At 45.8% G+C, this 1,153,433-nt stretch overlaps 26 protein-coding genes, 5 long non-coding RNA genes, 1 other non-coding gene, 4 pseudogenes and 3 gene segments (V, D, J or C); 24 read left to right on the top strand and 15 right to left on the bottom strand.

Moving 5' to 3' along the window:
• The first annotated feature begins 23,097 nt into the window (after positions 1-23,097).
• LOC112907046 (uncharacterized) lies at positions 23,098-23,928 on the top strand (annotated as a pseudogene).
• A 127,423-nt stretch (positions 23,929-151,351) lies between these two features.
• LOC140599773 (T cell receptor beta variable 19-like) lies at positions 151,352-153,631 on the top strand. The segment is given in 3 exon segments: positions 151,352-151,400; positions 151,581-151,767; positions 153,550-153,631. Coding segments are annotated over 3 exon segments (318 nt in total).
• Positions 153,632-197,358: 43,727 nt separating this feature from the next.
• Positions 197,359-220,685, top strand: LOC112907030 (T cell receptor beta constant 1-like). The segment is given in 8 exon segments: positions 197,359-197,392; positions 197,662-197,954; positions 203,705-203,729; positions 214,233-214,268; positions 218,748-219,134; positions 219,825-219,842; positions 219,996-220,102; positions 220,428-220,685. Coding segments are annotated over 8 exon segments (921 nt in total).
• Positions 204,924-208,155, top strand: PRSS2 (serine protease 2). The gene is made up of 5 exons (XM_025982203.2): positions 204,924-204,963; positions 205,845-206,004; positions 206,890-207,143; positions 207,502-207,638; positions 207,941-208,155. Exons 1-5 carry the CDS (start codon positions 204,924-204,926, stop codon positions 208,091-208,093), a joined length of 744 nt encoding a protein of 247 aa, XP_025837988.1. The 3' UTR covers positions 208,094-208,155.
• A 1,632-nt stretch (positions 220,686-222,317) lies between the features above and the next one.
• On the top strand, positions 222,318-229,950 carry LOC112907017 (T cell receptor beta constant 1-like). The segment is given in 6 exon segments: positions 222,318-222,413; positions 223,649-223,829; positions 228,042-228,428; positions 229,141-229,158; positions 229,312-229,418; positions 229,714-229,950. Coding segments are annotated over 6 exon segments (810 nt in total).
• Positions 229,951-243,096: 13,146 nt separating this feature from the next.
• LOC112907025 (uncharacterized) lies at positions 243,097-248,773 on the top strand. Its single transcript, XR_012002369.1, has 3 exons — positions 243,097-243,465; positions 243,785-243,926; positions 248,683-248,773. It is a non-coding gene; the product is annotated as an uncharacterized lncRNA (long non-coding RNA).
• Positions 248,774-270,321: 21,548 nt separating this feature from the next.
• LOC140599480 (uncharacterized) lies at positions 270,322-273,415 on the bottom strand. The gene is made up of 3 exons (XR_012002368.1): positions 272,867-273,415; positions 272,467-272,581; positions 270,322-271,068 (listed from the first exon to the last, which is right to left on the bottom strand). It is a non-coding gene; the product is annotated as an uncharacterized lncRNA (long non-coding RNA).
• Positions 273,416-274,401: 986 nt separating this feature from the next.
• Positions 274,402-291,798, top strand: EPHB6 (EPH receptor B6). Of its 3 annotated transcripts, XM_025982232.2 has the most exons (19): positions 276,358-276,451; positions 277,600-278,356; positions 281,076-281,150; positions 281,451-281,649; positions 281,922-281,986; positions 282,156-282,909; positions 283,636-283,791; positions 284,035-284,391; positions 284,486-284,610; positions 284,762-284,924; positions 286,712-286,826; positions 287,089-287,141; positions 287,326-287,445; positions 287,575-287,822; positions 288,073-288,246; positions 288,460-288,609; positions 288,855-289,048; positions 289,172-289,327; positions 289,436-291,798. In XM_025982232.2, exons 4-19 carry the CDS (start codon positions 281,550-281,552, stop codon positions 289,542-289,544), a joined length of 3,039 nt encoding a protein of 1,012 aa, XP_025838017.2. In that variant the 5' UTR covers positions 276,358-276,451; positions 277,600-278,356; positions 281,076-281,150; positions 281,451-281,549; the 3' UTR covers positions 289,545-291,798. The 3 variants fall into 3 exon arrangements, with proteins under 3 accessions (XP_072618932.1, XP_025838017.2, XP_072618933.1); XM_072762831.1 differs by lacking the exons at positions 276,358-276,451; positions 277,600-278,356 and adding an exon at positions 274,402-274,629; XM_072762832.1 differs by lacking the exon at positions 276,358-276,451 and having other exon boundaries at positions 277,778-277,909.
• Positions 289,873-305,754, bottom strand: LOC112907067 (transient receptor potential cation channel subfamily V member 6). 2 transcript variants are annotated; one of them, XM_072762833.1, is made up of 17 exons: positions 305,695-305,754; positions 305,132-305,210; positions 304,420-304,959; positions 296,284-296,381; positions 296,014-296,136; positions 295,511-295,648; positions 295,177-295,275; positions 294,897-295,072; positions 294,399-294,545; positions 294,107-294,319; positions 293,730-293,816; positions 293,554-293,630; positions 293,146-293,311; positions 292,714-292,780; positions 292,072-292,340; positions 290,936-291,042; positions 289,873-290,646 (listed from the first exon to the last, which is right to left on the bottom strand). In XM_072762833.1, the coding sequence occupies exons 3-17, from the start codon at positions 304,545-304,547 to the stop codon at positions 290,367-290,369; spliced, it is 2,175 nt and encodes a 724-aa protein (XP_072618934.1). In that variant the 5' UTR covers positions 304,548-304,959; positions 305,132-305,210; positions 305,695-305,754; the 3' UTR covers positions 289,873-290,366. The 2 variants fall into 2 exon arrangements, with proteins under 2 accessions (XP_072618934.1, XP_072618935.1); XM_072762834.1 differs by lacking the exons at positions 305,132-305,210; positions 305,695-305,754 and having other exon boundaries at positions 295,511-295,643; positions 304,420-304,934.
• A 267-nt stretch (positions 305,755-306,021) lies between these two features.
• On the top strand, positions 306,022-314,216 carry LOC140599602 (uncharacterized). Its single transcript, XR_012002431.1, has 3 exons — positions 306,022-306,106; positions 313,318-313,386; positions 314,097-314,216. It is a non-coding gene; the product is annotated as an uncharacterized lncRNA (long non-coding RNA).
• Positions 314,217-315,948: 1,732 nt separating this feature from the next.
• Positions 315,949-345,994, bottom strand: TRPV5 (transient receptor potential cation channel subfamily V member 5). 2 transcript variants are annotated; one of them, XM_072762635.1, is made up of 15 exons: positions 345,633-345,994; positions 343,424-343,521; positions 343,136-343,258; positions 342,547-342,684; positions 342,213-342,311; positions 341,933-342,108; positions 341,436-341,582; positions 339,308-339,520; positions 327,330-327,416; positions 327,156-327,232; positions 326,739-326,904; positions 326,474-326,540; positions 324,298-324,566; positions 320,810-320,916; positions 318,498-320,135 (listed from the first exon to the last, which is right to left on the bottom strand). In XM_072762635.1, exons 1-15 carry the CDS (start codon positions 345,758-345,760, stop codon positions 319,832-319,834), a joined length of 2,199 nt encoding a protein of 732 aa, XP_072618736.1. In that variant the 5' UTR covers positions 345,761-345,994; the 3' UTR covers positions 318,498-319,831. The 2 variants fall into 2 exon arrangements, with proteins under 2 accessions (XP_072618737.1, XP_072618736.1); XM_072762636.1 differs by lacking the exon at positions 324,298-324,566 and having other exon boundaries at positions 315,949-320,135.
• A 3,709-nt stretch (positions 345,995-349,703) lies between these two features.
• On the top strand, positions 349,704-350,596 carry LLCFC1 (LLLL and CFNLAS motif containing 1). Its single transcript, XM_025982211.2, has 2 exons — positions 349,704-349,845; positions 350,418-350,596. Exons 1-2 carry the CDS (start codon positions 349,704-349,706, stop codon positions 350,594-350,596), a joined length of 321 nt encoding a protein of 106 aa, XP_025837996.2.
• Positions 350,597-351,193: 597 nt separating this feature from the next.
• Positions 351,194-788,670, bottom strand: KEL (Kell metallo-endopeptidase (Kell blood group)). 10 transcript variants are annotated; one of them, XR_012002430.1, is made up of 33 exons: positions 788,503-788,663; positions 787,645-787,696; positions 776,129-776,250; positions 749,516-749,643; positions 473,737-473,853; positions 453,685-453,790; positions 452,419-452,546; positions 452,139-452,290; positions 441,957-442,014; positions 432,015-432,092; positions 374,442-374,548; positions 373,341-373,378; positions 372,378-372,521; positions 370,365-370,435; positions 369,935-370,022; positions 369,494-369,635; positions 369,031-369,207; positions 367,383-367,507; positions 367,044-367,065; positions 366,919-366,967; positions 364,018-364,096; positions 363,730-363,918; positions 363,340-363,488; positions 362,176-362,305; positions 355,512-355,622; positions 354,257-354,355; positions 353,938-354,015; positions 353,390-353,490; positions 353,097-353,207; positions 352,884-352,955; positions 352,504-352,673; positions 352,145-352,240; positions 351,194-351,472 (listed from the first exon to the last, which is right to left on the bottom strand). XR_012002430.1 is itself a non-coding variant. In XM_072762819.1 (29 exons), the coding sequence occupies exons 12-29, from the start codon at positions 369,974-369,976 to the stop codon at positions 351,311-351,313; spliced, it is 2,160 nt and encodes a 719-aa protein (XP_072618920.1). In that variant the 5' UTR covers positions 369,977-370,022; positions 372,378-372,521; positions 373,341-373,378; positions 374,442-374,548; positions 432,015-432,092; positions 441,957-442,014; positions 452,139-452,290; positions 452,419-452,546; positions 453,685-453,790; positions 749,516-749,643; positions 787,645-787,696; positions 788,503-788,670; the 3' UTR covers positions 351,194-351,310. The 10 variants fall into 10 exon arrangements, 9 of the variants coding, with proteins under 9 accessions (XP_072618920.1, XP_072618924.1, XP_072618922.1 ...); XM_072762819.1 differs by lacking the exons at positions 370,365-370,435; positions 473,737-473,853; positions 776,129-776,250 and having other exon boundaries at positions 352,888-352,955; positions 364,018-364,080; positions 366,919-367,065; positions 788,503-788,670; XM_072762823.1 differs by lacking the exons at positions 372,378-372,521; positions 373,341-373,378; positions 374,442-374,548; ... (8 more) ...; positions 787,645-787,696; positions 788,503-788,663 and having other exon boundaries at positions 352,888-352,955; positions 370,365-370,490.
• On the bottom strand, positions 417,502-418,685 carry OR9A2 (olfactory receptor family 9 subfamily A member 2). Its single transcript, XM_025982210.2, has one exon. It carries the CDS (start codon positions 418,683-418,685, stop codon positions 417,744-417,746), a length of 942 nt encoding a protein of 313 aa, XP_025837995.2. The 3' UTR covers positions 417,502-417,743.
• On the top strand, positions 428,752-429,702 carry LOC112907040 (olfactory receptor 6V1). Its single transcript, XM_025982209.2, has one exon. It carries the CDS (start codon positions 428,752-428,754, stop codon positions 429,691-429,693), a length of 942 nt encoding a protein of 313 aa, XP_025837994.2. The 3' UTR covers positions 429,694-429,702.
• On the bottom strand, positions 437,408-438,873 carry LOC140599601 (olfactory receptor 6V1-like). The gene has a single exon (XM_072762827.1). It carries the CDS (start codon positions 438,474-438,476, stop codon positions 437,529-437,531), a length of 948 nt encoding a protein of 315 aa, XP_072618928.1. The 5' UTR covers positions 438,477-438,873; the 3' UTR covers positions 437,408-437,528.
• LOC112907039 (uncharacterized) lies at positions 503,940-510,533 on the top strand. The gene is made up of 4 exons (XR_012002427.1): positions 503,940-504,049; positions 506,011-506,116; positions 509,974-510,088; positions 510,405-510,533. It is a non-coding gene; the product is annotated as an uncharacterized protein (transcript).
• On the top strand, positions 670,783-683,915 carry PIP (prolactin induced protein). The gene is made up of 4 exons (XM_072764947.1): positions 670,783-670,923; positions 672,904-673,009; positions 683,363-683,477; positions 683,794-683,915. The coding sequence occupies exons 1-4, from the start codon at positions 670,829-670,831 to the stop codon at positions 683,913-683,915; spliced, it is 438 nt and encodes a 145-aa protein (XP_072621048.1). The 5' UTR covers positions 670,783-670,828.
• LOC140599771 (cytochrome c oxidase subunit 1-like) lies at positions 691,991-697,687 on the top strand (annotated as a pseudogene).
• On the bottom strand, positions 711,582-711,992 carry LOC112934810 (small nuclear ribonucleoprotein E-like; annotated as a pseudogene).
• TAS2R39 (taste 2 receptor member 39) lies at positions 714,350-718,192 on the top strand. Its single transcript, XM_072762634.1, has one exon. It carries the CDS (start codon positions 716,922-716,924, stop codon positions 717,885-717,887), a length of 966 nt encoding a protein of 321 aa, XP_072618735.1. The 5' UTR covers positions 714,350-716,921; the 3' UTR covers positions 717,888-718,192.
• TAS2R40 (taste 2 receptor member 40) lies at positions 744,830-745,750 on the top strand. The gene has a single exon (XM_026018317.2). It carries the CDS (start codon positions 744,830-744,832, stop codon positions 745,748-745,750), a length of 921 nt encoding a protein of 306 aa, XP_025874102.1.
• On the top strand, positions 769,195-773,772 carry GSTK1 (glutathione S-transferase kappa 1). The gene is made up of 8 exons (XM_026018319.2): positions 769,195-769,351; positions 769,895-769,976; positions 770,173-770,301; positions 770,613-770,713; positions 770,876-770,911; positions 772,707-772,823; positions 773,192-773,285; positions 773,545-773,772. The coding sequence occupies exons 1-8, from the start codon at positions 769,280-769,282 to the stop codon at positions 773,592-773,594; spliced, it is 681 nt and encodes a 226-aa protein (XP_025874104.1). The 5' UTR covers positions 769,195-769,279; the 3' UTR covers positions 773,595-773,772.
• On the top strand, positions 785,572-787,728 carry TMEM139 (transmembrane protein 139). 3 transcript variants are annotated; one of them, XM_072762829.1, is made up of 4 exons: positions 785,583-785,596; positions 785,714-785,823; positions 786,575-786,824; positions 787,045-787,728. In XM_072762829.1, the coding sequence occupies exons 3-4, from the start codon at positions 786,592-786,594 to the stop codon at positions 787,433-787,435; spliced, it is 624 nt and encodes a 207-aa protein (XP_072618930.1). In that variant the 5' UTR covers positions 785,583-785,596; positions 785,714-785,823; positions 786,575-786,591; the 3' UTR covers positions 787,436-787,728. The 3 variants fall into 3 exon arrangements, with proteins under 3 accessions (XP_025874106.1, XP_072618930.1, XP_072618929.1); XM_026018321.2 differs by lacking the exon at positions 785,714-785,823 and having other exon boundaries at positions 785,572-785,596; XM_072762828.1 differs by lacking the exons at positions 785,583-785,596; positions 785,714-785,823 and adding an exon at positions 786,200-786,327.
• Positions 788,671-788,797: 127 nt separating the features above from the next.
• Positions 788,798-806,690, top strand: CASP2 (caspase 2). 3 transcript variants are annotated; one of them, XM_026018330.2, is made up of 11 exons: positions 788,798-789,005; positions 792,253-792,403; positions 792,895-793,062; positions 793,213-793,294; positions 793,914-794,008; positions 794,269-794,445; positions 799,759-799,887; positions 800,039-800,129; positions 803,636-803,785; positions 803,962-804,071; positions 804,224-806,690. In XM_026018330.2, exons 1-11 carry the CDS (start codon positions 788,932-788,934, stop codon positions 804,353-804,355), a joined length of 1,359 nt encoding a protein of 452 aa, XP_025874115.2. In that variant the 5' UTR covers positions 788,798-788,931; the 3' UTR covers positions 804,356-806,690. The 3 variants fall into 3 exon arrangements, with proteins under 3 accessions (XP_025874115.2, XP_072618916.1, XP_025874117.1); XM_072762815.1 differs by lacking the exon at positions 792,253-792,403 and having other exon boundaries at positions 788,817-789,005; XM_026018332.2 differs by lacking the exons at positions 803,636-803,785; positions 803,962-804,071; positions 804,224-806,690 and adding an exon at positions 800,215-800,276 and having other exon boundaries at positions 788,817-789,005.
• Positions 806,691-811,198: 4,508 nt separating this feature from the next.
• Positions 811,199-841,344, top strand: CLCN1 (chloride voltage-gated channel 1). Its single transcript, XM_026018345.2, has 23 exons — positions 811,199-811,473; positions 814,375-814,495; positions 814,886-815,017; positions 815,575-815,703; positions 815,954-816,087; positions 817,362-817,439; positions 818,439-818,517; positions 823,845-823,970; positions 824,236-824,320; positions 824,509-824,610; positions 824,914-824,998; positions 825,254-825,403; positions 830,067-830,136; positions 830,318-830,428; positions 832,481-832,694; positions 832,931-833,064; positions 834,697-834,923; positions 835,224-835,335; positions 835,666-835,745; positions 835,996-836,034; positions 839,022-839,126; positions 839,216-839,302; positions 839,784-841,344. The coding sequence occupies exons 1-23, from the start codon at positions 811,294-811,296 to the stop codon at positions 840,132-840,134; spliced, it is 2,931 nt and encodes a 976-aa protein (XP_025874130.1). The 5' UTR covers positions 811,199-811,293; the 3' UTR covers positions 840,135-841,344.
• A 2,181-nt stretch (positions 841,345-843,525) lies between these two features.
• On the bottom strand, positions 843,526-850,984 carry FAM131B (family with sequence similarity 131 member B). The gene is made up of 7 exons (XM_072762814.1): positions 850,740-850,984; positions 848,423-848,532; positions 847,588-847,623; positions 847,232-847,325; positions 846,776-846,973; positions 845,142-845,285; positions 843,526-844,939 (listed from the first exon to the last, which is right to left on the bottom strand). Exons 1-7 carry the CDS (start codon positions 850,765-850,767, stop codon positions 844,467-844,469), a joined length of 1,083 nt encoding a protein of 360 aa, XP_072618915.1. The 5' UTR covers positions 850,768-850,984; the 3' UTR covers positions 843,526-844,466.
• A 19,688-nt stretch (positions 850,985-870,672) lies between these two features.
• LOC140599600 (uncharacterized) lies at positions 870,673-873,290 on the bottom strand. The gene is made up of 3 exons (XR_012002429.1): positions 873,261-873,290; positions 872,605-872,663; positions 870,673-870,795 (listed from the first exon to the last, which is right to left on the bottom strand). It is a non-coding gene; the product is annotated as an uncharacterized lncRNA (long non-coding RNA).
• On the top strand, positions 871,551-881,085 carry ZYX (zyxin). 5 transcript variants are annotated; one of them, XM_072762812.1, is made up of 10 exons: positions 871,551-871,890; positions 872,202-872,421; positions 872,981-873,186; positions 873,343-873,435; positions 873,528-874,031; positions 878,214-878,334; positions 878,479-878,648; positions 878,750-878,928; positions 879,808-879,928; positions 880,499-881,085. In XM_072762812.1, exons 2-10 carry the CDS (start codon positions 872,214-872,216, stop codon positions 880,601-880,603), a joined length of 1,707 nt encoding a protein of 568 aa, XP_072618913.1. In that variant the 5' UTR covers positions 871,551-871,890; positions 872,202-872,213; the 3' UTR covers positions 880,604-881,085. The 5 variants fall into 5 exon arrangements, with proteins under 5 accessions (XP_072618913.1, XP_072618912.1, XP_072618911.1 ...); XM_072762810.1 differs by having other exon boundaries at positions 871,700-871,806; XM_072762808.1 differs by having other exon boundaries at positions 871,713-871,801.
• A 79-nt stretch (positions 881,086-881,164) lies between these two features.
• On the bottom strand, positions 881,165-897,273 carry EPHA1 (EPH receptor A1). Its single transcript, XM_072762807.1, has 18 exons — positions 897,023-897,273; positions 896,013-896,080; positions 891,063-891,344; positions 889,204-889,606; positions 888,801-888,956; positions 887,997-888,341; positions 887,728-887,855; positions 887,339-887,489; positions 886,821-886,917; positions 886,541-886,599; positions 885,602-885,727; positions 884,571-884,756; positions 884,347-884,408; positions 884,021-884,227; positions 883,668-883,817; positions 883,181-883,374; positions 881,619-881,774; positions 881,165-881,527 (listed from the first exon to the last, which is right to left on the bottom strand). Exons 1-18 carry the CDS (start codon positions 897,102-897,104, stop codon positions 881,449-881,451), a joined length of 2,931 nt encoding a protein of 976 aa, XP_072618908.1. The 5' UTR covers positions 897,105-897,273; the 3' UTR covers positions 881,165-881,448.
• Positions 897,274-922,471: 25,198 nt separating this feature from the next.
• LOC112934839 (taste receptor type 2 member 143) lies at positions 922,472-923,377 on the top strand. Its single transcript, XM_026018362.1, has one exon. The coding sequence runs from the start codon at positions 922,472-922,474 to the stop codon at positions 923,375-923,377; it is 906 nt and encodes a 301-aa protein (XP_025874147.1).
• Positions 923,378-926,764: 3,387 nt separating this feature from the next.
• Positions 926,765-929,217, top strand: TAS2R60 (taste 2 receptor member 60). Its single transcript, XM_072764945.1, is given in 9 exon segments — positions 926,765-926,780; positions 928,225-928,289; positions 928,291-928,497; positions 928,499-928,579; positions 928,828-928,972; positions 928,975-929,048; positions 929,050-929,086; positions 929,089-929,152; positions 929,154-929,217. Coding segments are annotated over 9 exon segments (753 nt in total).
• Positions 929,218-952,575: 23,358 nt separating this feature from the next.
• On the top strand, positions 952,576-953,502 carry LOC112934828 (taste receptor type 2 member 41). Its single transcript, XM_026018350.2, has one exon. The coding sequence runs from the start codon at positions 952,576-952,578 to the stop codon at positions 953,500-953,502; it is 927 nt and encodes a 308-aa protein (XP_025874135.1).
• Positions 953,503-961,815: 8,313 nt separating this feature from the next.
• LOC112934841 (olfactory receptor 2F1-like) lies at positions 961,816-962,415 on the bottom strand (annotated as a pseudogene).
• Positions 962,416-969,231: 6,816 nt separating this feature from the next.
• On the bottom strand, positions 969,232-970,173 carry LOC112934842 (olfactory receptor-like protein OLF3). Its single transcript, XM_026018365.2, has one exon. The coding sequence runs from the start codon at positions 970,171-970,173 to the stop codon at positions 969,232-969,234; it is 942 nt and encodes a 313-aa protein (XP_025874150.2).
• Positions 970,174-996,247: 26,074 nt separating this feature from the next.
• LOC112934843 (olfactory receptor 10AC1) lies at positions 996,248-997,213 on the bottom strand. Its single transcript, XM_026018366.1, has one exon. It carries the CDS (start codon positions 997,211-997,213, stop codon positions 996,248-996,250), a length of 966 nt encoding a protein of 321 aa, XP_025874151.1.
• Positions 997,214-1,051,791: 54,578 nt separating this feature from the next.
• Positions 1,051,792-1,075,860, bottom strand: TCAF2 (TRPM8 channel associated factor 2). Of its 2 annotated transcripts, none has more exons than XM_026018342.2 (8): positions 1,075,736-1,075,860; positions 1,072,894-1,073,539; positions 1,060,642-1,061,633; positions 1,060,243-1,060,340; positions 1,059,017-1,059,230; positions 1,058,459-1,058,698; positions 1,057,215-1,057,552; positions 1,051,792-1,054,565 (listed from the first exon to the last, which is right to left on the bottom strand). In XM_026018342.2, the coding sequence occupies exons 2-8, from the start codon at positions 1,073,514-1,073,516 to the stop codon at positions 1,054,317-1,054,319; spliced, it is 2,754 nt and encodes a 917-aa protein (XP_025874127.1). In that variant the 5' UTR covers positions 1,073,517-1,073,539; positions 1,075,736-1,075,860; the 3' UTR covers positions 1,051,792-1,054,316. The 2 variants fall into 2 exon arrangements, with proteins under 2 accessions (XP_025874127.1, XP_025874128.2); XM_026018343.2 differs by lacking the exon at positions 1,051,792-1,054,565 and adding an exon at positions 1,056,563-1,057,101 and having other exon boundaries at positions 1,075,736-1,075,809.
• Positions 1,075,861-1,086,706: 10,846 nt separating this feature from the next.
• Positions 1,086,707-1,136,898, bottom strand: LOC112934825 (TRPM8 channel-associated factor 1). 4 transcript variants are annotated; one of them, XM_026018348.2, is made up of 9 exons: positions 1,136,713-1,136,898; positions 1,114,373-1,115,006; positions 1,095,868-1,096,862; positions 1,095,529-1,095,626; positions 1,094,047-1,094,260; positions 1,093,496-1,093,735; positions 1,092,110-1,092,447; positions 1,090,533-1,090,783; positions 1,086,707-1,087,951 (listed from the first exon to the last, which is right to left on the bottom strand). In XM_026018348.2, the coding sequence occupies exons 2-9, from the start codon at positions 1,114,990-1,114,992 to the stop codon at positions 1,087,942-1,087,944; spliced, it is 2,766 nt and encodes a 921-aa protein (XP_025874133.1). In that variant the 5' UTR covers positions 1,114,993-1,115,006; positions 1,136,713-1,136,898; the 3' UTR covers positions 1,086,707-1,087,941. The 4 variants fall into 4 exon arrangements, with proteins under 4 accessions (XP_025874133.1, XP_072618907.1, XP_025874134.1 ...); XM_072762806.1 differs by having other exon boundaries at positions 1,090,507-1,090,783; positions 1,136,713-1,136,888; XM_026018349.2 differs by lacking the exon at positions 1,136,713-1,136,898 and adding an exon at positions 1,123,879-1,124,059 and having other exon boundaries at positions 1,090,507-1,090,783.
• Positions 1,136,899-1,139,279: 2,381 nt separating this feature from the next.
• Positions 1,139,280-1,145,148, top strand: LOC140599599 (uncharacterized). The gene is made up of 4 exons (XR_012002428.1): positions 1,139,280-1,139,567; positions 1,140,279-1,140,391; positions 1,141,822-1,142,079; positions 1,143,688-1,145,148. It is a non-coding gene; the product is annotated as an uncharacterized lncRNA (long non-coding RNA).
• Positions 1,145,149-1,153,433: the final 8,285 nt, after the last annotated feature.

The raw sequence follows: 1,153,433 nt of genomic DNA, 5'->3' as shown, positions 1-1,153,433 counted from the left end.
GCACATAAGGCAGGGGGCTGCCCTTTACTGATTCCTAAAAATCAGGGAAACTGAGGAAAGAACCAGGCCCAGAATGAAGAAGGGAAAGCCTTCCCAACCTGTCCAACTATACTCCATCCTGACTCCTCCCTGATGAGGTGTTAGAAGATGTATGATTCTGTGTCATCCTAGAACTTCTCCTGAGCCTCATCAAAAATCTTAGCCCATACGAAAAACACATCTTAGAGCAAGATTTCCACAATTATTGGCTCATGTGCTGCTGTATGTTTTAGGGAGCTCTCCCTGCTGAATTCTAGGCTTAATCACTTAGACCCCTTCTTCCTGTGAGGGTCACTAGATAAGGAGAATTATCTAGGGTCAATTACAAATTCCCAAATAGACACCTGCAACAAAGGAACATGGACCCCTCTGGAGGAAGTGTGATGATTCTTCAGTCATATAAGGCAGCAGCCTGAGATATGGGGAAAGGTATGGGGAAAATAGCAAGTGATAGTTTCTGGACTTCATTTATTTCCACATAACTCTCCTACATGTTGCATGGAAACCACTGAACACGGTGACTATAATGTAACTGACGCTTTGATATTTAAATTGACTTTTTTCCTGAGCCTCTTCTCAAGCAAAGATTTCTCATTGGCTGGTGAATTTTTACCTAATATGCATTAGAATGAACATATGCTATTTAATAATATAGCTCTTTAAATAACAATGGTCCTTTGTGCGCTATCTGAAATGAGGTTGAAGACTAGTCGTTTTAGTATGTGGTGCCACCAAAGCAAGTTCATATTGAAAACGGCTGGAGATACACATCCCCTAGTATTAGGCAGAGGGCTGGACAAAATGAGTGGGGAACCCTAAGGATTGCTGATGGTGGGGGCTGTGGTGGCTGCTGGGGGTTGAAAGAGCTATGGAGCAGAGTAGATCTGGATACTTTTAAAAGATTTTATGTATTTATTCATGAAAGACACACAGAGAGAAGCAGAGCCATAGGCAGAGGGAGAAGCAGGCTCCCCGCGGGGACCCTGACGTAGGACCCGATCCCAGGACCCCGGAATTACGACCTGAGCCAAAGACAGATGTTCAACCACTGAGTCACCCAGGCATCTGGAGGAGATCTGGGTTTTAAGTAAAAAAGAAACATACACCAAGCGGAAGAGACTAGGAGAACACGTTGAAGAGGCCAGGGGAATATGGGATCAGCATGAGGTGTCTCTGTACGTAAGCATCATGTCCATCATTTAGGTAAAGTGAGTGAACAAACCCGAAGAAGAAAACCCTTGCATGATCATGTGTGAGCTTGGACCTACAAGATACCTTTTACTTATGAGATACTGTGAATCGTTCTGCGAAGTTGGCCCCTGGAGAATGGGGTTGAAATTTCCCACTTCAAGAGGCATACTTTATGTGTGCAAAACTTCTATCCTCAATAACATCGAGGAATTCTTATTTATAATCAACACTGGACAGGCCACAGTGTGTGGGGGAGGGAGGAGGAATTCTCCTTTCTCAATCACATCCGTGAAAAGAGCCACGTACTAGGTGTGGGAATGGCCACATTCCTTTTGCCCAGCAGAATGAGTTGGTACTGATTCTTCCTTTCCTAACCTCAAACACATGGTGGCCCTGAAGCACGTGTCTATATTTAATGAATCTGTATTTGTCACCTCTCTTTCTCATGCACATGGCTTAGTGGCCTTGGAGGACTATTTAAACTTGTTCCTGAACTGGGAGCTGGTTGGGTTCCAGCAAATATATTGACATTTATATTGGCAGAAGCAAGAGTCAACGGCCTCTGAAGGCAATTTTATGATCTTTTCTTTAATGGAATGTGTTTTTCTTTTTCCTTAGCTCCTCCAGCGACTTTCCTGGCTAATACAATACCAGTAACTGAGGCCATTACTGGCTTTTTACCATTCCTACAGGAAGATAAATCTTTAAAGATTTTTTGTTTATTAGATAGAGAGAGAGTGAGAGAGCACATGCAGGGGGAGAGGCAGAGGGAGAGTCAGACTCCCCACTGAATAGGGAGCCTGACATGGGACATGATCCCACGATCCCAAGATCACAACCTGAATGGAAGACAGATGCTTAACCAACTGAGCCACTCAGGCGTCCAGAAGGGAAATTTTTAAAGAAGAACTCCTCTCTCTGAAAAAAGATATAATAAGTCACTGAGATAAGCAATCAGGGCAGTTGGACTACAAAAAGGAACAAGTTACAAAGTATGTGCTTGTATAATAACCCTGATGCTAGCCTGGCAAGTCTATACTAACCTGAATTCCTAATCATTGCCATTAGGCAGGAAATCAGTGTCGACAAATAAAATGTGCTTTCTTGGTAAACTGAACCCTGGAAACAGGTTTCCTTGACGCTGATGAAGGATGGCATTGGCTTGAGGACATTTCTATTCTAGCGTCACATGATTCTCTCCATAAAATTGTGTGCAGGACTCAGCTAGCTTTTTCTGCAAAAGGCCCACGAGTAAATGTTTCAGGCTCTGCAGGCAAAGCAGCCTCTGTCACAACTGCCCTGCTTTTGCAGCATGAAAGCAGCGCATGCATGTGTGGGGGCAGCTAAGTCCCAGGAAACCTTCATTTGCTAAAACAGGCTGTAGGTCAGATTGTCCTTGATCCTGCTTGAGAACATAAGGAAGGACCTATTTAAATGCCCCATATCCACACTTAACATTGTATGGTGGTTCAGTTGCAATGATCAGGTATGGTTTGAAATAAAACTAGTAATCTCAAGAGAACTAGCTTATTATGGCCTTTGCTTCATATAATGTTTTAGAGAGAAAGTAAGTGGGAGTTTGGGGATTTAGGGCTGGGATGTCGGAATGATAGAGAACAAGGTAGAACAAAAAAGAGAATCATAGAGACAGAAACTTGTACCAAAGCATGAGACACAATAAAATTCTGAGAAAGAACATTTCGATCTAGTAACCAGAGTTCTGACCTTCATTCTGTCGCTAGCTTCTATTTTGGGGGGCTTTGCACGTTAATATCCTCATGTATAACATGAACGCCCACAGAAAGCCATGGGCAAATAGGAGAAGTTAACACAATCTTTGATCCACATTAGAAGGGTTTTTGTTAAAGTGTTAATGTAACTAAATCCTGTCTCTTAGAATTCTCTCCACGCTGCTCTGTCCTCCCTTTTCCAGCCAGATCCTGTTTCTATCTCACCAGAGCAGGTGGAGAAGCACACCTCATAAAAGAAGAATTAAGTTGTATCACAGAAGCAGAAGATGTGTATTCCGGCCAAGTCGTGGGTCTTCCTTGAGTCCCTTCATTGCATGGTACAGCCCCCTGTGGCCCTTCCCACTCATTCCCACCTCCTCGCCAACCACACAGTACATTCTAGCCCCAAGGCCTTCAGAAGGCTCGCATCCCCATTCATGTCCTGATATTGCCCTCCCCACTCCCAGTTGGTTTACAATGATTTAGGGTCATCTTTCTCCCTTGTTAGTACACCGTCCGTGCCAAAGTGTCAGTCCAGCCCTTACTAACCCCGACCACAATGTATTTGTCTTTCTCCAGCTGATTTATTTCACTTAGCATAATACCCTCTAGTTCCGTCCACATCTTTGCAAATGGTAAGATAAGGACCATATATATATGGCATATCCACCAATCTTAAGTGCCTCATATGGTATATATATATATACACACACACACCATATATACTATATATATATATATATGGGTTTTCATGTGTGTGTGTATATATATATATATATGCCACATCTTCTTACAAAACAAAACAAAACTTGGCGCAAGACTATGTTGCTTAAAGATTTGGGTTAAACTTCTCTCCTTCAAAATACCTTCTCCAACTATGGCAGTCTCCAAAGGATAAATGTTTTTCTACAAATTCTTCCAGTGCTGATGAATACAGCTTCTATGCTATTATTTTATGATCAGTGAACTATCGTATAGTAATATTGTTAGTGTCATCTCAATATTGGTTCTGTCTCATCATCTAGAATATCCACACACACAAAACCAAAGAGGTATACCCTGTGTTTTTGTTTTTTATTATTTTATTTCCCCTATCAACACAGAACCCATTGCGACCGGGCTCTTCTATAGAGTCATAGTCAATGGCTGTTTGGTGACCAGAGCATAGCAGATGGCCAGCCTTTAAGGAAGCTGAGGCTTCAGGCACTCTTGAAGGCTGAGGGAAAGCATCTGGTTGTGGTTCAGCAGCCTGGGGTCCTGGAGAGATGAATGGGTGGTGATTGGAGCGTGTGCTCACCTACACATGATCAAAGGGCCCTCCCACTTCCCCTTCAAGAGAGGAACTAGAAAGAGAAGCATGCGGTGGGCTTTCAGGTACTCCGATTTTCTCAGGCCAGAGGAATGCACCTTTACCATGTTTTGCAAACACTGGAGGATAAGAAGAGGTTTTCCCGGGAATGAAGAAAAAGAAACTGATTAACAGATATGTACTATCTTGACACGGTAATGGTTATTATGAGTGTTTCCATATCCCTCATTTATCAAATTATACACATTAAATATGTATGGGTCTTTGTCTATCAATTATACCCCAAAGAAGCTGTTAAAAATAAATAAAATTGGGAATCCTTGGGTGGCTCAGAGGCTTGGTGCCTGCCTTTGGCCCAGGGCGCGATCCTGGAGTCCTGGGATCGAGCCCTACGTCAGGCTCCCGGCATGGAGCCTGCTTCTCCCTCCTCCTGTGTCTCTGCCTCTCTCTCTCTCTCTCTCTATGTCTATCATAAATAAATAAATAAATCTTTAAAAAAAAATAAAAATGAATAAAATTATAGAGAACAATATGCAGAAATATTTTAAAAACAAATTTTAGGGATCCCTGGGTGGCGCAGCGGTTCGGCACCTGCCTTTGGCCCAGGGCGCGATCCTGGAGACCCGGGATCGAGTCCCACGTCGGGCTCCCGGTGCATGGAGCCTGCTTCTCCCTCTGCCTGTGTCTCTGCCTCTGTCTCTCTCTCTCTCTCTGTGACTATCATAAATAAAAAAATAATAATAAAATAAAACTACCTTTAAAAAAAAACAAACAAATTTTAAAAAGATACAGTCTGTGGCCTTAAAAAGAGCAAATTCATTAGGAAAACAGGTACACACATGACAATAAAATATTGGTATAGGAGAGAAGAAAAGAAAAGTCTAGGACTTTTAGAACCAAGAAATTGGCATTGCTTCCTGGGGAACAGAGTGAGGGGGGAAAAAAGGTTCAGAAAAGCCCAAGCAAGTTAAGTACATGTGCATTATGTATCCATCACCCTGTCTAGATCTAGACATATATCTAGAGTATATGGGAGACAGACAAGGTCCTGAGGCCTCCCCCTTATCCACCACCAATCTGAAGTGCCTCATAGTATTTTATAAGGCACCCTGTGAAGTGAAATGTCTTTGTTAGCTGAGGACTAAGCTGGCGCATTGCTTTGTATCTACACAGGAAGAGGCCTGATACAAGGTGACAGAGACTCTACCAAGTGAGGAGGGTATTCCCAAGAAAGAGCGCGTTGGCACCCAAGTAGGGTGAGTAGAGTGGCCTGGTATAGGCCGTTGAAGCTCCAGCACATTGAGAAGGTTATCCATACCGGGCAGGGCATGCCCCATGTCAGGTATCAGAAACTGAACTGAGGTGAGGGGATAGCCAACATGGAGAAGACTCTCTGGCCCAGGCTCTCAGATCCCAAGCAGGGTGAGGCAGACACATGCAGGGGGGAGAAGGTTGCCATTGCCATGGGCAATTGGGCACATGCGAAGAGGTGGATCAAATGTGTAAACCTATTAAGGATAACAGGAGCCAAGTTTCTCCGTATTGCAAGGGAATTGCAAATATAGAAAGGGATGACGCCAGAACGCTAGAAGGGGCCTTATCATATGGGAATTGGAACTGGAATTATTCGTGTAAACTCTTGGTTTTTCAATACGCATAGATAGATATAGAATTAAAGATGCGTGTTAATATGTGTGCATTTGTGTGCCTGTCTACATATGTGTATCCCCTAGGATCTGTCCACTGATGACTTGGGAGTGCTAGCACCCCCAAAGCCCAGATCTAGTGCCCATCTCTTGTTTTCTAAATACCATTATCCAGGGCTCTTTGGATAATAAACAGAACCAGGGCTCTATGGAGAAACAGCTGATATCATGATGAAGGCAGGGAAAGAACAAGATAAGCCTAGAATATATTCTTGTGCCGTATTGTAAGGAAATACTCAAATACCCATCACTATGGGGGCCCTGACAACAAGGATGGTTTACGAAGAGAAATGATTTTTCGACTTCTGAATCTCCTTTGGAGGATGCTTGATGCATATTGGAAAATTATTATACCTATCCTTCAAAGTACAAGTTAGTATCAGGACACCTGGGTGGCTCAGTGGTTGAGCATCTGCCTTTGGCTCAGATTGTGATCCCGGAGTCTTGGGATCGAGTCCCGCATCGGGCTCCCTGCATGGAGCCTGCTTCTCCCTCTGCCTGTGTCTCTGCCTCTCTCTCTGTGTCTCTCACGAATAAATAAGTAAAATCTTTAAAATAAAATACAAATTAGTACCAAATGTTCACTTCATGCCAAACAAATTTATTTATCATTCAAATTTCTGCCTTGTGTCCTGACACCAGGCCCTCAATTTCCTTAAGTCACTAGTACGAATACACCAGTGCCAATCATAGCACATTTGGAGTTAATTTTTTTGTTGGTTAGACTCACGTGTGGCCTTTTACTACTTTCCATTGTGTCCATCTATTCCTTCATTCGACAATTATGGGTCAAGTACCTGCAAAGTGTTCCGTATTCTGATAAGGGCGGGGAGCTCTGGAAGGTCCTAGCCCTAGTAAACATCTGGGTGGAAGCTTATCCTGACAGCTCATGCTGTTTCAGAGTTAAACGGGGGATTGGAGATCAGTATTTCAGACTCTCCCTTGATCCAGGTTTCGGGGATGAGGAAAGGAGAAGGCAAGGAGATGAAATGCTTTAGCGGAATAAAAACCAATTATGTTTTAACTTTCTTAAAAAAGACACTAAAGCTCTCCAAACTCCATGTTATCTAAAAACGAGTCCCTTTGTTCTTAGGAGTCTAGAAGAATTTCAAGGACGAGAACATCGCCTTACTCACCAATGCTTGGTGAACAAACTAAGAGAGCCCTTGAACTCCATGCTCCCTTCCACCACCACCACCACCACCCTCCACCCCTCCCAGACAGATGGTGCAGAGGAGATTAATGTGTCCCTCTTTGAACCTAAGGAGGAGCTGTGACTTTACTGAAATCCCTGGAGCTAGTCTGGGAGGAGGGAAGGCAAGGGGAAGCAGGGTGCCTAAGAAGGAAGAGAACACTTTAGCATTGGGTTTGCTCCCGGGTCGGCTTGGGAGATGGTATGTGCACAACCTGGACACTAAAACCCAGTCCACGGTGTACCTCCCCAGCCTCTACAGCATTATGTCTGCAGCCCCCGGGGTTCACATCCCTTAGGATCTTTCATTACTCTCCTGTGCTTCCTCTGTATGTGACCCATCCATGATCAGGCTCTGCACCCCAGGTTAGGGAGATGCTCTCTAGGGGTACAGGTTGCAGCATATTACTTTGTAAACTCATCAATACCCACTGAGGGTGCTTCTTACCAACTTGGCATTAAATTCTTATGTCTTAAAATTAAGCACAGTTGGGACACCGGGGTGGCTTGGTGGTTGGGCATCTGCCTTCGGCTCAGGGTGTGATCCTGGGGTCCTGGGATCCAGTCCCACATCGAGCTTACTGCAAGAAGCCTGCTTCTTCCTCTGTCTGTGTCTCTGCTTCTCTCTCTCTCTGTGTCTCTCATGAATAAATACATAAAATCTTTTTAAAAAATAAAATAAAATGAAGCACAGCTGGAGATAGGGAGAGACTCCACAAACCAAGCAAGGTGGTATCTCTGAGTTAAATCAAGATGAGGCTTGAGTGGGATTGTCCTGGTTCCATGAGACACAGTGTGGGGGGACATCTACCCCAAGGGAAGGAATGCATGTCTGAGCTGAGGAGGTGCGGTCAAGTAGAAAGAGAAAGGAAAGGCTCAGTTGGGGGAGGAAGCTACTAGAAAAAAGGAAAGAAAGAAAGAAAGAAAGAAAGAAAGAAAGAAAGAAAGAAAGAAAGAAAGAAAGAAAAGAAAGAAAGAAAGAAAGAAAGAAAGAAAGAAAGAAAGAAAGAAAGAAGGAAGGAAAGAAAGAAAGAAAGAAAAAAGCAACTGACTGAGAAACCTCCTTGAGGCAGCTGGGCATGGGAAATCCTCCACAGCTGCCCCGGTACATTTGGTCCTGCCACGCCAGACCAAGACCAGCTCTGGTGACGCTGGTACAGGGCATAAGTGAGAGAGGAAATGTGAGCTGTGGAAGTAAACAGGGCACGGACTTCACCAGCAAATCCTCACCAGGTGCCAGTACAGGAATCTGAGCAGAGAGACATCCAGTCCTTCCAGTCAGGTGCTGCCATGGGCTGCAGGCTCCTCTACTGGGTGGTCCTTTGTCTCCTGGGGGCAGGTGAGTCCTGAGAACTCCTGGGACATCTCTGTCCTCAGGCTTCTGGCTTTTTACATGGTACTGCTTCCTAAACACTCTAACTGTGGTTTCTTGCTCCCACAGTCCCCATGGACACTGGAATTACCCAGACCCCCAAACACCTGGTAACAGGGCCTGGGAGGAGAGTGACCCTCAAGTGTGAACAACATCTGGGCCATGATGCTGTGTCCTGGTATCAGCAGAGCGCTCAGAAGCCACCGAAGCTCATGTTTGCCTACAGCTATAAGGAGCTCCTTGAGAATGAGACTGCCCCGGTCGCTTCTCACCTGAGTGCCCAGACAGCTCCAGGCTCTACCTTCACGTGGACGCCCTGGAGCCCGATGACTCTGCCTTGTATCTCTGTGCTAGCAGCAGAGACACAGCCCCACACAGCCAACCTCTCCCCGTGCACAAACATCCTGGGTCTAGCAGGGGGGCCATGGGACAACCGAGACTAGCTCAGCATCTCCTGTAGGGCCCCAGACAGAGATCCCAGAATCCCATGCAGCTTGTGCACTCAGGGGTCACTGCAGTGCTGAGTGCCCAGCGCAGACACACACAGCCTGGGGCCTGGCTCAGCCTTCTTCCAGTCTGTGCCCAGCTGCATGCAAGCCAGAGGGTCCGGCTCCAGTTGCTCCAAGCAGCCTCCAGGAGGCACATGGCCCTGGGGAATGTTTCAGGGGCCACTTTACACTCTGGCCACAGCAGTGCTGCCATGACCCCTGCCCACAGGCACCTTCCTCTGACTATTCCTTCCACCCCAGTGAGACCCTGGACCTCAGCCCCTGTCCCAGCTCCAAACAGGCTGAGCCCTTTTCCAGAACACCTCCTCCCCTCACCACCCAGCTCAGTCAGTTCCTACCTCTGAGGACAATAGTTTCCTCCCCAGATTTGGATCATTCTTTCCAGGTCATTGTCTGCTACATGTCCTGGGACTGAGCTCCCCAAGAGCCTCTCTTCCTCTCAGCTGTGACGCTTTCAGGCCTAATTCTCTTTCCTTCTGTCACTCTCATCCTATTTCTTCAGGTCTTCACATCCTGCCTTATCAGCCACAGAGTCCTCTGCCCCAGGATTGTTGCTCACAACGGGCAATAAGACTGGAAGGCCCCCTGACATTTCAGAGCAGGACTGCATCCTCGGGGCTGTCCTTGCCGAACCCCATGATTTCTGGCATTGCCCCTTGCCATGGTCCTCCATCCTGCACAGGCTAGGAGACAGCATGGGGTGAGCTGACCCCTGTGTCCTGGGGAGTCAGATGCCTGCACTGACACAGAGGCTCCCTCCTCTCTCCTGCAGGGGCGCCCCAGTGGGTGTAGCAGGAATCCCTCCACGGGGTGCAGAGGCCTGAGCTAGGAGAAGACTCATTCCTGCCCTGACTCTGCCATGGATTCCAGGCTCTTGGGAGACTTTTAGTCTTTGGTAAGCAGTTGAAATCTTAGGAATTTCTCATCTTGGACTTACCTGAGGCTCTTCTATACCATTTCCTTATTCAATCTCTGGCTTCTTTATCCTCCTACAGGACACACAGAACCTGAAGTCAAACAGACTCCCAGCCAGCTGGTCACAGATTGGGGGTTGAGAGTAATCCTGACGTGTGACCCCATCTCTGGTCACTTATACCTCCATTGGTAGAGGCAGATGCTGGGGCAGAAAGTGGAGTTTCTTATTTTATTCTACAAGGATACTCTCTTGAGAAGCCTAAACACTCAGAGATCAGTTCTCAGCTGGAAGGTCTGATGGATCATTCTCCACTCTGTAGAGCCAGCCCACAGATGATCTGTGTTTGAATGCTAGATATTCTAAGTGAAAAATGTTAGAGGTAAGATGACGGCTCTGGATGATGTATTATCTTATAGAGATAATTCCTTTTTGCTACACTACGACATCTTGGTGGGGGCAAGTCTTCTGAATCTGGTTGAAAAGTGAGTTGGATTTCAACCAAGCTTCAGGTTTGTGGATGGCTGTTCACCTTTGCGCCTAGTATGTGATCACTTAGGTTCCAAATGAAACGTCTGGAGTATTTTTACTTTACAGAAGTGTAATTTGCATGAAATAATACCCATTTCAAGTGTACAACTCTTGGAGTTTAAATATACTTAGGTACTACTCAACTATCACCACGATCCAGTTTTCTTTGTAAAGGTTCCCTTGTAAGCTGAGAGGGACCTTGAGGTAAGTACTTGGAAACTGCATGCATAAGCCCCACTAATCCAGCAATCATCTCGGGGTCTCCCTGGTTAGCATCATACAATCTAAACTGGAGAGAGACTTGGAAATTTTTTATTTCAGCCCATTGTTTTAGATGAACAAGTGGGAAGTCATATAGGGTAGTTTTTAACTGTGTTACTACTGACTATATCCTCACTTCTATATCTTATATTTAATATGCCTAGAGCAGTCTGTGATATTCTTTTTGTTCCTATCAGAATACAAGCGTCATGAGCATGAGAATATTGCCTTCCCTGTGCTTTGCACTAAATAACTATTCAATGAGAGCAAATAAGTAAAGCGTGCTGGAGTTCCTGGAAGGAGGGTGGTTGTTTCTGTTTGGTTCACTACTGTGTCTCGAGCACCTGTTCTGTGTTCAACTAAGAAAAAAATAAAAAGGAAAGCAAAACACCTGTGTTTGAAGAAGTTGACCAGTACTTGACAGTTAGTGTTGCCAAACAGTGTGTGTGGTGGGCGTGGGTGTGGGTGTGGGTGTGGGTATTAGCATATGTGCCTGCTGTCTCTGTGGCAGTAATAGTGTCTTGTTCTCATGCCTATAGCTCCTCCTGGCTTGGCCTTAGTAAGCCCTGGAGCCTGCCCAGGACACGGGGATCTGGGAAGTGCGCCTTGACGACCACGAGGAGGAGCCATGGCACCACCAGAACCCCTGAAAGAGGTGGTGGCCTGGGGCTACAGGGCTCCAATGAATAAAGGGGACAGTGGTTGTCAACAGGGGCAGTTTGGTGATGGTAGAGACATCTTGTTGTCCCAGCTGGGGTGGGAGAGCTACTGGCAGGTAGTGGATAGAGACCACAAATGCTGCTAAGCAGTGTCCACAACACAGAATTATCCAGAACAATACTGCAATATCTCTGAGGTTGAGATGCCTTAGGCTAAACATTTAGTTGTAAATTTGGTACCAAAAAAGAAGATGACCTGTAGACGGGTCAAGGACAGCAAAGTCATTGAGCCCAGGTTTTCCCCCACTCTCTTGCTGTCATTCACCTCTCCAACTGTTTGCTCCTGTCCCACAGGGACTGCTCATTGCCTAGCTGCCTCCTGCTCACTACATTGATCTGCCCCTCAGACAGAGAAGACCTTCACAGGGAATGGGGTTGCAGTATGGTCCCCCTCAAAGGGACTTATCATCACAGCTTGCTCCTAACATTCCTTCATGCATTTTAGTTGTCTGCAGCTGGTGCCTGTGGGAGACCCCACAGTGGTTCTTTTGTCCACAACTGAAGTAGCCAGGGGGGTGGTGGAGCACACATCAGAGATTCAGTGGAACCAAGATTTGAGAGGGATCTCCCTGCATTACTGTGGAGAAAGACGAGAAGATACAGAAAAGAGAAACTTGCCCAAATCTGAGTGGAGCCGGAACCAGGAGGAGGGTGGAGGTGGCCAGATGTGGGCCAGCCAAAACCCAGGGAGGCAGAGATATATTCCTGAGGCAAGAGATGTCCCATTCAAACTATCCCTAGATATTCCAAATTCCTTTGAAAAAGAGGAGAAATTAGCATGTCTTGAAAGGCTAAGGGCAGGAAATGAAGGAAGAGGAGAGGCCCACCATGGGGAAGTCATTCTGGGCTGTGACATCACAGGCAGCCCGCCTGTCAGGGCAGTGGAGACCTGCGACCTTCTTCTTACCACTGAGGACCAGACAGTGCCTGTCTCCACCATGGGCTCCGGGTTCCTCTGCTGTATGGTCCTCTGCCTCCTGGGAGCAGGTGAGTCCTTGGTCCAGCTGGCGTGATGCTATGATGCGTCCCTAAGCCTGTTCATCATGTGGCCGGCAAGAGCCTGCCATCTGGGACTGGTCTGAATTCTTCTCCTTTCCTTCTCAGCACCCCTGGACACAACAGTTTCCCAGACTCCAAGATACCTCACCGCCCACGTGGGATCTAAGAAGTTACTAAAATGTGAGCAAAATCTGGGCCATAATGCTATGTACTGGTATAAGCAAGACCTCAAGCAACTGCTGAAGATCATGTTTATCTACTTTAATCAGGAACTCAGTCTAAATGAATCAGTTCCAGGTCGTTTCTCACCTGAGACATCTAAAAAAGCTCATTTAAACCTTCATGTCAACTCCCTGGAGACAGGTGACTCTGCTGTGTATTTCTGTGCCAGCAGCCAAGACACAGCCCTGCAAAGTCACTACCTCCCTGTGCACAAACCCTCTGGCCCAGCCAGGAAGCTGTGGGGCTACATGTTCACCGGATCCTGAGGCTCCATTCACCCCCCAGGGGATCCCGTATTGGAATTTCCAGTCTGTAGTACAGGCTGCTCATATGCCTGATTGGACAGTTCTACCATTATTGTCACAGAAGTGTCCAGAATTCCAATTATCAGCTGGAGCAAATAAATTCACTGAAGTACTCAGGATTTCAGAAACAAGAAAGGACTTTGTCCCATGTGCTGAAGATCTTACATGGTGGAAGGAGCCATTCCTTGAATTTCTCTGCTGTACATTTGGGTGCCAATGGTACAAGCATTGTGACCGAATACACGCAATTCACTAAAAATAGTTGATGAGCAAAATCCTAGGGAGGAAATGAGGTAATGATGAAACTATCTAAGAATGTAAGGAAATTCAGATCATCACTGAGTTTGCTGAATAAAATATTCTTGGAGAAGCATGAAAGTTCTGGCAACAGGTGAACTAGAAAGACTGTGTTGGGGATAAGCCCCAGGAGGGGTAGGCTTGTGCTCTGCAGACTTCCTCCTTTCCAGAAGGATGACCAGGGCCACTCTTTCCAATTCAGATCCTGTGGCATCTTGAAGATTCCTGCCGCTCATGCAGTACCCAGGTGATGGAGGATATAATAGACCTTCAAAGGACTCTGGACACGAATCTCAAGGCAGTAGCTAGTCATGGGTCCTACCTGAATCCAGGTAGCATGAGCACGTTGGTTTTTGATACAATGGTGGTACAGTATGGATCAGAAGAGTGAGAGTGTGGGGATGGAATAATCGTTGAGGAGGCGTCTAAAATATTCTTCAGGATAGATGATGAAAGGTTTCTGGGGGGCTTGTGGACAATATACAAGTGACACCTGGAGTCTTTGTTCTTCTTTGAAGAGCATTTGGTTCAATCTCGCAGTTTTATTGTAGGAGTTGCTAGATTCTATTTCAGTGTTTCCCTCTCCGTTAGGGAGCCATGGCATGTGGTCATTATTACTAGTGCATGGCAGTTTTAGGGTCTCAGTGTGGAGTCACAGCACATTCTCTCAACCTACCTGGGTCTGAATGCCAGTGGCTTCTAGCTGCGCATCTTCTGAAATCTCTGCTCAGCTCCTCAGCCTAGTAGAACCTGTCCTCTCTCAGCTTTGGACTCCCAGGCTGTGCGTGAACATCAGGATGTAGCCAAGAAGAAAGAGGATTTCCTTACAAGAGTTCCTTTTCAGGACCCTGTGGCTAAATCCAAGCCTTCTTTGGCACTTTAGGCAACATTTATCATTATTATATACATGCATTGTTTATATCAATTTCCTTACCTGTTTCCCATTGTACCTCTTCGCTGTTTCTTCCTGTGATTCAGGTTGACCTTGCATCATTTTCCTTGCACGGGCACATCCCTAATTCAGGTAACTTAAAACTCACCTTTCAGCCTTCCACCTCTACCCCTTGCCTTGGGAAAGGCTTATGTTCAGTATTATTCTCAGTGCAACTGAGCCTTCACTTCCTCTTCTTGTTCAAGATATCAGTTTATTATATTATATTATATTATATTATATTATATTATATTATATTATATTATATTGCAATTGTTGGAATTTTGCTTTTCGGGAGCCAAACAATACAATAAAATTTTATTTACTCAAGTTTCTGCTCTTTCTTTGTGGAAGGGCCAGAAAGTATCTCTTTGCTACATGGTGTCCTGCATAATAGGCATAATCCTAGCTTTTCCACTAGGATTCCTTTTAGGATCCTGTGTAAGAATTGAATATCTCCAGCTTTAGTGATTTTGGAGTTCATTATATACCTTACGTGGTCAGGAGGAGAAACCAACTGCTTTGTTTAAATTCCAACCAGTGCACCCTCCCTTTTTTTTGTTTCAGGGGCTACATTGAAATCCTGATAAACTTTATTACATTAGAAAAATGAATAGAGACCGATTGTCCTAGATATATGCATGAATGGTAATATTGCTGACTTTTTTTTTGTTGTTGTTGTTAATTTAGATGCTTCTTTCCTATTCGGAGCTGCGCACATCTTGTACTCCTCACGGAGCCACTGACTCCCACCAATCCCCACCTGTCCTTTCCTCTGGTGAATGAGAACAGGCATCCTCTAAATTGCTACCATAGGGCTGCAATCTGGGAAATATGGTGCCTTGGTCACAAGGAGGCGATGTGGCTCCTTTGAAAACTGAGGTGGGGGTGATGGGAGGGAATGGGAGCTAATAGTGGAAGAACTGAGGAGGAAAGCTGGGCATTAGGGGCTCCATCCTTAGGTCAAGTGGGAGCATAGGTTGCAGATTCATCAAATATACTAAAAAAAATCATTTTCATATTGTTTCCGTTTGGTCCCACACAGATGACTTGTATTGCTCCCCTTGAAAATCCTGTTTGGTCCAAGCCCAGCCAAGCACTTTACCCTCAGCACTGGGGTCGAGGTTGGCTGATCCCTTGTCCCCTCAGCCACCCTTCCCAGTGCCTGGCTCCGGGATGGCAGCACACTCAAGTTTTTTGAATTGAGGGCATGGGCCCCAAAAGGAAGCACTCCCTTCCAATTCCCCACTCCACAGATATGGGCAAGATAGCTCCATGGAGCTTAGACCCTGAGGGAAACAACCTTTTAGATAATGACTACACAACTGAGAGGGAAGAAAGGAGGCTGATCAAAGAATAAAGGTCTCTCCCTTGAACAGTGTCCTTTGATGTGGATCTTGGAATGATGGGGAATAGAGACGGGGGCCCTGTAATCAGGACAGCAGCTAATAGCATGAGAGCAACTGGTAGACGGACAGCTCAACACAGTCACTTTGAATTCACCTTCGATCAGAATCTGCAAAAGGTATGGAAGAGGGAAGAAGAAATATCCTCTGGGGCTGGTGAAAATGACAGGGACAGTGACATCACAGGCAAATCACCAACCAAAGCCCAGGAGACCAGAGCCCAGCCCCTTCCCCAGGACACCCTAGCTAGATGATGCCCACAACATCTCTGACTGCACCATGGGCTGCAGGCTGCTGTGCTCTGTGGCTCTCTGTCTACTGGGAGCAGGTGAGTCTCAGTGGCCAGGTGTTGCCCTGGGACCTCAAGCAGTGTCCCTGTGGCCGCAGCAACACTCTTCTTTCTGGGTTTTGTCTAATTTTGTCCCTTTCTTTCAACAGTCCCCATGGACACTGGGATTACCCAGACCCCCAAACACCTGGTAACAGGGCCTGGGAGGAGAGTGACCCTCAAGTGTGAACAACATCTGGGCCATGATGCTGTGTACTGGTATCAGCAGAGCGCTCAGAAGCCACCAAAGCTCATGTTTGCCTACAGCTATAAGGAGCTCCTTGAGAATGAGACTGCCTCGGAGCGCTTCTCACCTGAGTGCCCAGACAGCTCCAGGCTCTACCTTCACGTGGACGCCCTGGAGCCCGATGACTCTGCCTTGTATCTCTGTGCTAGCAGCAGAGACACAGCCCCACACAGCCAACCTCTCCCTGTGCACAAACATCCTGGGTCTAGCAGGGGGGCCCTGGGGCAACCAAAACTAGCTCAACATCTCCTGTAGGGCCCCAGACAGAGATCCCAGAACCCCATGCAGCTTGTGCACTCAGGGGTCGCTGCAGTGCTGAGTGCCCAGCGCAGACACCCACAGCCTGGGGCCTGGCTCAGCCTTCTTCCAGTCTGTGCCCAGCTGCATGCAAGCCAGAGGGTCTGGCTCCAGTTGCTCCAAGCAGCCTCCAGGAGGCACATGGCCCTGGGGAATGTTTCAGGGGCCACTTTACACTCTGGCCACAGCAGTGCTGCCATGACCCCTGCCCACAGGCACCTTCCTCTGACTATTCCTTCCACCCCAGTGAGACCCTGGACCTCAGCCCCTGTCCCAGCTCCAAACAGGCTGAGCCCTTTTCCAGAACACCTCCTCCCCTCACCACCCAGCTCAGTCAGTTCCTACCTCTGAGGACAATAGTTTCCTCCCCAGATTTGGATCATTCTTTCCAGGTCATTGTCTGCTACATGTCCCGGGACTGAGCTCCCCAAGAGCCTCTCTTCCTCTCAGCTGTGACGCTTTCAGGCCTAATTCTCTTTCCTTCTGTCACTCTCATCCTATTTCTTCAGGTCTTCACATCCTGCCTTATCAGCCACAGAGTCCTCTGCCCCAGGATTGTTGCTCACAACGGGCAATAAGACTGGAGGCCCCCTGACATTTCAGAGCAGGACTGCATCCTCGGGGCTGTCCTTGCCGAACCCCATGATTTCTGGCATTGCCCCTTGCCATGGTCCTCCATCCTGCACAGGCTAGGAGACAGCATGGGGTGAGCTGACCCCTGTGTCCTGGGGAGTCAGATGCCTGCACTGACACAGAGGCTCCCTCCTCTCTCCTGCAGGGGCGCCCCAGTGGGTGTAGCAGGAATCCCTCCACGGGGTGCAGAGGCCTGAGCTAGGAGAAGACTCATTCCTGCCCTGACTCTGCCATGGATTCCAGGCTCTTGGGAGATTTTTAGTCTTTGGTAAACAGTTGAAATCTTAGGAATTTCTCATCTTGGACTTACCTGAGGCTCTTCTATACCATTTCCTTATTCAATCTCTGGCTTCTTTATCCTCCTACAGGACACACAGAACCTGAAGTCAAACAGACTCCCAGCCAGCTGGTCACAGATTGGGGGATGAGAGTTATCCTGACGTGTGACCCCATCTCTGGTCACTTATACCTCCATTGGTAGAGGCAGATGCTGGGGCAGAAAGTGGAGTTTCTTATTTTATTCTACAAGGATACTCTCTTGAGAAGCCTAAACACTCAGAGATCAGTTCTCAGCTGGAAGGTCTGATGGATCATTCTCCACTCTGTAGAGCCAGCCCACAGATGATCTGTGTTTGAATGCTAGATATTGTAAGTGAAAAATGTTAGAGGTAAGATGACGGCTCTGGATGATGTATTATCTTATAGAGATAATTCCTTTTTGCTACACTACGACATCTTGGTGGGGGCAAGTCTTCTGAATCTGGTTGAAAAGTGAGTTGGATTTCAACCAAGCTTCAGGTTTGTGGATGGCTGTTCACCTTTGCTCCTAGTATGTGATCACTTAGGTTCCAAATGAAACGTCTGGAGTATTTTTACTTTACGGAAGTGTAATTTGCATGAAATAATACCCATTTCAAGTGTACAACTCTTGGAGTTTAAATATACTTAGGTGCTACTCAACTATCACCACGATCCAGTTTTCTTTGTAAAGGTTCCCTTGTAAGCTGAGAGGGACCTTGAGGTAAGTACTTGGAAACTGCATGCATAAGCCCCACTAATCCAGCAATCATCTCGGGGTCTCCCTGGTTAGCATCATACAATCTAAACATGGAGAGAGACTTGGAAATTTTTTATTTCAGCCCATTGTTTTAGATGAACAAGTGGGAAGTCATATAGGGTAGTTTTTAAACCGTGTTACTACTGACTATATCCTCACTTCTATATCTTATATTTAATATGCCTAGAGCAGTCTGTGATATTCTTTTTGTTCCTATCAGAATACAAGCGTCATGAGCATGAGAATATTGCCTTCCCTGTGCTTTGCACTAAATAACTATTCAATGAGAGCAAATAAGTAAAGCGTGCTGGAGCTCCTGGAAGGAGGGTGGTTGTTTCTGTTTGGTTCACTACTCTGTCTCACGCACCTGTTCTGTGTTCAACTAAGAAAAAAATAAAAAGGAAAGCAAAACACCTGTGTTTGAAGAAGTTGACCAGTACTTGACAGTTAGTGTTGCCAAACAGTGCGTGTGGTGGGCGTGGGTGTGGCTGTGGGTGTGGGTATTAGCATATGTGCCTGCTGTCTCTGTGGCAGTAATAGTGTCTTGTTCTCATGCCTATAGCTCCTCCTGGCTTGGCCTTAGTAAGCCCTGGAGCCTGCCCAGGACACGGGGATCTGGGAAGTGCGCCTTGACGACCACGAGGAGGAGCCATGGCACCACCAGAACCCCTGAAAGAGGTGGTGGCCTGGAGCTACAGGGCTCCAATGAATAAAGGGGACAGTGGTTGTCAACAGGGGCAGTTTGGTGATGGTAGAGACATCTTGTTGTCCCAGCTGGGGTGGGAGAGCTACTGGCAGGTAGTGGATAGAGACCACAAATGCTGCTAAGCAGTGTCCACAACACAGAATTATCCAGAACAATACTGCAATATCTCTGAGGTTGAGATGCCTTAGGCTAAACATTTAGCTGTAAATTTGGTACCAAAAAAGAAGATGACCTGTAGACGGGTCAAGGACAGCAAAGTCATTGAGCCCAGGTTTTCCCCCACTCTCTTGCTGTCATTCACCTCTCCAACTGTTTGCTCCTGTCCCACAGGCACTGCTCATTGCCTAGCTGCCTCCTGCTCACTACATTGATCTGCCCCTCAGACAGAGAGACCTTCACAGGGAATGGGGTTGCAGTATGGTCCCCCTCAAAGGGACTTATCATCACAGCTTGCTCCTAACATTCCTTCATGCATTTTAGTTGTCTGCCTGTGGGAGACCCCACAGTGGTTCTTTTGTCCACAACTGAAGTAGCCAGGGGGGCGGCGGAGCACACATCAGAGATTCAGTGGAACCAAGATTTGAGAGGGATCTCCCTGCATTGCTGTGGAGAAAGACGAGAAGATACAGAAAAGAGAAACTTGCCCAAATCTGAGAGTGGAGCCAGAACCAGGAGGAGGGGGGAGGTGGCCAGATGTGGGCCAGCCAAAACCCAGGGAGGCAGAGATATATTCCTGAGGCAAGAGATGTCCCATTCAAACTATCCCTAGATATTCCAAATTCCTTTGAAAAAGAGGAGAAATTAGCATGTCTTGAAAGGCTAAGGGCAGGAAATGAAGGAAGAGGAGAGGCCCACCATGGGGAAGTCATTCTGGGCTGTGACATCACAGGCAGCGCACCTGTCAGGGCAGTGGAGACCTGCCACCTCCTTCTTACCACTGAGGACCAGACAGTGCCTGTCTCCACCATGGGCTCCGGGTTCCTCTGCTGTATGGTCCTCTGCCTCCTGGGAGCAGGTGAGTCCTTGGTCCAGCTGGCGTGATGCTATGATGCGTCCCTAAGCCTGTTCATCATGTGGCCGGCAAGAGCCTGCCATCTGGGACTGGTCTGAATTCTTCTCCTTTCCTTCTCAGCACCCCTGGACACAACAGTTTCCCAGACTCCAAGATACCTCATCGCCCACGTGGGATCTAAGAAGTTACTAAAATGTCAGCAAAATCTGGGCCATAATACTATGTACTGGTATAAGCAAGACCTCAAGCAACTGCTGAAGATCATGTTTATCTACTTTAATCAGGAACTCAATCTAAATGAATCAGTTCCAGGTCGTTTCTCACCTGAGACATCTAAAAAAGCTCATTTAAACCTTCATGTCGACTCCCTGGAGACAGGTGACTCTGCTGTGTATTTCTGTGCCAGCAGCCAAGACACAGCCCTGCAAAGTCACTACCTCCCTGTGCACAAACCCTCTGGCCCAGCCAGGAAGCTGTGGGGCTACATGTTCACCGGATCCTGAGGCTCCATTCACCCCCCAGGGGATCCCGTATTGGAATTTCCAGTCTGTAGTACAGGCTGCTCATATGCCTGATTGGACAGTTCTACCATTATTGTCACACAAGTGTCCAGAATTCCAATTATCAGCTGGAGCAATAAATTCACTGAAGTACTCAGGATTTCAGATACAAGAAAGGACTTTGTCCCATGTGCTGAAGATCTTACATGGTGGAAGGAGCCATTCCTTGAATTTCTCTGCTGTACATTTGGGTGCCAATGGTACAAACATTGTGACCGAATACACGCAATTCACTAAAAATAGTTGATGAGCAAAATCCTAGGGAGGAAATGAGGTAATGATGAAACTATCTAAGAATGTAAGGAAATTCAGATCATCACTGAGTTTGCTGAATAAAATATTCTTGGAGAAGCATGAAAGTTCTGGCAACAGGTGAACTAGAAAGACTGCGTTGGGGATAAGCCCCAGGAGGGGTAGGCTTGTGCTCTGCAGACTCCCTCCTTTCCAGAAGGATGACCAGGGCCACTCTTTCCAATTCAGATCCTGTGGCATCTTGAAGATTCCTGACGCTCATGCAGTACCCAGGTGATGGAGGATATTATAGACCTTCAAAGGACTCTGGACACGAATCTCAAGGCAGTAGCTAGTCATGGGTCCTACCCGAAGCCAGGTAGCATGAGCACGTTGGTTTTTGATACAATGGTGGTACAGTATGGATCAGAAGAGTGAGAGTGTGGGGATGGAATAATCGATGAGGAGGCGTCTAAAATATTCTTCAGGAGAGATGATAAAAGGTTTCTGGGGAGCTTGTGGACAATATACAAGTGACACCTGGAGTCTTTGTTCTTCTTTGAAGAGCATTTGGTTCAATCTCGCAGTTTTATTGTAGGATTTGCTAGATTCTATTTCAGTGTTTCCCTCTCCGTTAGGGAGCCATGGCATGTGGTCATTATTACTAGTGCATGGCAGTTTTAGGGTCTCAGTGTGGAGTCACAGCACATTCTCTCAACCTCCCTGGGTCTGAATGCCAGTGGCTTCCAGCTGCGCATCTTCTGAAATCTCTGCTCAGCTCCTCAGCCTAGTAGAACCTGTCCTCTCTCAGCTTTGGACTCCCAGGCTGTGCGTGAACATCAGGATGTAGCCAAGAAGAAAGAGGATTTCCATACAAGAGTTCCTTTTCAGGACCCTGTGGCTAAATCCAAGCCTTCTTTGGCACTTTAGGCAACATTTATCATTATTATATACATACATTGTTTATATCAATTTCCTTACCTGTTTCCCATTGTACCTCTTCGCTGTTTCTTCCTGTGATTCAGGTTGACCTTACATCATTTTCCTTGCACGGGCACATCCCTAATTCAGGTAACTCAAAACTCACCTTTCAGCCTTCCACCTCTACCCCTTGCCTTGGGAAAGGCTTATGTTCAGTATTATTCTCAGTGCAACTGAGCCTTCACTTCCTCTTCTTGTTCAAGATATCAGTTTATATTATATTATATTATATTATATTATATTATATTATATTATATTATATTATATATATATATATTGCAATTGTTGGAATTTTGCTTTTCGGGAGCCAAACAATACAATAAAATTTTATTTACTCAAGTTTCTGCTCTTTCTTTGTGGAAGGGCCAGAAAGTGTCTCTTTGCTACATGGTGTCCCGCATAATAGGCATAATCCTAGCTTTTCCACTAGGATTCCTTTTAGGATCCTGTGTAAGAATTGAATATCTCCAGCTTTAGTGATTTTGGGGTTCATTATATACCTTACGTGGTCAGGAGGAGAAACCAACTGCTTTGTTTAAATTCCAACCAGTACACCCTCCCTTTTTTTTGTTTCAGGGGCTACATTGAAATCCTGATAAACTTTATTACATTAGAAAAATGAATAGAGACCGATTGTCCTAGGTATATGCATGAATGGTAATATTGCTGACTTTTTTGTTGTTGTTGTTGTTAATTTAGATGCTTCTTTCCTATTCGGAGCTGCGCACATCTTGTACTCCTCACGGAGCCACTGACCCCCACCAATCCCCACCTGTCCTTTCCTCTGGTGAATGAGAACAGGCATCCTCTAAATTGCTACCATAGGGCTGCAATCTGGGAAATATGGTGCCTTGGTCACAAGGAGGCGATGTGGCTCCTTTGAAAACTGAGGTGGGGGTGATGGGAGGGAATGGGAGCTAATAGTGGAAGAACTGAGGAGGAAAGCTGGGCATTAGGGGCTCCATCCTTAGGTCAAGTGGGAGCATAGGTTGCAGATTCATCAAATATACTAAATAAAAATCATTTTCATATTGTTTCCGTTTGGTCCCACAGATGACTTGTATTGCTCCCCTTGAAAATCCTGTTTGGTCCAAGCCCAGCCAAGCACTTTACCCTCAGCACTGGGGTCGAGGTTGGCTGATCCCTTGTCCCCTCAGCCACCCTTCCCAGTGCCTGGCTCCGGGATGGCAGCACACTCAAGTTTTTTGAATGGAGGGCATGGGCCCCAAAAGGAAGCACTCCCTTCCAATTCCCCACTCCACAGATATGGGCAAGATAGCTCCATGGAGCTTAGACCCTGAGGGAAACAACCTTTTAGATAATGACTACACAACTGAGAGGGAAGAAAGGAGGCTGATCAAAGAATAAAGGTCTCTCCCTTGAACAGTGTCCTTTGATGTGGATCTTGGAATGATGGGGAATGGAGACGGGGGCCCTGTAATCAGGACAGCAGCTAATAGCATGAGAGCAACTGGTAGACGGACAGCTCAACACAGTCACTTTGAATTCACCTTCGATCAGAATCTGCAAAAGGTATGGAAGAGGGAAGAAGAAATATCCTCTGGGGCTGGTGAAAATGACAGGGACAGTGACATCACAGGCAAATCACCAACCAAAGCCCAGGAGACCAGAGCCCAGCCCCTTCCCCAGGACACCCTAGCTAGATGATGCCCACAACCTCTCTGACTGCACCATGGGCTGCAGGCTGCTGTGCTCTGTGGCTCTCTGTCTACTGGGAGCAGGTGAGTCTCAGTTGCCAGGTGTTGCCCTGGGACCTCAAGCAGTGTCCCTGTGGCCGCAGCAACACTCTTCTTTCTGGGTTTTGTCTGATTTTGTCCCTTTCTTTCAACAGTCCCCATGGATACTGGGATTACCCAGACCCCCAAACACCTGGTAACAGGGCCTGGGAGGAGAGTGACCCTCAAGTGTGAACAACATCTGGGCCATGATGCTGTGTCCTGGTATCAGCAGAGCGCTCAGAAGCCACCGAAGCTCATGTTTGCCTACAGTTATAAGGAGCTCCTTGTGAATGAGACTGCCTCGGGTCGCTTCTCACCTGAGTGCCCAGACAGCTCCAGGCTCTACCTTCACGTGGACGCCCTGGAGCCCGATGACTCTGCCTTGTATCTCTGTGCTAGCAGCAGAGACACAGCCCCACACAGCCAACCTCTCCCCGTGCACAAACATCCTGGGTCTAGCAGGGGGGCCCTGGGGCAACCAAAACTAGCTCAACATCTCCTGTAGGGCCCCAGACAGAGATCCCAGAACCCCATGCAGCTTGTGCACTCAGGGGTCGCTGCAGTGCTGAGTGCCCAGCGCAGACACTCACAGCCTGGGGCCTGGCTCAGCCTTCTTCCAGTCTGTGCCCAGCTGCATGCAAGCCAGAGGGTCTGGCTCCAGTTGCTCCAAGCAGCCTCCAGGAGGCACATGGCCCTGGGGAATGTTTCAGGGGCCACTTTACACTCTGGCCACAGCAGTGCTGCCATGACCCCTGCCCACAGGCACCTTCCTCTGACTATTCCTTCCACCCCAGTGAGACCCTGGACCTCAGCCCCTGTCCCAGCTCCAAACAGGCTGAGCCCTTTTCCAGAACACCTCCTCCCCTCACCACCCAGCTCAGTCAGTTCCTACCTCTGAGGACAATAGTTTCCTCCCCAGATTTGGATCATTCTTTCCAGGTCATTGTCTGCTACATGTCCCGGGACTGAGCTCCCCAAGAGCCTCTCTTCCTCTCAGCTGTGACGCTTTCAGGCCTAATTCTCTTTCCTTCTGTCACTCTCATCCTATTTCTTCATGTCTTCACATCCTGCCTTATCAGCCACAGAGTCCTCTGCCCCAGGATTGTTGCTCACAACGGGCAATAAGACTGGAGGCCCCCTGACATTTCAGAGCAGGACTGCATCCTCGGGGCTGTCCTTGCCGAACCCCATGATTTCTGGCATTGCTCCTTGCCGTGGTCCTCCATCCTGCACAGGCTAGCAGACAGCATGGGGTGAGCTGACCCTTGTGTCCTGGGGAGTCAGATGCCTGCACTGACACAGAGGCTCCCTCATCTCTCCTGTAGGGGGCGCCCCAGTGGGTGTAGCAGGAATCCCTCCATGGGGTGCAGAGGCCTGAGCTAGGAGAAGACTCATTCCTGCCCTGACTCTGCCATGGATATCTGGCTCTTGTATTGGGTTATATTTAGTGTCTTGCAAGCAGTTGAAATGTTAGGAATTTCTCATCTTGGACTTACCTGAGTCTCTTCTAAACCATTTCCTTATTCAATCTCTGGCTTCTTTTTCCTCCCACAGGACACACAGGACCTGAAGTCAGACAGACTCCCAGCCACCTTGTCACAGATTGGGGGTTGAGAGTTATCCTGACGTGTGACCCCATCTCTGGTCACTTATACCTCCATTGGTAGAGGCAGATGCTGGGGCAGAAAGTGGAGTTTCTTTTATTCTATAAGGATACTCTCTTGGAGAAGTCCTAAATATTCAAGGACTGATTCTCAGCTGGAAATCCTGATGCACCATTGTCCACTGTGGAGATCCAGCCACAGAGCTGGGAGACTCAGCCATGTACCTCTGGGCCAGCAGTGTAGCCACAGCCTTGCCAAGACAGCTGCAGCCTGCACACAAACCCTCATACTTCTGCCTCTTTCTAGCTCCCAGATCCCTTTCTGACTGGACTTGATTTTTCAGCCATCTCTAAATACACAGAGGTATGAATTTAAATTACCAATGTAGGATATTTCTGGCAGGACTGGCCAGGGCGCATGTTTGGCTGAATCTTTATGGATACTATGGGAAATTACTGTGGGCTCCAAAGATGGGAGAGTTGATAACCAGGAAGTCACCATGACATGATGTAGGTTCTCTCTTTACCTCCTTCTACATCTTGGATTTTGTTTTGTATTGTGTTAGTAGCTTAGAAGTTAGTCATTTTAATTCATAGAATGGAGAAATGATAACCAAGCAAGGCTTTTGGTATTTGCATGACAATATAGAGGATTTCCAATGATAAATCCTCAGAAGGACATGCAAGTCTACACAGAGGCCTGAATTATCAGTGAGTCTTTTCCAAAGTACCTGATGCATTAACTCGTGTAAGAATGAGTTAAGGGAACAGTAATAATAGAGTCCTATATTGGGACACCACTTCAAGGCCAACAGAGGTCTAGACCTGCCAGAAAATCACCAAGTAAAGCTGGGAGGGCAACATCAGAATTCAGCAGCAAGAACCAAACAGAGGAGAAGAGAACAGGAATGAACCTGTCACCCTGAACTTGACATGGGGCAGCCAGATTCACTGTCTCAGTTTTGAATAAGACCCCAGTGTTTTGGATGCATTGGAGCAAGAAAGGTAGAAGGAAGACTTCAAATAAAAGAGTGGATTTCCTCATAATCAGTCAGGATGAGCTAAAGCAATGAAAAGGAAGGCAAAGTGTGTGATCAGATCCTATCAATCACAGACACATGAAATATTCACTTAATTGCATCCATGTCAGATCCACGATCAAGTGTTAGAGAATGACTGTCTTGCTGATTTTAGTTCTTATACAAATAGCAGACTAAAACACACATTTTAGTGCTAAGAAAATGAAATCATGTGTTTCTAACTATGAGGTCCAGTTTCTTTTTGCATACTGCATCTCTCAGAAGCATCTGACCTTAAAGAATGAAACAAGGATCTAGTAAAACTTTGGCTAAGGGGCTGGCTCAGATATAACACCTGTAGACTGGGGACATATCCTCTAGGATGTGCTATGATTTGAACAAACGAGTGAAATATGCCACTATGGAAACAATCCATGATTCCAGAAGCCATAGACTAGCGTTAGGATGGGTACCCTTCTCCTCAAGGCTCCCATTGATCCAGTTGTAAATTCAAACTGCATTTTCCTGTATTTTTAGGGTCCTTAAATAAGAGTTTGTGAGGACAAGGAGGAGGATGGATGGATACTTCCACCACAGGACATGGTAAAGATCCCAGTGAACCAGAACTATGACTGTGCCTGGTAATTTGGGGCTCCTCTTGCTGGGATCCAGTACTTAAGTACAGAGGCATTGATCTTTCTTTTTTAAAGATTTTATTTATTTATTCATGAGACACAGAGAGAGAGAGAGAGAGTGAGAGAGAGAGAGAGATAGGCAGGCAGAGACACAGGCAGAGGGAGAAGCAGGCTCCATGCAGGGAGCCTGACGTGGGACTCTATCCCAGGTCTCCAGGATCAGGCCCTGGACTGAAAGCGGTACTAAACCACTGAGCCTCCTGGGCTGCCCCAAAGGTATTGATCTTGATTTTCATGGGGTGATTATCATGAGTTTCTGCTACACAGTGGAAAAGGGAAAGGTTTACCTGGATATCAGGAAACTAATTCAAGCATCCCTTGGTCCCTAAATCCCAGGTGATAATGACATTTTTGCAGGTGCAAGCATCGTGGCTTGACAAAATAGGAACCTAAGGGGATTGAAACCCTCAGAGATGAATGTCTGAGTCACTCCATCGAGCAAACAGCTAAGACCACTGAAGTGCTAAAAAAAAGTTGGAGAATTCTACAATTGGTGATGAAGGGAGATAATAAGCATCAATTATGGCTTGAGTACAGTACTTGCAGCACACCTGTAGCCCTAAACCTGTGCTTGTAGGGATTGCAGCTGGTGACCACCTGAAGACCTTAGTATTTGGACTTGAAGCAAAGCAAGGGGTGGACTGTATCAAGTGCTTCTTTTGTATCGCTCCTATCATCTTGGCCCCACACTGATTCCACCCACAACTAATTCATGCACCTCCTCCAAGCAGACACTGATCCATTCCATATCGATTGAACCTCCTTCTAAATATGGACTATGTATTTAGCTTCCTTCCTATATACTCTATGGCCTTGGTTAAGACCCTCAAATGGCCTTTTTGAAACTTAGACATGCATAGCCCAGAAATGTCAGGGAAATAATGTTCTGTGGGAGAATCTTCAATCAATTGAGGATGTGAACTGCTGGTTAAAATTTTTGTATACATCTCAGAGTCCCTAGAAAGTTCTAGATTGAGGAGCAAGTATAATGATGGCCCAATTAATATTCATGATTTTCATATTTTCCATTCTTTTTGTTTCTGCACTCAATTTGGCCTGGTTATTTCCATCTGACTTATCATCCAGTTTACCTATTCTTTTCAAATGTATCTGTTCTGCTTTGAAACCCATATAGATTATTCTTACATATGTGTTTTGTGTATTTCAGTTCTACAATCTCCACTTAAATATGTACTATGTTTTCCAGTGGTCTCGTAAATTCTCCATTTTGTCGTGCGCTCCTTTGAATATATTAATAACAGTTATTTCCATGTCAGTTTCTGAAAACTCCATCTGAATCATTTTGAGTCTGTTTTTTCTGTTTCCCTTCTTGGATTGGCCATGTGATCAAGTGTCTTCAAGCAAATGATGATATAAGTTTGAATGCTAGATATCATATATGAAAAATTATAGAGAGAAGATGAAGGAAGTTTCTGCAAAATGTTTTTCTTTAAGAGAGGATTCCTTTTTGTTTACACTGCAGCATCTTGGTGGAGGAAAGGCTTCAGAATCTGGTTGATAAGTGAGGTAGATTTAAGGCAAGCTTTGAGTTCTTGATGGCTGTTCACTTTGCTCCAAGTATGTGATCACTTAGTTTCCAAACAAAATCTCTGAAGTATTTTTACTTTAATGAAGTGTAATTTGCAAAACATAATATTTTCCCATTTCAAGTGTACAACTCAGTGAGCTTAAATATATTCATGCACTTCTCAACCCTCACCACAATTCAGTTCAGAAACACCTCCACCCCCCCAAAAAAAAGTTCCTTTGTGCTCATTTCAGCCAGTCCTGCTCCTTCTCTGAGCCCCAAGTCTCAGGTCTTCACTGGAACTCTCTCCTAGGTGGCAGTCCCTGAACACAAATGATGTTACGCAGACCAGTAAGTCCATGTGAGATCCTCCAAGCTTTTCACCTCAGTTTTCTCTTCCTTCCTAGCTGCTGACAATAAGTTGGCAGTAATTCTCAGGGAAAAGTGGTTTCTCAGATATATCCTTTGTCACTGGAGCATGATCTCTTTATCCCGCCTTACCTTTTTTCTTTCATTGTAGAGCTTCCCATGAGAAGGACATTGAAATAGGTACTTGGGGACTGCGTGCATAAGTCCCATTAACCCAGGAAACATTTAGGGGTGCAGTTGGTTAGCATCATACAATCGAAACCTGGATAGAGTTTTGGAAGTTATTTCAACAAATTGATTTAGCGATGAGGAATTGGGAAGTCATATAAAGGGCGTTTTTGGAGCATGTTACTACTGATTGTATTTCTAACTTCCATATAATGTATGTTTTATATGCCTAGAGTAGTATCTGAATTTCTTTTTGTTCCTATCAGAATACAAGCATCATGATCCTGAGAACACTGCCTTCCCTGCGCTTTAACACCAAACAGGCATTCATTGACTGAAAACAGGTAAAGCATGTTAGAGTTCCAGGAAGGATGTGGGTTGTGTCTGTTTGGCTTACTAATGTGTCCCAAGCACCTGTTTTGTGCTCAATTACGAAAAAAAATAAAAAAAAGAAAAGGAAAGCAACTGTTTTTGAACAAGTTTGATAAGTAGTTGACAGTTAGTGTTGCTAAACTGAGTGTGTGATGGGGTGTGGTGTGGGCATGTGCATGTGTGCCTGCTTCCCCTGTGGAAGTCATAGTTTTTTGCTCTCATGCCTAGCTCCTTCTAACTTGGGCTTAGTAAGTGCTGGACTCTGCCCTGGTGGGCACTGAGATCTGAGAAGCGTACCTTGATGACCACTAGGAGGAGACGTGGTGCTACTAAAACCCCTAAAAGAGGTGGTGGAGTGGGGCAGAGGAATGCTACAATGAATTAAGGGGACAGTGGTTGTCAACAGGGACCATTTGGTGATGGTAGAGACCTCTTATTGTCCTAGCTGGGGGTGGGGATCGCACCTGGCATGTAGTGGATAGAGATCATGGATGCTGCTAAGCAGAGCCCACAACACAGAATTATCCAGAACAATACTGCAATATCTCTGAGGTTGAGATGCCTTAGGCTAAACATTTAGTTGTAAATTTGGTACCAAAAAAGAAGATGACCTGTAGACAGGTCAAGGACAGCAAAGTCATTGAGCCCAGGTTTTCCCCCACTCTCTTGCTGTCATTCACCTCTCCAACTGTTTGCTCCTGTCCCACAGGGACTGCTCATTGCCTAGCTGCCTCCTGCTCACTACATTGAACTGCCCCTCAGACAGAGAAGACCTTCACAGGGAATGGGGTTGCAGTATGGTCCCCCTCAAAGGGACTTATCATCACAGCTTGCTCCTAACATTCCTTCATGCATTTTAGTTGTCTGCAGCTGGTGCCTGTGGGAGACCCCACAGTGGTTCTTTTGTCCACAACTGAAGTAGCCAGGGGGGTGGCAGAGCACACATCAGAGATTCAGTGGAACCAAGATTTGAGAGGGATCTCCCTGCATTACTGTGGAGAAAGACGAGAAGATACAGAAAAGAGAAACGTGCCCAAATCTGAGAGTGGAGCCAGAACGAGGAGGAGGGGGGAGGTGGCCAGATGTGGGCCAGCCAAAACCCAGGGAGGCAGAGATATATTCCTGAGGCAAGAGATGTCCCATTCAAACTATCCCTAGATATTCCAAATTCCTTTGAAAAGAGGAGAAATTAGCATGTCTTGAAAAGCACAAGGGCAGGAAATGAAGGAAGAGGAGAGGCCCACCATGGGGAAGTCATTCTGGGCTGTGACATCACAGGCAGCGCACCTGTCAGGGCAGTAGAGAACTGCCACCTCCTTCTTACCACTGAGGACCAGACTGTGCCTGTCTCCACCATGGGCTCCGGGTTCCTCTGCTGTATGGTCCTCTGCCTCCTGGGAGCAGGTGAGTCCTTGGTCCAGCTGGCGTGATGCTATGATGCGTCCCTAAGCCTGTTCATCATGTGGCCGGCAAGAGCCTGCCATCTGGGACTGGTCTGAATTCTCCTTTCCTTCTCAGCACCCCTGGACACAACAGTTTCCCAGACTCCAAGATACCTCATCGCGCATGTGGGATCTAAGAAGTTACTAAAATGTGAGCAAAATCTGGGCCATAATGCTATGTACTGGTATAAGCAAGACCTCAAGCAACTGCTGAAGATCATGTTTATCTACATCAATCAGGAACTCAATCTAAATGAATCAGTTCCAGGTCGTTTCTCACCTGAGACATCTGACAACACTCATTTAAACCTTCATGTCGACTCCCTGGAGACAGGTGACTCTGCTGTGTATTTCTGTGCCAGCAGCCAAGGCACAGCCCTACACACTCACTACACCCCTGTGCACAAACCCCCTGGCCCAGCCAGGAAGCTGTGGGGATTATATGTTCACATGAACCTAAGCTCCATTCGCCACCCGCCCCCCCCCCCCCCCAGTGCCCTCGTGAGATCTCTGAATGGAGTTTCCAATCTGTAGTACAGGCTGCCAACATCCCTGATGGGGCAGATCTACAGTTAAGCTCTGACAACCCTTACAGAAATCCATTTATCACCTAGAGCAATAAATTCACTGATGTTCTCAGGATTTCCAATAAATTTACTGAAGTACTCAGAATTTCAGAAAAAAGGAAGTACCTTGTCCCATGTGCTGAAGATCTTACATGGTAGAAGGAGCCATTCCTTGAATTTCTCTGCTGTACATTTGGATGCCAATGGTATAAACAGTATAACTGAATACACTATTCACTAAAAATATTCGATGAGCAAAAGCCTAGAGAGGAAAAAGAGATAAAGATAAAATATCTAAGATTGTAAGAATATTCAGATCATCACTGAGTCGCTGGATAGAAATCTCTTTGGAGAAGGATAAAAGTTCTGGCAATAGGTGAACTAGAAAGAATGTGTTGGGGATAAGCCCCAGGAGGGGTAGGTTTGTGCTCTGCAGACTCCCTCCTTTCCAGAAGGATGACCAGGGCCACTCTTTCCAATTCAGATCCAGTGGCATCTTGAAGATTCCTGCCGCTCATGCCATACCCAGGTGATGGAGGATATTATAGACCTTCAAAGGACTCTGGACACGAATCTCAAGGCAGTAGCTAGTCATGGGTCCTACCTGAAGCCAGGTAGCATAAGCACATTGGAATTTGGTACAGCAGCACTGGTACAGTATGGATCAGAAGAGTGAGAGTGTGGGGATGGAATAGTCAATGAGGAGACGTCTAAAAGATTCTTCAGGGAAGATTATAAAGGGTTTCTGTGGGGCATTTTGGACAATATAGGTGGGACACTCTGGGTTCTCTGTGCTCTTCTGAAGAACATTAGGTTTCAATCTGGCAGTTTCACTGTAGGATCTGCTAGATTATATTTCAGTGTTGCCCTCCCTGTTACGGAGCCCTAGCATGTGGTCATTATTCCTAAGGCATAGAATTTGGGGTCTCAGTGCAGAATCACAGCACATTCACCAACGTCTCTCATCCTAACTGGATCTGGATGCTGATGTCTTCTTGCTCGACATCTTCTGAAATCTCTGCTCAGCTCCCCAGCCCAGTAGAATCTGTCCTCTCTCAGCTTTGGACTCCCAGGCTGTGCATGCGCATGAACATCAGAAAGTAGCCAAGAAGAAAGAGGATTTCCTTACACTCATGCTTAGAGTTCCTTTTCGGGACTTTGTGCCCCAAATCCAAGCCTTCTTGGGATCTTCAAGCCACATTTGGCATTATTATATACAGACAGAGTTTATATAAATTTCCTTACCTGTTTCCCATTGTACCTCTTCACTGTTTCTTCCTGTGATTCGGGTCGTCCTTACATCATTTTCTGTCCATAGGCATATCCCTTATCCACATGACTTAAAAGCACTTTTCAGACTTTCACTTCTACCCCTTGAGTGGGAAAAGTTTGTTAACTATTGTTGTTGTCAGGGCAACTGAGCCTTTAATTTCCACTTAGTGGTCAAGATATCAGTTTAAATATATTGTTTTTTTTTTTGTATCATTGGAGCTTTGCTTGGTGGAAGGCAAACAATACAGTAGAATTGTATTTATTCATGTTTTAGCTCTATGCTTGTAGAATGGCCAAGCTGTATCTCTTTGCCACAGTCATGCCCAGCATACTAAATGTAAAAATAACAATGCCAGCCTTTCCTCCAGGATTAATTTTGGGTTCTTGTCTAAGAACGAAATATCTCCACCAGTAATGAATCAGACATCCATTATCTACCTAACTTGTTCAAGAGGAGAATACCAACTCCCTTGCTTGAATTGGAACCCATCTACCCTTACATTTTTGTTTTAGGGGCTACGCTAAAATCCGATAAACTTTATTCCATTAGAAAAATGAGTAGAAAAAAAAAGAAAAATGAGTAGAGACTGAATGTCCTAGATATATGGCCGAACGGCAATATTGCTCTTTTTGTTGCTTCAGAAGCCACTTTCGTCTTCACAGGACGGGGGACCCTATACCCCTCACAGAGCCACTGACTCCTGCCCCCTCCCTCCGTCTTCCTCTCTGGAGGATGAGCTATAGGCATCATCCACCAGCTACCACGGGGCTGGTTAGAAGCCTGCAATCCGGAAATATGTGACCTTGGCCCCAAGGAGGAGATGTGGCTCTTTTGAAAATGCAGAGGTAGGGGGAGGGGAGGGCAGGGAGTGAATAATGGAAGGATTGTGAAGTGAAGCATGGCATTGAGGCTCCAGTTTTAGGTCTAGGGTGGGGGGGAATGGTTGCAGATTCCTCAAAGATACTAGACGAAAATAATTTTCAAATTGATTCCCCTTGGTCCTACACAGCTAACTTGTGTTGTTCTCCTTGAGCACCCTGTTTGCTCTAAGCACAGGCAAGTACTATACCTTCAGTACTGGGGTGGGGGTTGGCTGATCCCTTGTCCCCTCAGCCACCCTTCCCAGTGCCTGGTCCTTGCTGGCAGTACAGTCCTGCCTCTTGAGTGCAGGGCAGTGACCTCAGAAGGAAGTACTGCCCTCCAATTCCCCTCTGCACTGATATGCACAGAGGGATCAAGGGAGCTTAGACCCTGAGGGAAACAACATTTTGGGTGAAGTCTGCAGGACTGAACAGGGAAGTAAGGAGGGCCTTGAGTGAATTAGGCTGTCCCTTAGCAGAGCCCTTTAATCTGCCTGTTGGAATGTTGGGGGGATGGAGAGTCTGTATAATGAGGACAGCAGCTAACAGCATGAGAGCAACTGGTAGAGGAATAGCTCAGCCCAGGCCATTTGAATTCACCTTCTCTCAGAATCTACAAAAAGTGTGAAAGGGGAAGAAGAAATATCCTCTGGGGCTGGTGAAAATGACAGGGACAGTGACATCACAGGCAAATCACCAACCAAAGCCCAGGAGACTAGAGCCCAGCCCCTTCCCCAGGACACCCTAGTTAGATGATGCCCACAACCTCTCTGACATGGGCTGCAGGCTGCTGTGCTCTGTGGCTCTCTGTCTACTGGGAGCAGGTGAGTCTCAGTTGCCAGGTGTTGCCCTGGGACCTCAAGCAGTGTCCCTGTGGCCGCAGCAACACTCTTCTTTCTGGGTTTTGTCTGATTTTGTCCCTTTCTTTCAACAGTCCCCATGGACACTGGGATTACCCAGATCCCCAAACACCTGGTAACAGGGCCTGGGAGGAGAGTGACCCTCAAGTGTGAACAACATCTGGGCCATGATGCTGTGTCCTGGTATCAGCAGAGCGCTCAGAAGCCACCGAAGCTCATGTTTGCCTACAGTTATAAGGAGCTCCTTGTGAATGAGACTGCCTCGGGTCGCTTCTCACCTGAGTGCCCAGACAGCTCCAGGCTCTACCTTCACGTGGACGCCCTGGAGCCCGATGACTCTGCCTTGTATCTCTGTGCTAGCAGCAGAGACACAGCCCCACACAGCCAACCTCTCCCCGTGCACAAACATCCTGGGTCTAGCAGGGGGGCCCTGGGGCAACAAAACTAGCTCAGCATCTCCTGTAGGGCCCCAGACAGAGATCCCAGAACCCCATGCAGCTTGTGCACTCAGGGGTCGCTGCAGTGCTGAGTGCCCAGCGCAGACACGCACAGCCTGCGGCCTGGCTCAGCCTTCTTCCAGTCTGTGCCCAGCTGCATGCAAGCCAGAGGGTCCGGCTCCAGTTGCTCCAAGCAACCTTCAGGAGGCACATGGCCCTGGGGAATGTTTCAGGGGCCACTTTACACTCTGGCCACAGCAGTGCTGCCATGACCCCTGCCCACAGGCACCTTCCTCTGACTATTCCTTCCACCCCAGTGAGACCCTGGACCTCAGCCCCTGTCCCAGCTCCAAACAGGCTGAGCCCTTTTCCAGAACACCTCCTCCCCTCACCACCCAGCTCAGTCAGTTCCTACCTCTGAGGACAATAGTTTCCTCCCCAGATTTGGATCATTCTTTCCAGGTCATTGTCTGCTACATGTCCCGGGACTGAGCTCCCCAAGAGCCTCTCTTCCTCTCAGCTGTGACACTTTCAGGCCAAATTCTCTTTCCATCTGTCACTCTCATCCTATTTCTTCAGGTCTTCACATCCTGCCTTATCAGCCACAGAGTCCTCTGCCCCAGGATTGTTGCTCACAACGGGCAATAAGACTGGAGGCCCCCTGACATTTCAGAGCAGGACTGCATCCTCGGGGCTGTCCTTGCCGAACCCCATGATTTCTGGCATTGCCCCTTGCCATGGTCCTCCATCCTGCACAGGCTAGGAGACAGCATGGGGTGAGCTGACCCCTGTGTCCTGGGGAGTCAGATGCCTGCACTGACACAGAGGCTCCCTCCTCTCTCCTGCAGGGGCGCCCCAGTGGGTGTAGCAGGAATCCCTCCACGGGGTGCAGAGGCCTGAGCTAGGAGAAGACTCATTCCTGCCCTGACTCTGCCATGGATATCTGGCTCTTGTATTGGGTTATATTTAGTGTCTTGCAAGCAGGTGAATCCTTGGGAATTTCTCATCTTGGACTTACCTGAGGCTCTTCTAAACCATTTCCTTATTCAATCTCTGGCTTCTTTTTCCTCCCACAGGACACACAGGACCTGAAGTCAAACAGACTCCCAGCCACCTGGTCACAGAGAGGTGAATGAGAGTAATCCTGACGTGTGACCCCATCTCCGGTCACTTATACCTCCATTGGTAGAGGCAGATGCTGGGGCAGAAAGTGGAGTTTCTTATTTTATTCTACAAGGATACTCTCTTGGAGAAGTCCTAAATATTCAAGAATCGATTCTCAGCTGGAAATCCTGATGCATCACTGACCACTGTGGAGATCCAGCCACAGAGCTGGGAGACTCAGCCACGTAACTCTGGGCCTGCAGTATAGCCACAGCCTTGCCAAGACAGCTGCAGCCTGCACACAAACCCTTATACTTCTGCCTCTTTCTAGCTCCCAGATCCCTTTCTGACTGGACTTGATTTTTCAGCCGTCTCTAAATACACATGTCTGAATTTAAATTACCAAAAGAGGATATCTCTGGCATGACTGACCAGGGCACGTGTTTTGCAGTATCTTTATATATACTATAGGGTTCTCGTGGGCTCCAAAGATGGGAGAATTGCTTCCCAGGAAGCCACCATCAAATGACCTAGGTTCTCTCTTTACCTCCTTCTGTATCTTGGATTTTGTTCTGCGTTGTTTGGGTAGCTTAGAAATAAATCATTTTAATTCATAGAATGGAGAAGTGATTACCAAGGAATGACTTTGATATTTGCATGAAGGTGTAGAGTACTTCCAAGATAAATCTTAAGGAGGATATGCAAGTCAACACAAGGGCCTGAATTGTCAGTGATGTCTTCCCAGTAAGTCCCTTATGCATTACTTGATGTGAGACTGTTAAGGGAACAGCAAAGATGAAGTCCATTATTGGGACCCCACTTCAGGCTAACAGAGGTCTAGACCAGTAAGAGAATCATCAGAATAAGGCTGGGATTTCAGGATCAGAATTTAGCAGCAAAATCCAAACAGCATCTAGAAGGGAGCAGGAATGAATCAGTCCCCCAAACTTGACATGGGGCCATCAGATTCACGGTCTCGATTTGAATAAAACCCCGGTGTTTTTGATGAGTTGGAACAAGAAAGGTAGAGGGAAGTCTTCGAAACAAAAGAATGGATTTCCTTATAATAAGTCAGAATGAGATCAAGCATTGATCGGAGGGGAAAAGTCGTGAGCAGAGCTTATCACACAGACACAGGAAATATCCATTTACTCCATTACATCCACGGCAGCACCACCATCAAGGGATAGAGAATGACTGTCTCACTGATTTGAGGTCTCATAGAAATTTTCAGACTTAAAGGATCCCATTTTAGTGCTAAAGAAATGAAATCATGGGTTTATAACCATGAGGTCCAATTTCTTTACACATATGGATCTCTCAGATGCATCTGTCTTTATGAAAGAAAAAAGAATGTACTATAATTTTGGCTAAGGGGCTGCTCAGAACTAACACCTGTGGAGCTGGGGTCATATGCTCTAGGATGTGCTATGACTGAACAGCTAAAATATGGGACTATGGTCACAATCCATGAGTCCAGAAGCCATTGGTGGGATTAGGATGGGTATCCTCCTCACAGCTCCCAGTGACCCAGTTTTAATTTCAAACATCATTTTCCTGTACTAAAAGTCCCTAGATAAGAGGTTGTGATTCCTCAGTAGAGGGAGGCGCATGGTGGATGCTTCCACCACGGGACATGGTAAAGATCCCAGTGAACCTGAAGTATGAGAATACCTGGTCATTGGGGCTCCTTTTGCTCCGATCCAGTTGTAAGGATGGAGGTATTGATCTTATTATCATGAGGCAATAGAGTTTCTGCTACACGGTGGAAATGGGGAAAGTTCTACCTGGAATTCAGGGAACGAATTCAAGCATCACTTGGTGCCTAAATTCCTGGTGATAATGACAATTTTGCAGTTGCAACCATCCTAGTCTGACAAAAGAGGCACCTAAGGGGACTGAAACCCACAGAGATGAATGTCTAGATCATCTCAACAAGCAAATGACTTAGAACACTAAAGTGCTAAGCAAAGTTGGAGAAATTATATAATTGGTGATGAAGGAGATAATAAATATCAGTTATCGCTTTGAGTATAGCACCCCCACAGCCCTAAACCTGTGCTTGGAGGGATTGCAGCTGGCCACCACCTGAAGACCTTAGTATTTGGACTTGAAGCAAAGCAAGGAGTGGACTGTATCCAGTGCCTCTTTTGTATCGCTCCTATCATCTTGGCCCTACACTGATTCCAGCCACAACTAATTCGTGCACCTCCTCCAAGCAGACAATGACCCATTCAATAAAGATAGAACCTCCTCTTAAATATGGTCCATGTGTTTAGCTTCCTTCCTGTATACTCTGTGGCCATGATTGAGACCCTCAAATAGGCCGCTTGAAACTTAGACATGCACAGCCAGAAACATCAGGAAGTTATTGTTCTATGAGACAATTCTGAATCAGGAGGATGAGACCTGATGGATGAAGCTTTTGTAGTTGTCTCAAAATCTCTTGAAAATTGTAGATTGAGGAGCAACCACTTATCTATAAAAATGTCCCAATTAACATTCTAATTTTTCACATGTTCCACGCTTTTTCTTTCTGTACATGATTTGGCCTAGATATTTCCATCTGACTTATCTTCCACTTACCTACTCATTTCAACTCTATTGGTTCTGCTTTTAAAACCATACAGATTTACCTTAATAGTAGGTGTTTTGTGTGTTTTGGTTCTACAATCTCCACTTAAGTATTTACTATGGTTTTCAGTTGTTTACTAAAATTCTCCATTTTGTTGGCCACTTTGTGGAACATATTAATAACAGTTATTTCCATGTCAGTGTCTGAAAACTCCATCTGAATCATTTTAGGTCTGTTCCTTATGGTTCTCTTTTGTTTTTTGTTGGTTTTTTTTTTTTTTTTTTTTTTTTTTTTTGCAATTAGCAAGAGGGTTTATTGGACGTTTGCGCAAACGGGCTCTCCGCCTCCAAAGAGGAAGAGAGCCCTGATTAGCAATTACAGGTATCTTTTAAAGGCAAAAAAACCGCTTAAAGACAAAAGAACCTCGGGAGTCGCATAGCATTCAGGTTATTGATTTCACAGAGGGTCAACATGAACCTATTCAGGGACATTCCAATCAGGGTGTGGGGGGAAATGGTTTTCTTATTGTAAACAGAATGCTTTTAGTTGCTAAAATTTCAGGAAGACGCCTGGATGGGCTGCCTCTGGATTAGGGCTGGCCCTACTTACAAGGGGGGAGGTTTCTTCATTCCCTCCTCTTGTTTGGGCTGATTTTAATCTTAAAATCTTAGGGAACATTTATTTTTTTCAGTTTGGAGGGCCCAACATTGTTGAGTTAATACCAGAGCTTGGGTAATAGACAATCTTTCTCGGACGAAATGGAGCAGGCGGTTGAGGATGCGGGGGCCGAAAGTTAGCAGCAGGAGCAGGATAACTAGAGGGCCCATAATGGTAGAGATTAGGGTGGTCAACCAGGGAGACTGATTAAACCAGCTTTCAAACCAGCCCTGCTGGGCCTCCCGGTCCCTTTGTCTTTTATTTAGCCTATCCCTGAGTTTGGCCATGGAGTCCCTGATGACTCCAGAATGGCCTGCATAGAAACAGCATTTTTCTCCTAGGGCTGCACACAGTCCTCCCTCTTTCAGGAATAGTAAATCCAAGCCTCTCCTGTTTTGAAGTCCTACTTCTGAAAGTGAGGTGAGGGACTGTTCTAACTTAGAAACGGACTGCTCTAGTGCCCGTAGATCCTCATCTACAGCTGTTTGGAATTCTAAATAATGTCGTGAGCCCTGGATCAGAGCAGCTGCGCCAGTACCCACCCCAGTAGCGACCCCTAGTCCCAACATAACGGCTAGGGTTAGGGAGACAGGTTCGCGCCAAAAACGGGTGGGATGTTCATTATACTGATTTTCTAGAGTTTCAGCAGGGTGATAGAACACCCTGGGTATGATCTGCACCATGACACAGAAGTCGTTTGAGCTATTTAGAACCTTAGCTGACACACAGGGGGTGAGGCCTTTGTTGCATGCCCACCAAGTTCCCGGCTGGGGCTCCAGGTAAGAGTCAGTCCCTAAAATCGGGGTGGTAGTATTGCAGAGTTCCTGGTAACCCCGGGTGAGTATAGTTAGCCTTGACAGTGATGTAATCCCAGGAGGAGGAGGGCCTCCCACCCTGTGTCTCCCGTAGTCTCGCACCCCAAATTTTTACAATAGAAGTGTTCCCCCCCCTCCACAGGGGCTTTCTCGGTTGGGGGCCCTAGAGGTGTCGAAGTATCCCTCTAGGTCCCATGGGCTGGGGGCCCCTAAGGTTAGCTTACATAAGTCAGGATATAGGTTAGGCCACCAGGTTCCCACGGGAGCAGTCTTAGTTATGGACCAGACCTCATCACCCCCAGACGTTAGTACCTGCCAGGTTAACCTTTTGGGGGCATGAGGGTTACCTTTGGCGGGGGTGAAGAGCGCTAGGAGAGGTAGGAATATAACAACTCTCATTGAACAATTTTTGAGAGTCTTATCCTGAGTGGGTTTTGGGTGCGGTGGAGCTTCCATTGGAGTGGCTCGCCCGGTCCGTCCTGGCTGGCGTCAGCGGTGCTCGTTGATGGGGCGCACTTGACGTGTGAGGCGTGGACCCAAGCAGCAATGCCGTCTACCTTTAAGGCGGTTGGGATGGTCAGTAGTACAGTGTATGGGCCCTTCCAGCGGGGCTCAAGCGTCCCGGACTGATGTCTCCTGATGTAGACAGAGTCACCGATCTGGAACGGGTGTGGGTCGGTTGTGTCTCCGGGGTGGTAGACAGCCGCAAGGGGTTTCCAGATCTGGCGCTGGATAATCTGGAGCGCCTTTAGCCTGTCCTGTAAACCGGGAGTGTTAGCAAGAGGGTCAATAGCAGAATCTAGTAAGTCCATTACTGGTGGGGGACCTCCATAGAGAATCTCGTAGGGAGTTAGCCCATGGCACGCGGGAGTGTTCCGGACTCGGAACAGAACCATAGGGAGGAGTTGGACCCAGTCTCTAGTGCCAGTCTCCAATGTCAATTTGGTTAGGGTCTCTTTAATTGTTCTATTTATTCTTTCTACCTGCCCTGAGCTCTGGGGTCTGTATGCACAATGTAATTTTTAATTTATCCCCAGTAATCTGGCCACCAACTGACTTACCTGGGAGACGAAGGTGGGGCCGTTATCCGACCCTATTACCTTGGGCAGTCCAAACCAGGGGAAAATTTCTTCTAGGATTTTCTTGACAACCACCTGGGCAGTTTCTCGTTTGGTGGGGAAGGCTTCTGTCCATCCTCCTGTGGGCCTAGTGCAGCGGCTCGTGCTGCTTCATCGGCCATCCTGTTCCCCTCTGCTACTGGGTAATTGCCTCGCTGATGCCCCGGACAGTGAATTATTTACCACGGCCGCCCCGGCTTTAAGTTCACCATTTCGTAGAAAGCTACTCCCCTCGGTGTACCAGGTTGCTTCAGCATCTGGCAAAGGCTGGTCCGTCAAGTCCCTTCTGGTGCCATGGACCTCGGCTAGGATCTGGTGGCAATCATGCATTAGCAGGGAGGGGGACTCGGTTTCTGGAAGCAAGGTGGCCGGGTTTAGGGATGTAGCCGTTCCGAACCGTATCCGCTCGGAATTCAGTAACATGGCCTGATAATGGGTGACCCGAGCGTTTGAGAGCCATCGATCAGGGGGCTGGCAGATGACTGTCTCTATGGCGTGGGGGGGCCACCACAGTGAGGGGTTGGCTGAAGGCCAACTTATCTGAGTCTTTTACCAGGACTGCCACAGCCACTATTATTCGGAGACATGGGGGCCATCCTGCAGCCACGCTGTCTAATTTTCTTTTGAAAAGTATGCCACGGGCCTTTTCCAGGGTCCCAGTTTCTGAGTTAGGACCCCTTTGGGTATTCCTTGGTGTTCATCAGCATATAGCGCAAATGGCTTGGTTACATCTGGGAGGCTCAGGGCAGGGGCGGTCAATAAGGCCCTTTTTATTTTGTCAAAAGCCAATTGTTGCTCCTTTCCCCAGTGGTAGGGGGTGTTGGATTTCGTGAGAGGATATAGGGGAGCCGCCAGCTCTGCAAACCCGGGTACCCAGAGGCGGCAGAACCCGGCACTGCCGAGGAACTCTCGTAGCCCTCTGGCATCAGTGGGTGCTGGGATCAGGGCTACAGCCTTTTTGCGGCCCTCCGTCAGCCACCTCTGGCCTCCTTCCAGGAGATATCCCAGATAGGTCACTCGTCTCTGGCCTATTTGGGCCTTTTTGGCGGAGGCCCTATACCCCAGTCCTCCCAGTCTCTCGAGCAGGGCCCCCATACCTTTTACATAATCCTGTTCTGTCTTAGCCGCTATGAGCAAATCATCCACGTACTGCAGGAGAACGAGGTCCGGATGGCCAACTCCGAATTCTGCCAAGTCCTGATGCAAGGCTTCGTCGAACAAGGTGGGGGAGTTTTTGAATCCCTGTGGTAGCCTTGTCCAAGTGAGTTGTCCTGAGAATCCCGTCTCAGGATCTTTCCATTCAAAGGCAAAAATAGGCTGGCTTTGAGAGCTTAACTTTAGGCAAAAGAATGCATCTTTAGATGGAGCTCAAGGGTCCTTCTGCCTCAGTTAAAACTGAATGTTGAGTTCCCGTAGCAACCAGGAAGGTCACTGGTTGACCCCCCTACTTTAAGGGTTATCCGAGGCTGGGGGGGGGGGACTCCTGGCCCTGACATCCCTAATCTTCATCCTCTAGGGACAGTACGGGAATGGGCTTCTTCTTAGGTCTCTGCGTTTGGCCCTTCTTTGGACAATCTTTAACCCAATGTCCTTTTTCCTTGCAGTAGGCACACTGGTCTCGTTCAACCCGTGGTTTTCTTTTGTCTCCCAGGTCCTTACTCTGTCCTGACTTACTCTGCCCTGAGCCCTGTAATACGGTGGCCAGTATCCCAGTCAGTTCTTTACTGTGTTTCCTCTCTCTCTCTCTCTAAGTAGACATACGGTAGCCCTCCATTAATCTTTCCAGAAAACCTGCCGGCGTCTCATCTTTTCCCTGCACTATAGCACGTACCTTTGCCAAATTGGTGGGGCATCGCCCTGCCCCTTTGAGACCCGCTAGGAGTACCTGGCGATAGAGACGGAGCCGCTCCCTCCCAGCAGCAGTGTCGTAGTCCCAGGTCGGGCCAACCAAGGGGGAAACATCCTCGATTTCATTAGGCAGCTGGGGCGGCCTCCCATCCGCCCCGGGGACGTTTTTCTGTAGACGCGCTGTCTCTCCTCCGTGGTGAGGAGAGTCTGCAGGAGCTGGTCAGGGTGCCCACTGGGTCCTGGCTGAGAGACGGGGGCCTTCACCTGCAAGATAATATCAATATTAAAAGTTCCATTCCTGGGCCACCCGACGTTGAGAGTCGGCCACTCTGAGGAGCAGAAGGTGACCCATCTTCGTCTTCTGACTTCGACCGAAAGGTTGTGTGCTCGGCCAGCGACTTCTTTCCAGTGATCTAGAGCGAGGCTTAAAGGGGTGGTTACAGTTTGTCCCATGGGTGTAGAAAAGAGGTGAGCGGGGAGGAGGAGGACAGGAAGAAAGACACAGAACGAACAGACGCACACGAATGACAGGACTGGCGCGGCAGATTCAGATGGGAGCGGTCGCCAACAACGACCCTCCCCGAAGAGGAGGGAGTGCCGGGCTCCCTCCCTCTTCCAGACCACTGCGGAGTCTGACTCCGGAGCGGGACCAGAAAGACACAGAACAAACAGACGCACACGAATGACAGGACTGGCGCGGCAGATTCAGATGGGAGCGGTCGCGAACAACGACCGTCCCGAAGAGGAGGGAGTGCCGGGCTCCGTTCCTCTTCCAGACCACTCCGGAGTCCGACTCCGGAGGGGGACCAGGGGTCTCGGGCACGTCTGCCTCCCCCGCTGGTCCAAATACAGAGTACAGCGTCCTGCAGGCACAATACAGACCCGGCACAATACAGACCCGGCCAGTCAGACAAACGGACGAGACAGATATGACATTTAGCGAGCTCGGTCTTACCTCCTACCGGTCTTAGGATTGAGCCTGGGGCGTTTCGGATCCCGGACGAGCTCCCAAATGTTGGACCCTGGCTCACAGGTACCAACGTGTCCCGGCGGACGCCCCAGAGACTCAGACCCCAGACAGGCAGATGCAATTAGCAAGAGGGTTTATTGGACGTTTGCGCAAACGGGCTCTCCGCCTCCGAAGAGGAAGAGAGCCCTTATGGTTCTCTTTTGGTTTTGGCCATGTCATCCTGTCTCCTCAACAACAGATGATATGTGTTTGAATGCTGGATATTTTATATGAAAAATTTTAGAGAGGAGATGAAGATTATGGATCATGTATTCTTTTATAGAGACGATTCCTTTTTGCTTACACTATGATATCTTGGTAGGGGCAAGTGTTCTGAATCTGGTTGGTAAGTGAGTTGAATTTAAACTAAACTTCAGGTTTGGGGATCCCTGGGTGGCGCAGTGGTTTGGCGCCTGCCTTTGGCCCAGGGCGCGATCCTGGAGACCCGGGATCGAATCCCACGTCGGGCTCCCGGTGCATGGAGCCTGCTTCTCCCTCTGCCTGTGTCTCTGCCTCTCTCTCTATCTCTCTGTGACTATCGTAAATAAATAAAAATTAAAAAAAAAAATTTAAACTAAACTTCAGGTTTGTTGATGTCTGTTCAACTTTCCTCCTAGTATGTGATCATTTAGGTACCAAATGAAACTTGCAGAGTATTTTTACTTTACTAAAGTGTGATTTGCATGACATAATACTTACCCGTTTCAAATGTACAACTCAGTGAGTTTAAATATACTTATACACTACTCAACTACCACCACAGTCCAGTTCTGAAACATTTCCATCCCCTCCCCCAAAAAAGTCCTTTTGTGGCATTTTCAGTCAATCCCCGCTCCTACTTGAGCCTCAGTGCTTAGGTCTTACTGGAACTCTCTCCAAGGTGGCAGTCCCTGAACGCAAACGCTATTACCCAGACCAGTCAGTCCCTGTGAGATCCTCCCAGCTTCTTACACCTCAGTCTTCTCTTGCTAACAAATTGGCAGTAACTCTCAGGGAAAAGTTGTTTCTCAGAAATATCCTTTGTCACTAGAGTATAATCTCTTACTTTCCTCCTCACCTTCTTTCTTTGTAAAGCTTCCCATGTAAGCTGAGTGGGACATTGAGGTAGGTACCTGGGAACTGCATGCATAAATCCCACTAATCCGGCAATCATCTAGGGGTCCCCCTGGATAGCATCTTACAATCTAAAGCTGGAAAAAGACTTGGAAATTATTTGTTTCAGCCCATTGTTTTAGAGATGAACAAGTGAGAAGTCATATAAAGAGTAGTTTTTAACTGCGTTACTACTGATTATAGCCTCATTTCTATAAAGTTTATATTTAATATGTCTAGAGTAGTCTGTGAATTTCTTTTTGTTCCTATCAGAATGCAAGCCTCACGAACATGAGAATACTGTCTTACCTGTGCTTTGCACTAAATAGCTATTCAATGACAGCAAATAAGGAAAGCGTGTTAGAGTGGTGGTTGCGTCTGTTTGGTTCGCTACTGTGTCCCAAGCACCTGTTCTGTGTTCAATTAAGAAAAAAATATGAAAAGGAAAGGCAAAGATTTGTGTTTGACGAAGTTGACCAGTAGTTGACAGTTAGTGTTGCCAAGCCATGTGTGTGGTGGATGTGGATGTGAGTGTATGTGTGTGTGCCTGCTGCCTCGGTGGCAGTCATTGTGTCTTGCTCTCATGCCTAGCTCCTCCCTACTTGGGTTTAATAAGCGCTGGACTCTGCCCAGGAGGGAACTGAGATCTGAGAAGTGTGCCTTGGTGACCATTAGGAGGAGCTGTTGCTCTTCCAGAACCCCTGAAAGAGGTGATGGAGTGGGGCTGGGGGTGGCTGGAATGAATAAAGGGGGCAGTCGTTGTCAACAGGAGCAATTTAGTGATGTTGGAGACTTCTTGTTACTCCAGCTGGGGTAGGGTGTGCTACTGGCACGTAATGGATAGACACCAGTGCTGTTGCTAGGCAGTGCCCACAACGCAGACATCCAGTACTGTAATATGGCAATATCTCTGAGGTTGGGAAACCTTAGGCTAAGGATTAAGTTGCAACATTGGGACCACAAAAGAAAGTGACCTATAGACAGGCCAAGGACAGTAAAGTCATTAAGTCCAGGTTTTCCTCCACTTCCATGTTGTCATTCACCTCTCCAGCTGTTTGGTCCTGTCCCAAAGGGGCTTCTCATTGCCTAGCTGCCTCCTGCTCTACATGGCTCTGCCCCTCAGATAGATAACACCTTCACAGGGAATGGGGTTGCAGTATGTTCTTCCTCAAGGAGAATCATGAGCAGAATTTGCTCCTAATATTTCTTCATGCATTTTAATGGTCTACAGCTGATGCCTGTGTGAGACCCCACGGTGGTTTTCTTGTCCACAACTGAAGTAACCAGGGGGTTGCTGAGGATACAGAGATATTCAAAGGAGTGGAGATTTGAATGGGATCACCCTGCATTGCTGTAGAGAAGGAGTGGATCCAGGTAAGAGAAACTTGCCCAACTCTAAGAGTCAAGCCTAAATGGGGAGGAGGTGGCCAGATCTGGGAGAGCCAAAAGCCAGGGAGGAAAAAAAAAAAATCTTTGAGTCAACAGGCTGCCCCATTCAAACTATCCCCAGAAATTCCAAATTCCTTTGAAAAGAGGAGAAATTAGCATGTCTTGAAAGGCACAAGGGCAGGAAATGAAGGAAGAGGAGAGGCCCAGCATGGGGAAGTCATTCTGGGCTGTGACATCACAGGCAGCCCGCCTGTCAGGGCAGTGGAGAACTGCTGCCTCCTTCTTACCACTGAGGACCAGACAGTGCCTGTCTCCACCATGGGCTCCGGGCTCCTCTGCTGTATGGTCCTCTGCCTCCTGGGAGCAGGTGAGTCCTTGGTCCAGCTGGCGTGCTGCAAAATTAAGTCTCTAGGCCTGTTCATCATGTGGCCAGCAAGAGGCTGCCATCTGGGACTGGTCTGAATTCTTCTCCTTTCCTTCTCAGCACCCCTGCACACAACAGTTTCCCAGACTCCAAGATACCTCATCGCGCACGTGGGATCTAAGAAGTTACTAAAATGTGAACAAAATCTGGGCCATAATGCTATGTACTGGTATAAGCAAGACCTCAAGCAACCGCTGAACGTTATGTTTATCTACAACAATAAGGAACTCATTCTAAATGAATCAGTTCCAGGTCGTTTCTCACCTGAGACATCTAAAAAAGCTCATTTAAACCTTCATGTCAACTCCCTGGAGACAGGTGACTCTGCTGTGTATTTCTGTGCCAGCAGCCAAGACACAGCCCTGCAAAGTCACTACACCCCTGTGCACAAACCCCCTGGCTCAGCCAGGCAACTGTACACCAGGGCTACATGTTCACCTGACCCTGAGGCCCCTTTCACTCCCGGTGAGCTCCCTGACTGGAGTTTCTTATCTCTAGTACAGGCTGCCAACATCCTTGATGGGGCAGATCTACAGTTATGCTCTAAGAAGCCTTACATAATTCTACTTATCAGCCTAAAGAGGAAAAAATATCTAGATAAAAATATCTAAGATTGTAAGAATATTCAGATCATCACCGAGTTTGCTGGATAGAAATCTCTTTGGAGAAGCATGAAAGTTCTGGCAACAGGTGAACTGGAAAGAAAATGTTGAGGATAAGCCCCAGGAGGGGTAGGCTTGTGCTCTGCAGACTCCCTCCTTTCCAGAAGGATGACCAGGGCCATTTTTCTCAATTCAGATCCAGTGGCATCTTGAAGATTCCTGCAGATCATGCAGTACCCAGGTGATGGAGGATATTATACACCTTCAAAGGACTTTGGACATGAATCTCAAGGCAGTAGCTAGTCATGGGTCCTACCTGAAGCCAGGTAGCATGAGCACATTGGAATCTGGTACAGCAGCACGGTACAGTATAGATCAGAAGAGTGAGAGTGTGGGGATGGAATAGTCAATGAGGAGACACCTAAAAGATTCTTTAGGGAGCCCTGGCATGTGTCATTATTACTAATGCATGGCCTTTTAGGGTCTCAGTGGGGAACCACAGCACGTTCACCACTGTTTCTCATCCTAGCTGGGTCTGAATGACAGTGGCTTCCAGCTCCACGTCTTCTGAAGTCTCTGCTCTGCTCTCCAGCCTAGTAGAACCTGCCTTCTCTCAGCTTCTGGACTCCCACGCTGTGCATGTCCATCAGGATGTGGCCAAGAAGAGAGGATTTCCTTACACTCACTCTAAGGTTTCCTTTTCAGGACTCTGTGCCCCAAACCCAAGCTTTCTTGGATCTTCAAGCCACATTTGCCATTATTATTATTATTATATACAGACATTGTTTATATCAATTTCCTTACCTGTGTCCCACTGTACCTCTTCAGTGTTCTCCCCTGATTCGGGTTGTCCTTACATCATTTTCCTTCCATGGGCACATCCCTAATTCAGGTCACTTAAACTCACCTTTCAGCCTTTCACCTCTACCCCTTGCTTTGGGAAAGGCTTATGTTAGTTATTGTTCTTAGGGCAACTGAGCCTTTCACTTCCCCTTAGTGTTCCAGATATCGGTTTATATTAAATTGTTTTTTTTTATTTTTTTTATTTTTTTATATTAAATTGTTATTTGCAATCCTTAGAACTCTAATTTTGGAAGCCAAACCATGCAAAAAATTTTTTATTTATTCATATTCTGCTCTTTCCTTGTAGAACAGCCGATCAGTGACTCTTTGCTACAATGGATGTCTAGCATATTAGTAACAATCCTAGCCTTTCCACCACAGTTAATATTGGATTCTTGTCTATGAATGGGATATCTCCAGATTTAGTGAATTGGAGGTCCATTAGATACCTAACTCGTTCAGGAGAAGAATATCAATTCCTTTGCTTAAATTCTAATTTCTATACCTTTACTTTTTTTGTTTTAGTGGCCACCCTGAAAATACTTAAACTTTATTACATTAGAAAAATGAGTAGAAACCTAATGTCCTAGGTAAATGGATGAAAGGCCATGTTGCTGCCTCTTTTTTTGTTTCAGATGCTTCCTTCCTCTTCACACCTGCATACATCTTGTACCCCTCACAAAGCCACTGACCCTCATCCCCTGTCCTCTCTTCTGTTGAATGAGGAATAGGCATCCTCTAAACTGATACCATTGGGCTGGTAAGAAGTCTGCAAACTGGGATAACGCTGCCTTGCCCAAAAGGAGGCGCTGGGGCTCTTTTGAAACTCTAAGGCTGGGGTGAGTGGTGGGAAGAGTGAATAGTAGAAGGATTGTTGAGGGAAGCAGGGCATTGGAGCTCCATCCTTAGGTCCAGTGGGAGCATTGGTTGCAGATTCCTCAAAGATAGTAAATGTAAATCATTTTTAAATTGATTTTCCTAGTTCGTTTCCCAGAGTTAGGAGTCTTTCATGTTCTGTCTCCTTTTCTGATATTTCCTACTTATTTTTTCTCCTTTCCCCTTTACTCCCTTTCACTAGGAACTAGGGGTGGTGGGAGGAAAGGTGGGGGGGGGGGTGGGGGTGAGGGTGACTGGGTGACGGGCACTGAGGTGGGCACTTGACGGGATGAGCACTGGGTGTTATTCTATATGTTGACAAATTGAACACCAATAAAAAAATAAATTTATTAAAAAATTAAATTAAATTAAATAAATTGATTTTCCTTTGTTTTACACGGATGACTTGTGTTGCTCTCCTTGAGCATCCTGTTTGCTCTAAGCCCAGTCATGCATTTTACCCTCAGTACTGGGGTGGAGGTTGGCTGATCTCTTGTCCCCTCAACCACCCTTCCCAGTGCCTGGCTCTTCGCTGGCAGCACAGTCCTGCCTATTTTAATGGAGGGCACTGGCTCCAGATGGAATTACTCTCTTCGAAGTCCCCTTTCCACAGATATGGACAAAAGGGCTCAATGGGGCTTAGATCCTGAAGAAAACGACTTTTTAGGTGATGTCTACACAGCTGAAATGGAAGGAAGGAGTTCCCTTGACACAGATATGGTCTCTCCCTTGAACAGTGCCCTTTGAGCAGGGCCTTAGAAGGAACAGGGATGGAGAGAGAGTCTGGATAAGGAGGAGAGAAACTAATAGCGTGAGAGCAACTGGTAGACGGACAGCTCAACACAGTCACTTTGAATTCACCTTCTATCAGAATCTACAAAAGGTGTGAAAGGGGAAGAAGAAATATCCTCTGGGGCTGGTGAAAATGACAGGGACAGTGACATCACAGGCAAATCACCAACCAAAGCCCAGGAGACCAGAGCCCAGCCCCTTCCCCAGGACACCCTAGCTAGACGATGCCCACAACCTCTCTGACTGCACCATGGGCTGCAGGCTGCTGTGCTCTGTGGCTCTCTGTCTACTGGGAGCAGGTGAGTCTCACGTTCCAGGGGCTGCCCTGGACTAAAGCAGAGTCCTTGTGGCCACAGCAACATTGTTCTTTCTGGACTTTGTCTGATTTTGACCTTTCTTTCAACAGTTCCCATGGACACTGGAATTACCCAGATCCCAAAACACCTGTTAACAGAGATAGGGAGGAGAGTGACCCTCAAGTGTGAACAACATCTGGGACATAATGCTGTGTACTGGTATCAGCAGAGCGCTCAGAAGCCACCGAAGCTCATGTTTGCCTACAGTTACAAGGTACTTGTTGAGAATGAGACTGCCTCGGGTCGCTTCTCACCTGAGTGCCCAGACAGCTCCAGGTTCTATCTTCACGTGGACGCCCTGGAGCCCAATGACTCTGCCTTGTATCTCTGTGCTAGCAAAGAAACACAGCCCCACACAGCCAACCTCTCCCTGTGCACAAACCTCCTGGGTCTAGCCAGGGGGCCCTGGGGACAACGAAGACTAGCTCAACACCTCCTGACTAGCTCTCATCCCCAGGCAGAGATCCCAGAACATTATGTTGCCCACTCAGTGGCTGCAGCAGTGCTGAGTGCCCAGCACAGACACGCACAGCCTGCGGCCTGGCTCAGCCTTCTTCCAGTCTGTGCCCAGCTGCATGCAAGCCAGAGGGTCCGGCTCCAGTTGCTCCAAGCAGCCTCCAGGAGGCACATGGCCCTGGAGAATGTTTCAGGGGCCACTTTACACTCTGGCCACAGCAGTGCTGCCATGACCCTTGCCCACAGGGACTTTCCTCTGATTTTTCCTTCCACCCCAGTGAGACCCTGGATTTCAGCCCTTGTCCCAGCTCCAAACAGGCTCAGTCTTTTTCCAGAACACCTCCTTCCCTCACCCTGTGGCTCCATCAGTTCTGTCCACTGAGGACAACAGTTTCCTCCTCAGATTCATATCACTCTTCTCTGGGTCCGAGTGTTAAATCTTCAGGCTCAAAACTGTAAGTCAGAGAGTCAGTGCCTCTGGGCTGTAGCTCCATGTGGCTGTGAAAGAGATCGGATCCTGCCAGTCTGCTCAGATCATCATCCTTGGCCTCGCTGGCCTGAAGCTCTTCTTCTCCAAGGGTGCTTCTACAGCTGCAGTATTTGCCTTGGGGCCTGCGGGCCTGCCCACTCCAATGCAGGCAATGGGTTGAGCCCTGGGCATCACGTGTGTATGGTGGTACTAAGGCTTCCCACTCAGGCCTGTGGGGGTGCTCTTGAATCTGCGGGTACCTCCCAGGACTGTGACCAGATGCCCCATTGGGAGAGCCCTCCCCTCCCCCTGCCCCTGCCCCTGCCCCGGACAGCAGACTCTTTTCCTGGGAGGTCTTTGGTCTCCTGGGAGCAGATGAGTCCTGAGAGAGTGGGACCTTCCTGTCCTACCCTGTTTGTCTAAAACAAGTTCTGAACTTCCACCTTATTCTCTTTCTGGCCTCCATCTCCTCCCGCAGGACGCATAGAACCTGCAGTCAGCCCAACAGTATAGCCCAACAATATAGCTACCATATCACAGAGATGGGGACAGAGCATGGCTCTGAGGCCTGACCCCATTTCTGGTCACTTGTACTTCTGGTACTACTGACACACCCCAGAAAGGGCAGTGGAATTAGTGATTTCCATCGATAACAACCTTCCCTCAGAGAAGGCTGACTTTTTGGAGAGTCCATTCTCAGCTCAGTTGCCTGACAGACCATACTGTGAGGCCCCAGGCTGCGCCGCTGGGGGACTCAGCAGTACACCCCTGTGCCAACAGCTCAGTCACAGCCTTGCAGAGGAGCTTCTTCCCCTTGCACAAGCTTGAGGATTCTCTGCTCCCAGCCTTTCAGCAGCCCTTCCTGCCCAACGGGGCGGGGCCACAGCACCTTCCCAGAAACTTAGGTCAGAAGTTAACGTTTCTTTTTTTTGAAACAGGCTCCACTCCCAGTATAGAGCTCAATGCAGGACTTGAACTCACCATCCTGAGATCAAGTCCCATGTCAGGCTTCCTGCTCAGCGGGGAGTTGGCTTGCCTGAGATTCTCTCTCTCTCCCTCTCTCTCAAATAAATAAATAAAATCTTTAAAAAAAAAAAAACAAAAAAGACCTGAGCTGAGATCAAGAGTCTAATGCTCAACTGACTGCGCCTCCCAGGTGACCCAGAAGTTAACTTTAATTTTCAGAATAGGAAATGTTGCACAGGGAGAGGTATCTGGGGCTATGGTATTGAGGAAATACTGTTGGGCACCACAGAATATAGTTGTGGCCCCCATGAATGGGACACGTATGGCCAAATGAATGACCAGATGAGGCTACCAAGGAACCTGTAAAGGACTGACTTTCGGGGAGCCAAGGCCCAAGGGTTCTTCAACAATCAGCTGAAGGGATGATGTAGGGAAAGCTTTATGAGGAAGACACTATTTCCTATTAATAAGGCAGGTAGACTTCAATTGTTCAATTAGAAAGATCAATTAGTATTAATGTTTGAGGCTAGTTGAGTATATCATATTGGTTATACATCTACTTATTCATTCATTGACTAACTGACTCACCTATTGTTTGGACAGACAATATTCTACCTCAAGAGATGGAAAGTATGGTTGGTGCACCACAGGGACCCTATGGGTGTCAGAGGAAGAATCAGTTGCAAGGTCATTTAAGAATCAAAGCTCAGCCTGATTCTGAGAACTCTCCTTCATGCCAGAAAGTGGCCAGGTCCTCTAGAGTGTGCTGGGGTGGATAAGACAGAAACACCATGGAGAGAACATGCAAATAATCACAGGGGTGCATGCATCCCTTTGAATTAGTGTTGGTGTTTTGCACCATGAAATAAACAACCAACAAAACTAAAAGGCTATCTACTGAATGAAAGAAGATATTTGCAAATGACATACCTAATGAAGGGTTAGTATCCAAAATATATAAAGAACTTATACAACTCACACTGAGCCACAAATAATCCAGTTAAAACATGGGCAGAAGATCCGACATCTTCTTTGTGGGGGGGGGGGGGGCGGGAGTGGGGGGGTTCGGGAGTAGGGGAGGGAGGCAAGGGATGGCAGGGTTTTTACCATGCAGATGACTTCCCTCATGGGGACCAGGACATTTCAGACTGTAAATGGGCACTTCACTTTAGTTAAGTCTTGGTTTGCTGTCTGGGGATATATGACTCCATTTGGAGTCTTTTTAGCACTAATATGGTTTTCTATAGGAGGTGGGAAGTCCCTAAAAACTGAAAAGAAATGTAGACAGAGAGGGAGTTTGAGCATACTGGATACCCAGCAGAAGCATATGCAGAGGAGTATTACTCTCAAAGAAAGATCAGAGAAGTGAGTCTTAGCCTATTCCCTGGACTCAGTTCCACCAAGCAATACCCTATTGTAGAGAAAATAAAGAAAGGAAAAATGACAGATTTTGAGCCAAATAAGAGGGGATTCTGGGCTTTAAAATCCTGTAGGAAGATTGGCATCCTAGGAAAACCTAGCTATTGGCTGATGAAGAGTCTCAGAGTACCGGCTCTTCCCTAAGAACACCAGAGTACTCCCCTGGGGGATCTCCCTCACTCCCTGATCTGCCATGGCTACCAGGTTTCTCAGTTTAGTGGCCTTTTGTCTCTTGGGAGTGGATGAGTCCAGGAAACAGAAGGAAACTCCTGTTATGGGCTTCTCAATTCCAGATCCTAGCCATTCCTTCATTAAGACAACTGTTGTTTCCCTGTATCTATCTTAGCTTACATTTGCCTCTCTGATGGACCCACCGATGCTCAGATACCAAGATCCTTAACATAAAAATGGAAAAGAAGCTGCTCTTTGAACATTCTTAGAAAATGAGCCATTTTTGCAAAGTACTGGTGTCAATGAGACCATACCCTGAACTCTGAGTCTGATTCATTAGTCAGTTCTGAACTTCTGGCCAAAAAAGATGTGCTTGAAGTGTACATATCTCAAAAACATATAGAGAATTTCCCCCTTGACTTTGAAGTCAACCAGCACCAACCAGTCCTCTCTGTACTTCTGTGCCAGTCTGTGATTCCACAATACCTCACCACCACAGCCACTCAGCTCGGAAAGAACAGGTGGCCTCCCATGCCTGAGGTCCCTGCTCTAACCAGAACAAAGTGCAAGAGTCCTTTCTGGCCCCCTCTCACCCACCAGCTGTGAGTTTTAAACAGGCCTCTTGTTGAAATTCAGTTGGTGCTCTTTACCCCTTGTGGAACCACCCTCCAGGCGAGCCGTGAGGTTGTCAGGGGTTAGTGCACACCCTGTGCTCACTTCATAAAGACTTGCCTCCACGTCATCATCCGATTCACCTGGTCCTTACCACCTCTAGTGATACTGAGGTTAGAATTTTGTTTTCTAATATCCAGTCCATGTGAGGAAGACTGTCTAGTCTTCAAGTACAGCGGTTTCTCAACGAGTAGATTTTACAGATGGTAACTACTTGCCAACATTTTGGAGACCAATGTTGACTTGAGATTTGAGTTTTGAAAAGTAGCACTTTTAAAATAGCAACCACAGTAAAAATAAAAGAGGACCTCACTCTGCCTTCCCATTCACTTCAAACATTCAAGAGTATCATGCCACGTAGCATGGGTAAAACATTGAAGGGGAGAACAAAAGAAGTGTTGATGAGGCAGTGAAGATATGGGACTCTATTTGCACTGCTGAGAGGACCATAAGATAGTACAGCCACTGCGGAAAATAGTATGGGCAGGCAGAAGGGTGGTTCCTGGGCTTGGATGGGGGAGGGGGAAGAAGTAGTGTTTGATGGATATAGAGTTCCGGATGGGGAAGAAGAGAGGGTTCTAGACAGGGATGGTGGTGATGGTGTCACCAGAATGTGAATGTAATTAATGCCCCTGCACCATAGACTTGAAAGTGCTAAGTTTTATGTTATACACGTTGAATCACAATAAAAATAAAAAAACACTGTAAATTAAAACTTAGAAAAGACGATCTTTGAATAAAGATGAGTTCCATTCAAGAAAGAAAGGTTGGTTAGCCATAATTTTAAATGTAGAAAAACTAAGATTTTAGTGTCCTAATAGCTTGCACCCCATTTCTTAGGGAGGAGAATACTGTCGATGGGAATATTCTAAAAAATATTTTTTTTATTTATTTATTTATTTATTTATTTATTTGAGAGAAAGAGAGAGTGAGAGAGCATGAGCAGAGGAGAGGCAGAGGGAGAGGGAGAAGCAGACTCCCCACTGAGCAGGGAGCCCAAGAGCACAGGAGCTCTATCCAAGGACCCTGAGATCACAACCTGAGCTGACCGAGCCACTCAGGCACCCCGTGATGGGATTATTTTAATGTAACTGCTAGAAATAGAAGGAAAACCCCAGGGCATGGTTCTATATAATGAAGGCAGAAGAACCTGAGACCCTGGAAAGTCTTGGAAGGGGCTGTCATGATTAAAGGTGGGAGGGAAATGGTGAAGATCTGCATTCTGTACTGTATGAATCCTCTGCAGCACTTCCTCAAATCTTCAGTGGATTCTACGAAACTTTGTAATTATTGATGTGCATGATTTTCTTAAAGATTTTTTAAAAAATTTATTCATTATAGACATAGAGAGAGACAGAGAGAGAGAGAGAGACAGAGAGAGAGAGAGAGAGGCAGAGACACAGGCAGAGGGAGAAGCAGGCTCCATGCAGGGAGCCTAACATGGGACTCGATCCTGGGTCTCCAGGATCACACCCTGGGCCAAAGGCAAGCACTAAATCTCGCTGAGCCACCCAGGGATCCCCTGATGTGCATGATCTTATTGTAGGAGTAAAAAAAGTCTCTGCTTCATGGCCAGTTGGGGTGGCAGGGTTAGAGAAGGCCAGGAGAAAACAATCGTCCATGGGAGTGATCAGAAGTCTTGGGAAGACTTGGGATTTCCACAATTTTGAAAGCTCTAGGAAATTCCACCTAGTTTTTACAGAAGAGAGAATCTCCCAGGTCTTACAGCTAATAGCTGTAAGTTATTTATTAGCTGAAGTCTTGTTTTTAGGAAAGCAGGAAAAAAAGCCCCTGAGGAGAAGTCATTATTTTAGGAAAGTAATAATTCTTATTAGTTCCTACTGGATGAAAACTCCTAGTGTTTATATGAGGCGTTGGCTTCTCTTAGAGGGTCAGATGACATGAATATTCTTCCCCATAATAAAACAGTTGGAAATGCCAATGTAAAATATGCTAGGTATGTTACTGTTAAGATCTCCAATAAATTGGCCCTATGCATTCTTATGTGCTTGACATCTTTTACTTTCTTGTTTATATTGCAGATCTTCATTATTTGTCACACTTGTTTTAAATTCTTGGTTCATACGGTCCAACAACTCCCATTCTGGGGATGTACATTGGCCAGTTGGATATCTTTCTTTTGGAGTCCAACCCAAAATGGCTCAGTCCTTCCAGGATATTCTCTTAGTTTTTGGTTAATCTCTAGTATTCATATTTGCTTCTTGCCTCATAAGGTTCCTCCAGGGAAAAGACAGGAGATGCTGCTGCTTTGCAATGTTAAAAGTATAGAGGAGTCAATCTTTATAGTACCAGCTGGGGTCCTCTTGTCTGAAATAGGATGGCTATTTATCATAGGTTCTCAGGTACTTCTAAAGCAATCTTACATATTCTGGTTGTATTTATAATTAAGGATTGATTGGCAATCCAGAAATTTTATCTAATTGAATAAAAAAATGCCAGGAATTCCTTAAAGCAAAAAAATTATATTTTCCTAGTGTGACTTATACTGTTTGTATTTCTATGTATTTCTGTAGAAGTTTCTCCTTATCTACCGTCAGAAACTCCGTGAGACACATCAGCTGCTGTTATAAAAGGTTTTAATGAGTTACATATGCACAAAATTCATAAAAACTATTCAGTTAAAGAACATTGCCATCTGGGCTTGAGATAATTTTATCTGGTTTATATCCACGAAGATTCACTCTGAGTAGCATTTTCCTCCTCTGGGTGGCATCTTTAAAAGGGGTCACTGATCATAGCTCATTGGCACCAGAACTGGTGACCGTCAATGTCAGATGCAAATGTACCAGGGCTCTCTTCTCAGTGGTATTTGATGAGATTGTTTGCCTTTGGATTTAGAAAGTCAAGAGATACGTTATATTAGAATATCTATATTCACCCTATAAATAGTGCTATTCGAAATTTAATAGCTCTTAAGTCAAATGTAAATATTTTTAAAAATTTACATTGGAAGTAAACAAAGTCAGAAGTAGCAACTGGGTGGAAGTTAACTGATTTAGGAATTCAAATCTTCAGATTCTGTTTTCCCAAATTCCTCTGTTTATTTATTTATTTTTAAACTTCACATTAATCCAGACTGGCTTCTCCTTCCTAGCATTCTGTACAGAGGGTAAGAATATTTTATTTCCTATGTGGACCATGAAGAAAGCTTAGATCAATTTAATCACATACACACATCTTCTCCTATATGGGGAGTGGGCATTCTATTATCAGTGAATGGAAGCAAAAAGAAGGTTTCTAAAAAGTTAGAAGAGAAAGAAACAAGTTCTCTAGGGGCAACTGGCTGGCTGAGTTGGTGGAGTGAGAGACTCTTGACCTTCAGGGTGTGAGTTCCAGTCTCACATTGGGTGTAGAGACTACTTAAAAATAAAATCTTTAAAAAAAGAAAGAAAGAAAGAAATTCTCTAGCAGTAAGGTAACTATTATTTTCCTTATTTGGAGTGAGCTGATTAGCAGGCACCTTGCAAATAGACCTGTCTGATTGATCTGTCCTGAGCAAACTGTTTGGAGTCATCAGAGCAAAACCAACTTCCGTTAATTAATTATTAGTCATCCAAAGTTCCCTGGGAGTTCATTTGCGATAAGAAAGGCTGCCTCTCCCTGTAATCTCTGTCACGGTCCCTCCTTAAGCAATACCCCCTAACCCAGGCTAAGCTGACTCAGAATTTTTTCCAAAGCACAACCATCCCTCCAGTCACCTTTATTTTTATTTCTATGCAGCTAGGGCTGCCTTTTGTCTTTTTTTTTTAATCTGCTGGGGGTAGAGGAAGAAAGCGAAAATAGTGCAGTAGGCAAAGGGTAAAAGAGTCCCTAATTCAAATACACCCTAAGACTTTTAAGGCAATATCTCGATTACTGCCCAATATGTCACATGGGGGCATTGTGGAACTGCTGAGTTCCAAAAGTTGCTAGGACAGAGCAAAGGGCCAGAGTCAGCCACCGGGGACCTGGAGGGTTAAAGAATAGCCTTGTTTGGTGCTTTTATGCACTCCAAGGCTTAAAGCTGTAAACACTAATTTGCGATGGTGCTGTCCCATTAGGGTGCTAGAACTTCAGGTCTGGGATTAGGGAGTCTTTCAGAGCTTGCAAGGGGAAATGAGGGGTGGTCCTGGGAGGGGGCACACAGCATGCTCCGGGCAGGGACAGGGAGAGGAACACCTAAAAGGAAACGCACAGGAGCTGTGTGCACAGGCATGTGGCCTAAACCTAGGCAGCCTGGACCGTCCATCCAGCCCTGCTCCCTGCAGTTACATAAGAGGTTTTGCAGGACAAAGCAGGGCTCCTGCATCAGGCTAGCCAGGGAGCTGGCAAGGGAGGCCAGGTTCATGGGAACCAGGAAAGACAGTGACAGCAGAGCAGTGACATTTTTGCCTCAACTCCAGAGAAGGGATGCCCAGGTCTTCAGCTCTCACAGGACCAGACCTCTGAGCAGGAAAGAACTTGGCCAGTGCTCCCCTACCTGGGCTACAGTCTCCCCTGCTGTGTGGACCTCTGTCTCCTGGGAGCAAGTATGTCCTTGAAACAGGCGGGGACATCTCTGTTCTAAGCCTGATGGCACCCGAATCCGTGGCACTGTCGGGATCTGTCTCATGTTCTTTCCCCAACCCCTGTGTTCTTCTCTCCCAGGCCCAGTGAAGGCTGGAGTCACCCAAACACCAAGACACCTGATCTAAGCAGGAGGACAGCAAGTGACACCGAGACATTCCCCTATCTCTGGGCAGCCCAGTGTGTCTTGATACCAACAAGCCCTGGGGCAGGGCCCCCAGCTTATTTCCATGAGTTACAGAGAGCAAAAGGCCACTTCCTTGGATTAATCCTCAATGCAGCAGTTCAGTGACTATTACTCTGACCTTCTTGGACACTGGACTCGGCCGTGGTCTCTGTGCCCACAGCCGGGCGCAGCCCTGCAGGGTCACCAGCGCTCTGTGTGCACACCTTCCTGCCCCAGCGTGGAGCAGCCTCAGGGCTGCAGACCTGGGAGGCGGGAAAGAGAAGGGGTTTCGGGTCCTGCCAAGCGCAGCCTCTGGCTCCTCTCCCACTCAAGGTCAACAGGACAGCAGGCTCCCTTCAGAGGCTGCTGCTGCTGCTGCTGCATCCAGAGGCTCACTTCAAAATTACCTTCCTGAAAAAAAAAAAAAAACCTTCCTGGCCTGCCACTCTATACTGCAAGCCTAAAGGAGCAATTTGCAATTTCATAGCTGGCACCCTGTTTTCAGGAGGGAGAATTCATTTGGGGATCAGAATTGCTTGATAAATATGTAGCTAAATGGTAGAGTTCCAGAGATTTGTTTTATAGAATACAGGGAGAAAAAAAAATTTGAGATTTTAGGGAAAGTCTAGATGAGAAAATACGATTATGAATGGTTGAGAATAGAGATAGAGCTACAAAATTATGAAAAACTATGTTACTGGGCAGCCCGGGTGGCTCAGCGGTTTGGCGCCGCCTTCAGCCCAGGGCATGATCCCAGAGACCCGGGATCGAGTCCCGTGTTGGGCTCCCTGCATGGAGCCTGCTTCTCCCTCTGCCTGTGTCTCTCTGTGTCTCTCGTGAATAAATAAATAAAATCTTAAAAAAGAAAAAAAACTATGTTATTCGTCATGTAATCTCTTTTCTCACTCCTCTGAGTCTCCAATACCCGGAAAATACAAAGCGAGGCCTTACAGCAACCACATCACCCTGTGTGGGCCCCAGGCAAGGACAGGCTCGTGGGAACCAGGACGTCCCCTGAGAACCCTGGAGCTGATTCTGACCTGCCTTCTGGACTTCTCATCCCTGGCTTGCCGTCCCCCCCCCCCCCCCCCCCCCCCCCCCCCCCCCCCCCGCAGAGGCGGGCAGGCCTCCCCTGATCACAAACAGGCAAAGGCTCTCCAGTTCCCCCCGAGATCAGTTCTGCTTCCCTGGAATATCTTTCCACACGTCATCGCCCAGCTGCTATTAGCTTCAGAACGTCACTTCTTGGCAGTCTCTGGATGCCTCGTTCTCTGTGACCAAATCGCTCTTTTAAATCCTCTGCATCTGCATTTGCTATTCTCCGGGTCTAGAAGGCCCTTCTCTGCTGCCCAAATATGGCCTGATAGTAGTCATCTTTCAGGGACTGGCTCATACATTGCTTCTCACCCAGACATTCCATGACACTAATAGTCTGCTCAGGCTGCTCTAACAAAATGCCACAGACTGGGAATGCTCAAACAATAGATATGTATTTTCTCACAGTCCTGCAGGTTGGAAGGCCAAGATCAAGGGGCCGTCGGGTTAATCTGGGGGAGTGCTCTGTTATTCCTGGCTTACAGGCAATTGCTTTCTCGCTATGTGCTTGTGTGAGGACAGAGAACGGGTTCTCTGGTATCTCTTCCTCTTCATTAGGACATCAGTCCTCTTGGTCCCACACTCACTACCTCATTTAGCCTAACTGCCTCCCTAAAGACCCTACCTCCAGATACCCTCACATTGCGGGTTATAGTCACATTCAATGTATGAATTTGTGGGGGGAGGCACAATTAAGTTCATAATAGCAATGCTGCTCTCTGTATTTCCATAGGAAAAGCCAAGTGTATACTTGATATTCTTTGACATTGTGAAATGAATGAATGAATGACCACCCACATAGAACCTTGGAATATTATTAATCACGAAATGTTTTCCTTCACAGGGATCTCCTCTTACCTGGGATGTAAGGTAATCTTGGCTCTCCCTCCGACTTCTGCAATATTCTGAGCAGTTTTGTTTTCATAGCCAGGACTGACAACCAGTACTGTAAAGTAGCCTAATTGAATCTACAGCCGAAATATGCTAATGTTGTTTTTGGAACAGAGAAAATGACGTTACAGTCACAGTTACTGGTATCATGATCTGGTAAAGAATTTTCCTTCACCAGCTACCACTACTACATCCTTAGAAACATCTCTTGCCATCATCAAGGGTGCTTCTTGGAAATGAATCTGAGAAAGAGATAAAGAAAAATTGCTGTGCTTGGTAATAAAACCTTGACATCCTTGCCAATTAAAGGGTAATTGTGTGCTTACATGTGTGTGCACGGGTGTATGCATGTGTATGCATGTGAGTGTGTTTTTCTTGTGGAGACACACAAAATAGGAATAGCTTCTCTCTGGATGGAATTTATGAAGAGGCATTGGGTCACAGCATAGGACTCACAGTACGTCTGTGTAACGATTGTGAACGTCAGGCCCAACTGGACCTACAGTGACTATAGCTGACAGGGTTTACTTATGGTTTTGTAAGTTCAAAAGTAAATAGGTAAAATAGAGAAACCCTATTTATAAGATGTGCTATTTAAAATTTGGTAATTATTAATTTATGTACAAAATCTGGAAACACGTGGATCTGGTTAATCAGGGGGACGTATGGAATATAGTGTTTCCAGGCTGGATCCACATGAGATCATCAGAGTGTTTATTTTTATGGCTCATATTATTCTGACTTGCCTCTTTCATTACAGCATACTAATTGCAACGGGGAAGCAATTATTTCCTTCATAATCAAAATGTTGGTTCAGATAATCTTTTGCCTTCGCAGGCTAAGGGTGGATTTGAAGATTACTCCTTAATCAGCCGGGCTGGGGAAGGAGGAGAAAGCATGTGGGAGGGGCGGCGGGTTTGTCCTTGATTTAGATAGAAGGTGTGCATCCGTGAGACTGTGAGCCATCAGTCACATGGAGAAACTGTGCCCCCACATTAGGGCAAGGTGTCCCCACAGAGGGTTTGAGACAGTGGCCCAGGAGAGAACATTGGAAAGGAATTCTTGGCTACCTGCTTGCATCAGGTGGTTTGAGTTCACTGAGTGGGTCCTGGGACACATGGAGCTAACACGGGCTCCTCGCTGGCCAAGAAGAGGACACGCCTTGAACCTCAGAATGCACCAAGGAGATACTCTCTGTGCCTGGAAGGGAAGTGGAGCCCCAAGGGCCAGGTAATTAGAGTCAGGCAGGGGCAGGCAGAGGGAAATATTAGGTGAATATTAGGACATGCTCACCTTGCACTCACCCCTTGTGGAGGCACTGGGCAGGACAAGGAATAGCGCGGAGAGTAGCGGATCCTGAGTCCTAGCAAAGTAGCCTTTGGTACTAGACCAGAAGGTAGTCCGCAGACACAGCGGTGACATCATAGGCAAGTAGTCCTATCAGGGAAATGGGAGGTTCAGCACCTGAGACTGCTCGCCCCAGCAGACCCCAGCCCCGAGCGGGGAGGCTATCAGCTTCCCAGGGCTGCCATGGGCTCCAGGCTTCTCTGCTGTGTGGCCCTTTGTCTCCTGGGAGCCGGTGAGTTGCAGGCGCGGTGAGAAAGCCTGATATGCATTTGCCACCCCTGTGATACAGGCTTTCTGGTGATGGCTGCTGCAGGAGGCTTCCTCCCATGCTCTACCCTCAGCTCCTTTCTCTCTCCTCCCCAGCAGGCCCCGTGGAGTCTGAGGTCATCCAAATTCCAAGACACATGATCAAAGCAAGAGGACAGACAGTGACCCTGGGATGTTCCCTTATCTCTGGACACCTATCTGTGTACTGGTACCAACAGGCCCTGGGCCAGGGCCCCCGGTTTCTCATTCAGTATTACAATAGGGAAGAGAGAAGCAAAGGAGACATCCCGGCAAGATTCTCAGTGCAGCAGTTCAGTAACTACAGCTCCCAGCTGGAGATGAACTCCCTGGAGCCAGGAGACTCAGCCCTATATCTCTGTGCCAGCAGCTTGGCACAGCCCTGCACGATCGGCAGGCTTCTGTACAAAAACCTTCCACCCCTCCAGCTCAGGAAGTGATGGCGAGGGTGACGGTGCCAACCACAGTGGCCCGGGCCCAGGTAAAGCAGACGGGCCTCTCCCAGATGCTCCTCCTGCAGCCTTCGTGTGTGGCACGTCCTAATGCTCACAGAAATCACGCAAGAGAAGTATTATTTTACCTGTTTACATACATGAGGGGAAGCAGCTTTCCCTGGTCTCATATTTCATAACCAGCAGAGCAAGGAACAGTTCTGTCCCACGACACCTGTGCTCCCCACCACCCCCCCACATCGAACTGTCATCCCCTCATCTGGTTTCCCTTCTCCAGTCCAGATTAGCAAGGCAGGAAAGATCACGCACCATATGTGATTATCATAACCTCTTCCCTGACAGCTTCAAGGAATATGACTTCAAGGGGAAGAATAGCCATTGATCCTCCACGGTAACAACAACAACAACAACAACAACAACAACAAAAATAAATAAATGAATAAATAAATAAATAAATAGAAAAGGGCAGTGTTCTTCGAGCTTTGTTCTTCCAGCTGTATGGCAAAGGGAATGGGATGTTTCCAAGGAAAAAATTCTGGGTTCCTGCATATGCTGCAATCTATGGTGAGGGAAAGAACCGTGGATACTCATTATTTCCTAGTCTCTTTTACTCTCTGGTTTTGGGTCCCTTCCTCTGTATACAATACTGTATCGCATAAAATAGAAAATGCAATTCAGTACAGTTCTTGTCTTTGAGAGTTTTAAGATCTGCTGTAGTAAACGTATAATATTTAGCTCACAGAAGAAAATAACACTATCATGTATTGACAACTTACCATAGGCCAAATAAAAGTCCTTTACCTGCAAAATTTCCATTAATTATCAGAAGAAGAAAAAAAAAAAGTCTAAGATACAAATATGGTTTCTGCTCTCATTTTAAAGATGAGGGGATTTGCTCTGAAGTTAGAGAACTTGATCAAATCAAATAGCTGGTCGGATGCAGAAACGGGGTTCAAAGCCGGTCTAACGGACTCTTGAGTGCTGTGTTTACATCTCTATGCTATCGTGCATGTCCATGGAGACGCCCACACTCAAAACCCGAATGTTGCTCCATGTCCTAGCCTGCCTGGCTCTAATGAAATCGTTGCAGAGATCAGTTTACCTGGGAGAAAGTGGTGTGGAGAAAGACTCCCAACTAGGTACTGTGTAGATCTGGCTCTGGCTCCAGTTCCAACACAACCTGTTAGTCAAGACCTGAGATCAGTTACTTGACATGATGGGCTAAGAATTTTCACATATAAAATGAGCTTACGCTCATATCCATCGGTATCGCTTGGAGTACACCGGAGAAGCAAAATAGATTACACACACACACACACACACACACACACATATATAATTTATTTATTTTAAATAAAATCTTAAAACGAAATTTATTTACTCATTTTATTTCACTTATTTTCTCCTGAACCCATTCATTCAAATTATTTTATAATGAAGTTTTGACAAAAAGTCATCATCTCCAAGGAAATTATTTTGTGTTCCGATCAGATGCATACAAAGTTGGGCTTCATGTTCACACACTGTGTGCTGAAGCTGAGCAGACCATAGGCAATGGTGACATCATTGAGCAATCATTCCATGTTGGGAGAAGGGTTCCCTGGACCCAGTGTCAAGCCCTCAGAACATGAGCCTTGAACTGGAAAATCCCCCTTTTGTTCTGACCTCACCTACCACCATTGCCCTGGATGGTATGGTCTTCTGTCTCCTGGACCAGCAAAGTCCGAGGCACAGATGTGAAGCCCACTTCTGGGCCTGCCAGGCCCCAACTCAAGGCTTGACATTGTGGCTATAACATCAGGCTCCCCTTGAGTTCCAGCTTTGGGTTCTGTGTCCTCTCCTGGGCCCCAAAGAAGCTGATTCACAAAGGGCCCAGACATATGGTCGTGCTAAAGGGAAACCAGCACACCTGGAGGTGGCATCAGATACGAAACACAAAATCACGTACCCAGCACCAGCTACATGGTTTACAGAGCCCCTGGTTCAAATGTTATTAAGAATTTGAAGATCACAACAGCAGAGCATGGAAGTCGGTGTGGGCTTCCTTCTAAGCGTGGGACTATGGGCAACAGGATACAGTTTCTGAGCTTCCTTGTCTTTATTACTTAAGGAATGACAGCCACTCTTCACAAGAAGATATTCCCCATGGAATGGATGTCTCAAAAACAAAAACAAACACAAACAGACCACTGTGCACTTACCCTGGAGGCTGCTACCTTTCCACAGTCCCTGACGCATCTGAATGCGTGTCAATGTGTCCTCTCAATGTATCCTCTGCACCGCGGGGCAGACATCATCTTGCCATAGAGAAAGGTCAATCACGGGTGTGAGGTGCTTCTGCTTGCTGCTATCTCACCCCAAACGTGGGAAGCAAGAGCTCTTGTGAGCATGAAGTCGCTCTGGCTGTATTTGGCAGGTATCCTATTAGTGAATTGATAAAAAGCAAAGCAAAACAGGTCCTCAAGAATTGAGCTTGCTCTTGAGGTTTAGAAACCAGATACCAGGAGAACTGTAGCTGGAAAGATTTTAACAGGATGGTGGTTAGTGAAGCAAAATGGAAACAGATACTTGAAGGAATATTTGGGATTTACAAGTCATAAAAGGCATCAGGAAGCCCTAAGGATTTTTTCCCCCAATTCCGAACTATAGAGATACACAAAACCAGTGTGTTGATGAAGAATTATGTCACAGAAATAAAATGTACATAAGGTTACAGATTGTTTTAGGAAAAGGTGAAGATTGACTTGTAAGAGTTGTGTCAATTCAGACAAGTCCTTTCTTCCCATCCTAAGCTGTTCACTTGTGCCTTGATTTTTCTATTGTACCTTCTGGGGAAGGGGTGTGGCCCCTTGCGAGGGTTGGCTCCGGGTCCAGGCAGGAAGAATGACATCTCAGAACAACTTCCTGGAGGGCCGCCTTCCCTGCTCATCAGCACACAGGTCCAGAAGACCCCTCTGTCTGCCCTGCTCCTGTCATGAGTGTCAGTCTCCTGTGCTATGTGGGTTTTTGTCGTCTGCAGGCAGGCAAGTCCTGGGCAGGATCCCTTTCCTAGGTGAAAATCTCAAGGCCCAGGCCTAAGCCTTTCCGTTGTATATGTGATATCAGCTTGATCTCCTTCTCTACAGGGCCGCTGAATGCTGACCCTCAAATTTCAGATCCTGGTGACAGGACAGAGCGTGACCCTGGAATGTGACCAGGATATGAACCACAACATTATGTACTGGTATCGACAAGACCATGGACATGGGCTAAAGCTGATCCATTACTCAGTGAGTGCTGGTACCTCTGCAAAAGGAGACGTCCCCGATGGATAAAGTGTCTCTAGGTCAAATCCAAGGAGCTTCCTTCTCAAGCTGGAGTCTACAACCCGCTCCCAGACATCTGTGTCCTTCTGTGCCGGCAGTGTGGCCACAGCGCTGCACAGCTGCCTCCTCTCCACACAAAAAATGGAAAGGGAGGCCCCACACCCTGGAAGTCAGTGGAGCCCCCTGCACACTCCCAGGTCCAAGAGCCTAGGAGCCCAGGAGCCGTGAGTGGCCCATGCACTCCGTGTGAACCTCTGTGTGTGCTGAGACCTATCTCCAGGGCACTCTCAGCCTGGCCCAGACCTGCCCAGGCATCAGGTAGCTATGTCTCCACCTTTGCTCTGTCTGTGCTCTGCGGCTGTGGTTCTAGCTGGGCGGGTGCCTCTCCAGCTCTGACTGTTCTAGTCAATGGCCTGAGTCTGAGCCTCCAGGATGGAAATTGTTTGTGTTGTATGAACAATGCAATGTATTACTAACAATGTATTGTTATATCAGGTACATCTAGACCCACTGTCTCTCCCTGGGACCTCAGCTGCATCTCCCTCTAATGCCCTGGTAAGGACTCTGCCCCTGCCAGCCTATCCCATGGGGTCAGTCCCCCTACAAGGCCCTGATGGGTCTGTCCTCTCCTCACCTCTGACCCATATTGATAGCTTGCCGGTCCTCTCTGTTCCAGTCAAGATGCTAGGATCTCATCTCCGCCTTCCCATCTCAGGGAAGTCCAAGGCTATTTCCTTGAACTGGGCTTGGATTCTTCCTTTTTGTAATGGCCGATTCCCACTCTCGCTCCTGTTCCAGGTCCCCCTGAGTGGCTGGCCACTTCTGGGTACACCTGTTTCCCAGGTAGGTGGCGGACACAGTTGGCACATCTCTGTTCTAGGTTTTCCAGTCCTGACTGCACACTTTTCTCTCAATCAGTTTTAAAGTACTGACATCAAAAAGACCACCTTCTCTGACAATAATACATTGAAGATGAAAAGAAAAAAAAAAAAAAGGTAGCCTTCATAAAACAACAACAACTCATGTTTACAAATATAAACATGTAATTCTTTTATTTTTATTTTTATTTTTTTGTAAAAATATAATTCTAAATAAATGCTGAGATTTTTACCAGAAATCTAAATAGGAATTTTAAAATGTTTAGAAACAAGAGACATGGAGAATACAAAGGCTATACTTAGAGGGAAATTTATAGATGCAAAGGACTTACAAGTTCAAAAAGTAATAATCTAAATGTCAAGCTGAGGACTTAGGATGAGTATAGAATACTCTTCCTCTAAAGGAAGTAAAATCATAAAGAAGAAAAATGGGTGAAACCAAAAGCAAAATATCTTCATAAGATCCAACAAAGGATCTTGGAAATTTCCACTATTTTGGAAACTAATAAAATAAATACTTTAGGCAGGACTGACGAGGAAAGATGGGTGGTGAAAATAACATTAAACATCAAAAAGAAAGGATAGCTAAAAATAGAACAAAGCCCAAACTGTAAAAGAACACTGTGAAAATTGCCATTAAATTAGAAAGAAAAATAAATAAATAAATAAATAAATAAATAAATAAATAAATAAATAATTAGAAAGAAATGAGGATGTATGAAATATTAGTGTAATCTCATCAATAGCTAACGTCTATTCACCTCCTGAAACATCAGGCACAGGTAGTTTCACAGTTGAATTTTACCAACTGGTCAAATAATCGACAATTTCAGTGTTATATGAATTATTCTAGAGAATCGAGAAAGGAAGCTCTCCAACACATTTTATGAGCTATATATTCCCATTTTCACCTTGAGCAGAGCTCAGTGTCCTAGGACCAGGCCCCAAGTCAAGGAGGTGGGGATGGCCAGTGCTGGCCCAATCCTACTGTGGCTTCCGTAATTTTGTACACACTTATTCTTTTTATCTCAGAAACAATTCCAGGAACATGGAAAGATATTTTATCCCTGAGTCCGCTTTGCTTTGACTATCATTTCCCAGGTAGATTTAGGAATGTCTCCTTCACCTGCAGGCTCCTTGGACAGTCACCCAGACCCCTGACATTCAGTCACAAGAATGAGATGAGCAATTATAGCACTTGGGTGAAAGTGGTGAAGTTGTGAAGCAGGTACTTACTGCGTACCTATGAATGCCTCCCCCCCCCCCCCCCCCGTTAGGAGGGCACTCTGCTGATTTCTTGAGCAAGAAGCAGAGCCACCGAGCCACAAGGATCCTCTTTGACCCCAGCACCTTGCTCCCACTCACCCAGTCCTCTCTGCTCCTGTTCTCTCTCTGATGGAAAGGATCCATGCAACTCCAGTTGACCTACTGATAATAGTGGCCAGACATTGATGGCTATAGAACAATTAGAAGCTCTGCTCGCAGTCAAAGGGAGAAGTAAATGAACTACAACACAACTTCTTAGGTTTCAAGGACAGTTAAGTTTATTATTCCACGTTACACATCACTGTTTTGAAAGTCAGTAAGGTTGAGTCGTCTTCCGTAAATCAGCTAGAAAGAATCTAATTTTTATTATTTTTTTATTTTTTAAAGATTTTATTTATTTATTCATGAGAGACACAGGGAGAAAGCAGAAACATAGGCAGAGGGAGCACCAGGGTCCTCACAGGGAGCCTGATGTGGGACTTGATCCCAGAACTCTGGGATCATGCCCTGAGCGAAAGGCAGACGCTCAAACCACTGAGCCACCCAGGTGTCCCAGGAATCTAATTTTTAATGCCTGGTGACTTATTCTGGCCTGAGGCTTTGCTCTGGGCTGTGGGGACATAATATTGAGGGGACACAGGTCCTTGCCAACTACAGAAGGAAGAGGAGCTGCCAACTCAAATAGTTTCTCAGGGCATCGCTTCATCCCTGCATCCCGCAATATGGCAGTGCACTCGAGACTTCTAGGGCGAAATTGAGCCACCACCCACCCACCCACCCCAGGGCCTACTCTTACCTAAGAAATGGATAATATTGGGTGTGTGCCACTCGGAGAATGGAGGGGATGGTGACAAAATAATTGAGATCCTGACTTGCAGATGAAACAATGAATTCCCCCTTTGATCCCTTGAATTACAGGTGCTGTGGACACATCTCGGTGACAACGCCCAGCAGACCGAGGTGAGGATGGGTGAAGGAGAAGATAAACTTCACACGCTGTGTGAGACCACTGCATCCAGACGGCACTGGAGCTGAAAGGGACAACCTAGGGGTTGAATCTCTTAAGAAAGGAGCTTATAAATATTTAAGTTAGTCCTCCAAATATGTTATAATGTAAATTGTGTTCTTTGAAGTCATGGGGATTGATAGAGGTGGTGACGTCACTATGAGAACCACCTGGTAGGGATGAGGGACCTCCCTCCTCCTCTGCTCATGCTCATGAGAACCTCAACCCGGCAAACCTCCCAGGCCAGCCCTGGCTCCACCATGGGCCCCAGGCTCCTCTGCTGTGTGACCCTCTGTCTCTTGGGGGCAGGTGAGTCCTCAGAACGCCAAGCAGTCTCAGGGAATGCGGGCCTGTGACTGTGAGCCGTGGTTCTGTGCAATGAGTACAATCTGTTTCCTCCTCACTGTGTTCAGCTTCTGTCCCCACAGGTCACGCAGAACCCGGAGTCTCCCAATCCCCCAGGCACAGGGTCACGAAGAGGGGCCAGGATGTATCTTTCACCTGTGATCCCATTTCTGGGCATGCTGCCCTTTACTGGTACCGACAGACCATGGGGCAGGGCCCGGAGTTTCTGGTTTACTTCCAAAACGACGAGGCAGTGGACAAGTCAGGGCTGGACAAGACTCGGTTCTCTGCCAAGAGGCCCGAGGGGACCAGCTCCACTCTGCAGATCCAGCGTGCAGAGCAGAGGGACTCGGCTGTGTACCTCTGTGCCAGCAGTCCCACCACAGTGGGGCACAGTCACCTCCTTCCTCTTCACAAACCTCAGACTCCCCTCTCTTTGCTGTGGCTGGCGCCCCTAAACAGGCTCTCTAGTCCCCAGTGGAAAGAAGTGGGACATCGGCTGTCCTGTGGGTAGAAAGAGATACAAGATAAACTCGCTCAATGAAAATAAATGTCGGTGGATGAAACCCTTCTGGCTCCTTGGGTTCCAGGAGTCCCAGAGCCAGTTCAGGCATATTTTTCCCTCTAGAGCCTCTTCTGTCCTTTCGGCCACGTAGCAGCAAGCCCGTCTTGCTGTTTGAAGTTCAGGCCTTTACTACATTGGTGGTGGTGAGGGGACGAGCTCCCTACCAAAGATAAGACCTCATTTCCTCTGCCCCTTTTGGGTGGCTCATTGTCACTATTTGTTGCCATTTTCCCAGCACCATGGTCCTGGTAGTGAGCCTGCAGCACACTTGAACGGCTTCCCCAGCTTCAGCCTGATGCCCAGAGTGAATCCGATTTCTGGAAACGGTGTGTTTTTCTCTTTGATGCGCTAGCCTCTTGAGTTGAAATCATTTCCTTGAATTGATTCGAGAAGACAGGATATTTTCTTTATAATAATGCCCCTATTCCTTTTTCTTTGTTTTATTTGCTACATTATATATTGTTATATGTTACTTGTCATAAATATAAATAATAATGCAGTAATACCATCTTCCACTCGCCTGTGGGTGAAGCTGTGGTTTGGATCTATGAACCCTAAAGCCATGCTCAGAGCTCACGGGATCTTGGATCACGGGTTTCTGGGTGTCCTGAGAGGCAGCCCAGGGGTCCAAGACTGGGACAGAGTCACGGACTCAGCAACGATGGAGATGCTCTGAGCCTTGCCTAGCTGGTAAGGGGGTTATAGTCATCCCAACTCTAGTTCTCGGAAATTGTGGTGGGCTCAGGGCACCAAATCTCTTTTTTCCCAGAGAATGAGTGTCTTTGGAAGGGAGTTTTCCTGGTCTTATTTTTTTTCTAATTTATTTATTATTTTATTATTTTTTAAAGAGGGAGAGGGGGAAAGAGAATCTTAAGCAGGCTGTACTCCTAGTGAAGAGCCCGATGCGGTGCTCAGTCTCACAACCCTGAGATCATGACCTGAGCCAAAATAAAAAATTGGACACTTAGCCAACTGAGCCATCCAGGTACCCCTGGTCTTACTTTGATTGTGGCATCAGCACAGCACTGCTTGCTCTGCTTCCCTGTTCCTGTGAAAGTGAGAAAGTCTCGGTTACAGTTGGGAGTTCCTTATCCTTGCAATGCCATTCTGGGGACTTCTTTCCTAGACCTTGTTTCCAATTTTGCCTCTTTTCTCCATGTGACCCCGGCAAATCCAGCTTCCTGATAATGCTACCTTCCCTCCCTGCTGCCTAAATGAGCAGATGCACATTGTACAAACTCCATTTAATGTAAACTGTCCCTTGCTCGTCTTAATTCCATCCATCCTTGTTTTTCCTATTAGATATTGCATCTTCCATGATTGCTTATTGTCTTATAAGATGTCCTGTATTTTTCTGGTATTCCAATTTTACTTTTTATTGAGACATCCCGGACCCGACCACATCCTGAAGGTAATCTTATTGTACTCGTCGTCTTCTGTGGATCTGTATTTTGGAGGTACTATTGATTACCCATTGGTGGCAAAAGGGGGCATTTTTGTTTACCTCCAGTAACAGAGATAAAAGAACCTCCTTACACTTCAGTCTTCTGTAATTTTTTTCCCGATTTTTAGACTAAATACTATTTTCCTCCATTCCTCCCATTCTGTCCCTCTCCCTTTCAGGAGATAGATTTAAGGGAGAAGATTCCAATTAGATTTAACTGCCAGATATGTGGTAGAAGGAGAGTGGGGGAGTAAGCATGGGAACTCAAAGGAATAGATTTAGGATTGGGTGTTGGTGTTGGGATTCGGGTTTCAGGAGGTTGAGCATAAAATTTGTAGGATGCTGCTTCTGGAATATTCTCCCTACTGGGTCTGCAGACACTTCTCAGCATCCCTGGGGCCACTGCAGAAGAAACAGTTGTGAAACTGCAGTCATTGGCCACGAGATGGCACTGTGATGCCACTGACATCAAAGGGGCTCCGAGGGAAGTCCGGGAGAGCAACCAAGGGAGGGAAAGGGTTAAGAAAAACAGGCGGGGATCCAGTATCTGGCAGATGTGGAAGAGGTTTTCAGCTATTGCTAGGCTACCTACAGCTATGGAAGAGGTGGGAGGTCCCTCTAAACAGCCATGAGCTCCACAGTTGAAGGATTGGGGCAAGGCAGCCTTGATGCCAGGGGCAGGTGCAGACAGAGGAGCAACTGTCTCAGAGGAATATGGGAAACTAAAAGGGTGGGGTGCACCCTGAACTCAGTGCACTGCAGCCACACCCCATCTCCCCTGAAGGCCTGTTAAGCAATGTCTGAGAGAGGAGTAGCTGACCCTGCCTGAGCAGAGTGGGAAGGGACCCTGGGCCAGGGAGTCTGCAGGGGCGGGAGGCAGAGACCTTCCAGGGAGACTCACCAATCCCTTGGAGAAGGGCTTCCAAACTCCCTCTCTGGGTCCTGTGGATGAAAGCATTTAGCTGGGACAGGCCCCTTCTCGCCTGCTTCTGCCATGAGCCTTAACCTCTTCTGTGTGTCTCTTTGTCTCCTGGGAGCAGGTGAGTGCTGGACTCAGCTGGACACCTGTGCCAAGGTTTTGCAAAGTCACAGCTCCAAGCCTTTTCCGTTCTTTTGCAGATTCAGGTTACTCCTTAAGTCTTGCCTTTACCCTCTGTCTGCCTCTCCAACAGGCCCCATCGATGCTGTGATCACCCAAATGCCAAGACACCGTATTAAACAAAGAGGAACCAAGATGATCCTGGAATGTTCTCAGGATATGAACCATTTTACAATGTTCTGGTATCGACAGGACCCAGGACAGGGGCTGAGGCTGATCCATTATTCAAGTGATGTCAGAAGCATTGCCAAAGGGGATGTCGCAGAAGGGTACAACGTCTCCCGAAATGTGAAGGAGGATTTCCCCTGACCCTAGAGTCAGCCGGCACCAACCAGACCTCGCTGCACCTCTGTGCCAGCAGTTTACCCACAGCGCTGCTCAGCCAGCTGCGCTCTGCACCGAAAGCTCAGCCACAAGCATGAAAGATCTTCGTTCTTAAGCCCCTGCTCAGGAGGGGGAAGAACCTGCTCTTACTGAGGCTTCCACCTGACTTGCTGGCAATGGGTTCTCAGGTTGAAGGGCCTTGTACAGGGTGATCCTCAGTGTGAACCGTGTGCTATCATTGTGCAAAGGGGTGTGAAAGTACACGCAAATAGCACCTAATGTTATTGCACTCACTCTGGGATATTCTGGTAATTGAGTAAAACAGAGGAACAAGTAGCATCTAACATGAAATTTCTATTTCCCTTTCTTTATCTTTATTTTTAAAGATTTTATTAATTTATTTGACAGAGAGCACAAGCAGGCGGAGCAGCAGGCTCCCCGCTCAGCAGGCTCAATCCCAGGACCCTGAGATGAAGGTAGACGTTTAACTGACTGAGCCACCCAGGCACCCTGTATTTCACTTTCTTTTCAATGGAGAGGAACAAAGCAGAAAAGCAGCTAAGCAGCTTTTAACTCCCTGAATGGTCTGGGATTCTTCAGATCTAAAACTATTACATAAAGTTGCCTTGGGGTCAAAACCACTGCACACCCTGCAAAAAATTCTCTGAAGGAAAAACCTTTTAATAACAAGTTATAAAGCACACAAGTAAACAAGCCAGTTAAGGGAAATGTTAGTAGATGCATCAAATAGCAGCATTATAGCCAAAAAGACTACAAACGAAGTCTTTACCAATGGTTGTAGGGCCATGTTTTGAGTCTTCTGAGGATAGGGAGGGTAGATTAAATCAAGCACCAATTTCTTACCATCCCTTTGGCTTGGATTGAAATCTGTGAGCTCCTCAACTTTTTTCTTATAAAAAATTACAAAATGATATTAGGCGATAATTTTAATCGCCCCACAGCCCATTTCCTTCCTTGGCTCCTTATAAATATAAGTCCGAACCCAAAAGCAACATTGCCCAGCTTGGGATCCATTCGCTCCAAGACTGGGCGTCCATAGTTGGGTTTTACAGGATGTGCGAACCCCATGAGCCACACAGCCTATGAGATCATGTGCTGCCCTTGTACACACCTGAGCCTACAAGGGTGCTGCTGGCTCATCCAGGGCCTGCTCACAGAGAGGGGCGCAGACTGCTCGCCTGGCAAAAAAAAAAAAAAAAAAAAAAAAAATCAATTCATGGATTGGCCAATCTGCTGAAAGCCTAATGAGATGCTGAATGGTAAAACTGATAAATGACCATTTTGCCAAACCATGGAGTTTACAGGAGTTCAGGATTCATGTAATGACGTCGAAAGCATTGGAGGATTTTTTAAAAAATCATTTGACCTCCAAAACTCAGCCGTTAATCCTCAGCTGTTTTTTAGTAAACTTGTTAGTTCAGTTTATTTGGGTGCCAAACCTGGATGCTTATGTTTCAGTCTTAGGGACCACCTCACATCCTCAGCATCTCACCTCTGTGAGTGTCCTTGTCTTCTCTTATTTGTTTGTGATTCATTTCCAGATTGGACTGTGTGGAATGCAAACATAAAATTGTGTATGCTTTCCATCTTTTAGGGAATTCACTTATATATGTTTTAGTAGCACCTTATTAAAGTACAGTTAATAGTAAAATAACTCAAATGCATGATACACGTACAGCTTGGTAAACTTTCACAGATGTCTACACTGGTGCAGCCATGACCAAAATCAAGATTAATAACATTTCCATCACCTAAGAAGGTTTCCTTGTGCGCATTTCCAATCAATTTCTTTCCCAGAGCTAACCACTTTTTTTGATTTTTATCACCATAGTTTTGTCTATACTTGAACATGTTGTGAAAGGATTTCAATCTAAAATGGAACCAGGAGGACATAAAATGGAAAATCTCATGCAAGTGCCCTCAGAGAAACAATATGTGAAGACCGAGAGACTGATTTCCCATAAATGCCTGAGTTATAGAAAACTGAGAATGTTGGAATTTTCTTAAATAATAGGGAGTTAGTTGGTCTAGGGTTACCTCAGATCACTCCAGGGAAATTTTTGCTTATGATTTCCAGAGGAATAAACAAGAGATGGCTGAGGTTGTGATGGTCTTGCAAAATAAGCTAAATTAAGCTTCGTTTGTCTGACCAGATGGGTTTTGTCTGGATTTTCAAAGCTGGTCTCCTTTTGTATTCAATTTTCACAGACCTCACCGAGCTCTCCCCTGTCTTCATCCTTGCTACTGTCTGCGTCCTCAAGTGCACTACCCCTACGGTTTCCAAAAACTCTTCTTTTTGACAGTTCTGAGCTCGGCATTCATATAAATGGAACCATATAGTAAATGCTCTTTTTCAATTGACTTCTTTCTCTCAAAAATGAATATTTTTGAAATGTACTCAAGTTGTTGTGTTTATCAGTAGCTTATTCTTTCTGATGACTGCGTGATATTCCACTGCATAAATATATCGGGATTTATTTATCCATTCTCCCACGGGTGGATATTGGGGTTGTACCAGTTTTCAACCATTACGGATAAAGCTGCTCGGAACATTCTTGTACAAGTAATCTCGGGACATTCTTGTACAAGTAATCATGAGTAAAGACATTTATTTCCCTCAGATGTAGGCAGAAAAGTGAAATTGCTGATTCGTAGGGTAGATGCATGTTTGACTTCATTAGAAACAGTTGAACAGTTTTCCAAAGTGGCCAATTTACAATACTGAGAGACGGGGTCCCCCTGGCTCCCCATTCTCACCAACATTTGGTGACCTCCGTCTTACTATTGTTAGCCATTCTGTGGAGACTGCAGTGGGCTCTCCTTTGCATTTCACTATTGCGTGATGGCGACGTTTGTTGTTGGCCATTTCTATCTTCCTGTTTTCTCTTGCAAAAGCCCTGCTTTTAAATCTGTTCATTAAAAAAAAAAAATGGGTTGTCTTTATGCCATTGATTTGTAGGACACATTTTTATGCCTAGGGAGGAGTGTTTGGACCATTAAATATGCAGAGTCTGTCCTCCCTTGGTGGCTTGCCCTTGCGCTTTCCTTATGTGGCCTTTGGATGAGCTAGAGTTGCACATGTTTGCAAAGTCTCATTTATCACTTTATTCTTTTACATCTTGTGCCTTTTGCGTCCTGTCTAAAGCATGTTTGCCTACCCCCAAGACGAGTCTTTCCTTTCTATTTCTTGCTCTGCTCTCCTGTGGCTGCCCCATTCCTTGCTCTTTGGCATTAGCTGAAAATGCCCCACCTCCAAAATCACAAATTAATCATCCTACTATCTCCCCAGATAGTAGGGGCAGGGCAGTTTTTCATCTGCAGGATGAAAAACTAGGATAGTAGTAGGATAGTAGCTTTTTATCCTACTACACCCGTTCCTTGACCTTATCCATTGGTAAGGATCCTTTCTTCCTATTCCCCAGTCCTTCCAAACTGTCATTACCTCACGCTAGGGTAGAGTCAAGGATGTTACATCCTTTTGACACAACTTTACAAACCTTCCTCATTCTTCCACCACGATCTTTGTAGGTTGCCCTTACATCACAGAAACCAAGCCAGACGGAGTGCATGGACGTCTCTTGTTCACGGCAACAGCTGAGCGCCATCCGAATGAGCCATACACCTGCACCAACTGGTATCATGGTAAATCCGTGGTTGCTAACCTCACCTGCCTTTTTTTTTTTTAAAATTTTTATTTATTTGTCACACACACACACAGAGAGAGAGAGAGAGAGAGAGAGGCAGAGACACAGGGAGAGGGAGAAGCAGGCTCCATGCACCGGGAGCCCGATGTGGGATTCAATCCCGGGTCGCCAGGATCGCACCCTGGGCCAAAGGCAGGCGCTAAACCGCTGCGCCACCCAGGGATCCCCTCACCTGCCTTTATATCCCTGCCTTGAGATGTCAGTGCTCCTGCTAGTTTTCCAATACTTACATTCTTTCTAATATTTAAAACTTTGCTCACTCACCTTAACATTTGCCTGCTTCCCTTCTTGCCGCTGAAGTCAAAGGAGATTGTGGCTGCCCGGGCAGTGAGGGACACGGCCACTGGGGAAGTCGGAGTGAGGGTCCCGAGGAAGGATCCGCAGGGAGCATTGTGTGGTCCAGCATGCAGGTGAAAAACTGCCCTGCCTTGAACTTCACTAGGTGACAGGAGGTGAGGAGTACCGTCGTTCTTCCTGTATCTTCTTTGCATTCTCTGTCCCCAAGTCACACTGTTTATTTTCACGTTCATATTTCTCAACACTTCTGCTGACTATCTCAGCAATGCTAATTGCAGACTGTTAGGGCTTTTGTTACTGCTAATTGCAGAATGTTCGAACTTCTGTTACCACTAATTGCAGAATGTTTGGGCTTTTGTTCCTTTTTTTAAGTCAAAATACAGTCCCTGTGCCTCATTTTCCCTTGCTATGTCTATAGCACACAGGTGTGCAGGGTAAGGGAAGCCAGGAAGCCAGGAAAGGAAGAAGCATCCTAGGGCTGGCGTAAGTGAGTGGCTCTTATTCCCTGAGACAACTGGCCTGGGTGGATGAGAAGTGTGGGTCCCTGGGCACTCGGGTGCTGTAGCTACGGGACACTGCTGCCCGTTGGTCCTGTGGCCTTTGGCAGGGAAAAGTAGGGACTATGAAATGTAGCCCCGAGAAGGGAACCGAGGGAATAGATCTTGCAAACCAGAAGAGTTGCTAACCTTGCCTCTTCTCTCCTGTGATTTCTCCTATGAGCTACACTCAACTGCAAGATAGAGGAAAAAGGACCCCAGTTAATATCCCCCAGTGAGGTCAGCCTCTCAGGACAGGGTGGGTCTGGAGGGGTAGACATAAACTCTCCAGAACATTTTACCCGGGCTGGGCTTGAGGACAGGAAACCCTGAGCTGGCCAAGCCTGTGCTGTAGGCCAATAAAGTCCTGGAACAGTTTCTGGGGAATCTGCACCTGTAGTAATTTATAGGCAACCCAGGCCCCTTTGGATCCCATCAGGTGGATTGAATCTTGGTGACTCTACAGCACCAGCCTCTCAGGACGGGGGCTGGGGAATGCTGCTGGGAAAAGGAAAACGTAAAGACAAAATTTGGTGTGAACCTAACATCTGAGAGGGGACTGGAGGACACCCAAGCGGAGGGGGAACAGGGATGCACTGGTGGGTGAGCTCCAGCCCAAGCAGGGGAGGTAAGTGAGCAGCCTGGTTGAGGTGGGTGCAGGTGAAGCAGAGGTGGCTGACCTCAGGGAAACATCAGTGCAGCTGCGTGGGCCTGGACCTCGCCCCAAGCCAGCCCTTCTGACTGCAGACCGGGAGGGGAGTCTGGTGTGCAGGGCGGCGCTGTCTGTGTGGTGATGCCAACAGGGCAGCGCCCCCGCAGAATAATCTTCCAGCCTGGAAAGGGGAACCTGAGAGCTCAGTTCTTACCCAAGAGGACTAGAACCTAGAACCCTGAGTGCAAGAGTCACGGTGCTGCCCACCCCTGCCGTGCCAGGGGCTCCGGGCTCCTCTGCTGGCTGTTGCTTTGTCTCCTGGGAGCAGGTGAGTCCTGTGGGCAAGGACAACATGGATCTTCTGAGCCTGCTGACTCCTGACTCCTTCACTTTACCTTCTGGGTCAGCCTTCAGGCTCTCTCCCACGCTCATTTTATGTCTGCATTCCCCAGGCCCAGTGGAGGCTGGAGTCACCCAAACTCCACAACACCTGATCAAAGCAAGAGGACAACGAGTAACACAGATGTTCCCTGGTCTCTGGGCACCTCAGGGTATCTTGGTATCAACAGGCCCTGGGTCAGGCCCTCTTATGAACATACACAAAGAACAAAAGGAAACATCTCGGATCGATTCTCAGGGCAACAGTTCGGTGACTATGACTCTGAGCTGCGTGTGATCTCCTTGGAGCCGTCGGACTCGGCTGCCTATCTGCGCCAGCAGCTTGGCACAGCCCTGCAGGGCCACCAGCGTTCTGTGCACAAGCCTCCCTGCTTTGCTCTAACAGTGAGAGAGCGGGCAGGCTTCCACGGAGGTTTCTCTCCTGCAAGGGGAGGTTTTCAGTTGTCTCAAAGACATGTCCTGTCCTGCTGAGCTCAGAGCACCACCCGCTAGCAAAAGCCAGGCTCACAGGCACACAGATGTGGGTGTTTCCACATCTGTCCCCACACTGGGTGTTCCCAGGTCTGTGCCTGCATCACCCTGTGCCTGTCAAGTCCTGGGTGACACCAGGAGTGGCAACTGGCCCTCCATGTGTGCTAGATTCTTTGTATATATTGCATGTTTTAATGCTTTGCAACAGTCAGCCGGGTCAAATAGTCCTATATCCTCTTTGTTGATTGAAAGGGCGTAGAGACACCAGGTCATTTCCCCCGTGTCTCGTGGTCTAGAAGAAGCAGACCTGGGAAGCAAATTTGTCTGTGTTTCTCAAGACTGGGCTTCCCCCATGTGCCCTTCACCCACCAGTAGCCTGGGTGTCGGGGTCAGTAGCCCGAGGCCCCGGGCACCACAGGCCCTCCTGCGGTCCAGCTGGGTGGCAGTGGAAAGTTCGTGCACCATCCATGGCAACTGTGAGGAACATATAATTCCACACTGATTCATCGTCATCTGTACACATTCCTCACGTCTCTTCCCAGTCTGTGACTTACGTTTTCATTTTTACGGTGTGCTTTGCCATATGAGGGTTTAATGTAATGCAACTGAAATGATAGTTTTCTTTGTGTCTCAACTAAAAAACTCTCCCTTCGATGAATGCCTAAAAATATTTTCCTGAATTTATCCCAGTAAAATTAAAATTTTCCTTTGCACGAGAAAGAATAAATGTACCTGGAATATCTTTCCATGGGAGGAATGGAGTAGAGATCTAGGAATAAGAAGAAGGGACATATGTTTGGGGCAGAATAAAAAAAGATTCCAAGCAAGGAAAAGAACACGGCACGCACAAGGAAATGAGTGAACGTGCGTGAGTGTGGCTGCGGCAGAGAGAGCCGGGGGAGACTGTGCAGGGTGATGGTGGAGAGACAGGGGGACGGCAAACATTATAGGGCCTTGTAGGGCTATTGCCTCACAGAAAAAAGACAGCCAGGAGCAGACACCATATGAGTGAAGGTCTATGACTGGATTTGGAGCGTAGTCAAGGGTAAGACCTACTTCCCCAACACCCAAGCTGGAGAAGCACTCCCTCTATGTCCTGTTCTGTCCTGACTCTGCATGGCCAGCAGGCTCCTCTGCTGTGCCACCCTTTGTCTCCTGAGGCAGGGGAGCCCTCCAAAGCCCTTTTCTGGGCACACCAAGCCCTATCCTAAGCCTTTACTTCATGTCAACCTTGACGGATTCCCTCTTGGACCCTATCTCCAGCTTTGGCTTCTCTTGATCACAGATGCCATGGATGCTGGAACTCTCCAGATCCCAAGATAATAAGAACAGGACATAAGGGGACACTGAAATGCTCATGACTGCTGTCCATGGCCATATGTATAGGTGTCGATAGGACCCCAAACCCGGCTAAGCTGATGTAATACCTCACACACAAAGGAGAAATCCCTGATGGGCCTGTGACTTTCTGTCACAGCCAAAATGTTGTCCTCTGGTCTGACACTGTGTTCCTGACCTCTGTGTCCTCTGGCTCCAGCCGGTACCCCATAGTCACCTCCCCTGCATAGAGAGGCCCACAGTAGATGCATAGAGAGACCCACAGTAGACACAGGTGGGCTTGTCCCCAGGCAGGAAGGACATTGCCGCAGAGTGGCCTCTCCTGGACTTCCCAGCATGGGGCATGGGGGTCCAACCTTCTCTTCAGGCCCCTCCCATGGCTCTGCCATGGGAGCTATCACAGCTCTGGATTTGCAGAGCAATTCCGCTCACCCGGCTGCTTTCAGAAAGGGAGGACCGTTTGAAAGGAGACACTCTGATCTGACACCACAGGTCTAGATTCCCAGTCCCATTAGCCTTGGATGAGTCCCTCTACCCCAAGCCACCTTTGTCTCAGCCACGAGGCTTTGTCCTGTACTGTCTGCTCCTGGCTGTCCTTCTGCGTTTCTGTGCCCTCATTTCTGCCTCAGCCACACCGGCCTCCACTCCTCTCATTCCCCACGAGTGTCCTCCTCCTCCCCAACAAAACATAGATCTCCCCTTCACCAGCACCCCGTCAGGGAAGCACTGCTTGCAGGGTTACTGGGTCAACCCCCTTACCCCCAAGTGCTCAAATCTCACAGTATTCAGCTGTCATCATGCACAACCCCGTGTGACTCTTTACTAGAAAGCCTCCCAGTCAGTCTCCAGACTGTAAAGCCCAGTCCTGCGGGGGGTGTTGAGTCTTCCATCCCCATCTGCCAACAGCAGAAGGAAGACCACCCAGGTACCTGGTGAGGCCACATCAGGGGCTCCATTTACAGAAAGAGGCCATGTCTTAGTCCTTGAAGGATTGTGAGAGTCTTTCAGGATGGAAATAATCAAACAAACGTATGCCTAGAATGGCCCAAGGACAGATCGAAACCCAAGTTTCGCCTGAATGATTCACATCAATGCTTTAAAGTCTAATGCAGTTTCATCTCCTGAGGCAGTGAAGACCAGAAATAGACTACTTATTTCAAAGAGTCAAACCTTACAAAGACTAGAAGTCAGAACATCTTCCCTAGGGACAGCGGCGCTTCCCACTCATAGGCCAAGAACTTATTGGAGAACAGGCTGTGACCTGTTGACGAACCTTGGGGTAACCTCACAATCGGTGGGGCTGGGGCTGCGTTGTAATCATGCGGCTGCTTGAATGAGAAACAAAAGGCATCTCCAGCCTGTGAAAATTAACTTATTTTTGCTGAGTTTGGAAATACAGGCACTAGAGGTGTTCCTTCCTTTTCAAGTGAGGGGCGGACTCAAAGCACATTCTGTACTGAGGAGTCAGGCAGGAACTCCCCTTGCCCCAAAGTGTCAGGGACAGAAGCCCTGTTAATTCACAGCACCAGCTAAAAGCAACATCAAAGGTGCAGACCTCACTGCTCACCCGCCTCACCAGGGAGAGGTCTGTCAGGTGCACCGGGAGCTTGTGCTCTTTTATGTGACCATTTCCTCTTGGCATACTAAAGAAAAAGGGGGGCATTTATAATTGTTCCTTGACTCGCACCTCTCTGGACATTGCCCATTTAAGATGCCACACATCCTGCAATTTGATCAAGAGTCTGAACCTAAAGCTGTCATGTGGTTAAGCTATGTTTTGTAGTAAAAAAAAAAAAATCAATAATGTATAAAAGAACATGTTAGGATTGGGTGGTTTAATGGGTTGACTGTCTGCCTTGGGCTCAGGTCATGATCCCAGGGTCTTGGGATCGAGCCCCGAGTTGGCTCCCTGCTCAGCGGGCAGTCTGATTCTCCCTCTCCCTCTGTACTCTCTCTCTCTCTCTCTCTCTCAAATAAATAAATAAAATCTTTAAAAAAAAAAAACATGTTAAACATTAATAATCCTCTCCCCTCTCCAAACACACTTCTGTCCATCCCTGTCTCAGGTAGGTTATCAATATTAACACTCTTGTGTATTTTCTACCAGCTCTCTTCCCCGGACTCATGCACACCTGTCCACCCAAATACACCTGCAAAAACTGGGATGCCCTGTGCACATTAACTGCCGCACACATACTTCTCCCACTTAATCTGCTTTGCATTTTATTTGTCCAGGTTGGTAGATGCAGACCTCACTTGCTCCTATTTGATGCTTCATATTGCACAATGTGGTGACAGGTGCGTTGATACTCCATCATCACTATGTTATTCCTTTCCTGACTGGTCTTCCCCAAAATGACTGGACAGCCTCTTTGTGTTCCTACATTCTCCAGACTCCAGCTCCTTGGGGGATGAGTAGGGCGCTTCCATCACTCACAGTCTTGGAGGTCTGGGAGCTCCAGCCATGCCCCTTTACATGACTAGATGGGTAAGAAGGAAGGGATGGGCACTCCCTACACCCACTTAGGACTATGCAATCTCTCAGTTACTCCTCATAGCACATTGTGAAGTATACAATGTACCACTGTACAGGTAAGGAGGCTCAGTTTCAGAAGGGTTGATGGCCTTGTGCATGGACTCAAAACTAATATATGATGGAGCCAGACTATAAATGCCAGTTTGTTCATGTCTGTGTGGAAGGTGCAGGAAGCAGAAGGTCACTGGGAGGAAGAGGTTGTCAGACCAGACGCCAGAGCTAGAAGGGTCTATGTGTGTCCTGTAACCACTGGAGGTAAAGGTAGTATGACACTGGCCATAGAGACATCCTAGAAGGCAGTTGGTTGGTGGCCTGGCCCCAGAGAGCTGACCTTTGAGAAAATCATTTTGACAAGAGGCAGCAGAGACACAGATGTGAATAAACTGAGGAAGGGGAATCTGTGAGAAGCGATTGTTAAAATGAGGGAAGGGGGAAAGGCAAGGAAATGGTCCCTTCAAGCATGTAAGATGTAGAGGAGAACAATGTTAATTAAAATCCAGGCTCATTCTGATCTGTTTGCCTTTTAAGTGGTTGGAAAATGGGAACATTTATATTGAAGGTGAAGTCAACGTCTTCACTATCCTTTTCCTTGTGACGTTTGATGAGGAAGAGAGAAAGAAAGCTGGAGGTGCCGATGAAGGCCACAGTGGATGTTTGGTGGGACACCCTGATGGATCACTCAGCACTCAGGGAGATTCCCAGGGGCCAGCAGCAGGCCAGTTGTCCTGCATCACAGCTCGGGGGCATTTTATCTTGGTTTGGGAGGATTGGAGTATTTTTCCTTATAGGAGGATGTGGCTGATAAGGCTTTGAAAGTTATGCCAGGAATGCAAAGGAGCAGTCTAGTCTCAATGCAGCCTTTTAGGGGCCCCAAGGGTCAGTTCCCACCCCACCTCCATCTCTACTGCACACCTTCCACCAGGATGATAAGGGTGACATGGTCTGACTCCTTCTCAAAGGGAGGTTTGGAGCATTTATTTATTTTAGAAGTCACTTAGAAACACCAGAGGCACCAAGATAAGGAGCCGGGGACAAAAAGCAGTAGGGAGATTAATGAAGTGATAGAAGAAATTCTGTTTTTCAGCCGCAGAATTAATAGAAGATCCCAGCTTAGATCAGTACCCACCAGAGGCACCGTTTCATCCCTTGTAGCTCTGAACTGTGAATTCAAACAGCTTTGGGGACATAAACGTGACTGCCTCACCCCGCACCCCACGGGTCCTGTGCCCAAAGCACAGATGTGACCAGGCAAACGCTGGGCTGAGGTCGAAATAGGAGCACACGGAGGGAGGTGAACGGTCAGCATTCAATCCCTCAGGGTGGAAGGAGCACTTTGCCCAAAGTCCTATCCCTCCCTGTGGCAGCTGGCATCTAATGACTGGCTGGTATCCCCTTTCCTAGAACACTAATCAATGGGATTCAGAATATGTATTCTTTTATTGGAAAAATGTTTGCTTCATGGTTCCCTCATGAACCTGAGTTCATGCACAGAGTGAGCTTGGCACAGGTGGACATCAGGTCACCCAGAGCTGTGCTGCCCTGGTGGATCCTTGTGCCCAAGGTAGACAGTACTTGGCCTGCTTGGGCCACCTGAGGGCGCTTTGGGTCCACCGAGCGGCCGCTGACGAGCATCTGGGCGACAGGGAGGGTGAAGGAGAAGCAGGCTTGCCTTCCTTGGTCCTGGCATGAAGGAGATTGTCGATCAATCAGCGCTGGTCCATGAAGGGCCGATCACAGTCTCACATTAACTGATGCTCAGGTGTGTTTGCCATGAACTCCACCTTTCTTGCTGCAAAGGCCTTTCTTGGAACAGTGTGAGGAGGCTTCAGTGGGGCAGCCTGAAGTGTGAGGAGGCTTCAGCCAGGGGCAGAGAGAGGAACACAGAGGAAAATAGAGAAGCTGTGGGGGACCCTAGCCCAACCCTACCTGGCCCAACGCTACCTGGCCTAGCTGGCATGGCCAGCCACACCTGCCCAGCAGACAGCTGGACAGAACGGAGGACAGCCTGCAGCAGCTGAGCCTATTCAGGGAGTGCAAGGTGCCTGCAAGAGCCTAAAAGGACAGTGATGTCAGAACACTGACATCACAGGCAAGCCCTCCAAACAGAGATAAGAGAGGAGACCAGAGCCCGGAGTAGGAAGATGCCGGGCCCTGTCCTGCCTGAGTCTGCCTGGGGCACCCAGCTGCTCTGCTGTGTGGCCCTCTGTCTCCTGTGGACAGGTGAGTCCTGAGCTCAGGTGGGACATCGCTTGAAATGCTGCTAGAATCTCAAATTCCTCCCTAGACCAGGTCATGAGCTGCTGTCTCCTTCTTCCACAGGTCCAGTGGGTGCTGGAGTCATCCAGACCCCCAGACACCTAATCAAAGGCAGCGGGGGGAAGGCTCTTCTGGAATGCCATCTCGTCTCTGGACACAACACTGTGCGCTGGTACAAGCAGGCCCCGGGACAGGGCCCCCAGTTCCTCTTTGAGTATTATAGACAGGAGCAGAGAGACAAAGGAGATGTCCCCGCACGATTCTCAGCACAGCAGTTCAGTGACGCCAGCTCCCTGCTGGAGATGAACCCCCTGGAGCCGGGAGACTCAGCCCTGTATCTCTGTGCCAGCAGCTTGGCACAGCCCTGCGGTGTGACTGGCTTTCTGTACTCAAACTTTCCTGTCCCAGCAGAGGATATAAGAGGGAGGGGGGGCGGTGTTCTTAGCCAAGTTCCAAGGATGCATCTAGTTTCTTTTCTAACCCTCTGCCTTGCCGAGCTCAGCCAGAGCACCCCTGAACATGTGGGCCCCAGATTCACTGAATATTCTCGAAATCCCTAGCTGATGGCAAGAGCTCCTGTGCTGTGCTAGAGTGTAAGTGTAGCTGTAATGCAAGATAGACATAGCATGTCCATTTTACAGATGAGGAAGCTCTCCGTATGCCATGTTACAGATAAGAAACAGTAGCTCATGGACTTTCCAAATATTTCATATTTAAAGTCTCAGAGGCAGGAGTCGAATCCAAGTCTCCATGCCTCCGAAACCAACATTTCCTTAAAATTGCATGGTGTTTTCTGGGCCTTGGGCCGTAAGATGTAGCAGACCACTGTCTTCCATTTCAGTACTGGCTGTGGTGGGGAGGGCTCACATCATGGTGTGGGGGTTTCTTTTCTTTCCTTTTTTTAAAATTTTATTTATTCATGAGAGACACAGAGAGAGACAGCGACAGACAGAGGGAGAAGCAGGCTCCCAATGGGACTTGGATCCCTGGATTAGGATCATGCCTTGAGCAGAAGGCAAATGCTCACCCCCTGAGCCACCCAGGCACCCCAGTGGAGTTGGGTTTCTATAGCTACTGCCTGCCCACTCCTAGGACTAGCTTCAAGCCAGAGAATGTGTTTGTCCCATCATAGTTCCACTAGGATGGGGCCAGTGTAGCCCCCAATACAGGAGCTAAGTGATTAGGGGGTTTCTAGTCTATCAAAGGATTCAGCCAAGGAAACAGGAGCCCTCCAGGAATCTCAAGCAGAATGGGAGTTAATACAGGGAATCGTGCTTCTAAACCAGAAGAAATTCTAGAGGAGGAAGGGTCCTTGGAGGCTGCAGCTCGCTCACACGTCTAGCACTTTCTATCAGAAAAGCTGCAATTGCTACTTCTTGCCCAGGCCAGTCCCTGCAGAAAACAGCAGAGAGCCACAGCTCATAAATGTGTGGCATAGCCATTTACAGGTGGCAGGTACAAGTCTATTGGCGAACACACACTGTTTTAATCCTATTCCTTTTATTTGAAGTTATAGAAAATTCACTTATTTATTGCTCGTTTTTCTCTGTGGCACGTACTTAAGTGCATTATTTCAGTTAATTTTCTTGAGACCCACATGAGACAGGACAATTTATCCACACTGCAGGTGAAAATACCAGTGGCTAGAGTGTAGGTCATTTGCTGAAGGGGGCCCAGCTCACAGATATTGGACTGGCACTCAAACCTAGGCCACACTGACTTAATTGCTACGCTCCTGCATTTTGGTAGAGGGAGACATCTGCACAACTGAAATACTGACCCAAAAGTGCCTTCCAGAAACACTGGCCCTGATACAGTCATTTGCACAGGGTTGCTACCTACTGAAGAGGACTTCCAAGGTTTCCATCTATTCATATTCTGACCTGCCTTGGACCAGTGACCTGGAAAATATCTGGCTTGGTTTTCCCACTTGTAAACTAAGGCCGATAACATGTGTCTTGCAGAAATATTATGCAAGAAAAATAAAACAAACTGCCTGACACAAAGTATAGGCCCAAGAAGTCTTAGTTCCCCTGTTAACTTTGATAAGTCTCTGGTCTAGCACAATTATTTACTGGGTGCAATTCTGGGATCAAAGGCAGGCACGGATTACTTTTGCCCGACTCGCCTACATTCCCGACACAAAGTCATCTGAAGTGTAATTACAGTCATCTGCTAATTCATTATGTGAAGTTAATTGCAAAGAGTTGCCTCTTAAGGGAAGGTGAAAATGAGGCCTATGGCAGCACTTTCTGTTTGATATTAAGTCTGATATGCAAGAAAGTGGGTGCTTCCAGAACAGTGTGGCTTGGGTGCGATTGGTGATCACACAAAAGATCTGATAAAAGACAGGACAGTTTCATTCATGAGAGTCCATCATGACAGAGTTTCTAGAAAGTGTCTTCTGTCCCACCTCTGATTTCAGCCTCCACTGCTGTGGCCAGTAATGTTCATGCAAGTCCACCGCCGTTCACCTCATGTTGACAGCACCCCTCATATGCAGGCCCACATCCCTGGGCTTTCTGCCCCAGGGCCATCTGTGACATCATAGGAGCCCTATGGCCAGAGCTGCAGGGGTGCTAGTGCTCTCGGCGGAACAGGGGCTAAGACACGAAACCTCCAGTGTCTGCATTCAGGGAGACCATTCAAGGAGGCATTTCATGGGCTTCTCAGAAGATCCCAGTGGAACCCTCTCCTGTTGCCCCAGCACGTCCTCAATATTGCTCCTTTATCCTGGTTTTCTCCTTCCCTGTTTCATCCTCCCTGCTCTCTGACAGTGATGGAATGAAGTGACCATCCGAAGGCGCTTCTCTTTGGAAGACATCACCATTTTTCTTTCATTCGTTTTACCATCCATCCTTTCAAGGTCTTATAATAACATATATGAATGAACCTTTTCCCAGTTCATTTTGATTTATTTTGAATTCCCGACAGACTCATGTGGCTCTCTGTTCCCTTAATGCCCCAAACCTATTTGTAACTGAACAGACTACGGTTATGTTTACAAACGTGGAGTTTGCCTGGACTTTCTTCATTAATTCAACAAACACTTTTTGAAGACATGTGCGGAGCAGATCCAGGGTTTTATGGAGACTAACCCTTATATAATTTTAGGGAGTTTTTTGAAAAAAGTAATAGATAAAAAATTTTTTTTAAGTATTGGAAAAGTCCTGTGCAAATGAGAAAGGCCTGAAGTTATTCTTCATTGACTTTATGGCCAACCCACCCTTCACTGTTCACCACGTGTAGGAAGTGATCTACGTGTTTGGGAAACACAAGTGCAACAAAACAACCAAAAACAGACAAAGCTTCAAGATGAGGTCTATGTTTTTAGGAAATTTTGTGATAAATTTGTGACTCAATAATTAACTTAAAAAAAGAAGTTTAAAAAAGAAACATTCCCAGCAAATGCTTATCTCCCTAAAGAAATTAGGTATCAGTGAGAATACTGATACACTGAGTAGATCATACTTTATTATGAGAACAATCCTCAGATCTATGGGATCCCGTGTACCCTACCCCAAAGAATGTGAGTCCTAGCTAAACCCTCCTCCCCTTTGTTCTTGTACTGACACAGCCATGGGAAGTAGGCTTCTTTGCTCTGTGGTTCTTAGTTTCCTGGGACTGAGTCCTGGGTGTAAGGGGAAAGTCCTTCCTGGGTTTGCCAGGTGCCAGCCACAAACCTTTCTGTGTGGTACTCCTTGTGTCCAATTTCTGATTCCATGTCTTTTCTCACTGTTGTGTGACTGTAGGAATTACCCATGAAGAGTAGAATGCAGCCACAGAAATAGAGAAGCTTCCCACTGATTTATGACCTACATAGGAAATAACAGTATGTACTGATATTGACCAACTGTAAGTTTTATGCTATAGCAAATGTATGATTCAACCAGTATTCACCCATTTGGTGGGTGCAAGACCTTCTGAATGGAGACAAAACATTACCCTGTGACCCTGGAGGCATCAGACATACGTACTCATGGATGAAAATCTCATCCATGTTGCTAATGAGCTTCCTCCTTTTTTTACGGAGAGCAGAGTCAGGGAACTAAAGGGGCCCAGTGCTCCGTGGCCTCATCTGAAACAAAGGACGGAATCTTCCTCATGAGAGCATAAAGGCCTGGACATAGATGGCAGGGTTCCCATAACTGAATGCATTGTGAGACAACATAAAATCATTCTTCAAAGTCCAATGACCCTGACCTCGAGACTTTGAAAACTTTCTGGACATGGTTATTTTAAACAAGAATGACCGTAGGCTGACATCCAATTATCAGGAGTTAAGGCAAAGAGAAGAACTAAAAGGTATTTGAAAGCAAATTTTGAGCAGAGAAGTCACAAAAGTACCAGGAACATCATAACAATATTTCTTAGTCTACAGAAATATTATGAAAAATTGTTAATACTATGCAAACAAAAATCATTATTTATAGAGGAACAAGTTTCCTTACTAAAAAGTAGAGGAGAAGCAATACACCTCTTAGGCTCCTTCAAAAAGCAGACTAACAAATTCTCCCCATTCTGAGACATTCAGTTTTGTATAGATGAAGGATTCATTCCTCTGGGGAGGGGTGTGGCAGGTTAGCTCTGCAGCTCAAGCATTTGTCAAGGACAGTGATGTCACTGAGTGCCTGAGAGCCTAAGTTCTATTTCCTCCAAACAAAACTAGAACACATGACATTCAGCCCATCACCTGAAATGGCCACCGGCGTCGTCTTTGGCATGGCTCTTTGTCTCCTGTGGGCAGGTGGGTACAGGCGGGCTTCCTTCCCTGCAATTCCCAACACCTCAACACAAGCCTTCCTCTTGAGATGACAACACTAGCCTGTGTCACTCTCTATTACAGGATACATGGATGCTGGAATTATCCAGAGCCCAAGATACAAGGTCACGGGGACAGGAAAGAGGGTGACTCTGAGATGTCACCAGACAGACAACTATGACTATATGTACTGGTATCGACATGACCTGGGACATGGGCCGAGGCTGATCTATTATTCAAATGGTATTAACAGCACTGAAAAAGGAGACCTCTCCAATGGGTACGCAGTCTCTAGATCAAACAAGATGGATTTCCCCCTCCTACTGGACTCTGTTACCTCCTCCCAGACATCTGTGTACTTCTGTGCCGACAGTTATTCCACAGCACTGCACAGCTGCCTCCTCTTCATACATAAAGGGTAGGTAGACTGAGCTGCCTTGCACTCACGAGGTCCAGCCTAGCCCCAAGGAGCCCCTGCCTCCAGAGGAGTCACAGAGCTCTTGCCAGCATGGGAGCCTTACAGCAGTGGGCAATGTGACCCTCAGGGTTGACGTCCATCCCCACACCAGTCTCAGCCTGACTGGGCATCACCCCAATATCTTCAGCTCACTAGTTCCCTCATTTGCCAGCCTCTCATCCTGCTCGCAGAAAGGAAAATGCACCTTTAGTTGAGATATCTGAAGATTCCCTTGATAATCTCAAAGCCCCCACATTCTTCTCTCCCGGCTGGATTTCAGTGACTTCTTTATTCCTTTCTGCACCCTCTTCTACCCTTCAACTTACAACTCATAGACCTTCATTCATATGGTCTCTGCTCCTGGCTGCCTTTCTTCTGTGAGGCAATAGCCCTACAAGGTCCTGTAATGTTTGCCCTCCCCCTGTCTCTCCACCATCACCCTGCACAGTCTCCTCTGGCTCTCTCTGCCTCAGCCACACTCACACGTGTTCACTTATTTCCTTATATGTATCATGTTCTTTTCCTCCCTTGGAATCTTTTCTTACAGGCTATTTCTTCACTAAACATATGCCCCTCCCTCTTATTTCTGGATCTCTACTTCATCCCCCATATGAAAATCTATTTCAGGTCTACTTTTAATTGTGAAAAGTAAAACTTAAATTTTACTAGAAGAAATTAAGAAAAATATTTTTAGGTATTTATTTGAGGAAGGATTTTTTTTTCAAAGTAGAGATACAGAAGAACATAAACCACAAAGAAAAGTATATGTTTCAGTTGCATGAAACTCTTCTACATCAAAACACACCATAAAAATGAAAAGGTAAACCACAGACTGGGAAAAGATTTGACAAGTGCAAACAAATGATAAAGAATCAGTGTGACAGACACCATTCCTGCTCTAACAAGTCCCCGTGGCTCCTCCGCAATTCCCAGCCTCACTTGCAGTTACAGGATTTGGGACCTATGGCTGAGTTCTGAACAATGGGATGTGTATAAAAATTATCTAAGTCAGTTCCAAGCCTTGACTTCTAAAACATCCTGTGGCACTGTGTTGGGGGTCCCCAAGTATACACCCATGTTTGGAGATGCATATAGTTGTAGCCAAGGCTAAGAGTTATTAGTGCCACAGTAAATATTCAGTTGCAGATCACAAGGAGGAAAGACACAGGTGGAGTCTGAAGGAATCCACAGACACACTTCCCGATGCTCTCTTCCTCCTTGGAGAGGTCACACAGAGCTCACACTTCCCCCCAACAAGACGAGGCAGCAACATGGGTAGTGTTTCTACCACAGGAACCCCTTAGGGACTTACTAGCCAAGTCTTTATTGGGCTCTTCATACTACGGCCCACCACATACTAAAAATGTAGTTTTCCAGAAGGAAATCTGGGGTTCAGCATGAACTATGTGTTTGCACTCACAGTCTAGACAAAGTGAATCATCCTTCTTAGTTGGGAAAAGTTGGTATGGGCACAGATAACTTTACCAGCCAAGTGCCCAGATGCCAGCCAATGGCCCATCTTGCAAGCAGCCTTTCTGAGCACAGCAGTCTCAGGCTGTGTTAGCTGCTTTCTGCACAGATAACCTTCAACTCTTGCCCATGCTGTGGTGAACTTGGAAAGTACAAGTTATAGATTACCTAAGTATAATAGGGGAGCAACCTGGCTCAGTGGATCATAATTTGGGGGACAACTGCTAAAGAAAGCTGTTCATGCCATAAAACAAGCCCACACTGGGCTCTGTAGTCATGGGAAATTGAACTTCATAGGGTTAAGCCACTGAGTTTTTAAGATCTAGCCTATTTTCTGGTACATAGCTGACCTGGGTCTACTGGAACCTAGAAGGAATAAAGAATTCTCGTTACTTAATGAGAAAGAAAACCTAAAAAATGGCAATACGTAATCTAGGTAATTCACAGAAGAGCAAGCATGAATTACCCCTACACAGGGATAGATTCTCAAACTCATTTAGAATCAAAGTATTGCAAACTGAAATAAGTTATGATCTCAAACTTAGCAGATGGGGAAATTTTCAAAAGAATAACTGCCTTAAATTTAAGAAAAAATATAGAATAGTGGAAACTGTCTTACACTACACTAAGTCCATTTGCAATATTGTGCAGTGGCTAGCACTATCTATTCCCAAAACATTTTTATCACCTCAAACAGAAACTCTGTACTCATTCAGCAATAATTCCCCATTCACCTCTCCCCGTTACTAGGCCCTTGTAATCTGTGGTCCAGTTTCTGCCTTCATGAATTTGCCCCATAAAAATACCATATTCTTCCTTCTGTGTCTGGGTTTTTTAACTGAGCATAATGCTTTCAAGGTTCATCCATGTGGTAGCGTGGATCAGAACATTCCTTTTTACCACCAAATAATATCCTATTGTATGGATAGATCACATTTGTACATGCATTCAGCGGTTGATGGACATCTGGGATGTTTCCACCTTTTGGCCGTGGCAAATAAATCTGTGATGAACATTGGTCTACAATATTTGTTTGAGTTCCTGTTTTCAATTCCCTGGGGCATATGCCCAGAGGTGGAATAGCTGGGTCATATGGTAATTCTATGTTTATCTTTTTGAGGAACTGTCAACCAGTTTTTCTCAGAAGCTGCACCATCTTACATTCTCATCTGCAATGTATAAAGGTTCCAACTTCCCTACATCCTCACCAACACTCATTTTCTCTCCCTCCTCCTCCTCCTTCTCTTTCTCCCTATATAATCATCCTAGTGAGTGTGAAGTAGAATCTCACTGTGGTTTTGATTTGCATTTCCCTAATGGCTAGTGGTGATAAGCATCTTTTCATGCACTTATTGGCCACTTGTAAGTCTTCTTTGGAAGGAATATCTTTTTTTGTCTGGTCACCTTTCAGGGTTTCTCTTTGTCTTTATATTTTAGTAGTGTTACACTGTAATGAGATTGAGGAATGAAGTTCATGTGGGACATTTGTTGCCAATAATGTTTTGAGTATGTGTAGTACTTTTGAAACATTTATAATATACTGTAGAAGAGACAAATGAGTAAATGTACTCATGTCCCTGATATTCTAGAGAACCAGGATTCTTACTAAGAGAAGGGAGATAATAATAATAATAATAATAATAATAATAATAATAATAATAATATAAACAAACAGGGGGTGCCTAGGTGGCTCAGTAATTGCGCATCTGCCTTTGGCTTAGGTCATGATCCTGGGGGTTTTGGGATTGAGTCCCGTAACAGGCTCCCTGTGAGGAACCTGCTTCTCCCTCTGCTTATGTCTCTGCCTCTCTCTGTCTCTCATGAATAAATAAATAAAATTTAAAAAAAAAAAAAAACAAGGAAAGATGAGGAAGAAATCTGTTCTGATTTGGAGATATCAGTATGAACTTATGATTTTAAAGATGATGTAGTTCTTAATTCTATTCATGGAAGGGTTTAGGAAACCATTCAAAAGCCAACTAATTGTTTTATTTTCCTTACAGGTTGTGCTTCAGTACCAATGAGCAAAGCTGTTGCAGAGTATTTGATTTCTAAATGTTATTCCTCAGTAGAAGGAACAGGGCAGAAATTGCCTCTTCCAGATCCAGGGCAGGGAAAGTCCTAGGAGCATCATCTACACATCACCTATAGCGTATACTTGCCAAGATGTTGAACTTGTAGTAGTGTAGGAATTCAGATTGCGAGCTGTTTTACCTGTCAGGGGACCCAGGCTCTTCAAAAAATCAAGATCATGAAAACCGTTAAAGAGATACATTAATGGCAGAGATGCCTATTTTTAAAGTGACTAAAGAGACCTGACAACCAAGTGAAATGCATGACCTTTGATTCTTTCCCGGAGAAAAAGTCAAAATCTGAAAAAGACATGTTTAGGACAGCTGAAGGAAGTTGAAAGTGAAGTATATGTTAGATAATAATATTGTTTTGATTGTAATGCTGGCATTTGTGATTATGTAGGAGAATGCCCTCTTCTATAGAAAAGACCAATTGAATTGTTAAGGATAAAATGTTCCAGAAGTTAAAGGTAAAATGTATACAAAGAGATAAAGCAAATATTATAAAATGTCAGCAATTGGTGTACAGATGTGCCATTTATTATTCTGTTCTTTTTCACTATTCTTTCAGCTTTCTCATGGGTGAAAAGTAGAAAGAAAAATCTTAAAATCCCATAATGTTGGCATTGTTTCAGTGTGATGGTGGTATTTATACGTTTATTTTTAATTTCTCAGATATCCCATAGTTACCATAAAACAAGTGTATATGAAAAGACCTCTTCTTGCCTTATAGTGGATTTTCCCCACAGGAGGCAGGCTAAAATTGAAAAGACAGTTCATAGTTTGAGGACAAAATAGCTCTGTATTTCTGAAGATGAGTACAAAATTTAACCAGCAGTGAATACCAAGAGGTCTTTCAGCAAATAGGACCATTTTCTCTGCGTCAAGAGAGATGGAACGTTTCCCTAAAGATAGTAAAAAACTCACAAAGCGGGAAGCTGAATTGACTGTGAACAGAGGAAAAGAAGTGTCTCCCCAAGTTGTGGTTGAACAGCGTACATCTGCCTAATGAGGAGGGGGCAAGAGGATCAGATGGAGCTGAGAGGATTTACCCCCATGAGTACCATCCTTCATGAACACCGTCCATCATGAGCTCTGTCCAATACTAGCTTGATTCTAATGCATGTGGTGTAGAAGTTCCACTAGCCTCCCTGAGCCACAGATGAAGGGCCTCAGCCCAGTGACCCTGAACCTTTGGCCATCAGAAGGCACACCAAGGGTTGGATGGAGAAGCAGAAACTTTTGAAGTGGGGCTTAATGCTGCTGAGAGGTTGAGAAAGGAAAAATATGGCTTCATCCAACAGCTTGCTGCTTTGCAGATGTGAGTGGCCAGTGGCATGTGAGGTATTAAACAGAGACTTTTCTTCCTTCATTGGTACAAGTGGCTTCTGTTCAGCAATGGACACTGAACCATAGCAAATCACTGAGCCTGCATGCGGTATAGACAGCAAAGAGGCATGAGCCAGCCAGTATACTCAGAGGCCCATGCAAATGGAGAGGAGCTGCTTTGGGAGCGCATCAGAGAAGCTTTAGTTATGCCCTGTACCCAAAATCCAACCCATTCTAGTTGTGTGTCCTAGACATCGCACAGGGTGATGTAAGGGGAATATAGGGAAGGAGGGTAGATAATTCTAGACCTTGTCAAGGCTTGTCTCAAATGGCTGATAGTAACACTGCAAATATCCTTAACAAGGATCAGATTTTCTAGAACTGCAGCACCCACCTCCTTGAGTAGCACGACGCCCCACTGCTGCCCTGACATGGATTTTCTCGTGGTCATGGATTTCATCATTTGGGCTGCCCACAAGGCAGGTGAGGCCTGGAAACACACGGGGAGTGCCTTTCCTGAAACTGGCAGGCCTCAATTCCAGGCAGGCTGTATGCAGTGCAATAGGTTTCTTCTGCAGCTTCTCAGTCTCCATCCACCTGAATGGTGTTGTCACTCGGTACTTTTAACCCTTGGTCATAGGTTGGAATAAGTAGCGACATCTTGATATGAAGAAAATTTCCATATTGGAGTTATTAATTGGTGCCCACATAAATTTAGGTTAGGCCAATTGCTTTTTTACTCAATGAGAGACAAGAGACAATTGATGAGGCACACAGGTGGTTCTGGTAATTCTCATCTCTGGGTCTTTACTGGATAACCCTGATACGTAAGGCCTAAGTTTCTGAGACTCAGCAGGATATATCTGAGCACATGACTATACTGTTTTCACTTCTCTGGACACACGTTTTCTCCTTTGTTCTTTCATACCAACTAGCAGGACTTTCTCCAATCCTTTAGTTCTTCCTAGGCCACCACTCAGACGTGCGAAGGAAGTGTGTTTATACCTAATGTTGCCCCATTTAAAAAAAAAAAAGAAGAAGAAGAAAGCCAAATGTGAACCACTGAATTCAATTGTAAGTTAAACTAGAAGAAGCTTTTTAAGATTCCAGAAGGCTTGTCCTATTTTGTATTTATTGTTATTGTATCCACCCTGGTATTTTCAGGGATAAGAGAGTTCTCCAGCCTTTCCAGTTAAGATTCAAGATATTAACTAAAGTCCTAGAAGTACAGGAAGCCCCATGATGAAGACCTTGGTACATAAAGCAACCATGGAGATTGGGGCAAGCAAGGAAAAAGCTAGTATTTGATCTTCAGATAGAATAAAAGCTCCCAACTTAAATCTGTACCCAGGGATCATTTTATCCCTTTACTTTTGAATGCATCAGTTAGTTCCACGTGCTTCTAGGATAATGCTGTGGCAATTTCCCTGGCCTCCATCTTGTCAGAACTCATGTGACTGGGAGAATGGAGAGCCTGATGAAAGAGAAGTGTTCAAAGAGAAGGACGATTACAGAAAACACAGAGACGTCCTTAGTTTATAGTTCACATTTGAGTTGTCTTTGACACATCCAAGTAGAAACATCCAGAGGAATCAGAAGATGGTGGGAAGCAAAGACGTGGTGGTCAATTGCATCGCTCGCACCCTGGCACAACGAGTGAAGACACTGAGATGAACATACACACAGTCTACAGATATGTTAAATAAACTTCTAGATACGGTTTAGTTTATAACCTTGGTTTCTAAGTCTGTGGGCATTTGCAGAGACAGTGACGTCATGACAGGAACTGCCTGGTGGGGACATGCTCACAAGGACTCCAACCTGAACCTCCCATCCCTCTCCTGAACCTGCCATGGGCACCTGGCTCTTCTGCTTGGGTGGCCTTCTGTCTTCTCGAGGTAGGTGGCTCCTTAGAACACTCAGATCTCTGCATTTTATCTTTCCAGTGATTATTCCTTTTTCCTTTTTTCCACTTTCAAATTCTGTCTTTTCTCCCCACAGAACTCATAGAAGGTGGAATCACCCAGGTTCCCAGATATAGGATCACATAAAAAGAACAGGCCATGGCTCTGTGGTGTCATCTTATTTCTGGCCACAGAACCCTTTGCTGGTATCGACAGACCCAGGACAGGGCCTGGATCTCCCGATTCAGTTTGAGAATGAGGCCACATTAGATGATTCACAATTGCTTAAGAATTGATTTTCTGCAGAGAGGCCCAAAGGAGTAGACTCTACTCTCAAGATCCAGCCTGCTGAGCTGGGGGACTCGGTTGTGGGCTTCTGTGCCAGTAACTTAACCACCGCGTCACAGAGGCACTTCCTTTCCTCACATAAAACATGATTCTCCTCTCTGTTCAGCTCACAGAAGCTCTAACCAGAGGCCTTACTTTCTCCCTCATTATACAAGGGGATAGAAGTGCGTCTGCAGAGATAAGCTATGATTCATATAAAGGGAAGACATGGCGTATTTCTTGAAAATGTTGTTGGAAAATAATTATGACTCAGTGTTTAGAAGCACTTCTTGGTGATAACTCAAGGATCCCAAACCAGAAGAGACTAGTCACACACTCAGGCCCCAGGGGTCAGTGATGGCTGTTCCCCTATAAAAATATGCGATCACAAAACATCTACAATAAACTTTAATATACAGATGGCAGTTCTTCAAGAGCAGCTCACAGCAGGCTATCCCTCTGTGGTTCTTATCACCATCTAAATGATTTGAATTGCTCTCCAGCTTCTCCTCTGCTGGAGGAAGTTTTCTGCATCAATGTCTCCACACAGTATGTGCTTGGGGAACATTTCCCCCCCCCTCCTTCTCCTGATGTTGTTAATGATGATGCTGGTGATCATTTCTGCTGTTTTATTCAGTTCTTTTCCGACTTCAAAGGAATACACACAAATGGGGGCTGGCATCCAGTCCCAAATCTTAGCTCAAAATGAATTCTTTCTGGGGCACCTGGGTGGTTCAGGGGGTTAAGCATCTGCCTTGGGCTCAGGTCATGATCTCAAGGTCCTGGGATTGAGTCCCATGTTGGGCTCCCTGCTCAGCCGGGAGCCTGCTGCTCCTTTTCCCTTTGCCCCTCCCCCTGCTCTACACATGCACTCTCTCCCCCTCACCCTTCTCCCTCTCAAATAAATAAATAAAATTTTAAACAAAACAAAACAAAATGAATTCTTTCTCCAGAGTGGTCTAACTCTTCAAAGTAACCAACACAGTTCAGCATTGTAGCCAGCTCAGAGACTTCGAGGGCATCTCCAGCTGGCTGCCTTAGTAGAGCAAAATAGCTCCCTCTTGCATTAAATATTCCTTAGTAAGAACTTCTGGAACAATCAGTTGCCCCCAATCCACTTACGCCCTCCAATTAACTCTCCGATTAACACCCTTTGTGTTGGGATCCGTATCCTCCACTATAAATTCTGCTGGATTCCGTGAGATAAGAGTGGCTATCCTCCTGAACTATTGGTTAGCAGCTTGCTGAGATTTGCCTGAAAACACTGTCACTGCCTTTCAGCCCCTGTGGCTTTACTTCCTTCTTTATCCAACCAAGAAGCAAGTCATAATTTATGTCCACTTATCTATTGCATAGCTCCTCAACTGCTCTGCCCGTATCTTCATCCAGTTTATTGGATGACATCTCAGTCATTGATGAATCCAACTCTCCACCATCTCTGTGCCAAAATATCTATATAGATACAGATATCTTTCCTAATCTTTTGTTATATAGATATGGGTATAGATCTCCAGTAAAATTAACATACAGGGTCATATTACTTTCCGGTATATAATATAGTGAGTGATTCAAGAATTCTATACATTACTCAGTGCTCATCACCATAAATATGCTCTTGATCCCCATCACCTCTTCCCCCGTCCCCTCACCCACCTCCACTCTGATGACCATTGGTTTTTTTCTCTGTATTTAAGGATCTGTTTTTTTGTTTGTTTGTTTATCTTTTTCTTTGTTCGTTTGCTATACTTTATAGTTACTATTACCCTAACAACATTTTCCAAGATTGTCTTTTGTCTCTTCGTAGATAGGAAATAGAGTTGTTTCAGAGTCTGTCTGAAAATTTTCACATCTGACATCTTTGTGGGGCTATTTTTGTCGATTTTCTTTTTCTGCTGCTTCCCAGTCATGGTGTTTGTATTTTTGTGGCGTTTGCATTTTTCCCTATGAATCTGATTATCTTTGGCTTTGTGCCAGACACTAGGTTTGTAGAAATAAATTTTTGTCTAGGATGGATGGTTCTTCCTCCAGAGAGAATTTCATTTTGCTTCTGCCAAGTGTATGGGGGCATAAACAACCTGGGGCTACCTGCATCAGGATTCAAGGCTTGTGGTGGCCTAGATCACTTAGAGAACAAATTTATCTCTAGCTCATCTTCATATTGAGTCTGTTCATGTTCCACATTTGGTACATTCTGGACTTTGATTTTTGTCCCCCTGGTCGGTGAGTCAGCCTCATGAGTCCTGAGTTACAGTAGACAAATGCCCCCAAAGGCAAAGAGACTGTTACCCTCTCCTCTCCAACTACTCACCTTCTCTGAGATTCCAGCCTTGTGTCTTACACCACATTTTTGGGACATTAATGAACTGAGGTTGTTGATGTTGTTATCGTACTCAACTATTTGGATAACAACAGAAAGATTGATTTGAGTCCTCTTATTTGTAATTACAGGGATTGAGGTCAAGGAATTTTAGTTGGATTTTTTTTTTCAAAGATTTTTATTTAGTTATTTGAAAAAGAGAGTATGAGTGGGGGTGGGAGCAGAGAAAGAAGCAGGCTCTCCATTGAGCAGGGAACCCGACATGCAGCTCCATCCCAGGACCTTGAGGTCATGACCTGAGCCAAAGACAGACACTTAACTGACTGAGCCACCCAAGCCACCCTATTTGGAATTTTAAATCAAAATTTATTAATGGTAGATTCTTAGTCTATACTTTTTTTTTGTATTTAACTTAAATGGCATAGAGATATTATACTTAAACTTTAATTTCAACTGGAGAATTTTTTTTGAATGTAAAGGATATTTATAATAAAATGGAGACATTTGTTGTCATTTTATTATCGGAATATTTATTATTGGAGTATTACTGGAGTATTTTTATGTTCTTTTTTACTTTGATCTCATACCTTCTGGCATGCATTGTACCATACGGCAGGATGGGAAATAAAATATGGAAGGAATATTTATACTTGACCAGAGAGCACAGAATGGACTTGGAATTCATTTAATTGCTGTACTGTCGTGACACATTTGAGCTGTTTTTCATGAGTGCACCCAAGGAGCAGTCGTTGGAATGGAGAGAATCACTGACAAGTGGCTCCGTCTTCCCCATGTAAACCCAGCCTCCTGGGACGACACTTTATTCCACATTCCCCATTTTGGGAGACTTCCCTAGGGTAATACTCCTATTTCAACCTTCCTATTCCTTACGTAATTTTCTCTATGGGAAGGGAAATTTCTCATTTAATTTCTCCACCTTTCTTTAATCTCTTTTCATCTTCGTGCCTTCCTCCAGGTACCTAGAGGAGAGATTGATCCCTTGGTGTTTTCTCAACATGCACTACGATTAGGGGAGAACTTTCTTTTTCATGTGAGGTGGACTGCAGTTTTGAGGAGAGAGAAAATGAGTTAAGTTCTGACTCAGTATAGTGTCAGCCAGCCCATTGGGTTTCACATCTAAGCCCCATTATTTACCAATATCAAAAAGGACATTATCATGTCCTATGGCCTGGCTCCAATGTCTAACTCTCCATTCCATCTTAGGCCACAGTAAGACAACATTAGTTGTTGACCTTCTAATACTAACAAATCACCAACCTGTACCCCCTTGTACTCAATAAAACAAAGCACAACTCCCATTAACGTCCTGACCAGAGCACATAGGCGCTGTTTCTTCCCATTGACCACGAGGGAGCGCTATGGCTTGGCTGTCATCTAGAGTCCAGAGGGGCTGAACAAGCTCCCTGGAAGGAGGGCTTGAGGGTTAGACCATGACACTGGGTTTAGATTCAGGGAGCTGCAGATGCCTTGAATGTTGGCTGAGAAGGAAAGAATTAAGGACCAAGACTTCTTCCTCTGCTTTGTGGAGATGCTTTTGCTCTGAATCGAACTCTGAATGGCAGGTATGCTTGCAGTGGTTGGCTGAAGGTGTGAGGGCTCACGGAGCTGGGGATGGTGAGGCTTGCACGTTCTGGGCTGGGAAAAGCTGAGTGTCAGAGAAGTCTTAGCAAGTCTGACCCAAACCAGTCCCCTGCCAGCCCATCTGCTCTGTGGTTCTACAGAGGGTCAAGAGGAGAGACTTGCAGATGCTACCCTGGACCACATCAGAGGCATCCTGGCCCCACGGAGCTGGCAATCATAGGGACACCAGAGGCAAATCCACTTTCCAAGCAGGGACTGGGGAGACCAGAACAACAGAATTTCTCCCCACCATCTTTTTTTTTTTTTTTTCTTACCAAGAAGATGCCGCAATGTACTTTTTTCATGTTGCCATTTGCTCCAGACTCCCATGTACCCCCAGGAAGCAGATGATGGCTGGGGATAAGAGATAAGAAAGTTTTGCCTGGAGTTCCCTTGGCCTGACTTCAAGTTCTTTCTATGTGATTGCGTATCCGTCTCCCCACTGCCACCTTCTCTTGAGTCCAGCTACTGCCTCTTCTGCCCGAGTCCCATGGATACCGTAATATATTCAGTTCCTATTGCTGCTCTGACAAATTACCACATGTTTTGTGGCTTAAAAGAATATAGATTTGTTATCTCGTGGTTTTGAAAGTCAGAAGCCCAAAATGGATCTAACTGGGTTAAAAATCAAGGTGTCAGCAAGGTTCTAGAGGCTATAGTGACACTCCGTTTTCTTGCCTTTTTCAGCCTCTAGGCCACCACCATTCCTTGGCTCGTAGCCTCCTTCCATCTTTCAAGCAAGCAATGACTGGTTGAGCCTGTTCTGCTGTATCACTCTGACTCTGATTCTTCTTCCTTCCTTCTTCCACATGTTAGGACCCTTGGGATTATACTGGGCCCACCTGAAAATTTCAGTACACACTCCCTATATTAAGGTAAGCTGATCCACAGCCTTAATTGCATTTGGAACTTTCATTCCCCCTTGTTATGTAATATAATAATACATACATTTCCAGGGATGAGAAATGGACATATTTGGGGAGCCATCATTCTGTCTAGCACACCTAAGTACATGGTAACAAGGAGGGAATAAACAATGATCGTTCTGAAAACAGAATAAGGGCCAGAGTTTTACACTCTGGATCCAGTAGAAACCAAAAGACCCCACAAGGAAACAGGTATTTCAGGTAACATAATTCAGTCTGTAAAGTATCTGCTCTTTAAAATTACCATGTGTCAAGGTGCCTGGGTGGTTCAGTCAGTTAAGCATCTGCCTTTGGCTCAGGCTATCATGGCAAGGTCCTGGGATGGAGCCCCGAGTAGGGGGTCCCTGCTTCTCCCTCTACCCCTCCTCCTGCTCATACTCTCTCTTTCTCTTTCTCTGAAATAAATAAATAAAGTCTTAAAAAATAAAATTAGCATTTGGTTCTTAGGTTCAGAGGACTCAGCAGTATGTCTCTATGATAATAACAAAATATGGACTTGAACTGGTCCTTCTTCTTGAATAACAACTTAATTGACCAACCCAAAGTACAGGCTTCTCTCTGTTCTCCATAACCCCTACCATGAGTGGAAGTGGCTTTGTGACATCAGACCCCTAATTTTAGAAAGAAAGGCTCAGGGCTATTGATTTAAAAACAATGAGTTTTTCTAGGAATAAGAATAATATTTAAATCAACTCTAGAGAATTTTATTTGCAAGTCTTTAAGAACAAAAAAATCCCCCACTGGGGATGCCTGGTTGGCTTGGTGGTTAAGTGTCTGCCTTCAGCTCAGAGTGTGGTCCCGGGGTCCCAGGATCAAGTCCCACATCGGGCTCCCTGCATGGAGCCTACTTCTCCCTCTGCCTTGTCTCTCTGCCTCTCTCTCTGTGTCTCTCATGAATAAATAAATAAATAATCTTTAAAAAAAATCCCCCACTTATTTCATGGTGGAGATAGAGAAATGTGGGAGATTTTTATCCTACGGGCTTTGAGGATTTACTAGAACTCACAGATAAATAACCTCAGAAAGGTTTTTCACTGCAAGTAAGAGCTTTCAAGCTGAATCAGTTCTCAGGGCATAAGCTCAGCCCCTGGAGCCCTAACAATACAGTTGGTATTCTTGTTTTTCCTGGAGAGCTCAGAGCCCAATTCCTAACGAATGCATGGTTTTGAGCATGTGTCAATGACCAGGAGCTTGTAGTCACCACTGTGGGGAGTTACCAGAACTTGCAAAGAAGCTGGCTTGAAGGGAGACAATGAAGTTATCTCTAAATACTTGGAGTTTAGGTTTACGTGGAACAGTTAGCAGACTCTGGATAAGAGATTGTATAGAGAAAGCATTATGGATTGATAATATCAAAATAAACTTGAGAGGAAACTCTGGATGTATAAATATGTAACTCAGGTCAACTGTAATTGGGTTCAGTTGTGCCTGATTCATGTCTCAGAGATGCAGCCTCTTCTGAAGGGAGCTCTTGAGTTGGGGGTGGTTGCCCATTTGGTGATGTCACTGAGAATACATCTAATGGAGACAGATTGTCCCCAAACTCACACCTCTGCTCATGCTCACAAGGGCCCTGGTCTCAGCTGCTCTATATCTACCATGGGCACCCCAGCCCTCTGTCTTCCAGGAGTCTTTTGTCTCCTAGGGGTAGATGAGTCCCCGGAATATTTAGCATTCTCATTCTGTGTTTCCCTGTTGTGACTCCAATATTTTTTTTTTTTTTTTTATGTAGTCATACAGAGAGAGAGAGAGAGAGAGAGAGAGGCAGAGACATAGGCAGAGGGAGAAGCAGGCTCCATGCACCGGGAGCCCGACGTGGGATTCGATCCCGGTCTCCAGGATCGCGCCCTGGGCCAAAGGCAGGTGCCAAACCGCTGCGCCACCCAGGGATCCCCGTGACTCCAATATTTTTTAAATTCTGTCCTCAAATTCTGTCCCCCTCCACAGTGTCCATAAATACTGGAGTCATCCAGACACCCAGGAGCAAGGTGACAATGATGGGACAAGAAGTAACTCTGAGATGAGAGCCTACTTCTGGCCATCATACCCTTTTCTGGTACAGACAGACCTCAGGGCAGGAACCAAAGCTGCTGATTTACTTCAGCAATAAAGCTCTTATGGATGACTCGGGGATGCCCAAGGAACGGTTCTCAGCAGAGATGCCTGATGATTCATTCTCCATCCTGGAGATCCAGCCAACAGAACCCGGGGACTCAGCCACGTACCTATGTGCCAGCAGTGTAGACACAGCACTGCAGAACAACCCTTTCCTTGTGCAGAAACCCTGAAGCTTCCCCTTCTCCCTCCAGCCCCCAACTGTCCTGAGTAAAGGTCTTTCCTGCTACTTCACCAAGAGAAATGTGTGGCTCTGGGGGTCTGACAGGACAGAAAATGCTAAGGTCCCAACATAGAAAATCTTATGTAGGAAATGACATAGGAAATGGGTTTCAGGGATTCTTTTTTTTTTTTTTTTTTTTTATTTATTTATGATAGTCGCAGAGAGAGAGAGAGAGAGAGAGAGAGCAGAGACACAGGCAGAGGGAGAAGCAGGCTCCATGCACCGGGAGCCCGATGTGGGATTCGATCCCGGGTCTCCAGGATCGTGCCCTGGGCCAAAGGCAGGCTCCAAACCGCTGCGCCACCCAGGGATCCCCGTTTCAGGGATTCTTGACAAGTTGTGAGCTCAGAACTCAACACACATGTAGAGAAACTTTATTGATCTACCCTGTAGATCTTGCCTTCCTGCATTTGCCATCCCCATCTGAATGGTACGCTCTCCTGATAACGGGTGTCTTCAGAACTCTTCATCCTCTTCCAACACTAGGTGTTAACAGAATTCCCCTGCCCACCACAAATTTTCCTGAATGTAACAGAAGCCTCTTCACTGTGATGGTGGACATTCTTTTCTAACATTAATATAACGTAACATTTATGTGGGGCCTTTTCATTACATCCAAAAAGCATCTCAAATTCAGATGAAGCAGACAGTTTAATTTTTAAATATTGTGTTTATTTATTCATGAGAGACACACAGAGAGAGGCAGAGACACAGGCAGAGGGAGAATCAGGCCCCCCAGGGGAACCCGATGCGGGAGTTGATCCCAGTACCCCGGGATCATGCCCTGGCTCAACCACCGAGCCACCCAGGCATCCCTGAAGCAGGCAGTTTAATACAAGCTCCTGCTCCTGGAATCTTGGGGTTTATTATTAGTCTCTGTCCTGCCCAAGGAGAGCCCTGGTCTCACTGAGGGTAGACAGCTGAGTGCCAGCCGGAGTGCTGATGGGGCCACCTCAGTTGCCTGCTCTTGAACAATAAATACAGACCACACTGAATATCTAGAAGTGTGCAGACCTAGACACACTTATTTTGCCCTCTTTCCTCTTGATCATATGTCCTGAACCTATATTTTCCTATTTTTCATAAATTTTCGATTTATGCTAGGAACTTCCTTTCCATTCTGTAATCCATTCTGAATGTTTATAATGGCTCTCTTCTACAAACTTATATACTGATCCCTTCTCAGTCCTTATTAGGGCATCTCTGGCAACTGGCGCAGAGACACCTCCATGCTGACTGCCCAAGGAAATTCACATTAAATGAGTTGTGCCATACAGCCAAATTCCACTTGTCATCATCCTACCTTTGGCCATTCTGGAGTCCTCACTTTCAAGATGGAAACAGTGAAAGATTGAATTCAGTTTCTATCATGTTTACACTGAGACAGAATCTGCTTTCATGTCTGATTTCAGTGTGTTCTTTGACCTTCTGGCTCTTTCTTGCTGCTTCCAGACCATTTCCGTCACCTGCTCTAAAACCTGGCTCCTTGACACATATGGAGTCAAAATATGACCCTTCAGAGTTGCACTTACTTCTTCCTTCCCATTCACTTCCCCCACCATGCATCCTATCATCAGTCTCAGTGACTTAGTCATCACACAGACAGTTTATACATTTATTAAGTATGTCACTGGGGGCACAATTACTTCATCTCTCATCATTTCAATTTTCTCATCTTTAAGCAGGAATCATCATTAGAAGTGCTTACTCTTTCTTGGTGTTTTTTTTTTTTTTTAAGAGATCAATTAATCCATGAAAAATACATAAAATCTTTCAGTACCTACAGCCGTGTATTTTGACTGTGGTTTTGAATAAAACCTATATGCAAAAAAAAAAAAAAAGTATAAAATCAAAAGAGAGATTCATTGATCCCAAAATAATGGCTATATCACAGAGGGAAAGAAAGAACCAAAGAGGGTGGTAAAGAGAAACTTAACTTTATTTGCCATAATTTATCTCTATTTAAATAGTCTAAAACTAAGTGGCCAAATGTTACACTGTGTTCAATGTCAGTGATCAGAGTTATGCCTCATTAAGAGTTGAACAAATCATGATCTCTGCAGTTCCTGCTTATATTTCAAATCTTATGAACTGTTTCTAGTGTCTCTGAGTCATACCCAACTGTGATCATTGGCTTTCACTGAGACCAATTCACCTATCCTTGGAAATTCTTGCACATGTAATTATAAATTCAACAACAGGGATCCCTGGGTGGCGCAGCGGTTTGGCGCCTTCCTTTGGCCCAGGGCGCGATCCTGGAGACCCGGGATCGAATCCCACGTCGGGCTCCTGGTGCATGGAGCCTGCTTCTCCTCCCTCTGCCTGTGTCTCTGCCTCTCTCTCTCTCTCTGTGACTATCATAAATAAAATAAAATAAAATTCTTTAAAAAAATAATAAATTCAACAACAGTTCTTTCCCAAAAATGTAATATAGAGATCTACTTGGCTTCACATGTAGAAAGGATAAGTCACTTTAATCTGCCATGCAGATTATTTGAATTATTCATTTATAACATCTAACAGATTTATTTAGGTTTAGTAATAGACTTCTTCCCATCTCTACTCCTCAATTCAAGGCCAGAATATATATTTTGGATGACACAGCTGCAGGCTTGGGCTCTCCATTATACAGAAAGCTATAAAATGGTAGCTACTCTTCTCCAGATATTTTCTGAGATCCTGGTTGCTGAAAAACTTTCCATTTACTGTTAAGAGATTAAAAATACAAGGTCAAGTCTAATACCAAGTCTTTCAGACAGCAAGAACATACCTATTGAAATAGTCTAATTACGTGGCTTGTCATGGGAGAATTTATATTTCCAAGACTCTTCTTGAAAGCCAGAGAGTGTGAACTATCAGTATGGGTGAACTCCCTGAACGAAATAATTTTATTGTATGTGATAGCAAGCATGAACTGGCCAGACCCTGTCCCTTGAAGAAAAAGTAATTAGGAAGACTCTCAGGGAGAAAGAAGTTAGATCATGTATACACGAAGACCCAAAATCAATCAACGTAATTATTGCAAAAGCTTAGAGGACAAATAAAAGAGCTCTTGTGGCTGAAACAAAATGTCACAGTGAGTTTCAGGTGCTAAGAGCATGGATGAAACATTACATGTGTCCTTCCTCTTTGCCATCAGGATAGGAACAAAGACTATTTACGGTAGAAAGTTCTTATAGGTTATAGTAAGCTATATGTTCAGCATTCTGCTACAAGCCAAAGCTATCCAACTAGTAGCCCATGCTACAGACAAGGAAATTGAATAAGAAATGTATGTAATTTTCCAAAATCATACAGCTGAGACATGATGGAAAGAGGATTCAAATACAAGAAATTTGGGACCAGATTCTTTTTAACCACTTACAAAATCAAAAATACAGATTGACTCAACTGGAGGAAGAAAGAGATTTCCTTGGAAGAAGTGCTAAAATCTTAGGAGATTTTGTATTCTCATGTGAGAGGACAAGGGGATCCTGAGGGCCAGGAAAGACAGGTTGAAAGGGAAAAGGAAGGGCATTTGGTGTCAGCTGCTCCCAAAGGAGTTATTAGAGAAGAGAGATGTTTTCTTGATACTAAGGCAGTTCCGATAACTGGATCCAAAGAAGCCTAATAGAGGAAATCGTGCAGGATCTCAGAGGACTCATTCCTTTTGGAACACTGCCCCAAAAGATGAGAATAGCCTTCAGAACCACACCTGTAAGAATGGCTACATACGATCTGGACAGTTTTGACAAGGGAATGCCTGGAAAGATCCATGGAAAATACTTAAATTATTCTGAGTGTCAGCTATAGCCTGTGCTGTAAAGGAGTGTGCCTATAACAGCTCCAATATATAAATATATTTATACAATTATGAATCTTAGGAACAGCTTAGGAAAAATGGGGCATATTATAGGGGAAGCAGACAATGAGAATATCTTGTAGATGGGATTACTCAGCAGAAGAAATTGAAGATATATAATGTTTGTTTAATAGCGCTTGTCTTAGAAGACCCAGATGTTGTTCATCTTACATCTCTTGCTAGGGAGGATCACAGAGATAACATCAAGACTGTATTAGAAAGATTAATGACTTGGATCAGGATGCAAACATGAAATTTAAAAATTCAGTTCCTGTCATTATTACAGCTCAGATTCCACCCTCCAGTCCATAGCTTTGTCTTTGTCTGCCTGTGGGGAAGACACTTTCTGTTCTCCTGCCTCAAAATTACAATAAAATTAGTAGGCAGACTCTACTCAGTAGGGAAGTCAGAGGGGTTGGCCATTCAGTTCAGAGGAATGCTAGTGAGCCCACGGAGCTGCACCTTTCAGCAACACCTTTACCAGCACCAAAGCTGCCATTTGGCTTTTAGTTTCTCTGACTTCAATCTTTCTCCCTCAAATGTTTTCAATATTAGAAATAGGGGTTATTATTTTTGAACCCCTGAAGTACCAATAGCTATAACTCCCCTCTGCCCTGGTATCCATGTATAGGGTGCTTTGGGTCCTGACAAGAGAGGCTCATTTCTAGTGACCCTGTCCTGCTGGCCACTAGGAGGCATTGGGATTCCACCTCCATTCAGTGGCTCTGGGGAAGGGCTGGGAGAGTTGGTCTAGCTTAGTGGCTGAATTGTGACCCTGATTTGCAGACACTGAGTGTTAGAGAGAGAAGGGAAGCACCCAAAGACTTCTATTCTTGTGCAAATGGGTTAAGACCAATAGGGAGAATGGAACTGCGGGCAAGCCCAGAATGGTTGCCAGGCAAAGAGGCTGCATATACACAGCACAGTAGCACCATATAGTCCAAACTAAAACAGTTTTGTGTATTTGATTCGTGGGAAAAACGGACACATTGAGAAGGAAACAAACACACATGATTCCCATCCCTTCTGTCCCCCAACCGAAGTGTCATGAACCCACAGAGGTGTGTGTTTAAGTGAGTCAAAGGTAGACTGCAAAGATTGTGGCCAATTTTCTACGGAATGGGGCCCTGCCCCTCACTGGAAGAGGAGGGCAGGGCAGGGCAGGGCAGATTTCTACATAATAATGGAAGCCCCTTCCTGATAGAAGAAGTTGCCTTGATAGAAAACAGGATCTTTTGTTCTCTAAATTAATAGACATCACTGAGCCAGCTTTCTGCTAAGTTACTGAGAAAATTTAGGAAATCAGCCCCCAAGGCCATCTGTTTATGCTCTGTGGGCACTTCTGAGCCAACACAGGATGTGGGGATGAGGGGCTGCTTGGATAAAATTGTGTGTCCTGATAGAAGCAAAACAAAAAGGGGAAAGGAGAAAAAATGAGTGGGAAATATCAGAAAAATGAAAAAAATGTGGGAAATATCAGAAAGGGAGACAGAACATGAAAGACTCCTAACTCTGGGAAACGAACTAGGGGTGGTGGAAGGGGAGGTGGATGGGGGGTGGGGGTGACTGGGTGGTGGGCACTGAGGTGGGCACTTGACGGGATGAGCACTGAGTGTTATTCTATATGTTGGCAAATTGAACACTAATAAAAAATAAATTTATAAAAAAATTAAAAAAATAAAACAAGAATTTATGGCCCTTAAAAAAAAAAAAAAGAAGCAAAACAAAATAGCTACCACGCCAGGACCATCAGAGAAGCTGTTGGAATCCCAACTTGGCCCCATCCTCCTGAGGGGGATGAGGTTGGGCAGGGGGTTAAGGCAGTGTCCTGAGAACAGCCAGACTGTGTTCTAAGTCTGAGCGGCTCTGAATCTTCAGAAGTCCATAAATACATTAACAGCACCAGGGCCTAGAGTGACTTTAAGTCTGACTTTTCTCTCTGCTAAAGATCAGAGCACTAAGGAGTTAGCCCACTCACTTTCTGAACTTGTTACAAGCTCACAGCTTCCCTATTTTATGGCCTTGTATATCCTAGAGGAGATACATCCTTGACAGAGGTAAGGAGATCCCTGCTGGAACGCTATGCCCTGATCTCAGGGTGCCTTCCATGCATTTCTGTTAATATTGGGCCTCTTCAGCCCTGTATGCAGCCCTGTATGCAGCCCTGCCTTCTTTACCCACCGGCTGCAAGATGCTGCCCTGAAACAGGTAAACACAGGACCAGGGAGTGAGCATTGCTGATTCTCTACTGTTAAAGCATTACTATCATCACTTCCAAGTGGCTAATCATACCTTGCTCTGTAACCTTCACGGACTCTCGTTTAGGGAAGTCGGAGGAGCGTAGCTCTGCACCAACTATGGAGACCTGGCACTAATGTGTTCCGTCTTCTCTATGGACAGAAATCTTATTACTATTCATACCCCAAGAATCGGGTTGCTTCCTAGATTCCAAGCCCTGCCTCCAGCAAGAGCCTGTGAGTATGAGTTGCCTTAGTAGAGGAAGCGATTCAGGTGTTGATCATTGGAGAACCTTTTAGAACTTTGCTAGGCTTGAGAAAATTAAGATTAACTGGGGAGCACTTTATTGCGGATCTTCAAGGAGAGCTAAAGCTCTCATTTACCATAAACAACCCATACCAGTGCCTGAAGGATGAATGCCATTTGGAGCTTCACAACAGGGGAGTGAAATGGGACCCCAACGTGTAGAAATGCGGAAGTGCTGTGCTGTGGGCTAGCAGGGGGTCATGCAGCACTAGGGCTTTGGTCTCTCGCCTTTGCTAGGAATAACATCTTCAACAATCCTCTCTTCCCAGGGCTTCCATTCAAGTCCCTTCCCAAAGAGCACCAGTGGCCAAGTCAAATGTTTCTGGGCGGCATCTGAGGCAAAGCCCTAACTAAGCAAGGAATTATTTTGATTTTGTGTCTGGGAGATAGAGATTGCCTGTGAGAGGAATAACAAAAGTCTTGGGATTTTAAAGTAATTTATTGATGTCAGAATTTGTGGTGCTGTGGGCACACCCAAGTGGAAATGTCCAGCAGCCAGTGGATCCGTGATGCATCAGGAGGGCAGAGTGCTGGAGGCCCAGGACTGCGACAGGCACAGCTGAGGAAAGTGTTCTGAATGAGCCAACCACATCCTGGAGTAGTTACGATCTAGTCTAGTCAATCTTCCGTAGAGAATTAATGCTCGCCTTTGGAAGGAGGTCCCATGAGCAGCGACAGAGAGCGCTATCACTGTTGGGTCACTCTCCACCTTTGGAACTGCAAAGGACTAATCACCCCTCCCCTCTGTTCATGCCCAGAAAGGCCTTGTCCGGGTGAAGTCTCCTCCTGGCAGCTCTGCCATGGCCACCAGGCTCCTCTGCTGTGTGACCCTTTGTCTCCTGGGAAGAGGTGAGTCCCCAGAAATAACCAATCTGCATTTTTAGATATTTCCAGTTATGATTCCAGTTATGTTCTTTATTCCATCCTCAAATTCTGTCCCCTTCCACAGAGTTCACAGACGCTGGAGTCATCCAGATACCCATGCACAAGGTGACAACGATGCGACAAGGAGTAACTCTGGGATGCGAGCCTATTGCTGGTCATGCGGTCCTCTTCTGGCACAGACAGACTTCAGGGCAGGGATGGAAGCTGCTGATTTACTTCAACAATCTCCTGTGGATTACTCGGGGATGCCCAAGGAACGGTTCTCAGCAGAGATGCCTGACGAATTATTCTCCATCCTGAAGATCCAGCCAATAGAACTGGATCAGCCACGTACCTGTGTGCAAGCAGTGCAGACACAGTACTGCAGAGACACCCCTTCCCTGTGCAGAAACCCGGAAGCTTCCCCTTCTCCCTCCAGCCCCCAGCTGTCCTCAGCAGTCTTTCATAGCTTTTCCTCCGCCAGCAAAAGGACGTGGGTCTGGTGTTCTCCTTGTCTCTAGGGAAGGCACAAATAGATATTTCTCAAATATCACAGTAGAAAATTTTTGGTAGGAAGACAATAAGGGGATGGTTTCTAGCATTTCTCACATATTCTCACAGAGGGTGATTGAGTCCAAGACTGAAGGTGAATGTCACCCACTGGCCTTTCAGGTAATTAAGGAAACTCAAAACTGCTGTCATGTAGCCTTGGTTCTCTTCCATTAGTGGTCAGTGCTTTCTCTCACCTTCATAAAAATGGTTACCCAGTGGGTGTAATTGTCTCTACAGACCCATTCAGCCCTTCCCATTTCTTCCAACCCTTCTTCTTGTCAGTTTTCTATAATAGTCTTCCTTAATTGTAGCAAAATTATTTTCCACATCTTATTTTTAAAAATTTTCATTTAAAAAAGTCATTATAGGTTCTTAAGAAGTTGCACAGTAGAACAAAGGGGTCTGGTTACCCATTATCCAGTTTCTACCAATAGTTACATCTTACATAATCATACTCAAGTTATCAAGACCAAGACTGTGAAGTTACATTGGCCCTGAGTGGGGAAGCAATTCTAAGTCATTTCTGCCACATGTGTAGGTTCATATGACCACCATCACTGTCAAGATACAGGCCTGTTACACACCACAAAGTCTCCCTTTATGATGTTACACACACACATACACACACACACACACACCCCATACCCCTAGGAACCACTGGTCTATTCTTTATATCTATAATGTTTTCATTTTGAGACTGTTTTATAAATGGAATCATATAGTAGGTGACCTCCTAAGATGAGTTTTTTTCTCCTCAGCATATTGCCTTTGCAATTTATCCAAGATGCTGCATTTATCCATAATTCACTTATTTTATCACCGAGTTGTGTTCTATGGCATGGACATACCAGAGTTTGTTTAGCTATTCATCTATGGCAGGATATTTTAGTTGTTTTTAGTTTTTGACTATGGCAAAGATCCTCCATGTAAATATTTGTGCGCAGGATTCTGGGTGGACGTAAGTTCTTATTCCTCTGGGATACATTTATGCCTAGGAGTGAGACTGCTGGGTTATCTGGTGAGTATGTTCTTACTTTTTACAGATACAGCCAAATTACCTTCCAGAGTGGCTGCACCATTTAACACTCCTATTTATTTATTTATTTATTTATTTATTTATTTATTTATTCATTCATTCATTCATTCATTCGTTTGTTTGAGAGAGAGAGCAAGCAAGCATGAATTGGGGGGAGGGTAAAAGGAGAGGGAGAAGCAGACTCCCCAGTGAGTGGGAAGCCCGACACAAGGCTCCATCCCAAGACCCTGAGATCATGACCTGAGCTGAAGGAAGACACTTGACCAACTGAGACACACAAGTGCCCCAAGATTCATTTTTAATATAAGTAATATCAACTTACAGGCAACATTCCACTTTATTATTTCCACAGCACACATGCAAAGAACCATAAGAGTAGGAAAGCAATATGGTAGATCCACATAATATTTTCTTTGGATGTTTCTGAACCCTTTAGAAATACTTGAGTTTTGTTCTGTCCTCATCCAACTAGGGGCCTGCCTCTTCAGTATACACATCATAGTTACTGCTGTCTGATGCTATGTCAGCTGTTGACAAGCTGTGGATCCACTGCCATCTGCCTGAATCATAAAAACATAGAGTTCCTAAATGATGCCTCCCCTCAAAGTACTTCCCAAATGTACATCCTGGCTTCTCTGGGCATATCCTTCTCGGATTCAGGACCACATACTCTTCTCTGGATTTTGCCTGAAATTCATAGACATTAACTTGCAATTCATTCTGGTTGTGATAGTTCTCAAATTCCATAGTTTTATTTTTCACGCCATTCCAATGGCAGCCCACATGCCTATAAGATTATAATACAGTCAGAAGGCTTCAGTGGCATTTGGCTCTAAGAGGTGTGTTTTAAGTTTCACTGGAAATTCAAGATCACGTGAATACTGCCCTATAACCACAAATCTGTCATAATGCTATATTTTCCATTCCCAGATCTTGACTCCCCAGTGGAAATTAAGTGGTAGGGAATTTAGTTCCTCTTACTGGTATTTTTGGTTTCTGTGAGTGACCTTTATTGCACTCATGTCCCTTTTGCTTTTCATTGTTGGTTCTCAAGCATTTCTTGTCTCTCTTACCTTAAAACTCCTAACATCTTGGATGGCTTGCAACACCTAGATGATACTGGGCTTCTCAGTTTCTCCATTTGTTCACTTCAATGATCATTTCCTCCAATCTCAGATACTCACATCCACTCTTTATATTCTAGACTCGTAATCACAAATAGTTTGAACCACCTCCAGAATCACTCTCTCAAGCATACTATTCTCTTCTACAACCTCCTGTCCTTCATCCCTGGTGCTACCCTACAGCAACTCTTCAACACCATTAGGAACTGTAATACTTTATACTTTACTTTTCTTCTCCTCCTTCTACTGTATTAATACTTTTCATACTTGGGGAAGGGGGTGTGGGAATGATGTCTGCTCTCTGCCTCTTTGAGTGGCACAGAGATTCTAAAAGCTTCCTTACTCTCACCAAGGAACATTACAATTACAGACTGTGTCTTGAGGTCTGTAAAGCATCTGAACATAGGAGGCCTATAAACTTTTCTTTTATTAAAAGAATTGGTGTTTTTTATTGCTTGTTAGTTTCATCCATCAATCATAGTTAAACTTTTTTTTTTTTTTAAGTTAAACTCCACCCTGGGTGTGGAGCCCAATGCAGGGCTTGAACTCATGGCCCTGAGATCAAGACCTGAGCTGAGATCAAGGGCCGGATGCTTAACCAACTGAGCCACACAGGTGCCCCCAACCACAGTTAAGCTTTTGATGATGACTACAAAAGCATCAAAAAAACTTATATGTTCCTAGAATGTATGATCTGATCTCATTTATGTGTATTACGCTTCACTTCACAAGCACAAGGAGGTTAAAAGAAAACCAAACAGGTATATTCATCTTTTATTTTGCAGGGATGATTAAGAAAAACTGTCAAGAGGAACATAATTTACATAATAATGTATAGTATATAAGGTTTTTTTAAGAAAAATTAAATCAGTAGGGGCCCCTGGTCAGTTAAGCGTCTGGCTCTTGATTCTGGCTTAGGTCATGATCTCAGGGTCATGAGATGGTGCCCTGTGTCGGCTCCCCATTCAGCGAGGAGTCTGCTTAGGATTCTCTCTCTCTCTGCCACTTTCCCCACTCATGCTTGCTCTCTCTCAAATAGATAAATAAATCTTTAAAAAAAAAAAAAAAGAAAAATTAAATCAGTAAAAGTCCTTATTTAAGTTTATATACACTTGTACGTGTTTGTACAAGGAAGGAGGAAGTTGTAAAATGTACCCCTGATTATTTGGGATGAAGCTACAGAGGAAGAACAGGAAGAAGGTTGTCTATTTTTTTCTAAATTTGAAATACCCCTCACCTCCTACACAATGTATAGATAATCAAAAAAGAAAAAGAAATTTAGTAGTTAGAATTTTAAAAAGAGCATTTACAGGCAGAGCAAGGAAGAGCCAACGCTATAGGGACCTCCCAGGTTTCAGGCCTGACCTAGGCCTCACAACTGCGGCTGGCTTTTCAGTGCCCATATGATAGAGATGACACAGGACCTATAATGACATCTGCATTCATCCTGGAGCCTCCAAATGGTCACAGACTTTACAGACTAAAAGTTACTACAATACGAAGACCCTGAAATGCAGTCAGAAAATCGGGTGTTTGGTCAGGCCTTTATGTATTAGATAAAAGGGAAAAGTTAACAGAGAGAAATGGAAATTCTGGACTGTGCCTCATATGCTTGTGGAATAAAATGTTAGCCTTCTTGTATGAAATGGAAACCACATGCAAAGAAACTGACCAAAAGGTCTATAACCATTGAAACTCTTAGGGACCCAACAGTAAGAAATTCAATATGGCCCTGGAGTGGACTTATGCTTCCAACCAAGACAGGAACCTGATTTAACTTCCTGCTTGAAACAGCTAAAACAAACAGACATAGTACAGGAAACAACAGTTTTCAAAACATTATGAATCAGGCAACAAACGATGGCAATCTGCAAGAGATTGGAAACAACCAGGCTGAGCATCCACCTTGCTACTTGGAGGTGGGGGGGGGGGCATGATGGGGCCCAGGAAGGAAACCCAGGCAGAGCCTGGTGAGTACCCTGAGTTCCAAAGTCTGAATTGGAAATACAAGGACCGCAGGAAGGATGCTTCTACACATGTTTCTACTGGCCACAAGGAGGCATTGTGGTGTCACTGATAGCTGGAAGTTGTAGACAGTGTCCTTGATCCTCTGAAGTGTGGGTATAAATAGAGGGACTTCAGGCTTGAATTCTGTATTAAGGTGGGGATAGTTTGCAGCCATCATCACTCATCTGTGATGTAGAGAGCAAGACACAAAGACACTATCTTAACAGGTTTGTAAATGTTAGTTTAGCAAAAGCTCTTCCTGTGTTGAGGAACCTCTGACCTGCCATATAGGGTATAAGAAATGAGGAGTGAGATAAAGAGGCCTGGATGAACAGGGGGCAGATATAGGAAGAGAGGCAACATGAGGTGACACCACCTCTGCCGCTCACGTGATCGGCAAAGCCCAGGTTCTGCTGCCAAGCCGGAAGCTGGGGGTAATACCCAACAAAGAATGACCCTTGCCTTGGTGAAGCCAACAGCAGATTGTCATCACAGGCAGATCTACCTATCAGGGACCGGCGACCCTGAGCCCCCATCTCTCCACCCAGAGATCAGCATCTGGAACAGACAGATGCCCCGTTCCTATTGTGGCTCTGCCATGGGTCCCGGGCTCCTCTACTGCGTGGCCTTCTGTCTCCTCGGAGCAGGTGAGTTTTGGTCAGAAAGGAAATCTTTGAGTAAAACGATATTGTCTTCAGTTTTGTACCTTTCTTTTATGGCAGCAATAAGAGGCTCCTTGACTTTGCTTCTAAATTTTCTTTCTCTCTCCACAGGTCACATGGGTGCCATGGTCATCCAGAGCCCACGATACCAGGTTACTAAGGTGGGAAAACCAGTGACTCTGAACTGTTCTCAGACTCTGAATCATGATGCCATGTACTGGTACCAACAGAAGCTGAGACAAGCACCGAAGCTGCTGCTCTACTACTATGATACAGAGCTTACCAAAGAAACAGACACCTCTGATAACTTCCAACCCAGCCGGCTCAACAATTCTCTCTGTTCTCTTAGCATCCGCTCACCAGGCTTGGGGGACTCAGCAGTGTACCTCTGTGCCAGCAGTAAAGACACAGAGCTACAGTGTTATGTCTCCCCTGTGCATAAACTTCTGCATTTCCCAGATCCAAGATCCTTCTCTAGACCATCCCCCAGCTCTGATGTTACCACAGTAGTAGAAACCCAACAATAGAGGGTTTACGGCTGTCATCACATCATTTAGACAGAAGTTGGGCAAAAACCTACAAAAACCGCCAAGAGCGGAAAAGTGGTCACACTCACCTGCCCTTCAGTTTGTGGTATTTTCCCAGGATCGCCTTAGTCACCCATTCTATTCTCTTCAGAACAGAAATAGGAAGTTCCTTTTAGTCGGTTTTTGTTTTAATGTAAGTTAGAGACCTGAAAATATGATAAAGGGCCAGCCCACCCAGACCAGAGGTGGGCCCGCTCTCATGAATCCTTGCTCTAAGGGGAGGAAAGTGCTCTCAGAGGCCTTACTGAGGTTTCACGGTTTTCTTGTCAAGTAGGGAAAATTAGAGCTGCCAAAAATGTGTGCCACATGTGAAGATGAATGAACTGCCTGGCACATGCATTATTCACAGTGTATTTAACTATATTGCATGATATACATTTGCCTGTGAACCATTTAAGTGGCACACAGATAGGGTACATATCCCAAACTAGATGTGGTGCTTTAAAAGATATATTAAAATTACTAGAGTTTGCCCCACATTTTTAATATTAATAAAAAAAATCAAGTACTGCCGCTTGTTTGAAACAAAAAGAGTTTCTGGAATGTATTAGAACAGCTTTCTAAAAGGCAGTTTTTATCTTATGGCCTTTAAGAGACTGAAGTATTTATGATGGCCAATTGAATAAACACAGGTATCATCAGTTCAGGAAAGGACCGGCATCTGCTGGCTGTGGGGTGCCTGCTTCAGAGGATGGAACTGTGTCTTCATTTTAATTCTGAACACGTAGATGTTCCTACTAAGCAGTGGTTCATCACTTCTCCTTGTATAGTGATCAACAACATCACATGAGTCCAACTCTTTAATCAAGAGGCCGAGAAGTACTACCCAAGATCTGATTTGGTAATTAAGTAAAGTTCAGAGAAGCTAAACGCTGTCATCTGGGCCACCCACCATCACTACACTGGTCTGCTCTTTCTATCTTTTGCTCACCACACGCCCATACCCTTTTCCTCACAAATGATGAAAGCAGTGTCTCTATGCTTCCACCTATGTTTCAAAATCTTCTACTGTAAAATGAGATATTGGGGCTAGACGTCTCTGGGGCCCCTCCCCTCCCCTCCTTTCTTGTGGATCATGGAGCCACAACTCCATGACCATGTTTAGGAAATTGATGCACCTTGAGACAAATGGCAAAAGAATTCAACCAGGGGGGCAGATTAGGGCCTTTGTCAGATGATGTAAAACACCCAGCATCCTCTTGAATAAAGGGAGGAGAGAAATTAAGAGCAAAGACTCACTTCATTTCAGGCCCAGAAGAAACATGAGGCCCGGGGCTGAAGATAGAGATGCTCTGCTGATTCATGTGACTGATCTGATCCTCATCCTCAGAGAGGGAGGAAGATGTAGAAGGGAGTGTGATTGGCTGTAGCTACGCAGAGCAGTAGAGAACTGCCTCGTTCTCTAGCAGGTAGGGTCATGCAGAGTGTGAGGACACACCTAGGGAAGGAGGAAATTAAAATCTCAGGAGCATCTGATGGAAAAAGTTGGAAAACAAACAGAAGACCACAGTGTTGGATGCTCTGGGAGTTTGAAGAGAGTTGGGGAGCGAGAGTGAGCAGTGTCTTTGTTTTATTTTATTTTGTTTTACTTTATTGTGGCCAGAACACCTAACATGAGATCTACCCTGTTAAAATTTTGCGTAATATGGTGTACACCTCCACAGGTATGTTATTTAGCCTTGAAAAAGAAGGAAGTCCTGCCACATGTGATGGCATGGATGACCTCAAGGGCATTGTGCTGAGGGACCTGATCCAGTCACAGAAGGAAGGGTGCCACAGGATCCCATTTGTACAGGAAGGAGTGGCTTGTTTCTCATTGCAACTGCAACCTCCTCTGCTCTCTCCCATTTATGCTCGGGGCTTTCACTTCCCAGCAGCCAAATGAAGACATCTTGTAAGAGAAGCACCTCTGTGACAATCCAGGACCATCAAACAGGCTTACAGGCACCAGCTATTTTCTGGAATTGACGGTTCCTTCACTAGAGCTTACTACTGACTGACCCCTACTGAGGCCCCGAACTCACCTAAGGAAGAAACATTATTTCAGGCCCTCCAAGAAGTAGATGCCAAGCTTGGGTCAGTCATGCAGGGCATTTAGCTGAGTCCTCAACCACATCCACAAGGAGTAGAGCTTCCATCTCACTGAGCTTAGAGGTGATGCAAGAGGCAGGGAGACATGACTCAAATGCCCCAGAGCCTTACTGCTCTTACTGAGATTTAGATTTTCTTGAATAAGTGTTTCTTCATTTGCTGTATATTTTGGGGGGCAACTTTCAGAGACTTGAAATGGTTGTTTCTAAATGTCCAGCAGTTAGGTTTTTGCCCCCTCTGATCTCCTTGTGTTGCCATTCCAGAGGGCTTTTCACCCCAGTAAAACTGTACGCAAACAGGTGCCAGCCCTGGGCTGTCATTTACCATCACTTGCTCTAGGGTCATTTTGTCTCATTGACAAAGCCACGGCTACTCTGGGCATGCGGGTGAATCTTTTTTCTGTGGTTTGTCTCTAGTGTACTTTAAAGTTTCATCCCACACAGACACAAATTCCTGTTCAGACAAAACTTCATCATGATCGCTCTGAATATTTCTGGGGTTCTGTGTGTAGGTTCCACCTCCCTGGTGGTCTCCCTCACAGATTCCAGCTTCTGTGTTCCCTCTCACTTATAACCTCTGTCTTCTCAATTAGGAAAACGTGCCAGCCTCTGTGTCTTCCCCTCATCATGTGTGGACATTCTTTTTTTTCTTACTTTAGAATAATCACAGTCCTGCATTGCCTGTTTTCTAATGATTGAGTACAAGTTATTTCATATATTCTAATTTTTTGGTTTTTTACTTGTACAGAGCAGCACACCAAAGACTACTGGGTTTGGGGAAGTGATGACGTCACAGAGTAGCTGGTTACAGGGGGTGAAAAAGCCTCAGAGAAAGCCACCTGACCCTATTCTTTCTGTAATGCTGCCATGTGCCCAGTGTTCATCTGCATCTTGGTCCTCTGGCTCCTGAGTACAGGTAAGCTCCCATTCTGGAATTGTCAGCTCCCAACTCTGAGCCTCTTGTCCCTGTCACCAGACTCCTTCAGGGGCTAAACCTCTAACTTCTGTCTGCTTTCTCCCCAGGCACCCTCAATGCAAAAGTCACGCAGACTCCAGGACATCTGGTCAAAGGGAAAGGACAAAAAGCAAAAATGGAATGTGTCCCAATAAAAGGACATAGTTATGTTTTCTGGTATCAGCAGATCCCAGCAAAAGAGTTCAAGTTCTTGATTTCTTTCCAGAATGACGCTGTCTTTGATAAAACAGGGATGCCCACGCAGAGATTTTTAGCCATGTGTCCAAAAAACTCACCCTGTAGCCTAGAGATCGAGCGTACAGAGCTGCAGGATTCAGCCGTGTATTTTTGTGCCAGCAGTGAATCCACAGTGTTAAATATTAGTAAATCTTAATACACAAACATCCTGGGCCTGGCTCAGGAAGCAGCTGGCATACTAGGTGGGAAGGAAATAACAGAAACTAACTAGAGTTAGCTTAAGCCAAATGGGAATATATTGCAAGGCTCAGTGTATGTCCCATAGAACCCCAAAACCAGAAGGCAGGAATTTCTCAGGAACAAAGTGGAATGTCCTGGAACCGTGACATGACTGATTTGACAGCTCTTATGTCTCTTTCCACCTTGTAGGCTTCAGTGTTCTTCCCATTACTATAAATTGTATTTTCCAGTTTTTGGATCTCATAGCAAGCCAAAGATTATACATTCAAATGTTGGGCCTCCAGCCATGTTGCGAAGGGCCAACTTGACATTTTCTCGTGTAAGATCACAAATCCAGAAAATGGGAAACAATGCAATCCTATTTTATTCAAGCACATACTCTTGGCAAATTCAACTTTAGCCAAGGGCATCAGGTTATTTCAAACAGCATGGCAACTGGATGCCTGTCACTTTGACCTTACAGATCACGGATTTCAGACAGGAATTCTCTAGTTAGGGGGCCAGGACACCCAATAGTATCTCTCAGAGGGGAGGAGTACCAGATACAGAAAACATAGGAAAAAGGAAGGAATTAAAAAGGGGATCGAGATCCTTAGTTTTCAGAACAATGTCAGACCAAATGAAGACTCTGGGTAATTTCTTTTCAAGGAGTTAAATCCAGGTAATACGGAAAGCATGTTAATTTCCAGTGTGACAACTTCACACTCCACTAAGTCACTAATTAGTTTCTATGGAGCTGAGGGAGGAGACAGATTAATGTGTCCTCGGTGGAAAAATACTTGATATGTAGACGGTTGAAAACTGATGTGCAGACAATTGAAAAATCCTCTGGTATGTGATCCAAATTATAATGGGGGACAATGCATTCAACATCAGCAGAGGTAAAGGAGGTATTGCTGCATTAGCTCTACCCAGGGAGGTCACCACAATCACATAGAACAGATACAGAATTCAAAATACCTTGGTTAAAATGTGATGATCCATCCTGTTTATAAAACTGCTTATTTTGGGGCACCTGAGTGGCTCAGTCGGTTGAGTGCCTGATTCTTGATTTTCAGCTTGGGTCATGATCTCTGGGTCGTGAGATCAAGCCCCATGTCAGGCTTGTGCTCACCAGGATTATCTCTCTCTCCCCCTTCCCTCTGTCCATCCCCCTTCTCTCTCTCTGAGATGAATAAATAAATCTTAAAAAAAAATACTTTAAAAGAACCCTGTTCAATTCTACACCACCCACCATTCAGCTTTAGAGAAGTTCATATATTCTCTTAAGTCACTTCTGCTCTTATTTCAAAATAAGCTGAACCTGGTTGTCTTACCCCCAGAAATCCAAATTTACTTCATTTCTCAGGCAAAATTTCATTGTCACCACTTGAAACAGAGGCTCTCACATTCCTGGTCTACCCAATGTTATGGCTTCTTATTTCAGGTTCCGTTTCCGGCATTCAAAAGTGAGACCCTCCTTAGTGTCCATTTCTGTTCCACTACGAGTAATAAAGCACAATTAGTGGCCCACACTTTCATTTTCATCACAGAGGAATTATTCCTTTGGGTGCCATCTTCAGCTTTTTTCATGGAATATTTCCATTCTTATGAAACTATTCTCCTAAATCTTAAGATTATGAACTTGGTGGGCCAAAGGCTGTTCTTTTCTCTGCTTCCTTGATCTCTTCAAAGCATTTGACAATATTGACTATACCCCAAACGCTGGAACTTCTCTTCCCTGGGCTTCACTCACCTCATTTTCAATTAGGTTTCTTATTTCCCATCTATTCTTTTTTGTAAATGTAGTTTCCAGAACTTAAATCTATCTACTAGTTATTCCCATTCCTAGGGACATTCTTCGTGTTCCTTAAATTTTAATGTTCTAATGTATTGCACTCAATGGTCTTCTTTTTTGTTAGTTTGGCCTCTTAAAGATCTCCACTTGGAAGAGATTTAAACTGTTGTCTGAAATAACTTCCTTCCTCAGTATCACCTGAGGGACAGGATAAAAAGATATATTCTAGGACAGGATCAGAATTTCAGAGTTAGAATTTCTGGAAATGGGTTACCGGAATATACCTAACCTTGTCATGCTAAAGTTTGAGAACTTCTGCCAATTTCTCTAAGATTGGTAAAATAGCACTCTAGTACAGTGCCTCACCATCTTCTTGCTCCTGTTATCCTCACTCTTTTCCCTTTTTCCACATCCTCTTGTGTTTTCCTTAAACTTCACATTTCCTAAGAATGCTCAGTGGGTTTGGAGCCCTTTTACACCATCTATATGACAAGATGAACATGAGGTCATGCGTTTGGACCAAGGATCCCCCATTCCTGTGGAAGGTATCCTGAGGCTTTGGGTATTCCCAGAGACTGTGGCCTCACACTCTTAGATGAAAGGCCTAATGGAATATATTCTACTCTAAGACCCATCCTGCAGAGCTGGGAGACTCAGTTGTGAGCTCCATACTGGTGGCATTGGCACAATGCAACTGAGCCAGTTTCTTCCGGTGTGCAAACTCACTGGCTCCTCTCCTCTCTCCTGAGCTCTAGGGAGACATTTGAAAAGGCCACTTCCCAGTCTTCTGCCTCAGAAGAAAGAGAGAAGTGGATTGATAATTGTGGCTCCAGCTGCAAGCAGGAGAGGGCAAGACTATAAATTAGCTCTTAAATTATAGGGTGGGTGTGCTTTGGGACATGGGCTTCTGAGACTCCTAAAAGATGGAGTAGAATTGGGTAGTCTATGGACTCCAAGTTTAGAAAGAAAGCACCCGCCCCCGCCCCGGATTTTCTGACTACAGAGATTTGATATTGATATTATCTTACCAAAACTGTAAGAAATTCCTATTGATTTTATCCCAAACAAGACCCTTCTGTGGACTCTTTCCCTCCACAGAGGCCAATGACTTCCATGTTTGTGAAACAACGGGATGTTGACCAATACAGGTTTATTATAGTCCTTTTATCACAGATCTGCCACCTTCACAAGACTGACCATCTCTCAAGAGCAGTGATTCAATGGGAATAACTGTGAGGGAACAGCAACCACAACTGTCTCAAGGGGAAAGAAGCAGGAGAAACACTGAGTAGTATTCCCCATTCAGAAACTTTCAGGAAATTCAAGTCTCAAATCCAGGGCAGCATGGAGTTTGACTCTATGATTTCATAAACTCCATGGTTCTCTTCTCTCTCTTGAGATGTAAGACCCATAAATAGTGGAATTGGAGTCAAGACACCTGCTTCCTAATCCAAACTCTGGCTTTTTTTTCTTTTTTTTTTAGCTGTAGGATGTTGGCAAGTGCCCTCACCCTCTATGACTCAATATTCTCCTCTTTAAAATTAGAAATTTGCACAATTTGTTCTCTAAGATTTGACATGAGGATGACTCAGGATACATCTCCATTTTTCCCACACGTGTGACCACCAGAGATTGCAATGGAAGACACGTCGCTACCATCTGGCAATAATTGAGCAAACTGTAAATGTAGATAACACAGATCCAGGGAAGATCTGGTTGGCAGGGACATTCTAGATCATTCCTGTGTGCCTTAGCATTGGCGCAGACTTGAAATGCGGTCATGTCAAAAAAAAAGGTATATATTTCCTGCAATCTCCCCCAGTGCTGCCAGATGGCAGTAATTAAAGGAGTGCATCAGAGTTAACCACATAGAGCAGTCAAATGCTCTTTTTACCGTGGCAGCCCTGGTTTAGGACTGTTGTCCTGGGAAAATTATTAATAGCACACTCTTTCATACATTAAAGGGTCCCGGTTCAGACAATAAACTAAGAAAGCCATTGTAGATTATGACATAAACCATAGCATCTCTCTGTTCAAAGTAAATTGTTTATTACTATTGTAGTGAATTTTGTCAAAGAAAATCTTATTCAGACACTTGTTAAGGCGGACTTCACCCAGGGGAACTGCAGCAGTGGAGTACTCCCCGGTAGGGAGACAGATTGGGCTCAACTCCAACTCTAAACAGGAAAAGTGGGAGTTCATAGCCAAGAAGCAGAGAGGTGGAAGTGGATGGATAATTACCAAGAGGAGACAGCAGGGTGAAGGGTGATTCTGGCTACACTGACCTAGCAAGACTCTTGCTGAAGGCACGCCAGGATGATCAGACCTCGCCCCAGCAGGAGAGCTGTCAGAGACAGGGATGTGGTCCTTTATTAAGAATATTCAGATATTGAGGGTAGGAAATTCTGGCTAAGTATCTCAGCAGGATTCTTACCAACATTGGACTCTTGACGACTGCCCAAGAATGGGATCTAACTGGACTCCTGAGATAGAAAACGGACAGAATTTTAACACTTATCTCTTGTGAGTGGTGAGGGAGGTGAAAGCCATGAAGATACCCTTGGATTTCAAGAATACCAAGATGGCCAACATATCCAGGGATGGAAGAGGAAAGAGAATCTTCAACAAAAGGTCATTTTGAAATTGAGGAACCCTTGAGGCATCCACATGGATATTCTTATAACTAAAAGAAACTCCTTTCTCCTCTTTCCATGGCCAGTGGCCTCACTCCCTGCCACCCCACACTCCAAGGCGCGCTCACACACACACACACACACACACACACACACACACACACGCCTATGCAAATGCATGCGCACACCTACTAAGACATCCATGTGAGGCACACATCAGCTTTTTCCTCCCCAGGAGAGGGCACTATCAGATTTAAAAACCAGTCTAATCTACTTTATTTTAACTAACAGTTTTGCCTTACTAACTGCCCCTGCTTACCTAAATCTTGTTATGTATAGCAAGAATACTGTCCTGGAGGAGTAAAAGCTAATCTGTATTTCCACTTTTACTATGAAGGGGCATATAATGCCAATTAGAGTTTCTCAAGGAGACAATGCATCAAAATAATAAAATATCTAGGCATAAATTTAACAAAAGAAATGAAAAAGTTGTACACTGAAAAGTGCAAAACATGGCTTGAAAGAAATTAAAGACCTAAATAAATGGAAAGATATCCTATGATCATGGATTGAAAGACTTAATACTTCTGAGTTGGCAAAACTCCCCAAATTGATCCACAGATTCAACTAAATTCCTATCAAATTCTAAAATTCCAGCTATCTTTCCTCCCTCAGAAATTAACAAGTCAATGCTAAAATTCATATGAAAGTCTAGGTCACCAAAATTAGCCAAAACATTTTTAAAAGGAAGAAAAATATTAGACAAATCATACTTTCCCATTTCGAAACTTACTATGAAACTAAGAAATGGAGACAGTTTTGTACTGGAAGAGAATACACAAATAGATCAATGGAACAAAGTTGAGAGTCCTCAGATAAACCCATACCTTTATGGGGAACTGATTTTAGATAAGAGTGCCAGAACCATTAAATTGCGAAAGAACAGACTTTTTAACCAATGGTGCTGAGAAAACTGGATACTCATGTGCAGAAGAATGAATTTGCAGGCCTTCTCATACCATATACAAAAATTAACTCAACATTGATTAAAGACCTAAATGTAAGAGCTAAAAGTATAAAATTCTTGGAAGAAAACACAGGTGTAAATCTTTACGACCACGGAAGATAGTCAATGATTTCTTAAATATTACATCAAAACATGGGCAACAAAGATCAACTGGACTTCTCCAAACTTAAAAAGTATTTGAGCTTCAAAGGACACTCTCAAGAAAGGTAAAGTCACTCCCCAAAATAATATAAATGTTTGCAAGTCATATACCTCACAAGGGACTTGCGTCCAGAATATATTTATAGAAAAACTTGAAAATTCTCCAAATATTCTCAATACAAGTCCCTTATTTGGATGTTATTCATAATAGCCAAAAAAAAAGGAAAGAATTAAAATGTTCATCAACTGGTGAATTAACAAGGTGTAGTGTATTCATACAATGGAATATTATTCAGTCATAAAAGGGAATGAAATTCTGATACATGCTATAAAATAGAAGAAGCTTGAGAAAAATATGCTAAGCAAAAGAAGCCAGGCACAAAAAGTCACATAGTATATGATTCCATTTATATAAAAATCCAGAAGAGGCAAACATCAGGGATAAAACATAGAGTAATGGTTGCCAAGGGCTGCAGAAGGAGTGAATGCAGAGTGACTTCTAACTGGTACAGACTTTCTTTTGGGATGATGACAATGCTCTAGAACTATATGGTATTTTTTTTTGCACCTGTTTATAAATACTAAAACCCACTGAAATGTACACTTTGAAATGGCGAATTTTATGTACATAAATTATTATCTCAATTTTAAAAAGGGATCTGGAAGCTTAACTTAAAAAGATTCAAATATTGTAGCTTGAATTTCAGAAAAATTGAGCCTATTTTCTTTGTAATATTCGTATTTATTCATGTGACGCAGAGAGAGACAGAGAGAGAGAGAGAGCATGAGCAGAGGGAGAGGCAGAGAGAAAGGGAGAAGCAGAGTCCCCGCTGAGCCAGGAGCGCTATGTGGGGCTCCATCCCAGAAGCCTGGGATCATGACCTGAGCAGAAGGCAGAGAGGCTTAACCATCTGAGTCACCCAGGAGCCCCCAGCCTATTTTCAAGAGATACCCTTGTGAATAGAGGAATGGGTCGTATAATTTGTATTGTGTATCAATTTTATTGACGAACTTGTCAATCATCTAAAAATATAAAACATTTTATAAACTTCTCAGGAAAATACACTCCTTAAGTGGCCTAAGAAGTTAACTTAATGTTGATGTGCATTATAACATAACAAGCCTCAAAATAATTACAGTAATGGAAATAAGCCAGGCACAAACAAATGCATACAAATTTATTCTATTTATAGGAAAATCTAGAAAATGCAAGCTGATCTATTTTGACAGAAAGAAAATCAGTGGTTGCCTAGGGGTGGGATAGGTGTGGAAAGTGTTGGGAGGGAAGGCTTTACAACGTGACAGAAAGAAACTTTATGGGTGATGGATGTGTTCGCTATCTTGACTGTGGGGATGGTTCCCTACCTGCATACACACATCAAAACTCTTTAAATGTATGCAGTCTATTTTTATGTCAATTAAACCTCAATAAAACTGTTTTTATTTTTTTATTTTAAGATTTTATTTATTTATTTATGAGAGACACATAGAGAGGGGCAGAGACACAGGCAGAGGGAGAAGCAGGCTCCCTGCAGGGAGCCAGATGTGGGACTCCATCCCAGGACTCTAGGATCAGGCCCTGAGCCAAAGGCAGGAGCCAAACCACTGAGCCACCTAGGGATCCCCTCAATAAAACAGGTTTTAAATTGGGATATAATTGACATATAACATTACATAAGCTTAAGATGTACATTGTGTTGATTTGATACATTCGTATATCACAATATGGTTACTGCTATTGTATTATTTAATACTTCTGTCACATCACGTAATTATTATTTCTTTCTGTGGGGTGAAAACATTTAATATCTAGTGTCTTAGCCACTCTGAAGTTTATAACGCTAATAACAGTAGAAATGGAAATCCAAAAGTGTTTGACATAGTGTCTAAGCCAATAATTTACTTGCTTGGAGACAGAGAAGTGAAACTAAATATTTTCTATTCTGCTTATCTCCTAAATTTACTCAATATTTCTCAAATTAAATTGTGTTATTGATCTGACTGTAGTTTAGCCAATTTTTACCCTGTTGAGAAGTGTTCTTTCAGTTGAAGGGTGGGCACACATTATGAGGGCTTTAATTTAGAGGGAATGAGGGGAAGGTAAGGCTATATCCTAAGGCTTGAGCCATTGGGATGAATCTTTAGCCTTTGCATGCTCCAAATGCAGGGAAGATACATACCTCTAGTTTTGTCAGAAGAGCTAGTTTGAATGTCTGAAAGTGGAAACTTGACCGGGTAAGTTCCAGGTAGCAAAGGCAGTTATGTACATTGTAGGAATCGTCCCACAGCCTTTTGAGCAGCCGAGTTGGGATGTTAGCACTGTCAGCGTAGACCATCAGCCTTCAGGATGCCAGGATCACTACATTTTAACTCCTCCCATTCAAACACACAATTCTTTGCTTCCACCTATTGACATTCGTCATGCTGATTTTTTTTTGTATATTTTTTTAATGGAGTTCGATTTGCCAACACCTAGTATAACACCCAATGACATCCCGTCAAGTGCCCCTCTCCATGCCCGTCACCCAGTCACCCTGATTAATCGGCAGTTAAGACCAGAGGGAAGAGGTTTGATTTGGAACATGTAGTAATGAACAGGAGAGAACAAAAGGAACAGTAAGGTCCCTACCCTGTATCTAACCCCTTCTATTGGGTTTGAGCCCAGAGAGAGAGGGAAGACTGGTGATCTGAGCTGATGGAACCATTCACAAATTCCTTGGTGAGATTCTGCACATAAGGAGAAGTTGTTTTGGGCGCTAAGTAACAAGGACACCTCAGTGATGAGGAGGAGACAACTCATTCCCCACATCTGTGTAAACTCCAGCACTGCCCTAGTGGATTCGTGTGTCTAACAGCATCTGGGAAGAGTCCATTCTGGCCAGGCCTGAGTGCTCCGTGATGGGCATCTTCATCCCTAACATTGGTGAACAACTAGAGTATCTCTAGGAGAAATAACTGAGATGATTCTAAATGGTAATGGCAGCTGCATTTTGATTAAAATGTACACTCCGGGAGCCTGCTAAATACCTCCCAAAATAATAGAGACTCTTTCAGACAGGCCTTAGGATCCTGCTATGAATAAGAGAAGGCCATGAGCCACTGTTATTTGGATAATAAAAATTAACATGATCTTAGTTATTACTCAAAGCCTGAAGTATCCTAGGTATTTAGATTATATCTCCCAGGGAACCTATAATTTCTAGTAGAGTGGGACCATGCCTTAGTCTTCCTTGTATCTTCCTTTCGCTATAACTAGAACAAAGGAGGCTCTCACATAATTTTTATTCAATGCTATAGGTTAGGAAAGAAAGAAGAGTGGAAGGAAGATCTCTCAAATATAGGTACCCCACCCATGATTAAAGAGAAGAGTGTAGGATGGCTCAGATAAATATTCTGCCTCTTGATATCAGCTCAGGTCATGATCTCGGGTCATGAGATCAAGCCCTACACTGAGCATGGAGCCTGCTTGAGATTCTCTCTTTCCCTCTCCTTCTGCCCCTCCCCACTCAAGTATGCATGCTCTTTCAACCTCTAAAAATATATGAGAAAACAAATAGACTAATGCAGACAGACAAATAAAATTGTGGACACAAGGTGAGAGGGAGAGTTTGCAGTTTTTCTAATGGCTCTTCTTTGAATTATTATTCAAAGAATAATAATAATTACTAAGAGATAATATTATTATCTCTTCTTTGAATTACTCACAACCAAAATTCATGTATAATAACAAAAGATGAGACAAGTGAGTTATAAAGCACAAAGTAAGTTTCCCTCAAGAAGCTTGAAATCATTGCTTAGCTGAGGAGGAGGAAGAAACAAGGAAACAGAATCGAATCATATCCTGTCTCTAATTTTTTCACCAGCAACCCTGGTTCCGACTTCCCCGTTTCTCGGTGTGTATACCTAGACCTTACACCTTGTCACTGCCTCTACTCAACAAGAGAAAATGGGAAGATGATATGAACCAATAAAAATAAAATAAAATAAAAAAAAAAAAACAAAGAGTAGAGAGGGGAGTGGAAAAAACAAATGTCTCAGAAAGCTAGGACCAATCGTGAAGGTACTTGTCACTCTACATACCTGCACGACACTGTTCGTGTAGTAACACATAGGAGCCAGAGTGTGTTTACAGGAAAGAAAAAGAGATGCGTCATTCAACTGATGTATAAGAAGAACCTAGAGACAACAGAAGCCCCTGAAATGTTGACCTCACAGGAAGACCCGCCTCAGAGGAGGTGGCTTTGAGGTCTAGTGAGCACCTCTCTTGGGCTCTACCTATGGGTCCTCTTCATGTCATCTCTGCCATGGGCACCAGTCTCCTCTGCTGGGTGGTCATCTGGATCCTGGGGACAGGTGAGTTCCCGGCTAACAGATCAGCATCACCAGGCTTTGTCTGTGGCCCTGGACCTTCATGTTGCCCAAAGATTTTCCAAAAGGTACTGTCATTTAAATGAAAACAAATGATCACATCATGGAGTGAAGGGCAACATTCATGTGAATTTTTACACGAACACAGGAGACTTGAAAGATATTTGAGCTCACCTTGGGTTGCTACACTATGACTCTATCTCATGTAATCTCTTCTCCTCTGAGGTTCCACAAATGCTGGCGTCACCCAGAATCCGAGACACCTGGTGAGAAGGACAGGACAAGAGGCAATACTGACATGCAGCCCCGAGAAAGGACACAATTATTTTTATTGGTATCAGCAGTTCCTGGGGGAAGGTCCGAAATTCATGATTTACCTCCAGAAAGAAACTATCTTAGACCAGTCAGGAATGCCAAAGGAACGCTTTTCTACTGAATTTTCCAAAGACGGATTTAGCATCTTAAAGATCCAGCCGGCAGAGTTGGGAGACTCTGCAGTGTACTTCTGTGCCAGCTCCTAACCCACATCAATGCAGAGTCCCATCCTGTCAATGCACAAACGTCCTCCATGCCCCACCTCAGAAACAGCCGTGGGCTGGGAAAGGGAGGGGGGCACATCGTTTGATTAGGGAGCAAATTAAGCTAGAAAGAATTTGGCAGGGTGAGCATGGAAATAGGGGAGGGCTGTGCAAATATATCAAGGAGTATCCCAACCCAGCCTCAGTAACTAACACTGTCAGCAGAAAAAGGTAAATTTTTTTTTTTTTTTGTAAAAAACTGGACATAATTTGGGGCACCTGGGTGGCTCAGTTGTTGAGCATCTGCCTTTGGCTGAGGTCATGATCCCAGGGTCCGGGGATCGTGTCCCACATCAGGCTCCCTTCAGAGAGCCTACTTCTCCCTCTGCCTGTGTCTCTGCCTCTCTCTGTGTGTCTCTCATGAATAAGTAAATAAAATCTTTTAAAATAAATTAGATACAATTTGTCAGGTAAAATATTTATTGAGGAAAGGTCCTCTTCACTTCATACTCTATTTCAAGTTTTCTATGGCATGCTTTAAAGATTTATTTTTTTTATTTATTTATGAAAGACACAGAGAGAGAGAGAGAGGGGCAGAGACATAGGCAGAGGGAGAAGCAGGCTCCTAGCAGGGAGCTCTCTGGCATGCTTTAAATGTAGAGTTTCATTTAATCATCGAAGACAATCAAGCAAAGGAAATATTTTCTTCATTTTCAATGTGAGCAAAAGCAAATACGGTTCTGGAAATTCATTTTCTTTTCTCAGACTCAAAGAAAGAGAGAGAAAGAGAATGAGAGGAAGAGTACAAACCCAGGTGTGTCTGGCTCATATAGTTGTGCTTTTTATACCACCCTGTGCTGCCTCTTATTCTTTCTGGAACAATCCTGGCTTTGTGTCTCGCTTAGTGCTTGTACAGGCATGTATGGATGCCAGGATTAAGAACTCCTGCTACAAGATCCCCAGAGGTGGTGGAAATAAAGTTGGATAGATTTGTCTGGAATTTAGGAGAAAGATGTGGTCCCCAAGCATTTTTAATTGGAAACATATCACCTGGGGGTGTCTGGGTGGCTCAGTTGGTTAAGCATCAGACTCTTGATCTCAGCTCAGGTCTTGATCTCAAGGCCCTGAGTTCAAGCCCTGCATTGTGCTCCAGGCTGGGCATGAAGCCTACTAGAGAGAAAGAAAAAGAAAGAAAGAAAAAGAAAAGAAAGAAAGAAAGAAAGAAAGAAAGCTCAACTTTTTGTTATCTCAGTGATTTTTTTAAAATTCTCATCAGTCAACAAACATTGGCAACTTACAGAAAAGTGTTTATTATCACTTGCTTTGATGGGACAATTTCAGAAAATCAAAAGGCAAGTGAAGGCAAAGTCACTTCAAATGTATATGTGCCAAGGAAGTCAGCCCTCACCAGGATGGGATAGAAATCATGTCACTTTACTATGTTTTCTGTTTCTGCCTTTTGATATTTTGAAATTATTTCACATGTTCTGGCCCTCCCCTCCCTGCTAGGATGGAGGAGAGCAGTGGCTGGGTGCCAGTTGAGAGGTAGGGAGACACCCTTAGAAGAATATCCCCGAGCAGGACTTCAGGAAGCTTCCACAGCACACTCCATGTGAAGGACCAGCAATGTAGTCTTCCAAGAATATAACTTCTGAGGGAGGAAAAAAAAAAAGAAAGGAAAAAGGGTCGTTTTGCAATTTGGTACTGAAGGGGAAAAAGAAGAAAAAGTGTCTAAGAGAACCTGCAGTTTTTCCCCAAAACAAGAGAGTCACAAACTAAGGGGACCTACCCCACCCCCATCATGAATGCCAACCAACCAGACCACCAAACCAACCAAACCAACCAAACCAACCTGGGCTTTGCCAGAACAGTGAAAACAGATGCCATTAAGCTGGGCATAGTGTAAAATACCCCAGCATCCTGAAAATGAGTAAGAAGAAAGTAAAATCTGTAGAATAGAGAAAACTACACACACACACACACACACACACACATTTTTCACACTCTCCCCCAAAATGATCATGAGTCAGGAGAAAATGTGAGTCTACACTCCAAAAAGAACTCAATACTCTCAAGCAAGCAGCTTAAGATAGGATAACCTACCTGTAACCAGAAGTTTGGAGACAAATGAAAGAAAAAGTTTATTAAACTCAGAGAATAAATGAAAGAAAAGGACAAAATTATCTAAGAACTAGAGAATATGTGAAAAGATACCCAAGTTAGAAAAACTCAAATGGTAAATGAGTGTGGGAATTGAAGAAAGGCATGGGGACATGCAAGCAAACGAAAATGACAGACAGAAGTCTAACCAGCCAGGGAAAAGGGGTCCAATGAAAGCCAGAGCTTGCCATGCATGCAGGATGGATGAGAGTGGGGTGCTATGTGCCCCAGCTGTGGGATGAAGAATGAATTCTAGGTTCTTGTCTGACCAGTGTCTACAGATCTCCCAGAGTAATGGAAACATACAGTAACTGGGATGGTAAAAGCAGGGGCCAATCAGAGAGATACTGTGGCCTGCAGCCCTGGGGCCACCTGCCCACTCAGCCCAGGTGGAGGCAGTTTGGGGAGGGAGGCCCACGGAGGTGCAGGTGCTTCAGCTCCCCTGTCCGTCTCTTTCTCTGCAAAGTGAGGGAGCCTGTCTGGAATATCTCTGGGGTCCTTTCCAACTATCCATTCCAGCCTTCTGACAAATTCTGCATATTAAGCCAGGGGATCCCCAGAGCTAATTTTCTTTCCTTATTTATCTTCCAGGAGGTGCTTAGAGCTGCAAGGAACCCACCCTTCCCATTATGGGTAACCAGGTGATCTGCTGTGTGGCCCTTTGTCTCCTCGGAGCAGGTGAGTCCTGGGGTCATGGAACAAATTCCTGTCCCAAGGGTGTGAAGCTCCAAACCTAAGCTTTTTCTCCCATGACAGCAGCAGTAAGCACCTTCCCAGGCTGTGTTTCTAGAGCCTCTCTTTCTTCCATAGGAACAGCAAGTGGTGGAATCACTCAGACCCCCAAATATTTGTTCAGAGAGGAAGGACGAGGCGTGACTCTGGAATGTGAACAGGATTTTAATCATGACTCTATGTACTGGTACCGACAAGATCCAGGGCAAGGGCTGAGACTGATCTACTACTCGCTGGTAGAAAATGATGCTCAGAAAGGAGACATACCTGAAGGCTACAGTGCCTCTCGGATGACGAAGGCATTCTTCTCTCTCACCATGACATCGGTGCAAAAGAACCAGGCAGCTCTATATCTCTGTGCCAGTGGTAGAGACACAGTGAAGCCCAGCCACCTCCTCTCTATGCAGAAATGGGTCTCAAGCCCTGAGTTCCCACCAGGTGGCAGGACTTTTCCTCTACCTCAACCAGACACCCAAAGCAGCCGCTACCATCAATGTGCTTTGTGGAATGGCATTACACCTTGGCAATCCACTAAGTTAGTTTTAAGAATTACATCTATATCTACATCAGAGAGAGATAGAGACAGAAAGAGGAGAAGAGGAAGGGGGAGGAGGAGGAAAGGGTAGAGGAGGAAGCAGGAGGAGGTGGGGAGTGAATGAAGCAGAAGGAGGGGTGAAGGAGGAGGAGAGAATGGCGGAAGAGGAGAGGGTAGAGGAGGAGGAGGAGGAGAGGGTGGAGGAGGAGGAGGAGGAGGAGGAAAAAGAATAGACAAAAGAAAAAAATATTAATTTTACATCCTAGCTCTTCTTACCAAATACTGGAAAACTAAAATGAACAGAAAATGGTCCCTTCCTTCAGAATACTAAAAGCCAAGCAGGGACAAAAATGTGTAGGAGACAAATATTGTGATGAAGTTTCATATAATATATGCTTAATCGGAGTCATCAGTGGGCTTTAGGAGATAACATGGCTGGTTTTGTCTGGTGACATCAGGAAGGGCTTCAAAAGAAGGCAAAACCACACAATGAAACTCAAATGATGAATCAGATTTCACCAAGAGGACAAGAACCCACAGCGATACAGCCTTAAGGAGGGAGTGATGAAATAAAATTATGAATGAAGATGGTCACCTCCACCCCCAGAATATGGCAACAGAAGATGATTTAGAAAAATGAGTAGAGTGAGGGTATTGAACACAACTGAGTTTCCAGTTCTAGGGAAACTTCCTTGGATACTTGCATTGAAATACCTAGTGGGGTGGGGGGCACCTGGCTGGCTCAGTCAGTTGGAAGAACATGAGACTCTTGATCTTGGGGTGTAAATTCAAGCCCTATATTTGGTATAGAGATTACTAAAAAATAACTAAAAACTGGGAAAACAAAAAAGAAAAATAAATACCCAGTAGGCTGGCTTGGTGCTTAGGAGGGAGAGTTGGGCTTGAGAGAAACATTTGCATGATTAATCAGCAGAGGATCAGCATTATTTTACAAATGCTTATTTTTCTGTGTGGTTTCTCCCTTTGTGGTCTGACACCTATCTATCAAATTAAGGCAAGTGATGTTAATTCTTGGGACTTCATTTGTTTAAAAATATTTATTTGGTCACATAATTCTGCTTGCAGAAATGAATGACAGTCTATATTATTCAGATTATCCCTCCCATTGCATACAACAAAAATGCTGGATTAAATATATTTTTTAAATATTCTTGGAAACATTTAAGAACCTCAGCCTGTTCTCCTGCATGGCTCTGTGTCTTCCAGGACAAATAATTTCTGGGAAAACACGAGGAGTCCCTGACCATTACATATAAGTCTGGGCTTTGTGCATTTTATTTGGATTCTTTTCTGAATTGTTAGCTTTGGATTTCTTCTCCCATATATTCTATGGAAGCTTGACTCACACAGAGACCAAAGTACTGAAAAACAGAAATAGGAAAGAGACACTAGCTTATGAATAGGAATTACAACGCTTAAATGTAGTATGATGAGCACTAGACCTCATTGCAATTAATGTCCTCTGATATAGTAAAGAAACCATCAGAAATGGGATGGATCTAAGATGCTTTACTTTGTCCAGAGCATGTTCATTGATACCTCCAGATCAATCATTTCCTGAGCCAGCTGCTGCAGTCATGGACCAGTGGGAAACACAGTCCCTAGAGTTCTCTGCTACCTGGTACAAGCCATATTCCAGAGGTTATGGGATGGGGTGAGGCTCTCTGTCCAGTGAGAGAGAAGAAATGAAGGAGAGCACGGTAGGAGACAGACAATTTCATTTTTATTATCTTAGACATAACTTAAAGGGTACAGACTTCCTCCTGTTGGTTGATGAACTTATGAAACAAAGAATATAGACTTTACATGATTTTTAAGCCTCTGTTCTAAAACGATTGAACCATTTACTTTCCTTTTCAGAGTGGTCCTGATTCTAGAAAGAACCTTTTAGCTGTGGTTTCTTTTTTTTTTTTTAAGACTTTATTTATTAATGAGAGACACAGAAAGAGAGAGACAGAGAGAGAGAATGAGAGAGAGAGAGAGAGACCTAGGCAGAGGGAGAAGCAGGCTCCATACAAGGAGCCTGATGTGGGACTCAATACTGGATCCCGGGATCACATCCTGAGCCAAAGGCAGACGCTCAACCACTGAGCCACCCAGGTGTCCCAGCTGTCAAGTTTCATAATAACCCCCATTCCAGTGACCAAGTTGTTAAGAGTCATTGTATGAAATGAAAATCCAAAAAGTCAAAATATCACTAAATTGTTCCTTAGCAAGCTTTGAGGAGTCATTGTATCTATTAATGAAGAAGAATAATTTATAGAAAAATATAGTCAAAGAGCTATCTATCATATTTCTTAGCTACAGTAAAAATAATTTCTGAATTTAAGATTACACTGGAAGCAATCAGTAGTAAATTAGACAAACCAGAAAACCAATTTGCTAGTTGTATGCAAACTCAGGGGATATTTCAGGATTCTAAGGAAATAGGAAAAGATATGTGAGAAAAATAATATCACAACAACTTTATTCATGATGACCCCAAATGGAAAAACACTCAAATGCCCATCAACAATACAATAGACAAATAGTGTTACATTTGTAGAGTAGAATAAAATATAGCAAAAAAAAATCAAATATTATTTGCAAAATCATGGGTGAACCTCATAGACATGATGTTGAACAAAGAAGCCAGACACAAAGGTACATACTGTATGAAGTTAGAGCAGTGGATGCATGTGGAGGTATTTTTAATTTACTGGGAGAGAAGCATGAGGGAGGAGTCTGGGGTTCTGAAAATGTCCTCTATCTTGATCTAGGCGCATTAATTTCTGAAAATTCACTAAACTTTACACTTAAGATTTGTGCAGTCTATTATATGTATTTTAAGTCTCCCTTTAAAACCTTAGAAACACCATCATCCCTAATGGCTAACAATAAAAAAATTTATTCTCTGCCATGGTTCTGTGGTTTGAATGGGCTCTGTTAGGCAGTTTCCACTTGGGGTCTCTCATGAAGTGACAAACAGAGAGTCACCAAGGCTGAAGATACCTGAAGGCTCCCCTGGGCTGGATATCCAAGATGGCTTCTTTATACACATATCTGATACCTCACCTGGGGTGACCAGGACAGGTCTAGACCAGGCCTGCATATCTCTCTTTCTCCACATAGCCCTTCAACACAGTTAGGTGGGTTTCCTGACAACATGGTGGCCTCAGGGTAGTTCAAATTATTGCATACTGGCTGGCTTCCCCAAGAGTAAGCGTCCAAGAGACCCAGGTGGAATCTATAAGAGTATGTATGAAAATCATACAGTGCCCCTTCCATCACATGCAAGTCAGCCCTGATCCTTAGAGGAATGTGAATGCTGGTAAGTATGGTGGTTCATCTGAGTGCCATCTTTGAGGAGTAGCTACCATAATATAATAAAATGGTACTACTGATCTCATTCCTCACTATCTTAGACCGATGATGACTTTGGAGCATGGCAACAGCTGCTTCATTTGCAAATATTTTTCTTGAGGTCAACTCTAATCAAGAGCTATACCACAAAGAAAGTTCTAGGAAATGTATTTCTTCCTTAGTTGACTCTGAATTTAAAACACCATAGACATATGTATACTAGATGGCTAATGGTCCTCAAAGGAGTAGAAAGATTTTCTTTTGCTCCAGGGGCTTCCAGAGACTTCATCCCATATATGTGTCATAATGTTGTGGAGAAATAATACATTGCAGGTACATTCACCTACTCTTTGCAGGGAAAATGTACAGTTATGGTGGGAAGTGACCCACCAGGATGTGGTCTTTCTCCATCATGAAAAAAATACAGCCACAGAAGCATATCAGATGCCTTTTAATACATGTATCCATATAATACGTATAGTAATATTTACTACACAATATTATATTTGTTATGATAAAAATCTACATCAATACAGTACAACAGAATTTGATGGATCAAGTCCTAGTCCACCTTGCTGAGTTATTCACTCCAGATATAAAGAACTAAATACTAACGAAGCACAACTGAGAGGTTGTTATAAAAGTGAAAGTATAATGCTTTGGAGAAAAATCTTTAGCCTTTGAAATTACTATACTTTTCTGAGCATGAGCCATTTAAATAAAAATTCCAGCATGTTCAAAGCAGAGATAATTCCCTAAATCTCCTAGAACCTACTGCCACTGGCCAATACTTAGCATATGACCTATATCATGGTGAAAGAGCTGTAAACAAATTATCCTCCTCGCCTCCACAGTAATGTACACTGAGACTTACAGACTATGATCAATAGCCATGTGTGGTATTAGGTCTGTCAACATGAGGGAGACCGGCATGAGACAGTTGTGAAATAAATACTTCATTTATTTTTTTTAAAGGTTTTATTTATTTATTCATGATAGACAGAGAGAGAGAGAGAGAGGCAGAGACACAGGCAGAGGGAGAAGCAGGCTCCATGCCCGGGAGCCCGATGTGGGATTCGATCCCAGGTCTCCAGGCCAAAGGCAGGCGCTAAACCGCTGCGCCACCCAGGGATCCCAAATACTTCATTTAGAAGATGAGAACGTGTCCTTGTTATCAGTATGAGAAACATTGAGCTTAAAGTCCAGGATTTCTGAGGCTCACTCACAGTCCTAGTGATTAACAATCATGAGTTGTTTCCATTACTTTGAGGATACGTTACAGACATAAAGGACTGACTGTTATTCCATTTGCTACGCAAACATATAGTCTTTTTTCTTGAATAAAGCCAAGGAACTTGTTTAAGTCATTTCAGTGATCTGGGTCTTAGTGCTTTATAAAGTTAGGAGTAGAATTAGAACATCTGAGGCCCCTTTCAACCACGTCTGTGTGGCTCTTTCATAGAGCACAGATCCTGTACCTGGGGCAAAAAAAAAAAAAAAAAAAAAAAAAGTCACCACCAGGGGGTGGACTGAGGCATCTTCAGGATTATGTAAACCGTGGTCCATCCTTCTAGGGGTGGAGAAAGGGAGAAGGAAGAGCGTGGTCATATCTATCTTGAGAGAGGTATGGTATGAGGCCATCACCTGAAGATGCTGATGCTTCTGCTGCTCCTGGGGCCCAGTGAGAACCTTATTATCTGAGTCGTTTGGCAAGTGTGTGTGTGTGTATTGGCATGAGTGAAGTGGATTTTTTTTTTTTTTTTATGCAGAGCAAAACGAGAGGGGACATCCCCACTCTCTGGAGGGATGAAGGGTCAGGTGAGAAGTCACCAGGCAGGGGAGATGGGTGATCATGGTCCTAGGGCGTCTAGCAGGAAGATTTCACCGAAAGGCAGGAATCTCTGAGAGCTGGGAGAAGGAAGAGGGAGTGTGGCTGTGAGTTTCATGCTGTGGTCTCATGTGACAGTTCTCTTGGCCTCTGTCACCTCTTTGACCTCTGTTTGGACAGGCTCTGGACTCGGTGCCCTCGTCTTCCAGTCGCCCAGCACAATGATCTGTAAGAGCGGAGCCACCGTGCAGATCCAGTGCCAAACAGTGGACCTTCAAGCCACAACCATGTTTTGGTATCGCCAGTTCCCGAAGCAGGGCCTTACCCTTATGGTGACCTCTAACGTGGGCAGCAGTACCACACATGAGCAGGGGTTCCCTGCAGCCAAGTTCCCTGTTAGCCACCCAAACCTCAAGTTTTCCTCCCTGATGGTGACGAGCTCAGGTCCTGGAGACAGCGGCCTCTACTTCTGTGGTGCTAGTCACACAGCCTGGAGCAGAGATGAGAGACCCAGACAAGAACCCCAGTCCCAGCCCCTTGGTTCCCACCACCCTGAACCCGAACCCTGGAGGCGCTGGGGAGTGAGGCTGGGGAGAGGAAACCACAGCTTCCCTGTTTGATACATCTGTGTGTGTCAGAGACAGAGAGAGAGGGTTGGAGAGAGGGAGTGAGAAAGGGAGGGAGGTAGAGAGGGAGGGAAGGAGAGAGAGAAAACATCTGAGCACAGAGTGTGGAGAAGGTTGGGTGTTTGAGAACTACACCCAGTGGTCTTGAGCACCTTCCTGTATAACTGTTGTCTATTTACATGTCTTCTTTCCATGAAGAAAGCTCATGTGGGAATGAGCTGGGTCCTAAAAAGTGGCCCACTGCCATGGAAATACCCCTGAGCTAAAAATTGTAAGACCTAGGTTTTTTCCTGACCGCCCAACACACATCAAGGGAGGAATTCCACAGGTTTCTAGGAAGTCAGGGTCCTAATTTATGTCTCTCTTATCCTTGGATACTCCTATTCTGTGTGTCTACTTTTTACCTCACACATGAGAGATCTGCAAGGTTGTGAGTCAGCTGGCACTGCAATGCAACATGTCACAAAAAGAATTTCCAGGAGTAGTTTATGGGAGTCCCATTCCGGCTGCTCCAGTATATACCCTAACTCAGGCATCCACAGTAAGCATTTGATGGGCTCTATCGCAACCTCCTACCCCTTTGGCTGTTTTTTCCATTCTGGAATATGGAAAGCCCTCTGACTACTTCTGACTGACCAACAGTCAATTAAAAATACTCTCTAGGGGCAGCTGGTTGAGCGTCTCAGTGGTTGAGCGTCTATCTGCCTTTGGCTCGGGTCGGGATCCCGGGGTACTGGGATCAAATCTCTTATCAGGTTTCCCACAGGGCGCCTGCTTCTCCCTCTGCCTATGTCTCTGCCTCTCTGTGTGTCTCTCATGAATAAATAAACACAATCCTTTTTAAAAACAACACTTCAAATAACTAATGAAATTATGATTAGTTGATGTCTTTATCATTTTTTCCTTGCTCCCAAAATGTTCATGAAAACAATCAAAATAACATCCACCTTTTAAAAATTTACTTGATTGTGAGTAAACCCTCTGGGTTCACTGTCCCCAAAGGGGTGGGGGTAGGGATGGCTCAGACCTTTGAAATACTCCCCCTTACAAGCAGAGGGCTGAAACCAGGAGAGGCAACAAGGGAATGTTACCATGTCTTGGATAGAAACTGAAAGGCCAGTAGAAAATCTTAGTTTTAAGTTTCTCAGTGGTATAAAACCTCCAATTCACTGTTTAAAAGGAAAACAAACATTTTATTCTAATGTTTCCCCCTTGTCTATTTTTGCTTTTGTTGTCAGTGTTTTTAGGGTGATAAAAAAATCATAGCCAGGACCATCACAGACAAGTGTTTCTCCTGTGTTTTCTTTTTAGAAGTTTTATAGTTTCAGGTCTTATGTTTAAATCTTTGATTAATTTTGAGTTTATTTTTATGCATGGTACAAGATAGGGATCCATTTTCAATCATTTGCACATGGATATCCAGTTTTCCTGACACCATTTATTGAAGAGACTGTCCTTTCCCATTATGGCACCAGTTGGCCAGTTGACCATGTATGAGTGGGTTTATTGCTGGCCTCTCTATTCTGTTACACTAGTCTACGTATCTGTCTTTATGCCAGTACCTTACTCTTTAATTATTGTATGGAATTGGAGAAAATGATTGTGAACCACATATCTGATAAGATGTTAATATCTAAAAATATATAAGAAACTCCTACGACTCAGTAGCAAATAAAAAAATAATAACATGATTTAAAAATTGCCAAAGGACTTGAATAAACATTTCATGGAAAGAAGACATGTAAATTGACAAGTTATATAGAAAGGTGCTCAAGACCACTCATCATCAGGGAAATGCAAATCAAAACCAAAATGAGCTATAATTTCACATGATTATTATTAAAGAACAAAAGATAAATATTGATGAGGATGCGAAGAAATTGGAACCCTTGTACATAACTGGTGGTATAGCTGCTATGGAAAGCAATATGGAGGCTCCACAAAAATTAAAAAAAAACATAGAACTACCAGCAATCCCACTTCTGGATATATACCTAAAATAATTGAAGGCAGGACCTTAAGAGGTGTCTGGACTCCCATGTTCGTTACATTATTCACAACAGCCAAAATATGGAAGCAACTCAAATGTCCATCAGTAGATAAATGGATAAAGAAAATGTGATATATACATATAATAGAACATTTTTGAGCCTTAAGAAAGAAGAAAATTCTGCCATTTGCAACAACATGGATGAAGCTGGAGAATGTGCTAGGTGAAATAAGCCAGTCACAGAGACATGAATAAAGTATGATTCCACTTAGATGAAGTAGCCAAAAGAGTCAAAGTCATAGAAGTAGAAAGTAGAATGGTGATTGCCAAGATCTATGGGAAGGAAATGGGATTTGTTGGATTGGTAAAAAAATTCAGTTATGCAAGATGAAGACTTGCTTGAGATCTGCTCTACAACATAGCGGTACACCGTAGTGCCTACAGTTAACAATACTGTGTTGTGCTCTTCAAATTTGGTCAAGAGGATAAGTCTCATGTTAAGTGCTCTTGCCACAAAAACATAACAAGGGACACAAGGAAACTTTTGGAGGTGACAGATATGTCTGTTGGTTTGTGGGAATGATTTCATGGAGGCACACCTATCTCTAAATTCACCGAACTCTATTCACCAAATATGTGCAGTTTTTCTGCACATATTCTGCAATTTTATCTCAATAAAGCTGTTAAAAATAAGTAAGAGGAAAGTAAATCTGATACTGGGGGAAAGGGCCTCTAAAACACTAACTTACATATTAAAGGGAATTGGTTGCCTGGATGCCAGATGAGCTCAGAGGGATGAGAAAAGAGACAATTGACCACAGTTTAATGAGAACAGAAACTCTAGCCCTGTGTTCCTAAGCAACAGGAGCTCATACATATTCTTTCTGAAAGAAAGGCATAAAAAGCCTCAGAAACCACTACCTTCTGTCTCTAGGTCTCTTAAAGTTTCAAAGTCATGGGAAAAAAATATTTGTTTTTTTTTTTTTTTTGAAAAAAATATTTGTTGAGGTCTGGTGTCTCTGCCCTTGTATCAGTCAGGCGGAGGAGCATATTGTGTGGACCGAGCTGCCTCTGCCTATGACACAAGAAGACCTAATAAGGTGCCAGAGCAATTTCCTAGAGGAAGTCATGTTTAAGATGACATCCTAAAGATGACCTGGAGTTAATTAAGTGGGACTGAGGATAATGAACTGACTGGCATGGCTGGAAGATCCAGTGCAACATTTTTCAGGCAGGAAAGAAATTGGTGTGTTCAGTGAAAGGTGTCGGTAGTAAGGTGGCATGAGCAAAGAGGAAAGAAGGGGGTGAGTACAAGGTGAGATTGGAGAGAGCTGAAAATTCAGGACATTCAACAAGAAGAATGAAAAAGCATGATCCCTTGATGATGGAATATACGAAGAGAATTGTAGAGAACCTAGGGCAGAAATTTAAGGAGCATGCTCACCTTGAATGGTGGCTAGAAATGGTTGAGAAGGAAATTATACTACTAATAACGCGTCTATGTAGTATGGAGGCACATACCACAGGAGGGCTGCTTGTTTCCTAGTCGGGCTCTGATACTTGAGGTTCCTGGCTGCTCCATCGCAACATGGAACTGGCAACCCTCTCACTCACCTCAGGGCAGATGGCGGCAGTATCAGAGGGCATCTGGTGAATTTGCTCCCTTTGACCACTAAGAGGTGATGCGGATCTTTCTGTAAAATACCTCTGGCACATAAAGAGCAAGCACAGATCTTCCATGTTCTGAGTTGTTGGATACTTTGGGTTCCTCAGGTGAAATATTTTAGGTGCTGGTTGGGAGAATGAATTGCAGCATTTTTGGAGCATTTCTTGGGATGCTCATAGATCCTTGAAATAGTGGAACCCAACAGCATTTACCACATATTTGGTTTCTATAGTTGTCCAATGCATACACAATTGGTAAATAAGCAAATAAATGCCATCATCGTTTCTAGGCAATATTATGCTGAATCTCCAGCCAGTGGAACAAGAAAAATTGGATGATAATGAGAAAGGAAGAGGAAAATGTGATATCCACAGATGATCAGTTTAAAAGAAGAGCGAGGGGTCCCTGGGTGGCTCAGTGGGTTAAGCATCCAACTCTTGATTTCAGTTCATGTCATGATCTCTGGGAGGCGAGATCAGCCCCTTGTCAGGCTCCATGCTGGGCACATGGGGTCTGCTTAAGATTCTCTCTCTCTCTCTAAAAGATAGATACATACATATAAACCCAAAGGAATCTAAAGAATCATTGTATTGTTAATCACAAAATCTAGTAAATTTTAAGTTTTCTGAATTCAAAATTAACATAAAAAGTCAGTTTTTTCCATAAACTAGTGAGTTAAAAGCTATATTTTTTAAAGAGAGAGACCATTTATAAATAGTAACATAAAATATAAAACAGTTAAGAACAAATCTATTAAAATACAAGCAACACCTTGATACAAAACATTATTAAAATTTAAGAAATAGACAATTTCTTAAAAATCTGATAAGTGTAAAAGCATGCCATGAAAATGAATAAGTAAACCCAAAAGTACAAATATTCCAGTTTGTGCAATTTCCTCTGTATTCAATGCAGCACTAATTAAAATCACAAAAGAGCACCCTACCAATCGTGCAATTATTTTATAACTTAGGATAATTGGGAAAAGGCATAAGCAAAGAGACAAATGGAAAATAATGCTAAGGTTAAAAATAGTGCCTTGCATCTAAGGCATCTAATATATGACAACCATCACTGGATGTATAAGGGAATGATGTAATACACAGTAGTTCAGTAAGTTATTCTGCTGTATGTGGTTGTCCATAGAAGGCAAGGCAAATTGAAACCTTCCTCAAAGAATAAGTAAAAATAAATTCTAAATGGATTAAATCTTTGGGGCACGTGGGTGGCTCAGTCAGTTAAGTGTCTGCCTTCAGCTCAGGTCAGGATCCAGGGGTTGGGGATCGAGCTTTACATCAGGCTCCCTGCTCAGTGGAGAGTCTGCTTCTCCCTCTCCCTTCCCCCTTCTCATGCTCCCTTGGACATCTTATTTATAAATAAATAAAATCTTAAGTAAAGGCATTAAACACTTAAATGAAAAATTCTAAATATTCAATAACATGGAAGTATATCTTTATGAGCTTAAGCTATGGGAGCATTTTCTATTAAAAAAAATTAAAAATGCACACCCAAAATAAAAGAATGATGAACTCCACTAAGTTAAGAAATTCAACAACAAAAAGAAATCACAAAAAGAATAAAAACATAAGCCACAGATTGGAGAGATATTAACAACACATATAAAATAAATAAATAAATAAAAAAAACAACACATATAGCTGACAAAGGTTTGGTTTCTGGAATATACAAAGAACTGTTACAAATAAATAATAATTAGCCACGCTAAAAGAAATACGGGCAAAGGGCCATTTACAGAAAACACTGTTAGCCTCTAAATGTGAAAAATACATTTACCCTCCTTAGCAATTGGGAAAATGCAAACTGAAACTACAGTGAGACACATTTTAACCTGACAAAATTAAAAGGATATGAACGATTTTTTAGGTCTTAGATGTGGAGCATTTGAAAACACAAACTTGTTGATGGGACAATTTATTTGGCTGAACTAATCCAGAAAGCATCTGGCCACATTATGTACAGTTGACATGAAACACCCTCCCGCTCAATCTCCACACTCCCAGGTATAGAGGAAACCTTGCACTTAGATATGCAGAAAAATGTACAAGAAGGCAGTACTGCTTGTAGTGGCATAAGAACCTAGAGAAAAAACACTAATTCGAGAATGGATAATAAATTAGAGTGAGTACATAGAATGCTACATGTTAGTGAAAATGAATTCTCTAAAATCATGTGCATTGACATGAATTAATATCACAGACGTAACACTGAATGGAAAAAGAGCACGTTTCACAGAAAATAAATATGAACAAAACGATCCCCTTTAGATAAATTGCGAAGATGTACAACATTAAATAATCTATAACGTATAGATCTTACGTAAATACTACAAATATAATGAAAAGCAGGAGAATAAAAATATAAACCTCAGGGCGATGGATACCTGGATGTGGTAAAGAACAATGGTACTGGAAAGAATAACACGGAGGCTTAAATCCCCAGTCATAACCCATCTCCTAAGCTGATTGCTTCCAGCAGAATGGTCATTCTACTGTTTCCCTAGATGCATTGTGCATTTGTCACAGATACTGTTTTGAATAGCTCAACATTTTTTTTTAACATAAAATAACTGCTTTCTGATTTCATAAGTGCGGTAAAACTATGGATTGATAAACTCCAGGCTATATGATTCATGGCCTGAGAGGAAAGGGAGAGGGGGAGAAGGCAAATTGACAAGTTAAAGAAGACAAGAAATGAATAATGTGTAAGTGACTTCATAAAAAATAGCACAAGAGCAGAGTCTGGGAAAAAGAAAATAAGAGCGTGTTGAAACGCACCCTGGTGGCCTTCACCAGCTCTCCCTGCCCACCCCCACTCCCCTGGCTCCCACATGCTATGAAACCTTCTCTTACACCCACAGTGACTGTGAAGGCAATGGCAAGCGATCACATCACACGGAGGTGGCTGATGGGGACAGGGGAGCCTTACAGGCAAGGCCACTTGCCACTTCTTTTCCCCCCAAGCCAACCGTGTGCTTCAGACTTCTCTGCCTTGTGGCCCTTTTTTTCTGGGGAGCAGGAAAGCTCCTGCTGTGAACGTGGTGGGTTCTAGTTTCAGAACTTGGTCCTGTGGCCGCAATCTCAGGCTGCCTCCTAGGCTTTTCTGCAGTCTCTGTGTCTTCCCCCCCACACACATGGGCCCAATCAATTCAGTCTTCACATCTCTCAACTGATGTCTCAGGGTGAGTGCATCACGTGGAACTACCCTCACCCACAGACAGCCTTCTCCAGCAAGTGCCTGTGAGCTCACGATGTCGACCTCACCTCCTAGTGAACCAGCCAAGGTCAGTCCTGCTCTGCTCTCGGTGAAAATACACTAAACCGAACATATTGGTAAAAGCTGTGAAAATGCTGCAGAGGTCCCTGGGAGACCAGGTACTTTTTGCTGATGGGAATAAGCAAGGAGTGAAGTGTTTGACCCACAGCACGTGCCTTGGAGTGCGGGTTGGGGCAGGGAGCTTTTTCTTGCTCCTCCCCTGGGCCATTTTGTGGGGTCCTTGGTCCTGCAACACAGAGTTACCTTTCTCCTCATCCTCCTGCCTAATTGATTTAGTGTTCTTAGCTTTCGGTATCCAGAGCAGCCATCTCTTCCTTTTGAGTGGATTGCTTAGACTGCTTACTTTTAATGTAATTAAAATAATTAAATAGCTCATTACACTTAAATAATATTATTTAATATAATATATAATATGCTATTATATATAATTAAATAATAGTTATAATTTAATAATTTTATTTCATATATAATATATAAAATATGATAATAGTTAATATAATTAAAATAAGTAATATAAATAAATAATATTTAGGCAAAAATGCCACATCTTTTCTTGTTCCCTATTTCTTTGCTTTACCCTATTTCCTCTTTCCCTTTCTAGGTAAACATTTTTGTTATTTTCTTGGTTTATACTTTTAGTGCCTGTTTTGAAAATATGGAGGGAGCACCTGGGTGGCTCAGCTGTTGAGCGTTTGCCTTTGGCTCAGGTTGTGATCTCAGGGTCCTGGGATAGAGTCCTGCATCCGGCTCCCTGCAGGGAGCCTGATTCTCCCTCTGCCCATGTCTCTGCCTCTCTCTCTCTCTCTCTCTCTCTCTCTCTCTGTGTCTCTCATGAATAAATAAAATCTTAAAAAAAAATATGTAAGCATCCCAGATGAAGCATTACCTCATTAGAGGCATGGAATGGGAACAGACTGTGGAATATTTCCCAATATGGGAAAAGATGTTTAACAATATAAACTTTCTCATTGCTGACTCCTTAGAGCTACCTTTGAAACAAGACACTGCATAACAAGGCATGCACCAAGTATCTCGAGCCCACTAGAATGATCTAAATTCCGTCTACAAGAAGAGAATACATATTATCATTCATATCATTCACTAGGATCTCTGAATTCATAACCCTTGCTATTGTAAGAGGTTATTTAAAAGTATATACTGTGGAGATCTTTCTGCTCTTCCATTTTGGAGATCTTATTTCTGGTTGCAAAATTCCTGAGCATTAAGCCTCAAGTTTTTCATGCAAGAAAGGATATCTCTATCATGCTGTGTCCCTGTCATTTTCTATTCCACTAATGCCTTTCAAGAACCACGTATACATGGGAATGTCTGGTGGCTCCATTGGTTAAGCGTGGACTCATGATCTCAGCTCAGGTCTTGATCTCAGGGTCATGAGTTCAAGCCCCGTGTTGGGCTCCATGCTGGGTGTGGAGCCTATTAAAAAAGAAGAAGAAAAAGAAAGAAGGAGAAGAAGAAGAAGAAGAAGAAGAAGAGGAAGAAGAAGAAGAAGGAAACATAAAAATGAAGAGGAAGAGAAAGAGGATCAACGTAACCGATATTGAAGATATCTTATAGAAAGATAGATTATAGAAACTGTATCATGTTCCCAGGACTAGAATGCAATCATAGTTAAGTATCTGTTATCGTCAAACTTAGATCTGCAAATCAGTCTAAAGAAGGGGTTCACATTTTTTTCTGTTTTTTTTTTTTTTTTTTTTTTTTTTTAATGAGAACACTTCTGACAAATCCAAGATTGCACATGTAGGCCAACTATTTCTGGGAATATGTGAACGTCATACCATTTCCTTCCATGTACTGCGGTATGAAGCATATCTCTTCTAAAGCAGCAAAACAGGTCCTAAACCACCCCATTCCAACCACAAGTTTCATCATAAAAAATTGTCTTTTATTACAGATGACCTCAGAACATAAAAATAAAGCAAACATTTATCTACCAAAATAACATTTGTTAAATAGCTAACCTATAATTATTTATTTTTAAAACTCTCAAGAAGAAACTATATTATGCAACAGATTTAAAATTCACTGTATAAATTTCAACTCAGTGCTGGAAAATGACATGTTAGTAAGCCAACACAATTCTGTGTCAGCAAACGTCTGATTTTCTTTGACATAGTATTACCTCCACAAATCCCATGGATTAGAATACCGGGTCTAGAAAATAATAATTCAGAAAACACACATATGGTACTTCTTCTGTATGGAGAACGGTTCTAAATTCCTTATTTATATAAAGTTAACAACTTTTGAAGTAGATATTCATTATACCCATTTTACCTATGAGAAAATAAAGTCAAAGGGAAGTTAAGAGAATTGTCCATGTTTATGCCGCTGCTACATGGCAGGACCAGGACTCAAGGCCAGGCTCTAATCCATGGCACTAGGAAAGGGTGGGCTTAGAACCCTTTGCTGTTGCCAAAATCACTCGAGAAGCCTATGCCCAATCTCTACTGTATCAACTACAATAAATTCAGAAGACGGAGAGAACTGACTCTATTTTATAACAACAAAACTTTTGGACATGTTCCTGTATTTGGAGCAGTATTGGTGGGAACAGAGCAGTTGATGGATATGCAATAGATTCTGCAAATTGTAGGCATTTCTCTTCCTCTCTCTTATCATGCTGAGTGCACAGACACACGGCATACTGTGACTCTGACCAGGAGATGGAGAATCTGGTCTCCTCACCATGTGGGGGCTTGTCCATTTGGAAGGGATACAAAGAGCAGAAGAGAAGACACAGGTGACTTGATCTCTCTGAGCCTGAGTATCCCCATCTGCAAAACGAGCTGCAACAGTCATCTTATAACAGTGGCAACTTCTACAGACTGAGGCGGGGGAGCCCTACATCCTACTCCCCTCCCTTGGCCTCTCTCAGAATCTGTGTCTAGACCTTCAGAAAAGCTCTGACCCCGCCATGGGCAGCTGGGCCCTCTGCTATGTGGCCTTTTGTCTCCTGGGAACAGGTGAGTTCAACACATAGTGAGCAAATTACTGACTCAGGTGTGCAGACCCCCCCGTGATAACTTCTTACAACAGCAGTGGGCTCCCCTCTGGACGTGATCCCAGCCTTTGTATCCTTACCATCACCCCCAGGACCCACATATGCTGAAATCTGCCAGAGGCCAGCATTCCTGCTCACTAAGGCTGGACAGGAGTCCCTGGAGTGCAAACAGAACTTGAAATACCTGCCACGTACTGGTACCGGCAGGACCCAGGACAGGGTCTGCGGCTGATTTACCTCTCAACTTTTGGAAAAGATGTTCAGAGAGGACATAGAACTGAAGGCTACAATGCTTCCCGAGAGGAGGGGCTGTTTCCTCTCACTGTGAGGTTGGTGCACACCAACCAGACAGGTGCCTACCTCTGTTCTGTAGCGCTCCACAGCGGAGCGTGGCCACTGGCCACCTGCACACAAACTTGCTCCAGCCCTGCAGCCTTCACTACAACTTCTGTTTTAATTTTTTTTAAGGCCCCTCTGCTAAATATCCTTCCCTGCACTCTCTGGATTCTTGATAAAGCACTCAGGAAGACAGACCCAGGGGATGCACTTTACTTCTTGGACTTCCATTCTTTTAATCCTTTTACATTTATCTGTATCTTTTCTTGAGATGTTACTGTGTCCTGCCACCTTTCCAAATGCAAAAGATACAAAATTGGAGAGAAACAGAACCTTTCTCCAAGAAGCTAATGGTCTAGTAAGGGAGTAATTAGATTAGATAGAATAGAGGGATCATGAGATCTGGAGAAAAAAAACAAGAGATTTCAAAGACTCTGGCAATATTTTATTTCCTGAGTTGGACTATTTGTTCAAGTGCTCATTTTATCGGTGTTTTATCTAATTATATAATCAGTATCGGTGTCATTTAACTTCATTGAAGAACTGAAGGAAGAAAGAGAAACTTATGGAAAGATACACACTGAGCTGTTAACATGACTTCCCTGGAATGGGGTGGGAGGAAGGAAGAAGAAAGTAAGCTAAAAATAGATAATGAAAAAGAACCACTTAAAATATGAGTTGATAGAAAAATCAGAGAAGAAAATGAGAGATTACCTCATGATAAATGAACTAGCTAAATTATATCAGAAATATCAAGAAGGTGAAATATTCTGCAAAGCAGTAACTAGTCTCAGAATCAAAAAACAACCATGACAAAAGGGACCTGTTGTTATATGAAAAGATAATTAGATAATGAATCATCAAAAGCAATGCCCAGTCCCGAGTTAGAAATTGAGTTTGAATCCATATTAAAGGATCTTTCTCAAAAAGCTGTTAAACGTTGAATAAAAACTGGGTAGTAGTAGATAAAATGAAAAATACATTGATAGGAGCACCTGGTTGGCTCAGTCAGCTAAGCGTCTGCCTTCAGCTCAGGTCATGATCTCAGGGTCCTGGGATCGAGGCCCACATCGGGCTCCTGCTCAGTGGAGAGCCTGCTTTTCCCTCTCCCTCTGCTCATGCTCTCTCACTCACACATACACTCTCTCTCTCATAAATGAATAAAATCTTAAAAAAAGAAAAATACATTGATAGGGAAAGATGATGATTATGAAAATTATATTAAGTCAATACAGCTCAGCTCTTTCTAAACCTGGGGTTAAATCCAAAGGAAACAATAGCCTGTTCACGATCCAGCCATGAAGTTTTTCCTGGAACATTCAACCCTTACCATGTATATATGCATGTATGTATTTCAAATCATACAAATCTTACTTTATTATGCATACAATCCTGCCTTCCAAATTTTCCCACTTAGCTCAAGTCAGTGAAATGCTTCCTTTTTCTGTACATGCATGTGGTCGGTCATTTCTAAGTGATGCACAATGCTCCATGCCCACTTCTCCAGGAATATACCGAATTTTCCTCCCATTTCATTACAACTTTGAGTATGCTTGCACATATCCCTTCCTGGACCTGTATAATCATTTTATCAGATTACATGCCCAGAATCATGACTCCTGAGACATGGAGTACCATTTGTATATGCTATTTTATGCATCTAGATACCACCAGAGGGCCCCTCAGAATTGCTGTATGAGTCTCAAATAATCACTTAAAAGGGCATAAAGCTTCCTATATCCCCTTACCCTCATATGATGTTATCCATTTTCCAGATGTTGCAAGTCTGGAAGTGGAAAGAGAATTCCAGTCTCTTCCACCCCGTTTCTCTTAGAAGACCATCAGTGTTTACCCTAACAATGCAGATGATAATTTAAGAAAAATTAATAAAAGCAATAACTTAAAAGAAAGAGACAAAGAGGTTACTTTACACTCCTATACTATCAATTGGCAACGATCTAGAAAGCTGGAAGATGATCTCTCCTTCCCTCTCTCATTTGCATTTTTTTTTTTTTTTTCTGATCGCTAACTAGTTTGACTACCTCTTCATTAGATATTGACCTTCGATTTCTGTTCTCAAAATAGTCTACTGGTATTCTTAAGCCACTTCTCTAGTGAAAGTTCTGTATTTTCCTCAATGTTTATAGGAGCTCCTTGCTAGATATCAGTCCTTTTTACATTTTAGAATAAAGTTGAAGTCCCTATACAGTGTATCCCCATCCCAAACGTCAAAGAAACAGTAGATGTGAAGAGAAACAGTTGGTCTCTCTTCTGAGCAGGTGCCTGTTATGTCCATGACATGAATGACATCTCCATTCTCCCAATTCCAGCTCCCTAGGCATCCAGAGTGTTGTCTTCCTCATTATCACTCATATCCTTGTGTAGTGAAGAAATGTTTCCAACCACCACTGTACCCCAGACTACTTACCACCCATTAATAACCTTCTTTCATCCAGAAATACTGAGAAAATTCTTCACTCCATTCAACTATGTTTTTTGGTCCCTGGAGTAAACCAAATTAATTTTCCTTCTTCTTTTTTTCTAACTGGATTCTGCTGACTGATTATAGCAAGGAACAGTAAAAATTCACACGTTTTTCTTCAAGACTTATCATTTGTCCTCATATTATCTATTTTAGGGCCAAATGCCATCCCAGACAATCACCAATTTCATTGAGCTCTTTTTTTTTTTAGTTTCTTTTTTTTTAATAAATATTTTATTTATTTATTCATGAGAGACACAGAAAAAGAGAGACAGAGACAGAGACACAGGCAGGGGGAGGAGCAGGCTCGCTGTGGGGATCCCGATGTGGAACTCGATCCCAGGACCTGAACCAAAAGAAGATGCCCAACCACTGAGCCACCCAGATGTCCCTTCATTGAGCTCTTGATATGACAGCTGATTCATATTAATTCTAACATTTTAATTCATTAAAGGATTGGGACAGACATAAAAGGATTGGGAAATTTTTCATTGCATTACATGGAATTTTAGTCTCTGGGGAAAGAGAAGAGTGAAAAAGAGAGCCATGAAAATTATATTCCAAGAGTGTGTATAGTTATGGCAAATAGATTGTATTTTTGCAAAAAAAAATATGAGAATGTTATATGCTCGGTAGGGAGAGATATTTCACTAGACAAATTAAAACAAATTCCTGGGGAATAATTTAGGGAAACAAATTTCAATAATACCCAGAAAACCAATAAGCATTTGCCATAAAGATGGAGAGACTAACTTAAGAAGAGAATCAAACCAACAATTTAACAGAGAATGAGAAATTATGAGTAGGAAAAATTTCATGTAAATTTATAAAGAAATAATACTTGTGAAAAGGTGTTTAAGAACAGTTAAAAAACAAATTATGTTATCCAATTTGATCAAAAGCCCTGTCAGAAGGTTACTCTTATAAATTACTTCCAATTGTGTCAGCTTGACAATGAAGATCAGAACCTTAAAAGTGCAATAAACATCATCATAATTATATAATTATAATAAGAATAACAGGAATTTGGCTTCAAGTCATAATGGATAGTTGTTATTATACTTGCCTACATCGATAAGCTCCTATAAATCTGGATGGAAGTTTTTAAGGCGACAGTTCCAACATTAGACAGCAGGCAATAGAGGGTTGCCATCACAGAGAAGAGGGAAGAGGAAAGGGGGGTTTGTCCCAGGTCTCTGCCTTGGAACGGCTTCTACACTGTAGCATAAGAGCATGGAGCCCACCCAAACAGAGCAAGTGGTCTCAATGCGGTGGGGAGGCAGAGAGCAGAGTTCAGGGCTGTGGAAGTGGTTGATGTTTGTAGGACGGAGCCACTGTAGAAAAGGATGCTTTGCAGAAAAATTGCTCCCAATATTGCACGGGGGTCAAACACTGAACAGCAGATACATATAGAGCCTCCATGAAGCCTGACAGAGAGCAGGAATGGAGGTCCTTGCAGCCACAAAGTCTTGGGGGGACATATGAATCCTGACCAACCAGAGTTGGGACACCTTCCTAAGCCCCCTGGAAATACACTTGGCACCCCAAGGGGGGAGGGGTCACACCTAAAGTACTAGATGCAGAGAGAATGGGAAAATATCACCCAACATGTAGCAAAGAAGTGGGCAATGGAATCCTTGAAGTAACATAGATGCTGGAAATTTCAGACAAGGAACTTTTGAAGATTTATTTATTTATTCATGAGAGACAGAGACTGAGAAAGAGAGGCAGAGACACAAGCAGAGGGAGAAGCAGCTCTTCGAAGTGAGCCCGATGAGGGACTGGATCCCGGAATTCCGGGATCACGACCTGAGGCAGGTGCCCAACCGCTGAGCCACCCGGGCATCCCAAAACAAGGAATTTTAAGTGATTATTAAAAATATTAGAGGAAAACGTGTTTATAATTTGATCAATTAACAGAAGTGATTAACTCACTGCAGTCAAGACAAAAGGGTTCCCCCTTTTGCACAAATTATCATATCAATGATGAAAAAGAGAATATCTCTATAAATACAATAGACATTAAAATAATACAATATCATCAATAAGTACAAGCCAATAAATTCTACAAGCAGATGAAATTATTTGAAAAATACAAACTTACCAAACTGGTTCAAGATGAAATTAGAAATGCGAAGAAATTGAATCACTTATCAAAAACATTCCCTCCAAAAAAACTCTAGACCCAGATTCCTTTCCTGGTGAACTCTGTCAAACATCTAAGGAGAAAAAAAAATAGTGCCAACTTTACAGAAACTTTTTTAGAAAATAAGAGGGACTCATTTTCTAAACTCAACTCATTATGTGAAGCTAGCAAAAATCTGACACCAAATTCTGACAAAGAATGACAAAACAATATTTTTATGACCATAGATGGAAAAACTCCTTTTCAAAATATTAACAAATCAAATCCAGATATATCTGCATAGCTATGTGTGTGTGTGTGTGTGTGTGTGTGTATCCATGTGTAGTGGTAACGCATTATGACCAAGTAGGTTTCTCACAGGAGAATTATTAGCAGAATAATGAAGAATAATCATTTGACCATATAAATAGATGCTGAGAAAATTTTTGACAAAATCCACTACTTGTTCAAAATGAGTCTTCCTTTTATCAAACTGATAAGAGGAGAGGCTTCTCAACCTGCTGGAGGCTATCAACAAAGAATGCAACAAACATCATGTTTAATGGTTAATACTGAACACTTTCCTCCTAAGGTTGAGAATAAGGCAATAATAATGTTTTCTGTCACCACTTTCCTTCAGCATTGGATTGGAGGTCTCAACCAGTGTGAGACAAGCCAAAAAAAGAAAAGAAAAAGAAAAAGAGAAAAATCCTAAATATTGTAAAGGAAGACATAAAATTATGACTATTTTCAGATGACATGGTTGTTTATATTAAAAACATTAAGGAATCAAAGAACAACAACTAGAACTAATTAGTGAAGTTAGTAAGACGATATGCATGGTCAATATAAAACAAACCAAGGGGTACTTGGGTCGCTCAGTCCGTGAATTGTCTGTCTGCCTTTGGCCCAGGTCATGATTCCAGGGTTCTGGGGTCAAGCCCTATGATGGGCTCTCAGCTCAGCAGGGAACCTGCTTCTCTCTCTCCCTCTGTCCCTGCCCCCCTGCTCATGCTCTCTCTCTTGCTCTTAAGCAAATAAATAAAGTATTTTTATTTTTTAAAACCAAGTGTTTTCATCCTAGTTGCAAACAATGGAAAAATAAACTTCAGGAAACAGTATCATATACAATACTATCGATAACAGGAATAGATTCAGCAAAAGATGGTCAGTGAAGAACTACAAAACATCACAAAGGGAAATTAAAGAAAATACTGAAAATGGAAAGATTAATAATCATGTTTATGGGTTGGAAATTTCAATGCATCAAGATAGCTGTTTTCTCAACAAATAATGTTGGAACAACTGGATGATCATGTAAAAAGAAACTTTACTTTACTAATACCTCATACCAGAAACAAAGGTCAATTTGAGATGGGTCATAGACCTAAGTATAAAAGCTATAATTAGAAATCTTCTAGAGGAAAACATAAAAACATCTTTGTGAGATTTTTCTTATGACCCAGAAAGCACTAACCAGCAATAAACATCTTTTGTGCCTGAGGATATGTGTCATACATTTAAGTAATTCACAAATGAGAAGAGAGCTTTCGATATCCCTAGGATCACACCCACGAACACACAATACATGGTAAAAAGCAGGATTGGGGGGCGGGGTGGAGACTGGGCAGTCCGTGCTCTGCCTGTGGTGGGGGATGGGTCAAAGAAGTGGGTTGTAAATAAGATTTGGGAAAAATAAAATAAGATAAAATCAGAGACAAACCATAAGAGACCCTTAACTCTAGGAAATAAACTGAGGTTTCTGGAGGAGAAATGGAGGGGGGATAAAGTAACTGGGTGATGGGCATTAAGGAGGTCATGTGATGGAAATGCGCACTGGGTGTTATATGCAACTGATGAATCACTAAATTCTACCTCTGAAACTAATAATACACTATATGTTAATCAATTGAATTTAAACAAAATAAAAATTTGAGAGCCATATGAGTCATCCTGGAGGAGGAGTACTGGTTCATGCCATCAAGGTCTTTCTGGGTTGTCCAGAAATGGGAGCATCTTTTTCAATTCTATGCCCATCCAATTATGTGTCTCCTCCGTTCCTTCCTCTGATAATGGTCGCTCACTCCTCCTTGGGCATAGATTCTGCTCCTAGGACAAGGTATGCTTCTCCTGTCCTTGCCAGGCATCTACAGACTTATACTGTAGGCCTCCACCAGACCTCAACAGACAGACCCTGATAATAGTTGATACCTCCCAAATCTCTCTTCCACTCCAGTGACTTCCTACAGCAGGGGGCAGCAAAACAGCATGTTTTCTTTAAGAACTGCAAAGTAGGGCGATGTTTTTCCAATTAAGGGCAAACTCAGAGATGACAATATTTCTTAAAATTATCCTGTTTGTATTAATCAAGCCCCTGGATAAGCAATTTAAATCCAAGTCTCTACTGGTAGGACTAATGAACAATTCTGTCCAGAAAGAGAAAAAAGGGAGGGAACACTGGAATGTCATATAGAAGGTGTACACTGGCTATAATAATGAGCGTGCAAAATAAGAGGAGAGAGAGAAAATAGTGAGAAACGAACAAGAGAAGCCATGAGTTGGTAATTACTGAAGCCAGGTTATGTAGGGACATGGAAGCTCATTATATTATTATATATCTTCTTTATATATGCTGGAAATTTCCCCAATCGAAAGAGAATTTTTTTTTAAATTAATTTTTATTGGTGTTCAATTTACCAACATACAGAAAAACACCCAGTGCTCATCCCGTCAAGTGTCCGCCTCAGTGCCCGTCACCCATTCCCCTCCAACACCCGCCCTCCTCCCCTTCCACCACCCCTAGATCGTTTCCCAGAGTTAGGAGTCTTTATGTTCTGTCTCCCTTCCTGATATTTCCCAACATTTCTTTTCCCTTCCTTTATATTCCCTTTCACTATTATTTATATTCCCCAAATGAATGAGAACATACACTGTTTGTCCTTCTCCGATTGACTTAGAAATTATTAAGAAGAAGACTTTCCCAATGAGATATATGGCCAGATTGATTAGTGTAGGAGGCTATGGAATATTCATGGATGAGGAAAAGTCAGGAAAAGCACAGACCTGGAGGGCAAAGAAGACTGACTTATGACACCAATGTTTCTCACTGTCTTTGCTGTTGTGCTGTATTTATACTTTGTTGCATTGAAATACTGAAGATTTTCCTCCTAAAGTCAGCAACAATTTGTGTTATGCTAAAATCACCTCTTTTATGAACTATTTTCAGTTCATTCAAAATAAAAGAGAAGATATTAAGTATTTCTTTGAAATACACGCCCGCATTAAGAGAATACCTTCCTACAATTAGCCCATATTTTCAGTAAAGGTACGTGCCCAGGAAACATTGACCAGAAAAGCAGCATCCATCAAAGAACAGTGGAAATTTGGAACAAAGGTAGCCGTGCTGGTCCCCAGGAAAAGACAAAACAAAACAAAACTTTCAAACTTTATGGTGAATATATTCAAATAGCGTAGCTTACCTAAACCCGGATTAGACAAAAATGAATAAATGCAGGAAAAAAAAGAAAGAAATGTTACAGTCACAACATGCCACTGGGACTAGCTTCCCTTTCTTTGAGATGATTCTGAATTTACTCCCTAGCTTATTCATCTGGGGTGGGGGTGTGCCCTGGAGCACCTGTAATAGGTGAGGCGTGGGAAGGGGAAGAGAGACTACCACCCAGTGGGTGGCAGAGAAGAACCAGGAAGAGAAGAGGAGCAAGTTAAAGAGTTTCTGCCCATTTGGTAGGACGCATAGTAAACCAAGGCACCACCTTCCTGAGTAATAAGTGAGTGAAGGTTAGGCTCTGGGGGGACAGAGGTGTGGGTGTATCTTTCTCAGAGGCCAAGAAAGCTGTGAGGGACATCGCTGACTGAATTTTTCCCATTTCCTATATCCATGCCCTGTTTCCCCAACACTCAGAGTTGGAAACGCCTCCATCCTGCCTCTCCCTACCATGGGCTTCTTGCTCCTCTGCTGTGTGGCCTTTTGTCTCTTGGGAACAGGTGAGTTTGGGAAGTGTGGGGAAACCCTGCCTTACATTTTCCAGCTCTTGGCTGAAGCTTCTCCCCTCAGCCTGTAGCTGGAGGACCCTTCCTGGGCTCTATCTCCAGTTTCTGTCTTGTTTCCCCCACAGGTTCCATGGATGCTGGCATTACCCAGACCCCACGGAATGGGATTATAAAGAAAGGAAAGAACATTTCACTGGAGTGTTCTCAGACTAAGGGTCATAACTATATGTACTGGTATCGACAAGACCCGGGAATGGGGCTACGGCTGATCTCCTACTCCTTTGGTGTCAATTATATTAATGAAGGAGAGGTCTCCAATGGGTACAGCGCCTCTCGAACGGACCTGGGGAAATTCTCCCTGTCTGTAGGGACTGCCATTCCCAACCAGACAGCTCTCTACTTCTGTGCCAGCAGTGATTCACACAGTGCTTATTGGTCACCGGCTCCCCATACAAAAAGCAGGTACATTTGCTCGGACCACACAGAAGGCTTCCTCCATGTGGGACATGGGGACCTAGAGGGGTCTGAGTAGTTCTACACCGTGTGAGCCTCAATCTGAGCTGTGGCCATGTTGGGTCAATGTCCCCAGGCCATACAGTGATGGAAACCACAGGCTGGACTGAACCTATCTCCCCTGCCGACTGACCCTCCTTCTCTATTCTAGTGGGGCTAGCTCAGTAGTGTCCTTCTAGGAGAATGAACCTGACATTTGCCAAGACCACCATGGTCTTCAGTAAGAGCATTTCTTATGAGCTCCAACAGGATGTGGCTTGTCATCGTTCTTTTGCCTCTTCTTTGCCCACTTTGCAACATGTTCCACTCCATTCTGTTCCTTCTGATGGACCCTTTATCCTGCTGCTCCCTTCTCAGTCCTGGTTCCTCCAAGCACTGGGCAATGTTCAACTCTGTATTTGGGTGCTTTTATACCAGGCACAAACTGACCACCTTGTTTTCTAAAACTCCACGCTAAGTAAATTTAATTACTATTTAAATCTGACTCAGAAAGTGAAGTGTGTCAAGTACTAGAGACTGTGATCTATAAAAGATATCTTTCATCTACTGCCCCACACTCGGATCTCTGCTGAGAATAATCTTAACCTGTGGGAGCAGAGAGACTATGTCATTATCTAGATGTACTGGATTCCAAAAAAAAATTGCCTGCTCCCCAGCATGGAGCCAAAGCTCAGAGCTTGGAGATTCCTTTTCTCTCAAGGTATTGGAATAAGCCCCCTGCTCCCCTGCAGAGGGGACCCTCCTGGGAGCCAGTGAACTCCAGGCACAAAAATACTTAATCAAGGGCTGCTATAGCCTGATGTAAAACCTGCCTAAGAAATAAATTGAAGACTTTCTGATGTGCTTTGTCTTCATACCCCATGAGCCTCAATTATTTCAACAAAAGAATCCCTGACTCGGTGACAGTTCACCCAGAGAATGCAACTTATTTCATTTTCTACCTGTTCTGATCTGAAAAGAATGTCACGCTTTTTTTTTAAATCTCCTGTATGAGTTCTATCTCATCTGCTTTCCCTTTAAAAAGTCAGTTTTCAAAATTAAAAAAAAAAAATTAAAAAAATTAAAAGTCAGTTTTCTAGAATTTTGTTCCCTGCTTTCTATATGCACTTCACCAAAATCTCATCTATAATAATAATTCTCTCATACGCTATTAACTATTCCCTTTAATTATTTTCTAGCCATTTCCAGTAGATTTTCGTAGGACTTTCCTTCTGCTTTCTTTTTTCCCTTAGTATAAATATTCTTCCTTAATCTTCCCATTTGCGATCATGACAATTTCTATCATAAGCTCCAAACTAGTGAACTTACCAGTCTCCTGGACACCTCCAGCTGGATGCTCCACAGTTCAAACTCAAGTAGTTTATTGCTGGATTTCTCATCCCCTAACATTGTAGGCACCCATTCCGGCTTCATACACTACATTGCTTCTCAGTGACTGGAACCATCATTCTATATTCCTCTTTCCATAAGCCCTCACATTAAGTCCATTTACAAATCTGTGATTTCTATAATCCATATTATCATGGTTTTGGTTTTCTAGAAAGCAGACTTTGCAGGGGAGGTTAATGTTCAGTGGGCCATTAGAAAGTGTTATTGTGGAAAGAAAGAAGGAGGATAGGCTGAGGATAAAGCTGGGCTGTCCTGCAGCCTTGACAAAAGTCTTAGCTGAGCCACAAGGAGCCTTGAAGCCTTGATGGCCATTAGAAACTCCTGAAGTTGAGGCGAGGGGGCCAGGTCTTGTACCCACTTTCCCTGCAACAGTGTCAGTGTGCATGGGTCGTCCTAAGAAAGGGCATGCCTTTAGGTGGTGGGGAGGGCAGGGAGGTGTCTCTCTGGCCAAGGCAATCCACAAAGAGGGCTGTTAGTCAGCAGCACTCGTAGCAGAAAGAAACTGTCCTTCAGGGCTGAAGGGAGATAGGACACATCACAGGGCACACATAGCTAATACATGTGTTCATCTGATTCAGCTACTGCTTTCCTTCCTTGTTGCTTCTACTTCAGCACAAGACCCTCAGCATCCATTCTCTAGACAAAAATGCAATCCCTTCTCACTGGCCTACTAGCCTCTTACTTCATTGGCTTTACTCGGTCTTCAACATCATCACTAGCCGGAATGCTTCTGGCTTTCTTCACATGGCATGCAAGGCCCTTCATGAACGAATCTCTATCTAAAAATACAGCCAAGTTTCCATGTTCCCTTCAGCCCTTTAGACTCTAGCTCAGCTGAACGCTTTATATTTCCCTGAAGAGGCCAAGCCAAGTTTTACGACTATACCTCTAGTTGTCATATATAAAATACATAAAGGTGATCCTTAAGTGCAAGTGTTCTTTCTCATTCTAAATGGGCACTTACTTCTTCACTACCCAGCTTACTCTTGCACAGACTTTAATTCTTAGCTAAGAGATTAGCTTATCTACAAAGGGTTTTGTGGGGTGCCTCGGTCGCTGAGTCAGTTAAACATCTGCCTTTGGCTCAGGCTGTGAACCTGGAGTCCTGGAATCAGAGAGTCTGCTCCTCCCTATACCCTTCCCCTTTCCCTCCTCACCTCTCATGCTCTCTCTTGCTCTTTCAAATAAATAGAGTCTAAAAATAAATAAATAAAATTAATAAAGGCTCTTCTGACTCCCACAGACAGAAGACTCAGTTCTTATTCATTCCAAAGACTATAGTTATTGTATTCTTTTCTGACTCTTCTTGAGACTATATGTTCCTTAGTTTAAGAGTGATGCCCTCCAATTTTACATCCCTGGAACTAAGTATAACATCTGACTTAGTAAAGGAAAGATGGAAGAAAGGAAGGAGGGAGGAAAGGAAAAATATGTCTTTCGAGTACTTCCTCAGGATTTTCTTCCAAGTAACATGTTTTCTGAGTTCTGGTGCATGTTTATTTAAGTCCTCCACAGCCCCCACCTACAAATCCTTTTAAAAGAAATAAAATATGTTCGGTGAAGCATGATTCTATAAGAAGACTAAGAACATTGGAAAATGAGAGACGATGTTTTACTGGATCAAAAGTGTGGAGACACATGTAACAATTATTTTTGATAATTGCTGTGTCCTTCATTGTTGACACTGAGAAATCCTCAGCAGCTGCTCCAAACACTTCCCTAGCTATATTAGAAAGGTAGGTAGGTAGAAATGAGTCATGTAGGTAGGTAGGTAGCATGAGTCATTCCTGCCCTGGCAACGAGGGCTGGAGAGCCACTCCTGCCTTCAAGGACCCCTTTGTCCAAGTGGGACCTGAGCCTCTCATACCTCCTCCCAACCCAAGATCCACCCCTTGGGTTCTTCTCTCTTTCTTTAATCACTTCTACCATAGGAATCAGATTATACACCCAGTTACTGCTGAGGACTTTCATCAGCTCATCCATGATCCTTGAATATTCTCACACCTACAACAATTGGGGCCTCTCCCCTTCCTATTTCTTTAAACTTCAACAGAAAAACCCTTCCCAAATGTCTGTCTAGTCATCCTTTTCACAATTTTTTTTCAGCAGGGGGCAGTAAAATTTCATTATTTTTTTTTTCTTCCTGGATGCTACCTATTAAGGTAAGACCAGCTTTCAAAGTTAGAGCAAGGAATGAATGTCATTCAATTTTCTTGATTTGCCTTGTCTTAAGTCTTTAACGAGAGGAGAATATTTCAGGGTAATGGTAAGTCAAAATTGTTATATTCTTTTGGAACATATAAGAGAGCAAGAGTGAGCCGCAGCCTCTAGTTGTCATATATAAAATACATAATGGTGATCTTTAAATAGTGAAGCCAAAATAGTCAAATCCAAACCCCCAGGTCAGCAGTGGCTCAGCAAGAATTTGACCGAATGTCAACCGTGGATCCCACTGAACTAGGGCAAAGGGAGCTGATGGAGGGGGAAGGGATCTCAGGATTTATCTTTGTAACTCGTGACTAAAGCTAAAGACTTTTCTGTTGAGGAGAAGAGAGGAGAGAGGATGGTGCTTGGCTTGGAGGTTATTTACTGTAGCATCACCCAAAATATTTTAGTCAACGTTACCAAAGCATGTATTGGAAAAAATTATAGGTCTGAATTTTCTATTATGTCGTGATACATGGTGCAGTTAAGAGAAAATGAACTTAATATAAAGGAGCCTCAATTCATAAGATTAGTGAAATCCGAACCCTGAGTGGATGAGAAATCAGACTGAGAAAGTGGTGTAATTATACAATTAGAACAATAAATTTCTGAGAACTCAGCAAATGTCAGTTACTGCCCTAAGCCCTTCACAAGTGTTACCTAAATGGGTTCCTTCTTTGTAAACCTCCCAATGTGGTCTCTTGTGCCTATCTGATTGAGCCACCCTGTTCACTGGGACCTCCTTTCTGAGCTCTTCTTTTGCAGTTTTGCAGAGGAATTAATTCTGATTCATCCTTCAGAACATCACATCCAACATCACTTCCATTCCTGACTTTCCCAAGTAGGTCAAACTTCCTATTACAGCCTTTCAAACCTCTGCAGCCATCACTTTCATAGCTTGTAAAACAGCTGCAATTTAATGTTTTGCAAAAATGTTAGAGACTTGAGTTAAGACAAATAAGCAAAGCATGTAGCCTACTTTGGATGAGAGAAGTAAACAAAAATATTAGTCCTTTGATGGGTAGAGGGATCTAGATGACACTGCTCTATACTAGGATGGCTGTGGGGCCCAGATAGTTTGCAGGGACTGTGTTGTCACACAATGACTACATCAAGAGCCCAGCCCACTTCCCCAGAACTGGGAGATACCTTTCTGACTCAGCTGTGCCATGGCTTTCAGACTCTTCTACTATGTTTCCCTTTTCCTTCTGGAGACAGGTAAGTCATAGACATTGATTTCTCTAAAATTAAAAAGGAATATTTTCCCTTGTTCTGGTTTTGTACCTGGTTCCAGCATCAAGGTCTCTGTTGCTAACTTTTGTCTCCTTTTCTCAGGCCTCATGGATGGTAGTGTCTCCCAGACCCCAAGACACTGTATTTCAGGGACAGGAAAGAAGATTACCCTGGAATGTTCTCAAACTATGGGCTATGACAACATGTACTGGTATCGACAAGACCCAGGAAAGGCACTACAGCTGCTCCATTATTCATATGGTGTTAATACCACAGAGAAAGGAGAGCTCTCCTCTGGATCAACTGTCTCCAGATTAAGGAAAGAGCTTTTCTCCCTAACCCTAGAGTCTACCAGCCTCTCACAGACATCTCTGTACCTCTGTGCCAGCAGTGAATACACAGTGCTACACAGGCACCTACAGCCTGCATAAAAAGGATAGTCACAAAGGTGAGGAAGCCCCACCCAATGTCATCTGAAACTACAAAAGCCACTGCAAATCTTCCCAGACTCCTCAGCCCTGAGAAGGCAGTGTGATCTGCCCAACCATCTGGGTGGAGAGTTGACCCTGGGTCAGTCTCTACCAAGCTGGGAAATGGCCCAGTCCACAATCAGAAACTGACTTCTCTCCTGCATCTTTGTTGAGTCTAACTAGGGGTTCATCAATTCTGTGGATTGTTTCAAGTAACCAACTTTTAGTTCCATGGATTTTCTCATTGTTTTTCTGTTTTCTATTTGGTTGACTCCAAATTTGATCTTTATGATTCCTTCTTTCTTCTTTTTTTGTTTACTTTCAGCTTCTCTTTACAGTTTCTTAAGGTAGAAATGTAGATTATAACGCAGGCCTTTGTTTTTTTCTCTAAAGTAGTCATTTAAAGCTATAAGTATCCCTGTAGTTCCTACTGCATTCCATGATTTAATATATTTCAGCCTTCATTCAATTAAAAATATAACTATCCTTGAGATTTCTTCAGTAATCTATGTAATCCATGATTCATTTAAGAGTATGTTGTCAAATTTGCAAGTATTTGGGCATTTCCCAAATTTCTTTCTGTTGTTTATTTCTAAATAGTTTGATCAGAACTGTTTTCTCAATACTTCTATATATGCTGAGATAGTTTTATGGCATAATATGTGGTCTATACTAGAAAATATTCTATATATTCTTGAAAGCAATGCATATTTTGTGGTTTTGAGTATTCTAAAACCATCAGTTAGGTCAACTTGGTTGATACTGTTTTTTTTTTTTTTTAAGTCTCTTTACCCTCATTTGTCCTCTGTATAGTTGGCATGATCAATTTTTGAAGGTGAGGTATTGGAACCACCAACCAAAGTTTTGATATGCTCATTTATTCTGTCATTTCTGTTGGTTTTTACTTCATGTATTTTGGAACTGTATTGATATATATGTCAGGAGATCCATGCACGGTGCAGCCCAGGCAAATGCTCTCTACACAAAAATGAACTGAATCTAGAGATTTGTGGGATACCACTAGGTTTACCAATTTATGAAAAATAGGAGGCTTGGGAAGAGAGGAGCAAGAGAGAGAGGAAGGACAAATCATAGCCCAAAAATTATCCAATCAATTATGTAAAACATTAATCAATAGAACCTACAAGCTTAATGACTCCCAGGTACAATAAACACAGAGATCCTTATCTAGATGGTATAGTCAAACCTTGGAAAGCCAAAATACACAGAGAAAATGTTTAAATCAACAAGAAAATGAGAAGAATGACTCCTCATGTGCAGGATACTGGCAATATGGCTGACTCCTGACATTTCAGAAGAAATAATGGAGGTCAGAAGATAGTGTGAGTTATAGCAACAAACAAAAGGCACCAAGATTTCTATACCCAACAAAGCTAGCCTTAGAGAATAAAGGTGAAATAAAGACATTCCCTGATAAGCAAAAAATAAGATTTCAGTTAGCAGACTTGCCTTACAGAAAAATATTAAAGTCATCTAGCTGAAAGAATATGACATTGACAGTATCTCAAATCCACAGGAAGAAATAAAAAGCACTTGAAAGAGTAAATATAAAAGAATGATAGATAGATGATAGATAGATAAATAAATAGATAAACATAAAAGCAGAAGTAAATGAGGTAGCAAATTTTGAAACAATAGAACTAAGAAATAAATAAGCTAATTTCTTGGGAAAAATAGAAAATTTCTTGCCAACTAGAAGACAGAAAGAACAAATATACCAAATAAAAAAAGACAAAGGGAAATTATCACAACAGAGTACATATTTTAAAACAGTATTTTGTACATTTCTTTATAAATGACTCCAAAGCTTAAATGGATCATATTTTAGGAAAATACAGTTTCACAAAACTGACTCTAATGCAGATAGAAAGTCTAAGCAGAACAATAGCTCATGGCTATAAGAGAAAGTCATGTACTGTCACCATCCCAGCAACAAAGCAGCAACGATGAAAATGAAAGATGGGAGGAGAGTTTATGGTGCATTTAGTAGTATGTGCATTCCCAGAATCACATTCCTTGAAATTATCTCCTCTATTGGAAGCAAACTGGTAGCCAAAGGAGCAGAAACAGCTAGAACAAAAATACCTTCGGTTGGATGAAATATTTACTACAAACAGAAATATTTATAGGAAGACAAGATTCTTCAGAATTCTCTCCTAATTCTTATAATAAGAGACCAACCTGGTTACAAGGATGATTCCGTGTGATAAAAAAGTGTTTGGAATCACTTAAGACTTGCTAAATGCTAAAGGAAACTTGTTCAGAAGTAAGTAATAGGACAGCTAAAGGGCAGAACCCAGAAATGGCCAGCAATGGACTGTTAGAAAAGAAATCTACCAAGAACTGAGAATTCAGAAAAAAAAAAAAAAAAAAAAGAACTTGAATCAGCTACCTGACAAAAACATGCTCAAGGTTTTCTTTTTTTCTTTTTTCTTTTTTTTTACACTGTTTCAGTGTGTTTTTATTAGTTATCAATATCAGTAATCAGTTTAACAACTTGTTTTTATTACTCATCAATATTATGAGTATTTCCCACATACATAGACTTATACACCATTTCGGTAACTACACAGTGTCCCCTTCTACAGCAGCATCATAATTCAGTTAATAACTCTCTTCGTACTAAACATTTAGATTATTTTATATATTTTGGAAGGTAAACAATACTACACCAGTGGCACTGGCCTCCTTTCCATTCCAGAACCCTGTTCCTTCCTTCTTTTGCCACAGGGCCTTTTCATGTGTTATTTCTTCTGTCTAGAACACTCTTAGAATCCACTTCCATCTGATTAACGCTCCTCATCTAAATACCCCTCCTTAGGGAAGCCTTCCCTGGCTTTCATACTTGGTCAACTCTCCCCTACACACACCCACTACTACTCCTTTGGCACATTTTCCACATTTCCACAATGACCTTATGTATATGATTATTTAATTCATGTCCATCTCCCCCTTCGACTGTGCATGCCAAGATGACAAGCAGGAGGATGGGCGCCGAGCATGGGCAGCAGCTGCAGTCTGGAGGCCTCAGAGACCGTGGTTCTGGTGATAAAGTCCAAAAAGCATAGCCGGCGCAAGGAAACCTACTCAATGTATCTACAAGGTGCTACAGCAGGTGCACCCTGACATCGGCATCTTTTCCAAGGCCATGAGCATCATGAACTCGTTTGTGAACGATGTGTTTGAACGGCTGGCTGGCGAGGCTGCCCGGCTGGCCCGGTACTCGGGCTGGACCACACTGACATCCTTAGAGGTCCAGACGGTGGTGCGTCGGTTGCTGCCTGGGGAGCTGGCCAAGCATGCCATATCTGAGGGCACCAAGGCCGTCACCACATACACCAGCTCCAAGTGACCCAGGGCCTTCCATCAATAAAGAGTGAGCTGCTCCCAAAACAAACAAACAACAACAACAACAACAAAAACTATCTTGTTCATCTCAGCCTTCCTCATTCCTGAAATCACAGGCATTCAAAAATATTTGTGGCATAAATGAGTAAATGTATATGTCTGAAATATCTCTTAAGTCTCTATTTTTTTCTTTTCTTTTTTTTTTTTTTTTTGGTTAATAGAATTTTGTTTTGTTTTGTTTTGCATTTTCTTCTTGTTCTTTTTTATTTATTTTTATTTTTTTATTGGAGTTCAATTTGCCAACATATAGCATAACACCCAGTGCTCATCCCATCAAGTGCCCCCCTCAGTGCCCGTCACCCAGTTACCCCCACCCCCTGCCCACCTCCCCTTCCACCACCCCTTGTTCGTTTCCCAGAGTTAGGAGTCTCTCATGTTCTTTCTCCCTCTCTGATATTTCCCACTCATTTTCTCTCCCTTCCCCTTTATTCCCTTTCACTATTTTTTACATTCCCCAAATGAATGAGACCATATAATGTTTGTCCTTCTCTGATTGACTTATTATGCTGAGTGAAGTGCTCAAGGTTTTCAACAAGAAAAGACAGAGCTAGCCTAGGACCCCTGAGAGTAAAGGATATTTTGCATTTCAGGCAGATAGGGGATGGTATACCACATGTGGTTTTAGATTCAGAAGTCAGGGTAAATTGAAAAATAACTCCTGCAGGAATGAGGCTTTTATTTTTTTTAAAAGAGAAAGGAAGAGAAATAGAGAATCTTTGAGAAATCCATTACTAATTGTTGAAAATACTACCAGTTTTGGGATTAGACTTATCTGGTCACTCTCTAGTGTTGCCACATTACCGAATCTCTCTAAAGATAGTTTCCTAGTCTCTAAAATGCAATCAGTAATATCTGGCTCCCAGAGGTTTTATTTGGTCCAGAAAATGTATGTGGATTGCCTAACAAGATCCCCAGCATAGAAATTTGACTCAAAAAAAAAAAAAATTTGACTCAATAGTCAATAATGACGTTAGTAGCAGTACTATTAGTTAACTATTTTGAGAGCTAAATCTTAATGAGTGGTTACTATATACGAGCCATTGTTATACCACTTAACACTTTAACTCACTCGCTCTTCACAACTCTGTCAGATACACACTTTTATTGGCACAAATCAGTGATAGTACAATCAAGGCATGAGACAGTCCACTTACTTGCCTAAGATAATAGTTAAAAGAGGCAGAACCAGTGTTCAGATCCTAGAAGGTTCCCTCTAGAAGTTTCCAGATTAACTGCTAACCTAGTGGCAATAGTGGTTATTAAAGAATGTTGTAGATGAAAAACTAAGCCTGATTCAGAAAAAATGCAAAGGAATAGCATGTATAGACCCAAAAGAACAATTGTTTCTGAATTGCCCAGGAAAGTTGAGCTTAGCTGAGTAATGCTCTGTGAGGGGGAAGAAAGACTCCATCTCTGCGGGACTCAGGACTATGGGTGTGGGCAGACACAGTGACATCAGAGGCAAACCACCCACAGGCTGACGAGAGCTAGAAGAAGACATGCTCCTCCTACCCTGCCCTGAGGATCAGGCTCCTCTGGGCACTAAGCTTTTTGTTTCCTGGCAGCAGATAAGATCATGGCACATTAGGAATAATCATAAACTGGGATTTCTAGGCTGTAGCACAGGCTTTTTTTTTTTTCATGGCCAAAATTTTGGCCTTCCTGGTGGACACTGCTTATAACTTGTGTATCCTTCTCCCACTAGTCACTTGGATATTAGAGTGATCTAGAATCTAGATATAAAACAGAATGCAGTGGGGGTGGAATGTCTTTAGGACTTTGTTCATAACAGAATGTCCCGGTATGACCAAGTCCCAACGTTGGGGTGACAGCTGATCCACTGCTCACTTGTTGCTGGCAACATTGAAGATGATCCCCTGATGCACACAGTGTCTCCTGGAAGAAGAAGGAGGGTTTCTTCAGGCTCTAGAGACATCTTCATGCTTCTTTGCTAGCAGCTTATCTACAGAAATCTACAGCCACACCCTCAGGGGGCCTAGAATTTGAGGGGGAAAAATCTTCCTAGAAAGAATGTTAAATAGCAAAAAGCCACATCTACGACATTTGAACTTCAGTTCATCTGTGGCGACTCACAACTCACAATCTCCCAAGAATGCTCCCTCCCCCCAACCAAGCAAGTGGTGTTGAGAGCAGTTACTAGACCACTCATAGGGATCAGTAGCTACAAGGGGGTGCATACTGTATGTCTGCACCCAGTTCTGCCTGGAGGAAGCTCCAGTTAAGAGGAGATCGTACACCAGATCCGAATCACCTCAGAGCGAGTTCTAGGCACCCACCAGATGTCCTGTGTGTATACACTTAGTTGCCCCATTCCCCCCACCATACCGCTCACTCCCTTATGAGGCAGCCCACAGAGAGAGAAAGGGCACAGGCATTATATGAAAACCAAGCCGAGATTAATGAGCAGAAACTCATGGAAATGAATAACATAAGGCTGGCTGAAGATTAGAGGGCTTTTATGGTAAAATCTCAAGTTGGGTCGAAGGATGAAATGGGAAAGAGTTTCCAGAGAAGTGTTTGGAGGGAAGCCTCAAGGGTCCATGCAACAATCCTCAACGTACCATAAGAGTCTAGCAAAAATTCAAAAGACACAAACCCACCACATTACTAAGGATATATCATATAAAGGAGATTAGAGTTCATAGGGGTAAAAAGTGCTCATTCCTTAAAAGAACATCATAAACAATCATGTGACCGAGACAAATGAAACCAGCCACATTCTGTTCAGTCTAAGAGACTTTTGATTCTTTTCTGAAGCAGTGAGGAAGGAGGGTGTGGTCTCTGGCCAGGAAGCAAACGAAGAGCGTTGGCCTCAGAGACTAAATTCATCACAGCGCTGGACAGCATTCTTCATCTGACGCTGCCATGAGCAACAGGTTGCTCTGCTGTGTTGTCATTTGTCTTGTCAAAGTAGGTGAGTCCCCGGCACCTGCCACTAGGCTTCCAGGGCTCCAACTAGAGGAGTTTCTTCAGGATGGTAGCATCAGACCCCTCTCCCAGGGCTCTGTCTTTATTTGACCACTTTTTTTTTTTTTTTTAATGCCACAGATCTCAAGGATGCTCTGGTCAATCAGTTCCCAAGACATAGGATCTTGGGGACAGGAGAGAAGTTAACCCTACAGTGTTTGCAGGATATGAATCATGTTTCAATGTTCTGGTATCGCCAAGACCCAGGATTTGGGCTACAGCTGATCTACTACTCAACTGGTACCAACAACTTTGAAAAAGGAGATGCCCCTGAGGGGTATGATGTCTCTCGAAATGAGCTGAAATCTTTTCCCCTGACCCTGGTCTCTGCCAGCACCAACCAGACATCTGTGTACCTCTGTGCCAGCAGTTAGCCACAGCGCTGCACAGCCACATCCTCTCTGCACAAGAAAGGAGCCAACCAAGGAGTGAAGGAACACTGCCCTCAAGATTCCTGACCCAAATTAGGAGTTTTCTCACAAAAACTGAACCGAAGCCCTGTCTTGACTATAATATTCCTTACTTATTTTTTCCCCTCCAAGACATCTTTCCTGTTGTAATCCAAGTCTTTACCCCTGGCTGATGATATTGTGCTAGACTAGAAAGCATTAACCTAAAGTGTCCTATTTCCTATGGTAAACTTCAATTTTCAGATACAGATGCAGGGAAAATTTTGATAAAACTGAATTCTGATCAAGTAAAGAACAAAATCCTCAGATTAACAAAGATCCTTCAAAGATTCTACGATGGTGTCTCTCGATGACTGATGGAGTCATACAGGAAATTCAGTAGGACAGAGGGGCCTCCTCAGATGTGGAATCCCGAGCGTGAGTAACAGAGGGTCCAGACAAGTTTTCAGACAACCCATGGGCTCAGGATTACGGAGAAGGAGGGAAAAGTTAATGGAGGGGAGGTGGGTTGATAATAAGACAAAAGAAATGTGTTTTTTCACAGGGATTATTAGGGAGCAGAACCTCACCTGGGTAGATGCAAGTGTAATTTTTAAAATCAAAACCTATGGTGCTGAGTAGACAGAGATGCAACAGGGTCACTGTGCAGGTCCCCAAAGGAAAATGTTGGGTGATAACCAGCTGTATTTATGTTCTGTTGCTGCATAACAAATGGTGCAAATTAGGCAGGTTACAACAACACTGATTTATCATCCCACAGTGCTGCATGTCGGAAGACCAGGGTGGTGGGTCTCTATTTAAGGTCTGCTGAGACCACGGTGTCATCAGGCTGCAATTTCTTCTGGAGCCCGCTCCTCTCCCCATTCATTCTTATTATCAGCCGAATTCAGTTACTTGTGGTGGTAGGAGTGAGTATGACGATCACCTGTTTCCTTGCCTGTGGTCACTAGGGGTTGCCCACAGTTCCTTGCAGTCTCCCTTGTTCTCTCCACCTTCAGAGACAGAAATGCACATCAGATCCTGCTGATGGTCTGAAAGCTTTGTGACCTCCCCTTCTGCTACCAGCTGGAGAAAATTGTGCCTTGAACATTCATGTGATTAGGTTCGGATAGGCTCATGTGGATAATATCCCTTTTGCCAAACAATGTAACTCAATCACAGGAGCGAGGTTTTATTATATTTACTGGTACCTCCTACACTCAAAGGGGGAGGGGATTACCCACAGGCAAGGGGCACTGCAGGTTGTTCTTAGAATCTTGTCTACCACACCAAAGGAGAACAAATGCCAAGATTATCAGGACAAGAAATGCAGAGAATTAGATGCAATCAAATACATTGAATTAGAATTCAAAACTACTTGAGAGAGATTTCTGAGTCCTGGACACAATAGATCAAGTTTTCTCCCACTGTTTTATCAAGGACACAGAATAAAAGTAGAGTGGCCTGGAGTTTGGTAAAGGGAGCAAAGGGAAATTATACAAAGGAAAGATAAAGAGGAAAGATCTAGCTCCTACTGCAAGGACACCAAAGCCTCAGGGTAAGAAACCAAATTGTTTTACTCCATGGGTTGAGAAAAAGGATGAGAAATGAGACCAGAACAGCTGCCAAGGAAAGGGATAGAATGAAGGTTGAGAGAATTTTTTAGAAGAGAATAAAATTGTTTGGCAAAGGGAATGAAATCTACAACGAGCTTTGTTCCTATGAATTTTGAGGTAACATAGACGTAACTTTTCAGTTGATTGATTATTTGGGGAGCACAATCCTTTGAAATTCCAATGAGTCAGAAGACTAGCAACCTCAAGGCAAGACCTTAGGGAAAACAACAAATATCAGGATCCAATTAACAAGACAATATCTAGTGTGATTTTAGTTTTTTTTATCAGCCAATTTGTGAAAGTTTCCTGGAAAAATTGGGGATCATCTGAATACTCATCAGTGTCTTGGGTGGCAAGCTGTCTTTCTCATGAATTGACCTACCCCTTCCATGATTAGACAATAGAACTCTCTTTGAGGTAGCCTAAGTATTAATGAGTTAAGCAGGACTGAATTGCCACGTGCTGCCATAGTTGGAGAGACTGATAACTAGAAGAGGAAAGAAAAGTTAATTTCTTAGAGGGAAAAGGTACTTTCTGAGATGACATCAGTCTCCTGTCTTTCTCTACAAGCTGGCTGCTGTCTGCCATCCCAAGATTGGGGTTGGGAGCACAAGAACCTTACTTCATAATAAATGAATCCTAGATCCATCCTCTTCACCCTGATTCCTAATTTGAACTTAAGTCCATTTAGGAGACCAACTGAACACCTCCCCCTGGAGTTTGGATATATGTCATCTTGGCCCTGCAAGCTATTCTCTGGTTTCCTGGTTTGGTGAATTGAAGTATGAGTCATTTACTTGCATGAGATTGAAGCTGTGCTACATTTCTCTTCCTCCTTTACCCCGGACACCCACTCTTTCTCCAAGAGCTTTGATTTCTAACTCCCACATAACTTTTCTTTTCATCCATTCTCTCAGTGCAACACTGTCACATTTATGCTCTTATCAGCTCCACAGGTAAGTTCAGTAGCCTCTTTATCCATGTCTCAGGCTCCAGCCTCACCCAACTATGAAGCATCAGCATCCCAGTACCAAGTGCAACCTTCCTGATTGCAAAATTCTGGCCATGTCACTCCCTTCCCCTTTGTCTTTCCGTGGCCCTCTGTGGCCTAACAGATATAAAATCTAAACTGATTATCATGCAAAGAAACATATGATGATTCCTTTAGTATTTGGAAAGGAAAGAAATTAAATCCCTTGCCAAAAAGACATCTTTGTATTAGAATGTCAAGTTCTCATGAGAGTCTGGGATAAAGAGCTCTTTATTTTCCTTCTTGAGTTACAGATCCCTTTCCCCATTAAGTCCATCACAGTCGGGCACTGGGGAGGACGGACCCGTGAGCTGGATGTAGCTGGAATGGGCCAGTGCTTCAGACTCTTCAGGCCTTCTCAGAGGAGGAGGAAACCAAATGACCTGACCAGATCTAGCCTCCGACACACAAAGTAATTGCCCCTCTGTCTCCAAATGCTTACCAGCATTTAAAGCATGTGTATACTCTGCTCCCAAGCTTGATACAGGCCAGCAGGGCCCTGCGGATGGTGGTGAGTTTGGGAAGAGACATAAGTAAACTATCCAGGACAGAGGTGTCTGGTGGTGGACAAACTTCCTGCATATATAGGGTAAAATGACAACCCTACTAGAAAATCCCACCATGCCTTCTAGCACTCACGTTCTCGCATGCTCTACTCTAGCAACACTGAACTCTAGCACATAATATTTCCCTTGAATGGCCCATCTGACAAAATCATTTTGTTCTTCAAAATATTACTTGAAATAGCACTATCTAAAATGTGCTCTGTTTTCCCAAGATCGTGGGCTCCTTCCTCTGTACTCCCACTACACCTTCCACAATTCTTCCTTTCTGCAGATGCCAAATTAAAGTGATTACAAAATCTTTATGGTAAGAAGATATGTGTTTCCAGCATTCCTTTCCCAGAATCTTCCTTCGTGCGTGGCACACAAGTTCAATGATCAATATGAAAAATCATCAGCGTCTTGGAGACAGGCACGTCATCTTTTTTGTTCGTGTATTTCCATAGTCTAAAACAGCACCTGCCACATAATTAATATTCATTATATGTCCATTAAAGGAAACAATAGAATGGCTCAGCAATGTCTAAGAGGACTGGGCCCTGGGCTTGCCTCCTCTCCTTCCCCTAAAAATCATATTTCTTACATTTCAACAGTTCCCAGTCTTACCTTCCTTTTCTAGCTAAGGGTTCCTAATAAGCCAAGTAATGCCCCACCCCAAATATTCATTTGCTAATCCTCAGAATCTGTGAATATATTGCCTTACAACATGGTAAAAGAGAATCAAGTTTGTAGATACAGTTAAGTTTGCTAATCAGTTGACGTTGAGACAGACGGGGAGATTGTTCTGGATTATCCGGGTGGGCCCAATTAAACACATGGGTCCTTACAGAGTGATGTGGGAAGAATGCCACCTGCTGTGGCTCTCTTCAAAGATGGAAGAAGGGGCCCCAGACAGACCGGAGGTGGCCTCCAGGACTTGGAAAAGGCAAAGAAACAGATTCTCCCCAGAGCCTCCAGAAGAGCACATGGCCCTGCCACACCTTGATTTCAACCCAATGAGACTCGTGTCAAACCTCTAACCTACAGCAAGATAATAAATTTATGTTCTTTTAAGCCACTAGGTTTGCAATCCTGTGTTACAGCAGCAGTAGAAAACTAACATGGGGCCCTACTTCTGAGCCCCTGAAAGAAGGCTGCTGCTGAAGAAAGCCACTCTGGGAGAAGCTGAAGAAGAAAAGGGATATTAAGGACAGGAGTTTGAATCAGATGATGCCGTTTTTAAAGGCGGATGCTACCAGTTTCTGCTCTTGGCATGCTCCATTTCTGCAAATGCCTCCTCTGCACAGGCTTTGGATCAGAATGTTCCAGCAGGTGTTACTGCCAGCCTCTGAGGGCCTATTCTCTTGGGAAGAATTTTGCCTTTGGTGGGGCCATCCGTGGCTGGCTCAGTGCACCCTGTGGCCTCTGCTAAGTGGCGCAGAACCAGCGAGGTGCGGTGGCTGAGGCCGGCAGGGAGGATGTCACTTTCCAAATGGCAGGAAAATAGAATTTGTTGTCTTTGTGCATATCCACAGAAGCCCATACATTTTGCAGCTTCCATCCCCCTGCAAGATGACCACACAAACGCACTCAAGCATGCAGAAGGAAAAAGAGGGAGGGAGAGAGAGAGAAAGAAGAATGGTCTCCCCTCGACCCTTGAACAGTCCAGCAGGAACCTGATACCTGAGTCCCTCTGCACCAGCGGTTTATCGGTGCAGCCACATCCTCTGCACATAGATGGCGAACCCAAGAGGCACACAGCCTCTGCCTGCATGGCCTGACCCCCACCCACAAGACGGCCCGGATGCTCATCACCACCCAGTTATTAGCCTTTCCTTCGCTTTTCCCCATCTGAATCGCTTTTTTTAAAAGATTTTATTTATTTATTTATTCATAGAGACACACAGAGAGAGAGAGAGGCAGAGACACAGGTAGAGGAAGAAGCAGGCTCCACGCAGGGAGCCTGACGTGGGACTCGATCCCAGGTCTCCAGGATCACAAACCCAGCCGATGGTGGCGCTAAACTGCTAGGCCACCGGGGCTGCCCCTGAATCTCTTTCTTACCACATCTCGCTATGAATTTATAGTCTCGGTGATTGCACGCTAGAACAAGTTAACACATACTCAATGGCTTGAAATAACACAAATTTATTATCTTACAGTTCTGGAGATCAGAAGTCCAATACCGGTCTCATTCAGCTAAAATCAATGTTTTGTCAGGGCTCTATGTTTCTTTCTGAAAGCTCTAGAAAAGAATCAAATGCCCTTGCCTTATGACCTGCTACCTCTACCTTCACAACCAGCGATGTTCCATTTCCCAGACCCTGTTCCATACCCAGGTCTCCCTCCAAACACAGCTGGGAAAGGTTCCCTTCTTTTAAAGACCCATGTGATTAGACTGGGCTTCCCTAGATCAAGGCCAGCTGATTAGTAACCTTAATTGTATCCACCACCTTGGTTCCCTTTTTAATTGAATCCAAACACTCACAGTTTGTGGAGATTAAAATGTAAACGGCAGGGGCACCTGGGTGGCTCAGCAGTTGAGTGTCTGCCTTCAGCCCAGGGCGTGATCCCGGGGTTGGGGATGAATCCCACATCAGACTCCCTGCAGGGAGCCTGTTTCTCCCTCTGTCTATGTCTCTGCCTCTCTCTGTGTGTCTCTCATGAATAAATAAAATCTTTAAAATACAATGTGAACATCTTCAGGGCATCTGGGTGGCTCAGTGGGTTAAGTAACTAACTCTTGATTTTGGGTCAGGTCATGATCTCAGTGACCTGGGATTGAGCTCCCTGCTGAGTGGCGAGTCTGCTTCTCCCTCTTCTCTTTGTGATCTCTCTCATTCTTGCTCTCTTGCTCTCTCAAATAAATAAATAAATAAATAAATAAATAAATAAATAAATAAATAAATAATCTTTTAAAAAATAATGAAACGTGAACCATTTAAGACCCTTTTTTTCTACTGATTTCAGTAAAATTCCACTAGAGGGCACTAACGCATTCTTTATTATGAATGTTTCACTTCAGATCTTGATAAAGGGGAACATTTGATAAAATTGAACACCGTGTCACCAATTAAAAGAGAACTCACTGGGGATCCCTGGGTGGCGCAGCAGTTTAGCGCCTGCCTTTGGCCCAGGGCACGATCCTAGAGACCCAGGATCGAATCCCACATCGGGCTCCCTGCATGGAGCCTGCTTCTCCCTCTGCCTGTGTCTCTGCCTCTCTCTCTCTCTCTCTGTGACTATCATAAATAAATAAAATTAAAAAAAAAAAAGAGAACTCACTACATAAAAGTCTCTCATGAGATATTTCAAAGGTCAATCATATAACATGAAGATATAGAGGGCAGAGCAACTTCCTCACAACTCCAAGGGCCTGAGCATAAGTACAATAGGATTTGAGGTGTAGTGAACATTCTAGAGTCTATAACTGGGCTCTGGATCAGCCATAGGATACATTTTGCTGTGCACTTAAAGGGCACTTAATGTTCTCCTAAAGGGGTTTTTCAGAAATGGCTCCTTAGTGGAGTAGAGGCAGGCATAGATATTGTTGTCCAGAGACTGTTAGCCCAGTAGGACGGCTGGGAGACGCAACAGATTTGCTAAGTAGTGCCTCCGAGGAGGGAGGCCGAGAGCAGACACCGAAGAAGCCCTGGGAGAGACATGGACAGATGGACAGCACACAATGAACACATTACATTAAAGTACAAAAGACGGAGGGAGATATTTCAGGGCCCCTGGCCATCTCCAGGATTCCCAGACTTAGATGCCTGCCCCACATTGGGGAAAAGTTTCCAAAGTCTTGAAGGTGGTGGCCTGAAGAAGGAGAGATCAGAAGGAAGGTTCTAGGACGGAAGAGTGGGAAGGTACAGCCATTGGCTCACGATCTAAGGCTATTAGGGACTCAGGTCAACAACATCCCTTTTGATGTAGAGAAAGAAAGGAGAGACCAGAGCAGCCTCCCTGTCAATGGGATGCAGAGGAGGGAAGCAGCCTGTTGAGGAGAGTGAATTTGCTGCTGGGTTGGGGGGAGTTTGGGAATATAAAATCAGGTGCCTCCTGACTCTTGGGTTAATCTAATATGGAGAATGCTTGGGATGAACTATAAATCTTTGAGCTGTAATTATCCACTTCTATGGTGTTGGAAGCACCATAGAACCTGGGAAAATCCACTGGACGCGTAAATAGAGTCGGGTTTAGCTTTGTAGATGCAGGTCAACTGTGAAAGATTTCTAAAGACGAAATTCGGGATGCCAAGCTTTACTAAGTAATAAGGAAATTGTTGGCTTGAAGAGGGTTCTTGACAATGAAAGCTGCTTGCTTTCCCACAGAGAACACCTGCCCCACAGCTAGAATGTGGAAAACTCCCAGGACAACAGAAAAACACCAAGAGCTGACGTGAAGCCAAGCCTGTTCCCTGCCATGCTTTTCCTGAAAGGAACCACACCGGTAGCAACGTAGGAAAAGAAAACACGCCTCTGTAGGGCAGAGTTGCTGTCCTGAGAGCAGATGCGCCTCACTGGCCGGGAATGGGGAAGGTCAGAGATGCGCCCCCAGCATGAAGGGGATTGCAAGCAGGAAAGCCATCTCTGAGGTGTGAGTGCTGCCCCCAAACTGGGGACCCACCTCTTGCCTGGAGATGACAATGATTTGGCAAAATAGAAAAGGACTCGTGAAGCCCTGGCTGTGGTTGGAAGCAATTGGGGGGGGGGCAGTCTCTGCTCTCTCCTCCTCCTCCATCCCCCACTCCCACCCCAACCAAGAATATTCTGGCTCCAACAAAGCACAAAATAAACTTGAAGGTATCCAAGAGGGAAAACACTGTGCAATCCCCACAAACATCACCCCAACGCAGGAAGGACACAGTGACCCAGAAAAGGGAGCAGTATGTTGCAGCTGGACTGCAGAAGAGACGCCCTGATGCCCCCCAGCCATGGCCGGGATTCCCCCAGGACTCTCAGCACCCGGGGGCACAAGCCGGGCTGCTGCGTGGAGCAGCAGGTGGAGACCAGAAAGCCAGAAAGAGGTTGCATGCCCGCAGCCGACGAAGAAACCACGTTGGCTGGTAAAAATGTGAGGTGACTGAAGTTAGCAGCTGTCATCCCTGCCTGCTTCAGAGAAAAGAGGAGAAAGAAGAAAGATATAGCAAACCCCAACCTTGAGGAAAGCAGCCACCAGCTCCCGCAACTACGGGGTGTGTAGTCGGCTAACGAGGATAGAGCCCTGCGCCGAACAGTGTGAACTGGGTACAGACCCGTGAACTAATCCACGCTGGGGGCCTGACCGAGGTTTTACAGATGAGCCTCTTGGAAAAGGTAGCGGCTAAAACCCCATGCCGGTGGAGAAGCAAGGGTAGGAATATGCTTGGACGTGCCTCTGCAGGGTGGACATGAGGCATCTAAAATACCAAAGTGCAATTGTGACGGCAGTGGAAGTTTCATGCTCTCGCAGTTCTAAGTGATAAATGTGCTTTATCAGTTTTCATCATAAAGATTCAGAATACACAGATACCCTCCAAGTTTGACAAGTGTCCTGCTAGAGCACTGTCCAGGGCACCGCACCGAGCAGCCTCAAAGGAGAGGGAGGCTAATAAATGTTGGTGACCACAAGCCTCGCCAGCCCACAGCGGCCACCACCAGTAGCTTGTGTTTCCCTTCAGCCCCATGAGAAAGGGAAGTGGCTTCACTCCCGAAAATGAGGGCCAAGTAACTGCAAAGATGCCACAGAAGTCGACTGGAGCCCCCGGGGCTGGAGGACACCCATGGCTTTCGAGCTGCTGGGCTGGGTGGTGCTGTGTCTCCTGGGAGCAGGTGAGTTTCAGGACACCTGGGCAAGGTGGCTGCACCTTGCAGGTCTCATCTCGAGACTTTCTCTAGAGGCTGTGCCCTTCTCGGCTGACTCTAGCTCTGTTTCCTTCCCTCACAGGCCCCATGGAAGCCGGAGTGACCCAGACCCTGAGACACCTCATCACAGGGACCGGGAGGCAGTTGACACTGCTTTGTTCTTAGGATATGAACCGCGACGCTATGGACTGGTACCGACAAGACCCAGGGCTGGGTCTAAATCTGATCTACTCTTCAAGGAACGTTCAGTTTACTGAAAAGGGAGATATCCCTGATGGGTACTGGGTCTTTCGGAAAGAGAAGAGTAATTTCCCCCGGCCCCGACCCTGGAGTCGGCAGGCACCAACCACACCTCGCTGTACCTCTGCGCCAGCAGTTTATCCACAGCGCCGCTCAGCCAGGTGCTCGCTGCACAGAAAGGGCACCTGGAGAACAAGGAGGCGCCTTCCTGGGCAGCCCCACCCCAACCACGAGGAGAACTCCCTCCACCATCCGCCCCATAGTTGTCCTTCCCCGGCTCCCCAGCTCCGCAGACGCTGTCAGGGCAGCTCCCCTGCAGGGTGCTGCTCTCCTGGGGCCTCTCACCACTGAGGTGCTTGTCCAAGTCGAGGTAGGACACGCTGGCCGCGGTAGGTCTACTGCCAGGGGCAAGGGACTCTCTTCCTAGAACAGGATAGAACAGGATTGCACACTGTGATCCTGTCTCCCTACTACTACTACTACTACTATCACCCCCAGTACTCCTGGCTGGGCTTCACTATTGCCCAAACCAAACGCCGCATTTTCAGTCCAATCACTCCACAAAACCTTGTCCCATATTCCACGTCCTATTCCCGGTTGCTTGCCCCGGGGGGAAGAGCACGCTCTGAGTTATTCACAAAATCTGACGTCCCTCTTTCTTCCTCATCTCAGCAAATGGTCCCGCCCTCTGGCCAAATGTCCAAGCTGGGAACGGAGGGGTCATCCTCGCCATCTCTCAGAGACACCTAGTCCCGCGTCTCCTACCCTGCGTACGTGCAGATGTTACATCCCTTGCAATTTTTACTAATGTTTCTAACCTCAATGACAACGCTGTGGCCCAGCCAACGTCTCTCACCTGGATTCCTTAACCGCCTTCCACGCAGTCGCCCCCACTGCCAGTATAAAGTATAAGCTCAAGACTTTACAAGCTCCTCCTTGACGAGGTCTTTGTGTACCTACCTGCCTTCTTGACGTGAATGTCCTCTTTCCCTCAGTGACCACAACTACCACGTATGCCCTCTGCTGACTCACTGCTGGGTGTTCACCACCAAGGTTCACTCTCCCTAGAGCGCCCTTCCTCTCCCTACCTACCCGGTCACCTGACTGATGGCTCCTCTGGATGCTAATTCGGAAGTCACATCCTCCTCCAGAAAGATTTCCTTGAATCCCTGGCTGGGTCAGTTCCTCTGCTCTGCCCTCTTATGACAGCCTGAACTTCTAGCCTGATGGCAGTCAACACACTCAACTGTTTATTGTTTAACATTTACAGTCATAAATATCCAGGTTAAAGAGAAGAAGGATCATGCCTCTATTGCTTACTTATGTCCGTACTTACCAGAGTCCCTGAAGGCAGTAGTAGTGTTAAATGAATGAGTGAATCAGTCTTGTCTCGAGATCCTCTTCCCAACACCCCTCTGACTAGTCCAGTATCTAGGTGCCCCACGAAGTCCTCTCCTACACATAGTCTGGGGAGATTCCAGGGTTTTTCATACGTGTATCCAAGCAAGTCAGATCGTGTGCTCTAATAGAGATCTATTCTTCTACTCCAGCCCCTGAGTTCTATGTCCTCCTGATGACGATGTTGCCTCTCTGGGTACCACTGTTCCCATGGGATCTTTTTCTTTTTCGGGTGGGCCCTAAAATACCTGCCAGCCACTGCTGATGCTTCGGCTCTGTACCATTTCATTTGCCATGCAGTACAATACAGCAGACTTCATTGTTGCTGACCACAGGCTCCAACATCCCTCCCAGGTAGAGCCTCCTGCAGAATGGCACCTCTATTAATGAAGCACAAGAAGAAAAATTTGCTCAAGCTTTTCCTTTTCCTTCTTTGTGTTGGAAGGGCAAAACTACAGCTCCGCATCTTGATCCCAAATATCTTATCCAGACTTTGGCATGAAGGCTCGCTCAATTACATACATTCCTCACCAACCACCAAAATAGTAGTTATATCCTGGGATAAGGAAATGCAGAGAGCCTCATCCAGGATGCAAAATCCAGCAGAAAACCCAGCTGAACTCCAAATCCACTCATCCCTCCAAGAACTGGCTGTATTACTAGGTCTTCCACCCCGTCGGCCCCTTGCCCTAATCTCAGGATGAGCTCCCTCTAGGAGGCACCTTATGTTGTTACACACAGGGGCTTCCAGTGGACATATCTCTCCTTTTTGAAAGATTGGCTCAGATATTTCTGAACTACAAAAATTGTTGCTTCTCACGTCTACGTTGAGTTTCCATTACTACTTTTATCACATCCTCAATATAAATAGAATTATACTAATTAAATCAGAGATGGAAGTGGAGATTATAAAATCAAAGATTGTTCCTCCTGGAATGGGGATCTACCATCTAATGACTTAGTCTTATTTCCTGGAAGTCATCTTGGGTGACCCTGTATCCCATGGGAGCCCATGGGACCATGATGTAGACAGACGCCTTCCTACTTCTGTAGAATCCCACACACCTAGAGCCCTCTGTCACAGGACCTAGAGATGATAGCTACGATGCCCTGATTCTTAACATGGACCTGCTTTAGACACCAGGTTACCCTGCTCGTTACTCTTATTTCCCAGGACCAGCAGGGCTCAGGTTCACAGAGTTCCGAAGAGGCATGTATCCTCAGCTACTTTATGGGATCTACTCTTGATTACTCATACCTCAACCAAACTCACTCATGCTAAAGAAATACCTACAAGATTTAGTGAATTTTCAGATTTGGACACTAGTCACAGTTTTTTTTTTAAGTATTAATTTTTGGTTCACCCATTGTCAATGTCCTTGGTACCCTACTCTTTCCATATATACTCTTCCCTTACAAGTGGGCTCACGAGGTATTGTTTCACTAACACCAGAGCTAATGCAGACACCCCACCATGAACTCACCTGCTGTGACATCCTCCTTGGGATAGGTAGTTCATGGGCACAGGTCTATGTCCTTGAACTTGGTTTCTTGACTGCTGCATTAAGGCTTTGTCTGGTGGTTTATACACTGGCATCCCTCTGAAGCTCTTTCCCTTGACTTACCATCTCACTTTATCCACAAGTGTCCGTGGATGCTAGTGTCACTGAAATCTCAGTGTCAGAAAAAAGGGTGACTGTGTTGTGGCCAAAACATGCACCATGACCAGTATGTGCTGATTCAGACAAGAGCCAAGAATGAGGCTACAGTTACTGTTTTACTCAATGCCAAGAACCCCAACAGATGAGAAGTCCCTAAGAGATATGGTGTGTTTTTAAATAAGCCTAAGCATTCCTCCCAGCCTTCAGACGTCCAGCCCTTTTCAGACACTTCTGCCAGCAGTGAACCCACAGCGCTGCACGGCCACTTCCTCTCTGCACTGACAGGGTTGTCACGGGGGAAGGTGCCACCCACAGGAGACAGTGGTAGGGACAGCACCTATGAATGAGATGCCAGAGTCCTCACTTCCCTTCGGGACTTGCATGGGGCTTGCGCAGCCCAGGCCACCTAAGAGAACTCACCTGTCACCAGTTCAGCTTCCCTGGCACCACCTGCAAGAGGGAGCGTCGTTCCACCCAGATGCACTGGTCTTAGGGGACTGTCCCCAGGGCCGTGGGCCACCAGCCCTGGGCAGTGCCCTGTTCCCCATCACCCACGTTCCATCTAACACTTGCACTCCACCTCTAGACAAATCGCCTTTCTAATTTCAGGTGTTGGCTTCTGGATTTCATTACTCTGGGGCTCAACTTCTTATTCAGCATTATTTTCATGTCGGCTGTCACTGGCTCTGATCATGCTGTCATTTGCTCTGCCAAGCCCACCCAGCAAACTCATTCTTACTCTCCCGATCTCATGATTGCTTCACATGTTCCCCAGAATGTCTCTGGTCATTTCCCGATCACACACCCTTTCTATACATCTCAGTTCAGTTCTGCAACAGCTTCACTGTGTCGTTGTTATTGTTTGCTATAAATCTCCCTTTGAGGCCATCTGTTCTTTGATTTAGGGTAATGTGTCCTCCCATGTTTGCATCACCAAACCATCATTATGCCTGGTCCACTGGCTCCGGAATGGAATGGACGCTCTGCGAGGCATGGAGCCTGTGTCCATGGTCTGTGACTGTGTTCCTGGTGACCAGCACATAACAAGTGTTCAAGAAATATCAATGCAAGGATTCTAAGATGCCTTCAAGAATTTTAATCAGGATTTGTCTTCCTTATCTCTCTTTTCTAGCTATGAGCCCTTTTAATAAGCAGCTTAAATAACAAAGCTTATGAATAAATTCTCTAAGAGACAAGCTTTTCACTTGGATAATGCTATTATTGAACACAGAGGCTACCAATTTCTGCTCTAGACATGCCCCATTTCTGTTACACGCTCACCATCACAGCTGCAGGGACAAACTTTTCCAGACACAGACTAAAATCAGCTCCAGGCCCAGAGAGGAGCTGTGGTGACTGGGGATGAGGGAGGTGAGTTCTCCTGGGGAGAGGCCCCTCATGTGAACTGCCCACGTCACAGAGCTCAGAGCAGGCAAGCGGGCCCTCTGCCACCAGATTGCTCTTCGGAGGACAAGAAGAAGACTGTGACCAAGGGATCCTGTAGAAGTAAGCTTCAAAAAAAAAATAAAATAAAATAAAATAAAAAGAAGTAAGCTTCACCCGAGTATCTGTTAGTTTGGAATTCCTCTTCATCATAACAAATAACAGAAAGGGCCATAATCCTCTGCCTCCTACCCATGGCGTATCATGCCTACCTGGCTGCCAGAACAAATAATATTTTAGCATCCCCTCCTGTATGCAACTATATTATTTTCATTAATAGTCATGTACGTAATTACAAATCTCCATGTGCACCAAAATCACCCACTGAGGGTTTGTTTTGGGCTTTTTTTTTTTTTTGCTGTTTTTTTTAAAGATTTATTTATTTATTCATGATAGACATAGAGAGAGAGAGAGAGAGGCAGAGACACAGGCAGAGGAAGAAGCAGGCTCCATGCCGGGAGCCTGACGTGGGACTCGATCCTGGGACTCGATCCTGGGACTCGATCCTGGGACTCCAGGATCGCTCCCTGGGCCAAAGGCAGGCGCTAAACCGCTGAGCCACCCAGGGATCCCCTTTTTTGCTGTTTTTAAAAATTGTGTGTGTGCACATGTGTGACAAGGACGCTTCGCATGAGGTCCCTTTTAACAAGTGTTTAAATGTACACTCCAGCTTCCTTAACTTTAGACACAATGTTGTTCAGATGTCATCATCTTGCAAGACTGGAACTTGGTGTCTCTTGACCAGCTACTCCCATTTCCCCTTCCCCAGCCCCTGGCAACTGCCATTCTCTCTGCTTCCAGGTATTTGTCCCTGTGCTAAGTGAACAAAGGCAGTCCCAGAAGGGCAGATATTACACAGAAGGAAGGAGTCTTTCATCACCAAAATTGTTTAGGATTTCTGGCACATGGTGATAACACAAACAGAATAACTTTTAATCAGATTTTATTATTATATTTTTATATCAGTATCTATTACTTTTTTCATATTTGGCAATTGTCCAAATAGTGTCCTTTGTAACAAAAAAGGAAAACAGATTCTGTTCTATAATCCAATCCAGAATTACATTTTACATTTAGTTGTTATTTCTCTTTACTCTGGAATGCCCCTCCGTCTGTCCTTTGTAATTCAATACTTTTGAAGAGTATAAACCAGTTGCTTTGTAGAGTCTCGTACTTAATGTAATACTATGGAAAAGCATGTTGAAGGTGAAGCATTAGATGAAAATAATTCGTACTTTCCATGTTCCTCTTGATATAACATTTTCAAGCATTTTATTAAGAAAATTGTCAATCATGAAAGCAGAGAGAGTAATACAACGAGCCCTATCGCCCGGATTCAATAATTAACACCTGCCACACTTTCATCTTCCATTCCTCCAGCATTTTTGGTTGATATCTTTTGAGGCAATTTCCCAGACATCATAATATTTTATTCCAGATTTTAGTAAGCTATAAAAATAATATTTTTATACAGTCATATTGCCAACCTAACAAAATTATTTGCAATTCCTTCATATTATGCATAGCCAGAATCATATTTAAACTTCTCCTATTACCTTGAAAATGCCCTTTTAAATCTTTGCTTTTGCATTTGATTGTGATGTCTCATCTTCTCCCCTCCCTCCTGCTCCCCTCCCCTTCTTCTTTCTCTTCCTCTTCCTTCTTCTCCTCCTCCTCCTCCTCTTCCTCTTCCTCTTCCTCTTCCTCTTCCTCTTCTTCTTCTTCTCTTCTTCTCTTCTTCTTCTTCTTCTTCCTCTTCGCAGACATTGCACCTCTAGTGACTGCACCCCATCATTGGTACCCCCACTGTCTCCACTACATCACCAGGGGGAGCCTGCATATGTGGGCACCATCATGTCTCCATTATGTCTCCATTGTGTCTCCACCACCAACACAATGGACAGAAAAGGCAAGTGTTTTATAAAAGGAATGAGTCTTTTGCTTATGGGAAGACTCACACCTCGATGTACCTATATCTATGAAAGCAAATCAGTAACAATTAGAACAGAAATATCTACAACTAAATACTTTCAGCACACTAAATGTGTACTTTAGGACAGACAGATAAGAAATGTGGACTGAGGAATTGCTAAATTTTTGCAATATGAGATGCCACCTGGATATGAGGATGTGCTCGGGATGGCACTTAGTATAGGGGCTACTAAGGCATCTGATAAAAATCCCCTAAATGCTAAAGCTAATCATTTCAAAAGCAGAGAATAGCAAAACATGAAGATAGAATTTGAGCCAGAACCCAGAGTTAGGCATATTTCTTCTGGTCACTTCTGGTTATGAACTTCACCAGGAATTCAGAGAAAATAAATTGATGGCTAAGTCAGAATTATGTTGGGCTTTGTAGCTTTTCCTTCCTAGTGAGTGAGTAGGATCCGATGCTGTCTGAGTGAGGTCACTACCCTATTACACAAGTACCATGAAGCTTAGAGACAGTAGGAAAGCTGTAGGACACTTGGTAACGAGCCACAGTTTAATATCCATGGTGGCCTAAAAGGGCATAGCAAGTGTGCTTTCAGTTTTGTTGTTTTGAATTCATTGAAAAACAATTCCTGCAGAAACATTTTGGAAGGCAAAAGATTTGGGGGGCCTGGCTTCCTCAGTCAGCCGAATGTCTGACTCTTGGTTTCAGCTCAGGTCATGATCTCAGGGTCATGGGATTGAGCTCTGCATGGGGCTCTGTGCTCAGTGGGGAGTCTGCCTGGGGATTCTCTCTCCCTCTCCCTCTGTCCCTCCCCCTCACTCATCTGCATGCTCTCTCTCTCAAATAAATCTTTTAAAAAATGTAAGAAAAATAAAAAGATGAAGATTTACCCCAAAACGGTAACATAAGGATGAATACAAGAAATCATATCAGTGGAGAATTTTAACACACTGTCTGACACAAAATTAGTATTCAGTAAATGACAGTAGCAGTAGTAAGACTTCATGGGTTTAAAGGCTGGATTTATTGAGGTCTGCGATGATATAACCAGTTCATATGTACCAATCTGTTGCGTTCTTACAGTGGTTGGTACTTTTATTAATAGTTGATAATTTTATTAGTCCAATTTTCCATATAAGAGCACTGAGACCCAGAATTTGCCTCTGGTCACGGCCAATTAACAACAGAATTGAATTTCAAACCCAGACAGCGTAGCTCCAAAGCCTGCCTTGTAACCAACACATTACTTGTGATAATTCTTGTTCTTTAATAAGATTGTATGAAAAACTAAAAATGCTGTGAAGGAAAAATATATGGAGAGGGAGGGAGGGAAGGAGGGAGGGAGAGAAATAGAGACAGAGGACAGTAATGCTTTCCTAATCGGAATTGATCAGGAAAAAAAAAAACCTTGCTGGTGGAGATTCACTTCCTGAGACTCACTAGAAGGACTTTAGAGGACCAGCATTTCAGGCCATGTGGTTAAGACTTACTACCCAGACCTCGCTAGGATACACAGGCAGATTGGAAGGGAAAGAAACCAGCCAGAGTTTGGATGAATCCATGGAGATTTCCTTATGTTCTTGCCCTCCCCGGAGGATGCACTCCTTCCCCAGCAAGGAATATGCAGGCTCAGCATCCTAGACACTTTTGGAAGCCAGAGTTATGGGCTGAAGTATGTCCCCTCAAAATTCCTATATTGAAGTCCTAACACCCAGTACTTCAGAATGTGACTGTATGTGTAGATAAGTTCTTTAAAGGGGTAGCTAATGTTAAATGAGGTCGTGGGGGTGGCCCTTTCCCAATATGACCAGTGTCCTTATAAGGAGAGGTAATTAGGACACAGACACAGAGAGAGGCAACACTGTGTGAAGGCAGAGGGACGAGGCCAGCTGCAAGCTGAGAAGCAAGGTCGCTGGGAAACCAGTCCTGCCAACACCTTGATCTTGGACTTCTAGCCTCCAGAACAGTGAGAAAAGCAGTTTCCATTGGATTAGTCACCCGGTTCGTAGTACATCGGGGCAGCCCTGGAAAAGTAACACAGCTGATCACACAGGCACTCTCTGCCTAACACACACCCAAATTGCAGACTTGAAGAGACAAAGTGGGTGTTTGGCATACACTACATTGTTTGTGCAAGCAGTCCGGGCAAAATGAACAACACTTACCAGTTACTCAATGGTAGGAACACTCCTGAAATCCAAGTTCCCAGACACCAGCCTGGGGCCTACATTGCAAGAGCCGGTCCTTCTAAGGGGAGACTCTTCAGGCCTACTGTGTTAGCTGTTTTCTGCACACACACATACACACACAGACACAAAGGCACGCGCACACACGCACACACGCACCCACACTGCCACGTGAGACAGAGATGGCTTTCACTTTGGCAACTCTAAACTCTCTTAAATCTAGAAGATGACTAAGGGACGGTGAGTGTGGGCAGGGACAGTGACATCACAGACAACCAGCCTCCAGCCTGAGCCTGAGAGGAGCCAGTCCTGCCTCAAGTCTGCCATGGGGATCGGGCTCCTCTGTGGTGTGGCCTTTTGTTTCGTGGGAGTAGGTGAGTGTGGGATGTTAGGGGAAAACCCCTGTGCTGTTATTTCCAGGCCCTGGTATGAGCCTTTTCTTTCCTTAGGCTTCCTGGCCTCTGGAGTCACATCCTCTGCTCTTCTCTCATAGGCCTTTTGAACGCACAAGTGACTCAAACCCCGAGACATCTCATCAAAAAAGTGGGAGCGAAAGTTTTGTTGAAATGTTCACAGAATATGGACCATGAAAGAATGTTCTGGTATCGACAAGACCCAGGTCTGGGGTTGCGGCTGCTCCACTGGTCATATAATACTGACGGTATTGAGACAGGAGACATCCCTTACGGGTACAGTGTCTCTAGGAAGAAGAAGGATGCCTTCCCCCTGATTCTGGAGTCTGCTGGCATCAACCAGACATCTGTGTACTTCTGCGCCAGCAGTTAGCCACAGTGCTCCACAGCCACATCCTCTCTGCACAAGAAGCTCGGAGATCATGGGGCAGTGACCCTAACTCAGGGCTGAGCTGCGTTAGCTCCTATGGCACATTTGTGCCGATTAGAAGAAAGGCAGCCTCTAAAGAGGAACCCAGGCCACAGGCGCACACCTGGGCCAGGGGAGCAATGTTTCTCAGGCCTCATTGACCAGCCCTTTAAAACTCAGGGGGCCGGGGATCCCTGGATGGCGCAGCGGTTTAGCGCCTGCGTTTGGCCCAGGGCGCGATCCTGGAGACCTGGGACTGAGTCCCACATCGGGCTCCCGGTGCATGGAGCCTGCTTCTCCCTCTGCCTGTGTCTCTGCCTCTCTCTCTCTCTCTGTGACTATCATAAATAATAATAATAAAAAAAAACCTCAGGGGGCCTTCCAAACCCAACCAACCCAACCTTATGTGTCATCCCCAGCCTAAAACCATGAGACCCCACCCCAGCTAGAGGAGTCGTATCTCACATATTCACACCAGAGAGGCCCTGCTCTATGACTGTTCATCGGTCTTTCCTCCCCTTCCTATCCTGCTCCCTACTCTGCTACTTTGCCCCATGTCTTTGCTCTTGACTGATATTTCGCTAGAGGTCATTCACACATTCTAAGCCCTTTCTTTAGATAAATTTTAGTATCTGTGTGCTGATTCAAGAGAAAGTTGGTGGAGCTTGGATTCTGTTCATTCAATTGAAAAAGAGAAAAATACTGATAAAAAATAAATCTTTCTGAGGTTCCCTAAATGGCCAATACTGTTGTGTTGGAAACTTCTGATCAGAGGAGTACCCTGTGACACAGAAGGTGGTAAGAATGAGTCAGGCCATACCCGTAATCACAATCATCAGGAGAAAGTATCCGTTTGTTTAGTTTAGGAATGAGACATACACGATCCTGCCAGGAAATATTAATCGAGCCTATTCTGCTTTGGGAATGCAAAACAAATATAAAGGGTGTTGGAAATCCCAAATGTTGGGGAATTTACCAAAGTATTAATGAGACAAAACAGACATATAAGAAGTTTTGATTCAGTGCTAATTCTTTATGTTGTAGAATTCAGAGAAAAGAAAAAATCAGTGTGTATTACACTATTCAGGATCAAGTTCACATGAGTGATAGGACTTGAGCTGATTTTAGATCAAAATAAAGGCAAAAGGAACTATCAAAAGAAAGAAATATCCTGCAATGTTTTTGTGAGAGATCCTGCCAGAATGAAAAAGTGAATTTTTTTCTCTGAGAAAAGGCAGGGATCAGAGGTCTCCCAACAGAGGCCAATGCCTAGAACAGAGAAAACACACCTTCACAGAATATTGTTAAATGACAAGACACATCTACAAACATTTATTTTCAGGGGGCTTTCAGGGTGTCTGGGAGTCCTGGGATGTCCAATAAATTATTTCTTTCCCACCAGAAGCATTGTACTGACTCAGAAGATCAACCTTGAGAGAGGGGAACAGTTACAGGTACTGTGGTTTCACTCCCAGTGCTTTCGGGGACCATCCTCACCGCAACTGAGACCCTTATAGGAAGAGCACCACCCCAGGCCCAGCTGCTGTCTCAGCAAGGTGCCACCTGTTTCTTCTTATGTATCTCATCTCACTAAGGAACTGTCGCCCAAGCAGAGATGTAGAATACATGAATTAAGTGCAGAGACTGAATATCATACATCTCATGAATCACACAAGATGTCTCAAGAGGTTGAAAGGATTATAGATTGGGGTAGGAGGCTTGAGTTTCGAGATAAATCGAAGTGTTCTAAGGAGAACTCACAAAATACACTCTCAAAAGCACATAAAATGTTAACTAATGTTTACCATAAGAATACAAGGAAGAATTCAGAAAATGTAAACCATGATTTTAGATAAAGAGTCGTCACATTAACATCCTGAAAAATTCGTAGAAAGAAAAATGCTATTTTCCTTCTATGAATCAAAGGTTTAAAATTCTGTGACATGGGTAAATGTAACAAATTATTCTGTATTAAATGAAAATAAAAGCAGGGTTTACTAGGACATGATGGGGAAGAGGAGATGGCTTCTTAAGAAACAGGGGCAATGAAAGGGAAGGAAAAAATGTTTCCTTTTTTCTAGAAAAGAACTGAAATATCAAACAAGGGTGATGCTACAGAAGAAAGCACTTCTCCTTCTTTCTAGACAAGAGTGAGATATCCCAACTAGTTTATCTGAACATACACTTGTGACATACAAGGACTATTTTCTACTCATTACAAATGAAGAACCTAAATTTAAATAATTTGCCCAAAGCCACACAACTGGTAAACTCAAGCTGAGGTAAACTCAAGTCCAAGGTGGGTAAATATCCTTGCTTCAGCCAAATGGGTCTCGAATCCAACCATTAATGCAAAGATATGATTCACACAGCCAAAGAACTGGACCCCCTATCTCTATACCAGCAGCATAGCCAGCACCAAAGACACTTTTCATGATCTAGCGTAAACTTCCAACACTTCCATCTTGAAATGGAATGATGAAGTGTTAAGGGAAGAAATGGTATCATCCTAGTGATGGAGAAGTGGAGACAGCCATAAAAAAAAAAAAAAAAAAAAAGCCAGGTGTGTTTGATGAATATAAAGCAACTGAAACTAAGGCATATCTTCAATCAATTTCAGAATGAGGCGGATAAAATGATCTTAAAGTGATGCAAGACAAGGAAAAGTGTTAAAAACCAAAACAATGTATAAATGAAGGAACGAGAAACACAATGGTTCACATTTCTCAGCAGCAACACTGAATGCTAGAAAACAACGGTGTAAAAAATAACTATGAAATTCCGATAGAAAATAATTTTCAGCCTGCATTTCTCAAATAACCCAAGCTATCCATAAAAATGTGATTTTTGTTTCTGCCAGGATCTCAAACCTAAATAAATTCTTATTTTATTCTTCCTTAGAAACTTCTTGGATAATGTGTATCAGCAATCTGTGGGAGAAAATCAAAAAGAGAAGAAATCATAGGATTCAGGAACTAGAGAATCCAACTCAGAATAACAACAAAGAAAAGCCCTAGGATAGGAATTGTGCAGTAGAACTGGTTAGCAACCCATCCAGACAGAAGCAGGGAGACTCCAGGGTACATTTTCAAATATTGCCAAAACATAGACTGTGATACACGAAATGAGAAACTCATCCATAACATAATCTAGCATGAGTTAACATGTGCAGAAACCCAGATCCAGTCTGGAGAAGATGACTCCACTAAAAAGAATCTAGATTATTCAGAGGTTTCAGATATAGGTGGCAACTAAACCACAAAGTCTGCTGATTACTAGATAGCCATTTATTTATTTATTTCAAAAGATTTTATTTATTTACTCATGAGAGACACACAAAGAGAGAGAGAGAGGCAGAGACACAGGCAGATGGAGAAGCAGGCTCTATGCGGGGAGCCCCGATGTGGGACCCGACCCCAGGACCCCAGGATCATTCCCCGAGCTGAAGGCAGATTCTCAACCACTGAGCCACCCAGGTGTCCCACTAGATACCCATTTAAAAGAATGAGGTAGGTCTTCTGATGATATGGGAACTCCTGTAAGACTCATCCTCAAATAGCAAATATACTCTCCAGACAAAAAATTTTAAAAGCCTCCCTTAACACTGGAAAGCAATAAAAAGAAGGCAATATTTACAGGGAAGTCAACACTTGGATGAAAAGTCAGTTTTTGAGGCACCTGGGTGGCTCAGTTGGTTAAGCATCTGCCTTCAGTTCAGGTCATGATCCCTACATCCTGGGATCAAGCCCTACATGGGGCTCCGGCTCATTGAGGATCTGCTTCTCCCTCTCCCTATGCCCCTCCCTTCTGCTCACGTTCTCTCTCTCTCAACTAAATAAAATCTTAAAAAAAGAAACTTCAATTTTGAGGGGCACCTAGGTGGCTCAGTTGGTTAAGCATTTGAGTTCGTTTCGGCTCAGGTCCTGATCTCAGTATCATGAGATGGAGCTCTGTGCTGGGCTCCACGCTGGGTGGGGAGCCTACTCAAGTTCTCTCTCCTCTCCCTCTGCCCCTCTGCCACACACTCACCTGCACACACACTCTCTCTTTTTTCTTTCCTTTCTTTCTTTTTCTCTTTCTTTCTTTCTGTCTGTCTTTCTTTCTTTCTTTCTTAAATAAATAAATAAATAAATAAATAAATAAATAAATAAATCTTTAGAAAAAAAAGAAACTTCGATTTTGAGGTGGAAATGAAGAGCGCAGGAAATGATGAAATGTGGATAGATATTAAAGATTTTTCTTAAATTCTTTGTAATATGTACAATTAGTGAAAGCAAACATTTCAGCATTGTCTTGTGAGACATGTAGTGGATACACACGGTAAAAATGACAATAATAATGTAAAAGATGAGGATGAAGAAAACATGCACATTTAGTTGCAAAGTTCTATATTTTAAGTGAATCTTTACCATATTAATTGTAAGTAAGCTGTAAAAAGTTTAAAATGAGTATGATAATTATTAGAGCAATCATTAAAAAAATTAAAGAAGTATACCTAAAATGCCAGTAGTTAACAAATTAAAATAGCATTAAATTTTTTTTTCAAATAATTAAATAGGGTCTGTCTATCCTAAGAATATGTTTGCTCTGACATTCAAAATCAGTCATTGTAATTTACCTTATTAATACATGTATAAAGACTACACAGTTATTATTACAGATAGAAAAAACACTTAGCAAAATTCTATACCCATTGATGATGGCAACACTCAGAATTGGGAGCAGAATAGAACTTCATCAATTTAATGAAGGACATCTACAAGAAGCCCACAACTAAGAGCATACTTGATGGTAGAAATATTCAACATTTTAGCTCTAAGCTAATAAACAAGTCAATAATTTCACTAACACCACTTGTACTCCACATTACTAAAGGTGCTAGGCAGCACGTTAAGACAAGAAAAAAGATGAAAGGGCTGAAGAGTAAATGATAAAGTAGAACCTTTTAAGAGATGAAATCACCATTTACATTTAAATATCAAAAGAAACCTATAAAGTTATAAAATTAATAAGTGAATTTCTTAAGGGCATGTGTTACAATATTAACATGCAAAAATCAATTGCATTTCATATACTATGGCAAACAATTGGATAGTTAAATTTTATTTATTTTTAAAGATTTTGTTTATTTACTCATAAGAGACACAGAGAGAGAGGCAGAGATATAGGCAAAGGGAGAAGCAGACTCCCTGTGGGGAGCACAATGTGGGACTCAATCCCAGAACCCTGGGATCACACCCTAAGCCAAAGAAAGGCAGATGCACAACCAGTAAGCCATCCAGGCATCCCAGGATAATTAAATTTTAAAACTTGCATTTAAAAGAATGTAAAAACAACCCAAATATTTAAGACCCGAAGGGTGGCACACCGTGGTACTCGGTGATGGATGGGGAGGGGTGGATACACGGTGGACACCTGACAGTGGCTCACTTGTGATTCCTTGTGAATGAAGATCCATCCAAAGTGAAGAGCCACATAGCTCCACTGGGGGGCAAACAAAGCTTCTGCAGAAGCTCACCCTCCTACTATAAGAGAGGAACAGAAATGCAGTAGGGAAGGAAGAACCCACTGGGGAAGAAAGAGGCCCTAGAGTTTGCCTTTTTTCAGGGACGGTGAGAGGCTAGCACCTAAAGATGCTGACTTGCCTGCTACTTCTCCTGGGACAAGGTATGAGGCTAATCCCATGGGGAAGTTTGGGGTTAATGTTGATGCCGAGTAGAGGTACAGAGGGCCTGAGGCCACCCTTTGGAGGATGAGGGAAATGGGTTAGGTGATTAGTGGATTCTGACCCAATAACAGTTGGAAGAACAAAACGGAGGCAGTGCCAAGGGTTCTTTGAGATCCAAAGTGACACTGAAGCTAATGGTAAAAAGACCTTCCTGCCTGGGGACAGGCCTGTCAGCTCTCTCTCACTCTCTCACTCTCTCTGAAACTAGGCTCTGTGTTCGGAGCTCTTGTCTCTCAAAAGCCACACAGGGACATCTGTCAACGCGGGACCTCCATGACCATCAACTGTGAGGTCGATACCCAAGTCACCTTAATGTTCTGGTACCGTCAGCTCCCAGGACAGAGCTTGACACTGATCGCAACCGCAAACCAGGGTGCAGAGGCCACCTACGAAAGTGGATTTACCAGGGAGAAGTTTCCCATCAGCCGCCGAACCCTAAAGTTCTCCACTCTGACTGTGAGCAACCTGAGCCTCGAAGACAGCAGCTCTTACTTCTGCAGCGCTGGAGACACAGCGCCCAGGACAGATCAAAGATCTGAACAAGAACCTCAGATGGCTCCCTCCCACCCAGCTTCCAGCCTGATGAACTCAAGGCCCCAGTCAAGGCAGATGGGAGGGGAAGACCACAGCTTGAGCTGCTCATTGTGTGCTTGTTGGTGGATCTGGGTGTGAATAGGCCAACTAGCCACAGGGACACAATCTGCAGGACGAACTGCAGGATGAAATACAGGGAAGGTGGCTACCAAGAGGCTGAGGATAAAATTCCTTCCACGACAGTGTTAAGAAGTACTTAGTAGAGACCATCGGATAGTTTGCCTTCCAGGGGCAGGGTCAGAATGAACCTTTAACTATTTTATCTCAAAGCTCTATGTAGCTTGTTTTCCATCAATACAGTCCAGAAGGCTCTTAGTCACCTTGATATCATACAGGTCCATTAGACCAATGGCATCATTCAGGATGTTCTCAGTGAGTAGGAATTAGAAAGCGCTCGCGATGCCTCAGCATGACATATGCACGCCAGACCAATGTAAGATCCGCAGAAGTTCAGAGACCTGCCACATTGATGAGCTCACTGTAACATATGAAATTTTACCAGTAGCCACTCCTTCTTCAAGGCTAGGTATCATCTTCTCTGGGAAAATTTCATTTATGATTACCATCATTTCTCTTTCTTTTAGCTATTTGCATTGCAAAATCAATGCACATTATTGTAAACATTGAAATTGCTCATTTCTTTCTTTTTTTTTTTCAAGTCCACAATTCATTGTTTATTGTTTGCTGAAAACAATTCCACAGATTGTCTTCACCAAATTACATCATGATGGATAATGGGCATTTGGGGCTTACAAATCCTTTAAGAATGTACCTGGAGATCACAGTATAACCCAATCCTTAATACAAATAATCTAAGGGCTGTTGTAAGATGATAGGAAAAGCCTGTGAAGTTAATAGAGGTTTGCCATTACAAGCCATGATTTCTTTTCAGAATTTTATTTACTTGAGAGAGGAGAGACAGGGAGACAGAGAACAAGCAGGGTGAAGGCAGAGAGAGAATCAGACTCCCTGCTGAACGGGGAGCCCGACGCAGGGCTTGATCCCAGGGCCCTGAGATCATGACTCGAGCCAAAGGCAGATGCTTAACCGACTGAGCCACCCGCACACCCCTGAAGTCACTCATTTAAATAAAGTTAGATCATATGATACATACTGTTTTACCATTTATTCTCTCAACCCAAGAATATTTCATAAATACCCTTTCATGTCAAAAAATGTACCCTGCGTTGGCTTTTATAAGACTATTTCAATATATTGATGACTGTCCTTTATATATCGATTTTTACAATCAAAACCAATGGCAAGGTAAATATCATATGCTAGATGACAAGGTTTAATTTAAAAGCAACGGCGTGTGTACTGATTTATTTCTATTGCAGTCTCGGCAGGGAATAATGGAAGCTCTCCCTGTTCCACCTTTCTACAACTGGCCCTTCTTAGTTAGGTCTCAGCTCAAATACCACCCCCTCCCCCAAAGAGATTTTTCCTGACCACCTTAGCTAACAGAGCATTTGCCAACCTGGCATTCACTCACGCCTATTACCACTTTATCCTATTTTAACAATACCTAACCACCATAGTCCGGTATAAATATATATACTCTATATACACGACATATATACATCACTTATTGTCTGTTTCCTGTCACTATACCTTCTCACAGATGTGTGAACACATACACACACAAATACACATAACTGCTGTGAAAGCAAGGACACTTCTATCTTCAGTGCTATTTCCTTTCATCTTAAGAAAACTGCAGGAATGCTACAGAAATTCAGCCAGTATTTACTGAGAGTTGCAGACTGAATTTGACTCCTCCAAAATTCACACGATTACAGCCCTGAGCCCCACTATTTTAGAATGTGACTGTATTTGGAGATTTGGCCCTTACAGATCTGGCCTTTAAAGAGGCTATTAGAGTGACCCTAATCCAAACTGGCCAGTATCCTTATGAGAAGAGATGAGGACATCCTAGGAGAGACACCAGGGTTGTACCCACAGAAGAAAGGCCACATGAGGACACATTGCCAGCCAAGGAGAGAGGCCTCAGGAAAAATCAACTCTGCTGACACCTAGATCTGAGACCTCTAGCTCTCAGAACTAGGAGAAAGAAGATTTCTGTTGTTTAAGACGCCTATGTCTATGCTCTTTTGTTATGGTAGCCCCAGCAAACTAACACATTGACTAAATAAATATGATTCAAAAAAAAAAGAGGAAAATTTGACAAGCAGTGTGGATTTCCCTGGAGAAAAAGTCTACAAAAGTATTTGAGTTTAGACAAGGTAAGCCCACAAGCAAATGAATTGTTCTAATGGGGACAGAACAGATGTTTCAGCTTATGTTTGAATAGAAAGGTGGCCCAACTATCGCCAGCTCCCTCTGCTGCATTCCCACGGCTGGGAAAGGGAGTAGATGTTATGGGTTCTAGAGACCAAAGCCCAGAACGTGCTCAAACCCAGTGGCCCTGAAGTAGATGGTCCTCAAATTGGAACTGTCTTGGTGCCTATGTGGACTAAGCACTCAATGCTGAGCCTTGGAAGCCATTTGGAGATCTTTCTGGACAGTTTGGTCAATAGGAATTGGAGTCACCAGCAGCTGCCTTCCAAATGGACAACACATTCTAGAGTTTTTATAAGCCAAATGAGTGGAGAGAGCCCAATTGACTGATTGGACTTATTATTGAACTTGACTTGTGGAGCTCAATCTGGACCTAACACGATTTAGAAAAATAAAAACACATGTTATTTATTAAACTTTGAGTATCATGGAATAATTCACGGCTGCTACAATAATAACAGCCCACATGGATATTCTTCTTGGACTCTCTCCTGCCTTTCTTCTGCTACTACCTTCCAGAAGATGCTGGAGCGACTTAAGAAGATCTAATAGGCCCAGGAGGGATGGAAATGTGAATAGAATGACCATTACATTACGGGAAACGGTCTTTCGTTAGTGTTAAAACCTCAATTGCTGGACACTGCCCACTTACCCCTCAAGCCTGAGCAATAGATAAAATATGCAAATGGAACTTTGCTCTGGGCCTGAAACTCACTTGTCTTCTTTGGCTTCGAGGTGGGGAGCAGGATGAAGGGGAGAGAAAGGATGGATACCCCCATTTAGCCAACTAGCATGGCCCGTCTACACATCCACACCTCTGTCTCAATGTTTCTGTTTCTCGGGACCACACAAAACGCCCCCTTCACTATTCAGAGTCAGCAACTCCCAGGCTCCAATATTCAAGAAAGCAGTTCTTACTGGACAAGAAGAAATTGTGCCATGGAGAAAATATGTAGTTTAGAAAAAAATAATGCAGGAAAGGAGCTGGAAGGTTGGAGAGAAGACAGCTCAGAATTTGACAACATGGTTGAAGAGCGGTGAAGGATATGGGGCCCAAGGCGGAGTTGACTATGAGTGGAGGAAAAATACCTGAGTCAGGGGGAAGGGCTTAGGAAGAAAGTGTTAAAAAAAAAAAGGCTGGAATTTGGAATCTGACCAAAATCTACTTTTCAGACCACTGAGAGGTCCAACAGCTCCCAGTGTGTAGCAACACAATGGGAAATGAACTACCCCAAGTAGGGGAAGGCCCGGGTGTCAACTCCATATTGATCGTCCAGGTGACCCAGCAGAAGTCACTTAGCTTCTGAGCTTTTGGTTGCTTGTTTCACGTTTTTATTTATATTCTAGTTAGTTAACATATAGGGTAATATTGGTTTCAGGAGTAGAATTTAGTGATTCATCACTTCCATATAACTCCTAGTATTCATTATAAGTGCCCGAGAAAGTGGTGTCTGCTGCTTCCCTCATGGGGCTGCCCTCAGGATCAGACAAGAAGACAGGAAGCTGAATGGTCTCTGGTAGAGTGGGCAGGCTCTAGAGTCAACTATCATGCTAAAATCCCATCTCTACAAGCTACTGGCTGTGTGACCTTAAGCAAGCTACTCCATCTCTATAAGGCTTGTTTTGTCATCTATGAAATGGGTAACCTCATAGTTGGTTGTTATAATAAAGTGAAAAAAGGTCCATAAAAGACTTAGACAATGTCTGATATAGTCAGCACGAAGAAACTATTCACTATTATAATTAAAAACCAGGAATGGGGCACCTGGGTGGTTCAGTGATTTAAGCGACTGACTCTTGATTTTGGCTCAGGTCATGATCTGAGTCCTGGGATCAAGCCCTGCATCTGGCTCTGTGCTCAGTGGGGAGTCTGCTCCCTCTCCCTCTGCCCCTTCATACAGTCTCTCTCTTTCTCTCAAATAAATAAATAAATCTTTAAAAAAAAAAAACTCAGTGATTTGATAGGCTAATGATTAACTATGAACTATGAGAATGCCTTAGAGAAATAGTTCAGAAGGAAGATTATAAGAGTTGCATAGACTTAACCAAACCAAAGTTGGGCAAAGCTGGACCTGAATCCACCCTACCTGTCTGAGCCTAAAGCATGAGGTCATAGTCTCACTTAGAGCTATTTTCTATGCCTATAAAGTGATTCCTTCTACATTCAACAAAAACTGACTTCATACTATGTTGTGGGTATAATAGTTTATTCTGAGGAGGAGCACAAAATATCAGGAAAAAGCTAGTCTTAAGGCTTTAGACACAGAAATTCCTTGAGCTCTTGGGTGTTCCCTTTTAGACAGAGTCAAGGCCACAAACATTTTCTCCCTATTCCTCAATTTCCTGTCTTCTCCCAAGGGGCACCTCCTGGTAGGATACCTGTCCAGGAACACTGGTATGTGTTCTTCTCCTTCTCTGCTACAGCAGGACTTCCTAGAAAGACCCCACGACAAAGGGACAAAACTAAATAGCATATTTGGTGACATTATAGGGAAAGCCTCTGTTATAAAGCTCTACAGCCTGGTTCAGCTACCCATGAGCACAGAGACATGTCATCCGTGTCTTAAATGTGGTTTAGAGTAGACCAGGGCCATGGCAAGGTAATGCTCTGAGACCAGGTGCGAGGTGGAATATTCATTCAATCCCTATTTCTGCCAGGGAGCCAAGCACCAGGAAGGAGCTGAAGGTACATTTTGTCCTCTAGGAACCTCTGGCTTGATCCCAAATAAACCTTCTCATGTGGCACCTGCCCCAATTCCCAAACTTCCAGTGCTGTCCACGTCTTCTGGTAGCCTTGAAGCCAGCTCTGCTATTTTTAGATCTGTATTTGTGGGTAATACAGAACCGTGCTGTTCTCAGTCTCTTCTTCTACAAATGGAAATAATTTTATTTTGTATGTTTCACAATTAAAATACTTGTGAAAAGACAAGTTCAAAACTCAATGCCAATGAAGACCGGCATATTGCTGTTGTTGGGGTATGTGAAGCCTTATAGAAGGCTGTCCGACACTGTACAAATATAGCACCTTCCCACAGAGGTGTGAGCCCATCAGGATGAGAGGGGGTGCTATCAGAGAGGCCAGAGCTCTGAGGGCCGTGCTCCCGTCATGGGGAGGCCAGCCTCCAGCCATGCCAGGCAATGGACTGGAAGACTTCCTATGGGCCCCTCCCAGCTCTGTGAACCCACAAAGGCCAACTTCTGCTAGTTTCCATTGACTCCATTCCCCCAGCCCACTTCCTGTTTTATTGCCGGATGTCTGAGCCTTTTTCACTTTGTCCCAGAACATTTACTCATTTCCACTTTTCAAAAAGTTCAAAAGTGAACTGTGTCCAGCTCTGCCCTTCATCACCTCAGAGCTCAGAGGAGCTGGGAAGGAGAACTGTCTTTGCAAGAGGGTTCCTTCACCTGGCCCATGGAATTACACTCAACACACTCTCTCCACCTCCATTCCCCTCTGGCCAGGTTGTGCCTCAATAAATTACGGGGTTGTGTTTTGGTCTCATGGAAGGTCCCAAACTGAGGCCATTTCTGGGAAGATTACCTCTGTGCTGAGTCCAGCACAATAATCTCACTGCATCTACAATAGAAAATTCTAGAATTTCCCCCGTTCCACTGTAGTGAATGATCACCAAATACTCCACCCCTTCACTATGTGCTACCTACTGCTGATTCTCTGATTGGAACCTACATTTACCATCACCCAGAGCCTGTCTAATGTCTGATCTGGAGCATACAATCAGAGCTCAGGCTGTCCGCCCCTAGCAGGTGGGAGCAATTTTCATCACCACTGGTGCCGATTCTCAGGGCAACCAGGAGACTACATAAAGTGAACCCATGGCAGTGTGAGTGATGAGAAAGACCAATGTCCTAATGGTGAGAAAGAGGAAGGATATGATCTTGAGCTTCCATCCTCCAAACATATCAGGTAAATGCCCACTGAACTTCTCCTTCCAAGTGCTCCTGTCCACAAGCCTTGATGGGAAGGAAAGCCAGCTGAAAGCCCAGACTCCCATCTCCCGTCTCCCTTCTCATCCATCGCCTCTTGACATTGGGATCCTGGTTCCCTAAAACCTTGGATGTGACCTTCCTGCCCAGTGGTTTAAACTTGGGAGAAGGGTCTTCATGCTTACAGATGCAAGACTTTACTCCCCTCGTAGGGGCTCCAGGTCACTAGCAGCCAGATTTCCTTCCAGTATTAGGCTTTGCTCAGAGCAACTTAAATGAACCTCCATGTCAGAGGGCCCAGGCCATTCTTCCTCCTCTTCTCATCTCAGCTTCAGAAGGTCCAGCTGTGACATATGGGGACTTGGCTTCTTTCTCACACCCCAGAATCCTCCCAGGAGTCAGTTGTGTCTTCCTCTCTACTCTCACAAGGTAGGTTTTCTTATCACCTGAGGGTCACAAATCCCCAGACAGCCAAACACAGCAGAGGTGATACAAGGCCAAGGGAAGGGAAAGCTACAGGTGTGTTTGTCCTGGGAGGAGTGGTGACCCTCATCCCTGGCGTACACCCCCTCCCTCACCTTGGGAGGTATAAAGGCTCTCCACCACCCATTCAGTTATACTTCTGCCATCATGAATCCACTCCTGATCCTTGCTTTTCTTGGAGCTGCTGGTGAGTTCCATACATGGCTTTGGACCCCACTCGCCTCCTTCCTGGCAGGAATCCTGCTCCACTCTTGCTGCTCTTCTGTATTTGCCTGGGCTCTGAGAGTCTATCTCCCCTGCCCGGCAGCCCTCTTTCTCATTCCTGGGCTCTCTGTAAGCCCCACCTCTCCCACCTTGCACTGACCCCACTCCAGCCCCTGTCATTCATCCATTTTGGGACTTTGTTGGGAGAGCCTGGAAAGGGAGATCAGGTGCAGGTAGGCCATGAAATGAACCAGGGGGCTTGAGGCTTAGTTCCATCAGCTCTGGGATAGCTCCCCTGGAGCTGTTCTCAATCCCAGATATGCCTAGGAAAGCTGAAAGAACATTCATGTCAGAGTCCTAGCCTTAGAAATTCTGATTCAGTTGGCCTGGGGCCTCCTCTCCGGGGCCTCATGGTGCAGATTTTTTAGCTATGGGAAAAGCTAGGTACAGACAGGGCTACTTAGCCAGATTCTCCTAGCTAGGCCAACCCATCCTGACAATCTGGGGCTCAAACAGCCATGAGGCGTAGACCAATGATGAGGAAGAGAAGCATTCAGTGGATGAGAAAACCACATTCGGACCCGTGTTACATTGCGTGCACTGTGTCCTCGCCCTGGCACCCCCAGAAGAGGTCTGGGCCGGAGCCCCAGCAGGCACCTGGCCATGTGCCCTGTAGACACGCTAAGAGTCTCAGCAGAGCTTCGCACTATGATACCTATCAGGGATGTAATGCTCCCCACTGGCCCATCTATCATCTTTGTGCTTGCTGAGGGCTTCTAATCAGCATGATCCAGCCACACGGGCTCTGGGCTCCACCCGCCTACATCTACTGAATTGGCTTCTCTGTTCCTGTCTCCATTCAAGTTGCTACCCCCACAGACGACGATGACAAGATCGTCGGGGGCTACACCTGTGAGGAGAATTCCGTCCCCTACCAGGTGTCCCTGAACTCAGGCTACCACTTCTGCGGGGGCTCCCTCATCAGTGACCAGTGGGTGGTGTCTGCAGCTCACTGCTACAAGTCGTAAGTGCTCTGTCTCCCACCTTGTTCTCCATGCCCAGAACCCTCGTGGAGAGCTGGGGTCAGCCCAGGAGTGTGGAGGTTAAGGAAGAGGGGCGGGTGGGGACAAGAAATTGTCCCCAGCTGCCCCACCCACTCACCTAAGCTATGTTCAAACAATACTGATGTGCAGCTCCTATCCCAGGGCACTTAACTCAGAATTTTCAGGAAGACGAGTCTGAATGTTGGTGATTTTTTAATGCTTTCTACCTCTAGTGACTCTATTCTGCAGCAGAGCTGAAGGTCACTGCCTAGACCAAAGGTTCTCAAACCTGAGTGAGCATCAGAATGACTTACAAGGCTTCTTGCAAAAATATGGACCACTGGGTCCCACTCCAGAGCTTCTAATTCAGCGGGTCTGGGGTGGGAACCAAGACCTCGTGCTGCTAACAAGTTCCCAGGGGATGCTGAGGCTGCACATCCCAGGGCAACACTGAGAACCACTGGAGTAGATCATACAGGATGATGGCACGGACCAGCCCTAGAAGGGAGGGAGTAGAAGTCACTGCCTGTAGTCAGCAAATTACAGAGGATAAGGAATACATGGGGAACTTCAAGTCAGTCATGTAGGCCTATGGCTCCAGGTGCCAGGGAAGGGGTGGGGTGGGGAAGGCAGCTGGAAAAGCAGGCTGAGGAGCAGTCCCCACTGGATCCCTTTATGTCACCCCACTCTATGACCACCTACCTCTCGGGGAGAAAGTTCTTGGTCTCACATCTGCACGGACCCACCACCCCTCTCCTGCCAGGTGATATTGCCACACTCCCACTCATGAGCAGAGAGCTCGAGAACCCTGGAGAAAAGCGAACATAATGGAGAAAAGGGTTTCCCTGTGCTTGTCTCCCCAACAGCCGCATCCAAGTGAGACTTGGAGAGTACAACATCGATGTCCTGGAGGGGAATGAGCAGTTCATCAACTCCGCCAAGGTCATCCGCCATCCCGACTATAACAGCTGGCTCCTGGACAATGACATCATGCTCATCAAGCTCTCCTCACCTGCGGTCCTCAATGCCCGGGTGGCCACCATATCTCTGCCCAAGGCCTGCGCAGCCCCTGGCACCCAGTGCCTCATCTCCGGCTGGGGCAACACTCTGAGCTCTGGCAGTGAGTGGGACCTTCACTACTTCATCCTCCAATGTCCCCAATTTCCCGAACCAGCCATGCCCTGGAGCTTGAGTACCACTACACACAGGACTTTGTCCTGATCCTAGAAAGAGGCAAAGCTTTAAGGAGTTGACCCCCTAGAATCAAAATATAGGACAAATAGAGCACCTACTATTGTCCCATCAAGGGAGGGCCTTGGCAGGGTTCAGCCTGGAAACCAAAACCCATTGTTCCTCCGCGGGGCTTACATTCTTGGCATTCTCTGTGGGCTGCCCTCAGTGTTCAGCACTGGATCCCTGACCCCATGCTGGCCTGACTCACCTTTCTCCTTGCCTTGATCTCTCCCTTCTCCTCAAAGCCAACTACCCCGAGCTGCTGCAGTGCCTGGACGCCCCAATCCTGACTCAGGCCCAGTGCGAAACCTCCTACCCTGGCCAGATCACGGAGAACATGATTTGCGCCGGCTTCCTCGAGGGAGGCAAGGACTCCTGCCAGGTGACCTGACCCTTCCCATGCCAAGACCCTTGCCCATCCACCTGCTCTATCGGGGAGCAGGACTGAACACACAGGACTGTGGAGCTGGGGCAGGAGGGCTCCGTGCAGAAGGGAGGACTTCTACAGGGCGAGGCAGGCCAGGCTGTATGACAGTCACCGCCTTAGTCAGGACAGAGAAGGGACCACCATGGGAGACATGCAGAGCCACAGAACTGACCAGAATGCAATCTTTAAAGGTTCCGATTATATAGGTGCCCTTTCCACCTTCTCGATAAAACCTGTCCCACCTTCTTCCTCCCCAGGGTGACTCTGGTGGCCCTGTGGTCTGCAATGGAGAGCTCCAGGGAATCGTCTCCTGGGGCTACGGCTGTGCCCAGAAGAACAAACCTGGAGTCTACACCAAGGTGTGCAACTTCGTAGACTGGATTCATTCGACCATAGCTGCCAACAGCTAAAGCCCCACCCCCACCTCCATCCCTCTACCATCACCATGCTAATAAAGTGTAACTGTCTGTCAGCTGTCTGTGTCTGTGCCCCCTCCTTCTCCGGCCGCATCGGTCCGACAGGGCTCCCCCTTAAAGATGAACAGAGTGCCCCATTTCCCAAAATGCGTTCCTTGGAATATCGGTGGAGCACGTAAAGAGAAAGAATCCAAAAACTAATAAGCAGGAGATCATGGGGGGCTATTTTCTAAAGAAAAAGACATCTCAGAAGGCTGCATTAAGGAAGTTCCTGGTTATCTTACCAGCCTCCTCGGCCAATACACAGGAAACCTGGGGTTTGGCTCCCTGCTAGCCTGGCCCCATAGCGCGAGTTCTCTCTGCCCACCTGCTGCAGCCGTGGTCTGAGATGCTGCTCGGCCTTCAGCTCTGCTCCTCCAAGGCTCTCTCTCCTCCAGGCCTCTCTCTGCCTCCCTGCACTTCATCGGGGCTCTGGCCCCTGGCCACCTCCCAGCACTGAGCTCCGATTCTGCATGTTACACTGATTTCTGATTAAAACCCCTCCTGACCCAAGCTCCTTATCCTGCAGAGGGAAGGTCCTTCCTTCTCTGCCACTGCCTACATTTCCAATCTCTTGTCTCTCCCCTCCTCCCCTCCCTGACTCTGCTCCAGTGCTCAGAAATCCAGGTGGCTCCTCCAACAAGCCACGGATCTGGTACCTCTGGCTCTGGGCATTACTGGTCCATCTGGCTTGACACCCTTCCCACTTGCCCCTTCACCCTCTTTAGAAAAGTTCTTTCTGACTCCTTTGGATCTGGGATTCCCCCCCACCCCCACCCCTGTGCTGGCTGTTGGCCTAGTGGGCCCAGCGAGGGGTCCTCCTGCTGTGGATGTTTACTGCTGTCACAATCCTGCTCCTGCTGCCTAGTAACTCTGGATGCATCTACCTGGCATTCAACTGTGAGCTCCTTAGGCAAGAAATCTCATCTTGCTCATCCTGGCATATCTAGTGATTAAACAATACCTACCGGGGCGCCTGAGTGGCCCAGTTGGTTAAGCGTCTGCCTTTGGCTCAGGTCATGATCTCAGGGTCCTAGGATCCAGCCTCAAGTTGGGCTTCCTGCTCAGAGGGGAGCCTGCTTCTCCCTCTCCCTCTGCCACTCCCTGCCCCTCACTTTGCTCTCTCTCTCTCTCTCTGTCAAATAAATAAAACCTTTATTAACTAAAAATAAAAAATAAACAATGCCTACAATATAATAAGTTGAATAATTGAATGACAAAAGTATGAGCTGGGACCAGAGGGAAATATATGGAAGGAAAAAATTGCCTTCCAGAACACTGGTTCTCCAATGAGGACTCTGGCCCGGTGGCACCAGAATCACCTGGGAATTTAGGAGAAGTGCCAGTTCCAGGGCCCCTCCCAGACCTACTGATTCAGAAAGTCGAGGTGGAGCCCAGCCACTTGCATTTTACAAGACTTCTACTTCATTCTGATGCATGCTGAAGCTTGAAAGCCAATGCGGTCCAGGTGTTCCTAGGCCGGTGGTCCCTGCGAAAGCAGCAGCCACTCACATTTTCACTATTTTCAGGCACCACAGTGAGGCTTGGTGTGCACTATCTGACTTAGATCTCTCAGTAACTCCATAAGGTAGGTGGTTTTATTGTTAAAGGGGCTTAGCAGCACCCCCCAGGCCTCACCCATCGGCCAGGAGGGCCAGGCAGCCTGGCTGAGGGAAGCGCAGTGGCCCTTCCTTCCTCAGTGGCCCCACTGGGGCCTCAGAACTTAAATATGAATCCCGAGCATTGGTTCCAGCCAACGCATGACATCATCAGGCATGACTGCAGCAACTCACTTAGCCTCTTTGGGCTTCAGTGTCATCTGAGGAAATTCGGAGACAAATTGGCTTTTTTTTTTTTTTAAGATTTTATTTATTTATTCATGAGAGACACAGAGAGAGGCAGAGACAGAGAAATAGGCTCAGTGAGGGGAGCCCAATGCAGGACTAGATCCCCAGACCGGGATCACACCCTGAGCCAAAGGCAGAAGCTCAACGGCTCAGCCACCCAGGCATCCCAAATTTGGGATTTAAATGAATCTATGAACATGCTCCAAAAGTTTCAAGAAGGGGCACCTGAGTGGCTCAGTTGGTTAAGCCTCTGATTCTCAGTTTCTTTGGCTCAGGTCATGCATGATCTCAGGGTCCGGAGCTGGAGCCCCACAGTGCAGGTGTGTGGGGGGGGCACGCTCAGAGGAGAGTCTGCTTCCCCTCTGACCCTCCACCCCCATGCATATTTTCACTCTCATTCTAAAATAAATAAATAAACCTTAAAAAAAAAAAAGTTTCCAGAATTTCACATGTGAGAGATGCAATTTGTGTTTCTCCTTCCCACATCTCAGCCTTGGGAAAGGCAGGCACGTAACCCAGTTTCCCCCTGCGGGGTGTGGGGTGATAGTGGTGGTGGAGAGGGGGGGGTCCCCTCCAGCACCAAACACATTCTTTTCACGCCCTCAAGTGGTCACCCTGAGCGGGCAAGGATTTGGGTCTAAAATAAATAAGGAAAGGCTGCCCCCTTCTGCCCAAGATGTTGAATGAGCTCCCTGGACTCGCCTAAACTTCTAAACTCAGGTCACAGGGGGTAAAAAAGAAAAACTGCATGCGCTGCTTGGGCATTGCACCAGTGTGACTGAGTAGCAAAATGGGACAAACTCCATCGGGACTGAAAGCAGCTGCGACACCAAGACAGAGTGGCAGTCTTTGTAAGGCCAGTTGGGTTGAGGGTCCCCAGCCAGATGGTCAAAAGGAAATTTACTTAGAGAGTAAATTACTGATAAACAAAAGGGGTAAATAGGACAGGAAGTTCCACTTGGTGAAAGCAGTCGAGGACCTTTTATCCGGACAAAGGCAGAGTGCTGTGAGATCCATCACTATTCCTGAATAAAATGCACAGATTGTCTCTCTTTTTCTCTTTTCCCTAAATTCTAAGAGGCACCACCAGATAGCACTCTGGCATTCACCACAGCTGACACCTGCTCAGGGGGCAGGCACTGGGTCCCAAGCCCCATGCTGAAATGGAAATATCTAGGATAATTTTGTGCCTGATTGTTTATTTAAATATAACAATAAACCCACTCCCGGAGATCTTTAACACTAAAGATCCTGAGGACTCCTCAGAAATACGCATTTTTCACAAGCTTCCTGAGTGATTAGAGACCCATAAGCAAAGTCAGGACCATAACACATCTTCTTACGTAAATTGATCTTTGGAAAAATAATGACTTTGTAAATTAAACAAGTAGGGTTTTTTTTTTAAGTGGCACATTTCAAAATGTTACTTAATGCAATAATTTGCTGGTATTTTCCTGAAAATTTTTACTAAGTTTGATTTTAAATAGATAATATAGCCATATGGCTCAAAAACTGAAACAATAAAGTTGAGATTTAAAAATCTCGAGTAATTTCAAGTAAAACGCAAGTAAACTTTGCGTTTACTTCCACCTTGTTTCTGTCTCCTCCACTCATTTTTTTTTTAATATTTTATTTATTTATTCACGAGAGACACAGAAAGTGAGGCAGAAACATAAGCAGGATCCCTGCTGGGAGCCTGATGCAGGACTCGATCCCAGGACCCCAGGATCATGACCTGAGCCAAAGACAGATGCTCAACCACTGAGCCCCCCAGACACCCCCTCCTCTACTCATTCTTAGTAAGCAATGCTTTTGATGAGTATCTTTTGTGACTTTCCAGTGTGCCTCTGTGGAGGACCCCGGGCAAACAAATATTTTTAATTCGTATATTTCCCCTTTGCTGGACAAAAAGTGGTGTACAGAAATGCTGATCTGCAGCTTTCTTCCTTTTTTTCCCCCAGTTAACAGTTTATCTTAGCTTTCCACAGCAGTGAAACATTTGTATTCTTTTTTAACATTGAATAGTATTCTGTTTTGTGGATGTATCCCACGTTATTTGTCCAGTCCCTTCCTGAGGGGCACTTGAGCTTTCCTGATCTTTTTGCTACCCCAGATAATGCAAATATTTTACACACATTTTTATTTGTATGCAAGAATAATTATAGGATAAACACCCAGATGAGGGAGTTCCAGGTAAAAAGGTAAGCGCATTTGTAATTTTCATAGATATTTCCAAACCGGTGTCCACCTAGGTGGTATCATTTTATGTGAAGTGTATGTTCCATGACACACCAGCTAACAGAACGGTCTTCCCTAGTTCAATGTCAATCACATTGGTGAACAGAGATATTTTGATGCAGTTTTTTTTTTTTTGCAAGATCCCTCCCCCCCCCCCCCCCCCTCGTGGTGAAGCACCATTTGCATTTCTTTTTCTCTGAACCATCTGTTCTTTGCCACTTTCCTTGTGCTGCTGGATTATTTCCTTACTGATTTCTAGGAGTTCATCATATACTGGGAGATCGGCCCTTGCAATGAGGATTGCAGATGTTCTTTCCATATTGTCATTTCACTTTTGATTCTGTGTATATTTTTCTGTGAAAGTGTGTCATCATTATGTAGTGAAGTTTGTCTTTCTTCTTCTTTTTCTTCTTCTTTTTCTTCTTCTTCTTCTTCTTCTTCTTCTTCTTCTTCTTCTTCTTCTTCTTCTTCTTCCTCTTCTTCTTTCTTCTAGATTTTAAGTAATAGTTTGAAAGGCAATAAAAGGACGTACCGTCGAGTGAAATGAGACCTAGGCCACTCAACTGGAGGTTACATTTCAGGGTCATCTGACGCAGGAAAATAAAACACCTACCAGCAACTTAAATGGGTCTGTCCCTCAGGGGAAAAGGGACATTGATTACATTTGAGTGTTCCTATGACTTTATGGATGCAGCTCTCCATATCCACTTCCCCAACTCCCTTTTCCTAACCCTGAAGTCTGAAATCCACGGAGAAGGGAGGCGGGCTAACAACACACGCAGTCCTCCCACACCAGCACCCTTTTGGAAATACTCGAGCTCTCGGCTGTTGTTTTGTCTCTACACAGGGAGCCCTACCGCTGAGCAGCTCATGTCAGTTCCCTTCCAGATCACCCTAGAGATTCAGAGTTAGGCCAAATGGATGGTCTGAGCATTGAAAGATCCTATTCCCAGATGAAAGGTGTGGCTTCTGAGTGACACAGTCCCAGGGGCAGGCCCTGGGTAGAAAGGGGGGGTGCTGCTTCTTGGGGGATAGCTTCCCACGAAGAATGACGATGAATGACGACAGTCTGCAGAGGGGCGGATACCAGTGAAAAGCAGCTCCTGGGACAGATGCCCTGCAAAGACACCCAGCTCTGGGGAGCCAAGAGTGTCCTGAAGAATGGGCATGGGGGTGAGGAGGGCCCCCCTGCCTGGCTTCGTCTGTTCCTGGCCACAACCTTGCAACATGGGGAGTGATGTCACCGGCCTGCCCTCCAATGCCCTGGAAGAAGCAGCTGCTCTGGTGGTTTCTTCCAGGCTCTGATGGGCAGAACCATGGGAGGGGTCGTTTTTTGTACAAAGCTATAACATTGTGGGTACAGGGGGCCACGGTGATTCAACTCAATGGGAAAGCTTTACAAAAACCTTTCTGCCTGTCCCAAACCACAGTTTCTCCACTTTTGTCCTGGGTCATGGACCCGAGGGCAGTGTGATTCAGGATGCCTTCACCTCACCCCTGTTCACCTGTCAAGCCAAAGACCATGGATAAGAACGGGCTTGGATCGGGACGGAAGCTTGCAGAGAGTCCAGATGTAAGAAGAATGCCTCAGTGGCCCTCAGGTGAAGGACTCAGGGAGACCCCTTCATCCTAAGCCCCGCAGAACCCAGGGCAAGGTCAGTGTAAAGGTGAATGGGAGGGGACCCATTCTGTAGAGGAAGGAGCCAGAAATAGCCCCACTCTCCATGGACATGGTCAGTAGCTCCAGGGCCCTGCCCTCCTCTCCAGACCATTTTTTTTTTTGATGAACCTTCAGAAAGAATCAAGAAAGTAGTGTAGGCCCTCTGGATAGACTCTGGCCGTGCTCTGTGGCCCCAAGAGTTAAAAGTTGAAAACGTTGTTCCATGCAGTATCTCTAATCCACAGAAGGGGATCCACAGAGTCCTCCAGACACCAACCAGGGACCCCTCTTCTTTCCAGGCCTCAAATTGTTTGCCTCCTTGCCCCATGTCACTGTGTGAACACTGAAGTGTTCTTCGGAAAAGGTACCAGGCTCACAGTTATAGGTAAGACGTACTCTGGGTCTTCCCAGAGCCCTTGTAGGCGAAAGCAGATCCCAAGTGTCCATTTTAGACTGGCCATATTCTGATGTGTTATGATCTTAACTTTGGCCCAGGGACCAAGCTGACAGTCGTAGGTAAGGCGGAGGGGGGTCTCCGGCAGGGTCCTAAGGGGAGGATTCTAACCTGGGAAATGCGGGAGGAGGGGATCACCCAGGTCTTGGGTCCTGGTTAAGGAGAGGTCGTCCCTAATTCTGGGACTGTAGGAAGGTCCTGGTCAGGGCAAATCCGTTCAGCTATGGGTGGGGGGGAGGGTCCTCTGTAAACTCAGAGCTGAACCTCGGTGTGTAAGGCAGAGGAGGGAAAGGAGATGGTGCTGCCCCTCTGAGTAGTTATCTGACAGAGGGAAGCCTCGAGAAAGCCTGGAAGGCAACTCATGAGCCCGACGCTGGTCCATCTTCCTCACTGACTCGGGCTCTGGGCAGGGGCTTCATATCTTTCCTTGCCCTGGATTTCACAGGAGGCCACACTGCAGCTCCTTTTTTATGACTGTCCAGGGGCCTGACTGAGCTCTGGAAGGGAGTGGGGGAATATGTGAAGCAGGGCTGGGAGCTCTGTGAGGGGAGACATCTGTCCCTGAATCCCAGCTGAGCTCAGCAGACAGGGGGAGGTTCTGAAGTGGATCTGGGAGGCTGTGCTTTTGAAACACCTTGCACTTTGGGGACGGGAGCCGGCTCACTGTTGTAGGTAAGTACATCAGGGATGGAGGGCTGGGAACCCCCACCCAGGTTGGGGCAGGGGTCCAGGTGGAACCTCTGTCTTGAGGGCTTGGGTTAAAGCACATTTTTATAAAAAGATCTGGATTCTTGTCTTGATGAGGACAGGCGGGGATGGCCTTCCATCTCCATGATTTCATGGACGGGCGATGCTAAGTCTGGGTTCCTCTATTGGGAGGCAGTGTAGTCTCCTCTTGGGGTCACCTTGTCCATCTCCTGTCTCCTTGGAGGGCACCCCATCATGGCCATGTAGATGAGAAGCCTCTGGCCTCAGAGCTGCCTTAACCCCTGCTCAGAAAGGAGAGGGACACGGGAGAAAGGGGTGGAGGCCACATGGCCAAATCGGTCCTCTGACCACGGCACTTCACACGGCACACTTGTCCCCCCCCTCCCCCCGCCCCCGCTCCCACGTTCTGGTGACAAAATTCTGCTAAGGAAAGGGAGAGAGGGCAGGAACACTTGGGAGGACAGGAATAGGATGCAGTCAGGACAGTTTTCCTACCAGCCTGCAGGGTTGTGTAACAATGAAAAATTGTATTTTGCAAGTGGAACCAAGCTCTCTGTCTTGGGTAAGTAAGGGGCTTCCCTGGGGGTAGTGTGTTGGGAGAGTGCGGTCCCAGGATGACTCCTTGGACACAGCAGGGGAAAGGCTCAGAGAGTGCTGGTAAGCAGAGGAGGTGCCCGAGTCCCTGGACATTGGGTGGAAGGAAGCTTCTGGAAACAAAGGCCCCAGAGAGCACCTCTGGGGTTTGTCACACTCTTGCTGTGCTGTGGAACAACCAGGCACAGCACTTTGGGGATGGGACTCGACTCTCTGTCCTGGATAAGGAGCAGGACCGGGGTGGTACAGGGCCACGGTCTCTTGGACTCAGAGGGTCCCCGTCTCTCCTCCCAGCCCTGGCTGTCGGGGGTCAAGTAAGCTCTCTCATCCCTGGGGAGCTTCCAAGGAGCTGGGGCTGCCATTCCTCGTGGTGTGGCTTGGTGGGTCCTCTATTTCTCTTCCCTGAGTCTTCAGCCCTTCATATTTCCTCCTTACTCTTTCCTTGGTTCATCCTTCTCCTGTGTTCCCCCGCTTAAGCCAGCATATTATGGGGACCTTGCTCCTAATGGGACCCCCCTGGTCCAGAGCCAGGCATCCAGGCAGGGAGGGTGGCTGAGCCCTGTCCCGGAGTGAGGACTCGCCCTCTGGCAGGAGACCTCTACGGGTTTTACCACGGCTGCCTGCAGCTGTGTTTCTATAACTCGCCCCTCTACTTTGGAACAGGCACGAGGCTCACCGTGACAGGTATGGGGCTGCCCTCCTGGCTGGGGTGCCTGTGCATGACCGATCAGCCCGGGCTGGGGTCAGGGGTGTAAGGATGGGGGTCAGAGCTGTCCTCTCCCTCCTGGGGCTTCTGGGGTTGCTCTGCCGTGCTTGTCGTGGATCCTCGGGTAGGGGGCTCCGGTTTAGTCTTCAGACTTGGTATTTCCTTGCTCTGCTTCTCATTGTTCTCTGGGACTCCTCTCATCTCTTCTTTTTTAGGGCTGTGTTGTTTTACTTTCCCTTTTCTTCTTTCCTGATTCGGATCTCCTCCACTTTGCCTCCTATTCCACCTCCAATCGTTCACCGTTGACTCCATTTTGGTGAATGGGTCTGGCTTCTATGTTGAAGACCTTCTAGAATCTACCCCGCACTCAGAACTCTGTGCTTGCCTTCATTGTCCTCCTTCTCTGTCTCAACTAACTTCCAACGATCCCTGCGTGCCTTCCTGAAGTGATCTAGGGCTCAGAAGGTAGTTGTGGGGTGGGGGGCAGACTGATGAGACTGGGCTGGTTTGAGGGTGTTTCTGAGCCCCAAGGGCAGAAGTACATGTCACAGTATGGGTGTCTGAGGGACACCCTGCTTGGCAGGATCAGAGGAGATACAACAAGGAAAATTGTGCCATCTTAGTAAGACATAGGTTGTAAAGAAGAGAAAATAGACAGGAGGCCCCATTTTCCCAAACCTCGGGATCTTTGCTGGGCTGATAGGATAAGGAGCCCATCAAGAAACACAAACACACCATTAGCATGCTTGGGAGGAAGGGGCAGGTGGAGGACAGGCCGTGGAGGGATGGGTCTGTGCTGGGCCATAGAGACAAGGCCCGAGGAATGTGACACTTGGGCCTACCAGACTGGTTGGCTGGAGCAGACTTTGTCCAACAGATGGGTGCCTATGCCAGCAAGTGGATTAAGACTTAGAAAGTACAATTACTGGGTTCCAAATACTTGGGCTCACCGGAGAGGATGGGGTTGCTAGAACAACTGAAAAGTGGAAATCTCAGAATCTCGGAGATGTATAAAATGGGGATGATAGCGCCAGCCTCTTGGGGTATTAAATTATCAGGGACTAACTTATATTGAAATCCTTGTAAGAGGCTCTCCTTCCTGTGGCCACCCTTTCCATTCCTGTTGTGCATCATCACTGTGTCACAGACTTTGGCCTTTTTCCCAAACTGCATCTCAAATGTGGATAAAGTGGAGACATTTGGGTTGCCCACATTTCTGCTCCCCCAAACCACTCCTCTAGTCAGTATAGAGCCAAGCAGAGGGCATAGCCCATTCCAGCAAAAAGATGGGAATGTGGGGGCATGGATATGTCTTCTCTCATCCCTCTGTGTCTGCACATGAGGCCCTGCCTTCCAACAACTCCAGAAATTCTCTATGCGTCAGGCACGAAAAAAAGGCCCAGGACTTTGCAACATGAACACTCTGATGACATGGCCCTTGGACTTTGGAATTTGCTCATACCCATCAAGATTGGCCGTGAACTGGTATTTCCAAAGCTGGCAGGGAGGCTTGCTGGGTGCTGGAAAGAAAACAGATTCAACCCAGGAGTAGTATCTTTCCTAGGATTACAGCCATCCCGGGCAAGCTACCACATACCCAGTGCGCCCCAGTGCAAATGAAGTAAATGTGGAATGTCTGATAACATGATAGCCAGAGGATTCTTGGCTCCTCAAAGTAGATTACACATTTAACAGACACACACACACACACACACACACACACACACACACACAAGAAAAGGGGGGGAAAGTGACTTAGGAAAAGCATTTAGAAAAAAGTAGAGTCAGATGCAAGAGGACAGGGTCTCCTCCAGGCAACGAAGGCTAACTCTCACATGTGCTATCACCCACACAGACCGCCACATGAGAATGATCATTAGAAAGAGTTGACTTGGTTCCCGGGATCATGTGAGAACCCTCAGCCTCAAATCCTGGGCCCATTCAATTCTATCATAGCTGCTTCTAAGTTTGAGGGACTAGATAGTCATGCACCGAAGAGGGCTTTGAATGAGGAAGAAAAAAACAGATAGACTCTTGATAGATATGGGCCAAGGCCTTGAGAAAGAGACTGTCAAGCAAGCCAAGGAAATCAGGACACCCTGCTGCCTTAGGGAGATGGAAGAGGTAGTTGGCAGTATGCACCCATGGGGTAAGCGAGAAAAGTGGCAAAGCTGAGGGAGACTAGAACACGACAGAGACCCCCAAACACACAGGACCTACTGCTGCATAATTTTGTTTTATGATGACTCCATTTCCAGCTCTCTCTCTCTTTCTGTCTCCCTATTAGTCTCTGTTCTCTCTCTCTCTCTCTCTCTCTCTCTCTCTCTCTCACACACACACACACACAGCAAACCCAGACAGCTGTCAGCCCAGCCCTGGTCCCAACCTCTCTTCCCTTGCAGAGGATCTGCAGAAGGTCACCCCTCCCACGGTCACAGTGTTTGAACCATCAGAAGCAGAGATCTCGCGGACCCAGAAGGCCACACTCGTGTGCCTGGCCACGGGCTTCTACCCTGACCACGTGGAGCTGAGCTGGTGGGTGAACGGGAAGGAGGTCACAAGTGGGTTCAGCACCGACCCGCAGCCCTACAAGGAGAGGCCCAGCGAGAGTGACTCCAGCTACTGTCTGAGCAGCCGGCTGAGGGTCTCTGCCTCCTTCTGGCACAACCCGCGCAACCACTTCCGCTGCCAAGTCCAGTTCTATGGGCTCGGGGACGACGATGAGTGGGAACACGATAGAGTCAAACCTGTCACCCAGAACATCAGTGCTGAGGCCTGGGGCAGAGCAGGTGACGGGGGGCCCGGGGGGATGGGCGGGGAGTGAGTCAGAGCCCAGCAAGGGGGCGCGGGGGAGGGGAGTTCCAGGCAGAAGACCAGGCAGGCCACATGCAGAGGTAGAGTTCAGAGATTCATCATCAGTCTTATACGTTCATTAATCCAACTTAAACTGCAAAAAAAGAATAAGCACCCCAAGCCTTTCGTGGAAGGCAGCGAGATAGAAATAAAACATTCCCCATAAAAAAAACAGGAAGAAAGAAAAACCACGTGCAGAGAACCCAGGACAGAGCAAGGGACTAAAGGCCAGCATGAGGGGGTTGGGGCGCCTCGGGCTCATTCCTCCCCCAGATCCTCAGCCCAGCAGAGCCTTGCAGCAGGGGCCCTCACTGTCCTAGCCTGTAGGGCTCTGCACCGAGGGGTGCCCCCAGCCCCACCACGCTCCACGGGGTTCCAGGGTGGTGTGGCTCCATCAACACAGGCCCAGAAAGACAGTCCAGGAGCCTGCGAGAAGGCCAGTCCGGCCTGGGGTCCCTGCTCCCCAGAAGGCTCACTTCCTGTGTTCATGTTTGTTTTGTTCTTGATTGAAGCCCAGCTGACAAGTCATATTGCGTTAGCTTCAGGTGCACCTACCTGGGCAGCTCCCCGCCTGCTTTAGAAGATGGGGTGTCTCATCCGTTCCCTCCCCCTTTTTTCTCTTTCAGACTGTGGCTTCACCTCGGGTAAGTGCCCCTGTCTGCTGCTCACTCTCTGCCTCCCGTGGCTTTGCCCTGGACCCAGAGCACGGGGAACCCATGGGCCCTGGGGTGGGGGTGGAGAGGCCAGAGCCACCTGCTGTTCACGGGTCCCCGTGTGCCCTCCCTTCCCGCCCGCAGTGTCCTACCATCAGGGCGTCCTGTCTGCCACCATCCTCTATGAGATCCTACTGGGGAAGGCCACGCTGTATGCTGTGCTGGTCAGCGCCCTGGTGCTGATGGCCAAGGTAGGGGGGGCGGACGGGGCACTGGGGGGGGGGGTCACACTTGAAACACAACAACTCAGAGCAGTGAGTAGCAAGGGACCCTGCTAGAGCCAGCGGTGGCAGTAGAGGAACACGGAGGTACACCCGTGTGCCTCAGAAGACACATTGTGCCTCTGGGATCACAGTGGGGAGAGCCATGCAAGGAAGGAGAGGCTGGGGCCACCTGAAAACCCAACAGACATTGTAAAGAGCCCTACTGTTCACCTTGTCGGTGGACCCTCCTACTTCCTCTCAATTCCTACCACTCCTGACTCCCAGTAACTCCCTGAAACCTTCTCTTCTTCAGGTCAAGAGAAAGGGTTCCTGAAACTAGTTCGGAGGCAGAGCCAGCAGCTTCCAGCCTGCTATTGCCCCAGGACGGATTCTCCTCTTTCCACTTCTAGCCAGTGCTTCTCAAGAGCTGTCTTCATCTCTCTGCTCACCCCCAACACCTACCCCCTATGTTTGTGCACACCTGAATGCTCATGACCCAAATCTCCCTAACCCCGGGGGGACCCTAGTGTGACCACATTGACCGAATCAATAAAAATGGCCTGACCTGGTTTGACTGCCTTGTGAGTATCTGGGTACATCTTCTCAGACCTCCAGTGTGACTCCAGACAGGACAGAAACAGGAGGGATCAAGGAAAGGGCAGGCCCTTCCGGTACCAGGGCTGAGGGACCCCGCCTGTGGCTGGCACTGCCCCTCCCGTCAGGGGAACCTGAGTAACTGGTAATGGGAGATGATGGGATTGAAGAGACTTACTTAGGAACAGCCCAGAAAAAATGGTGCCATTTCCTATAAGAACTTTGCGTCCTACCTGAACGAAGGTGCTCTGAGGAAGAGTCCGCCTACACAGGTGTGTCTCACAGGTCATACGTGCTTGGCTAACAAAGCTTGCTTTCATACCCCTCACCCACATTCCCTTCAGCTGTGTCCCTGGGGCCACTGTGCTCCATTTTTCACCAAGTGGGCTTCCCGGCCAAGAAGACAAGGTGCTGACTTCTCAAGTAGCACGTGTGTCTTCCAGTTTAAGTCACAAGTCTGTTTATGAATTTCTCTCTAGTGAATTAAATGGGTGTGAAAATGTGCCCTGACCACTGCTGGAGGGATAGGAAATAAGGGTCCCCCAAATCCAGAATCAGCTGTGGTGCTATTTCTAGAAATCCTCTGAGGGCTCTTCAATGTCCCATTGCCACGGAGGGGATGCAGTGCACAGTTCTGAGGATGGCATCTAGGACATGGCAGTGGTCCTCTGCTCCCTTGCTCCGTACATACCCCGCTCCTCTCACCCTGTGTCCCCAGGCCACCTGCTCTCAGACTGTTTTGCACTCCTTTACCTGGAGGGACATCGTACTCCAACCCCTACTTATGCTTGAATTTCAGCTCCAACATCCTCCTGCCCCCCCAAGAAACCTTCTCAGGCATTTCTTTGCCCCCTACTCCCCTGCAGTTGGCTTGGATGCACCCTATACTTTGCTGTCACAGTGCCCCGTGCACACCTCCGTCAGAACCCATGCCACACTTGATGGGAACAATCTCTTCACTTGTCTGACACCCCATTTGGCAGGCAGTCCTTGATGACAGGGATACGTTTTATTATAGTCTCCCTGGGACACAGCAGAGGACCTTGGTTCCGTGAACGTGCATAATCAATTATCTTTGAGTAAGTGAATGGAGAAATGAGTGAATCCAGTGTGACCCAGTGCAAGAGCAGATATCGCCACCAGGCCTGCCTGAACCAGCCATCTACTCCCTCACTCGCGTGACTGTAGCACGTGGCCTCCTCTCTCCATCGCCACACACGAGGCATTCAGATGTGTGTGCTCACTTGTACAACACACACACACGTGTGTGTATATACGTATTTATATACTTGCACATGGGCACTACCACACTCATCAAGCACACACCATTGCAGTGCTCTGCCATTAACCTTCAAGAAAATAAAGACATCCAAGTCATAGTCCCCAAGGAGCCTGCCCGTTCACGAGGGGGTCGTTCATGAATAGAAATTTTGAAACACAAATAGAAATTCAATAGAAAGTTGAAATGCAAAGTGGCCCTTTCACATAGCACTGCCAGCTGTCAACTCCAATGCAGTCAGAGGCTAGCACTCGATTTCCAACTGGGATCCTCCGGGAAGAGTCTGAGAAGTTGGCAAACTCTTCAAAGCAAGAGTTGGTACAATTATCCATGGGAGAGGGTGGTGCTGACAGTCAGAGGCGTGAGCCAGAGCCGAACAACAGGGTCGGGTACTCCTGGGTGCTTAGCCGGGGCCACGGCTCAGAGGTAGGAGGCTTGAGGCATTGGGCAGAGCTGGTACATGCTCCTCCGAAGGTGGACTCCCCGGCAGGAGGCCTGGCGCACAGCAGATGTTCATGGAGCTTGTGGAATACACGAAGGGGAAGGAGCTTGGACTCTGTTTAGGGAGCAATGGGGAATTAGAGGGGTTTCCCACCCGCTTGTCCCCATGCCACAAACTGCCATCACCTGCTCTGTGGGTTGCACCCCTTGCTCCTCCCACCCTGCCTCACTATAAATGCCAGTCTGTGCAGGGGGGCACAGTGAGTCCCAGAGGGGAGACCTGGTGACATAGAAGGTCCCCTCAGAGTGGTACGTGTTCCACAAAAGGGCCTCTCTGCCCGCCCCCACGAGCTCCAAGACCTTCCTCAACCCCTCCCCACTTTCAATGTACTGGGAGTTTGCTCATAGCCCCAAGTCAATACAACCTCTGTCACCTGCACTTCCTGTCTCTGCGCAAGGGTTGGGGGAGGAGACCAGAGAGAAAGAAACATTTTTATATCCTGCTGTAACATTGTGGGAACTGGGGGACTCACCATGATTCAGGTGGAGGGGGTCCTTTTACAAAAAGCTCTGCCTCTGGAAATCTCTCCAGCCAGCCTAGGGGGAACACAGGTCCTGGATGGGGAGTGGCTGGGAGGTGTCTCTCTAGCTGGTCCCTAAAGTGCTGGACTCAGGGAATACCTCTGCGTCTCTGGGCTCCAGACAGCCTCCCAGGAACACAAAAGGCAATGCATCGAAGTGGGATTGTCCTCCAGCACTTTTCAGAACACTTGCCCTTGACAAAAGTACTTACACAGGAGCTATTTCTTGAGAACTCATGACACTGTGTGAAAGATACCACCCCATTCTTGGGATGAAAGAGCTGAGAGGCCAGAGAGGTTGCAGGTCCTATAGGGAGTAAGAGACAGTGTCCCCCGGAACACTTCCCAACTCCAGCCCAAAGCACCATCACCAGTCCTCGTTCACTTTCCACCTCCACTGTACTGTCCCCAAACCAAGTTGATTCTTCCCTGCAAATTGGAAGTGACCTCATGTAGCTTCCAGATTGCTATGTCCAGCTAGCTCTGGAGGTGGGGAGGGAGAGGCCCAGGAGGGGGAGGAGAGCGCCCCTCAGCTTGTGCCAAGGGAAGTAGGGAGGAGAGAAATTCTTGGCAGCCCCTGCCCACTGTGCTAATACGGGGAGCAGCACTTTGGGCCAGGGACCCGGCTCACCGTCCTAGGTAAGAAAGGCGCTCCTGGGTGCGACCGCGGAAGGGGTTGCCCAGCCCGCAGCATCCCAGGACCCTGGCCCGCAAGGAGCGGGCGCCTGGTCGGGGAAGGCGGGTTTGCGCCTGGGCCCCCTGAGCTGTGCCAACACGGGGCAGCTGTACTTCGGGGCCGGTTCCAAGCTGACCGTGCTGGGTAAGGAGTGCATGGAGCGGGGTGCCGGGCGCTCGCGGGGTGGCACGAGGCCGGCGGGCAAGTGCCCAGCTCCGTCTGGGGCTGCGCTCAGAGGCGGGGCTCCCTGGGCCCGGCGGGACTCGGGGTTCGGGATGGGGTGCGCCAGGGAGCGCGGCTGGCCGCAGCGGACAGCGCAGGATTTTTTTTGTGCTGGGGCTCCCGGCTGTGAGCGCAGAAACTCAGTATTTCGGCAGAGGCACCCGGCTGACCGTGCTCGGTAAGGGGGGGTGCGGGAGGAGGGCTGGGGGGGGGCGCTGGGGAGCGCGGGGGGGGGGGGGCAGGGGACGGGGCAGTTCCTGTGCTGCGCGGGGGGGCTGTGAGCCTGGACACCCAGTACTTCGGGGCGGGCACCCGGCTGACCGTGCTCGGTAATCAGGGGTGCAGGGGGTGCGGGGGGCGCCGGGGAGCGCGAGGGGCAGGGGACGGGCTGTTTCTGTGCTGCGCCTGGGGGCTGTGAGCCAAAATACCCAGTACTTCGGGGCGGGCACCCGGCTGACCGTGCTAGGTAAGCGGGGGTGCCCCGGGGGGGGGGGGGGACGGCGGGCCTGTTTCTGTGCTGCGCCTGGGGGGGGGGGGGCTGTGAGCCTGGACGCCCAGTGCTTGGGGCAGGCACCCAGCTGCCCGTGCCAGGTGAGGGGGGATGCCCCGGGAGCGCCGGGGAGCGCAGGGGGGCAGGGGACGGCGGGCCTGTTTCTGTGCTGCGCCGGGGGGGGGGGGGGGGGGGGGGGGCTGTGAGCCTGGACGCCCAGTACTTCTGGGGGGCGGCACCCGCTGACCGTGCCAGTGCCGGGTGAGCGCGGCCCCCCGGGGGGGGGGGTCTTGGCTGGGGGCCCAGGGCCGTGCTCTGCAGCCGCGCCCTGACGGTCGTGGGTGAGCGGGCAGCGCCGCGGGGTGGGCGACCCCAGGGCCACCCCCGCCCCGGGTGGGCTCCCGCGCTGGGGGCTGGGGCGCGGCGGGGGCGCGTTGGGGTTTGCGCGCGGGGCTGGGCCTCTGTGCGCTACGAGCAGTATTTTGGCGCCGGCACCAGGCTCACGGTCCTCGGTGAGATGCGGGCGTCACCCCCCACCGCGCCCAGCCCCTGGGACCCGGAGAACGCGCGGGTGGGGGCCGGGCCGGGGCTCGTGGGGCGCTAACCGTCCGGGGAGGGGCGGGGGCCAGTCCTTCCTCGCAGGCCGGGGACCAGGGCGGAGGGCCAGGGCGCTGTGGGGCTCTTTTCCCGCGTCTGGGGCATTTAGGGGCGAGTGGGGGACGAGAGCGTTGATGAGGACTCGGAGCCGCTGGATTGGGGCACGGGGCTGAGGAGGGAAAACTGGGGCTGGGGTAGCATAGCAGGGGTGTAGCTGCTACAGAGAGGGGCACCGAGCCTGAGGGGCAGGAAAAAGCAGCGCCGAGCTCGGGATGGGTGGGGGGCACCCAGCCCTGCCGGCTCCTGGGACAGGTAGATGCAAGGGAGGCCGCTGACCAGAGGAGAAAAGGAATGAGAGACAAGGGAGGCCAGAGAGAAAGGCAGATCAATGTTGAGTCAGGGGAGAAAAGACTCAAAACAAGCAAGGTGAGTTGATTTAGTCTTTAGCATGTAAAATTAGAGTTAAAACCCCTGCCCTTCTCTCCTAAGCCCGAGCCCCCTGAGGTGTGTCCACAGCACCCGTTGCAGCCCAGGGCAGCACTGGAACCTTGGCCACTGGGGTGCATTCACCCCTCCCCCTCCCGTTGTCTCCCTCTGCCCCCCAGCCTGCAATCTTGGGCCTCACACTAAGTATCCCAGTTTCAACAGACCAGGTGGTGCAGGAGGGTCACTCAGGATACTGGTACGTTAACCTGGGTTGTTTGATAACAACAGGCTCCAGTTATAGTTAGACAGGCATTAAGCTGGAGCCAATGGGGCTCAGCTAAGCTTTGTCCAGAGGAAATGCCAGAGTCCTGTGATCAGCCGGGGTGGGGAAAGACCAGACTTTAGAGCCAGATAGACCTAGGTCCCAATCCCTGGCTGGCTAAGGATTGGGTGGTCTTGGGCAAATGAATCTATGTGAAGCTTCATCCCCTCTACGGTATAGGGTCATCATCAATACCTACCCCTTACCATTGCTGTGAGGGTGTAGACTGTGCAGGGAAGGTGGATTGTTATAATTCAGTGCTTCTCCTCTCCACCCTTCCCCTAGGTGGTCAGTGGGGAGTGAGGGGAGAGGGTGAGCCCAGTACCTGAGGAGGGACCCAGTTTGGCATATGGATAATAGAGGGGAGGGCTGGGTGGGCGTGAGCCATGGGTGGGAACAGGAAAAGATAAACTTCACAATTCTGCCTAAAGCCAGTCCAAGCCACAAACAGAGCATATACAAACAGACTCTCACTAGTACACACACCCACGTAGGCACGCTCACCCACACCCCGCAGGGACTCACAAACACGGAAGGATAAACTGACCCTGCCCTCATCCAGAGCTGTGTAGACATGGCATCCTGTTTGTCCTGCCCGTTGCATCAATAAGCATTGTGCAGAGAGCATCGCACATTGTGCAGAGCATCACACATCATTAATTCTGGGGGAAGGACAGAGTGTTTACCGGAGAGGGAGGGTCAGAGAAGTACATTCGGTAGTGCGCCAGGAGGGCTGGTACAACTTCAGAGCCAGGTCTTTGAGAGGAGAGTGAAGACACCAAGTTGAGCAGAGACATTGATGGAACCGGGCAGTGGAGATAGGCTGTTACCCCTTCTGGTGGGTCAGCCAGTAAAGACCTAGAGACATAGTTTCGCAGTTAGCAAACAGGAGTTGCAGGGAGGGGAAGCTGATAGGAAAGGAGGCCTGATCAGCTCAAAATGAAAATGCCAGGTTCTCATTAAAAATAATTTAGAATTTCAAGATGGCGACAGCAGCCATTAAGCCAAGGGATGGGGGTGGACTTTGTAAGGGTGGGGTCCCATACACCCTTGAAGCTGGCCCTGGAGGTTAGGTCACATCCGTAGGAATGTGAAGTGTCAGTTAGAAGGACATTTTCTTCATCTTCCGGGCTAAACTGGATTCTTCTTATAAGAAGATTTTTCATTTTAATGGAATTGCTAAGAAATGAATAAAAAAAAAATCAGTGAAAAGCAAAGGAGTAGGATACAATGAATGGAGAGCAGACCCAGAAGAAGTGAGCCAGCCAAATCAGAGGGTGGTCGGGGCCTTCACCCAAGACTCTGCAAAGGAGAGACTTTGGACAAAAATTGTATCAAAACTAGCAAGAAGCTGCCCTGATGGTCTCAGATGCTTATTTCGGAAGCTGATGGGTAGAAAAAAGTATAAGACTGAGAAAGGAGTGAAGAAGGTCGATGAGCCCCTGAACTTGACATAAGGAGCGATTGTTCTCTATGTGAGCTAGGAAGCTCAGGGGGCACCTGAAGGCAGAGCAATGGCTAGGGTGGCCTCGTGAACCGCCAGAAAGTCCAAAACTCCCACATTCTCAGGAGCACAACATAACACCAAAGGGTACCCTCCCCTGAGTGCACAAAAATATGCCCTCTGTAGACTATCATCTGAAGAAGACCCCCAGCTCCCAAATGACCCCCTAACCTCCAGTTCCTCTTTACTCCTTGGCCACTTCGATTTAGAAGTAACGCACGGGCTGAGGACAGGGCCTTTCTGAATACTAACGTCACTTAGCCTCCATAGCCACTCTGGAAAGTCGGTGTCATGATTTTCCCTTCACGAGCAGGGAAAATGATGCCTAGAATTTAAGATGTTGTCCCGACGTCACACTGGTGGCCAAAGTCAGCTTTAAGATCTGGATCCTATTATTCTGATTCCCATCGTGTGCTCGATCCCCTCAAATAACTACCACCTGATATGGAGAAATGTAGACAGATAAGGTTTCACTGCTGGAGAAGAAATCAAATAACATCGGTGAGGGGACATTACTCAGAATGCCTACAGGGTGACTACAAAGGACACGCAGGGCAGGAGAACAAATACAGACGAACATGATGGAGACCCCAAACACACAGGACCTGCTACTACATAATTTTGCTTTATGATGACTCCATTTCCAGCTCATTCTCTCTCTGTCTCCCTATTTCTCTCTGTTTCTGTCTCTGTTCTCTCTCTCTCTCTCTCTCACACACACACACACACACACACACAGAGCAAACCCAGACAGCTGTCAGCCCAGCCCTGGTCCCAACCTCTCTTCCCTTGCAGAGGATCTGCAGAAGGTCACCCCTCCCACGGTCACAGTGTTTGAACCATCAGAAGCAGAGATCTCGCGGACCCAGAAGGCCACACTCGTGTGCCTGGCCACGGGCTTCTACCCTGACCACGTGGAGCTGAGCTGGTGGGTGAACGGGAAGGAGGTCACGAGTGGGTTCAGCACCGACCCACAGCCCTACAAGGAGAGGCCCAGCGAGAATGACTCCAGCTACTGTCTGAGCAGCCGGCTGAGGGTCTCTGCCTCCTTCTGGCACAACCCGCGCAACCACTTCCGCTGCCAAGTCCAGTTCTATGGGCTCGGGGACGACGATGAGTGGGAACACGATAGAGTCAAACCCGTCACCCAGAACATCAGTGCTGAGGCCTGGGGCAGAGCAGGTGAGGGGGCCCGGGGGGATGGGCGGGGAGTGAGTCAGAGCCCAGCAAGGGGGCGCGGGGCGGGGGGGGGGGGGGGGGGGGGGGGGGGGTTCCAGGCAGAAGACCAGGCAGGCCACATGCAGAGGTAGAGTTCAGAGATTCATCATCAGTCTTATACGTTCATTAATCCAACTTAAACTGCAAAAAAAGAATAAGCACCCCAAGCCTTTTGTGGAAGGCAGCGAGATAGAAATAAAACATTCCCCATGAAAAAAAAAACAGGAAGAAAGAAAAACCACGTGCAGAGAACCCAGGACAGAGCAAGGGACTAAAGGCCAGCATGAGGGAGATGGGGCGCCTCGGGCTCATTCCTCCCCCAGATCCTCAGCCCAGCAGAGCCTTGCAGCGGGGGCCCTCACTGTCCTAGCCTGTAGGGCTCCGCACCGAGGGGTGCCCCCAGCCCCACCACACTCCACGGGGTTCCAGGGTGGTGTGGCTCCATCGACACAGGCCCAGAAAGACAGTCCAGGAGCCTGCGAGAAGGCCGGTCCGGCCTGGGGTCCCTGCTCCCCAGAAGGCTCACTTCCTGTGTTCATGTTTGTTTTGTTCTTGATTGAAGCCCAGCTGACAAGTCATATTGCGTTAGCTTCAGGTGCACCTACCTGGGCAGCTCCCCGCCTGCTTTAGAAGATGGGGTGTCTCATCCGTTCCCTCCCCCTTTTTTCTCTTTCAGACTGTGGCTTCACCTCGGGTAAGTGCCCCTGTCTGCTGCTCACTCTCTGCCTCCCGTGGCTTTGCCCTGGACCCAGAGCATGGGGAACCCATGGGCCCTGGGATGGGGGTGGAGAGGCCAGAGCCACCTGCTGCTCACGGGTCCCCGTGTGCCCTCCCTTCCCACCCGCAGTGTCCTACCATCAGGGCGTCCTGTCTGCCACCATCCTCTATGAGATCCTACTGGGGAAGGCCACGCTGTATGCTGTGCTGGTCAGCGCCCTGGTGCTGATGGCCAAGGTAGGGGGGGCGGACGGGGCGGGCAGCCTGGAGGGAAAGGATAGAATAGAACATCAGGCGTGGAACACGAGGGGATCTCAGAGCCTGACTCAGCCCTGATATATCCTCTGTCTCAAGGAAATTATAATGGGACTGTCAGACTGGGGAGAAAGTATGGGGATCGTTACAGGATGTCGCATCCGAGGATGGGGAGAGTCAACCAGCCATACCCAAAATCAGGCCCAGCGTCAGGCTCCCCAGCCCCCTCCTATTGTTCATGGCTCCTGGGACCTTGACCATACTCTCTCTCCTTCAGGTCAAGAGAAAAGGTTCCTGAGACCAGCTCCAAAAGTGCATCCTGAGATGATCATGAGCCTCACCCTCGATTCTCCTTCGCACGCTTCCAGTCTGCGTTTCTAAAAGAGTTATTCTCTCTCTACCTCTTATCACCTTCCTGCTGGGATATCTGTCCCCTCTCTCTGCTTCCCTGCAGACTGAGCTCCTCAGGCCTGATACTGAAATAGACTAAAACAATAAAAGTGTCCTGCCAGGCCGTGTGGTGTCTCGGGAGTATCTATGAAGTTCTGTCCTTTGAAGATTCAGGAAGGCACCATCCATGACTGACCCTTCTTTCTGAGCAAGGCTGCTTTCTCCTGTCCATCCTGCTGGAGGATGGCCTCCGTGGTCCATACCCAGGTGTTCCGGGTTCCTTGGGTGTAGGGTTGGCCCAAAGGGCACAGAGCGGGGAAAACCTGCATAAGGATGAGCAGAGATGAGCCCTAAGCTCACCTCACATGGGACCCAGGACAGGGTAGCCTATGGTCTGGAATGCTTGGTCAGCTCTCAATTCCAGACTCAGGCTTCATTTATTATCCATTTAGGTCTTCTCTGGATCTGTTCTTAATGCCTCCATCTCATCTTGTTTTGAGATTTCGGCAGAAGATCTAACTCTCTTCTGCATGTCTGGGTTAGAATCCTAAAGGAGGCACAGAGTTGCAACTACTGATGAATGAAGCCCAGAGATTTCACGGAAACCGGGCGCGAGGGGATCATGCTCCAGGGGTGGGGGGTGGTGAGATGTTACACATGAGGAGCCCCTCACTTGATGCGGTAGACAGCCGGCCACCCCAGGCGCAGCGTGTCAAGCACATCCACTCGGGCAGAGACAGTTACTTATCTTACTGGGGGAAATCCTCCAAGGAAGTCACAGTCGCTGTGGTGGAACACACAGCAGGGGAGGGAAGGGACACAAACAGGGGAAAGAAGGACACAGACCCCCAGACCACTGAGAGAGGAGATGTGAGCTCCTTTAGGCAGAGGTGAGCAGGGAGTCCGAAAGTCAAGAAAGGATGGGGAAGGTGGAGTCCCTTGCTGGCAGCCTGCTTGTTCCAGGCTTGGGGCTGGGCGCTGGCACAGGTGTCCCGGCTCATCCCCATCGCGCCCCTGGAAGCAGGTGTTACTCTCCCTCGGCCACGGATGAGGAAGCCACAGTTCATGGGTCACATGGACCGGTAAGCTGTGAAACCGTGGCACGTTCTCATGAAGATGGAAATTCAGGAAGCCTGTTCTGAATGGTTCTTGATGGTTTAAAGCAGTAGACGTTTATTCTCTCCCAGTTCTGGAGGCCAGAAGTCCAAAATCAGGTGCGAGCAAGGTCACACCCCCTTGAAAAGCTCTAGGGGAGAATCTTTTCCGCTTCTCCCTACCTCTGGCACACTTGGTGGTCCTTGGCTTGTGGCAACATCGCTCCGACCTTTTGCCTGTCTCCACATCACCTTCCCCCTGTGTCCCTATGCCTGAATTTCTCCCTTATTTTTCTTACCAAGACCGGAGTCATTGAATTTAAGACATACCCTGAAGTCAGAAGGATTTTGTCCTGAGATCCTTAACATGTACCTCTGCAAAGACCTCATTTACAAATTAGGCCACTTTTTGTTCTGAGGTTCAGGGTGGGCATGAAGTTTGAGGTGATGCTATTTACCCCACTGCACTGTGTGTCCAGGAATGGGAGGTGAGGGGTTCCCCAGACACAGCTGACACAGGCCAGGAAGGGACAGGACAGAACAGGGAAAGGAGAAGCTTAAGGGACTACTAAGCTTTTCAGAGAGAAGAGGGCATTGTGGGGACCAGAGGGGCTTCCCTGGGACAGGGTGTGGAGGACGGGTGTTTGTGGGCACAGAGCAGTGGCGGGGGTGGAGAATGCTGAGCAGAAGCAGGACAGAGATGGAGGGGCAGGTGGAGAGAGGGTAACCCCACACAGAAGGGAAACGGGGCTCGCTGAGCAGGGCACGAGCAGCTGGGGAGGATGTGGGCAGAGGAGCCCGTGGGCACCTGGGGTTTGCTAATGTGAGGACTGAAGGAATGTCCTCCGGAGAACAAACCACCCTCCACCCTTCCACTCCGGGAGACATAATAGAGCTGGAGAGAATTACAAACATCACCTAGTCCCCACACCCACACCGCACCCTGCTCGACCCAATTCTTACAGCTGTTTCCTTGCCCCCTCAGACAACACCCCCCCTACCTCCTCAATATTCGACTCACAGCACTAGGAAGTTAACCTCTTCTGCCTCGGCCTCTCTCTGTAGAATCCAAGTAGGTCCTTCTGGACCAGTTCTGGGCATCCCATCCATCCTTCCTCAGGTGAAACTGAGCAAAGACAGGTTAGATGCCAGGTGACCATGTGATTTATTTATTGCATGATCGGGGACCCTGCCGAGGGTGAGAGGTAAGATTCTGGGACAAGAGAAGTGAATCAAGGGGCACCTGGGTGGCTCCATCGGTTGAGCATCTGCCTTCAGCTCAGGTCATGATCCTGGGGTCCTGGGATAGAGCCCCACATCTAATGCTCTGCTCAGCCAGGAGTCTGCTTCTCTCTCTTCCTCTGCCTTACCCCTACTTGTGCTCTCTCTCTCTCAAATAAAATAATAAAGTCTTCAAAAGAAGGAAATCAAGATTGTCCCTGCAAACTAGGATACATGGCCATTCCAATTAAAAGGGCTCCCAAAGAGTTTCTGAGCCCAGAGAATGAATGGGAAGCCCTGAAGCAATTCCTCAGGGGCCTGGGCCTATCAGCCTATTCCAATCTCAGGGCTCATCTAAACAGCATCCTGTTGAAGAGACCTGAGGGCAGAAGGTAGTCCAGGGGCAAACTCCAGAAGTGAGCCCAATACGGGGCAAACAAAGCGTGCTTATTGATTGAAAAGACTTAGAAGCCAAGCATCTCTAAGGGAATGCCTGGGGTCCCCAGGTTCTCACCTTTCCCCAGGGCACAGCTGGACTCACGTTGGGAGAGTGAACCAGGAGAGCAACCTCAACCCTGTGATCTGTAGAGATTTATTTAGAAATTAGGAGGGAAATGGGAGCATCCAACTGGTCATGGAATCATGAGAACATCCTGGTGGGGGGGGTAGGTTCCTGTAGGGAAGGGCTGCTCAAGCCCCTGTCACTTGCCCAGAAAAATGTTCCTGTCAGCACTAGTATCCATGAAAGATCCGCATGCCCTCCTACCGCAGGGCTCATGGCCCGGATACCCAGGCTGGGTGGTGTGGATGGGAGCCGAGGGTGCTGGGACCTTCCAAGAGACAAAGACTTCTTCTCTCTTAAGTAAGTGGTAGGGGAAGAGGGAGGGAGAAAAGAGAGAAAAAAAAGATTTTAGAACAAGAGAGGCTGGAAAAGGAGCAATGGATCCTGATAGATATCAATATCTCCATTTCCTGCCCTGAAACATTTCCCTATTTTTCTTCTTCCATAGGGACCCAGGGAAGGGCAGCCTGGCTGATCCCAGCCCCTTACAGTCAGAGAGACACACAGCCCTAAATGTCCCTGTGTAGGAGGAGTTTCATGAGGTCACTGCTTAGGGATGGATGTGGGAATGGGGGGTTGGTACTTGAGACCAAAGACACACTCATGCCTACATGTATTTTCATCTAGGGTGCCAGGAACTGCTGATGGAGATCAGGAATGGCTAAAACCCCACATCAATTCTTAGCACTACTACTGACCTATGGGTGAATTGCTCTTCTGCTCGCCCATTGACTTCCTCTCTTTCATGACCAAGTTCACTTTTACCCTGTCCATGGAAATTACCCTATGCCCATATAAGAAGAATCAGAGTATGGAAGGCCACCAAGCCTGGACAACAATGATGACAGTTCACTCCCATTGTCTGTGGCAGACTCCTGTAGTCCCCAGAATAGTGATTTCTGAGGCTTGGTACCCCATAATCTGAGATGTTATCCACCCCATCTGGGCCCCAAACACAAAAAGAATTTTCTGCCTCAGTCTTGGGCAAGATATCTCCTTTCCCCTCTTGGAAACTTTCTGCTCTCAAGCTGTGTTTATGGATCTGAGGTCTCTGGGTTCCTTAACACACCACACCTCTCCATCATTCCTTAGGACTTACTGTGACAGCACTTGGCCATATCCTGAATCATGTCCCTCCAAAGGAGGACCTAGTCTCTGCTCAGCACACACCCACAGTCCCCACTACATGGTGTTCCTCTTCCATTTCTACCCATTGCCTTTACTTTTGCTGCACTTGGACTCCTAACAGGCTCCCCTCCTTGGGAAGGATGGAGTCCTGGTGATAAGGGAGTGGATCTGTAGGTCAGATCTGTAGGTCCACCAGAGCCCACAGCTCTATCTCCCCCAGGAGAGTCATCAGCCAGCTGGAAGTATCTCAGCTGTCCTCTGGGAGTCTGAGGGGTGGTCCTCACAGGAGACTGCACTCTAGGGCTTCCTGTGGGCCCAGCGCCCTACTGCTTCCTGATCAAACTCACTAATGTAAGAAGTGGTTTTTTAAAATAGCGACTTGAGGGTGGTCCTGCTGGGATGAGCCTTCCTGCCCAAGTCCTGGGCCACTCCAGCAATCACAGCTGAGTCCTCTGCACCCTCACTCCCACGGTGAGACTTTAACTGGACCGGGTCTGGGAACTATACATGCCCTCACTGATAAGGGTTCTTGTATCCCCCCATTTATGCTTGACCTGTCCTGGGAACAGCGAGCTCTCCATCCACCTGAGCAGCCATTTCATCCCCTGATGGCTCTTGTGAAGAATTCTCTCCTATTTCCATATCCATCAAACTCATTGTCATACCCTCATTGACCACTGAGATAGTCCCATGAGAGCCAGCAAGCCCACCCCAGTCGAGACCACAAATCTAAGAGAGATAGAATAAGCACAACTTTTAAAAGCTTGAGTTTGAGTTTGCAGAGGAGGAAAAGGACTCAGCAGAGAGAGAACATTATGATGACAAAGATATGGACTTCTAATCCAAAGAGGCCTAGACCGAAGCCTTAGGTCTCACCACCTTAGGACCACCTCTGAGACTCAGCCTCCCTTCCTATAAAATGGGCTGAATTACAATCCCGACTCCATGAGGTGGTTTCATCTTATTAATGCACACAACAGGCAAAGCTGCTATCACAGCCTCAATAAATTTTAGCCACCATCATAAAAATTGTTAGGAGCCTAAAGTCTATTTTCTGGCTAGACATTTCCAGTTCTCTCAATGTCTTTCGCATACGGCCCAGTTTTGAGCACTTCCAACTCCCCACAGCCCAGCCACCCTCTTCTGAAAACATTTTTGTGTGTTTTTGCCCTTCAGTTTTCTAGAAGCGTGGTGTTCGGAACGGAAGACCGTGCCAGGTGGGTTCTGACCTATATCAGGGAGACAGAGCGCTTACCCCCTGAGTCTCGATATTGCCTATACTGGGTCTGTTAGGGCAATTTTCAACATCCTGTACCCACTCACAGAATTCACTTTTGACTCAGACCCTGAGTCTTTTTCACAGGTCCTGCTATGAGACTTGCTATTTGCCGACAGTTGCTTTTCTCTTTTCAGGGGAAGATGAGGGGAGATGGGGGGGATTTGTTGAATTGTATCACATTTCTTCAGCTCATCTCTTCAACCTGTCTGATTTCTGAGGAATCTAATTTTGTGGGTCATTGTATGGACCCCTCCATCCTCATGCCACTCAGGCCTGATGGTTGCACCTTATGTGTTTCTACAGAAGTGGCTCATAAAACCCACAGCAAGATCATAGTTCAATACAGAGTCCACGTTCCTCTAAGCTTTGTCTGAGATCCTGGAGCTGCTCAAACATAGATAATTAGCTTCTGATCCTCCTCTGTCCACAGCTGCATGGCTCTGGATAACTCATTTTGCTTTGTGGGGCTTCTGACACCTCGTCTGTGAAGTGAGGAGATTAGGTAAAGTGATGTCTAAAGAATCTTCAAACTCTGCTCTTTAGATTCAGTGATTCACAGTCTGCAGGCCCCAAGTCACCATGAGGAAGAGAGCTTTGGGGATCTAATTCTCCCCAGATGCAAATCATTCACACAGTGACATGGCCTCAGCAGCTGTCTCTGGTGGGGAGGCGGGGTGCCAACCCTGGAAGCCCGCAGTTAACAAGAGGCACCTGGCACCCTGACACCTGTTCGCTGGCTCTCCTCCAGAAGGAGACCTGGTTAGGTGGTGAATGAGGAGAAGAACATAGAGTTTAAAGGAGAGTGGCCTTGAATCAAAGGCAGGAAGTAAAGAGATGCAGATTGGGGTCTTTTAGGAGACAACTGGGGGAGGTTTGGGGATGTCTGAGCCCAGGGCTGGCTGCTGAGCTGTTTATCTCTGAGCAACATCACAACAGCCACCCACCTGCCCCTAGCTCATCTCAGGGACTCACAACAGGATGTGGTTTGACATTTACCAGGTCCTGCATCTGGGGGCCTGTGAAAGCCCCCCCCTTCTGAGCATCATGAGAACCACACTCCCCACATCCTGCCCCAACCCCTTCCCTGCCACTCTTTCTACTGGGCCTCTGGTGAGCACCCTGGCAGTGGAAATAGAACTACAGCAGGGAGAAGAAAGGCCCTCTAGAGGGGGATCTGGGCACCTCAGCTCCCCGTGCAGACCACCCCACCCCCAACACAACCTCTACACCTGCTGGAGGTGACCCCTGAGATCAGAGAGCAGATAGTGAAGACTAAAAACAGCTGCAAACCGCTCTGACCCAGTTGGGGTCCCTCCTGGCCCCACATCACTCCGGCAACTCCCTCCTCCCACCTGTTCCCTTCATGCACTCCCCCCCTCCTTTGCAACCTCCCGCTTCCTTCCATTCATCTAATGAGAGTTGCTAATGAGTCACAGGAAAAGAGCCCCAGATAATCAACAGACAGAACATGGGCAGTCCCTGGATATCTGAGCTGGTGTCTGTGTGCTGGACTCACCAGGCCTCTCTAAAGCCTCATCCCCTCCTGCTGAGGCCTGTGAGGTCTGTGTGATGGACAGTTTCTATCTCAGCTGGGTAAGAGGAGGAGGAGAAGGTAATGCAGAGAGAACAGAGGACCAGACAGAGAGAAGCCTCCGGAGGAGGGAGTGGGTAAATGATAGGCTGTGTCACAGGCCACGCGTGCTTGTGGCAGCTCACGGGGCTATAACATTCTCAACGCAAAGTATATGATCCTGGACAAAAATACGAAGCAGCCTGATTTCAGTATCACCAGCTCTCCCACCCTGGGCCTTCCCTGCCTTCCTCAGCTGCTGAGAGGCCCCCAGCTCACTCCATATCAATCCCATGAGTGCCAGACATCCAGGCAAAACAACTTGAGAGGAGTTTCTTTGGCCAACAGCATGTGGCTCGGTGCCCCCCACGTGCCAGTGGCCCAGGAATGACATGCCTGGGAATTGCCATCCTGGCACGCCTACAAAGTCAGCCAAGGAAGGGGTCCTGGAAGCTCTCCTAGAAAGGAGGCAGCCTCATCTGCCCCAGGCACAAGTGAGATTGATGAATTCCTGGCAGGGGAGAGTGTATCTGAGCAGCATCTGCCATCCTGAGCTGGTTTGCTTTGTCCCCCAGAAACTAAGGTAATTGTAGATTCCTGAGTCCTTAGACTTAGGGAAACCATTAGGGACGAGGAGTCTTACTCATGAATAGGGCAGGTAACATGGAGGATATTAATTTGTTTTGATGAACTTTGGAAGGTTTTCAAGCCTCTCCCTCACCAGCCTCCCCTTTCCTAGTAACGTCCTCCTGTCTCTGTCACTCTGTGCAAGGATCAGTGTTGTTCACTCACCGCTTTTCTAGAGATCACAGTATTCACTGGGACTTCCACATTTCTATTCAAACAGACTCTCCTGCTGAGAATGTCATTTTGCTTATCTAAATCCGAGCCTCCTAAAAACCTAACCTTCACTAAATGTCTATCTCCTTTGTGAAATTTTGCAGAACTTCTGAATATCTTACAAAAATGAAAATCTGGGGGCACCGGGGTGGCTCAACAGTTGAGCGACTGCCTTTGGCTCAGGGCGTGATCCCAGGGTCCTGGGATCTAGTCCCACATCAGGCTCCCCAAGGGAGCCTGCTTCTCCCTCTGCCTGTGTCTCTGCCTCTCTCTCTCTCTCTCTGTGTGTGTCTCATGAATAAATAAAATCTTTTAAAAAAAATTGAAAATCCATCTTCACTCTCCCATCACTTGCCTAGTAGTAGGGATTACCTGGACCAGCTCTGTGTTAGGAAGGATTCTGAGGCTGCATAAAACCCCACCAGAAACCACCTGTATCTGAATGGGTACCACACAGGGGACAAGTTTCACTGGCTTGCCATCTGAGTATATTTGGCATTTTAAAATATTTATTACATAGCCTAACATTTAATATTTTATTTTAAGTAAGTCTTTCTTTCGGGTAAGTCGGGATCAAAATATCTTGTAAACTAAAAGAGGAAAATCATATCTATTGAAAATCGGACCCTGTGATGAGGCTTTAGAACATCTCATTCACTACACTGAGTCCAATGAGGGAAGTTTGATAGGTGAGGAAAAAGAGAGATGAGATCACGAGCCCAACTTAAAGCAATTGGTAAATTTTGACTGAAAAACCGAGGCGCCTTACAAATACAGAGACTGGGACAAGATCAGGGAACGAGGAGAGAAGTCAGTGGGTGAAGCACAGGAGCTCTGGGCTAGTAAAACTGCCTGCAGGACCCTTTGTCAAAAGCCATAGACAGGTACCACATAAAAAATAACAAATGTGCCAGATATTAATAACGGGAAACCAGGGGAGTAGAGGGACAAATACTAGAATTCACTCAATTATCTGCTAGTGTTGGGACACCTGGGTGGCTCAGCGGTTTAGTGCCTGCCTTTGGCCCAGGGCGTGATCCTGGAGTCCAGGGATCGGGTCCCACACTGGGCTCCCTGCATGGAGCCTGCTTCTCCCTCTGCCTCTCTCTCTCTCTCTCTCTCTCATGAATAAATAAATAAAATCTTAAAAAAAAATTATCTGCTAGTGTTTATGTTTCTCTAAGCCCGTTCCAAATCCTGAAGTCTAGTAACTGAAAGTAATCTGGCAGGACCGGGAGAGATCCAATTCTAAATAACCAGCTAACAAGCAAGCAATAGCTTGAAATGTTGTTTACTTTTAGGTGTGAACCAAATTTGAGTTGTAAACCCGCCTTTACTTTTACTGTCGTGGCACTACCCCTTGCCTTAGTAACTGAGTATTTCCATAAAGGTGGGGGGGGGGGGGAAGTAAACCAAGTGCCTTGATTAAGCCATGCTGTGACTCCACCCAGCACCATCCTGAGTGCACTTCGTTTTTTTTTCTGTTCCCTCTGATGGCTCAGAGTTCCCAGCACGGGAGAGCTGCTTAATGCAGAAGCAGGCGGTGAGAGTCCCCAGGAATTCCTAAATACTGTCTGGATCACCATGCGTGGCTGTCTCAGATTTTCCTCTGCAGATTCAATGGCGCTGAAAAGAAACAAACATCTGAACTGTCCTAGACAAAGTGATGCCAGGAACAGAGTATTTTAAGATTCGTGTGCCCCCTCGTGGAGCACAAGGGACAGTAGAAAAGAAAAGCTTGTTAAGAATAAGGAGGACGAGGGAGGGATGAGGGACCCAGGGATGAGGAAGGAAGCTCGGTTGCCAAGGCAACCGTAGCATCTCTTCCCAGCCACCCCCAGAAGCCTTTTCCTCTCCTTCATTCTCATCCAAATAATTTCTCTTTTTTAGGGTATTACCATAATATACGCGTGTCCTCAGCTTTTCCCTCATCTCTGGTGTGTCTTTGGTCACCATACGCTTCTCTGCTCCCTTTTGCTACAAGGGAAGGGATGAGACACAGTAGGATACGAATTAAAAAGCCTAAAATCCAAAACAATAATCAAAGTCCCTGAGTGTGGTTTCTGATACTAACAGGAGCACACTGCCAGCCCGCCAGAGGACAGTCTCCAGAACGCCTCGCCCCTTCCCCGCCACAGAGCCTCATCAAAGCTTCCCCCAAGACGTCTACTCTCTGCAGAAAGGACAACAGAAGGAGACTCTCCAGGTGATGAGAATTAACCACTGAAGTCACCCGAGTGGGCCTCCTCTCACTCGGCCACCTGCCTGCCACCACGCTGCAACCCGCTACTGGTGCTTCCCACCTGCTTCCCTCCCCAGTGTGGACAGACAGGAATGGGGGGAGAGGAGAGCGTGAGGCAAGGCCCAGCTCACTCTGAGGGCTGGAGGTTAACAGCCTGGGATGCCGCATCCGTGCCCCGTGAGCTCGAGGACATGCGTGCAATCCACAGGCCCTACACGCAAATACATTTTGTTCTCCCTGAGAACTCAGTCAACTTCTTTGGGAGAATCAGACTTGATTCCGTTGTTCTCATAGTGCCTGACAATCAGAAACCCAGATATCCTCCACCCAGCCCCAGAGGGAGGGCTCTGGGGGAGGGTGGGGTTTTTGCACAGATGTCTCCCCCCACCCACTCAGTGTGAGACTCCAGGCGCAGAGGTAGAAGCCAGAGTCACTGAGAAGGAGCTTCTTAGAACTCAGGATGAACAGGCCGTCCTGGGGCCTGGAGGCTGTGAAGTTGTGCGGTGTCTCAGGGACTACCTGGGTAACACTTACTGAGGAGAAGAGTAGCTGGGGGGCGCCTCCCAGGGACTGCCGGTACCAGTAGAGATAAGGGCTCGATGCCCCCTGCACGGTACATTCCAGGGAGAACAGGCTGCCCACAAGCTGCACCCTGGCAAGCGGCCTTTGGTGGATGGTCTGAGCTCTGACGCCTGAGGGAAGTGTAAAAGGCCATTTAGAGTGAAGAACCTCAACTGAACTTGCCTTCCTCCTTGACCCAGGGGTGGCTCAAGTCCTCCCATGACCCAGGCATATGGGATCCACCGCAGGGAGTAGACTGGGAAGGCCAAGGGTGTAGAAGGGCCCTGGTCAAAGAGAGACAAACAGAGCAAACTCCTTCCCAGAGGATAGAGAAAACCAAGACTCAGCATACCAACCACTAGGATTAAAGCCCAGTAGCCATTCGAGAAAACGGAAGGAATGTACTAAAGGGAGTCAATCCAACAGCTGAGACTCTAGATTCATAGGGTTAGCGTTGAGGGTGAGGACTTGAGAGGACGCCTGCCAGAGAGAACAGCACCCACCTAAGAAAGTGCCCAGGAGAAGGGCAAGGAGATAGCAGGGCATAGTTCAAGCCAGCTTCAGCTCAGCTAGGACGGTTGACACCTCATCTGGGCCAGAGTGGTGACAGGGCTCCTCCCTCTTACAGATCTGCTGCCACAGAACTGAGTGATCATTTCCCCTCAAGCTGGGGAGGAAATGAGGCTGGTCCTTTCTTAAGTACGTGATGAATCACCCCATCCTCCCTGGGAACCAGCTTTACCCTGTACGTTATCTTTACTGAAATCCTGCTGAAGTTCTAGTATGTAAATATATTTAAAGGGTTATTATTTACCTGTAAACAAGAGATGACTCTCTGGCTCCCCTAAGAGACCATTGAGTCTTTAATAACCATCAGAGAAAATGTGACATTGGCAGGATGATGAAAAGGGATTTCAGTCTCTGAAGCTAGAAACCTGTTAGAGGACATGTCACCTGGGTAGCTGAAAAGAAAGGAGATAAAAGTGGATCAGAGCTCAGGAGATTTAGGTCTCCAGGATATTCAAAGCAAAAGAAGCTCAGCTCTGAGGAAAGGAACCCTTCTGACAGCCAGCCAAGGGATCTGTATCCTCTTCATCCCCGCACATGGGATCTGAGACCTGGACAGGCGGAGTCAACTACTGAACTGATCAAAGCTGGATTCTATGTTCCATGTGCCGCTAATGACCTCACTAGATCTCATTTACGCTCCAAATGCAACATGAAGTAGAGGAAACATCAGGGAGCCTTGGAATCAAATAGATCTGGGTTCAAATCGCAGCTCTGCACTGTGCTGGTTTAGGAACCCTTAGAAAATTCTCATCTTCAATTTCCTCACCTATAGAAATAAAAGAAGGATTAGAATATTTCCAAATGGTTGAAAGATCCATGTTGCCTGCTGTGGGCAACTCTTACAAGTATTGGCTGGCTGTTTTTTGGACTTGAGGGAAAACCTGTGCCTGCAGCAGACTGGGAGATTTCCAGTGGGATGGGCTGGAAGGTGGGGACTGAGAGAATGACACCCAAGAATCCTTGCCAGGCCATGGATCCATAATAGATAAGGATGAGAATGGGCTAGGCAGCTGGTGGAACCCCATTTGATTGAAATGAGACATAAGACCCCAAAATGCCTGGAGGACAGCCAGTGTGTCCCAGCCAACCTCCTCTTCCCTTTTCCTTTGCTTTGCGAGGTCCTCTGAAGGATTCATTTTCAAACTGATTATTCACTTTGGGTTGGATGTGATGGGGTGCTTTAAGGTGAGTACCTAGGAAAGGAAACGGTAGAAGTGGTCTAACAGGGAGAAGGAGCCTGAAGCAAATCAGTCATTCATGACCCATCATCATTTCATCAGGGCCCTAGTGATGTATTATCTTTGTTTTTATTGCCGATGCCACAGTAACACAACAAAAGTTAGTGTTAGGGTTCTCACTCCTAACAGGGTGTCAGCGGCAGCACTATATTTGTGGGAGAGTATTTTGGGTTTTTGTTTCTTATCCTTTCTTCATCTAATGTATTCTTTAATAATATCCAGATAATGGTAAAAATCAAGTGGTAAGCAGAGTGTGCTTTCTGTGAGCATTTGGAACATGCAGAAAATTGCTATCGCTAATGAGTTGTTCAATTTTCTTTTTTAGAAGTCCATTGATAGAAAAAAAAAAAAAGAAGTCCATTGATAGGATTCAATATAATATGTATGCATGTCGGGGACACCTGGGTGGCTCAGCGGTTTAGTGCCTGCCTTTGGCCCAGGGCGTGATCCTGGAGTCCCGGGATCGAGTCCCACGTCGGGCTCCCTGCATGGAGCCTGCTTCTCCCTCTGCCTGTGTCTCTGCCTCTCTCTCTCTCTCTCTCTCTCTGTGTGTGTCTATCATGAATAAATAAATAAATAAATAAATAAATAAATAAATAAATCTTAAAAAAACATGTATGCATGTCGGGATCAGAGAGAGTGAGCCCAGGATGGACCCGTGCCCATAGGCACACATGCAGCGTCTTTTCTCCTTTTCTTTCCCTTCTGTCCTTCATGTCTGCTCCTGGAATTCTTATTGAGCCAGTGAAGGGAGGGAGACAGAGGGTGGCTGCAGATACAGGGAGAAGGGACCGTTCCTGCTCTTGATGAGACCACGTCATCCCTCCATTTAGCTGGCAGGCTTTCACACCAGCTAAGGCTGTGTGGGTCCTGCACAGCCCATGACAGCTGACGTAACCGGTCGCCTGCATTGGCTCAGTGTCATCATTACGCATAGAGAGCAATGTGGTCTTCCTCCCTAGAGATGGCACAACAGACTGGAGGGTGAAGAGACATGTCAGCCAGATCAGGGGAGCCAGCTGGCTCCTGACTCTCTGATGATTGTCACAACTCAGTAGCTTGGAGCAACTTCCATATGGCTCATGCCTTAGAAAAATTTCTCCTCACTCTCCATCCCCATCTGTAATATCACTTATTCATTCAAGTCATTCAAGTCATTCATACATTGAAATGTGGTTGAGAATATGATTCCTCTGCTCTGTTACAGCTGATCTCCAAGAGAGGAACTAGCCATATCTCATCCCAGATGAGGAGGTGTTGACCAGACAGGCTGAAATGAAGGCTAGATTGAACTATGCTCTGCTGTCTCCTTGCCCTTCTGGGCACTTTCTCAGGTGAGTGCCGCCTCTCTGGCAAGCCTTCTCTCAAATTCTTTTGTTACCGTGTTGGGTTTCTCTCTCCATGCTAGGTTCTTAATGAATCGCTACTGACAGGATAAAGCTCTGTACGTGAAGAGAATGATAAATTTAACTCTTCTTTTTTTAATTTAAAAACTGAAATCTATCCCTAAATGATGGATTTGGAAGATACTTGCAGGGTCTATTTGTTCTTCTATGAAAAAGCTAAAATTACTTTGGCTAAAGGAAAGGGAGGAGAGTCAGCCAAAGAGGGATTCCTGCATTTCCCTAATCTCTCTCTTTCTCTGTGTCCCAGCCTCCACATTCTGATCTGGAAAACAAAAGAGAGACAGGTATAGAATCAGGAGCTCAAAATTTCTTGCAGAGGAGAGTTATGCCAATTTCCAGGGTGAGAAGAACCAGGCCCTGGGTTCCTACGTATCACCCACACCAGACTGGTAAGTAGAGTGGCAAGCAGAGTAATGCCCCTGCCAAGTTGTCAACATCCTAATTCCCAGAACCTGTGGGTATGTTGGGTTACATAAGAAAGGAGAATTAGAGTTAAAGATTGGATTAAGGTTTCTAATCAGCTTTGTTTAAAATAGGGACAATATCTTGGATTATCTAGGTGTGCTCAACATAAGCACAAGAATCTGTAAACATAGAAGGGGAAAATATAAGAGAGAGAGAGAGAGAGATGTGGTAATAGAAACAGTCAGAGAGCTGTTATATCTCTAGCTTTGAAGGTAGAAGGGGTGCAGATGATCTCTAGAAGCTGCAAAAGGAGAGATGGATTCTCTCCCAGGACCTCCAGAAGGGAACACAGCCCAGCTGACACCTTGACTTAGCTTAGCAAAACTTATGTCAAACATCTGAATTATAGAACTATAAGCTATTAATTGTAAGTTGTTTTACACCACTAAAGTTGCAGTAATTTATTATAGCAGCAATGGAGAGCAAATGCATGGCTCTGTGATGCTTCTTGACAGAGAGACCCAAAATAGTCTCGAAGGACCCCCAAGGCACTCAGGATAGATTAGGAATAGCCATGCTCTCATTCGCATGAAAACAGATGAAGTGAGAGAAGCCATTGAGCCCAGAAAGATCTCCTGCTTGAAATGTGGAAGACATAGAGCATCTTGCATGGATCAACGGGGACTGAAGGACAGACACACCAGTGAGGCAGCAGATATAATTGGGAAAAGATGCTGAAAACCAGGATGAATGAGAATTCTGAAGAAAACATAATCAGTGACCAAAGACCAAGTACCCTCCCTGACAATGCCTTGACACTTTGTAAACTCCCCAGAACTTAGCTTCCACCAGGAAGAAAGATAAGGAGAAAAGCATGATCTGACTGAGAAACCCCTTAATAAATACATGTACCCCAATGGGATGGGAACTTAAAATGATATTCATTTTAGAAAATAAAATTATTTTGCCTACCCAATATTTGAAGCCACAAATTTCATATCTACCTTATGCATGTTAAATTCAATGGTAAATAGGTGGTATGGAAAACACAAAAAATAAATAAGATGTGATACTTGCCTCCCAATAATTTATTATCCATCTAGGAAGGTGGGAAAGTCATTCAGATAACAAATGCTAAAGGAGTTTGGGGACTTCTGCTTCCCGCCATGATGAAGAAACTGGTATCCAATGAGTCCTCCATATTCATTTCCTTGAGCTGCTGTAATGAAGTACCACACTCTGTGTGGCTTAAAACAACAGAAATTCATTGTCTCACAGTTCTAGATTGTAAAAGTCCAAAATCAAGATGATGGCAGGGCCATGCATCCTCTGAAATCTGGAGGGGAATCTTTTCTTTCCTGTTTGTTGACTTGCTGGCAATGTTTGGCACTCCTTGATTTGTAGCTATGGAACTGCAGCTCTGCTTCTTCTTCTTCTTCTTCTTCTTCTTCTTCTTTTTTAAGATTTATTTATTTATTCATGAGAGACACACACAGAGAGAGAGAGGCAGAGACACAGGCAGAGGGAGAAGCAAGCTCCATGCAGGAAGCCCAATGTGGGACTCCATCCCGGGTCTCCAGGACCATGAAGGTGGCCCTAAGCCTCTGAGCCACCCAGGGATCCCCAGCTCTGCTTCTATTGTTATGTGATGCTCTCTCCATGTGTGTCTCTCTTCACTGGCTGTCTTCTTACAAGAATACCAATTGTATTAGATTAGGAGCCCACAATACTCCAATAGGACCTCATCCTAACCCAACAAATTACATCTGCAATGACTCTACATCCAGTGAAAAGGTCTTTCAAAAAAACCCTGCAAAAGCTATAATAATTCATCACCAGGAGACATACACTAGAAGAAATGTTAAGGATACATTTCAGGCAAAATTTTAAAAAAGAAAAGGTCCAGATAGATTGGTAAGGTAGCTGTTGGGGAGAGGTGGGGAGCTATAATATAAAAGGAGAAGAAATGCTTGGATATATAGCACTGACCAATATCATGAATAAAAATCTTTTTTCCATTTCCTTCATGATAGCCAATTCAAGCTATCAACAGTTTAGCAACTAGGTCATGATAGTTCTGAATATCTAACAGTTCTCATGAGAGGCTAGAAGCCAGTTACAGAATATTACTGATGGAATATCAATAATACACATATGTGATAAATATTAAAACATTTTAATTTTCTTTAAGGATTTTATTTATTCATTTGAGAGAGAGAGATAGAACACAAGCAGGGTGAGAGGCAGAGGGAGAGGGAGAAGTAGCCCCCCTGCTGGTCAGAGAGCCCATCGTGGGGCTTGATTCCAGGACCTGGAGCTCATGACCTGAGCTGAAGGCAGACACTTAACCATCTGAGCCATCCAGGTACCCCAACATTTTTTATTTTTTAAAATACTTTTGTAAATAGCTGATTTTCTACTTCGAGCCAAGATGAAGTATGGAACAAAATATCTAAAACAATAGTTGTTAAGATGTTAGACATCAAGCAAGACAAGGCCGGAAAAGTCAGGTGAGTTTTATAATTGCCCGAGCTGCTCATTTGAGAGAATTTCCAAGCTGTGGCACACAGAGGGGAAACCCAGGTGGAGACCAGCAAACCCCTTGAGCTGAGAGAGGAGCCAGCTGCCCAAAAAAGAGAATTTTAGAAATCTTTAGATCTTTAGTATTTAGCAGAGTGCTGATCAGAGCACGGATGTGAGGAAACTATCTGAGACTGGAAAAACCATCACCCAAAAGGATTAAAGAGAACACTGGATTTCACACAGGGCCAGAAATAGTGCATATTCTCACCAGCCAGACTAGAAAACCTTAAAATTCACAGAGTATTGTGTAGAGTACTCAGAAGTGCTTTGCCTCAGGGGTAGAGCATAATTATCCCTAGCCTAAATGCTGGTCTAGTCCTACCTAACAAATATTTAAAGCCAGACACAAAAGGATCAGATTGTTTCCAAGGAAGTTAACTGTTCTAAAATAGAGACCTGAGAATATTTATAGGAATATAAAAATCCCAACACAAAAGTAAAGCTCAATATGTGGCATGCCATAAAAAAATTACCCAGCTTGCAAAGAAGCTGAAAAATATAATTCATAATGTGGAGAAAAATGAATCCATCAAAAGTAACGCAGAACTGACATAGATACGAGAATTACAAGACAAAGACCTTAGCAAGTTATTTATTATGTGTATCCCATATGTTGAAGAGAATAGAGGAAAGATGTTAAATACAGACATAGAAGATATTTTTTAAAAGCCCCAAATCGAACTTTTAGAGGGGAAGATTACAATGTCTGGGAAAAAAATACTGGATTAGATCAGAACTGCAGAAAAAAAAAAAAAAACTATTCATGAACTCAAAAAGCATGGTATTAAAAATAAACCAGAATAAAATCCACAAGGAAAAGGAATTTTTGAAAAATAAACAGACTAGGACGACTTCAAGTCACCTAATATAAATGGAATCGCAAAAGAGAAGGAGGGGGATGGAAAGAAGGGGAAAAAAATTCGAAGAAAGCATGACTGGAAAAATGTTCAATTTGATAAAACTCTAAACCTACAGATCCAAGAAGCCTGACAAAACCCAAGCACAACACTTACACACACACACACATACACGCACACACTCCAAAGAATACCACAATCAAATTGCTCAAGACTATTGTTAGAGACATCTTAAAAGCAGAGGGAGAATAAAGACATGCTTTGCACAGCAGAACAAGATAAGGAAGCAGAAGTTTTCTTGATGAACACAAAGCAAGAGGAAAGATAGAAGAGTAACAATCAAAAAATGGTGCCAATCTATAATTCCATACCAGGCGAAAAGCTTTATAAAATCTTTCTTCAACGCGCTTATTCTTTAGCCAAACTTCCATTCAGCATGCCAACTACCTTTCTCTTCCTCTTTCCACAGCGGCTCCCATCCTCATTACTGTCCCAGACAGTTCAGCTCTTGAAAAGCATAGCTAGCAAAACCAAAGTGGACCAGTGGGTCAGCCCCACTGGCAAAGCAGTTCCAACATGACTTTGTTTTACGTAAGCTTCATTGTTTCTGATATCTCCCCACCACCTTCACTGAAAGTGATTCATCAAAGTATTTCATAGACAAAGTAAGTTTCTATCTATGGAGAACTCTGCTAGTTAGAAAATAAGATTTTTCCCTCTGTTGTTTACCACAAAAATTGGTAAAAGTACATGGATTGTTGAGGTGGGGGGGGGTGATAAGTGTAATTTAGGGCTCAGATCTTGTAGTTACTGTGTCCCAATTCAGTGGGGGGGGGCGGGGGGAAGTCCAAGTAAAAGACTGGAGCTTTAATGAGATATCAGTCCTGATGTGGGAGTCCTTGGCAGAAATAATAGTTGAAATGTTTGGAATGGGTGAGATCTCCAAAGTGAAGGAAAAGAACAAAAGTCCAAAAGCAAGAATCCCTGAAAATCCACACATTTGTTGGTAAAGGAAGGAAAGAAACCTTGAGATAGAAAGAAAGTAGTCCTAGATGTAATAAGAGAAGTGGGATGGCCCCTAGCAGCTCAGAGGAGAGGGTAACCAAAAAGAGAGGAGGAGAATATTTAAAGGCCATAAAAAGGTCAATAAAATCTGGAGTGAAATCACTGGGATTATTGATGAGAGGCGGTAAGAGCAGCAGATGAGGAGCACTCCTGTGACAAAGGGCAGGTGGGTGGAGAGACTAGAGGGGAGATAAAGGGGACAGTGGCATTAATGTAAGTCTTTTTTTTTTCCCAGGGAAATTGCAATCTAGTTGTGTTCGTAAGATAGAGGAGGAAATCTGCAAAGACCGAAGGACCGGAAAAATGAAAGATGCCAAAGAGAGAAGGTAATTGAGAAACAAGGAAAGCAGGAAGAAATTAATTCTTGGGCACTAAGAGAGGGACAGTGCTTCCTCTGATATAGGAGAAAAGAAATTTTTAAAAGAATGTCTGAAAGATAGACTTGCAACAAGGACAGCCACTAGACATATTGAAAGATGCCAAATCTAACTCATTATCGGTGAAAGGTAAATTTAAAAAAACAAACAAATAAACACCATTTCACTCAGCAGTTTGGCAAAATTAAGAGAATTAATAATATCTGACGTTGGTGAGCATACCAACGTCAGATATTATTCCCCAGTGTATGGGAAAATACGTACTCAGTTTACACAGCTAGATTGGAAACGGCAATAATCTTTGTCGAGGGCGGTTGGCAATGTTTATTAAAAATGTGCATAGTATTTACTGAACAATTCATTTCAAAGAAACAATTCCATAAAAATACATGTACATGCAGGCAGTTTTGCTAAAATTTATGCTATAGCATTTTTTATAAATGGCAACATGTAGGAAACACATTTACCCATCAGTAAATGGATGGAAAGTAACTATCCATAACATGCCATACTAGGCAGCGGTATTGTTGAATGAAATAAGGCAGTTTGTGGTACCATGGAAAGATTCCCAAGATACGCTGTTAAGTAGAAAAAAACAAGTTGCCAAATAATATGTATAAAGCAATATGATTTATATCAAAGCACATTCACAAAAACACACGCAAAGCAGTTTCTATGTATACCTATGTGTGCCTGTGCACACTCATTCACTCAACCAGTAGTCACTGAGCGCCTGCTATACATTCCCCACGTGGCTTATTTTAGTAAGGGATGCAAATAAAGAGAAAGAAAGGGCTGGAAAAATGCACACCAGACTGGCCCTAATAGTTATTTCTGAAAAACAAAGCAACAAAAATTGTCAAGAGAGCCTTTGTTTGATTTGCAGTGTTTTTATTTTTGGAGCTAGATGTATTTCTGTAACACTGTTGAGTACCATCGACTGAGCCCGAGTCACTCCCCTTATTTTGAGCAGGTAACTAAAGGAATTAAGGGCATTAGGCTCGAACTCCATTTACTATTTCTCAATAGTAAATATTTTATTGAGAAAAGCATCTAAAAAAAGGTGCCAGAAGAGTTCAGACCCACAGGAAGTCGGGAGGTCTATCTGCTGCTGTATCAGTGAAAGGAACAAGGAACGCACAAGCCAATGGTCCAAGACTGGGAGAAAGAATGTGTGGACTGCAAAAGCTGAAAGAAAAGATGCTGAGAACCACCTGTCTTGTAAGGTAAAGGCATATTCAGTGCGTGGCCCAAGCGGTGTGAGATTGAAGATCTGGAGGGGTTCTACGGATTGAGAGAGGAAGCTCCTACCTGGATGTGGGGCCAGAAAAAAAGAACATAGATCTGCTCCTGAATCTTTCTGGCATGTGAAATGGGTCAGTAGAGATCCGTTTCAAGAGGAGTGTGGACTTGAAATAACGCGGCCTAGAGGGAGGGTGGGAGAAGTACCCCAGTGCACTTGCTCCAGCCACCCCCTCCCAGGCCCTCCCGCGGGGCCCACCTTGGAGAGCTCTCCGGGAGGAGAGAAAAGTCAGAGGAGCAGTAGCAGAAGAGGACAACTAGACAAAAGGAAAAATATGCACAGCAGAGCAGACACTAGCTGCATAAAGTCAACAGCAACGGGGATGAGCCCGGGTGCTACCAAGAGGATGGAGGGTGGGGACCCAGTTGCAGAGGCGGGAGAAGCAGGCGCCTCGAGCTCTGGGTGTGGCTTCCTGGGATCACGGAAACCTTGGCAGGAGGCAAAAAGGACAGCCATTCAGGGGAAAGTCAGGAGAACCAGGGCGTCCGGTTGTTGTCACTCCCAGAGCAAGGTGTCCCAAAGACCAACCATCAGACTCAGGCTGGGAGAGGCCAGTGCACATGCGCACACCCTTGCACCCCTTCTCTCCTACGCACACCCTAAGATCCCAAAGCAAGCCTTGTGATGAGTCACGTCAATAGCAACAATTGTTTGACCTGGCAGGGGTGTTTACTCATGACTGCATTACTAAGAGCACAGTGAGGATGTGACCAAGCCTCACAGCTCCGCTCAGAAACTTACAGAGCTCTGTTGGAAAGTGGGCGCTCCGTGATAATGGAGTTTCTCTTACTGGAGCAAGTTGAGACAGAGCAGGTTGGGAAATTTTCAGGAAAGTAGAAGAGTTACTAAAGAAAGCACCTCAAGGGAAAAAAAAATGATAAGCTGCATATGCAAATTGAAAAGAAATGACAAAGCAAATCCCAAAACGAGTTTTAAAATTAGTGGATTAATGAGGTTGAAGGCATGGGCAATTTCTTTTTTCTAACAGAGAACACAGGATGGGCCCTTGCTGTGTTCAGGTGCAATCGAGTTGTCTCCTTCTTCATCGCCCTTCAAGCTGCATCATCCTGTTCCATGCAACTGACAAGGGCATTGAGGCTTGGAGAGACGAAATCACTTGCCCAAGGTCACACAACACCGGCATCATCTGGGTTCTGTCTAATGCTGACCGACTACAAAGCACCTGTGTTTAAGCTGCTACACTTCATTATTGGTCACCAGAGAGTGGGAACAGCAGAGCTTCACACTGATGCTGCACAGAGGCTTGCTCTTCACCCCGACCATCTATTCATGTTGGTGCTTCCTTGGGTCCTGTCCTTCCTATGGAAATGTTTAACAACTCTATCCTGATAAAGACCCTGGTTCCAAGGGCTTTTATTATCAACAGCACTCCACAGATAAGAAAGATGAGGCACAGATTAGTTACATAATCCTGCCCACAGTCGCAAGATTAGTGGGTGGTTGAGCCAAGAGGTCAACCCAAGGTAGTCTGACTCCAAATCTCCAATGATGGTGGTGGTGTGCCCCGTTATCAGGGTAAATGCTCACTTTTGCTTCCCCGGGGGGACACAGAAACAAGAAAAAGCTCAGATGGGAGGCAAGAGATGAATTAATTTTCCTCTTCATAGGAGGAAAACAGGCAAAAGGCAAAACAACAAGATTGAGTTTTCTGTTAGCAAATACATTTGCAGTGTTAGGAATTTCAGATATTTGAAAGGCAAGGGGGATTTCACAAAAATCGGGAATTTCAGGAAATGGGTCTCGAAGTGAATCCAAATATGCTCAAAGGAAGAGTGTTGTGAAGAGGTCAGGGAATATGAGAAAGAAAAAAAAAATCCAAAGTGAGTCGAATCAGACTACAAAAATACTACTACGACTACTGCTGTAAACATTTATTGAATACTTACTATGTAGCAGCCACGGTTATAGACAGCACGTTCCCTGGGTTAGAATGATCAGCAAACACACTCAGAACCTCCTCAAGAACATGGAGTCAACAAGCAATGGATAGATTTGATTACATGAGCAATAATATCTTTTTAATTGAAATTCATTTTAAAATATTAAGTCAATAAGGCCTAGTCTTTGAATGATTCTAGATTCTATGATTCCAGATGCAAAATAAGATTCTAAGGATATAGCCACAGAGACAACCTGCTTGAAGAGTTGATTATAGTAAAACAAAACAAGCAAACACCCCCCCCTCCCCAAGCTAGAAGATGACTTAAACCCATGACAGGTTTATGTAAAATGTAGGAGCTAGGAAGAAGCATACTATGAGGATTACGCGAAGGTGAGAAAACAAGACTTCTAGGAATATTGTCCAAGGAACACCACTGATTTAGGTGTAGCTAGGTGTAGCTAGAAGTCAGTAATATATAGATATACTCAGAGCTCAGGTAGGCCTAGGGATATGCACTTTGACAAAGAACCTTCCTCTACCTTTTTCTCGTAAGCTGGAAGTCTCCTAAAGACACCATAATTTCATTTGATCACAGTAGTAAAAAACAACGAACATAGTCGCTAAGTATGTCTACAGAGCCTTACTCATTAACATAACATATTTGCTTAAATTTCAAATAGCTCTCTACCCATAAGGATACAAATATTACATTTAATATGACCCATGACTGATGGAAGCAAGATGAACAATGAATAACCTAGGAGCTCCTGCATGGTGAGGGTGTGGTGTTTGGAAGTTTAATATTCCTTCCCTAAGGAATTGAAAGGTACAGAGAGTCAAGGTGAAGTGAGGACCCCTAATGGGTGTATAAGGTCATTGTTAGGGATGAGCTGTCCCTCCTCCAGCGCTCCTCTGCACCACCCCTCAGGTCCTTGGTGAAGTAGTTGAAGCAAGCTCTGCCACTCTGTGGGACACACACACACACACACACACACACACACACGCACACACACACCACACACACACACACACCCTGGGAGAGAGCGAGCTGGCTTCTGCACATTTCATAAGAGCCTTAGGTGTGGCCATTACCTTTAAGCCTAATGAAGCTATAATTAAGGAAGAGTGAAACATGAAGCAGAAGAAGCCCCTATTGTGGTATTTTCACTAAGAGCGGAGGCTCCTCTAGGTCAAGTGAACTCCCATATTTCTTCTAAAAGACATCTCCATGTCCAGGGAGAGTAAAGGAAAAGAAGACAAAGATAAAAAAAAAAAAAGAAAGAAAGAAAAGAAAGAAGAAGCTGGTATGAGAACAACTGGCCTAGCTAGACTTCAAAGATTTCACTGGAAGGAAAAACCAAGCAGGAAGGAATTGCAAGGTATTTGTAATGCGCAGGTGCTGTACTACTTCTAAATGGCACATATCTAACATTTCTGTATGTGTCATATCCAGTGTTATGAGAGCATTAGAATCTGTTAGAGAGACCAGAAGGCAAATAAAGAAGGTAAAGAAAGTGAATGTAGAGGTAAGGAGCTTGTGAGATGTTGGCAGTATTCTGAAGATGTGCTCAATATAGATAAATAAGTTAGTGACTTCTGACATACATATGACTAGATAAAATGTGGCCTGAGTGTGTCAAATACAGATAGAAAGGGATGGAGGGGAATGGGAAGGTGGGCAGGAAGGCAGGAAGGAAGAAAGGGAAGGAAGGAAGGAAGGAAGGAAGGAAGGAAGGAAGGAAGGAAGGAAGGAAGGAAGGAAGGAAGGAAGGGAGGGAGGGAGGAAGGGATAGGGTGAGGAGAGAAAGGAAGCAAGAAAGTAGCTGGTGCAAGACTGACCACGCCAGCAGAGGGCAGAGGGCCAGGCCTTTTTAGGAGCAGTTTCCAGGTAAGGCAGGACAGCAAACACAGGTGAAGGTCTGGGGAATGTGAGTGATTATAAGGATCTCATTAAAGGAGTGGCACTGGTCAACAGGGCTTTTAAGAGGGGGGACACTTGGCTCCTAACTTGGGAAATTATCGCATAGTATTAACCATTGTCTCTAAGATAAATAAACAAAACAATTATTGTCACTTTGAACCCTTGAATTATATAAATATAATTATAAGTAAAAATATTAAATGATTATACTTTAAAAGTATTTTTAAAAAATTAAATCATAAATTTAAAATTCATATGTAAAAATAAAATAATAAAATCATCTCTTTAGTTGATTATATTGGGAACTGTCAGTTCTAGGGAAGCCCACCTATGAGCCTACAGATTCATTAATTCTAACAATGAGAGGGCCTCCTAGCTTACCAAGGCGAGTCCATTATATTTATGGATGAAAATAAGGAGTCCTAAAGTTGTTAAGTAATTTGCATCATTTGACACCCATAGCTTGGTAGTGGTGGAGCTAGGACTTGAACCCAAGCATTCACGGACTGAGAAACTAGGACCTGAGAATCTAAGATAAGGCATAGTTGGGACAGGAGTGGATGTTTGCAAGGAAAGAAAAATATTCTTTCCTGAAATGAAGCTTTGGCTACAAAGAGGAATATGAAAGGACTCACAAAATGTCCAAGTACAGAGAGGAAGATCAGTTGGTCAATGGTAGAAGACAACTTTAAAGAAACCAGCTTTGCCCAGTTTTAGGAGAGTGAAGGTTTAACTCCTTAAAAAAAAAAAAAAAAAAAAAAAACAAACCACTGCCTAGATAATGAGAAGGAAGTAACAGAGGGATGACGTCTCCAGGACCTCTGCCTTGTTGGCCACCAAATGATTTCTCTGTGGCATCGTACCCCTCATGGAAGTCATCAAGGCCCAAGCTGCAATCCCAAGCTTTCTAAGCTCGTAAATTTGTACCAGCTCAGAAAAGGTGGATGAATCTATCATGGTCTACCCACATTCAAAGGTTGCTTGATAAACTAGAATGCCAGTTTACAAATTTAAAATTCGATAATGAAGAATCATCACAGGTTCTGGAGACATGCTCTTGAGCCATCTACTTGAACGAGAGGAATTCTGAATTCAGAACCACTCATTTGTTCCTTCATCCATTCATCCAGCATATAACTTTTATATCATCCACTCAGATCACAGTGACATCCTCTTGTCTACTCCAGAGTCCATAGAAGGGTTCCGCTGCGGTCATATCAACCAATTGATATCATCATTTGGGAAGGAGGACCTAACTAGGGTGTGATGGTATTATCTTCACAGATGAATATTTAGTTTGCTTATCCCTTCTCTTCACCAAGCCAATACTCCCACATATTATTATTTATATAAATTCTCTATTGATTACTTTTGTACCTCCAAAACATGTTCACAATCGACACATCCTTACATCTTTATTTCTTTTATCCTGTAAAAATCCATACTCTCTGTTGACTCCTTACTTCATAATGTGATGTCATTGGTGTCCTAAATTTCATCTGTTTCTTTAACCTTCCTTCCATGCACCAAATTTGTCATCTGTAATTTTACTTATACATTAATCGAGGTTGACACAATTTACATTCTATTCTGTAGCACAGCTGAGTATTATGTGCTTCTTCTATAAAGTCAACTCTAAAAGCTGAAAAGTTAAAACAGTGTTTATGTTATCATGACCTCAGAAGTAATTATTTTCTGCAAAGTCATACAGGTATCAGTACAGTTACTCTCTTGTATCACCTTATTGGTTTTACTGGAATTAGAATTCTGGGTATTTTTTAAATAAGTTGATAAATTATCATATTTTCAGTTTATTTTTCCATGCTGTCTTCCAAGTAAATTATGTGACTACTAGTTGGCCCCCAATATCTGTTCTCCATTCTTCTACTCTAAGAAACCCAAATTAAATTTAGTTGGGCATATGGGGGTGCCTGAGTGGCTCAGTCGGTTAAGCAACCAACCCATAACCTCAGCTCAGGTCTTGATCTCAGGGTTGTGAGTTCAAGCCCTGCATTGGGCTCCACACTGGGCATGGAACCTACTTTAAAAAAAAGTTAGGTGAGCATATGGAGATTTGGAATTAAAGAAGCAGATTTTCCAGATTTGCTTATAGCGAGGCATAGCCATGGGACTAGGGATGTAAGCTCCAGTGTGGTCTGCAACTGTCACTAAAAGTCCTAAAAGGAAGTGGATACATTCATTCTGGCTGCCTTCCCCTATCCTGCTCCTTTGTGCCTGAGTGGGACGCCCTCACTCATGTTTGGACCGTTAGTGCTCTGGGGTGTGCAAAGCAGAAAATTATTCTAGGTCCTAGTCACCGTGTAGCTTCTACAGCTTCTACAGCTGCCTTGAACTACTGACATTCAGACTTTTATGCAAAAGAGAAGAAACATTGATCTCGCCCAAACCACTCTGCAGTCAAACCACTTACTAGCTCTCTGCTGCCTCACTCTGGGCATCTTTTATGTAAATGAAAGCAACACTGTTTTGTTTGTTTAAATCATGTTTACTTCGCATCTCTTACCTGCAGAAGAATGCATAACCTAATTGATATAAACTCAGAAAGGACGCTTTTGTTTTCCACGCTTGCCTGGCTCCTTTACTTCACAAGGCAACAACGTAGAAGGTGCCAGTTGATTTCAGGGCACACACATAGGAAACAAAGCAGGACACAATGACCATGTCAATGGGTTTGGTGACATTTATTCCTAATCAAACGTATTTTATTTGAACTGTCGATGTAAAACAATGGCTTTACGTAACTGACTAGGGTTTACCTCCAGGACAGGAAAAGCAGAGGGAAAAGGAAGAAAAGAGGAAGAAGAAAATAAGGCTTTTAACCCAAAATGTTCCGTGTAGCCAAGACCCGGAATTTACAGAAAAGTTCAAGGCAGAAGCACACCTGGTCAACCGTTCTTCTGTTCCACCCAAATTCTCTTTGTTCTATCATTTCTGGACCTAACTTTCTAACAATTTTATATTCATCTTTCCATACCCAAGTAGTCCCTTTCAATACCCAGTTTATTTGGCTGGTTCTCTCCTCTTTATTCTTTTCAAAACTCTGTCCTTCCCTTCCTGCCAACTGTTATCAAGACCCCCAGTGTTCTGGAGTGAACCGGAAATGTGTCCTCTCCCCATCCCTGGGTCATGTTCATAGAAAGACTCAGTGGGAGTGGGGGAGAGCAGAAAATCACTTAGCCACAGGGATGGAGCAGAGGGAGGAGACAATGGCAGTCTGGTGGATAAATTGCTCACACACAGATGCTCAGATAAATCTGTAATCAAAAGGAAATCTGAATGCTTAGCCAAGGGGAAGTAAATTGCCTGAAGTCGATCCTTTGTTGGTGTCTTTGATCTTCTTCAGTGATGGGTCGGTCCTGCCACCCACCCCCAAGCTCAGATGCTATCCACATGATTTGCTTGCTTTTCTGTGCCTGAACTAGGGCTTTGGGATTTCAATTACTGTCACATTCAAGAAGCCTGGATTAGAAGGACAGGGAACTTAGCACTTGCATACTACATATATGCCCCTTCTATGTATTTTCACACATATTATCTCACTTAATCCTCATAATGACCCTGAAAGACAGCCAGCTGGTTCGCTGGTTCTTTTTTTTAATAATTCATCATTTTTGTTTTTTCATTTTTTAAAAGATTTTTATTTACCTATTCATGAGAGACAGAGAAGGAGGTAGAGACCTAGGCAGAGGGTGAAGCAGGATCCCTGCAGGGAGCCCAATGCAGGACTCCATCCCAGGACCCCCTGGGAACACGACCTGAGCCAAAGGCAGACACTCAACCACTGAGCCACCCAGGAGCTCCCAATAATTTATCATTTTTAAAACAAAATGTATCATATATTCAGTGTGTGGTGGGCATGCCTGAGGTGCACGTTTAATCTTTACAAGATTCCCAATACCTAGACCATATTTTACAGTTGAGGAAACCAATATGCCCAATAGTAACTGCTATTAGTATAAATACATTGATATATATTTTTAAATGATAATATGAACAGCTGATGAGCTTATACAACAGTATGCTATTTCTGGAGGGCAATTCGTTATATATATATAAAGTCCTAAAAAAGCAAATACCCTTGAGTCAGCAATTCCACTTCAAGGAATGTGATCTAAGAAAATCTTCAGATATTTCACATCCCAAGTGCAAGAATGTCCATTGCAAAACTGTTTTTTTAAAAGATTTTATTATTTATTCATGAGAGACACAGAGGCAGAGACATAGGCAGAGGGAGAAGCAGGCTCCCTGCAGGGAGCCCGATGAGGGATTCGATCCCAGGACCCCAGGATCATGACCTGAGCCAAAGGCAGACGCCCAACCACTGAGCCGCCCCGGCGCCCTTGCAGAGCTGTTTATAATTGTCAGTAGCAATACCGAAATAAGCTAAATATTCAACCAGAGGAAGTCAGAAGACACATTATGGCCCACAAAATGGACTAATTTTCATAATTCAAAACTTGTCTTAGGAGATCATTTAGTGTTACAGAAAATAATTGTATTCACATGGAAAACCATTTATTGCTATGTGAAAAACATATAGCTTTTAATTTAAGACAACAGATTGAAAAAAATCATTGACCTCTCCTTATTAAAAAAAAAAAGCCACGAACTATCAAAGTATAGGTTTTGGTAAAGATGCACAAAAGAAAAGAAATTAATATTATTGCTGAATGCTTAAAAGGAAATAACAAAACAAGACTTTATGCCTTTCTGAGAGATCAAAACCAGCTATGGCCAACGTGATACAGAAATCAGAGCCGAAACGCAGCTTAGACAGGTAGCAGAGAAAGCAGAGAGTGAGGGCCATTTTCAGGGTTCCCTCAATCCACGGGGACATGATCAGGGCATGAGAGAGAACTTAGCCCAGTTGGTTGAAGAACTGTGTGTTCAAGGGCTGCTGGGTCAGAGTCTCCTTCTGACGTCCATATGTGTATGACTAGGTGTAGACAACATGTCTAAAACGTGAAGCCAGAAAACACAGCTTCCAAAGAATTCAACTGTGAACCTAAGAGGGGCAGTGGCTTTCAGAGAAAGGGTTGCCAGCTTGCTTATCTGAGAGCAAAGGCTGCCAGTCCACCCACCACACCCAAAAACAGAGAACATGCGGTCGTCTTCTCATGCAGGGAACTGGCCAGCACTTCGCAGAAAACGTGAGTCAGTGATAGGTAATAATCAACTTTTTTTTTTTTTCATAAACGTGGTTGGATAACAGTATCAGCAGACATTTGGTTTTAAAAAGAAAACAGCTGTGGTAAGGAGAATGTTATGGATTTAACAAACCATTTAATTATCCTCTTGGGATTCTGGAAAAATGGTATTTCCCAATTCCCTAGGGTCTCAAGGAGACCAGATGACTAGTTCTGAAGAGTGGAATGTGAGCAGAAGTGTATGACGCTTGCAGGTTTGGCCCCAAACTCCTAATTTCCAACATATGATCCTCCTCTCTTCTCACCTTTTGTGTCAGCCTTGGGGAGCCTTGGGCACTGACCTCCTGGATCTGAGTCACCTCTGTAGGAGAGCTGCCCCAGTGAGCTTCCTGACCAGGAAGATATGCAATGGCCTTCATGTGAACAGAAAACAAAACAAAATGATTTCTACTGGATTGAGGTATTAAAAACTGGAGGATTGGTTCATTAACTACTCTTACTTATGTGGTAACATTAAAGGGAAAGACCAAGGTAATCGAACGAAATACAGATTTCAGGGAACAGAGATAAATCCCAGACAAGGACATTTATTTAATTCCAAGTGTCTTTTTTCTTTTCAGAAAAATCTGAGGACATTGCGCTCATTGATTAGAGAAAGGATGAAGTAAAAACAAACAAACATCAAAGAAGAAGAAAGAGTTCATGTACATTAAAAAGTATTGCTTACATGAAAATTTCCAGAGAAAAACTGGAAAAATATAGACCCCAAACAAGCAAACACCCCTAAACAGGTGCGTAACATGAGGGGGAACGGTAAGCAATAGTGGGTAAATGCTTTTGACATATTTTCATCATTATCTCAGTGGTCGTGATCTCAGTTTCAGTGAATGATCCCCATGACCCAAGGGAAATTTGGTGGCTACTGCATAATAGTGACAAGCTGGACAAAGCCCAGAACGCAGAGAATTCCCTAGGATATGTTCCTCTGTCCAGTATTTCTAGGTAACAAAAACTGCAGCAACCCAATGAAGCTGGGGCCCCATAGACTCAGCCCTCTGCCTCTGGGAATGAAGACGTGATGCATCCCAAGAGAGAACTCAGCCGTGCTGAGGTGCCAGTAGAGGGTAGAGGGAAAGTGGACTGGCAGGTGAAAGAAGGTCACGATGACTATGATTTTAACCTTGTGACCAGCTACAGAAGCCAGGACCGAGGTAGATGTGTTTTGCGTTCTCTAACGCTTTCTTTACCTTCCTTCTCTGAAACATAGACGTTACAGGAGGAGCCCCGCGACAGTGGATGACATTGGAGGTTTTGAGTGTCTCCAATTCAAATTTCTGTTCAATCTCCTGGCCTCTTAATACAACCTAGATAAGTGCTTTCTCTGATCCTATGACTTCAGCACCCACAAGCACGATCTGTTTTCTCCGTGTACCAGCACAGGACATTAGGGACACATTAGCTGTTGTCACAAGCAAAACTCCAAACTTCACGGTGGCACAGGCATGGTAGAAATTTATTTCTTGCTTATGTAAAGTCCTCACTGGTTGTTTCTGGGTGACGGTTACCTCTCCACTACTCCAAGGAGTAATTCAAAGACTCAAGAGTGGCTGTTTTTTCCCATCTGCCTTTTTAAAAACATAACTTCCAAGATCCTTCTACTCATCTATATCAAATTGGTAAAAAGTAAAGAGAGAGATAAGCCTACCTGTCTACTGAGCTTCTTGACCTGGAGGTGACCACAGGTTATCTGCAGGTGGAGACACACTCACATGGCTTGCCTTGGGATCTCCCTCTATCTGTCTCTGTCCCTGTCTCCCTCCACCCTCCCACTCCTCACATGGTCCAGCTTCACTGTGTCTTTTCTATTTCCGGGTCCTCTTCCTTCTAGCTGAGATTCCACGTGAAAATCTCCACACCTCTCCAGGCAAAGGTATATGGTGATTTTTTACATTTTTGGGAAAAGGAACAGAGCCCTTAATGAAGAGATGACAATCATTATCTACAGAAAAGTAACTCAGGGTCACTGCATCCTTTTCCTAAAAATCCTACTGATACTTTCTTTGGGAACCTTGTTTGCTTACACATCTGCTTCAGTTAGCAGGTTAGAAAGAAAGTCACTCTTTAATATCTCAAAAAGACAGAAATCGTTGTTCATGGATTTTCCCACAATACACTTGGAAAGTACACATAAGGTCCTGCCCTGGGCAGAGTAATAATTATGACCATGATACACTTTCTCTTCTGTGGTAGCTTTAAAGCCTTTGGAGGACCCAACCTCAGATGGCCACCGATGGGCCACCGGTGCCTTTGTGTTGTCACCCACCAGTCACTGAGGAAGCCCAGCACTGAACTAGTGGAGCTGACAACTGCATCTCCTTCCACCAGTACATTTAATTCAGAAGAAAGGAAGTTCGAGCCCCTTGACCACCCTTTTTTCATTGGTGTTCTGAAATCTCCATCCAATTGCTGTTTGAAAAAGAATTAAACACAAACCCCTAAACACTCATCCCTTTATTGTGTAAAGCAGCTCAGCCCTGCTCCCACCCCTATATCCAAGTTTACATATGCATACAATATTCAGCTAAAAAAAATTGAGGGAAATGGTGCTGGGAAAATTGGACATCCACATGCAGAAGAATGAAACTAGACCAATCTCTTGCACCATACACAAAGATAAACTCAAAATGGATGAAAGATCTAAATGTGAGTCAAGATTCCATCAAAATCCTAGAGGAGAACACAGGCAACACCCTTCTTGAACTTGGCCACAGCAACTTTTTGCAAGATACATCCACGAAGGCAAGAGAAACAAAAGCAAAAATGAACTATTGGGACTTCATCAAGATAAGAAGCTTTTGCACAGCAAAAGAAACAGTCAACAAAACTAAAAGACAACCTACAGAATGGGAGAAGATATTTGCAAATGACATATCAGATAAAGGGCTAGTTTCCAAAATCTATAAAGAACTTATTAAACTCAACACCAAAGAAACAAACAATCCAATCATGAAATGGGCAAAAGACATGAAGAGAAATCTCACAGAGGAAGACATGGACATGGCCAACATGCACATGAGAAAATGCTCTGCATCACTTGCCATCAGGGAAATACAAATTAAAACCACAATGAGATACCACCTCACACTGGTGAGAATGGGGAAAATTAACAAGGCAGGAAACCACAAATGTTGGAGAGGATGCGGAGAAAAGGGAAGCCTCTTACACTGTTGGTGGGAATGTGAACTGGTGCAGCCACTCTGGAAAACTGTGTGGAGGTTCCTCAAAGAGTTAAAAATAGACCTGCCCTATGACCCAGCAATTGCACTGTTGGGGATTTACCCGAAAGATTCAGATGCAATGAAATGCCGGGACACCTGCACCCCGATGTTTCTAGCAGCAATGTCCACAATAGCCAAACTGTGGAAGGAGCCTCGGTGTCCATCGAAAGATGAATGGATAAAGAAGATGTGGTCTATGTACAGAATGGAATATTTTCAGCCATTAGAAACGACAAATACCAACCATTTGCTTCAATGTGGATGGAACTGGAGGGTATTCTGCTGAGTGAAATAAGTCAATTGGGGAAGGACAAACATTTTATGGTCTCATTCATTTGGGGAATATAAAAAATAGTGAAAAGGAATAAAGGGGAAAGGAGAAAAAAATGAGTGGGAAATATCAGAAAGGGAGGCAGAACATGAGAGACTCCTAACTCAGGGAAACGAACTAGGGGTGGTAGAAGGGGAGGTGGGTGGGGGGTGGGGGTGACTGGGTGACGGGCACTGAGGGGGGCACTTGACGGGATGAGCACTGGGTGTTATTCTATATGTTGGCAAATTGAACACCAATAAAAATAAATTTATTTAAAAAATTGAGGGTATGACAGTCAACCTGACGAGCGGCAGGTGGAAGCATCCTACGGTACCCGAGTACACGCTAACCCCCCAGAGCTAACCAACAACACATTTCCTCCAAACAAAACAAAACAACTTTCCTCAAGGAGAGTATTCAAGCAGCTGCTCAGAGGAAAAAACCAAAAACACTCTCTATCTTATGACACTAACTGCTATTGCTTGAATGTTGTCTCTCTGCCAACCAGTTTCTTAGCAGTCTTTTTTTAAAAAATTATTCAATGGCATTTAGCAGATGGAAAAACCATAGATCATAGAGAAAGGCACACATCATAATCATACACAAACTTACCAGTCTCAACAAAAACAGTCTTAAAGGCCTTAATCATTTATTTACAAAGACATGAAAATGTTTTCCTTTGGAAAAATAGACTAAGTGATGTAAGTGAAGAATACGCTTATCAGTAACAAAGCAGATCACATAGGAACGGACACACAGTAAAATAATGTCAATATAATTAATGTAAACTAGAGTAATTCCCCATTTTAAGTAGCATTGAATCTACCATCCTTTCTACTATCACTACTAAAAAAAAAAAAAAGAAGAAGAAAAAGAAGAAAAGAAAAAGAAAGGGAAAAAAAGAAAAAGTAGAAGGAGAGTTGCTTTGTAAATACGCTGATAGGATAAACTTTTGTCACTCTTCTCCTGGGTGTTCTCAGAAGTCAGTCTTCTTCAGGGTATTTCAGAATCTAAGGCATTCACCAAAGAAGTTATCCTAAAATCTTAAATTTTTGAGTCAAACAAGAAAAGAAAAAGAAAAAGAAGAGCAAATCTCACTCTTTTTTGTTATCATTCAACTCTTAAACTATTAGCAATTGTGTGAAAAGCTATTGCAGGCTATTGGGTATAGAATTCTATAATACGTCCTGCTCTGCTAGTTTATTTGAAATCCATCACAAGGCACATAGATTCTCATAGGAAACTTCATGTGCCATGATTATTCGTCTTCAGAATGAATTACCAAAAATCAGAATGTGTTGCTGTGCCTTTTGCTAGTTAGCTACCTCACTCAGTTCCTACTAAATTCGAGTGAAAGAAAATGATGGCTTTTGGACACCATTAGGAATAATTATCCCTTCTACAATCTATAATTTGATCATGGATAATTACGTGATGTAACAATAGAATAATTAGACTTGTTGCCCTGTGTTTGTGTGTGGCCTCGTCACGCCACGTTTGCTAAATGATACTTTTATATGACCTATTAAACTTAGTCAACTTTACAAATGTCATGGCTAAGAAAGATTTAGATAATTGCAATGTGTGTGATACTCAAGATTGTAGTGTAGTGTCCTCTAATACTAGGAGCATTCATCCAATACAAGCTTTTATACCAAATTATTTCAATGGGCTAGACACTGTCCGGAGATAAGTAACTAAGCCTGAGATGGAAATCATTATGGAGCCCATGGTCTCGGGAAGAGAAAGACATTCTCAAAAATGACACAAATAAATACATATTTACCCACAAGAGTAAATATGATGAAAGAAAAAAACACAGACCCTGTGAGTGTAATAGGATTTCAGAAGGTTTTCCTGAAATAGCAATCTGTGAGCTGAGGTGGGTTTTTTAATTGTAGTAAAAATATATGTAACTCAATATTCATCATTTTAATCACAATTCAGTGGCATTAAATACATTCACAATGCTATGTGATTAGCACCACTATGTGTATCCAAACATTTTTTCATCTTCCCCAACAAAAACTCTGTCCTATTAAACAATAACCCCTCCCCATCCCAACCCCTGGTAGCCTCTATTCTATTTTTCTGTCTCTATGAATTTGTCTATTCTAGACACCCTATAAAGCTAGAATTATACAGTATGTGTCCTGGATCTGGTTTATTTCACTACACATAATATTTTCAAGGTCCATCTTTGTAGCATACCTCAAAATATGGTTCCTATTTCTGGTTGAATAATATTCCATCATGTGTTTATACCAATTTTTGTTTATCCATTCATCAGCAGATGCTTAGATTGTTCCCACCTTTTGGCTATTGTGAAGAACGCTGTTATGAACATGGGCATACAAACATCTATTCTAGTGCCTGCTTCGGACTCTTGGATCTATACCTAGGAGTGAAGTCGCTGGCTCATGTGGTAGTTCCACGTTAGCTTTTTAGAAAACTGACTGATTGTTTTCCACGGGTGCTGCATTATTTAGCAATCCCATCAGTGATACATGAGGGTTCCAATTTTTCCACATCCTCAGTATTGACTGGTAATAGTCCAGTTTTTAAATTCTAGCCATCCTAGTAAGGGTGAAGTGATATCGTATTACGGTTTTGATTTGCATTTCCCTGACTGATGAACGAGGTTGAGCATCTTCTCTATGTGCCTATTGGTAATCTGCATGTGTTCTTTGGAGAACAAAAGTTCTTAATTTTGATGAAGTCCAATTCCTCTGCTTTTTGTTTTGATGCCTCTGCTCTTGGTATCATGTCTATGGAATCATTGCCAGATCCAATGGCATGAAGATTTTCCCAATTGTTTTCTTCCAAGACTTTTATAGTCTTAGCTCTTAAGTGTAGGTCTTTGCTGCATTTTGAGTTAATTTTTGTATCTGCTATAATATAAAGGTCCAACTTCAGTCTTTTGCATGTATACATCCAGTTGACCATGTTTGTGAGGATTTATTTCTGGTCTGTGAGCTGAGATTTTTAAGAATAAACAGGAGGTAACTAGCTGACCAAAGAGAGAAAGTCTCCCTAGGTAGAACCATTAGTTTGAGCAAAAGTATGATTTTCTTTTTAAGAAATGCATGCATGAATGTATTATTTTTCTATTCCTCTTTCATATACTACACTAAATTAATCTGGCATTTAAAAATCTCCTTTGGGGGGAATCCTGAATTATTTACCCTACTCTGGGGCCTCTAAGAGAACAATAAAGAAGGTGATACTAAATCCATTTTTCCTTCTTCATCTTATAACCAACATGAATCATTACTATGCCACTTTTTTTTTCTTCTAGTATCCAACAGGTAGCAGTGATTCAGAAAAGCGCAACTCACAAGGCCAAACATTAATTCTCATAGATAGTACAGAACAAAATTATAAGGAGGAAAAACCTAATTATCTAACAATTAGTGAAGCCCACCTTGCCTGTAATAAAATGAGTAATTACACTATTATGAAGAGCAGTGTTAGCAAAGCTGCTTCTGGGCAATAAGACTGCGGGAGAGAGGAAGAGCGAAGTTGCTATTGTCAGTAGAGATTTAATGAGAGTTAATATGGGAAATTTCTGTAATTTTTATTAGTTTTATTTAACATTTTACACGTCAAATGTCTTTATTTCATTAATTTACTTTCAATGGAATGAACGAATATAATCCAGTTAAGGAGTGAACTCTATCTTCCAATACAGAAATAATTCCATGTTTTAATTTAAAGTGATTAAAGTTTGGGGCATCTACCTGGGTGGTTCAGTCAGTTAAGCACCTGCCTTTGGCTCAGGTCCTGATCCCAGAGTCCTGGGATCGAGCCCCGTGGACATCAAGGTCCCTGCTTCTCCCTCTCCCTCTGCCTGCCACTCTGCCTACTTGCGCGTTCTCTCTCTCTGTCAAATAAATAAAATCTTAAAAAAAATAAAGTGATTAAAGTCTTTAAGCCTATATTTTGTTTGAATTTGAATGTGACTATACTACGATTTAAAAAAAAATCATTTCTCACCTTCACACTGCATCCTCTTGGGTATATTATAATAAAAAGGAAGCTCATTTCTAAGTTTTATCTCTTTTCATGATTGCTACTTTAGCTACACAAAGACTGGAATGAGCTTGGAAGTTATTGCTTATAAGAACCTAATCAGTGGCACCTGGGTGGCTCAGTGGGTTAAGCATCTGTCTTCAGCTAAGGTCATGATCTCCAGGTCCTGAGATCAAGCCCTGCAGCTGGTGCTCTTCTCAGCAGGAAGTCTACTTGTCCCTCTGTTCCTCACCTCACTTGTGAGCTCTCTCTCTTTCAAATAAATACGTAAAATCCTAAAAACAAAACAAAACAAAACAAAAAAAACATCAATTCTGTAGACAAGTCAACATCATCTTCCCATCTCTCTTTGGGTTATGAGGGTGCAAGGATGAAATCAGAGGGAGGGTGGGAAACAGAAAAATGGCAATTTTCTCCTTCCTGGTGTGTGTGTGTGTGTGTGTGTGTGTGTGTGTGTGTGTATTTTAATTCCTTGGTTTAAATATTTCAAAATTATATATTTAATTTTAACAGTATTATTTTGTACTATCACCAATAGTTCCACTTTCATCTGAGAAAAAAGGGTCAAGTTTCTCCAAATACTGTCTCATTTATATAAATATTTTTAGGCATGCAAGAGACAATAGTTCATTTCAGTGTATTATAAAATGTGGAAGAGACTCTGTTACTTGCTGCATGAGGAAATTTCACAGCGTACTTATTCCACTGACTTACCATAGAAATTGTTCTAGAATATTATGCTTATTAGGACATTGTACTAGGCTTGACATCTGTCACTTTAATTATCCTTTCTATGTTTTAATGCTTCCTTGTGATTTTTTATCTGTTTTTCCTTGGATGAATGAAATATATCCATTTGTTTTTAGCTTTTATCTCTGATTTGTAAGGTTAACACTCTTTTTAAAAGATAATCTTATGTGATTATCTTAAAACATTAAAGTTCTTTTTGCCTAATTATGTCAACAATAACTACTGACTTCCTTTGATGGGCATCAAGGAAATTAACACCGATGATATCCTCATCTTTGCTATCTCCCTTTCATATTTTGCAGGCTGCTAAATTGGAGTTAAAATCTCGTTTAAGAAAAAAAGACTTTCTTTTTATGTTTACATTGAGTATTTTACTCCGGTTGCCATAATTACCCTCAATTACTGAATTTTCCTGTTGTTATTAGTGTTTTGCAAGTTTATATTTTGTTTTGTATTTTACTTATCCTACAATTTCATCCTACAATTTTAGATAGTTTCAGTGATTATAGCCACTTTTTCTCAATCACAACCTCCCTAATGAAGAATGCAATTGCTTATTCATCTCTTAATTATTCAGAGTACATTTGTTGTGTGTCTTGCTGGAAAACAGTCTTGAGTGGTAAATCTTCCAAAAATTTACAGATCTGAGAATGACCCCAGCTTGATGTTCAAAAAGAATAAGCTGGGGATGTAATGTTTGAGTCTAACCCAATACAGCTGTATGAAGCTACAGGTAAAAAAAAAAAATATATCCCACAATTACAGATGTTTATTTTTTCTCACGTAACATAAAAAGTATATGTCGTTGCTGGCTTTGGCTCAGGTGCCAATATAGACACTGACGCTCCAGCATCATGTCTGTGGTTGGCAGAATGATGGGGGGATCCCCCAAAATATCCATATCCTAATCCCTGGAATTAGGACGTTATGCTGGTTTACATAGTGATGGGGAATTAAGTTTGCAGATAGAATTAGGGCTGCTTATCACCTGATTTTGTGGTAGAGGGATTATCCTGGGTTGTCTGGGTGGACTCACTATTACTAGAAGTGGGAGAAGGAGGCAGGAGAGAGTCAGCAAAATGATTCAGCCCAACGTTACTGGCTTTTGAGCTTAGAGAACATCAGCTAAGGAATGCAGTAGACCCTAGAAGTCACACTAGAAAAGGCAAGAAAACAGATTATCCCTAGAGCCTGGACAAGGAACACAGCCCTACTACACCTTGATTTTTTTTTAAAACAGATTTTATTTATTTGACAGAGAGAGAGAAAGGAGGGGGGTGGGGAGAAGGAGAGGGAGAAGCAGACTCCTTGCTAAGCAGGGAGCCCCGTATGGGGCTTGACCCAGGACCCTGAGATCATGACCTGAGCCCAAGACAGACGCCTAACAGACTGGGTCACCCAGGTGCCCCTCACCTTGATTTTTTTAAGCCCAATTTAGACACATTTTGAACTTCTGACCCAACTCCAGAACTGTAAGGTAATATTTGTGTTGTTTTCAGCCACTAAGTTTTTTATGGCATCAATATCCCTATACAATGTCCAAGGGAGGGTTTCAAAGTGAGGCGGAGGCAAAAGAGCCACATCGGTCAAATCTCCAGCTCTTTATAGAAATCCAAAGGCTTTCTCAGAAGTGCTGTCAGCAGAATTCTGTTTTCTTCTCAAGAACCAGGGTCAGGCTTGGTATCCACCCCTAACTAAGAAAGGCCGGGAGGGCAGATATTTAGCCCCTCACCTCAATCCTGTGGGGAGCTAAGAAGAGCTGAGAATGGCTTTTGAGAAATGGACCAATAGTGTTATACTTTCCTTCTAAAACCTCTGGAGGTATTATTGACTACCTTCTCATTAATCAATGCTCCAGAGAAGAAACAGGAAGGCATCTTGATTTTCACTATTGTTAAATATAAATACTGTGTGTGTGTGTGGATAAACATAAGGTATTCACTGGAAAACTTTCCCCAGAATGTTTGTTGGCATTGATTTTTGCTTTTCAGTTTTGCATAAAAATGGCAAAATCTCTACATTTTCAGTCTCATTATTTTTTTTTACTTAATTCAACTATTTAATAAATACTTGTTAAGTTCTTAATATGTGCCAGATGCTAAAATAAATTTTGTTAATTTTTTTCTTTTTTTTTTTTTCCTTTTTGTGTATTTGATCTCTCCCATTCTGGAATTATTGTTATTTTAAGGTTAGAATTCCCTACTGTATTTTACAAACCTTTTACCTTCTCTGTTATTTAAAAACTAATCAACTGATGTCTCATTTCTTGAGCCTTCCAGGTTCATGTAATGTAACATGGTTTGTTCAGAGTTTTGTCATTTTTTTCTTTCTGCATGACTAAGATTTTATTTTGGCTATTGTGCTTTTCTCTTTTTTTTTTTCCCACTCCTTTTTTATTCCAACCTTTTAAAATAGTTTTTTGAGTCTGCTTTTAACTCAGCAAGAATATAAGGTGAAAACATGTTCTTTAAACTCTTACACCATTACTCCTTTTCTAATTTTCCTCAGATTTCTTAAAAGGCTCAAGTTTTGTTGGGGGTGTTGTTTACTCATTCTTGATATTGACTTGTTCCTTTGTTGGTGCTTCAAGGTCCGATGTGAGAGATTCCAGAATCCTGTATAAATATATAGAGAACTACCATCTAAGACAGGGAACGCCCGCACAGCCCAACAACCAGAAGATGTTCCAGCCACATCTAGGGCTGGAGGCAAATCTTGCAGTCACACAGATCACCTTTCCCATTTAGGGGGATGCAGGTGTTTTTAGAGAACACTATCCAGGACCAGAGTGAGAGGACGAGACTGCATGTGGTGAGAAAAGCAGACAAGGGCATCATCTGCTCCATGTTGTGGATCATCACATCTCCTGTCTGGATCTGAAGAAGGAAGATACAGCAAACAAAGGAAGTGGCATGCAGCGCTTATCAACCCTGTCCTGCCCATGGGGACTGCCCCGGTTCCCATTAAAATGTAGAATGTTAAAAAAAAAATGTAGAATATTTCCAACTCTGAGTGTTTATAAGAGTAATTGCGGGGGATTTGTTATTTTTCTTTTGAGATGATGTCATAGTTATTTTAGTGATGGGAAGCTCTTAGCATTTCCATTCACTACAGTAACTTCCTAGGAATCACCTTCGAGCATTAAAAAGATGCATTAAATATGATGGTCCGGGAGAAAAATAACCAGCAAAGCTGCCCTACAAAAAGCTGCTGTTTTTCTAGATTGCAGGCAAAGATACACATAACTGTGATCATCTTTGCTCATTTGTGACAGAGCCTGCTGGCCGCCTGTCCAATATTCTGTCTCCTCTCTCACAAACAGAACTTGAATTTTATTTGGTGCAGCATGCATTTCCCTGTCCCTTTCAGGCAGGGGTGGTCAAGCAGCAGGGTCCTGGCCAATCAATACAAGGAGAGGGCAGGGGTGTGGGGATTCCAGAAAGGTCCTTTAAAGGGTGCTAGCTCAGCCAAAGCTCTGCTCTTGGTTTTGTGTCCATCTTCTTTTTCTGAGCTGAAGCTAACAGGCATTACAGCTGGAGCTCTGCTCACATGTAGAGAACCGGAGAACCAGGCGTCCTGGAAGACGGAATTAGAAGAACCTAAGTCTTGTTGACCTGGGGACTTGCATAGCATTCCTGGATCACTCGATTTGTTTAAACCATGGCTGTCCAACTTTTTGCATTTGTTCTGTACAGCTCTGCTCCTGTCTCAAGCAGCTGAAGCCAATCTCTCAGTGAGAAAACATTCTGTTATGAGACAAGAGCCCTCCTTTTTCTTTCTGTGCACTAATGCTTCTGAATGCCTTTTGATTACTGCTTGGTTAAGGTTGGTTAAGGTTATGGTTAAGGTTACACTCAAAAGTGTAAGGCTCGCATCGGGGAACTTTAAGGATCACTCACTTTCAGTGAGCATCCAGGATATCAATCACCATTGGTCTAAAAATCACTTGCAGGGCAGCCCGGGTGGCTCAGCGGTTTAGCACCACCTTCAGCCCAGGGTGTGATCCTGGAGCCCCTGGATCGAGTCCCACATCAGGCTCCTGCATGGAGCCTGCTTCTCCCTCTGCCTGTGTCTCTGCCTCTCATTAATAAATAAATAAATAAATCTTTAAAAAAACAAAAAAATAAAAAATAAAAATAAAATAAAAATGACTTGCAGACTAGGTTTGTCCTTCAAACAAACCTGTCCTGTAGGAAAACCCTAGAATGCACTAGAAGTTTCTGGACGGGGTGGGGGGGGGAAAGTTTGAATTGGATAAATGGGCACTTGACATTTTTATTGGGCAAAATATTTGGAGATCAGACACCAGCTTTTGGGAAATAAAACCGTACTTAGAGGCCACAGGACCTCGAGACAGTTCGCGGAGGTGCCTGGGTCCCTGTGAGGTTGTGTATATGGAGCCAAAACTAATGTCTCGGGATAAGAGATCTGGGGGTTTTGCAAATTCCTTTACTGATTTTTACTAGAATGCTAATCATGGAAATTACTTATAAAGCTCTTTGTTTATAATAACATCGGCTTGCATTAGTCGTTCTACAGGGAAATAAGGAAGAAGGAAGAAATTGAGCATCCTTGGGGATTTAAAAGATGCGGAAATGGAAAAGCCTGAGAAGGAGCAAAAACAGACAAGGCAAAGAGGCAGAATCAAAGGCCCATCCCAAGCCACCTGGCGTTGCGCTCTCTGGAGCTTCTTTTGGCTCCAAATTCACATTGTCGATGGTTGTGTCTCAGGATAATGAATTCTGTGAGCCACAGACTTTATTAGGTCCTGCCCCTCAGCACAGAACAAGTTTAAATACTATTATTTTTTATTCACTTATTCTAAAACACTTCTAAGTACCCGATGCGTGCCAGGCTCTGAACAAATTATAGCAAAGATTTATGTTCAACTTTAAAAAGGGATTCATTACTTTGCTTTTTAATAGCTGCAGATGGCAGCATAACTTAACAATGCATTCTGTGCTACCCACCTACCTTTAAAACTTGGTTTAACACATAGGAGATGATGATACGGGGCCAATTGTAATCACATATTTAAACCTCTTTGCTTCCTGAGTACAATGGAGCTTTCTTTGAAGACTGGATGCCTCTCCAATGTTATCAACAAAAGAAAAATACTCATTACATAAGCCTGGAACAACAAGAACTTAATTTCATATTATAGGTACTTTACGGGCAGTGTAAACAATGAGCTCTATCAGACAAGGGAAAAGGAATAAATACTTTCACTATAATGTCAATAGATGATGCATTGCAAATTACCACCGAAATTTCTGGGGTTTATAAAGTAACTGCTGTTTTTGTTTTGCTGATACTTTTTAAACATAATTTCATCAGATGCTTTAAAAAAAAAAAAAAAACGTTTGCAATTTACCCAAAGCTTTCTGGCAGTCCTGTTGTTACTGTAACTAGGATGAGTTATATAATATCGCAGACAATGTAAATTCAGGTTTCTTCGCAGAACTGTTTCAAGGCCTCGGAGAGAACTGGTTTGGAAATGAAAGGAGGAAGGCAGCTCTCCATCAGTGAATTTCAGGGCAAGGGGAAGAAACAAAGATACAGCTAGACTCCCCAGTGCAACTGGATTTATTAAAGGTGCCCAAATGTGGAATCATTGAACATCATTAGGCTTATTAGTTGACTGCAGATCTCCAGAGTGAACAATCCCTCTGCCAAGCGGGGACCAGCTCAGCCGCCGGTTTCCATCACTCATTCAGCCAATTCATTAAAGCCTGTTTGTTTCTCCCAGGTGCCTCCTAATGAGTTGCATTGTTTTGCTTATTGTGCTTGTTGGCTCACGGATCTCTTTCACAATTTTCCTTGGTTTCTGAGTGCTCCTTAAGTACCAGTTTTGATCAGCCCGTTTGCAGGGAGTGCTTTACCTCGCCTTGGACAAACGAAGTAAGTGGGAGAGTAAGATGCAGCCGGGAGGTATGGGGGGGGGGGGGGGGGGGGAGGCCGGAGGGAGCTCCAGCAGCGGCCTGTGCTCCTGGAAAGAACCAGCAGGTGGTAGCAGCACATCGTGGGAAGGCCCCAGCCCAGCGCCGCAGGACCCGAACAATAGACCCCAGATCCCGTCCTCGGAGGGAGGAGAGGTTAGGGGCGGGCGCAAACCTTTGTCCCGGCGGCGCCCCTCGGCTCCTCAAGCCCTCCAGGCACCTGCTGAGCACTTCCCAGGGCCTCAGGTGCCTCCTCCCTCATCCCGGGGAGCGGGGCAGGGGGAGGAGGCGCCCGGAGGTGCACGACTTGCCCGGGCAATGCACAGCCAGGCAGGCGCCCCGCATCTGGCCTTCCCCGTTGAGCCCCAGGCTTCCCGGCCCTTTGGGGAGGGTGAGCCCAAGCCCCCACGTTGACCAGATCCGGGGGCACCCACCGGGAGGCGGACGAGTGTAGGGCTACACCAGGGCCACTTTCATAACCCAGATGCCCCCCCCCCCCCCCACACACACAGTCCCAGCCGCTTCCTCTTCCCCACCCCACCCCCGGAACCCTCCGAGATCTCTCAGTTTGTCTTTCCCTCCACCCCCTTCTTTTCCTTCTTTCTCTTCTTCCCAGCTCACGCCCACCTCAGTGCAAACCTGAGCAGGAGCTGACACAGTGGGTTTAGTTCCCAGAGTTGAAGCAGAGAAGCAGGGGTGGGGAGAGGGCGCGGGTGCTGGGCCCGAGCTGGCCGCCCCGCCCGCCCCGCCCCGCCCCGGGCGCCTCGCTGCTGGGACCGCAGCCCGCGCGCGACCCGGGGCTCGAACCCGCCGCCCCGCAGCCCGGCAGCGCGTCCTCCCGGGCCCCCGAGGGCGAGCCCCGCGCCGCGCAGCGCCGCCCAGGCCGGGAGGGCGGGCTCGGCTCCCCGGAAGGGGGAGGCGGGGGGGCGCAGGGGCCGGGCTGGGAGGGGCGCGGAGGGGCGGGCCGGGCTGCGCTCGCCCCTGCCCGCGCCGGAGCCGAGCTGCGGGCGGCGGGCCCCGCGCCATCCCCGGGCGCCCCGCCTCCAGAGCAGAGCATCCCCGCCCCCGGCCGGCCCCGAGCCCCGAGACGCGCGGCGGCGGCGCACCGGGCGGCGGGGAGCGGGGAGCGGGGAGCGGGGTCCCCGCAGCGGGAGGAGACGCGGGGGGCGCAGACCCGCGGAGCCTGCGGCGGCGGAAGGTGAGCCCGGGGGGCCGGGGGCGGGGGCGGGGGGCCGGGGGCGGCGCGCCCGGGGACGGAACACCAAGGCTCGCAAAAGTAGAGGGGCCCCGGGACTGGGCCTCTGCGGATGCCCGGGGGCCTCCCGGGGCGGTGGGTCCTGGCGGGTGCCTGGCTCGTGCCCGGCGCCCCGACCCCCGTTACCCGGGCCGCTGCGACCCCCACCGCGTCTCCGCCCGCCGCGCGCTCGGCTCGGGGGTCCCGATGTCGGGGTCCCTCGCCAAGGCCGGACTCCCCGCGTTCCGAGAAGGATCGCCCACCCTAATGACTCCGGTGGCATCTCTCCAATCCCCGCGGAGCTGGGAGGAGCAAGGAGGTTGATCCCACACCGCGCCCCCCCCCCCCGCACCCCAACCCCCATTATCACGCACAAGCCTTGGAGTGGAGAGAAGGCTTGGTTCATGCTCCCCGGCCGTAACCCCCAAGTTGCAACCAAAGTCGGCTGCGCTGCTGCCCCAGCTCCACCCGCCTGCTCTTTGCATCTGGGTGCTTGGCCCTACCTGCCCTACACCCCCATCCACCAATCTTGGCTGTCTGGCATCCTCCCTCCTCCCATCCCTGGGGGAGCTGGCTCGGGGCCAGCATAGCCGATGTTGTAATGTCCCTGGCAGTGCCCATGGAGAGAAGCGGCTGGGCCTGTTCCCAATAAGTTAACCAGGGCCAGGCCCTCCGCCCCGCCAGGAGAACTTGACTCAGGTTCTAGAAGGGGAGACGCTGGTTGGGTGGGAAGGAGCTCTGGCGTTGGTGGCGATGCAGGGGAACGTCCAGGTACTGGGCATTGCAGGATTGAGAGTCGTCGCTCGTGGAGGGTGGTGCTAGCAGAGGGGACATTTGGTTCTCGCAGGGCAGTGGACCTTTCTCCTTGCGGGGAGATTAGGGCAGGGGCTTCTGTGTACCTACCTAGGGGCCAAGGGAGGAGGACTCGTTTGGAGTCTGTTGGTTCACTCAGGGTGCAGTGACCACTGTGTCACCGGAGTGCCTAGGAGCAACAGGCAGCAGTGGTCTGAGCATGGAAAGGGCAAGAACATTCCTCCTCGGGACCAGCTGCTTTCCCAGCTCATCACCATTTCCTGAGCTGGGCCCTGAGTCCTGTGTCCCCCTACTGGCCTGCCCACTAGGGGGAAGGGGGATGGGGGGGTTTGGGGGGCAGGAAGCCTCAGGTTCCTCTTTCTCTGCTCCCCTGGTCAGCTCCCTCTCCCAGCCCAGATGTTTCTACAGCAGCAATGCCTGGGGCTGACTCAGGGTAGGGCAGGGACAGACCCAGGGTGAGAAGGGCTCATGGGCATCTGTCTCCAGTATGGGGAGCACTCTGGCTCTGCTCTGATGTACATGCTCTCTCTCTCTCTCCTCTCTCTCTCTCTCTCTCTCTCTCTTACACACACACACACACACACATCTCTCCCAGCATGTGTGCTGCTCCATATCCATCTCACCTCACACACACTTCCTTACACACTCTCACACCTGCTCCTGCAGGCACTGGTCACGGCTCCTGGGGGCTTCTGCGGTCTTCCATTTGCTCATCTCTCACAGACACGTACTGACTGTCCCAACACCCTCCCTTGTGCCCTTTTCCAAAGCCACGCATGTCCCCGGTCAGTGCACAGCCAGAGTGGCTCATTCTAAGTGGCTGTCTGCCACTCCCAGACACTGCCTGCATCTTAAAAGCCTCCCCCAGCTCCACAGCCTGGGAGTGGGAGGCACATTCATCTGCATCTGCGTGCTCTGGGGGACATTCTTGGAGGCTGGAGGCCTCGGGGGACACAGGACTCTCCTCTGCTAGGTAATCCACAAATTGGCTTCTCGAACCAGGGCAGCAGGGGCTAGAAGCACGGGAGGGCAGCCACCTCCTCACTGTCTGCTCTGGATGCCTCTGTAAGGGCTGATGGGATCCCTTTCAAGGCAGGCGGATGGAGCTCTGAGACTGAGACCATATCCAAGGTGGAGATTAAAGGGTAGCAGCATTAAGCTGAGCAAGGATTATACTGGAATTTCCTGGGCGTTTAACAGCTGCAGAACAGGACAGAGGACAGGACCTATGGTGCTGACCCCTCCCACGCTGACCCTGTGGCTAACAGGTGTGAGGACCAGCTCAGCAGCCACACCGCACATTAACCACTGGCCCCTTTGCCCTTGGGACCTTCCTTGCCACCCCCCCCACCCCCCGTGTCCCCCCTCGGGCCCTGCAGCCTGCTTCGCCTCTCTGACTGTCCCTGCCTGGGCTCACTTTGCAGCGAGGCCCTTGTCATGTGTCCCCGGTGTACAGCCCTGGTCCCTTTAAAGCCACAGTCCTTCACTTAACACAGAGCAAGAGAAGCCTGATATTATCAGTGGGGGCAATTTGAACTTCTTTGGAGAGCAGCCTAAGGAAAATCCAGAGATAAAAGTTATTTTGCTCATTCATTCCCAACTCCTACTGCCTCTTTATCTCTGCTTTCTCCTTATACGTGGAAATTTCTACATTGTTTTGAAACCTAGAGAGAAATGGGAGGGGACGATAAAATGTAAACATATGCTATGCTAGTCTAGGTTTTAAAAATCTTTTCCTTCTTTTTTGTTTAGATGATAATTATGAGATTTTGTTTTAATTGGAAAAATAAGATATGCTCATTGTAACACGAAAACCCGTTCAAATATACATAAGACAAAATTAATACCCCCCCCCCCCACCATCCTTCATTTCTCCCTCCTGCAGTAACCAATTTTAATGTCCGGTACATTTTCTGCCATCCTTTCTTCCAAGTTTATTTGGCTTATATTACTTAATTTTTTTTAAAAAACTCATTTTGTGGACTGAGGTGCATAAACTATTTTTAACCATCTCTGTTGATAAAATTATCACATTTAACATTTCAATTTGAGGATAGTTAATTTTTGAAATTCCTACAGATCTACTCATTTAATTTATTTTTAAATCTTTCATTTTTATAGATAACAGAACTCAGAAGCTACAATTTATAAGCTAAGAGTCTACACATCTTTAATCTTTGCCAGTTTCTGGAAACAAAACACAATTTTGATGCCTACGGACTGTCATATTTTTATAAACCAAAGAAATGTAGCAGGCTTGCGGATGCAGTGTCTCTACTGGAGCAAAAAGATGTAAAGTGATATATGTAGAGAAGAAGCTGAGAAAAAAAAAATGTGAAGTCATAGAATGCAATTTTTGTCATCTGAAATTTTGTGAAATGAGTCTTATTTTCTGAGCTACCATTTTCCATCCACGTTGCTGCTGCTTCTGGTGTGTTATATTTTTAAAACCATGTACACATCTGAGACTTGAATGTTTTCCTGATTGAGAGAAGCCTTCTGCTCTTTCACGGGGTAGAGGATTTCTAAGCACTGACCGATGCCTTTCAGGAGCTGGAGAGTAGAGGGGGATCCGAAGCAGGCCTGCCCCCCTCTGTGTTGCAGAAGGGACGCACTCAGCAGCTTCCAGGATGCGCCCCTAGACTAAGCGCACGCAGATGTCCTAGGCCTCAACCACTGAAGGCACCTTTGAAAACCAAGTTCTAAGTCCCCTTGTTCAGTATTCCAGGCATGTGGATGGAGCTGCGTGTTCTTGTCACTTATATTTCTGCCTTTGAAACTTGTTTCAAAAGAATCTGCAGCGGTAGGAATTAGCTGACAGCAGTTTCATCCGTATCTTAAAGTTTCGTCCTTCCTTGTTTTTATTCCTGCCCTAGAGGTACACCCAGGTTCTTTTTATATATTAAAAAATAAAAGATTTGCATTTATGTTTTGTTTGATAAGCAGGGATTGACCTCGCTTCCCAGTCTCACTCGACCACAGTTTTTGGGTTTTTTTTTTGTTTTGTTTTTTTTTTTATTGTTGTTGTTGTTGTTCCTGAAGAAACTTGTTTATAACCTTCAGTCTTCTGGATTCAGATCTAAAAGAGGTCCCTTCAAACAGCAAGGAGCACTTCTGGGCACTTGAGAATCCTCCACCATTTTTTTTTTTAATGAACATCTTTGTTCTTGGTAAAAAATTTTGAACGATTATGAAAGCGGCAGTCCACACACCATGTCTCCATTTAATTCTTTTCTTTCTGATGCCTCTTGAGGACAGTTGCTGAGTGGCTTTAACATGTTCCCTAATTGCTTTTGCTCTTTTCTGGATCCTCTGGAGAGAGGCCAGCTTCATGTTGTCATTAAGATGCATGCTGAGGCTATGCATACACGCCCTGCTGCAGCCACAAGCGACTGTGTTGCTTGTGTTGTGGGTCATCAAAGCAAATACTTTGCCATTCCTCATCCTCTAGAATGTTCCATAGTGCACAGCTGATAGGATCTGCAGTACATCTCTTCCCTCTTGTTTTGCTGTCTCTCTCTCTCTCTCAAAAAAAAAAAAAAAATAATTCATTGAGATGCATCCAAAGTGTTTATTACGCCTTCTCCATGATTATTTGTCTTGTTATAAGTTTAGGAAGACACAGTGCTTACAGTTTTCTTTTTGTACAGAATCCAGGATCCATCCATCTTCTGACTGAAAGAGGCTATTTTAGAGAGTATCTGCTGAGCAAATGATATAATAGCTTTTATTGTTTAAAGACATTTTGCTGGCATTTTCAGTTCTTGATAAGAGCATTCCTAAAGACCCTTTGGCTCTGGACAGTCTGGTCTGCCCTGGTGTGTCAAGTGTGTCTCCAAATTAAGCCACTGAGCGTTTGGAGGATGTGCCTACAGCATACGTTACCTCAGGATATTTATTAAACAGCACTGGTGATGGGGCCGTGTTTTTTTTTTTACTTCACAGTCTCCTTGTTCTTCTTTGAAACATTTCATCTGTGAATGATGCTAGCATCATTCGGGAGTGTATTTGCAAAGAACCTCTGTTTCTTAGGAATAATTTGCCATAGGGAAATGCTTCCCTTTTTTCTGGCTTTATTGAGGCACAACTGATGTATAAGATATAAGACAGTGTAGGTTTAAGGTATACAACCTGGTGATCCGGAAATGCTTCTTGCTTGCCTCCACATGCTCTAAGTTAAACTCCGCCTCGCGAGCAGGGTTCTAGGGGCACGGAAGGTGAACTGCAGTGGCTGGTGGGCGAGTGCCCATCATGTGATCAGCCCACCGAGCTCTAAAAGCAGCGCCTTTTTGTGATGACCATGCGGAGGGACACCGAAGGCTTTGGCTTGCACCAGAGCCAGTGTTACTGGGAAAAATTAGATTAGCAGGAACCAAATTAGGATTTTCTGATTTATCGAAGTTAAATGGTTTAATGGTTTGGCTTGGACTGCATCGTGAAACATGCAACTTTCAGGATGGCTGTGGGTCGCCTGGCCGCACCTGTCATGGAGGAAATAGGCTCCATTTCTCAACTCCTGACTTTGTTCTCCCTCTCAGCATCATGTCTTTGAACAACCTGCCTCTTATTTTCTCCTCAACAGAAATAAATGGAATGGACTTGCTCTTGTTCATGCAACTCACGGACTTTTGAGACTCAGTCCCAAGGGGACAGATGGGTCACCGCTAACCTCTAGACCAATGAACAGAGGAAGGCCTGAACCCATTTGGGTCCTCACTGTGCCCCCTATCCCCCAGTCATGCTCTTGTGAGCTGGAGGAGGCGGGTGCTTGTATATGGATGGCCTTCTTACCTTAACCAGTGGGGATCATACTTTACACTGTTCTGCACGGACTGCTTTCCCTTGGAAAGTATGTTCATAATCAGTGCAAAAAAACACCTGCCCTTGCCCGTTCGTAAGGTTGTACCATGCTTTATTGGATATCTTCCTATTGATGGACAGCTACTTTACAGTCTTTTCCCTTACAAACACTTCGGCCACACCCATCCTTGTTTGAACATCCAGGCAAACAGATCCAAGGATGCGGCACCTGAAGGGCAAGCTCTCGGAAGGGCAGCTGCTAGGTAGACATCACCACCTGTCCTTCCCACAAGACACACCAGTTTGAACTCGTAAGCACCGTGGATATAGAGAGCCTATCCCACATACCTTCTTGAACCCGGTGCATTATTAATCCCATAGGACAAGGTGGCCTGCCACTGCTGCTGTCCTCTAGTTGTGAGCAAACCAGGAGCGTTTTTTCCAGATACAGATAGAAGGCACACTTTTATCTTTCTGTAAGCTGTAGAAGAAATGTGCCCTTGTGGAGGGAGGACCATTGTTCACAAAATGTAGTTATGCCAGACCCAGGCGGCTCTACTCTATGCTGGCTTACTCATCAGTTGGGGTGGCAGGGACCTACACCTAGGTCCCTCTTGCTCCTGTTTTCCTATCTTCCCTTCCGTCACACCCCACAGCTCTCGTCTGTGGCTCCTCTCAGTGTCCAGATCTGATGTGAGGGAGGAGGTGATGGGGAGAGGGAATCGTGTGTCCCAAGGGAAGGCGTAGCTTCTACTCTGCTTGTTTTAATGAGAAGAGTCTTCTGACTTCCGATACAGGGTGGCTCAAGGAGGAAGAGGACGGGAGAGTTAATGAAAAGAAAGAACTGAAATAGCTCCTTCCAGAAGAAAAGGGTAAGATTGGCCTAGAACTATATCCTATGCTCTAAGAGGGAGGGCTGTAAGGGATGCCCAGAGATGGGTCATCTGCAGGATGTAGGAACAGACTCACCTACTACATGGCCCTCTAAGGTGGTGGACTTGGCACAGGTCAGGAGAGAGTCTGCTTCCGACAGGCCCTTACCCTGTAGTTGGTGCTGGGGTGGTTTGAGAGCCATAGGACGAGACAGAGAGTCAGGTTTGGGAGTCTGGGCCATCCACGTAGCAATGTACTTACCTGCCACCTGCCTCTTCTGGTCCTGTGTGCCTCCCTAGGAAGCCAGCTTGGCTGCAGACCCCAGGCTTACAAAGCAGCAGCCCTGCCTGCGAGCAGGGTGGTGGCCAGGGCAATGGTGGGAGCCCCGAAGATGCCCCATGGCTGCTGAGGGGGCTGCCCGGGCAGGGAGCAGAGCGGCGGGCATGCTGTGCAGTCTCTGGGTCCTGGTGCTGGTGTCCTCAGTTCTGGCTCTGGAAGGTAAGAGGGAAGGGGAGACTGGAGAACCCCCACCTGCCAGCACAGGTGGGGATGGGAAAGGTTCCGAAAAGGCTGAGAAGCCTGAAGACATCAAGCAGGGGAAAGGAATGGGGAAGCTTCCAGAGAAAGGCTCCTGACAGACAGCTGTGCCCCTGCTGGTGAATGAAAAGGACAAGGGAGGTATCTTTCTGGTTTCCCCAAGGGATGGGGTGACGATGAGCAGTGCTAGCGGGGGGCTTGGCCGCTGAGCGCCCCTTCTTGTCTCCGGGCAGAGGTCCTGCTGGACACCACTGGAGAGACATCTGAGATTGGCTGGCTCACCTACCCCCCAGGTGGGGTGAGTGTCACTCTTTCATCCCCCCCCCCCCCCCCGTGCTCCTCCCCACCCTGCTTCCTGGGTTGGGGGCGCCCTGGGGAAGGAAGCCCTGGGTGGAGACTAGCGGAATAAGGCTCCTGCCCCCCCAGAGGCCCGGACCTCGCCCTCTCCTTACCCCGCCTCCCTGCAGTGGGATGAAGTGAGCGTCCTGGACGACCAGCGCCGCCTGACCCGGACCTTCGAGGCATGCCACGTGGCAGGGGCCCCCGCGGGCACCGGGCAGGACAACTGGCTGCAGACACACTTCGTGGAGCGGCGCGGGGCGCAGAGAGCCCACATCCGCCTGCACTTCTCCGTGCGCGCCTGTGCCAGTCTGGGCGCGGCCGGGGGCACCTGCCGGGAGACCTTCACCCTTTACTACCGCCAGGCGGAGGAGCCCGACGGCCCCGACAGCGTCCCCGCCTGGCACCTCAAGCGCTGGACCAAGGTGGACACCATCGCGGCCGACGAGAGCTTCCCCGGCTCCTCGGCCTGGGCGGTGGGGCCCCGGGGCGCCGGGCAGCGGGCCGGGCTGCAGCTCAACGTCAAGGAGAGGAGCTTCGGGCCGCTCACGCAGCGCGGCTTCTACGTGGCCTTCCAGGACACCGGGGCCTGCCTGGCCCTCGTGGCCGTCAAGCTCTTCTCCTACACCTGCCCCTCCGTGCTCCGCGCCTTCGCCTCCTTCCCTGAGACGCAGGCCAGCGGGGCCGGGGGCGCTTCCCTGGTGGCAGCCGTGGGCACCTGTGTGGCCCACGCGGAGCCGGAGGAGGATGGAGGCGGGGGCCAGGCAGGGGGGAGCCCCCCCAGGCTGCACTGCAACGGGGAAGGCAAGTGGATGGTAGCCGTCGGGGGCTGCCGCTGCCAGCCGGGCCACCAGCCGGCCCGCGGAGACAAGGCCTGCCAAGGTGAGGCTCCGCTCCAGACCTGCCCACCTGGCCCCCAACCTGGGCACGCCTCTCCTGAACGCTCCAGACTCCTTTTGTCCCCCCAGAAGGTCAGGAATAAGCTATTTAGGAAAGGACCCTTGTTATCTCCAGATTTACTTTTTAAAGCATAAACGTTTGGTGTCATGCGCTCATCTCCAATTTCTAGAGCCTTCTGGAGACTTCCACAGCCGTTGCTGAGCATCCAAGGGCTGCAGGCCCGAGAAGTGATAGAGGTCAAAGGGAGTTAAACTCCTGGGTTATCTTGCGATGGGTCCTTTGTCCCCATTTGCCGTCTAGTTAGGAAGGGGTCATCACCGGGCCAGGTGACCAGGATGCGGGTAGGAGAAGGCGGTGGAGACCAGCTAAGGGGAATCCTTCGGCTTGCAGGGCGGAGGCTGAGGAAGGCCTCTGCACAGGGAGGTCACAAAATCAAGCCAGACACCTCTAGGGGTGCTTGGCCTGCTCATAGCCCTCACTGCACCTCACTTTTTCCATCAGTGGAAATGCGGGCCATGGAAGTAATCTCTGCCTGAGGGAGGCAAAGAGGGAAGGGGAGGGGTAGGGGTGGCAGATAGGTCTCAGGGGGACAGAAGAAATTGCCCTGGAGAATGGAAGGCTGGAGGCATGTCTGGGGGATGGCTGTGGTGGGGCTCAGGAGGTGGAGGGTGGGGTGAGCCTAATGTCTCTGCCCCATTCTGCCCCCAGCCTGCCCTGAGGGGTCCTACAAGGCCGTGGCTGGGAACACCCCCTGCTTACCGTGCCCTGCCCGCAGCCACGCCCCCGATCCTGCAGCCCCCATCTGCCCTTGCCTGGAGGGCTTCTACAGGGCCAGTTCAGACCCCCCAGAGGCCCCGTGCACTGGTGAGTCCCCCACCAGCCCCAGGGGTGGAAACAGGACTAGGGGTGGGCAGAGAAGGGGAGCCAGAGGGCACTACAGTGGGGCTGGTTTGCATTCGCAGTGACTTTTCTCCTTTTCGTTTTCTCCCTCCACTCACCTCCTTCTCACCGGACCCCATCCACGCTGGCCTGCCTCCCGCCTCCCCCCATCACCCCACCACTCCTACGTCTCCTGGCCTGACCCACTGTTCCCACCGGCCTCCCCAGGGCCTCCATCGGCTCCCCGGGAGCTTTGGTTCGAAGTGCAGGGCTCAGTGCTCATGCTGCACTGGCGCCTGCCTCAGGAGCTGGGGGGGCGAGGGGACCTGCTCTTCAACGTGGTGTGCAAGGAGTGTGGAGGCCACCAGGAGCCGGTCCCGGGCAGCGGGGGCGCTTGTCGCCGCTGCAGGGACGAGGTGCACTTCGACCCCCGCCAGAGGGGCCTGACGGAGAGCCGAGTGTTGGTTGGGGGGCTCCGGGCACATGTGCCCTACATCTTGGAGGTGCAGGCTGTGAATGGGGTGTCAGAGCTCAGCCCCGACCCTCCCCAGGCTGCCGCCATCAATGTCAGCACCAGCCACGCAGGTGAGCCTTTTGCTCTGCCTCCTTGGGAGCCCTCCCCTCCTCCGGCCACCCACAGGGCCCCTGGGAACCCTCGCACTAACCTCCCCCACCCCAGTTCCCTCCGCAGTCCCGGCGTTGCACCAGGTGAGCCGGGCATCCAACAGCATCACGGTGTCCTGGCCGCAGCCCGACCAGACCAATGGGAACATCCTGGACTATCAGCTCCGCTACTACGACCAGGTGGGGGAGTGGGGGTGCCCAGCAGGGCTGGTCGGGGAGATGGGAGGTGGGCCAGGGCCAGGACAGAGAGGTGCCAGACGCTGGAGGGTGGGAGCAGGGGTCGGTGGCTGGGACTGAGCAACAGGACTGAGTGAGTGGCTGTCACCCCCAGGCAGAAGATGAATCCCACTCCTTCACCCTGACCAGCGAGACCAACACGGCCACCGTGACACAGCTGAGCCCTGGCCACATCTATGGCTTCCAGGTGCGGGCGCGCACAGCGGCAGGCCACGGCCCCTATGGGGGCAAGGTCTATTTCCAGACGCTGCCTCAAGGTGAGAGGAGGCCTGGATGGGGCAGAGGCAGCACCGGGGGTGGGGGGGCTCGTGAGGAGAGGCCCAGGGGCCCTCAGGCCTTGAACCCTCATCTAGCACCCTCCAGACCAGAGGCCATGTGGGGCAGGCGGCTGTAGGGAATACTCTCATGCGAAACAGCTGGCCTCTGGGTCTGTGGGTGTGAGTGGGTGCATGGGGGGTGTAGGTGGGTGTGACTAGGCGCATGGGGGTTGTAGGTGGGCGTGAGTGGGTGCATAGGGGGGTAGGTGGGCATGAGTAGGTGCATGGGGGGTGTAGGTGGGTGTGAGTGGGTGCATGGGGGTGTAGGTGGGCATGAGTAGGTGCATGGGGGGTGTAGGTGGGCATTAGTGGGTGCATGGGGGGTGTAGGGCGTGAGTGGGTGCATGGGGGTATAGGTGAATGCGACTGGGTGCATGGGAGGTGTACGTGGGCATAAGTGGGTGCATGGTGGGTGTAGGTGGGTATGAGTACATGCATGGGGGGTACTGGTGGGCATGAGTGGGTGCATGGGGGTGTAGGTGGGCATGAGTGGGTGCATGGGGGTAGGTGAGTGAGTGGGTGCATGGGGGTGTAGGTGGGTGCGAGTATGTGCATAGGGGTGTAGTTGGACGTGAGTGGGTGCATGGGGGGTGTAGGTGGGCATTAGTGGGTGCATGGGGGGTGTAGGGCGTGAGTAGGTGCATGGGGGGTGTAGGTGGGTGTGATTGGGTGCATAAGAGGGTGTAGGTGGGTATGAGTACGTGCATGGGGGGTGTAGGTGGGTGTGAGTAGGTGCATGGGGCGTGTAGGTGGGTGCGAGTACATGTATGGGGGGTACTGGTGGGCGTGAGTGGGTGCATGGGGGTGTAGGTGGGTGTGAGTAGGTGCATGGGGGTGTAGGTGGGCATGAGTGGGTGCATGGGGGTGTAGGTGGGTATGAGTGGGTGCATGGGGGGTGTAGGTGGGCGTGAGTGGGTGCATGGGGGGTGTAGGTGGGTGCGAGTACATGTATGGGGAGTACTGGTGGGCGTGAGTGGGTGCATGGGGGTGTAGGTGGGCGTGAGTGGGTGCATGGGGGTGTAGGTGGGCGTGAGTGGGTGCATGGGGGATGTAGGTGGGCATGAGTGGGTGCATGGGGGGTGTAGGTGGGCATGAGTGGGTGCATGGGGGGTGTAGGTGGGCATGAGTGGGTGCATGGGGGGTGTAGGTGGGCGTGAGTGGGTGCATGGGGGGTGTAGGTGGGCGTGAGTGGGTGCATGGGGAGTGTAGGTGGGCATGAGTTGGTGCATGGGGGTGTAGGTGGATGTGACTAGGTGCATGGGGGGTGTAGGTGAGTGTGAGTGGGTGCATGGGGGTGTAGGTGGGTGTGACTAGGTGCATGGGGGGTGTAGGTGGGTGTGAGTAGGTGCATGTGGGGTATAGGTGGGTGCGAGTGGGTGCATGGGAGATGTAGGTGGGCATGAGTGAGTGCATGGGGGTGTAGGTGGGTGTGAGTAGGTGCATGGGGGGTGGGGGAGTGTAGGTGGGGGTGATTGGGTGCATAAGGGGGTGTAGGTGGGTGTGGGTACGTGCATGGGGGGTGTAGGTGGGCGTGAGTAGGTGCATGGGGGTGTAGGTGGGCATGAGTGGGTGCATGGGGGGTGTAGGTGGGTGTGCATGGGTGCATTGGGGTGCAGGTGGGTGTGAGTGGGTGCATGGGGGGTGTAAGTGGGTGTGAGTGGGTACATGGAGGGGTGTAGGCTTGTGAAGCCTTGCCCACGTGTGATCCTGGGTGGCTGGTTCCTCAGGTGAGCTGTCCACCCAGCTTCCGGAGAGACTCTCCTTGGTAATTGGGTCCATCTTGGGGGCCTTGGCCTTCCTCCTGCTGGCAGCCATTACCGTGCTGGCCGTGGTCTTCCAGAGGTGAGCCCCTCCCAGCCGTGTCCCCACGCCACTCACCCCGCAGCACAACCCCACATCGTGGCAGCCCCGAAGCCCACTGCAGAAACCCCGGCCCCCCAGAGCCCACTTCCCATCACCAGGCCCTTGCCCCTGGGCCGGTGCGAGGCGGGAAGGAGGGATCCAGCAGCCCTCACCCCACAAATGCCTGGCTGGAGAGTGGTGCACATGGGGGCCGAAAGGGGGAAAGTGGGAATGTCACTCCAGGACTCTGGTTTGTCCTCAGGAAGCGGCGTGGGACAGGCTACACAGAGCAACTGCAGCAGTACAGCAGCCCAGGTGTGGGATCGGGATCGGGAAGGGGGTGCTCTCGGATGGGGCTGAGCACAGCGGGCAAGGCTGGGTTCCCCTGAGGTCGAGAGGAACTCCTCGGCCCTGCCTTTGTAAGTGGGCGGGCATGCTGGGGTGTATGGGCAGCCTGGCCTTGTACCACCCACGCATAAGGCACCCCATTTGCCTACAGGGCTTGGGGTGAAGTATTACATCGATCCCTCCACATACGAGGACCCCTGCCAGGCCATCCGAGAATTTACCCGGGAGGTGGATCCTGCATATATCAAGATCGAGGAGGTCATTGGGGCAGGTGTGCAGGGGCAGAGGAAGGGCACGGGAGGGACCGGAGCCCCGCGTTTAGGATCGCTCCTAAACATGGCAGGACACCGAGAGCCCATGTCCTTCCTCAATACCCCCTGACCTCCACCTGTCCTCCCAGGCTCCTTTGGAGAAGTCCGCAGGGGCCGCCTGCAGCCCCGGGGACGGCGGGAGCAGGCTGTGGCCATCCAGGCCCTGTGGGCTGGAGGCGCCGAGAGCCTCCAGATGACCTTTCTAGGCCAGGCTGCAGTGCTGGGCCAGTTCCAGCACCCCAACATCCTGCGGCTGGAGGGCGTGGTCACCAAGAGCCGGCCCCTCATGGTGCTGACGGAGCTCATGGAGCTGGGCCCCCTGGACAGCTTCCTCAGGGTCGGTCTGGCCTGGGGGCAGCGGGCGGGCGGGCGGGGGCCTTGGGTCCGGGGAGCTTTGCCGTTCAGCCGTCCCAGAGACAGGGGACAGGGCCCTCTGTCTTTGCTGCCACCTCCCCTGGTCTCCTTCACTCCCAGGCCATCTTCTAATTCCCCACGCCCCTGCCCTTCCGTGCTGAGGTCTGCATGCGGTAGCTGGGGGTCCCCCCTCCCTGGCTGCTGCTGGCTGACCTCTGCCCCCGGCCCCTCAGCAGCGGGAGGGCCAGTTCAGCAGCCTGCAGCTGGTGGCCATGCAGCGGGGAGTGGCCGCGGCCATGCAGTACCTGTCCAGCTTCGCCTTCGTGCACCGCGCGCTCTCTGCCCACAGCGTGCTGGTGAACAGCCACCTGGTGTGCAAAGTGGCCCGTCTCGGCCGCAGTCCTCAGGTGAGAGCACAGCCCCGCAGGCTCAGGCTTTTCCAGAGGGCACTGGGGGCCGGGGTGCCCACCGCCGCTGGCGTGTCGTGGCATCTGACGGAGTGGAACCCGCCTGTGCGCCATCCAGGAGGGCACCCTGGGCAGACATCCCGGCTCGACACGTGTGACCGCGGCCGCAGTGATTGCTATCGTTGCTTCTCACCCTCCCCCCCACGCCCCCAGGGCCCAGGTTGTATGCTTCGCTGGGCGGCCCCAGAGGTCATTGCACACGGAAAACATACGACTTCCAGCGACGTCTGGAGCTTTGGGATAGTGATGTGGGAAGTGATGAGTTACGGAGAGCGGCCCTACTGGGACATGAGTGACCAGGAGGTGAGCTCTTGACGCAGACATTGCTGGCTCCCCACCCCATCCTCCCAACCCACCAGCCTCACAGGCTTGTCCATGCTCAGCTTCTTAGTTTAGTTCTCTAATCCGCTCAGATTCTAAATTCTCTGGCTTCCTTCCCCCCCTCCAACCGCATGCTCCACCCAATCCCAGCCCACCCACTGACCTAACGAATGCTCCTTTCCGCCACCAATCTCTTCCCATCACCATGTTCTTCTACTAACCCCCAGGTGCTAAATGCAATAGAGCAGGAATTCCGGCTTCCCCCACCTCCAGGCTGTCCTCCTGGACTACATCTGCTCATGCTAGACACTTGGCAGAAGGACCGTACCCAGAGGCCTCATTTTGACCAGCTGGTGGCGGCGTTTGACAAGATGATCCGAAAGCCAGACACTCTGCAGGCTGACGGGGGCCCTGGGGACAGGTCTGGAGATTGGGGCTGGAGCCCGGGACAACCAGGGAGGGTAGATGCAAACCGGAAAGCGAACTGAGGAGAGGGGGCTAAGACGAAGGGGAGATTTTGACACCCCCCCCTTCCCCCACTTAGACCTTCCCAGGCCCTCCTGAACCCTGTGGCCCTGGACTTTCCTTCTCTGGACTCACCCCAGGCCTGGCTTTTGGCTATCGGACTAGAGTGCTACCAAGACAACTTCTCCAAGTTTGGTCTCTGTACCTTCAGTGATGTGGCTCAGCTCAGCTCGGAGTAAGCAGGGAGGGCCGGGGTGGGGGTCCCTCTGGGCCCTAGGCTAAGGGGTCCCACCTGGGATCTCAGAGGAGCTGGCCCAGACCTGACCCACTCCTTCCCCACCAGAGACCTGCCCGCCCTGGGCATCACGCTGGCTGGCCACCAGAAGAAGCTGTTGCACAACGTCCAGCTCCTGCGGCAGCACTTGAGGGAGCTGGGCTCAGTGGAGGTCTGAGGCCTGGGCGGGCAGCTGTGAGCTCGGGAGGCCTTTGTCCCTGCCCTGGCACTCGGGTCCAGGAGCGACACCTGGAACGCCAGAGACCATCTCTGTCTTGGCCTCAGTGAGAGAGGCACGCCTGCCACACAACACCCAACCCTCTGGACGCTTCACTCCCTAGTCCTCCGCCCTCCTCCGCCCTCCCCCGCATTAAAGGGAAAGAAGAAACTTTGCAAATCGGAGGTGTAGTGAGACCTCAGTCTGCAAGGAAGGGCTGGGAAGGAGGCCACGGAAGGAGCGCGGGGCCACTGCCAGAGGCGACACTACCCAGCCGAATGCACGGGGCGCAGAGCAGGGAGTGACTTTATTGGAAGGTAGAAGGTGGCAAGACTCCACCGGCTTCACCCCACCCCCAAAGCGGTACCTGCGCCCCCTCACTCGTGTCCGCAAGCCTCCCTCCCAGCTGTCTGGAGCACCCTGGGAAGGGGTCTCCCCTTCCCACCGTAACACTGGGGTAGAGACGGCAAGCCTGTCCTTAAAGTGCTTTGCTCTGACAGTGCAGAGTGCTTGGGTGGCCCCCGGCCCCGTGCTCGGGGCAAGGCCAGGGCCACCGCCCTCCGTGGTTTCCCATCGCCCCAGAGCTGGGGGAGCAGCAGAACCCAGCAGTGGATCCCGGGGCAGTTATTGCCACCGGCGTGCCTGGGCGTTCATTCTGCTTCCCACCCACCCCCAGACCCGGGAGGGAGATTGGACCTCTGGGTGTCTTGGTTCTGCGCCCTGATGGCCCCAGGGAGCCGAGAGCAGCTGCAGGGGCCCGATGGCCCAGTGGAGTGCGAGCGCTCAGATCTGGTACTCCCAGCCTTCGCAGTCCTCCAGAGCCCTGTTGGCCAGGCCCCGCACCTCCCTCCGCAGGGTGCCCTGTCGGAGCCTCTCCCAGTTGGTGCTGCTGCGGGAGGTACTTCGGGACACTGAGGGGGTCGGGAGGGCCAGGTGGAGGCCCAAGGGGTGGCCCAGCTGCCCTTTTTCTGAGGCTTTGTCCAGGTCGTCGGCGCCCTGGCTGTGGAAGGCCTGTGCGTAGCGCCGCGCGCGCTGTCGGTTGAGATCCTGTCTGTCCTCCACCCTGTGCAGAAGGAGGACGTGAGAGGCAACCGAGGGTGGACGGGCTGGTCCTGGGGACCCTGCCTCTGTCCTATGCGCACCCCCTCCCACCGGTACTGGCCTTGTTGCTCCTGTGCAGCTACCTGGTGTGGGCACAGGGAAGGGCCGGGTTCCAGCCCCAAGCACCTGGCAAGGGGGGGGGCTCCCTTAGCAGCGGGGATCCAGTGTGGGGACTTCAGGTCAACACAGGTCACTGGGCACACCCCCCCCAACTGGAGGCTGTCTGAGCAGAGGGGCGCAAGGTCACTCACCGCAGGAACCAGCGGTCCCCCAGCCCGTACTCGCGCCCGCAGATCCCCGAGCGAGGCCACAGGCAGCGAGGCAACTTCCGTTCCAGCATCACCGTGGTGGCCACCACCTGCGCGTGGGGACAGGAGGGGCCGTCAGGGGTCGGGTGCAGATGGAGGGAAGGATGGGGAGAGGAGAAGGTGCGGGGCAGAGGAAGGACAGCGTAGCAATAGGTCGGAAACGCAGGGGCTCGGGGTCTCCAAGAAGGGACCAACAACACCCTGAGCGAGCGCGAGGGTGGTGGTGTCCTCTTGGCTGACCCTCTTCTGCGGGAGACAGTCAGTGGGACCCAAGTCCTGCAATTCTTTGCTCCATGACTTGACATCCACGCCGTTGCTGCAGGAGGTTGAGAGACCTCGCTCCAAGGAGACAGGAAGGAGGGCAAAGCAAACAGAAAGGGATCCTCGGGGCCACAGGATATTTTGACCCCACAGACATAAAGGCCATTTATAAATGCTAACATCCTCCTGAGAAATCTAATATCAATACATTTGCATGGAAAACATATTTTCCCGAGCAAATCCCCTTTAGCCAATTTAGGGCCTTTTAACTCTGTTTTCTACACAGCACAGTTAAGTGCCATTCAATTTGGGGGGTTTTCATTTTTAATTCTGTTGAGAGAAATTATTTTCTAAGTATATTTTCAAACGATTTGATTCATCGAACGGCCTTCTGTCTCCATCGTGACGATCTGACTGAGGATGACTGCTGCTACTCTGGGAAGTTTTTGTAGCATTTTTTTTTTTTTAACCTGTCCGATTTTTCTGGGTCACGTTTTTTTTACAGACTAATTTACTAAATGCACTTTTAGCCACCGTTGGCTTTATTTCTTGTCGGTTGCTTTCTTGTTGACTCTCCTAGAAAAGCCTGAGGTTTTCATTTTTGAGAAAACTGGGAGGAATTCTTTCCAGGCACTCAAGTCCTGCTCTGTTGGATTGCCAATCCCGTGCTTCTGTACACCCCGCGTTACCCGGTGTACCGTGCAGTGACCATGTCAACATATGTCGGGTCAAAATATCCTGTTTCTGTGTGAGCTCAGCCGGGTCCCTGGCTGGGAGGGAATACCCGGCATGAACCCACCCAGCCGCCAGGGGCTCACCTGGGCCCTCCAGAGCTCATCCCGCTCATGGGCCACCCGCCAGTGAGTGTCACCCATCATGGCGATGAGGAGGTTGAGCATGAGCAGGGTGGCGATGATGGCGAAGGCAGCGTAGGTGATGCTGTACATGAAAGGCAGGTCCACGTCGTAGTTGGCAGGCCCGTCGATGACGGTGAGGAACAGCTCGAAGGTGCTGAACAGTGCCATGGGGTAGTCGTAGAAGTGGCCCAGCTCGTCGGGGTCCTCTGTCTGGAAGATGATATAGAAGGCTGCTCCACCCAAGGGGGGGAGAGTTACCATGGCAACCATATACATGGCTGGACCACGGCCAGCCCTTCGCTGCCCAATTCAGGCCCGCCCCCCGTGGCTCCATACTTTGGGTTCTGATATTCCCTTCTTTTCTTTCTTTTTTTTTTGATATTCCCTTATTTTCAGTGTGGCTTATCCCGATCCCCAGAGCCACGTCTCCACAACACTCCCCGTTTTGTCTCACCTGCGAGGGACGTTCCATCCTTAGACCCTACAGCCCTGTGTCTTGGCCCTCGCTCCCACCTTCCCCCGGGTTTCTCTACAGCCATTCTGGACTCCCCGGGCTCCTCCAACCTCTCCCCACCAGGGCCCCATCCCAGACCCGTGATTTACCGGAGGCAAAGCCCAGGATGACCACCGCCATCAGCCAGCAGAACCGCATCAGGTCGCCAAAGATCATCTAAAGGGAGGAGGGAAGGAAGATACTTCTTCAGGGGTCCCCTGAGCGGCTGCCCCTTGCAGCCTCTCCTGCGTCGAACCCTGTCAAGTCCAGCAGCTCCTCCCTCCCGGGGTTAGAAACTACGGTGCACACCGAGTCTACTTGGCCTGTTCGAGTACAGTCCTTACAGAACTAAGAGTGGCTTTTACATTTTTAAAGGCTTGAGGAAACCAAAGGAAGGAGGAGGAAAGGAAAAAAAATATGCAGTAGAGACTACATGTGGTCTTGCAAAGCCTGCGAATCTGTCATCTGGCCCTTTACAGAAATGTCTGCAGCAGCCCCTGCTCTAGCACCTTGCTCTAGAAAGCTTGGGGGGAGGCACAGACCTTCTGGATCATGATGGTGAAAGGGCCCAACATCTGGAATCCTCGGGCGAAGTACATGACATTGCACCAGCCCAACACCAGGGCGAAGGACATGGGCACAACCTCCCCATTGGTGTTCGTGAGCCGCATCACCATGGTCACCAGCACCATGCAGGCATAGGTGATGCTGGGGGTGGGGAGCAGACGGGGATGTGAGAGGAGACGGGGATTATCCTGGGCACGCAAGAGCAGGAGTGACTGGGGGACGCAACACCCACACACTCAGATTTGGCCTTCGCACGTTCAGTACACGAGGCCACACACGCCACTGGAGAAGGACCTCGAGTTAGTTTTCTCCAGGGATTGTCCAGGGGTCAGGAATCCAGGGAGTTGAGGGAAAGGATTGGGGGGGAGAGAAAGGAGACTCACATGAGGACGTGAAACGGCCCCCCGAGGATGGTCTGTCCGAAGAAGCGAGTGACCCCCACCCTGAAGATGTCTGGAATCTGTGCAGGGCCAGGAAGACACAAAGGCACTTGTAGCCTGGGGCTCTGGCGGGATCCCTGGGGCAGGCAGCCTCGTCCCCCACCCTGCCCCCCTCTCACCTCTGCAAGCAGAATGATCACAGCTCCAATGACGGTCACCAGCTCCCCCACCAGGCGAATGTCATCCTCGGGGGTCACATAGGCCTCCTGAGGGGGAAACATGGTCAGAGGCTGCAGGCCGTCCGTGCACCTGCCCCCTCCCGTGGGCACCCGTCAGCGTCCCGCGCATAGGGCATCTGTGTTAGGTCTGGCCAGCCCAGGCTCTGCTCTTGGAGCCCACGTGTGTTTCCGTGTGACTGTTTGTTGGGTTCATGCCTGGGTATTCGGGAGCTGGGTGAGGGGAGAAACACGGGCCGTAGAACAGGACCACGGTGCGGGCCTGTGGAAGGGCAGGGAGCCGAGCCGGCCCCGAAGCTCTGCGGCTCCTCGGGCTTCACCTGGAGGAGCTTCTGCTGTAGGAGGGTGTTGTCCCGGGGACCAGTGTGGTTGTTGGTCCTGGGCTTGAGGGGGCGGTAGACGCAGCACATGGTGAAGCAGATGATGTACAGCAGGTACAGGGCCCCCAGCACGCAGAAGTACGGCCGCCCGTACCTCTTCCACTTGAGGCTCACCAGCTCTTTCACTGGGGTCTGGTCCAGGATCTGGCGAGCCTGCGGGACGAAGGAACTGGATTCCGGCTCCGGACCAGGCCCGCACTCCCCGGCTGCTTTCTGACCTGACCGCCCCTACCTCCCGCTTCTTGGTGGTGACGATCAGTTCCAGCAGAGACTGCTCGTCCCCCGAGGAGTCGATCTCCGTGAGGTCGTAGAGAGTGGAGGTCAGCGGCCCGTACGTCCACTGGATGTGCTTCCGCTTCTGCATCAGGTGCTGGAACATCTGAGGGGACACGGTGCGAGCCTGGGGTCAGGGTGAGGAGCGGCCGCGGGAGCCACTCCACTGGGAGGGCTGCTGCCCCCCACCCCTGGCCCCAACGACCCCGGGCCCCACCTCCGTTGCCCGAGCCCCCCTGTCTCTGCTCACCCGTCTTCCCCACCAACCCTACAAAGATCTGAAGGACGAGGACAAGGACAGGCAGAGGGACCAGAACTTGGGTGACCAGAGCCGACACCCCGGGGGGACCTTCTCAGAGCCTCCCGGCCAGGGATGCCCAAGGCTGAGGCTGCGCGGGGCGCCCTCGGGGGAGCCGGGGAGAAGCAGGACCCCCGGGGCCCGCCGAGTGTCCCTCACCACGGTGTTGCCCTCCACGCCGGCCAGCTTGAAGGGGGTGAGGCCCTGGTGGTTGGGCACGAGGTCCAGGGACTGCAGGTGGTCCCTGCGCCCATCATAGGACAGCAGCAGGTTGTACATCTGGCAGGCGAAGGTCTTGTTGGGCTGGAGGATGAGGATGTGCAGCACGGTGTTTCCTGGGGGAGGACGCGGGGTCACAGGGCCGCCGCACCCCGGGCCCTGCCGTTGCCCTGCCCCTCCGGCCCCCAGCACCCCGGCTCCCCCCGAGCCTGGCTCTCACCCAGGGAGTCCTGGGCCCGGATGTCAGCTCCGTGCTCGATGAGCAGCCTCACGATCTCCTCACTGCCCACGCAGGCGGCGAAGGACAGGGGGTGCTCCCCTGTGGACACACGGGGCTCCTTGGCACAGGTGCCCAGTGGGAGGGACACCGGCCGCATCTCAGCTCTGGGCTTGGTGACACTCATCAGCGCCACCAGGGGCAGGGATGGAGCGAGCGCCCTGGGGAGGACTGGCTCTGGGCCACTGTTTCCCCAGGCCTGGAGCCCTCCTCAGCCCACCCTCCCCTGCTCTGGGCCCTCCCCACGCCCCTCCTCCCAGCCCGGGCCTGCTCCCACCAAAGTAGATGAGGTTGCGGGGGCTGCGGCGGAAAGCGGTGCCCGTGGCTCTGGCAGAGACGCTGGCCCCGCGGGCAAGCAGGGCGCGCACCAGGTTCACGTTCTGGTTCACGATGGCTATGTGCAGTGCGGTCTGACCTGGCCCGGAGAGAGCCCTCAGTCACGGGGCCTGTCCCCAGGATCCTGCCAGGGTCCCACCCCTATCCACACCCCGTCCTCCTCCCCGGGGGCAGCCTGAGCCCGGGGGTTGGGGGGGAGGACCCCCCTGGCCTGCAGGTCCCCAGGGAGGCCAGCTGCTGCCTTCTCTCCCTATCCTAGACCCCTTGCATCGCAGGGGCCTGGTGCTCTAACCGGGCGCAGTGAGGGGGCCAGGAGGCAAGGGAGATAGAGAAGCATGAGAAGCAGGAGTCTCAGACTCCCTCCCCAAATCATCCACCCCAGACTGACTGGAAATATGCAGCGGGGCGCCCCTTCCCTCCGTCCTGAGCCCCGTGGTCCCTCACCCTCATACAGCTCGGATGTCATGGGCTCAAAGACCAGCTCCGGGGCGGCCTCCATCAGCACCATGGCGGCCTCCAGGTTGTCGTAGAGGGCTGCTATGTGCAGGGCCGTCTCCCCCATGCCTCCTGGCATTGACAGAAAGCCCAGTTATATGGCTTCTCTGGGGCCGGGCTGGTGACAATAGGGACTTAGGGGCCAAAGCAGAAGGGCCTGGGCTGGGCTGGGAGCTGTGGGGGCGGGGGTCTGACGGGTGTGAGGGCTCTGCCTCTTACCTCTCTCGTGCACCTCACAGGCCTCGTACTTGAGTAGCTTGCTGAGAGCCTGGACATTGTTCTCCTTGGCAGCCAGAAGGAGAGGAGACTCCCAGATCCTACAAGGGAATGGGATCAGAAAGGGGGCGATGCTGAGCATGCCCCATTGTGCAGCAAGGGGGTGATGGCAGGGCCCCCCCCACATGCAAACAGGAGCACTTCCAGTTAGTTAACCCAAGCCAACTTCCCCCCCTTTCTGTGTGTGTAGGGGAGAACCAGGACCGGCTTCCCCTCCCCTGGGGGCTGGGGCCAGAATGTGTGTGAAGGTGTTATCTGTGCACATGGGGCATGGAGGGGAGGAGTTTCACTTAAGTACTCATTCACCTCCTGACCTGCTGACCTCTGGAGCAACCCTGCTTAGCTTCACTAAGTGCCCTGTGATTACCCCCCAAGATAAGCCTTGTTTTCATGGACTAAGGGTACAAGGAATTCCTCCCTCATATTTGTGAAGCAAGTCAACACGTGGAGGCCAGCAGGTGTCCTCCGGTGGAGCGATGCTCTCCTTTCTAGACCTTCTCAGCAAAGCCCATTGATCCTGGCACTCTCCTCCCGACAACAGCATCCTCGGAGCTCAATCGGAAAGCAACAGCAGATCCTTTTGTTCTGACCCTAAGTCAGAGTATATACTCTCTTCCTACTTCCTGTCTGCTTCTCACTTGTTTTGGGGGGGGGGGGAGTCGTCCTCTGTGACTCACCAGATCCCTTCTTGAATTTTATTCCTACAATGAACTAAAAACCTAAATTATAATCAAAATTTAGCCCAACTAAGACGTATGGGTCTAAGACCTATGGGGCCCCCTTTATTCCATTTCTCTCTTGGCCCCAAGCCATCGTCTTTTTATGGGAGCTAAATGAACTAAGACCATTTAGCCATAGACGGCCAGCTAGGAACTATGTGAATGGGACTCGCGCACTGAAGTGCTGGTGGTGGCAGGAAACCAACTCCAGGAGCTGAGATGGGAGGGCGATCAGGAGAGGAGGAATGAGCACCAGACTCACACCTCCCCAAACATTGGCCCCAGCTCCCCAACCCCCATGCCACATGGGCGGCCACCAGGCCCTGCCAATTCAACGTTGAGTGTTCTTCCCCCACCCCCCGTCCCTACCGCCTCGTCCCTCCTGACCCTCCTCAGTCCAGCTCTTCATTCTCTGTTCTGCCCCTCATTACCGAAATACTCCGACTAGTTTCCCTACGTGCTCCTTACCCCCAGTCCATCCTTCTGCATGCCGCCAAAGTGCCCCCTCTAAATGGCAATACCATCCTGGCTCAGAGAAGTCGGCCCTTAAATGCCCACATAAAAGGAACACGGAAGTCCTTTCAAGCCTCTGTGCACCTGCCTTTCCACTCTCTCCTCCTCCCATTCACTCCTCATGCCTGATGCTCCGGCCTCAGCACCCCCAGAACACCTCATTCTCCCCAAGCCTGCACCGAACGCTCCTCCCACCTGGAACCCAGCACCTCCTCCTCGCCCTGGTCATTGTCCATTCCGTGATCCCAGTGCCTAGGGTTGTGCCCCGCGTGGGGCAGACACTCTCCCACTATCTGCAGAATGAATGAGTTTGTAGCAGTGCCAGAAGGTAGTTTGGCTTTACTGCCCCTCCTTATTATCTCCATCGGCCACCCCCTAAGCCAACCTCAGGCAAACATAATCTAAGGAAAAAACAGTGTGCTTGATACACAAACGCAGCTGCAAAGCAAATTTTCTACACCCCCTTCACCACCACCACCGCCCTTTCTGACAATATGCCCAAACCCTTCCTCTATAAATATTCTAGAGCCCACTCTGTTCCCCAACACACACACACACACACACACACACACACACACACACACACACACATACACACCTTCCCCAGGCAGTTTCCCACACTATCCTCTGGTCCTTTATTTTTGCGTCTGTCACTGCGTGTTGTGATTATACTGTCTCTTCCTCTGCATTAGGGGTACTTAGAGCAGGGGTCAGTCACTTTCTCATCTTTATATCCTTTCTCTGCCCTCCTTCAATGAGCTTTATGCCCTATTTTGACTAAAGTTTTGTGGTTTTTTAATTTTTTTTTTTTTTAGATTTTATTTATTTGTTCATGAGAGACACACAGAGAGAGGCAGAGACATAGGAAGAGGGAGAAGCAAGCTTGCCATCAGGACTCAACCCAGGACCCCGGATCATGACCCGAGCTAAAAGGCAGACGCCCAACCACTGAGCCACCCAGGTGCCCTATTTTGACTAAAGTTAATGGCAAAGTTAGAACTGGATCCAAGGAGGCTTCTAACCCACGTGCAGAGTTCTGCCCCCTGCTTCCTAAGATGAGTGGGGAGGCTAGCTGGTGGCCGGCCTGCAGACGCCCCTTTTGGTCCCCACACATCTCTGAAGCCCACAAATGTCCCCCACAAGCCTCCATTCCTATGTGTTCTTTTTCTTGCCTTGCCGACTGCCCTTGTGGCCTGGGAAGGATGGAGTTACTGTCCGTCTGGGCTTGCCAAATAAAAATACAGGATGCTCCGTTAGATTTTAATTTTAGACGTACAGCCAATAGTTTTTAATATAACTATGGCCCACATGATATTTGGGACAGACTCCTGCTAAGAGCTTATTCATCACGTATATGAAAGTCAAATGTAACTCCATGTCCTGTACTTTGTCTGGCAACCCCAGTCAGACTACACTCTGGGTGAAGAATCAGCTCATGACCCAGCCCAGCGAAGTATGTGGAGAACTGGTCCCTTCTGGGTGGCAAACTCCAGAATCCAGCCAAAAAGAGGGCAGGGTAGATGAATAGGTTCCGAGGGGAGCAGAGCCATTACGTGCAATGGCATCTTAGGGCCACAAGGGAGCAGCAGAGGAAGCCCTCAGTCAACTTCTTGGCTGTTGGGTTGACCCCCCAAAACCTGACTACTCGTGGGACCCATAAAAAAGGCACAAGATTATGCTGAGTGAAATAAGTCAATCGGAGAAGGACAAACATTATATGGTCTCATTCATTTGGGGAATATAAAAAATAGTGAAAAGGAATAGAGGGGAAAGGAGAAAAATGATGGGAAATATCAGAAAGGGAGATAGAACATGAAAGACTTGTAATTCTGGGAAAGGAACTAGGGGTGGTGGAAGGGGAGGTGGGTGGGGGGTGGGGGTGACTGGGTGACGGGCACTGAGGGGGACACTTGACGGGATGAGCACTGGGTGTCATTCTGTATGTTGGCAAATTGAACACCAATAAAAAATAAATTTATTAAAAGAAAAAAAAAGGCACAAGAGCTGACTCGTCCACAGACTCATGCCCGAGATACAAGCAGGCCCTCCCATAGCACCCCAGCCCAGAAGTTTAGATCTGGAGCAAAATCTACGCATCGTCACCAGGTCTCAGCCAGACACCTCCTTCGTCCAGGAAGAAGAGATACTGATAAAAATATGTCCTGGTTTGAACGGTTAAATATTACTCGTTCCCTTCCAGGGGAAAATTTTACTTTGTTTAGTAGAATACTTAATATTTTGGCCGGAATCTCTAATTCATAAATGGTGGCTCTCAACCAGGGGGGAGTCCCTTCCCCCTCCCCAGGGGACTTGGCAATGTCTGGACACATGTTTGGTTGTCGCAACTGGGGGTGGGGGGCGGAGGGGTGCTACTGGCATCCGGAGGGGAGAGGGTAGGGATGCTCTTAAGATGCATCTTAGGGATCCCTGGGTGGCTCAGCGGTTGGGTGTCTGCCTTCGGCCCAGGGCGTGATCCTGGAGACCCGGGATCGAGTCCTGCGTTGGGCTCCCTGCATGGAGCCTGCTTCTCCCTCTGCCTGTGTCTCTGCCTCTCTCTCTCTCTGTGTCTATCATGAATAAATAAATAAAATCTTAGAAAAAAAAAAGAAGCATTTTTGGGACCCCTGGGTGGCTCAGGGGTTTAGTGCCACCTTCAGCCCAGGGCATGATCCCGGAGACCCAGGATCGAGTCCCATGTTGGGCTCCCTGCATGGAGCCTGCTGTGTCTCTGTCCCTCTCTTTGTGTCTCTCGTGAATAAATAAATAATCAAAAAAATTAAAGAAAAAGCATCTTAGGCAGGGCAGCCTCCTGTAACGAAGAATTATTCCATCCTGCCAAGGTGGGGAAACTGACCTACAGGTAGAATTATTCACCAACCATCTTTTTAAAGAAAAGATTCTTCACATTAAAAACAATGAGAAGTCCCCTCTCTGTGTTTGCTCACACATCATTAAATATTTAAGAGGAAAACGAAAAAGTAAAGCCTTTTAAACACTCACGGATCGAGACGCAAAAAGAAATTACAGAGAAAAGCTGAAACTCTAGCGGGGTGGAAGCTGTTTTCGGGATTCAGAATGTTTTATTTCGCCGGACAATTAATTATAAACTTGCATGATTTAGTGCAATGTAAGACTGGTCAAAACTGTACTTGCAAACCCTAGCCCATTTTTTTTTTTTTATAGGGTAAACAAGTCCCTGGCCTGATCTTCCCCCTGCAGTTCCCCCTGGGCCACCACACCAGGTTGTCTCACTTCCTTCTGCCGGTTCCCTACACTCCGTCCTCCCCTCTCCTCCTCCTCCTCCTTACGGATGTGCACACGGATGTGCACATGTCTGTGTGCGCACGGGCAGAGTGTTCTATTTGGTTGCTGGAAACAAGACGGACTCCAGAGTGCCTTGGAGGAGAATTCAAATCAGAATTTTAGAGCCGGAAAGTTCCTAGAAATCTGGTCTATCTGTTCTTGTTACAGATGGAGAAAGAGGCCCAGAGTCCCGAGGCGACCTGGCCAAACAAGTCAGACTCAGAGCTGGCACCAGGACCCCCTCGGCCGTTTCTCTGTCCCAGTTCTCTGTGTTGATCAGGCTTTGGAGAGGGCTTAGAGACACGGGGGGCTGTGTCCACGGGCATGGGTGCCACTGGTTTCTCCACACAAGCACCCCCACAGACAAGCGGGCCATTTGGGAAGGGGAGGGCTCACACCATGTACAGGTTCCCCGGTGCGAATGGCTCTGCCAGGAGGAGATGCCCAGTCCCTTGACCTCCCGCCAACATCGGGCATAGCCTTTTGACCACCGTGGCTGTTTTCATCACAGTAATCCCATTTGTTAAATGTGCTTTTCAGCTTCCAAAGCAGCATCTCCCTTACGATCCCTTTTGCTCCTTACAACCCTGTGACACAGACCAAAGGATCCTTTCATTTTTCAGAAAAGGAAACTGAGGCAGCACAACCGAATCGCTGGGAGGAGATCCTGCAGTTACAAGCAGAAGGCTTGGCCAGGAACGTAGCCTCAGGCTCCTACCACTCAGTTATGTGGTTCTTCTAGTTTTATGGCTCTTTCCAGTCTTTCTCAGGGGGAGCCCAGAAGACTGATCACAGATGAAGGAAAGAGCAGTCATGTGTGGGGAGGAGGCATGCACTGGCCACGCGTGGGCCACTTCCCGCCAGCTCAGGTTCTTGGCAACCAGAGGAGGAAGCCAGAGCTGGGGGATGGGGGGGGCGGGGTGGGGGGTAGTGGTTGTTTGCAGACTTGGAGTCAGGCTGCCTTCTCTGCTGCAGCTCCAGCACATGTGCCTGCAAGTAGGCCTGTCTGACTGTACTTACTGAGGCCAGGGGTCCCAGTATACCGGAGAGCCCCAGAGCGTACTTTTCCAGACACATCACTTCCCATGTACTTATACAGGTATCTATCCTCCAAACCTCCAGTGATCACTGCCCTCCCAGCATCTGGTGGGAGGGAGAAGGTGGCAGCAACAGGGTCGGGTGTGGGCCTCTGGGAGCTGGACCTCACACCCCACACCAGGCAGAAGCAGATACCACAGCATCCTCCTCTGTGCTCTCACGACACTCGCTTATACCCTTCTTGGTGAGGACACTCCCCAAGCTCACTTGTCACCCAAGTAGGTGCACATTGGTACATTATGTCCATGAGCACCGTGAGCTGCTTGAGAGCAGGGATGTCACGTTCATTTTCTGCAAATCTAGCAGAGCGCTCTATGCTCGGTGAGTAGTTGATACATTGGATCTCAGGAAATAAGACAATTCAAGGTCCAGGGAGAGCGGAAGAAGAAATAGGAGAAAGGTAGTGGTTCAGTTTGGGTCTGACAATGTGGATTTAAGCATAGAGAGGCGAAGACCCAAGACTCATCTGCTAGAGAGAGAGAGAGAGAGAGAGAGAGAGATGCTGGGTTCCTGACCATCTTGGCAAACCTATAAAGTCTTCCACTCTCACTGGACCATTCTCTACCCTCATGGAATCCCCCAACTCCACCCAGATGCCCTCTCTGAGCTGTTGGCTGAATCCTGACTTCAGCACTTGCTTATTCCGGGCCTGCCTTGTTTTCGGGGGGATAGCAGGCCCTGACTCCCATAGGTTTGGGGTTACAGAAGATAAGGTAGGTGCTCCTTACATTGTTCACGGCTTTCCACCATCAGCCCGCCTCCTCACCCATCACTACTGTCCTCACTTGCATGGTTCCCTATTTACCTACTTGCCTACAAGTCTTCCCTAAGGTTCACCGCGCAGCCTGGGACACTTCCGCTCCGGCCATCTCAGTGTCCTTCCTGGGAGTGCCCACTCAGAGGCAGATCAATACTCCAGGCTCTGGGTGGGAAGGAGGGGGGCCGAGAAACTGTGGACACAGGCAGGGAGATCAGGATGGGAGGAGAATCCCTCAATGTGGCAACATCGGGCCTTCAGGACCGAGGCTGCAAGAGGAGGCCCACTCGATGGTCTTGAGAAAACTAGGGGCAGAAAGGACAGTGGAAGCAGCCAGGCTACGGTCCTTCACTCTGCCTTGGCCTCGTTGGCACACAGGGCAGCTCTGCTGCCCCTTCCAAGCCCCGAGCCTTTCTGTGCTCTGTGTCTGGCTCCCCCAGCCCCGGGGTCCTGAGTGGGAAGGGAGAGGTGGAACCAGGGATGGCCTCTTCTCCAACAACAGCGCCATTCTGTGCCTTAAGATGTCATCAGCCAAACATGCGCTCAGCCCCTGCTCTCCCAGGCCTGGGGGAGAGAAGTGGGTGGCTGGTGTGAGAGTCGGGGAAGCCAGTGCTGAATCCTGGGGCAAAGGGAGAAGAAACACAGGCACTCCCAGTCAGGCTCGGGCGGGCCCCTGCTCTCGGAGATGGAGAAAGACCCTCAGATACAAAAACCCTGCGCTTTCCTCTATGAATCAACATGGATTATCTGCCTTTAGTTAGGGACCCTGGGGGGCCTTCCTGCCAGCGTGCCAGCATCTGGTGGGGAGACCCAGAGAGTCTTTGGAGAGGGCATCGTACCCAGGGATGGCCTCAAGCTTTCCCTCTCCTCTCCTTTCCCTCCTGGGGTGGGACATTTTCAGGGGCTGGAAGCAACAAGTGCAATCTCCTTGGGGCTCAAACTTTAGAGCCTCTCAAATTCCTCAGCTCCAATGAGAGAGTGGGTGAGCACTTCTGGTGTTGCGCCCGGGCACTCACCATGCCCCCCTCCCCAGTAGAGTGTCCTGAGCCCCAGGGCTGGGTCCCAGCTTTGTTGGGCTCCATAACACCCCCTGCCCCGCATGTGCCTGGCACCCAGCAGGGCCCTGGGCAATGGCTGGTGATGGTGATCGTGCACAGGAATGACAACCATGGTCACATTTTTGTCTTCTGTGGTTACTGGCATCTGCGGCCCCTTCCTGCCTCATTCATTCACTCCCACAGGTCTACATGCGTACATGTATGTGTTACATGTTTCTGCAGGAAACACTGCTCTAGGGGTAGGGAGTAGATATCAGGCTTTGTCCGGACCCACCAGCACCTCTGGGGTGGTGGTTTCATGATGCCATGATCTTTCCAAGGCCCAGAGGGAAGTACAAGAGGCTTGCATAATTGAATAGGATCTTAAAGATAGTGAGCACCTGTGCCCCCCTGCCAGCCTCCTCCCCTCTACCCCTGACATCCTGGGGTGCTAACCCCACAGGGCCAGCACCTTTGAGACAAAATGATCCCAAGGAGCCAGGCCTAGAAACACAATCCATTCAGATAGAGATGCCAGACAAAGACTGGAATGGGGTGGGAGGAGGGGAGGAGGGGGAAGGGGGAGAAAGGAGGAGCTAGGAGGGGGTGAGGGACACGCTGGGGGGTGCAGAGGGAGCAGATTGAGGCTTACCTCTTCTGCTGCTGCAGGTTCTGCTCATCTCGGCTCTGAGCCCATGACTCCTGTCTCTGGAACCATCTACAGAATTTTCTCCACAGGCAGAGAATGAGCCCCTTCTCCTTGGGCAGCGGCAACCCCATAGAGCGCAGGGCCGGCTCCTTGGGGGGCTGAGGCCGAGGCCAGACCCCAAACGGACTCAGCCTAGGGGCCACATCAGCCCCCTCAAGGGCCGGCCTGCCCTCGCCCTGTAGAGGTCCCGTCTCCTGCCTTCCGGGTCCCCCGCCGAGTCTCCGTGCGGCGCCAGGGCAGGGCTTGCAGAGGGCTCCGGAGTTTCTTACCCTCCGCAGAGCTGGGGCTCCCTCCTCTGGCTCCTCCTCGGGAGCTCCTCCTGGGAGTGAGCAGGAGCCCGCAGACACTCCCTCCCTCCTCCCAAATTACCTGAGATTTAAAGAGACAGGCCAGCTGACCTGCCCTGCATCTGCGGCCTGGCTTCAACTCCTTCCACACCTGGGTCTCTCTCCCTGCCCCCAGGCCAGTCCAGGAAGGGGAGGCCTTCAAAGAGGGGAGAGGCCTCCCTTGGACTTTGGGACACCTGGTGACCTTTTATAGAAAGGCCTGGGACAGGTCAGACTAGCCTGAGGGCCTGGGGTGAGGGAGGAGGGGAGCAGGGGAGGAGAGGAGGAGTCAGGCCGGCCTAGGGGATAGAGGAGTGAGTGGAGCTCACCTCTCTCCCTGGGGTCTTCTCTGTGCCTGGCCCTCCTGGAGATTGAGCTTCCCTTCACCCTTGCGGTTTAGTCTCTAGCCTGGCCCAGAATAGGTGGTATAAACAAAGAAAACCCAGGGTGCCCCGCAAACCTTTTCCGTAAAGGGCCAGATAGGACGCGAAGATATGTTAAGTTTAGCAAACCACCTACAGGCATATGGTCTCTGACACACAGGCTTTATTTTGTTTTGTTTTGTTAGCCCTTCAGAGATGTATAAGCCATTCTTAGCTCAGGGGCCAGGGCATAAAGCGGAGCCATGGGCAGGATTTAGCCCCCTGGACTTCATAGACCCCCCCCCGACCCCCGAGTTCTAGAACACTCCCCCAACATGCCATATATGTATTGGGTTACCAAATAAAATACAGGACGTCCCATTCCATTTGAATTTCAGATAAACAATGAAGAATTTTTTTTTAGTATAAATATGCCCCCAGTATGGCAAGTATGTTCTCTGGCAACCTCCCCCAGGGGTTCACCCCCTCCAGCCTGCTGGGCCCAGCTAAATGCTCCCCTGTAAACTCACACTGAGCTTGCAAGGCGGGCATTATTGTCCACATCTTACAGGTTAAAAAACAAAACAAAACAAAAACAAAGTCCAAAGTGGTAAAGTAAATCATCCAAGGTCACATAGCCAATTTAGCGGCAGCGGCCAGATTCATACCCATTCCCACATCCCCAGTGGGTGGGTAGATGGAGGCCCAGGGAGGTGAGGTGGCTTGCACAGACTCTGGGACGAATGATAACAGAAAGCACAGCCCGTCCTGGTCCCACCGCACGGAATTCGGACAGGAACAGCTTGGGAGCCATCCTGGTCACTTGGTTTGGCCTGGCCTTCCGGTTGGAGGGAGACCAAAGCCTTGGATTATGCAAAGTCCCATGGCAAAGCAGGGACCTGATGGCCTGGGGCATGGGTGTCTGGGCATCTCGAGTCACTGGTATGTGTGGGTCACTCCCTAGCTTCAGAGTCTGTTTTTTTTTCTACTTGTCTCTGATTCAGAGAGCTGGAGGACACAGTGAGGAGTGTGTGTGTGTATGTGTGTGTGTGTGTGCACACGGGTGTGGATGTGTAGGAGAGAGGGGGAAGCTTGGGTGCAGGGTGAGGTATCTCTGTGGGCAGGGTATAGAAGGGCCGCCCTCAAATCTAAGGGAAAGCCACTCTCCCATCCCTGCTCTTGGGCCCAAGGCCAGGCCATAGAGCCCTGAGCAAACACTGCAGTTCAATTAGCTTCTCCCCACCCACTCAGGGGTCAGTGGGTTCAGGTTGGGGCGGGGGGAGGCGCTGGGACCCAAACCTTCAACTGGGAACTTTGTGCCCATTAAACCAGCGTGTGTCACCCGCTGACCCCCAACCTTCTCCAACTGCTCAGCCCCAGGCAAAGACCCCAGGTCAGTCCCAGGTGGCAAAGGGAATAAGGCAACGAGGCATCTGTCCTGTGGAGGAGGGAGGCTGCCGAGGACAGTCATTCCTTCCTCCACTTCTTCCACCTGCTGCTGCCTTTGCGTGGGATGCCACGACTTCCTTCTGGGAAATTGAGAACAGGTTCAAAAAGGGCATGGAGGGGGCGCCTGGGTGGCTCAGGGGTTGAGCATCTGCCTTTGGCTCAGGGCATGATCCCGGGGTCCTGGGATCGAGTCCTGCATCAGGCTCCTTGAGGGAAGACTGCTTCTCCCTCTGCCTGTGTCTCTGCCTCTCTCTGTGTCTCTTATGAATAAATAAATAAAATCTTTTTAAAAAAATGGGCATAGAGGGCTGGGAGGAGCGGGGGCAGGTTGCTGGATTCAGACTTCTGTCACTAGCGCCCTCGCAGTTCTTGGACCTGACATCATGTCCTTAGATGGTGGGGAAGTGGGCCTAGGGTTGGGTGACCCTGCCTGCACAGGTCCTCTCACATCTGAAAGCCCCATCCCCTGTTCCCCCAGGGGTTGCTGGCTCTGAGGGGCAGGGAGGATGCCCTGAAGCTCCTTTGTCTTTCGGAGCCTCGCAGGGTTCCCCAGCCCACTCCGCACTGGCAAGGCTGGAGGGGGCTGGGGAGATGACATGTGTATCAGTGCATGCAGGACAGGAGCACAGCCGGCTGGGGCTCCGGGCTGCCTGTGGCTGACTGCTGCCCTGGGCACCACTGCTATTTTGAAACAAATCATTCTTTAGTGTGCGTCCATCCCACACACTGCAGGATGTTTAGCTGCCACTCACTGGGTGACAGGAGGATCCCCTTTCCTTCAGACATTGCCAGATGTTCCTTGGGGGGCAAAATCACTCTCCATTGAGAACCACTGATTTCGGGCAAACGCATGTATCTATTTCTCTTTTTCTGGTTTTTGTCCCTTTTTGTTTATTCTATGTCTCTCTGTTTCTGTTTTTCCTTTCTCGTTGGCTCTCTTTGCAATTGTATCTCCTACCTTGGTCTGAGTGTGTAGTAGCACATGTGGGGTCTGTGTGCATGTGTATGTTGGGTGTGCAGGTGTGCAGGTGTGCATGCAAGTGTGTGCTGTGGTATATGATGTGGTGCGTGTGCATGTGGTAAGTGTGGGGTTGTAGCGTATGATATGCTTTGTGTGTGTGTGTGCATGTGTGTGTGGTATGTGAATGGTGGCCTATGATGTGGCGTGTGTGGTCTGTGTGTGGTTGTAGAGTATGATGTGAAGCAGGTGTGTATGTGGTGTGTGAGCAGCAGTCTATGATGTGGGTTGTGTGCATGTGCAGTCTATGTATGAGTGTGTGTGTGCATGTGTGTGGTTGTGGTGTATGATGGGTATGGGGGTGTGCATGTGTGTGTGAGCGGTGGTCTATGACACGGGCTGTGTGTGTCCACGACTCTGAGTGGCCTCTCTGGATCCCCTGGTTCTTTTTCCTCTTTCATCTCTGCTCCCTGTGTCCTCGTCCAGCTGGCCACATCACGCCACGCCTGCTGCCCATACCTTCCAGGAGGGTGTCTCCTTCGCTGTGAGGGTGTGCGGTGCATGCCGGCCTGGCTACAAAGGAAAAGCAGGCGAGAGGCTGCGAGGATGGAGGCGGCACAGGGCAGCGAGGTCAAAGCCGCTGCTCACTCAGCCTGGAGTTTGTTCCAGTCACTGGGTTCACAGCCCTGTGTGCCAGCTCATGAAGGCTGCACGGGAGCGGGCGGCAGGTCAGCAGGTGAACAAGTGCGCACACACGCCCTTTCCCCACCCCTGCCCCCCCCACGCAGGCAGGCGCCCAGAGCCGCCCAGGGACTCTGCAGATGGTGGTCTGCTGAGCAGCCGGACTGGGAGCCAGATGCACTGGGCTCTAGCACTGGATCGGGGGTCCCCGGGGGGCAGTTTGTGCTAGAAGCCCTCTAAGCTTCTCCTCAACTCAAACATCCTGCGATTCTTTTTTTTTTTTTTTTAAGATTGTATTTATTTATTTATTCATGAGAGACACAGAGAGAGGCAGAGACACAGGCAGAGGGAGAAGCAGGCCCCGTGCAGGGAGCCCGATGCAGGACTCGATCCCAGGACCCTGGGAATATGTCCTGAGCCGAAGGCAGGCGCTCAACCGCTGAGCTGCCCTGGTGCCCCTCATCCTGCGATTCTAACCAAAGAGGAGTTACCTGAGTTCCTTCAGCTTTCGTAGGTCAGGAGGTCTATGTTGTTGCCGACTGTCACATACTTTTGGCCAAAATGCAGCCTTCGTCCCCAGCCCCCTCTGTCCCGTTGCTGACTGTGGCTTCATCCCTTTGCGCTCGTGCCCTGCACGTCCAGCCTGGGCCGGCCTAAGCGCCCCCGCCATGGGGCATGCTGTGCAGGAGCTCCAGCCTCTGCTGGCTTGAAGACATCTGGTCAGGGCCCAGGAGAACACGGTCGGGGAGCAGAGCTGGTGGCAGAAACGGGGCCAGGAAAAAGGGGAGATGCTGCGACCAACAGCAGCTTGCTGCTAACTCCACCTCCTCAGTTAGGCATGCACATGGCACCTGGCATGTATTTATGCAAGGAATCCTGGTGTCAAATGAAGCAGTAGGTCATAGCAAGAGTTTATTTTATTTTTTTTAATATATAGAGAGAATCAGGGGAGAGGGGCAGAGGGAGAGAGAAATTTTTTTTTTTTTAAGATTTCATTTATTTACTCATGAAAGACACACAGAGAGAGAGGCAGAGACACAGGCAGAGGGAGAAGCAGGCTCCATGTAGGGAGCCCGATGTGGGACTCGATCCCGGGACTCCAGGATCATGCCTTGGGCCGAAGGCAGGCGCTAAACCGCTGAGCCACCCAGGGATCCCTGCATAGCAAGATTTTAGAGCGGTTGTGGTGTGTGTGTACATGTGCATCTGTGTTCCGGTGTCTGGTGTAGGAGCCATTGGTTCTCCTGGACCATGACCCCCTTTCAGAATGTGCTCAAAGGTGGGCATATGGACTATGGGATGTAGGGGAAGGAACATCCTTCTTGACCCATGCCCATGTCCCTCCACTGTCAGATTCTCCCCTCCCTCCACTCCACCTCGAATGAAAGATTTTCTGAGCCAGCCTTGCGGGGTTTCCCTGGGTTGGTAGCCCCTCCATCACCTTCTCAGAGCATCTTGTCTCCTAAACCCTCTATCTGGAAGGTGAAGCTTTAGAAGGAGCCTGAGCTGCCTCTGATTCTCCCCTGAGGCCTCTAGAGACTGGAGTCCTATGGCCCAAGGCCTGGGCCAGCCCCTCTGGAGATAGGGCAGTGTGCAAGAGCGTGTCAAAGTCCACAGCCCTCCTGCTGGCCACATAGTCCCAGACTCCTGCACTTCCTCCCCTCCCCCAGACCCTGAGGTCTCTTCCTCCCAAACCCAGACCCCTCTGCTCAGCCACCTGCCCTACCCTCTCTCGTCCCACCATACCTGGAACAGAGAGGTTCCTCTCCAGCAGGTGCTGCAGCCAACTGCGAAAGAGGCTGAGGGTGTGCAGCCCCCAAAGACCTTCCCAAATATGCCAAATGTGCCATGAGGCTGGTTTCTGGAAGAGGTGAAAGAGAGCAAGATGTGTAACCAAAACAGCAGCATTCCAATCCCAGTTGGACCAGAAATCACTGTGGGACCTTGGCCAAGTCACTTACCTTTGAGTTTCCTGATCTGCAAATATAAGGACTCTTCAGTTCTCAAGTTTTCCTGTTCCCTTCCACACTCCGCTTCCCCAGGGAGCCCCTCTCACCTCCTAAGTGTGGACAGGATGGAGCTCAGAGCAACCTCCTCTCTCTCGGGGGGTGGGGGGGGGATTGTGTGTTCTTTGTCTCTGTATCACTGGGGCAGATGCTCTTCCAAGCAGAGAAGAGAAAGAGAAGGTCAGCAGGCAGGACTTGGGGCCACATGGCTCTGATCACCCTGTAGCTTTACAAATGGCAAGATCCCGTGACCCCCCAAATTGTAAGTGGAGAGAGGGTAAATCTCCCCCCCACCCCACAATTCCCAGAGCGCTGACACCCAGAGACGAGGCTGCGGCCATCCGCCAGGGTGGGAAGGGGCTGGCTCTCCACTCCACTCTGTTTCACTCTGGGCAGCGTTCCCCATGCTGGGCTCAGGGTGTGCGAGGAAGGAGCCGTGGGGCCGCTGGGCCTTGAGTAAACAGCCTTGGTTTGGGGCTCAGGAGAAAGGGTCTACATAGCCATTATCCCAAATCGGATCACTGTTATTAAAAACCCCCAATCAAAAGCATGTGCTCAAACTGGGGGCCACAGCCTTCTCCGCAGCAGCCCTCAGTGGCAGCCCTTTATCAGCGATCTTCCCCCAGATTTGACCCCACCTGCACTTCTTACTCTTTCTCTGTCCCCACCCGAACAAACTCAGTGAAAGGGCAATGGGCCGTGATAAGAACTCTTTCAAATTCTATTTATTTAGCTCAAGCACTCACGCAGACACCCCAGAAACTTCGTCATAAAAACCAAGCAAAATGCCAGACTTGTTCTCAAAGCAGGGCCATTGCTGAATGCGTACACACGGGCACGTGCAGACCGGGAAGGGAAGGTGAGGGCAAACGGTCTGCCTCCTCCCGAGGGCTGGTCTGGGAGCCCAGGGTGAGGACTCAAGGAGCGGCTGGGTACAGAGCTGAACGGGGAGGGCAGAAACGGGCTGGGCTTCGAGCCCAGGACCCTGAGAGGCAGATCTGGGCAGGAGCTGGGACTCCTCTTCCCAAAGCTGGGCTTGGATGGACCCCAGCAAGAAGGGGAGGCCTCCCCACGTGGCCAAGCAGACTGTGGGGCAGATACCTGAGCAGGGCGTGGTGGGAGGCTGAGAGCAAGGTGGAGAGGCAGGGGCCAGGGGGCCAGCAGGTACAAGGGAGGGACTGAGGAGCATTCTCCAGAAGGCTGTTGGGCAATTCTGGACCTTCCTAGGCCCCAAGAGCCTGAGGTCGTTAGGAGACACTTGGAAATAAAAAGCTCTTCGCTGTCGGGCACCTCCCCAGCCACCTGAGCCCACAACGCATAGGCTTCCCCCAACACGGCGCCCTCCGTGTGGAGGACCTGGTGCACATGGGGCGTGTGGCTGGTACTGGTACCTGCAGGGGGGCACGCGGTGGAATTTCCTGTTAGGGATCTGGTCACAGGCCCCAGGGAACCAGCGCTGCCATCCACACGCTGTGCCCCTGGGACAGTTCTCAGGCCCCTGGCTGCCCTCCCCGGTCCCTCCCCCTTCTCCTGGCCTTGCTGAGGCTCCCAGCTCCAAGAGCTGACTTTGATGTGTCCAGGAGGCTACAGGGAAGTCCAGGAACCATGACGCAGTCAGGGCTGGGCCTAAAAGCCTTACACACAGACCAGAGTACAGGAGACGTCAGAGCACACGGCTGCCTACCGGAGCCTATGTGGAAGGTGCTAGTATGTGACTCAAGTTAAAATGCACGCTGTCCAGGGGTGGGAGGGGCCATGGATGTAGGGTCATAGGTATGCAAGTGCCGTGAGCTAGCATCACGCCTGGGGGCCTCTGAGTTCCATCCTCTGCAGGCCGGGTGTAGAGGCTGGCGGCCCTCCCACCTGGGTCTGGATTTGCCCATCTGTCCACACCAGATATCGAGGGAGCTATTGTGGTGACAGGTCTCTCCAGGGGCCCGGAAGCCCGGATTATCGTCCTGCCCTGTATTGGAGAGATCAGCAACCTCGATCACACAATCTCTCCAAGAATTGGCTTCCTTATCTGTAAAGTGAGGATAGAAATCTTGCCCTATTTACTCTAAAGGGTGGTTCTTTGGCTTAGAGAGGATAATGGACTCAGAAGACGCTATGTACAGTGTCGCATGAATACAAGTCATTTGCTTTATCGTTGTTGCTTGGGTGGGAGTCTTTGAAATTGAAACAGCCAGGAAATCACTTTCTGGTAGAAATGTTAGACTCTCTTGCTTCAGGGACCCCGAATCTTGTAGGGGAAGGAGCACGTGCCTCGAGACCAAATGCATTTGGGTTTGAAGTCAGACGCTGCTGGTTACTAGTTGAGCTCAGGCAAAGGAGGCCACCGCTCGGGCTTCAGCTTCCTGCCCACCAAATGAGCAGAGTCATACTCATGTGACCTCAGGCAAGGAGCTCCCCTTCCCTCGTGAGGAGGTGACCCGCGTGAGGCTCCTGGCCCACAGCAAATCCACAGTCAGAGCCTCTGTTTCTAGTCCTTTGTCCCTCTCTTCTGCTGCTGCTTTTGTGTCTTGGAGCCCTTTCAGTAACCAGCTTACCCTCCCATGGGCCAGTCCCACCCCTCGTGGGACCAGAGCAGATCTGACCTGTTGCCGCCTGCACAGGATGGGTTTCCATACGGTTCATCCCATTGACCTCACCCACCCCTTGTCCCTTCCAAAGAGGCAGTTTCATCAAACTGAACTGCCTGGCTCACCACTGAACTGAGTAGGGAAGAAATAGGGTCTGTGGCATTTTCCTCCCACCAGGCCCCGTGACCACGACAATCCTGCCCCAGTTCAGGAGAGGCCTCAGATTATCTGGCTCACAGGCTCCAGTTCATCCCTTGAAGCGGAAGTCAAAATCCCATTGTCTCTTGTCTTCCCCCTGTACCGCCGTCACTCTGTGGGGCCTGGTCCCGCCTCTTCTGTGCCTGATCTCCCTTCTTCGTGCCCTTGTGCGAAGCAAGAGTACGGCATTAACATTGTCCCCTTACCTGCCTATCTCCCCACTGGCGGAGCCTCACAGGAAGAGGTCAAAGCACAGTGTGTCTTCTTTGTCCCCATCAGAGCACCTGGTGTAGAGTGCATGTTGAATTGTGTTTTATGGAGAATGGTCTGCGCCGAGGAAACTGCAAGGTATTTAGTGGGTACATTTTCTTTCCTAGGCCCCAAAGGGAAAGGTGGGTCGGTGTGCAGGAGAGCGGCCCAGAAGGTGACAGGGGAACAACGGGAGGAGGCAGGGGACCCTGCACGTGTATGTGTGTGTGTGTGTGTGTGTATGTGTGTGTGTGTCCCCTTGGAGGAAAGGGGGTATTTGTCAATCCCCAGCGCACACCACAGAGAGAATGACCTTGGAAGCACCTTGGAAGGTGAAGTGAGCAGCTTCGGGGCGGGGGGTGTACACTGAAGCACCTAGGGCTGTCCCCGCTCCCTCCAGCCCACCCTCCTATCCTGAGGACCCCTTCCTGGCTGGCCCAGGACCCCGGGGGAGGCAGTGACCCCTGACCTAAGACCCAGAGGGTCTGGGACAGAGGCCACGGGGCCTGGGAGCTGTCTTCTTGTCCACCAGGTTCACACGAGGAGGGGCAGGGAAGGTGAAGAGGCAGACAGTTCCTCATGTCTGGGCAAAGGAGGAACAATTTGCCACTGTCCTCTCTGGGCCTGGTTTACGTGGTGAGAAGGGCTGGAGTCTGGGAGTCCTTGGGAGGAGGGACTAGCCCTCATCCATCTGGGAGTGATGCTCTCTGACCCTGGGTGGAGTCTCTGAGGACTTGGTCAGAGGTCAGTCACCTAATGGAGCCACAGTCACCAATTTCTCTCTCTCCCTTACCTTCTTGTCTCTGAAGCAGGAGGAGGCGCTCGGTGAGGGTTGAGGAACAGCAGAGGGAGTGAGAGCATGAGAGAAGTGAACTCGCACAAGGCAGAGACAACTGCCATGCCAACTTGTAACATCAGTAAGACCTCGGTGGCCCACGTGCTTTCAGGCGTGTGCCGCTACTATTGTCACAACCGCGGCAGGTGGATGACGCAGAAGGCCTCAGCTAATACTGCAGCAGAGTGCGGGAACTGAAATTGGGTTTTACCTGCACCTGTCATCCCTAAAGGGCTCCACAGCCCGGGCAGGAGGCTGTTCTGGAAGCACATCCAGCAGCAGGATGGGAAGGGGCCGAAGCCCTGCGGGGCCGCAACCATCACCCATCGCTGGGCACGAGCGCAGGCTCAGATCCCCCCTCACAGGAGCCCTGCAGCCTGGGAGAGCTGGGGACCCACGCTCCGTCCCTCCAGCTGCAGCCAGGCCTTGCACAAGCCTCCCTCCCTCGGGCCCCGTGGCCATAACCGCCGCCTCCTCAGTGCCAGGGTTAACAGAGAAGTGGCACAAACAAAGGCAGGTGTGTCCGGTCCTGCCCCAGGTGGCTTTAACCTGGCCGCACCCCCCTCTCCCTAGCGGAGACAGGGGGCCAGCCTCTCCTGTTGGGGTGACACGGGTTCAAGTATTCCTTTCCTTGCACATTTCTCATTTTCGCCTTCGTTAGGCTTCTTGACACCCCGTGGAGGCATTTTCTCAGCTACCCACTGAATGATCTTGGGGGGGGGGGGGCCAGGGTCCAGAGGATGCCGCAGTCCGCCCCTCCTCCGGTGCCCCTTCTTCGCCCACCTGGAGCATCCGCCCTCCAGGACCCCTGGGCCAGCGCTTACTTTCCTCATCTGTGCTTGGGCTCTCCCCGCCCCGTCTGTGTCCCAGCGCCCCACCTTATCTTGCAGTCCTCCAGCCCAGCAGGCGGGAGGGAACCGACCTCTGCCCTTCCTTCCAAGGCTGCAGGCGGCCCATTCCTCAAGGGCTACCCAGCCATTCCTACCAGAACCCAGAAACCTGTCAATAAAATGCTTTGCAAACAAGCTAGAAGACCTTTTGTAAAGTCCAGTGATGCCTTCTTCGGCAGCAAAACCTCCTGTGCCTTCCTGCCCCTCCTCTCCAAGGTGCCCAGGAGCTAGAGTTTTCCGCATCCGGGGAGGGAGGAGACGGGAAGGAGAATGCGAACTGTTTGGGGGTACCCAAAGAATTCCTGAGACAGGAACATGAGCATCTCTTTTGCCCTGTTCCCCATTTCCTATCCCAGGAGCCTGTAAATGAACCTGGCATCTGCTTGGCAGCACAAAACACCTGCCGACTATTTTAACACGCACACAGTTCGCTTGCTGCGTCTGCTGTGCAGTACATCGATGTCTGTGCACGCTGCTTCCCCCTTCTCACCTGGGCTCCAGAGGCAGGTGCAGAATCTTGTCTATTGCCTTGAATGCTTTTTTCAGAGGGTGCCACATACCAGAGGTTCAGTAAGATCTGTTCCAGGGCTTTGCTGTTGGGGTTCTTCCCTCCTTTCCCTCTTCCTTATGATATTCCACATCCCTTCCTCAGCCTCCTCCTCCTTCCCACTCTCTTTCTCTCTCTCTCTCTCTCTCTCACACACACACACACACACAGAAGTATATTTAACCTGAAAATTTCCCCAGTAATCACATTTGCATTGTTTTTTTATCTTTTTCAAAGTGTTTCTAACCATATTATGTACTTACCTTGATTATTACAGCCCCACTCAAAAGGCAGGTATTTTTTTTTTTTACCACCTTTGACAGATGGGAAAAAACTCAAGCATGGCCAGTGAGAGAGCTTAGAATAAAAACCGGTCAATCATTCATAGATCTAGTTAATGAATATTTATTGCACACTACATTGTACTAGGAATTATGCCAGACTTTGGGAACACAGTGATGAATAAGATAGACACCATCTTTGTCTTTGTGGAGCTTACAGTCTACTAAAGAAAACAGACATTGAAACAAATAAGTACAGATAAGACACAGGATGCATATACAAAAGAAAATGTGGGTAGCCTGGAAACGTAAAGTAGATGGACTCTAACTAGCCTACGGGCCAGCACCCCCACACAAGCACACACAACCGATGTACGACCATGAGGCTGAGACCAACAAGATGACTGGAAGTCAGCAAGATGGAAGGGAGAATGGTGCAGGGAGGTAGAAAGGTCCAGAGGATTGTGAAGGCCAAGAAGAAGAAGAACATGGCACTATCCAGGAACTAACAGAAATCCAGGGCAGTGAAATAAAAGCTTGAGAGAAGAGAGGTGTGGGGAGGCTGGAGGGTTGCCCAGGGTCGGCTTATGGAGGGTTTCCAGAAGACCACACTTGGGACAGGAATCACCTCTTACAAAAAACCCTCCTGGCGTAGTGTGGACAATGGATTAAAGAAAACTGAGACTGCAGGCAAAGAGAGCAGTTAGAAACCTACTCTTGGAACACAGAAGGGTTCTGAGAGGCAGAGAGACAAATGGAAGATTTTTATATTGGTATGGAACAGTCTTCAAAATGTATTAAGTAAAAAAAGAGCAAAAATTGGTTTTCTAATAAACTGTACCATTATATGCATTTTTAAGGGGGATACCTACATACATGTGCTTGGGTATACACAGAGTCTTTTTAGAAGGATAAACTTTGATTGATGAATGTCCCTGGAGATAATACCAGAGGGGCCAAGACAGAGGTAGGAAAGCCTTTTTTGCCTATATATCTTACGTGCTCTTTGAATTCTGTGCTATGTCCTGTATTATCTAATCAAAATGAATTCTTTTCAAGGTCGATGTTTTAGGGAACAGAATCCACAAGATTTGAGATTTACTGGATCTGAGAGTTGAAAGAAATGTGTTGAAGATGACGCCCGGATTCTGGCTTAGGCAACTTTGCCTACCATTTGGTCGGGAACTCTGGTGGAGGAGCAGGTTTGGTGAGGAAAAAAAGCTGTTCAGTTTGGGACATGTTGAGTTTGAGGTGCTTGTAAAATATCCAGGTTCAGCTGTCTAATAGATAGGCATCCAAGCTGTTCATGCCTGGAGCTTAGGAGACAGATCTGAACCAAAGATAGGGAGTGGGGAGTCATGAACATGTGCATGTTAATACAACCTGCAGAAGCAAATGAGACTGCCCAGGTGGTGAGAAAAACAGAGAGCCTTGTGGACCAAAAATATTTAAGGGATTTTGGAAGAGAAGCAGCCAGCGTGGTAGGAGTGTGTGGCACTAAGGTGGTGAGATCACGGTGGTGAGTGGCCGACTACAGTCTGAAGGCTACTGAGAGTTCAGGCAAGATTGAAACTGTTTGGCGAGCTTAGCCAGAGGTAGATAACATGAGAGATGTCAGCAGCATGGAGAGGCAAGGTCAAATCACAATGGGTTGAGGACTCAGTGTGAGGTCAGTAGACAATGGAGGCTTCTCTAAGAAGCTTGGCCCTGAAGAGGGAGTAGAAAGATAGGGCAATAGCTGGCTGGAAGGAGGGAGAAGGGTTGAGGGAGGGTGTTTGCCTTTCCTCTGAAGATGGGAAAGAATAGAGCATGGTTATTTGCTGACCCCCAGGGCTAGCAGAGAGGGAGGGAGTGCGATACACAAATGAGAAGATACACAAAAGAGGATGGCGATGGACATGGCCGTCTGAAGAGAGAGAAAGAAAACTGAATGTGGAACTCAGATGGAAATTTAGCTTTACACAAGAGAGGAAGCGCTTCTATTGTAAGGAAAATAAGAGGAGTCGTGATGACTGAGCACTTTTAGAAACCCTGCCTGTGGTCCAGCGTGTAGAACCGTGTGCCTGTGCATTCCTGTGATCCCTCATTGTTCCACACTCATCTGTGCTTTGTAGGAGCACCTAGATGATCCTGGCAGTTTCACAAATCCCACTTACCTCTTGGCTATTCCAGACCACGGTCTTCCTAAAAGATATTATGGCTTTTGCGTGAGGGTGTTGATAGGGCTGGGGTGAGATGCAAAGGACTGGAGACAAGAGGGAGGCTGCCATAAGCCCGGTACTGGGTGCCCTGGACACTGGCTCCCAGTTTCCACCCTGGAGAGGGATGGCCCACCCTGCATTGTTGCTGCGACCCCACAATTCAGCACAGGGGCAGAGGGAGCCAATTCAGGTTGGCTGCTGCAGGAGACGTAGCCAGGAGCCTGCTAACTCCATGCACAAGGATGATGAGCTGCTAATGAGCCACCTGAGGGACATACCCAGGACAGTCCCATAAAAGAAATGATTGAGCTGTTCAAGCACAGAAAGGCATAATTTACCACACTTATTTAAACATACACCTGAACACACATGAGATACAAACACTTTAGACTGTGAACCTCAACAAGCAAGGATAAGACAACTCAAAAACAACAAAAAACACGATTCAAACATAGCTGAGGCACTCGAATAGCTATTTCTCCAAAAATAAATATACAAAGGGCCAACGAATGTATGAAAAGATGTTCATTGTCACTCGTCATTGGGAAAATACAAATCAAAACCACAATGAGATACTACTCCGTATCCATTCGGATGGCTATTATCGAAAGAAGAAGAAGAAAGAGGAGGAGGGTAGGGAGGAGGAGAAGAAGACGGAGAAAGAAAAGAAAAACAAAAAACAGTGTGGCAATTCCTCAAAAAATTAAATAGTAATTGTCATAAGATCCAGCAATTCCACATCTAGGGATATACCCAAAGGAACTGCAAGCAAGGACTTGAAGAGAATTATACACCGATGTTCATAGCAGTATTACTCACAATAGCCAGAAGGTGGAAACAACCCGACATCAGGGGATGAATGGATAAATAAAATACGGCCTATCCATACGGTGAAATATTATTTGGCCTTTAAAAGGAATAAAATTCCAATACCTGCTGCAACATGGATGGATTTTGAAAATATTATGCTAAGCAAAATAAAACAGACACACTAGGACTAGTAATGCATGATTCCACTTCCCTGAGGCACCTAGAGGAGGCAAATTCATAGACACAAAGTAGCATATTGGTTCTCAGGGGCTGTGCGGAGAAGATAGTGGGGAGTTCATGTTTAAGGAGTACAAGAGTTCCGGTTCCAGATGATGAACTCGTCCTGAAGATGAAGAGTAGTGATGGTGATGCAACAATATAAGTGGACTTAATGTCACTGAATTGTATCCCTGGAAGTGGTTAAAATAGTAAATTTTATGTTATCTGTATTTTCCCATAATAGAATTATTTTAAAAATAAGACAAGGGTAAAGAACATTTCTTCTTGAAGTTTTCTAGTTGGGGTTTGGTTGCTAGGTAAGGAGAGAGTCCTACAGGGGTATAAGGCAAAGGGAAGGTCCACGGACCTCAGTGCCACACCTGGCTCTTCCCACGGTAAGCCTTGTGGGACCAGGCAGGCTTCACAGCTTACTACGTTCTAGTGCCTGTGTGAGGCAGAGAGAGAGAGATGATTCACATGACAGTCTAATACCCCTACCTCTTGTCTTTGATGGCCAAGTCCAACTTTGCTTGAAGAGATACCTTCTTTTCTCAAGATGTGGGACTTCCAGGAACCAGGGAGATATGTGGGGCAACAGATGCCCACTGCCCATCTCCAGAAATGCTGATGTGGAGGGTGAGACATGGCCTTTAAGAATTATTCTGTTGAGCCCCTCCCCATGATTAAGAGGCATGAACATTGGATACTGCCCCCCATCTAGGCCCACCTGTTTGCCAGGCCAACAGTAACACGGGTCCTCATCATAAATGATAGATATTGTCCTCTCCATCCCCCTCGCCAAGGTCCAGCCCGAGATTCACATGTCCCAGGGTGTTGCGACGAAGGATCTCCCAGCCCCGGTGGCTGCTGCTGTGAGATGTGGTCCGGGACAGGGAAGGGGTGGGGGGGGCCAGAGAGGCTCTGGCTAGGGTCCCACTTTCAGTCACAGAAACAGAGGGCTGTTTATCAGAAAGCTGCTCTTGTCCATCCTCCTTGTCTGAACCCTTGAAAGCTTCCACGTAGCGAAGCACTCGCAAAGGATTTTGATCATGGTGGTTCTCGACTCTGAGGAGGGCAAAGAGGAAGGGACTCAGTTGAGGTGAAGAGAAAGGACTGTGATGGGAAGGAGAGGTGGAAAGAATGCATGAAAGAAACATAATCAAGAGGACAGGGGAAGGAAGGGACCAGAGTCCCAGGATCAAATGGAGGGAAATTCAGTAGAATGGAGGGTAACGTGGGATAGAGACCAAAGAGGTAAGCAGTCAGGATTTGGAGGGTAGTGGGGCATGTGTGTGTGTGTGATAGTGAACACGAAAGAGAAAATGGAGAGAGGGGGGAGAGCCAGGTCAGGAGCTGAAGGTAGAGTATGGAGAAGGTTAGCTTCAAGGCAACAATATACTAGAAACGAGGGTCAGGTAGTAAGAAACCTAGAGCAAGTTGGGTTGCCCATGCCCACATCTGAGCACGGACACATATATGGCCTCCCAGATGTTACTGCCCTGATGTACCCAGAGCCTGGCATCAGCTATCAGGGGTCTTGTCATCCTTGTCATCCTCCTTGTTGGCTCTACCCACCTTTCCTAACAGGTTAATGCAGTCTCACTTTATAGAGTGATGTCTTCTTTGAGTCCAACTGGGGATCTTAGGAATGAAAAGGTGTGTAATAGATGTGGAACTGGTCACCCTACTCCCATGACCTCACACTTGTTGGCAGTTCACACGTACACACAGTCACTCACCGCAGGAACCAGCGGTCCCCCAGCCCATACTGGCACCCGCAGATCCCAGAGCGAGGCCACAGGCAGCGAGGCAGCTTCCGCTCCAGCATCACCGTGGTGGCCACCACCTGGGAGGAGTGAGAGGTAGAGGAGACTCAGAAAGTCATGAGGTTTCAGGGAACACTGGAGGCTGCCGACATAGGGAACAAAGAAAAACCTGTCAGATAAGGACACCAGAGACTGGGAAGATGACAGTCCTTTAGCCATGCCCTAGCCCATGCCAGGCATCCTGCTACGTGCTTTACTCATCATTCATCGTAAAAGGAGAGAGAATATCTTATGAGTGTTTTCAATAAAACTGTGACCCCTACATTACTATTCACATTCATAGAAAATGAGTCACTCCAAACTAATTTCATTTGCTTTTTTAAAGTCAAGCCATAGACTAGCTATCTTGATTTAAATAAAATGATTAAACAGAACCTCTATGATCATGGGGAATGAAGCGATGCTACCAGTGTTCAGGGAATTTGCAGCAAATTAAATACCCATATCCTACAAAGAAAAAGAGTAGGTTAATGACTGTAAACTTGGCAGGGAAAGTTCCAGGGGCACGTCACATGTTCTGTCCTTTGACCAGCCCTCATTAATTACTTAGATGAAACATAGAAGACAAGCTTATCAAATATGCCTGTGACACAAAAGGGGAGGGATATACAAAATGTGAGACGACAGAAGCAATATAAAAATGATCTCACTAGACTGGAATGCTGGTCAAAAACCAATAATGTGAAATTTAAGAGAACCAAATGTGAGGTCCTCTGTTTATGTTTAAACCCAAAGTACCTGTGTAAGTACAGGAAAACAGCAAAGGGGCTTCACGAATGAAGTTGCATAACAAAGATGCAGGGGTTCTAGTTGATCATGACCTTGGTAAGGGTGTATGGTATGTCTGCTAAGACACCTGACTCAATTTGAGGTACCATTTATGGTACCCAAATTATATTTTTTGGACACTGTAGTGTCCAAAGCAAGGAAAGGTATGATTTATACTGGATTCCTCAATCCTATTAAGACCATTCTAGTTTTGAAAGGACTATATACGGTCTTGGTTAGTTAGAGGCATTAGTAATGCTTAAAGTAGCCCCATTCCCCATGTCATATTCTTCTTCTCAATTTCTTAGTTGCACCAAGTTCCTGCCAATGTTAGAGCGCTCAATCATTTGTTCCCTTTCCCTATATAGCTCTTCTCCTTCTTTATCTTGAAGAGGACATTTAAGGGGCTCCTGGGTGGCTCAGTAGGTTAAGTGTCTGCCTCCAGCTCAGGATGCAGATCCAGGGTCCTGGGATCGAGCCCCCCATCAGGCTCCCTGCTCAACAGACAGCCTGCTTCTCCCTCTCCTTCTGCTACTCCCTCAGCTTATGTGCTCTCTGTCAAATAAATAAATAAAATATTTTTTTGGAAAGGACATTTATGTGTCCTGTTATGCCATCAGTCAGCCCCTCCACCTTGTTCTGGTAACAGAACCTCTTCCACTTAGAGCATAACCCCTTTACCACCCTGTCCATCAGTCAGGGAAGACTGGACTGCACGCAGGCCTGGCTAATTAGCCTAATCTCCCCTAAACTCCACCACCATCATCACCCCTCTCCAGTCCTTGGCCTTAACCTCAAATTCAGGGATGCACTTATGGCTCAAACCTGTTGCAGTGAGATGGAACTTAGACTGGATTCTCAGAAGAAAGATGCTCTCTGAGGGGGTACATATGGCGCAGCATTAGGAGGCATGCAGAATACAACAGGAAAGGGGCCCTTGGAATTGTGCAGTGCAGTACATTTGCTCCTTCCTTTGGGAATTCGGAGCTTCTAGAAGGCATCTCACCAACATGATGGGAGAGACTGACTTAGGAGAATCTGGATAGGAGAGCAGGACAGAGAAACTGATGTCACGTGGGAAATGGAGCTACAGACTCTGGCCAGATATGCCTAGAGCTAGTTTAGTTCTTTAAACTTTCCAGTTATGGGAACCAACATATCCTCCACCCAGTGCCTTTCTTTCAAGTCTGTCTGAGTTTGGTTTTCTGTCCCTGTAACCAGGAGTCTTGATTGATACAACCTCTAACCTTCATCTCTTTCTCTGATTCTTCTTTCCTGGTTAATTCTTACCAATGTTGAGGGACTCATCTTAAATGTCACTCCATCAGGAAAGCATTTTTCCTGGGATGCCTGGGTGGCCCAACGGTTGAGCATCTGCCTTCAGCTCAGGTCGTGATCCTGGGGTCCTGGGAATCAAGTCCCACATCGGGCTCCCTGCAGGGAGCCTGCTTTTCCCTCTGCCTATGTTTCTGCCTCTCTGTGTATGTCTCTAATGAATAAATAAATAAAATCTTAAAAAAAAAAGGAAAGCATTTTCTGACTTTCCTATCATGTTCCTCTGTTGTTTCCTATTCTTAGCATCTTCTACTTCTCTGTAATACTTTTACTACTGTCACTGTACAGGCTTCCGGGAAGTCCACTGTTTAATGGCAGAGTTCCCAAACAGACTGTAGGCTCCATGATGACACAGATGCCATCTGTTGTGTTCATCCCAGCGTTCCCAGCTCCTAGACATTTTCCGACACATTACAGCCTCTAAGTAATCATTTTTAAGTGAATGGAAAGTCTGAGGGGATAAATGATGGCTGTGTCCAAAAGTCTGAATGGTGTTCATACAGAAGAGTGTTTTCTGTGTTATATGAGAAGAAAAGACTGGGGCTAAAGGATGGAATTGTAGAAAGATGGCTTTCAGCTCAAAGCAACATGGACATTTGTAGCAACAAAAACTTTTGGAATATGAAAAATCTCTCCTCCTCCCAGCCACTCTCCAAATCCATATAATAACATCCTAATGAGCATTAAAGTAGATATTAAATGACCCTTTGACTAATGAACAATTGATCGCTGGGTAGGAGCTCAATTAGAGGACCACTAAAGGTACTTCCAACTCTAAAATTGTATTATCCTCAATGATATAAAGAAAAAAATCATAGAGAAACAGGGAAAAGCAAATAGAAGATAAGGTCTGCATTGAAAAGTAGAATATGCAGGAGCACCTGGCAGGCTTAATCGGTAAAGCATGAGACTCTTAATCTCAGGGTTGTGAGTTCAAGTCCCATGTTGGGTGTAGAGATTACTTAAAAATAACAAATCTTTTTAAAAATAAATAAATTTAAAAAATAAAAACTAGAATATATAAGATTAAGACAGTTTCTAGTTCTCACTGGACCCAAGGTTGACTGTCAGTCAGATCTACTTTGCCCCTGTCATCAATACCTCCCCTTGAATCTACCCCTCTCATACCATTTTACCCTCCTTTTGTCTCTTCCTCTACCCAAATGTTCCTTTGTTGAGGTGACAACCCTACTGGATTATTCTGTGACTCTTCTAAGAGTCGTCTACCATAACATATTCCATTGTGATTTTTCTCTTCATATTCTTCCCCTTAGTAAAACTAACACTAATAAACTCACCTGGGCCCTCCAGAGCTCGTCCCGCTCATGGGCCACCCGCCAGTGTGTGTCACCCATCATGGCGATGAATAGGTTGAGCATAAGCAGTGTGGCGATGATGGTGAAGGCAAAGTAGACAATGCCAAACATGAAGGGCAAGTTCACTTCGTAGTTGGCAGGCCCATCAATGACGGTGAGGAAAAGCTCAAAGGTGCTGAACAGTGCCATAGGATAGTCATAGAATTGCCCCAGATTGGCTGGGTCCTCTGTCTGGAAAATGACATAGAACGCTGCTCCGCCCAAGAGTGGGCATGGAGTTGGGGAAACAGGGAGTTATCACAATAAGCATGGGCCTAGTCATAGCTCCATATACTTACACACTTGCAGACACACATATACGCCCATCAATGTACATATGTACATATGTGACTGTATACATGTAAGTCCCATTCTACATTTGGACCTGGCTAACCCTGAGATGTCAAATGACCAAGTTCATCACTCTGGACAGTGGTAATACTCAGCCATTTAGCAAAATGTGTATATAAAGTGTGTGTGTGTATGTATATTATATATATATATACATAAATATATATATATGATTTTTACATATGTATGCAAAAAATAAGTGACCTAACTGCTTTTACAATTTAGAAAATAGAATATTTAAAAGACAATTTGTTACAAGAATGCATAGAATCTTCAACAATTTCAAAGAACCAATATATGAAATGGCTAAAAGAAAAGCACCTTTAAAAAAAAAATCTCAGTGGCCTCTAGATAACCACCCATCACTCTGAGATTCCCTGGGTGAACTCGGACCATTATGGAGAAGGTTTTCCTGCTCAGTGTGGAGCCTACTAGACAATACTTTAGTACAGAATTAGAACCTTTAAAAGACTCCTGTCTGTATGGGGAACTGAAATACAAAGTAATCTCAAGAATGGAAATAGGGTCTCTGACAAAGCATTGCTTTTTTATTTACTGAAGCAAAAAGCAAGTGCAACAACCAAGAAGAGATGGTTTAAGAGATTCTGGGTATAGGACATATACAGAAGGCTACTCTGTCACCATGATCTAATTTTGTAATCGGTAAGTCACAATACCATATACTATATACTATACATATACCATATGCAACATATGCATACTATATGACTACACACACACTATGAGCAGTAATTTATGATGTGTGCAGATGGGGGGAGGGAGGGAGAAAGAATATATAAGGAATCTCCCAAATTAGTGGATTACCACAGTTTTACCCATCCATAGCTCAGATCTTGGGACTTTTTTAGTCTACTGTTTGGTAGGAATCCCTATTAAATGGAAATTCCTCAGATAAGAATAGTGTCCTCTGTACTAAAAGCCATGGTCTTTTAGAGTTGAGGGATCTTCAAATACTGACTAGGACATCCCCCTGTCTTTTGGATGTTTGGTTGCAGACATTAAAGGCTGGACTCAAGTTGCCAAATCTTACTGCTCTTCCATCCCCTAGCACTTTTCCCTAAGAACTTTCTCCTACTCATTCACTGCCCTCACCCTCCATCTCTCTCTGGTTGTTATTTTCTGACTGTGCTCCCCTCTCTACCCTGATGCTCCCCTCACCCCACCAGTGGCTTAGGCTGAGACTGAGCCCGGGCTCCCTCTTTCCTCAATCTCTCTTTATATCTCTATTTTTCTTCTGTTTTCCTCTCTCATTCTCAAACTCTCCAAAATTTTTTTAGTACCTCCTCTTTGAATTCTTTCCTTTTCTCCCAACTTCAATCACACGTAGAAACAAAAGTGTGTTCCATGTTATTGAATCTCTATGTTTCTTTTTCTGAAGTGTAAACACAGTAATTTGCACTGTCTCTGTTTGTTCACATAGTTTTCTGAGATCCGCAACTGGCCAGTCTTTCCTGTTTAATGGCTCTCCCTCTTGAAAGCTCTTCTTCTATCTCTTCTTTAAAGATCTTGCAGAGTGATTGGATTAGTCAACATGAATGTTATTGGCCCATAAATTCAGAGCACATGGTCTAAGCCAACCTGAGTGACCCTGATCCTATGGATATGAGTGTGCTTTTTGACTCAATTTCCACAGAGGTCCCGGGGCTAGGGAGCAAAACAGAGTACAAATGAGAACTGAGCAAGACTGAGCGAACTTTGAGGAGAACTGGACCCTATGACCTAGTAGAAGAGGGGACAGTGCTCTTACCTGAGGCAAATCCCAGAATAACCACAGCCATCAGCCAGCAAAAACGCATGAGGTCTCCAAAAATCATCTACAGGAAAAGGAAAGGGAGGCAGGGTGGAGTGACCCTTCTCCACCTGCCTCTGTGCAGCCAGCCTGCTAGATTGGAGGTCCCCTAGTTCCCCAGGATTCACTCAGAGCAGCGTTTTCCTGTTTGCTTCAATTTCCTTGCTCCGTCTAGAAAGATCCTACAGCTGAAGCCAGAGGAAGATGTGGGGAAAGCACTGACCTTCTGGATCATGATGCTGAAAGGACCAAGCATCTGGAATCCTCGAGCGAAGTACATAACACTGCACCAGCCCAGCACCAGGGCAATGGACATGGGCACCATCTCCCCGTTCATGTTGGAGAGCCGCATCACCATGGTCACTAGCACCATGCAGGCATAGATGATGCTGCAGGCATGGTGGGGAGGCAGGGAACAAGGAGTGAGAGAGGTAATATTCTTGGTCCCCTCAAGGATGGTGAAAACTTGGGTGGCATCCACTCAGTCTTACTTCTTACACTGAAAGCATGCATATGAACCCACTGGGGAGAAATCCCTGGAGGTGAGAGTCAACTGAGGTCCAAGTCCTGGAGACTAAATGGGAGATCTGGAGTAGTTCTGGCAAGGGAAGGCAGGGGACTGAAGGGAAGAGACACTCACATGATGACATGGAATGGCCCCCCGAGGATAGTCTGTCCAAAATAGCGAGAAGCACCAACCCTAAAGATGTCTGGGATCTGGGAAGAGACCAGTAAAACAAAAAGATGATGTGGACTACAGTTCATCCTGGGAACCCAGTATATGACCTCAGCTTGGACCCTGATTGTACCTCACCTCTAGGAGCAGGATGATCACAGCCCCGGTGATGGTTACCAATTCCCCCACTAGACGGATTTTATCCTGCTGAGTCACATAGGCTTCCTGTAGGGATAAATTCAGGGTAGGAAGTAGTTTTTTGTTGGATTGAGAGTCAAATCTTTTTGGGGGCAAGTGGTCTAAAGCAACTGAAGTCCATCCCAGATAAAGAAAACCTCTCATTATCACCACCATCACACCCCCACCCCCACCATTGTATTTATTATTGTAGCTAACTCAGTGATCAGGGTATTAGTCTATGTATCCATGGCTTAATATATGTTGTACATGCTAATAACATGAGCCACGCCTCCTAGCATGTCACTATTATATTGTGAGCAGTAATTTATGATGTGTGTACCAAGGGGCTGAGATCACATTTCAGAGCATCAACTTAGAAGGCTAAACCAACAGGAAGAGATATTAGTGGTTTGGGATGGTTTCAACTATGCTGAAAGTCCAGCTTTTCCAATCTTATTGTGGTCCTTGGAAGGTAGACTAGACCATAAACATATCACAGAATTCAGATTCCAGAATGGACCCAGAACCAACTAGCTTTAGCAAGACCTTGAATAAGCCACTAAACCTCTTTGGGACTGAGCTCTCTCATCTGTAAAATGGAGACTATAATGCTTTACTTTCCAGTGTTACTATGGAGATTATACTAGATGATGTATCTGGATGTAGTTTATAAACCAGAAAGCACTGTAGATGTATTTTTTCGTTGTGATTTTATTATGATTTGGCAACATAGAAAAGGTCAGGACAAAAGGTTAGAGACACTGAATGGATTTTAGTTTTGGACGGGTCCAAAGCTTAAATTTAGTTAAGGAAGTTCCCTGCCTTATCCTCAGCAGTGGATATAGAAGGTATAGCCCTAAGGTCAAGATAAAAGAAGACCATCCTCCTTGTGTACATGTGATTTTACAGAGAAAGTCTTACAACATTACACGTGTAGTGATAGAATTCTACAATAATGATTCTTAACATTTGGGGGGTTATGAGTGCATTGAAGAGTATCACTGAGACTGTAGATCCTCTTACCAGAAAACTATGTTCAGATATATATAATCCCCACATGAAATCATACAAATAATTTCAACACATTCAAGTACACTTTAGATTTTGTGGAACTCTCTTCTCTAAGATTACCTTTCTGAGTACTGCACCCAAGAAAAGAATTGAGAGTCCCTAGGGCCAGCGAGAAAGTTGATGATCTAAGCTAGGAGGGATGTCATCCCTCATTAGGCATAAGGAATGCTAATCATCTCTGTTCTGCTGATATATTGGAACCTCTAAGCATCCCTCAGCAGGCTACTTCAAGTGTGTAGTCACTGGTCCAGTGCGAGGCATAGCTTTGAAATAGGAAGAGATGCTATGTGGTAGGAGATGATCGATGAGATAAAGAAGGTACCACCAGCAGGACCCCCAATGGTTGCTGGGAAACTGATAGCTCAGAAAAAGTCAAGGATATAGCCTTTTTCAAAGAGTAGAACCAGACTTACCAACAGAGGGTAGAAATATTTCAAGTAATTCCTATGGGACCAGGAAAGATCAGAAAAAGAGCTGGTATCTATGTGGCTGGTAAACTATGTGATCTAACAATCTGTGGCTAGACTTCAGTGACTTCGTTGTTGTTTGTTGTTTAAAGAATTGATACTCTTTTGACAAACTGGTCAATTTTATTTTATCATCTAATGGGCAGTTTCCCTTTTGCCTTGCTTCCAAGGCGGCTCACAGGTTGTTTGTTTATTTTGGTTTGGTTCGGTTTGTTTTTTTTTTTTTTTTTTTTTTTATCTCAGCGCTAACTGAATCCCCCCACCTCTGTCTTGAAGTTCAGTTCATGGGCCTCGTTCTTCTTCTTTGCCCTCATGTTCCTATAGCATCTCTAATTGTAAAACGTTCCAACTCCTTTTGAGAGTCAGGTAGTGAGTAAGTAGTAGTATAAATAATAAGTACGTTAACTATGGAAACAAAATAACATTAAATGCAGAAATAAAATAACTGCATCTGTGATATATATATATAATTGTACAAAAATTTTGAATTCTTTTTAGAAGTTTGTATCTTGGTTAAGTATGTCTGGAAAACTGCCACCAACCTTTCTTTCATTGGCTCAACTAAGTAAAAGGAACACCACCCTTCGGCCCAGGGTTGTGGGGATCACGGGGCCCCTAGAGGACAGTGGGAGAGTGGCATCAGCTATTCCCTCAGGAAATGAAAGGGTGAAACCCCAACTGATGGAGATAGTTGGGGACAGTTTTGGTCACCACCCTCTCCTGGGGAATCCCCTCACCACCACCCCTCTGATTGTTTAACACATTCCTTTACAAGTTGGAGTTCTGGGGTGCCTGGGTGGCCCAGTCAGTTAAGTGGCTAACTCTTGATTTTAGCTCAGGTCATGATCTCAGGGTGGCGTGATCAAACCCCACACTGGGTTCTGCACTCAGTGGGGAGTTTGCTTGAGATTCTCTCTTTCCCTCTCCCTCTGCTTCCCCCGCCCCAGGCTTGTACTCTGTCTGTCAAATAAAACAAAAATAAACCAAGTAGGAATTCTGGACAAGTTCACCGGTGAGTAACAGACGTGTCCCAAGCTTTGTCACAGTTTCACTGGGATCTGACTGCCGTAAAGTAGATGCCTCCACAACTCTGTTCTCAAAAGTCCTCTCCCCTAAACCAAGCCACACAATGCCATAGTCTCCTGAGGGCCCCCTTCCTTGCTGCTGTCCAAGACTACCATACAAGACCCTCATGTAGAGGTTTTATCTTTAATTGCTCTCTCTAGAAAATAAAAGGTAATATATATGTGTAAAAGTTACAATAAAATAATGGCAATTTATACAACTCAATAGTGAAAAATAACAAATGATCTAATTAAAAACTTGTCAGAGGAACTGAATAAGTATTTTTCCAAAGAAGACATATAAAAGTGATCGACATCACCAATCACTAGGGAAATGCTAATCAAAACCAAAGTGATATATCACCTCACACCTGAGAGAATGAATATCATCAAAAAAAAAAAAAAAAACAGGGTATAACAATATTGGTGAAGATGTAGAGAAAGGGAACTCTTATGTGCTGTAGGAATGCAAATTGGTGCAGCCACTGTGGAAGACAGTATGGAGGTTCCTCACAAAATTAAAAATATAGCTGCCATATGATCCAGCAACCCCACTTCTGGGCATATATCCAGAAGAAATAAAGACAGGATCTTGAAGAGATGTCTGCACTCCCATATTCGTTGTAGCACTACTCATACTAGTCAAGATATGGAAACAGCCTAAGTGTTCATCAATGGATGAATGGATACAGAAGATATGGTGTATATAGACAATAAAATATTATTCAGCCACAAGAAAGCAGGAAATGTTGCCATTTGTGACAACATGGATGGACCTTAAGAGCATTATGCTAAGTAAAATAAGCTCAACAGAGAAAGACAAATACTGTATGGTGTCACTTATATGTGGAATCAAAAAAAAAAAAAAAAGACAAAATCCTAGAAACAGAGTAGAAAAATGGTTGCCAGGGCCTATTGGATGGAAGAAATAGGGAGAAGTTGGTAAAAAGGTATAAACTTTTAAAGCTTTAAGATGAGTAAGACCTAAGAACCTAATGTAAAATGGTTACATTTTAATGACTATAGTTTATTATATAAATGAAATTTGCTAAGAGAGGGGCACGGGGTGGTTCAGTCAGTTAAGTGCCCAACTCTTAGTTTCTACTCAGGTCGTGATCTCAGAGTCATAAGATCAAGCCCTGCATGGGGCTCTGCATTTAGTGGGGAGCCTGAATGAGATTCTCTCTCTCTCTCTCTCTCTCTCTCTCTCTGCCCCTGCCACTTGTACTCTCTTTCTAAAATAAATACATAAATCTTAAGAAAAAAAAATTTGCTAAGGGAGTGGAATTTAATTGCTCTCACCAAAAACTAACAAAGAAGATAAATATGTGAGGTAATGAGTGTATTAATGAACTAGATGGTGGGAACCCTTCCACCCTCCATACATACTCCAAATCATTGCAATGTACACTTTAGATACCTTGCAATTTTCTTTGTCAATTATACCTCAATAAAGATGAAAAAGTAATGGAACTATTGGGCTTCTAAACCACTTTGTTTTTCTTTTGGTTTTAAGGAGAAATCTAATGTTTCACACCAATGTATTTAAGGTTGCCTTTCGGTTTAGAATAAATAACTCTTTTCAAAGTTAAGACAGATTTTCACACTTTAAAAATGGATAAGAGTGGGATGCCTGGTGGCTCAGTGGTTGAGAGTCTGCCTTCGGCTCAGGGCGTGATCCTGGAGTCCCAGGATTGAGTCCCACATCAGGCTCCCCGCAGGGAGCCTGCTTCTCCCTCTCCCTGTGTCTCTGCCTCTCTCTGTCTCTGTGTCTTTCATGAATAAATGAATAACAAAATTTTTTTTAATTTTAAAAAATTAAAATGGATAGGAGCATTGAATTTTGATGAATGACTTATTTATATCTATTGAACTGATAATAAGAAATCCCCCTTGGGCACTGGACGGGATGAGCACCGGGCGTTACACTATATGTTGGCAAATGTAACTCCAATAAAAAAAAAATACAAAAAAAAAAAGAACACCACCTTCATTAATCATCTCTGTGAATTAAATCTTAAACTCAAGCAGGGAATGAACTTTCCCTTGAATTTTTGAGAATTTTATTGTCTGAAGACTGCATTCAAGATTTTCTGTCTCTATTAAAAGGTTTTTGGGATTTGTGGTCTTTGTGAAAGGGCTTTGGGACCAAGATTGTGTTTGGCACAGTAAAATAGAAGACACACTCATACTCAAGGTCCTGTTCATTCAGTCTCCCAGTTCTCTCTCAAACACAATCCTTTCCCTCAATCCACAGCGCTACTTCCTTAATGCAAACCCATGGTCCCTGTTGTCCAGTTTACCATGAAGCCAATTTCTCCTCATTTGACCCACTCCCCTCCATGGTTCTGGACTGGTCTTTCTAAATGCAAATGTCATCACAGGGCTTCTCTGTTCACTACCTTTCCTGGCTCCCTGAAGTCTTCAGAATAGAAGTGAAAGGAAATGGGGTGTATGGATGGTTCATCAGTTAAGTGTCTGACTCTGAGTTTCAGCTCAGTCAGGATCTCAGGGTCAGGATCGCAGACTCCCTACTGGCTCTGTGCTCAGTAGGGAGTCTGCGGGAGATTCTCTCTCCCTCTGCCCCTCCCCTCGCCTGCATTCTCTCTCTCTCTCTCTCTCTCAGATAAATAAGTAAATAATAAAATCTTAAAAAAATAGAAAAGAGGGGAAGATGGGCATGGAGGGTGCTCTCTAGGTCTTTATTGTAGCAGAAATTCCATTGATAATGTCTAAATTTAATTAATGAATAAAGATATGGAAGCATATTTTTCAGTAGTGTGGAGATAACAATAGGAATGAAAAGTTTAGGGGTGCCTGAGTGGCTCAGTCAGTTAAGTGTCTGCCTTTGGCTCAAGTCATGATCCCAGGGTCCTGGGATCGAGCCCCACATCAGGCTCCTTGCTCTGCGGGGAGCCTGCTTTTTCCTTCTCCCTCTGCCTTCTGCTCCCCCTGCTTGTGCACTCTCTTTCTCCCTCTCTGTCATATCAATCCAAAAAAAAAAAAGGAATGAAAAGCTTAAAGAGGTAAAACCTGGTTGCCTTCACAGAATAAGACCTATGTCGGGAGGGGCTGGCCCCAACACTGGTGCTCTTCATTATGCTTGCTCTTTAATTTTTAAATCATGTGCATGTATTCTTTTAATTAGAAGTGCCACTGGGAGATGCGAATTTAAATAAATAAATAAATAAATAAATAAATAAATAAATAAATAAGGCCTGAACTACCAAACATGATGTACAGAACCCTTGCTGGTCCTGCTCTTTCTTTGTGTCCTCACGTTCTATGTGACACTCCAGCCACATTGAATCACTGGGGTTCTTGAGTGTTATATCAGGCCTTTGTGTGGACTGTGCCCTTTTCTTAAAATGCCCTCCTCCATCCTGGTTCCTGGCTGACCTTTACTTAAGCCTGAAGACTCAAGTAACAGCATTTTCCTTCTGGGTCTCCGTACCTGTCCCTCCACACCTACCTCAGGGGCTCTCTCAGAGTCACATGGCACCACTCTGCTTATAGACCTACCCAGCACACTGTAATCATCAGGTATTCCATGCCTCACCAGTAATCTCAGAGCTCCCTGAGAGCAGGAGCATCTTACTCCTTTTGACCCACAATGCACAGTGTAGTGGATGCTCCATTGATTTGAAAGAAGGAAGGAGAGAACGGAGTAGGTAAGCAGCCAGGTGCACACCAAGGATGATAGGAGAGTTACAGAAGGGAGATAAAGAAGGAATTAGGAAGCTGGGCTGGGGAAACCCACCTGGAGGTGAATGGGGAAATGGTTACAAAGAAGTGGGCTTTTCCGGGATTTTGAGATTTGTAGCTCAAGGTCACCTAAGTGGGCCTGGCTAATAATATACTGAGAAAATACTCTAGCCTGCTCCTCTAAAAATAGATGTCTTTCAGTAATGACTGGAATTCTTTACATCATCATAAGGCTTGGAATTTCAGGAGTTGTCAACAGCCAAATCCCCCGAGGAGGCTGATCATTCATACTTCATTGAAGTGAGTCTAATGACCTTGCTCTCATTTACCAGCTGGCTGAGCTCATCGCCTCCCCTCGAAGGAAATGCCCAGAGGGGGTGGGCATAGCAGAGTCAGAGTCACCTGTACCAGGGCGGAGATGGGCAGGGAGCACAAGCAACCCAGAGGAAGTGGGAAGACAGCAGAAACAGTGCTCAAATTCTAGTCCTAGACCTTCTTCTCCTCCTCGAAACCCTAGATGGCAAAGGAATGAAGTTTCCAGAACGTCCTGCGGGCTCCTAATGAGGAATTACTCTTACCCTCTAGAGTACACAGGGGTTCCTAACCAGGGCTGCTCCTCAAGTTTGGTGTCCCTCATCCTGAGATTAGGAATAGCTGGACAAAGTTGAGAGTGTGGCAGGTGCTGGGGGCTCCTCAAAACCAGAGCCATGAGTTTCTCAAGCAATGGGACCTCTAAGAAAGAAGACTGGGTTCCAGCATATCACTCTGGAGAGACAAATGGCCTAACTTGGTAGTTAAAGGTAAAGCAGATCAAAACCTGATACCAGTGCTGCCCTTAGGGGCTGCTGAGTGTCTTTGCCAAAGTACTTAACCTCTCCTGGCCTCAGGTTCATTGTCTTTAAAATGGTGATACTTTTCCTTAATAATTAGGGTATCTATGTGGATTAAGTGATAAAATGCATTGTCATCCAAAATGTGGTCCACAGAATCACAACATCAGCATCCCCCCAGCAGCTAGTTAGAGATCCCAGGTCTATCAGAATCTGCATTTTAACCAGCTCCTCCAAGCACTGATGAATACATGTAGCAAGCCCTCAGCACGAGTTATTTTTTACCTCCTGGCCTTCCTACTTCTGTTTATCTCTTTTCCTCCCTAATTTGCTGTGCTGGTCCCACAAAAAGGTGGCTAGGGTCCCTGAACAACAGTGTGTAGAGTTGGATGACAATTGGATTTTCAAATAGCTGTGGTGCTTTGGGTTGTTCAGACCTAGTGAGGAATAATGATCTGTAGACAAATCACTCCCACTGATCATGACAGGTAAAGGACAATTATTATTATTATTTTTTTGCACAAAGCAAATTTTTAATAAACGATTCCTGAATTATTCAATCTGTTTGCTGATTTCTTAGTTATTCTTAGGACAGTGTTATTTCTCTTCTTCTTTTGTTAAATTTTAATTCCACTATAGTTAATATACAGTGTTAAATTAGTTTCAGTGATTCAACAATTTCATACATCACCCAGTGTTCATTGAGATAAGTAAGTGGACTCTTAACCCTCTTCACCTATTTCACCCATCCCCTCTGATAACTATCTGTTCTCCATAGGTAAATGTGGGGTTGTTTTTTTTTTTTTTTTTTGGTTTGTCTCTTTTTTTTTCCCCTTTGCTTTGTTTCTTAAATTCCACATATGAGTAAAATCATATGGTATTTGTTTTTCTCTGACTGACTTATTTCACTTAGCATTATATTCTCATTCATGCCATCGCAAATGGCAAGATTTCATTCTTTTATAAATGAATGGAAACCTATGAGTCATTCCTGCCATAGTCTGCTCCGTTCTCCTCTACATCTAATCCATGGTGCAATAGTCATGTCAACCCCCCAGCACATCTCTAGGCCATCCCACCATTATCTCTGGCTTGCTGAACTGTAACAGCCTCTTAACTGGTCTGCCCACATCCACCCTGGTGCTCTCAAACCTGTTCTCCACCTTACAAACAGACATTTTGCTAAATCAAAAGTCTCATCAAGCCCCTCCTCCATTTAAAATCCTTCTGAGCTTCCCATAGAAAGCCCTTCTGACCTTTGGCATGGAAAGCAAAATCTTCAAGACGGCCTCCAAGGCCCTTCATGGTTTGAGAAGGGTCTGCCTGGACAACCTCATCTGGCAACTCCCCTGAGCTCCTGTGCTCTAGCACTAGCTCTTCTTTTAGTCCCCAGATGTTGGCAAAGTTCTTCCTGCCACAGGGTTATTGTGTGTGCATGCTTACAGCCTAGGACTAACTTTCCACCTCCAATTGGTATCCAGCTTTCTGCTTAGGTATATTCCTCAGGGACGCCTTCTCTGGCTTTTCAGCACGCCTGCGACCCTGTTACAAGCTCTAGTAGTATCCTCTCCTTTTTCTTGTCATCTGAAACAATAATGTGAATTGTAACGATCACAGGTTGTGATGACATGTTGATTCATTGACTTAGTGTAAATCAGTCTATAGACTCCAAAAGGGCAGAGATCATGTGTGTCTTGCTCAGATCATTTGAATTCCTAATGCCTACAACAATGTCCAGGCTCCATAGGCTCTCTATGGTTATTTCCTTAATGAAGAAATTAATGAAATTTTTTTTTGGGAAAAGGGTAAGGGAGAGATTGAGGAAATCTTCAGGAGACAGAGGAATTTCAGCAAGAGAGTGATGCCTTCTTGCTGAACAGCCCATGAGGAATCCAAAGGATCAGAGTGATTGACTTAAGATTGGAAAGTTGTAGACAAATAGACATCAGAAATGGAAGCCAGTAGTTTTCAGCCCTGGCTGAATATTATGATGGCTCAAAGAGTTCTCAAAAATACCACTGATGGGGTGGGGGCGGGGAGTGCGGTGGTGTGGGGCTCAGCTTCGGATATTCTGATTTATTAGGTGTGGTGTAACTTAGAAACCAGTATCGTCACCAGCTTCCCATCTTGGTTAAAAGCCACTGATCTAGTAAGAGGTAGGATCTGTGCAAGGTCAAACAAATATTTGGTTTCAGAGTTAGAACTAAAACCCAAGCCACCCAGACTCCCACACATTGAGCTTTCTGCTCACCTGGAAATCCCAGAGAACTAACACTGCACCACATGTCGTTCTGCCCAAACCAAGGAGACATTGAATGGGGGTAGGAAATCAACTCAGTTCATTAATAGAGTTCTTAGAAAACTCTGGAAAAGCACAACTTTTATGGCTAAACAATGAGGAGTCAGAGAGAAGTCACCCCTCATATATCTCCAGAGCTTGGAGACACACTGCATTCCATCCTCAGATCTATCTGTCTGCTTTTGTGTCATTTGTGCCACACATATAAGTAGCTGAGTTTTCCCTCTCGTTTCAACTGTCCTGAGAAGGTAACTCTGGGCTGCTCTCATGGGGCCCAGTGACTTCTCTGGATCCCGTGAGATCCACATAGGAAATCCTTCAGTGACAGAGAGAGCCCTCTGCATCTAGATTTATTAGTCTAATTGGAGAATAAAGTACTCATTTGTCTAAGATAAAGCTCCGTGGGCTAACCAACATGTCAATGGTTATATTGATCAAGTTGAGACACTACCGGTGCATTTTCATTTTTCCAAAACTCTCGAGTAATAAAAAGCAGAAAAAAAAAGAGATAATTTCCTATTATTTAAGAAGTCTAGTATATCATGAAAGCAGGATCTATCAGGTCATGGTGATAAGTTTAGGAGCCTCTGATGTTATCCAGATGGACTTACTACTGAGTGAGAGGACACAGAGATTCCAGAAGCTCAGAACAAAGTTCAAGGAGTAACTCCAAACCGTAGGGACCTTCCTCTGGTGGTCTTCGCTACCTGAACCCCTTACAAAAGCATTCTCAATCTCTTAGCCCTACCAAGAAAAGAACATTGGAAAGTTATGAGTCTTCTATTTGGGCTAAAGTATTTATCATCTAGGTGGAAGACAAAAGGGTCAAAATGGTAAGGGTGGGGGAGGAAAGAAAAAAAGAAGGAAGGGGAGGTGCTCTCAGATGTGATTCTGTTCCACCTGGTCCTGAGGCAAGGGAGTGGGGATCTGCTAAATAGAGACCATCCAGATCAAAGGAACATGTTAGCCCCGTGCCAAACAGCAATGGGCACGGAGAGAGGAGACTCAGAATAATGGATTATTCAGCATCACCCAACTCTGAGGCCAGAATGCTATCTACATTCTAAGTCCAGAAAATCCCCCAGGTAAGCTTGAGACAAAGGAAGACTTTTCAGGCAACACATCTGAGAAACAGGGCCTGGAATGTTGCAAAAGCCCAGCTGCCCTCAACTCATTCATGTGTAGGCATTTCCCCCATTTTCAGTCTCTCGCCCACCCCATGGGCCATCTCCTCAACATCCTGTGTGGCTTCCGTGCCAGGGCCAACCTCCATGCCCGGTTTGAGATGCATGGAACAGAGCCTCCCCGCCAGCTCACTGGTGCTCACTCTAACCAGGCAGCCGCATCACACTCTGAATTGTCCTCTCCAGGCAGCAAACCTGACTTTGCCAGACACCAGCTCTGGATCCATGAGCACACTGAGTAGATACCGAGAGGCAGCTGCAGAAGCAAGAGAGATGGAGTATCCTAACCCACTCTGGAGTCCAGTGAAGCTCTACTCTATTGCCTCTCTGGGTATTCCACTGACTTGACTCAGGGTTTTTGCTCCTTGACTGGGCAAGCAGCTTAGCTTTTCTTTCAGACCCAGATTCTCTCTCTTCCTAGCCGAGGCTGCATCATACCTGCGGCTGGCCCATCCTGCAGAGAACATGGATCCCCAGTAACCTCACTCTTACTTGCCTGGCAAAATTCTTCTTCCTCTGTCTTTTGCTTTCTGCCCACATACCTGCACCCACTCTTGACTGTTTCAGGTCACCAGGACGACAACTTCGGTTACCCACGAACAGTAAACCAACCGAATGCAGCCATACTTGATCATATATGTTCAGGAACATTCATTAGAGTCTACTTGTCTTGTCCCCTACAAAGGAGAGAATTTGCTCCCTTTGACAGCAGACTCTCAGAGCTACTCTCTACCTCTACTGAGCCATCCTCACCACCCTGGGCCTCTGAAGGACACTGTAGAATAGCAAGCCTGCAGGCATCAAAGGAACCTCAAAAATCATTTACATCAACCTGCTACTTAATCTGGGCATCCTTCTGCAGCAGACCTCACGGGTGGTCAGACACCTGACACATTATCACCAATGCCCTCATGTATTGACAGTCCACAGAAGAGATTGCAGACCAGGAGGGATGTCTGTGTTGCCCTCACAGAACAGAAATGGACTTAGAAATGGACTTGGAATGCAATTTTCCTCCCTTTTGAACAAGAGGCCTTGCAAATTGTAAGGAGGTTTACAAATGTATGATGTTTATAATACTAAGCGTTCTTTCAGGGTTAGTGAGGAAACCCACAGCTCCTGGGGCAAGTGCGCTTTTACTCATTGGGTCGCCTTTTTTGGTCTCCTATCTCATGGTGAATGTGTGTCTGGGTGATCAGGAGCCTGCAGCTGCTGGAGCTCAGTGAGTAGTGCCTTTGCTGGGTAGTAACCCTCTGCTCTCCTGCACCAGCACCCCACGATACCACTCCCCTCCGGCCCTTTCCAAGAAGTGTCACCTGCAGTAGTTTCTGCTGGAGGACGGTGTTATCCCGGGGGTCTGTGCGGTTGCCCATGCGGAACTTGAGGGGGCGGTAGATGCAGCAGGTGGTGAAGCAGATCATATAGAGCGTGTACAAGGCACCCAGAATGTAGAAGTACCGCTGCCCATATTTCCTCCACTTGAAGCTAACCAGTTGCTTCACTGGGGTCTGTTCCAGGATCTGGCGAGCCTGTCACGGAAGGAGAGCATTGATGGGGTGACTGACATAGTGGGGCGTGCAGGATTTCCCACCAGGTCCCAGAGGGCAGGGAGCTAACAGCGCCATCATCTTTCCTCCAGTTAGACAGCCATTTCATTCACAGACAACTAGTCAATGTTGGGCCTCCTGTTAGTGCTGCGGATGATCTATTATAGAGGCAAACACAAGGCCCTATAGCACCAATGAGGGATGAGCGGTTATTAGTGGAGCGAGGCGGGGGCAGTTAGAGGAGATCTCTCCATGAAATAGCGGCAGTTACCAAGGCAGGGTGGTGAGAGAGGTCATCTCCAAATGAAGTGTGTCTGGAGACATGAGAGGACCCATGGGGAGGGCAGGCAGGAGTTATAACGGGTGACATAGATAAGAAGCTGACCATTGCACATTGCAGATGCCACAGGAGGGAGCTTGAATGGTCTTTCCAAAGGCAATGGGGAGCATTGGGGGGTTCAAGCCAGGAAGCAGTCACATTTGCTTTGGAAAGAGAGGAGCAATAGAGGCCCAGGGGGTCAGATGTGGCCATAATCTCAACCCCCAGGGTGGGCTGGGGCTCTGATATGAGTACACATTGAAGGGGTTAAGCATACATCAGACCGTGGTGGGATGGACGGGATGATGCATTTGAGAAAGTGAGAAAATTCAAATTCAAAGCACAGCTGGAGGAACTAACCATTAGCCAAAACAGTATCTTTTCCACTGAACCCCCAGGGAAGGGATGGCGGTGGGCAGTTGCTGATGTGTTTGGCAGGTCGGGGCAGACGTGGAAGGAGCTCCGGCCAGAGAGCCTCTGTTTGTGCCATAACTGTGTGGGAGTCTGGGCTTCTGATGGAACTAAGCAGGAGATCTGTGAAGGATGTAAGAAGGACTAGGAATTTTGCTAGGAATTTTGAGGGAACGTTAAAGTAGCGGGAGCAAGGCGAGAATAAAGCCTGTGGGAGAACACTGAGAGGTCGCAGGGACCCGAGACCCAGGATTTGTGTTGGCACAATTCGCACAGAGAGACTGGGGTTCTGATTCCTAAGAAATCCTGCTTGAAGTTTATCTGGTTCCAGGAATATTCTCTGAGCAAGATCACACGAACTGGCCTTGCAAGCTTTCGTCTGTCAGCACTAACCAGTGTTCAAGCTTTTCGGTCCTAGAAGGGTTCCTAGGACTGTCATGTTGCAGATAAACAACGGAAATTATATCTTGCCACTATTTTGGAGGTTCCTGCTCGAAGCATTTTCTCCTCTCTGCTAGAGTCTTCAACGAAGTCTCCTTTGACCACGACACTCCATTCAGTGCTATCTGAATGGCATGAGTGGTCCCCCCACCGCCTGGAAAGCTCTTTCTGTTCATCTTCTTGGTAATTACCAAATCTCCCTTGAAGACCCAGCTCAAGCCCTTCCTCTGAGATGTCTTCTTATCCAGGACAAGTCTCTTGACCTCAGTTTTGCTGTCACTGTGCATAGCAAGACCCCTCCCATGGCATATGTCATACTCCATTGTGATTACGAAGGACAGGGACTGGAATGTGGGGAGGCAGACTGACAGGAACTGGGATTTATTTATTTCTGTATTCAGTTCCTTGGACAGCAGCTGGGACTCAGAAGGTGTTCAAGGTGGAATGAATGAATGAATGAATGAATGAATGAATAAAATATAGGAAATGACTTCCATTAGGAGAGTCCCTCAGCTGAAATGTTCCTATGACAATGGCAAGCACAGGGGCCAGAGCAGGGCAGAAGAAAAAATGCAGTCAGACTGGACTTTTCTCCCAAAGGCCCCATGGTGCTGTTCTCATCTCCAACTATGAAAAGGCAGGGAAGTGTCTGGAAACCAGGGTCTGAGCAAATAGACCATCTTTGCTCAGATATTCGACACCCCAGGTCCGCTGTGGCACCTGTACCTCTCGTTTCTTGGAGGAAACCACGAGCTCTAGAAAGGACACATCCTCTCCCCAGGAGTCGATCTCCGTGAGGTCGTAGAGAGTGGAGGTCAGCGGCCCGTACGTCCACTGGATGTGCTTCCGCTTCTGCATCAGGTGCTGGAACATCTGAGGGGACACGGTGTGAGCCCGGGGTCAGGGTGAGGAGCGGCCGCGGGAGCCACTCCGCTGGGAGGGCTGCTGCCCCCCACCCCTGGCCCCAACGACCCCGGGTCCCAACTTCATTGCCCGAGCCCCCTGTCTCTGCTCACCCGTCTTCCCCACCAACCCTACAAAGATCTGAAGGACGAGGACAAGGACAGGCAGAGGGACCAGAACTTGGGTGACCAGAGCCGACACCCCGGGGGGACCTTCTCAGAGCCTCCCGGCCAGGGATGCCCAAGGCTGAGGCTGCGCGGGGCGCCCTCAGGGGAGCCAGGGAGAAGCAGGACCCCCGGGGCCCGCCGAGTGTCCCTCACCACGGTGTTGCCCTCCACGCCGGCCAGCTTGAAGGGGGTGAGGCCCTGGTGGTTGGGCACAAGGTCCAGGGACTGCAGGTGGTCCCTGCGCCCATCATAGGACAGCAGCAGGTTGTACATCTGGCAGGCGAAGGTCTTGTTGGGCTGGAGGATGAGGATGTGCAGCACGGTGTTTCCTGGGGGAGGACGCGGGGTCACAGGGCCGCCGCACCCCGGGCCCTGCCGTTGCCCTGCCCCTCCGGCCCCCAGCACCCCGGCTCCCCCCGAGCCTGGCTCTCACCCAGGGAGTCCTGGGCCCGGATGTCAGCTCCGTGCTCGATGAGCAGCCTCACGATCTCCTCACTGCCCACGCAGGCGGCGAAGGACAGGGGGTGCTCCCCTGTGGACACACGGGGCTCCTTGGCACAGGTGCCCGGTGGGAGGGACACCGGCCGCATCTCAGCTCTGGGCTTGGTGACACTCATCAGCGCCACCAGGGGCAGGGATGGAGCGAGCGCCCTGGGGAGGACTGGCTCTGGGCCACTGTTTCCCCAGGCCTGGAGCCCTCCTCAGCCCACCCTCCCCTGCTCTGGGCCCTCCCCACGCCCCTCCTCCCAGCCCGGGCCTGCTCCCACCAAAGTAGATGAGGTTGCGGGGGCTGCGGCGGAAAGCGGTGCCCGTGGCTCTGGCAGAGACGCTGGCCCCCCGGGCAAGCAGGGCGCGCACCAGGTTCACGTTCTGGTTCACGATGGCTATGTGCAGTGCGGTCTGACCTGGCCCGGAGAGAGCCCTCAGTCACGGGGCCTGTCCTCAGTTCTCTCTGGGACAAACATCCCACAGGTAGACAAGAGGTCCATGACTGGCCCTGGCATTGATCTGTGCCCTTGGCTCAGCACGGAGGCATGGGACTGAGGGCTGGCTCTACCTCACTGTCCCCTCCTCTTAACTATTGTCTGTAGGGTGTACATGTCATCACTCTGCTGTTGCTATGAAAGAAGAGTTTTGTCCTTTAGGGAACATGAGGGGAGTTGAAAGGAGATAAGGAACAGGTAAAGACCATCATGGATGCCTAAGGCCAAGGCCTGGACATCTGCATTCCTTTCAGCTCTAGGCCTGAAGCCTCTGTCCTGCTTCCCAGGCCACACTTCCGAGGCCCATGTTAAGAGGTGACCTCAGATCCTCCCATACCTGTCTCCACCTTGGACTACTGCACAGGCTCCTCACCTACAAAAGGCTCACACAGGGTGGGCTCCTTGACCAGCTCCGGGGCGGCCTCCATCAGCACCATGGCGGCCTCCAGGTTGTCATAGAGGGCCGCTATATGCAGCGCTGTCTCCCCCAAAGCTCCTGGAGCGAGACAGGGGGTGGTCACACACTTCCCAGAGCCTCTCGAGGAAGGGGCTGCAGCCCAGGGCACTCCCCACCACCCCCCGCAGAAATCCTCAACCTCTGGGGACCAGGTGGGGCAGGCGCTCATGGCCCTTCTCCCATCACACTCAACCCTCATCCCACCTCTCTGTCGGAAGTCACAGTTCCGGTCCAGCAGAAGCTTCTTCAGGACACACAGGTCATTTTCCTTGGCTGCCTGAAGCAGCGGAGACTCTTGGATCCTGGGAGAAGACGAACACGAGTCAGCTAGAGGACGAATCACAGACAGGCCAATGGCAGAGAGAGCGGGTCAGAGACGTTCTCTACGTAGAATGGACACGAGTCACACAACGTGCGCAGCGACGCAAAGAGTTGTCTGCTGGACTCTAGCAGAGGCTCCCCTGTGGTTGCATCATTGTCAAGCTCTTCTCCAGTTGGGGGTGATGGGGGGGTGGGACTTGGGACTCGAATCTCAGGTGGGTGGGGACTCTGTGGGAGGCAGAAGGTCTGGCCCTGCGACCCTGACAGGAGGCCACCAGGCCAGGCTGTATCCTCTAAGCTGAGTAAATGTTTTCACCCCTGCTCCCAGGGCTGCTGAACCGGCTCTCCTTAGGCGAAGGGATCTTTGAGAGACTAGAGGGGCAGAGGCACAGACGGGCCAGCTGTTGGGAGATTGACAAGCTGCCCAAATTCCAAATACCCCTCAGGGCTGCTCAGATACATGTCCCCACCGTGGCCGAGTGGGACAGTTCTGGAGTGGGGTGCGGAGGATCTTGTCCCTCTGTGCTTTAGCCTGCTCCTGACCGAGGAGGACCATGGCCTCGGGCTTCTCTGAGAGCAGAGCAGCTGGGAGCCGGAGAAGCTCTGTGGAGACAGCCAACCTAAGGCGCCTCCTTCCAATTAATGTCTCTCCCCTGCCTCGATGAGCCAACCAGGAGATAAAGCTGAAGCCCGTGCTCCCAAGGTGAACACAAGGCAGGTGAGGGCTGTGAGGGAGAAATGAAAGGCAAACAAGTTGACCCGTGCAGTCCCCAAGCCCCCAGACCCTCTCTCCCAATTGCCCTGTGAGCCAGGGGGAAGAACTTTTTTATTTAATAAGAAAGCTTTCTATCTCAAGGTGGAGCTTGAGTCTGTCCATTAGAAAAGCGCTCTCTGGAGGCCCCAGCAGAGCAAGGGCCAGCCCCTTCCCCATCTCACCTCCTAGGAGTACACCTAGCTCAGGGCGACCAGAGCTAAGACTCACACCCTATGGGGGGGCGGTACACACAGTCTCAGCACCCAGGCCTCTTAGCCCACTGCCCTCGGCGGAGGGGGAGGTCCAGAACCCAGCTCTCTCTGGAAGACTGCCTTACTCTCATCCCGAAGTTCGGAGGGAAGTGGAGAGGCCAAAGGTTCCCTCACGGGGCCTGGGATTGGGGGTAGGTAAGCAAGCAGAGAGCCTTTCCCAAATGAGGGCTCAGATTGTACCCAAGGTCGGCAGCACAATCTGTGAGGAAAAGTGCAAAATGAAAATGCAGGACTCCTTGTTCAAAAATTAAGCATTTCAAGCCAACGACAGCAGCACATTAAACTAAGTGCAGGGCTTTGCCGAAGGCCACCTGCCTGCAAATCTGGCCTGGCTGGACCCCGGACCTGCTGAAGTCTGCTCACTCAATCCCTAGGCAGCTCTGATGGGTGACAAGCTCCCCAAATGCTCTGAGGCAGAGGCCCACCTGCAGGATGGGCCCCTGAGGTGGCCATTTTTCCATGAAATGACCCGTCCCCGGGGGTACCAGCCCCACCTGACCTGAAGGTGTCCCAGGGGGCAGGCAGGGGCCTCCTTCAATCTCCGTATCCTTGGGATAAGGCCTATACACATTAGTGTCTCAATAAAAGGTTTAGATAAACCGAGTCTCCCTTATCAGCCGGTCTGCTCCAGGTGGCCTACAAAACAGCTCTCCTCCCCTTTTGCGCACAGTCAACTTTCATTCATACTAATGGGAATTCCTCACTCTTTCTCCAGGCATCAAGTCTTCAAAAACCTACGGGATCTCATGCCTTCCCCCAGTCACTTGTTGCCCATCAGCCTGCACCTGCCTATCTCCCCGCTTCCATTCTGTCCCCCACACCCCTCCACCACCAGGCAGGCAGGTGAGGGTCACGGTGTCATTTTGTCCCTGGCTCTGAATCTATGTGGAGTCCCCTCCGGCCCACACAAAAGGCAGCTGGGGTCTGTAACAGGTGGGCTGGGTACACCCAAGTGCCTGGCCTTGAATGCTGGGTGGCTCCAAGGGGGAGATCCACCCTGGGTGGATCCGATCGAGGGCTAGGAGCTCGGTGAGGGGTGGGATGCAGCATGACTGGGGCAGCCTACCTCTTCTGTTGCAGCATGTGGGCCTCATCCACGTGCTGGTCCCAGTCTTGCTCTCTGACCAGCCAGGAGGCCAGAAGTTTCTGGAGTTGGACCCAGGGTCCTTCTGCCTTAGGTAGAGGAGCCCCCATATCTTCTCCTTTCAGGTGCTGGCAGGTTAGGGAATGTGGTAAAAGGAGCCTGTCTGGGACTCCTCAATCCAGGAGGAGGCGGAGTCTGTGTGGAGTTGGGAGTGAGAGTGAGTCTATCTGCCCTGTGACTTGTGTATGCAGCGTGCAGCTCGTGGGATGTGTGTGTGTGTGTGTGTGTGTGTGTGTGTGTGTGTGTGTGCAAGTATGCACACGCCTGCAGGCACTGAGGGGAGTAGGGGCCCTGCCAGGAGAAAGCAGCTTTACCTAGAGGAGGAGGAGCTCTTTCCAGAGAGCCCCTGGGGCTCAGAACCTGCCCTAGAGCTGGGAGGGGCCGGGGGAGGGAACTTCATTCCTGGCAGTGGGCTGGGGCCACAGCTGAGGCAGGGGAAGGTGCAGGAGAGTGAGGCACCAGAATATAGAGGGGGAGCAAGGATGGAGCCCAGAAGGTGGGCCCCACAAGCAAAGTGAGCACTTACTGGGATACCGGACAGTAGTAAAGTGAAGCCCGTCAGCTCAGCAATCCGACAGGTTCTGCTTTGAGTTCTGGCTCTCGGCCCTTACAGATAAGTTAAGTGAGCTTTCTGGGCCTCAGTCTTCCAATCTGTAGAATGGGGCCAATAGTTGTACTGTCTCCTGGAAGTGTCCTTAAAAGCACGGCCCTAAGAGCTGAGCTTGGGTCTCCTTCCACAGAAAAGCCCCAAGCCCTGAAGGGCCAGCTGCTTCGCTGTGTTGTGGTTGTCTCGGTCCTCAACCCTACAGCCGGCCTCCCGGGGGCTTCCAGTCCACCCGCTGCTGAGAGACTCGTCTTCCCTCCCAGCTTTGTGGATCCCTGGTCAGGGAAGGCCCCAGAGGGGGAACAATAGGAGCTGAGCCAAGGTGGTGGACAGAGAAACCTTGGGACTCTCTCCAGGAATGAGTAGGCAGGACAACTGAGGACAGATGACCTCATTGTCGTGTTTTCTGATAGGATGGGTTCTAGTTCTCTTCTGATAAATACGTGTTCTTGAATTGGAGTCATTTAGGAGGCCAACGAGGTACACAGGAATAGGCTGGGGGCTCTCTTTATATTTTAATGAGGAGACAGAGCATAGAGACGGAGGGTGATGTCCTGTGGCTTCTAGCAAAACTAGAACTGGATCAAAGTTGGAAATTTAGCTCCAAATCACCTGCCACCACTTGTTTCTCGGGAACCTTCTGCCTATACAAATGTGAGAGACTTGGGAGGACTCAGGCTAGGGACCTTCCCCCTTGGGGGGTCTTCAGGAGCAGAAGACTCCCCCTTCTTTTAATGTAAGGTTGAAGGATGGACAAAACGACCTTTAAAGAAAGAGAATTGGAAAGAAGACAAATAAGGAAAGGAGGAGATGCCAGAGACAAGGGGGAAGCATGCTCTCACCCAGGGAATGGGGCGGTGCCAGCCAGGAACGGGGAGGCGGTCACCTTGTAGAGCAGTTTTCTGCTTTGCTGGGGGTTGGGGCAGTGTGGGGTGGTAATGGCCTCTGAAGCCTTGGGACTTCCAGTCTAAGGAGATGGACGAAGCGATAAGCTTGAGGTGGGGGTTGTAGATGCGCTGATAAGCGGGGGCTGGCAGAGGAAGGAGCACCTGCCTGCCGAGGCAATACTCAACCCATAAAGCTAATCCTGGAGGCAACGGGGGCAGGGAGGGGCTCGCCCGGTCAGAGCCGCACAGAGCAGGTGTGCAGGGGCTCTCCACCACGGGCTCTGTCCTTGGGTCCAGGGTGGGGGGAGAGAGGGGGGCCCAGGAACAGGTCCCCACCTCTGGGTCTCCACCCGCTCACCTGCCCAGGCCCACTGCACAGGCTGCTTCTATGGGGATAGTTTTTGATGAATATGGTGCAGTACCGTAAACATATTTTCTCTTCCATATGATTTTCTTAAAATTTTTCTCTAGCGTACTTTACTATAAAAATACAATATATAATGCAGAGAGCACACAAAATCTGTGTTATTTGACAGTTTATGTTATTGGTAAGGCTTGTGGTCAACAGTAGGCTATTAGTAGTTACGTTTGGGGGAGTCAAAAGTTTCACTGGGAGTTTTGACTGTGTTGGGAGTGAGGGGGGTCAGTTCTCCGAACCCCATGTCACTTAAGGGTCAACTCTAGGGCCTAATCTTTAAGGAATTTCCTGCTTTCTTGTGGCTTCTTCCCCTCACTCCTCCTCCCTTGGCATATCCTTCACATAACCCTATTTCTCCCTCCTCCTTTTTCATGCCCTCTCAGCCTTCCGCAGACACAAACACCTAGGACCACTCTCCCTCAGGTAGCAGCATCCATGTAGTGATCATGGCCCCGGGGGCCCAGGAGCACCTCACTACACTGTCAAGTCCCCTTGATGCCAAAGCATGACCTATTATGATCTTATTTTTTAGGAAATACTCTCCCACTCCACAGCCATGTCGGGAAAGGGTTTGAATACTACACTTTAAAACATTAATAATGATTTTCACTGAATGGTAGAAATATTATCCCTTTTTGCTTTTTATACTTTTTAAATACTTTTGTAATAAAAAAAAAATGAAATGCAAGGAATGGTGGTCAGTACAACCCAGTTCTTTCCACATCAGCCTGCCCCATCCCCAGGTGCCCTCCCCACCCATATGCACAGAGCCTGAGATGGCTTCTCTTTTGCTAGGAACCAAGAGGCTCCTCCCCCAAAGTAACCAGATTAGTGATTTTTTTTTTCCACCCAAGCATTGTTTCCTGGACCTGAAGGTCAATGAGTGCAAGGTAGGGGTGAGCAGGGTCACTTGCTTACTTGAATCTTTCTTCCCCCACCATCAAGTGACCTCCTGTACCACTCTCCCGTCACCTGGACTGGACCAGCAGGAAGTTTACAAGAGGTAGTATGACTGTCGGAGGGGAGCCTCCAGGTGTGCACATCTGCTAGCAGGGCTCCATCTGTGGGAAAGAGTCTCCACTTGCACTTCCATGTCTGCAATTCTCTCTTCCAGAAAGGGTCCATGGTCCTGCCCCTGCATTTGGTAGTTCACTCAGGCATGGGATGCATGAGCTCCAGGAATGGTGTGAGCTGGTTGTGATAGCTCAGGTGTACCCACAATCTCCTCCCACCTTCCCCAGATCCCCTCCTGTGTCTCATGGTATACGCTGATTTCTGGTTGTCTAGGCAGGTCTTCATCCCACCCCCACCCCACCTCATGTCATCCCATCCCAACCATCTCTGCTCCAGGAAGTAGATAATTAGCCACAGCCTATTACTGCCAACAGGTCTGTGCTCATCAGGTTCATGGGCATCGTGGGCCTTGGGACACTGAAGCAGGTTTCTCGAGATCTGTTATTTGGGCTCCTCATCCCTCTGCAACACTGGTTCTTCTCTAAAGAGAAGAATATCTGCTCTGGGTCTCATCCTATACAAGCCACTTTTTCTTTAGAGAAAGGCCGCATGGAAGAGAAGAAGATGTGATGTCTAGAATCAAAAAAGTTGGTCAAGGGTCCTGCTCTGCCCTTTATTGTCTGGGTGATGTTAAGGACAAGAATTGTGTCTTTTATGAAGCTCAGTTTCCTCATCTATATAATAGGTATGATGATCCTACAACTTTGAGTCCCTGTTACTGTGTGGATCTCATGACATAATCAATGTGAAAGGACTTTGGAAACTCTTCAGTCATTTGGTTGCCCTCCACAGGATGATCCACTATGATCATTCTAGAAGCTTCTGCTATCCACTGTTGGCTAATCACCACTTTCTTGCCTGGCAATGGAACTCTCTAATGACCTGAACGAGGAGCAGGCCCATGGTTATGATGTCACAAAGCACATGAAGTCAGAGGTCCCATGGAAGGCAAGGGAAGAAAATGGTGCTGGGAAGTGGTAAGGGTTGGGACAGGGACAGGGGAGGAAGGTGGGGGAGCCAGCTGGGCACTGGGGACTTGGGGGGGCCAAAGACAGCAGATGGGCAGGCCCATGACTTCCCTGGGCTCCCAGCTCTGCAGGGCAGCATTCCTGGCAGCCATCCTGCTGCTGCTGCGGGTCAAGGTGGTGAAGCCTCAGAAAGGCAGCCTGGACTCCAACGAGAAGAGTCAGACTGAGGAGATACCCTCTACAGGTAGGTAGAGAAGAGAAGATAGCATCTGAAATGAGGGGTCAGATCTCTGGAGTCAGCCCCCCACCACTTATCAGGCCCTTGTGAAACCTGAGATAGGTTTCGGTCGTTGGAGAGAAGCCCAGTCCCCTATTAACGTAGTGTGAATGAGTCAGGTGAAGGGTTTAGGGCAAGGTTCTTAGCCAGGGCCATATTCAGGGGCACACCACAGGCTAGCTGAAAGTGCACATGTCCTTTGTGTATGGGCACAGGTGCATTTGTCTGGGAAGAGACTCTGGTTTCCATCCTTCTCGAAGCCGGTCCCTCCATCCCCAAATGGTGTAGTGCTTTGGAGGAGGCAGTTTGAGGTGGAAATGGTGGGGAACAGGTGTGCTGTGATTGAATACACATAAGAAGAGACTCTAAGGGAGTAACAGGACAGGGTAGGTGCAAGTGGACTAAAAGCCCCAGGCCGTAACTTCTTCCCAGATTCTCCAACTCTGTCCTCCTCCTGATACAGGTGCGGATTGGTGGGGGGGAGGGGGGAGCACGTTAGGATCAACCTTCTCAGAACCTTCCCCTCTCCCCTGTTCCAGACCAGGACGAAGATCACCTTGAAGAGCACTTTGTGGCCTCCTCAGTGGGTGAGATGTGGCAGGTTGTGGACATGGCCCAGCAAGAGGATGACAAGACGTCAGACACAGCAGCTCTTCGTGACCACCTATTTGACCTTGCCTTCTGCTTCAATCTGGCCAGCATCATGGTTTTTTTATGAGGGACATTGAGGCTGAGGTGGTGGCCTGGTTTCTAGATGAGGACCTGGATATCTACCTCCGCTTCATGATAGCTTACTGACCCTCTCTCCCCACTAGACTCCACGCCACTACTCCCAAGAGTGGTATATATATATGGCTTCCTGCCTCTGACCAGTAGCTCTTCACCTCAGGATGCAGCAAAGGGAGAGACCCTTTCAGCTGCCCATTGCCACAGCCTGACTGCCTCCCCACCCTCTGAGTGCCATCTCCCAGGGCTGGAGATACCAGACCCCACACCCTTCTCTCTCCCTAGCCTCTCCTGGCTCTGCTCCAGACAGCATGTTAGGGGAAGAGGGCAGCAACAATAAGAGTAACAGCAATAAAATCCTGAAAACACTTGGGGCAGCTTTCTGAGACCTAACCAAAGCCCTTTCGTCTCTTAACTGGTCCCTGTGACCGCCAGACCTGTGGCCCACTGACCTTTAGACCCACTAGTTCACCAGTCATCAGTCCTTTCCTCTTCCTGTGTCTCTAGAACTCTCTTGGCCTTTTCTTTTATGTTTTCTGACTTCAAGGCATTGAACATGTCAGGAAAGAGTCATTAATGGACAGACCTATGCCATGTGCCAGCTTTTATTTTTGGAAGGGACGGGGAAAGGAGATTATCGCCTGATTCCATGGATGGAGCAGGGAGATGTTGCGACATCCGAAGTGAAGTCTCTATGGTAGCCAGATTACCAGAGTTGGCAGCGGCTGGAGGGGTTCATGAGGGCACCGCGTGGACAGTGGAAATGTCTGGCAAAGGCAGGGGTGTTGCTGAGGGGCCCGTGGACTCGAAGGGTGGGAGGGCTGTGAGGATCATGAGGCTCCTGGGTGCCCGGCTCCCTACACATCACCTGTGGAGGAAGAGAGGTACACACAGGGTAAGGAGAAGAGCAGAGTCGTAGGGTAGATCGGGGTCAGTGCCTTGGCACAAGGCAGATCTGGTGTCAAGACGGTGACTAGAGACAGCAGGCAGAGGTGAGAGCAGGGGTAGGACAACACATTTGTAGGTCACTTATTCTGGCAGGAGGTGTGCAAGGAAGGGCCGGGGTTGTGCGATCGGACCATTTGTAAGTGACTGAGAGGTGGGGTTTGTTGAACAAACTCTGTAAGGGGACCTTTGAGCATCCTGAGGAAGTGGGGGCAATGTCTGTTGAGGGAGCACATGGTACTTAGGGCACTATGTCAGGTGGGGACGACAACTGAGGCGAGGTCTCCGACAAGGAATGTGGTCTATGGACAGTCTGGTGAAGGCTCACTTGAGCTGGGCTCATCCCAGAGAGGGATTTGGCAGTGGAGTTTTATTTGAAGAGGGTGTCGAATTTGGTCGAAGAATGTATAGTAATATGAAAAGATGGTCCCAAGTGGCATGTATGAAAAGATGACAATGGGGACTTCTGTGGCAGAGGGTTGGGACCCTTTGGGGGAAGGCGTTTCCGGGAGTAGCCGTTCTTTAAGCATGATCAGTAGGGTGCTTATCTGACGTGAAGCAGGCCGCAGGCCGGGGAGAGGTGGCGGCTGCCTACCTGAGCGTAGCTTCGGAAGAAGAGTTGCTGAGGGCTGAGGTCCAGGTTGGGCAGGACGGTTTCCCCGCGGTGCCACAACAGCCTCTTGCTGTATGCCTGGACATGGGGGCAGGATGGCGAGGGGCCCTCAGATTCCAGATGCACCGCCGTTTGGAAGTCTGATGCCCCCCCACGCAATACCCAAAACCTGTTCGTGTCCCTTTTGCCCAAGTTCTGCACAGACACACTGGGCTAAGCCAGGGAAAGATATACTTGTGAGATTTATGGATATCCTAGAAAAGAGGGATCTGTGGGGGAGAAAAGACCCCCAACTGTTTGCATACGGAATGGCAGACCCTGGCCCCTGGGATGGGAGTCACCTGCAGTGCAATGGCCAGCCCCCCAGCGTCCGCTGCATTCTCCAGGAACGTCTGAGATTCATTGAAGGAGGTTCCACTGGGTAAGGGAATGGCCGCATAGTGGCGTTTCAGGCACAGCAGTGCCCCCTGTAGGGCACGGGTGTCACAGGCTGGGCAGCCCCGAGGGAGTACTGTTGAAAACAGAGTCAGGTAAAGAAACAGCCAGAGTCCTGGTGTAGGGATGAGGACAAGGGGCGACCACAGGCCGCACTGCCCCCGGAAGCATTGCAAAGGATTCAGAACCTTCCCACCCGGAGCCCTCCCTTTCGCCTCCTCTTGGCCTCTTTTGGGGCCTTCCCCTGGGTTCCCAATGGCCCCACCTCCCAATGGCCCATTGTTACCCACAGAGCTGGTGGAAGATGTGCAACAGCTCGTGGGCCATGATGCTGCCTGCAGCTCCAAAGTTCACGGCTCTAGGGAGACAAACGTTTGTCTTACTCCCAGAGTCCTTCAACGTTTTTGACCCCAATTCTCCAACCACAAGTCCCATCCATCATAACATCTGCTCATACACTTGGGAAATCCCCTGCCCCCCGTCAGGGAATGGCCCCTACCTGGGGTAGCCAGGGTGGAAGAATGGAGGTTGGAGGAGTCCAGCTGGGAAGACCACCACATGGTCAGATATTGAATAGTAAGCATTGACCCCCCAGGGGGACACCTGCCACCTATGGGAAGAGCACATATGAATACCAGCTCCATCATTTATGGTCCCGGCCACCAGAGATATGAAGTCCCTCTCAACTACTGTCACTGTTCCTGCTTCCCCAAGCCTCCAGCTTTCTCCCCGGCTAATCTTGAACGGATGGACATCTCTGAGATGCAGTCTGTGTCTCCCTTGCTCTTATACCTGTGGTAGAGGAAAGACGGCAAGAAGCTCTGGACAATTCTGGCTCGGAGGGATCGGACACAGCTCAGGAAGGACTGCAGGTAGTTGGGTCCAAGCTGTATCTGCGAGAAGGCAGGAGGTGACTCGGACACACAGAGACAAATACAGATGCACACTGACATACCCTGCTGGGTACATCTGAACACCGACGGATAAGCCCGACATACAGGCGCCCATAGTAAAGTGGAAAGCAGCACAATGACACCACCATATGTCGGTGTAGACAGGCTTCACACGAATCAGCGCACAGATAAACACACTCAGGCAAGTCACAAGAATGCATGTGTACACACACACACACACACACTCATTGTGACCTGAAAGGTTCTGTTCTTCTGCTGGTAAGACCCACAGTGTGGATATTCACCCATAAAACCCAGCCAACACCAAGGCAAGGAAGGGGTCAGTTAGAATCACCCAAGGTAAACAGATTGTCTGCCACTCAGGCTGGTCAGGGGGCTGAGAAGGAGCTGAGGACTAATGAGGAGCTGGCAAGGGCAGGGACCCACATCCTTGTATTCCTGTCTGGCCAGTGATGGCTCCAGGACCCATTCTGGGGCCCCCATCTTCACCTGCAGTTGGGTTACCTGGGGAGAGACACAAAAGGTAGAAGAAACCTAGCTACCCCAAGTCTATCAGAGGAAATCTCTCATGTTCACTGCCCTGGTCCCACCTTTTATATCCTCACCAGGGTATGTGTGTGGCATATGGGTGCTTACACTTGCCATGTGTCCTTGGGCCTCTGCACTCTCCTCCCACCAGTGTGATCTCTGGATCCAATACCCAGTTCCACCCCTGCTTACTCCTGTCTCTCACTCCGGTACTTACCCTGTTCTGGGCCTCTTTCCGGGTCTTCTCATCCATCCAGGGAATCCTTCTGAGGCGACTGATGAGGGCATCCTTGATTGCAGTGAATAGTTCCATGGACTGTGAAGGGGCCAGGAGAGAGGAACAGGATCAGGGTCAGCCTTGGTCTGGGGTCCTGCCTGCTGGGCCACTAGGAAGGGCCTTGGCCCCAAGAAGTTACCAGAGAAGAGGAAAGATCTCTGAGAAAGAGAGTAGAAAGTAATGTTTACTAGGAGACCAGAAACCCAGAGCACAGAGATCTGCAGAGACCAAGCAAGAGGTGCCAAGCACAGAAAGGGAAGGTGGAGCTGGTCACTCCTGAGAGTCAACAGGGGAGGCCATTCCTTTCTGCAGGGAGATGTCAGCCTTCTGGGGGAGGGAGATGCCATCCTTACCCTTGGCCAGCCAATCCACTCAAAAAGCAGAAAGAGGAAGAGGACCATCATTCCCTTCTCTGCCCTTAAGGGCTCTTGTCCTCACACTCTCTTTATCAAGGCCTGCATCTCCTCTCTCCATCTTCCTGGGCATTTCAGCTTTCCAACAAGCTGAAGTCTTCCCAGCTTCATAACGGACTGTGTAGTTACTACTTCCCCAGCCATCTACCATCTTGTTTGTGTCCATTCTCGATAGAGGTAAATGGATGATGTTATCAGAAGCCTGAACTCAAATCCTGACTCTACTGTTTCATAGCTGTGTGACCTTGGGCAAATTACTTAACCTCTCTATGCTTCGGTTCTGTCTTCTCTAAAATTAGGATAATACTAGGCATTAAGGTACTTCATGCAAAGTGTTTACAAGGGTATCAGCCACATGGTAGGCACTCAAAGACTACTCAGTACTCATTTACTTGCACTTTTTAAGATTATATCATTCCATTTTCATGTTGTTTCCCGCGCTGTTAAAAAAAAGTCATAGATAAACAGGGAGTAGCCTTAGAGGCCATGGAGTGCAATTTTCTCATTTTATGGTTGGAGAAACACAAGGGCAGGAAAGTTAGGTAACTTGTCCAAATTCCCTGCATATTATGCACAACTTGTGTCCCGCAATGAAGCAATGCAAACCCTAGGGATGCAGCATGGCCTCCTTTGGCTTCTCTCTCACAGTGCTCTCTCCCTCTCTGACTGCCTGACTCCTTGACCATCCAGACCATCGAGAAAGGCACAGTTAATAGAATTAGAGAGAATGACCGAGTGGGAAGGGGTGGAGGGACATGGGCTGGGGAAGAGCCCTCACATACAGCACTTCGGGTGCTTGGGCTGAAGGCCTCACGGACAAACAAGGCAGCCAGGGTAGGCTCGAAGAAGGCTCCTGTCTCCTCCACGCACTTCATCCATCGAGGGCGGGCCGGCTACGGAGACAAAGCTGGAATGAATGGCCCCCGTCAAGAGTTATTCCTCATCCAGCTCCCCAGGCCTGTCTAGACCTTTACCCCCAGAGGAGGCTCTCTTTCCCAGTCTTTCTGGGTTTGTCTCATCTCTACCATCCTCTTCAATGATAAACATGGAGCTATTGCTACTTGGTAATAAAAGGGGCTTATGTCCTCCAGGATTATCTTGTGAGCTTGGATTAGGCAAATCATCCTTATTTATTGACTGAATTTGAAAGCAAGTCATCTCAGGGGCACCCCTCTGGGGAACAGAGAGGCTCCTGGATAGGAGAGGACTACACACCAAACCTTTCACCTCAGCAGGTCTGTTGGCCACCCAGTCCCCACCCACCACATGCACCATGCTGGTAGCCCAGTAACGGCTGCCACCCTCCCGTGTTTCTTTGCTCTAATGGAAATTGGAGAAGGTAATTCCTCTCTTCTTTCTGCTGCCCTTCCCCATTCTCCCAAAGATTATCGTGGATCATAGTAGGACTTTGTCTTATAAAAAAGAAGATGATCAGACTGAAAATGGGTTTTAGACACCATATTGTTTGGTAGGAGAAGTGGACAAAAGAAACGACTAAACATGAATTCAGAGAGCTAAAAAAAACTTTTGGCCAAAACAGGGAAAATAGGATGAGATGAGGGACATATCGTCAACTTCAAAGGTGGACAGATGGTTAGACAAAAACTCAGTAGGGCCTTGGCAACTGGGGTGTTCTTAGCATGGGGACAGAAAAAAATAAGCAACATAAGAGAGAGATGCTGAGGAGGTGTTTGCGGTGGGCACGGATGGCTCTGAGGGGCGGCCATGAAGTCGGCCCAGGGATGACACAAGGCCAGCTGGGAAATACATTCAAGGTGCCAATGGTGAGAGAGCTGGCCTAGGGGATGGCCAAGCTAGGATTTTGAGAAAATAGCTAATACGCTAATTTGGGGTAAGTGGGATGAATCCTCAAGACTTCATTCCTATAGATCCTACAGATCTCCTCACAGGGAAAGTAGTTAGGCTGCCACTGTGCTTTCTGGTGCCAAGATTGGAGAGAGAGATTAAGGGGCTTCCCACAAGAGAGGAAACAGACTAGGAAGGCCAGTATTGTTATCATTGAAGAAGACACTCCCGGGTCTGCCTGTTCGGACATTCACCATTTTGGACATTGCTCCAAACCCAGTTGCCCACATCTGTGTGTTCTTGTCCCCTCTTGTGAGGATAAGGATTCAGCCACTTTCTATAATGTATTAGTTGCAGCTCTAAAACACAAAGGCGCCAGTAAAGATGAAAGGGAACCTGGTTCTGACAGCCATAACTGGGTCAAGGGCAGGCTCTGCTGGCCACTTACAGTGTCTGTCTGTCTTCCACAGGCCTCCTGATGACGGGCCTGAATCTGAGACTGCCTTGGGGAATTGTTGGTGGAGGGGAGGTAGGGGCCACCCCCTGGGTAGCAGCAAACACATCAGCCTTGAGCTTGGTACTGTGATCTGCCTGCCTTTTCCACACACCTCCTGATTCTTGAGTTGTTTCCTGATCTCTTTTGGTAATATCTGCCTATTTTTCCAACAGCTTTTGTTTCCTCCATGACTGTCTCTATAGCCTGAGCCCCGGCAGGCTCTGACCTGGTTCCTGGAGAGCATAGAGGCCACTTCAGACTACCCATTGCTAAACGCTTGTGAAACTCTGGGATTCTTTTGGTCATGGTTGGGCTGGGACACATCTTCCATGAGCAGGAAAATAATTTCCAGAACCTATAAATAAATGTAGGTCTTGGAGTGGGAGCTAACAGGTTATATATTCATCTACTGGGGGTTCTAAGTATCTGAACTATCTCTCGAGACATGGAATAATAGAGCATACCATATATATTACAAATAAAGAAAAAGAGGGGCATCTTGGTGGCTTAGTCAGTTAAGTGTCTGATTCTTGATTTCAATTCAGGTCATGATCTCAGGTTCATGAGATCGAACCCCACAATGGGATCTGCACTAGACATGGAGCCTACTTAAGATTCTCTCTCTTCCTATCCCTCTGCTGCTGCCCGTCCTCCCCTCCCCCGCCCCGTGTGCTCTCCCTCTCTCTCTAAAAAGAGAGAGAAGGAGAGTGAAATATAGAGGAAAAAAATCATTGCCAAAATATAAAAGATGAAAGAAATACTTTAAACTCAAGACAATAAAGCTCAGTAGGTTAATTTTAGGGAACAGAAGATAAGTTGCGGATATAACCTTAGAACCACAAATAATAATATTGAAGAAATAATAGAAATCAGGAAAAAAAAATTCTAGGAGTCTGGAGGGAAGCAAAAATTTTCTTGATTTGCCATAGAGGGAAGTAAATTTTAGAGATTACAGGCCAGCCAGGAATCCTTAACGTTAATTTCTACACAAAATTCTAAATGAGTCATTAAACCCATCCTTCTTGAACACTTGAGAAACAGCATGTAACTACTAAGGGATTCTTGAGGATCACTGAGGGCAAATAATGTCAAAATAATAACAATTTTTCCGGCTAAAAGCTTCACCAAACTAGAATAACCAGAGACCAAGAGTCACGAACTCAGATAGGGCCCACATGGTGGCATAAGTGAGAAGCAGCTGGCATCAGACCCAAGGGACATGGAGGGACAAGGGTCAATGGGTAGAGAGAGCACACCCTGGCTGAGGAAAACTATCACTCAGCCCCTGTCACTTGTGACTCTTGAAGAACGCTAGCCCGGCGCTGCTTAAGCTTCACATTTATCACACAAGCACACAGAAATGCTGGAAGTGTCACTATCGGCATGCCATCTCCTAACTTTTGACTGTTGGTGATGAACTGAAAATTTGTCAAAAGCTTTAAGACTAAGAAAACAGAGGCTCCCTGGGTGGCTCAGAGGTTTAGCGCCTGCCTTTGGCCCAGGGTGTGATCCTGGGGACCCGGGATCAAGTCCCACGTCGGGCTCCCTGCATGGAGCCTGCTTCTCCCTTTGCCTGTGTCTCTGCCTCTCTCTCTCTCTCTCTCTCTCTCTCTCTCTCTCAATAAATAAATAAATAAATAAATAAATAAATAAATATTTTTTAGAAAGACTAAGAAAACACATCTATTGGCCAGATTCATCCTCAAGGAACCACCAGAATTCTCTGAACAGAGAATTCAGCATTTACTACATGTGGATTATCAACTTACTCCCTATATTTCGGTTACACGAGCGGTCCACAGGAGAGTGACACCTGTCTTGCCTCCCTCGCTGTGTCGCTTGGGAGACCATGTGAAAGAACGCATTGAAAGCACTTTGCAAATCTTAATATACTCCTTTACTGTGTTGCCATTGGTTTTGTGCAGGCATTTGGTAAAACCACAAATTAAGTCCGTGTGAATGAGATGCAGAAATCTGTGTTGGAAGATAATGTCATTTGTGTGGCCTTTTAGCTGGCTGAGTCATAACGAAACATCAGTGACCAATGATTCCAAGTCCACATAAGCTTCCCTGACCATCCTCCCAAAAACTGCGACACCCTACCCACCGAGCACACCATCTTTCCCTTTCCTGGTTTCTTTCTCTGTAACACTAATCACCACCGAACATATTTTATTTACTTAGTTTATTGTCTTCCTTTATCAGAATCTAAGTGTCTGAGGGCAGGGGCTTTTGTCTTTTGTTCCTGTGGTATTCCAAGTGCTGAGAGAAGTGTCTGGTGCATAGTAGGTGCTCAGTAAAATCTGTTGCATAACTAAACAGATGACTTTATAGCTAGGTCTTCAATGACCTGACCTGCTGTTCTTCCTTCTTTGGGATTTTAATAATAGTCCAGATGGAAGATACTCTAAATAAAACTGCAAATGACCAACAGTGGGGAGGGAAAGGTAATAGAGCAGAGGACTGGAACAAGGCTAAAATTATCTGAACGAAGCAGGATGTTGGGCTGAATAGAAAGGGTTCACTCAACAGGTACGAATATGACATGGTGATTTTACTTCCCCAAATTCAGTTTTTCAAGTTTAATAAGAGAAAGACCTGGTTTAACACCCATTTCATTGACTACGTATTCAAAACTATTCAACAAAATATGGCCAGATAATGAGACCTAGTTTTTCTGGATTAGGACACTATAAATTAGAATTCATTCCAAAGAATATGGTTAGAAATCTGCAATTAATGACCATTGGGCAATACCACAAATTTCGGTCACATCAAGGCTGGTGCCTCGGGGGTATCTGAGTCCCCTCTCTTTCTCACAGCACACATCCATCAGAGTGCCTGTTACTTCCCTTCAAAATACATTCTTTTGAAACATAAAACAGATCAGTGTTTCTGTAGGCCTCCATATCATACTGAGAAAGCCCAAGTCCCACTCTCTATGGCCTACTGGGCCTTGGGGGCCCCCTCCAATCCTCTCTGATTTCCTCCCTTCAGCCTCTCTGTGCCACCTTCCACATATGCCTCATCATCTCTTCCTAGCCAGAGCTACTGTGGGGGACCCCCATATGGCCCCCAAAGTTTAGCCAGCCTGCTCTGTGCCTTGTCCCAATGAAATGATGTCCCTTTCTTTGCCAGAAAACCCCTTCAACTCTCTAGACAACTGCCCCCGTCCTACTACCTGAACAGAGATCCCACTGCCATTCAAACACTCCCTCATACCTCCCTCTTGGGAACTCTGAGTGTTTGTTGTATGAGCCAGAGTCCTTCTGGAACGCAGCTACACCCTTTCATTGACTCCATGTGCAGCTGCTTTTGTGCTACAAGGACAGAGCTGGACAGTTGCAACACAGACTGTATAGGCCACAAAACCAAAAGTATTTACTATCTTGACCTTTGTAGAAAGAATTTTCCAACCCATTTTCTGTTTTCCTACCCACTTATTTCTCAAATCCTGTGTAGTATATAATTTAAAACAGCCTCATGAGGCAGCTCTGTTTTGGAGTCTGTTTCTTCCCTTAATGAGCTGTGTAGTCTGGGGAAAGTTACTTGCCCTTTCTGAGGACCTTGGAGTGTTTCTGGATGGTTAAATAAAAGCATCAGTTTTTTTACTGCTAAGTATTCCAAGCAGTGCCTGACGTACAATAACATTCACTGTTCATTAGTTATTACTCTTTTTCTGTTGGTTGGTAGAACCTGACTCATCTTTCAAGCCCAAGGACAACTATAATCCTAATGGATATATGAGGATGGACATAATGGATATAAAGGATGTATATAAGTATATAAAGGATGGCAACTTTAGCAATTTGTAAGTCTTCTAGGTTCTTTAAAGTGTGATTTCAATATTGGCACACTTACATCCTTCAAGAAGTGCCATCAGACCATGGTTCTGGGATTGACAGGAAGCAGTTTGTTGCCAAGGATTTTGTAGCAATGCCAACTAAGAGGTGGAGCTCTGTCTGCTTCATCTGTGTCAAGAGAAAGGCTGGGAAGAAGCTTCTTGGGGACTTCCCACCTGAGTGAAAGTCCCAAAAAGGAGTGTTTTTGTTGTCATTTGTTTTTGTTTATTTGTTTGTTTCTTACCACAATGATTAAGCCTGGAGCCAGACTATCAGAGTTCAAATCCTAGCTCTTACCAACTTACTAGCTATAATACCTTGAGCAAGTTATATAGCCTTTGTGCCTCAATTTCCCCATGATAAAACAACAAGATGATGTGCCTACCTCATGAAATCCGTCCAAGGATTAAATCAACTCATATATAGCTAAAGAGGTTTAGAAAAAATATCTTACTCTCAGTACTCTATAACTACTTCCCAGTCCCTGTCCATACATTTCCCCTCTTGAATTCCACAGAGATTTCAGGTTGCCAAAGCAGTGAGTTTCTCCAAGACACAGAAACAGTCCAGAAATTACTAAGAAAAAAAGAAAACCAGTGATTTTCAAGACTACACTGAGGCCTTTACTGAGGTTGAAGCATATCCAATATTCTAGATACTTTCACTTGTATTTGGATGTGTCTGACCTAGCGTTTCAAAGGTCTTGGTAAAGGAGTTTCTCCACATCTTATGTGACATAGTAGACTTTGGTTAGTGGGTCTGCTACACAGCTGCTATCTCAGATAAATCAAGATCTGGACCATGAAGCCCATGCTGTGGCCCAGCAGATCACACTGGATGTCAAAGATGAACTCTTTGTGAAAGACGTTTGAACGTCAGACACTGGAATCATCTATACAGAGGAAAGACCACTGCTTGCTACTCGTGTCTTGCATCCCAGTGAATCCTAAGCCTTAGGTCCACATCCTTAAATCACAGAGCTCTGGATAACTAGGCAAATAGTTTAAAGGTCGTGACAAAGGAAAAGCAATTGCTGGTAATTTTAGTCTTATATTTATACCCTAATACTCAGAAAAAGGCCATAAAAATAGGCAGATGTGTGCCTAAATGTCTGGTACCTGGCATCTCAGTCCTCAATGTACGTACCATATGCCCAACCTGTCTGCTTCCATGGGAAACCCAGACATTGAAGGGCACTGCCTTCATGCCTTCTCCCTGAGAGAGATACACCAACATTTATCCCTCAAAATGGCAAATTCTCTGTTAGCCCCCAATCCGGGAAAATTCATCTCCTCTACTCACCATGGCTGGTCGTTCTGTCAGCTCCCCCAGTTTCTGGATCAGCGATCTGTGTGCCTCCTGGAATTTACTGTCTAGGGCTGGAGAAAGGGTCCTTACCAGGCCCAAGATCATGTGGCTCTGCAAAAAGTCTCTGTGGAGGGAAAGAGATGGACACATATACCCAGGGCTCTGGGGATGCCGTAGGAACAGTCTCCCTTTGTATAGTCACCTCGATACTCCGAGGGGAGGGCCCTTCTCTTCTGTATCTATAGAGAATAAGAGCTTGACCTTGGAATAGGTCAAAAAGAGCTCTTCTTGGTGTGAGCTGGAAAGTACTAGTAGAAGGAACTAGATACAGAGGTGACTTCTCAAGTTTCAGGGAGTTAAGGGTGTGGGCTAGAGGAAGACTGGACTTAAAGAATTTAACCAACAGATTCATCTATTTCTATGAGCAAGATATCTCAGTTCAACTTATGCCTATTCTGTAGCCTTACATAAACCCGCTCACATCCACAAGAACGGCTCTTGGCTTCTTTCACAAAGAATTTCTAGATGTTGCTGCCACTGAGTTACTATGAAGAAGGGCCTTGAGACCAAGGCCCTGGGAAGAAGCTACTGTCTTTAGATAGTGGCAGCACAGGCACTGGGGATGGCAGCTCAACACAGAGCCTCACTGACAAGGGCCTCAGAATCCTCCCACAGCTGAGAAATGGCCTCTCCCCCAGCTCTTCCTGCAGAGAACTCCCAGCTTTCACTTCGTCCTTCCACTGGCCTCATGTGCCTCCACCTCCTGCCCATACCTTCCAGCTGCTGACAAGACACATAGGCCTTCACTGTCCCTTGTGACTGGCCTTCTAGCATCTCCTATAGCTTTGAGGCTCTTCATGGGCTGAGTTCTACTCCCAGCAAACACTGTATCTTGCTGGGCACCTATATTCCTCGTTTCATGTGTATCTTCCCTTCCCTGTGCCTCCCAAGCCTCTCATATTTCCTGTTCCCTCCATTCCCTTTTGAACCATGCACCCCAGCCCTTCTCTGCCCTTGTGTGTCTGAGGATCCCCTCCATCTTCCTGGGAGGACCTTACCAACATGCATTTTTTCATAATCTCCTTTGTCCCTGAGGCCTCCAGGCCCTGAGACCCTTTCCATTGCCCTCATACTTCCCCAATCCCACCTGAGGCGAACCTGTGTTTTGACAGCTGCTCCTCCACCAGTTGAGACATGTTTTTCAAATACTCTAGGTCATGGACCATGAGGAGCTGGGAGGGGCTCAAGGACATTGGTGTGAATGTCGCTTGCAAGCAGGACAACCAGTCGATGGCAGGGGCCATTTCCTTAGAGGAGGGACACAAAGGCTGAGGGGGATGGGATTGAGGAAAGGAGGCAGAAGAAGGGGTTTCCCCCTCCCTCAGGGTTTGACAAGGAATGGGGAAGGGGATGGTTAGGGGAAAGGATAGAGCCAGGAATGTTAGGGATGGAAAGGAATTAGGGGATGAGGAGAAAGGAAATCAGATCAAGAAAGTTTGGGAGAGAAGCCCTCATGCCCATCCTCCTCCAGTCCCTGGTTCAAGGCACCTGCAGTTGATCAATAGTGACCATGTGGAAGAGCTTTCCCTGTGCCCGTCGCTGCTCCAGCGGCTTCACAAAATGAAACAGCTGCGAGGTAATGGAGATGGACAGGAAGGCATGTTCTTGCACCTTGGTTGGGTCTCCTCCCAGCAAGGTTCCCAGCTGGTACAGATAAGCCAGGTATTCCCGAACAATCTGGGGGAGGGGCAACCTCAGTCACAGCCACCAGAGGCCCCTGCCTTTCTCTGAGCATCAGAGGTCAGGACCTGACCTTTGTCCACAGAGCCATCTTACCTGAGCATAGATCTTCTGTTCCTGCTCTTGCTTGAGGGGAACATCAAACTCTGGCTGGTCTATCTGGACACAAGAGATACTGGAGAGAAGTGGGGAGCATGGAGGAAGGAGAGGACAGGTGTGGGGAGAAGGGGAATGTACCACAAAAGATGGCCTCAAAGAGAAGGAGCAGGAAGGACAAAGAAAGGAAGGGATTGGGGCCAGGGGGCAGGGGGAAAAAGAGTCTAGATATGGAAATATGAAGACATGGTAGGTATGTCAACCAGTTTGGGGTGCTCAGCAAGAGAGGAGTGTACTAATCCATGTCCTGAAGGGAGCCATCCCCTATGCTAAGGCCAGGTCTAGAGTTAAGGGAATGAGAAACTATCTCAGGTGCAAGATAAATATTCTAATTGGTATTTTAAGAATAAAAATCAATGCTAAAATCCACACTGACTAAAATAACAAAACTTTGTACATCCTGGATTTTTTTTTCTGAAAATCAAAAGTATACTTTGTATCCATTTTTGAAGAAAAATTAAAGATTTTTTTTTAAAGTCTACAGTAAAATTTTGGCCCGTTTTGGGGACAAAGGTCTCTTTTCAAAAAAATCCACAATGAACAAAAATTTAATATTTTGTTTATCATGAATTTTTGCATTGGCTTTGATTTTTAAAAAATATTATTAGAATATTTATTTTGATTACTGTTTTGGATATGTTCTTTGATTTTGCACACAGGTAAGTGAGCCACTTACCTCACCTGCCCCACCTTAGTCCTGACATGTCCTTGATTCTGTTCTGAAGAGTTTGCCTTTTTCTGCACTGACTTCAATATTCCATCCCCACCTTGAGCTGTATACTTCCCCCTACCTTGAAAAATCTTTCGCTTGGCTCCTTAGAAATGTGGATTCTATGTTCACATTTTGAAGAACTAAAAATCACCTGTGTGCCTGCTTCAACTTTGTTGCCTTCATCTTAAACTCTGTATAATCTATTTCCAAAACCATTTTGATACTCCCTTCTAGAAGCTTCCTAATGGTGTCTTCCCATTCCTTATTCTCTGAGCTCAGAAATCTCTGGAATCCATGACAACCCTCCCCTTCCTAAGATGCTCCTCCCTTGTCCACTGTGTCTCAACCATGCTAGTCTGACGCCCCCTCCCTGCCCCCAGGCCCCTGTGGAAGTACTCCCTTTGCAGTCCATTTTGTCCACCTATTTTCCCCCTCAGAGTCCATCCAGTATCCAGTTGATGGTGACCACCCTCCTCCAATTCACAGCACATCAAGACTGTGGGTCATTTCCCAACTTCTCCATTTGCTGCATTCAATCAGCCAGTGAGTCCTCTAGAATCACCATGGACCATCACCACAGGGATAAAGTTGCCTAAATCTTCATGCCTGGCTTTCATTTTCAATTTCTACCCCAATCATCTTAGTTCAGAACCTCCAAAATGCTCATCTAGACTCTTCAACACCTCCAGACTGACCTCCAAAATTGCTGCCTCTGCTAAGGGCAGTGCATAGCCATCATATTTGAAGGGACCCAATAGTTCTTTTTTTTCTATTGAGTCCAGGTGATCACCTCCATTTGTCTTCTTAGGCCAGGAATAATCAGGCCCAACCTGACCTCTTCAGCCTTGCTCCTATCTATCTCCCACTGCACCCAAATCCTCTGTTCAACAAACCAGACTTCTCACTGACCCCACAGAGGAGTCACACTGTTCCAACCTCTTGCCTTAGCTCAGGACTTTCCCAAAGCCCTCCCCATGCCCTCAGCTTCACCTTCAGCTGTATGATTCAACCATGTTTCAAGGCTCAGCTCAAATTCTCCCTTCTCTGAACCATTTCTTAACCATTTCAGATATTTAACTACTCCCTAAAGTAGTTAAGCCACACCAGTTAAGCTCCTGAGAATACTCTTTAGAACTGAATTTTAGAATGCCTCATACTGCTTAACAACAGCTTTTCTGGTATATTCATCCTCGTATAATTTTGTGGAAGTTTCAAGAGCAGGGGCCAAGTAGATGGCACTGCATTGCCTACTACAATACCGATCTCCTTCAAAATTTTATTTATTTACTTGTTCAGCAAACACCTGCTGTGGGCCTCAAGATGCCTGGCCCTGTACTAGGTCTTGAGCAAGAGGTGAATAAGGTGTGGTCCTGTTCTTTAGGTCTTTAACATGGTGTTTAATGATGAGAACTTGGAAAGTGGGAGGACAGAAGGATATACCTAACTCATAGCTATGATGTCAGTGATGCTTTCCTGGAAGAGATAATAATAAACCCTAAATTTGAAAAATATGTAAGCATTTTCCAGGCTGAGCTTGGGAGGTTGTGGTGTCATAGGCAAAGGGAGTAATATATGCAAAGAATTGAGGGATATTCTTGAAGCTGTAAGTCAGGGAGTGTGGCTTGAGGTTTAAAGGGGACAAGGAATGGGACAGAAGATAAGGTTGGAAAAGTGTGTAAGGGTCAGATCACAAAAGGACTTGCAAGGCTTTGCTAAGGATTAAGAACTAGATCACGATGACCTGGTAAGGCATTGGAGGCATTTAAACAGAGACAATAGCATAATTAGCTCTTGGTTTAGAAAGGTCCCTCTAGCAAAAATGAAGAGTAGATAAGAGGAGAGCAATACTGGAGATAAGGGGGCTAATTAAGAGGGTATAGGGGTAATCCAGATAAGCAGTATGGAAGATAGGAACTACTTCTATCTTCTCTGGACTGGCTCTACTGCTCCTTTCCCTAATTTCGCCTAGTGCCCCTGAATACCGCATCAGTTTTCCCTCAAGATAGGAATCTTTTCTACATTGCACATTTGTCCTCTCTCTCCAGCCCACAACCTTCCACTAGAAGACGCTAGGCTAGAATTCAAGGCAGACCCAGGTCTTACTGCATTTTTGCCAGTGCATCCCTCACCTGGATGATTGGCGTGTACGGAGGGGTGGGACGAGGTTGCAGATAGGCTCTGAAGAATGGAAAATAACCATACTGACTCATCAGAAGGCTCAGAGTTCGGTTAAAGTCTAAGGAAGTCCAATTACCGGAGATTCGCCAGCCTCCGAGCTGGGAAGCAGAGAGACAGGGCTCAGCACAGGAGGATGGCCTGGGAGACCTGTCCCCCCCTTCCTCAGACAGTTGCTACTTCCTGACCTCTACTCTGAGGGCTTGGAGCCCTCGAGGCTCCACCTCTGTCCTTTCTCTACCACACCCAGGGTCCTCATGCTTCCAAAGGGTGCTGCCATTTCCATCTCCCTCCTGGAACTTGGAGATCCCTAGGAAAGAGATACCCCCTCCCTTTCTAGAAAAAAAGGAGGGCAGCCCTGAGCATACATTGGCCCTTTGTGTTGTGTATCTAGAAACGTTAGTGGCCAGGGTCTCACCTCCTCAATGACGTGTTTCAGGGGGGCAGCCCCAGCAGCTTCGATGGCACCCGTGTCCATGCAGGATTTGTAGAACTGGAAGGCTTTCTCTTCCCCAGAGCTCAGGTTCCAAGAATCTGGGGTTTCTAGAAAGGAATCATGAGAGAATTAGAGGAGAATAGAGCTGAGGAGGGAGGTGGGACAAGGAAGACTCCCGGGAAATGGAAAGAAGGGGAGGAACACAGGGATGCAGGGGTGGGGAAGACAGGAGGGCTGGATCAGCTTGATGGGAGAACAAGTGCAGGGAGAGGGAGTGTGGGAAAGATTGAGAAAAATAAAGGAGACATGGAAGAGAATCAGGGAGGAAAAGACACGGGAGAGGAGGGAGATGGGAACATCTAGGAGCACCTGTGGGTACAGGAGAAAGGGTGCAATGGAAGGTAGAGGGAAGGTGAGTGAAGAGATTAGAAACATTTGGAAAACCGGGGGACTTTGAGGGACTGGAGGGAGGAAAACTCATCCAGAAAGGCTTAGCAAGGAGAAGAAACAGGGTCCAGACCCTCGCTTGAGACCCCAGGAAATGCGCGCGCACGCGCACACACACACACACACACACACACACACACACAGGGCAATAACCTAAAGGCATATCATTTGGAATCAGTCCCCCTGTAATACCTTCCACCTGTCCCTTAGCCCCCGAAACCCTTCCCTCTCTCGTGGGGAACAGCATTCATTCTCAGCATACATTTTCTTTCTATCCCTGGGCCTTGACTGGAAGCATTGCCCTTTACCAAGGGAATGTCTGCCTCTACTCTTTCTTCATAAAAAGGAGGACAGTGGGGGGGCGGGCGGGCGGAGGTGTGTGGGGGAATACATTAATTTGTCCCAAATTCCAGTGGATAAGGCCATGCACTCTCTGGGTTCCCTTATGCTGGAAATACATGCCGGTAGTACCCCCGTCTCATTCCCCATCTTCACCACCATCCTCCAACTTCCTGGGACCCACTTCCAACCTCCCAGATGGTGGCAGCTCCTTCCTCAGATTTTCCTCTCAGTTCTTTTGTTTTCTCCACACATAGCCACCCTGTACAGGCCTCTTCTGTACCCCAGGGCTTCAGGTGGGCCCTCTCCTCTTCCATCACACCCTCTGTGCCTGTCTGGATCTATTCCCTGGCACACAGCCAGATAACCCCTGTCTCCCCAATTTCTCACCCCACTGGCCACATCGCCCCAGCCAACCAGCCTGAAGTATCCCATTTCTTCCAGTGGAGCTTGCACACCAAGATCCAAGGTTTCCATGGAGAACAGAAGATAATGCTGAGAGGAGTGGAGAAGTGTCCAGAGGGAGAGGGTGACACTGACAGGGGCTCTGGGAGACAAGCAGGGTGGGGGGCTGGCGGCTGAGAGTAATGGATACATGAACTTACCTGCAGCAGGTGTGAGGGGACACAGTGGGAGCCATAACAAAGAGGGAGAGCTTGAAGAGAACACAGTAGTCATGGGTAAGCAGGCAAGGAGAGGTGATGAGAGGGACCAGAAGAGGGGAGGTACTGAGGTGCAAGCCATAGTGACAAGAGAAGCAAACCAGGGGTCTCACAACCACACAGGTTTGGGACAGCAAGACGGTTCTAGGCTCAGGGTCACCCACTTGCCCAGAATGCCTCACCCAGTATTTTCCGAAGTCGATCCTTGTTCTCCTTTGCAAGGGCCTGGAAAGAATAATCGGTCCCTTTGGCCTTTCCACAGGCAAAGCTGAAGAAATCGGTGCAGGGGGCCACACTGGTGTTCCCAGAGGCCAAGTAACGAGCCAGGAGGTCCCAACATGCTGGCGTCCTACAGGGGCCTGTGGGGAAAAGCTCAGAACTGGGAGAGGGAGAGAGGGAGAGAGAAAGGGACAGGGCTCCCCCAAGGGGCTCGGCAAAGGACTGCCTGGTGAGGAAAAGGCAGAGGGACCCTATGAGAAGGACAGGACTTAACACTGCCCCGATCAGGACTGGGAGGAAGAAGTCCAGAGTGGGGAAGGAAAGAGAGGGTCAGACAGGACCAGGGGTGAGTACGTCAGGGAACATGAAGCCTCCGGCTGAGGAGGAAGGGCTGACTGGGTTGGAGGATTCCAGGATCTTGCTTACTAGGGCCACAGCTCCGAAAAACGTAGACCAAAAGCACAGAGAAGCCAAAGAGCACACCGAAAAGCAGGCCAGCGATCAGCACCCCCCTGACTGTGGACCACCGTCCGCCCGGTTCAGTGGGCAGCCTTCCTTCTGGGGATCTCTGTGCAGGGAACCAGGAAGTGAAACCACAAGAGGGAGGGGATTGGGACAGAGGGGTGAGGAAGAGAAGGGGAGAGGAGAGAGAAGGAAGAAGTTAGTGCCAGGGGCCCTTTGTGGGGAGAAAATTCCCCTTCTCCCTAAACCCAGCCCTATTCGGACCACCCGGAGGGATGTGCAAACAAGAAAGCCACCTGTTCTGGGTAGGGACCAAGCAGACTATGAGGGGTGAGAGTTTGTGGGATGCTAGGGCTGGAAGGGATGTCATACGTCGGCCCCACAAGGGTCAAGGACGGCACTTACCTCCTGGTTCCAGGGAGGTCCCATTCCACTTGGCTGGCTCATTCCCCCAGCCTGGGTTCTTCCCCACTCTGGTCTCCACCCTCCTGAACTGAGGAGGAGGGAGGGGAGAGAAGCTGGTTCAGGAAGGGGGTGCATTAAAGAGAGTTATATCAGGTCGTTTTGACACTTCCCGTCACACAGGCGCTATCATCCAGGGCAGTGTTCCCAGAAGGGCTTCAGAAGGGGCCCCTCCCCTGGATGCACCCCTACTTTCCTCCCTCTCCGGATACCTTCCTCTTCTCTCCCATTTCTGCTCTCCAACCCTCACATTCCCTCCTCTCTAGTGGGGGGCAGGGCACTAGCGCAAGGGACCATTCATCCCCTCCCCCACCCTAGGCATCTGACCGCAGAAGGGAAGGGTTTTCTCCAGGGGACTTGCCAGGGGACTTGCCAGGGGACTTGCCGTCTCTCACTTCCCTCTGGCTCCCGGAAGCCTTGCTGGTTCCACCCTAAGTGCTGAGTCTGGAAACAGGGGTTCAGGAAATGGCCTCCCTCCTACCCCCACCCCAGTTCATTTGTCCTGGAGAAGGGGCACTTCTGCCACTTGACCCTCCTGTCCCCATACCCATGCTATTGGCCTCTGGGTGGAGTCTGTTTATCAGTGCAGAGACACTCAGGCCTCTCCTCCTCCTTTATCTCAGCTTCTCAGGGGAGGCAAAGGGAGGGAGTCTTCACTCCCCAAGCCATCTTGCCCTTGGGTGGCTCCTCTTGTCCTGCTCTGTGCCCTTGCTCATGGAGTTTCTTTATTTCTGGAATATTCTTTCTTCACTCCTTTCTCCTATGATTGAAATCTCCCGGATCCTTCAATTTGCAGGTAAATGCCACCTTAGCCAAGAGCTCTCACAGCTCCTGGGAATGCTTGATGGCTCTCAGAGTATGTCATAACTTCACTGTCTGCAGGCAGAGGACTGCACAGCCAGGAGACCCTGATCTGCTAAATTATTAGTCCTGTGACAATAAACAAGCCACTTAAATTCTCAAGCAGGTAAGAAAGCTTTATCCTCTAGAAAATGAGTCTAATATTTGCCTTGCCCACTTCACGGGGTCTCGTACCTTCTACAAAAGAAGGAGGCATTACTGACTCTTTGATTCTGTGTTCTCTTCCACAGGTGGCTTGAGTCTTCATCTCCCTAGTGATTGCAAATCTTTAGTGGCAGGGATGGTGTCCCTTTTTCCTTCGTATCTTCCCATGATGCTTTATAAATATGTGTAGGAATGAACTGCATTCCAGGTCAGAAACTGTCTTTCCCACATCCTACTGAGATCTCACTGTGGTCACAGTGAGCATATTTCTGAGAGAAGGTATTTCACTTCTGTCCCTTGTTTTCCCATCCCAGGCAAAATAGGATAGTCCCTCTCATGGTACCTCAGCAGTATTTCCTGCCTACATCAGCACTGGGCGATGGTGTGTGTGTTGGGATGGAGGTAAGCACCCCCCCCCCCCCCCCCCCCCCCCCCGGGCATGGTTAGTGAAGTGGAACACAGCTAACATGCCTATGGAGGCCATATTATGGAGTATCATGAAAGTCATGAAGAAAAGTCAGGACTTTGGGCATTACAAAAGGAGAGATTCAAGTCTTCTGAGGAAGAATTTAACATGATGAAAATTGCAGCTGTGGAAAGCTGGTATGGTACTGGGGATCTGGACTGATTAAGATGAGAGATGAGAAATACATTGGTATACTTGGGTGGTACAGGAATTAGGAAGTGACAGCTTGGCCCTGGGCGACCGTGCAGGGGATGTAAATACATGGACAGAAAAACTTTATGGGAGGAAATAAAGTCACAGAAGCTGATGGAGTTGGGGAGGAGGGAGCTAGTGTAACAGACACAGATGGCCATCATAGCTTGTTTCTGGATGACCAGGAGAATGGTGATGCCTGTGGTAGAAAGGGGGATCATGGTTAAGGGCTGCTATAGGAATCACCTTGAGACTGAAATGATGACTCGGGATTTTAGAAGTTTTCTGTCTGTTTGGATATAAATCAATTGTACCTTCTCTTTTATCTCCCCTTTCCCAGATGATCAACCTTGCACTTCTAGCTCCCTCGCACCTATTCCCCTCCACGTTTCTTTCCTCTGGGCTGATGCTTCTCTAGGAAAATGGTAGGAGGGACGATTCAGATTAGGTGAGAGCTGTTACATGAGCTCTGTGAATAGCCACTGTGGCCTGGGCTTCGTGTCTCTCTCTCTCTCTCTCTCTCTCCTAGAGAGGCTGAGCCAACCATGGAGATACAGCAACACGGTTGCCAGTCTGCCCCTCCCCACCCTGGTGTCTCCTGGAGGCAAAGTTGCTTCTGTTCTGGAACCTGTCTCAGGAAAATAACCCCCTTATCTCCCACGTCCTACTGTGCAGTGAGTCATCACCAGCACCGCCACCACCAGGCCCCAGCACCCCACACACCTCCAGTAGAGCCGTCACAATTGGCTGTAGGCATCCAGAGAGACTGGCAAGCAACCACAGGAGCAGGCACGTCTTCATCTTGGCAGATACTGCTTCCTGGTTGCTTTTAGCGTTCTGTGCAGTCTATTTGAATTCCAGGATCTTCTGTTTGATACCATAATAATATCAAATAATAATAATTACAATAGTATCTACTTTTTGCTGAGCACTGCTTATATGACAGGGACTCCAATAAACGCTTTGCTCATGCATATTTTTTCTATTCAGTCTTCTATGAGAGAGATGAGAGCTATTTTCCACATTCTACAGATGAGAAGACTGAGATACATGGAAGTACAGTACACTTGCTCGAAGTTATAAAATCAACAATCATCAAAGCCTAGACTGAAGCAAACTCTGAACTATTGAGACCCTCAGTCATTAAGTTTCTATTTTTGGAAGGCTCTTCTTCATCAGAATCTTCTTCTGTCTAAACTCTTTCACCTATTCTTCATGGCTTGACCTTGTTATGACTGCCTTGGAAGCTATTATTCTTCAGACTCTCAAACATTCGTTTCACCTTTTGAAGGTCATGTCTTTCAGGAAACAACAAATGTTGGGGAGGATGTGGAGAAAAGGGAACCCTTCTGCACACTTCATGGGAATGCAAGCTGATATAGACACTCTGGAAAACAGTATGGAGGTTCCTCAAGAAGTTAAAAATAGAGCTACTCTACAACCCTGCTAACTGCACCACTAGGTATTTACTCCAAAGATACAAATGCAGAGATCTGCAGGGGCAGCTGCACCCCAATGTTCATAACAGCAGTGTGCACAATAGCTAAACTGTAGAAAGAGTCAAGATGTCCATCAACAGATGAATGGATAAAGAAGATGCCGTGTTTGTGTGTGTGTGTGTGTGTGTGTGTGTGTGTATACACATAATGGAATACTACTCAGTCATCAGAAAGGATGAATACTTACCATTTGCATTGACTCAGATGGAACTGGAGGGCATTATGCTGAGTGAAATAAATCAATCAGAGAAAGACAATTATCATATGGTTTCATTCATATGTAAAATATAGGAAACAGTGCAGAGGATCATAGGAAAAGGGAGGGAAAACTATTTGGGAAGTCATCAGAGAGGGAGACAAGCCATGAGAGACTCTTAACTCTAGGAAACAAACTGAAGGTTGATGGAGCAGAAGTGGGTGGAGGGATAGAGTAATTGGGGGATAGGCATTAAGGAGGGCACATGATATGATGAGCACTGGGTGTTATACGCAACTGATGAATTGTTGAACACTACATCTGAGATTAATGATATACTATATGTTGGCTAATTGGATTTAAATGTTTTTTTAAAAGGGAAAAAAAGATCATATCTTTATTGTTGACCATAACCAGCTCACAATGACAGGGCTAAAAGCATCAAAATTAAGGATGGAACATTTATCTACATATCATAGCACTCTCAGGTATGTCTATCAGTGACAATTTACCTCTCAGATCACTTGATTTTAGTGATAACAATTAAGAAGCTTCCTCCTAAGGAGCAATAAATCCTGTCATGAGTGAACCCGAGTAAGCCTTGATGTCATAGGCAATACTGCGTAGGCTGACCAGAGGAGGAAGAAATAGATCACTGGGTCAAGGTTGGAGACATTCTAATTGCTTTTTCAAAGGGAGCCATATTGAGAGTTAGGGATCATCTCTGGGAAAGAAAAAGGTATGATTTTTGAAACAATTTAGGGACAAGTCTACATGGACTGCTTTTAATATTTTAATCTCTATATATACTTTCTCTTTTATAGGTACAAGACTAGAATACATAAGCTTATTTAATTAAGTTAGCAAATTAATTAAAAAATATATTTAAAATATAATAATTGGGTTGGTATTAAATATGGCAAAAACTTGAAGGTAGTGTAATGCCCCAAAGACTGAAGTTTGAAATATGTACATGTCCATAATGTCTCAAAAGGAAGATCTTTGTCCTTTGTTTTTTAGTATTTTTCTACGCCACCACTCACTTCTTTATATATGTGTAGCAAGTCATCACATTGTATACCTTAAACTCACCCAATGTTGTATGCCAGTTGTATCTCAATGAAGCTTGTGGGGGAGGAGGGAAGTTGGGGAGGTCACCCTTACCACGGTGAGTGGACATCATCCAATCTGCCACATGCCTGAATAGAACAAAAAGAGGAAGGACAAATTTGCTGCCTTTGCTTGAGCTGAGATATCCATCTTCTCCTACCCTTGGACATTGGTGCTCCTGGTTCTCAGGCCTTTGGACCAAAAGCACGGTCATTAGAAGGAAGAGTTAACAAATTGGACTTCATCAAAATTAAAATTTTTTACTGTGCACCAAACCATGTCAAGGGGATAAAAATACAGACTATAGACTGAGGAAAAAAAATATTTGCAAGCTACATATCCAACAAAGGACTAGTATCTAAGACATACATTTTTAAAAAACCTCTCAAAACTCCACAACAAAAAGACAAAGAATCCAATTAGAATATGGGCAGTAGACATTAAGAGGCATTTCTCCAAAATGGATGTAAAAGTGGCAAATAAGCACATTGAAAAATGTTCAATATCATTAGCCATTAGAGAAATGCAAATTAAAACTTTAATGAAATATCACTACCATGTATCAGAATGTGTAAAATAAATATTGGCAACCAAGTGCTAGGGAGGATGCAGAGAAACTGGATTACTCACACATTGTTTGTGGGAATGTAAAATGGCACAACCATTCTGGAAAACAATTTGGCAGTTTCTTAAAAACTAAGAGAGGTACTACGATATTATTGGCCAACTATACTCCTGAGCAAGTATCCCAAAGAAATAAAGAGTTATGTTCACCTAAAAGCTGTACACAAATATCTGTAGCAGCCTTATTTGTAATGAACAAACTGGAAACAACTCAGATGCCCTTTAGTGGGTGGATAGTTAAGCCATGGTAACCCATACCATGGAATATTACTCAGCAATAAAAAGGAACAAAGTAACAATACATGGGACAACTTGGATGAATCATATGCTGCGTGGTTACCCCAAAGATTACATACTTAATGATTCCATTTATATAACAAAGTTTACATGCCAAAATTATGGATATGGACAGCAAATTAGTGTTTGCCAGGGGATAAGGAGGGGTAGAGATAGGATGGAAGTAGGTATGGCTATAAAAGGGGAACATGAAGGATTCTTGTGGTGGCAATGTTCTGGATGTTAACCGTATCAATGTCAATATCCTGGTTGTGGGGCACCTGCCTGGCTCCTGTGACTCTTGATCTTGGGGTCATGAGTTCAAGCCCTATGTTGAGTATAGAGATCACTTAAATAAATAAATATTACAAAAAAATCCTGGTTGTGAAATTGTACTACAGTTCTGCATGATGTTACCATTGGAGGAAACTGAGTAAAGGGTACACAGGGTCTCTCCTATTAAGTTGCAAAACAGATTCTATTATTGTCTCATAGAATGATCTGAATAATGGATAATTACCTGATAAGTCTAATTCTTTATTGCAAGCAACAGAACTTATTCTGGATAATTTCCTCAGTAAGGGAATCTGTTCAATGATATTTGGAATTTCACAAATTCCACTGGGATGGGCAGAGAGACAGAATCAAAGGCTATGCAGCAAAAAACCCAGAACCACACCCTGTTCTGGCCAACATATCTCTCCTGCAGCCACTGCTGCCCAGATCCTGTGGCTCCCATTAGTGATGCTGGGGAACAGACAACAGAAGCTCTGGCACTACACTTGCCCCAGGATTGTCCACACTATTTCTCCGATTTTTTACTTTGCAACTGATGTCTGGTGCAGGTATCTCTGATTGGTAAAACCTGTGGTATTATTATTATTACCTGATTGGTAATAGCCTGTGCCTAATTACAGGAGAATCTGAGAGAGCGCTGCCTGACTTCTGGTCCTAGAGAAGTAGGATTTATAAAATGGGAAATTCCCCAATTCTAGAAAAGTGTTCAAAGATATTTGTTATCCACAAACATGATGAATATCCACCATAAGTATAATGGCATGTTTTGCAAACAAGAGACCATTTACTTTTTGAAAATTTAAAGAAACATTTCTTTCTTTTTTTCGAGGGGGGTGGAGAAGCAGAGGGAGAGCGAGAATCCCACACAGGCTAGGCTCATGATGAACACGGAGCCCAGGCAGTACTCAGTCTCATGACCCTGAGACCATGACCTGAGACAAAATCAAGAGTTGGATGCCTAATGGACTGAGCCACCCAGGTGCCCGAAGTTCATAGTTAAGCTTCTGACTCTTGGTTTCCACTGGGGTCATGATCTCAAGATCATGAGATCAAGCCCTACACAGGTTCCATGCTCATCACAAGCCTGCTTGGGATTATATCTCTCCCTATACCCCTACCCTCACTCCACTTGCATGTGCACACACACACACACACACACACACACACACACTCTCTCTCTCTCTCTCTCTCTCTCTCTCCCTCTCTAAAATAAATAGATAAAATCTTTATAAAAAAAAAACACTTCAAAAAATATGCAAAAAAAAACCCACTTCAAATTCTGATGAATAGGGCAGGTACAGAAAGGAAGCATGCCTCTATGATAACTTGCCCATTTTCCCCCTCCATTCTTATAATTTTCTATTTCTTGATCCAATGTTGATATATTATATTTTTATTAAAAATTCATAAAGTTATCTTTTTATTGTATTAACTGTGCCTAACATTTTAAAATTAGCTTTAACATTTTTCACTACTGTATATTATTTTTGTTTCTAATTGTATTTTATTTTGCATTCTATTTTCTTTTTTATTACAAAAAAACATATTCCTTATAGCAAATTTGAAAATCAAAACAAGAAACAAACAAAAATGCAAAAAAGTGTCTCCTCAATAAATGGTGCTGGGAAAATTGGACAGCCATGTGCAGAAGAATGAAGCTAGAAAATTCACATACAGCATACACAAAGATAAACTCAAAATAGAGTTAAATGTGAGACAAGAGTCCATCAAAATCCTAGAGGAGAACACAGGCAGCACCCTTTTTGAACTTGGCCACAGCAACTTCTTGCAAGATATATCCATGAAGGCAAGAGAAACAAAGGCAAAAATGAATTATTGGGACTTCATCAAGATAAAAAGCTTCTGCACAGCAAAAGCAACAGTCAACAAAGCTAAAAGACAACCTCCAGAATGGGAGAAGATATTTGCAAATGACATATAAGATAAAGGGCTAGTATCCAAGATCTATAAAGAACTTATTAACCTCAACAGTAAAGAAACAAACAATCCAATCATGAAATGGGCAAAAGACATGAACAGAAATTTCACCAAAGACGACACAGACATGGCCACCAAGCACATAAGAAAATGCTCCACATCACTGGCCATCAGGAAAATACAAATACAAATACAAATCAAAACAACAATGAGATACCACCTCACACATTCTCACACAGTGAGAATGGGGAAAATTAACAAGGCAGGAAACCACAAATGTTGGAGAGGATGTGGAGAAAGGGGAACCCTCCTGCACTGTTGGTGGGAATGTGAACTGGTGCAGCCACTCTGGAAAACTGTGTGGACGTTCCTCAAAGAGTTAAAAATAGACCTGCCCCACTACCCAGCAATTGCACTGCTGGGTATTTACCCCAAAGATACAGATGCAATGAAACGCCGGGACACCTGCACCCCAATGTTTATATCAGCAATGCCCACAGCAGCCAAACTCTGGAAGGGGCCTCGGTGTCCATCAAAAGATGAATGGATAAAGAAGATGTGGTTTATGTATACAATGGAATATTCCTCAGCCATTAGAAACAACAAATACCCACAATTTGCTTCGACGTGGATGGACCTGGAGGGTATTATGCTGAGTGAAAGAAGGCAATCGGAGAAGGACAAACATTATATGGTCTCATTCATTTGAGGAATATAAAAAATAGTGAAAGGTAATAAATGGGAAGGGAGAGAAAATGAGTGGGAAATATCATAAGGGAGAGAGAACATGAGAGACTCCTAACTCTGGGAAACGAACAAGGGGTAGTGGAAGGAGAGATGGGCGGGGGGTTGGGGTGACTGGGTGACGGGCACTGAGGGGGACACTTGACGGGATGAGCACTGGGTGTTATGCTCTATGTTGGCAAATCGAACTCCAATAAAAAATATACAAAAAAATGCAAAAAAGAAAACAAAAATCATTTGAAATCCAGGACTTAGTAATAACTCCAATGAACTCTCTAACGGCCATTTCCACTCATATCCCATTGGATATGCAGTTTAGGTGTATTGATTCCACTACCATACTTGGGGCAGGTCCCATTTGACCTAAGCCAGTCAGAGTCCTTTCTCACACACACACACGCACACGCACACCACACACCCACTGCCTCACCAATGCAATTACCTCCGTTATAATCAATCAGTGCCTGGTATCCTCCTGGCTACAGTGATTGATTCAAGAGTGGTCACGTGCCCTACATCGGTCTGGGTTAAAATAGGTCCAAGATTCCTGTCTGTTAGGAGAAGCTCCCAAGCCCACCCTAATCCAGGTTTGACAAGTGTAAAGGAGAAAGATTCATCCCCGCAGCTGCTAGAAGCCTGTGTAAAAGTAGAGCTTATATTCAGGAGATGGAACTAACAATGGAGAAAGAGAAATTGTGTCCTATCCCATCATTTGGTTCCTAAAATCAGATTCTCCTATGTCTAGTCTCCAGGTGTTATCTCTTCTTAATTGAAGAAGATGAAATTTCTAGATTTAAGAAAACGTATATTTTCCCTCTATCCCTGCTCTAGATCTACTTGTGTGGCTGTCTTGATAAGGGGTCTCCAGGACAATTTTCTTTTGGAGCCTGGGGTTTCCCAAGAAAATCCTATTTTGAAATGAAATTTTTTTAACTGTGCTTTCCAGATTGTCTTGTACATTTTCTTTTCTTTTTTTTTTCTTGTACATTTTCTAAAACCTGGTCCATAAATATAGAACTGGCGAATGCCACTTGATTTTAGTACAGCAGTTTGAGTTTGGGTGCCAATGCTATGTTTGAAATGTAAGGATGTTATTAGATTTGTACTATCTATGATTAAAAGACTGGTAGGTTAACTGAGGCTGCAATGCCTAAGCACTCCTGGGAAGGGTCAGAATCACACTTTGTGGTTCTCTAAAAGAGATGATCCAGAGGCTGTCTGACTGTGAATGTCTGTAACCACACGACATGAACCCCTGTCCAGGCTGTTCCTCCCGAGCTTACTGAAATTCACTTAAAGTGCTGTTCCTCCCCCGACTAAACCTGGGGGCAGCCAATTTCCTGGAAGGCTTGTAGGCTGTCAAGAGATCCCCCAACTTCTCTTGCAGCACTTCCATGCTCACAGTACCTGGGGTGGTGAGAAGCCATAAGATAATTCTTTAATTCTTTCTTTGTTTTAAGATTCTCCCCTGAGAGGTGGATGAAAGCCAGCATGCTTTGTTTATATATTGAGACTCACCTGAAAAATAAAGAATTCATCCTGGCACCACCCTGGAATTAGAAAGATAGTCTGGGTGAAGCACACTTCAACTCTCATTCTCCTATTTATACTTGGCAGGTAGTACTTCCAGGGCTTGTCTGTATTTCTAGCAGGCATTTATCAGTATAGCTGTTCTCTACTGAGGTCATAGCATCTTCATTTTGTGTGAAAGCTCTAATTCCTAGCATGTATTCAAACTACTGTGTTCACTGTACCTGCCTCTGATCATGCATGATACATAGGACCTTCCACAGCCTCAGAGAATGCACCACCTTCTCCAGATTCCATCTACTTCAACTTGTTGTGTAGATATCTTTTTTTAAAGATTTTATTTATTTATTTATTCGTGAGAGAGAGAGAGAGAGAGAGAGAGAGAGAGGCAGAGACACAGGCAGAGGGAGAAGCAGGCTTCATTCAGGGAGCCTGACGTGGGACTCGATCCCGGGCCTCCAGGATCAGACCCTGGGCTGTAGGCGGTGCTAAACTGCTGAGCCACCCGGACTGCCCTTGTGTAGATATTCTTGCTGTTTCTGAGTAGATTTAAAAAAAAGTAATAAAGGTAGGGACAGGACAAAGGTATATGAATTGATCTGGTATCCAGAAGGAGACATAGACATACAAACACATATACAAAAGAATACTGCAATTTTAGGTGGTGAGAAAAAATAAAGCAGAAACGGAGGTGGAGAGAAGTGGAGGGTAGTGGTAATGTAGCATCATTTTTAATAATGTGATCTGACATTTGTGCCAAAGGAGTGAAGGAGTCAACCAAGAGATGTGAGAGGAGACTTTGAACTTTCCTTTATGTCTGATGGGAAGTCACTGGACATATTTTTAAAGTATTAGCCAGTCCCCTGGGGAGGTGGTGCTGAAAAGCATAAAGGGTGGTAAGGAGCCTATTGGAATTACTGCAAAATCCAGCCAAGAGATGATCATATGAATTAAAGCAATTGCAATGGAGGTGGAAAAAAGCAACTGAATTCTAGGTATATTCAAAAATAGTAACAATAGAATTACTCAATGGATTCCACGTGAGATGAGATGAGATGAGATGAGAGAGATGTAGCAAGCATAATGCCTAGATTTGATACCTGAGGAGCTCTGTGAATTCTGGTGCCATTTCCTAAGGGAAAGAAAATTGAGAGTAGGTGCATTTAGAGAGTTATGCTTTAAGTGTTTAAATTGAAGGATGCTTTTAAAACACTGAATTAGAGGTGTTGAATAAGAAATTAAATATAAACATCTAGAGATCATCAGAAAGAACAAGGTAGACATAGCAAATTGGACGTTTGAATTTAAGTAGATTACCTTCAAAGCCAAAGGACCAGAGGAGATCATGTAGGGATGAATCTAACAGATTAGAACATAGGCCTTTCCAACATTTGATAACCAGAAAGAGAAGAATCCAGGAAAAAGATTAATTTGGGGAATGTAAAGGATTTTGTGTATGTGTATGTACTTTAATGTTTTTTTTCATTGATAAATGCTGCAGATATCCAAGGGACATATGTAAGATGCATGAGTATCCATCCATTCAGATCTCCTTATGCACTAGAATTATTCTACATCTATTAAACTATATTTATCAGATTTATCAATTTTCTTCTCTTCAAATAACCAGCTCTTAATTTTATGTATGATTTATACTACTTATTTTCCATGTTATTAATTCATGCTTTTATATTATCTTCCTATTTTGCTTTGGATTAGTACTATGTTCTATTCTGGAATTTTACACTATATTAGTTTTTTCATTAATATGTCTTTCTTATTTCTTTTTATTAAAGACCTTTAAATGAGTCCAATTTCTTCTAAACACTGTTTTGGCCACATCTCAACACATTTTGCTGTGCAGACTTGTGATTATTATTATTTTAAAATAGATTTTTATTGCATCCTAAATTTTTTTCTAAGCTAATTTTTACTTTAAAAAGTATTTTTAATAAAATAAAATAAAATAAACATAAAAATAAAAATTATTTTTTTAATTGTATTTATTTATTTGAGAGTGAGACACAGAGCAAGCACGAGTTGGGGGAAGGGGCAGAGGGTGGAGCAAACCCCACTGAGCAGGGAGCCTGACACAAGGCTTGATCCCAGGACCCCATGATTATGAACTGAGCTGAAGGCAAATATTTAACCAACTGAGTCACTCAAGCACCCCTAAATAAGTATTTTGATATCCCAAGAAATTAAGCAATTTATTAATACTTCCATAATTTACTTCTTTTTTAAATGTGTTATGATTAGAGAATGTGTTGAGCAGAATTCTATTATGTTAGTGGTTGGTACTTTAAAAATGTCTTTATGGCCTGTTTATGATTTTTTATTTTTTGGTGACAGATATACAAATGTATGATTTTTATCTCTTTCATTAAATTTCCCAACAATCTATTAAAATTGCCTGAATAAAGCTCAAGGTAGGCCCAGACTGACCAACTAACACCATAAGGACCAACAGTGGCAAAGAAAGCCACTGCAGATGAGTGAACTGAATTAAAAAGTGGCTCAGCACATGTCAACGCCTGGAGACACCTCTGAAGCATAAGGTTCCGGGGAACAGAAGACATTACACTGCCAGGAACTACAGGACCTCTTCTACATAAGGCCACTACATTCAAGAGCAGGAGTTGCAACTGCTTTTCCTAACAAAGAGGAACAGACACCGAGAGTTAGAAAAAATGAGGAGACAGAAGAATATTTCCAAGATGAAAGAACAGGACGAAATCACAGCAAGAGATGGAAGTGAAATGGAGATAAGTAATATGCCTGAATTTAAAGTAATGATTAGAAAGATATTCACTGGTCTTGAGAAAAGAGTGTAGAACACCAGTGAGACTCTCAACAAAGAGAAAAAAAATCAGAGATGAAGAATATAATAAGTGAAATTAAGTATACTCTAAATGGAATAAAGAGTAGATTAGAGGAAGCAGAAGAACAGGGATAGGGTAATGTAACTTGGAGGACAGGGTAATGGAAAGTAATGAAGCTGAGGAGGTGAAAGAAAAAATTGTGCAAAATGAGAAGAGACAGGGAACTCGGCAACACCATCTAGCACAATAACATTCACATTATAGGGATCTCAGAAAGAGAAGAAAGAGAACAGGGGTCAGAAAATTCATTTGAAGAGGTAATAGCTGAAAATTTCCCTAATGTGGGAAGGGGAATAGAAATTCAGCTCCAGGAGGCATAGAAAGCCCCCAAAAAAATCAACCTAAGGAGGTCCACACCAAGACACACAGTAATTAATATGGTAAAAAGTAGTGAAGAAAGAGGATTTTAAAGAAGCAAAAGAAAAGAAAACAGTCACATACAAGGGAAACCTCATGAGTCTATCTACTGATTTCTCAGCAGAAGCTTTGCAGGCCCGAAGCAAGTGGCGTGTATTCTCAAAATACTAAAAAGAAAAAGAATCTACAGGCAAGAATAGTCTATCCAGCAAGACTATAATTCATAACAGAAGCAGAGATAAAAGAGTTTCCCAGACAAACAAAAGTTAAAAGAATTCAGGACCACTAAACCAGCCCCACAGAAATGTTAAAGAGGACTCTTTGAGTGGAAAGAAAGACCAAAAGTAAAAGTAAGAAAAGTAGGAAACATACACACGCAAAAAATTATATCTATAAAAATCAGTCAAGAGACTCACAAAATAAAAGGATGAAAATATGACATCATATACTTAAAATATTGGGGGAGAGGAGTAGAATGGGTTCAAACTTAAGTGACCACCAAATTAATATAGACTCTTATATGAAGAAGGTGTTATATACAAACCTAATGGTAACCACAAATCAAAAACCAGTAAATGCAAAAAACAAGGAGAAAGTAATCCAAGTATATCCTGAAAGAAAGTCAACTAATCTTGAGAGAATAAAAGCAAGGGAAGAAAGGAACAGAGATGAACTACAAAAACAACCAAAAACAAGCAACAAAATGACAATAAGTACATACTCATCAGTAATTACTTTGAACATAAATGTACTATATGCTCCAATCAAAAGATATATGGCTACATAAAAGACTCACGTCAGACCTAAAGACACAAGCACATTGAAAGTAAAGGAATGGAGAATAATTTAGCCAGCAAATGGAAGTGAAAAGAAAGCTGGTAGCAATACTTACATCAGACAAAACAGACTTTGAAATAAAGACTGTAAAGAGAGATAAAGAAGGACACTATATAATCATAAACAGAAAAATCCAACAAGAAGATGTAACAAATGTAAATTTTATGCTTCTACCATGGGAGCATCCAAATATATAAAACAATTAATAACAAACATAAAGGAAGTAATCAATAATAATACAATAAGTAGGAGACATTAAAACTCCACTTACATGGGGCTCCTGGGTGGCTCAGTGGTTGAGCATATGCTTTTGGCTCAGATCATTATCCCAAGGTCCTGGATAGAGCCCTGCATCAGACACCCCACAGGGAGCCTGCTTTTCCATCTGCCTACGTCTCTGCTTCTCTGTGTGCGTCTTTCATGAATAAATAAATAAAATCTTAACACACTTAACACAGTTAACCCATTTACATCAGTGGGTAGATCATCCAGACAGAAATAGTGGCTTTGAATGACACATTGGACCAGGTATATCTAACACATATTCAGAAAATTCTGTCCTAAAACAACAGAATATATATTATTTTCTAGTGCAATGGAACGTTCTCCACAATATATCAACTGTTATGCCACCCAAAGAAGTCTCAACAAGTTTACCAAGTCATACCCTGAATCTTTTTCAACCACAATGCTATGAAACTAGAAATCAGCCACAAGAAAAACAAGTCTGGAAAGACCACAAATAAATTGGAGATTAAATAACATGCTACTCAAGAATGAATGGATCAACCAAGAAATCAAAGAGGAAATACAAAAATATATGGAGACGAATGAAAATAAAAGCACAACAGTCCAAAATCTTTGGGATGCAGCAAAGCTGTTCTAAGAGGGAAGATTTTTAACAATACAGGCCTACCTCGAGAAACAAGAAAAATCTCAAATAAGCAACTTAACCTTACACCTAAAGGAGGTAGGAAAAGAACAACCACAAAACAAAACAAAACAAACAAACAAACAAAAAACCCAATAGAAGGATTAGAGCAGAAATAAATGAAATAGAAACTAAAGACAACCAAAACCAAAACAACAGCAATAGAACATATCAATGAAATCCGGAGCTGGGATCCCTGGGTGGCGCAGCGGTTGGGCGGTTTGGCGCCTGCCTTTGGCCCAGGGCGCGATCCTGGAGACCCGGGGTCGAGTCCCACGTCGGGCTCCCGGTGCATGGAGCCTGCTTCTCCTCTGCCTATGTCTCTGCCTCTCTCTCTTTCTCTCTTGACTATCATAAATAAATAAAAAAAATGAAATCAGGAGCTGATTCTTTAAAAAGATCAATAAAATGACAAATTTTTAGCCAAACTCATCAAAATGGAGAAAGAGAATAAACAAAATCAGAAATGAAAGAGAAGAAATGACAACCAACACTGCAGAAATACAAAGGATTGTAAGAGAATATTATGAAAAATTATATGCCAACAAACTGGAAGAAATGAATGAATTCCTAGAAGCACATAATTTCCCAAAACTGAATCAGGAGGAAATAGATAATTTGAACAGACCAACCACCAGCAATGAAATTGAATAAGTAGTCAAAAAAACTCCCATCAAACCAAAGTCCAGAACCAGAAGGCTTCACAGCGGAATTTTACCAAACATTTAAAGAATTGTTAATATCTACTCCTCTGAAACTATTCCAAAAAGAAAAAGGAAAACTTCCAAATTCATTCTATGAGGACAGCTTTACCCTGATACCAAAATCAAATAAAGACATTACCCAAACCAGAGAACTACAGGCCAATATCTCTGTGGCAAAAGCCTCCAAAAATATTAGCAAACTGAATCCAACAATACAGTAAAAAAACTATTCACTGGGGATCCCTGGGTGGCTCAGCGGTTTCGCGCCTGCCTTTGGCCCAGGGCATGATCCTGGAGACCCGGGATCGAGTCCCTTTTCGGCTCCCGGCATGGAGCCTGCTTCTCCCTCTGCCTGTGTCTCTGCCTCTCTCTCTCTCTCTCTCTCTGTGTATCATAAATAAATAAAAATAAATCTTAAAAAAAAACCTACTCACTACAATCAAGTGAGATTTATTCCCAGGATGCAAGATGATTGTTAATATTTGCAAATCAATCAATGTCATACATCAATAAGAGAAAGGATAAAAACCATATGATCATTTCAATAGATGCAGAAAAAGTGTTTGACAAAGTGCAACATCCATTCATGACAAAAACCCTCAACAAAGTAGGTTTAGAGGGAACATACCTCAATATAATAATGGCCATATATGAAAACTCAAAGCTAATATCATACTCAATGGAAAAAAAAAAAAAACTAAGAGCTTTTCCCCTGTTATAAGGAACAAGACAGGGATGTCCACTCTCACCACTTTTATTCAACTTGCATTTACTGCAAGGTCTAGCTACAGCAGTCAAAGAAGAAAAAGGATTAAAAAGCATCCGGATTGGTAAAGATGATGTAAAAACTTCACTATTTGCAGATAATATGATACTATATATAGAAAGCCATGAAGACTCCACCAAAAAACTACTGGAATCAATAAGTGAATTCAGCAAGGTTGCAGGATACAAAATCAATGTATAGAAAATCATTGCATTTCCATACACTAATAATGAAACAGTAGAAAGAGAAATTAAGAAAACAATCTCATTTTCAATTGCAAAAGAATAAAATATGTGGGAATAAACTTAACCAAGGAGGTGAAAGACCTATACTCTCAAAGCTATACAGCACTGATGAAAGAAATCCAAGACTACACAAATAAACGGAAGGATATTCCATGCTCATGAATTGGGAGGAAAAATATTGTTAAAATATCCATTCTACCCAAAGCAATCTACAGATTTAATGCAATCCCTATGGAAATATAAACAGCATTTTTCTCAGAACTAGAACAAACAATTCTAAAATTTGTATGGAATCGCAAAAAACTCCTGATAGCCAAAGGAATCTTGAAAAAGAAAAACAAAGCTACAGGTATCACAATTCCAGATTTCAAATTATACTACAAAGCTGTAGTAATCAAAATGGTAATCACAAATAGACACATAGATCAATAGAATAGAACAGAAAGCACAGAAATAAACCCATGATTATATGGTCAATTAATCTTCAACAAAGGAAGCAAGAATATGCAATAAGGAAAAGACAGTCTCTTCAACAAATGATGTTGGGAGCACTAGACAACTACACGCAAAAGAGTGGCACTGAACCATTTTCTTGGACCATACGCAAAAATAAGCTCAAAATGGAGTAAGATCTAAATGTGAGACCTGAAACCATAATAATCCTAGAAGAGAAGACAGGCAGTAATTTCTCTGACAAGGACCATACAATATTTTTCTAGATGAGTCTCTTGAGGCAAGGGCAACAAAAGCAAAAATAAACTATTTGGGCTACCTCGAAATAAAGGAAAAGAAACAAACTACAAAACAAAAAGGCAACCTACTGAATGGGAGAAAATATCTGCAAATAACATGTTTGGCAAGGGGTTAGTATTTAAAATATGTAAAGAACTTCTACAACTCCATACCAAAAAACGCCCAAGTAATCCAATTAAAATTGACAGAAGATATGAAGAGATATTTCTCCAAAGAAGACATACAGACGGCCAAGGGATACATGAATATCAGTATCACTCATTATCAGGGAAATGTAAATCAAAACCACAATGTGATATAATCTTACACCTGTCAGAATGGCTATAATAAAAAACACTAATTCGAAAGGATGTATGCATCCCTATGTTAATTGAAGCATTATCGACAGTAGTCACATTATGGAAGCAGCTCAAGTGTCCGTGGATAGATGACTGGATAAAAAAAAAGATCTGGTATATACGCATGCAATATTATTGAGCATAAAAAATGAAATCTTGCCTATTGCAACAACATGGGTAGATCTAGAGAGTATAATGCTAAGCAAAATAAGCCAGGCAGAGAAAGATGGATACCATATGATTTCACTCAATATGGTAAAAGAGACAAACCAAAAAAAAAGGGAGATCAACAAAAAGACTCTTGAGAACAAACTGGTGGTTATCACAAGGGATGGGAGAAAAACGTCTCCCAGTGTTGAATTACTATATTGTGTACGTGAAACTAATTTAACACTGTATTTTAAATATACTGGAATTAAAATTTTTAATGGCCTGAATAATTGGATAATTCTTATTAATTCATTTTATCCTTTCCCACCCCTAAGAATCACTACTCTGTTGGAGGAAATCCAGACCAAGCAGAATTACATTGAGGGTCTTGGTGCTACAAGTATGAGGAGTTTGTTTCCCACACAGTATGAGGTGCTATTGTCCCTAACATTATTTGCGGTGGCTGGAAGGTGGGGCCACTCTTAGGTCCCAAGGGGGAAATACATCGCAATACAAGCATCCATCCAAAAACTGGAAAGAACTCAAATACAAAAGCCAACCTTGCACCTAAAGGAGCTGGAGAAGGAACAGCAAATAGATCCTACACCCAGCAGGAGAAGAGAGTTAATAATGATACGAGCAGAACTCAATGAAATAGAGACAGAAGAACTGTGGAACAGATTAACAAAACTAGGAGTTGGTTCTTTGAAAGAATTAATAAGATTGATAAACCATGAGCCAACCTTATTAAAAACAAAAGAGAAAAGACTCAAATTAATAAAATCATGAATGAGAAGGAGACATCACCATCAATACCAAGGAAATACAAATGATCTTAAAAACTTATTATGAGCAGCAATACGTCAATAAATTAGGCAATCTAGAAGAAATGGACGCATCTCTGGAAAACCACAAACTACCAAAACTGGACCAGGAACAAATACAAAACCTGAACAGGCCGATAACCAGGGAGGAAATTGAAGCAGTCATCAAAAACCTCCCAAGACACAAAGTCCAGGGCCAGATGGCTTCCCAGGGGAATTCTATCAAACGTTTAAAGAAGAAACCATACCTATTCTACTAAAGCTGTTCAGAAAGATAGAAAGATGATGGAATACTTCCAAACTCGTTCTGAGGCCAGCTTCACCTTAATTCCAAAACCAGACAAAGACCCCCCCAAAAAGGAGAATTATAGACCAATATCCCTGATGAACATGGATACAAAATACTAGCCAATAGGATCCAAGAGCACATTAAGAAGATTATTCACCATGACTAAGTGGGATTTTTCCCCGGGATGCAAGGCTGGTTCAACACTCGTAAAGCAAGTCCAGCCTGGAGTTGGAAGAGCAAGGGAGAGAACATGGGTGGAAGCACTTTAGACTGTCATGTAGTCTAAGGATGCTTGGAAAATCATTGAGGAGTCTCCGAGCTGGAGTTTCAATCAGAGGAATCCCTTGTCTCCAAGAATGGGTGTGCCTGCGGGAGCAGCCCGTGGGTGCCAGAGCCTCCCACAGTGATGGATTCCACAGCCCAGTAGCTGGAGCTCTCCTCACTGTACTGGGAGGTCTGCAAGGAGAGTTCTGATGACTGCCACACTCTCCTTCATTTCAAAGTTTTCATTAAAATGTTTTAGTGCTACATTGTTTGATTGAATGTAAAATTGCTAAAGTGTTCTTTTCAATTGTACCTTTTCATTATCTTATCTAGTGACTATTATGATTAATAACTTATGAATTGTCTTCTATTATGTTGAATATCATTTATACTTCCCCTATAATTTAGTAGTGTCTTAGCTCTTCTTTTATTTTTAAACTATAAGTTGGTTTTGCTTTTAAACATAGAATGAGGGATGCCTGGATGGCTCAGTGGTTAAGCATCTGCCTTTGGTTCAGGGCATGATCCCAGAGTCCCAGGATCTAGTCCCATATCAGGCTCCTTGCATTGAGCCTGCTTCTCCTCCCTCTGCCTGTGTCTCTGCCTCTCTCTCTCTCTCTCAATCTCTCTCTCTGTCTCTCATGAATAAATAAATAAAATCTTTAAAAAAATAAACATAGAATGAGACCTTTTCTTTGAGAGGTGAATTTTATCTTTTTAAGAATGTCTGAAATCTGGATCCCTGGATGGCGCAGTGGTTTAGCACCTGCCTTTGCCCCAGGGTGCGATCCTGGAGAGCTGGGATTGAATCCCACATCGGGCTCCCTGCATGGGGCCTGCTTCTCTCTCTGCCTATGTCTCTGCCTCTCTCTCTCTCTCTATCATAAATAAATAAAAATTTAAAAAAAATACAAAAAAAGAACGTCTGAAATCCACTCTACTGAATTTTCTCCTTCCTATACTTGTTATTCTATTTTGCTTTAACAATTATGCCTTTTTATACATAGACTACATTTACATATACCATTTTTCTAAAATGGGTTAGATATCTTAACTCAATTCTACAAGGTTAACTAACATTTTCATCTTTATTTATATTAAACGTCCAAAATAGAAACTTTGGACTTCTTGTTCCCACACAAAGTTTCGCACTAATTGTTCATGTCTGAATGTATATTTTATTCATTCTGTTTCTTGACTTCACATATGGTTTTGAGTCCAGCATTATATTGACCATGACATCCACCCCAGAGTAGCTGTCAGAGTTTTCAATTAAATCTTTTCAATATGAGTTTCCCACGCAGTAAGCTGCTAAAAATAACTTTTAAATGATTCTTAGAGATAAAATATGTGGTAAAAAAAAATCTGTCTCTGGCCTTTGGACCTCTAAAATATCATTCTACTCTTTTTTCCCTCAAGTGATTGATCAATCAGTTATTTTTACAAAATAGTCTTTGGGGGAATAGATATTTCTAAGAGCTGACAAATACTTCCCTACTCCAGGATTTTATAATTTAGGTTCTAAAAGTTGTAGGCATCCTAATTTATAATCTTTTGAATATTGTCAGCTCCTTTTTAGATTCATGTATCATCATTATACTGCCATCGAAATGAAAGGTGGGAGCAAATAAATAGTCCCTTTTTTTTCTGTTATTAGCCAGTATGTTTTTGGTTGTGAAGAACAGAAACCCAACCTGAACTAATTTAGTCAGAAAAGGAGACTGCAAGAAAGGAAGCAGGACAGAAGTATAACTGTGATCATGTTCTCTCCATCTCTCATCACAGCTTCTTTCTAATATTGTCTTCATGTTCTTCTGCCAACTGGCCTCCTCCACATAGGTGGTGACGGCTCTAGGGATGCATGTTCCTTAATTCCCACCGTCAAAGAAGTAATGACTCTCCTTCTCCTCATGTTCAGTATGAAAAATGCCAAGAAAGGCCTGTGATTGGGTCAGGGAGATATCTACATCACCAGTTACAATTGGGGTAAGTTGGTGGTCTTTAAGTGATTGGCTTAGCTTGGGGTAGGTGCTTCCTTTACGACCATCATTTGTGATCAGGAGCATAGAGTTGAAAAGAAAATTGCATATTTTTTAAGCCAAATGTTTGCAAAAAGGAAAGAAGCCTTTCCCAAGAGAAGAGGGGGGCTGCCCCAGGGAAGGGAGGAAGGAGTTTTAGGCAAACAAAACAGTCCCTATTCATTATATAACTTTTGTTGATTTGAAATCACCTATTCAGGGATTCTCTTTAAACCCAAGGCAGATTGGGATCCCTGGGTGGCGCAGCGGTTTGGCGCCTGCCTTTGGCCCAGGGCGTGATCCTGGAGACCCGGGATCCCACTTCGGGCTCCCGGTGTATGGAGCCTGCTTCTCCCTCCGCCTGTGTCTCTGCCTCTCTCTCTCTCTCTGTGACTATCATAAAAAAAAAAAAACAAAAAACAAAAAACACCCAAGGCAGATTATTATACACCATTCTCAAGTCCAGTCAGTTTTATTACTTAATTTTAGTCCAATTATACTTTGACTACATAGGGCTTCATTTACTAATATATCCCTCAATTGGGATTTTCAAGGTTAACAATATTTTTCTTTTTAAGCATTAACAAATAATTCTTAAAACATCAAATAAGATAGCTAATGTGAAGTAAAATGTGAATTTCTGGCCTTTGCCCATTTCCCCAGATTCAAAATACATAATGAGGTGGGGGACAGGGTGGTGAAATAGATGATGGAGATTACACTTGTCCTAATGAGAACTAGGTATTGTATGGACATGTCAAATCACTGTATTGTATACCTGAAATGCCTATTACACTGTATGTTAACTCACTGGAATTTAAATTAAAACTTAAAATAATAAAAAAATACATAATGATGTTTTGCAACTTTCTTTTTCTTCTTTATTTATTTTAAAGTACTCAGTTTTACACATCAGTATACAAAGCATTCCCTTCTATTTAATGGACGCATAATATTCCATTGTGTGGATATACATAATTTGTTTAATCAGTCCCTTTTTAGTAGGCATCAAAGTGTCTTCTAGCTTTGTTATTCCAAAACAAATGATACGTATGTGTACATTTCCCGCAGGGGTACACATATTCTTGTGAATATATCTCTGTACCCTTGTGTGAGTATAACTAGAAAAATGATTCCTAGAAATGGATAGCTGGGTCAAAGAGTATGCCAACAATATTCTTAATTACTCTATTATGGTTAATCATTAAGTTACTGTCTTTTTCATTCTAACCTGTCCTAACTGCTACAATTCCTCTCTTTTTTTTTTTTTGCTAATAGATATTTTCTATTCTTTACATTTTGATCGTGGTTTTTGAAGTCATTCCATTACAGAGAAATTAGAAATTTTTTCTAGACGTCTATGAAATTATCTTATTGTGCTAGAATATTTTTCTTGCCTCATTTTTTCATATCTACTGTCAGTTTTAGATATTGATGCTTTTACCCATTGAGGCTTTGTGTGGGGATTTTACTGCGTTCATTAGATAAAGGAATCTGTGACCAGTAATTCTGCAATTTTTGATGATGTCTCCAGTTAAGTGTTTTTAAAAATATACTCTAAAACACCATCTAACTGAAATACATCATTGTACTTTCCAGAGAGCCTGTTTTAAACTCTATCATCAAAAGATTTCCTATTTCATTTAAAGGTTAGGATAAAACCCAATCTCAACAGATCCTACCTAGCATACCTGAATGTGAATCTGGTTCCTCAAGACCACTGTTAGGACATCACAGTCATAGGGATACAATCTCTGAGAAGGTATGTGTCTGGACTAATGAATCCGTATCCTGCTGTCTTTGGTCCTTGTGTTGGTTCTGTGTGCTTCTTCTCCCCAACATGCTTCTTAGATTGTGAACTAGCACTGTTGAGTGCTTTTAGTAGGGCTTCCCTGTCTACTTTCTATGAGTTGCCACTTTATCCAGCTTAATAAAATTGCCTCCAATAAATAAATAGATTAAAGGAAGTCTAATGGACTTCCGCTGAGTAAAATGCCTAGGTTTTATTTTGTACATGGACTTTGGGACATTTATGTTGCCTGCTTGATGGCTTCTTTTGCTATTTCCTGATCCTAGCCAGATTCTGGAAAGGTGAAGTGATTCTCTAGTTGAATTTTGGACGAACAAGATCTTACTGTGGTAAGATATATATATGTGTGTGTGTGTGTGTATATATATATATATATATAAAACAAGATCTTACCACATATATATATATGTGTGTGTGTGATATATATATATATATATCACACATAAAGAATTTGGATTATAGAGTATCCTAAACACAAAGTTTTTTTAAGTGCCGGAATATCAAAGAAAAAACAAAACAATACTCAAATATTAAAGCATGAAAACATAATATACTCACATGGCTTAAAATTTTAAAAATACTTTAAAACATTTTTCTCCCCATCTGTTCCCCAGCCACCTGACTTCCCCTCCCCAACAGGTAACCAATGTTATCAATGTTCTAGCATAGTTTATAGAGATATTTTAAGCATATATGTGCAAATTCTCACAAACGCATTTTTCTCTTTTGTACAAATGGCTGTGTATTAAACACATGTCCTACACCTGGCAAAATATCTTGCCCATCATTATATATATATATACACACACATCATTTTATATATATACATAAGGGATCACTCTTTTTGCTTTTCCTTTTTCAGTTGGTCTAGATTATTCTACCGTATGGATGTGCCATTGTTTATTTTACTGTTTCCTCACTCATCAATATTTAAGTTGTTTTCAATCTGTTGCTTTTACAACCAATGGTGCATTTTAATAACCAAATACATACACATATCCCTGTGGCAGAATATGTGAATGACAATTCCTAGAGGAAGAATTGCTAAGATAAAAGGGTACAAAAGCACTTGTAACTTTGATAGATATTACAAAACTGGCCTTTACACAGGTTATTTCATTGTATACTACTTGTTTTCCCATGGTGTGTTTTGATATTTGTCAATTTAATAAGTGGGAATGGTATTTTAATGTCATTTTAAATTGCATCGATCTCCTTATAAGCAAAGAGGATGATATTCTGATATGTTCTTATCTTTTGCCCATCTTTTCCTTTTTATTGATTTGTAGAAGCTCTGTATACACTAGGCAAATCAACCTTTCATCCCAGATATATTTCTCAGTTTGTGATTTGTCTATTTACTTTGTTTTGGGTGGTATTAACCACACTGGTTTTCAAAAAGTTCTTCATAAAGTCAGACTTGTCAATCTTTTTTTTTTTTTTACTTCTATGCTTATGTTATACTTAGAAAGGTCTTATCCATTCCTTTATATGTTATTTTATTTCCTATTTCAATTTAAGGTTTAATTTTTACAATTAAACCTCTGCCCAACTTAAAATTTATCCTGATGTGATATAGGCAGAAATGGATGCAAGTTAATTTTTTCCCTAGATGGTCACCTAATTGTCTCTCCACTATGTTAAATAATCCACTTTTCCCAAATGGCAATACTTCAGTGTTTTGATTATAGCTACATACTCTGTTTCACAGGGTTAGTGCCTCCTCACCCTTCTCTTTCAGATGGTTTTTAGCTATTTTTTCTTGCTTATTTTCTATATACAAACTTTAATCAGCTTGTCTAGCTAAAAAAGGAATACAACTGATTTTTTAAATTTTTATAAATTTATTTATGATAGTCACACACACACACACAGAGAGGGGCAGAGACACAGGCGGAGGGAGAAGCAGGCTCCATGCACCGGGAGCCCGATGTGGGATTCGATCCCGGGTCTCCAGGATCGCGCCCTGGGCCAAAGGCAGGCGCCAAACCGCTGCGCCACCCAGGGATCCCTACAACTGATTTTTTAATTGTAACTATATATTCTTATGGATAATGTTAGGAGAGAATTGATATCCTTGTTTGTTGATTCCACCTTTCTATTTGTTTACATTTCTTTTATGTTTCTTAGGAATATTTTGAAGTTTTCTTTATGTAAATCTTGACCTTCTCAGCTTTATTCCTAGTAATGTATTATATTTCTTTGCTGTTGAAGCTTTTGTAAATGGGGTCCTTCTCATCCATCACTTCTTTTAATTGGAACCTTTGGTATGTGTGAAGATTTTGATATCTGAGTATAAATTTCATAACCAGCCATGTTACTGAGTTACCTTACTGTTTCTTAGTTTATCTTCTTGACTTTTCCAAATATACAATCAAGTTATTTGAAATTAAGGTTAATTTTTTCATATCTTCATTTCTAATATTTTACACCTGCATTTTTGGCTCTTGTCTAATTGCATTGGCTAACATGCCAGAAGTTTTAATTCATTTACTCAGACTTGGAGAAGTATATACATTTAAATTGAAGGTATGCCATTTCATGAAACATGTAATCTGTGATCCATCTCTTCACCAGGAGCACAGAGAAGGTGAAACTCTAAAAAGAGGGTCTGAGCAAAAGGAAAATCTGGACCAAGGAAGTCCTGTATAAACTCTGAGCCCACAGGCAACAATCCCTTCCCAATTAATCACATTGCCTCTAGGAAGTGCAAAAACCGATACTAATGTCTTTGCTGACCTCTTCTGGCTAATATGAAATCAGTCAGAAGATGGCAGATTTGATAATTTTTCCTAAGAGTTTTCCTGGACTGTCTGTCTGAAAAGATTTTCCAATATCCCAAAAGTAAATTTTTTTAAAAGATTTTATTTATTTAATTGAGAGAGAATGCCAGAGACAGATCATGAGCAGGGGGAGAAGAGAAGAGGGAGAAGCAGACTCCCCGCTGAGCAGAGAGCCTAACATGGGGCTCTGACCTGAGCCAAAGGAAGAAGTTTAACTGACTGAGCCACCTAGGCACACTCAGAAGTTATTTTTAAATTCCATACTTTTCCTTAATTTCCCTGTCTCTTTCTTTTCTTGTCTTTTTAATAAAACTTCCAAATCTTTAGCTCCCCCTTTCCTCCTTCAGATTTTTGGCTGTTTCCACATCCCTGTATCCACAAATATTATCCCTGACTATTTCTGTACTCCAAACTCATTCAATCCTTGGAATAGGGCAATTGGGAAGTCCATGCTCACCTTGGTTGGAGCAGTTTCACTGGACAATGGGGAGGAGAATCCATCTTGCTGTGGGTGAATAAGTGAATAGAAAGTATGGAAGTAATAACAATGGGTGTGTAATTCTATTTCAGGAAACTTGGCTGCAGAGGAAAGATAAGATTGAATGGTAATTTAATGGTTAAGAAAGAAGAAAAAAGCATATTCATTCATTCATTCATTCATTCATTCATTGTCTAGAGTGTGAAGTAGCCATGCAAATGCACCTCTAGTATCTCTAATAGCAGGGTGTGTAACTGATGAACAGCCCCAGCTGCTGTGCTCTGAAAAGCTTTTCATGCTGCGTTGTAGCATCACATAGCTACTCCCCACTGATGATTGTGGATGGCAGGGTACTAAAGCAGGTCCGTTCCTGGGACGTTTAGGACAGCTCAAATGGGTGAGTTAGGTTCAAGAATAACCCAACGCTTTGTTGAACTTCGTTAGGATGGTGCTACTGTGTCAGACTTTGTCACCCAACCTTCTCACCTGCCCTCTCTCCTTCACAATGCTCATACTTGCATGACGATCTAATGGCTCTCCCTAACTTCCCAGCCCCAGGATTCCTCTCTTTTCTTCCTCATAGACATTTTCCCTAAGAAATTTCTTGGACTTCGGATACTGCTTTGTGTCTACTTCTAGGAGGACCCAGTCCAACACAGTGGAATGACATTGAGCGGGTTTGAAGAATAAGAACAAGGATGGAAGAAGAAAACTTGATTTCCCTTTATTTTTTCTGCAGATTCTGCTCCAGACTTTCTAGTTTTTGTGTATCTGCCAGCCATATGTCCAGCTACCTTATCACAGCTCTACTACATTCTCTCTATGGGATCCCTGACCTTGTCCCAACTCTGAACTTTCCATCTAGCTTTCAACCTAAGAAAACCAAAGTCACCTAAGTAAAATTGGTGCACTCCAAGGTGGGCAACATCATACCTTCCCATGGTTTTGCTTCTGTTGGAGAAATGTTGCTCATTTTCATAACATATTGAAAGGGTCCTTTTTCTTGTCCTAGAACTTCAAAGGCCAAAACTCAGGAAATAGGTATTAATGTACCACAAAATTGAAAGGAGAAATACCAGACACCATTCTGCAAGACTTACTAAAAATGGAATGACCTAGAGTGCCTAGGTGGTTTAGTTGGATAAGGGTCCAACTCCTGGTTTTGGCTCAAGTCATGGTCTCAGGGTCATGGGATCGAGCCCCACAGCAGGCTCCACACTCAGCAGGGAGTCTGCTTCTCTCCCTCTCTCTTTCTCTCCCTCTGCCCCTCCTCCTGCTCATTCTCTCTCTTTAAAATAAATAAATGAAATCCATTTTTTAAAAAATGGAACGACCTTCATTATACCACCAAGCCAGGCTATAAAAACAAAAGACAAGTAGTTTCTAGTGGGAAGACATTCAAAGGGGTAGAGTTTGGTAGTCCTTGCTCTGCCCACCCCAACAAACCCTAGGTAGGTAAAGGTACTCTCCAAGGTGACACCACCATAGAGATAAGAAATGAAGGAGTAGTGTGTTATTTATTCCATTCCTTGATTGGATGCAAAACCCCACAGACCCACCCTGGTGCCACTAGAGGAGCAGCATGGTGATAAAATTCTAGGAAGAAATGAACACCTCTCCTCAGAGTTTGAGAGAACAGAGAGAGCTTTGCCTCATCACAGGTGGGGATGATAACAAGCCTGCATTCCTATCATTGATACGGCAAAAGGGGCATATAGATACAGAAGGTATGAGCCACCTTGAAGATTCCTGGTCAAAGAGGGCTACCTCCTTGCCTGAGGACACTCTGACACTGAGAGGCTCTAAGTTGAACAAGCAGAGGAGGAATTGGAGGGAGAGTCACTAAGCAATGTGAAATATATAAGAATATATAAGAATGTACCCAATGAGAACCCCTGCCCCACAAAGGGCATCAGTAGGTACAGAAAAGGATGATCAGCTCCAGGCAAGATATAAGGACTGCAGTCCCTTTCCCTAACCTCTTCTTCCCTATCCTGACACCAGAAGACTCAGGGCAGAGATGGAGAATTGGAGGAGACCAGCAAGAAGGGGTGAGAGAGCAAACCATTCCTGTCTCCACCTGCAGGTCTCTGAGGTTCAGGTCAGACATGACCAGGGGAGAAGAAAAACTTTAAATGAGATGAAACATTGAAGTTCTAATATAGACTAGGATGCATGGTTTAGCACCTAATAATAGGTTTTCATGAACAATATGAAGCTGTTTTTGTAAGAAAGGTGACTGGAAAATTGTAGGATCTACCCTAAATGTCACACAGAAGAAGGGAAGAGAGATCTGATGGAGCATGTCAGAAGCAAAGGTTGAGAGAAAAATAAAGCCATTTCTTATTTCTATCCTATTAAATTTAGCTCCTTTAAAAATTTGGCTACACGCATGTTGAGATGTCTTTATACAAAAAGGCAGGGATTAAAAGGACCAGCTTAACCAAGTTAATCAAAGTGTAGTTGGGCCCTTTCAAGGGAGCCCTATGTATATTATTCGTAACTCATGACATTCTTTAGGGAGAAGGATCTTCTAGTACTAGGAATTCCTCTAATTTTGTGGGCAGTCTAACTGTGTGGCCCTCATGGGTCACTGTAATTTCTAAAGCCATAGGGCTCAGACAAGGGAATAGTCAGATTCCCTCTTCTTTCAATCTCCAGAAGCATTCTTTGTGACTTGTTTCTGGTACCGCAAAACCAACCATATTCATTCTGATTTGGCCAAAGCTGTATATATTTAGGAACATGAAAAGCATACTGTTCTACTTAATTATCATGTATAATTTTAAATATTAGCTAGTTATGATAAATTAATGGTTGCTTGGCAACCATTTTGAAAGGAAGAACTCCATTACTCTTCAAATCAGAACAGCAAGATTTGCGGAAACATCCTGAGTTCTGTTGAATTCTTTATGATGGAACCAAACCCTGGGACAGACAAAGGGGGAAAACAAGGGAACACTCACATTTTACAGCTTAGTTAATTTTAGGAGAGTAGAGAGGAAGTAAATTGCATCTCATCTCCTAGCTTGGGTTAGAACTGCCCAATTTGAGAACAAGTACTAATTAGCTGAAAGTAAAGCTCAGCTGTGACTTGGCTAAAAATGGGATCTCTTGCAAAAATGCACTGTAAAACTGAGTGCGGTGAATCTGATTCACTTTGCATGTGAAAACTGGACTCATACTGACAAAACAACATGTGGGGAAAGAGTTTTAGAGCATTTTCAAAAACTTTAAGGCATTTGGTTGGAGAAATGACCAGCTAGCTTTCCCATAATACATCCAGAAATAAAATCCAGACTGGCATTTTTGGCTCAGACTCTTTTGATGAGGGTATCTCCAGCTAACATTAACCTGACTGGCTAAGAGTCAATCTAATAACCAAGAAAAGGATCTGGGAATAAGAACAACATTTTTTTTTAATAAAAGAAAGAGATGGAAAACAGACTCTGGATAATTTGGAAGCTTTTCAAGTCGGTTTTGGGAATCCATACAAACTCTGGAGAAAATTTAAGCATTCATTCTAAAGCTTACATTAGCAGTCACTCAAAACTATTCAAATGACTGAATGGTGAATTAACAGACGTTTTATTTTGAAAATCCTCTATACTTAACTTTTGACTGAATTGCAAATTCTATTGGAGCAAGCAAGGTAGTTGTGATTAAGATGTTTAAATTAGCCTTTTGTGACTTTCTGCATTAGCCATACAATTACAATTTCCTATAATGTTGGAGGCGTAATAAGTTGATGTTAACATTTGGTCATCATGCACATGGATAATATACCCTGAAAAGATATAGAAGATGCTGGCAAGAGAGGCATGCCTTAAGGCAGAGGAACTGGATGGCTGGGAAGGGAGGGAGATTGCTTTCAACTTGCTCTTTTTGTTTTGATTTGATTTTTACTTGCTCTTACAATTCTGTACTTTTTGAACTTTATACCATGTGAATTTATTAATAATTCAACAAAGAAATACAATTTAAAATAAACATTAAAATTAAATTTTAAATGCATGTAGTTCAAAGAAAAGCAATATGAATATGTAGTGGAAAGAACAGGATCTAGAATTACAGTCCTGGATTTGAATCCCGTCTTATCTTTTGGGTACTTAGGACAGCATGGGCAAGTTCTTCAGCATCTCTGCTTCTCCTTTTTCCTTAGCCTTAACCTGGGGCACAACACTTCATTTACGTGGTAGTGATGAAGATGGAGGCAGCAAAGTCCCCATGACACACCTGCTCCATGGTGTGGACTTCACAGGCTGTGGTTACATAATTAATAGCACTCATTATATCCATAAAAACAGATTAAATTCTACCACCCATAATCCCCACAGAGACCATAAACCTGGTTAAATATGTATCTGAGAACTTGGTTTTCTCAGGCATAACAATCTGGGTTTTATAGTTCTAACTATGACCCCAGTATTTGTCCCTAGGTCCTCAGGTCTTCTGGAGGGAATCAATATAACATTGAATCCTCTTCATTTATTCTAATTTCTTCAGGCCATAATTCAATCTAGCTTTTTTTTTATCTTTATTTTTCAAAGATTTTATTTATTTATTCATGACAGACAGAGAGACAGAGAGAGGCAGAGACACAAGTCGACTCCAGGCAAGGAGCCGGATGAGGGACTCAATCCCTGACCCGGGATCACGCCCTGAGATGAAGGTGGACGCCCAACCACTGAGCCACCCAGGCGTCCCTCAATCTAGCTTTTAACAATTAGTTCAGTTCTGTTTTCCTATTCATGGAAATACACACTGTTATCATTCTCAGGTAGTGAGTCTCTCTGTCGACCTCCCTCAATTTTTGAAAATCTGTGCTTCAGAAATGTCTATTTTCAAGTTTTCAAAAAAAAAAAAATCCCCCCCATTTTCTTTTCCTTTTCTTTTTTCTCTTATTTTCTATCTTATCTCCCTCTCTCCCTCCATTCTTTCATTCTTTCTTCCTTCCCTACTCCAGAAAATGAACATACTCTCTGGTTCTCACTTTTTCTTAGGATCCCTGACAGCTCCCAGGTATCACCGCTGAATCATTCAGAGCCGCCACTAGGTGGAGGTGTAGACACATTACTGAGAAGGTGCACACCTGTGAGGCTTGGTTAATCGCGGTCTCTGAAGGTTCTGGTTCTGGATTTGAAAAGGTGGGTGGTAACAGTAGTTATTTATTAATATTAATTTACTTGAAAAAATGAGATAAATAGGGATCCCTGGGTGGCGCAGCGGTTTAGCGCCTGCCTTTGGCCCAGGGCGTGATCCTGGAGACCCAGGATCGAATCCCACGTCCGGCTCCCTGCATGGAGCCTGCTTCTCCCTCTGCCTATGTCTCTGCCTCTCTCTCTCTCTCTCTCTCTGTCTGTGTGACTATCATGAATAAATTTTAAAAAATGAGATAAATAGAATGAAGATACCTATAATCAAGCAGAAACTATCTCAACCAAAAGGCTTCTCATATCACCTCTGATCTCTCTAGTCAAGAGCATTCAGATTTTAGTTAATAAGGACCCGAATCTCAGCACATTTGCCTTTCCGTTTCAGTCATCCCATAATGTGCTCCTCTGTGCACCTCATATTCACACGTCTCTATAAAGTGCACGGTGCCTTTTTGCACACTGTGAAGGACTTCAAGGTGCATACTTTGTGTGCGTTATTGGTCTACAGGTCACATACAACATAAACCAATGTGACCAGCTCGAGAGAGGCAGCACGCAGGACTTCAGTTGCAGGACTCTTAAATGGTAACAAATTATGAAAACCCTCTACCTGACACTAAAAGTTATAAAATGGATTGTTTTAAAATCCCTCAGTTGAGAAAATTCATACCAAACTGCCAAATCAGCAATGTTTCTCAACGGGTGAGCATTTCCTTTATCAGAGCAGCAACTGCATACATTTAAACTTAGCCCTATGTTATGCTATATGTTGGCAAATCGAACTCCAATAAAAAATAAACAAAAATTTAAAAAAATAAATTTAGCTCTATTATTGCTGCAGTGTGTTGGTGACGGTTGGTGTGCACGCATGTTTGCAAGCACCCTGCAATAACACTGGTCGGGAAGGAAGCACCAGGGTGGTGCTTTGGCACCAGATAGGCTCAAGTTCAAATACAACCTCTGTCCCTTTCAAGATGTGTTTCTTAACCTACGTGGGCCTCCTACTCTTCATCTGTAAAGTGAAGATAATAACTTTTTCTTAGCAAGGCTGTTGTGAGGATGACAAACAATGTATTCAGAGTCATCAGCATGAGATCTGGTGCTGTGTTCTCAGCAACAGTGGTATTTGTTACCAAACAGTAAATTTCACTCTTAATGCAATTTTGCTCTATCTGTGATATTTAAAGACATTTTTTATCCTTTCCTATCAGACCCCAGGTTTTCTGTCCTATTTGTCAGCCAACTGAATTAGTTGTCTCAGGATTTTGCCTGCATTTACTCTTCCCAGCTGGACCAGCCCAGCCTCTGTTCCAGGCCCTGCCTCCATGAATCTTCCCTTGGCTTCTACATGGAGTCATCTTTTTGAACATCAAGTACGTTCCTTTGTACACAGTCAAATCCCCTGGTACCTCTTTTCCTTTACATGTTTCATGATCTTAAGTCATCTTGATATTTATTCACCATCTATCCTCCATCTCCTTCATCTCTCCAATTTCCTATTCAGAATTACACTTTTAACTCAAGAGGAAAGAACCATCATTATAACCCGCAAGTAAGTAAGAGATTGGCCAATTTATCATATCACTAAATGTGGTCAATCTTTTCCTAATTCTTTTTTGTTTTTCAGTCTCCCTAAACTTCTAACACCATACTTGTGCACACCAATTTTTTTCAATGAGTTCACTTGGATAATTCACCCCATAGTTCAGTGAGGTCTACCAGACAGCTTACATGATGTCTCCACACATAATATTCTAGAAGCACTGCTTCATCAGCACCACCTTCCTCTCTTAAGAGGCCCCAAATCACCACCACAACATTTTTGGTCTCCTTTTTTCTTAATGTGGCCTGGCCCTCAAGTGTCTTACTTATAAAGAAAAAGCTCATACACTTACAAAGAACAGAACAGCAGTCACTAAGCTTGTCAGGTAGATGTCATCTCTGTACCGTGGCCCCCAGCCTCCTGTGCCCATCACATCTGGCCTGCTCTCTGAGAAATGGTTCATCCTAACCTGAGTCTGTACTCCTGCCTATAGATCATTCAACAGACCCCTTCATCTACCGTCATCTGTTTTTCTTTCTTTTGTATTTTAGCTATACTTCTGCTCCCTGGAGAATTCTTTCTAAGATTTGACCATGAATCTTTCCTGATTTCCACTGATTTCTAAGCAATCTAAAGAATTTTCAGTGAATATTACCAGAAACCTATACTTTGCCTCAGTCCACTTTCTGCCTTATAATTTGTCAGACCCAAGTTTAATTTCTGGCATGAAGACTGACTATCTATGAAAGGCATAGAAAATCGCAGTTCCATCTTTGGCATGGATTGAGGATTTGGTATGTACCTGTTCCTTTAAATATCATATTTTTAATTTTCTCCAGTCTCCTCAGAGGTCAGTCAACCCTGTAATAATCAGAGAGGCTGGATATCTGACCTGGGGTCACACAACTCAGAAATGGTAGAGCAGAGACTTGAGCCTAATAATGGTCATAAATTTCATGTTTCTCCATTAATCATCTTCCAAAGCAAGAGAGGAATCAGGAAAAGAATCTAGGCTCCTGGGAAAGCTTTTCTTCTGCATTTATAGCTTCTCTAACTGGAGCAATTTTCAGCTCACATCTTGGAGTGCTCCAAAAAGCTCTAGGAAAATAGAAATAGAAAATAGAAATAATATAATCTGGCAGAAGCCAGTTATTTTCTAGAATCCAAACTCCTAAGGCGGAAGTATCGGCTTACAAGATGGCCTTTTGAACCACCTCACAGTTGATTGAACACCAAGTGGATCTACTCTGAAACGTCTATTAACATAACTAGGAATACATGCCGGGAGATTAACCTTGAAGGTAGTCAGGCCCAATTGAAAAAGAGTATAAAAACAAAGGGGAGAGAAAAATAAAACAAGACAAAATTAGAGAGAAAGAGAGAGACAAACCATAAGAGACTCCTAAGCATCGGGAACAGAGGGTTGCTGGAAGGGAGGGGGTGGAGGGGGATGGGGCAACTAAGAGATAGACATGAAGGAGGGTATGGATGTAATGAGCACTGGGTGTTATGTAAGACTGATGAATCCCTGAACTCTACCTCTGAAGCTAATAATTAACATATGGTGATATGTTAATTAAATATAAATTTTAAAAATAAATAAAAATTAAAATCAATCATGGATTAAAAAAGGGATTTCCCATTTTCTGCCTGATAATGCTCACTTTTCTTTTCAAACATGAAATCAAATATGATTGATTCTGAGAATCATTCCTTTATTTTACTTCCTCCTGACTGAGTTGGAGGTTCTCTATGCTGACACACACCCCTGTGCATGACTCTGTGAAGGACCCTATCACAATGTGCTGCTCCGTGACTCAACCCTTCCCTCCTTATACTGTGAACTCTTTGATGGAAGATCCTGGACCTCATCTCTGAATTCTCAGTGCCTAGCATATGGCCTGATGTAGAATGAGTGTTCATTTGCAATTTGTGTGTGTGAAAGATGGAGAGAGGGAGGGAGAGATGGAGGAGCAGAGAGAGTTTGGAAATTGGAAGGATGGAAGAGGACAGGAAAGGATAAGGGAGAAAGAGAAAAATGGAGAAACAAACAGAGGAGCAAAAACTAAAAATAGATGAATCCAGTGAAACTGCTGTGAGATATTTGGATCCAAACTCCATTAATTACCTTCCTCTCACATGTTTCCCTAATAAGAGAGCATTGATAGTGCTTTACATCCCTTAGTATAAGCTTCAATTCATACTATATTCTACAGCTCTTATCTGAGTCCACTTTCTCTAGGGATGGTTACCCAAGTAAATGACTGTAGGCTTTAGGGGCAAGTCTGGGGAAAGCATATTTAATATACTTGCTGTGGTATCACAGGGTCCTACTTCTGGTGCTTCACACTCTTTTATTTGATGATACTGGAGCTGAGAGCTGGTTCAAATCTGGAGATGGGGCAAAGGGATCATGACTCCACTAGAGTAGCTGATCTGAGCCTTCTCCTTCATTCTTGATTTCTCTCAATTACATACACAAAGCAATACTCTTAATGGTTGCCTATATATCCTACCCCGTGAACACCGTGTTCTATTTTCCATATCCAAAGGTGCAGTTCAAAGTCCTGTTTGCCATTTTGACCTTGCTATTTAATAGAGGAAGTATGTGCACTTTGCATCAGTTAAATGCTGTCATACAACCTCTCCTATTCTGGTTCCCCTCTCCTATTCTGGTTACCATTAGGAAGTCCAGTTCTGTAATGGCATCTCCTATCAACAGCCTCAGCTGATGTCCTCCCTAACCATATTATTTTTATCATCTTGCTGAGCAGAGTATCCTCCAGGCCTGCCTCCCAAGCAGTATGGCCAACTGGTAGGTTTCTCAGTCTAATTTAGTGGCCCCATTACACATTTCTACATTTCCAAGCCTTTTAATCACTACCTTCTGAGTCTTTGAAGGTAATTTTTAGCATTTCTACTTAATTTAATAAAGGCTATCACTTTTTTCAAAATTCTGTGGATCAGAAAACAATATATATTAGACCTTTTCCCCAGGACTCTTGCCAAGGTTTTAATTCTGCATGATGGGGCAGTGGCTCCATATGAACAAACACTCTTTTCATCAGATTTGAGTTCCAACCACCCTTTTGATCCATCACCCTCTAGACTCACTCCTGGACAGGCTCTTCCAGTGCCTGCTAGTGCCTGCTAGTCAGTTCTTGCAGAAAATTTGATAGGTATCACTCTTCTGTTAACAGTTTAAGCTCTTCCCTAGTTATGTGAATATTAAACCTAATTTATGAATCTGATGGAAGGAGAAAAGATAGATGCAGATCCTGAGGAAGATAGCATTGTCTTATAAGGCCTTTGCCTTATCTGAGAGCTCTGACAGTCCTAAAGAAAGGGAGGAAGCATATCTTCCAAAAGGGGAGTGTCATTTCTGCAGATCAAGAGAGGTCAGAGGAATCTGGGTGTTCAAAGTTTTCAACTGTGTCTACCCAGAAATCATCATACTGAGACTGAGGGTCCCACTCATTCCCCATCAGGGCCCTGGCTTTGGAGTAGGAGAGCTGCAAGCTTTCTTTGAAATTACATTACTTTTATAATTAAATTCTGTATCTGTTCTTCACTCTGTCAGTCCTCTGACTACAGAGAGTGAGTGTATCTTTAATGTTGCCAACAAGGGCCCTGGGAGTCTCACACTTAGCTTTAAATAGAGCTGAGCCTGCCATTTTCTGTCCTCAACTATGGCACTTCACAAATTCTATAGTCCTTACAGCTACTATTTTCCATGAACCTCTCAGATACTTAGTCTACCAGCCTGAAAAATCTTAACAATTGTGTTTGATATATCATTGTAATCATTCTAGGGTCTATCTAAACAGCCAGTGACTGACATCTGACCAAAAAGTGATCCACCTCCAGACTCCCCTCATTTGTGTCTACTTTCAAGACCACTTCCAATACCAACTGCTTTAGACTGGATTCCTTAGAAATGACAGAGAAAAGCCCAGTGGCTCAGCAGTTTAGCGCTGTCTGCAGCCCAGGGCCTGATCCTAGAAACCCAGGATCGAGTCCCACATCAGGCTCCCTGCATGGAACCTGCTTCTCTCTCTCTCTTTCTCTGCCTCTCGTTCTCTCTCTCTCTCTCTGTCTCATTAATAAATAAATAAATAAAATCTTTGGGAAAAAAAGAAATGACCTAAGACAAGGATTTCTGAGAAAATGATTTATGGTGGGAGTGCTCTCTGAAAGGAAAAATGAGGGAAGCAGAGCAGTACAAGGAAAGAAGGCTAATCAAAGATGTGGTCTCAACCGGGGACTAGTTCAGCCTGGTCCCATAGGACTTTTGACAAAAGAATTGCTCTATAGGGATTCAGGAGTTGGCTCAGGAGTTGAACGTCTGCCTTCGGCTCAGGGCATGATCCCAGGATCCGGGATCGAGTCCCACGTTGGGGTCCCCGCGAGGAGCCTGCTTCTCCCTTTCCCTCTGCCTATGTCTCTGTCTGTCTCTGTGTGGGTCTCTCACGAATAATAAACAAATCTTGTAAAAGAAAAAAGAATTGCTCTATACAGTTGGTCTTGTATTGAGACTAATTGAATGGCTTTTTGTATCTCTGTGTCAGTCAGTCTTTCTCTGAGAAGGGTAGCTATAAAACTCCTGCATGAGGGGACTCCTGTCCAGCCATGGGCAATTTTCTAAAGGAGCAGTTGGCTGCACTCAGCTTTCATGGTAGCAAGGGGGTGGCTGTAGTCAGCTGGTAGAGGAGATGCTGAGTAGGGCTCCAACACTCCCACTTCCACAACTTCCAAAAAGTCACTTAAGAGAAGACATACTTTTTTTATATCTAGTGAGAGAGAGATCTCATATACAAATGGAATTGTCCTAAGTAACTAGAGAGAAGATTCCAACAATAAGCAAATTTCAAGGGAGCTATAAATAAATTATTTAACTGCTTCTGTGTATAGGGTTAAAACCAGATTAATCTTTATAAAATTAGAACAGTTTTTGTTGTCTTCAGCACAGTTGTTAACATCCTATTCTCAAAAAATGAAGGTAAAAGTTTTTTTTTTAAGTTTAATCCTACTCTCTTAATTCTAGAAAAGAGAAGCCTCTATTTAGTGGTAAAGAAGAGAAAACAGGGGAACCCTGGGTGGCGCAGCGGTTTAGCGCCTGCCTTTGGCCCAGGGCGCGATCCTGGAGACCCGGTATCGAATCCCACGTCGGGCTCCCGGTGCATGGGGCCTGCTTCTCCCTCTGCCTATGTCTCTGCCTCTCTCTCTCTCTGTGTGACTATCATAAATAAATAAAAATATTTAAAAAAAAAAAAAGAAGAGAAAACAGATTAAAAAACTGGTAAATTTTCAAAAAAATGGTATTTAGTGCTAAGCATATGGAAAAAAAATGCCTGGAAGTCTAGAGAAATAAAGAGAACATTGGTATCCATGGGTGATTTTGTGGAAATGTGTTTTAAACTGCACTTTCATAGCCTTGAGATTATAGAAAATAAATTTAGGAGAGAAGGTAGTGAAAAAATGTCTCACCAAGACTGGACTGTCTCATCATGCTAAGAACAATGGCCAGGAGATAGGGGATTATCCCTCATACAAATATATGGTATGGTATGGCTAGAAGACCAAAGGTCAGCAATGTAAAAAACAGTTGTAATAGCACTGTGAAGATTTTAAAACACTTCAAAAATATAAAGGATCAAGGTGATTATTGTTTTCTGTTAAATCCAATAATGTATATATCTAGTGTAGACACTCTAAGATCAAGATACAACAGCCTACCACTAAAGGAATTGAAAACATCTGGTTCATGAAAGGCAACAAAATACCCCCAACCCAGCTCAACTTCCTCATCATATTAACTGAACCCCCTCAAACTTACAACTGGACCAAAGAAGGAGTTTGCCTATTGCCAAGCATAAAGAGTATTTACCTCAGACTCAAGTGTTCTACATACAGTGTACGGCATGTGTATCACACACACACACACACACACACACACACACACACACGAAAAACAACCCATTTTTAAGAGAATAAGTAAAGTAAGTAAACTCAGAACAGATCCAGATGTTGGAACTATCAGTGAGAGACTTTAAAAACAATTATGATTGACAGGGGAACTCTGCAAACTGACTGGCTAGTTAAACAAGCATAATTTGTGGGAATTATAATTTTAAAGGCCATTTAAAGCCCCTGGAATTTGTTCTAAAGGCATATAGCAAATGAAGAAATGTTTATTCAAGAGAATCTGGCAAGAATAGCAAGAATCTGTGACACTTGAACTATGACCCAACATCTTCCTTCCCCTTCCCAATTCAATATGATAGAAACCCCACTGCAGACAGGTACAACCAAGAAGAGTGGGCTCCCTTACCCCCAGCTCCAAGTGAAGGGCTACAGTATTTTCCCAAAAGGAGCAGAGGTCTGTATTTCTCCCTCTTCCTCCCCCACAACTACATGTTGCAGAAGCTAATTTCCAGGACAGCAGAGGAAGTGGGTTTAGGATTCCCTGCTTCTACTCCATTTATAGAGCAGAGGCTCTACCTCAGGAGCAGCACACTGAAAATATGAGGGCCCAAATCACACTTCCTCAAACTCACTCATAGGGCAGAAGTTTCAAAACAGGATAGGCAAGTCCAGAAGTTAAAAAACTATTGCTATTGTCCAGCACCCTGCAACTAAAGCAGGGGTATCACTTAGAAAGGATTGCACCACTGTCCCTAATCCCAATTACAAAGTCATGGCTCAGATATTTTTCCTAAATATAGAGCCAGGTCTGAAGGAACTGACTATTTGAAAGAGGATGAGGAGGTTCTAGCCTAAGGGCACTTTCAAAAACAATAAAGGTTTTGATAGTGAACAAAGGAGGAGTCTGGTAACTTCATAAGGGATAGAAAGAAAAGTATAGGGCAACTAGTTTAACAGAGGGAAACAAAGAAAGAGCTAAGAAATGAATTCCTAGGGTCAGAATAAATGTCAAACTCTGACCTCAAAAATCACCTCTGTAAAAGAATCCGAAATTAATTGGATCAGACTATGGAGCAATTTATGCCCCAGGACATTGTTAAAGATAATAAAAGAATTAGCCAGCAATCAGTAGAGCCTAATAACTGTAATAATAATAATCAGGGAAACAGTCAGACAAAGAATCCTGTTAAAATCAGTGTTACATCAGGGAGAATGTATATATGCTTAAAACTGTGGCCTCAAAGGAGTGACACTAGAGGGTACACCTTGCCAGGGAAATGGACCTCACTAAAATAGTCCAGCCAGGACACTAAATAAATCAGCAAGCAAACAAACTATAGCACCAAGCCCCTGAGATGGGGTATCAGTATCCGTAGTGTTACCATATAATATCTAAAATGTCAGTTTTCAATGAAAAATTTTAAGACATGGAAAGAAACGAGAAAGTTTGGCATACACAATAGGAACAACACACAACAGAAACTGCTTGTAGAGGGGCCAGATATCACTTTTAATGGTCATAGACTTCAAAGTAGTGATATAAATATGTTCAGAAAACCAAATGAAAAAATGCTTAAAGAAGTAAAAGCAGATATGTTGGCAAAGGTTCTTCACATAAAGAAGATAAACAAAGAGATCAAAAAAATTTTTAAAAACATCAGATGGAAAGGCAAGAGTTGAAAAGTGAAATTAAAAATTGAGTAGAAGAGCTCAACAGTAGAATTTTTTATAGAAAAATGAATTAGTAAACCTGAAGACAGATCAATAGGAATTATGCAACACAAAAAATAGAGAGAAAAAAAGTGAAGAAAAATGAACAAGGCTTCAGAGAAATATGGGACTCCATTAAGTTCACCAGCATATATGTAAGGAGAGCACTAGAAGCATAGAAGAGATACAAAGAATAGTAAAAAAATACTTGAAGAAATGACTGCTAAATATTTTCTAAACTTTAATACTATAATATACACATCCAAAAAGGTGAATGAAATCCAAGTAAAGTAAATTTAAAGAAATCCACAAACTAAGGTACTAAATGTACTTCAATGGTACATTTTCTAAAAACCAAAGAAAAAAATTCAAAGCAGCAAGAGAAAAACTTTTCATGCATAAGAGAACCCCAATAAGGTCAACTGCTGACTTCTCATTGAAACATTTAATACCAGAAGGCAATGGGATTATATATTCAGAGTGCAGAAAGAAAAAAAAAACATGGTCAATAACTATATTGTACACCGGAAATTAATATAGCATTGTGTGTAAACTATACTTAAATAAATAAATAAATACATACATACATACATACATACACACATAGTAAATCAAGAATCTTATATCCATAAAACTATCTTTAAAAACTGAAAGCAAAAGAGACATTTCCAGATAAACTAAAACAGAGATTTTATGGCTATTACTCTCCTCTTAAAAGAAATACTAAAGAGGGGAACCTTGGTGGCTCAATCGGTTGAGTGTCCAAATCGTGATTTTTGGCTCAGGTTGTGATCTTGGGGCCTTGGGATCAAACCCCAAGTTGGGTTCCATATTCAGCAGAAAGTCTGCTTGGGACTCTTTCTCCCCTTCTCCCTTTGCCCCTCCTCCCTATATTCTCTCTCTTTTTCTCTAAAATAAATAAAATAAAACTTTTTTAAAAAGAAGTACTGAAGAAATCTCTTCCAATTAAAATCAAATGATTCCAGACAGTAATTAGAATTCATATATATGCAAAGAAATAGCACTGGTAAAGGTAATTCTATAATGATAAAAGATAGTACAAATGCATATTTCTTCCCCTGTCATCTTTAACTGATTTAAAAAGCAACTATATAAAATAATAAGTCCATATTGTTGAGTGGATAACATAAAGAAATGTAATATATTTGCCGGTAATAGCATGAAGGAGATGAGTAGAGGCAGAGTTGTTTTGGAGAAAGAAAATGACATCAAATGGCAACTTGAATCTGAGGCAACTTGAATCTCCCAGTTTCTTTAAAATATAAATAAAGTAAAAAAATTAAAAAAATAAAAATATGTAAAGTAATAACTGTAACAATGTATTGCTAACTTTGTAACTATATAGACACATATAATAACAGTAAGAAAAGGAGAAAGTGGAGGTAGGTTGGTGCACTGGGTAAATGGGTAATGAGCACTAAGGAGGGAAAATGATATGATGAGCACTGGATATTATATGCAACTAATGAATTATTGAAAACTACATGTGAAACTAATGATGTACTATGTGATGGCAAATTGAATTTAAAGAAAGAAAAAAGAAAAGGAGGACAGGGACAGGCTACATAAGAGTAATGTTTCCCTAGCTAACTGGCATTGTTAGTATAAATCTAAAGTCAGTTCTAAGTTAAGATATACATGGTGAGCCATGGAGCATCACCTAAAAAAGAATTTTACAAAGTTGGATACTTTAAAAAAAACAATAGATAAAGATATCAAAATAAAAAGCTTTTACAAAGTGAAGAAAACCATCAAAAAAATTGTAAAGGCAACCTACTGAATGGGAGAAGATAGTTTCAAATGATTATCTGACAGGAGGTTAATATCTGAAATATATGAAAAAGATAATACAACTCAGCATAAAAAAACCCAAATAATCCAATTTGAAAATGAGCAAAGGACCTGAATAGACATTTTCCCAAAGAAGCCATTTAGATGGCCAACAGACACATGAAAAGATGCTCCACATCACGAAACATTAGGGAAATGCAAATCAAAATACAATGATGTATCACTTCACACATCTCAGAATGGCTAAAATTTAGAAATAAGTGTTGGGGTACTTGAGTGGCTCAGTCAGTTAAGCGTCCTTTTTGAGCTTGATCCCAGGGTCCCACATTGGGCTCCCTGCTCAAAGAGGAGTCTGTTTCTCTTTCTCCCTCTGCTGCTCTCCCTGCTTGTGTTCTCTTGCTCTCTCTCTCTCTGAAATAAATAAGTAAAATCTTTGAAAAAAATAAAGAAAGAAAAAGAAAGAAAGAAAGAAAGAAAGAAAGAAAGAAAGAAAGAAAGAAAAAAGAAAGAAAAAAGAAAGAAGAAAGAAAGAAAAAGTGTTGACAAGGATGTCAAAAAAAAGGAATGCTTGTGCACAACTGGTGAGAATATAAATTGGTACAGCCACTGTAGAAAACAGTATGGAGGTTCCTCAAAAAATTAAAAATAGAAATACCATATGATCCAGTAATTCTACTACTGGCTAATTACCAAAGAAAATAAAAACACCAACTAGAAAAGATATATGCATCCTTATGTTTATTGCATCATTATTTACAATAGCCAAGATATGAAAGCAACCCAATAAAAATATACTAAATATACTATATATTGATATATACTATATATATCAATAAATGAATGGATAAAGATGTGGTGTGTATATATATATATATATAATGGAATATTACTCAGTCATAAAAAATGAGCTCTTCCCATTTGAGACAAAATTGATGGACTTAGAGAAAAAGTGAAGTCAGTCAGACAAAGACAAATACCATAGGATATCACTTAAATGTGGAGTCTAAAAAATAAAACAAATGAAAAAACAAACAAAACAATTCATTACTACAGAACAAACTGGTGTTTGCCAGAGGAGAGGTGGGTGGAGAGATGGGTGAAATATATAAACTGAATTAAAAAGTACAAACTTCCAGTTATGAAAAAAATAAGTCACAGAGGTGAAAAGCACAGGACAGAGAATACAGTCAGTAATATTGTAATAACATTTATGGTGACTATATTTATTGTGGTGAGCACTGCATAATGTATAGAGTTGTTAAACCAAAATGCTGTACATCTGAAATTAATATATTATTTGTATGTTAATTATACTTCAATTTAAAAATAAAACATTATAATCCAAATAAATAAATAAAATGTCATACCAGTAAATATTCATTTAATGTAAAAATAATATAACTATGATTAATATGTGAAATGATGTAGTGGAAAAGATGACCAACATGCATAAACAAGGAGGAATTTCAGCAGAGAAATAAAAACTATAAGAAAGAATCAAATGAAGATATTATATATTTTTAAAAAACATTGCAAGAGGGTAAAGGAATTCCTTTCATAAGCTCATCGGAAGACTCAACAAAGCTGAAGAAAGAAATCAACAGACTTGAGAATAAGCCATCTCATATATACACAACATAGTTTCCTAAGTTTGCCACCACCTAATTACTTTGACCATAGTATTTTATATTCCCACCAAAAACATATAAAAGTTCCTATCCTCAAGCATTAATGTCAATACTTAGTATTTCTAGAGTTTTACTTTCTTGCAATCAGATGGAAGTGATGGGTTGATGGCTGAGTAAATTTTGGCAAGTAACTTAACCTCCTCAGGCCTTCATTTTCTCATCTGTTAAGTGAACATAATACTCCTAACCTCACAGGTTATGGCCAGGATTGAATAAAAATATGCAGAAATTACAAGGTATTTAGTATGCAATCAATACTTCATTCTTTCAATATATATGATTCCAGGGCATTCAGCAAAATTCTTATACAGTACATGGTCAATATAGAAAAATCAGCCAAATGATATAGGAGTTATATTCTGTATCTATATTAAAAGAATTCCTCATGTTCATTGACAAAATAACAAAGAAGTTAAGAGCAAATGTGTCAAGTTGCATTTCTGTTCTTTTTTGAAAATTCTTTATCAATATTAATAAAACACTGGAGATATTCCAATTTGGAAAAAAAGAAATTATTCTGGTGGCTATGCAAAATAAATAGATATTTTAATTACAAACAACTCCCTTATTTTTCCTTATCTCCTAGTAAGCATAAGTATAAAATAAATTTCATATTTTAATTTACATAATATAAGCAATTATTTATGCATCATTAATGTTGAACATAGGGAGATACTCATAAGACATAAAATAGAAAAGCTGAAAGTCTTCTCAGAGATATATAATGGATACTAAGTGGATAAATATTTTATTGTCACCAAGGAAATTTTTCAGAAGAGAGACTATTACAAACTTTCTTGGTTGAAAGTAGCATCATCTCTAATTTTGTTTTGTTTTCACTATGAACATATAACTAACAACACAAAGCATATGTTATGAGGCCAAAGTGTAAATCAAATAAAAAACTGCAATACATTACATATGACATATATCAAAGTATACATAAGACTTACTTTGAGTATGGTAACTCAATGTACACAAGAAGTTCACAAATGAATGTCTATAATTAATATTTCTTTTTGAACACCTATACTGATTACATATATATACACATATATACACAAATATATATATATATATATATATATATATATATATATATATACTCAGATGTAAGGAGTAGAGACAAAAATATAAATAGAGCAAGAGGCTATTGAGGTTTTATAGTATAAACAGCAGAAGGGGAAGTGTGAGTCATCTAAATTTATATTGTGTAGGTCATACCTGCAGCTTGGGAAATTAGAGTCTCTAGTATGAATATGGAGTAGATATCCAGCTTGAAAATAAGCTTGGCTTGCAGGGCAGGTGCACAATGACACAATAGACTGAAGGTCTGTGTCCTCATAAACTCAAACCCAGACACCCACTGCAGCTGATTTGGGGGAAGGGGCTTCTTAGGGCGTAAATAATTTGAAATGAAGTAATTAGGCAGGGCTTTGATTACATGAGATTATGTTCCCAAAAGAAAACAAACAAACAAACAAAATTTTTTAAAAACATGAGTCTGTTTTTGGGTGCAAAACATGAGTGCAATTGCTTTCTCTTCCCAATCATATAACAAGGAAATACTAATTAAGAACATAAAAAGAAGGTGGCCATCTACAGGTCAGGAAGAGAATACTCACCAGACACTGAATTAGTATGAACCTTGAATGTGGACTTTCCTGTCTCCAGGACTAGGAGAAAGAAATTTCTCTTGTTTAAACCACAAAATGTACAGGGTTTTGTTACAGTAACCCAAAAAGGCTAACACAGATAGTAACTCCTTCATTCAAAAATCAGAGAACAAACGGAAGATCATTGTCTTCAGTACAAGAGATCTTTAATGCCCCATCACTAGTTCCTCAACCTGGGACTCTCCTTTTCTCAAAGCCAAGGGCATTCAGAGAGGCAGTCTAGAATACTACATATCTGAGATACAGAAGAGGAATGGAAATGTTGGTGGAGCAGAAGGGAAAGGATAGGAATGCATTACCAGTGGGTGGTCAGAGCTTGATTTGAGGGGAAAGAGAAATGAGGTAAAGGGAAAGAAGGAGAAAGAGAGAACAGAAGAACTCAAGGGGAAAGGGAGAGAAGAGAGAAGATAGTTGGTAGGTGAACAAAGGGTGATCTGGACAGGGTGCAAGAGGCATGGGGGATGACAGGTTGAAAAACCAAAGAAACCATACAGGAGGACAGTGAGGCTCTCTCCTGTCCTCCTAATTTGCCTCTACCAGCCCAGAGACAACATAGGCTGTGCAAAGCCTTGTGTAAATGAGAAAAGGCATCCTCTCTGGAGTACTGAAGGAGAAAAAGTGGTATTGTTCTAGAGACAGCAGACCTCAGGAAATGAGCCTGGGGTGGGAGATATCTTTATGTCAGTCTTCAACCCTTTCTCCAGTGCTGTCCCATCACAACCCGTTGGTTGGCCGGGAGAGGATGAACTGGATTAAGGCCCCACTCTCAACATCTCATCTGGTGCCATATGCAGGGAAATCAACTAGATCACACTTACTGGTCTTCCCTGTCCTCACCAAAAGGAATCCTCACACAGTACAATCCCATGGAACGCCATCACCCGCTGCTGGCTGACTCAGTATCTCCACCCAATTCTGAGCTGGCAGGTGCTGTTGAGTGTTACCATTTAATCAACACCTTCCTTCAAACCCCTTCCTCAAACATTATGAACTTCCTACAACTGCATTGCCAAAAAAAAAAAAATGCCCTGGAATTCCTAAAGAACTACCAGTTAGGAGAGTAGCTTTTCATTCTTCTGATGCTCCCCACAGGGAAGATCTAAGGAAAACTACTGACACATTTGGATTCGGGAAGACATAGAACCAAAGGCAACATGAAGCCTGAAGCCTGGGTCTGGGAGCAGTCTCAACAGACATAGTTGGTTTAAGCAGGTATAAAACACAGGATGCTCTCTCTAGAATTAAGTCCTTTAATTCTTATTTGTCTCAATCCCCATATATGCCAAAATATTTCATATCTTGACATCACCGAGACTTACTAAAAGGAAAGTATTCCAATCCCTTAATCACCACTCTAGATCAGTTCTGTGGCAAAATGTATATAACATTATAATTTGAGGTAGCAATGGTGCCAAGATAACATGATAAGCAACATGGGAAAAGGAGAACCATAGAATAAAGTGCATACAGTGGTAACACAAAGAAATTATATAAAAATATATGAAAAACCCAACAATAGTTGATAAAGTAACAAAGTGAGCATCTCTCCCTTGGTACTCTGATTATGCCAGATGCCTCCCCTCACCTTCTTCCCACTTCCTTCCCTCCTAGGAAATATATCTTCAGCAATGGATTATAGAGAAATTAATTGAGCTATGGAAAGCTACAAAAATATATGTATTTCCTTTCTCTAATCCTCACATTTCCCAAGGATGGGCTTTCATAGTTAAATATTGGAATCATCAGAAACTGAGAATTGAGATTCTAACGGTCAGAGAATGGATTTCATTTTTCTCTTCTTTTCTTCCATACCTCCTTGGGAATTGTACACTATTAACCTTTGAAACATGATGATGATAAGATTGGAATTATGGTTTTCTGGGTTCCTAAACAATCTATAGTGTGGATATTACCACCTAAAACTGAGGTAGAGAATTCAACCTTTGAAGAGTTGATTACAGCGTTTCATAAGATCCCAAAGGGCCTCTTTGACTTTGTCGTTCCTGAGGGTGAAGATGAAAGGATTCAGGAAAGGGGTTAACACAGAAATCAACAGGGAAACTATTTTATTATACTCCCCTGCCTGCGTTAGCTTAGGTTTCACATGGATAAACAAGCAGCTGCCATACATAATAACAACAACAGTGAAATGAGAAGCACATGTAGAGAAGGCTTTCCTCTGGCCTGAGGCTGTGGGCATCCTGAGGATGGTGCAGATGATGTAGGTGTAGGAGATAACTGTTGGGGCCAGAGAACCAATGATAATGACAACAGCCATTAAGAAAAGAACAAACTCTGTGAAAAGAGTGTCATCACAGGATAGTTTGAACAGTTGCCCTCGGTCACAGAAAAAATGGTCTAACAGATTAGACTTGCAGAAGGTAAACTGAAATGTGGCATAGACAGGCCATATTTCAGAAAGAAACCCAAATGTCCAGGACACAATGACCACCCAGATGCAGGTGCGGCTGTTCATAATGACATTGTACCTCAAAGGGTTACAGACAGCCACGTAACGGTCCACAGCCATCGCTCCCAGTAATACAAACTCTGTAGTCGCCACAGCAAGGTACAGGAAGAGCTGGGTGGCACATGCAGCCAAAGATATCGTCTGCATCCCAGGGAGCAGCAACCCCCAAAGCATCATAGGAACGATAATAGTTGTAATCAAGATCTCCGAAGCAGAGAGGTGACCAAGGAAGAAATACATGGGGGACTGCAGACGTTTATCAACACACACAATCACAATGATGACTGTGTTTCCCACTAATGTCACTGAGTAGGAGAAAAAGAATATAGCAAAAAGAATGTGGTGTAGTTCTTGGGACCCGGGGAAGCCTAGAAGGTAGAACTCAGTGGCACTAGACAAGTTGTTCATTGTTTAGTCCTTGTTTCTACTCCTTGTACCACCTAGGATCAAAGACACAACAGCTCCACATGGTCCTGCTCTCAAAAGAGAAGGAAGAGAGGTTAGGTTGACAAACTATTTCCAACCTGAAGATCAGGTGACATGTCTCTACTGGTCACACTCTGCACAAGGCCACACCTGAATGTGGGCACATCTCATCCAGCTCAAGGCTACCTGTCTGGACTGGGGGAAGATTTCTTCCTCTCTACTGGGGATAAGAAAACATACCCTGTCTTTCTATGCCACTGGAGGTGCCTTCTCTCAGGGCACAGAGGATAAGACTGTTTAACTGGCCAGTTCTGAATATGAGTTGATCAGCCTCTCCAGTCCTGGGATCGTCCACTTCTTATGTTCGCTGTAGCAGATGATGTAATGGTGGTCCAGGTGATGTTCAAAACATGGAACGTTGAACCCTGTGCCTCATCCCTACTGGTACTGTCTAGATCCATCTTGGGGCAGTAGAAAGGTGGCATGGGATCTACGACCAACACCTCTGCCTTCTCCAGATGGTAAACCTCCACAGTACAGAGCAGCAACATCTACAAATGAGAACTCAGCAGCTTGAGATAATTTCCCGTGGCAGAAGCATTCTTCTCTAATTCCACATGCCCTGCAAAGTGTTGGGAGGGAGGAAAAGTGGTACCTGGCACTGACAATGATAGATCTGAGGCCAGTAGCCACTTAGGATGTCTGGATCGCTCTCACTTTATCCATCCCATTACTCACATGTCGTCTCCTCAGAGGACTCTTGCCAGTTACCCCATCCCAATTAGGAATGATTTCCTCATTTTTGGATTTTTGGACGTTAGCATTTCTTCATAGCACTTATTATTACCTGATAGGATATGTGTACCTATTTCTTTCCTTCATGTAACATGAAGCAAACAAAAATCAAAAACAAAAACAAAAATCCCTGCCCCGTTGAGCTTATATTCAAGGGGAGGGGGGATGTTAGACCATACACAAGAAAAGTAACTAAAATTACGGTGTTAGTTTATTGATCATGCCAGAATAACTATAAAGCAAGGAAGATGGACAGGAAATTTAATTTTATTTATTCATGTTCCTCTATGACACTAGAATATAAACTCTATGAGGGCAGGGACATGTTTATGTATATTATATTGTTGAGCTGTAAAGTAGTGCTAGTAAATTGTTGGTATATGGTGGATGTATGGATGTGTGATATATGATTCAATAGTATTTGTTCCTCACCTGAATAGCCTGGCCACACCCCGAGAGCCTACTCTTCTTGGTTTCCCTTCATGGCTCATGTTATCATTTTCCCCTCCTCACTTCCCTTACTCATACAACCTCCTCTAAGGCTCTGTGGGCTATTTAATGATGGAGAAACAGGTCAAGGACAGAATTGTTGGGACAGCTCAGAGATTTTATATTTCTACAATGTCTGCATAATGAGCACTAGGTGACAAACAATAGAAGAATCTTGTTGTTCTCAAGCAGTGATGTCTGTTCTTAGTATTGGGACAGAGAAGAACTGAATCTGCTCTCAGTTGTGTATGGAAACATCAGAAAAGAACTTGTCCACCCTGCTGCTCCCCTTGTCAACCCTTAAGACTCTATGCCTCCTTGTTGTCGGTCCCAGCCAAGCCCAGAACTCCCACCTTGGTCTTCTTTGACTCTTTTCTTCTTAGTGGAAAACCATGAGAAGACACTCACCTCCATGGAGGGGACTCTCCACCACTTCTCAGGCTCCCCTGAGCTCAGCCAAGGCTAACTCCTGTCTGCCTACTGCTTAGCCATGCACAGGGGCCAGAACAACTTGCTCAGGAGGAGCTTAGGAAAAAGTCCAGAAGTAACAGTGTTGTGGGGAACGTTTCTCTTTCCCACTACCCTCCATCCCAAGGGGGACTTAGTCACTGAGGTGTCTGTTCTTAATTAGCCCAGGTTCAGGGTATCTCTAAGCAATCAGTTTAGGGAGAATAGAACAAAATTTTAGTTATTCCCATTTTGACCAATTAAGTGTCAGAACTTTCCAAAGTTTTCGCTTAATGGGGATACTGGAAATATCACTAATCAGAGGCTTTTCAACAACAAGACTGTCTTCTCAAAGGCCCAAGTCTAAGTTTCAAAAAGACATCTCAGGCACTAAGCAGATCAGCCCTTCTGCTCTATATCCTAGACTCTTCCCTGATTCTCTTAGCTACTCAGAGAAAACATCCTCCCCCACCCCTCAATAAGACACATGACAATTGACCTCTAAAATATGTACCAATAGCCAAAAAAGCAGGCATATTGGTCTCAGTGAAAGCCTTACCTTTACCAGAAATCTCGACAAAGCCCATTTCCTCCTTCACTAATTTTACAGAAAGGCTCCTGCTCCTCACCCTATGTACTCGGCATCAGAAGGGGAGAGTTTCTGCCTCCAAATCTCCATTCTCTGCTATTGTCTCGGGTTTCCACTCTTCTGAACACATGTGCATCTGTATGCATTCAAGCAAGATTCCGCCAGCCATTTATTTCTATGTTGTGCCAGCTGGGCATTTCAAAGTGGCGACAGCATAAGGACAGCTAATGTAGGCAGTTATATTTACAACCTAGACAACTGACAAATGTAAATTGTAAGTCTGCTTTATGCTAGAGTGAGACAGAAAAAGTGACAGTTACAAAACATTTATCTGGATTTGGGATTTCACTTGAAATATACCTGTTAAATCTGAGAATGTCAATAGGTACAGAATGGTATAAATTGGGAATAATCGTCCTTCCCTTTCCTCACATTGCCATGCTCAACCAGAGTGCCATATAATTTAGAAATTTCCTAAGAAAGTATTTGCACATTCTTTATAGAAAATGGTGTGGGAATGTGTTTTATGACATTTTCTCTCTCACTTAACAATATACAAATGATATTCTCAAAATAATCCATGGTTATACAGTAAATCAATGACAAAGGTGGCAAGAATATATTACGGAATAAGATGTCTCTTCAATAAATGATGCTGGGAAAACTGGACAGCTCCTCTGAAAGAATGAAACAGAACTACTTTCTTACACTATACACACACAAAAAATAAATTTAAAATGTATTTAACACAAAATATGAGACCCAAAACCATAAAATTCCTAGAAGAAAATATAGCCAGTAATCTCTCTGACATCAGCCTTAGCAACTTTTTTCCAGATATGTTTCCTCAGGAAAGGGAAACAAAAGCAAAAATAACTATTAGGACTACACCAAAATAAAAAGCTTTTGTATGGCGAAGGAAACCATCTACCAAATGATAAGGTATTCTACTCAATGGAAGAAGATATTTGCAAATGATATATCTGATAAAGGATTAATATCAAAATATGTAAAGTACTTATACAAGTCAATACCAAAGCTCCCAAATAATACATTTTCAAAATGAGCAGAAGACCTGAATAGGAGACATTCAAAGAAGAAGACATATAAATTGTCAAAAGACAAATGAAAAGATGCTCAGCATCACTAGCTGTCAGGAAATACAAATCAAAACCACAATGAGATGACATCTCACACCTGTCAGAGTGGCTAGTATAAAAAGAAGAGAAAGAGATAAGTTCTGGAAAGCATGGGGAGAAAATAGAACCCAGAGTACTGTAGATGGGAATGTAAATTGGTATGGCCATTGTGAAAAACAATGTGGATGTTCCTCAAAAAATTAGAAATAGAAATACCAGGGATGCCTGGGTGGCTCAGTGATTGAGCGTCTGCCTTTGGCTCATGGCGTGATCCCAGTTCAGGGACTGAGTCCCACATCAGGCTCCCTGTGAGGAGCCTGCTTCTCCCTCTGCCTATGTTTCTGCCTCTCTGTGTGTCTCAAAAAAAATAGAAACACCATATGATCCAGTGATCCCATCGTAGGTATCCAAACAAAGAAAACAAAAACACTAATTCAAAAAATATATATATGATCCACCCCATGTTTATTGCAGCATTTCAGCAATAGCACACACACACACACTCACACACACACACACAGAGGAGTATTAGCCATAAAAAAGAATGAGATCTGCCATTTATGATAACATGGATGGATCCAGAGGTTATTAGGCTAAGTGACGTAAGTCAGGCAGAGAAAGACAAATTCCATATTATTTCACTGTTATGTGGAATTAAAAAACAAAACACATAAACAGAAAAGTACAAACAAATAAATACACAGACAAATACAGAGAATAACCAGTGGTTGTCAGAGGGGAGAAGGATGGAAAATGGACAAAATGGGTGATGGGGAGTGGGAGGTACAGGCTTTCAGTTATAGACTAAGTTGTGGGGATGAAAGGTACAACATAGGGAACATAGTCAATGGTATTGTAATAGTGTTGCATGATGAGAGATGGTAGCTACACTTGTGGTAGCATAACATAGAGTTGAAATCCAATGTTGTACCCCTGAAACTTCTGTAATATTGTGTATCAATTTTATCTCAATAAAACAAAACAAAAATATACAATTAAACAAAAATTTTTAAAAGATAAATTCTCATATCAATACATTTTGCCATCTTTTTTTTTGTATAGTATTTGTTTATATGAATGCCTCATTCTTTATTAGCTAGACCTCTTGATCAATTTTTCCTGTTTACACTTTTACTATGAAAAAAATGTTATAAGAGTCCATACATAGTATTATTTCTGGTACAAATCCTTAGAACTAGAATTTCCAAGTCAAAAGGTAGATATTTTTACCTATTATTGTTATTGAAACCAAGCTATCCTTCAAAGGTTTTGGATTGATTTGCACAACTTCTAAGACTGCATGATGAGAGCACTCGATTTCCTCATCCACTACCATCCAAATTTATAATCAAAAGTTTATTTAACTTTCAAATTGAAGAGGACAAAATTAAGATATCTTAAGAGAGAAATCAATTGGAAAACTGAGGAAATGGAAAATCTTTGGAAGATAAAAATGACCAAAACTGACTCAAAAAGACATTTAACAACTGAAAATTCCTAAATACATTCAATAAATTAAACGCATAATTAAAAATCTTCCCACCCAGAAAACTATAGGTTCAGATTACTTTGCTAGTGCACACTATCAAATATTTAAGTAAGGGGGATGCCTGGGTGGCTCAGCGGTTGAGCATCTGCCTTCAGCTTAGGGCATGATGCCCGAGTCCTGGGATCGAGTCTTGCATCGGGCTCCCCACACATTCCTGCTTCTCCCTCTGCCTGTGTCTCTGCCTCTCTCTCCCTGTCTCTCATGAATGATTAAACAAAACCTTTAAAAATATATATTTAAGGAAATAATAATACCAATTCTACACAAAATCTTCTAGAAAATTAGAGAGAACACTGCCCAATTCATCTTTTTAGGCCAGAATTATCTTAATACCAAAGACTTCACAAGAAAATAAATCTATAAAACAATATTCTCAGTGAACATAGATGCAAAAATCCTTAATAAAATATTAGAAAATCAAACCCAGCAATATGTAAAAATAATAGTATAGTATAACAAAGTCATGACTTTTCTCCAGAAATGAAAATATTGTTTAGCATTTTAGGATTAATCAATATAATTTCCCGTGTTAATGGAAGTAAAGAGAAAACCACATGATCATTTCAATAGGAGCATAGAAAGTATTTGATGAAAATTAACATTCATTAATTTAAAAACCTGAAAAAGTGGAAACAAAAGAAATTCTTCCTCAAACTATAAATAGCATATCACATAAAACCTAGCACTAACAATAAAATTTAATAATGAAAGGCTCAATACTTTCCCTTTAGGGAAGATGGAGAGGAAGGCAAGGATATCTATTCTCACTTCAGTTCAATATTTTACTGGAAGTTTTAGCTAATGCAATAAAGCAAGATAATGAAATTAAAAGCATGTTGTTAGAAAATAAAGAAATAAATTGTGTATTTACATATTACATAATCCTATCTGTAAAAAAATCCTAAGAAGTCCACAAAGAGGGGGAGCCTGAGTGGCTCAGTGGTTGACTATCTGCCTTTGGCTCAGGTCATGATCCTGGGGTCCTGGGATGGAGTCTTGCATTGGGCTCCCCATGGGGAGCCTGCTTCTCCCTCTAACACTGCCTCCCCTCCTGTGTCTCTCATGAATAAATAAATAAAATATTTTTTTAAAGATTTTATTTATTTATTCATGATAGTCACAGAGAGAAAGAGAGAGAGAGACAGGCAGAGACACAGGCTCCATGCAGGGAGCCCGAAATGGGATTCGATCCCGGGTCTCCAGGATCGCGCCCTGGGCCAAAGGCAGGCGCCAAACCACTGCGCCACCCAGGGATCCCAATAAAATCTTAAAAGAAAAAAAAGAAGTCCACAAAAAAGTACTAGAACTAGTAAGTGATTATCAAGGTCACAGGACAAAAGCTAAACATACAAAAATCTGTTATACTGAAAAACTAAGGGATATATTTTACAAACTATGTGCAAGAATTAAAGCCATATAGCATTACTGAGAGAAATTAAAGAAGACCTAAATAAATGAAAAAATTTTCTGTTTTCATGAATCAGAAGGCCCAATTTTGTTAGAAAGCCAATTCTTTCTTAGTCTAAAGATTCAACAAAATTTCAAAATCATAGGAGCCTCTTTTTTTAACATTGAAAAACTGACTCTAAGATTTATATGCAAATATAAAGGATTAGAATAGACAAATGATTTTTTAGAAAGAACAAAGCTTGGAGCCTCACAAACCTTATTCAAAGACTTACTATAAAGCTACAATAATTGAGAGTGTGTTATTGACATAATATCATGTAGATCAGTGGACATATACACCAATGAAATGGAACAGAGAATTCAGGCAGACTCAAACATGTATCTTCAATTGATTTTATTTTATTTTATTTTTAATTTTAATTTATTTATTTATGATAGTCACACACAGATAGAGAGAGAGAGAGGCAGAGACATAGGCAGAGGGAGAAGCAGGCTCCATGCAGGGAGCCCGACGTGGGATTCGATCCCAGGTCTCCAGGATCGTGCCCTGGGCCAAAGGCAGGCGCTAAACCGCTGTGCCACCCAGGGATCCCTGATTTTAATAGTATATACTAGTGTTGAAGGAGGAACAAAATGCTCCTTTCTATCATCATATCCTATTTCTGTCCAGAATAACCTAAAATTTTCTTTGCAATCAAAGCTCTGTCCTGAAAACTCAGTTGCAGACTCAGGTCCTACAGAAAGATTGTCAGGCCAACTCTGTCCAGCCCTTTGGGTCTTAAACATTTGGGACCCATTTGCATCATCTTCATGGGAAGATTTTTGCTTCATGTCTCTTTGTTACTACTTGTCTGTGGGTGGGGCTAAGTGACATCCACAAAGCCTGAACTTCTCTGAGGCAAAGGATTGTCACTCAGAGTTAACTGGGGAGCTTGATCATCTATCATATTGCATTCACCTTCATACCTAAGGTGTACATCTTCTCATAAAAGCTAGAGACAGGCCCTTCAGGCTTCCCAGTTCCCAACATGTTTCTATCAGGGCCTCTGTCTCCAAGAGGAAGGTATCTCTTCTTAATCTTACTGTGTTGATTCTCCAACTTCTGCAAATGACACTAGAGAATTCCAACAAGAGGGCCATGTGATCTAGTGTTTACATTTCCTACTTCGCCTGATTTCAAAATCCTGGATCTGCGAGGGAGAGAAAAATCTCCAAATGAAAAATCTGTCTAACCCTGACTGCCTTCCCAGTCTGCCATAATTCCAGTCCAGGAAGGGTCAGAGAGCAGGCACCGCCATGGAATCAATTTAAGCCATCAGCTGCTTAGGTGTATCTAGGTCTCTATCTCTTTCTTCATCAGATCTTTATCTCAAATGTTACTTCCTTAAAACACAAGACTTCTCATTATTCTAAGGAATAACACCAGTGGCTTATAATCCCCAGAGGACTTTTTGTTTTCTTATCATTCCCCTGAAGAACACCCTGCTGGAGTCTGTTTCCCAGCCAGTATAAGCTCACCTCTAAATCACATCAAGAATCCAGGAACTTGGAGACATGATGGGTAGAGAGAACCAAGAACACTCATCCTTGAGAGAAAAGGGGCAAAGACAGCACCTTTCCCCTCTGGTCTCCAGAAGAACTTCCTTTCCATGTTCCTGCCTTTCACCAATGTTGCTGCTGTGGGCTTTGTGGTGACACAGGGTAAGCCTTTAATTTAGGAAATTAGCATAGGGTTGGAGATATTGTAGCTTGTAGAGCCACTCACCTAGCAGTGCCATTCCAACTGTACAGAAGTCCCTTTCCACTCCTGCCAACTGTAAAACAGTACCCAAGAGCAGCGAGCCACATATCTCGGTGAACCAGTTAGGTGGAGTGACCTGATTAGACAGCAATCCTAGACATGAATTTCTTAATGTGAGCAGCTCAGTAAGACACTTAGAGGCTAAAGTGAGTGGCTTGCATATGTGCTCCTGTGCAGCACAGGCATAAGATAGCGTCTGAATTTATCAGTGCTGGATATACATTGTAGACCTACTGTTAGGCTTTATCGGTAGAATGGATGGAAGCTAACGGAGGGACAAAGCCTCTTCTTTAAATTGGAATGTCATTGCTAGTGGCCAAGTCACAGCATCAGGCGAAACTTTGGTAGGGCCAGAGTATAACTATATACAGCTTTGCTCGTTCCACTTCTGACAGTTTGCATATAGTGTTTATTAAATAAACTTAATCAGAAGTTTTTTAAAGCATCCTTTTAGCGAACTTGAACTTAAATTCCAAGGGAGCCTAAAGTTGTGGAAATATGTACATACACATAAACACACACATTTACACACTCCACATGTTGGCCCTAAAGAAGTGTGGAGAGATGATGGGCCAGAAAAATGTGAGGTCATACAATAACAATAACAATGACAACGGTGGTTTGTGGAGCACTTGGTATGTGCCAGTCACTTACTAGGTAGTTGACCCATTTAATCTTTGCAATAGCCCTCGAAGCCAGTACTATCATTGGTCTTCATTTTATAGCTGAGTAAAATGAAGTTCAGAGAACATGTTATAAAGAGCAGGTTTATGTTCCACACATAAGTTTCAGCTCAGAATTCAAACACAAGTTCATAGCTTGTGCCCCAAACCACCATGTAAGAATGATGGAGTCAGGAGGGGAGGGGAGATGCTGCAGGAGCAAAGCGACACCATGAGGTAGGATGCTAATGATTTTCTTTTTTTAAAAAGATTTTATTTTTATTTATTCATGAGAAACACAGAGAGGAGAGAGAGAGAGGCAGAAACAGGCAGAGGGAGAAGCAGGCTCCACGCAGGGAGTCTGACGTGGGACTCGATCCCAGGTCTCCAGGATCACGCCCCCGGCTGAAGGCGGCGCTAAACCACTGAGCCACCTGGGCTGCCCAAGATGCCAATGATTTTCTAGCCACTGGTAAGATAGTCACCTGGTTCTGAGGCTTATCTCCATGACCCTGTTGTATCTTTTCAACTCTTCATCTTGGCAAGCACATACTAGAGCCCTCCCCCCAAGAAAGCTAATTTATTAATTCAAAACTCTGACTTTCCACTAATTTCATGATCATAGCTAGAGAAATGTGAATGAATGAGGCTCTTCAATAGAGAGACGGCCCAGAAAGACTTGAGGAGACCCTCCAAAAGGAATCTTGGTGCATAGTCTCTGAGTCATGACACAGACACCTCCAGCACCAACCTATGCTCCAGGGTTTCAGGGTGACTTACAAGAATTCTCTCTTTCCATGTTTCCTCCCCTCCTTATCTTTTTCTGTTTCTCCTTCTCACACATTTGGTCTTCCTCTTTTAATTCTGTGTTCCTCTTTTGTTTCCTTCTTTCCTTCTCCTAAAATGTTGATGTCCACCACTTTATTGTCTTCCTTAATCCACTCCTCTCTCTCTCTCTCCTTATTAATGGCTTTCCATGTTTTAAGACCCCCTAAGTCTCTGATTCTCTCATGTTTCCATGTAGCCATCTCTCTTTCTATTACTAACCACTGACTTTGTCTTGCTCTCCCTGTTCTCTCTCTGTTTTATGGTCAATGACACCTTTCTCTCTGTCTTACTATCTCTGTCTCTTGTTTCCTTTCTATGCAGCTACCCAGCTCCTGGATCATGGCGAATCTGAGCCACCCTTCTGAATTTGTCCTCTTGGGCTTCTCCTCCTTTGGCAAGCTTCAGGTTCTGCTGTATGGACCCTTACTCATGCTTTATCTTCTTGCCTTCGTGGGAAACACAGTCATCATAGTCATGGTCATAGCAAACACCCACCTACATACGCCCATGTACTTCTTTCTGGGTAACTTTTCACTGCTGGAGATCTTGGTAACCATGACAGCAGTGCCTAAGATGCTCTCAGACCTGCTGACCTCCCACAAAGTCATTTCCTTCAATGGCTGCATGGTCCAGTTCTACTTCTACTTTTCCCTGGGTTCCACCTCCTTCCTCATCCTGTCAGACATGGCCCTTGACCGCTTTATGGCCATCTGCCACCCACTGCGCTATGGCACTTTGATGAGCTGGGCTGTGTGTGTCCGGCTGGCAGGGGTTGCCTGGGCAGCTCCTTTCCTGGCCATGGTGCCCACTGTCCTCTCCCGGGCTTATCTCAATTATTGCCATAACAACATCATTAACCACTTCTTCTGTGACAATGCACCTCTGCTGCAGCTGTCCTGCTCAGACACCAGGCTGCTGGAATTCTGGGACTTTGTGATGGCCTTGGCCTTTGTCCTCAGTTCCTTCCTCGTGACCCTCATCTCCTATGGTTATATTGTGACCACTGTGCTGAGGATCCCGTCTGCTAGTGGCCGCCATAAGGCTTTCTCTATGTGTGGGTCACATCTCACCCTTGTCTTCATTGGCTACAGCAGCACCATCTTCCTTTATGTCAGGCCTGGCAAAGCACATTCTGTGGAAGTCAACAAGACTGTAGCCTTGGTGACATCGGTCCTCACTCCCTTTCTCAATCCCTTTATCCTTACCTTCCGCAATGAGACAGTCAAGGCAGTGCTACAGGGGCAGATGCAGAGGCTTAAAGGCCTCCACAAGGGACTATGATGAGCCTGAGGAAACTGGTCAACTTCTGTCCAGCAGGTCTATGAGGATAGGAGGGAAAACACGAGGCTGGGTGGGAAGACCACTGCTGAATCTCTTCAGGTTGTTTCCTCTGTGCTTCTGTGTGATAACTACAGGGAATCTTCAGTGCTCAGTGTCTGGCTCTCACAGGCCACCATGGAAGTGCTCCCCACACCCAATGGCAGCTATAAGAACTCTAAAAATAGCCCAGATCCTGGGGATCCAGAAGTAAGACTTTCAGTACCAGAAAATACATGAGTTTTCCATTGAAGAACAGCAGGAAGTATTCCCTGATCAAGACATATTATCCAGCCCAGGGGGGAGAGAGAGAGAGAGAGAGAGAGAGAGTGTGTGTGTGTGTTAAATTCCTGAAAGCTTTGGGATGAAACCTCAGCTCCACTGCCCTTCGTTCCTAACTATAATCTGCAATTTTAAAAGCCCTCCAGTTGGGGCACCTGGGTATCTCAGTCAGTTGAGCAGCTGACTTTAGGTTTTAGTTTAGGTCACAATCTCATGGTTCATGAGATTGAGCCCTACCTTGGGCTCCACACTTAGCAGGGAGTCTGCTTCAAGGTTCTTTCTGTCCCTCCCCACTGACATATTTCTCTCTATCTCTCTCTCTTCCCCTCCCTCAAACAAATCTAAAAAAAAAAAAAAAAAAAAAGCCCTCTTTGTTACTTTGACCCCAGACTCATGGCTTTGTTTGCTAAGATTTTATTTATTTATTCATGAGAGACAGAGAGAGAGAGGCAGAGACACAGGCAGAGGGAGAAGCAGGCTCCATGCAGGGAGCCGGACGTGGGACTCCATCCCAGATCTCCAGGATCACACCCTGGGCTGAATGAGGTGCTAAACCCCTGAGCCACCCGGGCTGCCCAACTCATGGTTTTTTTCTTAGCTTTTGCCTATCCTGGATTTTCTAAAACAGCCCCAAATTAAAATATTCTGACAGGGGGCACCTGTGTGGCTCAGGCTGTTAAGTGTCTGACTCTTAATCTCAGCTCAACGCCGGGACACCTGCACCCCGGTGTTTATAGCAGCAATGTCCACAATAGCCAAACTGTGGAAAGAGCCTCGGTGTCCATCGAAAGATGAATGGATAAAGAAGATGTGGTTTATGTATACAATGGAATGTTTCTCAGCCATTAGAAACGACAAATACCCACCATTTGCTTCGACGTGGATGGAACTGGAGGGTATTATGCTGAGTGAAGTAAGTCAATCGAAGAAGGACAAACATTCTATGGTCTCATTCATTGGGGGAATATAAAAAATAGTGAAAGAGAATAAAGGGGAAAGGAGAAAAAATGAGTGGGAAATATCAGAAAGGGAGACAGAACATGAAAGACTCCTAACTCTGGGAAACGAACTAGGGGTGGTAGAAGGGGAGGTGGGCGGGGGGTTGGGGTGACTGGGTGACGGGCACTGAGGTGGGCACTTGACGGGATGAGCGCTGGGTGTTATTCTGTATGTTGACAAATTGAACACCAATAAAAATAAATTTATTATTAAAAAAAATGGGACCCCAACAGTGCTGAATTTCTGTTGAATGGGCTCTGACCTTACTCCAAATGTCTGGTTTCTCATATTATGTGCTTCAATTCTTCTAAATAGAGTTCTGTTCAAAAATTAAAAAAAAAAAAATCTCAGCTCAGATCTGGATCTTGGAGTTGTGAGTCCAAGCCCCATGTTAGGCTCCATTCTGGGCGTGGAGCCTACTTAAAAAATATATTTTATATTTTTATATTAAAAAATATATATTCTGCCAAATTGTCTCTGCAAATACACTTTAATTTACCAAACTACATTTCCCAGAAAACTACGATGAGAGTACTCCTAGCTCCACTTATTTTAAGAGAAAAACTATAATTTACCAAAAATGTCAAGATTTTTACAAGTCTACTATGTGGAAATAAACAAGGCAGGGAATTGTGGGCTCATGTGGTGGATACAGAGTGTCTAGCTCTGGAGCCATGGCTCCCGTAGTTGGTTCTTATTGTGTATTTTCGGTATCATCTCAGGCTAATGTCTTTCCCCTAAAAAAGGTGTCCCTTCCTCTGACTTGCTGCTGCTGTTGCTCTGATTAATTTATTTTCTCTAATTATCCTCTGCTCACCACCCCCAAAGAGAAAATATTTGCAGAATAAATGGAAGGAGGATGAAAAAAGTAAAAATAATTTTACTGATAATAATTTACTCTTATATATACATATACATATTATTCACAACCACTTTATATGTGTTTTCTACTTGATTTTACCCTCATCATAATTCAGTTAAATAAAGATTCACTGATCACTCACCATGAACAATATATTCTGCTTACCACTGGCCATTAAAGATCAAAGAAATGTGAATTCTAACTTCAAAGATTTCTCCATCTGTGAGACAGAAGAAAAACCATAATGAATTTTAACATATTTTGATAAAGGATTCTTTTACTTTTAACAAGTGCCATGAGAGCCCAGAGGGGTTCATAATTCTTGGGCTGCAGCTCGGTAGTTCTGAGTCACTAAGGAATAGGGGAAATCTAGTTGAGGAAAAAAAGAATTGATCAAAATCATGGCAGAACTAACAGTAGTAGAATCTGGTTCTTCAAACTTTTCCATCTCTCCATCTTCAGAAATTCTTCCAGTCTGATAAAAGTTGGATTAACTAAAAGTTGGAATCTCCAGGATCTGAAGCCATTCCATGTAGACTCCTCTAGCCTCTTATTCACTGTAAATCCATCCAGTTCCCATCCAATGTATACACTTGTAATTGCAGTAATTTTAGTAACTGCTTCAGAACAATAGTTGTTTAATATCCTTCACTTGAAAGAAACATAGTGGGCAGCCCCAGTGACCCAGCAGTTTGGCGCCTGCCTTCGGCCCAGGGTGTGATCCTGGAGACCCGGGATCGAGTCCCGCATCAGGCTTCCTGTATGCAGCCTCTCCCTCTCCTTCTGCCTGTGTCTCTGCCTCTCTCTCTCTCTGTGTGTGTCTGTCATGAATGGATAAATAAAATCTTTAAAAAGAAAAAAGGAAACATACTGTCAGAAAGCAACTATAGCTTCAGTGTCACTTTTAAAGATTTGTGTTTCATTTATCGTAATAGTATCACAAACATTTGAAAGATACCAAATCATGCTTGTACATGCAAGAAATATTTTTATTCAGTCCATACATAATGTTAATTGCCTGGCAGATTCACACTTCCTTTGCTACATAGGTTCTCCCCACCCCCACTTGCTTGCTATCCAAATGTAGAGCATTCCTATGAAAACTTTCTTAAGTTTAACTGGCATAAAGCAAAGAAACAATTACCATTAATTTGTATGGAAAATGTTTTAAGCATTCCCAGATGCAAAAAATAATCTTTTAGGCTTTTCTGATATCTTAGGACACATCTTGCTAACAGATGCACAAAATAAATTGAGATAAAGCACAGATGCTCACTCAGTTCAAATCTTTGGCAGCTTGATGCTGAGCTGCCAAGTGTGGTTCCTGGCGAGGAGCTTGGTGGTGCCACGCTCATTGCTTGGGGTGTGCACTACCCCTGCAGCAGCTTGCTGCAAAACAAATGCTGAACACTAGTTTCACGTTTTACCTTTTCTCATAGAAGTGAAAATCCTCTTACGGTTTCTTTAGGTTAGTGAAAACAGGCACTAATGTAGGTCTTTTGTTAAGGCGAAGTGGTGCAATGCAAACTTTCAAAAAGCAGGGGGACACTTTTAATACCATGTTACTCAGGAGATGGGAAACATTGATTTCGTTGTTTGTCTACATAATTCCAGTAAATTCATTTGATAGAAGGCAGCAGCCTTCCCACTCCACAGGATTAGCTTTCAATGGGACATAATTGCAGGGGGGGTAGGAGGACAAGATTGTTTGTAACACCTAGAACTGATTTAAATATAGGTAGAAACAGTGGCAAGATTCCATGACAATGCCTGCCCTACCCCAAGGAACCCTCCATTTGTCTGACATTTCAGCCCCAGAGATATTGTGTTTTAGTAAGCAACTATTAGAAATAGCGGGTTCCGAATGGCTAACATAAGAAGCAGTTGCCATAAATATAAATTCCAGTGGAAGCCAAAATGCACATTTATTTCTTCCACTTGGCAGGACAAGGAGCAAGAAATTAAGAGTATGGAAGTTTTGATGAGGGAAGATAAGGGAATTAAATCACTTTTCAAATAAAAGTCAGGCTTGGGTCCTGCAGGGGTCAGTAGGTAGTGTGAAGCCCCTGCATACATAGAATTTTGGAAGTTTGGTAAGTTGTAAAACCCTGTAAGGCCAAGTCAGAAAAATTTCGATGTTGTCTATAGAGAACCATGTTCACATCAATCTAGTTCACCAATTCATTAAGCTTTCAATTTCTTTTTTTTTTTTTTTTTTTTTTTTTAGCTTTCAATTTCTTAATGTAAAATCTGTTCCTTGCAACAATGCCTCATTGATACTGAAGAAAAGAGGTAATGGTCCAGTGGTCCGCTGGTAGACGTTTAACCCCATCTCTACTTGGAGACTCTACTGTTGTCCAGCACTGGCCTATTGCCCTGGTGTCACTTTCACCCCCACCTAATCCAGTTTCAAAGTACTAACATGACACAAACAACTTCAGTAGCATAGATAATAAAAGAAAAATATAATGAAATAATTAGGAGTTTTGAATTTTTATTCTTTTTTTAACATAATCTGTTTGATTATAAGTTTCTACCATTTAATTTTTCATAATGTTATGTTACATTCCTGGAAACTTAACAGTCAGTTCTCAAGAGGGCTCCAGAGCATCACTGTAGCGTTCCGCCTCTGGGTGTTCCCTTCGATCCTGTTTTCCATTCAACCAGCATCTCTTGTCATTCTCCTTCCCTTGAGTCAGATACGTGCCAAGTCCTATGAAAGCAAATGTCATGGAATTATCCTTTAACAGAACTTTTCCTAAGCTCTTTTTTTTCTAAGCTCTTTTTGAACTTACTTAGTTCGTGTTCAAAACTACAAGCAATAAAATTCCAGACCACCGCAGCAAAGAAAGGGGCCACCTCACAGCTGGGAGTGCACCATCCCTAGACTTGTTTCCCAGCAGGCCTCCCTGCTGACCTGAGAAGTGTGCTACAGAGGGGATGCCTGCATCCAGAGGAGGTGTGCCTGGGTGGCCTGTGCACTCCCTTGCATTTCCAAAAGCCAATGATTTCATCACATCATGACTCTAAACCTGGGGAGACTTAACTACATCCACTTTGACTTAGAACTGGTGTCCTCGGATTCCTTCCAGGAAGATGGAAAGGCTTACCATCAGTATTTTCTGGATTATGTCTTATTCAGGAGTATCATTTGACATTGTGCACACCGAGGGTCCCTGTCACATTAAGACAAATGTATGGAACCAAAACATCTCCAGGTTATGTCCACACAGGATTCTAACAGAAAAGCAGAGACTGGACCATTGGCCTAAGTCTCTCCAGAAGTTGAAAGTCATACAAGGATGAAAATCTTGGGGCCTAAATCCTGGTTACTATCTCCAAAAAATAGGCCCTGGGGTGAAAGTCCTCAAGGAAGGGTGGCTCATCAAGTGGTCTTCACAGTGTAGACCAAGGGCTTTTTTATACAATTTCCTGCTGAAATGTCCACCAACAGACCATCAGTGCTCCTCAAATATCAATGTGAATGTGAATCACCCAGGTGTTCTGTTAAAATGCAAATTCTGATGCAGCAGGTCCAGGGTGGGGCCCGAGATCCTACATTCTGTACTCCTGGAAATGTCAAAGCTATGCCAAGGATCACACTTGGAGGAGCTGGGGACCACAGGCAAGTTTATGGAGAATGTCATGCCTGTGGGATGCCGTGGGATGGGGTGATTACCGTGAGGCCTGAGCTAACTATGTCTTCCCAATCTGACCAGAGATCTCATTGCTAAGACAACGCTATGAAAAAGAGGCAATAGACGGCTGCAGACGGCTGATTATTTTTAATTTTTTAAGAGAATGTGCAGAAATGAGAGTAGCAGCAGGAAGGAGATTCTCAGGAGGAAAATCTGAGTGGATTTATGTGCTGATTATTTTAGAAGGAGAAGCTGAAGGAAAGTGTTTGCATATCAGAAGGAGATAATTGCTTCCCATTTAGTTCTTTAGTTTCTCACAAAGTTTGTGAGGAGAGTAAGTAATTAGTCCCTTGAGAGGTGGAGGAGAGAAAGTTCTCAGGATGAAAACTGTTTTCCCTGCCGGCCTTTTGGCAGAATTAAAAGTATCTGCCCCTTTGTGGAAAGGCCCACAGATGAGAATGTGTCCAATGGTAGCTTGAAAAAAAAAAAAGGCATAATTGGAGGTCAAACTCCCTGGTCATAACCAGATCTCATGGGTGGTGCACCCTGGATGTTTCCCTCTCCCCATTCCTTTCTTCACAGCTGTGGCTCTATAGGGTGGCCTATCCACACTGCACATAAGGACCAGGACCTCTCCTCTAGATGTCCTGTGGGCAGAGCTAGCTTCAGAAGTAAGAAGTTTGCATTTACTCTTTGTCCTGTTCTGCAAATCCCAGCCCAGTCCAAATTCAAGCTGGTACAAGAAATCAGATACTAGAGCTACTCCCACTCCCACCATCTCCCCCTGACTTCCTAACCATTCCTAGATTGCCAGGGAAAGCCTTCCCTCCACAACTCCAGTCTCTGTTTCTTCCTTATTAGCTGGCTTCTACTGTCTTTGCTTTACCACCAGGGCCCCTGGTAACCTCCTGTCTAGGCTGCTTCCAGGAAAGCCAACCTCAGAGGGCCCTTCCTCTGGGAAATGGATCCTTTAAGATTCTATAGGAGAAGAGTGGTAGTAGTGCTTGTGAAGGGGAAGGCAGCCAGTCTGGGAACAATGATCTAGCTTTCCCTTCTTTCTTGAATGCATGAGGAGAGTCTAGGCCTCGGGCTTTCATCGCCTCTCTGTGTAAGGGGCTGCTGAGAAAGTGGCCCCCAGGAGTCATTTCTGTTTAAAGGCAAGAAATTTTGAGGGGCTGGACAGGAGAAGTGGGCAGCTTGTGTGTAAGTAGTGCTTCTACTTCAGGAGCAATCCCAGAGAAAGAGTCCCAATGCGAGGCCCAAAATTTCTTCTATATGAGGGATCCCAGCCCTTTTGGCTCTTCTCAAAGAACCTCCCACTTTCATAACCCTATTGTAGATTCTGAAGCCAGCATGAGAAAGAAATACATCTCCAAAAAAGTTACAGACAAAGAACATAAACAAAGGGGCACCTGGGTGGCTCAGCGGTTTAGCGCCGCCTTCAGCCCAGAGTGTGATCCTGGAGACCCAGGATCAAGTCCCACATCGGGCTCCCTGCATGGAGCCTGCTTCTCCCTCTGCCTGTGTCTCTGCCTCTCTCTCTCTCTCTCTCTCTCTGTCTCTCTCTCTATCTCTCATGAATAAATAAATAAAATCTTAAAAAAAAAAAAGAACATAAACAAAACTAAACAGCCAGACTGGGAAGGAGAGATTTTAATAGCACATTTTTACAATAATGGAAACATTTACTGAGTTTTTACTGTGTACCAGGCCCTGGACTGAGTTTTATTTGGATGATCTCTTTAGTTGATATTACCATACTGTTTTCACTCCATAGCTCCTTCAAAATCATCTATTCCTTGTCTAAGGTTGACAGATACTTGCCTTTCTCAGGCTCACAGAATCTTGCCTTTGAAACATTCAGATGATGTGAGCTCATTAGCTCTTTGTAGTGAGTGAGCAGACTTCTGTGGGGGTGAAAGAACAGGGAGAAACTGAGGCACTCCAGTGTGGGCATCTGGATGCCCACCTGCAGTGGAGGGTCCTTACTCCTGTGACTTGACTGGTCCTGGGTCTTCTCATCTGTGAGCTGCTGCATCTCTGAAGCGGAGTCTTTTGGTCATATCTTCAATGACCTCCTTGAACTTCTCATTCCGGAAGGTGAAGATGAAGGGATTGAGGAAAGGGGTCACCACTGCAGTCATCAGAGCCACCACCTTGTTGAGGTGTGTGGAGTGGCCCTTGCCTGGCCTCACATAGATGAAGATGGTGCTGCCATAGCCCAGAACCACCACAGTGAGGTGGGAGGCACAGGTGGAGAAGGCCTTCTGGCGCCCAGAGAAGGAGGGGATTCGCAGCACTGCAGCCACAATGAGGACATAGGACACTATGATCAGCATCATGGTGGCCAGCACAAAGAGAAAAGACAAGAAGAAATCCATGCGTTCAATGTGGTGGGTATCAGAGCAGGAAAGCTTGAGAAGTGGGGCAGAGTCGCAAAAGTAATGGTCGATGATATTAGGGCCGCAGAACCAGAGTTGTGTTTTCTGCAGGGTGGGGGAGATGATGGAGACGAAGCCAACCACCCAGCAGACTGCCACCAGCTTCACACACACTGGACCATTCATGATGGTTGGGTAGTGCAGAGGGCGGCAGATAGCCACGTAGCGATCGAAGGCCATGACTGTAAGAATCAAGAAGTTGGTGGAACCCAAAGAGAAGTAAAAGAAAGACTGGGTCAGGCACTTGGCCAGGGAAATGGTCTTATGAGTAGATAGTAGGTCTGCCAGCATCCTAGGAACCACAGTGGAGGTGACCAGCATCTCCATGAGGGAGAAGTTGCAGAGGAAGAAGTACATGGGTGAGTGGAGGCGGGTGTCAAGGCATGTGAGGGTGATAATGGCCAGGTTCCCCAGCACAGTCAGCACATATATCAATAGGATGAATGCAAAGAGGAGGATCTGGAACTCATGGAGATGTGAAAATCCCAACAGCACAAATTCCCTGACGATACTGAAGTTACTCATTACACTCGATGCCAGTTCTCTATTCTACCTGTGAGAAGCCAGGAAATCTTAGTGGGAATATTCCATCAATCCCTGTCTTGACTATGCTCCCTGATGGCTGGCCTGGCTCCCCAAGAGTACTAACTGGTATATTCCCAAAGGGCAAGAACTGACAGGTTCTGATTGACAGGTCTAAGAGTTGGACACTTCCACGTTATCAACACTTCTAATTCATTCTCTGTTGTATTCCATTGCTCATCATTCTATTCAGTGCATTTGTTAAGCTCCAACTCTGTATAAGATATTTGGTGGGTCTGGTAAACATTTTCTTGCTCCCATGTTTAATGATCATTCCATCGTTAATAATACTTGCTGTTAGCTGAGTTCTTTCCAGGAGCCCAGAATTGTGCTAGGTACCTCATCCATTACTTCTCTTCATCTTTTGTGTTCAGTCTCATCTTCTTTGCGGTCTCTGTGACATTTTAGGCTACAAATAACCCATTTACAAATAACCGGCCAGTCCAAGTTCTCCAACAGTTCTGACTTTTCCTTGTCTGGCTCCTGGTCTTTTTTCTTCTTCTTTTATCTATTCTCTCCTCCAGAAAGCTCGCTTCTTCCCTAACTAGAGCAATCTTGAAAATGTAAATAAATCTCTAATCTGCATTCTTGTTCTCAACCCACGTCTCTGATTGCCTGCTGACCACCACAATGTACTCACCGCGTGTAAAAATATACATGTAATCCTCCCCTCTCCCAAAGCCAACATCATGGTCGTTGGTTCCCCAATCCCCAGTCATCCAGGCTTGTCATCTGGAAGGGATCTCTGGGTTTTTCCCTCCTTCTTCTAAAACACTTGAACCACCATCCTTAGAAATATTTTTAACCCAGCCCTCTTTCTTTTTTTCCATAGCCCCCAAGTTCAAGAATTTGTTTTCTCTTAATCATTGTAACCACATTCTTTTTTAGGGAGGAGGTACAGAGGGAGAGAGACAATCTTAAGCAAGCTCCACACTCAACACAGGGCCTGATGTGGAGCTTGATCTCACAACCCTGAGATCATGACCTAGCCTGAAATCAAGGGTCAGAAGCTTAACCTACTGACCCACTCAGGCACCCCTGCAACAGCATTCTTAATGACTTTCTTATTTGTAGTTTTCTCTATATTTAACCTATACATACACTACTGTTATGTTTATGTTTCTAAAATATTATGTCCACAGGCTCTTTTTTCAATAATCTGAGACAAAGTGATTTCATTTATACATTACTCTCAAAATCGATTAATCAAACTAGCTAGCCATCTACCTCCATACAGAAAAAGGCTAGAAGGATGTATTTTAAATTATTAACAGTGTCTATCTTGGGTTATAGCCAGTTCAATGTATATCTATATCTTTATCTTGTTTTCCGAATTCTTTTCCTTTAAATGTATATTTCTTCAGTGATGAGAAAAAAAAACAATTTTAAAAACCAACAGCAACATCTATTCCTTCTCTTGTCTGCTAAATCAAGCACATACTCCCACTAGCAATGACAGTCTTGCACAGCTTTACCCACCTACCCCTCCAGCCTTACCCTCACCTCTTTCATACCACACACTTTGGGCAATCACCAGGCTGGACCACTTCCATTCTCCAAATGTTAATTCCACCATGTTTTCATAAACTTTTCCTTATTGTTCTCTATGCATAGAATACCTTGTCCTGCCTTCTTTGCCTGACAAATTCTTACCTACCTCCTCAGGGACTGTCTCAAATGTCTCTCCTTTAGGAAGCTTCATTCCCCATTCAGATGTGAACTCATTTTTCCTGGAATTCCCAACTGGGAAAGTTATATATCTGCCTTGCATTATAGTTATTCTTATGCCAGCCTTATTTCAAACATTTATTTTTTAGTGGCAGGGCTCTCTTTCCATCTTTATAGCCCTCACAATACCTAGCAACATCCTACACAATGTAAGTACTTAGTAAATGTTAAACAAATGAATAAGTATATCTATTAAGTTTTCATTCCTAGTCCTGAGAAGAAAAGTTTGCCAAATGGAAACACGTGTTCTTTAAATGATTATTTGTCTGTGTGCCTTATGGGCTTTAACAAAGTAATGAGGCAATCATGACCTGAAAATTTCTTATCAGAAAGGGAAGATGAAACCAGGTGTGTTTCAGAATCCAATCCCAGAGGGCCTGGGCAGTACCATCTAATCAAATACAGTACTATTTCTGCAGCAAATTACATGAATATTTACATTTAATGGAACAGATAGAGGCTATAAATAGCCTCACATTAGTAAGTTCAGATCAGGTTTAGCTGTCTAATTAGTTCAACACAAAATTAGAAAAGAAATTTCAGTTGTCGGGCAGCGCCGGTGGTGCAGCGGTTTGGTACCGCCTGCAGCCCGGGGTGTGATCATGGAGACCCTGGATCGAGTCCTGCATCGGGCTCCCTGCATGGAGCCTGCTTCTCCCTCTGCCTGTCTCTCTCTCTCTCTCTCTGTGTCTCTCATGAATAAATAAATAAAATCTTAAAAAAAAAAAGAAATTTCAGTTGTCAAAACAGTTTTGATACAGCCTTGTGGTTATGGAGTGGTGAATGGGGAGACCTCATGCACTGAGTGCCACCACGCACTGGTTTCTGTGCTGAAACAAAGCTGTGAGACAGTGACTGCCTCCACATCACAGGTAATAAAAACTGAGGCTCAGGATGTTTAAAGATCTCAATCCCGAGTCATACCATTCATAAATGTACATGTGGATTTGAACCCAAGATTTTCTAATTCCAATACCTATTTGTTTAGAGTGACTGCAATGCCAAATATACGGAATCTTCAAAATTCTCAAACACCATATCAATTTCTGGACACAGGATCCAAAGCCTATTGTGTAGGTCTGCAAATAGAGAAAGTATTGAGTAAATGGCAAATTAAGAAATGTATTAAAGAGTAAATTTCCATGATCTGCTGTTGATTACCAGCCATGAGAAAGAAGCAGGGAGGGTGTCCCTTTTCTTGCAGAAAGGATCTAATCTGGGTCTCTAACACTGCAGGACCAGTTAGAGGTTCAGCCCTCAATCCTCCTTCTCTTTTATTTATTTATTTTTTTAAAGATTTTATTTATTTATTCATGATAGTCACAGAGAGAGAGAGAGAGAGAGAGAGAGGCAGAGGGAGAAGCAGGCTCCATGCAGGGAGCCTGACGCGGGATTCGATCCTGGGTCTCCAGGATCGCGCCCTGGGCCAAAGGCAGGCGCTAAACCGCTGCGCCACCCAGGGATCCCAATCCTCCTTGTCTTTTAAGGGAAGGGGGAAGCGGGGAGGTCAGGTCCCTAGGAGGCTGCTGCTCCTCCACTACCACTTCCCTGATTGTGATCTCTCCCTATGTGGCCCCATCTTGACATGTATCACATTCTGTGGGTGTCATAAATGCCTGAAAAAGAATAATAAATTCAACCCATGGGCCTATTCTGGTTTATTCACCATCACCTGAAGAGCAGTATATTTCTTACCTGACAGACATCTGTGACATAGCATCCGGATGTTCCACAGTCTAAAACACTTGAAGTCCTAGAATCAGATGTGAAAGACTTGATTCAGGGATGACTTTGTGGTCAGGAATATTCCATTCAGTGCAGCAGGCTTTACTCTACCCCATGCTAGCTGACATTCTTTGCAAATGGACTTCCAGCACAGCCCCCATTATTACACACTCCACTGAACCCATTTTGCCTTCCTCTTCCAAACTCTCTCCAGGCTATTAGACATTTCACCTTAGACTTTTATCTTCCTATTCAAGATCTTGCCTCCCTCCTCAGCTTGCATGTCTGGTGCCCTCCTATATGTCTATCATGTACTTTCATCCCCTTCATGTTGTTTCTACACTCTGGGTTACCACTTGAATTCCAACTCAGTGATCTGGCCCACAGCTCAGAACAGGCCCACAGGAGTATGTTTTAGAACCTGATGTACTTATTGAATAATTTTACATCCCAGGTTTTGATTTATCAAAACTGATTGGTTAATACAAGCAAAAATTAACAGGTAAAGTTCAACATGAATGTGCAACCAGCTTTCCACTGTATCTGGGTCTTCCACAGAGCAGATTTTCCTCAGGGCAGCCTCCATAGTACTCCTTGGAGCATTCTGCTTCCTCCCTTGCCTCAGACAACCTCTCTAAGGTCCAGGGGTCCTGTGTCCCACTGGTGGAGAAAAACTCATCTCCTCCTATCAGGAGACGATGCAGTGCCCCATCAAAACAGACCAAGGGCAGCCTTAGCTATCACAAGTAGACTGGCCAAGGCAAGTCCAAATCCTTTGTGCTCTAGGTTCTATTGTTCAGATCACCGTACAGTGTCAACTAGCAGAGAGCTCACCTGTCTCTGTATAATAGCCCTCTAGAGACTTGGAACTCATTTGAAAGTCCCCTTGTTATGCATCTTATTGTCTAACCACATCAACCCTCTCAATTCTTCTGACTGTATTATCCTTACACTTTTTGACTTTTGAAACAACTTTCCCATCCTGGAATAGCTCTCGTTTTTAATTATTGGGAATTCATTGGAGTTAGCAGTATCATCACCATGACTGTTTGTAGCAGTGTTTGGTCACCAGTGTTCTGAGATATGCCTAGCTTCTCAAGTGAATGAAGGAGGAGAGGTGAGGAATGGGACAGAAAGGCAAGCAGAGAAAGTAACTGAGTATCCCCTTATCCACAGGCTTTTGTAAGGGCAGATGACAGAGTGAACAGCACAGTGGGGCAAGCAGAGCAGTGAGCAACAAGAATTAAAGGCTCAAAAAGAAGACAGAGATGCATCAAGACGAAATCCAGACAGAAATTTCCTTGAACCTAGGTCTCTTAGGGAAGGGCAGAAGGAGTAAAGTGGGACAGAAGACCCCTAGGTCTTTCCCAAGAGAGATAACACAATAGACCAATACGGGGAGTGGAGTCCTGTCAAGAGATTCATTGCTGTACCTAAATCAGCAATAGCATAGTGAGCAATAGGACACAGGCAACTCAAATCATTTATCCATCACTCATTCATTCAGAAAAATATGATTAACAGTGCCATATACCATGGGTGTTCAAAGAATACAGTAGTGAACAAAACAGTTCATGCCTTACAGACAAGTTGGAAAAACAGACAGTAAATAAGTATAAAATGAAAAACCATGACAAATGCTATGAAGGCATGAAAGAAACTACCAGTGATAGATCCCATCCCACCACCCAGGTTTAGATGCAGGACTCAGGATGAGTGGGTGGTACCCAGTAGACAACAAGGCAAGAGTAATGTGCTGATGGAACCAAGAAGTCTCTCTCAAACTCCCTGCAGGCACAGTTTCCAAACCTGGGATCTTTGAGGCAGTCCACAGTAAACAAAGACAACACAATGCAGGATGGAAACACCCTATCCAACCTAGGTCCCTCTTTATATCCCCTTCCTCCTGCTCTTTAGGTACTGGTGGAAGACCTGAAACCAATAGCCTTCAGTTCTTCTCAGTACTGATGATGTGCTGCAGCAGGGTTGACTAGGAGCATGATAGTGGCTCCCAAGGGGCAACTGTCTCCACTGGGGACTTGGACACATCCCAGCACCATAATCAAGTTCAGGAAGAGTTAGCTCCAAGGATGAGTCAGATCAGCCACAGGGGCTTCCTGGGGGACCCTGACTGCTCTCTCTTACTCTCTCCTCCCTCTGCACAAAGCTCAGTGTGCCCCAGCAGCCCTGGGATCTGGGCTCTGGGGTGAGGAGAAGAACAAGTGAGGGCAAGGAGTTGGGCATCAGTTGCTTTAGACACAGGCAGTGCTGAACCAAAAACAGCTAAGCGTTCTCCTTATCTCTGGTCACCTTGGAGGGAAAAACAAGTCCCAAACAGAGAGAGGCTGACATAGTAAAAACGATTCTTTTATAAAATAGAACTCTCCAGGACCTGAGTATCAGTGTGGAGGCCGAGAAAATTAAGGCCATTCCACTTTAAGTTCAGCGTTAGCACAGGGACAGGCATCCCAAGCCCCTGTGAATAAGAGCTAAAATTTAAACATTACTTCAGTTACAGGAATAAAACAGCTTACAGCTTAACATCCTAGAAAGCCCCATATTAGGATAAGAACAGAGGCCAAGCGAAGACCAGGAAGTCCCTATTAGAATGAGAACAGAGCTCAATGCCCTTGAAAGCCCCATATCAGAATGTAAACAGAACTTGAAAAATTCCTCCCCACCTTCTGGAGGTCCCCTAGACCAGCCCTTAAAACTAAGCTGAAACCCACCTCCTCGGGGTCCAAGTCTCTGCTCTGCTCTGTCGGGTATACTTGGACCCAAGCTCGAGCTTGTAAATAAACCCTCGTGTGCTTGCATCGGTGTCAGCTCCTTGGTGGTTTCTCGGATTCACAATCTTGGGCACAACATCAGTATATAGGGGTTCATTCTCCCACCTAAGAATGATCTTCAGAGCATCTTCTCTCAGGGCCTTAGTCTGCCCATGGATAGCAGGAGACTCAAAATCTAAATGTACGGTCCTGAGTTGGTTATGGGAGAAGAGGAAATCATTGAAGAAGGAATCCTGGCCATGATTACTAGAGAAAGATAGTAACTGAAACCAAAATGATAAATCAAGGACCTGTTTACAATTATGAAATGGTAATTATACATATGCATACACTCATACTATTTGTATTTTTGCATATTACAAAAATTTTATGAAAAAATATGGCAAAGAAACACTTTATTAAAGTGTTATGATCCCATTGTTGTGAATACCAAAGCCAAAGGGATTGTGTACCTCTTTATCAGCAAGACCAGCTTCCCTGACTTCTTCACCAAACCAAGGACATGGATCACCTCCAGTGCCTAAGGACTCAGGAAATTACATAGTCCTCTTCCCTTGTCCCTTGCTCTTTCTCTCATAGCAATAACATCTTTATCATATGCATCTCACAGGCACTGTATCATTTGATTTTTTCAACAACTCTGGGAGTAGCTGTTATTGGGGTCTTCATTTCTCTGCTGATGGTACAGAGGAAGCCCTTACTCTAGGAAATACACCTTGTTAGTGGTAGCTGGGTTTGAATTCCAAATTACAGAGAACAGGTGATCTGTGATTTGTGTACTTTAGACTTTTGTAGCACCGGAACTTGTGCACGTTCTACGCTGACATACATAATTGTGAAACTTTCACAGTGCCAAATTCATATATCTGCTCATCTATGAAGATTTCAAGTATCACAGAACATCCCTTGCCATCTAACAATTCAGTTTTGTCTGCGCTATCTTTAAGGTGTTTTAATGAAAAATAATAAAAAGCAAAAATGGAAAACTGGAAAGTAATGATATCTGTGTTTTTCTTAGAGATAAGTCTCATAAATGTAATCAAAATAAAGTTGGTTATCATTAGGCATAGGAAGAATGAGGCATCTTTTAGCCTCAATTCATAGTTCAGTGATCACAAGGTAGTTGATTGTATGTTCAAATATAATAGAAAAGAACAACATTAAATAATATTTTTGATATCCTGACATGCATTATCTAAACTGGGATAGATCAGTTAGAAATAGTTTGAGAGCAGAGAGTATCTTTTTCAGGTGAATTCGTCATAGAAAGGAGAAAAGGAAGAAGACATCGCACAAAAGATGTGCTGAGATGAACACAAGAAAAGCCAAAAACATGTTTTATTGGAGATATATACTGTGTGTGCATGTGTATTTTTTAAAATCTGAAATCAAAGGACATATTAATCAAAAAATAAGAAAAGATTCTCCAAAACCATAGTAAAGGGCAACCAGATGCATTTTTTTTTTCATTTAACAAAGAGTTATCAAACCTTGGCCATTACGAAGTACTATTTTGGGTACCCGACATAGAGCAGTGAACAAGACAAATTCCTCCCAGCATGGAGGTAGCAATCTAATGAAGTCACAGATAATAAGTAACCAAATATATAACTTAATTTAAGGTAGTGATAAGAAATGAAAGGAAAATAAAATCAAGTAAGGGGAAAGAGAATGACATAGATTGTCAGGGAGAAGATGACTCAGAGAGAGTTGAAAGAGGAAGAGCCTCAGTCTTGGAAAGTTGGGAGAGACTGACTGGAATCACAAAAGGCTTAACCCCTGAACTCTGAGGCAAGTCTAATTGGATTCAGGCTAAACTAAGCTTACTCTTTTTCCCTAGATTTCCTCACATTCAGCTAAAGTTATTCTGTTTTCCAGTTTACTGACTTCTATTGTTTGGTTAATTACTATGTAGATGGAGCCCAACAAGAAGAAACATGTGACCAGGGTTGCAGCTTTTGAAAAGAATGCCCCACCCACTCCTTACCTTCCCATGTGTTAGAAATCAGAAGCATAACCAAAGATTAAGCAGGAGAGTACACTTTCTCAAGCCTATGCAATGAAAGGGAAGTGTAATAACATTTTTAAGGAGGAAATGTATAGACATGACAGCTATTAAGACCACGATGACAAGAAGACATATGGTACAGAGTGAAGTTGAGATTATGAGAAGGCTTCTCTATGCTTGCTACTTCCCAATCAGACTATAGGGGATCTCAGCTCTACCCTGAGAATTGGGGATAGCCACTGAGAAGTCATTTATGGATGTCTTACTCCATTTCATCACAAGAATAGGTTTTTTTTTTAATGTAAACTTTATACCCAATATGGGTATAGCCACTAAGAAGTCATTTATGGATGTCCCACTCCATTTCATCACAAGAACAGGTTTTTTTTTTTTTTTTTTAAGTAAACTCTATACTCAACATGGGGCTCAAACTCATGATCCTGAGATCAAGATGTGCATGCTCTATCCACTGAACCAGCGTAATTGTTCAATCCTGGTATTTAGCTTCTACTGGACTTCAACATTTTCTCTTTCTCCAACTTTCCTTAAATTCTTCCCTGTAGATATAATTCTTCTGTTATTCCAGGACTCCTTGAACTTTCTTGTCAGAATCAAGTGGAATCTCATTTTTTCCATTATTAAGTTTTACATATATCCAGAAGATACAGTGTGGTTGCACCTGGATATCACATCCTGTGCACATACATTGACATAGTGTTGATTGCAGGTAATAACAACCTTGCTGATTTTTCACTAGGAATCCTACTTTTGAGCCCTGTTGATAATCAGAATTCCCTGCCAGGCTTTCTATGCTCCTTGACTTTTCTTGTTCATTCTCCATCCTCTATTCAAAACTCTTCTGCTTTCCATTTGGTTTCCCTACTCTTGGTGCCCTCATCATCCTTTTTGCTCTTTTAACTTCCCATCACCTGATATAGATTAGACCTTCCCGTCAATGGATGCCTGGATGACTCACTTGGTTAAGCTCTCAACTCTTGGTTTCAGCTCAGGTCATGATCTCAGGGTCATGAGATTAAGCCCTACACTGGACTCTGCAGCACAGAGTCTACTTAAGATTCTCTCTCTTCCTCTCCCTCTGCCCCTCCTCTTGCTCATGCTCTCTCTCTTTCAAGCGAATAAATAAATAAATCTTTAAAAAAGTAGATCTTCCCATCCAAAGATCTGCCTTATAGAGTATGTTCCCTATAAACTGTAAGGCAAATATCTCAAGCTTGGTGAACTTCTATTTGCATAATTAATTTACATAAGAGTTTTTGGGGAAAAAATACAGTACATCAATCTCAAAGACTGATCCCAGGATAGAGTTCCATGAACACGTGTCTATTCTCTAAAAAAAAAGGATATGAAGGTGGAATTTAAAAGAGATATGACAGTCATATTGCTGTGAGATATATGTCACTCTCTTTTTCTGGACTTCTCATCCTTTTCCTTTGTCTATGGGAAAAATGTTTTTTGTGTGTGATGGGGCTGCAAATATCTGGTTAAGTTCATGTTAAATATGGTGACAGTCTCAACTAATGTCACTTTAATAATTCAAATTATGAAGTGTAACAAAAATGGAGAGGGGTTTTGAACCTCCAAATCATTTGTAAGCAGTTTTGTAAGATATTTTACTTGCATTTAGAAGCTGTGAGTGAGCCATCTGAAACTAAAGAAATGGCAGTAGAGACATTGAGGGTAACAGTGAAATTGGGGGCATGGGGACTAATTTATGAAACTGGATTTACAAAGTCATCACAAAGAACTGAGAGAAGAGCTGAGGGAAGCAGAGGTCCTGTGCTAATCATCCTGTAAGAAAAACATCAAAGAAAGGATGGGAGAAGAAATGGAGAAAAACCAGCAGAGAGATTCTAGTGTGTGGTGACTAAGATAGGGTGTTTGGCAAACAGAACATAAATAACTGCTCAGAGTGCTCAGAATCTGATGAGACACCGCTCTAAAGTCTGAGGGAAAATCTGAGGGCAGAGCCTATGGATGGATTTTCAGCTCTGGCAGGAAACACATATTTTTCTCATAGATTTCAGAGGAGTAGCTGGTCAGGAAAAGAGAGTGAAAGCAATAGAGAGAAACTACATGAGCAGATAAAGGAGCTCTTCCTGAGTGTGAGGGTGAGATGTCCTAACTAGAAAAAATAATGACCCCAATGCTGCTAAAGGGAAAATGAACTCAGGAAGTCCTCCAGTGATTGTCTACCTCAGCAAGCTTGTACTTAGTAAGGAGAGGCACCTGTAATTTATCTCAACTGTATGTAAACTCTGGCTACATTTTCCTTATGCTGTTTTGCCTGAGAGCAGATTCTGAGCTTGTCGTCCTTCCTGGGGGTTGGTCAATGGTTGGATAAACTATAGATAAGAGAAACAGAATTGAAGGACCTTGTTTCATGAAAAGAAAATCACCTTTCTTTTTCTTAAAGATTCATTTATTTATTTATTCATGATAGTCACAGAGAGAGGAGAGAGTCAGAGACGGGGGCGGGGGGGCGGAGCAGGCTCTACGCTGGGAGCAACCTCAATCCCTGGGCCAAAGGCAGGGGCTAAACCGCTGAGCCACCCAGGGATCCCTGAAAATCACCCTTCTGATGTCTTCCCCTTTTGTATTGTATAGGCAATAGAAAATATCCCAAAGTCAATGGGGTGAAAACTCTGCCTGGGAGAGAATCTTGGATTAGGGTCTGCTTAGAATGGTTTGGTCAATTTCTGGCCTCCTTGAAGGGGAATACTTAGTTGGTAGGGGAATGTCATTGCAATGTTACCTTGGGAATTTCAGAGAGCTGGGGCTGGTGGAGATGGGCTCATGAATGGGTGCAGTTTTTATTTTTTTTATTATTTTTTAAATCATTTTTTAAAGATTTATTTATTTATTTATGATAGACATAGAGAGAGAGAGAGAGAGAGAGGCAGAGACACAGGAGGGAGAAGCAGGCTCCATGCCAGAACTCCAATGTGGGACTCGATCCCGGGACTCCAGGATCACGCCCCGGGCCAAAGGCAGGTGCTAAACCGCTGAGCCACCCAGGGATCCCCGGGTGCAGTTTTTATGCTCTGATTCTCATGGTGCTAATTACTCTATATTCTTGAGAACTTAGAACCTAAAGAAATAGCTAGAAGAACTGATCTTCTCTGAGATGGAATGTACCTTCACATAGTCTCTCCTTCTGAAATAATAGTCCTCCCACTCAATGACCTCTCTTCCATCTGTGCACACACACACACACACACACACACGATACCACTTTCTCCCTAGGACTGTGGATCTTTCACCTACAATGGCTGGTTTGAGCCCAAGACTGAGATATCAGATATTCTTCCTCCACTGTCATCTAGGTAACCTCAAGTACATGGCAGCATCACCATCTCAAAACTGACTTGAGTTCCTTATTAGTCCTCAATCAAATTCACAAACCTCACAGTAGCACAAGCTCTGCTATATCTGCCCCCGGAACACCCCCTGATTCAACAACATCCTTTACCTCTGTTCCCATTCCACACACCAACAGAATCTCATTTATTATTCAAGCAAATCAGTTACCTTCCTTTTCATAACAGCTTCGCTCTCCTGGCATCAGCTGCTTAGTCATTTGCTTCCCCCAGGAATACTGTACCTCATCCTCCTGCACCTCACATCCTACTACACATAAAACAACTCACCAGTCTCTCTCTCCATTCCTATAAAATCCTAATTGCCAGTGTCATTTCATTTTGACCTTCCATTTAGCACTTAGGACTTAGATTCCCAAGATTCAAACCCACTTTAATATCTTATAGAGATTAGGAGGAAAGAAGAAAATGCAATTAGCAGGAAATTACAAATTGATAAGAATTAATAAAGGAGTTGGTATGCTGTTCTTAGATATTACTCTGTAATGAGAATAAAGTGCTTATTAAGAATTTCCTCATCCCAAGCAATCCACAGGACTCTTAAAGAGGTGTGCCTCCGCATTTCCTCATTGAGCTCTCAGTTATCAGCCCCTGGTACAATTTCCAAAGGAGCGAAACATCATTATCACTGTATATTACAGCTGTACAGGGAAATTGCTGTGGAGGAGCTCTGCTCTCCCAAAAGGGTGCTAAACACTTATCACAGCAAAATTATGTGTGTTTGACTGTAGCTTCCTGGCAAATAATTGAACATTATGTAGGAAATACACTTAAAAATAAATGGAAAGTTCAGAAATTTAAGGCAATTGAGCGTTTTTAGTTCAAGAAATTTTGGCTCAAACAATGAAAGTACAAGTTATAGGATAAGAAGACTGTGACCGTGAGCAAAATTCATAAATGTCTTATAAACCTAAAGGGCCTGTGGATTTTGTCCCTCCCTAATACATCACCCTCATCATGTAAGAGCTGAAATCAAAGATTATCTGATAGTTACCTTTCTAGCCACCTATTTTTCCTCCTTCCACAGAGGAGCAAAATGTAAATCACTGCCTCCCAACTTACTACTTTCTCTCTTACCTCTTATAGTCGTTAGGCATTTTTTGTCACACTCACATCTAGGCCTTTTGCCCCAAACTTCCAAACTCTGATAGCACTACTTTTCTCTACTCCCTTGTTATTTGTCTAAAACTGCCCAAATCAAGACCAAGATATCTCAAACTAGTAGTAATTAATGTGTTAACAAAAAAAAAAATTAATGTGTTAACAAGAAAAAAGAAAATTTCTTTTTAGAAACCACTTGTGTTTTTCTGATTACTAGAAGATAGAAATAACCATTACCTGTTATCCATACGCCCAAAGAAAATGACAATTACCATTTTGGAAAATCATAGGCTTTGATTCAAATTGGAAATGACAAAGAATCTGAGGACTCATCCCCTAGCCCCTTGGAATTGCGCAGAAGATCCCTGCAGAGAAATTTCTCAGGAAATTTCCCATCTCTGTCTTCATTCTTTATTAATCTACTTCTTCCGAAGCATCAACTTTCAACATAGGAAGCTTTTTCCTAGATTCAATTATTATTCTTCGGTTTTGTTAGAAAATTTTTTCCTAGATTCAATTTATTATTCTTCAGTTTTGTTTAATTATAAATGTTGTATTAAAAATAGAACATGCTTTAAGTTCAGTTTTAGGTTTACCTAGCAGCGAGACAGTTTTGGAAACTTCATCTCATTCCTCTCTCAGGAGATGTGGTCTAAATTTAAAAACAAATGAGCACTTTTCAGCAAATGTTTTCCTTTCATATGATTTGTACCACCTGTTTATTATTCCTCAATCCTTGATAATGTATTTCACATTTTTTTGCCATTTTACCTAGCCAGAGAAAAAACCATTTGAAGTTGGACTAGGTAAGCAACTCGGAAGGCATTTGCATAAAGAAGTAGAATTGAAACTCTACCATAGCCCCTACAGTTCACAGACTAAATTCCTCATCAATTCCCTCATCTTTCTTGCTGCTGTCTCTAAATAAAAGTAAGCATCTGCAAGGGCCACATCCTCAAGCTTCAGTCTTTCTCATCAACCTCTGCTGTCCTTCTGCTCCACGGGCGCCTGTTGAGAATAATAAGTTGGCAGTTAATAAAAGATAGAAGAGGACATAATCTGAATGCCCCAGCTAATCAGTCACAGGACTAGAATTTTAAGTTCTATAGACTTGAAACTATAGGTTGAATACTCACCTTACTGAATACTTAATGACAACAAAGGAAGCTAATCCTTGGAGTGGAGTTTAGGTAGAAGTAAATGGAGTTGAGATCAAGAGAGGCCAAGGTGCTTAATGGATTATCCACACAAACATAGAAGTTATCTGGAATGATAACATAAGCTATGGTGAAAAAAGATCATTCTTGGCTAGATGCCAAATTCTCCAAAGAGTGTAGGGGATTGTTCAGGAAAGCAATTGGTTACAGGGAGAAGGAGTGGTAGAGCAAGATACAATCAACGATACTAGCCCCAAAGTAGCAGAGATCATTGATGTCTAAAAGATTTAGTTCAGACACCATCTTTTCCAAGAAGCCTGCCTTGACTCTTCCTCCAATAGTAACTAAATGAATCCTGGAATGTTTCTCTGGCCACTGTGCAAATTTCTATGGTATCATATAACAAGTGGTATCTATTAGTTTATATTTCTTTTAGACTGTGATCTTCCCTGGTGCCTGGTGCATAGAGAAGCCAACTAAAAATTTGTTCAACTGAACTCTTAGATTCTATTGCCTCCACCCAATGTGATTTATTTTGATTATTTTCTCATCACCCTAAACTATGCCAAATGTTCAAACAAGTCAGAATTAATAGAGATGCTGGATTTAGTATTATACACTTCTTATCACTGTATATGTTAAAAAGAACCATGAATGTTGAAGTCAGAGAGCCTTAAGTTCAAGTTCTGACTTTATAATTTATTCAAACTCTTTGAGCCTCCACTCCTATAAAATTCAAGATAATAAACACCTTACAAAATATGTTTTATAAATTAAAAGTAATATCCACTATAATATATATACAATTGCCAAACAAGGTCCATATTAGAATTCCCTCTCTCTCTCTCTCTCTCTCTCTATCTCTCTATCTCACACACACACACACACACACACACACACACACTCACCTTCTTTCTCTCTCACATGCACATACATGGACACTCTCTTCTCTCACCCTTGAATTTGGACATGGTCGTATGACTAGTTTTGACCAGCCACATATGAATGTCATGAGTCAATTATAATGGAAGTATTTAAAAGACTCCATCTTCTACTCTTCCACCACATTGACTAAGGAGGCATGTAACTGAATGGAGATGCGCGTGAAAGGGGCCTAAACTGTTGAGCCATTGCGAGGTAGATGATAGCTGCCCTGGGCTTACAGTGGACTTTGCATAGATGAGAAACTTTTGGTATATTTATAGACTCATATTTTTTTATGTTTGTTACTATAGCATCACCTACCTTATATACCTTGTATATCTTCATACTTTGCATTCTGATAAAGAAGACATATCCTTCTGGGCAGATAATTCTGTGTTACTGCTTCAGGATGAATACTAGAAGAGAGCTATCAGAAGGGTCTTCTGTTGATGGATATAGTGTCAACTACATCTCCAAGTATAATATTATTTTTTCAAAAATCTCCAGAGATGCTAATGGAAACAGGACAGTATTATAGAATACAGTTCTATTAACAAACTAGATTTAGTTTCCATTTTCTATAAGGAAGAACAAGAACTTGTGCTAGCTCCTTGACAAAAACAAACAAACAAACAAAAAAACTAGAAAACACTGGACATTTTAGAAATAAAAAATAAACTAATTTTATCTCCAAATAAAATGCTATTTCAGTTTATTATTTTTAATTAACAATATTGCTTAATTAATTTAGTAATATTATAGGTATATTAATTTCATTAAAATTAATATTTTATTTAAGCAATTAATTTTTATTTATTTAACAAATAGTTTTTTAGAAATAATAAAGGTAATGAAACCAAAATAAAAACCTCAGCAGATGAGATTATTGTAAGAATGGAGGAGACAGAGGAAAGGAGCAGTGAGCTGAAGATAGAACAATAAAAAAAAATTGACAGGGAAAAAATAAACAGATATAAGACAAAGCTAAAGCAGTGTTGAGAGGAAATTTTATATACATTAGGTAAGAGGAAAAGTCTTAAATCAATATTCTAAGTTCCCATCTCAAGAACCCAGAAAAGAAAAAGGTAAAATAAATTCAAAGAAAATAATAAATTAAAAGCAGAAATTGATAAAATTAAAAACAGAAAAGTAATATAAAAATAAACCAATGAAACAAACATCTGTTTTCTTTTAAAACATCAGCAAATTGGCAAAGTTCTAACAGTGTGAATGAGAGAGAGAGAGACATGATTTACCAACTTTAGGAATGAGAGAAGAGATACTACTATAGACATGAACATGTAAAAAGATAATAAGAAAATAGTAGGAACTATATAGAGTTCTACACATAAATTTGACAACTTAAAAAAAAAGCCTACTTCCTCAAAAGACACAAACCAGCACAACTCACCCAATCTTAAATAGGTAATTTGAATACCCCTTTACTATGAAGAAAGGTGAAATCATGATCTTAAAACTCTGAAAATAACTCTTCAGGCCCAGGTAGTTTAACTGGATAATTCTACCAAATATTTAGAGAAGAATTAATGTCAAATAGATGAAAAAGGGATTTGTTTCAATTCATTCTATGAAGCTAATATTACTAAGGCTTATAGTAGACTTTGCATAGGTGAGAAAATATGATTGGATAAACATACCAAAACATACCACAACATGATAAAGGCAGTGCAAAACAGAAAACTATAAATCAATGTCTTTGAATATAACACAGAAATCCTTAACAAGATTTAACAAACAGAATTTAGCAATATGTAAAAAGAATTATCACCATCATTAGGTGGGGATTATTCCAGCAATACCAAGCTGATTCAATATTCAAAAATCAATTAGTGTAAACCATCACATTAGCAAGTGAAAGAAGAAAAATCACATGATCATACCAATCAGTGCAGAAAAAGATTTTGACAAATTTAGCATTCATTTATAATAAAAACTCTTAGAAAATTAGAAATAGAGGACAACTGCTTCAACTTGATAAGTAGCTTCAAAAAAAAAAAAAAAATCCTACAAGAGTGCCTGGGTGACTCAGTTAAGTGTCTGCCTTCGGCTCAGGTCGTGATCTCAGGGTCCTGTAATCAAGTCCAGTCTGTGGCTTCCTGTTCAGTGGGGAGCCTGTTTCTCCCTCTCTCTCTGCTGCTCCCCTTGCCTGTGGGCTCCTTCTCTCTCTGGCAGATAAATAAATAAAATCTTTTTTAAAAATCCTACAGCTAATGTATTTACTGATGAAAGATTGAATGCTTTGCCCCTAGGACCAGGAACAAGGCAAGCATATCTGCTCTCATCACGTATTCAACATAGCACTAGAAGTTATAAACCAATACAAAAAGGCAATAAAAGACATATATAGCAGGAAAGAGTTGATGAAAAAGTATTCATGCACAATTTCTTTAAACAGTAAAATTTGTAAGTGTAAACCTAACAAAATATATATAGGACTTGTATGTTGAAAACTACACAACACTGATGAAAAGAATAAAAAATGGCAGCCCGGATGGCTCAAAAAAAGGCTCAGCAGTTTTGCGCCGCTTTTGGGCCAGGGTGTGACCCTGGAGACCCAGGATCGAGTCCTATGTCAGGCTCCCTGCATGGAGCCTGGTTCTCCTTCTGCCTGTGTCTCTGCCTCTCTCTGTGTCTCTCACGAATAAATAAATAAAGTCTTTTAAAAAAAAAGAAAGAAAAGAATCAAAAAGATCTTAAAAAATAGAAAGACATGACATGTTCATGGGTAGGAAGTTTCACATAACAAAGATGTCAATTCTTTCTAAATTGATAAACAGATTTAATACAACTCCTACCAAATTTTCAACATCTTTTATAGATACCAGCAATATTATACTGAATTTTACACTAAAAAGCAAAGGAATTAGAATAGCTCAAACAATTTTGGAAAAGAAGAATAAAGTGAGAGAAATAGAACTACCCAACTTCAAGACTCATTATATAGTTAGTGTAATCAAGACTATGTGTACAGGATCCCTGGGTGGCTCAGTGGCTTAGTGCCCCCCTTCAGCCCCAGGTATCATCCTGGAGTCCCAGGATTGAGTCCTGCATCGGGCTCCCTTCATGAAGCCTGCTTCTCCCTCTGCCTGTGTCTCCGCCTCTCTCTCTCTGTGTGTGTGTGTGTGTCTCTCATGAATAAGTAAATAAAATCTTTAAAAAAAAATCAAGTCTATGTAGTATTGGCATTGAGGTAGACACACAGATCAGTGAAACAGAAAAGAGAACCCAGAAATAGATCCACACAAATATGGCCACCTGATATTTTACAAAAATGCAAAGGCAATTTAATGAAGGAAAGAACTTTTTCAACTATTTGGTGTGGAAGCAATTGGATAAAAGTTATAAACGAATTTGACCTAAATCTCACATCTTATACAAAAATTCACTCAAAATGGACCATAGATTTAAATGTAAAACATAGAACTATGAAGTGTATAGAAAAACAAGTAAGAGAAAATCTTTAAGAACTAGGACTAGGCAAACTTGACACTAAATCAAAATCCATAAAAAGAAAAATGATAAATTTGATTCATCAAAATGCAAAACACTTTGCAGAACTGTTAAGAGGATGAAAAGTCAAGACACAGACAAGGAGAAAATATTTTCAAACTACATATTTGAAAAGACTATTGTCTAAAATATATTTTTTTAATTTATTTTTTATTTATTTATGATAGTCACAGAGAGAGAGAGAGAGAGAGAGAGAGGCAGAGACACAGGCAGAGGAGAAGCAGGCTCCATGCCCCGGGAGCCGGACGTGGGATTCGATCCCGGGTCTCCAGGATCGCACCCTGGGCCAAGGGCAGGCGCTAAACCGCTGCGCCACCCAGGGATCCCTCGTCTAAAATATTTAAACATTATTTAAACTCAACATTAAAAGCACAAACAGTACTGTTAGAAAATGGGCAAAAGACATAACAAGGTTGCTTAATCAAAGAGGCCATACAAAGGGCAAAAGAAAAAAACACAAAAGATTTTCAACAAAATTAGCTAATGGGAAAATAAAATCACAATGTAATATAGCCTATCATAGATTTACCTATCAGATTGCCAAAAGTTCAAATAGAAACAGCACCAAGGGCACCTGGATGGCTCAGTTGGTTAATTATCCAATTCCTTGATTTTGGCTCAGGTTATGAGATCTCGGGGTCATGAGATTGAGCCCCGCACCAGGCTCTGCCCTCAGCTCGGAGTCTGCTTGATATTCTCTCTCTTCCTCTCCCTCTCCGTCTGCCACTACCCTTGCTCACTTGTGTTCTCTCTTTCTTTCTCTCTCTCATAAGTAATTAAAGAAATAAAATCTTTTAAAAAAAATAGTAACATCAAATGCTTGGGAGGATGTGGAGAAAATGTATCACTCATACAATGTTGGTGGGAATGTAAAATGGTGTAGTTACTTGGAAATCAGTTTAGCAGCTTCTTTAAAAAACAAAACATGCAATCACTATGTGACTGAGCAGTTACACTCCTAAGTATTTATCCTAGAGAAAGAAACTCTTATGTTCACACAAAAGCCTGTACATAGGGGCACCTGGGTGGCTCAGTTGGTCAATCATCTGCCTTCAGTTCAGGTCATGATCCCAGTGTCCTGGGATCTAGCCCCGCGTCGGGCTCCCTGTTCAGTGAGGAGTCTGCTTCTCCTTTTCCCTCTGCTTCTGTCCCCTACTTGTGCTCACTCTCTCTCCCTCTGTTAAATAAACAAAGTCTTTTTAAAAAGGCTTGTACACAAATGTTTACAGTAACTGTATTTAAACTAGCTAAAAGAAACCAGATGATGTTCTTCAGAATAAATTGTTGAATAAATAGTGATACATCAATACTATGGAAGACTACTCAGCAATTAAAAAAAGAAATGATCTTTGGGGTAAATCCCAGCAGTGCAATTGAACTCCAATAAAATAAATAAGTAAATAAGCAAGTAAGTAAATAAATAAACAGGTAAATATAAAAATAAACAAGTAAGTATGCCTTGAAATAAATAAATAAATAAATAAATAAATAAATAAATATCTACTAAACACAGAATCTGCATGAATCTCCAGAGAATGATGCTAAATTGAAAAAAAAAAAAAAAGCTAATCCCCAAAGGCTATATGCTGCATAAGTCCACTTTTATAACATTTTTGAAATGACAAAATTACAGAAATGGAGAACACATTGGGGCTTGCCAGGGGTTAAAAGAAGGGGAGGGAGAGGATGGAAGTAGGTATGACTGAACAAAAGCAACATGAGGGATCCTTGTGGTGATAGAAATGTTCTGTATCTTAACTATCTAAATCAAGATCCTGGTTGAACTTTAATGTGATCATCAATTTGAATTTCCTATAATGCCCATGGAGTTGCAAATATAGTCATAAGAAAGTCATGATTGACTAGGTAGATATGCAAAGTGTAGTTCCATTTTTACTTCAGTGTCATGTGTTTATATAGCTTATACATTATACAGCATTATATAATGGAAATGTTCTGTATCTTAATTATGAATATTCTGGTTGTGATTTGTACTACAGTTTTTTAAGATGTTATCATTGGGGGAAACTGGATTAAGGGTATATAGGATTGTTCTGTACTATTTCCTACAAATTCATGTAAATCTACTATTATCTCAAAATAAAAATTTTAAAAGAAAAAAATAAAGGATCTGCATACAAAACATCATTATGGGATTATAAGGGAAAGGAGGGGAATCCATGAGAGACTCCTAACTCTGGGAAACAAACAAAGGGTTGCAGAAGGGAGGTTAGTGGGGGAATGGGGTAACTGGGTGATGGGAACTTGATGGGATGAGCACTGGGTGTTATACTATATATTGGCAAATTGAATTTAAATTTAAAAATGTAAAAATAAAACCCAGTGTACATTAATTTAAAAATACTTTGTTAAAAACCACTAAAAACAAAAATAATTTAAAAACCCCCACATCATTATGTGTTTTCCAAGTACACATATAGAAAATAGACACTGAGTAGATCAAAATGACTGCTTGCTGGTAGGGAAGGTGAGGATGGGATTGGGGAATGGAGATAACTTATTTTGCTCATAGCACAAAAAGTTCAAAATAAGTTTTTTAATGCTTTCATTTCAGTTGGTGCGTACTTATCTCATTACTGACCATCTAATCAGCCAGTAACGGGTTGTAGCACAGAATGCATTACTTCCTATTGAGTGCATCCAAAAATCATAGATCAAGGGTCACAGACCAAGAAATAATTCTATAATATGAGGTGTATAGGATGTCCACAGAACTCCAGATATAGTCACAAGCAACACATAATTGGCTCAGGAAGGGATGCACAATATAGCTCCATTTTGATTCCAGGTGTTGAATAACTACACAACAGCTGATGCAAGTCAAGTGATTGTAACCTTAACAAGAGTTAACTCTGAATTTTAAAATCCAATTTTGGGAGCAGATATGCTAATTGGCTTATTGTAATTGGATAATTAATTTGAAATAACATATTGCCATTAAATAATAAAATAGGTTCAGTTTAATCAACTAATCTTTTTCTTTTTTTCTTCTAAGTTTTTCTTTAAATTCAAGTTAGTTAACATATACTGTAGTATTGTTTTTAGAAGTAGAAATCAGTGATTCATCACTTACATACAACAGCCAGTGCTCATCAATCACAAGTGTACCCCTTAATGTCCATCACCCATTTAGACCATCACCCATGCAAATCCCCTCCAGCAACCCTCCATTTGTTCTTTATTGTTAAAAGTGTTTTATGGTTTGCCTCTCTCTGTGTGTTTTTATCTTATTTTACTTTTCCTTCCCTTGTCCTATGTTCATCTGTTTTGTTTCTTAAATTCCACAGATGAGTGAAATCATACGGTATTTGTCTTTCTCTGACTGACTTATTTCACTTAGCATAATATACTCTAGTTTCATCTATGTTGTTGCAAATAGCAAGATTCCATTATTATTAATGGCTGAGTAATATCCCTTTGTGTATATATACCACATCTTCTTTATCCATTCATCAATTGATGGACAATTGGGTTCTTTCTATAGTTTAGCTATTGTCGATAATGCTGCTATAAACATTGTGCATGTACCCCTTCAAGTCTGTATTTTTGTATCCTTCCGTTAAATACCTTATAGTGCAATTGATGGGTCAGAGGGTAGTTCTATTTTTAACTTTTTGAGGAACCTCCAGACTATTTTTGTAGTGACTGCACCAGTTTGCATTCCCACCACCAGTGCATGACGGTTCCCCTTTCTCCACATCCTCACCAACATCTGTTATATCCTGTATTGTTAATTTTAGCCATTCTGACAGGTGTGAGGTGGTATCTCATCTGGTTTTGATTTATATTTTCCTGATGCTGAAGGATGTTGAGCATCTTTTCATATGTTGGTTAGCTGTCTAGATGTCTTCTTTGGAAAAATATCTGTTAATGTCTCCTCCCATTTCTTAACTTGTTTTTGAGGTGTTGAATTTGATAGATTCATTATAGATTTTGGATACTAATCCTTTATCAGATTATGTCATTTGCAAAATATCTTCTCCCTTTCTATAGGCTGCCTTTTAGTTTGCTGACTGCTTCCTTCACTATGCAGAACTTTCTAGCTTGATGAAATTCCAATAATTCATTTTTGTTTTTGTTTCTCTTGCCTCTGGTGACGTATCTAGCAAGAATTTGTTATGGCTGATGTCAAAGAGGTTACTGCCTGTGTTGTCCTCTAGTATTTTGATGGTTTCCTGTCTCACATTTAGGTCTTTCATCCATTTTGAGTTTCTTTTTTTGTATGGTATAAGAAAATGGTCCAGGTTCATTCTTTTGCATGTGGCTGTCCAGTTTTTCCAACATCCTTTGTGGAAGAAACTGTCTCTTTTCCATTGGATATTGTTTTTTGCTTTGTCAAATATTAGTTGACCATAGAGTTAAGGGTCCACTTCTGGGTTCTCTATTCTGTTCCATTGATCTATGTGTCTGTTTTTATGCTAGTACCACACTGTCTTGATGACTGCAGCTTTGTAGTACAGCTTGAAGTCTGAAATTGTGATGCCTCTCACTTTGTTTTTCTTTTTCAACAGTACTTTGGCTATTCAGGGTCTTTCTTGGTTCCATATTAATTTTAGGATTGCTTGTTCCAGCTCTGTGAAAAATGCTGATGGTATTTTGATAGGGACTGCATTGAATGTATAGATTGCTCTATGTAGCTACATATGTCTATGTAGCATAAACATCTTAACAATATTTGTTCTTCCAATCCATGAGCATGGAATTTTTCCATTTCTTTGTGTCTTCTTCAATTTTTTTCATAAATGTCCTATAGTTTTTGGCGTACAGATCTTTTATGTCTTTGGTTATGTATCTTATGGTTTTTTTTGTGAATTATAAATGGGGTAGATTCCTCAAATTATATTGCTTCTGATTCATTATTGTTGTATACCAATGCAACAGATTTCTATATGTTTCTTTTATATTCTGTGACTCTGCTGAATTCATGTAACAGATCTAGCAATTATTTTTGGTGGAGTCTTGCAGGTTTTCTACAGAGAATATCATGTTATCTGCAAAGAGTGAAAGTTTGACTTCTTCCTTGCTGATCCGAATGCCTTTTGTTTCCTTTTGTTTTCTGATTGCTGAGGCTAGGATGTCCAGTACTGTGTTCAACAACAGTGGTGAGAGTGGACATCCCTGTTATGTTCCTGACCTTAGGGGAAAAGCTCACAGTTTTTCCCTGTTGAGGATGATATTAGCTGTGAGTCTTTCATATATGGCCTTATGACATTGAGGTAAGTTCCTTATATCCCTACTTTCTTGAGGGTTGTTATCAAGAAAGGATGCTATATTTTGTCAAATGCTTTTTCTGCATCTACTGGGAGGACCATATGGTTCTTATCCTTTCTTTATTAATGTGGTGTATCACGATGATTGACTTGTGGATATTGAGTCATCATTGCAGCCCAGGAATAAATCTCACTTGGTCATGGTGAATGGAACAGTTCAGAAGAACAGGTATTAACTCTAAATGTTTGGCAGAATTCTACTGGGAGTCCATCTGGCCCTGGATTCTTGTTTGTTGGGAGATTTTTGATTACTGATTCAATTTCTTTGCTGGTTATTGGGTCTGTTCAAATTTTCTATTTCTTCCTGTTTCGGTTTTGATAGTTTATAGGTTTCTAGGCATTAATCTATTTCTTCTAGATTGCCCAATTTGTTGGCATGTAATTGCTTATAATATTCTCTTACAATTGTTTGTATTTCTGTGGTGGTGTTATGATCTCGCCTCTTTCATTCACAATTTTATTTATTTGGATCCTTTTTCCTTTCTTTTTGATAAGTCTGGCTAGGAGTTTATGAATTTTGTTAATTTTTTCAAAGAACCAGCTCCTAGTTTCATTGACCTGTTCTGTTTTTTTTTTTAATTTCTACATCATTTATTTCTGCTCTAATCTATTATTTCCCTTCTTTTGCTAGGTTTAGGCTTTATTTGCCCTTCTTTTTCCAGCTCCTTTATGTAATGTTAGGTTGTATATTCGAGACTTTTCTTGCTTCTCGAGGTAGGCCTGTATTACTATATACTTCCCTCTTAGGACCACATCTGCTGCATCCCAAAGGTTTTGGACTGTCATGTTTTCTTTTTCTTTTTCTTTTTTTTTTTTTTTTGCTTCTATGTATTTTTAAAAATCTCTCCTTTAATTATCTGGCTAACTCATTCATTATTTAGCAGGATGTTCTTTAACCTTCATGTGTTTGTGGTCTTTCCAAATTTTTTCTTGTGGTTAATGTCCAGTTTCATAGCATTGTGGTCAAAAAATATACATGGTATGATTTCAATCATTTTGTACTGCTTGAGGGCTGATTTATAACCCAGTATGTGATCTGTTCTGGAGACTGTTCCATGTGCACTCAAAAAGAACATGTATTCTGCTCCTTTAAGATGAAGTGCTCTGAATTTATCTGTGAATTTATCTGAAATTATCAGTTTCCTTCTTTTTATTTTTATTTTTATTTTTTTTTCATTGTTTCCTTCTTGATCTTGATCTTCTGCTCAGGTAATATGTCCATTGCTGTAGCTGGGGTGTTAAAGTCCCCTACTATCATTGTATTATTATTATTATTTTAAAGTTTGTTATTAATTGATTTATATATTTGGTTGCTCCCAAGATAGGGGCATAAATAACTACAATTATTAAATCTTCTTATTGGATAGACCCTTTTATTATGATATAGTGCTCTGCTTCATCTCTTATTGTAGTCTTTGGCTTAACATCTAGTTTGTCTGATATAAATATGGCTACTCCAGCTTCCTTTTGATGTCCATTAGCATTATTCGCCATACCCTCACTTTCAATCTGGAGGTGACTTTGAGTCTAAAATGAGTCTCTTGGAAGTAACATATTGATGGGTCTTGTTTTTCTTTCTTTTCAAAAATACATTCTGACAGTCCATTTAAATTCAAATTATAGATAGATATTATTTAACACTATTATATTACCTATAAAGTTGGTATTCCTGTAGATTGTCTCTGCTCCTTTCTAGTCTTTGCTGCTTTTGGTCTCTCTTTCCTGCTCAGAATCCCCTTTCGTATTTCTTGCAGAGCTAGCTTAGTGTTCATGAGCTCCTTTAGTTTTTGCTTGTCTTAGAAACTCTATCTTTCCTTCAATTCTAAATGACAGAGTTTCTGGGTAAAGTATTCATGGCTGCATATTTTTCCCATTTAGCACATACATATATCACTCCACTTTCTTCTGGATTGCTAAGTTTCTGTGGACAGATCTGCTTCTAATCTTATGTGTCTACCCTTGTAGGTTAAAGACCTTTGTCCCTAGCTGCTTTCAGAACTCTCTCTTTATCTTTGTATTTTCCAATTTCACTATATGTCTTGGAGTTGACCTGTTTTTGTTGATTTTGAGGGGAATTCTCTGTGCCTCTTGGACTTGAATGCCTATTTCCTTCCCCAGATTAGGGCTTTTCTCAGCTATAATTTTTTTTTTCAAATAAACATGCTCCTTCTTTCTGCTCTTCCTCTTCTGGGACTCCTATGGTACAGATATTATTTCACTTTATAGAATCATGGAGTTCCCTAAGTGTATATTCATGATCTAATAGTTTTCTTTCCCTCTTCTTTTCAGCTTCATTATTTTCCATTTTATCTTCTTTTTTTTTTAAGATTTTATTTATTTATTCATGACAGAGAGAGAAAGAGAGAGAGAGACAGGCAGAGGGAGAAGCAGACTCCATGCAGGTATTCCAACATGGGACTCGATCCCAGGTCTCCAGGATCACACCCTGAGCTGAAGGTGGCGCTAAACCACTGGGCCACTGGGGCTGCCCTACATTTTATCTTCTACATCACTTATTCCTTTCTTTGCTTCTTTCATCCTCATTGTGATTATGTCCAGTCAGTTTTGCATCTTGGATATAGCATTTTTAAAATTTTGGCCTAACTAGTTTTTAGGCCTTTTATCTCTACAGCAAGGGTTTCCACAGTGTCTTCTATTCTTTTTTTCAAGCCCAGCTACTATTCTTTTTTTTTTTTTTAATTTTTTTATTTATTTATGATAGTCACACACAGAGAGAGAGAGAGGCAGAGACACAGTCAGAGGGAGAAACAGGCTCCATGCACCGGGAGCCCAATGTGGGATTCGATCCCGGGTCTCCAGGATCGTGCCCTGGGCCAAAGGCAGGCGCCAAACCGCTGCGCCACCCAGGGATCCCCCAGCTACTATTCTTATGACTATTGTTCTAAATTCTTGTTCAGATATATTGCTTATATCTATTTCTAGTAAATTCCTGGCTGTGGTTTCTTCTTGATTTTTCTTCTGGGAAGAATTCCATTTTATCATTTTGTCTAGGTTTCTGTCTTCTGAGCGTTATGAAAACTTGTTGTCTCCTGTTCCTGAGAGTAATGTTATATTAAGAAGGGGTCACGTACCGTTGTGTGCTGTCGGCACTCTGCTCTTGTGTTTTGGCTGATCTTTCCCACAAGTCAGCCCTCTGTAGAGTTCCTCTTTGCTTGCAGTAGGGAGTGCTTAGGCCTTTAACTAGGTATGCTTTGATTTGTTTGCTAAAATAAGCTGGGGGAAGAGAAGGAGCCTGATCAAAAATGGGAGGGGGACAAATAAAAAAAAAAACAAGCAAGCAAAAAAACCCCTATAAGCCCAATTCCAAAGGCAGGAGAGCCTGTGCTCATCTTCTGGGAGAGAGGCCCTGTGTGCCAGCTCACAGTTAGACCTGACCTACTAAAGATGCCCCTGCAGGATGCAAGGGGGTAGGGCTTAGTGTGAGTGGCTCTAGTCTCCACTGGGGATGCTGTGTTGTACACTGAAGTCTAAGTGTGCTGGTGTGTGTGGAGAAGATAGTGTCACCTCCCTCTTCTTACTGGCAGGGAGGGGAGCTCACACCCATTGCTGTTCAGAAAGCCCTCACAGAAAAGTAAATAATCTCCTCTCTTGTCCCAGGCTTCCTTCATATCCCTGCCCTCAACCCGTCTGTTTCTGGGCCATTGGCACACCCACTATTACCTTTCTCCTATGTTTTATCTCTGGCATACAGCTGGGATTCAAGCATTGCATGGACTTCTAAAAACTCAGAATTTGAGCTCCACTGTTTGATTTTTTTTAGATTTTTATTTATTTATTTAGTTTTTCATGAGAGACATAGAGAGAATGAGAGGCAGAGACAGGCAGAGGGAGAAGCAGGCTCCATGCAGGGAGCCTGACATAGGACTTGATCCTGGGTCTCTAGGATCATACCCTGGGTTGAAGGCGACGCTAAGCCGCTTAGCCACTGGGCTACCTAGAACTCCACTCTTTGTGAAAACTTGCAATAGTCAGTTCTTCTTGATTCCCCAGTCAATGGTTTGGGGGGAATGTTTTTCTTCACAAAACTGAGGTGCTGCTCTCTCTCCCCCTCTTTCTTTCTCTCTCTGCTCTCTATCTGTGGAAAGTGCTCCCTCTCCTCCACAGTCTGTGGCTTCTTTCTCCCAAGTTGGTGTCTCTGCACATGATACCTGCCATGTTCTCTCTCTGTAATTATGTAATTGTGTAGATTGTTCTCTTAATCCTCAGGCCCATTTCTTAGCTGTTCAACATAATTTTATGTTGCTCTAGCTGTATTTGAGGCATGAGGCAAACCCAGGGTCTTCCTACCATTCTGCCATCTTTGCAGTTTGTCTCTAATCTTATTATTATTATTTTTTATTAAAGGCTTTTTTTTTCTTACTTTCCGTCTTCTTTTTTTTTTTAAGATTTTATTTATTTATTCATTAGAGAGAGAGAGAGAGGCAGAGACACAGGCAGAGGGAGAAGCAGGCTCCACAGGGAGCCCGATGTGGGACTCGATTCCAGGTCCCCAGGATCATGCCCTGGGCCAAAGGCGGTGCTAAACCACTGAGCCACCTGGGCTGCCCCTCTAATCTTATTATTCTTATGTCTTAGTTCTCTTTTAACTTTTCTGTGAATGCACAATGTTTAAAGACAAAGAGGATAATTTCCTGCAAAAGGTTTTTAGTAGATATTTTAAACACAACATTACTGGGAAAACTGCTTGGAAGCTTCCAATCTGGAATCCAAGAAAGATTTTTATGTTTATCAGCCCTTTTCTGAGTGTCTGAGGAAATAGGAAGTTCCACAAACTCAGGCCATCTGATCTTTAAGAATGTATTCAATTAACAAGCTTCTCCTCACAACTGCTATGTGCCAAAAACTGCAGTAGACACTGGTGGAAAATATAAGTCAGACACAATCTCTATCCTCAAAGAGCTCAAAATTTAGTAGAGGAGACAAGTAAACAGAAAATTATAACTCAACATGGAAAGAAAGAAATAAAGATATGAGCAAAATCCTGTGTGAGTAAAGTGAGAAAATGTGGGTTGTAGCTTGTTCTGGGGGACCATGTAGGAGAGGCATTTGCACTGTTCTTTAAAAAGGGTAGGTGTTTGAGTGACAGAGAGAAAAAGGAAGTGCATTCAAGACAGATAGGTACATGCCAGACTTGATGACAGGAGAGGAAACAGCAACTTTCCCATTTAAGATTCTAAATCAGAGTTCTAGTTAGGGTTCTTCTGGTTGCAGTGCAATCTAGGAAAATGTCTCCACAAGGTAAAGGGAATAAGGCATCAGTAAGGACTGGCCATCTTCCCCTGTCTGTGACCACCAGGTCATCCTTTTGCTTCTCCAGCTGCTCTTTCATGCTTTTCCCTCTCCTGACCAACTTCGCTCTGAGTCTCTAGTACCTGAGAAATCTGTGACAATAATGACCCCATGCTCCCACTTACCCAGAACTTCCAGGTTGGGCATTCACACCGCTTTTGTGTCCCCCTTCAAATTCCTGAGAGTATCTAAACAGCCCAGCTCAGTTTTCATTCATGTCTACTGAACATCATAAAAGTGTCACCTGGTGAGCAGTTAACCAGCATCTCATATTGACAAAGAAAACAATCTGTCCTTTGATTTCTCTTTCTAATTAAATTTAAAAAATTAATTTAAGAAAGAGACAAAGAGAGAACAAGCAGGATTGGGGAGGGTGGAGAGAGGGAGAAACAGGGTCCCTGCTCAGCAAGGAGCCCAATGTGGGGTTTGATCCCGGGACCCTGATATCATGACTTGAGCCAAAGGCAGATGCTTAACCAACTGAGCCATCCAGGCACCCCTCAATTCCTCTTTTAATGTTAGGTGCCTGGCTCAATATTCTGGATTCATGTTTTCAAACTGAAGAGTTCTATAATTTAGCTACTCTGCAACCTTAGCTGCATATTAAAACTACCTCTAAGACATAGTTTAAAATTCTGATGCCAAGACACCATCTTCAGAAATTCTGATATAATTGATTGGACTGGGATGAGGCTCTGCATGTGATTTCATTGTGCACACATATCAAGAACCATGAACACCTGCTTTTAGTGCATTGTGGGAGAACTGATACATGGTTCCCTCAATCAGTGACTAATGGCATCTTTTCAGTTTTGGTCATCAGCCTCAGCCACGTACACGGATGCTCTCTGACAACACTCAGCTAATCCTCCATATTGTAGGTATATATTGCCAAAAACAGATGGAATTGCCTCAAAGGAAGGAAGTAGTAGCTTATTCTCACATACCTATATCTCTCCCTTCAGAAATGTAGGATTCCATATAACAGAATAGGGAATAAGCTAATGGAGAAAAGCAGGAAAATTTATAATAAGCTAAATTCTCACTGGGATTCCCAGATTCTATTAACTGATGATAACAATAGCTATATGGTTTATGCAGTGATCCTGAGGCAGCTGACTTTGACAAATAGCAAATAGCAAATTCTCCACACCACCTCACCTCCACGTGTATTTCTCCCCATTTGGTCAGAGTCAGTTCCTCCAATATACAGTGAGGGCCATCTCCTTATCTCACTTTGTTCCGACCTCTAACAGGGTTATAGGATTATAGAGACACTCATATCTCCACCTAAATCATATGCCTGGTTGGAAAAATTCTAGATGGGGTATGTTTCCTGGGATGTGTCCCTCAAGAGTTTAGAAAAATAGTTTCTTCTTCAGTAGCTAATGGGGTGATTCAGTCCTGCTCAGGTTATTCCTGACCTGCAGCCACAAGGTTAATTTTCTGTCTCTAAGATTCATGTTTCCTGAATCATCCAAAAGCAACACTGCAGGACTAATGTCAAGTGATTTAGCCAAAGGTTTCCTGGCATGGGCTAGCAGTTAGATATTTATCCTGGGCTTGGACTGCCAACGGTATCATATGAAAATGAGGCAAAGCAGTGGACACACAGTTCTGGGGAAGCACCTGTTTGGCACCTATATTTTGGAACTCAGAGACCCCCAGAAAGACACTGAATCATTTAAGAAATACCAAATACATTATAAATACCAGGACACATGTGCAAGCACATCAGACTGTGATCATCAGCTCTTGGCTAACATGTGAGGTTACAGGTATATGTAATTTAAACATCATTCCCAATGCAATGTCCATGATTCATTATTAATAATTGCACAAATTTAGGTCCAAGGAGAATATGGTTAGCAGCTAAACTATCTACTTCTCCTTTCACACCTCCTTAGATATCACCCTATACATCCAGGGAGATGGTGATTGTGCCTGTGGAGAAGGAAGCCTATACTTCCTTTAGGAGATGAGCTAGTCAATTGCACTGCTCTTCTCCCTACCTAGTGGAAGAGGGGAAGTTCCTCTCCTGACATAGGAGAAGCCTGAAGGTAAGCCCACACAGTGAAGGCAGGAAGTATGGCTCAGACATTCTGATGATAAGAAAGTTTTTTCTCAGATTCTCATCTCTGATGCCACAGAAACACTGGTCACCATGAGGGCTGAGAATACCAGTACAACACACCTCTCTCCCTTTCACCCTTCTCTACTTATTCTACTTGCCCAAAGTCATCTCATTCAGCCCACTGCTTCCAAAAACTGGTATTTGCTGCAGTGATGACAGGCATGCTATGTCCTCTCCTTTTACCCCTCTCCAAGGTCTCCCAGAGATCAAGGAAGTTTACCTGAGCAGGCATCAGTCACATGTCCATGCCTGTATGCTACAGTTGGGACATAGCCAAGATAATTCCAGGATTTGGACTTGGACAATATCCTAAGATAACCTTTCTTTTTCCCCAGAGCCTAGGTAAGTTGTATAGTTAGAAACAGGCTGCCTGAAGTTTGAACCCACTTTGTGTCTTCTTTTTCCACCTTTTACAACTGGTTGCCTATAGTTTACCTGAGGTCCAAACTGGAGGGAGAGAAAATCATGTCTTAGAATTCAGCACAACTCTTCACACTTGGCCCAACAAGTCTTAAGTATAAGAAGTTGTGTCTTCCATGATTCAGGTCTCAAAGTTTTCAATGTTAGAGCTCCTTTTGTTATCTCATATCCTCTGCTCATATTCATCTATTTCATAAAGAATTTTGAGTTGTGTTCTGTGCCAGAAAGAGGAGATAGAAAGGAAAATATAGCACAGAACTTGACCTCAAGGATCTCAAAGAATAATGTGACACTCTCGACTCATATTGTAACAAATGTGGTTAGGATTATTTTTCATTATAAGTATTCATTTTCCTTAATTATATTAATCTCATCAACTACTTTTCATTAATATAAAAAATTGTTCTTGTAGTTAATCATACACATCAATTTATTCACTATTTGGATAGAGTAGCCAGTTCAGAGTGAAGAAAAAAGACGCAGGACTTTAGGATGGAGCCTCCAGAAAAAAACGTTTCCATGTACAATATGATATGATACCTAATATGTAAATATGTGAAAGGAATTTAAAATAGGTATATAGAAGTTTGTGCAAATATAAAAACATTGCTTTTATTTTGTAAAATACAAAATCAGAAAAAAGAATGAAATCATACTTAACTCCATAATGAATGAAGTTTTTGTAATAATAATATAGTCACTGATCACTGATTTAATTAAAATAGTACTAATTCAGGGGAGGATGAGAAAGAGAAGTGGGATCTAAAAGAGTTAAATCAATGTCCATCATAACAAAAAGTGAAAAAAAATCTAAAACTGATAAGTCAATCACTAGCAGTATAAGCTTATCATTCAAAGGTGTGAAAAGAATTACTAGAAAAGTTTAAAGTGGTTTTCTCCATAAAATAGGATAAAAAGAGCAGTGGCCTACAGTTTTTGAGTATGAGCCTTTTAATATCATTTGCTTTTGTAAAACATGTGTGTGTTTTACTTTGATTTAGAAAATGGGTTGTTTTTTTATTGTTGTTACCTTACCTTTCAGGAGACTATTCTAACTATGCTTAACTCTAACATGCTACTAAATGCAGGGTACTTATAAGCATCAAAAACTGAGCAATAGTATTGATCTCAAGCATCTTAGCCAATCATTAGTTCCTGACTGAAGAATCCAAGATCAAGGAAAAGACAGATAATTCTATACTATTCCTGCAAGTGACAGAACAAAAAACAATGATTCACAGTAGAATAATGACATCCACAGATGTCCCTGTTCCTCACTCAATATATCAAAAACCCAGTTTGGGCTAATTCAAAGAAGAATCTGACATATGTACAGCAGCACATCACAGTAGATTTCTGCACTCTGGGTGACTGATGTGAACCCAAATCAACCTGTTATGATCTTGCTCCAGTTTACCTTTTAACATTTGCTCCCAGTTTTTTCATTCAGAAATCTTGTGCTCTATCCACATTGGTCTTCTTACTATATTCAAGGTATGTCATTTTTTTCTGCCCCACAGTCCTTGATTACATCTTTAACTATCCCATGACCTAGATCTATGCCATTTTCTCCACCTCTCTGAATGCTACCCATCTTTCAATACTCAGTAGTTTGACTTCTTATTACAAACATGTGATATGCAAAGAACCACTAGTAACTGCAGAAGTTAGTCCCCTAAGAGCTCTATGTTTCATTAGAACATGAATGCAAGAAGGCAGGTAGCTATAATATAAGGTAAAGTTAAGTAGATTCCATAAGAAAGATATACTCAAAATACTGAGTGTTTAAACTGTGTGTCATGACATCAATTTAGAAGAATTAGAATATATTTCATATAGCAGAGAGTTATTGAAACACACCTCAAGGAATGCAGGTGACATGCAAATGGAAATGTGAACTTTGCAAAGGCACAGTGGAGGGTTGGAAGGATAAGCAAAGTTCAATTAGCAGAGCATGTTAAGGGATCAATGAAACGCCCACTTCAGCTAAGAAGTATGGATCTATGTTGGAGAGTAGCAGGAAGTGAATCTATAAATGCAAGTTGGTGACATGGTAGAAGGCCTCAAATGTCAGGTTGTAGAATTTTTACTTACTCCAGTAGGTAAGATAACTGTAGATTTTGAGAGATGAAGTGGCCCGATCAGAGTGCTCCTTCATAAAGATTAACTTAGGGGCACTTGGGTGGCTCAGTGGTTGAGCGCCTGCCTTCAGCTCAGGTCGTGATCCCAGGGTCCTGGGATAGAGTCACACATAAGGCTTCCCACGGGGAACCTGCTTCTTCCTCTGCCTATATCTCTACCCCCCCCATGAATAAACAAAATCTTAAAAAAATAACTTTTCAGTAGTTTTTAAGATAATTTAAATTGGAGGAAATAGAATATAGAGACAGCAGTTAGAAGCAATTCTAGTAATCGCAGTAAAAATTTTTGAGGATATGAACTACTGTCATCAAGAAGGAAATAAAGAAGGATGGGTTGAAATGGGGTAGAAGAAGACCTCCAAGTCACTTGATGGCTGGTTGGTCCATCTTGCTATCTATCTTGCTCCATACAAAGAAGACTCTACTTTTTGTACCTGACAGACTAAGAAAATGGTGGTAGCAATGGAAGGGATTTGATTATTATGTTTTGGATACACTGAGTCGAAGTTTTAGTAGCATGTCCAGGTGGAAGTGAATAACAGAACACTGGAATGAGGGTAAGGAATGGGACATTCAGATATTTCAGCACCAAAATGATACCTGAAGCAGGGGGGAGGTATAAACAGAAAATATCTCTACAAATAATAACTTTTAAAAGTCTTTGGTTATGGGGGTGGGAGAAAGAGACTGAAAAGAGAAGAAGCATCTTATAACAAAGTGATCCCTCTCTTTTAGCTATTGTATTTTTTTGTTGTTGTTTGTTTTTGTTTCACTAATTTATTTCGCAGAAGAAAGCAAACGTGGGTCAATTTTGCCATCTTGAGCTGAAAACTCATAATAGCAAAGATTCTAATGGAGATTTAAAGGATTGTATCTGAAAGGAAGGGGGTAATTCTGGAGTGGATTACTTAAATATTTGGTTGGCACTGCCCTATTCCCAGCCCAGTTAAGGCCCCTGGAAATTATCCTGAGACCTGAAGGACATGATGAACTGGAAGAAGGGGAAAGTGGGTAGTTACCATCTGATTTGCCAAGAACTGAGAAGTTTCCCAGTACACAAGACTTTCAGTGCTAAAATGGAAAGTTCTAGGCAAAACAGGGTAAGCTGGTCCCACCCAAAGGGATGGAATGAAGAAAGTGGGCAGAAATGCCATAGGTCTCAACTTGTTTATTTCACTAAGTTCTCTCAAAATGTGTCCAGGGCTAGGAAGCAACATTTATATTTAAAGTGAGTACAACTCAGATGGATGAAGCTCCTAGTTCACTGGGCGGGGGTGGGTAGGTGTGGGAGGTGTTTCTATCAGCAATCATTCACCATAGAACCAGAGCCTCAAGACCTAACCAGGTAAAGTGTCTGGGGTCCAATCTCTGCAGAAATCACAAGGCAAAATAGAGGATAAGAGAGGGCAGGACTCTGATTAGGGTAGTGCTAGGCTGGCAAATGGAAAGTCAGCAACAATTATTTCACATAATTGAAGTGGTTGATATGGCAAGCAAGTGAATACAGGTGGATTAAGTTGACCTCTGGTACAAGGACATTACTTACGCTATAAACCAGGAAGAACAGCCCATCTCCTGTTCTGGCAATGTATTCATGACAATGTGCCATTGTGCAGATCCTGTTGACTTCTCCTGAAGAAGCAGAAACTGTCTAAAAGGATACCTGAAAAGGTTAAGAGGATGTGTTGGAAGCCCTGTCAAGTGGCCTATAGAGACTCATAAACACACCCTTCTTCCTTTCCATCCCTTCAGAAATCCCAGAGAGCAATGCTTCTTCATCCTCCTATCCTTGGCTTCATCCTCCTATCCTATTAGATATTAGTCCTAAATTCTAGGAGCAGAGGTTGACCACAAAGATTAAACTGCAATGTTAAATTCCAAGGAGCAGCACAATAGAATGAGAAGGGGATGGCTTTGGCAAGTAGAGAAACCTCGACATTGATGTAGTCTGACCACTTATTATTTGCATCATCCTAGCAAATTAACTTGTAACATTGGTTTCATAGAGAGCATCACACAAGGGGTTTTGTGAGACAGGGACATAATCAGATGAAAATGCCATTTGAGGGGCACCTGGGTGGCTCAGTTGGTTAAGCATTTGCCTTCAGCTCAGGTCATAATCCCAGGGTCCTCGGATTGAGCCCTGCATCATGCTCCTTGCTCAGCACAGAGACTGCTTCTCCTTCTCCCTCTATCTACAGCCCTGCTTGTGCTCTCTCTCTCTCTGAGAGATAATAAATAAAATCTCAAAAAACAGTAAAATGCCACTTGGCATTTGCCAATACATGAGAAAGGGAACCTCTCTTCTACCCTCACAGAGAGGAATCCAACTCCGTGTGTGTGTGTCTGTGTGTGTGTGTGAATGTATTTGTGTGACTGTGTATGTGACTCTGTGTGTGTATGTGTGTGTGTGACTGCATGTGTAATTTTGTAAATATGTGTGTGTGTGTGCGTGAATGTGTATCTTCAGGTGACCCTCCTTTTTTTTTTGTATAATTCTTATTAAAAGTTCGATTTGTCAACATATATTATAACACCCAGCTCTCATCCCATCAAGTGCCCCCCTCAGTGCCCATCACCCAGTCACTCCATACCCCCGCCCACCTCCCCTTCCACTACCCCTTGTTCATTTCCTAGAGTTGTCTCTCATGTTCTGTCACCCTCTCTGATATTCCCCACTCCTTTTCTTTCCTTTCCCTTTTAATCCCTTTCACTATTTTTTATATTCCCTCTATGAGTGAAACCATATGTTTGTCCTTCTCCGATTGACTTATTTCACTCAGCATAATACCCTCCAGTTCCATCCATGTTGAAGCAAATGGTGGGTGTTTGTCGTTTCTAATGGCTGAGGAATATTCCATTGTATACATAGACCACATCTTTATCCATTCATCTGTTGATGGACACCGAGGCCCCTACCAAAGTTTGGCTACTGTGGACATTGCTGCTATAAACATCGGGGTGCAGGTGTACCAGTGTTTCACTGCATCTGTATCTTTGGGGTAAATCCCAGCAGTGCAATTGCTGGGTCGTAGGGCAGGTCTATTTTTAACTCTTTGAGGAACCTCCACACAGTTTTCCAGAGTGGCTGCACCAGTTCACATTCCCACCAACAGTGCAAGAGGGCTCCCCTTTCCCCACATCCTCTCCATTTGTTGTTTCCTGTCTTCTTAATGTTCCCCATTCTCACTGGTGTGAGGTGGTATCTCATTGTGGTTTTGAGTTGTATTTCCTTGATGGCAAGTGATGCAGAGCATTTTCTCATGTGCATGTTGGCCATGTCTATGTCTTCCTCTGTGAGATTTCTCTTCATGTCTTTTGCCCATTTCATGATTGGATTGTTTGTTTCTTTGCTGTTGAGTTTAATAAGTTCTTTATAGATCTTGGATACTAGCCCTTTATCTGATATGTCATTTGCAAATATCTTCTCCCATTCTGTAGGTTGTCTTTTAGTTTTGTTGACTGTATCCTTTGCTGTGCAAAAGCTTCTCATCTTGATGAAGTCCCAATAGTTCATTTTTGCTTTTGTTTCTTTTGCCTTCGTGGATGTATCTTGCAAGAAGTTACTGTGGCCGAGTTCAAAAAGGGTGTTGCCTGTGTTCTCCTCTAGGATTTTGATGGATTCTTCTCTCACTTTTAGATTTTTCAACCATTTTGAGTTTATCTTTGTGTATGGTGTAAAAGAGTGATTTAGTTTCATTCTTCTGCACGTGGCTGTCCAATTTTCCCAGCACCATTTATTGAAGAGATTGTCCTTTTTCCAGTTGATAGTCTTTCTTGCTTTGTCAAATATTACTAGTTGACCATAGAATTGAGGGCCCATTTCTGGTTCTCTATTCTGTTCCATGGATCTATGTGTCTGTTTTTGTGCCAGTACCACACTGTCTTGATGACCACAGCTTTGTAGTACAATCTGAAATCTGGCAGCGTGATGCCCTGGCTATGGTTTTCTTTTTCAATATTCCCCTGGCTATTCAGGATCTTTTCTGATTCCACACAAAACTTAAGATGATTTGTTCCAACTCTCTGAAGAAAGTCCATGGTATTTTGATAGGAATTGCATTAAATGTGTACATTGCCCTGGGTAGCTTTGACATTTTCACAATATTAATTCTTCCAATCCATGAGCATGGAACATTTTTCCATCTCTTTGTGTCTTCCTCAATTTCTTCCAGAAGTGTTCGGTAGTTTTTAGGGTATAGATCCTTTACCTCTTTGGTTAGGTTTATTCCTAGGTGTCTTATTCTCTGGGTGCAATTGTAAATGGGATTGACTCCTTAATTTCTCTTTCTTCAGTCTCATTGTTAGTGTGTAGAAATGCCACTGGTTTCTGGGCATTGCTTTTGTATCCTGCCACACTGCTGAAGTGCTGTAGGAGTTCTAGCAATCTTGGGGTGGAGGCTTTCGGGTTTTCTAGGTACAGTATCATGTCATCTGCGAAGAGGGAGAGTTTGACTTCTTCTTTGCCAATTTGAGTGCTTTTATTTCTTTTTGTTGCCTGATTGCTGAGGCTAGGACTTCTAGTACTATGTTGAATAGCAGTGGTGAGAATGGACATCCCTGTCTTGTTCCTGATCTTAGGGGAAAGGCTCCCAGTGTTTCCCCATTGACAATGATATTTGCTGTGGGCTTTTCATAGACGGCTTTTAAGATGTTGAGGAATGTTCCCTCTATCCGCTACACTCTGAAGAGTTTTGATCAGGAATGGATGCTGTATTTTGTGAATACTTTCTCTGCATCTATTGAGAGGATCATATGGTTCTTGTTTTTTCCCTTGCTGATATGATCTATCACATTGATTGCTTTATGAGTGTTGAACCAGCCTTGCATCCTGGGGATAAATTCCACTTGGTCACGGTGAATAATCTTCTTAATGAACTGTTGGATCCTATTGGCTAGTATCTTGTTGAGAATTTCTGCATCTGTGTTAATCAGGGAGGTTGGTCTATAATTCTCCTTTTTGGTGTGGTCTTTGGTTTTGGAATTAAGGTGATGCTGGCCTCATAGAACGAGTTTGGAAGTATTCTATCTCTTTCTTTCTGAACAGCTTTAGTAAAATAGGTATGGTTTCTTCTTTAAACGTTTGATGGAATTCCCCTGTGAAGCCATCTGGCCCTGGACTTTTGTGTCTTGGGAGGTTTTTGATGACTGCTTCAATTTACTCTGGTTATTTGCCCTGTTCAGGTTTTCTACTTCTTCCTTTTCCAGTTTTGGTAGTTTGTGGTTTTCCAGAAATGCGTCCATTTCTTCTAGACTGCCTAATTTATTGGTGTATAGCTGCTCATAATTTGTTTTTTTTAAATCGTTTGTATTTCCTTGGTCTAGGTTGTGATCTCTCCTTTTTCATTCATTGAGTTCTGCTCGAATATTTATTAGCTCTCTTCTTCTGCTTGGTTTAGGTTTTATTTGCTGTTCTTTCTCCAGTTCCTTTAGGTGTGAGGTTAGCTTGTCTATTGGAATTTTTTCCAATTTTTTGATGGATGCTTGTATTGCAATGTATTTCCCTCTTAGGACTGCTTTTGCTATATCTCAAAGATTTTGAACAGTTGTATTTTCATTCTCATTAGTTTCCATGAATCTTTTTAATTCTTCTCTAACTTCCTAGTTGACCCTTTCATCTTTTAGCAGGATGTTCTTTTACCTCCACATGTTTGAGTTTCTTCCAAATTTCTTCTTCTGCTTGAGTTCTAGTTTCGAAGCATTTTGGTCTGAAAATATGCAGGGGACAATCCCAATTTTTTGGTATTAGTTGAGACCTGATTTGTGACCCAGTATGTGGTCTATTCTGGAGAAAGTCCCATGTGCACTTGAGAAGAATGTGTATTCAGTGGTGTTCAGATGCAAAGTTCTGTATACATCTCTGAGATCCATCTGGGCCAGTATATCATTTAAAGCTCTTGTTTCCTTGGAGATGTTGTACTTAGAAGATCTATCGATTTTAGATAGCGCTAGATTGAAGTCACCAAGTATAAGCGTATTATTATCTAAGTATGTCTTTACTTTGGTTATTAATTGATTGATATACTTGGCAGCTCCCACATTTGGGGCATAAATATTCATGACTGTTAGGTCCTCTTGTTGGATAGACCTTTTAAGTGTGATATAATGTCCTCTTCATCTCTTACTACAGTCTTTGGGATAAACTTTAATTTACCTGATGTGAGGATTGCTATCCCAGCTTTCTTTTGAGGACAATTTGAATGGTAAATGGTTCTCCAACGTTTTATTTTCAGGCTGTAGGTGTCCTCATGTCTAAAATGAGTCTCTTGTAGACAGCAAATAGATGGGTCTTGTTTTTTTATCCAGTCTGAAACCCTGCATCATTTGATGGGATCATTTAGCCCATTCACATTCAGAGTTACTATTGAAAGATATGAATTTAGTGTCATCATGATACCTATTCAGTCCGTTTTTTGTGGATTATTTCTTTGGGTATCCTCTTTCTTTTACAGAGTCCCCCTTAATATTTCTTGGAAAGCTGGGTTGGTGGTCACATATTCTTTCAGTTTATGCTTAGCTTGGAAACTCTTTCTCTCTCCTTCTATTCTGAATGAGAGCCTTGCTGAATAAAGTATTCTTGGCTGCATGTTCTTCTCATTTAGGACCCTGAATATATCCTGCCAGCCCTTTCTGGCCTGCCAGGTCTCTGTGGAGAAGTCTGCTGTTAACCTAATATTTCTCCCCATATAAGTTAGGGCTCTCCTATCTCTTGCTGCTTTAAGGATCTTCTCTTTATCTTTGGAATTTGCAAGTTTCACTATTAAATGTCGAGGTGTTGAATGGTTTTTATTGATTTTAGGTGGGGACTTCTCTATCTCCTGGATCTGAATGCCTGTTTCGCTCCCCAGATTAGGGAAGGTCTCAGCTACGATTTGTTCAAATACACTTTCTGGTCCTCTGTCCCTTTTGGCGCCCTCTGGAACCCCATTTATACTTAGATTTTTCCTTCTGAGGCTGTCATTTATTTCTCTTAATTTTTCCTATGGTCTTTTAATTGTTTTTCTCTTTTTTCCTCAGCTTTCTTCCTTGCCATCAACTTGTCTTCTATGTCACTCACTTGTTCTTCTACCTCATTAACCCTCATTGTTAGGACCTCCAGTTTGGATTGCATCTCATTTAATTGATTTTTAATTTTGGCCTGATTAGATCTAAATTCTGCATTCATGAAGTTTCTTGATTCTTTTATGCTTTTTTTCCGGAGCCACCAATATTTATAATTGTGCTTCTGAATTGGCTTTCTGACATCAAATTGTAATCCAAATTCTGTAACTCTGTGGCAGCGAATACTGTTTCTGCTTCTTTCTTTTGCGATGACTTCTTCTTTCTAGTCATTTTGCTCAGTGCAGAATGGCTGTATGAGAGAGCTGAGTCAAGAATATCAAGCACAACCTAAGTAAATTTCAACCTAGATGATTCTGCCGAGGTCATAGATCAGAAATTGAAAACAAATATCAGAAAACAAAAGGACCACTAAAGTGAAAAACAAATTTTAAACAAAGTAATAAAAAATAAAAGGCCACGAATCTCAAAGAAGGAGAAGAAGAAAACGGGGGGCGATTGGGAGATGGTGGAGGGAGAATGTAGTCTACCTGAGGGGTTCTAGAAGGCGATCCTCTTGGTTCTGAGTATATTAAGTTCTGTATGTTAGAAGATGCTCAGTCCCAAATTTATATAAACCAGAAATACTAGTAGAAGGCCCTAACATTGACCACCAAAACATAAATGACATGAAAGAGGCAGAATGGGAATGAGGAATCTCAGAGAACGAACCAGCATGGCATACCACTTGGTTCTGGGTGCATGCTGGTCATGTTTTAGAAGGTATTAACTTCTGCCATTGTAGAACAAAATGAGTCAGAGAAAACCAAAGACACAATACAGAAAAAATATATATCTCCTAAAATCAAGTTGAGTATGTTGAAGGGAATCTGGAAGTGGAAAATATATCTAGAACCTGTAATTGTAGAAATATGAAAGTCGACAAGAAAAACAAAATAAATAAATAAAATAAAAATAAAAATAAAGAAATATGAACGTCAAAAGGAAGAATCTTAAAAATGAAGAGGTGGTAAGATGTTGTAGTTAAGATGGAAAAAGAGAAAAAAATGGAAATTTACAGTCTGATATAAAAACAAATTGTACTGGAAAAAGGAAGAAAAAAAATAGGAGGGGTCCCCTCTGTTTCTCTACATTGTGAATCCCACGCCTTCCCCTGACGCTTCCCAGAGCTGCTCGGTCCAGAACTTGCTCTTCCGCTGTCGGTCTAGCTGGTCTTCTGGGGGAGGAGCCTGCTGTGCGGATTCTCAGGTGTGTGCGCACCTGGGGGCGCTGCCTGGGGGAGCTGTTTACCGCATGAGGCCCCTGTTCCCTTGCGGTCCTGCCCCTCCTGGGCACCAGGTGACACCAGCAGGAACAACAACAGTGGCAGCGGCCAGGTCCCCAGCCCTGGAGTCAGCTCCCGCAGTAACTACCGCAGCTCCCTGTCCGCAGGGCCTGGATGCTCCTGGCGCGGGGCACTGACCTGCCCAGCTCTGGGGCATCCGGGGGCAGGAGTGTCCTCGCTGTCCTAGACCCTTCCGGCCTCCACCTGTCCCGAGGGGAGTGCAGGATTCTGAGTTGTGTCCCCGCACCCTGGGCTCCAGGGCCCTGTGCCTGGAATTGCGCTCCCGGGGCCACGCAGCCCCCTCCACCCGGAGCCCCTGCCTGACCGACCGGCTTCTCCCGAGACCCCGTGGGGTGCGCTCCAGCCCTTTACCCAGCTCGGCCCACAGTCTGGCCCGCTCTCCCCCCCCGGCTCCCCTCCTCCTATAGTGAATCCCGGGAACCTGGAGGCTCCAGTGCCCCTCCTGCGGTTCTGCCCGAGTTTTCTGTTAAGTGCCTTTCCATCTGGGAAGAATCCGGGGTGGATTTTTTTAAGTTCCTGCTCCTCTGGGGCTGTGCTTTCCTGTCCAGTGGCTCTAGCCGCCTGGCTTTAGTCTGGCTTCTTCATTCCCCACTTCATTCTTTTTTATTTTTTCTGTCCTCCTACCTTGTTAGAAACGAAAACCCTTCTCTCTGTAGCATTCCAGCTGTTCTCTCTTTAAATCTCAGGTCGAATTCATAGGTTTTCAGGATGGTTTGAGAGAAATCTAGCTAAGTTGGTGGGGACAGGTGAGTTGGGGACCCTACTCCTCCACCATCTTCGCCAACCTCCTCAGGTGACCCTCTGGCTTAGAATATTACCCAGGAATAGAAGCCCTCTCTTCTTCCTCATCCTTCCTCAGGAGTCATATTTTAACTAAATGTTGCAGCTCTGATTCCAAAACTAGACAGGCTTGTCTTCTTTTGCTCACAGAGCTCAAAAACACATCAGTGGCTCCCATCTCATTGCAAAAAGAGGGCTGGAGCTTGTTTCTTTTTCTAATTCTGGAGGAACATTAGGTATCTCTACCTCTGAGATATTCTGCTCCAAAGTCCTATATATGCCAGGATTGGATAACTGAGTCAGAAATGATCCCCTCCCCTAATCCCAGAGACACAGTTCCTGTAACAAAAATGAGCCATGGTCCCTCCTTCCTCCAGTTGCTTCCAGCTAACTCTCAAGCCTCACATCTATCCTCTATTTTTCACTTTGTTCCATACACAGTAAGTTTATAGGAACATGGAAGACCCCAGGGAAAGACACCCACAGTAGAGGACCAGCATGTTTCTGGAAATGCTCGAAGAAATCTTTTAAAAATGTAAGCTTACAGCATAAATCTATGAAAGGTAAGGAATTCTCAGGCCTCCCAAAATGGAGAAGTCTAGAATTAGAGAACTTCATTTCTCCATTTCCTCTCATTTCTCCTGGTCCTCTGGACTCTTTGTAGCTAAGGAAGGGGAAATGGATAAGATCTGATACAAAACCGTCTGCTTTGTTGGTTTCTAGAGTTAAACCTTTGTTCCAAAGTTCCTGGCCCAAGATGCCTGAAAAGAGCCAGTCTCTAGAAGGGAACTGGGATGAAGGGGTAGTCATAAAATAAATAAGGCCTCTGTCAAAAGTGACAAGCCATCCCCTTGAAAAAGATTAATGAAAGGTTCTGTTCTCTGGGGATGGACTGTCTGGAAAGGAAGGAAATTTAAGTTAAGACTTTCCTGAGTATTCCACATTTGCACTGGACAATCTCCCTTAGGCCTCAATTCCTTCTCACTGCTGTCCTCCTTTAGCATGAATACACGTAGGGAAGACTGCTTCCCAGCAAAGAAGGATCTGAGCTGCAGAGTGTCCAAAGTTTTCAGCAAACACTGCCAGGAGATGCCCAAAGTCACTAGGTTACACTGAAATTTTAAAATTTATCCATTCTTTCTACCAAACTGAGAAAATTATTTCCAAGTTTTCAAGCATTTAATTTTGAAAAGAGTTTATTCAGTCATTTTTTCTCTTAACAAATATTTTTTGATCACCTACTATTTGAGAGTTACTGTATTGGAATTCTTTGCCCCTTGAAACTTATGTCTTATAAGTTTCAAGGCAAATCATAGAAAAATATATGGCAAAATGCTGGGTTATAAGTGCTAGGGAGAAAAATGAAGCAAAGTAAGGGGATGAAAAGAGTCTAAGGGTGATCATTTAGACAAGTTTATGATGGAAGAGCTCCCTGAAAAGGAAATAGTAGAGCAGAGTGAACCTGCCACTTGTGTATGTACAATAGAGGTTGCCAAGCAGAGGGAAGTGCAAGTATAACTCCTGAGGCAAGAGTTTGCTTTGATATGTTTAAAGAAGAGCAAGAATGCCAAGGCAAATGAAGTAGAATAGAGAGAAAAACAATAATAGAAACTTAAGTTGGAAAAATCTGTAGTGACCAGACCTACTAGAGCCTTCTAGACCATGACTGGGGAGGGGCAATGAATTTATTCTACATACCATGGAAAGCCATTAGGAAGGGTTTTGTTTTGTTTTTGGAGGGGGCAGTACAAAATATGCTTTATTTTTTTTTAAAGGATCACTCTCTGGCTACTATCTGTAAAATAGATTATAAAAAGGCACAAGCAGAATCAAGAACAGTTAGGAAATGTTGCTGGTGACAGGTGCTTGGGGTTTTACTAAGGGGGTGGAAGTGAGGATGCACAATGAGAAGGCATTATAGATACTTTTGCAGTAAGACCACAGGATTTTCTGGGATATTAGATGGGGATTGCAAGAGAAAGAACATTATCATTGATGACTCCGGAGTCATGATTGATTATCTGGGTACTTGGAGAGGCCATTTACTAAAATGTGTGGAATGCTGTGGAAGGAGCAGTTTGAGAATGTGGAGAATCAAATTTTTGACCTGGATGTGTTAAATCTGTGATGCTTTATAAAATCCAATGAAGCTGGTATGTAGGCTGTTAAATGAATGCACCTGGAATTGAGGGGAAAAGTCAGGGCTGGAGATACAATTTAGGAGTCATTATCATATAAAAACCACTATGACAGATGATCCTAGAGAGTGAGGGTCATCCAACAGTTAGAGGTTAAGGACAGGAGGACCTTTCAAAGGGGACATGATTATTACACTCAAACAAGGAATAAAAGACAGAACACAATTCACGGTATAATATAATGGGAAAAAAGATGTTGTTCGAGTTAATCACTCTTAATGTTGATAAGAATATAGGGTAACTGGCAATGCTACACACTGCTTGAAAAGGTATCATTTGGGAAAAAGCAGTTTAGAACCAGAACTTCTTAACTTAGTAATTCCATTTCCAGAAATAGTGATTTACTTATTCTTTAATTCATTTACTATTTATTGAGACTTTACTTATAGTGATTTACTTATTCTTTTATTCATTTACTATTTATTGAGACTTTACTCCAAGCTCTGTTCTAGTCACTGAGAATATAGTAGTGAAATAAATACACACACACACACACACACACACACACACATACATCCTCACCTGTGCTTATATTCAAGTGAGGATCTTATTACAGTATTCTTTGAGTTAAAATTGAAGATAACTAAATATTTAAGGAAGGGTTTGGTTAAATAAATAATTTCTGTTCACATAATATATGTTAAGTAGCCCTTAAAATATGAGAAGAAATCTAATTATGCCAAATATTTATAAGCTACTGTGTAATAAATAATGATATTATGAACAAGATACACTGTATAGATTCATTTATAAATCATATTTTGATATGTGTGCACACATATATAAGCATACTTGTGCCAGGAAAATTCGCTGAACTACTGGCTTTTGAGTTTTTGTTGTTACTGTTGCTGCTATAGGAATAAGTGGGAAATATTATTCCTCCCCATCTTAATATGTGTTGGTGTGTTGAGTTTGAGCTCTACAATTTACATTATCTCTTGGGATTTGACAGATCAATGCATAAGAGTGAGTGTACAGGCCCAAAGGAGGCTGGTGTAAGGGTAGGAGCTACCTAATAGGAATCTAAGTTCATGACCAAAATGGAAGATTTCCAAGTCCAGTAGATAGGGCTGTTCCAGATGTATTTGATTTTGACAAATACAAAAAATTCTCTCAGATCTATATGAAAATTATAAATATATAAGTCTTATAAATTTATAGTTTACATAATTATACATTTATAATTATATTTTGGTCAATAAAGAATAAAGAAATAGAAATGGTTGAAAGCTATACTAGAATAACAGTGGTAAAATTATGATTTATCTTTATTTTCTTTGGTTACATTTTTTCCTACAGTGAGCATTTATAATTTTGCAATGTATTTCAAGTACAGTGAAACCTCAGAAGAAAGAGGTATCGCTTTGGCTAAGATACTCAGGGAAGACGCTTTGGAGAAGATGGGATTTGAGTATCAGAGTTCTAGGGGTAGAAATAGGGATGGGTGAATAATACAGGGGCAGGCAACACATTCACAGATGCAGTAGATCACAGGGACATGTTCAGGAACTTACAGAACTTTGGTTTGTTGGAACATACATTCTCTATGTGGCACAGGCACATACTGTTTCTAACATCCAAGGTTGTTGCCTGAGGGTGGGGTCTATGTGCAGGATAGTAGGGAAAAAGCATGTAAAAATGCTTCCCTCATTACCCTCCCTACATCTCTCAGAGTCTTCTTTCTATATGGTTTCCTTCCTTCAAAATCATGCAATAGTAATGTTCAACTATTTCCTTAATAAATAATATATTATTTGAAATATAAGTAAAATCATTTAAATTTTAAAATGCCAAACCCTGCATACCCAGAGATGCTGTTTCTAAGATGGGTCCATTGTTTCTGTTTTTGCTTTTGTCTGCTCAAGCAATTCTTTACAGGGGGATTTGAGAACCCGTGATCTACTAAATTCTAAAACTCCAACCTCATTAGAGCTTCAGTTTAAATTCATAACTAAAAACTCTTTAAAACTCACTTCAGGGGCACCTGGGTGGCTCAGTGTTTGAGCATCTGCCTTTGGCTCGAGTCATGATCCCAGGGTCCTGGGATGGAGTCCCACATCAGGTTTCCTGTGGGGAGCCTGCTTCTCCCTCTGCCTAAGTCTCTGACTCTCTGTGTCTCTGATGAATAAATAAATAAAATCTTAAAAAAAAAAAGCACCTCACTTCAGTGCAGTGTTACAATACCTTTAGGCTCATTTTAGAGCATGTTGTGAACTGTCCATCTTCCTGGCTGTCTTTTTAGCCTTTGGGTTTCACTCAAACTGCTATTCCTCAAGAATGTGGCCTTTAGCCCTAATCTATATACATTAGGATCTCTATATCATTGATGGAATCTCAGCATTTCCTACAGGACTTTATAAAAATACCAAATTCCTACATCATTTTATCAAAATCTTTTAGTATGGAGCCCAATAATCTATTCTATTTTCAAAGCTACACCAGAGATTTGGATGCAGCTAGCCCAGCACTTCCCTACTGGCCCTAGATTCACCAGCTTCTCCTTTGGTCTACAAAGAATCTGACAGACTTAGTTTCTTCTCAGCCTGAACTATTCAGACTTCTTTCCTACTATGACCTATTTATACCTTAACCTTCTGCTCCAGGCTCACCCATCTAGGTACTCTCCAGGTTCCCATCCCCATGGATAATGTAGCTCTGAAGTTCATTCATGAAGGAATGAACAAGATACCTTTGTATAACTTGAAGTGAGGAATATAGCTTTCTCAACTTGGGCACTAAAATCTCTGCTAACTGGCTGATTAAAAATGTTGTTATAGAACATCTTTAGGGGCATCCCGGGTGGCTCAGTGGTTTAGCACTGCCTTCGGCCCAGGGCGTGATCCTGGAGACCCGGGATCGAGTCCCACATCGGGCTCCCTGCATGGAGCCTGCTTCTCCCTCTGCCTGTGTCTCTGCCTCTCTCTCTGTATCTCTCTGTGTCTCTCATGGATAAATAAATAAAATCTTAAAAAAAAGAACATCTTTAGTAACACTAACTTTGAAGTACCATATGTCTTGAAGATGGTAAAAAAACAAACAAACAATAATATGAGAGGAATTTGAACATTGCCAATGATATATTTAAGTATAATGGCCCAGAGAGTGGGAAATGTTAGCTAGCCAAAAAAAATATGGCATCTCTGGCAAGGAGCAGCACAGAGCTTATGTTAATCCTTCTGACTCTAGCATCATTAATCCAACAACAATAGTACATGAATGGGAGCTATCATTACTCCAAGGGCAAGTCAAGATTTAAAATTATCCTGAACTGAAATGCAACATGTGGCAGTTTAAATTCCTTCTTGATAATTCAAGAAGGAACAGGTAACATATTCAAACCATGAAGTAAGACAACAGTACCTTATTCTCACACAGTACCAGAAATGGAATCCTGAAAGGTAAATGTCATAATCAGGAAAATACAAATCCTTGAAGCAAACCAGTGCCTGGACTTAGTTAATAACCAGGTGGAATGTATCAGTCTGTGAGGGTCAGGTGCATTGAGAATGACAGCTTACTGTTTTGTAGATACTTGTAAAATATTCATAGGAGCACAAATTTCTACTGACAAGTAAATACTTCTGATTTTGTTACCAAGGGACATTAATACTGCATTATTTAGCCCTAAAAACTCTTTCCCAGTTGGGATTTTGTAACATCAACCCCTATTAAATATTTGAGCAAACACCCAAATTTGAGAAAGGCTCCAAAAAACCTTTTGCCGTAATAACTATTCTGGTTCCAACTTTACTTTGATATATTTCTCCATGAAAGTTAAGGCACATCCATATTGATGAAACTACATTTTGCAATCAAAAATAATACTAAGTGTCATTTTTGAAAAGAAATTAGTACAGAATCACACTGCTAGTAAGGCAGATCTAGAGTTTAAACTCAAGTCTATCTGATTTTAAGACCTGTATTCTTGACTACTCTGCTACTTTGCCTACTTCCAAATGAGTAAGAATTTATAATCATGGAAAAGACTTATTTAGGTATTTCACATTGGGTGTATATAAATGGGAAATAAGTTTATGATAATGACCTCATTATCATTAGTCCTTAGGTATATACAAATAAAAACTATAATGAGATTCAATTACACACATTTCAGACTAACTAACAACAACAAAACTCACAAAAAACAGTGTTGGTGAGGATGTGGAGCAACTGGACTTCACACACATTGCTGGTGAAATGAATAGTGGAAATATTTTTTGGCAATAGCTGAAGTTGAACAACTTGATACCCTATAAATGCTGAATACCTCATGACTAGTCAGTGCCATTCCCAGATACAGTCAATTCTGCAGTAACACTTGTTTTGTAAACTTGAATTTGTTTCAGTTTGATTGATTTATTAGGAAAACAATTAGAGCATAATAAGAATTTCAGTTATCCTTACAGATAGTTTTACAAGATAGAAATACAAGATGAAGTAGAAACTATACCCAGCTGAACCAATCCATGAAGGAATACACAAAACACACTCACCTACCTAAAACATCTACCAGCTACCTCAGTTCACTGGGTGTGTTATACTACAAGGTTGTATTTTATTACCCCTCTGTAATTACAAACTTTTCTATATAAGCAAACACACACTGAATATCCCAAACATATCTGAGTGTGCTGGTTCAAACTGCCAAGCACTAAATCCAAAAAAGGACAATACTATTTATATTGAGAGAGTACCTTGAACAAATCCTGAAGAAGTGGCTTTTTAGTGCTATTAGTTGCTGGTTTAGTGATTTCAAGCATCACTATAATTTCCAAAGCCTTCAGCGCTCCAGTGAAACCACAAGTGCAGATGAGAAAGCTACAAAAGGATCTCTCTAGCAGTGATCTTAAACTTAATTGAAGAGGAGGGTATCATTGACAATATTTTTTAGTGTTCTGCCCTTATTCCCATTTTTCTCATAATTTTATGGGTTTTATTGTGACATTTTCCTTGGATTTTTTGGAACACATACATTATAACAGAACTGTATATACCCAAAATAAATGAGTGGGCATTTGTACTTAAAACATGTGCAAAAAACAAATAAACAAACATAACAGTTTTCCTAATGTTCATTACAGTAGAATGGAGAAAAAAGGTATATTTAGATAATATTTTTTAAGTGATGGAGAAGATTTAATTACTGCTAAGCTCAACAAACTAGATAAATCCCACAGAAATTATGTTGAGAAGGCAGTCAGATCCCAACTAGTATAGGTGTGTGTGTGTGTGTGTGTGTGTTAAAATCATATGTAAATTATTTTATTGTATGAAGTTCAGGAATAGAAAAAAATAGTCTTTGGTGATAGAAATAGAAATTTTGGCCTAACATTGGAGGTAATTGACTTGAAAGAGGGCACAAGTTTTTGGTGTACAAGAAATAATCTGCATCTTAATTAGGGGGATGGTTTCAGAAGGGTATTGTAAAAATCCATCAAGCTTTACTTAAAATCTGGTCATTTTATGTATATTAAACCTCAAATTTTTTACAAAAAAAAATTATTTTAAAATATGTGAAAAATATATAGAGAGAATTAAAATACACAGTAACAATGACATACAAAGTTGGAGGTAAGAGTAAAGGAATTAAATGATTTAAGGCTTGGTATTGTCCAGAAATGATGTAATTAATATTAGATTCTCTCATATTATATATGTATATTAAAATTTCTAGCCTAACCACAAAAAATACTAATAGATTGCATAATGTAAAAGCTAATATAGAAGAGAAATTGAATAATAAGTGTTACTGATTCTAAAGCAGTAAAAAAGAATAGAAAAAGGAACAATGGAGGTAGGAAAAATATAAATTATATACTTTGATAGTAATTAAAATTCAAATATATCAATTAATATGTCAATGATAATTAAATGTCTAGACTAAAACACTTATATTTTCAGACTATATAAAAATTCCAAAACTCAGTTATATGCTGTTTATTTTTTTAAATATTTTATTTATTTTTTCATAAGAGACACAGAAAGAGAGAGGCAGAGACATAGAGGAGAAGCAGGCTCCATGCAGGACTCCAGGATCACGCCCTGAGCCGAAGGCAGACGCTCAACCACTGAGCCTCCCAGGTGTCCCTGCTGTTTATTTTTTATGCTGCTTATTAAAGATGGTTTGCAAAGTTAAGAGTATGAAACGACTGAAAATAAAAAATGCAAAAGGATTTACCAGATAACTAACTAAATGTAGCTGATGTCATTATATTAATATTAGAATAGATTTTACGACCAAAAAATTAGTAGGGCAAAGGGACAAAGTTTATATTGACAAAAGTTCATTTCATGAGGAAATATAAAAATCTTGAATTTATATATACCAATAACCTAGGCTCAAAATTTATAAAGCAAACTTTTATAGAATAAGAATAAGTGAAATTATAGAGCAGCCCCTGTGGCGCAGCAGTTTGGCGCCGCCTGCAGCCCAGGGTGTGATGCTGGATACCCCGATTGAGTCCCACGTCGGGCTCCCTGCATGGAGCCTGTTTCTCCCTCTGTCTGTGTCTCTGCCTCTCTCTCTGTGTCTATGAATATATAAATAAAATATTTTTTTAAAAAGAGAGAAATTATAAATATTTAATTGTATGGGGCCCCTGGGTGGTTCAGTGGATTAAACATCTTCCCTCAACTCAGGTTATTCCCAGGGCTGGGATTGAGCCCTGCATCAGGCCCAGAGCCTACTTTTCCTTCTCCCTCTGCTGCTCCACCTGCTTGTGCTCTCTCGCTCTCTCTCTGTCAAATAAATCAATAAAATCTTTAAAAATTTTTTAAATTGTTAAAGGATTTCAGCACATCACTCAATAATTTATAGGAAACACTAACATAAATTTAGTAAGAATATAAACTATTTAAACACAATTTTTAAAAACTTAACCGATTAGATACATTAAAACCATGATATTCAAAAAAAGATATATGCAAAACCACATGGATAAAATGATGGAAATTATACAGCATATATTAGTTTCCAATTGCTACTGCTAAAATTACCATAAATGTAGTGGATTAAAATAACACAAACATATTGTCTTACAGGTCCAAAGCTCATAGGTCCTAAATCAAGGTATCAGCAGGTCTAAGTTCCTTTTGATGGCCCTAGAGGAGAATCTGTTTTCTTTTTCAGATTCTAGCTTTGAAATAAATTTATAGCTTTAAATATATATATTACAGAAAAAGAAAATGAAAACCAATCAAGCAGACATCCAAAGAAATTAGAAAAAATAGCAAATTAGACATAAAGTAGTAAGAAATAGATGAAATAGATAGAAACATAAACTAAAAATAATCTATAGTGTGAAGAGTTTTTTAAAGACTAATAAAGCTGATAAATACCTGTAAAGACTAATTTTTTCAAGATTTATTTATTTTATTTTAAGGAGAGAGAGCGCAAGCACAGAGGGGAGGGGCAGAAGGAGAGAGAGAGAGAAATGTCAGCAGGCTTCACAGTGAGCACAGAGCCTGACAAGGTGCTTGTTCCCACAACCCTGAGATCACAACCTGAGCAGAAACCAAGAGTCAGTCGCTTAACCCACTGCCACTCAGGTGCCCAAAGACTAACTTCTAAAAAGGGTAAAAAATGTGTAGGTGGAGGATGCAATTACCGATCCTGCTGATATTAACAATATAACTAGAATATTATGTACAAGTTTATGCCAATAAATTTGAAAAACTATAAAACATAGACAAATTTCTCTTTGTCAATATTGCTTAATAAAACATAGCTTTAAAAAGTAAAGAAAAAACAGCCTGAATAATCCAATAATTAATTATTAAAGACATTGAAATTATATCTTAAATTTCTCCCACAATGAGAACACCTAGCCCTATTATCTTCACCAATCACTTCTGCCAAATATTTAAAAAATAAATAACAACAATTACATACAATTATTCAGGAGAATAGAGAAGAGCACTTCTCAACTCAACTTATGAGTCCAGCTTAACCCTGATAACAAATTTTTATAAATATATTATGAGGAAGTAAAATTACAGGTCAATATCACTCATGGAGAGATAATCAAAGATACTAAGAAAATTCTATCAAACTAAATCCACCTCCTTATTTACCTATCTACATATCTATATATTCACCTACGTACATCTATGTATGTATGTGTGTTAATACATATGTGTGTGGGTGTATATAAATACATATGTATATACATTTAATACCATTATAACCACTGGGTTTATTCCTGTAGTGAAAGGTTGGTTTGATATTCAAAAAACAGGGGCTACTAAAAAAATAAATAAATAAAATAGCCAACCATCAAACAAAAAAACAGGGGTACCTAGGTGGCTCAGTCAGTTAAACATTTGCTTTCAGTTCAGGTCATGATCCCAGGGTCCTAGGATTGAGCCTTAATTTGGGCTCCCTGCTCCATGGGGAGCCCGTTCCTCTCTTTCTCTTTGCCTGGTGCTCCCTCTGCTTGTTCTCTCTCTCTCTCTGTGTGTGTGTCTCTCTCTCTGTCAAATAAATAAGTATTTTTTAAAAATTCAACAATGAAATTCTCCATGTTAACAAAATAAAAGAGAGAACCATGTAATCATATCAATTGGACCGAAAAACTTTTTGATAAAATTCATTCTTGGGGTGCAAGCATGCAGCCCGTTAAGAGTTTGACTCTTGGTCTCAGTTCAGGTCATGACCTCAGGTTTTTTGGATTGAGACCCACGTTGCTCCATGCTCAGCCGGGAGTCTGCTTAGGATTCTCTCTCCCTCTCCCTCTGCCCCCCTTGTGCTTGTGTGCTCTTACTCTCTCTCTCTCTCCAAAATTTAAAAAAAAAAATCATTATCTACCTATGATTTCTTAAAACTTATCAAACCAGTGAATTAGTATTCTATTGCTGCCATAAAAATTGTGACAAACTTAGTGTCTTAACCAACACAAATTTATTATCTTGGAGTACTATAGATTAGAAGCTCAATACAAGTCTCACTGGACTACAAAATCAAGGTGTCCATGGGCTATGTTCTTTTCTGGAGGCTTAGAAGGAAAATCCATTTCCTTGCCTTTTCCAAGTAAGTCTGTCCTAATTCTTGGGCTCATAGCCTCCTTTCTCCATCTTCAAAGCCAGTAATGTTGCATCTCTCTGACTCTTCTTTCATCTTCACATCTTTTTAACTGAGCAAAGCGGAAAATGTTTCTCTGATTTTAAGGATTCATGTGACTAAGTTAGGCCTGCTTGGAAAATCTGGATAATTTTCCTACCTCAAGATCTTCAACATTAATCACATCTGCAATGTCCTGTTTGCCATTCAAGGTAAACATATTTGTAGGTTCAGTAGATGAAGACTTGCACTTCTTTGCAGGGTGGGGGAGACATTTTCTGCCTACCACAACTAGTAATAAAAGGGAACTTCTGTAATCTAATAAATAATACCTACAAACATCCACACCTAGGATTAAATTTAATATTGCACTATTAACAGCTTTCACTCTGCAACCAGAAATGCCACAGCATATCTTCAATGATCACTTCTGTTGAACACTGTACTGGAGATTCTAAGTGGTTTAGTAAGTCAAGGAAATATATAAAACTATAAGGGAATGAAAAACGTGCTATAATAATAAGTGATATATTTGAAGATCCAAAAGAATCAATGAGAAATGATAAGGATTATCATTTGTTTACAAGATTTCTGGATACCAGATCAATTTACAAAAATAATTGTATTTCTATATACCAGTAACAATTAGAATATGAAAAATTTTTAAGATTTTTAAAATTTATTTATTCATGAGAGAGAGAGAGGCAGAGACACAGAGGGAGAAACAGGCTCCATGCAGGGAGCCTGATGCAGGACTCAATCCTGGGACTCCAGGATCATGCCCCAGGCTGAAGGCAGGCACTAAACCACTGAGCCACCCAGGGATAAGTGAAAGGACATGCTATCTTTATGGATTTTTTTGTAGACTTTTACAATACTCATGAAATCCACAAGCTAATTTTTAAATACACATGAAATGCAAAGAGTCAAGAATAAGGGCAAGGTAAGAAAATCTTGAAGAAGAACCAACTGGAAAGAATTATCATACTGGATGTCATGAGTAATTCTTTTTTGTTTGTTTGTTTTGGGTTTTTTTAACACTATTTTTTAAGTAGTCTCCATGCCCAACATGGGGCTTGAACTCACAACCCTGAGATCAAGAGTCATATACTCTACTAACTGAGACAGCCAGAGTAATTTTTTTTTAACATTGTAATCATTAAAAGAGTGTAAAATTGGCATGATGAAAACAAATAGAACAATGATAAAATATGAATACTTGGGTGCCTGGGTGGCTGAGCATCTATCTCACTCTTGATTTTTGCTCCAGTCATAATCTCAGGGTTGTGGGCTCTGCACTGGGAATATAGTATGCTTAGGATTCTCTCTCCCATTCTCTCTATCCCTCCACCCAAAATATGCATATCTAATTTGCAATGAAGTTGCAAAACTATGAGAAAAATATGTTTTTCAACAACAACATAGAGATCATTGAATATCCACATGGAAAAAAAATAATCTTAGTTTCCTTCTCACATCAAACACAAAAAGCCATCTATAAGAGGATAGTGGATCTAAATGTCTAATGAAACAAAAAAATAACCCTCTAGAAGATAAAATTAGTATTTTCATGAACTTGGAACAGAGAAAAAAATTAACCATAATTTAATCATAAAGGAAAAAAAGGATACATGTAAACATTAAAATTAAGAGCATCTATTCATCAAAAGACATCATTAAAAGAATGAAAAGAAGTATATACAGATCCTAGAATCAATGAGACAAGCAACTCAGTTGAAAAATGGCTGAGACCCTTGAATAGGCACTTACAAAAAGGAATTTATGATATCCAGAAAATATGTGGTAATCAAAAAAAAAAAATCTAAGTAGTAAAATCACAATAAGCTCCACTGCATATCCATTAGAACAGTTCCTACTCCTGAGGTCTTGTACAGTGGGAGGGAGGGTCAGATGTCAAAAGTACTCAGTGTATAAGAGGTATTGAGAATGGGAGAAACAGAGGGAGGAGGGGCAGGAAGGCGGAGGAGTAGGGTCCCCAAGTCACCTGTCTCCACCAAAGTACCTAGATAACCTTCAAATCATCCTGAAAATCTATGAATTCGGCCTGAGATTTAAAGAGAGACCAGCTGGAACGCTACAGGGAGAAGAGTTCGCGCTTCTATCAAGGTAGGAAGACGGGGAAAAAGAAATAAAGACACGAAAGGCCTCCAAGGGGGAGGGGCCCGCGAACAGCCGGGCCGAGGCTGGGGCGAGTGTCCCCAGGACAGGAGAGCCCCGTCCCGGAGGAGCAGGAGCTGCACCGACCTTCCCGGGCGGAAAGGGGCCTGCAGGGAGTTGGAGCAGGACCCGGGAGGGCGGGGATGCCCTCGGGCTCCCTGGGACACTAACAGGCACCTGCGCCCCGGGAGATGCACCGAGCTCCCTAAGGGCTGCAGCGCGCACGGCGGGACCCGGAGCAGCTCGGAGGGGCTCGGGCGGCGGCTCCGCGGAGGGGGCTGCGGGGCGGGAGCGCGAACCCAACAGCACAGGCCCCGGAGCACAGGGCCCGGGACACAGCCCAGGATCCGGCCTCCCCCAGGGACAGGCAGAGGCCGGGAGGGCCCAGGACAGGGAGGACGCTCCTGCCCCGAGCTGAGCAGATCAGCGGCCCCGCCCCGGAGCCTCCAGGCCCTGCGGACGGAGAGCCCCGGAGCTACTGCGGGGGCTGACTCCAGGGCTGCAGAGCTGCCCCCGCCACTGGGGTTGTTCCTCCTGGGGCCCCACGGGGTAAACACCCCCCACTGAGCCCTGCACCAGGCAGGGGCAGAGCAGCTCCCCCAAGTGCTAACACCTGAAAATCAGCACAGCAGGCCCCTCCCCCAGAAGACCAGCTGGACGGACCAGTTCCAGGGGAAGTCAAGGGACTTAAAGTACACAGAATCAGAAGATACTCCCCCGTGTTTTTTGTTTTTTTGTTTTTTCTTTTTGATTTCTGATTGCTTCCCCCACCCCTTTTTTTCACCTTTCTTTTTCTTTCTCTTTTTCTTCTCTTTTTCCCTTTTTTTCTTCTTTCTCTTTTTTCTTTTTCTCTTTTCTTTCCTTCTCTCTCTCTCTTTTTCTCCTTTTCCCAATACAACTTGTTTTTGGCCAATCTGCACTGAGCGAAATGACTAGAAGGAAAACCTCACCTCAAAAGAAAGAATCAGAAACAGTCCTCTCTCCCACAGAGTTACAAAATCTGGATTACAATTCAATGTCAGAAAGCCAATTCAGAAGCACTATTATACAGCTGCTGGTGGCTCTAGAAAAAAGCATAAAGGACTCAAGAGACTTCATGACTACAGAATTTAGATCCAATCAGGCAGAAATTAAAAATCAATTGAATGAGATGCAATCCAAACTAGAAGTCCTAACGACAAGGCTTAATGAGGTGGAAGAACGAGTGAGTGACATAGAAGACAAGTTGATGGCAAAGAGGGAAACTGAGGAAAAAGAGACAGACAAAAGACCATGAAGACAGATTAACGGAAATAAACGTCAGCCTGAGGAAGAAAAACCTACGTTTAATTGGGGTTCCCAAGGGTGCTGAAAGGGACAGAGGGCCAGAATATGTATTCGAACAAATCCTAGCTTAAAACTTTCCTAATCTGGGAAGGGAAACAGGCATTCAGATCCAGGAAATAGAGAGATCCCCCCCTAAAATCAATAAAAACCGTTCAACACCTCGACATTTAATAGTGAAGCTTGCAAATTCCAAAGATAAAGAGAAGATCCTTAAAGCAGCAAGAGACAAGAAATCCCTGACTTTTATGAGGAGGAGTATTAGGGTAACAGCAGACCTCTCCACAGAGACCTGGCAGGCCAGAAAGGGCTGGCACGATATATTCAGGGTCCTAAATGAGAAGAACATGCAACCACGAATACTTTATCCAGCAAGGCTCTCATTCAAAATGGAAGGAGAGATAAAAAGCTTCCAAGACAGGCAGGAACTGAAAAAATATGTGACCTCCAAGCCAGCTTTGCAAGAAATTTTAAGGGGGACTCTTAAAACTCCCCTTTAAGAAGAAGTTCAGTGGAACAATCCACAAAAACAAGGACTGAACAGATATCATGATGACACTAAACTCATATCTGTCAATAGTAACTCTGAACATGAACGGGCTTAATGACTCCATCAAAAGGCGCGGGGTTTCAGACTGGATAAAAAATCAGGACCCATCTATTTGCTGTCTACAAGAGACTCATTTTAGACAGAAGGACACCTACAGCCTGAAAATAAAAGGTTGGAGAACCATTTACCATTCAAATGGTCCGCAAAAGAAAGCAGGGGTAGCCATCCTTATATCAGATAAACTAAAATTTACCCTGAAGACTGTAGTGAGAGATGAAGAGGGACACTATCTCATACTTAAAGGATCTATCCAACAAGAGGACTTAACAATCCTCAATATATATGCCCCAAATGTGGGAGCTGCCAAATATTTAAACCAATTAATAACCAAAGTGAAGAAATACTTAGATAATAATACACTTATGCTTGGTGACTTCAATCTAGCTCTTTCCACCCTCGATAGGTCTTCTAAGCACAACATCTCCAAAGAAACGAGAGCTTTAAATGATACACTGGACCAGATGGATTTCACAGATATTTACAGAACTTTACATCCAAACTCAACTGAATATACATTCTTCTCAAGTGCACATGGAACTTTCTCCAGAATAGACCACATACTGGGTCACAAATCCAGTCTGAACCGATACCAAAAGATTGGGATCGTCCCCTGCATATTCTCAGACCATAATGCCTTGAAATTAGAACTTAATCACAACAAGAAGTTTGGAAGGACCTCAAACACGTGGAGGTTAAGGACCATCCTGCTAAAAGATGAAAGGGTCAACCAGGAAATTAAGGAAGAATTAAAAAGATTCATAGAAACTAATGAGAATGAAGATACAACCATTCAAAATCTTTGGGATGCAGCAAAAGCAGTCCTGAGGGGAAAATACATCGCAATACAAGCATCCATCCAAAAACTGGAAAGAACTCAAATACAAAAGCTCACCTTACACATAAAGGACCTGGAGAAAAAACAGCAGATGGACCCTACGCCCAGCAGAAGAAGAGAATTAATTAATTTCGAGCAGAACTCAACGAAATCAACCCCAGAAGAACTGTGGAACAGATCAACAGAACCAGGAGTTGGTTCTTTGAAAGAATTAATAAGATAGATAAACCATTAGCCAGCCTTAGTAAAAAGAGGAGAGAGAAGACTCAAATTAATAAAATCATGAATGAGAAAGGAGACATCACTACCAACACCAAGGAAATACAAACGATTTTAAAAACATATTATGAACAGCTATACACCAATAAATTAGGCAATCTAGAAGAAATGGACGCATTCCTGGAAAGCCACAAACTACCAAAACTGGAACAGGAAGAAATAGAAAACCTGAACAGGCCAATAACCAGGGAGTAAATCGAAGCAGTCATCAAAAACCTCCCAAGACACAAGAGTCCAGGGCCAGATGGCTTCCCAGGGGAATTCTATCAAACGTTTAAAGAAGAAGCCATACCTATTCTACTAAAGCTGTTTGGAAAGATAGAAAGAGATGGAGTACTTCCAAATTCGTTCTATGAGGCCAGCATCACCTTAATTCCGAAACCAGACAAAGACCCCACCAAAAAGGAGAATTACAGACCAATATCCCTGATGAACACGGATGCAAAAATTCTCAACAAGATACTAGCCAATAGGATCCAACAACACATTAAGAAAATTATTCACCATGACCACGTAGGATTTATCCCCGGGACACAAGGCTGGTTCAACACTCATAAAACAATCAATGTGATTCATCATATCAGCAAGAGAAAAACCAAGAACCATATGATCCTCTCATTAGATGCAGAGAAAGCATTTGACAAAATACAGCATCCATTCCTGATCAAAACTCTTCAGAGTGCAGGGATAGAGGGAACTTTCTTCGACATCTTAAAAGCCATCTACGAAAAGTCCACAGCAAATATCATTCTCAATGGGGAAGCACTGGGAGCCTTTCCCCTAAGATCAGGAACAAGACAGGGATGTCCACTCTCACCACTGCTATTCAACATAGTTCTGGAAGTCCTCGCCTCAGCAATCAGATAGCAAAAAGACAATAAAGGCTTTCAAATTGGCAAAGAAGAAGTCAAACTCTCCCTCTTCGCCGATGACATGATACTCTACATAGAAAACCCAAAAGCCTCCACCCCAAGATTGCTAGAACTCATACAGCAATTCGGCAGTGTGGCAGGATACAAAATCAATGCCCAGAAGTCAGTGGCATTTCTACACACTAACAGTGAGACTGAAGAAAGAGAAATTAAGGAGTCATCCCATTTACAATTGCACCCAAAAGCATAAGATACCTAAGAATAAACCTAACCAAAGAGGTAAAGGATCTATACCCTAAAAACTATAGAACACTTCTGAAAGAAATTGAGGAAGACACAAAGAGATGGAAAAATATTCCATGCTCCTGGATTGGCAGAATTAATATTGTGAAAATGTCAATGTTACCCAGGGCAATTTACACGTTTAATGCAATCCCTATCAAAATACCATGGACTTTCTTCAGAGAGTTAGAACAAATTATTTAAGATTTGTGTGGAATCAGAAAAGACCCCGAATAGCCAGGGGAATTTTAAAAAAGAAAACCATAGCTGGGGGCATCAGAATGCCAGATTTCAGGTTGTACTACAAAGCTGTGGTCATCAAGACAGTGTGGTACTGGCACAAAAACAGACACATAGATCAATGGAACAGAATAGAGAACCCAGAAGTGCACCCTGAACTTTATGGTCAACTAATATTCGATAAAGGAGGAAAGACTATCCATTGGAAGAAAGACAGTCTCTTCAATAAATGGTGCTGGGGAAATTGGACATCCACATGCAGAAGAATGAAACTAGACCTCTCTCTTGCACCATACACAAAGATCAACTCAAAATGGATGAGAGATCTAAATGTGAGACAAGAGTCCATCAAAATCCTAGAGGAGAACACAGGCAACACCCTTTTTGAACTTGGCCACAGTAACTTCTTGCAAGATTCATCCACGAAGGCAAAAGAAACAAAAACAAAAATGAACTATTGGGACTTCATCAAGATAAGAAGCTTTTGCACAGCAAAGGATACAGTCAACAAAACTAAAAGACAACCTACAGAATGGGAGAAGATATTTGCAAATGACATATCAGATAAAGGGCTAGTTTCCAAAATATATAAAGAACTTATTAAACTCAACAGCAAAGAAACAAACAATCCAATCATGAAATGGGCAAAGGACATGAAGAGAAATCTCACAGAGGAAGACATAGACATGGCCAACATGCACATGAGAAAATGCTCTGCATCACTTGCCATCAGGGAAATACAAATCAAAACCACAATGAGATACCACCTCACACTGGTGAGAATGGGGAAAATTAACAAGGCAGGAAACAACAAATGTTGGAGAGGATGCGGAGAAAAGGGAACCCTCTTACACTGTTGGTGGGAATGTGAACTGGTGCAGCCACTCTGGAAAACTGTGTGGAGGTTCCTCAAAGAGTTAAAAATAGACCTTCCCTATGACCCAGCAATTGCACTGTTGGGGATTTACCCCAAAGATTCAGATGCAATGAAACGTCGGGACACCTGCACCCCGATGTTTCTAGCAGCAATGTCCACAATAGCCAAACTGTGGAAGGAGCCTCGGTGTCCATCGAAAGATGAATGGATAAAGAAGATGTGGTTTATGTATACAATGGAATATTACTCAGCCATTAGAAACGACAAACACCCACCATTTGCTTCAACATGGATGGAACTGGAGGGTATTATGCTGAGTGAAATAAGTCAATCGGAGAAGGACAAACATTATATGGTCTCATTCATTTGGGGAATATAAATAATAGTGAAAGGGAGTATAAGGGAAGGGAGAAGAAATGTGTGGGAAATAGCAGAAAGGAAGACAGAACATAAAGACTCCTCACTCTGGGAAACGAACTAGGGGTGGTGGAAGGGGAGGAGAGTAGGGGGTGGGGGTGAATGGGTGATGGGCACTGAGGGGGACACTTGACAGGTTGAGCACTGGGTGTTATTTTGTATGTTGGTAAATTGAACACCAATAAAAAATTAATTTATTAAAAAAAAAGAGATAATGGGAGAAACACCATGGTGGAGGATATAGCACACTGACAAGAGACACAGAACTCTCTAGCAGCTACCTTTAAGAGGAAAATGTGCAGATTGAGAAAGACATTAAGAAAGATGTCTGTGGAATGTAATGTGTAAAACTTCTCCATATCTCCGAAAGTATAACGATAGTAAAGAACTTTGGTATTATTTAAAACTTCTGAATCAAATTGTTATTTTATCATTTTTAGGTATGTTTGCTTGGATGCTTTGTAAAATCTATGGATGGACAAAAGCAGGTCGTACACTTGGCCACTCCATTTAGGTTAAACCTGTAAAATGCTTAATAGTCCTCATTAAACAGAAACTAATATTACAATTCTTATCACATCCTATTAAATTTGTTATTTTGACTGCCTCACCCATTATTTTCTATCTTATTCATTTCTGTATGCCCATCACCTTAAACCTCTCTGTAATGTTAGGTGCTCAATCAATATTTGTAGGATAGATTATCTGAAAAAAACTAGGTAGATGATGGGTAGAAAGATTATTTCATAAAAAAAAAGGATGGATGCTAAGATTGTTCACATCAATTTTATGGGGAAACACCTTATGGTCAGCCTGGAAGATAAATGTTTGCTTATAGTAGGCCTTGTATTTTCCTTCTTTGGGACTCTATTAGTGTTTGGGCCTCCTCACGGGGGCCTTGTCCTCAATGGCAGGCAGTGGAGTAGCCTGCATTCAAATTCTCGTTCACCCAAAGATGTATCCACCATAAAGTTAGTGATGTGAAGTCTCAGGGCACCTTACAACCTCTCCCAAAGTCCTGTATTTGTATTTTATGTTTGAAAATTTGCATTCTATTTCTGAAAGAGATTCCCAATATTGTAAAACAAAATTTTTGGATTCCACTAAACGTGGATCCAAACTTGGCTCCACCAATTACTGGCTATGTGACTTGGATTCAGCATATTTATCTATGTGCCTCCATTTCTCCATTTGTAAAATGGAATAAAGCTGTCAATCTATTCCATAGCATTGTCTTGATTTGAATAAATACATGTAAAATGTTTATAGCACACTGTCATACACATAGTATGCGTGTTCACTGTGCATTGGCTTCTTTAACTCCCTTTGTTGGTCATTTCTTATCTTCATTTTTTGTGACTTCTGTCAGGTTTAGGATCACCTTTCTCTTTGCAAATTTAGCCTATGGCAAGATTCTCTTTAAACCTTAATCCCTTCCCCTTGAACCTGCACATTCTCTTCCATGAGCCTCTTCAGTTGTTTACAATCTGATTTTATCAACTTCTATTTGTTTTTTGAAACCTACCAGACCTGTTCATTACTTAAAGGACATGAAAATTTTGGTTTAATTTTCTCCCCCAGGAGGCATCTAAAGATTAGTTTTCTAAATAATAGCAAGGAGAAAAAAATAGCAAGGAAAAGAAGATGATATTATCCTCAAACTTTTGTCATAAATAGCATTCTGAAAACTTTCCAACTATAGAACTGCACCACTTGCTGAGATTCAATCTTCCCTCTGAAATTTTGATCTTTTCAGATATATTCAACCCCTTGAATAGTGATGCCTTTGAGTCAACTGTGGAACAGACTCAGCACACATGGATTTTTGCTGGTGGACTTGTGTAGTTCCTAAAACCAAACTAAAACCAAGGCTTGCCTGATACTGTTCATCTCCATTCAGATCTTCAATGCAGTGTGGGTAGCAGTTGAAATTATGTTGCAGTGATTTATTGGCTATTGGCCTTCAAATGATATCAGTTGCTAGCATAAATAGTTATTGCTGATTTAGTCAAAATTGTTTAACAAATATCTGCAAACATTTACATCAAACTAAAATACTGGGAAGTCCTATAATCAAAAATACATGATGGAATAAAAGATAAAAAACAGCCTGTAAGCATCTTCACCATATTCCATTATTCTTTGGTATCAATTTCCATGATACCCTTGACCAATATGTGACCATCATTTTAAAAATACTGATTTTGGGGGGTCTGGGTGACTCAGCTGGTTAAGTGTCTGCCTTTGGCTCAGGGGTCCTCGGATTGAGCCCCATATCTGGCTCCATGCTCAGTGAGGAAGACTGCCTCTTCTTCGCCCTCTCCCTCTCCCCTTCTTCATGCTCTCACTCTGTCTCTCTCAAATAAATAAATAGAATCTTTTTAAAATACAATGATTTTTAAACTAAAATATACATAAATATCATCATGCAGTGCTTCTCAAAATTATGTTCCATAGACAATAATCTGTCTTATATCCCAGGAATTTATCATCTACTGAAGCTTCTTGAAGCCCAGCAAAAATGACATCAAAAATCCAGTACCACATGCCCAGCTGCCTTATCTTCTCTACTCTCCATCTGCCCTTCCCATCTGGAATGCCTACTATATTGTGAGTTTAGAACCTGATTTCACCCCAAAGATTCAAGTACACTTCCAACCAATATTTGTTGCAACCCTTTCAACATTTATTATCCCTTCTCAAACACCAGCTGTATTAGGATTCTCAAATAGAACCAATAAAATGTGTGTCTGTGTGTGTGTATGTTACAGCCCCTAATGTTAAGGACTCAACAATCATGACATATTCGTGTCACCCAGTTCTATGATCTTAATTCCCCATCATCTAGAGCAGCTCACCTTTAGTTTTCTCCCCTTTCATGATTGGTGGTGGCCCCTAGGAGAATCCTGATCACCTTAGGAGCCCTATAAAAATTTTTTGAAGAACATTTCCTCTTGAACTTATTACAAGGGGATTAAGCAAAGATGTCCTATAGCTGTGATCTGAAATCTGCTACCACAGGTTGGGTTTTCTGCCTCAGAGACTAGGAGAGCACACTGTTTTTAAGGCTACATACAGCAGGCCGGGAAAAGAAAATAGTTCTGTAACCTAGAAAAGAGCTTCTCTGTCTTTTGAGGTCCTGCACATTCTGAGAAATTCTGGATGCTAAGTAAATAAGGAAGGATAATCTAACTCCTCTCCCAATCTGTAACAATAGCTGAATGTTGACTTTTTCCATAGAAAAACAAACTTTAGCTCAACAAGGAAAGAGCATGGGTGGGAAGGATAATTGGGTAACTGACCACATGGAACCTCTTGGCAACTCTCCCACTTCCTCAATCTGCATATAAGGAGTATGCTGGGCACTGGGGCCAGTACTTCTCTAGGTCATCACATCCTGTCTCCTCCAACATGCACCTTCTCCAGCTCCTGTTCAGAGCCAGCCCTGCCATTCTGCTCCTGGTTTTCTGTCTGCAGTTCAGGACCAACAAAGCTGAGGAAGACACGTGAGCCAAGCCTTTCTCTCCCTCACAAAAATCCCTTCAGGGAGGGCTCCTAACCTAGCCTGGAAATCTGTTTATCCCTTCCTGATATCCCTGAAACTTAGTCCTAGGGAATCTCATAAATCCCATGTCAAGTCCCACTTCTCTCCTCTTAGGAAGCTCTAGTAACTTCCCTCCTATATTCACTTGGTGCTTTTAGGTTGTCCAGGGAAACATGGCTCCCAGCATGTATAAAGCCTGTAGTTAACAATCAGTCTTGCTCTATGGCTCTGGTCCACATCCTGTCCATAGTCTTTACCTTTATTAGATTTCTGCTCAGTGAACTTTACATTCTCATACCTTGCCTCCTAGAACAGAAGGTTTAGCAGGTCTATGAGTTCCAATGATAGCTTTGAGCAGTTTTGGCAGGACTCACTAAAGGATCAGAGGCCCTGATCACTGAGCCTTGATACCATAGTCCAAGGTTGAGCTAGCCCAGCAGCTTAGACATTCTGTCCTATTCTGAAGCCCAGAGACAAAAGAAAGTACACACTCACCCCACTACCCACACTAGGACCCAGGAGCACAATGTTAGAAGCCAAATCATTGAAGATACATATTTGAAGCAACCAGGAAAACTAGGCAAAATGAAGTAGGAAATGGAGCCAGGGTCTGGGGGAAGTAAGGACACTTAGAAATTCTAGAGGGTTTTCTCTATAGGAGTATGGTCTTAAATGCTGGGTTTTTGGATTGTGATTCTGATGGTACCCACTGTGACACAACTAGATACCCTGTCCTGGAGTAAACCATTTAGAGTTTTTGACAGGTCAGTGTAGTGCAGGCCAGCGTCCTAAAAAACCTTGAGTAGGGACAGGTTCAGAGATAGATGTCACCCCGTGTAGCCCTGAGGGGGCAGCAAGTTGTCGAAATAACCTGTGCTAATTAGGGTGATCAGCCATCCCTGTTTGCCCAGGAATTTCTTGGTGTTAGCACTGAAAGGCCCTCATTTCAGGAAGCTTCTCATTCCTGGGCAAGCTGATCCAATCACTCATTCTAGCTAAGTGGATCATCTTATCAATCCTAAATTCATTTACAAATGAGAGGAATTTTAAAGACATTTAAGTCTTCACACCCCTTTCCTGTGCACTGAGCCCTAGAGCAATTGGCACAAGCAATGAAGTATCTCCAGAATCAGAGATGTTTTATTCTAGGAAAATGAGACCATAAGGCATTGCAGCCAAAAACCTGAATTCCCTCTTGTCCCACCCAACACCAAAGGAGCTCAGCCAGGAGTTTCCGGGAGACAGAAAGTAACTTTCCTGGTCCTGAAACCAGTTCTCCGTGACAGAAGAATCTTTGACTTCTCTCTGCCTCCATTTCCTTTTCCCATCAGATTGTGTTATGTGCCTTGAAAGTAGGGTGGCATCTAAAGCTCCCAAATACGGTCATGTGTCCAAATTCACTGCAGACATAAAGAAATACAAATTCTTAGGCCCCACTAGGAACCAAAGAAGGAAGAGCTCAAGGATGACTCAAAATTCCTCCAGTGCATTAAGATGTTTATAGTTTAATAGGATTCTGTTGTTACGGAATATTCTTCTAATGATGACTTGAACCCTCCCACTTAGTGGACAATCAATAGAACCTGCAGGATTTTATTTGGAAAAAATGACGATGCTCAATGAGCACTAAAGAGGGCATATGAGATGAGCACTGGGCGTTATATGTTGGCAAGTTGAATTTAAATATAAATAAATAAATAAAGCATCAAAGTTGCTTGATTAAACAAAACAAAGTCTATAGAAAACAATCGAACCAAACAAGAATCAAAGATTCCCAGGGGTTATGATGCTCAGCAAATGATTCAGATCTCATCATTCCCTTCCCCTTGCACCTTCCCTGTTCCCTCTGCTCTGCTCATTGTGCCCCGATCTCTTGTGGGCAGACCTTTGATCTCTGTCCTGCTTCTTTCTTCCCATAACCAGCCGAAAAGTGTTATCAATGGAAGTGCAGATGCCCAGAAAAACAGCACCAAATGAAGAAATCTCTGTGACAGTTAAAGTTCAAACAGAATTGAGAGAATGTATGGTGGTAAGTAGAGGCCTGGGGAAGTGAACTCAAGAAAAATCTGACTCCTTAATTATGAATACAATTAGACTAATCTCTCAGTTTAATGTTGCATATTATACTTAATAATAGGATGAATAACAATCCTTATGCTCCCAATTCTCACACATGTTATGCTACTCGAGCCTCAGAACAATCATCAGACCTTGGGGCAGATTACTAGTCTTGTTTTACAGACGAGAACCTGGTCCAGAGAGGTATAGGAAGGATGAGAAGGAAAGAAGGAATGAGTAGTGAGAAAAGTCCAGCTAAGAGGGAGAAGAGAGGAAAAGGCATAAGGGCTGCGGGAGGAGAGGTAAGAATTCCTCCAAGTCCTGGGCATGATTGTTTGAGATGAAGGGTGTTTTTTCTGACAAAAAAACCTGCACCCTCATCCAGTGGATTGAGGCAGGTGGGCAGAAGAGGTATGGTGCCGAGAACACCTGGGATACGACTGCCTCCTCTAGAGTAAGCTCTGAGCAGAGGCTGTGTTTATCACCCCTCTCTTTGCTCTTCTGCTCTATCATCACAGGTTCATTCTTGTTCCAGCCTCCTCTGCTCAACAAGGAGCCCACACTCTCCTCACCACTTTCTCTAATTCAGCAGTTGTGGGAGGGAGGTCCAATCCTTTTACTAGATCAGAGGTTCTCAAATGGAAATGTGTGTTGAGACTCGCCTGTGCACTATCGCTCCTGTCTGGCTGTCTGGGCCATGAGGAGAAGGGACCTGTGCCGGTTTAGTCCACGGAGACTCTTCCCCAGGGAAGACTGTGTCCTTCTCCCCCCTGCCAGCAGCCTTCTCATGTGCTGTCACACACACACACACACACACACACACACACACACACACACACACACAATTTGCCCCTTGTTAGCTGGCACTGTTCTAGGGCCAAGACCCAGATGTCTCCCCTTGCCTCTTTCTAGAATAGCACTCTCTCAGGCAGCACAAGTGTTTCGCTACAGGAGTTTCCTAACTCAAATTAGATTTAAGTACGATGATTAAATCAAAAACAAAACTGGGAGTATGAGGATTGCTATTCATTAGAATATGTCCTAGACATGGCCCCATACCTGTAAGAGAAAGACTCTGGTCACTGAGTAAAGAATAGCATAGCTGCTTTGTCAGATTTGTCTGTTTACTCCTCAAGAATTTGCACCTCGTATGTTGATTGGAGGTGGAAGGGAGCCACATCATAATCTTTCAATTTTGTTTATTTATCATAACCACGGGTGACAAAAGGAATGAGAATGTGTGCATAAAAGTCCTGTGGTCATGGTAGTTTCTGGTGATGATAATAAAAGTCTGTTTCTACCTCTGAGAAAGTGATGAGTATAAAAAAAAAATGTGTTTAATCAACAACATCCCACATAAAATAATTTTGTGCTACTGTGGCTAATAGGACTATATTTTAAGAACAATGCTAATTACAATAAAAAGGCAATCTTTAAAACTTACCCAGGTACAAGGAATCTCATAAAATAAATGATACCGCAAATTAGAATTTATGGGAAATTTTGTTAGTCTGGTCAACCAATTTTTTAGACTTTTTAAAAAAAGATTTTATCCATTTATCTGAAAGAAAGAGAGCAAGTGAAAGGAGGAGGGTGGCAGGGAGAAACAGACTCCTGGCTGAGGAGGCAGCCAGTGGGGCTCTTATGACCTGAGCCAAAGGCAGCCACTTAACTAAGTGAGCCATCCAGGTGTGCTTGTGATTAACCAATATTTATTTGTAGCTTCCAATATAAAAAAATCTGCCTATAAAAACATCTTCATATTTTTAAATGTTAAGAAAACATAATTCTTCTTTGTGTGAAGATTCTAGTACCGAACCCTCATTTTTTAAACAATTGTGTTTTTACAAGCAAATTTTTGATAAAGTGAGGTATTAGGATCACAAATTTAAAATAGATTATACTCTCAATCGTGTAATGGATTATAAAGATTGTATAATCTTTTTTAAAGATTTTTTATTTATTCATTAATGAGAGGCACAGAGAGAGAGAGAGGCAGAGACACAGGCAGAGGGAGAAGCAGGCTTCACGCAGGGAGCCCGACGTGGGACTCGATCCCAGGTCTCCAGGATCATGCCCTGGGCAGAAAGCGGCGCTAAACTGCTGAGCCATCCGGGCTGCCCACATTGTATAATCTTTTAAGGTTGAAGAGAATTTATGGCAAACCACAGCACTTAAACATTTGTGGTGTAAAGCATTTTGCTGGTCTCGTGAAGTCTAGGGAACACATCAGAAAATTGCCTTTAAATGTGTGCCTGAAATGCATTGGATTATACAGGGAAACTACTATCATAAAACACAGTGATCGGATTATTAAAAACAAACTTTTGAGGGGTGTCTTGGTTGTTCATTTGACTAAGTGTCTAACTCTTGATCTCACCTAAAGTCTTGATATCAGGGTCCTGAGTTTAAGCCCTGTGTTGGAGCTCACTTATAAATAAACAAAAAAACAAACAAATAACTTTTAAGCGGGTACTATTTACATTCTTTATCAGTACATTAGCTAAAAAGGCAATATATTTAAAATGTAAACAAGTTAAATTTTATTTTATAAAGATTGTCTATGTAATGGCTCCTGTTGCTCTTGCTGCTCACCTTGAATAAGTAGCTTCTACTGTGTATTGGGTTTTGACAAGTGGATTCCAATGGATTTGGATTTTTTTGTTTTGAGTATTTAAGTGCTGAAAATTCTAATCCATTGGGATAAACTGTTGTAAATGCCAATAAAAAGGGAAACCAGCCAATGGTAGGTTTCTTGAAAGAAACGCCAGGATCTCCAAAGTAAAATCCTAACAGTGAGAATGCTTGAATTCACCGTTTGTAGCTGACAGGCTATTCGGTGCACGGTTCCCAGTTAGCTGGGCAAGCTTCAGGAGATGGGCAGACGGCCCTGGCCATGACCATGCACCCTCATGATAATGTCCCTGGGTTCAAGGTAGCGATCAGAACAGGCAATATTCTGAGATATATAAACCTATAAGTGATGCAAACATATCTACGTTTCTCTCCATGATAAAATCACGCATACTGCTAATGCCACTGAGGATTGTTGATGACGTAACAGAACACTTAATTTTGGTGATGGGTTAATAAAGATACAATTTCTTTCCATCCGAGTTCACAGACTCAGTGAATTCTATCTACAGACCCCTGAGGGTCTATACACCCCAGGATAACACCCCCTTGCTGGACACTAATCAGACAAAAGCTTCCTGATGCTGCTGAAGCTTACATATCTCAAATTGTAAAGCCCTCTCAAAGTGAAAAAGGAAAAAGAAAATTTACCTTCGAGATTTTGCTTGTTAATCTAACCAACAGTTTGGTAGGTAACTGTTTCCCTCTCACAGCTGAGGAAAGAGAGACTGAGAGCTGTCACTTCAGTCATCAAAGCACGATTCTGGCAACAAGTCCTGGTTTTGGCCTCCCTACGCAAAAGCCAAGCTGTGGTCACAGACAGGTTCCTGAAAGCCCTAGCCAGGGAACCAAAGTAAATATGCTCCCCAGATGAAGGCTGCCCCAGAATGTGGTCTCCTTGTCTTGTCAGTTCACTAACTCTTCCCATCAGAGCCAAGCCCCATGGTGGCGCTAAAACAGGAATTTGAAGACATGTTGACAGGAAATCTCACATAGACTTTAGTTCCCAAAATGATACTACAAAATTGGACTCCACGGTGCCTCTGGTCTATATCTGTACCTGTTCTTTGTGCACGAAGGATGTTGTCCTCCTCCTCCTCCTCCTCCTCGTTCTTCAGATTCCCTTATCTTTCTCTCCCTTTACAACTCCCCAGACTAACACAAGGTCCTCTCTTCCCACCTCCTCCTCCTCAGATTCAATGTTCCCTCCTAAGTCGCAATCCAATGGAAGGGCCTTTTAACTATGTTTACACTGCCTGTCTCTGTGACAGTAATCCAAGAACTTTCTACTGGGACTTTGAAGTCAATAGTAAGTACAGGGGTCATTCAAGGGAGGAACGATCCACTAGGGTGGGGGAAAACATAAAGAAAAATGTGACTCCAGTTGTGGAGCAGAGTGTTGGGGCAGAAGGGTAGAGACAAAGGAGGGAAGAGGGGAGAGTAGATGGGGACTATGCCCAGGTGTGAAAGGTGAGAGGTTGTGTGAGAAAAGCTAATAAGGGAGATACATTTGCAAATGATTTGGGAAAACTGGGCCCTAGTGGGGAGGTGCCTGAAGCTAGGAGAAAAGCCAAGAAATGGGGTTAGACTGTTATCAGAGAACATCTTTGTCCTGTCTCTTTCAGAAACTATGTCAATAATAGCATTGACCCACATTATTGATAAAGAAGATATCTGCCCTTACAAAGCAGTGGTGCCCAATGGACCAAAATATTTTTATATGGTGAAGAACATAACAGTATCTTGATCTTGGTGGAAGCTCTTGTCTAACTGCTCCCCAGGGTGGTTCCACAAAGAAAACTTGGCTGCAGTTATCTGTTGTGGTCTGTGAAATAAACTTCCCACAAACTTCTCTGTGTTCAGTTGTGTCTTCTCTTCCAAATCTACTCCAAAGGAGCCTCAGAGCCCCCAGAATTTCTAGAACTTTGTTCTCTCAAAGAACTGTTACTGAGGAGAGTTTCTCATTGCCCACTGGTATGCAGAGTGAGAAATGAAGAGATAAAGAAGACTCACGGAAATTCTCTGGGCTCCTACATATGATGCCCTTTCCCTATACCCATGACCTGTGTTTCCCTACTACAGGGGAAAACGCAGAAAGCTAGGTAATGCCAGGTGTTAGTGGAAAATGAGGGGCTCTGGGAGCAATTAAGCACTGCTGATGGCCTTTTGGAGAAAACCATCTGATATTACTTAACCAAATCAATTCTACACCTACCATATGACCCAGCACCTGCACAACTAGAAGCTACAGTAAGAGACCCTGGGCTCGTAGGCCAGTATGTTCTAGCTATGGAAAACAAAGCACCACTGAATAGCCAATGTTCTAAAATATATTCCCCATCTTGAAGGACATCCCTAAAACCCTAAACAGTGTGATCTCCAAGCTATCTCCTTTGCTGCTCATTTACGAGTTTTTTCCAGCATGCTCTAGGCAGCCAGTAGTTTCCTGATGATGCCATTAAGGGCAAACTGGTAGATTCCTTGATCACTTACCCATTGTGGCAACACTTTCATTAAAAAATTATATATATATTCCCTTGAAATGAAGAGATATTAGATGAGATTCCATGTCTATGGCCAACAAGCACATGAGAAAATGCTCCGTATCCCTGGTCATCAGGGAAATACAGGTCAAAACCACAATGAGATCCCACCTCACACCAGTGAGAATGGGGAACATTAACAAGGCAGGAAACCATAAATGTTGGAGAGGATGTGGAGAACGGGGAACCCTCCTGCACTGTTGGTGGGAATGTGAACTGGTGCAGCCACTCTGGTAAACTATGTGGACGTTCCTCAAAGAGTTAAAAATAGATCTGACCTACGATCCAGCAGTTGCACTATTGGGGATTTACCCCAAAGATGCAGATGTAGTGTAACGCCGGGACACCTGCACCCCAATGTTTATAGCATTAATGTCCACAGTAGCCAAACAGTGAAAGAGCCTCAGTGTCCATCGAAAGATGAATGGATAAAGAAGATGTGGTCTATGTATACAATGGAATATTACTCAGGCATTAGAAACGACAAATACCCACCATTTGCTTCGACATGGTTGGTACTGGAGGGTATTATGCTGAATGAAAGAAGTCAATCGGAGAAGGACAAACATTATATGGTCTCATTCATTGGGGGAATATAAAAGATAGTGAAAGGGAATAAAGGGGAAAAGAGAAAAAATGAGTGGAAAATATCATAAAGGGAGACAGAACATGAGAGACTCCTAACTCTGGGAAACCAACAAGGGGTAGTGGAAGTAGAGGTGGGTGGGGGTGGGGGTGACTGGGTGATGTGCACTGAGGGGGACACTTGATGGGATGAGCACTGGGTGTTATGCTCTATGTTGGCAAATAGAACTCCAATAAAAAACATACAAAAAATGCAAAAGAGAAAACAAAAATCATTTGAAATCCAGGCCTTAGGAATAACTCCAATGAACTCTCTGACAGCCATTTCCACTCATATCCCATTGGAAATGCAGTTTAGGTGGATTGATTCCACCACCATACTTGGGGCAGGTCCCATTTGACCTAAGGCAATCAGAGTCATTTCACTCACACACACACACACACACACACGCACACGCACACGCACACCACACACCCACTGCCTCACCAATGCAATTACCTCCATTATAATCAATCAGTGCCTGGTATCCTCCTGGCCACAGTGATTGATTCAAGAGTGGTCACGTGCCCTACATCGGTCTGGGTTAAAGTAAGTCCAAGATTCCTGTCTGTTAGGAGAAGCTCCCAAGCCCACCCTAATCCAGGTTTGACAAATGTAAAGGAGAAAGATTCATCCCTGCAGCTGCTAGAAGCCTGTGTAAAAGTAGAGCTTATATTCAGGAGATGGAATTAACAATGGAGAAAGAGAAATTGTGTCCTCATCTCATCATTTGGTTCCTAAATCAGATTCTCCTATGTCTAGTCCCCAGGTGTTGTCTCTTCTTAATTGAAGAAGATGAAATTTCTAGATTTAAGAAAATGTACATTTTCCCTCTATCCCTGCTCTAGATCTAATTGTGTGGCTGTCTTGATAAGGGGTCTCCAGGACAATTCTCTTTTGGAGCCTGGGGTTTCCCAACAAAATCCTATTTTGAAAGAAATTTTTTAACCGTGCTTCCAGATTGTCTTGTACATTTTCGAAAACCTGGTCCATAAATATAGAACTGGCAAATGCCACTTGATTTTAGTACAGCAGTTTGAGTTTGGGTGCCAATGCTAGGTTTGAAATGTAAGGATGCTATTGGATTTGTACTATCTATGTTTAAAAGACTGGTAGGTTAACTGAGGCTGCAATGCCTAAGCACTCCTGGAAAGGGTCGGAATCACACCTTGTGGTTTTCTAAAAGAGATGATCCAGAGGCTGTCTGACTGTGAATGTCTGTAACCACACGGCATGAACCCCTGTCCAGGCTATTCCTCCCGAGCTTACTGAAATTCACTTAAAGTGCTGTTCCTCCCCCAACTAAACCTGGGGGCAGCCAATTTCCTGGAAGGCTTGTAGGCTGTCAAGAGATCCCCCAAGTTCTCTTGCAGCACTTCCATGCTCACAGTACCTGGGGTAGTGAGAAGCCATAAGATAATTCTTTAATTCTTTCTTTGTTTTAAGATTCTCCCCTGAGAGGTTGATGAAAGCCAGCATGCTTTGTTTATATATTGAGACTCACCTGAAAAATAAAGAATTCATTCTGGCACCACCTGGAATTGGAAAGATAGTCTGGGTGAAGCAAACTTCAACTCTCATTCTCCTATTTATACTTGGCAGGTAGTACTTCCAGGGCTTGTCTGTATTTCTAGCAGGCATTTATCAGTATAGCTGTTCACTACTGAGGTCATTGCATCTTCATTTTGTGTGAAAGCTCTAATTCCTAGCATGTATTCAAACTACTGTGTTCACTGTACGTGCCTCTGATCATGCATGGTACATAGGACCTTCCACAGCCTCAGAGAATGCGCCACCTTCTCCAGATTTCCATCCACTTCACCTTCTTGTGTAGATACTCTTTTTTTTTAAAGATTTTATTTATTTATTCGAGAGAGAGAGAGAGAGAGAGAAGCAGAGACACAGGCAGAGGGAGAAGCAGGCTTCATTCAGGGAGCCTGACGTGGGACTCGATCCCGGGCCTCCAGAATCAGACCCTGGGCTGTAGGCGGTGCTAAACCGCTGAGCCATCCGGACTGCCCTTGTGTAGATATACTTGCTGTTTCTGAGTAAATTTTTTTAAAAAGTAATAAAGGTGGGGACAGGACAAAGATATATGAATTGATATGGTATCCAGAAGGAGACATAGACAGACAAACACATATACAAAAGAATACTGCATTTTAGGTGGTGAGAAAAAATGAAGCAGAAATAGAAGTGGGGAGAAGTGGAGGGTAGTGGTAATGTAGCAACATTTTTCATAATGTGATCTGACATTTGTGCCAAAGGAGTGAAGGAGTCAACCAAGAGATGTGAGGGGAGACTTTGAACTTTCCTTTATGTCTGATGGGAAGTCACTAGACATATTTTTAAAGTATAAGCCAGTCCCTTGGGGAGGTGGTGCTGAAAAGCAGAAAGGTTGGTTAGGAGCCTTTTGGAATTACTGCAAAATCCAGCCAAGAGATGATCATATGAATTAAAGCAATTGCAATGGAGGTGGTAAAAAAGCAACTGAATTCTAGATATATGCAAAAATAGTAACAATAGAATTACTAGATGGATTCCAATGAGATGAGATGAGATGAGATGAGAGAGTGTAGCAAGCATAATGCCTAGATTTGATACCTGAGGAACTCTGTGAATTTTGGTGCCATTTCCTAAGGGAAAGAAAATTGAGAGTAGGTGCATGTAGAGAGTTATGCTTTAAGTCTTTAAATTGAAGGATGCTTTTAAAACACTGAATTAGAGGTGTTGAGTAAGAAATTAAATACAAACATCTAGTGATCATCAGAAAGATCAAAGGTAGACATAGCAAATTGGATGTTTGAATTTAAGTAGATTATCTTTAAAGCCAAAGGACCAGAGGAGATCATGTAGGGATGAATCTAAGAGATCAGAACATAGGCCTTTCCAACATTTGATAGCCAGAAAGAGAAGAAGCCAGGAAAGAGATTAATTTGGGGAATGTTAGGATTTTGTGTATGTGTGTGTACTTTAATGTTTTTTTCATTGATAAATGCTGCACATATACAAGAGATATATGGAAGATGTATGAGTATCCATCCATTCAGATCTCCTTATGCACTAGAATTATTCTACAGTTATTAAACTATATTTTTCAGATGTATCCATTTTCTTCTCTTCAAATAACCAGCTCTTAATTTTATGTATGATTTATACCAGTTATTTTCCATGTAATTAATTCATGCTTTTATATTATCTTCCTATTTTCCTTTGGATTAGTGCTTTGTTCTATTCTGGAATTTTACACTATATTGGTTTTTGGATTAATATCTCTTTCTTTTTTCTTCTTATTTTGAGACCTTTCAATGACTCCATTTTCTTCTAAACACTGTTTTGGCCACATCTCAACACATTTTGCTATGCAGACTTGTGATTATTATTATTTTAAAATAGATTTTTATTGCATTCTAAATTTTTTTCTAGGCTAATTTTTACTTAACAAGTATATATTTTTTAAATTGTATCTATTTATTTGAGAGTGAGAGACAGAGCAAGCACAAGCTGGGGGAAGGGGCAGAGGGTGGAGCAAACACCACAGAGCAGGGAGGCTGACACAAGGCTTGATCCCAGGACCCCAGGATTATGAACTGAGCTGAAGGCAAATATTTAACCAACTGAGTCGCCCAAGCACCCCTAAATAAGTATTTTGATATCCCAAGAAATTAAGCAATTTATTAATATTCTCATCATTTACTTCCTTTTTAAATATGTTATGATTAGAGAATGTGTTGAGCAGAATTCTTTCTATTATGTTAGTTGTTGGTACTTTAAAAATGTCTTTATGGCCTGTTTATGATTTTTTTTTATGACAGCTATACACAGGTATGTTTTTTGTCTCTTTCATTAAATTTTCCAACAATCCATTAAAATTGCCTGAATAAAGCTCAAGGTAGGCCCAGACTGACCAACTAACACCATAAGGACCAAACAGGGGCAAAGAAAGCCACTGCAGATGACTGAACTGAATTAAAAAGTGGCTCAGCACATGTCAACACCTGGAGACACCTCTGAAGCATTAGGTTCCAGGGAACAGAAGACGTCACACTGCCAGGAACTACAGGACCTCTTCTACATAAGACCACTACATTCAAGAGCAGGAGTTGCAACTGCTTTTCCCAACAAAGTGGAACACACACCAAGAGTTAGAAAAAATGAGGAGATAGAAGAATATGTCCGAGATGAAAGAACAGGACAAAATCACAGCAAGAGATGGAAGTGAAATGGAAATAAGTAATATCCCTGAATTTAAAGTAATGATTAGAAAGATATTCACTAGACTTGAGAAAAGAGTGTAGAACATCAGTGAGACCCTCGACAAAGAGAAAAAAATCAGACAGAAAGAATATAATAAGTGAAATTAAGTATACTCTAAAAGGAATAAAGAGTAGATTAGAGGAAGCACAACAGGGACAGGGTAATGTAACCTGGAGGACAACGTAATGGAAAGTAATGAAGCTGAGGAGGTGAAAGAAAAAAAATTGTGCAAAATGAGAAGAGACAGGGAACTCGGCAACACCGTCTAGCACAGTAACATTATAGGGATCTCAGAAAGAGAAGAAAGAGAAAAGGGGTCAGAAAATTTATTTGAAGAAGTAATAGCTGAAATTTTCCCAAATGTGGGAAGGGGAATAGAAATTCAGCTCCAGGAGGTATAGAAAGCCCCTAACAAAATCAACCTAAGGAGGTCCACACCAAGACACACAGTAATTAATATGGTAAAAAGTAGTGAAGAAAGAGGATTTTAAAGAAGCAAAAGAAAAGAAAACAGTCACATACAAGGGAAACCTCATGAGTCTATCAACTGATTTCTCAGCAGAAGCTTTGCAGGTCCGAAGAGAGTGGCACGATATATTCTCATAAGTACTAAAAAGGAAAAGAATCTACAGGCAAGAATAGTCTATCCAGCAAGGCTATACTTCATAATGGAAGCAGAGATAAAGGAGTTTCCCAGACAAACAAAAGTTAAAAGAATTCATGACCACTAAACCAACCCCACAGAAATGTTAAAGAGGACTCTTTGAGTGGGAAGAAAGACCAAAAGTAAAAGTAAGAAAAGTAGGAAACATATACACGCAAAAAATTATATCTGTTAAAATCAGTCAAGAGACTCACAAAATAAAAGGATGAATATATGACATCATATACCTAAAATACTGGGGGAGAGGAGTAGAATGGGTTCAAACTTAAGTGACCACCAAATTAATATAGACTCTTATATGAAGAAGGTGTTATATACAAACCTAATGGTAACCACAAATCAAAAACCAGTAAATGCAAAAAATAAAGAGAAAGTAATCCAACTATATCCTGAAAGAAAGTCAACTAATCTTGAGAGAATAAAAGCAAGGGAAGAAAGGAACAGAGACGAACTACAAAAACAACCAAAAACAAGCAACAAAATGACAATAAGTACATACTCATCAGTAATTACTTTGAACATAAATGTACTACATGCTCCAATCAAAAGATGTATGGCTACATAAAAGGCTCACTTCAGACCTAAAGACACAAGCACATTGAAAGTAAAGGAATGGAGAATAATTTAGCCCACAAATGGAAGTGAAAAGAAAGCTGGTAGCAATACTTACATCAGACAAAACAGACTTTGAAATAAAGACTGTAAAGAGAGATAAAGAAGGACACTATATAATCATAAACAGAACAATCCAACAAGAAGATGTAACAATTGTAAATTTTTACGCTTCTACCATGGGAGCATCCAAATACATAAAACAATTAATAACAAACATAAAGGAAGTAATCAATAATAATACAATAATAGTAGGAGACATGAAAACCCCACTTGCATGGGGCTCCTGGGTGGCTCAGTGATTGAGCATATGCCTCAGATCATTATCCCAAGGTCCTGGATAGAGCACTGCATCAGACTCCCCACAGGGAGCCTGCTTTTCCATCTGCCTACGTCTCTGCTTCTATGTGTCTTTCATAAACAAATAAATAAAATCTTAACACACACACAGAAACCCATTTACATCACTGGGAAGATCATCCAGACAGAAATAGTGGCTTTGAATGACACATTGGACCAGGTATATCTAACGCATATTCAGAAAATTCTTTCCTAAAACAACAGAATATATATTATTTTCTAGTGCACATGGAACGTTCTCCAGAATATATCAACTGTTATGCCACCCAAACAAGTCTCAACAAGTTTTAAAAGACCAAGTCATACCTGAACCACAATTTTCAACCACAATGCTATGAAACTAGAAATCAGCCACAAGAAAAACAAGTCTGGAAAGACCACAAATAAATTGGAGGTTAAATAACATGCTACTCAAGGATTAATGGATCAACCAGGAAATCAAAGAGGAAATACAAAGATATATGGAGATGAATGAAAATAAAAGCACAACAGTCCAAAATCTTTGGGATGCAGCAAAGCTGTTCTAAGAGGGAAGATTTTTAACAATACAGGCCTACCTGGAGAAACAAGAAAAATCTCAAATAAGCAACATAACTTTACACCTAAAGGAGGCAGGAAAAGAACAACCACAAAAAAAAAAAACCCCAAACCAATAGAAGGAAGGAAATAATAAAGATTAGAGCAGAAATAAATGAAATAGAAACTAAAGACAACCAAAACCAAAACAACAGCAACAGAACATATCAATGACATCAGGAGCGAATTCTTTAAAAAGATCAATAAAATGACAAATTTTTAGCCAACTCATCAAAATGGAAAGAGAGAGAGAATAAAAAAATAAAAATAAGAGAGAATAAAAAAATCAGAAATGAAAGAGAAGAAATGACAACCAACACTGCAGAAATACAAAGGGTTATAAGAGAATATTATGAAAAAGTATATGCCATCAAACTCAAAGAAATGAATGATTTCCTAGAAGCACATAATTTCCGAAAACTGAATCAGGAGGAAATAGATAATTTGAACAGACCTACTACCAGCAATGAAATTGAATAAGTAATCAAAAAAACTCCCGAAAAACCAAACTCCAGAACTAAAAGTCTTCACAGTGGAATTCTACCAAACATTTAAAGAATTGTTAATACCTATTCCTCTGAAACTATTCTAAAAAGAAGGAAAACTTCCAAATTCATTCTATGAGGCCAGCTTTACCCTGATACCAAAATCAAATAAAGACATTACCCAAACCAGAGAACTACAGGCCAATATCTCTGAGGCAAAAGCCTCAAAAAATATTAGCAAACTGAATCCAACAATACAGTAAAAAAAAACTATTCACTATAATTGAGTGAGATTTATTCCCAGGATGCAAGAGAGTTGTTCAATATTTGCAAATCAATCAATGTCATACATCAATAAGAGAAAGGATAAAAACCATATGATCATTTCAATAGATGCAGAAAAAGTGTTTGACAAAGTGCAACATCCATTCATGACAAAAACCCTCAACAAAGTAGGTTTAGAGGGACCATACCTCAATATAATAATGGTCATATATGAAAACTGAAAGCTAATATCATACTCAATGGTAAAGGAAAAAAAAGAAAAGGAAAAAAAAAACTAAGACCTTTTCCCCTGTTATAAGGAACAAGACAGGGATGTCCACTCTCACCACTTTTATTCAACTTGCATTTACTGCAAGGTCTAGCTACAGCAGTCAAAGAAGAAAAAGGATTAAAAAGCATCCGGATTGGTAAAGATGATGTAAAAACTTCACTATTTGCAGATAATATGATACTATATATAGAAAGCCATGAAGACTCCACCAAAAAACTACTGGAATCAATAAGTGAATTCAGCAAGGTTGCAGGATACAAAATCAATGATAAGAAAATCATTGCATTTCCATACACTAATAATGAAACAGTAGAAAGAGAAATTAAGAAAACAATCTCATTTTCAATTGCAAAAGAATAAAATATGTGGGAATAAACTTAACCAAGGAGGTGAAAGACCTATACTCTCAAAGCTATACAGCACTGATGAAAGAAATCCAAGACTACACAAATAAATGGAAGGATATTCCATGCTCATGAATTGGGAGGAAAAATATTGTTAAAATATCCATTCTACCCAAAGCAATCTACAGATTTAATGCAATCCCTATGGAAATATAAACAGCATTTTTCTCAGAACTAGAACAAACAATTCTAAAATTTGTATGGAACCGCAAAAAACTCCTGATAGCCAAAGGAATCTTGAAAAAGAAAAACAAAGCTACAGGTATCACAATTCCAGATTTCAAATTATACTACAAAGCTGTAGTAATCAAAATGCTAATCACAAATAGACACATAGATCAATAGAATAGAACAGAAAGCACAGAAATAAACCCATGATTATATGGTCAATTAATCTTCAACAAAGGAAGCAAGAATATGCAATAAGGAAAAGACAGTCTCTTCAACAAATGGTGTTGGGAGCACTAGACAACTACACGCAAAAGAGTGGCACTGAACCATTTTCTTGGACCATATGCAAAAATAAGCTCAAAATGGAGTAAGATCTAAATGTGAGACCTGAAATCATAATAATCCTAGAAGAGAAGACAGGCAGTAATTTCTCTGACAAGGACCATACAATATTTTTCTAGATGAGTCTCTTGAGGCAAGGGCAACAAAAGCAAAAATAAACTATTTGGGCTACCTCGAAATAAAGGAAAAGAAACAAACTACAAAACAAAAAGGCAACCTACTGAATGGGAGAAAATATCTGCAAATAACATGTTTGGCAAGGGGTTAGTATTTAAAATATTTAAAGAACTTCTACAACTCCACAGCAAGAAACCCCCAAATAATCCAATTAAAATTGACAGAAGATATGAAGAGATATTTCTCCAAAGAAGACATACAGATGGCCAAGGGATACAAGAATATCAGTATCACTCATTATCAGGGAAATGTAAATCAAAACCACAATGTGATATAATCTTACACCTGTCAGAATGGCTATAATAAAAGACACTAATTCAAAAGGATGTATGCATCCCTATGTTAACTGAAGCACTATCGACAGTAGTCACATTATGGAAGCAGCTCAAGTGTCCGTGGATAGATGACTGGATAAAAAAAAAAAAGATCTGGTATATACACATGAAATATTATTGAGCATAAAAAATGAAATCTTGCCTATTGCAACAACATGGGTAGATCTAGAGAGTATAATGCTAAGCAAAATAAGCCAGGCAGAGAAAGATGGATACCATATGATTTCACTCAATATGGTAAAAGAGACAAACCAAAAAAAAGGGAGATCAACAAAAAGACTCTTGAGAACAAACTGGTGGTTATCACAAGGGATGGGAGAAAAAGTCTCCCAGTGTTGAATTAATATATTGTATACGTGAAACTAATTTAACACTGTATTTTAAATATACTGGAATCAAAATTTTTAATGGCCTGAATAATTGGATAATTCTTGTTAATTCATTTTATCCTTTCCCACCCCTAAGAATCACTACTCTATTGGAGGAAATCCAGACCAAGCAGAATTACATTGAGGGTCTTGGTGCTACAAGTATGAGGAGTTTGTTCCCACACAGTATGAGGTGCTATTGCCCCTAACATTATTTGCGGTGGCTGGAAGGCGGGGCCACTCTTAGGTCCTGTGGGGGAAATACATCGCAATACAAGCATCCATCCAAAAACTGGAAAGAACTCAAATACAAAAGCCAATCTTGCACCTAAAGGAGCTGGAGAAGAAAGAGCAAATACATCCTACACCCAGCAGGAGAAGAGGTAATAAAGATTCGAGAGGAACTCAACAAAATCGAGACCAGAAGAACTGTGGAACAGATTAACAAAACCAGGAGTTGGTTCTTTGAAAGAATTAATAAGATAGATAAGCCATTAGCCAGCCTTAGTAAAAAGAAGAGACAAAAGACTCAAATTAATAAAATCATGAATGAGAAAGGAGACATCACCATCAATATCAAGGAGATACAAATATTCTTAAAAACTTACTATGAGCAGCAATATGCCAATAAATTAGGCAATGTAGAAGAAATGGACGCATCTCTGGAAAACCATAAACTACCAAACCTGGAAAAGGAAGAAATAGAAAACCTGAAGAGGGCAAAAAAACAGAGGAAATTGAAGCAGTCATCAAAAACCTCCCAAGACACAAAGTCCAGGGCCAGATGGCTTCCCAGGGGACTTCCATCAAACGTTTAAAGAAGAAACCATACCTATTCTACTAAAGCTGTTCAGAAAGATAGAAAGCGATGGAATACTTCCAAACTCGTTCTGAGGCCAGCATCACCTTAATTCCAAAACCAGACCAAGACCCCACCAAAAAGGAGAATTATAGCCCAATATCCCTGTTGAACACAGATGCAAAAATTCTCAACAAGACACTAGCCAATAGGATTCAACAGTACATTAAGAAGATTATTCACCATGACCAAGTGGGATTTAACCCCGGGATGCAAGGCTGGTTCAACACTTGTAAAGCAATCAATGTGATAAATCATATCAGCAAGAGACAAAAATAAGAACCATATGATCCTCTCAATAGATGCAGAGAAAGCACTTGACAAAATACAGCATCCATTCTTGATCAAAGCTCTTCCGAGTGAACATTCCTCAGCATCTTAAAAGCCATCTATGAAAAGCCCACAGCAAATATCATTCTCAATGTGGAAACACTGGGAGCCTTTCCCCTAAGATCAGGAACAGGACAGGGATGTCCACTCTCACCACTGCTATTCAACATAGTATTGGAAGTCCTAGCCTCAGCAATCAGGCAACAGAAAGAAATAAAAGTCATTCAAATGGGCAAAGAAGAAGTCAAACTCTCCCTCTTCGCAGATGACAAGATACTGTACCTGGAAACCCTAAAAGACTCCACCCCAAGATTGCTAGAACTCATACAGCAATTCGGCAGTGTGGCAGGATACAAAATCAATGCCCAGAAGTCAGTGGCCTCTCTATACACTAACAATGAGACTGAAGAAAGAGAAATTAAGGAGTCAATCCCATTTACAATTGCACACAAAAGCATAAGATACCTAGGAATATACCTAACCAAAGAGGTAAAGGATCTATGCCCGAAAACCTACAGAACACTTCTGAAAGAAATTGAGGAAGACACAAAGAGATGGAAAAATATCCCATGCTCATGGACTGGAAGAATTTATATTGTGAAAATGTCTATACTACCCAGGGCAATTGACACGTTCAATGCAATCCCTATAAAAATACCATGGAGTTTCTTCAGAGAGTTGCAACAAATCATCTTAAGATTTGTGTGGAATCAGAAAAGACCCCAAATACCCAGGGGAATATTAAAAAACAAAGCCATAGCTGGGGGCATCACAATGTCAGATTTTAGGTTGTACTACAAAGCTGTGGTCATCAAGACAGTGTGGTACTGGCACCAAAACAGACACATAGATCAATGGAACAGAACAGAGAATCCAGAAGTGGACCCTCAACTCTACGGTCAACTAATATTGGACAAAGCAGGAAAGACCCTCCACTGGAATAAAGACAGTCTCTTCGATAAGTGGTGCTGGGAACATTGGACAGCCACTTGCAGAAGAATGAAACTAGACCATTCTCTTACACCAGACACAAAGATAAAGTCAAAATGGGTGAAAGATCTAAACGTGAGTCAAGATTCCATCAAAATCCTAGAGGAGAACACAGGCAACACCCTTTTTGAACTTGGCCACAGCAACTTCTTGCAAGATACATCCAGGAAGGCAAGAGAAACAAAAGCAAAAATGAATTATTGGGACTTGATCAAGATGAGAAGCTTCTGCACAGCAAAAAAAAAAAAAAAGAAGAAAGAAAGAGAAACAGTCAACGAAACAAAAAGACAACCTAGAGAATGGGAGAGGATATTTGCAAATGACGCATCAGATAAAGGGCTAGTATCCAAGATAAGTTCTAAAGAACTTATCGAACTCAATAGCAAAGAAACAAACCATCCAAACATGAAATGGGCAAAAGACATGAAGAGAAATCTCACAGAGGAAGACACAGACATGGCCAACAAGCACATGAGAAAATGCTCCGCATCACTGGCCATCAGGGAAATACAACTCAAAACCACAATGAGATCCCACCTCACACCAGTGAGAATGGGGAACATTAACAAGACGGGAAACCACAAGGAGGGCATGTGAGGGGATGAGCACTAGGTGTTACATGCAACTGATGAATCACTACATTCTACCCCTGAAACTAATACTACAGTACATGTTAACTAACTTGGATTTAAATAAAATCTAAAAAAAAAAGAAAGAAATCACACATTCTCGTGTACACTGAAGAACGAACTCTGCATCCAATTCAAAAAGCAGTAATGGGGCACTCGCTATGTGCATCATCAGTTACCAAGAACTTGCTCACTACCGTCTTTAAGATACTAACAAATCACAATTTCTAAGCTTTTAATTAAATCGGGGACTTCCACTTCCTGAGAAGATTTATACAGGGTGCAAGCCACAGCCTCCATCCCAACAACCAGAAAATGCTGATTACGCACAAATGTGCTCCCGGCGATAGTAAGGAAGCTGTCAGGTGACCAGAGCTAGGTAACGGCTCTGTGCAGAGGACAGAGAGCCCTTCACTGGGGAGGCTGATGACGGAGCACCATTTTGTCCCCAGGCCACTTGCCAATTCCAGCTCAGGACATCAGCTGCACTGGGATAGGAGGACACCAGCATCAATCGTGACCACCATACAGTGACACACTGGAAACTCAAGGAGGCCCAGATGCAAGGCTGACGGGGGAGGGAGTGGGCATTGACAGCCCAGACGGGAGGCATTCCAGCAGGTTCCAGTCTGAGGAAGAGCCCAGGTCAGGGCGACCCACTGGGTGCACCACTGTCCACAGCTCACCCAGTGGAAACGAGGGAAGGGCCCATAACACACGACAGGCAGGGTTTCAGGATAAGGACGGCCTCAAACCTTTTGGCCAAGACTCTAACACCTACTATAGGGTTTGCCTTGGATTCAGGAGCCTAGGATCGTGGGAAGCTATGGCCCATCCCTGCCCCGGTGGGACTGTCATCTTCGGGCCTTCAGAATGACACAGGACCTTGTGGGCCTGGACACATGTACACACAAAGGAAGAACATGTGGTGGGAGGTATTTCCTGCATGTGACACCCACCTCCAATGTCATAAATATGATGCCATAGTAGCCTGGGGACGTCTGGAGGAAGCACCTGCTAGGATAATCGCTGTCCCACAGGCAAGATGCAGACCATCCCTGATGGGCACAATGGCCTCTCCAGGGTCAAAACTAGGGAAGAATGGAAAGTTGTGTCTGAACCCAGGTGTGTTTCCAGGCTGGGGCCCTGGCTGCACACAGCCCTTCCCTGGGGCCTGTGGAGAGGGGTGCGGTTGTGTCACTGTGTGCACACAGGCCATTGCCTGCAGGGAGGGGGGAGCCGTCGGCAGCCCCGAGCGCTGCTCCAGGAGTGGACTCAGGGAGGGGGTCCCAGGCAGTGAGGTCACTTCTTTCACAACAGAGGTCAACAGAACTTGGAACCCTGCACCCAGGCCCCCACATTCTAGTGCAGCCCCACCTCAGGCTCACTTGGCTGGAGACATCTGCTACTGAAAGATGTTCTCTTGCTGCTTGCCCAGTTCCAAGGACCCCCAGGAAAACCAGCAACCCCACAGATGCCGCTGGTTCTAATGCTGGAGACTTTGGTGCCACCATCAAAACCAACGCCTCAGGGCATTTTTCAGGAGGCGCCTTAGGGTAATACGGAGCAGGCCAGGCCAGGCCAGGCCACCTGTGCCAGCCATCCTGGGCAGCCCCATCCCCTCCTCTTCAGTTTCAGGGAACCAGGGATGTATGGGCAGGTCGCATCCAGGCTGGAAGACCTTGCAGGGCAGCAGGTTCCCCGGTGATCCCTTAGGGTCACCCTGAGGTCACGGTGGGCAGGGTAGAAACAGGATTCCTGAGGTGCCTCTTTCCTGACCCGGAGTTAACCCAAAGCCCTGCAGCCACATCCCTTTGCTCTCCTTGGGGGAGGTGTGTGCCGACTGTGCTGTGGTGTGTCTGCAATGGAGTCAGCTGGGTGTGCGGCCCAGCCGAGGTGGCCAGACCGGGCACTGAGGCCTCCTGCCTGGCTGCCACACACTGTCTGTACAGAGATCGATCAGGAAGGAGCCCAGCACAGCTACCAGAGACCTGCAAGTGCTCAAAGTGAGTGCAGGGCCCGGGGCCCCCAGACACCCAGGGCCTTGATGCAGCAGGAAGGGCCCCAGGTCCCAGAAGCCAGCCTGCTTCTCCCCTGAGCTCCCCGCTGGACTCCTGCTGCCTCAGGGTCTGGATTCCCCTCCTCCCCAAACTTGCCCCCATGGCCCTGCCCCTGCCTGGGCCAGATGCAGAACCGCTGTGCACAGATTTGTAGGAATATCAGAATAGAACCTTCAGGGGATGCCTGGTCGCCCAGTGGTTTAGCATCTGCCTTCTGCCCAGGCTCTGATCCTGGAGACCTGGGATGTAGTCCCGCCTCGGGCTCTCTGCATGGGGACTGCTTCTACCTCTGTCTGTGTGTCTGCCTCTCTCTCTCTCTTTCTCTCTCTCTGTGTGGGTGTGTGTCATGAATAAATAATAACAACTTTTTTATAATTACCTCTTTTTAAAGATTTTATGTATTTATTCACGAGAGACAGAGAGAGAGAGGCAGAGACATAAACAGAGGGAGAAGCAGGCTCCATGCAGGGAGCCTGATGTGGGACTGGATCCTGGGTCCCCAGGATCATGCCCTGGGCTAAAGGCAGTGCTAAACCCTGAGCCACCCGGGCTGCCCATAAAAACTTTTGAAAAAGAGACACACCATGTCTCATCGCACGCGGTCTCCAGTAGTTTGCACTGTGCTATGCTTTCTCCTAACTGGTGCTCCCAGGAGGCCCCATTGGCCTGACGTCCTTCCCCACCTTCTCCAAGGCTTGAGCATGGTCCTGGTGAGTTGGGAGACTTTTCTCCAAGGGACACGGGGCGCACTGTACTATGTCTATCGCTCTGCAGTTAGGTTTTGAAGGAGCACATCCCTGCCCCCCCCCTCCCGGGGTCAGGCACAGGGTCCTCGCGTGCTGCACAACATGTCAGAAGGCCAGTTGGTTCCCACAGCCACTGAGCCCTTCACTGATGCAGGACTTCGATGCGATTCCTTCTATTGCCAAATCACAGGGCAGCGCTGAACATCCTGCAGCCCTCAGGCCCTGGGCCCTCCCACCCAAGGAAAGGTCGCCGTGTGGGCACCTCAAGACAGGGACGTGTGGTCAAATTCAAGGGGTGAAGCCGTTAATGCAGGGAGGTGCTGTCAAAACTCAGCTGACAAGCGGCCCTGGGATAGTGACCCCTCCCACTTGAGATCCTTGTATTGATCCAATTTTTTTTGAAAATTTATTCTCTAATATTATTTCCTTATTGGATAGTTTGTTTGTTTAAGAGACAGACAGAGAGCAGGGAGCAGGAGAGGGAGACACAGGCTCCCCAAGCACACTCTGCCCCAAGCACAGAGCCTGCCAGGGGGCGATCCCAGGATGCTGAGGCCATGACCTGAGCCACAACCGAGAGTCAGATGCTAAGTGACTGAGCCGCAGTCGTCAAGCCCCATGTTCCTGCTGTGGACACTCCTGCCACCCCCTGCCCACCCCCCCCCAACCCCCCCCCCCCGGCAGCCACTGAGAGCTCAGGCTTTGGTCTGGGCTCCAACTCCCAGGCCTCCTGGCGGCTACAGTGCAGGCTGCACATCCCCTCTGTCCCACCTCAGGCTCAAAGGGCCTCAGCCCTGAGAAGGAATCGGATCTGCCCGACCACCCCCAGCCGGAGGGAGCTGCTGGAGCAGCAGGTAGAAGAACTGGTGCTAGAGGGCCTGAGCTTGTGCTCATCAGTCATCGTTCTCTCCCCATGACGAAGCCTGTGCCGCCTCTCCCACAGTCACCAGGGTCTTGAGCTGCCCTGTTTTGCCATTGAAAGTGAGGGTTGAGTTCATCTGGGGTCTGTGTCCTAGGGCATACGGAGTATGGGTCCCGGGGACACCTGGGCACCCAGGCCCACTCGGATGTTGGCCATGGGCCTGGCCGGAGCCCTTTCATTCCTCAAGCATTCAGGAAGCCCCAGCAGGTGCAGGCGCTTCTCCAGGAGCTGCCCGTGGCCCCACGCACAGAGCTGACGGGCCCCCCAGGGCTCCGGACTAGTCAGGGCTCAGAGGGTGACAGCAGCTATGATGAGAGGTTGAGTCCACAGGACGATTCATGTGATGTCCCCCGCCCTCCTCTAGATATTGATGCATCGTCACTCCTGCACGAACGAAGGAATCCTGGACCAGCGGGAAATGTGAGTGAGCTCTGGCTCATGCAGGAGGGCCTTCCCTCTCCAGGAGGGCAGAGAGGGGGCTGTGGGTCGGAGGGGCTGCTGGACCCCTCACCCCACACGTCTGCAATTCCTATGACAGGGTAAAGGTCTAAGGCCCCTTCAGGAAAAGAGCAAAGGAGAGCCATGCGTGGGGTGTAGGCTTTGTGGGAGAGCACTGGGACCCCAAAGGGAGACCTCCTCCATGCCCGTGCCCTCCAACCCCCTGTCTGCCCCACACCTGGGACACAGAGCAGAGGGTGTGGGGAGCATCTCACTCACCAATCTGGTCGCACCTGGACCCGGGTGCACTGCAGGTGCTCTGGAGGGCCAGTGAGGGCTCACGGACCAGATGGCCCCTGCCCCCTGGGAGATTAGAATCAGTGGAAGGACACCCCCTGGGGGTCCCTCGTGTGTGAGGCAGCCCAGAGCCATGAGAGGGAAGGTGGTGGTACCGGATGGCTCCTGGCAAGGCCTGGCAAGACACAGAGCCCGTTTGCTCCCTCCTCACTTGGACATTCCCAGAGTGACAGTGTTTGCAAGGAGGGCAATGACAGGCCAATGCCCTCCCCACCAGATCACCTGCACTTGGACTCAAGGGGCATTTGGGCAGGGAGCCAGGATGAGGAGGGAGTCCCTCTTCCCAGGAAAGACAGTGATGGTCACACTGCTGGTCATGGGCTCCCATACACAGAGGCTTTGTGGCAGCCCCTCCTCAGTGAGCAGGCCTGAGGCAGGCAGGACCGCCAGGTGGCAGGTGGTCAAGGAACAGCACTGGCCTCCGACAGCCCCAAGCAGGAGGTCAGGGGCGCTGGTTCCTGTAGGACTTCCCTGGGATACCTCTGTGTGAGGGAGCCCTGTCTTCTGCACCTCTGCCCACCTGCCCCTCCCCAGTGCCATCTCCTGCTTCCTGGCCATCTGGCTGAAGTACTATCGGGAGGATTTTCATGAACCCCCAGAATTTCCCTCCCCGATGATGCTAGTGGCATTTACGGGGTAGTATTTGCCAGGCTCAGTGCTGGAAAGCCATGCCCAGCGTTACCTAGAACGTTTCAGAAACCTCCATCAAGTGGACTCAGAGGCTGGGGGTGAGGAGGACTGCGGGTGGCCGAGCTGGGGACAGGGTGGGCCACACAGATCCAGCCTCCATGCAGCTGGGTCAGGAGCAGTGGGTAGGCTCACACCCCATCCCCACGGGCTGCAGTCTGGGGAGACGTCCGAGGGCTCTTGCACTCACACACATTGAGCAGTGGGAAGAGTGTCCTTGATTTGGGAGGGACATGGAAAGTCCGTCCTGGGGATGATACTTTGTCTCCTCGGAGCTACAGCTTCGATCCCCGATCAACACCCTGAACGACCTCAGAGCCTGCCCCAGCTCCGACTGTGGGGCCTGTTACACCTTCAGGGTCTGAATGGATGGAGCTGGTCCCAGCTGTTGGAGCTGAGGGCCTGGACCAAGCCACCAAGCCAAGGGCAGGGTTCAAGACAAGGAACATGGTGGTCAGAACTGAAACACAGGCCCGACCTAGAGGAGCCACCTGTACCCTTGGGAGCACTTAGGCAGAACAGGAACAAACACCAGCTATTGAGCTCATCCATGTGCTGCAGCAGCCACCTCACTCAGTGGAGCAACCGGCTTCAGACCCCGAGCACTGAACCACCTCAAGCGCCCTCCCAGGCTCCGAGTGTGGGGACTGCCACATCTTCAGAGTCTGAGGTGATGGAGCAGGTCCCAGCTGCTGGAGCTGAGGGCTTGGCCTGAGCAGTGATGCCAGCTGCTGAGTCCAAGACAGGATATATGTTGGTCAGACCTCTGAATCACTGTCCCGACCTGGAAGAGCCACCTGCACCATTGGCCACCTCGTAGGAAGAGCACGCCCAGGCGTCTGCTATCAAGGTCACTGAAGTGCCGGAGCAGCCGCCTGTCTCAGTGCACCAACTGGCCGCGGGCCCCAAGGAACATGCTGATCCACCTCAAGCGCCCACCGGAGGGCCACCTATGGGGCCTACTGCACCTTCATGGCCTAAGGTGATTGAGCTGGTCCGGCTACAGAAGCTGAGGGGTTAGCCTGAGCCGTGATGCCAACTGCTGAGTCCAAGACAGGGTGCATGGTGGTCACACATCTGAATCACTGTCCCAACCTGGAAGATCCACCTGCACCCTTGGGAGTCCTAGAGGCCGAACAGTCCCCACCACCGGTATCGAGCTCATCGATGTGCTGGAGCAGCCAACGCAGTAAGCAACCGCCTTTGGACCCCGGCACTGAACCACCTCAAGCCCCCGCCTGATCTCCGACTGTGGGGCCTGCTGCACCTTCAGGGTCTGAGGGGATCGAGCCAGTCCCGGCTGCTGGAGCTGAGGGCTTGGCCTGAGCGATGATGCCATCTGCTGAGTCCTAGACAGGGTACATGGTGGTCAGACCTCTGAATCACTGTCCGGACCTGGAAGAGCCACCTGCACTATGGCCAACTGGCAGGAAGAGAACGCCAAGGCGACTGCAATCAAGGTCACTGAAGTTCTGGAGCAGCCACCTGTCTCAGTGCACCAAATGGCCTCGGGCCCCGAGTACCACCCTGAACCACCTCACGCGCCAACCGGAGCACCAACTGTGGAGCCTGCGGCACCTTCATTTTCTGAGGTGACGGAGATGGTCCTGGCGGCTGTAGCTGAGGGCTTCACATGAGCAGTGATGCCAGCTGCTGTGTCCAAGACAAGGTACATGGTGGTCAGACCTCCGAATTACTGTCCCACCTGGAGGAGCAACCTGCACCATTGGGAGCCCTGTGGGTGAAGAGGCCCCACCACTGGCTGTAGAGCTCATCGATGTGCCGGAGCAGCCACCTCACTAATCGGATCAACCGACATCAGACCCAGAGCAATGAACTACATCAAGAGCCTGCCCGAACTCCACCTGTGGGTCTGCTGCACCTTCAGGGTCTAAGGTGATGGAGCTGGTCCCGGCTGATAAGGCTGATGGTTTGGCCTGAGCGGTGATGCCAGCTGCTGAGTCCAAGACAAGGTACATGGCGGTCAGACCTCTGAATCACTGTCCCGACCTGGAAGGGCCACCTGTACCCTCGTCCACTCCAGAGGAAGAGCAAGCCCAGGCATCTGTTATCAAGGTCACTGAAGTGCCGGAGCAGCCACCTGTCTCAGTGCAGCAACCCGCCTTGGCCCTCGAGTAACATCCTGAACAACCTCAGGAGACCTCTCAAGCTCCAATGTGGGGCCTGCTGCACCTTCAGTGTCTGAGGTGATGGAGCCGGTCTCGGCTGCTGGAGCTGAGGTCTTGGCCTGTGCAGTGATACCAGCTGTAGTGTCCAAGACAAGGTACATGGTGGTCAGACACCGGAATCACTGTCCCGACTTGGAAGAGCCACCTGCACCATCCGCAACCCCACAGGAAGAGCACGCCCAGGCTTCTGCTATCAAGGTCACTGAAATTCCGGACCAGCCACCTATCTCAGTGCAGCAACCAGCTTAGACTCCAAGAAATATTCTGAACCACTTCAGGAGCCTTCCGCAGCTCCGACTGTGGGACATGCTGCAACTCAGGGCCTATGGTGATTGAGTTGGTCCGGCGGCTGAGGCTGAGGGGTGGCCTGACCGTGATGCCACCTGCTGAGACCAAAACAGGGTGCATGGTGGCCAGAACTCTGAATCACTGTCCCGACATGGAAGAGCCACCTGCACCCTTGGAACCCTGGAGGCCGTACAGGCCCCAAACCCGGTTATTGAGTTAATCGATGTACTGGCGCAGCTATCAAACACAGTGGAGTAACCGATTCGGACCTGAGCACTGAAAGACCTTAAGTGCGTGCCCAAGCTCCGACTGTGGTGCCTGCTGCACCTTCAGGGCCTGAGGTGATGGAGTCGGTTCCAGCTGCTGAGCTGAGGGCTAGAACTGAGCAGAAATGCTGGCTGCTCAGATCAAGCCAAGGTTCCTGGGAGTCAAGCCAAGGTACGTGGTGTTCAGACCTCTGAAACTCTGTCCCGACCTGGAAGAGCCACCTGCAACCCTGGGAGCCTTGGAGGCTGAACAGAACCTACCACCGCCTGTAGAGCTCATCAATGTACTGTAGCAGCCACCTCTCTGTGGACCAGCCGGCTTCGGACCCTGAGCACTGAACCAACTCAGGGGCCCACCCGAGCTCTGACTGTGGGGCCTGCTGCACGTTCAGGGTCTGAGGAGATGAAGCCGGTCCTGGCTGCTGGAAGTGAGGGCTTGGCCAGAGCGGTGATGCCAGCTGCTGAGTCAAAGACAGGGTACATGGCGGTCAACCTCTGAATCACTGTCCCGACCTGGAAAGCCACCTGTACTCTTGGGATGCAGGGAGGCCAAATAGGCCCCACCACCTGCTATTGAGCTGATCGAAGTGCTGGAGCAGGCACCTCAGTCAGTGGAGCCACTGGCTTCTGACCCTGAGCACTGAAACTCCTCAAGCACCCTCCTGAGCTCAGACTGTGGGGCCTGCTTCACCTTCATGGTCTGGGGTGATGGAGCCTGTCCCGGCGTCTAAGCTGAGGCCTACGCCCCAGCCGAGGTGCCGGCTCCTGAGTTCAAGCCAAGGTACATGGTGGTCAGACCTCTGATTCACTGTCCTTACCTGGAGGAGCCACCTGCACCCTTGGGAGACTGGGAGGCCAATCAGGCCACACCAATGCCTTTCACACTCATCGATGTGCTGGAGCAGCCACCTCTCTAAGTGGAGCAACTGGCTTCGGACCCCGAGCACTGAAACACCTCAAGTATCTGCCTGATCTCCTTTTGTTGCGCCTTCTGCAACTTCAGAATCTGAGGTGATGCAGCCGGTACCCAGTGCTGGAGGAGAGGGCTTGGCCTGAGCCGTGATGCGGCTGCTGCGTCTAGACAAGGTATGTGGTGGTCAGACATCCTAATCACTATCCCGACATCCCGACCTGGAAGATCCACCTGCACTCTCGGCCACCAACCAGGAAGAGCACGCCCAGGCGTCTGGTATCAAGGTCACTGAAGTGCAGAGCAGCCAAATGTCTCAGTGCAGCAACCGGCTTCCGCCCCGAGTAACATCCTTAACCACCTCTGGAGTTTGCACCAGCTCCGACTGTGGGGCCTGATGCACCCTCAGAGCCTGAGGTGATGCAGCCGATCCTGACTGATGGAGCTGAGCACTAGACCTGAGCTGAGATGCCGCCTGCTGAGTTCAAGCCAAAGTACGTGGTGGTCAGAAATCTGAATCACTGTCCCGACCTGTAGGAGCCTCCTTCAACCTTGGAATCCCCCGATTCTGAACAGGTCCCACCACCGGCTATCGAGCTCATTGATGTGCTGGAGCAGCCACCTCATTCAGTGCAGCAACCGGCTTCGGACCTCGAGCACTGAACCACCTCAAGTGCCCGTGTGAGCTCCTACTTTGGAGCCTTCTGCACCTTCAGGGTCTGAGTGATGGAGCCGGTCCCGGCTGATGGAGCTGAGCGCTAGACCTGAATCAGATGCCGGCTGCTGAGTTCACCAAAGTACGTGGTGGTCAGAAATCTGAATCACTGTGCCGATATGGAGAGACTCCTGAAACCTTTGTAGCCCTGGAGGCCGAACAGGCCACAAAATCGGCAATCGAGCTCATCGATGTGCTGGAGTAGCCATCTTATTCAGTAGAGCAACAGGCTTCAGACCTCGAGCACTGAACCACCTCAAGTGCCCAGGTGAGCTCCTACTTTGGAGCCTTCTGCACCTTCAGGGTCTGAGTGATGGAGCCGGTCCCGGCTGCTGGAGCTGACGGCTTGGCCTGAGTGGTGATGCCAGCTGCTGAGTCCAACAAGGTACATGGTGGTCAGACCTCTGAATCACTGTCCCGACCTGCAAGAGCCACCTGCACCCTCGGCCACCCCGCAGGAAGGGCACGCCCAGGCATCTGCTATCAAGGTCACTGAACTGCCGGAGCAGCCACCTGTCTAAGTGCAGCAACCAGCTTCAGACCCGGAGTAACATCCTGAACCACCTCAGGAAGCCCGCCCCAGCTCCCACTGTGGAGCCTGCTGCACCTTCAGGGCCTAGGTGATGGAGCCGGTCCCGGTTGTTGGAGCTGAGAATTTGGCCTTAGCCGTGATGCCGGCTGCTGAGTCCAGACAAGGTACGTGGTGGTCAAACCTCTGATTCACTGTCCCAACCTGGAGGAGCCACCTGCACCCTTGAGCGCCCTGGAGGCTGACCAGGCCCCACCACCGGCTATCAAGCTCATTGAAGTCCTGGAGCAGCCACCTCACTCAGTGGAGCAACCGGCGTCGACCAGAGCACTGAAACACCTCAAATATCTGCACGAGGTTCGACTGTGGCGCCTGCTGCACGATCAGGATCCAATGTGATGGAGCCAGTCCTGGCTCCTAGAGCAGAGGGCTTGGCCTGAGCAGTGATGCCACCTGCTGAATCCAAGATGAGCTACATGGTGGTCAGACCTCTGAATACTCTCGACCTGGAGAAGCCACCTGCACCCTCGGCCACCCCGCATGAAGAGCTGCCCAGGCATCTGCTCTCAAGGTCACTGAAGTGCCGGAACAGCCACCCTTTAGTGTAGCAACTGGCCTCAGCCCCCGAGTAACATCCTGAACCATCTCAGATGCCCGCCCCTGCTCGACTGTGGGACCTGGAGCAACTTCAGGGCCTGAGGTGATGGAGACGCTCCAGGCTGCTGGACCTGAGGGCATGGCCTGAGCCGTGATGTGGCTGCTGAGTCCAGACAAGGTACCTGATGAGACCTCTGAATCACTGTCCCGACCTGGAAGGGCCACCTGCACCCTCGTTCACTCCAGAGGAAGAGCACGCCCAGGCGTCTGCTACCAAGGTCACTGAAGTGCCGGAAAAGCCACCTATGTCAGTGCAGCAACCAGCTAAGTCCCCCCAGAAACATCCTGAACCACCTCAGGAGCCCGCCCCAGCTCCGACTGTGGGGTACTGCACCTTCAGGGCCTGACGTGATGGAACTGGTCTGGCGGCTTATGCTGAATCCTGGCTGAGGCTGTGATGCCAGCTGCTGAGGCGAAAACAGGGTACATTGTGGTCAGACCTCTGACCTCTGACCTCAATCACTGTTCCGATCTGGAGGAGCCACTGCACCTTGGGAACCGTGAGGGCAAACAGGCCCCACCACCCGCTGTAGAGCTCATCGATGTGCTGGATCAGCCACCTCACTCAGTGGAGCAACCGGCATCAGACCCCAAGCAATGAACTACCTCAAAAGCCTCCTGAACTCCAACGGTGGTGCCTGTTGCACCTTCAGGGTCTGAGGTGATGGAGCCGGTCCCGGCTGCTGGAGCTGATGGTTTGGCCTGAGCAGTGTTGTCAGCTGCTGAGTCCAAGACAAGATACATGGTGGTCAGACCTCTGAATCACTGTCCCGACCTGGAAGGACCACCTGCACCCTGGTCCACTCCAGAGGAATAGCACGCCCAGGCGTCTGCTATCAAGGTCACTGAGCTGCTGGAGCAGCCACCTGTCTCAGTGCAGCAACCTGCTTCGGCCCGAGTAACATCCTGAACCACCTCAGGAGATGGCCCCAGCTCCGATTGTGGGGCAAACTGCACCTTCAGGGTCTGAGGTGATGGAGCTCGTCCCGGCTGTAGGAACTGAGGTCTTGGCCTGAGCTGTTATACTGGCTGCTGAGTCGAGACAAGGTACGTTCTGGACAGACTTCTGATTTAGTGTCTCGACCTGGAGGAGCCACTTGCACCCTTGGGAGCCATGGAGGACGAACAGGCCCTGTCACTGGCTGTAGAGCTCATCGATGTGCTGGAGCAGCCACCTCACTCAGAGGAGGATCCGGCATCGACCCGGAGCACTGAACCACCTGAAGCGCCCGCCCGAGCTCCGACTGTGGAGCCTGCTCCTTCTTCAGGGCCTGAGGTGATGGAGCTGTCCTGGCTGCTGGAGCTGAGGGTTTGGCCTGAGCGGTGATGCCAGCTCCTGAGTCCAAGACAGGATACATGGTGTTCAGACCTCTGAATCGCTGTCCCGACCTGGAAGAGCCACCGGCACGTTCGGCTTCCACGCAGGAAGAGCAAGCCCAGGCGTCTGCTATCAAGGTCACTGAATTGCCGGTGCAGCCACCTGTCTCAGTGCAGCAACCGTCATTGGCCCCCGAGTAATAACCTGAATCACCTCAAGAGCCCGCTCCCGCTCCGACAGTGGGGCCTGATGCACCTTCAGGGCCTGACCTGTTGGAGCCTGTTCCGGCTGCTTAGCTGAGGGCTAGACCTGAACAGAGATGCCGGCTGCTTAGTTGAAGCCAAGGTACGTGGTGTTCAGACCTCTGAATCACTTTCCCAACCTAGAGGAGCCACCTGCACCCTTTGGAGTCCTGGAGGACGAACAGGCCCCACCATAGGCTATGGAGCTCATCAATGTCCTGGAGCAGCCACCTCACTCAGTGGAGCATCCGGCGTCAGACCCCAAGCACTGAACCACCTCAAGCGCCCTCTTGAACTCCGACTGTGGGGAATGCTGCACCTTCAGGGTCTGAGGTGATGGAGCCGGTCCCAGCTGCTGGAGCTGAGGGCTAGACCTAAGCCAAGATGCCGGTTGCTGAGTCCAAGACAGGCTACATGGTTTTAATACCTCTGAATCACTGTCTGACCTGGAGGAGCCACCTGCACTGAGGTGCCCTGGAGGCCCTGGAGGCCTATCAGCCCCCACCACCTGCTATCAAACTCATCAATGTGCTGGAGCAGTCACCTCACTCAGTGGAGCATCTGGAGTCAAACCCGGAACACTGAACCAACTCCAACGCCCGCCGGACCTCCTTCTGTGGGGCCTTCTGCACCTTCAGGGTCTGAGTTGATTGAGCCGGTCCCGGCTGCTGGAGCTGAGGGCTAGACCTGAGCAGAGATGCCGGCTTCTGTGTTCAAGCCAAGGTACATGGTGATCAAAACTCTGAATCACTGTCCCACCTAGTGGATCCACCTGCACCCTTGGGAGCCCTGGAGGCCGAACAGACCCCACCACTGGCGATCGAGATCATCGATGTGCTGGACCAGGCACCTCACTCAGTGGAGCCACTGGCATCTGACCCCGAGCAGTGAATCACCTCAAGCCCCCTCTTGAACTCCAACTGTGGGGCCTGCTGCACCTTCAGGGTCTCAGGTGATGGAGCCAGGCCCGGCTGCTGCAGCTGAAGGGTTGGCCAGAGTGGTGATGCCAGCTGCTGAGTCCAAGACAGGGTACCTGGTGGTCAGACCTCTGAATCACTGTCCCAACCTGGAGGAACCACCAGCACACTCGGACACCCTGCAGGAAGAGCACGCACAGGTGTCAGCTATCAAGGTCAAGGAAGTGCTGGAGCGGCCACCTGTCTCAGTGCAGCACCAGCTTCAGCCCCCAGGTAACATCCTAAACCATCTCAGGAACCCGCCCCAGCTCCGACATTGGGGCCTTCAGCAACTTCAGGGCCTGAGGTGATGGAGCCGAGCCCAGCTGCTGGAGCTGAGGGGTTGGCCTGAGCCGAATGCCACCTGATAAGTCCAAGCCAGGATGCATCATGGTCAGACCTCTGAATCACTGTCCCAACCTGGAAGAGCCACCTGCACCCTTGGCCACCGCCCAGGAAGAGCACGCCCAGGCTTCTGCTATCAGATCACTGAAGTGCCAGTGATCTGTCTCAGTGAAGCAACCATCATTGGCCCCCGAGTAACAACCTGAACCACCTCAGGAGCCTGCTCCAGCTCCAACATTGGGGCCTGATGCACCTTCAGGGCCTGAGGTGATGGGGCTGGTCCTGGCTGCTGGAGCTGAGGGCTAGACCTGAGCAGAGATGCCGGCTGCTGAGTTCAAGCCAAAGTACGTTGTAGACATAACCCTGAATCACTGTCCCAACCTGGAGAAGCCACCTCCACCCTTGGCAGCCCTGGAGGCTGAACAAGCCCCACCACCGGCTCGAGCTCATCGATGTGCTGGAGCAGCAATCTCACTAGTGGAGACAATGGCTTCTGACACGGAGCACTGAAGAACCTCTAGCGCCCTCTTGAACTCCAACTGTGGGGCCTGCTGCACCTTCAGGGTCTGTGGTAATGGAGCCGGTCCCAATTGCTAGTACTGAGGGGCTGGCTGTGCGATGATGCCAGCTGCTGAGTCCAAGACAGGGTACATGGTGGTCAGACCTCTGAATCACTGTCCCGACCTGGAAGAGCTACCTGCACCCTTGGGAACCCTGTAGGACGAACAAGCCATCACCCGGCTATCGAGGTGATCGATGTACTGGAGGAGCCACCAACCACAGTGGAGTAACCACCTTTGGACCCGAGCACTGAACGAACACAAGCGCCTGCCCGAGCTCCCACTCTGGAGCCTGCTGCTCCTTCATGGCCTGCGGTGATGGAGCCGGTCCTGACTGCTGGCACTGAAGGCTTGGCCTGAGGCGTGATGCCACCTGCTGAGTCCCAGACAGGGTGCATGGTGGTCAGACCTCTGAATCAATGTCCCGAACTGGAAGAACCACCTGCACCATCGGCCATACCGCAGGAAGAGAACACCCAGGCGTCTGCTATCAAGGTCACTGAAGTCCCGAACAGCCACCTGTCTCAGTGCACGAACTGGTTCGGCCGGCATTAACATCCTGAACCACCTAAGAAGCCCGCCCCTGCTCTGACTATGGGACCTGCTGCACATTCAAGCCTGAGTTGTTGGAGCCGGTTCCGGCTGTTGGAGCTGTGGGCTTGGCCTGAGACGTGATGTGGCTGCTGAGTCCAGACAACATACCTGATGAGACCTCTGAATCACTGTCCCAACCTGGAAGGGCCACCTGCACCTTCATCCACTCCAGAGGAAGAGCACGCCCAGGCATATGCTATCAAGGTCACTGAAGTTCCGCAGCAGCCAATGTCTCAGTGCAGCAACCAGCTTCGGCCCCCGAGTAACATCCTGAGCCACCTCAAGCGCCCACCGGAGCGCCAACTGAGGAGCCTGTGGCACCTTCATTGTCTGAGATGATGGAGCAGGTCCCAGTTGCTGGAGCTGAGAGCTTCGCCTGAATGGTGATGCCAGCTGCTGTGTCCATACATCGTACATGGTGGTCAGACCACTGAATCACTGTCCCTACCTGAATGGGACACCTGCACCCTCATCCACACCAGAGGAAGAGCACGCCCAGGCGTCTGCTATCAAGGTCACTGAAGTGCCGGAGCAGCCACCTGTCTCAGTGCAGCAACCAGCTTACACCCCAAAGTAACCTCCTGAACCACCACAGGAGCCAGACCCAGCTCCGAATGTGGGGCCGACTGCACCTTCAGGGTCTGAGGTGACGGAGCCAGTCCCAGCTGCTGGACTTGAGGGCTTGTCCTGAGCGATGATGCAAGCTGATGAGTCCAAACAAAGGTACATGGTGATCAGACATCTGAATCACTATCTCGACCTGGAGGAGCCACCTGTACCCTTTGGAGCCCTGGAGGCCGAAAAGACCCCACCATGGGCTATCGATCTCATCGATGTGCTGGAGCAGCCACCTCACTCAGTGGAGCATCCGGCGTCAGACGCCAAACACTGAACCACCTGAAGCGCCCGCCCGAGCTCCAACTGTGGGTCCTGCTCTTCCTTCAGGGCATGAGGTGATGGAGCCGTGCGGGCTGCTGGCGCTGAGGGTTTGGCCTGAGCGTTGGATGCCAGCTGCTGAGTCCAAGACAGGGTACATGGTGGTCACCTCTGAATCCCTGTCCTGACCTGGAAGATCCAACTGCACCCTCGGACACCCCACGGGAAGCGCACGACCATGCGTCTGCTATCAAGTTCAGGGAAGTGCTGGAGCACTACCTTTCTCAGTGCAGTAACCAGCTTCGGCCCACGAGTAACATCCTGAACTACCTCAGGAGCCCGCCCCAGCTCCGACATGGGGCCAGCTGCACCTTCAGGGCCTGAGGTGATCGAGCCAGTCCCGGTTGTTGGAGCTGAGTGCTAGACCTGATCCGAGATACTGGCTGCTGAGTTCAAGCCAAGGTACGTGGTGGTCAGACCTCTCATCACTGTCCCGACCTGGAAGATCCAACTGCACCCTCAGACACCCCGCAGAAAGAGCACGCCCAGGCATCTGCTATCAAGGTCACTGAAGTGTGGGAGCAGCCACCTGTCTCAGTGCACCAACCTGCTTCGGCCCCCGAGTAACATCGTTAACCACCTAAGAAGCCCGCCCCAAATCCGGCCAGGGGACCTGTTACACTAATAGAGCCTGAGATTTTGGAGCCGGTCTTGGTTACTGGAGCTGTGGGATTGGCCTGAGCCGTGAGGTGGCTGCTGAGTCCAGACAAGGAACCTGATGAGATCTCTGTATCACTGTCCCTACGTGGAAGAGCCACCTGTACCCTTTGGAGTCCTGGAGGGCGAACCTGCCCCACCATGGGATATCGAGCTCATCAATGTGCTGGAGCAGCCACCTCACTCAGTGGAGCATCTGGCGTCAGATCCCGAGCACTGAACCACCTCAAGCGCCCTCTTCAACACCGACTGTGGGGCATGCTGCACCTTCAGTGTCTGAGGTGATGGAGCCATTCCCCGCAGCTGGAGCTGAGGGCTTTGCATGAGGGGTGATGCAAGGTGCTGAGTCCAAGACATGGTGGTCAGACCTCTGAATCACTGTCCCGACCTGGATGAGCCACTTGCACCCTTGGCCAGCACACTGAAGAGCACAACCAGTCTTCTGATATCAAGGTCACTGAAGTTCTGGAGCAGCCACCTGTCTCAGTGAAGCATCCGGCATCAGACCCTGAACACTGAACCACCTGAAGCGGCCACCCGAGATCCGACTGTGCGGCCTGCTGCACCTTCAGGGCCTGAGGTGATGGAGCCGATTCCAGCTTCTGAGCTGAGAGCTAGACCTCAGCAGAGATGCCGGCTGCTGACTTCAAGCCAAGGTCCGTGGTAGTCAGAAATCTGAATCACTGTCCCAAACTGGAAGGGGCACCTGCACCCTCGTCCACTCCAGAGGAAGAGCACACCCAGGCGTCTGCTATCAAGGTCACTGAAGTGCTAGAGAAGCCACCTATCTCACTGCAGCAAGCAGCTTAGACCCCAAGTAATATCCTGAACCACTTCAGGAGCCCTCCACAGCTCCAACTGTGGGGCCTGCTGCACTTTCAGGACCTAAGGTTATTGAGCTGGTCCGGCTGCTGAAGCTGAGGGGTTGCCTGAGCCGTGATGACACCTGGTGAGTCCAAGACAGGGAGCATGGTGGTCAGACCTCTGAATCACTGTCCCGACCTGGAGGAACAACCTGCACCCTTGGGAGCCATCAAGGCAGAACAGGCCCGACCACCGGCTCTAGATCTCATGGATGTGCTGGAGCAGCCACCTCACTCAGTGAAGCATCCGACATTGGACCCCGAGCACTGAACATCCTGACACGCTGGCCTGTGCTCCGACTGTGGGGCCTGCTAATCCTTCAGGGCCTGAGGTGATGGAGCCGTCCCGGCTGCTCGAGGTGAGTGTTTGGCCTGTGCGGTGATGTACCTACTGATTCCAAGACAGGATACATGGTGGTCAGACCTCTGAATCACTGTCCCGAACTGGAAGTTCCAACGGCACCCTCGGACACCCCGCAGGAAGAGCACACCCAGGCGTCAGCCATCAAGGTCACTGAAGTGCCAGAGCAGCCACCTGTCTCAGTGAAGCAACAGGCTTTAGCTCCGTGTAGCATCCTGAACCACCTCAGGAGCCGGGCGAGCTCCGACTGTGGGGCCTGCTGCACCTTCAGGGTATGAGGTGACGGAGCCGGTCCCGGCTGTTTGAGCTGACAGCTTGGCCTGTGCAGTGATGCCAGCTGCTGAGTCCAAGACAGGGTACATGGTGGTCAGACCTCTGAATCACTGTCCCGAACTGGAAGATCCAACTGCACCATCGAACACCCCACAGGAAGAGCACGCCCAGGGGTCTGCCACCACAGTCACTGAAGTGCCGAAGCAGCCACCTGTCTCAGTGCAGCAACCAGCTGAGGACCCCTAGTAACATCCTGAACCACCTCAGGAGTCAGCCCCAGCTCCGAAAGCGGGGCCTGCTGCACCTTCACGGCCTGAGGTATTGGAGCCGGGAACAGCTGATGATCTGAGGCCTTGGCACCAGCCAAGATGCCAGGCGCTGAGTTCAAGCCATGGTAGATGGTAGTCAGACCTCTGAATCACTGTCCTGACCTGGAGGAGCCACCTGCACCCTCGGCAACCCCACAGGTAATGCACGCCCAGGTATCTGCAATCAAGGTCACTGAAGTACGGGAGCAGCCACCTGTTTCAGTGTAGCAACCACTTCAGACACCGAGTAACATCCTGAACCACCTCTGGAGCTTGCACCAGGTATGACTGTACGGCCTGTTGCACATTCCAGGCCTGAGGTGATGGAGCTGGTCCCTACTGATGGACCTGAGGGTTAGACCTGAGCCCAGATGCTGGCTGCTGGGTTCAAGCCAAGGTACCAGGTGGTCAGACCTCTGAATCTCTGTCCCCACCTGGAGGAGCCACCTCTACCCATGGGAGCCATGAAGCCCGAACAGGCCCCACCATAGGCTATCGAGCTCACGATGTGCTGGAGCAGCCACCTCACTCAGTGGAGCATCCGGCATCAGACCCCAAACACTGAACCACCTCAAGTGCCCGCCTGAGCTCCTTCTATGGGGCCTTCTGCACCTTCAGGGTCTGAGGTGATGGAGCTGGTCCCAGCTGCTGGATCTGAGGGCTTGGCCTGAGTGGTGAAGCCAGCTTCTGAGTCCAAGACAGGGTACATGGTGGTCAGAACCCTGAATCACTGTCCCGACCTGGAAGAGCCACCTGCACCCTCGGCCACCCCACAGGAAGAGCACGCACAGGCATCTCCTATCAAGGTCACTGAAATGCCGGAGAGCCACCTGTCTCAGTGCAGCATCCGGCATCAGCCCCAAGTAACATCCTGAAACACCGTGGAGACCACCCCAGATCTGATTTTGGGACCTGCTAAACCTTCAGAGCCTGAGGTGATGGAGCCGGTCCCGACTGCTGGATCTGAGGGCTTGGCCTGAGCAGTGATGCAGGCTACTGAGTTCAAGCCAAGGTACGTGGTGGTCAGAACTCTGAATCACTCTCCCAACCTGGAGGAGCCACCTGCACCCTTGCGAGCCCTGGAGGCAGAACAGGCCCCACCATGGGCTATCGATCTCATTGATGTGCTGGAGGAGCCACCTCACTCAGTGGACCAACCGGCTTCTGACCCTGAGCACTGAACCACCTCAAGCCCTCTCTTGAACTCCAACTGTGGGGCCTGCTGCACCTTCAGCGTCTGAGGTGATGGAGCTGATCCCGGCTGCTGGAGCGGAGGGCGAGACCTGAGTTCAAGCCACGGTACATGGTGGTCAGTCCTCAGAATCACTGTACCGACCTGGAAGTGCCACCGGCACCCTCAGCCTCGCCGCAGGAAGAGCAAGCCCAGGCGTCTGCTATCAAGGTCACTGAAGTGCCGGAGCATCCACCTGCCTCAGTGCAGCAACCGGCATTGGCCCCCGAGTAACATGAACCACCTAAGGAGCCCGCTCAAACTCCGACTCTGGGACCTGATGCACCTTCCGGGCCTGAGGTGATGGAGCCAGATCCAGCTGCTGAGCTGAGGGCTAGACCTGAGCAGAGATGCTGGCTGCTGAGTTCAACCTAAGGAACGTGGTAGTCACTCCTCTGAATCACTGTCCCGACCTGGAGGAGCCACCTGCACCCTTTAGAGCCCTGGAGGCTGAACAGGCCCCACCATAGGCTATCGAGCTCATCGATGTGCTGGAGCAGCCACCTCACTCAATGGAGCATCAAGTGTCAGACCCCGAACACTGAACCACCTCAAGCACCTGCCTTAGCTCCTTCTGTGAGGCCTGCTGCACGTCCAGGGTCAGAGGTGATAGAGCCAGTCCTGGCTGCTGGAGCTGAGGGCGAGACCTGGGAAGAGATGCCAGCTGCTGTGTTCAAGCCAAGGTGCGTGGTGGTCAGACCTCTGAATCACTGTCCCGACCTAGAAGAGCCACCTCAACCGTTGCCACCCAGTAGGAAAACCACGCCCTGGCGTCTGCAATCAAGGTCACTGAAGTGCGGGAATAGTCACCTGTCCCAGTGCAGCAACCAGCTAAGGCCCCCGAGCAACATCATGAACCACCTCAGGAGTCCGACTGAGTTATGACTGTGGGGTCTGCTGCACCTTCAGGGCCTGAAGTGATGGAGCTAGTCTGGCTGTTGGAGCTGAGGGCATGGCCTGAGCCGTGATGCCTGCTGCTGAGTCGAAAACAGGGTACATTGTGGTCAGACTTCGGGATCACTGTCCCGACCTGGAGGAGCCACGTGTACCCTTGGGAGCCCTGGAGCCCGAACAGGCCCCACCAACAGCTATCACGCTCATCGATGTGCTTGAGCAGCCACCTTAATCAGTGGAGCAACCGGCTTCGGACCCCCAGCACTGAACCATCTGAAGTGCCATCCCGAGCACTGAATGTGGGGCCTGCTGCACCTTGCGGGTCTGAGGTGTTGGATCCAGTCCCGGCTGCTGGAGATGAGGGCTTGGCCTGAGGTGTGACGCCGGCTGCTGAGTTCAAGCCACGGTACATTGTGGTCAGACCTCTGAATTACTGTCCCGATCTGGAGGAGCCACTGCACCTTGGGAACTGTGAGGGCGAACAGGCTCTACCACTGGCTGTAGAGCTCATTGATGTGCTGGATCAGCCACCTCACTCAGTGGAGCAACCGGCATCAGACCCCGAACAGTGAACTACCTAAAAGCCTGCCGGAACTCCAAAGGTGGGGCCTGTTGCACCTTCAGGGTCTGAGGTGATGGAGCCGGTCCCGGCTGCTGGAGCTGACGGTTTGGCCTAAGCAGTGTTGTCAGCTGCTCAGTCCAAGACAAGATACATGGTGGTCAGACCTCTGAATCACTGTCCGGAACTGGAGGAAGAACCTGCACCCTTGTGAGCCATCGAGGCCGAACAGGCCCGACCACAGGCTATCGAGTCATCGATGTGCTGGAGCAGCCACCTCACTCAGTGGAGCATCTGACGTCGGACCCTGAGCACTGAACCACCTGAAGCGCCCGCCCGAGCTCCGACTGTGGGTCCTGCTTTTCCTTCAGGGCATGAGGTGATGGAGCCGTGCGGGCTGCTGGCGCTGAGGGTTTGGCCTGAGCGTTGGATGCCAACTACTGAGTCCAAGACAGGGTACATGGTGGTCAGACCTCTGAATCACTGTCCCGACCTGGAAGAGCCATCTGCACCCTTGGGTACCCTGCAGGCCTAACAGGCCCCACACCAGGCTATCCAGGTAATAGATGTACTGGAGCAGCCACCAAACTCAGTGGAGTAACGGCTTCGGACCGCAGCACTGAACAACCTCAAGCGCCTGCCCCAGCTCCAACTGTGGGGCATGCTGCACCATGAGGTCCTGTGGTGATTGAGCCGGTCCCGACTGCTGGAGCTGAGGTCTTGGCCTGTGCGATGATGCCAGATGCTGAGTCCATGACATGGTACATGGTGGTCAGACCTCTGAATCACTGTCCCGACCTGGAAGAGCAACTTGCACCCTTGGCCACTGCGCAAGAAGAGCACACCCAGGAGACTGCTATCAAGGTCACTGAAGTTCTGTAGCAGCCACCTGTCTCAGTGCACCAACCGGCCTCGGCCCTCGAGTCCCATCCTGAACCACCTCAAGCGCCCACCGGAGCACCACCTGTGGAGCCTGCGGCACCTTCAATGTCTGAGATGATGGAGCCGGTCCTGGCTGCTGCAGCTGAGGGCTTCGCCAGAGTGGTGATGCCAGCTGCTTTTCCAAAACAACGTACATGGTGGTCAGACCTCTGAATCACTGTCCCGACCTGGAAGGGCCACCTGCACCCTCGTCCACCCCAGAGGAAGAGCACACCCAGGCGTCTGCTGTCAAGGTCACTGAAGTGCCGGAGCAGCCACCTGTCTCAGTGCAACAACCAGCTTACGACCCCATGTAACATCCTGAACCACCACAGAAGCCAGACCCAGCTCCGAATGTGGGGCCGACTGCACCTTCAGGGTCTGAGGTGATGGAGCCTTTCCTGGCTGCTGAACCTGAGGGCTTGGCCTGAGCGATGATACCAGCTACTGAGTCCAAGACAAGGTACATGGTGGTCAGACCTCTGAATCACTGTCCCGACCTGGAAGGGACACCTGCACCCTCGGCCACCTCGTAGGAAGAGCACGCCCAGGCATCTGCTCTCAAGGTCACAGAAGTGCCGGAGCAGCCACCTGTCTCAGGGAGGCAACTGGATTTTAGCCCCCGAGTAACATCCTGAACCACCTCAGGAGCCCACCCGATCTCCGAATGTGGGGCCTGCTGCCCCTTCAGGGTCTGGGGTGGTGGAGCTGGTCCCGGCTCCAGGACCTGAGTGCTTGGCCTGAGTGATGATGCCAGCTGCTGAGTTCAAGACAGGGTACATGGTGGTCAGACCTCTGAATCACTGTCCCAACTTGGAAGAGCCACATGCACCCTTGGGAACCCTGCAGGCCGAACAGGCCCCATACCTGGCTATCCAGGAAATCGATGTACTGGAGCAGCCACCAAACTCAGTGGAGTAACCGGCTTCAGACCGGAGCACTGAAGGACCTCAAGCGCCATGCTCCAACTGTGGGGCATGCTGCACCTTCAAGGCCTGTGGTGATTGAGCCTGTCCTGACTGCTGGAGCTGAGGGCTTGGCCTGTGCGATGATGCCAGCTGCTGAGTCCAATATAGGGTACATGGTGGTCAGACCTCTGAATCACTGTCCCGACCTGGAAGAGCCACCTGCACCGTGGCCACCTGGCAGGAAAAGCACACCCAGGCATCTGCAATCAACATCACTTAAGTGCGGGAGCAGCCACCTGTCTCAGGGTAGCAACCAGCTAAGGCCCCGAGCAACATCCTGAATCACCTCAGGAGCCCGCCCGAGCTATGATTGTGGGGTCTGTTGCACCTTCATGGCCTGACGTGATGGAGACGGTTCCGGCCGATGGAGCTGAGGGCTAGACCTTAGCCGAGACACTGGCTGCCTAGTTCAAGCCAAGGTACGTGGTGGTCAGACCTCTGAATCACTGTCCCAACCTGGAAGGGCCACCTGCACCCTCGTCCACTCCAGAGGAAGAGCACGCCCAGGCGTCTGCTACCAAGGTCACTGAATTGCCAGAACAGCCACCTGTCTCAGTGCAGCAACCGGCTTCAGCCCCCGAGTAACATCCTGAACCACCTCAGGAGCCCGCCGGAGATCCGAATGTGGGGCCTGCTGCACCTTCAGGCCCTGAGGTGATGGAGCCATTCCCGGCTGCTGAGCTGAGGGCTAGACCTGTGCAGAGATGCCGACTGCTGAGTTCAAGCCAAGGTACGTGGTGGTGAGACCTCTGAATCTCTCTCCCGACCTGGAGGAGCCACCTGCACCCTTTGGAGCCCTGCAGGCCGAACAGGCCCCACCATGGGCAATCGAGGTAATCGATGTGCTGGAGTAGCCACCTCACTCAGTGGAGCATCCGGCATCGGACCCTAGCACTGAACCACCTCAAGTATCTCCCGGAGCCCCGAATGTGGGGCCTGCTGCACGTTCAGGGTCTGAGGTGATGGAGCCGGTCCCGGCTGCTGGAGCTGACGGTTTGGCCTGATCAGTGATGGCAGCTGCTGAGTCCAAAACAAGGTTCTTGGTGAACAGACCTCTGAATCACTGTCCCAACGTGGAAGGGCCACCTGCACCCTCATCCACTCCAGAGGAAGGGCACACCCAGGCGTCTGCACTCAAGGTCACTGAAGTACTGGAGCAACCACCTGTCTCAGTGCAGCAACCCGCATCGGCCCCCGAGTAACATCCTGAACCACATCAGGAGACCGCCCCAGCTCCAACGTGGGGCCTGCTTAACCTTCAGGGTCTGATGTGATGGAGCTGGCCCCGGCTGGAGGATCTGACGGCTCGGACTGAGCGGTGATGCCAGCTGCTGAGTCCAAGACAAGGTACATGGTGTTCAGAATTCTGAATCACGGTCCCCACCTGGAAGAGCCACCTACACCCTCAGACACCACGCAGTAGAGCACGCCCAGGCTTCTGCCATCAAGGTTACTGATGTGCCAGAGCAGACACCTGTCTCAGTGCAGCAACCGGCTTTGCCCTGGAGTAACATCTTGAACCACCTCAGGAGCCCGCCCGAGCTCCGACTGTGGGACCTGTTGCACCTTCAGGGCCTGAGGTGATGGAGCCGGACCTGGCTGCTGGAGCTGAGGGCTTGGCCTGAGTCGTGATGCCGGCTGCTGAGTTCACGCCAAGGTACCTGGAGGTCAGACCTCTGAATCACTCTCCCGGCCTGGAAGAGCCAGCGGCACCCTCAGCCTCCCCGAAGGAAAAGCAAGGACAGGCATCTGCTACCAAGGTAACTGAAGTGCCGGTGCAGCCACCTGTCTCAGTGCAGCAACCGGCATTGGCCCCCGAGTAACAACCTGATCCACCCAAGGAGCCCGCTCCAGCTCTGCCTGTGGGGCCTGATGCACCATCATGGCCTGAGGTGATGGAGCTGGTTCTGGCTGCTGACGTGAGGGCTAGACCTGAGCAGAGATGCCGGCTGCTAAGTTCAAGCCAAGGTACGTGGTGGTCAGACCTCTGAATCACTCTCCCGACCTGGAGGAGCCACCTGCACCCTTTGGAGCCCTGGAGGCCGAACAGGCCCCACCATGGGCTATCAAGCTCATCGATGTGGTGGAGCCGCCACCTGACTCAGTGGAGCATCCGGAGTCAGACCCTGAACACTGAACCCCCTGAAGCGGCCACCCGAGATCCAACTGTGCGGCCTGCTGTTCCTTCAGGGCCTGAGGTGATGGAGCTGTCACGGCTGCTGGAGCTGAGGGCTTACCTGATTGGTGATGTCCGCTACTGAGTACAAGACAAGTTACATGGTAGTCAGACCTCTGAATCACTGTCCCGACATGGAAGATCCAACGGCACCCTCGGACACCCCACGGGAAGAGCACGCCCAGGCGTCTGCTATCAAGGTCACTGAAGTGCGGGAGAGGCCACCTGTTTCAGTGCACCAACCCGCTTCGGCCCCCAGTAACATCCTTAACCACCTAAGAAGCCCACCACAGCCTCGACCAGGGGACCTGCTGCACTTTCAGAGCCTGAGGTGTTGGAGCCGGTTCTTGGCTGCTGGAGCTGTGGGCTTGGCCTGAGCCGTGATATGCCTGCGGAGTCCAGACAATGTACCTGATGAGACCTCTGTATCACTGTCCCTACGTGGAAGAGCCATCTGTACCCTTTGGAGTCCTGGAGGCCGATCAGGCCCCAACATGGGCTATCGAGCTCATCGATGTGCTGGAGCAGCCACTTCACTCAGTGGAGGATCCGGCTTCAGACCCCAAGCACTGAACCACCTCAAGCACCCTCTTCAACTCCGACTGTGGGCCCTGCTCTACCTTCAGCGTCTGAGGTGATGGAGCTATTCTCGGCAGCTGGAGCTGAGGGCTTTGCATGAGCGGTGATGCAAGGTGCTCAGTTCAAGACAAGGTACATGGTGGTCAGACCTCAGAATCACTGTTCCGAACTGGATAAGCCACCTGCACATTTGGCCTGCGTGCTGAAGAGCACGCCCAGGTGTCTGATATCAAGGTCACTGAAGTTCTGGAGCAGCCACCTGTCTCAGTGCACCAACCGGCCTCGGCCCCGAGTACAATTCTGAACCACCTCAGGAGCCCGCCCGAGCTCCGAATAGGGGTCCTGCAGCACCTTCAGGGCCTGAGGTGGTGGAGCCTATCCCAGCTTCTGGAGCTGAGGTCTTGGCCTGAGCCGTGATGCGGCTGCTGAGTCCCCACAAGGTACATGGTGGTCAGACGTCTGACAATATCCCGACTTGGAGGAGTCACCCACACCTTTGGAATCCCTGGAGGCCGAAGAGACCCCACCACAGCTCTCGAGCGCATCGATGTGCTGGAGCAGCCACCTCAAACAGTGGAGCAACCGGCTTCGGACGCTGAGCACTGAACAACCTCAAGGGTGCCCGAGCTCCGACAGTGGAGCCTGCTGCACCTTCAGGGTCTGAGGTGATGGAGCCAGTCCCGGATACTGGAGCTGAGGGCGTTGCCTGAGCACTGACGCCAGCTGCATTGTCCAAGACAAGGTACATGGAGGTCAGACACCTGAATCACTGTCCAGACCTGGAAGAGCCACCTGCACCCTTCACAACCCCACAGGAAGTGCACGGCCAGGCGTCTGCTATCAAGGTCACTGAAGTGCCGGAGCAGCCACCTGTCTCAGTTCAGCATCCAGCTTAGACCCCAAGTAACATCCTGAACCACCTCAGGAGTCAGCACCAGCTCCGACTGTGGGGCCTGCTACACCTTCATGGTCGGAGGTAATGGAGTTGGTCCTCGCTGCTGGATCTGATGGCTTGGCCTGAGCGGTGTTGCCACGTGCTGAGTCCAAGACAGGGTACATGGTGGTCAGACCTCTGAATCACTGTCCCGACCTGGATGAGAAACCTGCACCCTTGTGAGCCCTGAGGGCGAACAGGCCCTACCACCGGCTGTAGAGATCATCTATGTGCTGGAGCAGCCACCTCACTCAGTGGAGCAACCGGCATCTGTACCGGAGCACTGAACTACCTCAAAAGCCTATCTGAACTCCACCTGTGGGGCCTGCTGCACCTTCAGGGTCTGAGGTGATGGAGCCGGTTCCGGCTGCGGGAGCTGAGGGCTTGGCCTGAGCGGTGATGCCAGGTGCTGTGTCCTAGACAGAGTACATGGTGGTCAGATCTCTGAATCACTGTCCCTCCGTGGAAGACCCACGTGCATCCTTGGGATCCCTGGAGGCTAAACAGGCCTCACCACGGATATTGAGCTCATCGATGTGCTGGTGCAGCCACTCCACTCAGTGTAGCAACCGGCTTTGGACCCAAGCACTGAACAACCTCAAGTGCCCACCCGAGCCCCGACTGTGGGGCCTGTTGCCCCTTCATTGTCGGAGGTGATGGAGCCGGTCTCGGCTGCTGGATCTGATGGCTTAGTCTGAGCGGTGTTGTCACATGCTGAGTCCAAGACAGGGTATATGGTGGTCAGACCTCTGAATCACTGTCCCGACCTGGAAGAGCCACCTGCACCCTCGGCCACCCCGGAAGAAGAGCAGGCCCAAGCGTCTGCTATCAAGGTCACTGAAGTGCCAGAGCAGCCACTAGTCTCAGTGCAGGAACCGGCATCGGCCCCAAGTAACATCCTGAACCACCTAGGAGCCCCCCAGTTCCGTCTTTGGTGCCTGCTAAACCTTCAGCTTCTGAGGTGATGGAGCTGGTCCCGGCTACTGGAGCTGAGGGCAAGACCTGAGCAGAGATGCCGGCTACTGTGTTCAAGCCAAGGTACGTGGTGGTCAGACCTCTGAATCACTGTCCTGACCTGGACGAGCCACCTGCACCATGGCCACCCATGCAGGAAAACCACGCCCTGGCGTCTGCAATCAAGGTCACTGAAGTGGGGGAACAGTCACCTGTCTCAGTGCAGCAACCAGCTAAGGCCCCCGAGCAACATCCTGAACCACCTCAGGAGCCCGCCCAAGCTATGACTGTGGGGTCTGCTGCACCTTCATGTCCTGAGGTGATGGAGCTACTCCGGCTATTGGAGCTGAGGGCATGGCCTGAGCCGTGATGCCTGCTGCTGAGTCGAAAACAGGGTACATTGTGGTCAGACATCAGGATAACTGTCCCGACCTGGAGGAGCCACGTGTACCCTTGGGAGCCCTGGAGCTTGAACAGGCCCCACCACCGGCTATCACGCTCATCGATGTGCTTGAGCAGCCACCTCAATCAGTGGAGCAACCGGCTGCGGACCCCGAGCAGTGAACCATCTGAAGTGCCCGCCCGAGCTCTGAAAGTGGGGCCTGCTGCACCTTCCGGGTCTGAGGTGTTGGATCCGGTCCCGATTGCAGGAGCTGAGGGCTTGGCCTGAGCGGTGATGCCAGCTGCTGAGTCCAAGACAAGGTACATGGCCGTCAGACCTCTGAATCACTGTCCCAACCTGGAAGGGCCACCTGCACCCTCGTCCACTCCAGAGGAAGAGCACGCCCAGGCGTCTGCTATCAAGGTCACTGAAGTGCCGGAGCCACCTGTCTCAGTGCAGCAACCCGCTTCGGCCCTCGAGTAACATCCTGAACCACCTCAGGAGACCTCCCAAGCTCCAAAGTGGGCCTGCTGCACCTTCAGTGTCTGAGGTGATGGAGCCGGTCTCGGCTGCTGGAGCTGAGGGCTTGGCCTGTGCAGTGATACCAGCTGAAGTGTCCAAAACAAGGTACATGGTGGTCAGATACCGGAATCACTGTCCCGACCTGGAAGAGCCACCTGCACCGTCCGCAACCCCGCAGGAAGTGCACCTCCAGGCTTCTGCTATCAAGGTCACTGAAGTTCCGGACCAGCCACCTATCTCAGTGCAGCAACCAGCTTAGACCCCAAGAAATATCCTGAACCACTTCAGGAGCCCTCCGAAGCTCTGACTGTGGGACATGCTGCAACTTCAGGGCCTATGGTGATTGAGCTGGTCCAGCTGCTGAAGCTGAGGGGTTGGCCTGAGCCGTGATGCCACCTGCTGAGACCAAAACAGGGTGCATGGTGGCCAGAACTCTGAATCACTGTCCCGACATGGAAGAGCCACCTGCACCCTTGGAACCCTGGAGGCCGACCAGGCCCCACACCCGACTATTGAGTTAATCGATGTACTGGCTCAGCTATCAAACAAGGTGGAGTAATAGATTCGGACCTGAGCACTGAAAGACCTTAAGTGCGTGCCCAAGCTCTGATTGTGGGCCCTGCTGCACCTTCAGGGCCTGAGGTGATGGAGCCGGTTCCAGCTGCTGAGCTGAGCGCTAGAACTGAGCAGAGATGCCGGCTGCTCAGATCAAGTCAAGGTCCTGGGAGTCAGAATTCTGAATCACTGTCCCTCCGTGGAAGAGCCACCTGCATCCTTTGGAGCACTGGAGGCCGAACATGCCCCACCATGGGCTATCGAGCTCATGGATGTGCTTGAGCAGTCACCTCACTCAATGGAGCATCCGGCGTCAGGCCCCGAACACTGAACCACCTTAGCGCCCCTCTGAGCTCATTCTGTGAGCCTTCTGCACTTTCAGGGTCTGAGGCGATGGAGCCGGTCCCGGCTGCTGGACCTGAAGGCTTGGCCTCTGCAGTGATGCCAGCTGCTGAGTCCAAGACAGGGGACATCATGGTCAGACCTCTGAATCACTGTCCTGACCTGGAAGAGCCACCTGCACCCCTCTGAGCTCATTCTGTGAGCCTTCTGCACTTTCAGGGTCTGAGGCGATGGAGCCGGTCCCGGCTGCTGGACCTGAAGGCTTGGCCTCTGCAGTGATGCCAGCTGCTGAGTCCAAGACAGGGGACATCATGGTCAGACCTCTGAATCACTGTCCTGACCTGGAAGAGCCACCTGCACCCTCGGCCACCCAGCAGGAGGAGCACGCCCAGGCATCTGCTATCAAGGTCACTGAAGGGCCAGACAGCTACCTGTCCCAATGCATCAACTGGCTTCGGCCCCCAGTAACACCCTGAACCACCTAGGAGCCTGCCCGAGCTATGTGGGGCCTGCTGCACCTTCAGGGTCTGAGTTGATGGAGCTGCTCCCGGCTGATGGAGCTGACGGTTTGGCCTGAGCAGTGATGCCAGCTGCTGAGTCCAAGACCAGGTACATGGTAGTCAGACCTCTGAATCACTGTCCCGAACTGGAAGGGCCACCTGCACCCTCGTCCACTCCAGAGGAAGAGCACCGCCCAGGCATCTGCTAGCAGGGTCACTGAAGTGCCAGAGCAATCACCTGTCTCACTGCAGCAACCAGCTTAGAACCCAAGTAATATCCTCTACCACTTCAGGACCCCTCCACAGCTCCGACTATGGGGCCTGCTGCACCTTCAGGGCCTAAGGTGATTGAGCTGGTCCGGCTGCTGAACTGAGGGGTTGCCTGAGCCGTGATGACACCTGCTGAGTCCAAGACAGGGCGCATGGTGGTCAGACCTCTGAATCACTGTTCCGACCTGGAAGAGCCACCTGCACCCTCGGACACCCCACAGGAAGAGCACGCCCAGGGGTCTGCCATCAAGGTCACTGAAGTGCTGGAGGAGCCACCTGTCTCAGTGCAGCAACCGGCTCGGCCCCCAAGTAATATCCTGAACCATGTCAGGAGCCCGTCGCAGCTCCAACTGTGGGGCCTGCTGCACCTTCAGGGCCTGAGTTGATGTAGATGGTCCCGGCTGCTGGACCTGAGGTCTTGGCCTGAGCCGTGATGTGGCTGCTGAGTCCAGACAAGGTATGTGGTGGTCAGACGTCTGAAACTATCCTGACTTGGAAGAGCCAACTGCACCCTCCGCCACCCAGCAGGAAGAGCATGCATAGGCGTCTGCTATCAAGGTCAATGAAGTGCCCCAGCAGCCACCTGTCAGTGCAACAACCAGCTACAGCCCCCGAGTAACATCCTGAACCAACTCTGGAGCTTGCACCGGCTCTGAATGTGGACCGTGATGCACCTTCTGGGCCTGAGGGGATGCAGTGGTCCCGGCTAATGGAGCTGAGGGCTAGACCTGAGCCAAGATGCCAGCTGCTGAGTCCAGACAAGGTACGTGGTGGTCACACCTCTGAATAACTCTCACGACCTGGAGGAGCCACCCGAACCCTTGGGAGCCATGACGGCGAACAGGCCGCACCACCGGCTATTGAACTCATCGATGTGCTGGAGCAGCCAACTCAGTAAGCAACCGTCTCGGACCCCAAGCACTGACCACCTCAAGCCCCCGCCTGATCTCCGTCTATGGGGCCAGCTGCACCTTCAGGGCCTGAGCTGATGGAGCTGGTCCCGCCTGCTGGAGCAGAGGGTTTGGCCTGAGCCGTGATGCCAGCTGCTGAGTCCAAGACAGGGTACATGGTGGTCAGATCTCTGAATCACTGTCCCGACTTGGAAGAGCCACATGCACCCTCATCTACCCTGCAGGAAGAGCACCCCCAGGTGTCTACAATCAAGGTCACTGATGTGCTGGGTCAGCCACCTGTCTCAGTGCAGCAACCAGCTTCTGCCCCCAAGTAACATCATGAACCACCTCAGGAGCCAGCCCCAGCTCCGATGATGGGGTCTGCTATACCTTCAGGGCCTGAGCTGAGGGTGCCGGTCCCGGCTGCTGGAGCAGAGGGCTTGTCCTGAGCTGTGATGCCAACTGATGAGTCCAAGACAGGGAACATTGTGGTCAGACTTCTGAATCAGTGTCTCGACTTGGAAGAGCCACATGCAACGTTGGGAGCCCTGGAGGCCGAACCGGCCCCACCACCGGCTATCGAGCTCATCTATTTGCTGGAGCTGCCACCTCACTCAGTGGAGCAACCGGCTTCGGAACCCGAGCACTGAACTACGTCAATGGCCCGCCTGAGCTCTAACTGTCGGTCTGCTGCAACTTCAGGGCCTGAGGTGATGGAGCCACTCCCGGCTGCTGGAGGAGATGCCTAGCGTGAGCCCAGATGCCGGTTGCTGAGTTCAAGCCAAGGTACCTGGTGGTCAGACCTTTATTCACTATCCTGACCTGGAGGAGCCACCTGCACCCTTGGTAGCCCTAGAGACCGAACAGGAGACACCACTGGCTTTCGAGATCATTGATGTGCTGGAGCAGCCACCTCACTCAGTGGAGCAACCGGGTTCGGACCTCGAGCAAAGAACCAGGTCAAGCCCCTGCCCGAGCTCCTATGGTGGGGATTTCTGCACCTTCAGGGTCTGAGGTGATGGAACTGGTCCCGGCTGCTGAAGCAGAGGGCTTGCCCTGAGCCATGATGCCACCTGCTGAGTCCAAGACAGGGCGCATGGTGGTAAGGCCTCTGAATCACTGTTCCGACCTGGAAGAGCCACCTGCACCCTCGGCCACCCCGCAGGAAGAGCACACCCAAGCGTCTGCTATCAAGGTCAATGAAGTGCCGGTTTTCCACCTGTCTCAGTGCAGCAACCGGTTCGGCCCCCGAGTAACATCGTGAACCAACTCAGGAGCCCTCCCCAGATCTGACTGTGGGGCCGGATGTGCCTTCAGGGCCTGAGTTGATGGAGCCGGTCCCGGCTGCTGGAATGGAGGGCTAGACCGAAGCCGATATGCCGGCTGCTGAGTTCAAGCAAAGGAACCTGGTGGTCTGGCGTCTGATTCACTGTACCGACCTGAAAGAGCCACCTGCACCCTTGGGTTCCGGGGAGGCCGAATAGGCCACACCACCTGCTATTCAGTGCATCGAAGTGCTGGAACAGCCACCTCACTCAGTGGAGCCACTGACTTCTGAACCCCATCACTGAACCTCCTCAAGCACCCTCCTGAGCTCAGACTGTGGGACCTGCTGCACCTTCAGGGCATGAGGTGATGGAGCCTGTCCCGGCTTCTGGAGCTGAGGCCTAAGCCCCAGCCGAGATGCCAGCTGCTGAGTTCCATTCAAGGTACATGGGGGTCAGACCTCTGAATCACTCTCCCTCCCTGGAGGAGCCACTTGCAGCCTTCGGAGCCCGGGAGGCCGAACAGACTCCACCACCGCCTATCACGCTCATCAATGTTCTGGACCAGTCACCTCACACAGAAGAGCAACTGGCTTCGGAATCCGAGCGCTGAACCACTTAATCGTCCGTCCGAGCTCCGACTGTGAAGCCTGTGGCACCTTAAGGGCCTGAGGTGACGGAGCCGGTCCCAGATGCAGGAGCTGAGGGTTTGGCCTGAGCCGTAATGCAGGCTGCTGAGTACAGACATGGTACGTAGTTGTCAGATCTCTGAATCACTGTCCCGTCCTTGAGAACCACAGCACCCTCAGCCCCCCGGCAGCGCACTCCCAGGCATCTGCTATCAAGGTCACTGAATTGCGGGAGCAGCCACCTGGTCAGTGGAGCAACTGGCCTCGGCCCCAAGTAACATCCTGAACCACCTTGGAGCCACCCCCCCCCCCAGTTCCGACGTTGCGGCCTGCTAAACCTTCAGGGCCTGAGGTGATTGAGCCGGGCCCGGCTGCTGGAGCAGAAGGCTTGGCCTGAGCCATGATGCCGGCAGCTGAGTTCAAGCCAAGGTACCTGGTGGTCAGACCTCTGAATCACTGTCCCTTCCTGGAAGAGCCACCAGACCCTCGGCCTCCCAGCAGGAAGAGCAAGCCCAGGCGTCTGCTATCAGTCACTGAAGTGCTGGAGCAGGCACCTGTCTCAGTGCAGCAACTGGCATCGGCCCCAAGTAACATCCTGAACCACCTTGGAGCCCCACCCAGTTCTGTCTTTGGGGCCTGCTAAACCTTCAGGGCCTGAGGTGATGGAGCTGGTTCCGGCTGTTGAGCTCAGGGCTAGACCTGAGCATAGATGCCGGATGCTGAGTTCAAGCCAAGGAACGTGGTAGTCAGAACTCTGAATTGCTGTCCCGACCTGGAGGAGCCACCTGCACCCTTTGGAGCGCTGGAGGCCTAACAGGCCCCACCATGGGTTATCGAGCTCATCGATGTGCTGGAGCAGCCAGCTCAATCAGTGGAGCATCCGGCGTCAGTCCCCGAACACTGAACCACCTAATTGCCCACCTGAACTCCTTCTGTGGGGCCCTCTGCACCTTCAGGGTCTGAGGTGATGGAGCCAGTCCTGGTTGCTGGAGCTCAGGGCTAGACCTGAGCATAGATGCCGGATGCTGAGTTCAAGCCAAGGAACGTGGTAGTCAGAACTCTGAATCGCTGTCCCGACCTGGAGCAGCCACCTGCACCTTTTAGAGCGCTGGAGGCCGAACAGGACCCACCATGGGTTATCAAGCTCATCGATGTGCTGGAGTAGCCACTTCACTCAGTGGAGCATCCGGCGTCAGTGCCCGAGCACTGAACCACCTCAAACGCCCGCCCGAGCTCTGAGTGTGGGGCCTGCTGCACCTTCAGGGCCTGAGGTGATGCATCCGGTCCCAGCTGCTGGAGCAGAGGGCTTGGCCTGAGCCATGATGCCGGCTGCTGAGTTCAAGCTAAGGTACATGGTGGTGAGACCTCTGAGTCACTGTCCCGACCTGGAGAAGCCAACTGCACCCTCATCCACCCCCCAGGAAGAGCACGCCCAGGTGTCTGCTATCAAGGTCTCTGAAGTGCCGGAGCTGCCCCCTGTGTCAGTGCAGTAACCGGCTTTAGCCCCCGAGTAACATCCTGAACAGCTTGCAGGATGTTATCCTCAGGAGCTTGCAGTAGCTCTGATATGGGGCCTGTTGCACCTTAAGGGTCTGAGGTGATGGAGCCGGTCCCGGCTGCTGGAGCTGAAGGCTTGGCCCGAGGCGTGATGCCGGCTGCTTATTCCAAGAAGAGGTACATGGTGGTCAGACCTCTGAATCACTGTCCCGAACTAGAGGAACCACCTGCTCCAGTGGGAGCACTGGAGGACGAACAGGCCACAGCACCAGCTATCGAGCTCACCGAAGTGCTGGAGCAGCCACCTCACTCAGTGGAGCAACTGGCTTCGGCCCCCGAGTAACATTGTGAACCAACTCAGGAGCCCGCCCCAGATCCGACTGTGGCAGCCAATGCACCTTCATGGCTTGAAGTGATGGAGCCGGTCCCAGCTGCCAGAATGGAGGGCCAGACCGGAGCCGATATGCCAGTTGCTGAGTTCAAGCCAAGGTACCTAGTGGTCCGATATCTGATTCACTGTGCCGACCTGGAAGAGCCACCTGCATCCTTGGGAACCCTGGAGGCCAAACAGAACCCACCACTGGCGATGGAGCTCATGGATGTGCTGGAGCAGCCACGTCACTCAGGGGAGCAACTGAGGTCGGACCCCAGCACAGAAACTCGTGAGCGCCCGACTGAGCTCCTACGGTGGGGCCTTCTGCACCCTCAGGGTCTGAGGTGATGGAGCGGTCCTGGCTGCTGGAGCTGATGACGTGGCCTGAGCGGTGATGCCAGCTGCTGAGTCCAAGACAGGGTACATGGTTGTCAGACCTCTGAATCACTGTCCCGACTGGGAACAGCCACCGCAACCTTGAGAGCCCTGGAGGCCGAGCAGTCCCCACCACCGGCATCGAGCTCATTGATGTGCTGGAGCAGCCACTCACTTAGTAAGCATCCGGCTTCGGACCTCGAGCACTGAACTACCTCTAACGCCCGCCCAAGCTGCGACTGTGGGGCCTGCTGCACCTTCAGGTCCTGAGGTGATGTAGACGGTCCTGGCTGCTTGAGCTGAGGGCTAGGCATGAGCCAAGATGCGGGCTGCTGAGTTCAAGCCAAGGTACGTGGTGTTCAGACCTCTTAAACACTGTCCCGACCTGTAAGAGTCACCTGCACCCCTGGGAGCCCTGGAGGCTACACAGGCCCCGCCACCACCTGTAGAGCTCATCATTGTGCTCGAGCAGCCACCTCACTTCAGTGCAGCAACCGGCTTCAGACCTTGAGCACTGAACCACCTCAGGGGCCGGCCCGAGCTCCAACTGTGGGGCCTGCTGCACGTTCAGGGTCTGAGGAGATGGAGACGGTCCCGGCTGCTGGAGGTGAGGGCTTGGCCTGAGGGCTGATGCCAGGTGCTGAGTCCAAGACAAGATACATGGTGGACAGACCCCTGATTCACGGTCCCAACCTGGAGGAGCCACCTGCACCCTTGAGAGCCTGGAGGCCGATAGGCCCCACCACCGGCAATCGAGCTCATTGGTGTGCTGGACCAGCCACCTCACTCAGTGGATCAACTGGCTTCAGACCCCCAGCACTGAACTTCCTCAAGCACTCTCCTGAGCTCTGACTGTGAGAACTGCTGCACCTTCAGGGCCTAAGGTGATGGAGCCTATCCCAGCTTCTGGAGCTGAGGCCCTAGCCCCAGCCGAGATGCCAGCTGCTCAGTTCCATTCAAGGTACATGTTGGTCAGACCTCTGAATCGCTCTCCCTACTTGGAGGAGCCACCTGCACCGGTGGGAGCCCGGGAGGCCGAACAGGCCCAACCACCACCTATCACGCTCATCGATGTTCTGGAGGAGTCAGCTAACACAGAAGAGCAACTGGATTCGGACCCCAAGCACTGAACCACCTCAATCGCCTGCCCGAGCTACACCTGTGGGGCCTGTTGCACCTTCAGGGCCTGAGGTGATGGAGCCGGTCCCAGATGCTGGAGCTGAGGGTTTGGCCTGAGCCGTAATGCTGGCTGCTGAGTACAGACATGGTACGTTGTGTCTGAGCTCTGAATCACTGCCCCGTCCTGGAAAACCACCTGCACCCTCGCCCCCCTGCAGAAAGCGCACTCCCAGGCGTGTGCAATCAAGGTCACTGAAATGACGGAGCAGCCACCTGTCTCAGTGAAGCAACTGGCATCGGCCTCAAGTAACATCCTGAACCACCTTGGAGCCCCCCAACCCAGTTCCAACTTTGGGGCCTGCTAAACCTTCAGGGCCGGAGGTGATGGAGCCGGTTCCAGCTGCTGACCTCAGGGCTAGACCTGAGCAGAGATGCCGGCTACTGAGTTCAATCCAAGGAACATGGTAGTCAGAACTTTGAATCACTGTCCCGCCCTGGAGGAGCCACCTGCACCCTTGGGAGCCCTGGAGCCCGAACAGGCCCCACCATCGGCTACAGAGCTCATCGATACGCTGGAGCAGCAATGTCATCAGTGGAGCCACTGGCTTCTGACCCTGAGCACTGAACCACCTCAACCGTCGCCCGAGCTCCAAGTGTGGAGCCTGCTGCACCTTCAGGGCCTGAGGTGATGCATCTGGTCCTGGCTGCTGGGGCTGAGGGCTTGGTCTGAGCCGTGATGCTGCCTGGTGTGTCCAAGGTAAGGTACATCATAGTCAGACATCTGAGTCACTATCCCGACCTGGAGGAGACAACTGCACCCTCGTCCACCCCGCAGGAAGAGCACACCCAGGCGTCTGCTATCAAGGTCTCTGAAGTGCTGGAGCAGCCGCCTGTGTCAGTGCAGTAACTGGCTTCGGCCCGCGAGTAACATCCTGAACCACCTCTGAGCTTGCACCAGCTCTGCCTGTGAGGCCTGATGCACCTCAGGGCCTGAGGCTATCGAGCCGGTCCCAGCTGCTGGAGCTGAGGGCTAGGCATGAGCTGAGATGCCGGGTGATGAGTTCAAGCCAAGGTACGTGGTGTTCAGACCTCTGAAACTCTGTCCTGACCTGGAAGAGCCACCTGCAACCCTGTGAGCCTTGGAGGCTGAACAGGCCCACCACCGCCTATAGAGCTCATCAATGTACTGTAGCAGCCACCTCTCTGTGGACCAGCCGGCTTCGGACCCTGAGCACTGAACCAACTCAGGGGCCCACCCGAGCTCTGACTGTGGGGCCTGCTGCACGTTCAGGGTCTGAGGAGATGAAGCCGGTCCTGGCTGCTGGAAGTGAGGGCTTGGCCAGAGCGGTGATGCCAGCTGCTGAGTCAAAGACAGGGTACATGGCGGTCAACCTCTGAATCACTGTCCCGACCTGGAAAGCCACCTGTACTCTTGGGATGCAGGGAGGCCAAATAGGCCCCACCACCTGCTATTGAGCTGATCGAAGTGCTGGAGCAGGCACCTCAGTCAGTGGAGCCACTGGCTTCTGACCCTGAGCACTGAAACTCCTCAAGCACCCTCCTGAGCTCAGACTGTGGGGCCTGCTTCACCTTCATGGTCTGGGGTGATGGAGCCTGTCCCGGCGTCTAAGCTGAGGCCTACGCCCCAGCCGAGGTGCCGGCTCCTGAGTTCAAGCCAAGGTACATGGTGGTCAGACCTCTGATTCACTGTCCTTACCTGGAGGAACCACCTGCACCCTTGGGAGACTGGGAGGCCAATCAGGCCACACCAACGCCTTTCACACTCATCGGTGTGCTGGAGCAGCCACCTCTCTAAGTGGAGCAACTGGCTTTGGACCCCGAGCACTGAAACACCTCAAGTATCTGCCTGAGCTCCGGCTGTGGGGCCTGCTGCAACTTCAGGGACTGAGGTGATGGAGACAGTCTGGGCTGCTGTCCTGAGGCTTTGGCCTGAGCCGTGATGGGGCAGCTGAGTCCAGACAAGGTACATGGTGGTCAGACCTCTGAATCAATGTCCCGACCTGGAAGAGCCACCTGCACTGTTGGGAGCCCTGGAGGCCGAACAGGCACCACCAGCGGCTGTCAAGCTCATCAACGTGCTGGACCTGCACCTCACTAGTGGAACAACCAGCTTCAGACCCCGAGCAGTGAACCAACTCAAGTGCCCGCCGGAGCTCTGACTGTGGGGCCTACTACACATCAGTGTCTGAGGTGATGGTGCTGGTCCCGGCATCTGGAGGTGAAGGCTGGGCCTGAGCGGTGATGCCAGCTGCTGAGATCAAGACAGGGTACATGGCGGTCAGACCTCTGAATCAGTGTCCTGACGTGAAAGAGTAACCTGCACCCTCAGCCACCCCGCAGGAAGAGCCCACCCAGGCGTCTGCTATCATGGAGCTTGCACCACCTCCGACTTTAAGGCCTGAAGCACCTTCAGAGCCTGAGGTGATGGAGATGGTCCTGGCTGCTGGAGCTGAGGGTTTGGCCTGAGCCGTCATGCCGGCTGCTGAGTCCAGACAATGTAAGTGGTGGTCAGACCTCTGCTTCACTGTCCCGACCTGGAGGAACCACCTGCACCCTTGGGAACCCTGGAGGCTGAACAGGCCACACCATTGGCTATTGAGCTCATCTATTTGCTGGAGCAGCCACCTCACTCAGTGGAGCAACCAGCTTCGGACTGCGAGCACTCAACAACCTCAAGTGTCTGCCTGATCTCCTTTTGTTGCGCCTTCTGCACCTTCTGAATCTGAGGTGATGGAGCCGGTACCTGGTGCTGGAGGAGAGGGCTTGGCCTGAGCCGTGATGCGGCTGCTGCGTCTAGACAAGGTACGTGGTGGTCAGACATCCTAATCACTATCCCGACCTGGAAGATCCACCTCACCCTCGGCCACCAACCAGGAAGAGCACGCCCAGGCGTCTGGTATGAAGGTCACTGAAGTGCGGAGCAGCCAAATGTCTCAGTGCAGCAACCGGCTTCCGCCCTGAGTAACATCCTTAACCACCTCTGGAGTTTGCACCAGCTCCGACTGTGGGGCCTGATGCACCCTCAGAGCCTGAGGTGATGCAGCCGATCCTGACTGATGGAGCTGAGCACTAGACCTGAGCTGAGATGCCGCCTGCTGAGTTCAAGCCAAAGTACGTGGTGGTCAGAAATCTGAATCACTGTCCCGACCTGTAGGAGCCTCCTTCAACCTTGGGAGTCCCAGATTCCGAAGAGGTCCCACCACCGGCTATCGAGCTCATTGATGTGCTGGAGCAGCCACCTCATTCAGTGCAGCAACCGGCTTCGGACCTCGAGCACTGAAGCACCTCAAGTGCCCGCGTGAGCTCCTACTTTGGAGCCTTCTGCACCTTCAGGGTCTGAGTGATGGAGCCGGTCCCGGCTGCTGGAGCTGACGGCTTGGCCTGAGTGGTGATGCCAGCTGCTGAGTCCCAGACAAGGTACATGGTGGTCAGACCTCTGAATCACTGTCCCGACCTGCAAGAGCCACCTGCACCCTCGGCCACCCCGCAGGAAGGGTATGCCCAGGCGCCTGCTATCAAGGTCACTGAAGTGCCGGAGCAACCACCTGTCTCAGTGCAGCAACCGGCTTCCGCCCCCGAGTAACATCCTGAACCACCTCAGGAGCCTGCCCCAGTTCCGACTCTGGGGTCTGCTGCACAGTCAGGGCCTAAGGTGATGGTGCCGGTCCTGGCTGCTGGAGCTGAGGGCTTGGCCTGAGCTGTGATGTGGCTGCTGAGTCCAGAGAAGGTACGTGGTGAGACCTATGCGTCACTCTCCTTGCCTGGAAGAGCCACATGCACCCTTGGGAGCACTGAATGCCGAAAAGTCCCCACCACCGTCTATGGAGCTCATCGAAATGCTGGAGAAGCAACCTCAATCAGTGAAGCAACTGGCTCGGACCCCGAGCACTGAACCACATCAAGAGCCCACTGGGGCTCTTACTGTGGGGCCTGCTGCACTTTCAGGGTCTGAGGTGGTGGAGACAGTCCTGGCTGATGGAGCTGTGGGCTTAGCCTGAGTAGAGATGCCAGCTGCTGAGGTCAAGACAAGGTAATTGTTGGTCATTCCTCTGAATCACTCTCCCGACCGAGAAGAGGAACATGCACCCTCAGACACCCCGCAGGAAGAGCACGCCCAGGCATCTGCTATCAAGCTCACTGAAGTACCAGGGCAGCCACCTGTCCTAGTGCAGCAACTGGCATCGGCACCCGAGTAACATCCACAACCATCCAAGGAGCACCCTTCAGCTCTGACTGAGGGTCCTGATGCACCTACAGGGCCAATGGTGATGCAGCCAGTCCCGGCTGCTGGAGCTGAGGGCTAACCTGAGCCGGGATGCCGGCTGCTGAGTTCAAGCCAAGGTACCTGGTGCTCCGACATCTGATTCACTGTGCCGACCTGGAAGAGCCACCTGTACCCTTGGGAGCCCTGGAGACCAAACAAGCCCCACCATCGGCTATGGAGTTCATCGAAGTGCTGGAGTAGCCACCTCACTCAGTGGAGCAACCGGCTTCAGACCCCGAGCACTGAACCACCTGAAGCGCCCGCCCAAGCTCCGACTGTGGGCCCTGCTGCACCATGAGGATCTGAGGTGATGGAGCCGGTCATGGCTGCTGGAGCTCAGGGCTTGGCCCGAGCCATGATGACGGTTGCTTAGTCCAAGAAGAGGTATGTGGTGGTCACACATCTGAATCACTGTACTGATCTGGAGGAACCACCTGCTCCCATGGAAGCCCTGGAGCCTGAACAGGCCCCACCACCAGCTATGGAGCTCATCGATCTGCTGGAGCAGCCACCTCACTCTGGAGCAACCAGCTTCAGACCCCAAGCACTGAACCACCTCCAGCACCAGCCCGAGCTCCAACCCTGGGCCTGCTACAACTTGAGGGCCTGAGGCGATGGAGCCAGTCCCGGCTGCTGGACTTGAGGGCTTGGCCTGAGCTGAGATGAAGCTGCTGAGTCCAGACAATGTACCTGGTGGTCAGAACTCTGAATCACTGTCCCAATCTGGAAGATCCATCTGCACCCTTGGGAGCCCTGGAGGCCGAACAGGCCCTACCACCGTCTATCGAACTCATCGATGTGTTGGAGCAGCCACGTCACTAGATGAGCAACTGGCGTCAGACCCGGAGCACTGAACCACTTCAAGCGCCCACCAGAATTCAGACTGTGGGGGTTGCTGCACCATCAGGATCTGAGGTGATGGAGCGGGTCCCGGCTGCAGAGGCTGAGGGCTTGGCCTGAGCGGCGATGACAGCTACTGTGTCCAAGACAAGGTACATGGGGGTCAGGCCTCTGAATCACTGTCCCGACCTGGAGGAGCTACCAGCACCCTTGGGAGCTCTGGAGGCCGAACAGCAACTACCACCGGCTATCAAGCTCATCGACGTGCTGGAGCAGCAACCTCACTAGGTGGAGCCACTGGCTTCTGACCCCAACCACTGAACCACCTCAAAATTCTGCCCAAGCTCTGAATGTAGGACCTGCTGCACGTTCAGAGTCTGAGGTGATGGAGTCGACCCGGCTGCTGTTGCTGAGGGTTTGGCCTGAGCAGAGATGCCAGCTCCTGAGTGCAGATATCGTATGTGGTGGTCAGACCTCTGATTCACCCTTCACCTGGAAGGCCCTCCTGCACCCTTGGCCAACCGGCAGGAAGAGCATGCCCAGGCATCTGCTATCAAGGTCACTGAACTGCCGGAGCAGCCACCTGTCTCAGGGCAGCAAGCAGCTTCAGACCCGGAGTAACATCCTGAACCAATTCAGGAAGCTTGCCCCAGCTCCCACTGTAGAGCCTGCTGCACCTTCAGGGCCTGAGGTGATGGAGCCGGTCCCGGCTGCTGGAGCTGAGGATTTGGCCTTAGCCATGATGCCGGCGGCTGAGTCCAGACAAGGTACGTGGTGGTCAGACCTCTGATTCACTGTCCCGACCTGGAGGAGCCACCTGCACCCTTGAGCGCCCTGGAGGCTGACCAGGCCCCACCACCAGCTATCGAGCTCATTGAAGTCCTGGAGCAGCCACCTCACTCAGTGGAGCAACAGGCGTTGACCAGAGCACTGAAACACCTCAAATATCTGCCCGAGGTTCGACTGTGGTGCCTGCTGCACGATCAGGATCCGAGCTGATGGAGCCAGTCCCGGCTGCTGGAGCAAGGGCTTGGCCTGAGCGCTGATGCCACCTGCTGAATCCAAGATGAGCTACATGGTGGTCAGACCTCTAAATCACTCTCGCGACCTGGAGGAGCCACCTGCACCCTCGGTCACCCCGCAGGAAGAGCTGCCCAGGCATCTGCTCTCAAGGTCACTGAAGTGCCGGAACAGCCACCTTTTCAGTGTAGCAACCGGCCTTGGCCCCCGAGTAACATCCTGAACCATCTCAGATGCCCGTCCCTGCTCAACTGTGGGACCTGGAGCAACTTCAGGGCCTGAGTTGATGGAGACAATCCCAGCTACTGGACCTGAGGGCATGGCCTGAGCCGTGATGTGGCTGCTGAGTCCAGACAAGGTACCTGATGAGACCTCTGAATCACTGTCCCAACCTGGAAGGGCCACCTGCACCCTGGTCCACTCCAGAGGAAGAGCACGCCCAGGCGTCTGCTATCAAGGTCACTGAGCTGCCGGAGCAGCCACCTGTCTCAGTGCAGCAACCTGCTTCGGCCCAAGAGTAACATCCTGAACCACCTCAGGAGACGGCCCCAGCTCCGATTGTGGGGCAAACTGCACTTTCAGGGTCTGAGGTGATAGAGCCCGTCCCGGCTGTAGGAACTGAGGTCTTGGCCTGAGCTGTTATACTGGCTGCTGAGTCCAGACAAGGTACGTGGTGGTCAGACTTCTGATTTAGTGTCTCGACCTGGAGGAGCCACCTGCACCCTTGGGAGCAATGGAGGACGAACAGGCCCTACCACCGGCTGTAGAGCTCATCGATGTGCTGGAGCAGCCACCTCACTCAGAGGAGGATCCAGCATCGACCCGGAGCACTGAACCACCTGAAGTGCCCGCCCAAGCTCCGACTGTGGGGCCTGCTCCATCTTCAGGGCCTGAGGTGATGGAGCTGTCCCGGCTGCTGGAGCTGAGGGTTTGGCCTGAGCGGTGATGCCAGCTCCTGAGTCCAAGACAGGATACATGGTGTTCAGACCTCTGAATCACTGTCCCGACCTGGAGGAGCCACCGGCACCCTCGGCTTCCACGCAGGAAGAGCAAGCCCAGGCGTCTGCTATCAAGGTCACTGAATTGCCGGTGCAGCCACCTGTCTCAGTGCAGCAACAGGCGTCATCCTCCGAGTAACTTCCTGAACCACTTCTGGACGTTGCACCAGCCCCGACTGTGGAGCCTGATGCACCTTCAAGGCCTGAGGTGATGGAGCCGGTCCCAGCTACTAGAACTGAGGGCTAGACCTGAGCCAAGATGCCGGTTGCTGAGTCCAAGACAGGGTACATGGTTTTAAGACCTCTGAATCACTGACCCAACCTGGAGGAGCCACCAGCACCCTTGAGAGCCCTGGAGGCCTATCAGCCCCCACCACCTGCTATCAAGCTCATCGATGTGCTGGAGCAGTCACCTCACGCAGTGGAGCATCTGGAGTCAGACCCAGAACACTGAACCACCTCCAGGGCCTGCCTGAGCTCCTTGTGTGGGGCCTTCTGCACCTTCAGGGTCTGAGTGATTGAGCTGGTCCCGGCTGCTGGAGCTGAGGGCTAGACTGAGCAGAGATGCCGGCTTCTGTGTTCAAGCCAAGGTACGTGGTAGTCAAAACTCTGAATCACTGTCCCACCTATTGGATCCACCTGCACCCTTGGGAGCCCTGGAGGCCGAACAGACCCCACCACTGGCGATCGAGATCATCGATGTTCTAGAGCAGGCACCTCACTCAGTGGAGCCACTGGCTTCTGACCGCAAGCAGTGAACCACCTCAAGCTCCCTCTTAAACTCCATCTGTGGGGCCTGCTGCACCTTCAGGGTCGCAGGTGATGGAGCCAGGCCCGGCTGCTGGAGCTGAAGGGTTGGCCTGAGTGGAGATGCCAGCTGCTGAGTCCAAGACAGGGTACCTGGTGGTCAGACCTTTGAATCACTGTCCCGACCTGGATGAGCCACCAGCACACTCGGACACCCCGCAGGAAGAGCACGCACAGGTGTCAGCTATCAAGGTCACTGAAGTGCTGGAGCGGCCACCTGTCTCAGTGCAGCACCGGCTTCAGCCCCCAGGTAACATCCTGAACCATCTCAGGAATCTGCCCCAGCTCTGGCTTTGGGGCCTGCAGCAACTTCAGGGCCTGAGGTGATGGAGCCGAGCCCAGCTGCTGGAGCTGAGGGGTTGGCCTGAGCCGTGAAGCCACCTGCTGAGTCCAAGACAGGATGCATCGTGGTCAGACCTCTGAATCACTGTCCCAACCTGGAAGACCCACCTGCACCCTTGGCCACCACCCAGGAAGAGCACGCCCAGGCTTCTGCTATCAGATCACTGAAGTGCCAGAGCAGCCTTCTGTCTCAGTGAAGCAACCATTATTGGCCCCCGAGTAACAACCTGAACCACCTCAGGAGCCCGCTCCAGCTCCGACATTGGGGCCTGAGGCACCTTCAGGGCCTGAGGTGATGGGGCCGGTCCCGGCTGCTGGAGCTGAGGGCTAGACCTGAGCAGAGATGCCGGCTGCTGAGTTCAAGCCAAGGTACGTTGTAGACATAACCCTGAATCACTGTCCCAACCTGGAGAATCCACCTCCACCCTTGGGAGCCCTGGAGGGCAAACAGCCCCCACCATCGGCTATCGAGCTCATGGATGTGCTAGAGCAGCAATCTCACTAGTGGAGACAATGGCTTCTGACACGGAGCACTGAACCACCTCAAGCGCCCTCTTGAACTCCGACTGTGGGTCCTGCTGCACCTTCAGGGTCTGTGGTAATGGTGCCAGTCCCGATTGCTAGAACTGAGGGCCTGGCCTGTGCGATGATGCCAGCTGCTGAGTCCAAGACAGGGTACATGGTGGTCAGACCTCTGAATCACTGTCCTGAACTGGATGAGACACCTGCACCCTTGGCCACCGCCCAGGAAGAGCATGCCCAGGCTTCTGCTATCACTGTCACTGAAATTCTGGAGCAGTCACCTGTCTCAGTGCACCAACCAGACTCGGGTCCCCGAGTAACATCATGAACTACCTCAAGCGCCCACCGGAGCACAAACTGTAGAGCCTGGTGCACCATCATGATCTGAGGTGATGGAGCCGGTCCCGGCTGCTGGAGCTGAGGATTTGGCCTTAGCCATGATGCCGGCTGCTGAGTCCAGACAAGGAACGTGGTGGTCAGACCTCTGATTCACTGTCCCAACCTGGAGGAGCCACCTGCACCCTTGGGAGCACTGGAGGCTGAATAGGCCCCACCACCGGCTATCGAGCTCATTGAAGTCCTGGAGCAGCCACCTCACTCAGTGGAGCAACCAGCGACGACCAGAGCACTGAAACACCTCAAATATCTGCCCGAGGTCCGACTGTGGGGCCTGCTGCACGATCAGGATCCAAGGTGATGGAGCCAGTCCGGGTCCTGGAGCAGAGGGCTTGGCCTGAGCAGTGATGCCACCTGCTGAATCCAAGACAAGCTACATGGTGGTCAGACCTCTGAATAGTCTCGTGACCTGGAGGAGCCACCTGCACCCTCGGCCACCCCGCATGAAGAGCTGCCCAGGCATCTGCTCTCAAGGTCACTGAAGTGCCGGAACAGCCACCTTTTCAGTGTAGCAACCAGCCTCGGCCTCCGAGTAACATCCTGAACCACCTCAGATGCCTGCCCCTGCTTGACTGTGGGACCTGGAGCAACTTCAGGGCCTGAGGTGATGGAGACGCTCCAGGCTGCTGGACCTGAGGGCATGGCCTGAGCCGTGATGTGGCTGCTGAGTCCAGACAAGGTACCTGATGAGACCTCTGAATCACTGTCCCGACCTGGAAGGGCCACCTGCACCCTCGTCCACTCCAGAGGAAGAGATCGCCGAGGCATCTGCTACCAAGTTCACTGACGTGCCGGAACAGCCACCTGTGTCAGTGCAGCAACCAGCCAAGTCCCCCGAGAAACATCCTGAACCCCCTCAGGAGCCCACCCCAGCTCCGACTGTGGGGTACTGCACCTTCAGGTCCTGACGTGATGGAGCTGGTCCGGCTGCTTATGCTGAATCCTGGCCGAGGCTGTGATGCCGGCTGCTGAGGCGAAAACAGGGTATATTGTGGTCAGACCTCTGACCTCAATCACTGTTCCGATCTGGAGGAGCCACTGCACCTTGGGAACCGTGAGGGCGAACAGGCCCCACCACCCGCTGTAGAGCTCATCCCTGTGCTGGATCAGCCGCCTCACTCAGTGGAGCAACCGGCATCAGACCCCGAACAGTGAATTACCTCAAAAGCCTCCTGAACTCCAACGGTGGTGCCTGTTGCACCTTCAGGGTCTGAGGTGATGGAGCCGGTCCCGGCTGCTGGAGCTGATGGTTTGGCCTGAGCAGTGTTGTCAGCTGCTGAGTCCAAGACAAGATACATGGTGGTCAGACCTCTGAATCACTGTCCCGACCTGAAAGGGCCACCTGCACCCTGGTCCACTCCAGAGGAATAGCACGCCCAGGCGTCTGCTATCAAGGTCACTGAACTGCTGGAGCAGCCACCTGTCTCAGTGCAGCAACCTGCTTCGGCCCGAGTAACATCCTGAACCACCTCAGGAGACGGCCCCAGCTCCGATTGTGGGGCAAACTGCACCTTCATGGTCTGAGGTGATGGAGCCCTTCCCGGCTGCTGGAGCTGAGGACTTTGCCTGAGCTGTGATGCTGTCTGCTGAGTCCAGACAAGGTACGTGGTGGTCAGACTTCTGATTTAGTGTCTCGACCTGGAGGAGCCACCTGCACCCTTGGGAGCCATGGAGGACGAACAGGCCCTACCATCGGCTGTAGAGCTCATCGATGTGCTGGAGCAGCCACCTCACTCAGAGGAGGATCCGGCGTCGACCCGGAGCACTGAACCACCTGAAGCTCCCGCCCGAGTTCCCACTGTGGGGCCTGCTGCTTCTTCAGGGCCTGAGGTGATAGAGCCATCCCGGCTGCAGGAGCGGAGGGCTAGACCTGAGCAGAGATGCCAGCTGCTTAGTTGAAGCCAAGGTACGTGGTGGTCAGACCTCTGAATCACGTTCCCAACCTGGAGGAGCCACCTGCACCCTTTAGAGTCCTGGAGGATGAACAGACACCACCATGGGCTATGGAAATCATCGATGTGCTGGAGCTCCCAACTCACTCAGTGGAGCATTAGTCGTCCCCGACTCCGAGCACCGAACCACCTCAAATGCCCTCTTGAACTTCTACTGTGGGGAATGCTGCACCTTCAGGGTCTGAGGTGATGGAGCCGGTCACGCCTGCTGCAGCTGAGGGCTTCGCCAGAGCGGTGATGCCAACTGCTTTTCCAAAACAACGTACATGGTGGTCAAACCTCTGAATCACTGTCCCGACCTGGAAGGGCCACCTGCACCCTTGGCCACCACGCTGAAGAGCATGCCCAGGCGTCTGATATCAAGGTCACTGAAGTGCCGGAGCAGCCACCTGTCTCAGTGCAGCAACCAGCTTACGACCCCACGTAACATCCTGAACCACCACAGAAGCCAGACCCAGCTCCGAATGTGGCGCCTACTGCACCTTCAGGTTCTGAGGTGATGGAGCCTTTCCTGGCTGCTGGACCTGAGGGCTTGGCCTGAGCGATGATACCAGCTGCTGAGTCCAAGACAAGGTACATGGTGGTCAGACCTCTGAATCACTGTCCCGACCTGGAAGAGACACCTGCACCCTCGGCCACCTCGTAGGAAGAGCACGCCCAGGCATCTGCAATCAAAGTCACTGAAGTGCGAGAGCAGCCACCTGTCTCAGTGCAGCAACCAGCTAAGGCCCCCGAGCAACATCCTGAACCACCTCAGGAGCCTGCCCGAGCTATGATGGTGGGGTCTGTTGCACCTCCAGGGCCTGACGTGATGGAGACGGTTCTGGCTGATGGAGCTGAGAGCTAGACCTGAGCCGAGACGCTGGCTGCTGAGTTCAAGCCACGGTCCGTGGTGGTCAGACCTCTGAATCACTGTACCGGATTGGAAGGGCCACCTGCACCCTCGTCCACACCAGTGGAAGAGCACGCCCAGGCGTCTGCAATCAAGGTCACTGAAGTGTGGGAGCAGACACCTATCTCAGTGCACCAACCAGCTCCTGCCCCCAAGTAACATCCTGAACCACCTTAGGAGCCAGCCCCAGCTCCGAATGTGGGGCCTGCTGCACCTTCAGGGCCTGTGGTGATGGAGCCTGTCCCGGCTTCTGGAGCTGAGGCCTTATCCAGAGCCGAGACGTCAGCTGCTGAGTCCAAGCGAGGGTACATGGTGGACAGACCTATGAATCACAGTCCCGACCTGGAAAGCTACCTACACACTCGGACACCCCGCAGGAAGAGCACGCACAGGCGTCAGCTCTCAAGGTCACTGAAGTGCCGGAGCAGCCACAGGTCTCAGTGCAGCAACCAGCCTCAGCCGAGTAAAATCCTGAATCACCTCAGTAGCCCACCCCAGCTCCGACTGTGGGGCAAACTGCACCTTTAGGTCCTGAGGTGATGGAGCCGGTCCCGTCTTCTGGAGCTGAGGGGTTGGCCTGAGCCGTGATGCCACCTGCTGAGTCCAAGACAGGATGCATGGTGGTCAGGCCTCTGAATCACTGTCCCGACCTGGAAGAGCCACCTGCATCCTTGGGATCCCTGGAGGCCGAGCACGCCCCACCAGCGTATATCGAGCTCATCGATGCTGGAGCAGCCACCTCACTCAGGGGAGCATCTGGCGTCGGACCCCGAGCTCTGAACCACCTGAAGCGCCTGCCTGAGATCCGAATGTGGGGACTGCTGCTCCTTCAGGGCCTGAGCTGATGGAGACGTCCCAGCTGCTGGAGCTGAGGGCTTGGCGTGAGCCGTGATGCCAGCTACTGAGTCCAAGACAGGAGCCACCTGCACTCCCTGCCACCCCGCAGGAAGAGCTGCCGAGGCATCTGCTCTCAAGGTCACTGAAGTGCCGGAACAGTCTCGTTTTCAGTGTAGCAACCGGCCTGGGCCCCCGATTAACATCCTGAACCACATCAGATGCCGCCCCTGCTCCGACTGTGGGACCTGGAGCAACTTCAGGGCCTGAGGTGATGGAGACGCTCCCGGCTGCTGGACCTGGGGGCATGACCTGAGCCATGTTTTGGCTGCTGAATCCAGACAAGGTACGTGGTGTTCAGACCTCTGATTCACTGTCCGACCTAGAGGAGCCACCTGCAACCTTGAGAGCCCTGGAGGCTTAACAGGCCAACCACCAGGTATCGAACTCATCGTTGTGCTGGAGCAGCCACCTCACTCAGTGGAGCAACCAGCATCAGACCCCGATCACTGAACCACCTCAAGAATCTGCCCGAGCTCTGACTGTGGGGCCTGCTGCACGTTCAGGTTCTGAGATGATGGATCCTTTCCCGGCTGATGGAGCTGTGGGCTAGACCTGAGCCGAGATGCCGGCTGCTGAGTTCAAGCCAATGTATATGGTAGTAAGTCCTCTGAATCACTGTCCCGACCTGGAGGAGCCACCCACACCCTTGGCCACCCCACAGAAGAGCATGCCCAGGCGTCAGCACTCGAGTCATCAAGGGCCGCAGCTGCCACCTGCCCCAGTGGAGCCACCAGCCTCAGCCACCAAGCAGTAGCTCGTGAGGGCTGCAGCCCAACGGAAGATTTCCCCTCCCCTCTCATTGCGCTGTTTCTGTATTCTTTGTTTTTTGTAAACCTCTATATTTGCTTCATGAATTTTATTTGTAATAAAGGATAAGCTAACTTCGTACAAAATTTCCTCTGATGCTTTTAAATTATACGTCGTGGTCCTTTCGTCCATTCAAAGTGTCACACAGACGAGACCAGAAGGTTCCTAGGCCACATTTTCACCACAGAGACAGCCGACTACTGACCATCGTGCCCACGCCCGTCCTGCCATCCCTGCAGCCACTGCCTTTCTCCCTGTCTCTCTGGCCTTTCCTCCTCTGGGACGTGCGTGTGCCTGGCATCCGGGCTGTGGCCTCCTGTCCCTGCCGCAGACACGAGAGCGACTCACCATCTTCCTAGTAGTTAAGAAACATGTCATTTTTACTTCAAAGCCATATTGCTGAGTGAACAAAGATCATGTGAAGCCCCCAGATGATGTATTTTCATTGTCCAGGATAGGTTCCCCCTGTGTAATGTGTCAGGTTCCTTAAGGTTTCAGACAGATAATATTTACTTCCTAAAATAAGGATTCCAACAGGAAGAAAAGAGGACATTAACCTTCTTCCAAGAAGCAATCTCCCGGGGCACACGGTTGGCTCCTCCAGGGCTCTCCGTCTGCGTGCAGCAGGGGGTGCGGGCATGGGGGTGTGTGCTCGAGTGTGATGGGTGGGGAGGGCCCTCGACCAGGTCCTGGTCCTCCCGGAGGGCACTGGGTGCTCAAGCATGTGACAGGATGGACAGACCCTCAATCCTGGGCCACTGGATCCTAGGCCTATCCCCACCAGGACCCTCGGGCTCCCCCAGCAGTGACCTCCTTCCCAGCTGGCCCCAACCTTGGTAGCCCTCAAGTTTCAGTTCTGTGCGAGGGGCAGCTGTGATTCCTGCTCATGACACCGAGGGAGGAGAAGTGGGGATCCCTCTCCTCCCACAACGTCGGGTTCAGGGGAGTCCACGTGATGTGAAGCTGTAGGAGAGCCCCGGGTCAGTAATCTGTGTCTTCTCTGCCACAAGGTGCAGCTCCACAGGTAGAGGAGACAGAGTCTCAGAGAGAGGAAGTTTGGGGCTCCCCCTGCGGCAGAGAGAGAAGCACCATGGAACAGGGGGCTGGTGGTGAGGACAGCTCTGAGCACCAGGGGAAGGGCTGCCAGGGACCAGGGCACTGCCCTCTTGCTCAGGGGGATGGGCTCTGTGTGGGTGGGGAGCAAGCGGCCAGGCTTCATCCTACAGAGGTTTCCATGAATAATCAAGTCAAGAGGCAGGGCGAGATGGCAGAAGAGAAGGGTCCCCAGGTCACCTGTCCCCTCCAACTTAGCTAGGTAACTTTCAAATCATCCTGAAAACCTATGAATTCGGCCTGAGATTTAAAGAGAGAACAGCTGGAATGCTGCAGTGAGAAGAGTTCGTGCTTCTATCAAGGTAGGAAGATGGAAAAAAACATAAAGAAATAAAAAGCCTCCAAGGGGGAGGGGCCCCCCGCGAGGAGCCAGGCTAAGGCCTGGGCGAGAGCCCTCAGGACAGGAGAGCCGAGGCCTGGAGGAGCAGGAGCTTCACCAATCTTCCTGGATGGAAAGGCACTTGCAGGGAGATCGGGCAGGTCCCCAGAAAGGGCAGGGACGCCCCCAGGCTCCCAGGGACACTAATAGAGGACCTGCACCCCAGGGAGAGATCCCCACACCCCGCAGCCAAGCTCCCTAAAGGGCTGCAGCGTGCGCCCCGCGAGCCCCGGAAGGGGCTGGGCAGCGGATGCATGGAAGGGGCTGCGCAGCCCGGGAGCACGATTCCAGCGGTGCAGACCCTGGAGCCCAGGGCGCCCGGGGACACAGTCCAGGATCTAGCGCTTCCCTTGGGAAGGGCGGAGGCCGGGAGGACACAGGACAGTGAGGACACTCCTGCCTCCGGGGCCCCAAGGTACGCAGGTCAGCGCCCCCACCCCCAGGGCATCCAGGCCCCTGCGAACTGGGAGCTGCGATAGTTACTGCGGGAGCTGATTCTAGGGCTGGACAGCTGGCGGCCGCCAGTGAGGTTGTCCCTCCTGGTGTCACCCTGTAGCTGGTACTCAACAGGGGCCTCAGAGGATGAACAGCTCCTACTGAGCCGTGCACCTGGGAGGGGCAGCTCCCCCAGGTGCACACACCTGACAATCAGCACAGCAGGCCCCTCCCCCAGAAGACGAGCTAGAAGGACAGGGGAAAAGCAAGTTATTGACCAAGCAGCACTGGAAAGTTCCAGGGGAAGTCGAGGAATCTACAGTATATACAATCAGAGGATACCCCCCTGCCTTGTTTTTTGTTTTCTGTTTCTTCACCCCACCCCTTTCTTTTGCTTTTTCTTTCTCTTTCTCCTTTTTCCAGTACAACTTGTTTTGGCCACTCTGTACTGAGCAATGACTAGAAGTAAAAACTCAACTCAAAAGAAAGAATCAGAAACGGTACTGTCTCTCACAGAGGTACAAAATTTGCATTACAATTCAGTGTCAGAAAGCCAATTCAGAAGCACAATTATAAAGCTACTGGTGGCTCTAGAAAAAAGCGTTAAGGATTCAAGAGACTTCATGTCTGCAGAATTTAGATCTCATCAGGCCAAAATTAAAAATCAATTAAATGAGATGCAATCCAAACTGGAGTTCCTAACGACGAGAGTTAATGAGGTAGAAGAATGAGTGAGTGACATAGAAGACAAATTGATGGCAAGGAGGGAAACTGAGGAAAAAAGAAAAACAAAAGATAGGATAAGGGAAATAAATGACAGCCTCAGAAGAAAAAAATCTATCTACGTTGAATTGGGGATCCTGAGGGCGCCTAAAGGGACGAGGTCCAGAAAGTGTATTTGAACAAATCATAGCTGAGAACTTCCCTAACCTGGGAAGGGAAATAGGCATTCAGATCCAGCAGATAGAGAGATTCCGCCTCCCGCCCCCAAATCAATAAAAACCGCTCAACACCTCGACATTTAATACTGAAACTTGCAAATTCCAAAGATAAAGAGAAAATCCTTAAAGCAGCAAGAGACAAGAGATCACCAACTTTTATGGGGAGGAGCATTAGGACAACAACAGACCTCTCCACAGAGACCTGGCAGGCCAAAAAGGGCCGGCAGGATATAATCAGGGTCCTAAATGAGAAGAACCTGTAGCCAAGAATACTTTATCCAGCAAGGCTCTCATTCAGAATAGAAGGAGAGATAAAGAGCTTCCAAGATAGGCAGAAACTGAAAGAATATGTGACCACCAAACCAGCTCTGCAAGAAATATTAAGGGCGACTCTGTAAGACAAAGAGGATGCCCAAGGAAATAATCCACAAAAATAGGGACTGAATCGGCATCATGATGGCACTAAATTCATATCTTTCAATAGTAACTCTGAACGTGAATGGGCTAAATGATCCCATCAAAACGCATAGGGTTTCAGACTGGGTAAAAAAGCAAGACCCATCCATTTGCTGTCTACAGGAGACTCATTTTAGACATAAGGACACCCACAGCCTGAAAATAAAACGTTGGGGAACCATTTACCATTCAAATAGTCCTCAAAAGAAAGCAGGGGTAGCCATCTTTATATCAGATAAAGTAAAGTTTATCCCAAAGACTGTAGAAAGAGATGAAGAGGGACACTATATCACACTTAAAGGGTCTATCCAACAAGAGGACCTAACAATCATGAATATTTGTGCCCCGAATGTGGGAGCTGCCAAGTATATCAATCAATGAATAACCAACGTTAAGACACACTTAGATAATAATACGCTTATACTTGGTGACTTGAACATAGAGCTTTCTAAAATTGATAGATCTTCTAAGTACAACATCCCCAAAGAAACTAGAGCTTTAAATGATACACTGGACCAAGATGGATTTCACAGATATTTACAGAACTTTACCTCCAAACACAACTGAGTACACATTCTTCTCAAGTGCACATGGGACTTTCTCCAGAAGAGGCCACATACTGGGTCATAAAACAGGTCTTAATTAATACCAAAAGATTGGGCTCGTCCCCTGCATATTTTCAGACCATAACGATTTGAAATTAGAACTAAATCACAAAAAGAAGTTTGGAAGGATTTCAAACACGTGGAGGTTAAGGACCATCCTGCTAAAAGATGAAAGGGTCAAACAGGAAATTAGGGAAGAATTAAAAAGATTCATGGAAACTAAGGAGAATGAAGATACAACCGTTCAAATTCATTGGGATACAGCAAAAGTTGTCCCCTGAGGGGGAACTACATCACAATACAAGCATCCTTCCAAAAACTGGAAAGAACTCAAATACAAAGCTAACTTTGCACCTAAAGGAGCTGGAGATAAAACAGCAAATAGATCCTACACTCAACAGAAGAAGAGGGTTAATAAAGATTTGAGCAGAACTCATTGAAATAGAGACCAGAAGAACTGTGGAACAGATTAACAAAACCAGGAGTTGGTTCTTTGAAAGAATTAATAAGATAGATAAACGATTAGCCAGCCTTAGGAAAAAGAAGAGACAAAAGACTCAAATTAATAAAATCATGAATGAGAAAGGAGACATCACCACCAATACCAAGGAAATACAAATGATCTTAAAAACATGTAAGAGCAGCTATATGCCAATAAATTAGGTAATGTAGAAGAAATGGACACATCTCTGTAAAACCACAAACTACCCAAACTGGAACAGGAAGAACTAGATTACCAGACCAGGCCAATAACGAGGGAGGAAATTGAAGCGATCATCAAAAACCTCCCAAGACACAAAAGTCCAGGGCCAGATGGCTTCCCAGGGGAATTCCATCAAACGTTTAAAGAAGAAACCTTACCTATTCTACTAAAGCTGTTCAGAAAGATAGAAAGAGATGGAATACTTCCAAACTCGTTCTGAGGCCAGCATCACCTTAATTCCAAAACCAGACAAAGACCCCACCAAAAAGGAGAATTGGAGACCACTATCCCTGATGAACACAGATGCAGAAATTCTCAACAAGACACTAGCCAATAGGATCCAACAGTACATTAAGAAGATTATTCACCATGACCAAGTGGGATTTAACCCGGGGATGAAAGGCTGGTTCAACACTCGTAAAGGAATTAATGTGATAGATCCTATCAGCAGGAGAAAAAAATAAGAACCATATGATCCTCTCAATAGATGCAGAGAAAGCACTTGACAAAATACAGCATCCATTCTTGATCAAAGCTCTTCCGAGTGAACATTCCTCAGCATCTTAAAAGCCATCTATGAAAAGCCCACAGCAAATATCAGTCTCAATGTGGAAACACTGGGAGCCTTTCCCCTAAGATCAGGAACAGGACAGGGATGTCCACTCTCACCACTGCTATTCAACATAGTCCTAGAAGTCCTAGCCTCAGCAATCAGGCAACAGAAAGAAATAAAAGTCATTCAAATGGGCAAAGAAGAAGTCAAACTCTCCCTCTTCGCAGATGACAAGATACTGTACCTGGAAACCCTAAAAGACTCCATCCCAAGATTGCTAGAACTCATACAGCAATTCGGCAGTGTGGCAGGATACAAAATCAATGCCCAGAAGTCAGTGGCATTTCTACACACTAAGAGTGAGACTGAAGAAAGAGAAATTAAGGAGTCAATCCCATTTACAATTGTACCCAAAAGCGTGAGATACCTAGGAACAAACCTAACCAAAGAGGTAAAGGATCTATGCCCGAAAACCTACAGAACACTTCTGAAGGAAATTGAGGAAGACACAAAGAGATGGAAAAATATCCCATGCTCATGGATTGGAAGAATTTATATTGTGAAAATGTCTGTACTACCCAGGGCAATTTACACGTTCAATGCAATCCCTTACAAAATACCATGGAGTTTCTTCAGAGAGTTGCAACAAATCATCTTAAGATTTGTGTGGAATCAGAAAAGACCCTAAATAGTCAGGGGAATATTAAAAAATAAAGCCATAGCTGGGGGCATCACAATGCCAGATTTCAGGTTGTACTACAAAGCTGTGGTCATCAAGACAGTGTGGTACTGGCATCAAAACAGACACATAGATCAATGGAACAGAACAGAGAATCCAGAAGTGGACCCTCAACTCTACGGTCAACTAATATTGGACAAAGCAGGAAAGACCATCCACTGGAATAAAGACAGTCTCTTTGATAAATGGTGCTGGGAACATTGGACAGCCACTTGCAGAAGAATGAAACTAGACCACTATCTTTCACCACACACAAAGATAAACTCAAAATGGGTGAAAGATCTAAACGGGAGTCAAGATTCCATCAAAATCCTAGAGGAGAACACAGGCAACACCCTTTTTGAACTTGGCCACAGCAACTTCTTGCAAGATACATCCACGAAGGCAAGAGAAACAAAAGCAAAAATGAATTATTGGGACTTGATCAAGATGAGAAGCTTCTGCACAGCAAAAAAAAAAAAAAGAAAAAAGAAAAAAAAAACAACCAGTCAACGAAACAAAAAGACAACCTAGAGAATGGGAGAGGATATTTGCAAATGAGGTATCAGATAAAGGGCTAGTATCCAAGATTTCTAAAGAACTTATTGAACTCAATAGCAAAGAAACTAACCATCCAATCATGAAAAGGGCAAAAGACACGAACAGAAATCTCACAGAGGAAGACACAGACATGGCCAACAAGCACATGAGAAAATGCTCCGCATCACTGGCCATCAGGGAAATACAACTCAAAACCACAATGAGATCCCACCTCACACCAGTGAGAATGGGGAACATTAACAAGACGGGAAACCACAAGGAGGGCATGTGAGGGGATGAGCACTAGGTGTTACATGCAACTGATGAATCACTACATTCTACCCCTGAAACTAATACTACAGTACATGTTAACTAACTTGGATGTAAATAAAATCTAAAAAAAAAAAATTAAAGAAATCACACATTCTCGTGTACGCTGAAGAACGAACTCTGCATCCAATTCAAAAAGCAGTAATGGGGCACTCGCTATGTGCATCATCAGTTACCAAGAACTTGCTCACTACCGTCTTTAAGATACTAACAAATCACAATTTCTAAGCTTTTTATTAAATCGGGGACTTCCACTTCCTGAGAAGATTTATACAGGGTGCAAGCCACAGCCTCCATCCCAACAAACAGAAAAGGCTGATTACGCACAAATGTGCTCCCGGCGATAGTAAGGAAGCTGTCAGGTGACCAGAGCTAGGTAACGGCTCTGTGCAGAGGACAGAGAGCCCTTCACTGGGGAGGCTGATGACGGAGCACCATTTTGTCCCCAGGCCACTTGCCAATTCCAGCTCAGGACATCAGCTGCACTGGGATAGGAGGACACCAGCATCAATCGTGACCACCATACAGTGACACACTGGAAACTCAAGGAGGCCCAGATGCAAGGCTGACGGGGGAGGGAGTGGGCATTGACAGCCCAGACGGGAGGCATTCCAGCAGGTTCCAGTCTGAGGAAGAGCCCAGGTCAGGGCGACCCACTGGGTGCACCACTGTCCACAGCTCACCCAGTGGAAACGAGGGAAGGGCCCATAACACAGGACAGGCAGGGTTTCAGGATAAGGACGGCCTCAAACCTTTTGGCCAAGACTCTAACACCTACTATAGGGTTTGCCTTGGATTCAGGAGCCTAGGATCGTGGGAAGCTATGGCCCATCCCTGCCCCGGTGGGACTGTCATCTTCGGGCCTTCAGAATGACACAGGACCTTGTGGGCCTGGACACATGTACACACAAAGGAAGAACATGTGGTGGGAGGTATTTCCTGCATGTGACAGCCACCTCCAATGTCATAAATATGATGCCATAGTAGCCTGGGGACGTCTGGAGGAAGCACCTGCTAGGATAATCCCTGTCCCACAGGCAAGATGCAGACCATCCCTGATGGGCACAATGGCCTCTCCAGGGTCAAAACTAGGGAAGAATGGAAAGTTGTGTCTGAACCCAGGTGTGTTTCCAGGCTGGGGCCCTGGCTGCACACAGCCCTTCCCTGGGGCCTGTGGAGAGGGGTGCGGTTGTGTCACTGTGTGCACACAGGCCATTGCCTGCAGGGAGGGGGGAGCCGTCGGCAGCCCCGAGCGCTGCTCCAGGAGTGGACTCAGGGAGGGGGTCCCAGGCAGTGAGGTCACTTCTTTCACAACAGAGGTCAACAGAACTTGGAACCCCTGCACCCGGGCCCCCACATTCTAGTGCAGCCCCACCTCAGGCTCACTTGGCTGGAGACATCTGCTACTGAAAGATGTTCTCTTGCTGCTTGCCCAGTTCCAAGGACCCCCAGGAAAACCAGCAACCCCACAGATGCCGCTGGTTCTAATGCTGGAGACTTTGGTGCCACCATCAAAACCAACGCCTCAGGGCATTTTTCAGGAGGCGCCTTAGGGTAATACGGAGCAGGCCAGGCCAGGCCAGGCCACCTGTGCCAGCCATCCTGGGCAGCCCCATCCCCTCCTCTTCAGTTTCAGGGAACCAGGGATGTGTGGGCAGGTCGCATCCAGGCTGGAAGACCTTGCAGGGCAGCAGGTTCCCCGGTGATCCCTTAGGGTCACCCTGAGGTCACGGTGGGCAGGGTAGAAACAGGATTCCTGAGGTGCCTCTTTCCTGACCCGGAGTTAACCCAAAGCCCTGCAGCCGCATCCCTTTGCTCTCCTTGGGGGAGGTGTGTGCCGGCTGTGCTGTGGTGTGTCTGCAATGGAGTCAGCTGGGTGTGCGGCCCAGCCGAGGTGGCCAGACCGGGCACTGAGGCCTCCTGCTTGGCTGCCACACACTGTCTGTACAGAGATCGGTCAGGAAGGAGCCCAGCACAGCTACCAGAGACCTGCAAGTGCTCAAAGTGAGTGCAGGGCCCGGGGCCCCCAGACACCCAGGGCCCTGATGCAGCAGGAAGGGCCCCGGGTCCCAGAAGCCAGCCTGCTTCTCCCCTGAGCTCCCCGCTGGACTCCTGCTGCCTCAGGGTCTGGATTCCCCTCCTCCCCAAACTTGCCCCCATGGCCCTGCCCCTGCCTGGGCCAGATGCAGAACCGCTGTGCACAGATTTGTAGGAATATCAGAATACAACCTTCAGGGGATGCCTGGTCGCCCAGTGGTTTAGCATCTGCCTTCTGCCCAGGCTCTGATCCTGGAGACCTGGGATGTAGTCCCGCCTCGGGCTCTCTGCATGGGGACTGCTTCTACCTCTGTCTGTGTGTCTGCCTCTCTCTCTCTCTTTCTCTCTCTCTGTGTGGGTGTGTGTCATGAATAAATAATAACAACTTTTTTATAATTACCTCTTTTTAAAGATTTTATGTATTTATTCACGAGAGACAGAGAGAGAGAGGCAGAGACATAAACAGAGGGAGAAGCAGGCTCCATGCAGGGAGCCTGATGTGGGACTGGATCCTGGGTCCCCAGGATCATGCCCTGGGCTAAAGGCAGTGCTAAACCCTGAGCCACCCGGGCTGCCCATAAAAACTTTTGAAAAAGAGACACACCATGTCTCATCGCACGCGGTCTCCAGTAGTTTGCACTGTGCTATGCTTTCTCCTAACTGGTGCTCCCAGGAGGCCCCATTGGCCTGACGTCCTTCCCCACCTTCTCCAAGGCTTGAGCATGGTCCTGGTGAGTTGGGAGACTTTTCTCCAAGGGACACGGGGCGCACTGTACTATGTCTATCGCTCTGCAGTTAGGTTTTGAAGGAGCACATCCCTGCCCCCCCCCTCCCGGGGTCAGGCACAGGGTCCTCGCGTGCTGCACAACATGTCAGAAGGCCAGTTGGTTCCCACAGCCACTGAGCCCTTCACTGATGCAGGACTTCGATGCGATTCCTTCTATTGCCAAATCACAGGGCAGCGCTGAACATCCTGCAGCCCTCAGGCCCTGGGCCCTCCCACCCAAGGAAAGGTCGCCGTGTGGGCACCTCGAGACAGGGACGTGTGGTCAAATTCAAGGGGTGAAGCCGTTAATGCAGGGAGGTGCTGTCAAAACTCAGCTGACAAGCGGCCCTGGGATAGTGACCCCTCCCACTTGAGATCCTTGTATTGATCCAATTTTTTTTGAAAATTTATTCTCTAATATTATTTCCTTATTGGATAGTTTGTTTGTTTAAGAGACAGACAGAGAGCAGGGAGCAGGAGAGGGAGACACAGGCTCCCCAAGCACACTCTGCCCCAAGCACAGAGCCTGCCAGGGGGCGATCCCAGGATGCTGAGGCCATGACCTGAGCCACAACCGAGAGTCAGATGCTAAGTGACTGAGCCGCAGTCGTCAAGCCCCATGTTCCTGCTGTGGACACTCCTGCCACCCCCTGCCCACCCCCCCCACCCCCCCCACCCCCCGGCAGCCACTGAGAGCTCAGGCTTTGGTCTGGGCTCCAACTCCCAGGCCTCCTGGCGGCTACAGTGCAGGCTGCACATCCCCTCTGTCCCACCTCAGGCTCAAAGGGCCTCAGCCCTGAGAAGGAATCGGATCTGCCCGACCACCCCCAGCCGGAGAGAGCTGCTGGAGCAGCAGGTATAAGAACTGGTGCTAGAGGGCCTGAGCTTGTGCTCATCAGTCGTCGTTCTCTCCCCATGACGAAGCCTGTGCCGCCTCTCCCACAGTCACCAGGGTCTTGAGCTGCCCTGTTTTGCCATTGAAAGTGAGGGTTGAGTTCATCTGGGGTCTGTGTCCTAGGGCATACGGAGTATGGGTCCCGGGGACACCTGGGCACCCAGGCCCACTCGGATGTTGGCCGTGGTCCTGGCCGGAGCCCTTTCATTCCTCAAGCATTCAGGAAGCCCCAGCAGGTGCAGGCGCTTCTCCAGGAGCTGCCCGTGGCCCCACGCACAGAGCTGACGGGCCCCCCAGGGCTCCGGACTAGTCAGGGCTCAGAGGGTGACAGCAGCTATGATGAGAGGTTGAGTCCACAGGACGATTCATGTGATGTCCCCCGCCCTCCTCTAGATATTGATGCATCGTCACTCCTGCACGAACGAAGGAATCCTGGACCAGCGGGAAATGTGAGTGAGCTCTGGCTCATGCAGGAGGGCCTTCCCTCTCCAGGAGGGCAGAGAGGGGGCTGTGGGTCGGAGGGGCTGCTGGACCCCTCACCCCACACGTCTGCAATTCCTATGACAGGGTAAAGGTCTAAGGCCCCTTCAGGAAAAGAACAAAGGAGAGCCATGGGTGGGGTGTAGGCTTTGTGGGAGAGCACTGGGACCCCAAAGGGAGACCTCCTCCATGCCCGTGCCCTCCAACCCCCTGTCTGCCCCACACCTGGGACACAGAGCAGAGGGTGTGGGGAGCATCTCACTCACCAATCTGGTGGCACCTGGACCCGGGTGCACTGCAGGTGCTCTGGAGGGCCAGTGAGGGCTCACGGACCAGATGGCCCCTGCCCCCTGGGAGATTAGAATCAGTGGAAGGACACCCCCTGGGGGTCCCTCGTGAGTGAGGCAGCCCAGAGCCATGAGAGGGAAGGTGGTGGTACCGGGTGGCTCCTGGCAAGGCCTGGCAAGACACAGAGCCCGTTTGCTCCCTCCTCGCTTGGACATTCCCAGAGTGACAGTGTTTGCAAGGAGGGCAATGACAGGCCGATGCCCTCCCCACCAGATCACCTGCACTTGGACTCAAGGGGCATTTGGGCAGGGAGCCAGGCTGAGGAGGGAGTCCCTCTTCCCAGGAAAGACAGTGATGGTCACACTGCTGGTCATGGGCTCCCATACACAGAGGCTTTGTGGCAGCCCCTCCTCAGTGAGCAGGCCTGAGGCAGGCAGGACCGCCAGGTGGCAGGTGGTCAAGGAACAGCACTGGCCTCCGACAGCCCCGAGCAGGAGGTCAGGGGCGCTGGTTCCTGTAGGACTTCCCTGGGACACCTCTGTGTGAGGGAGCCCTGTCTTCTGCACCTCTGCCCACCTGCCCCTCCCCAGTGCCATCTCCTGCTTCCTGGCCATCTGGCTGAAGTACTATCGGGAGGATTTTCATGAACCCCCAGAATTTCCCTCCCCGATGATGCTAGTGGCATTTACGGGGTAGTATTTGCCAGGCTCAGTGCTGGAAAGCCATGCCCAGCGTTACCTAGAACGTTTCAGAAACCTCCATCAAGTGGACTCAGAGGCTGGGGGTGAGGAGGACTGCGGGTGGCCGAGCTGGGGACAGGGTGGGCCACACAGATCCAGCCTCCATGCAGCTGGGTCAGGAGCAGTGGGTAGGCTCACACCCCATCCCCACGGGCTGCAGTCTGGGGAGACGTCCGAGGGCTCTTGCACTCACACACATTGAGCAGTGGGAAGAGTGTCCTTGATTTGGGAGGGACATGGAAAGTCCGTCCTGGGGATGATACTTTGTCTCCTTGGAGCTACAGCTTCGATCCCCGATCAACACCCTGAACGACCTCAGAGCCTGCCCCAGCTCCGACTGTGGGGCCTGTTACACCTTCAGGGTCTGAATGGATGGAGCTGGTCCCAGCTGTTGGAGCTGAGGGCCTGGCCCAAGCCACCAAGCCAAGGGCAGGGTTCAAGACAAGGAACATGGTGGTCAGAACTGAAACACAGGCCCGACCTAGAGGAGCCACCTGTACCCTTGGGAGCACTTAGGCAGAACAGGAACAAACACCAGCTATTGAGCTCATCCATGTGCTGCAGCAGCCACCTCACTCAGTGGAGCAACCGGCTTCAGACCCCGAGCACTGAACCACCTCAAGCGCCCTCCCAGGCTCCGAGTGTGGGGACTGCCACATCTTCAGAGTCTGAGGTGATGGAGCAGGTCCCAGCTGCTGGAGCTGAGGGCTTGGCCTGAGCAGTGATGCCAGCTGCTGAGTCCAAGACAGGATATATGTTGGTCAGACCTCTGAATCACTGTCCCGACCTGGAAGAGCCACCTGCACCATTGGCCACCTCGTAGGAAGAGCACGCCCAGGCGTCTGCTATCAAGGTCACTGAAGTGCCGGAGCAGCCGCCTGTCTCAGTGCACCAACTGGCCGCGGGCCCCAAGGAACATGCTGATCCACCTCAAGCGCCCACCGGAGGGCCACCTATGGGGCCTACTGCACCTTCATGGCCTAAGGTGATTGAGCTGGTCCGGCTACAGAAGCTGAGGGGTTAGCCTGAGCCGTGATGCCAACTGCTGAGTCCAAGACAGGGTGCATGGTGGTCACACATCTGAATCACTGTCCCAACCTGGAAGATCCACCTGCACCCTTGGGAGTCCTAGAGGCCGAACAGTCCCCACCACTGGTATCGAGCTCATCGATGTGCTGGAGCAGCCAACGCAGTAAGCAACCGCCTTTGGACCCCGGCACTGAACCACCTCAAGCCCCCGCCTGATCTCCGACTGTGGGGCCTGCTGCACCTTCAGGGTCTGAGGGGATCGAGCCAGTCCCGGCTGCTGGAGCTGAGGGCTTGGCCTGAGCGATGATGCCATCTGCTGAGTCCTAGACAGGGTACATGGTGGTCAGACCTCTGAATCACTGTCCGGACCTGGAAGAGCCACCTGCACCATGGCCAACTGGCAGGAAGAGAACGCCAAGGCGACTGCAATCAAGGTCACTGAAGTTCTGGAGCAGCCACCTGTCTCAGTGCACCAAATGGCCTCGGGCCCCGAGTACCACCCTGAACCACCTCACGCACCAACCGGAGCACCAACTGTGGAGCCTGCGGCACCTTCATTTTCTGAGGTGACGGAGATGGTCCTGGCGGCTGTAGCTGAGGGCTTCACATGAGCAGTGATGCCAGCTGCTGTGTCCAAGACAAGGTACATGGTGGTCAGACCTCCGAATTACTGTCCCACCTGGAGGAGCAACCTGCACCATTGGGAGCCCTGTGGGTGAAGAGGCCCCACCACTGGCTGTAGAGCTCATCGATGTGCCGGAGCAGCCACCTCACTAATCGGATCAACCGACATCAGACCCGGAGCAATGAACTACATCAAGAGCCTGCCCGAACTCCACCTGTGGGTCTGCTGCACCTTCAGGGTCTAAGGTGATGGAGCTGGTCCCGGCTGATAAGGCTGATGGTTTGGCCTGAGCGGTGATGCCAGCTGCTGAGTCCAAGACAAGGTACATGGCGGTCAGACCTCTGAATCACTGTCCCGACCTGGAAGGGCCACCTGTACCCTCGTCCACTCCAGAGGAAGAGCAAGCCCAGGCATCTGTTATCAAGGTCACTGAAGTGCCGGAGCAGCCACCTGTCTCAGTGCAGCAACCCGCCTTGGCCCTCGAGTAACATCCTGAACAACCTCAGGAGACCTCTCAAGCTCCAATGTGGGGCCTGCTGCACCTTCAGTGTCTGAGGTGATGGAGCCGGTCTCGGCTGCTGGAGCTGAGGTCTTGGCCTGTGCAGTGATACCAGCTGTAGTGTCCAAGACAAGGTACATGGTGGTCAGACACCGGAATCACTGTCCCGACTTGGAAGAGCCACCTGCACCATCCGCAACCCCACAGGAAGAGCACGCCCAGGCTTCTGCTATCAAGGTCACTGAAATTCCGGACCAGCCACCTATCTCAGTGCAGCAACCAGCTTAGACTCCAAGAAATATTCTGAACCACTTCAGGAGCCTTCCGCAGCTCCGACTGTGGGACATGCTGCAACTCAGGGCCTATGGTGATTGAGTTGGTCCGGCGGCTGAGGCTGAGGGGTGGCCTGAGCCGTGATGCCACCTGCTGAGACCAAAACAGGGTGCATGGTGGCCAGAACTCTGAATCACTGTCCCGACATGGAAGAGCCACCTGCACCCTTGGAACCCTGGAGGCCGTACAGGCCCCAAACCCGGTTATTGAGTTAATCGATGTACTGGCGCAGCTATCAAACACAGTGGAGTAACCGATTCGGACCTGAGCACTGAAAGACCTTAAGTGCGTGCCCAAGCTCCGACTGTGGTGCCTGCTGCACCTTCAGGGCCTGAGGTGATGGAGCCGGTTGCAGCTGCTGAGCTGAGGGCTAGAACTGAGCAGAAATGCTGGCTGCTCAGATCAAGCCAAGGTTCCTGGGAGTCAAGCCAAGGTACGTGGTGTTCAGACCTCTGAAACTCTGTCCCGACCTGGAAGAGCCACCTGCAACCCTGGGAGCCTTGGAGGCTGAACAGAACCTACCACCGCCTGTAGAGCTCATCAATGTACTGTAGCAGCCACCTCTCTGTGGACCAGCCGGCTTCGGACCCTGAGCACTGAACCAACTCAGGGGCCCACCCGAGCTCTGACTGTGGGGCCTGCTGCACGTTCAGGGTCTGAGGAGATGAAGCCGGTCCTGGCTGCTGGAAGTGAGGGCTTGGCCAGAGCGGTGATGCCAGCTGCTGAGTCAAAGACAGGGTACATGGCGGTCAACCTCTGAATCACTGTCCCGACCTGGAAAGCCACCTGTACTCTTGGGATGCAGGGAGGCCAAATAGGCCCCACCACCTGCTATTGAGCTGATCGAAGTGCTGGAGCAGGCACCTCAGTCAGTGGAGCCACTGGCTTCTGACCCTGAGCACTGAAACTCCTCAAGCACCCTCCTGAGCTCAGACTGTGGGGCCTGCTTCACCTTCATGGTCTGGGGTGATGGAGCCTGTCCCGGCGTCTAAGCTGAGGCCTACGCCCCAGCCGAGGTGCCGGCTCCTGAGTTCAAGCCAAGGTACATGGTGGTCAGACCTCTGATTCACTGTCCTTACCTGGAGGAACCACCTGCACCCTTGGGAGACTGGGAGGCCAATCAGGCCACACCAACGCCTTTCACACTCATCGGTGTGCTGGAGCAGCCACCTCTCTAAGTGGAGCAACTGGCTTCGGACCCCGAGCACTGAAACACCTCAAGTATCTGCCCGAGCTCCGACTGTGGGGCCTGCTGCAACTTCAGGGACTGAGGTGATGGAGACAGTCCGGGCTGCTGGTCCTGAGGCTTTGGCGTGAGCCATGATGGGGCAGCTGAGTCCAGACAAGGTACGTGGTGGTCAGACCTCTGAATCAATGTCCCGACCTGGAAGAGCCACCTGCACTGTTGGGAGCCCTGGAGGCCGAACAGGCACCACCAGCGGCTATCAAGCTCATCAACGTGCTGGAGCTGCACCTCACTCACTGGAACAACCGGCTTCAGACCCCGAGCAGTGAACCAACTCAAGCGCCCGCCAGAGCTCTGACTGTGGGGCTTACTACACATCAGTCGCTGAGGTGATGGTGCTGGTCCCGGCTGCTGGAGGTGAAGGCTGGGCCTGAGCGGTGATGCCAGCTGCTGAGATCAAGACAGGGTACATGGCGGTCAGACCTCTGAATCAGTGTCCTGACGTGAAAGAGTAACCTGCATCCTTAGCCACCCCGCAGGAAGAGCCCGCCCAGGCGTCTGCTATCATGGAGCTTGCACCACCTCCGACTTTAAGGCCTGAAGCACCTTCAGAGCCTGAGGTGATGGAGATGGTCCTGGCTGCTGGAGCTGAGGGTTTGGCCTGAGCTGTCATGCCGGCTGCTGAGTCCAGACAATGTAAGTGGTGGTCAGACCTCTGCTTCACTGTCCCAACCTGGAGGAGCTACCTGTACCCTTGGGAACCCTAGAGGCCGAACAGGCCACACCATCGGCTATTGAGCTCATCTATTTGCTGGAGCAGCCACCTCACTCAGTGGAGCAACCAGCTTCGGAATGCGAGCACTCAACAACCTCAAGTGTCTGCCTGATCTCCTTTTGTTGCGCCTTCTGCAACTTCAGAATCTGAGGTGATGCAGCCGGTACCCAGTGCTGGAGGAGAGGGCTTGGCCTGAGCCGTGATGCGGCTGCTGCGTCTAGACAAGGTATGTGGTGGTCAGACATCCTAATCACTATCCCGACATCCCGACCTGGAAGATCCACCTGCACTCTCGGCCACCAACCAGGAAGAGCACGCCCAGGCGTCTGGTATGAAGGTCACTGAAGTGCGGAGCAGCCAAATGTCTCAGTGCAGCAACCGGCTTCCGCCCTGAGTAACATCCTTAACCACCTCTGGAGTTTGCACCAGCTCCGACTGTGGGGCCTGATGCACCCTCAGAGCCTGAGGTGATGCAGCCGATCCTGACTGATGGAGCTGAGCACTAGACCTGAGCTGAGATGCCGCCTGCTGAGTTCAAGCCAAAGTACGTGGTGGTCAGAAATCTGAATCACTGTCCCGACCTGTAGGAGCCTCCTTCAACCTTGGAATCCCCAGATTCTGAACAGGTCCCACCACCGGCTATCGAGCTCATTGATGTGCTGGAGCAGCCACCTCATTCAGTGCAGCAACCGGCTTCGGACCTCGAGCACTGAACCACCTCAAGTGCCCGTGTGAGCTCCTACTTTGGAGCCTTCTGCACCTTCAGGGTCTGAGTGATGGAGCCGGTCCCGGCTGATGGAGCTGAGCGCTAGACCTGAATCAGATGCCGGCTGCTGAGTTCACCAAAGTACGTGGTGGTCAGAAATCTGAATCACTGTGCCGATATGGAGAGACTCCTGAAACCTTTGTAGCCCTGGAGGCCGAACAGGCCACAAAATCGGCAATCGAGCTCATCGATGTGCTGGAGTAGCCATCTTATTCAGTAGAGCAACAGGCTTCAGACCTCGAGCACTGAACCACCTCAAGTGCCCAGGTGAGCTCCTACTTTGGAGCCTTCTGCACCTTCAGGGTCTGAGTGATGGAGCCGGTCCCGGCTGCTGGAGCTGACGGCTTGGCCTGAGTGGTGATGCCAGCTGCTGAGTCCAACAAGGTACATGGTGGTCAGACCTCTGAATCACTGTCCCGACCTGCAAGAGCCACCTGCACCCTCGGCCACCCCGCAGGAAGGGCACGCCCAGGCATCTGCTATCAAGGTCACTGAACTGCCGGAGCAGCCACCTGTCTAAGTGCAGCAACCAGCTTCAGACCCGGAATAACATCCTGAACCACCTCAGGAAGCCCGCCCCAGCTCCCACTGTGGAGCCTGCTGCACCTTCAGGGCCTAGGTGATGGAGCCGGTCCCGGTTGTTGGAGCTGAGAATTTGGCCTTAGCCGTGATGCCGGCTGCTGAGTCCAGACAAGGTACGTGGTGGTCAAACCTCTGATTCACTGTCCCGACCTGGAGGAGCCACCTGCACCCTTGAGCGCCCTGGAGGCTGACCAGGCCCCACCACCGGCTATCAAGCTCATTGAAGTCCTGGAGCAGCCACCTCACTCAGTGGAGCAACCGGCGTCGACCAGAGCACTGAAACACCTCAAATATCTGCACGAGGTTCGACTGTGGCGCCTGCTGCACGATCAGGATCCAATGTGATGGAGCCAGTCCTGGCTCCTAGAGCAGAGGGCTTGGCCTGAGCAGTGATGACACCTGCTGAATCCAAGATGAGCTACATGGTGGTCAGACCTCTGAATACTCTCGACCTGGAGAAGCCACCTGCACCCTCGGCCACCCCGCATGAAGAGCTGCCCAGGCATCTGCTCTCAAGGTCACTGAAGTGCCGGAACAGCCACCTTTTAGTGTAGCAACTGGCCTCAGCCCCCGAGTAACATCCTGAACCATCTCAGATGCCCGCCCCTGCTCGACTGTGGGACCTGGAGCAACTTCAGGGCCTGAGGTGATGGAGACGCTCCAGGCTGCTGGACCTGAGGGCATGGCCTGAGCCGTGATGTGGCTGCTGAGTCCAGACAAGGTACCTGATGAGACCTCTGAATCACTGTCCCGACCTGGAAGGGCCACCTGCACCCTCGTTCACTCCAGAGGAAGAGCACGCCCAGGCGTCTGCTACCAAGGTCACTGAAGTGCCGGAAAAGCCACCTATGTCAGTGCAGCAACCAGCTAAGTCCCCCCAGAAACATCCTGAACCACCTCAGGAGCCCGCCCCAGCTCCGACTGTGGGGTACGGCACCTTCAGGGCCTGACGTGATGGAACTGGTCTGGCGGCTTATGCTGAATCCTGGCTGAGGCTGTGATGCCAGCTGCTGAGGCGAAAACAGGGTACATTGTGGTCAGACCTCTGACCTCAATCACTGTTCCGATCTGGAGGAGCCACTGCACCTTGGGAACCGTGAGGGCAAACAGGCCCCACCACCCGCTGTAGAGCTCATCGATGTGCTGGATCAGCCACCTCACTCAGTGGAGCAACCGGCATCAGACCCCAAGCAATGAACTACCTCAAAAGCCTCCTGAACTCCAACGGTGGTGCCTGTTGCACCTTCAGGGTCTGAGGTGATGGAGCCAGTCCCGGCTGCTGGAGCTGATGGTTTGGCCTGAGCAGTGTTGTCAGCTGCTGAGTCCAAGACAAGATACATGGTGGTCAGACCTCTGAATCACTGTCCCGACCTGGAAGGACCACCTGCACCCTGGTCCACTCCAGAGGAATAGCACGCCCAGGCGTCTGCTATCAAGGTCACTGAGCTGCTGGAGCAGCCACCTGTCTCAGTGCAGCAACCTGCTTCGGCCCGAGTAACATCCTGAACCACCTCAGGAGATGGCCCCAGCTCCGATTGTGGGGCAAACTGCACCTTCATGGTCTGAGGTGATGGAGCTCGTCCCGGCTGTAGGAACTGAGGTCTTGGCCTGAGCTGTTATACTGGCTGCTGAGTCGAGACAAGGTACGTTCTGGACAGACTTCTGATTTAGTGTCTCGACCTGGAGGAGTCACTTGCACCCTTGGGAGCCATGGAGGACGAACAGGCCCTGTCACTGGCTGTAGAGCTCATCGATGTGCTGGAGCAGCCACCTCACTCAGAGGAGGATCCGGCATCGACCCGGAGCACTGAACCACCTGAAGCGCCCGCCCGAGCTCCGACTGTGGAGCCTGCTCCTTCTTCAGGGCCTGAGGTGATGGAGCTGTCCTGGCTGCTGGAGCTGAGGGTTTGGCCTGAGCGGTGATGCCAGCTCCTGAGTCCAAGACAGGATACATGGTGTTCAGACCTCTGAATCGCTGTCCCGACCTGGAAGAGCCACCGGCACGTTCGGCTTCCACGCAGGAAGAGCAAGCCCAGGCGTCTGCTATCAAGGTCACTGAATTGCCGGGGCAGCCACCTGTCTCAGTGCAGCAACTGGCATTAGCCCCTGAGTAACATCCAGAACCATCCTAGGAGCCCGCTCCAGCTCTGACTGAGGGTCCTGACGCACCTACAGGGCCTAAGGTGATGGAGCCGGTCCCGGCAGCAGGAGCTGAGGGCTAACCTGAGCCGAGATGACGGCTGCTAAGTTCAAGCCAAGGTACGTGGTGGTCCGACATCTGATTCACTCTTCCGACTTGGAAGAGCCACCTGCACCCATGGGAGCACTGAAGGCCAAACAGGCCCCACAACCTTCTATCGAGCTCATCAATGTGCTGGAGCAGCCTCCTCACTCAGTGGAGCAACCGGATTCGGACCTCGAACACTGAACAACCTCAAGTCCCCGCCTGACCTCCGACTGTGAGGCCTGCTGCACCTTCAGGGCCTGAGGTGATTGAGCCTGTCCCGGCTTCTGGAGGTGAGGCCTAAGCCCCAGCCGAGATGCCGTCTGCTGAGTTCAAGCCAAGGTACAGGGGGGTCAGACCTCTAAATCACTGTCCTGACCTGGAAGGACCACCTGCACCCTTGGCCACCCCGCAGGAAGAGCACGCCTAGGCGTCTGCTATCAAGGTCACTGAAGTCCCGGAGCAGCCACCTGTCTCAGTGCAGCAACCGGCATCCGCCCCTGAGTAACATACGGAACCAACTCTGGAGCACGCCCTAGCTCAGATTGTGGGGCCTGCTCACCTTCAGGGTTTGAGATGATGCAGCCGGTCCCGGCTGCTGGAGGTGAGGGCATGACCTGAGCAGTGATGCCAGTTACTGACTCAAAGACAGGGTACATGGTGGTCAGCCCTCTGAATCACTGTCCCGATCTGGAAGAGTAACCTGTACCGTCCACCAAGCCACAGGAAGAGTACACCCAGGCATCTGCTATCAAGGTAACTGAAGTGCTGAGGCAGCCACCTATCTCAGTACAGCAACCAGCTTCGGCCCCCGAATAACATCCTGAACCAACTCAGGATCCCGCCTCAGATGCGACTGTGGGGCCTGATGCACCTACAGGGCCTGAGACAATGGAGCCGGTCCCGGCTGTTGGAATGTAGTGCTAGACTGGAGCCGATATGCCGGGTGCTGAGTTCAAGCCAAGGTACCTGGTGGTCCGACATCTGATTCACTGTGCCGACCTGGAAGAGCCACCTGCACACTTGGGAGCCCTGGAGGCCAAACAGGCCCCACAAACAGCTATCGAGCTCATCGAAGTGCTGGAGAAGCCACCTCATGCAGTGGATCAATCGGCGTCGGACCCCGAGCACTGAACCACCTCAAGCGCCCACCCGAACTCTGACTGTGGGGCCGGCTGCACCTACAAGGCCTTGGGTTGATGGAGTCAGTTCCAGTTGCTGGAGCAGAGGGATTGGCCTGAGCCGTGATGCCAGCTGCTGAGTCCAAGACAGGGTACATGGTGGCGAGATCTCTGAATCACTGTCCGACCTGGAAAAGCCACCTGGACCATTCAGAGCCCTGGAGGCCAGAGAGGCCCCAACACTCACTTGGAGCTCGTAGAAGTGCTGGAGCAGGCACCACACTCAGTGGAGCAACCGGCTTCGGACCCCGCCACTGAAACACCTCAAGTGCCTGCCCGAGCTCCGACTGTGGGGCCTGATTCAACTCCAGGGCCTGAATTGAAGGAGCCAGTCCCGGCTACTGGAGATGAGAGCTTGGTCTGAGCCGTGATGTGCCTGCTGAGTACAGACAACGTACGTGTGGATAACTATAAGTCACTGTCCCGACCTGGAGGAGCCACCTGCACCTTTGAGAGCCATGGAGGGGGAAAAGGACCTACCACCGGCTATCGAGCTCATCGATGTGCTGGAGCAGCCACCTGTCTCAGTGCAGCAACCGACGTCGCCCCCGAGTAAGTTCCTGAATGACTTCTGGAGGTCGCACCAGCTCCGACTGTGGGGCCTGATGCACCTTCAAGGCCTGAGGTGATGGAGCCGGTCCCAGCTGCCTGAGCTGTGGGCTTGACCTGAGCCAAGATGCCGGCTGCTGAGTCCAGACAAGGTACTGGTGGTCAGACCTCTGAATCACTATCCCGACCCGGAGGAGCCACCTGCACCTTTGGAAGCCACGGAGCGAGAAAAAGACCTACCACTGGCTATCGAGCTCATCGATGTGCTGGAGCAGCCACCTCACTCTAGAAACCAGAGTCGGACCCCGAGCACTGAACCACCTCAAGAGCCCACCCGAGCTCCAACTGTGGGGCCTGCTGCACCTTCAGGGTCTGAAGTGATGGAGCCGGTCCCGGCTGCTAGAGCTGAAAGCTTGGCCTGAGCGTTGATGCCAGCTGCTGAGTCCAACAGGAAACATTGTGGTTATACCTCTGAATCACTGTCCCGACCTAGACGAGCCACCTGCACCTTTGGGAGCCATGGAGCGGGAAAACAACCTACCACCGGCTATCGAGCTCATCAATATGTTGATCTGCCACCTCACTCATTGGAGCGACTGGCTTCAGACTCCGAGCACTGATCCACCTCATCGGCTGCCCCAGCTCTAATGGTGTGGCCTGCTGCACCTTCAGGCCCTGAGGGATGGAGCCGGTCCCGGTCGCAGGAGCTTTGGGCTTGGCCTGAGTGGAGATTCCAGTTGCTGAGTCCAAGACAAGGTACATGGTGGTCAGATCTCTGAATCACTGTCCCGACCTAGAAGAGTCACCTGCACCCTCGGCCACCCCGCATGAAGAGCTGCCCAGGCATCTGCTCTCAAGGTCACTGAAGTGCCGGAAGAGCCACCTTTTCAGTGTAGCAACCGTCCTCGGGCCCCGAGTAACATCCTAAACCACCTCAGATGCCCGCCCCTGCTCCGACTCAGGACCTGGAGCAACTTCAGGGCCTGGGATGATGGAGACGCTCCCAGCTGCTGGACCTGAGGGCGTGGCCTGAGCCATGATTTAGCTGCTGAGTCCAGACAAGGTACGTGGTGGTCAGTCCTCTGATTCACTGTCCAACCTGGAGGAGCCACCTGCACCCTTGAGAGCCCTGGAGGCCGAACAGGCCCCACCAACGACTATCGAGCTCATCGTTGTGCTGGAGCAGCCACCTCACTCAGTGGAGCAACCAGCATCAGACCCCAAACACTGAACGACCTCAAGTATCTGCCCGAGCTCCGACTGTGGGGCCTGCTGCAAGTTCAGGGTCCGATGTGATGAAGCCGGTCCCGGCTGCAGGAGCTGAGGGCTTGGATTGAGCAGTGATGCAGGCTGCTGAGTCCAAGATAGGTTACATGGTGGTCAGACCTCTGAATCACTGTCGCAACCTGGAAGAGCCACCTGCACCCTCGGCCACCGCGCAGAAAGAGCTGCCCAGGCATTTGCTATCAAGGTCACTGAAGTGCCAGAACAGCCTCCTGTCTCAGTGCAGCAACCGGCTTCGGCCCCCATGTAACATCCTGAACCACCTCAGAAGCCCGCCTCTGCTCTACCTGCGGGGCCTGCTGAAATCTCAGGGCCTGAGGTGATGGAGACGGTCCCGCCTGCTGGACCTGAGATCTTGGCGTGAGCCGTGATGCAGATGCTGTGTCCACACAAGGTACGTGGTGGTCAGACCTCTGAATCACTGTCCCAACCAAGAGGAGCCACCTGCACCCTTGGGAGCACTGGAGGCCGAACAGGCCGCAGCACCAGCTATCACGCTCATCGATGTGGTGGAGCAGCCACCTCACTCAGTGGAGCATCCGGCTTCGGACCCCGATCACTGAACCGCCTCAAGTATCTGCCCAAGCTCCAACTGTGGGGCCTTCTGCACCTTCAGGTTCTGAGGTGATGGAGCCGGTGCAGCTGCTGGAGCTGAGGTTTTGGCCTGAGCCTTGAGACCGGTTGCTGAGTCCAGACAAGGTACGTGGTAGTCAAACCTGAATCACTGTCCCAACCTGGAAGAGCCACCTGTACCCTGGGCCACCCCGCAGGAAGAGCACGCCCAAGTGTCTGCTATCAAGGTCACTGAAGTGCCAGAGTAGCCACCTGTCTCAGTGCAGCAATCGGCTCCAGCCCCCGCGTAACATCCTGAACCACCTCAGGAGCCCACCCGAACTCCGACTGTGGAGCCTGCTGCACCTTCAAGGCCTGATGTGATGGAGCCGGTCCCGGATGCTGGAGCTTAGGATTTGGCCTTAGCCGTGATGCCGGCTCTTGAGTCCAGACAAGGTACGTAGTGCTCAGACTTCTGATTCACTGTCCCGACCTGGCGGAGCCACCTGCACCCTCGTCTTCCCCGCAGGACGAGCAGAACCACGGGTCTGCTATCAAGGTCACTTAAGTGCCGGAACAGCCGCCTCTTTCAGTGCAAAAACTGTCTTCGGCCCCCGAGTAACAATCTGACCACCTCAGAAGCCCGCCCCAGTTCCGACTGTGGGGCCTGCTCTACCTTCAGGGCCTGAGGTGATGGAGCCGGTCCTGGCTGCTGGAGTAGAGGGCTTGGCTTGAGCCGTGATGCGGCTGCTGCGTCTAGACAAGGTACGTGGTGGTCAGACATCCTAATCACTATCCCGACCTGGAAGATCCACCTCACCCTCGGCCACCAACCAGGAAGAGCACGCCCAGGCGTCTGGTATGAAGGTCACTGAAGTGCGGAGCAGCCAAATGTCTCAGTGCAGCAACCGGCTTCCGCCCTGAGTAACATCCTTAACCACCTCTGGAGTTTGCACCAGCTCCGACTGTGGGGCCTGATGCACCCTCAGAGCCTGAGGTGATGCAGCCGATCCTGACTGATGGAGCTGAGCACTAGACCTGAGCTGAGATGCCGCCTGCTGAGTTCAAGCCAAGTATGTGGTGGTCAGAAATCTGAATCACTGTCCCGACCTGTAGGAGCCTCCTTCAACCTTGGAATCCCCAGATGCTGAACAGGTCCCACCACCAGCTATCGAGCTCATTGATGTGCTGGAGCAGCCACCTCATTCAGTGCAGCAACCGGCTTCGGACCTCGAGCACTGAACCACCTCAAGTGCCCGTGTGAGCTCCTACTTTGGAGCCTTCTGCACCTTCAGGGTCTGAGTGATGGAGCCGGTCCCGGCTGATGGAGCTGAGCGCTAGACCTGAATCAGATGCCGGCTGCTGAGTTCACCAAAGTACGTGGTGGTCAGACTTCATAATCACTGTCCTGACTTGGAGAGACTCCTGAAACCTTTGTAGCCCTGGAGGCCAAACAGGCCCCACCACCGGCTCGAGCTCATGGATGTGCTGGAGCAGCAATCTCACTAGTGGAGATAATGGCTTCTGACACGGAGCACTGAAGATCCTCTAGCGCCCTCTTGAACTCCAACTGTGGGGCATACTGCACCTTCAGGGTCTGTGGTAATGGAGCCGGTCCCGATTGCTAGTACTGAGGGGCTGGCTGTGCGATGATGCCAGCTGCTGAGTCCAAGACAGGGTACATGGTGGTCAGACCTCTGATTCACTGTCCCGATCTGGATGCGCCACTTGCACCCTTGGCCAGCGCGCTGAAGAGCAAGCCCAGGTGTCTGCTATCAAGGTCAATGAAGTGCCAGAGCAGCCACCTGTCTCAGTGCAACAACCAGCTTCGACCCCAAGTAATATCCTGAACCACTTCAGGAGCCTTCCGCAGCTCCGACATTGGGGCCTGCAGGAACTTCACGGCCTGAGGTGATGGATCCAGCCCCGGCTGCTGGAGCTGAGGGGTTGGCCTGAGCCGTGATGCCAACTGCTGAGTCCCAGACAGGGTACTTGGTGGTCAGACCTCTGAATCACTGTCCCGAACTGGAAGATCCAACTGCACCATCGAACACCCCGCAGGAAGAGCACGCACAAGCGTCTGCCACCACGGTCACTGAAGTGCCAAAGCAGCCACCCGTCTCAGTGCAGCAACCAGCTGAGGACCCCTAGTAACATCCTGAACCACCTCAGGAGTCAGCCCCAGCTCCGAAATTGGGGCCTGCTGCACCTTCACGGCCTGAGGTATTGGAGCCAGGAACAGCTGATGATCTGAGGCCTTGGCACCAGCCAAGATGCCAGGCACTGAGTTCAAGCCATGGTAGATGGTAGTCAGACCTCTGAATCACTGTCCTGACCTGGAGGAGCCACCTGCACCCTCGGCAACCCCACAGGTAATGCACGCCCAGGTATCTGCAATCAAGGTCACTGAAGTACGGGAGCAGCCACCTGTTTCAGTGTAGCAACCACTTCAGACACCGAGTAACATCCTGAACCACCTCTGGAGCTTGCACCAGGTATGACTGTATGGCCTGTTGCACATTCCAGGCCTGAGGTGATGGAGCTGGTCACTACTGATGGACCTGAGGGTTAGACCTGAGCCCAGATGCTGGCTGCTGGGTTCAAGCCAAGGTACCAGGTGGTCAGACCTCTGAATCTCTGTCCCCACCTGGAGGAGCCACCTCTACCCATGGGAGCCATGAAGCCCGAACAGGCCCCACCATAGGCTATCGAGCTCACGATGTGCTGGAGCAGCCACCTCACTCAGTGGTGCATCCGGCATCAGACCCCAAACACTGAACCACCTCAAGCGCCCGCCTGAGCTCCTTCAATGGGGCCTTCTGCACGTTCAGGGTCTGAGGTGATGGAGCTGGTCCCGGCTGCTGGATCTGAGGGCTTGGCCTGAGTGGTGAAGCCAGCTTCTGAGTCCAAGACAGGGAACATGGTGGTCAGAACCCTGAATCACTGTCCCGACCTGGAAGAGCCACCTGCACCCTCGGCCACCCCACAGGAAGAGCACGCACAGGCGTCTCCTATCAAGGTCACTGAAATGCCGGAGAGCCACCTGTCTCAGTGCAGCAACTGGCATCAGCCCCAAGTAACATCCTGAAACACCGTGGAGACCCCCACAGATCTGATTTTGGGACCTGCTAAACCTTCAGGGCCTGAGGTGATGGAGCCGGTCCCGACTGCTGGATCTGAGGGCTTGGCCTGAGCAGTGATGCAGGCTGCTGAGTTCAAGCCAAGTACGTGGTGGTCAGAACTCTGTATCACTCTCCCGACCTGGAGGAGCCACCTGCACCCTTGCGAGCCCTGGAGGCAGAACAGGCCCCACCATAGGCTATCGAGCTCATCGATGTGCTGGAGCAGCCACCTCACTCAATGGAGCATCCAGTGTCAGACCCCGAACACTGAACCACCTCAAGCACCAGCCTTAGCTCCTTCTGTGAGGCCTGCTGCACGTCCAGGGTCAGAGGTGATGGAGCCGGTCCCGGGGGCTGGAGCTGAGGGCGAGACCTGATCAGAGATGCCGGCTGCTGTGTTCAAGCCAAGGTATGTGGTGGTCAGACCTCTGAATCACTGTCCCGACCTGGAAGAGTCACCTCAACCATTGCCACCCGGTAGGAAAACCACGCCCTGGCGTCTGCAATCAAGGTCACTGAAGTGCGGGAATAGTCACTTGTCCCAGTGCAGCAACCAGCTAAGGCCCCCGAGCAACATCCTGAACCACCTCAGGAGCCTGACCGAGCTATGACTGTGGGGTCTGCTGCACCTTGAGGGCCTGAAGTGATGGAGCTAGTCTGGCTGTTGGAGCTGAGTGCATGGCCTGAGCCGTGATGCCTGCTGCTGAGTCGAAAACAGGGTACATTTGTGGTCAGACTTCGGGATCACTGTCCCGACCTGGAGGATCCACGTGTAACCTTGGGAGCCCTGGAGCCCGAACAGGCCCCACCACCGGCTATCACACTCATCGATGTGCTTCAGCAGACACCTCAATCAGTGGAGCAACTGGCTTCGGACCCTGAGCACTCAACCATCTGAAGCACCCGCCCCAGCTCCGAATGTGGGGCCTGCTGCACCTTCTGGGTCTGAGGTGTTGGATCCGGTACCGGCTGCTGGAGCTGAGTACTTGGCCTGAGCGGTGATGCAAGCTGCTGAATCCAAGACAGGGTACATGGGGTTAGATCTCAGAATCACTGTCCCGACCTGGAAGAGCCACCTGCACCCTTGGCCACCCCGCAGGTAGAGCATGCCCAAGCGTCTGCTATCAAGGTCACTGAAGTCACGGAGCAGAACCAGTCTCAGTGCAACAACCAGCATCGGCCCCAGGTAACATCCTGAACCACCTAGGAGCCCCCACCCCAAGTTCCTACTTTGCGGCCTGCTAAACCTTCAGGGCCTGAGGTGATTTAGCCGGGCCCAGCTGCTGGAGCTGAGGGCTTGGCGTGAGCTGTGATGCCAGCTGCTGAGTTCAAGCCACAGTACCTGGTGGTCAAATCACTGTACCAACCTTGAAGAGCCACTGGCACCCTTTAGGCCCCGGGAGGCCGAACAGGCCCCACCATAGGCTATCGAGCTCATCGATGTGCTGGAGCAGCCACCTCACTCAATGGAGCATCCGGTGCAAGACCCTGAACGCTGAACCATCTCAAGCGCCCGCCTGAGCTCCTTCTGTGAGGCCTGCTGCACATTCAGGGTCTGAGGTGATGGAGCTGGTCCCGGCTGCTGGAGCTAAGGGTGAGACCTGAGCAGAGATGCCGGCTGCTGTGTTCAAGCCAAGGCACGTGGTGGTCAGACCTCTGAATCACTGTCCCGACCTGGAAGAGCCACCTGCACCGTGGCCACCCAGCAGGAAAAGCACTCCCTGGCATCTGCAATCAAGGTCACTGAAGTGCGGGAGCAGTCACCTGGCTCAGTGCAGCAACCAGCTAAGGCCCCCGAGCAACATCCGGAACCACCTCAGGAGCCCACCTGAGCTATGACTGTGGGGTCAGCTACACCTTCAGGGCCTGAGGTGATGCAGCTAGACCGCTGTTGGAGCTGAGGGCATGGCCTGAGCCGTGATGCCGGCTGCTAATCGACAACAGGGTACATTGTGGTCAGACTTCGGGATCACTGTCCCGACCTGGAGGAGAAACCTGCACCCTTGGGACACCTGGAGGCTGTACAGGCCCCACCACCGGCTATCGAGCTCATCGATGTGCTGGAGAACCCACCTCACTCAGTGGAGCAACTGGCTTCGGATACCGAGCACAGAACCATGACAAGCGCCACCCCAGCTCCACTGAGGGCCCTGCTGCGCCATCAGGATCTGAGGTGATGGTGCCAGTCCCAGAAGCTGGAGCTGAGGGCTTGGCCTGAGCTATGTTGTTAGCCGCTTAGTCTAAGACAAGGTACAGGGTGGTCAGGCCTCTAATTCACTGTCCCGCCCTGGATGAGCCACCTGCACCCTTGGGAGCCCCGGAGGATGAACAGGCCACTCCCCCGGCTATCGAGGTTATCTATTTGCTGAAGCATCCACCTCACTCCGTGGAGCAACCGGCTTCAGACCCCAAGCACTGAACCACCTCAAGCGCCAGCCCAAGCTCCGACTGTGGGGCCTGATTCCTTTCAGGGCCAGACGTGATGGAGCCGGTCCCGGCTACTGGAATGGAGGGCTAGACCAGAGCCGGGACAGGTACATGGTTGTCAGACCCCTTATTCACGGTCCCAACCTGGAGAGCCACCTGCACCCTTGGGAGCCTGGAGGCCAAAAGGCCCCACCACCGGCTATCGAGCTCATCGATGTGCTGGAGCAGCCACCTCACTCAGTGGAGCAACCAGCGTCGGTCCCTGAGTAACATCCTGAACCACCTAAGGCCCAGCCCCAACTACGACTGTGGGGCGTGATGCACCTTATGGGCCTGAGTTGATGGAGCCGGGCCTGGCATCTGGAGGTTAGGGCTTGGCCTGAACCGTGATGTGCCTGCTGAGTACAGACAAGGTACGTGGTGAGAACTATGAGTCACTGTCCCGACCTGGAAGAGCCACATGCACCCTTGGGAGCCCCGGAGGCCGAATAGGCGACACCACCGGCTATCGAGCTCTTCGATGTGCCGTAGCAGCGACCTCACTAAGTGGAGCAATCAGCTTTGGACCCCGAGCACTGAACCACCTCAAGCGCCCTCCGGAGCTCCGACTGTGGGACCTGCTGCACCATCAGGATCTGAGGTGATGGAGAGGGTCCCAGCTGCTGGAGAAGAGGGCCTGTCCTGAGCCGTGATGCCAGCTGCTGAGTCCAAGACAGGGTACATGGCAGTCAGAATTCTGAATCACTGTCCAACCTGGAAGAGCCACCTGCACCCTGGGCCACTCCACAGGAAGAGCACGCCCAGGAGTCTGCTATCAAGGTCACTGAAGTGCCAGAGCAGCCACCTGTCTCAGTGCAGCAACCGACGTCGTCCCCGAGTAAGTTCCTGAACAACTTCTGAATGTCGCACCAGCTCTGACTGTGGGGCCTGATACATCTTCAAGGCCTGAGGTGATGGAGCCAGTCCTAGCTGCTTGAGCTGTGGGCTAGACCTGAGCCAAGATGCCGGCTGCGGAGTCCAGACAAGGTACGTGGTGGTCAGACCTTTGAATCACTATCCCGACCTGGAGGAGCCACCTGCACCCTTGGGAGCCCTGGAGGCTGAATAGGCCCCACCACCGGCTATCAAGCTCATCGATGTGCTGGAGCAGCCACCTCACTCAGTGGATCAACCGGCATCGACCAGAGCACTGAAACACCTCAAATATCTGCCCGATGTCCAACTGTGGGGCCTGCTGCACGATCAGGATCCAAGGTGATGGAGCCAGTCCGGGTCCTGGAGCAGAGGGTTTGGCCTGAGCAGTGATGCCACCTGCTGAATCCAAGACAAGCTACATGCTGGTCAGACCTCTGAATACTCTCGCGACCTGGAGGAGCCACCTGCACCGTCGGTCACCCCGCATGAAGAGCTGCCCAGGCATCTGCTCTCAAGGTCACTGAAGTGCTGGAACAGCCACCTTTTTGGTGTAGCAACCGGCGTCGGCCTCCGAGTAACATCCTGAACCACCTCAGATGCCCGCCCCTGCTTGACTGTGGGACCTGGAGCAACTTCAGGGCCTGAGGTGATGGAGACGCTCCCGGCTGCTGGACCTGAGGGCATGGCCTGAGCCGTGATGTGGCTGCTGAGTCCAGATAATGTACCTGATGGGACCTCTGAATCACTGTCCCTCCGTGGAAGAGCGACCTGCATCCATTGGAGCGCTGGAGCCCAAACAAGCCCCACCATGGGCTATCGAGCTCATCGATGTGCTGGAGCAGCCACCTGACTCAGTGGAGCAGCCGGATTCAGACCCCGAACACTGAACCACCTCAAGAGCCCTCTTGAACCACATCTGTGGGGCCTGCTGCACCTTCAGGGTCTGAAGTGATGAGGCCGGTCCGGCTGCTGGAGCTGACAGTTTGGTCTGAGCAGTGATACCAGCTGCTGAGTCCAAGACAAGGTATATGGTAGTCAGACATCAGAATCACTGTCCCGAACTGGAAGTGCCACCTGCACCCTCGTCTACTCCAGAGGAAGAGCCCACCCAGGCGTCTGCTATCAAGGTCACTGAAGTGCCGGAGAAGCCACCTGTCTCACTGCAACCAGTTTAGACCCCAAGTAATATCCTGAACCACTTTAGGAGCCCTCCACAGCCCAACTGTGGGGCCTCCTGCACCTTCAGGGCCTAAGGTGATTGAGCTGGTCCGGCTGCTGGACCTGAGGGTGTGGCCTGAGCCGTGATGCGGCTGCTGAATCCAGACAAGGTACAAGGTGGTCAGACCTCTAAATCACCGTCCCGACAAAGAAGAGCAACCTACACCCTCGGCCACCCCGCAGGAAGAGCACGCCCAAGCGACTTCTATCAAGGTCACTGAAGTGATGAAGCAAACACCTGTCTCAGTGCAGCAAGCGGCTTCGGCCACGGAGTAACATCCTGAACCACCTCAGGAGCCCGTCCCAGCTCCAACTGTGGTGCCTGCTGCCCCTTCATTTTCGGAGGTGATGGAGCCGGTCCCGGCTGCTGAATCTGATGGCTTGGCATGAGCGGTGTTGCCACATGCTGAGTCCAAGACAGGGTGCATGGTGGTCAGACCTCGGAATCTCTGTTCCAACCTGGAGGAGCCACGTGTACCCTTGGGAGCCCTGGAGCCCGAACAGGCCCCACCACCGGCTATCACGCTCATCGATGTGCTTCAGCAGACACCTCAATCAGTGGAGCAACCGGCTTCGGACCCCGAGCACTCAACCATCTGACGTGCCCGCCTAAGCTCCGAATGTGGGGCCTGCTGCAACTTCCGGGTCTGAGGTGTTGGATCCGGTCCTGGCTGCTGGAGATGAGTGCTTGGCCTGAGCGGTGATGCAAGCTGCTGAGTCCAAGACAGGGCACATGGTGGTCAGACCTCTGAATCACTGTCCCGACCTGGAAGAGCCACCTGCACCCTCGGCCACCCCGCAAGAAGAGCACGCCCAAGCGTCTGCTATCAAGGTCACTGAAGTGCCGGAGCAGCCACCAGTCTCAGTGCAGCAACTGGCATCGGCCCCAGGTAACATCCTGAACCACCTAGGAGCCCCCCACCCCAGTTCCATCTTTGGGGCCTGCTAAACCTTCAGGGTCTGAGGTGATGGGGACGGTCTCGGCTGCTGGAACTGAGGGCGAGACCTGATCAGAGATGCCGGCTGCTGTGTTCAAGCCAAGGTACGTGGTGGTCAGACCTCTGAATCACTGTCCCGACCTGGAAGAGCCACCTGCACCCTTGGCCACTGCGCTGAAGAGCATGCCCAGGCGTCTGATATCAAGGTCACTGAAGTGCCACAACAGCCACTTGTGTCAGTGCAGCAAGCAGCTAAGTCCCCCAAGAAACATCCTGAACCACCTCAGGAGCCCGCCCCAGCTCCGACTGTGGGGTACGGCACCTTCAGGGCCTGACGTGATGGAGCTGGTCTGGCTGCTTAAGCTGAATCCTGGCCGAGGCTGTGATGCCGGCTGCTGAGGCGAAAACAGGGTACATTGTGGTCAGACCTCTGAATTACTGTCCCGATCTGGAGGAGCCACTGCACCTTGGGAACTGTGAGGGCGAACAGGCTCCACCACTGGCTGTAGAGCTCATCGATGTGCTGGATCAGCCACCTCACTCAGTGGAGCAACCGGCATCAGACCCCGAACAGTGAACTACCTAAAAGCCTGCCGGAACTCCAAAGGTGGGGCCTGTTGCACCTTCAGGGTCTGAGGTGATGGAGCCGGTCCCGGCTGCTGGAGCTGACGGTTTGGCCTGAGCAGTGTTGTCAGCTGCTCAGTCCAAGACAAGATACATGGTGGTCAGACCTCTGAATCACTGTACCGACCTGTAAGGGCCTCCTGCACCCTGGTCCACTCAAGAGGAAAAGCACGCCCAGGCGTCTGCTATCAAGGTCACTGAACTGCTGGAGCAGCCACCTGTCTCAGTGCAGCAACCTGCTTCGGCCCGAGTAACATCCTGAACCACCTAAGGAGACGGCCCCAGCTCCGATTGTGGGGCAAACTGCACCTTCATGGTCTGAGGTGATGGAGCCCTTCCTGGCTGCTGGAACTGAGGTCTTGGCCTGAGCTGTTATGCTGGTTGCTGAGTCCAGACAAGGTACGTGGCGGTCAGACTTCTGATTTAGTGTCTCGACCTGGAGGAGCCACCTGCACCCTTGGGAGCCATGGAGGACGAACAGGCCCTACCACCGGCTGTAGAGCTCATCGATGTGCTGGAGCAGCCACCTCACTCAGAAGAGGATCTGGCGTCGACCCGGAGCACTGAACCACCTGAAGCGCCCGCCCGAGCTCCTACTGTGGGGCCTGCTGCTTCTTCAGGGCCTGAGGTGATAGAGCCATCCCGGCTGCAGGAGCGGAGGGCTAGACCTGAGCAGGGTTGCCGGCTGCTTAGTTGAAGCCAAGGTACGTGGTGGTCAGACCTCTGAATCACGTTCCCAACCTGGAGGAGCCACCTGCACCCTTTGGAGTCCTGGAGGACGAACAGACACCACCATGGGCTATGGAGCTCATCGATGTGCTGGAGCAGCCACCTCACGCAATGGAGCATCCGGCATCAGACCCTGAGCACTGAATCACCAGAAGGGCTCGCCCGAGATCAGACTGTGGGGCCAGCTTCTCCTTCGGAGTCTGAGGTGATGGAGCCAGTCCCGGCGCTGGAGCTGAAGGATTGGCCTGAGCGGTGATGCCAGCTGCAGTTTCCAAGACAGGGGATATGGTGGTCAGACCTCTGAATCACTGACCCGACCTGGAAGAGGCACCTGCACCCTCGGCCACCCCGCAGGAGGAGCAAGCCCAGGCGTCTGCTATCAAGGTCACTGAAGTGTGGGAGCAGCCACCTGTCTCACTGCAGCAACCCACGTCGTCCCCCGAGAAACATCCTGAATCACCTAAGAAGCCAGACCCAGCTCCGACAGGGGGACCTCCTGCACTTTTAGCGCCTGAGGTGTTGGAGCCGGTTCCGGCTGCTGGAGCTATGGGCTTGGCCTGAGCAGTAATGTTGCTGCTGAGTCCAGACAAGATACCTGATGATACCTCTGAATCACTGTCCCGATCTGTAAGGGCCACCTGCACCCTCGTCCACTCTGGAGGAAGAGCACGCCCAGGCATCTGCTACCAAGGTCACTGAAGTGCCAGAACAGCCAGCTGTCTCAGTGCAGCAACCGGCTTTGCCCCCGAGTAACATCCTGAACCACCTCTGGAGCCCGCCAAAGCACCGAATGTGTGGCCTGATGCACCTTCAGGGCCTGTGGTGATTGAGCTGGTTCCGACTGCTGGAGCTGAGGGCTTGGCCTGTGCGATGATGCAAGCTCCTGAGTCCAAGACAAGTAACATGGTGGTCAGACCTCTGAATCACTGTCCCAAACTGGATGAGCCACCTGCACCCTTTGACACCACGCAGGAAGAGCATGCCCAGGCATCTGCTATCAGGGTCACTGAAGTGGGGGAGCAGCCACCTGTCTCAGTGCACCAACCGGCTACGGCCCCCGAGTAACATCCTGACCACCTCAAGTGCCCACCAGAGCGCCAACAGTGGAGCCTGTTGCACCTTCATTTTCTGAGGTGATGGAGCTGGTCCCGGCTGCTGGAGCTGAGGGATTGGCCTGAGCGGTGAGGCCAGCTGCTGTGTCCAAACAGCGTACATGGTGGTCAGACCTCTGAATCACTTCCCAACTTGGAAGGGCCACCTGCACCCTCGTCCACAGCAGAGGAAGAGCACGCCCTGGCGTCAGCTATCAAGGTCACTGAAGTGTCGGAGCAGCCACCTGTCTCAGTGCAGCAACCAGCTTCGAACCCAAGTAATATCCTGATGCACTTCAGGTGCCCTCTGCAGCTCCGATTGAGGGGCCTGCTGTACCATCAAGGCCTAAGGTGATTTAGCTGGTCCGGCTGCTGAAGCTGAGGGTTTGGCCTGAATCGTGATGCCACCTGCTGAGTCCACCTCAGGATGCATGTTGGTCAGACATCTGTATCACTGTACTGACAAGGAAAAGCCACCTGCACCCTTGGGAACCCTGGAGCCCAACAAGGCCCCACACCCGGCTATAGAGGTAATCGATGTACTGAAGCATCCACCAAACTCAGTGTAGTAACTGGCTTCGGACCCGACACTGAAAGACCTGAAGTGCCTGCCCAAGCTTCAACTGTGCTGCCTGCTGCACCTTCAGGGCCTGTGGTGATGGAGCCGGTCCTGACATCAGGAGCCGAGGGCTTTGCCTGTGCGATGATGACAGCTGCTGAGTCCAAGACAAGGTACATGGTGGTCAGACGTCTGAATCACTGTCTCGACCTGCAAGGGCCACCTGCACGCTCGTCCACTCCAGAGGAAGAACACGCCCAGGCTCTGCTCTCAAGGTAACTGACGTGCCGGAGCAGACAACTGTCTCAGTGCAGCAACCCGCTTCGGCCCCCGAATAACATCCTGAACCACCTCAGGAGACCGCCCCACTCAAACGTGGGGCCTGCTGCAGCTTCAGGGCCTGAGGTGATGGAGCCTGTCCCGGCTTCTGGAGCTGAGGCCTAAGCCAGAGCAGAGATGCTGGCTGCTGAGTTCAAGCCAAGGTACGTGGTGGTCAGACCCCTGAATCACTCTACCGAGCTGGAGGAGCCACCGGCACCCTTTGGAGCCCTGGAGGCCGAACAGGCCCCACCATGGGCTATCGAGCTCATCGATGTGCTGGAGCAGCCACCTCACTCAGTGGAGCAACTGGCATCGGGCCGTGAGCACTGAACCACCTCAAGTATCTCCCCAAGCTCCAAATGTGGGGCCTGCTGCACGTTCAGGGTCTGTGGTGATGGAGCCGGTCCCGCCTGCTGGAGCTGACGGTTTGGCCTGAGCAGTGATGCCAGCTGCTGAGTCCAAGACAAGGTACATGGTGGTCAGACCTCTGAATCACTGTCCCGACGTGGAAGGGCCACCTGCGCCCTCGTCCACTCCAGAGGAAGCACACACCCAGGTGTCTACTATCAAGATCACTAAACTGCCGGAGCAGCCAACTGTCTCAGTGCAACAACCGGCATCCGCCACCGAGTAACTTCCTGAACCACTTCTGGACCTTGCACCAGCTCCGACTGTGGGCCCTGATGCACCTTCAAGGCCTGAGGTGATGGAGCCGGTCCTAGCTGCTGGAGCTGAGGGCTAGACCTGAGCCAAGCTGCTGGCTGCTGAGTCCAGAAAAGGTACGTGGTGGTCAGACCCCTGATTCACTGTCTCGACCTGGAGGAGCCACCTAAACCCTTGGGAGCCATGGAGGCTGAAAAGGACCTACCACCGGCTATCGAGCTCATTGATGTGCTGGAGCAGCTACCTCACTCAGAGGAGCCACCAGAGTCGGACCCCGAGCACTGAACCACCTCAATAGCCCACACCAGTTCCGACTGGGGGCCTGCTGCACCTTCAGGGTCTGAGGTGATGGAGCCATTCCCGGCTGCTGGAGCTGATGGCTTGGCCTGAACGGTGATGCCAGCTTCCGAGTCCAAGACAGGGTACATGGTTGTCAGACCTCTGAATCACTTTCCGACCTGGAGGAGCCACCGGCACCCTTTGGAGGTCTGATGGCCGAACAGGCCCCACCTTGGGCTATCGAGCTCATCGATGTGCTGGAGCAGCCACCTCACTCAGTGGAGCATCCGGCGTCAGACCCCGAACACGGAACCACATCAAGCGCCCGCCTGAGCTCCTTCTGTGGCGCCTTCTGCCCTTTCAGGGTCTGAGGTGATGTACCGGGCCCAGCTGCTGGAGTTGAGGCCTAGACCTGAGCAGAGATGCCGGCCCCAGAGTTCAAGCAAAGTTACGTGGTAGTCAGAATTCTGAATCACTGTCCCGAGTTGGAAGAGTCACCTGCACATTTGGCCACCCGCAGGAGGAGCACGCCCAGGCGTCTGCTATCAAGATCCCTGAAGGACCGGAACATCCACTTGTCCTAATGCAGCAACTGGCTTCGGCCCCCAAGTAACACCCTGAACCACCTCAGGAGCCTGCCCGAGCTCCGACTATGGGTCCTGCTCTTCCTTCAGGGCCTGAGGAGATGGAGCCGTGCGGGCTGCTGGAGCTGAGGGTTTGGCCTGAACGTTGGATGCCAACTACTGAGTCCAAGACAGGGTACATGGTGGTCAGACCTCTGAATCACTGTCCCGACCTGGAAGAGCCATCTGCACCCTTGGGTACCCTGCGGGCCGAACAGGCCCCACACCAGGCTATACAGGTAATAGATGTACTGGAGCAGCCACCAAACTCAGTGGAGTAACGGCTTCGGACCGCAGCACTGAACAACCTCAAGCACCTGCCCCAGCTCCAACTGTGGGGCATGCTGCACCATGAGGTCCTGTGGTGATTGAGCCGGTCCCGACTGCTGGAGCTGAGGTCTTGGCCTGTGCGATGATGCCAGATGCTGAGTCCATGACATGGTACATGGTGGTCAGACCTCTGAATCACTGTCCCGACCTGGAAGAGCAACTTGCACCCTTGGCCACTGCGCAAGAAGAGCACACCCAGGAGACAGCTATCAAGGTCACTGAAGTTCTGTAGCAGCCACCTGTCTCAGTGCACCAACCAGCCTCGGCCCTCGAGTCCCATCCTGAACCACCTCAAGCGCCCACCGGAGCACCACCTGTGGAGCCTGCGGCACCTTCATTGTCTGAGATGATGGAGCCGGTCCTGGCTGCTGCAGCTGAGGGCTTCGCCAGAGCGGTGATGCCAGCTGCTTTTCCAAAACAACGTACATGGTGGTCAGACCTCTGAATCACTGTCCCGACCTGGAAGGGCCACCTGCACCCTCGTCCACCCCAGAGGAAGAGCACACCCAGGCGTCTGCTGTCAAGGTCACTGAAGTGCCGGAGCAGCCACCTGTCTCAGTGCAACAACCAGCTAACGACCCCATGTAACATCCTGAACCACCACAGAAGCCAGACCCAGCTCCGAATGTGGGGCCTACTGCACCTTCAGGGTCTGAGGTGATGGAGCCTTTCCTGGCTGCTGAACCTGAGGGCTTGGCCTGAGCGATGATACCAGCTGCTGATTCCAAGACAAGGTGCATGGTGGTCAGACCTCTGAATCACTGTCCCGACCTGGAAGGGACACCTGCACCCTCAGCCACCTCGTAGGAAGAGCACGCCCAGGCATCTGCTCTCAAGGTTACAGAAGTGCCGGAGCAGCCACCTGTCTCAGGGAGGCAACTGGATTTTAGCCCCCGAGTAACATCCTGAACCACCTCAGGAGCCCACCCGATCTCCGAATGTGGGGCCTGCTGCCCCTTCAGGGTCTGGGGTGGTGGAGCTGGTCCCGGCTCCAGGACCTGAGTGCTTGGCCTGAGTGATGATGCCAGCTGCTGAGTTCAAGACAGGGTACATGGTGGTCAGAACTCTGAATCAGTGCCCTGACCTGGAAGAGCCATTTGCACCGTGGCCCCCCAGCAGGAAAAGCACGCCCAGGCATCTGCAATCAAAGTCACTGAAGTGCGGGAGCAGCCACCTGTCTCAGTGCAGCAACCAGCTAAGGCCCCCGAGCAACATCCTGAACCACCTCAGGAGCCTGCCCGAGCTATGACGGTGGGGTCTGTTGCACCTTCAGGGCCTGACGTGATGGAGACGGTTCTGGCTGATGGAGCTGAGGGCTAGACCTGAGCCGAGACGCCGGCTGCTGAGTTCAAGCCATGGTCCGTGGTGGTCAGACCTCTGAATCACTGTACCGGCCTGGGAGGGCCACCTGCACCCTCGTCCACACCAGTGGAAGAGCACGCCCAGGCATCTGCAATCAAGGTCACTGAAGTGTGGGAGCAGACACCTGTCTCAGTGCACCAACCAGCTCCTGCCCCCAAGTAACATCCTGAACCACCTTAGGAGCCAGCCCCAGCTCCAAATGTGGGGCCTGCTGCACCTTCAGGGCCTGTGGTGATGGAGCCTGTCCCGGCTTCTGGAGCTGAGGCCTAAACCAGAGCCAAGACGTCAGCTGCTGAGTCCAAGAGAGAGTACATGGTGGTCAGACCAATGAATCACAGTCCCGACCTGGAAAGCTACCTACACACTCGGACACCCCGCAGGAAGAGCACGCACAGGCGTCAGCTCTCAAGGTCACTGAAGTGCCGGAGCAGCCACAGGTCTCAGTGCAGCAACCGGCTTCAGCCCATGAGTAAAATCTGGAATCACCTCAGGAGCCCACCCCAGCTCCGACTGTGGGGCAAACTGCACCTTTAGGTCCTGAGGTGATGGAGCCGGTCCTGTCTTCTGGAGCTGAGGGGTTGCCTGAGCCGTGATGCCACCTGTTGAGTCCAAGACAGGATGCATGGTGGTCAGGCCTCTGAATCACTGTCCCGACCTGGAAGAGCCACCTGCATCCTTGGGATCCCTGGAGGCCGAGCACGCCCCACCAGCGTATATCGAGCTCATCGATGCTGGAGCAGCCACCTCACTCAGTGGAGCATCTGGCGTCGGACCCCGAGCTCTGAACCACCTGAAGCGCCCGCCCGAGATCCGACTGTGGGGACTGCTGTTCCTTCAGGGCCTGAGATGTTGGAGACATCCCGGCTGCTGGAGCTGAGGGCTTGGCGTGAGCCGTGATGCCAGCTACTGAGTCCAAGACAGGGTACATGGTGGTCAGACCTCTGAATCACGGTCCCTAACTGGAAGAGCCATCTGCACCCTCGGACACCCCGCAGGAAGAGCACGCCCAGGTGTCTGCTACCAAGGTCACTGAATTTCCGGAACAGCCAACTGTCTCAGTGCAGCAACCCGCTTCGACCCCCAAGTAACATCCTGAACCACCCCAGGAGCCTGCCCAGCTCCGAATGTAGGGCAAACTGCACCATTAGGGTCTGAGGTGATGGAGCCGGTCCCCTCTGCTGGAGCTGAGGGCTTGGCCTGAGCCATGATGTTGGCTGCTGAGAATAGACAAGGTACATGGTGGTCAGACCTCTGAATCACTGTCCCTACATGGAAGAGCCACCTGCATCCATGGGATCCCTGGAGCCTGAACAGGCCCCACCTCCAGCTCTTGAGCTCATCGCTGTGCTGGAGCATCCACCTCACTCAGTGTAGCAGCCGGATTCGGAGCCAAGCACTGAACCACCTCAAGTGCCCACCCGAGCGCTGACTGTGGGGCCTGCTGCACCTTCGTTGTTGGAGGTGATGGAGCCGGTCCCGGCTGCGGGAGCTGAGGACTTGGCCTGAGCTATGATGCTGGCTGCTGAGTCCAGACAAGGGACGTGGTGGTCAGACTTCTGATTTAGTGTCTCGACCTGGAGGAGCCATCTGCACCCTTGGGAGCCCTAGAGGCCGAACAGGCCCTACCACTGACTATAGAGCTCATTGATGTGTGGGAGCAGCCACCTCTCTCAGTGGAGTATCCGGCATCGGACACCGAGCTCTCAATCGCCTAAGCGGCCACCCAAGCTCCAACTGTGGGTCCTGCTGTTCCTTCAGGGCCTGTGGTGATGGAGCCATCCCCGCTGCTGGAGCTGAGGGCTTTACCTGAGTGGTGATGCCTGCTACTGAGTCCAAGACAGGGTACATGGTGGTCAGACCTCTGATCACTGTCCCGACCTGGAAGATCCTACTGCACCCTCGGACACCCCGCAGGAAGAGCACGCCCAGGCATCTGCTATCAAGGTCACTGAGGTGCCCTAGCAGCCACCTTTCTGAGTACAGCAACTGGCTTCAGCCCCCGAGTAACATACTGAACCACCTCAGAGGCCGCCCCAGCTCCGACTGTGGGGCATGCTGCACCTTCAGGGCCAGATGAGATGGAGCCAGTACCGGTTGTTGGAGCTGAGCGCTAGACCGGAGACGAGATGCGGGCTGCTGAGTTCAAGCCAAGGTATGTGGTGCTCAGACCTCTCTGATCACTGTCGCGCCCTGGAAGATCCAACTGCACCCTCCGCCACCCCGCAGGAAGAGCACGCCCAGGCGTCTGCTATCAAGGTCACTGAAGTGCCGGAGTAGCCACCTGTCTCAGTGCAGCAACTGGCATTGGCCCCTGAGTTACAACCTGAGCCACCTCAGGAGCCGGCTCCCGCTCCGACAATGAGGCCTGATGCACCTTCAGGGTATGAGGTGATGGAGCCAATCCCGGCTGCTGGAGCTGAGTGGTTGGCCTGAGCGCTGATGCCAGCTGCTAAGTGCACACAGGGTTCATGGTGGTCAGACCTCTGAATCACTGTCCCGAACTGGAGAAGCCACCTGCACCCTTGGGAGCCCTGGAGGCTACACAGGCCCCACCACCGGCTATTGAGCTCATCGAAATGCTGGAGCAGCCACCTCACTCACTGGAGCAACCGGCATTGACCCGAGCACTGAAACACCTCAAATATCTGCCCAAGGTCCGACTGTGGGGCCTGCTGCACGATCAGGGTCCAAGGTGATGAAGCCAGTCCAGGCTCCTAGAACAGAGGGCTTTACCTGAGCGGTGATGCCACTGCTGAATCCAAGATAAGGTATGTGGTGGTCAGACCTCTGATTCACTGTCTGACCTGGAGGAGCCACATGCACTCTCTGCCACCCCGCAGGAAGAGCTGCCCAGGCATCTGCTCTCAAGATCACTGAAGTGCCGAAACAGCCTTGTTTTCACTGTAGCAACTGGCCTCGGCCCCCGACTAACATCCTGAACCACATCAGATGCCCGCCCCTGCTCCGACCTTGGGACCTGGAGCAACTTCAGGGCCTGAGGTGATGGAGACGCTCCCGGCTGCTGGACCGGGGGCATGGCCTGAGCCGTATTTGGCTGCTGAATCCAGACAAGGTACGTGGTGGTCAGACCTCTGATTCACTGTCCGACCTGGAGGAGCCACCCGCAACCTTGAGAGCCCTGGAGGCCGAACAGGCCGACCACCAGCTCTCGAACTCATCGTTGTGCTGGAGCAGCCACCTCACTCAGTGGAGCAACCAGCATCAGACACCGATCTGAACCACCTCAAGAATCTGCCCTAGCTCTGACTGTGGGGCCTGCTGCACGTTCAGGTTCTGAGGTGATGGAGCCGGTCCCGGCTGATGGAGCTGTGGGCTAGACCTAAGCCGAGATGCCGGCTGCTGAGTTGAAGCCAAGGTACGTGGTAGTAAGACCTCTGAATCACTGTCCCGACCTAGAGGAGCCACCTGCACCCTTGGCCACCCCGCAGAAGAGCGTGCCCAGGCGTCTGCACTCGAGTCATCAGAGGGTCGTAGCTGCCACCTGCCTCAGTGGAGCCACCAGCCTCAGCCCCTGAGCAGTAGCTCGTGATGGCAGCAGCCCAACGGAAGGCTTCCCCTCCCCTCTCATTGCGCGGTTTCTGTATTCTTTGTTTTTCGTAAACCTCTATAATTGCTTCATGAATTTTATTTGTAATAAAGGATAAGTTAACTTCGTACAAAATTTCCGCTGATGCTTTTAAATTATATGTTGTGGTCCTTTCGTCCATTCACAGTGTCACACAGACGAGACCAGAAGGTTCATAGGCCACATTTCCACCACAGAGACAGCCGACTACTGACCATCGTGCCCACGCCCGTCCTGCCATCCCTGCAGCCACTGCCTTTCTCCCTGTCTCTCTGGCCTTTCCTCCTCTGGGACGTGCGTGTGCCTGGCATCCTGGCTGTGGCCTCCTGTCTCTGCCGCAGACACGAGAGCGACTCATCATCTTCCCAGTAGTTAAGAAACATGTCATTTTTACTTCAAAGCCATATTGCTGAGTGAACAAAGATCATGTGAAGCCCCCAGATGATGTACTTTCATTGTCCAGGATAGGTTCCCCCTGTGTAATGTGTCAGGTTCCTTAAGGTTTCAGACAGATAATATTTACTTCCTAAAATAAGGATTCCCACAGGAAGAAAAGAGGACATTAACCTTCTTCCAAGAAGCAATCTCCCGGGGCACAGGTTGGCTCCTCCAGGGCTCTCCATCTCCGTGCAGCAGGGGGTGCGGGCATGGGGGTGTGTGCTCGGGTGTGATGGGTGGGGAAGGCCCTCGACCGGGTCCTGGTCCTCCCGGAGGGCACTGGGTGCTCAAGCATGTGACAGGATGGACAGACCCTCAATCCTGGGCCACTGGATCCTAGGCCTATGCCCACCAGGACCCTCGGGCTCCCCCAGCAGTGACCTCCTTCCCAGCTGGCCCCAACCTTGGTAGCCCTCAAGTTTCAGTTCTGTGCGAGGGGCAGCTGTGATTCCTGCTCATGACACCGAGGGAGGAGAAGCGGGGATCCCTCTCCTCCCACAACATCGGGTTCAGGGGAGTCCACGTGATGTGAAGCTGCAGGAGAGCCCCGGGTCAGTAATTGTGTCTTCTCTGCCACGAGGTGCAGCTCCCCAGGTAGAGGAGACAGAGCCTCAGAGAGAGGAAGTTTGGAGCTCTCCCTGCGGCAGAGAGAGAAGCACCATGGAACAGGGAGCTGGTGGTGAGGACAGCTCTGAGCACCAGGGGAAGGGCTGCCAGGGACCAGGGCACTGCCCTCTTGCTCAGAGGGACGGGCTCCGTGTGGGTGGGGAGCAAGCAGCCAGGCTTCATCCTACAGAGGTTTCCATCAAAAATCGAGTCAAGAGGCGGGGCAAGATGGCAGAAGAGTAGGGTCCCCAGGTCACCTGTTCCCACCAACTTAGCTAGGTAACATTCAAATCATCCTGAAAACCTATGAATTCAGCCTGAGATTTAAAGAGAGAACAGCTGGAATGCTGCAGTGAGAAGAGTTCGTGCTTCTATCAAGGTAGAAAGATGGAAAAAAACATAAAGAAATAAAAAGCCTCCAAGGGGGAGGGGCCCCCCGCGAGGAGCCAGGCTAAGGCCTGGGCGAGAGCCCCCAGGACAGGAGAGCCGAGGCCTGGAGGAGCAGGAGCTTCACCAATCTTCCTGGATGGAAAGGCACTTGCAGGGAGATCAGGCAGGTCCCCAAAAAGGGCGGGGACGTCCCCATGCTCCCAGGGACACTAACAGAGGACCTGCACCCAGGGAGAGATCCCCACACCCCACAGCCAAGCTCCCTAAAGGGCTGCAGGGTGCTCCCCGTGAGCCCTGGAAGTGGCTGGGCAGCGGATGCGTGGAAGGGGCTGCGCAGCCCGGGCGCATGATCCCAGCGGTGCAGGCCCCGGAGCCCAGGGCGCCAGGGGACACAGTCCAGGATCCAGCGCTTCCCTTGGGACAGGTGGAGGCCGGGAAGACACAGGACAGCGAGGACACTCCTGCTTCCGGGGGCCCCAAGGTATGCAGGTCAGCGCCCCCACCCCCAGAGCATCCAGGCCCCTGCGAACTGGGAGGTGCGGTAGTTACTGTGGGAGCTGACTCTAGGGCCTGACAACTGGCGGCTGTCAGTGTGGTTGTCCCTCCTGGTGTCACCCTGTAGCTGGTACTCAGCAGGGGCCTCACAGGATGAACAGCTCCTACTGAACCGTGCACCTGGGGGGGAGCAGCTCCCCCAGGTGCACACACCTGACAATCAGCACAGCAGGCCCCTCCCCCAGAAGACGAGCTAGAAGGACAGGGGAAAAGCAAGTTATTGACCAAGCAGCACTGGAAAGTTCCAGGGGAAGTCGAGGAATCTACAGTATATACAATCAGGGGATACCCCCCTGCCTTGTTTTTTGTTTTCTGTTTCTTCCCCCCACCCCTTTCTTTTTCTTTTTCTTTCACCTTTTTCCAGTACAACTTGTTTTGGCCACTCTGTACTGAGCAAAATGACTAGAATTACAAACTCAACTCAAAAGAAAGAATCAGAAATGGTACTGTCTCTCACAGAGGTACAAAATTTGCATTACAATTCAGTGTCAGAAAGCCAATTCAGAAGCACAATTATAAAGCTACTGGTGGCTCTAGAAAAAAGTGTTAAGGATTCAAGAGACTTCATGTCTGCAGAATTTAGATCTCATCAGGCCAAAATTAAAAATCAATTAAATGAGATGCAATCCAAACTGGAGTTCCTAACGACAAGAGTTAATGAGGTAGAAGAATGAGTGAGTGACATAGAAGACAAATTGATGGCAAGGAGGGAAACTGAGGAAAAAAGAAAAACAAAAGATCATGAGGATAGGATAAGGGAAATAAACGACAGCCTCAGAAGAAAAAAATCTACCTTGAATTGGGGTTCCCGAGGGCGCCAAAAGGGACAGAGGTCCAGAAAGTGTATTTGAACAAATCATAGCTGAGAACTTCCCTAACCTGGGAAGGGAAATAGGCATTCAGATCCAGCAGATAGAGAGATTCCGCCCCCCACCCCCAAATCAATAAAAACCGCTCAACACCTCGACATTTAATACTGAAACTTGCAAATTCCAAAGATAAAGAGAAAATCCTTAAAGCAGCAAGAGACAAGAGATCACCAACTTTTATGGGGAGGAGAATTAGGACAACAACAGACCTCTCCACAGAGACCTGGCAGGCCAAAAAGGGCCGGCAGGATATAATCAGGGTCCTAAATCAGAAGACATCCTGGCTGCAGCCAAGAATACTTTATCCAGCAAGGCTCTCATTCAGAATAGAAGGAGAGATAAGGAGCTTCCAAGATAGGCAGAAACTGAAAGAATATGTGTCCACCAAACCAGCTCTGCAAGAAATATTAAGGGTGACTCTGTAAGACAAAGAGGATGCCCAAGGAAATAATCCACAAAAATAGGGACTGAATCGGCATCATGATGGCACTAAATTCATATCTTTCAATAGTAACTCTGAACGTGAATGGGCTAAATGATCCCATCAAAACGCATAGGGTTTCAGACTGGGTAAAAAAGCAAGACCCATCCATTTACTGTCTACAGGAGACTCATTTTAGACATAAGGACACCCACAGCCTGAAAATAAAACGTTGGGGAACCATTTACCATTCAAATGGTCCTCAAAAGAAAGCAGGGGTAGCCATCTTTATATCAGATAAAGTAAAGTTTATCCCAAAGACTGTAGTAAGAGATGAAGAGGGACACTATATCACACTTAAAGGGTCTATCCAACAAGAGGACCTAACAATCATGAATATTTGTGCCCCGAATGTGGGAGCTGCCAAGTATATCAATCAATGAATAACCAAAGCTAAGACACACTTAGATAATAATACACTTTTACTTGGTGACTTGACCATAGAGCTTTCTAAAATTGATAGATCTTCTAAGTACAACATCCCCAAAGAAACAAGAGCTTAAATGATACACTGGACCAAGATGGATTTCACAGATATTTACAGAACTTTACCTCCAAACACAACTGAGTACACATTCTTCTCAAGTGCACATGGGACTTTCTCCAGAAGAGGCCACATACTGGGTCATAAAACATGTCTTAATTAATACCAAAAGATTGGGCTCGTCCCCTGCATATTTTCAGACCATAACGATTTGAAATTAGAACTAAATCACAAGAAGAAGTTTGGAAGGATTTCAAACACGTGGAGGTTAAGGACCATCCTGCTAAAAGATGAAAGGGTCAAACAGGAAATTAGGGAAGAATTAAAAAGATTCATGGAAACTAAGGAGAATGAAGATACAACCGTTCAAATTCTTTGGGATACAGCAAAAGATTTCCCCTGAGGGGGAACTACATCACAATACAAGCATCCATCCAAAAACTGGAAAGAACTCAAATACAAAGCTAACTTTGCACCTAAAGGAGCTGGAGATAAAACAGCAAATAGATCCTACACCCCGCAGAAGAAGAGGGTTAATAAAGATTTGAGGAGAACTCATTGAAATAGAGACAAGAAGAACTGTGGAACAGATTAACAAAACCAGGAGTTGGTGTTTTGAAAGAATTAGATAAACCATTAGCCAGCCTTAGTAAAGAGAAGAGACAAAAGACTCAAATTAATAAAATCATGAATGAGAAAGGAGACATCACCACCAATACCAAGGAAATACAAATGATCTTAAAAACATGTAAGAGCAGCTATATGCCAATAAATTAGGCAATGTAGAAGAAATGGACACATCTCTGGAAAACCACAAACTACCAAAACTGGAACAGCAAGAACTAGATAACCTGACCTGGCTGATAACTAGGGAGGAAATTGAAGCGATCATCAAAAACCTCCCAAGACACAAAAGTCCAGGGCCAGATGGCTTCCCAGGGGAATTCCATCAAACGTTTAAAGAAGAAACCTTACCTATTCTACTAAAGCTGTTCAGAAAGATAGAAAGAGATGGAATACTTCCAAACTCGTTCTGAGGCCAGCATCACCTTAATTCCAAAACCAGACAAAGACCCCACCAAAAAGGAGAATTGGAGACCACTATCCCTGATGAACACAGATGCAGAAATTCTCAACAAGACACTAGGATCCAACCGTACATTAAGATTATTCACCAAGACCAAGTGGGATTTAACCCCGGGATGCAACGCTGGTTCAAAACTTGCAAAGCAATCAATGTGATAGATCATAACAGCAAGAGACAAAAATAAGAACCATATGATCCTCTCAATAGATGCAGAGAAACCACTTGACAAAATACAGCATCCATTCTTGATCAAAGCTCTTCCGAGTGAACATTCCTCAGCATCTTAAAAGCCATCTATGGAAAGCCCACAGCAAATATCAGTCTCAATGTGGAAACACTGGGAGCCTTTCCCCTAAGATCAGGAACAAGACAGGGATGTCTACTCTCACCACTGCTATTCAACATAGTACTAGAAGTCCTAGCCTCAGCAATCAGGCAACAGAAAGAAATAAAAGTCATTCAAATGGGCAAAGAAGAAGTCAAACTCTCTCTCTTCCAGATGACAAGATACTGTACCTGGAAACCCTAAAAGACTCCACCCCAAGATTGCTAGAACTCATACAGCAATTCGGCAGTGTGGCAGGATACAAAATCAATGCCCAGAAGTCAGTGGCCTCTCTATACACTAACAATGAGACTGAAGAAAGAGAAATTAAGGAGTCAATCCCATTTACAATTGCACCCAAAAGCATAAGATACCTAGGAATATACCTAACCAAAGAGGTAAAGGATCTATGCCCGAAAACCTACAGAACACTTCTGAAGGAAATTGAGGAAGACACAAAGAGATGGAAAAATATCCCATGCTCATGGATTGGAAGAATTTATATTGTGAAAATGTCTATACTACCCAGGGCAATTGACACGTTCAATGCAATCCCTTACAAAATACCATGGAGTTTCTTCAGAGAGTTGCAACAAATCATCTTAAGATTTGTGTGGAATCAGAAAAGACCCTAAATAGTCAGGGGAATATTAAAAAATAAAGCCATAGCTGGGGGCATCACAATGCCAGATTTCAGGTTGTACTACAAAGCTGTGATCATCAAGACAGTGTGGTACTGGCATCAAAACAGACACATAGATCAATGGAACAGAATAGAGAATCCAGAAGTGGACCCTCAACTCTACGGTCAACTAATATTGGACAAAGCAGGAAAGACTATCCACTGGAATAAAGACAGTCTCTTCGATAAATGGTGCTGGGAACATTGGACAGCCACATGCAGAAGAATGAAACTAAATCATTTTCTTACACCAAACACCAAGATAAACTCCAAATGGATGAAAGATCTAAACGTGAGTCAAGATTCCATCAAAATCCTAGAGGAGAACACAGGCAACACCCTTTTTGATCGTGGCCACAGTAACTTCTTGTAAGATACATCCATGAAGGCAAGGAAACAAAAGCAAAAATGAATTATTGGGACTTGATCAAGATAGAAGATTCTGCACAGCAAGAGCAACAGTCAACAAAACTAAAAGACAACCTACAGGATGGGAGAAGATATTTGCAAATGACGTATCAGATAAAGTACTAGTTTCCAAGATCTATAAAGAACTTATTAAACTCAACAGCAAAGAAACAAACCATCCAATGATGAAATGGGTAAAAGACATGAACAGAGATTCACAGAGGAAGACATAGACATGGCCAACAAGCAATGAGAAAATGCTCTGAATCCCTGGACATCAGGGAAATAAAAATCAACACTACAATGAGATACCACCTCACACCAGTGAGAATGGGGATAATTAACAAGGCAGGAAACCACAAATGTTGGAGAGGATGTGGAGAAAGGGGAACCCTCCGGCACTGTTGGTGGGAATGTGAACTGGTGCAGCCAGTCTGGAAAACTGTGTGGAGGTTCCTGAAAGACTTAAAAATAGATCTGCCCTATGACCCAGCAGTTGCACTACTGGGGATTTACCCCAAAGATACAGATGAAGTGTAATGCCGGGACACCTGCACCCTGATGTATATAGCATTAATGTCCACAGTAGCCAAACTGTGAAAGAGCCTCGGTGTCCATCGAAAGATGAATGGATAAAGATGTGGTCTCTGTATACAATGGAATATTACTCAGGCAGTAGAAACAACAAATACCCACGATTTGCTTCGACGCGGATGGAACTGGAGGGTATTATGCTGAATGAAAGAAGTCAATCGGAGAAGGACAAATATTATATGGTCTCATTCATTGGGGGAATATAAAAGATAGTGAAAGGGAATAAAGGGGAAAAGAGAAAAAATGAGTGGGAAATATCATAAAGGGAGACAGAACATGAGAGACTCCTAACTCTGGGAAATGAACAAGGGGTAGTGTAAGGAGAGGTGGGTGGGGGGTTGGGGTGACTGGGTGATGGGCACAGAGGGGGACACTTGATGGGATGAGCACTGGGTGTTATGCTCTATGTTGGCAAATAGAACTCCAATAAAAATATACAAAAAATTCCAAAAAGAAAACAAAAATCATTTGAAATCCAGGACTTAGGAATAACTCCAATGAACTCTCTGACAGCCATTTCCACTCATATCCCATTGGAAATGCAGTTTAGGTGGATTGATTCCACCACCATACTTGGGGCAGGTCCCATTTGACCTAAGGCAATCAGAGTCATTTCACTCTCTCACACACACACACACACACACACACACACACACACACACACCACACACCCACTGCCTCACCAATGCAATTACCTCCATTATAATCAATCAGTGCCTGGTATCCTCCTGGCCACAGTGATTGATTCAAGAGTGGTCACGTGCCCTACATCGGTCTGGGTTAAAGTAAGTCCAAGATTCCTGTCTGTTAGGAGAAGCTCCCAAGCCCACCCTAATCCAGGTTTGACAAATGTAAAGGAGAAAGATTCATCCCCGCAGCTGCTAGAAGCCTGTGTAAAAGTAGAGCTTATATTCAGGAGATGGAATTAACAATGGAGAAAGAGAAATTGTGTCCTATCCCATCATTTGGTTCCTAAAATCAGATTCTCCTATGTCTAGTCCCCAGGTGTTGTCTCTTCTTAATTGAAAAAGATGAAATTTCTAGATTTAAGAAAATGTACATTTTCCCTCTATCCCTGCTCTAGATCTACTTGTGTGGCTGTCTTGATAAGGGGTCTCCAGGACAATACTCTTTTGGAGCCTGGGGTTTCCCAAGAAAATCCTATTTTGAAATGAAATTTTTTAACCGTGCTTCCAGATTGTCTTGTACATTTTCAAAAACCTGGTCCATAAATATAGAACTGGCAAATGCCACTTGATTTTAGTACAGCAGTTTGAGTTTGGGTGCCAATGCTAGGTTTGAAATGTAAGGATGTTATTAGATTTGTACTATCTATGTTTAAAAGACTGGTAGATTAACTGAGGCTGCAATGCCTAAGCACTCCTGGAAAGGGTCGGAATCACACCTTGTGGTTCTCTAAAAGAGATGATCCAGAGGCTGTCTGACTGTGAATGTCTGTAACCACACGACATGAACCCCTGTCCAGGCTGTTCCTCCCGAGCTTACTGAAATTCACTTAACGTGCTGTTCCTCCCCCGACTAAACCTGGGGGCAGTCAATTTCCTGGAAGGCTTGTAGGCTGTCAAGAGATCCCCCAACTTCTCTTGCAGCAATTCCATGCTCACAGTACCTGGGGTGGTGAGAAGCCATAAGATAATTCTTTAATTCTTTCTTTGTTTTAAGATTCTCCCCTGAGAGGTGGATGAAAGCCAGCATGCTTTGTTTATATATTGAGACTCACCTGAAAAATAAAGAATTCATCCTGGCACCACCTGGAATTAGAAAGATAGTCTGGGTGAAGCACACTTCAACTCTCATTCTCCTATTTATACTTGGCAGGTAGTACTTCCAGGGCTTGTCTGTATTTCTAGCAGGCATTTATCAGAATAGCTGTCCTCTACTGAGGTCATAGCATCTTCATTTTGTGTGAAAGCTCTAATTCCTAGCATGTATTCAAACTACTGTGTTCACTGTACCTGCCTCTGATCATGCATGATACATAGGACCTTCCACAGCATCAGAGAATGCACCACCTTCTCCAGATTTCCATCCACTTCACCTTCTTGTTTAGATACTCTTTTTTTAAAAGATTTTATTTATTTATTTGACAGAGAGAGAGAGAGAGAAGCAGAGACACAGGCAGAGGGAGAAGCAGGCTTCATTCAGGGAGCCTGACGTGGGACTCGATCCCGGGCCTCCAGAATCAGACCCTGGGCTATAGGCGGTGCTGAACCACTGAACCACCCAGACTGCCCTTGTGTAGATATACTTGCTGTTTCTGAGTAATTTTTTAAAAAAAGTAATAAAGGTGGGGACAGGACAAAGGTATATGAATTGATATGGTATCCAGAAGGAGACATAGACAGACAAACACATATACAAAAGAATACTGCAATTTTAGGTGGTGAGAAAAAATGAAGCAGAAATAGAAGTGGGGAGAAGTGGAGGGTAGTGGTAATGTAGCAACATTTTTCATAATGTGATCTGACATTTGTGCCAAAGGAGTGAAGGAGTCAACCAAGAGATGTGAGAGGAGACTTTGAACTTTCCTTTATGTCTGATGGGAAGTCACTGGACATATTTTTGAAGTATAAGCCAGTCCCCTGGGGAGATGGTGTTGAAAAGCAGAAAGGTTGGTTAGGAGCCTTTTGGAATTACTGCAAAATCCAGCCAAGAGATGATCATATGAATTAAAGCAATTGTAAAGGAGGTGGTAAAAAGCAACTGAATTCTAGGTATATTCAAAAATAGTAACAATAGAATTACTCGATGGATTCCACGCGAGATGAGATGAGATGAGAGAGATGTAGCAAGCATAATGCCTAGATTTGATACCTGAGGAACTCTGTGAAATCTGGTGCCATTTCCTAAGGGAAAGAAAATTGAGAATAGGTGCACGTAGAGAGTTATGCTTTAAGTCTTTAAATTGAAGGATGCTTTTAAAACACTGAGTTAGAGGTGTTGAGTAAGAAATTAAATATAAATATCTAGTGATCATCAGAAAGATCAAAGGTAGACATAGCAAATTGGACATTTGAATTTAAGTAGATTATCTTTAAAGCCAAAGGACCAGAGGAGATCATGTAGGGATGAATCTAAGAGATCAGAACATAGGCCTTTCCAACATTTGATAGCCAAAAAGAGAAGAAGCCAGGAAAGAGATTAATTTGGGGAATGTTAGGATTTTGTGTATGTGTGTGTACTTTAATGTTTTTTTCATTGATAAATGCTGCACATATACAAGAGATATATGGAAGATGTATGAGTATCCATCCATTCAGATCTCCTTATGCACTAGAATTATTCTACAGTTATTAAACTATATTTTTCAGATTTATCAATTTTCTTCTCTTCAAATAACCAGCTCTTAATTTTATGTATGATTTATACCAGTTATTTTCCATGTAATTACTTCATGCTTTTATATTATCTTCCTATTTTCCTTTGGATTAGTGCTTTGTTCTATTCTGGAATTTTACACTATATTGGTTTTTTCATTAATATCTCTTTCTTTTTTCTTCTTATTTTAAGACCTTTAAATGACTCCATTTTCTTCTAAACACTGTTTTGGCCACATCTCAACACATTTTGCTATGCACACTTGTGATTATTCTTATTTTAAAATAGATTTTTATTGCATTCTAAATTTTTTTCTAGGCTAATTTTCACTTAAAAAGTGTATGTTTTTTAAATTGTATTTATTTATTTGAGAGTGAGAGACAGAGCAAGCACAAGCTGGGGGAAGGGGCAGAGGGTGGAGCAAACACCACAGAGCAGGGAGCCTGACACAAGGCTTGATCCCAGGACCCCAGGATTATGAACTGAGCTGAAGGCAAATATTTAACCAACTGAGTTGCCCAAGCACCCCTAAATAAGTATTTTGATATCCCAAGAAATTCAGCAATTTATTAATATTTTCATCTTTTACTTCTTTTTTAAATGTGCTATGATTAGAGAATGTGTTGAGCAGAATTCTTTCTATTATGTTAGTTGTTGGTACCTTAAAAATGTCTTTATGGCCTCTTTATGATTTTTTTTTTTTTGGTGACAGCTATACACAGGTATGTTTTTTGTCTCTTTCATTAAATTTTCCAACAATCCATTAAAATTGCCTGAATAAAGCTCAAGGTAGGCCCAGACTGACCAACTAACACCATAAGGACCAAACATGGGCAAAAAAAGCCACTGTAGATGACTGAACTGAATTAAAAAATGGCTCAGCACATGTCAAAACCTGGAGACACCTCTGAAGCATTAGGTTCCTGGGAACAGAAGACATCAAACTGCCAGGACTACAGGACCTCTTCTACATAAGGCCACTACATTCAAGAGCAGGAGTTGGAACTGTTTTTCCCAACAAAGAGGAACAGACACCAATAGTTAGAAAAAATGAAGAGACAGAAGAATATGTCTGAGATGAAATAACAGGACAAAATCACAGCAAGAGATGGAAGTGAAATGGAGATAAGTAATATGCCTGAATTTAAAGTAATTATTAGAAAGGTATTCACTGGACCTGAGAAAAGAGTGTAGAACATCAGTGAGACCCTCGACCAAGAGAAAAAAATCAGACAGAAAGAATATAATAAGTGAAATTAAGTATACTCTAAAAGGAATAAAGAGTAGATTAGAGGAAGTAGAAGAACAGGGACAGGGTAATGCATCCTGGAGGACAGGGTAATGGAAAGTAATGAAGCTGAGGAGGTGAAAGAAAAAAATTGTGCAAAGTGAGAAGAGACAGGGAACTCGGCAACACCATGTAGCACAATAATATTCACATTATAGGGATCTCAGAAAGAGAAGAAAGAGAACAGGGGTCAGAAAATTTATTTGAAGAAGTAATAGCTGAAATGTTCCCAAATGTGGGAAGGGGAATAGAAATTCAGCTCCAGGAGGCATAGAAAGCCCCCAACAAAATCAACCTAAGGAGGTCCACACCAAGACACACAGTAATTAATATGGTAAAGTAGTGAAGAAAGAGGATTTTAAAGAAGCAAAAGAAAAGAAAACAGTCACATACAAGGGAAACCTCATGAGTCTATCAACTGATTTCTCAGCAGAAGCTTTGCAGGTCCGAAGAGAGTGGCACGATATGTTCTCAATATACTAAAAAGGAAAAGAATCTACAGGCAAGAATAGTCTATCCAGGAAGGCTATACTTCATAACGGAAGCAGAGATAAAAGAGTTTCCCAGACAAACAAAAGTTAAAAGAATTCATGACCACTAAACCAGCTCCACAGAAATGTTAAAGAGGACTCTTTGAGTGGAAAGAAAGACCAAAAGTAAAAGTAAGAAAAGTAGGAAACATATACACGCAAAAAATTATATCTGTAAAAATCAGTCAAGAGACTCACAAAATAAAAGGATGAAAATATGACATCATATACCTAAAATATTGGGGGAGAGGAGTAGAATGGGTTCAAACTTAAGTGACCACCAAATTAATATAGACTCTTATATAAAGAACAAACCTAATGGTAACCACAAATCAATAACCAGTAAATGCAAAAAATAAAGAGAAAGTAATCCAAGTATATCCTGAAAGAAAGTCAACTAATCTTGAGAGAATAAAAGCAAGGGAAGAAAGGAACAGAGATGAACTACAAAAACAACCAAAAACAAGCAACAAAATGACAATAAGTACATACTCATTAGTAATTACTTTGAACATAAATGTACTATATGCTCCAATCAAAAGATATATGGCTACATAAAAGACTCACGTCAGACCTAAAGACACAAGCACATTGAAAGTAAAGGAATGGAGAATCATTTAGCCAGCAAATGGAAGTGAAAAGAAAGCTGGTAGCAATACTTACATCAGACAAAACAGACTTTGAAATAAAGACTGTAAAGAGCGATAAAGAAGGACACTATATAATCATAAACAGAACAATCCAACAAGAAGATGTAACAATTGTAAATTTTTATGCTTCTACCATGGGAGCATCCAAATACATAAAACAATTAATAACAAACATAAAGGAAGTAATCAATAATAATACAATAATATTAGGAGACATTAAAACCCCACTTACATGGGGCTCCTGGGTGGCTCAGTGGTTGAGCATATGCCTCACATCATTATCCCAAGGTCCTGGATAGAGCACTGCATCAGACTCCCCACAGGGAGCCTGCTTTTCCATCTGCCTACATCTCTGCATCTATGTGTCTTTCATAAACAAATAAATAAAATCTTAACACACACACAGAAACCCATTTACATCAGTGGGTAGATCATCCAGACAGAAATAGTGGCTTTGAATGACACATTGGACCAGGTATATCTAACGCATATTCAGAAAATTCTGTCCTAAAACAACAGAATATATATTATTTTCTAGTGCACATGGAACGTTCTACAGAATATATCAACTGTTATGCCACCCACACAAGTCTCAACAAGTTTAAAAAGACCAAGCCATACCCTGAATCTTCTTCAACCACAATGCTATGAAACTAGAAATCAGCCACAAGAAAAACAAGTCTGGAAAGACCACAAATAAATTGGAGGTTAAATAACATGCTACTCAAGGATGAATGGATCAACCAGGAAATCAAAGAGGAAATATAAAGATATATGGAGACTAATGAAAATAAAAGCACAACAGTCCAAAATCTTTGGGATGCAGCAAAGCTGTTCTAAGAGGGAAGATTTTTAACAATACAGGCCTACCTCGAGAAAGAAGAAAAATCTCAAATAAGCAACATAACTTTACACCTAAAGGAGGTAGGAAAAGAAAAACCACAAAAAAAACCTCCAAACCAATAGAAGGAAGGAAATAATAAAGATTAGAGCAGAAATAAATGAAATAGAAACTAAAGACAACCAAAACCAAAACAACAGCAACAGAACATATCAATGACATCAGGAGCTGATTCTTTTAAAAGATCAATAAAATGATAAATTTTTAGCCAAACTCATCAAAATGGAAAGAGAGAGAGAATAAACAAAATCAGAAATGAAAGAGAGGAAATGACAACCAACACTGCAGAAATACAAAGGATTATAAGAGAATATTATGAAAAAATATATGCCATCAAACTTGAAGAAATGAATGAATACCTAGAAGCACATAATTTCCCAAAACTGAATCAGGAGGAAATAGATAATTTGAACAGACCAACTACCAGCAATGAAATTGAATAAGTAATAAAAAAAAAAACTCCCAACAAACCAAAGTCCAGAACTAGAAGGCTTCACAGTGGAATTCTACCAAACATTTAAAGAATTGTTAATACCTATTCCTCCGAAACTATTCTAAAAAGAAGGAAAACTTCCAAATTCATTCTATGAGGCCAGCTTTACCCTGATACCAAAATCAAATAAAGACATTACCCAAACCAGAGAACTACAGGCCAATATCTCTGTGGCAAAAGCCTCAAAAAATATTAGCAAACTGAAACCAACAATACAGTAAAAAAAACTATTCACTACAATCGAGTGAGATTTATTCCCAGGATGCAAGAGTTGTTCAATATTTGCAAATCAATCAATGTGATACATCTATAAGAGAAATGATAAAAACCATATGATCATTTCAATAGATGCAGAAAAAGTGTTTGACAAAGTGCAACATCCATTCATGACAAAAACCCTCAACAAAGTAGGTTTAGAGGGAACATACCTCAATATAATAATGGCCATATATGAAAACCCAAAGCTAATATCACACTCAATGGTAAAAAAAAAAAAACAACTAAGAGCTTTTCCCCTGTTATAAGGAACAAGACAGGGATGTCCACTCTCACCACTTTTATTCAACTTGCATTTACTGCAAGGTCTAGCTGCAGCAATCAAAGAAGAAAAAGGATTAAAAAGCATCTGGATTGGTAAAGATGATGTAAAAACTTCACTATTTGCAGATAATATGATACTATATATAGAAAGCCATGAAGACTCCACCAAAAAACTACTGGAATCAATAAGTGAATTCAGCAAGGTTGCAGGATACAAAATCAATGTATAGAAAATCATTGCATTTCCATACACTAATAATGAAACAGTACAAAGAGAAATTAAGAAAACAATCTCATTTTCAATTGCAAAAGAATAAAATATGTGGGAATAAACTTAACCAAGGCGGTGAAAGACCTATACTCTCAAAGCTATACAGCACTGATGACAGAAATCCAAGACTACACAAATAAATGGAAGGATATTCCATGCTCATGAATTGGGAGGCAAAATATTGTTAAAATATCCATTCTACCCAAAGCAATCTACAGATTTAATGCAATCCCTATGGAAATATAAACAGCATTTTTCTCAGAACTAGAACAAACAGTTCTAAAATTTGCATGGAACCTAAAAAACTCCTAATAGCCAAAGGAATCTTGAAAAAGAAAAACAAAGCTATCACAATTCCAGATTTCAAATTATACTACAAAGCTGTAGTAATCAAAATGGTAATCACAAATAGACACATAGATCAATAGAATAGAACAGAAAGCACAGAAATAAACCCATGATTATATGGTCAATTAATCTTCAACAAAGGAAGCAAGAATATGCAATAAGGAAAAGACAGTCTCTTCAACAAATGGTGTTGGGAGCACTAGACAACTACATGCAAAAGAGTGGCACTGAACCATTTTCTTGGACCATACGCAAAAATAAGCTCAAAATGGAGTAAGATCTAAATGTGAGACCTGAAACCATAATAATCCTAGAAGAGAAGACAGGCAGTAATTTCTCTGACAAGGACCATACAATATTTTTCTAGATGAGTCTCTTGAGGCAAGGGCAACAAAAGCAAAAATAAACTATTTGGGCTACCTCGAAATAAAGGAAAAGAAACAAACTACAAAACAAAAAGGCAACCTACTGAATGGGAGAAAATATCTGCAAATAACATGTTTGGCAAGGGGTTAGTATTTAAAATATGTAAAGAACTTCTACAACTCCACACCAAGAAACCCCCAAATAAGCCAATTAAAATTGACAGAAGATATGAAGAGATATTTCTCCAAAGAAGACATACAGACGGCCAAGGGATACATGAATATCAGTATCACTCATGATCAGGGAAATGTAAATCAAAACCACAATGTGATATAATCTTACACCTGTCAGAATGGCTATAATAAAAGACACTAATTCAAAAGGATGTATGCATCCCTATGTTAATTGAAGCATTATCGACAGTAGTCAAATTATGGAAGCAGCTCAAGTGTCCATTGATAGATGACTGGATAAAAAAAAAGATGTGGTATATACACATGAAATATTATTGAGCATAAAAAATGAAATCTTGCCTATTGCAACAACATGGGTAGATCTAGAGAGTATAATGCTAAGCAAAATAAGCCAGGCAGAGAAAGATGGATACCATATGATTTCACTCAATATGGTAAAAGAGACAAACCAAAAAAAGGGAGATCAACAAAAAGACTCTTGAGAACAAACTGGTGGTTATCACAAGGGATGGGAGAAAAACGTCTCCCAATGTTGAATTACTATATTGTATACGTGAAACTAATTTAACACTGTATTTTAAATATACTGGAATTAAAATTTTTAATGGCCTGAATAATTGGATAATTCTTGTTAATTCATTTTATCCTTTCCCACCCCTAAGAATCACTACTCTGTTGGAGGAAATCCAGACCAAGCAGAATTACATTGAGGGTCTTGGTGCTACAAGTATGAGGAGTTTGTTTCCCACACAGTATGAGGTGCTATTGCCCCTAACATTATTTGCGGTGGCTGGAAGGCGGGGCCACTCTTAGGTCCTGAGGGGGAAATACATCGCAATACAAGCATCCATCCAAAAACTGGAAAGAACTCAAATACAAAAGCCAATCTTGCACCTAAAGGAGCTGGAGAAGGAAGAGCAAATACATCCTACACCCAGCAGGAGAAGAGGTAATAAAGATTCGAGAGGAACTCAACAAAATCGAGACCAGAAGAACTGTGGAACAGATTAACAAAACCAGGAGTTGGTTCTTTGAAAGAATTAATAAGATAGATAAGCCATTAGCCAGCCTTAGTAAAAAGAAGAGACAAAAGACTCAAATTAATAAAATCATGAATGAGAAAGGAGACATCACCATCAATATCAAGGAGATACAAATATTCTTAAAAACTTACTATGAGCAGCAATATGCCAATAAATTAGGCAATGTAGAAGAAATGGACGCATCTCTGGAAAACCATAAACTACCAAACCTAGAAAAGGAAGAAATAGAAAACCTGAAGAGGGCAAAAAAACAGAGGAAATTGAAGCAGTCATCAAAAACCTCCCAAGACACAAAGTCCAGGGCCAGATGGCTTCCCAGGGGACTTCCATCAAACGTTTAAAGAAGAAACCATACCTATTCTACTAAAGCTGTTCGGAAAGATAGAAAGCGATGGAATACTTCCAAACTCGTTCTGAGGCCAGCATCACCTTAATTCCAAACCAGACAAAGACCCCACCAAAAAGGAGAATTATAGACCAATATCACTGATGAACACAGATGCAGAAATTCTCAACAAGATACTAGCCAATAGGATCCAACAATACATTAAAAAGATTATTCACCATGACCAAGTGGGATTTAACCCCGGGATGCAAGGCTGGTTCAACACTCGTAAAGCAATCAACGTGATAGATCATATCAGCAAGAGACAAAAATAAGAACCATATGATCCTCTCAATAGATGCAGAGAAAGCACTTGACAAAATACAGCATCCATTCTTGATCAAAGCTCTTCCGAGTGAACATTCCTCAGCATCTTAAAAGCCATCTATGAAAAGCCCACAGCAAATATCAGTCTCAATGTGGAAACACTGGGAGCCTTTCCCCTAAGATCAGGAACAGGACAGGGATGTCCACTCTCACCACTGCTATTCAACATAGTCCTAGAAGTCCTAGCCTCAGCAATCAGGCAACAGAAAGAAATAAAAGTCATTCAAATGGGCAAAGAAGAAGTCAAACTCTCCCTCTTCGCAGATGACAAGATACTGTACCTGGAAACCCTAAAAGACTCCATCCCAAGATTGCTAGAACTCATACAGCAATTCGGCAGTGTGGCAGGATACAAAATCAATGCCCAGAAGTCAGTGGCCTCTCTATACACTAACAATGAGACTGAAGAAAGAGAAATTAAGGAGTCAATCCCATTTACAATTGCACCCAAAAGCATAAGATACCTAGGAATATACCTAACCAAAGAGGTAAAGGATCTATGCCCGAAAACCTACAGAACACTTCTGAAAGAAATTGAGGAAGACACAAAGAGATGGAAAAATATCCCATGCTCATGGATTGGAAGAATTTATATTGTGAAAATGTCTATACTACCCAGGGCAATTGACACGTTCAATGCAATCCCTTACAAAATACCATGGAGTTTCTTCAGAGAGTTGCAACAAATCATCTTAACATTTGTGTGGAATCAGAAAAGACCCCAAATACCCAGGGGAATATTAAAAAATAAAGCCATAGCTGGGGGCATCACGTTGCCAGATTTCAGGTTGTACTACAAAGCTGTGGTCATCAAGACAGTGTGGTACTGGCAAAAAAACAGACACATGGATCAATGGAACAGAATAGAGAATCCAAGTAGACCCTCAACTCTACGGTCAACTAATATTGGACAAAGCAGGAAAGACTATCGACTGGGAAAAAGACAGTCTCTTTGATAAATGGTGCTGGGAACATTGGACAGCCACTTGCAGAAGAATGAAACTAGACCATTCTCTTACACCAAACACCAAGATAAACTCAAAATGGATGAAAGATCTAAACGGGAGTCAAGATTCCATCAAAATCCTAGAGGAGAACACAGGCAACACCCTTTTTGAACTTGGCCACAGCAACTTCTTGCAAGATACATCCAGGAAGGCAAGAGAAACAAAAGCAAAAATGAATTATTGGGACTTGATCAAGATGAGAAGCTTCTGCACAGCAAAAAAAAAAAAAAAAAAAAGAAAGAAAGAGAAACAGTCAACGAAACAAAAAGACAACCTAGAGAATGGGAGAGGATATTTGCAAATGAGGTATCAGATAAAGGGCTAGTATCCAAGATAAGTTCTAAAGAACTTATCGAACTCAATAGCAAAGAAACAAACCATCCAATCATGAAATGGGCAATAGACACGAACAGAAATCTCACAGAGGAAGACACAGACATGGCCAACAAGCACATGAGAAAATGCTCCGCATCACTGGCCATCAGGGAAATACAACTCAAAACCACAATGAGATCCCACCTCACACCAGTGAGAATGGGGAACATTAACAAGACGGGAAACCACAAGGAGGGCATGTGAGGGGATGAGCACTAGGTGTTACATGCAACTGATGAATCACTACATTCTACCCCTGAAACTAATACTACAGTACATGTTAACTAACTTGGATTTAAATAAAATCTAAAAAAAAAATGAAAGAAATCACACATTCTAGTGTACACTGAAGAACGAACTCTGCATCCAATTCAAAAAGCAGTAACGGGGCACTCGCTATGTGCATCATCAGTTACCAAGAACTTGCTCACTACCGTCTTTAAGATACTAACAAATCACAATTTCTAAGCTTTTTATTAAATCGGGGACTTCCACTTCCTGAGAAGATTTATACAGGGTGCAAGCCACAGCCTCCATCCCAACAACCAGAAAATGCTGATTACGCACAAATGTGCTCCCGGCGATAGTAAGGAAGCTGTCAGGTGACCAGAGCTAGGTAACGGCTCTGTGCAGAGGACAGAGAGCCCTTCACTGGGGAGGCTGATGACGGAGCACCATTTTGTCCCCAGGCCACTTGCCAATTCCAGCTCAGGACATCAGCTGCACTGGGATAGGAGGACACCAGCATCAATCGTGACCACCATACAGTGACACACTGGAAACTCAAGGAGGCCCAGATGCAAGGCTGACGGGGGAGGGAGTGGTCATTGACAGCCCAGACGGGAGGCATTCCAGCAGGTTCCAGTCTGAGGAAGAGCCCAGGTCAGAGTGACCCACTGGGTGCACCACTGTCCACAGCTCACCCAGTGGAAACGAGGGAAGGGCCCATAACACACGACAGGCAGGGTTTCAGGATAAGGACGGCCTCAAACCTTTTGGCCAAGACTCCGACACCTATTATAGGGTTTGCCTTGGATTCAGGAGCCTAGGATCGTGGGAAGCTATGGCCCATCCCTGCCCCGGTGGGACTGTCATCTTCGGGCCTTCAGAATGACACAGGACCTTGTGGGCCTGGACACATGTACACACCAAGTAAGAACATGTGGTGGGAGGTATTTCCTGCATGTGACACCCGCCTCCAATGTCATAGATATGATGCCACAGTGGCCTGGGGACGTCTGGAGGAAGCACCTGCTAGGATAATCCCTGTCCCACAGGCAAGATGCAGACCATCCCTGATGGGCACAATGGCCTCTCCAGGGTCAAAACTAGGGAAGAATGGAAAGTTGTGTCTGAACCCAGGTGTGTTTCCAGGCTGGGGCCCTGGCTGCACACAGCCCTTCCCTGGGGCCTGTGGAGAGGGGTGCGGTTGTGTCACTGTGTGCACACAGGCCATTGCCTGCAGGGAGGGGGGAGCCGTCGGCAGCCCCGAGCGCTGCTCCAGGAGTGGACTCAGGGAGGGGGTCCCAGGCAGTGAGGTCACTTCTTTCACAACAGAGGTCAAAGAACTTGGAACCCTGCACCCAGGCCCCCACATTCTAGTGCAGCCCCACCTCAGGCTCACTTGGCTGGAGACATCTGCTACTGAAAGATGTTCTCTTGCTGCTTGCCCAGTTCCAAGGACCCCCAGGAAAACCAGCAACCCCACAGATGCCGCTGGTTCTAATGCTGGAGACTTTGGTGCCACCATCAAAACCAACGCCTCAGGGCGTTTTTCAGGAGGCGCCTTAGGGTAATACGGAGCAGGCCAGGCCAGGCCAGGCCACCTGTGCCAGCCATCCTGGGCAGCCCCATCCCCTCCTCTTCAGTTTCAGGGAACCAGGGATGTGTGGGCAGGTCGCATCCAGGCTGGAGGACCTTGCAGGGCAGCAGGTTCCCCGGTGATCCCTTAGGGTCACCCTGAGGTCACGGTGGGCAGGGTAGAAACAGGATTCCTGAGGTGCCTCTTTCCCGACCCAGAGTTACCCCTAGGGCCCTGCAGCCGCATCCCTTTGCTCTCCTTGGGGGAGGTGTGTGCCGACTGTGCTGTGGTGTGTCTGCAATGGAGTCAGCTGGGTGTGCGGCCCAGCCGAGGTGGCCAGACCAGGCGCTGAGGCCTCCTGCCTTGCTGCCACACACTGTCTTTACAGAGATCGATCAGGAAGGAGCCCAGCACAGCTACCAGAGACCTGCAAGTGCTCAAAGTGAGTGCAGGGCCCGGGGCCGCCAGACACCCAGGGCCCCGATGCAGCAGGAAGGGCCCCAGGTCCCAGAAGCCAGCCTGCTTCTCCCCTGAGCTCCCCGCTGGACTCCTGCTGCCTCAGGGTCTGGATTCCCCTCCTCCCCAAACTTGCCCCCATGGCCCTGCCCCTGCCTGGGCCAGATGCAGAACCGCTGTGCACAGATTTGTAGGAATATCAGAATACAACCTTCAGGGGATGCCTGGTCGCCCAGTGGTTTAGCGCCTGCCTTCTGCCCAGGCTCTGATCCTGGAGACCTGGGATGTAGTCCCGCCTCGGGCTCTCTGCATGGGGACTGCTTCTACCTCTGTCTGTGTGTCTGCCTCTCTCTCTCTCTTTCTCTCTCTCTGTGTGGGTGTGTGTGTCATGAATGAATAATAACTTTTTTATAATTACCTCTTTTTAAAGATTTTATGTATTTATTCACGAGAGACAGAGAGAGAGAGGCAGAGACATAAACAGAGGGAGAAGCAGGCTCCATGCAGGGAGCCTGATGTGGGACTGGATCCTGGGTCCCCAGGATCATGCCCTGGGCTGAAGGCAGTGCTAAACCCTGAGCCACCCGGGCTGCCCATAAAAACTTTTGAAAAAGAGACACACCATGTCTCATAGCACGCGGTCTCCAGTAGTTTGCACTGTGCTATGCTTTCTCCTAACTGGTGCTCCCCGGAGGCCCCATTGGCCTGACGTCCTTCCCCACCTTCTCCAAGGCTTGAGCATGGTCCTGGTGAGTTGGGAGACTTTTCCCCAAAGGGACATGGGGCTCACTGTACTATGTCTATCGCTCTGCAGTTAGGTTTTGAAGGAGCGCATCCCTGTCCCCCCCCTCCCGGGGTCAGGCACAGGGTCCTCGCGTGCTGCACAACATGTCAGAAGGCCAGTTGGTTCCCACAGCCACTGAGCCCTTCACTGATGCAGGACTTCGATGCGATTCCCTTCTGTTGCCAAATCACAGGGCAGCGCTGAACATCCTGCAGCCCTCACGCCCTGGGCCCTCCCACCCAAGGAAAGGTCTCCGTGTGGGCACCTCGAGACAGGGACTGGTGGTCAAATTCAAGGAGTGAAGCCGCTAATGCAGGGAGGTGCTGTCAAAACTCAGCTGACAAGCGGCCCTGGGATACTAACCCCTCCCACTTGAGATCCTTGTATTGATCCAATTTTTTTTGAAAATTTATTCTCTAATATTATTTCCTTATTGGATAGTTTGTCTGTTTGTTTAAGAGACAGACAGAGAGCAGGGAGCAGGAGAGGGAGACACAGGCTCCCCAAGCACACTCTGCCCCAAGCACAGAGCCTGCCAGGGGCGCGATCCCAGGATGCTGAGGCCATAACCTGAGTCACAACCGAGAGTCAGATGCTAAGTGACTGAGCCGCAGTCGTCAAGCCCCGTGTTCCTGCTGTGGACACTCCTGCCACCCCCTGCCCACCCCCCACCCTCCCCCGGCAGCCACTGAGAGCTCAGGCTTTGGTCTGGGCTCCAACTCCCAGGCCTCCTGGAGGCTACAGTGCAGGCTGCACATCCCCTCTGTCCCACCTCAGGCTCAAAGGGCCTCAGCCCTGAGAAGGAATCGGATCTGCCTGACCACCCCCAGCCGGAGGGAGCTGCTGGAGCAGCAGGTAGAAGAACTGGTGCTAGAGGGCCTGAGCTTGTGCTCATCAGTCATCGTTCTCTCCCCATGACGAAGCCTGTGCCGCCTCTCCCACAGTCACCAGGGTCTTGATCTGCCCTGTTTTGCCATTGAAAGGGAGGTTTGAGTCCATCTGGGGTCTGTGTCCTGGGGCATTCGGAGTAGGGGTCCCGGGGACACCTGGGCGCCCAGGCCCACTCGGATGTTGGCCGTGGTCCTGGCCGGAGCCCTTTCATTCCTCAAGCATTCAGGAAGCACCAGCAGGTGCAGGCGCTTCTCCAGGAGCTGCCCGTGGCCCCACGCACAGAGCTGACGGGCCCCCCAGGGCTCCGGACTAGTCAGGGGTCAGAGGGTGACAGCAGCTATGATGAGAGGTCGAGTCCACAGGACGATTCATGTGATGTCCCCCGCCCTCCTCTAGATATTGATGCATCGTCACTCCTGCAAGAACGAAGGAATCCTGGACCAGCGGGAAATGTGAGTGAGCTCTGGCTCATGCAGGAGGGCCTTCCCTCTCCGGGAGGGCAGCGAGGGGGCTGAGGGTCGGAGGGGCTGCTGGACCCCTCACCCCACATGTCTGCAATTCCTATGACAGGGTAAAGGTCTAAGGCCCCTTCAGGAAAAGAGCAAAGGAGAGCCATGGGTGGGGTGTGGGCTTTGTGGGAGAGCACTGGGACCCCAAAGGGTGACCTCCTCCATGCCCGAGCCCCCCAACCCCCTGTCTGCCCCACACCTGGGACCCAGAGCAGAGGGTGTGGGGAGCATCTCACTCACCAATCTGGTGGCACCTGGACCCGGGTGCACTGCAGGTGCTCTGGAGGGCCAGTGAGGGCTCACGGACCAGATGGCCCCTGCCCCCTGGGAGATTAGAGTCAGTGGAAGGACACCCCCTGGGGGCCCCTCGTGAGTGAGGCAGCCCAGAGCCACGAGAGGGAAGGTGGTGGTACCGGGTGCAGTCTGGGGAGACGTCTGAGGGCTCTTGCACTCACACACATTGAGAGGTGGGAAGAGTGTCCTTGATTTGGGAGGGACGTGGAAAGTCCATCCTGGGGATGATACTTTGTCTCCTTGGAGCTACAGCTTCGATCCCCGATCAACACCCTGATCGACCTCAAGAGCCTGCCCCAACTCCGACTGTGGGGCCTGTTACACCTTCAGGGTCTGAATGGATGGAGCTGGTCCCAGCTGTTGGAGCTGAGGGCCTGGCCGAAGCCACCAAGCCAAGGGCAGGGTTCAAGACAAGGAACGTGGTGGTCAGAACTCTGAAACACAGGCCCGACCTAGAGGAGCCACCTGTACCCTTGGGAGCCGTGTAGGCAGAACAGGAACAAACACCAGCTATTGAGCTCATCCATGTGCTGCAGCAGCCACCTCACTCAGTGGAGCAACTGGCTTCGGACCCCGAGCACTGAACCACCTCAAGGGCCCTCCCAAGCTCCGAGTGTGGGGACTGCCACATCTTCAGAGTCTGAGGTGATGGAGCAGGTCCCAGCTGCTGGAGCTGAGGGCTTGGCCAGAGCCGTGATGTGGCTGCTGAGTCCTGACTAGGTAAGAGGTGCTCAGACCTCTGAATCACTGTCCCGGCCTGAAAGAGCCACCTGCACCCTCGTCCACCCCGCAGGAAGAGCACGCCGAGGCGTCTGCTATCAAGGTCACTGAAGTGCCAGAGCAGGCACGTGTCTCTGTGCAGCAAGTGGCATCAGCCCCCAGGTCACATCCTGAACCACCTTAGGACCCGCCCAGGTTGGGACTGTGGGGCCTGCCGCACCTTCAGGGCTTGAAGTGATGGAGACGTTCCTGGCTGCTGGAGCTCAGGGCTTGGCCTGAGCCATGATGCCTGCTGCTGAGTACAGACAAGGTACCTGGTGAAACCTATGAGTCACTCTCCTGACTAGAAGAGCCACATGTACCCTTGGGAGCCCTGGAGGCGGACAGGCCCGACCTCGGCTATCGAGTTCATCGATGTGTTGGAGTAGCCACCTCATTCACAGGAGCAACCGGCTTCAGACCCCAAGCACTGAACCACATCAAGTACCCACCCGAGCTCCGGGCTCGGCACCTGTGGTGCTGCTGCACCTTCAGGGCTTGAGGTGATGGAGCCAGTCCCGGCTGCTGGAGCTGAGGGCTTTGCCTGAGCGGTGATGCCAGCTGCTGAGTCCAAGACAGGGTACATGGTGTTCAGACCTCTGAATCAATGTCCCGACCTAGAAGAGCCACCTGGACCCTCGTACACCCTGAGGAAGTGCGCTCCCAGGAGTCTGCTATCAAGGTCACTGAAGTGCCAGAGCAGCCACCTCACTCAGTGGAGCAACCGGCTTCGGACCCTGAGCACTGGACCACCTCAAGCACCAGCCCAAGCTTTGACTGTGGGGCCTGCAGCACCTTCAGGGCCTAAGGAGACGGAATCGATCCTGGACACTGGAGCTGAGGGTTGGGCTTGAGCCGTAATGCGGGCTGCTGAGTACAGACATGGTACGTGGAGGTCAGACATTTGAATCACTGTCCCGACCTGGAGAAGCCACCTGCACCCTTGGGAGCCATGGAGGCCGAACAGGCCCCACCACCGGCTATGGAGCTCATCGATGTGCTGGATCAGCAGCCTTACTCTGGAGCAACAGCATCGGACCCCAAGCACTGAACCACTTCAAGCACCTGCCCGAGCTCACCTCCTGCACCTTGAGGGCCTGAAGTGATGGAGAAGGTCCCGGCTGCTGGACTTGAGGGCTTCGCCTGAGCCGTGATGCCCTCCTTTAAGTCCAGACAAGGTACACATTGGTCAAACCTCTGAATCATTGTCCCGACCTGGAAGAGCCACCCGCACCGTTGGGAGCCCCAGAGGCCGAACAGGACCCACCACCGACTCTGGAGGTCATAGAAGTGCTGGAGAAGCCACCTCACTTAGTAAGCAACCGGCTTCAGACCCCGAGCACTGAACCACCTCAATCACCCGCCCGAGATCCGACTGTGGGGCCTGCTGCACCTTCAGGGCCTGAGGTGATGAGGCCGCTCCCGGCTGCTGCAGGATAGCGCTTGGCCTGAGCCCAGATGCCGGCTGATGAGTTCAAGCCAACGTACCTGGTGGTCAGATCTTTGATTCACTAGCCCGACCTGGAGGAGCCACCTGCAACCCGGGAACCCTGGAGGCCGAACAGGCCCCATCACTGCCTGTAGAGCTCATCGAAGTGCTGAAACAGCCACCTCACTCCATGGAGCAGCCGGTTTCGGACCCTGAGCACTGAAACACCTCAAGCGCCAGCATGAGCTCCGACTGTGGGACCTGATTCCCCTCAGGGCCAGAGGTGATGGCGCCAGGCCTGGCTGCTGGAATGTAGTGCTAGACCGGAGCCGAGATGCTGGCTGCTGAGTTCAAGCCAAGGTACCTAGTGGTCCGACATCTGATTCACTGTGCCGACCTGGAAGTGCCACCTGCACCCTTGGGAGCCCTGGAGACCGAACAGGCCACACCACAGGGCTGTGGACCTCTTCGAAGTTCTGGAGTAGCCACCTCACTCAGTGGAGCAACTGGCTTCGGACCTCAAGCACTGAACCAACTCAAGCGCCCGCCCAAGCTAAGACTGTGGGGCCTGCTTCAACTTCAGGGCCTGAGGTGAGGGAGCCGGGCCCAGCTGCTGGAGCTATGGGCTAGACCTGAGCCAAGATGCCGGCTGCTGAGCGCAGGCAAGGAACGTGCTGGTCAGACATCTGATTCACTCTCCCGACCTGGAGGAGCCACGTGCAACTTTGGGAGCCATGGAGGATGAAAAAGACCTACCACAGGCTATCGAGTCATCGATGTGCTGGAGCAGCCACCTCACTAAGTGGAGCAATCGGCTTTGGACCCAGAGCACTGAACCACCTCAAGTGCCCTCCCGAGCTCCGACTGTGGGCCTTGCTGCACCATCAGGATCTGGGATGATGGAGACGGTCCCGGCTGCTGGAGATGAGGGTTTGGCCTGAGCCGTGATGCCAGCTGCTGAGTCAAAACAGGGTACATGTTGTTTAGATCTCTGAATCACTGTCCCGACCTGGAAGAGCCACCTGCCTCCATCGGAGCTGGGGAGGCCGAAGAGGCCCCACCACCGGCTTGGAGCTCATCGAACTGCTGGAGCAGCCACCTCACTCAGTGGAGCAACCGGCTTCTGACCCCGAGTAGTGAAAAACCTCAAGTACCCGACCGATCTACGACTGTGGGGCTTGCTGAACCTTCAGGGTCTGAGGTGATGGAGCCGTCCAGGCTGCTGGAACCGAGGGCTTGGCCTTAGCCGTGATGCCAGCTGGTGAGTCCAAGACAAGGTACGTGGTGATCAGACCTCTGAATCACTGTCCCGACCTGGATGAGCCACCTGGACCCTCGGCAACCCTGCAGGGAAAGCTCGCCCAGGCGTCTGCTCTCAAGGTCACTGATGTGCCAGAGCAGCCACCTGTCTCAGTGCAGCAACCATCTTCGACCCCCGAGTAACATCCTGAACAACATCAGGAGCCCGCCCAAGTTCCGACAGTGGGGCCTGATGCTCCTTCAGGGTCTGAGGTGATGCAGCCGGTCCCGGCCTCTGGAGGTGAGGGCGTGGCCTGAGCAGTGCTGCCAGTTGCTGACTCAAAGACAGGGTATATGGTGGTCAGCCCTCTGAATCACTGTCCCGATCTGGAAGAGTAACTGGTACCCTCCACCAAGCCACAGGAAGAGTACGCCCAGGTGTCTGCTATCAAGGTAACTGAAGTGCCGAGGCAGCCACCTGTCTTAATGCAGCAACCCGCTTTGGCCCCCGAGTAACATCCTGAACCACCTCTGGAGAGTGCACCAGCTCCGACTGTGGGGCCTGATGCACCTTCAGGGCCTGAGGTGATGGAGTCTGTCCCGGCTGCTGGAGCTGAGGGTTTGGCCTGAGCCATGATGCCAGCTGCTGAGTACAGACAAGGTATGTGGTGGTCCGACACCTGATTCACTGTGCCGACATGGAAGAGCCACCTGCACCCTTGGGAGCCCTGGAGGCTGAACAGACCCCACCAGTGGCTATTGAGCTCAAGGATGTCCTGGAGAAGCAACCTCACTCAGTGGAGCAAACGGGTTCAGACACCGAGCAAAGAACCACGTCAAGCGCCAGCCCAAGCTCCAACTGTGAGTGTGGTGCACCATCAGGATCTGAGGTGATGGAGCCGGTCCCAGCTGAAGGAGCTGAGGTCTTGGACTGAGCGGGGATGCCAGGTGCTGTGTCCAAGACAAGGTACATGGTCATGGTCAGGCATCTGAATCACTGTCCCGAACTGGAAGAGCCACCTACACCCTCAGCCACCCCGCAGGAAGAGCACGCCCAGGAATCTGTATCAAGGTCACTGAAGTGTTAGAGAAGCCACCTGTGTCAGTGCAGCAAACGGCGTCGGCCCCGAGCAACATCCTGAACCAACTCAGGAGCAGGCCCCAGCACCAACTGTGGGGCCTGCTGCACCTTCAGGGCCTGAGGTGATGGAGCCGGTCCGGGCTGCTGGAGCTGAGGGCTTACCCTGAGCCATGATGCCGGCTGCTGAGTCCACATAAGGTACGTGGTGGTCAGACCTCTGATTCACTGTCCCGACCTGGAGGAGCCACCTGCAACCTTGGGAGCCCTGGAGGCCGAACTGGCCACATTACCAGCTATCGAGCTCATCTATTTCCTGGAGCAGCCAATCACTCAGTGGAGCAACCAGCTTCGGACCCCGAGCACTGAACCACCTCAAGTGCCCGCCTGAGCTCCTATTGTGGGGCCTTCTGCACCTTCAGGGTCTGAGGTGATGGAGCGGTCCTGGCTGCTGGAGCTGACGGCTTCGCCTGAGCCAAGATGTGCCTGCTGAGCACACACAAGATATGTGGTTAGACCTTTTAATCACTGTCCCGACCTGATAGAGCCACATGCACCCTTGGGAGCCCTGGAGGCCACAGAACAGGCCCCACCACGGGCTATCGAGGTCATCGATGTGCTGGAGAACCACCTCACTCAGTGGAGCAACCGAGGTCGGACCCCAGCACTGAAACACGTGAAGCGCCCTCCTGAGCTCCTACTGTGGGGCTTGCTGAATCTTCAGGGTCTGAGGTGATGGAGCCGTCCAGGCTGCTGGAGCTGAGGGCTTGGCCTTAGCCGTGATGCCAGCTGCTGAGTCCAAGACAGGGTACATGGTGGTCAGACTTCTGAATCACTGTCCCGACATGGAAAAGCCACATGCAGCCTTGAGAGCCCTGAAGACCAAACAGGCCCCAACACCGCCTATCGGGCTCATGGATGTCCAGGGGCAGCCACCTCACTCAGTGCAGCAGCCGGCTTCAGACGCCGAGCATGAACGACCTCAAGGGACAGCCCGAGCTCCAACTGTGGGTCTCCTGCACATTCAGGGTCTGAGGTGATGGAGCAGGTCACGGCTGCTGGGGCTGAGGGCTTGCCCTGAGCAGTGATGCCAACTACTGAGTCCAAGCCATGGTACCTGGTGGTCTGACATCTGATTCACTGTGTCGACCTGGAAGAGCCACCTGCACCCTTGGGAGCCCTGGAGGCTGAACAGACCCACCAGTGGCTATTGAGCTCAAGGAAGTGCTGGAGAAGCCACCTAACTCAGTGTAGCAAACAGGTTCGGACATCCAGGAAAGAACCACGTCAAGTGCCAGCCCGAGCTACAACTGTGGGTCCTGCTGTACCATCAGGATCTGAGAGGATGGAGCCGGTCCCAGCTGAAGGAGCTGAGGCCTTGGCCTGAGCGCAGATGCCAGGTGCTGTGTCCAAGACAAGGCACATGGTGGTCAGGCCTCTGAATCACTGTCCCGACTTGGAAGAGCCGCCTGCACCCTTGGCAACCCCACAGGAAGAGGACGCCCAGGCATCTGTATCAAGGTCATTGAATTGCTGGAGAATCCACCTGTCTCAGTGCAGCAAAGGGCTTCGGCCCCGAGTAACCTCCTGAACCAACTCAGGAGCGGGCCCCAGGTCCAACTGTGGGGTCTGCTGCACTTTCAGGGCCTGATGTGATGGAGCGTGTACGGGCTGCTGGAGTTGAGGGCTTACCCTGAGCCGTGATGCCGGCTGCGGAGTACAGACAAGGAACGAGGTGGTCAGACTTCTGACTTAGTGCCCCGACCTGGAGGAGCCACCTGCACCCGTGGGAGCCCTGGAGGCCGAACAGGCCCCACCACGGCAATTGAACTCATCGATGTGCTGGAGCAGCCACCTCACTCGGTGGAGCAACTGGCTTCGGACCACAAACACTGATCCACCTCATCGGCCGCCCCAGCTCCGATGGTGTGTCCTGGTGACCTTTAGGCCCTGAGGTGATGGAGCCCGTCCCGGTGGCAGGAGCTTCAGGATTGGCCTGAACGGTAATTCCACCTGCTCATTCCAAGACAAGGTACATCATGATCAGACCTCTGAATCAGTGTCCCGACCTGGAAGAGCCACCTGCACCGTCGGCCACCCGGCAGGAAGAACACACCCCGGCGTTTGCTATCAAGGTCACTGAAGTGCCAGAGCAGCTACCTGTCTCCATGCAGCAACCGGCTTCGGCCCCCGAGTAACATCCTGAACCACCTCAGGAGCTTGTACCAACTCCGACTGTGGGGCCTGAGTCACCTACAGGGCCTGAGTTGATGGAGATGGTCCCGCTGCTGGAGCTGAAGGTTTTGCCTCAGCTGCTGGCAGCTGAGTCCACACAAGGTACGTGGTGGTCAGACCTATGATTCACTGTTCCGACCTGGAGGAGCCACCTCCACCCTTGGGCGCCCTGGAGGCTGAACAGGCCACAACACTGGCTATCGAGCTCATCTATTTCCTGGAGCAGCCACGTCACTGAGTGGAGCAACCGGTCAGACCCCGAGCACTGAACCACCTCAAGTGCCCGCCTGAGCTCCTATTGTGGGGCCTTCTGTACCTTCAGGGTCTGAGGTGATGGAGCGGTCCCGGCTGCTGGAGCTGTCGGCTTGGCCTGAGCTGAGATGTGCCTGCTGAGTACACACAAGGTACGTGGTGGACTTTTAGGCACTGTCCCGACCTGGAGGAGCCACCTGCACCCTTGGGAGACCTGGAGGCCGAATAGGTCCCACCAACGCCCATCGAGCTCATATATGTGCTGGAGCAGCCACCTCACTCAGTGGAGCATCCAGCGTCGGACCACGAGCACTGAACCACCTCAAGAGCCTACCCGAGTCCGATGTGGGTCCTGCTGCTCCTTCAAGGCCTGAGGTGATGGAGCTGGTCCCGGCTGCTGTAGCTGAGGGCTCAGCCTGAGCAGTGATGCCAGCTGCTGAGTCCAGACAGCGTACATGGTAGTCAGACCTCTGAATCACATCCTGACCTGAAAGAGCCACCTGCACCCTCGGCCACCCCGGTGGAAGAGATCGCCGAGGCATCTGCTCTCAAGGTCACTGAAGTGCCGGAGCAGCCACCTGTCTCAGTGCAGAAACTGGCTTCGGCCACCGAGTAACTTCCTGACCACCTCAGGATCCCGCCACACCTTCGACTTTTCGGGCCTGATAAACGTTCAGGGACTGAGGTGATGGAGATGGTCCGGGCTGCTGGACCGGAAGGCTTGGACTCAGCTTGATGCGGCTGCTGAGTCCAGACAAGATATGTGGTGGTCAGACCTCTGATTCACTGTCCCGATATGGAGGAGTCACCTGCACCCTTGGGAGCCCTGGAGGCCGAACAGGGCCCACCACCGGCTATGGAGCTCATTGAAGTGCTGGAGCAGCCACCTTACTCAGTGGAGCAACCAGCTTCGGACCTCGAACACTGAACCACCTCAAGCTCCAGCCTGAGCTCCTACTGTGCGGCCTTATGCACCTTCAGGGTCTGAGGTGATGGAGCCGGTCCCGGCTGCTGGAGCGGACAGCTTGGCCTGAGCCGAGATGCAGGCAGCTGAGTTCCAGCTAAGGTACTTGGTGGTCAGATCTTGTATCACTGTCCCGTCCTGGAAGATCCACCTGCACCCTCATCTACACCATAGGAAGAGCAGGCCCAGGCGTCTGCTATCAAGGTCACTGAAGTGCCCGAGCAGCCTCCTGTCTCAATGCAGCAACTGGCATTAGCCCCTGAGTAACATCCAGAACCATCCTAGGAGCCCGCTCCAGCTCTGACTGAGGGTCCTGACGCACCTACAGGGCCTAAGGTGATGGAGCCGGTCCCGGCAGCAGGAGCTGAGGGCTAACCTGAGCCGAGATGACGGCTGCTAAGTTCAAGCCAAGGTACGTGGTGGTCCGACATCTGATTCACTCTTCCGACTTGGAAGAGCCACCTGCACACATGGGAGCACTGAAGGCCAAACAGGCCCCACAACCTTCTATCGAGCTCATCAATGTGCTGGAGCAGCCTCCTCACTCAGTGGAGCAACCAGATTCCGACCCCGAGCACTGAACAATCTCAAGTCCCCGCCCGACCTCCGACTGTGAGGCCTGCTGCACCTTCAGGGCCTGAGGTGATTGAGCCTGTCCCGGCTTCGGGAGGTGAGGCCTAAGCCCCAGCCGAGATGCCGTCTGCTGAGTTCAAGGCAAGGTACAGGGGGGTCAGACCTGTAAATCACTGTCCTGACCTGGAAGGGCCACCTGCACCCTCAGGCACCCTGCAGAAAGAGCACGCCCAGGCGTCTGCTATCAAGGTCACTGAAGTCCCGGAGCAGCCATCTGTCTCAGTGCAGCAACCGGCATCCGCCCCTGAGTAACATACGGAACCAACTCCGGAGCACGCCCTAGCTCAGATTGTGGGGCCTGCTCACCTTCAGGGCCTGAGGTGATGGAGCCGGTCACGGAAACTGGAACTGAGGCCTAAGCCACGGCCGAGATGCCAGGTGCTGAGTCCAACAAAAGGTACATGGTGGTCAGACATCTGAATCACTGTCAAGACCTGGAAGAGCCACCTGCACCCTTGGGATCCCGGGAGTCACAATAGGCCACACCACCTGCTATTGAGCTCATCGAAGTGCTAGAGCAGCCACCTCACTCAGTGGAGCCACAGGCTCTGACCCCGAGCACTGAACCTCCTCAAGCACCCTCCTGAGCTCCGACTGTGGGGCCTGCTGCACCTTCAGGGCCTGAGGTGATGGAGTCTGTCCCGGCATTTAGAGCTGAGGCCTAAGCCCCAGCCGAGATGCTGGCTGCTGAGTTCAAGCCAAGGTACATGGGGGTCAGACCTCTGAATCACTGTGCCTATCTGGAGGAGCCACCGGCAAACTTGGGTGCCCTGCAGGCCGAACAGGCCACACCACCGGTTATTGAGCTATTCGATGAGCCTGAGAAGCCACCTCACTCAGTAGAGTAACCGGCTTTGGACCACAAGCACTGAACCAACTCATGCGCTTGCCCAAGCTCCGACTGTGGGGCCTACTGCACCTTCAGGGTCTGAGGTGATGCAGCCGGTCCCAGCCTCTGGCGGTGAGGGTTTGGCCTGAGCGGTGCTGCCAGCTGCTGAGTATAGACAAGGTATGTGGTGGTCCCACATCTGATTCACTGTACCAACTTGGAGGATCCACCTGCACCCTTGGGAGCCCGGGAGCCCAAACAGGCCACACCACCGGCTATCGAGCTCATGTATTTGCTGGAGCAGCCACCTCATTCAGTGGAGCAACCGGCTTCGGAACATCAGCACTGAACAACCTCACGTGCCTGCCTGAGCTCCTAATGTGGGGCCTTCTGCATCTTAAGGGTCTGAGGTGATGGAGCCATTCCTAGCTGCTGGAGCAGAGGATATGGCCTGAGCCATGATGCCAGCTGCATAGTCAAAGACAGGATACATGGTTGTCAGACCTCTGAATCACTGTCCCGACCTGGAAGAGCCACCCCTGCCCTTGGGAGCCCTGGAGGCCGAACAGTCCACACCACCAGCTATCGAGCTCATCGATGTGCTGGAGGAGCCTCCTCACTTAGTAAGCAACCGGCTTTGGACCCGAGCAGTGAACCACCTCAAACACCCAGCCGAGCTCCGTCTGTGGGGCTGCTGCACCTTCAGGGCCTAAGGTGATGGAGCCGGTCCCTTCTGCTGGAGGAGAGGGCTTGGCCTGAGCCCCGATGCCTGCTGCTGAGTTCAAGCCAAGGTACCTGGTGGTCAGACATTTGATTCACTATCCCGACCTGGAGAAGCCACCTGCATCTTGGTAGCCATAGTGGCCGAACAGGACCCACCACCGGCTTTCGAGCTCATCAATGTGCTGGAGCAGCCACCTCACTCAGTGGAGCAACCAGCTTCGGACCCCGAATACTGAACAACCTCAAGTCCCCGCCCAATCCCCGACTGTGGGGCTTGCTGAACCTTCAGGGTCTGCGGTGATGGAGCTATCCAGGCCGCTGGAGCTTAGGGCTTGACCTTAGCCGTGATGCCAGCTGCTGAGTCCAAGACAAGGTACATGGTGATCAGACCTCTGAATCACTGTCTCGACCTGGATGAGCCACCTGGACCCTCGGCAACCCTGCAGGGAAAGCTCGCCCAGGTGTCTGCTCTCAAGGTCAGTGACGTGCGGGAGCAGCCACTTGTCTCAGTGCAACAACCGACTTCGACCCCCGAGTAACATTCTGAACCATGTCAGGAGCCCCCCCCCCCCGCTCTGAGAGTGGGGCCTGATGCTCCTTCAGGGCCTGAGGTGAGGGAGCCGGTCCCGGCTGCTGGAGCTGAGGGCTTGCCCTGAGCAGTGATGCCAACTACTGAGTCCAAGCCAAGGTACCTGGTGGTCCGACATCTGATTCACTGTGTCAAACTGGAAGAGCCACCTGTACCCTTGGGAGCAATGGAGGCTGACAGACACACCAGCGGCTATTGAGCTCAAGGAAGTGCTGGAGAAGCCACCTCACTCAGTGTAGCAAACGGGTTCGGACATCCAGGAAAGAACCACGTCAAGTGCCAGCCCGAGCTCCAACTGTGGGTCCTGCTGCACCATCAGGATCTGAGAGGAGGGAGCCGGTCCCAGCTGAAGGAGCTGAGGTCTTGGCCTGAGCGGGGATGCCAGGTGCTGTGTCCAAGACAAGGTACATGGTGGTCAGGCATCTGAATCACCCTCCCAACCTGGAAGAGCCACCTGCACCCTCGGCCACCCCGCAGGAAGAACACACCCCGGCGTCTGCTATCAAGGTCACTGAAGTGCCGGAGCAGCCACCAGTCAGTGCAGCAACTGGCATCGTCCCCCAAATAACATCCTGAACCAACTCAGGAGATTGCACCAGCTCCGACTGTGGGGCGTGATGCACCTCCAGGGCCTGCGGTGATGAAGATGGTCCCGGCTGATGGAGCTGAGGGTTTGACCTGAGCCGTGATGCTGGCTGCTGGGTCCACACAAGGTACATGGTGGTCAGTCCTCTGATTCACTGTCCCGACTTGGAGGAGCCACCTGCACCCTTGGGAGCCCTGGAGGCCAAACTGGCCACATTACCGGCTCATCTATTTCCTGGAGCAGCCAATCACTCAGTGGAGCAACCAGCTTCGGACCCCGAGCACTGAACCACCTCAAGTGCCCGCCTGAGCTCCTATTGTGGGGCCTTCTGCACCTTCAGGGTCTGAGGTGATGGAGCGGTCCGGGCTGCTGGAGCTGACGGCTTCGCCTGAGCCGAGATGTGCCTGCTGAGCACACACAAGATATGTGGTGAGACCTTTTAATCACTGTCCCGACCTGAAAGAGCCACATGCACCCTTGGGAGCCCTGGAGGCCGCAGAACAGGCCCCACCACGGGCTATCGAGGTCATCGATGTGCTGGAGAACCACCTTGCACAGTGGAGCAACCGAGGTCGGACCCCAGCACTGACGTGAAGCGCCCGCCTGAGCTCCTACTGTGGGGCTTGCTGAACCTTCAGGGTCTGAGGTGATGGAGCCATCCAGGCTGCTGGAGCTGAGGGCTTGGCCTTAGCCGTGATGCCAGCTGCTGAGTCCAAGACAGGGTACATGGTGGTCAGACTTCTGAATCACTGTCCCGACATGGAAAAGCCACCTGCAGCCTTGAGAGCCCTGAAGACCAAACAGGCCCCAACACCGCCTATCGGGCTCATGGATGTCCAGGGGCAGCCACCTCACTCAGTGCAGCAGCCGGCTTCAGACCCTGAGCATGAACAACCTCAAGGGACAGCCCGAGCTCCAACTGTGGGTCTCCTGCACATTCAGGGCCTGAGGTGATGGAGCTGGTCCCAGCTGCTGGAGCTGAGGACTTGGCCTGAGCCGTGATGCCAGCTGCTGAGTCCAAGACAGGGTACATGGTGGTCAGACCTCTGAATCACTGTCCCGACCTGGAAGAGCCACACGCACCCGTGGGATCCCTGGAGGCTGAACAGACCCCACCACCGGCTATTGCACTCAAGGATGTGCTGGAGAAGCCACCTCACTCAGTGGAGCAACTGGCTTCGGACCCTGAGAACTGATCCACCTCATCGGCTGCCCCAGCTCCGACGGTGTGGCCTGCTGCACCTTCAGGCCCTGAGGTGATGGAGCCGGTCCCAGCGGCAGGAGATTCGGGGTTGGCCTGAGCGGTGATTCCAGCTGCTGAGTCCAAGACAAAGTACATGGTTGGCAGACCTCTGAATCACTGTCCCGACCTGGATGAGCCAACGGGACCCTCGGCAACCCCGCAGGAAAAGCACGCCCAGGCGTCTGCTCTCAAGGTCACTGATGTGCCAGAGCAGCCACCTGTCTCAGTGCAGCAACCGGCTTTGGCCCTTGAGTAACATCCTAAACCACCTCAGGAGCTTGCACCAGCTCCAACTGTGGCTCTCCTGCACCTTCAGGGTCTGAGGTGATGGAGCAGGTCACGGCTGCTGGGGCTGAGGGCTTGCCCTGAGCAGTGATGCCAACTACTGAGTCCAAGCCATGGTACCTGGTGGTCTGACATCTGATTCACTGTGTCGACCTGGAAGAGCCACCTGCACCCTTGGGAGCCCTGGAGGCTGAACAGACCCACCAGTGGCTATTGAGCTCAAGGAAGTGCTGGAGAAGCCACCTAACTCAGTGTAGCAAACGGGTTCGGACATCCAGGAAAGAACCATGTCAAGCGCCAGCCCGAGCTACAACTGTGGGTCCTGCTGCACCATCAGGATCTGAGAGGATGGAGCCGGTCCCAGCTGAAGGAGCTGAGGCCTTGGCCTGAGCGCAGATGCCAGGTGCTGTGTCCAAGACAAGGCACATGGTGGTCAGGCCTCTGAATCACTGACTTGGAAGAGCCGCCTGCACCCTTGGCAACCCCGCAGGAAGAGGACGCCCAGGCATCTGTATCAAGGTCATTGAATTGCTGGAGAATCCACCTGTCTCAGTGCAGCAAAGGGCTTCGGCCCCGAGTAACATCCTGAACCAATTCAGGAGCGGGCCCCAGCTCCAACTGTGGGGACTGCTGCACTTTCAGGGCCTGAGGTGATGGAGCCTGTACAGGCTGCTGGAGTTGAGGGCTTACCCTGAGCCGTGATGCCGGCTGCAGAGTACAGACAAGGGACGAGGTGGTCAGACTTCTGACTTAGTGCCCCGACCTGGAGGAGCCACCTGCACCCATGGGAGAGCTGGAGGCCGAACAGGCCCCACCACCGGCAATCGAGCTCATCGATGTGCTGGAGCAGCCACCTCACTCAGTGGAGCAACTGGCTTCGGACCACAAACACTGATCCACCTCATCGGCCGCCCCAGCTCCGATGGTGTGTCCTGGTGACCTTTAGGCCCTGAGGCGATGGAGCCCGTCCCGGTGGCAGGAGCTTCGGGCTTGGCCTGAACGGTAATTCCACCTGCTCATTCCAAGACAAGGTACATCATGATCAGACCTCTGAATCAGTGTCCCGACCTGGAAGAGCCACCTGCACCCTCGGCCACCCCTCAGGAAGAACACACCCCGGCGTTTGCTATCAAGGTCACTGAAGTGCCAGAGCAGCCACCTGTCTCCATGCAGCAACTGGCTTCGGCCCCCGAATAACATCCTGAACCACCTCAGGAGCTTGTACCAACTCCGACTGTGGGGCCTGAATCACCTACAGGGCCTGAGTTGATGGAGATGGTCCCGCTGCTGGAGCTGAGGGTTTTGCCTGAGCTGTGATGCCGGCTGCTGAGTCCACACAAGGTACGTGGTGGTCAGACCTATGATTCACTGTTCCGACCTGGAGGAGCCACCTCCACCCTTGGGCGCCCTGGAGGCTGAACAGGCCACAACACTGGCTATCGAGCTCATCTATTTCCTGGAGCAGCCACGTCACTGAGTGGAGCAACCGGTCAGACCCCGAGCACTGAACCACCTCAAGTGCCCGCCTGAGCTCCTATTGTGGGGCCTTCTGTACCTTCAGGGTCTGAGGTGATGGAGCGGTCCCGGCTGCTGGAGCTGTCGGCTTGGCCTGAGCTGAGATGTGCCTGCTGAGTACACACAAGGTACGTGGTGAGACTTTTAGGCACTGTCCCGACCTGGAGGAGCCACCTGCACCCTTGGGAGACCTGGAGGCCGAATAGGTCCCACCAACGCCCATCGAGCTCATATATGTGCTGGAGCAGCCACCTCACTCAGTGGAGCATCCGGCGTCGGACCACGAGCACTGAACCACCTCAAGAGCCTACCCGAGTCCGATGTGGGTCCTGCTGCTCCTTCAAGGCCTGAGGTGATGGAGCCGGTCCCGGCTGCTGTAGCTGAGGGCTCAGCCTGAGCAGTGATGCCAGCTGCTGAGTCCAGACAGGGTACATGGTGGTCAGACCTCTGAATCACATCCTGACCTGGAAGAGCCACCTGCACCCTCGGCCACCCCGGTGGAAGAGATCGCCCAGGCATCTGCTCTCAAGGTCACTGAAGTGCCGGAGCAGCCACCTGTCTCAGTGCAGAAACTGGCTTCGGCCACCGAGTAACTTCCTGACCACCCCAGGATCCCACCACACCTTTGACTTTGGGGCCTGATAATCGTTCAGGGACTGAGGTGATGGAGACGGTCCGGGCTGCTGGACTGGAAGGCTTGGACTCAGCTTGATGCGGCTGCTGAGTCCAGACAAGGTACGTGGTGGTCAGACCTCTGATTCACTGTCCCGACATGGAGGAGCCACCTGCATCCTTGGGAGCCCTGGAGGCCGAACAGGGCCCACCACCGGCTATGGAGCTCATCGAAGTGCTGGAGCAGCCACCTCACTCAGTGGAGCAACCGGCTTCGGACCTCGAACACTGAACCACCTCAAGCTCCAGCCTGAGCTCCTACTGTGCGGCCTTATGCACCTTCAGGGTCTGAGGTGATGGAGCCGGTCCCGGCTGCTGGAGCGGACAGCTTGGCCTGAGCCGAGATGCAGGCAGCTGAGTTCCAGCTAAGGTACTTGGTGGTCAGATCTTGTATCACTGTCCCGTCCTGGAAGATCCACCTGCACCCTCATCTACACCATAGGAAGAGCAGGCCCAGGCGTCTGCTATCAAGGTCACTGAAGTGCCCGAGCAGCCTCCTGTCTCAATGCAGCAACTGGCATCAGCCCCTGAGTAACATCCAGAACCATCCTAGGAGCCCGCTCCAGCTCTGACTGAGGGTCCTGACGCACCTACAGGGCCTAAGGTGATGGAGCCGGTTCCGGCTGCAGGAGCTGAGGGCTAACTTGAGCCGAGATGACGGCTGCTGAGTTCAAGCCAAGGTACGTGGTGGTCCGACATCTGATTCACTCTTCCAACTTGGAAGAGCCACCTGCACCCATGGGAGCACTGAAGGCCAAACAGGCCCCACAACCTTCTATCGAGCTCATCAATGTGCTGGAGCAGCCTCCTCACTCAGTGGAGCAACCGGATTCGGACCTCGAACACTGAACAACCTCAAGTCCCCGCCTGACCTCCGACTGTGAGGCCTGCTGCACCTTCAGGGCCTGAGGTGATTGAGCCTGTCCCGGCTTCTGGAGGTGAGGCCTAAGCCCCAGCCGAGATGCCGTCTGCTGAGTTCAAGGCAAGGTACAGGGGGGTTAGACCTCTAAATCACTGTCCTGACCTGGAAGGACCACCTGCACCCTTGGCCACCCCGCAGGAAGAGCACGCCTAGGCGTCTGCTATCAAGGTCACTGAAGTGCCGGAGCAGCCACCTGTCTCAGTGCAGCAACCCGCTTTGGCCCCGAGTAACATCCTGAACCAACTCAGGAGCGGACCCCAGCTCCAACTGTGGGGCCTGCTCACCTTCAGGGCCTGAGGTGATGGAGCCGGTCCGGGCTGCTGGAGCTGAGGGCTTACCCTGAGCCGTGATGGAGGCTGCTGAGTACAGACAAGGTACGAGGTGGTCAGACTTCTGACTTAGTGCCCTGACCTGGAGGAGCCACCTGCACCCGTGGGAGCCCTGGAGGCCGACCAGGCCCCACCACGGTAACTGAACTCATCGATGTGCTGGAGCACCCACCTCACTCGGTGGAGCTACTGGCTTCAGACCACAAACACTGATCCACCTCATCGGCCGCCCCAGCTCCGATGGTGTGTCCTGATGTACCTTCAGGCCCTCAGGCGATGGAGCCCGTCCCGGTGGCAGGAGCTTTGGGCTTTCCCTGAGCGGTAATTCCACCTGCTGAGTCCAAGACAAGGTACATCATGGTCAGACCTCTGAATCAGTGTCCTGACCTAGAAGAGCCACCTGCACCCTCAGCCACCCCGCAGGAAGTACACGCCCCGGCGTCTGCTATCAAGGTCACTGAAGTGCCAGAGCAGCCACCTGTCTCCGTGCAGCAACCGGCTTCGGCCCCCGAGTAACATCCTGAACGATCTCAGGAGCTTGTACCAACTCCGACTGTGGGGCCTGAGGCACCTTCAGGGCCTGAGTTGATGGAGATGGTCCCGGCTGCTGGAGCTGAGGGTTTCGCCTGAGCTGTGATGCCGGCAGCTGAGTCCACACAAGGTACGTGGTTCTCAGACGTATGATTCACTGTTCCGACCTGGTGGAGCCACCTCCACCCTTGGGAGCTCTGGAGGCCGAACAGACCCCACCAGTGGCTATTGAGCACAAGGATGTCCTGGAGAAGCAACCTCACTCAGTGGAGCAAATGGGTTCAGACACTGAGCAAAGAACCACGTCAAGTGCCCGCCCGAGCCCCAACTGTGGGCCCTACTGCCCCATCAGGATCTGAGGTGATGGAGCCGGTCCCAGCTGAAGGAGCTGAGGGCTTGGCCTGGGCGGGGATGCCCGCTGCTGTATCCAAGATAAGGTACATGGTAGTCAGGCCTCTGAATCACTGTCCCGAACTGGAAGACCCACCTGCACCCTCGGCCACCCTGAAGGAAGAGCACGCCCAGGAATGTGTATCAAGGTCACTGAAGTGCCAGAGAAGCACCTGTGTCAGTGCAGCAAACAGCGTCGGCCCCAAGGAACATCCTGAACCAACTCAGGAGCAGGCCACAGCACCAACTGTGGGGTCTGCTGCACCTTCAGGGCCTGAGGTGATGGAGCCAGTCCCGGCTGCTGGAGCTGAGGGCTTACCCTGAGCCGTGATGGAGGCTGCTGAGTACAGACAAGGTTCGAGGTGGTCAGACTTCTGACTTAGTGCACTGACCTGGAGGAGCCACCTGCATCCTTGCGAGCCCTGGAGGCCGAACAGGCCCCACCACCGGCTATCGAGCTCATCGATGTGGTGCAGCAGCCAGCTCACTCAGTAGGGCAAACGGCTTCTGACACCGAGCACTGAACCTCCTCAAGCACCTTCCTGAGCTCCGACTGTGCGGCCTGCTGCACCTTCAGGGCCTGAGGTGATGGAGCCTGTCCTGGCATCTGGAGATGTGGCCTAAGCCCCAGCCGAGATGCCGGCTACTGAGTTCAAGCCAAGGTACATGGGGGTGAGACCTCTGAATCACTGTGCCTACCTGGAGGAGACACCGGCAAACCTGGGTGCCCTGCAGGCCGAACAGGCCCCACCACCGGTTATTGAGCTCATCAATATGCTGCAGAAGCCACCTCACTCAGTGGAGTAACCGGCTTCGGACCACAAGCACTGAACCAACTCAAGCGCCCGCCTGAGCTCCAACTGTGGGGCCTGCTGCACCTTCAGGGTTTGAGGTGATGCAGCCGGTCCCGGCTGCTGGAGGTGAGGGCATGACCTGAGCAGTGATGCCAGTTACTGACTCAAAGACAGGGTACATGGTGGTCAGCCCTCTGAATCACTGTCCCGATCTGGAAGAGTAACCTGTACCGTCCACCAAGCCACAGGAAGAGTACACCCAGGCGTCTGCTATCAAGGTAACTGAAGTGCTGAGGCAGCCACCTGTCTCAGTGCAGCAACCAGCTTCGGCCTCCGAATAACATCCTGAACCAACTCAGGATCCTGCCTCAGATGCGACTGTGGGGCCTGATGCACCTACAGGGCCTGAGACAATGGAGCCGGTCCCGGCTGTTGGAATGTAGTGCTAGACTGGAGCCGATATGCCGGGTGCTGAGTTCAAGCCAAGGTACCTGGTGGTCCAACATCTGATTCACTGTGCCGACCTGGAAGAGCCACCTGCATACTTGGGAGCCCTAGAGGCCAAACAGGCCCCACAAACAGCTATCGAGCTCATCGAAGTGCTGGAGAAGCCACCTCACGCAGTGGATCCATCGGCGTCGGACCCCGAGCACTGAACCACCTCAAGCGCCCACCCGAACTCTGACTGTGGGGCGGCTGCACCTACAAGGCCTGGGGTTGATGGAGCCAGTTCCAGCTGCTGGAGCAGAGGGCTTGGCCTGAGCCGTGATGCCAGCTGCTGAGTCCAAGACAGGGTACATGGTGGCGAGATCTCTGAATCACTGTCCCGACCTGGAAAAGCCACCTGGACCATTCAGAGCCCTGGAGGCCTGAGAGGCCCCACCACTCACTTGGAGCTCATAGAAGTGCTGGAGCAGGCACCACACTCAGTGGAGCAACCGGCTTCGGACCCCGCCACTGAACCACCTCAAGTGCCTGCCCGAGCTCCGATTGTGGGGCCTGATTCAACTCCAGGGCCTGAATTGAAGGAGCCAATCCCGGCTACTCGAGATGAGAGCTTGGTCTGAGCCGTGATGTGCCTGCTGAGTACAGACAACGTACGTGTGGATAACTATAAGTCACTGTCCCGACCTGGAGGAGCCACCTACACCTTTGAGAGCCATGGAGGGGGAAAAGGACCTACCACCGGCTATCGAGCTCATCGATGTGCTGGAGCAGCCACTGTCTCAGTGCAGCAACTGACGTCGCCCCCGAGTAGTTCCTGAACGACTTCTGGAGGTCGCACCAGCTCCGACTGTGGGGCCTGATGCACCTTCAAGGCCTGAGGTGATGGAACCGGTCCCGGCTGCTAGAGCTGAAAGCTTGGCCTGGGCGTTGATGCCAGCTGCTGCGTCCAACAGGAAACATTGTGGTTATACCTCTGAATCACTGTCCCGACCTAGAAGAGCCACCTGCACCTTTGGGAGCCATGGAGCGGGAAAACAACCTACCACCGGCTATCGAGCTCATCAATATGTTGATCTGCCACCTCACTCATTGGAGTGACCGGCTTCAGACTCCGAGCACTGATCCATCTCATCGGCTGCCCCAGCTCTAATGGTGTGGCCTGCTGCACCTTCAGGCCCTGGGGGATGAAGCCGGTCCCGGTCGCAGGAGCTTCGGGCTTGGCCTGAGTGGTGATTCCAGCTGCTGAGTCCAAGACAAAGTACATGGTGGTCAGATCTCTGAATCACTGTCCCGACCTGGAAGAGCCACCTGCACCCTCGGCCACCTGGCAGGAAGAGCACGCACAGGTGTCTGCAATCAAGGTCTCTGAAATGCAGGAGCAGCCACCTGTCTCAGTGCACCAACCCGCTTCGGCCCCCGTGTAACATCCTGAACCACCTCAGGAGACCACCCCAGCTCCGATTGTGCGGCAAACCGCACCTTCAGGGTCTGAGGTGATGGACCCGGTCCTGGAAGTTGGACCTGAGGGCTTGGCCTGAGCTGTGTGGCCAGCTGCTTAAACCAAGACAAGTTACGTGGTGGTCAAACCTCTCAATCACTGTCCCAAATAGAGGAGCCAACTGCACCCCGGGGAGCCCTGGAGGCAGAACAGACCCCACCACCGGCAATCGAGCTCATCGATGTGCTGGAGAAGCCACCTCACTCAGTGGAGCAACTGGCGTCGGAACCCAAGCACAGAACCACGACAAGCGCCCGCCCGAACTCCAACTATGGGCCCTGTTGCACCATCAGGATCTGAGGTGATGGACTGGTTCCGGCTGAAGGAGCTGAGGGCTTGGTCTGAGCGGTGATTCCAGCTGCTGGGTCAAAGACAAGGTACATGGTGTTCAGGCCTCCGAATCACTGTCCTGACCTGGACAAGCCACCTGCACCCTTTGGAGCCCCACGGCCGAACAGGCCACACCACTGGCTATCGAGCTCATCTATTTTCTGTAGCAGCCACCTCACTCAGTAGAGCAACCGGCTTTGGACCCTGAGCACTGAACCACCTCAAGCGCCAGCCTGAGCTCCGACTGTGGGGCCTGATTCCCCTCAGGGCCAAAGGTGATGGAGCCGGTCCCGGCTGCTGGAACGGAGGGCTAGACCGGAGCCGAGAAGCTGGCTGCTGAGTTCAAGCCAAGATACCTGGTGCTCCGACATCTGATTCACTGTGCCGACCTGGAAGAGCCACCTGCTCCCTTGGGAGCCCTGGAGACCGAACAGGCCCAACCACCGGCCATGAAGCTCATCGATATTCTCTAGTAGCCACCTCACTCAGTGGAGCAACCGGCTTCGAACCCCGAGCACTGAACCACCTTAAGCGCCCGTCCGAGCTTTAACTTCAGGGCCAGAGCTGATGTAGCCAGTCCAAGCGACTGGAGCTGAGGATTGGGCTGAGCTGTGATGTGCCTGATGAGTACAGACAAGGTATGTGGTGAGACCTATGAGTCACTGCCCCAACCTGGAGGAGCCACATGCATCCTTGGGAGACTAGGCGGCCGAACAAGCCACACCGCCAGCTATCGAGCTCATTGATGTGTTGGAGTAGCCACCTCACTCAGTGGAGCAATTGGTATCAGACCCGAGCACTGAAACACGTCAAATATCTGTTTGAGGTCCGACTGTGCGGCCGGCTGCACCTTCAGGCCTTGAGGGATGGAGCCGGACCCAGCCGCAGGAGCTTCGGGCTTGGCCTGAGCGGTGATTCCAGTTGCTGAGTCCAAGACAAGGTACATGGTGGTCAGATCTCTGAATCACTGTCCCGACCTAGAAGAGTCACCTGCACCCTTGGGAGCCCCGCATGAAGAGCTGCCCAGGCATCTGCTCTCAAGGTCACTGAAGTGCCGGAAGAGCCACCTTTTCAGTGTAGCAACCGTCCTCGGGCCCCGAGTAACATCCTAAACCACCTCAGATGCCCGCCCCTGCTCCGACTCAGGACCTGGAGCAACTTCAGGGCCTGGGATGATGGAGACGCTCCCAGCTGCTGGACCTGAGGGCGTGGCCTGAGCCATGATTTAGCTGCTGAGTCCAGACAAGGTACGTGGTGGTCAGTCCTCTGATTCACTGTCCAACCTGGAGGAGCCACCTGCACCCTTGAGAGCCCTGGAGGCCGAACAGGCCCCACCAACGACTATCGAGCTCATCGTTGTGCTGGAGCAGCCACCTCACTCAGTGGAGCAACCAGCATCAGACCCCAAACACTGAACGACCTCAAGTATCTGCCCGAGCTCCGACTGTGGGGCCTGCTGCAAGTTCAGGGTCCGATGTGATGGAGCCGGTCCTGGCTGCTGGAGTTGAGGGCTTGGCTTGAGCCGTGATGCCGGCTGCTGAGTCCAGACAAGGTACGTGGTGGTCAGACCTGAATCACTGTCCCGACCTGGAAGAGCCACCTGCACCCTTGAGAGTTCTGGGGGCCGACCAGGCCGCACCACCCGGTATGGAGTTCATCGATGTGTTAGAGCAGCCACCTCACTCAGTGGAGCAACCGGCTTCGGACCCTGGGCACTGATCCACCTTAAGCGCCCTCTGAGCTCCTTCTGTGGGGCCTTCTACACTTTCAGGGTCTGAGGTGATGGAGTCGGTCCCGGCTGCTGGAGCTGACAGCTTGGCCTGAGCAGTGATTCAGCTGCTGAGTCCAAGACAGGGTACATGGTGGTCAGACCTCTGAATCACTGTCCCGACCTGGAACAACCACGGGCACCCTCAGCCACCTCGCAGTATGTTCACGCCAGGCATCTGCTATCAAGGTCACTGAAGTCCCGGAGCAGCCACCTGTCTCTGAGCAGCAACCAGCTTCGGCCCCATGTAACATCCTGAACCAGCTCAGGAGCCCGCCCCAGGTCGGAATGTGGGGACTGCTGCACCTTGAGATACTGAGGTGATGGAGCCGATCCCGGCTACTGGAGCTGAGGGCTTGGCTTGAGCGGAGATGTCAGCTGCTGAGTTCAAGACAACGTACGTAGTGGTCACACCTCTGAAGCACTGTACCGACCTGGAAAAGCCACCTGCACCCTCCGCCACCCCGCAGGAAGAGCACGCTCAGGCATCTGCTAACAAGGTTACTGAAGTGCCAGAGCAGCCACCTGTCTCAGTGCAGCAACCAGCTTGAGCCCCAGAGTAACATCCTGAACCACCTCAGGAGCCCGCCCCAGCTCCGACTGTGGGGCCTGCTGCAACTTCAGGGCCTGATGTGATGGAGACGGTCCCGGGTGCTGGACCTGAGCGCTTGGCTTGAGCCGAGATGCCGGCTGCTGAGTTGAAGACAAGGTACGTGGTGGTCACACCTCTGAATTACTGTTACTACCTGGAGATGCCACCTGCACTCTTGGGAGCCCTGGAGGCTGAACAGGCCCCACCACCGGCTTTCACGCTCATCGATGTGCTGGAGCAGCCACCTCAAACAGTGGCGGAACTGGTTTTGGACCCCGAGCACTGAACCACCTCAAGTATCTGCCCAAGCTCCGACTGTGGGGCCTGCTGCACGTTCAGGTTCTGAGGTGATGGAGCTGGTCCCGGCTGATGGAGCTGTGGGCTAGACCTGAGCCAAGATGCCGGCTGCTGAGTTCACCAAGGTACGTGGTAGTAAGACCTCTGAATCACTGTCCCGAACTGGAGGAGCCACCTGCACCCTTGGCCACCCCGCAGAATAGCATGCCCAGGCGTCTGCACTCGAGTCATCGAAGGGCCGCAGCTGCCACCTGCCTCATTGGAGCCACCAGCCTCAGCCCCCGAACAGTATCTCGTGATGGCTGCAGCCCAACGGAAGGCTTCCCCTCCCGTCTCATTGCGCTGTTTCTGTATTCTTTGTTTTTCATAAACCTCTATAATTGCTTCATGAATTTTATTTGTAATAAAGGATAATTTAACTTTCAACAAAATTTCCTCTGATGCTTTTAAATTATACGTCGTGGTCCTTTCGTCGATTCACAGTGTCACACAGACGGGACCAGAAGGTTCCTGGGCCACATTTCCACCACAGAGACAGCCGACTACTGACCATCATGCCCACGCCCTTCCTGCCATCCCTGAAGCCACTGCCTTTCTCCCTGTCTCTCTGGCCTTTCCTCCTCTGGGACGTGCGTGTGCCTGGCATCCTGGCTGTGGCCTCCTGTCTCTGCCGCAGACACGAGAGAAGGCTTCTCCTCCCCTCTCATTGCGCCGTTTCTGTATTCTTTGTTTTCCGTAAACCTCTATAATTGCTTCATGAATTTTATTTGTAATAAAGGATAAGTTAACTTCGTACAAAATTTCCTCTGATGCTTTTAAATTATATGTCGTGGTCCTTTCGTCCATTCACAGTGTCACACAGACGAGACCAGAAGGTTCATAGGCCACATTTCCACCACAGAGACAGCCGACTACTGACCATCGTGCCCACGCCCGTCCTTCCATCCCTGCAGCCACTGCCTTTCTCCCTGTCTCTCTGGCCTTTCCTCCTCTGGGACGTGCATGTGCCTGGCATCCTGGCTGTGGCCTCCTGTCTCTGCCGCAGACACGAGAGCGACTCATCATCTTCCCAGTAGTTAAGAAACATGTCATTTTTACTTCGAAGCCATATTGCTGAGTGAACAAAGATCATGTGAAGCCCCCAGATGATGTATTTTCATTGTCCAGGATAGGTTCCCCCTGTGTAATGTGTCAGGTTCCTTAAGGTTTCAGACAGATAATATTTACTTCCTAAAATAAGGATTCCAACAGGAAGAAAAGAGGACATTAACCTTCTTCCAAGAAGCAATCTCCCGGGGCACACGGTTGGCTCCTCTAGGGCTCTCCGTCTGTGTGCAGCGGGGGGTGCGGGCATGGGGGTGTGTGCTCGGGTGTGATGGGTGGGGAGGGCCCTCGACCGGGTCCTGGTCCTCCCGGAGGGCACTGGGTGCTCAAGCATGTGACAGGATGGACAGACCCTCAATCCTGGGCCACTGGATCCTAGGCCTATGCCCACCAGGACCCTCGGGCTCCCCCAGCAGTGACCTCCTTCCCAGCTGGCCCCAACCTTGGTAGCCCACAAGTTTCGGTTGTGTGCGAGGGGCAGCTGTGATTCCTGCTCATGACACCGAGGGAGGAGAAGCGGGGATCCCTCTCCTCCCACAACATCGGGTTCAGGGGAGTCCACGTGATGTGAAGCTGCAGGAGAGCCCCGGGTCAGTAATCTGTGTCTTCTTTGCCATGAGGTGCAGCTCCCCAGGTAGAGGAGACAGAGCCTCAGAGAGAGGAAGTTTGGGGCTCCCCCTGCGGCAGAGAGAGAAGCACCATGGAACAGGGGGCTGGTGGTGAGGACAGCTCTGAGCACCAGGGGAAGGGCTGCCAGGGACCGGGGCACTGCCCTCTTGCTCAAGGGGACGGGCTCTGTGTGGGTGGGGAGCAAGTGGCCAGGCTTCATCCTACAGAAGTTTCCATCAAAAATCAAGTCAAGAGGCGGGGCAAGATGGCAGAAGAGTAGGATCCCCAGGACACCAGTTCCCACCAAGTTAGCTAGGTAACATTCAAATCATCCTGAAAACCTATGAATTCGGCCTGAGATTTAAAGAGAGAACAGCTGGAATGCTGCAGTGAGAAGAGTTCGTGCTTCTATCAAGGTAGGAAGATGGAAAAAAACATAAAGAAATAAAAAGCCTCCAAGGGGGAGGGGCCCCCCGCGAGGAGCCAGGCTAAGGCTTGGGCGAGAGCCCCCAGGACAGGAGAGCCGAGGCCTGGAGGAGCAGGAGCTTCACCAATCTTCCTGGATGGAAAGGCACTTGCAGGGTAGATCAGGCAGGTCCCCAGAAAGGGCGAGGACGCCCCCATGCTCCCAGGGACACTAAAAGAGGACCTGCACTCCAGGGAGAGATCCCCACACCCCACAGCCGAGCTCCCTAAAGGGCTGCAGCGTGCGCCCCACGAGCCCCAGAAGCGGCTGGGCAGCGGATGTGTGGAAGGGGCTGAGCAGCCCGGGAGCATGATCCCAGCGGTGCAGGCCCCGGAGCCCAGGGCGCCAGGGGACACAGTCCAGGATCCAGCGCTTCCCTTGGGACAGGCGGAGGCCGGGAGGACACAGGACAGCGAGGACACTCCTGCCTCCGGGGGCCCCGAGGTATGTAGGTCAGCGAGCCCGCCCCCAGAGCATCCAGCCCCTGCGAACTGGGAGGTGCGGTAGTTACTGTGGGAGCTGACTCTAGGGCTGGACAGCTGGCAGCTGCCAGTGTCGTTGTCCCTCCTGGTGTCACCCTGTAGCTGGTACTCAGCAGGGGCCTCACAGGATGAACAGCTCCTACTGAGCCGTGTACCTGGGGGGGGGCAGCTCCCCCAGGTGCACACACCTGACAATCAGCACAGCAGGCCCCTCCCCCAGAAGACGAGCTAGAAGGACAGGGGAAAAGCAAGTTATTGACCAAGCAGCACTGGAAAGTTCCAGGGGAAGTCGAGGAATCTACAGTATATACAATCAGAGGATACCCCCTGCCTTGTTTTTGGTTTTCTGTTTCTTCACCCCACCCCTTTCTTTTTCTTTTTCTTTCTCTTTCTCCTTTTTCCAGTACAACTTGTTTTGGCCACTCTGTACTGAGCAAAATGACTAGAAGTAAAAAATCAAAAGAAAGAATCAAAAACGGTACTGTCTCTCACAGAGGTACAAAATTTGCATTACAATTCAGTGTCAGAAAGCCAATTCAGAAGCACAATTATAAAGCTACTGGTGGCTCTAGAAAAAAGTGTTAAGGATTCAAGAGACTTCATGTCTGCAGAATTTAGATCTCATCAGGCCAAAATTAAAAATCAATTAAATGAGATGCAATCCAAACTGGAGTTCCTAACGACGAGAGTTAATGAGGTAGAAGAATGAGTGAGTGACATAGAAGACAAATTGATGGCAAGGAGGGAAACTGAGGAAAAAAGAAAAACAAAAGATCACGAGGATAGGATAAGGGAAATAAAAGACAGCCTCAGAAGAAAAAAATCTACCTTGAATTGGGGATCCCGAGGGCGCCAAAAGGGACAGAGGTCCAGAAAGTGTATTTGAACAAATCATAGCTGAGAACTTCCCTAACCTGGGAAGGGAAATAGGCATTCAGATCCAGCAGATAGAGAGATTCCGCCCCCCACCCCCAAATCAATAAAAACCGCTCAACACCTCGACATTTAATACTGAAACTTGCAAATTCCAAAGATAAAGAGAAAATCCTTAAAGCAGCAAGAGACAAGAGATCACCAACTTTTATGAGGAGAAGCATTAGGACAACAACAGACCTCTCCATAGAGACCTGGCAGGCCAAAAAGGGCCGGCAGGATATAATCAGGGTCCTAAATGAGAAGAACCTGCAGCCCATAATACTTTATCCAGCAAGGCTCTCATTCAGAATAGAAGGAGAGATAAAGAGCTTCCAAGATAGGCAGAAACTGAAAGAATATGTGTCCACCAAACCAGCTCTGCAAGAAATATTAAGGGCGACTCTGTAAGACAAAGAGGATGCCCAAGGAAATAATCCACAAAAACAGGGACTGAATCGGCATCATGATGGCACTAAATTCATATCTTTCAATAGTAACTCTGAACGTGAATGGGCTAAATGATCCCATCAAAACGCATAGGGTTTCAGACTGGGTAAAAAAGCAAGACCCATCCATTTACTGTCTACAGGAGACTCATTTTAGACATAAGGACACCCACAGCCTGAAAATAAAACGTTGGGGAACCATTTACCATTCAAATGGTCCTCAAAAGAAAGCAGGGGTAGCCATCTTTATATCAGATAAAGTAAAGTTAATCCCAAAGACTGTAGTAAGAGATGAAGAGGGACACTATATCACACTTAAAGGGTCTATCCAACAAGAGGACCTAACAATCATGAATATTTGTGCCCCGAATGTGGGAGCTGCCAAGTATATCAATCAATGAATAACCAAAGTTAAGACACACTTAGATAATAATACACTTGTACTTGGTGACTTGACCATAGAGCTTTCTAAAATTGATAGATCTTCTAAGTACAACATCCCCAAAGAAACAAGAGCTTTAAATGATACACTGGACCAAGATGGATTTCACAGATATTTACAGAACTTTACCTCCAAACACAACTGAGTACACATTCTTCTCAAGTGTACATGGGACTTTCTCCAGAAGAGGGCACATACTGGGTCATAAAACAGGTCTTAATTAATACCAAAAGATTGGGCATCGTCCCCTGCATATTTTTAGACCATAGCGATTTGAAATTAGAACTAAATCACAAGAAGAAGTTTGGAAGGATTTCAAACTCGTGGAGGTTAAGGACCATCCTGCTAAAAGATGAAAGGGTCAAACAGGAAATTAGGGAAGAATAAAAAAGATTCATGGAAACTAAGGAGAATGAAGATACAACCGTTCAAATTCTTTGGGATACAGAAAAAGATTTCCCCTGAGGGGGAAATACATCACAATAGAAGCATCCATCTAAAAACTGGAAAGAACTCAAATACAAAAGCTAACTTTGCACCTAAAGGAGCTGGAGATAAAACAGCAAATAGATCCTACACCCAGCAGAAGAAGAGGGTTAATAAAGATTTGAGCAGAACTCAATGAAATAGAGACCAGAAGAACTGTGGAACAGATTAACAAAACCAGGAGTTGGTTCTTTGAAAGAATTAATAAGATAGATAAACCATTAGCCAACCTTAGTAAAAAGAAGAGACAAAAGACTCAAATTAATAAAATCATGAATGAGAAAGGAGACATCACCACCAATACCAAGAAAATACCAATGATCTTAAAAACATGTAAGAGCAGCTATATGCCAATAAATTAGGCAATGTAGAAGAAATGAACACATCTCTGTAAAACCACAAACTACCAAAACTGGAACAGGAAGAACTAGAAAACCTGACCAGGCTGATAACCAGGGAGGAAATTGAAGCGATCATCAAAAAGCTCCCAAGACACAAAAGTCCAGGGCCAAATGGCTTCCCAGGGGAATTCCATCAAACGTTTAAAGAAGAAACCATACCTATTCTACTAAAGCTGTTCAGAAAGATAGAAAGAGATGGAATACTTCCAAACTCGTTCTGAGGCCAGCATCACCTTAATTCCAAAACCAGACAAAGACCCCACCAAAAAGGAGAATTATAGACCAATATCCCTGATGAACACAGATGCAGAAATTCTCAACAAGATACTAGCCAATAGGATCCAACAGTACATTAAGAAGATTATTCACCATGACCAAGTGGGATTTAACCCCGGGATGCAAGGCTGGTTCAACACTCGTAAAGCAATAAATGTGATAGATCATATCAGCAAGAGAAAAACATAGAACCATATGATCCTCTCAATAGATGCAGAGAAAGCATTTGACAAAATACAGCATCCATTCCTGATCAAAACTCTTGAGAGTGTAGGATAGAGGGAACATTCCTCAGCATCTTAAAAGCCATCTATGAAAAGCCCACAGCCAATATCATTGTCAATGGGGAAACACTGGGAGCCTTTCCCCTAAGATCAGGAACAAGACAGGGATGTCTACTCTCACCACTGCTATTCAACATAGTACTAGAAGTCCTAGCCTCAGCAATCAGGCAACAGAAAGAAACAAAAGGCATTCAAATTAGCAAAGAAGTCAAACTCTCCCTCTTCGCTGATGACATGATACTCTACATAGAAAACCCAAAAGACTCCACCCCACGATTGCTAGAACTCATAAAGCACTTCAGCAGTATGGCAGGATACAAAATCAATGCCCAGAAGTCAGTGGCATTTCTACACACTAACAATGAGACTGAAGAAAGAGAATTTAAGGATTCAATCCCATTTACAAATGCACCCAAAAGCATAAGATACCTAGGAATAAACCTAACCAAAGAGGTAAAGGATCTATACCCTAAAAACTACAGAACACTTCTGAAAGAAATTGAGGAAGACGCAGAGACAGAAAAATACTCAATGTTCATGGATTGGAAAAATTTATATTGGGAAAATGTCAATGCTACCCAGGGCACTGTACACATTTAATGCAATCACTATCAAATACCATGGACTTTCTTCAGAGAGTTCAAACAAATCATCCTAATTTGTGTGGAATCAGAAAAGACCCTGAATAGCCAGGGGAATATTGAAAAAGAAAAACAGAGCTGGGGGCATCACAATGCCAGATTTTAGGTTGTACTACAAAGCTGTGGTCATCAAGACAGTGTGGTACTGGCAAAAAAACAGACACATGGATCGATGGAACAGAATAGAGAATCCAGAAGTAGACCCTCAACTCTAGGGTCAACTAATACTCGACAAAGCAGGAAAGACCATCCACTGGAAAAAAGACAGTCTCTTCGATAAATGGTGCTGGGAACATTGGACAGCCACATGCAGAAGAATGAAACTAAATCATTTTCTTACACCAAACACCAAGATAAACTCAAAATGGATGAAAGATCTAAATGTGAGACAAGATTCCATCAAAATCCTAGAGGAGAACACAGGCAACACCCTTTTTGAACTTGGCCACAGTAACTTCTTGCAAGATACATTCACAAAGGCAAAAGAAACAAAAGCAAAAATGAATTATTGGGACTTGATCAAGATAGAAGATTCTGCACAGCAAGAGCAACAGTCAACAAAACTAAAAGACAACCTACAGAATGGGAGAAGATATTTGCAAATGACGCATCAGATAAAGGGCTAGTATCCAAGATCTATAAAGAACTTATTAAACTCAACAGCAAAGAAACACACCATCCAATGATGAAATGGGCAAAAGACATGAATAGAAATCTCACAGAGGAAGACATAGACATGGCCAACAAGCAAATGAGAAAATGCTCCGCATCCCTGGTCATCAGGGAAATACAGATCAAAACCACAATGAGATCCCACCTCACACCAGTGAGAATGGGGAACATTAACAAGGCAGGAAACCACAAATGTTGGAGAGGATGCTGAGAAAAGGGAACCCTCTTACACTGTTGTGGGAATGTGAACTGGTGCAGCCACTCTGGAAAACTGTGTGGAGGTTCCTCAAAGAGTTAAAAATAGACCTGCCCTACGACCCAGCAATTGCACTGCTGGGGATTTACCCCAAAGATACAGATACAGTGAAATGCCCGAACACCTGGACCCCAATATTTATACCAGCAATGTCCTCATATATACTAAGTATACTAAGTAAATAGGAAGGAGGGATACTCTAACTCCTCTCCCAATATGTAACAATAGCTGAATGTTGACTTTTTCCATAGAAAAACAAACTTTAGCTCAACAAGGAAAGAGCATGGGTGGGAAGGATAATTGGGTAACTGACCACATGGAACCTCTTGGCAACTCTCCCACTTCCTCAATCTACATATAAGGAGTATGCTGGGCACTGGGGCCAGTACTTCTCTAGGACATCACATCCTGTCTCCTCCAACATGCACCTTCTCCAGCTCCTGTTCAGAGCCGGCCCTGCCATTCTGCTCCTGGTTTTCTGTCTGCAGCTCAGGACCAACAAAGCTGAGGAAGACACGTGAGCCAAGCCTTTCTCTCCCTCACAAAAATCCCTTCAGGGAGGGCTCCTAACCTAGCCTCGAAATCTGTTTATCCCTTCCTGAAAACTTTTCAACTTCCTGATGTTCCTGAAACTTAGTCCTAGGGAATCTCATAAATCCCATGTCAAGTCCCACTTCTCTCCTCTTAGGAAGCTCTAGTAACTTCCCTCCTATATTCACTTGGTGCTTTTAGGTTGTCCAGGGAAACATGGCTCCCAGCGTGTATAAAGCCTGTAGTTAACAATCAGTCTTGCTCTATGGCTCTGGTCCACATCCTGTCCATAGTCTTTACCTTTATTAGATTTCTGCTCAGTGAACTTTACATTCTCATACCTTGCCTCCTAGAACAGAAGGTTTAGCAGGTCTATGAGTTCCAATGATAGCTTTGAGCAGTTTTGGCAGGACTCACTAAAGGATCAGAGGCCCTGATCACTGAGCCTTGATACCATAGTCCAAGGTTGAGCTAGCCCAGCAGCTTAGACATTCTGTCCTATTCTGAAGCCCAGAGACAAAAGAAAGTACACACTCACCCCACTATCCATACTAGGACCCAGGAGCACAATGTCAGAAGCCAAATCATTGAAGGTACATATTTGAAGCAAGCAGGAAAACTAGGCAAAATGAAGTAGGAAATGGAGCCAGGGTCTGGGGGAAGTAAGGACACTTAGAAATTCTAGAGGGTTTTCTCTATAGGAGTATGGTCTTAAATGCTGGGTTTTCGGATTGTGATTCTGATGGTACCCACTGTGACACAACTAGATACCCTGTCCTGGAGTAAACCATTCAGAGTTTTTGACAGGTCAGTGTAGTGCAGGCCAGCGTCCTAAAAAACCTTGAGTAGGGACAGATTCAGAGATAGATGTCACCCCGTGTAGCCCTGAGGGGGCAGCAAGTTGTCGAAATAAGCTGTGCTAATTAGGGTGATCAGCCATCCCTGTTTGCCCAGGAATTTCTTGGTGTTAGCACTGAAAGGCCCTCATTTCAGGAAGCTTCTCATTCCTGGGCAAGCTGATCCAATCACTCATTCTAGCTAAGTGGATCATCTTATCAATCCTAAATTCATTTACAAATGAGAGGAATTTTAAAGACATTTAAGTCTTCACACCCCTTTCCTGTGCACTGAGCCCTAGAGCAATTGGCACAAGCAATGAAGTATCTCCAGAATCAGAGATGTTTTATTCTAGGAAAATGAGACCATAAGGCATTGCAGCCAAAAACCTGAATTCCCTCTTGTCCCACCCAACACCAAAGGAGCTCAGCCAGGAGTTTCCAGGAGACAGAAAGTAACTTTCCTGGTCCTGAAACCAGTTCTCTGTGACAGAAGAATCTTTGACTTCTCTCTGCCTCCATTTCCTTTTCCCATCAGATTGTGTTATGTGCCTTGAAAGCAGGGTGGCATCTAAAGCTCCCAAATACGGTCATGTGTCCAAATTCACTGCAGACATAAAGAAATACAAATTCTTAGGCCCCACTAGGAACCAAAGAAGGAAGAGCTCAAGGATGACTCAAAATTCCTCCAGTGCATTAAGATGTTTATAGTTTAATAGGATTCTGTTGTTACGGAATATTCTTCTAATGATGACTTGAACCCTCCCACTTAGTGGACAATCAATAGAACCTGCAGGATTTTATTTGGAAAAAATGACGATGCTCAATGAGCACTAAAGAGGGCATATGAGATGAGCACTGGGCGTTATATGTTGGCAAGTTGAATTTAAATATAAATAAATAAATAAAGCATCAAAGTTGCTTGATTAAACAAAACAAAGTCTATAGAAAACAATCGAACCAAACAAGAATCAAAGATTCCCAGGGGTTATGATGCTCAGCAAATGATTCAGATCTCATCATTCCCTTCCCCTTGCACCTTCCCTGTTCCCTCTGCTCTGCTCATTGTGCCCCGATCTCTTGTGGGCAGACCTTTGATCTCTGTCCTGCTTCTTTCTTCCCATAACCAGCCGAAAAGTGTTATCAATGGAAGTGCAGATGCCCAGAAAAACAGCACCAAATGAAGAAATCTCTGTGACAGTTATAGTCCAAACAGAATTGAGAGAATGTATGGTGGTAAGTAGAGGCCTGGGGAAGTGAACTCAAGTAAAATCTGACTCCTTAGTTATGAATACAATTAGACTAATCTCTCAGTTTAATGTTGCATATTATACTTAATAATAGGATGAATAACAATCCTTATGCTCCCAATTCTCACACATGTTATGCTACTCGAGCCTCAGAACAATCATCAGACCTTGGGGCAGATTACTAGTCTTGTTTTACAGACGAGAACCTGGTCCAGAGAGGTATAGGAAGGATGAGAAGGAAAGAAGGAATGAGTAGTGAGAAAAGTCCAGCTAAGAGGGAGAAGAGAGGAAAAGGCATAAGGGCTGGGGGAGGAGAGGTAAGAATTCCTCCAAGTCCTGGGCATGATTGTTTGAGATGAAGGGTGTTTTTTCTGACAAAAAAACCTGCACCCTCATCCAGTGGATTGAGGCAGGTGGGCAGAAGAGGTATGGTGCCGAGAACACCTGGGATACGACTGCCTCCTCTAGAGTAAGCTCTGAGCAGAGGCTGTGTTTATCACCCCTCTCTTTGCTCTTCTGCTCTATCATCACAGGTTCATTCTTGTTCCAGCCTCCTCTGCTCAACAAGGAGCCCACACTCTCCTCACCACTTTCTCTAATTCAGCAGTTGTGGGAGGGAGGTCCAATCCTTTTACTAGATCAGAGGTTCTCAAATGGAAATGTGTGTTGAGACTCGCCTGTGCACTATCGCTCCTGTCTGGCTGTCTGGGCCATGAGGAGAAGGGACCTGTGCCGGTTTAGTCCACGGAGACTCTTCCCCAGGGAAGACTGTGTCCTTCTCCCCCCTGCCAGCAGCCTTCTCATGTGCTGTCACACACACACACACACACACACACACACACACACACACAATTTGCCCCTTGTTAGCTGGCACTGTTCTAGGGCCAAGACCCAGATGTCTCCCCTTGCCTCTTTCTAGAATAGCACTCTCTCAGGCAGCACAAGTGTTTCGCTACAGGAGTTTCCTAACTCAAATTAGGTTTAAGTACGATGATTAAATCAAAAACAAAATTGGGAGTATGAGGATTGCTATTCATTAGAATATGTCCTAGACATGGCCCCATACCTGTAAGAGAAAGACTCTGGTCACTGAGTAAAGAATAGCATAGCTGCTTTGTCAGATTTGTCTGTTTACTCCTCAAGAATTTGCACCTCGTATGTTGATTGGAGGTGGAAGGGAGCCACATCATAATCTTTCAATTTTGTTTATTTATCATAACCACGGGTGACAAAAGGAATGAGAATGTGTGCATAAAAGTCCTGTGGTCATGGTAGTTTCTGGTGATGATAATAAAAGTCTGTTTCTACCTCTGAGAAAGTGATGAGTATAAAAAAAAAAATGTGTTTAATCAACAACATCCCACATAAAATAATTTTGTGCTACTGTGGCTAATAGGACTATATTTTAAGAACAATGCTAATTACAATAAAAAGGCAATCTTTAAAAACTTACCCAGGTACAAGGAATCTCATAAAATAAATGATACCGCAAATTAGAATTTATGGGAAATTTTGTTAGTCTGGTCAACCAATTTTTTAGACTTTTTAAAAAAAGATTTTATCCATTTATCTGAAAGAAAGAGAGCAAGTGAAAGGAGGAGGGTGGCAGGGAGAAACAGACTCCTGGCTGAGGAGGCAGCCAGTGGGGCTCTTATGACCTGAGCCAAAGGCAGCCACTTAACTAAGTGAGCCATCCAGGTGTGCTTGTGATTAACCAATATTTATTTGTAGCTTCCAATATAAAAAAATCTGCCTATAAAAACATCTTCATATTTTTAAATGTTAAGAAAACATAATTCTTCTTTGTGTGAAGATTCTAGTACCGAACCCTCATTTTTTAAACAATTGTGTTTTTACAAGCAAATTTTTGATAAAGTGAGGTATTAGGATCACAAATTTAAAATAGATTATACTCTCAATCGTGTATTGGATTATAAAGATTGTATAATCTTTTTTAAAGATTTTTTATTTATTCATTAATGAGAGGCACAGAGAGAGAGAGAGGCAGAGACACAGGCAGAGGGAGAAGCAGGCTTCACGCAGGGAGCCCGACGTGGGACTCGATCCCAGGTCTCCAGGATCATGCCCTGGGCAGAAAGCGGCGCTAAACTGCTGAGCCATCCGGGCTGCCCACATTGTATAATCTTTTAAGGTTGAAGAGAATTTATGGCAAACCACAGCACTTAAACATTTGTGGTGTAAAGCATTTTGCTGGTCTCGTGAAGTCTAGGGAACACATCAGAAAATTGCCTTTAAATGTGTGCCTGAAATGCATTGGATTATACAGGGAAACTACTATCATAAAACACAGTGATCGGATTATTAAAAACAAACTTTTGAGGGGTGTCTTGGTTGTTCATTTGACTAAGTGTCTAACTCTTGATCTCACCTAAAGTCTTGATATCAGGGTCCTGAGTTTAAGCCCTGTGTTGGAGCTCACTTATAAATAAACAAAAAAACAAACAAATAACTTTTAAGCGGGTACTATTTACATTCTTTATCAGTACATTAGCTAAAAAGGCAATATATTTAAAATGTAAACAAGTTAAATTTTATTTTATAAAGATTGTCTATGTAATGGCTCCTGTTGCTCTTGCTGCTCACCTTGAATAAGTAGCTTCTACTGTGTATTGGGTTTTGACAAGTGGATTCCAACGGATTTGGATTTTTTTGTTTTGAGTATTTAAGTGCTGAAAATTCTAATCCATTGGGATAAACTGTTGTAAATGCCAATAAAAAGGGAAACCAGCCAATGGTAGGTTTCTTGAAAGAAACGCCAGGATCTCCAAAGTAAAATCCTAACAGTGAGAATGCTTGAATTCACCGTTTGTAGCTGACAGGCTATTCGGTGTACGGTTCCCACTTAGCTGGGCAAGCTTCAGGAGATGGGTAGACGGCCCTGGCCATGACCATGCAACCTCATGATAATGTCCCTGGGTTCAAGGTAGCGATCAGAACAGGCAATATTGGAGGAGGGGCAGGAAGGCGGAGGAGTAGGGTCCCCAAGTCACCTGTCCCCACCAAATTACCTAGATAACCTTCAAATCATCCTGAAAATCTACGAATTAGGCCTGAGATTTAAAGAGAGACCAGCTGGAACGCTACAGTGAGAAGAGTTCGCGCTTCTATCAAGGTAGGAAGACGGGGGAAAAGAAATAAAGACACAAAAGGCCTCCAAGGCGGAGGGGCCCCGCGAGGAGCCGGGCTGAGGCCGGGGCGAGTGTCCCCAGGACAGGAGAGCCCCGTCCCGGAGGAGCAGGAGCTGCACCGACCTTCCCGGGCGGAAAGGGGCCTCGCAGGGAGTTAGAGCAGGACCCGGGAGGGCGGGGATGCCCTCGGGCTCCCTGGGACACTAACAGGCACCTGCGCCCCGGGAGAGTGCGCCGAGCTCCCTAAGGGCTGCAGCGCTCGGCGGGACCCGGAGCAGCTCGGAGGGGCTCGGGCGGCGGCTCCGCGGAGGGGGCTGCGGGGCGGGAGCGAATCCAACAGCGCAGGCCCCGGAGCACAGGGCGCCGGGACACAGCCCAGGATCCGGCCTCCCCCCGGGACAGGCAGAGGCTGGGAGGGCCCAGGACAGCAAGGACGCTCCGGCCCCGAGCTGAGCAGATCAGCGGCCCCGCCCGGGAGCCCCCAGGCCCTGCAGATGGAGAGCCCCAGAGCTACTGCGGGGGCTGACTCCAGGGCTGCAGAGCTGCCCCCGCCACTGTGGCTTCCTCCCGGGGCCTCACGGGGTGAACAACCCCCCACTGAGCCCTGCACCAGGCAGGGGCAGAGCAGCTCCCCCAAGTGCTAACACCTGAGAGTCAGCACAGCAGGCCCCTCCCCCAGAAGACCAGCGACACGGACCAGTTCCAGGGGAAGTCAAGGGACTTAAACTATACAGAATCAGAGGATACGCCCCCGTGTTTTTTATTTTTTGTTTTTGTTTTCTTTTGTGTTTTTTTTCTTTCTTTCTTTTTGATTTCCGATTCAAAGATATCAGAAGATACTCCCACGTGTTTTTTGTTTGTTTTCTTTGTTTTGTTTTTTGTTTTGTTTTGTTTTCTTTCTTTTTCATTTCTGATTGCTTCTTTTGATTTCTTTTCAATGTATTTCTGAATGCTTCTTTTGATTTCTTTTCAAAGTATTTCTGATTGCTTCTTTTGATTTCTTTTCAAAGTATACAGAATCAGAAGATACTCCCACGTGTTTTTTGTTTTTTTTTTTTTTGTTTTGTGTTTTTTTTTCTCTTTCTTTTTGATTTCTGATTGCTTCTTTTGATTTCTGATTGAATTCCCCCCTTTTTTTCACCTTTCTTTCTTTTTCTTTCTCTTTTTCTTCTTTTTCCCTTTTTTTCTTCTTTCTCTTTTTTCTTTTTCTCTTTTCTTTCCTTCTCTCTCTTTTCCTCCTTTTCCCGATACAACTTGTTTTTGGCCACTCTGCACTGAGCAAAATGACTAGAAGGAAAACCTCACCTCAAAAAAAAGAATCAGAAACAGTTCTCTCTCCCACAGAGTTACAAAATCTGGATTACAATTCAATGTCAGAAAGCCAATTCAGAAGCACTACTATACAGCTACTGGTGGCTCTAGAAAAAACCATAAAGGACTCAAGAGACTTCATGACTGCAGAATTTAGATCCAATCAGGCAGAAATTAAAAATCAATTAAATGAGATGCAATCCAAGTTAGAAGTCCTAATGACGAGGCTTAACGAGGTGGAAGAACGAGTGAATGACATAGAAGACAAGTTGATGGCAAAGAGGGAAACTGAGGAAAAAAGAGACATACAATTAAGAGACCATGAAGACAGATTAAGGGAAATTAACGACAGCCTGAGGAAGAAAAACCTACGTTTAATTGGGATTCCCGAGAGCGCCGAAAGGGACAGAGGGCCAGAATATGTATTTGAACAAATCCTAGCTTAAAACTTTCCTAATCTGGGAAGGGAAACAGGCATTCAGATCCAGGAAATAGAGAGATCCCCCCCTAAAATCAATAAAAACCATTGAACACCTCAACATTTAATTGTGAAGCTTGCAAATTCCAAAGATAAAGAGAAGATCCTTAAAGCAGCAAGAGAAAAAAAGTCCCCGACTTTTATGGGGAGGAATATTAGGGTAACAGCAGACCTCTCCACAGAGACCTGACAGGCCAGAAAGGGCTGGCAGGATATATTCAGGGTCCTAAATGAGAAGAACATGCAACCAAGAATACTTTATCCAGCAAGGCTCTCATTCAAAATGGAAGGAGAGATAAAGAGCTTCCAAGACAAGCAGGAACTGAAAGAATATGTGACCTCCAAACCAGCTCTGCAAGAAATTTTAAGGGGGACTCTTAAAATTCCCCTTTAAGAAGAAGTTCAGTGGAACAATCCACAAAAACAAGGACTGAACAGATATCATGGTGACACTAAACTCATATCTGTCAATAGTAACTCTGAATGTGAACGGGCTTAATGACCCCATCAAAAGGCGCAGGGTTTCAGACTGGATAAAAAAGCAGACCCATCTATTTGCTGTCTACAAGAGACTCATTTTAGACAGAAGGACACCTACAACCTGAAAATAAAAGGTTGGAGAACCATTTACCATTCAAATGGTCCTCAAAAGAAAGCAGGGGTAGCCATCCTCATATCAGATAAATTAAAATTTACCCCGAAGACTATAGTGAGAGATGAAGAGGGACACTATCTCATACTCAAAGGATCTATCCAACAAGAGGACTTAACAATCCTCAATATATATGCCCCGAATGTGGGAGCTGCCAAATATTTAAACCAATTAATAACCAAACTGAAGAAATACTTTGATAATAATACACTTATACTTGGTGACTTCAATCTAGCTCTTTCTACCCTCGATAGGTCTTCTAAGCACAACATCTCCAAAGAAACGAGAGCTTTAAACGATACACTGGACCAGATGGATTTCACAGATATCTACAGAACTTTACATCCAAACTCAACTGAATACACATTCTTCTCAAGTGCACATGGAACTTTCTTCAGAATAGACCACATACTGGGTCACAAATCAGGTCTGAACCGATACCAAAAGATCAGGAGTGTCCCCTGCATATTCTCAGACCATAATGCCTTGAAATTAGAACTTAATCACAACAAGAAGTTTGGAAGGACCACAAACACGTGGAGGTTAAGGACCATCCTGCTAAAAGATGAAAAGGTCAACCAGGAAATTAAGGAAGAATTGAAAAGATTCATGGAAACTAATGAGAATGAAGATACAACCGTTCAAAATCTTTGGGATGCAGCAAAAGCAGTCCTGAGGGGGAAATACATCGCAATACAAGCATCCATTCAAAAACTGGAAAGAACTAAAATATAAAAGCTCACCTTACACATAAAGGAGCTAGAGAAAAAGCAGCAAATGGACCCCACCCTCAGCAGAAGAAGAGAGTTAATTAAAATTCGAGCAGAACTAAATGAAATCGAGACCAAAAGAACTGTGGAACAGATCAACAGAACCAGGAGTTGGTTCTTTGAAAGAATTAATAAGATAGATAAACCATTAGCCAACCTTATTAAAAAGAAGAGAGAGAAGACTCAAATTAATAAAATCACGAATGAGAAAGGAGAGATTGAGATCACTACCAACACCAAGGAAATACAAACGATCTTAAAAACATATTATGAACAGCTATACGCCAATAAATTAGGCAATCTAGAAGAAATGGACGCCTTCCTGGAAAACCACAAACTACCAAAACTGGAGCAGGAAGCAATAGAAAACCTGAACAGGCCAATAACCAGGGAGGAAATTGAAGCAGTCATCAAAAACCTCCCAAGACACAAGAGTCCAGGGCCAGATGGCTTCCCAGGGGAATTCTATCAAACGTTTAAAGAAGAAATTATACCTATTCTACTAAAGCTGTTTGGAAAGATAGAAAGAGATGCAGTACTTCCAAATTCGTTCTATGAGGCCACCATCACCTTAATTCCGAAACCAAAGACCCCACCAAAAAGGAGAATTACAGACCAATATCCCTGATGAACACGGATGCAAAAATTCTCAACAAGATACTAGCCAATAGGATCCAACAACACATTAGGAAAATTATTCACCATGACCAAGTAGGATTTATCCCCGGGACAGAAGGATGGTTCAACACTCATAAAACAATCAATGTGATAGATCATATCAGCAAGAGAAAAACCAAGAACCATATGATCCTCTCATTAGATGCAGAGAAAGCATTTGACAAAATACAGCATCCATTCCTGATCAAAACCCTTCAGAGTGTTGGGATAGAGGGAACTTTCCTCAACATCTTAAAAGCCATCTACAAAAAGCCCACAGCAAATATCATTCTCAATGGGGAAGTACTGGGAGCCTTTCCCCTAAGATCAGGAACAAGACAGGGATGTCCACTCTCACCACTGCTATTCAACATAGTTCTGGAAGTCCTAGCCTCAGCAATCAGACAACAAAAAGACATTAAAGGCATTCAAATTGGCAAAGAAGAAGTCAAACTCTCCCTCTTCGCTGATGACACGATACTCTACATAGAAAACCCAAAAGCCTCCACCCCAAGATTGCTAGAACTCATACAGCAATTTGGTAGCGTGGCAGGATACAAAATCAATGCCCAGAAATCAATGGCATTTCTATACACTAACAATGAGACTGAAGAAAGAGAAATTAAGGAGTCAATCCCATTTACAATTGCACCCAAAAGCATAAGATACCTAGGAATAAACCTAACCAAAGAGGTAAAGGATCTATACCCTAAAAACTATAGAATACTTCTGAAAGAAATTGAGGAAAACAATTTCTGAGATGGAAAAATATTCCATGCTCATGGATTGGCAGAATTAATATTGTAAAAATGTCAATGTTACCCAGGGCAATTTACACGTTTAATGCAATCCCTATCAAAATACCATGGACTTTCTTCAGAGAGTTAGAACAAATTATTTTAAGATTTGTGTGGAATCATAAAAGACCCCGAATAGCCAGAGGAATTTTAAAAAAGAAAACCATAGCTAGGGGCATCACAATGCCAGATTTCATGTTGTACTACAAAGCTGTGGTCATCAAGACAGTGTGGTACTGGCACAAAAACAGACACATAGATCAATGGAACAGAATAGAGAATCCAGAAGTGGACCCTGAACTGTACGGTCAACTAATATTCGATAAAGGAGGAAAGACCATCCACTGGAAAAAAGACAGTCTCTTCAATAAATGGTGTTGGGAAAATTGGACATCCACATGCAGAAGAATGAAACTAAACCACTCTCTTGCACCATACACAAAGATAAACTCAAAATGGATGAGAGATCTAAATGTGAGACAAGATTCCATCAAAATCCTAGAGGAGAACACAGGCAACACCCTTTTTGAACTTGGCCACAGTAACTTCTTGCAAGATACATCCACAAAGGCAAAAGAAACAAAATCAAAAATGAACTATTGGGACTTCATCAAGATAAGAAGCTTTTGCACAGCAAAGGATACAGTCAACAAAACTAAAAGACAACCTACAGAATGGGAGAAGATCTTTGCAAATGACATATCAGATAAAGGGCTAGTTTCCAAAATCTATAAAGAACTTATTAAACTCAACACCAAAGAAACAAACAATCCAATCATGAAATGGGCAAAAGACATGAAGAGAAATCTCACAGAGGAAGACATGGACATGGCCAACATTCACATGAGAAAATGCTCTGCATCACTTGCCATCAGGGAAATACAAATCAAAACCACAATGAGATACCACCTCACACCAGTGAGAATGGGGAAAATTAACAAGGCAGGAAACAACAAATGTTGGAGAGGATGCGGAGAAAAGGGAACCCTCTTACACTGTTGGTGGGAATGTGAACTGGTGTAGCCACTCTGGAAAACTGTGTGGAGGTTCCTCAAAGAGTTAAAAATAGACCTGCCCTACGACCCAGCAATTGCACTGTTGGGGATTTACCCCAAAGATTCAGATGCAATGAAACGTCAGGACACCTGCACCCCGATGTTTCTAGCAGCAATGTCCACAATAGCCAAACTGTGGAAGGAGCCTCGGTGTCCATCGAAAGATGAATGGATAAAGAAGATGTGGTTTATGTATACAATGGAATATTACTCAGCAATTAGAAACGACAAATACCCACCATTTGCTTCAACGTGGATGGAACTGGAGGGTATTATGCTGAGTGAAGTAAGTCAATCGGAGAAGGACAAACTGTATGTTCTCACTCATTTGGGGAATATAAATAATAGTGAAAGGGAATATAAGGGAAGGGAGAAGAAATGTGTCGGAAATATCAGGAAGGGAGACAGAACATAAAGACTCCTAACTCTGGGAAACGAACTAGGGGTGGTGGAAGGGAGGAGAGCGGGGGGTGGGGGGGAATGGGTGACGGGCACTGAGGGGGACACTTGACGGGATGAGCAATGGGTGTTTTTCTGTATGTTGGTAAATTGAACACCAATAAAAATTAATTTATTAAAAAAAAGAACAGGCAATATTCTGAGATATATAAACCTATAAGTGATGCAAACATCTACATTTCTCTCCATGATAAAATCACGCATACTGCTAATGCCACTGAGGATTGTTGATGACGTAACAGAACACTTAATTTTAGTGACGGGTTAATAAAGATACAATTTCTTTCCATCCGAGTTCACAGACTCAGTGAATTCTACATACAGACCCCTGAGGGTCTATACACCCCAGGATAACACCCCCTTGCTGGACACTAATCAGACAAACGCTTCCTGATGCTGCTGAAGCTTACATATCTCAAATTGTAAAGCCCTCTCAAAATAAAAAAAGGAAAAAGAAAATTTACCTTCGAGATTTTGTTTGTATATCTAACCAACAACTTTGGTAGGTAACTGTTTCCCTCTCACAGCTGAGGAAAGAGAGACTGAGAGCTGTCACTTCAGTCATCAAAGCATGATTCTGGCAACAAGTCCTGGTTTTGGCCTCCCTACACAAAAGCCAAGCTGTGGTCACAGACAGGTTCCTGAAAGCCCTAGCCAGGGAACCAAAGTAAATATGCTCCCCAGATGAAGGCTGCCCCAGAATGTGGTCTCCTTGTCTTGTCAATTCACTGACTCTTCCCATCAGAGCCAAGCCCCATGGTGGCGCTAAAGCAGGAATTTGAAGACATGTTGACAGGAAATCTCACATAGACTTTAGTTCCCAAAATGATACTACAAAATTGGACTCCACGGTGCCTCTGGTCTATATCTGTACCTGTTCTTTGTGCACGAAGGATGTTGTCCTCCTCCTCCTCCTCCTCCTCCTCGTTCTTCAGATTCCCTTATCTTTCTCTCCCTTTACAACTCCCCAGACTAACACAAGGTCCTCTCTTCCCACCTCCTCCTCCTCAGATTCAATGTTCCCTCCTAAGTCGCAATCCAATGGAAGGGCCTTTTAACTATGTTTACACTGCCTGTCTCTGTGACAGTAATCCAAGAACTTTCTACTGGGACTTTGAAGTCAATAGTAAGTACAGGGGTCATTCAAGGGAGGAACGATCCACTAGGGTGGGGGAAAACATAAAGAAAAATGTGACTCCAGTTGTGGAGCAGAGTGTTGGGGCAGAAGGGTAGAGACAAAGGAGGGAAGAGGGGAGAGTAGATGGGGACTATGCCCAGGTGTGAAAGGTGAGAGGTTGTGTGAGAAAAGCTAATAAGGGAGATACATTTGCAAATGATTTGGGAAAACTGGGCCCTAGTGGGGAGGTGCCTGAAGCTAGGAGAAAAGCCAAGAAATGGGGTTAGACTGTTATCAGAGAACATCTTTGTCCTGTCTCTTTCAGAAACTATGTCAATAATAGCATTGACCCACATTTTTGATAAAGAAGATATCTGCCCTTACAAAGCAGTGGTGCCCAATGGACCAAAATATTTTTATATGGCGAAGAACATAACAGTATCTTGATCTTGGTGGAAGCTCTTGTCTAACTGCTCCCCAGGGTGGTTCCACAAAGAAAACTTGGCTGCAGTTATCTGTTGTGGTCTGTGAAATAAACTTCCCACAAACTTCTCTGTGTTCAGTTGTGTCTTCTCTTCCAAATCTACTCCAAAGGAGCCTCAGAGCCCCCAGAATTTCTAGAACTTTGTTCTCTCAAAGAACTGTTACTGAGGAGAGTTTCTCATTGCCCACTGGTATGCAGAGTGAGAAATGAAGAGATAAAGAAGACTCACGGAAATTCTCTGGGCTCCTACATATGATGCCCTTTCCCTATACCCATGACCTGTGTTTCCCTACTACAGGGGAAAACGCAGAAAGCTAGGTAATGCCAGGTGTTAGTGGAAAATGAGGGGCTCTGGGAGCAATTAAGCACTGCTGATGGCCTTTTGGAGAAAACCATCTGATATTACTTAACCAAATCAATTCTACACCTACCATATGACCCAGCACCTGCACAACTAGAAGCTACAGTAAGATATCCTGGGCTCATAGGCCAGTATGTTCTAGCTATGGAAAACAAAGCACCACTGAATAGCCAATGTTCTAAAATATATTCCCCATCTTGAAGGACATCCTTACAACCCTAAACAGTGTGATCTCCAAGCTATCTCCTTTGCTGCTCATTTATGAGTTTTTTCCAGCATGCTCTAGGCAGCCAGTAGTTTCCTGATGATGCCATTAAGGGCAAACTGGTAGATTCCTTGATCACATGCCCATTGTGGCAACACTTTCATTAAAAAATTATATATATATTCCCTTGAAATGAAGAGATGTTAGATGAGATTCCATGCCTATGGCCAACAAGCAAATGAGAAAATGCTCCGCATCCCTGGTCATCAGGGAAATACAGATCAAAACCACAATGAGATCCCACCTCCACCAGTGAGAATGGGGAACATTAACAAGGCAGGAAACCACAAATGTTGGAGAGGATGCGGAGAAAAGGGAACCCTCTTACACTGTTGTGGGAATGTGAACTGGTGCAGCCACTCTGGAAAACTGTGTGGAGGTTCCTCAAAGAGTTAAAAATAGATCTGCCCTACGACCCAGCAATTGCACTGCTGGGGATTTACCCCAAAGATACAGATGCAGTGAAACTGACTGAGGTAATATATTTTACAAATACATGCTGTGATGTTGCAGCTTACTTCCTCAAGGGGACCCGGTCTCTCTTTGAATCAATAGGCTCTGAGAGCCAACTCTGATCTGGAAACTAGATGAAGTACTATGATTTGCCATTATGTTAGCCAATATCAGCCTTCCACTTACTCAGTCTTGAACTTTTAAGTTAAGCAATCCTCCACTGTCTTTCATTCTTCTCCTAAGAACACCATGATCTATTCGCCATCACCAAATAATACCTGTTGGCCAAAGTTCCCATTATAATTTTAACCTTGCTGCCAGTTACTTTAATTATGATTCCCTTGTCTCCAATACTGAAGTGCTAATTCCAGGCCTCTGCTAGTCCAGAATCTTATAAACCCCACTGACACAAGGGAACCTAGATCTATAGCAGCAGTTTCTATTCCACCTCAAACTAAAGAGGACAGTCACCAATGAACTTGACAATTACAGTGTTCCACCCCCTCCACTAGCACATTCTTTACTGTTTTTATTTTTTTTTAATTTAAATTCAATTTAATTATCCAAAGCTGGAGGCATTACAATTGTGGACATCAAGATGTATTACAAAGCCGAAACAATCAAGACAGCATGGTACTGGCACAAAAAACAGACACATGGATCAGTGGAACAGAACAAGGAACCCAGAAATGGACTCTCAACTGCATGGTCAATTAATCCTTACTGTATCTCCAAAGCATATGTCTTCTGGGATAACTCAAGTAGCAAAGTCATCTAATTGATTCTCTGACCTTGTATAATATATCCAGTCTGGCACCTCTCCCCCCTAAATCTTTTGAAACCTTCCTAAGTACTTTGACCAGACAGTTTGAGCATATCCACATCATTTTCTTTAGGTCACCACATTTCAAACTTTAAGGGACCACCCCAGCAGAATTTCAAAATGGTTCCAGGTATTCTTTGCCGGGAACTCAAATTAGTTAAATCAAATTTAAACTTAAATACTGAGTCACAGGAGAGTGCCTCTCTGTAAGCACCTTCCAAAATCCCAATGATCCTTACCCTGTGACATTCATGCCTTTGTATAATTCCCTTCCCTTGAAAGCATGCAGGAGCAATGACTTCCTCCTAACCAGTGGAATATAACAAAGGTGATGAGATGTTACTTATCTACTTAGGTTATGTAAGATAGTGATTTGAACCTTATTAATAGACTCTTTCCAATGCTGGCTTTGATGAAACAAGGTGCCATTCTGGAAAGGACTACATGGCAAGCAACTGAGGATGACCTCTGGCCAACAAGCTGCAAGGAACTGAGGCCCTCAATCCAACAATTCACAAGGAGGTGAATCTTGCCAACAATCACATATGCTTGGAAACAGATTCTTCCATAACTGAGCCTTCAGATGAAAACTTAACCCTGGCTAACACCTTGATTGCAGCCTATGAAACATCCTGGAGAAGAGCTGTGCTGTGTCTAGAACTTTTAACTACAGAAACTATGAAATCATAAATGTGTATGTTTTCAAAAGCCACTATATATATTATAATTCATTACTCAGCAATAGATAACACAGGCTCAGTCTCAATAAATGCTTTTTGAGTAATATTATATTTTGTCTTTTTATGGTAAAAGACAGTCAAAATCGATTCCCAGACATGATCTCCTCATTCCTGTTGATAAATACTGTCAACACCATGGGGGGTGAGAGGGCAGGAATCTTTGGGAAAGTTCTCCAAGGGGTGGGGGGATGCTGGCATGCACCATTTTCCTTCAGCCTAGACACATGGATACCCGTGGAAACCAGCACAGTGCCAATACTCTCCACCTAACTTGTTAATAGTGGATCCCACCCCTGTAGTCTTCTGTGGATCTGCCCCCTCCAAGCCCAGCCTAGGCAGGAGTCCACCCAAAGCAGCATCACAAGCATGGCAGTGAGAAAGCAGCCCTGATAGGGGTCAGCAACACCCCAAAATGATTCTTGCCTTGGGTAGAGGGGCACATACCAGTTCAACTATAGCCCCAAAAGTGGGGTGGAAGCAAACATTTGGTCTAACTGCAGGCCCTGGCAATCAACAAAAGCTTAACAGGGGACAAAACAGGGAGAGCGACCTGCACTTTGGTGCTACTTAAGCTCTGGAAAACACCTGACTTAACACAACTCAAGCCCCAGGCAGTCCCAGACTGGCCCACTAACAACAAAGGGACCAAACTACCCAAACAGGCAAAGAAAGCCATTGCAGACAACTGGACTAAGGGCAAAGGTGGTTTATGCACAACAGTACACAGAGGAGACAACCTGAAGTACCAGTTTCTGGTGAATAGGGGACATTGCACCATGGGGCACTACAGGACCTCTTCTTCATAAAGCCACTACTTTTCAGAGCAGAAGACATAGCTGACTTTATTAATACATATAAACACACACACAGAGTTAGACAAGATGAGACAGAGGAGTATGTCCCAAATGAAAAAATAGGACAAAATCACAACAAGAGAGCACAATAAAATGGATATAAGTAATATGCCTGATAGAGAATTTAAAGTAATGGTCATAGGAGTGCCTTGGTGGCATAGTCAGTTAAGCATCTGACTCTTGGTTTCTGTTCAGGTTGTGATCTCAGGGTCATGAGACTGAGCCCCTCGTTGGGCTCCACACTAAGCATGGAGTCTGCTTAAGACTCCTTCCTTCTGCCCCTCACCCTCTCTCAAATAAATAAATAAATAAACAAACAAATCTAAAAAAAAAAAAAAGAATGGTCGTGAACATACTCACTGGACTCAAGAAAAGGGTGGAAGACCTCAGTTAGACCCTCAACAAAGAGATAGAAAACATTAAAAAGAAGCAATCAGAAACAAGAAACACAATAACTAAAATTAAAAATACACCAGATGGAATAAATAGACTAAAGGAAGCAGAAGAACAAAGCAGCAATATGGAGGACAGAGTAATGGAAAGCAATCAAGCTTAACAGCAGAAAGAAAAAAGAGTAATGAAAAAACCCGAAAGTATATTAAGGGAGCTCAACAACACCATCAAGCATAGGATTCCTGGAAGGAAAAGAAAGAGAAAGGGGGTAGAAAATTTATTTGAAGAAACAATAGCTGAAAACTTCCTGGATCTGGATAAGGGAACAAAAATCCAGATCCAGGAGGCACAAAGAGTCTCCAGAAAAATCAACCTAATTAAGTCCACACCGAAACACACACTAATTAAAATGACAGAAAATAGTGGTAAACCGAGAGGTTTAAAAGCAGCAAGAGAAAATAAAACAGTTATATACAAGGGAAAACCCATAAGTCTATCAGCTTGAGTTTTCAGCAGACACTTTGCAGGCCAGAAGGAAGTGGCATGATATATTCAAAGTGCTAAAAGGAAAAAATCTGCAGCCAAGAATAATCTAACCAGCAAGGCTATCTTTCAGAATAGAAGGAGAGATAAGGGTTTCCCAGAGAAACAAAATCTGAGGGAATTCATGACCACTAAACCAGCCCTATAAGAAATGTTAAAGGGGACTCTTAAGTGGAAAAGAAAAGACCATCAGGAGTAAGAAAAATAGAAAGAAAAAAAATTAAGTATATCTATAAAAATCAGTCAAGGGAATCACAAAAAAAGGATGTAAAGTATGATACCATATACCTAAAATATGAAGGGGGGTAGTGAGGAGTGAAATTTTAGTGGGTTTTATTTAAGATTCTATCCATTTAGGGGCACCTGGGTGGCTCAGTTCATTGAGCATCTGCCTTTGGCTCAAGTCATGATTCCAAGGTCCCGGAATCCAGTCCTGTGTCAGGTTCCCTGCTCATCACCTTGCTTGTGCACACACACTCTCTCTCTTTCTCTCTCTCTCTTATATAAATGGATTAAAAAGATTCTATCCATCCATTTGAGAGAGAGAGAGCTCCCTCAGAGAGCACAGAGGGAGACTGAAAAACACCTAAGCAGAGAGCCTGATGCAGGCTTCATCTTGACCTTGAGATCATGACCTGAGTCATGACCAACTGAGTAACCCAGAAATTGTAGTGCTTCTAGAATGGGTTCAAACCTAAGTGGACATTAACTTAATATAGACTGTGATATGCATAATACGTTACATATAAATCTAAGGTAACCACAAGTCAAAAACTGGTAATAGATATGCAAAAAATAGAGAGAAAGGAATCTAAGTATACCATTAAAGAAAGCAAGCAAACGATGAAAGAAGACAACAAGAAAAGAACAGAGTAGGACTACAAAAACAACCATAAAACAAGCAATAAAATGGCAATAAATACATGCCTATCAATAATTACTTTGAATGTAAATGGACTAAACACCCCAATCAAAAGAAACAGGGAGATGCAATTGATAAAAAACAAGACACTTCTATGTGCTACTTACAAAAGATTTATTTCAGACCTAAAGACACATGCATGTTGAAAGTGAAGAGATGGAAAAGAATTTAGCATGCAAGTGGAAGTAAAAGGAGAGCTGGGGTATCAACAGTTATATCAGACAAAAATAAACCTTGAAAGAAATACTGGAATAAGAGTCAAAGAAGAACACTCCATAATCATAAACAGAATAATCCAACAATAAGATATAACAGTTGTAAATATTTATGCACCCAACATAGGAATATCCAAATACATAAAGCAGGTAATAACATAAAGGAAGTAATAAATAGTAATACAATACTAATAGGGGACTTTAACACTTCACTTACATCATCCAAACAAAAAGAAACAAGGAAACAGTGGCTGTGAATGACATTGGGCCACATGAATTTAACAGATTTATTCAGAACATTCCATCCTAAAGAAGCAGAATGCACATTCTTTTCAAGTACTCATAGAATATTCTCCAGAATAAATCACAAAACAAGTCTTAACAAATTCAAAAAGATCAAGGTCATACCATGCATCTTTTCTGACCACAAAACTATGAAACGACAGACCAACCACAAGGAAACATCTGGAAAGAACACAAATACATGGGGGTTAAATAATATACTACTAAACAAGGAACAAGTCAACAAGAAGTCAGAGGAAACACAAAAATACACAGAGACAAATTAAAATGAAAACACAACAGTCTAAAATCTTTGAGATGCAGCAAAAGCTGCACTAAGAGGGAAGTTTTTAGCAATATAGGCTTACCTCAAGAAACAAGAAAAATCTCAAACAACTTAACCTTACACCTAAAGGAGGTAGAGAGAAGAATGAACAAAACCCAAAACTACTAGAAGGAAGGAAATAATAAAAATGAGAGCAGAAATAAGTGAAACAGAAACTAAAAAGAATAATAAAACAGGTCAGTGAAATTAGAATATAAACTTCAGGGTGCCTGAAAAATCAGAATAAGTGTTGGTATAGAATGGGGTCTCCCCCTCAAGCAGGATCGAAAAATGTTGTGTTTAGATTTCGGTCTGTCAGAAGTATTGTAATTCCAGCAGCTAATACAGGCAATGATAATAGCAATAGGACTGCTGTAATTAGTATGGACCATACAAACAAGGGAGTTTGGTATTGGGACATGGCTGGGGGTTTTATATTAATAATAGTAGTGATAAAATTAATTGCCCCAAGAATGGAGGAGACCCCTGCTAAATGCAAGGAAAAATTTGTTAGGTCTACTGATGCCCCTGCGTGGGCCAGGTTGCTGGCTAGTGGGGGGTAATACAGTTCACCCAGTTCCTGCGCCTGCTTCTACCATAGAAGATGCTAGTTGGAGGAGGAAAGATGGGGGGAGCAACCAGAAACTTATGTTATTTATTCGAGGGAATGCCATGTCTGGGGCGCCTATTATTAGTGGAACTAGTCAGTTTCCGAAGCCCCCAATTATAATAGGTATAACTATAAGGAAAATTATTACGAATGCATGGGCAGTTACAATTACATTGTAGATCTGGTCATCTCCTAATAGGGTACCAGGTTGACCTGGTTCAGCTCGAATTAGAAGACTTAAAGCAGTGCCTACTGTACCGGCTCATGCTCCAAACAGTAAATATAAAGTACCAATGTCTTTGTGGTTAGTGGAAAATAATCATCGGTTAATGAACATAGGTAAAATGGCTGATAAAAGCATTAGAATGTAAATCTAAAGATAGGGGTTTAAGTCTTCTTTTTGCCAAGTCCTCTGGTGAATTATTCATATTTGAATTGCAAATTCAAAGAAGCAGCCTAGACGCTGCCAGGGCTTCTCCTGCCTTTTTTTTTTCTACGTGGCGGGAGAAGGTAGATTGAAGCCAGTTGTTAGGGTATTTAGCTGTTAACTAAAATTTCGTGGGGTGGAAGCCCACCAATCTGGTAAGGATTTAGCTTAATTAAAGTATTTGATTTGCATTCAATTGATGTTGGATAGATTCTTGCAGTCCTTAGTGTTGTTTTTCAGGGGTTAAGTAAATAATACTTGCTTAGAGCTTTGAAGGCTCTTGGTCTGATTTAACCTAAACCTCTAGTCCAAGATAGATAGTATAGGTGTTAGTGGGAGTAGTATAGTGGAGATAATGATTAGTGGAGGAAGAAGATTATCTTTTTTTGTACTTTCAAATTGTCATTTTATTTTTATGTTGTTTGTGGATGGGAATATGGTAAGTGCTGTGCATGCTGTGCATATTCCCATGTGGGAATATGGTATGTGAGTCGCATGTAGAAGTATAGGTTGAGTAAGGTGGTGATGGCTATTAGTGTTGGGAGAATAATTATGTCATTTTTTGTTAGTTCTTGAATAATTATTCATTTAGGGATAAAACCAGAGAGTGGAGGAAGTCCTCCTAAAGATAGCATTAGGATTAGGATTATGGAGGTGATTAGGGGGAGTTTGTTTCATGTGTGAGACAGGGATAGCGTTGTGGTAGATGAGTTAAGTGTGAATAGTATGAATGTTGAGAGAGTCATTAGGATGTAGAGGGCTAGATTTAGAATTATTATTGTGGGGTTGTAGATAATAATTGTGGCTATTCATCCTATGTGGGCGATGGAAGAGTATGCCATGATTTTTCGTAGTTGGGTTTGGTTTAGTCCGCTTCATCCTCCTACTAATACGGACATAGGGGCTATTAGTATTAAGAGGTCAGTGTTAATGGATCATGAAATTTGATAGAGAATGGACAGGGCTGCAATTTTTTGTCATGTTAACAGAATTATGCCTGATGTGAATGAGATTCCTTGTGTTACTTCGGGAACTCAGGAGTGGAATGGAGATAGGCCTAGTTTTATTGTTAGAGCAGTCGTTATTATGATGGATGCGGCAGGGTTTGAGATTTTTGAAAGTATTCATTGGCCGGAGTATAGGTTAAGAGTGACACCTATTATTAAGAGCATGGAGGCGGTGGCTTGTGTGAGGAAGTACTTTGTGGATGCTTCTATGGCTCGTGGGTTAAATTTTTTTATGAGAATGGGGATAACGGCTAGTATGTTTATTTCAAATCCAATTCAGATTAATAATCAGTGTGAGCTTCGTATGACAATTATAGTCCCGGTTATAACGGCTGTTAGGAGAGCAATGAGAATGGGTTTTTTTTTATTAGTACGGGAAGGATATGATCCAACATTTTCGGGGTATGGGCTCGATAGCTTAATTTAGCTGACCTTACTGTAGAATATGGTGTAAGTTTGGTAGCACTAAGATCTTTGAATTCTTAGGATTAGGTTCAAAACCTATTATTCTAGAAATAAGAGGGCTTGAACCTCTATTATTTACTCTATCAAAGTAACTCTTTTGTCAGACATATTTCTTATATTTGGGGTGGAATGCTAGCAGTGATAATAGGCAGGGCGACATGTCATATGCACAGGGCTAGAGTTAAGGGTAGGAAATTTTTTCATAAAAGATGTATTAGTTGATCATAGTGGAATCGAGGGTATGATGCTCGAATTCATAGGAAAGAAATGGTCAGGAGGAGTGTTTTGGTAGTGAAATTAATGGAGTAGAGCTCTGGTATGAGTGGGTTGTGGAATGCACCGAAAAATAGAATTGTTGTAAGAATATTTATTATAATAATATTTGCATATTATGCTAGGAAGAATAGGGCAAATGGGCCTGCTGCATACTCTAACGTTAAATCCTGAGACTAGTTCAGATTCTCCTTCGGTTAGGTCGAAGGGGCCTCGGTTAGTTTCTGCTAGGGTAGAGATAAATCATATTATGGCTAAGGGTCAGGCGGGGAAGATTAGTCATATATGTTCTTGAGTAATAATAAGCGTGGATAGTGTAAAAGATCTGTTTATTAGTAGTACAGAGAAGATAATTGCTAGTGTGACTTCATATGAGATTGAGCAACAGCTCGGAGGGCTCCAATTAGAGCGTATTTGGAGTTTGAAGCGTCAGATTGAACTGCAAAAGAGCAAACATTTTTGTCTAGAGACCACGCCCCTGAAATGGGTTTTTGTTTTGTCTTGAAATCTGCCCCTACATCTTCTCTTTATTGATTTTAGCCAGTAACCAGAGTCAAGTATCACCTTAGTGCAAGCACTGAAGACTGTCCTTGCTATGGGAAGGAAAAGATTACTCATCAAGATACTGGCAATTTTTTTTTAAGAGGGTGAAGTATCTCTTTTTTTTAAAGTAATTATGACATAATTAGTATACAATGTTCTATTAGTTTCAGGTGTACGGTATAGTGATTCAAAAATTTAATACATTACTCAGTGCTCATCATGATAATAATACTCTTAATCTCTATCACCTGTTTTATCTATCGTCCCATCCACCTCCCCTCTGGTAACCACCACATTGTTCTCTATAGTTAAGAGTCTGGGCTTTTGGTCTGTTTTTATCTTTGTTCATTTATTTTATTTCTTACATTACACATATGAGTGAAATCATATAGTATCTGTCTTTCTCTGACTTATTTCCCTTAGTATTATACTCTCTAGATCTATCCATGTTGTTGCAAATGGCAAGATTTCATTTTTTTCTATGCTTAATATTCCATATAGTGACATTGCATTGCATACATTGCATACATCTTTTTGAATTAGCATTTTCACATTTGGATAAATACCTAGTAGCAGAATTACCAGATCATATGGTAATTCTATCTTTAATTTTTTGAGGACCCTCCATACTATTTCCACAGTGGCTGCACCAGCTTGCATTCCCACCAACAATGCCCAAGGATTTCTTTTTCTCCACTTCTTGTCAACACTTGTTTCTTGTGTTGTTTATTTTAGCCATTCTGACAAGTGTGAGGTGATATCTCATTTGATTTGCATTTCCTTGATGATAAATGATACTGACCATCTTTTAATGTATCCGTTGGCCATCTGTATGTCTTCCTTGGAGAAATGTCTGTTCATGTCTTCTTTCCATTTTTAAATTGGATTTTTATTTATTTTTGGTGTCCAGTTTTATAAGTTCTTTATATATTTTAGATACAAACCCCTTATCAAATATGTCATTTGCAAATGTTGTCTGCCATTCAGAAGGTTGCTTTTTCGTTTTGTCAATAGTTTCCTTTGCTGTGCAGAAGTATTTTATTTTGATGTAGAACCAGTAGTTTATTTTTATTTTGTTTCTCTTGCCTCAGGAGACATATCTAAAAAAATGTCGCTACAGCTGATGTTGGAGAAATTACTGTCTGTGCTCTCTTCTAGGATTATTATAGTTTCAGGTCTCACATTTAGGTTTTAATCCATTCTGAGTTTATTTTATATATAGTGTAAGAGAGTGGTCCAGTGTCATTCTTTTGCATGTGACCGTCCAGTTTTCCAGACACCATTTGTTGAAAAGACTTTTTTTTTCCCATTAAATATTCTTGCCTCCTTTATCAAAGAGTAATTGACCATTTAATCATGGGATTTTTTTCTGGTCTCTTTAGTCTGTTTTATTGATCTATGTATCTGTTTTTATGCCAATGCCATACTGTTTTGATTACAACTTCATAGTATATCTCGAAATCTGAAATTGTGATACTTCTAGTTTTATTTTTCTTTTTCTTTTTTTTTTATCTTTCTTTTTTTTTTTTAATTAATTTTTATTGGTGTTCAATTTACCAACATACAGAAAAACACCCAGTGCTCATCCCGTCAAGTGTCCACCTCAGTGCCCGTCACCCATTCCCCTCCAACACCCGCCCTCCTCCCCCCTTCCACCACCCCTAGTTCGTTTTCTTTTTCATGATTGCCTTGGCTACTCAAGGGCTTTTGTGGTTCCATACAAATTTTAGAATTATTTGTCCTCGTTCTGTTAAAATGCTGTTGGTATTTCAATAAAGATTGCATTAAATCTGTAGATTGCTTTGGGTAGTATGGACATTTTAACAATATTGGTTTTCCTAGTCCATGAGCATGGAATACTTTCTATTTGTTTGTGTCATCTTCAATTTCTTTCATCAAGGCTTTATAATTTTCAGAGTACAAGTCTTTTACCTCCTTGGTCAAGTTTATTCCTAGGTATTTTATTATTTTTAGTGCACTCGTAAATGGGATTGTTAATTTCTCTTTCTGTTACTTCATTATTAATATATAAATACAATAGATTTCTGCATATTGATTTTGTATCCTGGGACCTTATTGAATTCATTTTTCAACATTACTAGTTTTTTGGTGGAGTTTTTAGGGTATTCTATTTGTGGTGTCATGTCATCTGCCAATAGTGAAAGTTTTTACTTCTTTCTTCCCAATTTGGATGAACTTTGTTTCTTCTCTGATTGTTATGTCTACAAATTCCAGTACTGTGTTGAATAAAACGCTCTCAGTTTTTCACCATGGAGTGTGATATTAGCTGTGGGCTTTTCATATTATGTTGAAACATGTTTCATTATATTGAAGCATGTTCCCTCTAAACGTTCTTTGTTGAAGAGTTTTTATCATGAACCAACGTTGTAATTTGTCAAATGCTTTTTCTACATCTATTGAAATGATCATATGGTTTTTACTCTTTCATTTGTTGATGTGCTGTATCACATTGGTTGGTTGAACCACCCCTACATTCTGGGAATAAATCCTACTTGATTGTGGTGAATGATTTTTTTTTCATGTATTGTTGGATTCAATTTGCTAATAATATTTTGTTGAGGATTTTTGCATCTATGCTCATCAGAGATAATTTGGCTTGTAGTTTTTTCTCTCTCTTTTTGTAGTGTCCGTATCTGGTTTTGGTGTCAGGGTAATGCTCCTCATAGAATGTATTTGGAAGTTTTCCTTCCTCTTTTACTTTTTGGAATAGTTTGAGAGGCATAGGTATTAGCTTTCCTTCAAATGTTTGGTAGAATTCACCTGTGAAGCCATCTGGTCCTGGACTTTTGTTTGTTGGGAGTTTTTTTTTTTTAAGATTTTATTTATTTCAGAGAGAGAGAGAAAAAAAAAAACACACAGTGGGGAGGGGCAGAGAGAGAAAGAGAGAGAGTGAGGGAGAGAGAGTGAGAGAGAAGCAGACTCCCCACTGAGCAGGAAACCCGATGTGGGGCTTGATTCCAGAACTAGAGATCATGACCCAGGCTGAAGGCAGATGCTTAACTGACTGAGCCACTCAGGTGCCCCTGTTGGGAGTTTTTTGATTACAGATTCAATTTCATTGCTGGTAGTTAATCTATTCAAATTTTCTATTTCTTTCTGATTCAGTTTTGGAAAGTTATATGCTTCCAGAAATTTATCCATTTCTTCTAAGTTGTCCAATTTGTTGGAATGTTATTTTTCATAATATTCTGTTACAATCCTCTGTATTTCTGTGGTGTTGGTTGTTATTTCTATTTCTGATTTTATTTGAGTTCTCTCTTTCTCTATCTCTCTTTTTTTTTGATGAGTAAGGCTAAAGGTTTACTAATTATGTTGATCTTTCTAAGAACCAGCTCCGATCTGGATTTGGAATAATTTCCCATATCGTTATGTATTATTCAGGGAAAAAAGAGCCCCTTGGTTACATGGGTATGGTCTGAGCAATGATATCCATTGGGTTTCTAGGCTTTATTGTCTGAACACATCATCTATTTACTGTGGGAATAGATGTAGACACACAAGCATATTTTACATCTGCTACTATAATTATTGCCATCCCAACAGGGGTTAAAGTACTTAGCTGATTAGCAACACTTCATGGAGGAAATATCAAATGATCTCCTGCCATACTATGGACTCTAGGATTTATCTTCCTGTTCACAGTAGGTGGGTTAACAGGTATTGTTCTAGCCAACTCATCCCTAGACATTGTACTTCATGACACATATTATGTAGTAGCCCACTTCCACTAAGTACTCTCAAAAGGAGCAGTATTTGCTATTATGGGCGGATTTGCTCACTGATTCCCCCTATTTTCAGGATATACTCTTAATGACACTTGAGCAAAAATCCACTTTACAACTATATTTGTAGGGGTTAATATAACCTTTTTTCCTCAACACTTCCTTGGACTATCTGGAATACCTCATCGTTACTCCGATTATCCAGATGCTTACATTACTTGAAACACTGTGTCCTCCATAGTCTCATTCATCTCACTCACAGCAGTAATACTAATAATCTTCATGATTTGAGAGGCTTTTGCATCTAAGTGAGAAGAGTTGCAATAGTAGAACTTCCCACAACTAATATCGAGTGATTACATGGATGTCCCCCTCCATATCATACATTTGAAGAACCCACATATGTTATCCAAAAAGAAGAAAGGAAGGAATCGAACCCCCTAAAACTGGTTTCAAGCCAATGTCATAACCATTATGTCTTTCTCAATTAGGAGATGTTAGTAAAACATTACATGACTTTGTCAAAGTCAAATTATAGGTGAAATCCCTATATATCTCTATGGCGTACCCTTTTCAACTCGGACTTCAGGACGCAACGTCCCCTATTATAGGGGAGTTACTTCATTTCCATGACCACACATTAATAATTGTATTTCTAATCAGCTCTCTAGTTCTCTACATTATTTCACTAATACTACTAAATTAACTCACACAAGCACAATAAATGCACAAGAAGTGGAAACAGTGTGATCCATTCTACCAGACATTATCTTAATCTTAATCGCATTACCCTCTCTACGAATTCTCTATATAATAGACGAAATTAACAACCCATCCCTAACTGTAAAAACGATAGGCCACCAATGATACTGAAGCTATGAATATACTGACTATGAAGACTATTAAACTTTGATTCCTACATGATCCCTACGCAAGAACTAAAACCAGGAGAACTACAATTATTAGAAGTCGACAACCGAGTTGTTCTCCCAATAGAAATAACTATCCGAATACTTATCTCATCAGAAGACGTATTACACTCATGAGCTGTGCCATCACGAGGCCTAAAAACTGATGCTATCCCAGGACAACTAAACCAAACTACCCTAATAGCCATATGACCAGGGCTATACTATGGCCAATGCTCCAAAATCTGCGGATCCAACCATAGCTTCATACTTATTGTTCTTGAAATAGTCCCACTATCATACTTCGAAACCCAATCTGCACTAATAGTATAATATAAACCAGTCTAAATCATTAAGAAGCTATAAAGCATTAACCTTTTAAGTTAAAGACTGAGTTTAAATCTCTCCTTAATGAAATGCCACAACTAGACACATCTACCTGATTTATTACAATTCTCTCCATAATTTTAACTCTATTCATTATATTCCAATTAAAAATTTCAAAACACTATTACCCAGAAAATCCAGGATGAAAAACAATAAAGCCAACTAACCAACTCACTCCTTGAGAAAATAGATGAACAAAAATCTATTTGCCTCTTTCATTACCCCCTCAATAATAGGACTCCCTATCATAATACTAATTGTTATATTCCCATGTATCTTATTTCCCTCACCTAACCACCTAGTTAACAATCGCCTAATTTCCAACCAGCAATGATTAATTCAGTTAACATCCAAACAAATATTATCTATTCACAGCCAAAAAGGATGAACCTGAGCTCTCATACTGATCTCACTCATCCTATTTATTGGCTCAACTAATTTACTTGGACTATTAATTACCTCATTCATTCACACCTACAACACAACTATCTATAAATCTAGGAATAGCAATCCCCTTATGAGCAGGAACAGTAATTACTGGCTTCTGGTACAAAACCAAAGCATCTCTAGCACATTTCCTACCTCAAGGAACACCCCTTCCCCTTATCCCAATACTAGTAATCACTGAAACTATTAGCCTATTCATTCTACCTATGGCCCTAGCCATATGACTAACAGCTAACATTACTGCAGGCCACTTGTTAATTCATCTAATTGGAGGAGCTACTCTTGCCTTAATAAATATTAGCATCGCCACAGCTCTTATTACTTCTATTATTTTAGTCTTACCATTCTTGAATTTGCTGTTGCTCTAATTCAAGCTTATGTATTTACCCTACTAGTGAGTCTATATTTACATGACAACACCTAATGACCCACCAAACCCACGCTTACCATATAGTTAAGCCAAGCCCATGACCACTAACAGGAGCTCTCTCTGCCCTCCTCATAACTTCAGGCCTCATTATGTGATTCCACTATAACTCAATATCCCTACTACATTAGGACTTACAACCAACATATTAACTATGTACCAATGATGACGAGATGTCATCCGAGAAAGTACATTCCAAGGGCATCACACGCCCATTGTTCAAAAAGGATTACACTACGGAATAATCCTATTTATTGTATCAGAAGTATTCTTCGCAGGGTTCTTCTGAGCTTTCTATCACTCCAGTCTAGCCCCAACCCCCGAACTCGGGGGTTGCTGGCCATCCACAGGTATTATCCCCCTAAATCCACTAGAAGTCCCATTACTCAATACCTCCGTTCTCCTGGCCTCTGGAGTCTCCATTAGCTGAGCTCATCACAGCTTTACAGAAGGGAATCGCAAACACATGTTCCAAGCTCTATTTATTACAATCTCCCTAGGTGTATACTTTACACTCCTTCAAGCTTCTGAATACTATGAGACATCCTTTACAATTTCTGACGGAGTCTATGGCTCCACTTTCTTTATAGCAACTGGGTTCCACGGACTGCATATAATCCTTGGCTCTACATTTCTTATTGTCTGCTTTCTCCGACAATTATATTATCACTTCACATCAAATCATCACTTCAGATTTGAAGCCGCCGCATGATACTGACACTTTGTCGACGTAGTCTGATTATTCCTGTATGTCTCTATTTACTGATGAGGATCTTACTTCTTTAGTATAATCAATACAATTGACTTCCAATCAGTTAGTTTCAGATAACCCTGAAAAGAAGTAAAAAATATAATAACTCTAATAATCAATGTATCCTTAGCATCCCTACTTGTAATAATTGCATTCTGTCTCTCTCAACTAAATATCTATGCAGACAAGGCAACTCCCTATGAATGCGGCTTTGACCCTATGAGATCCGCACACCTACCCTTTTCCATAAAATTTTTCCTAGTGGCCATGACATTCTTACTTTTCGACCTAGAAATTGCACTGCTCCTCCCGCTTCCCTGAGCATCACAAACCAACAAACTAACAACAATACTCATCATGGCACTTCTACTGATCTCTTTACTAGCTGCAAGCCTAGCTTACGAATGAACCGAAAAAGGACTGGAATGAACTGAATATGATAATTAGTTTAAACTAAAACAAATGATTTTGACTCATTAAATTATGATTTAACTCATAATTATCATATGTCCATAGTATACATTAACATCTTCCTGGCATTTATTCTCTCCGTACTAGGCATACTCATTTATCAATCCCATCTAATATCATCCCTACTATGCTTAGAGGGCATGATACTACCACTATTCGTAATAATATCAGTAACCATCCTAAATAATCACCTCACATCAGTCGGTATGATACCAATTGTATTATTAGCATTCACTGCCTGCAAAGCAGCGTTAGGATTATCTTTACTAGTTATAGTATCTAATACCTATGGCACTGATTATGTACAAAATCTGAACCTTCTACAATGCTAAAAGTTATCATCCCTACCACAATACTTATTCCATGACTTATACTTATATTCCAATACTTATAGCATGAATATCAAAACCTAATATAATCTGAATTAACACAATATAATCTATTAATCAGTTTAATCAGCCTGTCCTATCTAAATCAACCTAATGATAATACCCTTAATTCCTCATTACTACTTTTCTCTGACTCCCTATCAGCACCCCTACTAGCACTCACAACAAGACTCTTACCTTTCATACTAATAGCAAGCCAATTTCATCTGTCAAAATAACCCTTAACCCGAAAAAAACTATACATCTAGATACTAATTACACTTCAATTATTCCTAGTCATAACATTCACTGCTACAGAACTAATCCTCTTTTACATCCTGTTTGAAGCCACACTAATTCCAACCCTTATTATTATTACCTGATGGGGAAATCAGACCAAACGACTAAACGCAGGACTATACTTCCTATTTTATACTTTAATAGTATCCTTACCCCTCTTAGTAGCACTACTCTACATCCAAAACACCATAGGCTCCCTAAACTTCCTCATGATCCAATACTGAATTCAACCTCTACCAAACTCTTGATCTAACATCTTTTTATGATTATCATGCATAATAGCTTTTATGGTAAAAATACCTTTATACGGACTCCACTTATGATTACCAAAAGCACACATAGAGGCCCCCACCACCGGCTCCATAGTACTTGCAGCCGTACTTCTAAAATTAGGTGGGTATGGTATAATACGAGTCACAACTTTACTAAATCCTCTAACCAACTTTATAGCGTACCCTTTTATACTATTACCATTATGAGGCATAATCATAACAAGCTCTATTTGCCTATGCCAAACAGACCTAAAATCCCTAATTGCATACTCCTCAGTCAGCCATATAGCACTTGAAGTTACATAGGAGCAACAGCCTTAATAATTGCTCACAGCCTAACATCGTCCATACTATTTTGCTTGGCCAACTCAAACTATGAATGAATCCATAGCCGAACTATAATTCTCACACGAGGACTTCAAACTCTCCTTCCTCTAATAGCAGTGTGATGACTATTAGCAAGCCTCACAAATCTAGCTCTACCCCCTACGATTAAACAGAGAGCTATTTGTAGTAATAGCCTCATTTTCATGGTCCAACCTTACTATTATCCTAATAGGAGTAAATATCACCATCACTGCCCTATATTCCCTCTACATACTAATTACCACACAATGCGGCAAGTACACTCACCATATCAAAAATATCAAACCATCCTTCACATAAGAAAACGCCCTGATCTCACAGAGGAAGACATGGACATGGCCAACATGCACATGAGAAAATGCTCTGCATCACTTGCCATCAGGGAAATACAAATCAAAACCACAATGAGATACCACCTCACACCAGTGAGAATGGGGAAAATTAACAAGGCAGGAAACAACAAATGTTGGAGAGGATGCGGAGAAAAGGGAACCCTCTTACACTGTTGGTGGGAATGTGAACTGGTGCAGCCACTCTGGAAAACTGTGTGGAGGTTCCTCAAAGAGTTAAAAATAGACCTGCCCTACGACCCAGCAATTGCACTGCTGGGGATTTACCCCAAAGATTCAGATGCAACGAAACGTCGGGACACCTGCACCCCGATGTTTCTAGCAGCAATGGCCACAATAGCCAAACTGTGGAAGGAGCCTCGGTGTCCATCGAAAGATGAATGGATAAAGATGTGGTCTATGTACACAATGGAATATTACTCAGCGATTAGAAACGACAAATACCCACCATTTGCTTCAACGTGGATGGAACTGGAGGGTATTATGCTGAGTGAAATAAGTCAATCGGAGAAGGACAAGCAGTGTATGTTCTCATTCATTTGGGGAATATAAATAATAGTGAAAGGGAATATAAAGGAAGGGAGAAGAAATGTTGGGAAATATCAGGAAGGGAGACAGAACATAAAGACTCCTAACTCGGGGAAACGAACTAGGGGTGGTGGAAGGGGGGAGGAGGGCGGGTGTTGGAGGGGAATGGGTGACGGGCACTGAGGTGGACGCTTGACGGGATGAGCACTGGGTGTTTTTCTGTATGTTGGTAAATTGAACACCAATAAAAATTAATTAAAAAAAAAAAAAAAAGAAAAGAAAACGCCCTGATAACCCTGCACCTACTACCATTACTACTCCTATCCCTTAATCCTAAAGTCATTTTAGGGCCCATATACTATAGACATAGTTTAATAAAAATATTAGACTGTGAATCTAATAATAAAAGCTCAAGCCTTTTTTGTCTACTGAAAAAGTATTGCAAGAACTGCTAACTCATGCCCCCATGCATAAAAGCATGGCTTTTTCAACTTTCATAGGATAGAAGTAATCCGTTGGTCTTAGGAACCAAAAAATTGGTGCAACTCTAAATAAAAGCAATAAATACATTTGCTTCCTGCATAATTACACCTTTAATCATACTTACGCTACCAGTCTTCCTAACCACTACTAAATTTTACAAGAATAAACTTTATCCATACTACGTAAAAAAAATTACCTCCTATGCATTCATAATCAGCATGATCCCTACAATAATATTCATTCACTCAGGACAAGAGATAATTATCTCAAACTGACACTGAATAACTATCCAAACCATAAAACTATCCCTAAGCTTTATTTTTTTTAAATAATAAATTTATTTTTATTGGTGTTCAATTTGCCAACATACAAGTGCCCCCCTCAGTGCCCATCACCCATTCACCCCCACCCCCTGCCCTCCTCCCCTTCCACCACCCCTAGTTCGTTTCCCAGAGTTAGGAGTCTTCATGTTCTGTCTCCCTTTCTGATATTTCCTACCCATTTCTTCTCCCTTCCCCTCTATTCCCTTTCACTATTATTTATGTTCCCCAAATGAATGAGACCTAAGCTTTAAATTAGACTACTTCTCAATAATTTTCATACCTGTAGCACTCTTCATCACATGATACATCATAGAATTCTCTATATGATACACACACTCAGACCCTACATCAACCGATTTTTTTAAATACCTCCTTATATTTCTTATCACCATAATAATTCTAGTTACCGCAAACAATATATTCCAACTATTTACTGGCTGAGAAGGAGTCGGTATTATATCTTTTCTACTCATTGGATGATGATATGGCCGAACAGATGCAAATACAGCCGCCCTACAAGCAATCCTCTATAATCACATTGGAGACGTAGGGTTCATTATAGCAATAGCATGATTCCTACTAAACCTAAACACATGGGACTTCCAGCAAATCTTCATAACAACTGACAATAACCTCAACTACCACTATTTGGCCTGCTATTAGCAGCCACCAGTAAATCCACCCAATTTGGCTTACATCCATGACTCCCCTCAGCCACAGAAGGTCCAACCCCCGTATCAGCCCTACTCCACTCCAGCACAATAGTTGTAGCAGGGGTATTTCTACTCATCTGCTTTCACCCCCTGATAGAACACAATCAAACTATCCAAACACTTACCCTATGCTTAGGAGCTATTACAACACTATTCACCGCAATCTGCGCCCTTACACAAAACGACATCAAAAAAATCGTAGCCTTCTCCACTTCAAGCCAACTAGGGTTAATAATTGTAACAACTGGTATTAATCAACCCTATTCGGCATTTCTACATATCTGTACCCACGCATTCTTTAAAGCCATATTATTTATATGTTCAGGATCAATTATTCACAGCCTAAATGACAAACAAGACATTCGAAAATAGGAGGACTATTCAAGGGATCCCTGGGTGGCGCAGCGGTTTGGCGCCTGCCTTTGGCCCAGGGCGAGATCCTGGAGACCCGGGATCGAATCCCACGTCGGGCTCCTGGTGCATGGAGCCTGCTTCTCCCTCTGCCTGTGTCTCTGCCTCTCTCTCTATCTCTCTGTGACTATCATAAATAAATAAAAATTTAAAAAAAAAAAAGGAGGACTATTCAAAATTCTTCCATTTACCACAACTTCCCTTATTATTGGGAGCCTTGCACTTACAGGTATACCCTTCCTTACAGGATTTTACTCCAAAGACATAACCATCGAGACCACCAACATGTCGAATACCAACGCCTGAGCCCCCTTAATAACTCTCGTTGCCACATCCCTAACAGCCGCCTACAGCACTCCAATTTTATTCTTTGCACTACTGGCCAACCCTGCTTTAATCCCTTAATTCTTATCAACGAGAACAATCCACTCCTAATCAACTCTATTAAACATCTCCTTCTTGGAAGTGTATTTGCAGGATATATTATTTCCCACAGCATTACACCTACCACCATCCCATCCCACAGATAACTATGCCTCACTATCTAAAATTATCTGCCCTTGCAGTGACCATTTTAAGTTTCATCCTGGCACTAGAACTAAACCTCACAATACAAGGACTTAAGTTTAACTGCCCATCACATATCTTCAAGTTTTCCAATCTTCTTGGCTATTATCCAGTCATTATACATTGCCTTACACCTAAGATAAATCTATCTCTAAGTCAAAAATCAGCATCAATACTCTTAGACTCCATTTGACTAGAAAACATTCTACCTAAATCAATCTCATACTTTCAAATAAAATATTCCACCTCAGTTTCTAACCAAAAAGGCCTAATTAAATTATATTTCCTCTCCTTTATAATTACCATAGCCCTCAGCCTACTAATCCTTAATTACTACGGGTAACCTCCATAATTACTAATACACCAGTTAACAATGACCAACCAGTCACAATTACTAATCAAGTCCCATCACTATATAACGCCGCAATCCCCATAGCTTCCTCACTAAAGAACCCTGAATACCCGGTATCATAAATAACTCAATCCCCCATCCCATTAAATTTCAACACCACCTCAACCCCATCATCCTTTAAGATATAGCAAGCAGTTAATAACTAAGACAGTAAGCCAGTAATGAAAGCGGCCAATATGGCCTTATTAGAAACTCAGACCTCAGGGTACTGTTCAGTAGCCATAGCAGTCGTATAACCAAAAACTACAAGCATACCTCCCAAATAAATTAAAAAGACTATCAGCCCTAAAAAAGATCCCCCAAAATTCAACACAATTGCACAACCAATCCCACCACTAATAATACAAGCCCACCATAAATAGGAGAGGGCTTTGTAGTAAAACCTACAAAACTCATTACAAAAACAATACTTAAAATAAATACAATGTGTTATCATTATTCCTACATGGAATTTAACCATTACCAATGACATGAAAAATCATCGTTGTATTTCAACTATAAGAAGATTAATGACCAACATTCGAAAAACTCACCCACTAGCTAAAATTGTGAACAACTCATTCGTTGATCTTCCCGCACCATCAAACATCTCAGCTTGATGAAACTTCGGATCCCTGCTAGGAGTGTGTCTCATTCTACGGATTCTAACAGGTTTATTTTTAGCCATACACTACACATCAGATACATCAACAACAGCCTTTTCATCAGTCAGTCACATCTGTCGAGACGTCAATTATGGCTGAATTATCCGTTATATACATGCAAACGGAGCCTCCATGTTCTTTATCTGCCTAATTATACACGTAGAATGAGGATTATACTACGGCTCCTACATATTCATAGAAACATGAAATATTGGAATTATTCTTTTCTTTTAAAGATTTATTTATTTATTTATGATAGACAGAGAGAGGCAAAGACACAGGAGGAGGGAGAAGCAGGCTCCATGCCGGGAGCCTGATGTGGGACTCGATCCCAGGACTCCAGGATCGCGCCCTGGGCCAAAGGCAGCCGCCAAACTGCTGAGCCACCCAGGGATCCCCTGGAATTATTCTCTTATTTGCAACCATAGCCACAGCATTCATAGGTTACATCCTACCATGAGGACAGATATCTTTTTGAGGGGCAACAGTCATCACAAACCTACTCTCAGCAATCCCCTACATCGGGACCAACCTGGTCGAACGAATCTGGGGTGGTTTCTCGGTTGACAAAGCAACCCTAACATGATTCTTCGCATTCCACTTCATCCTCCCATTCATTATCGCAGCCCTAGCAATAGTCCATCTCCTGTTCCTGCATGAAACTGGATCCAACAACCCCTCAGGAATCATATCTGACTCAGACAAAATACCATTCCACCCTTACTATACAATTAAAGACATCCTAGGGGCCTTACTCCTAGCTCTAGGACTAATGACACTAGTTTTATTTTCACCAGACCTACTAGGAGACCCAGACAACTATATCCCTGCAAATCCCAACACTCCCCCACACATTAAACCTGAATGGTATTTCCTATTTGCCTATGTCCTCCTACAATCTATCCCTAATAAGCTAGGAGGGGTGCTTGCCTTAGTGTTCTCTATCCTAATTCTAGCAATTATACCCTCACTCCACACATCCAAACGGTGCGGAATAATATTCCAACCTCTCAGTCAGTGCCTATTTTGATTACTAACAGCTGATCTACTCACACTAACATAGATCGGAGGGCAACCAGTAGAATACCCCTTCATTATTATCGGCCAAATCGCCTCCATTCTATACTTTGCTATCCTCCTAGTCCCGCTACCAGCTATCAGTATTATCGAAAACAATCTCCTAAAATGAAGATTCTTTGTAGTATATTAATTACCTTGGTCTTGTAAACCAAAAATGGAGACTAATTATCCTCCCTAAGACTCAAGGAAGAAGCACCAGCTCCACCATCAGCACCCAAAGCTGAAATTCTTCTTAAGCTATTCCCTGATAAAAAGCCTCCTCTATTCATATATTACAACAACTCTACTGTGCTATGTCAGTATGTCCAAAAATTTTCTTTCCTCCCCCCATGTACATCGTGCATTACTGGTTTTCCCCATGCATATAAGCATGTACATATTATTATATACTTACATGTAGACATAAATTGTTTATTCTACTTAACTTTTATTTACTATCGGGAAATACTTGATTGCACGTCACCTAGTCCAATAAGGGCTTAATCACCATGTCTCAAGAAACCATCAACCCTTGCACGAAGTGTCCCTCTTCTCACTCCGGGCCCATACTCATGTGGGGGTTTCTATATTGAAACTATACCTGGCATCTGGTTCTTACTTCAGGACCATACTTTTCTAACTCTAATCCTACTAATCTTCAGAGGTTCAGAGTTATCTTGAGGTCAATGTTTTTACTTACATCTATACAAATCTCTCTATCCCAAGTCTCAGCATCTGTTTATTCCTTGTGCGGGTCCTGACTTTACAAGAAGAATCTTGCTAGGGTTGTGAATCCAGTCTTTTTTAAATCTGCTACCATTACAATGAAATCTCAGGCCTGATTCTTAGTACAATCGATTTTCATTAAGTGTACTGAAAATTGCAAGAGAAGAGGATATCTAAACTGCACTGAAGACGTTCTGATGTTGACACCAATCTCGAGTTGATCATTGACCTGCCTGACCTTGTCATTTCTTCTGGGTTTGTTTCTACAGCCAATAGCTATGTGGCATTGGATAATGCCACAACCCTTATAATTACTCTTATCCACATATTATTCGAACACTACCTATACACCATCTCAACTTATCAAACATTAAAGTCTAAATATTTTGATGCTACAGTATGCCATGTGTTATCCCCACTTCACTTAATACCTGTAGTGGAGTCTTTGTTGCTCTATAGCATGTTGATTGATTCAAATTTGGAATCACACTTTCAGTGAGGAAATGACACAAGAGAAAGAAGAAAGTACAGGGTGAGCTAATGACAGGTTTCCACTGTGGATAATTAGAATCCAAGTATTCTGGAATCTCTGAAGTTATCCCTCTTGAAGGACAAAGAGTTGGGCTATTCTTCCATTGGCTCCCCTACATTATTACTTGATAGCTGTTTTCCCAGAGCATTAATTCCCAGCCATTTCAAGAGATCCTCCAAGGATGGAGTTGCAGGCATCTGCAGCAAGAAGCCTTAGATTTACTGTCAGTTTCTTGTCCTTATCCCTCAAACCCTACTATATCTGTGTGCTCTGAATCCCACCTGACCTTATCTGTGTGTTGGAAAACCTCAGTTTTTCACCTATATATGGAAAAACCCAGATTTTCCCTACTATGGTTTCACTCCTGTGTGTCTTCTTTACTTTTACACTACTGCCAAATGCGTGTGTGTGTGTGTGTGCGTGTGTGCGTGTGTGTGTGTTGGTGGCTGAGGGGGTTTCCCACACCAAGAAATTTTCTGTAACACTAGCTGGATGCCCTACAATTCAACTTAGTTCTGACACTATCTACCCAGAAATAGTATCAGATCCCACAGGTTAAGGTGACAGTCCCAAGGCTGTCCACCCCATTTCAGATGCCAATTACAAATTCAGGTTGTCACCTATACTTCCAACCAATTGGCTATAAGTCAGAGATTCCCATGACCCCCTTCTCAGGTTCAATTAATTTGCGAGATCATCTTACAGAACTCAGGAAAACACTTTGTTTATATTTTCCAGTATATTTAAAAAAGCACACAATAAAGCATGCAGATGAACATCCAGACAAAAGAGATGTGGAAGGCAAGGTATGTGAGAAGAGGCACAGAGCTTCCATACCCTCTCCAGGAATGCCTCTTTCCTAGCACCTCTACATGTTCACCAACCTGGAAGATCTCTGAACTCTGTCCTTGTGGGGTTTTATGGAGGCTTCATACATAAGCATGGTTCATTAAATCACTGGCCATTAATGGGCATCTGGCTGGCTCAGTGGTTGAGGGTCTGCTTTTGGCTCAGGTTGTGATCCTAGAGTCTGCTTCTCCCTCTGCTTAAGTCTCTGCTTCTCTCTGTGTGTATCTCTCATGAATAAAAAAAAATCACTGGCCTTTAGTGACTGATTCAACTTCCAGTCTCTTACCCCTCCCTAGAGATGTTAGGGAAGAGGAAAACTAAAAGCTCCAACCTCCTAACCACAAAGTTTCAGTTCTGGCAATCAGTCCCCATCTTTAGTTGGATTTCCCTAAAGTCACCTCATTAACCTAGTAAAAGACACCTTTATAACTCTCATCACAAGAAATTCTAATGGTTTTGGAACTGTGAGCCAGAAAATATGGATGGACGAAGACCAAATATACATTAGAAATGTATTTTGGTCATCGAAATGAGCAAATGTATGTTTCTTATAAATTATAATGTCATAATCTGTATCTCTGTACTGGTGGGCTTCTTTAAAAATATATGGAAGACCACTCTGTCTACACACATAGCAGGTTGGAAGGGCTCGGTGAGGATGGGAACGCCACAACCCTAGGGAGCAACCCTCAATCAATGACAGGGAAATTGGCATGGATATACCTGAGCTCTTATGTCTCTGGAGTGTAATACTCATGAGTCACATGTTTTAACAATCTGCCAGAGATTCCCCTCAGGATTAAGCTTTTCTTCCACCTGACAACTGGCTTAATAATGTACCCTTTATTTATTACATTCCTCTGTGTATATCAATACACACACTCCCCTGCATTCCCCAAACTTTCCAAAAAAGCTAACAAACACCTTCATTCAAATCTTTGTCTGAAAGTCAGCCCCTGGAGGAACATAAACTAAGATGAAGTTTCCAGGATGTTTAAGAATCGTGATTGCTGAGGACATGTGCCCAGAGTACCAACAGCAACTCTCACAGAAAGGACAGGAAGAAAAAGAATACTATTGATCCTATCAGATAGCAGGGGCATAAAATAGATCCAAAACATTGTGATGTGTCTCTTTTGGTATAGCCATTTTTGCTAAGGTCATATTTTAACAAGCTCTAACAACAAAATCAAAAGAAAGTATTGAAATTTTAGTCATGTGATAGGGCCAGAAATGGGGTGAAATTTAATTCCTTTTGTAGGAAAACTGCATAAAACAAAGAGCTAAATAGTTACCCAAAATCTACGCATTGGAAAAGGTCATACATGACCTTTGGCACCAATGTACCCCCAATACCAACAACATCAGCACTGGACAGGAATTCTAGTTCTGGATTGGGAAGCCAGAGGACCAGGAAAAGGTGACTGACATACTGTAGAATAGCTAGACAGGGAGGGGTGACCATGGAAAGAGGACAGAATCCTTGGTCCAAGGTGAAACTCCAAAGCCAAATTGTAAGAAGGCAGATTAGAAACTAATGATTAGGCACAATGTTTCAGGTAAGCAAGATGAATAAGCTCCAGAGTGCTGTGGTTCAACCTGAACCTATGGTCAACAACAATATTGCACTGTGGATATTAAAAGCTATTAAGAGTCTGGTCTCATGGTAAGTGTTCTTGCCACAAGAAAAAGAATTTTTAAAAGAAATATAATGCCAATCTAATATTAAACTAATAGAACAGTCTTTAAAAGAGGCAAAATTTTTTAGCGGCAGGAATGAAACGATGAAAAATAAATAGGAAAAGTAACCAATTAGGAGACTTGCAAAAGAAAAATATGCTTGCTGAAGTTTTTTAAGATGCAAAGATAAAAATGAATAGTCTATTTAAAAAAAAGATGCAAAGAAAATTAGCAAACTGTGAAAGGGACCCAATAAAATATTTGTAAATTAAAAGGTAATAGAGCCAGAGAAGAGCTCTATGAGCCTATTAGTTTGTGCCTTTGCTCCAGCACCCTGTACAATTTATCATTTGTCCCATACTTAAGTTTTTAAAATAAAAGCAATCCCACAGCATTTATTGTCTTCTGGTAATAACATAAAAGCAATCAAAACAATACGAACAAATGTTTTAGAACTACACTCCCAACAAAGGACATCTGAAAAAACAAACTACATGGCCTTCTCAAGAATTCCTCACTTTATTGATCATTTCTAGTTGGAGACACTTTGGAGTAGGGTAATGGAGTATCTCCTTTTAGCATGATCTGACCCAGTTGTTTTCTTGACTTTGTTTTAAAATGAATCTCTTCAGCGTCATCTAATAGGTTCATGTACTCATCAAAACCAATGATATAGCCCTCTATCTGCATGTTCACTTGCTCATTAAGCCATACTTGAATCTGAGATCTATTTTGCAAGTATCTCTAGCTGCGGTTGATGGACTGAAAAATCACCTTCTGCACTTTTTGGCCCTGGCCACAGCATACCATAGTGGAATCTGAAAAAGACCATATACTACCTTAGAAAGCAACTTCTGGCACATCCCATATTTAAAATTTTTAATTAGTTGCATTAAAACATACCAGGATGAAAAAAAATAAATAAATAAAACATACCAGGATGGGTTTGGTACTTTCACTTTGTACTTCAACTTCTGCCCAGGTCTTCTCTAATTGTATGAGATGCTGCACTAAAACCCAACTGGCTTTACCCTACATTTCTCAGAAATAACAGGACTAATAACCTCTTTTGAAGGACAGTATCCAGGGAACTTACTGCAAAAACAAAGTGCCCTCATTAGTGAGTGGTTTGGGACATCTAGCCTTAGATGGTAGTAAAAAAGCAAAAATACTGCTGTTCTTGCCAGCTGTACCCATTAGCAGTGCACAGCTCATGAGATATTCATGAAGCCTGTACACTGCCAGTTGGTGAAAACAATGAAGAAAGCGAGAAATTATAGCTTAGGTGAAACGTGTATAAAAAACAGAGACTGAGCAGCCCTGCCATAGAGCATGTAAAGAGTGGTCTGAATGTTCCTGATGATAATTTGTCGCTATTTGTATGTGGTGTAAATCTACAACTACTTATTTGTTTTATTTTTTGACTTTTTCATGATAAACCTTTTGTCATAGATGAGTTAAAAAAAATAAGTGTTTGGCAATAAAAAATTAAGTACTAAATTTTCATTTAAGAAAATTGATGATCGGGGGTCCCTGGGTGGTTCAGCGGTTTAGCGCCTACCTTTGGCCCAGGGCATGATCCTGCAATCCCGGGATCCAGACCCACATCAGGCTCCCTGCATGGAGTCTGCTTCTCCCTTTGTCTGTGCCTATGCCTCTCTCTTTCTCTCTGTGCCTCGAATGAATGAATGAATGAATGAATAAAATATTTTTAAAAAGGAAATTGATGATGAATATGCTTGTTGTCATTTACCATCTATTATGCAGGCTATGATAATATCACTCCACATGAAAACCCTCGACCTAAATCTGCTATAGGAGCAGCAGCATCTACTTCAAAAGTTACTTGTTACTTTAAAAGATTAGACCTAAAGATGACATTAATGTACATCTGTAGAAGGTGCATTTCATTTTTATCTCTCAGTAGAGCATGTCCTTTAATTTTGGTCAAATACCTTTAGCTAGATTAAGAAAAAAGAGAGAAGATCCAATAAAATCAGAAATAAATGAGGAAATATTGCAACTCTTACCACAGAAATAAAAAGAATCCTAAGAGACTATCATAAACAAGTATGTGCCAACAAAATGAATAAACTGGAAGAAAATGGATAAATTCCTAGAACCATATAATCTATCAAGACTGGATCATAAAGAAATATAAAATCTGAACAATATTAATAACATGTAAGGAGACTGGATAAGTAATCAAAAACCTCCCAACAAAGTCCAGGACCTGATGGTTTCACCGCTAAATTCTAAAGAAGAACTGATGCTAAATCCTTCTCAAACTCTTCAAAAAACTGAAGAGGAGGGTACACTTCTAAACTCATTTTATGGGGCTAGCATTAGTCTAGGAAAGCCAGACAAAGACACTATAAGAAAAGAAAACTATAGGCCAGTATTTCTGATAAACATAGATACAAAAATCCTCAACAAAATACTAGCAAACCAAATTCAACACCATATTAAAAGAATCATTCACTGTAAACAAATGGACTTATCCCTGGGATGCAAAGATAATTCAACATAAACAAATCAATCACTGTGATATACCATATTAACAGAATGAAGGGTAAAAATAATGTGATCATCAAATAGAGAAAAGCAATTAACCAAGTACGATGCTTTTTAATGATAGAAACAAACTATATATAAATGGAATGTATCTCTGCGTAACAAAGGCCATAAATGACAAACCACAGCTAACATCATACTTAGCAGTAAAAAATAGAACGTTTTTCCTCTAAGATCAGGAATAATACAAAGATTCTCCACTCTCACCACTTCTGTTCAGCAAAGTACTAGAAGTCCTAGCCATAGGAATCAGGCAATAAACAATAGGCATCCAAATCAGAAAGGAAGAAGTAAAATGCTAACATTTACATTTTCAAGGTTTTTGTACATATACCAAAAAGGAATTGAAAGCATTCATGTTGGGCCCCTTAGCAGAAGAAAATTCCCAGTAATATGACCTTAGATTTATGTCATATTTATCAGCCTTTCAAATAGAAAAATCAGTTAATCCAAATATTAGATTGTGTTCCCACAATTCATGAATTATAAGCAAAGCTTTTGGAAGTTCTTTCTGTTTGAAGATGAAGTAGCTGACATTATGATGTATACTACTGAAACTTATTTTAAAAGGTTAACATTGAGAATAAAAATTGGTAGTTCATAATATGAACACAAATTTTAGTGGACTACCATGTTGCATTAAAAACAAATATTCTTGAGGCACCTGGGTGGCTCAGTCAGTTGGGGTATCAACTCTTGATTTAGGCTCAGGTCATGATCTCAGGGTCTGGGATCAAGCCCCACATCAGGCTTCTTGGCCAGCAGGGAATCTGCTTGGGATTCTCTCTCTCTCTTTCTCTCTCTCTGCCCCTCCCCCACCTTACTCTCTTTCTCTTTTTTTTCCTCTCTCTGTCTCTCAAATAAATAAATCTTTTAAAAATATATTCTCATTAAAATAAGAAATCTGAAAAAAATAAGAAATCTGTGAAACAGAAAGAGAATTGGAATTGTGGTACAAGTCATAATTCAAATAGCATTCAAACAAGTGGAGCTACTTTACCAATCAAAATAGAAGCTGTAGGTGACAAGATTTGCAAATATTTTTATATAAGCAGAGTAATTGGCCTACAAAATTTGTATGATGAACCTCATACTGGATACCAAAAAATACTTCAGCATGGCAATATACACTATCTCCCATTGTTTCTTCTCATTAGTCATACTTTAGATATGTTTGAATCTTTAAAGAACTGTTTAGGGCAGCCCCAGTGGCGCAGCGGTTTGGCACCGCCTGCAGCCTAGGGCATGATCCTGGAGACCCGGATCGAGTCCCACATCAGGCTCCCTGCATAGAGCCTGCTTCTCCCTCTGCCTGTGTCTATGCCTCTCTCTCTCTCTCTCTCTCTCTCTCTCTCTCTGTCGATCATGAATAAATAAATACAACCTTAAAAAAAAAGAACTGTTTACTAAATGAATTTAAATATACTTACTACTTACAGCCCATTGACAAGTCCTTGAAACAGGCAGAGTGACCTTCCTCTAGGGACTCAAGTGCCTTGACGTTGACACTTTGCTAAGGGCAAAAGTTAATCTTAGCCCTACCCCCAGGACCTTGTAAGTCTATTTTAACATATAAAAATTCCTTTGGAAAATTCCTTTATCTCTACCCCTCAAGATATGTGTTGGCAATCATCCCCCAATCATATCACTCACCGATATACGTCTGAAGAGTCTCATAACTAAGGTTTTGACAGTTATAAATGACCTTTTCCTTAAAACGGCTAGCCCCCTCAAGATCCTGGAAACCTTGTTTCCAAAATTCCTTAGAGACTTAGGCTATCCCCAACCTCCTCCCAACTTGAAAGTATATAATAGACCACTCCTCATAACCCTAGTGAACTCTTTCTGCCCACAGATCCTGTTCCTGTGCTTTAGTAAAACCACCTTTTGCATCAAAGATGTCTCAAGAATTCTTCCTTGGCCATTGGCTTAGAAACCTAGCATCTTTCCTATATCAGGATTGATCCCTTAATCCATGGGATCCGATATTATCTCCAGGTAGTTAAGGTCTGAATTGAGTTAGAATGTAGGACACCCAGCTGGTGTCACAGAATGGCTTGGTGTGGAAAAATACAATAAAGAACCCACACGTGTGGTGACCAGAAGTGTCAGAAGTGAAGTGTTCTGTGTAATAGTAAAGAAAATCTCACAGAGAGCTGGGTTCTTTTTTTTTTTACTCAATTCTTCCTTTAAATAGCAAAGACATCATAACAGATTATCAGGGAAAAAAAATGTTACAGTCAAGTCAACCCTGAATTTAGTCTTTGGCACACACTAAAATATCCACAGGTCCAGGAAGTATAAACAGTGGGGAAGAACATGGACTCTGGGACCAGGTGACTTGGGTTAGAATCTCAACTCTGTCTCTCTCTAGGTGTATGACTTTGGCCTTAGTTGTCTCATTTACAAAATGTAGATAATAAAAGTACAGTCTTTTTTAAAAATTTTATTTATTAATTCATGAGAGACACAGGGAGAGAGGCAGAGACATAAGCTGAGGGAGAAGTTGGCTCCCTGTGAGGAGCCTGAAACAGGGCTCTGTCCCAGAACCCCAGGACCATGACCTGAGCCAAAGGTAGACACTGAACTGCTGAGCGACCTCAATGCCCCAATAAAAGTAATCTCAAAAAAAAAAGTATACTCTTCATTGGGTTGCTGTGAAGCTTAAATGTGTTAATATATAGAGAGTGTTTGAAAAGTGCCTAGCACATAATCAGAACTATATATCTCTATCTCTAGAATTTTTATTATTGCTACTACTATTATTATTTTTTATTATTTTCAATCAGTTCTCTGCGGTCACAAGTGAAACTAAGTTAAATGGTGATTTGGTGGGTAGATGTTCAACTTAACTGGTGCATAAAGGCCACAGTTCTCAAGGCCATATTAGTGGTTTATAAAGGAGCATCTACTCAAGTCCTCCCCTGGGACCCATAACTAAACTAATACCAACAAATCCAAATGGACATGGAAGAGAATTAGAAAGCAAATTCTTCCATCATTTGCATCTCCAGATTTAGAGCTAAGAATTCTGAGATAAACAAATGGAGTAAATTTGGAAATGATGCATCAAAAACTTCCTCCTATGACATGAAGAGTGGGAGCTATCAAGGATCTGCCTAACAAATGCTAGAGAGACATCTCCCTCCAGACACCAAAGAGGGGTAACAACTCAGGATGATGGAAACCTGCAATCCCCCAGAAAATGAATTGTCACCATTTGGCATCCTCTCGATTTTAACAATTATAGGCACTGAATGCATCGTTGGTATCATTGCAAATGGGTTCATCATGGCTATAAATGTGGCTGAATGGATTAAAAATAAGACAGTTTCCACAAGTGGCAGAGTCCTGTTTTTCTTGAGTGCATCCAGAATAGCTCTCCAAAGCTTCACGATGCTAGAAATTACCTTCAGCTCAACATCCCCACGTTTTTATAATGAAGATGTTATGTATGACACATTCAAAGTAAGTTTCATGTTCTTAAATCATTGTAGCCTCTGGTTTGCTGCTTGGCTCAGTTTCTTCTACTTCGTGAAGATTGCTGATTTCTCCCACCCCCTTTTTCTCAAGCTGAAGTGGAGAATTTCCAGATTGATGCCCTGGCTTCTGTGGTTTTCAGTGTTTATTTCCTTGGGCTACAGTATGCTATTCTCCAATGACATCTACACTGTGTATTGTAACAATTCTTCTATCCCCTCTTCCAACTCCACTAAGAAAAAATACTTGACTAAGACCAATGTGGTCAACCTGGTTCTTCTCTATAACCTGGGAATCTTCATTCCTCTGATCACGTTCATCCTTTCGGCCACCCTGCTGATCATCTCTCTCAAGAGACACACACTACACATGGAAAGCAATGCCACTGGCTGCAGGGACCCCAGCATGGAGGCTCACATAGGGGCCATCAGAGCGACCAGCTACTTTCTCATTCTCTATATTTTCAATTCAGTTGCTCTATTTCTCTATATGTCCAACATCTTTGATATCAACAGCTCCTGGAATATTTTGTGCAAATTCATCATGGCTGCCTACCCTGCTGGTCACTCCATTCTGCTGATTCAGGACAACCCTGGGTTGAGAAGAGCCTGGAAGCGGCTTCAGCCTCAAGTTCATTTTTACCTAAAAGAGCAGACTCCATGACCGACATCCACAGAATACCAGAATAGCCCAACCAGAATAGCCCAACCTTTTTCTCACCTAGACCCCTCTCCTCCCACCTCCTTTCTTCCCCAAGCCTGATCTGATCCTTTTACCTGATAATTTTTTTATATATACAGAAGCCTGATCTTTGTCTCTCTCTTTTGCTTCATGGGTACAATCAGAGGGATGTTTGACATAATATTTATTGAGCCTTCTATTTCTACTTCCCCTTGCTCCATCTAAAGCAGTGATTCTACATATTGGGATCTCTGGGAGAGATTTTTGAGAATACCAATGTCCAAGTCTGACCCTAGATCAATTAAGTCAGAATTTTCAGCGTTGGAACTTAGACAATTCTTTTAAGTTCTCAAGGTGATTGTTTTCTAAAACCTAAAACAAAAATTTTTAAGATGCTCATACTGGCTTATAACAAGAGGAAAATTAAGAGTATTTTGAGATATAATTTTTTACCTATCAGATTAGCAAAGATCAAAAAGTTTGGTAACACTGTGTGTGATTATGAGGACCAGGTAATCTCATGAACTGATGGAAATATTAATTGCTGCTTCCTCAAGTACAGTTTAGTAATGTTTATGAAGTATATACTTTCATTTAGCAATTTTACTTGGGGCGATTTATCTTATACTTGAGTACAAGAAAATAGATACGTACCAGTTACATTTTGCAATATTTTGCATCTAAGATGACCATATTCATTATTAAATGGAGCAACATTGGGGGTAGCAACTAATGTTGAACCACCAATCTCCAGAAGCTAATCAATGATAAATTCACCAAATAAAAGTTATCCTACTTTCTCTTCCTATCTGCAAAGAATTAGATTAAATTCCCCCTGAAATAGAGGCACTGTTTCTTTTTTAAGATGCAGAGACTCTTCTTAAAAGTTCTCATTTTCTGAACTTTAATGTCCATGGACTTCTAAGACAAGATAAATAAAGGCAAAAGAGCAAAATTCAAAAAAAGCCCTTGAAATTTTGAAATGCTTAATCCCAGAAAGAGGTGCTACAGATCACTTGAGTCTATTCAGGGCGGGTCCTGGACTTCATACTGCATGTATGTAGTGCAAAGGGCCACCATCCTGAGAGAAGAAAGGGTGAACTACCCTCCTTGGTTTCATAACCAGTCTATAGGACAATCTGTAAACCTAGACACTTCAGGGGAGTCCTAACTGGGCCAAAGACATAACCGTGCTGGCCAGTAGTCCTCATATGTGTCATCCTTAAAATCTACCAGCAAGTAAATATGACTTGCTGTTGAAACCATGAAAGTCTTCCAGAAAGGAATAGGACTATTCCAGGTGTGAGACATACATCACTGTCTGTCATTTGATCTCTATCAAGGATTTTGTTGTTTAAAAAAAAAAAAGTATTTGGTATTCAAAATGATGGCATGTTTCCTTGTACCTTAACAATGGATTCTGAATAATATACTGGATGCTAAGAAAACTGGTAAACCTGTTTTGTAAACATTCTCAGGGGCTGAAGACATTAAGCCAGCAATTATCAAAACATAGTCATGGGCAGCTGAATAAAGAGCATCAAAGCCATCACCTATGAGAAAATATTGATGGAAATGATTGCTCACTGAGCAGCTCCCCCAAAACCGAGTAATGGATCATTGAGGAAGTACATGTCACACAGCACAATTGTTTTGTCACTATTTCCTGGTAATGTAGAGGTTTATTTTCTTGTAAAATAGCCCAATTTCTACAAAGCTGTCTATGCCAAGCATCTTAACTCAATTCTCACATGGGGCTTTTTAAAAATGAGATTGTCAGGGTCCCTGGGTGGCTCAGTGGTTGAGCATCTGCCTTTGGCTGAGGTTAGGATCTTGGATCCTGGGATGGAGCCCCACATCTGGCTTCATGCTCAGGAGGGCATTCCTCTCCCTCTCCCCCTCCCTGCTGCTTGTGCTTTCTCTCTCTCTCTCAAATAAATAAAATCTTTAAAAAAAAAAAAAAAGAAAAATGAGATTGCCATTACTTACAAAAGAAATAATATTTACTACTTATTTCTAAATCTCCACCCAAAGATTACAGAAGTGAAACTAGAGTTGTTTCAAGTTTATTTTTATTTTATTATTATTATTATTATTATCAAAATAATACCAGCTTTTGGCCAAGAAACAAACAAATGTTGAAAAAGTCTTTTGTGAAAATAAGTCTCCTGCCTCACCCTTATTTCCACCTCTCACAAGCAACAATTCTATTCATTTATGGCTTTAGTTTTTGTGGTGTCTACCTTCAAAGCTCTGAATGCATGCACACACATGCATTGTTTTATCCCAAATTTTGAGAATTGCATTAATTTTAGCTTACTTTCATTGCTTTTATTTATTTTTTATTTATTAATGAGAGACAGACAGAGAGAGAGAGAGAGAGAGAGCAGCAGAGACACAGGCAGAGGGAGAAGCAGGCTCCCTGCAGGGAACCCGACATGGGACTCTATCCCAGGTCTCCAGGACCAGGCCCTGGGCTGAAGGTGGCACTAAACCGCTGAGCCACCCGGGCTGCCCCCTCTCATTGCTGTTAAATTACTGAATGATCATTCTACATTTCAATGTCTTGTTCTCCATCTACAGTCAATGCCTATCAACTCTGCATTATATAAAAAGAATATGTTGGTGCTCCTTATCCTTCCACTACTCCCTTTTCCTCCTTCCTTCCTTCCTTCCTTCCTTCCTTCCTTCCTTCCTTCCTTCCTTCTTCCTTCCTTCCTTCTTCCTTCCTTCCTTCTTCCTTCCTCCTTTCTTTCCTCCTTTCTTTCTTTCCTCCTTTCTTTCTTTGCTTTCTTTCTTTCCTTCTTTCTTTCTTTCTGACTTTTATTTATTTATTTATTCATGAGAGACACACAGAGAGAGGCAGAGACATAGGCAGAGAAAGAAGCAGGCTCCCTGGAGGAGCCGGACGTGGGACTCGATCCTTTGACTCCAGGATTATGACCTGAGCCAAAGGCAGATGCTCAAGCACTGAGCCAGCCAGGAGTCCCTCCCTTTTCCACCTTCTAACTTTCTTAAAGCAACATGCTCCTTTTATACTGCCATATGCTATTCTGTAGCTATAGTTCAGTCTTCTGTGCTTTAGCTATGAATTTATTTTAAATGTAGAAAATCAATAAATAGCATTTCTCATGTTATTAAAATTATTATTGGATTCAGGACCAAAAAGTGCTTTCCATTAAGTTCAATGACACCGTCCATAGACTCAGGTAAAAGGAGACTGTTTCCAGTATAAAACTCAAAAGCAGGGCAGCCCCGGTGGTGCAGCGGTTTAGTGCCGCCTGCAGCCGGGGGTGTGATCCTGGAGACCCCGGATTGAGTCCCACGTTGGGCTCCCTGCTTGGAGCCTGCTTCTCCATCTGCCTGTGTCTCTGCCTCTCTCTCTCTCTCTCTCTCTCTCTCTCTCTGTGTGTGTCTCTATGAATAAATAAAATCTTAAAAAACTCAAAAGCATTTTATTTTCTTACACTCCATCATTTACTCAACAACATGTAAGAGTTTAATTTGGATTTATGATAATCCTGCTCAGTTGTGTTCCTTTATGTTGTTTTGACCCTCCACACCTCCCAGAGAAATAAGTATATTCCTTACCACCTACTCAAAGAATTCGGTATCTTAATCATGGTACGCTCAGTTGGATGTAATCCACTTTTTTTTTTCAGCAACTTGCGCAACACCCTTCATCTCCTTGTTCCTTTCTTAACCAATGGCTCCTAACCCTAACTCATATTTGTCATCCACTGGAATGTCTGGGTTAAATCTATCAACCATTTCCTAGATCACACATCTTATTCTTCCTTTTATTATTTCCCCCCTTACTTACTGGAACACATCCTTAAGTAAATTCCTCAGCAAGGTCCTTTAGAAATGGAAAATGTTTTTATTTTGCCCTAACTCTTAATTGGTAGTTGATTGAATATATAATTCTAGGTCTAAAATAATTCACCTTAAGTAATTAGAAGAAACTTCATTATCTTTTCACACTTGTTATTACCAATTGGAAGTGTGAAAGCAACCTGTGCCTTTTTCCTTTGAAGTTTGTCTTCTTTCTTCAGACATTTTTAAAATCTTCTTTTCATCCTTAGTGATTCACCAGGAATGCACTAAAACTGCATATAACAGAAACCTGACTAAAGTGACCATATAATGCTATTTTTTAATATAACATGAATTCTAGAGGCTAAAAAGAAATGCTCCAGGGAGTCACTAATGACCCAGAATCCTTCTAGCTTCCTGTCAGGCCACGTCTTATTGCTGAGGTTCTTGTTCATTGTCATAGGATGGCTGCTACACACTGAGGCATCATCTCTACATTCTAGGCAGAACTGAGTCATATGAACACCCCCATCAGGAAATTTGTAAAAATAATATTTTTAATTTTTAATTATGCTCACTTCCTTCTTCCTGAGGAACAGGGAAAAATTATCATGGCTTAGGCAACTAGTATCAAAAACTCCATTAGGTGAAAATTAAATAAAGCCAATTAAGGGCTTATCAATCAAAAGACCATGTCTTTCTTCAGCACTTGTACAGTTTTCTTCTTTTTTAAAAAAAATAATTTCTTCCTGTTTATTTTCTCTAAATTTGACCCCTAAAATTCCTTTTGGTCAAATTTTAAGTCTTCTGAATTAAACATCTCTCTTATCTTTTATCTTTTTCATCACTGATTTATGCTCAGCATTCAGGATATTATCTTGAATTCATCTTAATTTTACTGAAATAATATATTAATTGAATGTAATTTTATTTTTTTTTAAGATTTTTATATTTGAGAGAGAGAGAGAGAAAGAGTATAAGCTGGGGAAGGGGTAGGAGAGAAGGAGAAGCAGACTCTCCACTAAGCAGGGAGCCCAATTCGGAGCTCAATTCCAGGATCCTGGAATCATGACCTGAGCCAAAGGCAGATGTTTCACTAACTGAGTCACCCAGGCAATCCCTGAATATAATTTTAAACAATATATTTAATTCCTAAAAGTTACTTCTTGAGGTTCCTGGGTGCCTCAGTTGGTTAAGTGTTCGACTCTTAGTTTCAACTCAGGTCATGATCTAAGGTCTTGGAATCTACTTTATCTGGGAGTCTGTTTGTCTCCTTCTCTCTGCCTCTCGCCCCACTCAAACACGCACATACTCTCTCTCTAAAATAAACAAATCTTTAAAAAATAAAAGTTTATTCTTGTTTCATCTCTTTTTAATAGCATCTTTTTCTTATTTTATGGATGCAGTATCTTCTCTGCCTTCTCTGAGGATCTAAGTTCAAATTGTAAGTGTTCTTATTTTGAATGTTTATCTTGGTCTTTCTCTTTCAGACTGTGAATTTTGCTCCTATTTCTGATAATCCTTGACTACTAATTCATGAAGGAAAATGAAAGGCTGTTTTGCATAAGTAAGAATTCTTTCCCAGTAGGAAGTTCTTTTGAATGGAAAGGCTGATTGTGACTTCTGTTTTGTAACCAGGCCATCCAGTTCATCAGGATTAGCTTCTGAGGACTTTCTTTTTAAGGTATGTGGGTAAAAAATCAAACATTAACCCAGAAACCTAAAATGTCTTAATAAGAAAGAATTTAATCCTCATGCAAACAACTGCACTGGAAGCTCTAGTTCTTTCTTGGAAAGGTGTTAAATTTCTCTAAAAAAGAATTATCAATATAGGGATGCCAATGGTTCTGTGTGCAGTGGTGGGAAAGAGTTGGAAGGAATCACTGAAGCAGTTACACAACAGAATTACAGCAATGGTTTTGTACCCTGCCTCACTCCTATCAGCCAAAGCTAGGAAACATACATCAAGGGACCACAAGGCTTTCAGCAAGCTGATCAGCTACTACATTCCCAGAGGTCCACCATGTACATGTTCTGAGCATCCTCTACGTCACTATATTCACAAAATGCTTTTGTTGATGGTCCATATCCAAAAGATGGGATGAAATCTCTGGTCTGTCATTGGCCATCTCCACTTCTCTCTCTTACTGTGTTATTACTTTTTTTTTTTCCTCAATAGAGTCTCAGAAGAATGGGGAATTAAGTGCATTTGTTTGGCCTAATATTTAAAATCAGAAAACTTGGGATCCCTGGGTGGCTCAGTGGTTTAGCGCCTGCCTTTGGCCTAGACCATGATCCTGAAGTCCTGGGCTCCCTGCATGGGGCCTGCTTTTACCTCTGCCTGTGTCTCTGCCTCTCTCTGTGTGTGTCTCTCATGAATAAATAAATAAAATCTTAAAAAATAAAATAAAATCAGAGAACTTATACATAATATTTTTTCTTATTACACAAGAAACTCTATTTCAGAAGTTCCATCTTTGGCCCACAGTGTTTTATCATGGACAATCCTGAATTGCCCAAATCTTAATTTGGGGTCATAAAAATCCCCCAAACTGGTTTTCTTTTGGAAATTTCTAAGGAAATTTCTGAACTGGAACATTAACTCTATTGATAAAAGGCTTACCTTGTTTTTGTTTAATGCTAGTGTTTTTCTCACCTGTTAACAAACCTGCTAATTTTATTATGTGACTTACCCCTTGGAAAAGTTTATCAATCCTTCCAATTGGTTAAACAGTGTCAATACCAAATTTCCTTTTATCATTGGTTTTATGGGAAATTTCCAGAAAGCTTAAACTGGTGAAAACTGATTATTGGGTTAGAAATGGGAGATTTTCATCAATACACTAAGTAGTCAGAATACTTAAAGGAAAACATCTATATGGACCTCTCTGCATGCACTCCACACAGCTGTGTGCATGTCCTCACCATCATCTTGGGAATTTTTTCAAAAGAATATAAGAAGAAATACAGAAAAGATAGAAGCAGGGTTTAGTCCAACCCAGCCAACTCTAACTAACTTGCCTGCCAAGTAGATAAAAAGACATGGTGGTCGATTCCCTAGGGAGACTTGTGCCTATATCACCATGGAGACACTGCTCTGACCATGAAGAAATGGGACTCTGTACAACAAACATAGTTGCGCACATAGATGGAGCTGCTAGCACCAGGAGACTGAGCAAGAGAAGAGGCAGGCTAAGGGAGAAGAAAAGGCACCATGCTGAGCATAGGTGTCACAGTGAGAAGAAAGAGAATTACACGCAGTTACTCTATATAGGAAAGACATGGCTGGTGACTGGACATTTGGCTTGGAGATCAACCCAAACCACCTCCCTTCCGCCTTTAAGGAGCAGCCAGGCTCAAAGCAGGAGAGAAAATCTTGAGTGGGCTGAGTGTAACACGAAATGAGTGAGTTTACCCAGAATTCTGTTTTCACCCACCAGGTGGATTGGGGGAAGGGAGGGCTTTGCAGATACTAAACCAATTACTTTTAAATGCAAGTTGCTCTTCATACCCTCCATTTGAAAGTTTAAAATTCATTCCCACTTTATGTGGGAGCTCACCTGGGATTCTGAAATATCCACACGGAGCATGTATCTGCGCATAAACCAATTCTAACCCTGGACTGGAATTTGGAGTAAAATCATCTCCACACTAGGCTCAGCACCATCAAGAAACAAGAGACTAAGCTGTGGTGCGAATAGAGGAGATGGATTCTCAGATGCCACCACTGTCAGAAACAGAGATAAATTCTAGTGAGACTGACTTTGAGAGAGAAGAGCAGAATGCTTAAGATGCCCAGGGAGGTCCGAGATGTATTTTTCTCCCTCTCTCTGCATACTCTCCCTGAACAAGCCCCTCCATTCTCATTGCTCAAGTCTGCAAAAAGCCAGGGTCTTCCAAATTTGTGCCTAGCCCCTGTCTCACTCCTGAACCCCAAGCCCTCTCTATCTCCAGAGGCCCCTCCTTATCCCCTTTTTGGTCCAGATTTTTGCTGAACTAATGACTATATCTAACTATCCTCTGCCTTGCTAATGAAAGCTTGTTCGGTTTTAAGAACTATTATGGACTGGCATTTATAGCTGAGATTAAAAATAACCCCCACCAGACTGCCTGTAAGATGTGATTTCCTGGGAACCTGCAGGCCTTGGGAACGCAAATCAGAAAAGGATCCAACTGCCACCAACACTTACCAGAGAAAATTGCCATTTGCATCTGCACTCCAGATCCCGGATAGCTACAAATAAATCAGTGGCTCATTCAAACCAGAACCAGGCACAGATTGAAAGCCTGGGTGGAGGTGGATATGGAAGGAAGAGTGAAGAGGACACAGCTCTGGAAATTGGGACTGAGGAGTCCATGTCACTGCCAAAATAGAAGGCTCGACGGTGTGTTCCCAGATATCTAACCATAGCTGACCTGGAATATTATGGACAGCATTCCTTCAGCTCAGTGAATGTGGTTTCCAACTGCCAGCCCTCCTGCCCCACCCGAAGATACACTCCTATACTTTTGTTAACTATACTATGACCTTGCTAAGGTCATCCTTGCCAATGGTCTGGATACATTTTCAGGCCTGGAGCAAAACAGAAGGGATTTAACTGGACACATGGTGACATTGTATGAGAGTAATACCCAGTGTGGGCACAAAGTAGAAACAAGAGTCCAGTTTTATCTTGCTTAGAAAACAGATTTTTCTGAAATCACTTCTCTCCACATGCCTGCATATGGTAATTCCCTTTCCATCAACCTTTATCTGACTCCCTAAATATCATGTCATCTCATTTAATAAAATATCAATTAAAGAATCAAAACCCCTGGGCAGCCCAGGTGGCTCAGTGGTTTAGCACCACCTTCTGCCCAGGGCGTGATCCTGGAGACCCCGGATCGAGTCCCATGTCGGGCTCCCTGTATGGACCCTGCTTCTCCCTCTGTCTGTGTCTCTGCCTCTCTCTCTTTCTCACTCTCTCTGTCTCCCTCTCTGTGTCTCTCATGGATAAATAAATAAAACCTTAAAAAAAAAATCAAAACCCCCGATTCCCTTAAGATTATAATCTCTCCAAGATTCCATCAAAGTCCTAGAGGAGAACACAGGCAACACCCTTTTTGAACCACGGTAACTTCTTGCAAGATACATCATGAAGGCAAGAGAAACAAAAGCAAAAATGAACTACTGGGACTTCATCAAGATAAGAAGCTTTTGCACAGCAAAAGAAACGGTCAACAAAACTAAAAGACAACCTACAGAATGGGAGAAGATATGTGCAAATGACATATCAGATAAAGGGCTAGTTTCCAAGATCTCTAAAGAAATTATTAAACTCAACAGCAAAGAAACAATCCAATCATGAAATGGGCAAAGGACAAGAACAGAGATCTCACAGAGGAAGACATAGACGTGGCCAACAAGCAAATGAGAAAATGCTCCGCATCACTTGCCATCAGGGAAATACAACTCAAAACCACAATGAGATCCCACCTCACACCACTGAGAATGGGGAAAATTAACAAGGCAGGAAACCACAAATGTTGGAGAGGATGCGGAGAAAAGGGAACCCTCTTACACTGTTGTGGGAATGTGAACTGGTGCAGCCACTCTGGAAAACTGTGTGGAGGTTCCTCAAAGAGTTAAAAATAGACCTGCCCTACGACCCAGCAATTGCATTGCTGGGGATTTACCCCAAAGATACAGATGCAGTGAAACGCCGGGACACCTGCACCCCGATGTTTCTAGCAGCAATGTCCACAATAGCCAAAATGTGGAAGGAGCCTCGGTGTCCGTCGAAAGATGAATGGATAAAGAAGATGTGGTCTCTGTATACAATGGAATATTCCTCAGCCATTAGAAACGACAAATACCCACCATTTCCTTCGATGTGGATGGAACTGGAGGGTATTCTGCTGAGTGAAGTAAGTCAACTGGAGAAGGACAAACATTATATGGTCTCATTCATTTGGGGAATATAAAAGATAGTGAAAGGGAATAGAGGGGAAAGGAGAAAAAATGAGTGGGAAATATCAGAAAGGGAGACAGACCATGAGAGACTCCTAACTCTGGGAAACAAACTAGGGGTGGTGGAAGGGGAGGGGGGAGGGGGGTGGGGGTGACTGGGTGACGGGCACTGAGGGGGGCACTTGATGGGATGAGCACTGGGTGTTATGCTATTTGTTGGCAAATTGAACACCAATAAAAAAAAAAGATTATAATCTCTCAAATTCTGAGCTGGTTTCCTTCTAAGTGACCTCTGTTCTACTGCTTCAACTTCTTGTCTCTATTTAACTTTCCCCGCTCAGCAATGCCACAAAAGTTCTCTGTATTGGTCTAGAGTAAGCTATGCTATTGCTGCAGAATGCAAGGACCCTAATGTTTTGTTTTTAGGGAACACACTGAAGTATTTAGGGATAAAGGAGCATCATATCTGCAGCTTCCTCTCAAACAGTTCAGGAAAGAAGTAACATATATGTATATATATTTAGAGAGAGAAAAAAGAAACAGGCAATGCAATGAAATGGAATATTTGGGCAATCTGGGTGGAGGATATGCAGGAATCCTTTGTGCTCTTCTTGCAACTTTTCTGGAAGCCTAAATTAAGTCAAAAGAAAGAAAAGTTACCTTAGGTGCATGGTGAGCTTTAAAGGAAATAAAATCTAGGAAAATATGCTCTATAAAGTGCTGTGTAAATGTTTTAAAACTAAAAGTTATACTATTTAAGGTATCCAGTTAAATTTATTTTCCTTTAAAAAAATTTTTTTTAGTTTCAATGGCTTAAGAAAACACATTTATTCCTTGCACATTCCTCTGCAGGCCCAAGCATGCCAAGGGTAGCTATTCTCCACACAGCATCTAAGGGATCCAGGCTGCTTGGAGCTAATGAGCCACCATCTCAAATGAGGCCCCAGGGGCTACCTCAGCAGAAGGTAATGGGAACTTGTGGAGTTGTCCCACTTGCTCCTCTGTGTGGCAGGGAGGATGTCACACATCCCCTTTTACTCACAGCCTACTGGCCAGAGCTAACCATACAGCCCCCAGCTGTATGTAGGGGGGCGGGAAATGCAGAGAATGTCAAGCCAGGCTTGTGGAGTGTTCTTGTCCTGGCTCCAGAATCTCCTTGAGTTCCCATTTTCTGCTGAACTAAAAACAGTTTCTCAAAGTATGCAAAGGATGGAGCTCAGAGTGTGAAGAAGGAAAGGGGGAAGAAAGGTACATACCTTTCTTTATTGTCTCCTTTCTCTTCATATCAGCCTCCCAGTGATCCAACTTAGACTCCCTACCAAACCACCAGTCACACAGGGGAGGTGGCTCTGCATTCTTTAGGGATCACCCAGAAGATGCCACCCTTCCTCAGAAATGTAGTGGCTTACTCTTTTCAGTATAAAAAACATTCCCCTTGGTCACGGGGATCAAAGGCTTGGGGTCTTGATGGGAGAACAAATGAAGACAGCATTAAGGACAAAGAAAGGCCAAAAGTAAAGAAGAAGCATTTAACCGTTTTCAAGATCGACAAATATTGATCAACACCCACTTTGCACCTAGATTCTTTGCATTTAATATTTGCCACATCTCTTGTTTACACCTGTCCCAAGTTCTGGCCACATTAGAACAGACACATTTCAAAATCACACTATGGGACCAAAGGTATTTGTGAAATGAGAGCAAAACAAACTTTTCTGGGGATCACAGGATATAGACAACCACCCTCTCAAAAAAAAAAAAAAAAAAAACACAAAACAAAACAAACAAACAAAAAAAAAAAAAAAAAAAAACAAGTGCCAAGCGCAAGGCTAACGCCCAGCATACCAACAGGGAAAAGCAAGCGTCCAGGGGGAGGATAAAGAAAGTGACCTTAAGGCAAGGGAAAAAATGAAGAAGGCACAGGCTCCTTGGGTTTTACTGTATTTATGCCCCCAGAGATAGGTGATTTGGCAACTCTGGGAGAAGATCTGCATCATCAGGATCCAAGAGCTCACAGGTCACAGCAGCATTTCTCAGCCTCATTCCCAGAATAAGGATAGCTCCATTTCTCCCACCACACACTTTAAAGACCTGGCACCAAAGTAGCCTCCCAGCTTTTTCTGTTACAACCCAAAGCCTTGGAGTTCCCTTCCCAGGGCTAACCTTCTCCATAATCTCCTCTGCTGCTTCTGGAAGCAAATCCATGTGACAAGGCACACAAGCACACACACAGAAAGGCAAGTTTTCATTTCCCCGCTCCTTCTGTTCTTCCACCTATCCCTCCCTCCTTCTTCCCATCTCTACCTTCCTCTCTCCCTCCCTCTCTCCTTTCCTATTTCTTTCCTTCCCTCCTTCCTTCTTTCCCTCCCTGTTTTCCTTCTTCCTTCCTCCCTTCCTTCCAATATTCCTTCCTTCTACCTTTCCACCTTCCTTCCCTCAACAAATCACTTATGGAGAGCCTCATATGTGGCCAAGTACAATCTCTTTAATTTAGAAAATGAGACTTTACTACATTCAACTTAAAAGTAAAAGCACTTGTTCTCAGGTAGGTGGCGACAAATGCATGGGGAGAGACAGACTCCAGCTTCAGTTGGGTATTTCTGCCCAGGTAGAAGAGTTAAAAAAAAAAAAAAAAAAAAAGATCCAGGGTCTCTTTGTTGCCAGACAATCCTGGGGTAAGACTTTGGGCATGAAGACAGCATGAGGTAAGCACATAAACAACATCCTACTTCCAAAATGTGCTGTGCACCTGCAGTAGAGTTTTAAAAGTTCATTCAGGAAGGGAGACAGAACATAAAGACTCCTAACTCGGGGAAACGAACTAGGGGTGGTGGAAGGGGAGGAGGGCGGGTGTTGGAGGGGAATGGGTGACGGGCACGGAGGTGGACACTTGACGGGATGAGCACTGGGTGTTTTTCTGTATGTTGGTAAATTGAACACCAATAAAAATTAATTAAAAAAAATAAAATAAAATAAAATCAAAAAAAACAAAAATAAAATAAAATAAAATAAAAAAATAAAAGTTCATTCCTATTTAGAATCTAGAGAAAAGTGAATTCTGCTTACGGCCCTTCCCCTACCCATATCTCCCCATGTCAGCCATGAGTAGGGTTCCTCTCTCTGGACCTGAAGCTCTGTTTAGGGGTGGGCCCTCTTCTCCTGCCCCCCCCCCTTTTTAAGATATTTATTTATTTATTTATTTATTTATTTATTTATTTATTTATGTTTTTTAAATTTCCAAAGAGAGAGGGATAAGCAGGGGGAGGGGCAGAGAGAGAAGCAGGCTCCCCACTGAGTAGGGAGCTTGATGGGGGACTTGATCCCAGGACCCCAAAATCATGACGTGAGCTGAAGACAGAGGCCCAACCAAATGACCTATCCAGGCGCCCCCTCTTCTCCTACTTTATAACTTTCCGAGGTCCAGTACTGATGTGGAAAACACAAAGTTTTCTTTGCTTTATTGCTTTACTGCATTACCTTCATTACCTGCTCCACTTTCCTTGACAAGTCCACTCCACTCAGACACTTCAATGACTCTTTTCCTGCACAAAACACACATGAAGGGGCACCTGGGTGGCTCAGCCAATCATTCCACTCTTGGTTTCAGCTCAGGTCATGATCTCAGGGTCTTGAGATGGAGACATGCTTTGGGCTCCATGCTGAGTGTACAGCCTGCTTGAAATGCATTCCCTCTCCCTCTGCTCCTCCCCTCACTAGCATGTGCACACTCATGCTCTCTCTCTCTCTCTCTTTCTAAAATAAATAAATAAATAAATAAATAAATAAATAAATAAATAAATAAATAAATCTTTTTAGAAAAACCACACATCCATTTTTGGTGCTTCATAATTTGGTGCCCCCAAAAATTATTTTTCACCCCCTTGATAGAGTATATTTCTCATTGTTGTATTCTTTAAATGGTCATTATAATTATATATGAATATACCACAATAATAAAAACTAGAGATAATTTTGGTATTAGCCTGATTGCCACTCGCAGTTTTGTTTTTTTTAAAGATTTTATTTACTTATTCATGAGAGACAGAGAGAGAGAGAGAGGTAGAGGGAGAAGCAGGCTCCATGCAGGTAGCCCAACATGGGACTCAATCCTGGGTCTCCAGGATCACGCCCTGGGCTGAAGGCGGCGCTAAACCACTGAGCCACCAGGCCACCCCCACTTGGAGTTTTAAATCTTTGTGTGTAGCCTGTTCTTCTGTGTTTCTGGTCCCAGAAGAGAAGGAAGCAGGCTCATCTAGCCATGAGGGGTAAGACTTGGTTTTGGATATCTAATTGGTGTCCTCAAGAAGCCCATGAAAGTTTTCCAGTTAGAGTTTTAGGGTTCAGGTAGGCCCTACACTGACACGTTGGGAAGCACTTTGAAGTCTGACTCAGAGCCATGGAGCTGCAAGCTGCATCTCTCTCCATGCAGGGGCCATATGCCCCAGCTTCGCCTGCCAGCACAGATTTGAAACACTGTCTGCTTGCTTTTACCCACATGAATGTTGGTAGTTATCAGCCCAGGTCTATCTACCTTTTTCCCATTCTTTTCTCTCCTTCCTCTACCTCTCTCCCCAAATTTCCAGGCAAGAGCAAGATCATCTGATGTTCCTGGGAGAATCATGGGCTTTCTGAGGTCGCCACATCTCTTGGCCTCTGGATGCAGACACACTCAACGCTGCCATCTCTCTCTTCTTAGAGAGAGAGAGAGCCTTCCTTCCTAGTCATGGGGTGATGTGATAGAATTCTGAAATCCTCTCTCCTCTAAAACCTGCTTGTACCAGGTTTATTCAATAAGCTGGGGTCTATGAGGGACCACGAGCAGTAACTTTTTCTCTCCCCATCACTGCCTTCAGTTTTACTGATTAACAGCCTCTCTTCTAGCCATGAGTAACCTTCCAGCTAGAGCCTGTGGCATACCAGACAAGTGGGGAATTAAAATAGCATTAAAAGAAAAAAAAAGTCCCGTCCCACTGTAATCAAAACCATTATCTTCCAAATGATTTCAAGGTCTCTTCCAGCTAGGCCTGAGCACACCTCCACATTTGGTTCCAGCAATGGGGAGGGGTAGGGTGAGATTTCTTTTTCTCACCTTCTTTTCTCACTTGTTCAGTGCTTCCAGATCCTGGGAAGAGGCAGGAGGAGAAGCAAGTAGAAAGCACAGGATCTTACTTAACTAGTGCTGGTACATCCATCTACTTAGTGTCCTCTGGTTGGCATGAGCCCAAAGACTGACTGTGGTACAGAGAATGCCCTCCCCAAAGATGTCCATATACTAATCTGTGAAACCTGTGAATACGTTATCTTCCATGATAAAAGGGACCTGACAGGTGTGATGAAGTTTAGAACTTCCAGATGGGAAGATGACCCTGGACTATCCAGGTGGGCCAATGTAATCATAAGGATCTTTATCAGAGGGAGGCAGGAGGGTCAGAGTCAGAGAAGGTATGATGTCACTGCTGGCCGGGAATAGGGAGCCAGGAACGAAGGCGGCATTGAAAAGCTGGCAAGGAAAGGAATTCTCTACCAGAACTCCAAGAAAGAATCCAGACCTGCTGACACCCTAATATTAGCCCAGTGAGAGTGAGGTTGGACTTCTGACCTCCAGAACTGTGAGACCAAAAAAATGTGTTGTTTTAAGCCACTACGTTTTTGGTAATCTATTACAACAGCAATAGGACACTAATATGCTGATTTGGGGGACTCTTTATGGGATTACTTCTCAACCAGGGTCAATTTTTGATACCCCCTCTGGGGGACATTTGATAATGTCTGGAGATATTTTAGATGTCACGACTGGGAGGAATGCCAATGGCATCTAGCAGGTGGATAGAAGACAGCAGAATTTAAGCTTCCCTGGGACTTGCTTTACACGCTGACAAAATCATTCTTTTCTCTCTCTGTTAAATATTCATGGCTCTCAGATTTTTAGATACAAAGGTACATTTTGTTTTAAAATGTGCTGATCCAAGACATACTGGTTTGCATTGATTTCCTCCTCTTTGCATTTCTATTGCATTGGAAATAAAGAGGTCCTCATTCACTTCTTCTGAAAAAAAAAAAAAAGGTAGGATGCCAACTATCCTACAATGCACAGGACAGGCTCCTACAACAAAGAAGTATCAAGCCCAAAGCGTCAGTAGTGTCAAGGTTGAAAACCCTGATCTAAAGCTGGCAATGAACTCTTTGTCATCTCTCTCCTGTCCAATGGGCAGCACAGCCCCCACCTCCAGGAGGGTCCTTTTAAAATAGCTTGAGCCTGATTCACTTCCACAGCATGTGCCTAAGGGGAAAGCATCACCCTTTTTTTGTGCCACCAAACACTGGCAGCCAGGAAGCACCTACACTGCCCAACAGTTCTCTGTGCTCTGCCATTAACCCCAATGGTAGGCAGCCTCTTCCCTTCCAGCTTCACCAGGCAGGAGTCAAGCATCAATCTCTAGACTGCTTCTGCCTTCTAAAACTGAGGCAGGGGTTCTCAACCAGGGGTAGTTTTGCCTCTTAGGGAACATTTAGCCCTACCTGGAGATATTTTAGGTTACCACAAATGTGGGAGGTGGGGAGACGCTACTAGCATCTAGTGGGAGGAGGCCAGGAATGGTGCTGAGCATCCTGCAATACGCAGAATAGCCTTTCACAGTAAAGATTTATCCACCCAACAGATCAGTAGCACTGAGGTTGAGAAATTCAGCTCCAGGAGATCCAGGTGAGGCTCTTTAAGAATGTTCTTGCCATCTGCTCTGATAGCAACAAGGGCAGGTGGATGAGTAAGATGCTAGTCTCCCTTTCTTCCAAGTGTCTTGATTCTACCCGTAATGCTCTAGAACCTCCCAACCTCCTTTGTCTTTGTTGGGGAAGGGGAGGACAGTATTCTAGAGAGACATACAGGAAAGAAGCATGATCTCCTCTTACAAAATTCCCTTTGAAGGATCCTCTCTAATGTTGGTTGGAGACAGAAGATGAATTAGGGATTCTGTCTCTAGATTATGTGGTCACTTACCACTAAGTGTATTCCACTCGGAGGGCTTAGCCAACACTTTAAGACCTTCACTTAACATCCTGTTAAGCACCTTCTGAAAGATGTTTATGGCATTATTAGGGCTTTGAGGTTTCCCTGGTAACTCTGCAGGGAAGCATTGTACGTAAGCATTCTCATTAAGCCTGCTTAATGAAATAATGACTTTCATATTCTGAATGTATCCGTTACAACAAATTTATAGCACTAGAGTAGAGATACCTTAATATCATATGAATCCGAGCAAGGATATACTCAAACAAAAGAAGAGCGAACAGGGAGCTGAGTGGGGTTTGTGTGCTTCATCCATTCATTCATTGATTCAAATATTCTGCTCAAATGTTGATTTTTCTATTGAAAGCTTCTCTCATCACAGTGTTTAAATAACCCACCACCACCCCTGCCCACTTTCTCTAATTACCCTACTTTATTTTTATTGCGAGGTAATCCCATGCTATAAAATTCATCCTTTTAAGTGTATAACTCAGTGGGTTTTAGTATATTTACAAGAGTTATGAAGCCATCACCACTGTCTAATTCTGGAACACTTTCATCACCCCAAAAGGAAATCCTGTTTCTTTCATGTTTCTTCCCAATTTCTCCCTTCCTAGTCCCCGTCAACCACAAACCTATTTTCTATCTCTGATTTGGCCTATTCTGGACATTTCATATAAGTGGAATCATGTACTATGTGGCCCTTTGTGTGCATCTGGCTTCTTTCACTTAGCATAAATATTTTCAACGTTTATCCTAGATATAGAATATATGAGTACTTCATTCCTTTTTCATGGCTAAATAATATTCCATTAAAAGGATATACCACATTTTTAATCCACTCATCAGATATTTGGGTGTTTCTCCTTTTCAGCTATCATGAATAATGTTGCTATAAACATTCATGTTTAAGTTTTTTCATGGATCTATGCTATCAATTGTCTTATCTCACTTAGTAGTAGAATTGATAAATCATATAGTACCTCTGTTTAGCTTTTTGAGGAACTGCTGAACTGTTTTTTACAGTAGCTACAACATTTTCATTTTATCCTCATCCTTTTCAACACTTATAATTGCTTTTAGCTTTGCCATCCTAGTAGGTATGATGTGGTATCTCATTGTACTTTAATCTTCATTTCCCTAATGACTAATGGTTCTGAATGCTTTTTCATGAGTTTATTGACCATTTGTATAGTCTTTGGAAAACTGTCTATTCAAATCCTTTGCCTACTTTTTAAATTGGGCTGTCTCTTTATTGTTGAGTTGTAACTGTTCTTTCTGGATACTACACTCTTATCAGATATAGAGTTTGCAAATATTTTTCTACTGTTATGTGATGTATCTGTTCACTTTCTTGATAATACCTGTTGAATCACAAAAGTTTCTAATTTTGGTGAAGTCCAATTTCTCCATTGTTTCATTGCTTATGCTTTAACTGTCACATTTGGGAAGCTACTGCATAGTCCAAGGGCACAATGATTTAAACTTCTAGTTTCTTCTAAGACTTTAATAGCTTCATTTCTCACATTTCAGTCTTGATCCATTTTGAGTTCATTTTTGTATGTGGTATGAAGTCTCACTTCACTCTTGGCATGGAGATATTCAGTTGTAGGTGTTCGGTTTTGAACGGACTATTTTCCCCCCACCCCCATTAAATAGTCTTGGCACCCTTGCTGAAAATCAATTCTTTACTTTTTTATGGTAGTTATCATCTGAGATTATATCATTTTTTTATTTTTTATTTATTTATGATAGTCACACACAGAGAGAGAGAGAGAGAGAGAGAGAGAGAGAGAGAGAGAGAGGCAGAGACATAGGCAGAGGGAGAAGCAGGCTCCATGCACCGGGAGCCTGACGTGGGATTCGATCCCGGATCTCCAGGATCGCGCCCTGGGCCAAAGGCAGGCGCTAAACCGCTGCGCCACCCAGGGATCCCTGAGATTATATCATTTACTAGTTTACTCTCTGCTCTTCTCAAACTCTCACTCCCCTCCTCCTCTCCTCCTTCCCCTCCCCACACCACCCAATCCCCTGCCCAGCAAAACTAAAGGGTAAAATTCAAGAAGACAGGAATTTGTCTGTTTACTATTTATCTCCAGTGTCATGGACATGATAGATACTTATGTATTTGTTGAAAGAATGAGATTCCAGTTTTGTTTAGAAACAATGGTCATTGTGTGGATGGATACCTCCTAAATGCAGGAACTCATTTAGGGAGGAAAAAAAATAAAAGGTTGGTGAGCACTGTGCCTAAGCTTTCATCACCATTTTCTGGATTGGATAAAAAGAACCTAATTAGGTAAGTAACTACCCATTAGAACAGAGAGAGCCTCCAGAGAAGTTAATAGAAATCCAAAGGCAAGTGTAAAGGGACCACCCAAGATGCATTACCTGATATTCCAGTAATGAGCTCAACAGGTAAGTGGCCCTAGATAATCCTCTTCCCTGCTTAAAGCCTCCATTCTCTCATCCCCAACACCAGCTCTCGGGTCACTTGAGGTACTGGTAGTCTAGTATTCTGATGTTCTGGCATCCTTAGAAACAGGTTCTGTAGTCAACTAAAATTTGTCTATTTAAGGGATATGGTTTTTATTTGCAGTTTACCTTTTAAAAATAATAAATAATAGTGAAAGGGAATAGAGGGGGAGGGAGAAGAAATGGGTAGGAAATATCAGAAAGGGAGACAGAACATGAAGACTCCTAACTCTGGGAAACGAACTAGGGGTGGTGGAAGGGGAGGAGGGCGGGGGGGGGGGGGGGGGGGGGGTGTGACTGCGTGGCGGACACTGAGGGGGGCACTTGACGGGATGAGCACTGGGTGTTATTCTGTATGTTGGCAAATTGAACACCAATAAAAAATAAATTTATTATTAAAAAAATTAAAAAATAAAAAATAAATATTAACAAAAACAGAGGCTTTATTAAGAGATAATATGGGTTTCCTCATGAAAACTGTCCATGACTATAACTCTGACCCTGAGTATAAAGATTCAGAGGTCTCCCTAAAAGTGGGTAGGTAAAACTCTTAGCCAACTGCCTAAAATAGAAAAGGTTGTCAAAGGTTTTCCAGAAGCTCTTACTTAGAAAGAAAGTGCATGCCCGCCCACTAGTGGACAAATTCAGTAATTGCCCTATTTTCCAAGGATTCCCAGGCTCCTAACCTTAGGTGAAACCTGTCCGCTAAACTTTAGAGCCCCCACATTAACTGCCCACACAAGACACGCATTAAAGAGGTCACTGAAAACTCCAGGCTCTAAAGAAGCCAGGGACAGAAAAGTCTATGGGTGATCATGGAAGAGGTAAGAAAAACAAAAACCAAGTGCCAGGAGCATAATCAAACTTTATTTTTCTGAACTATGATGACAACCATACCACGTAACACATGCTCGTATGATATTGACAATTGTAACTTAGATTCAAAATTGAGGGGAGGACAGATAAAATAGAAATATTTTACTCTGACCATTTTACCATTTTATTTCACAACTTGTTGACTCTGTTTTGGAACAAGAAATCAGTGATTTTTTTTTTCTTTAGCCTGTCACTGCTAAATCTTGTACCAAGTTCAACAAGAACACAGAATTCAGCCTTGACTGGTAGCCTTGACTAGGAAGTGATACTTAGTTTTCCTTTAATAATTGAGAAGAGGTGTTTACAAATGTAGGCATTTTCAAAGATTTTTAACAATCATTGCACAATTGTTCTGACAGTTGCAGGAGTTTGGGTGCCACCATGCTCAATATTCAGCCTTGTATCACACTGAAGATTACCTTCCACACTGTAGGTATGAAGACATGAAGGGGCACTGGGCAGGGGGAGGTCACCTTCACAGAGCTGGAATCAATAAGCCACTTGGTAAAGTCAGCATTTGGCCTAACAGAATTTCCACCAGGGGCTCAGACCATCAGTTAGAGTTCTAGAACTAATTCTAGCACAGAAAAGATGACCAAATAACACTAGGCCAGATATCTTTCTCCATAGTGTTTTATAGCTAAGGTGAATGCCTTTGCAGGGCATTCAAAGTGTTTGCCAACCCAAAAGGCCAATTATGTGATAACAATCTTTGCTGCTTAGCATAAGCAGAGATTTTCTTTCCCAAGTGATGAGGCATGAACTCATTTCAACAGCTGTACACCTCTCCTTAGCTTCAGCGCTGGCTGAGCCTCCCCACCTACGCGCAGTGAGCAAACTGCTGTGCTTTGTGTCCCACTCATCCAATGGTGCCTGCCACGCTCCGTGGCCCAAGCCCCAGGGGAGATGCAGCTAACAGGTGGTAAGCTGTGTCCATGATGGGTCCATTTATAACTTCCAGAAGAAAGCAGTTCCTGCTGAAAAGTGCAAATGAGTAGAGGTGAAGTTGTGTCCTTGCATGACTTGCCAAAGGGAACTTAAATTTTACTGCAAGTCCAATATTAGCACCCCATCTATCCCAGGAACATCATCCACATGAAATTGTTTGAAAGTTTCCTCTGTTACAAAAATGAATTTCTTAATTACTTCCTTGTGTTGTGCCTGTCATGGGCACACTGTCTAAAATATTTTCAGTCGTATAAAAATTCTCAAACCCACAGCGAATAAATAGAGCTAATTATTACATCTAAGTATTACTAAATATGTACCCTCATCAGCTGCAAAAGCAAATGTCACAATGTTTAAGACTTCCTTCACACAATTTTCCTTTTAATTTCCTTGCCACATTTCTAGTGCATTGAGCAACAGTGTCTCTGGTTACACTTATATTTGCACGTGCTTCTATCTTGTTTCAGGACCCACATTTCCACCACATTCAATAGACACTTTTTTACAACTTGCAATATGTGAAGAATGTCATGTCCTGGGTGGATTTTTCACTTTAATACAGAACTGCTTATTCTATTAACAATCCAAACAAATCTTGTTGACTTTTCTGTTCTCTTTGCAGTTCATTAGGATTTGGTCACATGTCTCCCACATCCCTGGTCTTTGTTCTTATGGTGATTGGTTTCTGTTTTTTCTCTCTTTTTTTTTTTTCTTATTGAAGTTTGATTTGCCAACATAAAACACCCAGTGCTCATCCCATCAAGTGCCCTCCTCACTGCCCGTCACCCAGTCATCCCATCCCCTTGCCTGCCTCCCCTTCCACTACCCTTTGTTTGTTTCCCAGAGTTAGAAGTCTCTCATGTTTAGTCATCCTAATTTTTCCCACTCATTTTCCCTCTGTTCCCTTATAATCCTTTTCACTATTTTTATATTCCCCATATGAGTTAAACCATATGATGATTGTCCATCTCCAATTGACTTACTTCACTCAGCATAATACCCTCCAGTTCCATCTGCATCGAAATGGTGGGTATTTGTCCTTTCTGATGGCTGAGGAATATTCCATTGTATACATAGACCACATCTTCTTCATCCATTCATTTGTCGAAGGACACCGAGGCTCCTTCCACAGTTTGGCTATTGTGGACATTGCTGCTAGAAACACTGGGGTGCAGGTGTCCCAACGTTTCACTGTATCTGTATCTTTGGGGTAAATCCCAGCAGTGCAATTGCTGGGTCCTAGGGCAGGTCTATTTTTAACTCTTTGAGGAGCCTCCACACAGTTTTCCAGAGTGGCTGCACCAGTTCACATTCCCACCAACAGTGCAGGAGGGTTCCCCTTTCTCCACATCCTCTCCAACATTTGTGGTTTCCTGTCTTGTTAGTGTTCACCATTCTCACTGGTGTGAGGTGGGATCTCATTGTGGTTTTGAGTTGTATTTCCCTGATGGCCAGTGATGCGGAGCATTTCCTCATGTGCTTGTTGGCCATGTCTATGTCTTCTTTGGTGAAATTTCTGGTTGGTTTCATAACGGCTGTTTTCATACATTACATCCTTTGCCAAATAAGCACATAGGAGAGGTCTAGTTTATAAACTGGAAACCTATGACTCTCTACATCTATGTTCCTTTTCCTCCTTGTCATAGAGATGTGAGAAATATTTGCTTTTCTAACACCATCCAGTAGAAGTGACTTTCACAAGGCAAAAACTCAGTTTTGTAAAACATTATAACTGTTCCCTGTAATTCAGCCCCTGGATCTGACCCCCTCCACCTGGTGGAAGAACATGTCCTCAGTCTTGTCCAGGAAGTCATTCAGTCACTTCCAATGAGGACATTGAGTGGCAGGGTTCCTATTGTCCCAGAATTGGCCCTGGAGCCCATACCATAAACCAGGTGGGTAAGCACCCCTTGCCCTGCTGCCACTGCAATTGCAATGGGGAGCTTTGGACATGCCATTGCTTAGCTTTTCTCCAGAACAATACTGGGGCTCTTTGAGGAAGGGACGTGGGTACAGATGTTTTTTAAAGCCCTGCAATGTGAATGCAGGCAATTCTGGTATATGCACCAGGTTGAGAAGGATAGATCTAAAGCAAGCAGCCAACAACAAGGGCTAAATACTGACTCGCCAACCTTACCAAGAAGTGACGATGCCAGCTCTACTGTAACTAGTGGCAGCCCGCCATCTATGCCTAGACTCAACAAAACAGGAGGGAAGGGTGACTGGAACTTGTAAGAACTGACTCCAGTACTGCTGCAGAGCCCTCTAGAGCTCCCATGTGCTCCTCAGGAGACAGCCAGTACTTGATGCCTGGCCTCCAGAGCCACATATGGCCCGAAGGTGTCAGGGCAGCAGCAGCAACCACAAGAGGACACATTTACTGCAGCAGCCAGTAAAATAAAGAGATTTTAAAAAAAAATCTGTTGCTTCTCCCACAGCAGCACCCTGGAAGAAGAGATAGGTGTCCCAGACCCATCAGGTCCCCCTCCGACCCAAGCAGATAGGGTCTCAACTCAAACTGTGCTTGGGGAAAAGGAAGATGGTAAAGGTTTAACCCACACATGAAACCAAACTGGATTAAATATTAGTAACCAAAAAAGACTAGAAAAGATGAAATCTGCCCAAGATGTCACTTCAGGATGGGAAAGGAGTGTCAGCAGTACAGAGCTGGAAACTATGATTTAAGGAAAGAATCTTGGTTGTGTTTATCCTGCTCAGTGAGTTCACACCACTTTATAAACCAATCATACTTCAGTGTTTTCTCAGTCATACTAGGTTTAAACACTCTGATTACAAGATTTTCTCAGGATTTCTCCTTCCTGTCTTCCAGGAGGTGACATCTATGTTCTGTGGGCATCAAATAGACTTCGTGAGAGGTGAGGGGTGGGGAGCCTCTTCCATGGCCATTCCTCTTGCATCGGCTTCATCCAAACCCAAGCTTGCAAAGCCTCCTGGCTAACCACTACACCCCTTTGGAATTCACTAACCCTACCCCCTCAACAAATTTCTAAACCCTTTGTGTGAACCCAAGGAAGGCTTAGCGGCTGTCTCAAGTGTACTTTGGGAGACTCAGGAGCAATCCTGCAGCCCCTCTGCCTCTGCTACCCCATGCAGCCCTGTGGTATGCCCTATGCAAGGCAGGATATGGGATCCCTTTCACAGAGATACTCACCTTCTCCAACTCTTCCCTGCACTTCTCATCCCTCCCCAACTAGGAAACCTTCCTAGTCTACATGGCAGTGCTTGAGAGAGAAGTGAGAGGAAATGGTTCCCCTTATCACATATTCTTCCAAAACGGACCTATCCAACACCTGTACCAAACCTTTTGAACCCAACAGCCAAATATATGAAACCTTTGGTCTTTGGTTCTCCCATGAGAGTTTCCCTAAAATAAAGGAGATTCCATTCTAGCTCTCCAAATGAGAAATGATTTACAGACTAAAAAATGAATTGGCCCCACATCCCTATTAATATGGCACCTGTTCACCAGCCCCCACTGCTCTGTCCTATTAAGATCAGAGAAAAACGTGAACGAAATCCAATAGAAGAAGGTACCAGAACAGCAGAAATCAATTATGTGCAAGGAATTTAGGGAGATATTTATCACGAACTTATGTAAATTGAAACAAAACACACAAATAGATGAGTTTGGTGCACTGGAATTAGTGAAAACTGAGGATAAACACTACACTCTATTATTTTTTTAAGATTTATTTCTTTATTATATAGAGAGAGAACAAGAGCTAGGGTAGGGGCAGAAGAAGAGAGAAGGAGAGAATCCCAAGCAGACTCCCCACTGAGCACAGAGGCCAATGCTGGGCTTGATCTCACAACCCTGAGATTATGACTTGAGCTGAAATCAATAGTCCAACGCTTAGCCAAATGAACCACTCTGGCATCCCAATATCACTCTTTATTTGTAGAAGTAACTGAAATTGGTTCTCGCCGGATGTGTAGAACATGTCAAGTAATCTTATTGTTTCTTGTTTCTGGCCATTGTGAGTAAAGCTGCTATGAACACTCTTGTACAAGTCTTTGTGTTGACATGAGCTTTAATTTCTCTAAACAATGTTTTCATAATTTTTCAATATATTGCCTTTTCTGGTGCTATTTTTGCACCAATATGATTTAATAATAGAAGGCAATTTTATAATAAAAATAAATCTCTGACTTTAATTTGATTAAAATTAATTTGGGAGTGGGTAAATGCATTTTCATCATCTCTGCACTTCTAATATAAAGGTTATAACAAGGCAGGGGTGCTGGGGTGGCTTGGTCAGTGAAGTGTCTGACTCTTGATTTCCACTCAGATCCTCATCCTCAGGGTCGTGAGATTGAGCCCTGCTTTGGGCTCTGCACTCAGAGGGGAATCTGCTTGAGATTCTCTCTCTCTCTCTCTCCCTCTGCCGCTCCCTCTCACTCACACATGCTCTCTCGCTCTCCTTCTCTCTCTCAAATAAATATATTTTTTTTAAGTTATAACAAGGCCATCACACCAGCACGAAGCCTCAGGGTAAAGAAAACACTAGGAGTTGGTAGATACTGTAACAAACTGCAAAGTGCACACATACTCTGTTTTAAATGCACAGCCACTGTTCCACATCAACCAATTGACCATGCAGCCCCAATATTGCCCGATCTTCTCATTTTGCAAGGACAGGATTTTTGTGCATATATGCAATCTCCTAAATTTAAATGTTGACCAATAAAAAGTATTAAGCACTGGTAGGCTAGTGCTGTCCAGGGTTAGGCTGTACAAGATAAAATATAACCACAGGTCAGATTTGGCCCAAGACTCATTAGTCTCTAGCTAAGATTTTGGTTCTCCATCTGCCTATGAGCAATATGAACTTTTAGCTTTTTAAAAACACAACATGCCTGGGCCCTATCTCGGATTCTGACTTACTCAGATTCTTAGATCAGGAATGAGTCTCCGGCACCCACACATTGTTTGAAAGTGCCAGAGTTCACTCTGTTTCACAGTCAGGATGAAGAAGTAAGGAATTAAATTTCAAGTTAACAGTGTTTGGTCACATGTCCCAAATTCAGCACTGTGTTCAGACTGTCACTTTCCTGGCCTAATTCTACCTATTTCAGAGTTCAAACACTGATAAGCATATCAGTAAATTATAACTGGTGATACACACACAAATAATGAAACTGTCACAAGGCAGTTTCTCTTGTCTTAATTAACCCAAATGGCATCAAATGTTGGCTCTTCTGTGCTTGAGAACATTGTAATAGCTGACCTTTGTGGAGGAAACTTGATTCTAAGTAAAAAATGTTCTGATACAAGCTGATGGGAATTTTATTCATGAACGTGCTAATAAACATAAGGTAAAAACATTTCTCCACAAATAAGGGAGAAAAGAAAGGAAGCAGGAGAAGGCAGATCAAAGGAGCTATTTTTAAAGACAACTGAGCAGGTAACAACAGGTCTTGTGAGATGAATACAAAGGTATGGAGACAGTACAATCCCTAACCTGGGACTCTTGTCCATCAGGTGAGTATGGGTTTAAGGTTAAGGTAGAAAGATACTGTGGTAGGAACCTCTCTCAATTTTTTCCCAAGAGGCTCCTGCAAGCCAGAGGCAAATGGGTCTTTATGAAAAATGGAGAGAACCAGTAACAAGATCCTTTCATCATTTGCATTTCAAGCCTCTGACTTGTGGTCGTGTGGCAAGCAAATGAAGAAAAATGAAATAAACATTAACGGGGGTGGGGGGCGGTATTTACAATAACATTGAGTGAGGGTCAGAAGGCAACAGAGCAAGTACTGGTCCTTGGCATGGAAACCTGAAAGTCAGGGACAAAGAGAATAGCCACAGTGAGCACAGATGCCACGGATAGAGACATGTCCAGGTTTAAAATCATCCTCACCTTGGTGGTCCCCGGAATAGAGTGCCTCACTGGCATCGTTGGGAATGGCTTCATCACAATCATCCATGGGGCCAAGTGGGCCAGAGGCAAAAGGCTCCCGGTCAGTGACTGCATTCTGCTGATGCTCAGCTTTTCCAGGCTCTTACTGCAGATCTGGATGATGCTGGAGAATATTTACAGTCTACTGTTCCGGGTCACTTACAACCAAAACACAGTGTTTATACTCTTCAAAGTCACTGTCATTTTCCTGAACTATTTCAACCTCTGGCTTGCTGCCTGGCTCAACATCTTCTATTGTCTGAGAATCACAAACTTGGCTCACCATGTGTTCTTCATGATGAAGAGGAAAATCACGGAGCTGATGCCTTGGCTTCTGGGACTGTCACTGTTCATCTCCTTATGCTTCAGCTTTACTTTCTCTACAGATATCTTCCATGTGTACGTAAATAGTTCCATCCCTATCTGCTCCTCCAATACCACTGAGAAGAAGTACTTCTCTGAGACCAATGTGGTCAACCTGGTTCTTCTCTATAACCTGGGAATCTTCATTCCTCTGATCACGTTCATCCTTTCGGCCACCCTGCTGATCATCTCTCTCAAGAGACACACACTACACATGGAAAGCAATGCCACTGGCTGCAGGGACCCCAGCATGGAGGCTCACTTTGGGGCCATCAGAGCGACCAGCTACTTTCTCATTCTCTACATTTTCAATGCAGTTGCTCTATTTCTTTCCATGTCCAACATCTTTGACATCAACAGCTCCTGGAATATTTTGTGCAAAATTGTCATGGCCGCCTACCCAGCTGGGCACTCAGTGCTACTGATCTTGGGTAACCCTGGGCTGAGAAGAGCCTGGAAGAGGTTTCAGCACCATGTTCCTCTTCACCTGTAAGAGCAGACTCTGTGACTGGAACCCAGAGTACCACACGACTGGTTCAACCAGTTCTGCCTTTCTCCACTTAGACTTCTCTCCTCATCCATCTTTTCTGCCTGAATCATGCTCTGATACTTCTCCTCAGGTAACCGGACCCTTCTCAAATAGGATGCTTACTTTTTAACATGAGATTCTAAGCAAAAGTAGCTAAGCCACACTAAGATGGATTTGTGAAAGCTTTTGGATCTATGCTGATTCATCTCGTGCCCTGTGTTCCACCCTGCATCCTCCTCCCCTGAGCCTGAAGGAGAGGATGGCCAGATATCTCTGTTTGCCTAGGATGATTTCAGTCTGTGCCTCTTGTCACTCAGCATCCTTTACTTCTCAAGCATACCTTGGTCTGGATGAAAAATGACATGGCCACCCTACTTAAGGCACCCTACTAACCCACAGTGAAAAAACAGGAGGGCTAGTGACAAGCATAGTATGCAATCAAGAGGCAGAAAGGAAATGGGAATACTGGGACGCCTGAGTGGCTCAGCAGTTGAGCGTCAGCCTTCAGCCCAGGGTGTGATCCTGGAGACCCGGGATCGAGTCCCACATCGGGCTCCCTGCATGGAGCCTGCTTCTCCCTCTGCCTGTGTCTCTCTTTCTCTCTCTCTGTGTCTCTTATTAATAAATAAATAAAATCTTTAAGAAAGAAAGAAATGGTAATACCTACAGGGAAAAGGGATTCCAGAAAGAAAGGCTGATCAGAATTATCAGATACCACAGAGGTTTCAAGAACGGAGGCCACGTATACTATTAGAGTGACAGGTGGCATTCAGATTGCAGAAGTTTCCAGAGAAGGTGAGGAAAACAGTGGGGGAGTTTGTAAAGACCAACAATTGCAGGACACTCTCTGGAGAGAAACATGAATTACAGGGTGGTGAGTGGGATAAGTATATGGTCAACTGAATGCTTTATTTTTCCAAATGGTAAAAGAGACAAGGGCTGAGGGCAAGACTGGTGTGTGCAGCCACAGAAAGAAAATAGAGTCCAGAGTAAAGGAATGTCTATGTTGATGTGCTCCTAAGTCTGTGGCAATGCAAAGGCGTCTGTTTCTGTCATTGTCTTTGCTAGGTGCCCCCCAGGGGCGCGGGGCGGGGAAGAGGAGGGTAAGTAAACATTCGAGAAGGAAAACATCACACTTCACTGTCACTCTTCAGAATGACGGCATCGGCATTGCCTCAAAGGGCACACAGACAAAATAACACACCCCACTCCTAGATATCTTGGAACCAGAAAGTTAGGAATTGGGGGGTTTCTTGTATTTGGTGTTTTTAAAATCAGAATTACTGAGGAAAATGTGAAAAGAAGACTACTGAGGCATCAAGGCTGCCAAATGAAAATGTAAGATAAGTAACAAAGACTAAATGCTGAGCATCTGGACTCTCAAGCACATTTTTCTGAGAAAATCCCTTACATCTGTGAACAGCAAAAAATTACATGCATACACACACACACTCTCTCTCACATACATCTCTGTATAGTTCCAACAGCACAGGATTTATTCAAACTAGAAGGGAAAATATTCATGAAAATACACATTTTCCACAGTTTTCCTAACTGACATTTATTTCTCTGACCATTTAAGGCTGGTTTGGTTATTAGGATAAGATAAACCAGATTCTGAAGTATCATTCCAGCTCCTAAAGAATAAAGAAATATACTTTTCCCCAATACATGCATACCTACCACTGAAAAACAGAGAAAAAAAGAAAATTGATTCAGAGCCACCATATGATTTTTATGAACAATGCCAAGATAACAAACCATATAATCCCTCCCCGTGCTTATTATGAAGAAATATTATGTTGTTGTTTGCAAAAGCCAAAAGCAGCCAAGAGCTAACAAGAGCTTTGAGGATGGTGATGTCCATACTGTAGTTGCCCTACCTTCAAACAGATAAAGTTCCCTCCAGTTCTCCCACCTTGCTTCCTTCCTTGCTTCCTTCCTTCCTTCCTTCCTTCCTTCCTTCTTTTCCTTCTCTCCTTCTTTTTCTTTCTTTCTGTACAACCCACCTAAATTCCATAATGGACCAGAACACTCTATCTTCACATTGGTTGGCCTTAGAGAGAAATCAGAAGTCCTAAAGGATCTGCTTTGCAAACCCTACATGATACCCCTATACCCTGGGAGAGGTTTGAAAGTTATGGTGTGATGGGTTCCTTTACCCACAAAGTCACTCCGGACATTCATCCACCACATGGAGCAGCAGGGGCACTTCAGTTGTCATGGGTCTCCAGTGTGGAAGGCCCAGTACAGGTTGAGGTGTCTCAAACCTGGTTGAGTCCTAGTGAAGGAAAACTAGAGTAGAAGCCAGGGCCAACCTAACAGCTGGGATATGAGAAGCACAAAACTGTCCCACAACACCACACAATCTTTGCCTCCTAACCCCTCAGTGTCTGCTAATTCCACTGTGGTTCCTGCTTTTCTGGGAGTGGACTCAGCAGGAATTCTCTCGTATTTTTCTCTTACACATTCTTTACTCTGGGCTGCTAGGGCACAAACATATATTGGATAAGGGAAAAGGAACTACACACTCAATCAAGGACGTGTCTTCAATTGGGAGAGGGGAGCAGAAATGAAGGGGGAAATTGGGAGCAATCATGGCAGAACTGAAAGAGAGAAACACTGAGAGCCCCATTTCACTCCTGTCTCCCTTTTCCCTCTGGACAGAGGTAGACTCCTTAGGAGAGAGGTGGGAGGAACAGAAATTCCTTGCATGCCCAGAAAGTTTGGTTTGCAGGAGAAGGAGTAAGGATAAACGAGCCAGGGTGCCTGTCCTTAGTGTTGGAAGGCTGGGGGACCTCTCTGGATCCCTTTGCTAGATCAGGAACAGGTTGCCATGGAGAGCAGAGGCAAAAGTCAGAGGAAAATGCTCATCTCCATGTCCTTTGAGGGGAGGTAACATGTTATGTGGTTAGAAACTTCTATTGGTGGAAGCAGGACAGAAGCATTTTAGAGCCTGGGATGTGGCCCAGAAGGGGCAGGCTGGGGCAGCACAAGAGGTGTGGGGTGGAAGGCCAGAGCAGAAGATCTGGAAAGGGAAGGTGTGAAAGTGCCAAGTGCTTGGCCAAGCTCCACTGGGAGAAGCACTCTACTTACAGCTCCTGCTTGGCCCTTGGGGGCGATCCCTGCAAGCAACAGAAGGTCTTCCAAGAGCTTTCTAGAGGAACATTCCTTGGTGGGGCCTTCACAATTCAGACTACCAGACAGCACAGGTGCTCCATGTCTGCAAAGCCTGCCGGTCAACCAGCCTCACTGAGGTGGGACCGGATTTTTTATAGTTTCTTATTTGTCTCTCATTTGGTTTTCCTTATTATTTTTTTTAATTTTTATTTATATGTGATAGTCACACAGAGAGAGAGGCAGAGACATAGGCAGAAGGAGAAGCAGGCTCCATGCACCGGGAGCCCGATGTGGGATTCGATCCCAGGTCTCCAGGATCGCGCCCTGGGCCAAAGGTAGGCGCCAAACCGCTGTGCCACCCAGGGATCCCTATTTTTTTTTTTTTTAGCAAATTTCCTAAATTTTCTTTTTTAGCAAAAGTGTCTTATAAATGTTCTATCCTCTCTCAGTTTTGTCAGGAGAAAATAAGAGCAAAGTGGTTTTGCAAACAGTTGAAAAGACAAAGAATCAACGATACCTTGGGTTTGGGTTGGGTTCGATTGTGGCAGCAGCAGAGAACCTGACCCAAGGAAAGAATTCCAAGGTGGATCACTGCTGGGAAAATCTTACCTCAGGCAGCTGGCCTCTCTTCTCACCACACAGTTCCTGGAGTCACAATGACTTCAGTTTGGGTCTGGGCTCTGCTACTTCCTAGTGTTTGCAGGTTGTTGTTCCTTTCTGAACTTCAGTTTCTGTATCTGTAAAATGGGAATAGTATTAATAGTACCTCTCTCCTAGGATTATCGATCCCTGTAAGAAATGAGTAAGATTAAAACACAGTGTAAGCTCTCAGCAAATGATAGTTGTTAACGTTCTAAAGGGAAGGGATGTAAGGCTGAGAGGCCAAGAGTATAGAATGAGGCTATTCAGAGCAGGCCAGATGTGAAAAGGCCCAGGACTGGACTGGAGGTGCACAGAGGGTTTGGCTTTTTTAGAGAAGCAAAACCTATCCCAATCCATAGCAGCTCATTATCCCGAGAGGTGTGGGGCGGGAGAGAGGGGAAGGAGGGCAAAGGAGGGGAGGCCAGGGTGCACTGAAGTTTTTGGCTCCCATGGATCCTTCTGGCAACATCAGAAAGACATCTAGTATTCCAGGGCTGAACCCCCTGGTGATTTTGAACAAGGTAGGGCACTAGGTCAGGGGCCAGCAAACTTTCTGTCAAGAGCCATACACAATAAATATTTTAAGCTCTTGGGCCACATGCAGTCCCTGTCACAAGTCCTCAACTCTTCTGTTGTAAGCACAGGAGCCACCAAAAAACAACATGTACATGAACAGGCGTGGCTGAGCTCTAATAAAATTTTATTTACAGACACAGAAATGTCAATTTCATATCATTTTCACACATCATAAAATATCTTTTGATTTTTTTTTCAACCATTTAAACATGTGAAAAGCCACCTTAGCATGTGGGCTCTACAAAAACAGGCAGTGGTGAGTCAGATTTGACCTCCAAGCCACAGTCGACAATCCCATCCTTGGTACTTTCTCCAGACCAAGGGGGCACCAAAAACCACCACCAAACCCCAGCTACCTAAACCAGAGACACCTGGCATGATCATTTTGCCATGATTTGAACATGACAACTTTCCAAATATCTCTGCCACTTTTAATTCCTCCAGCTTTGGTCTACCCCTTGGTGATCTCTACACCATAACCCTTTATTTGATTTTTTTTTTTTTTTTTGTGAGAAACAAACAATGAGTGCTCTAATCTCTCTCTCCTACCACAACCATGCTGTTAAGGACAGACACAGGGCCCCAAAGATACCACCGTGAAGCTACTCAGTCAGTAACAAGGAGTAAAAATCATTAAACAGATTCCTACAGGGTCCTCAGGAGCATTTGGAGGGCTATGTCTCTAGCTCTGAAATGATCACTCTCCTACAGACTCCCACTGTGAGACTGGACACAGGCTGAGGGTCCCTGGGTGCTGACCCAGCAAGGCAATGGTGATATCTTTGTGTCCTTTTGGTTGTTTTTTTAGCCGATGATGGGAAATGTCTAGAGTTAGTGTGGCACATAGTAAGAACCTAGACTTTGGTGTCAAAAATCTAGATTCAAGTCCTCACTCTTAGGTGATCTTTGGAAAGTCACCAACTCTGGTTTGGCCTCAGTTTCCCCATCTGGAAAACAGTGATGCTCATAATATCCACTTCACAGGGCTGTTCTGAGGTTCAAAGGAAATAATACATACATGTGTAACTAACCACAAGCCACCGTAAGAAGGTGAGCGTGTTTATTCATTCAATGAAAGTGTATTGAGAGGGCTGCTCACTGAAGGAGATGCTGAGCATTCAAAGGTTAATACAGCTAAACTGTCGATCTCCAAGGGCTCAGAAGGGAAAAGAACAATTCATTTAATTACACAGTGGGAAATACAATAGTGGAGGTCCATGTACCATGGGGTCAGGAACATACCTCAAACCACAAATGTTCAGTTTCCAAAAAGAAAATTAAATGGGGGAGCCTGAATGGATCAGTCGGTTAAGTGGCCAATTCTTGATTTCAGTTCAGGTCTCGATCTCAGGGTCATGAGTTCAAGCCCTATGTTGGGGTCTGTGCTGGGCATGGAACCTATATATATAAATATATATAATACATATAATATATAATATATATAATATATATGTAATAAATTTTAAAATAAAATGAAATTGTTGGGGCTCCAGAGTGGCATAGTTCCTTAAGCCTCTGACTCTTGGTTTCAGTTCAGGTCATGATCTTGGGGTCTTAAGATCGGACCCCATGTCAGGCTCCATGCTCAGCTTGGAGTTGGCTAGGGCTTCTCTCTCCCTCTCCCTGCACTCTCTCTCTCTCTCTCTCTCAAATAAATAAATCTTTTTTAAAAAATTAAAACTTGTTCTGCTTTATTTCTTTCTGGGATAGAAAAATGGGAACTCAGGACAGAACTCTTCCCTCTCAGTCTCACTGGACCAGTTAGGAAAGATCAGGACTGAGAGAATATTCCACTGAGAATCCTTAGAAATCACCACGACCAGAGGATGCAAAAGAGAAAAGAGTCCCAACACGTCCAGTCCTCCTTAAGGAAAGCTGCTGTTTGCATCCCCTGCCTAGAGCCCTCAGAGACTATAGATAAATCTGTGTTTTATTCAAACCAGACGCTGAATAATAAATTATGGCTGGTGGCCCTGAGTGCAGCTGGGAACAACAGCGACAGAATGCTTAGCAGGGAGGGGGTGGCAATTTGATTCTCTGAAGACTGGAGACCTCATAGGATCCTAGTCTGGTTTCTTGTTCATCTTACTTCTCAGTGGAATAGGACCTGACATTCACATTCTATTCATGAATGCACAGAGAAAAAATTGTTTGCCTTTGGACTCAAAGGCCCAGAAAAATGGCCTCGAAAACTCAGTCTAGCCCCCTTGGAGGTTGTGGTTGTGTTTAATACAGGGCCCATGGGCAGCCCAGGTGGCTCAGCGGTTTAGCACCACTTTCAGCCCGGGGTGTGATCCTGGAGACCCGGGATCGAGTCCCACGTCAGGCTCCTTGCATGGAGCCTGCTTCTCCCTCTGCCTGTGTCTCTGCCCTCCACCTCCTCTATCTCTCATGAATTAAAAAAAAAAAAAAATACGGGGCCCTCCAACCACTCTCCACCTCCTCCCAGCCACCACCTGCTCCCCAAAGAACAATTGCAAATCTACCTGGAGGACTCTACGGAGGCAGGGAAGGGGAACTGGATTTTGTGTCCTTTGCTGAGGTTGGAAATAGGAGGAAACATGACTTCACTCCTATTTCCACCCCCCCACCCCCCTTGGGCTACCCCAACTGCCTGCCCTCATAGTGCATGGATCGTGGATTCCCCACCCCACCTGAGCAGGTCCTGACAGGCAGTGGCATCAGGGAGGAGAACTGAAGGAAGCATGCATTTTCTCTGCACTTATGGAGTGTTGGAGATATCAACAGGAGTAGATTACGTCAAAGGTAAGCTCTGGCCATAGAGTAACTGAGGTACAAGAAAGGAAAGGCCATATGACTTTTCGGGTCTCTGGCTGAGGTGTGCCTGAGCAGGGCAATGCTCCTACCCAACTTCGGTGAATAAACCCAAAGTCCAAACTACAAACCCGAGAGACTATACAGCCTGGGATCTCTGTGCTGTTGGATGCAGCCTTCTGACAAATAAAGACACCCCAATCATATTGGATCTTTCTAGTCCCTAAAATCCTTAGCCAAGGACTTCATTCACACTGCAACATAGCCAATGCCAAATAGACTCAATTAATCAGTTAAATAAGATTAGCTATTAGGTTAAAATTACTTGCTCTGGAGTATATAAGTTTTCTATTTGTTTATGTTTTATATTTGTATTTTGATTATTCAGCCTCATGTGAAATTTAATATAGGAAAATATATATAATAAAAAAATTAAATACTTCAGGGGATTGCTTTAATCTTTTTATGAACTAGTCAAATTATTAAATGATAAAATACCTTTGCCTTTGCAGTTTACCTTTTCATGAGTTACTCTAATTTCTAAATCTGTATTCTAACATCTGAAAGTATTAATGCAATTACATTTTTGTCACTGGTTAATTATATGTGATGTAAGCTTTGAATTTGGTTTTCAAAGGCTGAGTAACTGAAGAATATATCTGGCAAGTCCTCATCTGAAGAGGTCATCCACAACACCCAACTCTACAGCCTGAGTCTCCACCCTCTCGGGTCCTCTATGGCCCGGGGCAACACAGACTATACAGACTATACCACCTGTTTAAAAACTCTCCACCCCTGGCTTCTGTATCTGTTCAGCTGCCTGGTCTTTATCCTATTTCCTTACCATCAAGTACTCTAATTAAACAAAGAACTCACTCACAATTTCCACACTCTACCACTAAGGTGACCAACCACTGAGGTTTTAAAACCCAAAATCCTACATCTCAGAAAACCCTGTCTTGGGCAAACTGGAGCAGTTTGTCACCTGAGCACCACTCAAATAACTGAAGTTATATTCAGACTTCAAGTACTATCTTCCTTTTCTTTTTTTTTTTTTTTTTAAGGATTTTATTTATTCATTTGAGACACAGAAAGAGAGCATGAGCAGAGAGGAGAGGCAGAGGGAGAGGAAGAAGCAGACTCCCCCCCGCCCAAGCAGGGAGCCTGACGCAGGGCTGGATCTCAGGACCCTGAGATCATGACCTGAGCCGAAGACAGACACTTAGCCATCTGAGCCACCCAGGCGCGCCCCTAGATTTCAAGTATTGCCTTTCTTTTTTTTTTTTTTAATTTTTTTTTTTATTTAATTATGATAGTCACAGAGAGAGAGAGAGAGAGGCAGAGACATAGGCAGAGGGAGAAGCAGGCTCCATGCACCGGGAGCCTGATGTGGGATTCGATCCTGGGTCTCCAGGATCGCGCCCTGGGCCAAAGGCAGGCGCCAAACCGCTGCGCCACCCAGGGATCCCAAGTATTGCCTTTCAATGACAGCTGTGATATTCGCTCCAGTATCATTCCTTTAGGAGCAGACATTCACAGACTAGAACTTCTCACACAAAACACAAACACAAACGCTCGTGTACACGTGCATACTACCTGCTTAAAACCCTCCACTACCTTCCATTATCTATAGACCTTCAGATGGGCATGCAAAACCCTCCATACTGTGTCTCAGACTTACCTCTCCTGACAGATTTTGATGCTTTATAATAGTCACTGTACTGAATATAATCATTTGAAAAGTCTGATGGTCTGGATATGGATGTTTTCTTTTAATTATGGAAAACTATACATTCAGAAAAGCAGAGAAATAGAACAGTGATCCCTTATGTACCTCAGCCTCAACAACTATCAATTTTCTGCCATGATTGTCTATAGAAGGCTTCTGAGTAGTGTTATATGATTCAAATATTTCTATGAGCTTTAGCCTACAAAATTTTGTGTGTTCTAAATTTCCCCTAAATGTCATGTCCATTCTCAGTCTGTGATTTGATCCCCTTCAAATTAGCATAGGTGTGTGTTCTCTGAAATTTCTATTTTGCCCTTTCAACAATCCTTAAGTACGTCCCACTGTATTTAGCTTAAGTTCCTTGAGAAGTGGTTCTGCTTGTTTTTCCTAACTCATTTCTTTGGCCATTTTTTAAAAGTAATCTCTGTGCCCAAGTGTAGCTCCAACTCAGGACCCAAAAATCAAGAATTGCATGCTCAGGCACCTGGGTAGCTCAATGGTTGAGCGTCTGCCTTCAGCTCAGGTCATGATCCCAGGGTCCTGGGATCGAGGCCCACATCAGGCTCCCCGTAGGGAGCCTGCTTCTCCCTCTGCCTTGTGTCTCTGCCTCTCTCTCTGTGTCTCTCATGAATAAATAAATGAAATCTTTTTAAAAAAAAAAAGCGTTGCATGCTTTATCAAGTGAGCCAGGTACCCCTCTTGGGCCATGTTTAATGTGTGATTTGCAACACACACTGTACAATGGTTTTGTCTTCTTTCCTCATAGAGCTATTGAGCAACCCTACACTACTCTTTAGTAAGTCTTCATTTTAAAGAGTTCTACATTAGTCATAAAATATCTGTTGTTTTAAAACCAATAAAACCAAGAAGAAAAGTCCTAAGATCTCTTTATCCACTCCCCCCCCCCCAAAAAAAAAAAAAAAAAACAGGTTTTACTTACTTTCCAAATCTCTTGTCCAACTTTCCTGAAGAAAGCCTAGGGTCATATCTGAATTCTCAGTCCTCCTTAACCAGTGTATGCTGGCAAACCAGTTCTCTGGGAATGAGTGTGGAGGAGAGAGAAAGGAGAGAGAGAGAGAGGAAGAAAGCAAGCAAGCAAGTAGGCCTGATGAGTAGAATATTCTGATTTTCATTGTGTAAATACTCCCCCTGTGATGGAACTTGAATTACCATCACGACGTCATTAAATGGAAGTTGGGAAGAGATGCACACCGTCTGTGCTCTCTATCTGGTAGCCGACTCCAGGACATCACTCAATTTCCTCAGGTCAAAATAACAGAAAGGCTGAACATACCAATGCTATAGCCACATGGTCTAGATTTCAACATAGTACTAGCTCTGTGACCTTGGGCAAGTTGCTTAACTCCTCTGAGGCTCAATTTCCTCACCTTTACAATAGTGGTAATAAACACTTCTGTCTCATGGGTTTTGCTGTAATGTGCACAACTCTTACAATAGCTCCTAACATCCTGTAGGCGCTCACGTATTTCCTGTTATTACCCAGGAAAGATCAAATGGTGCCACGTGGAGTTACTGCCACTAGATGGCATCCTCCTCACTCTTGTAGCGCGATTTGTTCTTACAGAGGTATTTGCAAGGGGACAGTCAAGGAGTCCGTAACAAGATCAGATGAATTAACTAACAAGACTTCCCCCTCTCTCATCTCCTGGCTTAAGTTTCATATTTTCTTTTAAAACGCCCATTAGGGGGATCCCTGGGTGGCGCAGCGGTTTGGTGCCTGCCTTTGGCCCAGGGCGCGATCCTGGAGACCCGGGATGGAGTCCCACGTCGGGCTCCCGGTGCATGGAGCCTGCTTCTCCCTCTGCCTGTGTCTCTGCCTCTCTCTCTCTCTGTGTGTGTGACTATCATAAATAAATAAAAATTAAAAAAAAAAAAAAAACAAGAATTTAAAACGCCCATTAGGAACCCAGCTATTGATGCTTATGACCCTTGCTGCCACTTCTAAAGCTCAATGCAGAAGCTATTTTCAATAAAAAAAAAATGCCTAATCTTGGGGATCCCTGAGTGGCTCAGCAGTTTAGCCCCTGCCTTTGGCTCAGGGCACGATCCTGGAGACCCGGGATCGAGTCCCGCGTCAGCCTCCTGTCATGGAGCCTGTTTCTCCCTCTGCCTGTGTCTCTGCCTCTCTCTCTCTCTCTCATGAATAAATAAATAAAATCTTTTTTTAAAAAATGCCTAATCTTACTTAGTCATTATAGGAATCAAAACAAAAGCCACAGTTGTCCTTGTTACATAAGGTGTCAACTCTGATCTTTGCTCTCCTCAGCTATCTCCTCTCACTCAAAGGAAGACAGTACGGCTTCAAATGTGACATCCATTATCGTCACATTGTTTCCTGCCCAGTCACTCTGAAAGGGGACATAAATCAGTCGAACAATAGTTCAGTTCTATAAATATTTACTGAGCTACTGAATATGTGAGATACTGTACCAGATAATAAGGATATAAGGGTAAATAACTATATAGAAGGAAAGAATTTGCCTATCAACAAATCTAGATCTTTCCAGAAATCAAATATTAATTTTTTTATGAACTCAACAACTTAGTTAAAACTTACATAGAAGAATAAAGGTCCTTGAATAATTAATCTCTACCAGATATTAAAGCATACTGCTAAGTTATTGTTAAACTAATATAACAGGCAAATGAGCATAAAATACACTCATTTATACATGGAAACTTAAGATATGATAAAAAATGAACCATATGTGAATGGGCAAAAGATAATTTATTAAAAAGTAATGGTGGGGGCACCAGCTGGCTCAGGTCAGTGTGAGGCATGCACTCTTGATCTCCGGGTTGTGGGTTCAAGCCCCATTGTTGGGTGTAGAGACCAGTTAAAAAAATAAAATATTTTAAAAAAATAAAATAAGTCCTAGGAATGAGGCTCACTGTTTGAAGAAAAATAAAGTTGGATCTTTTCCTCTTACTTTATACAAAGGAAAATCCAAATGGATAAAAGATCCAAATGTGAATGGTAAGATGATAAAGTTAAGAAAATACAGAATTTTGTCACTATACGATAGAGAATGGCTTATTAAATAAGATCCCAGAAGCTCAAAACCTAATTAGATTTCCATTCAGTGAAAGGTAGGGATGACCGTCAGGGAGAAGGCATTTACAACATCCAGAAGCCATGGGAGACCACTAAGAAGAGTGCACAAGGAAAACTGACGTACACACATGTACACACGTAAATACAAACAGAGGAAGCTCGAGTGGCCAACAGAGGGAAGAGGTGCACATTCCCACTTATAACCAGAAATACGCAAATTAAGTAAGAGTGGCACCTGGGTGGCTCAGTCCATTGAGCTTCTGACTCTTGATTTCAACTCAGGTCATGATCTCAGGGTCGAGCCCTAAGTCGGGCTCCATGGAATATGTTTGAAGATTCCCTCTCTCCCTCTCCGTCTGCCCCTACGTACCCCCTATCCTGGCACACACATGCTCATATACACTTTGTCTCTCTCAAAAAATTTTTTTTAACTGAAAATGATAAGATACTATTTCACATTCATCAGAATAGCCAAAAATTACCAAGCGTTGGCAAGAATGTGAAGGAAAACCCTGGGGCTGCTGGCAGGAGTGATAAATTGTATCATCATTCTGGAGAACCATTTGTTAATATTGGTGAAATAAAATATTCACATACGCTTTGAGATAGATCCACTCACTCCTGCGTACATCACCAAGAGAAACTCTCGCACAGGTTATTAAGGAGACACAGATAAGATGTTCCTTGGAGCACTGTTTGCAGAGGTAGCAAGTGGAAGGCATACCAAACAAGGAGAATGGGTCACTGAGGTGTGGTGGATGCCCAGGGCAGAAGAGCATGCAGCAGTCAGATATAGCACACTAGAAGTCAAAACAGCTCTGTGGATATTTTCAAGAGAAAATATAAGCAGAACAACAACAAAAGAAACATGACAAGATCCACAGCCCAGCACCACTTGTGTATATGAAAAACATCTCGCATGTGAAACAGCAGGTCTGAGGAGGTGATATTCATGTCCACAGACGTCATCCACCACAACAGCACATGTATCCGAGAGAGCACATAATGTAGTAAGTTAAGAATATGGCTGCTAGAGCCAGGCCACTTGGGTTCAAATCCTGGCTCTGCTGCTCACTGGCTCTGTTGCCTTGGGCAAGTCCCTTAACCTCTCAGTTTCTTCGTTGGAAAAACAAGAGATAATAATAGCAAGTACTCTATGTGGTTGTGAGGATTAGCTGAGTTAATACAAGTGCTTAAACAATGCCTGTCAGTGCTCCCTAAGTGTTACTGTTGCTATTACTATCCATAATAATATGAGCAGGAGAACTAGAAGAGAAAAATAAAACTTAAAAATCTATGGTGAGAGGTGCCTGGGTGGCTCAGTCGGTTAAGTAGCTGACTCTTGGTTTTGGCTCAGATTGTGATCTCAGAATCGTGGGATGGAGCCCTTGCATCCGGCTCTGGGCTCAGTGTGGAATCTGCTCCAGATTCTCTCTCCCTCCAGCTTGGGCTGTCCCCCCAACCTTAAATAAATAAATAAAATCAGAAAAAAGTAACAAAACAAAAAGCTAGGGTGGAAACTTCTATGTATGATAATAGTGAGCTCTGTATTGAAGGGAATGTTTAATTCAACTCTCTCTGTACCTGAGGTTAAAACACACACACAGCCCTCTCTCCTTACACAAGCTTACAATACAGCGAAGATTGGAGGTATCAATCTACTGCGATAAGGGCCACGGTAAGAGAAAGCATGGGGTAGCACAAGAACCCAGAAGAGAGGTTAGCTGGCAAGTTCACAAAGGGATTCTGGAGGATAGGAGTGCTGGGAGGCAGGATAATTTAGAGTTTAAGATTTGGGACCTGAGGGGCACCTGGGTAGCACAGTCAATTAAGCATCCAACTCTTGATTTTGGTTTAGGTCTGAGCTCAGTGGGGATCTGCTCAAGATTCTCTCTCTCTCCCTCTGCAAGCCCCCTCCCCACAATTACCCCCTCTAAAAATAAATAAATAAATCTTTAAAAAAAATTTTGACACCTGATCACAGCTGTGCCTTTTATTATTGTGTGTGATTTTTGATAAGTTACATTCCCAGAGTAATTACAGTTGGAAAACACCCAGGCCCTAAGAATATATTACTAGAACTCAAAAACCCCGGCAAAACCTCTCCATAATCTCGGCTATGACTATGTAGTTCCTATCTCTTTAAGAACAATGCCCCGCCTGAAAACGTATCTGCTCATTGATTTGTTTAGAATTAGTTGTAGAGCAAGCTGTTTCCTTTTTGTAATCTTCAGCAAAGGAAGGATGCTAAGGGAACTGATCACATAAGAACTTGGAAGCAGAAGCGGGTGATGATGAGGCTGGCTCTTAAAATCAGGAGGAGATAGGGGCGCCTGGATGGCTCAGTCTGTTAATTGTGAAACTCCTGCTTTCAGCTCAGATCAATGATGTCAGGGTCAGTGCTTAGCAGGGAGGTTGCTTCTCTCATGCTCCCCCTCTCTCTCTCTGCCCATCCCTCCCTCTCCTGCTCTCTTTCTCTCTCTAAAATAAATAAATAGGGCAGCCCAGGCGGCTCAACGGTTTAACGCCACCTTAAGCCCAGGGCCTGATCCTGGAGTCCCGGGATCGAGTCCCATGTCAGGCTCCTTGCATGTAGCCTGCTTCTCCCTCTGCCTGTGTCTCTGCCTCTCTCTCTGTGTCTCTCATAAATAAATAAATGAAATCTTAAAAAATATATATATAAATAAATAAATAAATCTTTTTAAAAAATCATTAGTTGGTAATTACCTGTAAGAGCCAGAGGGTCTTTTGAGCGACTGACTGATACTTTTGAGTATCAGCCCACAAACTATTATTGGCAAGTGCACTGCAGGGTGGCAGCTGCATTAAAAGGAAATCCAGCAGGCACACACTGATTCAGTAGCTAGAATGTCATTTTGCCGTAAGACGGTGGTTCTTGGTCCAGAAAAGGGGACTTGGTCACTGGAGAGTTTACAAATCCCAAATGCAAAACATTTGCTAGGTTTGTTCATTTTTCTCACAGAAGAAACACAAAAATAAAAATACTTGAGCAGCCTGAAATCTGCTTAAGGAATGACCTTGGAAGCAAAGAAGAAAAAGGACATCACACACATTCCTTCGGGCACAGTTCCCATGGACAGAGCTGAACAACATGTTCTCCAGCAGTTTGAAACCAAAATCAGGTAAAGGAAAACAGACAAGTTCCATTTTTTGAAATTGAGAACAATATCCAATGCAGGAAGTGGCCACCAAAGTCTAGTGTCAAGGTCACAGAGACGCCTCCAGACCACACAAGTTCAATTATCACCCCCATCCCTAACAGGGGTGAATCACTCCACAGCCTGGTTTCCCCATCAACAGAATGGGAATCAACATGAAAATAGTTGAACAGACACTGGGGAGTACAGGTTCAGTTTCTTAAAAAGTTAAATGTACCATTAGGCCCAGAAATTCCATCACAGCTATCTACCCAAGAGAAGTGAAAACATATGTCCATACCAAGACTTGTCTGCAAATATTCATAGCAGCACTGTTCATAATGGCCAACAATTGGCAATACCCCAAATGCCCATCAACTGGTGAACAGATAAACAAAATGTGGTACTGTACATGTGTGAAATGCTACCCAGCAATAAAAAGTAAAAAAAAAACAAACTACTGATACCTGCTACAACATGGATGGACCTCAAAAACATATAAACTGAATGAAGCCAGATGCAGAAAAAAAAAAAAAAAAACTATATATGATTCTATTTACATGAAATGTCCAGAAAAGGCAAATCTATGGAGAAAGACAGCAGATCAGTGGTTTCCTGGGACTAGGAGTGGTTGTGGCATCAGCTGCAAGCTGATGGTCCAAGGGACTTTCTGAGGTAACGGAAACATTCCAAGAAGGATTTTGGTGATGATTGCACAAATCTCTAAATATAATATAAATCATTGGAATGGTATACTTACAATAGGCAAATCCCATCTATGTAAATTATACCTCAACAGAGCTGTTAAAAAATAGCACCTACCTTGTAGAGTTGTTACAATGATAAAATGAGTTCATTTTTTTAATCTATTCATTTATTTTAGAAAGAGAGAACGAGAACATGAGTGGGAGGGGCATAGGGAGAAGGAGGGAGAATCTCAAGCGAACTCTGGGTGGGTTGATAGTGAAGCAGGAGGTGGGTCTTTATCTTACAGCCCTGAGATCACCACCTGAGCCTGAGCCGAAACCAAGAGTTAGACACTTAACAGACTGAGCCAACACCCAGGTGCCCCGAAATGAGTTAATTTTAATAAAACATTTATAATGGTATCTGACATGTAGCAAGCAATGTGTGCTCTACATGTATTTGCTAAATAGTATAAATGACTTTTTGTGGTTATGTGATGCATCACATGAGTAAATTACTGACAGTAGTTACATGATTTCCTACAGCACAGAAGGCACGACATCTGAGTAGTTAAGCAAGAGGATTACTGCTCTTCTATTAAATAGGTTTTAAGAATCGGGGCTAATGAGGCACCCGAGTGACTCAGTGATTGAGCCTCTGCCTTTGGCCCAGGTTGTGATCCTGGGGTCCTGGGATTGAGTCTTGCTCACTCTCTCTCAAACAAATAAATAAATGAATCTTTTTTAAAAGTTTAAATAAAAATCATACTTAGCTTGAAGTCCCTCAAGTAGAGACTTTGAAACTTGTCACATGACCTGGCTTCTACCTGCCACCTCCTCAGGCCACTGCCTTCTTTGCCCAAAAGACCTTCTCTCAGTTCCTTGAGACTCTGGACAGCTTTCTTTTCTATGTTGTTACTGGCTCTGGGTGTAAATCTACCTACCTTCCCTCTCCAGTCTAACACTTACCTAACCTCTCCCTACCTTTCAAGTCTTCATTTAGGGTCACTTTTTCTAGGAATTTGTTTGGTTCTTTCTTGTTGCCCCAACGCCCCCCACTTCCAACACACACACACACACACACACACACAATTTTAACTGAACCAACTTTGTCTTTTGATTCTCACATCAAAAGATAAATGGTGTTCATACCCATCCCCAAGCACTCACAATAGTATGTGGGGCACAAGGGGCCCCCAAGAAACACTAGTGCAATGATTCTTTGCCAGGGGTGATTCTGATCCTGCAGACATCACCTCAGGAAGTCCTCTCATGCCAATTTTCAATCACTCCCCACTCCCACTCCCAGCTGCAGAAGAAACCACTGATCTGCTGTTTTTTCTGAAAATGTCATACAAATGGAAATGTACATTATGGAGTTATTTGCATCTGTTTTCATTCACTTAGCATAATATTTTATTATCACAACTAGGATTGGGGGTACTCCTGGTACCTCGTGGGTAGAGACCAGGGAGCTGCTAAACATCCTATAGGGCACAGGACACCCCCCCACACAAGAATTATCCACTCCAATATGTTAACAGTGCTGAGGCTGACAACTCCTACACTCGTGGAATGAAAAGTGTAAAGTAATGAGTAAACAGATCATGTTTTTAGACCTGAAATTAAGGATTGCTCCCAGTGCCCTTTCAAAATCTCAAAGAAGTCTCTAAAAAATGCAATATCCCTTTCTCTCCAAAATGTGAAATTTGTTTCTCGAGTACTATTTTCAAAGAACTCCTTAGGATGGGAGAACCATCAGAATTATTATTATATCAGGGGCACTGTGGTGCTTTGCACTGATCCCCTTCAGACATGACCTCCAGCTCATGGAGTGCTGCCAGCAGACAGCCCTCAGCTGGAGACGCTTCAGCCCAGTCAGGCCACCTTCCCAGGACAGCCCAGATCCTGTGACTGACATGTGAGGGGCTGTAAAGGCCCAGTCAGCTCACCCAAGCTTCACAAGTCCTTGTGGGGTTGGCTGAGAACCAAGCATGAAGCCCAGTGCCTCCCTCAGCCTCACACTGTGCCCTTCCTTCCCTTGCCCCTCCCCTTCCACAGGAGGCAGCCATAACATCAATCCCTGCTACATAAATAAATCAATTCTCTCTCTAGTCTCCAGGAGACTGTGTTCCTGTGACACTAGGAAACAATGGCTCCAGCTTCTAAAATGGATTTTGGAATACACATTTTTTAATATATGTGTGCCAGGGCAGCTCAGTTGGTTGGGCGTCTGCCTTTGGCTCAGGTCAGGATCTCCAGGTCCTGGGATTGAGCCCATCTGGGTCCTTGCTCAGTAGGGAGTCTGCTTCTCCTTCTCCCTCTGCTGCTCCCCCTGCTTGTGCACTGGCTCATTCTTTCTTTTTTGTTTTTAAAGATTTTATTTATTTATGAGAGACATAGAGAGAGAGGCAGAGACACAGGCAGAGGGAGAAGCAGGCTCCATGCAGGGAGCCCGATGTGGGACTTGATCCCGGGACTCCAAGATCACGCCCTGGGCCAAAGGAAGGCTGTAAACCGCTGAGCCACCCAGGGATCCCCACATTCACTCTAATAAATAAATAAAATCTATTTTAGAAAGGGTTTTCAATGTATAAAGAAATATGCAAACTAATATCTAGTGACAGAAAGATTAATGCAGACTCATGTCTAGTGACAAAAGGCCTTTCAGTGGTTGTTTTGGGAACAGAGGGCAGGGTTCACCAACGGTCTCAGGGAAACTTGCAGCTACGTTCACTGTCTTGATCATGGTGATGGTTGCACAGGTGCATACCTATGTCAAAACTTTATTTATTTATTTATTTATTATTTATCTATTTATTTATTTATAGTATACTTTAAATATTTGCAGTTTATTGTATGTCAGTTACACTTCAACAAAGCTCTTCCATAAAGAAAGAAAAAAGAAATTGTCAAAGCCTTAAAGAGTGTCTAAGAAATAAAGAAAAACTGTGTATAATCCCTACTAGAATTATTTTCATTTTCTTTAGTTTTGATCCATATGTTTACGTGTCTTATACGGGTATAATGACAGCACATACTAGCTGTTCTCAGTGTGCAATGTTGTCACACTGGTATGTCCTGATGAACTGTGAGATGTTCAGCTAAATAGGTTATTATTTATATATCAAGTATGCCAGTTTGCCAAGGTTGATCTCTTCTAATAAAGCATAGTGTTTCCAAGATTAGAAGCATAATAATATCAACCTCACTCTCTTGCACTTCGGCATGATTTATTCAGGGGAAAAGCTAGCACACAGGGTTTCACACAGCCCTTGGTAAATCCTTAGGAAAATGTCAGGCCTTAAGAACCCAGATGTTCATCTCTGTTGCATCTTGGCAAATATTGTACCTTAAAACTGTGTCACATGTGTTGCTACGTGGCATTTCACAACTGACATTTTCCTTAAAGCAAAGTAAAATACACAAATGGTAATAAATCAGATAAGCCAGTCTCCTTGGAATCCCCTTCCCTGTTCTGCTAATACAAGTTCCCAAAGGCATTTTCCTACCTTTCTTACTTTTTCTTCCTTCCTGCCTGCCTTTCTTCCTGGGTAGATAAGATACTCAAATGGGTCAAAAATCAAAGTGTTAAATGTTACAACCAACAAAAACTATCTACCTTGCCCTCTCCCAGTCCACTGGCTTCCCTCCCCAAGAGCAACAAGTTTCACCAGTTTTTTTCGTCTCTCCATCCAGCTGATATCAGTATGCACATATGCGTATCTGTACACCACATACTTGGAAAGTATTGCAACCGTTAAAAACCACACACTTGGAAAGTACTGCAACCCTTAAAAAAAGACAGCAAATAACATGTACTGTTTTATATCTTGCTTTTCACTTATTAATATATACGGTATCATGGAATATTAATATTTAAAGAGCTTCTAAAGTTGAAAAATAGGGGATCCCTAGATGGCTCAGCAGTCTAGTGCCTGCCTTTGGCCCAGGGCGTGGTCCTGGAGTCCTGGGATCGAGTCCCACATTGGGCTCCCTGCGTGGAACCTGCTTCTCCCTCTGCCTATGTCTCTGCCTATGTCTCTCTCTCTCTGTGTCTCTCATGAATAAATAAATAAAATCTTTTTAAAAAATAAAGTTTAAAAATATTATAAATATTGGTGAACTGAATTAGCTCCACATCAATGAACATTTAGGTAGTTTCCAATCTTTTGCTATTATAAACAATGTAATAAATAACCCTATATAGAACGTCATATTGCATGTAGGCAAACATGTTTATAATATAAATTCTTAAAAATGGAATTGCTAGGGCAGCCCCGGTGGTGCAGTGGTTTAGCGCTGCCTGCAGCCCAGGGTGTGATCCTGGAGACCCTGGATCAAGTCCCATGTCGGGCTCTCTGTGTGGAGCCTGCTTCTCCCTCTGCCTGTATCTCTGCCTCTCTCTCTCTCTGTGTCTCTATGAATAAATAAATAAAATCTTAAAAAAAAAAAAAAAACTTAAAAAAATGGGATTGCTAGGTCAAAGGGTGTATTTGTAAAACAGAAAGATATTGCTAACCTGCTCTTCTTGTTAGAGGCCGTACCAATTTATACTCCCACCAGTTACATAAGACAACGATTTTCTACAAATTCCTGCCAAACGCCCTGAGTCATCAAACTTTTTGATCTCTGCCAATTTGATATATAAAAAGATATCATAGTGTAATCCTGACTCACGGTTTTTATAAGTATATACAAGCATAATCTTTTATGTTTCATATGTCCATTTCTGTGTATGTTCTGTTCATATCATTGGCCCATTTCTCCACTGGGCTTCTTTTACTTTATTGATTTTGTAGCTCTTTCTACACTAGGTTAATTAGCTTTCTGACTGTAAAATGAACTCAGATATTTTTCCCAGTTATTTTCTGACTTACTGGAGTTTGCCAAAATTTTTTAATTTTATGTATTTGAATGTATAAACCTTTTAAGGTTTCTGCATTTAGTATCACAGCTAACAAAGTGGCCTCTATTCCCAGATTTTATTTTTTAAGATTTTATCTATTTATTTGGGAGAGTGACAGAGGGAGCAGAAGCTGGGGAAGGGGCAGAAGGAGAGAGACAAGCAGACTCTCTGCTGAGCAGGGAGCCCAATGCTGCTCAATCCCAAGACTGTGAGATAATGACCTGAGCTGAAATCAGACCCATAATCGACTGAGCTACCCAGGCACTCCATCTACTCCCAGATTTTTAAAAAAAAAAAAATATTTTCCCATAAGTTCCTTGGGTACTTTAGTGGTTACTTTCTTTAACATAAAATATTTGATCGAGCTAGACACGTTCCTTGTGTAAGGTGTTACATATGGGTCCAGTTACATTTTGTTTAAACCTCCCAGTTGTCCCAAAGCCATTCATCCAGCAATCCATCTTTTACTTATTTGGAAAGGCAATTTACTTAAAGTATTTGTAGTTCCCAATATTTAATGCCAGATTACATGACCAAAGCTCCAGGGATGTTTCAAATATAGACATATCACTGACCATGAAAGATGAGGATTTGGCTTAGATATCCCACCCTGTCTCCATGCCTTCCAAAGTTTGATAACTACATCATATTTAGTTCCTTTACTAGTTATTTTTGCTACTATAAATAATTGGCTTATGTCATTATTTCTTGTGCCAACAACTCAGTAGCTAGACATTCCTCTCAGCATATATAAAGAAATGTAACTATTTTTTTGTTGTTCTCACTTAGTATTACCCACAGGCCTAATCTAAATAATAATAATAATAATAATAATAGTGTAAGAAGGCAGGATGTAGAGACTCAGATCAACATTTTACCACGCTATGATTCTTAAAATCCATCAGCCCATACAGTATAAACAAATGATTAAATGAATAAATACAAACATAAATACATAAAAGGAACAATTCTCCTTTCAAAATTTCAATTAATAAATGTAGAAGAAACAGAAAAACATCATTAGAACACCACAGTAATCATTGCTCCAGGCAAACTCTACCAATGAGTGATAAAATCGGTAGGCGAAAGTTTAAGAAGAAACAGGAAATGTTATAGCTTCAAAGTATCTCCCTCAGAATGCGTCTAGGTTACCACAGTGGTTTCCACATATATCCACAAATTCTTTGATGTCTTTCCCTCCAAGAGATGTGTTTAATCTACTCAACCAGTACCCCCACCTCCAGACTGGGCTGCACTTAATGACTTGTTCCAAAGAACAGAGGATGAAAAGGGGGAAACGATTTTTACAGTAGAGAAACTTGACAGTTTTTTCCATTTTGCCCAAATGGTCAAAGTTAACATCATGTGTAATAAGTCATGCTAGGATCAGGAACCCCCGATACAATTCAAGCTGAAGGGTGTACTTTCAAAAAATCCAAATCCCAGTGTAGACAAGAAAAAACATCAAACCCAAGTTGAGGGACATTCTACAAAATATCTGACCAATACTTCTCAAAAGTGTCAAGGTCAAGAAACAAAATAAAAAGTCAAGAAACTTACACAGATAGGAGGAGACTAAAGAGACACGAGAATTAAATGCTAAGCGGTACCCTGGAATGAATCCTGAAACAGAAAAAGGACAATAGTGGAAAAACTGGTGGAATCTGAACAAAGCCCATCATCCAGTTAAGAGTAATGCACCGATGTTAATTTCTTAGTGTTGATCATTATACCATGGTTATATAAGGTGTCCCAACTGGGAAAGCTGGATGAGAGGTATGTAGAAACTTGCTTCACTATCTTTACAACTCTTCTGTAAGTCTACAATTATTCCTAAATATTAAGGTTTTTATAAATAAGTGATGATTTACTTTTAAAATATTATTATGGGGCTAAATTGCTCTTGGATACTTTTAAATTAATATTACTAGAGAAATGCGTAATTTTTCAGTTTCAGTTATTGCAAAGCAATTAGTTCAATTTGCAAGGGGGTGAAACAGCATCCTCCTCTCATTTCATACTTCTATGTAAATGTTTATACTGTCTTTCTGTTCTGTTGGCTTAGGGTTGTTTTTCTAATGAATACAAATGAGGAGTGGAATCTTTATGATGCGTTTTCCAATTCATAAAATCAGTAACATAATTTTAATAAAATTCAATGGAACTTTAAAAAGTCATTTCCTCGCGGTATATATAATCCCGATGTAAGATGATGGGACCCATCTACAAACAGGAAAATGGAGCACACCATTCCCCAGGGCCCTTCCTATCGCGGCCGGGAGGGCTCCTCCTGTCCTGCACTCACTCTGGGTAGGGACTGATCGTGCAACACGGTCCAGGCTAAGCTCTGAGAAGCGGGGGAAAGTGTCACGTGGACACTTCTTACTCTGCTCGGGCCCACAAAGTCCCCGCAACTGCCAAGTCACGCTAACCACCCACCCGGGGCAGCTACACGAGCCACGGTCACAGGCTCAGGCCGGGCACCGGGGCCACCGCCCCCTAGGCCCACTCTTCAGCGAGAGGAGGAAGCAGGCGGGGCCCGGGAGGCCGGAGGTCTCTGCGGCCGGGGCGGGGCGGGCGGGAGGGAGGCAGCGCTCGGGGCCTGGGGACGCTCCGAGGCCCCCTCCCCCGCCCCGGAGGACCGCCCCGCCCCCTCCGGCCCGCCCGCCGCGACCTCCAGCCACACTTGGCCCGGGGCGGTCCGGCAGGGCGGGGGGCGGGGCGGGGCGGTCCTCCGGGGCGGGGCGGGGGCGGGGCGGTCCTCCGGGGCAGGCCGGGAAGCGGGCGGGATCGCTGCGCCCTGGGCCCGGGGCGGCTGCAGCATGGGGCCCCTGCCGCGGACCCTGGAGCTCTTCTACGACGTACTGTCCCCCTACTCCTGGCTGGGCTTCGAGGTGACCCGGGGGCCCGCCCGGCCGGCGCGTGGGGGCGAGGGCGGAGGGAAGGGCGGGAGCGGGCGCGGAGAAACTGCTGGCGCTGCCCGACGGGCCTCAGGCCGCGCTGCAGAGCTGGGGGTCATAGGGTCGCTGGCTCCAGGTCCAGCCGGCTCATCCTGAGGCAGTGGCTTCCCACAGCGGCCTGGAAGAACACGGGTAACTCCGGACAATCCAGGAGACAGCCGTGGCACAGCCACCTCTCAGCCCCCTCACCACGTTAGTTTCTGGGGAGTGGAGTGCACAACAGGATGAAGCCGCCTACTGAGCAAAGATCCTGGGATCGATTTCTGGGGACGGAGCAAAGTTCATGGGATCATTTCTGGGAGTGGAGACTTTTGCCGTTTAAAACCAAATAGTTGAGGGTGCCCGCACAACCCTTACTCTTCTGCACTCAGAGCCTCCAGCTAAGCAGTTGCCATTAACAGCCTTCCTTCTCCATCAGCCACTTTCACTCTGTCCATCTCACACACTGGTTCCCCACCCCTACCTCTGCTCCTGCAGGTCCTATGCCGGTACAAGAACATCTGGAACATCAACCTGCAGTTGCGCCCCAGCCTCATTGCAGGGATCATGAAAGACAGCGGTGTGAAGGCAGCGGCCATTGGGACAGGGATTTGAGGGAGGGAGGGGGGGGAAGGGGGGTGGCTGCTCCCAACTGGGTCTTTATGTTGGCATGGACAACCTGTAATTTGCACTCTCCTGAAAACCGGGGAAGGGTCACCTCAAGCCTGGGACTCTTCGGTAGTCTTTCACGAGTGTGCCCAAATTTCCACTTGCAGGAAACCAGCCACCAGCTCTGCTTCCCCGCAAAGCCCAATACCTGAGAAATGACATGAGACTCCTAGGACAGCATGTCCAGGTTCCCATACAGTTCCCCAAGGATTTCTTCTCTGTGATCCTTGAAAAAGGTAAAGAGTGAGATACAGATGGGGTTATTAAGTGGAAGGCAGCAAAGCTGCAAATCATAGTGCCAGGAAGTTGGGACTGGCAACTAGTTCCATGAAATGGAACAAAGGTTGGGAAAACACAGGTCAGCATTGAGTGAGCAGAAGCTTGTGGGGACCTAAGGGGACAAAGAGCAGGACAAACCGGCTATGAGAAAATTTAGGTAGGAGACTGAGGGCAGTTGAGCTCGGAGGAAGTCAGAAGCAGGAAAGGGCCAGTCCTCCGTTGGAGACAAACTAGAAAAGCACTGCCTCTGAGTACCTCTGCCCCACAGGAAGTTTATCAGCCATGAGATTCCTCACTGCTGTGAACATGGAACACCCAGAGATGTTAGAGAAAGTGTCCAGGGAACTATGGATGCGTGTCTGGTCACGGGTAAGGACATAGCTCTGGGAACTACTTGGGAGACCCTGGATAATGGGAGGACCATCCCCTACAACCCAGTTTCCTTCCCCTGTTGTTCACTGCCCTACCATCCTCCCTCCCCCATATCACACCTCATCACCCCTTTCCTACTAAGTGTTCTCTTCTTCTCAGGATGAAGACATCACAGAACCTCAGAGCATCTTAGCCGTGAGTGTCCTGGCTCTGTCCCCGGTCCTCTCGTAGGGAAGCTGAGAACAGCTGGTGTTCAGGAGCAGAGAAGACACAGTTTTCATATTAGGTGGAAGAGGTGATAGTTATTTGGGAAGAAAGGATGCTGTGTTTGAGGGGCTAAATTACTGAAAGGTTGGAACTCAGAGGACTTTCAAAGATTATCTTGTGGTTGAAAGGGAAGTGCAGAATTCTACATGGGTAGATTTTATTTCATGAAAGAAGTCAGTGGGAGAGGGGATCCCTGGGTGGCGCAGCGGTTTGGCGCCTGCCTTTGGCCCAGGGCGCAATCCTGGAGACCCGGGATCAAATCCCACGTCAGGCTCCCGGTGCATGGAGCCTGCTTCTCCCTCTGCCTATGTCTCTGCCTTGTCTCTGCCACTCTCTCTCTGTGTGACTATCATAAATAAATAATTAAAAAAAAATTAAAAAAAAAAAGTCAGTGGGAAAGAGATGTTAAATGTTGGCACCCCCAGATGGGGAAGGATGAGGCAGTGGCCCCAATCACAGACCTCACCGATATATCCAGAGTAGAAAGCAGGAGACTTTACAGACAAGCTTTAAAAAGAAAAAAAGAGAGAGAGAGAGAGAGAGAGATAACTCAAGCCAGAATGATACAGAAGCCGGAGTGGAAACAAATGAAAAAGCTCAAAACATTGAAATGTGTGCCAACCATAGATAAAGGTATAAAAAGTAAATTTTTCTTGGGGTTAAATCAGGAAATTCAAAACAATATTTTCCCTCCAGTTTACAAAAGATAGTTGAGGCATATTCAAATTTAATACATAAGATAGCAGATCACAAAGAATGACCAATACGTTCCTCCAGTGTTTTTATTCCTGCAAAGTATTTGCATAGGCTTGCCTTTGCATTTATTAACTAACAATCATTTTCCATACAGTTGTAAACTCTTTGAAAGTACCATTCTCAGTGGGCCTACTTTTGTTTACCTAACTGATCCTCTGTTGAACATTTGGTCTAGGACACAATTCTCTCTCATGAAGCCAAGTCAAAGACACAGCAGAATGCTCTGCATGACTTCATGTTTGCCTCTCCAGCTTGAGGTCAGGTTGCACTGGTTCTCAACCTTGGCTGTATATTTTATCACCTGGAACACCTGGGCACTGCCTGTCAAAAATTCTGTTGTAATTGTTCCAGGGGATGACCTGTGAGTGGGATTTTTAAAGCTCCCTCAGGAGATTCTAGTATTCAGCCAAAATTGAGAACCACTAGTCCCAAATGATACCAACACACCCCAAACTGAAACTTTTATTCTTGTGAGGCCCCACAGGCAGCTAGCTATATATCCCTGTGCCCTGCTCAAAAGTCCTCAGGAAATGATGCGAGAATTATAGCCCAGCCCTTGATTCAAAAGAGCACAAGATACTCAGGAACTCTGAGAAGTAGAAAGGCAAGAGCCCAGACTTAATGTCAGGGGACTTGGATTCTAACATTGGCTTTGCCACTAATGAGTTCTATGATGCTAACCAAGTCATGGACAGCAGTCCCCTTCCTTGTTAATAAAAAGGTGGGAAAGCTGGTTTCTAAGATGCCCACTGGCTTTAAAGTTTTGCACTTGTTCTTTCCACCAATCACAAGATTTCTGAAGGGGGGGAAAAACAGCCCTTCTTAGCAAAGAGAGACCTTTGTGGGTGGGTTAAGGCCTTACTAGGAAAATGGGAGCAGAGAAGAAAGACTAGAGTTTCTCCTGAGATCTCTACCCCCCACCCACTAAAGCAGACAGAGCTGTGTTCCCTTCCGTATCCCCCCTCAGGCTGCAGAGAAGGCTGGCATGTCTACAGAACAAGCCCAGGGACTTCTGGAAAAGATTGTAACACCAAAGGTGAAAAACAAGCTCAAGGAGAACACTGAGGCAGCCTGCAAATATGGGGTAAGCAACTCTTGCTGTGGGTCTCCAACCCCACTGCTGAAGATAGGCTGAGAATCTACTGGGTCCCCATGCTCCTGTTCTAAATGTTGCTCCCAACATGAGTCCTCCCAGTTGTCCCAGACAACCCTCATCCTCTCCCTTCCTATCCCAGAGTCCAAGGAAAGGAAAAAGGAGCCAGATGGTGAAAAGGAAAGACACGTATCTGAGAGTTAGAAAACTCCCTAGAGCTGTGGAGCCTCTTAGCAGACCCCTCTTAGGCTGCTCTGCTTCTGTGACCTCAGACAAGTATTGACTCTTAGCCTTCAGTCCCAGACTAATAAATAACTGCTCTATCACCTTACTCCCTACATTCTAACTGCTTTCTCCAGGCCTTTGGGCTGCCAGTCACTGTGGCCCATCTGGATGGCCAAACCCACATGCTCTTTGGCTCTGATCGGATGGAGTTGCTGGCACACCTGCTGGGTAAGCCACAGGTTCATGGTGAGCTGCCCTTGATCCTAGCCCCATCCCCATTTATCAGTTGACCGAAGGACAGATCCAGAACAAAACATGTTCTATGCATTTCCAGTAATGGAGCCTCATACACAGAGGTTCCTGGGGGCTGAATGGGGGGAGAGGCCAGTTTCACCCCCATAGAAAAGAAGGGAACCAAGCAGAGCTCTTCCTAGAAAACCCCTGGGGGTTTGTGGGGTCAGCATCTGACATAATTTTTTCCATCTAGGAGAGAAGTGGATGGGCCCGGTGCCTCCAGCTATAAATCCCAAACTTTAAGGATAGCCAGGGGAAGCCTATAGGGATGAAAGCAGACCATCTGCTTACCGTGTGACACATCTCTTGGGGCCTGATTTCTCTGATAGAGGATCCTCTGTGGCCCCAAGAGATGCCATGTAGGGGGCTTCCTGGTGCCCCAAATTCTGCTCTTCCTCAGAATAAACATAATATTTCTGGGTCTGTGTCCTCCCTGCTGTTTGTGTGCTATCTTTGCAGTCACCTGTCTACTCTAGGTTGTTTGCAAATACCTCCTTCCATACCACGTGCTACGCTGCCCACTTCAGGGCAGCTTTATGGAGGGAGCAGGAAAGAACCCCTCTTCAGGGACGGAAAACTGAATCAGATGGATTTTGCAACTAACCAGTTTGGCACCTCAGCCATGGTTACTGATGGGGCTGGGATCAAAGGTAGCCAGAGCTTGGCTGAGGTTCTGCCCAGATATTTGAACCACCTCCAGCTATACTGACTAGCAGAACCAGGGCAAGGTGGCAACACAGGGAGACAGGCTAGAGTTGCCAAGGGCTGGGAAGTTGCTCATCTGCATGATTCTCTCCCTTTAATTACAAAGCAGATCCTGAAAAAAAAAAAAACAAAAACCCAGGGCCTCTCTCTCCAGCCTAGTATAACCCCTGTTCCTTTCCACACAAACCTACAGCTTTCCCACTCCTGCAGTTATTTATCTAAAGGCCCTACTGTGTATGTGCCAGCTGTGCAATAATCAGAAAACTTGTGTTTTAGTAGTCTTTGGACTTCTTTGAGGATACTCTTTGTCCAGAAACAGAAACCACACTTTGACATCTGTTGGGAAGCAGTTGTGTATCCGTTGATGGCTCAGTGGCTCCAGAGGTGTTAAAAGAGGATTCCTTGAGGCCCTCCCCCGCCTCCCCGCCCCAGCTCTTTCTGATCTCAGCTCTTTTCCCCCATTTCCCCTCGCTGTTTTCCTCCTCTCCCCACCCATCATTCCAGCATACTCCAGGGTTTCCAGTCATCCCTACTAGGCTTATCTGCTAACTAATGCCAGAAGTACATAACCAAATACTCCCTCTTTCAAAGAAGATTTCATGAGGTGTAGCTAATCTGAATTTAAAATACAGGAAAATGGGGGGCACCTGGGTGGCTCAGTGGTTGAATGTCTGCCTTTGGCTCAGGTCATGAACCTGAGGTCCTGGAATCGAGTCTCACGTCAGGCTCCCCACAGGAAGTATGCTTCTGCCTCTGCCTATGTCTCTACCTTTCTCTGTGTCTCTCATGAATAAATAAATAAAATCTTTTTAAATATATATGGGAACATGTCTAATAGTTTACATAAGAGCAAATTAAAATGTTACTTCTCATATATTCAAGTTATATATTCAAGCATATAGAAATTCTCATATATGCTGAGAGCACGGTGTGAAGGCAGTTTTATGAATAAAGATGCCTTCTCAGTATTATTTGTGATATCATCTAACTTACATATGTAACAATAGGGGGATATTTGAGTAAGTTATGGTACATCCAGGATGTAATGTTTCATAACCATCAAAAATTTTATATATGTATAGTAATATAATAGAAAAATTATCTATATATATAAAAATTTACTTATTTATTTATTAGAGAGAGAAAGCACAAGCAAGAGAGGCAGAGAAAGAATCCTCACCGAGCAGACTCCTCACCAAGTGGGCAGCCCAACACAAGGGGCTTGATCTCATGACCCTGAGATCATGAACCAAGCCGAAACCAAGAGTCGGACCCTCAACCGACTGTACCACCCAGGCAGAATTGCTTAAGATATAATATTAGTCAGAAAAAAGATGAAACTATATATAGTACAATCTCATTTATATCTTGATGTATAAAAACTCATTACAGAGGACATTAATATATTAATCCTGGAATAAAATATGCCAAGATGTTTCCATTTCCCTTGTGTACTTTTTGAAATGAGCATTTATTCTGACAAAAAAAATTATTTAAATGAGAAAATAAAACAATTTGTAGATTCCTATTAGGGCACAATTGTGCATCCTTCCCATTTTTTTAAGAGCTTTTTATTATTTTTGTTTATCCATGAAACACTCGGACAGAGAGACAGAGACACAGGCAGAGGGAGAAGCAGATTCCATGCAGGGAGCCCAACGCGGGACTCGATCTCGGGACCTCGGGATCACACCCTGAGCCAAAGGCGGACACTCAACCCCTGAGCCACCCGGGCATCCCCTTCCCATTGTTTTTGAAACATTATTGGCTGCTTACCTTAATCCTAAATCCTATGCCACGCTAATGTGACATAATGTATTGTAGATGTCTATTTCCTAGCTCTGCCCAGTCTTCCTGCACAGAGTCTAACATCCTCCTTTCCTAACCTGATGGCAAATTTAATTCTGGAGGAGTGAGACAATTTCTAGACTAAACCTTACAAACACAATCTAGATTATGATGTCTGAACTTCTTCCAAAGAGAATCCAATAGTCAAGGTTCTCCAAAGAAACAAACAAGAGTGTATTTTTAGATATATACAAAGAGAGATCTATTTTCAGGGATTAGCTCACATGATTATGGAGGTGGAGAAGTCCCACAATCTGCCGTCTGCAAACTGGAGGCCCAGGAAAGTGGGCTAGTGGTGCAGTTCCAACCCAGAATCCAAAAGTCTGAGGACCAGGAGTACCTGTGTCTGAGGGCAACAGAACATGGATGTCTCAGTTCAAGCAGAGAGAGCCAAGTTTGCCCTTCCTTCACTTCTTTGGTTCCATTCAGGCCCTCATAGATTGGATGATGTCCTCCCACACTAGAGAGGGCCACCTTCTTTACTCTTCTGGAAACCACCCTCACAGACACACCCAGAAATGTTTTGTCAGCTCTTTGGGTTTCCCTTAGCTCAGTCAAGTTGACATGAAATTAACCATCATAATAAGAAAGGGGGAAGTCCCCAAATGCAGCTGTGTTTTTTAAATAAACACTTCTTCTAACCCAAAGAGTTTCACACTTATTATTAGTTTCTCCCTCTCCTCCCCTTCTGCTCAACAGTTGCAATGTAATGAAAAATTTGCAGTTATGTCAATACTCGGGAGTTCAGTTCCAGAAAGAAATTGGTTTATTTCTTGCACTATAATTCAAATTCCAAGTTTGCCAAATAACATGCTTCTAAAACAAACTTCTTAGGTAAAATTTCTAGAATTATATTTTTTTACAGACCTAAAACACGAGTACTAATTAACAACAAAAAAGCATCACAGGAATGTGGTAAAAAAAAAAAAACCAGCCAACTGTCAAGTGAAAAGTCTCCCCTTTGTCATTCCCATGCCTACTCTCTGGTTTTTTGTGTGTGCAACCAGAAAAGTCCATATTTTTTAACCCACAAATGTCAGAATCCAGAGGGACTCAATATACCCTGCATCCAGTTTCCCCAATGGTAACATATTGCATAACTACAGCACTATGACACAAGCAGGGAATTGAAGTTGATGCAGTCCATCAACCCTATTCAGATTCCACTGGTTTTTCATGCACTCATTTGTGTGTCTGTATTTAGTTCTAAACAATTGAACTGTATGTGTGGCCACCATCAGTCAAGATACAAAACATTTCTAGCATAAGGGGTCCTCATGTTCTGTTTCAGCCACCTTCTGCCCTCCCCACTTCCCTAAGTCCTGGCAATGACTAATCTGTTCTTCATATAGTTTTGTCATTTCAAGAGTGCTATCTAAATGGAATCAGATTTATTTTCACTCAGCAAATTCCCTTGAGACCCTCACAAGGTGTTGTGTGTCTCAGTGGTTTGTCCTTTTTATTACTGAGTAGTATTCCATGGTAGGGATATGCCACGGTTTGTTTAACCTGTTGAAGGACACTTAGGTTGTTTCCAGTTTGGGGCTATTACAAACAAACCTGCTGTGAATATTCTTGTACAGGTTTTCGGATGCATACAAATTTTCATTTTGGGGGGTAAATGTCCAAGAGTACAACTGCTGGATCATATGGCAAGTGGATGTTTAGTTGTATTAGAAAACCAGTACGGTTTTCCTGAGTGGCCAAACCATCTTAACCTTCCCATCAGAAGTGCATGAGCAATCCAGTTTTTCTGCCTCCTCACCAGCATTTGGTGTTATTCCTCTTTTTTTTTTTTTTTTTTAATATTAGCCATTCTGATACGTGTGTAGTGCTATCTCATCGTGATTTTAATTTGCATTTCCCTAAGGGCTAATGAACAGCTTTTTGTGTGCTTCTTTGCCATCTGTACATCCTCTTCAATGAAATATCTGTTCCTGCCTTTTGCCCATTTCCTAACTAGACTGTTTTTGAAATGTCCATATTGTCCATAAAAAATTAATTAAATTTGTCTTTAATTGTTTATAAGTAGGATCCGCACCCAGCAATGGATCTCAATGCAGAGCTCAAACTCAGGACCCTGAGATCAAGACCTGAGCAGAGATCAAGAGTCAGATGCTTAACCAACTGAGCCACACAGGCACTCCTTTTTTGTTTTTTAAGTAGGCTCCATGCCCAATGTGGGGCCCAAACTCAATGACCCTGAGAATCACATGCTCTATTGACTGAGTCATCCAGGTGCCCCCTTAATAGTATATTTTAAAAGAATGTACAAACTGGAAGAACACATTTTGAGACAACTGGGGGAAGATAACATGGATTGAATATTAGGTGATCCCAAGGAATTAATATTAATTTCATTAAGTGTGATAATGGCAGGGTGGCTGTGTACAGATAAATTCTCATCAGTCAGAACTGCATTCTGAAACATTTAGGGTAGAAGTGACATGCTGCCTTTTAAAAAGCAGGGAAGGTGGAAAGAGTAGATAAAACATAATAGTTGAAGCTGAGTGATGAGTACACAAAGAGCTTGTTATACTGTCCTTTCCTTTTTTACATGTGTTGGGATATTTCCATCATAAAAATGTCTTGAAAATGTCCTGAGGAGGGTAACTGGGGGCTCAGTTGGTACAGCATACAACTCTTGATTTCAGGGTCAGGAGTTTGAGCTCCACGTTGGATGTAGAGATTACTTTTTAAAAAATGTGCTGAGATTTTAATTCTGTGATATTATACATTCTCACCATGTTCCCACAGTACTGTGCACATAAAGTCAGCCTCATAGACTTGGCAACCTGTGTACTGATACAGGGCCTCATGACTGGTTTGATGCTCTACTTTGTCTTGAAATTCTTCTTAATTTCAATTAGGAGGCCCTGCATTTTCATTTTGCATGGGACCTCATAAATTATGTACTGTAGCTGCTCCTGTAAGCACATTATACATGCTAAGTAAATGCTTATCAAATAATTGGGCCAAAGAAAAGAGCACAAGGTGAGTGAGAGAAGGGAAAAAGGCAATGTGGGTGGCAAAAGGAGGAGATAACTAAGGTCAAGGGGAGATGCAGGAAGTCTCTAAATAGAAAAGCTGAATGGGGACTGGAGGAAAGGATGCCGCTGGGGAGGTGTACAAAGAAAGCAGGAATCCAGCTGTAAGATGAACTTAGGGCCCACCATTCATCGTTCTCCTCAGAGGAATTATAGTCCTTCATCTGACTATGATTCCCGGGTATAAGCAAAAGTAAAAGCAGGAAGAAGTAGCCGCTTGGACGCCAGGGAAAGGGGATTGGCAGCTGGGCGGCCAACTAGACCATTGTTCCTCACTCATCCCATGGCCTTAATCCCAGAGAGTACCTTCAACGTCTCCACAGGGGACCGGGGAAAACTGAAACCCTTGGCTTGGATCAGACCAACTCCCTCGTCTGTCAGCCAAGCCTATGTTCAAGGGTATGGCTGGCTCCAGCTGATGCCAGACCAAAAAGACTGGGAAAGGTGGAGAGGTAATTGAGGGAGGATCAATGGATCAGAAGATCATGAATCATTACATCAGCAAATAGTCACTAATTACCAATCAATGATATAAGTATTATCTACTCCATGCATAATGAGGAGATAGATGTAAAAGGAGTATAAACAAACCCCATCCTTATCCATGATGCACTCTGATCCCCACCCCTTGGAGCACCACGTCTCTCCTGGGAATCCCAGCAGCACTTTGTTCCTTGTCACTTTGTACCCTGTCTTACAATTAATTATGTACACGCCTTTCCTCTTATAAACAGTAAACTCTCTGAGGGCAAAATTCCTATCAGATCTACTGAATATACCTTGGAGTGTCCTGTGTAGCAAGTGAACAGTAACAATTTATCAAATCCAAGTTTAATAACTCACTGTTGATCAGGGTGTGGACAAACAGATATTCTTGCAATGTGAGCATTAGAGTGAATTTTTATAACTCCTTTTGAGAGCAAATGGCAATATCTATCAAAAACTTCACTTTCAAAAAAAAAAGAACTTCACTTTCAGGAATTTTTCTAATTTATACATATGAGCAAAAACATGCACAGAGATGTAAGAATTGTAGGGTGCCTGGGTGACTCAGTGTGTTAAGTGCCTGCCTTCGGCACAGGTTGTGATCCCGAGACACTGGGATGGAGTCCCGCATTGGGCTCCCTGCTCAGTGGGAAGGCGGCTTCTCCCTCTCCTTCTACCTGCTACTCCCCCTGTCTGTGCATGTGTGCTCTGTCAAATAAATAAACAAAATCCTTTTAAAAAATGTAGGAATTGCAAAATCCTGGAAACTAAATGGTTATCAGTTGGATAACTAAATGGTTATTGATTGTTATCATTAAATAAATTAATCGTTGTTCCAGAAAATAGAAACCATTTTCAAGAGTATAAAAGATGGAAAGAAACCAAAACAATTGTTGCCTATTTGGGTTGACAGGGAGAGGGCATGAGGGAACTTTCTGGATGATAGTAATGCTTTGTATTTTGATTAGACTGTGAGTTACACAAGTGCAAGTCTTCATGAAACTTATGGAACGGTCTACTGAAAATCTCTGCACTTCACTGTAGACAAATTTTATTTCAAAAGAGAAAAAAGTTAACTGCTATTTAATTCTAGTTACTTTCACGCATGCAGAAAGGTGAAATAGCTCACAGAAGGTCACACAGTAAGTGGTAGGAATGAGATTTAAAACCTGGTCTGTACACCTCTAAAAATATGTGCTTAATCACAACCACAAGTGCCTCTCTGTCTTCTTTTATTTAGGGACACTCATGTGGGACTCCTTTGCCGCTATCTGTAGACAGCTCATAAACACAATGCTTTTTGTCCCTGGGCAACAACCACACTCAACTTCTCATATATGAGCATCGCTTTTTGTAGCTTAGTGCTGAATAGCTAAGCTGGAGGGACAGTCTGCACCTCATATTCACTTGGTTCATTCCCAGTGAGCTTGGTGCAGTATTACAACTAGTTGATGAGAGTGAAAATGTGCATACTTGAGAATTCTTAATTCTCAAGTATTCTTACATACTTGAGAATTCATCTTTATTGGAAGCATTTCCATCCCAGAAATATCAATGATATTTCTGATGTACTTCATGTTATTAAATCATTTATCTACCTTCCATACATGCTTGAAAGAGTTTGTGGGTAAGGCAACAAACCCAAAGAGAAACACTCTCAACTGAGTTAAAAGGGCAAGATTCTGAGTTTGACTCTAATGAAACAAATCATGTACTTTCTGAGCTGGTTTCTTCTGTAACATGAAAAATGATAACCAGAGGCACGTGGGTGGCTCAGTGGTTGAGGGTCTGCCTTCGAACTCAGGTCATGATCCCAGGGTCCTGGTATTGAGTCCTGCATGAGCCTGCTTCTCCCTCTGCCTGTGTCTCTGCCTCTCTCTGTGTATCTCTCATGAATAAATAAATAAAAATCTTTTTAAAAAATGCACAGGAGCCAACTTGAAGTGACTCCCACTGTTCACATCTGGGACAATAAAGAATGATAGCAACAGATTATAAACCATTGAATAAGAATTTAAAAAAAAAATAAAAATGACAACCAGACTTATCCCACATGATTGTTATTAAGGATTAAATCAGATACGGCCAAATCATTTCTACACACACAAACACACATGTGTATTCCCTTCCCACCTACACCCTTTTTTTTTTTTTTTTTTTTAACAAGTCACCAGCACATTGGGCTTCTGGAGCTATTCAAGTAAAAGTCTCACATTTGTAATCAATCTCAATTAGCTCATAAAAGATAAATATCCTGATACAGAGCCTGCAATCCTAATATTTCTGGTTTATTTAATCTGATAATTTAATCTGATAATCTCTTTAGCTGCCTTTGCTGTCTGAAAGCTAGCCTCATTCTTAAGATGCCAAATAGTGGAGAAAATAGCACCTAACCACTCCTCCAGGGAAGACCCAGAGTAATGATCTGAGAATGTCATAGGTGTTTTGTTAAATTATCATTATGAAAGCAGCCAAAAAAGAGTGCTTAGAGTTGGATGGCATAGTGTTTAAGAGCCAGGTTTCTGGACTGGAACTACAGGTTCAAATCTTGGTCCCACCTTTGACTACATTTTCCTCAAGTTTTTCACCTTACCTAGGAAATAAATATAATAATAGCAATTACTTATTACATTTTTTAAAGATTTTATTTATTTATTTATTTTTAATTTCTATTTATTTATGATAGTCACAGAGAGAGAGAGAGAGAGAGAGAGAGACGCAGAGACACAGGCAGAGGGAGAAGCAGGCTCCATGCAGGGAGCCTGACGTGGGATTCGATCCCGGGTCTCCAGGATCGTGCCCTGGGCTGAAGGCAGCGCTAAACTGCTGAGCCACCGGGCTGCCCTCTTATGACATTTTAAATTACTGTTTGTGTAAAGCATTTAGCACAGTGAGCAGTACAAATCACTCCACACGTGCTGGCTACAGACTCAGATTCAGAAACACGAAATCACAAGAATATGGAGAAACAGAGAAGTGTGCGTTAGTTGAGCTACCCTTCCCGGGAAGTCTGTCAAAGATCTCTACTTCTCCCTCCCACCCTGCCCCCCACCTTCCACTTCCCTTCACTTCCCAAAATGAGATGGGCATAGTGGGCTGGCCTAGGGCAGTAATCTCACCTCTAACGGAGTGGTTTGTAGAGGCAGGCAAGGAGAAAGCAGAATGACAAATAGTATCTTTAGCATTCATATTTTGCTAAGAATACTAAGTTGATGAAGAAAAAATGAAAGCAAAACCTTTGGGAAGTGTGGCCACAAGTATTCAGAGAAATAGGAGCTTTCTTCACATTTCTTGTCTCAATGATGACATTTCTTAGAAGTCAACTGGAGGAAATAATCCAAATAGAAGGAAAAACTACACATAAGAAGAGGTTCATTGTAGCATCATTTTTTAAACAGTGTTATGGAGGCATAAATTCACCCTTTTAAAGTGAAAAATTCGGTGGGTCCTTTTTAGCATACTCACAGAGTTGTGCAAGCATCACTACTAATTTGTTGTAAAGACTGACTGATTTGGGGGGGAGAGGCAGAGAGAGGGAGAAAGAGAATCCCAAGCAGACTACATATGGAGCCTGATGCAGGGCTCGATCCCACAACTCCGAGATCATGACCTGAGCTGAAATCAAGAGTCCAACACTTAACTGATTGAACTATCCAGCCACCCCCTACTGATTTTTAAACATCTTCATTACCCCCCCACAAAAAATCCATTAACAGTTGCTCCCTTTGCCTCCCTCTCTCCAGCCCCTGGCAACCATTAATCTACTTTCTGTCTCTTGAAACATTTGATGACCAAAAAAAGAAAGAAAAAATAAATTCAATGCTACCAAGTAACATAGCAGTATGTTAAATTATGATACATCCATTCAAAAAAGTATTTCTGTGGCTGTTAAAAATTACCACAACAGAGACCATATCAAAATGTCTATTATATGTGATACAATGTTTAAAATCTTTTAAAAATACAAAATGGCATATATACTCTGACTTCAACCAGAGAGCACTTCCATCAGTGGGGGGACAGATTACAAGAAATGTGCAGAAATTTTAAGTGGCCATGTTAGGATAATAAGATTGTGGATGATTTTTTTTTCTTTATAATCTTTAAATACTTTGCAAGATTTTATATTTAACAAATGGAATTTCTTAGGGATGCCTGGGTGGCTCAGTGGGCTGAGTAGCCAACTCTTGATTTCAGCTTAGGTCCTGATCTCAGGGTCTAGGATCAAGCCTCTGCATTAGGCTCCAAGCTCAGCAGGGAGTCTGCTTGAGGATTCTCTCTCCCCCTCCCTCTGCCCCTTCCCACAGTCACTCACTCAATCCTTCTCAAAGAGTAACAGTTTTTTAAAAAATGGAATTTTTAGAAAATCCATTTTAAAATTATTGTTGATAGAGAATATATTGACAGCACAGCCAGCCAGCAGTCCAGCCTTCCTGACTTGGAACGGGTTCTTAACTAGCAAGTCTCTCTAGTGTAAGTTCCTTCTGGCAACCAAGAGTCTTATGCTACAAAGATCTCATTCTCCCAACTGCAGTGTCTTTCACACAATAGACATTCAGCCCCCTTCTTTGATTCCCTTGCCTCTCAGCCTACATCCCCTGCCCCATCTCCCTATCCAGAATTCACTCGCAATTTCCTTCTATTAATATATTAACTGTAGATGCAAATCCTTCTTTTTAAAAAGATTTTAAGTAATCTCTACACCAAACAAGGGGCCCAAACTCATGACCCCGAGATCAAGTGTCATACACTCTACCAACTAAACCAACCAGGCGCCCCAGATGCAAATCCTTCTGATCCAAGTCATACTTTCCTTTTATGAGATGAACAGTATGGAAATTGGTGTAAACAAATCAACAACCAGCTTTCCCCCCACTCTCCATTCCCACTTTCTATAGAGACACAGCTCATTTGGACTAGCACAGTCTTCCTGTTACATCTCCTCCATCTGGTCAGAGAATCATCATAGACATCCCACTGTATACACACCTGCATTCCACTCCAGGCACCCTCATCCTCATCCTTCTTTCCCTCCCTCCTTCCTCTCTCCTCTCTCTCCCACTCTGTCTCTCTCTCACATACACACTCACACACTACACACATCCTCTGATCCTGCAGCCCTGGCTGTGCCCCATGATTGTCCTTAGAATTAGATTTGTGCCCCATCATCTCCTACTCCCCTTGGTGTGGCTAATGGTAACACTCTGAAGGCTTGGAACCCAGCCTTGTGTCCTTCTGTGTCTCAAGAATAAAGTATGCCTCCATCCTCTCTAAACCTCCCAGCACCTGCCTCACCTAGACTTATTACCAAGATTCCCCTTAAAACAGTGGATCCTGGGTCTCCAGTGTGTGGTGAAACCAGGCAGAATGATAGCCTTCTGATGCACTGAGTGAGCACGTACTTTGTGTCAGGAACCATGTCAGCTGCAGGAATTCAGAAATCATTGAAACTGATCACTCACTTTGAAAAGCTCACAGTGGAGGAAAGGAATGTAAACAGAAAATTACTATATAAGCAGCTAAAGGCTTGAACAGAGGTAGCAATGAATGCCGTGGCTACACTGGGCAGACAGCCTCCACAGCAGGCATCACGTCCATCATTGGACGTGGATTTTGAAGACCAAGAGTTAACTGGGCCAAGAAGCATACACAAAAATGACTTAAGCCCCTGCAGAAAACAAGTTCAAAGAAATGGTCCTTTGGCAGCTGAAGCAAGACACTCCATTCCATGCCCACAGCAAACCATGCAAAGCACTATGTGATCTAGAGATTAAATAAGCAATGGCCTCTGCTCCAGGCCTAAAATATATTACCTAAATAGAAAACAAACTACTCGGAATACAGTGCACATTGAGAAGAGATGAGGAAACTGAATATAACTCTGATCCTAAGTACAAAGATCACTGGGGTGGGGAGGGGGTGCAGGAGCACTCTCATTAAGGCACTGTAGGGGGTGAGTAGTGTAAAAATAAAAAAAAAAAAAAAATCAAGGTGGGGCAATAGCAGGTCGGCTGTAACCAGAAAGGGGAGGAGGAAGCCTACGCAGGAATTGAGGGATTGGAACAGAAAAGTGGGTGGAGCCCAGTGGCTCCACCCCCTCTTCCTCCAGCTCTGCTAGGCTCCCGTACAACCTACTTTCTGTGGAGTCGGTTCAGACAGGTGAGGGAGGAATTCCTAACGCCGGTGAGAACAGTGGGAGGGCCATGGGATTGGGGTTAAGGTTCAAGCAGGGGGAGTCTGGCCCCTATCTAGAGTCTGTGCTTTCTTGCTATGCAGAGTTCAGGAAATTCCTGATAGGTTGTTTTGGGGGCGCTGCTGCCTAGACGTTGCTGCCGTGTTCCGGAGGGAAAAGAAGGCTTCTCCCCAGGAGCCTCCCAGCCTTTGCGGTAACTACAGACAGGAAACTTAAAATCTGAGATTACTGAGTTAAGGCTGGTAGAAGATGGGATACCTTGGCAGATATGGAGGGATCAGGAGTTATCTAGGCCTCTGCCCATTGCCCTAGGCCTTTGTAAGATTCTCTCACATAGTTGTGTCCCTGTGGCTTTGCCGCATCCCTATGTACTTTCTCCCGCAACAAGAGCATGGGCTGAGTAGAGGAAATGGGAAGATGGGGTTGGACCAGGGTAAGTGGTGCTCCTCCCCAACCTCCCTCCCCAGTGGGGTCTGACTGGGGAGATGGGGGTGGGGTTAGGGTGGAGATCCAGTACTGAGCAATTACAGAGAAAAGGTAGGGCCTGCCTCATCACCTGGATTCCACAGATGCTGCTGAGCACTCAGGCTCCAGGCAGGGCCAGCCGGGACTGGGTCTTGGATGGCGTAGAAAGATAGAGCTGGAAGGGAGATTGCAGAGAAGAAGGAAGAAGGAAGGAAAGCAGGGCCACAACACAGTAAGTCACATGAAAGCACCTGGGCTTATTTCCTGGCTACCCCACACATACTGATATCCTGGGACAACGGTGTGATCCTAGAGAGAATCCAAAGCTGAAGGGAACCCTGAAGATCATGTATTTGAGCTATTTACTGATTTGAGATTGAAGAACCTAAAACCCTAAGGTGTCTAAGGTGGTTACTTTGGAATCTGACCCCACTGGGATGCCAACTGTGGATTGAGACACAACATCTGTCTTTTTGCAGGAGCCTGGGGAGGGGCCATGGTGCCAAGCCAGTTGTGGGGGAGACTGGAGAAGCCACTTCTCTTCCTGTGCTGTGCCTCCTTCCTCCTGGGGCTGGCTTTACTGGGCATAAAGCCAGACATCGCCCCTGTTGCTTATTTCTTTCTCACCTTGGGTGGTGTCTTCTTCCTTGTCTGCCTCCTGGCCTGTTCTCTGGAATGGGGGTACCGATCAAGGCAGACGGAGAGCACAGGGGCCTCAGGCAATGCACGGTGAGTTAAGGGGTGGGCTGAATCCTAGGAATGCACAATGGACCCTTTGTCCCCGTGTCCGCTAGTCTCTCAGGTGTACAGCTCTGCTTTCCTGTTACTGGTTATCAATGAGGGGATGGGTGGGGTCAGGGGTTGGTGGGTCTTTTGCTAATAGAAGACAGTAAAGCGAAAACAGACTCCTTTCAGGAGGCCCCCAGTGACCTTATTTCTTCTCCCTCAGTGACAATGAAGCCTTTGAGGTGCCAACCTATGAAGAGGCTGTGGTGGAATCACAATGCCGCCCCCAGCAGTCTGATCAACCACCGCCCTACAGCAGTGTTGTCATCCCCCCAGGACTTGAGGAAGGACAGCCTAGCCATCCAGAGGGGCCTGATAGAGCCAGACTGGAAAGGCGAGTGGGCTCAGAGGGATCTATGACCCCACAAAACTCTGGAAGAGTTCCAGTCAGCCTTCGGCTTCGGGGACCCCGGGTCACGTCCACTGCGCCTGATCTGCAGAGCTTGGGGGTGCCCCCCAAATTGGAGCCCCTGACTCCTCCCCCTGCCTATGATGTCAGCTTCGGTCAACCTGATGACAATGTTTTCTTTGAAAACAACTGGACGCCCCCTTAAAAGACTTTCCTGCCATCTATCATCTCTGCACCAGACCCACTCATGAACTGGACCAGCATTTCCCAGGGCCTGCGATGTGTCAGGGACTGTGCTGATGCTTAGGGAACTGAACGCAGAACAGAGTCGGTCGGTCTGTCGTGCGTCTTTTCCAGCTGAGATGTACTCGGCACAATTTGAGTCTTAAGGTTAACACTGAGTCACCTACCTACCCCATATCCGATATTTCCAGAGTTAGACGGCGAGAGGCGTGATCCAGACAATCTGGAGAAGGAAGAAAAGGAATACGTGAGTGACAGCTGTGTCGTTTCTGTTCTGAGCGCTCCTTCCTCCTAGCTCAATTAGGCTTCCCAGCCGCGAGGGACGTTCCTACCCGTCATTTGGGGAAAAAAAAAAAAAAAAAATGAGGATTATCCCAAGGGACGGTGAAGTCTGAGCATTTGCACGGGGGCGCACTGCTAGTAAAAACAGCATAGAAACGATTTTAACTCTACTATTCCGATCCCAAATCCTGCCGTTGTTTTCAATCACGAAGTCATCCGCAAATCCCTCCATCTCTCTCTCTCTCTCTCTCTCTCTCCCTCTCTCTCTCTCGGACCACCGCTCTGGACAGAGGGGAGAGGCTTCCTAGAAGGCGCAAGGGTGGCATAGTTGCTCTGCAGGCAGTCCGGGCTCAGGGTGCCCGGGAGTGCCTGCTCCTGGGGAAGCACAACTGATGGAGGCTGCGAGGGCCCTGCTCCCGGTTCCTGCCCCCCGGGGCGGGGAGGGGAGGGGGAGGCCTGCAGAGCGGTCTCCAGCGCGGGATTCCCAGCCTGGGGGGGGGAGTGACGTAAGCGGCCCCCAGGGGGCGGGGCCTCCAAATTTGAGAGGCGTGAATCCAAGAAAGGACACCTGCGCCCCGACTGCGGGGCTTTGCCCCAGCCCCCCCGCACCTTCCTCGGATCCCTAACGCCGCACCACGTTTTCTGGAAGGTTCTGCGGCCGTTGACGTGGTAGGATTTGGCCGCCGGGAGCCGCCCCGCCCCCCCAGGGTGCGCTCCCCACTCGGGCATTCCTCCTCGGGGCGGTACCTAGCGCCTTGCGGGGCTCTCCATCTCCTCGGGCCCGGCCCCAACGACTCAAAAAAGCGAAAAGCGCGGCCAGCCCGTGACCGCGCGGCCCAGGGGCGGGGGAGGCCGGCGCGGAGGCGCCCCAGGGCGGCCGTGATTTCCGCGGGAACCGCCGGCCAATCGGGTCTCGGCGCAGGACGCGGCGACGCCTCCCCCCGCCCCTTCCCTTTCCGCCCGGCGCGCTCTCTCACCCCATTGGACGGCGCGGCCGGGGCGGGGCTCCGGGGCTGCGCGCGCACCGGCGACGAAAGGGGCGGGGCTGGGGGCCGCGGCGCGCAGGCGCGCAGGCGCGCAGTGCGCGGGCGGCCGGGGCTGGGATGCGGAGGGCGCGAGGGCGCTCGGTTTGCCTGGACCGTGGGCGGTGCGCGCACAGCCCGGGAAAAGCGGTAAATGGCGGCGGCGAGCGCGGGCCGCCCGGCCGCCCTGCAGCGGAAGGCGCCGACGGCCGCTGGCAGAGGGCGCAGGTGAGTGAGGGAGGGTCGCGGAGGTGGCTGGTAGGGCCCCCGTCCCCTGGGCCTGGCCGCGCGGTGGGGGGGCGGGGCGGGCTGAGCCCGGGGGGCGCGCGGGCGGCCTCGGTCGGCCCCGGGCGGCCCGTGCCCCTGGAGCAGCCGCCCCAGCCTGCCTTGTGAGCTGGAGGAGCTCCGCCGGGTCGCCCGCTCTCGCGTCTCCGAAACATCCTCCCTCCCGCCTTTCCCCTCACTCCTTTATGAGGAGCTTTGCTCCGTTCCCGTACAAACGGACGAGACCTGCGGAGCCCGGAATTGGCCCCATCGCGACGCGTATTGACCAGCGTTCTTATTTTTATTTATTTATTTTTTTTAAGATTTTATTTATTTATCCATAAGAGACACAGGCAGAGGGAGAAGCAGGCTCCACGCGGGGAGCCCGACGTGGGACTCGATCCCGGGTCTCGAGGATCACGCCGTGGGCCCAGTGCAGGTGCCCAACCGCTGAGCCACCCGGGCTGCCCTCATCAGGGTTTCAAAGCCGTCGCCACCGGCTTTGGGGCCTGAGGACTTTGAAAGGACCAGGTGGTTCCCAGAGACCCCCCCAAGCGTGTCTCCGCCTCCACCCCGTTATAGGATTCCATGGTCGACATCACCCCGATGACATCTTCACGCCCCGTGCGTGGTGCAGGCCCAGAAGAAGATCAGTTTAGGGCTGTGGAGCCAGAAGCTGGAGAAAGACCGCATCCAGGCTTAAGAATTGCCTTTGTGTCCTTGTCTCCTCGCCCTCCTCCCTTCCCGGTCCGTGTCCTGAAGTTCCAGGTGATCATGGTCACTTCGGGAGAGACCACATTTGCGGCTTTCCGACTCAGGCGGACTACAGGGAGGAGCAAGGGTTTGGAGAATGGTCAATGCTTCAGATCAAACCTAACGAGTTAGTGATTGCAAGTCTTAAGGTTAGGGGCGCCTGGGTGGCTCCGCGGTTGAGCATCTGCCTTCAGCTCAGGCGGTCACCCTGGAGTCCCGGGATCGAGTCTCCCATCAAGCTCCCTTCGGGGAGCCTGCCTTACCATCTGCCTATGTCTCTGCCTCTCTCTCTCTCTCTCTCTCTCTCTCTGTCTCTACGAATAAATAAAATCTTGATAAAAAAAAATTTAAATCTAGAACTTGAAAAGAGTTAAGAACTGGGAGCCAATTAGCAGATCATCCCAATGGATGAGATCGAATCAGGAGCAGCAGCTCTTTGATGGGTGTTCCTAATGGAGTGTCCACGTTTAAGGGCAGCTGCAAGGTCTTGTGAGGGAGCAGGAACATAGTAGGCGGAGAGAGGAACTGGAGAGAATCGGATCAGGGAAACCGAGGGAGGAGAAAGCTTTAAGGAGAAAACACCACTGGTAAATTAAGGGAAGGAACTTGAGTAAACCTGTCCCAGCAAATGATATGAGTGATATGTATCTTAAGGAAATACCAGCATCCAGCTGTGATGTCTTGCGGTTAGCCTAATAACACTTACTTTTACCAGAGTTTCATATATGCAGTCGTTGTCACTGCTTTGGTGTTTTCTAAAGTGATTCATAAATGGGTTTTTTGATTTCTGTAAGATGTATTTTTTAGCGGGTTTTTACTGAAGGTTTGGGGTCATAGTATTTCTATAGAATGGAAACCTGAAGATAAAATGGAGTTTCTCTCTCTCTCTCTTTTTTTTTTTTTTTTTTTTTTTTGAGATTTTATTTACTTATTCATGAGAGACACAGCCAGAGGGAGAAGAAGGCTCCATGCCGGGAGCCCAATGTGGGAGCCCAATGTGGGACTTGATCCCGGGTCTCCAGGATCACGCCCTGGGCCAAAGGCAGGCTCTAAACCACTTAGCCACCAGGGATCCCTTTTCTTTCTTTCTTTCTTTCTTTCTTTCTTTCTTTCTTTCTTTCTTTCTTTCTTTCTTTCTTTCTTTTTGAGAGAGATTTTATTTATTTATTCATGAGAGACAGAGGAAGAGCAAAATGGAATTTCAAATATCACTGTCCCAAACCCCAAATTTAACCCTAGTTGGCTGCTTCCAGCCTTGGAAATGTTAGTTACTGACAACTTTCTCTGCCTTAGGATCCCACATGCCATCTTCTTGGGTCTCTCTCAGCAATTCCAGGAGTCTGCTTTTCCCTCCTCTATAAATCTTTAACCTAGAGTTAAGCCAAGTACATCCTATAAATGCACAGTATTTAACTCATTCTAAGATGCCCAACCCCTCCTCCCCCCCCACACACAGATTTTAATGTTTTTGAAATAAGTATTCATTTTGAAAAGGCTTTTTAGGTATAAACTAAAGCTGTTATCTCATCCCTTTCTCACTGCCATCAGGCCCTTACTATTGTTATGCTTTTGGAAACTGAGATCTATAAACTAGGTGCAGAGATGATAATCTGTTGGAAATGGGTTTTTTAAAATTCGCAAACAGAAGCCGCTCTTTCCAAACCCAATAGCAACAAGGAATCCTTGAAATAAAGACCTCCCTGATAAATTACCAAAATAATTCAGCCTTTATGCTTTAACTGTTTCAAGTGATCTCATTACGTTGTGTTTGTCACTGGTGTTTATTAACTGTGACTTTGTATACTTGCTACTTACTCAGTTCTTCATTCTTACAGGATTCTGATCATTTCTAGTGTCATTTTGTCACAGGAACTGAAGTTTTAAAAACAATAGGTATAATTGGTATAAAGTGGGCTAGAGAGTAATGTGGGTATGTGTCAGCCTGTCTCATGTACTTCCTTTGAAAGCCAGCCATTGGCCTTAATGGGAAACCATTGGCTTTTGCCATTTTATCAAATTATTTTATTCCTCACCCAGGATCATTTTCACTCCTATCACTTCTAGTAGTCTAGATAAATGATGTGAAAGCTTTTCTGGAATAATCTCTTAATTGAAATTGGTCTGTCAGACAGAGGAGTTTTCCTTCTCATGAATATATGTGTGCTTTTGTGTGTATTATTTTGGTCCAGTTAGGTATTTCCCTCCCCTAGACAAACTTTTCATCTCAGAAGATGGTCTCGGTTGAACATTCTCTATAAAAAATTGTATATTATCTCCTTATGATCAGTGCGTTACTGCTTAATACTACTTCGATTTTAACCAGATTCAGTAAAATATGCCTAGTATTGGTTATCGTAAGTCCCATTCTTTTTTTTCTTCCTACTCACACCTCTTCCACTCTACGTTTCTGTGCCAAATCTTGTGCTTGATGACCTTTCCCTCTGCCTTTTATCTGTAGGATATTGGGAGTGTGTGGCATGCATCCTGACCATCAGGAAGCACTAAAAAAGAACCGAGTGGTGCTAGCCAAACAGCTGTTGCTGAGTGAACTGTTAGAACACCTCCTGGAGAAGGACATCATCACCTTGGAAATGAGGGAGCACATTCAGGTATTTGGAAGAAAAAAGAGAAATGCTAAATAAATAAGTTGGTTTTAGGAGTAGGGACAGAGCATGATGAAGTATGCTAAGGATGTCGAACCTCACTAAGGAAATGAAAATGCCCTTCTACCCTCAAGTCTTTAACAGAAAAGATAGGTAATTTAAGAAAAATAAGAGAGAGGATACCTGAGTGGCTCAGCAGTTGAGCATCTGTCTTTGGCTCAGGGTGTGATCCTGGAGTGCCAGGAGAGAGTCTCACATTGGTCTCCGCACTGGGATCCTGCTTCTCCCTCTGCCTGTGTCTCTGCCTCTCTCTCTCTCTCTCTCTCTCATGAATAAATAAATAAAATCGTTCAAAAAAAAAAGAAGAATAGGAGAGACTTCTTTCATACATGTATTTTTCCTGTAAGAGGATTCTTGAGATTTCTGGGGTCATCTGGAGAAATAGATTTAGAGCTGAATAAGTAAATATGATTTCATGTTGTATTCTTTTATCTTAGGCCAAAGTGGGCGGTTTCAGCCAAAATGTGGAACTTCTCAACTTGCTGCCCAAGAGGGGTCCCCAGGCTTTTGATGCCTTCTGTGTGGCCCTGAGGGAGACCAAGCAGGGTCACCTGGAGGATCTGTTGCTCACAACCCTCTCTGGTCTTCAGCATGGACTCCCACCGGTATGAAGCCCTAAACCTGTGACATATTGAGAAGGATTATTTTGGTGGGAAAGGAATTTTTGAGACAGGGCAGGGGAGACTAGATTGTGTTTTTATTCAGATTGGACCATCTCCCTAAGGCCTGGCATGGTGGGTCCTGATTTCTTACAGTTGAGCTGTGACTACGACTTGAGTCTCACCTTCCCGATGTGTGAGTCCTGTCCCCCTCAGAAACAGCTTCGCCTGTCTCCAGGTGAGAATCAGTGGGATAACACATCCCACAGGTTGACTTTTTTCTTGACTGATATCTGACTTTGCCCTTGCACGATAAACCTATTTTCTTTTTTTTTTTTTTTTTTTTTTTTGATAAACCTATTTTCATTCATACTGGGAATAGTCTCCTCAGTGAATTTGTTAAGGACTAGCATTAGAGTTTAGATGGGATGTTGGTTGGGCCTGCTTCCCCTCCATCACAGATTATTTTTTTATGGCAGTTAACCCTTAGAACAACTAGTATAGGTAGGAAATTCCTACCCATGACTTGCCTGGCTCCTTAAAGCTGTTATTTTAAGGTGTGGAAAGACTACACCATGGGCCACTAGCCTTTTGACTGAGTAGTCTAGTGATGAGAACAAAGCTTTTATCAGATATCCCATTCAGTCATTCAGTGAGTTAAGCATCTATTGTATGTGAGCAAAGTGCAGAGGATCCAGTGGTGAGCAAAAAAATGCCCTCATGGATCTTCTAATATAGGGGATGAGCAAAACTAATAATGATTAAAACCCCAGTTCAACAAGGTGCCTTGGGTTATAATGAAGTACTGGGATTAACATATAGATTGTATACTAGTTTTTTGGCTCTCTGTGCCACAGATACTGTGGAACACTCCCTAGACAACGGAGATGGTCCTCCTTGCCTTCAGGTGAAGCCTTGCACTCCCGAGTTTTATCAAACACACTACCAGCTGGTGAGTTCTACAGAATGCAGGAGGAAGAGTTGGGAAATGAGACACCCTTCCTGGGCATCTGAACTTAGTTTGCATATATATCTCCTTTGTCAGTCAGAAAGTCAGTACTCACTGGTTATCTTCTCTGAGCATTTCTCTGTACTGACTTGGTGTGGTTAATGAGAATATGGTGGCTTTGTTTTCTTGAAATGTCTCGTTTAGTTGAAGAAACATAGTTTCTCTCCATAAGAAGCTCTAATTATCTCCCCCTCACCCCTCAGGCTTATAGGTTACAGTCTCGGCCTCGTGGCCTGGCACTGGTGCTGAGCAATGTGCACTTCACTGGAGAGAAAGACCTGGAATTTCGCTCTGGAGGGGATGTGGACCACAGCACTCTGGTCACCCTCTTCAAGCTCTTGGGCTACAAAGTCCATGTTCTACTTGACCAGACTGCACAGGTACATCTAATGTGTACACTAGAGAGCTGGGCGACACTGGGGCCAGGAACACCCTCTGCTCCTCTGCCTGCTGGATGGGTCTTACTCAAGTTATTTTCTTCCTTACTTTTTTACTCATTCTGTTCTGTGTCTCATGTTGCAATCTAGTAAAGAAAGAAAAAAAAGAATTCGGGCCAGCCAGCTGCTTCGGTGTTAACCTCTGGGGGTCACTGTGCTCTCACTGAATAATACAGGTCCCAGGTTAGGGCATATATGAGTGAAGTTCAGAAACTTCATTCCCAGTCACTCAGGATGTGAGGACACCCTGAGATTTGCTCCACCAATCAGGAAAGCTATTTATAAGCCAGGACAACACAGGACACTTACTTCTTGGTTGATATTGTTGCTTATAACTCCAGTTACTGTTCAGAAGATTACTTTGGCAAATGACATTCTTGCAAATGGACGTTTGCTAGAGCTGTCCATGGTGGTTTAATGAGTTAACATGGGGAAATTCCTTAGTCTGTCCAGTTACGTGACCACAAGACAGATCTTAAAGGTAGATTATTTCTGGATTAGATTCCTGCAGATCGCAAGCATTTTCATTATCTGTTATTCCCTGTTAACCCCAATTACTGAGCTGTACTACTGACTTAGTTACCATTAGGTATTTCTGTTCTGAAACTGATAGATATCAATTCTTTTTTTTTTTCCTCCATTTTCTCCATTTCTCCATCCCTTTCCTCCTCCTCTTTAAAGTTTTAATTTTAATTCCAGTTGTTAACATACAGTGTTATATTAGTTTCATGTATACACTGTAGTAATTCAACACTTCCATACATTACCCAGTACTCATCATTAGTGCTCCTCAGCGCTCCTTAATCCTCTTCACCTATATCACCCATCCCCCCACCCCCATTCTTCATTTGATTCCAGAATTATAGCACTTTCTTAACTTGACTTTGGGAATGTCAGTGGTAAAAGCAAAGTTTCTAGGATATTCACTTTGTTGAGGTAGAGAATCTTTGTTTTGTCTTCAGCATTATCTGTGGTCTTTATTTCTGTATCTTACCTATCTTCTGTGAGAATGATTGTGTACTTGCTATACTTTTTGATAAGGCCAGTTTCAACAAAGATTCCTGAGTATTATCATTTACATGCCCTTTTTGCCAGCTTTGCAATAATAGCCCATGAACAAAAGTAAACCCATCCCTGCTTCAAAGCCACAGCTGGAACAGCGTTTGCTTGCTTGATAGTTAAAAATACAATTCTGAATCACCAAGTCAGCTATATATTACTGTTTTTCAGAGACATTCAGCAGATTTGGGGGCCCATAAGTCCCACTTCACAAATGCCATTCCCATTTATGTTAAACCTGATGCAGATTCAAGTACCTATTGGATTCTGTCTAATTCTCTGGTTACATTGTTCTGTAACTGAAATTGCAATAGATTGAAGTTTTGAGCCCTTTAGCCATACCTGGCTGGCTCAGTTGGTAGAGCATGCAACTCCTGATCTAGGGATTGTGAGTTCAAGCCCCATGTTGGGCATAGAGCTTACTTTTAAAATTAATTAATTAATTTTGAGCACTTTATAATGGTGAGGGGGGACTATATGTGTTACTAAAAAATTTTTTTAAATATGAATCTTAAGTTCATAGGACCTCAGTTAAATGAGGGAATCTTGACAGCAAAAAAGGAAGTACTTCCCCTTACATTGCTACTGACCAAGGAAGAGTTGACATTGTCTTCTACAGTAGTTAAGAGAAATTAAAAATCTTCTGGGTAGATCTGGTCAGTAGGATACATGGAGGGTGTGAAATTTGAACTGGCCTTGAAAGATGGAAGCCACTAAAGCACAAAGGAGTGGTGAAGGGGTCCTGGGCAGAGAGAATAGCCTCTAGATAAGAAATGTATAATGTTAGGGACCTAATGGGTAAACCAAAGGCCTAGGGCAAAGGAGTGCCAAAAACAAGGTTGGAGATAAGGGACCAGAATTCCAGGGCCTTGAATTTCTTGTTTTAGAAAACCATTCGTAATTTTTTTTAACAAAAAGATGATACATTCACAGTGATGATTCGAGGCACCATTGAAAAGAATGAAGTAGAGAACAATGGCAGGGAATCCAGTTTGGAGTTGAAATCCTAAGGCCAGTAGAAGATGCTGGGCACCTGGACAGAATAGTGGACCAAGGGGGACAGAATGTTTATGGAAAATATCATAATGGCGTGATTGTACTGTCCTTGCTTAGTGATTAAATGATTGTGTATGGAAGAAGATAGAAAAATTAAGGAAGGAATTGAGAGTCTCAGAGAAGTCTAAACCAAAACTGTAGATTTGGGCATTACCTGTGTAGGAGAAATACTTTTAAGTGACAAGAGTATGAGATCTTTGAGAAAAAATTAGAGTAACGAGCAAGAGGCGTAGGACCGAACCTTGGGATAGAACCCGCCTTGTAGCCTAGTCTGCAGCTCTGGAGATTTCAGAAATGTGAGGAGGGCATTGCAAAGCCAGTTTCCAATGGGGCCAATCAACTTTTCAGATATAGTTAAAACCAAGTAGTTACAGTGGGTATGATCATTTGATTCTTTAGGTGTCTTCACAGAGTACTTCCTTACTTCCTGGTAGGACTTCTCAAGGGACTCAGTATTTTTATGGTATTATTTGGTAAGCAAAGAGAACCAAAAAAATTAAGATCCTTTTTTCCCCCCATTATACCTTTTTGACTTTAGAAATAATTGCATTAAGAAATTCAAAGCAGGGGGATCCCCGGGTGGCTCAGCGGTTTAGTGCCTGCCTTTGGCCCAGGGCACGATCCTGGAGTCCCAGGATCTAGTCCCACGTCGGGCTCCCGGCATGGAGCCTGCTTCTCCCTCCTCCTGTGTCTCCCCCCCCCCCCCCCCGTTTATCATAAATAAATAAATAAATAAATAAATAAATCTTTTAAAAAAAAGAAATTCAAAGCAATGTAGTCTTAGAGAAAACCTTCTTCACTTGACAGTGCTAGACAGTACATGGGTATTCCCTGCTTCTGTAGGTTTTCACTTTTTCTCTTGATCATCAAAGTCTTCTGCACTGTATCTCCCTCCTGAGGTTATTAGATCTAGAATTACAATTTATTATATATTAGGAAATGAGATACGTTTTAAAGTGGCAAATTTCCTTTTATCCTGTGGTATTGATTTTTAACTTGCATTTGGGTCATAGGCTGCCTTGAAAATGTAAGGATATGCTGTGGGGAAATGCAGCTAGCCATAAAATTTTGCATATCATCGAGGCTTTATAGTTTATTCTCTTCTCTTGTGTCCCCCAACCCCCAGCCAAAAGCACAGGCAAAAAAACATTGCTATTTTTAGAAGCACTTGTAATTTTATCAGAAATAAATCTAGAGGGGCCCCTGGGTGTCTCAGTCGGTGAAGCATCTGCATTCAGCTCAGGTCATGATCTCAGGGTCCTAAAATGGAGCCCTGCATCGGGCTTCCTGCTCTGTGGGGAGCCTACTTCTCCCTCCCCCTGTTTGTGCTTTCTGTCAAATACACAAATAAAATCTTTAAAAAAAAAAGAAAAAGAAAAATCTAGAGATCCTATTTTTAAGCTATGCTGCTTTTGGAAAAATTTCCCCAAAGTAAATAAACCCCAGTTATCAGGTTAGTACTATTAAATTCAGTTATTGAATGTGTGTGTTCTTACTTAGAGCTTTGTTGACCTCTATTGATCAACAGTCTCGTGTAGGTTCAAAATGCTCCTGAATAGGTGCCAAACATACATTTTTTTTGCCTTCTTCCAACAAAATTAACTTCAGCTATGCTGTGTTAAAATTCTATTATGATCAATTCCAGAAAAGCATTCATGCTTCTGTATTCTGAGATTATATATTCTTTTAATAGATGAATTTTGTGTATCTTAAGGTGATAACCTTAAGATTTCCAATATCATGATTGGCTTCTCTGCTCAGAAAATGTACATACATTTTAATAAAGCCAATTTCTTAATTTCTAGTGTAATTGTAGACTTGCAAGTAATTACGAACAAAAGTATTGCAAACAAATATAGATCAGTTGTACTCAAACTTCAGCATGTGAGAATCACCTGGAGAGCTTATTAAAACGCAGTTTGCTGGGTCCCAAAACTTTGTGTTTTTGCAAGTTTCCAGAACTGCTGCAAGGTCTTATACAAGTGTGTTTTTTACTAGGAACCATAACTGGTAACTGTTAGATAAAGTTGTGCTGTCCTGCCTAGATTGCTATCATTATACATTCATTATAGTTCACTAAAATTCAAAGTAAAGTGAACTTATTTTCTCTCTGCTCATCTCAGGTGAGCCGACATCTTGTGTTGTAGAGGGAGACATGGGTTTAACAGTTTGTGTTGGATTATGCTATTTTGCATACTCCATTGGATGGGCCAAATGCTTAAGGTCACTCTTGATACTTATGGATGGCAACCTGATGCAGAGCAGACAAGATCTTAAGTTGGACTACAAGGTTGACCAGGAGTACGTTTCTTTGAAAAAAGCACATCGTGCCTCTTTGTTAGATATGCACATTATAATAATGGCAGGACTTTGCAGTATGTGCCAGACATCGTTATAAATCCTTTCTGTGCAGCATTTCATTTGATCTTCATGAACTTGGATAAAATTTCCTCTTCATTACCTTCCTACAGAATGAGCATTAGAGCTGTGAGGGGCCAAATACCTGCTTCAGGTTTATGAACCCAGGGGTCAAACCTGTCTGATCCCGTAGCTCATGTGTGTAGCTGTGGTCCTGTGCAGAATCTTCCCAACAGTGTGCTCTTCCCTGAATGGAGCATTTTGTGCAGATACCGTCACATCTCTGGGAACTTAAAATCTCAGACCGAAAACAGTATGGAAGTACTGTTACTCCCTATTATCATGACTCCATTAGCCCTTTTTCAGAACAGCTTCTTTCCTAATGGCTGGATAGGTATTTTACTCATTTGTAGGTCACCTGGTGGTCCCCATCATGCCACTGATGTACAAGGGCATTTGCTCTAAGAAAGGATTGGCTTTCTTGCCACTCCCAAAGTGGCAAGTAGATAAAGTTAATTAGCTTCATTAGTAACTTGGTTTAGTTCAGGAGTTCTTAACATATCCCAGTGAGTTTGGGTTTTGTGAAATTATATTCTGAAGTCCTGCATTTTTCTGTTGAGTCCGTAGCTTTTTTTAGCCTCTCACATAATCTCTGACTTCTCTTATCATTGACCACATTGTAAATACAGAAAACGTTTTCTTTCTAAAAGGGTTTCAAACACCAAAGAGACATTATGTTGGTGCAAACTCCAGTGACAACACTAAAATGTGTTTTTCCTCCAGGAAATGAAAGAGAAACTCCAGAATTTTGCCCAGTTGCCTGCCCACCGTGTCACTGACTCCTGCATTGTGGCACTTCTCTCTCATGGCGTGGAGGGAGGCATCTATGGTGTGGACGGCAAACTGCTTCAGGTGTGTGTCATCTTCTTGCCAACAGCTGTTCACACTAGGTGACTTCCCCTCCTGCCGGCCCATCTCTAGTAGTGGCTGCTGTCGTGTATACAGGACTCAGGAAGGCCTACAGTCTACTTAACCTCCTTTCTCTTCTCTTTCTCTCTGGCAGCTTCAGGAAGTTTTTCGGCTCTTTGACAATGCCAGCTGCCCAAACCTACAGAACAAGCCGAAAATGTTCTTCATCCAGGCCTGCCGTGGAGGTGAGTGCCCTGGCAGATCCACACTTGGGTGGTGGCTCCTGGGCAGCCTCCCACCAGCTCTCACTTTGCTGTTTGCTCCTCTCAGGTGCTATTGGATCCCTTGGGCACCTTCTGTTCACTGCTGCCACCGCCTCTCTTGCTCTGTAAGTGTCTCCCAATGCATGGGGTGTGCTGGGACTTGGGCAGCCCATGGCGCTCAGGTTGGTCAGCTCTCTGTGCGCCACCATATCCACTTCTCAGGACTCACCTTGTCAGCGCCTTTGCCTTCTCTCCTGAGAACTCTCACTTCTTCCGTGCTATTAACTTGGGTATGCTTTTCTTTTTGTTACTCATTGCAGTTAAGGATCTTCTGTCCATCTCTTCTTTCTCTCACTTCGTACCCTTCCTCTTTTCCTCTCTCCAGACCTCTTCCCCTCTTCTTTTTATCTATGCTCCATCGGTGCCTCTTCTCTGCCTCATGCGTGTATCTCACAGGCCAGCAGTGCGGAAGCCCCAAGTCGGGCTTTGGCTCTCACTCGTCCTTCAGCTGCTTTGATCCCTCCTCTTTCTTGCGTACAGTCTCTTAGCCTCTGAGAGCTACGATGCCAAGAGTATGCTTCGAAGACCTGCGGGCATACTTTTCATCCTGGAGGGAAAGAGTAATAATTAAAAGCTCTAACCACAGACTGGTTAAACTTAGAGAAGTTTACTTGATGTCCTTCCGCCTTAACTTTCTCCATATAAAGTGTGGGTAGCGATCAGACCTACTTCATCAGGTTGTTGTGATAACTGAATGGAAGAATCCATGTGAAGGTCTTACTAGCACAGTACCTGGCTCATAGTAAAAGCACAGCAAAGGCCAGCCGTGACTGATAGAGCATGGTCAGTGCCCTCAAGGGGCTTACAGTTTGGTTTAAAAGTCACTTTGTCCTAACATGGGATAAATCATTTTCTTATCCCTTGTGTGTTCAACAAATGTAAATGATTAACATTGATAATATTCTTCCTAATACCACCAAAGAATATAATTTATTTAGGCCCTACAACATGACTAGGATACTGTCACAAAAGAAAAAAAAAATGTGTGGTCCTTCAAACTACTCCTATCTTAAAAAAAAAGAAAATATGTCTCTCAAAAGAGCCTACCAGTCACTAGAAAGATAAAGCAAATGTATGTGAAGTGGCGTGAGAATAATGCAGAGGCCTTGAGCAAGGGAGAAATCAGTGAGGCACAAACCATACATGAGGAGTAAGCAGTGGGGAGTAGATTGGTATGAATTGGATTGGTCTAGAGACATTTAGTAAGTGTATTAATGTTTGGTAAGGCTTAATTTGGACCCAGAATGATAAAATCTACCTAGGTGTCAGTAGTAAATAGGGTCTTTCAGAGGAAACAGGAATACAAGGTGACAAGCACACCAAGACTGAAAGGTCATCCTCTCCCTCCCCCAAAATGTTGTGCTGGGCCGGAAGTCTGCCCGGATCTAATTTAAAGACTGGGCATCTGTGTAGGCATGTAGTAAGACCAGGCTGGCTGCAGGAGGTACATCCATCCAGCTGATGGCCAGCTTTTAGTCAAACTGAGATTTTGGACTTCAGATAATGGTGTGGAGCTGTTGGTAGCTCAGGAAATAATGTGATGGATTCTTCCCCAGGCTGATTACCGTGCTGGGGAGCTGCAGTGAGGAAAGAGTATGTGAGGGCGGGACCTTACTGTTGATTTACCAGCTGGATGCCCAGGCCCAGGCCACTGTCTGATATGGGAGCACTTAATAAATATTGAACAAAGGGATGAAATTAATCTCCTCAAAAATTGTTACAGTAATACAGAAGACAGATGGAATATTAGGTTATTGGAAGAAGCAGTAATACTTATTGATTAATAGATCTGAGACATGAAGGAAAGAAAGAAGTTCCTTTTCCTTGAGGGACAGATTTAGCTTGGCTTGTGTCCTTTAGGAGGTATTACTGGCAAAACAAAATGAAATAAAGACATCTGTGATCATTTTTTCTTTCTGTATTCAGAGACATGTATAATACCAGGTCTGGATAGAGAGAAACTGCTCTTTCCTGGGGCAACCTGAATCTTTCTTGAAAATGAAATCCTTCAAGAGATGACCTTTGAAGATTTGAGCTCACCTGTCTTGTGTTGTACTTGGTTAATATAACTGATGTCTGTAAAATTACTGCCCCTTCCCTAGTTGGCTGGCTCCTCAACTGGAGTGTGAGCTTCATAAGGGCAGGAATCTTGACATCCTTAGGGTTAATGTGAAATAGTGCCTGGCACATGGCAGTTGCTCGATAATTTTTTGTTGGGTCAGTGAATTTTGGTCATTTCTCCATAGTTCTCTCCATAGTCTCACTTGCCTTCTCGGTCCTCTCTGTTGCATGGAGCAGGAAGTCCTGTAGAAGACTCTGCTCTCTTATGTTTGGTGTGTTGACGTGTGTGTCCTCCCTGTCTCTTTCCTACAGATCACACCCCCGCCCACCTCCAAAATCAAACTGCAGGGTCAAATAAGAGTATGTCTGGGCATAGATAAGGCCTGGGTCAGGAGGTTAGACATGTACTCAGGGTATGTTGAAAAACTGCTAAAATTGAGTAACGGTGTTCTTTTTTAATCATATGAGGAAAATAGTCAAATTATTCCAATTTTTTAAGTTTTTCCTTTTATATATTTCTCTTAAATCTTGGATGCCTGCTACACTTTGGCTTATGAAATTAATGAGTAAGTAACTTAAAAATACCAAAAGACAAGGCAGCTGGGTGGCTCAGTGGTTGAGCGTCTGCCTTTGGTTCAGATCATGATCCCACAGTCCTAGCATTGAGTCCTGCATCAGGCTCCTTGCAGGGAGCCACCTTCTTCCTCTGCCTATGTCTCTGCCTCTCTCTCTGTGTCTCTCATGAATAAATAAATAAAAATCTTCCAAAAAAAAAGAGAGAGAGATTTGGAAACTGATCATGTTTAGTTTTGGGGGTTTTTTTTTTTCTGATCATGTTAAGTTTTATAATATTTTATTAATACATAGATTTGAGGTGATTTTTATATAGCATGCACATAGTAATCATATTATTGGTTTATTAACTTGGTTTTTCTTTTTTATGTATAAAACTGAATTATCAGTGTTTAATTGTGTATTGTTATAAAAAGCACCATGACTTCCAGGTATATTGCTAACTGAACAAATAAATTAGGGACGTAACGATTTTTAGTTCTATTTACAAGGAGTGTTTGATCAGCACTTTCCATGTTACACAGAGTGGATAAAGCTCAGACCGTGTCTGTTTGCAGATGCTTGAGCATGGTGCTGGCCTCTGGGTACTCCTCTGAGTAATGGAGGCATGCTGGGCAGGAGTGGGAGTAATGATTTTTTTTTTTTTTTTAAACTCATCAGCCAGAGGTTGGAGACAGCAGCTGGAAATGACTCTTCCCAGTCAAGGTGCCAGGGAACTCTAGCTGGCCTGTGGCAGGCCCAAGAGCCATGGGAGGAAATAACATCTTTGTCCGTTCTGTCTGCCTTTGCTACAGATGAAACCGACCGTGGGGTCGACCAGCAAGATGGAAAGAACCACACTGGATCCTCTGAGTGTGAGGAGAGTGACGCCAGCAAAGAGGAGTTGCTGAAAACCCGACTGCCCACATGCTCGGACATGATCTGTGGCTATGCCTGCCTCAGAGGTATTGTGAGTTCCCAGAGAGGGGTCCGAGGATGCACTCTCCGGGATGTGTGCTTTTTCATCTGGCGCTCTGACAGGGGAGGGTACAGGGTGCTACAGAAGTTGAGTTTGGGACGTCCAGCCATGCAAGCTATCCCTCGACCTTCCACTGTGGCTAACACCTGTCCTTGGTTACAGGGACTGCTGCCATGCGGAACACCAAACGGGGTTCCTGGTACATTGAGGCCCTCACTCAAGTGTTCTCCGAGAGGGCTTGTGACACGCACGTGGCCGACATGCTTGTGAAGGTCGGTAGCCTCCGTTCAGCTCCATGTGCACGGGTTCCACCCTCCTCCTCCCTCGCCATGTCTTTTGTCATCTCTGTAGCCTTCCCCTCGTGCTGGGATGGTGAAAACACCAGATGCTCAGCCTGGGGACCATGGGTTTCTGTCCCCCCTAGGTGAACGCGCTCATCAAGGAGCGTGAAGGCTACGCCCCCGGCACCGAGTTCCACCGCTGCAAGGAGATGTCTGAGTACTGCAGCACCCTGTGCCGGCACCTCTACCTGTTCCCAGGACACCCTCCCACGTGATGCCGTCCCCACCGCCCTGCCACATGGAGGCTGCTGGACCATTGGAGGCCTGATCGAGCCTCTTTTCTTCCAATGCACGGTTTCTGTTCTCCCTCAGGGATTGGGAGTCTCTCAGGCTTGTAGAGTATGCCTGTCATCTCTGCCTTGTCGTGCAGGACCACAGGCCAGCTCCTTCTGTGGAAGCTCCCTTCCTGTAGAGCCAGGTCTGGCTGGACCGCTTGTCAGGAGTGTTTGGCTGCTGCAGAGGAGCCTGGCCAACAATATAATGAACACAGTGTCTTTATGGGGAGAGGGCCTGTGGGTTTCCCTCACTGTTTGCATTCGGTTCCTTCCCCCAAGGCTTTTGTAGACCGGCACTTTGGTAATTGTTTTTATTACATTAGCTAAGATGTTTCAGAGACCATCTCCTGTCTTTTGTTTCTTCCCTATTCCAACCCCATTTATACCAGACTGAGTGTTTGGAAGGTGTCCTGATTCAGCGTACGCATTTTTTGTTTAGTCTCAGGACAAATGGGACTGGCGGCAAAGTGCCACCAAGGGCGTGGTGGTGACCTGTGTGCCCCCTTGCAGTACCACAAGGCCACCCAGTGGAAGGCAGTGTTGTCCGCTCCACTCTCAGTTCCTTTGGGCTCTAGGAATCCAGCCTCTCAGCAGAGTTTACAGCATGGACACCTTGTACCTGGAACTCACTGATCTTTGCCTGGGGAAGTTCCAAAGATCTTCTAATCAGTTATTCTCTCTCTGAGCTTTGTTACTGAAGTGAACCTCAGCAGAGAATACTAGTGGAGGCAGATAAAAGTGGTACTCTTCCTCATACCTTGTAACCTGTCACCTTATCTTTTGCTTCCTCTGAAGTGTCTTTTTCAAAAAAAAAGCATCCTAGTTGTTATCTCCCTACTTACTCTTTCTCCCCTTTCTCCCCTTCATCTCTCCCTTCATCCCATTTACTGCCGCCACCAAATCAGTCTAGAAAATACTGCTTAATTGGATCATTTGGCTGCTTGTAGATATAATGTAGTAGCTTCTTCCTGCTTTCTGTTTCAGTATTAAATCCCCTTTGATTTCATATGGCCTGTGTCCCCTTCTCCTATGTCTCCATTCTAGAGAAGCTGTTGCTCTATGTGCTATGTACCCTAGAAGCCTTCTTTATCTGTGCCATGTATCTGCTTTTCCTGTTCTTCGGGCCTTCTCTTGTACTTCCATTCTTGCCCCCTCCAATCTAATCTAGGACAGATTTTGGTTTGGGTTTTGTTTTTTTTTAAAGTTTTTTTTTATTATTTATGAGAGAGACAGAGAGAGAGAGGCAGAGACACAGGTAGAGGGAGAAGCAGGCTCCATGCAGGGAGCCCGACGTGGGACTCGATCCCGGTTCTCCAGGATCACACCCTGGGCTGAAGGCGGCACAAAACTGATGAGCCACCCGGGCTGCCCCGGTTTGGGGTTTTTAAGTATAAATCTGATCATACCACTCCCCTGCTTTTATTTCTTTTACACCTGAAGTAAGGTGCAGACTCCTAACCTTTTGCCTGCAGGGCCCTTACCTTCCTCTTGAACCTAGGAAAAGGCTGATTTCCCTCTAAGTGACTGCCCCAGCACCGTCCTCAGTTTCTCAAACATTCTGAGCTCTTTCCTACCCTGGACCATCGCAGACACTCTTCTGGGGTCTACTGAACTCCACTCCTCACAAGTCTTGGCTTAAATGCCACCTTCTTGAGAAGGCCTTCCCAGGCCATTCTATCTCCAAATAACCTTCCGTGTTCATCCTGTTTAATTGTTTCATTGCACTTAGCATGATTTATAATTATGTATTTGCTTGCTTCACTTGTTCATTTCTGTCTCCATTACTAGGTTGTAAGCTCCCTTAGGATAGAAACCTTGTCTCTTTTGTTCACCAGTATATACCCAGTGCCTGGCACATGGTAGGTCTTCATTAAATGTTTTTGGGTGATGGAAGGAAAAAAGCAACCCTAGCTAGAATCCTATTTTTGGACAAAACTTCCCTTTAACAGTATATACAGTTTAGTATTTATACTTTGGGTTTTTCCATGTGTTTTGTTTTATCCACTGATACTGCTAACTCGGGAAGACAGATATCATGTGTCAGACAGTGTCCTCCATGTCTCACATGGTCCCTGGCACAGTGCTCAGCCTGTAGTAGTTCAGGTGCTCAATTAATACTTTGTCTGTGAGCTGGGTGATTTGGAGACTTGTTGCCGAGTCCTACCCTTGGGTCAGTATCATATGGAAGTATTTAGGTTATAGAACCTTTCCACTTCCCACTGCCAGGATTTTACATTGCCTTCAGGTGCCAAATAAATGCTCATATTTATTCTGATGTGTGCCTGACATCTCTTTTTCTACAGATAATCTTCTGAAGCTCATCTATTCTCATTTGCTTAGCCTCTTACAGCATTCCTCACCACCTTCCAAGGTGAACACATTGCTGAACACCCTTCTTTCGTTGCCACCATGATCTTTGTTACATATACAGGTGGGGGCCCATCTCAGCTGTCAGGCCACAGTCAACTGCCCAAAATACAGCTGGCACTGGGATTTCTCAGTGTCAGAGGAGACCAGAGTCATTAGCAAGCAGTGTTGTTTCTGGATTATGTAGATTATGGGATGGAGGCTGGTGAAAGAGATTGAACTAGAATTGGAGGGTAGTGAGGATTATAGAATTTACATGGTCCCAAGTTGGATTTAAAGTTTTTAGAGTAGACGTGGACTATATAAGAGGAATCAGGGCAGCACGAAAGAGATAGAGCAGTGGGCTTGTAGATTGGGGAATTCTTTGGGTGCAGTGTAATCCAAAGTGTGTGCCTGGAGAGGCGATCTTGCAAGTGCCCGTGGGCTTTGGAGGCTTAGCAAGAGATAGGGAAATTCTGTAGGAACATCTTGGTAGGAAGTATCAGTGGGACCTGGGGGAAAATGGTTGAGAGGTACAGAGGAGGAAAAGCACAAAGAGATTAAGTTGAGCTGAAGCATATCAGCAAGTGTAGGAAACGGAACTGGTTGAAGAACACAGGAATAGCATGAAAAGCCGAAAAGCCGGTTGGCTACACCACAAGAGAAAGCAGGGGCTGCTCTCAGGGGAGGAAGGAATGCAAAGTCTCAGAGGTTAAGAAATTACTGGAGCCGTGGGAGTAAGCAAAGTGCCCATTTCCAGCATAGGCAAGCTTTCTGGAGGTGTGGTGTGTTTGGGAATTACAGAGCAACGGCGACCCGGATTGTGTGTCCTTCCCACCCCGCCCTTGAATGAGAGTATCAGGTTGAGTTTCATAGCTCTCTTCCCTTCCCCCCTGCTACCTCTGCCAGGGATTCTCTGCTAAAATTATCCCCCTCCCTGAGCTGGGGGCTGCCCTTCTCTGCTGCTCTCCTCCATCCTGCTTCCTGCAAGGGGGAAGAGGAAAAGGCCGTGGGAGGAGAGCCAGAATACAAGGGGCGGGCAGGGCAAGCCTCTGGTCGGAGATAGGAACACAGTAATGATGGCCATAGCCGATGGAGCACTTGCACCTTCACAGTCTGCTTCCCTGCAGGTCCCTGCAGGAAAATGAGGTAGTCATTTTCCTAGTCGTTGTTTCAGAAGAGGGAAATGAGGCTCAGAGACTTCAAATACACAAAAAAGGAGGAAATGTAGCTTTAAGGCCATGAACTCTAGAATTAAATAGATTTTGAATGCTGGCTCAACCTTTTCAGATACTGGAGACCTTAGCTAAGGTACCTAACCTCATGGAACCTCAGTTTCCCTTAGCTAAGTAAGGAGGAGGAAAATTGTTTCTCCTTTAAGGTCTCTGTGAGGATTAAATGCATGGTAAACGACGAAGTGTTAGCACATTAAAAACGCTGGAGGAAAAAAAAAAAAAAAAACGCTGGAGGATGGTTAACTGGCACAGTGAGCTTCAGTTTTGGTAACAGGCATTCAGACCCAGTGGTTACTGTGGGGGCAAACACTGGTAAGTCTTTGGCATCCATTTTTATTACCACAGCCCCCTAAGTTACTGCCTTTATAGAAACAGGTCAGGATGTGAAACAAAATGTTAGCCTGAGTGTGTGCTTTGCTAACAATATTGCTTCTGTGACTTCTTAGCATGGGATTCTTTTTTTCGCACTTCTTGGGGAAAAAAAAAAAAGAAGATGTTTCCCATTGAGCTAGGAGAATGAACCTGAGGCCAAAGACTATTCCATCTTTGCGCCAGTTAGGTAGAGAATAGGCCCCCAAAAAAAGTGTATCATGCTTGAAAAAAAAAAAAAGAAGGGAAAGAGACTTGTCCACTGCTACCAGGAAGGCCTTCTGTAGGCCTTGGAAGGGACTGGGATTTGTAAAGATCTGGGGGGCGCAGGGTCCAATGGAGAATACAGGAGAAATGACTTCCCATGAGTACATTTAGAGAGTATGGGTGAGAGGGTCATACTTGCCTAGTTGAAACTAGAAAGTAAGTGGTTGTGAGTTTGGCGCTAGGCTGGTTGTGCAGAGGGAAAGTGGTAACTGGAAGTCCCTGAAAGAGAGTGTAGTGACGTGTTGTCCAGTGAGCTGGGATGCCAGATTTGACGAGATCTGAAAACAAGAGTGTAACCCAGAAAGTTGATGCTTAAACTGATGGGAGGCCTAGGGGCTGGCTCGTTCACACCCACCTATACTCCCAACACATGCTTTCCCCTACACATGTGCTCCATATGGTCATTTTTTACAACCTTCATTCAAATAGCAATTCCATAAGTGTATAGGTTTTACTTTTTAGTGTTACGGACCTCAAGATTATCTATTTAAGCCCTCAGAAGGATATATACCTTACACAGGATACATACCTTATGGAGTGCACGTATGCTTACAAATTTGTTTTCCAGGTTGTAGAGTTTTTCAGAACGCCCCAGAAACTCGTCTTCCAAATAAGAACCTAAGCAGTGTACTCATGGGTGGTTGGGAGGAGGGTGGCATAGTTTATATTTTATTTTCTTGTTCTCTTACGGTAGCCCATGAGATTTTAACTATTTCTAATGTCAAACTCAAGATAATTACTCACAAATCCTTGCTTTGCAGCATTAGCAGCTATATGTTTCCTTGACCCCAAGTTCAGTATCTGGTGTTTAGAATCACAGCTGGCATTTCTAGTTGAGTTGGTGGAATGAGGATTTTCCCAAACCCACTGATCTCTGCCTTCAAATCTTGAAATCCATAACTAGGTCCTGATTTTCTAAGGGATAGTAAAGAAATAGTAATAGTGTTCTCGGGGTTATCGAGTCCCTGTAGAAACTGGCTACCTTCAGGAGAGCCATACTCCACAAACAGGTGACAACCTTTCTGTTTCCAAAGCCCCCCAAAGAATCTACTTTCACTTTGTCACTCTGCCCTTCTAATTAAGAAAGTATTCCTTTCACCTTATACCTAATCCTTAGATCTGTTCTGCCTGCCAAAAAGGTGAATGTCACAGCCTTCAGTCCCTCAAACCATCACGTTTTTAATCGGTGGTGGTGGATTATAGGCCTTCAAGCTGTAGGATTTATGTTTGAAAACATGCTTTTATTTTTTTTTAAAGATTTATTTTTTAAAGTAACCTCTATACCCAACATGGGGCCCGAACTTACAACCCCAAGATCAGGAGTCACATGCTCCATCAAATGAGCCTGCCTGGTGCTCCAGAAAAACTGCTTTTAATGGCATCCATCTCACCTGCTTTGGACAGTTTCATTTAGCTGACATGAAGCTTTAACTGTAGACCAAACGAATGGTGTCCCTATTCTGCAGTCCGTGAACCTGGAGTGTTCTGGGGCCGACCCTACTGTGACAGATTCTAAACTACTCATTGGCTCATGTTTGTAACTTTTCTTCTAAGGTGAAGAGTTCACAGGGGAAGGAATGTCCTAGGAAAGTCAGTTTAAAAAAAGAAAAATGTGACACCAGATAGAGTAGTTTGGCCTTGGCCAAAAATTATTGATCTGAAAAGGGGAAGAAGAGCAGAGTACTTCCCCTGTCATCTTTTATGTTTGTGGGGCTTGTAATGAGATAAACTTACTCTCTTCCCAGCCACCCCCTCTCCCCAATTCTCCCCTATGCCCCTGACCCACTTCCCCTTCTCCCGTTATCTGACCTGCCCTGACAGACCTAGGCAGGTGCTCCACAGTCTAAATGGAAGCTCAGTCCCTCCCTAAGAGTCCAGGCTTCTGATGTGACTGACGTATCTGTCTGGGAAGTGGGAGAAAGGCCAGAACTCAAGGCTGTTGTTACCCTTGCTTCCCACACCCAGTGGGTAATAAGGGTGTGGTCAAGGAGATGATACCAAAGCATTATTAGCAGCCTCTGGCAGATACAAATAGCAAAGCTGGAAGAGAAAACTGAAAATCGGATGAGTTGGGAGAACTGGTCCAACAAATGAGGACTCGATCTTGGGAAGATACCAAGCTGGGAGCAACCCAACAGCGGAAGATGGCAGAGAGGCACCCGTTACTCTCTCCGGTGAGTTACCCTCCAGGGTCCTCAGACCTTAGAATCATTCCATCCAGCACCCACCTCTCACCTTTCCATGCATGGAAGGAAGGATGGGACACTCGCTGGGAGCACGCAGATCAGAGAGCATGCTGAGCTGCTTTCCCATCCTGGTCTAAGCGGTATTTATAGAGGGCCCGGTGGCTTCGGCCTGGAAGCCTCCTTGTGATGATGGAGGGGGACAGTGCTGCTGGCCCTGCTGAGGGAATTCCCTGTGGGGCTGTCCCTCAGGTTCTCGTCCCCACCCCTCCCCCACACTGCTCTCACACCTGCTTCGACCCCAAGCAGATCAGATGTGGCAGTGGGGGGGGTCATGTGACGGAGAGATGGCTATAAATAGCTGGGGGTGGGCATGCTGCCCCAGACGCCTTGGGGACAGGCAAGAGGACAGGCTTAAGGAGCTGTATTGGGGGGTGGACAGGGGCAAGCAGGCCGAGGCCTGGCCCAGGGAGGGAACATGCAGCCATCCCAGTCCCTGAGGCGTGGGGGTGAGCAGAGCTGGTGGGGTAGTGCTCCCCAGTACCAGTATATGCCTTTTGAACACTGCACCAGCTACGGACTGCCCTCCGAGAATGGAGCCCTTCAACACAGGCTCCACAGGGATGCAGGCCCCCGCGCCAACACCCGCCCCACGCAGGTAAAGTCTGAAGGGGAGGGGGTGGTGGAGTCGAGAAGGTAATTGTCTGATGGATTGGGGGAAACGAGGAATTAGGTGAAAAGTGGCAGAAGTGTTACCTTTTAACTTAAAAAAGTACGTGGTAATGTGTTCAAAATATGAAAATCCTTCAAAGGGCTGAGCTCAGCTAAGTGTGCACTTCTAGAGAGACCTATGCACTTTTATATAACCCTAACAGAGCACCCGAATCCTAGGGGCGACCGGCACCATGACACATGCTTGACTAGCTCGTGCTTACATAACCGGCATGGAGTGGTTGGCGTGGGAGCCCACGCCTCTGTGTGTGCAAGCTGTCTCGTCCACCCTCAGCCCTACGCAGACACCACCAGATTCCTCCCTCCTGACCCTTGGTACAACACCCACAAAGGAATACTCTTGCAGAAGGCAGAAGAAAGAGGCTGGGATAAGTGGAGAAAACTAACTGAACTACGTATGAGTGATCAAAGATGCACTGGGGTCAAAGGAGCAGAAGAAATGTAATCAAACCTTTGGGTGGGAAGATTAATCAAGTAAGAGCCTACTAAGTGGTAGGCGCCCGGGAAGGTAGAAGTGTCTGTTCCCAGTGAGAGAGGCTTGGGGGCTCATTGGGGGTGTCCAGGGATGACCCCTCTCAGGAGTGGGGATTGGTGGGTTGCAGACATCAAGAAAGGGAAATTGGGAGGGCACAGTCAAAGGAAAGCCCCTGAGGTTGCCATGGACAGACGCACAGGTGATGGCCAGTGAGGAAGGGTGCATGGGAAGTGTCTCAGGATGGATCCTGTCAGGACCAGGAAGCCAGAGTTTAAAGTGTTTTAGCTAACGATGGATGCAATGGGTCCAGGAGTAATTGGGGGGGGGGGGGGGATCTAGCTCGGGGTGGGGGAATTGGGGGGACTGAGGGGTGGCTGCACAGGGGTTGTCAGCATTGGAGGAATCTGTAGGATTCTCACTGCAGTCCCAGTCAGTCCCTGAGAGGAGGCAACCCTGGGGAATCAGTGGGAGGTGGGGATACAAAATCAGGGGAGGCTGAAATGGTGAGTGCAAGAGGGGGCCTGTCCTGGCCTGGGACTGGACAGAAAGACCCCCCCCCCCCCCACCGCCTGTGCCCCAGTCCTCGAACCTATGTTCACCCACCTGCCTGGGTGGGGACAGTGAAAACGAGAGTAAAAATCACTTTCTGGTGGCAGGAAAGCAGACAGACTAGCATGCAGCTTCGTGTTGGAAAGGAACGGTAAAGTAATTTGGGAAGTAGAGTTGGCCTGAAAATGAAGAAGGGTTTGGACCTCAGGTTTTCTATGTTTAATTTTTATTATGGAAAATTTCAAACTTAAAAATAAAGCTGTATAATGAATCCCCAAGCACCCCTTACCCAGCCTCAACAGTTACTGGTATTTTGTCAACATTGTGTAGCTATTTTTCCAGGGCCCAGCCCCCTCCTCGTCCACACGCTGGTGTTTCTGTTCAGGAATCCTAGACCCAGCATCCCCTTCAGGCTTGAGCACACTACTCTGATGGGGTGCTTAGCCCCAAACCAGCTGGCACCAGTTTGGCTCTTTCGGGGGTTTCCCAGCCAGGGTCAGTTTGGGAGCACCCCCTTCCTCATCTCCACCTGCCAGAGGCCAGGACAGCTGAGACGGCAGGTAGAGGGACATGCCCTAAGCTGCAGGAGTAGTGTCTGCTCTCTGGGGCCAGGTGAGGCAGGGAGGGACACACGGCCTCCCTCGGTCACTAACCTCACCCCAGAAGACGAAGCAGCCGTGAGCCGGGCAGTCAGTGTGTGCCTGTCCAGAACTGGGGCGTAAACTCTGCTGCTCATATTGTGAAATCAGATCTCTCCTACCCAGGCTCTCCCAGAACCAGCAACACGACCTGGCCTGACCCTGGCCCGAGAGGACGGAGCTAGAGTGTGGGCTGGGGGAGGGCGGGGGCGGGGAGGACACAGAGTAAAAGCAGTTGAGAGCCTCTGCTCCCCCTACCCCAAATATACGTGCTCCCTGCAGGGATGGGAGCAGAGAGCTGCCAGACTGGAGGGGTGCTCCTCTGCCCTGCTCACATGAGCCTCTAGGTATCCTGCCCTGGGAAGTCCCTTACTGGGACTGGTTTCTGTGTGTGCACACGCGCATAGGGAGGCAAAGAGGATGGGCTTTCTCTGAGCTTGCCAGAGCATCTCAGACACACCAAGACAGAGAAACCCAGAGTCACCTGCTAGTCTGTGCTCGGTGGTCCATGTCAGCCCTCCTAGGAGGCAGGCCAGGGCAGAGGAGGGGGTGGCTGGGATATTAGAGGGACAGAGGTTGAGACACGGTTAGCTGAGTCACACATAAACACCTCATTGACACTGATGTCCAGTCTTAGCAGAGTTCCTGTGTCTCTCTGTCAGAGTAGAAACTGACCTCCTTCGACCAAGATGGGTCTGGATGGGGTGAGGGTGAAGACAGGTGGGTAGGGGATCCCTGGGTGGCTCAGTGGTTTAGTGCCTGCCTTTGGCTCAGGGCATGATCCTGGGGTCCCGGGATCGAGTCCCACATCAGGCTCCCGGCCTGGAGCCTGCTTCTCCCTCTGCCTGTGTCTCTGCCTCTCTCTGTGTGTGTCTCTCATGAATAAATAAATAAATAAATAAATAAATAAACAAATAAATAAATAAATAAATAAATAAATAAAATATTTAAAAAAAAAAAAAAAGGTGGGTAGGTTAAGAGGTAAAGAGCGGAAGCATGCAGGCAGAGAGCTCAGGGCGGGGACAGCCCCCAGGGTGGCCCTATGTGAGGCTCTCAACACCCAGTTTAAAAAGTTGCTTGTTTTTCCTGTGGGTCTATGTGCTTCCCTCTGTCTATTCCTGTTAAGTCCAGCAAAGCAGACATTTCCCATTCTCTCTGTGTCCAGATCTATGGCCATTACAAACAGCAATTCTCAGACAAGGAGCAGGATACAGGGATGTCCAAGAAGATGGGCTCCAGTGAAAGCATGGACAGCAAGGATGAGGATCACTATTCTAAATGTCAAGGTGACAGGGCCTGAGGGATAAAGGGATCTGGGATGGAAGGCAGTGCAGGGCTTAGGAGAATAACTGGGGTGTCCCGTTGCATATAGCCTGCCTTCCACCCTCTGCACATCCACACTGAAGTCCTCCAAGCATTAAGGAAAGGCACCTGCCTCCTCTCCCTCCCACCCACCCCCAGGAAACAAGAGTTTTAGAAGGCATTCAGGTATCCCGTGGGAAACTGGACTGGGTGCTTTGGAAGGGGCAAGGGCAGCAGCTGGCAGAGTGGTGAAAAGAAGCTCCGTGAAGGAGCCTAGAGCAAGACCCCGGGGCCCAGCTCCTCCCCTCCTTCCCCAGTCAGAGCCCAGAGGAGTGACTGGTTGGCTGCTCTTCTTTGCTCCTCCCTCTTCCCAGGCTGTGTCCGCCGCCTGGGACATGTGGTGAGAAGAAAGTTAGGAGAAGACTGGATCTTTCTGGTGCTCCTGGGACTGCTTATGGCCCTGGTTAGCTGGAGCATGGATTATGTCAGTGCCAAAAGCCTTCAGGGTAGGTTTACCTCGGCCCTTCACCCTCAGCCTCTCCCCACACGGCGGCGGCTGTTTCTCAAGTTCCTACCTAGGATGAGTGGGGTGCATCTGGGGAGGAGGGTGTTGCCCAGAGGAGATCTGGCCCAGGATGAGACCAGACCCAGACCCAGATCCATTTCTCCTGCCCCTTCACCTGCTGCCATCCAAGCTGAGGGCACCCCTCTAACCCGGTGGCCAATTTTCCCAGGGTTTGTCTGGTTTGGGCTCTGACCACCCCAAGGCCCAGGTACCCCTCAGTTTTGGGGCAAACCGGGACAGCCCTGACAGGGTGCCTGTTCCAGTGGGGTTGGCAGCACTGGCACAGACTCTACAAATGATGGGAACGTGTACAGGTCACGTCACCTCCTACAACTCAGGTTGCCTGTGTGCAATGAGAGCAGTACCATCTTGTGAGGTCGCTCGGGATTGCGAGGGCATGAGGACATTCACAGCACCCGGGTGTGCTGTGGCTGTTGGGGTGGGGGGCAGCGACATCCCAGCCACACCGGGACTGAGCCTACGCCCCTGTCTCTACAGCCTACAAGTGGAGCTACTACCAGATGCAGCCCAACCTGCCTCTGCAGTACCTGGTCTGGGTCACCTTCCCGCTAACTCTCATCCTCTTCAGTGCTGTCTTTTGCCACCTCATCTCTCCCCAGGCTGTTGGTGAGAACTGCCCCCCCATCCTACCCCCATCTTGTCATGTTGTCAACATAACCTTGTTGCCCTGCAGATCCTTCCAGTCCGCTTCCTCTCTCACCTGGCCCTACTAACAGCCCACTTCCCTGCTTTTCCATCAGTCCCCAACACTGCCTCTTCCCCCACCCACCGCATCACCATGTCCACTGTCTGGATGTTCACCTCCCTTTGAACCTCTAGCGGGAAGCTGTACATAATCGTTCTCTGACGCTTCTAGGCTCTGGGATCCCTGAAATGAAGACAATACTCCGTGGGGTCATCCTGAAGGAATATCTCACCCTCAAGGCCTTTGTGGCCAAGGTTGTGGCCCTGACTGCGGGGCTGGGCAGTGGCATTCCTGTGGGGAAGGAGGTAGGTCCAGCGATGCTCCGGGAGAGGGCAGCACTGAGCCCCGGAAGAGCTGGGGAGGGGCCCAGGGCCAGTAGGGAGGGGAAGTAAATACCTGGGAAGGGAAGGCAGTCTCCCCGCCCAGGGAACTGTTGACACCTTGGGCTGGATAATTCTTGGTCCTGAGCGTCTGCCCTGTGCATTGTCAGAGGTTTAGCAGCACCTCTGGCCTCTACCCCTTAGATGCCAGCAGCGTCCCCAGTTTTTTTTTTTTTAAGATTTTATTTATTTATTCATGACAAACACAGAGAAAGAGAGAGAGAGGCAGAGACATAGGCAGAAGGAGAAGCAGGCTCCACGCAGGGAGCCCGACATGGGACTCGATCCTGGGTCTCTAGGATCAGGCCCTGGGCCGAAGGCAGGCACTAAACTGCTGAGCCTGCCCCGCACCCCCCCTCCCCCGGCTGCTGGCGTCCCCAGTTTTGACAATCAGAATGTCTCCAGACATTGGCAAATGTCCCCCCACAGATGGGGGTGGAGGGTGTCTTCCCCGGTGGAGGACCACTACTTTGGAGATACTCCAGACCAGTTTCTTTGTTTCAATACGTGAAAGTCAAGACCCAGAAAGAGGCTGTGCTTTTTTTCAAGGTTACACTCCTAAGCATTCTTGCCCTGCTACAATCAGGAATCCACACAGCAGCCAGAGGCCTCCTTTCAAAATGCAATCAGTGCTGGCTGACGCCTGCTCAAGAATTTCTAATGGCTTTCTAGACTTCTTGAAATAAAATCCAGACTTCTTACTGGGGTCTGGGAGACCTGTGGTGATCTGGATTCTCTCTCTGTCTGGTCTTCTGCCCTCCAGAAAGACTGTGCTTGGGTTACAGCTCTTCCTGTCCCTCAACCCCATAAGCTGATTCTGTTCCAGGGCTCCTGCACTTGCTGTTCCCTCAGCCCAGAACATTCTTCCTCCTGACACCCACGTGGCTCACTCCCTCATGTAGGTAGAGACACCACACAGTGGTGACGGCCGAAGCACCTTCTCAGGACAACCACCGCACCCCCGTCTGTCCTGCCTCCTCCACCCCTCACCCTTCCTCATCTCCTCCCCATAGCATCCCTGAAACGCTGGCAATTTCCTCCCTTCCTCTCTGGGATGGAGCTCCCCCAAAGACCCTCTGTCTTGCTCACTGTACTTCTAGCACCTAGCTTCAGTGCCAGGAGCCAGAAGGCTTGTCCACAGAATGCCACACAGCCTCCCAGGGGGGCCCCTGACCCCTCCCCCTCCTTCTGTCTCCCAGGGCCCTTTCGTCCACATCGCCAGCATCTGTGCTGCGGTCCTCAGCAAGTTTATGTCCATGTTCTGTGGGGTCTATGAGGTAAGGTTGAGAAAGTAAAATGAGGGAGGGGCTGTGTGTGTTCAGGGTGTCGGGAGGGCTGCCTTTGCTCTGGGCTGGCCGTGATGCTGGAGTGAGGCACTGCGCTAACCCACGCTCCCTCATTCTCCCCACACGTCCTCCCACCCGTCTACCCCAGCCACACAATGCCACCCATCCCTTCTGGATCTGTGCCCCTGCGCCCTGGCCAGTTCCTCTGCTGCCCTGTATCAAAGCCCCTCCGCACTTCACTCCGCACTGCCCCCCATCCCTGTGTCTTCCTGGCCCCCCACCCCACCCCTCCTGAGCACAGCTGCCGGCCCCAGCCCTCTGCCCTCCTTGTCCCGCGTGCTTCTCTGTTGCAGACCGCGTCTGGGCAGCTTGATCTCCTGGTGTCGGCCTGCGCGGTGGGCGTGGGATGCTGCTTTGCAGCCCCTGTCGGAGGCAAGTCCCACTTCCTCCCTATCCCCATTGCGAGCATGAATTAGAAGGGGGTTTGAGTAGCTGCCTGAGCTTTGGGGTGGAGAGGGTGCTGGCCAAAGCGACTGGTGGGGGGGCCTGGATCATAGCCCCTGGTTTGCAGGCGCCCCTACTTTTCTGCCAAAGGGCTATGTGCTCCTTTGCAGCTGGCAGCTATTTTATGCAGGCTTTATTGGTACTGTTTGTCTGAAGTCCTTCCTGTTTCTCTTGCTACTGACACTTCTTGCCCGGGTTGTCTCCATCTCCAGCCCCTCTCTGATGATCACATGTTGGCTTACCTGCCTTCCATATATTTATCTTCCATTTCATATTCTATGTTTGGCCTTTCGCTGTGAGGTCACTTCATGTTTGCCAAACTAACTGAGTTTCTCTTGGCCTGGGAATCACTGGGGGAGAGGGGACACTGTGATTCCCTGTGACTGAAGCCTCTCCTGCCTTATTCCCCACCCTTGCTTGTTCTCCATTCCTCTCTGCCTCCCTTCCCTGCCCCTCCCATCTCTCTGTCTCTCTCTCCCCTAGTAGCAGCCATACTATTACACTGACATGCTGACGGTGGGCTGTGCTGTAGGAGTTGGCTGTTGTTTTGGGACGCCACTTGGAGGCAAGTGATTTACCCCTTCTACATCAGTCCGCTGCTTGGGCTTGCTCCCCAGCCAGGTTTTGTCAGCATCCCCAAGTGTGATATTACCAGTTACAACGAAAGTATAACAAGAATAGCAAGTTTTTAGTGAGCATTTACTATGTGCTGGTGATATACTAAGCACTCTACATTCATTCCTCCTAAAAGCTGTACGAGACCGACAGCACAGAGAGGGAGGAGAAAAGAGATTACAGAGAGGGTAAGTGACTCGAGCAAGGGGTAGAGCCAGGAATGAAAACCCAGGCAGCCTCCCCAGTTCCCCCACGTGTATTAAATAAAGCCTGTCGATATTGTCGGACGTTTGCCCTCCTCCACTTACTACGTCTTCTACAGGAGACTCTACATAGTTTATTCTCCAAGGGAAAACTTCCGTTGTGTTATCAGAGCACAGAGGTGTAGCTGAACCTTACTTAGACTAATGGTCAGCTTTCACGAGGGCTCTGGATGAGAGTTAAAGCCCGCAGCTCCCTGATGGCAGCTCAAACCTGAGGTTAACTCTTTCTGCATGTGTAAGGCAAAGGGTGGCTTTTCAGTCTGCCGCCTTTGCCCTGGGATAGTAATAAATGGCCCCAGACAGAGAAAGCAGTGGTACCTGTTTGTTTACAACTTAGTTTGAGTTCTAACAAGATGAACACGGTGGGTCGGGGAGCACAGAGATTGCCTGGGTCATTCATTGGATTCATTGCTGACAAAAAGGACATCAAGTTGACAAGTGGGGAAATAGCATTGCAGGAAAAGCCTATGCTCCTTAAACACACCTGCAGTTAGATGTGTCTTTCGATTTTCGATTATGAAAATGTCATCAGTCCCTTTGTAGAGGGGTGCTCAGTGACTTGGCTCAGGAAAGACACGGGGATGAGCATTCAGAGGGGATGGAAGTGGGTCCTGCTCGCTTGTCCTGATGCTGTGCCAGCACGCACAGCTCAAGGAGACCAGGTTGGCACACATATCAGCTAGCATCCTGCCTGCACTTTTGCCATCAGCTCTTGTCATTAAGGCCACTAGTCCCCGTGAATGAGGGCTGTGTTTGAATTTCTGTACACGGTAGATGCTCACACTTACATTCATAACCACTTTCACCTTTACTCACTCTTTTCACCTAACAAATCCAGAAGACCTAAAAAACATTTTTAGACAGGCAGACTTTTAGAATTTTTGTATTTAATCAGCCAGATTCTTTTAAAAATGAAGAAAATCTGTATTTTTTTGCATAAAACTAGAATTTGTAGGATGAACAACAAAGGTTTATCTTGGTCCAATGTAGAATATAGGAAAGATAAGAGAGTTACAGATAAAATGTGCCTCTTGATGCGAGAAAAAGTTTGGTATTGAAAAGTTACAATGCCATTTTCAGGATGTTTCTACTGAGTGCAAGTAATAAATGTCCTGGCAGGTAGCTTTATTTGATTGTTTTTCTTTTTTTTATGAACATAGAATAATTCTGAAACAAAATTATTCACTATGTAACCAAATCTTTTGCTGTTGTTGTTAAGATTTTTTATTTATTTGAGAGAAAAAGAAAACATGAGTGAAGGGGGGGTGGGGAGGACAGAGAGAAGGCTCCCTGCTGAGCAGGAAGCTGCATGCCCACTCTTGATCCCAGGACCCTGAGATCATGGCCTGAGCCAAAGGCAGATGCTTAACCAACTGAGCCACCCAGGTGCCAACTCATAATTCCTTACACCAAGGAAAGAAATCTGCTTCAACATTCTGCTAAAAGGACAAGCATGCTTTTGCTTGCATCGTGTGCTCTCTGGATGCTGCTCTGGATCCTGTGCTCTCAGATGCTCACAGCTGAAAGGGTTGACGAGCAGATAAACCCATCCTCATGGCCCACTCAAAGAGGTGTCTCAATGGCATCTTGAGCAGAGCGCAAGGAAGACTATGAGGACAGGGTACTCTGGATGGAAGGAACAGCAATCAAGTAATCAAGATCTGGGGGCTCTAACCACAGATGAGGGAGTTTCAAGAGGATACAGGGGAACTGGAATGAGTCTGGACGGGGAAATGGGGCTGCTTCATTAAGATCCTCAGCGGCCATGCATAAGAATGTAGGTTCTATTCTCCAGACTAGAATATGTCCAAATGTGTTTTACAGAACATAGTTCTTGACAGTATTAATAGCTGTAACATTTGAAAAGGGTCCCAAAGTCAAATAAGTTTGAAAATACTGTGTTAAGCAGATAGTTTTATTAAACTGGAGAAGTTATCAGAATGTCGGATATGCTGGCAGGCATCGTGAATATGCAAACTGTAGCTCAAATACAGCGTTTCCCACAGAATCCTCATTGCAAGGAACTTTCCATGACACCCATAGTATCTCACAGATGGACTTGGGAAATGCTGTCATGGGTGAAGGGGAGCCATGGAAGAGTTCTGAACAAGGAAGTGACACAACAAGCTGTGCACGTTCATCCAATCCCTTTGGCAGAGGTGTGTGCAATAGAACTGGCCCGTGGATTAACAGCATTCATCCAAGATTAACAAGAAGACTATTGTCGTAGCCCTGATGCTAGATGATGAGAGATTGAACTGGATTGAGGCAGAAGAGAGAGAGAGAGAGCACGAGAAGAGGATGATGCGTAAAGGTGATGGGAAGTAAAATTAAAATTGACAGGATCTGGAGGTTGTTTTTTTGCGGGGTTACAAAGGATGAGAGAGGAAGAGGAATTTGGGCCTGCTCCCAAAGTTTATTTCAAAGAAAATTGGGTGGACAGCAGTGCAAGTAAGCAAGACAAGGAATATAGGAAGTGAAACAGGTCCCAAGGAGTTAATCAATTTTACTTTTTTTTTTTTTTAAGATTTATTTATTTCAGAGAAAGAGAATGGGTAAGCGGGTGGAGGGGCAGAGGGAGAGAATCTTCAAGCTGAGCTCTGAGTTCGATCCCTTGACCCAGGAGATCATGACCTGAGCTGAAACCATGAATCAAGAGTCAGGTGTTTACCCAACTGAGCCACAGAGATGCCCCCAATTTTATTTTAAATATGCTGAGTTTGAAGTTCCTGTGGAGTGTCCAAGTGATACCAAATAGACAGCTGGAGCCAGAGTCTGAAGTTCAGGCCCGAGCTGAAAAGAACGCTTTGCTAACCAGTAGCATGTAATGGCAGTTGAAGCCACGGGCATTAATGGAATTGAGAGGGTGCATCTGTGAGTAGCAACAGCAGGACGCCAAGCACAGAGCCCTGGCCTGAACCGAGACAAAGGAGCCAGAGCCGAAGAACAGAGAACATCCAGGGGGGCAGAAGAGAGCAGTAGTATTGAACCTCAAAGACCAGAGAGTTTTCAAAAGCTGTTTGTGTTTGTAATGCTTTGTTTGCTTTTAGCAGCACATTTTCTGTTTGGCTCAGGCTAATATTAAAATCAGTTCTCGTTCCTGAGCATACAGTGACAGACTGCTAGGGAAAGCATCCCAGAACCACCTTGTAGGAAAGAAAATCTAGCCTAGGGTTTCAAAAAATGGTTGTAAAATATTCATAAGTTGGATAGCTTACACCCCAACACATCAAAGCTGACTTTGGTTTTATTACTAGTAAAGAAAAGGAGAGAGACTGGCTCCACCTGCTTCCCCACTGTGTCAAATCCTCCTTTTAGCTCCAGGAGGCAGGCACCTAACCTGATGTGATTTGAGGCGCAGGGGCAGAAGGGGTAGCTGGCAGCTCTCTCTGCCCCAAATTCCCCCGTCCCTCACTCTCCTTTCTGAAATATCATCCGTTCTGTCCTCTTTTGCTCTCCTTCCTTCTTCTCTCCATCCACAGAAGAGACCATAGGCCCCGACAATGTACCAGGCATGGCAGGAGGTGGTGGTGGGTTCCAAGGAATTTTCGATCCTAGGGGGATCTTGGACATGCAAATAAATAACTATGTCTGCAAGTGGCAAGTGCTCAAATAGTCCAAAATTCTGAGACAGGAAGATGAGAGAGGGGCTGTTTCTACTTGCCCAGAGGGCCCTGGGAATGCCTTTCTAGAGAGGCTGGCATTTGAGCTGACCACTAGGGACCTTCGGCCAAGTGCTGCAGCTGCTCTGTGAGGGAGTAACAGTTGGGCCACCACCCCTTGGTGCAAGTGACCTCCTGCGACTGTCACCTGTGAAATAGAGGGGGCATGTCCTGAGGGATCCAAGAGAGGTGACTTTGATTACAGAACAGGGAAGGAAAAAGGGCTGGGGTGTGAGATGCTACCCAAGGGGGAGGCTGGAGCAGGTGGGCATTTCCAGCAGGCCAGCAACCGTCTACCGTGGGGAGAACCGGGGAGACAGACCTCAACCATTCCTGGTCTCTCATGGGGCCAGGCCTCTTCTCCATTCAGCGGATTGTACGCTGCAGTTCCCTGGTTTCTCCTCACTTTTGATAAAGATGAGGCTTAACTAGGTCCTTTTGTCATCACTTTTTACCTTGTATCTAATCAAAGTCCACTCCCTTATTCTTAATATGTTCAAAGGTAACTTTCTCTGCCATCTCTGGAATCTTGCTTTACGCCCTCATTAGCATTCCTTACTTGGCCCCTACCAGGGCTCGCTGTGGGTGTGCATATCCACCTCCTTGTGTTCCGCTGCACCCTTTGCTCTCAGGAACAATACTCTTTAGGACTTTCCGTCCACCTCACCCACCTTTCTTAACCAAATTGTTTTTACCTTCTAGCCTCTTGGGTTTCCCCCTTGCTTTGGTTCTTTTAAGAAGGGGTTTTTGATAAATTTTTTTAAAACTCCGAGTGCATCCTCTGCTTTCTTTTCTTGGAATACTGAGTATTGTCGGCCTTTGTGAAGCCTTTTCATGTTCGTTTTGCTTATTTGATCCTTATAAAGCTGCCCTAAGGTACATGGTGCACGGGAGGAGGGAGGTGAGATTGAAGGGAATGTGAAGTAGAGTCCCTACTAATCCTGAACTCTGCCCTTGCAACTCCGCTGAGCACCTGCTCTGGGAAGGTTCTCTCTCACAACTTCTCGGCAGCAACTCGCATGTCTATGGATACCAGACAATTGTGAATCCCACCCACCCCTATTTTCTAAGGGAGGGAGAGGGCAGGACCACCTGATCCTTCTGGATTGTGGGTTGAGGACCCCTCACCCCCCACCCCCGGTGCTCCTCTCTGTATCTTGTTGGACCACAGACAACCGCCAGCATCAGCAAGTGTATGGTTTAGAGCATGAGGTTACAGGAGACCATTACTTCCCACTACTGCTCCCCTCATGATTCAGGTTTGAGCAAAAGCACCTGAGGGCTGCAGGGTGGGAGTGTGAGGAAGAACCTTTCACTTTCCTCTGCACCTGACAACCTCCGTGCCCCTGCAGGAGTGTTGTTCAGCATCGAGGTCACCTCTACATACTTTGCTGTGCGGAACTACTGGCGAGGATTCTTTGCAGCCACGTTCAGTGCCTTTGTTTTCCGCGTGCTGGCCGTGTGGAACAAGGACGCTGGTAACAGGGCTTCCTGGGCTGGGAGTGACACAGGGAGGCCGGTAATGGGGCATGGAGGAAAGGAACGGATGGCATTATTTGGGAAGTGAGCCCAAAGCCCAAGGCTATAGGGCAAATATATAGGTCTAGGAGTAGGAGGGCAGTGTTCAAGCATAAAAACTGGAAGCTCAGTGGAAGAGGAGTCGGTGGCCTTGGTGGAAGGAAGGAGTTCCCCTTGGGTTTCTGTGGCGCTCCCACCATGATGCCTGGCCTTTCCATCCCATAGTCACCATCACTGCTCTCTTCAGAACCAATTTCCGAATGGATTTCCCCTTTGACCTGCAGGAACTCCCAGCCTTCGCCATCATCGGGTCAGTAGGGTGGGCTGCTCAGGGTGGGCAGAGGTGGCTTTGGACTGGAAGAAGGTGGGGCAGGTGTGGATAAATGCGAATTGCTGGAGCAGGAGGGCAGCAGGGGAGGGGGGACACGGGGTATTCATTTCCCCATCAGGAACAGGTCCAGGAAGTGGGTTTCACTGCCCTATAACTTATGCCCTCAGGATTTGCTGTGGCTTCCTGGGAGCCGTGTTTGTGTACCTGCATCGCCAAGTCATGCTCGGTGTCCGAAAGCACAAGGCCCTCAGCCAATTTCTGGCGAAGCAGTGAGTCACCACCCTTCTGTGTCCTACCCATTTCTTTTCTGCTTTCTCCTTGAGCCCCTCCCTTTGAATCTTTGTCAAAGGCCATCCATCCCTTTAGGAGGCTTGCAATGAAATATAGAAGTCTGGATATTCCACATAGGGAGCAAGTGGCGTGGTCTTCCCCTGAAAGGTTGCTTTTTGGTGGCAAGAACATTCTATGTTTAAAGAGCTGAGGCTGCAGTGCGCTACTGAGGCCAAGCTTATCGGCCCAGGGTGGTGTGCACTGAGACTAACTTGGGGGGGCTCAAATCTGTTTCTTTTCAGCCGCCTGCTGTATCCTGGAATAGTTACCTTCATCATAGCCTCATTCACCTTTCCGCCAGGAATAGGCCAATTCATGGCTGGAGAGGTGAGCTCCAAGGAATCCGGGGTAGGGGGGTGGGTCAGGTCCGAGGGACTCAGCCAGGGCCGGGCCATAGCACAGACGTCCCTCAGGTCTCTGAGCACAGGTACTTTTGCCCAAGGATAGAAACTCCCTGAGAGAAGAACAGGAGAGCCCCTTGAGCAATGAGACTGAGCCCCCTGAACAATGAATCAGTTCTGTACAAAGCGCTAGTACCAGATGTCGTTGGAGACTTGCCCCCTTTGCTTCCTCCTCTCACAGCTGATGCCTCGTGAAGCCATCAGCACCCTATTCGACAATAACACATGGGTAAAGCATGTGGGTGACCCTGAAAGCCTGGGCCGGTCGGCTGTGTGGATCCACCCACGGGTCAACGTGATCATCATCATCTTCCTCTTCTTTATCATGAAGGTACCCCTCCTTGAACTCCTGACCCCTTCAGCTTCTGTCCATTTTCGAACTGAAACACACAGTTTGCATAGAGTAGGAGAGGGTACAACTTCACTGGGGCTTCGTCCAACCTAAAGAGAAATAGCTCGCCTATAGAAGCGAGCCAATATCTGGATTAATTGCTCATTCATGTCAACTTAGCAATATTGCCATAATTACCATCAGCCTGCTAAAAGTTCTACTTGCAAAATGATTAAGACATCACAGCAGCCTAGTAAACAAGGATGAAACAGGGCTGAGCAGTATAGGTAACTGTGTCAACACCTGAGATAAATTAACCAAATCCCCTCACATATTAGATGATTAGGAACTCCAGTCTCCATGTATCCCATTATCCATTTTTAGATGATTTTCATATCCATTTTTTCCCCATCTAGTGAGCAATCTCTTTTCTGGAATTGCAAAAGAGATAAAAATATTTAACTAAAATATTTAACTAGTGACTATAAATAATTTTTTAAAGATTTTATTTATCTATTTATTTAGAGAGAGCACATGAGCATGGGGAGGGGCAGAGGAAGAAAGAGAGAGAGAGAGAATCTTAAGCAGACTCCCTGCTGACCATGGAGCCCAACACCGAGCTTAATCCCACGACCCTGAGATCATGACCTAGGCCAAAATCAAGAGTCTGACACTTAACCAACTGAGCTACCTCCCCAGCCCTATAAGTAATTTTTATATGCGTTTTGTTCCTATTTTGATAGTGAGGCCATGAGGATTTTGCCACTTTCAAGCCATTTTCTCCTCATTTCAATTAGGAGACCAAAGCCTGTCTCTTCCATGTCTGCCCATTGAAGACCATGTCTTCATAGACTTCTCAATCATTGCTTTATACAAAGACATTCTCATTTCCACCCCCCAGTTGTGACATCTATTACAATTGCTGTTTTTTCTTTTTCTTTTCTTTTTCAGTGATTGCCTTATTATTAATGCTATGTCTTGCCTGAATGATCTAACATTTTCCTCTGTATGCTGGGTTCTCATTAAAAAGTCTGTCCACACTGATCTTTCATGCTTTTGAATTCCTTGCTACTCACTTATTCGTGATACTTGCTGTGAATCTATATTTTCCCAGAATATGAGTCACTAAGTTATATTTACATTATAATAGCTGTAGTGGGTTCATTTATCCATTAATGTTTTTACACACCTACCATGTGCCAAATATATAATATTTGGTTATTAATCTTTGGCAAATCCATGCTTATAGTTGAAAAAATGTCTTTATTTTTTGCTGCTCCTTTAATGTACTTGTTAAGGATCCTGTGATTAAAGACAGTAGGTGCTTGACACGCCAGGTTCCAACTCTGTGATTTACATTCTCAGGATTTGCTCTGGGTTTCTGGAAGCTGTGTCTGTGCATGTTCTTTCTCATTCCACTCCGTGTGGGTTCAGTGGGTCAACAGCTTCTGTATTTTGTACACCTACTTTATTAATTAGGTCTTTTTTATTTCTTCTTTCAAAAGATTTGATAGTTTTATCATAAATAAGTCCTCAGTGTCTTGTTAGGGATTTGACTTTTGGACTTTCAATGCAGAGTTCATCTTCTCTGAACTTCCTGTAAGAAACCTGTTCCAAGTTTTGATAACATCTCAGAATTTATTGCTCAAGGATAATGATTATGTTTTCCAAATATCAGGATGATATTCCTCTAGACTAAACTATATAGAAACTGGGGGATCATACATACTTTTAAAATGTCAAGCTTTTGCAAAGTTTTGTGGAAACAAAATACCATATATTTTTCAACATTTCCCCCACACCTCACCTCACTCTCCCAGATTCCCAAGTATATATATGTATTCGACTTCACAGATTAAAGTTTATTCTCAGAAGCCTACACAGATTATATAGCAGGACTCAATTTTATGTCACTATTACTAATTTCTCACTGAATTACAACCTTGATAATGTTTATGTCATAACATAACAAGGGAAGAAACTCACATATCTCCTGAGCTATATTTCAAGTCCCACAGTGTGCAGCAGGCCTATGCCATTCCATAATATTTGTAAACATAACACCACTCATTGCTATAAATCCATGATATTGTCTGATTAACACTGCTTCCAGCATTTTCACTTTTCTCTTATTGGAACATACACACATCCATCCCTTTATTTATTCCTAAGTGTAGGTTATAGGCTACATAACCAAATTAGAATATGAAAGTGACTATAACTATTTTTCCACAGTCTGATTTGAAATTTAGCTTGTGTGGGCTTCTGGCTATATCCGTACGGGCAGATGACGTCCTCAGGTATTGATGAAGGGGACGTCCATCTTCCTCAATCTTATCAGGTTGTAGTCAGCAGCTCCTACAATGGGTGTGAATAAAATTACAACTTCCTGGTTTCCCTTTTTAATAAGTATCATTACCTAGTGTCACTGATCAGCATAGCCTGAGGCTCTGTAGAATTCTCCATAGCACTTCTTCTTGTGAAGGTTCTAAATAGAATGGAATCTCTCATGATGGGTCTCTAGTTTCCCAGTCCTTTAGAATTGGGTGTTTAAATTCTTCGGAGTTATTTGTGTTCTACATTATTTACATTGCTTCTGTATCTTTTCTTTCATGTGCTAATAGATCAAAAAGTTTGCTAACCTCATGTGTCATTCTTTGTCTTTAGGAGTTGATCACTTCAGTGTCCTCTGATCCTCATCTGTTCTTACACTTATCTTGGGAGATAATCCAAAGTTCATCCTCGGAAATCACACCTATCAGCCACCTATAAACTGTATTACTGGAGCTTTCAGATTAACCCGAGCCTACAAAATCCCATAAAGCTTTCCCGTGCTTATTCCAAAGAGATGGTACAGAATAGTTCAAGGGATCTCCAATTGTTACATGTCAGAATCATTTGCGAAGGTTAAGTAAGCTTTAAGCGCTTAGAACTCCTTGTCCACAGAGACTGACATGGTGTCTGGTCATCTGCAGTTTCAACAAATTCCTCAACAAGCATTTCTGTTGGGTGTTTCAGCAAATAGGAACTCTGAGAAGCCTTTTCTGTGTTGCATGGACACTGACTAAGCTCTTTCTTAGAGCTTCTTTTCTTTTCTTTTCTTTTCTTTTCTTTTCTTTTCTTTTCTTTTCTTTTTTCTTTTCTTTTCTTTTCTTTTCTTTCTTTCTCTTTCTTTCTTTCTTTCTTTCTTTTTTTCTTCTTTCTTTCTTTCTTTCTTTCTTTCTTTCTTTCTTTTTCTTCCTTCCTTCCTTCCTTCCTTCCTTCCTTCCTTCCTTCCTTCCTTCCCTCCCTCTCTCCCTCCCTCCCGCTCTCTCCAGTGACCTACCTACATTGATGAGCACCAGTCCAACACTGAAGACAGACAGAGAAAACAAGATACATGGCTGCTTTATACTGGAGACTTTCTCAGTCTATATTCTGTTCCTTTGTACATTTGACTTTGCCATTCTCAACTATTTTACATGGCCATATCTGACATGAAGAAGTATGCATTTTGCCTCATCTCAGAGTCAAGGATGAAGCCTTCTCAGAGCCTTGGTCATGGCCTCTTGACATCAGTCCTGGCTCAAGAGAATCTTTCTAAGGTTCAGAATAGTAAGAAATGTTATTTCTCATTAGCTTACAATGCACTTAGTACAGATTTTCAATCATAAATATTTTGATCCTGGCAATTTGGTCTGATTTAGTTACTACCATCCTTCATCACATGAGTTTGAGATTCTTTTGTAAGATTGGCTTACTTATTTTGGAAGTGATATGTAAACCTATTTCTTAATTTTACATGCTGTATCTCATATTGTTATTTCTTCTGCAGATATTTCAAAAGTTCAACCAATACTCCTTTCTTCACTCTATTTCTCAATTCTTCCACATTCTTTGCCACAGAATGTACATATTATTTCTGCTAAAACTGTCCCAGTTTCTGTTGGAATACTACCTGACAAAATTGGCCTTCAAGATCTTTTCTGGCACTTTGGCTAGCTTTCTCAATGTGCCCTTCCAATATGGTCAGGACAGATCTGATTTTTTGAGCCTCTTTTTAAGGCAATTTGATGTTAAAGGAAATGACTCAGACAGGACTGTCTTTGCTCTAGGCCTTCCTTGTGAGATTTGCCACATAAATGGGTCTGTAAATGACTATATCAAAGCTAAATTAGTCACATAATAAGTCATTAAGACTTTAAGGTGTCTGCAACTTAGAGCTTGGCTGTTCCTCAGAAACATAATCTGACCAGGAAAAGATATTCTTCAGCTTCAGGAGTTTCAGGCTGTTTTGCTGAGGTAACCTTTTTGGGCTAGGTGGTATGGTATAAGCTAGGACCCTTCTGCAGCAGTGACAGGAGTCCCCAGGGGCTCCACCCCCTGTTCTATATTGTTTAAAGGCAAATATAGTCATTCCAAGTAGGAACGATTTGGGTTAACCATCAGGAGGAACTTTCTTACAGCGTTGTCTTTGGTGGTCTCTTAGCCTAAGCAAGCACTCCACGTTTCCGGTTCCGAAGGAAAGATGCAGACAAGATGGTTTTTCCAGAAGGATTAGCTACCCCAGGGTTTCTGTGACCCTTGAAGCAAGAAGGAGGGTTGGAAGTGGGAAGGACGTGCAGTATGTGCATGTGTATTGGGCAGAGTTGAGAGGGTGTCCTGATACCTCTTTTTACCCCAGTTCTGGATGTCCATCGTGGCCACCACTATGCCTATACCCTGCGGAGGCTTCATGCCTGTGTTTGTGCTAGGTAAGTTCTGAAGGGAAACCTGGGATCTTGCTGATAGCTGCAGTCTAGGGTACTGGGAAATTAAGGAAGCCTGGAATGCTAGGGGCTTGTATTTGGTCTTAGGGCACAAGGACAAGGAGGGATTGGCTCTGAAATATAGAGGATAAGGAAGTGGATTTTCTTCCTTTTATCTTTCCTCTAGGAGCTGCATTTGGGAGGCTGGTAGGAGAGATCATGGCCATGCTATTCCCTGATGGTATCCTATTTGATGACATCATCTACAAGATCCTACCCGGAGGCTATGCGGTAATTGGTGAGACACATTCCACCCTCTGGTAACCCCTAATAGCCACACTCAAACTGTCCCCTGGCATCTTTATTCCAGACTACACAATGCAGTTTTAATTTTATGCTGTTTGATTCAACTTTTATTCAAATAGTCAACCTTTGGCTCTGACTCTCATTAGCTTTTACTAAACATCTTTGAGCTGTAGTTTCTTTATGTAGAAAAGGGATTATAGGGATTAAATGATAAGAATGAAAGCACCTAGGATTGTGTCTGAATGTTTGGTAAGGGATTTTTTCTTTCCTTCCAAAGACTCATAGAAACAACAGTACAGGTGACTGGCTTGGATAATCCCAACCTGCAGATGTGCTAATTTTGACAGGACTTAAGAGTACATGACTAAGGGCAGCCCAGGTGGCTCAGCGGTTTAGCGCCTGCGTTCAGCCCAGGACGTGATCCTGGAAACCTGGGATTGAGTCCCACGTCGGGCTCCCTGCATGGAGCCTGCTTCTCTCTCTGCCTGTGTCTCTGCCTCTCTGTGTCTCTCATGAGTAAATAAATTTAAAAAATAAAATAATAAAAAAAAAAAGAGTCCATGACTAAGAACTGAGAAACATGGGCTCTGTACTCATCCCTTCCACTTGTCACCTGGATGACTGTGGAGCAAGTTAGCTACCTTTCTGCATCTCAGTTTCTTTAGTCTAAAATGACTTCTAAAGTATATTACAGCTCTATCATTCTGAGAATCTGTGATAATCTTTTTTTTTTCACTAAATCTACAATCCCATCCAACCAAAACCATGCCTAAAACAGTGAACAGTATAATCTTCAAAATGATTATGCCTCCTCCCTCCTCTTTTTCACCAAAACCCCATAACATAGATATAGAAGCATTAGGCAGCTTTCCAGTGCATATGGTGACCTTTCTCCTCCATCACAGTCCTTTATGGAAGTCTCCTTCGTCAGTAAGAGTCATCTGAGTCATCTGCTCTCATTCTCCATCTCCATGCCTCTCAGGTGTCACCCCATCTTCCCTGGTGGACATTTCCCAGGATACATATCTCCTATGACAGTTCATGTTCTGGAGTATATCGTGTACACCATCCTGTAAAAATATCCCATCCCAATATTTCCCTTTGCAATTTTTCTTTTTTTAAGTAAGCTCTACACTCAATGTAGGACTTGAACTCCACCGTGAGATCAAGAATCACATGCTCTACCATCTGCGCCCTTCTCTTTTGTGACTTTGTCTTGTTCTCTTTCCATGTATACCTTCTAGTAACTATTTTTGTTGATGGGAAACATAGCTAAAAACAAGTAAGACAGATTTTGTTTTCAAAGAGTTCATAGAATTATAACATTTTAGAACTGCAAGGGCCTTAGAACTTATTTAATGATCTTTTTTACCTTAGAGATGAGAGTATGGAATTCCAGAAGAATCAAGTTCTACTCATACAGTTTAGAAGTTGTAGAATCAGGATCTGACACAGGTGTCATTGTTCTAAGACTACAGCATGAATCCTGGATTTTGACTCTCTTCTCTCATAAATTGTTGACATCAAAACCTGAGGTCCAATGTAAAATGCTATCACTGGATTTTAAAATGCTTAGTCAACAATGATCCAGACTTTTGGTGCACCTGGCTGGTTCAGTCAGAAAAGCATGTGACTTGATCTCAGGGTTGAGAGTTCAAGCCCCATGTTGGATATAGAGATTACTTTAAAAAAAAAAAGAAGAAGAAGAAGAAGAAAAAGAAAGAAAGAAGAAAAGAAAGAAAGAAAGAAAGAAAGAAAGAAAGAAAGAAAGAAAGAAAGAAGAACAATCCAAACTTTTAAAAGCAAGGAATACATAGGACATCACTATCTTCATTTTATAAATGAAAATCTGTGCACACACAGTGGTTTTGTAAATTGCTAAAGTATATAGAATGAGATCAAAAGGATTTTTCTAACAGTTCAGCAGATGTTTATATCAGGAGTGTTGGCACTGACCAGGGTCATGTCTCCCATCCCATCCTCACTGCCCTCCATGCTAAGAATGGCAGCCCTAACCCACCAGTACATTCCCATGTCATTCTAGGGGCAGCAGCGCTGACCGGTGCAGTATCCCACACAGTCTCCACAGCTGTGATTTGCTTCGAATTAACGGGTCAGATTGCCCACATCCTGCCCATGATGGTGGCTGTCATCTTGGCCAACATGGTGGCTCAGAGCCTGCAGCCCTCCCTCTATGACAGCATCATCCAGGTCAAGAAGCTACCCTACTTGCCTGACCTTGGTTGGAACCAGCTCAGGTCAGGGGCACCAGCTGGAATTAGTTCAGACTTGATGGGGTAGGGGTGGGAGGTTCTGAGATTGAGACTGAGGTTAGAGTCAACATTTAAAAACATTGCTTCTTACTTATTTTTATGTTCCCATGTACTTAATATTATGAGTGATGGAATGCGTGGCAAACCATGGGAGGAATAGAAGGGATGGCAAAGGAATAAGCATGTGGTAGGGCTAACCCCCCATGCCTTCTCCCCCATAGCAAATTTACCATATTTGTTGAGGACATCATGGTTCGTGATGTGAAGTTTGTTTCAGCTACTTGCACATACGGGGAATTGCGAACCCTGCTCCAGACCACCACAGTCAAGACTTTACCACTGGTTGATTCTAAAGGTCAGTGGCAAAAAAGGAAGCAGATCCCTGAGCTAGTGACCTGAACAGGTGCTCCACAGAGGTGGAGGGGACACCGTAGTGTGGGCTTATCTCTGGGACCACCTGGTCTGCCACAGGATACCCAGCCTATGTTCCTTAGGGAACACAACATCTTTGAGAAGGAAAACTAGCCAGAACACAAGCTTAAGAAGATAGTTAAAAATCCAACTAGAGAGGGGCAGCTGGGTGGTGCAGTCAACTGAGTGTTCAACTCTTAATTTCAGCGCAGGTCATAATTTCTGGATGGTAATCTCAGGATTGTGAAATCGGTCCTTGCCTGTGTTGAGCTCCATGCTCAGTGGAGCATCTGCTTAGGAATCTTTCTCTCCCCCGCCCCTCCTTCCTGCTTTTTCTCTCTCTCTCAAATAAATGAATCTTTTAAAAAATCCAATTAGAGAACTACAGCCAATACTCATTAGTCATTGCAGCTATGTTCTCTAAAGTCACCGTGAACACTGAATTAGGGGTACTATACTGAACTGTCGCCCTGGAGAAAATATAGAGTTAGATTCCTCCGGTCACATTTTCTTCAAATAATGAATGCATAAACTTATTTTATGTGTGTCTTTCTTTAAAGACACCTTATTTAATATATACTGTTGATTCATTAACTAGAATTCATGGCCAAGAGGGCTACAGCTCATGCCTGAACGAAGCTTACCTAGCACACATATTTTCTCCATAAAGCACATCACAGCCTTCCTGCTTGGGGTGGGGGGTGGGAGGGTCTTAAACAGCAAAATTACCAACACAAACCCCACAAAAATGTGCAAATGCAGCATTAAGTAGACCACTGAAAAAATGCTTGTTTATGGGAGCTGAGACAAGAAGCAGAATGTTGCTTTTCCGACCTCAGCTGGGAATGTGTGCATGGGGAGGTTTGCTGCTCTGTGCAGGTCTGTGTATGCCAGTAAAGGCATCTTGAGCACTGATTTGGGGTTTACAAATGCCTGTATTTTAGCCAGGAGACAAATTCATAAACTGGGAATTCATGAATAGTGAAGCTCAGCTGCAAATCTGGAGCCCCTGATGTGGTTCTCTTTGCTACTTAGCTAAATGGTAGCTGTCCTTCAGTGTCCAACCTGAGGGACAGAAGAAACTGTTCTGGATGAACAGTTTTTTTTTTAATTTTTAAAAGAATTATTTATTGGAGCACCTGGGTGGCTCAGTTGGTTAAGCATCTGCCTTTGGCTTAGGTAATGATCTCAGGGTCCTGAGATTGAAGCCCCACATCGGGCTCTCTGCTCAGTGGGGGGTCTGCTTCTCCCTTTCCTTCTGTGCACACATACACACACTCTCTCTCTCAAATAAATAAATAAGATCTTTAAAAAAAAAAAAAAGGAAAGGCTGCATCAAAATAAGTATAAATTAGCACCAATTAGTATACCATCAATTGGGTCTCTAAGCGCTAAATGAGTGAAATAAAAGGTCAATCCTGGAAGATGTTTGAAATGAGTTTTCAGGAAGAGAGAGTAAAAGCTAGAAAAGGAAGCAGGAGGGCTGGACTTCTGTCCCCCACTCAATCCTGTTGAGCGGGGTGATGGGCAGAGGGGAATGGAGCAGGCACTCAGGCTGAGCTTGGCTCTCCCCTAGATTCTATGATCCTGCTGGGCTCCGTGGAGCGCTCAGAGCTACAGTCCCTCCTGCAGCGCCACTTGGGCCCTGAGCGGAGGCTGCGGGTGGCCCAGGACATGGCCAGGAAGTTGTCTGAGCTGCCCTACGATGGGAAGGGACACCAAGGCATCTCACCCGAGGGCCGAAGGGAGTCCTTTGCCTTTGTGGATGAGGATGAAGATGAGGACCTCTCTGGGAAGCCCGAGGTGACCAAGCAGGGAAGGGCTGGGGGAGGATAGGATGGGGAAAAGGAAGATCAGGAAGAGGGAGAGGGGATGCTGGTCACTGAGAAAGTCAAGGAGACCAGTGTTCCTGGGGAGCCGGGGGCCGAAGGAGATAAGTTTGCAGACGATGGTACCAATGAGAACTTAGAGGGATATAGGAATTCTGACCAGGTGTGGGGGTAAATGGATGGAGACAGACTTTCCAGGACACCAACTGATAGAGGCAGGAAGGCGCTAGGCAGCCACTTCCCCAGGACTAAGAATCTTTACTGTTCCTTACAGCTGCCTCCTCTCTCTCCTCCTCACCCCTTACCATCTGCCCCATTGTCCTCTGAAGAGTCCAATGGGCCCCTGCCCAGCCACAAACAGCAGCCAGAAGCACCGGAGCCTGCAGGTAAAGATTCTCCCAGCATGTACCCTCCCTCATGCCTTCTGGGTTTTCTCTGGGCTCTCCACCATCTAAGAGCTGCTACCATGGGGAAGAGGACAGGGGAGGGTGGGAAGGGAGTCCTAATCACCGAATCTCCTTATTACTGCCCCAAGGAGTTGGGGCAAGGGCTGATTTAGGAGCGTAGAAGGGAGGGTGTCTATGGAGGTGGAGCATCTGGGAAGAACAGTTTGTGTGGCAAAATGTCAGGGGGCCCTTGGAAGGTCCCCCTACTCATTTCCTCCCAGGACAGATACCACTTTGTTTCTGTTTCCATTTGCTCACCACTCCTCTCAGATCAAAGACCCTCTGTCTTTCGGTCCCTGCTGCGCTGCTTACTTGGCAGACCTCGCCCCATGAAGAAGAAAACAACCCAGGTGAGAGCAGATGTGCTGTGAAGGGCGGAAGGGGAAGGGGGCATGCCTCTAAGAACTGAGAAACCTATGGTCCCTAAATCAGGGGGAGGAGGTCCCACCATGGAGGAGTTTCAACATAGGACAGAAATGACAAGTAGGAAAGCAGGCATCTCTGGCCCTGGCATGGGAGGGTTGGCTAATGGCTAGTGGAACCACAGCTGCCATGGGGAGAAAAATGGAAAGAAGTTGGACCTATGGCTTTCTTCTCTAGGAGTCAACGGATTTAGTGGACAACATGTCACCTGAAGAGGTAAGAGAAACAGCAATCTGGGGTGGGGATTGTTCTGAAGACATTGCTCATTTGCTCCATTGTGTTGTTGTAAGAATAAAATGTGAATCTAGGCCAGAAAGCATTTTGAGAGGTTGGGAGCAAAATGTGATTATGGAGAAAAGGATGGGCACATCGCTCAGCAGTGGGGGAAACTGGGTGGTATTCTCAGAGGGGTCAGAAGAGAAAGGTTTTGAGCCTCCACGCATAGATGGGACCATCATGCTAAGATGGGCCTTAGATCTTACAGACATTAGGGATATTCTGGACCAGGTGGAGGCTGTGCAGGAAGGATGAGCTTGCCTAAAATAAAATGTACCAGGCAGCCAACAGTTACACGTACCAATGTGGAAGAGCAGCACGGAAACTAGAATGGTCGGTGCCTGGGGGAGGTTACAATGCTGGATTGGCCAGGACCCTGAGACAGTGGACAACTAGGAAATGCTAGGAAGCAAGACTGGAAAGAACTGAAAACCAAGAGCAAATATCATCAGCGGTGTCTCATTTGGACAAACACCTATTTCCTAAAAAAAAAAAAAAACACGTTGTTATTGAGTCCATGAGAGAAAATCTAGCCTGGAACGGGCTTGTCCGTGAAGAACAGACAGATGTGGAGTAAAGATTTGAAGGAGGCAGCAGGGCAGTCCTGGTCAGAACTGACCTCAGGGTTGCCGAGAAACAAGAGTCCATTAGCAGCCATTCCATTTAGTAAAAGAATGCAGTTCCCCTGTGGAGGCAGTAAAGGCAGAGCTTTAAAAGTATGTAGATGACAAAGAACCTTAACGAATATTATTTTAAAACAATCATCTCCTTGATTGTCCACATCAAATGAAGGAGGGCACGGGGAGTCACAGGAGAGAAGGGAAGTCTTCCCCTTCTCCCCTGGTCACACCTCAAAATACACACCCCTCTGATCAATGGTTACTGGAAAAATCGAATCCATGAGCACAGAGGAAAAAAAATAGTTCTTGTTCCTGCCCCTAAGCAGGAATCAGATGGGTCATAACTATGGTTGAGAAGGGCTTTGCTCGAGTACTAACCCAATCATCACACTCTTCACAAAAGTACACCAGCAGGAAAAGCTGGTTGACCAGTGAGGCTATTTAACAACCAGTGGAAATAAAGTGCAGTCAGAGGTCAAGACAAAGCATACATTTTTAGCTTATGTCTTTCCCAAAGAAGACTTTAGATATCTAAAAAAGATAAAGATATCTAAAGATAAAGACTTTAGATATCTCCATGTCACCCACCGGGAACTTGTTTTAAGAAGGATAAGATCCAATAGGAATAAAAATGCAGGATATTTTGAAGCCAGTTTTCAGACTAGATGGAGGAGGCACCTTTGGCAATATTCAGGTGACGCCTCTGGGAAGAGTGGAAGAGTGCAGTCACGCGTCACCGGAAGTGTTTAATCTGTTCCTCTGTTAGGAGTACACACAGTTAGAGCTCCGGTTTGGTACTAGGGCTGAGCCTCTGCAAATAGTGGGACATGTCAGACCCCGAAGCAGACATCCCCCACCCCTTGGACACAAGCTGGGACTTCCTGGAATGTGACTGCCAGGCAGTCAAGGTCGGAAGCCACCTGTGTCATCTTGGGCAAATGACTGAAGCACTCTGTGCCTCTGTGTCCTCCTCTGTAAGATGGAGATGATGAGAGGCCATTGGAGACCACTCAAGGAGTAAAGCAACTCGAATAATGCTTGGCCCAGAAGAAGTGATTGGTGGTCATGCGCTGGAAACAGTTCTGTTATTTTTGGTCCTCAAGGGAAGACAAAAATGGAGCCAAGGAAGGCAGGAAATGATCCTAGAAAGGTCCAGGAGGACGGGAGCAACCAAACCAGGGTTGGCAAGGGTCCTACAAATAAATCATGTCTACAGCACACCTGCTGAGTGGTCATCCTGTGCTGTGAGAGCCAGCCAAGCCCAGTGTGAACCTTCAGTCAGGGAGAACAAGGTTTGGAGGAGGTGGGGCTGTGGTCCAGAACAACCCGAAGGGACAGATGGAGAGCACACCACTGCGGACTACCCACTGGGCACGAGAACTAGGAGGCGGCCTTCAAAGACGTTCTCTGACGCTTGAGACGTGGGGATTTGGACAGTAGGAAAATAAGATAGTACAGCATTCAGAAGGTACTAAGTGAAAAGGGATTTCAGGAAATTTGAGATTCAATTATGAAAGTCAGAGCTAACCTGACTTTGGAACTTGCGGATTTCGGCATGGATATCTAAAATCAAGAGGAGATGAGGCCTTCAAGCTTTCATGCCTCCATGCCTCTATCACGGACGAAACAAAAATGGTTTTACTCAAGTCAACTAAGTGCCACGTGATTCAGTACAGCTCTTCAGACCCAACAAGTAGTTCCTGCAATCTGTAAGAGGCAAATGTGCTGGACTCTCCACAACACACGGTGGGCAACCCCACATCACACTCTCAAGAGCTTCCATCCTCACCTCTGTCCTGTAGGCAGAGGTAAGACAAACTCCAGTAAAAGATTGAGTGCCATCCATGTTGTTTTTGAAAAGGAGAGACCAGCAAAGCACTTTGGGGATGAAAAATCGTGCTCCTGGGAGTGTCAGGGTGGGGGCAATCAGGGTGGGCCAACAAAAGCAGACTCAGGAAGGCACGTCTAGTTTCCCTGGAGTGGGTGTTACAGGAGTGGGGGAAAACGAGACCCAGCAGATGGCTTGGAAGTGACAAGGGTCTGGGGCACCAGGGGCTGGAAGAGCTGGAAGACATGCAGGCAGCTGTGCTTGAAGTGCCTGAGGGTGAAGGGGATGTGGGGCCTGATGGGGGGTGTGCTGGCCCCTGGGAAGAAGCGGGAGGTCTAGTGATGGGGGAGCTGTTGACAGTTGCTTGCATATTTCAGGGTCTGGGGTGGGGCTGGGAGGGCTGTCTGGGGTCAGGCTGCAGGTCTGAGGTCATAGGGGCCTCCGTGATGGGGAGTGACTGCCCTCCCTCTGTCCGGCAGATCGAGGCCTGGGAACAGGAGCAGCTGAGCCAGCCTGTCTGTTTTGACTACTGCTGCATCGACCAATCCCCCTTCCAGCTGGTGGAGCAGACATCCCTGCACAAGGCAAGTGCTTGCCCTCAGACTGCTCCGGGCCGCAGAGGGCAGGGGAGGCCTGGGCGGACACGCGCTGACACGCTGCTCTTTCCCCGCAGACCCACACGCTCTTCTCGCTCCTTGGCCTCCACCTTGCCTATGTGACCAGCATGGGGAAGCTCAGGGGCGTGCTGGCATTGGAGGAGGTAAAGGTGGCACGTCCCGTTTGAGCAGCACAGGATAAGTAAGGGTGTGGGGAGGGGATGGTTTAACATCTGGGTGGTCCCCCACATTTCCCTCTCTGTCATATGGAGACAGGCAGGGTGGGGGGAGCAGGTGGCGGGTGGAGGGGGCTGCCCCCACCATCTTCCACAGAATGGGGGCTTGAGAGGAGGGTTCAGGGCAAGAGTCACAGGTTCCTGTGTGTGCTCGGGCAACGGCCCGTGAAAAAGAGGGCAGAGATGGGACATGGCTGAAGGACGCCTGAAGTCATGACATAGGGCCTTGTCAGAGGAGCTTGAGATTCCCGGCTCCGCAGGTGGACCTGGCCCCCAGGCCTCTTTACTTGCCACTGCACATCCTTCCTTCCGGTGCTCCTTGTGCGAATCTGCTCTTCTCTCCTGCCTGCTTCCTCTCACACCCATCTTCTTTCTCTTCCTACTTTTATCCCCTCCCTCTCCCCACCAGCTGCAGAAGGCCATCGAGGGGCACACCAAGTCTGGGGTGCAGCTCCGCCCTCCCCTGGCCAGCTTCCGGAGCACGACGTCCACTCGGAAGAACCCAGGAGGCCCACCCCCTCCCACCGAGGCCTGGAGCCTGCCTGAGGATGGTACTGGGGCTCCTGCCTCCCCAGAGCCCCCCGCACCCTCCCCCTCCCCAGTGCCCTTGCTCTCCGAGGCTCCAGCCAAAGTGGAGGGTGAGCTGGAGGAGCTGGAGCTGGGAGAGAGTCCGGGGCTGGAGGAGGAGCTCGCTGACATCCTGCAGGGCCCGAGTCTGAGATCCACTGATGAGGAGGACGAGGACGAGCTGATTCTTTGACGGCCTCCAGGATCTCCTCTTAAAGACCGTCCGGGGGCCCAGGCCAGAGGCTGGACTTGTGTGTCTGGGTATGTCCTGAAGTTGGAGACCTCACACCATCGTCCTGGCCCCTTCTGGGAATCTTAAAATGTGATAGTGATAGTCCGCTATTTAGGCCCTCTGCGACAGGCAGGAGGTTCTGGCCCCAGTGAAGGACCTGATACTCCACAGGGCTTCCCGAGTCTCCCTGGTATGTGAGTGGGAGACACCCTGCCTCTGCCTGCCTCCCCTCAGCCCCCACAGTCCCCTGGTCTTCTTGTTCCAGCACCTTCCTAGCACCTTCCTGGCTTTGCCCCGTGTCCGCCAGTCTCCACAGGGGGAAGCCCACAGTGACTGTGGCCTGGGGGGAGATGGGAGAACCTCATGGCCTCGTGGGCTGATGGCCCGGGATACACTCAGGAATAATCCACACGCCACTCTCAGAGCCCCCAACCCTGTTCTCCCACTTACAGCTGCTCCCTGATATTTGCCTCCTCCTCCTCCATCCTGGCTCCCACTACCTGCCACCAGGCAAGGGCCAGTCCCCTAGCTCCCCTGGCCGCGATATAGGCAGCCTGCAAGATAAAAGGTCTCTGTGCAGGAAGCAGGTGTCTTGCTGCCCAGCATTCATGCCTCCTTCAGGCACAAATCCGCCCCATCTCACACCAGGCATGGCTTCCTCGCCCTGCAGGTCCCAGGGCACTCCTGGGAACTAACCCTCACCTCCCTACAGTCCTCCCCGATCTATCCTGCCTAAGGGTCAGCTGTGCCCTCCAGCTCCTGGGGCCGGGGCTTCTCCCACCAAGACCGAGGCTCAGGGCAGCCAGGCTACAGGGTCTCTCAGCCACCAGCCCTACTGAGACTAGTTCTTTGTGTTCGTCTTCTAGAGGTGGACAGATGGGGGTTCAATGTCAACATGGCAGGCCCCTTTGATGCTTCCCATGCTCAGAAGTCAGAGGCCCTCCTCCCCAAATCAGCGACAGGGTGCCTGCCGCTGGCCTGCCTTTCCTATGAGGTGGTCCCAGGTGCTCTGAGCCCCCAGAAGCCCTCATTTCCACACCCACGGCTCCCCTGCTCCCTCCTTTTGTGCCCGTCCAGTTGTGTAGTTTTACCCCCTGTCTGACATCCTCCTGCCTCCCCTCCCCTGTGCCCAGGCTCCATCATCCCCCAAATAAGACACTCATAGTCAGAGGTGCCACCACATTCTGTTTAGTACCATTGAACACAGCCTGTCGCCCTCCAACATGACATCCCTTCCACCTCCCCAGGCCGAGAGAGGGTGCAGCCTGGAGAGGGGGACTGGCAGTGGGCATTTGAGCCCGTGCCCATGTGTATATAATCTATAATATTTATATATATATATTTATATATAATTCTCTCTGTAATATATGTCATAGAATCTCTCTTGGGCCTGGGGTGGGAATGTCACATTAAGAAAACATGCTAAGACTGGCCATAAAAATGGATATTTCCCAGACCTGGAAGACAGAGTATGGGACGTAGAGGTGAGGGCAAAGAGAAGGTCATACGCTCATTCACCAAGAGCCCCTCCCAAGCACAAGGGCAAGAAGGGAGGTGTGGGGGGAGGAGGGCCGGTGGAAGGGGAGGAATGGGAAATTTGGATTTTTCTTTAATAAAGTGATTTGAAAACGAAAGTGCATCCCCCCCTCCCCCCCCCCAACCAAAGGAAAATCATTTAGCAAGAGCAGTTTCATTCACAAGAATATAAAAACAGCCCTGTTCCGGGACTGTTGAAAAACGTGCTGCACAGCCTTTAACCCCAAAGGAAAAGCGACCCTCCCCCACCCCCCAGCCTCTTCCTGCACATGCCCCTCCCCTCCCCCTAGAATAGGCTATAAGCAAACCCCATGCACCCTGCCCCCAGCACCAGAGAGGCAGTTCCTCCCCGCAGAAGAGTCCTAAGAGGGTCCCAGGCCAGCTCCTCGGCTCTTCTCCCTCTTCAGAGCGGAAAACGCAGGCCCCCACCTGACGTGAGGTCTGCGAGCCCCCTCCACGTGTAAAGTCGGCTAGACTCCCTCACAGCTTCAGCCCCTGCTGCAGGGACCATTTGGCTTCCTCGGGGAAGGGAGGGAGGGGGCAAGAACGCTGCTTTGGTCCACCTTTCTCAACTCCACAGGCCCTGAGCAAAAAGGAACTGTAGTGAATGAACCTGCTGGATTGGATGTCCGCCGTGGTCTGGGGGCAGAACGTAGGCACGGAGGAGATGAGACGAAGAGAAAGAAGATGGTACACTGAGACAGCAGGTGGCACAGGGCGAAGGAACAGGGACCCGTGGCAAGAGGGGACCATGAGCATGCAAAACCCAGAGGACCCATGGCAGGAGGGCCAGCAGCCAGTGAGGGCATGCCAGGCGGCCAGGCCACCGCCCTAGGTCACCCCCCGCCCGGCCACCCCCCAACCCCACCCCAGGTGCTAGCTGCCAGGTCCTGCTGCCTCCTGAACCCCATCACGTGACCAAACACAAAGCGAGGTCTTCCATTGAGACAGCTGTGGACAAGGTGACTTGGCCTCCCCACACGCACCATGCCCACTCCTGGGTCCTCCAAAGTCCCACCCCAGGAAAGCCCTTGTCCCCCTCCCCTGGGGGACACGGGCCCCTGGCCTCGGCTGCATTGTAGGAGCACATGGGGATGAGAGTGTGAAGTCTTTGAGGGTGGGGGCATAGAGGGACAGTAACCCCCCACCTCTCAACCTCCTCATTCCCGAGAAACAGAAGTCTGGTGGGGTGGGGAGGGGACAGTTCTGCCCAGGGTCTGGGAAGGGGTGACAGGTGCTCCCCTCCTGGCAGAGGGTAAAGTGGCAGGACCCCTGACGAAGCGTGGGCAGGACACAAGGCCTTGGAGCTGGAGCCTTAGTTAGGCACGAGGAAAGAGGGAAGGCGACGATGCAGCTCTCAGCTTCTCTCCTACCCAGAGTCTCCCTGTGCCACCGCAGCGGGGCGGGGCAGTGTGCCAGCCAGCTCCACAGCTGTGGCGTCCTGGCTCTCCCCGTCCCCTGCTGTCAGGAGCTCTCAGAAGTGCGGCGGCGGCCCTCACCACAGCGGAGCCGGAGCGGGTGTGGGAGGACAAGCCGATTCAGGGGCCTGTGCCTCACTGTCACCCGTCCTGGAAGGAAGGATCCTCCACTCTCCTCTTTCCCCACAGCAGGCCCGGGAGGGAGGGGGAACACCTGCGGGGGGGCCCTCTTTGGAGTCCTGGGAGGAGCTGAAGAAGGGGCAAAGGAGCCGAGCGCCCACACCGCTCCTAGAGAACAGCCCCCCCTGGCCGGGGCCTGACAGCACCGGACTCCTCCCTCCACCCCACTCAACCCTGAGTCCCCAAGAAGTTATAAAAATGTAGAAAAGGCAAAGAGAAAAGTGTAAACAGCTCCAGAGAATTAGAGGGTGGATGGAGGGAGACACAGCCCTCATGCTTCCCCTTTTGGCCAGGACACATGCATCCTGTGTCACCCCCTCAGGGCAGGAGACAGAAGAAGGCAGAAAAGGGGAGCAAGAGCTGGAGCAGCCAGCCCCGGCTGGGCCTTCCCCGGACCCTCGGATCCCCGGATCCCCCTTCCAGCTACGGGAAGTGCGATCCTGGAACAGCGGCCGTTCTGGTTGTCCTCAGTGACCTTCTGGTGTCCTCAGTGACCTTCTGGTCTCGGGGCAGGCCTTGACAGAAAGAATCACGGCTGTGTCCTTGGGCATCCCAGCTGCCACGTCCACCTCCCCCATGACTCCTGATGTCAGAAGCCAATTTTTTGCTGAGGGCAGACTCTCTGCCCTCTAAGGACACGCGACGTGAAGTGGCTCCCCCTGTGCCCGTCGAGCCGTACCAACAGCCCCCGAGGTCTGTTCCTCAGAGCTGGGATGAGTCGGGAAAAGCAGGAGAAAGGCGGAGAAAGGCGGAGAAAGGCGGAGGAAGGCGGCCTTCCCACAGCCACGGCCGAGGCTCCTGGAGACGAGTCAGAGTGAAGAGCTGGGGTCCAGTCGACGGCCACAAGCTGCTCCGCGCTCCTGTCCCCGTCCTCGGGAGCCCCGCCCGAGCTTCACCAGCACGGGCCCAGAGGCCTGCGGCCAAGCCCGTGCACAGCCATCTGTTGGCCTGGGCCTTGGTTCCCGGCCCCGTGCTTCCTGCAGCACAAGCCTGGATAAAATCCCACAGGCTCCCCGTTCTCCTGGTGAGGACTGGCAGCTCCGGGGTCCCTCGCGGTCTTCTGCCCGGGTCTCAGCTGTACTGCTGGGGGGAGGGAGGGTATCGTTGCAGCCATGCCCCTCAGGTGGGAGTGGAAGGCTGGGTGCCGAGTGGGAGGAAGCTAGTTGTTAGCCTCACCCTCCTCCTCATCAAAGGATTGCACACCTGAGGATGTGACATCAGACACCTTCCGGCTGAGAACAGTCGACATCTCAGGGTCTTCTCGTGGGGAAAGTGACTCCAGGTCCCGGCATCCTGCGTCCTCTTCCTCCTCAGGGGCCAACGGCCTCTTCTCCTCCTCAGCAGGGCCCCTTGCCAGGTCCACTCCACCCACCCCCGGAGCCCAGTCAGTGTCTGACCCCAGCAAAGGTGGAGGCTCCTGTGCAGAGTATCCGGAAGCAAGTTGGGAAGGCCCCATTTCGTGCAAGCTGGGCTGTGAGTCATCAAATGCAGGACCAAGATAGGATCCTGTAGCCGGAGAGGCAATGAGGGACTGGTCGCTGGCTTCCCAGGCATCCGATGACCCCAGACAGTACATGCCCTGGGACACGTAAGAGTGAGGCCATCCGTCCATGGGCGCTTGAGCAAGGGCATCTGTAAAGAGAATCACAGAAGTCAGCGGGGTTACAGAGCATGAAAGGCGGCAGCAATAGTGCAGACAACGGAGTAGGCGGGGGCGGGGGACGGGGGGCGAGCGTAGGAAAGCTGAGACGGACAGAGTCTAGAACACACAGGAAGGGAAGTAGCCCAGTTAAGCTGGGGAGGCCTCTTGGGCCTCAGAGGGGCCATCCCTCACCTTGACTCTCCATCAGCTCCTGGTAGTTGTCACTGTAGTTGCAGCCCAGGGGCTCCTGGGCCGAGTTGACACTCATGTCCTCACCATCCATAGAAGACCAGGCCATGAGTGTGGCCTCGGAGATGGCAAACTGTTCCATGACACCTACGAGAAGAAATGTAGTTGGTACAAGATACCCCTGGGAACCCTTAGACACGTGCATGGTGGAGGGCGACATTGGGGCAGCGCTGTTCAATAGAAAGACCATGCAAGCCACTTGTGCAATTTAAATTTTCTTGTAGCCATAGTACAGAAAATTTAAAAGAAACAAGTGAAACTAATTTTTATAAATATCTTATTTAACTCTCTCTCTATATATATATTAGATGATCTTTCAACATGTAATCCATGTGACAATTATTAATGAGATGTTTCACGTTATCTTATTCATACGAGTCTTTGAAATCCAGTTGGTATTTCGTACTGAATCTCCATTGAGATGAGCCACATTTCAAGTTCTCAGATGCCACGTGTGGCCAGTGGCTACTATATCTATGGGACAGCACACACTTCGCATACACCCCCAAACAAGGCAAAACAGTGTGGGACAGTCCAGAAGGTCAGATCAAGGATTCTTAGCAGATAGAGTTGAGGGGTCTTCTGGTGAGCTATCCAAAGGGACTGAAATGAGGAATTTCCAGGAGTTGATCTCCAGAAGCTCGTAAGAATGTTAGCTAATACTAGGTAGTCAACGGCAGAGGAATCTAAATGAGAGGGCTCAATTCCAACAGAGAATCCCCCAGGGAACACCACGGGCTTGTAGGTCCACAGTGGTATCAAGATGAAAGTTCTAGGAATTGGAAAGGAGAAGGAAGGGAGGATAGACTAGGGAGCCTGGGTAGACTTAGGGGTCCCCATTCTAGTCAAAGCCGGACGTTGAAGCTTCCATTGCCAGCTGCCCTGAACCACCCCCTACGCACTACATGTTTGTCTCCCCTCCCCACTGATCCTCCACCATCCACACCACCAACACAGAGATACCTCTCTTCTCTTCTAGATCTATCTATCATTCTTCCCAGGTCTCTTATTGAGACCTGCAATAGGGGCTTGGTCGCCGTGGTAGGTACGCTGTATGCCTGTCTCCTAGCAACTCCACTGTCCTCTTCTGTATAACACGCTCTCCTTACCCAGACCCTCCGATCTTCTCATGGTTGGTTGTCACAAGTAATGAGCCACGTAAGTGAATGAATCCACTACAGCAACGTGCTGAGGGGCAAGGTCTAGAAGGGATTTCCCTAGTGCCTCTTCTTCTTTTTCCTCCAGAGACATGGATACAAGGAGGGACTTTCAGTGTCCAAGGCCCCTGACTTTTTGTCCTATACCGATAGTCCTATACCGATGTGGGAGAGAAGGCACCTGGAACAGGTGGACCTCCAGTCGCATGTAATTCTCCTTAGTTTCTGACCTGATAATAAAAATAAGTTGGAGGCCACTTACCCAGATCAATCAAAGTTCTTGATATCAGAGATTATTGCAAAATTAAGTCTTATGGTCATCATATGCCTAGAGCCAATCCTGCCATAGGGGATCAGGCTGGAAGGTCAGTCTCTGACCATCCCGAAAACGTGTCTCTGGAGGGTCCCCGGAATAAGTACCTGCTAGGAAACGTGCCTCCTTCTCGCCATCGCTGAGGTCGGAGTAGGCGTCTGTATCTCTGCGCACCGCCTCATGGCTGTGTTGCGGCTGAATGGCTGGTGCCTTCCCCCAGCCCTGCCACTCAATCATGTGGGCCACCCGGCCTTGCCCCATGGCTGTGGGCTTCGTCACATGGTCCTTCATGCTGCGAGAAATCCCTGAGGGGCCAGACATTCCCCTCCAGAACAGCACACGATACCCATACAAGATCCACCCCAGGTCCCCACCCACGACCCGCGGGACTCCATTCAGTGGAGGAGCTCCATACGAGGGGTAGACTGGACAGGAGGGCTTTCCAGAAAGGGTAAATAGGTCAGGGACGGGGTCTTCTTTAGGCCTCAAGGAGCAAGGAGACTGAGACCAGGAGGGGGTGGGTATTCTCCTGTCTGGATGCATCCCCAGGTAGGGAGTCTCACCTGAGAAGGATGACTTGGCCAGGGCCCCGATGCCATAGGCGTTAGAGTTTCTCTTAAGCTTCGGAAGAATGGAAGTGGTGTCCTCCATGGAGAGCTGGAAGAGGGACGGTGGGAGGAGGGGGAGAGGGGAGTTCAGGGTTTCTGGGAGGAAGGGACTGAGTGAGGGCAGGTGAAAGGGAACCCTTACACCAAGGAGACCCAAGGACGCTTATCCCCCAACTACCCTTGAAAATATGGGGGATCGGTAGGGAATGTGAGGGCTCCGGGAGCACTGCATTCTGTGGCAAATCTAAGGGAGGATGTGAGAGGAGCTAGGATGCACTGGGGTGGGGGGTGCTGGGGGAAGCTGCACTCACATTGATGCCATCCCAGGAGAAATCAGTTCGGGTTTGCTGTGAGGAGAGAGCAAAGGGAGTGGGGATCCCAGAGACTCCCAGGAATGCAAGTAGCCCCCACCCCACCCCCATCCCAGGTACTTCCAGAAGTGTCTGAAGTAGAGAGGTTTTTCCTCGGTTTAATTTAGGGGATTAGGATCTCAGTGTGGAACATTTGGCCGTGTTTTGAGGAAAGTAGGAGAAATGTTCTGTAAAAGCGTCCACTCTGAAGGGGTGTTTGGGCTGTTCTCTTGGAATTTAAGAAAATAATTCAAGGATCAGGCAAACTGGGAGACTTTGTTCACCTTGGTTTCTGTTTTTTGTTTGTTTATTTGTTTTTTTAAAGTCCTTTGGTTAGGGGCTCCTGGGTGGCCCAGTTGGTTAAGCGTCTGCCTTCAGCTCAGGTCATGATCTCCGGGTCCTAGGATAGAGCCCCACATAGAGCTCTCTGCTCAGTGAAGAGTCTGCTTCTCCCTCTCCCTCTGCCCTGCCCCTTGCTCACTCTCTCTCTCTCTCAAATAAATAAATAAAATCTTAAAAAAAAAAATCCCTAGGGTGCCTGAGTGGCTCAGTCGGTTAAGTGTCTGCCTTTGGATCAGGTCGTGATCCTGGGGTCCTGGGATGGAGTCCTGCATCAAGTCCCACATCAGGCTCCCTGCTCCATGGGGAGCCTGCTTCTCCCTCTCCCTCAGCTCCTCCCCCTGCTTGTGCTCATGCTTGCTTGCTCTCTGCCTCTGTGTCAAATAAATAAATAAAATCTTTTAAAAAATAAAATAAAAGTCCTTTGGTTATGGGGCCGTTAGGCATGGGGCCTCACCTCGGTGGAGGGCCGGTGGAGGCTGCTCCCGTGCAGCGAGCTGGTGCTGTCCATGTGGATCTGGTCGACATCCTTCAGGCCCTTCCAGTCCACTGCAATCACCTCATTCCCTGAAGTGGCCACAGGGTCATTAGTTGCTCTACCATCAGCACCCCCCATCTCCCCACCTCCGCAAAAGGCCCCCTCCAGGCCTCAGAGGGCAGCCCCTTCAGCCACCACTCCTTCTGATAGCACATTTCCCTTTACATCCCTACTCTCCCCCAGGTTTTGGTAGGACAAACCGTTATGCTGAGCCAAAATATTCCCTTTGAGCTCAACCAAGAATAGCACATTCACAGAAAGTGTTATATGGCCTTATTTGTTGTTATTTAAGTGGAGGGGTCAGTGGTTGGGTTTTACCCGGAAAACAGTTCTTTATTCTGTCCTGAGGAATCTCTGAGGGTTCCTATATGGGAGTATAGGGCAGCTGTGCCTTTCATCCATGATGTTTCTAGAAAGAAGGGCAGAACTTCTTTCCATATAGGTAAGCTTCCCTATATGTGGGCTTTATGATTCGTATCTTGGAGCTGGTGCGTCTGTGTGATGGTGGGGTTAGAGGCAGGACTGGGGCATGTTCACCCAGAAACGGTAAGAGGAGAGAAAGCAAAGAATGAGATGCCATCATTTTCCCTGACTGCTGGGGGACCAGTGATGGATGGAAGGGGAGCCAAGGGGGATGGGGGACCGGGGCGGGGGGGGGGGGATAAAAGAAGGGGAATTTTTAAACTAGGAACTAAAAGAGCAGGCATTCAAGTCATGCCTGGAGAGCTGGGGGCTGGAGGACCATGGTAATTGTTCGGGTGAAGCCAGAGCCTGGGGCCCAGGCAGCTGCTGGCAAGAGGGCAGGGTGGTGCCTCTCCTGGGAGGTTGGGAAGAGCCATGCTGGGAAGACACTCAAGCATCAGATGGCCCTGGAACCATCTGACCTTACAGGTCCCCCTGCACACCGAGTTTTGTGATTCTGAATCTCGGGCCAGGGGTCTGCTCTTGAGAAGGGGTGAAGTGCGGGGGTTTCCAGCATGGGGAGGCACGCAGCTCTCATCCACACAGCCAAGGCAAAGGGACTGTGATTAGTGGGTGGGAAGGAGGTAGGGCCCCTCCTCAGTGAGCCCCTCTCCCTCGGGGCTGCAGGGGAGTGATGAGGGAGCAGAGCAGGGGCCATGGCTGGCGGGAAGAGGACCTAGGGACCCCTGGGCCTAGCCGGAGAGAGCAGGAAGGGGGCAGACGGGGGAAGGGAGGGATGAGGGGGGCCGGGCAGGAGCGAGGGGAGGGAGAGGTGGCCTTTGCAGGGGAGGCAGAGCTGAGTCAGAGCCCCGAGGGGCGGGCAGGGGAGAGGGAACCCCAGGAAGAGGGGAAGGCAGAGAGGGGAGCATCCGTGGAAATAAATCGGGTCTCCGAGAATCAGGCTTCCGGAGAGTGAGTTTGTTTGTAATAATAATAATAATAATAATACGAATTATTCTCTCAGCCTGAGGTCACTGGGTCGTGTAGGCGGGAGAAACTGGGAGTTGGAATGGGGGAACGCTGGGGGTTTGGGGAGAGGGTTGGACTGGACCGCGGAGCCGGGAGCCTGGGGTGGGTGCGGGGTGGGGGTAAGGGGCCGGGAGCAGGGCAAAGGCCGGGGGCAGAGCCCGTGGGGGCCGCCCCCCGCCCCCCGCCCCCCGCCCCGGGCCCGGTCGACCGCAGGCGGCCCCGCGCCGGCCCCCGCCGACAGGTGCAGGTGCCGGCCCCACCCTCCCGGAGCCCGCCCCGCCCCGCCCCGCCCCCGCCGCGCGCCCCCGGGCCCCCCCCCCCCCGCCCCGTTTGTCCGGGCGTGGACCGGCTCCCGCGCCCGAGGCCCCGAGCGCATCCCGCCCCCGCCCCGCCCCCGCCCCGGGGAAGGTGCACGTGAACAAAGCGGATCGGGGAGGCCGGAGCGACGGAAAAGGCCACAGGAGAGAGGGAACGAGGTGGGAGCGGAGCGCGCGGGCCGGACGGGGGCGGGGGTGCCCGAGGGGGAGGCCGGGGTGCTGGGCGGCTGCCCCGGGGGGGAGGGGGCGGCGGGGGAGGCGGGGGAGGCGGGGGGACGCGGAGTGGGAGCGGGGCTGCAGGAGAGCTGATGGGGGGCCGGGGAGGGGGGAGGGGGGGAGGGGAGGAGAGGGGAGGGGGGTGGAGGGGAGCGGAGGGGAGCGGAGGGGAGCGGAGGGGAGGACGGCGGGAGGGGAGGGGAGCGGAGGGGAGCGGAGGGGGCCGCCCCCGCCCGCGCCCCCGCCCCCGCCCGCGCCGCCGCGGTACCCACCCACGGTCCGGGAGCCGATGCAGCCCATGGCTCGGGCGCCTCCGGGGCCGGGCGCTCACCGCCGCGGGGCGGGCGCCGGGGGCCGCACCGGGAGCCGCGCCGCCGCCCCAGCCGCTCTGCAGCGCCGCGGCTGTCTCCGCGCGGCCCCGCTCCCCCCGCCCCTCTCCATCCCTCCCGCCGCCGCCGCCGCCGCCGCCGCCGCCTGGCTCCCCCGCCCCGGCACGGCTCGGCTCGCTCGGCGGCCGCGGGGAGGGGGCGGCCCGGGGATTGGCTGCGCGCGGCGCCTCCGCCCCCGCCCCCGCCCCGCCCCCGCCCCTGCCCCGAGCTCCCCGCGCGGGGGCTCCCCGCGGGCCCCGGCCGGGCTGGCGCCGGGGGAGGGGCGGGGTGCGGGAGCCCGGGGCGCCCCGCGGGGTGCGGCTGCTGGAGGCCGAGGCCCGGCCGGGACGCGCGGGGTCGGGGGCCGGGGGGCTGGGGGGGGTCCGCGGCCGCCTGGCTCCGCAAACGCGCGTGTTCCTCGGGGCCGCGTCCCGACGGTCGGATGCGGCCGCGGCCACCCTGTTCCCCGCGCGGTCCGGCCCACGCGAGCGGGTCTCCGGGTCCTGGCGAGGGGACGGGAAACTCGGGGGGGGGGGCGGGGGGTGCGCCTGGGGCAGGTCGCCCCCGGGCCTGATCCCCGATGGGGGGTGCGGGCCTGCAAGGGCACAACTCGGTCCCAGCTGCAGCGAAATAAGAATCAGCACTGGCTGGAGGCACAGCTGTAAGCCCAGTTGAACTTCCTGAGCCTTGACCTCTGACAGGTGACAGCGGGGATGTCCGGAAGCAGCCGAGACAGCCGAGGACTCCCCCCCCCCCCCCAGGGGTCCGGCAGGTACCGAGCGAGGCCTGGGGCGTAGGAGACAGAGAGTGACCTCCGGGGCAGGGCTGGGGGGGCAGCATCCCCTCGGGGCCCCAAGTGAAGTACAGAAAAGTCGGGCCGGGGCCTTGTCTAAGCAGCACCCCCAACCCAAAAGTGTGACAGAGCAGACCTAGTCTGCACCAGTGATGGCAAATGCTAAACCGGGCTCTGCTCCCAGCAATCCCAAGTGTGGGGTGCGGGCGTGTAACGGGACAAAAGATCCAGTCTCCCCGAATCCGCCTTTTAACCCTTTAGGGTCTGAACGGGGAGCTAAACTTTAGGGTGGTGACCACTATGTTCTACGGAATCCCAGAGGAAAGGTGCAAGCGAGGATGCCGATAATGTCCCTGCAGACCTAAGGGATGGAACTGTGGAGAGAGAACTGATCTTTGATCTCTGTGCACGAACAAATAAACCAAACCTGCATCTGTAAAACCACGAGAGAGAAGAGGGCCTAGTCAGGAGATCTGCCGGGATTTGCATCATCCAGAATGATTTGTGGCAAGATCGGATACCTTATTTTGATGGTGAGAAGAATGAGCAAATATTCCTGCCCCCCCCCTCCACCCCATATTTACTCTTGTTGCTTATCCAAAAGAAGCCTCAGGAGGTTTCTGCCCTCCTGGAATATATTGGCTCACCGCAAAGGAAAGAACAGGGAAGAGTGGGAGAAAAAGAAGAAGGGGGCGTGGAGGAGAGGAAGGAGAAGAGGAAGGAGAAGAAACAGCCTCCAATGCTACAGCAGTGCCACTCAACCCCTGTTGTTTGTGGCGAGAAAGCACTGACGGGAATATCCAGCCGTCCAAGGCTGGGTTTATCCAAATGATTGAAATCAAGTCCACACAACGGACCTCGGGTCCTGAAGACTCATCATGGTTCCCATTCTGCCTTAAAGGTATTTCCGGAACCAGAGAAAAACAGAATATCAGAGGCACAGCACTGGCCTGCTTTCTTTCTGCTTCTGGTACAGGATCCTCTTACTTCTCACCATTGAGAGTCATTCTTTCCCTGCCTCTTTGCCATCTTCTGAGCCAAGGTCAAAGATTCCAGTTCTGATATGAATAGGAACAACCTTTCCGGAGAACGATTTGACAGTACTGATCAAAAAAATCTTTAAAATATGCATTGCTGTTGTTGCGACACTACTGAATTGTGACACAGCTATTCCATTTATAGAAATATTCTAGGGGAATAAAAATAGAACGTGGACAAAGACTTAATCTACAGCACCCATCAGAGCACTATTGACATAATGATGAGAGATTGTACACAACCCACATGCTTAAACCTGGGGATTGATGAAATACATTAGGGTATATGCTTATAACAGAATATATGTAGCCGCTGGTAATATTTTATAATTGAACAATTATAATATTTTATAATTGTTGACAAATTATTCATGATATATTGTGATATTAAAAAGAAGCAGGCTGTAGTATAAAAACGAGAAGATATCAATGTTTGCTGGAAAATCACATACACACATTCTCCTGCCTTTTGTCAGGCTTTCCATCCCAAGTAATTTACGGGATTTCCTGAGGAAAGCCTATGTTTTACGGATGTCCAGGCTCACTCATCAGTTAAGTTTGGCCCTCAGTGAAACCACAATATTAATGAGTCTATTTCCAAACTCAAAATAGAGGACTTTGCCCCAGTGTAGCATTGGTACTTCCTGATGGTCCCCTTTAGAACATGACAGGGTGGAAGGGTGTTTCCCCCTTCTCCCTGGTTGCTGTTTCGTGCCCCCAATCTCCTATGGATGGATCTTGGACAGAAGGAACAGAACCAAGTTCAGAAACAGTACTGTCTAAGGGTGCCTGGGTTGGTTAAGCGTATGACTCTTAACCCAGGTCTTGATCTCGGGGTTGTGAGTTCAAGCCCCATGTAGGGTTCCACAGTGGGCATGAGCCAAGAAAGAAAGAAAAGAAAGAAAGAAAGAAAGAAAAAAGAAAGAAAGAAAGAAAGAAAGAAAGAAAGAAAGAAAGAAAGAAAGAAAAAGAAAGAAAGAGAAAGAAAGAAAGAAGAAAGAAAGAGAAAGAAAAGAAAGAAAGAAAGAAAGAAAAAGAAAGAAAGAAAGAAAGAAAGAAAGAAAGAAAGAAAGAAAGAAAGAAAGAGAAACTAAAATAGGGACTCTAGGGGCACTTGGGTGGCACAGTCGGTTAAGTGTCTGACTCTTAGTTTTGGCTCAGATCATGATGATATCAGGGTTATGACATCAAGCCCCGTGTCAGGCTCCATGTTCAATGGGGAGTCTGCTCCAGATTCTCTCCCTCTCTCTCTCTCTGCCGGTCCCCCAGCTCTCTCTCTCTCTCTTTTAAATAAATAAATAAACCTTAAATAAAATAAAACAGGGACTCTTGTCCCAGGATCCATGGGCAGAATCTAAATTCCCTAACCTTGGTTGGGAAAACGTACATCTTTATGTTCATTGGCTTGTAACTGAAATTCTCCTTGTCCTTCTGGTATGCATATAGGCTGCAAAGCACAGCAGTATCAGAGCTGTTGTTCTGTGTCTTTACCGCTTATAAAAATTCTGGATGCTTCTATTATACAACAGTAGTTGTAGATTTCTTACAGTATCTATGCTCATCACTACTTTGAGATGATGGTGTTATCGAACCTCCCTGTACATGTTCCTATTTAGTGCTTTTATAAGGAAGCAGGTATGTTACTATATCACAACTGTATGTATAATAACTGGTTTTTTATATTAGTCATTTCCTTTTTATCTTTTTAAAAATATTTTATTTTTTTATTCATAAGAGACACACACACACAGAGAGGCAGAGACATAGGCAGAGGGAGAAGCAGGTTCCCTGCAGGGAGCCCGACGTGGGACTCGATCCCGGGTCTCTAGGATCAGGCCCTGAGCTGAAGGCACATGCTAAACCGCTGAGCCACCCGGGCTGGGCTGCCCTCCTTTTTATCTTATTGTTTAGTATGTAGTATTATTCTGACAAGGAAGCCGTGGATTTTCCAGATTGCCAAGGGATCCAGGGCAGAAAAATGTTTAAGAATCCCGGCCTCAGGGCCCTCTGGCTGGCCCAGTCGGCCACTCTTGATCTCGGGGTTATAAATTCAAGCCCCACATTAATTGTAGAGATTACTTAAAAAAAAAAAAAAAAGAATCCTGGGCTTCTAAATATATATTTGGTGGCAGTGGCAGTTGGGATGGTCTCTAATTCTGCAGGAGCTTAATAATCCTGTTAATAGTACCAACTTAAATGACGAAGCAAGGCACTTGACATCCCATTTGGAAGCCTCAGTCCTCAAGAACAAAGATATGTCCCTTTTAACTGCGGGACTAAGAGTCACACCCAAGCTCCATGCCCGCCCCCAACAAATCGAGAGGAAATTCTGAAAACATGGTAGCTTAATAAAGAATTGCTTTTGTTTTAATGGGAGACACTAGGTCACAGTTAAGGGCAGATGAAAAGATCCAACTGAAAGGGGGGAGGTTGATCGTGCCGGAGAGGAAGATTCAGGATGGGGGGAGCGTGAATGCTAAGGCAGTCACCAGGGTGGCGCTCCAGGCTCAGGGAGGGGGACTGGGCTCCGACGGAGGAGCCCAGCTATTCCGGCAGATGGAAGGATGGAGCAGATGCCAGTAGGTTGCACGTTTGGTGTCGAGAAGAGGAGGGATTCCAATCTGATGGTGTCTGTTTTCTCCCAGACGTAGGAAGCAAGATCATCTACTAAGTCTGGGAATGGGGGAGATGGACTAAAATAATAATAGGTAATATGCAAATATCACTTAGCAGTTGACAAAGAGTTTTCGGTGTCTTCCTACAACAATCCGGGAGGGAAGTCATTATCTTAGTGTTGCAGTTGAGAAATCTGGGCGTAGAAGCCCATGAACTTTCTTTTCCCCAAAATTACCCAGCTGGAAAGAGAGAAGGAGCTGGAGCATAAACTTAGCCCTTCAAATTAAAAATTCATCCTTGATGCTGTAGGAAAACGCTTTTTGTGTTTGCTCATCTGTTTTTTAAATACTTAGAGCTACTTGGTTCGTGGTTTGTTTTTTTTTTTAAATTAGGGGTTTTATTTGATACACATTTTTTCACTCTTTTTTTTTTTTTTTTTTTAGATTTTATTTATTTATTAGAGAGAGCGCACACAAGCAAGGAGGAGGGGCACAGGGAGAAGCAGCCTTCCCGCTGAGCAGGGAACTGGATGCGGGACTGGATCCCAGGACCTTGGGATCATGACCTGAGCCAAAAGCAGACACTTAACTGACTGAGCCACCCAAACGACCCACATTCTTCCACTCTTGTTTTTCTTTTATGAAGGTGGAGCCATAAGCTAAAGAGAGGGAAAAATCTGTCTATATTCCTAAATTTTGAAACAAGAAGGCGAAGATCTTTCCTCAGGGTACTTGGAGCCCCTGCTCAAGGTCTCTGGTGCTGTCACAAGGCACTGAAGCATTGGTTTCTACTTATCAATGTTGGGGTTCGTATCAGAGTCTCTATCTCAAGGCGACAAGCAGGTGATTCGGGCCACCCCCACCCTTAGTCAGCCTTCGGGCAGCATTTGGTGGCTCACAGCAGGCCCGTGTGCTGAAGCCACCAGCACTGGGCATGTGGCTCCCCCAGATTCTGGGAAAGGGCTGCGGTAGGTTACCTGGTGGCGGCGTGCCCGGAATAGCATGGGCATCTGGGTGGAAGTCAGAACAGCAGTGTTGGAGGCCCGGATTCTTTTATTTATTTATTTTTTTTTTTCCGGATTCTTTGAAATGGGAGTAAGTTACTTAATCTTCTGGGAACAGGAAGGGAGCTTGGGGTGTGAGTTGCTGACACGGAGAGGCAGGCTCAGAGCCGGGTCACCGATGGGCGGGGGTGTTGGTGTGTGCAAGTGGGATTCCCACGGAAATGGGAAGCGGCCACCGAATCCGCGGTGGTGGAGTTCTCTTCCCCACGCCACCCCCCACCTTCAGCCCGGTGCCCCGAATGATCAGTGGATGAGGTTCGTTTCCTGGGCAGAGCAAGTTTGCTGAGCAGGACGGGACGTCTCAGGGCAACTGGCTGTTCCATAGCAGAAGTGCTCTGGTTTTGGTGTCAGTGGTGGAGACAACAAGGCCTCACTTGACCAATCTCTGATCTGTTGGACACTGAGGAAGGTAAAACCTTTCAGACCGGTATAGGTCATTGCTGGCTTGACTTTTCGATGAAGTTTGAAACTTTGCAAAACATTAGGGATCTGAGTAAGGTGAGCTCATTCCAACGTGTACTGAGATAAGGAAGCTGGGCAGCGCGGGCCGGGCGTGAGCTCTCGCCGGGGCAGTGCCCAGAGACACCCCTCCCCGTGTGAGGCAAGGTCTCCTGCATGGGCAGGTCACCAGCCCTGAATGGACACTTTGCAGGATCCCGTGGTTTCATTCAGCAGAGGAGGGTACCCAAACAAATGTTTCCCTGGTGACTCTACTAGAGTCTATTCTTCAGCTTATCAAGGGAATGCATTCGCCCTGTCTTCTCTTTGAGAAATAGGTCTGTGGGAAAGGCTGAAAGAGAATCACTTAGGATTTGGGGGTTCCTGCCAAACATTCTGACGAGAAAGTCCAGGCCGGTGGTTCTAGGCCAATGGGACCTACCTCCCTCAGAGATGGGGAGGCTTTGGAGCAGAGGGCCCAGAACGATGTCAGTGCTTTACTACTGCTCCCACGGCAGGCCTCACGTATATCAGGGTTTCGGGGGTACCATCTTCATGTCCGGGTCACAGCCGCCAGCAGGCCAGGCAGGGGGCCAGGGCCAAGCAAGCAGGCTAGAGTTTGGGCAACCGTGAGCCAGAGGCTGGGCCAACAATACAAAAGTGGAGTTCAGGGCAGCCCGGATGGCTCAGCGGTTTAGTGCAGGCTTCAGCCCAGGGCCTGATCCTGGAGCCCCGGGATCGAGTCCCACATCAGACTTCACACAGGGAGCCTGCTTCTCCCTCTGCCTGTGTCTCTGCCTCTGTGTGTGTGTGTGTCTCATGAATAAATAAATAAAATCTTAAAAAAAAAAAAAAAGTGGAGTTCATCAATAGCAAGAGAGCCGGACCTGATGGGAACTTCAGAGGTCAAGCAAATTCTCAGCCCTCACACATCCCGGAGCCACTGACAGAGGAAGGGAGGAATCACACAGGTAACGCCGGGCGGTGGCTTGGTCCAGCCTACCTGCCAGTATCATAGGCCTCCTTCCAGGAGAATCCGTGAGAGCTGGGAATTGGAAGGCGGGGTCCTGAGCATCACTGATAGCTTCCTGCCTAGTATTTACTAACTCAGAGGGCAGGAGCAGCCCCTCTCCCCAACATCAGCCTCTGGAGGCCTCTCATGCCCCCTGCTGGCACCCCCTTGCCCCACCTTTATGGCCAGCTCCCCCAGGAGAGATCCTGCCTATGCTTACAGCACCCCCTCCCCTGGTCTTACCTCTGAATTACAGCCTGGGGGCGGCTCTCCATTACCACCTGCCACACCTGTCACCAGCTGACAGTTGACGAGCCCCCACTTTCCGATTCCTGAATATACCCCCCCTCCGGGTTCCCAACCCCTTGCCTTCCTTAACTTTTGGGATGTCCTGCAATCTCAGCATGGATTCCTCTTGCAAATGCTTTCTCGGATGAGGATCTGTTTTGCCGCACAGTCTAACTGCCTGGAACCTTTTCTTCTTTCCTGCGACTGGTCCTGGTGGGTTTCCTACATGACGGGCCTGGGAAGCTCCAGGACACTGCTCTTCTCAGTCGGCCGTCTTCTTCTGCGAGCAAGCCAGCCGAGTCCAGAGAGGACAAGAGCAGAGGCGTCTCCTCGACCGGGGAAGAGCAGCGGATATACAGGGTGTTAAGTCCTGGTCTGCGAGTAGGGGAACTGGACGAGACCTTGGACATGAAGTCCGTTGCTATAGTTTCACAGACATGGAAGATTCACCTCTCAGATCTTCACAATCCTATGGCTAAGTGGCTCAGCTGCGACCAGAATTCATGTTCTCCAACTCTCTTCTAGCATTCTTTTCTCTATCCTATGATGCTACCCTAAATGTATGGTGGATTATTTTCCTGATTTTTATTATGTAAAATGTGTATGAACCTAAAGACCTAAACACTGTTGAAATACGTTCACACCCCATACTCCTTTTGCTCATGTGGATTCATCAGCTCCTTCTGGGTAAGATGAGGTAAAAAGAACATCGTTCTAAGAGGGTAGATTTCATGTTAAGTCTTCTTACCACAATAAATTTTTTTTTAAAAAAAGAAAAGAACATTGTTCTAACTTAGGAGTTCTAGAACTTTGTTCTTTGTGCTTAAGAATGGGTGTGTAAGAAAAAAAAAAAAAAGAATGGGTGTGTAGTCTTTGTGTACATGTCCAGGTCATTGTTTGGTTAAGGGTTTTCCGTGGTGATAAGCTAAAGGGCTTTACTTTCCTGGGTGGTGGGGATGGTGGGTGTTCACTCATCAAATCAGTCCTGATTATCCTGCCAACAGGCAATGGACTCACCCAGATGGGAAAGTCTAAAAGAGACTAGAAATTTTGAACTCTGGGTGGTATGTATATGTTTTTCCCAGGGAATATGCACTTGTTTTAGAAAAAAAACAAAACATTATTGACTTATTTACTTTTAAGTAGGCTCCACACCCCACATGAGGCTTGAACTCGTGGCCCTGAGATTCAGTTGCTCTACCAACTGAGCCAGACAGACGCCCCTAGAAAAAAATTTTCATACACAACAAGCAGAAAGAAAGAGACCAAAGCCATTGCCTATTTCTTACACTATTAACATTTTACAACATTTCCTTTCAAACTGACTCATGCATCCATATACACCGAGGTGGCTGGTGGTAATGGACGTTGGATTTTATTACTGATGGTGGAAAATTGTGTTGAGGGAGGAAATGGGAGCAATTTCTGCATTCTAAAGTGGGAGCTCGAATTTGCCACTTGATCTTTCTTTCCCTGTATCTCGAGTTTCCTTCACAGCCCAAGTTCTTGAAAGAGCTGCCAACATTCGTCCTCATTTCCTCACCTCTATTCACTCCTCATCCCACTCCAATCTGGCGTCTTCACTTCGCTGAAACAGCTCGCATGGTGGTCTCCTGTATCCTATGTCAGCAGATGGGGTTCATTTCTAATATTAACTTGACACATGAGGAGCATTCCACAGTTGACCACTCCCTTGTCCCTGAACATTCTTTCCTGGTTTTCCTCCTCCCTTTCCAGCTGCTCCTTCTCTGTCTTTTTTTCTTTACTAATTCATTCATTCATTCATTCCGTATTACAAGTATTTCTCGAGCACCTATATGGCAGTACTATTCCAGGTGCTAGAGACCAAAACTCACACCTTCATGGGGCTAACAGTCTAGTGAGACGTAGTAGGGAGGAGATAGCAATTAAGAAATTAAGTAAGTAATATAAATTATTTTTTGGTATTGAAGTTCAGGACCTAACTATAACATTGAAGGTGATAAATGGTATGAAGAAAAATGAAGGAAAAGAGGATAATAAGGAAAGAGCATTGGTGTATGTAGTTTTACTTTTTTCTTTGTTTCTGGTAGAGAGAGAGAGTGTGTGTGTGTGTGTGTGTGCACATGGACACACACATACTCTGGGGGAGGGGCAGAGGGAGAGAAAATCTTAAGTAGGCTCCATGGAGCCCAGCACAGATCTTGATGCGGGGCTCGATCTCACCACCCTGAGCCCATGACCTGAGTCGAAATCAAGACTCGGTTGCTTAACTGACTCAGCCATCCAGGTACCCGATGTAGTTTTGTAGTATGTAGTTTGAAATACATGTGGTTTTAAGTAGGGTGGTCAGGGAGGGCCTCACTGACAAGGTGGCATTTGAGGAAGAGTGTGAAGGGGATAATAGAGTGACCTATGCAGATGTCTGGGAAAGGGCCTTCCTAACAGAGGGACAGCAGGTGCAAGGCTGTTGGGTGGGAATGTGACTTGCATGTTGGAGGGATAGCAAGGAGGCCAGTGTGTTTGGAGCAGAATGAGTCATAGGAGATGAGCTCAGAGAGTATGTGGGACTCGTTTGGATAGAGCCCTGTACTCTGGCTTTCATTCCGAGTGAAATGAGAAAGGAGAGTTTTGATCAGAGTAACATGATGTGAAATAAGATGAAAGGATAACATTGGCATCTATATTTAGAGTAGGTGGTAGGTAGGGAGACCAGATAGTACAGTAAATCGGGGGAGATGATGGAGGCTCTGACCAAGAGAGTAGTGGTAGAGATGGGGAGAAGTGGACAGATTCTGGAAAGATTTTGAAGACAAAGTCAGCAAAATTCGATGGATTTGGAGTGCCAAAGAAAGAGAGATGTCAGACATGTCTCTAAAATTTTTGACCTGAACCAGAGAATGGACTTTCTATCAGCTGAATGAGGGAAGATTGTGGGTGGAATGAGTTTGGGGGCAAAGAGTAGAATTAAGTTTTGGACATACTTAGTTTGAAATGTCTATTAGATAATCATTTGGGAATGAAGAATAAGAGGTTGGATGTATGTGTTGTTGGGTCATAGGAAAGATCCATGATAGGGGTATAAATTTGGCGATCATTAGCATAGAGGTGGCCTTTCCAGGCTTGAGACTCAGTATGATTAGCAAGAAAAGCACACAGATGGAGGAGAAGAGATGCAAGGACTCAATCCCAACACTTAGAGGCTGAATAGATTAGCTGGAGCTGGACAAGGAGAACGAGAAGTATGAACGTGGTGTACAGAGACTGAAGCAACAGATGCTTCATAAAGAAGAGAGTAAACAACTGAATCAAGTATAGCTGATATGTCAAGAAAAGTAGGAACCGAGAGTTGTCCATTGACTTTAGCAATGTGGAGGTCATTGCTGATCTTGAGAAAAGTACTGTTGGTACAGTGCGGGGGTAAAAGATGATTGGAGCAAGTTAAAAGAAAGTGGGAGAAGAGGAATTAGATGCAGCAAGTGTACAGAACTCGAGAAATGAGTGGAGAGATGGAGTGGTAGCTGGGGCAGGGGACGGGGTTAATTTTTAAGTTGGGGCAAACACTAGCATATATCTACGTATTGTTGAGAAGGATCTAGTAGAGGAGGAAAAACTGAAATTCAAGAGCTGAAGCAACCTCCCGGAGCAGATGAGGAGGAATCGAATCCAGCGCAGGAGTGGTGGTGGTGGTGGTGGTGGTGACTTGAAAAATGACTACGGATAGTTCATGATAGTAAGAGGAAGGAAAGCAGACTCAGGTTGGGGGTGAACACCAGGGGAGCCTGCGCGAGCCTTTTGCAATTTCTTCAATTTTCTCAGTGCAACAGGAAGCAAGAGCATCAGCTGTGGGTATGGATGGGGAAGAAGTTGAAGAGAGAAAAGATCTAGAAGTCTTCTAAAAGGGCGGGAAGTGAGCGGACAAAAGAAATCAGTATGCTTACTGGGAAATAGAATTGCTGAGTGGCACTTGAAGCCTTGTTGTCAGGAACCTTAAAATGAGATTGGTCAGAAAGGTTGTGTGTTTCCTCCTGCCCCCGCCGAGCTGTCTGACTGCAGGCGTGGGGTGGGGAGAGTTGGGTTGAACCCAGGTTTGGGTTTTGTCCAGTGAGCACCACAAAGTGAGAGACACAAGGGAGTTGAGGGCTGGTGCCAGAGAGTAGTTCTCATGACTGCCTGAGGCATTTGAGCTGGGTAGGGAAGGCCCGATGCAGGAGGGGGTAAGGGAAAAGCTGACATAAATTGTAGGTCCCGGTGGGTCCAAGGGCTGTTAGGGTTAAGCTAAAAGAAGGGAGTAAACCAGAAAGCTAGAAGGAGCTGGTTGGAGACAGGGTTGCTTGAAACTGTGATTGCGAAGAGGTGCCACAAGGTCCTTTAGACACAGTAGTCACTAGTGACGTGTGACCACTGAGCACTGAAATGGGCCTCATCCAAATCGAGATGTGTTGTAAGGGTAAAATGCATCTGAAATCCCCAAGACTTAAAAAAAAAAAAAAAACAAAGTAAAATGTTTTGTTAATAACTTTAAAATATTGATTACATGTTGAAATGATAATATTTTGAATATACTACATCACATCCTTTATTGAAGTTACTGTGACCTGTTTCTTCTTTAAGTTTCTTTTTATTTTTAAAGATTTATTCATTTTAGGGACGCCTGGGTGGCTCAGCGGTTGAGCATCAGCCTTTGGCCCAGGACATCATCCTGGAGTCCTGGAATCGAGTTCCACATCGGGCTCCTTGCATGGAGCCTGCTTCTCCCTCTGCCTGTGTCTCGGACTCTCTCTCTCTGTCTCCGTCTCTCATGAATAAATAAATAAAATCTTTAAAATCTATATATATTTATGTATTTTACAAAGCATGTGAGCGTCTGTGCATGAAGTGAGGGGCAGAGGGAGGAGAGGAATCCTTAAGCAGACTCCCCATTGCACTGAGTGCAGAGTCCTTGGAGAAGGTCAGCTTGGGGCAGTGGGCGGGGGGGGGGGTGTCTTCAGTCCCAGACCCTGAGATCTTGGGCTGAGTGGAAATTAACAGTTGGATGTTTAACTGACTGAGCCACATGCCCAGGTGCCCCTTTAGTTTCTTGTTATATTTTTTATTTTATTATTATTTTTAAAGATTTCATTCATTTATTTGAGAGAGAGAGAGCATTCTCCCCACTGGGCCCTTGATCCCAAGACGCCCGAGATCATGACCTGAGCCCAAGACAGACTCTTAACCAACTGAGCCACCCAGGCAGCCCCCCCTTTAGTTTCTTTTTAAAATTGAACATATAGCTTATGTCACTTTTCTGTTGGTCCGTATTGGTTTAGGGTATTACCATGGGAATAGTGATTGAGGAAGAGCAAAGATGTGGGAAGAGAGAAGTTCAAGGAACAGAAATGCAGGGGGAAGGAAGGATCATCTCGGTGATGTGGAAATCGCCAGGACTTAATAGCAAAGGAGTTTTGGAGAAAGTGCCAGTGAGCTAGCACATAACAGTGTTTGAGAAATGAGGGTACATGGCCCAGGGCAATAGATGGCTGTGCCACCGAAGGGCAGCAGGTGGTCTAGTTTGAAGCTGGGGATTTTAGGGAGGAGGGAAGGAGAAGAGTGTGGAAGTAGTAACCAGGATCAAAAGGGGTATCTGTCTACATCCAGGGCTACTGGTAAGAAGTCCAGGGGGGGAAGTTTTACTGCCACCTGAGAGGGCTGCAGAGAGGTGTGTCCTCAGAGGTGATCCAGGTGAGAGCAAGTGGGGGAGAGAATGCTGGAAGAACAGGCACGTCTCGGGAGGGCACCTGGCACTGGTTTCCAGAGGTGGGCAGAGGAGCAAAATATAGGGTGAGCTGGACATCTGAGGTTTCTTTTTTTTTAATAGTTTTAATACTTTTTCTTTTAATTTTTATTTATTTATGATAGTCACACAGAGAGAGAGAGAGGCAGAGACACAGGCAGAGGGAGAAGCAGGCTCCATGCGGGGAGCCCGATGTGGGACTCGATCCTGGGACTCCAGGATCACACCCTGGGCCAAAGGCAGGTGCTAAACCGCTGAACCACCCAGGGATCCCCTACATCTGGGGTTTCGTACCATGACGGACATATGGGGTTAGGGGACTTAGTGCAATCAGTGCAAAGGGAGGCCAGGTGGCCAGCGGAGGAGCCGGGGAGGAGGGTCCTTTCTTCACTCCTGCTGGAGGGGAGGGGAGGAGAGGAGGGGGTCTGGGGGAGGCCCTTCTGAATTCCGGGAGTCCTGCCTCCCTCCCCACCTGTCCCACAAATGCTGTAATCCATCAAAGTGCATCGTGGGTCCTCTCAACTACCCACTAGGCGATTTTTTCAGCCAACAGCAGCTTCACTTACTGCTTGGAGGCAGATGACTCCTAAATGTGGATACTCAGCAGAGTTCGCTCTGCTTTGCTCTGGACCGGGATATCTCCCTGCCTACCGCACCCCCTCTCCTCTGGGGCAAGTCCAAAGCAAAACCCCCAGCCTTCCTCCCAGACCTGCAGCTCTGGGCCCTGGGGCCCTGGGGACCTGGGGACCTGGGGACCGCATGCTGGGCAGGTACCAGCCAGAAGCTGGGCCGGGAACACAAGTCTCTTTCTCCTCGACCCTCCTCCTCCCGCGGCCATGGTTTCTTGCCCGAGCAGCCCTCAATCTATCCACTTCTGTCCATCTCCACAAACGTCCTCTTCCCACCCGAGTTTGTCCACATCTGTCGGGGACCCTCCTGCTATTCTCCACATTGCCCCTACCGTGAGATTTTCAAAATTCCCGTCTTTCCATGCCATTCTTTTCAACCCGACACTCTGCAGTGTCTGCCCACTGTTCCAGGGACAAAGTACGGTCTGCATCTCTGCACCCCCCAGGTCTCCCAGAGCTCCTTTCCACCTGCCGCACCCTCAGAGGGCCCTGCCCTGCCCGCCTTCCCTCCGCTCACGGGGGCAGTGCGTGCCCATAGCCAGCGAGGGCTTTGCTCTGGCCACCACCTCCTGCTTAGCTTTCAGATCTCAGCTTGGCCATCCCTTCCTTAAGCTCCCCCACTAGATCGCATCCCCCACGAGACCTCGTATAGCTTTCCCTTGAGGTCACAGTAACAGCTGTAGTTTTCTTTTATGCTTCTTTGATTGATATTTCTCTCCCCTAGTAGACTGTCCAAGGGCGTGGCCCTTCACGGAGGCTGAGCTCATGCCTGTTCTTGCTCCATATTATATCTCCAGCCCCTAACAAAGTCCTGCACACAGTAGGCACTCAATAAATGTCTGTTAAAAGGATCAACGAATCATTCAAGATGATTCAAAAGCCCATGAGTCCGGGCCTTTCTGATCTAGTATTGGAGTTCAGTGGTTCAGGGACTCGGGCTCAGTCTGCAGACGCACACGTGGCCCCGGCTTTGTGGCAGGCACTGTGCTAGGCCTCCGAGACCCTGCTACTACAGAGATTACAACAACTTGGCCGGAATGGGGTGGGTTGCTTGTAGCTTAAGTGTGTCCTCTGGTAGCATCTCACACTTGGGTACAAACGCTTATCTTGTGGCTTGCTCGAGAAGCGAGAGAAGACAAGTCTGTGTAGGAAGATGTCTGTGTTCTGGGTGGATCCCCTCTCCTCTTGCTGTCCATTTGCCATGTTGGTGGTATCTCTGGATGGCAGGTAAAAAAAAAAAAAACCCAGTGGCAGGAAGGTGCTGGAGGAGGTTGGAACCAGCACTGTGGCTTTGCTCGGGAGCACCCACTTCTTTTGTCAGGTTGTCCCGATGGGTTTCTTCATATTAGGCTCATCTTCTCAAAGGGAGTGGAGATGGCAGGAGCCACTAGAGAAACATAAGTACTTCTCATCCCAAGCAGCTAGGTTATCTCTCTGTAGTTAGCCCCCCTGCTCCCTGAGATGTTTATTCTCTAGGGCCACTTAATCTGCAATTTACAGTGACAAACACTTCTAGGCCAGACTGTCTCTGATTCTGGCTTCCTTGGGTTCAGGGGGAAGGAAGGCAGCAGATGCTCCACTAGTGGCTGCCTTGATGCCAGCAACCTGCCTGTGCTGCTGTGGGAGCCGTGGGGCTCTTTTCCTGTCTGCCCTTCCCAGCTCTCTGGGCTGCTGACTCCTCGCCATCTGACCATCTGCCTTACTCTGCTCCCCACGACCAGCGCGCATTTCCGCCTTGCTGACGCTTGCAGTGCCCACAGTGCCTTTGGGTGCCGATGTGGCTCAGGCCTTGGGATGGATGGAGCCCTGCCTTCTACTGCTCCTCTGACCTCTGCGCCCCAGATGCCCTATGCAGGCTCTGCTCACTGCTACCTTGCACCTGGTGGTGAGATGATACTCATGAGGTTTAAGTGGCCAGAAGGCCACCCAGCAACTGTAAGTAGTGTAGCCACATCTAGCAGCAATGTTGGGTGGGTGAAAGCTTTTTGTTTAATCTTAACACTCACCCTATGATACTAAAATACCTACTTGAGTGTTTTCTCCTCTAGATGGAGGGTTGCTTGAAGGCAAGAACTGGCTTTTCTTTTTCTTTTTCTTTTTTTTTTTACTATTTTATTTTTATTTATTCACAAGAGACACAGAGAGAGAGGCAGAGACATAGGCAGAGGGAGAAGCAGGCTCCCTTCGGGGAGCCTGATGTGGGACTCAATCCCAGGACCCCGGGATCATGACCTGATGAGCCAAAGGCAGATGCTCAACCACTGAGCCACCCAGGGGCCCTTGGCTTTAGCTTTATATCCTGAGTTATTAGTAAATATTGGTTGAACTGAAGTGAGGGATGGAGAGAATATGCTGAAGATGCTATTTTGTCATCAGCCTATGGGGCCAACCCTAGAAAAAAAGAGGACAAAGGTGTATTTGTGGTTGTCAGCACATCCTTTCCATGGCAGGGGTTGGAGTGGAATGGCCCAGGAGGCTGCTCCTCCTTGGCTTTGCCATAAAGCTCCCACCCAGCCCCTGCATCGGGTTTGCTGTTGCAGCTGCCAGAGTCTATTTTTTTTTTTTTTGCCAGAGTCTATTTTGTACCACAAGAAATGCAAGTGGGATGAGGAGAGGAGTAAATATTGGAGTTCCAGGGAGGGCTGCGGGCCATGCGGTCCCGGTACTCGATGCAGGAGGGCACTCTGACAGCAGGGAAGAGACTACGGCCTTGTCATCGCTCTTCTTTCTTTCTTTTCCTTCTTACAGATTATGAAAGTAGTATGTGTTCATGGAGAAAAAGTCAACAGTTATAAAAGTCTTCTACGTGTCCCTAATTCCATGCCGTAACACCAACCACTGTTAACAATTCTTTGAGAAGCCTCCTGGAAAATGCCCTATTATACAAAAGGATACATTATACAAAAGTATGGTTTACAAAAGGTTGCTTGTAGCCTAAGCACGGCCCCTGGTAGCATCTTACACTTGGGTACAAAGGCTTGTCTTAGATACACACACACACACACACACACACACACACACACACACACACACATTATATATTTATGTCTATATATAATACCCAGAGTGCCTAGAATGTAGATTAGAATATATATTTCTCAAATATACAAAACATGAGTGTGTATACACACATGCAGATGGACCCACCAGTAATTAAGGTGAGGGATGGAGTTGGAGGCTGGCCTGAAGAGGCTATCCATGCTCCAGGCTGGGGCTCTGGAAGGGAATAAATGAAGGACTGCAAGGGTGTAATTGGGGGGCAAGGTGTCTTCAAATAATAAAATATTTGCATTGCAATTTTTTTTTTGCATGTGTTGCAAATTCTTTTTCTGCAGCTATGGAGGTGAAAAAAAATCCAACATCTAGTTGGCTTCAGTTTCCTTAAATGAAAAATGGGGTAATATTTTTTTTTAAAGATTTTATTTATTTATTTATTTATTTATTTATTTATTTATTTATTTATTTGAGACAGAGAGAGAGAGAGAGAGCACTCAAGCACAAGTTGGGGGGGCATGGGCAGAAGGAGAGGGAGAAGCAGACTTCCCGCTGAGGAGGGAGCCTGACATGGGACTGGATCCCCAGCCGCTGGGATCGTGACCTGAGTCAAAGGTAGATGCTTAATCGACTGAGCCACCCAGGCACCCCGAAAAATGGGATAATAATGTGCATTCCTCACAGGCTTATTGTGAGGATAAAATGGGGGTGATGTTTAAAGTGCTTAGTTTTGTGCCTTGCTCCACACATGAAGCTTTATCTCAGGGTATTACTGGTGGTGGTGGGGGGGGGTTATGGTGGTTGTCATTCTTGATTCTTGGGTCCAGCACCACGCTGGGCACACTGTTGAACCTATGTCCATCAGCAGCCGCATACAGCAAGAACTTGGTGATAGCATCCCTCCTTTCATTTTGGAATTCATTGCCCTTGTTCCTTCTTTCTTTCTTTCTTTTCTTTCTTTCTTTCTTTCTTTTCTTTCTTTCTTTCTTTCTTTCTTTCTTTCTTTCTTTCTTTCTTTCTTTCTTTCTTTTTCTTCTTTCTTTCTTCTTTCTTTCTTCTCTTTTCTTTCTTTCTCTTTCTTTCTTCTTTCTTTCTTTCTTTCTTTCTTTCTTTCTTTCTTTCTTTCTTTCTTTCCTTTCTTTCTTTTCTTTCTTTCTTTCTTCTTTTCTTCTTTTTTTCTTGCCTGCAGTTTATATTGTGTGTGCTTGAAAGAAACTTTCTTTCAAAATCTTCGGAGGTATGTAGAGATGTTTTACGTGGCAAAGGTCACTGCCTGTTTTTTCACATCCTCTCTCTTGCCTGGCCCCACGTTGTTGGAAATGATTGGGAGGGAACATGCTACACTTTACACATATTAGCCCCAAAAGCCAATTAGAATCACTTACTTAAGAAAATACCTAAGAATCCTTAGGGCTGATCCTGTTCATTGTGTGCATTCTGATAGCATTGACCCCAAGCTACACTTGCGACATCTTGGCCACGCAAATGTGTCCTTCTGGGATGCTCTGAAGCGTTTCTACTTGTATTTAGAAAAGCTGGCTTAAAACTCTTAGGTTTAATATTCTGTAGCCCAAATGCTCTCAGTTGTCAGTAAAACTAAGCCTGCCTACACACTCTTCTATTCTTGATTTATAAATAGGTTCAGCTGCCTAACAATTAAACGTACTATATTTTGCACACGCACATTCCTTAAGGAGACATTTAGAGAGTAGATGGCTTTTACTCTAGCGATGCCATCTGGAAACCATCTTCCTAACTTTTTTCCCCAACTGGGTATATAGTTGACCCTCAAACAACGCGGGGGTTAGAGGCCCTGACCCCCGTGCTGCCAAAAATCTGGCGCCCCCAAACTTCACTAATACACTGTTGTTGTCTAAAAGTCTTACCAGTAACATAAATAGACCATGATCACATGGCTTGTATGCTAGATATATCATATACTGTATTCTCACAATAAAGTAAGTTAGAGAAAAGAACATGCTAATTAGATCTTAAGGAAGAGAAAACACATTCACAGTACTGTATTTCTCCGAAAAAACAAAACAAAACAAAAAACTGTATGTATAAATAGACCTGCACAGTTCAAACCAATATTGTTCAAGGGCCCACTGCATTTCGAAGGGTTGGCAATGAGACTTTGGGTCTGTAAAGCCCAAGACACAATCTCCAATACGCATGGAAAGTTCAGTATCGAATTTCTAGCAGATCTTCATAGGGACAGGCCCAGGACCAGCTCCTACGTGTTAGAGGAGGTCTGCAGGGCATGCTTAGTATCCTACATGGCCCCACATGCCTGTAGCTGTGAGAAATCCCAATGGCAAAGACAGTAGAGCGCTACAGAAAAGATCAGTGGGGTTGGGATCCCTGGGTGGTGCAGCAGTTCAGCGTGTGCCTTTGGCCCAGGGCGCGATCCTGGAGACCCGGGATCGAATCCCACATCGGGCTCCCGGTGCATGGAACCTGCTTCTCCCTCTGCCTGTGTCTCTGCCTCTCTCTCTCTCTCTCTGTGACTATCATAAATAAATAATAATAATAAAAAAAAAACTTAAAAAAAAATTTAAGATCAGTGGGGTGGTAGGAGATGAAAATGTAGTCTCAGAGAAGGTGGAAGGAAAGAGCAGGGCTTTGCAGGTACCAGGGCCCCTGAGAGGTCTGCCTGCCAACCCCCAAGGGGAACAGGGCCCTAGGTTAACCCACTGGAATCTCCCTTCTGGGCAGAACGGGGACCTGAATAATAATACTGAGCATTATATGTCACTTTCAGATGGGAAGTTTTATTTATTTTTGCATACAATGCAATAAGGCCGGTGGATTAAAGAGCACCACTGTTTTACAGAGAGAATGAAGACACTTGTCACTTATTTTGGGCACTCAGGCTGGGTCTCTGAACCCTGACCTCACTCTGCTCTCTTGTATCTGGGGCTGCTTTACCTGACACCAGGGCTACGGGGAGAGGGTTCTCGCATTTCAGCCCTCAAGAAACCCCGTTCTAGGCTAGCCCCTGCAGCTTACTGGGAACGACCTGGCCCCATGTCCTAAGCTCCCAGGCTGTTTTCTTGTGGGGACTTGTGAGGGCTGAGTCTGGAAGGTCTCTAGAGCATAGCCCAGAGGCCGGCTGACAGCAGGGTACGGCCCCTTTGCAGGGCCCGGGCCTGGACGTAACATCCTGAGTGTGGTGCGCGGCGGGGCGCTGGGCGCCTTAGACGGCAGCGGAGGGAGAGGAAAGGAGGCACCGCCGGGACACGCCGGCCCGCTGCCGAGGTGCCATATGTCTCCATACTTTGCAGGTAGCCAGTGTGTTGGAATTCGGGCAGCAACTGGGTAAATTTCCACGTTCACTTAAAAACAAAGAAAAAAAAAAAAAAAAAGAGCCCGGGTCTGTCCGCTCTGCGTAGCCCGGGGCGCAGTCCCAGGCCGAGGAATCCCGTCGGACCGGTGGGGGGCTCCACCGAACGCAGGCTCCGGGGCCGCCCGCCGCCCAAGGGCTGGGGGGTCACGGCGGGTCACCGGGGTCACCGGGGTCACGGGGGCGCTGAGGTCCCGTCCGAGCCGCGGCGCCCGCGGCCCCCCGGGTCTCCCCCTCCCGCGGAGCTCAGCGGGTCTGCGGCGGGGCGCGGCCGAGGCGAATTCCTAGAAGCCCGAGGCGGCTCCCACGGCTGGAAGTTAGGGTCCTCGCGGGACCCTGGAGGTCCTGCCCGCACCCCGCCCCCGGGTCGCAGAGGGGCCCCGCGGGGCGGGCAGGACACCCCACCCCCTCCCGGTGCAGCCCGGTCCGGCCGGCGTGCGCGGGGCCGGAGGGGGCGGGGGAGGGGCCGGAGGGGGAGGGGGCGGGGGAGGGGCGGGGGCGCAGTCGGGCCGCGCCGCCACCCCCGGGAGAGCGGACGGTGACTCAGACCTCGGGCACCCGCGGGTCTGGCGGGGAGCGGGGGACACGGGGCGGGGGGTCAGGAAATGACATCAGAGGCCTGTGCCTGGGGAGGGGAGCAGGGGGGAGGGGAGGAGGGAGGGGAGGGGGGAGGGGAGGGCGGGGCGGGGCGGTCCGAGCGCGGCCGGGGCGGGGGCGGGGGCGGGGGGGCGCCGCGGCGGAGCCTCGGGCCCCGGGAGCCGGAGCAGGGCCCCTTCCTGGGGGAGTTTCCTGCCGGGTCCGCCCTCCCGTCTCCCCGCCCCCCTCTCCGGGCCGCTCCTTGTATGGTCTGAGCGCCGCTCTCTCCCCGCCCCCTCCCTCCCTCCTCTTCCCCGCGTCCCTCCCCGCCAGGCTGGAGGCTGCTCGCGGCCCGGACGCAGAGTCCGCGGACCCGGCTGCGCGGCGGCCACCCCGACGCGGCGCGCACGCTCCGGCCCGCGGTGAGGTCGGCGGCGGCGGCGCAGGGGCGCGGGGGGGCGCGCAGCAAGGGCTGCGGTGCAGCGCGGGCAGGGGTGCGGCGCGGAAGGAGGTGCAGCCCGGAGGGGGTGCGGCGCGGAGGGGGTGCAGCCGGGGGGGTGCAGCCTGGGGGGGGTGCGGCGCGGAGGGGTGCGGTGCGGAGGGGGTGCAGCCGGGGGGGTGCAGCCCGGAGGAGGTGAAGCCCGGAGGGGGTACGGCGCGGAGGGGGTGCAGCCCGGAGGGGGTGCGGCGCGGGCTGGGGTGCAGCCTGGGGGGGGTGCGGCCCGGGGGGGTGCGGCGCGGAGGGGGTGCAGCCTGGGGGGGGTGCGGCCCGGGGGGGCTCCCGGCCGGCCGCCGCGTCACCTGGCCGCCCACCCCCTGCAGCCCGGCCTGGCCATGGCGGCCCCCCGCCCGCCGCCCGCGATCTCCGTGTCGGTGTCGGCTCCGGCCTTCTACGCCCCGCAGAAGAAGTTCGGCCCGGTGGTGGCCCCGAAGCCCAAAGTGAATCCTTTCCGGCCCGGGGACGGGGAGCCCCCGCCGGCCGCCGGGGCCCAGCGCGCGCAGATGGGCCGGGTGGGCGAGGTGCCCCCGCCGCCCCCGGAAGGTACGCGGGGCCGGGCCGGGGATGGGGCCGGGGATGCAGCCGGGGCCGGGGCTGGAGCTGGGGCTGGAGCTGGGGATGGAGCCGGGGCCGGGGCTGGAGCCGGGGCTGGAGCTGGGGCCGGGCCGGGCGGTCGCCGCGGAGGGGGCTGGGCGCCGCGAGCCTGTCCCGAGCAGATGTTCTTACCTCATCGTGGAGCTCGTGGCCGCGAGCCAGGGCTCCTGGGACTGTTCCAAGTCCCCCGCCTGGGGGTGGGAGGCGGGAATGTGGGGCACGACCGTCCCCTCTGGGACCGTTTTCCCAAGTGTAACGGGAGCTGCATCCCTCCAGGGGCGGTCCCCACCTTTCCCGACCCGGTGCTCCCAGGGGTCCTGCGCCTCCGTCGCCTCCCACACAATCGGGTGGGGGTGGGGGTGGGGGTGGGGGTGGAGGTGGGGGTGGGGTGGGAGAGTGCTTGGGTCAGGGGTGAGAGCTGTAGAGGGACAGTAACTGGGGGAAGGGGTGCAGGGGCCCCTGCTGTCCTGTCTGTCTCCTGACTGTCCTCTCTCCTCTTCCACCTCAGACTTTCCCCTGCCTCCCCCTCCTGTCCTTGGGGATGGCGACGAGTCCGAGGGTGCCCTAGGAGCTGCCTTCCCACCCCCCCCTCCCCCTCTGGAGGAACCGTTCCCCTCTGAGTCTCTGGAGGAGGAGATCTTCCCTTCCCCGCCACCGCCTCCGCTGGACGAAGACGGAGGGCCTGAGGCCGCCCTACCTCCCCCCCCACCACAGGTAAGGGGGCTTGGGAGGGGCTGCAACACTCGGACGACCCCCCCCCCCCCCAAGGAGGAGAGGAGAGGCCTTACCTCGACCTCCCGTGCACCTCTGGCCTGATGGGGTGAGGTGGGAATAGACCTGGGATGGGTGCTCTGACCCTTGACCCTCTAGCCCAGGGAGAAGGTGAGCAGTATTGATTTGGAGATCGACTCTTTGTCCTCACTGCTGGATGACATGACCAGGAATGATCCCTTCAAATCCCGAGTAAGGGACAGGGGAGTGGGAGAGGCAGGGCAGGGAGGAAAGGCACCCCCGGCTCTATCTGAGCTTCTCTTCCCTCCTCCCTCCCCTTGCAGGTGTCATCTGGATATGTGCCCCCACCAGTCACCACTCCGTTCAGTCACAAGTCCAATACTAAGCCTGCAACGGGAAGCACAGCACCCCTGCCCCCTTGGAAGTCCCCTTCTAGCTCCCAGCCTCTGCCCCAGGCTCAGGCGCAGCCTCCCAGCCAGGGCCAGCTCCCTGTGCAGCCCCGGCCCCAGGCCCAGGCCCAGGCCCAACCCCAGCCTGTGCCTTTGGCTAACACTCAGCCTCGAGGACCCCCAGCCCCATCCCCAGCCCCTAAGTTTTCTCCAGTGACTCCCAAGTTTACTCCTGTGGCTTCCAAGTTCAGCCCTGGAGCCCCAGGTGGACTCGGGTCACAGCCCAATCAGAAGTTGGGGTCCCCTGAAGCTCCCTCTTCCAGTAGCACCGGCTCCCCTCAGCCCCCCAGCTTCACCTATGCTCAGCAGAAGGAGAAGCCCCGGGTGCAGGAGAAGCAGCATCCAGTGCCACCGCCACCGGCTCAAAACCAAAATCAGGTGAGTGAGGGTGGGAGGATTAGGCTGAGACCAGGGGTTTGGGGCTGGGGGAGAAGTCAGGAGCCGCAGAATGAGGACAAAGGTGGCCCCAGAGAGGGAGGTAGACGTGGGGGCGGTAGGATAGGAGTTTAGAGCCTCCGAAGTTGGCCTGGGGGGACAGTGGTGAGAGAAAGCTCTCCTGAGGCGGGCCTGGCAGGGTCTGGGTCTGAGTGGGGCCTTGCCGGTAGTCGGCGGAGCAGCCCAGGCTCTGCATCGGGAGGATTTGGTGGACCTTCCCTTGCACCCTGCCCCCTAGTATGTTAAAGGGAGGGATGAGATCATCACTAGTCCAACCTTGCTTCTTTCCCCTTCTTAGATTCTTGAGTTAATCTCTCTGCTGCTCTGAGCCACTCTCACTGCCTCAGGGCCCATCTGATGATAAGAGTCACAGTCAGTAAACACTGGCTGAGCCAGCATCCGCCGAGTGCCAGGCACTGTGCCCTGTGCTCTGGAGGGAAGAGATCTCTCAAAGAAGTTAAGTCTGAGCGAGTCAGATGGGCCTGGGATAGAATTCCCGGCTCACGAGACCCTAGGCAAGTTAGGTGAACCTTGGGCCTCAGTTTCCCCACTGTTACCCCACACAGTGGTTGTGAAGATTCAATGAGCTAACTCTTAGAAAGTGCTGGGGTCTGTATCTAGCTCCTGAATGCTCCAAACAGAAAGGTGATCGTTCCTGTCTGACCATTTTTGCCTTCCAGTTGAGGGGATGAGATCTGAGTCCAAGGGGCCCCCGGCGGTCATGTAGTCCTGCTAACTGCCGACCGTCAAGTTACCCGACGGCATGAGTGTGTGTGTACTAGTGTGCAGCGCAGGGGAAGGGATGCACAATACCAGCGAGTTTTGCAGGATCTGGTGTTACACGAACTCCAGACGGGCATCAGCATGGGGGCCTGCGGGTTTGGAAGGGTGGTGTGACTTGAGGTTCCTGAGAGGACCAGGAGGGGCATCTGGGTGGGAACAACATGAGCAGGACTCCAGGGCACAGGTACGCCGGGTGTTTGGAGAAGAGAAAGTAGTCGGTTCCTCTGGGAGGATCGCAGAGGTGTGCTTATGGAGGTGGGTGGTAGGTGGGTGGGCGACAGGGAAGAGGAAATAAGACAACACACCAAGGGAGCCTCTGAGTCTTGGAGAGTCATTACTGGGAGTCTTTGAGGAGTTGTGTGGCCAGGTTGGAGGGCTGGTGACATCTGTGCTTTTGGAGGCTCTGGGGGAGTTTTTTCTAGCAGAGGCATGGGCTTGAGGTAGGAAGTCAGTGATGTGGGGAGTTCACTCCTGGTCGACCATAGATTGGTGTTCGTCGCAATGAAAACTAAGGCCCAGATAGGAGAGCTGTTAAAAAGGAAGAGCCTCCAGGCTTGGCCACCGATAAGCGGTTGGAAGAGGGGGGGTGTGTTGGGGAATGACGGTGTCTCTGATAAAATAGAGAAGTCCCGAAAGGGAAATGGTTTGCACGGGAAGAGGAGGGGTCCAGCTGTCAAGCGTGTTGAGCAACAGCTTCCAGGACGACTTGGTCTCAGCGGGACCTGTCATCTAGTTGGAAACGGAGGGCTGGGTTTCAGGAGAGGGCCTCAGTGTGCGCAGGATAGCGGGGTGTGGTGACACCGGAGCTGCCCCTGGAGTGGCAGCCGGCCCAGGGGATGCGAAGGAGCTGAGGGCCTGGGAGGAAACTTGGGTGATGCTCAGGTCGACCAGGTGGGAGGGGGCAGACCGGCCGCAGGAGGAAGAGGGTCAGCAGTCGGTGTAGGGTCTCAAGAGAATGCGATGGCCAAGGCGTTTGAGGTGGCCGAGAAGAAGGCCAGGGATGTGGCCATTTGGAAGTTGTAGGTGGCCGCAGGGTGCCCCGTTGGTGCCCTGTGGGGGGGACAGAGTGAAAGGAGGTGAGTCAGTAGGTGGTGAGAAATGGAGTAGCCTTGTCCCCAGGTTGGCAGGGAGGTGAAGGAGCAGGGGAGGGAGTGTGCGTGTCAGAGAGAGAAGCGGGAGGAAGAAGCCACTGGAAGAGGGGTTCATGATGCCGGGGAGCAGGGGCTGCGGCTGGGGTGGCGCCCTGGGGGGAGCATGGGTGTGCGCCCCAGGCATTCCCAGAGGCCGAGGGCGTGTGGCCACAGTGTTTTCTGAGCAGGGAGCTGGAGCTGGCTGGCTTCCACCTTCTCAGTCGTGTAGGAGGTGAGGTCATCGGTGAGCGAGGGGGTGAGCGAGGGGGCGACGCCGTCGGGGCTCGGGGAGATGGGAAGGTTTGGAGCAGCTGCTGCAGGGAAGGCGACTGGGAGTCAGCAGGAGCCCAGCACCAGCGGGGGCGAGGCCCGAGGGCGCAGAGGGCGCCGCAGTGGTGGTGAACTCGCTGCATTGCAGTGTGCAGTGTGCAGCGAGCAGTGTGCAGCGAGCAGCGAGCCCTCCACCTTCCTCCTGCAGCTGGGAGGCAGAAGCAGGAAGCGGGCGGTGGCATGACCCAGGGCTGAGACTGGGCCAGATAAGCCAGCCATGGTGGCGGAGGGCGGCGAGAGCCTGTGGGGCCTTGTCGAAGTAGATGGCTCCGCCAGCAGACTTGGGGGCAGGCAAGCCAGAGGCCTTGATGCACAAGACTCGTGGGGACAGTTGGGAGGCAGAGCAGCCTTTCTGAGCTCGTTCACTCAGGAGCTATGAATGGGGTAGGAGGGAGGAAGGCGATTATTGGGAGGTCAAGCCCGGGGCCTCGGGGGAAGATTTACTCAAGGCCAGTAAGTCTCGGGTCCGAGGGTCCGAAGTGTCCCTTGGCGTTAGATGCCTGGGACAGAGGACATTTGGAGCTCTAGTCGAAGAGCTCGAGGCCTGAGTGCCACGGCTACTGAAGCTGTGACGTTGCTGCTGGCAGGCAGAGGGGGCACACGGTGGCTGCACGGAGTGTGTCTTGAAGGCTTGTGGACACCCATGGGGGGGCTGATGTGTACAGGTCGTTCTTCCAAGGAATGGAACAGGCACCTGAGGTGGCCCCAAGGAATGGGACAGGCACCTGAGGTGGCCCCAAGTTCTTTTGGAGATTGGTTTTTTGGCTGAGTGCTCTCCCTCTGTCCCCAAGATGCCGGGACGGGGAGATCGGGAGAAGAAAGGGTGGAGCTTACCCTGTGGAGGAGCTCACTGGAAGGGCAGGCTGGGGAGGAGTCTGTGGGGGAATGGCTGGGAGCTGGAGCATCCGTGGAGCATCCGTGGAGCTGTGCTCCCCGTGGCCACCCTGGATGCACGCGGGTGTGAGGATGGTGGAGCCAGGCCCGAGGGGACGGTGGCTGTGGGCAGAGGTAGCTGGGTGGCTCTGAGGTTCCAGGTGTTACGGGGACGAAGGCATTGGCGGGAGAACATTCAGTGACGGGCCACAGTCCTGGGTGGGCTTATCCAGTAGAGAGAAAACCAACCCAGCGTCTCTGCTGGAGTGTCATGGAAACGCTGGTGCAGGCCACACGGCCCCTGCAGTGCCTCCCCCCCCCCCCCCGCCCCCCGACACTGCTCAGGGTTACTAACCTCACCTGCACCCCGCCCACCTGCCTCTAGCTCTCTCAGGATGCCCTTAAGAGACGGGGCAGGCAGGCCTATGGGATTGGGCCTTCTCTGAGGTCTCCTGGGGAGGGAGGGGGGTCAGGGAGCCCCGGACCCCTATTGGGGGAGCCGGGAGCTGGGCTCCAAAGGTTTAACCTGTCAATCCCGCCTGTGTTGTGTCCTCACGCTGACAGGGGCTGCTCAGCAGCAGGCGGGACGGGTAGGTGTGTGTGCACCTGGGTGCTCACGCCATCACGTGCCAACCTCTTCTGTGGGGGGCCATGCCTGAGCATGCTCTGTGGAGGTGATGCGCGGCCTGGCGTGCGGGGTGCTTCAGTGACCTCTGCTGCTGTGTGTGTGGCCTCTGTCCGCTCCATTGTTCTGGCCTGTCCGTGACTGTCCCCGGGGGGGTGGGGGGCGCGTTGGGCAAAGTGGGTAGAAGTGTCATCCCCTTCCCCTTTATCTGTGTGGTGCTGGGGGTCAGGGAGGGAGAAGGAGGAGCTTTCGGAGTCAAACCCGCGTGTCTGGGAGATGGGAGGGGAGTTCGTCCTTCCTGGAAGAGAGCGGATCAGCGGGCTGGGGAAAGTTCTCAGAGAGGGTGACTCTCGAGAGGGTCTGGAGAAAGTATTGGCGTTTCAGGTACGCTCCCCTGGGGCCCCGGGACCTCTGAGTCTGAAGGAGGTGCAGGAGCTGGAGCAGCTGACCCAGCAGCTAATGCACGACATGGAGCACCCTCAGAGGCAGAATGTGGCTGTCAATGGTGAGCTCACCGGCCACCTGTCGGGACCTCCCCTGTCGCCTCCCGGCGCTGGCCGGTGCCTCCGCCACACTCCCCGTCCGAGCCAGCCGACCGCCTGCCTGTGCGCTCCTTCCTCCCATTGACTTGTCTTCTCTGGCCTCCCAGAGTCCTGTGGCCGGTGTCATCAGCCCCTGGCACGCACACAGCCCGCGGTTCGAGCCCTGGGACAGCTGTTCCACATCACCTGCTTCACCTGCCACCAGTGTGGGCAGCAACTGCAAGGACAGCAGTTCTACAGCCTGGAGGGGGCGCCCTACTGTGAGGGCTGCTACACTGTGAGTCCGGGTCGGGGCTCAGCCGGGGGCTGGCCGTGGATGTGGGGCAGGCGGGCCTGGGGTGCCGGTTCCCGGCCGACGTCCTCCCGCCACCTCCTTAGGACACTCTGGAGAAGTGCAACACGTGTGGGCAGCCCATCACTGATCGCATGCTGAGGGCCACGGGCAAAGCCTACCACCCGCAGTGCTTCACGTGCGTGGTCTGCGCCTGCCCGCTGGAGGGCACCTCCTTCATCGTGGACCAGGCCAACCGGCCCCACTGTGTACCTGACTACCACAAGTGAGGACCCACCTCCTGTCTTCTGGGCTCTTCTCTGGGTGCCAGCCGTCGTCGTCTGCGGGCCGGGCCAGGCTGCCCTCCTGATTCCACGGCAGCACCAACCCCCTGGCCTTCCTTCCTGGCCCCACATGCTTGTCTGACGGCAGGAGACCTGTCGTCTGGATTCAGCTGTCCAGTGGCCTCAGACCTTAGTGGCAAGTCTTGCTAGTGGCAGGTGCCCCCTCCCTGGGCCTTTGGCTCTCGGAGGCTTGTGGTCTTGTGTTCAGCCACAAGTGTTGGAATGACTTCATTTCACACACAGGCTGGGTCCTGAAAGTTCTTTTGGAGATTGGCTTTTTGGAACTCTGGATTTCCCCTACAAGCGGTGGCTGCTTTCTCAGGCCAGCAGCAGAATCCCGTAACGTAGCTAAAGGGTGTACAGAAACTGCAGAGTCTGACTCGCACCTCTGCCAGTGTGTTGGAGGTATAGGTTTTCAGAATTCCAGCCTCGGCATCCAGAACTTCACATCCCTCCCTCTGTACACCCCAGCAGTGGGGCAGATGCCATGCAGCAGGGGGTCCTGGGCGGGGGTGGGGTGGGGCTGGAGAAGGGTGCCTCTGGCTGTGCTTTCTGCAGGAGCTGCAGAGGGTGAAGACCTGGTGGCAGAGGCTCCTGGGGGTACATGGGATTTTTGGGAGGGTGATGGGGAAAGGCAGGAAATTCCCCTTGATAAGGGCCGGATGAGGGGGCTGGTCTTAGGATTTCTCCATTGAGTGTCCTCTACCCAGGGATGTGAGGCAAATGGACCAAGACACCTGCCCTGTTGCCATGCACATCCCCCTGCACCCTGGGAACCCCTTGCCCCCACCCTGATCCCTGCCTCACTTTTGCCCCTCCAGGCAGTATGCCCCCAGGTGCTCCGTCTGCGAAGGGCCCATCATGCCCGAGCCCGGCCGTGAGGAGACCGTGCGAGTGGTCGCTCTGGACAAGAACTTCCACATGAAGTGCTACAAGTGCGAGGTTGGCCATCCCTCTGGCCCCCAGCGCTGGTTGGTGGTGGGACACCGCTCACTACCAGGTGGTGGCCGGTACCAGCTGGGAGGAGTTTGGAGCTGCAGTTTTGAGGGTGGAGGGGGCGATACCTGTGCCTGCTCCACCCAGATGCCCCCGTCACTGTGCAAGTTGGGGGGAGGGCTTTCTGTGGGGTCCTTGGGTTGTGGATAAACCAAGAAAAAGAGTGAGCAGTGGGAGGGAAGGGTGCTGTCCGCCGTACTGGAGGGAGACGGAGATGTGCTTGGTGAGGTCAAAGAGGAAGAGAAAGGAGTAGAGGCAGGCGGGAGAGGTCCCACGTCTTTTTTTTGGGTGGGTGCCTTGGTAACAGCTCAACCCACTGCCCGCCTCGGGTGGGACAGGGGTGAACATGGGCAGGAGAGGTGAGGCTAGGAGAGGAGGGTGGGAGTGGTGGGGACACAGGCAGTGATGCTGGACGTTGGCCGAGGCATGGAGCATCTGGTCTTCCTCACTTAAAGGTGGAGGTGTGGGGGGCACACAGGGGCCTTCCACCAGCGGGCTTTTCCTCCTTTCTCCCAGGACTGCGGGAAGCCACTGTCCATCGAGGCAGATGACAATGGCTGCTTCCCCCTGGACGGCCACGTGCTCTGCCGGAAGTGCCACACCGCCAGAGCCCAGACCTGAGTGGGGAGGGGACAGTCCACTCCCCACCCGCGGACCACCCACAGAGACCGCCCTGCCCCCCACCTGCCCTGCCCCCCCCCCTTCAGTTATTTTCTGATGTCCAGCCTCTCCTTCCATGCCAGCCCCCACCCAGGTATCCCAGGCACCCTGTCCAGGGCCCCAATGTGGCCTGGGACTGCAGAGTCCCAGCTCTGGGTTTCCAGCCCACCTCCATCCTGCAGGGACCACCCACCGTCCTCCAGGTGTACCCCACCTGAGGGGGCACCAGGTTGAGCGCTGCTGCTTTCACTGCTGCACCAATGCCCTCGGCTGGCCCCCGAGCAGCCACGTACTCTGCTTGCTGAGGGCCAGGAGACGCCCAGACTCTGGGAGGCTGGGCCAGGCCAGGCCGACCGGCCTGGATGTCCCCCCACCCCCACCCCCCATGCTGCCAGGTTGTGGCTACAGCTACAAATCAATAAAAAAAGACCTGTTTTCCAGAATCCTTAGGAGTCAACTCTTTTGTGCATACGGCCCTCATGGGTGGGGTAGAGGAAGTACAGGGAATACAAGAGCCAGGGGTAAAGGGGAAAACTCAGTTCCTGTTTATTTACAAAAATATATGTATGTATATGTATATATATTAAACCCTTCCCCAGGTCCCCCCCACGATTACCTTTTCACTTCCACCCCTACCTCCCTTTTTAAAACAAAGGCTCCCGGGCCCAGAGGTGAGTTCCTCAGGGGAGGGTGGGCAGGAGCAGCACCAAAGGCCTACATAAGTAGGCTGAGGGGAGGGCCATGGGGAGTGACCATGGCCCCCCTCTTTGCCCCCACGACGACGACAGGGTGGGTGGGGGAGGGGCTCAGTCCTTGAATCCCTGAATACTGCAAAGAATGCGCTTCTGGTGTCCTGGCAGCGTGATCCCCATCTGGGCCAGGTCCCTGTGGGCAACGAAAGGGGATTGTTGAGTGTGAGCCTAACCCCCCCCGCAGTTCTCCGTGCCCAGCACCCCCCTCCCCCCCAGGTCCTCACTCGGCCGTCAGCTCCAGCACACACTCCATGGTGTCCAGCCCTGCTGAGCGGAAGTGCAGAATGTAGCGTTTCATGCGTATGGACTCCAGCCACTCGGGGACGCTGCGATAGGGGATCCCGTCGGAGCCACTGAGGCTGGGCAGGCGAAGCGTCACCCTGCGGGACACCGGTACCCCAGTCACATGGGAGGGAGATGCGGGGGCTGTCCTCTGCCTTCCAGCTCCAGCTTCCCTGACATCGGGGCTCAGCCTCTGAGCATCTGCGGCCAGCGTTCAAGTTGGGTGTCTGAGCACAGAGATTATCTGGACTTTGTGGATTAGCCTGGCCATTGTCTGTGAACTCATTTCCTGGCCTGATTCCTGGTGTGTTCACAGCAATGGGCGGGCTGACAGTCCTGCTGCTTTGAAAGACCCAGGGGGGTGGCAGCCCTGGAAGGCCCGAACACAAGCATGCGACCGGCCCACCTCCCACCAGAGTGGCCAGTTCCGGCTGACTGACTGGGGACTGACTCCCAAGTGTCAACTCTCCCACTCTCCCAGCCCAGAGGAAGGACGCAGGAGACAGAGGAGCTGAGGCCTCGGAAGCTGGGCATGGCCCTGCCCTTGTCTGGGTGGCCCCTGTGAATTCTGGGAGCAGCCACCACTTGCCACCTCCAAGCCCGGCTGTTATTCTTGCCCTCCGACACCCACGAGACAATGAGTGTTCCTGTGCTCAAGCCAGCCAGAGCCAAAACCATTAGCAAAGTAAATCTGCTGGGGGAAAAATTTTCAACATTCCAGAAAGATTAGCACATGCAGTCTCCAGTATACGAGGGAGTCCTGCTCCAAAAGATAGTTGCAGAAGTTGGAACTTGGAGCACATTTTCTCCCAGAAACAAGGTTATATATGGTGGTTTGATACAGAGGCCAGCATGCCAGGGCTGGTTTACTGGATTGAGCATTCAAAGTCCAGCCATGCCCACCCCCCTCCCCCTCCTCAGCCCTGCCACCAGTTCATTCTCCACATTCTGGCAATGTTTTTGGCAAAACACGATTCTGAGGGAGTCCCTCCAATTTCAAAATCGGTCGATAGTGCCCCATGCTCCGGATAAAGTCCAAACTTCTCAGCAGAGCTGGTCCTCCACCTCTCCAGCTTCACCCCTGGCCACTGTCCCTAAACAACACTGCTGCCATCCCGCACTAAGCCCGCCCTCAGCGCCCCAACCCATGCCTGCCGTGTGCTCTGGGAGACCCCACAAGGCTGCCCCTCCCAGTAATGACATGCCTCCCACTGGCACCTGCTGGTTGCTCTGTCTTCCCCACCCTAGTGACTGAGCTCCCCGGAGGAGATACCAGGTCGTAAGCACTGCCTATCGCTTTCCATCCTCTGTGTGCTCGCTTCCTGTCCTCTACCGGACAAGGACGGGATGGTGTGTCCTCCCTCAGGGTAGACTGTCCCACAAGGGCTCAGACTCCTCCTGCCTCAGCAGCATGCTGTGCTCTGTCCAGAGCTCATGAATGCAGCTGAATGCTCCTCTCCCACACCTGCCCTTCGAAACCCTGTGCCCTCTCCAGTGTGGTTACCTGGGATCAAAGTTAGCAATGGTCCGCAGTGAGTGGGGGTTGGCAAGCAACTGGTCCAGATGTGCCTTCAGCTGGTGGAAGGAGGGCCGACGGGCCCGGTCATAGGCCCAGCAATTCTTCATGAGTTCATAGAGAGGAGCAGGGCAGTCCACGGGAGGCGGCAGCCGGTACCCATCCTCAATGCTCTTCATTACCTGTCGTGGGCGGGGGGCGGGGGGGGGGGGTGGAGTGGCCTTGAGGTTGGAGGCTCACCTTCCCTGAGAGCCCCTGAGAAATCTCCGTTCACACAAGATCACTGCAATAGAGCCTCTACTCACCCCTGAGAGTAATGACGAGAACAAGGAATGAGGCAAAGGGGACAGGAACAAGAGTGCGGAAAAACTGGGTCAGGAAGAAGGAATAGGATATTTGCAGGCAAGAGCCATGGGAGGCTTGTGGGAGGAGCCGAGGAGTGAGGGGTGACATGGGAAGAGCACCCCAGGCTTACCTCCTGATTGCTCATCTCCCCATAGGGCTTGTCTCCAAAACTCAGCACCTCCCACATCACAATCCCAAAGCTCCACACATCGCTGGCTGTGGTGAAGGTGCGGTGGGCAATGGCTTCAGGGGCTGTCCAACGGATGGGGATCTTTCCTCCCTAACAGGGCACGTAGGACAGAGAGGTGATGTGTTTCAGGGCATTGGGGGGAGGGGGGCGGCGCACACAACAAAACACCTGTGCAAAGGCATGAGTATTGTGTCCACAAGAGCATGTGTCCTGTACTTGTGCATGTGTGACTACATGTACGACACATAATCGTGTGTGTGTGCGCGTGCACGTAATGACGACTCGGCTCTAACCTGGGTTTCATAGGTGCCATCGAAGTTGTCCAGGAGGCGGGTCAGGCCGAAGTCAGACACCTTGCAGCACAGGTTCTGACTCACTAAGATGTTCCTGGCCGCGAGGTCCCGGTGGACATAATTGTGGTCACTGAGGTAGTTCATGCCAGATGCAATGCCCTGCAGCATGGCCACCAGCTGCCCAGGGACCAGCTGGTCCTCCCGCTCCTGCAGCAGGGTGAGAGGGCAAGTCAGGGAATGGGCGGGGTCTCCTTCCCAAACCAGGAGCCAAACCCCGGGGTCCATGGGTGCATTCCCCTTCCCAGCTGGCTCTCCGCCCTCCTCACCCTCAGGAAGGCATCCAGGGCTCCGTTCTCCATAAACTCCGTGATGATCATGATGGGCTTTCCTGAGACACAAAGCACATGTCAGCACGGCAGCCTGTATCCCATCGCCACCCAGAACCAGACTTCCTGCCCCCGGCAGCATATTTCCCCTTCTCTCCCGGGGGTCTCACACCCTCCTTTCCTCCTCTTTCTCTCCCCATGCTCTCGGGGACCGCTGCTCGTACGCTTTGTGACAACGCCTTCCAGGTGCAAAATGTGCGGGTGGTTGAACTGGCCCATGATAGTTGCCTCTCGAAGGAAGTTCCACCACTGGCCGTCTGGAGACGTGTCTTTCAAGGTCTTAATGGCCACAGTCTTGCAGTCCTGGCTAGGGATTCTCAGGGTCCCTCGATAGACTTCTCCAAACTCTCCTGGGTGGAAAGAAAACAGGCCATGGCTGGATGCCCCGGCAGGCTCCCCTAGGGGGATGGGCAGCAGTATCCTCCAGGCCCCTGGTTCTTTTCTTCTCTGGATCAGAAAAGTGGCTTGACCTTTCCGGGAAAGGGGCTCTCGTGCTGCACTTCCTGGGGAAGGAGACGGGAGTCTGGAAGAGGAGTGCAGCTCTGCAACCTATTCAGTACTGTCCCCCCAGGTGGGTAGAGCTCCTGGCTAAGGGGAGCGGCTCAGTAAACGCCCAGTGAGCGTGGCTGTGCGGTGGCCCTGGGCTGTGTTCAGCAAGGACAGGCTGGTCCAGGGCCAGCGCTCCAGTGACGGGGGAGGCTAACCACTGCCTCGTCTCTTCCGCGAGCTCCTCCGGTCACAGCTCAGCTGGCTCAGCTGCACAACTGCCAATGACACTGCCAAGCTTTGTTCTCTGCTCAGATCCATTTCCTCTGGTGACCCAAGGGATCAGGGCGGCCCAAGGACACTGGACCCCGGGGTGGGGGGGAATGCGGGGTGAGGGAGGCTTTGAATCTCTCCCACATTTCGGAGCCATCTGAGAATAGCCTGAGCCTGGGCACAGCGACCCTTCTGTTGACAAACATCACATGTTTGGGCTGTTAATCAGAAACTCCGTAACCACAGAAGCAGATTGTGTAGGAAGCAGGGGCTGCTCTAGAACACCCGATAAGGGGGTTACCACTTGACCACAGCGATTCAAGCAGGATACGGGGTAGAGCAGAGAGGGAACTCGTCTAGGAGCCCTTGGGGCAGCCGAGAGACCAGCTGGCGAGCAGCTCCATGCTGTCACGCAGAGGGGACCCGCAGGGCTCACCTTCCCCTATGACAGTGTCCACAATCAGCCAGCCTGGATCAAGCTCCTGGGTGAAGTCCAGGGCTCCCTGGGCGGGGTCCTCATACGCTTGGAGGTCCACGTAAGGCTTCAGCCACAGCTTGTCCTCTGCGGGGAGAACAGGGAGGGCTCGGCCACAGGAGCCCCAGCGTGATGGCTCGGGAGGATTTTGTGGTGGTGGCGAGGGGAGCTGGGGCCAACAGCACTCCCCAGACTTTTCATTGTTCTGCTCTCTTAGGAGTCCCATTTTGGCTAAAGCGGGAGAAAAACCTTCCTCTGTCTATGTGCAAAGCTCCGCGTCCCTGCCCCCAGAGGCCCAGAGCTGCGGGCCAGAACCGGGCCTGAAAGCTGTTCACGGCCTCTGGTTACCCAATCTTCCCTCGGCTCACTGACCACACTTCAGATTCCTCGCCCTTCCTCCTCACCCCTGCTAGCCATACTCCTCCGATCACTCACACCTCATGCACATTCCCAGACAAGCCTCACTCCCACCCTTTCACTTGGATGAACCACTGACTCCCCCTTTCGTGGGACGCCTAATGAGGTGACCCGCAGGAAGCCCACATGCCCTGGAGGACTTCTAGGGGCCTGCCAGCAATCGTTTCCTCGCTGAGACTCAGCCCACAGACCTGGCCAGCCAGGACGGGGGAGGCCGCCCCGGGCCCAGGTGTTGGAACAGAGGCAGCAAGAGCTAACAGGTAATTGCACAGAGCCTCTGGGGGGCTATCGTTACAAAATTAATTAACCAAAGTTAATTAGGTGGCAAAACAGTAAAGCCCTAGAGACAACAGCCCCAACCCGTGCTCCCAGAGTTGGCCTGGCAAATGTGGGTTCTCTGGTTCCATCTCCATGGCATGTCCCAATACCGCTGCCCCCACCCCGCTCCACCACCACATATACGCACAGGTGCCCTGGGCTCACCTCGGTTCACTTCGGCGACACGGTCACGTTGCCTCTGCGGGTGTCTCCGCTGTGCTTTCCTGTGGGGGGGGAGGGGACAGCTTCTTCAGAGTCCCAGGACTGGCCCAGGGCCCTCTGGCTGGGCTATTCCCACAAACGACAGGGTGGGGGTGTAGGATGGCGTTGGGGGTACACTGGAGCTTTCGTCCTAAGGGCTGGGAGGGTTGCTGGGGCTGTGTTCTGGGATTTCTGGCCAGGCAAAGGGACCCCGGGTGGTAGCCGCGAGGGACAGCAGCAGCACCTTGATCGGAAGAAGAGCATCCCCATCAGCAGAGCGACACCCAGGAGCAGCCCGAAGATGATGGCCACAATCTCTCCTCCGGTCAGGCCCCTGGAAACTGTGGCACATGGCGTGAGGAAGGCTGGAGGGCTCAGAAGCCACAGCAATGATGGTGGCTAACAGGGCATGCCCGGGGGCAGAGCCCTCAGTGGGCCACAGGGGGGTCCCCTACCCAAGGAGATGGGGGTGTGTGAGAGAGAGCCTCACACTGGGACCACTAGCTTGGGGCTGCCTACTGACGAGCACGACCCCGAGGGCTTGGGAGAGTGGACAGGACACTGGAAGGCCACATCCAGGGTCGGGGTATCTGAGGAGATTACGATGCGGCAGGGGCTTCGTGTGGGTCCGTGGGGGGATCTCCGCACCCCAGGCAGCCTCTAAGTGTGCGTCTGTGCGTGTGGGAAGAAGCCAGGGTCTGAGAAGCCTCAGTGGGGTGACAGGTGCATGGGTGTGGGGTAGAACATGGGATAACCCCTCACCTGGTGGGCTTGTCCGAAACTCATGGTCAGGGGAGAACGGGCCAGGCCCTAGAGGGGTCAACATTCGAACCCTGACAATGTACGTGGTGTCTGGCTGCAGCTCAGTCAGCAAGACCCTGGGTTCCAGAACCATCTGATGCCGTTCTTCGTCCTGTGGATGAGAGCTAACGTCAGCTGGCCTGTGCTGAGCCCAACCGGGCGGAGGCGATGGCCAGTCCTGGGATCTCATGGAGACGGGCAGGGAGCGGTCAGGACAGGGCTCCCTGTAGGCTTTTGACCTGAGAAAGCCGCACAGCTCACTTTGGTCAGTTTTCCGTCCACCCCGTACCCGGGGATGCCGGGGTGTGCCCGGCGGGGACCCCAGACGCGGTCCCGCAGCCCCCCTGCACCTGATTCAGCACGTGCAGCTCGTAGCTCAGGTTCGCCCCGGGGCTGCGCGGCCTGGACCCTGCCCAGGTCAGTTCCAGCTGCCGCGGCTCCTTCTTCACCAGCCTCAGGGACAGGCCTGACAGGGACTCTGGGAGCCGGGAGGGGTCCAGTGGGTTTGGAAAGAAAGAGGAAAGAGCTTCAACAGCGTTTCGATTGCTTCCTGCCCATCCCCTTGGCCCTGGAGTCCTCAGCCCTTCTGGTTTCTTCCAGGCCCGTCCCGGCTGCTCACCTGCATGGCCCATGCTGATGCTCAGGGAGGCGCTGGCGGGGGTGGAGGTGCCCAGCCCCGACACTCCGTTCTGGGCCTCCACGTTAAAGGTGTAGTTGGCGTAGGGTTCAAGGCCGTTGACGCGCACGGCCGGCGCCGTGAGCCCGCTGGCTCCCGGGGAAAAGCGGACACTTCCCCCGCAGGGCTGGCAGGGCCCCCCGTCCACCGCTGCTCCCCGGCACTGTGAACACCCCACGCTGTACCTCACATCCTGGCGCCCCCCCGTATCCGCTGGAGGTTCCCAACGCAGCGAGAGCTGAGTCCCCAACACAGAGAAGCTCAGGTTTCGGGGAACTGAGGGGGGTCCTGTAAGGAGAAGAGCCGTCGGGAGGAGCCAGCTGCGCTCTCGCTCTGTCCAAGCTGCTGGCCCCTGCCTCCTCCTACCTCCGAAGGCCTTGCTGGGAGATTCCCATTGAGGGAAAAGGACCTTCACCTTCTGCCTTCTTCTGGGGCAGGGGAGCCTAAAGTCTCTGGCACTTTTTTTTTTTTTTTAAGATTTTATTTATTCATGAGACACACACAGAGAGAGAGGCAGAGACCCAGGCAGAGGGAGAAGCAGGCTCCCTGCGGGGAGCCCGATGCGGGACTCGATCCCAGGACCCCGGGATCATGACCTGAGCCAAAGGCAGATGCTCAGCCGCTGAGCCAGCCAGGTGTCCTCTAAGCATCCGACACTTTAAAGGATGCCCACTATCAGAAAAGCTCTGGAGGATTCCAACCTTAACACGGGCTGGACAAAGTCCAGCCCCGCCACCCGGGACTCACGTGTGCAGGACACCTGGGGGCCCTCCCCAGGGGCTCGGAAATGGCCGCTGTCGCAGATGCAGAGGGTGGCCCCCTCGGACTCAGCTGCGCTGTGTCCTGGGCACTTGACACAACGGGGCGCATCTGCGTCCGCCCGGTAGGAGCCACTGGGACAGGCTGGAGAGAGAATGCAGCGGAGCCATGGATGTCCAGCCGTTACAGGCAGGCTCATCCCCACTCCCCCTCCCTCCCCCAGTCCTTTGTACCAGAAACACAGGTGCCTCCCTGGGGTGGGGGGTAAGGGGGTGCTCAGCTGCTCAGTCTAAACATCACTGAGATGGCGCAGAAGCATCCTTCCGTCCCCCAGCACCTGGAGGACCCCCCTACCCCCGCATGTCCCCACCGCCTCCTCCAGTCTCCTTACCCAGGCATCCTTCACCGCTGCCACCTTCCTCGTAGCCGGGCTCACAGTGGCACCGCCCCACGGGCACCAGCCACTCCCCGTCGGGGCTGCAGTGCATGCGGGGCGCACCTGAGGGGCCGGGGCTGACCTGGGCGTGGGGCAAGCAGGTCCCCGCCACCTCCACCAGCCCGCCAGGTCCGGGCAGAGTGTCGGGGAATCGGGCCAAGCCCTGCACGACCTCAGGACAGCGCTGGTAAAAGACCCTTACGGACACCAGGGCCACACAGGCACCTGGGTTGTGGAAAGCGAGGTAGAGGCCTCGGCGGGTCAGGCGCCCCAAGGAGCAGCGCTCCACGTTCAGTTTCACAGCGCCAGACGCGAGGTCCCGGATGGTGAAGCTCTGGTCTGCAGCCACAGTAGTTACCTGGGAAGAGGGGGGGCGGGGGGTGGAGGTGGAATGGCAAGTCATGCTTCATGCCCACGGAACAGAAAAAAAACGATTGTTTGCTTGATACCTTAGAGTTCCTGCAACCATAAACCAAGGGCTTATTACGTGTGAGCCACTGAGCTAAGCGTCCTGTGCGTGTTACACTGTTTGGGTCCAGTGAGGTGGGACGGATGGCCAGCCCCACTTTACAGATGGGGAAACTAAGGCTAGGAGTAGGACAGGTCCAAGACCTTGTACGACGTGGTGTGGCTGGAATCCGGGCAGTGAGACGCTACAGCCCATATAATTTCCACTATTCGAAGGTGTTCCCAACCTCTGTGCCAGTGAGGTGATCAGTTATAAAGTGCGTCATGGTTAATTTATTACTAATAACAAACTTTACAACGTCTTCCCTTTGGAAAAAAAAAAAAAGATGAGAGCACATCCTATAAATAACAGGCTCCTTACACCTCTGCATTCTGGTACGTTTCCTTGAGTCGGAAAGAAACGGATGGCATTAGGGAGAGAGCCCGCAGCCCGTAGAGAACAGTCTCCCTGCGCACCCCCGGGTGGACCCCTGGGGTGTGCCGCACACCAGCACCCTACAGGCTGATAGGGAAAGTCCAAATACCTCTTCCCAGCCTCCCCCAGGGGAGGCTGTTATGTCAGTGGAGGCAAAGCCTCCGACCCAGGTGAAGGCTGGCACCGCTATCAACGCTACTGTAAGACCAGGTAAGCAGCCTCGGAGGGGTTCAGCGGAGCCCGAAGCCGGGACACAGTAGGAAAGACATGGTGGTTCCTGCTTATCCGTGGCTGGGCTTTCGGGGTGGCAGGTGTTACCCAGTGCCATCAGCCACAGGTGCAAGCAGGTGATCCTCCGTCTGACCTTGCATCAGCAGGTCAGTAGCAGCCTGACGGGGCAACGTCGGGATTCAACACCTGGCCGTGGGCCTCCGCTCATCCCCTCCCAAGGCGTCGCATCGTCTCACGGTACCCCCAGGAGGGTGACTACAGAGCAATGACGTAGTTCGAGAGGGAGAGAGGCTACTCTGATGACTTATTGCAGCATCCTGTCACGACTGTTCTAGTTCATTACTAGTTACTCCCCTCGTACGGCGCCTGGTTTACACATGAGCGCTCAGCACGGGGATGGATGTGCAGGAAAGAACGTGGCACATCTGGGGTTCAGTACTGCCCAGGCATCCAGGGGGGTCCTGGGAGGTGGGCCGCAGCCGTGGGGGATGCTGCTCTACTCAACTGCACCTCTTCTGATGTCTAGGCCCACATTCTCATCCTTAGTTGACACCTAGACCTCTTTCTGTTTATGCCACTTTGTCTTTCTCCTTAGCTGAGCAGGGTCCTGGGAAAGAGTGAGGCGGGAACCAGTGTTAGGACCAAAATGGCACTGGAGGAGCGGGGGTGGGGGTGCGTGTGGGGGTGGGGGTAGAAGCACCTTTTGGAACAAAGGCCGTCGGAGCTGGATGCCCACGTCCTGGTCACTCTCCATGTACAGGAGGTTGAAGGTCTCCTTGCAGCCCAGAGGCCCGGCTCCGCCAGGGAAACTCTTACAGTCCCTCACAGTGAACTGCAGCTCCACGTGGACCCGAGAAGCTTCCTCCCCGCGGTAGATCCAGTTGGAGCGCAGCCAGTGGTCAGTGTCCCCGCCTGCTTGCACTGGGCAGTCCTGGTACATGTAAAGGGGCGTCCCGTTCAGGATCTGCTGCACCTCACTCCACTGTGAGAGGAGAATCGAGTCAGGCTCCAAGTCACCACCTGCCCCCCAGACTCTGGTTCGCTAGACCTCCCTGGGTTCACGCTACTTGTCCTGCTGTCTTCCCACCATGGGCCTGAGGACAGTAAGTTAAGTGCTCAGGGTCAGGAGTTATTTGGATACAGGACGGGCATGACAACAGCGATGCCTTCAATGAGCCCACTCCAACTTTGGAAGCACGAGCACCAATTTTTCCCCGTCTCGTCAGCAGAGTCGTGGCAAAGACAGACTCTGATGGCAAAACGCTCACTCACGAAACCTGTCTGGCTCCTTGTTCAGAGAAGAGGATAGTTAGTACATTTATATCAAGGCCCCTAAGCTCGGGGGGCAAGAACAAGCATAGAACCCTTCTGTATGGAGGGAACTCACCCCTTCTAATATCCCTCTAGTTATGGTCACTATCAAAATCAACAATGGACGGGGTTGGGTGGACTCCCAGACACCATGCAGTCCATGCCTCTTACCTGTTTTTACATTAAAATAATTTTTAGACTTATTCATAATAACGGCTAGCCTAATGGGGCAGTCACTGTTGCAAGCACTTCCCATGAGGAAACTGAGTCACAGCGCAAAGTTCAATGACTTGCCCTATGCACTCAGTTATTAGGAGGCAAAGCTGGGACACACACCCAGGCACCCTAGGCTCTAGAGTTTAAGCCCTTTTTTTTTTTTTTAAGATTTTATTTATTCATCAGAGTCACAGAAAAAGTCAGAGACCTAGGCAGAGGGAGAAGCAGGCTCCCTATTGGGAGTCCAATGTAGCACTCGATCCCAGGACCCAGGGATCATAACCTCAGCCAAAGGCAGACGCTCAACCACTGAGCCACCCAGGTGCCCCTAGAGTTTAAGCTCTGGATCATTATGTCTCTCTGCGCTTATTATTAAAAGTCAAAGAATAAACATATATAACGTGAAGTGAAAGTCCTTTCACCCAACTGCCCCTTCACAGGGAGCCACTCTGAACAATTTGGAATAAAGCTCACCAGACCATTTTCAGCGCCCCTAGAGATGTGTCTGAATATTTTTCTGCGTATGTGTTTTTAACATATTTTTTCTTTTTTGGACACAAGGCTATTTCGTAATCTACTTTTTGTTTTTAACAAACAAAAAAAGCCTTTGAGGGGCGCCTGGGTGGCTCAGCCGGTTAAGTGTCTGTCTTCAGCTCAGGTCACGAACCCAGGGTTGTGGGATGGAGTCCTAGATCGGGGCTCCCTACTCACCAGTGTCTGCTTCTCCCTCTCCCTCTGCTCATGCCCTCATTTGCTCTTTCTGTCTCTCTCAAATGCATAAATGAAAAAATCTTTAAAAATCTAAATCTAAAAAAAAAAAAACCACCTTAAAAAGTCTTTGAAAGATGTTCACAAGAATATAAATAGATCTACCTAATTCTTTTTAGCAATCTATAACACAGTATTCCACTGTATGGATGTACTGTCAATTATTTATTCATTCCCCTATTCTTGGGCATTTAGGTAGTTTCCAGTTCTACTGTTTTTTTTTTCTACTGTTGTTTAAAGTCTACACGCACAGATTTCTTTTTTTTTTTTAATATTTTATTTATTTATTCATGAGAGACACACAGAGAGAGAGAGGCAGGGACATAGGCAGAGGGAGAAGCAGGCTCCATGCAGGAAGCCCAACGTGGGACTCGATTCCGGGTCTCCAGGATCAGGCCCTGGGCTGAAGGCGGCGCTAAACCGCTGAGTCACCCGGCTGCCCTACATGTACAGATTTCTAAAAGATTTCTGTAGAACTGCTATATCAAAGGGTAAATACTATAAATTTTATAAGAAGATAGTGTCAGATTGGCCTCCAAAAAGGATTTATCAATTTACGGTTTCACCAACAATGCATGAGGCCTCATTTTTTGAAAACCTGGATATTAACGATCTCTTTACTTTTGGCCTATCTTATGGACAAAACACAGCTTCTTGCCATTTTAATTAACATTTTTTATTTTGAGAAGGAGGTTGTGTGTTTCTATTTTGTTCACTGGCTATTTCTATTTTTATGTAATTACGTTTGTAAACTTTGCCTGATATTCTGTTCTTATCTTTGGAATATTCATTTCGATGAGATTTTTTTTCTTTTTTTTTTTACATTATAGGTGTTCATCGTTTGCTTGAAATACATTTCAAATGTTTTCTTCCCATCACGCCACTTAATTTGCTAATGATGTCTTTGATGTTGGTACCTTTAAAAATCTCACATCATAACATCTATCTTCTCTCCCTCTATGAATTCTGGGTTGTGTATTTCACTTGGGAAGCTCTCCCATCCCAAACTCATAAAGATCTATATTCTCTCCTAACATTTTTGTAGGTTTGGCTTTTAGGTTCAGATTTTAATCTCCCTAGAATTTATTTATTTTTTGTCTATAGCATGAAGTGGAGATGTAACTTTACATCCTTCTTAACTCATTGTCTTCTTCTTTCTCAAATTATGGACATCCAGCTGTCAATCTACTGTCCAGTCTATATTTTGCACATTGATTTGCAATTCCAGTGTTAATCACATACCAAAACCTCACTCATGTGGGTTTTCTATTCTGTTCCATTGACCTGGGTATTCTTGTGCAATGCCAGGTTTTAATTACAGTTGAGTACAGATATTGTCCGTTCTGATAATCTGGTAGGGCAAGTGTTCCATTTCATTCTTTCTCAAAAAAAAAAAAAAAAAAAACTTCTCAGACATTCTTACATATTCTTTCTGCCAGATAAATATAAGAAAGGAGCTCTCAAATTCTATAAAATACCCCCTTGATATTTTGGTTGCAACTCCCTTAGCTTATAGAGGAGTCTGAGGTCTTTAGAATGTCTCCTTTTCCAAGGGCTTTCATTGCTACTCTCAGATCTGGGAAAAGGCAAGAGAAAGAACGATTAACTAAGGAGTGGGGTGGGGATCCCTGGGTGGCTCAGCAGTCAGCCCAGGGCATAATCCTGGAGTCCCCGGATTGAGTCCCACATCAGGCTCCCTGAATGGAGCCTGCTTCTCCCTCTGCCTCTCTCCCTCTCTCTCTGTGTGTCTCATGAATAAATAAATAAAATCTAAGAAAACAAAAACTAAGGATTGGGTGGCATGAGGCAATAACACCTGAGGTACATATTTTCGCTTTATGTTAGGGAGTTCAAAGATTGGGCAAGGGTTGTCCAGGCCATGAAGGCACCAAGGGCCTGTTCTTAAGAGGAAGCTAGGATGGGGAAGCCAAGTGGAAGGCATGGGGTGGAGGTCAGGTGGAAAGGTAGTAGGTGGATAATGTGCAGCTCATTAGCTAGATTGCCGTGGCTGCAGCTGGAGCCAGGAGCAGATGTTCCCAGCTGTAACTTGCCTCTCCCAGTTCCCTCAGTGACAGATGGGAGAACCAGCTGCCCAGGATCAGCAGCAAGAATCCTTTCACTTACCACTCCGGCTGCTGGCTGCTACATGGGTGCATTCTGGGGAGTCTGAATCCGAGTGTGTTTGTGTGTGTTGAAAAGATAAGGAGGGGACAAGATAGACATGGGGAGCATGTAACTGCTGCTGTCTTCTTGCCTCTTCTGCAAAGCTGCGAAAGGGGCCTTGCTTCCACTCGGGCCCAATTAGGGAAGTTATTTGGGTCCGGGTGGCTGGGGCACACCGGGGGTGGAGGCCTGTGGGAGCCAGCGAATAGACCTGCGGCCCTCGCTGTGGAGTGATTAGCTGCTTTACAAGACGGGGCGCCTATTACGGCCGGCCTAACCCAGGATTTTCCAAGCAGCCCCTCCTGTAGGATACAGTATGGTTTAGTCTATTAATTCTAATTATAGGCCATTCTGTGGGAGAACTTAGAGCCAGGACCCTAGGACCCAGAGGGAAAGAAAGCAAGTGACCCCGATCCCAGAAATAGAGATTGCAATTCCCACTGGACTAGGAAGGGGAAAGGGGGCCAGGACCAGAGGGGAAAGGAGGGCCTGAGGCCAGCCTCTCGTGGTTCTGTGGCCGGCTCTGCTGAGTGGCGGAAAGGTGCTCTCTGGGACTCACGGGCGCCTACCTCGGCTCACTAGGTCTTAAGAACACCCAGGGTGGGAAGGGACTCGGAGCAGGTTCAGACAGCTGGACCGTACGTGTGCCTGGGCTGGGGAGGATGGAGAAGGTGCCAGGGGCTCAGGGACCTCTAGCTGGGGAGGCAAACACCCTTCGAAGGGTTTGATGAAAACGTTGGCTCTCGTCTCCATGTGTGTATACACAACTTACATTACACTTTTATGGGGCTCCCGGACCCTCTGAAGCCTATCTGCGCAACTCTATTGGGACAGAGGGACCTCAGTGTGAGGACACATCTGGTGTTTTGGTTCTCAGCCCTCAACCACCCCAAGGATGGTTCATCCTCTCCCTGGAGGATGTGGGTTCATCTCCCCCCAAGTCCCCCTAAGTACTCAGCCCTCTTTCACAGGGGCAGGGAGGGAAGGAGCCAGGCATTGAGGCGTTCTTCATGGGGTGAAGCCTGACCCCCCCACCTTGTCCCATTCTGGAGGCTCTGACTCACCTCCCCTCCCCCTCCCCGAGGAGGAGACACTTCCAGTTTTTCCAGCTCTTTTCTTGGTTCCTCCACCCACCTCTCCGCCCATTTCCCACTGGCCTGCAGCTCTGAGCCTTCCCTCCCCTGACACTTACCCCATCCTCCGGGGGATCCAGCAGCCAGCCCAGCTCGCCCTGTGCTGTGCTCGTGTCCATCAGAGTGACTGCACGAGGGAGAAGAGGGGCCTGTCACCTCTGGGCGAAGAGGCCCCACACGTGTGACCCACATTCCTCCCTGTGGGCCCCCAGCCCCAAGCCTCCCACATCCTGTTCCTAACAGCTGTGACTTCCCGAGGTTTAGCCCAGGAAGGAGGAGTGAAGAGCTCTGGGGATTAGTCTGTCTTCCTCCAGAGTGTGAAAGGCGGAGGGCAGCGCCGGCAGCGCCGGGCAAGGGTTGGAGGGCTGGATCTTTGGCCAAAGTCAAGGCAGGAAGTGTTGGGCAGAGCAGCCCCACACAGGACTTGCACCCTCTCACTCGGCAGGGGCTGGTCAGCCTGGGGCATCCAGGCATCCGCCAATGCGAAGGGTGGATGGGCAAGAGAGGACCTCAGCCCCTGGGGGTCATAAGCGGGTAGGGTGTGGGCAGGGGACCCTAGACGGGCGGGTGCCGAGGTTCCCTTGTACTGCCAAAGGGCCTGCTCAGCCTGTGGCTGGGGTGTGCAGTGAGGGGACAAGGCACAGCTCTGGGTCTTGGGAAGTAGGGCCACGGAGGGGTGTGCGAGCTTCACAGGCAAGGCTTGACCTGCACATCTGGGAGCTCTGCACCGAGTTCTGATCCATCCCCCAGCGGCAGGTCCCTCTGTCCTCGGGCCCAGGATGGCTTAAGGCCTCTTCGCACCCCTGACCTCTGGGTTGGGCCCGGGAGGCCGAGCCTGGCTGGGAATGAGGGATCCCCACGATGCTGGGGTGGGGGTCTGGGCGCTGCCTCCTCGCAGGGTCAGGGGCTCCCTCCTCCCCCCCAGGTGCAAACTGTTACGGGGCGCCTGGGCCGGGAGAGCAGGGTCTGGGGTCGAAGACCTGAGGTCGCCGGGCGGGGGGCGCACCGGGGCGCTGGCGGGGGCGCGGGGAGCCGGGGCGGGGGCGGGGGCGGGGGCGGGGGTCGGTACCTTCCTCGGCGCGCGCCCCCGGGGGCAGCGGGGCGCGGAGCAGCAGCAGCAGCCCGAGCCCCAGGGGCCAGCGCCGCTCCATGGCGCCGGCCGGGACCTGGGACCTCGGCCCCCGGCTGGGTCAGGTCGCGAGGGCTGCGCGAGCGGGGCGGGGGCGGGGCCAGCGCCAGCGCCGGGGGCGGGGCCAGCGCCGGGGGCGGGGCCCGGCCGCACCTGGCTCACCTTCTTAAAGGGACAGTGGGGCAGGCAGGAAACTCGCCAGGCAGGTAATGGGAAACTTCAACCGCCGGAGGCCTGGGGACCCGAACGGGACTGCGGGCGCCGCCTAGTGAGTGGGATGAGGAACTGACTCGCCCGGTTCGAATTCTGATCCCGAGCCCAACCCAGTCGTGATGCAGCCTTTGACCTAATTCGACCTCCGACCTGAAGTGCATCTCTCCGCCCCTTAAAGGTCTTCGCGAGGGGGGACAGACCCCCGGGAAGGCAGGGCTGCGAGCTGCAGAAGGGGAGGCTCGGAGGGGGGCTCCCGGACGGACGGACGGACGGACGGGGGGGGGGGGGGCAGCCCAGCCCGCGGGGCACGTAAGGGGGGCGACCCTGGGGCTGGGTTATCGGTGGTGGCCGAGATTGGGAAGGCGAGGGCCTGAGGCGGGGAGCCTCAAGGTGCGCTCTGGGACAGGTGAATGGACCAGTTTGACTGCTGGGGCACAGGATCTGCCTTAGGAGCAGAGCAGGGCAGACAGGCAGGCGTGGCCAGAGCAGACAAGGTCTTGGTAAACACGTTACCGTGCACTTGACAGAGCGAAAGAGACGACCCCCACCAGGGTTCTGAGCCCAAGTGTGAGGAGGGCGCAGGTCCAGCCTGCTCCAGCTCTGTCCAGTTGGAGGCAACCCACGCCCCTCCCATGCTCTGCCTTACGTGATGTTTTAACAACTGTGCATTCACTTTCTGCTCTGCACACATCAGGCTCTGAGAGCATGGACCAAGAGTAAGACAGTCCCTGCCCTATACAAGCTGTGGGTCGCAGCAGTGCTGAGGACTAGGGCGGAAGGCAAATGCACGTGGCTAAGAATGAGGACAGGTGGAGGCCCCAGCTGAGGTGTCAGGTGTGTGTGGGGGGGTGACAGTGGCTCAAAGGGGAGTGATGCATCCGGTGAGGAAGGTGGAGGCTGCCCTCCCGGGGCCTCTCCTTCCTATACCCCTTCCTGGCTCCCTCTCATTGGGGTGAATGATTCATGGTCTTTGTATCATAGAAACTGTGGTTCAGTGACCGCGGAGAAAGGCAGGTGGCGCATTACAGGTGCTTACTATATTTTCGAAAATTAATACTTCTCAGGCTTTCTGCTTTTCTATACAGATACGTGAAAGGAGGAAATGGCTTATCATTTCCCGGCCCAGACTACCCTCGTTGGCATCACTAAATGTAATCCATGTCCGTTGGTGGGAAAATTCACATTGAACAGAAAAGAAACCAAATGGAAAGTAGACTCCTCCCTCCTTCCACCCTCCAGGTCCTCTCCCCAGAGTTAACTGCCACCAATTGTGTCTTGAGGTTCTCCCAGAGTTTTTTTCCCTAAGCACACACAGGAGCCTGCTGTGAGAATGTATACAGAGGGGCCATCGGATAGGCTGTGTTCTGCACCAGGGGCCTTCTTTCTAATGGTAAGTACTTTGGGAAGGAGGCGGAGGCTCCTGCAGGCCCACTGGGGTCAGAGCTTTGTGATTTCAGCAGGGAGGAATGGGCGAAGGGTGCACAGCCAACAGAAGGGGGGAAATGGAGCAAGCTTTGGACAATTGCTGCTAGGAAATAAGCCAGACTGTGGTGAGGTAATGCATGTGTTCCTTGCTGTAGTTTGTTAAAGTTACAAGACCCTTGGGACTGAAGGGGGTGGGGTGGGGGCTGCTCCATGCAGTGAGAGAGGTGGTGTGGAGAGGGCTGGAAAGGAGCCTGGCTTTTGTTTTAAGATTGCTTGCTTCTCTGTCCAGGGTCTGGAAGTGATGCAGAAGGGGAACGAAAGCCCACCTTCTACCTCCATTCAGGATGGTCCCCGTTTGACAATTCCTCATTCCATTTGTGGGGGACAAGGCACGACTTTGATTTTGGCCTCTGCCCTTGCCTAGAAGTGCTGCTTTTGCCAAGCTACTTACACTCTCTGGACCTTAGCTTCCTTAGATTCGGGTGATCTCAGGAGGCTGGTTCCAGGAAAGATGGCAGGATTTGGAGTCAGAAGACACAGGCCAGCTCTAATTCTGTATCTCTGTTTCCTTAGCTATAACCCTGGGATTCCTCCAACCCACCTCAGGGGGTAGATGTGATGCTCAAAAGAGGAGAAAGTGTTCCGCTCTTGTGCTAGGAGATTGTTGGAGGTGTGGCTTGCCGAGGTTCTCCTGCAGGCCTCTTTGGGCACATCTGGAGTGGAACAATCTCAGTGACTAAGGCATCAACGTTTATTTATTTTTTTTCTTTTAAAAGCAACTTTATTGAGGGATAATTTGCATAAAGTGAATTGCACTCCTTCTAAGTGTACAGTTCAATGGATTCTGAAAAAGGCGTACACCCTCCGAGCCGCTGCCTCAGTCAAGATCCAGAAGGCTTTCATCATCCAGAAACGGTCCCTCATGCCCTTTGCAGTCAAGCCCACCTCGGCCCCAGGCTTCCTTCAGCATCGATAAGTGTTCCTCCTGGGGCCAGAATTTCCTATAGTCTTGAATCTCGCTTTATCCTTTCAGTATGACGCCCCTGAGGTCCACGCATGTTCTGGGGGGTCAGCAGTTTGCTCCTTCTGGCTGTTGACCGGTATTCCCTGTGTGGATGCCCTAAGGCCTCAATTAATAACACAAAAATCAAACCTGAAAGTCTTCCTCTACTCTGTTTCCCCAGCACTAGAGGCCCCTTAGCTGACGAGGCTTCCCAGAGGGATACCTGTTTTCCCTCTTAGGTGGAGAGAATGAACCCAAGTTGTCTGGACCAGTTCTCATTCTGTAGTCAAGAAGCAAGGAAAGCCTGTGCCAGTTGTAGCCTGTCCCTACAACTTCAGACTTCCTGGGTTCTGGCTGGATCCTGCAGTCTGGACCTTAACACCATTCTGCTTGTGTTGTCCCATCCCCTGCCTGTCCCGATTCCCCCTCCCCCAAAGAGCCCCACCTGGCTATTTGCTGATCTGGGACTGGGTAAAATTTCACCCAGCCTAGATCAAGGCCTTGTTATGTCCATAAGGTTCTGATTGAAACACAGCCCGATCAGCAGGGTAACCCAGTAAGCTGCCAGCAACCCTGTGAGAGCGTCAGTGCAAATTGGTTTATCAGATGAGTATCAGGTCCTTAGCAAGGGCCTGTGTGGATGGGACCGAACAGCTTTGTTTTGGCTGCTTTGGGCTGGCCTGCACTTGTAGGCAGCACAAGCCAGAAGACTGCGTGGGCAGTGGGAAGCGAAAGAACAGCTCTCTCTGAATGCATTCGGGTGAATTCCGTACATCTTTGATCACAAGGCTAATTTGGTCCTTCCCTTTCCTTCTCCGCTGGGCTCTTACCTATCTGTTCTCTGATCCTGGTTTACCATCAGGCAACAGGGGTGGGGATGATCATAGTTACCATTTATTACTGCACCTACGCATGCTGCCAGGGCACTTCACATACATCATTTCATTTACTTCTCACACCAACCCTTTGAAGAAGGTATTATTAGTTCTATTTTATAGATGGAAAAACCTGAGGCACAGGGAATTTAAGTTACTTGTTCAAAGTCACTCAGTTGCAGAATCAGGATTTGAACCCAGGTCTGTCGGACTCTGGGGCCTCGGGCCCCTACTTGAGGTTCCGGAAGCAAAAGTAGGCGACACCTAAATTTTGCTTTCCTACCTCCTTACCTCTGTCTCCACTGGCTTAAAACAGCACGGATTAGATGTGCCTGTTTTTGAGCTTTAGAAAATGGAATCCTGTGATATGCATTCCTTCGTGTCTGAATTCTTTCATTTGCTCTTTTGTTTGCGCAATTTATTTATGTAGTTGTGTGCTAATTCATTTCCACTGATGTATGATATGCACTTGTATAAAGAACACCTTTTTTTTAAAAAAAAAAGATTTATTTTATTTATTTGAGAGAGAGCAAGCATGTACGTGAGGGAGAGCATGAGCGGGGTGGGGCGGGGGAGTAGAAGGAGAAGTAGACTCCCTGCTGAGCAGGGCTCCGAGGTGGAGCTGGATCCCAGGACCCTGGGATCATGACCTGAGCCAGAGGCAGGCGCTTAACCAACTGAGCCACCCAGGCACCCCATGAACACCTTATTTTTAAAGACTTCTTGACTTGTGGTTAAACATTCTACACTTGAATTGCCACACCGGGTGACTCCCATAGTTTATCTGGCTTGTCCAGGTATCTCTGAAAGAGGCTTGATCTTCCCGGAAGGTAATTCTGTTTTTAAAGGAGACTTCTTGCTAGCCCCGTGGCTCCTAAAGGGATTAAATCTACACAGAGGCAGCCTGTGAGCAATGCCTCAGTCCCACTATCCCACTCCGCCTCCCCTTGTCCTTTGTCCCTCCCTCCTTCCATGTCACTTTGTCAAGAAGAAAGCCCTTGATTTGTTTAAGTATTGCAATTCTTCATAGCAGAAGTTGGACTGTTCTGGGACTGAGGCAGTCGGAAGTTTTCTCTGAGATGTCAGGAACTTTCTGTTAGAAAGTCCTACTCTGGGCAGCCTGGGTGGCTCAGCAGTTTAGCGCCGCCTTCGGCCCAGGGCGTGATCCTAGAGACAGGAGATCGAGTCCCACGTTGGGCTCCTTGCATGGAGCCTGCTTCTCTCTCTGCCTGTGTCTCTGCCTCTCTCTCTCTGTGCCTCTCATTAACAAATAAATAAAATCTTAAAAAAAAAAAAACAAAAGAAAGAAAGTCCTACACTTATCACTGAATAGCCATGTGACCTTGGGCGAATCATCTGATTCTCTTGAATCTCAGCTTCCTCAACAGCAGAATGGGGGAAATGGTGATAGGATGTTGGTCCTCAGCACCTACAACATCATAGTGTACAAGGCGGGTACAAAAATAATGAAGGATGCAAGCCGATGCTCCTGCTTCCACCATGCAACGTAAGGCTACATCTTTTTCCTTTTTGTGTCTCTCCTGTGCAGGGTTATTTGCAAGATAGATTTAGAGAATCAGGGAGTAAGTCTGCTGACGGAAGGAGGAGAGACCAAGTAGTATCAGCCCCTGAATTAAAAGGGATGTTTGGTTGCAGCTCAGACCCCAAGAAGAGGCAAGAGAAGAATAAAGCAAGAGCTAAGAGAAATCACTCCTGATCTATTTAGATTACGAGGCGTTATGGGACTAAATATGACCCTAACACTTTCAGGACATATTGCAGCCCCCTGCCTGCTCTTGTTTTTCCTAAGATTCAGTTTCCCTTTGCAGTATTAAAAACCTCCCAAGCGTTTCATTGGTTTTAGAGGCAAGAAGATGGTGAAAAAGCAGTGAGCTTGCCTTGCCTTCTAGCATGGGCCCCAGAGAAGAGGAAATGCAAAATGGAAAATGGGTGTTAGCGGCCACGAGGAAATAGAGCTGTTTCTGGCACTGACGGGAGAGACAAGGCCAGGAGAGTGGGGAATTCACTTGCATTCCATCCAAGTCCATATTTAGGTACAAGATTTACCTCAATACTTACCCCCATTAAAATTTTTTTAATTTTAATTTATTTAATTTTATTTTAATTTTTAAAGATTTTCAAGAGAGACAGAGAGAGTGAGAGCACAAGCAAGGGGAGCAGCAGAGGGAGAAGGAGAAGCAGACTCTGCTGAGCAGGAAGACGGATTTGAGGCTCGATCCCGGGACCCTGGGATCATGATCTGAGCCATAGGCAGATGCTTAACCAACTGAGCCACTCAGGCGCCCCCCATCACCCCTCATTCTTAACTGATCTCACTCCAGAGTAAAAATAAAACCAATTTGCAATCGTCCTGTCCTTTCATTGGTTTCCAGAGTGGTGACATGAAATCGCAGCGTGGTCACTCGTGAAGGGGCTGTGACTCAGAATCCCTTCCACTAATATGTGTGTGTGTCTCATGAGAAATCGCCGTGCTTCTACCTTAACCTGTTTGCTTGACTGCCTCGGAAGATAATATTGCTAACCTGAGAAGTTAATACGCTCCATTAATGCTTAGGCAGGTAGAAGGGAGGGAGAGAACAAATGTGTCTCAGTGAACTGGGACACGTCAGAAATTTAATAAGGACAAGTTGAGACAAGTGTTAAATACCAGAATCCCCCGGGAGAAGAGTGAGAGCTTGGTCCTTGTCAAAATGTTTACTGGTTAGACCACAGGAAGAGAAGAGGGAGTGGTAGACTGACTATGTTGTCAAGTCAACTTTTTGTTTAGCCAGCACGAGAGAGGAAAGGGCTGAAATAAACCATCAGCTTTGTCTTCCGGATTGGGCTAACATAATTTATTTGCAAAACTTACAATTTTATTGCTGGTCGAGCCTGGGAGTTCTGGGAAATTAAGTTCTAGAGAGGGCGGGGATGTAGATTGGCACAACCACACTTACAGTTTTGAGCTACTAGCCCTGGGGTCCAGAGGTAATATTACCTTGTTGTCTTATAAAAAAAGTATTTGATAAGTATGGATCTTATTAATTGGGCATAAATGCGATTCCTTTTAAATTTGGCTTTGAAGGGGTTTTTAATAAAAGGGATTCTAATCCATACTTCTCTCGAAATTCTAGGTAGTACTATTATGAATGCAAACATGCATGTTTGAACATACAGGTACAACCACCTCTGTTAAGAAATTAATGTACACTTCTCCGACTATTTCCCCTAGTGTGGAAGGTATCCAGGCCATGGGTCATAAAATCTGAGCGCCACCTGCTGAGGAGATGTAGGTATCTGCCTCTGTATCTTCAAGTACGCTACCAACAGCTAATTAACCCCTTATAAACTCTTATTAGACTAACATGGGAATAATTATGGACATGGTATGAAAGGGACAGTGATCTTCATTATTATGAAAATGGGTAGGCTTTAGACTAGGAAGTAGCTTTCCTAGCTTGCCCGGGTCATCCGGGCAGTGACAGCCTCTGATAGGAGGAAGGGAAGGTCCAGGTGGGAAGGGAGGTAAGGAGGGGTTGGCCTACTTCTTTACTTCAGTTCTGGACACGCGAATAAAAGCAGAAACCCAGGGGCCTAGGACGTGCTGGTGGGAGGGAGGTGGATCATTATTTGCAATGCGTCCCTCCGTCAGATGCAAGGTGGAGAGAGATGCTTCTCTCCTCCCATTCAGCCCTCTTACCTTGTATCTCACCCTGAACCTGCCGGGGCCATTTGGGGGGGGAGCACTTATGAAGGAAGAGTGACAACAATTTCTCTTTTTTCTTCTCTCTTTCCCTCTCTGCCCCTCCCGCCCCTCTGTCCCTCTCTTCTTTCTTCTTGTCTTTTAAAATAATTCTCCGGAAGCATTATTATACCAAAATGAAAAACTGTACTCATTGTATTGCGTGTTTCATTATTTAGAAAGTAGAAAGTGTGTGTATGTGAAGCTGGAATTTATTTTTACTTTGAAATGCTCAAGAGTCTCAAAAAAAAAAAAAAAAAAAAAAAAAGGTCCAAAAGCCTAAGGATGCCCAGACTTAATTGAAGATGATATGGAGGTGGTGTCGGTTTCTCTATTACTAAAGCCTCAATTATCCCGGTTAATTATCTGCCCCAAAAATTCTTCTGGTTGGGCAGTGAGAACATTCCTATTTGTATTTGAAAGGCAGTGAGGGTTAGTGGAAAGGAGACTTGGGAACCCTTGGAGTCAAATAGACTGGGTTTCTGCCTTCGAGGTGCAAGACTATGCACGTTTTTCTTCCCTCTCGGAGAGAGAGGCTCCCTCTCATGCAAGAGGTTCATTTACCTTCTGGAGCACCTCCGTGTGTGTGTGTGTGTGTGTGTGTGTGTGTGTGTGTGTGTGTGTAGGCTGAACCCAAGCGGAATTCAGCTCCCCATAAGCCCTCCAGTGGGGGCAGAGGCAGAGACAGAGAGACAGACAGCCATGTGAATACAAGAGGCTGGCTTGGACAGGAGCAAACAATACCCCACCAAAGGAAAAGGTGGCCTTTGTGTTGGGCCACAAGTAGCATGAGGTAGAATGACTTCAATCGGGCAATTTATTCATTTATCTAACAAGAATTTATTCAGCCTCTACTATGAGCTAGGCACCGTTCAGGTGATGGGATACACCTGCAGACAAGGAAAACAAAAAAAGACCTGTCCTCATTGAGTTTCCATTTTAGGGAGAGGAGCCAGACAGTACACAAATAAATATGTTTCTTCAGAGGGGGAGAAAAAACAGGGAGCAGGTCGGATTTATGCGAGACGGCCTTTATTTTATATAGATAAGGTGAGTTTGGGGCAGAGAATTTAAGGAGAGGAGGAAACATGCCAGGCAGATTCGGATCGGAGGGAAGAACAACCCGGGGCAGAAAACGCAGCTCTGGAGCCCTGGGCAGGGGTGTGCAGAGGTTCCATGAAGGACCAGGAGACCAGTGTTTCAGATCACAGCAAGCAGAGAGGGGAGTGGGATTAGAGAGGCACTGGGAGGGGCCAGCACTCAGGGGGCATTCCAAGCCCTTTAAAAGACGTTTGGGCTTTTCCTTTGAGAGAGCTGGGGACCCTTGAGGGAGGGGCCAAAGAAGATGCATGCTGGTCGCCTGGGTGGCTCAGTGGTTGAGGGTCTGCCTTTGGCTCAGGTCCTGATCCAGGAACCGAGACCCACATGGGGTTCCCCACAGGGAGCCTGTTTCTCCTCTGCCTTTGTCTCTGCTTCTCTGTGTGTCTCTCATGAATAAATGGATAAAATCTTAAAAAGAAAAAAAAAAAGCAGACACACGCTTTGACTGAGCTTTTTAAGGGGCTACTCTGGTTAGTGTGCTAACAGATGGGGATGGGGTGGGGGCAGAGCAGGGACAAGTTAGGAGTCTCAGTTTTGGCCCAGGGGAGAGATGGGAGGGCATGAAGCAGAGTGCTCCTGGACAGTGCAGGGGAGAGGGGGAGGGCTTGAAGGAGAGTGCTCCTGGATGGTGCAGGGGAGAGGGGGAGCGCTTGAAGCAGAGTGCTCCTGGACAGTGCAGGGGAGAGGGGGAGCGCTTGAAGGAGAGTGCTCCTGGACGGTGCAGGGGAGAGGGGGAGCGCTTGAGGCAGAGTGCTCCTGGACGGTGCAGGGGAGAGGGGGAGCGCTTGAGGCAGAGTGCTCCAGGACAGTGCAGGGGAGAGGGGGAGCGCTTGAGGCAGAGTGCTCCTGGATGGTGCAGGGAGAGGGGGAGTGCTTGAAGCAGAGTGCTCCTGGACGGTGCAGGGGAGAGGGGGAGCGCTTGAGGCAGAGTGCTCCTGGACGGTGCAGGGGAGAGGGGGAGCGCTTGAGGCAGAGTGCTCCTGGACGGTGCAGGGGAGAGGGGGGAAGTTTTGAGCATGGGAGCCATGTGATCAGATGAGGGTTTGAGCTCTGGTGGACACCAGAGGAAAGGTTACAAGTCAGGGGAGGAGAACATCAGATAATCCAGGTAAGGTGGTGTATCTACCGGAGGGGGAGCTCCCCAAATGTGGGGTGACGGACTGCGGGGAAGCCAGTGGTGCAGGTGGTGAAAGAATTCACCCAAGGCAGAACAAGGGGCCAGCACTGAATGCACCTCATGCAAGTGGTGGGGATGGAGAGGCTGTCTGCGGGCGGTGGTGAGGGGCCGTGGCTATAGGGGCGTGGGGATGCACACCACTTTCCCTGTTTGGTAATCCTAGGAACTGTGCCCGGTTGTAATTGGTCAGTGAGGGTGGCTATTTCCAGGTGGGTCACTTAATGAGCCTATTTGCTCTCAGCTGGGGGGCCCTGGGGGCCCTTTGGCCTTGATCAAGTTTCCAGGGCTCACATCTGTGGCCTAAAAGTGGCCTCTGCGGGGAAGACATAGTAAGAGCTTGAGCTTGGACAGGGAGTGGAGAGGATATAGGGGTGACATTTTACTCCTGGAATAACAGGGTGTGTCGCCCTTCAGACTGGGAGGTGAGGGAAGCTCACCATTGACTCCTATGGGTAAGAGCTTTTTTTTTTTTTTTTTTTTTTTTAATTTTAGAAAACCGTATCTCTGTGGAAGTAGGTGTGCTGGGAGGAATTTCTGCCTTCTGGAAAACGCGTTAGAGATGATGATGAATGAGTACGATATTGCGGTCTAGGATAAATACATATTTGGTCTTAGTCCCTTCTCTGGCACAGAACTCCTAAAAACATTGCAATTTCCTGTGCTGGGAGTGGTGCAGGTGTCTTTTGTCATGTTAATGAGTGACTTTTGGAAAGCTCTCGGTTTCCCAAAGGAAGGGCTTGTTGCCAGGGGAACCAATGGGAGGATCAGAGGGTTTGAACTTTCACCCTCACCTCAAGGAAGGAAAGTGAGGCTGGAGGCTGAATCAGTCACCAATGGCCCATGAGCTAATCCATCATGACTATAGAGTGAAGCCCCCATAAAAACCTAAAATGAAGGCCTTTGAGGGCTTCCAGGTTAGTGAGTGCGTGGAGATGCCGGAAGAATGTGGACCGTCCAGAGTCCGAGTCAGCGTGGAAGCTCTGGGCCCCTTCACACGCACCTTGCCTTAGGCATCCCTTCCACCTGGCTGTCCCTGAGTTCTGTCCTTTTATAATAAACTGACGCTCTAGGAGGTACACTGTGAGGTGCCCCCTGAGGAGGAGCTTCTCCTTTACAGCCAGACTGTTAGGGGCACAGGTGACAGCCAAGACTTGCTTTGGCATCTGATGCGAAAGGCAGTCTGGGTCAATTACCTGTGGGATCTGACACTGTTTCTGGGTAGACAGTGTCAGAATTGAATGGAACGATACCCAACTGGTGTTGCACGCTTGCTCGGCGGTGTGGGGGGAAAGAGCCCGTGCATCAGAGTCGGGTGCGGAACCGTAGTTTGAATCGGAATAGTTAACGATTTATTGTGGGGGAGTGGGGTGTGTGCCCTGGAAGAGGGGGGGGGGGTTGTCGGTGGCAGGTGAGAGGCAGGGAGCCAGGGAGGCCAGGCAGAGGCGAGTTTGAGAGGACAAGGGAAGTTGAGATGCAGTGGGTGCCTTCCAGAGTAGAACATTGATGACAAATAGCCCAGATACTCAAAGGGGACATTTGTGAAGATTAGGGATGAAGTGTGACATGGGATGTAGCCTTCTGCTCTATTCCCCATAGAAACCAAGTCATTGTATGGGGTTTGGGGAGTCTGATTCTTCGTTTTCTTGGAAGTGTAGGTTGCCAAGGACAGTTCCCCAGGATCAGGTCAATCCTTTTGCTTGCTCTGCTGCTTAGTAAGAGAATGAAATGGTTGAAAATTTCAACGATGCTGGTATTTTTCTTTTTCTCTATTTAACGTGTTCTATTCCTGCTCTCTGCTCTCCTTAGCCCCCTGTTTTGCTCTGTGCGCCTGCTCTGTGACGTAGGTTTTGCTTTATGTCTCCCCACAGTCTAGCTGGATTGAAAATAAAGGTCACTGTCTATTGCTCCTTTGCTCTCTCTATCTCCCTGCGAGCCCGGATCTTCAAAGTCCTCCCTGTGGGTCTGGCCTCCTGCCAGGAGGCCCTGCTTGTCCGGAAGAGGTGCCCAGGGTACTCAGTTCTTCACTTGTCTTTTGTTTCCTGGTGAGGATTTGTTGTGGTTGCCTCTTCCTTTATCACTTTTCCAGCTTGAAATAACATCTCTTGCGGTCATTTTGCAATTCTCAGAACCAGAGCGAAAACCGATAGATTAATGGAAAAATGGCATTAATCGTGTCATTGCTGGGATTATTGTCACGTTTATCAGTAAGTCTCAAGGAAGCATCCAATTGTGACTGGAACGGCAGTGAGCAAGCATAATTATTGTCCAGAAACTCTTGGTCCTTAGGGAGTTGGGAGTTTGACACCAAGAACCATTTTTTTTTCACATATCATGAATGTGAAAAATGTCCTGACTTAATTGGGTAATCCTAACTTCCTGCTGCCTTCGATCCTCCATCCTCTACCAGCTAGTAGACCCTCCACAAGTCTTTTAAGCTCCCTCGGCTTCGAGGAGGGGTAATGCGATCTTCCCTGAATGGGCAGGACCACCTGATCTCCTAAAGGCCCCTCCTGTATCCAGATCTTCAGTCCTGGAGCAGCCCGGGTGGCTCAGCGGTTTAGCATCGCCTTTGGCCCAGGGCGTGATCCTGGAGACCCGGGATCGAGTCCCATGTCAGGCTCCCTGCATGGGGCCTGCTTCTCCCTCTGCCTGTGTCTCTGCCTCTCTCTCTCTCTCTCTGTTTCTCTCATGAATAAATAAAATCTATTTTAAAAAAAAAAACATCTTCAGTTCTGTGGATACTTTTAATTAGGTCCCAGAAACAAGGTCAGAATCAATCCAGCGTAATTTCAGAATTCCCACTCTTCATGGAAGAGTTTGGAGATAAGGGGATACTACAGAAATGATATATAAGTCAGAATGCAGGTCTTTAACGTAGGAAGGTTGTAGTGACGGCTCCTTCTGCATGCCTGTCCAGGTCTTGAGCAAGCTATCACGGCACCCTGGTCTTGTCATCAAGGAAGCTTCTGCGGCCATCCTGGCCCCGAGCTACCTATCAAGAGCACGTCTCCCGAGGGGAAAGACATTCTGTGAGATAATGTAAAGGCTTGACTTTTTAAGGGTGAGGGAAAGAGCACGATCCCCAGAGGTGGGACCACTTCTCCAAGTCTGGGGGCCACAGGGCACAGGTGGTGGTGATGTGAGGCCACGGGCGGGCAGAGCAGTGCCCGGAATGACAGCAGCAGCAGGGAGCCTGACAGCTGCGAGAGCTGAACCCTGCACAGCTGTGTGGGGGCGAAGAGGCCCATGGGGGCGGGGGGCGGAGATGCACAGCCCAGACTGGCAGGGCACACAGAGCCTAGTGCCATGGCGATGCGTCATTTGCCCCCCAGGCACTTGTGACCCAGGGAAATAGCTGTTAGTACGACAGACAGATGTGATTTTTTTCTGTTAACATTTTCCAAACTGGGCTATGTGAATGTCCTATTCCATTGCCGTAGGTGCCTTATCAAAGGGTGAGTTCCAAATTTTTTGTTGTACCTATTGACAGTAGGCCCAGTGAACCTTGGAGGGGGGCAGTTTTTGCTGACCGTAACTCCCCCAACCCCGAGATTCCTCTGATCGAGTCACATGGGATCATGGGACAGGTGCCTGCTGCTTCTGAGTGCATCAAGCCCTCTACCCTACCCTACCCTACCCAGGAGCTCTTCCCAACCCTCCTCTGATGCTTCCGTCCCTTCTTATGTGTCTGGGGTGTCCTAATGCTTAATCCAGTCTTGATCTGGAGCAGAAGGAAGGAGCCCAGTTTGGCTCAGTCCTACCTCAATAGCTGCATAAAACTGGCCTTTCTATACTGGGTGAAGGTTTCGGACCTCCTTTATGGCTAATGTTGATACGGCAGTGCTGTCCCCTGGACAGCAAACCTTTGATTGGAAGGTTGGACCTGAGTCAAAGCTCCGTATTCCTACCTCTTGTGCAGAATGATGCAGGGACCCAGGTGTGGCCGAGCGGTGCTGAGGGGCTCAGGGCGCTGCAGGACGGGCTCACAGAGCCCTGTGAAGTCCCTCCAGCAGGGAGGCTGCTCCTGCATAAGGCTGGCCTGAAGCTCAGGCCAGGGACACAGGAGTGACAACTGTGAGACCTTGGCCATAGCTTTTTGCCCCCCCTGGCAATTCTTTTCAAAATCGTATCTGAGCAATTTTTAATTGTGTAACAGATCTCTTCATTCATTCTCTGTGGACACATTCAAGCATCGTGAATAAAACAGAAACTCCCTCCTTGACTTTCTTTCCTGATTCTATACCCTTGTTATCGGCTCATTTTGTAAACTTTCAGACACTTCCTCCATGCATTTGTCTCTCTTTATGTGTATATCATCATACACAGTTCTGTGATTTTTGTGTCTATATCTTTATATAAATTGGTGCTAGCTGTTTATACTGTGTGCATTTCCCTGAAATAGCTTTCTTCACTCAACTCTCTGTCTTAGAGATTTTTCCTCATCAGTTTATATTGAGTTATTTTTTATTTTTTTTAATTTTTAAAAAAGATTTTATTCACTCATGAGACACACATACACACACACACACACAGAGGCAGAGACACAGGCAGAGGGAGAAGCAGGCTCCATGCAGGGAGCCCAATGTGGGACTCCATCCCGGGTCTCTAGGATCACACCCTGCGCTGAAGGCGGTGCTAAACCACTGAGCCACCCGGGCTGCCCCAGTTTATATAGATTTAGCTAATACTTTTAAACTACTGCAGAGTATTCCACAGTACAACGTATCACTTTATTTAATTAAATGTATTTTGTCTGGATCAATGCTCCCTTTTTATGAAATATTGGGAAATACCTTCTGTATTATCCTGAAATGAAATTTATAAATATGACTTACTTAAAATTTGACTTAAAATCTATACAGTGTTCTAACTGTACCATAATGATATAAAGAATAGCAGTTTATAATAAACTAATATGTTATTTTGAGGTATACATGGCTCATGCACACTGCCACAGAGGACATTGTAAAGTCGATAGGTGCTTGCACCAAGTGTTGGACTGAAATGAGGGCTACAGCCCCAACTGAAGACAGATTTAGGTGTGTTTGTTGCTGATTTAAATACTTGGGGTGATATTGCTATTGATTTCAGGATTTTTCTGAGATGAACAACTTGTGGTCAATATTCAAACTGAACAAAGTTCCAATGTGTCAGTTTCTCTGATGGTCCTGTTCTTAGAAAACTCCTCGTACATTAAAATTGTGCAAAAACTACTTTGTGTTTATATACAACTGAGTTAAATTCTTGGCTCAGTTTTTTTTCCCCCCACAGGAGTTTCTGGCAGGTTACCCAAACTTCTTGCTGGCTGGGAAAATTCTCCAGCGTGTGCGATACATTGTGGCCTCCAATCACTAAATGCTAGTAGTACCCCAAAGATGGTGCTAAACACCCCTATAAATTTCCTAAGTACCTTTTGGAGAGTGTTACACTGTCCTCATTAAGAACTACTGATCTGATGAAGACATTTATGCTTTTTTCCCCTCCAGATTTTTGCTGCTATAAACAAAACAGTGAAGAATATCCTTATTTATGCCTTTTTATGTGGATGGCAGAACAATTCTTCAGGAAAAGATCAATCCCAAGTCATTTCGACCAAGGTGCCCTCACACGTAAGCAGGGGCACGAAGCAGGACCTCTCTACAGGATGCCCATTTCTGTTCCACTTCTTTTCTCTTTTCCAGGTGGTCCCCAGACCTGGGTTAGAGTTGGTTCCAGTTCATGGAAAACCCAGAGCCATGGCCTCCTTTCCACCTCTGGGAATACAGCGCTCCTCTGGTGTAGGTTGTTCTTACCTGTCCATCTAAGGTAGGTGGCACATGCATGATTTCAGAGCCCCGCTGCCTTTTCCAAAGAGGCTGTCTTCTGAGTTGCAACTCCTCAGCCATAATGTGACCCACAGTTTCTGCTGTGACAGGTGATCTCTGGTGGGACAACCTGCTCCCACTACTTGCCGAAAGTACAGAATAGGAGTGAAATACCCGGAACCATTATTAGGTTGATTTTTTTTAATGAAGTATCTTAATTGTGCATATTGAAAATTATGAGTAGCTTGAAGGTGTTTCTTGGAGAGCTGGTGAACTTGGACTTGTTCCCAGAGACACTGATGAAGAAAGAGGTAGAAGTTCCCAGACAGTGACTGAGAATGGGAGACAAGGGTCAGAGATGTGGATTTTCGGGCTGGCGGGGAACTTGGAGGACATTTAGTCCAATTTTTGATGCCCTTTCCATGAGTGAGACCCCTTTCAAAAGCCTCAGATGCAGCAAGTACTGTTGCATGTTCTAAGAGAAAGAAGGAAGATTCCAGAATGTTACAAAGAAGCCATGAAAGGAGTCGAGATTTATTCATAAGTAAGAACCAGAAAAGGTAATTTTTTTTTTTTTTGTAAATGAGGAAAGACTTTGGAGCAGGAATGTCGTGGGAATAACTTTCCCTTCAAAGGAAAGGAAACCAGTAGACCGATGACAAGGAGTTTGAATTATGTGGTTTTTTTTTTTTTTTTTTTTTTTTTTTGCATTGTCTTGATTATCTTTCCTGGGTTGCGTCTCCTTTACTCAATTGCTAATATCTAGGGCTCAGCAATGAACAGAAATGTTTTTATATATATTGCCTCATCTAATGTTCACAGGGTTGCAAGTATATATGACTATAGGCGAACATACCCAGGTGGAAGAAGAGGAGGAGACAACTGTAGGTTACAGGTTGAGAAAGTGACAGGAATAAAACCCATGCCCAGGGCTTGCAAATCTTCATCATATGCCCTTTACGACAAACCAGCTCTAAATGAATTTGAACTCGTAGAATGTTATGATGAACATTGTGTTTTTATAGCTTTCTTTGGAATGTTATGGTATTTTCTCAGATTCTCTAATGTTTGCCTACCTGGCTGTATTTACTCATTGTACCCTGGTGGTAAATAAGAAATATTATGGGGAAGAGGAGAAACAGGAAGATGAGAAGATGCTTGTTCATTACTCTGAGCAGCAATGTTGGCTCAGAAATTTGAGACTCAGTCACTGAAAAAAAAAAAAAATCAAAGAAAAAACCCACAACAACAGGGAGATAAAGCTGGTTCCTTTTGGACCCACCAGGCGATGGGACACAATGTGAATGATGTGGCCTCCTGGTCTCCCATTCAGGGCAAAGGCAGAGTGGCAACAGCTTCACTGTATTTTCCTGAAGGAAAAACACAGAGGTATAGACAGTGTATCTAATAATAAAGAGCAAAATCTGGAGCACATATGGCATCCTTGAATAAGATTAAATGAGAAAATGATGTATGCAAATGTGTTCAGCATAATGCCAGCCACAATTAGGTTTTCAATGAATGTTGGTTCAATTTGAGATTGTATTTGTTTCCTAGAGCTCTCTATTTAATACCTTGTGATTTAAAAAACAAAACAAAACAAAACTCTCCTCTGACTTTTTTCTTTTTCTCCTCTGACTTCTATTGCCATGATCTAATGAGGAAAAATCAACCAGGTTACCTACCTACTTACCTGGGAGCCTCTCCCCAGTCCCTACTAGGTCTGCTGTCCCTCACCCAGTGTTCCTGTAGCCATCCTGCAATCTCTCCCTAGGGTTACCCAGTCAGAAACTGGACCATTGCAGCCGACTGAAATCCTTCTCTTTCCTTGGCTTCTGCACATGCAGACAAAATGATGGGAGCTCTCTGAAGGGATTGTCAGAGTCCCTGGATGGTTGGGAATGTGTTTTTAGACTCCTTTGTTGAGTTTAAGAGGAAACGCATGAGCTCCCGCATCATGGTGGGAACACAGTGGATGCTATGTTCTTCTTTTGCCTCTTTATTTTATCCCCCAATTCCCAGGACTGTCACACCACTAATTGTGGTATAAGGTCAGCTCATTTGGCCTCATTGTAGGAAAAGTTTCAACATAGGCCACCACCAACACTCTCCTCACCCCCAATGCCTCCCTCACCCCCTACGCCTCCAGGAAGGTGTGTGATGAATGGTGGGTGTGGGCTGTTTGAGGATCCCACGAAGGGCCAGATGGAAGGGGTGTGAAGAGAAAAAAAGGAGTATAATCAACATTTGAACAATGGAAAATCTTAGATTATGATTTTTTTTTTTAGCAGAATGATTAAGCCATTTTAGAAACATGACTCATATGTTGACTTCTGCCCTTTCTTCCTCCAAATGATTATGAAAAACACATACTTGGAGGATTTTAATAAGATTATGAGTAATATTAGATCATTGTAATTCCTGTTTATGGAGGACAGCAGTCCAATACTTAATTGCAAGAGGAAAATGAATCTGTGCTTCTAGGAAGCACTGCTATTTTACAAAAAACAAGGAGGAATAATTTGGCTATGTTTGCTTCTAGCCCTTTCCTTGCTGTTTTTTCTCATTTTTTTCCCTTAAGATTTTATCAAAGTAACATATACATCTAGTTTAAACATCTAGTTTATCAAAGTAATATATACATCTAGGTAGATATTTCCACCAATTTGTTTTGAAAAAACAGTGGTTCTTGCTCCCATTCTCTTCCAAAGCCTTCTTTCCCAAAGCAACTGCTTTCACTGCTGTGAGCTGTGCGTGTGTGTGTATGTCTTTTGTCTCTAAATTATATGTTTGTACTGCCACCTTTGACTTCTCGGTCTCTGGCGTACTTTCCACTATGGAATATGAAAACTTAGTTCTTCCTCAGCCCATTTCCATGGCAGACCCTTTTCAATGTCATTTCATTGTAATGTTGGCTAAACCAATAGTCAGCATTTGAAATGTTAGGACTCACATAATAAGAAATATATATTTGGTCCCTGCTTCTGGTTCCTGATGCAGACCTAGTAGAACCCTTGTAATTTCCTGAGTGATGGGAGTGCTAGGAGCATCTTTCTTTCTTTTTTCTTTTTTTTAAAAAATATTTTATTTATTCATGAGAGACACACACACAGAGAGAAAGAGGCAGAGACACCGGCAGAGGGAGAAAGCAGGCTTCATGCAGCGAGCCTGACACAGGACTCGATCCCGGGTCTCCAGGATCACACCCTAGGCCAAAGGCGACGCTAAACTGCTGAGCCACCCAGGCTGCCCTAGGAGCATCTTTTGTTCCAATATATATAGTCTTTGATACCAGTTTCCTGAGCCAGAGCTTCTAAGACCCTTCAAATCTCTGGAGTGATAGGAATATCTTTTTGATGCTAATAACCTGACTGGTGTTGGGTGGCCTCTAGCATCAGAATGGGGTTGGTGCTAGAAAGACCCAGCCACAGCTAGAAGATGGGAACTTTGAGCCGCACCTCTAGCCTCTGGACATTGAGTCAATCACTGGCGGATAATGACTTAATCAATTATACCTACATAATGAAACCACCATAAAAACCCTAAATGAGGAAGTTCAGAGAGCTTCCTGGTTGGTTGGTGAATACATTCAAATGCCAGGAGGGTGGGGAACCCCAATTCCATGGAGACAGAAGTTCTGGCATTTGGAACTCTTCTGAGTCTCACCCTATATACCTCTTCATCTGGCTTTTCATCTAAGTTGTTTGTAATAAACCAGTAAATGTGAGCAAAGTGTCTCCCTGAGTTTTGTGAGATGCTACGGCAAATTACTGAACCTGAGGAGGAAGTGTGGGAACCTCCAATTTATAGATGGTTGGTTGGAAGTACAAGTGACAACCTGAGGCCTGAGACTGGCATCTGAAGTGGGATGCAGCCTTGTGGAACCGAGCCCTTAACCTACAGGTCTGTACTCACTTCGAGTAATTAGTTTCGGGATTGAACTGAATTGTAGGGCACCTTGTTGATGTCTGGAGAGTTGGAGAATTGGTTGGTGTGAGAAACCCCGCTCCCCCAATTTGATGTCTGGTGGTGTGAGTAGAGAAACACGTTTTCTTTTAATGACAATGTAAGTGCTATTAAAGAAAAAAAATGTTATTCATGATGGAACTATGTATTATAGAATTTTTCTTTCCTGTACACACTTTTGTTTTCTGTGAAAAATCGCCTTGTTTTTATTTGCTTTCAAACTCTGCATCAGTGAAATCCTCAATAACTTCAGAAACATTTAGTAGTCTAAGATTTTATTTACCTGAGAAAGTCTCTCCTCAGGCCTCTTGTTTTGTTCCGGTCTGGAATTGTCCCCATTGGCCCTGAGATCTGCCTTTACAATCGTCCTGGTCATTCTCTTTGCCTCTCTCTCATCCTGGACCTCGTATTGTCTGCACTTCATGTCTTCCTTTATCACCTATGCCCTAGCTTTGGTGGAGTGGTTCCCAGAGAAAGAATACACAGAAAGTAAACTGTTTTTGAGATTTGGGTTGTCTGAAAAGTCTTTATTTTGCCCATGTACTTGAGCATCCAGATAAGAAATTCTAGGTCAGAGATGATTGTTGCAGTATCTTCCAAAATTACCTTTGAAAAGTCTAAAAAATACTCAAATTCCTAATATTTTGAATGTAGTATATCCTCTTCACGTCTTGCCCTCTTGAGAAGCTCATAGGGTTTACACCTTATGTTCAATATTCTGAAACTTTATTATGGCCCAGATACTTGGAGCTCCCCACCCCCTGCCTTTTTTTAAGGTTTTACTTATTTATTTGAGAGATAGAGAGAGCACAGGAGCAAGGGAGAGAGACAGAGGGAAAGGGAGAAGTAGGCTCCCTGCTGAACAAGGAGCTTGATGCAGGGCTCCATCCCAAGATCCTAGGATCATGACCTGAGCCGAAGGCAGACACTTAACAGATTGAGCCACCCAGGTGCCCTTTAAAAAAAAAAAAAAAGTTTTTATTTATTTATTCATGAGAGACACAGAGAGAGAGGCAGAGACACAGGCAGAGGGAGAAGTAGGCTCCCTATGGGGAGCCCAATGCAGGACTGGATCCCAGGACACTGGGATCATGACCTGAGCCAAAGGCAGAAGCTCAACACTGAGCCACCCAGGTGCCCCTGGAGGACCGTTTTAATAGGAAAACTTCCGTCCTTTAGTTCTGGGAATTTTTCTTCAGTTATTTTGTTAGTTGGATTTCCCCCCCTCCATTTATTATTTCTCTCCTTTTAGAATCTCTGTTAGTTGGATATTCGATATCCTGGATTGGCATTCTGTTGTTTTCTACCTACAGTTTTGTATTCTTTCTGGTCCTGCTTTCTGAGAATTTCATATATTAGTCTTTTTTCCCTTATATTGAATATTTAATTTCAGAGAATCATGTTTTTGAGTGAAATTAAAAAAATTTTTTTTGAATGTCTTCTCTTAACAACATCTTATTTGTTATCCAACTGTACTGTTATCCAACAGTATCTTGTTGGAGACTCTGATCTCTGAGGATATTGATTTTGGGGGGGACATTTTTTTTTCTTCTCCTCGTATTGATGAATTTCCTACAAGTAGCTCTTTTGTTGCTTTGTTTTCATTTTATCCTCCATTTTTTCTCACATACTCCAGACTCCTTGTTTTCTGCTGGTGTTGAGTAGGGAATGGAGGGCTAACTGGAAACTGTGAACTTGTCAATGGGACTTGTTGACCTCAGGCTTCACTGTAGAGTGTTAGCAGGGCTAATTATTTGAGGAATCTCTGATAGTGTCTTTAGATCTTCCTGTTGGAATGCTTGGATTCATGCCTGGAAGCTGAAGGCCTGAGTGCCAGTGTTCTGGAACCCTAGTGAGGGGAAGTTGTTTGTTTACCTAATTTGTCTGTTTTCAATGTATCCTTACCTCAGATGTGTTCAGTGTTCACCCAGCTCAGAGATCCTGTTTTATCGTCTCCAGAGAATATCCTCTAGTCTTTCCCTAGGGCTAAGGAGGAGTGGTTGCCTAGTTATGCAAAAGGGAGGATGTGATCTGGGCATCTGAATCTTAAACTGACTTACAACCAATTTTTAACGTTTTTTTCTCTGTAGGTACCTGGTATTGAAAATCCTAAGTAAAAGTCAGTTAATTCTTGACATTTCCTTCTGCTTGCATAGGATTTCGTTTTCTCAGATCTGCTGTTTTTGGCTACTTGTCCGTCTACTTTCTAGCTTCCCAAGTGTTTTTTTTTTTTTTCTTCCCTCATTCTCTCTCTCTCTTTTTAAGATTTTATTTACTTATTTGAGAGAAAGACAGAGATAGTGACAGAAAGCACAAGTGGGGAGGAGAGGGAGAAATAGGCTCCTCACTGAGTAGGGAGCCTGATGTGGGGCTCAATCCCAGGATCCTGGGATCATGACCTGAGCCAAAAGCAGTTGCATAGCCGACTGAGCCACCCAGGACCCCTCCTTCCCTCATTCTGTTATTGTAGATTGAAGGCTTGAAAAAGAATTTCTAAAAATCTCTGCATAGTCAATTTAGAAGAGTTTTGGGGAGAAAGTGAAGGAAGATGCAGGGATTCAATCTCTTTCCCTCTTTATGACTTTCAGTCTAGGACATCAGCTCCAAATTTTTTTTGTGGTGGAGTCCTGTCTTTAACTGAGGTCTTGCACAGAATGTGTACACACACACACACACACACACACACACACACACACACCCTATACATACATACACTAGATATAAGCAAAGCTACTCTGTTTTGTTTTGTAAGATTTATGTATTTATTTGAGAGTGAGAGCAAACACATACACGAGCTGGGGGAGGGACAAGCAGACTCCATCCACCAACCTGAGATCATGACCCAAGCTGAAATCAAGAGTTAGAGGCTTAACTGACTAAGCCACACACATGCCTCAAAGCTACTCTGTTTGAAGAGAAGGTGAGAACCTGTGGTTGCACTTCCTCAGTTCTTATCTTGTCCCTTCTCTACCCTGAGAACTCCCTTCAAGGCATGGTTTGTAAACTGCTGATTTAGGAGTTGAATATGATTTATCCTTCTGCCAGGTGCTAGACATTTGGGTGAAACATGGCATTATGGAAGGAGCATTAACTTATTCCATTAGAGATTAATTTTATCACTCTCCGTTGCTCAAATGGTGCGAGTCAGAAAGTTAAAAATTTTTTTTTCTCAAATTTTTTGAATTAGAATAAAATTGGACTCTGGACTTCCTTGCAGCCAAACTTTAGGTTGCAAAAAATAGCTTTAAAATTATATACATGTATATATATTATATATATTTATTTTAGTTGAAAGGAAAGTGCATAAATTTTCCTGAATATTAAGCAATATTTAACAATGTTTATACATTTGATAATTGAGGATGTTGTATATTCTGATTTATTTTCGGAAAGTTACAATTCTATTTTATGCTGGATTGCTATTAGATTCAATGTTCAAAATTATTTACCTGAATATACATGTGAGATGAGGTCTACAGGGCCAGAAGAATATTTTGAGCTTATTCTGCAGGGAAATCATTATTAAATTAATGCATAATTTAGCTTCGTGTTTATGCATAGTGTAGCCTTTAAAAACATTGTTATTTCCTTCCTCCTCCACCTTTCCCTGGCACAGACCATCAATTACCTGATGAAATCATGGAAGAATGTGGAAGTATTTACACACTACAGGTCACTCAAAGGTCCAGTGGGGAATGGACACCAGGATTTACAAATGCTGTTAAATGAAATATGTATTTTCACATGTCACTAAGGTGACCCAGTGCATTTTTTAATGTAATAAGAAAATAAGACAAAAGATACCTCCCTAATTTATAAACAGAAGCCAAAAAAAATCCTTTACCAATGTCGAGAGTCAAAATGAAGGAAGTGCAGGTAGGTCTCTTGAGAATCATGACCTTCTGCTGTTATGTGTTAACACCAGCAAAGTTTCACAGGGGACTCAGATATCATGCTAAAATTTTTTTTTGACAATTGTACTACAAAAGGATTCATGAGTTTTATCTTCAGGCATGAGATACCTTTAGAAAACAGGAACATGCCCCAAACTGTGGTGAGAAACACCGAGTATTTTGATTGGTGTTGCATATCAGAGGGACTCTCAAGAGCAATTAAAAGAGTTGTCCTGCTTGTGGCTTCTTTTGGAGGCAGACTATGCATGGGATATGACCTCTCTATGACACATCTAGTGGAGCACTGTGAGATGGATGACCAGGTGCCTGACAAAGGGTACTCTTTCAAGCTGCTTACAGAGGAATATGGAAAGGAGAAAAAACATCACTTGTAGAGCTGTCAACTGTAGAAACAGAAGAGTCCTGGAAAAACCATTTCTGGAAAAGTATATATTTTGATGACCGTGCAAGTCACTAAATTGCCTGTGAGCACACAGGGGATACTTGGTTACATGTGATCGCAACAGGGTGTGTGTGCCATGGCCTCGACTTGCTTCTTGATGACATCATGAAGCTGGCCTTTCCCCAAAGGATTCCAAGAGCCAAAATATTGTGAAACTCGCAGGAGCCACTCATTGCTGTTGTCTTCAAGAAGAAGTCAGGGGAAACACAAAAAACTAAATCAAGTCACTGCAGGTGAGTTACAAAACCATTGAGGAGAGTGGATTGTCTGATCTTTGGCAATCTTTTGAGAAAAGTGAAGCAGCTCTTCAAGCAAGTGCACTTTTTCTTGAGGTCTCTATAAATGTTTATTCTTGTTTTTATTCTCTTTCATCTTTCACAGTAGACCTCTCACTGTGGAGTCTTGAGTGAGACCATATCAAGTAGGAGAGAAGGCCTTTATTTGTGAGTGGCCTTGGAGAGGACCATGACTCCAGGATCTTTGATATTGGAAGAGCAGACTCCCTTCTCTGCTTCTCCTGCACCTCTACTTCCTTCTACCCTCCTATTTCTTTCCTCTTTCCCCTTTGCTTTTTTTCTTTTTCATGTTCATAAGCATTCTTGCCCCTTTAAAGCTCACCTGAGTTGGATTCTTCTTCATTGCCCCCTGATCTGGACCAGTGTCCCTGTGTGGTTGGCGGCAGAGGCAACATGTAACATGTGTAATCACCTTATGAATGGCAAAGTGTTCCAACAGGTTGGTTGTTACTCTCTTACTGTCCCCCCACCCTCACCCTCACTGCCCCCCACCCTGTGGGCTTGTTCTGAACTCCTCTTGTCGTCCCAACTCTTGCTTCCTTGGCTCCTGTGGTGTGTCCATTCTGGATCTGGCCTCCTCAGTTTCCCTTCTCTGTCTTTCCCTTCTTCTCATGACTTACTTATCTCTCATTTCCTCAGAGCCTTCTTAGGAAATGAGTAATTTTGGTTTGCTAAGCGCATTGAAGCTAAGGCATTAATGGCTGACAGATTTGATGTTGACACATCAAGAAATTACACATTTTAACTGGAGACTCCTCAAACTTCAATATGGAGGCTGCCAGTGAAATTTCAGGCAGCATGGGCAGTCAGTGGAGGAGAAATGAGCCTTTTCCTGGTGCCTGTGCATATGGATGACTTCTTATTCCACTCATACAAGAGATAGGCCTTAATATGATGTTAGCAGACCACTGAATAAACTGGGGGATGCCTGGGTGGAGCCTGCTTCTCCCTCTGCCTCTCTCTGTGTATCTCTCATGAATAAATAAATAAATAAGATCTTTAAAAACAAATATTAAATTGGGACATGAAGGGTCAGAAAAGGTTTGTGGTTAGGGGAGCCAAACAAGGATAAGGACATCTTTCAAGGAAAAGTTAGGAAAAAAATAATAAAGTATAAAACATGAGCATTTTCAATCACCCCTGGAGCCTCTCTTCTGTTAATATTTCCCTGCTTCTGGCTCTGGTAAGGAACAGGCAAATACAGGTTAGGCAAATACAGACATCAAGTCATTGAGCTGGGAGTGATTTGCATGCCAAGAGAGATCACAGGGATCCTCTTCTCAAATCCTGGGGGACTGGAGGTGTTTGCTGGCTTTTGTGTGAATCCAAGGGGAGAGATTTTAGGTCTCTGGTCTCAGCAGAGTGGCTTGGCCAGAGAGTCCAGTTTGCCTTGCGGATGTGTCCCCATGTGAGCAGAGCCTCCTGGAGAGGATGTCCTCCTCACCTACATTGATCTTCATGGTCATCTTCTTCCTGGAGTCGTTGGCTGCAATGCTGCAGAATGGCTTCATGGTTACTGTGTTGGGCAGGGAGTGGGTGCGACGCCGGACGCTGCCTGCAGGTGACATGATTGTGGCCTCCCTGGCTGCCTCCCGGTTCTGCCTGCATGGGGTGGCCATCCTGAACAACCTCTTGATCTTCTTTGGTTTTTACTTTGTAAGGGACTATTACAACACCCTCTGGCACTTCGTCAACACTCTCACTCTCTGGCTCACTGCCTGGCTTGCTGTCTTCTACTGTGTGAAGGTCGCCGTCTTCTCTCACCCTGTCTTCTTCTGGCTGAAGTGGAGGATTTCGCGGTTAGTGCCCAGGCTGCTGCTGGGCTCCCTGGTCTTAGTTGGCCTGACAGTCATCTCATCAGCCATTGTGACTGGAATTCTGAAACAGATGATTGCCTCCAAGAGTTCCCAAGGAAACAGCACCTGGGCTGAGAGAGTACAGGCCTTCTATAGGTCTTTTCATCTATTTGATGTAATGCTTATGTGGTCAGTTCCATTCCTCCTGTTCTTGGTGTCCATGCTCTTGCTCGTGTTCTCACTGTGCCGGCATTTGGGGTTGATGAGGAACTATAGACAGGACCCATGTGATCCTAGCACCCGGGTTCACACGATGGCCCTGAAGTCACTTGTCTTCTTCCTTGTCTTCTACACATCATATTTCCTGTCTCTGGTTGTTGTTGCTACAGAAATAACAAACTTCCAGAGTCACTGGTACTGGGCCTGGGAAGTGGTAACCTATGCAAGCATCTGTCTGCACTCCAGCATGCTGGTGCTAAGCAGCCCCAAACTGAGAAAGGTCCTGATGACCAGGCTTTGGAAAGCTCTGGACAAAGGCTGATCTGTCTCAAGTTATCAGTATCAATAATCACTTCTCTCTTTACATTTCCCTCTTTCTTTCCTACTCCTTCTATGCCCTATTAATTCTTTTTGCAGCCCTCTCTGTTCCTGACATCCCCTCTACTGTTTCTAGTCCTCAGGGTGGGTTCCAAACAATCCTGGGCCAGGATGATGGCTTCATTGCCTCACAGACCTTTCACACCCTGTATATGAGCAACTATTATAAAGTTCTCCAAGCATCCTTTGGTCCTGACTGCTTTATGGAGACCTGTAATGGTTGTCAGTTGTCTCTGTGGTCAACTTGAAGTATTTTTTTAATGGTGGTACAAATTGTCCCGCATCATCCCACACACAATGCCCTCCTCTTTACTGCTCTGCTGTCAGCTTAGGCTCTCCACTCCAACCCAGTAAGGGTTCTTTCCATCTCCCCACATGCTCACATCTTCTTCACTGTAGCCTATGGTCATTTGGCCCATCTGGAACTTCCTTCTTTCCTTTGTCTGCCATTCTTGTCCATTCCCTTTTTTTGTATCCAGCTTTTGACTGATTCCACCCATGGAGTCTTCTCAGTTTGATCCCATGGGAAGCTGAGGGTGTATATATGAGTTTCCTGCCAGTCTAGGCCCTGCCTAGGATTTTGTATGTTTGCTATATGTTGACTTAAAAGGAATTGTCTGATGTGGAAATGCTTTTAGGTTTTGGTCAACAGAAGATAGAGAAGAAAAAACAAAAAAAATTTGATGTTGTTCTTAATTTGGATGATCCTATCATACCTGTATGCTCACCCAGGAGGTGGATCCTGAATGTCAGTGCCTAGGATAGTAGTCTCCAAATTGGGGTGTTTGCATCCCAGAGTTGTATGCACAATGATCCACTGAGTGTGGAAAGAAAAGTGTGGAAACTCCAATTTCCATTTATTTTGATCTCTTCCTTTTAGTTCCTTTTTTGTGTATCTATTTTATGATGTACAGAGTGTATTACATTACATACTTTACAAAGCCTGTGAAGTATACATATATGTAGTTAAATAAATATGCATGTGGTTGGATGCATGCTCATACTTTTTTTTTTTCTGATAGAATTCATTTTAAAAACATATGTAGACCAAAAGACTAGAAAAGAGTTGGGTGGGAGCAGTGAAGGCAAGAACATAAGGGGTATCTCTCTCCATGGACAACTCATCTAGAAGCACCTGGAAGATTGCATTTCCTTGCCTACTCTTTCTTGGTACAATAGAGTTTCAGAATTATACTGAATGTCTTGGGTGGGGAGAGGATGGTGATGTAACTCTTTTTTAAATTTTTTAAAAAGATTTTATTTATTCATGAGAGACACACACACACACACACAGAGAGAGAGGCAGAGTGAGAAGCAAGCTCCATGCAAGGTCCCTGACGTGGGACTTGATCTCGGGTCTCCAGGATTAGGCCCTGGGCCGAAGGTGGCGCTAAAACGTTGAGCCACCCGGGCTGCCCCTGATGTGGCTCATATCCTGCAACATGTTCACAGCCCTTTGAGTTATGCCAGGTCTAATGGACTTATCTTAGGACTTCTTGATTGGTTGATGTTCTTAACCTTTTCCTAGGTTTTAGCCCCAAACACTTGGTGGCTCCATCTCGACCAGAAACATAACCCAGTATCTCATCTTGACTTTCAAGGCTTTCTGTGAACTCTTCCCAGCCTGCCTATTCAGCCAGATATGTCACCATTCCCTCTGCTGTAGCCCAACTTGTCTGATTGTTCCCTAGACATAATGGCAGTTGCAGCTCCTTTACTGACCCATGGCTCCTTCCTTGCCACATACAAGACAGCGTCTTTGTTCATCCCACAATGAGGGCTCTTCTACTGCTACTCCAACTGAGCTCTTCTCAGAATTCTTGGAGGTGTGAATAGGATGCCACATAACCTTTCCAACCGCAGGTAGGAAGTCCTCCCACTTTATCCCTCTCAGAGAGAGTTCTTGAGGTACATGTTTCCCACATAGAGAATCTACTCCAGATTCCTACCTGTACCATCCCCACTGTTACACATATCAAGACCAGCTGTGAAAACTCAAAATTCTCAGATTTGGCTTCCGCCTGAGGAGATAAATCTGAAAAAGAGGAAGTAAAATGGAGCAAACACATAAAAAGCACAAACAAAAGAATCACTATAAAACACATTGCATAATTAAATACAAATGGTTAATTACCTTTTTGGAGTAGCTTAAGCTGCACATAGTTTGTGGCCAGTTGATGTTCTGGTTTATGATTGGTGTGTGAAGACACTTTGAGGGTAGTTGCCTAGTTCCCTGCTATAGCCCTGGTGCTTTTCACAGGGCTCTCATGACATAGGGGATGCCTCATAAATTGCTGTTGAATGAATTGGAGGCTAGCACACATCTTGCCAATGTACAAGCCATCAAAGATGTAGAAGGTGGATGGGAAGGATGAGCTTCCATACTGAGAGGTTTGTGGCTGGCCAAACTCCAGAGCTAGGAGCTCAAAGTTTGCCCCATTGTTCCAAGGTCCAGTAGGAAATGGCCAAATGTCAGCCAGAGGAACAACGCCAAGGAAGAGAGCAGTTGGGAACTCTATATCCTGAAGATTTGCATCCTCACAGAAAGGCAAGATGAAAAAATACCTTAGTTCGCCATCTCTCCTTTCTCCAGGAACACGGTAGTCACCATAGCAAGGGCTCTGTGTTAGAAGAATAATTCCACCTGGATTTTTGTCCCAGGTGGACTGGGAGCTGGAAAGAGATGCTATGTTTTATGGACTCTGTTCTCTCTTCATGGGGTTGTATGCATGAAACTGGTAGGATATGGTGCTGGCCAGAACAGGAATGTACTACAAAATGCTCCCTCATTCTCATGTTAACTTGATCTTGAGCCTTCAATATTGCCATATATGACCCCCCCAACATTTCTGTTTGCCTGTCTGCCTGTAGACACATTAATCTGCTTATCACTCACCTAGGTGAGTAAGTATTCACCTAATTGCTGATTTTTTTGGACTCCTTGAACATCATGACTATGAAAAAACAAAACCTTTGCTTACTCTGCCTTCCTCTGGTTAAAGTGGATGGTCCAAGATTTGGTGTTCTGACCTCTACTGCATCTCTGATGCTCTCCTAAATTCTCCTAGGACTACTTGTCCCTCCACAGGATGGATGGAATGACAGGTAGTTATTATAATAACAGTTGTCATCGTCACCATAATTCTTTCTTATGCTGTACGAATAGTATAGATATATACCCACATGTATTCGTGATCCATATGTCTTATAGGTGAAAGTTTAAGTGACTAGCCTGAAGATCTGTAGATAGTGATTGTGAAAAGTCTCAAAATCTGGCCTCTGACTTCAGCTGGAGATGAAGGAGATCGGAGTAAAGGATGTGTTGCGAACTATGGCGGAGATCTATGGTCCTGGAATCAGTTTGCGTCTTGGTTTTTCCTCCTGTAGCTATGACCTTAGCTAGGACTCTTAATCTATAATTTGAGGCCTCGTTTCTTTATTCTATAAAATTATTTTAACGTTTTCTTTCACCCTAAAGACTGAGATTCTAGTCTCAGATTCTAGTTCAATCTTGAATTAGAACAGTTAGTACTTGGGGTACCTGGCTGGCACAGTTGGAAGAGCATGCAATTCTCGATCTGGGGGTTGTGAGTTTGAGCCCTCTGCTGGGCATAGGCTTAAAACTTAAAAAAAGAAAAAAAGAAGAAAGAAAAAAAGAACAGAAGACACTTTTTGCATCTTACAGATGGAGAAATTGAGGCACAGAGGAGCTAAACAATGTACCCAGTAACTCACAAGGAGTTCTTGTCCCGGGTTCTTTTTTGCCACATCCCATTGATAAATTATTAGCCAGCCTGGGGGCTTCTTGCCCCTGGTAGCGATTCCTCCAGGAAATCCTACTTTTAGGGTCACAAATTATCAAACGTTGTAACAAAAAAGGCACCTGCCGGGCAGCCCGGGTGGCACAGGGGTTTAGAGCTGCCTGCATCCCGGGGTGTGATCCTGGAGATCCAGGATCGAGTCCCGTGTCGGGCTCCCCGCATGGAGACTGCTTCTCCCTCTGCCTGTCTCTCTCTCTCTCTCTCTCTCTCTCTGAATAAATAAAAAATAAATAAAGATTGATTGATTATAAAAAAGTCACCTGCCTGATAATATATAGTTGTTTCCTGTGTTCTTTTTGGTGCTGATTGTCACAGCAAGTTATAGGACTTGAACTAACCTCTTGTAGGAGAGGTTTAGCTCATTTTTCTATCAGGGGAGTATTCCAAAAGCATCTACTTCATAGGGTCATGGTGGGAACAACACAATGGAAAACACTTAGAACAATGTCTGGAATGACAGCCAACCAATGGATGTGAGCTCTGACTGTTGGTGAAGGTTGCGTCACAGAGCTGCCAGCAGGTGTGCAGCCATGTAGCTTAGAGAATTAGACCCTCCAGTGTAGGGGATCGCCACGTGCCAGTGCCTGCCTGATATATTATTTACACCGATGTTGACATGGGCAGAAAGTAGGCAGAGGAAGGGCAGGCAAATTCAGGGGCAGGCAGGGAGCCTTTTGAAACTGAGCTTTACCAATATTTGCATCTGTTCTAAGAAGGAAAAGCTTCTGTACCCTCAGGAGACAGCCCATGTCCTCTACTTTGTCCTCTACACTTGGAGGCAACTGGAGGGGCAAACGTCATGCAGGACCTTCCAGAGCCACCCAACAGGAATAGACCTTGAAGTCTTGAGACCCATCTTCATCCATGGGATTGATGAATGGAGATGACACGATTCCAGAATCTCCAGTGACTGTTTAGAGACCCATCACCCTGGCTATCATTTTGTCTTATTTTTTGTTCCTGGTGGCAGCAGTGACCAATAGCTTCATCACTATAGCCCTGGGCATGGTGTGGCTGCTACGGAGAACACTGTTAGCCTTGTGATAAATTATTAGTCAGCCTGGGGGCCTCTTGCCTCTGTCTGCAGTGGGTGGTGAGACGGAAGAGCATTTATATTTTCCTGTATCCAGGGGCCTTCCCATACAATCCCGTATTGCAGTTCCTGGCCTCCCAGTGGGACTTGTTGAACACTGCCACCTTATGGTTCTTCACCTAGCTGGGTGCCTTCTGTTGCGTGAAAACCCGCAACCGTCATTCATCCTCCCCATCTTTTCTGGCTAAAACAGAAGGTGTCTGGGTTGGTTCCATGGATGCTGCTCAGTTCTGTGGGGCTCCAGCTTGAGCACCTATTTTCATAGGCAATCAGAGCTTACAGCCCTATTTTTAAAAAAGATTTTATTTATTTATTCATGAGAGACAGAGAGAGAGGCAGAGACAAAGGCAGAAGGAGCAAGCTCCCCATGGGGAGCTGGATGTGGGACTCGATCCCAGGATTCCAGGATCATGACTCGAGCCAAAGGCAGATGCTCAATCACCGAGCCACCCAGGATGCCCCATATCCCTACTTTTTAAGGAGAGGGTTGCAATCTTGGAAGCCTATTTCTTCTCTTTAAAACTTGTTACCTGGACAGTCTTTGCTGTTGTCTTTCTTGTTGGTATGGCTTTGCTCATGTCTCTGGAAAGACACACTAAGAAGGCCCTGCTCTCCATTGTGGCCTTTGTGACCCCAGGGCCCGGGCACACACCCAGGTTCTCCTGGCTCTCATCTCCTTTGGTATCCTTCTCACCTCCTATTCTTCTGTCATTGGTGCTTAGCGCTGCAGGTGTTTTTCCATCTTGGAATGTAGGCGCTGGGTGTGGCAGGCAGTGATTTATCTGTGCACAGCGGCCCACCCCATCACTGCTCTTGAGCAACCCCAGGCTGCGAGGTGTGCTGGAGGGGGGCCGCTATGCAGGGTGCTGAGGATCTTGAGTTGCAATTAATGAAAAACTGCAGAGACTCTACCGCAGAGGACATGGTGCAATGGGACATGGCTTCTTTAAATCTCTTCTCCACTTTTAATGCTCTTTTCCTCTCCGCTACATTTAATGATGAGGAGAATAACTTCAATGAAATAGGATTTCAAGGTGAGATAGAAGATCTGGAGATAATGGGCTAGCGTCACTGATTTACACTCAGCAAGCATGTGGCTAATGCAGCTTGTTCCCTGTGGGACTTCATGTGGCCAAAGAATCCGGAAACTTTTATTTTCCCTGTGATCAATCTCTTGGAGTTTAAAATTATCCTTCTGGAAACTGGATGCAAGGATCCTGACACATCATTCAATTTTTATCTGTTGAGTCAGACTGGAGAAGATATTTGGAACCTCAATTCTCCTCTGGTTTCATGCTGTAAACCACTTTTCTTTTTCCTTTCCTTTCTTTCTTTTTTTAATCACTTCACTGTTTTCCAGCCATCTGTTGCAGGGAAGCTTTCTGTCTTGTGTGCAAGAGTTCCTGGTGTCTGAACTCTCTTCACAGAGCATGGTCCATCTGTACATGTGCGTGGCAGTGTGTGTTATCTGGGGTTTGTGTATTTGCAGATGACCTTTGGAGATCCTTGTGAAACCTACGGTTTATGATTTACATATTGCTTATGTCTCTGCAGTAGCCTACTCTGTCAGCCGGTTTTGTCAATGTTAAGGTCCATGAACCCAGACACGACTTAGTTTATGCTGATATGAGGACCTACTGAAATTTTTGATGTGGGGGAGGTTCATCTATATCTATCTGACAAGAATTAAGAAGAAAAGACTTGGGTTTGGTTTGGTGAAGAATGCAGGCTGCTTTTCCACCTTCCACAAATCTTCTCAAACCTTCTTTAAGCTCTTGAATCCTTCAAACTAAGGTCCCAAACCTTCCCTCTATTTGCTTTAAAGCCTTTCAGCCTCATCTCCTCTTTTTCATTAGAAGACAGGTTTTCTAGAAGACCTGTTCTTGGCTTTTCATGGCTCTCTTTGCTTCTTTTCTATGCCCTGCTCAGTCAAGGATTCCCAATTCTACATGAATCTTCAACCTTTCCCTCTTCATTACCCTTACTTTCCTCAACAAATATGCCTCTTCTTTCTTGAACCCTTTTACCGTTTTACCCCCTCAAGTGGCTATTTTGCTAGTCACTTGCTCCCCCGCCATGATCCTTTACAATTCTCTTCTGCTCCCCTGTTCTGTTCAAATGTGTTTCTTTCTTTTTTAGAAAAAGATTTATTATTTATTTATTTATTTATTTATTTATTTATTTATTTATTTATCAGAAAGAGAGAGAGAAAGAAAGAAAAAGAAAGAAAGAAAGAAAGAAAGAAAGAAAGAACGAACACAAGAAGGCAGAGGGAGAGGGAGAAGCAGGTTCCCTGCCAAGCAGAGAGCCTAATGTGGGGCTCGATCCCAGGACCCTGGGATCATGACCTGAGCCAAATGTAGACTCCCAATAGACTGAGCCACCCAGGCACCCCTCAAGTGTATTTCTAAAGGATACACAGGAGTTCCGAATCCCTAAATGTGATGTTATCCTCAGCCCCCATCTTCTTTTTAAGTTTATTAATTTATTTAAGCAACACTTTACACCCAGTGTGGAGCTCAAACTCACAACCCCAAGATCAAGAGTCACTGGCTCTTCTGACTGAGCCAGCCAGGTGCCCCATTAGGGCTCATCTTAAATCTCTATTGTATTTGATATTCTTTTGATAATAAGTGATTTCTTTCAAAAAAACTGATTAAAAATACTTCTATAAAAATAAAACCTGATCTTAATAGATTTTTAAAAAGAGAAAATGAGCACCATGCATAATTGCCCATCTGTAGGTCTTCCTGAAAGTCCTGTGTTGCTGCCCTGGGTTCTCCTCCCTGCTCTGCTGTTTGTCTTGTGTCTCCACTACCTGGTCATCCTCCTGCCCTCTGGCTCTTCCTTTAGCCAGTCCTCCTCTTTCTCGGGGATTCATCTGCTCCTTTTCCTTTTGTGTTTACAGCTTCAGTTGTGACCTTTGTGCAAATAATTGATCATCAAAACCTTGACCTCCCTCAGAACTCCAAATCTCTGTTTTCTTCCATTTGAAGGCATTGCCACTTGATGGTACCATGAACATTTTAAACTTGGCGAGTTCAAATGGTTGTCCTTTCCCTTGTCCTTCCTCCCACCAGCTCCCTTTACTGCTCAGTTGGATCTATTTCTTCTATTATTTATATCCAGTAAATCAGGCTTACTACCTCTTAGATAATTTTCACTCCCCATCTCTGCTGAGCCTTTGAATCTAATCAGTAACTTGTCTTCAGTTGCTACCTCTGCAGTCTCTATTGTCTGTGCCCTTCTTCCCATTCCTGTGGATTCTAGTACAGATTAGACTGTCCTCCTGCTAAAATTATTATAATAATTTTATAATATCTGTAATAATATCTGTATTAAATAATATCTGTATTATTATAATACAGAACTGCTAAAATTTCTTCTTCACCACTTGCTCCATTACACTCTCCTCCCCCTCTCAATCAAAACTACTATTACCGGATTCATCCCCTGAAGGCATAACTAGCCATTCCACCCACACTCTCACTGGCTCTCATGCCTAGAAATGAAGCATGGGTCCCTAAACCTAGTATTCACAGACCTCCACAATATGGCAATAATTTCATCTTTCTCTGTGTCTGTTGTAGTAGAATTCTATTTTGTATTGAAATCTGGATTATCCTTTTCCCAACATGCCTGGAGCTTCCTTCCTGGCATACTGAAATGTGTTCTTTGATCTCCACATCTACTATGAAAATCCTATTTAGTTTTCTCCCCTATTTAACTGTTAAAGGTTAATTCAAATGGCTCCTCTTCAGGGAATCTTTTCTGGCTTGCTAGCCTCCAAGCTTTGTTCTCTCTGACCTTTGAGGACATATAAATGAGGTATTCCTCAATCATGAGATGAAATCTGCTTTGTGGTGGAATGATCTATATTCATGTTTTATTCTCCCTAGTATATTTTATTTCATTTATTCTTTTAAAAAGATTTTACTTATTTATTTGAGAGAGAGAGAGAGAGACAATGAGTGGGGAGAGGGGCAGAAGGAGAAGAGAGGCAGAGAATCCCAAGCAGACTCCATGCTGAGCATGGAGCCTGATGTGGGGCTTGATCTCATGACCCTGAGATCATGACCTGAGCTGAAAGCAAGAATCAGATGCTTAACCAACTGAATCATCCTTTCCTGGTATATTTTAATGTGTTTTGAGTTTTTTTTAGATTTTATTTATTCATGAAAGACACACAGAGAGAGGCAGAGACATAGGCAGAGGGAGAAGCAGGCTCCCTGCATGGAGCCTGATGTGCGCCTCCATCCCCGGATCTGGGGATCACACCCTGAGCCAAAGGCAGATACTCAACCACTAAGCCACCCAGGTGCCCCTATTTTAAAGTGTTTGAAAGCCTGGGCTTCCTTGTCCTCTTCTATGTGTCCCCTGAAGCACTTATAAATACTTGATACACTGCAAGAATAATTCTGTTGCACCTTGAATGCAGCCATAAGCACAAGGATTTTGTCTGCATATTTATTCCTGGGCTACCTACTACATTTTATGCTGATGTTTGACCTATATCTCCTTCACTATCTGGCCAGCTTATTTTTGGAGGTCAAACTGATATTCTGTTTCTCTTTGACTAATGCTCAGTGTAGAAATAATAAATGGGTGAGAGAGTAAGATGTGCCTGATTTTGTGATGGCTTTACCTTGCTTCTTTCTTGTGCATTTACATGTTGCTAAGCAACTGTGAATGACTAGCTTAGCTCCTTCCTATGGGAATCTCAGTGAAGTTCCACTTCTCTTTGTTTCTGACCCAGTCTCCCTTTCCAAAGCACCCTGTATAAGCTAATCTTTGTTCCTTCCTCTTTTCACATTGTTAGCCTAGGAGAACAGAACATCTACCAGAATCTGAATGATCTCCCCACAGGGACTAGTTCTTCTAGAGCTTGAACACACAGGGAAACATAAAAGAGTAGCAGGGTTTGTTGTATTTTTTAAATGCATAGTTAGCTTATTATTATTAACTTTTGCCTGTAGTCCAATTTCATCATGCATTACGATGATATTAATAATAATCATTTATGAATGCCTATTTCATGTGAGGCATGGGGCTAGGAAATTTATTTACTTATATCCCTTACATTTTTAATTCTGAAAACAACACTGCAAAGTAGAACCTGAGGCTCAGAGAAGTTTACTTAGGTCTCATGGTCAATGAATGATGGAACAATAATTCCTTAGTGCCTTAGTCTTTAAGACAGTGTGGTATTGATGCAGGGATAGATAAATGCATCAATACATGCTCCAGATAATAGTTACATGGAAAATTATATACGATAAGAAAGACATCTTTAATCGGTGAGAAAAAAAATTGTCATTTCATAGTTGCAGTATATTGGTACTACGGTTGGAAAAACAAAAATATTAGAGCTGTCATTTTATCCTAAATTACAGATAGATTATTTTAGCCCAAATGTTATTTAATTTCTTTTAAACCTCCGTTTTTTGATAATTAAATTTTTGTTAGTTTATTTTATGAAATACTGCCATTAAATGTTACAGAAATGTTGACTGTTCTCTCCCCCACCTTTTTGTATGACGTTGTAGAATATGTACATACCCTCAGCTTCCACAGTCCAGAAAAGCCCTGTTTTCTTAGACCTTTTTTTTTTTTTTTAAAGATTTCATTATTTATTTGAGAGAGAGAGAGAGAGAGAGAGAAGACACAGTTCGGGGGAGGGAGAGGGGGAGAAAGAGAATCCTCAAACAGACTTCCTGCTGAGCATGGAGTCTGATGCAGGGCTTCATCCCAGGACCCTGAGATCACGACCTGAACTGAAATCAAAAGCTGGACACAACCAACTGAGCCACCCAGGTGCCCAAGAGGGGGCCCTAAAAGAGACCTTCTTAGTAAAACTTGAAATATCAAGTTGTAATAGAAGTAATTGGTAAGTAATTGGCATACTTTTGACTGCAGAAAATTTCAAAACTTAAAAAAAAAAAAGATTTATTTATTTATTTATTTGAGAGGCACCTGTGTGGCTCAGTGGGTTGGGTGTCTGCCCTCAGCTCAGATCATGATCCCAGATCCTGGGATTGAGCCCTGTCTTGGGCTCCCTACTCAGCAGGGAATCTGCTTCTCCCTCTGCCTATGTCTCTGCCTCTCTCTGTGTGTCTCTCATGAATAAATAGATAACTAAAATCTTTTTAAAAGATTATGTTTTTCATTATTGCTCATAGGTGGTAACCAATAGATGTGGTCAAAAGAAACAGGACTAAGAAAATCACATAAAATTATAATTATCAAGGTAGGCAGTAAAACAGAAAAATAAACTTTTTACAATTAATAGAACCAAAGAAACAAAAATAAAGAAACATACAACAAATACAAACAGAATAATCATCCCCTCGTAAATCTTTATAAATAAAATATAGAAAGTAAAATAATGTGCTAGAACTAATGTGAAACATATGGAATATAAAATTAAATAAAAATAAAAGATTCATAAGAAAGAGAAAGTTTAAAATTAAAAGAATGATAATGTCCATTAAATCCAAACAGAAGGAATTCATACCTAAAATAATCAAATGGGATAATAAATTTTTAATGTTAAGGGGTAAAATACAAAATTAGGATAGAATTAGTATGAATATCTATATGACAACATAGCAGCCACATTTATAACGCAGAAATTACAGGAAATGCAAGAAAATTTGAACAGAATCACTAAAAGCAAAAGACTATCTTTGTCAAACAAAGAAAAAATAAGTATAACCAAATAAATTAGCTTTTATTGATAGAGACATTAAACTCTGTACACACCCAGAGAACACAACTTCTTTGCAAATACCAGTGGAATAGTCATGAAAACTGAGCTAACAAAAAATTGCGTAAAATAAAGAACTGCAACTCACTCTCACTTAGGCATATAAAATCCTAAAAAGAAAAAAAAATCAGAAAGCAAAGTCCAATAGTGCAGTAAATGTTATAGTATCACCAAGTAGAGTTTAATCTAGGAATTTTAAGTGTGATTCAATATTAGGAAATCCAACAATATAACCAATTTTATTAATCTAAAGGGAAATTCATATAATAAGCCTTCAAAAATACTAAAAGACAATTGAAAAATCTAATACTATTCTTTGATAAAATACTCTATAACATATATTCAATAACATGAAAAATATATCTCAACCCAAAAGCTTCATCATACTTGATGAATATGGCATCTTTTACAAAACTCAAGGATTTAAAAGAATGAGTACTACTGCCACTATTGACATGTTAATGGTGACAATACCTAATGTAATCAAGAGAAATAAATTAGTTAAAGACATTGGAAATAGGATGTAAAAATACGTTTGTATAGTTGAAAAGTATATGTTGGTATAGTTGAAAAATCAACATAAGAACTACCATAGAAGGAGAAAAAATGAGTGGGAAATATTAGAAAGGGAGACAGAACATGAGAGACTCCTAACTCCGGGAAAGGGGTGGTGGAAAGGGAGGTGGGTGGGGGTGACTGGGTGACAGGCACTGAGGGGGGTACTTGATGGGATGAGCACTGGGTGTTATGCTATATGTTGGCAAATTGAACTCCAATAAAAAAAAAAAAAAGAACTACTATAGAACAATAAGAATTTTGTAAGTTAGTGGGGAGCAAAATAAATATATATAGAAGATGATATATTCTAATATACACAAATAATCACCAGTTAGGAAATAGAATGAAAGAAAAAATTCTATCTGCAATAATAACAAAAAGACAAAATACCTGGAGTATTTTAAAGAAATGTATAAGACCTGCATTATGGAAGCTTTAGAACACTCCAGAAGACATGAATGAATGGAATATAATACCATATTCTTAGGGGGCCAAGGTAGCTTAGTTGGTTAAGCATCTGACTCTTGGTTTTGGCTCAGGTCATGATCTCCTGGGTTGTGAGATTGGCCCTTGTCTGGCTCCCCACTCAGCAGGGAGTCTTGCTTTAAGATTTTCTCCTCTGCCCCCCTCCTCCACTATGCATGAGCAAATTTGCTCTCTCAAAAAAATAAATCTTTAAAAAAATACCATATTCCTCTTTTTAAAAAAGATTTTATTAATTTATTTTTGTGAGAGAGAGAGCATGAGAGCACACAAGGAGGGGAGGAGCACAGGGAGAAGCAGACTCCCCACTGAGCAGGGAGCTTGATGTAGGACTCCATCCCGGGACCTCAGGATCATGACCTCAGCTAAAGGGGGCCCTTTAACCGACTGAGCCATCCAGGTGCCCCCTAAAAATACGTTGGTTGGTTACCTTTAATTTCTTTTTTTTTTTTAAAGATTTATTTATTTATTTGAGTGGGGGTGAGCAGGGGGTAGGGGCAGAGGAAGAGGGAGAGAGGGAATCACAAGCCAGCTCCCCACTGAGCACAAAGCTCCACATGGGGCTCAATCTCACAAACCTGAGATCCCAACCTAGGCCAAAACCAAGAGTCGGACACTTAATTGTGCCACCCAGGTACCCCTCTTAAGTTAATTTAATTTAATAGAAGGCCTATAAAAATGCCAACTTACTGCCTCTTTTTAAACCTATAAAAATAAGACTAACATATTCAGAGATTATTATGGAAGTTGGAAGGAGCCAAAGAAGAAAACAATGAAAGTAGACAAGCTCTATCATACATTGATATATAGTGTGAACCTCAAAATCTAAGTGTTTGTAGTTGTGCCCCAGTCAAATAAGTAGTCTAGAAAACAAACACATACAATATGGGAATTTAGTTTAAATTCAGTACAAATGAAAATAATATTTCAGACAGAAGCAAATGGATTATTCAGTAGCTGATACCGAGGTAACAGGATAGCTCTGAAAAAAAAAAAAAGTGTTGCCATACCTCAAGCTGTATACCAGGATGAGGTCCAAATGGATTAAATATTTAATGTTAAAAAAACAACTACTAGAAAAAAGTGGGAGGATGAAGTTTCTTTTTTTTTTAAATAATAAATTTATTTTTTTATTGGTGTTCAATTTGCCAACATACAGAATAACACCCAGTGCTCATCCCGTCAAGTGCCCCCCTCAGTGCCCACCACCCAGTCACCCCCACCTCCCGCCCTCCTCCCCTTCCACCACCCTTAGTTCGTTTCCCAGAGTTAAGAGTGGATGAAGGTTCTTTTAAAACCTTGGGGTATGGCTAGGGCACCTGGGTGGCTCAGTCATTTAAGTGTCTGTGTCTTGATTTCAGCTCAGGTCATGATCTCATGGTGGTGAGATCAAGTCTTGCATTGGGGTCCATGCTCAGCATGGAGTCTGCTTGAGATTCTCTATCTCCCTCCCTCCCTCCCTCACCCCTGTTCATGTGCAGTCTCTCCTTCCTCTCTCAAAATAAATAAAATCTTAAACAAACCCTTTGGGTACAGAAAGTCTTTTACACTCACAAAAGATTGATCAATGACAATTTTAAAAATTCTCCATAGTGAAAATCTAGAGGACACTTACCAAAAATATAGCAAGCTGGGAAATATCTGCATTCATAATGAAAGTTTAATCTCTAATATGTAAAGGATTCTTAGAAATGATGAGAACAAGATCCACAACCCAAAAGAAAAACAGAAAAGGCAAATACTACGAATATATAATTCACAGAAAAGGGGAAATATAAATGGTTCTTAAACACAGGAAAGGTAGTTGAGCTAATTTATAATAAGAGAAATACAAATTAGAGATGCCTGGGTGGCTCAGTGGTTGAACCTCTGCCTTTGGCCTAAGTTGTGATCCCGGGGTCCTGGGATCGTGGTCCTGGGATCCCTTGGGGAGCCTGCTTCTCCCTCTGCCTGTGTCTCTGCTTCTGTCTCTGTCTCTCATGAATAAGTAAATACAATCTTAAAAATAGAGAGAGAAATACAAATTAAGAATATACTGAGACTATTTTTAACTATCCATTTTGGAAAACTGCTAAACATTGAAACTATTTACTAAATTATTGGGGAAATACATTCTCTTACACATTGTAGATGGGAGTATAAGTTAGTATAATTTTTATAGAGGGAATTTGGCTATATCTGTCACATTTAGTATAAATGCATGCACGCTTTGATGCAGCAATGCTCCCTGGGATTTTGGGGTATATCACACCTTCTCACTGATCACAACTTGCATCTTACCCTGTTGGACCTGCTGGGCCTTGAGTCTGATTCTATAGATCTGGAAGCAATGAGGGGAAACGGAGTCATTAGTAGGATTATCAGTGCCTTGCAAGGAAGCTAGTAGAGGGGAATCCATTGCAGCCTCTGCAGGGAAGGCTGACCAGTTTCCTCAGGTAAGAGAGGAAGAATTGCCACTTTTGGTAAAAAAGATTTGACAGGATTTAGGGTTCAAGTATCTAACAATCTACACTCCAGATCTCCCCATAATATCAAAGCAAATCTAGATTAATCTTTGTGCTTTTTGGTCTAGTTGTGTCCCCTGCCCTATCTTGTGTCTCTTAATTCCCTACAGTTTTCTCCAGAAAGCACTTAGTCGTAAATCACTTGTGCAAGAACTCACGCAGGCTCTGCTTCTAGAGCTTGGCCTAAGTGGTCTGCTCTTCAGACTGTATCTCTGATCTACATCCTACATTCCTTCTGGAGACATCCACCCGGGTGTCTAATAGGCATTTCCAACTCATCCTATTTCAAACTGAGCTCCTGATACTCTCTGACTTCAACATGCTTCTCTCACCACTTTTTCCCTCCCCTGCGTCAGCAGATGGCAACGCCATTCTTCCAGTTGCTCTGGACAAAGCTTTTTACTTTACATTCCACACACAGTCACTCCGCAACCCTGATGTTAAACTATTGAACTAGGTGCTGAATCGATGTTTAGATAAACTGCTGCTGGGTTGAGGTTTCATATGCAGCAAGCAGCTCCTTCTCCACTGCAATCTATTGAAAGTTGGCCCCCACAAAAGAGTTTGAACAAATCAGGGTTAGAGTTGTCAACAGCTTTTGAAATGAATCTGTAGTTCCACCATTTATCACCACCCCCACTGCCCCTACTCTGGTGCAAGCCACTACTGCGTCTTGCTTGGGTTATTGCAATGGCCTCTAACTGGTTTTGTAGCTTCTATGCTCATTTGCCTTTGGTCTATATTCAGCGTGGCAGCCAGCAGGCTCCTTTAAAAATATAAGCTATGGGGCGCCTGGGTGGCTCAGTCAGTTGAGCATCCGCACTTGGTTTGGGCTTACAGGTCTCAGGGTTGTGGGATTGAGCCCCATGTTGGGCTCTGTGCTCAGCAGGGCGTCTGCTTCCCCTTATCTCTCTCCTGTCCTTCCCTCGCTCACACATACTCTGTCTTAAATAAATAAAAAAAATCTTTAAAAAAATAAAAAAATATGTCATATCATGTCACATGTCTTTCAAAATTCTCCACTTGCTTTTCATCCTTAAGAAAAAGCCTAAATTTTCATAATGAATAGAAATCCTTTAGGATTTTGTTTGCTGGGATAGTTATTTCTGCTACTCTATCCACTTCTCACACTGCTCTGGTCACTTTGGCTTCCTTGGTGTACCTTGAATAAACCAGGTGTGTGTCTTCCTCAGAGCCTGTGCATTAGATGACCCTTCTGCTTGGAAAATTTTTCCCCAGATGTGTGGATGGCTCACTCCCTCCTTGCTCCAGGCATTGTCGTGTCCACTGTAAACCGCCATTCTCTGTACTACCATTCCCTGCCCCGCTTGCTCTCCTCAGCATTACCACTGTCTGTCTTACACTTAAATTTTTTTTTTTTTTTATCATTTGTTTCCCTCACAGCGATGTAAACTCCACAGGGATAGGGATTTGTGTCTGTTTTGTTCCTCCCTGGTGAGTGGTAGGCACTCAATAAATATTTATTGAAGACAAGAAAGCATTGTCTTGTTATAATTAACTAGATTACTTATTAATGCAAACATTCATTATTTCTATGCCTGTAGGACTATCTATGGCTACTAGAAACTGGATCAGCAGTGAACATTGTCTTATAAATTCAGACCCTTCGGTGATTTTTTCCAGTCCACTGATGTAATGACTAGCCTTCACATTTTCTACAATTTTTAGTAGAGAGAGCTGATTGCTGCCATATTCTTTTACATCTGAACAAGAGTTTATTGAACATCTAGATATGGAAGTCTAGGTATATATCTCCCAGCTATGTGCACTGGGGATATGAAAGTAGAATCTATACATTCCAGAAATCTGCCACGGAACGTATATATACCCCAGTTACAAGGATACAAAATAGTTAAGCGCTTAAGTGCCCATTACCAAGTACTACTAGTTCACATTTGACCCTGGTGTGGAGAGAATTCTAGAATGGAAATTAATCAGACACAGTTGTCCAGCATTATCTATTTATGATGTTTTGCTGCAAATTTTATACGTCTCAAATACATGATATTGGGGCGTTTCCACCTATCTTTGATAACACTGTTTGGTTTTGACATCCCTTAATGTCACGGATGGCCTCCTATTCTGAATTCCTATGGACTTACGGCCTGTATCGCTGACGACTCTTGTGTGGTCCACTCAAGTGAAGAGGGCCAATCTCAAGACTTTAAAAGTCACAAGAATGAGGGCTTGCATGGGCAGAGAGTTGGGAGGGAACCAAACCTTTGAAATCAGGTCAGAATTGTGCAGCAGGGAGTGAGCCAGGACGTGGCTTTAGGTGGCTGTTCACGCGGCTGGCCTCCAGCACAGGCTTGTAATGAATCTAAGTTCCAGTGGTTTGGATGGTTGGCCTTGGTAACAGGTAAAAGCTTTTGAAACTGGGCTTTAGCAGTGGGCAACTGAATGCATTTTGGATTTTAGTAAGCTAAGCTGACATGTCTTTTAACTATAAATAATACTAATCCTGAACTATAGTGTTAGAAACCCAAGTCTGGGGTGATAGAGAACTCTAAGGGGTGGCAGTGGTTTTTAAGGACTCTTATTTTTCTTTTAGCAAAAATAAATCATTTTTTAGAAGAGGTTGAGTAAACTATTTAAGATACAATATTTACAGAACAGTATTCATTCTCCATATTGCTCAAGGTGATTTTTTAAAATGAGAGACCACTCCTTTGTCATTAGATGATTATATCACTTACATCAGAACTAAACTGCAATAGGTTTTTTTTAAAAGTTTATTTATTTAGGGCAGCCCTGGTGGCTCAGCGGTTTGATGCTGCCTTCAGTCCAGGGCCTGATCCTGGAGACCTGGGATCGAGTCCCACATCAGGCTCCCTGCATGGCGCCTGCTCCTCCCTCTGCCTGTGTCTCTCTGCCTCTCTCTCTCTCTCTCTCTCTCTCTCTGTGTGTGTCTCATGAATAAATAAACAAAATCTTAAAAAAAAAAAAAAGGTTTATTTATTTAAGTAATCTCTACACCCAACGTGGGGCTCAAACTCACAACTCTGAGATCAAGAGCCACACACTCTTCCAACTGAGCCAGCCGGGTGCCCCTAAGGTACAATAGTTTTGAGAGCAACATGGATTTCTGCCTCCAAGGAGCACTATAGTTTTCCTAGGATATCAGATTAGGGCAGAGGTGGGTGGCTGACAAACTCCTTGGATGTACTGTGATTTGGGTCATTACCAGAAGCAGGATCCCTTCTACTCTGTAGGGGTCAGATTCAAGGAAACTATTGTCCTTATTGCTGAAAAGTTTCCAATGGAGGAGAAAAATAGGTCCAAAGGTTTAGAATTGGGAAGCATTTAGATTCTAATTCCTTTGTACTGTAACAGAAAAATCCATAAGGAAACTGGGAGAACAGCTGCAAGTCTTAAATTAAAGCCAATGACTGTATTTATGTGAATCAATAACATTTTTTTATATTATCTGCTTTTGTTACATGCATTATTGCAAGCCGAGATTCTACTAATCTGTTATTTTTTGGGAAAATAATCACTGGCCTTTAGCAGCAAGGCCAGATTTTCAGGGCTCCAGAGAACAAGACTGAAGATGTCTTTGTGTGTCCAACATACACATTGCTTCTCAGCATTTCCAAGGTAGACACAAGCACTATTGTTTGCTATCATAGCATTTATATAAAGTCTCACGAACTCAGTGTCCCGAAATAACCAAAAATTCGAAGGCATCTGTAGCAAAATATGTCAGTAATGCAATTTGTAGAAGGGTGACACGTAAAGATTATTTTAAGAAGGACAACAACCAAGCCCATTCATTCAACAAGTATTTCCTTTGTGCCCACTCTGTGGGAGATGCGGAGACCAGAGAAGACAGTCTTTGTGCTCTGAAAGAAAAACATATTTTTCTATTAGGCCAAGAGCAATGTCTGAAATCGAAGCATGCATTTAAAAGATGAGGCCCCTTTACTGTATTCAGAAAATATGCTTTGAGAATATATTTTATTGTGGCGAAATACACCTAATAGAAAGTTCCCCGTTTCAGCCTTTGTAGAGTGTACATTTCTGTGGCATTAGTACATTCCCATTGCTATGCAGCCATCGCCACCATCCGCCTCCAAACTTTTCAGCCTCTCCAACTGAAACTCTATCCATTAAACAAAAATGCCCCATTCTCCACCCCCCCCTCCCCTCAGCCCCTGGCAACCACCGGTCTACTTTTTTTCTCCATGAATTTGACCACTTTCAGGACCCCACTTCAGCAGAATCACACAATATTTGCCCTTCCGTGTCTGGATGATCTCACAAGCATCATGTTGTCAAGGTTCATTCACGTTGCAGCAGATGTCAGAATTTTCTTCTTTGTTAAGGTAGAATAATATTCCATTGTCCGTATAGACCCCGTTTTATTTGTCCATTCGTTTGTTGATGGACACTTGGGTTGCTTCCACCTTTTGGCTCTTGTGAATAATGCTGTGGTGAACATAGATGTGCAAATAATCTGTTTGAAACCAAGCAAATGCCTTTTAGAATCTGAATGAGGGGTAATGAACACCGTGAGGAAGATTCATTGTGGCACAATGAATTAAAGTATTTATGGATGCTGATGGGAAAGAGCCAGAGACTGTATAACATTCTTTTTTTTTTTTTTTTTTAAATCTAGAGCAGTGAAAAAGACACACTGCAGAGTATCTTCGCTATAAAGAATGTGATGTCCTTCAGCTCTGGGGAGCAGCCCAGCAGTTGCTCTATGGAACAAGACCTTAGAACCCTACAGTTTCCTGGGAGGCAATGGTTGGCACAGGCATCCATGGAGCCTGGCTCTCCCTTCCTGGAGTGCAGATGCTGCCGGAAGCTCTAGTTCTCTTACATCAAGAATGGCTTTAAGAGCGCAGAGTTCAAGTCAGTCAGTCTCTACCCAAAACTCAACAGCTTACTTCTTTGGGTAAACCTTGATCTGTTTTGCTCTGCCTAACTATGCTATCTAGTCACATTCCTTTGCTTCATTTCAACACTGGCTCCAACTTCAGAGGTCCTGTCTTATAGCCTGTCTTGTAGGCACCCCTGGAAAGTGAACTGATTTTGCATGGAGGACCTTGCTGGCCTATTCTATCCCTGTGGTTCTATCCCTGTGGTTGTTGTCTTTGACTCACACTACTGGTCCCCCCCCCCTTTTTTTTTTTAAAGATTTTATTTATTTATTCTTGAGAGACAGAGAGAGAGAGATAATGAGAGAGAGAAAGAAAGAGAGGCAGAGACACAGGCAGAGGGAGAAGCAGGCTCCATGCAGGGAGCCCGACGTGGGACTGGATCCCGGGTCTCCAGGATCACACCCTGGGCTGAAGGTGGTGCTAAACCACTGAGCCACCCGGGCTGCCCACTACTGGTCCCTTTTAGCCTTTGCTTCATTTTGACAGCATCACACTTTACGGACTAGTATGGATTCCATCCTAGGGTCTCCTGGTCATCCTGGTCTTGTAGCAACTGGTAACCCAGCCCTGAGAAATGAAATCACGAAAACCTCAAGAAGGTTCTTTTCTTTGACTCAGACTCAAAATTTGTGAACAGTTTCCATGAATTTAGGGAATCCTGGGGAGTCAGAACCTGAGAACTGGGACTAGGCTTGTCAAGAGTCCTAATCACAGCTGATTGTCCACCTAATCACTGATTCCCAAGGTAGAAATTGAGGACCAAACATTGACACTTCTCTCATGCCCCACTCCCTGTATTCTACTACAGACTCTCCTCCTGGCAGAGATTTAGGTAGTGGAAAGTATTAAGATCCCAATTTTGGTCCCTGTCTTGGAAACTAAAGGGCTTCCAAGGCATGAAACTTTTGATGATGATGATGAGAATCAACCCAATGAATAAAGGCTCTTGGGGGACATGGTGCAGGGTCTTGGAGTAAAGATCTGAATTTAAGAATACATTCTTTTCTTCCTTTTATCAATGTTGTGGCCTTGGGAAAGTCAATTACCTTCCCAGGGTCTCAGTCTTCTTACCTGTAGGATGGGAGAAGAGGGTGAAATCCTCGGGTTGTGATGGTGGTGGTCAGATGGTAGTGCCAGTATTGATAGCGGTGTCACATGTATGCAGGGGAGGGGTGGGGCAGATGTACTGAAAGAGTTAGTTGGACCAATTAATCAAATGTTTAATATTTATCTAGAAGATTTGTAGGAAAGCAGCAGTCAGTCTTTGGAAGATTAATATATAATTTTGAATAACAGTGGAATCTCGAACACAGCCTCCATTTCTGTCCTGCTCTGCTCTGTCCTACCTTCCCCTGCCCTATGCCACGTCAATCCTTACTGGTCTCTCAGATCATAGGGTCTTACAGGCTAAGCTCAATGTTTGAGATGAAGTAAAATTATTTAGTCTCCCTTATTTTGTCTACAATTGATTTATTAGTTTTAAAACTTAAATGAACTTTTGTTGTTTTTTTTGTTGATACGGGGTTATTGTAGGAACTTGGAAAAAATAGACTATTATAAAGAAGTTTGATAATCACTCAGAGACTTTCATTATCCAAAGATAATTATCATTAGCACTCATTATTCCTTTCAGACATTTTCCTTACATAGAATTGCATTTATACATATGTGTACACAAAATACTGTTAATATTTCAGATATTTAACTTTTTACAAAATTTTTTATGTATTATGATTATTTCCTTTTTATGCCATGGCAGACATAAGAAGGCCTTGCAAGAAGTATTGAAAGAGACTCTCAATTTTATATGTGAAAAAGCATGAACAATGGAATGATCAATAATGAACAAAACAGGAGTGCTTTGGTGGCCAGTCGGTTAAGCGTCTTACTCTTAGTTTCAGCTCAGGTCATAGTCTCAGCATCCTGGGATGGAGCAGAGTATTGGGCTCTGCGCTCAGTGAGGAGTCGGCTTGGGGATTTTCTCCCTTTCCTTCTGTCCCTCCCCCCTACTGGCTCTCTCTCTCTTTAAAATAAATAAATAAATCTTTAAAAAATATAATGAACAAAATAATTATTAATTTCTCAGAAAGGATCATTTGTTCTCACAGATGGCACTTTTCTAGGACGCAAATATTTTGTGGAGAATGTGGCACAGAACATGAAAAAAATAGGAATCTTAGGAGTAAAAATATTTGACTCAAGAAATGTGCTGAATAGGCAAGATTTTATTTTCAGTCTTTTACAGTAATTTTAAACGGAACCAGGACACAATAAACTTGGTGCCGTCATTTCATTCCACCACCGTAGTGCTCCCCCCCCCCCCCCCCCCCCCCCGAACCCAGCAGGACAGTCTGAAAAGGCACAAATTGTGAAGATTTTATTGCAGGCAGGGTTTTATATCCTTGCTCATTGTTTCGCAATCTGCATTGTGATGACTATCATTTTAAATGTTCCATTTCCTCTCTTCAAAGAGGGAATCGTGGATTGGTTCTACCCTAGATTCTCAGCCAGTGTTATTCTGCATTATAACATTATGTCCTAAGGAGCATGCTCTCATGTATGTTGATTTTATATTTACTATTTTTAACCACTATAGACAATTTTATGATCTAACATTGTTCCAAGGATCATATTAGCTGAATCTCTGCCATTTGGGGGATATTTTTTATGACTTCTCTATTTTACATCAAAAGTATTAGTGGTTCTCTCTTTTATAAGCACAAGTCATGTTTATGTATCTCATGGACATACGTATTTTAAAACAAATGCAATAGCTATCCCATAGCAAAGCGTGTTCTACATTTCTCCATCAACATTTACAGGTATTTTGTGATTGACTCCAGTCTTGTTTTCAGCCCTACTGAGGTATAACTGACCAACAGTTGTAATATATATGAAGTGTGTAATGTGATGATTTAATACGTATACACTGTGAAAGATTCCCATGGTCAAGTTAATCAACATCTCACACAGTTACCTTTTTTTTTTTTTTTGGTGAGACCATGGAAGTTCTACCTCCAGTAAGCCATATATGATTACGAGGGTAAGCAACCAATGATAACACCATTCTATACCAACACAGCCATCCTACTTTCCACTTTCATTACTATATTCAATAAATGACATGAGGTATTCAACACTTTATTATAAAACAGATTTTGTGTTAGATGATTTTTCCTACCTGTAGTGTTCCGAGCACATTTAAGGTAGGCGAGGCCAAGCTATGATGTTTGGTAGATTAGGTATATTAAATGCATTTTCAACTTAAAGTATTTTTCACTTACAGTGGATTTATGCAGACATAACCCCATTGTGAATTGAGGTCAATCTGGATACCTGGGCGTGGAACTTCTGGATCATATGGTAACTGTGTGTAACCCTGGAAGGAGCTGCACCCAAGCAATTTTCCAAAGCAATAGCACCATTTTTTGCAATCCCAGCAGCAGTACATGAATGGTTCAGTTTCTCTCTATCCTTTTGAATACTCGTTTGTCCTTTTGGTTTTAGCCACACTAATGGATGTGAGGTGGTATGTCATTGCTTTAATTTGCATTTTTATAGTAGTAATAATGTGGAACATCGCTTGTGTGCTTATTGGCCATGTGCCATCTTTGGAGAAATGTCTAGTCAAATCCTTTGCCCATTTTATTATTTATTTATTTTTCCTTTGCCCATTTTATTATTTATTTATTTTTCCTTTGCCCATTTTATTATTTATTTATTTATTTTTCCTTTGCCCATTTTATTTTTACTTTTATTTTTTACTTTTAAAAAGATTTTATTAATTTATGAGAGAGAGAGAGAGAGTGAGGCAGAGGCAGAAGCAGGCTCTATGCAGGGAGCCCGACATGGGACCCGATCCCAGTTCTCCAGGATCACACCCTAGGCTGAAGGTAGCACTAAACCGCTGAGCCACCAGGCTGTCTCCTTTGCCCATTTTAAATTGGATTATATCTTTTTATCGTTGAGTTATAAGTGTTCTTTGTATATTCTGGATGCAAATTCCTTATCAGATATTTGATTTGCAAATGTTTTCTTCCATTCTGTGTTTTTTTTTTTTTTAATTTGTTGATGGTATCCTTGGAAGCTCAAAAGTTTTTAACTTTTATTTATTACACTTTCCCTATGTCTTCTTTAGTCATTTGTGCTTTCGATGTCCTAAGAAGGCTTTTTACTCTTGGTCATGAAGAGTAAAAGTCAAGAAGATTTACTCTTATGTTTTCCTCTAAGAGTTTTATAGTTTTAGCTCTCTCTTATATTTGGTCATGAAGATTTACTCTTAGGTTTTCCTCTAAGAGTTTTATAGTTTTAGCTCTTATATTTGGTCCTATGATCCACTTCGAATTCATTTTTGTGCATGGTGTCCAATTTTTTCTTTTTTTATGTGGATTTCTAGTGTCTCAGCACCATTTTTGATGCTCACTAAGTTTTTATGAATCTCAAAAATTAACATATATAAAGCACTTAGAAATACCTGGGGATGCATAGAGCAGCACTGAGTAAATATTAGTTATTATTTTATCATTTATTGTATGGAACTGTCATATGTCTACTTATCCTTCTGCCTCAAAAGACTATCTCTTTATCTTCATGCCTATGTGCCTGGCCTAGTTCCTGAAAGACAGTACCTGCTGAATGGATTTCGTTGAATGGATGAATAATATATAGAGTTTCTCTGCTGAAACAGTCAGAGGGTAAAGCACAGTTTCAACACTGATGTTCTACTGGGCTTGGCTTGGGTCCCTACCAGAAGGCTTCTTAAAGTTAGAGCACATTGACAGTACCTGCCTTAGGGCATCTCTCCAGAACACACAGAATGCAAACTCTGGGTACATCACCCTGCAGAACTAGAATCTTTTCAGCATAGTATTCATTCCTGTGTGACCCTCCTCACCATTTGCTTCTTTCTCCTCTTGTTCCTGAGCATGCACATAGGGAATGGAATCCCTCCTGAATATCAGAGTCAGCCAAATCTCTTCTAGCTGTATCCTTTGCCTTTCAACCCCTCAAAGCTGAAGGTACAAGGCTCACTCCCAGCATCTTCCCACATACACTTTTCCCACATGATCTCATCTAATGTAATGACTCTAAATACCAAGTAAGTGTTGATGACTCGCAAACCTGTTACTCCAGCCTTACTGAGGTCCAGACTTACATTTTAATTGTCGTCTTCATGTCTCATTTTGGATATCTAACAGGTGTCTCAAACTTAATACGGCCAAAACCGAGTTCCTTCCACAAACATATTCCTCGTCTCAGTAGATGGCTCCATACATTTTCCTAGTGACTACAGTTAAAATTTTGAGATCCATCCTTGATTCCTCTCTCTTTTTTTTTTTTAAGATTTTAAATTTATTTATTTGAGAGAGAGAGAGAGAGTGAGAGAGAGAGCAAGCACATGGTGGAGAGAAGGGTAGAGGAAGAGGAGCAGAGGGAGAGGGAGAAGGAGACTCCTTGCCGAGTAAGGAGCCCTATGCAGGGTTGGGTCCCAGGATCCTGGGATCATGACCTGAGTTGAAATCAGACTCTTTTTTTTTCTTTCTTTAATATTTTATTTATTTACGAGAGAGAGAGAGAAGCAGGCTACATGCAGGGAGCCCGACGTGGGACTCGATCCTGGGTCTCCAGGATCATGCCCTGGACTGAAGGTGGTGCTAAACCGCTGAGCCACCCGGGCTGCCCTGAAGTCAGACTCTTAATTGACTGAGCCACTCAGGCACCGCCTTGATTCCTCTTTATCTCTCATTCCCATATCAGGCAAACCCCACTGAATCTGCTTTCAAAATATGCCAGCATGTTATCACTGCTCACCACCTCCAGTGCTTCTGCTTGAGAACAAGCTCGTGTCTGCCCATGAGTGGTCGGATGCAGTAACCGCTGACTGCTCTCTATCCTTATCTTCCCCTATTCCATTCTCTAAGTCATAACCAAGAGGATCTGTTTAAAAACATAGATTAGATCATGCTACTCTGTTGTTTTAAACTCTCTATTGGCTTTCTATTATGTTAGGATAACATCCAAATTTCTTACCATGACCAACATGACTTTCTTGATCTTGCCCTTTAAGTAAAAGTTGAAATTTCTACCAGGTGCAAAGATTTAATGATAGGAGATTTCAAAGCAAGCTGCCAGTTCACAATATTCAGGTTTTCAAAGAAAATGGGCATAAACCTGTTCCATAACTGCTGAAACCCTTTGATAAAATGAAAGGGTTAGACAGTAGAAGAGAGAGGATTTTGTGAAGAATAAGTATTTAGAAAAGCTATGTAATGAAACCCAGTCTGTCAAGGAGGTCTTACCTCAAAGCTGGTGGTGCTCCAGAGCTTTCCTGGGGCCACTTGCAAAGCTTATTGTGTTAATGCTTCAGTTGGGAGGTTTGTAGGCTAAGGTTTTGCTCCTCCTTGGGGGGTTAAGATAATGAGAGACAGACTAGCTAACTTTTGGGGCAGAGCCAGAAGCATGTGGCCACATTAGGACTGTGGGGGCATGGTGAGGGCACCAGCTGCAGGCCCCAAGGGAGAGAGCATGTGTGTACAGGTGTCTTGAGATTTGACCAATAGGGCTGCCTGGTGGAGTGAGGAAATGCCAGCAGTAATAATTTGGAGGCAAATGTCTAGGGGCTGAGGATGGAGTCTCAAGAGATCACCCAAAATAGAAACGCTCTCTCCCCATCAAAGGGAATTGCAGAAGAGAGAGCCCAGTGGGAATCTTCCAGAGCTCCGAAGTTTCCTCATGAAGAGGCATCATCATCATCATCATCATCATCATCATCATCATCATCATCTGCCAGGCCTGGAAAGTACAAAGCTTTGGTGCTAGTCTAAGTGAGACCCTTCCTGTCCCTTTTCCAGTCTCTACCTGCATTAACCAATCTCTGAGGGGTATCTTGTTATTTTGTGTTCATATATTGGGCAGAAATGCCCAGTTTCTGTTTTGGGGTCTTTCTGTGGATTAAAGTGATTCTGAGACAACTAGTTTGATAAGTGTGAATAGTCATGTGGCCTGCTGGAGTCCTTATTCTCTGGCAGGAGATGGCTCCCTCACTTGGTAAAATTAGAAGAAATAGTGGACGAGAATGCATGAAATTATGACTTGATAACACTATGAGTTCAGCCAATCATACATGGCGAAGGCTCTGCTTGCTCTGGCCCCTTAGCCCACGTCACCCCCGAGAACGCCTTCCCAAGCCTACAGGTCTGAAGGAGCAATTTTTCCCTTTCCAGGCAGTCTCTGACAATCTTACTCTTCTGTTTTCTTCGCAGCACTGATTACTACGTGAAAGCGTCTTGTTCATGTGGGTTCTTATTGTCAGTTACCTTCCATTGGGCTACAGGTTCCATAGACGGAGGAATCCCACCTCTTTGGTTCACTGCTCTATCCCCGGTGACTAGACTAGGTACTCTGTGTACGTAAGTGCTCAGTAAATATTTGCTGAGTGAATGCATAAAAACTGCACGAGCAATATAGATCTGAGAGTAGGGGAATTGCATATTCACCAACTTCGGTGAGATCTCTCTTTCTATTGTGGATTAGTCATTTTCATATAATTCTACACGTACGCTGTGGTAGTGACAACTTTTACATTATTTGTATAACTGTTCCTCTTTCATCACAAGGTCACGATCCAAAAGGATACACTTACATTAAAAAAACGTTTCAAATAAATGTGGAGAAAGGACAGATTTGAGGTATTAAAGAGAAAATATTTGACTATGAATCAACTTGACTATATTTTCATTCAAGAAAATATTTTTGCTTTTTATTTTTTTAAAGATTTAATTTATTTATGAGAGACACAGAGAGAGAGAAGCAGAGACACAGGAGGAGGGAGAAGCAGGCTCCAAGCAGGGAGCCCGATGTGGGACTCGATCTCAGAACCCAGGGATCATGCCCTGGGCTGAAGGCAGACGCTCAACCACTGAGCCACCCAGGCATCCCTATTTTTGCTTTCTAATATGGTCTCACAGGGATCTCTTTTTAATGCTGGTGTTGGAGGACAGGATAGCACATGCACCTTGTAAGCTATGGTATCTCAGTGTGACAGATAGACGCTAAGATGGTTTCCCATGACCTCCACCTTTGGTGTCTGCACCTTTTTGTAACCCCCACCCTTTGAGTGTCCCTGTAGACTGTGACTTGCTTCTATCCAACAGAATATGGCAAAAGTGATAGGTTGTTACTCCTGGGACTGTTCTATGCCATTCAAGACTCCATCTTGCTAGCTAGCTTGGCCTAGAGACTATCTTTGCTGGCTTGGTGAAGTAAGGCACCATGTTGAAACGGTCCACTTGGCACAGACTGCCGGTGGCCACCGGGATCCGAGGGAGCCTTCAACCATCACGCAGTAGGAGGCAGATGGCCCTCATTCCCACCACCACATGGAAATGGGTTCTCTCACTGGAACATAAAACCGATTTAAACCATTATCAGCCACTTATACCTCAGAGTCCAGGAAGGATTTAAGAAGAGATTTGGTAGAAATATGGACCAAGGCTCTGACCTTGGTCCTATGACTGCTCGTAGGTGAGGGTGGATGCGTAACAGGGAAACTCAGCTGGAGACAGACTCGTCTCCATCGTTTAGGTCTTGGCCATATGAGTGTCTCTGTATACTTGTCGCCTATATAATTAATGTCTTACGAGTGATCTGATGGGGGCAGATATGTTTATAGGGCTTGAGAGGGAATAAGAAGGCTGGAACTCAGTCTGAGACATGGAAAAACCCTCTACATTGATGCTAACGATGGTAGCATGCAGGCAAAAGCGGAACAGGCAAATCAGGGGCAGTCGGTGTGCCTCGTGGTAACCGAACCCGTGGGGGATTTGCATCCTCACTGAACTGAGCCCAAGCATCTGCCTTCTAAGTGGGCTCTGGTTCAGATGTAGAGGAAGACATCGGTCTTCTCACATCCCCAGGGAAAGATCCAAAGGGGGACTGTGGGTGGGGGGTAGGGAGGAGGCCAGGGGCCAAGACAAAGGCTCAGAGTGGTGGGGGGAGCGGAGAGGCCAAAATGCAGCCCGCCGTCTCCGCCTTCTTCATGCTGCTCTTTGTCCTGCTGTGTGTCCTGGGGATCCTGGCCAACGGCTTCATCGTGCTGGTGCTGAGCAGAGAGAGGATGCGGCGGGGGAGGCTGCTCCCCTCCGACGTGATCCTCCTTAGCCTGGGCGCCTCCCGCTTCTGCCTGCAGTGCGTTGGGATGATGAACAACTTTTACTACTACCTCCACCTGGAGGAGTACAGCACGGGCCCGGCTCGGCAATTCTTTGGCCTCCACTGGGACTTCCTGAACTCGGCCACCTTCTGGTTCGGCTCTTGGCTCAGCGTCCTCTTCTGCATGAAGATCGCCAGCTTCACCCACCCCACCTTCCTCTGGCTGAGGTGGCGGCTCCCAGGCTCGGTGCCCTGGCTCCTCGGGGCTTCCCTCCTGATCTCCTTCCTCGTCACCCTGCTCTTCTTTTGGGGAAACCATGCCGTGTATCAAGGATTCCTAATCAGAAAATACCCCGGGAACATGACCTTCCAGCAGTGGAGCAGGAGGCTGGAAATTCACTATTTCTTGCCCCTGAAATTCATCACCTTGTCAGTGCCTTGCTCCGTCTTCCTGGTGTCCATCGCACTGTTGATTAATTCCCTGAGGCGACACAGAGGGAGGATGCGGCGCAGTGGCCATGGCCTGCAGGACCCCAGCAGCCAGGCTCACACCAGGGCTCTGAAGTCCCTCGTCTCCTTCCTCATTCTGTATGCTCTGTCCTTTGCGTCCCTGGTCATCGATGCTGCGGGTTTCTTCTGCTCGCAGAGTGACTGGTACTGGCCCTGGCAGATTTTAATCTACCTGTGCACCTCTGTCCATCCCTATATCCTCATCCTCAGTAACCTCCGGCTCCGAGGGGGGTGCAGGCAGCTACTTCTGTTGGTCAGGGGCTCCCAGCTGGCCTAGGTGAGTCCCCATCCGGACCCCCAGAGGGGACTCGGGGACGATGACAGAGCCAGTGCCCGACGCAGAAATAGCTTCATGGGCAGAGAGATACCCATTGGATTCGACTCTGGGCTCCCCGCCTTGGGGAGTGGAGGGGGAGTCAAATCTGGGGATGCTCTGAGTGAGACTCCTTCCTTGGGACACTGGTAAATGGGGCCCCCTGGGGCTCAGAGAGCCAGTATTGTCCAGAAACTCAGAATGTAAAATTTTGTCTACTCTCCGTTTTGTATCCCCTCCATTCCACGGCAGCTTTAAGTTAAAAAAGTTTTGGGGCGGCCTGGGTGGCTCAGCGGTTTAGCACCGCCTTGGGCCCAGGGCGTGATCCTGGAGACTGGGGATGGAGTCCCCATGTCGGGCTCCCTGCATGGAGCCTGCTTCTCCCTCTGCCTGTGTCTCTGCCTCTCTCTCTGTCTCTCTCTCTCTGGGTCTCTCATGAATGGATAAATAAAATCTTAAAAAAAAAAAAACAAAGTTAAAAAAGTCTTGATTAGGGGCGCCTGGTTGGCTCAGTCAGTTAAGTGTCTGCCTTTGACCCAGGTCATGATCCTGAGTCCCATGATGAAGCCCCGAGTCGGGCTCCCTGCTCAGCAGGGGGAGCCTCCTTCTCCCTCTCCCTCCGCAGCTCCCCTGGCTTGTGTTCTCTCTCTTACTCTCTCTCTCTCTCTCTCTCTCAAATCAATAAATAAAATCTTTAAAACAAAAATTCTTGATTAACGGTACATGTGATCTCAACAGCCTCCCAGGGAATGAAGAGAAAATGTGCTTATGGCTGAGCTAGGGTGTGGATGGGGAAGGAGCATCCCTCCTGAGGATAATGTGATGGTTGCCATGGGAGCCCCAGAGGACAGTAGTTGTGGCCCACAGTGGTCAGGGCTGTGATGTCTAGAGGAGCCCTCCCTTCCGTGGAGATTCTTTTGTTCTCGCCACCCTTGTAGAATTTGATTTTAATTTTGTGAAAACCGCTGGAAGGTTTCTCGACACCAACCCATCTCTTTTCTCATGATTCTTTCCATTGTTCTGCATTCGGTTTTCGCTCCTCTGAGATCTAAGTGGCAGCCAGACTTTTTCCATGTTTATTCTTCCTTTAGAATCTCACATTGCGATTTTCCCCATTTCCAAATTGTCTCTGGAACTCTTTTTGTTTCTCCTCAAGCAAAAGTCACAAAGTCCCATGTCGATTGAATAAGCATGTACTTTTAGTTCTGAAAAACGAAAACTCAAGAGTTTCACTTAGTTTGTGTCCCAAAACTGTTTAACCTCCTTTTGTTTTAGGAATCACCCCATTAAATCTTATGTTTAAATATTGTTTTCAAATAGTTTGCTCCAATTACTATACAAACATTTCTAGAAGTAATTTCGGGAAAAAAAAATTCTATTTAGAGTTGGGTGCCTCTAAGGCAGGCTTAAGAATTTTTGCTCAAAGACACCAGTGTGCAAATTTCCGAGTCTTAACTCCCAACTGGATTCCTGGCAGGGACAAATTTTAATGTTCTCTGAGAGTGAAAACAAGTTGTATATGCTGCCGAGCAGAAGTACACTCATGGACTAAAATCTTTGTGCAGATGCAGATTATTCTATATTTTTACTCTAAACATGTATTTTTGATAGGTAATATATTTGTATGGTTAAAAATTCAAAATGTATTGAAGAATGTATGTTAAAAAAATCTCTCTCCTACCTTTCCCCTCTGAGACATTCTTAATAGTTTTATGTCTGTCCTCGAGATATTTCATTCTTTAGCAGAAAGCCACTAATATCAAACTACCAAACCAGTCAACCAGCTTGCTTATGTATTCCATACTAGTAACTAACTAACTAACTAACTAACTAACTAACTAGCTTATTAACTATGTTCTCCTAGTCTCCTTGTACACAGGTGGCTGCACAGTATGCATGCGGCTCTGCTCCTTGCTCTTTCTACTTAATAATTATCTTGGAGATCTTCACATTGTGGGAACACGTAGCATTTCCTCACTTTGGGGTTTACCGTTTTTTTGTTTTTGTTTTGACATAGATGCACCACAATGTCTTTAAATGGTCACTAGTTTGTGGTCATTTAAGTTGCTTCCTGTCTTTCTCTATTATGACAATGTTGCAGTGTTGAATGAATCTCCTACATAAGTAATCTTGCACATGTGCCAATTAACTGTAGGATAAATTCCATGAAATGGGATTACTGGGTCAAGTGGCATGTGCATTTCTAATTTTGACAGATTCCTCTATAGGTTTGGATCAATTTACTTCCCCATCAGCAATTTATGAGTGCACTTATTTTCACACTTCCTTTTTTGCCGATCTGTTAGGTAAAAAATGGCCTATTAGTAGAGTTGTCATTTGTGTGATTCCAATTTTGAGTAAGGCTTATTATTTTATGTTTAGAGTCATTTGTGTGTTTATTTTCTGTAAACAGTCTATATCTTCGCTTAATTTTAGATTTGACTTTTTGCTTTTTTGTCTTATTGGCTTACAGGAGCTCTTTATATTTTAGAGAAATCAACTCTTTGTTGTTGTTGTTGTTTTTTAAGATTTTATTTATTCATGAGAGACACAAAGAGGACAAGAGGCAGAGACCCAGGCAGAGGGAGAAGCAGGCTCCACGCAGGGAGCCTGATGTGGGACTCGATCCCAGGTCTTCAGGATCAGGCCCTGGGCTGAAGGCCGGCGCTAAACTGCTGAGCCACCCGGGCTGCCAGAGCTCTTTGTTTTTGATACAAGAGGCAAAACACTCCCCCACCCTCAATGGCTTTCATTTTAATTTTTCTTGATACCAATATCAATTTTAAAACTTTTTTTATTTTGAGATTTTATTTATTCATTTATTTCTTTGAGAGAGAGAGAGAGAGAGAGAGAGAGCACAGGTGGGGGGAAGGGCAGAGGGAGAAGCAGACTGTGTGCCGAGCAGGGAGCCTGATGTCAGGCTGAGATCATGACCTGAGCTGAAGGTACATGCTTAACTGATAGGCCCACCCAGGTACCCCAAAACCTTTTTGTTTTGAAGCAATTATAGACTCCCAGGAAGTTGTGAGAATAGTACAGAGCCCTAGGTCCCCTTCACCCGGCTTCCTTCAGTGGTGGCATCTTGCATTGCCATAGTATGATCTGGACACTGGGTCGATACAGCAATGCACTGACACAGGTGCATTGCTGCTAAGAAGAGTGTATGCAGTTTTCCCTCTTCTTTCATTTATTTTTTATTTTTAATTTTTTTTATTCTTTTTTTCCCCTCTTCTTTCAAACCTGCATTCGTGTGTATATGTGATTTGATGCAATTCTATCCCATGTGCAGATTCATTTAGCCATAATCGAGGAACAGAACTGTTCTATCATCCCAAAAGAAGTCCTTCACATTACCCTTTTGCATTGTATCTGCCTCCCACCTTACCCTCTGCGTGTTTTTGCATTTTACTTTTATAATATATTTTTTGCCATGCAGATTTTTTTTGTTTTTTGCTGTACTTATTTATTGCTGTATTTATTTAAAACAATAATGACTGCTTGGATTTTGTCTCATAGTTTAAAGGCATTCCTCACTTTGATATCATAAAAAAAAACCTGCCTTTTAGTTTCTTCTAGCATTTTTAGGCTTTCATTTTTATATTTAAATACTTGGTCTTTGTGGAATGTATTCTGGTATAAGATATCCTATGTGGATGAATTCTATTTTTTTTCCAAATGATTAGCTTGTTGCTTTAACACTTTTTTTTTTTTTGCTTTAACACTTTTTATTATATATATTTTTTTCTCTGCTTATTTAAAAGCTTCTTTTTATCATTACCAAATCCCTATGCGTATTGGCTTATTTTTACACTTTCTCTTCTGTTTTACTATCTTGCTATAATCATGTGTGCCACCACCACAGCATTTTGACTATTTTAGGTTTATGATATTTGAATGACTAGTAAACTAGTCTTCATTAATCTTCTTTTCTAATTTTCATGGCCATTATTTTAAAAATAATAGTATCTGGTCCCAAACAAAAAATTCTTTTTAGGAAAATTAAGTTGGATACTGCTATATGTATAATTCAGCATAAGGAAACATACAGATCTGTGATGTTGAGCCTTTCTGTTCAAGAATATGGTATGCTTCTCCGTTTATTTAAGATTTCATTACTTGCAGTAGTGTTTTAATGTTTTAAAATACAGATTTTTTTACATGATGTAATGTGAATGCCTATGTATAATTGACCCTTTATGCCTTAGTTTCCTGGCATCTTGCCTGAGGTGATAACAAGTAATTGCAAAGATTGAAGTAGGTAATGTATTTGCGTGACACATTAGTGTTCATTGTAACTGGTTAATAATTATTATAGTATTGCATAGCTAATATTTAAAAAATTATTATTATTATTTTCTGTATCTGCATCAGTATGAAAAAAGTAGAGAAACTCGAGTATGGCAAGGACCTTTCTAGTCACCAGGAAAGACTAGTGGTTTTTTTTTTTTTTTCTTTCTTTGACATCTCTTGTTTTTTTCCCATTCTTTCAATTTTTTTCAACTGTTAAATCAGGCCAATAGGCTTGGTATGAGTGAGATAAAGAAAAAACCACTTGTGGTGGGTAAGAAATCATTGAGAAAGGATTTTGATGCTGAAGGGGGCCACTGGAGGCTCACTAAGGGGCTGTGACTCTCAGAGATTAGTTTACTTATGCAACTTTTTATTTTAGTTTTTATTTAAATTCCAGTTAGTTAACATACAGTGTAATATTAGTTTTGGGTGTACGATATAGTGATTCCACACTTTCATACATTACCTGGTGCTCATCACAGCAAATATCCTCCTTGATGCCCATTACCTCTTTCTCCCATCCCCCACCCACCTCTGGTGGACCATCAGTTTGTTCTCTGTAATTAAGATTCTATTTCTTAGTTTGTCTCTTCCCTCACCCTTTGTTCATTAAAAAAAAAAAAAAAAGTTATTTTTCAAACTCCAATGCAGGGCTTGAACTCATGACCCTGAGATCGAGACCTGAGCTGAAATCAAGAGTTGGATGCTTAACTGACTGAACCACCCATGGGCCCCTGTTCATTTGTTTTGTTTCTTAAATTCCACATAGTGAAATCATATGGTATTTGTCTTTCTCTGAGTGACTTATTTTGCTTAGCACTTAAGTAGCTTTTGACATCAGCTAAGGGAGACAAAAAAAGAGACAAGAGTTTTGTTTTATTTTTTGTTGTTGTTAAAGACATAAAGGGGAATGTAGTTATCTAGCAGTTATCTTTAAACTTTGTTCCGTGTTATGATTTATAATGTTGCCAAATTGAGCTGTTCAAATGAGAAAAGAAGTGAAAAGACTAAGAAAAATAAATGGGAGATTAAATCAATGGGAAATCAGATTGATTGGTGGACTTTGGACCATGTGCTAGGCTTCCACAGGGCTCTTCTGGTAGCATTTCCTATTGATCCAGCTCTGTGGTGTCGGGAAGGCTTAGCTGAAACCCCTGTCTTATCGACCTGTGGCAAATATCACAGCTCACTGCTAAAGGTTTCATAAAAGAAATTTTGTAAGATTTAAAAACATAATCCAAAGCAATACATAAGTCAGGATATGTTAACCTTTTAGAGGGCCGCAGATTGTTTGAGAACGTATTTGATTAGCAGATATTTTTGGGGTGCCTACCTATAGACAGTGCCCCATGCTGAGGATAAAGCAGTGAGCATTACAGACGTCATTTCTACTGCCATGGTGTTTACAGTCTTGCAGGAGCCAGGGGCAAACCGTCTAGTCATGCAAATGAGCATATCGTTACAAATTTCTCAGTTACAAATTTCTCATAACATTGTGGATGAGCTGACGTTTAAACACACAATTCCAGGTGCTTGTAGGCCTGAAAACCTATCAGCCTATCTCAGCTCCAGGCTGAGAACCCTGGTCCCTAGTGGTATCTTGGTTGTGTGATTATATGAAGCAAAGAGTGCTGTAGGGGGCAGATTTTTGTTCTAGATAAAAGAGGCTGCATTTGTGCTCTGCTGGCAAAGCAAGGAGTTCTTGCCATCAGGATCCTCTGCCATGGAAAATCCCAGATCTGTTCAGAATGGTCACAGAACGATGGCCCCTCATGCTCATTTATTTACTCCCTCCTTTATCTTCTGAGTGGCTCTAGAAATCCTCTCCTAATATAGTTCCCACTGTGGACTTGAGTTTTTCTCTCCTAGGCTTCATGCATTGGTTTATTCCCCATGGGGAGGAAAAAAAGTATGAAGGCTGTGCCAGCCTAATGCCTTTGTTGAGACTCAGACCCATTTTGTGAATCAGTATTAAAAAAGCAGACTCCAGGGCAGCCCTGGTGGTGCAGCGGTTTGGCGTCGCCTGCAGCCTGGGGAGTGATCCTGGAGACCCGGGATCGAGTCCCGCATCGGGCTCCCTGCATGGAGCCTGCTTCTCCTTCTGCCTGTGTCTCTGCCTCTTTTTCTATGAATAAATAAATAAAATCTTAAAAAAAATAAAAATAAATAAAAAAGCAGACTCCAAATCCCTCCTTAACCAGGACGGGACCTGTCTAACCAGAGGATTGCCTCCTGAGATATGGCATGAGATCAGAAACAAGGTTATCAGAGGTGACGCTTACAAAAACGCTAGGTAAACTGTTATTTTTACTCAGTCTTCAGAGTGTTACTCAGATGGAATGGTTATCTTTTCATTAAAAAAAAAAAAGAGGGAAGTAGAAGGCACTTTACAGTTATACCCTCTGTTCAATCTCTATTTCAAGATCTGTTCACTTTTACTTTTAACATTTCCTTATGTTTTAAATAATTTCTGGTCTACATTCTTCCCAACTCTTTTGGTTTTTGAAACCTCATCTACCCACTCTACGAAGTCCACCCTAATTAGAGGAAGTTGAATGATAAATAGTTGTTTCACTTAACTCCCTCTAGTTAAGCATGAAATAGAGTTTGTTGGACTAAAAGAAGAAAAAGTCTGTGCTATTGGTTTTTGCCTCAGTTGGTCCAACAGGCCTGGGGCAGAGGAAGAGGACAGCTTCTGCACACCTATCAGGTGTGTTAGTCCCTAAATCAAAAACTCTGCTGTCTTGCCAGGGCCTCTAAAGTAAATTCCTTGACCGAGTCTTCACAGCCCTACCAAGCCCATCCCCTCTTTGCAGCCTTATTTCCGCCTCATAACTCCTCAGAATGAAGTCTTGGCTCTAACCAAACTGGTTTGCTCACTGTTTCCCAGACAGAACTCTGTTTTTTCTACCTCCTCACTTCATTTGTGTCGTTACCCCCCCGACAGGAATGAACACGTCTCTCTTGACTCCCTCAACTGTCCAAATTTGCCCATTTTCTATGGTCCAGTTTAATTTTTTCCTCCCCTTTAATACTTTTGCAAACCATCCAGATTTTTCCCCTTCATGGGAGAATTTTATGAGTTCTGTGGGGTTTTTAATCTCTATCTTGTATTTGGTAATTAATCAAATATTCAAGAGTTGGATTATTGTTGCATTGTAGGATTGCAACCCATTGTAGGATTATGTTGCAGTTTTTCTTTCTTTCTTTCTTTCTTTCTTTCTTTCTTTCTTTCTTTCTTTCTTTCTTTCTTTCTTTCTTTCTTTCTTTCTCTTTCCTCCTCCTCCTCCTCCTCCTCCTCCTCCTCCTCCTCCTCCTTCTTCTTCTTCTTCTTCTTCTTCTTCTTCTTCTTCTTCTTTTTTCTTTTTCCCACTTATCTCTTATCTTTCTAGTTTCCAGGTTGTGGGAAGGATCTCCCAGACTTTGTATGTCTCTTGCAGCACCGGGTGTGGTGTATGGCACACAAATATATTTACTGATTGATATTTCTTTCTGAGATCTGAATGGTGTTCCAGGTCCTTATTGCTCCCAGCACTTGGGAGGAGGATGTCGGGATGATAACTGTGGTGAGCAAGGGCTTCAGGCAGGGCAAGGAAGAGGTGTTCATTAAACGTGGTATTTGGTGATTGACTGCAGAGGCCAAGTTGACATTTAGGGCAGCGGTGAATGTGGTTGTGAGGATTATGCTAACGCTCACCCAGTCAACAAGTGTTTGACATTTCTGATTAATTTAAACTGTTTTTGAATCTTGAGGAGCCTGGGCCAGAGCTACAAAGAAGATTTCAGAACTTAAGTCATTATCTATATATGTCTTCAAAAACAAAGGGTGCATTTTTCACACATGGACACATACATACCACACAATGTGCACAGTTGCACTAATACTTAATCCTTAGTATTAAGTACTAAGAAAGACTTAGTACAAGCTTCACTGTCCTTAGGAAGCAGCCTTCTCTTTCTACTTCTGAGTTTGTCTGTAGTTCTCTATTAACACAACTGGGTTCCTAGCCAGCATTCAGCTCTGTGCACCAGTAGCACCACTACCCTGGAGCCCACCATTACAACATGGTGTGTATGACATCCACACAGGCCATGTGGTTCAGCACACGTGCCCACAGGTGGGCAGGTGCATGATGACCAGTGTCTACAACACAAAATTCACTAGGCTTATAAGCCAAGAGACTGCTGTCACATAATGCAAGGGGTCACAGGCAGTCATGTAGCAGTCACAGGCCATAGGAGCCAGTAGCAGGATCTTGGTATCCCTCAGGGCCAGTGAGAAGAAGAGCTGGATCCTACATCAGATGAAGAAGATGGTCTTCTTCTCCAGGAGAAAGTGTACCAGCATCTGAGGAACCCCCTAGAAGTGTATCAGAACATCCAACACCAAGAGGTTGCAGAGGAAGAAGTACATGGGCAGGTGCAGTCGTGCATCCAGTCCGGTCAGGAGGATGATGAGCCTGTTGCCCAGCAGGATCAGCAGGTAGGCGGCCCCAAATAGGACAAAGAATCCAGCCTGGGCCTGCCTGTCATGGAGAGCCCCAGGAGGACAAACTCACTTTCCCAGGTCAGGTTATCACTCTTCATGCAGCAGGTGGGCTAGGCTGTTGGCAGGAGGAGGTAGCTTAGAGAGGCCAGAATCAATCAGAATTCATAGTCTGGGCCTAAACAAAGGACCTTAAGCAGGACTGCAAGAATTTCTATGTTTTTTTTTTTTTTTCCATTAGACTCTGAGCTTCTTGAAATCAGGGACCTTTTGCGATTTTTCTTTTCTTTTTTTTCAGAGGGAGACACAGAGAGAGCGCCTGTGGCTTGGGGGAAAAGGGAGAGAGAGACTCTTAAGCAGGCTCCACGCTCAGTGTGGAGTCACTCCCGGGGCTTGATCTCATGACGCTGAGATCATGACTTGAGCCTTAATCAAGAGTTGGATGCTCACATGACTGACCCACCCAGGTGCCCATGTGATTTTTCTTTTTATTCAAAGATTTCTAAGAATTGTTTCACAATAAAATTTTTTGAGTACACAAATTAAAAAAAAAAAGTTTAAAGTAGTGGCTTTGAGGATTATTCTCTGATCCTAAGATGTAGGACTTGTGTTCTGGACTTCCTCCTTGTCACTGCTACTCACGCTGGAGCTCGTGGTTCTTCCTGTCTCTCCCATAAGCCAGGCTGGGTCAGTGACTGAGAAAATCGCTCACTTGGTTCTCAGTGTGCTGATTAATCAGGCGTATTCTTGGGTTGATAAGATCAGGGCCTCATTGTAGAGCATTATATTAACTATAATTATGTCCCAACTTCTTATGATTATGCTATTTCCTTGGTGAAATGCTGACATTTACTTGAATGGCAAAGTAAGTGATTTATAAAAGATGAATGCATACATCACGTAGTTGCAGTGATAGCATTTGGAACCTTATGGTGCCCACAGATGAAGTCAGTAAGGGAGTGTCTCTGAAACCCTTTGAGCTTTGTCATGTGTAAATCCTTCTGTCATAGCAGAGACAGGTTTGCCCTTGGAACACCTCCCTGTTTACTTTGCTGGTCTTTAGCCTCTATCAAAGGAAAACATGTCATATTTTCCCGTCGTAAAATTGAGCAATTTTATAGTGTTTATTTGTCTGTTGATAGCAACTCCCCCCTAGCTGCATTGCCGTACTCACATTATGTGTCTTTGCAACTTGTGGGGAGGAGATAGTGCTTTTGGCTAGTTTAGGAATAAGGAGAGACCACAGGGATGTGGAGAAGAGTCCGACTGCTGGAAAAGTCATTCTGGATGCCCACTGGGGAAGCTTGATATGGAAGGAAAAAGTCTAGATAGTAGGATTTGCCTATGAAAATCCCACATGACCCATGGTGGACACCAGAGCAGTGCCTGCTACAGTAGCTACACAGAAGAATCACGTGGCACACTCTGAAGACTCCAGAAGCCCAGACCATACTCCAGAGCAATTAAGTCACAATCTTGGGTGAGTGAAACACAGATATTAGTATATTTGTAACTTTTAACGTTTCCCAAACAATTAAAATAGGAAGCTAAGATTGAGAACCACTGCTTTAGGTGGAACCTTTTCATCTTATTTTTGAAGATTCAGGACATGTTCTTTTTGGGAGAGGAAAATATTTTGAGATAAATCTCAAAGAGTTTCTGTGAGGAAAGATCTTTTGGGCTAAGCTTCTCATTCTTTGTTTGAACAAGTTGAGGCCAAGAGAGTTTAAATGATTTGCCTCAAATTCCACTAAATCAGTGAGAAAATGATCCTTGATATCTTGTTTTTCTGGTGTGTGTTGGGTTTTCCTGCAGTCTCGATTTCTTAGATCTTGTCCAAACACAATGTTTCAGAGTATCTTAGGGTCAGGGAAGAGGTAGTAAATAATCAAGTAAGATAATGTGTGAAAAAACCCCTCATAAACTTTAGAGCAGTATCTAACTGAGAAGGATTTGTATTAAAGATATGAGAGATGGGCCGTAGAATCCAATGAAATGGAGATGAAAACAATTCAAGCAAGTCTTCCTAACCAGGTGTGAAGATGAGGCTCACAGCTGGATGCGGGTGAGGAGGGCAAAGCTGCTAGACACCACCCCCTCTCTCTAGCCAGTTGGAACCCACTCTTCCTCCTTTCAGTCCTGTGGCTAGAAGGTGTCACTGTAGGAAATACTAAAAATAGAGATTGGCTTTGGCAGGGTACCCCGCTGATTTTCAGAGCCTCACACTTGAGGTGGAACCCCAGATTTTCACAAATCAGTGCAGTAAGTAGCCAAATTTTACTCTCCAAATGTGGCTCCTGAGTGCCCAGAACAGCAACTGAAGTTCTCACCACGGAAGAGAATAAAATGCTAAATAAGAACACAGAAGTGAAAAAAAAAAAAAAAAAAGCAAAACCTGCAAGGACTTTCAAGGTTGTCATTTCAACTTTGTCATTTTACAAAATGAGGAAACTGAGGCTCCAGGAGCAGAAGTGAATGCACGAAGTGGTTCCACCAGCTAGGAGCAGAACTGGACTGGATCTGGTATTCTCCCATGTTCTCCCTGCTACATCATGTTGTGTTATCACTTGGAGCACACAGAGTATGTCATAGCAGCTAGTGGGGAGCAGCATCCCCCCAGGACGATGTGTGGGACAGGTCTGACTTATGGGGGAGGTGGTGATGTCAGGAAAGGTGTAGTGTATGGGATGTTGCTCCAGGGGGGACTTTGAATTGCCACAAAGTAATGGAGGGAAACTGTCTGAAGAGCAGTTTGGAGAGGCCAGCAGACTAGACTGGTGGTGCGTTCATTAGAGCAGCTGACTTCCTTCTGTTTCATCTGCAAAAGGGAGAATCCGCCCTGGAGTTCAGTGAGAGTAGGGAGCCCACACGCCTGGACTCTCAACTTTCTCTGCAGCCAGGGGGTAGAATGAGAAAAAAAACCCTCCAATAAGCCTTACCTTTTCACTTTCCTTTTATGACTTCTAACAAACTACCTGCTTGAAGGGTATAGAGAGTGTTTTCTCTTTTTACTGTAAACCCCTTTCTCATTTCCAGCAGAGGTTGGCATATAGAGTTGCTGGACAGACTGACCGAATGAACAAATAGTAAGGAGCGGTTTCCTTAAACTTTACCCTCTCCTCTAGGAGCTCAGGATCCCCTCTCATCTAGTATAGAACTTTTTTATTGATGAGATTATTGATTATTCAGAGTCCGCTCTGTAATAACACCTCAAGAATACTCCACTCAGAAAGGTCTAGTTTTTTCCTCCTGATTGCTAAGTGTCCTTCAAATAAGCTGAATCTCTCTTTAAAGGGATAAGGGCCAAGAATTCTTTTTCTTTTCTTTATTTTTATTTTTACTTTTTAGAGAGAGAGAGAGAACACACATGAGCAAGGGTTGTGGGCGGGGGGGTCGGAGCAGAGAGAGAGAAAGAGAGAGAGTCCTAAGCAGGCTCTTTGCTCAGCACAGAGCCCAACACAGGGCTTGATCTCATGACCCTGAGATTGTGACCTGAGCCAAAATTAAGAGTCGGACGCTTCACTGACTGAGCCACCCAGGTGCCCCACCCCCCAATTCCTTTTAAATTCTAAAAGTTAAACAGTAGTGTAAGTAGGAAAATATTTTGGACCTGCTGTCCTTTTTCCTAACCTGTAACTTAATGAATTAGTGTCTTCTTCGGATAAACTAGATGTTTGCACTCCTGCCATAAACAATAGAATATGAGTATTATTTTATATACATAGGTATGTTTTCATTATAATGATTGAAAGATGGCTCAGTAGATTACTGTCCCTTCTATATTGTAATTTAATGAAGCATTATAGCTCAACCAGTAAAAAAAGCAATATCCTTGTCTTTAGTTGACACCTTCCAAGCTTTAACAGGTTTTATAAAAAAGATCCCCCTACACAAGTTTGCTCATTCAGTGATCTCGCTGATCATTTTGTACTTTGGTTACGTCAGAAGGTGCACTAGCATATCACACGGCTCAATGCTAGATGTTCCATAGATACGTGATGAAGATAAAGAAAACATATGAAATTATAAGAGCTTGTGATTTGTTCTTCCACACTTACTAAAGAGAAAGAACTGAGGTTTCTTTGCTGTGCAAATGCAAACACTGGGCAAAGACCAGGCCAACACTGAAACATGGGGGCATTAGAGAAAACAAAAGATAATTTTGTTGATTTGTGGGGAGAGAACTTAATACTGAGGGAAGGAGAGTTAAAACATTTTGACTGGAGATGGGGCTAAGTGCCTCACGTGGGAGTGGGAGCAGGGAGGGAGGATGGCCAATGAAGGGCGGTGGTGGTGGTAGGGGAGAAGGAGGTGAGCAGGGCTGAAGGAGGGAGGGAGCTGACATTCAAGGAAGGGGAAAGAAGCAGACGAAGTCTTAAATAAAACATGAAAAAAAAAGTTTCGCTGAACATTTCTCCAAATGGCCAAAAAGCCCATGGAAAGATGCTCAGCGTCATTTGTCATTAGGGACATGAAAATCAAAACCAGGGTGGGATATAATTTCCTACCTACTGAGATAGCTGCCATCAAAGAAACAAAAGCCAAATGTTGGGAGGATGTGGAGAAGTTGGAACCCTTCTTGGGTGGGTGGGTGGTTCAGCTGTGATGGACAGCACTTCGGTAGGTCCTCAAAAAGTTAAAACATAGAATTACCATGTGATCCAGCAATTTGACTCCAAGATATATACCCTAAAGGATTGAAAACAGATTTTCATACAAAAACATGCACATGGGGACGTCTGGGTGGTTCAGTGGTTAAGCGTCTACCTTAGGCTCCGGTTGTGATCATGGGGTCCAGGGATCAAGTCCCGTATCAGACTCCCCACAGGGAGCCTGCTTCTCTCTCTGCCTGTGTCTCTGTCTCTCTCTGCATCTCTCGTGAATAAATTAATAAAATCTTAAAAAAATATGTACATGAACATTTATAATAGCACTACTCACAGCAGCCAATAGTTAGAAAGAGCGCAAACATCTCCTACCTGATGAATGGGTAAGGAAATATGTTTGTTTTCATATCATGGAATATGATCCAGCCATAAAAATGGAATGCACCACTGCCATGTGCTACGAAAACATTATGCTAAGTGAAAGAAGCCAGACACAGAAGGTCACATTTGTATGATTCCATTTCTGTTAAGAATCTAGGGTAGGCAAATCCATACAGGCAAAAAGCAGATCTGGGGCTGCCAAGACCTGGGTGGAGGGACTGCTTAAAGGGTATGAGGTGCCCTTGTGGGGTGATGATTATGTTTTGGAACTAAATAGACATAAGTTTGAACAACATGGTGAATATACTAAGCGCCCCTGAAATGTACACATTAAAATGGTAAAAATCATGAAACCAATGTTATATGAATTTTATCTCACTTAAACAAAAAGTTTTTACTAAGGATTTAAGAAGGTATTTCGGGGACACCTGGGTAGCTTAGTGGATTAAGTGTCTGACTCCTGGTCTCAGCTCAGGTCTCGATCTCAGGGTCATGAGTTTAAGCCCCACGTTGGGCTCCACAGCGGGTGTAGACCCCATTTTAAAAAGTTATAATAAACCACATCTTCTTTATCCATTCATCTTTCGATGGATATGGAAGACTCCTAACTCTGGGAAATGAACTGGGGGGGGGTGGAAGAGGAGGTGCGCGGGGGGTGGGGGTGACTGGGTGGCGGGCACTGAGGGGGGCACTTGACGGGATGAGCACTGGGTGTTATTCTATATGTTGGCAAATTGAACACCAATAAAAAATAAATTTATCATTAAAAAAATAAATAAATATTTAAGGAATTAAAAAAAGTTATAATAATAAAGAAAGGGCCTTTTGGCCTTTTCTCAGCAGATTGATGAGAAGTTTGAATTGTTCTCAATTTATGGTTTTTTGTTTGTTTACGGGCACGACAAACCAGATATCTGCAATATTTAGGTAAGAGATGTTTTATTTTAATTTGTAAATGTTATTTTAAATATTTTTTCTGGACGAAATTATTGCTGTTTTGCTTTCTGGGTTAGAATGTTTAACGCTCAGTCCCTCATTGTGTGTTACTAGAATAGAACAAGCTTGGAAACAGATTCTTTCCTTGCTGAGTAGCTCGCCTGGCTCACCTCCGCCGGGGTGTGGCATGATAGATCAAGTGTGCATTCTGGGTACAGCTCTCTTTTCAGAAGAGTGTATCCGTAGACCCGATTATGTAGAAACTATGTGTTTGACGTTCCGAACGCTTGACTTCCCGGCCAGCCAGTTGCCACCACTTGCAAGTCTGCGAGCACGGCGGCTTGCAGAGTGATGCTCACATGAGTCACGCACGGTCCAGTCCTGCTTGTTAGGGTTGTGGGGTTCTTTACTCTGAATCTGGCTCCACGTCCCTGTGTGAACTCCCCACCCTACTGAGCTGGGCTGGGCCATGTGTGAGTCACATGGGTGACCTTTGCACCTCTGGCCTAATGCCTGTTTGGTCCCTTGGGCACAGTGAATTCTGTAAATTACAGCTCCCCCGTCTCGTCCCTCTTCTCGCTGGTTGCAGAAAAGCTGAGATGTATGGCTGTAGATTTTAGAAGGAAATATACTTTCTTTTTTTGTGCCCTGCCCTGACTTTTGATTTGATCTTCCTTTCTAATTCGTATATGCTGTGGCATCTTTTTATTCTTTTTCCACTTCGTTTTCCGTAGGGTGTATGTATTTATAAATTGGAATTCCCATTTTTAGAATAAGTCAGAGACCAAAAACAGAGTCCAGGGATACAATCCATTTCCCTATTACCTAAAAAGAAAGTAATGCAGATTGTGATCCCCCTACCCACTCCCTTACAGCACGCACATGCACACCCGTGCACAGGCACATGCACGGACTCGTGCATCCATCATGCCAGAGGGCACACCCCAAGGTCCATGGCCTTCAGAGTGAGGCCTCTAATGACAAAGTGGCATCCTAAAGTTTTGATTCAGAACTCCTCCTCAGAACTCGACTCAGAGCAGCCTTCATCTCCTGGTTGCGCAGACTGTAGATGAGTGGATTCAGCATGGGGGTCACCACGGCATAAAAGAGCACCACCACCTTGTCCTGCTGGGCAGAGGCCGTGGAGCGGGGCTGCATGTAGGTAACCAGGGCCATCCCGTAAGACATGGAGACCACTGTGAGGTGGGATGCACAGGTCCCGAAGGCTTTGCGACGTCCCCCGGTGGAGTGGATCCGCAGAATGGCAGCCACAATGTAGGCATAGGACAGTGAGACCAGGCAGCAGGGCAGCAGCAGCACCACCACACTGGAGGCCACGATGAACACCTGGTTGAGGGTGATGTCCACGCAGGCCAGGCGGACCAATGCCAGAGTCTCACAGGCCACGTGGTTCAGCACGTGGTGCCCACAGGTGGGCAGGCGCATGGTGACCACCGTCTCCACCACAGAGTTCACCAGGCCTACGAGCCAAGAGACAGCGGCCAGCCCAGCACAGCACCTTGGGCTCATCACTGCCACATAGCGCAGGGGGTCACAGACAGCCACGTAGCGGTCGTAGGCCATAGCGGCCAGCAGCAGGAACTCTGTACCCCCTAGGGCCAGCGAGAAGAAGAGCTGGGCCCCACATCGGATGAAGGAGATGGTCTTCTTCTCCAGGAGGAAGTGCACGAGCATCTGGGGGACCCCGCTAGAGGTGTAGCAAATGTCCACCACCGAGAGGTTGCAGAGGAAGAAGTACATGGGCAGGTGCAGTCGTGCATCCAGTCCGGTCAGGAGGATGATGAGCCCATTGCCCAGCAGAGTCAGCAGGTAGGCGGCCCCAAATAGGACAAAGAATCCAACCTGGGTCCGCCTGTCGCTGGAGAGCCCCAGGAGGACAAATTCACTCTCCCAGGTCAGGTTGTCCCTCCTCATGGAGCAGGTGGGTCAGGCTGCCAGGAGAGGGCAAAGGCAGACAGGGGTAAGTGAAGGTCCCACTTTAGGAGTCGGGGATTAGGCCATAAGCTGGAACTGGAGCCGCAACAGGGATACCTACCTTCAGGTTCCTTAACCTCGGTGCTTGGGAGAATGCAGAGAAAGTGCTGGAGGAAGGGACAACGGGGTCCTCAACTGGATTGTGAGATTCTCAAAGATTAAGTCCCTGTTCTGGTCATCCTTTTGTGGCTAGGATCCAGCTCTGCTACCATTACATAGGAGGTAATCATTCACTGTAGAAGGAAAGAGAGGAAAAGTGATGGAGAAAGGAATGAAGGAAAGACAAAAAAAAAAAATTAACAAACAAAGAAAAACTAAGGAACAAAGTTTGGAAATTGGAAAAGGAGGGAAGTGGAAGATAGGGAAGAAATTCCTGTCTAGTTTTAAGCCAGCATCTGTTCAGCCCCTGTGTGTGCTGGGGTCTGTGCTAGACATCAGGCATTTGTCTGTGAATAAGAGAGAAGCGTGAGTCTTGCTTTCTTGGTTCTTATAATTTAATTAGGGACACCAAGATTAAATTAATAATTACAAAAATTAATTAAGTATAATTGTGCTAAGTGCTTTCAAGGAGAACAGGGTTACTAGTTGTTTAATTAAATTTGTGGCTGTAATTAAATTACCACTGGTTATGTCTTACTTCTCAATAATGTGTAATTTATATAGTAAATTGCCAACATTTATTTAGATGTTTAAATAAAATGATTAACAAAATAACGTAACGAGGGCTTTTGGAAACCAAGAATCATATTCTACTGATTATGAACTGAGTGAAATCCACTGAATCTTTCAGAGGGAATGAATTCTTCTCTCTCAGCTAGGATTGTGTTGGATTATCTATCTCCCTTCCAACACGTTGACCAACCCAGTATAAAAATATAATTAAATGCCACCAGTTTGGGATCCCTGGGTGGCGCAGCGGTTTGGCGCCTGCCTTTGGCCTAGGGTGCGATCCTGGAGACCCGGGATCGAATCCCATGTCGGGCTCCTGGTGCATGGAGCCTGTTTCTCCCTCTGCCTGTGTCTCTGCCTCTCTCTCTCTCTGTGACTATCATAAATTAAAAAAAAAAAATGCCACCAGTTTTTCTTAATAGAAACATGTCAAGGTGTATTTCCTGCTCTTAAAACATTTAATAAACTAATTAACTCATTTATTAAAAATATTTTTTTTCATTTATTAAAAATATTTATTGAGAAGGGATGCCTGGGTGGCTCAGTGGTTGAGCGTCTTCCTTCAGCTTAGAGCATGATCCTGGAGTCCTGGGATCGAGTCTCGAATCCGGTTCCCCACGAGGAACCTGCTTCTCCTTCTGTGTCTCTGCCTCTCTCTGTGTGTCTCTCATGAATAAAAAAATTTTTTTTAAATCTTAAAAAAATATTTATTGAGTATCTGAGGCACTATGCTTTCAACCAGCTTCTAGCATGTAATGCCTCTCAATGTTAGGAATTTGTGTTTAGAAAATCAGGGTAACAGATTCAAATAAGAACCTTTAAAAGTGGATCTTGGTAAAATCTGTGACAATCAAATGAGACAGCCAAACAAAGGACAAAAGGAATACATCAGCGTTAAGAAAGCCAGAGTGCAGCCACAGAAATAAATACAATAGAAGTGAAAAGCATAATCTGATTGAAAGTTCTTCTGGCTGAGCACAGTGGCCTGGGAGTGAGCAGAGAACCAGGGTGGAGGAGACATCCCCCACCTTCCCTGCAGCCCTGGTCCTGCCGTGGCCAGAGGGCGTCCCTGCAGAAGCTAGAAATAGAAACTGACTTTAGAGGCTCAGGGTTGGAGACCCAGGTCTGAGGCCAGAGGATGATGGCTGGTGGCTGTTTTTTTTTTTTTTTTTTCTGTTGTTGTTTTTAGCATAAGCTGCTATTTTTTTTTTTTATTAGAGTTCAATTTGCCAACATTTAGCATAACACCCAGTGCTCATCCCATCAGTGCCCCCCTCAGTGCCCATCACCCAGTCACCCCCACCCCCCCACCTCCCTTTCTACCACCCCTTGTTCTTTTCTCAGAGTTAGGAGTCTCTCATGTTCTGTCTCCCTTTTTGATATTTCATGGTGGCTGGGTTTTGAACTCCGCCCCAGGGAGCCTTTGGCTGCCCCCCAAGTGGGGTCCTGGTGTCAGCCAGAGGAAGTAACTCCACTCCGATCTATATGATCTGTAGGCTGCCAAGCATCCAGAATTCTCCCCTCAGAGTTGCTGCCATGGATCCAGATTCCCTTCAGAAGAGCCCTGTTACCATGTAAGAAAATCAAGCAGGTGAGAAGTGAAAGGAGCCATGGAGATCACATACCCACCCATTTCATCTTATAGATGAGGAAGCCAAGGAACAGGAGTAAGGTGGTTGGCCCAGGTGTCCCATCTCCCCGGGAAGCAAGGTGGAACCAGGCTTAAGTCTGGATGGCACAGTCTCAGCTCTTACTGAGACTGGTAGTGAGGGGTGGGAAGGAGTTGGTGGGAGGATGTGGACCAGGGAGGGAGGCACCTGAGGGATCTCAGATTGGAGGCCCAGCAGCTGTCTTGCCGTGGAGAGAAACACTGTGGAGCAAGTGGGAAAAGCTTTGAATGAGAAGTCAAGGGATCCAAGTTCTAATTCTCCTCTTCCATTAGCCTGCTATGCACCCCGGGCTAGTTGCTTGGACTCCTTGAGCCTCGATTTCTTCATTTGAAATGTGGGGATAATAATAATGTCTACCTCGTAATATTTTGAGTAAGATCAGATGAAGAAGTCAACACGAATGTGCTTTGTAAAGTACTAAGTAAGCATAAGTGGCTCTGTTATTATTATCATTATGTTTAATAATAAGCAAGTCAATTTCACTGAAGTAAGTTCTGCCCAGTGATTCGGAGACAAGAAACAGTACAAATACGTGCTATAGAGGCCAGAAAGTTAACAGCCTATAAATAAATATAAATCCCCTTTCCAATAAATCCTATTGCCTAAATAACTTAATTATAGAGACCCTGCTTCAATAAGCGAAGAATTAAGGTGGAGAGTTTGTCTATACCCAGTGGGTAGTACTACGCTCTACAAGCAGTATGAGCTCAATACCTTTTTTTCCAATAAAACTTTGATGCTGTTTTTATTTTAATTTTTTAAAAAGGATTTTGTTTATTTGCTTGACAGAAAGCACAAGCAAGAGGAGTAGCAGATGGAGAGGGAGAAGCAGGCTGTTGGCTGAGCTGGGAGCCCAGTGTGGGGCTCGATCCGAGGACTCTGGGATCATGGCCTGAGCCAAAGCAGGTACTTAACAGATTGAGCCACCCAGGCGCCCTTGATGCTGTTTTTAGATGGTGATAAACTATTTTTATTAATAGATGGTCTTGCTCTCAGCTTTTGGGGATTAGAGAATTTCATTCCACTTTGCTTGACTTAGTGTATGTTTACTGAGCATTGAGTAGTGACTGCTCCCGTGGCAGGTGTTGGCTGATGGGATCATACAGCCTAGTCTCCCTCTCCAGGAATTCAGCCTGGCAGAAGGATAGAGAGGGTGAGTTATCATGACTTTATCAGAGTTTTCAAAGGAAGCTACCATCTCTGGTAACTGGAGACATAATGTCGGACTATGTAAATAACCAGCCACATATATAGAAATAATAAGGTAAAAGCAAAGAAACAACCAGTGAATTGGCTTCTTGAAAGAGTAGATGCAGTTTAAGGCACATGTAGATTGGTAGTAAAGAGACCTGGGTTTCAACCTGTATCAATAAACCATCTAGATATCATTTTAGACCACTACCTTTATGAGGCATATTTTCTTCATTTGCAGAATGAGCACTTTAGGTAGACACCAAGATTTCTCCAGCTCTAAAGGTCTGCAATACATGACTATATGTAAGCTGTAGTTTAAAGCAATAAAGAGGGGAAAAGTAGTCCTTCAATCTTTAGTTACTCTAAGAATGCATAGCCAGTGAGACTGTGGGCACTAAGGTATTATGCGTTACTGGATTTGGGGATCAAAGCATTCATATCACACATAACTATTTGGAGAGATGCCATTGAATGGGATCAGATGGACCTGAAAAGAGAAGTTAAGGAAATAGGGAAGGGGGCCTTAGAGATAGAAATGGGAAAACCACTTGGGTCAAAGATTCTTTCCAAAGCGGGACCCAGGGAATTCCTAGAGTGGGATGACCCCTAACGAACCTACCTTAGTTTCCCTAAGGATTATGCTTCTTAATGACTGAGAATATTCACCTTCTTTTTCAAGAAAAGATAGGCTTATGTCTATGTTTGGTTCTTACAGTAATTAAGCTCAGCTCTTTCTGCATTCCTTCTTATCTCCACCATAATGCAAATGTCTTGAGGCCAAGAAAAGAGACTTATCCCTTTTGACCTTCCACTCTTCGCGGTTTTGAATGTGTGTCTGTCTCTCCTGAGCACTTCTGTTTATACTGTTGATTGGGTGACTGACCAAGACCGGAGGACTCGGTTGAGGGGCTCAAAAACAATGAGTTGCATTTTCTGGGTCATGGGAAGAATCAAGAGCCTCCAACTATAATAGTGAGAAAAACGCAGGGGAGGATCCCAGGGCCATCCTGGCTGCTCCCAGGAATTTGGTCTCTACTCTCTCACTGCCTCCTCACAGCCTTCCCTGTCGGGGGGGACTCACCAAGGCTCAGTGTTCATCTCATGCACATAATTCCTTTTGGATGAGGAGGTGGCATATTTCTCGGGAAGCCTTGAAGCAGGAGTCCTCTTCTGGGGGATGGAGGTTTTACGTTCTCAGTCTAGGATGATAACTTTTCAGAATGTTAAGAATCCCCAGAGGGCAATTACTTGTTCTTGGTGTGTTCCTTCATTCACCCCTGCCCCAAGCTACTTCCCCACAACCACAGCTCCCCGCTTGTCTGAGTTCCCCGTGGGATCAACATTTTGAAAACATTTTATCTCCACTTTTAATTGTCCTTCTAGTTCCAAGACTGATGAGCCCATCTTTGACTTTTGAGTTTTTCACTGCTATTCAAGGCTATGGCATTGCTGGAGACTTTTGGCAGGAGTCAGGAGACAGGAATATTTCCTCTGAGTCGATGGAAAAGGATTGAGATTCATTGGGAAACAGAAGAGGTGCTAAAATCTCAGAGCCTGATCTCCTTTCTAAGGGAAGTAGACGAGTGCACCTTCTCCCCTCTTTCCACACACCTGGTTTTAGTGACCAGGGAGTGGTAAGACTGCACAGAAAAACCATCATGTCTGTGGCCTGGAAGCCACCAAAAAAATCCCAAGGTCATAGTCATGAAAATATTTCCATGGACTCCTTAGTGGTCTCCAATATCACATTTCTGTTGAGTTGTGTTTCCTTTGCATATTTTCACACCACTGGAGGTTTTTCTACCTTTTTTTTTTACCTTTCACTAAGCTTGATATCCTGGTTCTTGATAATCTTCCACAAGGTTTTAAGCTCTTTACTGGAATTACGTAGAAGGAGCAGAGAAAACAATGGGTCAGGATGGGGTTTTACTCCCAATATTTACCTATCCATTTCCATGCAATAGAACATGGGTCTTTGAGAAGATAGGAAGAAAAAACAGGGATGTTATTACCAAGTAATTCATTAGAATTTTTCTATAATAATATCAGCAAGATAATGGTTTAATTATCTTGAAGATTTGTCACTCTAATGACAACAGACTGGGGGAATCACACAGCAAAGCTCAGGACACCAAGGACCTGGAGCTGTTCTAAATTTATGGTCCATTGAAAGAAAAACTTATGGGACTTTCTGTCTGAGAGCTGTACCCAAAAGTTGAGGAGGATGGCAGAGTAGAAAGGAGTCTGAGGACACCACGAAGTAGAAGAGAAAAAGTGACACCTGCCAGGTGGGCCTTGTGATGCACATCAAAGGTAGACTCAGTATGGTCTGATGTAGGTGAGCCACGTACAAAGGAAAAGAACATTTGGGTACCATCTTCCAGATGACCTAGTGTATGATCATCTAAGGAAAATATCTCCTTGCTGGTAAGATGGAAATGCATCTTTCCTACTTTTCCAAATACAGGTAATATATAACTGGATGAAGAGAGTAGGCTAAAAAATTATAGGTTCAGTATGATCCTGTATTGCATTAAATACTATATATACAATGGATGTATATAAAGGTAGAAACAGAAAGAATACTGTAAGGATGATCAAAAATATCAGTGGATTATCTCTGATAATAGATTTGCAAGTATTTTTCTTTTTTAAAATCTGTATTTTGAAAAATGTCTACAATAAATGTGTTATTTTTCTAATAAGAATCTCAGTGACATTTTAAAATTATTGATAAAGATGCATCCTATTGAGGCAGGACTCCTGTGAAATCAATTCATTGGCTCAAGTCTAGCAGTACTGAATGGCATTTGAGTAACATGGGTGGGTATTAGGGTAGGAGGAAGGTATCATACTTCTGTCTCATGAAAGTCCTATGATGGCAGATTTTATGTTATTTAGACCATGAAATGTAAATCTGTAAATATCCTGTAAATATCCTGTGGTAGGTATTTTGGACTAAGGACAGGATCATTGTTTTTTTGCTCTGGCTTTAGTATAAATGGCTCTGTGACTCTGGGCATGCCATTTAAACTCCCTGGATCTCAGTTTCATTGTTTGTGAAACCAAGATTAGATTAAGCCTCTAAGGATCCTGCAGTTCTGGAAGTCTCTTTACTAGTGTGGACATTGTAATATTCTGCTTTCGTCCTAGATACAAAGGTCTGAGACTGGAGTCAGACCATTGTGGGTTCCAGACTGTGGTGTTGAGGAGCTGGGAGTAATTGTCTCCTTTGAGCCTGATCCACACCAGAAGTTTCTTTCTTTTTTTTTTTTTTGTTCACACCAGAAGTTTCATTGGCAATCAATATTTTATGTACTGTTTGGACCCCTTACCCTTGGAGATAATTCACTTCCTGCATTGTCTATGCAGCCCCAGACCTGCTGCTTGCTGGCACTTTCTCTTTACTCTTTTGGAATTGCATCCCCACCCACTTCCCCTACCCCCTACTTCTCCACCCTAATATCTCCTTGCCACAAGACTTTCCTGTTGCTATGAATAGTTGATTCACTTCCATTGAACTACTACTATATCTGGTTCTCAGTTATACACATTTCCCATTCATTTCTTTCCATTTGGTAGGTTTTGTTTTGTCTGTTTGTTTGTTTTTACGAGAGTTAGCTTTCCTCCCACCTTTTCCCAAGGAAATATCAAGAGGCATCTTGACCGGAAACCTGATGACTGCCATACTTAACAGCAATTTTAAAGGCTTTGGATACAGATTATCACTAATTAGCTCTGTTATGAGAGGATCTGAATACTGCTTTCCTTCCTATTTCTAGACACTAGGAAAAAAAATTTGTTTTAAAGATTTATTTATTTATTTGAGAGACAGAGGCCGGGGGAGGGGGAAACACATGCAACTGAGTGGGAGGAGGGGCAGAGAGAGAGTCTCAAGCAGCCTCCTTGCAGAGTGCAGAGCCTGAGGTGGGATCTGATCCCAGGACCCAGGAGATCATGACCTGAGCTGGAATCACACGTTGTTTGATTAATTGGCTGAGCCACCCCAGTGCCTCCCAGGAACATTTTTTCAATGGTATTTCTGTGCTTTGGTCTTCTCTGTGCCTAACCAAGTATGTGACTTGGGGGAAACCACTTAAACGGTGGAGGAGGGGATGATGAGAAAGAAAGATTTGGCAACTAGTATTTAATGAGTATGAAATGCTTTGTAAGAAGCATCTCTTTGAAACTTTATGTAATTTCCTCATTATTATTGACATTGGACAGGTACAGTACAGCCCTTTTCTGGAAAAGACGCCCTTCTTCAATAGATTGCTAGCATACACATGGAGTCCAGAACAATCTTGACTTCAAGATCAACTTGCCAAAAAAATTTTAAAAATAAAAAAAAAAGAGAGAGAGAGAGAGAGAGATCACCTTGCCTATCTGATGGGGTAACAAATTTAAATACTTTCATGGTGGATGTTTAGTGAAAATGTACCTACCTTGTTTTCAATAATGATCTTTTCTTTTTAAGGCTATATCCTGATGGGTAGTATGGAAATAGGGGAAAAAGCAAGCAATACAACATGCCAATTAAAAATATCTTAGCTTTGGGGATCCCTGGGTGGCTCAGCAGTTGAGCATCTGCCTCTGGCCCAGGGCGTGATCCTGGAGTTCCAGGATCGAGTCCCACATCGGGCTCCCTGCATGGAGCCTGCTTCTCCCTCTGCCTGTGTCTCTGCCTGTCTGTGTGTCTCTCTCCCCACGTCCTTCATGAATAAATAAATAAAATCTTTAAAAAAAATCTTAGTTTTCTACACTACAGTCTCTTTTGACTTAAAATAGTTTTTCCAAGTAAATATTTAATTAATTTGAAATTGGACCTTTGATCAGAATGGTTTCTTTTTTCTCCTTTTCTTGAGGTGCCTTCTGTGTATGAGAAACCTGATATGGTGGCTTATGGCGGGACTTGGGGTGGGGGTGTAGACTCACTGCTGTCTCATGCTCCTACTGGTACTGATCTCTGCAGTTGGACAGCCACTATCATCTGTGCACATGTACATGGCCTTTCAGTTGAGAACCTAGATCTGGCGCTTGACATCGACTGTTGAAGTGTGCGGCTAAGGGACTCATGAACTACTTATTGTCTTGGCATTGTCAGAGCTCAGTGGCAATCCTTTTGTTGAAATGGTCCCCTGTCACAGTTTTCTGATGTGATTTCCTCCTCTTTTCCACACCTGCCTCCCAATGCCACCTCTAAGAACTGATTGTGATTCCTTTTGGGGCCCTGGCTGAGGAAGTTCACTTTTTCCCCCTTCTCTCCAAAAAGCTGATCCTCCCTTAGCAGGTTGTCTGGTTCTATACCTCACACTGGAGGCATGCAGAAAGTTGGGACATACATCTTGCATCCTAGGAGCCAGTAACATGTCTCAGATTGACCTATCTGACATGTTTCTCCACTGCTGCTCTGAAATCCCTTGACCTCCTTGGAGTTTCTGGGCCACCTTGAATAATCTTGTCTTGCCAGGTCTTCAGTGGGGATCAGGAAAGCATTTCCACTCTTGGCCCTCTCCACACCCATCACTTCTCCATCCTCAGGGAACTTCAGAGGTATGATCAGGACACATATTTTTGACTATCTGCTTCTCTTACTTTTTTCTTCCTTTATTTCTCCTCACACATGAGCCGGAAGGGAAAGGTTTTTCTCCTCTAAGGAATACAGGGACTCCTCCTATATCTTATCCTGAATTCCCTGTGATCCTAGTTTATGAAAATCTCCATGTTCAAATACAAAGACTTTGGGTGCCTCAGGACAATAAGAAATGTGGAATTAATAAAGATAAAACCATATTAATCTAATATTCCTGGGTGCCTGGGTGGTTCAGTTGGTTAAGCATCTGATACTTGATTTTGGCCCAGGTCATGATCTCAGGGTTGTGAGATAGAGCCCTGTGTCAGATTCAGTGCTGAGTGTGGAGCCTACCCAAGATTCTCTCTTCCTCACCCTCTGCCCCTCCCTGCTCTAAAAAAAATCTAAAATTCTCAGAGTATTATTTGTTATACCTACTATTTTTCACACAGTGCCTATCTTTTGTAGGGAATCAGATATCTCTCCCCTCCTCTTCAGCTCATCACACCTGCCCTCCAGTGGACAGGTTGGACCTTCATTTCCAACTCCATTAGTTTCCACTGAGGAAATTCTCCTGGCTTCTCTCCACATGAGCTCTTTCAGTCTTGTGCTCCATATGCATCCCAGCCCTCATCTAGCATTCAGTTTCATCTTGGTCTTTGGCCTGGGTTGCCGGTCATTCTGCTCTTCCATGGATACAACAGACTGGGGCTGTGGACCATACGGGTAGAGGGGATGGAGGAATGTAGCCACAACAGGTCTGACTGCAGGACTAAGCAGTAACATGACAATCAGATTGTGATCACCAAGCATAAGATATGTGAAATATTTTAAAAGAGCCTGTTTGATTCTTCTTGAGAGGCCCTCCTCAGTTCCCCTAACTTGTGCAGGGGGTTGGCCCTAGAGTGAGGACTGGGTATGTGCCATGTCCTAGGCAATGAGGGAGGGAAACAATCTGTCAAATTCAGGTAGGCAGAGACTTGGTCAGAGCTGGACAATTGGTAAAGAACCAGTGGAGTTGAAAATCAATATATGTCTATTGTCAAATCATATGCTCTTTTTACTAGACCACACTGCCTCCACTATTCCTCCTTTTCTGAAATGATATGGTTGCAAATGAAAGAATGTGGAGGTCTCTTGATGCTCTGACATTCTGAAATTTTCTATGTAGAGATTAGCAGAAGGGGAAGCAGTATCTTTCTGCCTCAGGATCTTTTTCATGCCCCAATTAAGCGAAACAATATTTCTTAATCCTCAAAAGGAGCAAGGAAAAGGTTTCTGACTGTTTCCTGCTACTTTTAGATATAGTTGCTTCCTGGCCTTCATACAAAGAAGCTGACTTGCTTTTTTCTCTGGAGTCTTCTGGCTCACTTCCAGGCCTAAACATTTGCCTCAATTTGGCCCTATCATTTTGGATCCTGTGGTAGGCCAAATAATTGCACCCCCCCACCCCGCCGCCCCGTCCCCTTGCATCTACATCCTAATCTCTGGAGCCTGTGAATTTTACCTTCTATGGGAGAAAGGACTTTGTGGATGTGATTAAGTTAAGAATTCTGAGAAAGAGAGATTATCTTGGATGGTCCCAGGTGTGCCCAACATTGTCACTAGTATCTTCTAAGACGGAGGCAGGAAGATCAGAGTCAGAAAAAGATGTGTTGATAGAAGCAAGAGCTTGCAGAGATGTCATTAAGGAATCACAAGTCAAGGAAGGCAGGTGGCCGCTAAAAACTAAAAGACAGGGAAAGGTTTCTCTTCTAAAGCCTCCAGAAGGAATGAGCCCTGCTAATACCTTGACCTGAAACCAGTAAAATTGATTTTGGACTTCTGACATCCAGAACTGTAAGGTAATAAATAAGATAATAAACTGTAAGATAGTAAATTACCACTAAATTTGTGGTAATTTGTTATAGCAGCAATAGGAATCTAATACAGATTCTAATCCCTTCCCTTACTCTGCATCCCTAGGTTCCCCTGACATTAATTCACAACTAATAATGTTTCTGCTTTGTTCTCCATATCTTGCCTTGTCTTCTTGCATCTGAACTTCTTCCTTTCCATCTCTATCCCTCAGACTGTGGACTCTGTTTTGGGAATTTTCTGATCATCTCCCCCAATAGATGCAAGTGAGGAATTCCGCTTTCCTCAGAACAGGTGATTCCTCTGCCAGCCTTGAGTTCCACATTGAGGTACACCTCTCGCCAGCTCAGTTGAGAGGGGCTTCTTGTGTGGTGAGTGTGGAGTACAGGCCTATCCATGCTCCCCTTCTTGCCTTCCTTGACCCCGAGCTGGGTTGTTTCTGGACACAAGTCACAACAGCTCAAGGACTTGTTGACTGTTGGGTCTCAGGGGCATCTTACACCATCTTAGCTACTTAGGAAGACGAGGGGATCCTCACCCCAACGGCTCCCTCCCGTTTCTCCAAAGGCTTTGCAACCTGTATAAAAGGACTGTAAAATGGATTCCATCTCTGTTTTGTCTCTGTGTGAGAACAGCTAGATCAATGGTTGTTTCCACACCTTCCAAAGTGAAATGCTTGCTTACTATTGCAGAGCTTTCAAAGAGGGTTTCTAAAATCAGTTGGTGGGCAGCCCCAGTGGCTCAGTGGTTTAGCACTGCCTTTGGCCTGGGGTGTGGTCCTGGAGACCAGGGATCGAGTCCTCCGTCGGGCTTCCTGCATGGTGCCTACTTCTCCCTCTGCCTATGTCTCTGCCTCTTTCTCTCTCTCTCTCTGTGTCTCTCATGAATAAATAAATAAAATATTAAAAAAATAAAATAAAATCAGTTGGTGGCTCTTGTCCCATCTCCCCAGCCCAGTATGAAAGGATTGAAATTGAAGAGGAGGGAGGAGAGATTGCAGAGGAGAATTTCTTGGAGAGAGTTGGTATTCTTTTGTGTTTGTCATCCCTCCCCTCCATGCATAAAGGATGGGAGGGCTTCCCCTCCACATGAGGCCATTCATTGTCTTCTACTGGTCAATCTGTATTTGGGAAGCTAAGGACTGGTAAGAGGAGTGGTGGCTAGAGAAGCTGGAGAAGGCAAAGCAGAGAAGAAAGAGGATTGCAGGGCAGTAAATGGCATTTCACCTGAAGGTAGAGCAGAGATACTCAAGGGTTTCTTGTGGACCAAAGGTAGGCCCCATGGAAGTGAGTCAACCAGCTGTCCCCTTTGACTCTTTCCCAAGAGTCTACTTAGAGGGGGAACGTGACCCTAACAGAGGGGTGGACCCTCAGATACCCAGAGGTTGAGAGAGAAAATGTATATGGTCACCAGAGGGGGAGGTGGTGAGGGGGAGTTGGTTATAGGGGAGAAGAGACATTTTGTGGACATCAGAGGAGCTGCAATGAGCCCAGTTGGAGAATCTCTGAGGAAACCGTGAAGGTGCTTTTGAGTACAGCCAACTTTGGGAATCTGCTCTCGAATGGTACCATTGCTGGTTAAGAAAGGCATTTCCACTCCTTACCTGTGTCTTTCTTGCACTCTCACCCAGGAAAAGTCAGAAGCAGTCTAGTGGAGGCCAGGCAGGGGATGGAGGTGAGGAAGAAGGCTGGAGAAGAGGGAAGAAGCTGACCCTCCTAATGTAGGCTTCTAGAATTAAGAGTGAGGAGAAGTGTCGACTTGGAATGAGGGTCAGAGTTTTATTTTATATTGGACTGGCTACTTTTAATCCTGAAATGATAATGTTTTGGGGAGTAGAAGTGACTAGAAACCTTTATTATTTTCTAAGAGGAGCTAAGGCATTTATGCTTCATGTTATGGATTTAGTCCAGAAATGGGGGGGAAGGACTAGCCCCACGGTGCAGGTTTGAGAGTATGGGGGTAGGAAGGAATAAAGTTAGTTTTGGCTAACACCCTGAGAATTTAGCATGTTCAATGCACCAGGTCTTCTTAGTTTCCAGAACATGATAGACCTGACATCTGGTGGTTTGAAGCCTGGAATTCCAACTTGGCTATTTCCTTTTCCTAAGACTTTCAAAAAAAAATACTTTTTTTCAGGCTCAGATGGACTCTGTGTAGCCAAGGCATTTTATCTACTTAGCAGACCATGGCCTGGTTTAGGCACCATTGCCTGGTGGTGTCATTTGTCTTTAAATGACAAATGGAAAGAATGATAAAATGAAAGCCAATGTTGCTTCCCTTCCTGAGGTGATTAAACACGATTCGAGTTGGTCCTCCGGATTATTTTACTATTGCCTGGGACCCGGCAGCTATTGCATGATCGTCAGGCTTTCATGAGAATTAAATGAGGTGGTCGAGGTAAAGCACTGAGCACAGTGTCCAGTCTATGGTGAACTCTCAAAAATGTTAGATATTTTTATGTTTGAATACCACCGACACTTTATTTTTTTATTTTTATTTTTCTTCCAAATTTTAATTTAAATTCTAGTTCGTTAACATACAGTGCAATATTGGTTCCAGGAGTAGAGTTTAGTGATTCATCACTTATTTGTAACACCCAGTGCTCATCCTAATCAGTGCCCTCCTTAATACCCAACACCCATTTAGCCCATCCCCCACCCACCTCCCTCCATCGATCCTTAGTTTTTCCTCTATAGTTAAGAGTTTTATGGTTTGCTTCCATGTCTCTCTTTTTTCCCCCCTTCCCACATGTTCATCTGTTTTATTTCCAAAATTCCATATATGAGTGAAATCATTTGTCTTTCTCTGGCTCTTATTTCGCTTAGCATAATACGCTCCAGCTCCATCCATATCGCTGCAAATGGCAAGATTTCATTCTTTTGTTGGCTGAGTAATATTCCATTGTATATACATAACACACCTTCTGTATCCATTCATCAGTCATGCAACACTTGGGCTCTTTTCATCTCTTTTTATAGTTTGGCTATTGTTGAGATAATGCCGCTACAAACATTGGGGTGCATGGACCCCTTTGAGTCTGTATTTTTGTATCTTTTGGGTAAATACCTCATAGTGCAATTGCTGGGTTATGCGATGTTCTGTTTTTAACTTTTTTGAGGAACCTCCAGACTGTTTTCCAGAGTGGCTTCACCAGTTTGCATTCCTACCAACAGGGTAAGAAGGTTCCCCTTTCTCCACACCCTTGCCAACATCTGTTGTTTCCTGTATTGTTCATTTTAACCATTCTGACAGTTAATGAGGTGGTATCTCATTGTGGTTTTGATCTGTATTTCCCTGATGCAAGTGATGTTGAGCATCTTTTCATGTGTCTGTTGGCCATCTGGATGTCTTCTTTGGAAAAAGTGTCTACTCACATTTCCTGTCCATTTCTTAACTGGATTATTCGTTTCTTGGGTGTTAAGTTTGATAAGTTCTTTATAGATTTTGGATACCAGCCCTTTATCTGATAAGACATTTGGAAATATCTTGTCCCATTCTGTAGGCTGCCTTTTAGTTTTGTTGACTTTTTCCTTTGCTGTGCAGAAGCTTTTTATCTTTTTTAAAACAGTTTTAGTTAATTAATTTATTTGAGAGAGAGCACGTTTGCATGTGAGGCAGGGGGCAGAGATGAAGGGAGAGGAGAAGTGGACTTTCTGCTGAGCAGGGAGCCTGACTCGGGGCTCCAACCCAGGACCCTGAGAGCATAACCTGAGCTGAAAGCAAACACTTAACTGACTGAGCCACACAGGTGTCCCTGGAAGCTTTTAATCTTGATGAAGTTTCAATAGTTCATTTTTGCTTTTATTTCCCTTGCCTCCCATGTGTCTAGTAAGAAGCTGGTATGGCTGAGGTCAAAGACATTACTGCCTGTGTTCTTCTCTAGGACTTTGATGGTTTCCTGTCTCACATTTAGGTCTTTCATCCATTTTGAATTTATTTTTGTGTATGGTGTAAGAGAGTGGTCCAGTTTCATTCCTCTACAAGTTGTTGCTCAATTTTCCCAACATCATTTGTTGGAGAGACTTTTTTCCATTGGATATTCTTTCCTGTTTTGTCAAAGACTAGTTGACCATCAAGTTGAGGGTCCATTTCTGGGTTCTACATTCTGTTTCATTGCTCCATGTGTTGGTTTTTTTGTGCCAGTACCATACTGTCTTGGTGACTACAGCTTTGTAATATAGCACGAAGTCCAGAATTGGGATGCCTCCAGCTTTTCTTTTCTTTTCTTTTCTTTTTTTTTTTTTTTCCAGGATTGCTTTGGCTATTTGGGGTCTTTTGTGGTTCCATACAAATTTTAGGATTGTTTGTTCTAGCTCTGTGAAAAATTACTGCCAACACTTTAGAAGAAAGGTGCTAGTCAAACTGGTGCCTCAAATAGAAACTAAATTTCTTTCCTCACACATTTACTTCTATCCTGTTGAGCCTTGTAAACTCATTTTTTTTCTAATTTTCTCTTTTGCAAAATACAAGCTGTTCCAACAGTTCTCTGCACCAAAACCAAAGTGTTTTATGCTGGTTTTGGGATTTTGTGAGAGACGTTTCAGAAGTATCTTTTTAGAAGCTTCCATGGCTTCCATGGTTTAGTTGCATTAAGTGTAGAAGGCTTCAGAGCTCCTTGGCCCATGGAGCTGTGGAGGGCAGGTGGGACTAACACACAAGCAAAGGCTCGGTTCCATCTCAGGAAGCCTTCTTCCAGCCAAGTGAGGTGGCTACGGGGACACTGAGGCCAGCAGAGAGATCAGAAAGGAAAGTGAGTACAAGGGGCTGGGAATGATTATCCAAGAGCAAATATGGGTCCAGAAGCTGTCCACAGAGACAAGAATCCCTTCTCATCTTGCCTCTGCTCCTAATCAACTACTCACGCAGCAAAGATACTCACTTTAAAAGAAGATATCTATTTCTTTATGCTGGTGTCATAAAGAAAGGGTGCAGATAGAAGGATCTGTCCTGGAAACTGCCTTAAAAACTTCTTCCCTGTCTCCATCCATCTCCAGTGAGTAAAAATCCAAAGGAATTTCCTCAGCTGCCATAAGAAAGTCATCTGATTTTCCCGCTTTGATCCTGCATATGGGGGCTCCACTTTTCCTTATCCTAAAAAAGGGAAAAAAAACCCTTCCATTTGTGCTGTGTTTAATTACTTCCCAGGAATTTCGTCAGCACTATCTCATTTGAGGACAGAGAAATCGAGGCTGAGTTGGGCTCCCCAAATTTTGCCAAAGTCAAATATTTCCCAAGTCTGACTCCAAGGGTTCTGACTCCAGCTTATGTTAGATTGGCTCTTTATTAGTTTGTTTGCTTCAAAACATATATTAGTGGCCAAATCCAACCATCTAGGCAGTCTTTTCTTTTCTTTTTAAATTGAAGGATAGTTGACACACCATGTTACACAGTTTCACGTGTTCAGCATAGTGATTCCACAGCTCTGTACATTATGCTTTGCCCACCGCAAATGTAGCCACCATCTGTCACTATATAATGCTACTACAACATCATTGACTAAATTCCCTGTGCTGTACCTTTCATCCCCATGACTTACTCATTCTTTAATTAAAAGCCTATATCTCCCACTCTCCACTCATTTTTGTCCATTCCCTTATCCCCTTGGCCTTTGGCAGCCATCAGTTTGTTCTCTGTATTTATGAGTTTGTTTCTGTTTTTGTTTGTTAATTTTTTTTTAGATTCCACATATAAGTGAATTCATATGGTGTTTGTCTTTCTCTGAGTTATTTCACTTAGCACAATACCCTCTAAGTCCACCCATATTGTCTCAAATGGCAAGATCTCATTCTTCTCCCCTCCCCATTATTTCTAATGGCTGAGTAACATTCCATTATATCTATCTCATATCTTCTTTATCCATCTATCTAGTGATGGACATAGGTTGACTCTTTTAAGAATCTAGTGGGAACAGTGCTATAGTCATTATTAACACCACCACCATCGAACATGTTTAAAATCCTACACTACCAGTTTGGGGTAGCAATAAGATCAGTGGAATGATTTTGAAGGTTTCTGCTTGTGAAAGAGATACTCACCATAAAAAAAGAAGATATCTATTTCAAACAACCTTAAAAGCAATTTTAAGGTTTGGACCTAGATTGTCCAAATATTTACTTTAAAGTTCTTTCCAAGAAAAACAACAAAACTGTTTTCTAAAGGTGATTAAAACTTTATTATTTTTAAAAATAATATTATTTTAAAGCATATTATTTTAAAGCATATTATTTTTTAAAAATCAAGTATATCATACAGGTTATGTTTTTAAAATTATCTTTATGTGCCTTTTATGGTTGGGAGCTTTGAGAATGGGGAAAATTAACAAGGCAGGAAACAACAAATGTTGGAGAGGATGCGGAGAAAAGGGAACCCTCTTACACTGTTGGTGGGAATGTGAACTGGTGCAGCCACTCTGGAAAACTGTGTGGAGGTTCCTCAAAGAGTTAAAAATAGACCTGCCCTACGACCCAGCAATTGCACTGTTGGGGATTTACCCCAAAGATTCAGATGCAATGAGACGTCGGGACACCTGCACCCCGATGTTTCTATCAGCAATGGCCACAATAGCCAAACTGTGGAAGGAGCCTCGGTGTCCATCGAAAGATGAATGGATAAAGAAGATGTGGTTTATGTATACAATGGAATATTCCTCAGCCATTAGAAACGACAAATACCCACCATTTGCTTCAACGTGGATGGAACTGGAAGGTATTATGCTGAGTGAAATAAGTCAATCGGAGAAGGACAAGCAGTGTATGTTCTCATTCATTTGGGGAATATAAATAATAGTGAAAGGGAATAGAAAGGAAGGGAGAAGAAATGTTGGGAAATATCAGGAAGGGAGACAGAACATAAAGACTCCTAACTTGGGGAAACGAACTAGGGGTGGTGGAAGGGGGGAGGAGGGCGGGTGTTGGAGGGGAATGGGTGACGGGCACTGAGGTGGACACTTGACTGGATGAGCACTGGGTGTTTTTCTGTATGTTGGTAAATTGAACACCAATAAAAATTAATTTAAAAAAAAAGGAAAAAAAAACAAAATAAAGACTGCTTATACCCATTTAATAAGACTTTAGAGTATTTATTTCACCACTTAAATTATTTAGCTTATAGTATTATTTTATGATCAATTTTTGGCCATGTATAGGATTGATCTAGTGACAACTTTTGGTTAGAGAGTTATCTGCTTATGATATTGTTCTTTTAGGATAATATAGTTTATAGCATGATATACCTCCTGAAGAGGTAAATTTACAGGAATATCATAGGTTAAATAGTTTTAAAACATTTAATAGTGAATTTCTTCTTCTGAAGCTTTTAATTTCAACTACTCATGCAGCAAAACATTTTATCAATGATAAATGATTTTCTAGTTTAGTAGTGACATTGGACAAAGCTGAAATAAGGGTATATTTTGCAAACATAACCACACCATAAATGAACTTCCTTCTCTAAGGATTGCATCTTCCACATGAACCATAAATCCCAGGACACTGACAGATCATTGATTTCACCATGGAGTGTGATAGATGGAGGGAGGATGGGCTACCTCACACCTCACATGGCAAATCTTCCTAAAAATCTCCCTAAATGTTCTTGATTTTCCCTTGAAATCCCTTTCCCCGTTATCACTGCCTCTTTCCCCTAGTCTAGGCTTTCTCAGCCAGATGCTCATGCATGATTTTGTTTCTAAAAAGAGCAGTGTGAAGAAGCAGGCATCCCATGTAGAGAAGGAGATGACGGAAGGATCAAGACAGAAGGTCTAGTATCCAGTCCCCAGCATGATACATGATCTGTCCTAGCAGCAAAGCCATGAGGTCTTCAGCAGAGCAGTCCTCCCGTGTGGGGTGGGTAGGTTCCTGGCTTTACTGACTACATTCACAGCTTCACAGCTCTGCAAGAGATTCTACAGGTCTTTTAATAGCCCTTATAAATGACTTTTCTGCTTAAATTTCTTAAATAATTAGAGTAGATTGTTATTTTTTTTTAGTATAACCAAATGCTGACTGATCTACTCTGTTGATCTCAACCTCAATCCCTAAGCCAGTTCCTAGTCTCAGGCATTTCACTTTACTAGCTTTTCACCTCAGAACTCCCTAATGTAACAGGAAAGGGAGGCAGAGAGCAGCCCAGCAAAACAAAAATGGCAACCACCTTGGGAACCTCTAATTCATCCAGGAAAAACAATGACAAAAAGGCAAGAGCAAACATACAAGAACTTGGAGACAGACCTGCCCAAGATATGCCCAAGCAGAGGTGAAAAGGGCTGCAAAAGGAGAATGCAACGTGCTTTCTCCTTTTCCTGTAATACCAACCAACAACCCCCTTGCCCATGCTCTATTACATATGTGCCCTCTTCCTTCCAAGGTGTCATTTTAAGGTATAGGGCTTGGGATGTAAGGCCACAGATTTTCTCTGCCTAGAACAGCTTTGGGACTTTGGTGTCCAATCCTGCCTACCAGAAAATATACCCCATTAATGATGCCTCAATGCCAGACACTGTTCTGGCACATTTCCTACTTTAACTTTAATTATAACATCAGGTGATGTGAGACAGATACTAGTATCGTACCAATTCCAGATTATCCAATGAAGACTCACAGGTCCAGGGAGGCGTGAGTAACTTGTCCAAGGTCACAGTTAGGTATTCAAGGGCTCAGAATTCAGATCTAAGGAGCCTGGCTCAATGCCCCAGTGATGGTCACAGCATTACTATTTTTCTCCAAGAAGTCCCACCTTGCCTCGGCAGCTGTCATGTTTCAGGAACGTTCTGTCGAAGGACTTCGCTCTTCATGGATGTGTGTTTTATTTTATTTATTTATTTATTTTAAAAAAATTTTAAATTTTTAAAAATTTTTAAATTTTTACTTATTTATTCATGAGACACACACACACACACACAGAGGCATAGACACAGGCAGGGGGAGAAGCAGGCGCCATGCAGAGAGCCTGACATGGGACTCCATCCTGGGCCTCCAGGATCACACCCTGGGCTGAAGGCGGCCCCAAACCACTGAGCCACCCTGGCTGCCCTGGATGTGTGTTTTAATTGTAGTGACATAGTGGGTTAAATTCATTCTGTTCATTTTCTCACAAGGGTAGTGGCTCCTTAGGGAATCGCTGAAGTTTGGGGACAACGTGGGCCCCTGTGATAAGGCCCTAAGGCCGACACACCAGGAGCCAGAGGAGAAGCAGAGCCATTAGGGCATGTGGACACCTGATGAGTAAGGGAGCTTACATGGCTATGAGGCCTTCTCTCGTTATAATATGAAGAAGGTACATTTGCCCATTGTCAGGAGGATCATAGACGTCTGGTTCTCTACCATGTGGGACTGGAACGTCAGAAGTGCCAGGTAAAGGTTTTAAGTCATTAATAGATAGGCTAAACTGTAACCTACATCTCAAATTTCTTGAAGACTCGTGGCCCCCAAAGGGCTACATAAGTATTACTTCTGTCAAGTGGGCCGTAGACTAGATGTGGGAAATGGCCTCCTATGCAGCAGAATTTCATGGAAGGTGAATAAGCATCTTTTGTCCCTTTTCTTTATCCAGTTCTTGTTCTCTCCCATCTGCCCCTGCTCACCTGCTTGTCCTGGTACCTACCTAACTTGGGGCAGTGTTCACTGACTGGGAACTGTGATTGTTAGTAATCTAGCCACCTCCCCCCACTCAGAACTGGCCGCTTCAAGGAAAAGACCCTGTGCTATCAGAGAAATGGGAACTTTCCTATCTTAGAGACGTTTAATACTCAAGTTCAAGCCGTGGCAGAGGGTAGCAATAAGAAATATATGAGCTGTCTGAGGAGCGGTTGAAACGGGACCTGGAGCTCAGGCAGAAGGATTGTATTTGAGCAGGAGCAGGGCAGCCTCTACGGAAGACTAGAGTCCCTGATACCAAGAGACAGAGGTTCTGCATCTTCATTGCACCTCACAATTACCTACGGGGCAGCTTTAAAAAATTCCACTGCCTGAGCTTTGCCATGACCAGTTAAATCAGAATTCCTAGTGTTTGTGTCCAGACATCAGTATTTTTTAAGGTCTTCAGGTGTTTCCAGTGTGCAGCCAAGTGAGGGACCCACTGAAAGCAATATATTGTGGGCAGAGGATAATTTCTGGCTGACTTTGGATCTGATAAATACCCGTGGCAGGACTGTGAACAGCTGTGAGGTCTTCTTCAGCAGTTCTAAGAGCTCCTAGATCTGTATTTGAGATGTTACACATGCTGTCCTAGAGTTTGTGTTTGTATCAGTCATGTTTTTTATTTTCTGTACTTTATGATGTTTTGATATCTTGGGGGCCTCTCTGGTTGAGGATAGGCCACCCCTCCCAGAGCTAGCTAATTCCTAGAGATAGCAAACCAACTTCCTGTGAGTATGCCTTTTGTATGCAAACCGACCAACCCAAAGCCCGTATCTCCAACCACTCCTTAGTCTGACTCTTGAAGCTGCCTGCCCTGTCATCCCAGGGCCAGGTCAGCTAAACCAGACAGCTGGAGACCACTCTTGTTTCCCAGAGCCCCCTGAAATCATTCAAACTATTCAATTCTAAAACTTAATCTTTCCTACCTTGCTTTGCCCATTTCTTCCCATAGAAATCACAAGGAAGTCACAGGGCCATGCTTTCCCCTCTCTCTTTCTGCCTCCGGACTGACCCAGGGCTTCCCCATTTGGCTCTTCATGGTGTCATGTGTCCCTTCTCTTGGGAGTTATAACTAATAAACTCCTTCCATCAGGGGCAGTTGTCTCTGCGCCTTTACCTTCCCATATCTGATTAAAACAAATCCCAGGTACAAATCTTGAAACCGTGTTAAAGATTTCAGCATTTGAAATGAAATCCAATTTCCCATTCCAGCAGGTGATTAAACAAGATTTGAGTTGGTTCTCCACATTTTTTCAGTGTTGGCTAGGACCTGGGAGGCATTGCATGATCCTGGGTAGACGGCATTTCTAGATGTGAGGTTTGTTGTTTGTCTGCCAGGACTTTGTACATGCTGAGGCCTATAGACACACACGATTTGTACATATGCACATTCTATGCGTTTTTATATATAAATGCTCTCATACCATAGCACTGACTTATTCACTCTTTCATTCAACAATTTATTGGCAGCTATTTCCATGCCGTACACTGTTCAGGAACAGGAAATACTGTGGTGAGTAGACAGTTTTCATAGAGTTTATATTCTGCTGGGAGGGACAGGTAATTAAAACATTACAAAGAAAGAAATATCATTTCAAATAATGAGAGATGATTAGAAATAATAGAAGGCAGAGAGGCAATATTATGTGGTGTGACCAGTGAAGCCCTCTACAAGGAGTTCATATTTGAGTGCAGACAGCAACTGAATGACAAGGAACCAACCTGTGAAGATGGTGGGAAGAGCCCTGGAGTGGAAATCACAAGTGAAAAGCCCTGAATCGAGGACGGCTGCACTACGTGCTATTAGGCACCCTGCTTTTTCACTTAACACATATAAGAGATGGTTCCGTGTCACAGATAAAACGGCCTTTTCTTTTTGGCAACTGCATAGGATTCCACTAGAGGGATAAACCATAATGTACTTAACCAGTCACATATTATCATTTAAGTAATTTCTATCATTTTTGGCGATCTAAGCAATTTGGACGTGAATGTTTTTTGAATATATATATATGTATATATGTATGCCCACAAGATAACTCCATTGGTAAGGACATACCCAGGAAGTAGAGTGACTGGAACAAATGACATGTGCCTTTAATTCTAATTGATATTTAATTGATGTGTCAAATTGCCCTCATAGAATTGAACAGATGTGTACTACCAGCAACAAGGTATGGGAGTCCCTGTTTCACCCTCTACATTGTGTGTTGCCCTTTTGAGCATCATCAAAATGAATGCCCCAAATAGCATTTTGAAATTTTATCTTGCATTTCTGTCGTGAGTCTGAAACTTTTCCTAGAAGTACAAGCCATTTGCATCTCCTTTTCTGTGACCAGTCGATTTGTACCCTTTGCCCATTTTTGCTTTGCTTTCATCTTTTTCTTATTGATTGCCAAGAATGCCTTATGCATTAATGAAATGGGCCCCTCCCTCACGTTAAATACGGAAGTTTGCGTCCTCTCGTTTCAATTTGTTTAAGGTGGGATCCGACGAATCAAGCTGCTTTATATGTAATTAACAAATTGTGTGTTTTGCATCACGTTGGACCGTCTGTCTGTCCTTCAGTGCTGCTGCTCCTTGCGGTCGCCTGTTGCAACTGCTCTGTTCCTCCTCTGTCTCTTCCTCTGTTCTTTGCACCCATCTCAGTTGCCACCGATAAGCTGGCAGATTCTAAATATGTTTCTGTAGCTCAGATTCTCCTCACTTGCACCCCCTCTGCCAACCGTGCGGCTCCACACCCCATGTCCACATGAACTCACCACCTGCACCTTGTCCTGCCCTCGACCTGGTGACTCTCCCAGTCTCAGGGGGCCCGGTCTGTCATCCTTTCCAGGTAATCCGTGTCATTCCCGACTCTTCTTTCTCTTTTATCCCCAAGCAATCTGCACTAAGTTCTTTTAGCTATCTTCTAAATATTTTCTAGCCAGTTTACTTCCCTCCATTTCGAGTACCACTGGCCTAAAATGGGCCAACAGTGTCTCCCAACTGTACTTCTACACAAGCTTCCTAGCAAATATACTTTTTGTCATGTTCTTCCCCAGTTCCTTCTTCACACAGTGGTCAGGGTTCAGATTGGATCATATCACTCCCCTTTGAACATCTTTATGGCTTTTCCTCCTCCCTGCCCAGCCTCCTCCTTCTCTTTTCTCCCTTTTCTCCTATGTCTTCTTTAGAGTGAAGTCTAAACTCTTTAATATGGCTTACAAGGCTCTTGTGCTCTGGTCCCCATTCATACCTCCAGCATAATCTCTTAATACTTGAAATACACAGCACTCCCAACCTCTCATCCTCCCCAGTTGGAGCCAGTCCCATCCATAAGCTCTTGGAATGTATAATGATCTCTTTTGACTTGCTGCTTTTGCACATGCTTTTCCTCTGCCTGGATGCTCCTTTTCCCAGCTGTCTTTGTCTGGCTCTGCTATCCCTGCTTGAACTTAGGTCCTACATGTCACTTCTTCATCAGCTTTTCCAGATGGTCCTACTACCCCAACTCTAGACTAATTGCTTCCCACAGGGTCTTGTATTTTTCCCATCATGGTACCTGTCCCATAATAATGCAATGCCTATTTATTTGCCTGAGTCCCCTAGTAGATTTCAAATTACACATGGGCTTCATCTTCTTTCCTTCAATAATTTGGGCTGAGGTGCTAGAAATACATTTTGGCATTTTGATCACAGTTGAATCCTTAACTGTCAAGTTCTTGGCTTGGAACCATCACTCAACAAACAGCTATTTATTGCACATATGGATGAATGAATAACTTCTGGGATTTTCGCAGCGTAGCCTCACATTTGTATTTAAGGTTTTGTGCCAGTTTGTCCCCTTTAATATACCAGGATATACTAATGTAACATTGTCTAGAAACAGTCACATCACGGGGCTTTATCTTCTCTGTTAGTTTTACATGACAATGTGGATTTGTCATTCTTTAGTAATTAGTACTAAATTAGTAATTAGTAAGTCTTCTCACTGTCTCCTCCCTGTTTCTCTGACAGCAGCATTTCCTCTAAGCTACTGGTGGATTAAAGTTCTTCGTGCATTTCTACTCTTGTACCACACAGGCATACACTGGATCCACCCCCGCAAAGCTCACTCTAGTTCCTCTTTATTCCCGAGCTATCGAAGAGACAGTTTTCAGCCAAATGGGCTCTAGGATGGGGTAAGAAGTCTGTGTGATTCACTGAGCAGGCCCCCAAAATATTTGTTCTTAAGAAATGATTGTTTCTGTATAGAAGTAACATCCATTGAGAATGATTAGGAGAAATCTGGAAGATTTATAACGAAGAAAATAAAAATCGCCCATAATCCCATCACATAGAGAGCAACTGTTAACATTTTGGTGAGTGACATCATCCACTCCCTTGTGTCGGTGGCCATCTGTAAAACCAAGTCTACCCTCCTCTTGACCCTGTGCTCTGGATTATTGGATCTGCCTCCATCAGCATCTTCACCGGTTTGTCCTTGGCAGCATTTCAGGTTCAACACAAGTTCAACACAGAAACCTCCATCACCACCCTCCCAACTTGCTCCTGCTCTTGTGTTCCCTTTTTCAGCAAATGGCACCATCATGCATCCAGTGGTCCAGATCAGAAATGCTTCTAACTTCCCTTTCTTTCACACTTGCATACCGAGTCAAAGTTCTGTAGTTTCCACTTCCTGCATATCTCATGACTCCATGTCCCCAACCTCCTGTGTCAATCCTCTGGTCCAGACTCCATCACCTTTCTCCTGGAATAGAGCAGCAGCTCCCCAGACAGGCCATCCAGTGCCCGGATCCTTCTCTACGCTGTGGCCAGAGTGACCACGTAGGAACAGCAAGTCATCCCATGAATTCACATCCTTCTGCTGTTGACAGAGTCCTTCCTCGAATGTCCCGGCCCTTATTGGACCCTTGCTGCTTGAACCATTCTTCATCTCCTCTTTGGACTGACCTCCCTCTACTCAACCTACAGTTCTCCACTTAGCCATCTTTGTCTTCTGAGACGTCTTCTTTGACTCCCCTCTCCTCTCAAAAAAGTCTAGCACAGAAACTCCCAGGAGCCACTCTATCCATCGCCTCTTCACCCCTCACATCTGTCCTTCCTCTCCCATCTGTGAGCCCCCCTCTGGCCATGAGTTGTGCCTTCTTCATCCTGAGCCCCTCGCCTCACACAGGGCCCAGAGCATGGGGAGACCAGCCAGTGTGGATGGGGCCCCTACCTGCAGATCCAGGGCTCTACATCCTGCTGCCTTTGGCCACTGCTCAAAGGAGGGGCGGAGGATGGAGCACCTGCTGGGAGGCTCTCCTTTTTGGGGACGCTCTTCCAGATTCTCTTTCTGCAGTCCAGTCCTTGAGTCCCCCCAGGTGGTATTGGTGACACAGAGCATCCCGACGGAGGAAGCTTTGGGGGGGCAGGGCCACCCCTGCGGCCTGTCAGGGCTCACGCAGACCTTGCGCCTGCCGCCCCCGCCCCAGCACCCTGCGGATGGCCGCGGTGACCTCGCGATTGCGCAGGCTGTAGATGAGCGGGTACAGCAGCGGGGTGACGTTGGTGTAGACCAGCGCCAGCGTGCGGTCCCGCCGCGGGGAGTAGCTGGCCTTGGGGCGCGCGTACATGAAGGTGGCGCAGCCGTAGTGCAGGCAGGTGACGGCCAGGTGCGAGGCGCAGGTGGAGGCGGCCTTGCGCCGGCCGCGGGGGCAGCGCAGGCGGCGCAGGGCGGCGGCGATGGCCCCGTAGGAGGCCAGGATGAGCAGCGAGGGCAGCAGCAGCAGCAGCAGGCAGGCGCCCAGCAGGGGCAGCTCGTCCGCGTAGCTCCGCGTGCAGGCCAGCTCCAGCAGCGCCGTGATGTCGCAGAAGAAGTGCACCAGCAGGCGGGAGCCGCAGAAGGGCAGGTGGAAGACGGCCCCCGCGAGCCCCACGGACACCGCCAGGCCCCCGAGGCAGCAGGCCAGGGCCAGCCGCGCGCACAGCCCCGGGGTGACCACCGCCGAGTAGCGCAGCGGGTGGCAGACGGCCACGTAGCGGTCGTAGGCCATGGTGGCCAGCAGGAAGCACTCGGCCCCACCCAGCGCCACGAACATCTGCATCTGCAGCGCGCAGCCCAGGAAGGAGATGGGGCTGCCCCCGGGGGGCCCGGGCGCCGCCAGGTCGGCCAGGGAGCGGGGCACCACCACCAGCGTGTAGCAGAGCTCGATGGCTGACAGCTGGCACAGGAAGAGCAGCATGGGCGGCCGGCTGGGCACCGAGGCCACGGCCACCAGGATGAGCAGGTTCCCGCCCACGGTGGCCAGGTGCACGGCCAGCAGCAGCAAGAAGAGCAGGGGCCGCAGGTGTGGGAACTCAGAGAAGCCCTGAAGGAGGAAGCCTCGGGGCATGCTGGCGTTGCCCGGACCGTCCATGCACCGGCCTGCCCACAGGCACCTGCAGGAAAGGAGTGGAGGGAGGGAGAGCCGGTGGGTACAGCCCCTCCGCCCCCTGCCCGAGGGAGCGTTAGAGCGTGGGTGGCAGTAGCGCCTGCAGAGAGGGGGTACGGTCCCCAGGCGCACTACCAGCACCGCCCCCCACCCCTGCCATGCTGGACCCTTCATTAACTCCTGATGTCTTGCCTGCCTCCCGGACTCAAATTCTCAACATGCTTTTTTCCAAAGAAGCCTTAACTTCAGGGTCTTGCCTTACAACCCATCACTCCTGACCGCCACCTGCAAAGGACTCCCTCCCTGCCTTCAGATCCTAGTTATTACTTGGTGGGTCCCCTATTGCCAGGAGTGTTATGCCGCCCTCAGCCTTAGCTCCCCATGGCAAGAAATGTGTCCATACACCCCGCTTGCGCTTCCCCCTCCCTGCCCTACTCTACAGCCCTGAGCTGCTTTCTGTGGTGTGTCACAGAATCGTCAAAACAAGATGCAGATGAAGGCCTTAGTCTCACACGACCTCATAATTTTCAAAATGGAAATAAAGCTGGCATGATGTGTGTAGGGGAGGCTTACGCACTCGCAGAAAGCCAGGAACAGAATCTGCATTCCTGAGACTGAATCCAGAGCTTCTTGTGACCCCACATGCAGCCTTAAAAAATGGTCACCGGGATCATTTGGTCGATCTATATTGATTTAGCCTTCAGTAGAGACCCAGGTGTGCCCCAAGTGCTGAGGCAGACACTTAGGCAGCGGGGAATGAGCAGTGGGAAGGGCTCCCTGGGTACATCAGGAACAAAATGTCCCGAACGCTTTTATTAATACTCCGTCAACATGAGAAAAAAGTGATGTGTATCTGTTCTAACTCGCCTTTCAGAATTAGCAGTACATTCCAAATTTGCCGATGGAACACAATTTCTTTCTCAGCGTTACCTGGTGACTCATTTGCAGGCAACATTTGGAAAACACGGAGAGTGTGTAGGTTGACGGCAATTGTTGCAAACCTCTGCAGGGGGGGAACATGAAGTGATTAAGGACTTTGTGGCCGACTGGAAGAGAGTATTTGATTTTCCAGTAGTTGTTGATGACATCTCTTTTTTTTATTATTATTATTATTAGCTTTAATTGTAAGCTCAACTATTATTTCCTCTTAACTGCCTCTGAGTCACTGTTGATAACCAATTTTGGAAGTGGAATTTGTGCATGGTTGTGATACCGTAGAAAGCAATAGCAATCAAGCTGGGCTAAGGAAAAACTGGGAAGAGTGGGAAGAGCTCGCTTTTTGCTGTGTAATGCTCCTTTTTGAGAGAATTCTGACGGCTTGTATTTATCAGTACCACTCCATGCTCTTTCATCTGAGGGGGGCAACTTCAAACACAAGCTTGGGGTCAAACACAAAGGTGGGGTGGGGTTTGGTGTGGGTGGAAAGCGGGGAGTCCCTTCCCATCTGTTTTAAAGCCCTCACATTTGTTATCGGTGTTGGTTTTGGCCAGTGTTCGTTCTCCTGAGCCAGTTTAACAGACCTGTGTGCAGTGCCTCTTCCTTGCCGTGTGACGAGTGTCGTAGCTGTGAGTGGGGACAAGAGGGCTGTCCTGGAGGTTCAGGCAGGGTGAAACTGTGGAAGTACCCACCGCGGCCCTCTTCACTCTGCTTCAGCTTGCCATCTCTCGACTGCTTTCTTTTTGTCTCCTTAAAGAAGCAGGGGGTGGGTGGCAGAGAGACAAAAAAGCGTCCAGTTCTTTTTCTTTCAGTTCACCCTGCACAGAAATGACAAGAAAGGTTGGGCCGGGACAGCAGGAACTGCAGGCTCCAGGGACATTGTTGTGTTTTACAAATGAGGCCATGAGTGGACAGCAAGCTGAGTGGGTCGAGCCAATCAAATGTAGACCGAAGAATGTTTCTACCTTGTTTAGTAGATTTGGGAGGATTTATCATAAACTCTAGGAATGTATTAGAAATGCCTTTCATCAAATAATAGTCGAGCTTACAATTAAAGCTAATAATAATAATAATAAAAAAAAGAGATGTCATCAACAACTACTGGGGGCAGGATGGGGAGGTGGGGAAGAGACACGCTTAAAACTTCCATGATTTGATTGAAAAATCCAGCTCCACCCTTAGTAGGAGAAGCTGCAAGAGGGAAAACATTACAAGGCCTGCCTGAGCCACCTTTCTTCCCAGGGGCAGAAGGGTAGGTGGTCTCATTTCTGACAATAACAGCTACACATAAGAGACTGGTAGGCCTTTGCCATTTAACCAATGGTAAAGGACTTTGCCATTTAACTCACTTAATCCCAGTGACTCTCACTATACTCCCACTGAGGTAAGTAGACTCTTAGTATTCTCATTTTACCAACGAGGAGATTGAGACCTAAAGGAAATAAGTGTCATGTAGCTGTTAGTGGTTAAAGGCGGGTTTTATACTCAGGCAACCCTGCCTTCATAGTCCATGGTCTTATCTACTACATGCTCGTCCATATTTACGCCTCTCCTAAAAAATCCTCTCTGTGTAAGATATACCCTACAGCTTTCCTCATGCCTCCACTGTCCCTTGCCCAGAAATGACCTGCACCCTCCTAGGCATTTCTGTCCTCAGGTTCCCCTTTGCTGACATTTCTCTTGAGGACATGTAGAGGTGAGCAGTAATACAGATAACCTCAGAGAGAAAGTCTAAAAATAATTTCTCCTTAGCTTTGACATTCATCGCTGGTATTGTTACTGTTCTGACAGAGGTGCTTTACTAATCGCCTGAGGCTCCGTGGAGCACCCAGAGTCTGGCTGGCTGGTGGCCCAGGACATCTGGATGTGGCTGGAAGCCCCACCGGGCCGGGGTTACAGATCTGGGATTTGATTTTTGCTGTGCAGGATAATTAAAGTTATCTGTAATAATGATGTTTTAAAAAATCATCTTAATAGTCAATCAAAGCACTTCTAAAAAGAGGTTGTACAGTGAGAGATTGGAGAGGCAGACAGGTCAGGCCCCTCTGGGTTATAAGGATTCCATTCCCTTCTGGGAATGCAGCTTAGAGGTCAAAGGTCGAGATCCTCCTGTTATTCCGGGTGAGGCACAGAGAGGTCCGGTAGTCAGCCTGGGGCCTCCCTGCTATCCCCTGAGCCCAGATCTCACAACTCCTGGTTGATGGTTCTATTTCTGCCAGAACTGTCTTCCAGAGTAGACCTGAGCCCACTGGTCTAGTATTATCGCTTACAAAGGCACCGAAGGAGATCAGTGTCTCCCACAGAGTTAATACAGAAGATTATAAATATGCCTCCACTTCCCTAACTTGACTTAATAATCTATCATGGGTCTCTAGTCTATGAATATATACAAATTGCTCTGGAATCTATTTTCTTCCTGTGTTTCCTTTTAGGAAAAATACACATTATACAGTCAAAAGAGTTTTTGTTTTTGTTTTTGTTTTCTTTTAAAAAAATCCTTGGTGAAGTAGAAAAATCCTCCCCACCCCCTCCACCACCTCGAAGGGTAAATTTTTGCTTTGTCGTTTGCCGAGTTTGACTTGGGTGGGGACAAGTCACTTAACACTTCCAAAGCCTCACCTCCTCACTGTTAGGGTTAATAAAGGAGGGGTGTTGTGCGGATTCCGGGAGATACAAGCACAGAACCCAGTGCACACACACACACACACACACACAAATGAAAAGCATTCTCGTCTTATCTCTCATCTTCACGGTTGATGGGCATAGATCGTCCTTCCTCTGGATACTCATTTTTTCCACCATGCAAACCTCCTCACCTCTTAACTGTGTCCTGTAGGTGCTTTTCTACTTAGTGACTTTTCTGTCTTTCTGGGCTCCAAGAAGCAGGGTATACATAGAATTCTGGATTTAGGAAAGTCCATGGGGAGATAAGTAGACATAAATGTAGATAAATCTGTCTGCCTGTCTATCTACATATCTATCACCATCGTCATCACCACTCTCTCCCTCTCTATATTTTTTCTCTTGGGTTTCCTGTTGATTTTCTAAAACCGTGCAGACTATGGAAGAAGACATCTGTCGGTTCAAACTCTGCTGCAGCCACTCACCAGCCACATGACCTCTGTCTCCCTGATCTTCAGTCTCGTTACATCTAAATGGGGATGCTGGTGTCTAATTCAGATGGTTGTGGTGAGAAGTAGACACACTGCAAAGGAAACCCACAGCACAGTCCCAGGCACAGGTGGGCAGCAAGAGGTGGTTATTCACCGTATCATTATTATAAACCAATGGTATCGTGTCAGCCTGTGGCTCCGTCTGCATACGGCAGCTTTGGTTACTGTAATGACTCCTTTTCCTACGGCACAGCCTTGTCCTTGGTCTATGAAAGCCAGCTTGAAACTCATGAATTTATATGTACTTGCCCTGTTATGCACTTTAAGTTTAGATTTGTTTTCTGGAATAAAATCCTTTGAATTAAAATGCATTTACCACCGGCTTGTTCTATCACACCAACATATCTTTTAGTGTTTTTTGGGCTTTTTTTTTTCCCCCTTCATCAGTTTGGTGACTTCTTTACTCAGAGGAGTAAAGGAGTAAAATATCATCTCTGGATGTAGAGATTTCACTGTGTGCTTCCTTTTGCAATCATTCATAATCTGAGCCTCGACCCCTGGGTTATGTGCCTCTTTCGTGGCAGTACTTCTGTTTTGTGACCAGTGCCTTATACACGATAAAGCATCTTACTGAGTCCTTGTTGACTAAATTTGGTAAGACAGCTTGTCAAAGGCTTTTGAAAGTCTAAAAAAGAGAAATCCTTTGTTGGTTTCTTGTCGGCATCTTTATCCTCTAAAAGCATCTAACTAGATTTAATAGAGCATATTTTCCTTACACAGACATTCTTGCTTTTCCCTGTTTATATGTTTTCTGAAGTGTTTAGTGATTCTCCATGTTATAAAAATGAGATGCCATTGCTAGTTTTTGTGTCTGCTCTGGAGCTTCTCTCAAAATGATGGTTCTGTGGGCAGTCTTAGTTCTCTAGCTCTGGCTCAATGTGTTACCTTGGGTTTTGCATTTTGCCAACATTTTCTCCTCAAGTTTCCTTGGAATTCAGAATCATAAAATGTGTGCACTTGTATTAGAGCTTCCTGAGGAGTTGCTACCCTTAGTTCTTCCCCTGCCCCCTCTCAAATTAATTGTGGGATTAGGGTTTTCAGTAAAATATCATTTCGGGCTTCTTGGGCTCTTTCATTTTCATCTGAAGAGGAGCTTTGAACCATACAAATCTAGGAGTCCCACTGATGTAGAGGCAGCTCTCTGCCTTTGATGCTTTGAAAGAAACTCTTGCTTGAACAGCAACCATTTAAAGTCAATCTCTGATCCAGGCTTCCACCGGAGGAAGAGGGCTGTGCTTCAGAAACAAGCACTTTCATGTTTAACATCAAAATTGTCTGGCGAGGAGACTGTCCCAGCACTGGCACTGTGAAGGTCAACTTACCACACATAAATGCATGGTCATTGTACCGTTACCATTTGAAAAATAGTCTAGATCTGAGGACCAGTCACTTTATCTACTAGAAAAAAAAATATTGCATGTTTGCTCCAGGGGGAAACTAGTTTGTTTTCAAAATTTATTTTTTGAAGATCTGCTATCATGTTCCATGAAGGCAGTTTTAGTAGGTTTAAAAATGCTTTTAATTTCTTTTTTTTTTAATGCTTTTAATTTCTAAACTGCATCTTGTGCTACAAAAGAGCAGGAGAGCTCCTTCAAAAACCCAGAAGACCCTCCTTGTGAAGGCTGCTATTTTGATTCTTGTTGGTCACAGCCTGAAAGCTAGAGCTCAATGACATGGCAAGGCAGCTGCTTGAATGAGGAAGTCAAGGCAACCTCAGTTTTGCCAGAGTAGTTTCATGATTCATTAAAGTGAAAAAAAGAAAAAACAAGAAAACAGATACTGGTGAGAGGAAAAAAAAAAAAAGTGTTGATTTCCTGGCTGGCTACCTTCTAGAAGAGAACCCTGTTAATATTTTCAGAACACTGCTTCAAAAAGTCATGGGCCTCTCAGAAAACCTTTCATCTGTGAAAGTTGTGTGCATTATTTTGGCTTCAGGAGCACTTTCCAATAAGATGCTCTCCCCACCATCCTACTGCCTGCCTCTCAGTTTCCAGAATAGACTACTGTGGTTCCTGAGAAAAGCAACAAAGATTAGATGAAATGAGCTAGAATGCACAAGGTTTAGAAAGCCCAAGGGTGGGCTGTGAGGACCCATGTCTTCTTCAAGGACGGGTCCCTGAGGTTGGTGTGGCCTGAAGCCTGAGGAATTAGTTCTTTGGTAGGAAGCGAGAAAAAAAAATGGAGCCATTAACAATAAATGACAGGGTTTTTTTGCGTCCCATGGAGCCAAATAATAATTATAGATATTATCTTCTTGAATCCTCTCTGTCTGCCTCTAAGAAAAGAAATTATCTTCCTTAATTTTGTTCTTACATATTACTTTACGGAAACAACATGTCATTGGATGCCTCTTGTCATGAGAACCTCTGTTCACTTGAGAAGACAGGACTCCCCCATTTTTAGATGGGAAAGCTGAGGCAGAAGAAATGCATTTGAGTAAAATAATTTGATAAAAATAGAAGTAGAACCTAAAAGTCCTGGCATCTGTAGCTGCCTGATGTTCCTCATACCTGCCCCCACTTCAGTGCACCCAGGACTGAAGGGTTCCACAGTTAGAGCACTTTGAACATGACTTCCTAATGTGGGGCACTGGATCAGCCCTGAGGAAGGTGGTAGTGTGGGAAGAAATGCCTCTCTGACACGTGGTCTCTCTTTTGAGCAAACTTAGCTGGGAAGTGTCCTGATTTCCTTATGTCTATGCTAACTTTTAAAAATATTTTATCTTTAAATAATCTCTACACCCAACATGGGGCTTGAACTTACAACCCTGAAATCAAGAATTGCATGCTTCAGGCACTGAGCCAGGAGGTGCCCCTCCCTGCTCTCATTTTGGTGTTTCTTTCTCTTCCCCTGCCCACCTACCTCATGAACACCAGACTTCTGCTTACCTGGGTTCAGGAGACAGATTACCTGGAGATGGAGGGGAGAAGAGACTTAGCTTGTGGTGACTGGAGGTTAGAGAGATCACAGGCACAATGAAAAATCGGAGGCTACATAGTTGCAGCAGGCAGTTGTGGAGGAGAAGGAGGACTTGGAGGGAGGAGAAGAGATGGAGAGGCTATATGAGGAACCCAGAAGGGTTTTCCACAATAGTTTCTGATTAGCTGTGTCTAGTGAGTACTAGAACCTTGGTTTGCCTTATATCCCTGGAGAGGTGGGGGCGATAGGGAGGAGAGGAGTATACTTGTCCCTTCCAGAGGGAGGGCAAGAGGGAGAGCATCCTGTGATTAATCCACTCACCACAATCCCTCCTTGAGGTTGGAGACCTAGGAGGGACTTGGCACACATAGTGTTCAAGAGAAACAACTCTTCCTGTCTCACGCGGCCCACCCACCCAGAGTGCTATCTGTCCCATTGGTACCCAGTGCTTTCCCTAGGGTGTGCCATGCTCCTCTCTCATCATGGCAATTCCCATCTCTGCACGTTGGACCAGGCGGCAGCTCCAGAACATGTAGTGAAGTGTCAGGTGCCTGGTAGGTCTCAGATGTCTTAATTTGTCCAATGGCTAGAGCATGGGAGCTGGCTGTTGAGATGCATGAATGAATCCCTTTCTTAACTCTCATACATGTGCAAGGACCCAGGAAACTGCACTAGGAAGCCTCCACCGAGGAGTACTCCTGCTCCTGGAGTAGGAATTAGGCAACTCTGGCAGGTCCTTCTGTGTTTGGGAGCTGAGGAATTGCTCTTGATTTTTTTAGTTATCATTCTGCACGTCTTTGTGTATATGTGTGCTGTCATCACAGGACTCTATTAGAGGTTTTTTTTTTTCTCATTCATTTACTCATTAATTTATTCATTCAACAAATATTTCAATACAAATAATTTCAATATTTCAAACAAATAATTCAACAAATATTCATTGAGTACCTACCATGTGCCAGGCTTTGACTTAGTAACTAGGGTATAGATCAGGAAGCAAAAAAGACAAAAATCCCTGCCCTATTAGAGCTCCATTCTAGGGGGGAGATAGACAATCACCAAATTAAGTAAATTATTCAACATATTCAGAAGTGATAAGTCTAATGGAGAAAGATAAAGGAGGATAGGAAATGTGAGGGAAGACATGCAATTTTTTAAAAAAGATTTTATTTATTTATTCATGAGAGAGAGAGAGAGAGAGAGGCAGAGACACAGGCAGAGGGAGAAGCGGGCTCCATGCAGGGAGCCTGATGCGGAACTGATCCCCGGTCTCCAGGATCACACCTCGGGCTGCAGGCAGTGCTAAACTGCTGTGCCACTGGGGCTGCCCCAAGACATGTAATTTTAAATAGGATGTTTGAGGAAGGCTTTAGTGAGTAGGTGACATTTGATGCAAAGCTTTAAGGAGGTAAAGAAGTGAATCATGTTAATATGTAGGGGAAGAACATTACAGACAGGAGAATTAGCTAGTCAGAGGTCCAGAGGAAGGTGCAGACATGGTGTGTTTGAAGCACAGTGAGGAGGCCAATGTGGCTGGGGTGGAGTCAATGAGGACTGAATAGTAGCAGATGAGGTCAGAAAATCAGTGGGTGGGCAGGAGGTGGTGCCTTATAGGCAATTGTGGGAACTTGGCTTTTGTTCTGTGTGAAATGGAAAGCTACCGTAGGCTTCCGAGGATTGGAATGCTATAAAAGGATCCCTCTGGCTGCTTTATTGAGAATAGACTGCAGGGGACCAGGGTGGAAGCAAAGAGATCAGCATTATAGTGATCCAGGTGAAGGAAAATATGACTTGGATTAAATGAGCAGTAGAAGTGGGGACATGTGGTTGGATTCTGAATATATTTTAAATGTAGAGCCAGCAGAATTTCCTGATGGATTGGATGTGAGATGTGAAACAGAGGGGTCAGAATGGCTTTATTTTTCTGCCTGAGTGACAGGAAGCATCAAAGTATGAGATGAAGAAGGCCTCAGGTGGCAAGTTTGGGGGAGGAAGGCATGATCAGAAGTTCAGTGCAGGGTATGTTAAGTGAGATACCTGCCAGACATCCACATGGATTTGTCTAATTCATGGGGGTTCATGGGAGAGGCCCAACTTACATGTATAAATTTGAAGTCATCAGGGATGCCTGGGTGGTTCAGTCAGTTAAGCTTCTGACTCTTGATTTAGGCTCAGGTCATGATCTCAAGGTTATGACATGGAGCCATGCATCAGGCTCCATGCTGTGTGTGGAGAGCCTGCTTAGGATTTTCTCTTTCCTTCTCCCTCTGCTCCACTTCTCCCCCCACCTCTGCTTGTGCTCTCAAAAAATTTTTCTTTGAAGTTTCAATTATAGGTGGTATTTAAAGTTATGAAACTGGGTGAATTGGTATGGGAATGAGTAGAATTAGAAAAAAGAGTCCTCCAAGCTGAGCCCTGGGGTATTCCAGTGGTAAAGAGTTTAGGAAGATGAGAAGCCAGAAAGTGGGTCTGCAGGGAGATGGGGTCTTACGGCCTCCATTTTTCAGCCCTGGAAATCATATACTTGTCTACTACCTACTTCCCAGTGGCATCTCCATCATATAGAATATTTACATGGAAAATGATTCCATGATAGAGCAGAATGACTTCCTCTATTGATACTAGACAATTACCTCAATGCCTACATACTTCTTATGTTAAGGGGGCTGTGAAGGGTTGCACGATAGTTGGATGGAAAGCAGAAGGTCTCTTTCTTTCCTTATTCTTCTTAAAGTATAAGTTGCTACACCACAGGCTGGAATTGAGAGCAGAATCCAAACCCCATGGAGAAGAAGGAAAGAATTGACAACAGAGACACCCAGCTGGCTCAGTTGATAGATCATGTGACTCTTGATCTCAGTTTTGTGAGTTAGAGCCCCACATCAGATGTAGAGATTACTTAAAAATAAACTCTTAAAAAAATTGGAAATAAAAGTTTGGAATCTAAAAATCTAGGTTCTTATCTCAAGTTTACCATTTTTTTTGTTGGTGTGCTATGTGTACTTTGGGAAGTAATTTACTTTGTCCAAGTTCACATGATTGAATATGGGAATAATACCATAATTTGTGTCTAATTAACAGATTGTTTTAAGATTTCATTTAATCTTTAACAACTTTATTGAGGTATAGTTGAACACGAAGAACTACACCACATTAGAAGTGTACAATTTGGTGTTTGGACAGATGCAAACACCCATGATACATCACCATAGTTAAGGGAACAGACATATCTGACACTTCCCAGAGTTTCCTGTTTTCCTTTGTTTTTGCGGTAAGAACATTTACGTGAGATCCACCCTCTTAACAAATTTTGAAGTGCACAATACAGTATTGTTAGCTATCAGCACAGTGTTGTACAGCAGATCTCTAGAAATTACTCATCTTGCATAACTGAAACGTTGTCCCCTTTGAATAACAACTTCCCAATCCCTCCACCCTCCAGCCCCTAGTAACCACTATTGATTTTTCTTCTTCTTTTTTTTTTTTGATTTTTTTTCTTCTATGAATTTGGTTGTTTCAGATTCCTCCTGTAAGAGGATTTAAACAAACTCCTATTTTTCTTCTTTTTAATTTTTATTTTTAATAATTTTTTGGTGAACTCTACATCCGACTCTACACCAACTCATGACCCGAGATCAAGTGCCTCAAGCTCTACTAACTGAGCCAGTCAGGCACCCCTTAAACAAACTGGTATTTCTCTAATTTTAAAGATTAAGATTAATCTCTCAATCCCATTTTTTTCATCAAACTCCCATTTTTCTGCAGTCAGAAAAATTCCTAAAGAGTTGTCTGTCCTTGCTTCCTCACCTCTTATTCTCTCTTTTTAAAAACTACTTTACTGAGGTATGGTTGACACATAAAAAACTTTTGGGATTTTAAATGAGATCTTACTTATGAAAACATTTTGTAAATTCTAAAGTACTGCATAAGTGCCACTTACAATTATTATTATATTGAAGAGTTATGATCAACATATTATTGAACATAGGACTCTATTCCCCCCTTCTCTGGCACTGAGCTTTCAGAATGTAGAGTGCATTCTCATCTCCCATTCTTTTTACGTGCATAGTTTCCCAGTATGGTGAGAGGCAAATGGGAAGGGACTCTGTCTGAACAGGCCTCCTCGGTGATCAGGACTCACAGATGTGATGATGTCATTCACAAACAGCAGTGTGGTCATGGTTCAGAATTTTGGAAACAGTGCCAAGAGGAACTTGGACATAATTTTCAGGATGTGTAAACTCTGCATGAAAGCAAAGGTTACCAAAGACAAGGACTTTGGGATTTTATACATAATGTTTTCTTTGGCTGGCGTCTGGCTTTATTTGAAGAGTTGTGTCAACATAGGGGATTCTCTACTTGGGCCTAAGGATTCCTCAGGCTGGTGGTGCCTCTGTCCCCTTTCAGAGGCTTGCTGGAGGGTTGGAACCATGTGGGATCTGTGCTGGAAGAGAGACTGGAAAATACTTACATCATCTCCACATTCCTCAGCCATTTGTCATTCGATTGCAAATCAACTGGTGAGATGCCAGTGAAGAAGAGGTTAGTTAAATTATTGAGTTTGATGAATATCTATAGCCCTTAGGGAAAAAAGTTAATTTCGTTTGGGGCTTTGCATATTTTTTTTGGTAAATTTATAGAAATAATTGATGATAGAAAAAGAGCAGTAAATCTAAAGTATCAAACATAAATTATAATGATACATATACAAATCAAAGACACAGAAAAGAAACAAAGTAGACTATAACCCAAACCTTAAGCAGATTCACTAAAAATTCCAAGATGGATAAATTTCTGAAATTCTCACCAGTGAAAAATGATAAAATATATAAATGAATTTAAAAAATTAAAAAGGTAGAAATTAAAATACTCATAGAGATTAAAGATAATAAGAAAATATTATTAAGTATTTCTAGACACCATGGACACATATATGAAGATAAAAGCCCAATGGCTTAAGAAGAAAGAAAACTTGGAACCACTTATAATCATTGACACTGAATTACTATTAAAGAGATAAACTTTTGCCCTTCTCACTACTCCCACGGAAAATAATTTTAAAGATAGATTTTACCAAACTTTCAAGGGACACATGATTCTCATATATTAATGTTTTTCCAGGAAATGAAACAAAAAGAAAGAAAAATTGCCCAACTCATTTTATGCAGTTTTCATAACCTGGGCTAAAATAATCCTCATGTTACATGAAAAGTGTACACTGATTTTATAGATGAAAACACTTTTTAATGTTATCCAAGGAAATTGAATGTTTTTTAAAAACATATTTTTACCAAGTGACAGTTTCCTCAGGAATACAGGGATGATTCAGCTTCAAAAAATTTATGATTCACTGTCATAATGGTTGGCCAAAAGAAAAGAGAGTCATCTCAGTACACATGAAAAAAAAGTGATGAAAGTTCTTAGAAGTAGGAACTTTAAGTTTCCAAGACAAACAAAAACTAAAGGAATTTGTGAACACTAAACCAGGCTTGCAAGAAGTATTAAAGAGGATCGTTTGAGTGAAGAGAGAGCCCAAAAGTAATAAAGACCAGAAAAGAACAGAGACCGTCTACAGAAACAATGACTTTACAATTAATACAAGGGCACTACATTCATATCTTTCAATAATTACTCTGAATATAGATAGACTAAAATGCTCCAGTCAAAAGTCATAGGATATCAGACTAGCCCATCAATATGCTGTCTAGAAGACACTCATTTTATATCCAAAGGCGCCTCCAGGTTGAAAGTGAGGGGGTAGAGAACCATTTATCATGCTAATGGACATCAAAAGAAAGCTAGACTAGCCATTTTTATATCAGAAAAACTAGATTTTAAACCAAAGATTATAATAAGGGATGAAGAAGGACACTATATCATAATAAAAGGGTCAATCCAACAAGAAGATCTAACAATTGTAAATATTTATGCCACTGACTTGGGAGCAGCCAAATATATAAACTAATTAATAACAAAATTAAAAACACACATTGCTAATAATATAATAATAGGGAACTTTTAAAAAATTTTTTTAAATTTTTTTATTTTTTTTTAATAGGGAACTTTAAAACCCCACTCACTGCAGTGGACAGATCATCTAAGCAGAAGATCAACAAGGAAACAAGGACTTTGAATGACACACTGGACTAGATGGACTGCACAGATATTCAAAGCATTTCATCCTAAAGGAACAGAATACACATTCTTCTTGAGAGTACATGGAACATTCTCCAGAATAGATCATATAAAAGACCAGGCACAAATCAGGTCTTAGCCAGTACAAAAAGATTGAGATTATACCATGCATATTTTCAGACCACAGTGCTTTCAAACATGAACTCAACCTCAAGAAAAAATTTGGAAAGAACATGAATACATGGAAGTTAAAGAGTATCCTATTAAAGAATGAATACGTCAACAAGGAAATTAAAGAAGAATTAAAATAATACATGGAAGCAAATGAAAGTGAAAACATGACAGTTCAGAGTCTTTGGAATACAGCAAAGGTGTCCCTAAGAGGAAAGTATATAGCAATATAGGCCTTTCTCAAGAAACAAGAAAAGTCTCATGCACAACCTAAACTCACACAAAGGCGCTGGAAAAATAACAACAAATAAAGCCTAAATCCAGCAGGAGAAGAGAAGTAATACAGATTAGAGTGGAAATCAATGATAAAGAAATTAAAAAACCAGTGGAACAGATCAATGAAACTAAGAGCTGATTCTTTGAAAGAATTAATAAGATCAATAAAACCCTAGCCAGACTTATCAAAAAAAGAAAAGAGAAAGGGCCCAAATAAATAAAATAATGAATGAAAGAGGAGAGATCACAACCAACACTGAAGAAATAGAAACAATTATAAAAGAATATTATGGGCAATCATATGCCAACAAATTAGGCAATCTGGAAGAAATGGGTGCATTCCTAGGAACAAACTACCAATGATGAAACAGGAAGAAATAGAAAACCTGAACAGACCCATAACCAGCAAAGAAATTGAATCAATAATCAAAATGCTCTCAGCAAACGAGTCTAGGGCCAGACGGCTTCTCAGGGGAATTCTACCAAACATTGAAAGAAGAATAAATACCTATTCCTCTGAAACTGTTTCAAAAAATAGAAATGGAAGGAAAGCTTCCAAACTCATTCTATAGGGTCACCATTACCTTGATCCCCAAACAAGACAAAGATCCCACCAAAAAGGAGAATTACAGACGAATATCCCTCATAAACGTGGATGGAAAAATTCTCACCAAGATACTAGCTAATAGGATCCAAAAACACATCAAAAAGATTATTCACCATGACCAAGTGGGATTTATTCCTAGGCTACAAGGGTGGTTCAACATCCACAAATCAATCAATGTGATACGCCACGTTAATAAAAGATAAGATCCATATGGTCCTCTGAATGAATGCAGAAAAAGGATTTGACAAAGTCCAGCATCCTTTCTTGATTAAAACTCTCTGCAGTGTAGGGATACAGGGAATATACCTCAATATCATAAAAGCCATATATGAAAAACCCATAGTGAAAATCATCCTCAACTGAGAAAAACTAAACTTTTCCCCTAAGGTCAAGAACATGACAGGGATGTCCACTCTTACCACTGTTGTTCAGCATAGTAGTGGAAGTCCTAGGCTCAGTAACCAGATAACAAAAAGAAATAAAAGGCATTCAAATCAGCAGAGAAGAAGTCAAACTTTCACTCTTCACAGACAATATGGTGCTCTATGCAGAAAACCTAAAATACTCCAGCAAAAATTTGCTAGAACTGATATAGGAATTCAGTAAAGTCACAGGATATAAAATCAATGCATAGAACTAAGTTGCATTTCTATACATTAACAATGAAGCAGAAGAAAGAGAAATCAAGGAATCAATCCCATTTATGTTGCACCAAAAACCATAAGATACTTAGGAGTAAACCTAACCAAAGAGGCAAAGGATTGGTACTCGGAAAACTAGAGAACACTTATGAAAGAAACTGAGGAAGACACAAATTAATGGAAGAGTGTTCCATGCTCATGGATTAAAAGAAAAAATAAAATGTCTCTGCTACCTAGAGCAACCTATACATTCAATATAGTCCCTATCAAAATACCATCAGCATTTTTTCATAGAGCTGGAACAAATAATCCTAAAATTTGTATGGAATCACAGAAGACCCTAAATAGCCAAAGTAATTTGAAACAGAAAACTGAAGCTGGAGGCATCACAATTCCAAACTTTAAGTTCTATTATAGAGCTGGGGTCATCAAGACAGTATGGTACTGGCTCAAAAACAGAGACATAGATTAATGGAACAGAATAGGTGACCCAGAAATGGGTCCTCAACTCTATGGGCAACTAATTTTCAACAAAGCAGGAAAGAGTATCTCATGGAAAAAAGACAATCTCTTCAACAGTGCATTGGATAACCACATGCAGAAGAATGAAACTGGACCATTTTCTTAGACCATACACAAAAATAAATACAAAATGGATGAAAGACCTAAATGTGAGACAGAACTCCATCAAAATCCTAGAGAAGAACACAGGCAGCAACCTCTTTGACCTCAGCTGCACCAACTTCTTGCTGGACATGTCTCCAAAGGTAAGGGAAACAAAAGTAAAAATGAACTATTGAAACTTGATCAAGATAAAAAGTTTTTGCATAGCAAAGGAATCAGTCAACAACCTATGGAATGGGAGAAGGCAACCTATGGAATGAGAGAAAATATTCGCAAATGTCTTATCAGATAAAGGGCTAGTATCCAAAATCTATAAAGAAACTTAGCAAACTCAACAACCAAAAATAAAAAAGTCCAGTCAAAAAATGGGCAGAAGATGTGAACAGACATTTCCCCAAAGAAGACATAGAAATGGCCAACAGACACATGAAAAATCCTCAACATCACCTTGTATCAGGGAAATACAAATCAAAACCAGAATGAGATACCACCTTACAACTGTCAGAAGGATTAAAATTAATAACTCAGAAACAGCGGGTATTGGTGAGTATGTGAAGAGAGTAGAACCCTCTTACACTGGTGGTGGGAATACAAACTGGTGAAGCCACTCTGGAAAACAATATGGAAGTTCCTCAAAAAGTTAAAAATAGAGCTACTCTACAACCCAGCAATTACACTGTGAGGTATTTACCCAAAGGATACAAACATAATGACTCAAAGGGGCAATGCACCCCAATGTTTATAGCAGCAATGTCCACAATAGCCAAAACATGGAAAGAGCCCAGATGCCCATTGACAGATGAATGGGTAAAGAAGAAGACTGGTATATATACACAAGGGAATATTACTCAGCCATCAAAAAGAAACGAAATCTTGCCATTTGCAGCCATATGGGTGGAACTAGAGGGTATTAGGCTAAGTGAAATAAGCCAGTCAGAGAAAGACAAATACCATATGATTTCACTCATGTGAACTTATGAAACAAAACAGATGAACACAGGGGAAGGGTAGGAAAAATAAAATAAGAATGAAATCAGAGAGAGAGAGAAACCATAAGAGATTCTTAACTGTAGGAAGCAAACTGAGGATTGCTGAATGGGAGATGGGCAGGTGGATGGGCTAATCGGGTGATGGGCATTAAGGAGGGCACTTGATGTAAGGAGCACTGGGTGTTATCTGCGACTGATGGATCACTACATTCTAACTATGAAACTTATACTACACTGTATGTTAATTAAATTGAATTTAAATAAAAAATTCATACACCATCGAATCATGTATAATGATGTATAAGAATCAGAAAGAAGGATGCCTGGGTGGCTCATTCTGTTGAGTGCCTGACTCTTGGCTTCGGCTCAGGTCACGATCTCAGGGTAGTGAGACTGAGCTCTGCACTGGGCTCTGCTCTGGGCAGGGAACCTGCTTGGGATTCTCTGTCTCCTCCTCCCTCTGCCTGCCCCCCTTTTAAAAAATTAAATTTTGAACTAGGATGGAGAGGAGAAAGGATGAGTAACTTTCCTAGATATTAAAATATACCTGCAAAGCAATAATTAGTAAAATACATTGATATTTATATAACAATAAATAGACATATAGTACAGATTGACAGTTCAAAACACATGCATTTTTATGTGAAGTCAGTAAATGATAGTGATGCATCATAAATCAGTGGAAAATGCTTTAATTTTAAAATAAATGTTTTAGAGAAGTAGGTTTATTAAATGAAGAAAATTTAAGTAGATGCTCCAGATATGCCAAAAAGATGTAAAATATACACTCCTTTAAGAGACAAATTGATGGATTTGACTACATTAAAAATAAATATTTGGGTAACTAAGGACAATATGGGAAATAATAGTCCAGGAAGTGATACTTGCATCATGAATATAAAAGTTATTCCACAAGGAAATGCCACTACTTACTTTTAAAAACTAAGAAAAATAGACAAAGGATATGATTAGGCTGTTTGAAAAGAGGAATTTGAATGGATAATAAGTCATTGAAGAGATTCTCAGCATCGTTTTTGTCACAGATAGAAACATTTAAACAACCACACAATCTCTCTTTTCTTTCTCCATCAACACTGCTGTGATGTGGATCCTTGGTCTTCATTTAATCTTGTCTTCATACTAGTCTTTCAGGATCAAGTTATCTTTGTGCCGAGAAAGGAAAGCAAAATTGTCTTATTTCTCAAAGGACTTTTTAAAGGCTTTAAAAAATTTTTATTTATTTGAGAAAGAGAAAGAGAAAGAGAGCACATGAGCTGGAGGGAGAGGCAGAAGCAGACTCCCCACTGAGCAGAGAGCCCTACATGGGATTTGATGCCAGGACCCCAAGATCATGACCTGAGGTGAAGACAGATGCTTCACTGACTGAGCCACTCAGGCGCCCAAATTTCTGAAGGGATTTAAATAAAAGTCATTAATCAGATCAGGTGTGACTCCAAGAAAAGCCATTTGAGAGAAACAAAGCTGGGCTCACCTATTTATCTTGCCTTGATTTCACATTTCTTACCATCCTGCTCTGAAACAAGTGCCTTTCACAGCAGCTAGTTGCAATATGTTAGAAAACATAACCCATCAACTCCCCCCCCCCCCCCCGTTTTGTGTAGTTCAGTAATAAATACATGTAACCACTTTGGAAGTATTGTTATACCTTAGTTCATGAAGCAGCATATTTCCCAAATGTGACTTTGAGGTCACACCCACTGACCTCATCCAGATAGAGTAACACATTGAGCATCACACCTCATGCAAGACACTAAGCAGACTATTAAATGAAAAAAAAAAAAAAGCAAGAATAAATGAGAAACCCATTTACAACCATGAGGTTGGCAAAAATTAAAATGCCAAGTAATATAAAGGACTGATGAGGTCGGAGAGATATGGGAACCCTCTTGTACTGCGAGTGGCGATATAAATTAATGTGATCATTGTGTTCATATTAGTTCATAGAATTAGTGAGCCTGCACCATGTTCATGTTGTGTGTCCTCATGGTTTCATTCTGAAGTGCCGCAGACTCTTTGCTGGAGATACAAGAAATACAAGTGTTCAGGAGTTCCCTGCAGCATAGTGTGAACCAGCAGGGTTGGAAATAACTTGAATGTCCAATAGTAGAGAAAGGGAGAGGAAACTGTGCTGTGTGCAAATAATGGAGCACTGTGCAGGGAGTAGAAGGAAGAACTAGATTGAAATATGTCAGCATGAACAAATCTCAAAATATAGTGGCAAGTAAAAGAAAAATGAATGTAGGGGTACATGGGTGGCTCAGTTGGCTAAGCAGTTCAGCATCTGTGTTGGGCTCAGGTCATGCTCCCAGGGTCCCCTGGGCTCCCTGCTCAGTGGGAGTCTGCTTCTACCTTTCCCTCTACCTCTCCTCCTGCTGGTTTGCTCTCTCTCATGCACTCTTTCTCTTTTAAATAAATAAAATCTTTTTTTTTTTAAAGAAAAATGGATATAGCATAATGCCAGTATGTTAACCAAACACACAAGAATGAGTACTTGAATATAATAATACTATTATTAAACATAAGAATAAGGAAAGAGGAACTGCACATGATTGGAAAATTCTATTGTGCCACAAAGTGATTATGGTCACATTAGTTTTTCGCCCCTACCTCTGAGAACTAGTTGGTTGCAGCTAACTGGTATGAGATAATGATTGACGCTTCCCTTATTATCCTGCCTTCTCGAGGAAGATCTATGGTATTGCCGGTTCACATCAGAAATGCTTGTCACTACTGTTAAGGTTCCAAGACTGCTTTTACCATCTTTGATGATTTCTCATAATAAAGACTTGGCAATATGAGGATGAGGGCCATATTTTCAGCCTCCTGGCAGTCACGCGATTAGTTCCTTAAATGAAGCGATCCTACAGAGCCTTGCTGGTGATTTTCCTGTTCATACTGATATCCTAATCACACTTCTCCTTGATTGTTTCCACTCCTTTGCTTAGCCAGTAGCAAGGAGATGCTTTCAGTATCACCAACCCTTCTGTAAGGTATCATCTGCTAAATCTTTTAACTTTTTTTTACCTTTTTTTTTTTTTTTTTACCTTTGTGTAGTGGGATTGCCTATTCATTTCAATTCCATCCATTCCACTAGTTTCCTTTCTGACCAGACACCTACCAACTTTTCCCCATACCAATGCCTGGCCAAACTGCAAGTGAGTTCCCACAGATGCCTAATAATAGCTTGCTCGTTTGCTGAGGAAATCTTCATAGTGTCTCTGCCAACCAACCTTCTGTTTTCCTCAAACTTATTTCTGCTTATTTTATTCTTAAAAAGATATTCCTTGTTGATTATCGCTTCTCTTGGTCCTTCCATTTCCGCCACTGCTGCATAGCTTGGAAGAGTGCCCAGAACATGGTAAATACTCAGTGTTTGCTGTTGTTTCTTATTGCCACCCCTTGTACCACTGTTGAGTCTCCCAGGACCACCAGATATTAAACAATTAAGATGCTTTGAGCCTTGTGCCAAGTATTTTCTCACTTAACTTAGTACATTCTTTGGCTGAGAACATTGAAACCCTGCAAGAAACTTTTTTTTAAAGCTTTCTCAAAGTCAATCTTCTTAAAATTTGAACTCTCTGCTTATCCTTCTCATCTCAGAAAAGAACTGTGTCTTCCTTTACAAGGCTACCACTTCAACATGTATTTTCATCCTTATTCCTGTAGATCACTCCCAAGACTGTGTTTTTTTGGTTTCTGACACCCTAGATTCTTCATCCTTTCTCTTCCCACTGCCTCCTTTCTCCTTCTAACATTCACAGGTCTGCCTGACTTGTCTTGAAAACCCCCAGGTTTGGGCTTTTTTTCTGCATAAGATTCTATACATTTTTTCTCCTTCACATCCTTGTAGACATTCTTAGGTAAGTTTTTGTCTATCCCATGCCTTCTTCATGCCTGAAATCTACACTCCTAGAACTCACTTCTATCATTTCTGAACTAATCACAGTTGGTACTGATTTCCCAGTTACTTAAATCCTCTTCTAACTACTTATTCTTTATTGATTTTTCTTGTGCATCTTGCCCCCATGAGTGCTATATCCTTGAAACTCTTTCTTCTTTGGTGTTTATGATAGCAAATATTCTTGATTCTGTTATACCTTTCTGCACACACACCCCTGCCTCTCCCTGCCTCTTTAAAACCAGATGGTGGGGCAGCCCGGGTGGCTCAGAGGTTTAGCGCCGCCTTCGGCCCAGGGTGTGATCCTGGACACCTGGGATCGAGTCCCACGTCGGGCTCCCTGCATGGAGCCTACTTCTCCCTCTGCCTGTGTCTCTGCCTCTCTCTCTGTGTGTGTCTTTCATGAATAAATAAATAAAATATTTTAAAAAATAAAATAAAAATAAAATCAGATGGTGAGAATCATGTGAGGAACCATCTGAAGGGATCCCAGAATCAGAGCATGGATAGAAGTTTAGGCCTGGGGCAGCAGGAGGGTCAATATTCACAGTGTTAGAAAGAAGTCAAGAGGACATGAAAAGCAGAGAAAGACAGAAGGCTCATATTCCTGGCGTCGATTGATAGCTGATATGTCAGCAACTTTAGGTAAAATATTTAAAGGGCTTACAAAAGCTGATGGAGAAAGGAGGGGCAGGGTTGTGCAGGTAGAAGTTGGATGGGATGACAGGTGTGGGCAGGCTGGTAGGGAGAAGAACAGATGAACAGCAAGAAAAAAAAAAAAGGATAAAGAGGAGACTTAGCTCCATTTATTTACTTTCTCCTGATGGAAGTTAATCCTGGGTTGGCCTTGCTCAGAAACCTGTGAGTGATGATACAACAAAGCCACACAGTCTTGGCGATCCCAAGACCCGGGTTGGTCTGATTATTGGCAGTGGAATGAATAAAGTCTGCTGGAGGTACAGACCTGATAAGCAAGACACTTGAACCATCAACCTCCCATTTTTTGAATATTTTATTTACTTATTTTGAGAGAGAGAACAAGTCGGGGAGGGACAGAGGGAGAGGGAGAAACAAACTCCCCACTGGGCAGAGAGCCTAAGTACAAAGCACAATGCTAGGGCCCCAGGATCATGATCTGAGCTGAAAGCAGAAACTTAACCAACTGAGCCCCTGTCATCCTTCCTCTTTAATAAACATCAGTTATCCACACATTCTATACCTTTCTATTATACAAATTTTCACACACACACACATATGAAACAGAAAGAATTATATATATAATATTATATATATAACAAAGAATAGTATAATAAGCCCTCGTTTATCAATTACCATTGAATTTATCAATTCAATAGTCATCAACATATTGCAATCTTATTTAATCCGTCTTTGCCCCATGTCCTTAAGATAATTGTTTTTGTTGCAGTGTTTTAAAGGAAATCCAAAATTTCACCCATAAGTAATTTAGTGCCTTCGCTTGTTTTGTATCTAAGCACCTGCACCCAGTGGTGAATTTCCTGCTTTTGTACAATTATTTATGTAGCTCTTTAGTTATGATACTTGAGTACCAGGTGAATCTTAAAAAGAAACAGTGAGTTCTGCAAATGAATATAACAAGGACTGATACTGGTGCCTCTTGTTTCCTTTAATCTTCGTGGGTTTAAGATACCCCATTAAGGACTGGCCTTATTCCTTAAATTAAAGCAGAGTATTCCTTTCTCAGGCAGTCTTGGTCTTAAAGGTGAAATCTGTGTTTTGGGTAACATGGATTTTGCCATTTGAAAGTCTCTGAGCTAGTCTAATAGCAACCTTAGAATCATCATAATCAACCTAGATTATTGAGCATTCGCCTCTGGAAGATAAATACTGGAGATAATGGACCAACCTGGTAGGGGTGGTATGAAGGGATATAAAACATAATTAACAATACAGAACTGCAGACAGTGTGTCCAGTGAACAGTCCAAAAAATAGATATGATCAACAATTATAGCAAACCAACTATCTAAAACAGAAATCAGGATATATGGTTTAATAAAGGGTTTTTTCCAACATGTGATCCTATTTACAATAAGAATCCCTCAAAATAAAATCAAATAGCTTTTCATGCTTTTTTGAATCATCTTTATTAAGAAGAATAAATCTCAGAAGACCAGGACCATGTAAAAAATCTGCAGCATATGGTTTCCAGTACAGTGAGCTCTACAGTGAGTCTGGAGTTCTCCACAGGCTTTTTGGGTGGTATTGAACTTGAAGGTAGAACTTGGTCTGACTTGGTCTGGAGCCAATTTTAAGGCCAAAAAGGATTTGTATGGGGTAGTGGTAGAAGATAAGTCCAGGAAAGGATGTGGAGGTGAGGTGTAGAGTATCCCAAACTGTGTTTTGTGGAACACTGTCAATCAGATGTTCCTAAGTTTTCATTGAAACAAGTGTTCTGTGATCAAATGCATCTTGACAACGTTAGTTTTTTTAAAAAAGATTTTATTTTTAAGTAATCTCTACACCCAATATGGGGCTCAAACTTACAATCCAGAGATGAAGAGCTGTAGGCTTTATTGGCTGAGCCAGCCAGGGACCCTGAAAATGTTAGCTTTAAGAAAAAAGTTTCAGATCTCTAGGTCACATATTCGGACTCTTAGCTAGTGTGCATGTAAATGGGGAAGAGATGATAATAGTTAGCCTTTCTTTCTTTTCTGTTTCTAATGAAGCACCTATTAATATCCACCGAACATTGGCGTCCCTCAGCACACCGTTTAAGAACACATGGGCGGCAACTGATCTTATCTTAAAGGATGTGACAAGTCACAGAGTTTTTCCGCAAGAGGAAAAGCGATGTTACTGAGATTCATCTGATGTGGGTTTAAGATAGAATGAAAAAAGAGAACCTGAAAGCAAGAAGATGACTAGAGTAGTGGTTGACAGGGTAAGTTATGAGTGTCTAGATCTAGGCAGTGGGTGTCTGGGATGAAGGGAGAGTTCACATGCGGGAGTAACACATAGAGAGGATGTTCACGTTTCAGTGGATAATTGAATGGGACGGGTGAGGGCGAAGGGTGGGCCAAGTGGGATTCTGAGGTTTCACATGTAGGGAAAATTTGAGACCATTGACAGAAATGGAGCCATGCACATAAAGAGAGTTAGTGAGCTGGAAAGGATGCTGAGGTCAGAAGTGAGCCTACTGGGCTGCATGTGGCTGGGCAGTTATGCACAACAGCTGCTGATGCAGCTGTAAAACCAGGAGCACTAGGGCAGGGCCAGACTGAAGGCTTGGAATTTTATTTTATTTTACTTTGTTTTCTATTCTAATTTTATTTGTGGAGCATGATTTTAACGGTTGATTGATCGACATTGTCATTCACTTCTAAATTCACTAAGCTGATTGCTGTGATTTGGATATATAACATCAAGCCTCTGAATGAGACTTGGAAATTTTTATAACCACGTCTTGAATCTATGCAAACTTTATGGACAGTGTGGTACACTGGAAACAATACAGTGTCTGGAGTCAGAAAACCTGGTTTCTAGTTCTCTCTCTGCAACCAATTCTTTGCAGCTTTGGACAAATTATTTATCTTGCCTGGACACATATGCAATAAAAATGCCTATCTCAAAGGATTATTCCTTGTGAAGTTTGAGTTAGATAATATTTGTGCATAAACTGTAAAGGGCCGTACCAATTTTAGTCGCTACTATGCCGTGATAGGTCAATGGAGAGAGGAACTTGAAATGTAAAGCTCAGATTCAGAGATCAATCCCAGAGTAAGTGTGTAGTGGTAAAGACCACTATAGCTCATGTCAACACAAAGATCAGGGTCTGGGGGTTGAGCTGGTGTGAGGAAGTCAAGTAGCACAAAAGTGAGCAAGTATTTTTCAGCAAGTTCTGATAGCAATTAGCAGAGATTGACTCATTGGGAATCTGAAGAGTGAGGGGCAGGCCACAGGATACTCCGCATGAGGTAAAAATCCAAATTGACAGGTCTGGGGTGGAAACCAACTCCTAAAGCGTGGAATGCCAAGAGCAGAGCAGAAACAAAAGCAAGGCCGGTGGTCCCAAGCCACTAACAGCGAGAGGGCCTCAGAGTTGGAAGCAGAACGCACTTGAGGAGGTCCTTAAGGAAGGAAACGACAGTGGTACTCAGCACTGAACACTTGCTGTGTTCCGGGCACTATCATAAGCTCTTATACTGACTGAATCCTCTAACTCTCAAACAACACTATCGTTAGTAGCATTTTGCAGCTAAGGAAGCGGAAGTCCAGAGGAGCGAAGTGACTTGCCCCAGTTTGCACAGCCTGGAAGAAGCAGAGCCAGGATTTGCCCACAGTGTGACTGGCTTCAGAGTCTCAGCTCTTTACCTGTGTGCCATAACTGCTACTGTTAGAAGGGAGGGGGCAGGCAAGGGGTAGGGATCCCATTCCACTAAAGGGCACGTGACCGGTCCACCACACACTCCCAATGTTTTAGGAGTCTTACCATTGACCTCCATACTTCAGATCTCTGTATTCCCCACACCCTTTATACCATGGGTAGGTGTGTTCATGATCACTGGGAGTGTTAATTCTAGGACAGAAAATGGCTTGCTTTCCTTATTCTATTAGATTCTCTATTATGGAGGCAGCATGACATCGTGATGCCAGGTGGGCCTTGGGTTCAGCAAAGGCTGGATTTGAGGGCCTGGCTCCATTCCACTGTGACTGTGAGGCCTTGGTTTGTAAGGATTCTCTGAGCCCCAGTTTGTCATGTGTTGCTGTGGGTAGCATTGCTCTAGGCTAGCAACACACACTTCATTCTTGTATAGGTTTGTGAATCACGCCCTTTGAATCTTGGTATGGACTTTTATTAGCTGTGTACCATTGGGGAAATGATTTTTTTTTTCTGTTTCTCAGTTTCTCCATCTATAAAATAGGCAAAATAGCAACTATACCTGGACTAGAAAGCTGTTATGAGGATTGAATGGAATTTAACAGGATACATGAGATGTGGTGAGTGTCCAACCAGTGTTCCTTTGTGCCAGTGTATAGGGTTATATAGCAAGGGCACAAAGGGATGGTTCCGTGAAGCAGTGAGTATAATGCAGGGCACAGATAAGTCACTAAATATCATGGATTAGTATTATTTTCTTACTCATCCTAATGTATTTACCACAGAGCAACAGCAATCCCCAGTCCACATTCTTTACCTTGCAGATCAACCCTCCGTGCTTATTCAGAGGCATGTATCTTAAATTTAGAAGGCCTTTAGATAGGTTCAAATCTGAAATTCGCTCTCGTTACTGACTCCTAGATGCCGGGAGGAATTTTTGTCTTAGAGCTAATGGCTGCAGGACAATCTCTTCTCACTTCCATCTATAATCTCATCTGGATGGTTCTGCTGCCCTTTGCAGCTCTGTGAAGGCTTCTCAGAAGGCAGTCTTATTCCCCAGGAGGAGCCGGACAAGGGCATGGCTCTGGTGGCTTCGCTGTGCATGGCCAGCAGGTCAGACGCATCTCCCCGCTGTTGGCTGTATGAGTCCTTGTAAGTCTGTGTCATGAGTCTTACCACATATCCCACATCATCCTCAGGCTCCTGGCAGGAAAATACTCTTCTCTTATAGTTGAAGTTTTATTTTGATCAGTTAAAAAATAATTATCTAAGATTGAAAAAAGTATCAGTTCCCTACCCCATCCCTGCCTACCTCTGACTTCTCAATGTTGGCTCTTTTTTTTTTTTTTTTTTAGATTTTATTTATTCATTTGACAGAGAGAACACAAGCAAGGGGAGCAGCAGGCAGAGGGAGCAGCAGACTCCCTGCTGAGTAGGGAGACCGATGTGGGGCTTAATCCCAGGACCCTGGGATCATGACCTCAGCCAAAGACAGATGTTTAGCCAACTGAGCCACCCAGGCACCCCTCAATGTCAACTCTTTTAATTATTTCTTCTGGCTGTGTACTTTAAAAAAATCATAATCTATTTCTGGTTGATTTTTTTTCCAATTTCACATATTATTTCTCAACTTCCCACTGTGGAAGATGGGCATTTGGTTTTCTTATACTCCTTTCCAGTACAAACATGGGAGAGGAAAACACAAGTACTTCCTTTCATTATATAATAGTTACATCATGGTTTTGGTATAGGATGATTTTTGCTGTGTACCTTATTGTAATTATGTTAATATTATTCATGGATGAGCCATAGATTATACTGTTACTGCCAATTACTATATTTCCTTTCATGTAAAACCTTTGTTTCCTCTTGAGTCAATAATTACATCATCTTTTGATTTGCTCAGCTTTCTGTGTAGCTATCACTATTTCTTCCTGGAACATGGAACCAAAAGTTTGAATCATGGAGTGCATTTGAACAAATCAGGAATGTGTCAGTTTGCCAGGTGTCGTGGAGACGTCTCTCCTGGAGCTCAAAACTCCTGCTCCAAGATAGACTAGTTGGTCTTTGCTCACTTCACAGCTGTCCTCCTGGCATCTTTCTTTAGAACCATGTCGAGCGTGACTTTCATTTTCTACTGGATCCCTGTTCCCTGGATGCTGGATCATTCTCTCTGTCTCCCTCCTTTATTCTCTAATTGGTTGGCAAATATTCCCCTAGAAACTTACTTTAAAAAGTCATTGAAGCCTTTAATGTCTCTTAATGTTCTTATCTGTCCAAATAGTGGATTACTATTTTGGGTAGGTATAAAATTTTCTGCTGAAAAATCTTATTCCTTAGCATTGTGAAATTTCATTCCATTGTTGCTGGCTGCCGGTGTTGCTTTGGAGAAGTATGATCTTATTTTGATCGTTAGCTCTTTTCATATAACCTATTTTTCTTTTCTTTCTGAAAACACTTGGTATTTTCTCTTCGTCCAGAGTAACTTAAAACATGACAACAACAACAACAACAAAATAAAACATGACAACAGTGGCATGGTGGGGCCATTTTTAGAATGGATCATGAGGACTTTGGTGAGTCCATTCAATATTGAAACTCAAGTTCTTCATTCAGGGAAATATTTATTGATTATGTTTTGGATAATGTTGTTCCCTCCATTTTCTTTGTTTTTTTTTTTTTTTTTTTTTTAAACTCCTGATTCTGGAATATTCTCTTGTTCCAGAATCTTCTGGACTGCTCTCTTGTTCTTTCTTTTTTTAAGTATGTATTTTCTCTAGTTTTTCCTCTATTTTTGTTTTACTTGTGGGAGATTTTATTGACTGTCTTCAGATTCGTTCATTGAATTTTTCATTTCTGCTGTCAAATATCTAATTTTATTTATTAAAATTTTTTATTTATTAAAATTTTTAAATTTTATTTATTAAAATTTATTAAAATTCCCCTATGGGGAGCCTGATGTAGGACTTGATCCCAGGACTCTGGGATCACTACCTGAGCCAAAGGCAGACGCTCAACCACTGAACCACCCAGGCATCCCAAATATTTGATTTTAAAGAACATTTTATTCTCTGGTGTTCCTTTTTTTTTGGTCTGTGATATAATGTTCTATTTGTTCTTATTTGATAGATGTAATATCTTTCCTAATTCCTCTGAGGAATATATAAACTTTGTAATATCTCTTATGTATATTTTATAATATCTTCTTTGGGGGTAATATATTTCTTTTTTTCCCCTGAGATTTCTTTTTGTGTGTATATTTTCTCTGATAGTAGAGGTTTTTAAAATGACAGGTGCTTCCTAACTTTTTTTTCATGATATCAATAAAAACTATCTAGAATAACAGTATGTATAGACAAAGCTTGTTGATTTGTGGGAGTCAGTAATTGAGTGAGGCCTCAGTTTCTTCATTGTGGGACCTCTACATGTCGGGATCTGTAAGTCTGTTCTGCTGACTTCTCAGGGTACTCAGGAGGAATTCCCTAATCTCTAGCTGGTAGGACATAAGCCTGGCTGCCAGCACCCTGGGAATCTGATGAGGAAGGTGAGCTGGGAGTGAGATGAGCAATAAACCTCACTCAGTGCCTATTTTCAGCATACCAGCCCTGTTCTGGGATATGTATGGTGTCCTTGGATACAGAACTCTGCCAATTGAACCTCTCCTATCTTCTTCTACCCCTTAGGTGGAATAGGGGCAGCTCATTGACTGTAGGGATCTGATTGCTTCTGTGCAGACTTTTAAGCCAACCCTCAAAACTCAATCTCTCTAATTCCAGAGATGTCCTAATAATCTGAAGTATAAATCTGGGCTTCAGGGCTACTGTATCTGCAGCTTAGGTTTCTGTTTCCTTGGTCTGCCAAGTTGGTTACAGGTCTATTCATTTTGAAGAAGTCAAAAATTTTGTTACTGTCATCATCATTCCCATTTTTAAAAAAGGTTTTATTTATTTATTTGAGAGAGAAAAAGAGAGAGAGAGAGAATGGACAAGCAGGGAGAATGACAGAGGGAGAGGGAGAAGCAAGCAAGCTCCCTGCTGAGCAGGGACCCCCCAATGGAGGGCTCTATTCTAGGACCCCAGGATCATGACCTGAACTCAAGGCAGATGCTTAACTGACTGAGCCACCCAGGCACCCTCCATTTCACTTCCTTTTCAATGGAGAGGAACAATGCAGAAAGCAGCTAAGCTTGAAGATTTATACATTTTATGTCCCTTACTTGTCATTTTAGAGAGGTTTGAGGGGAAGCAGAAGTGAACTCCTATGGTAAATGGAAGAGTCTTGAGAGGTACTTCTTCACCATCTTCTGCAATGCATGTGTAGTTACCAAATACAGAAGATTTTTTTTCTTCTTTTCATATATTTTACTTCCTGACAATGGCCGAATTTGCTTTAGCATTTAACTCTCCCATAGTTCCCCTAACCACAGATCCTGTCCTTTCCTACTCAAGGGGTGGGTGTGTGACCCATGCTGAACTACTTTGATTCTTACTCCTCGGGATTTAAACCTTCAGAAGATGTAACACAAGGCTGAAGATAATTGGCATCCATTCATCCTATCCATGGCATCCTAACTAGATCCCTTTATTAAATAATTCCTGATCTTCTTGCCTTCTAGACTCCAAAAACTGCCTTCACTCCTGTTGATTTCAGATGTGATTCTATGGGCTTCCAGTCAATTCTATTAGCTTCTGATAATATCTCACCCAATTTCACTCTTGATTTGGTGTTTAGTTTGAGACTGTGTAATAGTTGTCTACCTTTGATATGGTGAGAAATTACCGCATTATTCAACCCTACACATTCAGAGCTCACTAAATTCCCTCTAAATTCTTGCAAACTGATTAGTTCTTTCCTCAGTTCAGCTCTTTCAGGCAGTACCTTAACAACGTAGCTAGTAGCAGTCAACTCATCTTTCAACATTCTTCTTTAAATCTCTCTGCCAAATGCTATAATTTCATCAGCTACAGTTTCTGCCTTACAAGTTACCACAGGCAACATATATGCTAAGTGTTTTGCCTCGATATAATATGCTGCAAGTTTTTTCCAGCTTCTACTAACAGTCCCCTTGCAGCCCAAAGCCAATATTGCATATTTCAATTGATTACTATGTTATGGCAGTGCCCTACAATTCTGTACCAATTTGCGTTCTAGTTGGCTATTGCTGTGTAACAACAAACCACAGATCTCAATGTCCTATGACGAGATTATTCTTTCTCCAGATTATTTGAATTCCCCTTGCATATCTGTGGAAAAATCTGTTGATATTTATGTGTAAGTCTATACCTGGACTCTACTCTTTTACATTGATGTATGTGTCTATGCTTTCACCAATGCTATGCTGTCTTAAGTCTTGAAATGAGGTAGTTTAGTCCTCCAAGTTTGTCTTTTTCAAAATTGTTCCAGCTCTTGCAGTTCCTTTGATTTTTCCCCCTGGGGAGTTTGGAATCAGCCTCTCAATTTCTACAGGAAATTCCTGCTATGGTATTAAGATTGCATTGAATGTATAGAACAGTTGAGGCAGAGTTGACATCATAGCAACACTGAGACTTTCAACTCATGAACAAGATATATCTTAAATTTTTTTGAGGTCTTTCACTTCTTCCATAAGTGTTTTGGAATTTTCAGTACACAGATCATAAATACATTTTGTTAAAATTTTAGTCCTAAAATACACCAAAATATTTTGTATTTTTTTGGTTCTATTATAATGATACTACTTGAAGTTTTTCAATTTCTGTTGGCAATATAAACAATATATACAGAAACACAAATGATTTTGACAATTGAACATATATTGGCCTTCTATCTTTCATTAAACTTTTTAGTTATAATTCTCATGGATTGGAATTTTCTAAATACATGTCATCTGTGAAGAGAAACATTTTTATTTCTTTCATTCCAATCAGTATGTCATTCTTTCATTTCTATGTCTTCCCTTACTGCAATGAATAGAACTTCCAATATTATGACCCATAAGAGTCAAAACATTCCTTTCACCATTAACTATGATGTTAGCAGGCCATTTCGTAGATGCTCTTCCTTAGTTTGAGGCAATGCCCTTCCATTATCAACTTCTTAAGAGTTTTTGTTATGAATAGATGCTGGATTTTGTCAAATTGTTTTCTGCATCTTTAGGAATAAGCATATCGGTTTTTTTCTTCTTTTGTCTACTAATGTGATTGATGAATTAATTTGATTAGCTTTTGAATGTTTTAACTATCCTTGCATGCCAAGATAAATCTTTTTTTTAATTATAAATGTATTTTTTATTGGTGTTCAATTTGCCAACATATAGAATAACACCCAGTGCTCATCCCGTCAAGTGCCCACCTCAGTGCCCGTCACCCAGTCACCACCACCCCTAGTTCGTTTCCCAGAGTTAGGTGTCTCTCATGTTCTGTCTCCCTTTCTGATATTTCCTACTCATTTTTCTCCTTTCACTATTTTTTATATTCCCCAAATGAATGAGACCATAGAATGTTTGTCCTTCTCCGACTGACTTATTTCACTCAGCAAAATACCCTCCAGTTCCATCCACATCGAAGCAAATGGTGGGTATTTGTTGTTTGCTAAGATAAATCTTATTTGGCCATGATGTTTTACCATTTTTACATATTGTTGGATTGCAATTGCTACTATTTTATTAAAGATTTTCATATCTAGGCTTATGAAGGATATTTGATCTGTAGTTTTATTTTAATGTCTTTTTTTTTTTTTTAAATTAGCTGAGGTTTTTCTTGGCATTTAGGCCCTTTGTCCAAGGCATATAATGTCTTTGTTTTTAATGTAAGGTAATACTGGTCTCATAAAATAATCTTGGTAGCGTTCCCTCCTCTTTTATTTTCTGGAAAAATTTGTATAGAATTGATATTGTTCTTCTGAAATGTTTGAGAAAACTTGCCAGTGCAGCCATCTGAGCCTGGAGGTTTTTTTCTTGGAAGGTTTTTAATCACAAATTCAATTTTTAAAAAAGAATATAAGATTCTTTAAGAAGTCTGTTTCCTCTTCAGTGAGTTTTACTAGTATTTCTTTCAAAGAACATGTCTGTTTAATCTTTATGAGTATAAATATCTTTAGGCTCTTCAATGAGCCTCCTTCATTCCTAAAATTGGTAATTTGTCTTTTCTTATCATGGCCAGTATAGCTGGTCAGGTATTAATTTACTGATGTTTTTTCAAAGGACTAGCTATTTATTTTATTGATTCTTTCTCTCTCTTTTATTGCGTTTCCATTTTATTGTTTCTTGCTGTTATTTTATTATCTCCTGAGGATTCTGGATCAATTTCCAAGAATTAATATTCTAGGTCATTAAGTTTTAAACTTTAAAAAAATTACGACTTACCATAAATATATTTTACATCATAGTCTACTAGGTGCACAAAAGCCCAGGTACATGTAATTAAACTTTCACAAAATAACACTTACCTATATTACAAGCGATACATTTCATCCTCCCTGCCACCCCAACTCAATTCCATTCTGTTCCAGCCTGGCTATAGTCTCATGTGTTAAAAAGTTGTTCACAACTTGATAAACTGTATTTACTGCCTACTAATGGTTAGTGATGTGCAGTTAGATAAACATTGCTGCAGATAATTCTGAAAACAGATCATTTTTTACATCATTTTAAAAATCCTCTAGTATTTCTTGATCTATATCAGTGATAAAAATGAAAAACAAGAAAAGGCATATTATCTAGTCCTACAGCATATCCCTAAAATATCTTACCAGGTTGAAACAGAGTCATTAATGAGCATAGTTTGCATGTGATGGTTTGTTCATTCATTCAACAAATACTGAACCAGGTATCAATTTAGGCACTGTGGATGCAGCAGTGAATAGAACAAATAAAGTCCTTTACCTATGAAATTTCCATTTCAGTAAGTGAAAATAGTCAACAAATAAAATATACAAATAAGTTTGTCAAGTGAGGATAAGCACAATCATGAACACTAAAACAAGACGCAGAAGAAAGACATGGAAGCCATGTGATTGTTTGGGATGGCCAGTGATTATTTTCCTTAAAAGAGAATATTTGAGCAAAGAACTGAAGAAATGAGAAAAAGCTGGGAAAAGAGTACTCCAAACAGAGAAAAGGGCAAGTGCAAATGCCCTGGGGCCAGAATCACAGCTAGAACTGGAGAGGAGCACATGGAGGCAGGGCAATGGTAGAGACAGGAGCAAAGGTAGCAGTGTCCAGGCTGGGGCCCACTTTATAGGGCATGACGTGACTGGGTTTTAGTCTAAGAAAGGGGAAGCTATTTGAAGTACTTTTGCAGCTGAGTTATAAGATCTGACTTATACTGTGAAAGACTCAATCAGATGGCTGTGGGGAGAATAGAACATAGAGGGGTAAGATAAGACAAAAGAAGGTATTGGGAAATTCCAGGCAAAAGGTTATGATGACTGGCATTAGGAAGGTAGCAAGAAGGTGGTGAGAGAAATTGAATTGTTTGTGTAGAAGATAAAATCAACCAAACCTGCTGATAATTGTATGAGGACATGAAAGAAGGGAAGAACCCAATCCTCACTCTACATCATCCCATTTTATGTGTATTTATGGAACTTGCTACCATTTATAATTATATTGTATATTTTTTCTTACATGTTTATTGTCTTAACTTCCTTCCCTCCACTCACATGCACTTGCGCACTCTCTCTCTCTCTCTCAAATAAATTTAACTTCTAGAGCAGACACTCCATAAGATCATAGACTTGTCTATCTGGTTGACATACTCCAGTACCCCAAAGAGTACCTGGCACATACAGATGCTCAATAAATATTTGCCTCTATAAATGAATAAGAAGAAAGGAATTTGGCCTCTATATTGAATCCTCAATATATTTCTGCCCTTCAAGTCTCTAATTCCACTTCTAGGAATCTATTTTGAGGAAATTTTCCCAAATGCAAAGACTTATCTCCATAGACATTCATCAAAGCAATGGATTCTAATAGTGGAAAATTAAACACATGCTAACTGTTCAACAAGAGGAGAATTTGGGACCCTTCCTAAAAGGTTCAAGGAAGACTTTGCCTACTTTCAGGGCAGGATGGCCATTGGTAGAAAATAGCTCCTTGCCTGGGGTCCCAGAGCCCTGCAGACCCGTGGGCACAGAATTATGCCAGCTAGTTGTTAGTTCACTTCATATCATACATTCTAATTATAACTATTAAAATCTCAAGGGTTTAATTTAAAAAGTTTTACAGCAGGCTTTGAACCAGTTCCTGGGGCCTCATTATTGTCAGCTTTCTTCACTCTGGGCCTGTGTGGAGGGAGTTAAGGGAAAGGATAGAGGTAACCAAGGGAGAAGGAGGGGGGAGAAGGATATATGATAGAAAAACTCAAGGGAAAGTGGGAGCAGAACTTTAATTAAAACCCAAATTGCTGGGCAATTTGCAGCAGTGAGTTAAACCCTGAGAAGGACGGGCTAGCCTAGCCTTAGGAAGTGCTGTGGGAATATGGGTGTGCTGGGCCCCTAACATTTCAATATGTGTACAGTTCTCCTGGCAGGTCCTCAGCACCTTCCTGTGGGAACTCATGCCTCTGTGAGCAAATGTGAACACAGTGGCATTTACAATTTTACTAATTAATAAAACCTACATTTATTCTGCTGAGTGCTGGAAAAAATAAATGAGATAAAACCCCATTTTTTTTTCTCACTAATGAAACATTTTTTAAACTTGCATAGTGGAGCTCTGAGTCCTCATACCCAATTTTAAGTGTATTTATTCCCAGATCAGAGAGTTCCTGAGCTAAAGGGTACTCAGCTACTTTGCCTCTTCATTTTACAAAGAAGGAAAATGATGCCAGAGAGTACTTCAAGGTCATAGAGAAAGGAAGAGAATCCCTTATTTCTTGACCCTACTTCAGCTTTCTCTTCATGATTCTGTACTGTTTTATCATTTTTTCCTGGATTTGCTTATTTGACAAATACTAACTGAAAATCTATGTGCATTGCACTGGCTAGCCATTGAGGAAAGTGGCACACAAAGGTGAAACAAAAATGAATTCTATTTTCTTGGATGTATGCTTGAGATGTCAGTATTCTTATACTTACTCATTCAGTCTTTTTCCTCTGCCTGACTCTAAGACCAACCTTAGGTGACCAAGATTTGGATCCTTGTGAGCCAAATGAGACCCAATGCAAAGGAGAAACCATAAGTACAATTTGGGCTTGCAGAGATTCCAAGACTTAGATGAATCCTTGGAGGAAGAAGCTTTCGGGTTGGCTAGAGGATGGTAAGTTAGGAGCATCTTAGTGCAGCCCTCGGGGATCTTCGTTGGAAAGCAGTAGGGAAGAAAGCCTTGGCTAACTCCCAGAGGAAAGGAATTTATAGGAAATAATTTGGACAGTTGTCATAATTAATGCCATGTATGGAGATCCAGGAGCTAGATGACCAGAAGGGCAGCACATTTTATACCTCAGGAAGTTTGGTTAGGATGCAGCTGCTGTGGCCACTAGCCACTGGATGCTACCAACAGAATTAATTCCATACTTTTATGCTCCCCTGACATCATCTGTTTGGTATGCAGTGTCCCAGTGGATGTGACTGACTACTCTAGCTTCAGGGTTGAGAGGAAAAAATATATGTATTTGGCATTTTTACCTACTGTGCTGGGAGGAGGACCCTAAACAGAACCAGGGTCCAAATGCTGAGCACTCAGAATGAAACAAAACAAAACCCCCAAATAACTAAAAATCCCCTATGTCTGTTTAAAATTAAACAGAACTGAATGAGTTGAAAATAAATAGGCAATCTGTATGAATCTGGTCAGATTTCCACTTTTTCATTTGTAGAAGGAATTAGTAAGTCTTCTCTCAATATAGTTTCATCCTAGATACCCCAGGATCTATTAAGAAGTAAGATGCTAATATTAGAGGGAAAATCCCCAGATATCTTATTGTTATGAAAATCATCTGAGCTAATTATATATCTTTGAAAGAAAAAGTATCTTTTACACATTAGTCTCTTAAACATCAAGCATATAACAAATTTCAAGTCCAGTCAAGATGAATATCAGTGCTGCTGAGCTATGGATCGTGATCTATCTAATCTCTTTCCTTTATTTGAAAACTACTTCATAATTTCATATAAAACTAAATGAATTTACTTCCCCACCCCTTTCAAACACATAATTTTAAGCACAGAATTTCTCCCTCCATCCTGAATTAGTCACATCTTCATACAAATATTCTCTAATATTTCATTATCTTAAGAAAACAAACTCTTTAGATACATGAAAAGATGCTCCACGTCACTAATCATCAGGGAAATGCAAATCAAAATCACAGTGAGATGTCACCTTATACTTATCAAAATGGCTAAAATAAAAAAAAAAGATAAGAAATAACAAGTGTTGATGAAGATGTGAAGAAAAAGGGAACACTTGTGCGCTATTGATAGGAACATAAATTGGTGCAGCCACTGTAGAAAACAGAATGGAGCTTTCTGCAAAAAAAAAAAAAAAAAGGAAATACCATATGATCCAGTAATTTTCCTACTGGGTATTTACCCAAAGAAAACAAAAATACTAATTTGAAAAGATATATGCGCCCCTATGTTTACTGTAGCATTATTTACAATGGCCAAGATATGGAAGCAATCTGTGTCCACTGACAGACGAATGAATTAGGAGGATGTGACATAGAGTATTATATATAGTGAAATATCACTCAGCCATAAAAAGGATGATATTTTTGCCATTTGCAGCAAGGATAGACCTCGAGGGTATTATGCTAAAATAAATCAGACTGAGAAAGACTACATGCTTTCATTCACATGTGGAACCCCAAAATCCAAACAAATAAATAAGTAAAAAGCAGAATCAAACCTACAAATACAGAGAACAAACTGATGGTGCCCAGAGGGAAGGGGGTGGGGGGGAGGGGCAAGGGAGTGAAGGGCTGAATTGGGTGAAGGAGAACAGGAGGCACAGGCTTCTAGTTAAGGAAGTCACTGGAATAAGGCACAGCATAAGGAGTATAGCCAGTGATATTGTAATAGTGTTGTATGGTGGCAGGTGATGGCTACACTTGTGGTGAGCACAGCATAAGGTACAGAGAAGTTGAATCACCATGTTGTACACCTAAAACTAATGAAACATCATGTGCCAACCATACTAACACCCAAAACAAATCAAAAGAACTCTTCCCTGAGTTTTTTATTCCTCCAGTTGTCACCTCTTTCTTTGTTTCCTTACCAAGAAAAATTTATCAAGAGCATTTTAAATACAGGCTATCTCAAATTCCTCCCCTCCCATTCCCTCAACATACCTCAGTTGGATTTCTGACTCAGACACCACCTCCCTTGACAAGATCATCTCCACAAGGACTGATCCCAAGGTCACATCTTTTTATCCTCCTTTTACACAACTTTTCCATGAGTAGTCAATAACCTATGACTCTGGATATCTCCCTTTTCCTCTGCTTTAAAAAATATTTTCTTTCCAATAGTTCTGTGATACTGTAAGAAGTTTGAGCTTTTATCTTACCAGGCTAGTCCTTCCCAATCTCATTTGGTTGTCTCAAAATGTTGGCTGGTAGCATTCTCAATGTCTTTCTTTTTTTTTTTTAATTTTTTTTATTGGAGTTCAATTTGCCAACATTTAGCATAACACCCAGTGCTCATCCCGCCAAGTGCCCCCCTCAGTGCCCATCACCCAGTCACCCCAACCTCCTTGCCCACCTCCCCTTCCACTACCCCTTGTTCATTTCCCAGAGTTAGGTGTCTCTCATGTTTTGTCATCCTCACTGATATTTTAACTCATTTTCTCTCCTTTCCCTTTATTCCTTTTCACTAATTTTTATATTCCCCAAATGAATGAGACCATATAATGTTTGCCCTTTTCCAATGGACTTATTTTTGAACTTGGCCACAGCAACTTCTTGCAAGATACATCCATGAAGGCAAGAGAAACAAAAGCAAAAATGAATTATTGGGACTTCATCAAGATAAAAAGCTTCTGCACAGCCAAAGAAACAGTCAACAAAACTAAAAGACAACCTCCAGAATGGGAGAAGATATTTGCAAATGACGTATCAGATAAAGGGCTAGTATCCAAGATCTATAAAGAACTTATTAAACTCAACACCAAAGAAACAAACAATCCAATCGTGAAATGGGCAAAAGACATGAACAGAAATCTCACAGAGAAAGACATGGACATGGCCAACAAGCACATGAGAAAATGCTCCGCATCACTTGCCATCAGGGAAATACAGATCAAAACCACAATGAGATACCACCTCACACCAGTGAGAATGGGGAACATTAACAAGGCAGGAAACCACAAATGTTGGAGAGGATGTGGAGAAAGGGGAACCCTCCTGCACTGTTGGTGGGAATGTGAACTGGTGCAGCCACTCTGGAAAACTGTGTGGAGGTTCCTCAAAGAGTTAAAAATAGACCTGCCCTACGACCCAGCAATTGCTCTGCTGGGATTTACCCCAAAGATACAGATGCAATGAAACGCCGGGACACCTGCACCCCGATGTTTCTAGCAGCAATGTCCACAATAGCCACACTGTGGAAGGAGCCTCGGTGTCCATCGAAAGATGAATGGATGAAGAAGATGTGGTTTATGTATACAGTGGAATATTCCTCAGCCATTAGAAACGACAAATACTCTCAAAGTTTTTCTTAAGGAATTCAGTGTGGTCTAAAACTTTGAATACCATCTATATCCTGATTTCTAATTTATTTTTATTTCAGACCTGACCTCTTCTCAGAAGTCTAGACTCATCTATCAAACTGCCTATTTGATATTTTCTCTTAATCCCTTACTCTCATTTCCCACTGTATCAGTTAAGGGTCTGAAAAACACTGAGGACTCAGGCCAGGGGCCCAGGTATCATGCTTGGGCTCTCTTTGCATGTCCCTGCCACATCTGATTCATCAGCTAAGTCTGTTAGGTCCACCACCAAATTACAGAGGGTCGTACTTTCTGAAAATAATGACTATTTTGTTTTTTCTTTTCCAGTTTGTCTATTTTTCTTGTCTTCAGGGATTAGTAAGGACCTCCAGGGATATGCTGAAGGTAGTGACAAAAGTGAATATTCTTCTTACGTTCTTGAATTTAATGTGAACTCTTCTAACTTTTCACTACTGAATATCGTGCTTTGTCAGGGGTTTCTGGTAGATATAGCATTTGTTATAGGAAGTTTCTTTCTACTTTACTATGCTGCAAATGTTTAATCTTGATTGGGTCTTGGATTTTTCAAGTCATTTTCTGTCACAATCATGAAGTTTTTTCTTTTATGATCTGTGAAGTCAGTGTACATGTTAGTTGTACTAGAATTGCAGCATTCTGCATTCTTGAGATTTATCTGTTCCCCCAATCTACTTCCTCTAGACTTGGAGAATTTCCATGGCTACTCCTGCTCTGTAAAACACCTTGTACTGGCCAGGTTCTTGGTTATCTTCTACCATATGATACCATCTTCCTGGGTCTTTTACAGGGAGCTAGCCTTCTGGCTTTCCAATAATGTGTTGGTGTTTTAGAAAAGATCTTGTCTTTATAGTAATTTAGAGCCAGAATTTCAGAGAGGCTAGAGCCTGGGCTTAGCGGGCCATCTTGAGGACAGACAGGGAAGGACTGGGGTTATTTTGGTTGATCCTGTAAAGAGACTTGGGAATCGTCCTGATTTAGAGGAGTGCCTTTGATCCAGAATTTAATGACATATAGCAGGACCAAAAGAACTGACAATTTAGAAAAAAGAAGAGCCTCTCCACAATTAATGTTGGTTGAAGTTCAAGTGAAGAAAAACAGGTGTTGGAAGAGCTAAAGACAGAAAAGACAAACATAAAAATGTCAAGGCCTAAGGAATTTAATTAAAAGCTGATTATTTCTGAGTGCCTGGGTGGCTCATTCGATTAAACATCTGATTCTTGGTTTCCACTCAGGTCATGATCTCGGAATCATGGATTGAGCCCTGCGAGGGGCTCTGTGCTGGGCTCGGAGTCCGCTTGGGATTCTCTCTCTCCCTCTGCCTCTCCTTCTGCTCTCACATATGCTCTCTCTCTCTCTCTCTCTCTGTAAAATAAATGAAAAATTTTCTTGAAAAGCTGATTATTGGGATCCCTGGGTGGCGCAGCAGTTTGGCGCCTGCCTTTGGCCCAGGGCGCGATCCTGGAGACCCGGGATCGAATCCCACGTCGGGCTCCCTGCATGGAGCCTGCTTCTCCCTCTGCCTGTGTCTCTGCCTCTCTCTCTCTCTCTCTGTGACTATCATAAATAAATAAAAATTTATAAAAAAAAAAGAAAAGCTGATTATTTCTCTTGAAGGTTTCCATCATCATCCTCTACAAATTTTTTCCTGAAAACATTCTTATCAGTACTGAATCTTGAACATATAAAAGGGGTAGGAGAGGAAACCAGTGGAAAGTTAACTTCTCATCTAATCTGGCCACCAATATGACCAGTATTTATGAAGTAAGGAGGTAGAAAAAAATAGAAGAAAGACTAACATCTTATTGCAGCTTCTTTCTAGAGGACGGAGGAATGTCTTTGAATTTCATTAAATATCATAGGCCTGTAGAGGATATTAAGAAACTCAGTCTTGTTTAGCTTTATCTAGTCCACAAATACCTTTTGGTGTGTCAGGCCCTGTGCTAGGAGTTGGAGCTAAAGCTCTGAGGGATGCAGACATCAACCCCACCTTCATGAAATGTACAGTCCAGTTTGGGAAGAGAACATCAAACATTACTGCAAATGTGATGAGAAGTAGGAAAGGAATACGTGCAGGGTATGCCTGCAGGTAACTGTGCATAACAAGGACACAGTAGAGTTTGCTCTAAGAAATGGTTTTTCAAATGAGACCTACAAGGGGAGATAGAACCATTGGTCAGCCTCTGACCAGATTCCTGTCTTCCCAAAGCAGGAGAAAAACAAATTCTTTGCCTGACTGATGATTCTCTCTATCCAAGTCAACCTTTAAAATCATGAGTGTAGGGTTTCAGAATCACGGAATTCTAGAGTGGAGTCCTTGGTGATCATTGGCTAGCCTTACCGTCAGGGGAAAACTGGCTTGTGATTTCACCGTCCTGACTCATGTTGTAGTGATGTCCATCCACTGTGAGTAGAGGGAAGAGAAGTGACATGAGAGCAAATCCTCAGTGAGAAAAGACAGGAGTCATACCGCTCTATCGGCAAACTGGAGGAAAGGGAAAATATTTCAGTTGGACTTTTATGATGACAAGTGATTGGAACTCAGCTCACACTGGTAGATGCAAAGGAAGCAACTGATTGGTTTAGAAGACAAAAAAAGCATGGGAGTTTATGTGGACTGTGAAGACACTACAGTCCCCTAGACTTCTAAGCAATATCCTTAGGGACCCTGCAGAATCACAGCCTGACAAGTGAAAGTAGAGCACCACTGTCATTCTTCATTATTGCTCAGTTGTGATCTGTCTGTGTCATTAGGAGGTATCTCATACTAACTATAGCCAAGCATTTGCTAAATATCTACAGGGTACCAGGTGTGGTGCTGCGGGTCACAGAGATGGAAAAAGAAGACTCTGTACTGCCTGATAAAGAGAGATCACTGCTTAAACAAGCAACTTAGGACGTGGTATCATTAGGACACAAAAGTAACATGGGAGAGCAAGTAAATAATATCTTAAAGGAACATATTCAGGGAAGGCTTCTTGGAGAAGGAGACCAATGAGCTCATCTTGAAAAGTGAACGGGAGTTTTCCTGATGTATAAAGAAGGCAAAGCTGTTTCAGGGAGAAGGAACAGTATCTGTAAACATACAGAAATGAGAACTTTGGTGATGTGTTCTGAAGACTAGAAACAACTTGGAATTGCTGGAAAATGAGAGGGTGGAAAGTGGAACTCGAGGCAGGAAGATAAGGGACAGCCAGAAAATTAAGAGTCTGGCATTCTCCCTGAAGGCAACGAGGAGTCACTGAGGGCCTTTTAGCTGAAATATGCAGTTTTTTTGGCAGGAGTTTGGAAGACAGGTCAGTTGGGATCATGCCTACTAGTAGGGAACCCCATGAAGAGGCTACTGGAATAGTTCAGATGAGAGAGGCCAGGGACTCGAGTTTTGACCATGATGCAGGAAATGGAAGGTGAGGAGTCAGAGTGGTGGTGACCTGGCCCTGCACAGGAGTCTCAGCCCAGAATGATGGAAATCTAGACAGAGAACAGCAAAGGAAGTCTGCCCCCAGGGGCTTTGAATTGAACTTGCCTGTCAAGCCTCTGGCTAGGACTGGGACTCTTTCCGGTTGATGTTCAGACAGATTCCTTACTGCCAGGGGAAATGGTACAGTCCTAAATGACCTTGCTGCCTGAAGTGATCTCAGACTCTTTGGAATTGTGAAGGCAGTAAAAATCTGGAGACAGTGCTCTATAAGACAAAACACATGGGGATCAGGAGTCAGAACACTGAACTTGAATTCTAGCTCTGTCCCTTTGTGGTTGCTTAAAGGGTCGATGGCAAACTACTTGTGCCCTTAACCTTCAGTCCATGCACCTGTAAAATGAGAATTGTATTTTCCACATCTGGCAAGGATTGCATGGCAAAATGGAAAGGAATGATTTCCAAATGCTATAAAACACTGTGCGCATATTATTTATTTCATAGTGAAACCAGAGTTTGGGGTTTGAGTAGGAAGATACCATTTTGAGAAAGTCACTATCAGGTCACTCTCCCCAAAATATGTCCTTGTGATGCCTTGTATAGTGAGGTGAAATCATCTTCTGAGCTATAAAGATAGCTCAGGAGAAAATATTGATCTTGTATTGGCAAAGCTGAGAGTCTACCTTAAGATTTCTGGCCAGAGCTGTGTTATTATGGTTTATTTTCATAATGACTCTACCCACTTTCATTTATTTCCACAAACTTTGGAGGTAGAGGGGAGGAGCAGGACATGTATCATTAACCATTTTAGACACTTAAAACCTGGACCACAGAGAGACACCACCATGTAGCCCAGTCTCCTTCATCCAGGGGAGGTGGTACGCCCATGGCTGGTGTGGGTGATAAAGGAGTTGTGCGGCTCCTGAGGTCATCAGGACCTTGGTTGGGGAGGGGATCTAGTGGTCCCCATCCCCAGCCATTTCTGCTCAATATCTGAAGGTATGTTTCCAGGGCTATCCACACTTTCCAGTCATGCAGGGAGCTTTCTTATTCACTTGGATTTTGATCCTCACCTCCTGCCTTAGGTCTCAGAGCAGAGGGGGCCTGAGCCAGGAATGTTCAGGATCATCTTATGCACATAGACAGGCCAGAGGTTGCACATGGCCTCAGTGGTTTGGGGACAGATAGCCCATCCATTCACCATTGGTTATGGTCCAGTTTATGGAAGGGAACCCAAATGCCTTTGGACCTTGTGATCCCCTCATCAAGAAACATGGACACTGACTGTACATGGCACATGATGGGATGTCCTGAAAGCATCCAACATGAAGAAAACAATAGAAAAGAAGAGATGATGTGATGTCCAATATTCTTTGTAGATTATATCTCCCACAGCATCCTGGGAGACCTTAAAACATTTTGAGTGATCTCAGATTAATCAGAGAAGCATTTGACTTTATCTCCCAAGTTTGTTTGTAATCTAACTGGTCTCCTTCCAAGTTCCTTAGGGTTTATACTCTCATCCCCACTTGACCCTGAAATATACCCAAAAGAAAGAGAACCAGATTCTAGGAAAATCAGAAACAGAAAACAGACCAACAACAAGGAAACTTCCCTCATGTACTTTGGGTACCTGGAGGCTCTGATTCGAACACACATTTATGTCCTTGATCAGTACAAGCAAACCATAACTATATCCTCTCAGTGTTACCATAAGCTCCAGGCACACAACCGTAGTTCCAATACACAAGGAAGGAAGCTCAGTAACACCTCTCTCCTCCATGCCTGGGTCGTTCACATTCCAGAAACAGCCAGAGAAGCTCACCTGCTCATTTTGTGACTATAGCTCAGGTCTAGTGTGAAAGAGAAGAGTCATCCATGGAGAAGTGGTGAGAGGATGGTCTGGAGATGCTATATATAGGGAAGAAGGTGTGATTGCATTTTGGAATATCCTGCTTCCTGCATCCTTTTGTGAGAGTGGTTCTTGGCTGGACGACTTCCCTGAACACCTGAGTGACACTCAAGTGGTGCTTCTTGGGTCCGGGTCTGTAAGTGAAACTGAAATGATTTAGGCTGAGACCATCCTAGGGCCTTCAAGTGTTTTCCACATGTCATCATCATGCTCCGCATGGTATTATTCCCTGTGGTGAGCAGGGGATCTCTGCAAAACTTCTGTCACTTTCAGTGAGAAACATGGCCCAAAATGACAGGAAATAGTGACTGGATGAGGAAAACAAAATGAATGGAAGCAGAGGTTAGTGACTGCTCTGGGCATGTCCCATTAGGGAGTCTCCTTGGAGACTTGAGTTTTCATCTTTGATTTTTGATCCTGGTTAGGAAATTGGAATACCACTACTGACCGTATGGGGCCAGACTGGACATTCCGTGTTGGGCAAGTTCCTTCTAGTGAGAGGCAAGGCAATGCACCCCAATGCAGGGTGCAGTCAGCTGTGAGGCTTCACAAGACACCTGGGCTCAGGGTTGCTGATTTGGGAAGAACCGAAGTGCTGAAAGCTGATTCACCAAGAGCTAATGTTTGAAACATACATCCCCTGGAAGCCAGGGTGCTGAGTGATGAGTTTGCTGATTTTATTTGTTCCTTGTAGCTCTTTGTATAGTTTGCAGCACTTTGTACAAGATGGCGGTGGGTTTTAATGAATTATGAAGAAATCTGTCTAGTTTAAGGCTTGGTTAGTTTTTATTTCAGTTTTTGACAGCATTTGAAAGAATTTTCATTTGTCTTTTTTGCCAAAGCCTCGCTACTATACATGGAGGAAGAAGGGGTAGAGAGAATAAACTCTGTGCTTGGGAATGATGGAGTGAAAAGTGATTAGTGAAAAATGCACATTCTTAAACGTTAATATAAGAGAAGAAAGACTGAAAATAAATTGAAGTAAATATCAACTTATAAAGTTAGAGGGTGGCAGCAAAATAACACTTCCCACAAGAAGGAGAAGAAAGGAAATAATGAAATTAAGAATAGACATTATTTAAACTGAAAGAAAGTGGAAATAACGAGACTTGAAAGTCTGAAAAGACGAGTCTCTGGTGAAACTGGTAAGACAAAAGAGGTGAATGAAGCACAAATAATAACATCAGGAATGAAAAGGGCAACAAAAGGACAGATGACATGGAGATAATATAATTACACAAGGATGTTCTAAACACCTTGAAGCCAACACACTGATAAAGTTACATACACAAATTAGTGAAAAGCATAACTTTCAAAGCTGAATTGAGAAGGACTTTAATAATTCTGTAACCATCAAGGAAATTTTATAAAAACTTCTTACAAAGAAAATTCCAGACACAATGTCTAGTGAGTTCTTTCAAACATTCAAAGAACAAATAATTTTAATCTTATGAAACCTTTCCGAAGAAAGCAAAAGAGGGAAAGTTTCAATAACTTATTTTATGAGGAAGGATGTAACTTGGATATGAAAACATGTCAAGGACACTAAAAGAGGAGAATTGTAGCCCAATATAATCTAATATAATCTAAAATATCGATGTGAGAATCCTAAGAACAATATTAAACTTATAAATAATAACTTACACCTATCATAATGCATGTGACTAGTTAGGTTGATACTAACATTAGAAATTCAATTTATGAACCCACCAATGTTAACAGATAAAAAAAAAAAAGAGAGAGAGAGAAAGCACACAATCATTTCAGCAGCTGAACAAATGCTTTTTATTAAACTCAAAGTTCATTCAGTAAAATCCCTTAGAAAATAAGGAATAGGGATCCCTGGGTGGCGCAGCGGTTTGGCGCCTGCCTTTGGCCCAGGGCGCGATCCTGGAGACCCAGGATCGAATCCCACATCAGGCTCCCGGTGCATGGAGCCTGCTTCTCCCTCTGCCTATGTCTCTCTTTCTCTCTGTGACTATCATAAATAAGTAAATAATAAAAAAAAAGAAAATAAGGAATAAAAACAAACTTTCCTAAACTGATTGAGGATATGTACAAAACCTATTGTTATAAATTGATTACATGATGAAATATTCAAATTATTTCCTTTTGAGATAAGAATAAGAGGAGGATGTGCACTGGTATCATTTTTATTCAGCATTAAAGGTCCTAGCTGGCACAAACCACTAGGCGAAAATATATAAACAAGCAAATAAAGAACATAGAGATGAATAAGTGTTACAAGGACTGGAATTAATTTTTTAAAACTTTTAGTACTTACAGGTGATATCAGTGTGTGTGTGGAAAATATTTAGAAATTCTCAAAGTTCAAAAGCTATGGAGTTTAGTAGTGTTGCTGGAGTTAACATACAAATGTTAATATTTTGTGATATTGCTGGAGTTAATATATAAACGTTAACTGCATTCCTATATACTAGCAATATTCCAGTTGTGAAATGACTATTTTATCCATTTGAAATAATGGGAAAATCTACTTACATTAAAAACTATGAAGGATTCAAGAATGAAATAATATATCTAGAAAGTATTCTATATATTTATGGGAAAAATTAGAAAAGTATACGGAGAATCACTGGGGGTAGCTAAAAAGATGCAGAGGTAAAATATGATCATTTTTCTTTATCTGAATAGTTTTTTCCTGGTTTATTTATTTTTTACATTTTTTATTTTAAATTCAATTTGCCATCATATAGTATAACACCCAGTGCTCATCCAATCAAGTGCCCTTCTTAGTGCCTGTCACCCGGTTACCCCATTCCCCCGCTCACCTTCCCTTCTGCAACCCTTTGTTTCCCAGAGTTAGGGGTCTCTCATGGTTTGTCTTCCTCTCTAATTTTTCCCCACTCAGTTTCCCCCCTTCCCTTATGGTCCCTTTCACTGTTTCTTGTATTTCACATATGAGTGAAACCATATGATAATTGTCTTTCTCCAATTGACTTATTTCACTCAGCATAATACCCTCCAGTTCCATTCATGTCTATGTAAATGGTAGGTATTCATCCTTTCTGATGGCTGAGTAATATTCCGTCGTATATATAGACTTCATCTTCTTTACCCATTCATCTGTCAAAGACATTGTGGCTCCTTCTAAAGTTTAGCTATTGTGGACATTGCTGCTGTGAACATATATGGGTGCAGGTGTCCCATCATTTCACTACATCTGTATCTTTGGGGTGAATACCCAGTAGTGCAATTGCTGGGTCATAGGGTACTTCTATTTTTAACTTCATGGGGAACCTCCACACTGTTTTCCAGTGTGGCTATAGCAGCTTGTATTCCCACCAACAGTGCAAGAGGGTTCCCCTTTCTCTGCATCCTCGCCAACATTTGTTGTTTCCTGTCTGTTCATTTTAGCCATTCTCACTGGTGTAAAGTGGTATATGATCATCTTAAAACATGTCAATTCCTCCCAAATCGATTTTAAAAATTGCTTAGGATCAAACCACAACAGGGTTTATTGAAGTAGCAGTTGTTTGCTTATTTGTCTGGTGGAACACAGTGAGCTGATTTTAAAATTTAAATGGAAGCAACAAAGAGCCAAGAATAGTTAAGTGTTCTAGAAGAAAAATAAGGAGGAACAAATATAAAAATATTACAGTATTGTAGCATTGGCACAGAGATAGAAAAATAGATCAATAGTAAAAAACAGCCTCCAAAAGACCCCAAAGTATACAGACACTTGGCCCTGCAGATGAGAGGAAGAGCAGACTTTTTAATGAACAGTACTATGGTAACTGGGAATCCATATTTTTACACACTGAAATTGTGTTCCTATCTCATGTGACACAAAAAACATCTGAACTTGAAAGGAAAATTGCAAAGCTCTTGGAAGATAAAATAGAAAAATATCCTCATGAAAAAAAAAAACAAGAAAAAAACAAAAAACAAAAAAAGAAAAATATCCTCATGGAATTTGGGTAAACAAAATAATTTTCAATCAAGATACAAGTAGCGTTAACCATAAGGAAAAGATGAATAACTCTGACTTATAATGTTTATCAGAAAAAGCAATTAATCAGATGATATCGGAAGAAAAAAGAAAGGGCAACCCAGAGTGGGAGAGAAGCTATTGGCATGCATGTAACTGACCACGGCCGTATAAACAGAATGTCATGACGTACAGAAAATCCAACAGAAAAATGCACAAGAGGAAAAAACAAAATTTAAATGTCAAGTTAGTATATTCAAACCTGCCTAATCTCATTAGTCGCCAGGACAGCATAAATTAAAACCACTATAATATGCTCTTATGCATCCATCATTCCGGAAAAAAAAAAAAAAACCCATGCTATTAAGTATCGAAAGGATCTAGAACAATAGAAACTGCTCATATAGCGAAAGTGGTAAAACTTTAACTCGCTGTTGTCTGTAACTTGTTCTCATCTAGTAAAGTTGAAGCTGTGTATGTTCTATGGCACAGCAGTTCCATTTTTAGGGTTACCAGAGAGACTCTTTCATGTATGTACCAGAGACACGTAGAAAGATGTTCATAGTAGCAAATGGGCTCCAAATAAAAACAATCAAATATCTACTGATAGCAAAATAGGTTCTATTTTGTATACTATTCACACAGTGGACTATTAGGCAGAAATAAAAAATAAACTATAGCTGCAGATATCAATGCAGATGAACTTCATAAATATAACCTTGTATCATAAAATATTACATACAATCCTATTGCATTTATATAAAGTTCAAAATCAGTTAAAACTAAACTACATATATATATTTTTTAAGTAATTAATTTTATTTTTTATTTTTTTATTTTTTTGCGAGAGAGAGAGACAGAGCATAGGGGAAGGAGGCGGAGGGGGGGCAGAGGGAGAGAGAGAACCTTAAGCAGACTCCATGCTCAGCAAAAGCCCGAGGTGCGGCTCCGTCTCAGGATTCAGAGATCATAACCTGAGCTGAAATCAAGAGTTAGACACTTAACCAACTGAGCCACCCAGGCGCCAATAAACTAAATTGTTTACAGTTGTGCATAAAGGGCAGTAAAACTATCAAGGAAAGTAAAGTAAGATGACAAATGTCAGGTTGTGTTCTATCCCAAGGGGCTTCGGTTACTGGCAATAGTCTTATTTCTTAGCCTGCTGTTGGCCTGATGGTTCACTTTACAATTACTTAAATTGTACCCATCTTTTATGCACATTTTTTGTGACAATGACATATTCCAAAATAGCAAGAATATTGTTATGTTGTATCTTCAGACTCTAAAAAGCCCCACTTTAGTTATTAGAGCATATTACATAACCTGTGTAGGTCATAACATGGCGGTATTCCTAAAAATACTTTCTTTTTTTTTTTAAATTTTAAAGTCTATAGTATAAAGAATGGATTGTGGCAAGTAAAGTTCAAAGTTCTGCCTGCTTCTGAGTGATAACTTATTGCTTCTTCTTCAAAGTGTTTGGCGTTAGCACAGATTCTAACAATTTCCATGTTTCCTTTCAATTTGGCCTTTAAAAACCTTAGAATAAATCTCCCAGCTCCTACTCCAAGATCTCATTTTCTCTGGAGGGGTCCAAGAGGGTGGCATCTTTTTCATAGAAAATCATAATATCCTAATCATATTACTTTAAATCACTTATTATCTGCAACTCAGAACTGCCTACACTAAGGAATCTTGCTTCAAGTAAAAGCAAAGAAAAATAGAGTAGAACCTCCCTCAACTATTTACTTTTCTTTTGTCTTTTTCCAGCTGAATATAGGATTTGGATAGAAATAAAGGGATACATTGGCTCAAATCCTTTTAAGGGCAACCACCTATCCACATTCATAAACCAATTTCCTGCCACTGTAGGAGCAATTAGAGCTCCCACTGGAAGATCAGCTCTAATTAAGGTATCCGCTGCAGGATAATTCTGCTTAGAGTCTTTAATACCTCATGTACACACACACACACACACACATTTGGTTGGCATCAATATGTGAGACTAAAATTTTATGATATCTGTGTATTTGGCCACCTGCTTTCAGATTGATGTGCTCTATATTACTTTGGGCTTGGTATACCAGTTGTCCCATGGCCCAGGGCTTGAGCTCAGCCAAGTTACTGGAAGTGGTTCAGGAATTCTCTGTGTACCTAAGTATTTTATTCTGGAGCCTTTCAAGATCTTCAGGCCTGACACAGTTGCTCCTTTTAGAGCCCTCAGCAGGGTCAGAGTCCTTGACAGGAAGTTTGAGAACAGAGATTCAAAAGAAATAAAGACCCATTTCATGACTGGATTGTTTGTTTCTTGTTTTATTTTTATTTTTATTTTTTTTTATTGGAGTTCAATTTGCCAACATATAGCATAACACCCAGTGCTCATCCCATCAAGTGCCCCACTCAGTGCCCATCACCCAGTCACCCCCACCCCCCGCCCACCTCCCTTTCCACCACCCCTTGTTCATTTCCCAGAGTGAGGAGTCTCTCATGTTCTGTCACCCTCTCTGATATTTCCCACTCATTTTCTCTCCTTTCCCCTTTATTCCCTTTCACTATTTTGTCTTTTTAATCCTTTCAGTATTTTTTATATTTTATATTCCCCAAATGAATGAGTATTGATGTTGATAAGTTCTTTATAGATCTTGGAAACTAGCCTTTTATCTGATACGTCATTTGCAAATATCTTCTCCCATCTGTAGGTTGTCTTTTAGTTTTGTTGATTGTTTCCTTTGCTGTGCAGAAGCTTTTTATCTTGATGAAGTCTCAATAGTTCATTTTGGCTTTTATTTCCCTTGCCTCCATAGATGTGTCTAGGAAGAAGTTGCTGTGGCTAAGTTCAAAAAGGGTGTTGCCTGTGTTCTCCGCTCATATTTTGATGGATTCTTGTCTCACATTTAGATCTTTCAACCATTTTGAGTTTACCTTTGTGTATGGTGAAAGAGAGTGGTCTAGTTTCATTCTTCTGCACGTGGCTGTCCAATTTTCCCAAAACCACTTATTGAAGAGACTGTCCTTTTTCCCGGATATTCTTTCCTGCTTTGTTGAGCATTAGTTGACCATAGAGTTGAGGGTCCACTTCTGGGTTCTCTATTCTGTTCCATTGATCTATGTGTCTGCTTTTGTGCCAGTACCACACTGTCTTGATGAGCACAGCTTTGTAGTACAGCTTGAAATCAGGCATTGTGATGCCCCCAGCATTGTTTTTCTTTTTCAACATTCCTCTGGCTATTTGGGGTCTTTTCTGATTCCAGTAATGAAATGGGTAGAAGAAATGAACAGACATTTCTCCAAAGAAGACATACACATGGCCAACAAGCACATGAAAAAATGTTCCACATCACTTGCCATCAGGGAAATACAAATCAAAACCACAATAAGATCCCACCTCACACCAGTGAGAATGGGGAAAATTAACAAGGCAGGAAACAACAAATGTTGGAGAGGATGTGGAGAAAGGGGAACCCTCCTGCACTGTTGGTGGGAATGTGAACTGGTGCAGCCACTCTGGAAAAGTGTGTGGAGGTTCCTCAAAGAGTTAAAAATAGACCTGCCCCACGACCCAGCAATTGCACTGCTGGGGATTTACCCTAAAGATACAGATGCAGTGAGATGGCGGGATACCTGCACCCCGATGTTTCTAGCAGCAATGGCCACAATAGCCAAACTGTGGAAGGAGCCTCGGTGTCCATCGAAAGATGAATGGATAAAGAAGATGTGGTCTATGTATACAATGGAATATTACTCAGCCATCAGAAAGGATGAATACCCACCATTTGATTTGATCTGGATGGGACTGGGGGTTATTATGCTAAGTGAAATAAGTCAATTAGAGGAGGACAATCATCCTATGGTTTCATTCATCCGTGGAATATAAGAAATAGTGAAAGGGATTATAAGGGAAAGGAGGGGAACTGAGTGGGGAAAATTAGCGAGGGAGACACACCATGAGAGATCCCTAACTCTGGGAAACAAAGGGTTGTGGAAGGGGAGGTGGGTCAGAGGGTGGAGTAAGTGGGTGACAGGCACTAAGGAGGGCACATGATGGGATGAGCACTGGGTGTTATACTATATGTTGGCAAATTGAATTGAAATTAAAAAAATAATTTTAAAAATCCGCCCCCCCAAAAGAAGTAAAGACCCTTGATTCTGAGACTCTGGTCTTCAGGATAGAGTCAGAATTCCCTGCTTATGGCCCCCATTTGGTGAGGTGATTATTGATGCAGGTATAGGTGAAATCTCTAGTAGATTGAGTTCTATTTCCTATTATGCTGTTTTCTTTTTCTTTTTCTTTCTTTCTTTTTTTTTTTTTTTTTGCCAGAGTTCTTCTTAGCCTAACCATGTTGTGGCTGGCTATCCTATCATTATTCAATTTTTGATAAGTAGTTTGTAGCACTCAATATTATTCTATGAGTAGACTTTTTTTTTTTTACCAAGTGGCCAAGTTTCCTTTTCTGTGTGGTATGAATCGAGTGGAAAGCCAGCCTATACTGGGATCCAAAGAGCATCTTATTACTTCTTTTTCCCAGTGGGTGGTCACTAGTTCATGTACATCCCAAATGGTTAGACTGAAGGATCCTACCCATATATGGAATGGTCTAACTCCATCAGTTAAAAAGACTACTCATCTCTGAACCTGTTTCCTAGGATAGAGGGTTTAAGTGACAGAAAGGTAATGTTTACTTTGGGAGGATATTTCTCTATGGTGTAGATATCTCTGTGGCCAAAATGGTATCTTTTGGGAAGGTTTTTTTTTTTTTTTTTAAGATTTCATTTATTTATTTGAGGGGGGTAACAGACCCCCATTGACCAGGAAGCCTGACATGGGACTCAATCCCAGGACCCCAAGATCATGACCTGAGTGAAGGCAGACGTTTAACCAACTGAGCCACCCAGGGCCCTGTTTTTTTTTTTTTTTTTAAGATTTTCTTGGGCTTGCTGTAATGATCATCTATCTTATGAAACTCATAATTTAATAAGAAGTATTAACCAAAATTTCATATGTGTAATTGATATGGGAAGTTATTCTTATATGCCAACAACCTAAATCCATTTCAACAATATTACAAGCTAAACAGTAGATGAATTTATTTCTATTTGAGTAAGAGTACATTGATTTGGGAGATTTTTTCATGGATAGTGCAAGTGAAGCTGGCCTCCTTTGTGTATCTCTATTCAAAGATCAAAAGCCATGAGGGGTCTTTTGGTGAGATACTTGCCTTCATAATAAAGACAAACTCTCAAAGATCTTAAAGATTTGGACAGTAGGCTTTAAATTACCTCTTCAGGGAATTTGTGTATTTGCCCTCTTCTAAAAGTTGTATTTCTTGGCTTTAAAAAATTCACTTAGAATATTTTTTTAAAAAGTGAAGAGCCAAAAAAAAAAAAAAAAAAAAGTGAAGAGCCAGTTGCTTTATAGGAAGAGTAGCATGGGGATCCCTGGGTGGCTCAGGGGTTTAGCACCTTCCTTCAGCCCAGGGCCTGATCCTGGAGACCTGGAATCAAGTCCTACGTCGGGCTCCCTGCGTAGATCCTGCCTCTCCCTCTGTGTCTCTGCCTCTCTCTCTCTCTCTCTCTCTCTCTCTCTCTCTGTATCTCATGAATAAGTAAATAAAATATTTTTTTTTAAAAAAGGAAGAGTAGCATGGATAGCTCTTGTAAAGGAGAGCTAGGGCAGGGACTGTTTGCCTCTGCCTCCATGGAGCAGTGCTGTTGAAGGTCAGAAATTGTAATGTTTCTGAGCAGCCACAAGGAGGAGACAAAGAACAATATAGGTGACCCCAAAATCTACAACTCTAGGTTCTACTCAAGACAGAAATTAAACTCCCTGTAGCAGGATTTATTTCAGTTTAACAATATTTGCCAGAAGTAGGAGGTTGTATGGTTCCATTCAGTGTGACCAAGCACTAGTGCTGCAATGTTTTTGAAATTAATTGCCCATACTTCTCAATAACTCAGTGGCTGTAGAGCGCTTGAGGGGAGAACATACAGGTGGAGTCCTTTATATCGCCTTTAAAACTGTAAGGCAGCCGTTACTACTTCCCTAAATTACCCTAGGGTGAGGGCTTTCCTTTGAAATTTATCCAGTTTTCTCTGAATGTGGATATTTCAGACATTGGATTTAATAGTCCATAAAACATATGTGGTTACGGGACGGCCGGGTGGCTCAGTGGTTGGGTGCCTACCTTTGGCCCAGGGCATGGTCCTGGAGTCCCGGGATCAAGCCCCACATCGGGCGCTCATGGGGGGTCTGCTTCTCCCTCTGCCTGTGTTTCTGCCTCTCTCTGTGTGTCTGTGTGAATGAATAAATAAAATCTTAAAGAAAAAATATGTGGCTCCTTGTCCCACGGGTTCTGAGACATGAAGATGGAAATTGGAATATCCTTCAGAATGAGCAAAGGACACTTGGATACAAGTCTTGTGTTTGAGACAAGCTTCTAGAATTCCACCAAGCTGTGATTTTGAAGCATCAGATCTTTAAAATCCTCCAGACTAGGTAGGGCAGGGTCGTGGTATTAAAGGATGTGTACCTTGGATGAATGACCCTTATCATTAAGTAATTTTCTTTTTGAGCAACTAGAAATCACATGCTTGGTTTTTAGCAGTTTGGATCGGGTTGGCCATTTGTGGTTCAGTAGCCAAACACGCGAGTCTCTGGCAAGCAGAGCTGCCGATTGCAGCAGACCCAGGAAGCATATATAGTATGTTGGCTCTGCGGGTGGGCTTGGGGGTCCAGCTTCCAGGGTTGGAAATGTGGCCTCACCACTTACGTTTGTATCTCTGCTTCCTTCTCTGCCAAGCAGAGACAGCATTAGTACTTACTCTGTGGCTTTGTTGTAAGCATCAACAAATAAAAGCATTTATAACAGTTCCTGGCAAACAGCATTTATTGATGATTCACCATGGCTCCATTAACATCCTTGTGAGCATTAAATATACTCTGGAATACGGAATACCCTGAGATTCTCACAGTTACAAGTAATTGTGAACTTAGAATTGTAAGAAGGGAAGGCTCCAGTTTCCACTACAGAGCGTTGAGGAAGAGTCAGGTTTTGTCTTTGTCTCTATGGCAACCTCTTAAACCCAGTATCACCCACCTGTGCTCTCCTCCTTAACATCATGGTTAAGAATACCAGTTCTGAAGTTGAATTTCCTGGGTTCAAATCCTTTCCCTACCGATAGAGAGGCTAATCATATGCGGAGACAACCAGAAAATCAGGTACTAATGCCTTCTGGGAGGTTTACTTTGATATTTAACAAAAATTCAGTAGTTAACATGAGGCAAATCAGAAGTTTGATGAGCTTCTGTTTTCTAGGTGAATTTCTGTTTTAATTATAAATCCTTCAAAGGATGATTTTTTTTTTCATTGCTGGGAGTTCCACTCAAGCCCTGGGGGTTCAACTCTTCCTCTTATTAGCTTGGTGACTTCAGAAGTTATTTAATATCCCTAAATATCTGTCTTCTCAACTCTGATGTGGGGATAATAATAGTACCTACTTCAAAGGTCTGTTGTGAGGGTTCCATGAGATGACTCAGGAAACAGCCCACACAATGCCTGGGACACACTGACTGCTCATTGTGTGCTACGTGTCATTACTGTTCTTTCTTTTCACAAATGTTTATTGAGCCCCTTTCAAGTGAAAAGCACCTGGCAAAGGATAAGATTAAAATAGAAGGAAATTATCCTAGAATCAGGAGGAAGAGGATGGGATCCAGAAGAAGACTTCCACCGGTCAGTTGTTCTTCTGAGGAGCCACTCTACTCTGAACACAGCTCATGGAATGACATTCAAAACAGCAAAAATATGGTTCAAAATCAAGCTAGAGAAAAATGGCCACACCTCATTCATTAATCCTGGAGACAAAGCTTCAGTGAGAACTCCACGTAGCCAAAGCGTTGGGATGGGTTGGAAAGGATTATGAGAAAGCTCAGGGAGGTTGTGTTATGGGTCAATTGCTCTGCTGCGCCTGCTATAATCCTGCTCCCAGGTGGAGCCTGTCATGCACGTGGATTTCTCAGCAGGGCTGCTGTTAACGCCACACAGTGCCTTGATTCTGTAGTGACCAGAAGGGTCTGTCGCCTGCTTTGTGCTAAGAACAAACAGGCTGGTGGACTTGGTAGCGTTTGCTACTGTGACATTTACTTTTGGTTGAAACAAAAGGACTAGAACGTGCAACTAACCAAGAAGACCAAGTGGCTCTATGGCATCCAGTTTGAGTTTATATCATCTCTCTCTCTCTCTTTTTAAAGATTTTATTTATTTGAGAGGGAGAGCAAGCAGGCAGAGAAGCAGATAGAGAAGAACAGGAGACTCTGTCTGAACGCAGAGCCTGATGGCAGCTTGATTTCATGATGCTGAGACCATGACCCAAGCTGAAACCAAGAGTCAGATGCTTAACGGATGGAGCCACCCAGGCGCCCCTTATATCATCTGTTTTGAGTTGACACCATTCTTCGGGTTGTGTCATACCCAAGAATCCTTCCAGCGGTGGGAGAAAGGACATGAGACAGGACAGGATCATTAGTACCGTGTCCGGCACAACACTGATACGCATTAAATACTCTTACACGGACAAGGACTGCATGCCCATCTCAAGGTGGCCAATTCTGAGGTGGGATTCGGTTTTCAGGGTGTCCACACAAGACTGGACACACAGGCCACCATGAGCCCTGGCCAAAGCTAAAGCCCTTGCATGTGTATGCGTGTCGCAGTGGATGAACACTTCACTGCCATCAAACAGCAGGCTTTTATCCCCATGTCATGGATGAGAATACAGAAGTACAGAGACCTTAAGAGATTTTCCATAAAGCCAAAGCCGCTCAGGGCTCTCTATACCAGCCTGTCTCTTTTGCTGTTAGGGAACTTCCCAAAGCATAAAAAAGTTAGTAGCCGTGTTCAAGTTCAGCAGGGATGAGATTATTATGGAAACTCATGGTCTTTAGAACTGTTGGTCAAGGCGCTCCTGGGTGGCTCAGGTGGTTAAGCATCTGCCTTCAGCTCAGGTCATGATCTCGGGGTCCTGGGATCGAGCCCTGCGTCGTCAGACTCCCTGCTCAGCAGAGTCTGCTTCTCCCTCTCCCTCTGCCCTTCCCCCTCCTTGTGCTTGCTCTCTTGTGTGTGCTCTCTCCCTCCCTCAAATAAATAAATAAAATCTTTAAAAAAAGAAAAGAAAGAACTGTTGGTCAAAAGTAGGAGCCAAGAGCCCGTAGGATCTTAAGACGCACAGACGTTAAGATCCTCTGCTGGAGAATTAGATGGTGAAACAAGTAGGTGACAGTGACAGTATAAACAGGGGAACAGCAACGAGGGCATTTTCCTGAGAAAGTTGGTGTCATTTTGTCTTGTGACCATAACTGCTCTCCCTCCGCCACCTTGCTACACTTCGTCTACTCCTAGTGATGCACGTCCACCCGCATGGGGTTTCCCCGCCACTCAGGCAGATAGGCCAGACTATTCGCCACGTCCTTCTGGACAGGCCAGCCCCAGGCCTCAAAGAATGGAGCCAGATTCTTCTGCACCTTTTCAGAGAACTTCTTCACCCAGAGATTCATCTTGCCAGCCTTGTCTTTGGGGATGCCAGAGAGCATCTGGTACTCTGCAAAGAGCTCGGTGAAGGGCTCCCACCCAAAAGCCTCCTGCAGCTGAGAACAGAAAGAAGAGACAGGATGAGGAGCCCATTTGTCATAGTACCTGCAACATGCCTGTTCAAAGTATATCTCAGTCACAGTGATTCCTTCCCCTTGATCTTTCATGAACTTCCCTCCTGTGATTTGCCTCTGTTTCCCCATCCTACCCCTGCACATAAATACAATCCCGTTGGTGCATTCCACCTCTTGGCCACTGAACCGACAGCCCTCGAATTTAGTAGGGGACCTCACAGGGAAGCTAATATCTGAAAAGACATAAATACTCAGTAAATGACAGTTATTACCATTATCTCTAATTTATAAGTTATATCCCCAGATGCTAAGTGTTTTCCTAGGTATCAGATGGGTCTGAGCCCAACTGAGGTGGGAAACCCTAGTGTCTTTCATGATTGGTCTCTGGGATCCTAAAGGCTGGGGACTTCCAACACGTCCCAGGCATAGTGAAGCCTGTTCTTATACAGCCATCTCAGCTCGGTAACTGTCGTCAAGGCTACTATTTTGCTCTGTGGAACACTCACTTTGGGGTAAAACAAGAAACACGCAGGCACATCACCAGGGGCTCAAAAGGACAGTGACTTATGTTCTCGCAGGGGTGGCCCACCGGAAAGCCACGGGCAGGAGGCCCTTGTTCGCTAATAGAGATGTGGAATGCGCGAGGATCCTGGGGTGTCCCAGGAGGAGAATTCTGACTCTGGGGTGTAAAACCTAAGGACAGATGACATCCTGAAGTCAAGGCCTCCCTCTGATTCACTGCCTTGGGCTCTGACAGTCCTCCCGCACATCACTATTAGTACATCAACACATTAAACTCTTCTTACACACATGACATTAAATACCTACCGTGTGCCAGGTATGGTGCACACTGATATTTGATCACAAAAGTGATGAAGAGCTCCTGTTCTCCCAGAGGTCACGGGTCAGTGGGAGAGACAGATGTGTAAATAAGTTACCAAAAAAGGAAATGATGTCAGGAGCAGAGGGCAATAGAGTTGAATTTTGACAGGTGAGAGAGGCAATGGGTTAAAATGTTCAAGCACGTTTCGGCCACAGGAAGGAAACACGGGGGTTGGTGGGTAGGAAGCTGAGGCGGAAGATGTGTTCGGGGGCAGGAGGGAGCAGTAGAGGCTAACTAGGGAGGCCAACTAGAGAGGCCGAGAAACGGGAGCTGGAGCTGGTGCAAGCCTGCCATGTGGGGCCTTCTGCACCCTGCCAAGTGGCTTCGACTTTACTCTGTATGTGGAGAAGACCACTTGAAGAGTGAGATTTTGAGGTTATTTGGGAAGTAAACTGGAGGATGGACTGTGGGGGTGGAGGCAAGAGGCTGGAACAACATAGGAGGCTCTTGACAAGACAGAGAAAGGTAGGGAGCACCTGCAAGAAGGTGACGGGGGGAGGGGGCAGGTGGAGGAGTCCGAAGGTGTCTGCCCATCCCAAGACCAAGGACTCCAAGGTGATGGGTCTCTCCATAGCTTCTGCAAAATGATCTTCAGGGCTCCCTGGTGAGTGGGTGGGGGGGAGGGCACATGCATGGCTCTCGCTGACACTTTGGTGGCAAACGGCATTTCTAGAGTGTTTCCCTGTAGGCTCTCAGAGTGGCTGCACGACACAGGCCTGAGGCGGTGCACAGTCATCTCGTGGACTCGAGCTGTCTCCATTCACTCACAGAAAACACGGGGAAGAAAACAACTTGAGAGGGTGTGGCAGTGCCAAAGGCGGAGACTTGTCATTACCTCCCTACTTTAGGCTCTGGGTCCATTATTTAAACGAGCGATACGGGACAGGCTGCTGAAATTCTGGAACCTGGCACTTGCCTCTGGGAGAAGTGGGCTGTGGTGGACCGCACATGGGGTCCGATCTGGGGACAACTCGGAGACATTAATGCTCAGTGCAGGTCAGGGGAGGGACAGGGCTTTGTGTGCCTTTCACAGGAAGCCCACCTGCTTCAGGACTTTGGGGTTCTCCCATTGGCTTGGTTGGTTATTCACTTCTTCTTTTTTTTTTAAGTGTATTTTATTATTCATGAGAGATACAGAGAGAGAGAGAAGCAGAGACACAGGCAGAGGGAGAAGCAGGCTCCATGGAAGGAGCCCGATGCAGGACTCGATCCTGAGACCCCAGGACCATGCCCTGGGCCAAAGGCAGGTGCTAAACCGCTGAGCCACCCAGGGATCCCCCTCACTCATTCATTCAGTTTCAAGTGGGTAACTGAAGTCAGACCTTGACAGCAATGAGCTCCTAAAAAGGCCTCTTGTAACACAGTTGTCCCAGAGACACACCCCTGTTACAGTGAGGGGCTGAAGGGATGCAACGCTCACTTGATGCCCTGAACGAGGCTGAGAAGCAACAAAGCACAACAAAACAGCTGCCCCTTCTGGAGCACTTATCTGGTGACCATGGTCAAAACTGGTGAGTGGAGGCGCTGGGCTCCAACCTCAAGAATGACTAACTCAGAACTTCTGCTCGTGACCAGTAGACCAGTAGGCTGTATTTTCTCTACTTGTTTTCCAGAATACTTTTCATTTCCTCTTACCTAATGTCACAAAGGATAGGAGGCCAGTGGGACAAGTGTCAGTATCCTCATCTTAGAGAAACCCCACTATGCAGTCTGGTCCCCCATGCCCTTCCTGACTTTCTGCTCCGTACCTGTAGGTAGGTTTCCAGAGCTGTCCACACATTCCAGTCACACAGAGGGGCTCCCTTGCCCAGGTATGTTCGGATTCTCTTCTCTCGTTCTGGAGGGCTCAGGGCAGGGTGCGCCCGAGTCCTGGGGATGCCCAGGACCGTCTCATGCACGTAGACAGACCAGAGGTTGCAGGTGGCCTCGGTGGTGTGGGGCGGGAACTCCCACTTTTCTTGCTGCTGGTTGTGACCCAGCTCATGGATGGGTCCCCACAGACCCGTGCTCCTCATGCCTGCCTCATTGAGGAGCTCTTGCACTGACTCCAGGTGGCACATGATGGGGTATCCGGAGTGCATCCAGCCTGACGATGCAGAAGGAAGAGATGAGGCAATGGTGGGGTCAGTGGGGCGGGGGGGACACAAACCATCCCCCTTCATTCCTCTCTGCAGGGTAACTTTTCCTTACCATCCTGGCTGCCCCCAGGAATGCCAGAATGTCCATGCTGATTGGAAAGCAGGTGGCTTGCTCTACTTGGTCAGAAACTGAACAGACCCCAGGCCCTTTCCCAGCCTTTCACGCCAGGGTTATGCCCTCCTCCCTCTCCGGCCCTGAAGAAGACGAATACACTTTACACAGCTGTTCTCACTACAGTTCAGTGCTTTATTTTGTGCATTTCCTATCGTGTGAGTCTGCAGCACTAAGTCCCATGTCTGGATTTGGGATCCTTGGGGTCAGAGCCGTGTCAGTTCTTCCGCCGTGTAAGCCACCCACTGTACAGATTTATACTCTTTAGCAGAGATGATCTTCTCCTTTTGTAAGAGAAGAAAAGTGAGGCCTAAAGGAATGTTCTCTATGTCAGAAACACGTTTCCTTCTTTTTCGTTCACGGAAACCTCTCAATGCTTACCATAAACTTCTTTCCCTACTCCTTCCTTCCATTGCCAACTCTGACTTACGTTTGAAAAAATATTTCTGTTTTAACATCTCCTTGAAACAATGAAGAGGAGGCTCATTGCTGTCTGTGAACTCCTGGTAGTGATTTTTTGCCCCTGAGATTGTTCTGCTATCCTGTGAAATCTCACTTTGTAGATGTAAAGGATTCACCTTTTCACATGGGAACATCTTTGCATCCCCGTCAAGGTCTATGTCTATTATGTCTTTTTTCCTTTACCGGTAAGATTATGCCTTTTACATATGGGACATTAAATAAGACAAAATAATGAATAAGTGGTGTCCACTGACTGGGAGCACACCCCTGGAGCACCCACCGGCTGAGATCTGCACGTCAGCAACAATCCTCTCGGGACGGCAGAAAGGGAAAGGCCGGGCTGCTAGCCGGGCTATAGCGCACATCATCTCATCCCAGAGGCGGAGTGCAGGCTCGGGGTTCTCCAGGGCTTGCAGGTTTGCAGTTGGCACCGTCAAGATGATATTGTCCGTTGCCAGCTCTCCCCAGGGAGCCAGGCTCCCCTGGATACAGTTCTTCCACTCCTCTAGAGAGGTTTTACCTGGGAATAAATATCATGGGCCTGTTACCCATTTCCTCAACTTACCCTGAACTCCAGGAGGAGGACAATGAAATAATGAACTAGTTACATGTCGTCTACATGCTATGAAGTGAAGGACAGGCCTCCAGACCTTCCCCTTGGTTCTGCCCAGGTGTCTCCATGGACATGGTATGCCATAGCTCCCACCTCCACTATATCTTGAACGGTTCTGCTTTCTGTCACCAATCCGTACCCCCACCCCCCTTTAACAAGCAGTCCATAACTATGGTGGCATCCCCAGCACCCCTTCTTCAGACCCTTAGCATTCAGTCCACTCACCCAGCTTGTAGTAGGGGGCAGGCACAGCCCTCTTGACAGTGATAGATATGGGGCCGAGTTGGCTGCCCTTTGGCACAATGACATAGAGAAGGCCACCCCAGAGGCAGGAGATGGATTGTACGGTCCTGTCCATACAGCACTGGTGAGTCACCACAGGGGCTCGAGACAGCTTGCTGGCATTGGTCAAGTTATCGGTGTGGCAGCCAATCTGTACCTGGGGAGGTGATTCCACCATGTGTAGGAGGAACTAGGTCCCTGTGGTGTGGTGTGGTGTGGTATGTGTGTGTGTGTGTGGGGGGGGGTGCTATGTGTGTGCTGAGTGAATGGCAGGTCTTAGAAAAACATCAGCTTCCCCCTTCTATGAGCTATGCATGGAAACTTATGGAATTTTCGTACTTCAAAAGTCATAGGGACTGAAGGGGATGTAAAACCATTCTTCTAGGGATTTAAACAACTCAACAATGGGTTGTCACCAGATAGACCAGGGAGGATAACCCTGAGACAGAAACTGACTAGGGCCCCACAGTGCCTCTGTACCACGTGGAATCCAGGCTCTCCTGTCAGGGCTATGCCCATGTGGTGACTCCAAAGCCAGGATGAGCCACAGGGGATCGTGGCCCACCCTTTGTGCACAGACAGGAGGCCACCCATCCAGAGGCGGCGGGATCTGGCCCGAGCCAGGAGGATTGATTCTCACTTCTCCCTTTGTCAAGGGCTCTCCTTCTGGGTCAGATGGGTTGAAAGCTGTTTTGTCTGGAGTCCTGGGGTTACTTAAGTTTAATGTAAGCAAAAGACCCCCTGTAACAGGAAGTGACCCTCAGAGCTGAGGCAGGACAATTTTAATTCTGTCTGTAGGGCCTATATTTGTGACTAGATGAAGCACACCCTCTGGGTGCCTAGGTAATGACGTATAATGCAGAAATGCCATGTGCTGTTGGTGAAGCAGGTGTGGTCCTGAGGATGTGATGGGTGCTGACCCCCCTCACATCCCCGTGGGGAGGTAAAATTACTATACATGGACATCCAGGGGCTTGGGTTTGAATACCTGAAATTAGCTCTGGCACCAGGTCACTCCTTTAGGCTCCCTGAAATTGAGCTGCTTCATCTATGAAATCTGTGAAATGGGCAGAGCAGTCCCTTCCTGGCCTCCCAGCAGCCCTGCTGTGAGCTGAGGACAAGGTGTGGCTTTGTGGTTGGGGTGTCAGCAGTGGGAGTTCTGGCCTTACCTTCAGGCCAGCACAGGCTGCGGCTTCCGACAGCGAGACTTCTGCACTTTTTCCATGTGGCAGGTAGAGGCCGGTGCTCACCCAGGAGTCACAGCTGCCTGCCAAGAGCCAGAGGACAGGCTGAGTTCTTCCCCCACCTGGTTCTGCTGCACCTGGAGCCTCGTGACCCCTCCCGGACACGCAGACCCTCCCCTGCCTACCTCAACTCATCCATGCTTCCCGTAGGCACGCATCCCTCCCAAGCCCTCCCAAGCGGGACCCCAACCCCATCTTCCCCAAAGCACGAGAGACAGTGAAGCTGCCCCACCTGAGCTTCAGCACCTGCAGTGTCCTGCGATCCCGGGAACCCCCCTGCTTCCCCCAGGGTCTGATGCTCGGGGTGCGCTCCTCGCTCTCTACCTGGGTTGCTCCCATCAATCTCCACGGTGATGGGGTGTTCTGAGGGGTGCGGACTGGAGCTGCAGGTCCAGGTCCCAAGCTCCTGCACCAGCTGGGAGCAGTCGGTCCCGGCACGTGCCAGCTCGGTGGCCAAGCAGAGCACCGCGGCCTCGAAGGAGTCGCTAGCCACGGGGCGCTGGGGGCTCACGGCAGGGAGGCCCGACAGACGCAGCATCTTCCTCAGCAGTCGGTGCAGGGATAGGTAAGCAGGGACCCCGTCTGCAGGGATCTGCAGGAAGGCTGCGCCATCTGCTCCCAGCCTCGCCAGCCAGCGCTTTCCCAAGTCCCCAGCCCCGTGGTTCAGCGCAGCCTGGAATTCAGACAGCGCCTTGCGCAAGTGGTAGCCCCGCATCTCGGGGGTCGGGGCAGGGAACCGGCCTGCCTGGAGAGTCTGAGCCAGGATGCTCAGGCCAAAGCCATTGAGGATGACGTTACCGGGGAAACCGGCCAAAGCGGAGCGGCCCGGGTTCTGGGAGGCCCACCACCAGGCCTGGCCCCCGATCAGCAGGCCCCCACCCTCGGCCACGAACTCCTGCAGCTGCCGGGCCTCCCGGTCGCTGTAGGCCGTGCAGCAGTACACGCGCAAGCCCGGAGTCAGGTGGGGCTGCAGGCTGCACTCCAGGCCATGCTCCGACAGCAGGGCACACAGGTGTTCCAGACCCGTGTTCACCCCACACTTGCCCGGCTGGCCTCTGGCCAGCCAGCGCACAGCATTGAGCAGAAAGCGCCCCAGCTTGGGAGCACAGAGCATGCCCTCGTGGGCAGCCAGGACCACCCGGCCCTGGCCGTAGCGGGCGGCTGCCAGGAAGCAGCCCAGCGAGGCGTCTAACCCCAGAGGGAAGGCGAGGGCGCCGTGCACCAGCAGCTGCGAGGGGACTCCCCCTGTCTTGATGTCCAGCTCTGAGATCCCTTCCAGGAGCTGCTGCTGATCTTGCCTGAGATCCTCCCCACACCTGGCAAGTGACAGGGGAACAGAGGGGCGACAGTCAGGCAGAGAAGCACTTAGACAAACTCACAAGGTAGACAAACTCACAATCTGGGCAGGGGTGCAAAGATGACCTCGTTCATGCCAATCCCCTCGTTCTCCCTAATAACTGCTAGGATTTGAGTAGGTAATGCCGTTTACTTTCTCGAGTCTAAGGCATTTTTCTTTACCTTTTAACAACCAACTGATGGCATATCATTGTTTACTTGGGAGTGTTTGCTCTTGGCGACATATAAGATAATGGTGCTGCTTAACACTGATGTGGTCCTAGATTTGATGACACATGGGGCACCTGGGTGGCTCAGTGGTTGAGCATCTGCCTTTTGATTCAGGTTGTGATCCCGGAATCTTGGGATGGAGCCCTGCAGGGAGCCTGCTTCTCCCTCTCCCTATGTCTCTGCCTCTCTCACGAATAAGTAAATAAAATCTTAAAAAAAAAAAAAAAAAAAAAAAAAAGCTTTGATGAGATACTGAGGAGTGTGGTAGTGGCCTTATGTGCACATCTTCAAGTCCATCTTCTCCAAGTAAACACTTCCAGGAATTCTTCCCATGTTAGTCAAATGAGTGTTGAATATTCTGACTTGACTTTCATGTCTTTTTAAGTAATTAAACATATAAATAGGTTAGAAAAAAATAGTCCATTCCTAGAGAAAGTGATCCTACTCCTACATTTCTCAGAGCTAATTTTCTGGGGAAAAAAAGCTGTGGAAACATCAAATTCCTAGCTCTGAGCTAGAAAAACAAGTAAATTGTTAGTACTACACTTAAAGATTTATGCAAACACGCACTCTTTTAAAATTATCACAAATCTGATGAAATTATTTTCCACTTTTTATTGAGAAATGGTCTAAATGTAATAAATTCAGACAAAGTCTGTATTTCAAGATTTTTTTAAAAACCAATTTATATACTCTAAATGTCAAACAATGGGGGATTGGTTAAATAAGTTATGGTTAACTGTATATGGTTTACCATGTGGTAATTAAAATAATTATTAAATAATATTGGAAAATGCATAATGGAAAAAAATGAAAAATCAGATTACAAAAAACTGTGCCCTAAATAAGCCAACTTTCATAAACCACCAAAAACAAAAACAAAACAAAAAAGACAAATAGAAAACATCAAACCAGTCATAGAAGCAGAATCTAAAGCATATTTATCAAAATGTTTTCAATGACCATCTTGGCTAGTGGGATTATAGATAATTTTAATTACCTTTATAAAACTTTATTGTCTCATTCTAAAAATCAAACGTTAAAAAGAGTTTGTTCAAGGAGCAAAACATTACTGAAAAAAGTACCTCTTGTACAATTTCTCCTGAATTTCTCTTCAGCATAAGGGAGGAACAAATAAAAAACTGGCATTAATCATACCATGGCTTATTATTTACTGGTTAATAACAGCAAGTAGATCCATGCGAATTAACGTGGACAGATGTCCAGAACATTCTGCTGAGCAAAAAAAAAAAAAAATTCTAAAATAGCAGAACTTGGTGATGCCGATGACATAAGACAAAAATAAAACAAAGTTAATATATGTCAACATAAATGTCAAGAAAGTCAGGGTAAAACCACAATAAACTTTTCTGGGTTGTGGATAGTGAGACAGGGCTGGTTTCGAAAGAGATGGTCAAAGCGGCTTTAGCCTCATTAGTATTTTTTTTTTCAAATAAGGAAAATGTAAGAAATTTTATTTTCTCAGGTAATTAAAAATCACAAATTAAACTTAAAATGTTAAAGTAATTGCTTGAAAAATAGGAATGAAATGTATAATCTACAAATGTGTTGGGGAATTTAAGGAATAGAGAAAACTTAAGAAAGGATGTAGACAGAAACAAAGCATAAAAACAAAATAAGAAGGCAAGAGTAAGAGATACACTGAAGTTATCACTATATATGCGTGGGTTAAATTTCTACATTAAAAGACAGAGGCTCTTAGATTGGGCTAAGAACATCTAGGTATCAGCTGCTTGTAAAAGACAGACTTGAAACGGATCCAGAAGGGCTGCAAGTGAGGAAATCTATATAGCAACAAAGCTATATCTGGAAAACACTGCAAAAAGAAATCAAAAGTGCTAGTATTAATTAGAGATGCAACTGAATTCAAAGAGGAAAGAATTAAAATACACAAAGATGAATATTTTTCCATGGGTAAAAGTTACACTTAACCAAAGATACAATTTTCATCAGTTTTTAGGATCTTAAAAACAGCACTGAAAGCAAAAACTGCTGCAAACCAAATTAAAATTTGATGACCTCCTAATCACGTTTGGGATGGTAATGGCTCTCTCAGCATCCAGTGAGTCAGTAACATTAAGAGAAAAAAAAAAAAGAGGATAGAAATGATTCGAGCAGAATAAAAACACACTTGATTAGAACCAGATCACAATAGGGCAATAGTCTTCCAAACTCTGAGGACAACAGAAAGCCCAGAATGCCATATTCCACCAATCTGTGACATAAATATACAGAAGGAGACAGACTTTCTCAAACATGATACATTAAATAAAAATACCAATTTTTGGCTTACACACATGCACAGATGAGCAAATTAGATGATCTGCATCAAGCTTCTCAGAGTGGTAGTAGCTACCTTAGTTCAGAAGCTTGGGATAGAAGACAACCTGCCATTCTCTTCTACATATTTCTGTTGTATGTTTTCATAGTAACCTTGAATTCCTTTAGAAATATTTTTGTAAGAAGATGGGATATTTCTCAAAAGAAAAAAGAAGGAAGGAGGAGCAAGCATAGTAGATGGGACATGAGGCAATTCTCAACAGATTGACAATGTTAGAAGGGCATATGAATGATCTCAGATGATCTATTTACCAATATTTAAAATCTTGTATACTATCTAGTTACAATATTGAAGTCTGAAAAATACTGAAAGTAGCTATTACTTAATGAGGCTTAATATATGCTAAGCATCTACACGTCTGGATTCTCTCTTTAAATCATGATAAACCTGAAATATATTATCGTGGCTTTACAAATGAGGCTTAAAAAAGTTAGGCAGCTGCTCCATGGTTCTTAGCTAATAACTGGTGGGAACGGGAAGCAAATCCAGGGTGGTTTGCCCCTACAGCCAGTGTTGTCCACACAGCAGAAACTCTCCTTTAATTATTGAGTCCTTGGATTAAGCCCATAGGTGAGTATATGGCAATCAACACGTACAGTTTGTGCAAAAGAGGCTTTAAATAGATGTGAAGGTTGGGGCGCCTGGGTGACTCAGTTGAGCATCTGGCTCTTGATTTGGGCTCAGGTCATGGTCTCAGGGTCCTGGGATTGAGTCCTGCATCAGGCTCCACACTTCACAGTGAGTCTTGAGATTCTCTCTCTCTCTCTGCCCACCCCCATCCAAATAAATAAATAAATAAATAAATAAATAAATAAATAAATATTTAGATAAATAAATAAACAGATGTGAAGGTGCAAATAATACAGCATTTATAGAAAAGGAAATGCAATGTGTCCCTTCAGAGTGGACAGTGCAGGAGGCACTGAAGAAGGGAAATGAGAGGTGGTGGTGTTCAGAGGGACCTCAGATTGATGCAGGAAAGACTTTAGGGCTCAAAACCCAAGGCCAAGAAAGAATTCTTGAAATGTCTTTGGTGCAAGAAGATGGTTTTATTAAAGCATGGGGATAGCGGTGCCTGGGTGGTTCAGTCGATTAAGCATCAGCCTTCAGCCGAGGTCCTGATCTCAGGGTCCTGGGATCAAGTCCTCAGGCTCTCTGCTCAGCCAGGAGTATGCATCTCCCTCTTCCCCTCTCCACTTGTGCTCTCTTGCTCTCTCTCTCAAATAAATAAAATCTTGAAAAAAAAAAAAGCACTGGGACAGGACTTGTGGGCAGAAAGAGCTGGAAAGGGGTTGTGAGGAGCAACTAACTGATTATATACTTGGAGTTGGGGGAGATCAGGAAAAGGGAGGTTTTCCAAAGAACTTTCATATGCGAAGGAGGACCTCCAAGATACTGGAGGCCTTGCCATTGTCCAGTTAAGGTTGGTTTTCCCTCTAGTTAAGCATTGACATTAAAATAGTCGGGCATTTCCTTCTGGAAGTTAGGTTATGGATAAGAATGCTTCCTTCTTGTAAATCACTAGGACATTTGTAAACTGAGGGCGACTCCTGTCTTGCTGGACTGTGATCTCTATTAGGGAAGCATTTGTTTTTCCCTTTAGGGCAGCCAGGGGGGCCTGAGGAATGCCACACACATCCCACCTGGGAGTGGGAATGGGGGGAGGGGGAAGGACTATCCCCAGCAAGGACAGCAGCAGACCCAGGTGATCTTTGCCTTCAAGTGCATGCTGTAAACCTCAGGAAACAAGAAAGTGAAAGTAGAAGTATATCAACCTCCCTATTACCTGGGAAGGTGGATGAATGCGGGATGCGTGTATACACACTTGCTGGGGATAGCCCTTCCACTCTTTGGGGACCTGAGGCTAGGCCTACTCCCCCCAACCAGGGGTGGATGCAAGGGCGTCACCTTCATGTGAGCAGTTCCTAATACATTCTAGACCTTACAGGTCTAGAGCTGTTGTGTATTGAGCTGTTGTTCTGGGAGTAATGTTTTCCCTAGACTCCACTGTGTCTTCCTATAAAAGCAGTGAGTGCCTTTGGATCTGACCTTGCATATGAAAGCAAGGGCAGTGCCCTCCTGGGTACATACCACAGGTGTGGGTCAGCTCTTGCCCTTGGGGACAGGACATTGAGAGTTATCTTCTGTTGGCTTTTTAGACACCGCCCCTCTCCTTGGCAGACAGTGTATTTCCTGCCTCCAGCAGGAATCTGAAGTTAGCAAACCTGCTGGGTCAGGTTTGCACCAAGATTTGCTGGCAGGGAAGTTCCCTAAAAACCTCTAAGGTGATGCCAGGTGAAGGAGGACTGAATCCGAGCCGACGTCTTAAGTATAATCTGAGGAAATGTTTCCTATTGTTTAAGATTTTATAAAAAGGCAGAGAAGTAATATAAAATTTTCTCAGGTTATAATTATAGACAATTTGGAGATTACAGAAATGTTTAAAGATGAAAACAGTCATCACCTATCAACTTATCCCTAAAGATACACTATTAAAACTTTATTTTCTTCTAGTATTTTATTTTCTACTTACGTACACACACTTGCCTTAACAAATTTGGCATATCATTTGAATCTAATTTTATATCTTAATTTTATTTTATTTTGAGTATTTTCTTATTCTTTAAGTAATAAGTCTTTAAGGAGCTGAAGAGTAAGATATACCATAATAATGGAAGCAATGTTCCATTTATTAAACACTTAGAATTTTCCCAGTGTTTTACTTAATAGTGAAAATACCATTAAAAGTATTTGCTACTAAGTATCTACCTCACGGACCAATTTCTCCTGTCCAATCCCTCCATCTCCCCTTCCCCCATAGGCATTGATTTGGAGAGTCCCTCCTAGTAAACTTCCTGTACACTGGGTTGGTTCCTGAGTTGGGTTCCTGGGGAACCCAATTCCGGGGAATTAAATGTTTAGCAGAAATTACATTTGCACTTCTCCTTTGACTTACCAATCTTATTTGCAGTGATATGGTAAAAATATGAAGACATATGCACATAGGAATTTATTGCAGGATAGATGTAATAGTAAGAATACTGGAAAAAGGGGCACCTGGGTGGCTCAGCGGGTGAGCATCTGCCTTTGGCTCAGGGTGTGATCCCAGAGTCCTGGGATCCAGTCCCACATCGGGCTCCCTGCATGGAGCCTGCTTCTCCCTCTGCCTGTGTCTCTGCCTCTCTCTCTCTCTGTGTCTCATAAATAAGTAAAAAAAAAAATCTTTAAAAAAGAAAAAGAAGACTGGAAAAAATTTTAAATACTAGAAACTCAAATGTCTGTCAGTAAAAAACCAACTGGATAAATTATGCGACACACATACATTTCAATGTAATAAAATATATAGTGAATAGCTATAGGCTACTATGGAGCCATCTCCAGAAAATAATATTAAGTAAAAAAAGTAAGGTGGAGAAAAATAAGTGTGGTATACTATCACCTTTTTTCAAGTGTGTGTGTGTGTGTGTGTGTGTGTGTGTGTTCATATATCAACCAAGAGTGGAGTAAAGATAGTTTTTTTTTTTAAAGGGAGAGAAGAAAATTATGTTAAGGGAATAAGGATAAAATATTGGCTTAATATTTTACTGTAGACCCACACAGCTATGTTACATAACTATACAATAATATTTTTTACAATAATATTAATTCACAAATGCAACTCCCAAAAGCAGGGTAAAATATCTAAATGAATCTCATGTGTGTCCACTTAGTGGTATAACCACAAAGAGGAGAGCTAGTCTAAGTGTCCTTAAAGAATAGTAATTTGACTTTATATACCTAATAAAATATATCATAGGGATGAAAGGAGCCGAAAATCATCTTTAACTGTGCTGGTAGTACCATTATTTAGCAACCGTTATGTATGTATTGTGGCATCAAGCCAATGAGTCATTAAGTTACTTTTTTCAGAGCTCATATTTTTCATCAAGGGGTAAAAAGGAAACAGATGTAAGATTGTTCAATTAAATAAAACCCTGTAGCCCTGAAGTCGAATTTGAAGCATCAGTATGAACTTTTGATGTATGTATCTTTTAAAAATACTAATTTCTTACTTCAGCCCACTCAAAAGGCCTGGAAACAATGATCAGCCCAGGAGCAGTGAGCACCCAACAGACTTTGTTTCCTAAACACCATTTCCCACTCAAAGAAGTAAGGGTTCCTTGGAGAAATGGCTGCTCTTAGGTCGGGGGCAGGAATGTGTTGAACATGAGATGGAAACAAGGAAGTCCATGAAGGTTGGGTCAGAAATTTCAGGAGTTCCAGGGGTGCCTGGTGACCCAGTTGGTAAAGCGTCTGCCTTCAGCTCAGGTCATGATTTCGGGATCCTGGGATCAAGCTCCGCATCCAGCTCCCTGCTTCGTGGGAAGTCTGCTTCTCCCTCTGTCGCCTCTCCTCCCCTGCTCATGCCCATTCTCTCTCTCTCTCTCTCTCCCTCTCTCAAATAAATAAAAAATCTTCAAAAATAAATTTCAGGAGCCTTTTGGTGAATAGGCTCATAATGGCCAAACCTAAGATGAAACACATTTATTATGTGTTTCAATCCATGAGTTCACAATGGAGGCCTTTGGAAGATTCTAGGAATCCACTCAAACCAGTGCTCGGAAAACCGGTTAAAAAGGGGAAGAGAAGCAGAATCCAGCACTTATCCTGCCTTCCCTACACAGACTGGACCACAGGGAAATAGTGCAGGAAGCAAACAGTGGAGGAAGGGAAGTTCATTTTTATAGAAATATTCTAAATATTAAATAAAAGAAATGCTAGAACTTTAAACCTATCATTTTATAACCACTAATGAATTAATGAATCTAGGGTTAGGCAATGATTATTAATGACTGCTAATGTCACCGTGAGAGAAACAGACGTTATGTTCCATCCTGTGGACACACAACATGGTACCACCCTAAAGTGGTCAGGCCAAAAATTCAAACATAAATCTCATCAAGCCTCTTAAATCAGGGTGTGTGTAGGGGACTTTGTTAACAGGTCAGGTAATAGACATTTTAAGCTTGTGGGCCACCTGGTCTCTGCTGATACCCCTCAACTCTGCCCCTGTAGCTCCAAAGCAGCCACAGACAACACGTAGGTACACAGATGGGCATAGCTGTGTTCCGATGAAACTATTTTTTTTTTAAGATTTTATTTATTTATTCATGAGAGACACAGAGGCAAAGACACAGACAGAGGGAGAAGCAGACTCCTCGCAGGGAGCCCAATGCGGGACTCGATCCCAGTACCCCAGGATCATGCCCTGAGCTGAAGGCAGATGCTCAACTGCTAAGCTACACAGGTGTCCCTCCGATGAAACTATTTACAAAAATGGGCTGGCCCACTGGCCAGTTTGCCAATCCCAGCCATAGAATCTAGATCTAACTTCCAGTGTGCAGAAAATACAGGGAACAAAGGAATATATTAAATGACACCATAGGGATGTAATCAGCAAAATTCTGATTGCAGGAAACTGCTCAAGACAAAGTACCTACTTCCTTCAACAAAAAATAGAACAAAGCAAGAGATAAGAAGAGTTGGCAAGGCAACTCATATGAGATATAAAAGTCATAGCCATCAGTCAGAATATTTGGGCTTTAATAAATACCAAAGTTCAACAAACTTTGAACAAAAAAAGATAATCATGGAAATACATGATAACATTAAGGAATTATTAACAATTTTAGATGTGACAACGGTATCCTGTGGTTATGTTTTCAAAAATGTTTATACCTTTAGACATACATATTGAAATCTGATACGATGTCTGTGATTTACTTCTGAGTAATCTGGGGTGAAATGGGGGTGGGGCTATCAGTAAAACTGATTTTTAAAAAAAGATTTTATTTATTTACTCATGAGTGATACAGAAAGAGAGGCAAATACATAGGCAGAAGGAGGAGCAGGCTGCCAATGAGGAGCCTGACGAGGAACTCGATCCTAGGACCTTGGGATCACGACCTGAGCCAAAGGCGGATGCTCAACCACTGAGCCACCCAGGTGCTCCAGTAAAACTGACTTTGTTCTTATGAAGGTCTCTACTTTTGCATGTTTGAAATTTTCTGTAATTGAAAGTCAAAAGGAACACAAAATATAACTTTGGTTCAGCAGCAGAGATGAAAAATGTATGTGTAGATAAAGAAAAATAGCTATAATAAGCTGGACCAGAGCCTTTGGCACAATTAAGAGGAGTCAGGCTTATGGGGTTTGTCCCTGAGAATTAGAAGCAAAAATGGGCTGGAGCGGATCAGATGCACCCTGATGTTTCTGAGTAACCTGTCACCTCCCATCCCCTCCCAACCCTGTCACAGGGAAGGAGGTCCAAGCGCACCCGGCTTGGGGCTGACGGCCCAGGGCACGGCCAGCTGCTCATCACCACGCGTATGCCCTTCCTTCTATCAGCATCTTGATTTCTTCAGAGTTGCCAGTGCTCTTCTAACCCCCCCGCCCCGAGACCCTCTGGCAGCAGAGCTGGCCAGCTGAGCTAGTTTGGGCCACTGACATATAATAGGAAGTCTAATGGTCAGGGCTTCCAGAAAATACTTTATTTTCTGAATCAAAAGGAACGTACGCAGCGGGTGTGGATATCCCAGCTTCTCCTGGCCTGGGTGTAGGTGTAGCGCCTGAAGTGGTAGGGGCAACCTCGTTCCCATAAAGGTAAAGGTGATTATGCCATGAAGGCAGGGGCAGGGGTGCAGGCAGAGCAGAGAGAGACGGAGAATGAATGAGCCTGTCATTGCCACAGGCCTAGCTCTCTGGACTTCACGTTACACAAGATTAACTCCTGCACAGTCAATCCATTGTGGTGAGGCCTCCGTCACATGTGGCCGAAGTTGGTCACCGATCTCACCTGTGATGTGATCCCAAACCCCAAGTGTCCAGAATGAAACGCCCCGTCTCCTCTGAGCTGCCTTCTCAGCTCCATAAATGGCAACACCAGTCTTGAAGGCATCCAGACCCAAAGTCCTCGCTCCTTTTTGCCCTCTTACTCCATGTTCACCCATCGGGTCCCGAATGTCACCTTCAGCTCCGCTGCTATCACCCTGGGCCACCTGCCTCTCTTGGGTGGGCTGTTTCAGGAGCCTCCCGATGGGTCTCCTGCCTCCACCCTTGCCTCCTGCAGCCTGTTCTCCATCAAAGGGCTCCTTTCGAAATAGAAGTACCTCTTGTCACTCCTCTGACCCACATCCTCTCCCTTACACCAGCTCCGGGCACACCAGCTTCCTTGATGTTCCTGCCACGAAGCAGGTGGGCTTCGGCTTCAGGCCTCTTCCTTTCCTCCCTGCGAGTTCTCTTTTCACAGATGTTGGTAAGGCTCATTCCCTAAATTCTTTGAGATCTCTTAGGGGTCCCCTGACCAGACCAGAGAGGCCTTCCGAGCCGGCCACTCGCTTGTTGGCACTCACACCCACTCGCCACCGCGCTTCTCCAGCCTGCTGGGCTTTTCAGAGAACTGCCCTTCCCTGGCTTCTGGTGGGGACACCCAAGGGAGGCAGAGGTAGAGGCCCGAGGCCAGGCAGGCAGGCAGAGGGAAGGAGCCAGGCTCTTTGTCTCTCTCTTCAGCCTGTGTTGCTGACAATTGGGGCATCTCCTCTGAGACCCCAGGTCCCACGGACAGCCCCTACATCTGGGGTACCAGGTCCTGCTAGACAGGCCTCACATGGCACCAGCGTCCACCAGGTGACTCGGCACCTGGGCTCCAGGGACACCCAGTCAGTCCAGCTGTTACTAAGCCCTCGGCTACCGTGCTGTCTCTTGTAGAGGTTTTCAGCTCTGTTTAGTCAATTCCTTGTATTAAGTGTCTCTGTTTGAAACACCACCTAGTTCTGATGACCCTAAATACCCTCCCCTCCCTTCCCTGTCACTCTGTCCACTTGTCATGCTTTACTTTCCTCGTAGCGCATATCAGCACCCGCTAGAGTTTCTATCGATTCGTTTCCTCAGTTGCCTAACTCTGCACTGGAATATAAATGAGCAGGAGGGAAGGCCAGGTCCGCTGGATGGGGCCTGGCACCCGGTGGTGCTCCCACAACAGTGTTCTTTCATCTGTTTGAGAGACGCTGATACGTGCTCTCGCCACCCCAGGTGCTAGACACGGGAAACAGAGAGGTGAGTGAGAGCAGCTCTGCTCTTTGGCCACGGGACGGAGTAGCAGTGAGAACCCAGCCCCCCTCGGGCCTTGGTGTGTTTTCATCATCCTGCGTTTGGCTTCTGGTGGTTCCAAAATAGAGTGGAGAATCACGTGTATTAAAATGGAAGCTCGGGGGTGTCCGCGTGGCTCAGCTGGTTGAGTGTCCAATTTTTTTCTTTAAACGATTTTATTTATTTATTTTTGAGAGAGCAAGCATGAGTAGAGGGAAGGGCAGAAGGAGAGGGAGAGAGAGAATCCCAAGCCGACTCTACGCTGAACTCTCAGACTCCAATACTGAGAGTCAGATGCTCAACCGACTGAGCCACCCAGGGGCCCCTGAGCATCCAACACTTGATCTCAGCTCAGGTCTTGATCTCAGGGTCATGAGTTCAAACCCTGCTTTGGGTTCCATGTTGGGGACAGAGCCTACTTAAAAAAAAAAAAAAAGAAAGAAAAAAGGAAGCTCACTGAAAAGGGAGATTGAAACTATCATTAATATGTGTCAGACTCTCTGTGGGGAAATACCACTCACCTGACCTGGAGTGGGATCTTGGGTATCTTCTTAGAAACCTTGAACCGGCCTTTGTCCCCATAGATGTCGGTGAAGTACACTCCAGCCACACTTGTCACCTGGTTCCCAGGGAACCTGGACAGCACGTTGTCACGACCATGCTGACTGGCCCAATACCAGGCCTGGCCCCCGATGAGCAAGCCACCTCCACATTTCACAAACTGGATCAGCTCTGCAGTCATCTTATCATCGTAGGCATTGATGCAGTAAACCCCCAGGGGGGCCCCCAGGTCTGGCTGAACTTGTGCCTGAACCCCACAGGCCTGCAGGATAGTTACTAATGATTCCAGGGAGGGGTGCACTCCAGTGGGAGCCCCAGGTGAGGCACAGAGCCAACCCACTGCATTACGAAGAAATGGAGCCAAGCCAGCATCCATCAGGTAGCCCTCATGGGACACCACCACCAGGCGGCCTAAGCCATAGGAGGAGGCAGCAATGAGGACCTGTCCCTTGTCATTCACCATCACCGGGAAGGCGGCTTCTCCAATAAGAAGCAGTTCACATGGGATGGGGTCTTTGGGGACATTCCAGCTGGTCACTCCATCCATGAGGGCCTCGAAAGCCCTGGTGGGAGTTGTCACCATGGTTCAACTGGCTGCTGCAGATGCTGCAGAGAAAACCAAAGACTCAACTTGGCTTAGAACTGATGAAGGATTGAGTGAAAAACACAACAACAAACGCATTCACACAAAAGCCATTTACTGGGTTCCCCACTGTGGGCCAACCCCTGGGAATATAGCAAGGAACATAGCAGACAAGGGCCCCACTTTCATGAATCTGCTATTTCAGAAGGGGAAGGACAATAACGGGTACATAAACGGATACAGGAAGTGCAGCAATTAGTAACTTCAGAAGATAAACCAGTGATGGGTTATCAAGCAACTGGAGAATCTAGATCGCATGTTAGGAAAGGACTAGATGGAGGAGTCACTGTGGAGCTGGGACTGACATTTCTACCAAGATCTGAAATGCTTCGGGAGGAGAGGACACCAGCCCAAAGCAGCAGCTGGCGGGGCGGCGGGAGGGCGCCGGGTGGGGCAGAGCAGGACCTGAGTGGCCCAGGGAGGGGCCTGGTGTGCAGGGGAGAACTTGTGTGCAGAAGTTGCCTTGGTATTGCACTGCATCTCTGTGGACAAAAAGGTCAGGTGACCTTCCAGAAACTGCATTTTGGGGGATACTTCTGACTAAATGAATTGAAATGCCTCCCAATTTATCATGTCAGCCCTCACCTGTAGGTGGGTAGCATTCTGTGGTTTCCGGAGGTCTTTTAAAATTCAGGGTGCCTAAAATTGAGCTGATTATTTCCTTGAAGCAGCTCCTCTTGGATAAATTACTTAAGCCTCAGTTTCCCCTTTCCTAACAAGAGACTCATATACCCCCAGGAGGATTGTTTTTGAGGAAGAGAATGCATATGAAAACCCCCTGTTGTGAGCACACGGTGAGCTGAGCGCTGAGGAAACACGAGGGTCTGTCCCTATGCTGACCTTTCTCAGCACTTGGGCTCCCCCAAGTGACAAAGGCCATACTCCGGGTGCCCTGTCCATTCCCCTCGGCCCACCTCCAACTTCAGGAGCCACCAGGCAGGAATCTCCTGAGCGCTGGAATGCCTTGTCACTTGGGCAGGTGCACAGGGGCAGCTCTGACGTGGTGGTTAGCCGACACTGGGGGGGGGGGTGTCGGGGACACACGGCCAGGTGTGGTGGTCCCCAGGTGCGTTCTGGAGTTCCTCATCACAGCTCCAAGCTGCAGCTGGCCACAGGGTAAACAGCTCAGCCCTATGCCCTTCCCTTCCCCGCCCTCCCTCCCGGTCTCTCCCTTCCCACATCCTCGCTCTGGCTTTCCGGGCTCACATCCCAAACAACCTGACTCAGGTTCTTATAGCAGGCTGCACTTTGGGGGAAGAAATGAACCTAAGACACCAAAGCTCTCCTCTCCCTTTGCCTCCCTCCTTCCTCTCTCCTGTTTCCTTAGCCAGCCAGCTGCCTCCCTCACTTTGTTCATCTTCCGTCACCAGGTCCCTCGAACATCACCTGTGCTGGCACCTAGACTACACGGATCTGGCTTTAGTCCCAGGACGGATTCTCATCCAGTCTTCCTCAAGCCATCCTATCCGCTCCTCTGTAATAAAAACTCTCCGATTTCATCCAGTCCCCAAAAGGTAAAAGCTGGGAGCCTTGCCTTGGATTTGAAAGCCACCAGGTCTGGCCTCGACCCTCCCCCCCCGCCCCCCCGTTTTGCAGACTTTTTTTCCTGCTACGTTCTCTACAGACCTGCAGCAGGTGCCAGGTGCGGCAGCCCTGAACATGCCCTGTATTTCCTGTACAAGTCCAGCTCCTTTCCACCCCAACTTCCCTTCCTGTCTGACCGCCTGCTTCTCAGTAATGCTCCCAGGACAGTGAATTCCCAAAAGATCCAACAGGCACACGCAGTGTCACGGGGCGTGTGGGTGACCTCAGGTTTCGCTGCGGGAGGGGAAAGCAGCGGAAGAGGTCGGGAAGCCTAAGCACCTGTGAGCCGGCCGCCCCCCACGGCCCGGGCGACCACCCGCCGCAGGCGCTGCCCGAGGTCCGCCCGGCCTGCGGCCTCCCGGAGGAGGGTGCGCTGCACAGGCTCGCTCGCAGGCTCACTCCGTGCACGCGGCTCCCTCGGGTTCCCGGGCCCAAGTAAGTGTGTTTTGAGACAAAAGCAAACAGCAGCAGTGTAGGCCCAGGGCACGTTCTCGGGAGCTTCTGGCCCCCGGGGCGCACCAGTGTCCCGGCTCGGTCCCGCCCCAACCCGGGGGCCCTCGGACGGGCGGACTCACCAGCAGCAGGCGGATGCGCAGCGCTGGCTCCGGCGCAGGGGGCTCCGGCAGTGCGCGGGGGCGGCCGGGCGGGGCGGGGCGGGGCGGGAGGGCGCGGAGGGCGCGGCCCCGCGGGCTGAGGGTGCGCGGGGGCCGGGGGCGCTGCCGGGGCTGGCGGGGCTGGCGGGGCTGGCGGGGCTGGCGGGGCTGGCGGGGCGCCGCCTGGGGACCGGATAGGCTGGGTGCGCGGCTGAGGGGCGGGGCCAGGCGCGGTGGGGGCGGGGCTGGAGGGGCTGGCGGGGCGCCGCCTGGGGACCGGATAGGCTGGGTGCGCGGCTGAGGGGCGGGGCCAGGCGCGGTGGGGGCGGGGCTGGAGGGGCTGGCGGGGCGCCGCCTGGGGACCGGATAGGCTGGGTGCGCGGCTGAGGGGCGGGGCCAGGCGCGGTGGGGGCGGGGCTGGAGGGGCTGGCGGGGCGCCGCCTGGGGACCGGATAGGCGGGGTGCGCGGCTGAGGGGCGGGGCCAGGCGCGGTGGGGGCGGGGCTGGGGGCGGGGCTGGCGGGGCGCCGCCTGGGGGCGGGATAGGCGGGGTGCGCGGCTAGGGGGCGGGGCCAGGCGCTGTGGGGGCGGGGCTGGGGGCGGGGCTGGCGGGGCACCGCCCGGGGACCGGATAGGCGGGGTGCGCGGCTGAGGGGCGGGGCCAGGCGCGGTGGGGGCGGGGCTGGGGGCGGGGCTGGCGGGGCGCCGCCTGGGGACCGGATAGGCTGGGTGCGCGGCTGAGGGGCGAGGCCAGGCGCGGTGGGCGGGGCCAGACGCGATGGGGGCGGGGCGAGGGGCGGGGCCACGCCCCCGGAGTCGCCCCCGCGCGGCGCCTGGCTGGGTGCTCTCGGGGCCTCGGGGCTCGCGGGGCTCGGTCGGGTGGGTGGCTCGCGCTCCCCGGAGGCGGGGTTCCTCCGTCTGCAGGGGTCGGGGCCGGACGCAGCTCCCTCAGGTCCCCGAGGGTTCCGGGGTCCGAGACGCAGCCTCGCCAAGTTGCTGTCGCACGCGATGCGGAAGGCTAACGTGAAGCCTCCGGTCACGCGGATTCGGGGTGAAGAGCTCCCGGCCACGCGGTCGCCCGGGCCGAGGGTTCGTGGCGGGGTGCTGAGGGCTGCCCCCTGCTGGCCGGCACCCGCCCGTGCACGCCGTGCTGGCCGAGGCGCGAGGCTCCTGCGAGCCCAAGCGAGCCCAAGCTCCAGGAGGGGGCTGGAGGCGCGATGGACACTGGTGTCAGAGGCGGCCCTGCTGCGGGGTTGAGGTTGACTCGACCGTTTGCTCCTTCCTATCAGAGTGACACTTCCTTCTCCTGGAAAGCGACTCAGCCGTCACTTGCCTAGAAAACAACTTCCTAACCTCCAGATCATACCGAATCCTCCTGCAGACTACACCAAACGCCTCTACTTTTTTTTTTTTTTTTTAAGATTTTATTTATTTATTTATGAGAGTCACAGAGAGAGAGAGAGAGGCAGAGACACAGGCAGAGGGAGAAGCAGGCTCCATGCAGGGAGCCCGACGCGGGACTGGATCCCGGGACCCCGGGGTCACGCCCTGGGCCGAAGGCAGATGCTGCACCGCTGAGCCACCCGGGCGCCCCACCCCTCTGCTTCTAATTCTTCTTATTCTTGCCCAGGTTGCGGTTCCACGCTTACTTGGGTGACCACTGCTTATCGTTGGTTTCTCCCATAGACTGATAAATGAAGCCTCTGTCTCCACTGTGCCCACCGCGCCTGGTTTCATTTGCCATGCAGTAGGCTTTAGTTTCTTCCTATGTAAGAGCAGGTGGTTGGATAAATGAAGGAGCACAGAGTCATTGCTCCAGAAATGTCTGCTGAATTAGTAAATACCCGAGTCTTTGGAGGACTGGAGGGAATCTGTTTGGCAGTGGACCAAATGCAGTCAGGTTTCAGAGACAAAAAGCAAGGAGAAACCTACACAAGGAGAAGACCTACCGGAATTTCAGAATACTTCAGGGTGGAAGCCCAAAGCGAGCTGAAGTTACTTGAAGTCTTTCTTAGACTTCATACCAGGAAACAAACCTTTGGGAAGCAAAGTGGAGCCAGCTAGTGAGGGAGTGTGTCAGGAGAGTTCCAGGCCAAACGCTGAGTTCAGGGAGGGGCTTTAAGGTTTTTTTTTTTTGGGGGGGGGGCTTTAAAGTTTTAACCAGACCCCACCTACATCACTATTTTTAGGGTAAAAGTACCGCTATTCCAGAAAGACTCCTGAGAGTAGTTTGGTGTTGATCTAATAGAAGAAAGAGCTTTAAATGAAGGTGATTTTTCCAGGCCAGAGAGCAAAAGGTACCTGGGGTCAACAAGGTATCTGCCATTTGGGAGCAGGAGTTGGCTGAAGGATGGAAGCAAAACAACAACAGAAGGAAACAGAACAGCAGGAAGGTCCATTTATTTATTGGTTTTAATTTTTTTGATTTAAATTCAATTTAGTTAACGTTACTGTATCATTAGCCTCAGGGGTAGAATTTAGTGATTCTTCAGTTGCACGTAACACCCAGTACTCATTTACTGCAAGTGCCCTCCTTAATGCCCATCCCCCAGTTACTCCATCCTCCCACCCATCTCCTCTCCAGCAGCCCTCAGTTTGTTCCCTAGAGTTGGGTCTCTTATGGTTTGCCTCCCTCTCCTCTCTGCCTTTCACTTATTTTCCCTTCCCTTCCCCTGTATTCATCTATTTTGTTTCTTAACTTCCACTTAGGAGTGAAATCTCATGGTGTTTGTCTTTCTCTGGCTGACTTACTTCACTTAGCACAATATCCTCCAGTTCCATCCACATCGTTGCAAATGGCAAGATTTCATCTTTTTTGATGGTTGAGTAATATTCCATAGTGTGTGTATGTGTGTATACATACCACATCTTCTTTATCCATTTATCTGTTGATGGACCTCTGGGCTCTTTCCATATTTTGGGTATTGTGAACATTGCTACTATTTTATTTTTAAAGGTCCATTTAAAACCTGGCAAATGAAAGAGGGTGGCCAGCATGGTTCTGCCTAAAGGGACATTACTGGTGTGAAGGTGCAGACCCCCCAGACCCTCCTGCAACCTGGGAGAAAGCAGACTCCTCCATGAAAGTCAACATACCCTCATTGGGCACCTATTCTGTGAGGTGCTCTGGGAGACGGAAATGATACTGCAGTCAATAAATCTAAGAAGACAATAGATGTGAAATAACCATAATACCATTAGGATTTATGGAGGTGTCAAAATCAGCTGCCAAATTAAGTGATAGGGAAGATAAAGGCAGAAGCAATTATTTCTAGTCATCAGAGATGAACTTACAGGGAAGGAGACACTAAAGCTTAGCTTTGAAAAAACATAAATGTGGTTTGTGGGCAAAGAAGAGTGGAGGGTGTTATACCATGAGGCCACATCGTGGTTCACAGCATGGTCCACAGCATGGAGATGTCGGTGTGAATGCTTGACTTGAAAAAGACAAAATTTTCATTGTGACTGAAATTTATTAACCTGCACTTGCAGGAGTGAATTTGGATGGCACCCAAGGGCTTTGGATTGGAGTCTGTAGTCTGGAGGAAGATTTTTAAAGAAATGCCACGTAGTGAACACTGAACTTCCCTCCTCAGCATCTAGTCCCTGCTCTTTCTAAGCAGGTCCCAATTTTGTCCAGATAATCTACCTTTCCCTTACAAGATTCAGGGGAAAATGAAGTCACTTCCAATTCCAAGGGTAGCTATGTCTTAGCTGAAGCCAAGCATGCTAATCCCTGTCCTTCGTACTGCAATGTGGGCTCTTTCTATTATTATTATACACAATAAATATTCACAAACCATATGACACTTAATTGTCGGGCGTATGCAAGAGGCGTGCACAAATCAGAACTGTTACTGTTACCAGTGGTATGTCAGCCCATTTTTGTCAAACAGAGGAGCATCCGTGGAGTAATTGCATTTTCTCACTAAGTCAAGGGTAGGGGTTGCTTCATACATAAGCTTTCTAATTATGGGCTAGCATTAATAGTCGCTGACTTCCTTCTTCAATTATTTATAGTTATGAGTTAAACTTAACGTGGTCCCACATATTCTTTCCCTGAAGGGCCTCAAGAATCTGGAAAGGATTAGCCACAGTCTAATTTAGGAATAAGGATGGTTGTATCCACCTATGTGCCTTTACTGGTATGAGTCACTGGGGAGGTTTACTAAGTCACTATTTAAGACGATCCAGAACAGGTGCCTACAGCTGTTTTAAGAATAAGTACTATGGTGACCATGAAAATGCTCGGCTCAGATCTCCAACTGGAGGGAGTGGGCATATAATTGACAGCCCCAGCTGGTGCCTCTGGAATCCGTGGTGCCAGGGCCATACTGTGATTCTCTCGGCTTCTCCTGGTTTGTGATTAGGGGTACAAAGGCAGGTCCATTCCTGGGAGACAGGGACTCTTCTGATGAGTGACTTTGACTCAAGGACTCCCATTGGCCTTGACAAGATTTTCCAAGACCTGCCCTACAGGATAAGCTTTTCCTCCCTTTGATCTTTCCTTCATGAGGATTAAACCTACTTCGCAGTCTGATGGTCTCCCGGTCTCCGCTGGTCCCTCTCTGTTGTCTCTCACAGATGTTTCTCTTAGTAAATCTCTTGCACATCGATCTCATCTTGGCTTCTGCTTCTTGGAGGATCCAGGCTAACACGTATACTGTTATGGTTATATCTCCTAAAGTTAAAATACTCAAGTGCTTTTATTATAAATGTGTTATAATGGGAGTAAGGAGCAAAATCATTAACTTGAGAGCATTTAGGAAAGCCTCACCCACTACATTTTTTTATTCTTTCGTATATTTAGGATAACCTTTATTCAAATTATAGCATGGTCTATCTCTAGAGCAAGTTCCTGCCTGCCTATTTAGTTAAAGCAATGATGCTGAAGTTTGGTGCTACTCTTGACAGGTGTTAATCAGAGCTAGGAAAGCTTTCATATTCTCCTTTGGTGTATTTGTGAAATTAACTTGCAGCTACACTTTCTTTTTGGATCATAAGTGTGTGGGACATATATGGAAGGAGTGGTTCATATTGCAGTAAGAACAAGAGAGGAGTCTTCTTATGTTTCCAAACTTGTCCCATCTCCAGGTCAGATATAAAGTTTGGTTATGTACTGAAGAGTTTGGAGCCAGGGGAGCTGACTTAGGCCAAGACTGAGTGTGGATGTTTTTCCTCTGGCTCTGAAATATCAGACCCATTGGGTAGGCACGCAACAGATCCGGTTTCTATAATTGCACCCACACCAGTGTGGTTTATATGTCTTCACACACAAACCCACAAATGTTGTCTGGATGTCAGGGGGCTAGTGTATGGGAATTGGGAGTGGATAAAGGCCAATATCTCTACAACAAAATCCCCACAGAGGTCAAACCCATTTTCTCCATAAGAATGTGCTTCCAAATTCCACTTGTTACTGGATCCATCAGGCCATCAACAGGGGCTCAGAACTTAGAGGCATGTCTTCCCTCACTACCTTTGGTAGAGGTTACAGCAACCACTGAGACGAGTGCCTCTTACTCCTAAATTTCAGAGGGAGAAGCCCCTATGAAGTGTGCCTTGACTTTGAAGTTTGAGGAGAGATAGTCAAAAGTGGTGAGTTTCCATCAGGTCAGGGGATCCTATCATAAGGTTCAGGTCAGAAGTCAACACTTATATCCAAGACAGTAGCTTACTGACTCTTAAGGGATGGAACTCTGGTCTGTCTTGCGGCTCTCAATATGCCAACTATACCTTTACCTCTTTTTACCTTAAATTGTCTGCTTGGTTTCCTCTATCATTTCCTTCAAGGATTTGCCAAATGTCCCCTTATCAGAGAGGCTTTCCTGGACCTCACTACATAAAAGGGCAAACATGCCCTTTGTCCAGTTCCCCCACCACTCAGAACACTTACGTCTCTAACTTTACTTTGTTTAATATTCCTTCATAACACTTATCATACTTGGTAGCTTATTTGTTCATTTTATTTTGTTTTTATAATAAATGGTGTCTTGTTTTTTAAATTTAAAAAAATTTTGAAGGAGAGAGAGAGAGAGCGAGCAAGTCATGTGTGCACGTGGGAAGGGGGAGCAAGAGGGGAAGGGCAGAGGGAGAGAATCTTAAGCAGCCTCTATGTCCAGTGCAGAGCCCGACACCCCTGAGATCATGACCCAAGCCAAAGGCTTAATCAACTGGGCCACCCAAGTGCCCCTATTTGTTCATTTTAATGTTCAAAATGGAACATAAGTGCTATGAGGGAAGGTGCTTTATTATTACATATTCCTGCTAGGTAAAAAAGCAAACTGCTGCCCTAATGCCTAATTTCTGTCCTTCCTGGGACCAGCTCAGGGAATCTATCAGAAGTAGGGATGTTTGAGACAATAAGTAGGTGACCTGTTAGTATTGGCTTGTGGTCCCAACTTCATTTTGAATTACAGCCCAGACTTCCATCCTGTCTATGGAAGCATTAGGGAGTCACCCTTTCTAGAGGACACTCTTGCGTACCTTGTAATATTAATTTTTTTCCTGAATTTATCCCTATATTTAATCAAGAGGAATGCATATTTTAATCTTGTGTAGGAGGAACAGAGCCTCTTCATCCATCCTCTTGGACTGAGAAAGAAAAAAAAAAAAAAGCAGCCCTTGACATCCAAGAGCTTGTCTGACACTCACAGCTAGGCACCGTTTTTCCCCTTTATACATAAACAATTTCATAGAACATCCATATCAAACAAGATCACTCTAAGATCATGTCAAAGCAAGATAAGAACAAGATCTCTGAGCAAACACAAAATACTCAGTATCTTTCTTTCTTGTCTAAAATGAGGACCTGCTACTTTTCCAGAAAACAATTATAGCTTTATGGCCACTTTAGACATCCCTTACCAATAGATGAGATTTACGGCAAAAATCATAGGATTGTCCCTGCTTCTTTACAGCATCCAATCCAGAACAAAGCCTTACTTTCTTAGACTCTCCCCAAAATTATCCACCCAAAGCCCAAATTCTCTAGTAGTTTAACACCTCTTTACTGAGATTGAGTTTCTTGCAGTGTTTGTTTTACCCTAGCTGCAATGGGTAATCCAACTTGTCCAACTATAGGTGTGTTCCTGGTGGTCTATTGGCTAGAGAGTCCTAGTACCATCATCTGTTATCTCCAAGGATATTCTCTCCTCCCCATCTCATTAGATACTCTTCTTTATCCAGCACCAGAGATCTATTAGGCATAAAGGTCACTCCAACAGTACTGACACGAGTCAGCTGTTTGCCTTTCTATGGTTTAATATCAGTTTCCTAGGAGGATTGAGATTTAAGTCTGGTCTAGGTTTTGACTATTTGTTACCAATGGACAAGCTCCCAGTGAGTGCTACATGTCTTGTGAATAAATGTCAAGAGCCTCAACTGAGGCTTATTATTGTTTCTTTGGTAACAGCTTGGCCTCAAGGCTGCTCTGACAATAAGAACAAAAGGAGAAACTCTATGTTAAAAAATAAAAAGTTGGAGTTGCATTTTCACTCTTTACCTAGATGGAGGCTGAGGGAAGACTTTATGACCTCTTTCAGGTACTTGGCTCTTATTTCATAGATAACAGGACAAGGCATGGATATAGCCTGTTAGATATATATACTTGGGCCTTGGATTACAAGTTGTGTTGACAAAGTGGGGGGATGTCTCTTGTGTCTGCAAGGCCTCTTCTGGACTGCATGATTTCATTGCTTTTATGTTGTACATTTGATCATTTTGCCCTCCTGGCTCCCACCCTGTCTCCCCTCCCATCCTCCCACTTGTACTATCTCAGACCCCAAATTATACTAAATAATTTTGGCAGCCCGTGAAAGTGAATTTTATGTCAAAATTTAGGCAAAGAAATTTTTAGTACCTACATCTACATATTTCTTAATTATGTATATTTGAGTTCAAATGAACAGAAGTAACATTTTAATGGCCCTATGTATATTTATTTGTATTAATATATCCTTGGCTCCTAGTACTGTCATCACTGGTCAATACATGGTTTATTTTTAATTTACTCATTTATTTTATTTTTTCCTAAAATGGAGAATACCTATAAAACCATCCAACATGAGGATAGAACATTGACAATAACTTAATGTACACAACCTTTCCTTACAAAGAAATGGTCCTTCTTTATAGCATTCAAATGTACAAGAATCTAAATGCATAAGTAGCATTTCTACAGCTCTCTTGAATTAGGTGTGGAGTTTGTGTGTGTGTGTGTGTGTGTGTGTGTGTGTGTGTGTGTGTCTGTGCGCGTAATTAGAAGATGTCTGAAAAGTAGAGGATCACCCACCATTCCTTCTCTACCACACTTAGAAAATTGACTTCAAATATGAAAACCAAAGAAAGAAATCCTTTTCAAAATGGAAGCTGATCAGGGGTCTAAAAGCTTTGAAGAAATAAAGAACATAGATGTGATGTGATGTAGTCTTGAAAGAAGGGATAGCATATGTTACTTTTGTCAGCAAAATAGTCAACACCTAAGGCCATATCTGGTTACCTTTTGGCTTACTAGGCATATACAATAGGTGAGGTTATCAGGTGGGGACACTAGCTTAGGGACTAAATGTATCAGACTGATCTGTAAGGCCAGTATGTAAGGCCAATATTCCTTAGGAAGCTCCATCTGGCCTTGGGAATTAGACAATAGAAGAAAGCAAACTAACGGAGAAGGAAGAGCCACCAAGAGACTAGGAATAGCAAGACTCAAGAAATTTGGGAGCCTGAAGATCTCCTAGATAGCTGACTGCTTCTCCAAAATATGGTCAGGGAGGAAGAGGGAGAAATAGCAGAAAACTGGTTATGACATTCAGGTAGAGTGGCAAAGAACAAAACAAGGAGACTGATAAATGGACAGAAATCCTGACACTATCTGATCTCATAGAAGACTAAAACTTTCTAAAATGATCAAATGAATAAGAATGCAGACAAACGTACAGCCCCGTTATGATCTTGAAATGCTTCCTGGAATAGGGACAAATATCATACTCCTTGGGAAACAACACTGGTTGGCCATCTTTACACAACACTTGTTGAGTGTTCCTTCACTCACCAAATATAGAAAACCTGCTAGAGAGTAAGCTTAATCTCAGATACATGGTGAGATCAGGGGCAGGCTTTGCTTTTTGTGGCACGCCTAAGGAAACAAGAGAAGGTGAAGTGTGAAAGCTGGAAGATATTTAGTGTGGCCAGAACCAGAGAGTAATGGGGAGATACTGTGAACTTGGACACATCAGGTGGATCCAAATATCGAAGGGCCTCATCAACCATTTTAAGGATTTTGGTTGGAGCACAACTTAGTCAATATGAAGTCGCTGAAGAATTTTTATTTGAGTTTATTAAAAATTTTTCAAAGTAATACATGCACAAGGTAAAAAATTAAATAGTACAGAAGGACTTGAAATGAAAAACACAGTTTCCCACCCCATCCCTTTTAACCCTAGACCCCTTCCCTAGAGGCAATGCATTTAACAATTTCTATTTTTAGATCTTCTGTTAACTAACTTGCTAACATTAAATAATACGTCTGAACAATAATTCTTGACTTATTAACTTTAGACAATCTTTAATAATTCCCCATTACAAAAGATAAGGATTTAACTTACTCTATCCCCACCTTTCCTTTGCCTATCCCTTGCCAGATTTTTGATAGATATGTCATTTTTAAGACTTCTATTGATGGAATTTATAATTTTGGACGGTATAGTATCCTCAAGCTCTTGTTCCATTAACTGCAGATTTTATCTTCTCATTCCCACTGTGAATATATAAGTAGCCCCACTCTTCCTTCCACCTCTCTTCCCCAACCAATTCTCAAACTCTTTCTGCTCTCTGGTTTATTCACTTGTCAGGATCAATTATATTCAATTTCAGTTCTGAATAAAAAAATTAAGCCTTTCATGTTTTGTGTCTAGGCTGATCGGAACACTGAATACCAACACACAGCATCTGCATTAGTTTGGCTAAGTAAATACTGCTTACTGAGAGCTGAATAGAAGCTAAGACTTTTTCTTCCATACATATCCAATGTTCATGATGCCTGTGGCACTTATAAGGAGAAGTACCTACCGCCAATATCAAATTGAGTTTCTTCTTACGTGCCCTGAATTTTTGTTGTTGTTTCATAAATGGACCTGAATGTCTTGGCATATTCCTGTTTTCTTTTTGCTGACTAAAGAATGTATGTCCTCCATATTTTCAAACATTCCAGTTTCTCAATGATATTAAACAGAATGTATATTCTTCACAAAGAGCCTGAGACTTTGTACTCTTGTCTGAAATGGGTCTGCTAGAGTGAGACATCCTGGGTGGGATCCATTGTTTTCTGGATTTTATTCTTTCCTCTTTCCTGGTTTTCTTCCTCATTTTGCTGGAGAACCTCCTCCAGGTACTTTCTCAGAAAGAGTACAAAGTAGGTAGACTTTCTGGAAACTTGCATGTCAGAGAATGTCTACTTTGACAGTTTGGCTTGCTATGTTGTTCTGGGTACAGAAATTTTCTAGAAGTGAAAAAAGTGTTCCACTGGCTTCTAGCACTTACATGTTGTTAATGAAAAATCTGCTGCCAGTCTATTTCTTATCCCCTTTTCAGTTGAGCTATTTATGATAGTTTAACTTTATTCTCTTTTGGGCCATTTTAATATCTTCCTTCTATCCTTAATATTCCAAAATTTCACAAGATTGTGTCTAGCTATAGGTTGTATGGGGGCCCTTCAAACTGGAGACTGGGTTCTTTCAGTTTATTTATTTAATTTATTTCTTCACCTATGTTTTGTATGTTCTTTTTTCCAGAAAGTCCTAATGCTTAGATATTGATTGTCTAGGTCTTTCCTTGTTTTATTTATTTATTTTCTATTTCTTTTTGTTCTATATCTTAGGAGTTTCTATTTTCCAGCCTGTTTACTGAATATTTGGGGCAGTTTTATTTCACTTTCAAGGGCTCTTTTTATTCTCAGTTTTTCCTTTCTTCGTAGCATTTTGTATTCATTTTACAAATACACCTCAAATCTCTCTGAAGATACAGATTTTTTTTTAAGATTCCGTTTTTTTTTAAGATTTTATTTATTTATTCATGAGAGACACACAGAGAGAAAGGCAGAGGTACAGGCAGAGGGAGAAGCAGGCTCCATGCAGAGAGCCCGACATGGGACTTGATTCCGGGTCTCCAGGCTCATGCCCAGGGCAGAAGGCAGTGCTAACCCACTGAGCCACCCGGGCTGCCCTGAAGATACAGATTTTTAAAGTTATTCTTTCCATGTTCACTTTGTTTCCTCTAGAGTTTGTTGTATTTTTTGAGTCTTCTAATTCTAACTGGTTTTTTTTTTTTTTTAAGATTTTATTTACTTATTTAAGAGAGACAGAGAGCACAAGCAGGAGGAGTGGAAGAGGGAAAGGGAGAAGCAGACTCCCTGCTGAGCAAGGAGCCTGAGGTGGGGCTCAATCCCAGGACCCTGGGACTATGACCTGAGCTGAAGGCAGATGCTTAACTGACTGAGCAGCCCAGGTGTCCCCTAACTGGTTGTTTTTCTTACATGCTCCTCCCCTGGTCTTCCCCCTCCACCGCTCCCCACCCCATGCCCAAAGACTGAGGATTCCTAGCTGTTTGCATTTAAGAATCAATATAACTGTTAACTTTTATAGGAGTTGGCATGGGTGGCCTCTGCCAGTGTATGGTTGGATCTGTTTCTCTAATAAGCCTCTTCCGGGACTAGAAGCACTTAGGTACTTGAGGAGGGGTTTCAAAAGTCAGAGAATTAGCGGATAGGCTAGAGGTCACTTATTTCCACAAAAGAGAAGTTTTATTCTGGGGCACCAACTCCTACCTCTCCTCAGGCAGTTTATTCAATTTCTATACAAACAACCAACAAGTACAACAGATTTTTAATGGATACCAATTATACACTGCCTGTGTTCTATGCACAGTGGTTGGGGCAGAAAAGGATGGGGTTCAATTTTACAACTGCTATAACTCTTTATAGACTTTTCAGGTGCTCATGTTTCTTTGGGATTATGTTGTTCAGATCAGCTTCTACTCTGTCTGAAAGATACCTTCACTCTTTCATTCATTATCATGCTTCATCCATTTTCTCTCTTCCAGAAATGTGTTGATATCTTCTTCAGTTGTAATCAAATCTGTTCAGTTTTCTTTGCTGAGATGTGCCAGTTCTCTTTTGCATTTCTTGACTTCAATTCAGTGGGGCCTGGGGAGGGAGGGGAGGTAAACTTATATGCTCAGTTCATCATCTTAAATTCAAAGTCCCACTGGAAGCTTTCAGACAGGGGAGTGACATGAATAGCTTCATATTTTTTAAAAGGTTCCCAGGGGCCATAATGCTAAAAATGAACTAAAGAGGGCCAGAAGGGATATGAATATTATTCTAGAGGACTAAGAATCTGATTTCCTTGCAGAGACCATGCAATGTCTGGGACTCTTGGGAGTCAGGCACCTTACCAAAATAACCCATCATTCAAAACCCAGTAAACTGCTAGGATGCTTTCATGTTGCCCTAGAGATAATGCATGAAACTTGAATAAACTGAAATCTAAAAGACCTGGATGACGCTAAAGGGGTCAGTGTCTTTGGGAAGTACCTCAGGAGCCTATCTCAAGTTCCTCCTTTGAACTGGCATTTGGGATACACAAAGAGACTTTCTGTTCTGATAAAATTGGATGAGGGTGAGTATAAGCAGCCAAAGAACTGGCAAGCAGGGACATAGAGGTCCTTATGTTTGCTGGCTGGTTTCTTCATTTACTCATTTACTTGCTTATTCAAAGCGCTAGAGTTACTAACACCCATTCTGTATTCAGAGTGCCCGGGTTTGAATCCCAGGTCTACCACTAATTAGAGGTGTAGACTTGGGCAATTTACTTGATCTCCATAAAATTCAGTTCACTTAGTCCTAAAACGGAAATGATAAATTTCCATCTCATAAGATTATTGTGAAGATTAAATTGTTTAATTTAATTTTCATGATCTATATAAAAAAACAAGTACAATAGAATTTTTTCAAATGTTGAATGAATGTTCGACATCTATGTTTAAAGCACCTAGATGATAGATATTCACGAAATAAGGGAAAATAATTCTAGGGTTAAGAAATGACATAATAAAGAAGTCCAGAGAAAAACACTCTCTAGGTCAAATTTTATTGTCTATGTATCCACCCAATTCTTAATAAAGCAAATAATATAGTGTATTAAAACAACTAAATAAATAGAAGTGATCTGAAGGAAAACTGGCTGGATGTATACATTAATCCCAGAGCCTCAACTCTAGTTAAAAGTACACAGAAATGGGAGGTTTTGATTAAGATTAGAAGAAAACTTAAGAAAACCTTTGCATTGTTATTAAATAAAATTTGGGCCAGTTGTATCCAGTTATCTGGTTCGAAAGTCAAGATTTCTCTATGTGTGTGGACTTTATCTGCCAACCAGTAAAGAACTCTGGGCAGTGATAGGAATCTGTGTCACTACAGAAACACACACATCATCACTAAGTCGGATGCCCATTGTTTGCTAAAAAACAAATGCCTTTATGCATTTGTTCTGATTTTTCAAGTGACTCCCATTCTTGATTTAATCAAAGAAGGAATTTCACCTTTAAGATGGAATTGAATAAAGAGATAAAACCCCAAGAAGCTATGAAGACCACACTGTAAATTTAGAGCCTATGGGTCCTGTAGATCCTGTAGCTCATAAAGCAACACCCCAAGGTGTTTTGAGCGGCTGGCGTATAAAATTTAGGATGGGATTGGATGGATCACACTGCAGCAATAAATGCCATCTAAAAGGGTAGTCTAGCTCTAAAATGATTAATTATTGTTAATTAGACAGTAATAATGGCAGCTGGCATTTTCTCAATACCTACCAACCGCCAGATGCTGTTTAATTCCTTTTAGAAGGACTAAAATTTAATCTTCACAACAATTCAATGAAATAGATCCCATTTGATAAGGAGTTATACCAGAGTCGAAAGAACCAGGCTTTGGATACAAGGAGTCTACTGTGAGAGATGATGGTCTTAACCACCAGGCCATGGTGAGAAAAGGGGAGTACTAAGCTTACTACTCTGTGGACCTGTAGCAGCAGATCATAGAGGAATCCCTTGATTTATAAGCACTGCATTCACAGACCTCTTCAGGACTATCGGTCTGGGTCTTCCTGACAACCCTGTGAGGTAGGGATTTTTGTCCTCATCTCACAAACAAAGAAATGTTGAGTAGTGATACAATGACCTTCCCAAGAGCTAACACTACCTACAGGCTCTTTCTACTGTATCAGATTGCTTTTTAAGCTCTTTGAAAACTACCTAAGCCACAGAATATCAAGGAACTATCTCATTATCCTGGTAAATTTGTGTTTCAGTGGATTCTATGGGCAGGTTTCTGGAATAGCTGATCAAAAATAAAAGCCCAGAGAGTCCTCAGGATATCAGGATGGGAACCACCCCCAAGGGCCAAGGCCCATCATGGTAAACCAAGGGCTGGCACAGAAGCAGGTGCCAAAGCTCTCAGAACCAGGCCAACAGAGGGCCAGGAGGGAATCCGGGAGCAGAGGAACGAGCCTCATAAACAGAAGGCATTGTTCCTAAGGATTTATGATTCCCCTTTTTGCTGTGTTCTTAACCCACTTTCTAGAGATGGAACTAGGTAGGAAGATATGTGGGCAATGAGCCAAGAGGGCAAGGCTAGAACCCTAAGAGACAGAGGTCGAGGAGTGAATCCCCATCTCTGCCTACCTCCCCAAACCTCTCTACCTGCCACCTCGCTGGGCACTCCTTACATCTGTGTGAGGAGGTATAATTTCATAATATTTTCCTTCCATTCAGGCAGATAGGCCAGGCTGGTAGCCACTTCCTTCTGGATAGGCCAGGCCCAGGCCTCAAAGAACGGAGCCAGGTTCTTCTGCACTTGGTGGGAGAACATCTTCACCCACAGATTCATTTTGTCAACATTGTCTGTGGGCAAGTTGGTCTGGTTCCTGTACTCCGTGAAGAGACGGATGAATGGCTCCCAACCAAAAGCCTCCTGTAGCTGGGGACAGAAAGCAGCAGCAGGAGACGTTTAATTCACAGAAAGAAGACCCAACAAACACTGTAACAAATTAATGTAATGTATTTAGCCCCTAAAATACCAGTTTCATTTCTGTCACTGGCCCCCTCTCCTGTTCTAGCTGCTGGCCTGACGGGTTACTCTCTTAAGAAGGGCCTCTGGGCAGTGCAGCGCTCACACCGAGCAGATCCTCAATCAAGGATGGCTGTGCTAATAACTGCAATGATTAGTAGCAGTATTTACGACCTAGGTCATTGTTCCTGTAGCTCACTGAATCGTGAAAGTGTCGACAGGGTATCTCACAAGGATTTAAAACCGGCCGAAAAAAAATCCTTGAATCTTTCACAGCTGCAAAGTGAAACCCCAATAACCGGGGAGCCCCCCCTCCCCTTACCCTGATATGACCTGCATCAGTCGCAGGCCTGCACCAATCTGCAAGGCTGCTAACGTAGCCTTTCAGAAAAAAAGTGAGTCCAGTATAAACAGGAGACTCTATATAGTCCAGGCGGCTGGAATTAAGGTAGGTAAGGCATGATTTCAGGAAAAGGCAGCTGTCCCCGAGGCCACTGGAAATAGCCCGTGTGAGGCTGGGTTATGGCGCCTCACCGTTAGGACAGACATCAGCAGTTTTCCGAAACAACCTCAGCTGCATTTCACAGGTGAGCGACTTCTGTCCCTGGGGTAAAATGGCCCCAGTGACCAAGTTCGAGTCTCCGGGCAGTTTCACTATCGTTCTCGGGACAGAGGGTACAAACAGAGAGGGACTGGGGCAGGTGGAAGAACCTGGCTGGAGACTGAGTTCCAGAAACCCAGGTGGTGGGACTCTGCACTGTGACCTGGGAGCTGCTCCAGGGCCTGGGGGCCGGGAACGGGGCTGGTGGACAATCGTTCAAAGGCAGGGGCAACCTCATGTGCAGGCCAGTGAACGATCTTGGATTAACTGAGGCAGTGAGAAGACCTGCCTCATAGGTTCCGTCCCAAATCCTGTGTGTGCCCGGGAGGGGGAGGTGATGGGGGTAGGAACAGGCAGGGTGTTTGGTGTCAGGTCTCTATCCAATCAGGACATGGTTTGGCTCCAGTCTCAGGTACGTGTGGGGTCAAAGCCAGCCATGGTAACCGTATTTATAGTACCGTCTTCACCTCTTAGTGCTTTCTATCTCCTCTCATGAATCTCCTCAAAATCATGGTGTGAGGGTGCAGCTGAGGCACTTAAGTCCACCCTGGGGTCACTAGAATGTCCCCTAATGAGGCCATGCCAGGTGGTGCCCGCAGTGGGGTTTCCCACCCCCCTCCATTCTGGCCCAGTACCTGTAGATACGTTTCCAGGGCAGTCCACGCATTCCAGTTTTTCACATTGGGACCCTTGCCCAGGTAGATTCGGACTCTCTTCTCCCGAACTGGAGGCCACAGAGCAATATTGGCACGGCCTCGAGGGATGCCCAGGACTGTCTCATGCACGTAGACACACCACAGATTGCAGGTGGCCTCGGTGGTGTGTGGCGGGAACTCCCACTCCTGCCGCTGCTGGTTCCGGCCGAGCTCATGGACAGGGCCCCACAGCCCCTTGGTTCTGATGAGCTTCTCATTGATGAGCTCCTGCACGGATTCCAGATGGCACATGATGGGGTACCCTGCGTGCATCCAGCCTGGGAACGCAGGAGGGAGGAAGAGGGGTGAGAACGCTCCCCACCCGTCTTTACCAGGACTTCCAGAAGCCCCTAATGCTCAGAAGGGCAATCCACGCAAAGACCCACCAAGGCTCTCCCCCAGCCTCTCTTTCTGTTATCGTGCCTCCACCCTCACTCTGACCCGAGAGCACGCGGCTTCAGGACGGATGTGCGTCACCCACAGCCCTCCACGTACTCTTCATCTTCAGCTTTTCCATTTTCGTGAGTGTCCTGGCGTGTGAACCTGTCTCATGATACTCTTTTCTCAAAATTGAGAACTCTTTGATGGTGGCTTCCCCTTCTCATTATTTAGCTACGGAGTTGCCTGCATTGATGCTCTTTCTAGGGAGCATCTCCATAAGGCAACAAAACCGGGGTGGAAAGGAATTTCCATTGTTTTCTCGTTTCTACACACCCCTGATGTGTTATGCTTCTCGACCCCACTGGCAGAGATCTCTTCCTAAGGCCTCTTCTCAAAGTCATTAGATTCCTTCTCCCAACAGCTTAACCCCGGTGGAGGCCCCCCCAACCACTTTTATTTTCTCCTCGAAGTCCCCGATGGGGCTGCGGCGAAAGCCTACACTTCGTTCTTGCACTATTTCCACCGCTGGAAGATCTCTCTTGACATGCTGACCTAAACTGCTCATATTTTAACATACTGCTCACGCCCATTTCCACGGCCTGCTTTTCTCGTGTCACATAATCCCATCAAATGTTCCTCATGCCATCAAAATATCACTTTAAATGTGTCCCTCAGTGTCTGTCGGAAGGTATGCACGTTATATTACCTCCCCACTCTGTCCTGCTGGACATTTAGGGAGTTTCCAATGTTCTGTTGGGGAATACAGTTGAGGTTTTTTTTTTTTTTTTTTTTTTATGCATCCCCCCGCTTCCATTTCGATAGCAAGGTTTGCATCTTCTATATCTTGCTAGAGCATGTTTACCACGCTGGCTGCCCGCTGCATGAGAAACAGGAAGGCCACCAGGCACAGCATGCACAGAGGGCTGGCTCCCCCAGAGTACCCACCAACTGAGATCTGGACGTCAGCAACGATCCTCTGAGGCAGACGCAAAGGGAAGGGCTCGGCCCCCAGCCGTGCCACAGCCTGCATCACCTCGTCCCAGAGGCGAAGCAGCGGCTCAGGGTTCTCCAGGGTACGGAGATTGGCGGTTGGCACTGTCAGGATGATGTTGTCCGTAGCCAGCTCTCCCCAGGGACCTGGATTCTCCTGGATACGCCTCTTCCACTCTTCCTGGGAGGTCTCCCCTGGGAAGAGAGGTCATGGGGCTCGAAACTCACTTTCCTAAATCCCTTATGTTAAAACGTACAACTTGAACTCCAGGAGGAGAGCACCAAGGTCACGAGTGACCATATCCCCGTTTTTGTCCTCTTTCTACGAAGGCCCCATGAATGTGGTTTGGTCTTAATCCGCTCGGCCCCAAAGCTGAATCTAAGGAAACCTAGCTCCCTCCCCTCTACCAACCTGGACTTTCTCTCTTCCTACACCAAACAGCCCCAGATGATCTCCTGCCCTGGCTCTCCCACTCCCCTGGGGTTCACCCCGCAGCTCCACTCACCCAGCTTGTAGTACGGGGCGTGCACTGCCCCCTTGACAGTGATGGGCACAGAGCCGAGTTTGCTGCTCTGAGGCACAATGATATACAGCAGGCCGCCCCAGAGGCAGGTGATGGACTTGGTGGGCTTGTCCAGGCAGCACCGGTTAATCACAAGCGGGCCTCGGAACAGCTTGCTGGCTCTGGTCAGGTCATCAGTGTGGCAGCCAATCTGTATCTGGAGCGGAGAGATCCCCCCTCAGAGTCATCCTGGGTTGTGTGCAAGTGGAAAGCAGGAGGCTCCCAGGAGGTGAGGGCAGGAAGGGTCTCTGGGTCACAACCCCATGCAAGCCTACGCAACTCCATCATTCCTCAGGGCTGTGCGGACCGAATTGTATAAATGACCTCCCAGGGAAGTCAGCTCCACATAGGGTCATGTTGAGATGCTGCAGCGAGGTACACCTGGTATAGCCCCCAGGCTAATGCTGAGGAGGGCGGCCCCCCACCCTGGGCGTCTCTATAACCCACTGAATCCTGGGGTGCCTGTTTCATTGTGGTGACTCTGGCCTTGGGAATGGGGCAGAGGGGACCTCGCTGACTCCCAGTGGGAGGCAGTGTGATCGCTGATAAACTGGAGGGTGGACTCAGCTCCTCCCCTTCTCTAATGACCCCCTCCGGGGCCATGTGGCAGCTCCCTCACTGGGTGGAGTCCTGGGATTCTCCTCCCAGGTTTATGCAAAACATGTTCCAGGACAGGTGCAGGCACAGCACATCCTACCAGTCAAAAGACTCTCACGGGGGACAAAGCAGGATGGCTCTTTAATTTTCTATTAGTGTGTGTGTGTGTGTGTGTGTGTGTGTGTGTGTGTGTGTGTATGTAAGCGACAGACTGAAGGTGGACCAGGGAAGCAGGGACCAGTCTTCGGTGTCCCAGAGAAGATGCAGGAAAACCTTGTGCTCCCCTAGGAGATCGCCTTCCCCAGGGCACCAAAAGGGAACTGAGGTTGTCTGAACACTCCTGCGTGCCAGGGTGCCCTCCATCTGCTGCTTTTTGTTTTTTTCAGCTTTTTAAATTTTTTATGGAATTATCTTCTTTAAAAAAAAGTTTTATTACTATTTTTTTAAAGGAGTTTCCATGCCCATGATGGGGCTTGAACTCCCAACCCTGAGAGTAAGAGTCACATGCTCTATTGACGGAGCCAGCCATGTGTCCCTGTTTGGTGCTGTCCTTGTTCCCCACTCTAGGACGTAAGTGAAAAGCACAAAACTTAAGAGCCAGACGTCGGTTAGGATGGAGTCCTGGGCTCTGAAATGTGTCAGATCTATTGATGGATTGATTGGAGTATCGTTGACACACAACGTGCAGCTCATTTGCCTCATCCTTAAAATGGGGTAAAAGTACATGCCACGTTGCCAACAGGGTTTTTGTGAGATCACACAAGGCGGCCACCATGAAAGCCTGGATATCTGGGTTCTGCGTGATGTGGCCACAGGGCACGGCCTTACCTTCAGATCAGCAGAGGCAGCAGCTTCAGGCAGCGAGACCTCTATGATCTGCCTTCCAGGAATGTAGAGCCCAGTGCTCATCCAGCAGTATCTGGTGCCTGCCAAAGCACAGGAATGGTCCCTTGATCCCTCCCCCGTGACACCATCTCCCCCCAGAGTGTACACAGCCCCTTCGGGAGCTCTGCACGTCTCTCTCCCTTCATGCCCGCCCCGACCCAACTCTTGCAAATGTCACCTGACACCCCCACCCCCATCTCCTTGACAGCGCCCGGCCACGGGTGGAGATGGCCCCACTCCCACACCCCCGACTCTGAGCGCTCACCCCCCCCAATTCCATACCAGGATTGTTGCAGTTGACCTCAACGGTGATGGGAGACTCGGAGGGACGCAGATAGGGGCTGCTGTACATGTCTTCGATTTCCGGCACTAACAGCGAGAGGTCACTTCCAGAGTGGGCCAGGCCAGTGGCCAGGGAAAGCATAGCACCCCTGCAGCAGTCATTGATGACGGGGTTCTCTCGGGTTGCCACCGGGAGCCGATACCGACTCAGCAGCTTCCTCAGGAGCCGGTGCACAGACATGTAGGCAGGGATCTCTTCGGCGGGGATCTGGAGGAAAGCTGCCCCATCCGGCCCCAGCTTGGCCAGCCAGCCTTTCTCCACATTCCCTCTTTTCCTGCCCATTATGACCTGGAACTCGGCCAGGGTGGAACGGAAGTGGTAGGTCCTTATCCCTGCCTTAGGAGTGCGGAAGGGCCCTGGGTTGAGGCTTTGGCTGGTGATGCTGATGCCAAAGGGGTTGAGGAGGAGGTTTCCTGGGAACCGGGCCAGAGGGGACACTCCGGGGTTCTTGAAGGCCCACCACCACGCTTGGGCTCCGACGAACAGCCCCCCGCCCTCAGCTACAAACTCCTGCAGCTCCTTGACCCCCACATCACTCACGGGTTCAAAGCAATAGACACTCGCATCGCTGGTCAGGTGGGGCTCGATGCTGGTGTCTATGCCCCCCACGGCGAGCAGGCCGCTCAGTGTCCTCAGTTCCGTCTGCACCACGATCTTGCCTCTGCGGCCCCCGTCCAGCCAGCGCACGGCATTGAGCAGAAAGGGGCCCAGTTTGCCCACCGTGAATAACACCTTGTGGCCAGTCACGACCACGCGGCCCCGGCCGTAGCGGGCAGCCGCTATGACACAGCCGTGGTAGGAATCTAACCCCAGGGGAAAGGCGAGAGCCCCGTGCACCAGCAGCTGGGACGGGAAGCAATCCGAGTTGCTGATGTCCAGCTCTGAAATCCCGTGCAGGAGCTCTTCTCTGTCCTCGGAGAGATCGTCTTCACAGCTGCAAAAGACACAGGCCTTGTCTATTAAAGGAGGGGCCACGCGAAGCTCTGGGAACAGAGAGCGCCCCACACAGCAAGTGTCAGCTTTTCTAATGTGATCGCTTCTAGCTCTCGCAGGACTGCTGGGAGGATAAAGTGGGCGTCTCCGACCTGACTGGGTGTGGAGGCTGGTCTGAGGGAAGACACAGGGACATCAATTCTGGTCTGCCCCCTCTTGCAATGCAGAGTCTCCAAAGGAAATCCCAGGGGAAGCCGTGCCATGCTTACCCAATATCATAGCATAAATATTCTAGGTTGAAGTGTTATTTCAGCCTTTTGGGCATGATGTAAACAACTGAATGGGAAATCATGTTTTCGTTCTTATAAAGAGTCTCATTTGTAAATTCCATGCAGCCAATTTTCTGCAAATAAGGTCAATGGAGGGCTGAGTTGGTGGTACCATTGAAGAATCACTATTATCTCAAAAGGCGGGGCAGAGGAGTGGGCTGGCTTCAACTCTAGTAGAGACCCTTTGGTTACTTGAACCCAAAAGGATTGACCATCTACTCCCAGCACTCCATCCACTCATTGCCGGCTCTCAGGAGTCCCATATCCATGCTATAAGGGGTTTCTCAGGACCATCTGTACCCGTCTGTGAGTAACAAACTCCTGTACGACTTCAGGACCGCCATGTCCCCCAAATGGGCGATGCAGCCCTGGGTACCTAGGGGATCAATAGGGGGGAAGAGGCACAATGACCTCTAAAAGCCGGAAGATCCCAGAGCTGGTTATGCCAGTTTTGTTAGGTAAAGGTGTGGCAACTACAGGATGAGAAGGCAGCTGCATGCAAATACCGAAAAACAAGTCAAGTAGACAGCCTAGCGGCGTATCTGTGTTGCACTCTCTTGGTTGTAAGAACTCCAGTTAAGTGATGGGAAACTATGGTACTCTTAGTAGGTACGATCCTTTCCTGAACACAAAAGCATCACCTTACTACTGCCTCCCCAGCTCCTTGAAGCACCAACCACTGAAATCATTCAACTAGCTCTTCCTGCTCTGATTCCAAGTTTACTAAACCACTATAATTTATAATCTTACTTCTGATGATCGACTGCCTAAACAAAGAAATCATGGGTCAGGCCAAGCAGAATGTTGTAGTTCTGTGACCTATTCATTTCTCAAGCAATATCTTGGACAGGCTATCTTTAATTCTGTGATTCTAAAATTAAAAAAAAAATTTTTAAGGTTTGTATTACTTTATCATGTGTACAAAATTAAATGAAAAACGTTTTAATTCTCATAATGAGTTTTTATAAATTTCATGCAATTATTTTACAAATGAAGTCAGTGAAGAGGTAGGCTACTGTGTTTTAGATTAATACTGGCGTCAAGATTTATACACCAGCCTATTATGATGAAGTGGCCGATATCGAATGTTCAAACTTGAGGCCCAAACACTCAATCACTAGGATCTCATCTAGACAATGACCCTAGGTGAGGTCCTGCTAATGCTTAGCCTGGGTCGGGGGAGAAGGGACACCCTCAGAGACATCTATCTGTTATTTCTAACAGCCATGACTTATGTGCAGAGGGGGATAAATTTTTGTTTCATAAACTGAAAAAAATCTGAACTGGATTTTTACTTTTCTTTCTCATTCTCATCTGAAATGAAACAAAAGTTCTAAAATCAGAATAAATTCATGATTATACTCTGTTTTGAAAAGGGCACAATCAGTAAACTATGCTAGTAAGAATTTACCGAAAATATAAATCAAATGGAATCAGACAGATCAGAAATCCATGAGCACAGAAGAATCTGTAACTGCATATATGTGAAAGAAAATGATCAAGAAAACAAAAAGAGGGATTATCAGTTGTCTTGAGAAAATACACTTCAGTAACCAATAATGATCAATCTAGCATTTCAATGCCATTTAACATTTAAAGAAACAAGAATCACCAAATATTTGATGAAAAGTAACAGCATAAAAGAGAAGCACCGACCTAACCAAAGAAAGCCAACACCCTAGGAAATAAGAGTGATAAGTGGAGAAGAAAGTCCTAAACAAATGCTGTATATCATTAGAGAGTTCTGAGATGACGTATTATCTCTCTCTTCAAAAGAAAAAAGAAGTTACTGCTATTAAAAGTTACTCATTAGAATAAAAATACAATTGCCAAACAGGCATCTCAATTTTAATATATGGACAGAAAGTAAATCTTGATGGATAGAAAAGCTATGAAGAGGTCAATAGAAAAACTGAAAGTAAATCTTGATGGATAGAAACGCTATGAATAGGTCATTAGAAAAACTGAGTCAAGTGGTAATTGCAGAGAGCAGGGTTAAAAGGCAAAAGGAAAACCATTAGCAGAAAAAGTTGAGAAGGATGGACCAAGGAGAAGATCTGGCAAGCAAGAGTTAAAAAAGCAAAGAAGGAAGAGAAGAAAGTAGCAACAAACCTACAATTACATGCAATTGCCTTTTACTGAAAAATAGATCTTATTCCTTAGAATGACAGGACTCCCTGAATGCAAAGCAGGGTAAATGAAATGAAGAGCAGGCTCTAGCTGATTACCGATAAGCTAATGAACTTCAAACAAAGAAAAAGCTTTGAAGGCCACCAGAAAGAAAACAAAGCAAAAGAGAAGAAATTACATACAAAGAAAGAAGTGAAACCAGTGCCCTAAAAACAACGTATTTGAGGGCAGTGCAAATACTCTGATTAATTAGCCTCCTAAGACTCTTTGTTGGCACATGGAAATCCTGAAACCGTATCAAGGGCTTAGAAATGTACCACTCATGAAAGTTTTCCCAAAAAGTTACTTGAGGTTACCCTGTAGGTCTGTAAAAGAAAAAGAAATACAACAGAGGAACAAATTGGCTTCACAAAACAGTGGCGGGCAAGGATATCAGTATAATTTATAACGAATGCCAAGAAACTGCTGATAAAGGTCCAATGACACCTGCTGTTGCTAAGAAATAATTCCAAGTTAGTAGAGCCAGGATGATAACACAGGAAGAACGAAACCAAGGCAAAATCCAATTGGAACCAAAATACCAGATGATTTCAACAAAACACGGGAGGTAGGGGGTGAGCATGGAAAGTGCACTAAAGAGACAAAGGAAGTTCTTTGGAGATGTAGACTATAAAATCTAGCTAATTCTCAACTCAGATCTAAAAATATAAGCTTATTTAAAAAATAAAGGCAGCAGTAAATATGGCTCCTAGTTAGTGTATAATAAAGGTGGCATCTTATATTACTGGGAAAAGACAGATACTTTCATAAATGTTGTTGGGAGGGCTGGACAGGCATTTTGAAAAAGATAAATAGGATACCCTACATTACACAACACACCAGACAGGAGTCCAAATGCACCAGCAAAGTAAATTTTTCAAAAGGAAACCACACAAGTACTATAGGAAACCAAGAGTGAAATCTCACAATCTGGGCATGACCCCAAATCAGATGTGATGATAGAAAAGACTGATAACATTAGGTACGTAAACATTTTTGATTGGCAAAAATACTAAGTTCGCTCACAAGGCAAGCACCCTATAAACCACAGATAAAAGCTGAATATTCCTAATCTGTAAGGAACTCTTAAACTGAGGAGAACACCAAAAACACATCAGAAAATGGGCAGAACATGTGAAAAGACAGTTGGCAACCACAAGAAAACCACAAATGACTCAGGCACTGACTGACTTGGAGAAAAAGAGTGTAAATTACAACTACATTGTGATACCATTTCCCAGCCATCAGACTAACAAAAATTCAGAAGTCAGATAACTGTTCTGTTGGACTTGTGTGGGTAAAATAGGCATTTTTTTTTCCCATTGCTGGTGAGAAGGCCAAGTGATGCAACCCAATCTGGAGATGAATCTGGCAATTTCTAACAAAAATATACAAACATTTATTCTTTGACCTAGCAATTCTATCTCTAGAAAATCAGCCAAAAGGCACAACTCCAGTAAAATGGAAAGCAACGTGAACGCCCATTGATTCAATACTGGTTGACTACACTATGGTATGTTCACAGACTGGAACAGAATGCCATCATGGAAAAAAAAATGAGAGGGTTCTAAATATTGTCAAGGAATAGTTACAAAGATACATTAATTGAAAATAGTTGGAATCAGAATGTATGATTGGAACGTCTGTTAATTAACGGCTTATTAGCTCATTTCTTTTTAGCATCGAATAATATTCCATTGTCTGAACATGCCACCATTTATTTATCCATTCCCCTCCTGATGGACATCTTGGTTACTTCCATGTTTTTGCAGTTACGAACAGAGCTGCTACAAACATCCGTGGGCAGGTTTTTGTGTGGCCGTAACTCCTTTGCGTAAATAGCAAGGAGTGTGATTGCTGGATCCTACAGTAAGAAGCAGTTTAGTTTTGTAAGAAACTGCTAAACCGCCTTCCAAAGTGACCGTACCGTTTTGCATTCCCATCAGCAATGAACAGAGAGTTCCGGATACTCCACATCCTCATCAGCATTTGGTGGTGTCAGTGTTTTGGATTTTCGGCAGAGTGATACCTTGTTGTTTTACTTTGCATTTCCCTGATGACACAGGATGTGAAGTGTTTTTCTCATATGATTATCTGACATCTGTACATCTTGGTGAAGTGTCTGTTAAGGTTTTTGGACCATTTAAAAAAATTGGATTGTTTTACTGTTATTTTAAGAGTTGTTTGTATAGTTTGGATTATAACCCTTTATCAGATGTGTCTTCTGCAAATATTTCCTCCCAGTCTGTGGCTTGCTTTCTCTCTTGATACTGTCTTCTGCAGAACAGAAGCTTTTAATTTTAATGAAGCCCAGCCTATCGATTATCTCTTTCATGGATCTTTGGTGTTATGTCTAAAATGTCAAAGCCATATTCAAGGTCATCTAGGATTCTTTTCTGTTATCTACTAGGAGTTTTATAGTTTTTTAAAAGATCTTATTTATTTATTCATGAGAGAGAGAGAGAGAGAGAGAGGCAGAGACACAGGCAGAGGGAGAAGCAGGCTCCATGCAGGGAGCCTGACGTGGGACTTGATCCTGGGTCTCCAGGATCACGCCCTGAGCTGAAGGCAGCGCTAAACTGCTGAGCTACCCAGGCTGCCCCTATAGTTCTGTTTTAGGTCTGGGATCTGTTTTGAGTTATTTTATGAAAGCTACAAGGACTGTATCTAGATTCTTTTTTTTTTTTTTTTTTTTTTTTTGCCTCTGGATGTCCATTTCCGGCACCATTTCTGACCGTTTCTGAGGGCTTTCTTTGCTCTATTGCATGGCCTTTGCTCCTGTGTCAAAGATCAGATGACCATATTTCTGTGGGTCTATTTCTGGGTTCTCTATTCTGTTCAATTGGTCTATTTTTCCACAAATACCACACTCTTGTTTACTGTAGCTATAGTGAGTCTTGAAGTCAGATGTCAGTCCTCCAACTTTGTTCTCATTTAATATTGTGTTGAACATGCCAGTTTTGAAAAATCAACTTCACTGACATGTGGTAAAATTCATTTAATGTACATCTTGATGAGATTTTATTACATTGATATGCTTGTATAATCACAATAAAATTACAGGACATTTGCATCACCACGGAAAGCTACCTTTTGCCCCATTTCAATCAATCCAGTCCCCAGGCAACAACTGACGTGCTTGCTTTTTGCCTTTTTCTAAAGTTTCATATATATGGAGTCATAAAGCATATACTCTCGTGTTTGGCTTTTTTCACTTAGAATACATTTTTGAGAGCCATCCATGTTATTATTGAGTGTCTCAGTAATCCATTCCTTTTTACTGAGGAGTAGTATGCCACTGGATGGATATACCACATTTTGTTTATCCATTCATCTGTTGATGAACATTTGGGTAGCTTCCAGCTTGCGGCTTGCAGCCATGAACATTCGTGTACAAAATTTTTGTGTAGATGTGTTTTGCCTTTCTTCTGGATAAACACATAGGAATGGGACGGCTGAGTAGTATGGTAAGAGTAGGTTTAAATTTATAAGAAATTGTTTTCTAAAGTGGTTGTATCGTCGTACATTCCCAACGGGTAAGGTATGAGAGTTCCAGTTGCTCTACATTCTTGCCAACACTTCATTTGTGATGTTTTTTTAGGAACAATTCTAGTGGAGGGGTGTATGGTATCTAATTGTGATTTTAATTTGCATTTCTCTGATGACTAACAATGTTGAGAATCTTTTCATGGGCTTATTGCCTTTTCACAGTTTATCTTCTGTGAACTATTTAAAATATTTTATCCTTTTATTTATTTTTTACTGGATTGTTTATCTTCTTATTGAGATGTAATAGTTTTCTATGTATTCTCAATGCAAGTCCATTGTCAGATATAGGTACTGCAAATAACTTTTCTAATCTGTAGCTTGCCTTTTGTTTTCTTAATACTGTCTATTGAACTGTAGAAGTTATTAAAATTTTTTTGATGAAGCTCAATTTATCAATCTTTTCCTCTTTTGGCTTATGGACTTTTTGTGTCCTATCTAGGTCATCTCTGCCTACCCTAAAGTCACAGATAATCTCTCCTGTGCATTCATTTAGAAATCTTTAACAAACAAACAAACAAAAAAAAAAATAGAATTTTTTGAATTCTAGCTTCTGCATTTAGTTTTGTATGGAGTGGGATAAACATCAGGATTCCCCTTTTCACCATGAGGGTGTCCATTTATTCCAGAACCATATGTTGAAACAATTCTCTTTTCCTCTTTGAATTACCTTGGCACCTTTGCCAAAAAATAATTGAGCATGGATCTGTGAGTCTATTTCTGAACCATGCAGTCCGTTTCATTATCTGTATGCGTATCCTTATGCCAATGCCACGGTATTTTGATTGCTTCAGCATTTCTAATGAATACTGAAATTAGGTTATGTTGGTTCCTTTCCTTTGCATTAATTTTAGAGTCCATTTGCACTTTGGTTAGGACTACAATGACTCTACATCATTTAGGGCAAAACTGACATCATAAAAATATTGTGTGTTCTGATTCACTAATGTGGTATATTTCTCCATTTCTTTAGGTCTTAATCCCTATCAGTGACATTTTATAGTTTTCATGATATAGGTCTTATATATATTTTATTAACATTATTCATTAGTATTTCACAATTTTGTGTCCTGTTTTAACTGATACCGTATTTTAAATTTCACTTACGAATTTTTGGCTGCTAGTATATAAAAATGTAATTGATTTTTGTATATTGACCTTATATCCTACAGCCTTGCTAAATTCAATTATTTTAGTATTTTTTGTAGTTTTAAATAATTTTTTATGTAGATGAGCATGTTTTCTGCAAATAAACATAGGTTTACTTCTTACTTTTTCATCTCTGTGCCTTTTTTTACTTGTCTTACTGTAATGGCTGGGACCTTTAGCACAATGTTGAATAACAGCAGTGAGAGCAGTATTATTCTTTGTCTTGTTTCCAATCTTACGGTATTTCACCACTAAGCACATTCTTAGCTACAGCTTTTTCAAAGATGACTGACTCATCAGAGAGTAGAAGTTCCTTTTTATTTCTAAGTAAAATATTATTAGGATTTGGTACTGAATTCTGTCAAATGCTTGTGTATGTCTCTGTGTGTGTGTGTACATATATTGAATTGTATGCTTTTTTTCTCTCCCTATTCTGTTAATTTGGTGAATTACTTCCACATTAGAATGTTAAGCCAGCCATGCATTCCTAGGATAAGCCATACTTGATCATGATGCAGTATCCTTTTTATGTATTACTTTTATTCTTTCTACAATATTTTATTAAGAATTTTTGCATCTTTGTTCATGAGGGATACTATTCTATAGTTTTCTTGCAATGTCGTTCTCTGGCTTTGGCATCAGAGAAATACTGGTTTAAATTTAAAAAATCAAGTTGCAAAAATTTTCCTCCTCTTCTATTTTCTTGAAGGGTTTATGTAGAGTTAGTATAATTAGTTCTTTGAATGTTTGATAAAATTCATCAGTGAAGCTATCTGGGTCTAATTTTTCTTATTGGGTTTTTTTTTTTACGTTGTTCGTTTTAAATAAAAATTTTAATTTAAAATAAAAAACTATAAAACTTGCAAATATAGTACCAAGTTCTTATTTATATGCTCTTCCCCCAATTTTCCTAATGTTAACATGTTACACAATCATGGTACATTTGCCAAAACTAAGAAGTTAAAACTGGTAAAACGCTATTAACTTTAGACTTTATACAAATTTCATCAGTTTTCCCACCAATATTTTCTAGGATCCAATCTGGGAAACCACATTATATTTAGTACTGGGATGTTTTAAATTACAATTCCAACTCATTTAACATATATTTTCTGTTTCTTCTTGCATCAATTTTAGTAGTTTCTCTCCAGAAATCTGTCCATTTAAGTTGTCAAATTCATTGGTATACAGTTATAATATTCCCTTATTATCCTTTTAATATCTGAAGGATCTATATTAATCATCCATATTCCATTCCTAGAATTTATCATTTGAATTCTCTCTCTTGTTTTTGTTACCAATATATCTAGACATTTATCACTTTTATTGATTTTTTTCAACTAACAAGCTTTTGACTTTACTGATGTTCCCTATTGTTTGCCTATTTCATATTTCATTGAATTCAGCTCTCACCTTTATTATCTTCTTTATTCCTTCCATGTATTTTGGGTAAGGTTCTCATTTTTTTGTTTAGCTTCTTGATGTGGAAGACTTAGGTCATTGAATTTAAACTTTAATCTTTTCTAATAAAAGCACTTAAAGGCATACCTTTCTCTCTAAGCACTACTTTAACTGCATTACACAAATTTTGACAGGTTGTGTTTTCATTTTTATTCAGTCCAAAATATTTTCTAATTTCCTTTGTAATTTCTTTCTTTACTTGTAGGGCATTTATGTATTTTTTTTAACTTACAAATATTTAGATATTCCAGATATGTCTATGCTATTGATTTCTATTGTAATACCACTGTGATCAGAACACACTATGTATGATTTCAATCCTTTTAATCTTTTTGAATCATTTTATGGTTCAACATATGGTCTATCTTCAGTGTTTACACTCAAAAAGAATATATACTCTGCTGTTTTAACCATGTTCATATTCAAAGTTTACATATTCAAAAAATAAAATTAATTAAAACAAATATGGGCTAAAACCTATATTAAAGTAGAGCCAAATGAAAAAACAATCCAAGTGCCTTTGGAACATAGTACTCAGACCTTCTATGCTCAGTGCAGTATATTCTGAGGACAAAAATAAATACAAAGAAATCTTTAAAACTTGTTATTTATGATCTTGATAATAGTATGTTGGTAATAGTACTTGCCAAATTTGAGACAACATGACCTTCAAAAAACACTGACTATAAATGAATTATAACACATATGATTTTTTTTTCAAAGGGTCCATGACATGAGTGATACTAAAACAAAATTTTTAAACCATCACAAAATCAACAACAAATGCTATGGAAATGAGGAAGGAAAGCTCTTCTTGACAGAAGGATCTCAAGCACTTTGGGGAGAAACCTAAAAGCAGAACTACACTCAGCGAAGAAGGTTATGTTGGTACAGGTGCGCAGAAGAGAGACATCCATATCAGAATGAGAGGGGTTGGGGGTAATTTTCTGGAGGAGGTGACAGTTCACATCAATCTTTATAAGAAAGGAGCAGGAGCTACCTAAGTGTAGTACAAGTAACCACTTTTGTAAATATTGACTCAGGCACAGATGATCAACAAATCCTAAAACCACTGGGTGGAAGGTTGTTGGTAAACAGGACATTAATACTCTCAAATTGTCACACCATAGATTAAACTAGTTAAAGAGAGGGAAAGGCACAATTACAATAGGGAAATCTGGCTAACTTCAATTTAACTAAATGGTCAACTCTATCATCACCAGTAATCGTCAAACCGACATCACTTGCCTCCCAATTTGATACATTGTAATGAACACAATTTCACCTATGTAGTATTCTTGCCAAAAATGTTTGGACTGTGTATAACCATGAAAAACAATTAGACAAATCCAAACTGAGGGACATTCCACAAAACAACTGGGCTAGATGCTTCAAAAACACTCATATCATGAAAGAGAAGAAAAGGTAGCAAATGTTTTGGTTGGACCCTCTATTTAAAAAAAAAAATCTAAAAAAGACATTGTCGGGACAACTGCAGACATATGAACATGGACATTAAATAATAGTATTGTATCAATGGCAAACTTTTTGAGATCACTGCATTACGGTTATACTGGAAAATGCCTTTGTCTTTAGGAGATACATGCTGAAATATTTAGATGTGAAGTGTTACTTTTCCTATAGCTTACTGTCAAATGGTTAGGCAAAATAATTGTTCCTGTGTGTTTCAATAGTATATGTGACAAAATCTAACCACTGATATATCTAGGTGAAAGGTATGTTTGTCATTACATTATTCTTGCAATGTTCCCGTAAGTGTGAAAAATTTTAAATAAAGATCTGGGAAAAAAATTAAAAAGAACTACAGGAAGAATAGAAAATCATGTGTAATCCAAACAGTGAGCAGAGAAAAAGAAACTCAATCGATGGAGCAAAAGTCAGTAAGGGATAATTTTAAAAGAAGCAACAAGAAAGTATAACAGAAAATATTGGGCAAGATGATAACAACTAGAGTGTCAATTTTCTTGATTGTAAATGGCAGAGCTCTCTGATTAGGTTAAAAATCAGATTTATACTAAGAGACAAATCTTTTAGAAAAGATACAGAAAGCGTAAAAGGATCAAGAAAGAAGTAAAACAAACAACAGCAAAAACCAGGAATAGTAATTACCATTCTAGGCAAAAAAGAATTCAAGGTGAAAAATACTAGTTGCAAGAAAGATGGATATGTTAGACTGACAAAATGTACCCACCATGAAAAAAATTCATGAATTTATAGGATACCAGAATATAGCTTTGAAATATGAAAGTAAAAGCCAAATTCAATTCTAAAATCACATTGGGGATATGAAACAATGATTTTTTAGATCTTTTAGATCAAGATTTTTTAGATCTTTTAGATCAAGTATATTAAAATTAAGTAATTTATGGAAAACATGAATAATCCAGTTGATCTAAGGGATATATTTAGAGAATTTATGGTATACTCTCAAAAAACAATAGTGTTACTGATATTTTGCTAGGTCAGAAAAAATAATGTTATTTAAAGTATGTGATAATAATGCTATTTAAAGTATGTGATAACAGTATTGTGGTTATATTTAAATATCAGTCCTTATCTTTCAGAGATACACTATTTTTTGGACGGAATGATGGAATGTCAGGGACTTGCTCAAAGCAAACAAGAAGAGGGAGGAATGGGTAGGTGATGAGTTGGGAGGCCCATTAGCCAGAGTTGATAATTGTGGGGCACCTGGGCGACGGGTGCATGTTTGTTCACTCTTCTAATTTCTATTTCTGTATATGTTGGAGGATTTCCAAAATAAGTTTCTAAAAGGAAACTGCCAAATATATAAAATGAATAGGTGTATATCTAGCCTGTGCGGGCTCTAGTAAAAGGTTATTCATTAGATCTTTATTCATAGAAGAAAAACTAGAAAATAACTTTATCAGGTGCGAGTATGTGAAGGGTTACGTAATTTATGGAACATCCAACTGTGAAATGCTACGTAGCCTTTCTGAAGGATGATGCACGTTTATCAGGAGCACACAGAAAAATATTCAAGATAAATATATCTTTAAGTGAAAACGTTGCAGATCTCTCTTTCTGTTCCCTCAGCTCTTCCACTACCTCCTCCCACCCTCTGTACACACACACACACACACACACACACAGAAGAAAAGTCAGGACAGTCCAAACTGGGGAAAAGAATGAATTAGCAGGGGCAAAGGGAGAGGTGGAGGCAAAGAATCGTTTACTTTCTACTTTGCATAATTCTGGATTATTTCAGTTATTTTTCTATAGCATGTATTTTGAAACTGAAGAAAGGAAAATGTTCATAAAAAGGGAAAGAGATCTGAATTGTGATTTAGCAATTACTCTTCTAAAGTGCCCTGTCTTCCTACTTGGATTCACTCTCTAAAACTCCCTGTTTATTTTTTGAGAACCAGCTAATGCAATTTTAGTCTACATAACTAAGCATGCAGTGAGAAGGGTGGAGTAGGGGTTAGGTCAGTCTATTTACCCCCACCACGCCTGGCCATGTTCCTGACTTAAAATTCAATGCTTAGCATCCTGAAAATTGCTAACATGTAATAAGCAGTGACCTCTAACAATTCGTGGATCCTTGTTATAAACAAGCATATTAATTACTATCTGCTCAATATTTTTGTTTTCCAAACTGCTTGGGAAGTCCTATTCGTGATTATCTTCCATAAACTGATAGTGTTCTTGCTTCATTTGGGCTAGTTTCAATTTTCAAAATTCTGAAATTTTAATAATCTGGAATTCAAAGACTTCATTGTGTGTGATAATGAAGGGAATATATATAGTTTAATGAAGGGAATATATATAGTTATCAATGTGTAATATTTGCCAATCCAGGTTTCACAGGGGTGTTTTCAAGCTGAGGAATTTGGAGCATGTAGACATTTCAGGGCAGGACCCTTTGTACAACATTCTTCTCTAGGCATCTCTGATAACTTTGAGTATATATGAGAATTACCGTAGACTGAAAAAAACCACAGTCTCAATGGGGTAATGCTAAAAGGAGGAAAGGATGTTCTACTCCCTTCATTTAGAGGGGAAAAGGGGTAGCAGGATATGCCAAGGTCACACCGCATTTACTGGCAGTAGGATCTTGGGTTTTCGGGTACCAGTGAAACTCAGTATCACAGCTCTCTTCCTACTACAGTTGTTTGGTTTCTGCAATTCCTTCCAGTCTGTTTACTGATGATGTTTCTGTGCTTTTAATTCTCAGATCTTTGGAAACCATTTTCTTGACATAAGAAATAATGCCTGGGATATCGAACATCCTCAGTAAATGCTGGCTATATAAATGGATAAATGAACAACAGAGTTGGGACTCTTTAATAGAAGCCTGAGATTTGGGTAAAAATGAGACAAAGGGACTTCTTATCCAAAAGAGGGGCTAGGTTGATTCTCCTAAAACCTCCCTTAGATTCATCATCCAATGATGCATTTTATCTGCATCACATCTCTGCTCGGTGGAGATGAATCCCTTAGATTCATCATCCAATGATGCATTTTATCTGCATCACATCTCTGATCGGTGGAGCCAATTCGGTCTCTAGTACCTGTTTATTAAATGTATATAGAGGGTAAAGTGTGGCAGTTGATTGTGATGCTGCCTCAGTCTTGTGGAAGAAGAAGGTAAATACATGAGCTAAAATGCCAATACTGGGATGCCTGGGTGGCTCAGCGGTTGAGAGTCTGCCTTCGGTGCAAAGCCTGATCCAGGGTCTGGGCATCAAGTCCCGCATCGGGCTCCCTGTGAAGAGCCTGCTTCTCCCTCTTCCTATGTCTCTGCCTCTCTCTCTGTGTCTCTTATGAATAAATAAATAAAATCTTTTAAAAAAATAAAATGCCAATATTTTACACAGCTGGGACAACATACTGAATCTAGGGTAAGGCATCATAATGATGGATGCTAGGGAGGTTTCAATGATACTCATGACATCATACTCTTATATACCATAGTGTGGAAGCTGGATGTGAAAATAATGAAAGTGTTTTAGGTATTTGAGCATGTTTCTTAATTCATTGAATCCTCATAACCATCCTAGAAAGGTAGCCATTATTAATCTCACTTCAGAGATGAGGCTTAGAGAGGGTGGCTATGGCACCAAGTTACAGAGCACATACCACGCTGAGCTTGGAAACTTAGTGAGGTCTGCTTTCTCTAGAATCTGTGCTCTTTTTCCAGGTTATATGAATCCTGAGTCCTGCAATGAGACTATGAGTGGTTTACGACAATGGACCCAGTGTTTTTTCAAAAGAAATGCTTAATAGAAAGTGAGGATCCTTTTGCACATGAAGTATAACACCACTGGCCTCAGAGCTGGAGGCGCAGCAGAGACATTGAGGATGAAGCTGATAGAAGAGTAGAAATCACTCGGGGAAGAGACTACAGGTGGTTTGGTCTTACAGAGGGCATGAAGGCTAGTGTTCTAAATGCAGATGACAATGCTCTCCAGGAGGAAGTGAGGGCAGTGACTAGGAGGCTCATGTCCTGGCACCTGTGGGTATTCGTACCAAGCTAAAAGTAGATCCTCTGGTTTTAATACTTAGGGTTTTGCTCTTCTGATCATAAAGTAGGCTTCCTCTGATAAAAAATCTGATTCATCTGGATAAGACCTACAACAGGTTACTATTAGAAGCATGAGAGGATCCCAAGATCTTATTTAGAATTTAATTTAGTAAGACATATACAAGTAGTAAGATTAAAGTTACCTGAATTCACACTCTCATGTCTAAATTGAAGGTTTAAAAATAAGTAAGATCCTTGACAGAGTAACTAAATCCATGGGAGTTTTCCGTCTGAACCTCTCTCAGCATGGGATGGAAATAATCCTCCCTCTTGAATTCTAACAGAAGCATCCTGGTATCTCGTATTGTCTAAGGTTTCTAAAATGTTTTAAAGTTCTGTATAATACTGCCTATTGCAGCAAGAGTGGAGAAAGATCCAATGTTCAACAGCAGGCAAATGATTAAATAAATAAGGCATTCTCATGAAGCGAATCAAATAGAACTTTAAAGATTATATAGAATGAAAATATTTATGAGTGGAATTCAAAATAGTGTGTATACTAAAATGATAACAATGAAAAATTATGGATGAATGGGGAGTATAATATTCAAAGATTAAAAGAGCTGTGGGTTTATGACCTATTCTTAAAACAAAAGCTTTTAAAAATAAGAGATATTGAAAAAAGTGGTAATAAAAGAGTATCCCATGAAGAAGAACCATGATTTAAAAGTACTGGCAATTGGCAACACACACACAGAGACAGATTTATATGTATACCAGAGGTGTTAAAAAGCTAAGTGAAAAAAAGTGAATCATTTGCAGAGTTAAATTTGGCTTTTTTTTAAAAAACATTTTATTTACTTATTCATAGAGACACAGAAAGAGAGAGAGAGGCAGAGACACAGGCAGAGGGAGAAGCAGGCTCCATGCAGGGAGCCTGATGTGGGACTTGATCCCTGGTCTCCAGGATCACGCCTTGAGCTGAAGGCAGCGCTAAACTGCTGAGCCACCCAGGCTGCCCAAATTTGGCTTTTATTTTATTAAATTTGTGTCATATAAGTATTTATGCACGGACAGATGTGGAAGGTCTTTAATGTGATTTGTGAATGATTTTTCTTGCATTTTAATGTTTTTGTGTGTGAAGTGAGGTAATGAAATTTATACCTTATTAGTAAAATTTGGTAGAAAGTTTGGAAAACAAAAGTTTAATAGTAAAAATCATCTACCATTATTCCATGACCCAGGGATCCACCTACTACGACTATTTTGACCCTTTCCTTCTATAATATTTTCTACACATAGCTATATTTTTTGAAGAAAAGTAGGAACATATTGAACAACAGGTTAGTATCCTACTCTATTTCATTTAACAGTACCTCCTAAAAGATTTTCCCCATGCCCTTAATTATTCTTGAAAACACAGTTTTAATGGCTGGTTAATAAATGTACAATTTATTTAGCCATACTATTCATTTCTATTACAAATAATGCTGAATGGCATATCTTTGTAAATGAATCTGATTGTATCTGATTCTTTTTAAAAGTCCTATTAAAAGACGTATTTTTATTTATTTTTTTAAAGATTTATTTATTTATTTATTTATTTATTTATTTATTTATTTATTATGATAGACACAGAGGGAGAGAGAGAGAGGCAGAGACACAGGAGGAGGGAGAAGCAGGCTCCATGCCAAGAGCCTGATGCGGGACTTGATCCCGGGACTCCAGGATCGCGCCCTGGGCCAAAAGCAGGCGCCAAACCACTGAGCCACCCAGGGATCCCTCAGAGACGTATTTTTATTTTATTTTATTTTATTTTATTTTATTTTATTTTTTTATTTTTTAAAGGTTTACTAAGATCTAATTCACATAGAAATTCACTCGATTTAGGTATGCACACTTCCCTCATTAACTAATTTTTTAAGCATTAGTCTTCAAGCTGATTCTACTTGTGTGCATACATATATGTGAGTACACATACACGTACAGCCTAACTTCCCCATCCCCTCAAATCGAGAATCATCAATGATGAGAGATGATTTTGGCACAGCCAAAGAAAAAAAGAGGTATGGTTTTGGTAGAAAAAAACATCTTTGAAAGCAAGTAAGGGGGATTAGGTTGTTTAGAAATAGAATTATGGTCAAGTCTCATCTCTCTATTCTTTTTTTTTTTAATATTTTATTTATTTATTCATGACAGGCACAGACACAGGCAGAGGGAGAAGCAGGCACCATGTGGGGAGCCTGATGTGGGACTCGATCCCGGGGCCTCCAGGATCAGGCCCAGCGCTGAACCGCAGGGCCACCCGGGCTGCCCTCACCTCTCTATTCTTTAGGATGAAGAGCACTGATAAGCTGACATTTGATCAATTTGGCCAATCACGATGCCTCAGAATAACTGTCTTTCTTCATTGCACCTGTGGGGTTTTGCTTCAAATGTTCCATGCCAAGAAGAGGCCACCGCCCATTCCCTATGCATCTATACTAACCTGCTACGCCTTCCTCACCCAATCCTACTTTGCTCTGCTGCCCAGGCAGAAATACCAGTGTCCTTTGCTCCAAGGATGCTGTGAGTTGTAACACAACACGGTGTGGCCTGGTACACTTATTATACTCCTAGGACTACTCCAGCCTCTAAGCCCCCTCATTCATCCATCCAATCACCAGCCAACAAACGTTTACTGATCACCTGCCCTACGTTAGGCACTATAGTAACTGCTAGAGCACAGTGTGAACAGAACAGACTGGCAGTGCTCTTCAAGAACCTTCCACGTAGCCTGTCTTTGTACTCATCACCTCCCTCCTTCATTCTCCAACATCAGGTCTTTTTCCTCCAGGCATAAAATCCTCCCCTAACTCCTAAATTTAGCACAAACAACTCATGCTATCTTTTCTTCTATCTCACCTTTTGAATCCTCTAGTTCTTACTTCCATCCCAATCCCATCTGGCTGGACATTTCAAAGCCTTCCCTCCAGCTCTTTCCACTTTGTCTTACGGGGTTCCTCATGTCTGTTTTCCTTTTCTTCACATTGCATTTGAAAGCAACCTTCTGCCATGAGCCTTCCTGGATTAGCAAGGCCAGCTCTGGGATTCAGTAATGTATTTTAAGCTAGACGCCAAAAGTTTCTCTGCTCAAATAGCTGAGTGGTCTGGTCTGGGATGGCAGCAGCCAGGGGAACCTTGATTGATTGAGGGTGATCTGGTTGTTGAAGGGTAAATCTGGTTGATTTACGGTGAATCCACACCTAAGTGTCAAGTTCTCTCCTGTTAGCCTGGGAGAAACCTAAAGACAAGAACGTTGCTTGATTTTAACGTGAGACCAAATCCCCCCTGGGGTAGTGCACTTACCTAACTAAGACTGGGATCTTGGGCATCTTCTTGGAGACTTTAAAGAAACTCGTGTCACCTTTGTTGTCAGTGAAGTACACGCCGGCCACACTGGTCACGAGGTTGCCAGGGAAGGTGAAAAGCACCCTTTCATCATCACCCTGGTTGGCCCAGTCCCAGGCCTGGCCTCCAATGAGCAAGCCCCCTCCACGTTTCATAAACTTGACCAACTTTTCCGTCATGGTTTCGTTGTAGGCGTCAATGCAGTAAACCCCCAGGGAGTCTTTCACTTCTGGCTCGATCTTCGCCTCCACCCCAGAACCCTCAAGGATTTTGGCCAGGGGTGCCAGGGATGGGTGTACACCAATGGGAGCCCCAGGGGAAGAACAAAGCCAACCTACTGCATTGAGGAGAAAGGGAGTGAGCTGGGCTTCTACCAAGTAGTCCTCATGGGACACCACCACCAGGCGGCCTCGGCCGTAGGAGGAGGCAGCAATGAGGACCTGGCCCATGTCATTCACCATCACTGGGAAGGAGGCCTCTCCAATTAGAAGCAGTTCACATGGGATGGCATCTTCGGGAACATCCCAGCTGGTCACTCCATTCATCAGGGCCTCAAAGGCAGCAGAGGGAGTTGCCATGGCTGGATGGATTTCTGTAGAGAGGAGAGAAAAGGCTCAGTTTGGCAAGGAATAGATAAACAAATAAATAATGGAGCCAAACAGTTCACTCTTTCCCTGGTGGTGGCAATTCTTCTGACAATGTAGCTGAGACCGACTCTGAACTAACTCAGAGATTCACCAGGGGTGTTGAGGCATCCAGCCCAGGAGACCCCATCGCACCCTGCTCAGTCCTCCTAAACTCTTATGGCTAACCTAAAAGAGCTTGGCACTTTGCCATCGCAGAAGGAAACAAACAGAAATGGGGAGTGTGGGCAGAATTGTGCCCCCAAAGAGATACCTTGGAGTCTGAATTCCCAGTATGTGTGAATGGGATCCTATTTGGAAATACGGTCTTTGTAGGTACCATCAAGTTAAGATGAGGTCATAGTGGGTCTGAGTGAGCCCTGATTTAATGACTGATGTCTTTTTTTTTTTTTTTTTTATGACTGATGTCTTTTAAGAAACATCTGGATGCAGACACAGATGCATAGGGGAGAACAGTAAGAGAAACAGGAGCGACGCATCTATATGCCAAGGGAGGCCAGAGGTTGCTGGTGAGCACCTGAAGCTCTGGAAGAGGCATGGGACAGATTTTCCTTCAGAACCTCCAGAAAGAACCGCCCTGCCAATACCTGGACTTCAAACTTCTATGACCCCCGGACTGTGACAGAACATATTTCTGCTGTTTTAAGTCACCCTGTGTGTGGCGATGTGTTACAGCAGCCGCTGGAAATTAATACAGTGGTGCAGCATGCTGACCTGCCCCCCTCTGCTCCCATGTCCATCTTACTAATCCCAGCTTGAGGATCCCAACATTTCAGCCTGGAAAGTCTCGGTCCTCAGAGAAGCTTCTTTGGTCACAGTCCCAGGCTGGGAAAGAGGAAACCGTAAGTCTTCTGTGGCTTGAAACCAGGTCCCAGACAACCAGGAATTATGGCAGATTCTTACTTGTACCTGGACGCAGAGAAGCAAGGTGTGTGTGTCTGTGGATGTGCACTCACGTAAATCCTCTGCTTCTTCTCCATGAGCTCCCTGCTCATGATGCTTGATGTCTGACCTCCACTATATATTCTCTACTGAAGCAACTCCCCCAAGAGCAGATAGATGTGTTTTCGTTGGACATCCAGGGCTTGGCCTTCTCACTGACCACTCGACGGCACCAGACAATGCTGCTCTCCCGGTATCTGAGGCTCTCACTGCCAGTTATGTTATGGCCAGAGCCAACCTCATCACCTTCAACCTGCTCACCCATCCACTTTCCATCCTTCCCTTACCTCTTCTGAAAATGCAGATATTCCTTATGTTTTTACCTTTGGTCCTTAACCTCTCCCTTTCTATTTCCCTTGTCAGAGAATATGCTCAACTCTCAAGGTAATATGGCAAAGCAGTTATAAGCTCAGGCTTCTGGAATTAGGCTATCTGGGCCTGAATCTTGGCTCTGTTTGCTTACTAACCGTGAGATGGGGAAACATCTGAGACTTCATTTCCTTATTCAGTAAGGATAAGAGTATCTAATAGCACATAAGGTTGTCCCAAGGATCAAAAGAAATAAAGTTTAAGTGTCTTTCAATTATTTACTATATATATGAGGATGTGTATGTGTGTGTGTATGTAACATGTATTTGTTTACATATATTTACTTATAAGTATGTGGTTAAAAGTAAGCTATTTAACTTAGAAATGAGCCTAATATAGAATTCTGGGTTTTTTTTTTAATTTATTTATTTGTTTTTGAGAGAGTGAGCCAGCAAGTAGGGGGAGAGGCAGAGGGAGAAAATCCTCAAGTGGATTCCCCACTGAGTGGGAAGCCCAATGTGGGGCTCAATCCCATGACCCACTAGATCATGACCCGAGCTGAAACCAAGAGTTGAAGACTCAACCAACCCAGCCACCTGGACACCCCAGAGAGAATTCTTATAAAGTGAACAAAAACCAAACCTCGTGTCAGATTTTATAAATCCTGGACTAAGCATTTTTTAAAAAAGATTTTATTTATTTACTCATGAGAGACACAGAGAGAGAGGCAGAGACATAGGCAGAGAGAGAAGCAGGCTCCCTGCAGGGAGCCCAATGCAGGACTCGATCCCAGGACCTGGGATCACAACCTGAGCCAAAGGCAGATGCTCAACCACTGAGCCATCCACGTGCCTTGGGGTAAGCATTTAATGATTCTGATTTTATAGTTTTCACATCATGGAGCCAAAGCTAACACTAATATTATTATAACATTTAGTTCTCAAGCATTTCCGCTGGTCTTTGAGAAAGTCCTGGGCCCAGACACTGTGCCTTCCCAAGCACAGATGAGAAGGCCCTGGTTCTGAGGTGACAAATACACCCAAGATCCCTCCTGGAAGAGCACACTCTACCATTTGCAGTGGTCTCTAAAACTAAAGAAGTCTTAAAGTTAGTCTTTGCCTTCCACACTAGCTCCTTTTCGGCACATCACCTGAGCTCAGTGTCCCTAGATGCGAGGGAGGGTGACAGCTACCTCAGAGAACCTTGGAGACATAGAATCAGCAGGCAGCTGGTTAACAAGAGCTTGTCCCTTCCTCGCTCTTCCTGGTGTCCACAAATAGCCAGGACCGCAAACCGCACAGTGTCACAGCTGTGTCCCTTCTCCCTCCTGTCCCACCTCCAGCTGGTCACAGGCCTGTCAATGTCATCGTCCATGGTTTCCAACTACACTGCCAGTAACCCAGTTCAGATGCTCACTAATTCATTCCTCGACTAAACTGATCCAGTTTCTAAGTCACCAGGGTCTATTCTTGCCTCTATTCTTCTAAAGCCACTGATAGCTTTATTTCCCAGAAGAGATCCCCCTCCCAGAGCTTTGCCTTTTCCCGAATGGTTAAATTGGACACTTTCATCCTGGGGTTTAAGGTCTCCAGGGCTGGGAAATTTAAATGGCCAGTTAGTCTATGAAAATATGCTCAAGCTCACTGGTCAGGCAATTGAAAACAGAATGCATGATGTTGTCCACAAGATTATCAAAAAGGAAGAAGGCGAAGGAGAAAGGGAAGGAGTAAAAAGAAGGTGAAGAAGATGAAGGCAAATAATAATGCCCGATGCTAAAAACCATAGTAATAACAATAATCCCCCATGCCCAAAAGGCTAGGAGGACACTACCACAATCTGCTGGAAGGGCCAAGAAGCTGAGAGCAATCTGACAGTGGCAGCTCCATTTCAGAGGTGAGCCTGTCCTCGGTCCAGCAATCCCTCTCCGGATGACCTTTCTTACAGAAATAAGAGCAGCAGTACTAAGGACACAAGGATGCTCACTGCTGTAGGAAACTACCAATGGAGACAGATAAATGCAAACCTAGAAATGGAGATAGATAAGTGACAAGGAATGTTTTCTAGAACCATCCATGACTTGTGTGGGTGCAGCTCTTTAACCCAAAGCCACACCTATCCTTCTGTGTACTCACTCCCCTCAGTCTGTTGTTACAACGTAAGACCCTGGGGCGCAGCCCTCCCCCACGCCCCCCTACCCCTGCCAGCCATGCATACACACCCCACAAAGAGCTGCCCATCAGACCCCACCTCTACGGGCCCTTGTTGCTGCCACTGGTGCTCCAGAAACACTCAGAGCAGGGAACTCACATTTCTGTATTTCGAGCTAGTTCATGGGAGAACTATCTGTGGAGAAGTGACTACAGGCCCTTGTTGCTGCCGCTGGTGCTCCAGAAACACTCAGAGCAGGGAACTCACATTTCTGTATTTCGAGCTAGTTCATGGGAGAACTATCTGTGGAGAAGTGACAAAGGGATGGGCATGTAGCCTGGAGATTTGAAAAGCAGGGGACCAGAAGGAAGAAGGCTGGTCCTGTGAAGTTACTTCCTCCTACCTGCCAGGCTTTGGTAGGGAACACTCAAGCTCCCCTCCTCTGGGCCAGTTTCCCAAGTCTGCACCACGACTAGTGGGACTGCAACGTAGCTTCAGCCTTACAGCAATGCTGCATGTACGGCAAGCCGACGTCGGAGAGGAAGAATGTTTGAATAGAGTATGATAATCTATATGACAGGATATCATGTTGCTCTTACAAAGAATGAGTTAAATCTGTTTTGCATCTACACAGAACACCCTAGATATACTTTAAGTGAAAACCTCAAATCGCTGTGATATATAGGGCACAAACCCATTTTTGTACGGATGAAGATAATAATAGTAGGACTAGTAAATTTAGCAGGAGTGATGACCACACACTGCTTCCCAGGTTCCAGGCATTATTTTAAGTTCCTCAGTAAATCAGTTAATCCTGACAGCAAACCTGTGAGGTATGTACTATCACTACTCATTTTAGAAGTGGACAAAAACAAAACAAAAACCGTGATGGCCAGACGATGTGTTACTTGCTCAAGTCACACAGGTGGGAGTGGTGGATCCAGGATTCAAACCCAGGGAATCTTGTACTGACTCCACATTCTTAAGAACCAGGATTTTCCGTAAAACAGAAAGTCTATGGAGGCCACATTTCAACCTGCTGACTTTAATTAACTGCATTAGGAAGAGAAGAGGTGAATAGTAGACTTTATATAAACCTACATCCTTTGAATTGTTGTATATATTACTGTTGCAGTTAAAAATAACACAGGTAGGGGCACCTGGGTGGCTCAGTTGGTTAAGCTTCTACCTTCTGCTTGGGTGATGATCTCAGGGTCCAGAGATGGAGCCCCGTGTCATTCCTCATCTCATCCCACTCCCTGCTCAGTGAGGAGTCTGCTTCTCCCTCTCCCTCTGCCCCTCCCCGCTGTCTGTGCGTATGCATGACCCACCCCCCCATCACTCTTAAATAAATACGTAAAATGTTAAAGAAAAATAACACAGGTAATATAACTGCAAACAAGCAAGTAAACACACATTAAATGATTGACCATATACATCACTGGATTGTTCAACTGATCATATCTCACTCACCCTAAAATGTTTCTTTTTCATCTCCCAATCCGTTGAGTATGTATTCACTAAAAAATGTGATTTCCCCCTCTATAGGGTCCTTTGAACTTTGCAGCTGGTTCTGTTCCCACTCTAACCAGCTATATCCATGACTCCAACACTGGACTTTTAAACCAAATGCTTCCTGTTTATGCCCGAATCCCTGTTGGCTCTCCTAGCTTGGGGAGTGTAAAGGAGCACAGTCCAGGGGGTCCCTTTTACTTCTCTCCCTTTTATTTCTTCACCCGTGGTTCTCCTTCCATGGCTTCTGCTTTCTCTCCTCTGGGCCAACTCTGGCGTCTCTTTTTCAGCTTTCTGGAACCCAAGGCACCTCTAAAGCCGAAGGTATCTCAGGCACATCCTGTAACTCTGAGAGAGAGCTTTACGAATCCCCTACCCCTACCACAAAGAGGCCCCATGCTACCTAAATGGGGCTTCCCTTTAAGAAAGAGATGTATTCGGAAGGGAAGGAGGGTAGCAGGCCTGTCTTGGATGCTGCACCACATCCTGGACTGTAGTTTGATTTCAAATTCAAGTAGAGTAAGTGTCTGAGATCAGGGGATATGTGTGATTCTTTGGATTCCCCAGGAGAATCAGCAGGTGCTCCGTGGATGGGTAACTGAGTGATGGACGTAGGTGTCAAGGGCAGACCTAGGATCACTTCTTCAGCAAATAGCTACCCCGGCCTTGAGAAATGATTAATATCACATTAATAGGGCAGACATCCAGTCCTATAGGTCTTCTCTTCTTCATACCATTTTCTTCCATGAACTCCTTGTTTCTTTTTTCCTTATACGTACATCCAATACCCTTTCCAATGTCCATTAACTTTTACTAAGCTAGAACTGGTGTGGGTTCGCCCTTTTTTTGCATTCTGTGCCACATATATGCAGACCAATCTTATCTATTTTTCATTAAAAAATGGTTTAATCAATATATTAAAAAAAAAGAATATGTAATACACGTGGAAAGACATAGATGGCAAAATAAGAAAACAATTTTAAAAATCAAAGATTCCTATATACCTACTAACCAGCTTAAAAAACAGACCGTTGCCAGTAGGCTTTCTTGTGGTCCTCTCCAATCCCTTCCCACACTCCCTCTCCCTCTGCCCCTGAAGGCTTTCTTGTGGTCCTCTCCAATCCCTTCCCACACTCCCCCCCCAAAATAAGCACGATTTAAGATGCTGCTTTTCTATTCCCCTATTCCTATCCCACCATGATCCCTTCCTAATTCCATAGTTCCCCAGGGACTCTCTTGCCCTCACTCACATTTGCTCACTTCTCTCCCAGTGAGGTCCCAGGAGAGCAGCATCACCGGGAGCGCAGGGCCAGGAGCGCTGACCTGCCTGCCCCCCAGGGCAGAGCGTTCTATGAAATGGACAACGAGGGACACAGGTGGGTCTTAAATCCGAGGGGCTGTCCCTGCGGAGGTCTGGGGTGGGATCCTCTCGGTTTGTCTGCAGGCCCTGCCCCCAGCCAGACTTTCCTACACAGGCCCAGAGCCAGTCTGCACCGAGCCTGTCGGTGACGTAAGAGGAGGGGCTGGGGAAGGGGGGCGGAGGGGCGGAGGGGAGGGGTGCCTCGCAGCTCAGCCTGGCGGAGAATGCTCCAGACCCGCAGGCCCGGTGTGGGTGGGGTGGCGGCACACAGCCCCCGCCCCTCGTGCACTTTTACACACGCACGCACACGCGCATCTCCGGGGTGGGGGGGGGGTGGGCTGAGAGTGGGCAGGGGACTCCGTCCCAGAGCCGGTGTCTGCAGCGACCGAAGGGCAGCAGGACAGCAGTGATGCTCGGTCAGCTGCACCTGCGCGACCCGGAGCAAGCCCTGCCTCCCGCACCAAGCTGCGGAGGAGACGGCCCGTGCATCCCCCATCACACAGCGCAGCCAACGCGCCCCAGGGGCAGGCGGGCGGGCGGCCTCGCGGAGCCCGGAGCAGGCGACCCGCAGCGAGGGGCGCGCCCCGGGGTCCCCCCCCCCCCCGCGGCCTCCTGCACCGCCCTCCGCGCGTCGGGCCTGCGGGGCTCCTGCGGGGCGGGGTGGGGCCCGGGTGGGGCCCCCGGGGAGGAGGGGTTCCCGAGCAGTCCCCTCCCCCACTTCCTCCCGGGCGCGGGGCGAGCCCGGGGGCGGCGCTTGGCGGGGGGCGCGGCGCTCCTTTGTGCCGCCGGCCCCGTCCCGAGCCCCAAAGGTCCCGCCCGGGCCACCCGGTTCTCGGGAGAGCGGGGAGGTGCGCGGTGGGGGGACAGCGCAGGGCAAGGGCCCTCCGCGGATTTGCATCACGCTGGGCGAGGCGAGCCTCCCGCGCCACCTGTTAATAATCCGGGCTGACCTGAGGATGAGCGGCGGCGACTCACACCTGGCTCTGCATCGTCCGCATGGCCCCATATGCCACTCCCGCCAAGTTAAAAATAAGAATATTCTACGCCAGGCAACAGAGCGCCAGAGTCTATCCTGTGTCTTCCCTGAAGTCTTTTCTGATAACCAGTGGACAGTCGCTCCTCCCTGCGGTCACCTGTGAGTTCTGCTGTGTCCAGTGACTTCACGGCCCTCAGGTGCCAGTTCCAGGGGGAGAAACGCAGGACTGTACAGCAGTTAAAGACTCAAACTGTCCGTCCCCAGAGGTCCCGGATTCAGATCTCAGTGCTACAATCTACTGGCCGAGCGGCTTGCGGCAGGTAACTTAATTTGCGCCTCATTTTATCTGTACAATGGGAATGGTAAAATCAGAACCTACATTACAGATTTATTGTAAGGCTTAAATTCGGTGAGTGAGTAGTTATAAAGTTCTCAGACCAGTGACTGGCAGACGGTAAGACTGTACCAGGGCCTCTTAAAAATAAAACATTGAGGCTGTCCTAAGATTCAATATCTCATGTTCCAGGAAAATGCATACCCTTTAATACTGACTAGAGTTTTGGTCCAAATCCAAGTCATATTTCCTTCCCTCAGCCCCCCTTCAACCTCCTTCCTCTTTCCTTTCTTCTTGAAAATTTTCCCCAAATTGAATCATATAAACAATAGTCAATAGGCAATGGAGACAGGTGAACTCAGTGGCATAAAACATGGAAATCCAGAGATCAGTTCAGGACCCTACCCAGTGAAGGACCACCTGAGTGACAGTGAGCACGTCCTTTATCTCCCAACAGGGCTCAGGGTTCTGAGCTAGTCAACAAGGAGGGCTGGAGACTTGCTAAGTCCCTTTCCGGTCTGAAATGACAAGACTAATAGCACCGCAAGGCAACCCCCCGCCGCCCCAGTATTGAATTGCATGAAAAATTTTAAAATGCAAAACAAAAACGCACATATTGCTCCACCTAAAAATGAATAATCAAAAAAGGACAAAAACACACGTGGGGAGGATAGAACCTAATTCCCATCTGAAGCTAGACCTGAGATTTGATGGGGAGAAGATGTTTTAACTGTCACGTTTTGTTTCTTAGAAAGGAGGAGACACGCACACACAGACACACACACAGGGAGGGACACACACACACACCCACACCCACCCATGGGGGGGGGAGGGTGGAGAGCAAGTGCGTTGAAGCAAAGGTAATAAAATACCCGCATCCGATAAGTCTATTATTTTCTGTACGTATCTGCAGCTTCGAAACCTTTCATCGGGAGAAGTGTTTAAAAAGGGCAGAAATTCCTGGAGAAGAATGAAGCACGGAAGGAATAAGAGCCAGAGGGGTAGAAAAAATAAATAAACAAAAAATAAAAAAGCAGCAGCAGACACAGACAGGGAGAGCCCACAGGGAATCCTCTTTGGAAGACGTCCGCCTCCTTAGGCCCGAGCGGTCTCAGGCCCACACCCGGACTCCCCTCCCCCGCGCGCCCCCGGACCCCGGCCGGGTCGCTCCTGCTCCCGGGCTCGGTCGGTGCGCCGGGGCCTGCTCCGGTTCCAGAACCATCTCTGGACCATACTCACCCGGTAGCCAGCGATTTTCACACCGGGCTACTTCGGAGGGGGGGAGGGGCCCCTCTGCAGAGACGTGGTTGGGAGGCCCGGCGGCCAGCCTGCGGGCTCGGAGTCGGTGGAGGTGGCGGTGGCGGCGGGCGTGCGAGGAGGGAGCTGGGCTGCAGTGCGGAGCGGGGCTGGGGGCGGGGCTGGGGGCGGGGCGGGGCATCCCGACAGCTGATTGGCCGCCGCGGCGGGGGGCGGAGCCTGGCCGGCCGCCCCCGGACCTCAGAGGCCCCGCTTTGTGTCGCTTTCGGGGAGAGGATGCTGCAGCCCCCAATCCTGCAAGGGGTCCCCCGCACAGCTCCGGGAGGGCGGCAGGGAGATTTGTTAAAATAAAACCGTAAATCCGTAAGGCTCTTTATCAACCCGGGAGGGGTTGCTAAGTACAGATCCGTATATGAAACGACCCAGAACTATTTACAAGGAGGAGTTAAATCGACGTTACGTGTGCCAGGAGTTAGGCTCCCTCTCTCTTCATGTTTTTAATGAACATTTCACACGGAAGTAAAAATAGGGAGCTTGCATTTTTGTAAGAAAGGCTTTATAAATGTTTATATATGCTTATCTAAACAGAAATTATATGGAAAACACACATCAAACTATTAGAAGCAGTGACTTCAGATAGTTAAGAGTAGATTACTTTTATTTTTTCTTCCTAGACTTCGTTCGCGTTTCAATAGAAAGGAATATGTATTATTTTGCGATAAAAAATGATAAATGTAATCAACTAAGATAAAATATCTTTGCTCAGATAGCTGGTAGTGACACGTCTATAAATATGATTTCTCCCTGTGTGGGGGATTCTTGAACTTTGTCCCTAGTCCTGTCTTGTTTTAGTCGAGAAAGAGCAGGATAGGACACTTGATTTTGAGCCATAACCTGACTTATAGGGTCCTGTCTTGAATCTATGTCTGCTCATCCAGCTTGGTAGCTCAACTTTAGAAGCCAGGAGTAAAAACCACTTGTCCTTCTTATGGCTCATCCCAAAGGGAAAGATTTGTGTGGCCTCTGTACATTCCTCTGTTTCCTCACCCTTCACCCATCACTGCACTGGCCCCTATTTTCTGGGTGCCTAAGGAGAAGACATCACTGACCCAACTGTTCTCAGGGAGCAACCATTAAAAAGCTTCCTCCCCTACCACAAAACAGTGTCCAGGCTGGAACTTCCACCGGAATGTAGATTCACTGGTAAAGGGGACAGATTACTACACCCTGTATTACTTAGGGTTTCATTACAACTCCCCAAACTAGAGTACACATAAGTCAAGAACTGTGTTTTATTCTTCTGTAGATTCTCTGCTTCACGTGGCCACAAACAGGTACTTGGTAATGGCTGCTTGATGGATGGATGGACAAGATGCGCGATGCGGGGTGAGGAAGGCAATCTAGCACACTCTTCAACAGGATCCAGAGCAACTTCACATTGAAAACCAATCAAATTCCAACTTTCCTGTGTTGTAAGTTTTCTCCTCTTCTTCATGTTATTTTCTTTTAATATTCTCCCATAAGCCTTTTGTTTTCTTCCTGTATCTGCTAAAATTTCAGCTAGCCTCTCTGTTTCAGACTTCACGCCACTAGCTCAGTTTTAAATCCTATATCCTTCTAGAGTTTCTCATTTGCTTTCCAGTTTCTACCTTGACTGCCATTAAATCCTGGAAGTGTTGAAATAACTTTTGAAATATTACATTCTGTAAACACTCAGCTAAATTGGAATGAATGAATAATTTATTAAAAATCCATACTATAAAATATTATGCAATTTTTAAAAAGGATAAGCTCAAGTCGTACCTTGAGCAATGCTCTCAATATATATTTTCAGCAAAAAAGTCTGTAATGCTCCTTTTGAGTGTTTATGTTTATGTAAGCAAGAAAAATAAGGACATATTTGGCTACCTCAGGATGTGGAGAGGTTTGACCAGTAATTTTTTTCTTCAGACCCTTTGTATTTTTAAAATGTTACAAACATAATTTTGGGGGAAAAAGACTATTGAGTAATACCACTCTCAGGTGGTATCACCAAAATATCACCAAAATACATATACTAGAATGTTCAAAGCAGCACCATCCATAATAATCTAAAACTGGAAGCTACCGAAATACTAACCTCCCTGCTTTCTTACCACTAGTGCTGTCCAGGCACTATCTTCTATTACAAATGTCTAAAAAATATTATTTTTCAGAAAAATTTGAGAATTTATTTTCAAAAGATCTTTAAGGAAATTCTAAAGGATATATCTCAAGAAGAAATAAAATAATCTTATATAAATTATCTGAAATGTAAGACAAAATGTTAAGAGACTTCTAAAGCCGGCACTGAGAAAATACCTTATTTGGGACAACCCTGCCACTGAAAATTCACAGCAATAAAAGTTGGACAAAATATAGGAAACAATGGAAGACTCTGAAGAGCAAACAACACAAGGAGAACTTGAGAAGCTATAATCCCAAGGGAAGGAAAACAAAGGACATGAGCTCCACATTTGCTACGGCTTTTCTGTTTAGGGCATTTCCCAGCTCATAATGCAGGAAAAGTGAGGCCACTCAGAAAGTGTCAGGCTTACTGGTTCAAGATTCTCAAACCAACTGAACTCAAAGTGCAGAATTTCAGACAAAAGAGAGGGAATATAAAAATCTATGTGCAAATTCCCCTTAGTTTGTCATTGGCTGACTCTTAAGCTATGCACACACAAGGAGGGACCCCCACCTCCACAAAAATCCATCAAAACTAGTTGAAAATACTGGCTAAAATGCTAAACAACTGACAGACATTTCAGTAGCTGTACTGTTCTAGAATAAAGTAGTGGAGGTCATGTCCCACAAAAACAACACACTTATCAACACAGTGCTTTCAGTTGAGACATGAGAAAATCCATGACCATGAGAAAATCCGTGACCATAAGGATTATGGTCTGGGGTAAGGGAAAAATTTGAAATGCGCTAGTTTTAAGAAAGTTTTAACTCTTGATAGTATGAAAATATTCATCTGGTATTTTACCCATTTCTCACCCCCCCCAATCCTATTTGAAAAACAATAACATCAACAATAACTTTATAACTTTTCATTCCTATGTCTTGCACCCAATCCAAAATTTAGGGGGAGGCTAAAAATCAGATTACATTGCCAAGAACTCAGAAGAAACAGCAAATGATAGAAACAGACTCACAGGTGGTTTGGACATTTGCATTCTTTGGGACTTACTTTAAAATAACTGAGTCGATATGTGCAAAATCACAGAAGCAAGGCTGGAGAAATTTAGTATAGAATTAAAACTTATAAAACTCACATATACAAAACCCTAAAGACCCCATCAAAAAACTGTTAGAACTATTAAACAAATTCATTATATTCCGTATGGTTGCAGGATATCTAATCAACATACAAAAATTAATTGTTTTTATAAACTATGAAGTATCTGAAAAGGAAATTAAGAATGCAATCCCAGGGGGATCCCTGGGTGGCGCAGCGGTTTGGTGCCTGCCTTTGGCCCAGGGCGGGATCCTGGAGACCCGGGATCGAATCCCACGTCAGGCTCCCGGTGCATGGAGCCTGCTTCTCCCTCTGCCTATGTCTCTGCCTCTCTCTCTCTCTCTGTATGACTATCATAAATAAATAATAAAAAAAAATTAAAAAAAAAGAAAGCAATCCCATTTACGATAGTACTCAAGACAAAATACTTAGGAACCAACTTAACCAAGGAGGGAAAAGATCTATACACTGACATCTATAAAACATTGAAGAAAGAAATTGAAGACACAAATAAATGAAAATATATTCCATGTTCATAGATTGGAAGATTAATAATGTTAAAATGTCCATACTAACCAAAAACATCTACAGATTTAATACAATCCCTACCAAAATTCCAATAGTATTTCTTACAAAAATAGGGAAAAAATCCTAAAATTCATATGAACCACAAAAGAATTCAAATTGCCAAGGAAGTCTTCAGCTAGAAGAATAAAATTTGAGGCATTACAAATGAAAACCACTATAAGATACCACCGCACAACAGTCAGAATGGCTAAAAGTAACAGGGCAGGAAACAACAGATGTTGGTGAGGATACAGAGAAAGGGGAACCCTGTTACATTGTTGGTGGGAATGCAAGCCAGTGCAGCCACTGGAAAACAGTATGGAGGTTCCTCAAAAAGTTGGAAACAGAGCTAGCTACCCTATGACCCAACGATACTGGGTGTTTACCCCAACGATACAAAAGTAGTGAGCCAAAGGGACACCAGACCCCAAAGTTTATAGCAGCAATGTCTACAATAGCCAAACTATGGAAAGAGCCCAGATGTCCATCAACAGAAAAATGGATAAAGAAGATATGATTATACACACACACACACACACACACACAATGGAATACTACTTAGCCATCAAAATATGAAATCTTGCAATTTGCACCTAGAGGGTATTATGCTAAGCAAAATAAGTCAATCAGAGAAAAGACAATTATCATATGATCTCACTCATATGTGGAATTTAAGAAACAAAACAGGATCATAGGGGAAGAGAGGTAGAAATAAAACAAGACAAAAACATAGAAACAAATCATAAGAGACTCTAAATCATACGAAACAAACTGAGGATGCTGGAGGGTAGATGGGTGAGGGGTTGGGGTAACTGGGTGATGAAATGAAGGAGGGGACATGATGTAATGAGCATGGGGTATTATATAAGACTGATGAATCACTGACCTCTACTTCTGAAACCAATAACACATTGTATGCTAACTAATTGAATTTAAATTAAATTACAAAACCAAAACCAACAAAGCCCCCAGAAAAACAAATGCCTGATTTCAAGTTACACTACAAAACTAGAGTAATCAAAATAATCAAATTATACTACAAAGCTACAGTAATCAAAATACTATGGTACTTGCATAAAAACAAACATATTGGCCAATGAGAAAAAACAGAGACCCCAGAAACAAACCCACATTTACATCCAACTCATCATCAACAAAGAATACCCACCAGGAAAAGGATAGACCCTGAAATAAATAGTATTGGAATAACTACTGGCTATCCACATGCAGAAAAATCTTATACCATATATGAAAATCAACTCAAAATGTATTAAAGACTTAAATGTTAAGACCTGAAATTGTAAAGCTCCTAGAAGAAAACATAGGGAAAAAATTTCTTGACATTGGTCTTGACAATAAATTTTTAGATATGACCCCAAAACACAGGCAACAAAAGCAAACATTTAAAAAGTGGGAGTATTTCAAACTAAAAAGCATCTGCACAGCAAAAAAAAAAAAAAAAAAAAAAAAAAAAAAAAAAAAAAAAAAAAATCAACAGAATAAAGGAACAAATTATGCAATGGGAGAAAATATTTGTAAACTATATATCCCCAAAAAGGGGTTAATATAAAAAATATATAAGGAATTCAAACAACTCAATGGCAAGAAAATAGATAATCCAATTAAAAAATGAGCAAAGGACCTAAATGGATATTTCTCAAAAGAAGATATAGAAATGGCCTATAAGTATATGAAAAAGTACTCAAATCCACTAATCATTGGGGAAATACAAATTTAAACCATGACTTATTACCTCACATCTGTTAGAAGGGCTACAAAAAGATAAGTGTTGGTGAGGCTATGGAGTAAAGGAAACACTTGTGCACTGTTGATGTGAATGTACATTGGTAAAGTCATTATAGAAAACAGCATAGACATTCCTCCCAAAATTGAGAATAGAACTACCATATTATCCAGAAACCCAACTTCTGGGTATACATACAAATAAAATGGAAAATGAAATCAATATCTGGAAGTAATATTTGTACTCCCATGTTCATTACAGCATTATTTACAGGAGCCAAGATATGGAAACAACTTAAATGGCTATCCAATGAATGAATGGATAAATAAATTGTTGTATGTATATACAATAGAATTTACTTAGCCATATAAAAGAATAAAACCTGGCCATCTGTGCTGACATGGATGAACTTTGAGGGCTTTATGCTAAATTTCAAAATAATTCAAAGACAAATACTGTGTAATCTCATTTATATGTAGAATCTAAAACATTCGAACTCAGAAGCAGATAGTAGCATGGTGTTTACTAGGAACTGGGAGGTGGGAGAAATGGGGAGACAGCAAAGTTTGCAAAGTTTCAGGTATGTAGCATAAATAAGTTCTGGAGATCTAATGTATAGCACAGGGACTATAGTTAATAATATCGTATTATATACTTGAAATTTGCTAAGAGAATAGATCTCAATCATTCTCTCACACACACATAAACTCTGTGAGGTGATCAATATATTAATTAGCTTGATGTGGTAATCATTTCACAGTATAAACATATATCTAAACATCACATTGTAGGGCAGCCCCCGTGGTGCAGTGGTTTAGTGCTGCCTGTGGCCCAGGGCGTGATCCTGGAGACCCTGGATCAAGTCCCACGTCAGGCTCTCTGTATGATGCCTGCTTCTCCCTCTGCCTCTCTCTGTCTATCTCTATGAATAAATAATAAATAAAATATTAAAAAAAGATTTAAACATCACATTGTAGATATTATATTTATGCAAATTTTCTCAATTATACCTCAATAAATGTTATGAATTAAACAACATGTAACTTCCAAATAAGAGGAGCAGTAAAATGAAACAAAGAACTGAAAGAAGGGAGAGGAATGAAAGAGTTAGATAAAGCACAAAAAAATAATAAGCAAAAAAAAAAAAAAAAAAAGAAAGAAATCTATGCACTACTAATCACAATAAATATAACTGGAATAAATTATTCAATGGTAAGCTATAAGTTATCAAACAATTTTATTTTTTATTGACTTATTTTAAAGGATTTATTTACTTGAGAGAGAGGGAGAGGGCAAAGGGGCAGAGGGTGAGGGAGAGAATCTCAAACAGAATCTCCAATGAGTGTAGAGCCTGACGCCAGCCTCAATCTCATGACCCTGAGATCATGACCTGAGCCCAAATCAAGAGTCAGATGCCCAACCTACTAAACTACTCAGGCACCACTCAAACAATTTTAAAACCAGCATTTAAAAAATACAGATAGGTTTATGACTTTAAACACAGATTTAGAAAGATTTAAAGTCAAAGGATGAAAGATAAATCTTTCTTGAAGGTAAACACTGATCAAAGAAACCTTGATTTGATAGCTGAGCAAATTAAGAATTTAAGACAAAAAAGCATTAATAAGTAGCCATCATATTGAATCCTTGCATTATGAAAATTTTCAATTTACTCCACTTCACCAATAACATAGCTTCAAAAAGTAAAAAATATAGATCTACAATAGGAAATTTCAAAATCTACCATCATAGTGAGAGATTTTAACATATTTTTTTTGTAATTGATAATTCAGATAAAAAATTGGTAAGGCAGATTTGGTAATGGCAGATTTGGATTGTATAATTAATACACTTGTTTTAAGGGTGTATATATGTAGGACATTATGTAATTAGACACTACACATTATCTTCAAGTACAAAAATGATACTGACCATGTGCTAGGTCTTAAAGCTAGCTTCAATAATCCAAAGGAATTGATATCATACATTCTCTGACTACATTAAAGGCAACAGTTACTACAAGATGATAAAGGATCTTCAGATGAGCAACTGGAAATTAAGATACACTGTTCTAAAAAAATTCATGGCTTAAATAAGAAAGCATAATTAAATTTTAGATACAGCTACATGATAGCAAAATATTCATATCAAAACTTGTGAGATATAGCTAAGAAGCAGTGACACAAATTTGTAGCTTTTGAAAATTTGAGCTTAGAAACTAAATAACAAAAATTCAAAGAAGAACTAATAAAATAAGTAACAATTAACAAAATATAAATAAACGACAATTAATGAATTCTTCCATTGAATAGGAATGGTGAGAATACTACCCATCTTATTTTATGAGATGACCTAAGTTTCGTGTTTGTGTGTATGTGTGTGTGTGTGTAAATATATAAAAGAGCTAATAAAGTAGTCCAAATTCTGGCAAAATTAATCAAAACAAAATGAAAGTATATCTATACACTTTAATAATAAAAACAGGTCATAATAATAGATGATGAAACAGATAATGAGAGAATATTATGAACCATTTTATTCTATTAAGTTTGAATTATATATATATGTAACAGTTAAATATCTTAGAAATTAAATTTATGAATATTGACTCATAAGAAAACCTAAATAGTCCTATGACCTTAAGGTAATTGAACCAACAAGTTTTTATAAAGTAAACTCCACAACCTGGGGTTTTGCTGGTGATTTGAAGAAATATTCAAGGACCAGATAATTCCAACCTAGCCCAAATTCTTCCATAGACTAGCAGTAGTGAGAATACTACCCATCTTACCTATGAGATGACATCAACAAATAATAAAGTTAAAACCAAAAAAGATAATTACATGCCAATCTCAAACCACATATATAAATGCAAATATGTGATACTTATCTTGATAAATAAGTTACTGCATATTTACCATAGTCAGTTTATTCCAGGACTGCAACATTGATTAAATATTAAAGATCGAATACTACATGTTATCATATTAACATTTAAGTGGAAAAATGTATGAGAAAATAACTACAGAAGAAGCATTCAATAAAACATCTACTCATAATAAAAGTGCTACCAAGGAGAATAAACAAACTTTCTTAACGGGGATCCCTGGGTGGCGCAGCGGTTTGGCGCCTGCCTTTGGCCCAGGGCGCGATCCTGGAGACCCGGGATCGAATCCCACATCGGGCTCCCGGTGCATGGAGCCTGCTTCTCCCTCTGCCTGTGTCTCTGCCTCTCTCTCTCTCTCTCTTTGACTATCATAAATAAATAAAAAAAATTAAAAAAAAAACTTTCTTATCATGGGACAAGGCATTTACAAACTAACCATTGCAAATGCAATATTTAAAGGTGACATAATGAAGTCTTTCTCTATATTATTTTAAGGATAAAACAAGATGCCCTTCTCACCTTTACTCAACTTTATACTGAAGGTCCTAGGCAATGCAGTAAGACAGAAAAAAGAAATGTATAAGGACTGGAAAGGAAGAAATAATACTGTTTTTAGGTGATATGACTGCCTGTGTAGCAAATCTGAAAGATTCTATTGGTAAATTTAGAATTATTAATGGAGTTTGTCAAGTTTGATATGTAGTCAGTATATAAAAGGCAACTGAATTTCTATACACCAGAAACAATAAGCTACAAAATATAATTTTATAAAACAAAACATTTATAATAGCAGTAAAAATACAATGTATTTAGAAATAAATTTAATAAACATACATAAGCAGAAGGAAAACAATGAAAAATACAAACATTAAAGATTAAAGTTTAGCTAAACAAAATAGCATTATATACCAAGTTGATAGATGGGAAAATGCAACATCTTAAGGAGGACTTTTCTCCCCAAATTGATATATAAAAATAATGCAATATCAATCAAAATTCCAGCAGGTTTGTTTGCTTGTTTGTTTATTGTTTTAGAGAACTTGATAAGTTTATTTAAATATTTATTTGGAGGCACCGGTTGGCTCAGTTGGTTGAGTGTCCAACTCTTGGTTTTGGGTTGGGTCATGATCACAGGGTCACGGGATTGAGCCCACATCAGGTTCCATGCTCAGTGTCTGCTTGAGATCCTTGCTCTCCCTCTGCCACTGCCACCCCCCCACCCCACTTGCATGCTCTCTCTAAAATAAAAAAATCTTTAAAAAAATTTATATGGGGGCACCTGGATGGCTCAGTCAGTTAAGCTTCTGCCTTTGGTTCAGGTCATGGTCAAACTCCCTGCTCAGTGGGGAGTCTGCTTCTCCCCCTTCCCTCTGTCTGCTACTCTCCCTGCTTATGCTCTTGCTCTCTCTCTCTCTCTCCCTCTCTGTGTTAAAAAAATAAATCTAAAAAGGAAAAAGTTATAGGGAAGGTCAAAGATCTAAGAATTGCTAAAAACTCATGAATAAATAAAATATAGAAAAAAATTATATGGAAGGTCAAAGATCTAAGAATTGCTAAAAAGTCTTGAAGAAGAAAAAATTTTTAAAGGGAAAGATCCTTACTAACGTATTTCAAGACGTATTATAAAACTAGAGTCATTACGGAAATACATAATTACAGGATTAAGGAACTTAAATTCACGCATTTATGAAAAATCAAATTCTTGAAGATCACTGGTGCTGGGACAATTGATTATCCATATTGAATAAACAATATAACAATCCATTTCCAGGTGCATTAAGATGAATTGCTAAATGCAAAACTATAAATGCTTTTAAAGAGATAAATATAGTAAAATTAATTTATTGTCTTGAGAAAGCAATGATCTTTTTATAAAAGAAAATGTTGGTAACTTGAATTTAAAATCCAAAACTTGGCTCATTGAGAGACGGACATACAGAGAAAGAAAAGCAAGTTGAAAGCTGCTATTTGTAGCATACACCCCTGATGAAGACTGGATTATCATCCACATTATATGCAATGAGTCTATAAGAAAAAGGCAAACGATCCGATATGAAAATGAGTAAAAGTTAGGAACCAGGATTTCAGAGAGAAAGCACAATAGTTCACCAATGTATGAAAAGATGGTTGCTTCATTAGGTATTAGAGAAATGCTAATTAAAATCATAGTGGAACACTATTTCTTGTCCACCAGATTGGCTAAAAATGAAATTTGATAAGACCACGTTATAACAAGCATGTGGAGCAATAGAAACTCTCATCTGTTACTAGAGGTTGTAAAAACCAGCTCAATACTTAGGAAACAGGTTGGAAATAACCTAACAAAGTTGAACACACACAAATCTTTTAACCGGGTAATTCTATACCTGGGTGTGCAATCCAGGGAAGCCAGAGTGAGCCTGTGCATGTGAACTGGAAGGCATGTACAAGACTGTTAGAGAACAACAGTATTTGTTGCTATCCCCTGTAGGAAGGCCCCCCATAATATAAATGGCCCCCCATAAATCCCTGCCTCAGGATGTTCATGGTCTCGTGTAAGCCCCTTCCCTCGAGTGTGGGTTACAGCTGGGGACTCATCTCTAATAAACAGAAGATCACATGTCACTTTTGAGATTAGGTTACAAAAAAGAATCTGCCCTTCATCCTTTTCTCTCCTTTCTCTGAGGGAACCTTTATCCTGGGGGAAGCAAGTTGCCAATGTTTTGACTAGCTGGTAAACAGGGGCCCATTTGGCGAAGAACTGACGCGTCCAACCAAAGACAGTGAGGCTGAGAGGTTTGCCAAGAGTCACTTGAGGGAGCTTTGAAGGGGTTCCCTCTCCCCCCAGCCTTGAGAAGACTCTAGTCTCAGTCTGATACCTTGCTTACAGCCCGTGAGAGGTACCGCGTCAGACACTCCCAGCTAAGCTCCTCCTGGATTCCTGACCCACAGAAACTGTGAGATAATAGGTTTTTGCTTAAGCTGCTAAGTGTTGGGGTAGTTTGTTACACAGCAATAGATAATAATACATTTCCCAAACCAGCAACAACCTAAATGTAGATGGATAAGTTATGGTACACTCATACCATACACAGTGAAAATGAAGGAATCATCAAGGGTGAATCTCAAACAGTACAATGTCATTAATATGAAAATTAAACGATAAGGGAAACAAACGTGTCCATATATATGTTTTCAGAACACACACACACACACAAATCACCAAGCTATAAAGAAAAGCAAGAAAATGACGAATACAAAAATCAACTGTCACGTCTGGTGGAAGGGAAAAGGATGGGCTGGAGCTGGGGCATGCGGGGGGCTTCTGTGGTGCTGCAATGTCTTATTTTTCCAATCTAGGAGACGGTCGGGCACTCTGTTCATTATTCTTTAGACAATTCTTAGATGTTTTATATGCCTCTTTCTAATACATTAAAAAAATCACACTGAGGCCGAAAAGAAAGCCAGATACTGAAGTCAATAGACAAATAATTTGGAATGTGAAACGATGGATGAATGGATGGATGGATGGTTTGCTAGACAGATCATTTGGTCCTTTATGTCTAATTGGACTTGCGCTTCTTCCAAGAAGTTTCATGATTATCTGATTTATGAATCCTTTTCTTCCAAACTTAAGGCCTTCTTCATTCATTGACCCAACTCATTGGCCAGCTCCGGGTGTTTACGTGGGAACTGTATAATAATCCAGCGCTTACAGCTTCAGGCCAAACGCATTCCAGGCTACGAGTTGTGCCCGCTTCACCTCACCTGCTCTCACCACCACCCCTGCAACCCCCTGCCCCAGCGCACCCCCCTCCTCCGGCGGGCGCAGAGCCTCTGGGCGCCTAGAGCCCTGCAGTAGGAGGGGCCTTTGACCTTTGGAGCTCTGGAGTTGCAGGTGGGGGGGAGGTGGGGTGGGTGGGTGGGAGTGGTCCTGCACAGGCCAACGACCCCCACATAATTCAAGATGAGCGGACAGCCACCTCTGGGGTTCCTTTTAGCTCAAACCTCAGTGGCTCCATGCAAAGCCCTTGCACAAAAAAACAAAACAAAACAAAAACTACAAAAACAAAACAATAATAATAAAAAAAAAAGCTCAAGAAAATGGGGAGGGGGAAAGGTCATCGCCTCCAGAGGGTGACACACACTGCGGCAAGAAGGAAATAGAGACCGAGCTGCAGCAGCAGAGAAGAATCCGAAAGGTTAAAAAAAAAAAAAAAAAGAAAGCAAGAAATTCTGTGTGTCACCCGTCGGCCACCCTCCCAGCCACGCAGGTCCCCATCCTCCCCCCACGCACAGCGCCCCCGGGCTGCGGCCGGTGACCTGGGTCGCCCCCGGGCCTCCGGTCCAGGATGCATCCCCGACCCCCCTACTCACCGGCTGCCCCGCGGTGCCCGGCGGCGCGGGTTCGGGGCGCGGAGGAGCGGCTGGGAGCGGGCGGCGGCGGGACCCTAAGGTTAGGGGCCTCAGGTGAGCGGGGCGGGGGCTGCGGCCGGGGCTGGGGACGTGGAAGGTCGCGGGCGGCCCGCGGGGGGCGGCCCGGGCGCTGATTGGCCGCGGCGCGGGGGGCGGAGCCTCGGCTGCAGCGGGCCCGGGAGGCCTCGCTTTGTGTCCGCATCTGCAGGAAGATGCGGCCCCGGAACCGGGAGGGGGACCCCAGCACCGGCCGGGAGCGCGGGCAGGGCGGGCTGGGGAGGGGGAAACGCGACACGACCCAGGACCGAGTGAGCGGCTCATACATGATAATGATCATTTTATGTAAGACAGTACGCCCTGATATCCAAGGGCGACTTAAAATCGATGGGTCCGACATATATTTTTATTTTTATGTTTATTATTTTTATTTTTTTACAGTAAGTTCTGAAGTTTTTGGCTTGCTTGCTTTCTTTCTTGCTTTCTTTCTTTTTTTTAAAGCACAAACACAACAAAAGTAAGTCATAAAGCCCCAACTGTATTTCCTTTCCATGACAACCAACAATGAAATGTTCTCTGTTTCTGAGAGGATCATATGTCTTATAGAACACAATTTAATTAAAAAAAAGAACATCACTTAAGAAGCCACATCTTTTTTTTTTTTTTACAGAAATGAAATTAGGCATTTATTTAACAAAGACTTGTAAAGAAGGCACATCTTAGAGCGGTACAGACTTTTAAAATTTGGGCCACGTATTTATGATTTATTTTTTATTTTTAGTTATTTTTTAAATAAATGTATTATTTTTTTTTTGGTGTTCTATTTGTCAACATACAGAATAACACCCAGTGCTCATCCAGTCAAGTGCCCCCCCTCAGTGCCCACCACCCAGTCACCACCACCACCACCCCCCGCCCTCCTCCCCTTCCACCACCCCTAGTTCGTTTCCCAGAGTTAGGAGTCTTTATGTTCTGTCTCCCTTTCTGATATTTCCTACCCATTTCTTCTCCCTTCCCCTCTATTCCCTTTCACTATTATTTATATTCCCCAAATGAATGAGACCATATAATGTTTGTCCTTCTCCGATTGACTTATTTCACTCAGCATCATACCCTCCAGTTCCATCCATGTCGAAGCAAATGGTGGGTATTTGTCGTTTCTAATGGCTGAGGAATATCCCATTGTACACATAGATATCCCAAGATCTTTACCCCAAAGATTCAGATGCAATGGAACGCCGGGACACCTGCACCCCGATGTTTCTAGCAGCAATGTCCACAATAGCCACACTGTGGAAGGAGCCTCGGTGTCCATGGAAGATGCATGGATATATTTTTAATTCAAAGCAGCAAGTCACATTAGAATGGAGCATCGGATCAGATTCTTGTTAGAAGAATAGCTTAGGTGAGGGGCAGGGCTAAGCGCGCAGGACTTGGCTGTTGACACTTCCTTTCATAACCACTGACTTCTGTTAAAGTAGCGCATGTATTATTTTAGAAGATAAACGAAGCAGGAAGGGGGTTAATAATTTTTACTACCCAGCAAATGGGTAACAGATCCTGGGTGTGAGAGAGAGAAAGAAAGATGTGGCCGTTAAAAACCTAGACTCTGAAGCCACTGGCACAGCTTTCCCCTTACCAGCTGGGGAGTGCATTCGCTGCAATACAAATGACCACAAATGCAGTGACTTGAAACAACACACTTATGATCATACACTTCTGAGAGTCAGAAGCCCACTGGCTGACGGTGAGGTGTGTGTAGACAGGACTGTTTTCCTTCTGGAGGCCCCAGGGGAGAATCCGTTTCTTTGACTTTTCAGCTCCTGGGGGCTGCTCAGGTGCTTCGGCTTTTGGGCTCCATCCTCAAAGCCCATCTCATCACGGGGACCTCTGTCTCTGTCCTCACATTTCTCTTACTTCTCTTGCACTTATTTCTGAGTGACTTTGACCTGTGGAAAGTTCCCTTTCCACCCTGGATCCATCGAGTCACCCTCGGTTCTGAGTCCCCCTTGCCTATTTATGCTCATTCCTCTTTCTGTTCATCTTCTCTTCTGCATTTCGTTGGTTTGTCTTCGTCCTCCAGATAATTTCCTTCTTTGCAGGTAGAAAAAAGTGTGGTGGGTAGAGCATCTGATAAAAAGAACACTTGGTTGTGCCCTCTTACTGCCACTTAAAACCCTGCTGCTTTTCTGGGTGGTGGAAACACGTGTGATGCCCTGTAGACAGGGCCCTCTTACCCCCGAGGGCTGTCAGGACTAGTTCCCTGCTGTTCCTCTCCAGACCCTCAATAGGGCCTGACTTTCCTTCCCAGGCCCAGAGCCAGTCCTCAAAGAGCATGTCGGTGACGTCAGAGGAGGAGGGACGAGGGGGCTGGGGTGCAGGCAGGCCGCTGTGGGAAGAGAGAAGCTGAGCAAAACCGCCGGCCGCCCGTTGGCAGGGAATTTGCTGGCGCAGGTCTCCCTGTGCTTGGGCGGAGGAGGTTTGCAGGCTGCAGCGGCTCTGTCTCCACCCAGGCCCTGCACACACACACACACACACACACACACACACACACACACACACACTAGGAGCAAAGCCTAGAGGACTGAGCCAGTGATTTGGGCCTCCCGGATTTTGTCCTGAGCGCACGGGCCTCGGTCGGCATAGAAATGTCAAGGTCATGCTCCATCTCCACCTGCGCTAACCCTTTCTGCTTTTCTGCTGTCTGCATTCAGTAGTCCTTTTTTTTTTTTTTTTGCAAAAGGAGGAGATTGGACGAGATGCTTTAGCTCTCAAACTCTGTGACCAATCGCACGCAAAAACAACAGCAACTAAAAATGGTGGGTTTTGGGAGTGTCAGGGGAGGGAGTGGGGGCGGGCAGGCGTGTGTGCTGTTGACTCTGGGTTTCTGAGAGGAGGAGGAATGTGGCAGGAGAGAAATGCAGCTGCCTTGGCAGACAGAATGGGAAAGAGAAAGCTCACCGCCAAGGCACCCCCGGTCTTTTAGGAACACTCAGTCCGCCGCCACAGAGGCCCCCGGACACCCCACTCACTGCAAACATGCCCAGATGTTGGCGTTGTCTTTCACCCTTAGAGGATTTTCTTTTTTTTTTTTAATTGTATTTATTTATTCATGAATGACACAGAGAGAGAGGCAGAAATATAGGCAGAGGGAGAAGCAGGCTCCCCCTGGGGACCTTATGTGGGACTGGATCCCAGGACCCCGGGATCACGCCCTGAGCTGAAGGCAGATGCTCGACCGCTGAGCCACCCAGGTGCCCCCCTCAGAGGACTTTCTAGTCAGAAACTACCCCTCTGTGTCTGGGAAGCCGGTTGTTCATTTCTAGAAAGCTCTGACAACTGACCCCCATGCCTGCCCTCCACTCTGTGGCCAGGCCTGGCAGTTCTGAGGGAGGACAGGGCAGGCGCTGGCTTGCAGATCTCCAGGGAAAAGGGGGCAGTGGTTGCACCAGTGAACAGAAAGACCGACCCTCTCCGGAGCAAGAGGATTCTTCCTGCCTTTGAACTGATCCTCCTGTCCTTTTTCCCAGATCTGGGGCCTGTTGGCCTCCGGCCTGGAATCCCGCCATCAGCTCTCCTGTCTCCTGGCTAACGGCAGAGCTTGAGACCCGCTGGCCCCCACAGTCGCCTGAGCCAACTCCTTGTAAGGAACCAACGTCCTCTCTACCTACCTAGACAGATAATACCTACCTATACCCCATTGGTTCTGTTCCTCTGGAGAACCCCGGCCAATGCAGGCCCCCCTCCACCCTGGGTCATGCATCTGGAACCTGCTGGGCTCTCAGCTGCTTCTGCTTTGGGTCTTCACATGGCTTTGTGGCCACTACTGAGAACTCCTGAACCCAAGCCCCTCGCTGGGGCTTTTCTTTATTTACAGAGGTGGAGGGTGATCACCAGGCAGGCCTGGCTCCCTGAGTGTTTCCCCGAAGCTTTGTGTTTTCATCTCATCAACCCTAGGAGCTCTATGTTTCCTAACAAAGGGACTTGTAGGGTGAGAGGGCAGACATTTACCTACAGCTACTGTTACTCTTCACTATTGTCTGGGACAAAAGCCTCCAGGAAAATAAATCAGCTCCTGGAGTGCCTTCAGGGTCGCTTCTGTCCCTCCCCATTTTCTCCCTCACGTCCTCATATGGCCCTCTCTGTGGGCTTTAATAGGAACTAAAATCAATTTTTTAAATGGAATTATTACAGACGCAAGTACAAAGAGGAACATTTTTAAAGCGTAGGCTCAGAACATTTTGTGTTTAGAAATCAAGTGTGGGAACTTCATTGAGAAATAAATATAATCAAAATAGGAACAGTGGGAGGATGGGGGAAAATGAGGGACGACTGGTAAAGCTAGAGAATTTTTTTAAAAGAATGGTTAAGCGCTCTCTTCTGTTTTTAGGACAATGACTTCCTTATTTTTATGAAAGCAATGCAGAGCATTGATAGATGGAAATACATGAAGAAAGGAAGAATGACACCGCAGATCCTATTTTATTTATTTATTTATTTAAAATTTATTTATTTATTTATTTAAAATTTTACTTATGTAAGTAATCTCTACACCCAACATGGGGCCTGAACTCAGGACCCCAAGATCAAGAGTCAAGTGCTCTGCCAACTGAGCCAGCCAGGCATGCCTGCATGTGCTATTTTTAATTTAAAAGGTATTTAACTTGTCCCAGTCACTTCGGGCTGCTGTCACAAAAATTACAACAAAATGAGTATTTGAAGAACAAATATTTCTTTTCTCCCAATTTTGTGGAGGCTAGGAAGTGCAAGATCAGGTTACCAACAGATTTGGTGCCTGGCAAGGCCCCCTTTCCTTCGTAGATGGTGTCTTATTGCCGTTGTGTCCTCAGTGGTAAAGAGAAAGCCCTTGGATTTCTTCATCCCTTTCCAAGGGCACTAATCCCCTTCACGAAGAGTCCACCCTATGACCCATGACCATCCAAAGCTGTCCCTGCTAATATTATCAACATTAGGCTAGGTTAGGGTTTCAGCATAGGAATTCTGGAGGGACACAAACATTCAGGCCACAACGGTGTCACTTCTTTTCTTTCTTTTTTTTTTTTTTTTTTTAAGATTTTATTTTTTTTAAGTCTGTGTGTGTGTGTGTGTGTATGTGTGTGTGTGTGTGTGCCTGCCCCGGAGCAGGGAAGAAGCAGAGGGAGAGGCAGACTCCCTGCTGAGCAGTGAGCCCTACTCTGGGCTGGATCCCAGGACCCAGGGATCATGACCTGAGCTGAAGGCAAATGCTTCCCAGACTGAGCCATCCAGACATCCAACAGTGTCACCTTTAAGTAAACTTAAATTCGACTGAGAAGCCAAAAAATTGCTCAGGTAAAGATTTCTCCACAGCAAGAATATGTGAAATATTACAAAGTGTTCTGAGCCAGAGTTTTCTGCATTTGGTTGGATGTACCCTCTTCTTGGGGTGCAGTACTCTTGAACCCTGGGAAATTGCTGCAGATTTTTTTGATCTCTGTGCGGATTATGTTGGAGGTAGGAGAGATGTTTCTGCCTCGAAGGATTTCACTCTCTTTTTCCAGGGCCACCCACCTAATCAGTCCACTCTCTCAGAATTGGTTAATAACAGCCAAGAATTATTAACATTTCATCAACTCATCTTCTTCCTTTAGTTTAATTTCTCAGGCTATGAAGGAGCCCTTGGCAGAACCAGTGGTGGATGGTGTTTAACATCATTCCAAGATGAAGAATCTTATTTTTTGTAGAGGATTTGAAGCCAAGCATCCTGGCTTCAAATACCATTCTTAATAAGACACGGTTTGAAGAGGGCTTAGTACATAGAAGGGCTCAGTCAACGCCATGCATTTTTAAAATTATATTCACATTTAGGCTTTATGGAATGATGGTGTGCCCCATTCCTTCTTTGCTTTACACTTTTTACATATGTTTTCTTATGCTCTTACAACTTTCTTTAAATTTTGTGATCTGGCCTCTTTCTGCCATATTTACATGGAAATTCCTGTTTCTGCCTTCTAACAGTAGTAAGCATTCATTCTAACAACATGTTCCTGGAAGGATTTCACCTATTTTCCTTTATAGAATTCTCAAATAGTTCAGTTTTTACATTAACCTTAAAAAGCCTCACAGGCATTGTTTTTGTCCCGATCACTGAAATATATAGCCTCCACACCCTAAATCTGGGCTCTCTCTGTCTCTCTTTGTATTCTAATTAGGAAATTCAAATAGGGTGGTTTGGAGAAAGAAAAACAAAATCTACTAACATCCTTCTAACAGAAGAAAAATAATTTTAAAGGATTCAGAAACAAGTCTTGACAGATTTGACACAGACTTAGACAGTCTTAGGGGGCACTCATGGACACCCCTTGGCTTACATGGTGTTCCTTGATAATGACACTGACAGAGCCTGGGAGCAAGGGAGCCTTCAAAACCACCCATTTTCTTCAGCTAGTCTCCTGCTAGGCCCCCATTCCCTCCGATCTAGAGCCTGGATTTCAGGTTATAACCCTTGGGCAAGTCACAGTTAGGCTGGTCATTTTTGGAGGAAACTCCTATATCCTGAAGACATTAGGAGCAGCAGCAGCCTCCCAACCCCTGAGCTACCCCTCCTGAGCTAGCCAAAGGTTCTGTCCTCATCCCTTTTGCCCCAGGGCCTGGATGCAAGGCTGAAAGCCCTAGAGAAGCTGGAAGCTGACCTAGGTGCATGCATTCCGAAAGGCAAGAAATTGCGACAGATCCTCAGGTGTGAGGAAAACCTCCTTTCCCCACCTCCTGAGCTAACTGCCAATTCTGTCCCTAACTCATTTTATGGCCTCTGTCTGACCTGGAAGCCTTGGGGAGGTCTAGTGATAGCCCGGCAATGCTCATAGTGAACTCTATCTAGAAGGTACTGGGGCCTGTCCTCAACCTCTGCTACTGCCAAAGACTAAACAATCACAGCCCCTGTGTTTTATTTGCTTGTAGACAGAAAAATGAACATCCCCACTAAGTTGGATAGCTGTTGGATTACTGAAAAATATCCTCAAGAAATGGACTGATGTATTTCATTGGCAGGTACAGCAGGGCTGAAGAAGTCAAACACAAACCTGGGTATGTAACCACTGTGATTATGTGAGGTTTTGGCATTAGAACAGATATAAATCTTATTTATAGATTGTTTATTTTGTTCATCTAAAATATCATGTTTTTTTCATTACATTTTCCAACCAGTCATACTGGTCTGAAGGAATGCTACTGATCTTTTTTAAAGAAGTGTGATGTTAGCTATTGATTTAAAAGGGAGAGATAATTTTTTTAAAGAGTTTATTTATTTATTCAAGAGAGACACAGAGAGAGGCAGAGATATAGGCAAAGGGAGAAGAAGGCTCCCTGCAGGGAGCCTGTTGTGGGACTCGATCCCAGGACCCCAGGATCATGACCTGAGCCAAAGGTAGACGAGCCACCCAGGTGTCCCTGGTGAGATAATATTTATCATATTAAGGAAATATATTTTTATTTCTGGCATACCAAAATATATAAAATCTGGAATGAACAAAACATCTCACTAAACATCATACTAGATCCAGTAGATTTTAACTTCTTACATTGGTGGAATATATGCACTTGATTATGGTAAATTATGTTCTAATTAAGGTTTAAAATTACTAATGCTTTTTTTAGGAGTTTTGATCTATTTCTTTTTTTTTTTTTTTCAAATGAGCTTCATCTATACAGCAGTCCTAGATTATTTTTCTGTGGAACAGGGGTCAGGAACATATTAATAAGTGAGCTGCTCAAATAACTTTGAGAAATTCCATGTTCTATACCCATTTTTGCAGATTCAAAGTCATATCAGCATATTGAAGGCTCTGAGTAGTCCTGCAATAAATAATGCTCCTTACGTTTATTTAATGCAACACTTTATATTTACTCAAAAATGAAACATTTCCCTGTGATATTTATTAAAGTATATGGGTCAGACTTCTGTGGAATATAAACTTTGGGACACATTGGTCTGTGGATTTCTTTTGTTATACTGACTTTGCCAGATTTAGAAGCATAGCGATGTTAGCATTGTAGGATCTAGACATGAACGCAACTTTGTCAATATTTTTGCTTATTTATATTAAAATAACACACTTTTTATTATTATGAAACTACTATATGTCCATTATAGAAAATGGGGAAATACCAAACATTATAGAAAATATTTAAAATGACCTATATGTAATCCCAATATTAGAGATAACCCTAGTTAAGATTCTGATCAATTATTATACATCTATAGCTAGATAGTGTCTATTTATATATTTACATATATTCATATATTTAGAAAATTGGGATCATCTTGTATATTGTATACAGTTCCATGTTGTATTCTTTTCTCCATGATTTATATATTGAATATTTTATCATGCTATTAAACATTCAAACATGGTTTTTTAACAGCTGTGTAGCAGTTCAACTCATTTACTGAAATTATATTTGGTCAGTTTCCATTTTGGAAGTTAGATTATTCCAGAACTTTGCTAGTCACAATAATTGTGTTAAAAGTATCTGTTTTATTTACCTCTTGATTTGCATTTCTGATTATAGGATGGATTCCTTGAAGGGGAATGAAAACAAGACAAAAGATTAGCATTTAGAGGGTTTTTGATACATAGTAACAAACTATCCTCTAGAAATGTTTTATATATTTATACTCCCAATCCCTTGGTATGTGTGTATACATCTGACAATATCTTCTTTTCCAAATATTATGTAGGCTTTCGCCATGTTGACTAAAACCTTTTTTTTAAAAAAAAAAAAACTCTTTTAAAAAATTTATTTGAGAGAGGCAGTGAGTGTAAGAGAGAGCATGAGCAGGGGTAAGGGGTAGAGGGAGAAATAGACTTCCCCGCTGAGCAGAGAGCCCAATGTGGGACTCGATGCCAGGACCCTGGGATCATGACCTGAGCCAAAGGCAGAGACATTTAACTGACTGAGCCACCCAGGTGCACGAAATCTTTTTTGGTACAGATCGAAACATATGTGTCAGAACAAGTTTTTCTCTCTTTTCTTTCCTTCCTGGAGCCCAACTGCATTTGGAGCCTTCAATGAGAGAGAGGCATATTTTCAAAATAAAAGCCAGGGTATGGGGAATTTAGGAAGATTTGCCAGCTTAAAATTAGTATCTGCAGTTTATAAGTCCGTGTATCTCCTAGACAATCCTTGCGGAGGCTGGTCTGGTAAGAATCCTGCTCCTTCTACTCTCCCATCTCATTATCCCTTCCCATCTCAGCTTTGGAATAAGTAAAGAAGCTCAATAGAGCAAGAAAAATGACTGGAAACTCGAGCTGGAGACTGGGCACAGAGGACTTGTGGTGAGCAGTTGAGGGGAACAGGACCAAGGGGCCGGGAAAGAAGAGAGAGAAGACTCAGGAGGAAAGTTTGCTGCTGATTGCAGGTGCCATGTTTAGGATAAACCTTGAGACTATAGGACTAAAGCCTTGTGCCCATGGATGGAGTTTAGCAACTGGTTGAACAGAAAAAAGAAGTTGCTCCAAAATCTCTGCATGGATTAGACTCTATCATACACACTTGTAATAAGAAATGATTAGTCCTTCTCTGGGATTAGAGCATCTGTTGAATTGGGTAACTCGAAGGTTGCTCTGTTGTTGTGCATTGATTGCTCTATAATGTTTGAATACCATCAGGTCATAGAACTGAGCCAAGGGCATTGCTTAACCATGGTTGCTCAACTGTTAGAAAAATAGTTTCAAAAAGCTAAAGTAGACCCTGAGAAAGTAATAATGGTACTTAAAAAGTGTTCTGAGGGGAAAAGAGGATGCTGTGCTCTCATTTCTAAAGATTAAGTCTATAATTTAAAAATGATGATTCAATAGCAAAGTCAGGAGGATTATTCTGTGCTGTAAAAGATGCCAGGGAATGGTGGCTCATAGCAGGGTGGGGATGTGTGCTGGTGAGGACAAGTCCATATGGATTAACATATTTTGGAGGAAGACATTATCAATGGATAAAATGACAAATCCAAACAGAATGGGATTTGTTGGTTTTAGTTCCAGAATCCTGGGTTTTGCGGCCATGGTGGGCAACAGGACAATCACATCCATGTCTTTCTACCAAGTTCAGAAAATCAAGTGCATGTAAAGGTGCAGAAAGGCAGGGTAGAAGTCAGGAGGAGTTTAAATTATGGAACAAATAAATACATTAGGGGCCTAAGAAACAAAGGACTCTTACGGCAGGTAAAATCTGAACGTGATGCCGGAGTTGAAAGCTGTGAAAGCAATAGCTCAGTGCATCGCTGGATGCTGGTCTTAGGGTCTTGGGGAGAGCAGAGAAGGTTGAGAAAATGCATGCCAGATTTCTGAGTATCTATCAGGGGACAAGCAAAAATTTGTATTTTCTAATGAGATTACAAAAAGTCTTCTTTAAGGCAATAGTAAAGACACTGAAAATATGGCCTGGTTCAGCCAAGCACAGAGTCAAGCTTGACTCATGACTCTGCTTGCATAGCCTGAGAGCTGCCTGGAGTTCTTTTTGCTGATGTGTAATTGAAATGGTAGAAGAAGAAGGCAGAACCAGGGAGAATTACAAGACTCAGGATGGAACAGCTGAGACTGCATCTTGGACCGTAGCTCACCTCTTGGAGGATGATGAACAAGTTGACTTTTTTTTTTTTCAAGCTGACAATTTGAACTGATGGCGGATCTTTTATTCTGAGAACAAAGAGCTCTGAGAGGCAGCAAACCCCACGTTGGCCAGGGCAGGATAAGGTGGAAAGGACATCTCAACTTTTGTTACTGATGAAAACTCAATGGGCAGGAGATCACAAACATTATTCCCTTGGAGACACTTCACTTCCTGGTTGAAGTTAAACAAAATGTCTTAATAGCCAGTTGGATGATTTCCATAGAAAGATGTCGGACATCTAAGTCAGAGTCTTGCCCAACTCATTATCCATCCCAGAGCATCCCTGACCTTTGGAGATCCCATGATCCCCCCGAAGGACTTGGCAGTGCCAAAGAATCACACATGTTAATTTTTTTCATTGTTTTAGTCTTCTTCAGTCTTTCTTTCATGTTATGACCTTGACACTTTGGCAACTATAGCCAGGTACTTTCTCTATCCACATTTTGAATTTCTCTGCTATTTCCCCATCCTGAGTTTCAGGTTACACGTTTTGTCCAGAGAATCACAGAAGTGACGTGGAGTTCTTCACTGTATCACGTGATTTCAACTTATCCCATTACAAATGATGGTCATGCTTATTACTTGATTAAGGTGATATCGGCCAAACAATTTCTTTCACAAAAATCTCTCAATTAGCCCCCCTGTAATACAGTCCTCCAATCCTATTTTAATTTAGTACAACCCCATAAACTCACTTTTTCCAAATGTGGTAGCAATGGCATACCCAAGGTCCCTGGCCTGGCTTTATTTGTATTGCCATAGTTCCTGTATCACATTAACCTTTTTAACTTGATTATTTAGAACATTTCTCTTAGCTTTTATTGACAGAAGGGTAAGGAGAAGGTGGAATGGCAAAAGTGGATTTATCTGCATCTACTGTCATGAATCAAGCTTGCACCCAAGCCTGGGTGCCAAGTGTGTGCTGGCTGGTGGATTGCTCTTACCTGTCCCCCCAACATGTGGAACCAGCGGGCCAGCGTGCTCAGCTCCAGGGGTTGTGTATGGAAAGAACAGATGGAAGGTAGAGAACCTGGGGACTTGGGCCTGTGTTCTGTCATTAATTCATTGTGTAATGCTGGGCAATCCTCATTTTTCCCCGGACCTCAATTTTCATGTCACGGAAATGAAGAGAGACAATTCCCTTTCAACACAGCAGAAGAAAAAAGGAATATGTCAGGAGATTCTGAGATGAGAAATAAGGTATAATAGTAACACAAGTGAAGTAACACAGAAACAGATAATCCTCAAGGAAACTTTGGCCCCTTTGGGCTCACGGAGTCTTTAACTCATAGATACACACTTTCCTGTGCCTCATACATACACAAAGATCAACCCACTGCAACCACATGTACCGGTTATGACTGCTCCCCTCACCCCTGCCCTGCCCAAGGAAGGGTCCTCCTGCCCTCTCATCTTCAATGCCTAGTAAACTAATCTTGCATATTCCAGGAGCTCTTAAAGGTAAAAAACAAAACAAAACAAAAACAAACAAACAAAAAAACCCTCCCTCATCTATGTTACTTACTATTTCAGCTCAGAACATGCTTAGGAGGAGGTTCACCCTCAGAGAAGTGATAAGGAGACAGATAAACAGCCTAGAGTTTTTAAAGTAGGAGAAGTGAGTGAAAAGGAGAATTACTGTTTGCAGAAGCTTCTTTTCTTCCATCTGGGCTTCACTAGAAGCCTGAGGGACTGGAGCTTTGTAGTGGAGATGCTCCTGACTCAGTAACATTTATAGATGTGGCTTGTGGAGCATCTTGGCTCTGGCAATTCACAGAGCTGGATGAAAAGAAATTACAAAACCACTTAAAAATCCTTTAGTCTTGTTCAAATGTGCTTTTTCTTTTCCTTTTAAAGGATCAAAATCTTTCTTAGCTGTTGTTTCTCACATAGCCTTTTCACTGAAGAACTATCAGAGACATTTTTCACAATTGGAGGTTGCTAGTTCCAAAGCCTTCTGAACATTATTACCCCAGGGGCTATCTGGTAAAGAAGCATAAAGGAGAAGGAAGGAGGTTGTTTTGCATTAAAATAAATAAGTGCAATTTTCAAAGCTGAGCTGCCTTCTAGGAATGGAAAGAATGAGTCATGGGCATGGCTTTCCAATGGCATTAGGAGCACTGTGCCCTTACATGCCCACAAAACTTCTCTTTCTGTTTCGGGTGGGAGGGGCACAGAGAAAATATTTCCCTTAGGCAAACTACCTAAAAACCACAAACCAAATCTGTTCTTTCATTAAGCTTCCAATGCCAAGTAAGACAAATTGACAACTCCAGTGGCAGAAGGCAGCAAGCAGGTTAAAAAGGCTGGCTAGAGAGACCATTGGTATCCAAAAGCAGCTTTGCTAGCTAACCATGTGGTTCACTATGTACCAGGGACATGCTCTCACCTTATGGTACACTGGGGGCTCAGCTTAGGGGGCTGGGAGTGAGGCAGGGTTTATGTCTTTGCATTTTAAGGATTATTTGGAAGCCTCTTCTATGGCAGGAGACTCAAAGAATATCTAAAGGAAAAACAAAAAACAAAAAAATGAAAGCCTAAAGTTAAATTTTTTTCCATTAGGAATTTAAATATCTAGATAGAGAGATAGAAATAAATCTGCCACTGTTACAAGATCCAAAGAAAGCTACTCCTAACATTATTAAATATTTTATTTTTAAGTCCCTATTTTTAAAAACATAGCTGCGTATCTGCTTATTCAATTGATTAACTCATTCAACAACTTAAAAAACTTTTCACTTTGAGATAATTATGGATTCATAGAAAGTTGTAAAAACAAAAAAAAAGTGCAGGGAATTCTTGTGTACCCTTCACCTAGTTTTCCCGAATGGTGACACGTTGCGTAATTATAGTCCAATATTACAGCCAGGAAAGAGACATTGGCTCAAGTCACAGAGCTTGCTCAGATTTCACCAGTTTTATATGCACTCCTCTGGGTTGGTGTGTGTACAAGTGTGTGTGTGTGTGTGTGTGTGTGTGTGTGTACAGTTCTAAGCCATTGTATCACACGTGTAGATTTGTGTATCTTGATTGTGATCAAGATGCAGAACTGCTCCACCACCACAACGCTTCCCTCATGCTACCCATTTTAGCCACTTACGTCCCAACAACATATCATTATAATTTTGTACACTTTCAACGTGGCAGTCTCTGTTCTGGGCACCAGGAATACATCATTGAACAAACACAAGTACCTGCCCTATTGAGAAGAGACAGAAAATAAACATTTTTTAAAAATAAACATATATATTAGGTAATGAGTGAAAAAGTGAGACCCAAGAGAATAGATACTGAAGATTCCATTTTTTAAAAGATTCTATTTATTTGAAAGAGAGAGAGAGAGAGAGAGAGAGAGAGAGCACAAGCATGAGCTGAGGGAGGAGGAGGGGAAGAAAGGGGGAGAAGCAGACTCCCTGCTCAGCAGGGAGCCTGACCTCAGCCTCCATCCCAGGACCCTGGGATCATGACCTGAGCCGAAGGCAGATGCTTAACTGACTGAACCACTGAGGCGCCTCTGAAGATTCCATTTTAATGAATTACAAGAACAGGAAAACTAACATCTATTGTGAAAACATCAGAAAGTGGTTGCCTCTGGGAGTATATTGGTTACAAAGGGGCACAAGGCACAAAGGAAGTTTCTGGAAATGTTTCATATCTTGTTTGACCGCAGATTATATGGCTATATATATATATATATGCCAAAATTCACAGCACTGAACATTCAAATCTACATATTTTATTGCATAAAAGTCATATCTCATTTTAAAAAGTAATATACTTTAAAAGTGATAGAAAATATTTAGCTAGTATTAATCCTCAAGCTGCTGAGCATATCAGGTTATTATGTTCAAGGTAATCAGTTACAGGCAAATGATTAGTCTTTTGGTCAATATTTATACTCTAAATTCCAGAGGCTGCAACTTACCTAAACTCAAGTGTGTCTTGACTTTGACCATGAAAAGCAAGATGATACAGTTCTTGCAATATAGTACCCAAGCATATGTTCATTTAAAATGATAGTTTGGATGACTTCACTCATGACTGGACTTGCATTTTGACCTTAATTCTCCTTATAGGATGTTTTTTATTACCATGTTCCTCAAGCTGTGGATTAAAGGACTTAGCAGAGTTGAAAATGCTGCAGAATTTGAGTTTATGTCATTTCAGTGCAGAAAGCATAGACAGCTGGCTTTGACATGTACAAAAATCAGCAACATGGAAATAAACACATGAAGTTCATTGGCCACAGCAACTTCTTGCAAGATACACCCATGGAGGCAAGAGAAACAAAAGCAAAAATGAACTATTGGGACTTCATCAAGATAAGAAGCTTTTGCACAGCCAAAGAAACAGCCAACAAAACTAAAAGACAACCTACAGAATGGGAGAAGATATTTGCAAATGACCTATCAGATAAAGGATTAGTATCCAAGATCTATAAAGAACTTATTAAACTCAACAGCAAAGAAACAGACAATCCAATCATGAAATGGGAAACAGACATGAACAGAAATCTCACAGAGGAAGACATGGACATGGCCAACATGCACATGAGAAAATGCTCCACATCACTAGCCATCAGGGTAATACAAATCAAAGCCACAATGAGATCCCACCTCACACCACTGAGAATGGGGATAATTAACAAGGCAGGAAACCACAAATGTTGGAGAGGATGCGGAGAAAAGGGAAGCCTCTTACACTGTTGGTGGGAATGCGAACTGGTGCAGCCACTCTCGAAAACTGTGTGGAGGTTCCTCAAAGAGTTAACAATGGATCTGCCCTACGACCCAGCAATTGCACTGCTGGGGATTTACCCCAAAGATACAGATGCAATGAAACGCCGGGACACCTGCACCCCGATGTTTCTAGCAGCAATGTCCACAATAGCCACACTGTGGAAGGAGCCTCGGTGTCCATTGACAGATGAATGGAGAAAGAAAATGTGGTTTATGTATACAATGGAATATTCCTCAGCCATTAGAAACGACAAATACCCACCATTTGCTTTGACATGGATGGACCTGGGGGGTATTATGCTGAGTGAAATAAGTCAGTCGGAGAAGGACAAACATTCTATAGTCTCATTCATTTGGGGAATATAAAAAATAGTGAAAGGGAATAAAGGGGAAAGGAGAAAAAATGAGTGGGAAATATCAGAAAGGGAGACAGAACATGAAAGACTCCTAACTCTGGGAAACGAACTAGGGGTGGTGGAAGGGGAGGTGGGTGGGGGTGGGAATGACTGGGTGAGGGGGGCACTTGATGGGATGAGCACTGGGTGTTATTCTATATGTTGGCAAATTGAACACCAATAAAAATAAATTTATTTTTTTTTAAATTTTATTTATTTATGATAGGCACACAGTGAGAGAGAGAGAAGCAGAGACATAGGCAGAGGGAGAAGCAGGCTCCATGCACCGGGAGCCCGACGTGGGATTCGATCCCGGGTCTCCAGGATCACGCCCCAGGCCAAAGGCAGGCGCCAAACCGCTGCGCCACCCAGGGATCCCAATAAAAATAAATTTAAAAAAACACACTAAGTTCAGTTGAGATACAAAGGTAAAAAAAGATTTTTTTTAAGATTTTATTTATTTATTCATGAGACACACACACACACACACACACAGAGAGAGAGAGAGAGAGAGAGAGAGAGGCAGAGACAAGGCAGAGGGAAAAGCGGGCTTCTTGCAGTGAGCCAGATGTGGGACTTGATCCCGGACCCCAGGATCACACCCTGAGCCAAAGACAGAAGCTCAACCACTGAACCACCCAGGCATTTCTAAAGAAAGATTACTTTGGTATTTGCTTGGTCTCATCATCAGGACAATGGTGATGAATATATATTCCGTTTTCATTTATTCATTCCTTCAGTGACTACTTATTGTGAATTTACATATTCTGTGCATTTCCTAGGAGCTGGTGATAGATGGGTGAGTGAAATAGATTAAACTCTTTCTCCTCACAGTGCTTACATTCTACTGGGAAAAGACTCAATAAAGACAATAATAAGAAAAGGAAATGTTAATCTCTAGGAG

This window comes from Vulpes vulpes, chromosome 7 (assembly GCF_048418805.1).
Source record: "Vulpes vulpes isolate BD-2025 chromosome 7, VulVul3, whole genome shotgun sequence".
NCBI lineage: Eukaryota > Metazoa > Chordata > Mammalia > Carnivora > Canidae > Vulpes > Vulpes vulpes.
This window is presented reverse-complemented; position numbering and strand designations above follow the sequence as displayed.

Coding starts and splice junctions, on each gene's coding strand:
- PRSS2 (XM_025982203.2), top strand. CDS start 204,924: ATGAATCCACTCCTGATCCTTGCTTTTCTTGGAGCTGCTG. Junction 206,005..206,889: donor GCAGCTCACTGCTACAAGTC/GTAAGTGCTCTG, acceptor TCTCCCCAACAG/CCGCATCCAAGTGAGACTTG. Junction 207,144..207,501: donor CAACACTCTGAGCTCTGGCA/GTGAGTGGGACC, acceptor TTCTCCTCAAAG/CCAACTACCCCGAGCTGCTG.
- EPHB6 (XM_072762831.1), top strand. CDS start 281,550: ATGGCTGCTGAGGGGGCTGCCCGGGCAGGGAGCAGAGCGGCGGGCATG. Junction 284,925..286,711: donor TTTCCAGACGCTGCCTCAAG/GTGAGAGGAGGC, acceptor CTGGTTCCTCAG/GTGAGCTGTCCACCCAGCTT. Junction 289,049..289,171: donor GACGGGGGCCCTGGGGACAG/GTCTGGAGATTG, acceptor TCCCCCACTTAG/ACCTTCCCAGGCCCTCCTGA.
- LOC112907067 (XM_072762833.1), bottom strand. CDS start 304,547: ATGGGGTTGCCGCTGCCCAAGGAGAAGGGGCTCATTCTCTGCCTGTGG. Junction 296,382..304,419: donor AACCTGCAGCAGCAGAAGAG/GTAAGCCTCAAT, acceptor ATTCCCTTGTAG/GATCTGGGAGTCTCCTCTCC. Junction 292,341..292,713: donor CATCCTGGGCTTTGCCTCCG/GTAAATCACGGG, acceptor TGGGTGGAGCAG/CCTTCTATATCATCTTCCAG.
- TRPV5 (XM_072762635.1), bottom strand. CDS start 345,760: ATGGGGGCTCCTCTACCTAAGGCAGAAGGACCCTGGGTCCAACTCCAG. Junction 339,521..341,435: donor TTTCCTCCAAGAAACGAGAG/GTACAGGTGCCA, acceptor CTTCCGTGACAG/GCTCGCCAGATCCTGGAACA. Junction 327,233..327,329: donor TGATCATCCTGCTCCTAGAG/GTGAGGTACAAT, acceptor GTCTCTTCCCAG/ATCCCAGACATCTTTAGGGT.
- LLCFC1 (XM_025982211.2), top strand. CDS start 349,704: ATGACTTCCCTGGGCTCCCAGCTCTGCAGGGCAGCATTCCTGGCAGCC. Junction 349,846..350,417: donor TGAGGAGATACCCTCTACAG/GTAGGTAGAGAA, acceptor CCCCTGTTCCAG/ACCAGGACGAAGATCACCTT.
- KEL (XM_072762820.1), bottom strand. CDS start 370,069: ATGCACCCCCTTCCTGAACCAGCTTCTCTCCCCTCCCTCCTCCTCAGT. Junction 367,066..367,382: donor TGAAACACGTCATTGAGGAG/GTGAGACCCTGG, acceptor TCTGCTTCCCAG/CTCGGAGGCTGGCGAATCTC. Junction 363,919..364,017: donor AACAGAAGATCTATGCTCAG/GTAAGATGGCTC, acceptor CCCCTCCCCCAG/ATTGTTCGGGAATACCTGGC.
- OR9A2 (XM_025982210.2), bottom strand. CDS start 418,685: ATGAACAACTTGTCTAGTGCCACTGAGTTCTACCTTCTAGGCTTCCCC.
- LOC112907040 (XM_025982209.2), top strand. CDS start 428,752: ATGGCGAATCTGAGCCACCCTTCTGAATTTGTCCTCTTGGGCTTCTCC.
- LOC140599601 (XM_072762827.1), bottom strand. CDS start 438,476: ATGAGTAACTTCAGTATCGTCAGGGAATTTGTGCTGTTGGGATTTTCA.
- PIP (XM_072764947.1), top strand. CDS start 670,829: ATGCACCTTCTCCAGCTCCTGTTCAGAGCCGGCCCTGCCATTCTGCTC. Junction 673,010..683,362: donor AATTGAGAGAATGTATGGTG/GTAAGTAGAGGC, acceptor CCTCCTCCTCAG/ATTCAATGTTCCCTCCTAAG. Junction 683,478..683,793: donor CTGGGACTTTGAAGTCAATA/GTAAGTACAGGG, acceptor TGTCTCTTTCAG/AAACTATGTCAATAATAGCA.
- TAS2R39 (XM_072762634.1), top strand. CDS start 716,922: ATGATGGAAACCTGCAATCCCCCAGAAAATGAATTGTCACCATTTGGC.
- TAS2R40 (XM_026018317.2), top strand. CDS start 744,830: ATGTCCAGGTTTAAAATCATCCTCACCTTGGTGGTCCCCGGAATAGAG.
- GSTK1 (XM_026018319.2), top strand. CDS start 769,280: ATGGGGCCCCTGCCGCGGACCCTGGAGCTCTTCTACGACGTACTGTCC. Junction 770,302..770,612: donor CTCTGTGATCCTTGAAAAAG/GTAAAGAGTGAG, acceptor TCTGCCCCACAG/GAAGTTTATCAGCCATGAGA. Junction 770,912..772,706: donor AACCTCAGAGCATCTTAGCC/GTGAGTGTCCTG, acceptor ATCCCCCCTCAG/GCTGCAGAGAAGGCTGGCAT.
- TMEM139 (XM_026018321.2), top strand. CDS start 786,592: ATGGTGCCAAGCCAGTTGTGGGGGAGACTGGAGAAGCCACTTCTCTTC. Junction 786,825..787,044: donor GGGGCCTCAGGCAATGCACG/GTGAGTTAAGGG, acceptor CTTCTCCCTCAG/TGACAATGAAGCCTTTGAGG.
- CASP2 (XM_026018330.2), top strand. CDS start 788,932: ATGGCGGCGGCGAGCGCGGGCCGCCCGGCCGCCCTGCAGCGGAAGGCG. Junction 794,009..794,268: donor ATCAAACACACTACCAGCTG/GTGAGTTCTACA, acceptor CTCACCCCTCAG/GCTTATAGGTTACAGTCTCG. Junction 794,446..799,758: donor TACTTGACCAGACTGCACAG/GTACATCTAATG, acceptor TTTTTCCTCCAG/GAAATGAAAGAGAAACTCCA.
- CLCN1 (XM_026018345.2), top strand. CDS start 811,294: ATGCAGCCATCCCAGTCCCTGAGGCGTGGGGGTGAGCAGAGCTGGTGG. Junction 818,518..823,844: donor TTTTGGGACGCCACTTGGAG/GCAAGTGATTTA, acceptor GTGCCCCTGCAG/GAGTGTTGTTCAGCATCGAG. Junction 824,999..825,253: donor GCCAATTCATGGCTGGAGAG/GTGAGCTCCAAG, acceptor CTCCTCTCACAG/CTGATGCCTCGTGAAGCCAT.
- FAM131B (XM_072762814.1), bottom strand. CDS start 850,767: ATGGGCTGCATCGGCTCCCGGACCGTGG. Junction 847,624..848,422: donor TCCACCGGCCCTCCACCGAG/GTGAGGCCCCAT, acceptor CTCTCCTCACAG/CAAACCCGAACTGATTTCTC. Junction 845,286..846,775: donor GGAGGCACGTTTCCTAGCAG/GTACTTATTCCG, acceptor TTCTTCTCGTAG/GTGTCATGGAACAGTTTGCC.
- ZYX (XM_072762812.1), top strand. CDS start 872,214: ATGGCGGCCCCCCGCCCGCCGCCCGCGATCTCCGTGTCGGTGTCGGCT. Junction 873,187..873,342: donor TACCTCCCCCCCCACCACAG/GTAAGGGGGCTT, acceptor TTGACCCTCTAG/CCCAGGGAGAAGGTGAGCAG. Junction 874,032..878,213: donor CGGCTCAAAACCAAAATCAG/GTGAGTGAGGGT, acceptor TTGGCGTTTCAG/GTACGCTCCCCTGGGGCCCC.
- EPHA1 (XM_072762807.1), bottom strand. CDS start 897,104: ATGGAGCGGCGCTGGCCCCTGGGGCTCGGGCTGCTGCTGCTGCTCCGC. Junction 886,600..886,820: donor ATGCTCTTCTTCCGATCAAG/GTGCTGCTGCTG, acceptor CCCCCCCCACAG/GAAAGCACAGCGGAGACACC. Junction 883,375..883,667: donor GGGAGATGAGCAATCAGGAG/GTAAGCCTGGGG, acceptor CGCCCACGACAG/GTAATGAAGAGCATTGAGGA.
- LOC112934839 (XM_026018362.1), top strand. CDS start 922,472: ATGTCCTCCTCACCTACATTGATCTTCATGGTCATCTTCTTCCTGGAG.
- LOC112934828 (XM_026018350.2), top strand. CDS start 952,576: ATGCAGCCCGCCGTCTCCGCCTTCTTCATGCTGCTCTTTGTCCTGCTG.
- LOC112934842 (XM_026018365.2), bottom strand. CDS start 970,173: ATGAGGAGGGACAACCTGACCTGGGAGAGTGAATTTGTCCTCCTGGGG.
- LOC112934843 (XM_026018366.1), bottom strand. CDS start 997,213: ATGGACGGTCCGGGCAACGCCAGCATGCCCCGAGGCTTCCTCCTTCAG.
- TCAF2 (XM_026018342.2), bottom strand. CDS start 1,073,516: ATGGTGACAACTCCCACCAGGGCTTTCGAGGCCCTCATGGATGGAGTG. Junction 1,060,341..1,060,641: donor GATTGATGGGAGCAACCCAG/GTAGAGAGCGAG, acceptor GGCTCTTGGCAG/GCAGCTGTGACTCCTGGGTG. Junction 1,054,566..1,057,214: donor CTCTGGAAACCTACCTACAG/GTACGGAGCAGA, acceptor TTCTGTTCTCAG/CTGCAGGAGGCTTTTGGGTG.
- LOC112934825 (XM_026018348.2), bottom strand. CDS start 1,114,992: ATGGCAACTCCCTCTGCTGCCTTTGAGGCCCTGATGAATGGAGTGACC. Junction 1,095,627..1,095,867: donor GGTCAACTGCAACAATCCTG/GTATGGAATTGG, acceptor GTGCTTTGGCAG/GCACCAGATACTGCTGGATG. Junction 1,093,736..1,094,046: donor CGCCCCGTACTACAAGCTGG/GTGAGTGGAGCT, acceptor CTCTCTTCCCAG/GGGAGACCTCCCAGGAAGAG.